The sequence below is a fragment of the Camelus bactrianus genome, chromosome 9 (assembly GCF_048773025.1).
Source record: "Camelus bactrianus isolate YW-2024 breed Bactrian camel chromosome 9, ASM4877302v1, whole genome shotgun sequence".
Lineage (NCBI taxonomy): Eukaryota > Metazoa > Chordata > Mammalia > Artiodactyla > Camelidae > Camelus > Camelus bactrianus.
The window spans coordinates 41,319,477-42,472,909 of record NC_133547.1 but is presented as its reverse complement, the minus strand read 5'-3'; the positions used below and the strand labels follow the sequence as shown (position 1 = coordinate 42,472,909).

Genomic DNA, 1,153,433 nt, shown 5'->3' with positions numbered 1-1,153,433 from the left:
ACACGTAATACCGAGGCACTCACTATAGATAAGTTCTGAATAAACTGGATTTCATAAAATATTAAATCTCTAAGCTTATCACAGTGACTATTTAAAAAGTAGAAAGCTAGTTAATGGACCAGGAGACATTACTTGTAATACGTATATCTGACAAATTGCTACCAAACTCAGGTCCGGCTGCTCATCCCTTGAAAGCCAATAGTCAAGAGACAAGTGTTGGTAGAAAAGGAAAGTTCATTTTCTTGTGGAGGCTGGCACCTGGGGCAGAAGACAGCTCATGTCCAAAACCAACTCCTCCCCACTGATCAGAGGGCAAGAGCTTTTAAAGGGGAATTTCAGGCGTGTATATGCGGAGAGAGAGAGCTATGTGCAGAACAGCACAGTCAGCTCCGGCAGTCATCCTGAAGTTCGTCAAGTGGTGGTTTGGTCAGTGTCCTCTTGATCGTTCTAAGTACAGTTACTACGTAGTTCCAGGGTTGGTTTGCTCCCCTTTTCTTGAGGCCATTTCTCAGGACTGTGGCACTTATGTCATATATACAGTTTGACCATCATGTAGTTTACTTCTTCTACCTCATAGGGGTTACATTATCTACAAAACAGCTCAAGGTCTGGTTCAGAATATTCTCTATATCCCTTGGGGAGGAACTAAAGATCCTTGACTTTGTTTCATGATTCAACTGTCATTATTTATGTTTAACTGCTTCCCTTTGCTTCTGCATTTTCTACCTTCTCTGGGAATGTAGACAACTGAAAAGGTCCTACATTTTCGGGGGAAATGTAAAAAGAAATAGATCACCCTTCCCAATTTGTTGAAAAGAATATATTTTCTCCACTGGGTTTCCTTTGTGCATTGGCCAGAAATCGGTCACTTTATACATTTGGATTTACTTTTGGACTCTTTATTCTGTTCTGTATCTACTGACCTGTCATTACAGTTATATCACACTGATTTGATAGTACACCTTTATAATAGTTCTTGAAATCAGGTAGAGCTAGCCATCCAACTTTGCTCCTCATTTTACAGAAAATGTTTCGACTACGCTAGGTCTTTTTATTTCCGTATTCGCTGATTTTAGAATCAGCCAATCAGTTTCTATCAAAGCTACCGACTGCAAGTTTTAGTTGGGTTGCATTGAATCAAGCTGGGGAAAATTGACATCTCAAAAACAGTGAGCCTTCTGAGCCAAGAACAAAGAATTTGCTTCCATTCCTTTTATACTTCAAATATTTGTTTCCTAATGCTCTGCCCTTTTGATTAGACCCAAAAGTCAGTAGAAGCATAGATTTATTCTTATTAACTGGGATCAACGAACTTGATAGTTAAGTACGTTACATATCACTGTATACAGCGGGCTGACGGTCCCTTTCCTTCTTTTACCTGTTTCCTGTTAGGTATCTGACACGTGGTCGAATTTCACTCACTACTTCCATTGACATTCTGGAATGGCATTGTTGCTATCACTATGAAGAGTTGCTTTACGTTGTTGTTTATCAAAGTCATCTTAGGCTGTGTTTAAATCTGCATATTGGCGAGCATCATTAATAGTTAATATCTTGGTATTCGATTCTTCAGTAAGGTGAAAGACTAACATTTGAAAATGAGAAATAACTTCTTTATTATTTTCACCTTTAAAAAAAAATACTGTTTCCATTTCAGGTGTGTGTGCTCATGTGCAGATTCCTGACCTCCTCCAAAAAGTTGTTGTCGGTCCAAGACGATACGGATTAATTGAGTACAGAATGACCGCAGATCATGGGCTAAATGTCTCGTGTCCATGAGGTCCAAAATTTGGCTAAACATGTTTTTCCTAGATGTGATGTTTTTCGGGGCCAACTCATTTGCAGCTACAAAAGCTTCAAGCCATTTTCCTCCACCGCCTTGTGGCCATTGTCATAAAATCTTCCCTGCCTTCCCTTAGGTCACCTACCGTGGGATCTGTTTTATTCCATGGCCTTAGAGGAAGAGCCATTTTCCAGCTTCTTTAATGGAAGTGCATTAAGAGCCTCCTGTTTCCGTAAGACCAAATGGAAGTGGGGAGGGTATTTTAGTTACTAGGTCGGTAGGGCCATTATTGGGGTCCCTCTAGGTACATACTGCCTTCACAAATCATTACATGCTGTTAAATGCAATAATTTTTCTCCCACTATACGACACTAAACCTCACCCATGCTCTAATTTCCCTAAAAGTGAACTCTGTGAGTGGGATCTTAAAAATGTTGAGATTCATTGCCCAACCACACGGTTCAGTCTTTTCAAGTACATCCCTCTGCCTTTTCTCTTGAATTTGCTGCAGTTTAAACAGGAGCAGAAATGGAACACCAGGAGGGAGCCCATGACAAGTATCTGTGATGTGAACGGTGACAGTTGGCACCCTGCACACCTTCTGGAGCAGATCCCCTGGCTGCTTTCTGCCCTGACTGTTCAGCTCGTAAGTACCAGGGGCTGTCATTAATCTTCGTGTCTTGCTTTCACTAGGATGAGCCTATTCGTGTCTGCTGTTGTTCTCACCTACCAACGCCGAACCAGGGCTGAGAACTGTCATTTTAAAACTCTTTTCAGTGAACATTTATACACCCTCCTTCTGTATCTCTCAGTGCAATTAGCGCAGTGATTTACCTACAAGGGCTCAGTCAGTGCTTTCATGGAGCTCAACTCTTTTAGAATCCAGGTTTTCCACATGAGGAGAAATCTTACATTTTATGGAACATGACAAGATAAGCAGAGGATGGGATTACGGAGTGTTGTTCTGTTTTTAAGGAAACAATAGTCATTGGGTTTATCAACCACTGTAATATCAAAAGTCGGGAGTTTAGTCCCAGACCACCCGACAGTCTCACTGTAAACTTGGAATCTCCTTTACTCCTTTTTTTACTTTAGTTATTTGATCTAAATTTTTTTTAGTTTTTTTTTTTTAACATTTTTTAAATTGAATTATAGTCATTTTACAGTGTTGTGTCAAACTGATCTAAAACTGAGGATAAAATACCAAGTTTTTCGAACCTAGGAATATGACTGCTATTTAAGTTATTTTTGATATGGAGAGAGAATCTTGAAGTCTGGGAAATAATTAACTTATCAGAGAGAAAACCGCTAACCGCTAATCGTTACAGCAAGGACGAATCTATAAGCCGCATTAAACTTACCTCCTGACTTCTCCAGCTGGCCAGGGCACAGCAGTAGCTACCGGTGCTAGCAGTGTTCTCTGGAGACCTTGGTGGTGTTGACTACGTTGAGCCAAGATGGAGCCCATGTGTTATTGTATCGTGAGTTGCTGAAATCTGAAATCTGGCTGATAAGCAGGGTTGTTGAGCCAGGACAGGTCATATAGCTGTTGGCAAAAAACAGAAGAGGGGCCAGCACCACCCCTGAGGTCATGCCTAGCCAGCGCTGGCCACTTCCTCCATTGAACCAACTACCACTACACTCTCGTGATTTCATTGTTACTAGACGGAGAGCTCTGTGAGATTTGGGGTAATATTTTACTCACCTCTGTGTTCGTGACTCCTGGCACCAAGTCAACCACTGAGGATGTTCTCAGCTACATTCGTTCACTGATTGAATAAAAATGGTTGCAAGTCTCCCATCATCTCAACTACATTCCTGTGCAACTGTCCTTTCAGGGATGCTCTGCCTTCTCCCAGGATGTAGCAAATCCCCTTTCTTAGAGAGGAACATGTCCTGTACTTCTCTTGCCCTATGACACTCACCTGTGGTGACTCTGATGAAGTCTTGCCTATCCTCAGGGATTCCTCCCAATGCTTCACTCTGTCATTAGGAGGAGATGTCCTTGGTGTACCCCCCGATCCTCTGGGCTGCCGCAACACCCCAACGGAGAGAACAACCACGTTTTGTTGAAATTATCCACTTGGATTTTCCTCTCAGTGCTTTGATTTCATCTCGAAAATCTTCCTGATATTTGAAATCCACATTCTTGGCACTGCATAAGGGAAAGTAAGCACTCAATGTATATTTGCGAGGTTGTTTTGTATAAAGCCTTCCAAGCTGTAAATGCAGAATACCATGACTATCTCTGCTTCAGATGAAGGTCTCCCTACCCTGGCCCCTTCTGGCCATAGGGCAGAACTGTTTAAGGTAAAGATGGACCCCTCTAATGTTTTTCCAAACAGCATTTATGCCTCTAAGCTCACACTTACTTGGATGGCATCCACTGTGAGGCCAGCTTCAAGGCCAAGGCTGGGGTCTGGAGCAGAGCATCATGTACATTCCTTCCTCTTGGAACTGGTGCTTCCCAGCAGTATAAACCAGCCCTGATTCAGCCTGTGGATCTCCTTGGCAGGTGCCCAAGTTCACTGTGGAGTAAGTTACCCTCCTGGTCTTCCGTGATTAGCTCAGGCTGCTACTTGAAGAACTAGATGGTGCTGTGTGCATTCTTCAGTTTCCCTTCACTTGCCTGAACTCAACTTGTCCATATTCTCAGGTCCTCTGGCAACCACCTTCCTCCACCTTTACCTTTTCCTTCTTTGTGTTATTCACATCCTCCAAGCCTAGTGATTTTCTTTCTTCCAGCTCCTCCCCTCAGTTCTATGTCTTCAGCATGTGGGCTCGGCTCAGGCTCCTAGGAGACAGGCGGACTCACAGGAGACACACAGACAAGGGACCAAGGGCAGGTCTTGGCTGCAGTTCCCAGGGGGCATTTAACATTTGTCTCAGTCCATCATGCATTCAGACAAAAAAAAACCAAAAAAAAAAAAAAAAAAAACAAAGCCTCAGCAGGAAGGGAATTTGGAGAATTTGAATAACCTTCTCTTACTGATAAGGAAACTGAGGCCTGGAGAGATAAGGAGACTTTCCTAAGTTTCCACACCATGTGGTGGCAGCAGAGCCAACACAAAACCCTTGGCCACAAGCGTTTCTGCCCAAACAGTCTGGGAACCCATAGCTGCATTTCAGGGCACATTGGATCAAACAAATGGATTTCCAGTGTCAAAACAAAAATACCTGAAGGACCTCTCCTGAGGAAAACTTTTACCACTGTTCAATAGTCCAGTATTTATACTCAGTCAGTTCTCAAATCTGGCTGACACAATGGGACCAAGGAACACATAAGTATTAAATATGTCACAGACACTACTGAAATACATATCCATGCGATTCTCTGTAAAACATCTGGCTCCTGTGCCACACGATCACCTTCCTGAGAGCAGGTACTCTGTCTGCCTTGTTCGCCCCTTCTCCCCAGTGTCTCCTCAAGAGCCTGCCAGATAGAACAGTCAGTAAATACTCGTCAAGCAAGAAAAATAGCAGTTAGCAGGAGTCACTACATTTGACCAGTGTCTTCCAGTCTCTGTCACATTTCCAATCAGATCCTATCCCAGGTCTGTGCCAAAGCAATGAAAGCACAGCCCTAGGAAAAGCAGCCCAAGATGCAGATACCAACCCCACCGTGTACCGTGTTTGCTCTTCACACTGATTTCATTACCCTTTTCAATCATATTGATCTTGTTTATAATACAAAAGAATATATAATGTAAAACAGAGAAGGCAGCGATAACCGCTAGACTGTTGGATAAGTGAACGTGATATCACGCAGCAGACAGTCTCCAATCCCTGGGGGCTGGCTGCACAGCTAAAGAACACACACGTCACAGTCACTGTGGGGCTGGTTGAAAACCCCTGGGATAAGGCCCAAGGAAGTGTGTTTCAGATGAAAATTCCAAGGAGATTTTCATGCAAGGAAGAGGCCCACCCATTAAGCAAACGTCCTAGAAAGGACATTCCAAATACCTGTTGACAACTGAAAGGACTCACCGGGATCAAATCAAGTCCCTTGTTCAACTACCCCCTCTGGACAAATATCTGCTTTTCCACACAGGGTGCTCAGCTCTGCCCAGGCCCATTCTCCTCTGAGGGGCACGACAGAACTAAGCAGTCTTAAGAGGGAAGTTCATTGAGATACAGGCCATCCTCCAAAAACAAGAACAATCTCAAGTAAAGAAGCTAACCTATCACCTCAAAGTATTAGGGAAAGAAGATCACAACCTAAAGTCAGCAGAGAGAAGGAAACAATAAAGACCAGGGAGGAAACAAATAAAAGAGAGAGAAAAAACAGGAAAAGAATCAAGCAAACCAAGAGCTGACGTTTTGAAAGGGTAAACAAAATTGAGAAACTTCTGGCCAGGTTCACCAAGAAGAAAAGAGAACACAAGTAAACAAAATAAGAGAAAGGAAAGTGGAGAAATTACAACCAATACTACAGAGATACAAACAAACAAAAAAAAAATTAAAAAAAAGAGAGAGAGAGAATACTATCAACAACTATATGGATGCAAACTGGATAGCCACGAGGAAATGGACAAATTTTCTGGAAACATACGGTTCACCAAGAGTGAATCAAGAAGAAACAGACCACTTGAACAGACTGTTCACTGGAAAGGAGACAGAATTAGCAATAAAAACAACCTCCCTACAAACAAAAACAAAAGTCCAGAAGCAGATGGCTTCACTGGGGAATTTAACCTAACATACAAAGAATTACTCATACCGATCATCTCAAACTCTACTAAAAGACTGAACAGGAGGGAACACTCCCAAACCCATTCTATGAAGGCACCATCACGCTGATACCAAAATCAGATAAAGACACTACCAAAAACTAAAATCAGAGGCCAATATCACTGATGAGCATAGATGTATAAATCTTCAACAAAATATTAGCAAACAGAATCCAACAACACATAAAAACACCATACACCATGATCAAGTTGGATTCATCCCAAGGACATAAGAATGGTTCAACATATGCATATCAATCAATGTGATACACGGCATCAACAAAAGAAAGGACAAAAATCACATGATAATCTCAATAGATGCAGAAAAAAGCATTTGATAAAATTCAACACCCATTTATGAGAAAAAAAATACCCTCTCAGCAAAGTAGCTACAGAGGGAACATATTTCAACATAATAAAAGCTATTTATGGCAAAGCCACAGCCAGCGTAAAACCTAATGATGAAACTCAGAAAGCCTTTCCACTAAAATCTGGAACAAGACAAGGATACCCACTCTCACCACTTCTATTCAACACAGTTACGGGAGTCCTAGCCACAGAAATCAGGCAAGAAAAAGCAACTTAAAAATTCAAATTGGTAAAGAAGAGGTAAAACAAATAATCCTAAAATGTATATGGAATCACAAAAGACCCAGAATTGCAATACTAAGGAAGAAGAACGAAGTGGAAGGAACAACCCTCCCAAACTTCAGATACTACTACAGAGCTACAGCAATCCAAACAGCATGGTAGTGGCATAAAAACAGACATACGGATCAAAGGAACAGAATAGAGAGGCCAGAAATAAACCCACAGACCTACAGCCACTTCATCTTCAACGAAGGACGCAAAATATACAACGGAGAAAAGACAGTCTCTTCAGCAAGCGGTGTTGGGAAAAGTGCACAGCTCATGTAAATCAATGAAGTTAGAGCACTCCCTCACACCATACACAAAAATAAACTCCAAAAGGCTTAAAGACATAAATAGAAGACAAGACACTATGAACCTCCTGGAAGAAAACATAGGCAAAAACATTCTCTGACATAAATCTTACCAATGTTCTCCTATGGCAGTCTACCCAGGCAACACAAATAAAAGCAACAATTAACAAATGGGACCTAATTAAACTTACAAGCTTTTGCACAGCAAAGGAAGCCATCAGCAAAGTAAAACGACAACCTATGGAATGGGAGAAAATACTTGCAAATGATGTGATTGACAAAGGTTTAATTTCCATAATATTTAAATAGCTCATACAACTTAACAAGCAAAGACACAAACAACCCAATCCAAGCACGGGCAGAAGACCAAAACAAGACGTTCTCCAATGAAGACATGCAAGTGGCCAACAGGCACATGAAAAAATGCTCAGTATCACTAATTATCACAGAAATGCAAGTCAAGACTACCATGAGGTATCACCTCATAGCAGTCAGAATGGTCATCATTAAAAGTTCCACAGGTGATAAATTGCTGGAGAGGGTGTGGAGAAAAGGGAACCCGCCTACACTATTGGTGGGCATGTAGTTTGGTGCAGCCATTATGGAAAACAGTACAGGGATTCCTCAAAAAACTAAAAACAGACTTACCATATGATCCAGCAGTCCCACTCCTGGCATATAAACAGAGGGAACTCTAATTTGAAAAGCTATATGGACCCCAACGTTCAAAGCAGCACTATATACAACAGCAAAGACATGGAAGCAACCTACATGTCCATCGACAAATGACTGGATAAAGAAGTCCTGGTACATTTATACAATGGACTACTACTCAACCATAGAAAAGAATAAAATAGTGCCATTTGCAGAACATGGACGGACCTGGAGATTATCATTCTAAGTGAAGTAAACCAGAAAGAGAAAGAAAAATGCCATATGATGTCACTCATATGTGGAACCTGAAAAAAAGAAAAACAGGAGGACACTAATGAGCTCATCTACAAAACAGAAATAGAGCCACAGACATAGTCAACAGGCTTATGGTTACTGGGGGAAAGGAGGTAGGAAAGGATCAATGTGGGAGTTTGAGATTTGCAAATGTTAGCCACTACATATAAAAATAGATTAAAAGAACAAATTTCTTCTATATAGCACCGGGAAATATGTTCAGTATCTTATAATAACCTTTGATGAAAAAGAATATGAAAACAAATACATGGATGGATATACATATATGGCTGGGACCCTGTGCTGTACACCAGAAACTGATACATTGTAGCTGAGTATACTTCAGTTCTAAAAAAAAGAACGAAACTGTAGCAAAGTAAACAAAACAAAACAAAACACCATAGTTCTTACTGATACTCCATCATCTCTTTCAGCGAGAGTGACTTTAAGCTGACTCCTTCGTCCCTTTGATAAGATCACAGCAGTCTCTGAGACCTTTCCTGGTATCACTAGGACAAGGTGTTTCTTTTTCAGCTTGAGTATTCACTACCCCGACCTGGATTCAGTAATTTCTTTAAGAATCTCTGGTTTGTTTCTGTGCAAAACAGTATTCACAGAACAACTTGAATATCCTAGGCATACTTATTGGAACTGGTTTATTTCTAGGCCTTTCCAGTGGACAAATCTAGGAAACACATATTCAGAGTTTTGTGTATTTATGTACTCACATACACCCACAAAAACCACAATTCAAATTCAGAACTACAGGCTTTATATTGACTGTCTCTCTTTTATCTCAAGCTTTCTCTGCAAATAAGCATTTTTGTTTTCAAGGACTCTTGGAGTAGTAGAAACAGTGTCTCAGAAAGTCTCCTTGGTTTTTCCCCTATTATATGGACAAAAGAACAAAGATAACAGCAAAAATACCACTAACCACACAATTGAGCAAAGCCGTTTTTGGTTTTGTTACTGTCGTGGAGTACACATAAATTATTGTTTTTGTTTCTTGGGATAGTTCTTATCCATATGGTGCTTCAACAAAAGGATACACTGGTTCCCTTTTTACTTACATTGTGTTTTCAATACCTAGAGGTGACGTTTAAAAAATTTAATTTAATAATGGTAAAAAAAAAAAAAAAAAAAAGAAGCGTGGTTTCCAACTTAACTCTAACCAAACAAGGTATGTTCTAGTGTGGTCTAGGCTTGAGTGTAAGACCTGCGAGTGTCTCAAATGCCTGGGGAGAGAAGGATCAGAGAAACGCTGGACCCCATAGTCTGTTCCCTTTCTGGCTGGGCTTTGGATGAAACGACAAGGTTTCAGGAGCGGATTTTCAAATTTTAGCCTAACAGCAGCTTTGTATCCAATGAGGACGTAGGACTAAGAAATTCTGAATAAAATCGGAAGAAGCTGGGATAGAATCAATTAAAATTCGGAATAAAATAGGGCATCTGAATAAAACCCAGGACTTCCAATTCAGGCCTGCAACCATCAAGCCGAAAACTGAGACACAGCCTTCCTCCTGGCTGGTCAGCGACATCACAAACCCCTCACACGGACTATTTACTCACAGGGACAGACGATCGCGCGGTTGCAAGACGTGCGATGTGAAGCCCCTTGCGGTGGACGGTTCAGGGGGGCGCTGCGTCTGCCCTTTACTCTCTCCCCCCACCCCCGCCCGGAGACCCAGGGTGACCCGACTAGGGGGTGGCACTGGCGCTGCCTCTGCGCCCTCGGCGGCCGGGCCGGGGCCGCCGATGTCCGGCGACGGGCACAGTCGCCCTGGTCCAGCGTGGACGCCCCGGGCTGGGTGCCCCCACCTGCTCGCTGCCTGAACCCCGCAGCCCAGAGAAGCCCGATTCCGGGACTCCGACTCCTGAGGAGGAGCCGGCAAAACGCGGGGGATGCGGCTTTGAGGCGGCGGCGGGAGCCAGAGGGACTGTGGCTCGGGGAGCTCGTAGGCCGCGCAGCTTCCTTCCTGGGACCCAGACCGTAGGTCCGAGAGCAGCAGAAAGCCGGAGACGGGAGCCGGAGAGCACGTCCACTCAGCGCGTATCTGAGGCGCGAGTTCGCTTTCAGGCAGCCGCGGAGTTGGGGCTGCGGGATAAGAGTCGGTTGAGCGCGGCCTAAAGGGAAGGTCCCACCGAGACTCGACCTCGGATGTCTGGATTCAGAGTCCAGAGTGCTCACCAAGACGCCCTGGAACCGCAGGACGGCCCGACGCCCCCCGCGGAGCCAGGCGGCGCGCAGCCCCGCGGGCCCAGGACCCGCCTCCTGCCGGGCGCTCGCTCACGCCGCCCCGAGCCCGCTTCCTCCGCGACGCCAGGGGGCGCCTCGCTCGCCTTCCCTCGGCGCGTCTCTGCGGGTTTGTACGTCGTGAGGGACACGAAGTCCTCTCGGGGATGAGCCACAGGCACGGCGTTTAGACCTGCCCCAAATCCAGCTGCTCTGCCGGGATTGCTAGAGTTTTCTGCCCTGAGGTAAAAATTCTCGCCAGGAGAAACACAATAAACAAAAAGTGTTCCTTTCCTCTTGTATCCTCCTCCCGCCGCCCTGGGAGCTCAGACGACCATCAGAACAGCCCTCGGGGCTTCCTGGGATTGCCCTGCCCTGGCACCCGACGTGCAAAGGGTGCAAGCCCTTCCGGCTTCCCCTGGGGACAGATTCCTCTCTCTGTTGGGAGTCGTGTTCGAACCCCAGAGGCCCCTACGCGGCGCCCCACCAGCAGCCTGGCCGCGCCCGCCCCGCGGGGGGGACGTCGGGGAAAAGCAGGTGACCGCGTTTCTTCTGGGCTCTTTCCTCCCTGGCTTCTTTCTCCTCTTCAGGTTTCTGGGTCCCCCCTTCACGGCCTCCCGCATCCCCAAGACTCAAGGCCTCGCTCGGTCCCGGGTGGGGAGTTCCGTGCGGTGCCCGACGGGCCTCTGGACGTTTCCACCCTCGGGACGTTTAAGGGACTCAGCTGCCGGTTGGAAAGCTTCCAAGAGCGGCCCGTTTGGAAAGCCTTTCACAGCCTCCCTTTCTGCGGAGGGTGCAGCGCGCCGGCGGAGCGCAGGGGAGGTGGCACATGGGGGACTTCAGCCCGAGAGGCGGGGTCGGCACCTGCGGGGGCTCCGGGGCGGCGGGGAGCAGGCGGCCAGGGCCGTGGGCCCCGGGCCCCGCCATGGGGCGTCCAGTGCCGCTCGCTCGTGTCAGGGCCCCAGTGTGCCCCTGAATGAACTTCCAGCCGAGGAGGCAGGGACGCTGGAGCAGGTTCCCTCCGCAGGCTCTGAGCACAACAGGAGCCTATGAGCCTAGGACTCCTAATTGGAAGACCTGTGCTTGAAGCCCAGCAGGGAACGTTCTGGTCTTACTTCCACTCATTCTCCTGCTTCTGAGTCTCCCAATTCACCAAGCCTCCCTCCTGAGCTGCTTTTATGCTTCAGGCAGCGACCTCCCCCTGTGGCTCTTAGTTCTTGTCCTCACTTGCTCTTCTCTGTGGGCGCAGGTGGGGCGACTGTGGCAGCTCCGTTGTCCTGGATCTTGACGGAGTTGGGCCTGGCGCGATGGATTCTGGGGTCTCACCAGATGCCACGGGTCCCTCTGGACCTTCTGGAGCACCGAGGCCACCTTGACCTTCATGGTGGGATATGTGGATTCTACAGGACCTGCCATGCTGATGGAGGCTGAAGGAAGGGCGTGGAAATCCCCAGCTGCTCAGACTCCAGGTTGGTGCACCTCCACAGTCAGTAATAACTCGCCGTTACAGGGTGCCACCAACACTTTGATTTGAGGGGGTTGCATCCTTACCTTTCTAAAAAAAAATTAACAACCTTGCTCTTTAAGTGTTTTGACTTTTAAGTTGATGTCTAGTCAGTTTACAATGCTGTGTCAATTTCTGGTATACAGCATAATTTTTCAGTTATACCTATACATACATATATTCTTTTTCCTTATAGGTTACCACAAGATATCGAATATAGTTCCCTGTGCTATGCAGACTAAACTTGTTGCTTATCTATTTTATATATAGTAATGAGCATCTGCACATCCCCAAATCCCAATTAATCCTTTCCCATCCCCTTTCCCCCTCTGCTGACCAATAGCTGGTTTTCTATGTCTGTGAGACTATTTCTGATTTATAAATAAGTCCTTTTGTGTCTTTCTTTTTTTTAGATTCCACATGTAAGTGATAGCATATGCTACTTTTCTTTCTCTCTCTGGCTTACTCCAATTCGAATGACAGTCTCCTGCTCCATCCACGTTGCTCCAAACGACATTATTTTATTCTTTCTTATGGCTGAATTGTATGCCATTATATACGTACACCACGATTTCTTTATCCAGGCATCTGTCAATGGACATTTAGGTTTCTCCCATGACATCACGTTCTGCACAGGTTTAGGTTTACACATCAATTGAGCAGATATTACACAGTCCTCGTTATGCTCTGTTCTCCCTCACACAACTTCTTCAATTTTAGTATCTTGCATTAGCGTGGTGCGAGGGCGGGTGGACACCATGATCACGAAGAAAGGTAGTTTTCCCAAAGTGAGGCTTATCCACTGCACCCCGAATGTGCTGAAACCTATCATTTCCCTGAATCTGGGATCTCGAGCACACAAATTCTACTATTGGGGAACTGTGTTTGAACTCTTTACTGCCATTTATGGTTAATAAGAGACCATTTTAATATATTTAGTAGTAGGGGTAAACTCTTGGAAGGCATTTCTGGGACACATTTTCCCCAGAGGGCAAAACTTCCTGCTCCCCTTCTAAGTTGCTCTGGGGAAAAACATGCTGCATTTCTTTCAAGTGCCAGACTGTGTGCATCGACAACCCTCCAGGTGAATGAGGATTAAGGCCCTAATCCATGAAACAGGAACACTTTATTTGAGACTAGTTCCACTTCCCATTTTCTGTTGGAAAGAGAGTTGGCCAGCTTACCCCTTTACTGCAGAAACACCAGCAGAGATCTTGAACTCAGGGAGCCCCGTGTGGCCAGGTGACGGCCTCTCCCAGCCCAGGGAAGACAGATGTTTCTGATAGCTTAACTGGCTTTCCTCAGTTTTATTTTTGTCTTTTATAACGGACAGGCAATACCCCCAACTCACAAGCAGTAGTATCTAGCACCGTGTCCGGTGCGTAGCAAGTCAGGCACAGGAACGTTTTGTACCCACAAGAGGAGAAGATCTTGTGGGTGGAGTGCTTTCCGGGGTCTCTATTGGAACAACACAGTGAGGTTCCCGAGAGAGAGTCTGGGAACCTTTGCCCCTCCTTGAGTGACTGGTTGCAGCCCAGGGACTTTAAACATCTGGTGTCTCTTCCTGGCTCCCTCGGGAACGTAAGTCAGCCTTGGACCAGTGTTTCCTTAGAGACACCTCGTGAAAGTCAACACGTTCCCTTTGGCCAATTTGTAGTCATGTTCATCCTTCGCTGAGGGACCTTTTGGGGAATTAAAGTAACCAAGGCTGACATGCTTCTCAAGGGGCATGTCCACTCACGGAGAACTGGTTTTTAGCACAGACCTCAAAGGAACATCCCCTCAGTCCTTGGGCAGGGGCCTATGGGACTTCTGCATCCTCTAATACCGACGCAGACACTTCTGTCCTTGGATCTGGTAGGGTGCTTTTAAAATGCAAGCTTTAAGAGGTTTCCTAGGTTCACAGTTTCACCCTGGTCATGGCTGTGCTCTTTATTGTGTAAAAGTCACTTCAGAATCTTGAGAGACATTTTCCAGCTTGGATTTGTTAAAAGGGTGCCACGTGAATACAGAGTAACGGAAGCTGGATTTACTCTCCTGAGAGAAACAAACAAAGAAAATGATAACAACAAACTGGATGGGATACAGGAAACAAATATTTTCAAGAGACTGAGCTTCAGGCAATAAAGGTTAGTGAGTGATCCCTGAGAAACGAAAGACAAACAAGTGGGCCCCACAATCGCTCCGGTTTCCCACCTGGAGAGAGTTTCCAGCAAAGTAGAGAGAGGAAACCGAAAAGAAGCCCCATGGATTTTACTGTGCCGAGGACAATGAGCTGAGAGTCATTGTTCCTTCTCATCATCTCCCTCTCACCACGTGGAGCCATTCGGAGTTTGATGTTCTCACCTACTGATAACCCACTGTCCTGGGAAGAGTCACGTTTAAGCTCCGTTCAGAAAGGAATGTGTCCCCTCAGTCTGAATCTCCCAGTAGAATTAACACCATGCTTTACCCACAGGGACCCCATAAATGCTCATAAATAATTAGGTACATGAATTGATGCCTGAATTGAGCTGACGCTACCAGCCAAACTGATTTGTTCTCATGTTAGAAATAAACAATCTCAGGTAAAGAATATTAAACTCAGACAAGATTACTCTGAGACCTTAATAATCAAGCAAAATAAGGCTACCTCCTAATTTTGTCCAGGCACAGACAAACCAATGTCACTGTGCAACCTACAAAACCCCAAACCTCCTCTTTTTTTTTAAGGGAATATTTTTTACTTTTTTACTTCAGTCACAGACCTGCCCATGCTGACTCACAGTATTGAGTATGGAACAAACCCTGCTTCCTCCCATCCTCCTTCATATCATCCAAGCAAAGCCCAAATCTGATAGGAGACTCTTTCTGACACCCTTTTACTCAGACCATAATGTGTCTTTCCAGCTGCAAAGTACTAAAACCCAAGTTGTTTAATCAGAAGGGTGTTCCTGGTGTTTGGCTTAAGTGAATCGACACCAGCTTTCCAAGAACGAGCAGCTGCAAAAACTCCGCTTCAGAAAGAAACGTGGTATTATCCGTGAGATAGCAAGACTACAAAATCCAGAACTTGTTTTTATCCTTAAAAGAAAAGAGGGAGAAAAATTTTCTTTCTAAGAAGTCTTTTCATAACTAATGTGAACCTCAGGAGTTCAGACAGGATTTTCCCATGTCTTATTGAATAGAGAGATTGAGGATAAGGGTCAGAGAGAAGGTTACTAAGGAAGAATATGCAGTACAAACTGAGCTTTAATAGACCTGGGATCTGTCCAAACAAACAAACAAACAACCCTGTTGCACTTGAACCAGCAACCATTGCAGTAACAGGTGAATGAGCTCAAAGATCACTCAGGGAAGGAGAGAGTCACCTTGTAACTCGCATCCTTCCCATGGTTTTGTAGCCTGAAAAGGGGGATGTTCCCATGAGATGGGTCACTGGGACATAGCTGGGATTGGCTGGGCTGGTGGTTTCACAAGGGTGACAATGGCCACAACCTCCACGTGTTCCACTGAGCATTCATGACTCAGTGATGGAAGGAGAGAGCAGATTACTTTTCAACTCTCGAGACCCACCTCCATCACAACCCAGTTCACACTGAGGGCTGATAGTACTGTGTGAGGAAACTCACAAGTACATTCTGTCCAGTCAAAAATAGTTGTCCAAATTCTTCCTACACAGAGGTGATTGAAGACGAATTCATTACTTCACTGACATGCATAGCGTCCTAGTGCAATATTTGAAGTGCTATGAAAAAATCATTATCTGTATCATTTGTTAAGTAAGTACCAGCTCATTGAAAACCTTCAAAGTCCCAGGAGAGTTTGCTCAGGAAGGAAAGCCCGGATTCAGACTGATGATTTATTTTATAGTTCTTACTGCAATGGGAAGCATTTTCTCACTAAGACTCAATCCAGAAAGCATATGTTCTTTAGAGAAATGTTACCATGGATAGAAAAATCAGGATTCTCTTAGAACAATCTGAGATGACTTATGTAGGAGAAAGAGTGCTGCTCAACTCCATTGGTCCACAGAGACACAGGAGTCTCTTCATGCACTTAAACAAGCTGTAGGCCCATCTGTGCCTCTAACGTACTGTAATAATACAGAGACCTTCAGTTTACAGGTTAAAGTGAATGAAGGTGATGACAATGACCACAGCTTATCAGGAAAATATGACTTTGGGCTTTTGCAGTTGCAAATGGGTATGTATAAAAGGACAGTATGCGATTTTGGAAGATACTTTGGCAATATATTTGATTAAAATGGCTGTTGAATATTTAGTCCATGTGCTGCCAATCGCTTTATAGAGTGACCAGCCTAGTTTGACTCTAGCCAACAGTGACTATTTGGAGAAAAGTCAGGGCCTGAGAGAAGAGCACATCGTACCAGGAGTGGAGCTACTTGTGGCTTCAAGGAAGCCGGGTACCTTTTGTGAGCCTTTGGGTTCATCAGGGTAAAGTGAAGGAATTTGACACATTTTTTTTCCCACAGAGAATTTCCGGCCCCACAGACACCACAAAATAGATTTCTGTAAAGCCTCTGCTGGATCTCACACACCAACGGCATTAAGCAGTGTGGTGGGAGGATGGCATGGGGCGGGGAGAAGACAAGCTTTCCTAAGTGGCTGAGGTAGTCCTCCATCTTTAACCTTGACACAAATGCTCAGGGGTACTTGGGAACACCCATTGCACTCTCAATTCAGGTTAGTCCAGCAGCTAAAGTGAAGAGAGTGATGCTGCAGAGTGTCTCCTAAGTCTCAGTGTCACCAGACCCAGAAAGGGACAGATGCTGAGCAAGTGAGGACTTCCTTTAGAACCTCACTTTCCCCCGCCTGCCTGCCCCTCTCCTCTCAAGCTAATCTTCTATGTCCCTGAGCACAAGGACACACGAACACTAAGGATCATCAACCCTCCCTGATCCATGACCTTGAACTTACCATGTTTTATTTGTGGAGTGGAGCCCAGGGCAATGGCGTGAGGAAAACTCAAAGAGAGCTATCAAGCAGAGTTCCATGAACACTGCTCTGCATCCCTGTCTGTTCAGTATGTGGGTGAACTGGATGAATATAGAACAACAGCATCATGCTGACAAGTCTTTCCCAAAGACATGGTCTCTATACAACGACATGTGCAGAATTTGTTTTCATCAATCTGACAGCTTGGAAAACGATTACGTGGGACTAGAATGCAATTCATACGTGACAATTATAAAATACACTGTTTAGAGACATTAAGAAAAACAAAAATAGAGTAATCCACACCTGGAGGAGGAGTTTATAACACTGGCATGTCAAACGTGACAGAAATTTATGGAGCCAGCAAGCTGCCCCAGTGAGATAAGGATCTGAAATAACACAGGGATGCAGTGAACAGAATATTGAGTCAGGACTGAGAAGACTTTAATAAATTAATTATTCGTTCACTTAACATTATATTCTGCTCTTTGTCCTACAGTTTTTATGAGTTACACAAAACTGGCAAAGACCCAGAGAACGACGCCATGACATTCTACAAGTCTGACATCTTTCACTTGCGAAAAAGCCATAAGGCCTGTTACCACTTAAAGAGAAGGTGGTGTGACTTCATGACAGCCCTTAAGAAAATAAGACTTTTGAGAAAACAATTTGTCTCTTCGTATTTTTATAGACACAGGAGAAGGAAAATGACAGCAATGCTTGGATAACTTTTGGGAAGAGATAGGTTGGTGCTATCAGCACAAGTATAGAAAACCATTAAGAGTGGCTGGAGAGGGGGTGTCCCCATTGTGGCAACCTTCACGAGACCCCAAGCAGTGTGGCCTAGGCAACTAGAACACAGGGGCCCCCAGGATTCCATGGCCACCCCCCACCGTCCAGTTCTGTTATTGCAACTGCAGACGGTTACCTGGCACTCCGGGCCCCGCTCCATCACTCCTGTTAGAGTCTGCGCAGCAGGCAGTGCCTGTGGCCCTGAGCTCTGTGCTCTCGAACGTTGTTTTTGTGGTTCCAGATCCTCAAGTGTTGTGAGCTGGTGATCAAGTTGTTCCCAACAGTAAGTTGAGTACTCCTGCTTTTCCTCATGCCTCAATCCTGATTAAACTTATGTGATATCATTTGTTTTTAATCCATCATATGCTGGGTTTCTTCTCCCCAGTCCCCGGCTCTACCTCTTCTGCCGCACGTCACCATGGCAGGATCTCTTGGCGCTTCGTGTGGTCCGAGGGCAGAACTTACAGTGCTGGAGATCAACCAGGAGCTGCACTTAGAGCTGACCAAACAGAAGCAGGACTTCCGAGATCTCACCCAGAAATTCCTTGTATGCCAAGCTACTACCTACTGCCTGGCCAACCAGCTGCAGAAATACAGTAAGTCCTAAGGGTCGTGGTCACCACCTGGTGAATGATCACTTTCTTTCCTCTCAGAAACTGAAACTCTCCACACTTTATCTTGCACCCCTTTGTCAGTATAAGTGTCATGCTGACCACAAACAAGGCAGGAAAGGCAGAAGTAGCTATTTGACACTCAAGTCACTGAGGATGGGCAAACTGAGGCATAAAGCATTGAGCAAATTGTCCAGGCGTGTGGTGAGCTGTAGTGTGAGACTAGAGCTAACATTCCACTTATTGATGCCTATTGATATCTCTCTAGAACAAGCTAAACCCTGTCAATTGGAATCTTTTCTGAATTGTATTTGGTCCTGCATCACTGTTGGCTAAACGTCTGGGACTAATGACTTCCTTCAGTACAAGCTTCCCTGAGGTCGCAGTGGCAAAGTACTGTGCCAGTTACACTGGGGTCACGTGGTGACAGCACACTCTGGGGGAAGCAGGTGATAGTACCTGCTTTGAAAGAATTAAAGATGAGTCAGCTCCTCATGGAAACCATGCTCTCCATGAATGATGCCATCAAGACAGGGGCTCCCTGGTGAGCGGGAAGCTGTGTTTCCTGGGTGCAGGGTCTCCTTCCTGAGTCCCAGGAAGTCATGCGACACCCTGTGGGGAGACTCCGGATGTTCTCTGGGGAAATTAGATAATCTGCATCACCCAATCTGTCTCTTCCTGTGCTGGTGAAACTTCAGTGATGTGTGTCAGCAGGAAATCCAGGTGACCCTGAGAGTTGGATCATGAGACATGTGGCGAATGAGAATGAGGGTAAGTGGGAGAGAACACCATTGCTAGGAAAACCCACGCCGGTATGTGGGGCAGGCCCTTCGCTCCCACAGTCATCCTGGTATTTGGAAGCACAGTTGCCTGTTCAGTAGGAGGGGTGTGTAGTGACAAATGGAATCCTGAGGACTCGGGGGAAATACACAACAAGATGATTGGAGGAATCTGGACAACTCTGGGTTTGTGTCATTTGCTTACAATTGATTTTCAGTAAACCGATGGTTAGGGTGTACTTAATGAAAAATGACTGAAACAGAGAAACTAAATGTGAAGCCTGCTATTTGAGAAAGTGAAGAGGTGCACTTTGGGGAAAGGATAAACTATCTTTTATTTACATCTTTCCTTATCAACCTAACATAATTTAAGAACCATGTTGTGAAGGTGAAGAAGGAAAAGGGTATCCCCCAGGACCTTGGTGTCAAGGTCACACAGTGCAGAGGTGAAGAACACAGACTCTGGGCCAGGCTCCCTCGGCGCACATCCACGCTGCATGTCTTTCTGTGCCTCGGTTTTCCTCTCTGTCCACCCAGTGCTGCTGCATGTTTGAGATGGAATAAATAGTCAGTAAATTGTTCTAGAACTCTTACAACACTGCCTGGTACATTGTAAACGCAGGTCCTAGTACTACTGCTTCTACTAACACACATCATCCTAGTATTTCGGCTCATGTCTTTCAGGTCCTCACAGTTTAACGCAACATATTTCACACAAGTGTATCCAGATGAATTTTTTTTTTAACCTCTGAGGTACTTCCTCAGTACTGAAATCCCTGCACAAGGGAACCATCAGTCCCTTAGTCCTAGGGTCCACCCCAACCACACAAGAAGCCACCGCCTCATGCCCCTGCTCAGTGTTTCACCTCCGAGGTTGCAAGTCTTGTTAGACTGGCCCATGATTCACGGTCAGTCTCAGGGACTGTGACTTCTGACCTTTCCTAATGGCAGTTAGTCTGTCTAGTTCCCTTCTGTGCCTTGCAGCTTCTCTTTCCCCAGCTCTAAAATGGGGAGGAACTGAATGCCCCGCAGTGGGGAGGCTGAGGAATCAGATGTGGAAATCCCTGCCTACAGCCTGCTACCGCAGTTACCTCTGCCCTTGGGATGGACCCTAGCTCCTCCCTTGAAGGCAGTGACCACAGCAGGGGGTGCAGCTTTCCCCTGAGGCAGCATCTCTGTTTCCTCAGAGTGTGAAGAGTACAAGGACATCATTGAATCCGTGCTGGGGGAGAAGCTGCAGTTCCGGGTGGTGAAGTTGGCAGAGCAGCTGGCAGAGAAGCTGGCAGAGAAGCCAGTGCTAGCTGAGGAGAGGTTCAGGTAAGGAGGGCTCTGTGCAGGGAGGCTGGTGGAAGGTGTAGGCCTCTCTGAAGTGGGGCCACGAGCAACTTTGGGCCAGGAGAGTGCAGAAATGTTCATCACATTACGTGAAACTCAGCAGATTCAAATCCAGTGAACAACTCAGTGGCCTTTGGAACCTTCACCATGTTGTGCAACCAGTACCTCATTTACCTCTGAATCACAGTCCCTTCCTGGATGACTACACCTTGTCATCCTCCCTTGACTCTCTTATTCTCCTGTTCTTTCCACTTCTCACCAGCTGGGCCTGTCCACCCCATGTATGACTTTGTGACATTCACTGCCCAGTATGCCCCATGTGGATCTTTATATGGGAATGGGCATGGCTCAGTGAGACACTCAACGGACATCTTGATGAAGCAGGCTTAGGAAAACATGAGATTTAGTTTCCAGAAGAAGATGAATGGGATGTGACGGAATCCTAGAGGAGCATCTCTGATACGGAGGATGCCTCAGTTATACCATTTTTCTCCTCTTTGCCACAGGAAGGTCCCCCATATGTGCCAGAATTCTGCTCTGAGGGCTCGCGCCTCGGGGATGTTCTCACAGAATTGCCTTCGAAACCTCTAATCGTCTATCGTCGAACTATGCATTTTAACATCATTTCTTCTCTCTCATGTTAGGGAATACGATACCCTAATTTGCTCTCAGGCACGAGAGCTGACCCAGTTACGGCAGAAATTATGGGACGGGAGAGAAGACTCTATCCTGCTCATTCAACAACTCAGGGACGTCCTCACCCACAATGACCTTGACAACAACCCGGGCCAGGGCTTCCGAGAGCAGCTGACCGAGGGATGCAGGCTGGCAGAGCGCCTTGCCCGCAAGCTCAGCCCAGGTAAAGTGGCCCCAGGCTCTGATAGCCCTGAGCCTCTCATGCAAAGTTTCCTGGCTCATAAGAGACTCCTCACCTCCACTAGGAATGATTTTAACAAGTGTCTTGTGTCCGTGTTTCATTTTGGGGACTCTGACAGGACCAGGACTGGCTGAGTGGGAGGACAGAGGAGAAATGCGCAGGCTGGAGGTCACAGTGTTTCAACTGTCTGCTTCCCCTCTGATGGATGGTAGCCTTCGGGGCGAGACAGCATCCCCCAGGGTTAAAGCACAGAAAGGAAGATGTGTCTGGGCATAGCTTGTGGGAGCAGAAAGAGCCCTGGGCTTTGCATCAAAGTGGCCTGACCCCAGCCTGAGTGTTGTCTTTCCTGACTGTGAGCGAGTGATTGGATTTTCCTATTTCACTGTCTGTTTCCTCTTCTGTAAAATGGGTCAAATAATCTGTTGATGGTACTGCAGTGACTAATCTGGGAATGTTCATGAATCAGCTCAGAAAAAGGGAAGCCCTGCACTTTGTAGGGTTGGATTGGGCACTTAATGTTGTCGAACTCGTGTTGGGAACTTTGTTTCACTGTACCTTTTCCATGGAGAGAACTTCCCTTGGTAACACTCAGAGGCCTTAGGAATGTCCCATGATGTGGTCAGATGGAGGCATGTGGGACACGGTTGTTTCTCTCTTCTTAGACAAAGCAGGGGATGTATGGGAGAGCCGTAAGGGGTGCAGAGCCTGTGTCTAGGGAGAAATTAGTGGCCGGATGGATGAAAGAGTTGTAGACGTTGAGATGGCAGGTGGACACTTGTACAGTGATATAGGGAACAGAAGACCATTTGAATGTTTGCCCCTTGTCAGGCAGAGGGGTCATGATGGCCATCCAGCAGTTTGGGGTCACACTGAATGATGGATCAGACATGTGGACCAGGCCAATCATTTAAAGACAGTGCACTAGAACTTTAGCACCGCACTGACACATACATAGTGATTTATGTCCCCGTGGCCATACAACCATTAGGATTGTAGTTGGTGAAGTGGGGAAAAGCTGACTGGATATTTCTGAATTTGTTTGCAGAAATTCATGAAGATGAGGAAGATGAACTAGAAGAAGAAACACTCACCCCCAGGTAATCATGAAGTCTTAGGAGCCGGTAATGGGTAGGTAAAGTATGGAGAGGGTAGAAGAAAGATGAACCCATGAGGGCGAGAGAGTCTCATGTACCAGATGTGAGAAAAGAAAACCTGCAGATTGCATTGATTGACTTCAATCCAACCAACAGGGAAGTGGCCCTTTAACTTGGCTGTCTGTTGTCTCTGTGGCACTTGTAGGTATGGCCCAAGGTAATGTACCACCTTTAGGGTTCCCTGCACACACAGAGAATATGCATACTCTCCTAAATGAACACCAAGATGAGATAAAGAACTGTTTGTACACAGTTCTTAGGTGCTTGTTAGGAAGGAAGATAGCAACGGAATCAGTAAAGAAGTAACTCAAAGAATTAAACACCAGTAGAAGTGTCTAGAAAAACCTGTAGTTGCCACGTGACACTAGTATGAGAAAGGCTTTAGAGGAATTTTATTCGTAAATTGAAGGCAGAATATCTCTGAGGCTCTACAATACCTTAACACTCATACTCACTTGGCTACATTAACTTAAAGTGCATATGACAGAGGCACATGGCAGTAGCACATGCTGTGGCAGTTCACTTGTGCTTCATGATCACGAAAGGACCACACTGGGATGTTTGGGTGTCATTTCTCATCACATGTCATGTGGGCAGCGCACCGAACAACTAGTGCTCTCTCCCTCTCCCACCCCGTGACAGCCAGACTCTGCTTCACATACAGAAGGATAGTTACTTCCCTCTTTATGAGGAATGATAAGTTTGCATTTCATGAATAGTTCCTATGCCCTGCAGCAAAATCAGTAATGACAACAAGGGGACGGATGCTCATAGTTGAATTTTCTGTCATTCCTTTCCCACCTGGAACAGCATTGAGCAAGAGGAGTTGGAGGAGGAGTTGCTCCAAGAGTCCCAGGATGAATGTGTTTTGAATCCCTCAGTTCTCCAAGAAGGATCTGACTGCAACCGGCTAGACAGTGAAGGCAACTTGCCATTTGATGAAGAGAAAGTCAGCCGTGCTCCGGATGTAGCTGGTGCTTGCTCCCATGTTGCAGAAGATCCAATTCCAGCTGACCTCCCAGGTATCCTTTCTAGTTTTGTTCCCCACACACTGTCTAGACTGAAGAAGGTCTTCACCGAAGGTCGACCTTAGTGACACATATTGGTTTAACCCAGAGAAAAGGATGGATTGTGAAACACAGATATCGTATGTACCAGGGAGCCTTGATCCCTTTCTAGGCCCACTTCATGTATCTGTCACCCTGGACGCAAAGTCAGGCCACGTGACCGAAATCAGGGTTGAGAACCTGTCACCCACCTTGGGTGGACATCCACAGGAAGTGTCTGTCAGAGATAGTTTGTGTCAAATTTGTCTTCCAAGCTACAGTGGTCTGATTCTTCTTTTTGAACAATGTCCCTGGCCTTTCTTTGTCTGTCCAAACAGACTGGTAGCCTTGCCTCTGTGTTAGGTGAGGTGGTGTCTCTGGTTTCACTGAACTCAGCCCGAGACTTCATCTTTGTGATGTTGGCTTATCTTACCTAAGTAGCCATCTGAAAACCAGGAAAGAACCAAGTGTCCCTTTGCCTTGCTTGGATGTTTCCATGAAGTATGGGTGAGCTCTGGCAGTCCCTCCAGCCTTGAATGCCCATTGTTTCTGTGTAGCCCCAAATCGTCTCCTTGATATGAATGTCAGTAGCATTCATCTAGTCCCAAGCAGAAATTCTTCCGTAGCATCAGCAACCACATTATCTGATGGGACGAACCAATGTTGTAGAGAGAATTCTAGAAGCACCTCAGCTGATTTTTAGGACCTTTTGGGAAAATATACTATTAATTCGACAGACTCAGCAGATGGGATATTAGGAGAGAGCTCAACCAGATCAGCTAGAGAATTCCCCCAAGCATTCAGAAGCAGTCCTGCCTAATTCTCCTAAGACTTCAGCTTCCTGAAATACCTTTCATAGCATATTCTATTGTTGCCCTGAGAAGATTAACATTTCTATGTTACCTGTGTTCACTGAGTTGGCCTGTGGGAGGGTGAATTGTTTATTGTGACCTGCTGTCTCAAATTTCTTACCAGAAAATCAGAATGAGTGTGACGAAGCAGCTGGACAAGAGCCAGTGTCCGCCAGGTAATTCTGAAGATTTCTGGGCTGTTAATGTCAGTGGTGACCCCAGAAGAACTCAGATCCAGGGAAAAGACAACGTGCTGAATATGACTCTTGCATCCATTCACTCAACAGCCAACTAGGCACTTGAAAAATGTTGTTTCTTTCCATTGTGTCAGTTGTGTGTGTCTGAATTTCTGAATGTCTCAAGTTGAGTCATGGACAGTGATTTGACCAAGGTGTACTAGCCAGACTTGGGGGTCCCTGTAGTCAGCTGCTGTCCCCTCTGTGGATAAAACAGGGTGAGATGCACATATGTTTTGTGCCAGTTTGGCCTCAGTATGGTGATGAGTATTTGGCTGCGAGTGAAGAAAACATAAAAAAAAAATCAAAATTGTATCAAAATATTGAGATAATACTCCTTGAAGTTAGAAGTTACATGCCTGTAAATCCTCCAAGAGCTCTACTTGCTTGGGCACCGCCTGTATAGTTCAATGCAATGTATGCAAAACTGGGAGCCAAGATTTTAGTCCTGTTTGTTTGCTGGGCATCATGCCTGGAGCACACAGGGAGAATCAAAGTGCTTCTTGAACAGCTCCTTGCATGGGCAGTGCTCGGAGCACCTGCTGCTCTCTCCCACTCCTACCCCACGGTGGCCACACTCTGCTTGACACATAGGAGGATAGTTATTTCCCGCTTTAAGGGGACTGCCCCCTGGCTTTCTGTGTCCATTCCCTTTGCCTCCCCTCTCAGAACCACCTAGGACAGCTTGGTCTCTGATCCACTTAGTTTAATTTTCTGTCATCCCTTTCCAACTTGGCACAGCATGGAGCTCGAGGCGTTTGAGAAGGAGGAAGTGCTCCAGGAATCCCAGGATGAATGTGTTTTGACTCCTTCAGTTCTCCAAGAGGGATCTGACTGCAACCGGCTAGACAGTGAAGGCCACTTGCTGTTTGATGAAGAGAAAGTCGGCCATGCTCCGGTTATAGCTGGTGCTTGCTCCCATGTTGCAGAAGATGTAATTCCAGCTGACCTACCAGGTAGCCTTTCTATTTTTCTTCCCCACACACTGTCTACAATGAAGAAAGTCTCCCCTGAAGGTCGACCCTAGTGACACATAATGGTTTAACCCAGAAAAAAGGATGGATATGAAAGACAGTCATCATTTTGGCCAGGGAGCCTTGGTCCTTTTCGAGGCTCAGTCCTTGTATCTGACTCGCTAGACCCAAAGTTAGGCCATGGGACCCAAATCAGCTGTGACTAACTGTCACCCACCTTCGCTGATCATCCACAGGAAGTGTCTGTCAGACGTTTGGGTCAAATGTTTCTTGCAAGCTACAACGATCGAATTGTTCTTTTTGGACAATGTCCCTGGCCTTCCTTGGCCTGTCCAAACAGACTGGTAGCCTTGCCTATATGTTAGGTGAAGTGGTGTCTCTGGTGTCAGTGATCTCAGCCCGAGTTTCATCTTCCTCATGTTGGCTTCTCTTAGCTAAGTTGGAATCTGAAAACCAGGAAAGAACCAAGTGTCCCTTTACCTTGCTTGGATGTCCCCATGAAGTAAGGGTGAGCTCTGGCAGTCCCTCCAGCCTTGAATGCCCATTGTTTTTGTGTAGCCCCAAATCGTCTCCTCGATATGAATGTCGGTAGCGTTCATCTAGTCTCAAGCAGAAATTCCTCCATAGCATCAGCAACCACATTATCTGATGGGACGAATCAATATTGTAGAAAGACTTCTAGAAGCACCTCAGCTGATTTTTAGGACCTTTTGGGAAAATATACTATTAACTCGAAAGACTCAGCAGATGGGATATTAGGTGAAATCTCATCCAAATCAGCCAGAGAAGTTCCCCCAAGCATTCAGAAGCAGTCCTGCCTAATTCTCCTAAGACTTCAGCTTCCTGAAATACCTTTCATAGCATATTCTATTGTTGCCCTGAGAAGATTAACATTTCTATGTTACCTGTGTTCACTGAGTTGGCCTGTGGGAGGGTGAATTGTTTATTGTGACCTGCTGTCTCAAATTTCTTACCAGAAAATCAGAATGAGTGTGACGAAGCAGCTGGACAAGAGCCAGTGTCCGCCAGGTAATTCTGAAGATTTCTGGGCTGTTAATGTCAGTGGTGACCCCAGAAGAACTCAGATCCAGGGAAAAGACAACGTGCTGAATATGACTCTTGCATCCATTCACTCAACAGCCAACTAGGCACTTGAAAAATGTTGTTTCTTTCCATTGTGTCAGTTGTGTGTGTCTGAATTTCTGAATGTCTCAAGTTGAGTCATGGACAGTGATTTGACCGAGGTGAACTAGCCAAACTTGGGGGTCCCTCTAGTCAGCTGCTGTCCCCTCTGTGCATAAAAGCAGGGTGAGATGCACATCTGCTTTGTGCCTGTTTGGTGTCAGTATGGTTTTGAATATTTGACTGCAAGTGAAGAAAGCAGGAAAAAAATCAAAATTATATCAAAATATTGAGATAATTCTCCTTGAAGTTAGAAGTTATGTGTCTGTAGTTTCTCCAAAAGCTCTTTTTGCTTAGACACTGCCTGTATAGTTCAATGCAATGTATGCAAATAGTGGGAGCCAAGATTTTAGTCCAGTGTGATTGCTGGGCATCATACCTGGAGCACACAGAGAGAGTCCAATTGCTTCTTGAACAGCTGCTTGCATGGCCAGTGCTCGGAGCACCTGCCGCTCTCTCCCTGTTCGACCCCGTGGTGGCCACACTCTGCTTGACACATAGGAGGATAGTTATTTCCCTCTTTAAGGGGACTGCCCCTGGCTTTCTGTGTCCATTCCCTATGGCCCCCCTATCAGAACCAGCTAGGACAGCTTGGTGTCTGATCCTCTTAGTTTACTTTCCTGTCATCAATTTCCCACCTGGCACAGCATGGAGCTCGAGGCATTTGAGAAGGAGGAAGTGCTCCAGGAGTCCCAGGACGAATGTGTTTTGAATGCTTCAGTTCTCCAAGAAGGACCTGACTACAACCGGCTAGACAGTGAAGGCCACTTGGCATTTGATGAAGAGAAAGTCGGCCATGCTCCAGATGTAGCTGGTGCTTGCTCCCATGTTGTAGAAGATGAAATTCCAGCTGACCTCCCAGGTAGCCTTTCTATTTTTCTTCCCCACACACTGTCTACAATGAAGAAAGTCTCCCCTGAATGTCGACCCTAGTGACATATATTGGTTTAACCCAGAGAAAAGGATGGATATGAAAGACAGTCATCATTCTGGCCAGGGAGCCTTGGTCCTTTTCGAGGCTCAGTCCTTGTATCTGACTCACTGGACCCCAAGTTAGGCCATGGGACCCAAATCAGCTGTGAGTAACTGTCACCCACCTTCGCTCATCATCCACAGGAAGTGTCTGTCAGACGTTTGGGTCAAATGTTTCTTGCAAGCTACAACGATCGAATTGTTCTTTTTGGACAATGTCCCTGGCCTTCCTTGGCCTGTCCAAACAGACTGGTAGCCTTGCCTATATGTTAGGTGTAGTGATGTCTCTGGTGTCAGAGATCTCAGCCCGAGTCTTCATCTTCCTCATGTTGGCTTCTCTTAGCGAAGTTGGAATCTGAAAACCAGGAAAGAACGAAGTGTCCCTTTACCTTGCTTGGATGTTCCCATGAAGTACGGCTGGGCTCTGGCAGTTCCTCCAGCCTTGAATGCCCATTGTTTCTGTGTAGCCCCAAATTTTCTCTTTAATTTGAAGGTCGGTAGAATTCATCCTCCCTCAGATAGAAATGTCTCCGTAATATCAGCAAGCACATTATCTGATGGGATGAACCATTATTGTAGAAAGAATTGTAGACAGAAACTCAGCTGATTCCTAGGACTTTGAGGGAAAATAAAGTATGAAATCTACAGACTCAGCCGATGGGGTATTGGGAGAAAGCTTAACCAGATCAGCCAGAGAATTTCCCCCAAGCACTTGGAAGCAGTCCTGTCTAATTCTCAGAAGACTTCAGTGTCCTGAAATACCATTCGTAAAATATTCTGTTGTTGCCCTGAGAAGATTAATGTCCTTGTGGTACCTGTGTTCAGCGAGTTGGTGTGTGTGAGGTATGACTTGTTTATTCTGACCTGCTGTCTCTGAATTTCTTACCAGAAAATCAGAATGAGTGTGACGAAGCAGCTGGACAAGAGGCAGTGTCCCCCAGGTAATTCTGAAGATTTCCGGGCTGTTAATGTCCATGGTGACACCAGAAGACCTCAGATGTGGGAAAAGAGAACGTGCTGAACATGAGTCTTGCATCCATTCACTCAACAGCCAACTAGGCACCTGAAAAATGTTGTTTCTTTCCATTGTGTCAGTTGTGTGTGTCTGAATTTCACAATCTCTCAAGTTGAGTGATGGACAGTGAGTTGACCAAGGAGCACTAGCCAGACTTGGGGGTCCCTGTAGTCAGCTGTTCTGCCCTCCGTGCATAAAAGCAGGGTGAGATGCACATCTGCTTTTGCCTGTTTGCTGTCAGTATGGTGATGAGTATTTGACGGCAAGTGAAGAAAACAAACAAACAAAAAACATCAAAATCCAAATTATATCAAAATATTGAGATAATACTCCTTGAAGTTAGAAGTTGCATGTCTGTAATTCCTCCAAAAGCTGTATTTGCTTGGGCACTGCCTGTATTGTTTAACGCAAAGTATGCATAAAGTGGGAGCCAAGATTTTAGTCGTCTGTGTTTGCTGGGTGTCATGCCTGGAGCACACAGGGAGAGTGCAAGTGCCCCTTGAACTGCTGGTTGCATGGTCAGTGCTCGGAGCACCTGCTGCTCTCTGCCTCTCCCACCCCATGGTGGCCACACTCTGCATGACCCATAGGAGAATAGTTATTTCCCTCTTTAAGGGGACTGCCCCCTGGCTTTTTGTGAACCGTATCTCCGCTTTACATCAATATACTGACTCTGTGTCTAATCGTCTGAGTTTAATTTTCTGTCATCCCTTTCCCACCTGGCACAGCATGGATCTACTGGAGGTTCAGAATGACGACGTGCTCCAGGAGTCCCGGGATGAATGTGTTTTGGCGCCTTCCATTCACCAGGAAGGTTCTGACTGCTATGAGAAGTGCAGTGATGGAAAATTTGCATTTCCTGAACAGAAAGTGCTATGTGCTCTGGAGGTAGCCTGTGGTTCCTCGCATGTTAAAGCAGATGCAATTGGAACTGACTTCCCAGGTAGTCTGCATGATCTTTGCTCCGCACAATCTGTCTTGTCTCGGAGAATTCGTTGTCATGTGTAGACTATATGCGTACATATCGTTTTGAATCAGGCCCAAAAATTGCCTTTATTTAATTACTTATTTACTTATTTATTTGCAGCATAGTCAGTTTACAATGTGTCAATTTTTGGGTTACAGCATAATATTTCAGTCATACATCTATATACGTTTATTCCTTTTTATATTCTTTTCCATTGTCGGTTACTACAAGATACTGAATGTAGTTCCCAGTCCTATATAGAAGAAATTTGTTGTTTTTCTTTTATATACATAATAGTTAATATTTGCACATCTCAAATTCCCAATTTATCCCTTCCCAACCCCTTTCTCTCCAATAACCATAATTTCTTTCCTATGTCTGTGAGTTTCTCTCTGTTTTGTAGATAACTTCATTAGTGTCTTCTTTCTTTTTTAGATTCCACTCGTGCGTGATATCATGTGTTCCTTTTCTCTCTCTTTCTGGCTTACTTCACTTAGAATGACCATGTCCAGATTCATCCTTGTTGCTGCAAATGGCACTATTTTATTCTTTTCTATGGCTGAGTAGTATTCCATTGTATAAATACACCAGTTTCTTTATCCAGTCATCTGTTGATGGACATTAAGGTTGTTTCCATGTCTTGGCTATTGTATACAGTGCTGCTATTAACATCGGGGTGCGTGTGTCTTTTCAAATTAGACTTCCCTCTGGATGTATGCCCAGGAGTGAGATTCCTGGATCATATGGTAAGTCTCTTTTTCGTTTTTTGAGGAATATCCATACTGTTGTCTGTAATGTCTGCACCAAACTACATGCCCAGCAAGAGTGTAGGAGGGTTCCCTTTTCTCCACACCCTTTCCAGCATTTAGGGTTTATGAACTTTTAATAAAGCCCGTTCTGACTGATGTGAGGTGATACCTCACTGTACTTTTGATTTGCATTTCTCTGGTAATTAGCAGTATTCAGCATTTTTTCATGTACCTATTGGCCATTTGTATGCCTTCCGTGAAGAGTTTCTTTTTAGTTCGTGTGCCCATGTTTGGTTTTTTGTTGTTTCTGTTATCAAGCTATATGTGCTGTTTCTATAGTGTGGAAATGAAACCTTTGTCAGCTGCATCATTTGCAAATACTTTCTCCCATTCTGTAGGTTGTTGTTTTTTTTCCGCTTATGGTTCCCTTTGCTGTGTAAAAGCTTATAAGTTTAATTACATCCCATTTGTTAATTTTTGCTTTTATTTCTATTGCCTGAGTAGACTGCCCCAGGAGAACATTGCTAAGATTTATGTCAAAAATGTTTCACCTATGTTTTCTTCTCGAAGGTTTATCGTGTCTTGTCATATATCTAAGTGATTAAGCCATTGTGAGTTTATTTTTGTTTATAGTGTGATGGAGTGTCCTCACTTCATTGATGTCTGTGTGGCTGTCCAGGTTCCCCAACACCACTTGCTGAAGAGACTGTCTTTTCTCCATTGTGTGTTCTTGCCTTCTTTGTTGAAGATGAAGTGACTGTAATTCTACGGGTTTACTTCTGGGCTCTCTATTCTGTTCCATACAATTTCCTTTAAAGTAACACATTCCCTGAGTTCGTGAAGTTGGCTCAACTCCTAGTCATGTTTGTCGCACTGGCAAATCACTGGATCCATCACGGTCCTGCCAGACTCCCATATAGCTCTCTAATTGTGTCATAGGAAGTAACTTTCCTGTCTCCTAATTTTGAATGAATCTCTTATCTTGCTTTTAATGCTCTAATTTTCATTCCTAAGCAATATCCCTGAGATTCTATACTTGTCTGAGGCTGTTGGCAGTTTACTTTATGTCTTTGGAGATATTACTCCTTTGGTTGTTTCTGTCAACCCAAGTCTGTCCCTTCCATTTGTCTTATCTTATGCAGAGGCTTCTGAAACCAGAACAGAAGCACCACTGCCATCTTTGGTGTGTTCTCTGAAGCAAGGTAGGGTCCTGGAACACCCAGCCTTATAAATGCCCACTCTTTCTTGCTGGCACGGAAGAGTGTTTAGACTATGTTTAGATTCTGCTCATCAGTCTAATGTCAATGGAGAATGCATCTACCCCAATAAGAGACAGCATTTCAGATTGAAAAATCCTGAATATTACTGCAGCCTTCTAGGAGGTAGCTCGGCAGTCCCTCAGGATCTGTGGGTAAAAGGATGAGGTTACTGTTTGCCTAGACTCAGGACATAGTGTGGGGACATCCTGTCATATTAAGGAGACATATCTAGGGGCTCAAGAAGCAAATCCAGTGCCTTCTTATGAGGTTCTATCTAGGGCCTCCTGGAAGATTTCTCCCACAGTACCCTGTTACCACATTGCACACATTGCCAAAGTGCTAATTTTGGCATGGTTTTGATCATACGTAAATGAGTTTTGCCCAGTGTAACTGTCCTGTTAATTCATTTACAGAAAACCAAAATGATCAAGATGGGGTGAAAGGAGTAGAGCCAACTATCTGCAGGTAATTTTGAATATTTGTGCGCTGTTGATGAAATGTGACTTCTGCAGTCCCCTAATCCAGGAAACAGCAGGAATACAAGCGTATGATCCACTTTGCCAACCAGGAATTATCTTTTTTGTAATGTTTTCTGCTTTCATTTGGATACATATATTGTTTCCTATTTCTCATTAACTTCTCAAGTGTATACCCAATTCAGTTGAACAAGTGATCTACGATACAGTGATTTTTGTGCACTCATTTGCTCTCTCTGGTGTCATTTACAGAGTGAGATGCAAATCTGGTTTCAGCCTGTTTTGTGTTAGCTTGTTGGCATGTGTTTCATAGCAAGAAGTGGACACAAACAGTGATATAATTATATCATGCCACAATAAAGAGAGAAAGAGGCCTTAGCGGCATGAGATCTCTGGGGCACTAGGGTGCCCCTAATAGTATACACTTAATCTCCATGTAGCAGTCAGTGGAACTTAAATGAAAGGGTGAAAACCACTCTTACATGAGTCTATGTTAGGGGTCATGACTCTGCAGTTTAGAGATAATCAGTCTCTTTCTTCATCAGCTGTTATTTGGCCAGAGCACTAAGCACCCCCTCTCCTTTCTGTCTCCTGCTCCTCAAAGACACACACTCTGTCTCACCAAAACAGTCAGTTTTTTCTGCTTAAAAGATCACCCTTTGGCTTCCTTCACCACTCCCTTAAACGGTTCATCTAAAGCAGATAGGACTCTAGATTTCTGATTGCTATTAGGTTAATCTTCGGTCTCCCTACCCGCCAGGCTCAGCACGGAGCTGCCGCAGATGGTAGAGGATGACATCCCACGGCACTCAGTGGAGGAGTACTATTTGACTTACTCAGCTCTTCCTGACCTGTCAGACTCCTTCTGGCCTTATAGGAGCACCGCCATCTACTCATTTGAGGGATTGGAACTCTCTTATGCTCGGGATGTCACCAGTGAGTACTCTTATCGATGTGATAAACCTCCAACTGCACTGCCAGGTAGAGCTGGTGTCTTTTGCGCTTCACACCTCTGGCGGTGCTGAGATATGACAGCCATGTGGGCAGACTCTGTATATTTATATCGAGAAGGTTTAGGTCCTAGAATTGAGTTTTAAGCACAGACATCATGCGGGTTAGGGAACGGTGCTCTCTTCCTCATCCCAGGTGAAGCCTGTGTGTTGGGTCCCAAGATAGGTCACTGAACCGAAGACAAGTGTGACAATGTCACTCACCTCTGTGCAGTTGTACAGAGGTGTCTTTTTTTATGATTCCCATCAAATGTCGTTTTTACTTATAAGGTTCTCATGTTCATACCCCTAAAATATCCCTGGAATTTCTTTCCTTCAAAAGATGTTGACAGTGTTAACTACACCTCTGGATTTGTTGTTTCCCTGGGGTCACTGCTGTCATCCCCAGTGTCCGTCTCCTCTAAGTGGAGGAGCCACCTGAACACCAGGACACAAACATCCCTACTATCACCTTGCATGTATCTTTCCATGAAGTGCGGCTGACCCCAGCATTTCCCCACTCCATGAAGGGCTGATGTTTCTGTTTAGCACAAAGCTCATTTTCATGCTAGGGTTTGTAGATTCCAACCATTATGTTGTTTTCAGTGTACAAATTCTGCTAAAGCAGCCAGCATACGGTGAGGGAAGGCTGAATATTACAGTATTCTTTTTAGAATGCAGATGGGCTATTCCACAGACTATGTGGGGAAAAGATACATTTCACTTCTGACTCAGACCTGGAAAAGGTGATTGTGGTGAGGAGATACTGCCCAGGGGTCAAGAAAGCGAACCCAGGCAGGTCCAGAAGGCGCAGCCTGAGGCCTCCTGGAATATTCTTACGTTATCCTCCTGTGCCACTGGTGATACTTTTTTCCCCGTGATAGTATTGGATACCTAACTATTGACATATGTAGGGAGATCTGCTTAATGTTTCTTGCCCTGTCTGAATTAATCCATAGAAAATCATACTGTTCTTGAGGAAGAAGAGGAACAAGACCAAATATGTCCCAGGTAATTCTGAAGCCTCAGGGGTCTTTTGTTTTCTTTCTGCTATCTGTCTGTCTGTCTATCTATCTATCTGTCTGTCTATCTATCATCTCTTTATTTATTTATTTCAAAGTATAGTCAGTTTACAATGTTCTGTCAATTTCTGCTCTACAGCATAATGAAGAATCATGGCTCTTAATTTAATGTTGATGTATGGTGAGGTCAGATCCAGGGAAATGAGAAACTGCTAAATATGCCTAACTCTTCCATTCAGACAACCACAATGTGTCCCTTTAACAATGCTGTCTATGTTAACTGTACGTTTATAAGCCCCTTTGATAATCTCTCTCAAATGGAGTAAGTGCATTCAGTTGATGCAGGGGTGCTAATCAGTCCAGGATTTCTCGGACTCTCCTTCTCTGTTTTTATTAAAAGCAGCATAAGATGCATTTCTGCCTTTCACTCTTTGTTCTTACCACTGACAAGTATTTCATAACAAGAAAAGTACTTAGAAAACCAAAATTCATCTCACATCTCAGTGGTGACACAGGATTATGCTGCCAGAGTCTTGTTCCCTCAGCTGTTGCATGTAAATTTCAACAAAACTCATGCAAGAGTTGAAGCCTCCCTTGTAGTTTCTGAGTGTGTGTCTTCTGACTACTGTGTACTGAGGTAGTTCAGTCTCCTTCATCCTGAGCTCTTTTTCTGGTCAGTGCTGGGACCACCTCCTGCTCTGTCTGTCTCCTATTCCCATTGTAAGCACACTCTGGCCCCAGATGGAGGAGGATTGTTATATCTCGCTTTGTGGAGAATTTCCATTTGTTTTCTGCGACCAGTCCCTTAACACTCCCATCAAACCCAGCTAGGACCCTGTGTTCTCTCATCCGTTTTGTTTAATCCTCAGTGCACCTGACCCCAGAAGGCTCAGTAGTGAGCAGCCGGTGGTAGAAGAGAATGAAGGCCCACAGGACTCACTGGATGAATGTTATTTGACCAGTTCTGTTGGCCATGACCTGTCAGACTCCTGTAGGCCCGACAGAGGTGCCTCATTCCCTTGGGACCAACAGGGAGTCTTCTCAGCGCTTGCTGTACATGGTGAGTACTCCCTCGAATAGAGCACACGGCTCCTAGTGGGTCCCCAGTTATCCTCACAGACTTTGTAGCCAATGACCTGTATACACTACGAGAGTGATTTCTGTAAACAGGCCCTGAGACTTGTGTTCTTTTGAATCAGGCTGTGGGATTTACTTTGCGAAAGGCATCATGTGGGTAAGACAACTTTCCTTTCTCCTCGTCCCAGGACGCCCTGCGTCACCTGGACCGCCCGCACCAGTGGAGGCTGTTGGTATTAAGTCAGGCTAGAGAGGGGAAGTGAGATGTGTGGGATGTGGCCCGGCCCTGCCAGGCCATCATTCAGCATGGGCAGGAGAGGCCAACCTCCCCCACACGGATGGGCTGAGGTGAATGAATGGGACACATCAATGATGCTCGGGTCCATCCTATTTGTGGGCTCTGATCATGGCCTGTGAACAGTGTGGACGGCTGTGACTCCGGCAGTGGGGCCGCAGGAGACCTGCTCTTTCGCCCCATCCGCCCTGACCGGGGAGAAGTGCTGTAGGCACAGCACAAGCACTTGATCTTTAAGGACAACTTCAGATTTCATTGGAGGCTTTTCCCTACTTTCCTAAGTAATGCTATTGGGCATTCCTTGTGATGTTTGATAAACTGTTTTGCCTTTTCCCATGCAAATGCAGAGAATATTGAGCATAGTTTAATAAAAGCCATTAGTTGGGAAAAGAGAGATGAAACTAAATGATGAAATTAAGATGTGATATTTTAAAATAATTTAAGTCTGTGATTCAAAATAGCATTTGAGGGTGGGTTTACTGGTTTTGAGCATTGTTTCACACATTAAAGTTTTTAATTTAAGAGGTGTTACCCTTCAGACCATGTGAATTATCAATAAATCTCATTAGGAATCCTAATGCAGTGATTAATGATGAAGAAACTCTGCCTGGAGGAAATGGGAAGGGCACACGAGGCAGAGAGCAGTGCTTAGGGAAAAAGCCCGGGAAGCTCTACAAGGCGCAGGTGCAGGCCTGGGGTCAGGAGGGGCAGCCTGCGTCCAGGGAGGATTTGTTCAAGGGGGTTGTGGGAAGTGATGGTGCTGAAGAAAGAGGGGCCGGAGGGAGCAGGAGTGTCAAGGCAAGGTGAGGATTTGAGTTCATGTAGGGAAGTTGAGGAGGACAAGTTTCCCCAAGCTGAGTAAGACTGATGAGACCGCTGATAGTGTGGAGAGACAGGATCAGAGGAAGCCGTTAGAAGGAGGTCGGATGAATCACTGATGAGACTCAGACAGAGTGCTCTCTGTGGAAGACAACGTGGTAACAGACACAGGAGAGACACGTTTAAGAAACAGTTCAACAAAGTTTGTTGAGCAGGAGGGTCTCCACGGGGTAGTGAGGGGGGAGCCCCACAGCAATGTGCAGCAGGCCCCGTGGGCCGTGACCCCACCTGAGCCTGACCTGGACTGGATGAGCTACTTGAGCTCTTTGGTTAGCCCACTCTCTGAGAATATGAACTCACTTCACAGTAGAATTGTAAACATGTGTGATTAGGAGCAGTGCCTGGTGCCCCTGGAGGGGGGTGTAATACAAGGAATGTGCACTGTGTCATCTCCCTGAAGAACCAGACGTCCTGATTCTGTAGCACTTCTGGACACTGAGCTTCCAGTAAGGCCCTCGGACCTCAGCTACACTACTTACAGGTGCCAGTACCCACCAGCCCACCCAGGACACACGTAGTCATGGGACGTATCCCTGTGTGGTGGGTGGACGAGTCGTCAAAACACACGGGGAATGGAGTTGAAAAGGCTCCAGAAGTGGGAAGAGTTCTCATTACTTGGTCCATGTGCTATAGTCCCCAAGTCCCATTTCTAGTGGAATTTGCAGCCTTTGGGCCCCACTTCTCTTGTTATTTCTTTATTCTAATTAGACATCAACAATTCCTCGTCCTCCCTTCCCTGAGGCCTGGCCAGAATCTTGTCTCTAGGCTACAAGGAAAGGTCGCTAATAACTGAGTCATGGTCGTGACCTCAGCTGCCATCCAGTACCCTCTGGACCCAAGTGGGTGATTTTTGATCTCAGCGACGTTCCTGCCAGGCACCTGCCATCTCAGCGTCCCCAGGCACAGCCTTCAAAATGACATCTCCGTCATGTCCATGATGTCTGCCTCTGTTGTCTGGCTGATTGGGTGGTTTCCCTGATAGGCAGGAACAGCAGAAATGGATGTTGTGGGAGGGGTTGACAAACGGAAAGTTGGATTGGTCCTACTGAACTGTCCTCTGCTTTCAGGTGACTCCTGGGAGGACCGTCCCCAAGGGCCTTTGAGTTTCCAAGGGTCAGAGATGGAAGCTTCACAAGCACAACTGCAGACAAGCACCCAGGTGACCCATCACCTGCAGCTGCAGCGGGACCAGCAGTTTGACTGTGGTGACGGCAACGCCAGGCTCGGCCTTCCCTCCACCGTGTGGGGCTTCACAGCCAACACTGAGTTTGGAGACCAAGGGCTGCCCCTGCAAGGTAAGTAAGAAAAGGGGTGTAGGAAGCTCTAGTCCATGAGCTGGTCGTGCCAGAGCTGGGGTGGAGGAGACAGTGAGGCCTCTGCCATGCTCCTTTCAGGTCCACGGAAAATCCCCAACGCTCTAACAGAGGGAAGTGAGCAGGAGCCGCAGATTTAGGGCCAGCTCTGCCCCAGGTCCTGGGTTTGCAAATTCCTGGTTCTTTAACGGGACCAAGTTATTTATCTTGTGAGGTATTCCCTTGTCATTTCCCTTATCTGACCACCGGGAAGTTAAATCTACCTTCCGTGGTCGTTGGGAGTGTTAAGAAACATAGCTCCCAGGGTCCGTGATTCGGTAAAACCTGCGTCAGCACACCTGTGACTGTGTGATGTCTACCCGTGTATCCTGCTGGTGATGTAACACTTACACAATGATTGCACGTGCATTGTCTCAGCTGAAGTGCAGGACTTTTGATGGTCTCCACTTTCTCTAGACTCCGTCTCCCCTTGCTTTCTCAGAATGGCACGTTTGCCAGAGTTCTCTTCTCATCGCCCATCCTCAAGCCAGTTTTCCCCTGTCACGTGCTCTCAGTAACAGTGCATTAGTAATGTTTAGTAGCAATGTGAAAACTGCCCACACACTTCAATCGTCTGTTGACTTTTCACACGGAGGTAATTTTTCTGTTTTTAGCCCTTTATTTAAAATAAAGAACCACCTTCATAGATAAGGTGAGCCACTCAGTTTCTTCTATGATGCTCCATTTAATTTCTCCTCTCCACTCATCTCCATGGCCATGTCCTCGGTTTTCTTATCATGATCCGACTCTTCTCTGATTTTCTTCAATGAGCTTTCATACCCTCACATGCATTTCATCTGGGACGTATTCATCCTTACCCTCTACTCCTCTTAGTATCTCCACCCGGAGACTGGGGCCGCCTGGTGCTCATCTGTCAGGCGGTGGCCTCATCTGAGAAATGAGGAGAGTGGAGGTGAGAGAAGAAGGGGCACCACTGGCCACCATGCAGAGAGCTCATGGGAAGTGCTCAGTGGGTGTTAGGGATGCGTGGCCCTGACAAGTGCCATTAGCCCTTGTGGGATTTCATTGTCTTGCCTTCCCTCTAGTCTCTTTTTCTTGACCTTGGCTTCCCACATTCTGGGCCAGGACTCAGCCCCACTGGCTCAGTCACTCTCTCTCCTGCACACTTACCCCAGAGGCCTGAGTCTGAATCCAGGCATCACGACAGATTTTGCTGCAAACGCTAGTTTTAATGCCCTTTATTCTCATAATCCCCCGGATCTAATCGTTCATGTTACCACCAGAGCTTCCCTCGCTTATCCTTCTGATGTTTATTTTTCCTTTTTCAATTTCAACTCATCGGAGGCTGTTAGAATGATCCATTCAATATCTCAACGCCATCATCCATTGCTTCCCTTGTACACACACACACGTGAGTGTTGTATTTTTATCACAGCTTCCAGGTCTTATTTAGCTTGAGTATGATAAACATTATATATAGTGTATGTACAAATATATGGGAAGCATATACTGATACACATCTGTAAACATTTCCAGTTTCAGACTTCCCCAGTTCTTTCTTTCCTGAAGTTTACTTTCAACATTGACTTTGCTTACTTTCTGCAGTCACTTCTGTCCCAATAGTACAACCTCTGACTGCCCTGATTGCGTTGCCTTGTCTTTTCTACCTAGGAACTTTCCGTTTTCGTCAATTCTATTTTTCTTAAAAAACAGTTTTTTGGCAGTGAGAACATGTTTGCCTCCTGGCAGTCTTACCAGCACTGCACAGTTTGGGGACGGTCAACAAAAGAGAAAAATACCAAGGTGTCTCCACTGGCTTCACCTGGCAGGGACGTTCAGATGGCCTCTCTTGTTCCTGGACACGTTCCTTACTTGATGTTCCTCTTGGCTGGAGGAGGAAGTCATTGTAATATCCTGAATAACAATGCATCCTGTTTTCTGTGGTTTTATCTTCAGAGCTGGGTTTGGATGCTTCCATCGGAATGAAGATCCCTCCCAAGGTGGAGGGCGAGGGCTCAGCTGCCAGCCAGCATGAACGTCAAGTCTCTAGCAACAGTAATGCCTCCAGTGTCCTGAAGCAGAAGATTCTGCGAAGAAAACTGCTGCGCAGCAAGTGGAGAATAGCATGCAGGTTCCCTGGCCTTCAAGCGTAGGGGACAGAGGTAATCACATCTAGGCCTTCCATGCACGTCTTCCCTGTTGCTCCTCATCTAAGATTATACCTCAAACTCCACTAGTTTGTCCTTTTTGTTGTTCGTTCACTTAACAGTTGATCCTCCCTCTGTCTGCTCTTTTCTCTGTTTTCCATGGGAGTTGCCACCCTGCCAGGCCCTTCCATCCCAATTTGCTGTTTCTACTGTGAACTCTGCTGTGTTCCTGCCACTGCTGCCCTGGTGTTCCTTCTCACCTCTACTCCTAGCTACAGGGAAGCCCGGCCCCGAGGTCCTCCTCATCAGAAGAGCATCATTTAGGCCCCTGAACACGGGGTTCTTTGCCTGAAATCACACACTGTCTTGGTTTCATTGCCTTTCTTTCCCGGCCCTCCCTCCCTCCACTCCACTGCCTCTTCCAGAATCATTGTCTTAATGATTCACCTGCACATGGGTTGGCTTCTGCAGAACACACCTAGGACAACATTGACTCCTCGACGTCTCCACGTGAATAAAAAGTGATGTAACTGAGGAATGAGAACCCTGATTACAAAAACTAAATAAGAACCTCAGGCCTAGGTGGGAATGCTGCACTGGCCTGGGGTCAGGTTTCTCACCTCTGGTGGTCAGCTCTGGGTTAATGTCCATGGGGCTTCCAGGGCCTCAGTGGAGCCGGCATTAGGTGGAGGACAATAGATGGCAACCTAAAGGGACGTTGACCTAAAGCAGAGACAGAGGCCAAGTGATTGCAGAATGCAAAGACAATGACGTGCCTAGGGTTTCAGACCTCTCTTCCTTTTACTCACATGACTCCGTCTACATGTTCAGTAAAGTGCAGAAAAAAATGAACTGAGTTGGAGTCTTAGGCCAAGGAGTCTAGGAAAGCATCATAGTGAATTAACTTGGGGCAGATTTATGAAGACGGAGATATACAGGATACAAGAAGATCAGTGGCTCAGGCAAGGGAATTTCAGAAGGCAAGTGATTAACTCTAGACTATCCGAAGGAAGGTGAGAAAATGTTTATGGCCAGTGGGAAAGGGGTTCATGGTGGAAGTAATGAAGCGACGGAAAGAGAATGGTGTGAGGCAGTGCAGGGCTAGTGGGTGGCTGTAAATTCTGCCGTCACGAATAACCTGGGTGAGCTTGGATCTATGTAACACGAATGGCTTGACCCAACCCCTCGACACTGTGATTCTGAAGTTCTGGGGTGAGGTTTCGGCATCAGTATTTTTCAAAGCTCTGCTGACATGCATGTAGGGGTTAAATGGACTATGGATTTGGTGGGATATCAGGAACCAGGATAGGGGTGTCCCAAGGATCCTTGCTCCAGACAGCAGTCTGTTTCTGAATGTATATGAGGGATGCTCAGCACATCCCTCCTGGGACATGTAAGAAAGGTATCACTTCGGTCCAGATGAAGGGGAATCAAAAGTCAGTTGGCTGCTGAGGAACCAGTGGGGGGATCTGGCTAAGACTCTGCAGCAGCTTTGAGCTGGCGTATCCCCAAGCACAGGTGGGGTGAGGACAGGGGTCCCTAGATTCTGCACCACAGTCTGCACGTTTGCTTCAGGAGGTATTTCTTCTAACTCGTGGATCTCCCTTTTCCCTTCAGCACCAGCCTCGGGCTCCCCCTTCAGCCCCTCCTCTCAAGAGGATCCCAGCCTGCTCCTGACTCTTGTCACCATGTGGTCATCCCTCCAGGCTCAGCCGTCAGCAGAACCCAACGAAGACCCACATTTGATCCCTCTGTCTCTCTCTCTGTCCCTCTCTCTATCTCTCCTATGTCTCTCCATCTCTCCCCTGTCTCTCTTTCACAGTTAACGCATTATTTTCGGTACTCTGAAAAGATTTTGCCAATTTGAAGAAACCACATCATCAAATTTACCTTTCCCACTAGATGTAAACTATCTGCAACAGAAAATCCGGTTAAAGTCCAAACTGAACACTGCAGGGATGCTTTGCTGAGAATCAACATCACAATCACCAGCCACAATCCATGATTTTTACTCCAAAGGACTGATCTGATGGGAGAAATCCCAGGCATCAGTCCCCAAATGTGACCCAGTGCTAAGGAGACCAGTGCTTAGATGGATGCACAGCTGTGAGAGACTTTAACGCTTGCTTCTGTGAATTGCCATCCTGCACACACTGGCATCTGGAGCAGCTGGAAGAAGGCAACATGTCAGCCTGGACAATCTTTGCCACCAGATGGGCTGTGCTCGGTGCAGGTGGCATTAACCATGCAGTGTCCGTGCTGAAAAGGTTTCGCTTGAGTTTCGTCATGAGGTAGTTATCAGACAACTGCAGAATCTAGACCACTGAACAGGACAAGTGGCCTGTGTTTTTCAAACAGGCGATGCCTCCACAAATTAGATGACAGAAAGGAGAAGAGATGTTTTGGGTTCCAAAGAACTAAAGAGATTGTGCTGCTATATTTCTTTAGTCCTTTTGAACCCAAACCCTCTCCTCACCTTTCTGTGGTTGTCTTTAATGGTGGTGACATTGACTTGTGTGCAGAACATAGGTCAGTTGTCTGGCTCAAAGGTCTACATTCTGCAGTTGTCTGACCCCTTCCTCATCATTAAACTCAGGCCAACCCGTCTGCCAATGATGCCACTTACTGAACGCTGTGTGCTTCCTGGCAGAGCCCCTCAGGGGACTAAGCATGTCCACTTTGCCTGTCACCACTCTTGTCCTCTTAGCATTGAACACTTTTTCATGGAGGCAGGAGCCAGTGAGATCCATTCATTGGAACACACGTTTCTCTGTGTAGAATCAGTGATTTGATGAGTAGCTCTCTGAGAGTGTATAAATATCTTATTCTATGATTGTCATTCTCTAAAAATTTTACCATCCCTGATTGATCACTGATGTGTGTCAATTACCATATTTGTGTTTGTACAGCAGAAATTTTCCAACTCATTCTGTTCATTTGTACTGCTGGCGTTGTGCTGTGGAAAAGACAATCCCTACCCCTTCCATTGTATTAAAAGTTCTTTTGAGTTTTACTGTGACATTGTGTATTTTTTAAATTCAGTGTCATAATCTATTATTATCCTTACTGATGTAGTAGTTATCGATATAAATTAATAGAAACTTTCGTGTTTCTCCTCTTCATTTTTATATATTAAACTCTCCTTCATCTTTTAAGCTATATTTACCATTTGTAGTAGATTGCATTTAATGTGTTTTTCTCTCTGTTATTTTGTGTGTGTGTGTGTATGTGTGTGTGTGTTTTGTTTCATATGTAGGAAGGACTGAATCATTGGGGTTTAGCACTACACTAAAATATTTGTCATCTTAGTCTCTTAGTATGTTGTCACATATTTTTAATTTGAAGTATAAATTTTGAATGATATCTCTCAACTTCAACTTTTTACCACTGTCACCATCAAGGACATTATTCTAGTTTTCTCTTTCCTTCTGTCTTTACCTGCCACTTCTGATAGTGTTCTAGTATTATTTCAACCTAGTCAAATGTATACCCTTTATGTACTATTTTTTCCCACCTTGTCCCGAAGCCCCTCCCCATTTTGTTTTAACTTCAGAAAAAAGTAGGGTAGGGGCAAGAGCTGGAGGAGGTGCCCATGGGGCCCTTTAGGGACCCCTAGCTGCACATGAGGGCTGCCCCACCCCAGGAATGTCAGCGGCCTCCTTACAGAGGTCTCAGGGCCCATCCAGCATGCCCCAAAAGCAGGTCCCATGACACACTGGCTTAAATCTATAATTACATATATTCAGTGGTGACCAGGTCTTCAAAACTCAGATTTTCCTTGGTGACTTCTTGACATGTAGAGTTCATCCTTCAAGATTACTAACGGTGGAAATGAGGACTCCTCAACTTTGGCATATTTAGTTTTCATTTTCTCTTGCTTTGATACATGTACAGCTTGGCTGAATGTGAAGGACATGCCCACCATGACTTTTATTGACTTCTTAAAAAGCATTGTCCTCCTCGGTATGTTGTGTTGAGATGTGGAATATAAATTGGTTTTCTCTTCCACTCGGAGCAAAGGGAGGTCTGGAGCTTCACAGGAATTTTTTTCTTTAAAAAAAAAAATCTTTCAGCTCTAATAGGATGGGTCTTAGAGTTGAGCATCCTAGTTCTATTCCTCCCAGATATCTATGACTTTCTCTCTGACCCTTTCTTGTTATCTTTTATCCATTTCCTTTCTGTTCAATGCTTTCATTTTTCAATTCAGTGTGCCCTATGATTGTAGACAAATAAGTTCCTGTATACATTTTCATTTAGCCTATTTTTAGGGATAATAGTAATATCCACTCCATACACTTGTCAACTTTAAAAGGTTTCCTTCTTTTGAAGTGCTTAGAATAGTGCTTGGCATATAGTGTGTACTCAATAAATGTTGCCTTATTTTTATGTTGTTTTACATTATTGTTGGTAAATTGCTCTCTGAGCTGAAGAGTTGAGGGTTGGAAATGGAGACCACAGAACCTAAATGCAGTCAGCAGAAGGATCTCTCACGTTATCACTGGATGATCCTGACTGAGTCTACCTGCACTTCTTCACTGCTGAGTATCTGTTCCCCCACAGGAGGTTTGATGTAACACTCCTAGGTTCTCCCTACTTCACAGGACATTTGAAAGACCACAGAGTGGTCAGTAAAGTAAGATGCACTCTTTTGAGTAGGTGCTTTACAAATAGGATTCATCATCATTAATTAACTGCCTTAAAACCATCGTACATGAATAAGCCTTGAGGGAAAGTCATGAAGTGTTATTTTGATTCCTCAGTAATGAGTCAAAACTGGGCTGTGACAATGCCATTATCTCCAAATTCTACTCTATAGTCATTATAATTTCCTTTTTAAGCCATTTATATACAACCGGCAGAAAAGGAATAAGATTTTCCCATAAAGTTACTCAGAACATAGGAGTCATATTTGACTAATTTCTGAAAGGGGATTCAAAACGCTCAAGTTTGCAGCACGAACAAGTTTGCAGTGCCAAGCGCCCAGCCATGTTCCCCTCAGCGCCAGGCTCTTGTGTGGTGTCCTCTGGGCCCGTCTCACTCTCACTCCTAGGCACTCTGCCACGCGCTCGTCACCAGACTCTCACGTGTTCAGTCATGAACCAACTACTGCTGATAAAATATGATGATGCTACCTGACAGAATCAAAAGAAAAATGTCTCCCATCAAACTGCAATTCTACCTGCATCTATTCTCCCCTGGACCATAAGAAAATTTTAAGATTTCATAGTCTTCCATAAGCTTCTGCCGAGAAATAAAATTCTTTAGCTAGACAGATTCTGATCTTGGAACAGAAGTAGCTAGAAAACTGCTGTCTGCGGTCAAGCCCTTTATGGTGGTATCTCTGTGTCTTTAAATTGCAACATCTCTTAGGTACCCTTCCAGCCTGTTCTTAATTCAGAAAGCAACTATTTTCAGTGACTTAAAATTCTGTAACGTCAATGAATTCTCCCTGCTTATGATCTCTTTTTTCCTCAAAGAACACAAGAAGAGGACTTTCCGGGAACATTTACAGGGACCGCAACACCGATCATCACAACAGGCTCCTCACATTTCCATCCCACTTTCTATTACTTCCTTCAGCAAGGAGAGCAAGAAACGGTTTTTAAGGTAAAATAGTCCATTTCACATTTCTGGGGGAAATATAATGCTGTTTCTTTAGTCTTGCTTCCTTGAGAGCAGAATTCAGGTTTCTTCCTATTCCTTCCTTCAAATAAATACAAAGGCACTTGCTCATTCCAGAGCCTTACTTTGACTTTGAATTTTAGTACAATAATCAATAGACTGATTTTCCTATAAGTAAAAAAAAAGGTATGAGCTTTCTCTACTTTTCTCATAGATCATTTAAGAATGAAACCAAGTAGTTACTGTTTGGCCTTTGATAATTTTATTGGATCAGTAACAATTTTTTTGTGTGTCTCAACTAAAGTAGCTGAAATTCTAACACATATATAAAAAAGCACACGCTCCATTTCAGCACAGATGTTAACACAGTTTAACACAGCACAGTGCCATGAAGAGATGAACTTCCAGAAGAAAATGTACAGTTTGTTTTGGTGGGGAAATAGTCCTGGAAATAATCTAGCACCAAGTTACTGGGCCATTTAACATGTCATTTCCTTCTTCATTTAAATTGTTATGAGTCACCTTCATTTTTCTCAACAGCCCTAGGATCAAAGTTTTACATGTGATAAAAGTAAACCTGCTTTTATAATCCAACTGATATTACTTAATGGAAACAGACAGAAATTCACGGTTTATAAAACATATTTGTATATATACACATGCCTCTAAAGTTTACAGACTGAGACAGAGGTTGGTATTTCAGAGCAATGATTTTGATAATTGCAAAAGGAAGCATTACATATTCGAGTTATATACTAAAAGCAAACCTACATGCATTTGCTAGACAGTTATGAGTTCTCAAAGGGAACAAGGAAGTTGATTTGGTTCATGTACTTAATTAACACTCCTATTCTTCATTAGATCAAGCATTTTCTGATATTGCTGAACTTTCCATTTTATCCAGAAAAAAACAGTATGATAAAGACTTTTACTTCTGGAATCCGACTTCTTAAAAAATTTAATGAGTTATAGTCGGTTTACAATGTTGTGTCAATTTCCAGTGTAGAGCACAATTTTTCAGTTACAGATGAACATACATATATTCATTGTCACTTTTTCACCATGAGCTACCACAAGATCTTGTATACATTTCCCTGTGCTATACAATATAATCTTGTTTATCTATTCTATATATACCTGTCAGTATCTACAAATTTCAAACTCCCAGTCTGTCCCTTCCCACCCCTCTCCCCCCGACAACCACAAGTTTGTATTCTATGTCTGAGTCTGTTTCTGTTTTGTATTTATGTTCATTTGTCTTTTTATTTTCTTTCTCTTCTCTTTCTTTTTCTTTTTTTTTTTAGATTCCACATATGAGCGATCTCATATGGTATTTTTCTTTCTCTTTCTGGCTTACTTCACTTAGAATGACATTCTCCAGGGACATCCATGTTGCTCCAAATGGTGTTATGTTGTCATTTTTAATGACTGAATAGTATTCCATTGTATAACTATATGACTTCTTCTTTATCCAGTCATCTGTAAATGGACATTTAGGCTGTCTCCATGTCTTGGCTATTGTAAATAGTGCTGCTATGAACACTGGGGTGCAGGTGTCTTTTTGAAGTAGGATTCCTTCTGGATATATGCCCAGGAGTGGGATTACTGGGTCACAGGGTAAGTCTATTCCTAGTCTTTTGAGGAATCCCCATACTGTTTTCCACAGTGGCTGCACCAAACTGCATTCCCACCAGCAGTGTAGGAGGGTTCCCTTTTCTCCACAGCCTCTCCAGCATTTGTCATTTGTGGACTTTTGAATGATGGCCATTCTGACTGGTGTGAGGTGATACCTCATTGTAGTTTTGATTTGCATTTCTCTGATAATTAGTGATATTGAGCATTTTGTCATGTGCCTATTGATCATTTATATTTCTTCCTTGGAGAATTGCTTGTTTAGGTCTTCTGCCCATTTTTGGATTGGGTTGTTTGTTTTTTTCTTATTAAGTCGTGTGAGCTGCTTATATATTCTGGAGATCAAGCCTTTGTCAGTTTCAACTTTTTCAAAAATTTTCTCCCATTCCGTAGGTTGTCATTTTGTTTTGTTTATGGTTTCCTTTGCTGTGCAAAAGCTTGTAAGTTTAATTAGGTCCCATTTGTTTATTCTTGCTTTTATTTCTATTGCTTGGGTAGACTGCCCTAGGAGAGCATTTTTGAGATGTATGTCAGGTAATGTTTTGCCTATATTTTCTTCTAGGAGGTTTACTGTATCTTGTCTTATATTTAAGTCTTTGATCCATTTTGAGTTGATTTTTGTGTATGGTGTAAGGGAGTGTTCTAGCTTCATTGATTTACATGCTGCTGTCCAATTTTCCCAACACCATTTGCTGAAGAGACTGTCTTTATTCCATTGTATGTTCTTGCCTCCTTTGTCGAAGATTAGTTGACCGAAAGTTTGTGGGTTCATTTCTGAGCTCTCTATTCTGTTCCATTGGTCCATATGTCTGTTTTTGTACCAATACCATGCTGTTTTGATTACTGTAGCTCTGTAGTATTGTCTGAAGTCTGGGAGGGTTATTCCTCCAGCCTCTTTCTTTTTCTTCAGTAATGCTTTGGCAATTGTAGGCTTTTGTGATTCCCATAAATTTTATTGTGATTTGTTCTAGTTCTGTGAAATATGTCCTGGGTAATTTGATAGGGATTGCATTAAATCTGTAGACTGCCTTGGACAGTATGACCATTTAAAAAATACTGATTCTTCCAATCCAGGAGCATAGGATAGCTTTCCATTTTTTTAAGTCTTCTTAAAGACTCCCTTATGCATTTTTAATAGGGTAGGTTTAGGTGATAATGAACTTCCTTAACTTTTGTTTATCTGGGAATGTCTTAGTTTTCCCCCTCATTTTTGAAGGACATTTTTGCCTGATATAGGATTCTTGGTTGACAGCTTTTCTTTTAAATTTTAGCACTTTGTACATTCTGGCCCACTGCCTTCTCACCTCCAAAGTTTCTGATTAGAAATCTGCTCATAATCCTATTGAGGACCACTCTTATGTGATAATTTGCTTCTGTCTTGCTGCTTTCCAAGATTTTTTCTTTGTCTTTGAAAGTTTGATTATAATGTGTCCCAGTGTGGGTTTCTTTGAGATTATCTTTCCTGGAGTTCATTGAGCTTCTTTTATGTTTATATTCATGTCTTTGATCAAAATTAGGAGGGTTTCAGCCACTATTTCTTCAAATATTCTCTCTACTTCTTTCTCTCTCTTCTTCTGTGACTCCCACAGTGTGTATGTTGGTCGGCTTGATGTGTCCCACAGGTCTCTTTGGTTTTGTCTGCTTTTCTTCAAACTTTTGTTGTTGTTGTTGTTGTTGTTGTTATTCTTCAGACTCCATAATGTCCATTGTTCTTTTTTTTTTAATTCACTGATTCTTTCTTCTGCCCAATTAAATTTGCCTCTGAATCCACCTAGTAAAATTTTCATTTCAGTTGTCATACTTTTTTTTAAACATATTTATTGTGGTATGATTCCTATACAGTAAACTACACATATTTCAGATGTACAATTTGATGAATTTTGATAGATGTATATACCAATGAAACCACAACCACAATCAAGGTAGCTAACATTTCCATCACTCCCCAAGAAGTGCAAATTTTGAACTCTCAATTTATCCCTTCCTTCCTCCTTTACCCTCTGGTAACCATAATTTGTTCTCTATGTCTGTGACTCTGTTTCTGTTTTGTAGATAAGTTCATTTGTGTTATTTTTTTACATTCCACATATAAACTATATTATATGGTAATTTTCTTTCTCTTTCTGGCTTACTTCACTTGGAATGACAATCTCCAGGTCCATCCATGTTGCTGCAAATGGCATTATTTTATTATTTTTTTACAGCTGAGTAGTATTCCATTGTATATATGTACCACATCTTCTTTATCCACTCTTCTGTCAATGGACATTTGGGTTCTTTCCATGTCTTGGCTATTGTAAATAGTGCTGCTGTGAATACTGGAGTGCATGTGTCTTCTCAAATTATATGTTTCTCCAGATATATGCCCAGGAGTGAGATTGCTGGGCCATATGATAAGTCTACTTTTAGTTTTTTGAGGAATCTCCATACTGTCCTCCATATTTACATTCCCAATGTACATTCCCACTGTTGGTGGGCCAACAGTATAGAAGGGTTCCTTGTTCTCCACACCTTCTCCAGCATTTATGGTTTGTCAGCTTTTAAATGATGGCCATGACTGCTGTGAGGTGATACCTCATTGTAGTTTTGATTTACATTTAGTGATGTTGAACATCTTTTCATGTTCTTGTTGGCCACCTTGATGTCTTCTTTGAAGAAATATCTATTTAGGTCTTCTGCCCATTTTTTTTTATTGGGTTGCTTATTTTTTTTTTATATTAAGTTGTATGAGCTGTTTGTATGTTTTGGAAATAAGTCCCTTGTTGGTTGCATCATTTGCAAATACTTTCTCCCATTCTGTAGGTTGTCTTTTCATTTTGTTAATGGTATTCTTAACTGTGCAAAAGCTTTTAAGTTTAATTAGGTCCCATTTGCTTATTTTTGCTTTTATTTCCAATATTCTAGGAGCTGTTTCAAAAAAATATTGCTGTGATTTATGTCAAAGAGTGTTCTGCCTATGCTTTCCTCCAGGAGTTTTATAATATCTGGTCTTTTTTTAGGTCTTTAATCAATTTTGAGTTTAACTTTAATTCTATCCTGTTGCATTGATTTATGTATCTGTTTTTATGCCAGTACCATACTGTTTTGATTACTCCAGCTTTGTAGTATAGTCTGAAGAGAGGAAGCATGATTCCCCAAGCTCCATTCTCCTTTTTCAAGAATGTTTTGGCTATTCAAGGTCTTTTGTCTTTCCAAACAAATTTTAACATTTTTTGTCCCAGCTCTGTGAAAAATGTCATTGGTAATTTGATAGGGATTGCACTTAATCTGTATATTGCCTTGGGTAGTATGGCCATTTTAACAGTATTGACTCTTCCAGTCCAAGAACACGGTATATCTTTCCATCAGTTTATGTCATCTTCAGTTTCTTTCATCAGTGTCTGATAGTTTTCAGAGTACAGGTCCTTTGCCTCCTTGGGTAGGTTTATTCCTAGGTATTTTATTCTTTTTGGTGCAATGGTAAATGGTATTATTTCCTTAATTTATTTTTCTGCAATTTTGTTGTTAGTGTATAGAAATACAACTGATTGCTGTATATTAATTTTGTATCTTGCAACTTGACCAAATTCATTGATGAGATCTAGAAGGTTTCTAGTAGCTTCTTTAGGGTTTTCTATATACAGTATCATGTCATCCATGAACAGTGACAGTTTTACTTCTTCTTTTCTAGTCTGAACTCCTTTCATTTCTTTTTCTTCTCTGATAGCTATAGCTAGGACTTCCAAAACTATGTTGAATAGAAATGGCAAAAGTGGGCATCCTTCTCTTGCTCCTGATCTTAGAGGAAATGCTTTCAGCTTTTCACCATCAAGTATGATGTTAGCTGTGGGTTTGTCATATATGGCCTTTATTGTGTTGAGGTATGTTCCCTCTATGCTCACTATCTGGAGAGTTTTTTTTTTTTATCACAAATGGATGTTGAATTTTATCAAAGCTTTTTATGCATCTATCGAGATGATATGTTTTTTATCCTTCAACTTGTTAATATGGTGTATCACATTGATTGATCTGTGGAAATTGAAAAATCCTTGCATCCCTAGGATAAATCCCACTTGATCATGGTGTATAATCATTTTAATGCATTGTTACAGCCAGTTTGCTAGTATTTTGTTGAAGATTTTTGAATCTATATTCCTAAGTGATACTGGCCTGTAATTTTCTTTTTTTGTGATATCTTTGTCTTGTTTTGGTATAAGAGTGATGGTGGCCTCACAGAATGAGTCTGGGAGTGTTCCTTCCTCTGCAATTGTCTGGAATAGTTTCAGAAGGAGAGGCGTTAACTCTTCTCTAAATATTTGGTAGAATTTGCCCGTGAAGCTGTCTGTCCTAGACTTTCATTTGTTGGGAGTTTTTAAATTACTGACTCATTTTCAGTACTGGTAATTGCTTTATTTATATTTTCTATTTCTTCCTGATTCAGTCTTGGCAAATTGTACCTTTCTAAGAAATTGTTCATTTCTTCTAGGTTGTCCTTTTTGTTGGCATATAGTTGCTCAGAGTAGCCTCTTATGATCTCTTGTATTTCTGTGGTGTTGGTTGTAACTTCTTTTTCATTTTTAATTTTATTAATTTGGGCCCTGTCCCTTTTTTTCTTGATGAGTCTGACTAAAGGTTTATCAATTTTGTTTATCTTTTCAAAGAACCAGCTTTTAGTTTCATTGATCTTTTCTATTTTTTGGTCGGTATTTCATTTATTTCTATTCTAATCTTTGTGATTTCTTTCCTTCTACTAACTGTGGGTTTTGTTTGTTCTTCTTTCTCTAGTTGCTTTAGATGTAAGATTATTTGAGATTTTTTGTGTTTCCTGAGGTAGTCTTGTATCACTATAAACTTTCCTCTGAGAACTGCTTTTGTTGTGTCCCAAAGGTTTTGGATCATTGTGTTTTCATTTTCATTTGTCTCAGAGTACTTTTTGATTTCCTCTTTGACTTCTTCAGTGATCCATTGGTTGTTTAGTAGCATATTGTTTAGCCTCTATGTGTTTGCAGTTTTCTTCTTGTAGTTGAATTCTAACTTCATAGCATTGTGGTTGGAAAAGATGTTTGGTACAATTTCAGTTTTCCTAAATTTACTGAGGCTTGTTTTGTGGGCCAGCATGTGATTGATTCTGGAGAATGTTCTGTGTGCACTTGAGAAGAATGTGTATTCTACTGCTTTCAGATGGAATGCTCTATACATATCAATTAAGTCCATCTGGTCTAATGTGTCATTTAGGGCCTGTATTTTCTTAATTATTTTCTGTCTGTATGATCTGTCCACTGATGTAAGAGGGGTGTTAAGGTCCCCCACTATTATTGTGTTATTGTTGATTTCTCTTTTTATGTCTGTTAACAGTTGTCTTATATATTGAGGTGCTCCTGTGTTAGGTGCATATACATTTACAACTGTTGTATGTTCTTGGATTGATCCCTTGAGCATTATGTAGTGTCCTTCTTTGTCTCTTGTAACAGTCTTTATTTTAAGATCTATTTTGTCTGATATAAGTATTGCTACTCCAGCTTTCTTTTGGTTTCTGTTTGCAAGGGATATCTTTTTCCATCCTGTCACTTTCAGCTTGTATGTGTCCTTAGCTCTGAAGTAGTCTTTTGTAGACAGTATATATATGGGTCTTATTTTTGTATCCACTCAGCCAGTCTGTATCTTTTGGTTGGAGTGTTTGCTTAATCCATTTACTTTCAAGATAATTATCGATACATATGTTCTCATTGCCACTTTGTTAATTGTTTGGGTTTGTTTTTGTAGGTCTTTTTTTCCTCTTTCTTCTTTTTGTTCTCTTTTCTTGTAGTTTAATGATTGCAGAGCTACATTTTTTTGTGATTACCATGAGGCTTTCATGTAGAAGTCTCTCTATATATACACGATTGTTTTAAATTGCTGATCTCTTAATTTTAAATGCATTTTAGATATCCTTCATTTATACCCTCCTCCCCTCATGATTACTTTTCTTGTTTCTAGTATGGCCTTTTCTTTTTTTACCTAGAGAAGTTCCTTTAACATTTATTGTAAAACTAGTTTGGTGGTGCTGAATTCTTTTAGTTTTTGTTTATCTGTGAAGCTTTTGATTTCTGCTGAAAAATTAGCTGATAACCTTATGGGAGTTTCCTAGTATGTTATCTGTTGCTTTTCTCTTGTTGATTTTAATATTTTCCTCCTTATCCTTAATTTTTGAATACTGTGTTCCTCACTGTGTGGAATCTGTGTGCTTCCTGGACTTGGGTGACTGTTTCCTTTCCCAAGTTAGGGATGTTTTCAGTTATTATCTCTTTGAATATTTTCTCAGGCCTTTATTCTCTCTGTTCTCTTTCTGGGATCCCCTATACTGCGAATATTAGTGCATTCCATGTTGTATCAGAGGTTTCTTAAACTATTCTTTCTTTTCATTCTTTTTTCTGTTCTACAGTAGTGATTTCCACTAATCTGCCTTCTCAGTTCACTGATCCATTCTGCCTCATTTAGTCTGTTCTTGGTTCCTTCTAGTGTATTATTCATTTCAGTAATTGTATTCTTCAGCTCTGTCTTTATTCTTTATATTTTCTAACTCTTTGCTAAAAACCTCCCCCTGTGCATTTGTACTCCTTCTGAGTCCTCTGAACATTTTCACCATCATTACTCTAAACTCTTTCTTGGATATATTGCCTATTTCCTCATCATTTATTTCTCCTTCTGGGATTTTATCTTGTGCCTTGGTTTGAAAGATATTCCTTTCCTGCCTCATATTATCTAAAGTTCTATTTGTATTTTTTGGGTAGTTTAGTTACATTTCTTGACCTTGGAGAAGTGGCCCTCTATAGGAGACATCCTATGTGTCCCAGTAGTGCACTCCTCTCTTGTCGTCCAAGGGCCAGGGTCAAGCCAGTCCCAGGGTTGATTCTGCATTTGTGTATTCCTTCCACAGGCTTTGGGATTGTTGTTTTCTTACTTCTGGCATCTGCCCCCTTGGTGAGTGAGGCTGGACTAGAGGCTTGTGTAGGTTTCCTGGGAGGAGGAGTTGGTACCTACCCACTGCTGGGTAGAGCATGGTCCTGGCCCTCTGGTGGGTGGGGTCATGTCTAGGGGCACATCTAGAGGCAATTTTGAGCTCAGGAAGTCTGCTTATGGGTGCAACTTCATTCCCCCTCGTATGTTGTTTGGCCTGAGGCTTCCCAGCACTTAAGTCTACCAGCTGTTGGGTGGGGCTAGGTCTTGGTGCTAATGACCCAAGCAAGATGTCAGCCTCCAGGAAAACTCATTAAATGAACACCCCAAGAGAGTGAAGTGTCTGTTTCCAACAGTCTCGTAGGGCTCCTAGAGTTAAGTCCCACTTGTCTTCAAAACCAGATGTTCTGGGGTCTCCTCCTCCTGATGTGGGAAGCCCGGGCTGGGGAGCCTGATGTGGGACTCAGAACTCTCACTTCTGTGGGAGGGCCTCAGTAACTTAATTATTTTTCAGCTGTGGGTCACCCACCCTGGGGGTATGTGGCCCCATTATATTGTGAGTACACCCCTCCTACTGTGGTTCTGTGGTTCCCTCTTTATGTTTCAAATTGAAGAGGATCTTTTTGCTAGGTTTCAGTCTTTTTTTTTTTTTTTTTTTTTTTTGATGGTTGCTTAGCAGTCATTTGTGGTTTTGTTGTAGTCATAAGGGGAGGTGAGCTCATGGTCTTGGAAATCCAGTTATTATACTTTTAAGCCCTAGAATTTCTTTTTGGTTGTTTGTTTTTTTTTTTAAAGGTCTCTATTTATTGATATTGTCACTTTGCTTGTACATCATTTTCTTGACTTTCTTGACATCTTTCATTAATTTTGTAAGCATCTTTAAGATAGTTGTTTTAAAGTCTTTGTCTAGTATACCTGTCATCAGGTCTTTTTTAGGGACAGTTTCTGTTATTTTTTTCCTTTGAATGGGTCACACTTTCCTGCTTCTTTGTATGCATTGTGATTTTTTTTCTTTTTTTTTAAACCATTTTTTAAAATTCTAGTTTATTTACAATGTTGTGTTAGTGTCAGGTGTACACAAAGTCATTTAGTTATACAAATATATTCTTTTTGCGTAATGTTCTTCTTGAAAATTGGACATTTTAAGCTAACAATGTGGTAACTCTGGAAATCAGATTCTCCTCCATCCCTAGGTTTGCTATTTATTGTTTGTTTGTTTGTTTGTTTGTTTGTTTGTTTGTTTGTTTGTTTAAAACTGACTTGTGTCAGGGATTAGCCTGAGTTATAAACTTAAACTCTTTTCAGGGCATGCATGGTCACTTTCTAATATTCCCCATATATGCAGTTGTTTTTAAATGTCCTAGTCTTTAATGTCTGGATCCCAAAATGGGAAAAAGAGAAAAATGAAGGGAGAGGAAAGGGTGCTGGTGCTATAAATCTGGAAATCACTTTACCCTGAGGGGGAGGGGCTTGCAACAACAGGAGAGGCAGCAACAATGGGTGCCCACCTTTTTGTCTGTAACTCTGTGATTAGAAGCAGCAATCAGATCATAGGCCCATGATATTTTGAGGAGAGGGTTCTTACTGTCCACCCTGGTGCCTGCAATCTGTGTGTAAGCTGCTCCAGGAAAACGTCCACAGCTGCCCGCCACAAGGCTGGAGGTCGGGGATGGGTAGCTGGTGCTAAGAGCTGAAGTTGACCAAAGTTAACCACAATCGAAGGTTCAAGTTTTCTCCTGGAAGTTTCAAGCATTCAATAGAGTACAGTTCCAAAATAGCTACATCAGACAGAGTCTGCCAGTGCAGTTGTGGTCTAGGGAGGGTTTCTGGTGCTTTCTGCTCAGCCTCTTCCCAGAACCTCTCTTTCCTTGCCTTCTTTTTTTAAACAAAGCTATTTCATCAAATAACTAAATATGCCTAATTATATATATATGTATAGATTTGCTTATTTTTGAGCTTTTAAAAGTGATATGCTTTATACAGTCTTCTGACCTTCTTTTGGGGATCTTCTTTTTGCACCCAACATTGTTTTTAAAGTTTTGATCTGTTTTACATACAGTTGTTACTCATTATGGACTATTACATAGCAGTGAAAGTAATATGCATGCCAGTTATTTACCTATTGTTCCTGGAGTCCCAACATATACCATTTTAAACTCTGGTTTCTGATGCTGGGACTCTGCAAACCACATTTCTCCATATTCAGTTGGCATCCTGTTAGGTTCTGCCTATAGGGGACACTGAAGAAAGATTGGACGGTAGAGGAACACAGAAGGGATCACCTTTCTTTTTATCTATGTTTATCTCTGTTCCTTTCGGTGAGTCTCCAGTGGTGACACTTAGCTCCAGCCTGCAGTCCTTTTTTCATTCCCAGAGTCAACCTCCTGCTTCCTCTCAGAGGCACCATCAGCAGTGGATGGTGTCCCATCCTCAGAGGGTAGAGCCCTTCTTAGAGCCCCTCCTCCAAGCTTCTGGGATGTCTATAAAACCCTCCCCTTTTGTTTCCCCACCCTGGAGTGTCATAGCTAATTCCTGACTTTCTATCCAGGGATGAGCTCAGCACTCCCTTTGTCTTCTTTCAGCCCTCCAGTGCCTCTGCTACTAACACCCTGTATTAAATCCCCTCTGACTGAAATACTTAGTGTGGCTTCTGCTTTCCAGACTGGATCCTGACTGATACAGTGTGAATATGCCATAATTTATTTACCCATTCTCCTTTTGATACATGCTGGGACGGTTTCCACTCCTTTGCTATTTGAACGATACCAAGTACAATTTGTACATGTGTCCTGGTACACAGTTCTAAAGTTTCTCTATGTATATGACTGAGAAGTAAGATGCTAGGGTATACAAACGATCCATTTAATAAGGTACAATCATATTGTTTCCAGTTTACATTCCTACCTGCAATGTATACAATAACCTGTTTATTCACATCTCCAAATTCCACATATGCCTCCATGAGACATGAGTGTGGAGGGGCCCAGGGCCTGGATGGTGAAAGAGGCTTAGGGCACAGAGGCTGGCACTGAGAGAACCCATATGCCCATGGGTCCCAGCCCAGCCAGGTAAATTTCTATGTCCATGAGGAAGGTTCACTGGTGCTCTGACCTTTGCACCCAGTTTTTGTGTTGGTCAAGGGCAAATCACATATGTTCTCCCTATATGTAAGATAGGGCAACAGGCACTGTTCACTTGTTAAAAATTATGTCATGAGAGCCCTTGAGAAACAATGCTGCTACACTGAACAGATGTTCACTGAACATTACTTTCCTTTTTTCTTGTCCCTTTCCGGCACTTAAAGCCACTTCTTAGAGAAAGTGGAAGAAAATGAAAAAAGCAAACTTCCAAGCAAATCACAATTCTGATCTCTATCATTAACAGAGCATTCATTAATTGCTTACCAACAAAAAAAGGAAATAGGAGTCTGAGTTTTACTTTGGGCCCCTTTATGGTGAGAACTAGAGTGAACTGATCTTTCTCAGAACTTTGGGATAATGAGAGGAGAGTGTCTGACTCAGGATTCCCCTCCCTTGCTCACCCCTTCTACAGGCTTCTCAGAGGAGACAGAGAAAAAGGGGTAGAAAAAACAGACAACCTCAACCAGGACTCCTCAGGGACAGGTCAGCTGGTGTGACCCAGCTCAGGTAGAGGAACAGGGTACTAATTGTTCATGAGTAGTAATTTCAGAAACATTGGCCTGGATCCACTGTCCAAAAACTACCTTCCTCACCTATCACCCAAGAGTTCACTATGGGGATTTTATTCACTCAGGTGTTAAAATGTGGTAGGAAGGAATTCATACTAAGCAACTGACAACTTACAAGAGGTGTCCAGCCCAGTCTCTCTCCTAATACAGCAATATGTTTAGCATCTGACCCAGCAAATGGGGCCTTGGCTGGAAGAATGACCATGACAGGGATTTGTTATCTCAAAGAGCAGCCCTTTTGGTGCCTGGACAGCCTGGACAGCTAGAAGGCTCTTCTCATACTGGTCACTTCCTGCCAGGCAGAGCCACAGAGCAAAGGTCTGCCAGGCAGGTGGCAGGATGGTGCCAGTCCATGAGGAATACAGGATGGGGCAGACCCTGTCCCAGCCCCTCGGCAGTCCTGAGAACACACACCTGTCCTGCACCCAAAGTGCTGACTGCTCCCTGGGTGATGGAGACAAGCACACAGTAGGACAGTCACCTGATAGCCTGGACACTCTGCTGTGTAAGCAGCCTAGTCACCAGCTGGCTCATGTTGGGGATTTCCAGGTGCCTTCTAAGGTATTCCTGGCCTGATCCTGGCCTTGTGTCCTCCCTTCCAGCAGCCCAAGCCCCCAAGCTGGGGTGTACTAAGCTGGAGCTGTGTTGCCTCCTGGGTTTCAGGAGCGGCTGCTGATTGGCTTGGGAATTAGCCAAGGGGGTCTCAAACTTAAGGGTGCAACAGCCAGGAATTGTTGAAGCATTGTTTGAGCACCACAAACACTTTCCTGTCCTGCCTGGAGGTGACAGACAGGGGAGACAGGGATAAATGTAAATTCACACACCCAGGAGTCCCCAAAGCACCAGGACAGGATGGGGAGAGGGATGGACAGGCCCCCCTGCCCTGCTTTGAGAGGCAGAGAAAGTGACCTTGGCACTGAGCTTGGAAGGAAGGGTCAGAGTCCACCAGACAGAGAAGATGGTGGGACGGGCCCCTGGGAAGGTTGCGAAGCAGGAAGGAGCCGTCCTTGAGCTCCTGGGGCCCACTTCCCTCCACACCTGGCACAGGGTCTGGGTGGTAGGTGAGGGTCAGGCTGGCTGTCTTTGGGACGGAGCCCTGAGCAGGAACTCCAGTCCTGGGGACTGGGCCCAGCTGGACCAGAACCTGCATGACTCGGCTTCCCTGTAGGTCAAATGGAGTTTCCGACTCAAGCTTTTGCAGCCCTGGCAGATGGACGCCCCCCTCTCAACTTGCATGTGAGCACACGGAGGCCCAGGGGAGCTGCTTCAGGAGAGCAGAGGGCAGAGCTGAGGACAGAGCTCAGGACTCCTCTCCTGGCCTCTCAGCTGCATAGGGTGCAGGGGACCCCAGAAGTTTCACTGGCTTCCTGGGGCGGGGGGGAACCGAGAGTTAGAGAATGATGTGGCATCTGGGAGAGCAGGACTCGCCTCACGTGGTGTGGGCTCTGCTCTCTTCTGGGAGGGGAGCAACAGGCTGTGCTGGGAGAGAGAGGAGCTGGGGCAAACAGGAGGCTGCGCTGGCTGGGAAGAAACCCCCTTTCTGGAGAAATCAAGAAGGGTGCAGATTTACGCTGCATCAGGAGAGATTCAGGCCAGGCCCCAGGAAGAACATCCAGGCTGCGGGCAGTGAAGACAGAAGGGTACAGAGCTCTCCGCCAACTTGGCAGTGTCGTCTCCTGTTCCCAGGACAGGAAGCGGTGAAGCCAGTTCCCTAATTAGGACCCAGTCAGAGTCAATCACATGGAGGCACAGCCAAGGGGAAAACCAATCAGGGCAGAGGTGAGCTTTCTCCAAGATCTTTCTGGCTTTGGGCAGAGGAGAAGATGGCAGGGATGGGAGAGAAATGTAGTTTCCCAAGCCAAGGCCCAGACCTATTTAAAGGCTTAATATTTTAAAAGGTCTGAGGTTGGGATGAAGACAAAGGAGGACTAAATAATTTAGGCAAGCAAGTGATGGTGATGCTGCCCAGGTTTGTACCTTGTCAGTCTCAAAGCAGCACCATTGGCCTCCTGGGAGAAGGAGCACAGGTGGTGATGCTGGAGGAGACAGAGGAGGGAGTGAGCACAAAGCCAGCCTCTACTGCAGCTTCATGGGCTTGTTTCTCAAGGCATTTGTACTTGTTACCTTCTGCTGCAGAGCAAAGACCCCTAAGCTCAGTAGCTTAAAACAAGCATTCATATATCATACAGTGTCTAAGGGTCAGAAATTGGGGGAGCTAAGTCACTAAGTTGTTGTGGCTCAGAGTCTCTCACAAAGTTTCAGTCAAGTTCTCTTGGGGCTACGGTCACCTGAAGGCTTGACTGGGACTATAGAATCTGCGTCTAAGACTGACATGGTTATGTAATGAGCCTAAGATGGCCCCTCACAGCTGACTGGCACCATTGGCTCAAAAGGCTACTGGTGCCAAATTCAAATTTTTACACACACAATTTTTTGAGATATATCTTTAGCCATTTTGACCTGCCTGCTTTGTACCCCTCAAGACACTACACCCCACATTTGCCAGCCATTAGGACAATAAACTCTGGTGCTATTGAAGATTCCAAGCCATGGCTGCCCCCTGGAGCTCTCCCAGCTCGAGACTCCCAACATGTTGCTAAATAACACCATCGAGACGTGAGAGACCCCCTCCAACTCCCTCTCCCCCAGGAGTTTCCTTGCCCTCCTCCTCTTCTGGGTGGTGGCCCCAAGCCATTGATTATGGAAGGTCTCATGCTGTAAAAGGCTTCCTCTGCATGTGAACCTGTCAAAGCCAAAATAAAGCTCACTGTCTGCTACTGGAAACCTCCTGGTCATCTTTTTCCTTGAACAGCCCCCAAATCCCTCCAACTCACCACACATAGCTGTTGGCTAGAGGCCTTAATTCCTCACAAGGGTCTCTCCACAAGGCTGTCTGAGTATTGTCAAGGGCAGCTGGCTTTCCCTCACAGAGAGAAATCTGAGTGAGTACAGCCATGTGGAATCCACCATGCTGTTTGATGACCTAGTCACACACACACAAAACACACCCTCACTTCTGTTGCATTCTGTTTGTTGGAAGTGAGTCACTTCTAACAAAATCCAGCCCACACTCAAGTGAAGGGAATGAGGCTCCACCTCTTGAAAAGAGGAGTATCAGAGAATACGTGGGCACATTTTAAAAATCACCACAGCTCTTTCACAAGCATTCTGTCCCAACTCATCTCACCTCCTCTTCCCCAGGGCCCTGTGAGGTAAGCAGGGCAGGTAATAAGGCTGAGGAAGGCCAAATTGAGACAGGAGGGAAGGGGGCAGGGCACAACCATTACAAGAATGACAGCCATTGAAGATATGACAAAAACTGGTTAAAACCAACTAGGCCCAAGATGGCAGAAGATTCACCTTCCAGTAGACCTTGAGCCTCATTATACATTAATTGTAATTCATTAGCATGCTAACAACACACCCACAGGTTCCATGACAGTTCTGAGGCTGACCATAAAAGGCCAAAAAGTGGATGGTGGCCCAATTCCTGGAAATCCCTGCCCTTTCCCCCAAATAATTGGAATGATCCTCCCCCTTGTTAGCATGTGAAATTAAAAACTGCCATAAAATCTAATCACCACTACCTCCCCTGACCCCACTGCCCCACACACACCCTGGGACCTCTCTTGCCTTCTGGGACAGCCTACACCTTGTCTATGGAGTGTGCACCTCCCTGAATATATATACTTTCACTCTACTTCAGCTTGCTCTTGAATTCTTTCCTGTGTGAAGCCAAGGATCCTCACTTAGCACAGTGCATCCCTGAGACTCGCCAGAGACCTGGGATGTGACCATCCTTTTGCACCCCATTTTCCTGCAACTGAATGACCTGGCTGTGCTCACATGCCTGGTATGTGAGACTGGAACCCAGGACCCGAAGAGCCTCCTCTTCCCGTCCACATTCCTCACACAAGATCCCCTTATCTCTGCATGGTGTGTCTCACTTTTCACAATTTTTTCTTCTATCATCTTCTGGTCCTCATGACAATCCTGTGAGATACACAATGAATTACCAAACAGAACAGTCAAAAGAACCTAGGTTCTGGTCGTGCCTTTGGCACAAATAAGCTGTGTGATCTTAGGAAAGCCCTGTTCCTTGTCTGGACGTCCTTAGCCTTCTCTGTAGGATGTTAAAAGATTAATGTTCAAATAGGATACAATGATAATGCTTGCTCAGATACAAATACACCCGTGCCAAAAATGAACTCATTAATTAATGAGGAAGCCCTGAGATATTACAACAAATTCTACAGAAAACTCAAAGAACTATAAGTTTGTAGCCAGATAAGGAATGCTGAAGTGAATTTATAGTTACAAACAAGAACTGGCAGAACTGGTCAATATCCATAGGAATCAACTGCACCCATGGTGGAATGGCCACAGTTTGCATTTCTTTAGAAAGGAATTAATTGCTCTCTCAGTTTTTAAACTTTTACCTCTACAGGCTGTAAAATAGCCTAGTCAGAGACAAACTAGGCAGAAGTTACCAGGATCAATGAGCCATCCAGGGCAGGACTCCCACTTAATTTCTAAGTCTCACAATTTTTCCTTACACATATAAAAGTTTGGGCATTAATCCCTGACACATTCCCTGGTTGTAAGCCTCCACTAGCTGATAAGAAAATCAAGGCTCAGCCTGTGGGTGGCAGACTGGGAGCTGTCCCTTCCAGTTGTCCCCACAAGGGTCTGCCTCTTGCTTTCCCCTTCCCTCAGCTCAACCCAGGAGCACAACAGTGACGCTCCCTGTCTTCTCAGGACACCAGAGACTCCTGAGGAAACGTGAGTTTTCTGTCTCCTTCTCTTGTCTTGGCCCAGCAGCAGGGCCTTTATCCATATTGACTTGAACTAGTTGATAAATAGCATATGAGTCAAAACCAACCTAATTAGCAAAGGCACTTATGTTAATAAATGCCTTTCAATCCATACAGGGAGCTAACACACTCAAAATTAAGAGGGAAGAAAAGCCATTATCTGGAAATGCCTGGGCTCCTACCTGAGCTGAGCCCTGTGAAGTCATTAGGGGTAATTATGGGCTATTACTTGCTATCATCCCAGCAAGACAACTAGCCCCAAATTACAGTTAACACCTAGGGCAGCATGTGGCCCCTCTGAGGCAGGGAAGTTAAGGCTAACTTTCTAATTCTCTTCCATTCCACTTGTGAGTCCCCCCACCGAGCCCCTCCACTCCATCACTCACATCTCACCCCAACAGATTTGTTATGCCAAGTTTTCTTTTGTGACCGGGAATTTCAAGAAGCCTCAAAGAGCTTTCCTGATTCTCCACTCAAGTCACTCTGAATTGGCTTCTCCGGCCCTGAGGGAAAGTTGAGGAGGCCATTGGGCATGAGGTGGGGAGAACGGGTATCTGGGTTGGGAGGGCCAGAGAGGAAAAGCCACAGGCCCAAGGCTACGGAGGCTGGCTGCGGCTGAGCTACAGAGCAGAGAGAGGTGGCGAGAAGATGGAGAGGGCAGAGATGCTGAGAGTCTGGGGTGAACATTTGAGGCTTCTACAGATCTCCTTCTAAAGAGGGCAGAGCAGTGTGTGGGGAGTGGAGTATATGGACAAAGGGTGATTTGCCTTCCCCTACCCAATATTCCAATCAAACTCTTTGTGGAAGATTAAATATGGCCAGAGTCCTTGCTCTTCCTCCCTCAGATATAGATTCTATTTCTGCAGTCTTGGAGTCTGGACTGTTCTTGTGACTTGCTTTGACCAGAAGAGAGTAGCAGAAGGGATACTGCATGAGTTACAGAGCCTAGGTCTCAAGATGCTTGCAGCTTCTGCTTTCCTTCAGAACACAGCCTGCAGACTGCCAAATAAGGAAGCCATTCTAGTCTCCTGGAGGGTGAGAGGTGTGGGGACACACTGGGATCCCCAGAGTGGTAAAGAGAAAATTTTGAGCTACTGAAGATACAGAAAGAAATCTTATCTCAACTTCCCCTATCTGACCAAAGCAGAGCCCCATGAAAGCACCATTAACCCCTCCTCCCAGGGACTTCCCTGTGAATTCAGCTGCCATGGAGACAGACTGCTTATTTCCATTAGCATCAAAAAGCCCAGTCCAGGTGAACCTTTCATATTTTCCCACTGAGGCCCTAATAACCCCCTTTTGTTAAGTTGGGATATATGACTTCATTATTGGGAGCTCCTGTATATAAGTAAACAAACCTTATCTTTTCTCCTATTAGTCTGTATATTGTCAGTTAATTTGCAGGCCCTCAATTATTGGACCTAAGTTAGAGGAAGAAGAGTGTTGCTCCCTACAGAGGCTCTGAGGAAGAAAACAGAGAAGCCCAACATATAGCCAGCCCCAAGGCTCCAGACCTGTGGGTGAGGCCGTCTTGGCTCTGCTCATCCAGCTGAGCCCGGCCAGCAGCTGAAGGTATCCACATGAGAGCCCAGGCAAGACCAGCAGAACTGCCCAGTCAATCCACAGAATTGTGAGAAATAATAAATATTTTTGTTTTAAAATACTAAGTTTTGGGGTCGTCTGTTACATAGCATTAGCCAACTGATAAACACATAGTTTGCATTTGCTATACATGCCCTGTGCTTTTCTCACTCTATTTCCTATTCAGAATTCCTCTGTCATGGCCCTAACTTCTGACTAAGACTCTTTGCTTGACCAAACTTTACTCAGGCTCCTGAACTTTCTCCTAGGCCCATCTGTGCACATTCTTGTAAAATCCAGTTTTAGCAAGAATTCTGCTAAGTCAATTCAGGAAGAAGCCCCTACCCTCAATGTCTGCTTGCATTCCTCTTCCTCCACTATCCCTCTGATCACCCTGGCCTGTCTTCAGTAAAAACCCTGTTAGGTCTGTTGAGCCAGAAGCCCCCTTACCCCTGATGTTTCCTCAGTTGTTTTCCATCCACTGCCCCCCACCCTGCTCCTTGGCTATAAATTCACTCTGGCCTATGCTGTGTTCAGAGTTGAATCCAATCTCTCCCCCACTGTAAATTCCCATTGCAGTGTCCCTACACCTATCATGATGGTCCTTAGTGAAGTCTACCTCACCAGGCTTTAACAAACGTCACTGAATAATTTTTTCTTTAACACTTCACATGATCAATCACACATGTACCTCAAGACCAAGACCAAAGAACCCCACCTCTAAGCAGCAATCCCCAACTCCTCAAGTACCTTCTCTCTGCATTCCTCAGCCCTTCATCTCTACCTCCCTTTTCATGTCAATGCCCTTCTTCTGTCTTGTATTGCAGGTATTTATGGGTTGTCTGATTTCCTTGCTGGATGGTCGACTCCTTGAGGACAGAGTCTCTGTTCATTCATGAGCACCTACCATATGCCAGGTGCTGTTCTAGTCACTGCCTATACAGCAATGAACAACACAGACAAGTCCCTGCCCCCATGGAGTCACATTTTCCTTTGGGAAGATGTGAAACCCAGCAAAGGGCTCATGAGCCTGAGGTACAGAAAGCCAAACTATGATAGCAAAAGTTTGCAGCAAAGTAAAGATGTATTGCAGGGTGCCAAGCAAAGGAGTGGGGAGACAAGCCTCAGATCCACTTCAACTTGCTCTTTGTGTTAGGAGCTTTTTTAAAGAGGAATAACAGAGGCTGGGATTAATCACTGTCTTGTGACATTTCTTAATTGTAGTTTCAGGATTCAGGATGTCTCTGGTTTACAGTTCCCTGGCCAAATGGTCCATGGCTCAGGGGTCTGTTAGATCATCTTGTATTGCTTGTTTTCTGAGGGGGAGGTAATTAGGTTTCTTCATTGATTTCCGCTTGGAGGAGGTACTGGGGATTGAACCTGGGACCTCTTGGGTGCTGAGCATGCACTCTAACACCTGAGTTACACCCTTGCCCCTCTGTTAGCTCATCTTGCCCTGGAGAAACAACCTGAGTCTGTACATTAAGGATGATATCTATAACAGCAATTTTAGTACATTAACAATGTTATCGACAACAACAATTTTAGTCATCTGACTCTGGTTTATGAGTGTTCAGTTAGCATAGGGTTGAGGTCAAGAGGACAAGAAATGGAAAAAAAGTTTTGGATAGAGAGTGTAATCAAACTCGGAAATGGAACTTGATTTTAGGGTGACTCAGTTTCAGATAGACAGTAGATACATAAATGAACAAGAAAGAATTAAGTAGAGCCAAGTGCTATGCCAAGCATTAAAACAGAGTGAAGTTATTTTGAGTAACTAGGTAGATTCTTAAATGGCATGTTCTGAGGAGGTATCTTTGAGGAGGTGACATTCAACCTGAAATATGAAAGTCAAAGAAATATCAAGACATAAATTCAGAATAAGAGTATTCTAGGTAAAGTGAACAGCCAGAGCAAAGGGATGGAAGAAGTGAGGGGAATCCAACACCTTACACGTACACAATGTTATATGGGAAATGCATTTCAGTTAAAAAAAAAAAAAAAAACAGGCAAGGGAAATCTGGTTGAGAAGGGGGTTGACCCTGAAGCCAATAAAGCGTAAGCTTCCAGGGACCCTCGTGGATGCCTCCAAAGCCCAGTACTGCCCCTGAGCTGGAGAATAGGGGAGGACAGAGTTGGGGGATGCATCCAGAGAAGAATGCAGGAACCAAGCCTCACAGTACTTTGTGAACAAGAAAAAGCCCAAAGAGTTTGAATTTTATGCTAAGTTTAATTAGAATCCATCAGAGAACTTATAGCTGAAGTGAGATATAACTAAGTTAAATTTTTCAAATTTGACTCTGGCTGTTTTGTAGAGAATGGATTTGGGAGGCAAGAGTATAAGCAGGGAGCACTGTTAGGAGAATACTAGGAGAGATGATGGTGGCTTGGACTAGTGGGGAGGCACTGAAAATAACTAAAAGTGTTCAGAAGTGAAATGAAAACATATGTCCACACAAAACCTTTTATATGAATATTTATAAGGACTTTACTTGTAACTGCCAAAACTAGAAGGAACCCAAATGTCCTGCAACTGGGAAATGGATAACCAAATTATGGTACATCCATTCAATGGACAACTACTCAGCAATAAAAAGGAACAAATTTCTGATATTTGCAATAACATGGATGAATCTCAAATGGATAATGCTAAGTGAAAGTAGCCAGGTTAAAAAGGCTTTATACTTTATGGTTTCATTTATATGATATCCTTGCAAAGGTAAAACTGTAGGGACAGTAAACAGATCAGTAGTTGCCAAGGGCTGGGAATGAGGGGAGGGCTGACTAAAAGGGGCATGGAGGAAGTTTTTGGATTAACAGAACTTTATTGTGGTATTGGTAGCATGATTATATACGTTTGTCAAAACTTGCAGTACTATATCCCCCCAAAGGATAAATTTTTCTGTGTATAAATTATACCTTAATAAAGAAAATGGAAAACTATGGTCAGGTTTGAGATACAGTTTGAATGTAGAGCAAAAGGACCTGCTGATGGATTGAACAAGGATGGGCGACGACAGTGACTCATCCCACAGCTTGAGGAAAATATGTCCACGAGTTTTTTGATACTCTCTCCTTCAAAGGTGGAGCCCAATTTGCCTCTCTTTAGGTTGTGGGCCAAATTTAACAACTTATTTCTGTTGAATAGAATGCGGCAGCAATGATGCTGTGTGACTTTAGAGACCAGGACATAAAAAGCATAGGTTGCTTCCTTCTTGCTCTCCCTCTGGAATCCCTTACTCTGGAGAAGCCAGCTGTGACATCATGAAGACATTCAAACAGCCCAGCTCTCTGGAGAGGTCTCATAGCAAGGGGCTGAGGTCTCCTGTCAACAACCAGCACCGACTTGCCACGAGAGAAGGTGAGAAGAAGGTAAGGGGAGTAGGTGGAAAGTGGAGGAATGAGTGGGGAACTTTGAGGAAGGCTCTGTGCAAAATTATAACTGTCACATTTGGAACCTCCAGGTTATTCTTAAGAAGCCTCTTTAACTCAGGGTACCCAAGGCCTCAAACTCTCTACCAAAATCTTGTCTCATCTCCTTTATTCACATAAGGCTTGTCTGATGACAGATAAAAGTATTCACCTTCCCAGGGCTGTCTGCATTCTTATCAAGAGATATACATCTGAGAAGTAAAATAGGAAATATTTGATAAGAGGTGGGAAGATTTCTTGAAATCCCACACCCACTTGTTTGCCAACTGCCTAAGGTCACTCTGAGTGGTAGGGCTTTTCCCCTCACCCTGGGAGCTGACCCCTGGGGACTGTCCTAGAGCCAAGCAGTTGACAGAGCTGCCTTGTTGGAGAAACTGGATACATTTCTTAGCTCTGAGACCAGACTGGTGCGGCCTGTAGTTGACAGTGAAGGGAACCCACAGTGAGAGCACTTGAGTGGGTTAAACTGATGCAAGGATGGGAAGAGAGGTAAGAGAGAGAGGAAGACAGATTTAGAATGAGAAACCATTTAGATATTCAGCTGGGCTTGGATTCAGGGGGTGGAGATAAGGGAGATACTACTTTCCCCATATCCATCTCTGGTCCACGTAGGGGAGAATACAGGGAGGCCTTAATGCAACTAACTGGCACTGCCCTTCCTTTCAAACTTAATTTAAGATTAGACTGTACCTGGGGTGAGCAATGAGGGAAAATGCAGTGACCTGGGAAATAAGAGAAGAGGATATGAGGACACGAGTGATGGGAGAGCCTAGGCAATCCAGTTGTCTGGAAAGTGCCTGGGCCAGGATAACCTCGAGGCAAGGAGGCACGAAATTTAAGGAGACATTCACTCTCAAGATCATATAGATGTAAAGATGGTCCCAGAGAGTGGTAATGCCTTAAGTTTTGTACCCTGGGTGCCTCATTTGCATCACTCTAGCCCCAACACTGATCCCTATACCAACTCTTCTTTGGCTCTAACCACGTCCTAAAAATGAACAGAAGAGGACAGAGAAAACCTGCAAGGTCTGGTCTCTCTTGCTGGACTGCTGTGTTCATCATGCTGAGTCTCTGAAAGTGCCCTCCTTGTCGGTGCTCTCAAGTGCATTCACTCATAATTGGGATCTGTGCAGGAGACAAACCACTCTCCACGTTCCAGGCAGAAAGTCTCAGATTCGCTTGTTCCTGTCAACGCACCCTTCAGACTCTTTTCACACTCACCCCCTGCCAGTAAGGAACACATCTCCTCAGACTGATTTATAGACATGTTCATCTCTGTATGGACAGGATATCTGAACTGAGCCTTCCCAAACTTCCAGTTATCCAGAGTTTCCTGTGCAGGACTGAATGCTTGGTAATTCGAGCCCCACTCTCAGGTATGTTTGTATGGATTTCTCCACTCTCTCATGTCTCCTTATATGATCTCAAAAGACTGGAAACATTCTAAATGCTTGCAATCAACGACTGAGGAAGACATCTTAAAATGCCCCAATCTGGCTGGTTTCCCATGACCACATGAATCTCTCAGCAGAGCCAGTGTCAGGCTGGACAGGACCTAGCTGAGCGGGGGGCTCTGGCTGTTCCTCCCGCCACCTATTCCTGCACTACACAGGTCCCCCACCTGTGCGGTGGGCCATTTGGTGCTTCTCCTGGAACTCTTCAGTCTGTGTTCCTCATCTAGCCTGTGCAAAAATATGATAAAACCTGGGGTCCACTGCTGAACTGGCCTAAAGCCTGGTGATCATTGAAAATGAAAGTCATTTTTAGCTCTGAATATTTTATGACAGGTAATCAGAGCAGAACAACAACATGATTTATTAATGGCTGATCACCCAGTGTGGATATTAATATATTTTGCAGCAGTGTCAACCAGACGGATATTACTTCAAGGGACAAGTCTAATGCGGCCAAGTGTATTATCCAACCGCAAAAAACTTCTCCAGGGACTCATCACGAGGGCCTTCCAAACACCATTTGGTGGGGCAGGAAGGGCCACGGTCACGTCCGAGGCACAACCAGTCTGGGCTAAGATGCACTTTCTTTAGCAGAGATGTTAACGTCTGATGTCTGAACTAGAGCTCAGCATTGTAGCTATTCAACGAAGGATTGAAAAGAAGTAAACAGACTTTTTAGTCTTAGGAGAGATTTAGGTTGCTATGAGGGAAGCTCACAGTAATAAGCAGTTCTAGTCTCTTGTGCTGGAATGCTGTGTTCATCCTGTCCAGTCTCTTACACTGCTCCTTTGGGCTATGTTGTCACACCCACGCAGTGCTTAGGGTTCTGCACAAGGAACTGAAACCCCTCTGGGTCTCCTACGTACTCTAAGTAGGAAGGAATTTGATACAGGACATTCAGAATGGCTGGAAAAGCTGGAGCAGTGGGATGACTCCCTGGACTCCACAGAAATGACCACCTCAAAAGGCAGTGAGCCCAACCTGGATCTTTCTGTAGTTTGTTGTCATGTACATATTAATTAACTGTTAAGGAAATTAAACTACTAAACATACATTCTGAGGGTAATATAATACAAAACCTATTCTATTCTGCATAATTTTTTCATGAAATTCTGGCTTATTTTGTATCAACTTGAGCTGCTGCAGTTCATATGAGTGCCTATTTCACCCCAGCATCATCAGAACTGGGCACTTTCATTAAACATTTTTTTAAGTTTGTTTTTTTTTTATAATTAAGAGGCATTTTTATTAAAAAATTATTCTTAGATCATCTTAGATGACACCCAGCCCAAGAAAATCCCAACAGAATGCTGGATCCCAAGACCACAGACTGAGGCCGGGAATTTAATTTTTTTCATTAATTAAATGCTGTTACACTTGAAAAAAATTTCTTAAACATTAGCATTTTCCCTTACACTTGTGTGTAGTAGTCTACTCTTCCTTTTCTGTTTGTCAGTTATCACTTCTTGTTCATTGCCAATTTATTGAGGGCCTATTTTAATCATAACTTCAAATAAGGTATTTATGCAGTACAGATTTTAACCCTTTAGGACCTCTCAATAATACAAGTATTAGTTCATATTTTTCCCAAACAGGTCCCTTCTTTTTATGTCTTCCACTAGTACAGGACTTTAAGCATATGGATGGATAGATAGATAGATAGATAGATAGATAGATAGATAGATAGACAGATAGATGATAGATAGATAGATAGACAGACAGACAGATAATCTCCTAAGTAAATAACATGTTACTAATTACAGTTACCATGTACTGAGCCCCTATTCTGTGCCAGACAGCAGGCTATTGATATACAGTATCTCTTTTAATCTTCTAAACAATTCATCTTACAAAAGAAGGAACAGTCTCTGGAGAGTTAAGCAACTTGCAAGAGGTTTTATGACATGATCATGATTTAAATGTAAGTCTTTCTGACTCTAAATTCTATGTTCAATTCGCCCATGATCTACTACTCTTTCTAATTACTGCTTTAATTACTTTTTCGGTCAGTATTTTCTTCTGCACTTATTGAGTTGGTCATAATAAATATAAACATATAAATAGAATATAGGATTTCTCTCTTATATTCTGTTTATCATGAATATGAATATAATAGGAAAAATGAACATTACAAAATTAAATTAAAATAATTCATTATAATTTAATTAATCAGCATAAATAGGTTGTGCTGCAGAAGAAATTATACAACAAAATTTTAATGACTTACAAAAAAATTTTGAATTCTCTGATGTGGGTTAGTGGGGACTCTCTCCAACCAGTGATTCAAAGCATTCTTTATCTCAGTGTGTTGCTATTACACTCTTAATATTTCTGTTGTTCTTTCTTCCTTCCTGATGTTCCAAGATTCTTTCTTTTATAATTTTCTTTCTGTTTAGAGAATTTCTTTTAGCCATTCTTTTAGGGTAGGTCTGCTAGACAAATTCTCAAAATTTTCCTTCCTCTGGGAACATCCTGATTTCTCCTTCCTTCCTGAAGGATATGTTTGCTGGATATAGAATTCTGGATTGACAGTTCTTTTCTTTTAGAAGTTGAAAAATGTGCCACCTTCTTCTGGCCTCCGTGGATTTTTGATGAGAAAACCTGCTGTCATTCAAATTGTTTATCCCCTATAAGTAATACATCTTTTCTCTTTTGCTGCTTTCAAGATTTTTTCTTTATTTTCAGTTTTCAGACATTAGACTTTGATATATCCTGGCACAGATTCTGCGGGTTTGGAATTTGGAATTCCATTTTGGAATTCTATTTGGAATTCCTCACTTTCTTGAATCTGTAAGCTTAGGTCTTTTGGAAAATTTTTCAGGATATTTAGAAAAATTTTCAGCATGATTTTGAATACTTTTTAATCTCTGCCTTCTTTCTTGCTCCTTCTAAGACTTTGGTGACACAACCAATTAAATCTTTCGTAAAGCTCCACAAGTTCTTGATTTTATGGGGTTTTTTTGTTTGTTTGTTTGTTTTTTGCTTTATTTTATCTCTGTTGTTCAGACTAGGTAATTTCTTTTGTTCTATTTTCAAGTTCATGGATTCTTTCCTCTGTCCTCTCAATTCTGCTACTGAGCCCATCTACTGAATTTTTTATTTGACTATTATATTTTTAAGTTCTAAAATTTCCATTTGCCTCTCCCTTATCTTCCATTTAATTACTGCAACTCTCTCTGTTTTCACTGGCTTCAAATATGTTTACAATGATCCACTGAAACATTATTATGGTGGATGCTTTAAAAACCTTTGTCAGATCATTCTAACATTTATGTCATCTAGATGTGGGTATCTGATTATTGCCTTTTCTCATTCATATTCAAAGATTTTCCAGGTTCTTGGTATGAGTGATTTTTGATCAAAATATGAAAAATTGGGGTACTATGTTATAAGGCTTTGGGTTTTATTTAAATTTTATGTTTTACCAGACCTCCTCCAACACTGTTACGGTAGGTGCCACCTTGTTATTCTCCACAGAGAAGGCTTTTGCATGGGGTCTGAGATTTCCAGTATAGTTTGCAAAGCCCTTGGTGACTTTTCAAAATATTACTAAATGCAACAGTAAAACTACTTTATTCACCACAATAAGGGGAGTGGGGAAGCCCAGGTAAATCAGCCCAGTTATGCCTACCTGGCTGACTCATCTTTCTTTAAAATAGAGTTCAGTGTTTTTTTCAATTCACTAATAAACTAAAATTCCATTTCTAGATATTTCCTTTTCTTGTGTCTCATTTATTTTATGAGTAAGCAAATCCCTATAAGGGGCAGCTTTACCTAGTCCTCAGACTCAGATCCATCTTCACCTTGACTAATCGGGAAGTAAGAAGTTCACAAGTCTCCTTGTCAGATGCAACCACATAAAGCAAGGCACAAAGATTGTTCTTCTTAAGGTATTTCTTGGTAGAATGTTTCAAATACATTTTAGAAAACTGTTTCACAAAAATAACGGTAACTTTATTCTTAAAATATTCAATGTGAAGAACATTCCCAAAATTTCAAGTTTTTCCATTTACTTTAAACTTCTCTCATAGAAGTTGTTCAAAATTTCCAGAATCAAAAATTCCTAAACTTCTACTGGATGAGCAAGATCCAAATTAAACTCCAGGTTGATTTCTTAGGTTTCTTGCCTTTCTGTGGCACCATCTTGAAGGCTGGCTGGGCAAATAGAGAGAGCCTAGCTGACTCATTTAAAAGAGAATTAGTTGATAGTCAATGAGAACAGGCTGTGCTATGGTCTGAATGTTTGCGAACTCCACAAATTCATATGTTGAAATCCTAACTCCAAAGGTAATGGTCTTAGTAGGGGGCACCTTTGGGAGGTACTTAAGTTATAGAAGGAGGCCGCATAATGGGGATTAGTGCCTTATAAAAGAGGCTCCCAAGAGATGCCTAGCCATGTGAGGACACAACGAGACATTTACAGTCTGGAAAAGAGCCCTCACCTGACCATGTTGGCAACCTCATCTTGGACTTCCAACCTCTAGAATTGTAAGAAATAAGATTCTGTTGTTTATAAGCTATCCAGCCTATGGTATTATGTTCTAGCAGCTTGAAAGGACTAAGACAGCCCCCCAGTGAGAGAGAGCCCAGGCCAGGGTGAAGGAGAGGACAAGAAGGAGCATTCTGCAATATACTAGTATTTGAATAGCACCCAATTTTAAAAATCAACGTCAAAAAAGTTATTATAAACCTATTATTAGAGGAGGCTGTAGTAAGCAATTGGTCTCTATGCTTTTGAGTCAGAATTGAGTCAGATTCCTATGTATACTTCTCTGTATTCCTAATTTCTCTCACTAAAATATTCATTCTTACTGTATATTAGGCATTGTTGTAGACACTGCAGTACAACAGTGGACAAAAGAGAAAAAAATTCCCCTATCCTCAGGGAGCTAAAATTCTAGTGAAGCAAAGGCACATAATAAGATAAATATATAGTATCTTGGACAGTGATAAGTTCACTGGAGAAAAATAAATCAGCAAAGGAGATTTAAATGGTCAGAGGTTGCAATTTTAAGTGGGATTGCCAAGGAATCCCTCACTAGAGAAGGTCACACTTGAGTGAGAACCTAAGGAGGTGTATCAGTCAGACTTCAACCAGAGAAACTTCTAGTTAATGCTTGATTGAACAGCTCAGGACTGTATCCTAGCCAAGTTGACACAAAACTGACCATCACAGGAGGTGAATGAGCTAGGTATGTAAATATCAGGGAGAAGAGTACTCTAGGTAGAGGGAATCCTGGTGTAAAGCCCTGAGTAGAAGCACTCAAGGAGTATTCCAAAGACAGTAAAAAAAAAAAAAAAAGTGCCTAGAGTACAGAGAGTGGCAGGACATGAATTCAGAGAGATAATGGGGAGCCAGAATATGCATAGCTCTGTAAGCCATTATGATCAATCTTCTAATCCATATAGGCCTTTATAAACACTGGCCAGTGGTGGTTTTAATTTTTGAACAACTTTATTGAGATATGAGGGACAATAAGCTGCACATACTTAAACTACACAATGTTTTGATATACATACACTCCAGTGGCACCATCACCACATTCAAGATCGTGAACTTGTCCATCACACCCAAACATTCGCTTCTGCCCTTCTGCAATCTTGTCTGCTGCTTGCCATCAACCTTCTTCTCTTCCCTTAGGCAACTACTGATCTACCTTCTGTCACTGTAGATTAGTCATATTCTCCAGAATTCATGTAAGTGAAATCATACAGAACATATGTGTTTCTGCCTATCTTCTTTCATTCAGCATAATTGAGACTCATGTATGTTGTTGTTTATATCTGTAGTTCATTCCTTTTTATTGCTGAGTAGCATTCTATTGTGTCACTACATTACAATTTGTTTATACATTCAAGTGTTGATGGAAATTTGTGTTTGTAATGGTTAATTTTCTATGTCAGCTTGACTGGGCTAAGGGATGCCCAGGTAGCTGGTAAAACATTATTTCTAAGTGTGTTTGTGAGGGTGTCTCTTGAAGAGATTAGCATTTGAATCAGTAGAGTAAGTAAAGATCACCCTTCACTCACGTGAGTGGGCACAATCCAATCCATTGAGGGCCTTAAGAGAACGAAAAGGTAAAGGGGTGAATTCACTTGCTCTGGCTTGAGCTGAGACACCCAGCTTTCCCTGCCCTTGGACATCAGAGCTCCTGATTCTTGGGCTTTTGGACTCAAACTGGACTCTTACCCCCATCCCTCCCCATTCTCAGGCCTTTGGGCTCAGACTGAACTACACTACCAGCTTCTGGCTTCACTGGTTCTCCAGCTGTCCTCACTTAAGACCATAACAGGGTCATAATTCTACCTAACATGATACAAAATCTTGCCAATAGCAGATCGTGGGACTTCTTGGGGTCCATAACCATGTGAACCAATTCCTATAATAAACTTAAACTGACATCTACCTATATACTATTAGTTCTGTTTCTCTGAAGAACTCAGTGCTATTTCCAGTTAGTGGATATTACAAATAAAGTTGCTATGAACATCTGTGTGTATGCCTGCACATGGACGTACGCTTTGATTTCTCTTGGGTCAATACCTAGGGGTGGAATAAGAAGCTTTAGGTTTCAGGTTTTCACATTTAACTCTATGGTCCATTTTGAGTTGATTTCTGTGTATGATAATGAGGTACTAGAAGAATTTTATTTATTTACATACGGATATCCAATTATTTCAGAACCATTTATTGAATGACTGTCCTTTCACAGAAATGCCTTTGCACCCTTGTTAAAAATTTATTGTATACATATATTTCTAGACTCTCTTTTCTGTTCCATCAATTGGTTTAGCTATCTTTACATCAATACCACACTATCCCAATTATTGTAGCTTTATAAATTTTGAATCGGGTAGTTAAGTCCTACAACTTTGTTCATATTCTTCAAGTTATTGTCTATTCTAATGTTAGGCTTTTTTTTTTTAACTTAGTAGGAATTTTAGAATCAGCCTATCAATTTCTGTGAAAAAAAAAAAGTTTGAAGAGGATTTTGACTAGGATTGCATTGACTCCATTGATAAATTTGGGGAGAACTGCATTATTAACCATTCTGAATTTTCTAATCAATGGACACCGTATATCTCTCTATTTTATTTAGAACTTCTTTGATTTCTCTCAGTAATGTTTTATAGTTTTCAGTGCACAGGTCTTACAAATCTTTTGTCAGATTTATTCCAAAGTTTTAAATGTGTTTTGGTGCTACTGAAAATAGTACTGCTTTTCAAAATTTCTACTTCCAATGCCCAATGCTAATTCTATATGAAATAGAATTGATTTTTGTATATTGGTCTTGTGTCCCACAAACTTGCTAACCTTAATTTTTAGTTTTAATAGACTTTATTTTTAAGGTTCCAAAGGATTTTCGGTGGAGTTGACCATGTTGTCTGTGAATAAGATAATCTGCTTTACTCCTTTCTTTCCAATCTTGATGGTCTTACACTATTTTCTTGCCTTATTGCATTGATGAGAACCTCCATTAATATTCTAAACCAAAGTGCTGAGAGTGGACATCCTTGCCTTGCTCCTGATCTTAGGCATAACCATTCAATCCAAAGTATGATGTTAGCTGGGAGTTTTCTTTCCATAGATGCCTTTTACCAGGAAGTTCCTTTCCATTCTTATCTTGCCGACCATTTTTATCAGTAACAGATTCTGGATTCATATCTTCTGTTCCTACTGTAATGGTACTTTTTAATCTCTAATCTGTTAATACAATTAATTACATTAATTGATTTTCAAACATTAAACCAACATTGTACTCCAGGATAAACCCCACTTGCTCATGATGTACGATCCTTCTATATTATTGGATTTGCTAAACTTTTGTTAAGAATTATTATATTGATATAATGAGGAATATTAGTCTGTAATTATTTCTTCTTATAATGCCTTTGTCTGGTTTTGGTATCAGGATATTTCCTGTTTCATAGAATGAACTGTGAAGTATATCCTAGGGTTCAATCTTCTAAAAGTTTGTGTGTAACTGGTATTATTTTTCACTAAATGTGCAATAGAATTCACCACTGAAACCATCTGGGCTTGAAGTTTCCTTTGTGGGAAGGATTTTAATTATAAGTTGAATTTATAGGGCTACTAAGGTTACCTTTTTATTTCTTTTCTGAGTGAGCTTTGATACTTTTGTCATTCAAGAGATTTATCTGTTGTATCTAAGTTGTCAAATGCGTTGACAAAAAATTGTTAGTAATACTCTCATTACCCTTTTCATAGCTATAGGATCTGTGGTGATGTCTTCTCTCATTGCTGATATTGATAAATTATGTCTTATCTATTTCTTTCTGATCAATTTGGAGAGCGATTTACCAGCTTTATTCATCTTCTTATATTGGAGGGTGCTGAGCAGAGGAGTGACATGGTATGATTTACATGTAGCACTATTACTCTGGCTTCTTGATCTAAAATACAATGTAAGAAAACAGTATGCTACTGGCACAAAAAAAGACACATAGATCAATGGAACAGAACAGAAAGTCCAGAAATAAACCCACATACCTATGGTGAATTAACTACAACAAAGGAGGCAGGAATATACAATGGAGAAAAGACATTCTCTTCAACAAGTGGTGCCAGGAAAACCAGACAGCCAAATGTAAAACAGTGAAAGTAGAACATTCCCTCACACCATACACAAAAATAAACTCAAAATGTTTTAAAGACCTAAATATAAGACATGAAACCATAAAACTCCTAGAAGAGACCATAGGCATAACACTCTTTGACATAAATCACAGCAATACTTTCTTGGATTAGTCTCCCAAGGCAAAAGAAATAAAAGCAAAAATAAACAAATCAGACCTACCTAAACTTAAAAGCTTTTGCACAGCAAAGGAAACCATCAACGAAATGAAAAGACAACCTTTAGAATCGGAGAAAATATTTTCAAATGATGCAACTAGCAAGGGGCTAATATCCAGAATAAATGAACAGCTCACACAATTCATTATCAAAAAACCCCAAAGGATCCAATTTAAAAATGGGCAGAAGACTTGAATAGACATTTTTTTCCAAAGAAGACATACAGAAGACTAAGAGGCATGTGAAAAGATGCTCAGCATTGCCAATTATTAGAGAAATGCAAATCAAAATTACAATGAGGTATCTATCACCTCACACCTGTCAGAATGGTTATCATCAAAAAGTCTACAAATAACAAATGTTGGAGAGGATGTGGTGGAAAGGGAGCCCTTTGCACACTATCAGTGGGAATGTAAATTGGTACAGCCACTGTACCAGCATAGATGTAAACAGTATGGAGGTTCCTCCAAAAACTAAAAATAGGACTACTAAATGATCCAGCAATTCCACTTCCTAATATAAATATATACCCAGAAAAATATGAAAACACTAATTCAAAAAGTTACATGTACCCCAATGTTCATAGCAGCACTATTTACAGTAGCCAAGACATGGAAGCAACGCAAGTGCTCGACAATAGGTGACTGGATTAAGAATATGTGCTACACACACACACACACAATGGAATATCACTTGTCCATAAAAAAGAATGAAATACTGCCATTTGCAGCAATGTGGATGGACTCAGAATATTATGCTTAGTGAAATAATTCAGACAGAGAAAGCCAAATACTATATGATATCACTTATATATGGAATCTAAAAAATAATACAAATGAAAGTATATGCAAAACAGAAACAGATTCACAGACATGAAAAACAAACTTGTGGTTACCAAAGGGGAGAGGGAAGTGGGGAGGGACAAATTAGGGGTATAGGATTAACAAACACACTATATATAAAATAGATAAGCAACAAGGATTTACTGTATAGCACAGGGAATTATACCCATTATCTTGAAATAATCTATAATGGAATATAATCTGCAAAAATTCTAAATTATGCTGTATACCTAAAACTAACACAATATTGTAAGTCAACTATACTTCAATAAAAAGTAATCTGTAGTTTGACATACACAAAAATATAAAATAAAATAGAATGTAGAAGAGGACAAGAAAAACAGGGAGACCAATTCAAAGGGTAATAAAATAACCCAAGGGAGAGATAATGGTGATAGAGGCTAGGCTATTAGCAGTGAAAATGATAAGTGGTCAGATTTTCAATATATTTTGATGGTAGGATAGATAGGATTTGCTGATCACAGAAATCAGATTATGAAATAAAGAGAAGAATCAAGTATTGCTCCAGGTTTTTGGCCTGAACAACTGAAAAAAACTGTCATTTACTGAGAAAAGAAGGAAAGGTTTTGGAAATGGGAGAGTAAGAGCCCGGTTTTAGATATGTCAAATTTGAAGTATCTGTTAAATTTCCAAGGAGGCAGCAGACTGTCTCATTTGGAGTTCAGAGGAGAGGCTTGGACTGTTGATACAAAATTTGAGTCATCAACATAAAAATAGCATCAAAATTTGAGGTCTTTGGGAAGCAGACTTCAGTTATCAAGATATTTGACAGAGAACATCCCTGGTTCAACACCTCTGGAGGGCAGGAGGAAGCAGGACTGGGCAGAGGGAGCTGAGCCACAACACAGGCCTGAGAGCCTCGGCTGATTCCATGGGGAGCTCTGGAGCTGAAATGGCCTGTCAGAGTGTCCTGTGTGAGGTTAAACAGCAAGCCCTTTATACTCTTGCCCCAACCAGTTACTGAACATTGACCATCCCCAGACAGACATGGCCTTGGGCAAGGTGGCTCTGTGTAGCTGAAGCAACACCTGAAAGGGCTGACAGCTGAAGGTTGTCCACTGATGGTACCCTTAGTAGCTGGGGCAAAAGTCCTTCCTTGAAGGGGTATCTGGGTGGTGCAGCACAGCATTCACCACTGATGGTATTTAAAATCCTAAGACTGTGAGCTCACCAAGAAAGCGATGCAGTTAAAGAAGAGGTACAACGGCAGGGATCTGGGGCAGTTTTAGGGATCAGAGGAATGAGAAGGAAAACAGCAGAAGGTATTAGGAGAAGCAGCTAGTGAAGTAAGAAAAAAGACGAGTGAGTGTGAGATCCTGGAAGCCAAGTCAAGAAAGTACCACCACCACCACCGCCACCACCACCACCAAGTACTACCACTATTTCTACCACTACTGCTGCTGCTAAGACTACTGTCCTTAATACATTTTAATCTTCACAGCACTACGAATTAGATGACATTATCATTATCCCCAGGTTACAATGACAAACTCGAGGCACAGAGTTTGAAGGTCTTTCTCAAGGTTACACAGTTTTAGTGGTGGTGGAGCTGGGATTTTGAACTTGCGTTTGCTCAAGAGCCCACACTCCTGACTGCCTTACCACCTGGACTCCAGAGAACTTTGTGACACGCTGCCAACAGGTGAAGTAAAAAGGCCAAGAAGCGACCATCGAATTTGGCAATGTGAACTTAGCAAAGGCAGTTTGGGCGGAATATGGGCGTGAAAGAGTGAAGAGAGTAAATTCAAACATAGTACTATTCACAGGGTATTGAAATTACCCATTTAGTTGTTTATCTCCCTGAATAAACATACTAGGGAATGGGACTGTGCTTTGTTTGCTTATATATAGAATCCAGCTCATAGTAGGTGCTTAACAGATAGACATTGAATGAACACAGGTTTATTTGTTCACTTACTTTTTTATTCAACAACAAAATTAATTCCTTTGTCTCCACTCCATTGTGTGTCCTCTTGACAGAATCCAATCCTACAAAAGCTAGTTGAATCACTAATATGTTGAGAGGAGGATATGCAAATCTCTGTGTTTCTGGAGTCTGTGTGTGTGTGCGCGTGCGCACGCATGAGCAGGCACACGGGTCTGTAGGTGATGAGTGCATTTGGAGGTGCAGAGATCTTCTCAGCCAGGCCTCTTTGGTAGATGCCATTCCATTTCTTCCAACTTGGGACTTGAGAAAGCAGCATGGAAGGCCAGGAGTTAACATACTGGGTGTATTTCCCCTTTTTCTCAGTCCTCCAATAATAAACTTTAACTTCATTAGAAAAGAAGCCAAATAATCGTGCCTGCTCCTTCACCTCTGGAACGACTTTCCCCGGGCCTGGAGCTGTGTGAAACCACCTTTACTTAGACAGACGTAACTGCTGCTGGCTGGTGGAAGCTGCACCTCCTTTGAGGCCCCTGCTCTGTGCCTGCTGTAGGAGCTGCTTCCTACAAGGGCTGGACAAGGGGCTGAAGGAAATGGCCCAGCTCTGCATTTCTCCTTGGATGTTCTCCTTGCCATTTGGCTGCAGTGGTTTCCAGTGACTAATGAAGTGACTGGTTAAAGCTTACTTTTCAATCAAAAAATCACTTAATTCCAGCAAATAGTAAAGAGATACGGAAGAGGGAGGAACAGTGATCAAACTCATTTAAGTACTAAGTTTCCTCTGCAGAAAATCAAATTGCTTGACAGAGGGAAGTGGCTTTTTCTTTTACGATCAAACCAGTTTGGAGTTTTTCCCTTACAGTAGCTGGCCAGGAAATAAAAAAATGGGCCCACTGGGCACCAGCTTCAGACAGCCATACACCAGATGGCAGATGGCACAAGGGGAGAGACAGCGGCTTGACAGACTTGGGTTACAACCTGGCTGTGACACTTACTAACTGTTTGACTTTAAGCCAGTTACTTAACATCCTGAACCTGGGTCCTGACCCATACAATAGAAAGGAGAGACAGGTTAATAACTTTGTAAAATTTGAGTAACGGTTAGAGAAAAAGGCATATGAACTCTTCGTATGCAACAGGCACGTAATAAATACTTATTGTTGTCATGTGTCTCTGGTTTGTGGGCTGAGTGTGAGCAGACCTATCTGTGAGTATGCGGAGCAGAATCTATGACACGTGTGAGGGACAGGGTAAGTGCACGGTGCTGGAGGGTGAGCGGGCGGAGTGCGGCTCCATCAGTGGAGCTCTGAGCATCTGTGTGGCCATGATCTTTCTGTAGGTGAAGAAGCCCACATTCTCCATCCTTCTTGTAGCATCTCCAGACAGGCTTGGGAGGAAACCTCAGAGGGGATTCTTCAAGGGTTGTCTGGGAATTGTGGGGCATGCTGCCCCTTCCCTCATAGCAGCAACAGGCCTCAGGCCCCATTGTCATGCCTCCATCAGTTCCTGGTGGCTCCTTGAAAAGACTTCAAAGGAGAAACTTCAGACCAGGAAACTTACTTGCCATTCAGATTTTTAAATCTTGATGACATAACCCTAAAGAACATGTCTGTGAATGATAATTAGTCTCTAGAGAGGAAGAGAGAGAAGAGAAGAGAGACACAGAGCTGTAGACAGCAGAACCAGCAGGGGAAACAGGTGAAGCTGGAAAAGACAAAGGAGTAACAGTAAAACGTCAGTAAGCAGAAGGAGAGATGGAACTGGTGGAGGTGGGGATGTGACAGGCACTTTGATAATGAGGCGTGACTGGAAGGTAACTGGCCAGGCTCTCCCCCCAACCTTTCCTGCTGGCACCCCTCACCCTCAGTCACTCATGTCTGAACTCCCTATTCCAACATTCTAGCAGGAAGCACAAGAAACAAGTATTTGTTTAGTACTGGAAATATTAATACTATCTCATTTAATTCTCATAATGAGGTAGGTGTGTAGGTAGTAAGGTACTTAGGTACTATTATCTCTGTAGGTGAGGAAATGGAGAATCCAAGGGATCACACAGCTGTAGGTGCTGGAGTGAGGACTGACATCCTGTCTCCTGGCAACGGGCCAGACTCTTGCTATCCCTTGGCCTTGAAAGCTTGGTTTGTTGTCATCAAATTGATTCAATCATCATTTTATTCTGATTATCAAAGACAATGCTTGCCAGAAGATATAAAGAAATAAAGAAGACTAGGAAAAGAAAAGAAAAATTGCTTGAGAAACATAGTGATCTCTATTTTTCTTTTTTATGTTTACTGTACAACTTTGGTAAGGTGGGGGAAAAGTTGGAAAAAATTTAATTTTAATAAACCAAATTATCCTTCCTCCCAGCAACTTCCTCTAGTCTCCCCTTCCCTACCTCTCTGGACAGCCTCGTCATGAATTTCAATCAGAGAGGAATCATGTACTTCCTTGTGCTGGGAAGTCTCCCCTCAAATGTCTGGGATCTTTCCTCTCTTCTCACCCAGAGCAGTGGCATGTCCTTGTAGATGGCAAGGAGGGATGAACCACAAAAATATCAACGGAGACGCCGGGGAGGAGGGGACTCCCTAGAAAGGGATGGATATTAAGCGCTGCTGTTAGGTACTTAAATGTCACTTGAGGCAGTGGAGGCAGGAGAAAATATGCTGCCAAGTATTGGTCAGGTTGTGACACCCGACAGGACGCTCATATCTCAGACAAGCTCGAGCCAAAGAGGAATTTATTAGCTCACGTACTAAAAAAGCCCAGCGGCACCCTCATTTCAGGCAAATCTGGATCAAGGACTCAAAGGATGTCATCATAACTCACTTTCTCTCCCTATCTCATCCGTGCTTTCCTCTGTACTGGCTTCATTCTCATACTGGCTGATCCCATGCTGGGGCAAGTTGGCTGCCACCCATCCTAGGCTTCCATCTTTTTTACTTTCAGATCTAGAGGCAGCGAAAGCCCTAAAATTGAGTCTCATTGGCTCTAATTGGTCTAACTCAAGTCACATGGTCATCCTTAAATCAGCCAATGCAGTCAAGGAGATATTTTATCAGTCAGAGATGCCTTTGAGTGCAAACAACAGAGAACTCGATAAAGCAAAGTGTAGTTCGTGCCCCTTGCGTAGAAAGGTATGCGGGATAGCGTCACTGCTGATGATTCAGTGGATTGACATTTTTGATAGTTCTTTGGCCTTTTCTTCATGATTGCAAGATGGCTGCTGCAGTTCCAAAAAATCATATTCTGGTACTAGGCAGGAAAAAAGACACTATGGGCAGCAAATGTCACTCTTTGGGGAAGGCAATCTTTCCCAAAAGTGCCCAGCAGACTTCTGCTCTTGGCTCACTGATCATAACTGGGTCACAAGGCTACCCCTACCCTCAAGGGAGGCTGGGGAGCCAAGTATTTGCTCGTCTAGACTCCCCAGTTGAGTTAGACTGGGAAGAAGGGGTTTGAGAATGAGCATTAGGTTGGCCAATTAATGGATCTGCCATAAATGTAATGCTCTGATTGGCCAGGCCTGGTTTGCAAGTCCACTTCTGGAACTGGGGTGGACTCGTCTCTCCCAGGACCAACGGACTGAGCATGACAGAGGAAGACTGGGTGCTATAAGCATAAAAGGAGGAATGGATAACCAGTCAGGCAAGAATTGGGGGGTATAGCTCAAGTGGTAGAGCGCATGCTTAGCAAGCACTACTAGGTCCTGGGTTCAATCCCCACTACCTCCATCCAAAAAACAAAAGACAAACTAATAATAAGTAAAGACCTAATGATCTCCACCCCAAAAAAAATTTTTTTTAATTAAAAATGAAAAACTAGTCAGGCAAGAATAAAAGCTATCCATTATATATGTTTAAGGCCGACTTGTGATCTGGCCTCCTCAGAAGTACACAGGATCTATCACCAGCCCTAAGGAAGCAGAAGTTACCAGTGTTTACCTCAGCATTATCTTAGGTAACGTTTCAGGTTCCTTTCAATTCTAAAAGGTGAGGTAGCTACAATTGCATGAACACCTCCAATTTATTTGGTAATAGTTCACTTAAAAACTTCCTTTTTCTCTCTTCCTTTCCTCACTCAGAGCATGTTGGTATGTCAAGCACTACCCATTTTGTTTAGGAGGCTGTATTCAGATTAAGTAACTTATGCTGAGAATTAGTGTTAGATGCTTCTGCACAGATTATTTTATGAAGTGCTTACCACAGCAACCCATTTCCTGATGAGGAAATTGAGGTTAGACGACTTGTTCAAGGCCATGTGACCCATATGTTCCAAGTTAAGTGTCTCCTCACTCCAAGAATACCCCACCACAACTGCAGCCCGACCTCCTCAGGGCTGCCTGGGCCCATTCCAGTGGAATCAGGTCACTGGGGCAGTTTTTGAGTATTCCAGAAACTTTCTTTCCCTCCTTGTAAAAGTGACTGAAGTACCGATTACTGCTGGACTGAAGGCCCTGAGCCTCTCCCAGGGGCAATCCTCACCTTAATTTAAGTGTGGTTATTTAGGATGCCTTGCATGGGTTTTGTGACTTTTTCCAGCTGGATTCTCCAAGGAGTTCCAACTAGCCTAGTGCCCTGAAGCAAAACAAGCACTGGCCCCCCCAGCTTCTGACAATCCTCAGGGTGGTGGTGCCCTCCATAATGTGCAAAGAAACAGAACTGCTTCCTGCCACCACAGCAGATAGCACAGAGCAGGGTGTTCCCAGGGAGAGATCAGAAAGACTAATGTGTCAAGCCTGCTGGGCCTGGCTGCCAGGGGCCTCCTCTGATTCCTGAGTGTGGCATTCCAGGGTGGGGGTAGGAGTGCATTTTCCTAATTCCTTCCTTGGCAGAAACTCAGCTCTCTGAATAGAGCTGCTTCTGCCACTGCTGTGCACATAATATAAACTTCTTTTTAATGTATGTGTGGTTGACTAGGTAGATGGTAGCTCCTTTCTAAAAATCCAGATCGTAAAATTGTACAGATGAGTAGATAATACAGTACACTCAATCAATGTATAATGCTCATCTCTTTGGGAGAAATTTTCTTCACATTGCAATGATCGGTTGTACAATAACCAGCAAACACTTACAGACACTTTTAGTATTTATTGTTAGTTGGGGAAGTTATGCTCAACTATTACAAATATGAAAAAAAAAATCTGAACTCTTATTAGATACTATTTTGATTCCAATTTAAAATGAAAAATGTCTAACATACTTTCTTCCAGCTTTAGAATTAAAGTCTTTGAAGAGTGACCTAAATAACAACCTGAGTTATTTTTTAAACCTGCTACTGTTTGTGACTACTTCTTTTGATCAATCATCAATCATTTTAATACTGTGCAAGCAAAATAAAACGGAGAAATAAATTACTATGCAATATTCCAATTTCAAAATTATCTATTTATAATGATCAAAAGTTTACCCTGGTAAAGTCACTGACCTTAATAAGTTAATATTACAAATCATATGTATAAAATATATTCATTTAAGTTTTCCTGAAAAGAAAAATACTATCAACAAATATTGAGCTCTAGTTAGTGACATGTATGCTGAACTACTGAGAGAGAGGTTTATTGACATTTGCAATTTCCTTTGAAAGATATATGCACACTGATGTTCACTGCAGCAGTACTTACAATAGCCAAGAAATGGAAACAACGCAAGTGTCCATCAACAGATGAATGAACAAGAAGATGTGGTATGTATACACAATGGAATATTACTCAGCCATAAAGAAATGAAATCTTGCCATTTGCAACAACATGGATGATATAGGGGGTAACTTATTAAGTGAAATAAGCCAGAAAGACAAAGACAAATACTGTATGTTATCAGTTATATGTGAAATCTGAAAAATAAAACAAATGAATAAATATAAGAAAAGAGAAACAGAATCACATATACAGAGGTCAAACTAGTGGTTACCACTCGGGAGAGGGAAGTGGGTAGGGGAGGAAGAGGGGTAGGGAATCAAGAAGTACAAACTACTATGTACAAAATAAATAAGCTACAAGGATATATTGTATAGCACAAGGAATATAGCCAATATTTTATAATAACCTTAAATGGAGTATAATCTACAAAAATATTGGATCACTATGTGGTACACCTGAAACTAATATAATATTGTACATCAACTATATTTCAATTAAAAAAGAATGTATATGATGTCAAATAGGCACATGAAAAGGTACTAAACATCATCAGTCATCAAGAAAATGTAAATTAAAACCACAATTAGGGACCATTTCCTATGCATCAGAATGGCCACAGTAAAAAAACTCTAACAATGTCAAATGATAGCGAGAATATGGAACAACTTGACCTGTCATACATTGCTGGTAAAACAGTACAACACTTTGGAGAACTTAGTAGTTTCTAATAAATTTAAATATACCTTTACCCTATGACCTAATAATTCTACTTTGAGGTATCTACCAAAGAGAACTAAAAGCATATATCTACACAAATACTCACAGCAGTGCTTATTATAAAGGTCCCAAACTGGAAATAAATTAAAAGTACAAGAACAGAAGAATATGTTTAAAAAATTGTGGTGTGAAAGAAATAACTGATAAGCTTTACTTCAATAAAATTAAAAACTTGGCCCTGCAAAAAGCAATCATATCAAGAGAATTAGAAGACAACCACAGACTGGGAGAAAATATTTGCAAAAGACACATCTGACAAAGGACACAAAGAACTCTGAAAATTGAACAATAAGAAAATAACCTGATTTAAAAATGAGCCAAAGACCTTAACACAAAGAAGATATACAAATAGCAAATAAGCATATAAAAAGATGCTCCATATCATATATTATCAGGGAAACGCAAATTAAAACAATAATAAGATACTACAGCACACCTATTAGATCAGCCAAAACCCAGAACTGTGGAGCAACAGGAACTCTTATTCATTGCTGGTGGGAATGCAAAATAGTACAGCCATTTTGGAAGACAGCTTGGTGCTTCCTTACAAAAGTAAACATACTTATACCACACAATCAGGCAATTGTGCTCCTTGATATTTACCCAAAAGAGTTAAAAACTTATATCCATCTAAGAATAAGGTTTAGAGCAGCTTTATTCTTAACTGCTAAAACTTGAAAGCAACCAAAATGTCCTACAGTTGTTGTGTGGATATGTAAACTGTGGTACACCCAGACAGTGGAATATTACTCAGCACTAAAAAGAAATGAGCTGTCAAGCCATGAAAAGACATGGAAGAATTTTAAATGCATATTACTAAGTGAAAGAAGCCAATCTGAAAAGGCTACATATTATATGATTCCAACTATATGACATCATGGAAAAGGCAAAACTACGGAGACACTGGAAAGATCAACGGTTGCCAGGGATTGGAGGGTGGGAGTTGGAGAAGATGAAGAGAACACAGAGGATTTTTTAGAGCAGTGAAAATATTGTGTATGATACTAAAAAGATGGAGACATGTTGTCCAAAACCATAGACTGTACAACACCAGGAATAAATCCTTAGGTCAACTATGAACTTTGGGTGGTTATGATGTGTCAGTGTAAGCTCATCCTTGGTAAAAAAAAAAAAGGTACCACTCTGGTGAGTGATGTTGATAATGGGGAAGGCTATGCATGTGTAGGGGCAGTGGAGATACCGAAAACCTCTTTACCTTCCTCTCAGTTTTCCTGTAAACCTAAAACTGCACTAAAAATTGAAGTCTTGAAAAAATATGTGGTGCATTCATATAATGAAATACTACTCAGCAATTAAAAGGAACATGCTACTGAAGCTATCAACAACATGGGTAAATCTTAGAAATATGCTGAGTAAAAGGAATCAGGCATAGAACAGTTTATTACAATATTATTTCATATATATGAAGTCCAGGACCAGGCTAAACAAATCTATGGGGACAGAAATCAGAAACGTGTTTCCTTGGAAAGAGAGGGAACAGACTGGAATGGACAGGAAGAAACCTCCTGGGGTGACAGCATGGTCTAGATCTTTTTTTTTTTCAGATGGTGGTTGCAGAGGAATATTGTCAAAACTCATTGTATTGATTGCTTTAAGAGCTATATATGGAATTATACCTTTAATGCCTGTTTAAGATGGGGAGGGGAGCAAGAGGCTGGAGGAGAAAACGTGTGATTGCTGTGCTCCAGCAGCTCCTGCCCTCAGCTCCATCTCCACCTTTTCTCTGGTAGCTGCCTAGATTCTGGGGTGTTTTGCTTATTTGTTTTAAATTGGGGGTAGATGAGAAAGAAGACAAATGCATGTGTTTTTACTGGATGTGGAGACTAGCCATGGGAGTACACGTTTGGGTGACTGATGATCCCCGTGGAAGTATTGTTTGAAATGGTGTGTGTTACTGACATCTGCCAATGAGTGTTTGGAGGAATCTGGTGATAAGGGTAGTGCAATCTTCTGCTAATGCAATCTTCTCCTAGAAAAACAAATTTTAATTGCTCTAAAAGTTTTTCCAAGCAATTTTTAGAGTTGGAATAGCATATGTATGTTCAGACCCATCCTCATACCTTTAATATGAAAAATGTAGTTACTCAATAAATGTGATTTTCTGATTTCTTACTTAAACAATGTGACAGCCTCTTCAAATCAACAATGATTCGCTTTTGATGAAATAATCACTACTTTTTAGAGCACCCAGATAATGAAAAGATTAAGCCTCATTTCATTTCGTTTCACACATTTCATTTCATTAGCTACTCTACATGACTTCTATTCCTCTGCTCTCAATCATATTTCTCTTTTAAAACAAGATGGGAGTGTAAATTAGATTCATCATCCTGTTTCTTTCAGCTGTATTTTACCATTAAAAAAATTTTTAAATTTTGCCAAAATAAGCATTGGTTTGAAGATATTTTCTCATATAACATCCAAATTACCTTATTTTTTTTTCCTGCAGAAGCTTCATAACAAGCTGATTTCTCATCTCTTTTTTTCATTCTATCCTCTTCAGATAGTAAAACCTGCAACAACAATAACAACAAAAAACAACCATATAAACCTTAAAATTTTAGTCTAACTTGCATGGGCCCAAAGTCAAAAGAATATAAAATACTTCAAGGTTATCTTTTTGGCCCTGTGTCATTCCTGTTTTTCCACAATATATCACAACTTGTTAGGCATAGCCATAAGCAGTTCATTTTCAGATTATTTACCCAAAACAGCAAAATGACACAGTGCTCTAACAGGTCTTAAAAAGGAAAGAAAGCTCTGCAATTAAGTAAGTTTCAGTTAATACACTTACGTATTTTGGACTACAGTGATAAAATTTATAATCATGACCAATGTGTAATATTTCAGTGCCTGACAAAATGCTAGTAATATCCTAATGGATTAAATTACATACAGAAAACTTTGCTAATTTGAAGTATATGAAAAGGGATGCAAGGAAAGAATTTTATGTGAGCTCATTTATCTTTATTAAATAATAATAAGGAATTCGTCAACTTTACCAGAAGAGGAAGAAGATGAGGAGGAAAAGAAGAGAAAGACAGGAAGGGGAAGAGGAGAGAGGAAGGGAAGAGGCAGAGGGAGAGAAGGACAGGTAGCAGGAAGAAGGGAAGGCGGAAGAGGGAGAAAATGGGGAGTGAAAAGAATTAGAGATAAAGTGACAAACAGAGAAGATCTAAAATAAAAACTCAAACTCTGAAAGGAAATTTTAAGTGTGGGGATTAGGTGAAGGTACAGATGGTATAAGAAGTTAGGTGATGGATAACCTGGGAGTTTATCATACTATTCTATTTACTTTGTATGTGTTTGAAATATTCCATAATAAAAGATTTTTCAAAAAAGAAATCAAATAATGTAATTTACCATATTAACAGAATTAAGGAGACAAAGCATGTAATTATCTCAGTAAATACACAGATTGCATTTCATAAAATTTAACACTTGTTCATGATAAAAAAAACTCTCTCAGCAAACTGAAATTTGAAAGGAAATTCATTGATCTGATAAGGCTGTATATAAAATCTTATAGCAGACATCAAATATAATGGTGAAATATTTAACACTTTCCTCTAAAGTTGAAACAAAGCAAAGATGCCCATTCTAATCTCTACTATTTACCACTGTACTGGTGGTCTTACCCAGTACAGTAAGGCAAGTAAAAGGAAAGGGGAAAAAAATTGTAAGAAAAAAGTAAAACTTTCTTTTTTGCAGGTAACATGATTGTGTACACAGAAAATCCAAGAAAATCTACAAATAAATTACCAGAAATAACAAGTGAATCTGGTAAGGTTACAATATGCGAATTCAACATGCAAAATGAAATTTATTTCTACTAGCAATGAACAATTCAAAAATTAAAATAAAACTATACTGTTTTAAAATAACTATTTTAAAATAATAATTTTAATAAAACTGTGCAAAACTTCTATATTAAAACAAGACATTGCTGAAAGAGACTAAAGGAGACCTAAACAGAGGAAGAAATATACCACATTCATGAATTAAGACTTAATATTGTTAAGATGACAATTCTCACCAATTGTTCTATAGAGTCAATGCAATCCCAATTAAAATCCCCAGAGGGCTTTTTTGTTATTGAAATTGAAAACTTACTTTAAAATCTATATGGAAATGGATGGGACTCAGAATAGCTAAAACAATCCTAAAGAAGGTAGCAAAGCTCTAGGGCAAACTTGACCTAATTTCAAGACTTACTAAAATAAAAAGCTACAGTAATGATAGACAAGGTAGTAGTGGCATTAGAATGGACAAACAGATCAGTGTGACAGACCAGAGTCCAAAAATAGACCTCCACATGCATACCATACATTAATTTTAACCAAATAACCAAAGGAATTCAGTGAAGGAAGAAAAAGGTTTCCAATAAAAAGTGCTGGAACAACTGGGTATCTGTGGGAGAAAAAAATTGAACACCAACTACCCCTCAACTTCACTGCGTATTATACAAAAATTAATTTGAGACATATCATAGGCCTAAATGTGAAAGCTGAAATTCTAAATCTTTCAGAAGAAAACAGGTAAATATCTTGGTAGCCTGGGGGCAGAGGAATGGGAGGTCAGGAAAAATTTTTCACATAGGACACAAAAAGCACCAACTGTAAAAACAGAAACAAAACAGTGGATATGGGACGTCACCAAAATTTAAAACTCAGCAATAAAAAAGTATCAACTGAATACATACAACAGTAACACAGAGGAGACTCACAGATAAAATGTTGAGTGAAAGAAGCCAGACACAAGTAGTGCATATTATACAATGTGTTTATAAATTTCAAGAACATAGAAAACTAATGTATACTGACAGAAATAAAAATAGTCATTGCATTGGGCAAAGAGGACTGGGGGACTAACTGCAAAGCGTACCAAGGGAATTATCTTGGGCAACAAAAATGTTCTTTAACTTTCCCTGGATGAAAGTTACAAGGATGTATAAATTTGTAAACTTCATTCAGCTCTACATTAAAGATCCTATGTGAAGTATACTTCAATAGAGCACAGTTTAAAAATAAATCGTTTTGCAAGTAATATATCTGGTAAAAAGGATTTGTACCCAGAATATATAGAGAACTCATCCAACTCAAAAATAAAAAGACAATCCAATTCAAAAATGGGCAAAGGATTTGTAGTACATTTCTCAAAGCCAACAAATACATAAAAAGATGCCAAGAAACACATAAAAAGATGCTCAATATCATTAGTCATTAGAGAAATGGAAATCAAAACCACAATGAGATATCACCTCACACTAATTAAATGGCTATTATCAAAAAAACCCCAGAAAATGACAAGTGTTGGTGAAGATGTAGAAGAATTGGAACCCTTCAGCACTGTTGATGCAGCCACTATGGAAAACAGTATGACACTTTCTCAAAAAATTAAAAGTAGATTTATATATGATACAGCAACCCCATTTCTGGGCACATACCAGAATAACTGAAAAGAGAGTCTTGAAGAAATATTTGTATGTCCATGTTCACAGCAGTGTTATTCACAAAGCCAAATGGCAGAGGCAACCCAAGGGTCCATCGACAAGTGCATGGACAAATAAAATGCGGTGTATATACAATGGAATATTATTCAACCTTAAAAAGAAAGGAAATTCTGACACATGCCACATGGATGAACTTTAAGGACATTATGCTAAGTGAAATAAGCCAGTCACAAAAAGACAAATACTGCAGGATTCCATTAATACAAGTAACTAGAGTCATCAAATTCATAGACAGAAAACAGAATGGTGGTTGAAGGGAGGGGAGAATGGGCATAGTTTCAGTTTTGCAAGGTGGAGTTTTGGAAATTGGTTGCACCACAATGTGAATATACTTAACACTAATGAACTATATTACTTAAAAATCATTACAAAGATAAATTTTATGTTTTATTTTACCACAACTAAAAACAAAAATTAAAAAAGAGGGGAAAAACCTATTTCAACATTTTAAAACAAACCACATGAGACACTACTTTATACTCATTACAATGGCAAAAATAATAAAAATAACAAGTGTTGGATAGCACCCAAAGTAATAAAATACCTAGGAATAAATCTAACCAAGGAGGTGAAAGACTTATACATGGAAAATTATAAAACACTGATTAAGGAAATTAAAGAAGACTTTAAAAAATGGAAAGATATCCCATGCTCCTGGATTGGATGAATCAATATTTTTTAAATGGTCATACTGCCCAAGGCAATCTACAGATTTAATGCAATCCCTATCAAATTACCCAGAACATATTTCACAGAACTAGAACAAATCATAATAAAATTTATATGGAACCACAAAAGACCTAGAATTGCCAAAGCATTACTGAAGAAAAAGAAAGAGGCTGGAGGAATAACCCTCCCAGACTTCAGACAATACTACAGAGCTACAGTGATCAAGACAGCATGGTATTGGTACAAAGACAGACATATGGACCAATGGAACAGAATAGAGAGCTCAGAAATGAACCCACAAACTTTCGGTCAACTAATCTTCGACAAAGGAGGCAAGAACATACAATGGAATAAAGACAGTCTCTTCAGCAAATGGTGTTGGGAAAATTGGACAGCAGCATGTAAATCAATGAAGCTAGAACACTCCCTTACACCATACACAAAAATCAACTCAAAATGGATCAAAGACTTAAATATAAGACAAGATACAGTAAACCTCCTAGAAGAAAATATAGGCAAAACATTACCTGACATACATCTCAAAAATGCTCTCCTAGGGCAGTCTACTCAAGCAATAGAAATAAAAGCAAGAATAAACAAATGGGACCTAATGAAACTTGTAAGCTTCTGCACAGCAAAGGAAACCATAAGTAAAACAAAACGACAACCTATGGAATGGGAGAAAATTTTTGCAAACTATGAAACCAACAAGGCTTGATCTCCAGAATATATAAGCAGCTCACATGACTTAATAAGAAAAAAACAAACAACCCAATCCAAAAATGGGCAGAAGACCTAAACAAGCAATTCTCCAAGGAAGAAATATAAATGATCAATAGGCACATGACAAAATGCTCAATATCACTAATTATCAGAGAAATGCAAATCAAAACTACAATGAGGTATCACCTCACACCAGTTAGAATGGCCATCATTCAAAACTCCACAAATGACAAATGCTGGAGAGGCTGTGGAGAAAAGGGAACCCTCCTACACTGCTGGTAGGAATGCAGTTTGGTGCAGCCACTGTGGAAAACAGTATGGAGATTCCTCAAAAGACTAGGAATAGACTTACCCTGTGACCCAGGAATCCCGCTCCTGGGCATATATCCAGAAGAAACCCTACTCCAAAAAGACACCTGCACCCCAATGTTCATAGCAGCACTATTTACAATAGCCAAGACATGGAAATAGCCTACATGTCCATCAACAGATGATTGGATAAAGAAGAAGTGGTATATTTATACAGTGGAATACTATTCAGCCATGAAAACTGACAACATAACGCCATTTGGAGCAACATGGATGTCCCTGGAGAATGTCATTCTAAGTGAAGTAAGCCAGGAAGAGAAAGAAAAATACCACATGAGATTGCTCATATGCAGAATCTGAAAAAAAAAAAAAACATACATACAAAACAGAAACAGACTCAGACATAGAATACAAACTTGTGGTTGCCAGGGGGACAGGGGGTGGGAAGGGAGTAGGATTTCAAAATGTAGAATAGATAAACAAGATTGTACTGTGTAGCACAGGGAAATAAAAACAGGATCTTGTGGTGGCTCACAGCAAAACAGAATGTGACAATGAATGTATGTATGTTCATGTATAACTGAAAAATTGTGCTCTACACTGGAATCTGACACAACATTGTAAAATGACTATAACTCAATAAAAAAAAGTTTAAAAAAAATAACAAGTGTTGGAAAATCTGAGGAAAAAGTTGGAACATACACTGCTTGGTAGTTTCTCAAAAAGTTAAAACATAGTTACCATATGACCCAGCAACTGCACTTCTTAAGTATATACTTAAGACAAATGAAAGCATATGTTCACACAAAAACTTGTACACAAATGTTCATAGCAATTTTACTCATAATAGCCAAAAAGTATAAAAAACCCAAATGCCCATCAACTGATGAACAAATAAACACAATGTGATATACCCATACAATGGAATATTATTCAGCCATAAAAAGGAATTAAGTGCTATAATATGGGTGATCATGCTAAGTAAAAGAAACCAGACACAGAAGTTCACATATTGTATGATTCCACTTATATAAAATACCCGGAAGACAAATACATAGAGACTGGAAGTACATTAGTGGTTGCCAGGGGATAGGAAAATGGGGGAATTGGAATTAACTGCTAATCATTTGGGGGTTTGGGGAGTGGGAGGGATATGGAAATGATAGTGGTAATGGTTGCACAGCATGATGAAAATACTAAAAACCACTTAAGTGTACACTTTAAAACGGTGGATTTTATGTTATGAGGATTATATCTCAAAAAAACAAAAAAAAAACTGAACCTCTTTGGTTTCACTGAATTTGTCAGTGAAAACACAACAGAAACTTATTTTTCTTATTTTCTAGATAAAATATTTGAGCAATATTTAACCAGCATCAGTAATAAATTTCCAATTTTGTATTTACAAAATCCCCCCTGCTTTTTTTATAGTAGTATTTCTTATCCTAATCTCTAATTTCTCAAGTTGAAATTTTTCCGAGTTTGCAAATAACTGTAAGGTATTTCTCTAAGGCAGCCTACCTTGCACTGTCTCTAATAGTTCTCAACCTTTAAAACAGAAATGTGAAGTAATGGGGATTTGTACAATAAAATAAAAAACCACTAGAGGGCACTGTATGCCCGCTGGTTTGCAGTAAAGATTTCTGTCCAGAAAAACTTTTTGCCTTAAAGATTATGTTTCAACAGTAGTCCAGAAAGCTGTCTATTCATCTGGTCAAACCATTTATTAGCTGAGTGGCTTGAGGAAACTCTTTCAGCCTCTGGGTTTCAGCTTCCACATCTGTAAAATGTGGGGAGCTGGCTACATGATTTCAAAGTTTCTGCCAACTCTAAAATTCTTATCTTGTGCTGCTTTAAAACCAGGATGACATCTGCAAAAACAGTAAGAATTGTACCAGCTTTATTTTTTATCATTTTTCTAGCTCACTCAAATAGCTTCCTCTTGCCACCTTCCCTATTTCTGTATTTCCATTTAACCAGCTTAGATGCTCTTGGGATCTTTCTCTCTTACACACTCTATACTGACAACTTGCAAAAGCACGATACATAAACACTCTCATAGCATATTCCCAGTTTTACCAATCACTTTCTCTTTAGATTCTCCTGACAAGTTCAGCTGTAGGTACTATCTCCAATGTGCCTGGTGAGGAAACAGAGGCCTGGAAAAGTTCGGTGAATTGTCCACATAAACACAGCTAGTAAGTTATAGGACCTGGCCTTCCAACTCCAAAGCCCGTGCTCTTCCTGTACAATATCTGCTGTCAGTGGGAAGACAGAGGTCGTGTGGGGCCTGAAGTATACACACTTTTGCTGTCTGTATTAGTTTTCTATCACTGCTGTAACAAATTAACACAAATTCAGTGGTTTAAGACAATAAATTCATTATTTTACAGTTTTATAGGTCAGAAGTACAACACAGGCCTCTTTGGGCTGAAATCAAGGTGTCATGAGAGCCATGTTCCCTCTGGAGGCTCTAGAGAAGTCTGTTTCCTTGCCTGTCCCAACTTCTAGAGGCCACCTGCATTCCTCGGCTGCTGTCCCCTTTCCTCCGACTTCAAAGCTAGCAAAAGCAGGTCAAGTCCTCACACTGCATCACTCTGACCTGTTTGCCTACCCTCTTCCACTTTTAAGGACTGTTTTTTGGGGAAAACTAAACTGAAGTCATTTTTCTTTTTGTCTTTTTTTCTTTTTTTTGAAGTTACAATGTGTCAATTTCTGGTGTACAGCATAATGTCCCAGTCATGTATATATATATATATATTCATTTTTATATTCTTTTTCACTAAAGGTTATTATAAGATATTGAATATAGTTTTTAAGGACTGTTAATTACACCAGGCCCAGACAATCTCCCTATTTTAGGGTCAGCTGACTAGCAAATTAACAAATTCCATCTGCAACTTTAATTCCCCTTTGTCATGTAATGTAACATATTCACAGATTCCAAGGATTAGGACATGGACATCTTGGGGGGGTGGATGGCTTCTGACTATCACAATGGCCCTCTTTATGATATGCAAACTTACAATTACAAAATTAGACATGATCCTCTTAACACAAAGAGGAAACTGTTTCTCCATGTTTATTTATTTGGTTTATTTACTGAGGTAAATTCATACAACATGACGTTAACCATCTTAGAGTACACATGAAATTAGTACATTCGCAATGTTGCACAGCCACCATCTATATCAAGTTTCAAATCCATTTTCCTTACCCTAAAAGAAAACTCCATATCTATTAAGCAGTCACTCCCCCAGCCCCTGGCAACCACTAATCTCCTTTCAGCCTCTATGGATTTACCAATTGTGGAAATTTAACAAAATAGAATCATGCAGTTTCTGACCTTTTTGTGTCTGGCTACTTACAATTTGAGACCTTTTGTATCTGGCTACTCTCACTTAAATCAATCTTTTCAAGGCTCATCCATGTGTAGCATGTACCAGTATTCCATTTTTATTTGTGGCCAAATAACATTCCATTGTATGGCGATACTGCATTTGTTAGATCATGCATCTAATGATGCACATCGGGCTGTTTCCAACCTTTGGTTACTGTAAATGGTGCTGCTATGTACATTCCTATACAAGTATGTGTTTGAATACCTGTTTTCAATTCTTTGGGTATATATTTAGAAGTAGAATTGCTGGGTCATATGGTAATTCTAAGTTTAACTTTTTGAGGAACCAACAAACTGTTCCATAGTGGCTGTACCATTTTATACTCCCACGAGTAATGTGCAAGTTTTCAAATTTCTCCACACTCTTGCCAAGACTTAGTTTCCTTTAAAAAAATTGTTATTATAGCCACGGGAGTAGAGTAGCATCTTGTAGTTGTGATTTGCATTTCTCTAATGACTAATGATGTTGAGTATCTTGAAGCATGCTTGTTGGTCACTTACACACCTATTCAAAACTTTGTTCATTTTTTAATTGGTTGTCTTTTTGTTTTTGAGTTCTAAGAGTTCTTCACATGTTCTGGATATCACACCGTGATTTGCATATATTTTCTCCCATTCTGTAGGTTGTCTTTTCCCTTTTTTTGTAATGTCCTTTGATGCACAAAAGCTTTTAATTTTGAGGAAATCCAATTAATCTTTTTTGTTGTTGTTGCTCCTCTTTTGGTATTGTATCTAAGAATCCATTGTCAAATCCAAGGTCATTAAGATTTACCCATTTTTACCCATGCTTTCTTCTGAAATTTTCATAGTTTAGCTCTTACTTTGGTTGTTGGTTAATCCATTTTGAATTAATTTCTGTATATGGCATAAGGTAGCAGTGCAACTTCATTCTTTGGCATATGGATATTCAGTTGTCCCAACATCATTTGTTGAAGAAACTTCTCTTTTCCCATTGAATGGTCTTGGCATTCTTTTGGAAAATCAATTGGCCCTAGATTTACAAGTTCATTTCTGAACTTTCAATTCTGTTCTCTTGGTCTATATACCTATCCTTATGCCAGTACACCATTGTTTTGATCATTGCAACTTTGTAATAAGTTTTGTAACAAGGAAGTGTGAGTCCTCCAACATTGTTCTCTTTTAATACTCTTTCGAGTATTCAGAGTCCTGTGCAATTCCATACGAATTTCCACTTTTGCACAAAGTGCTGTTCGAATTTTAATAGTGATTGCTTTCAATCTGTAGATCAAGCTGGGTAGCACTGCCATTTTAACAGGTATTCCAATCCATGAACATGAACGTCTTTACATTCATTTAGGTCTTCTTCAGTTTCTTTCAGCAAACATTTTCTAGTTTTCAGTGTGCAAGTCTTTCACTTTTGTGTAGTAAGGAATTTGGCCTCATCTAAAGAGAGGTCAGGCCTTTGCCCTAGCTCCTGGGAGGTGATCTCTACACCCTTGCAATTTCCCAAGTGATAGGAAGGGTCATGATGGGTCCCTAAGACCAACTCTGAGAGTTTATCCTAATAAGGTGTCTCAGGGTGAGCCGCTTCATAGTTTATGTTAATGAAATGACTCAGGATAGGGCTGGCAATGTCCAAAAAGGCCAACAATGTGATTGAAGAGGTAGGGCTTTATGTCACGTGATAACAGCCCAACTTGGGGAGGGGGTGGAGCTGGAGAGTTTAATTCAATCACATGGGCTATGACTCATGCTAAGTAAGGAAGCTTCATAAAACATTGGATAACCAGGGCTTGAGTGAGCATTCCCAGTTGGCAATACTCTTTAAGCACTGTCACACATCCCAGCTGAGAGGAGGGAACAGCACTCAGGACCCCACCTGGAAGGGACAAGCAGAACTCCACGTCTGGGCCACTCTCAGATTCCGCCCTCTGCTACTCGTCCAGGGCCTGACTCCAGTGTATCCTTTTTTCTGTAATAAATATGACTGGATATAATAGTTTTCAGTGCATTCTATGAGTCTTTCTAGCAAATTATTGAGCCTGAGGGTGGTTGTGAGAACACCTAAATTTGTGGCCAGATTGTCTGAAGTCAGGGTGTCCCTGGAGACCCTCAATCCTGCAGCTGGTATCTGAAGTAAAGACAGTTTTGTGGGAAGTGTTTCTTCAGACAGTACAGCTGCCTAAACTCTTTGCAACCTCTTAGCTAAATCTATCCCTAGGTATTTTATTCTTTTGGACGTTGTTGTAAACAGAATTGTTTCCTTAATTTCTTTTTCTATTTACTTGTTTTTAACAAATACTTATTCAGCACTTGCTATACGCTAGGCTCTGTTCCATGTGCTTCACAAACACTAATTTATTCCCCCAGCAAACCTCACTAGGTACTTTGTTGGAAACTGAGCAGTCTGGCTCCTGAGTCCATATTCTGAACCCACTATACTGCTGCTTTGGGAGCCTTCTTTGAGAAATTTCCCAGGAATCATTTATCTGCCTTTTCACATTGCCATTCCCTAGTACAGGCCCTTTTAAATTCACACCTGAGCGAGTCTCCCACAGTCTCCCTAACTCAACTATCTACCACCTACCCTGAATTCTGCTGTCACTCTAATAATCCCAAAGCACTGCTGTTCTAAGTCCTGGCCACCCTAGTAACCTGAAATGTCTTCATTTTCTGCATTTACAAAGGTAAAAAACAATTACTGCCCATAAGCAGTACTTGGCCATGGATTCTGCAATGTCTTCTACTAACACTTTGCTGTGAGACAGAGGCAGAGTGGGCAAGAGGAAAGCACAAGGGCGCTCTCAAGACCTGATTCCAAAACCCCACTCCTCCTCAATCTCAGGTTATTCATTTTGCAAAACAGAAACTGTAAGGCCTACTCTTAGAGCTGTTGTGAGAATTAAGTAAGTGAACGTGTGTGTGTGTCGGCTCTGTCATGCAATGGCTAGCACACTGGGCCTCTGAGTGAGTGTGCAGGTGGAGTGGTAGGACAGGTCCTGGCCTGAGGAAATGCTCAAGAAATGTGGGTTGATTTGGATCTCAGTCGCCCCAAAGAACTTCTAAGTTCTTTGAAGGCAAAGGCCTTGACATACTTTTTTGGTATTTCTAAAGTCGAGATTATTTTAATCACTTTAACAGATACACTATGGTGTCTGGACTTGCTCAAGAACCATGGCTTTTATAACAAAATCAGGCTCTGAAGTCTAACTTCAAATGTTGGCCACTAAAAGGTCAGCGACCTCTGTGAAGTTAATCTCTCTGAGCCTCAGGCCCTTTATTTATTATTAAAAAAAAAAACTATTAAGTACCTACTACACAGGATCTTGAAGATTCAGGAGAAGTGCTTAATCAACACCCACTCCCCCAAATTGCCAGTTATAATTACATCCTGTCCCAGACATTCAGCGTCCACAAAAATTTGGCCTCTCTGCATCTTCATTTCTTCATGTTTCTGACACACACATACCCTCCCCCTTTGGCCCAATCTTGTCACCCTCTGACCTGCTCTTTTCTCCCGACTTCTGTGTACCATTCCTAAAAGACTATCAAAATCCTCCTAAATGAGGTCGGTCCTATTACTGCTGCTATTTTAGAGAACAAGAAACAGGCGCTGAGGGTTTGCGTGACTTCCCCCAAGTCACTGAACTTAAGCGGCGAGGCCACAGCCCTCTCTCTACACCGCTGACCTTCCTGGGTTCGAGGTGCACCTGCGACCATTCAAGGCCCGCCCAGCCCCCCACGTCCAGTCACATTCCGGGTCTCCGCGCGCCCATCGCCCCCCACACCTGACTCAGGCCCCTGGCGAGCACGCCCCGTCCGTCCTTGGTGGCTTCTCCCTTTTCTCCGCCAGAGACTGACGATGAGGACGAGGCTCGGCGTCCCGCAAGTGTGTAGGGCACCGGGAGGTTTTGCGGGAACACCTGGCCTGGCCGGGACCGGAGCCGAAGCCGGCGGCCGCGCGGCGACCACCCCGGTGTTAGCGCGGACGTTGTCGGGGTAGACGGGGGCGACGGCGGGGAGGTCCGACTCCGCCCCCTGCGCGCACGCTCCGCCCCCGCCGGGTATAAGGCAGCAGCGCCCACCTGTCGGAACAGTGTCCAGCGACTCCCACGGCGAGCGGGGCGCGTGGTGCCGAGGGGAGCTCCGCCCCGCGCCGCCCCGTCACGTCACGCTCACGCGGCGCCGCGAGCCGCGCGCAACGGTTAGTTGGTAACAGCTGGCTCCGCGCTCGGCGCGGACCCCGCGGTGCCCTGGCCGGTCGGGCGGGGTCAGAGGGAGACGGGAGCCGAGCTTGGTCTCCGGGGGATGGGGGTCGGCCCGGCGCAGGCATTGTGGCCACAGTAGCGGCCTTACCAGGAGTGGCTGGTGAAACAGGTGTGGGCAGGTGTCCCAATCACCCGCTCGGGGAGAGGCGCGAGGTCATGGCGACCTGGGGGAAATCGCTTCATCCCCGCGGGGGATGCTTGCCCGCTGTAGGAGTAATGACTTGGGCTGTAAAATCAAGTAGGCTTGATTCACCTCAGCCTCAGGATCTCTTGGCCAGGTTGTGCCTCAGCAGGGGAAGGGGAGTGATTTGGGGCAGGAGGTTTTGTTTCAGGCTTTGTAACCTGCCACCTGTAACCTTCTAATCTTTAAACTCTGTGTTTTAATTTTACCTGTGATTCATCCTAACTGAATTTTCCCTCATTCTTGAGTCTCCGTAACTTTGCTCTGCCCATAGAAATTCCCCTTTAACCTCAAATCCTACCATCCCTGTGCACCGTTGTATTTTATGTATTATGTGAATCTTTAGGTTTATTATTTTTGCTTATTTTCTCTCTATTGTAAGTTTCTAAGGTAATAGCTGTCTTTGTAGTTCCCATAACGCGTAGTTAAATGGAATAGTGTGTCTTGAACAACTTTTTGGGTAATGATCCGTGGAATACTCTTTTCTTGTGGATCCAGTAACATCAGTTACATTGCTTAAATTAGCCCCAGACCTTGTCTTCAGTAACTCTAAGATGCAGGCCTTTGTCATCCCAATTGCCAGTAACCCCCGTAGGGGTTGATGACTCAGGTTTGGAATTCCGGATCTGCAAATTAGAAATGCACATGTTTACCTGCCTCTGTTGTGATTGCACCTTGCTGATGTTTCTGGTTTGTCATTTAGAAAACAGCCCGGAAGAGGAGCAGATTAGCAATTTACTGCCTTTTTTTTTTTTTAAGAAAGTGAAATAGATTGTTGAAATTACTGTAAGTGTATTATTATAAAGTGATTTTTATTTTCACTGACAGTATATCAACTTGTATTGTCAGCATTTAAAGACTCTTAAGTTTTACGTATAATCGTATTTTAAGGTAACAGTATTTCAGTTTTGATACTTATTTAGTGTCCAGAAATATCCTTTAAAACAACTTTGCAAATAACCATTTATCTGTGCTTACTGTAAGCAATGCTTATGTTAGACAAACAATGCTCAATTTATTAGTCTTTTGTGGATTATCAGGTACTGTACAAAAACAAGACTTTGTTACTTCTTTGCAGAAATGGGCTCAGATGTAGCAGTAATAATCATGTCCAGACTCAATCAGTCATGGATGTTAAGCAATTACGTATACAGGGAATTTAACTGTCTTGAGTTTGGGATGAAAAGTTTAAGAATGATGAGTAAAACTGAGGTAAAATTTTAGTCTTTAGTCATCAAAACCTATGAGATACTTTTACATAAAACCAACTACAAACTATGAAACTATTAAATATTATGAAGCTGATTATAGTGTTAAATATTTCAATGAGTAGTTCAGTTCATACTTCTTATTTCAAAAAAAGGAAAAACAACTTTCTCTGCTGTCTTTCTCTTTGTGACTGTTTTCCCAACTTGGCCTTAAAAAACTAGGTGTGAAGTGGATAAGAAGCAGTGGTATACTAGCATTTCTGTTCAAAAGGAGTAATGTGGACAACCATAACCCTAACTCCATACTTGTTTGTTATTTTAAAGTAGCCAGTACGTTTCTTCTTCAAACCCTGGGACAAAATCAGTGATATATTAATAAATAAACATAATATATTTAGGTTTTGACTTGAAGGGTCTCTGTTTTTTTTAATTGAAGTATAGTTGATTTACCATGTTGTGTTAGTTTCTGGTGTTCAGCAAAATGATTCAGTTATAACATATCCATTTATTTTTTCTCATTTTCTTTTCCATTATGGTTTATTACAGGATATTGAATATAGTTCTCTTACTATACTGTAGGATCTTGTTATTTATCTATTCTATATATAGTAGTTTGCATCTGCTAATCCCAAAGTCCTAATTTATCCCTCCCCCACTCCCTTTCCCCTTTAACAAAGTTTGTTTTTTATGTATGTAAGTCTCTTTCTGTTTTGTAAATAAGTTCCTTTATATCATATTTTAGATTGCACCTATAAATGATATCACATGGTATTTGTCTTTCTCTTTCTGCTTTACTTCACTTAATATGATAATCTCTAGGTTCATCCATATTGCTGCAAATGGCATTATTTCATCCTTTTTATGGCTGAATAGTATTCCATTGTGTATATATACTCCATCTTCTTTATCCAGTGATCTGTCAATGGACATTTAGGTTGCTTCCATGTCTTGGCTATTGTAAATAGTGCTGCTGTGAACATTGGAGTGCATGTATTTTTCAAATTAGAGTTTTGTACAGATGTATGTCCAGGAGTGAGATTGCTGGATCATATAGTAACTCTATTTTTAGTTTCTAAAGGAAACTCCATACTGTTTTTCCAAAATTTACATTCTTGGAAGGCCTACTTTGGATTGCTGCAATAAATATTCATAGATTATAATTTAGAATATAATCTGGAATTCTACTAAGCAAAACTCTCCTGTAGAGTGTAAAGGACTTCAAAGGACACGGTCTCTACCTTCCCTTTCTTCACTTTTACTTCAGATTTTTATGTCCTTTTTAAAATGAGAAGAAAATGAGTCTGTATTTAGATATCATGCCAAAATAAGAAATTTCAAATAACAAAGACAGAAATTTGTTTATTTGGCAGAATTGTGTTGAGACCCTGTTTGGGTTTTGAGATTTTTTAATCCATAATTTTTCTTTTTAATGAATGTATTTTATTCACTTTATTTTTCTTTCTGAATCTTTTTCTTCCTGTAGATACTTGCAGTTTTAAACTTAATTTTGACACTGTGGAATAAGGTTTTTAATACAAGACTGTTATTAAGACTGATGAGACAGTTCTTGGCAACCAAAAGTTGGGACCTTTAAAAAACAAATTGTGAGCGGGGGAGAGTATAGCTCAAGTGGTAAGTGCATGCTTAGCGTGCACGAGGTCCTAGGTTCAATCCCCAGTACCTCCCCTAAAAATAAATAAACGTAATTACCTGCCCCCCGCCAAAAAATAAAAACAAGAACAAACAGAAAAGCAAATTGTAAGAAATCATAGCTGGCAACTAACGTCAAAATTTAATCACATTCAACAAGGATTGTATTACCTGTTCCAGTTAAACTTTACTGTATCAAACAGCTCTACTGTGATCGAGTATGTATGTAAATTTAAACATAAATATTCTGAGATTAATTAACCTTTAATGTTTTTGGCTCTTAATTCAGAGAAGAACTTGTAAAATTCATGCCCTGGAGCATTTCTATTTAATCTCAGAACCCAGATTGCTTCCTTTGAACCAAGATGTTACAGCTTCTATAATCAAGTGGAAATTTTAGAAATCTTCAACTTGTAGATATTTTTATTATCCTACCTTCAGCATAGGTAGGTGAAATGCTCTGAGACAGGTTATCTTCATTTTCAAATGGTGGTATAGTTTTATGGAATTACTTTGCAAAACCTCAGTTTCATAAGTACCCTGAATTTACAATGATCTCTCCTGAGATGAGAATGGATGCCTCAGGTCTTCTTTAACCAACTCATTGTACACAATTCCCTTCTTTACAAAAGAAAGGCTACCTCATGTATCCCCATTCTTACTCTGGTGTAACAATGTTCCAGGCTATAAAAATCTTTTGGGAACAGTCTAAACAAAGGGAAAAATCAAGAATGCATAGCCCCAGAGAGAGAAATTTTGAAGGAGGCATGACCATTTTTCATTCAGAGGACAAATTTCTGCCTTCTCTGATTTGTCTTCTATTCATCCTAGAATGTGAAAGAGAATAGATTGTAACAGGCTGTTTTTCAACTCACTGCTTTGAATTTGTAGGGAAGTAAAACTTTTCCCTTCTAGGCTCTGTGGCTGGTCTAATAATTAAATCGACACAAGACAGATTTACAGCAGAAAAACTAATTTCATACATAAGCAAGCCCATAAAGATATGAGGAGTGACCAAAGCAGGCAGCTTCTATACTTTTTAGACAAGGGAACAATAAATTTGTGAAGAATTGACAGCATTTGGGCTTAGGGGGGCAGATTAGTGAAGAACTAACAGGGTTTGTTTATACAGACTTCTCAGCCCTAAATTCCTTATCTCTGACAATAAGGATGCCTTCTGCCCTCCTGGTACAGGGAGAGTACCTTTCAAATGGGCTATCAGAGGGACAAGGGAAATCATTGCACTGGCTTTTTCTTAAGTAACTTTAATTCAAAATAAATGCCAAATGGTATATTTGGGGGTGGCATATTTGAAGGGTGGCTCCCCTTCAAAGTCAAATGAGGTCACACCTTTTCTGATACGACAAGCCAGTTATGTTATATAGTGGCCATTTTCCATAAACTGAATGAGCTGAAGTGCCAAGGTTTTGACAATGATATATTTAAAGCACATATAACACAATGTACAATATGCCAGAAATTACATATTTGCAACTATTAAACTTACCCATTTAGTAGTCAGTGTTTAAGGGGGTCCACAGTTTCCAAAGATCTTCTGGGGCAAAACAGTTAAAGACCACAGATTCCAGAGTGACTTGTACATACACCTAGTTCCCTTCAAAGTAAATCTAAGAGTTTAACAAAAGATAGAATGGTATAATTTAGGACTTTATATCAGCCAAGAATTTTGCTTGATTTTTTTTTTCTACCCCATACCAAATGTGACTATGATAAATGCCTATAGTTGTGAAAGAATTAGTTTGGTAGTTCTATCTAAAAAGACCCCAGGCAAAGGACATTATGGGACATGACACTACTCCCTAGAGCAAAAACAGGAACCAAACTAGGGACCAAGTTCCTGCATCAGAACCAACCAGCGCCAACAGAGACCTTTACCAGGATGAATCATGCTTTGGGAGGTGAGGCCCCAGTGGCGATGGGGAAACTTTGAAACGGCTCCTACACCAATCATATCTCTTCTACAGCGGAAATGTACAGTATGTTCTATATTCACTCAAGGATTTTCACTTATCCTGGTTTGTTTCCATCAATGAATGGAAATTATTTCAAATAGCAGTTATCCGAGTGATGGGAGAGCCAGAACTGGGCTCAAGGAACAGAAATGTACAAAAGGACAGCACTTTGAACTTCAAGTACCCCATTAAGTCTGCAGCATAGTGTACAATGGAAATCAGGAAGAGGTGAAGCTGAAGAGGCAAACAAGGGTGAGATTAGAATAGGTTTTGAATGTTAAGAAATTATTTTGAGGGTGGATATCTGGAGCTATAGAGTTTTAAGAAAAAGAGCAAAATGACCAGGTGTTATTTTCAAAAGATCATTTGTGCTGCAGTGTGAGAAATGAAAAGGGAAGACCCAAAGGTGGAAGGTAGGGAAACCAATTAGGAGGCTACTGCATTAACCTAAATGGGAGATGGTGACCTGATCTAAGAATAGTGGCTGTGAGGGTGGAGAGGAAGACAAATTCAGAGCTATTCATATTGGTTAGATACGGAGTATGAGGGCAAAGGAGAGAAGAATGACCCACAGATTCTGGACTGGCTAGTGATTTGACCTGGAAATATGCAACTGAGTCATCACATCGATGATAAGGAAGCCACCAGAGCAGATGAGCTCTGAGTCCACAGCGTGTTAATTTAGGGCAGACTGTATGTAGTACATGTTTAAGGAACCATTTCCCCTTCTGGCTAGATCGCCCTCCTCTTTTAGTTGTTCATCAAATATTTGTTGAATATCTATTATTAGACTCCAAAGGGCTAGAAATATATCATTGTAAAGAGTTCCCATTTTTATGCAGCTTATTTTTTGGTGTGGAGAGACTGACAACAATAAGAGGTAATGTGGTCTAGTAGTTAAAAGGACAAACTTTGGAGCCATTCTGATTAGGTTTGAATCCCAGCTCTGCCATGTCCTGAGTAAGTTACTTCACCTTTCTGTTCCTCAGTTTGCTCAGCTCTAAATTGGGAATAGTAATAATACTTCATAGGGTTGTTGAGAGCATTATACTAATCAAGCAAAGTGCTTAACCTAATGCCTGCTGCATAGAAAGCACTATATGAGTACTAGCGGTTATTTAGTTATTCTTTTAGATAGGTGCTCTGGAAAAAAATAAAGCAAGGAGTGGGAGGTGTGAGGTTGATCTAGGATTGATCAAGGATGGCCCAGAAAAGCCTCCCTGATATGGGAACATTTGAAAAAAGATTTAATCGAAATGATATCTGGGTTAACAAAATTCCAGGCAGTGATAACTGTAAATTTAGAAAACCTAAAGGGCAAGTGTACTTGATATCCTTAAAGATAGTGATATAAGCTGGAGTGATATAAGCCAGGAGGGACAAAGTTAGGAGATGAAGTTAGGATAAATTATGTAGGGCCTTTGTAGCATTTAAAAACCATGGCTTTCCATTCTATGCATCCTGTGGCTGGACCCCAGGCTTCAGAATTAGGTATATGAATTACATTTCAGACAGTTGAGGCTCACATAGTGATTAGACATGACCAAACTAAGTATTTACTTCAAGCTAATTATGTTGCCAAAGTGAACATTCTGGGAATTCAGTTGCCTGGAAAGAAGCTGGGATTTTATGGGAAATATGTAGGTGTGGAGTTACTGGCAGTCTTCTTGTCTTAATGAGTTGAGGGCCTTCTTGAAAGTGAAATCAACATAGAAGAAAGTAGAACCAAAAATATGGAAATATCCCCAACCAGATCATTTGGTCCTTGGATCAGGCTGTGCCTAAAACCAGAACCTTGCCTTAGATTTCTTGGTTACATGAGCCATTTTATTTTCGTTCAAGTCAGATTGAGTTAAGTTTTTGATCACTTGCCAACCTGATTCATATAAAGTAGGCAGAAGGAATGGAGTCATTGAATCAAGCTGAAAAGGAATAAATGGCCTGCAAGAAAGGAAGAAAATCCAGAGAGAAGTCAAAGAAAGAAAGCATTTTAGAGGGTATTTTCAACAATTTGAACAATGAATGAGGAAATTAACATCAGGCAAGGACAAAAGAAGCTTGTCATACAAGGCTGGTGAACATATTCAGCACAAAATAGCTAATTAAACAATAATATCTATAGTGGTAGTAATATCTGTCATCTGCCATTGAATTATAAATTCTCTAGGAGAATGAACTATATTTTAATTTATATTGCTTTTAGTAACTTAAAGTTACTTTGTCACTAAGATATTTGAATTGAATTTACTCAGTTTTATGCCTTGCCTACTTGGGTTAGTAATTGGGAGGGAAGCCTGGGACCAGCAGCAAAAGAAAACTAACCTTAGCTTCCACATAAAGCCAGGAGTCCTGGCTAAAGTCACCTAGGTCCATAGTGTTCCCTAGCTTTTGAGAGATGCAGCAAATCTTTTTTTCTGGAAGAAAGTGCCCTCACTTGAGGCCCTCAGGTTTCTAATATATTAAGATTAACCACCTAAGCTCATAAACATTACCAAAAGAACAACATGGAAACATTGAGAAACACATTAGGACATTTCAACATACTTCTACTTCAATTATTGATAGATGAAGCAGAAAACAGAAAACTAGTGAAGACTAAGACAATTTGAAAAAAAAAGTTTGAATCAACAAATAAACAATTCAAACCCAACATCTAGAAAATGTATATTCTTTTCAAGCATACATGGAATATTTTCAAAAATTAATGTACCAGCCCATAAATGCCAGTCTTATATCAAAAAAACTGAATTGTACCAACCATGTCATCTTGCCACAGTGTTGTTAATTATACGTCAATAAAGCTAAACAAAAGATTTCCTTTGGAGAGTTAAAAGACCCCTGTATAACTCTGGGTCAAAGAAGAAATCACAATGGAAATTTTTAAAACACTTGAATAAACAATAGTAAAAATACTGTGCATAAAACTATATAGTATGCAGTAAAAGTGATAGAGGGAAAATTGTAGTCTCAAATGCTCATATTAGAAAATAATTAGGGCTAAAATTAATCAACTAATAAGTATCTACCTTATGTTTGAAAAGGAGAATAAATTCCAAACATGTAAAAATAAAAATGATGTTAAAATAGCAGAAACAAATGACATAAGGGGAAAGGTACGATAAAAGATCAGTAAAACAGAATATTCTTTGAAGAAAACTTACAAAATAAATTCCTGATATTAAAGGAGGAAAAGAAGGCATAAATATCAATGATGAAGAGGATATAATTATGCCTATGAAGAGATTAAAATATAAAAATTCTATGACAGTGCTTTGAAAACTTTGATGAAATGGAAGAACTATAGAAAAATATCCTAAAAAGACAGACTCAAAATGCAATAGAAGGAATGAATAGACTTATAATTGTTAAGGAAACTGACAGAGATGATTTGAAACCTCCCAAAGAGAAAATACAATGTCCAAATGGTTTTCCTAGTAAATTCTACCAAACTTTCAAGGAACAGCTCATTCCAGTCTTACGTAATCTCTTCCTGAGATGAGGGGGAAAGAGAACACCTCCTAACTTACTTTTTGGCTCTAGTATAAAATTGATATTGAAATCAGAAAAGGTCAATATGAGAAGAGAAAATTATATTTCCAAATGCCTTATGGACACATTTCAAAAAAAGTCCAAAAAATACTAATTAATTTAGAAATGTTTTTAAAGGCGTATGTTGTGACCAAGTTGGGCATATTCTAGGAATGCAAGGGTGGTTTAACAGGTTAAAAAAGAACTATAAATGTTATTCACTACTTGCTCAGATGAAAGGAAAAATGCTATCCTAAATCTGATAGTGTATCTGCCAAATTCTGGAGTACTTTTCTTGATGATGAAACACTATATGCATTATTTTACCTATTAAGTAAAATAAGGGTTACTTGAATACAAGTACTGTGATTCCATGATGATCTGATAACTGAGATGGCACCCAAGTAACTAATGAGCTGTAGCATATATAACATAGATATGCCAGCACAAGAATGATTCACGTCCCAGGCAGGAAGGAGCCGGATGGCATGAGATTCGTCATGCTACTCAGAATACCATGCAATTTAAAACTTATGAATTATTTATTTCTAGAAGTTTCCATTTAATATTTTCAGACTGCAGCTGACCATGGGTAACTGAAACTGCAGAAAGCAAAACTGCAAATAAAGGGGGACTACTGTATACAAAAATCAATTGTAGTGGTACTTCTAGAATGGAGTAAGATCCTGTGAAATTGTGTTTCATAAAAGCAATAAGAACATTGGCAAGAATTATTAAAATCAACTTTTAAAAAAACTCAAAAATTAACCAAAGGCTTGAAGTAATCCAAAAAGAATGTATTCAAGAAACAGCTGAATCTCAGAATAGCAAGGTTTGTGGTGTTTTAACATGACCTATTCCTATATTCATCTGCCTACCTCTGGTAGAATGGAAAACAACAGCAAAAAAAACCTCACAATCACAGGAGCTGTGAAAATCAGCCGTGTAGTAACCACTTGGGGCAGAATGGGTTTGAAACCCTAAAAAAAAGCCTCATACTTAGAGAATTATTATTCAACATATCTGACAGTTCCTGGAAACCCCCACTTACAGGGATTGTCTTTATTTGACCTGATTCGGAGCTTCCTCAGTGCAAACAGCCTTTTTCCCAGAGCATTTATTGAAAACAATCAGGGGTAATTATTTAACATCTCAGCTGCCTGAGTTGGAAAAACAATTGGAGCAAACAAAAAGCTGACCATACACTTTAAAGGAAAAGCTGGGGAATGAGATGCCCACTGGGAACTTTTAAAGCTCTGGCATATTCCCAGAATGCTAGAAGGTCATGCACATGTGCAGACAGCCCATGCTCAGCGAAGACCTGAGAAGGCCTGAATCTCCTCTCTTGACTGACCTTGAAGCTCCATACCAGCAGGAAGTGAAGGCTAAAGCAGAAGCGTAAGCTGCCTGCTGGAGAATTGAAAGCATGCCCCAACATACACAAATACCCTGTGGCGAAGCCTGGTACATATACTGATTCAAGGCATTTTAAGGAAATTTTTGTCCAGTCATTGGCTGATCACTAACCAAGCAGAGGTTTCAATGGCCACATATGAGAAAAAATACAGACTTCACAGAATTTATTTAGGAAAGTCATTAAGCAAACAAAAGGCAATAGCAGTATCATCAACATGAACAACAAACAGCAATAACAACTAACCCTGAGGAGGGAGGGAATCTGATTTCCACGGTTACCACATTGTGTTATTTTAAATGTCCAGTTTTCAACAACAAAATATGAGACACACAAAGAAACAGGAAAGTATGGTCTACACACAGGGAGAAAAGTCATTCGGTAGAAACTATCCCCAACAAAGCCTCAACATTGAACGTACTAGACAAAGGGTTTAAATTAGCTATTATAAATTTTTTCAAAAAATTAAAACCATGTCTAAAGGACTAAAAGAAGTTGTGAGAACAATGTCTTACCAAAAAGAGAATATTTATAAAGAGATAGTTATTATATTTAAAAAAAAAAAAAAGGGGGCCAAATAGAAATTCTGGAGCTGAAAAGTACAGTAACTGAAAAATTTGTAAGAGGGTCTGAAAAGCAGACTTGAGCTGGCAGAAGAGTCAGTGAACTTGAATATAGATCAGTTGAGATTACCAAATCTAAGGGGAAAAAAAGAAAAATGAATGAAAAATGAACAGATCCTTGAGACGAAGCCAAAGAATATTGAAAACAACAAAAGAAAAGTAACTCATCAGAAACCAAGTATCCTCAATAAGATTAACAGCTAATTTTTCTTTAGAAACCATGGAAGCCAGAAGGCAATGGGACAAAATATTCAAAGTGCTGAAAGAAAAAGATTATCAACCAAGAAATCTGTATCCAGCAAAACTATCCTTCAAAATGAAGCAGAGATTAAGACATTCCCAGATAAACAAAAACTGAGAGAATTTGTTGCCAGCAAGCCTGACCTATAAGAAATACCAAAGTGTGTCCTTCAGGCTGAATCTGAACAAACACTATCCATAACTTGAATCCACACAGAGAAATAAAGAACACCAGTAGAGGTAATTAAATAGGTAAATGTAAAAGACAGTATAAATGTTTTTTTTCCTTTGTAACTCTTTTTCCCCCTTCTACCTGATTTAAAAAACAACTACATAAAGCAATAATTATAAAATTATATATGGACTTACAGTGTATAAAAATGTAATTTGTAAAACAATAGTATTGTGAAAAAGGAACAAAGTTTCTATACACTATTGCAATTAATTTGTACTAATCCATACTAGATTGCTTTAAATTAAGATGTTAACTGTAATCCACAGGACACCTACTAAGAAAATAACAACAACAAAAAAGTAAAAGAAACAACTTGGTAATTAAAGGGGCACACTAAAAATATCTATTTAACACAAAAGAAGGCAGTGATGGAGGTATAGAAAAAAAAACAAAGAGAACAAATAGCAAAATGGGCAGACTTAAGTCCTCCCTTATCAATAATTAAATTGAATAATTAAAAAGTAAATAGATTAAACACTCCAATCAAAAAGCAGTGATTGGCAGACTGGATTTTTAAAAATGACCCAACTCTATGCTGGCTACAAGAGGCACATTATGGATTCAAAGACACAAACTAGTTTAGAGTGTACAGATGACTAAAGATATGCCATGCAAACTAACTAAAAGTCACCTAGGTAAAACAGACTTTAAGACAAAATTGTTATTAGACACAAAGAAGGACATTGTATAATGATTAAAGTTCGATCCATTATGAAGACATAACAATTATAAATATATATACACCTAACAACAGAGCCCCAAAATACATGAAGCAAAAACTGATGAAATTAAAAGGAGTAAACAGATAATTCAATAATAGTAGTTGAAGATTTCAACAGAACTTCAGTAGAACAAGTAGGCAGAAAATCAACTAGGAAATTGAAGACTTGAACAACCAAGTATATACCAAGTACAAACCAAGTAAACGTAATCCACAGAACACTTTACCCAACAATAGCAGAATACACATCTTCTCAAGTATACATGGAACATTTTCCAGGACTAGGCCATAAAACAAGTCTCAATAAATTTAAAAGGACTGGGTATGTTCTCTGATCACAATGCAATAAAATCAGAAATCAACAACAAGAAATTTCAGAAGTGAGCAAATATGTGGAAATGAACAACACATTCCTATATAACCAATGGTTCAAAGAATAAATCATAAAGGAAATTAGAAAACACATTGATATGAATGAAAACAAAATGACAAAGTACCAAAATTTGTGGAATATAGCTAAAACAGTGCTTAGAGGGAAATCTATGGCTATATACATCTATATTTAAAAAGAACAAAGATCTCAAATCCATAACTGAAACTTTTACCATTAGGAATTAGGGGGGGAAAAGGCAAATTAAATGCAAAGCAAATAGAAGGAAGGAAATAATAAAGATTAGAACAGAAATAAATGAACTAGAAAATATAAAAACAATAGAGAAAAACCAATAAAATCAAAAGTTTCTTTGAAAAGGTCAATAAAACTGACAAAATTTTAGCAAGACCAACCAAGAAGAGAGAGAGAGAAGACTCAAATTACCAAAAGCAGAAATGAAAGAGAATACATTATGTATAGTGAAGAATTCACCTCACCAATAGAGAGGTCTGGCCTTTGCCCTTGGCTACTGGAATATGATCTCTAGGTCTCTGAAAAGTTCCGCCTGAGAGGAGTGTCTTTGTTTGCCTGGGCCCATTAGCCATATCTTCTTATTTCCAATCTCTAAAAGAGCTGGAGACTAAAGATTTTAGGCCACCCTCTGGTAGGGGCTGGAGACTAAAAGTCAGCCATGAGGGCAGTATGTGATCAAGCCCCACTAAAAACTCTAGACACTGAAGGCTGAGGTGAGCTTCCCTGGTTGGTGATACTCTCTATTGTCACACATTGTGACTGGGAGAAGGTAATGCTTCCCACGACTTTGTGGGGAGAGGATGATCAGAAGCTCTGCATTTGGACTGCTTCCAAACTGCCCTGTGCATCTCTTCCTGTAGCTAATTTTAACCTGTGTCCTTTCCATGTAATAAGTCATGAGTATAATAGCATCAGTGAATTCTGTGAGTCCTTCTGTTGAATTACCCAACCTGTTTTGGAAACCCACCCCACTACCTCTAACTACCCCCCCAAAACTTGCAGTTGTTGTTAGAAGTGAGGCTAGTCTTTGGGGGCTGTTCCCTCTAATATTATTGTTGGTTAAACTCTTCGTATATCACTACTGACCCTACAGAAATTTTTTAAAAGATTATAAAGAAATACTATAAATAATTGCATGCCAACAAATTAGATAGCCTAAATGAAATGAACGAATTTCTAGAAAAACAGAAACTATCAAATGACTCAAGTAGATACAGACAATCCAAATATACTTACAGCAAGTGAAGAGATTGCCGTATCATCAAAGACAAAGAAAACCCAAAGCCCAGATAGCGTCATCGGTGAATTCTTTGAAACATTTAAGGAACTAACACCACTCTTTTACAAGCTCTTCCAAAAAACGGAAGAGGAGGGAACATTTCCCAACTTGTTCTCTGAAGCCAGAACTATCCTGATGCCAAAACCAGACGAAGACATCACAAGAGACGAAAACTGCAAACCATTATCCCTTATAAATGTGGATGCAAAAATCCTCAACAAGGTATGAGCAAACAGAATTCAACAACATATAAAATGTGTTATATATCATAACAGACTGGTACTTATCTCAGGACTGCAGGAATTCATAAGTGGTTCAACATACAAAAATCAGTCAAACTATATCGTATGAATAGAATAAAGGCCCAAAACCACAAGATCATCTTAATGGACAATTAACAAAGCATTTGCTAAAATCCAACAGCTTTTGTAATTAAAAAAAAAAATACTCAACAACTAGGAACGGGAAGGGAAACTTCCCAAACCTAATAAATGGCACCTACACAGAACCACTGCTAACATCATAATTAACGGTAAAATACTGAAACCTTCCCCTCTAGGATCAGATAAAAGACAAAGATGTCCACCTTCACCACATTCATTTAACAATGTACTGGAGGTTTTATCCAGCAAAATTAGGCAATGAAAAGAAATAAAAGCAGCCAGATGATAAAGGAAGATGTAAAACCATCCCCGATGACATGGTCTTACAAATAGAAAATCCTAAAGAATCCACACACATAACATGCGTGAGTCTATTAGAACTAAAAAATGAGTTCAGAAACTTTGCAGGTTGCAAAACTAACATACAAATATCAATTGTATTTCTATACACTAGCAATGAAAGATCCAAAAGTAAAATTAAGAAAACAGTTCAATTTACAATACCATCAAAAATAATGTCAGGACTAAATTTAACTGCTAATGGGTACAGGATTTCTTTCAGGGGTGATGAAAATGTTCTAAAATTAGTGATGATAGTAGTACAGTTTTGTGAATATACTAAAAACCACTGAAATGTAAACTTTAAAAGTGAATTTTATGATATGTGAATTATATCTCAATAAAGCTATTATTTAAACAAATTAATTGTCTTTATACACCAGCAACTAACAGAAAATGATTTTTTAAAATTACCATCTGTAAGAGTAATAAAAACTAACTTGGCATAAATCTAACAAAAGTTGTGCAAACCCTGGGAATGTTTAATTTTATAAAGCTTTTAGAAACTTTACTTCTATAGTTTTATATAAAAAAAAAGTTTTTGAGCTTCTTAAGCAGAACTTTTCTTGAAAGTTGTTTTTTAAAATCACTACAAGATCACTTTTCTAAACTATATTTGAAGTATTTAGTTAGAAGGTGAGCTATTTAAAAGTTGACTTCTATGGGTAGGAAGATAGGGTTTGTATTAAAGATTAAGCAATATAATAATAAAATGATATTGTCATGGTTGACCTGTACAGTATTAACACTGTGCTATACCACTCCAGGTAGTGTTAGGGTGGCCAGAAATGAGTATGATGACATATTTTTGAAGGGTTAATTTTGACATAAAATAGAAGCTGGTTTAAGTAAATCAAAGGAGAACTGAATTTCTCTAAAGCAGACTGGTAGACCTGTTCTCAACCTCTCCCACCTGCTAGTAATTCATAATCACGTCCTTTGTCTAACTATGTTTTCACTAATGCTGGGGCTTAAGAAGATAAGGAGGAATCTTTGGTTTGAACTACTAGCTTCTTATATTAGGATTCATTTTGCAGATTTAAACTGTATTGGTCAGCCATTATTTGGGAATCTTTCTGGTCACATAATAGGAAAAAGAATAAATCTAAGCAGCTGGATGAAAAGCAGACTTTAATGAGCTAACTTTCCAGCCCATTAAATCAGAAAATAATGTTTGAAATGGTCTTTTATTTTGAAAATTGCTATATGCATTTCCTTATTCATTCATTACGTAAGTGTAAGGGATTTCCTGAAAGTGCTTTGTTACTGACCTACTTGTTCTGCACTATTTTAATTTCATCCCCTTTAGATATCTGGATTCGAACTGCATTTTAGAATTCACCTTTACTTACAATGCCACCATCAGGCGGCGGTCCAGTTGGATACACCCCCCCAGATGGAGGCTGGGGGTGGGCAGTGGTTGTTGGAGCTTTCATTTCCATCGGCTTCTCTTGTGCATTTGGCAAATCTATTTCTGTATTTTACAAAGAAATTGAAGAAATATTTAAAGCCAGCACCAGCGAAGTGTCATGGTTGTCTTCCATCGTGTTTGCTGTCATGTATGCTGGAGGTAAGTACCCGTGAAGAGCTGCTCTTTTAACTGTCAGTAGGTAGATAATCTGTATTAGGTACTTTTTGTTCTATGTCTTTATCAGTGAGATATTTAAAATGTGAGTTCTTAGAGTTATGTGATTAGAGTCATATTTTTCATTCCCTTTAACAATAAAAGCTACATAGCAACTGTGTGCTCTGTTAGGTCAGTTATAATATAGAACAGGTGTCATTATAAAGGATACCTTTCTTTAAAAATGTATTTTGTGTTGGCTGCTGGTGTATAAAAAGGTAGTTGATATTTGTATTTTAATCATATCTCCTGTAAGCTTGCTAAACTCTTGTTAATCCCAATAGTTTTTGGTAGATTTATTTCAAAATTTTTAGTAGACAAACAAATCTTCTGCAAATACTGATAGTTTGGTTTCTTCCTTTCCTTACACCTTTCCCCCCTGTCTTACTGCGCTGGCTCGGACCTCCAGTATAATGTTGAAGAAAAGTGGTGATGGTAGGCATTCTTGTTTTGTAGTTCTGTTTTGATTTTGTTGTGGTTTTCTGTGAGAAACAATACATTTTAGCTAGTTTTTAAGTATGCGCTGAAGTCAGAAGTTTGATCAGACCTGCTCATACTTACATTTTGTCATTCGTGTGTGTTTGCGCTAGATGACTGTTTAAAAAATTTTAAACAGAGCAAACATCCTCCATATCTGTGGATAATATCCTAGATACATGAAGAATCGTATAAACACTTATAATTAGGGTATTTTCAGCCTCTTTTGCTTCCAAAGAGTTGGATTATGGTCTTTCATACTTCAGTTAAAATCCATCTTGTATGTTCTAGGTATGTAGAAGATACAAGCATTACTATATTTTTTCCATTACACAAACCTGTGACTCTGAAGTGAAGACAGAAAGCAGTAATCCTTACCACTGCCTTCTGTTTTATCTGTTTATTTTGCGGGGTGGCATCCTGTCATGTCAGTAATGCCATGTGCAGGTGTGGATGTGAGGGCCGGGCTTCTCCTTTATATTCTAAGCTGTTTGTTCTCTCCTAGGTCCTATCAGCAGTATCCTGGTGAATAAATACGGCAGTCGTCCAGTCATAATTATTGGCGGCTGCTTGTCAGGCTGTGGCTTGATTGCGGCTTCTTTCTGTAACACCGTGAAGGAACTTTACTGGTGTGTCGGAGTCATTGTAGGTAAGTCGCTACTGATGTTATTTTCAATCATTAATTTTTTTGTGGACTATTTGTAGCTTTCATTTGCCAATTCTTTTGAAAAATGAAAGTTCTTTGTTAGAAAAATTACAGGATCACTATTTTTTAGAGCTGGTGATATGTTAATTTAATAGAACCAGAAAAGCGAGCCTTTAAAGAACGTTCTGGCCCTTAATGGCATTTTTATTGTAAGCACATTAAAGAGAGCTTCTTTTCTTTTTTTTTTTTCCTTTCCTCTCCTTTCCTTCTTACTTCTCTTTTCTGTCTTTCTTTTTTCATCTTAAGAAAGAAGACAGTGGTGATAGGTTAAAAAGTTGTTGAGAGGGAGGTCATTAGCTATTCCCTCTCATTTCTCCTTCTGCCCAAGAAGAAATTGGCTCAAATTAGAGAAAGAGAGAATGTCAAAGCAGGAATTTTCTGATAGAAAAGCCAGATACATTTTCAAGGGATAAGGGGCACACTTGAGGAAACTCCCCTTTCTAATAGCTAAATTAAGAAAATAAAACTGCTGAATATAAGTATTATTGACACCCATAGCTCTACAGATTCAAGAAAACTACCGTTAATATTTTGATGCCCTATCCACTCATTTTCCTGTGCGCACACATAGAATTTTTAGAACAAAAAAGGATGAGACTATGTATGTTTGTATCCAGTTTTTTGTTATACTTACTAATACATCATGTACATTGTTTCCCCATCTCAGTAAATATACTTTAGCTGCAATTATTTTTTCATGGGGTAGATGGATATACCATAATTTATTTCACCATTATCTAATCAAAGGACATTTTAAATTGTTTATATTTTTTCATTATTAATAAACAGTATTTGTATGATAGTACTTCTGTATACATCTTTGTGAAAATGATCATTTCCTTTGGATAAATTTATAGAAGTGGAATTACTAGAGGAAAATGTTTTCAATACAATTGGCCAAATATCTCTTTTAGAAAAGTTATAATAATTTACAGTCCCACCTGCAGGACCTGAGATAAGGCCAATAATGGGTATTATCTTTTTGAATCTGTCCTTTTACCATATTAATTACATTTTTTAACATTTAAATATTTTAATTCATCTGGAATATTTGAATAAAGTAAGGAAGGACTAAAACTTTGTTCCCACATGGTTATTCAGCCTGTTCATTATTCCATTTGTTAATTCAGTCCACAAACATTTATTGAGTCCCTAGCTATATGCCAGGCATTGTCCAAGCTCTGTAGGGAGACCAACATGATAGGCAAGATTCCTGCTCTTCAGTGGAGAGAAGTAAACAATAAACAGACCAACAAATAAATGAATAAATAAGAAAACTATCAGGTAGTAATGAGTGCTTTGCAAAGACTTAAAACAGAGAATTTTGATAGAGAGGAATTGAATGGTCCCTAAAGGGAAGGCTTCTCAGAGGTGGTGATTGAGATCTGGATGATAACCAAGCAGGAGGCTTTGTGACAATCTAGAGGAACAGTTTAACACTTAGCACAAGTAGGAATAGACTGAGATGAGGGCAAGGAGGCAAATTAGCGCCAAATCATGGGGCCTCCTAACCCAGAGTGAAAAGTTATGGATGGGCAGTCATTAGAGAGATTGAAATGGGTGAGCATCCAAATCTGGTTTACCTAGTAGGGAACCAAGGTTGGGAGACCACTTAAGAGGCTATTAGGATAGTTAATTGTCCCAGCCTCATTGACTGAAAAATCCATCCTTTCCCTATTAATTTAAATGTATCTTTTGGTTCTATTTCTGGACTTTCCACCCACCTTTATTGATCAATTTTTCTAATTTTGAACAAGTGCCACACTGTCCTAATATATTTATATATCTGTTAGGGTAGGTGCCACCAATTATTTATCCTTTTCCAATATTTCTAATGCATTTGTTCTCTGGGTGTATTTTAGAGTCATTTTACCCCATTTGAAAAATAAATTACATTGAAATTTTCATAGACATTGCGTTAAAAAAATGGATTTCCTAAGATACTGTTAGCATCTTGACAATGTTGTGTTTTACTGTCCAAAAATATTTTCTCTCCCCCTCCCCCTCCCCCTCTTGCCCTTCCTCTCCCTCTGCTCCTCCTCCTGGTTTGCTTTCTGAATTTAGAAGATTTATCGTCTCTCCTTTTTGTTTTTAATTCTCTATGCCTCAGGAAAGCAAAAGTTATGAAATTAGACAAAGGATCTTACATTTATTGTGGTTTTGTTGCTAAAGTAAAAAGAGTTCTTTTTCATAATATAAATTTTTATATTATAAACCTAGTATTTACTGCAAAAAGAGACTTTATGTCTATATTTATTTGATAACTGTCCACGTAATGATCTACTGGTTATAATAGCCTCTGATGATTTTGACCTCTTTCCATTCAGTTTCTCTGCCTGATTAATTAATACCAAATACATTTTTGACATTTATTACAGTATGTGATTGTGGTTCCCCTCCTCCCCAGGTCTTGGGCTTGCCTTCAACTTGAATCCAGCTCTGACCATGATTGGCAAGTACTTCTATAAGAGGCGACCACTGGCAAACGGACTGGCCATGGCAGGCAGTCCTGTGTTCCTCTCTGCCCTGGCCCCCCTCAACCAGACCCTTTTTGCTCACTTTGGCTGGAGAGGAAGCTTCCTAATTCTTGGGGGCATCCTACTAAACTGCTGTGTGGCTGGAGCCCTGATGAGACCAGTAGAGCCCAAGACAAACACTGCAGGGAAAGAAAGATCTAAGAAATCCCAGCAGGAAGCTGGAAGAGCTGATGCAAAAAAGGGGGCAAGTGATACAAATACAGAAGTTAATGGCAGAAATCCCCCAAAAGAGAAACAATCAGTTTTTCAAACAGTAAACAAACTTCTGGACTTATCCCTGTTCAAGCACAGAGGCTTTTTACTGTACCTCTCTGGGAACACGATAATGGCTTTTGCACTGGCTACACCTTTAGTCTTTCTTAGTAATTACGCCAAGAGTCAGCATTACTCTAATGAGAAGGCTGCCTTCCTTCTTTCTATTCTGGCTTTTGTTGACATGGTAGCCAGACCTCTTATGGGATTTGTAGCCAACACAAACTGTGTAAGACCTCGAATTCAGTATTTTTTTGCTGCTTCTGTTATTGTATACGGAATGTGTCATATGCTAGTACCTTTCTCCTCCAGCTATCTTGGGTTTTGTGCCTATGCGGGATTCCTTGGATTTGCTTTTGGGTGGCTTGGCTCCGTATTGTTTGAAACGCTGATGGACCTCATTGGACCCCAGAGGTTCTCCAGTGCTGTGGGATTGATGACCATTGTGGAATGCTGTCCTGTCCTCCTGGGGCCACCGCTTTTAGGTATAGTATGTCTACCTATTTCTGTGGTTCAGTTAACATAAAACAGGTATAGAAGATTGGAAGATGATAGAAAGCAGAAATCAGTGAGCTGCTGATGCCGGAGGGCTAGTCTTTCTCATTTCTGTACCCTCCATGCTGACACACAGAGCATAATTGCTCAAATACTTTTGGAAATAAATTAAAGTGAATCATCAAGCTGAAAGGGGAATAAAAAACTATTACAAACTTAAGCATTTATTGAAATATTTTTCTCATAGAAAAACCAAATGTATTTATTGTAGAAAAATGTATTATACTCCACCTTTAAAATACTGTTGGTGATTTCTCTTAATTATGGAATTTATATCAGCAGTAATATTTAAAATAATAACAATACCCAGGTAAGGGCTTACAGTATACCAGGGACTGTCCTAATCATTTTCTATATTCTGTCCTATATTACAAGTCTGTGATGTAGGACTGTCCCCACTTTATAAATAAAGGAACTGAGGCTTCTAAAAGCAAAATAACTTGCCCAAGATCACACAGCTAGTAAGAGACCATAAAACTTGATGTATTATTCTTTTAAGAATGCTAAATGATGTATATTTTTAAATTATCATTAATACAAAATACAGCAATGATTTGGGCTTCCTCTGGATGTGACTCATGCTTCTGAGAGTATGCACTATAAAGTAAGAAGGCAACATAAAAGAAGATCCACTACTGACTTTTCAAAACTTATCCACCCTCTCTTCTCCCTATACTCAAGGAGATTCCAAGTCCTGTCAAGTTTTACCTCCTAAATCTCTTTCTAATCTGCCCATTTTTCTCCATCACAACTACCACTCTTACCCAAACCTCCTGCCTTCTCTCTGGGCTGCTCCTAGCAGTAGCCTTCTGACTTCACCCATGTCCAGTCTACCTGCTCTTTAGTCTCCTGAAACACTCGAGTTGCTTCCCACATCTCAGGGTGAAGATCAGATTCCCTACCGTGGCCCACAGGGCTCTGCGTGGCCTTGCCCACCCACCTCTCCAGCCTCATTCCCACCACTCAGTCTGCTCTCTCTGCTTCCCCTCTCACACCCTCTGCTTCCTCCTACCACCCGCCTCTGCACGAGCTCTTCTCTGCCTGGATACTTTTCCCATCTCCTTTCTCCCAGATAACTCCTATCCTCCTGTAAGTCTTGGCAAAGTTTATTTACACTTTAAGAAAAGCCCTCCTGACCCTACTTGCTGGCCTCAACCTCCTATTCTCTGCTCTCAGGCCCTCCCTGTAGCACTTGTCACAGTGTATGCACTTACTGGGTTAACATTTTTCCTCTCCACTGAACTGTATGGATGTTCCCTCTTTTGCTCACCCTTAACTCAGGGCCTAGTGGACCCAGTGCCTGGTGTGTGTATAGAGACCCAATAAGCATTGCTGAGTGAGTGATGCCCTGAGCTGGAAAACTGTATGGAGTCCTATTTGAACTGGTTATTATATTCTTTATGGGTGTAGAGTTTTCCAAAGTTTATTCCTTGAAATACTAGTTTGTAGAGATGCTAATACATTTTACTATAACAAGGATTTCATGGCCAAAAAAGTTTAGAAACACCAAAGTAAATGAGTTTCTTTACTATCAGACCTCATAAAAGGCTTTAATAGAAAAGACTATGATATGTCATTTCCAAATTTGCTTGACTTTGGAAACATTAGGGAGGTGTCCTGTAGCACAGAGTTGTGGGTGGAGGCCTAAGTCAGACCTGGTGGGTTTCAAGCCAACCTATTTCACACACTAGGTCACTTTGTGACCTTGGACGAGTTACTTAAGGTTTCTGAACTTTGGTTTTTACGTTATACAACGGGAATGATGATAGAATCTTCCTGTAGTGAATATTAAGCACTTAGAATGGTGGAAAGGTATTGCTGTTAGCTAATATTTTAGCATAGGATGAGTGCTCACAGGATTGCTCTTTGGGAAACACTGATGTCAGAGAAAGAGCATTGTCCTGGGAGAGTGGAAATCGCTCTGTGGCCTTGGGCAAGACTCCCAAACCTCTTTTGAGCAACAAATTTTTCCACTGTATATTGAAAGAATTGATTCTAGGTGATCTCTAGGTATTTCCCAGTTCAAATTTGCCGAGATTTAATTATTTTCAAGTTGCTAAACGACAGAATATGCTAGGCCATCCAAAATCAGTGTGATGTCATAAAAGATCAGATCATTTTTAGCAGTTCCTTTTTGTACTAAATTGTCATTTGTGGGATCTTTGAGTGGATCCTTAAACTTTATTTGGGCAAGGGTAAAATTGTTTACTTTACCCATGTAACTTTTTTTTTTTTGACATCTTTAGGTCGTCTCCATGACATATACAGAGACTACAAATACACATACTGGGCAAGTGGCACAATCCTTATTGTCTCAGGCATCTATCTCTTCATCGGCATGGGCATCAATTATCGACTTGAGGCAAAAGAACAGAAGGCAGAGGAGAATCAGAAAAAGGAGAGTAAAGAGATGGAACCAAAAGAAGTCACTAAAGCTGCAGAATCTCCAGAATCAAAAGGCATAGAAGGGCCCAAAGAGGAGAAACTTTAAGGCTCAAATCAGGGATAAACAGAAGCTTTGCACCAAAGATACCTGAAAAAGTCTACTGAATCATGTCCTATTGTTGGTGCTTATCATGGACAGTTGACATTTGTGTACAGCTTATACCAGGTGTTCACTGATGGAACTTTCATTTCCTTCCTTTACATCAGTCATAATAAATATGTCACATCCTTTAGGGGCAGGGGATTTGCAAAAGGTGACAGAAGGAAATAGCTTTTATTTGAAGTCCCATTTATTAAGGTATACTGTACAAATCTCTTTTATGAGAGTAAAGTTTAATGAATTTTGACAAAGGTATTTAGTCAAAAAACTACCACTCTAATATAGAACATTGTGAACAGCCAAAATAATTCCCTTCTGCTCCTTTGCAGTCAGTCCCCTTCCCCTAATTATAGCCCCTGGCAGCCACTGATCTAATTTCTGTTCCCTATAGTTTTGCATTTTCCAGAATGGAATAAATGGAATCATATAGTATGTAGTATGTGGCATAATAATATGTATTTGGTCTTTATCTCTAGTTCCTGGTATATGGTTCCTAGAACCCTTGGAATCTCTGGAGTGATAAGAGTGTCTTTTGCATGCTAATTAGGTGACTAGTGGCTGGAGACCCCTTTCTTAGCTGCAGGATAGGAGCTAGTCTCCAAAAAAGACCAAGGAGTGATTAGAGGGTTGGAACGTTCGGTGGCATCCCGTGACCTCCAGAGAGAGGAGAGAGACTGGAAGTTGAGTTCAATCACCGATGTCCAATGATCTAATCAATCATGTCCATGTAACAAAACCCCCTAAACTACAGAGAGCTTCCTGGTTGGTGAACACTGAGGTACTGGGAGGGTAGTGCGCCCAGACAGGGCACGGACGCTCCACACCACTCCTCCCTGCCATATTTCGCCCATGCATCCTAGACATCTCTTCCATCCGGAGGTGCTAAATTATATCCTTGATAATAAATCAGTGAATGCAAGCAAAGTGTTTCCCTGAGTTCTGTGATTCACTCTAGCAAATCATCAAACTTGAAGATGGAGTCATGGGAACTCCTAGTTTATAGCTGGTTGGTCAGAAGTACAGGTGGCAACCTGGGACTTGAGACTGGATACTGAAGTGAGGGCAGTCTTGTGAGACTAAGCCTTTAAACCTTTGGGATCTGACACTAACTCTGGGTACTTTGTGTTAGAATTGAATTAAATTGTAGGACACCCAGTGGCTGGAGAGTTGGAGAAGTGGTTGTTGGTGTGCAAAAACTCCCACACATTTGGTGGCAGGAGTGTTATGAGTAAAAACAGTGGGGACTGGCCTTCTGTGTCTGGTTTCCTTCACAGAGCAGAATGTTTTATGATCCATCCATGCTGTTGCATTTTTAGCAGTTTATTGCTTTTTATTGCTGAGGAGTATTTCTTGTGTAGATGTACCATAATTTGTATATCCATCTACCAGTTGGACACTTGAGTTGTTTCAACTTTTTGGCTGTTATGAGTAAAGATGCTGTGAACATTCACACAGAGATGTGTGCAGACATATGCTTCATTTCTCCTGGGCAAATGCCTAGAATTGGAATTCTGGGTCATATGGCAAGTGTGTAAGAAACCATCAAACTGTTTTCTCAGTGGCTGTACCATGTGCTCATCCCACTAGCGAGATGAGAATTCTAACTGTTCCACATCCTTGTCAGCAACAGGCATTGCCAGTCTTCTTAACTTGCCCATTCCAGGAGGTGTGTAGTCTGTGACATTTCCCTGAACACTAATGATGTTGACCACTTTTTTTTCCTGTGCTTCTCATCTGTATATTTTTAGAGAAGGTTTATTTTTTAACCCTGACATTTAACAGTCTTAAAAATATTTAAGTGCCTGGAGTTTTTGTCTTTCAAACTCTTTGGGTGACTTTTCCTGGCATAGCTGACGGTGAAATAAACAATATACTTGAAACTTCCTAAACGTCTGGCAGCGTATTTAAATAGATGGTTATGAAGTCTAATAGCGTGGAAAGATCTTGTAATAAGCATGATACAATGTTAAGTGACAAAAGCAGAACACAAACTAGGTAAATGTATATAATGCACTCTCGGTGGATAAAAGAGGAAAAAGACATGCACAAAATTCCAACCATATTTGCGTTGGAATGGTGACTTTTTCCCTATACGCATTTTCCTTAATTTGAATGTGGCTGCTTTTCACTAATAACAGAGGAAAAATGAATAGATTTGAAATAGAAGAGTTCTGACAAGAGGAACTTAATCACCTAAGAAAATAAAGCTAATGATTATTGTAAGCCATTGTTTGTTTGTTTATCTTTAAGAGTTGCATTCTAGTGAAAGGGAGGTGAGTGTGACATGGAACTCAGAAGCACAGAGCTCGAATAGCCTCAAGTCATGACTCTGCTGGTGCTGGACAAAGCTGTGGAGTGCAGCGTCCACGGCCACCTGCGCCAACCACCAGTGCCTCCTTCCTGAGACAGTCAGCGCTCCTGGGGACAGCACTCCTGTGGTTCCCCTTCTGATCATCCTTCAGCTGCAGGTGAGTGTAGCTCAGGAAGCCAGAGCATTCAGCACTTACCCACATCGCAGCAGCACAGCTGCTCTTGAACACAATCTTACTGAGATCAGCATCAGAAAAAAATACGATGATGCCACAAAAAGACAGGGTGATGTTGCCCAAAGGAAGTCTACCTTTCCACACATTCATTCAACAGATATCATTGACATTTACCCTAAGTGTCAGTTCTAAGCACAATTCTAAGCCCTGTTCTAGGCATAGAAAATTCATCAGGGACCAAGACACAGCTGTCTGTGTTCCATGGATCTTACTTTCTGGTAGGACGAGGTAGACGGCGAACAGTAAGTTGTAAGGGAAATTGGTTTTCAGGATAGAGTGACGGATAAAAGATCAGCCTTCATTTATTCATTCATCTAAACAGTGTTTTCTGAGCACTGTCCATGTGACCTGACTATTTGCTGGCTAGAGGGGATAACAGAACAAAATCCGTTCCTGGCACCCAAAGCTTCTAGTCCAGTGGGGAAGACTGCGAGTAAGTGCTGTCGGAGCAGCACGTGAAAAGCGGGCTGCCTCCACTGGGAGGGCCTACAGAGCAAGATTCTGAGCTGAATTAATCAATTCTGAGTCCCGCAGGCATAATACAGTTGTTGTGAGGGTTAAAGGTGAAAGTGCCCAGCATATGGTTTTAGTCATTTTAATAATGAAATTGGAATCTACTCACACCCTGCAGCACAGTGAGGGAAGCGTCAATGTGTTTCATCATTAACCAGAACAACAATGAATAAGAACTGCTGGCAACACACAAAGTTCACGGTTTATGAAGCCCTCCTACGTGCAGTTTATGTCCAATCCACGTAAAACCCCAGGGAGGTAGCTATAATTAAAAACAAAGCATTGTGGTATCCTGGATTGGGTCCTGGAACCAGAAAAGGACATTAATAGAAAAACTGGTCTGCAGTTTAGTTAATAGGATTGTCCAATGTTAACTTCTTACTTATGACGAATGTACCATGATTACGAAATAAATTAACATCAGAGGAAGCTAGGGGAAGAGTATATAGAAACTCTCTGGACTAACTTTTTCTATAAATTTAAAATTCCAAAATGAAAGATAAAAAAAAAACAAAAAACAAAAAACAAAAAACCCACAACATGACCCCTCCATCCTAGCAAGTCATCTACTGTCAGAAGAGTAACAAGCAAGAAGAGCTGAAGGTGGGACTGGATGGAAACTCTGGTAACAAATTTGAGAATGGAAAAGGCGGAGTCCTGGTTAATCCCGAAGGGTGAATAATGGCCAGAGCAATCACTCAGCTCCTGCACGAGAAAGAGCAAGCTGATTCCCCATCTCCAAAGAATTCACACTCTGATTCACAGTCCTTTTCCCTGGCATTGGAATTCACAATTCGACTTCTTCACTGTCACATTTCCTTTCCTACTATTACTGTTCCAGGAATTAAAAGAGTTTGCATTGCTGAGCTCATGTGTTCTGGGTCACAGGAAGAGGTGGCCAGTAGCCATTAAAAAACCAGGAGGGAAAGAGGGCTGGGAGTAAGTCCCTCGGTATGCTGACAATCTGTGTGTAATTAAGAGCTGTTCACCCTGGGATGTTTTTCTCTTGTTGCTAAAGAAAGAAGGAAGGAAGGAAAGAGAGAGAGGGAGAAAGAAAAAGAAATAAATAAAGGAAGGAAGGAAGGGAGAGGGGGAGAGAGAAAGGAAGGAAGGAAGGAGGAAATGGAGACAGAGAGAGAAAGGAAGGAAGAAGGAAAGAAAGAAGGAAAGGAAGGAAGGAAGAAGAGGGCCTGAGTGCTTTTCAGACTATAATTCTGAATGCTTTTCATACTTGAGGCTGTGGAGACTTAATTTTAAAAGTATTTCTTTATTCATCTTATTATATCTAAGGACCAACCATATGCCCAACACTGTTCAGAGCCTTGGGAATATAGAATAGTGACTAACACGGGATGTTCCCTGCACTCAGAGAGCATACAGACTAGCGGGTGAGACAAACATTAAACAGTACACAATCTGTAGTTAAATTTAAGGAAAGAACCAGGGGTCAACACTCTGCTGCTTCTTACCACCTGATGACTGTCTTTGATCTGTTATTGTGTCAATTTATGAAACACCTGGATAAAGTTAATAAATTCCTTTTCAGTCTATCAGTTTTACCTAAAGCAGCTTTTAAAAATCCTGATTGCCCATAAACAAAACAAAAAGACAACCTACGGATTGGGAGAAATATTTGCAAACAATGTGACCGAAAAGGGTTTATTTTCCAAAACATACAAACAGTTCATACAACTTAATAACAAAAACAAACAACTCAATCCAGAAATGGGCTGAAGACCTGAATAGACATTTCTCCAAAGAAGATATACAGATAGCCAACAGGCATATGAAAAGATGCTCAACATCACTAATTATTAGAGAAATGCAAATCAAAACTACAATGAGGTATCACCTCACATCTGTCAGAATGGCCATCATCAAACAGTCCACAAATATTAAATGCTGGAGAGGGTGTGGAGAAAAGGAACCCTCCCACATAGTTGGTGGGAATGTAAATTGGTGCAGCCACTATGAAAAACATTATGGAAATTCCTCTCAAAACTGAAATTAGAACTACCAAATGATTCAGCAATCCCACTCCTGGGTATATATCCAAAAAAGATGAAAACTCCAATTCAAAAAGATACATGCACCCCAATGTTCATAGCAGCACTATTTACAATAGCCAAGACATGAAAGCAACCTAAGTGTCCATCAACAGATGACTGCATAAAGAAGATGTGAGATAGATAGATAGATAATGGAATATTACACAGCCATAAAAAGAATGAAATAATGCAATTTGCAGCAACATGGAGAGACTTACAGCTTATCATTTTAGTGAATAAAGTCAGACAGAGAAAGACAAACATCATATGGTATCATTTATATGAATCTAAAATAATGATACAAATGAATTTATTTACAAAACAGAAATAGGCTCACAAACATAGAAAAAAAATTCATGGTTACAAAAAGGGAAGAGGGGGAGGAATAAATTAGCAGTATGGGCTTAACAGATACACACTATCATATATAAAATAAACAAAAAGAATTTATTGTATAGCACAGGGAACTATACTCATTGTCTTATAATAACCTATAATGGAAAAGAATAAAAAAAAAAATCCATATCCAAATTACTTTGCTGTTCACCTGAAATTCACACAGTATTGTAAATCAAGTATACTTCAATTTAAAAAAAAGAAAAAGAAATTTTAAAAATTACAATTTTCAGAGTATAGGTAACCTCCTTGGTTAAGTTTATTTCTAGGTATTTTGTTGTTTTTGATGCACTGGAAATGTTTATACCAGTTATAAAATTCTGGTTTTTGAAGTGAAAAGAAAAAAATATGAATTAAGGGCCACAAATGGCAAAACATCCTTCTTTTTTATGGGTAAGTTGTATTCCATTACATATATATATGCTGCATCTTCTTTATCCATTCATTTATCGATGTGCACTTAGGATGCTTCCATGTCTTGGCAATTATAAGGAATATTGCTGTTAATAGCAGGTGTATGTATCTTTTTGAATCAATTATTATTTTGTGGTTGGCTTTATTCCTTTGATAACTATGTAAGTTTAAAAAGCTAAAGCTCTAAGCATTCTTAGAAACAATGACAATCCATATATGCAGATTTTAAAAATGTGTGCAGTATATTGTGTGTATGTATTTACATGCAATACATTATATACGTGCAGTCAAATTTTAACAATTCTACCTAATAAAACTGAAAAATGAAAAAAAAGAAAAAAATGTCAGTGACTAGTGTCACATAATGTAAACATGGCCATTCTAAACAAACTATGAGCAAACCAAAGTCCTCATTACATTTAATATATATGTAACTTTGTCTTATAAAATTCTGGGGAATTTTGCCTGCTTTGTATCCCTCACCATGACTTCTGTTAACAATACTCTGCTTTTGTTTTATACAAAAATCTTCTTGTCATGTGGACTTGTTTGAAGCTATAGACCAGCACTCCCTACTGTTTTGTCACAAGAGTGGGAAAATGAAGAAATCTGGCTTATCAAAAAAAAAAAAAAAATCCTGATCACTTGGACACACCCAAGACCAGGTAAGTCAGACTGGGGTGGGACCAAAGTGTCAAAATTCTTTTTTTTTTTCAATTGAGGCGTAGTTAACTTACAATATATTAGTTTCAGGTGTAAAACACAGTGATTCAAAAATGTTTATGGATTATACTCCATGTATAGTTATTTTAAAACATTGCCTCTATTCCCTGTGCTGTAAATACATCCTTGTAGCTTATTTATTTTATACACAGTAGTTTGTACCTTTTAATCCCCTGAGGCTAGAGTCATTTAGTAACAACCTTTGCCCCGGTCCTAGAACCAGGTAAATTCTAAGCATTTTCCACTTTTTCAGATGCTAAGGATAAGCGCCAGCCAAGGGGGACTGGGGCCTGCAAGGCTAGTTTTCTTTCTGGAAGCTCTGGAGGGCTCCTGACCCCCTCCCACGGGGAAGGAGTCCCTCCTGCTTATCTCTCATCACTTGTCAACACCCATGCCTCGAAGCCTCACCTGTGTCCCTGCTATAGCCTTGGGTCAGGCCCTCACACGCATCAGGATTCCTGAAACAGCCTCCTCAGGACACCACCACCCCCAGCCTGGGGCCTCACCCCTCCCTTCCAATCCATCTTCAGCACTGCTGCTGCCAGGGTATAACCACGACAAGATTAAAACACACACATATATAATGTGCATGTGACAAAGATTAAGTCCTTAACCAAAACACTAGCAAAATGGTAAATCTAGTTCAAAGAAAAGATTCAAGGAACTAAATATGTGCAATGAAAAAAGCAAGGCCAGAAAGACTGCAAACTTTAAGATTCAATAAAGCCAACTTCTGCTTTTCCGCACATGGACGTTCCTCAGCCAGGATCTCATTCCCAGGTCTCTTCATCTGAGGCTCTGGCCAGGTCCCCCTCAGGTGCTCCTGCCCAGGCCTCCTTACAGGCAGGAGGGGAAAACCACTCTCCACGCCCAGGTCTTTCCACAACCCACCCCCAGAGTCCACCAAACTGCTGGAGCCCTTGGTTCCGCACTCCCTCAACAGGGAGATGACCCCTCATCTGTGGACCCACCTGAGCCTCAGGAAAGTGGAAGCGGAGGGTGGGTCAATGCTCCGTGGGTTCTAGCTTCTTGCTTTTACCGTTGCAGCAAGTGGTTACAGGCTTACCTCTTTGATTTAGGGCTGGTTGTTTAATTGGCTGCACTGACACCTCTCTCTCTCCTGGCTCAGCTGAGCCCCTGACAGGGGTGTATTTTTCCACCAGACAAGGGCTTTTCTGCATCTCCACCAGGCAAAAATGTACAAGTGAACACAGAATATCCCAGAGCCCGGGTCCTAGACAAGAGTAAATAGACGGACAGCAAAGGTTTATTCTCCTGGATTCTAGAACCTAGAGAATTAGCACAACCATGGTGGGTCCATTAGACAAGACTCTGTCCAAGTAGGACTTTGAAAGGAGACATAACCATCCTTTGCCCTATTTCTAAATTCTAGATAATTTTGTGTAACACCACCCAAAGGAGGTGCTATTGCAACCTTGTTGCTTAACTGCTGGTTTACCCCCAGGACTGCACAGGGCAGTAGCCAAACTCACTGTTGCTATAGCTTCCGCCCTCTCTCCTCCAGTCCTGGGCCACCTCCTTGTGCAGCTCTATGCCAAAGGAACCAGCTTCCCCTGCAGGTCACCTGGCCCACCAAGACTTGAGGTGATAAGGGGGCAACACGGGTTCTAGTTTGCCCTTATGGGGTTGGTTGACCCTGTCCTCTTGGACTCCAGTTTTTCTCCCCAGTTTTACGGCCCCGGCACGTCTCCAGCAATTCCAGGTCCACACCACATACAGGGGCCACGGTGTTCCACAGAATTCTTCACCAGTTCCCACAATTACGTAAGGTCAAATTCCTTATAGTAAATGGCTTATTTCATATCATTCGGAGTGATTCTGTTCTCTGCACAACCCTGACTGAAACACTCCCCCACTTTTTTTTCCAATGGCCCCTTTTTGGGTTCTTATGTCTCTTCATGGCTAAAGGGCAGTGGTTATTGAGAGAATAAACCTTGATGTTAAATTCCAGCTCAGACCCTTCCCAGCTCCACCTCCCCAGGCAAGTTATTTAACTTCTCTAAGCCTCAGTTTCTACATCTGTAAAATGGAAATGATGGCAAGACTCCCTTAGAAGGTTGTTATGAGGATTAAAGTCATGGTAGTAAAATCCTTAGCATAGTCCCTGACCTAGTGTAAACAATAAATATTCTCTCTGATCATTGCCTCTATCATGAACAGCACTTGTCACTTTGACTTGATTTTCTGAACCACCATCATCACACACACCAGATTGTGAGCTTCCTCAGACAATGATCAAAGAGACAGCCCTTTTGACTGGAAGGCTGGGGAAGCTTCCTTGAAGAGGTGGTATGTCAGCTGGGCCCTGAATTGTTGGGTTGGAATGGGTAGATAGAGGAAGGATGGCGTCTCTCCTGGAAAGGAAAATCCAGAAATAGACAGGTAAGACCAGCATTAGAACCAACTAGCCTTTGAAACTGTACAAATTATCTTAATTGAGCAACAGTGTGTTAACTGATTATGCATCCGGCCCTGGGCTGGGCTAGGAAGACAGAATGCCGAATAAGAAACTTTCTGTCTGTTGGGGGCAATGAAAGGAAATCAGTGCTTACAACACAGTGTGTTAAGAACCCAAAGGTCCAGGACTCAAAAGTGAATTAAGGGCACAGTGTTTCCCAAGCCCAGTCTGATGAGGGCAGACAGCAGAGGATATCCCTGTGGGCCTGCGGGCTGCCTTGCAGAGATGAATGAAAAGGCATCTTTGTTCTGCCTCCACTGTCAGACCCTCCACCCCTCAACCCTCTCACTCCTTCTCTCCCTTTTGGGTGAACATGGGTTAGTACTGAGTAGGAAGAGAATGTCCCTATTCCCTGAGCCCAAGTCTCCAGGAATTAAGGTCCTGATTAGAGAAGAGGCAGAGGCTGGGGGAACATACCTAAAATTATTGAAAATAAAATGGTATTCGCTTCTTAAAGAAATGTATCAAGAGGAAACACAGGAAAATGTGTTCCACCTGGAATCCATGAGGCAGGGACTTCGGGTACCTGAAAATTCCATCTCTGGCATGCAGCCAAAGACACGGAATGCAGTAGCACTCAAATATGTGCTGGGTGTGTGAAATAATGAGGGAATGAAGACTCAAGAGCTGGATCTCCCCGGGGTGGGGACTGGCACACGAGCTGCCCTGCTCGGTGCTCTCAGATGCAGTCAGCTGAAGACTGGTGTCCTTTAAACACTTGAAGCATCAAACAACTCCTCTGGGTCTACTTTTCTCCACACCTACACCGTGAGCCTCACCTCCCGCACCCACAGTTCTATTGGCCAAAAGGGAGTGAGAATGCTCAGCCTGAAGGAAGGACATTCCAGTCCAGATGACTGATATCCGCCTGCAAGAACTCACCGCTAGGTGACCTGGTGTGCAGCCTCAGGTGACTGAATGATCAGATGTCCTGGCTCTCAGGCTCCATTCAACCCTGGGGCACTGATAAGAACAAAGCACCACAAATTCACCAAGGTGGTGCCACCAAGTCAGCCTCCTGACCCTGGTGACACCTCCACCTCCCCATCCCCCTCTCGTGATTTTGCACTCATCACTGAAATGTTTCTCCAAACACTGCTGATCGGCTTCAACCCTGGCAGGTGGCACCAAGACAGCCTGGGCTCTCTCAGCAGCCTCCCTGCCCCACACCTCCCCTCTAGGTCAGCCCTGGCCTCGGGGTCAGTCCCCAGGAAGCTGAGCTACTCTGCTTCTCAGGAAGGAACAGACACCTTGGGAGTCTGCTCAGGACCTGCCATGGGAGTCAGCCCCACCCACTGCCTGAAAGCCTCCGCCCACACCCGGCAACACCAACACATACTCACCCAGGCAAGATGGGCAGTAGGCTCTGGGCTCAGGAAGACCTGGCCCCACCACTCACTGGCTGTGTGGCTCTGGGAAGATCACTTTGCCTCTCTGTGCCTCAGTTTCCTCATCTGTAAAGTAAGATAAGAATGGTCATATCAGCCAGAGTTCAGTGCAGGAAACAGGAACCAGTCAAGGTATTTTGAGCAGAAAGTGATTTGATACAGGGGGTTAGGTGATTATGGGATGGATGGCTGGATCAGGGAGGGGAGGAGGAAGGGCTGAGTCTCCAGAGGATCTGCTCCCTCGGCCTGGGCAGGAGAGGAAGGTGGGCAACTGGAGGTTGCCACTGGCACTCCTGGGTTCAGGACACACTGACATGGCTGTGATCCAGGGAGCAGGCAGGACCTCTGCTGCTGCTGCGGTGGGTGGGGACCACACACTGGACACCACTGCAGGAAAAGATGCACATCTGTATGACCCTGCTGGCCAGAAGGGAGCAGCCAAAGCAGCAGGAAGGTGGCCTCTGGCTCCCTTCCACCTTCCAAACCCCATATGAGGGTCTTCGTGTTGGATCACAATATGAACCCTCTACTCCCAAAGGAGTTGGTCTGGGAGGTGAGACTTTAGCTTCCTGCCTCCAAAGGACAGCAGACAGGTGGGAACAGATCCTGGGTGCTACTCAGCCACCGGAGGATTAACTGCATGTATGACTAGAGGGACCCTCCCCGGTCTGGCACACAGCACATGCTGAATAAAGATGGGCTCCGGCCAACATTGGTTATGGCTGCATGCCTGCCACGTGCCAGCACTGGGCCAGGTCCCAGGAGACCTGAAGAAGTGAGCAGGCTCCAGGGGGAGCAAAAACTGGGATCGCAAAGGCAAGCGGTCAATGTGTCATGAAAGCCTGGGGAGCACAAGGAGCTGGGAGAGCAGAGAGGGGGCACCCAGGCCAGTATTGGGGGAATTGGGGGGGGGGGCACATCTGGAAGGCTGGAGACAACTTGTAACTCTGGGCACTCAGCCTGGGGTGGTGCCCACCCACAGACTCCCTGCCCCTGGACAGAGTTCACAGAAAGCCCCTTCCCTCCCATCAACTGTATGGCCTGTCTGTGATTCAGTTCTCCAGTATTTATAAGCATTTACGACGTACCAGAAACCAGGGGGGCTTCTCCAGTCATACCTACGGGAGACAGGTTTTGCTGTATGGCTGCAGACAGTCTAGAGCTGGGACAGAAGGTGAGGAGGGAGGGGGAGAAGGGAAAAGTGGCTGACAATTTCTCTGCACCCTGACCCTCTCTCCTCCCACGAGCAGGAAAGGTCAGCCAGCCATGGCCCCCATCATGCACCGCTGAGAGAGACTCCCCAGGTGCCTGGCCTGCACTCCCACCCTGGCTGCCACCCCCAACCCATGCACACAAACCACACTGCACAATCACAACACAACGCCCCCTCCCCCACGCCCAGGCAGCCCTGACACACACAAGTAGGAATTCCTCCGGGCCTGAAAGCCGGCTGTTTCCAGTTGCCTTCTTCAAGGCTGACCACACAAGAAACCTGGACAAGGGGGCCAGTCCGTGGGCGGACAGGATACTCTCCCCGCCCTCCCCTCCCCTTCCTCCCCAAGAAGGCCTCCTCCCTGGCTTCCCTCCTTTCCAGCCACCCCCAGGCTGTCTGTGGCGGATGTGGCAGTGTGGGGCGCCCTCATGTGGCCGAGAGCGGCCCTGCAGCCCCGCCGCCAGGCTCCGAGGCCGCCCTCCCCCCAGAGCCGTGGGCCCCGCGGTCCCAGGATGTCCTGGCTGTGCCACTGCCCACGCCCACTACTCCAACTGGCCTGCCTCCAAGCTACATTCCCTTCTTCTTTCACCTCTGAATATTTTCTCGCTTGTATTTTAAAATTCAATATTCTATATATATCAAAGATTATGCATTAATTATCGAACCCTTTGAAAACTTTTGTAATGTAGCAGCTTAAAGTGGCAAACATTTATTCACTCACACAGTTTCCACGGTCAGAGATCCAGGAGCAGCTTAGCTGGGTGCCTCAGGCTCAGGGTCTCTCCTGCACTTGCCGTCAAGACGCTGGCTAAGACTGCAGTCATCTGAAAGCTGAGGGGCTCCCCTTCCAAGCTCTCTCACACTGTCACCCGCAAGAGTCCTAAGTTCCTTGCCTTCGGGCCTACTAATAAGGCTGCTAGGACCTGTCAACTGGTTTCCCCCAGAGCAACTGCTCCCAGGGAAAGAGAGCAAGAGAAACCAAACTATTAAAACCTAACCTCAGAAGTGACACACCTTCTGTATTCTATCAATCACACAGGCCAACCCTGAGGACAAAGGAGGAGGGGATTTTAATTCCAGGAGGTAGGGATCATCAGGGTCCTTCTCAGAGGCTAGCAATCAGAAAACATAATTTTGGGGGGGCAGGTAGTTAGGTTTATTTACTTATTTATTTTTAATGGAGGTACTGGGGATTGAACCCAGGACCTCATGCATGCTAAGCACATGCTCTACCGCTGAGCTATATCCTCCCCGCTAAAACATAATTTTTTAAATGTTAGTTATAAAACAAAATATGATCAACACCCATGAACCCACCACTCACAGGAAAGCTGGAACATGGTATGTCCCCTTTCATCTTCCCTCTGCTCCCTGTGTAAGAGAGAATCCCCATCTTGAATATTTTGTGTTTATCATTCCTTTGCTTTTCAAAAAGTTTGGCTACATGGGTGTGTATGTTTAAATAATATGTTTGTGTCATTTGCTTTTTGGATCTTTGTAGAAATGATTGGCTTTAGGCAATCATGTAGCGCTCCCTCCCCCGAGCTCCAGGCTGCTGCAAAGATCTTCCCTTCTTGTTTGTTCACCAACTCTGGAGGGGTAGGTGCTTCCTGGCATTCTTACTTCTGGGTTCCCTCAGCGTTCTTTATGCATTCTCCTGCCGATGGACTTTCGGTTTGTTTCCACTCCTATTCAAATAATGAGGCTAAATTTTTTGGGTACATGTCCATGAGTTCACATATGCAAGTTTCTCCAGGATGCTAGATCCTGGGATATGCAAACCTATTTTACAAGATAACATCAAATTATTTCCCAAAGTGGTTGCACCAATTTACACTCTCACCTGCAATGTATACAGAATCATGTTGATGCTCATCCTCTCCCTGAGGTCTGTGGGGGGAGAGGGGAGGTGGAGCAGGGGCCTGGGAGAGGAGGGAGAGGGAGGGCCACAGAGCCTCGCAGTGGGAGGACCCACAAGCCCAGTTCAGCCAGAGGAGCTTTCAGGCCATGTGACATTGTCCCTGTTTCTGGCACAGAGCTCCTAAAACCCTTGGAATTTCCACAGTGAGGAGATCAAGCAAAGGTGTCTTTTGTGGGAAGAGGGATAAATTAGGAGTTTGGGATTAACAGATACACAGTACTATATACAAAATAGATAAACAACAAGGACCTACTGTATAGCACAGGGAACTATTGTCAATACCTTGTAATAATCTATAATGGAAAAGAATCCGAAAAAGAATATATATATATATATAACTGAACCACTTTGCTGTACACCTGAAACATTGTAAATCAACTATACTTCAATTTTTTTAAAAAGATGTCTTTTATGTTAATGAAATGACCTTTGAAAACCACCTAAGTATAGGGGCTGGTTACCAGAGGAGCCAACCATGTGAACAGAGGATTGAAAGTTTCAGTCCCACCCACCGACCTTCGGGGAGGAGAGAGGAGCTGGAGGTTGACTCAGTTACCAACTGCCAATGATTTGATCAATCATGAATATGTAATGAAGCCTCCATAAAATTCAAAAGGACAGGGTTTATGAGCTTCCCAGCTGGCGAACACATGGCGATCTGGGGAGAGTGGTGCTTGGAGAGGGCCTGGAAGCTGCACGCCCTTTCCCCACACCTCACCCTGGGCATCTCTCCCATCTGGCTGTTCCTTTCCTTAGTTATATCCTTTCATAATAAACCGGTAATCTAGTGAGCAAAATGTTTCTTTCTCTGAGTTCTGTGAGCCGCTTTAGCAAATTAATCAAACCTGAGGAGGAGGTCTTTGGAACCTCCAATCTATAGGCAGTTGTCAGACATCTAGGTGACAACCTGGACTTGCAGTTGGCATCTAAGTAGAGCGGAGTGGAGTGGGGCTGGGGTGGGGGTGGGCAGGGGCCGTCTTGTAGGACTGAACGTTTAACCTGTCGAATCTGATACTATCTCCAGGTAGTTAGTGTCAGAATGAAGTTGTAAGACACCCACACAGTCTCAGAGAATTGCCTGTTAGCGTGGGGAAACCTTTCCCCCACCCCACCCCACCCCCACATACACACAATACCTCCACACATTGGAACTGGGTCCAGGGACCAATTTAGGTCCCCAGGAAGCACCCGGCTGGCCCCTCTTTAAAAAGGCTCACTTAGAGGGGTTTCCCTTTGCACTCAGCTGCTCTCTTGGTCTAGGGAAAGCCATTTATGCCCTCCTTGTAAGGATTTGGTGGTGTGAGGACTTCATGAGAGTCTTAGCACAGCTTCCACTGCACAGCAGATGCTCACGATAGCACTTTTCTTTCTTCCCCCTGCCCCTCCCCTGCTGCAGCCACTTGTTTTAGAAAATAGAAGTCAATGAAGAAACACACTCCCAAGCAAATCACAGTACTCTGAACTCCAGCACCACTAACAGAGCATTGATTAATTGCTTACCCACAGAAAGGGAAAGTTAATTACCTACCACGGAAATTTTAAAAAGAAAAAAGGAAAAATGAGTTTAAATTTTAATTAGGGGCCCTGCATGGTGGGACTGGGAATGAGCTGGTTTCTCTTGGATCTAATTGTTGGCAATTAAAGCGAAGGCCTCTGATCCCTGGGGCAGCCTCCTGCTTCCGCTACCTCCCCCTAGACCTCCAGCTGCACCTCCTCTCAGAGGAGGCAGAGAAGAGGATGGTGGAGGGGCGGGCCTCTCCCTCCAGGACTCTGGCCATGGCCCTCAGGGAGCTGCTCAAGAACAGGGACTAGAAACACCGGCCAGGGTCCACTGCCCCAAATCCAATCTTGCCTGGCTCACTGCTGCCTCAAATGTCTACACAGGAATGGTGGTAGATGCTGTGATGTGCAGTGGCCCAGATCCCCCTCCAGGAACACAGGACACCCCCCAGCCGCTGAGATTGCTGCCGGCAGACAGCCTCAGCTGTGGCCCTTCTGGATTGCCTAGGTCACCCTGCCCTCCCAGGCCAGCCCGCACCAGCGACAGTCTGTGCCCAGCACTCACACCTCGATTTGGGTCACGTCTGAAGGTCGTGTCAGCACCCGTGCTCCCAGGAGGGCTGGCTGGGCAGCTGTTCAGACTGAGTGCAGCTCACCTCCCACTGGCCAGCCTTGCTGTCAAACGCTCTTCCACAGGTGGTAATCCCAGGAGAACTCCCCAATGAACGCCCACATGCTTGTCTCCCTCTCAGAGCTTGCTTCTAAGGCATCCCAGCTCGTGACTGAGATTTAAGTTAAGCAGCGTTAAAAATTTACATCATGAGCTAGAATCATGAGCTAAAGAAACCTCAGGAGGCATCCAGCCCAGTATCCCTCCTAATACAGTGATATGTGTAGCATCTGACCCAGCGAAAGGGGCCTGGGCTGGAGCCCTGACCGTGATGGGGACTTGTCGCCTCACAGAGCAGCCCTTTTGGTGCCTGGACAGCCTGGACGGCTAGAAGACTCTTCTCATACTGGTCACTTCCTGCCAGGCAGAGCCACAGAGCAAAGGTCTGCCAGGCAGGTGGCAGGATGGTGCCAGGCCATGAGGAATACAGGATGGGGCAGACCCTGTCCCAGCCCCTCACAGTCCTGAGAACACACACCTGTCCTGCATACAAAGTGCTGCACTGCTCCCTGGGTGATGGAGACAGGCACGCAGTAGGACAGTCACCTGATGGCCTGGACACCAGCTGGCTCATGCCGGGCATTTCCAGGTGCTTTTGATAAGTCTAGGCCCCACCTGGGGTTCCTTCAAAGGAACCTGATGTGGGCCCCCCTTTCAGCAGCACAAGTCCCCAGGCTGAGGACCAATCACGCTGAGATTGTTTCACCCCCTGTGTGGCCAGAAAGGCCACCGGTCTGCTAAAGAATTGGCCAGTTCCTGGATTTCCCGGAGGACGCCCCTGGACCTGGCTCTAGGACTGTAGGACCTGTTGTTGTTCTGGCCCCAGGAGCAGCCAGATGCAACTGCCCCTTCGTGCCAGCACCTGCCTTGGCCTGCCGGGCCAGCGCGCCCAGCACACACCCACGTGACTGCACAGGTGCAGAGTGGTCCAGACACCGCTCCCGGACCCCAGCCCGAGGCCATTACTGAGGCCACAGTCACAGTCTAGTGGAGACACTGCCCACTCCTTCCTCCAGGGCTCCAAGCAACACTTGCTCATTCAGCAAGTATTTGCTGACTTCCTACTACGGGCAGGCTCTGTGCAGGAGACACAGCCGTGAGGACCACAACAGACACTTTCCTGTCCCGCCTGGAGGTGACAGACTAACAATGGAGACAGGAATAAATGTAAATTCACACACCCGGGAGTGTCCCCAAAGCACCAGGACAGGATGGGGAGGGGGTTGAACAGGCCCCCCTGCCCTGCTCTGAGAGGTAGAGAAAGTGACCTTGGCACTGAGCTTGGAAGGAAGGGTCAGAGTCCACCAGGCAGAGAAGGCGGTGGGATGGGCCCCTGGGAAGGTTGGGAAGCAGGAAGGAGCTGTCCTTGAGCTTCCGGGGCCCACTTCCCTCCACACCTGGCACAGGGTCTGGGTGGTGGGTGAGGGCTGGCCTGGCTGTCTCTAGGACAGAGCCCTGAGCAGGAACTCAAGTCCTGGGGACCGGGCCCAGCTGGACCAGAACCTGTGTTACTCGGCTTCCCTGAGGGTCAAATGGAGTTTCCAACTCAAGCTTCTGCAGCCCTGGCAGATGGATGCCCCTCCTCTCGACTTGCAGGTGAGCACACGGAGGCCCTGGGGAGCTGCTCCAGGAGAGCAGAAGGCAGAGCTAAGGACAGAGCTCAGGACTCCTCTCCTGGCCTCTCAGCTGCGTGGGGTGCAGGGTCCCCGGAAGTTTCACCAGCTTCCCGGGGCAGTAGGGAACTGAGAGTGAGAGAATGACGTGGCATCTGGGAGAGCAGGACTCGCCTCACATAGTGTGGGCTCTGCTCTCTTCTGGGAGGGGAGCAACGGGCTGTGGTGGGAGAGAGAGGATCTGGGGCAAACAGGAGGCTGCGTTGGCTGAGAAGAAACCCCTTCGTGGAGAAATCGAGAAGGGTGCAGATTTACACTGCATCAGGAGAGAGTCAGGCCAGGCCCCAGAAAGAACATCCAGGCAGAGGGTGGTGAGGACGGAAGGGCACGGAGTCCTCCGCCAATATGGCAGTGTTGTCTCCTGTTCCCAAGACAGGAAACAGGGCTCGGGGTGGGCACCAGCGGCATCAGACTTGCTCCATGATGCTGACTGGGGTTGGCCACGCCATTTAGGGAGAGCACATGGGTTGGACCAAAGGCAGGAAACAGACCTGGGTTGGGCCAGAAGGGGTGGGAGATGCCCAGAAGAGGTTGTGGGGAGGGTTGAGGTGGAGGACGTGGGGTGGGCAGACCAAAGATCGCTGCAGGCTTGGCCCAGGGCAAGGTGAGTGGAGAGAAGGGCTGGACTGTTGACTTGTCTGGGCAGGACCACAAACAAACGCATGTGAATGAGAAGCAAAGAAACAGGCAGGATTCCATTCATCTCAGCTGGTCTCTCCTGAGCCCCACACAGCGCTGCACTTCATCCTCTGGGCCCCAGCACCTGAGAGCTTTCCCTCTCCTGACACCCCCACCCCCACCCCACTGCAGAGTGGTTCTCACACTCTCTGCCGGGGCTGTCCCTCTGGGGCATCTACAGCAACCACGCCTTCCAGATGGTCCACACTGAAGCTCCTCCAGGGCTGGTGCGGACACCTAAGTGTCAACTCTCAGGGCCTTAATTCCCTGGGCAGGAGATGGGAGTGGGGAGGTGTGGGGGCGAGACAGAACTGCAATTAACAAGCTGCCATCTGTCTACACTGTCTACACATCTGTCTGCATCAGCCTGAGAGCAGAAGGAATAAAATGGTCTCCTGGGGGCCCTTCCAGCCCCGGGACTGCCAAGGGCTTGCTGGATGAAGGGTATTAAATATTCAGCAAGTGCTCAACAGTGAGATGGGAGAGCCCACGGCAACGGGCGAGCCCAGAGCTGGGCTGAAGGCCTGGCCTGTTCCCAAATTAGGACCCAGGTGGAGTCGATTACCACAGTCCACAGCCAGGGGAAAATCTGCACGGAGATGAGTCTTCTGCATGGTGTTCTGGATTCTGAACAGGGGAGAGGGAGGCAGGGACAGTAAGGAAGTGGTGTCTCCCAAGCCAAGGCCCAGGCCTATTTAAAGGTTTAATGTTGTCGAAGGTCTAGGGGTGGGCTGGGCAGAAGAGGGCTCAAGAATTCAGAAAGCAAGTGGAGAAGTGACTTGCTGATGCCAACTGGCTGGCTAGACTCCGAGCAACATGCCTGGCCCCCTGGGTGGTGATGTTGGGCAGATAGAGGAGGGAGCACAAATCCAGTCTTTACAGCAGCTTGAGGGGCTCTTCTTCTTAAGGCACTTGCACAAGGATGCCTTCTCACCTCACCCAGCTTCCCAGGGCCCTGTGAGGTAAGCAGGGCAGGTAATGAGACTCAGGGAGGCCGAATGACCTGGACGTGCTCGCGTGCCTGGTAGGTGAGGCTGGAACCCAGACTCACAAACCTTCTCTCCCCATCCTCACCCCTCAGACAGGAACCCCTCACCTCTGCATGCCTCACTTTTCACACTACTTTATCTTCTTTCTTCCACCTTCTGGTCCTCATGATAGCCCTTCGAGGTATACCGGGGAACACCAAAAAAGACCTGGGTTCTGAGCATAGCTTTGGCCCAGCTGTGTGTCCTTGGGCAAGTTCCATCTCCTCTCTGGGCCTCTGTAGCTGTATCTTTTCCTCTGTAGGATAAAGATGGAGTCATTGATACACCTGCAGTCCCTTCTAGCTCTGACATTCTCTGGTTCTAAGTGCCATTTAACAGATAAGAAAATCGAGGCTTAGCTTGTAAGGGGTGTGAATGGGAGAAAGGCTGCCTTCAGCTGCCCCATAGGACCTGCCTCCTGCCTCCCCTCTTCCCTCAGCTCAACCCAGGAGCATAAGAGAGAAGCACCTGTGCCCTCTCTGCATCCCAGGGGCTCACTTAAAGGTGACTCCAGTTTTTTGGCTCCTTTCTTTTCTGGGCCCAGAAGCAGGAAGCTTATCAGTGTTTAATGAAACCAGGAACAACCTAATTATCAAAGGCACTTTCAATAAGCACCTTTCAGTCCACATAGGGAGCGAGCACATTCAGAACAAAAAGGGAAGAAAATCCATTATCCTGAAATATCTGGACTCCTACCTGGGCTGAGCCCTAAGAAGTCATTATGAGTAATCATGGGCCACCACCCCAGCACAGCACGCAGCCCCAGTTCTGGACCAGTCATGAGCCAGGAGCATGTGTCCCTGAGAGGCAGGGGCTGAGGTCATCGAAAGGGGCGACTTTCCGGTTTTAGTTCCCTTTCATCCCACTTCTTGAATGCCCCTCCCCCACTCCTTCATTTCATACTTCTTGTCTCAGCCCCAGTGGATTTGTTATCCCAAGTTTCCTTTTGTTCAGGGAAAAAGTCGTGCTCTGAGATTCTATCACTGGGTACTGGAAAGTTTACTTAAAGAGCTTTCCTAATTTTCTACCCAACTCACTCTGAGCTGGGACTAGGGTGCTGTAGTGAAGACGGTGAAATGTTGTCAGTTGAGATGAAGTAGACAAAAGGAGAAAATTGTTTGGAAGAGGAGAAGTGAAAAAATTATGTTTGGCCATGTTAAATTGAAGATGTTGATTATAGACTCAAATGTCTAACATTTCAAATATGGAGTAAAGGGAAGCCTTGGGGCTAGGGATAGAGATTTGAGAGTCATTGGACTGTATTGCATATAAATCCATAAACCAGCTGAAACCATCTGGGGAGAATGTGTTCACAGAGAATTCCCGGGCATACAGGACTGGACCCTGGCTCTGAGCATCCAACATTTAGGAGTTGAACAGAGGAGTGATTGCAAATTGGAACCACCTGCTGCTACTGAACAACCTGCCTCTGCTGGTGTGAAGAAACAAGGCTGGATGATGCTGACAGAACAGAAAGCAGAGGAAACGTGTATCCCTTCTGCCTTCTAGTCTACCTCTGGCGACCCCACCCCCACCCCCACCCCTGCTGGCAGAACCTAACAGGTACTAAATAGCTGAGCAGAGAAGTGGTTTTCAAAGTTCTTGACCCAGCATCACAAAGTAGAGGGGAGAAGGACAGGGTTGAAGCTGAGAGACCATAGCTGAAAAACTGGCACACATTAAGATTCTTGTCTACTGTCTAAGGCCGGTCTGACTACTGCTTTCTCCCTTATTTCCCTCATGGCCTCGGAGAGCTAAGAGGTGGTTGAGTAAAACAAAGATCAGAGGAAGCTGGCATCAGCTGAGAGAGCTGCCATATTGAGGAACGTAGATCAGCCAGTTAGCACTGAGATCAGAATGGAGCTGCTGGGATGGCCAATAAGCACCTGAAAAGATGCTCAATATCACTAGTTATCAGAGAAATGCAAATTAGAACTACAACGAGGTATCACCTCACACCAGTCAGAATGGCCATCATTCAAAAGTTGACAAAAGATAAATACTGGAGAGGGTGTTGAGAAAAGGGACCCCTCCTACACTGCTGGTGGGAATGTAGTTTGGTGAAGCCATTATGGAAAACAGTATGGAGATTCCTTAAGAAACTAAAAATATACTTACTATATGATCCAGCAATCCCAATCCTGGGCATATATCCAGAGAAAACTCTAATTCTAAAAGATATATGCACCTTAATGTTCATAGCAGCACTATTTACAGTAGTCAAGATATGGAAACAACCTAAATGTCTGTTGACAGATGAATGGATAAAGAAGATGTGGTACATATATACAATGGAATACTACTCAGCCATATAAAAAGAATAAAATAATGCCATTTGCAACAACATGGATGGACCTAGAGATCGTCATTCTAAGTGAAGTAATCAGACAAACATCATATGAAATCACATATATGTAGAATCTAAAAAAAAAAATACACGAACTTACTTACAAAACAGAAAGAGACTCACAGACATAGGAAACAAACTTATGGTTACCAAAGGGGAAGCAGGGGAGGGACAAATTAGGAGTTTGGGATTAGCAGATACAAACTGTTATATACAAAATAGATAAACAAGTTCCTACTGTATGGCACAGGGAACTATATTCAATATCTTGTAATAACCTACAATGGAAAAGAAAATATATATGTATAACTGAATCACTATGCTGTACATAAGAAACTAACACAACATTGTGTATCACTTATACTTCAAATAAAAATAAAAATTAAAAAAATGGAGCTGCTGGGAACCTGGCAGTATAAGAAACCCATAGAGGAAGAGCTTGAGTGACCTAAGCTAATGGAAGGATGGGGGAGAGGCAAGAGTGAGGGGAGGTCAGCATTCCCTAGGAATAATTGCATGAGAAAAATGGGCTTTCAGCTGGGATTCAGAGACTGGCGCTCAGAGAGTTAATTCCATCTCTGCGGCTTCCTCTCCCCACATCCATTTTTGGTCAAGGAGGAGCAGGGAACCCTTAGTGGAACTAAATAACCCTGTCCTTCCTTTCAAATCCCTGTGGATTCAGTTCTTAAGGGCTTCACCTGGGGTGGGGCAGGGTGGGAAACTTCAGAGTTCTGAGAAGGGTGTGGGGACCTTGGTGTTGGGGGAGCCTGGACAATTCGGTTGTCCAGAGAGCTCTCCCACACCAACAATTCTTAACGTCTAATTTAATGTCCTGAAAATTAACAAAAGAGGCATAAAGCACTGCTGCCTCCCTGGGTCCTGATTGACTCACTTCTGCCAGTTCATCCTTCAGATTCTTTCCAGGCTCACCACCTGCCAAATCAGGACCACAGCTCCCGAGCAAGCAAGATTTATAAACCTGTCGACTATCTCCTTATCGACAGGCTGTCTGAGCTTAACCTTCTCAAATCTCTAGCTATCCAACATTTCCTGGGGAGGTTCTAACGCTTCGTAGTTTGAGTCTCACTCCCAATCTGTGTGGTTATATAGATGCCCTCACCTCCCACGTTCCCTCTGCAGCCTCAAGAGACGGAAAGCATTTTAATTACTTAAAATCAAGGGCTGGGGAAGACATCCTATAGTGCTCCGATCTGGCTTCCCATGACCACATGAGCCTCAAGTCTGATGGCAGATTGAAATCATGATGGAGTAATCAGAGGGCAAGCATGCAAAATGAGGCAGGTGGCCATTGAGCATCTGGTCTCAGACACGTCCCTGCACCACTGAGAACCTGAACTTTCTGTGAACTGTACCAAATCCAAGGATACCAGCCATTTTTGAAACAGTATTTACAAACTGCAACCTTGTGTCTCGAGGTTGTTCCCCCTTGTAACTCTGCCACCACTTCAGACCCCAGCCAATCCTTGCTAAATAAGCACCCTTACTTATTGCCAGCTCCAATTATATTCTAATTCTTATAAACAATTCATGTAACTAACTGTGGCCTTGAGGTCTTTGCCTTTATAAACTTTCTCCATTGTGTAGTCCAGCAGGACACAATCCAAGGGCTTCTTGAAGCCCTTGTGTCTCCTGGGCTGCAGTCCTAACAAACCCCAAATAAATGCCTCTTTATTTCAATCAGGTCTTTGCTTCTGAAATTTGGGTTAACAAGCCCTTCAGCGCAGCCAGTGCCAGGCTGACAGGAGCCCTGGATCCCAAGCAAGGACTCTGGCCACTCCCCCGTCACATCCTCCTGCACCAAATAACCCTCTACCTTCTGCAGAGGGGCGGCCCCTTGTTGCCTTTTCCTGGAACTCTCAGCCTGCACTCTACATCTGATCTGCATAGAAAAAGATGATAGAACCTAAGCTCACCACCGATTTGGACCAAAGCCCTGGTGACGATTTAAACTGAAATGCATTAATAGCTCTGAATATTTCATGTCAGGTACATTAGAACAACCAGCATTACTTATTGAAGGCTGATCACCCATCATGGGTATCAATACATTTTGCTTCACAGTGTCAGCCAAAGGGAAATTAGCTTCAAGGAACAAGGCAGGAGGCTTTTGGTAGGAGGTATTCAGGAAATAAATCTTGCATGGATGGAAGGTGTGGCCTAGTGGGGTTATCCAACCTCACTCTGGCTTCTAACAAAACTTCTGGAAGGCTCATCAGGAGGACCTTTAAACCACCACGTGAGCAGGCATCCCAGACAAAACCAGGCTGGGCTGCGCCTCCGTTTTCTCCGGCAGGTATTAATTCCCCAGTGTCCGACGTGTAGCCCGGTGCCTAGACCTTCTGGTTTTCTACAGAGGCTAGTAAAGGAGTAAATGGCCTAACTGACCAGAGGGGATGTGGGCTGATCTGAGCAAAGCTCACGGCCAAGAGTGGCTCTGTCCTTTCTTGCAGGACTGAAGTTTTCATCGTCTTGAGTCTCTGACCCTGCTCTCTTTGGCCTGTGCTCTCAAACCCATGTATCAGTCAGGGCCGGCCCAAGAAACAAACCACTCTAGCTCTTTTAAGCAGCGAGATATTTAATACAGAGAATGAGGCATCTCTAAAATTGTTGGAAGGGTTAGAGGAGTGGGCTCAAGGCTAAGGCTGCAGGAATGACTTCTGGAACTTCACCCAACTGATCCCCCAGAATTCTCAGTCTAACCTTAGCATTTCCTTATTTTATGGTCATGCGGATGTTAATTTACTGTTAAAGAAATTAAGAAACTATAAAGAAAATATATTTTGATACTAAAGCAATGTAAAACATTTTAGTTTATTTAAAATTTTTTTGTCATAAGTATATGCCTATTCAAGCCTATTGAGGGGTGGGGAGCCAATTAGAAAAATCTTCCTAAGAGCATTATTTTATGGGATCTTTTACTCACAGGACAATTTCACTTGTACGTTGCCTGTTTACCTGACCTTGCTCTGGTCACTTCCCTGTGCTTCTCCCCTCAGCATTCAGCCCCTCCATCAGGTCCAGCCTGTTAACATCAACAAAGATGGGGTCCCTTATTCAAAAAGCAGGAGGAAAAGTGCCATTAAAGTTGCTAAAATACAAAGCCTTTTGCTTTTGTCCCTTCTTTTCTCTTTTGACTTGTTATGGTTTTGGTTTTTTGTTTGTTTGTTTGTTTGTTTGCTATTTAGTGTCATTCTAAGTAAAAAACAAAATTAATTTTGAATTACTAACATAAATTTTACTGTGCATCTTTATTTTGCACAATACCAGTTTTAAACGCAAATGTAAGTTCATTTAGTTCATATGCAGAATCACCGAAGTTACATGATTCATACTTCATAGTTGGTACACCTACACATATTTTATTCTTATCGAAATAGTGGACTGCACAAAACTCACTCAGCGGTTTTCACTTTGCTTCTTGAAATGTGCACATCCTACCAACACTTTCTGCTTACAGGTTGCCAATGACTACAGAAGGACTGAAAGGAAAGGGAACCATGAGTGTCCTGTCTTTCTCTTTCCTTGTGTGTCATCATTTTCAGTGTAAGTGGTTGCCTAATACAAGGAAGTAACAGGAGTGAGAAAGGAAGTGATAAAGCCCCTTGGTTGTCCATGGTTCTTAGAACTCTGTTGTCTTCAAACTCTGGTTTGAAGCAAGTTCTGTTTTGACTAGAAAAGTATGATCTCCCTGGCCTGTCAGCATCCTGCCACCCCTTACTGAGACTTAGATGTAACACATTTACCTTGTATTCCTCCTACACATCCAAGCCAGTGCTTACTGGGCATCACAAAGACAACATGTGAATGGGCAGCAAGGAACAACAAACACACATATTACATGTCTTCTCTGCTCACAGACAACATCCTCCGTTGTCCCACTGGATTTCACATACACAAGTTCAACGACAAAATGACTAAGAATTTCCAGTAGATAGCATTAAAACAAACATGTGGGCAGGATGCAGGGAAACCAGAAGGGATAACACATTATTCCGGACTAGTTACAGCAGAACAGTTAGCTAGCCTCTTGGCCTGAAGGGACCAGCACCCCAGAAGGAGAGAGTTACGGTGAAAGGGCTGCCTTGAAAGAAGCTGAGACCTTTGGTTGAGAGGTACCGCCAACCCCCGGCAACCCCACAGGAAAGGGACTGGTGACATAAGTACCCCAACCTCACCATCCTCCCTCTCTCCAGTCTCCTGCCGGAGGTGCCCATTGCCAAACCCACTGGGCAAGTGAGCCCACCCATTGGGACCAGCCTCCCAGGACAGAGAACAGGGTGAAGAAGAGGGGATAATGGATCTAGGAGGAAACAGAATATATCCCTGGGCCCAGGGGTAGGAGCAAGAACCCAGCTGGGCCGTTCAGACTCTCTCCTCTTGGGATCTGAATTCTAAGTGGAGCAACACGAGGACAGGAGGTGACTGGAGCTGATACACCTTGACGGTTGAGTTGTGACAAGACTATTAGTTTTTGCTACCTGGGTCCCTGAGCTGCCTTAGTTCCAGGCCTTTCCAGGACTTGGTTGTTCAACTGTTCCTGCTATGCTTGGGATACCCTTATTCTTACAGTAATTTTTCTTTGTGCATTAGCAAGTTAGCAAGAGTTCGTTTTTTGCTTGAAGCCAATATACCTCAAATGATACAAACTCGTAAACATGGGAGGAAGAGAGGAAGCCCTCAAGCTGGCTGCTGTGTGGAGTTTGTGGATTTAATGTGAGAGAGCCAGGAAGAAGCGAGACCAATGAGGAGGCTACTTTGATAGTACCTGCGAAGGGTGGTTAAGGACCCGAACCAGAGAAAACAGGAAATGAACTGGTGAGCCTCTAGTCAGTCTCTGCCACAAGGTCCTACTTCAACTATGTAACATCTTGTCAGTCCATGTGGTGAACAGTGAAAGTTCTAATTTTGGATTTGGACAATGTGGTCACTGTATGTGTTCACTTCCAGGTATGGGCCAGGAAATTTGGGAAGAGATAAAGATTAATAAAATCTGAAAAAGAAAACAAAAAACCTAGGGGTCACCTACATGAAGAACTCTAACTTGAGGTTGACAGCAAGATGGGCCCTAATGGAGGCAGCACCAAAATCCTGGGGAAAACAGAGGGGAGGAGAGAGACTCCTTCTGACAGTGGGCATCTGACAGCAGCATGAAGGACTGGACTTGAAGTGGGGACACTTTGTTTTATTCTTAGTTCCATTGAAGAAAAAAATTACTCTGACCCTTGTTAGATCAGTAAGGAAGACTTTATTCAGGGCTGTTGCAATAGGGACATTGCACTCGGGGAGAGAGGTTGGGCTCCACTCTCTATACAGCAAAGACAACTGGGGATTTAGGGCCAATGAGCAGAATGAGGGGATCAATGGATGGAAAAGTATTAAGAGGAGACATCAAGGGTAGAAGGAGTCTTGCTAAACTGACTGAACAGGATCCTTGTGAAAAGCAAGGTTGAAAACTTATAAACCAGAGGTGGGGATGAGGAAGATCCGATGTGAAGGATTGGGGACTCTCACCAAACTGACTTGGTTGGTCTTTGTTCCTCTTGCTATATACACTGTCTCACAGATCCTTCTTTGAAATGGCTTTACCATTCTGCTCATTCCCTCATTAGTGAATTAAATAAATGCTCACCATCTACTTACACAAGAGGCATGTTTTACTTTCTGAAGTGTATTTTGACAAGGGGAGCTTCTCCTAACCCGCAGTTTCTGTTCCCTTTAAGACTCCCCCATCGACAACCACATCATCTAAATACAACCAGGGATAGAGACCACAGGATGTCTGAGTGATGACGGTGGTGGAGGGGGTTATCAGGGAGGGCTCCTTTCATTTCCCAGGGAATAGGACGCCTTCCTACACGCATCTCACAGCAGCCGTTTGACTCTGGAGTCTCTGAACCCCCCAGGCCTGAGCCTGGACACACAGAGATGAGTGAGATGCCCAGCCCCCCACCCCCCCCACCCGAGCCCCCCCCAACACACACACACACACAGAGCAGGCTCTACAGGTCCCCACTCCATCTTTCTCTCTTACCTACCTCCCCTCAAAGCTCCTCCTCTTTTTTTCCTAAATGTATTAAGGGACTTGGAGTTGGAATGAAGAAGATATAAATGGCAAGGACCCAAAGCCAATTTGTTTTAATATGCTAATGGAGCATGTGCTGAAATGTATTATTTTTTGCATATATTACTTTGAAATGCAAATTACAAGAACTCTCAGTAACTATCTCACTAATCTCCTGGGGTTAAAGGACAAAGGGGAGAAAGTTACTTGAAAACTCATTTGCCAACTCTTTTGTAGCAGAGAAACCTCTGCCATGTGCCCCCTCCACCCCCCAGCTGTCTTCTACTCCTGCTAAACCTAGTGAAATCGTAGCGCCCTCTTTCACACTAAAGTGAACCTATTGCTTTGTCCCAGCCAGTGGCCTTGCAGACAACTACCAGCCTGGGGGACAGGTCTGATAGTCACAAAGAAAACACAGTCATCTTGCTTCAGTATTTTCCTCTCTAAAACACCAAAAGGAAAGGGACCAAGCAGAGTCACTCAAGGGTATTGATGGACTGATTACTAAACTGCCCTGGCAAAGCTGGTTAGATCTCCAAGTTCAGAGCCTAGGCTGACTCACTCACAGCTCAGGGCTCCTGTTCCCAACCTTACATTCACTGGCCTGGCCTTTCACAGGTCACAGAAACGTTGCTGGTCTGACATTCCTTTGGCACGTACCTTCTGAGGGCTCTGATTCCTGGGTAAAAACCTACGTGTGATTTTCAGGCCTGACCTTAGGCAGTTACAAAGGCTTTACCTGGCAGGTCTAGCCTGGGAAGCTGCTCCCTCGACAGCAGACTTGGTGCACAGTCAAGGCATTACAGTCTCACAGGGGAGCTGCAGCCACGTGGCTATTCCTCAGTCAGGGCCTCATTGCCTGGTCTCTTCATCTGAGGCCTCGGGCAAGGTCTCCTTCAGCCTCTTCTGCCCAGGCCTCCTTACAGGGGAGGAGAGGAAACCCTGAAGACCCCTTTCCCCACCCGGACTCAGTGCTCAGGACTTTACACCCTTCACCCTCCCTCCTCGCTCCCTGCCTCCCAACCTCAGTGTCCACAAAACCTCAGAGCCTGTCGTCCAGGCTGCCTGAACTCTGCAATGACCTCACACCTGTGCTGAGCCACCTGCCCCCCACCCACCCACTGGTGTGGTGCCCCATGCGGGGAAATGAACAGAGGGAGTCAGCACTTCCTTAGTTTTAGCCTCTTAAACCATTGCAGTAAGTGGTTAGAGGTTTAAGGCTTTCATTTTTGGCTGGTTCTATAGAGGAGCAAAACTTGCCACCCCAAAATGTCTCTTTGGCATGCAGATTATTTTGAGCTGGGGTTGGGGGGAGAGAGAGGGGGAACAATCAAAGCCCAAAAGCCTCGGGAAGAAACTTCGACCTTGCCCCTAACTGCCTAAAGAATATAGACAGAGCACCTGCCCCAGGAAGGCAGCCGTCACCGCAGGTAACTGTCGTAACTGTCGTATGAACTGGGTGTGGAGACTGGGAGGAAACTCGCCAAGTCTTAGAACTCCTCTCTGTGGGCCATTGCCTCTGCAGGGCCCAGCAAACATCTGTTTACTAAACATGTGCTTTTCATCTCCATGTCAACTGCCTTCCTTCCTCAAAGTCCCAAACCCTTACCTGATACATTCTCTTTTATCTTCAGTTGAAGATGGTATTTTAGGTGAGAGTCTGGGCCCTTTTACCCGGTTTTTCTGGGCCTCTCCCATGAATACATGTTATTAATCTTTGTGTGGTTTTCTCCTGTTAATCTGTTAATCTTCTTAGACCAGCCAGAAGAACCTAGAAGAGTAAAGGAAATTTTCTTCCTCCAGGACAGTTGCTTTTATCAGCTACACAGATATCTGACAGCTCAGCTAGGGCTCTCTGTCTCTGTCTGTCTGTCTCCACTCCAGCTCAGCTGAGCTCCTAATGCCCTTACTTACTGTTCCCATAACCTTTAGACTAGGAGATCCTTAAGGATTTTTTCCTGATAATAACAGATACCTTGGTTTTTAGCATTTGTGTTAAACACAATGCTATGCACTTTATTTGAATTATCTTGACTAATCTTCAAGACAACTGCCTTTATTATTCTTTTCTTTTTTTTATTAAAGTATAGTTGGTTTATAATGTTGTTAGTTTCTGGTGTACAGCAAAGTGATTCAGTTATACATATATATAAAATCTTCTTCAGATTCTTTTCTATTTCAGGTTATTACAAGATATTGAATATAGTTCCCTGTGCCATACATACATTAGGACCTTGTCATTTATGTATTTTATATATAGTGGTGTGTATCTGCTAATCCGAAGCTCCTAATTTATCCCTCCCCCACCTGTCTGTCTCCTTAGGCAACCATAAATGTGTTTTCTATGTCTATGTCATTTGTATCACTTTTTGGATTCCACAAATAAGTGATATTATGTGATATGTCTTTCTCTGAGTTACTTCACCCCGTACTATATATACTCTTGTGTGCCAGACACACTCTTCCACTCTTTTTTCACAGTATGAACCTATTTATTTTTTAACACCTTTGTTGTATGGTTCCTGCACAGTAAACTACACATATTCCAGATGTACAATTTGATGAATTTTTATAGATGTATACACCCATGAAACTACCACTACAATTAAGATAGCTAACATTCTTCTTCCAGTTTTTAAGAGAAGAAAATTGTGGCTTAAACACATTGAATGACTTGGCGAAGGCCACACAGCTAGTAAGTGGCAAAGAGGGAACTGGAACGTGGATCTGTGCGATCTAAAGTCTGAGCACTTAATCACCCCACTTTCTGACTGTGTTCCGGGCACCCCTCCACCAGGCACATACCTGAACTCCCGGCATGCATCAGGCGCTCACTAACGGTTCCTTATGTGAATAATTTTCAATTCTGCACCTTCTGCCATAATCACTCAGTCCTGTGGCTACCATTAAGGATGCAGGATGTTTCAGTTAGTTGCCCCAAAGCCACTTCTCAACATGCCCTACCCTGATTTAATCATTTTCTTTTCTTAAATGTTCCTCTTCCCCAGTGGGTCCATTTCTCATGATATCACCATTTTCCCATTCCCAAGCTAACAACCCTACAGTCATTTTGGACACATCCCCAGCCCCACACCTGATCTGACATCAAATGTGACTGCTTTTCTCTTTGAAGTGAGTCTTGACCTCTCTGAACCCACTCTGACCTCAGCTCTCCTCGCCCGGGGTTAATGACCAATACAGTCCCCAGTCTCAGAGCCCAGCCCCCTGAGGACCCCTCTCCCCTCCTCTGGCTTATTGGATCCCAACGGCACACATTCCCAAAGTCACAGAGCCTGATGGTGGGCCACAGACTTGCATTTAGGCTTGGTTTAGATTGGAGTTGGAGTCTGTGTTTTGTTTGCAGAAAGGAGATTGATAGTTTCATGTCATCATAAATAAATTATGAATTCATGCCCTCCAGACCTTGTCACGCTACAGGGAGCACAAGCTGCCCTGGCTGTCCTCCCAGATCATGGTTTTCCCCCTTCACCTCTGACCTCCCACCATTTGCTCCAAGAATCTATTTCCCATTGTTATAAACCAACAAACAAAAAATGCCTACTCTTTCTGAGGAAGACAGAATATGTTTAGTGTGCATACTGTACTTTTTACAGTTGTTATTCATAAAAAATTGTATCGAATAAGTATTTTTATGCTTTCAAATATAAACAGAAATAATTCTATTAGTAATTAGAAAACTATAAAAATACTGGTAAGAATCAAGCTTGCTGACACAGGGACTGCAAAACAAAGATTTTAAAAGGCAATACTGTTGACTGATTGGATCAGGAGTTGGTGGATAATTAGGCCTGGGGAAGTGGGGAGTGATGACCCTCTCGTCTTTAAGCTACCCCTACCCCAGGCCGCTATCAATCCTGTCCACCAATGGGATCCCATCAGCTTTGGAGTCAGGCAATGAGGAAAGGGTGAAGTGAAGGCCTGAGAGTGGGGGTCCAAAGAAAAATGCAGGTCCGTTCATCTCTCTGGTCCCTAAAACCAAGGTCCCCATCAGTCTGCAGTCTCTCCTCTTCTGTCCTAAATCAGAGCACAGGCGTTTTAAAGACCGTATCTGTCAAGAGAGACGAAGACTTTGCAGACTATTATGAAAGTTTACACAAATCTGATTATCCCCCCAGTGAACCACATTACAGTGAATTCTTCCAACAAGATTAGCATCAAATAGATTTGCTGAATTTACTGCCAGCAGCCTTGACCAGCAATGGAGAAAGAGCAGAATAAACAGAGACCTCTGTCCCTTTATTTAATTCTTTCCTTCATTCTCCTTTCCTTGCCCCACTCTCTGAAACTTCTAGATCTTCAGGGTGAGAGCATGTAAATCATACATGCGATTCATCCAAGGATCTGCATGCACTGGGGGCAGTATTACCTGTTCCTGACCACATCCTGCTCTGTCCTCCCCTCCTGCCAAACAGTAAACAGCCCTTCCTTATCTCAGCAGCTTCCTCTCTCCTCTCTGACAGTTCCTGCCCACTGGGAAGTAATCACTGGGCCAAGAGTTGGCGCTGAGATGAAAGCGGCTTTTCCTCCCAGGGGTCTGGGTGTGGGTTGGGTGTGAATTGACTGGTAATTGGGCACAGCCTGGGGTGGTCCTGCCTCCAGCATTACACAACTCAGAAATTTAATCAAGATCTAAAGCTGAAGCCATTTCCCCTTGGAGTCACCTGCCCTGCTTTCTCTTTGGCATTTGATTTCTAAATCTTTCTTTAATGCACTAGGAGGGGGGACTTGTCATTAGTCATAACTGTCAATCGATTCAATGATTGGTGTAAGATCAAATATGACAATGAATGTGACAATGAAAGTTTGTTAGAAATCTGAAAAATTGAAGAATGAGCCTGACAGAACTTATCCTGCCCTCGTTCTTGGGAAAGGAGATGGTGGTGGGAGAAAGGAGATGGTGGTGGGAGAAAGGAGATGGTGGTGGGAGAAAGGAGACAAAGGTCACTTTTTTTTTCTCCCGCTTGTCTGAAGTAGCCAGTGTGGTTGGAGGGCCCATAAATCAGACTGAGCAGCAGTAAACATAATCCTGTATAATGGTATTTGATTGCTGATGAGTGCTTTTTTTTTAAAATTGAAGTATAGTCGGTTTACAATGTTGTGTTAATTTCAGGTCTACAGCATAATGATTCAGTTATATATATTATATTCTTTTTCATATTCTTTTTCATTATAGGCTATTACAAGATATTGAATATAGTTCCCTGTGCTGATGAGACACTTTTACAGTGATTTATTCAGCACGTTTTTATTGAGGTCCTGTGCCAGGGACTCTTCCAGGTGCTGGGAACACAATAATGAACAGGAAAGACATACTTCTGTCCCATGGAGCATGGAGGGGGAGGGCCAGACAAGTAAACAGGAAATTTCCATAATCACATCTCACCATCACAACAGCCTTGTGAAGTAGACAAGACTGAGATTCCGTTCCTAATGTATAATTTAGGAAACTGAGTCCCAGAGAAGACTGATGACTCGTCCAAAGTCACAGCTAGATCGTGGTAGCACTGGGACCCACACAGAGGTCCCACCCTGACTCCAGGCCATCATCCTTCCACAGAGATGAATGTTACACCATCTCTGGGCTGATCAGAGGTAGAATAAAGGAAGCCAGTAGGGCCTCAGGGAGCGTGAGGTAGATGGGGGGGGGGGGGGCTCTGAATGCCCCAGCAACACCCTCCAGGCAGGAAAGGTGGAATAAAGAGACAACAGAGCTTGGAAATCTGTAGCCCAAATTCAGGAGGGTCCTCATCTTTCACATTAAATCCTTCCACCGCCTCCAGCCCCTCCAGTAAAGCTTGACTCAAGCTTTCGCAGACAGTGATGAACTTGTTCTGAGAGGAAACAGTGCAGCCTTGGGCTCCTTTGTGATCCGGCTTCCCTCTATGGCTCCCATCTGCCTCCTGCGTGCCTGGAAATAAGAAGACTGAAGGGGATAAAAACAGGTCTGCAGACAGGCTGCTGCTGATCTGAACGTCCCATATTGAAATCTCCCCTCCAGACATGGCCTTGGGGGCACTGGAGAAAGGTTGCCAAAGCCTCTGATGAAGTACAAACAGCTGTGGGAGGTGGCCGTAACCAGAAATGCTGAGTGGGAGTCATGACTAATCTGGCTTTTTTCATCAGGCTGAGCCAGATGTTGGGGCTGGTGGAGGGGGGCGTGCGGGGAAGAGAAATGACAAGAGATTAGCAACCTCTTTCCTAGGGGTGGGAGGCACAGGTTTCCAGGTGCAGTGGGATGCTCTCAGGCCAGGGTCAGAGGAATGACCTTGGGTAGCTCCTGTCCAGACAGCCGAAGTCCTTGGCTGGAGAAACTCAGTAACCTGCTAAAGGCAGGGCTCCCAATCTACTGTGTGTGTTGGGCGGCAAGGTGGGGAGCAGAGGTTGGGAGGCGGAAATCTCCCTACACCAGCAAACGGTGTTCCAACACCAGATGGGTGTCCTACAATTCGACTCAATTCTGCCACTATCTACCTGGAGAGAGCGTCAGATCCCATGGGTTAAGCAGTCAGTCCTACAAGATGCCCCTACCTCCCCCTCCCCCTACTTCAGATGCCAATTACAAATTCAGGTTGTCACCTGGATTTCTGACCAACCAGCTATAGATCGGAAGTTCCAAAAAGCCCCTCCTCAGGCTTGATTACTTTGCTAGAGTGGCTCAGAGAAACATTGCACTCACTAGATTACCGGTTGATTATGAAAGGATAGAACTCAGGAACAGCCAGATGGAAGAGATGCGGGGGCAAGGCATGAGGACAGGGTGTGGAGTCTCCGTGCCCTCTCTGAGTGCACCATTCTCCCTGCATCTCCACCTGTTCACTAACCCAGATGCTCTCCAGCCCTGGCCTTTTGGGTTTTTATGGAGGCTTCATGACATGACTGATCAGATCATTGTCCATTGGTGTCTGAACTCAATCTCCAGCCCCTTTCCCCTCCCAGGGAGGCAGGATGAACTGAGAGTTCCAACCCTCTAACCGGAAGATTGGCTCCACTGGCAACCAGCTCCCATCCTTAGGTGAGGTCCAAAAGTTGCTTCATTAACATAACAGAAGATACCTTTAAGGCTCTCTTAAAAAATTCCAAGGGTTTCAAGAGCTCTATGCCAGAAACAGAGGCAAAGACCAAATGGATATTTCTTATTATAAATCATAGTAATGCACCTACACATTCATCCACTGGCCAAACATTTACTGAGCACCGACCAGGAACCAGGCACTATAACCAGTGTGAGGAAATTAAGTTGATGAGGTTACAGTGTCTGTAATCAAGGGACTTCGTTCAGGATGGGAGACAGACAGGTTCACTCATGAGTGACTAGAATGTTGTAAATCTCTGCACAGTGGGAACATACAGAGGCAATGGCCAACTCTACTTAGGGATGTCTGGAAAGATTTTATGGTGGGAGGGTGAGTCTTGAAAGATGAGTAGGGTTTGCTAGGCAAAGTGGGAAAAAATATTAATAGCATTAATAATATCTATGACATTTGTTAGATGTGTAAACATGCCAGACACAATTCTAAGAGTTTTACCTGGACCTCCTTTCATTTCATGCTCACAATGCCCTCATGTGGTAGTTTTTATTGTTATTCCGATTTTACAGATGAGGAAGTTGAGGCCCAGAGTGATTAAGAAACTTGTTCAAGGTCAGTTTGGGGGTCTGAGGTGATTTAGTGGGACTGGACTCACTAAATTTGGAGGTGGTGTCATAGGGAAGAGCCAACTTGATTTCATATTAGACCTGCCCTTTGGCTCTAACCCTGTGCTCTGTTTCCTGTGCTTAGTCATAATGGTTCTGCACCTTTTGCAAAAGCATGTTGCCTATAGCCTCATATATACAGGATAGCCCATTTTTAAGGCTCTGACCTTTAAGGGTATAACACTTTCTCATTCATATAAAGATAAAAAGTTGCAGAATAGAAAATAACATTTGCCTTGTGGGAGGTTTACAAGGACATCATGACCTGACCTACGTGGACAGCTGCAAGAAAAAAGGATTCTGACACCAGGAAGCTTGCAACAACCAACCACACCCCTTCCCCTTTTTAGTATAAAAGGAGCCAGAATTCTGACTCAGGGAAGATGGTTCTGCAGGACATTAGTCTGCCATCTTCTCAGTCTGCTGGTTTTCTGAATAAAGTCATTATTCTTTGCCCCAACACTTCATCTCCCAATTTATTGGCCTGTCATGCGGTGAGCAGAGCAAATTTGGACTCGGTAGCAGTAGGGGTGTGCTTTAAGTGATGAGGCCAGAGAGGTGGGCAGGAGTCTGGCCATGAAAGGCCTCAGCAGCTTTGTTGAGCAGTGTTCTGCTAGGCAGGGGATGGCATAACCTGATTTCTGCTTTGCATAATCACTTTGGAAGCAGAATTGAAGGCAGCAAGGGAAGAAGGACAATGAGGAGGAAACTTCAATGGTCCGGGTGAGAGATTGTGAGCTTATGACTAAGTCAGTAACATTAGCAATGGAAACCTCAACACCAGAAGACAAAATGGGCAGGAATTTCTGGCCACTCCAAGGAGGGAAATAACATGCTTTGTAGAGACACACAGAGCTGAATTTGAGTCCTAGTCATCTCACTTAACCAGGCAAACTGTACTTTCAGTCTCCATCTATGAAATGGAGATAATAATATAAGAGATGATCCCACTGTGTTGTAATTTTCCATGTGATTGTGAGCTCCCTAAGGGCAGGGAGTGAGACTCAGCATCCTTTGGATTGCCAGCACCTGGCACTATGCCTGGAACACAGCGAGTGCTCAATGCTTCTTTGAATAAACAGAAATGGTTAGGGGTGAGGAAAGGGGAGAATCAAGGCTGGCTTGGCTGACTGATGGATGGTCATGCCATTCACCACCATAGAGGATATGGAAGGAATATGGCACATCCAAGAGGGGAAGATAGTGAGCTTTATTTCAGACAGAAGGGCAGTGTTCACTGTGATGAGAGCCCAGGGAATGGTCATGGGAGGGAGAAGGGAGCGGAGGACGAGAGAGAGGCTTTAAAGTGCCAGAGAAGTTGTGCGCATGGACGTGGAACTCTCATTACCCCTCACTTTGAACCATTGCAATTTACTTTTAATGGCTTCCCTGCCTTGCTGCCTCTAATTCAGTCTCTATACTGCTGCCAAAGTGATCTTGGGAAGTAGTGTTGTCCATGAGAAGGTTCTTGTCACAGAAAGAATTCAGAAACAAGATACAGAGGTCAAGAAAGCAAAGCAAGGATTTATTAAAGGATAAATAGTATGCTCTCAAGGAAAGAGCAGACAGACCCAGATGGGTAGCTTCCCTGGGTTTCCTTGGCAAGCTCATTATATGGGCAGGGATGAATGAATGGGCAGAATATTCATTGGCAGGGAGGGGTTTAGGGTCATCTTCCCTGATCTTCATCCCAGCTCCACCTTCCCAGGTGGGGAGGAGGGATTTTTTGCCCTTATTTAGTCTTGATCAGGAATTTGGATGAGGTCATAATGAACAAAAGTTTACATTCAGATGGGGGTATCATAAGCAAAAGGTTACACTTTGGACGGAGGTCAGAATGAGCGAAAGGTTATATTCGGACGGTGGGGATTCCTGCCTTGTCCCACCCTTCTGCCTCCAGGACATTTGTCAACACAGAAGGAATGCTTTCTTATCAGTCTGGAGGATCCTGTTTTTCTTGGTCTGTCCAAGGACCCCCGTTGTTCACAAGATATATGGTTTTTGGCCATTTGGCCCCCATCCTTGTTTCTTTGCTCATATCTAGCCACCTGTCTGCTCTAACAGTACGAATTGGGTCATGCCAAATTTATGTGGGCTCTGCAAGGCACTGTGTCTGCAAGGTTGTATACTATTATTTTGTATTTAAAAAAGAGTGGAGGATGTATTGTGGGTTGAGTTGCATCCCATTCCCCAAAATATGATCAAGTCCTACTCCCTGGTACCTGTGAATGTGACCTCATTTGGAAAGAGGATCTTTGCCAATATAATCAATTAAAATGAAGTCATGCTTGATTAGGGTGGGCCCTAACCCAATGACCAGTGTCCTTCTAAGAAGAAGGAGAAAATGTAGACACAGAGACACAGAAGAAGGCCAGCCCATGTGATGACAGAAGCAGAGACTGGAGTAATGCAGCTCTGAGCCAAGGAGTGCCAAGGATTGCCAGCAACCACCAGAAGCCAGGAGGAGTCAAGGAAGGAGTCTTCCTTAGAGCAGGAAGAGGAAGCAGAGCCCAGTCAACACTTAGATTTCAGACTTTCAGCCTCCAGAATTGTGAAAGAATAAGCAAATTTCTAAGCCACTCAATTTGTGATACATTTTGTTACAGCAAACCTAGGAAGATAATGCAGAGGGGGATATGAATACATATATATAAATGCTTATGTTTTCAAAACCAAATAATGAAGGACAAGCTAACTATTGGCTGATCTAGGAAAGACTTGTTGGAATGACTAGGGCGACTGGGCTCTGCTCCACATATCTCTGGCAGTCTTGTCCAGGCATGTTCTCAGGACTTCAGCAGAAGTACAGATGAGAAAGCAGAAACATCCAAGAAGCCTTAATGCCTGGGCTTGGAACTGGCACACCATCACTTCTGCTTCATTCTACTGGACAAAGATGGGCCCGAGGCCAGCCCAGAGGCAAAGGGTGATAAAACCGCCTCAACTTCTGAAAGAGACACGTGGCAAGGGGTATGTATGCAGAAACACACAGAGTGAAAAATTCAAGCCATTAATGCAGTTTACCACACACACATACACATATATATAGTAGGATAAAGCAGATGAGTCATTATATTCATGTATTTAAGATCAAAAATTTTCAGAATAAGAGACAAGATACAAACCCAATGAGATGCAAAAACAAAAACCCAAAAAGTTAAGTGCAAATTCTGTCATCTATGTTTTGAGTTGGAAATAACAATTATAAACTCTGATGCAAAAAAAATAAATTTTATTTTTTAATTTAATTTTTAAGAAATATTGTATTTTTTATTTTCTATAAAATATGTATATCTATGCTCTGTTCAAAAAGACCTAGAAGCAATGACAAGCCAGTTGCAATGAGCACTGCTACTATTCATGCTGTGTTCTCAAATGCCATTTCCTACCAAAGGGAACCAGGACTAACTGGAGAAATGGCTAATTCCAGTCTGGAGCTGGAATTGTACAAGATAAGCCAGAGTCTTCCTGTCTTGCCTGAAATCAGTGTAGCTCTTGAAGACTTCTGGGGTTATCTCAAAAGGACACAGCAGTCAACTTGATCAGGCCCCACTAGCTAAAGTTAGGAAATACGAGCATCAAAAAAATTAGTGATGGGCGGGTGGGACAGGGAGGTATAGCTCAGTGGTAGGGCACATGCTTAGCATGCACGAAGTCCTGGGTTCAATCCTCATTAAAAAAAAAATGACAGCAGTGGCTTATAACATGTCAAAAGTATAAAATCAAAGAGTTCATAATTTTACTTTAAAATTAAAAAATCAACATTTGTCACCTTCGGAGGTTTCTGAGACACTAAATCATTTTTCTAAAAATTAATAAATAAAAAGAAAAAAAGTCAATGAAGCATTTATCCTGCTCTTCTTGTAAAAATTGTATTCAGGTTAACCAAATGATCAGTTATTTTTAATAGAAGAATCATAGCTAATAATTTCAGGAGGAATTATTGAAATAGAAAACCACCATCCTTATAATTCAGGATAAAATAATGAATCCACACAACCATTAGTCTTGTTGGGAAGATTATAATAAATGGATCAGACTGACATTCATTACTTGAACCCACTGATCTATCTTAACTTCAGTAAAAGTGGGACAACCGAACAAGTTTCCTCTGATGTAATGCAATTGGAAGTGGACAACACAATCTTTGACGCATTAAAAAATGTGAACCAGAATTGAATTGTCTTGATTTGTGTAACCCTGGAAGCAGACCCTGAGACTAGGATTCAGTCTGAGTAGTTTTGTTGGGAGGTGAACCCAGAAAACTCCAAGAGGGCAGTGGAAAACTAGGGAGTGGTTATCTCAAGAGAAAGAAAGTGTGGTACTGGAGAGACAAAACGTTTGGCGAGGAGGTGTCGTGACCTCCTAGGTGCATTCTACCACCAGGGAAGAGGCAGTGTTAAACTCACGAAAGGCATTACGGGAGGGAGACTGAGGCAAAGCCCCGAGCTTCCTGGACTGTGGGTGTGAGAACACCAGGGAGAGCAGTGGGGGAGCAGTGGCTGATATTTCTTTCACTCCAGCTGCTGCAGGGGTCCCAGGGGCCTGGAACAGGGAGTACTGGGTGCAGCAAATAACCATTAATGAGGCCCGGAGGTGACTGATGGAGTGAATGCCCGTGAGTCCCCTCCGGCGTCTTCTAATGACTTCATCCTGAAAGATGAGTGGTGTGCAAATTTCAGAAAGCGTATAAGGCCAACTTAATGTCTTCCTGCCTCAATTCAAGCCTCTGAAATCAAAGGAAGCATTAATGCCCCACCCTGGAAAAGAGGTTTCTGTTTTAGCTCCACCCCAGCAGGTTAAATACACTTAGCCAAGTGAGAACAAACGTTTGCAGAATTAGAGTGATCTGGGCTCCTCTCCCTGCCTCGGAGCCCCTGGCAGGTGGAAATCCCTACCCGCTCCTGGAAGGAGTGCTGGGTTTGCTAGGTTCTGGGGAGAAAGTATCTGCTAATACTGCCCAGACAGCCCTCTGGGCCCTTGAGAATTGGGCCCAAGGAGGCAACTGCTGCTGCTTCTGCACACCCTCCACCCTAAACTGACCGTTTTCAGCCTGTCCTGGACTTGAGTGCCCTCTGGGTGAGGACCAGCCTTGATACACACACTCCCAGGAACTTGGGGATGAATAGAGAAGATAGCGTGGTACATTGGCACATTGAATTTGCTGTTGGCAGAACTGATTTAAGTCCTAGCTCTGCCTCCTAATTGCTTATTTATTCATTTGTTTGTTTCCCTTGGAAAAGTCAATTAACCTCTCTGAGCCTCTGTTTCCTTATTTGTAAAATGAGAATAATAATGAAAACTTGACTACCTGCAGCTCTTGTGAGATCAAAAGAAATAATGGGAGAGCAGAAGAAATCACAAAATTCAGTTTTATGCAGAGCCCCAATATATAAAACAGATTAATGTTTATATGAATAACAGTGATTATTCATATAATTTGTAGGAATTTATACTTTCATATTTTATAAGAATATATGTGCTTTATAAGCTTTATAATACTACCTTATTAAAGGCAATAACTAATAGTCAAGAGGTTGCTTTGATGAATAGAAGAATTTGAAGTTGAGATATTGGATGATAGTTGCAATCTCATGTATCCTGTTTATTTCTCACATTTTTTTGGTTACACAGAACAGAATCCTGATTCATATCAATCAGTAGCTGTAAATAGTAGCAGTGTTTTAAACCTTGCAGTCTTTGGGGCCTCTTTAATTCTCTTAATTCCAGAAGTCTTAAAAAAGAATAGAAGGGATCTCCCCTCAAACAGAATCAATGTAACAATTTCCAACAGCAGCTTAAATTGATGGACAGGCCCAGTCTGTTCTGAGGAAACCAGTCGATAGCTGTGATGTGGCAAAAAGGGCACTAAACTCAGACTAAGGAGACCCTGAGCTCAGAATTACTAGCTAAGGGAGATTGAGCAAGACACTTGGCCTCTTAGAGCCTCAATTTCCTCATCTGTAAATGGACACAGTACCTTGTAGGGGTGTGGTGAGGATTTTACAAAACTGTGTATGTGGAGCACCAAATGCTGAATCTCAAAATTTATTACTTACATCTGAATATAATATACCTCAACAGAATACAAAGCCTTTAAAAGATGCTAACAGATACCAGAAATAGGGGAAGGAGGAACATGTGAAGAAGTGTATAAGGAAACTAAGGTCACTATCTAAGAAATCATAGGTACCCAGTCAACAGTATCTAGGGTTATTTCACTCTTGAGAGTTGAAAGGGACCTGATGTCATCTAAGCAGGCCCAGAACAGAACTGCTCAACTGATCCAAGAATTATGAGGATTCGTGTGCTTGTTTTTAGCCACTAAGTTTGGGGGTAATTTGCTATATATTAAAAGTTCACTGATACAAAATATAATGGACATCTTTCATTCTGGCCTCCCTAGCATGCATTTTCCCTTTGTGTTTACAGCACCCATTTTTCTTATTCCTGTTTCAGTCCATGTGATTGTGGGAAGGCAGGGTCTATCATAGCTCCAGAGGTGGACATGTGAACCGGGCCAGGCCAATCAGAGCATTGCATCTGTGGCAGACACCATTGACTGGCGAACCCAACTCCCATCCCCAACACCCTTCTCCCTAACCCACTTCAGTTAGTGAGTCTGGAAGAGGAAAATGTTTTCTCAGCCTCCCCTAAAGGTAGGAGTAGCTTTTTGACCCAGTTATGGCCCAGAGGTTGTAAACAGAAGAAATCTGCCAGGAATCTTTGGGAAAGCTTTTGCTTTTCTCATAAGGGAACAGTTGATGCTAGTGTCTTGCCTTCTCTTCTTACTGCTTTGAACCTAGCTGTGATTTTTGGAGTTGCAGCAGCCATTTCACAACCATGAGGCAAAGCCCAAAACCATTTTCAAGATGTTAATCCATTGCTGAACCATTAAATCAACAGTGGCAATTGTTCAGACTTCCTAATATAAAAAACAAAAACAAAAAAACAAAAAAAAAAACCCTCTATTTTTTAAACATCTCTTATCTTTGTGCTGGTAGTCAAATTGTCTTTTTCTTACAGTTGAAAGCATTTCTAACAGAGCATCTTACTAGTGACAATAATTATCAAAGCCATAAAGAAAACAGATCACTATGGGTAACTAATAGTTTTCTATTCTTCTTTGTAAGTTTCAGTATTTTTTTTAATTGAAGTATAGTCAATTTACAATGTTAGGTCAATTTCTGATGTAAAGCATGATAGTTTAGTCATACATATACACACATATATTCATTTTCATATTCTTTTTCATTATAGGTTACTACAAGATATTGAATATAGTTTCCTGTGCTATACAGTGTAAACTTGTTGTTTATCTATTTTATATATAGCGGTTAGTATCTGCAAATCTCGAACTCTCAATTTATCCCTTCCCACTCTCTTCCCCGCAGTAACCATAAGTTTGTTTTTCACGTCTGTGAGTCTGTTTTATAAATAAGTTCATTTGCCTTTTTTTTAGATTCCACATATGAGTGACATCATATGGTAGTTTTCTTTCTCTGTCTGACTTACTTCACTTAGAATGACAATGTCCAGGTTCATTCATGTTGCTGCAAAGGGCATTATTTTTTATGGCTGAGTAGTATTCCATTGTACAAATATACTACAACTTCTTTATCCAGTCATCTGTTCATGGACATTTAGGTTGTTTCCATGTCTAGTTTCAGTATTTTTTTAAATGCTTTTAGAAAGCATGTATTTGCTTGGTAATCAGAAGCGAAAATGACAATGGAAACAATTAGCAACAAACCAAACTTTCAAGACCCAGAGGATAGAAGCAGCCTGATCCAATGTCAGGAGTCAGACCCAGGTGTGACCTTTTGGTGTTTAATTTCTTTATCTATAAAATGGAGATAATATTTCCTAAGTATCTACTTCATATGGATATTGTTAGAATTACATAAGATATTATTTATAAAAGTAACTGGTGGTAAATAAAGATTCATTTTTTTATGCTTTCTATTAAAGCAGGAGTTCAGATATAAGTGACTGGGGTTAGTGAGATTAGGAATGAAAGACTCGGGGTGAGAGCCTGAACCAGGCTCCTGGGGCCCATTGCACCCTATCTTGGGTGCTCTCTGCTGTCTTTGTGCAGCAGGCAACCCAGCCCACTTAATTAGCCTCTTTGAAAAGAGAAATTCCACTCCAGCTCCATCTCTGGTCTTACTTACTCATCTCTGGGATCAGATTATTTTGCTGATATTTGGTCTTTTTCACCTTCATGAGGCATATGTGTCCTTAAAGTTATTTTACATAATTCAAGGAGTTACTCCCTTTCCCCCTGCTGTCCCTGCAGCATTTTTCTGGCCCTCTACAGCTCTGTGTCTGTCTGTATCTCTCCTCCATCCTCTTCTTTCCCTCTCTCTGGAGGCCAATTAGCATTCACAGATATGTCCTTTACAGTTATATCTTCAATGTTTTAAAAATATGAATGGTAAGTGAGGTTTCTAGTCTGAAGTTTCTCCTTTGAAGTCTTCTAACAAGTCACCAGAGACTGATAAAGCCATAGAAGTGATGTCTGGAATACTGAGACAGGATCTGAGCTCTGTTGCTGCTACGAGGAAAGGGGCAGCATGCCCTACAGTTCCCAGACAACCCTTGAAGAATCCCCTCTGAGGTTTCCTCCCAAGCCTGTCTGGAGATGCTACAAGAAGGATGGAGAATGTGGGTTTCTTCACCTACAGAGAGATCACGGCCATGCAGCTTCTCAGAGCTCCACTGACAGAGCTGCACTCTTCCTGCTCACCCTCCAGCACCGTGCACTTACCCTGCCCCTCACACATGTCATAGATTCTGCTCCACACAATCAGATAAGTCTGTGCTCACACTCAGCCCACAAACTAGAGACACACCATAGCTATTTACTGTGTGCCTACTGCAAAGATATTACACACATCGTTCTCAAGTCATTATACTTCCTGTGCACAAATAGGAGTTATTAACTGCCTTCTCCTGGATGAAAACACTGTCTCAAAAATGTGAAGTCACTTGCCTGAAGTCACAGAGCTGGTAAGCTGCAGAACCAGATTCTAACCTCCAATCTGTCTGGTCCTTCTGCTGTGTGCACTGCCTTCCGGCCAGAAGTTAGACCCTAACCCAAGCTAGTTAGTGTAAAGAACACTCAATCTGATGGACCTTGATGGGAAGAAGCTGTTTTCCTCTGTCAGGCAAGTTGATTTTCTGCAGAAAGGGAGCTTGATTCTTAAATAAGCTTCAGCGTTGTTAGTGCCTTCTCCCTCCTCCCCTTACTATTTGTTGGAATTGCATTTTGATCGAAAAAATAAGCTCTAACCATTCACTTAAATTATTTCAGTCAAATGGCAGAGAAAGCATCCAAAGGGAACTGCGGAGTTGAGCCACTTCCTTCAGCCCCTTGTCCAGCCCAGGAGCAGCTCCTACAGCATCGAAGGAGCTGGGACCTTCAAGACCTCTGAGGAGCTGCAGCCTCCGCCAGCTGGCAGCAGTTACATTAAATCTACATGAATGTTGTTTTCTCCAGCTCCAGACTTGGGGAAGGTCATGTGTCAGAGGTGAAGGAATAGGCATTATTATTTGATTCATTTCTAATAAAGTGAAATTTAAAACTAGTGGAGAAAGGGAAAGCACATCTAACATGTTATTAACACCTGGTCTTCCACAGCTGCCACTCCGTAAATCCTAGAATAGAAGAAATGGAAAGGCATCTATCCACATGGGCTGTTAGAGGAAGGTCTCATGTGGCTCTAAATACACTCATCTCCTGCAGGCCAGCGTGCGTGTGCACGCGCAGCGCGCGCGCGCGCACACGCACACACACACACACACACACACACACTTCAAAAAGACACGCAGAGCCTTGAGAATGTTCCTCAAGACACGGTAGTCCGGCAGGTGGGTATAGCTCAGTGGTAGAGCACATGCTTAGCATGCAAGTAGCCCTGGGTTCAGTCCCCAGTACCTCCATTAAAAAACAAAACAGAAAATAATAATAATAACAATAATAATAATAACATGGTAGTGATTCAACAAGCATTTATAGGATTAGACTCTGTAAGGAAGACAGAAAGTAGAATGAAAGCAAACAAAATCCTTTTTTTCGTTGTCAAAAAAACAAATTAATGATCAAATAAGTGTTCCTGTAACAGATATGTATTGAGTAAGTATTACATGCCAGGCCCAGTGTCTGGAGCAGGGGCTATAACAGCCAACAATAAATGGTGAATAAGCCACAGCCCCTGGCCTCAGTGTGTTTACAGCCTGTTGGGAGAGAAAACCAAGTAAATGGGCAACTTCAATACCTTGAGATAAATGCTGTAATATCAGCTCTGCCCAGGCTTACATTCTACCTACTTGTCCCCAAACTGATTTACAAATCACACACAGTCCCATGTGGGGAAGGAGGAGGGTATAGCTCAGTGGTATAGCACGTGTTCAGCATGCACAAGGTCCTGGGTTCAATCCCCAGTACCTACATTAAACACACACACACACAAACACACACACACAAAATACAAATCACACATAGTCCCAATCAAAATCTCAGCAGGGCTTTTTGTAGAAATTGACAAGCTGAATTACAAAATTCATATGGAAATGCAAAGGGCCTGGAATAGCCAAACATTAAAAAGAACTAAAAAAAAAAAAAAAGGAACTAAATTGGGAAAGCAACTTTATCTGATTTCAATACTTATTATAAAGCTAAGGCAATCAAGACACTGTGGTCTTGGCATAAAGTGTGCCTGCAGGTGGGATGTGAGTGGTCATGGAGAGACAGGAGATGGGGTAGGCAAGTCATGCTGCATCCTGGGATTCGGTCCTGTTTCTCTCTCCAACTAGCCGTGGTCCCTGGGCTTCAGAGCACCGGTAAATCAGATGACAGCTAGGTTTCCTCACAGCTCTGAGAGGCCGTGCCTCTGAATTGGGCCAAGTGTCTGGGGGCACAGCTACAGCCTACACTTGAATTGAGAAGTTGTGGATTTCACAAATAACTGGGGAGCAACTCTGGGCAGTCACAGGCAGGGGAAGGAGTCTACATACTTGGCCTAGCAGACAGAGGTGAGAGAAGGGAAAAGGAAGTGTCTGGTTTCACAGTGTTCACATCATCACACACTCATACCTATACTCAGAGTCCCGAAAACTAGGGTGGGAGTAGACCACCCCTTGCTCAGACCAACAAGGATTGGCCAGTTCCCTCTCCCTCACCTGCTGCCTCTGGCCACAACATCCAGCTGCCACTGAAGTGGTCCCCAGGGACCTTTCCATGTGAACATTCCCTCCCCCATCCCTTCCCTGTCAAGCCACAGACTTCCCTCCCAGAAGCTTTGAGGGCTGCTTTGGTGAGAGGTGTAGTTAGCCTGCTCCCAAACCTCTGTTTCTCACTGTGTGAATTGGGCAAGTCCCTCAACCTCTCTGCTCCACAGGGTCCTCTCCTGGGCAGGGCGGGTAAGTGTCGTACCTCCTAGTGTTAGGATCATGATGGGGCTTAAACAGTCACTGTCATAAATGCTTAGAACAGTGCCTAACAGATGGTAAGATGGTAGGCACTCTGTGAGTGTTGCTATTAACAAGTTTATTTTATTCTCCCAGACTGGGCATGGCAGAGACCACTGTTTCTCTCTGAGAACCAAGGAGTCTACTGGGAGGGGCCAAAATAAGAGACAGGCGGGAGGTCACTGTGGCCACGGTGGTCACCAAACTTCTCACTCCCATCCCATCTGCTCCAGAGCCATCTCTCCTCTCTTCCACTCTGCCCAGGGTTCCAGTCCCTTCCATCTTGACTTGTCTTCCTCCTCCCTCTGATTTAGGAATCTGGCTAGGGAGATGGGGAAGGGGAGGGAGAGAAGGCAGGAGTGAGGACAGGGAAGAAAAGAGGAGGAAGGAGATTTCCTTTCCTTTCCTGTTTCTTTTCTTGGGGGCAGGGGAGGGGCAGACTTCCAAACAGGGGCCTAGATCCATTCCAGCCGTGCACTTTCGTAGAAAGAAACATTACCGTGTTGTAATTCTTCTGTGTTAGGCAGACTTTTTGTCCCCAAGTTCACACCACTAGATGCCATTGCAGGTCAGCCTCACTCTGAAGTCCAAGCTCTTTCTACTTCCTCACCCTGGGAACCAACTGGGAGTGTCCACCCCAAACTAACTCCCTCCAAAGGGAACGGCATGTCCTGCCCCCATCCCCAGGCAAGGCGCCCTCCCCAGTTCCCCCTACCCTCTGCTCCCCCAACCCTGCATCTGCCCTCAGCACCCAGCCAAACCTCTCCCCTTAACTAAAGCAGCCTGGCTTGCTGCTCTCCTCAACCTCCCATTTCTGTCAACTTCTCTGCATCCAAATTTCAACATTCTTTGATGTTTTCTTATTTTTAATCAGCAAATTATTATGTTCATTGAGTTCATGACTTTGGTAAATGTCACCAGTGGAGTCTACCCCCGTCCTCTCCAGTCTCTACCCCAGATTAATGAAGCCTGTGACAGTGGGGAAGCAAGACTGGGGTGGGGCTTCCTACCACCTTAAGAGGTCATGCCTCAGGTGTCTTCCCCTGAGCCCAGGACTGGGTGTGCCCCGAGTGAGCAGGGGCACCAGGAGCCCTGTGATGCCTTATAGCTACCTATAATTACAGGCACAGTGACATTTCAGAGGCTGAGCCTGCTTGTCTACCTGTTTGTTTTAATGGTTCCTACATCTTCCTCCCAGAGCTCACTCCCCTCTCCTCTCTTCTGCCTCGATCAGAATACTTTGCTGGCTCTCTCTGGCTCTCTCTGTCTCTGTCTCTGTCTCTGTCTCTCTCTCTCTCTCTCTCTCTCTCTCTCTCTCTCTCTCTCTCTCGCTCACTCGCTCTCGCTCTCGCTCTCTCTCGCTCTCTCGCTCTCTCTCTCACACACACACACACACAAATACGTCCCAACCCCAGGTAGGACTAGCACACAGAGGCCCAGAACAGGAAGCGGAGCAGGAGAGCTGAGCAATAAGGGAGATGATTCCTGTGCTGCCCTCCCCATGTCATGTGAAAGACCTTGTTGTTCCCAGGGTCCTTACTGTCTGACAGGAGACAAATCCTCACCTGTAAGCGCACATCTAATGCCCCAGAAGCCACACAGGCGCACACACAATAGACACTGGGCCAGCGCAGTTGGAGGGCAGCATCAACCCAGGATGCTGGCCTGAAGGTGGGAGGCAGGAGAAGGAGGGAACGTGGCTTCAGAGGAGGCACCCGGGGACACCGAGTGGGCAGGGGAAGGAGGAGGCGGCTTAGGCAGGATCAGCTGGGCAGCTCTGCTGTGTCTGCATCTCCCGTAATGAAATATTTGCCAGAGACTAATTTCTCCTCAAAGAAAACTCATTCTTAGACTCCATCTGTGTATTAATTTCAGAGCAACTTAGTTTTCCCTGATCCAGGGAAATCCTACAGAACAGTGACCCACATGGAGTGCTTATTCTTTGGCAGGACCGCACACTCCCATCAGCTCACCCCCCTAATTCCACCCTCTCCCATCCCAGATCAGAACAGCAAATGCTTATTTCATGCCACTTGCTGTACACAGACTCATGTGTTTCATGTAACACCACTGTGAACACACTGTTATTCCCTGTACTTCATCAATGAGAAAACACATGATGGTAGTGTGATGAGAAGGACATAAAGAGGGTAAATAATTTTCCTAAAGACACTCAGCTAATAGGTGGTGGGACCTGATTTAAAGCCTAGATGCTTGTTTCCAAGGCAACGGCTTGAACCACTGTGCATCACTGCCTCATAGATAATCCACAGTCTACTTTCCCCACATAGAGAAGACACAGCAAAGCCCTTTCTGGAAGCTTGGGGCTTTGGCAGTTCCATGAGCCCTTATCAGAGGCTGAGGGAGACCAGGATTCAGTCTGAGGCACATTGAGGGACAGGTTCAAGAGTTGGGGGAGAGCACAGCTCAGCAGCAGGGCGCATGCTTAGCATGAAGTCCTGGGTTCGATCTCTAGTACCTCCATTTAAAAAAAAAAAAAAAAAGAGTGGAGGGGGACCAGAAGCAAGTAGACTTAGAACAACCAACAGCCATGAGGCACCAACTATGGGGCATCAGCCTAGAGGTGCCGTAGGAACCATTCCCTCTGGCTCTCACTTCTCAGACAAGGACTCTTGCTCCAGAGCAGATCTGACCTGCCCACAGCTGCCCAACATAGGGACAAGGTATGAGTCCAGGCAATGTGGCTCCCAAGAGAGGCTGCTGGAGTCCTCTCAGACTCTTGGTCTCATTCCCACTGCTCTCTCTGCCCATCATGGTACTCCTCTCCCTAGGGAGTAGCTGTACCAACATGGGACAGCTGTCCTTTCTACCCTCCAGTCTCCACCCTGGACCACTTTGACTGCTCAGGGTGAGGAGGCTGGCTAAGATCTGAGATGCCAGCCAGGCAAGGAGGTGGCGGGAGAGACAAGCTGCAGCCAGACCAGCCTACTGAGAGACTTGGCAGGACCTCAGCCCAGGAGGCCCTGGAACTTGGGGGTCAGAGGGAGAATCACACGTTAAATGAGACACGTTTGGTTCTTGACCTACACTGACTTAAAGTTCAGGTCTGTGGTTTTCACAAGGCTCAGGTCTGCAGCTGGGCCCAAGGCCCTGATGGCCAAGCACCAGGTTATGGGTCCAGACACTTAATAGCTTTGTGGTTTGTGAGCAAGTTCTGGTCCTTTATCTGAAGAATAGGATCATAATAATCCTTTCCTTAAAGAAAAATAAGTGCTGACATTCACATTTTGGCAAATCACAAGTCCCCTCTGTTCTCTCCTTCTCCATGTCAGTCCCCTTCTCCCTTTCCCTATTCCCACTGGCCCATCAAACAAGAGTCAGTCAGGTTGTGATCCCTTATACCCAAGTATAAAGCACTCCTCAGCCCACTGCCCCCCCTCAGCCCACTGCCCCCTCACCTCGCCCCACACTATTGTAGAGACCAAGGAGACAAAGTGTATAGAAATGCTTTGGCAATGGCCAAATGTTTTGCAAGTATTAAACACGTGTCCCAGTTTGTGCAAAGCCTTTTCTACAGAGTGTCAGGAAATCAGTGAGTTTCAAGTCTTTGTATTCTCTGCCAGTGGATAGGGAAGGAGATTGTAGACTGCCTGCTATGGACTGCTGCATCCAGCACAGCTCAGGACTGTTTCTGAGGACGGGTGACACAAGACTTAAGAAACAAAGAGACAAAGTAAAGAGCAAAGATAGGACCAGGGGGCTCAAGATCTCGTGGATCTAGAGTGCTGAAAGCCTGGTCAACATCATATTTATTAGGAGTATACAGCTCAGAAAAAAATGCGATCAAAGAGGTGGGGCTTTAGATATTCCTTGTGATAAGCACTAAGTTCTGCTTGTTGGTTAACTGATTCATTTCAGGCCTATCCCTTCCAGGAACAATCACTCTCTTCCGGTTATGCAAATTTTCCAAGTCTATCCTGTTATTGCCTCCAGGACATCTCGATATAGCAAATACTTCCCTCAGGTTAAACAGCATGCTTTCATACCAGAACAAAGTTCTGTTAATGGATGATCTGGCTTTCCAGGACTGTCCATTGTTTCACCCTAAGGAAATATCTGCCCTCCTTCCTGCCCTTATGGTCAATCTCAGGATTTCTCCTTACAAATTTCCTTTAGCATAATACATGTTATAGGTCATCTACTGTGTAAAACATTAAAACAAAGCAAGCATGTGCATATTAAGCAAGTAAGTGTGAATACAATATTTTAAGCTCATAGAAATATAGGTGCGGCTTGTTTTCTAGTTGCTTGTTTTCTGGCAGCTTGTTTCCCAGCAGCTTGTTTCCCAGCATTGGACTGCATTATATCCCCCTAAAATTCATATGTTAAAACTCTCCACATAGTGGATTAAACATCAGCCGGCTCCCCCTAGATGAGTGAGCTAAGAAAGTAAGGTAGAAGCCAATGCTTTTATGACCCAGCGTTGTGAGTTATACTCTGTGGTTTCTGCAACATGGCTATGGACTGAATGTATCCCCCCCAAATTGATATATTGAAACCATAATCCTCAATGTGGTGGTATTTGGAGGTGGGGCCTTTGGGAGGTAATTCAGTTCTGGGGGTGGAGCCCTCATGAAAGGGATTAGTGCCCTGATAAGAAGAGACCTAAGAGAGATGAGCCATTTCTCCCTCACAGGAAGATACAGCAAGAAGGCATCCATCTTCAAATCAGAAAAGGGTCCTTACCAGGAACCGAATCAGCTGGCACCTTTATCTTGGAATACCCAGCCTCCAAAACTGTGAGAAACGAATTTCTGCTGTTTAAGCCACTCAGTCTATGGTGTTTTTGTTATAGCAGCCCAAACAGGCTAAGCCAAATATGATATGGGTTGCCCAGATCAGCCATATTCTGTGTGAAAGAGGACTAGACAGGGGCCTGAATATAAAGGTTTTCACTAGGTGCCATCTCAAAGGCTGGCTACCACAAGTGCCAAGGGAAAGGATAGTCTGTTCAACAAATGGTGCTGGAATAATGGGATATCCATATAGAAAAAAAAAAAAAAAAAGAACCTCAGTTCCTCACACTGTATGTAACTTGAAATGGCTCATAGAGCTAAAACTCTTATGTTTATGACAGGAAAACAAAGGAGAAAATCTGTGCAGCCTTGCATAAGGCAAAAGATTTCTTAGATAAGACCCCAAGATCACAAGCCATAAAAGAAAATATTGATCATTGAACTTCATCAAAAGTAAAACACTTTTTGAAAGCCAGAGTTAAGAAAATGTAAAAATAAGACACACATTGGGAGAAAATGTATGCAAAACATATATCAGATAGAGGATTTATATTTGAAACATATAAAGAACTTTTACAGCTCAATAATATAAAGCCAAGGACCTGATAAAAATTATCAAAAGAATTGAACAGACTTTACACTAAAGAAGGTATATGGATTTAAAACATGAACATGTGAAAAGATGCTCAACATCATTAGTTATCAGAGAAATGAAATTTAAAAGAACAATGAGATAAGACAGGACACCTACTAGAATGACCAAAATTAAAAAGACAAATAATACCAAATGTTGGTGAATATGTAGAGAGGACTGGAACTTTTCCTACTGGTGAAAGTGTAAAATGGCTCAACGACTTTGGAAAAACAGTTTGGAAATTTCTTGTAAAATTAAAAAGTCATTTTCCGCATGACCCAACAATTTCATTTCTGGGTATTTCCCTGAGAAAAGTGAAATCATGTGTCCACACAGACTTGTTCAAATGTTCATAACAGCTTAATTCAAAATAGTCAAACCCTTCAATAAAAATTTTTAAAAATCTTGAAAATATGTCACAATCCATAGACAGTCTTTTTAGAGACTTAGGTTTCTTTTTTGTCACTTGTATTTATTTAACTTACTCTCATTTATCAGTCCTTTGTATTACAGTCTGTGCTATTTGAGTTTTGTTAAATAAAACTCTTCTATTCTAAAGTTAAAAAAAAAAAAAAAAGAGTCATATCCTGGGAGAAAATCCAACTGTCCACAGACAGGAGAAAGAATAAATGAATTGCACTATAACCAGATAATACAATATTACTCAACATTTTAAACTACTGATACTTCCAACAATATAGATGATTCTCAATAATATTATAAGTGAAAGAAGCCAGACACAAAAGACTTCATACTGTGTGAGTGCACTTATATGAAATTCTAGAAAATACAAAAACATGGTTATGTGGTGACAGAAAGCCGTCCAGTGGTTTCCTGGAGCCCAGGTGAGGAGGTGGGGGGTGGGGGTGGGCAGAGGACAGCGTTGAGGAGGGTTGTGTGGCAGGAAGGGTAGCCTGGGACAGGGCACAAGTGAACTATTGAAGAGCTGGAAATTATCTGTATCTTGATCATGGTGGTGGTGTACAAATGTGTCAAACCACAACAAACTGTCCCCTAAAAGGGGTGCATTTTACTATATGTAAACCCTACCTCAGTAAAGTTGACTTTAAAAATAAAAGGAGTCACAGCATTAAATTGGGCTGCAATGTGAACAGACAATATCTGCACCATTTGTACCTCTCTCTATTTGCATCCGCAAGGCCGTGGGCCTTTCTGCCTGGGAAATTTCCCCGAGTGACTCGGGGGCCCGCCAACGGGACCAACCCGAGAGTTGTGAACACCATTGGCAGTTGTGGTGTACTCCTGGGCATGGAGGGTGATCGAGGGCCTTCACTGTCGCATCTTTGTCAGATGTGGGGCTGAGGGTGCCGAAGTCAACACTGCCTCAGCGGGGAGAAGGTGTAGCGCATCCAAACCCCAGATCCAAACCATTGAAACGAAATGCAGGCGTCTCACGGCACCTGCTCCCGCGACAACGCGGGACATGGGACGGACCTCATCCACTCGGCAGGCGGGGACCCTTGAGTCACTGAGGCTTAAGGATTGCACCATCGCGTCCCAAGACCTCGTCTGACGTGACTCGGAGGGATGCGCTCAGGACGCCGGTACACTGCTGGCCACCCGGCGCCGGTAGCAGGCAGGGGCCCGGAGAGCGAGGCAGCCTAACCCAGGGCGCTCGGCAGGGATGTAGAAAGGAGAAGACTCCACCGTCTTGGGGGAGCTTCGAATCCTGCTTATCCGCCTTGGGACTCAGCTCTCCGCCTTCCGCGGTGAAGTCACCTCTCCGCGGACGCCCTCCACCGAGGAGAGTCCTCACTCAGCTCCGACCCGCTGCTGGGAATCGCCACGAGCCTTCCAGCCCACCGCGCCCCACTGATGGCCCACTGAGACCCATCTCGGGGATACCGCCTGCCTCAGGGGGCTCGCTCTCTCAGAGTCCCTGCCTGCGCCCTCCTCCTGCAGGGTCCTGGGCTCCGCGAGGGGCACCGCCAGACCCTCCCCATCCCGCCACTGCTGCCCGCAGAGACGCACCTCCTTCCCCAAATCTTGCACACGTCCTTCAGTTTCCCCCCCGACTCAACACACACACACACACACACACACACACACACACACACACACACACACACACACACACACACACACGACCTGCACCCCAGGCTCCCGCTCTCCCTCCTGCCCCTCTCCCTCTCTCACATCTTCTAATCGACTAATGTCTACAGTTGCAACCAATTGTTTCTCTGTAAACTTAATTAAAAGATATTTCCTGGAAAGATTGTTGATGTTCAATCGCCTTACTAGCAAGCAGCTTAATCTTTAAAAATCAGCAACTAAAAACAAACAACGTTTGCACCTCTCATTGACTGGCAGCTGGCTATCCAGCAGATGCTTGTGCGCCGTCGGGTAAAATCGACCTCCCAGTGCGGAGCGACAGAGATAACCCCGCCCGACCCTTCAGCCTTGAGGACTGTCCCGGGTATCATTACCAAGGAGAAAAAAATCCAGCGCTCCGATCCTCTCGGCCAGAGATGCCTCTTGGCTCAGGCCTTGGCTAGGGTTTAGGGACAGTGCAAGGCGGGACTGGAGGACTGCTCTCTCTGCTCCTGCAATTTGGCCTGTCGGTTCCAGGAGTTCTGAGGGGCCCAGAGCTGCCTCGATGGCCCTCGCTAGTCTTAGCCCGGCAATAAATAGCTTTCCAGTGCCCCCTGCCCCGCCCCCAAAAACACATTAGAGGAGCTGCTCCATCACGTGCCTTCTCAGCTGCACCTAGGCTCTGATTGATACAGAACAAGCTGGGTCTGGGAATCCACCTGCATAAAGAAAAGTTAAAGAGAAACTTGACCTTGTACCAGAAAAGGGAAGGTCAATGCCCTAAACTTCCTGGGAGCTAAAGGACAGGAATTACTTATGGCAGGAGCTACTTGCCCCAATCCAGCAGCCCATCCCTCCTGCACAGTGTGGCCTCCTCTCTTTCCTGGGATTCCTGGATATCTGCTCCCCTGGAATTGCCACAGCCCATCTCCAAACTCCTCTTCCAGCCTTTCCTTGAAATTAGCTAAGTTTTAAATGGTGGCCCCTTAAAATGTCATGAACCAAAAGCAACAATAAATGCTCAGTAAATGTTTGCTTTTGTCTGAATACAGCCCAAAAAAGGGACTCCAGTGGAGGGGTTATAGGCCCTGGAGAAGCAGCATGTTGGGATGCTGGGCTTTTAGTGTCTTTCAAGCAGCACGTAGGTAATCTTGTGTGGGAGGTCAGTGCTGGCCCTCAGACCTCCATGATTGCAGGAGAGAAAAAAGCAAGCGTCCATTAAGGAGTGGAGAGAGACTTCAGAGTTGAAAATATACTCATCTTCCTCCTTCCCCTCTCTGCACCCCCAGGCAACCACTGCTTCCAGTTTGAGGCCTTATTATTTCTTACCTGGATTATTGCCAAAACTCTTAACTGGTTTCCCCTTCTGCGTATTCACCCTGTTTTCTGGCCTTACAGCTCTATCTCTAAAGTGGCAGCTTGCCTCTTCCCTTGCCCTGGGCCCTGGCAAGGTCCTCCATCATCTTGAAACAGAACTCAGACTGCACAGCATCCAGCTTCTTTCTGAGCTCACCCTTGGCCAACTTTCAGCCAAGTGTCTCTGCATCTCTCGTTACCTCTTATATTCCAGCCACAGCTAGCTATTCACTTGAACTTGTCACAAGCCTTCCTCCTTTGCAAGTGCTTTTCCTCAACTTTTCCTTTCCTTCCAACACACACACACACACACACACACACACACACACACACACACATTTTACCTCATTGATTTCCACTCAGATTTAAAGACTTGGTTCTCAGGCTGCCTTCCCCCTGCTGGATTTAGTTTCTTTTCTAGATAGTTTCTCCTGTAGCACAGAGGACACACTTCTATCATGGCATTTATTACCCAGTCCATCCCTTGACCCCTTTCACCTGCCCTAAAGATTAACTGTAAAGTATTTGGATTCTGGGCAGCTCAATCCCGGAGGAGATGACCAGAACACAATTCATGTGTGGTGAAAAGATATGTGCTTTATAACTAAATAGATCTGGATTCAAACCCTTGTTCTTCTGCCTTTTTGCTGTGTGATTGTTAGCAAATTACTTAACCTCTCTGAATCTTAGATTCCTTGTCTGTAAAATCAGAATAGCAATACCTACCCTATGGAATTGTGAGGATTAAATAAGACAATTCACATTAAAAAATAGTCTCCCCCTCTATTCTCATTTTCCATGTGCTTTTTCCTGGTCCTGACCTCCCATCTAGTGAGACAGCTATTGAATGCCCTCAGACATTTTTTGCTCTCTGAGCATCTGCATCTATAAACTGCTGTTAATAATATTTACCTTACCTTATGCAGATTGGATGAGTCAAGGTATGTGAAACCAGTTTATTGAATTAAAATGACATGATAGGGCTCAAACAGTCAACACTTTTATTCTTTATCATATTTTCCTATCACACCTGATGGGCAGCTCAGGTCACATGGTAACTTGGTGATTCACAGTCAGACATTCAGTCTCAGGTTGAGCACAATAAAAGCTGGGAGCCATCTCCCAAGAGGAAAATAGTTATCTGGAGAGCATAGTTGGATCCAAAATCCTAAGGGTTTGCTCTGTGATTCATCTTCAGAGGCTGCCAAGGGCTCCATACTGTGTCTGTGGCTCCACAGAGGGCCAGACACGTCAAACACCATTGGATGTGACAGTTTGTGTAGCCCGAGGGGCAGATAAGTTTGCATAGCAGTGTACACAGACTGCAGGGACTTCTCTCGTCCTGGGTCCTACTCAAAACAGGAGGCATTTGACTTTTCTGATAAATGAGTCACAGCAGCATAACCAAATGAAGCTCATGTTATTTTCAAAATCCAAAGAGGCTCACTAATTATTGAACCTCTTTCTTACTTATAGGAAAAGCCACTTGTCTCTCACCACAGCAAGGGTACTTTGACATGCCTCAGATCACTGGAGCCCTAGAACATTTACCAGGGTGGCAAGCTCCTAAATTTTTGTGGGATTTATTCCTCACCATCTGTCATGCATGTGTTTTGCTGAAGTGTCTAGAGGACTAGCTACTTCCCACTCTTCAGATCCATCCAGCGTGATATCATCCATGGAGCTGACAAAGCCTTGAGGAGAGATAGTGAAGGTGTATTGCTGTTCCCGCCAGTTGAAAGTCAATTGTGGAAAAAAAAAAAAAAAAAAAAAGAAAGAAAGAAAGAAAAGAAAGTCAATTGTGTCTGGCGATCTTTACTAACAGGTATTGGGATGAAGAAATTTTCCTCTACCCTTCTAGGTTCTTCCTGCTGGTCTAAGAATTAAGCTGACATGAGACAGATTAACAGGAGAAAGTCACGCAGAAGTTTAATAACATGCATATGTGGGAGAGACTTGGGAAAACTGAGAAACTCACCAAAATGGCTGAGACCCTCACTTTAAATACCATTTCAGCTGAAGACAAATGAGGATGTTGGGGGTAATGGTTTGGAACGCCAAAGGAGAGGAAGAAGATGGAAAAGCAAATGTTTGATAAACGAATGTTTGCTGGCCTATGCAGAGAAAGTGTGACACAGAGTGGACTCTGATCTCTAAGAGTTTCCCCCACCAACCTAGCCCACGTTCTGGGCAGATATCTCAGTGATAGCTCTGGTCCTATAACGGGTCCTCTATGTAAATTCTTCAGGCATTAGGGGGAAGATCAAAGTTTCTTCCTGAGTCTTTGCGGCCTTGATTTTTTTAGCTTGAAATAATCGGCATGCTGAAAAGATATTTTAGTGTGCAAATTTTGTTCCCTTACACAGATATAAAGAAAAAAACATTGTCAGATCAATAGCTGCATACCAGGTGCCAAAGGATGTCTGCTCCAGTAAAGAAACCATGTCTGGAACAGAGGTGGAAATTGGAGTCAGCCTGGTTATGTTTATGATAATTAACTATCATTCTCCAAGAGTGATCTATATTCTGCACAAAACAGATAGGCAAGTTGAATGAGGAAATGGTAAGAATCACCACGACTACATCCTTCAAGTTCTGATGGTGACCCTAATCTCGGCAATACCTCCAGGAATGAAACGGCTGTGGGCTTACCATTTTGGTGGGCACAGGCCACTCCAGAGGATTCCCCCTGACATTTCCCACCACAATAGCCCTCTCTGCTACTGACAGTGGCTCTTGTCAGTCTTCTCTCTAATGAGTCACTAGCAAAATGCTACTTCCTGTTTCTAAAAGTTTGAGCACTGCCGGTTTAGAGGTATTTCTAAGGGAAGAAAGTCTCCATCAGGGAACATAACAATGATTCTACTAAAATGGAAGTAGAGACTGCCACCTGACTACTTTGAGTTTGGATTTCAAAAGTCTCAGCTTTGCAGCTGTAAGAAATAGAGTTTCTTTTCAGGCCATAATAGAACTACCCTGCTCCTTTACACAAGCCATGGGCTGGGAATTTAAGGACTTGAGCTCATAATTTTCTTTCAAAGTTCTTGAGTGCACTTAGAAGCAACCAACTAACCCCCTTATGCTCTTTATTTGCATTAGATTGTTCAGTGGTGGCAACTACTTGGTTACCCAAAGCCTTGCCTTCTACGTATCTTAATTACAGCTGTCTACAGATGATAACTGATGTATCTGTCTTGCCACTGCATGCCATTGTCTACCAGTGTCACCTTTACCATTAACAATAAGGTCATTAATACCATTAATCAGATCAATTCAAGATTCCTATCCTTAAAGTTCTATTCCTCTGGAATCATTTCCAGTACCTATAATAGTGCCTGATACTGATTTGATATTGATACTAACAGTATTAGAAAGTGTTCAATAAGGGAAGGAGAGCCACTAAGAGAATTATGTAATAAGGGATTTATTTTAGGAACAAGACTTTATACATTTTTGGAAAAACTAGGGAAATCAGCCCCTGAATGGAAAAATTGGAGGATCAAAGAATAGTCACTGATCAACCCTTCTGAAGTCAGGCATGTCCAGTTGTTAGAGCAGGACCCTAGAGAGCTGGTGGAGAAGTTTACAGGAAAGGCCGTTGCCTCTGCATCTGGGGGTTGGCCTGGGGTTGCTGTTGGTCAGAAGGCCTGAGGGTTGCTAAGAAAAGCTTGATGTGGAACAAGCCTGGAACCTGCTGGCACTTCTAACCACTTCCAACTACACGTGGGTGCACATGCAGTTACTTCCCTGAAGATTAAAAGCAGAAATTACATGAGCTTGGAAAATGTGAATTGAGTTGCTCTGGGGGGGGGGGGGGGGGTGACAACACATCAGGGAAGCATCCATCTGCTCCAAGTCTTTTTCTCAGCCTCTTAGCCTTCATTTCTTCATTTCTTGGTTGTTAGCTCTCACAAGTAGCACTGGAAGGGATTAAAGGGGACACAGGCACAGCCTCAAAAAAATATATCTATACAGTCATCATTTTCCAGATTGTACGGGTGTACTGAGAAGGGTTTTATAAAAATACTGGGGCAGGGATTAGCAAAAGTTCTGTAAAAGTTCTAATATTAAATATTTTAGGCTTTGTAGGCCATATGGTTTCTCTGCAGTGACTCAGCTCTGCTATCATAGCAGGAACATAATTACAGACAATAATAAACAAATGAGCATGGTTACATTCCAATAAATCTTTATTTACAAAGACAGGCAGTGGGCCAGATTTGGCCCACAGGCCTTGGTTTACAGACCCGCATTAGGCTTTAAAGAACCCTGAAGCCGTCAAAACTGGCTTCACAGTTCTTCCAAAGATTGATTGGACTTCCATTCTGTCTCCACCTGTCTCTTTATCTCCTAGAAAGATAAAAATCAAGTTTTATTCTGATTATTTTGTGCTGTGCTTTGGTGTTCTGATGTTCTTCTGAATGAGTGATCTTAATTCCCCTTTTGTCCCTTCTCTCCCCTTTCTGTGCATATATCTCTAAATGCTTCCAATTCTTCTTCATTCTGTCCTTTTGTCCTCACAGGGTCAGGTGATTTTAGAATGAGACTCTTTCACATTCATCCTTGCTAAAACCCTGGCTTCTCTGCAGGGCCCTCATCTGCACCAGGGTAAAGAGGCAATGTGTAGTAGTGTAAAAAGCACTTCTCTGGATCACTGGGCAGGACATGCCATCCAGCTTGCTGTGTGACTTTGAGCAAATCACCTAACCTCTCTGAGCCTCCCTTTCCTCATCTGTCAAATAAGGGAATTTGCTAATGATCTCTAAAATCCCTTCTGGCTCTAAGCGTGTGATTTTAGGAAGCTGTGGCTTCAACTCCAGGCTACTGTCTGGGGCCATTAATTAGGATGTCACTCACAGACCTTAATGAAACTGCCAGGAGACCACAGAAATTAGCCACATGATCTCCTGTAAGTTGGCAACCTTTCTAAGCTGAGGAGGTAGGTGTACTGGCTAACTTCAGGGAATCGGAGAGCCCATTTCACTAAGGGGAATAAAGGAACACCAATGACTCCAGGAATTCTATGTTCCAGGAAAGTTAATTTGCATCCCTATGCTGTCATAAAAGTAGCTACAAGATATGCACAGATAGTGACTTAGTGGGAGACAGGACCCCGGGGAGGTCCCAGTGGGAGGTGAGATGCTTTCCCTTCTCCACCAGATCCTCAAGTGTGGGGCTCTCCTGACAACATACAGAATATCCCTCAAAGCCCACCAAATAAACCTATGAATAGGCCAGGAGGAAATGGAGGCTTTGAGGGGTTAAAAAAAAACCATTAGCAAACTCCAGCACGTGCCAAAGGAAAGGGGTCTTCTCTGCAGCAGGGATGAGGGAGGTCAGGGGGGATCAAGGGGGCTGGACTTCGGCTGAGGCAGGGGCTGGGGTTGTTGGTGGCTTGAGGGGAGTTTGGACAGCATCACCCTCACTCTCTCAGGTTCATCACCCGGCTCACAGCTCAGCTTCTGTGGATGCAGCAGATGGACAAGGGTCAGAGCCCTCTCCCTCCCTCCTGGACACAGTCTCGAAGGATGGGGAGGGAGTGGAGAAGCCTGCATCCTGGCTTTGAGGAGATCAGGCCCTTATTGTCTGACTCTGCTAAAGCTGTCTCATTTGTAGCCTAAATAATTCACTCACCAATCTCTCAAGGAACATTAGAAGAAAAACAAAACCTGACCCAGGCCTCACGCTCAGGTTCCCACTGCTCTGCAGGCAGGCCGGGGGGAGGCAGACTCAAGCTGCAGAGATGACCTGCCTTCAAAGTTCACTGGGGTTGGTTGGCAACCTTCCAAAATTTGCCTAGGGCCTGGTTTTGTACAGCCCTTGAGCTAAGAATGGTTTTTACATTCTTTTAAAAGTTTTTTTAAAGATAGTATGAAACAAATGACAACAAAAACAAAGAAGAATATGCCACAGAAACTGTTTGGTGCCTGCAGAGCCCAAAATATTTACTATCCTTTCCAGAAAGTGTGCCAATCCCTTAATTAATTCTCCAACCTTGCAGGACATGATGACAACTTTTGACCTACTCCTTGACTACCCCCACTGTAACCCCACTCTGCAGAGATTCAGAGTTGTCAAGTGCTGACATCTATAGTCTAGTGGGAAGCCACACATTGTTCACCCCATTACCAAAAACAAACAAAAAATGCAAAAACAAGAGCCCTGGAGTAGGGGAATGATCTTGACTCTACTGCACGGGGAGGGAGGGAGAGAAGCAGGGAGCGGCAGAGACTCGGCCCCAACTCATCATCTGATTTGTCTTCTCCAAGGGTCAGAATTCAGCACTGTCCCCATTTGTCTCTACTGACGCCCCTCCCCTCAAGGCCCCATCACACTCTGTGATCCTGGTGATCCCAGTGGATCCCAGCCGATGCGGGGTTGACGCCAGCAGTAATTCTCTTACTGATGAGACATCCAAGTAACCGGTGTCTCTGAGTTCCTGAGGCCTGTGTGTCATCTGCAAACCATCTGACCCTCAGTCCTGGACAGAGGCTCCATCAGGCCCAGCAAGTGCTCCCCTCCTGCCCAGTAAGGGCTCCCCTCCTGCCCAGTAAGGGCTCCCCTCCTGCCCAGCAAGGCCTTTGAAGGGAGAGGACTGTGACCAGCCCTGGACGCCACCCAGACCCTCTCTTGGAGCCAGAGCCTCTGAGAGGTATGGCCTAAGGACTCCGGAAGAGATGGGTGAGAGTGGGAAGTGGGGCTGCCAGCTCAGAGTGCCCGGCTCTAACTAGGCTGAGGGATCTCTGGGTTGTCCCAGGGTCTGTTTGGAAGTTTTGGGGCTGAGGGCAGAGTGGAGATCCAGTGGCCCTGCATCCTGGTGTGTAGATATTCTGGATTACTTCAGATAAGAGTGACCTTTGTAAAACTTCCTGCTCAGAAACATTGTGCTGACTGGCCAGTTCTTTGCAAGTTTCTGTTTTTGAGCTAAAAACAATATGGAAGGCCTAGGGTGGAATTCCAAAATCCAGACCAAGTGAAAGGTCAGCAGTCTTAAAGATTTGAGAGCCCAAGATGTGACAACTTGGGCAAGTCACCTCACCTCTCTTGGACTCAGTGTCCTCATCTGTTAAAACAAGCAAACAAAAACCAGAGGTGCTTGGATGGGGGTGATTTTACGGTCCCGTCCAGCCCATACCCAGTAAGTAGCCCAGAGCAGGCCAGGCCTCTGCAGAAGCTTTGCTGGCAAGTTATTTGCTTTCATCTCTGTTTCCCTCTCCCGAGTCAAAGCAGTCCCATCCAAACGAGGTACAGCAGGTCTGGCATCAGGGGAGAGTGTTCTCCTTCAGCAGCTTGCCGGGGATTCCGACTGATGTGAGGGAGGGAAGCAGTGGGTGGTGAATGTGACCTCCTGCCTATGCCCTGTGGCCGGGGGTGGCCAAAGAGCTGTGGGAGTCTCATCCCCACACCCCCAACATGTTCACAGCATATGGTCCAGAAGCCACTGTCTGATACCACATACTTTAATCTAAACTATCTAGACTGTCTTTCATCAGCTCTCCAACTTGACTGAACATTCCCTATGGGCAGGAATGGTATCTTGACTTTCCTCTGTGTCCCCCAGAACCAGCACCACAGGCCTGGAGACACATGCTCTGTATCTGCTGAGCAGCTCGACTGAAATGCCCCTGGAAAGAATGCTGCAGTACTTGGCACAGGGCGTGGGTCCGGGTAAGTGAATCTCCACGTTTGGTGACTGATAACTGGACACCGTTCTCCAGTCTGTGGTTCAATCAAGCTGTCCTGTTCAGGACGTGACCCCAAGAGCTATCGTGTGACCTGGAAAGCAAGTGATGGGGAAGGTTAGAGAAGGGCATGCCTGTCCCATCCCAGCGTGCCCAAGACCCCACAGGATGTGCAGGTCACGTAGAGGTCATTGTTGCAGGTCCCTTCCCCCTAAAGTAGTCCAGACTGGGAAAAGCGTGGCCGAGTGGCCCATGCAAACATAATCAGGCACAAATCACCACTGTTTGCTTCGGAGTAGCTACCAAATTGCAAACACAGCGACCTGCAGGCTACACACTGAAGCCTATAAAATAGTGACAAATGTCACAGGCTCTGTGGTGGGTCTCTTCCCGCCTTAAATACATTCAGACTGGCTGTCTCCCTTGCCTGCCTGCAGGTAGGAAGCTCTGCATTAGATCCAGCCACACCTTTCTTGCTGTAGCTCATTTTGGGCCCTAGGAAAATGTGGCTCTGTTCAGAACACCCACAGGCCATCTTTCCTTCTCTATTTTATTTGTTTGCTGTGTGTGGTTGCAGAAAGAGAAGGCAGAGGCAGGTCTGACTTGCCCCCCAGTGTCACCCCTCTGTACAAATGGCCATGACAGAGTGATACAACTGATTAACCATGACACACACGGAACTGCTAAGGAGTTCAATCAAATTTTAATTACCCCTTGTTCTGCAGGGCAGACAACAAACCATGAAAATAAAAATCCTCTCAAGTGCTGTCACAGAACAGCAATCCAACCAGAGGCAGGCAGATGTGAGCTGTAGGGAGTTAATTAATCATGGGAGTGTGGGGCAGGGCTTATGGCAGGGGTGGGTGGACAGAGGGACTATTGTAGAGAGTCCTATCTGAATTACCTAGATAATTTCCTCAATTCTCTACTTTGTCCTACAGACCTGACATTTTCTGGGAGGCAAACTTCCTTTAGGCAGAGGAGGAAACTAAAGCTTACAGAGCATCAGGGAATTTCCCTGAAGGACACACTGGATTTCAAATCCAAAGGCCCCAACTCCAGTCCCCAGAGTCAAGACAAACCCAGGGGGACTGTCCAGGGAGATGCCCACCTGGTTTGTAGCTCTCACCTTGGGAGACTGACATCCTAGACTCCAGGGCTCCTGTACCCCATTTTCCACCCCAGGGGAAGGGGGAGGAGTAGGGGTGGGATGAAGTGTCCATCCCTGGATACCTTGGTGGTCTTGACTTGGTGTCCACTGCTGCAGCTCCAACCCGACAGATCCGGGAGCACTTTACACTCCTCCCCGGGCAGGCAGGGCTCCATCCGACACCACCACCTCTGCAGGACGATGGAGGCTGTGGGAGCAGGAGGCTGTGAGGGCGGCCCTAAGCTCTGGGCAGGTACAGCACGCAGCTGTGGGGGTGGTGGGGGGAGGATGGAGAATGAAGGGCACACTTCCACACCCCCTGGCTCTGAGCTCTGCATTTCCCTTGTCCTTTCCTTACTCCAGGCTTCCCGGAAGGATAGTACTCAGGCTGGGACCTGGGGACACGACTGTACCAACCTCACTCCCACCAACTGCTACATCTCATCAAAGACAGCGTGGGGTGAAGGCAGGGGACATTGTCTCTAAGGCAGCCCTTGAGTCGAGCTGCCACGTCATTAGCAGGGAGGCACAGTCTTCAGTGCACCCCTTGGTGTATGTGAGCAAGTGTGCAGGCCATTTGGAGGGGTCCACGTGAGACAGGAGAGAAGAGGGCAGGGCACAACCATTGAAGGAATGACACAGCAATTGAGGACAAGATAAAATGGTTACCACAATGGTGGAAGGCTTGACTTCGGTAGATCTTGAGCCTCATTACAGGCTCATTGCAATACATAAGCCACTCAATGACACACCCACAGGCGCCCGTTACAGTTCCTATGCTGACCAGAAAAAGCCAAACAGTGGGCAGGGCCCCAATTCCTGGAAATCCCTGCTCCTTCCCCAAAACAATTGGAATAATCCTCCCACTTGTTTGCATATAAAACTACCCGATCCATAAAAACCAAACACCCCCACACCTTGGGCCCTCTCCCTTCTCAGTGAGATGGGCCTTACTCTGTCTGTGGAATGTGTCTCCTAGGGCCGCCTGTCTCGCCTTCTGAGACGGCCTCCACTCTGTCTATGGAGTGTGTATGTCCCTAAATCAACTTGCTTTCACTTTACTATGCCTCGCACTTGAATTCTTTCCTGCGGGAGGCAAGAACCCATTCTCCGGCAACACAAGGCCAGGAGTGCACGAGCAGGGGTGTGTGTGTGAGCACAAGTGGGAACGTTTTTTGGCACTGCCGCAGGAGTGGGAGGAAAAGAGCAGAGGTGGGGCCAGGGGAAGGGGTAGATGCGCAGGAATTCACCTCCGAGAGATACACACATGTCCATGTGAGGGGAGGGCAAAGGCCGGCTTGAGAATAAGAGGGGGTTCGTGTAAGAGGCCTGGGAAGGAGCCGCAGGTGATGCAGTCAATGTCTGGAGGAGTGGGTGTGAAGCGATGAGCCTGTCAGGAGACGTGAGAGGATGTGTGTGAGGAAATCAGCCCGTGGATGTGCCAGGCAGTAGGTGTGGCCAGGAGGGAGGGCATGTGTGTCAGGGGCGGGGTCAGGGGGAGGGTCTGCGTGTAACAGAGCTCTCCTTACCGTGGGATGGGGATGGTCACATTGCACCCCTCCCCCAGAGGTGGCCCCATCATTTGAGACTTGGATCGACTGTGAAAGCCCTGAGATTGTGTCTGAAATCGTATCCCCAACAGATGGCAAGGCCTGGACAGACCTTCTTATCTCTCTGACTGCGACCTCCCCACCTGGTCCCAGCCTCTCACTCACCATCCACGCAGGACGGCTTGGCCCGAGTGGTGCCGGCCACCTGGCCAGAAAAGCAAGCGCACTTGACGGTCTGGGAGCGCTCCTCGATGCGGTTCCGGTTACAGCAGCGGTGAGCGGCAATCACCTCACAGGTGCCCTGCTTCACGGGGACTGAAGGGGCCAGCCCAGGATTGGATGCCCAGCCCAGGCCAGCAACCCTGCTCCCCTCCCATCTGCTCCCCACTTGTTCTCCAACCCCGCCTTCAAGCTCGGGGCAGGGGTAGATCAGAGATTTCCAACTGCACAGGAGAAGGAAATCCTCCCGCAGCCTCACAGTGTTCCTGTCCTGCCTTCCTTCCCAGTGAGGCCACACTCATCACCTTAGCAGAGGCTGGCCCTTGGGCAGGAGAAAGATGAAGTCCACCCAGCCCCCACCTCCCAGCTTCCTCTGGGTGAGGCCAAGGGCCCCTGGGCTTACAATGCGTGGGGAGGATCATCCGCTTACACAGGCTTTAGCCATCCAAAGGAAAACCACAGAATGAGGCCAGGAGGCTAGACTTAAGCCCTGACCCAGGGGCTCCTCTCCCTGCAGAACACCTTCTGGCCTGGAAGGGAAAGTATGTAATGGGTGTGCTCATGCCTCCTCTGGGCCAGCATAGCAGGGGGGCCAGAGTTTCTGCGTGAGGAACAGAGGAGGAACCAGAACCCCTACTCTGGACCTCTGAGATTTGTCTGCCATGAAACGGGATGGGATGGGGGCCAGCTTTCCAAGCATTCCGAGAACTGCCGTCCAGGACCCCCCACCCCAGCTCCCCCAAACCTGTTGGAGTTGGAGGCTGCAAGGAGGCCGAAGCCAGGTGGGTCCACAGCCATGCCAGGCAAAGTGCCAGCAGCCAGCCGCCCGTGCTCCCGTTCTGCGCGGCCCTCTCACGCATCCTGCAAAGAGAAGCACACACCCTGATTGGCTCCAAGCAGGAGCCCCGCCACCTCCCCAGTCCCAGCACCACTGTTTCCATGCACTCTGGGAGGCTCAGAGGCGGGCAAGCTGCACACTTTGTCCCCAGGCAGCTTTCAGCCTGGCACAAACACTGTAGAAAGTGGTGAGCGCACCAACAGGGAAGCAGAGCGGGAAGGAGACTGTTCTGCTGGGAAACGCGTGGAAAGCTCTGCGGAGGAGATGGCATTTAGGAGGGGTCTTAAGGAATGAACCGGACCTGGTCCCATGGAGGGCAGCGACATGGGAGGAACAGCAATGCTGACGCGCATGTTTTGAGCACTTGACGCTCACACTCTGCAAGCACGCTTTTGAGCCCTTCACAACTGTCTTACAAAATAGGATTATTTGTATCTATTTTACAGATGAGCAAACTGATACTCAAAGAGCCTGGACACAACTTAAACAACCTTCAATAAAAGGCTGGCTAAATACATTGTGGGTCATTTGTGCAAATGTAGTCCCATCCAGACAGCTATAAAAGAACGAGAAAATGCTTTATGTACTGAGGCATGCAATCTCCATCAAAAATCCATCATTTAGGGGAAAAAAGTAAAGTGCAGGATGTGTGTATTCAGTGTGTAAAATGGAGGCATTATATATGTTGCTCAAATATGGGTAAGCTAGCTCTAGAAAATGTACCCAAAAAATCTAGTAACATTGTTTGCCACCAAGAAGGGAAACTGGTTGGCTGGGAAAGAGGTAGAAGGGAGACATTTTTCTCCCTATTGCTCTTTTACCTTTTGGGTTTTGAACCATGGGAAATGTCCTAGCAATTCAACTTAAAATTTAAGTTTAAAAAGGAAGAAATGAAACGAAGGCTAATAGAAGTCAAATGACTTGCCTAAGACCAGGCAGCATGGGGGTGGCAGAGCTCAGAGCCAGGAAGCCCGCCCTCTTCCCATGGCACCTCCTTGTTTCTGCTTTCTTCCCCTTTCCTCCTCTTCCTCCATTCTTGATGGTTTGGGTCTCCGAAATCTATCCCAGAGAGGGGGCTAGACATGGAGGGACTCCCAGGAAAGCAGAGGCACAGAGCAGCTGGGAGCAACCCAAGCACAGAAGGGCCCCTCTGCTGTTTTGCTGCCCCCCTGTGGCATCGCTGGGCTCCCTCAGGTGCCAGCACCGTGCTGGGAACACCAGAGGCAAAACCAAATGCCAGGATCCAGCTGTTCCCTTGGATAGCATGTCAGCCCTCCTTCTTCCCCTCTTTAACTGTCTCCTCACTCACCTTTTTGGAGATCTTTCAGCTTCTGTCTGTTCATCCACTGACCTCAGACTCACTCTACCTAGACAAGGTGGAAAGATTCTTGGGGTTTGCAAAGGACAGAGGGAGCCCGTGGCCCTGCAGGGGGCGGAGGGGGGCCTGGGTGAGGGCAACGGAGTAGACTGGGCACTGAGCTTAATTCTGAGGCTGTTTCCCCAGGTGCCAGGGCAGGGGGCAGAGTCCCTCATCTGCCCTGGGAATTCGCAGGGGTCCTGGCAGGCTCTGGGGACACATAGCGGGGCAGGCCTGAGAAGCGTAGCTGGAGAGAGTTTCTCTGTCCCAGGAGTGAAGCAGAGCTGATGGTAGGAGGTGTCTAAGAATCAACGCTGTCATCTCTCTGGCTTTGGGAAGGAGCTGAAGGCCAGGGAAGGTTTCCTGAGCAGACTCTGATTGACTGCTGCTGGGAAAAGTCACCCTGAGGTCCTGAATCCTCTTTGCACCTGCTTCCTGGATTTGCCAGGAGCTGGCTCAACTTTGCCACCTTCACCCCTATTTCCACTCCAGAGGGGCAGAAAGGGGGTCCTCCAGGTCTCTGAGCCTCAGAGCTTCTCCATTCCTCCCTAAGACCTCCCCTCCCTCAGCCTCCAAATGTAGGTGGAACTGAGGCAGGTAGGCTGCTGGGACCCCAGAAGGATCGAGAACCCTGTGTCCGAGCTCCTCAGAGTAAGAGCCCAGAAAGGACTACTGAGGCAGATGGAGGTACCAATACCACTGGAATGATTGTGCTCTGTGGGCAGAGAGCGTCTAGAAGGACCTCTTTTCTGTGTAGATGTCTCCTCTCCCTGTCCCCATTAGGAAACTTCATTTTGATCATAAAAAATGCAGCCTTGTCTTTTCTCAGGTGGTCCCTGTCCCATTTCTCTCTGAGCTGCCACACCCTGCAATCCAACTCCTCCATCTCTTCTATGGGTCCCAAGACCCAAAGGACCTGGGGTGGGGGGCGGGGAATGGGGTGGGTTCTCTGGCATTCTGTGCCTTCCCTCAGGGAGAGTTAAAGAAAGAAGCTTCTGGGATTTGTTCTCAGGCTTCCACATTCCTGCCTCAGTTTCCCAGGCTGTTTTCCCTACCCCCCGCACACCAGCGTGGGGTTGAGAATGTGAACCACATGATCCTCTAACCTTTCCCTACCTGCTCCTGCCCCGCGCCCACTCGGTCCTCCCAATTCTGAGCCCACACGCCTGGGACCTACCTCTCCCACGGCGGTGCCCACTGGTTCCACCCGCCGGCCTGAGGTTCTCCTTGCCTCTGAGCCCGGGACCACGACTCCTAAAGGCAGACTGCAGGCGGGAGCGGCCAACTCGGGTGGGTGCTGTCTAGTCCGGAGCCCTGTCCCCCTCACCAAGTTGCTGCGTCCCCAAGGCGGAGGGGCTCTGGCCAAACTGGCATCACGTTCAGGCCGGGCCCGCTCCGGGCACCGGGGAGCTCCGGGCCTGCCCGGCCAGCTCTACAGAGCTCAGCCGGGATCCCCCGAGCTCCCGCCCGCAGTCCGGGGAGCGCGCGGCCGCCGCCGCCACCGCCTCCTCTTTGCCGGGGGCCGCCCCCGCTCCGTCAGCCTCGCGCGGGCGTCGCCGCCTCCTCCCGGACAGCGCAGGGCACCGCGCACAGCGCTCCGCCGGCCCTGCGGGTACAGCTGGGGCGCAGCGGCCCCTGGCGGCCGAGGCAAGACGAGGGAAGCCGGGAAGAGAGGACCGCTGGGTTCCCGCCACCGTGCAGTTCCGATGATGATGATGATGATGACGACGATGACGACGACGATGACGACGACGACGACGACGACCATCTCCCTGGGTAACTCAGGTCCCTCAAAAGGCTCGGGGTCTGGGGTTTCAGAGTGGGAGGTGATTGTGAGGAGTGATAGCCCAGACCCTCAGGGTTTTTGAGCCTTGAAGATTCCCGAACTGTACTGCCCAATATGGTATCCACTACCGGGATGTGGATACTTAAATCTAAATCTAAATCTAAATTGAATAACATTTTAAATTAAGTTTCTCATTTGTATTCACAACATTTCAAGTGCTCAATAGTCACATGTAGCTAGGAACTACTGTGCTGGGTAGAAAAGATATAGGACATTCCCACATTGCACAAAGCCCTATTCAACAATGCTCTTCTAGATTGATAAGCTAGCCCTCCACTGTTAAAATGTTAAAATCCAAGAGGAAACAGCACGATCTCTACCACACGAGTGGTGTCCTCAGGGACACGAAGGATTAGGGGAGGTTTGAGGGTGGGGACCTGGCAGGAAAGAGGGTTGTAGTAGGCAGGTGAATGGTCCCTGAGAATGACGGGTATGAATCCCAACTTGGGAACAAAATTCTGAGACCCACTTTTTTTCACCATAAAAACTGTCATATAATTGCAGTTGTATGTTGTATAATTCTTTACAGGGTAAGGTTCTGATTGTTAAAGTATTAGATAAATGGAAGAGGGAGGTGGTGGTCTGGGAATTTGTCTCTTAATTGAAGGACACTCTTCTTGGTTTAAGAGGGCTTTAGGGTTGGAGTAATAGTGAGGGGAGAAGAAATGGGAAGAAGCCCAGTTCTGGGCTCTGAGCCACTGCACGTGGCTCAGGATAAAGGGACCCATCTTGAGGCTGCCCCATTCCCACCCTAGCTGAGGCAGGACCAACCTCTGAGTACTCTCAGTTCTCAGCAGAGAAGACAATCTCCACTATCCCACCCCTCTTTTCCTTCTCACTCTGTGCTGCCTCCGGGATGAGTAGAGATGCTGACCTTCTCCCCAGATTCTGGGGCAGTCTGAGGGTGGAGGAGGTGTGATGGCGCCAGGAATAGGAGGTGAGAGGTTCTGGGAGAGGAGAGCCTTAGGATTTGGGTATGGTTGGGGAATTGTTCTGGAACCCAGGGGAATCTGTTGACATCCCTACTGACCATCTGGTGCTGGAACTAGGGGTCTCTGGATCCCGGTTCTGTGGCCCACTTGCAGTCACATCATGATGTGTTGTGTGAAGAGCAGGGTTGAGGGCCCTGGGTGACATGAAGAAGTGGTAAGCCAAGTGTCCCAGAAACACTGAATAATAAAAATAGCCAGGATGTTATATTTGTTCTTCAGACTTTGGCTGGCTGCTGCTGTTTATGTCATTTATCTGTGAGCTGGTTGTAGTCTTTCTCAGAGAGGAAATACTCATCGCACCACCATGTTCTTTCTCTCCGTCTGTCTTCACTACCCTATGTGTCTTTGGGTCTGACTTCTTTTTTTTCACTTGTGATTTATCTTTCTTTCTGCCCAGAGTGCAGGCATACTTTTAGAAGGCTACAAACCTGAATGACCATTGTGAGATTTTTATTTGGAAGCTACCAGGAAAGACACCCCTTCTGGGGGCACAGTCTAACCCAGGAAAAGGGGGTCATGGTCAGAGGTGGAATCCCCAACCATGAACTGGGTACTAGTAGTCTGAGGGTTACCCCCGACTTGCATTAGGGCCATAAGGGCCGTGTCCCCATTTGAACCAAACGTAGGGCAGGAGGTGTCTCCGGAGGCCTAATGATCAGTTAGTTCTCAGACTTAGGAACATAGCTCTTCTGGCATCAGGTCAGTATCACCTTCTCCTCCGGGCAGGCGCTTAGCCGGCCTCTGTCTCCCCCTGGCGGCAGCCACAGGACTTGTTCAGTATACCTGGACTGCTGTCGGCTTCTGCCTTAAGAAGAGGAGGGTGGGAGAGGAGGAACCCCCACTTTTCTCCCTACCTTTCACCTATCTCTTAACCCTTCCACCCTGATCCAGACAAACTAGCTTGATTCTTAAGACAGAATCAGCTTTGGATGGCTGGGAAACTGACATGGGAATGAATTTCACACTGGCTGGGACAAGTCATGAAAAATGACAGGAGTCCTGCCTCATCTGTAAAAAGAACGCAGTAAAACCCATCTTGTAAGTTGGTAAGCTGTATAAATGACCTAAAGTATGGGGAGTGCTTTGTAGGCCTATTATGTAGTGATTCTTCAATAAACGGTAGCTATTGCTGTTGTTATCCTTACTAACTAGTTCTGCCGTGGTCAGGGCAGGTCTAAATATGGGGGGAAATTGGGTCTTGAAAAAGAAAGTGGAGTCGGAGTGGCAACCGCTCTCGCGGATCTAGTGGTGGTCTTCCCAGGGAACTGCCCCCTCAGGAACCCAGGACTTAACCCCAGCTCCCTAATTCAGGATGATCGACTCCAACCTGCCTCGTTATCACCCTCAACATCACCCCCAGCTCCAGCTCGCTCACCCTTATTCGCACTCCAGCAAACCCAGCCAGAGGTGTTATCACACCAGGAGCTTCACACCCAGCGGTCGCCGAAGCGAGTGGTTTCGCTTTGAGATCATCAGCTCCATCACCCTCTGTGCAGTCTCGCCACCACGAACCGAGGGCGAGGAGACACCACCCTCCCGTCCTAATGGATGTCTAACCTAAAGCTAGGTTGAAATAAGGTTTCCTTCTCTCCATCCCCTTCCCACAGCTGCAGACCCTCCTTCCCAAGGAAATTTGAGGCGGACGACGCCAGAACCGGGCGGGGAAGAGGCAGCGAGCTGGTGGGGCGGTTCCCGGGGTGGCCCAGAGCCTGAGGAAGTTTTGCAGGCGACCGGCCCTGCGGGCCGGGAGCCAATCACGAGGCAGAGCCGGCCGGAGCGAGCACCGCCCCCAGAGAGCCCTTGGGGGCGAGGCCTGCCCTGGGGAGGGGCCACGGCCGAGGGCGGGGCAGGGAGACAGCATGCTAAACCGGGTGCGCTCGGCGGTGGCGCACCTGGTGAGCTCTGGGGGTGCCCCGCCTCCGAGCCCCAAGTCCCCGGACCTGCCCAAAGCGACCTCGGCGCTGCCCGCCGCCCCTCCAGAAGCTCCCAGGAGCCCTCCGGCGAGGGCTGAGAGAGATAGCGCGGCGCCTGCGAAGACGGCAGAGGCTCGAGCGAGCTTCTCCCGACCGACATTTCTGCAGCTGAGCCCTGGGGGGCTGCGACGCGCCGACGACCACGCTGGCCGGGCTGTGCAAAGCCCCCCGGACACCGGCCGTCGCCTGCCTTGGAGCACGGGCTACGCCGAGTGAGCGTCCCTGGGGGCACCCTAACCAAGATGGGATTCCCACCGCAAACCCCTTCCCACCTCCGCATCCCGGACTTTGGGATGTGACCCCCTCGCTGAGCTCTGTTCCAGGAGCTCCCTTTTCCCAGGACCTTTGCTATCTCCTGGGATTCTGGCCGCGCTCACACCCAGCCTTTTCTCAAGTCTGGTCCAGCCTTCCTCAGGACCTTCCAGCTCGTTGACTACCCTCACCCACGCCGCTTCAGGACCTTGTGCTCTCCCAGAGCCCGGAGGGTGGAGGGCCCGCTAACGATGAGTTGGCCAGTTCTCAGTTCCGGCCCGGTAGCTCAGTGGCTAAGGGAGGAGAGGTTTCAAGGAGCGGGGGTCCCTTTTAATAGAGGAGATAGCAGCCGGAAAAGCTCCTTGGGCTTCCCGACCCCAGCGCCCCAGTTCCCTGTCCCGCTTACCGTTCCCCTCCCCCTCCACACCCAGAAATAGCCGGCGACACCGGGCGGCCGCCGGCTTCCCCAGGGGCGGGGGAGGGGCCGCCCGGGGAACCGGGAGGGTCTCCTTCGAACACCCCTGGGCCGGTGGACTTGCCCTGGCCAGGCAAGGAAGTGGACCCTGGGGCGACAGCGGTCGCAGTGGTGGGAGCAGCCGGCTTGCTCGGAGGCCGCGTGTATTTTTAATGCTTCTGCTGGGAAAGCAGAGCACTGAGGGAGAAGGGGGCGCTCAGGTGGCAGAGGGCGGTGGCTGGTGGCCCCGTGGCCCCACTACCAGCTCCTTTAACTTCCTATTTGGGAAGAGTTGGCGGTTAGGTGGTTCCTGCGCAGTCCAGGGGGGCTCCCACTCCTACCTTGTTTCAATTCCTCTTTCCTGATCTGGGCTGGAGCACCTACTCATTTCCAAAGCAGCAGAAACTTTCACTGGGTGATTTTAGAATAAAGGTGGGTGCGCTTATGAGGGTGGGTTGCTGTGGACAAGGCACTGGAGGGGTTTATTGGGAGTCAGGGTGGGATGTAGGGTCTTGGCAAGCCAGGAATAAAAGTCTCCTTTTCTCGGTCCAGGCCCTCTCCCAGCAGCACCATTAGCCAGGGACTGGGGAACTGAGGCAGGAAGGTGCTGCTGTGGCCTTTCTGTGATGTGATGGGCCCAGCACCCAGACAGTACTCCTTGTGCCTTGCCCTGCCTCCTGCTTCCCTTTTCCTCCTCCCTCTGGCCTGGTTCCCAGGTGGCTGTGACCTTTCTCAGCTTGGCCTGCAGGCCAGAGAGGTTATGTGTGTCTAAGGTGGGAGTTATTCCAGGACCTGGTCTGGTGTCCAACCTGATGTGGTCACTCTGGCCTGGCAGGGTCATCAACGCTGGTAAGAGCCGGCACAATGAGGACCAGGCTTGCTGTGAAGTGGTGTATGTGGAAGGTCGGAAGAGTGTTTCAGGGGCACCTAGGGAGCCCAGCCGAGGCCAGGTAAGCCCCCACCTCATTTTCTAGCCTCTAGAGACATGGCTGACGCCTCTGCCCAGGGATTCTAGGCATCCAGTTGTAAATCTGAGCCATGTGAGAGACCTTCCTCCTAACTCACTAGCTTTCTACCTTCTGGCAAAGAACCTTTATCTGGCATTGGTCAGTTAGAGTCTACCATGTCAGTGTAAATATCTAGTTTTCACTTAAAATACAGATGCTTGTGTATTTATTGATTATTTGCCATGTATTTACTTGATAATTACCAAGGCTTATTTTTGCATCTTTTATCTTCTCAGTTTGACTTTTTTTGATCCTTTGCTTTCAGACACATAGTAGGCCCCTGGTGAATGAGTGAATAAATCTAATTTGCCTTTAACACCAAGCTCTGACCTCTCTGATGTTTGCATGGCTGCCCAGAGTCTTGCTCTTCTCTCTGCATAACGCACACACATATACACACACTCACCACCAACTTTTCTCCTCCAGGGACTCTGCTTCTACTACTGGGGCCTGTTTGATGGGCATGCAGGGGGTGGAGCTGCCGAAATGGCCTCTAGGCTTCTGCATCGCCACATTCGGGAGCAGCTAAAGGACCTGGTAGAGATACTCCAGGACCCCTCGCCACCTCCCCTCTGCCTCCCGTCCACTCCGGGGGCTCCAGGTTCCTCTGATCCCTCTCATTTGGTTGGTCCTCAGTCCTGCTGGTCTTCACAGAAGGAAGTGGCTCATGAGAGCCTGGTAGTGGGTGCCATTGAGAATGCCTTCCAGCTCATGGTAAGTGTGTGGCCCAAACCAAGGGGCTGTCTGTCTGCTAGGCAGACATGCTGGTCAGCTCTGTATGGGAGTCAGGTGGCCTAAGGAGATGATCCTGAGAACCCACAACAGCTTTGAGAGCCTGAGCAGAGCTTGGTTCAGAGGGAGGGAGAAGTGGTTGTTATACCTGTGTCTTCCTTACTCTCCGCAAGCTTGGCTTGCCTGGGCCAATTTACTTCTGCAGATAGGGGCGGGGGTGGCTGTGTCTCTGGAACCTCTTCTTCATCCACCCGCTTTGACCCTTCCTTATATGGCAGGATGAGCAGATGGCCCGGGAGCGGCATGGCCACCAAGTGGAGGGGGGCTGCTGTGCACTGGTTGTGGTCTACTTGCTAGGCAAGGTGTACGTGGCCAATGCAGGTGACAGCAGGTATGGGGTGGGGGCTTTGAAATTGGCTACAGGGATGGTCACACTCTCTGGGATGGAAGATAGTGGTGGGTGTGAAAAATCACAGACTGGAGGGGGTGAGGAGGGATCAGAGACATAAGGAAGGGCCTGAAATAGCTATGACAGAGGAAAACTGGGGGTCTGGGTGAGGGGTCCTATGGGAGGGCCTTATCTTTTTGGAATTCTTTATGAGGGGGTTGAGGAGAGCCATGCCCAAACCTTTTCTTTCTCTGGGCAGAGCCATCATTGTCCGGAATGGTGAAATCATTCCAATGTCCCGGGAGTTCACCCCGGAGACTGAGCGCCAGCGTCTTCAGCTGCTTGTAAGTAGGAACGAAACTCCCTCCTCTCTTTCTCTGTTGAATCTTGTGCCCCTCTGTACCCTATGTCCCAAGGACTCTCCCACCCCTACCACACAGACAGGTAGCTCCTTTCCTGGAGCTCACTGGGAAGTCCATTCCACAGACGATGGAGTGCAGGGCTGAGCTGGTGTAGAGGATGCAGCAGGAAGGAGTGGGGGCTGCTCCAGTGCTCACACTGTGGTACCAACTGAGGAAGGAAGTGGAATCAGAGGTGGGGGAAGGAAACAGCAAAGGTCCCTAAGGGGCAGTATGGCTTAGTGGTTTAAAGCAGTGACTGGAGCTGGGCTGCCTAGGACTGAATCCTGGTTTGAGTACTTTGCTAATTGTGTGATCTTTGACAATTCCTTTAACTTCTCCATGCGTCAATAGTTCCTGCCTTAAAGGTGCCTTAAAGGATTACATGAGTTAATATATTTTCATAGTAGAACAGTGCATGGCACACAGTAAACTCCTTTTAAGGGTCTGCTACAGTTAACATCATCTGTGCACCAGGGTGTGCTGTAAACCTAATGCCCTCCGGCCCTCTGCTCTGTTTGGCCACTCCCAACCCCAGGGCTTCCTGAAACCAGAGCTGCTTGGTGGTGAATTTACCCATCTTGAGTTCCCCCGCAGAATTCAGCCTAAGGAGCTGGGGCAGAGGATGCTGTACCGGGACCAGAACATGACTGGCTGGTAACACTTCCCTCGGGGCTGGGGCCTGTTTCCATGGCAACAACCTTGCCAGCAGCAAGGTAGAAGCTGGAGGCTGGGCCAGGCTGGGAGTTGAGGGGATGTGGCCCTTCTAGGGGGTTGGTGTGAGGGGTGCAGCTCCTAGGGGAGAGGGGCTTTGATGCCTGGGTGATGCCTCCTCTACTCCCCCCTCCCCAGGGCCTACAAAAAGATCGAGCTGGAGGATCTCAGGTTTCCTCTGGTCTGTGGGGAGGGCAAAAAGGTAAACTCCATGGTAGAGGTGGGAGAGGGCAGGAGGACCCACCACAACTTGTCTAGGGAGGCGGAGGTTCTGCCCGAGGGTAGGGGTGGCAGGGGTCCACAGTCCCAGAGAGTCTGGGAGAGGGCTGTAGCAGCACCCACTCCTCTTCTCCTTTAGGCTCGAGTGATGGCCACCATTGGGGTGACCAGGGGCTTGGGAGACCACAACCTCAGGGTCTGCAGTTCCACCCTGCCCATCAAGCCCTTCCTCTCCTGCTTCCCTGAGGTGAGCTGCGTGGGGGGCTCCCTAATCACACCTTCCCTCCTCTGGGCATCTCCAGTTGGCTGGTTTTTCACCCAAGGTCTCTCCATCCCCGAGCTCCCTCTGTACCCTCTTTCCCTACCAGGTGCGAGTGTATGACCTGACGCAGTACGAGCACTGCCCAGACGATGTGCTAGTCCTGGGAACAGATGGGCTGTGGGATGTCACGAGTGATTGTGAGGTAGCCGCCACTGTGGACAGGGTGCTGTCAGCCTATGAGCCCAATGACCCCAGCAGGTAGGGGCTGTATGGCTGCAAGGGGATGATGATGGGGAAGGAAGGGACAAAGGGAAGCAATGCTTGGGGACCCACGTGAGGGCCTGTGTCTCTGTCTTCCCATATACATGTTGGTACATGAATGTGCACATGTGCTCCTGGCAGGTACACAGCTCTGGCCCAAGCTCTGGTCCTGGGGGCCCGGGGCACCCCTCGGGACCGTGGCTGGCGTCTCCCCAACAACAAGCTGGGTTCCGGGGATGATATCTCGGTCTTCGTCATCCCCCTGGGAGGGCCAGGCAGTTACTCCTGAGTGGCTCAGCCCCGAACCTCCCACCACCATCCCAGCCTCTCCGTGCTTACCCCTCTCCCAACCCAAATTCTGAAGTTGTCTCTCAGACCTTCTTTAGTGGCAATTTAACTGAAGAAGGGGTGCCAGTTAGATCCAAAATTATAGCTCATGGCAAATAAACCAGATGGATAAAGGTGTGTCTTTTTATTTACTTTGCCTGGAAACTCAAAGGTAAGGAAACACTATCTGGGGTGGTGGGAGGAAGTCCAGAACTGCCCTAAAAAATGTAGTGTTCCCCAGCTTCTTCTTCTGCCCTCTGCTCTTCCCGCTGCAAGCACTCTCATCCACTTCTGTGACTTCGTCCATATGCTGGCATCTTCCGAGTCACAACTTCCAGCCCAGACCTTTCCTGAGCTTTAGACCTACATGTCCCAGTTGTTTCCTGAACATCTAGACATCCCACAGGCATGGCAACTCAAAATCCTCCAACTGAATTAATCATTTCCCCCCAAAACATGTTCCTTCTCCCAGCTCATCATCTCAGGGGGCGCCAGCTCAGCTACTCAAATCAGAAATCTTGGAGGTGGTTACCTCTGGCTTCCATTTCTTCCTCATCAGACCTGTCCACAGTGTGAATTTGAGTTGGTTATTCCTTTGAGAGAATACTTCAGTGGCTCCTTACTGCATCTATGCCAAAATTGACACTCAGCTCTTGAGCGTAGCATATAAGGACCTTTCTGATCTGGCCACTGCTTCCTTCTCCAGCCCTAGTCTTTCCCCACCATCACCACCCTCTCGGGGCTTCCGTTGCTCTGTAGGCCTGGCGTAGCTCCAGTTCATTTAAAATCTACACCTCATCCTCAACACTTCACTTGTCCTTCCACAGCCCACACACACCCCGACTACAGTGTTCACCTCCTGGACTGTAACTGTCCAAATGAGGAGTTGGGATGGAGCAGCAATTAAGAGCGGGGGCTTGAGGGTCCTGCGGTTTGGGTCCTGATGCCAAACCCAACACTAGGTCTGCAATCTCTCTGAGCCTCAATTTGCTTTTCAGAAAAATGGAGATAACAGTACTATTTCATGAGGCAGTTGTAAGGACTAAAATAGTTCATGTATGTTGAGCCAGGTCTAGGTAATAAGGGTTCAATAACTATTAGTGATCCATAAATTCTTTGAAGGCAGAAATCTATTTGAACTGAGCACATTGCTCAGTTTTATCGAGCCATTTAAGAGGCCTGCGGACCAAACTGCTCTGGACCCGTTTCTTCATTTAGCAAATATATGAGTTGCTCTTTAGACCTTTAAAGTCTATATGACTTCTAACATATGTTTCATTCAGCAAGTATTTGTTGAAAACCTGTTATGTGCCACACACAGTGCCAGACAGTGGAAAGGGACAAGTTGGAGGATTATAGTGGGCAGTGGGCAACAGGGAGAGAGACCAGTTTTGGAGACAGACAGGCCTGACTATCTGTGTTCTTGCTTTGCCACATACAAACAGCAAAATTTGGGCAAGCCACTTAACTTTCCTGAGCCTCAGTTTCCTTACAGGCAAAAGGGGATGGGTATACTTAACCCAAAGACTTACAATGAGTATAAAAGCTATGTACTCTACTGAGCACAAGCTAAAAAAATGTTGGTAGACTTCCTCATCTTCCATCCACCTCCTCAGGCACCTTTCAGGGGAGGAGATACACGTGTGTGTAATACCCAGTGCACAAGTCAGACCCAGCTGGGTGTCCCTAGCAGCACAGAAATAATACAGTGGGGATGGGAGCTGAATTCCCAGCTGCGGATCCAGAAGGATTTCCAGGAGTGCCCTTTGAGGGATGGGTAGGAGTTGGAAATTCCAGGAAGGAGGAAGGAAATTGTGAAGTGGAACCAGGTGCCATGAGTCTCAAAGGTTCTGAAAGGTCTCCAGGGCTGGGACATGATGTTGGGCTGTACTTACTCCGCAATGATTGTAGGAGCAGAAAGTGGGCATCTTTCGCGGCCCCCTCTTGGGCGTCCTTTCGCAGTCCCGCCTCCCGCGAAGCCCCAGGTGGTGTAGGCGCGGGTGGTGGGTTGGCCACGGGAGGGCAGCAGCGGCCCTTTCCTGACCCCACCCCGAGCGCCTCTCAACTTTCTCGTCGCCGGTCCGCCTCTAGGAGCTGGAAGGTGGGGCAGAGGCAGAGTCCTCGGGGGTCCCGCTCGCCGGGCCTCGCCCCGCCGCCCACTCCTCCACAGTCCAGGCATCTCCCCGGACCCCAGGGGCCGGAGCCCCAGACCCCGGGCCAGCGGCTCTGCGACCCGCAGGGGCCGTGGGCGGGGGCCGGGGGCGGGCAGAGCCGAGGGCAGCCTGGCCCGCCCCTCCCCCTGCCGGGCCCGCCCCTCCCCGCGAGTCGCCCCTCCCCGCCGCGGCGCTGGAGGAGGGCGGGGCGGTGCCCCTTGGGTCAGTCTCTGCCTCCGGCACCGGCCGCGCAGCTGGGAGCGGCGGAGCGGAAGGTATCCCGGGTTGGGGCTGGGGGCGGCGGGGCGTCATGGGAGCTCGTCCCCGGCGGAGCACTTTCCCCCTTCTCTTGGCCGGAGCTCGGGGTGCCCGCCGGGGAGGGGCTTTGGCCGGAGCGCGGGCCGCCTGCCCTACCCTCCCCTCGGACGCGGCGTCTGGGCTGCGCGGGGTTCGGGCAGGCTCGGCCCCTCCCTGGGCTGCAGCGACGGGCCCCCGGGAATTGCCCCGCAGGGCCTCTCGCCTCTCAGTGTCCGAGCCAGAGTCCCAGCCCTTCCCCTCCCGGCTTCCCGGAACCTGCCCGGCTTTGCGAGGAGACAGGGGGCAACTTAGGTCCCCGCGAGGCAGCCCCGGCCCAGACGCTGTAGCTCCCAGGCCGGGCGGCTCGCTGTGGACCGGGGCTGGGGCGTGGATCCGGGCCGGAGTCCGGGTGGAGGAGGGAATTCCCCCTGCCAGGCCGGTGGAGTGGCGGGAATAGGAGCCCGATGTGACCTCCTGGGCTGCCACTGCTCCGGGGGTCTGGACGCCGCCCTAGATGGTTTCTGGAGCCGGCCTAGAGTGGGAGGTAGGGGAGATTGGGACGGATCCAGCTCCTTTGTGTGTGTGTGTGTGTGTAAGAATCCCCTCCCAACCCCTTCCCGCACACCTCAGCCTGGCTAAAGATTATCCTGGGGGTTTTGGGCTGGGGGACTCGAGGCTGAGTCCATCTCTCACTTCTGGTTTTAAAGATGGAGGATTTGATTTCTTGCCTAGACCTCAGGGGTGGTCGGCAAGGTACAGCGGCCCCTGGGTCATCTGGAAATCTAGAGAATGATTGAGGAGAGGGCAGCTGTTTTGTCCCAGGGAAGGCCCCAGGAGTTCCATGCTCCACTCCAGGCCTCGTGTGGGGTTTGGTTGCCATTCTTAGGGTCAGTGGGGCAGTTCCTCAGGGGCTGCCTCTCACAGGGAGGTGTTGTCCTTGTCATCTTGGCTTGGGCCTTCTGGCTTGGCCTGGCCTCAGTTAACTGTTCTTCTGGCCCAATCAGAGCCTGAAGGGAAGGTCTTCTAATTGAGCCGGGGGCTCCAGATCATTTAATGCATGCCCTTGCTCCTCTGCCCCCCACCATCTGGCGCCACCTAAACTGCCCTGCTGGGGGAAGGCAGTGGCATACTCATGCCCGAGCAACTGGTATTCACCCCAGTGGTGAATGCCCTCTATCCCTCCATCAACACTGCCCATCCCAGCTTGGGGCTACCCCAGCCTGTCTTCCCACAGTTGGACCAATGGAACTAGTGGGAATGGGTGAGGGGGTTGGTCACCTGGGTAGAATTTCTAGGGACTCCCCTTTTTGAAGGATGGTTTCCATAAGGGTGAATACCTTCTTGCCCCTCTTTTGGGGTATCTGGGAGAGCCCCTTTTGTGGGAGGAAGAATGTGTCTGTGCACTCTCAATGCCTATAAATTCTCTCTGACTCATATCCACTTCCCCTCATCCCAGTTTTGTGTGTGTGTGTGTGTGTGTGTGTGTGTGTGTGTCAGGGATGGGGGGCAGGGAGACACCCCCAGGATCTCACTGTTGAAAAGAACCAGCCTTGGGCTGGAGTATTCACTTCCTAAAAGGCAGACCAAGGCAGGGGTGTGAGGCAGTGGTGGTATGTGGGGAGTAAAGGAGTTCAGCCTAGTTTGACAGGATGTGGGACTGAGAGAAAAAGCCAGGTTTTGGGCAGAGATCGGGTTACCATCCTCTTCTTTCTTAACTACTCCCTCCCTGGTTGGTGCTGGGACTGGCCCTCATTTGTCTCTTTTTTGGGGCTCCTCCCAGCAGCGGCTCTAGTTCCTCCTCCTCCCAACAGCCTCCACTTCATCTCAGCTCCAGAGCCCGCCCTCTCTTCCTCCCAGACTGTGGGCCTGGGAACTCCAGCCGGCTGGAGGTCAGCTCCTCTCCCCAGGGAAGGAGGAAGTGAGGCTCAGCTCAGGGGCAGGGAATCAAATCGGGGAAGGTGTGATGAACTTTGCAGATGCTCTTCGGTGTGTGTTGGGAGCGAGGGACACATGGAAACCCCGGGAAGCTGACTCTTTGCCCTGAGTCACAGGGAGGGGTGGGCAGGGCCTCTGGGTGAGCTGGACAGAGAGGGAAGGGGCTGTTCCAGGAAGTGGATGGAGGTGATTCCCTAGTGGATTATTCTCAGTCACTCTGCTGTGGTAGATGTGTGGCTCCCTACAGTGTGGTCATTGTCCCCTGCCTGGGGCTGAGTGACCCAGTGTTGCTGCCAGGCCCAGGAGGAAGGGGGGAGGAAGGCAGGCTGCCCGAATGTGGGCTGTGGGCACTGCCCAGACTGAGCTTTCTTTGTGTGAGTTGAGGCTCTGGGGATGGGGATGGGGTGGGCCAGGGAAGCTGGCTGGCTGTTGCCGCTGCGCTCTGTCTGGGACTCCCTCCCTCTGCTCTCCTTTGCACCTCTGGGGTGGTATGTAGAAAAGGCAGCAGATTCTGGAGTCGCACAGCCCTGCTTTGAGTGCCATCCCTGCTATGACCCTGAATATGTGTCTTACCCTCACTGAGCCTCACTTTCCTAGTTTGTCAAGGTGCCCATCATAGTGCCTGGCACCTAGGGGTGCGATATTCTTTCCCTTGCCCACCCGCCAGCCTGTGGTCTTGGAGAGGGACTCTTTGTTTCTCACTGGGCAGGCATGACTTGTGCTGAGTGAGGGACAGTGTGTTCCAGATTAGACCTTCTCGATGATTAAACTTTGAAAGTATCGAAATCCTGGTAACAAATAAGTCTGACTTGAAACCCTGATATGATAAAAGCTGGCTCTTCTGGACACGTCCCTAAGCACCCCACTAGGTGTCCAGGGGCCCACAGTTGTAGTGGATTAGATTAGAACTCATGCCTTCTGGCTCCCAAGTGGGTGGTTCTCCCACCTCCCACATTTGTATTCTCACCCACTCGGGGAGACCTGTCCCTGACCCTGAGGTCAGGAATTTCAAGCTCAGTTGCCTGAATAATTGGTCCTTGGCAAGAACATGCCTGAGCAAGCCCCACTCCTTCTCTCCGGATGCCTCAGTTTCCAGGGGGGTTTGGGGGGCCCCAGAGTGTTTTTGGACTCACTGGCTTTCCCCAACATCCCCACTGCCTTTTCCCCGCCAGCCCCAGCCATGGCTGCAATCCGAAAGAAGCTGGTGATTGTGGGCGATGGGGCCTGTGGGAAGACCTGCCTCCTCATTGTCTTCAGCAAGGATCAGTTCCCAGAGGTCTACGTCCCTACTGTCTTTGAGAACTACATCGCAGACATAGAGGTGGATGGCAAGCAGGTAAAGCAAGAGCCTCTTCCTGTCTCACCTTGAAACCCTGCCTCTGTCACTTACAGATGACCTAGGTCCTCATCACTGCTGACCTTGCTCCACTGTCCCTGCTGGAATCAGCAGGAGTTAGGAAGAGAAACTGCGGTCTTAGGAAATCTGGATAACCACCTGGTTCTTCACACACTGGCTCTGTAATCTGGGCCCAGTCCCTTCGCCTCTGGGCTTAAGCTCCCTCAGCTGTAAATTGGGAATAACGGGAAGGTCTCCTTCAAAGGGTTTTTGTGACCATTAAATAAAACAGTGGTGCTCACAATGGCAACTCAGACGGCACAAAGATCAAGCCCTGTTGTCTCAGGATTTTTAAAAACTCACCTAATTTTTGTGGTGTAACAGCGAGCATGGCCCCTGGCACGTAGCCCATACTCAGTAGCTAGATATGCAGTGAACCTTAAAGGACCATGATTTTAGAGAGGACTTCTGGGTGGCAGGTTGGGGGGGGGTTGACGGGGGCGCCCGGGCCAACTGAGCACTGGCCCTGTGTGTCAGGTGGAGCTGGCTCTGTGGGACACGGCAGGACAGGAAGACTATGATCGCCTGCGGCCTCTCTCCTACCCGGACACTGACGTCATCCTCATGTGCTTCTCCATCGATAGCCCCGACAGTCTGGGTGAGGGTGTTGGCTGAAGGGAGGGGACTGAGAATTTCTGGGACTCAAATCAACCAGAGGGAGCTCTTGCCTTAGCTCATCTCAGCCACTTCAGAGGCTGGGGGAGGGGTGCTGGGAGTCCCGTTAGCCTCCTTCACTGTGGTAACTGGCCCTCGGGAGGACTTAGGGGAGGGGTTTTGAGCTGTGAAAGGGATGGTCATGCTGAAGAGCCTTGAAGGCTCTGCCTGCCATGGGGATGCAGAGGGGGCCTGGGACGTGGGGGAGCTCCCTAGCCTAAGTGGAGGCACTGACATGACACCCATTGGGACATGCCTGCAGAAAACATTCCTGAGAAGTGGACCCCAGAGGTGAAGCACTTTTGCCCCAACGTGCCCATCATCCTAGTGGGGAATAAGAAGGACCTGAGGCAAGATGAACATACCCGGAGGGAGCTGGCCAAGATGAAGCAGGTGGGTGTGACTGCCAGGCTGGGAGCCCTTGGGGAGGAAGGTGCCCTCCACGGGCTTGCAGGCTGGTATAGAAGGGAGCCTCTCCCCTGGTGACTCCCTGTGTTAGGGGTGACGCTGGGGTCTACCCTACCCCCTTGTGTCCACACCTGGAGAGGGAGAACAGGAAGGGCCCTTAGTGTCTGATCCAATATTTGATGAAACTGGCACAAGATGAAGTGACTTGTCCAAGGTCACCTGGCATTTTAATTTGTCTTTTGTCCATTCTTGTGTGGTGTTGGGACTATTCAGGTAATTAAGAAAACCTGAACCCTCAGGGAGCCAGCTTATGATAGATGTTTTGCTTGGGGTGTGCAGGTCATGCCACCACAATATAGCCGGGGAGGCGTGGGCTGGCGAGGATGTGGCAGGGAGGGTATTCTAAGAGGCTGGAAGAAAGGTCCTGAGTGAGGGTGAGGGAGCTGGCTTATTTGGGAACTTGGTAAGTGGCTCTCTAATCAGAGGATGACTTTACTAGGAACAGCTGCCAGGATGAGGAATATGGACTATCCTGCAAGGACAATTTAGACAAGGTTTTAAACTGGGGACACGTATGGTCAGGTCAGCATGTTAGAAAACTGATTCTGGCACCCTTGAGGATGGACTGGAAGAAAGTGACAACGGAGGCAGGGACGTCAGATAGATGGCAGACACTCCTTTAGGCAAGAGAAAGGGTGTCCTGTGGGGTGTAGGGCCAAGAAAACTTTAGAAGTAAACATGAGCCTTGGGTCTTGAGCTCAGAAGCTGCCCACGGTGGCTGGGGCTTGGGTGCTCTGTGGGGTCAGGGCTGGAAGAGATACTTGTTCTAGTTACAAATAGGGGTTGGTTACAGATGGGAGTGAGGTGCACCTAGCCAGCAGCTTCCTTTTGACCTGTCACCTTCCACCTTTCCAGGAGCCTGTTCGATCTGAGGAAGGCCGGGACATGGCGAACCGGATCAGTGCCTTTGGCTACCTTGAGTGCTCAGCTAAGACCAAGGAGGGGGTGCGGGAGGTGTTTGAGATGGCTACTCGAGCTGGCCTCCAGGTCCGCAAGAATAAACGCCGGAGGGGCTGTCCCATTCTCTGAGGCCCCCCAAGGCCTCCCCTACTACCCCGCCTCCCTTCACAGGGGTGCAGAAACCTCCCCCCCCACCTCCGAACTCCCTCTAATTAGGGATCCCTGCTGAAGGCGCCCTTTCCCAATTCCCTCCTGCCCAGGACTGCATCGTATCCTCAGCCCTGGTGGTGGTGGCCTGGTGGCCGTAGGCCCTCCCGCTCAGCACTCTGGGACCCTAGGGCTATGTCCTGCCCTTCCAGAGCACAGTCCCTCCTCAAGTTGCCTTGGTCCAGGGGTGGGGCTCCTGATCCCTTGGCCTTCCCCAGAGGATCATCACACACCAGCACTTTATACACTTCTGGCTCACAGGAGAGTATGTGGGGCAGGGGGCTTGGAAGGTGTAGCCCAGAGTCCCACGCCCCTGGTGTTTCTGCTTTGGGCAGGGGCCTTGTCTCTGGCTATACTTGGTGGGGGCATGAATAAAGGCCACAGGCTCCAACACATGTGTAGCTTCCTGTCTTTCTCTCCTGGTCCCTGTCTTGGCTCTAAGCCTGCAGTCCCATCTCTCCAAGTTGCTTGCCAGGTTGGCCCTCTTGTCTGCAAAGGCAGGCAGGGTGGAGTCTTGGAGAAAAGAATGAGGTCATGCCTGGCTCTGGGCCTTGGAGGCGGGTGAGGGGAGTGGTCTGGGAGCAGGGGCTAAACTTAGAAGCCTGTGGGTGGCTTCCCTGCCACCTCCCACTGGGTTTCCTCCCCTGGATGTGGGGAGGGGAGGGGGTGTTGGGTTCCTTTCTAGCCAGGAGAGGGGTATGTCCCTGGGCAGGGTGGGACAGTCCCACCCTCCCCTGTGGGGTCATCTTGGGAGTTCAGGAAGCTGGGGCCAGGCTAAGGAGACAGGAGGCTCTTGCATAGAACAAGATATTTTCAGTTTTTCTTTATCCACCTTCCCCCAATTGTTAGCAGCTTGATGTGTCATTCTTCCCCAGCAGGGGAGAGGGTGGAATGGCTGGGGATATAAACTCCCTCACCAGCCTTCCTGTCCCTTGGGAGGGGAGGCTCAGCTGGGGTCCGGTTCAAGCTGGGGTCTGGTTCAGGGTTGGGGTCAGGTGTGTGGTTAAGGCTTGGGTGGTGTGAGAAGGCCATCTGCTGTGTCCTCAGAGCTCATTCCTCCACTCTGGCTCCACTTGCAGGGACAGGCCCCCTTCACCCTCCCGCTCCTGGGGAAGGTGGTCGTGACAGTGGGGCCCTAGAAAGAAAGGAGGTGAGCTTTGTCTCAGTAACTTAGCTCCTCCCCAGTACTGTCCCCCATCCTGGCCCCCCCTGGCCCAGCCATACCTGAGGTAGAGGGGCTGAGTTTGCTTAGACCTTGGAGTAAGTTCTGTCCCTGCTGCAGGTCCAGTTTGGCAGGGAAGGGGCACCCAGTGTACCCCCCGTTTTCTTTACAGAACTCCAGGAATCTGTGGGGCACAGGGACATTTATCACAAGCTCAGCTGCATGGGGCTGGCTGAGCACGAGCAGGGACTGGAGGCCCAGCCTCAGTCCTGCACGTCAGCCTGTGTGCCTTGGGCAAGTTGCTTAACCTTGGCAAATTGGGGATATTGTTTGTTAAGATAAACAGATTGGAAGATTAGCTAAACCCCAGGGAGGTGCTTCATAAAGATACAGCTGTCCGAGGCCCCCAGGAGGGACTGAGAGTGGGATGCTCACGCTTTCCAGTCGGGGTCGTGGCCCAGGAGGAGTGGGTTGCCCACCACGATGAGCAGAGCCTTGGCCCGGGTCACAGCCACATTGAACCTCTGGGAGGAAGAGGTGGTGGGGTCATAGGAGGGAAGAGCCCTCAGGAAGGAGGAGTTCCTGCTCCCCACCAGCCCTCAAACCTTGGGGTTCTTAAGGAAACCCAGGTTAAAGTCCAGATCCAGCTGCACAAAGCTCTGGCTGCTCCGCACGGTGGAGATGAGGATGACGCTGCGCTCCTGGCCTTGGAACTCTTCCACGGAGCCCACCTAGAGGGGAGGGAGGCAGGGCCGGAGGCCAGGGCGCTCAGCAGGGGACCGGGGGACCGCCCTGGCCTCAGTGAGCCTGAGGGCAACTGTCACAGTGGAGTGAGCCAGTGTCCTGCCGGGCAGGAAAGAGGACAGGAGGGTGCCGTGGAAGCTGAAACCTGAAGGGTGAATCCAGTTAAAGTGGTAGGGGCTAGAAAGGGTTCTAAGCAAAGAAAACAAGATTGCGAAGAGCACTGTAACTCAGTAGTGTTTTTCCAGGTCTCCTGAAGATAGTCACTCAATACTTGTTAAAAATATGCAACCTTAGGCCCAGACCTCCTGAATCAATTTCCACGGGAGAGCCCTCTAACTCTTAAAGCACCGGTTTTCAGCCCTGGCTGCAAGCTAGATCACCTGAGGAGCCATAATAAACACCCATGCCCTGGCTCTGCCCCCAGACAGCCGTGTTAATTGGCTGGGTGGAGCCCTGGCAGTACTAAAAGCTCTCCAGGTGATTCTTATCTGAGAATCTGCTGCTGAATGACTCAGAGGGTGGGAGAGGTGAGTGGGGACATGTCACATGACAGGTCAGCCAGGCAGGGGAGTTTGGACTTTCTCCTTAGGACACAGACCTTAACCAGCCTGATCATAAGGATCCCGTGGTGCTTGCTGAGCACGCACGCTTTCTGGCCCCATCCCAGACCTACAAGTTGAGATCTCCAGGAGTAATAGGCTTGGGGAAAGCCCAAAGTCATGTGAGGCAGGGAGGGTGGAGACCTGGGTTGGCCTGGAGCAGCAGGGCAGGGTATCTGGAAGTGGGGAGGTGAGGGGTACAGAAGTCAGAGAGGGAGTGTGAAAGAGTGGTGAGGATCACCTTCAAGTCCTTGATGTCATCCAGTCCCCGAAGCTCCTTGTCAAGTTTGGTGATGCAGTAACGGATTTTTTCCACCTGGAAGATGGGGACAGGTGCCTTTCTCTCATGCCATTACCCCAGTGCAAGAGGGAGCCAGGCAGGGGCCAGGGAGCTGGGGGTCAAAGAGGGAGGTGCAGCTGACCTCTGAGCTCTTCTGAGATATGGGGCCAGCAGAGGCCTGCACTGGACCCTCTGCCTAGCAGTCTGGCTACGGAGGTACCATCTGGGGGGGGGTCCTGCCCACGATGGGAACTGAGGGCCTGACCTGCTTCCGGTATGGGGAGATGACGCCCACGCTTCGGGGGCTCAGACGGGCTTTGCCCTTCTTGGAGGAGGGGGCCAGGAGCTGCTTCAGGTAGGAAGTCACAGTGGCAGCCTCTTCGGGGTTGAAGAAGGATGGGCTGTTGCCCTCACGCTCATCCTTGCCCATCACGCCGTGAAAGATGATGGGAAAGCCCTGGACATGGGGTCAGGGGAAACCCTCAGCTGGACCTCCCTGCCTCCCTTCCCTCCCACTCCCAAATCACTCCAGTTAGTGTGGGATCCCAGGCCGAGGTGACAAAGGAAGAGGCTCAAGTTTTCACTCAGAACCTCCTGCTACCCAGTAGCTTCAGGAAGAAGGAAGTTGGGGTACAGGGGTGAGTACCTGAACGCCTGCCCTGTTCAGCCTCACCTGTCGAGGGAGACCCTCCCAACGGCAGAAGCGCTCTCGGTCCACAACATCCGCACAGGCCTGCAGCTCCCCTTCATAATAGAGCCGGTTAGGAATGTCCAGGATGGTGGGGTGAGACCTGGGAGGCAGGAAGAAGAAGAGCAACACCAGGGGCCAGACTGCTTCTGCCCCGTCCTCAGGGACCCCCACTCCACCCGCCTGGGCTCACACACACTGACCTCCTGCCCACTGGACAGCAGACTCATTCAACTACAATTTTTGCCACTAGGCACTCTTAACCACAGAAAGCAGAACCAAATATGTCGCCCGAGAGTACCCAATCCACAGATTTCATAGACCAGTCAAACTTAAAACACCAAGAAATTAGGGGCCCTTTCTCAAGTTTCAAAGTTGCCAAGGAAGAACAATACAAAAGCAAGTATCACCTACTACTGCCAGTATTTGACAAGATAATGTGTGAAATCTGAGCATATACAGAGTACTAACACAGCAGCTAACATTTACTGAACTCTTAGTGGATTCATCTAAGGAACTAAAGACACAGGAACTCATCTGAGCATGACGAATGTTGCTCACCTGAGTGTGAAATACACTGTCCCTATTTTTCTTATTTCTCTTTGGATTGCCTGGAAACTTCACCAGGGATTCACATCAGACACATCCTAGTGTCTGGGAGCTACCGACCATCCCCTGATGTACAGTTAGACAAACCGCTCTAGAGTGAGGCCACTCGCTAAGTCACACAGTCAACAAGCAGCAGTGATGGGACGAGAGGAGACCTCCTCCACCTTCCAGTCTATGATCTTTTTGCATCACAAAGCCTCTGAGCTACGGGATGCTGGGATGGAGCCTCCAGGGGGGCTCGCAGAGGGTGTGATCGAATGGGATGGCGCAGAAGGTGCGGGTACCTGTAGTTGCGAAGCAGCTTGGTTATGAACTGGGGGTTAAAGCCCTCGGGACCCTTCTTGTACAGGGCATTGTAGGTGAGCAGCCGCTCCAGCAGTGAGTACCCCAGCCCATACTTCTGGGTCAGTGGGCAACGCAGCACAGGCCCCAGTTGCCGAGGGTCTCCTGCCAGCACCAGCTGCCCTCCTGGATTATCTGCTTCCTTGACTTCCATCAGCCCTGGGAGGCGGGTAGCGTGGGGAGAGAGGTATGTGGTGGGGCTTCCCCGACCCTATGTGGGATGGCACGCCCGCAGCTCCCGCTGAACGCCTCCTCACCTGCTATGGCCACCAGGCTCTCTGGCTCCATGGAGTGGCCAGCCTCATCGATGAAGATGTGTGTGAAGTGATCAATGGGAAACTGGGCCGAGACCAACCTGGGAGGTGTCAGGCCAGGCAGGGGTCAGACCCAGGCACCCAACTACCAAACCTGAATGCTCTCCCAAGCCGGCCCCTCCCACCACGCCCCAGGCACCATTCTGCCCCGTCGCCCCAGGCTGCTACTTTTTTGTTTAACACACAATTAAGAGACGTGCACATACACACTCCCCACCTGCTGGCAGTGATGAGAGTGGTAATTAAGACACGATATTCCTGCAGCTTCTTCTTGGAGGGAAACACGTAATCCCCCTTCTTTGCATCCCAGTTACAGCAGGGCTGAGGGTTGTGCAGGGAGAGGAGGAGTCAGCTTGGCTCCACCCCGACTGTCACCCTCACTCTGGCTCTGGGCCCCCCACAGGCAACTGTATTTATCACTCTCAATCTACACACAGGGAAACTGGAGCCCAGAGAGGAGTCCTGACCCACCGAAGGCCACACAGTGAGTATAGAATCCAGGTCTCCTAGTTTTCTGGCCCCAGTGCCCACCCAGGGCAGCACCTGCCATCCCTTGGCCCTCCGCCTTTCCCAGGTACCTTGATGTCCTCAGGCACCATGCGGATGTCCCTGCTGGGGGCCAGGAGGCGGTAGATGGAGCTGGGCAGGTGGACCCGGAGCCGCTGGCAGAGGAGGTCCGCCCCTGAGTTGGACGGTGCGCAGGCCAGGATGTGGGCTTTGGGCAAGTGCTTCACCACCTGGGGTGAGGATAAGCAGATGTGGGAAGCAGCTTCTGGTCTCCAGGAGGAGAGGAGGGAGAAACGTGGTTGTGACTCAGGCTGGTGCAGCGTAGCACTTGCCTCCCGTAGCTGAGAGAGGGAGTGACTCAAAAGGCTGATGCTGAGCCCCCTACTAGTCCACACAGCACTTTAATGCTGGAAAACCGCTGCAGTAAATATATAAACCACTGCAGTAAATATATAAACTGAGACATAAATGGTGACTCCAAGAGTCATGCAGAACCCAACCTGTACAACTGTACTCAACAGCCACACTGGCCCTTGATGCCAGCTCAGAAGCGAGCACTCAGGGAGCTAGAGGGAACCAAAACCTGGGGACGATTGCTTGGTCCCGGAGCGGGGGTGGGAGGTGGGAGTGCAGACCCCAGGTCTACGCTCAGGCCCCACCTGCTTGATGGCTTCCACTAAGGTGACAGTCTTGCCAGTGCCCGGAGGCCCAAAGATGATGTAGGGGGCAGGACGGGTGGTGCCCATAACAATGTGCTTCATGGCCTGCAGCTGCTCGGGGTTTGACTCCAGACTCCGGTCATACAGCCTGACAGAGGGGTGGGGAACACGATGTCATCCAGCATCCCAGAGGCCTCCGTGACCCCGTCCCTAAGCCCACACTCCAAGGGGCCCCAGAGCCCCCTGCCCACAGTCTCACTTGAGCTTCACATCTGAGGGCAGCAGCGGGACCCCTCGGGCGGCCACAGGGAAGAGCATGGGCCACAGCAGCCAGCGCCCTGTCAGCTCCAGGGCGCGGTGCTGCACTCGCAGGGGCTGGCGGTTGAAGGTGAAGTTCACCTTGAAGGTCAGCCCATCCACAAAGCGGCTCAGGAGGCTTTAGGGGAGAGAGAGGAGAAAGAATTCAGCTAGGGGAGTGGGTAATAAAAGGCGGGAGTCTCTCCATCTGCCCCATCTCCACTACTTCCTTTCCCAGACCTCTGTGCAATCCTCCAGGAAAGGAAGCTGCTGAGGCATCTCAGGGTCCCCCTGCCCTGTCCCTGGGGTTCCACTCACTTTGGGGAGAAACACCCTCCTCCTTCCTAGCCTCTGGGACATCTTTCTGCAGCTCAGGGCTCCCCCACACCCACCTCGTGGAAAAGCTCAGCTTCACACGGTCCAGTTCCACCTTGTGCACAAAGCCCTTGTAGGTGACGGGATCCTCATGATGTGTCTCGGAGGACAACAGGGCAAACAGGTGGTCACCCCGCAGCACGGAGGGGCGGCTCTCAGCCACCCCGGGAACCTATGGAGCACAAAAACCAGCAAGCTCCTATCCTGGAGATGGCCAGTGGAGGGCCTGCCCTAGGCTCTCCAGACCCCCTTGAGGGACAAGGTCTGAGGCTCTACCCTAGACCCCAGGTTCAGGGAGCTTTGCCTCTTTCTTCTTCCACCAGACAGGGCAAGAGTCAAGAAATGGGGATGGGACAAGTCTGCCCAAACTGCTCAGACATACTGAGACCAGGAGTCCTGGGGACTCTCCAAGGCACAATTTCAGGACCAGCTTTCCAGCCCATTTGGTTGCACTCTTGGCCAGCTCAGTTCCCACTCTTTAAAATCTTGTTCAAAACTCAGTTCCTGCAGGAATCTTTCCTTGATCATCCTCACCTGCCGTCCCTTCTCACTGGGTGCCTTCCTCAGTACACATGTGCAGGAATCAACTCGCATGTATAATTAATTCTGGGCTTATGTGAACATATTGAACATCTGAGAGCCGGAAAGGGCTGTTAGAATTATCTGGTACAGCTCAGTGCTTTTCAGGTGAGGGAACTAAGGTCAAGAGTAAGGGACTTGCCCAAGGTCTCATGACCAATGGTAACAAAAATCTGGGCCAAAACCCAGGTCCTCCCCACTGCCCTGCTCTGATACCTCCTTTGGGCCCAGATGCCCACTCTGCTCCTTGTCAAGCCCTCTGAGCTTGACATCCTTTTGCTTCACCATCCTTTTGCTCTGCTCTGTTGTAGGAGCAGTATTCTGCCCACAGCCTGTGGGTGGGCTGACTCGAGCCCTTCCTCCCCGTTTCATCTGAGCCCCGACCTCCAGCGTGAGCAGCCCGGGGTTCTGGTCTACAGGGTCCCAGGTCATGGGCACCGACTCCAGATCATAGTGCCGGATATCATGCTCCATCTGCAGCTCCTCCAGGTGCAGCAGCAGCCGCAGCTTAACCTCATAATTCCTCCACTTCAGGGTTGTCTCCAGCTGGGCCCTGGCAGTGATGGAGGAGGGTGGGAGGGGACAGGAACAGGACCGGTCAGGCAACCCCATGCCCAGGAGCATCCACCCTCTCCCACCTGCAGCTCTGGGACTATGAAGACATCAGGAATCAGGAAAGACTAGAAGGACAGAGAAGCAGATGGGGGTCAGAGGCCTCCAAGAAGGGAGCCCCTGACCTCTACCTCAGACCTGACTCACATTTGTACTGTGGATCCTGGGGCCTGGGAAAGTCCTCTCCCCAAGATCCTCCTATGACTCACACCCTCACCTCTTTCAAATGTCACTCTTTGCTCACATATCACCTTCTCAAAGAGTTCAGGACTAGCTGCCCTCTGCAAAACAGCACAACCCACCCCTCACCCAGCTTGAGCTTTAGTTAATTCTTCATGGCACTCATGACTCCAAGAAATGATAAAATGATACATGCTCACTGTCCCCACTAGGATGACCCGGCCCTCATGTGATTAATTCACCCTGAATGGTGCCTGGCACAGGTCGAATGCTCAGTAAAGGGATGAATGAATGGAGCACGAGAGGCTAGGACAGAGGCATGGGGATGGGAAGAAGCCAGTGAAGAAGAAATATCAAGCAGCATGAACAGTGCAGGGGGGTGGTACTTACTTGATCTCAGCAATCTCCTTTGGGGCAGTGAAGATACTTGTTCCCCGAAGAAGGATGGGGAGCAGCTGCCGGAGGCGGGGGGGTGGGTAGTACGTCCCCAGTGCCATACTTAACTCCAGGTCATAGCTCTTAGCACTGCAGGAGTGGGGGAAGAAAAGCTATCACAAACATGGAGATCCCTCACCTTCAGAGACGGCCCCTCCCAGGAGACTGTGCAAAGCCCTGTTTCAATACAATTGCTGAAGGAGGTCAGCGGCCTTTGCCCAAGGAGGCAGGACTCTGTCTCGTGAGGCTGCTTATGCCAAGGTTTCACCATTCTCATTTTTTGGAAAACATGACACTTGGAAGCATTTAAAAAAAAAAGCATATATATATATACACATACATATATATATAAATATAATGCATATATACATATAGAATATGTATATAAGTAATGCATGTCCACTAGAGGAAAAAATCAGAAAATAGCTAATAAATAAATGAGTAAATAAATAACAGTCTCACTCTCCAGGGATAACCAATGTAAACTTTTTGGTATGTAACCTTCTAGGCTTTTTTTCTTTGTCAATTTGTATGATACACACATATTTTTAACAAAAAGAGCACAATGGTCTTATAGTTTGCTTTTATAGCTCAGTATTTGTGAACATCTAGCCATGTCAAAAAGAGATGTCTACACATATATGATTCTATGCATGTGAAATGTCCGGAATAGGGAAATCTGCAGAAAGCAGGTGAGTGGTTGCCTACGGCTGGGAGGGAATGGAGAGCAAAAGGGGTGATAACTAAAGGGTATGGGTTCCTTTTTGGGGTGATGAAATGTTTTAAAACAGATTGCGGTGATGCTGCACATAACTGTGAATAAACTAAAAATCAGTGATCTGTACTCTGTGAACAAGTGAACTGTATGGTATACGAATTGTCTCAATAAAGCTGTTAAAAAAAAAAACAGAAAAAGACATGTCCGTCCTGGGTTGCCTGATGATCCATCATACAGTTGAAAATACTTGAGATTTTTTCACACTGTCCTCCTATCTGCAACTTTTTTCCTAGGCAGAAAAGGTCTCAGGCGCAGAGGAGTTAAGAATTCATAATTAGGAAAGGGGGCTCTGGCTGCCAGCTCTACGTCCTTCCCAGAACGGTGTCAGAACACTCGCAGCCTGGACTGGGTTGGAGGGAGAGGAAGTTACCGGTCGGGTCTCTCTCCTTCCTCTATCCGGCTGGTCACTACAGGGTTTCTAGTGATCTGGGTCCGCTTGAAGGGAGTCGTGGGTTTCAGCTGTGCTGCCAGGGGACTGTGGGCGACGGCAGCCAAGAAGCGAGCAACGTAGAAAGTGCCAGCTCCTTCTGAACCTGGCTCCCCGGGTCCCAGCAGCTCCCAGAGCACCGTGGCTGGGAAGTAGCCCACAAAGCTGGTCTTACAGTGGACATGGAGCTCATAGCATTCACCTGGGGAGAACAGCTGAGTGAGTTGGGGTTAGGGAGGGATCCTACCACCAGCATCGTAACCCTGGACATCCCCTCAGATAGCCCCATCCCAGGGCAGGAGCCCACGGGCCAGCAACAGTAGTTCCCGAAGCACCAGCCCTTCCTAGGGCAGGCCCCTGTCCGCCTGAGGCTCTTCTTTCCTTTGGAAACCCACTCACCGGGGCCCAGGGGGCAGGGCAGCTCCTGGTCTCCATTGTAGAAGGCAAACTGGGGGGTCCGGCAGAGTGGGAAGAGGTGGGTGAGGGTGACAGGCTGGGTTCCTCCATTCCGAAGCTTCAGGGTCAGCACCTCCTTACGGTTCAAATCCAGGCGGATAAGGAGCTGCCCATCGCGGGCTTCATGGGGCCCCTGGACTTCCACGTCCACCCCATGCTTCCCGTGAAGATACTCAGCCCTGGGGAGAGTGGGAGTCAAGGGCGGGGCTGGGGCGGGAGGGGCCTGGACCGGGGGTCGCCCTGCCCTCGGGAAAGTTATGGCTGGGGAGGCTGGCCAGGTGCCAGCTGTGCTGCGCAGGAAACCCACCCCCTCCCCCAGACCAATTAGCTCCTTCCCGGCCCTTCCCCCACTCCTTGAAGGAGGGGGCCTTACCCCAAGCTGAGGCAACCCACTCTATCCTCAGCCAGACAGCTTTTCCTACGCCCTGGCCCCTCTCTGCCCACCCCCCTCACACACATCCACACCTGTCATAAAAGATCTCAGCCAGCAGTGACTTGTGGTGTTTGCTGATATCTGACCCCAGCTTCACTTTCCTCTTTTCTGGGAACCACACGTCGGCCCAGCGGTCGAGTCTGAAGAATCTGACCCGAGTTTTGGTGACGTAGGCCAGACTTGCGATCTTCATTCCATACAGCATGGAGGAGAAGCCAGGGGCGGGGGTCCCAAAGCTGCCGGAAGCAGAGGAGACTGGGAAGTGAGGGGCAGCGGGGCGGCACAACTGGGGAGGGCGTCGGAGGGCCACTCTGTGCGGGACACGCCGGCCAGCAGCCGAACAGGCCAGGGCTCGGGGACAGAGACTCAGGCTGGAGACCGGAGGAATTTCTAATGTTTTAAGGGAAGGCAGTGGAACTTCCCAAAACAAAATATAATGGTTTTAAACAGCAGGTGGTGGACGGTGCACTTCTGAGGAGACAAGCCCAATCGTGGGCTGTTGATTTGGAGGACTAAGAGAGAAAAAAAAAAATGAAGATCGGGGCAGGGTGAACTATTTGGGACAGAAAAGATACAAAAACGCAGCGGAAAGAGCTAAGCGGAATAAGCTGATTCAGGGGGTGGATCCCGGTTCCAGCCCGCTGGTGAGGAGTGAGAGAGGGGCAGAGAGAGTACAGGTGTCCAGGTGTGTGGGCAAGGTGGCTGATCAGACAGCAGTTTCCCCCCGAAGTCATAGGGTGCAGGTGGAACCCAAGCAGGAAGGGAAATGATCCTTCTCCAGAGATCAAATAGCTTGGCTTTGTGCCTAGAGAAGGTGAAGACAGGGAAAACTGGTCAGAAGGACAATAACCTCAAGGTTCAGCACCTGGAATTCAGTTTAGTCAACTCAACAAACGCTTACAGAGACCTGTTATGTGCCAGACCCTGCGCTAGGAGCCGGGGGTTCAGAGGCAAGAGACCCAGACCCGCCTTGAGGAGCACAGCCGGACACAAGAATTCCAGCATGCTCATTGCTGGGGGCTCAGCAGAGGAGGGGCACTGAGCCCAGCCCCGGAGGCTTCCCCAGGAAACAGCGGCAGGATTCAGTCCTAAAGGATGAATGGGTGTCATCCAGGCGTAGGAGGGAGTGCAGAGTGTGAGCCGAGGTGCAGGGGGTCTGCCAAGAACAAGTGCAGAGGGGCTGAGGGGACCGCCCACTCTGCCACTACCTGGGTCACCTCGGGTTACTCCATCTTGCAGAGTCTCACTTTGCTCCTCTAAAAAATGGGGGTAATGGGCAGACTTACCTCCCGGGGTTGTCATGAGGGTAACATGAGGGACAGACACTGCAGTGTCCACTTAGCCCAGTGCTTGGCACATAAGATCTCAGTAAGGCATGCTATGATTAGTGTCACATACGGTCTGGTTGTACTAGAGGGAAGAGTGCAAGGAACGGAGTGGCAGGAGGCAGCAGAGGCACCAGGTCTGTGTAGTTTTTGCATGCCACGCCATGAAGCCTACACTTGACCATGAAGGCCAGCAGCTCTCCTCCTTTACTGGCATCCAGGAGCCAGAGGACATCCCCGCGTGTGACACACTTCATGGACACATTCAAGATCTGGACAGCTGACCACCCTCCCTCCATGCTTTGTAGGGAATGAAAGCAAAGCCTAGTTCTTAAGAACCATAGTAATCCCTATTTACCTATTAAGGTTCTACCAACATGGTCACTCACTAGCATATAGCAAGATCATTTATAGTTACAGACTGGACATTTCCCTGGTGCCCCCACCTGTAACTCTGCCCCTCTCCCTCACCCCAAACAAATGAGTGATACTATTCAGAAAACTTTGAATTGACTCTGATTTGCCTTAAAAAGATATTAAATCATTTGAAAACATAACAGAAAATGCTCAGAAAATGTTAGCTACTATTATTAGTATCCTATTAGTAGCAATAGTAGTACTAATAGTAGTAGTGGTGGTAGTAGTAGTAACAACTTACTTTCAGCCCGCACCAGAGGCTACACTGGTTACAGAACCACCCCGGTTGGTGGGTTTTAAGCAGGGGAGTGGCAAGATCAGATTTGCATTTCAGATCACTCAGGCATCAGGACTGGAGGATGGATTTGCTGGAAGCAAGACTGTAGGCAGGGAGACCAGTTAGAAGAAGGCCATTGCAGGAGTCCAATTAAAAGATGACACGGGCTTGAACAAGGCAATGGTAAGGAGAGAAGAGGGGCCAGATCTGATATTTAGAATGTAAAATTAGCAGAATCAGGATTTTGACAGGAAGGGGAATGAGGCTGGGAAGGGGGAGGAGTCCAGAATAATACCCAAACAGTGGCTTGGCTTGGGGATTATTCCTGAGATAAGAAGTAAAGACAGCAGGAGGAGGAGGTCGGAGGGACTGGCCACGACGTTTGGACTTGGACATATTCGGTTTGAGATTCCCCTGGTCCAGAGGCAGATAGTTCCATGAATCAGAAGCTGAGAACTCAGACCAAGGTCAAAGCAGAGCCTAATCTTAGGAAGGTGTCAGGTCGTGGTTATAACCATGGAAGTGTCTGGGATCTCCCCAGGGAGTGTGAGTAGTCTGAGAACAGCTGAGGCCACGACAACCCAAGGAGGAAGAGAAAACAGCAAGAACCCCCAAGAGAGGGAGGAGAATCAGGAGGTAGTCTCAAAATCAGGTATCAGGCTCAAACGCTGCTGAGGGGTTCAGGCAAAGGGACCGAAGTCAGGGAGTCATCAGTCACTTTCACCAGGACCCCCGGTCAGCGAGTCACTAAGTTCCGTGGGTCCTGCACACACTCAAATGCCGACAGACGCCGAGTATCTTTGATACCTGTAGCCCCTCTGGCACCTGTACAGTCCCATTCTTCACTCACGTGTGTACTCCTTCTTATGCTAATATACGATAATCTATTATAAGAAAACAAAAGTGCAGGTCCTCTGAAATGCCCCAGAGCACTCAGCTCAGTGCTGGGGAGGAAACAGGGTCCTGAGGGGACTGAACACACCCAGAAGTGCAAGCCCCACCTGAAAGGGAGGGACTGCTACTCATCTCCAGGCAGATGCTGCCAGTAGGGAATGCAGGCCCAAGATGACCAGACCTTCTGGCTTTTAAGAGAAGCCCCAAATCACAATTTTAAGGTGAAAACTTCTATTTCTGGAAGCTTCTGCATGGACACATGGGCAGAAGGAACTCAACTTTGCAAGTTTTGCAAATTCTACTACACGTTCTACCACCTGAGTATCTCTCAAATGATTACCCATGTCTATTATCACTACCCAAATCCACCTACCCCTGGTCTAAGCTGACAGCCATATATATAGATACACACACATACATATATACACACATATATATACACTATATATATAGCATACACACACACACACACGTATTTTTTAAATCACAAACTTAGTACATACTTGTTCAAAAAAGCACCGATTCTTGTACTGTACATCTAGTCATCCAGATTTCTAGGGAAAAGAGATGAACAACAGAAAAACTGAATATTCAACTTAAAGAACAAACTCTGATGACCAAAGAAGTATGAAAAGATGCTCCAAGAGTAAAGAAATGAAAATTAAAGGAAAAATGAGATATTTTATTTCTATTAGACTGACAAAAAGGGAAAATAGTCATAGCAATTATGTATATATGGAAAAGGAAAGGTTCATATGTTGCTGGTAGAAAGGTGAAATATTACTCAGCCTTTGGGAAAACAATCTGGCAACATCTCCTCACATTTGAAATACAGGTACCCTTTAACTCAGGAATCCCATTCCTGGGAATGTATCCCATGGAAAAGAAAAGTGCCAAGGTATAAGAACATACGTGCAAGGATGTCGACTGTAGTCATTCACAGCGGCCAAGAATTAGAAACAAAACTAGGCTCATCAATAGGGAGGTGGCTGAATAAGTTGTGAACACCCAGACTTGAATATTATACCACCACCAAGAAGGATGCATCACACCCACTCAAATGGCTAAAATTTAAAAGGTTGACAACACCAAATGTTAACAAGGAAATAAAACCACCAGAAGGCTTGTGCGTTGTTGGTTGGAACAGAAAATGGTACAATCACTTTGGGAAAAGGTCTGACAGTTTCTTGTAAAACTAAATATATAACGCAATGTTCTGACTTTTAATTTAAAGAATATATTACTATATTATGCATGAAACAAAAAATTGTTAAAAAGTAATGCAACCATAACACCTACTGTAGACCTAGCATGGGTAATTATTCATTAAGTACTTGCTGGGAGAACGGGTGAGAGAATGATCAAATCATTCCAGACTGTAATTTTATAGAGCAAACGGACAACAATGCCAACATTGAACCCCTGGCTAACACACAGCACTGCTGTGCAATGGCCTGGAATGTTAAGTGTCGGGTTATATATATTGTCCAAACTTGGATGCCCCAGGCAAGGTCACACCAGAAGACCAGTCTGGAAGACTTTGCTGCCACCACCAAAAAAGAGGTTAAACAACTTGCCCAAGACTTACGAAAAAAAAAGTAACCATTATCTACCCTGTGATTCTGCAATTCCACCCTTAAGGGTATATTCCCAAGATAAATGAAAATATACTTCCACAAAATGACTTGTGCACAAATGTGCATAGCAGGTTTATTCAAAATAGCCCCCAACTGAAAACAATGTCTGTGAACCAAAGAATGGATTTAAAAAACTGTGATTTGTATTTATACAAGAAACACTACTCAAAATGATAAAAAGAAACTACTGACATTGATAAAAAAAAGTATACTGATGCTGAATTAAGAAAAAGATGATTCACAACATGGGTGAAAATATGCCTTACACAAAAGAGTACCTATAACCTGTCTCCACCAAATAAAGTTTTAGAACAGGTACTATCTCAAAAGAAAAAAAAATCAGAGCAGTGGTTGCCTCTGGATGGTAAGGACTAAATAGGGCAGGAGAAGGACTTTCTGGGGTCATGTCGTGTTCTATATCTTGATGGCAGGTTGCACACAGGTATACAGATTTGTTAAAACACATAGAATGGTACGCATGAAATTTGTTCATTTCATTTTAATAAATTTTACTTTAAAAAAATTATACAGGGGCAGAGTATAGCTCAGTGGTAAGGTGTTCACTTAGCATGCACAAGGTCCTGGGTTCAACTTCCCAGTACCTCCATTAAAAATAAATAAATAAAATTTTAAAAAATGTAAACACATTTTGAACTCATAGTTAATAATAATCATGCTGAAGTGTCTAAGGGTGAATTGTACTGATGTCTGTAACTTATTTTGAAATGCATCAAAAATTAAGATGGCTAGATGGATCAATGGGCAGGCTTGTGTAAAATACTAATTAAGAAACCCAGGTGAGGGGTATATGGGTGTTCACTGTAAAATTTTTTCAACTTTTCTTTATGTTTGAAATTTGTCATCATAAAATGTTAGACAAGACCCCGCAATGTGTTAGAAGTATCTACCAGACAATTAGGAGTCATTTCCAGGACATATTAATAAGTAAGAATATCAGGATATGGAAAATGTGTATAACACAATCTTTTAAAAATAAAATAACCCCCAAAATACCCCGACCGATGGGGTAACACGAGCTACCTGAGTGTGGGGCAGAACGTGGAAATGGAGGTGGGATGCTGACACGGGAGGGGCCCACAATAACAGGGATGTATCATCGTGATCCCGTGGGGGTAAACTTACACAGGTGTGATGTAACTAGAGTTGTCCTGCCGTCTCTGTGGATTCAACCAACCAGAGACCCACAACATCTAGGGAAAAAAAAAAAAAACTTACAGGAAGTTGCAAAAAGCAAAACTTGAATTTGCTGCACACCAGCAACTATTTACATAGCATTTACATTGTATTTGGTATGACAAGCAACCTAGAGGTGATTTAAAGTGAAGTGTGTAGGTTATATGCAAATGGAATGCTATTTTACTTAGGAGACTAGCACATCCTGTTTCTGGTATCTGTGGGGGTGGGGTAGGAGGAGGTTCTAGAACCAATGCCCCTTGGATATCAAGGGATGACAGTATGTGTGCATAAAGAGATAAAAGAAAGAGTGATCACCGAAAGTTTTAAAAAACACTTACAACAGGACATTTAAAACTAACAAAACATTAAAGGCTCCCACTCCCTCACTCTCAACTACCTGCTTAACTGATGTATATTCTTCTAGACCCTTTTCTACGCATTTAAAAAATTATTTTTTTAAGCATACATATTTTTGTATGTGCTACACATACTATTCTGCAACAGACTCCTTTCATCACCGTGGACATCCTTCCATGATAACATTTCACCAAATCACTTCACTCTTCTCAGTGGCTGCAAAGGACAGCATGGTACGAACGCACTGTGGCGTGTTTAACTATTTGTTCAGTGATAGACTGTTAAGCTGCCTACAATTTTGGGCTGTTTCAAATACTACAACAACGATCCCTCTGGGTTAAAGAGAATGAACCTTTACTTTAATAAGTTCTGCCAAACTGTCCTCTAAACAAGATGTAAAAACTTACATTCTCACTGATAAGAATTTGAGAAAACTCATTCCTCAGACCCCAATATCAGAAATCTTCAATCCTTTAAATATTTGACAATCTGATAAGCAAAAAATGGTATCTTGTTTAAATTTGCATTTCCATGATCACTTACATAGTCAAGTATCTTTCCTTCTGTTTCTTAGCCATTTATATTTCTTCTGTAAACTGCTTGAGGATCTTATTTTTCCAAGCCCTATGAACTGTTCCTCCCTTTTCTGACTTCACACCCCTCTCCTGGTCCATCCCCTAAAGTCGACAGGAGTTATCAACAAACACAACTCATATCACATCTCCAATTTATTTATGACTCCACAGCCTACAGAATTAAGTCTCACCCTATAATATGGCACACTTGGATACTCTGCAATTAACAAGGATAATGTTAATCATCAACAGAAAACATTTATTGAGCACTTACTATGTGCTGTTCTAAGTAGCTACATGCATTTTTCATTTAATCCTCACAACAATCCTTTTGAGGTAGCTACTATTATCATCCTACTTTATCTTATTTTTTTATATTTTAAAATTTATTATTTTATTTTGGGGAGGAGGCAATTGGGTTTTTATTTATTTACTTATTTTTAATGGAGGTACTAGGGATTGAACCCAGGATCTTGTGCTTGCTAGACACACGCTCTACCACTGAGCTATACTCTCCCCTCCATCATCCCATTTTAGAGAAGAAGAAACTGAGGCACAGGTCCTCACCCCACATTCATTCTAAATGGCATTTCCATCTTAGCCATTTCCAGCTATTAGACCACTGCACTCCCCTCCAGACTTTTCTATAGCCATTGGACATCCTGGTCTGTAATGCCCTAACCTTGGCCCCTGTTTTTTGTTGCATGAAAGATGACTAATTTTTTTAGACCCAGTTCAGGAAAGCCTACTAGCAAGAGGAATGTTATTTCAGAACACAGAACCAGATTTGGAAGAGATCTTAAAGGGACATCTAGTTTCATGTTTTACATACTGTGGGTTACATTTCTCAAGACCAGAATTTTTATAAAACTGAAGTAAAATAGAATAAAAAATATCAGAGGGCAGGGAGTGAGGCTACATATTGTTTCAAGGACTCATACTGTTCTACAAAAGCTGTGCATACCAGGCCCTGAAGTAAAATGTATTTTTTTTTACTGTGGGTAGAGGTCCAGAGTGATCTTTCTAAAAACCCTGATTCTTTCAGTATCCTACTTTGAAACATTTTGTGCTTTCCTGTTTCTGTTAAGATTAAAAAACAAAACAAAACAAACAAAACCCCACAACACCTCCTCACAGCCCACAAGTCCTACCCTATCCAGCCCCTGCCTCCCTCTGGCCTCATGTGCCCTGTTATCACGAGTTCACCCCAAGTCTTTGAAGGTGCTACTCCCTCTGTTTAGAATGTCCTCCCTTTGCCTTAATTCTGCTAACTCCATTTATCACTCGAGATTCTGCTCAAACATCACTTTCTCCCAGAAGCCTCTGGTTCCTGGACTAGGTGAGGTCTCCAAGTTATATGCTCTCAAGCATCCTGGGCTTTTTCTTACGAGCACTTATCACACAACAGTGATTAAGTAAGTATTTGTTTAATTGCCTCTTTCTTCCTTAGACAGTTAGGTTCCTTCTGCGTTATCTACAGCAACTCACAGTTTTGCTTTGCTCATACTAGGCATTCAGCCAATATTTGTTGAATGAAAGAATGAGTCTCCTGCCCAAGGAAGAATCATCTTCTCTCAGAAACTTTTCATGGCACCAGTACTTACGCCATACAACAGACTCCTAACCAGCACTGTCAACGATAGTGACCACTTCCAATGATAGTGACCACTTCCAAAGGCTGTGTACTCTGCTACTCAGTGGAAACACTTTATCTCCAATAGCTTCTTTTGGCCTCACACAACCCTGGGAGAAATGCAGTAATTCATACACTCAGCAGTTAAGGAAATTTAGATACCGGTTCAAAATCAAACACAACTAGGAAGTGGTAGCGTCAGAATTTGCATCCCAGCTACCCACGCACTACACTGGCACCTGCAGTGTTGTGTGACATGTTTGTCTACACATCTGCCACTCCCTACAAGGCCACATCCTTAAGAAACAGGAAGTGAGGCACAGGCACTTAGTAGAGAAAATACACTTGCTGATGAATAACGAGAGATGGGAAAAGGTAAGAGCTGGGAGCGGGGCACTTCATAACATCATAAAATAACCTAGTTGGAAGGGACCTACCCCTCCCAGTGGAGGAAGCGCCTCAGAATTCCTGACTCAGGGTGACTTGCTATACCTCCTCCAGTTTATTCTCTTGCAGATCAACTCTACTTACTAATTCAACTAGATTCTGGAAGCATTTGTTGAACACCTACTACATAGGCTCTATGCTGAGGATGGAGGGAAGGTGCCAACATGATAAAAACCTTGTCCCTGCCTTCAGAGGCTCTAAATTCTGGTGGGGAGACAGTCACATCCTAGCTCTAAAACAAGGCAGGGTGTCATCTGGCTATAACCAAGGTGTGAAGAATGAGCAATGAGAGCCCAGAAGAAGGAGCAATAATTTCCATTGGTTGGATGAGGGTTGAGGTCACAGCATTCCAGTGCGAGTTTAAAGGATGCATAAGAAAGTTCCCTCTAATCGGAATAGAAATCTCCTACACCTGGTGGAAGGAGATGGGCTTATGTTGAGTGAACCCAGTTCTGCCTTCTGGAGTGACACCGAAGTACAACCCTCTTCACCAGAACAGTTTTTAAAATACTCAGGGATAACTATGTTGTCCTCTCCAATTTTTCTCTTTTCAAAGCAAACATTTCTCCATTTCTTTGACTGGGCCTCACAAAAGAATCAATCAACACAGAAGCCTTTCCTCCTCTTCCAAGTACTAAAACTATATCTAGCCTTCAAGGCCAAGGCCAAGGTCAATGCCACCTTCTCCACCAAAGTCCATAATAATTACAGAGAAGTTAGTATCTTACTTGCCTAAAAAAAAAGTACATAAAAAAATTACTTTTGAAGTTCCTTAAGTTCATCCATAATGTACAGTAAATGTGGTTTTCTGTATGAAATCTGACATAACCTGTTTTTCCCCAGTATTGGGACATACTGTGGAACTTTGATTTAGAGCTGACAAAAACTCTCCTTGACTAAACTTTAGTCAGGCTCTCGGAACCCTCTTCTCCATTAGGCTTCAACCTTGCCCCCAACCCCGTCCCTAGTCTCCTCTTAGTATTCCGTCCACTGACCCTCCTTACTCTCCTGTTGGCTATAAGTTCCAAGCTGTCTTTTGCTGTTTTTAGAGGTGAGCTAGACCTCTCTCATAGCAATATCCCTACTGAAATAGTCTCGAATAAAGTCTTCCTCACCATTTTAACAAGTATCAGAATAGCAATCTCTTTAACAGAGCCAAAAGAAATAGTCAACTGGTGTTCAGAGCCACGTTGTGCTTTTTTTTGGACACAGGTGAATGTGAAGTGTTGATCATGTGACTCCATGGTAATTGTTCTTTCTTTACTCTCCTCCAGCATTTTTCTTATTATCTCTATTATAATCCTTATTTTATTTTACCATTTATTACAGTATACTGTATGCGTATCATAGCCTCTCTTGCTCCTTTGGGATTGTGTATTTTGTCTTTATATTCCCACATAGTGCCTGCCCAGCACAATGTGGGGGCATAAAACAGGTCATCATCTTCGCCCCTACTTCAGATGCTGCTCAAGCCTATTAATGTCCCTCTTAAAACGTGACACTTGCTATTTAAAACAATAATCCAGATACGATCTGATCAATATGGAGAATCACTTATCTTCCCCGCTCCCTGCCCCCGCCCCAACTTCTATTAACACAAACACTTCTTTAGCTCTTTTAGCAGCCATACCTGCCTTTTGGTCTGCTAAAACCCAAGGTCTTTTTCAAAGGTCTGTTATTAAGCCTAAATTCCCACCATCCCGTATTTTTTGCATAAATCTTTACAAATATAAAAAAATCACTGTTGAATTGTTTCTTGGTTTTCGGCCCAAGACTGCAGCCTGTTGATAGAGGCGTTTTTGAACCACAATTCTGTGGTTTGACACAGAGAAGTCTCTTTGATTTTCACTTGGATGGTAACAGGCAAGGGGGACCAAACAGCCTTTAGCCACAGCATGAGAAGGGGCCTCCAGGAGACTGGCCCCGGCCCGGGTCTCCATGGAGAAGCCACAGGTGCTAATGGGGGGTTGGTGCGTACGCAGTTTGTGCCCTTTTCTTATTCCCCGAGCATCCTGAAACTCCCCCTCCTACAGTGGGTCTCTTCAGCTCTCTGGGATGGTGAACCCCCGAAGATGCAGCCCCTAGAGGAGGGGACGGAGGTCCCCGTAAAGCTCGCGCCAGGGCTGGCCGCCACCGGCAGGCAGCTCCCTCCCCGCGTTCCCGCGAAGCCCGGGCCCCCTCCGGAGGCTCCCCTCCCCCACACCGAATGTCCCCCACCCGCAGCCCCGCAGGTGGAGCATGGGCGCAGCACCCCGCTCCCCCGCCGGGTCCCAGGGGGTCGGGGGGGCTGGCTGCCCGGGAGGCTCTTCGCTGGGACTCAGCGCAGGGGCCCGGCCCTGGCACAGCGGGCGGGCTCCGGGCGGCGCTGGTGGCGCGGGCGGGGCGTGGGCACGGAGCGGGAGGGGGTGCTGCGCCGCGCCGGGACCGGCCGGAGTCACTGGGGGAGCTGCGTTCCTCCGCGCCCCGGGGCGGGAAGGGTGGCCCCGACGCGGGGGTCGTGGCGGCAAGCTGGGCCCGCGATTCGGGGCCGGGGAGTGGGCCGGCCCGTACCTGGTTTTGAAGTCCTGGTTATAAATGGTCCTCAGCCTCTCGCGATCTGTCTCCATGTCCAGTCCTCGAACGGCCAGGAAATTCTCGAAGCACTGGCCCGTCTCCCGGAGCTGCCGGCAGCTGAACTTACTGGGCATCGCGGCGGCGGCTGCGGCCCAGGCAGGAGGGTCCGTGGAAATGAAACTGAAAGTCGCCGCCGCGGCAGGAAGTTGGCGGCCCTAGGGTGAGGGTGCAGCAAAGGGGAAGCCCCCTAACTCTGACCCCTGATCCTGTAGGACCCCTCCTTCGCACCAGGCTTCTCTCCTCTGTTCTTTTCCTACCTGAGCCTTCCCTTCGGTCTCTTCGCCCTATCCCCTCCCCCTCTTCCCATTAACTCTTTCCTAAGGAGTCTGACCCCTCCCTCAGGGCCCTCCCCTTACCCCAAGCTCCCTCCCTTGGCTTCCTGCCAGAATCCGAACGTGGCTATATCCTGGGGCCCCCTGAACTGCCTAGGACTTCCTAGCCTCAGCTTGGGCTACTCCCATTCCCACCCCCCAAGGCCTCGGCACTTTTTGAAAAGCAGGCGAGCAAATGGCAGGGGCTGGGACCTGGGTCGGCTGCAGCTGGACTGTGGCAGCTCATCCAGCACCTCCCCCAGAGCTCCTGGGACACAGACCAGTACGCAAGCGAGCGGCACACCCCCCTCCCCCATTTTCCCTTCTCGGACTTTCAAAAGCTGGGAGGGAGGCAAAGGAGCCAAGAAGTTTGGGGGGAAGAACCAAGTTTCTCTGATAAAGGTGTGTACGTGTGGGAGGGAGGGACAACGGGTTCCGCCAGGACGAACAGTCGTTATTTTTCTCTGCCACACGGGCTTCTTTATATGGAAAGGCTGGTGATCCCTACCCTTGAGCCACATATTTGGGCACTTAATTGCGCTCCAGTCTGTATTGCTCTTTAATTGTTACTAGCATCTAGCTAAGGGTTGCTCTAGTCATCAAAATAATAGTTTCTTGAGAGCAAGAGACAGTTATGTTAGGCAATAAATGGTTAATAGCTACAGCATCATCAGTACCAGGAAGAGAAGTAAGAGACCGGCGTGCTTCAGAAGACAGACTATTGAGACAAACTAAAGGGGGTGGGGCTACAACAACAACAAACGTAAAACAAGCCTCTGCATCTGTTTGTCTTCCAGAATTACAAAACACACATACTGAGATGGGGCAAAGCTGATAAAAGTTACAAAACAAAACAAAAAACACAGTTTTTTAAACAAATATACCGGAGTTCCACATATATTCAGCGTGGTGGTGTTCTTCAAAGTAATTCCCTGTGGGAGGCCACACACTCAGTCTAACCTAGTGTGAAGAATGTCCAGAACCCAGGTCATGCTCCAGCAGGGCTACTCCTGTACCTTTTCCCAGGCCGACAACCAACTAAAGCCAAGAAAAACAGGCTTTAGCAACAGGAAATTCAGTCAGTGGGAACCAAAGCTACAGGGAGGAGGAAAATGGGAAAATGTTTTGTCTTAGAAATTGCTTATGCAAAGTAGAGGAAAAAATTAGGAATGTAAATGCAAATTTTACCTTTTTTCCTCCTCCCCCAATTACCTGGTGATGCCCCAGAGTAGTAGGGTACACTCCTGACAACTGCTTTGCTACTATCATTCCAAAAACCTACCATCCACTGTACTCAAACTGAATGTCTGGTTCCATTCTGATCAGCAAATCTAAGTCCCCATATTCCTGGATACATAACCTCTCCCTTCTCCCTGGATAGGCCTCATCTTCTGCATGTTCTCAAAATATACACAAACAGTTGCAGTAAAAACTTGGTGGAAATGTGATGCTATGTGGCTTTTGTTAAGGGAACCTCTCTAAACCAGTTTAATCTGGAAAATCCACTTCAATTGGAGTTGTTATTTTCACCTGTGGCTGTCTAGATGTCTAGAATGATCTTCCTATTTTTCACCAGTTCAGGTCTTTCTTGAAGCCTTCCCCCAAACTATCTGCATTTTTTAGAATCTGACTTTAAAGCAGTAAGGTTGATTTTAGTATGGGTTCAAATAGCACTGAAGGCCATCTGAAAGTTAACTCTGGCCAACAACATTACTGGAACAAACCTAGTCTCCCAAGGTAACTACTTTGGAGAAGAATGTTATAAGCCCTATATTTTTATAGTTCTCATTACTCCATAGTTTCTTGGATTCTAAAATTAAGCATTTGAATTTTCTCTAACTTTATATATTCCAACTAGACTGTACTCCCTAAGGCAACTAGAAATATGCCTTAAATTGAAACGCTGAAATTGGTCAGTCTAACCATAGAACAAAGGAATGGCTGTGGCAGGTACAATTGATTCTCATTATTTGTGGATTCTATATTTTCAAGTTCACCTACTCACTAAAATTAGTTAACTTCAAAATCAGTACCAGTAGCACTTTTGTAGTTGTTCATGGATGTGCAGAGTGGCAAAAAAAAAAAAAAAAAAAAAAAAAAAAAGTCGCCCAAAGTTCATGTTCCCAGTTGAAGTGGAATCAGATGATGTTCTGCCTTCATGTTTCAGCTCTTATTATAAACACCCTTTTCATGATTTATTTTGTGGTCACATTTTTTGTGCTTTTTGTTGGTGATTTCAACTGCTTAAAATGGCCCCCAAGCCTACGTAGTGCTGAAGTGCTCTCTAGTGTTCCTAAGTAGAAGGCTGTGATGTCCCTCCCTTAATGAGAGAAAATTCCTGTTAGGTAAGCTTTGTTCAGGTATGAGTTACGGCTCTGTCAGTGGTGAGTTCAATGTTAATGAATAAAAAATATTAAATAAAGCGACTTAAATAGAAACATAAACAAGATTATGTACTGATTGGCTGGCAGAAATGTTGTGACCAGAAGCTTGCAGGAACCTAACTCTGTATTTCCCCTAGGAGCAATGTTTCAGTATGTGCTAATTCAATGTTTGCTGGCAAGTTTACAGAACATAACCACAGTGAATGAGGATCAACTGTAAATTCTTATACATAGAAATGCTTTTTGATGCATTTGGTTTTTGCCTGTACAGGGCTTAGATCTACCCTATTTTTAAAAATATACTCTGTTCAAGGGAGAATTTTAGTCAGCTCAACTTATCTTATGGGACTGTCCAGGTTTGTTCTTTATTTACGAATCTTCCTTTCTTTCTTTGATTTCCCAAGTAGTAAGTAGTTGGTAGTTCTATTTAAGTTACAAACTCATGAACTGGCATTCAGATTGTATCAGTCTTTTGTGAATTTGGAGCGAATGTGCCAAAGTTTGCAAGTATCTTGTGAACCTAGGTAAGTCTAGCATCAAAGTTCTAGGTTATAAAACAGAACAGGCACTAGAACTAGGCAACTAACAGAAGCACAACCATCGAGGCACAAATGAAACACATAGTCTTCAGCAGTGTAACTTCAAACCCAAATATAGGAGTGAGTCCTCCCAGAAAACTCCTTTCCCTCTGGCTGGGAAACCACTGCCCTAGGACACCATAGGCTGACTTCAGCAGTGTGGTAAATGGATACAATCAAGCAAATATTCTGCTGAAGAAGGTTAAGGAAGTCAAGAGGTCTCTGTAGGACTTGGCAAAGAGGGCTGATTTCCTCCCAATTATACAAGTAACCAAGGGCTTTAGATGGACAAGAGACTAAGAGTCTTTACAAAAGTCTATATGGACTAGGGAGATCGACCAGGTAGGCTGATGGGGTTAGTAAGTGAAAGGCAAAGGCCAGAATGTTTGAATCTGTTTGCACAACAAGTACAGAGTGTAGTATAGCTAACTGTCCCTCAAAAGGGTGAGAATTTGAATTGGCCTTGAATGCAGGGTGAAACACTGAAATTCCTCTGGTTCCCTATTGGGAACCAGGATAAAAGCCTTTCCCACGTGTACGGAAGGAAAAGCATTCAGAGTTAAGTCTATGTGAAATATTATCCAAGTTCAAGGTACAGGGGGTTCTTTCATTTCTCCTTCCTGGCTAGTAACTGTAACTACTTGGGCCTTGCTTTTTGAGTGATAAGTAGAGAAGATAGATGTTTTTCTTTTTGACAGAAATAGAAAACCCAAAACAAAACCTTTGAACCACCCAGTAGCCACTGAGTAGAGCAGTATGATCCACAGAGAAATTGCTCAAACTTAAATAAAAAAAGAGCTGTTCTTTGCAAGTTCTTCTGATAGTCACTGAATCTATAACAGTTAAAAGTAGAAACCAATTTCAGAAACCCTGAACATTCTCATCAAATAAGATCAAATACAGTTCCACATCTTACCTTGAGAACAAAAGCTGAAGAGAGGGCTCAAAAAGGAGAGACTCAGACAATTTAAGAACAAAACAGGTATATTTCTATTGGACTACCTGATACAGAGGATAGTGTGGTATGGATGGATATAGTATGAATGACAAATAATACAAATATATTTTATTTGAAATAAACAAAAATGTTTACACAGCTCAACAGGTCACTTGGAAACAAACTCTTGCTGACTGTATTATTAAGCAAAAACAAAGCTGAAGCACAAACACCCTTCTTTTTTGACATGTATTTGGAGGAAGACACTACTTGGTTTTTAAAAACTGACCTTCCCTTAAGGCCTGGTCATAGAAGTGTAAACAATGTAAATGAATCCACCATTACCAGTTGTCATATCATATCTATGTCACCTGTGTATTCTGAGATCACACCTATACCTGCCAATAAACCTGGGAAGGGATGCTATATCACAGTTACATTTGAGTTCTTGGCAGGCAGGACTGAGGAAGAGTAATCTGAAATAAGTTTTACATGCTATTTAGAACAAATCACTAGTATTCCCTTAAATAACAGGTTACAATAGAAAGATACTGCCTGAAAGTTATCCTTTTCACTTTGGTTCATTTTTAGTTTTTGTGTGTGATTTACACAGTTGTTTGATTCATTTGCTTATAGTACAATCCTGCCACAAAGTATTAAAGCACAAGATACCTATTATTCCTTCAACACCTGCATTTTTCAAGTTTTATACTCTACTATATCCCTAGCATGTCAGCAGTTTTTGAATATTAAAAAAATAATAAATGGGTAAAACTCTTTAAAAAATGCAAATGTCTATAACTATAATGGTACTAGATGGGAAGGAGACAATGAAGGAAGGGCAAAAAGCAAACACGTTCCTGTGCAGGGAATGTGGTTCAAGTCTTTGGATTTAAAAACAACTTCCCCAGAGAAGCTGGCTATAATGGAATTTCCAGAAAACTTCCTTTGCCTCCAAAAAGGACCTGAAAAGCCCCAATCCAAAAGTTTGAAAGCTCTAGTTATGTTACAAGTGATGATCAAAGCAAGTGGAGGGAGAAGGATAAATGTGTCTTCCATTCAGCTACCGTTTATCGCATAGCCTCTTTAGCTGTTGGTTGATCAGAAAAACCAATGAAGTACCAGAAGTGCTTTGAAGGTTGGGGTAGAGAAGTACTGAACATGTTACCTGTCTATATCAGTAACAAGGCTTCATGGCTAGGAAAATTTTCTAAACAGTAAAATGACTCCAGGATAGATCTCTCTCCCCAGCATTAAATGTGGTAGAATTAAAAAGGAAAAGAAAAGAAAAGATTTACAAGTAGATATAGTGAAGACAGAAAATTACAAGGCAGAAAACACAAAAAGAATCAAGACAATGCTATAGGTTCAACAGTATTATTCCATGAGGCTAGAAAACCTGTTAACTTTGAAAGCCCTAGCAAAATATCACTCTTGTTTATAAATCACTTATTTATCACATGACCACACGTTGAATCCTTTCTTTCCACATACTGAAGAATCTTGCATTCAGCCTTTAAGCATTCTGCATTTCTTTGCCAATCTTGTAGCTGAGTATCTTGTTCCAGTCGATTTTGGTGCGGGTAACTGGAAGCTGCCGGCGCAAGGCCTTGAATGTGGTGTCTGACATTGTCTGATAGTTTTCACTAATTGCTGTCTGCAATAGATAATTGAAGATAAGTTGCTTGAATAGAAACCTGATGGTTCTGAATAGGAAAGTAACTCCGTAGTCAAAGGACATGCTTGAGTCCCCTAAGAAGGACATGCAGGCCATAATATTTCTAGTGAGCACCTCTCCAACCTCTGAAGCAAGTTAAGAAGCCCGCCCATATTATTTCTAAAACTAGGGCTAAACAAGCATCCCCTGCTTTTCTAAAGTTTGCTTTATGTCACTTTATTTTTACTAAAGTAAAAAGCAGAAAATAGCGTTCAGCATTTGTTTTGCAGTGAGGCTGTTAAAGGGGCAGAGTCCACCCTGAGCAGCAGCAGCGGCTCCATCAAGGTCCTTCCCCGGTAACTACACTCAGCAACTCAGCATCAAGCATCCAGAGCTTTGAACTGTATCTGTGAGCATCTGTGCTGTATCTCAATGTATTTTGTGCCTATGTTAGCAAGGTGTGTCCTACAAGTAACTACTTCTCTGCTTTGCGCCATTTGGCCTTAGGAAAGGTTTCATGGGAACGCTCTACTTTGGGATAGCAGGGAAAATCTGCAGTGCATTCAGTGGCGAAACCCTGATTGTAGGCAGAGTGCCAAGTTGCAAGGTCTGTAAAGTCTCCATATTTAGTAACACTGAGCAACATGAATATTTATGTTAAAAGAACAGAAAATTCTGTTAAATATGTTAAAAGCAAAATAGTAAGGCATTAGATTGAGAAAAATTAGTTTCAAATCATCTTACCTGATACTCATTTTCTGCATGCTCTATGATTTTAATAAACTCCTTGGCAGTTTGGACTTCATTCTAATAGAGAGAGGAGGGGGGAGAAATCAGGATTTTTAAAAAGGTGTATGCAGTGAATAAAAAGATACTAAGTCCATCTTAACTAACATCTGTATAACAATTTATAATTTTTCAAGTTCCCATGAATATTACCTTGATTCTCACAGCAACCCCGTGAAGTAGATCTGCGGTTATTATTATCACCTCCATTTTGCAGATGAGAAAACAGAATTCTCTTAATTGTCTCAATTGAAATTATATAGCTTTTAAATCTTAAAGATAGGATCTGAATCCAGGTCTTCAACAAAAAAAAACCCATGCTTCTTTCCACTCTACCACAGTATGCCCAAGGCATCATGACACATTGAAATTTTAATGCCTTGAAAATATCTCTGGTTTAAAATGATATAAACAATGCCCTCAGACATATCAGTCATATGTCTTAAGCTCAGATACTCCTCTGTTTACTACTTATTATGCTAAAGCAACCAACTGCATTTTGTTTTACATGATTCAGGTACAAAATGAACTGAATCTCTTTCTTCCTTACAGTATTTAGTAAAACAGAATTAAAGGTAAGAGAGTAAGATTTAATGCCTAGGGCAGCAGTTTCAAGATTCTTTCAAATAGTCAAAACTGCTTTCTATTCATAATAATACTAAGACAAGCCTACTTGCCTTTTTCACTCTTACTCTCGTGTGTACAGTGTAGTTTCATAGAAGCTACATGAGGTGTGATGAATTCCATCACTTTGAGGGCTAATGTGTGAGGCACATATGAAAATCCAGTTGTCTTTTATTATGTCAGACATTATACCCTTTGAGGAAATGTAAATCAATGACTTTTTTTTTAAATATAGCTGTTTTCTGAAAGTGTTACTTAGGTTAACAAGTAATGGGTTTGTTTTGTTATTTTTAAATTAATAAATATTTTTAACATTTCTCAGTTTTAATCTTCACTAAGGTAAATACTAATTAGATATAACACACAAACAAAAGCAATAACTTCTAGGGATATAAAGAAGTACTGAGAATGCATAAAAAATTATGTCCCTTCTTTCCAGGTATAGAACACAATACTTTTTGATTGGATATTCCTAAAAATACTCAGTTTCTCTAATAATATGGCTGTAGCCCTACAGGGTTTAGTTTGGCAAACTTTCCTTCCTCCTGGTATTTATCTATTGAAATATTGCTGTCCTTGAGCAAATCTCACAACTGAGAAAGAGGGAAAGAAGTTTGAATTCTCCAGAGCCATTATCACTACTCTGAGTCAAAGACTGTAAATTAACAACAAATCTGGCTAGTTATATACTGATTATATTATATGCCAAAATCAAAGCATTGAAAACAACCTGAATTTCTAGTGGCAGAATCAGTACTCAGGATCAAAACTATTTTTTTAAAAGAAAAACAAGACAAAAGTGAGACAGATATTAAATATTCCACACTCACCGAAACAGTTACTGAATCCTGTACATCTTTATGACTAACCAACTGAACATTGCCATCTTCATAATAGTGAACCTGTGTGAGACAATGTTTGAGCAAGTTATGTGTAGGTCACATAGAAACTTATTGCTTAGAGCCCAAATGCATGCCTTAAGCCATCCTCAATCTTACCAACTCTACATGAATAATTAATATCACCAATAGTAATTTACAGTGGTGGTTTAAATTCACAGAACACTTAAATTTAAGAATTCTCTTTCCTTAGCAGGAAAAACTGATTTTTAATTAAAAAACATTTATTATGTGCTTACTGCATTCTAGGCACTGTGTGCTAAGTCACTGTGAACAAATACAAAGACCTTAAAATAAGATTCCACTTTTTAAAAGTATTAAAATAGTCAAAATAAAATCAATGAATGTTAGTTTTTCTCTGTGAAAACCAAGGAATTTTAATGGGTCCTAATCCTTTACACACTTCTCCATCTATACTGTCATTAATATTGGTTAAGTAGAGATCTGACTAGGTGCAGGAAAGCTTTATTAAGAGTTAAAGACAACATTGAAAACAACTATTCTACTGGTAAACCAAGCTACAAAAATAAGACAAAAGCAGTTCTGAGAATGTAGGGTAAAGTGGGGTGCAATAATTATGATGACAATTAGCAAGAGGGAGGATTACACAAGAGACAGACTAACCATTCAACGACATGTAAGGCTCAGGAAGTTTTGGCAACTTACACGATAGGTTCAGTCACCTTAATATGGCTAGAAACTGGCCAGACAGAATAGGATCAGAGTATCCTTTTGTTAAGTGCATTTGAACAGGGTCTTGAAAATAGGAGTTGTTATCTACGTGAACAAGGTAGAGAAGGGTATCTAGCAAGGGGATAAAAAGTACAAGAGAATGAAACACAATTGATTTAGTTTAGGGAAGAACAAAGAACTCACTGCAAATGGGTACGTGTGGAAGACAGTGCAGCAAAAGACACTGCTATGAAGTAAGTTGGAGATAGACTGTGAAGAGCAAACCACCTTAAAAACCATGTTAAGAATTCAGACTTTACCCTATTATAGGTGAGGAGACTCAGGGAAAGGGAATGTTGCAGGAAAATTACACTTGTGTTATGAAAAAAATAAAGTGGAGGAGCTGAAATTCAGAGTATAATGCTAGAACAGTAATCCAGGTAATGTGTGCTTCCTTCATCTAGTCCATACTACCAGGAGACATTTGAAAAAGGAATGTTTTATCTCTATAAAGCAGAAGAGAAGAAAGAAGCAATAACCTGCACTACTCTAGCTGTTATGTATTGACTCCTAACTGTGTGTTAGACCCTATATAAAACATTTTACTTATTACTTACATTATCTCATTCAATCTTTGTAAGAATTCTGATAGGGACTACTGTTAATCCTGTTTTACAGATGAGAAAACTGAGGCTTGAGGCAATTTAATAACTTCTCCGTGTTCATATATCTAGTAGTAGAAGCTAGGATCTAAATTAAATTAAAATTCCAAAACTAAAACCTCATCCAATATGCATAATGCCTCCCAATGTGATGCTCTATCAAAAAGTTAGAAATTCCCTGTTCCAGGAAGAAGCAAAGTGTCTCATTAGGGACTTACTCTCCTAAGATACCATTAGAAGAGTATAAAAACAGCCAAGCTCCATCTAGGTAGAAACTATGATCCTATTAGCAATAGAAGGAATTCCCTGGGCAACATGAACCCACTACACAGCTTGTTTAAGGGACAAAAATATACCATTTTAAAACGCAAGTCTTGCTAATCGTTATTAAAGCAAGACTTAATAATAGAGGTACAATTATGTACTGATATTCTCAGTTATCAGTAACTCTTTAACCCAACCTTAGAGTTAGTTGGGCTTAAGAATTAAATCACCCTGAATTTTGAAAATCAAATCTGCTAGGATATCAGAAGACTTCAATCCAGATAGGTATCAAATAAGTTAACAAGCTCTTTATTCACCTGCCTGTCAGTCCCAACACCAGCATTAGAAATCTACTTTGCTTCGTTAATAACATTTGGCCATTGTGTTTTATTTACTTGATTTAAAAACTCTTGCATTACTGTAAACAAAAAGATAAATAAAACAAGCCCATTCATGTAGCTTTTTTCACAACTAAGAGTTAACTTAAATACATATGTACAGATTTAAATGAGACAGTATACACAAAAGGCCCTAAGTTACAGTAGCTGCTATATAGTCATGTCTTAACATTTATTTTCTTCTTCCCTAGAACTGCTGTTTGATAATTCCTGGAAAGATCTTGGGTTATCTCTGAAAGAGAAAAATAACAAGCAAGCAGGACACTTCATATGACTATCCTTTATCACCCCAGAATAGTTCTCTGTTTGACTACAGTACTTCTCCAGAAAGGAGGCTTTTATTTCTACTCACTTCTATTTCTATTCACCATCAATTTCCCTTTGCATCTACATACAGTTGTTCCTTATTTCTAATATCAGAACAAATACCAATTTGCAGGTTGGGTCTAAAATGTGTCGTTTTTAACATGGTCTATTAACATGTTAGGATCTCACCTGAATCTTAAGTACTCCAACCACCTGGGCTGTAGGTGGTGTGATGGTGAACTTCCATTCTGATCTCCAGCGACCATTCCTATTAAAACACACACACAACACTGGAGAATTAATAATAAGCATATGAAACAGGTAATTTGCCACTGAGGCAGAGAATTTGGGAAAGAGGGGAAAAAGAAACAAGTCATTTCCAGTTTGACAAATACAAAGCACTATCCACTCAAGTTTAAGTTTAGTTCCAAATGGAATCATCATAAGTCTTTCCTAAGTTATTCTGACTTTCATTTTTCATTTTTTCATCTTGGAGTAGAAAACTATGCCTATTCTGTTCATGGGAGCCTCTTCCACAAATGGACGGGCAGTCGAGTTATGCAACTAACTCAAGTGTTACTAACCAAACCCAAGTTAAACTCAGATTTTCCACTGGGTACTTCATTAATCACTTATTCTCACTCAATGTAAGAGTAATTTTTTAAAAGATAGATTATAAAATCTTAGATTTGGAAGAAATCTAAATGATCACGTCCAAATCCCTCATTGTGCAAGTAGGGAACTAAAAAGCCTCTAAGTCAAATAACTTATCCCAAGCTAGTTAGATTAAAAACTAAGTCTCAACTGCTGGTTTGGTTTCTTTCCAATATAGATAAAAGAGAACATCTACTTTCTTACCAGAAGTTTTTAGGCTGAAACTGGTGGCTTTCAATACAAGCAATAATGGTCTGTTGCCCATCTATAGTTTTAGCATAAACCTATTGTTAAAAAAAAAAAAGTTAGACTCTTGAAGACATAGTTAAACAACAAATACTGTACAAAAGCAGTGTGCTAAATCCTTGGGGGAGATGAAGTCAGACAGGATGAACTTACAACTCCTAAGAGGTCATGGGATACGAACACAAAGCACAACCTAAGTTCTAGAGGAGATAGTGGTACAATGAATACAGAAGGAAATACTGCTCCTGGTTTAGGGTACAAGAGAGAGGTGTCTTTTAGGCTGGACCTTATAAGACAAATGAGATTCTGATAAGCAGAGACTGAGAATAAAGATGAGTGAGCAGTTTAGGTAAGAAACTAGGAGCTGGTTTCTTTGCCACTGACTGAATGGCAATTAATTCTGTCAGGCCAGAGGGTGTGTGTGAAGTGGACCTGTGGGAGACAACATTGGATTGTAGACGTAGGTCATGTAGTAGAAGATGTAAGGTAAGAAGACTGAATTTTGTTCTACAGGCAATGGACTGACACCAAAACGGCATGACCAGAACTATTATTTTGGGAAAATTATCAATACTAGTGTACAAGGTAAAATGGAAGAAAAGTTGAAAGTTAGTTAGGAGGCCACAGAATTAATCTAGGCAATAAATTAGGGTAGTACCAACGGCTATCAGGATGCAGAAGCACCATCAAAAGCCTGGCAATATATTCCAAGTGAAGGGCAAGAGCAAGGAAGGAGCTAAAGTACTTGCAAGCCTGGATGACTAGAAAGACGGTGGTGTCATTAACAAATTGGGAAGTTCAGATGGAGATGTCCTGCTAGAAGTGAGAAACACCAACTGTTCCTTAGTGTAGAAGAGGTGAACAGAAATATAATCACTAAAGAGAAGCGCCCCCCAAAAGCTTTATAGTCCACAAAATGCTTTTCAGTGTATTTTCCTTTGGCTCTAATAAATATGGTGAAACATGTTGTTATTATCTACAGATGACATTAAACTATGAGTTTTAGAAAAAGAAATACAGCAATGGAGAATGCCTACATTTATGAAAAAAGTAGGGAAGAAAATAAGTAGAGACACAGTAAGAATAACTAGAGGGTGCTGACAGCAGTCTAAGAAAAGATAATTTCTAGAAGTAGCTTGTTCTGTGAAGTGCCATACAAAAGTCAAAGGCCAAGAAAAGGACACTGGGTCAGGCACTTCAAGAACCATTAGTAACCTCAGAGAGCAGTTTCTGAGAATAGGGACTGAAGCCAAAATTCATAAGGTTAAGATGTGGACAGGTTGGGGGAGGATATAGCTCAGGGGTGGAGTGTATGCCTAGCATGAACAAGGTCCTAGGTTCAAGTCCCAGTACCTCTCTTTAAATAAATACATAAACAAACAAACAAAAAACCCAGTAAATAAAAGCCTAATTACCTCCCCACAAAAACAAAATTACTTAATTAAAAATCTTCAAAAAAAAAAAAAAAAAAGAGGTAGATAGGTAACAAGGAAGGCACTAGTAGGAGTCAAATGCTCCCTGGTTTGGTTGTGTAAAAGAGAGAGAGACGAGGAAAGGGAGAAAGTGAGGAGAGGGAGGAAGGACAAGGTGGAAAGAGAAGTAACTTACAGGAATTACTATTATGATCGAAGAACTCCCCACCACTCCTGCAAGGACAGGAGAAATAAAAATATTTCTAGAAAAGAGAACTATATCAGAAGGGAAAACAAAGTCACAATTAAGTATCTTGAAGTAGATAGGATTATATGAAATCAAGAATATGGACCCTTCTTTCTCAGACTGAAGTACAAAGGAAGAAGGGGAAGATTTGAGTCTCAATCCTATTAAAATGTGGAGAAGTAGATGCCTGTCTAGGGACAAAGGGAAAGAAAGTTTTGGAACATAGTACAGTTGACCCTTGAAAAACATAGGTTTGAACTACATGGGTCCACTTACATGCAGATTTTTCTCAACAGTAAATACTACAGCACTACATGATCTGTCATTGGTTGAATTCATAGATGCAAACCATGGAGACAAAGAAACTATGGATATGGAGGGCCTACTATAAATTCTACTCAAATTTTCAACTACACGAAGGGTTGGAGCCCCTTACCCCTGCATGGTTCAAGGGTCAACCGCATATAGAAAATATCACAGGGATTACTGAAGTGAAATTAAGAATTACTAAGCAGGACAACTGAGGATAAGACACTTTGGTACAGCAGACACTGTTAGAACAATTCCATGACTTTCTGTAGCTCATTTATCAGCTAAGAGAAGAGAGAAAAGGACACAGCAGGGTTATTCAGTGTGGAAGCTCTCCAAATTAATAAGTAGTGACAAATTTTGAATAGGTAACAAATTATAAGCTGAAAGTATATTTAGGAACGAATAGTCAATTTCTAAAAGAGTGTGTGTATCATGTCTCCCTTTGCAGTACTGAGTTCAAGATGAAATTCTGTACTTACCCACCATCATGGGTTTTCACCATTATTTAAAAATGAAAAAACAAGAACAAAAATCAAAAATATAATAATAATTTACACAGAGCTTACCTTGTGTCAGGTACTTTCTAAGCACTTCATACACATCAATATTATAAGCAACATTTTTCTTAGTAACATATTACATAATTTTACAAAGGAGAAATCATGACAGAATCAAACTAATCATATTTTTCCCACCAAGAGGTATTAAAAGAAAGTCAAATTACCCTTGATTTTTAAAAAACTGTTTAAATATTTCTGATTATCCAATGAAATAATCTAAACTATGCAGAGGTAGCTTTGTAAAAAGATTTTTTTGATGGATGTAAGGCAATTTCTCATAAATAAATAAGACAAATGTGAAATAGGATACACTGAGATTTAAAAATTTTATGCACTGGGATTTTCAGAAAGAATTTTCCATATAAAATTTTCCATTTATACTCCTTTCAAAAATAATTTAGGGAATAAAATACAGACAAGACAGTAACTAAAAAGTGATGTTTGTGATTGGCCTAAGTCTCCAAAGGGTAAGGTAAATTTAAGAAATAACATTCTAATAATAAAGCAGGCAGATACTTAACAGTACAGAAGCCGTTGGAATAATGATCTTTCACATAGGCCCTTAAAGCACTGTCACAGGATTCTCTCCAAGACTTCAGACTTCCATCTATTTCTTCTGGCTGGGGGTCACTTGCTTCTTTCCGTAAGTGATCAAATTTAAAGGAAATTTTGTTTCTTGGATCTAAAAATCTGCTATTACCCAGGTCACCGTGTTCTGTAATTAAGACCTTCCAAAGAATAATTACAAATATAAGTAACTGTAAAAAAAGACAGTTCTTGTCACATTTTACAAAACAAAAACTAAAGATAATTAACTTTACATTTAATCAGATTTTTCTTTCATAATTGACTTTTCAATCAATTCAATTTCTTATAAAAATATTATGTTTATGGGTTCATAAATTCATTTCAACTCTAAACTGCAGTATTTCCCTCATCCTAACGATACCCTTCATTTCTTGGTTTCTGTTTACTATACTACCTATGTGTGTACTATATACACAGCTGTAATAACATATGTACAGTTCTGTATTCTCTTTTCACATATTTTATGAACCTTTTCCAAAGTCATAATATTTAGCATTTAAAATAGGTAATACAGTCATATTCAAAAATGAAAAAAATACATATAAAGTGAAATCTTTTTCTCTTTTATCTCCCATCCACCAGATTCTAGCAAATTTCCCCTTCCTCACAAAAGTAACTGATTTTATTAATTTAGAGCAAGACTTGGCAAGCCGTGCATGCAATGCCACCTGTTTCTGTAACTGAAGTTTTGTTGAATTCAGCCCCACTTGTTTGTTTGTAACGTCTAGCGCTGTCTATGGCTGTTTTCCTGCTACAGCAGCACAGTTGAGTAGTTGGGACTGACTCTACGTCCCACAAAGCTGAAAATAATTTACTATTTGACCCTTTACAGAAAAAATTTGCTGATTTCTAATTTACAGAATTCTTTCAGTGTTTTGTTTTTTTTAAACCAAATACAAGCAAACATTCTAAATTCTCCACCCCTTCTTTTATACAAAAACTACCACATGATACTGTACTTTTTCTTTAAAAAAATTTTAATATACCTAGATCTTTCCATACTGGTACTTGAAGAACTTCCTTGTTTTTTATTACAACTATATGATTCCACTGTATAGATGTACATAAATTTATTCAACCAGTCTCCTATTAATGGATAGTTGGGTTGCTTCCAAACTTTTCCTATTATGAACAATACTGCAACAAATGTCCTTGAATGTTCATTGTGTGCAAATTATGCACATGTGCTAAGCATACTTGTGGGATAAATTCCCTGAAGCGGGACAATTGGGTCAAAGGGTAAATGTATTCATAATTTTGATAGAGATTGACAAACTGCCCTCTATCATAGGATGTTGTACCAAGTTACAAGCCCATCATCAAAGCAGAAATTCTAACTGGCATTTCTTTTCACCTTAAAAAAAAAAAGTCATTTATATTTCCTCTTCTGTGAACTGGATGTTCCTATCTTTTGCCCACTTTTCTACTGAGTCTCTGGTCTTTTTCTAGTTGAACTCTAGAGATCTTTTACATGTGTTTTGAGTATAGTTGATTTTCTGTTATATGCAGTGACGGCATCTACTTTAATAACTCAAATATCTTTCCTTATTTTCCTTATGTGTCTAAGTAATATTCTGTTGTTGTTATGGCTAAGAATGTGCTCTCCTTTTGACTACATTTTTAAGCTGGCTACCACTGGTATACAGGAATGTTCTTATATAACGTATCTGGACACAGCCCTTGTTATTTCAATAATTCTTCTGTATTAGTAAAGAATACAATATCAGCTGTAAGCAGTATTTTTCATTTGTTTTTCTAGTATGTTTTATCTTTTATACTTGTAATTAATCTATTGTCATTGAGAAAATTAAGATCAGCACAAATATAAACCAAAACAAACAAAAACAACAAGCAAAAACAAATTCCTGTAATCCCAACATAGAGAATTAACATTTTGGTGAATATTTACCCACATTTCCATGTCTATGCTTATCTGTATACTACTTTATTTCTGAGTCTTAAGATGCATACGTTCCTCCCAACCCCTCAATTTAACATCTCATAAAATGAGATACATCTTACACTTGACATCATCTTAGGACTGTGTCATAGTTTGTCAGTGTTATTTCTTAGTGGCTCATAAAATAATGATGCATCTTTCACAGGATTTAAGATGTATTGATTCTAACACAGTATAACTTTTCTTTAAATATCTATTTAAAAAAATAAACTAGCATAATTCTACATGTTTATGTTTTAGCTTAATATAGCATGAAAATCTTCCCACTTCAATATTTCTATCAGTTTTCAATAGCCACACAGGATTCTGGCCTACAGATATTTAATTTAATGTTAGACATATAGATTGTTCCCAGTTTTTCACTATTATAAACCTTGTTTCAGGTAATCTTTTTACACATTTATATGCTTATTTCCTTAGGATAAATTCTGCGTGGACTTGTAGGTTCAAACAAGATTCAAGACTTTTAAAAGGCGTTTGGTATTTGGTGTGATACTGCCTTTGAAGTACATATTAATGGATTTGCAAATCCCTGTCATATAATAACTGCAGTAATAATGGGAATATGTAATTTGCTTTGTTCCTGTATCTGTACAGGAATTCCTGTTTTCCCATCTTAAATATGTCTCCTGTTATTCTTACCAAGGGGAATTAGAGACAGCTAGAAAAGTTGTATATAACTCAACTTCCTTTATTTCACTACAAAAGCTAAGAAAACTGAGACATGAATTTATTCAGCACCATCTGTTCTACAGAGTTTCTACTACCTTCCAGGCAAAGTCTATCTAATAGGAACAACCATTACCTGATCTTCATACCCTTCTATCTTCACAGGTGTGAACTGATCCATGTTATACTGGGCAAATGCACTGTTTTTCAAAAAGTAAAAAGGGAGAAGAAGGAGAGAAAAGAATTATATATAAATAAATACAATAGGTAGTTCATGTAACAGTGAAAGAGAATGTGAAAACACTCCCTGGAGCTTTTTCCCTTTCTCTCCAGATAACTGATGTTATCGTAATGTCTTCAGCTTTCTGAAGGAAGTCCTCCATAGAGATCTCAGAAGTGCCCCAAGCTCTGAAATTACCTTTCCCTCTCCACTCCTAAGCTCCAATAGTTGTCACTTGGACAATTCCTAAGTTTTAAGCAATCTTATTGTGAATTACCAAAAGTTTTACTCATTTAGACAGGCATTTTCAGTAATTTAAAAGAATCTTCAGTTGATGCACTGTTTTAGAAATAGCCTCTTCTTTATTCTGGGCTCTCTGAGGCAAAGCAGAAGAGAGACCATAATAAAATATACTGAAAGGCATTTGACATGAGAAGAGGGTGAGGTGAGAGTTGAGCATGAGTCAAATCTCAGAGGAGAGCCTAAGGTAGTGTAGAGGCTATTAACAAAAGGGATATGAATAAATAACCAAAGTACATGTCTAATATTATTGCTTGTTTATTTGTCCAGTGTTAGATTTATTAAACTGTATTTTCTATGGCTCTCTAGTATATTTTACACAGTAAGCTAAAATGCAAAATAAGGCAAAAGAAAGACTGAAATAAGCTGCAGTAAAAGAAAGCACAATTCTAGTATCAGTCTTTTCCCAGAACCTATTTGCCAAGGGAAAGAGTTAAACATGTCTCCAGCCCATTTTAATTGATTAAAATATATGTTAGGCCACTGGTTTTAAGTAGAGCATTAAGCTCTTTCTAGACTCTTCAAGAGAAACCAGAGTAACAAATATTTAAACTTCTTCAAATATTTAAGGCTAATCTTCAATTTTCTCATTTTAAGTTATTGCTGTGCTTAAAATTTTAAATAAGTCATTTCCTTAATCACCACATCCCCATGTAGGAAAATGAGTCCTAAGCACACTGTCTCTTCAGAAAGGAATATAAATTAAACATTCACAGAAAGTGGATTAAACAATACAAAAAAAAAAAAAAAGAAAAAGAAAAAAACTTAAGGAATATAGAGTAAGTATTCCACTATAGGATATGTCCTAAGACTATAGATTACAAACACTAACACCAAAATGTGTTACCACCTTATCCCATCTCAAGCAAATGGTATTTCCAGTCTACCAGTTGCATAGGCCAAAAATTTGTAATTATCCTTGATTCTTCTTTCACACCTCACATCCAATCAATCAGTAAATCTTGTAGATTGTACCTTGAGCACATATTCAGAATCTGACTCCTTCTCACTATCCCACAATGACCGCTCTAGTCCAAACCACCACCATTTATCTCTGAACTACTCTAGTAGTCTTCTAAATAATCCTCTTACATCAATCTTTGTTCCCCTGCACAGAAGCCAGTGATAATTCTAAAACATAAGTTTCTCTGCTCAAAACTCTCTAATAACTTTCTATCTCTCTCAGAATAAAATCTACTCTTTAACATGGTCCACCACACCCTAAGTAGTCCAGAAGTGTTAGGAATTATCAGACAATGGTTCTAGTGATCAGAAGCACAGGTGAAAATCTAGGTAAAGAGGGTAAATCTTCTTTCAGGAGTCATTCAGGATTCCTTCATTTCATATAGAAGGTAATAATGATGACGGTGATTACTAAAACATTTACTGAACACTTACTATGAAGACTATGGCCAAGGAATTGAAGTACCTCATTACAGAAATAAAACTGAACTCTTCATCACTACAGAAAACCAAATATTTGGACATAAGACAATTCTTCTTTAGCAAGAAGGTGCTCCAAGAATCTAGAGAGTCTGTAAGAACCAGAATATTTATAAATACAAAGCTTTGTTGTCAGTGCAATGGAAGCATCTGAATACATACTAAATTCTAATGTCACTCCTAATTGGAAATGGGACAATAAGCTTAGCATGCAGTCACCCTTAGGTCCTATCATTCCACTCCTACCCTCGATTTCAGTAATGTGGAGTGCAGAGTAAATTTATTTTGGGTGGCTCTCAAGAATGAAACTAAGACCAACATGGCAGGCAAATCAAAGAACTTGCCTTGTGAAATAGTAAATTCCTTATTATTAGAAGCATTCTGACTGGATAACCATCTGTTAATAGAATGTAGATGAGATTCTTTCAATGAAAGGGCAGAGGGTAGACAGGGGTGCAAATAGCAAATCATGAGCATCTTTTTCTATATCAGATTCTATCCATCTAAGAGAAACCAGTACTAGAAAATATCTTTAGGATGTGCCTAAATCAATGTAATATAAAAGGTCAATGTATATAATTGGGGCATCACTCATGATGACAATTATAGTGACACTGTGCCAATTTTACATTTGCAGGATTTGGTTCTAAACTAGCACTATAGCTAGGGCAGAAGAAGACTGTTTCCCAGGCAGCAATTCTTAAAACATGTTCTACAGTTAAAATCTAAACCAATTAAACATCAAACCAAATGCCTTTATGATAATTATTTGTTGCTCTGCATCAAAGTCTTTGTTCCACCTCCCCACCCCACTCTTGCATGTCATTATCCAATTCTGGTTTCCTCTACAAGGGAACTCTGGGCCAGCTGGATAGATAGTAACTGAAAAAAGCACTCTGTACTGAAGTAAAGCAGAGTAGCAATAAAGCCAGAGAATGGGGGTGGAGTGGTCACAGGAGCTGGAAAGCTACACAGCATTTAGATTTGAGGAAGACAAAAAACCCAACCTACCAACTAACCAACAAAACACCCATTTAATGCTTTTGAGGACAAGGACAAAATGAAAATGATACTCTAGAAAGACTAATTAGCCTGACAGTGATAAGGAATCAGTGAGTAGAATAACCATGCTATTAGTGTATGGTTAACTCTATTAAGGTACTTTATGAACATCAGCCATTCTTTGGCAATGTGAGAAATGTGATCATTCCTCAATAGCAGCCTACTCTTTCCGTAACTAGCAGTTATAGAAAAAAATTCAGCCTGAACTAAAAGAACTATAGAGGAAAAACTAACAGTTAACATTAAACTCTGATTTAATAGGGAAAATCTGGGCAAAAATAATAAGTAAGACCATATATTATAAGTTTTAAGGAAGTAAACATTTGGCGGTAAAATGGTTTCTCCAAGGGGGGGAAAAAGTTGTTAAAACCGACTGCTTTATTTTGAAGTATTTTAAACTTAGTTTTCAGGGTACTAGTTTACCATCAACATGGTTTACTCAATATTAGAATATGATGTAAGTGGATTTAGAAAGCTACTTACTGTGCTGCCCCTTCCCTGAGAAGATTGTCATTATTAAGTAGTAGCCGAACATCTGTGGAGGAAAACAATGATAAAGATGTTAAAATTAAAATGTTCAGTAGAAGGCAAACTTGAAATTTTAGCAGATTTCTAGGTTAGATTTTTAGAAAATCAGGCTTTGCAAGATTAGTCTTTGGATATAATATATACACAGAGATACTAAAAGTGTACACAAAGACATGCTCATGTTCATAGATTTGCATAGGTTTGTGGTACAATAATCCAACAAATTCTCAAGGAATTCCAAAACAAATGAAAAATATGTTTTATAGAACATTACAGTTAGGATTATTAATTTTGTATCTAAAAAATCCTTTAAAATTAGATTAAGAATTGTACCATTTTCTATACCATCAGACCGAGAAAGCTGGGCACAACTCAGTCAGGGGCAGTCAAATTGCTGACTGTATTTTCCTTTGGAGAATCTAATGTGAGGGCCTATACAATCTTTTTAAAAGGCTGTGAGTCAAGAGTCTAGTCACTTTTCTTTAGGAAGAGGAGGGTCCTTATTACTAAGAAATGACCAAGCATTAACTCTAAGAGAGAAGGCTAATTATAAGCTAAAGGCAATGGATTCTTAGTTTCTGAAAGGCCTGGCAGAGGCCAATGTGTAGCGTGCCAATAAAAACCAGCCCTCATGCCACAAGTAGCTTGCCAACTCTTAATCTAATGCTTTGGTATCAATTATTCTCATAATATTCCTGTACAGTACATTCAATTGTCAGATATAAAACAAGGTACTTCTAACTACAAAGGGTATTAATTTTTAAGTCAAGAATTTATCCGAGCTAATCAGCTGGACAAAGTTCAAGTCGAAGGAGAATTTCTAAAAGCTCAGTTGTTGAAAATTTATATTTGGTCAATATGAAAGAAAGATGAGGGAAAGAATAGCTGCATGTTTGTCTTGCTGTTAGTGCTCAAAAACTGACGCATAATTGTGTCTATAAAGAATGTCCAGATTTACTTCTGTTGTATTATTTTACCCCTTGTAAATAATATTTATATATCTTCCCAGTAACTTTCCCTTTGCATCATTAATTTTAACCAATGGGGATTACTGATGTGGGACTCTGGGCCAGATGCACACAGTTCCTCTAAGCAGGTAATCTTCTAACATAAAACCAGAATTTCAAAATAAATATTCACTAAACTGAACCAAGATGCACAAAGACTATGATTTTACTTAAGGGGAACTTTAAAATGAATTCACTTATAACTTAAATAGGGATTATGATAAGTGATATTATCATGAAGTTCAAGATGCCTCATCTACATTTTTTATTCTGTAAGTTTTGTTAAGACAGTGAATAGTATGGAAGGTTGTAAGTATATTGGAATAGTGGTTCCCAAACTGGCTGTGATTCAGAATCACCTGGGAGAACTTTATAAAACAGATTACCCATCTCATGCCAGATAAAACAAATGAGAATCTTAAAGAGGATGGTAACATTGGAATCTGTATATTTAACAGGCTTCCCAGATACAGTTAGTTCAGTCCCAGTCGCTCTACAAAGTGCCTATGCTATGGCACTTACTGACTAAAAGCACTGAGGGGATTTAAGCTATGATTTATAATGACAGATATAAACTATGAAAACAATTTAATATCATTTCTACATTTATCGATATTAAACTACTTTAAGTCTTTTCTCACATAAGCTAGGCATCCTAATTTATGGGTTAAGAGAATGCTTTTCACTCAGACCTGGGTTTAAAACCTAGCTCTGACACTTTCTGGGTGATATCAGATAAGTTATTTAACTTCTCTGAATCTTGATTTCCTTAACTACAATGTAAGGATTAAAAGAGACAGGAAGCACTCAATAAGTGCTTGTATGTAATTAAAGAGGGTTTAAAATAACTAAATACTAATCTTTACTCACCATTGAACACTTCATTAAATTCCCCTGGGGGTGCATGAGTGATGAATTTAGCAGCTATGCGTACCTAAAGAGAAATAAAATTTACAGTAAGAAATTATGAAGAGTAACATACATGAGGGGAAGAAATTAAGATTACAAAAATTCTTATCACATCTCTTAATTTCCTGTTTAAATCTTTACTGTTTAGGAGCCTTCAGATTTTCTTTTCGTAAAACATTGCAAAGTGTTTATTATTGATATAGGTTTGTTCTGATGTGGGGATATGTGCTGCTTTGATTAATTTTGAATTTTTCTTTTTAAAAAGCTGAACAATCAGTTTTTGGTCAAAATATATCACAGTCAAAAAAAAAAAGAGAAAGCTATGATCCTATTTCATTTATGAACACTTAAGCAAAACTAAAGAAAGTATTAGGAACTTGGTAGTATACCAATTTATGCTTATGGTGTTTATCCCAATGCAAGGATGACTCAATACTAATAAGTCAATGTAACTTATAAATTAAAGGAACAAAACCTTGTGATCATCTTACTTCATGCTGGAAAAAAGACAAAATTCAGCACTCATTCAAATATCATAGAACAGCAACAAAATTACTAGCTTCTGAAGGAACAAACTTCCTTAACTTTATAAAGGGTTATTCACCAAAATTTTACAGCATACCTAATAATGATGAAACCTAAGCAGTGTCACTAATTTTAAAAGCAAGACAAAGATGATTATCGTCACCTAAACTATTCAACACTATACTAAGGGTCCTAAAGAATGCTGTGGAAAATATTTCTTCTGTTATTCATTGTAATTCCCTCTCCTGCCCACTACTGCCATTTTGTTTTTTGGTCTCCTGTTAGAGATGGGCACATAAATGTTAGAGTCTAACTTGCGTATCTATTTTTTCTCCTATATTTTATCTTTTTTGGTCATTTTATACTTTGTATGGGGAGAATTCTTCAGCTCCATTTTTTCAACTCACTAACATGGCCTTTGGCTGTGCCCATTTTGCTATTCATAGAATTATTTTAACTCTTCTGTTTTTAACTTTCAAGACTTTCGTTTTGTGTATGTGCGTGTGTGTGCATCTCTTGAGTCTCCTTGAGGGTATTAACTATATTTATTTTAAAGTCTTCTTTTATCAACTGCTTCCTAAGAATTTAGATCTGTTTGCTCAGTTTGGTGCTTCTCTTTCATGGTAACTAGTTTTCTACAAATGTATGTTGCTCCTCTTTGAATCTAATTTAGTTTGCCTGTTCTGTTTATCTGTAGTTTGTTTCTAGTCATTGTAGGGGAGGGAAAGAGTAGACTTGCTGCTGAGAACATGTGAGCAGATAACCTTCTGAGTGAGCCTCCTAGAGGCCACAGGCTACCTGGGGCACTGCCTTGCCTCTCTGCTCCTAATGCTCATTCTCAATGCTATATTCTGAAGACAAATGCTATTTGTCTGCAGCTTAGCCCAAATGGGAATGAAAAGAGGAGACAAGTGGTCCACTAAGCTTAGAGAACAACTCCCCAACTAATCTACTCCAGGACTGTTCTGAGTTCTTTCCTTCTTGCTCCTTAAATAGATCTCCTCAGAATGGCTCCTATGTCCATTAGAGTTTTTCTTCCGTGTTTCCTCTGATCTTATTTTTTCCCCCATGTTTTTCAACCATTCTCCTTTCTACCAGGAAATGCTTAAAAAAAAAAAAAAAAAAATTGGTCCACCAATGACACTCATACTATTTAAACTGTTACTAATTTATTTCTCTTCCCACTCCATTTTTTCCTATTTTTTTGTTTTAAAAGTTTTGACATAAAAGGTAAGGTAAACCATGTGCTCAGTCTGCCATACAAATTAATCTTTTCAAGTAAAATATGAAATACAAAGAATATACAAACCTAGATGAAAGAAAAAACAATTCAGTGTATCATTTGGTGATATATGTATACACATACACACACATATATAAAATTATGTTAGCAATGATAATAGGACTGACCTCAAATGGATTCTCAAGTATAATTCTTACATATTATGAGAGGAAGAATGTTGGAAATTCTCTAATACTTGATTGTGTATAAAGAAGATTCAACTCACTGATGACGAGCAACTCAGAGGAACATGGTGTATCTAACAATAAACTGAGCTCTACTTTTCAGATAGGCATCCTCTGTTGACTTCTTAATTTCTTTCAAACAATTTAAAGTTCTTGTTGACCCAATCAAATTAAAGTTACCATCAGAGTCTTACCACTGTTAAGGAAAAAAAAGCAACCAAAAAAGACTTTTAAGAGTCTTTGGAAAATAAAGCTGGGACTTAAAAGAGAATTAGAAAAAGAAATACTTTACGACTTTAGCATCCCCAGGTTTATATGGAAGATCTTAGGTGACTTTGCTCTTATCCTACAAAGAGTAAAAGAAAAGCTGCTCCAGAGCCAAACATCTTTTCAGTCAAAAAAGGCCTACTGATTTACGGAGCAAGGTAGAATGGAAACCCTGGATTCTAATTACTGGCTCTATAGATCCAGTAACTAAGTTTATGATCTTGGAAACATTACTAAACTTTTTTGGTCCTAAGCTTCCTCATAATAATCCAACTCCTAAAAAAAGGTTAGGAGATCTGCAAAATTTCTTGAGCTACAAAACTCTATATAACTTATTAAGACTCAAAAGACAAAACTTATATGTAGACTATGTGGAAGCAAGGATGTGGAATCCATACCACAAACACTCTAGGATATTCTCATGCACATAAAATTTGAGAACCCTGCCGTGACAGGGTAATTATAGATAATACATTATTTTTCTGGGATAAAAACTGGTAGAGATTAAGTGGAAATACTCAATAAAGCTCTTATATTACTAAGCAACAACAACAGAAAGAGGGGTTTCAATTAGGAAGTAAGAAATGCTGCTCAAGTCGTGAGAGTTATACTATGTAGGACTAATAGTTCCAATACAGATTTCCAACTGTGTGTATCTGCTTTAGCATGTACACAATCATGTTTCTGTGCTCGTCAATTGTTGCTATCAGTCACTTATTTCAGAAAATAGCAAACCTATTTTGTATAGCAAACCTCTGTTTTTAGTGTATTTGTGGTAAGTCTGCTGAGCAGCTATGATCTATTTCACTTTGTCAAGGCACATTTCCTATAATCCTTATGTAATTGTGAAATTCCCCTCAGTCAGGAAAATTGAAATGTATGCAGTTCAAAAATATATTTATATACTACTCAAAAGCATCTTCCCTAAAATGAATAAAGCCATTGTCTTATTTTACATACTTATTAATGTTTGAATGCATAATAATAGTTACCAAACAGAAAATTCAAGTTACTAATACTTCTGAAGTTATCCCCAAATTATCAAAAGTTACAAAATGACAGAATTGCTGTAACTGAAATAACAGACATTTGGATAATGGACAAACTGACACTGCATGTAAAAAAGAAACAGTACATCCATTCAGCAAACGTTTACTGAGCAGCTAAGAAAAGAAATGTCAGTAAGTAAAGATTAAATACCGAATAAGACACTTGTCACTGTACTCAAGGCTCTGTCACCTAAATAGTAATATAGCAAGCATTAAAAGGCACAACGAAGCACAAAGGAAGGTGCAACTCTAAATATGCATCTAAGGAGGGGATGGGGTGGTCATCAAAGGAAGTGATGTTTGAGCTGGATTGGAGGATGAGTAAATATCAAGGAGAGCATTCCATGCAAAGGGAATAATACCTACAAAGACAACAAAGAACAACAAATGGAATGGAGATACTAAAAAGATTTGCATAATGTAAAATAATGCTACTTTTCCCACTGATTCTTTTTGTGTTTTCAAAAATAAAGTGTTAAAAACCCCAAAATACTAATCATGTTAACATGCAATAAATTTATCACTGTTGTTTTTAAATGAATTAATGTTTTAAAAATCTCTAAGTTTTAATATCTAATACATATAAACCACAAAAATAAAAACTCAATTTCTATGAAAGCACTAATGAGAAAAGATCATCCATAAATTCACTGCAGCATTATTTACAATAGCCAAGATATGGAAGCATTCTAAATGAATGGATAAAGAAGATGTAAGATACACACACACACACACACACAATATACGTACAATGCAGTATTACTCAGCTGTAAAAAAAAGAATGAAAACTTGCCATTTGCAACAACATGGATGGACCTAGAGGGTATTATGCTAAGTGAAATAAATCAGTCAGAGAAAAACAAATATTGTATAATTTCACTTATCCAAAAGTGAAATGGAAGTGGAATCCAAAAAAACAATCAGAAACAGTCACAGATACAGGGAACAAACAGGTGGTTGCCAGAAGGGAGGGAATGGGGGGAGGAAAGAATAGGTGAGGGAGATTAAGAGGCACAAATTTTCAGTTGTGTAATAAATCAGTGAAAGGAATGAAAATGTAGTGTGGGAAATATCATTAATAACTATGTAGCATTTTACATGGTGACATACCGTAACTAGATTTATTGTGATGATCATTTTGAAATGTATAGAAAGAAATACTGAATTACCATGCTATATAACAGAAACTAACATTGTGTTATAGGTCAATTATACTTCAAAAACAAACTCATAATAGACAAAGAGATCAGATTTGTGGTTCCCAGAGACAGGGGGTGGGAAGAGGGAGAATTGGATGAAGGCGGTCAAAAGGTACAAACTCCAGTTATAAGATAAATTTGTACTACGTATGTAATGTACAAGATGATAAATATAATTGACACTGTTGTATGTTATATATGAAAGTTAAGAGTAAATCCTCAGAGTTTTCATCACAAGAAAAAAATTGAAAAAAAATTGTATTACTATTCCTTTAACTTTGTATCTATATGAGAGGATGGGTGTTCAATAAACTTCTGTGATAATCATTTCATGATGTATGTAGGTCAAATCGTATGCTGTACACCTTAAACTTAAAGTGCTGTATATCTCAATACAACTGGGGAAAAAAGAAACTCGATTTCTAAGAGTGTATAGGGGTCCTGAAAGTAAAAATGTTTGAGAAATGTCCTATCTTTTGACATAGGTCAATATTTATTATGCTACCGAGTGAAAAGGTTGCAAAATGATGAATTCTTGTTTCTTAAAAGTATATATTTACATATATGTACAGCTACTAAATTTTAACTGGGACTACCTCTGATAGTATTACAAAAGATAGTCTTCCCTTTTTTGGCTTATCTTTATGGTCAAAGTTGTACAATGAATATAAATTATTTGTATAAAAAATAATTTTAAAACTTTTTAAAAATCACAAAAGGGGCATGCCAACGTTCCCTTTACAATAAATAATTTAAAAATTATTTGAGAATATCAAGAACAGGAGAAATGTCCATTAAAGAAACCAAAGCATCTCCCAGTTTTTAAATGAAAGTATAGAGATTTGAAGATAAATATGCTATGGCAAGAGTGAAGCTCTAAATGAGCAGTTAAAAGAAATGTGGTCATAATTAGATGCCAACATGGGATCCTAAAACACAGTCATGGTAAACAATCCCCATGTTACTTACTGAGAGCTACTAAAAAAGATGGATTACAGGTGACCCTCTGTGTTTGTGGGTTGTGCATCCAAGGATTGAAAATATTTGAGAAAAAAAATCCAAAAGGTTCCAAAAAGCAAAACTTGAATTTGCCACACACTGGCAATTATTTACATAGCACTTACATTGTATTAGGTACTATAAGTAATCTAGAGATGATTTAAAATATATAGTAGGATGTGCTTAAGTTACACACAAACACTATGCCATTTTACATAAGGGACTTGAGCATCCTCGGACTTTGGCATCTTGGAGGAGGGGGGCTTGAACAAATCTCCCTCAATGGGATGACCATACTTAGCATTAGAAAAACATTTGACAGTCTTTGAAGATAGACTTTGAAGTGTTAAGTTGATTTGTCACTATAACAGTACCATAAAAATACCTTGAAGTAATAGAAATTGTAATGATACATTTATGTAATCATGACAAAATCTAAGGTCTGCTCCTTGGTCTCCAAGGCTATTTATAATTTGGTCTGCCCTTCCCCATTTTCCTACTGTTTAGCTCCTAGCCCTACAGCTACACTCCTGCCTCAGGGCTATTATAATTTTTGTTCCTTTTACCAGAAATGCTCTTCTATTAGAGGGTTCACTTCCTTCTTCATTCAAATCTCAGTTCAAATGTCATCTACTCAAGTACCCTTTTCTGACTTCCTGACTTCTATATACTCCCACCAACAGTATATAGGGTTCCCTGTTCTCAGACCTTTTCCAGCATTTATCGTTTGTGGACTTTTTAATGATGGCCATTCTGACTGGTGTGAGGTGATACTTGATTGTAGTTCTGATTTGCATTTCTCTGATAATTATATATACTGAGCATTTTTTCATGTGCCTATTGGTCGATGTGATATCCTGATATACTTGTATACTGTGAAAGGATTACCCCCACTGAGTTAAACACATTATTTTAGACACTGCAATTTGTATTTCATGTAAGTTTCACATCATGAAACATTCTTCTTCTTTTGTTTTTTTCCTAACCATTCGAAACACATTACCTTGTAGGCCATACAAAAACAGCAGTGACCAGATTTGCCAATTTCTGGCATAGAGTATAAGAATTCGTTACGTCTGTTCACTGAGACCTGGCACATGCTAGGAATATAAATGAATGAATACTATTTTATTGTTTACAAAACTCTTTTATAATCTCTCTTTTGATCTTAAAACAGCTCATTAAAATAGGCAGGGAAGAAGACTATTTAATTATCCCTATTTTAAATGAAGGAACAGGTTAAGAGAGTGTAAGTGTCTTGTCCAAGGTCACACACTTATAAAGGGGTGGCACTGAACTAGACAATCAACTATACTATGTAGTAGTAACAGGTATTAAAATTTGGGAGGATTATCTTTAGTGTGGTCTCATGAATTTGGCCTAGTCCTTTTCAAATTTTTTTTTTTAACAAGGAATTGAGACAAAGCATTTCTTGTAAAAGCTGCAGTTGACACAAAGTCGGAAGGGATAAATAAAATGATAAATAATAACATTAAAAGTCAAAATTTTATCATCCAGCCTCAAAACTGGGTCAAAACTAACAAGATGAAATTGAATAGAAGTAAACAAAATCACTGGTACAAGCAAAAAAGGAAAGAGAAATGGCTAAGCAGTTAGTGATTACAAAAATATTTTTGCTGCAATACAAGTAAGGGATGAAAATTTCAGTAACAGTAATTCAGTCATTCGCAAGATTGACATGGGGAAAGAAAGTTCCCCACTTTCTTTAGGTATATATCCCATGGAGGGAGGCATGTAATCCGCTACGTAATTGAGAATCGCTGACATGGAGGTTTTAGTTGAATGAAAACTTCACTCCGCTTAAAAAAAATTATTCCTATTCCATAAAGTAATAGTTTCAATGTACATAGCATTCATCTAATAGTATCTGCAGTAAAGGGTATAATTTCAGGTATATTTTAAAGAGGGAGTAACTCAAGTCTCATACACAATTCCACTCCTTCATATATTTAAATATTCCAATAATGCTAATTGTATGGATTCCATTATACTATGTTTCTAATGTAAAAGGGGGGAATTTAAAGTCTATTTAAAGTATCACTGAAAGATAAGTTCTCCCAAATTTCAGTTTCTTCCAATTCTCCTTATCGTTAGACCTCTCCAAAAAGGAAAATAAAAATACCCAATCCTTCCAAGATTCAAAACTTCATTTATATATTACTGATTTCTGTATTGTAATGTTAAAAATCAAACTGAGAAAGTAATACATCCCATTTTTCAGAAATTGCTTTATTTTGTTAAATTTAAGAAACTTTAAAAATATACTAGAAAAAGAAATTTACAAAATTTATAAAACTCAGATTTTTAGCTTAATAATCTTTTAATAACAGACCCCACACATTTCAACATTACATCTATTCATAACTAGGTTTTTTACTGATTTCCTTGACAAGAGGACTTCAAGTTGAAATTCAACAACTTCAGCTCTTTGTGAATGCTGGGTGGATAATTCTAGACAGGCAAAGAAGAAATCTTTCACTAGAAAATATCCACAGTCCAATTATCAGCAACGTCCAAGTCAGCTAATACTGCCCAAATTTTGTACACTTCAGGAGCCAAACCTCTGCCAGTAAGACATCTACAAAAATCTTTATTGCCCTCATTAGTCTACTAGTGTATTAGCGTATTAAAAGACTTTATTTCTGGACCTTTACTCACACTGTCCTTGAGTGTTGTGCCTGTCTCCTCATCTTTGTCTGTCTACATTATTCCTATCTTTTAGGGTTGGGTTCTTCTGTTTCTTTCCAAGATGTATTCCGCATTTTTTATAGTCTCAAGAATTCTTAGTACTTCTACCATACTTGGAACATTTATCATAGCACCTAAAATGTAACTGCTGTTGATAATTAGTTCTATAGGTATCATTCTGTTCCCAAAGACTTAAGTTTTCTTTAGGCAAACTGCCTTGCTTTCCTTTTCTATATTATATAGGTCCTAGCAAACTAAATGGCAGATAGGTAATTAGTAAATGTTTACAAAATCCCTTCTGAACAAAATGACACTAAGGAAGTGAGCTTACTTTTTAATATTTTTATGAGGTACAATGGCAAAATGGAAAGATACAGGCTCTGGAGTTGGACAGATATGGATTTGAATTTCAGTCTCTTAGTCTCTGAATCACACCCTCTCCCTAAAGTGGGACAGTATATACTTCTTGGGATTGTTGTGAAAATTAAGTAAGATAATATATGACAAGTCTTCAGTAAAACACTTAAAATAAAACATGGAGGCTCAGTAAATGTTAGCTATAGTTACCTGGTCACAGCAAGATTAACTGCTGCTTTAAATTACTAAACTGAACAAACTCTTCAAATTGTTGAGAAAATAATTCCTCTTTTCCAGAAATTCTTTGGGTCTTAGTCACCTAGTATTCTCCATCATTACAATCTTCATCAAGAACTATAAACAGCAACAACTTTTTTACTAATCAAAAAAAGTTTTCCCAAATGATTGTTTCACTTTGCTTTAAAGTGATAACTCATCTTCCTTTTTTTAAATATATTTTTATTGAAGTATAGTTATTTTAAAATGTTAATTTTTTTAATTTTTAAATTTTAGTTTATCTTTTTTTTTTTGAGGGGGAGGTAATTAGGTTTACTTATTTACTTATTTTTAGAGGAGGTACTAGGGATTGAGCCCAGGATCCTGTGCATGCTAAGCATGCACTCTACCACTGAGCTATACCTTCCCGCTGATAACACATCCTTCAAAGTTTACTTGTGTTTTCAACCAGACTGTACCTCAAAAAATAGTAAATCGTGCTTTTGTAAATACTTATTTTTATACCTTATTCTTATCCTACTATGAAGTAAGCTCTATTTGCACAGAATTCACTGTTTATTTCTTAAGGGAGTTTTTCCTATTTGAAGACATTTAGGATGTTATAGTTGTCATTATTATCATTATTTTGTATTTTAAGAATATTTTTTCTAAGAGCAATTTTAGGTTTACAGCAAAGTTGAGAGAAACAACAGAGATTTCCCATATATCCTGTCTCCTCAAAGGCCCAGTCTCCTCCATTATTTTGATTTACATTATCAGCAAAAGCTAAGGTTAAAAAACATATAGCTATGTCTTAAATTAGGATCAACACTATAAAAAGATGGTGACACTGCCAAATAATTTGTTTTACGTTAACTCTTTTAAAAGCCATTTTAAGTACTTCTTAGGAACTGTCTTCTCTATTAGTAATCAATTATAAGTTTTGTCAGATATAGACAAATAGGTAGGGAAAGCTGGCAAGTTTAAGTAGGGCAATTTCATTTTTAAAAGTTCTACCAACTCTAAGGAATAACTGCTTAAAGATCTATTAAAATAATTAATAACACACACAGAGGGCCAAAGACTCTCTCTTTGAGCAAACTTTAGTCAGGCTCCGCTGAGCACTCTTCTCAACTAGGCCTTGATCTCAGCCTTGTGTATGGCCTGACTAGCCCAATTTTAGCAAGAATCCCATAGTTGAATGAGAATTCCCCCATTCTTGATATCAAATTCCTCATGCTCCACCGTTGATATGTAAATCCTCAGTCTGCCCTTAGCAGTAATTTTCCCTCTCCTGACCACTTCACTTTGCTTGCTGGCTGTAAATCCCCAGCAGTCTTTGCTTTATTTGGAGCTGAACTCAATCTCTCTCCCCCAATGCAAAAGTACTGAATAAAGTCTTCTTATCATTTCAACAAATATCAGAGTAATTTTTCTTTAACATAGGTCATTACTGTATTTTATGCCACCTAGTATAATAGCACATAAAACAACATACTTAACCATAAAATTTACAACATATAAGAACCAAAGTATAGGTTGTATTTTATTTTCTAGTTATCTTTCCCAACCATTCCTTTTTAATTTACAAGTTCTCTATGCAACAAATTAGAAGGAAATCACTCCTTAGTCCTCATTCTGGACTCTTCTAATATAAGACATCCAGAAGGTCAGTAAAAAGATTTCCAAGTATGTATTTTAAGTGTTCATTTAGAAGTTCAAAGTAAGTAATAAGCCTTAAGTTATCAACTACTAAACAGAAAAAAAAATTAAGTATTGGCTGCTCAATCTCAGTAAAGATTAAAAAAGCTGTCTTATCTTAAATGTAAAACAGTGTTGATATACATAAGGAGGGAAAGGACTGTCTAGCTTAATCAGAGGAAGAACCGAGGAAGTATAAAAGTCTGAGATATATTGTTCTAAGTTAGAAAAAAGAAAAAAAAAGAATGAAAGGATCACGTAAGCAACTTGCTGCTTAGGAGTTTAAATGTGTTAGAATACACACATTCTCATGCCCTACTCTTGGTGATTGGGCAGATGGTAAAAAGTTCCAAGGGGCCAGATACAATGAGTATTGTTTTGGAAACAGTCAGACCAAATCAAGAAATTAGGGGAAAATCCACCCTAAACACCTTGAAATTCAGCTGCAAGAGAGCAATGATGCAAACGCCAAGTCCAAAAGGGTAGAGTTCAACCATGAGAGCCCATGCTGGATGGAAATAAAAGCAGTGGGAAGCAAGAAGCATGTTGCCTTTAAGATCTGGTGCATTATCTGGCATGTCATGGTATTTCTAACTTAAAGGTGTATCTTTTTACCAATTTTACTTTTTTTTCAAAATCATTAGGAGTCAGACCTAGTTTCACATGCCAGCTTTAGCACTTAATTGCTTGGGTCTTACTTTCTTCATCTGTGAATATAATACCTGCTCATATATCTAGTACTATTTTAAGACTCCAAAGGAGGTAACATGAAACAGACTTAGACATACCATATACTTAACTTTCTTTCCCTAAGCAAATGCCTAAATGTCATTGAATTTTGAGTAAAATATCTTCTTTAAAAGTTCAGGTCTTTGTATTTACCAATTCACACAAAACAAAACAAACAACACTTTACTGGGTCCCAGGCACCGAGGTGAGTACTAAAGATAAAGACAAAAAGGAGAATGGTGAAAGAAGCCAACAAATTCCATTTTGCCTTAAGCCTGTAGTTCTGAACAAAGGCTATACATTTAGAACCACCTGGGAGCTTTAAAATTACTGATGCCTGGATTCCACCCACAGAGATTCTGATATAATAGATCTGGGGTAGAATCTGGGTATCAGAATTTTAAAAAAGCTTCTTCAGGTGATTCTCATGTGCTGCCAAGGTTGAGAGCCACTACCTTAAGCTAATATTAAGTGCAAATCATCATGGTGGATACAAATAACATAAGACAAGCATACACTCAGCATCTTGGCTTTTCAAAACTTTATAATTCACCACTGTTACCAGAACAATTTATACACATAGCCCTCAGTAAAGATGCGTCAATCATTCAAAACAACTATAATTCAAAGCAGCAAAACTGCCAAATCAGCATTATAGACAATATACAGCACAGAACTTAACGGGAAGGAGATGAATATGGGCTGGGATGGTTAAAGACAACTACAAGGAAGGGGAAGGAGGGAACTAAGCTGGGTTCCACAAAGTGCTTTAGATAGAGTTAGAGGAAGGGGAAGGGAGGGCATTCCAAATAAGGAATGGTAAGAGTGAAAAAAGGTGGGGGGAAAAACAGCCTTTTGTAAGCATACTAGTCTGGTAGAAACAGATTTATCTGGGAGATAATAAAAGAGAAAGGCAGAGTAAGATAAGATGAGTCAGATGGCAGTAGTTATGCTAATATTAAATCTGGTTTTATTCTGCAGGTAATGGAAAACTGCCAAAGACTTCTGAGTGGGAAGCTCCATTAATGAAAATTAATCTGGAAGTAATGGAGTCCTCAATATGGCTTCACAAAAACCTGGAAATCAGCCTGCCTAAGAGTTAACTATGAAATCAAGACAGATGCTACCAAAGCAAGGTTCATTCACTCATTCATTCAACAAGTATCTGAAGGCCTACTACGAAGGCACTGTTTTAGGCAATAGTGATTCAAAAATATATAGTCCTCATAGGGCTTAAGTTCAAGTGGGAAGCGAGACAGTAGATAAGATTAAATAACTAAACTACATGATATGCCAGCTAGTGATAAATGCTAAGGAGTGAAAAATAAAGGGAAAGGGGATATGAAATGTTACATTGGATTTGGACAAGGTGACCACACAGGCCTTCACTGAAGTGGCTTCTGATTAATCTGAAGGAAGTGAAGGCTATGGAAGGAAGGAAACTCCAGAGAACAGAGCAAATGCAAAGACCCATTAAGTGAGAATGTGTGGCCGGAACAGAGAGGACTGGGGAGGAATAGGTAGGAGTTAAGGTCAAAGCAGGAAGTATAGAGGTAAAATCCCAGACCATGTAGGGGCTTGTAGTTAGAGTAAGAATTTATATTCTGAAGATGGGAAACCACTGGAGGAGTAGAGTGACATATTCTGAGTTACATTTTTTAACCAGATCACTCTGGGTCCTACACTGAGGACAGACTGCTTATGGAGAGACAAGAGCAGAAGGAGGGAGACCAGAGAGAAGGCCAGTGCAATAATCTATGTGGGAAATCATGGTAGCTTCTTCCAGAGTGGTTGAAATAAACAGTGTGGTGAAATAATCAAGTTCTGGGTATATTCTGAAGGCCGAGCCTACAGGATTTGCTAATGGACTATATGTAGATTGCAAGAGAAACAGGAATCAAAGATGACACTAAACTTTTTGGCCTGAGCAACTAAAGAATGAAGGTGTCATTAAGAATGGAAAGACTGCAGAAGCTGCAATATGCAAATTTTTGATACATACAGGCTTCCTTCCCTGGTTCTGACTCCATGCTTACACTGAAAAAAATTATAATTTGATTTCCCTTGTGTCTGATCTACTTGAAAAAAGTAATCTAGTCCCTCTTATATTTATCAAATTAGTAGTTACCCTCGTTTTATACACTTGTTTCATCAGTCTGGCTAGTGTGAGTTTGTCCCTGAGAGATGTGGTCTTACTATCCTGATGAATCAAGCTGCTGAGCTTAACAGGCAGAGGATTAAGAGTTGGATAGAGGTTCTCGAGTTGCAAATAATTATTGGGAAGCTTATTAAAAATAAATGAGCATTGGTCCCACCAAATTCTGATTCAGGTGGTCTAGGAAAGAACCCAGAAATCTTGCTTTTGAAAGAAACACGTATGCGATTCTATTGTAAGCAATAATGTTCTAAGGTACCGTCATAATACAAGGTTCTTAAGACAGACAGTGCCCTTGGCCTTGTCATGAGGACTTTGTCATTTTTCTCAACACGTTCAGTTTATAACACATTTTAAATACTAGAATTCTTAGCGGCATACTTGAAGAGGCTCAAAAGAGCACTAAGCTAATTTGGCAATAATTATAATACAGTCATGACCAGAGAATATCAATGTTTCATAATCTATAAAAGCATTCCTGTCACCACACCATTAAACCTGATTGCTGTTTAGGATTATGTCATCATTTCACTACAACTGTTTGCTATCTCAACCCACTACCTATCTACTCAAAGAAATCAAAGTGGGTAAGAGCAAAGGTCTTGAAGTAGATTACCAGAGACTGTATCTGTTCTACTATTATTAGTTCTGGATACTTGGTCATAATTTTTAACCTCAAATGTGCTTCAGTTTACTCAGCTGAAAAATGGGAATAATACAAGTACTGGGATGTTTTGAGATGAATACATTTTAATACATAAAGTATCTAGCACATAATAAACACTTCAGTGTTACCTAGAAGGCAAAGTTCTCTCATGTTCCAATAAACTGACCATCTTTCTTTGGTGCAGCCTGCATTATGCTGCCTTCTCGCTTACAAGTTATATGTACGACCTACACTGCATCATATGACCCATTCAATTGAACACTCCATTTTACAGACATTGCCCTAACAATATCTATGTGCAGTTATAAATTTTACTACTGCTAAAAATTTAGTAGTGTGAAGAACTGTGAAAAATCAGCAAAAATGCAGAAAGGGGGAGGCTGGAGGCAAAGAGAACAATTAAGAATGCTGTTAAAAATAATCCAAGCATAAGAAAAGGTCCTGAATGAAGGCAATAGTAGAAGGAATGTGAACAGGATAGACACACTGTTAAGTGAAAAATATACTTATCAGTTTGAACATGTGTAGAACAGAAGAGACTGGTAATACTGGCTGTCGCTCAGGGGAACTGGGTGGCTCTAAAATGGGTGGGAGGGGACTTTTTACTCATTCTTTCCTACCATTTAAATTTTAAGCATGTGATTATAGTTCTTATATACTTAAAATAGTTTTTTAAAAAATTAATGGAAATGAAGGAACAGAATCTAATATAGGAAGAAGAATTTACAGGGCTGGAATACTAATTGAATGCGAGATGAAAGGCTACAGGCAAAAAAGATGATGTCAACGTCCCAATCTATGTGACTAAAAGAGAATACGGTGGCATGAACAGAAACGCAGAGGTTGGCAGGAGGTTCTGATAAAGGGAGAAGGAAAAATCACAGTAGGTATATATTAAAATTAGCACTTAGTTCAGAAATCCCCAAATAGTCAAACTGTCTTTCAAAAGTTACCATGACTAATTTCAGGAGCTGATGCGTACAAGGACTTTAACTTCTTTTTTTTAAACACAAAAAGATGAGGAGTTTGTGCACCGGAGAGAGAAAAGAGCAAATGACACCTGATGCTATAGTACGTGTTCTTCTGAGCTCTAAAGAAAAGGACTCACAGCAAATGAAGGAAATACTTCTATTAGGGTTTTTGCAAGGCTCCAGGTATACACAGTCAGCTCCTGTGTGCTGTACTACAAAATTTTATATAGGAGATTTGAGCATCAGCGGATTTTGTTATCCATGGTATCCGAAACTAATCCCTCATGGATATCTAAGGACAACTGTGCACACAGTAATTTTGATATGCATAAGGCTTTGCAACTTTATGGGATTTTGCAACTTTATGGGAAAATGCTCCCAGGAGGGGTCAAATGTTCTTAGCAGTGCCAGGACAGAGAACCAGTAATGGCAACAGATGCTCAGGCACAATCAATGCCCAAAAAGGCACCCAGAGTATGGACACATTCCTGAATACAGGAAATACCTACAGATAACCAGAAATAATTGGGGGAGGGGGAAGGATGGAGCGCGAGCTGGGGAAATGTGACAATGTGTGAAGCTGTGATTGGTCGGTCTCTTTCATACCAATAGCTTATGCCCACACTATGTACCTGGTGCTATGCTAGGCACTAGATAAAAAGATACCATTGCAGTTACCAAGGATTTCATAGTTTTGTTATCAGGGCAAACATGCCAAAGCAGTGACAGAAACTCCTGGAACACTGTAATGCTTCAATTTTTTAAATAGAGGTTTTTTGTTTGTTTGTTTATTTTAAAATTAAGAGTTTGAAAAGTTCACCAAACTTTGTTGAGTCAGTTTGATGCAATTTCCCTTATCTATTTTTAGAAGACAATTTTTGAGGCCCACAAAGGTAAGTAATTTTTCCAAAATCACAGTGGTGGCTAAAAGCACAAGGAGATGGTAAATCTCCTGACACTCTTCCCCACTATATCACAATACCTCATTTATAATTCATTAAATGGATGACTCTATTCTGATTTCTTTTTCATTCATGGTAACATGGAAAAAATAGTTTAGTGAAAAAAGCATAGCTTTCGAATCAGACAAATCTAGGATCTGAATTTTTTTTGACAAATCACACTGCTCTGCTTAGCATTAAGGCTGACTCTAATAAAACAGGCAGCTATTGAAGAAGAAATTATAATAAATCTACATTCTTCAGCAAAGATTGGGCATCTGAATTTGTATCTGCTAAGGCTTTATGCTCCTGTCCAAGGATTATGTAACAGATTAAATGACTACTACTCAGCAAAGCTAACTGAAAAGGGAAGATTTAAAAAATGGCAGTATTAATTCCAATAAATGACTTGTTAAAAAGCCACCATGGCAATTAAGCTTTAGGATTTACTTGACCCAATAAAGGTAATAACTCACCTAGTAAATTAAGAAGGTAATACATAATCAAGGAAATCCAGTTTAAAAGCATAAATATTTTTCATAAGCTCTAACAGAGCCTTCAAATTTCTGCATTTATGTACAAAATTTTCTGCATCTCTCCTAGATAATTTTGATAAAGCCGTTTCTCAAAAAGTGCCTTAAAGACAATATTGTCTAAACTGAAAGCATACAGATCCATTTTTCAGTTACGGTATTTTTGAAGTTGTACACAAACATTCTACTAGTTAGGCTGAAAGGGAAAAATATGCTAATAGTCCCCTTTTTAGCCCTAAAGTTCTGTCTGCATTTACTCATTTTAAAAATGCTGAACCATGAAATAAAGGAAAGAATCGGCGCAAAGAACCAAAACCAGTACTTCAGCTGATACCTCAAGTTTCCTAATTATGGCATCTTGTCATTTTTGGTCTCTTTAAGGATTTGGAACTAAGTAACTGAAGAATCTAAGTAACTAGGGGACTAGAGCTCATTCTCAGAAACTGAACTCGAGGATAAGACTAAAAGCATTTATTTCAGCACATTATTATACTTTCAACTTCCTGTTTTATTTAGGCAGCTCATCGTGACCATTTCAGGTAACAATGCAGAAGTTAAAAAACCCAACTTCCTCTCTGTATAACGTGATAAAAACTTTTTCAGCAGTTAGTTATAAGAATGGTTGATCTTACTAGCTTCTATGGAAATACTTGCAAGGAAATCTTAGACCATCACCACAAAATGCACCTCTAGGTTCACTGCTTTCAGAAAATATAACATGAAAAGCAGTATTAAAATATATTTGGCATTATGACACACGTGCGTTAAAACAAATCAAATGCAACTGAGGTCTTAGTTAAAAGAAAAAAATGAAAACTTCAAAATTCCTTCAAGGAAGAATCAATACAAACTAAGGCTGAAAATAGCCTGTTTATAATAGTGCCTTGGTTGTTAAAGTTTTGTACAAGAATCTCACTTAAGGGTTACTTACTATTTACGAATGCTAAGATATTCATATCAATAACTTTTTGGAAAAATATTTTTAATTCTTGAATTTAGTTAAAAGGCATCAGGAGCTTGGAGGAAAAGGGGGCAAGGTAAGCATAAAGTTGAAGGAGAACTGAAGTAATCTTCCAAGTTAAAATCGTTTCTTTTTACTTACAGATCCGCAACAGAGAAATACAGATCAACTGATCTCTGAGAATAAAAATCTAACAAAATTTCTGTAATCTCAAATCATATGACTTTATCATAAGATTTTTTTCTTTATTTTCTTTATTGTCTTTTTCTTTTATTTTTGGTAGGGGGAGGTAATCAAGTTTACTTATTTATTTATTTTTAGAGGAGGTACTAGGGATTGAACCCAGGACCTTGTGTATACTAAGCATGCACTCTACCACTTAAGCTATACCTTCTCATCATGAGATTTTTATTATATCAGCTATTCTTAATTATCTATACTAATGAAGACAACATAGTTAATCTAAAAGCTGTTTACTGAATATGAAATTCATTAACATCTTTAGTCAGTAATTTACCTTGCTAATTATGATTTGCTTGCTATGTCATAACTAAAATTAAGTGACAAAAGTATGTTGGGAGATAAAACTGGTCACAGATCTGCTGTTATAAAATCAAGGCTATTAGTATTACTAACACTGTCAATCTGAGGACACCTTAATTTGCACTTTGAAATACATATTTTCCCCAAGTTTAATTAAAAAGGCATTCTAACACTGTGTCAAAGACAAAAACTCAACACTGGTAAATGTAGTATCACTTAGGCACAATAAACTTCGAAGTTTATTGTTACCTTAATTCTTAGTGAAATTTTGTGTAACAGTATTTTTGCTTAAAGTAAGTGGACTATCAGTTGGGCTAACAGATGTTATGTTATCCCATGATTTTCACTGTAATTTAATTTCATCCGAATCATAACTGTTTGCCTTAGAATAAACATTTAATTATAGTTTTCTCTCCAGCATAAGTTCACATGCAATATAAAATGCCTGTTATACATTTATACATTTATACGAATCAATTTCCAAGCAAGAGAAAACCTAATTCTGAAGTGTTGTTCAATGACTTGTGACTGTTTTGCACATTCTTCAGCATTTCAAAATGGCACAGCATATGTAAGTATGATACATCAAATTATTCTGTACAGAGAATTCTTGGACCATAAACTCCCTTCCACCATCCCAATCTCTTTTATTAAAAAAGGAAAGAACCCAGACACATTTACATAGCATTCAAGGGTGCGCATCACACTGTGGGAAACAAAAAACATAATTCTTGACCTAGTATGAGTTATGTAGTGAAATCACTGTAATTTCCACAGGCTATAAAATCTTTAACACATTTACTGAAAATCCTGACAGACTGTTAAGAAAGCTGTGCAGTCATCAGGAAAAAAAAATTATTCCCCTTAAGGTAGAATATTCTATTGTACTTAAAACACTTTTTAAGAAACAAATATACAAATTACACACTGATGAATTCAACTATAATCAAAGACACCACAGTGGAGCATCAAAGAAGCCAGGATGCTTTGTCCAGACTCCAAAGTGTTAACATGAGGCTTATGTGCTATATAAAACCTTTCTGGAGTTAAAAAGAAAAATATTCCTTGGCTATTCCTGTCTGTCAACAGCAATCTAAAACTATTTCTCAAAAATTATCGTTAAGAGGATGTAAGACGCAAGGGAGGGCGTCACGGGGGGGGGGCGTATACATACAGTCAAGGGATTGTCTACAGGGAATAGAGTGGTGTTCAAATTCTGAAGCAAAAGTGCTGAGGCTTACACATTTATTATTGCTAATTACTTCAGCCCCCAGTATGTGGGCAAAGAGGTGTGTGTGGAAAAGCGGCCAACACATTAGGGACCTCGCCCTGTCGAGGAGTCGTGACAGCAAAAGCACTTCCTGAGGAAGGAGGAGCAAAAGGGAAGTTAAGAGGCCACCCTGACCAGGAAGTGACTCGCCCTAGACTAGCCTCAATCATTTCTAAAAATGGGGGGATGGGGTGAGCCCCAACAGCTACTGGCGGTAAAATAACTGCTTCTTGATACGTCGCGACATCATCATTGCCCCCTCTCTTAATTACAAGAATCCAGTCACAATTCAAAAAAGTAAAGTCTCCTCTCTCGCAGGAAGGCCACGGGGCTGTGCCTCAGGCCCTGGAGGAAAAGAGAGTTGAGGAATGGGGAACTGGGGCCACCGTGAGGCAGAGGACAGCCCTTAAAGAGGGAAGCGTCCCGACTGCGGAGAGCGTATGCCAGCACGAGCCAAGAAGCTTCATTCTGCTGGGGGTACTGCCAGGGTCCCCACCGCAGCCGGGGCGGGCCTCTGTTCCTAGTAGCGGGAAGAGGTAAGAGAGAGAGGCGGACCCCTTACCTTCTCCTCATCCGACACCCGATCCTCGAAGTCGGCCATCTTGGGCTGCTCTGGCCCAGCCCGGCCCCGGCGCGAGGCAGGCCGGGAAGGAAGCCGAGTGATGGAATCACCGCGAGGACCATCGGAAGGACGCGCCCGGAAACGCCGACCGCGGGGGCGCCATATCAGTTTCGGGCGGGGTCGATGGCTCCGGGTACCCGTGCCGCAGGAAGTCGGCTTGCCGTAAATAATTTTAAATCTAGTATCTTCCTCATTGAGTTATATCCATTTCCCCTTCCATCTTTGGGATGCTGGGAGCGTGTTTCGACTGGTATTGAAGCCCGAGCTCCAACCGACCAAATTGCAGTTGCTACTTCTATAGACTTTCCCAGCCCCACTGCTCTCCATGGCAGTCGAGTCCAAAGGGCTAACTGCTGCTTGGATTATGGAACGGTTGGCCGCTTTTTCCAGCCCAGGAATGGGGTGAAAGGTGACCCTTACTCGTATGGAGGCCAGAACACTCGGGTCACATCTCAGTCCAGTTCTTCCAAAATAGGTGCCGCTATTCGGCCCTTCCCGCCCTCGAAAGGAACAGGTAGCCCCGAGTCCTGGGATGCTCCTCCACCTTCCAAATCTTCTCGGTCCCTATTCCTTGGGGCGCTCAGCCTTCCCCGAAGCCAACTTCAGGTCCGCCACTATCCCAGGATTCCCGACTCCCGGTTTCCTGCTCTTCTCCCCTCCCAACTCCCGGCGCCTGGGGGAGAGGCAAGATGGCGGATGGTGACGGCTTAGGTGAAGCAGCGACTGCTGCGGCGTCTCCTACTGCACCAGCTCCCGGCATGAGCCCGCCGCTGGGCTGGAGGGAGCGCCTGCGGGCCGGGCTGGCCGGCACTGGGGCCTCGCTGTGGTTCGTGGCGGGGTTGGGGCTGCTTTACGCTCTGAGGGTCCCGCTGAGGCTGTGTGAGAATTTAGCAGCGGGTGAGAGGCCCAGAGCTCCCTGGGGACGGGAGTGGGAGGGGGACGTGCGAGGAGCGGTGCCGGGGGCAAGGGCCAAGTGGCAGAGATTCTCGGTAGTCACTGGAGGGCTTCGGAGAAGCTGTCGGTGTGCGCGACCGACTGGGTTCTTTTTGTCTTGGGTCACTACTCCGCAGCTGATTGTCAAACCTGAGCTGCAGTTACCGGCTCCTCTCTAGATCTCTTAAGATCCGCCCTCTCTCTTCTGTCCTCGTTTACCGGAGGAAAAGCCACCTGACAAGCTTCAGGTGGTAGGACAGATGAGAACATTTTCTGACGTGGATGCAATATTTATATACACCCTCACCATTGGTAGGATCCCTTGAAAATAATTACTCTCATTCTCCCCTGCTCAGCTGAGAGAATCCACACCCAGACAACAAAGATCTGAATGAAGGAAAACACCACGATCTTAACCAACCATTCTCATGTTTTAAAATAGTTCTGGCAAGAAATAGTTTTAGTTATATTTTTGTTCGTTCTGTGTTTTAAGCCTTATCTTGAGTAGATTATTTGTTGCTCATTAAAATATAACAGTTCAGGAAGTAAAGAGAACGGGCTACAAACAGCAATGAGTTCTTTCCCTAGTTCGTTTTCAGCATTTGTAGAGAGCTTGCTGTGTAGTGTGGCCTGAAGATACAAAGATGTTTAAGAGGTGATGATCCCCTTGGGTTCTGCAAATAATATCCTTTAGCTGTAGCCAGGATAAAGTGAATGGGAGCTAGGGCCTCTTACTACGTCTTTACAAATTGACAACCTCAGATTATGATGGAAGCATTTCTGTTATGTGATGATTGTGGCTGTCAGTACTGTGGTTTATTTTTCTGTAGCAAGAGAAAACAAATGCCCTTGTTTCTATTCCATGAGATGACATGGAAGGCTGTGAGATAATGTTCTGAAATGTTTTGAACTTTTTTAGAACATAGTTTGTAAATTCAGATACAGCTAACACACTAAAACAAGCTAAATAAATTGGCCTTTTACTGTTTGAAAAAGCTAATTTGGTGTTTCTGTTACAGGTTAATGAAGTGCTTACTAGTGGTTTGTACGCTCAGTAAAATGTTATTCATTGAGTTTATCATTTATCTTTCTCCATGTTAACTAGATACACCATTTAGATGAGAGAGGCTGTTTACAGATTTTTATTTCTTTCTGAAACCTAAAGAATTTATGAGACAGTTATTTGAAGTGAGGAATCTGGTCCAGGTTTTCAGTGAGTCAGATACAAGGAGCTCTTAGTTGTTCCTATTCTCTTTGGGCTATTTTGCCTCTCTAGCTGACATACCAAATACGCTGTTTTCCTTCCCTCTAATTTGAAACACTAGTTTGAATCTCAGCAAAATAATTAGGGAGCAGTTTTAAACTTCCTTTGTAACAGGGTATTTGTCTAGCTCATCCTTATGGAATTGCAAATGTTCTTGTGAAATTATGATTTATATTTTATTGGTTTTATTTTCAAAAGCAAGACAAATTTTCTCATTTTGATTTGTTTATTTAACAAATCAGCAGTGTAAAATTCTACCCTTAATATGTGTGAAGGCATTTTTAAGATATGATACAATGGGAATTTAAAGTAGCTTTTAAAATATTACAACTTTCTCAAATGAATCTCATTCTAGGTATTAATTTATGTAACCCCACTCTTAAAGACACTTGCGTATTTATAACTTGACTACTTCTTTTTTTAAACTTTGATTTTCTTTTTCTTCTTTTTGGCAGTGACAGTATTTTTAAATTCATTGACACCCAAATTTTATGTGGCACTTACAGGAACATCTTCTTTGATATCGGGACTAATATTTGTAAGTAGTTTCCATTTCCTTCATGCTTTGGTATTTAAAAATCAAATCTATTTATATGGTTAATAAAATAATTATAAATACTTAGAGATAAGCATTCTTGAAATGTGTTTAGCATTTGAAAAAACACTGAAACTCCCCCTCCACTGTTAGAGATTGGCAGTATTCATTTGGATATAAAAGACTACAGTATGTTGTGGGGAACGCAGGGAGTGGGAGATGGGTTGTGAACTAAATGCTTGCTTGGTAACAAAATTAGTGAAATGGGCAGAGTGTAAGAATTAAATGTATTTACTTTGAAGACTGGGTAATCTGAACAGTGCATGCTCCTTCTGGAAGAGGCTAAAGCTAATTGTTATCATGTTGACTTGCAGACTGGTGTTACCAGATCTTACAATTTTTCAAATGATTTCAAGACAGCCTGGATATACAAGTTTCTATATATAAAATCTTCTAGTACTTTAATGTTAGCAACGTTGAGCAGACTAAGAATTAATCTGTGTCTTGAGCAGGGTTTTGGAGCTGGACTAACCATCACTTTAATTGTGTGACTTCGAGCAAGTTAACTGACTTTTCTAAGCTCCAATTTCCTCATCTGTACATTGGGAATAATAATAGTATCAACTTCATAGAGTTTTGAAGACTAAATGAGATATTGTGTGTGAAAGCTTGCAACAACATGGTAGCACTTAATGAATTTTGGACACATTATTCTAAGAAGTCCCACAATAAAGAAACCCGTTTAACTTTAATTCAGCTTTTCCTTGCATTATTTAACCAAGCTCTCATTTTTAATATAAAAAGATTTTTTTTTTAATTTATAATCTCTATTAACATCTCTAGGAACTAGTGTTGCCTGCTATAAACTTTGGAAAAACACTGCTACAGATAAAAATCTTAGGCAGTATTATGGCATGCATGGCCAATAAAATTTTTCTGTATTTTTTTCTCATCTCTAGGTGGTGCTCTATAACTATAGTCAAAATGTACAAATAATGGCATTTGTATTGGAGTGTTGTTTTTTTTTTAAATAGGGATGACTACTTGATCGTTTTGTTAAAGTGAAGTGCCAGATAAGAAAGAGATTTTTCTCTTGACTTAAAAAAAAAATGATGGAGGAATTCTGGGTGAAAACTTTTATTAAAAGCCTCAAAATTTATTGACTTATAAAGCTTACTCATATTTTAGCACATTTTGCCAATAGCATATAAAAATCCAAATAAAGAAGATAGCTATCTTTAAATAGCTGATGTAACAGAAAAAGCGTTGGTCTTGAAATCAGAAGATGTAGTTTTGAGTATTGACTCTGCCACCTACTACCTGATAACTTTGGCCAAGTCACATAAATTCTGAGTCTTACTTTCCTCATTTATAAGGGAGGGGGAATTTATATATATTATATAAATAGTATGTAACTTATATATATAATATGTAAGACAGTTTTTAAAATTTGTCATTACATTTTTTAAACCAGTTTTAAATGTACAAAAATTAGGAAATTCAAGTAGCAGTCTAAAGGTTAAACTCCGTCATTACCTTTGAAATATAGATGAATTTTTATTAGCGAATTTTATTACATTTGTAATTTCTTTTACCACCTGAAAAGAGGAAGCGAACTGTGCTGCTGTCTTACTTCTATCTGAACAGGTAGTGTGCTTGGGAGCTTGAAGAATAGCAACAAAGCCAGTTGTTTAACTAAGTATTATAAGTGAAAAGATTACTTTGAAAGGAAAACACAGGATCCAGTGGGTATGCATAACACAACTTTCTATTCTGTGGAATCAGGAAAAGTTCCCTACGGATATGTCATTTACACTGAAATCTGAAGGAGCTAGTCAAAGGGAGTTGAGAAGGCTGGAGTATCCAAATATGAAACATTCTGCTAATTCAACACAGAGAGCTGCTTTTGATTCCTCTTTTTATAACAATGATAAATCATGGAAACAGGAAGAAGTGAATATCCTGATTTTTAAGTGGTTCAATGTGGGAATCAACCTGACTTTTAACCTACATTAATAATACTGCCAAATACTAAAGTAGTACTTTATTTTCAAAAGTATTTGCAATTCTTGTTAATCATATTTAATAGATAGGACATCGAAGTTCTGAGAGGTTAGAAGTTAAGTGACTTGCCCAAGCATCTAGCTAATATTTGGCTGAACTGGGAGTCAAATGTGGGCATTCTAACCCTAGTCTTCTACTTAATCCACCACTTACTCCACAGTATTAGTTGTTTCAAATTTGTTTTTCTTTTAATTATGCTGCAGATAGGAAAAAAATTATAATGTAACATGGTAGTTACATTATTTATAGATTAAACACTTCTTATTGTTTTTTAATTGCTTTATTTATAAACATATTTCTTCTAGTGTTGCCTCAGCTTGTCTGAATTTCATTACGAAAGTACAAAAAGGTATTTTTACCTTGGCTCAGCATGTGTTGTCAGGGCATCCTGTGTTTAGCTTATTGTTTCAGAAGGAGAGCACATTTAAAGTGCTGAATTAAATAGGAACATCTTGAGAGAATGTTTTGATTTGAGCTCATATCTGCTGATCAGTTCTGTTTTAAATGAAAGATGTTTTCTGTTTGTCACAGATATTTGAATGGTGGTACTTCCATAAGCATGGCACATCTTTTATTGAGCAAGTATCTGTAAACCATTTGCGACCATTGATGGGAGGAACAGAAAGCAGCATTTCAGACCCAGGTTCTCCTTCCAGCAGCAAAGAAAGTGAAACCAACAGACAGAATTTGTCAGGTGACTACTACTTATTCAATGTGTTTTCAGAGCTGTATAGTTACGATTGTGTTTACTGTGGCAGATAGAAAACTCACAACAGTAGACAGAAGTTTGCCATTCTTACAAATACAGGTAATTCATGGCTGAGATGGAGAGCAATGATCATCAGAGACCTAGACTCCTTCTGTTTCGTTAGCCTGCCATCTCCAGTGCAGTTTTCCTTGTGATCCAAGATAGTTGCTCTGGCTTCAGCCATCCTATCCACATTCCAGTCAGTAAGAAAAAAAATAGGCCAGGAGAAAGGCATCCTTTCCCTATACCCCACCCCAGAGCCACCAAGGACACTTACCAAAAGTGTTATATACTATTTCAACTTACTACCTACTGGTCACATCTTTGTCAAGTGGCCAGAACTAGCTGTACGCAGGCTAGGAAGTGTAATCATCTTCTCAGTGCACATATGCCCAGGTGATAAGGGGATCTTGTTACTAATAAAGGAGAGAACGGAGACAATTCTCCATCTCTGCCAAGAGAGCAAAGTTAGGAAAAATACTTTTTCTTTTCAATATATTTACAACAACATCAAAATTTCAGTTATTCATATATGAAAATTCTATTGTCATACTAAAATTGTAACTATTCCTCTATATGTATCTACTACTACAAAGTAAATTTTACTAATGATACGCAGTTAGGAAAGTTAAAATTTCAAAGCCAAATAGAGATGACATTTTTGGATTATTGTTCCTTTCATTCACTATAGGTAATAATCATACAGTGTTAATTCCATAGAATGTATAATGTCTCATTTGTTCAATAAAACTAATCACTAGAGTTATATTAGTTTAGTAGAAAAATACTACCTGGGTGCAATTGCTGGCACTTTTTAGGAGCAGGCAGGGAAAGCCTCTGAGAAAGAACTGTTTAAACTGAGCCCTGAAGCACGCGTGGGTGTTGACCAGGAATAGTAGGGATGGGGTTGGCAGCCATTCAAGAGTACAGGAAGCAGTAATGGTAACTTTCTTTCCCCTTCTCCTTTCTCCTTTTTCATAAAATAATTACAGAACTCATAAGAATAAGGCATATTAAGATGAATATTACATAAATCTGTCCTCAAGAAGCTCTCACCAGAACCTAATGGTGTTGGCACCCTGATTTGGTGGGGAGGTAATTAGGTTTATTTATTTACTTTTTTAATGGAGGTACTGGGGATTGAACCTAGGACCTTGTGCATGCTAAGCACACACTCTAACACTCAGCTATACCCTCCCCGCCAAAGGAAAAAAAAATCACATTTGTTAGTATCACTGCCAGTCTCTCAGAAAAGCCTTTAAATATTGGGAAATTATCAGGCTCACAGTAACACTTACAGGTTTTTCAAAATTCTGATATATACTTAAAAGCACAAATTTTATCCTTAGCAACAAATACTGTTTTTTCTTCCTTAAATTTGACAGACCCACTTTGTTCAACTGTGAGAAAATGTCTGCCAGTTATCCTGAATAATCATAAGTTTGTCTCTTGATGGATCTTTCCAGTAAAAGTGATGCTTCATGAAAAAAAAAAGATCATTTCAGCTCAAAAAACAATTGCTTATTCTGGAGACAACCATCATACTTGGTTGCCTTGTTTACTAGGGAGAGGGTAAGGAAACCAGTGGTTACTAGTACAGTTTGATGTCACTGCTTTGACTCATGCTAAAGTGTCAGCAGTTTTGCCAACGATTGATTTTGTACCATCAGCCCAACTTTGCAGGACTGGGACTCCTGTGAGGCATGTCAGGTCCTTGGGGTACAAAATTTAAGGGAGCCCTTACTCTTGGGGTTGAGTTTATGTCAGCAAGTTAAAAAGGCAAATGTCTTAACATTTATTATGAAATTAGTTGTTACTTTCCAGTCCCATGAATCATACTTTGAGAACCACTGATCTAAAACAAAGACCTGATTCTTCTATTTATAAACCTTTGATGGCTTCTGATTGACTAAGAATAATGTCTAAAATCTTTATGTAGTATATAAGCTCCTTCATCAGTTTCCCCCGGTCTATTTTCTAGCCTCACTTGTAGCTCTAGCTCTCATACCATACTGTGTACTCTAGCCTAACTACGCTGTGTGGTTTTCTGATCCTTCCTCTGCTTAGAATGTTCTTCATCTGGCAACCTTCTTGTCACCTTTTACAGTGTGTTCACGTTTAAATGTCACCTCCTTTCTAAAGCCTTCCCTACTTTCCCCAGAGCAAAATTAATACTTCCTTTTTATCTCTGGGAACAAAGGATACCTCTACCACAGCACTTATCACACAGTTTAGTTGATAGTTTATATAACTAATTCTCATGCTACATTTAATACTGTTAAACAAGTTAGTTCCAAATGTTGTGGTTGGCTCCAGAAATACAAAATGACCAAAGTATTAAAAGCTCATATTTTAAAGGCAGAAACTGAAAACCAAACTGATAGTCATCTTGTAATATGGCAAATGCTATACTTGAGTTATGAGCCAAATGCTATGGGGACAGAAATAAGGGAATGACTAGATTTGATTGTGTGCTGCATGACAGCAGGGGTGATCCATGCCTTATTCATCTCTGTGCTGTATGTGGCTAGCACTATGCTTAGTATACAGTGACTATACAATAAGTGTTAGTTAAATTAAGATATAACTGTACTTTATTAAACTGTCTCATTTTCTCCTTTTTTCCCTTTGTTTTTTAGAATGCAAGGTATGGAGAAATCCCCTAAATCTTTTCAGAGGAGCAGAATATAGGAGGTATTAATTTTACGTTCAGTATAATTATGGCATTGGCTTTAGAGTAAAAGTATTACGAAAACATTTGTTTTTATAAATATATCACAGCTTTTCTAGTTGGACATACTGGTATATAATAAGGAAAAATTATTAGACCAAGGTCTAGTTGGCAGCCTCTCGACTGTATTTACTTTTATAATCATGAGAAACATTGCTTCAAACCATATGTTTGTAATATATAATAAGTATACATTTGGCCCTTTGTTTATGGCAGAAAGCTTTTTCAAAGAATTCATGAGATTAAGAAAAAATTACTAATGTCATTTCTGTGCATATGTGCTCAATTTCAACTTTGTTTGAGGATTCACTAGAAAATATCAATCTGTATGTGAATAAGAATTTCATCTGTGCAACTGTAGAAAGCATAGTATTCTTATATTGCCATTCCCTGTCTATACTACTCTGTCCGTTTCTCTTCCAGTTTTTACTCTAAATGAGAAAATATTTTTTGAAGCTTATGACCTAAGATACTTTATTTTTATTTTGAGAAGGGCTGTGTTTTACCTGGAGATAGATTCATTTAATTCATTGAACAGGAAACTCTATACGTTTACTATGTATAGGCACTATACAAAATGATGAGAATACTAAATGATTAACCTCTGTGCTTAAGGACTTGATAGTGTAGGACAGTCACATCCTGGGAAGCAAAAGCTAAGCTTTTATGAGAGATAAAAAGGAAGTATTAATTTTGCTCTGGGGAAAGTAGGGAAGGCTTTAGAAAGGAGGTGACATTTAAACGTGAACACACTGTAAAAGGTGACAAGAAGGTTGCCAGATGAAGAACATTCTAAGCAGAGGAAGGATCAGAAAACCACACAGCGTAGTTAGGCTAGAGTACACAGTATGGTATGAGAGCTAGAGCTACAAGTGAGGCTAGAAAATAGACTGGGGGAAACTGATGAAGGAACTTATATACTACATAAAGATTTTAGACATTATTCTTAGTCAATCAGAAGCCATCAAAGGTTTATAAATAGAAGAATCAGGTCTTTGTTTTAGATCAGTGGTTCTCAAAGTATGATTCATGGAACTGGAAAGTAACAACTAATTTCATAATTAATGTTAAGACATTTGCCTTTTTAACTTGCTGACATAAACTCAACCCCAAGAGTAAGGGCTCCCTTAAATTTTGTACCCCGAGGACCTGACATGCCTCACAGGAGTCCCAGTCCTGCAAAGTTGGGCTGATGGTGCTTGTATTAATGGATTCTGCAAAAAACAGGTCCTTGAACTTCTCACTGTATTTATTAAAAAGTTTTAAGGACCTTTTTGTTGTCTTACAGTGTCTACTTAGTAAAGTTAAAAATAAGGATCAGGCCATAAAATGGACCCTGGAACAAAGCTAACATATGAAGCTAACACATAAAACACATTCCAAAGAGTTCCATATACTTGCTAAGGTTTGGCTACAATATGCTTTTAAGCTTTCCAGAACCACACAATGATCATCAATGTAATTTATTTATTTAAAAATTTTTCATTTTGTTTTTTATTTTGGGGGGGAGGTAATTAGGTTCATTTATTTATTTATATTAATGGAGGGCCTGGGGATTGAAATCAGGACCTCATGCATGCTAAGCACACACTCTATCACTGAGCTATACCCTCCCCCAACCAATGTAATTTAGAATTTTGCATTAAGATAAATGAATCATTTGAAACAAAATATAAGTGTTTCTGATACTAAGATAAGAAATTTCACCTTTTTCTACCACTAAGTGATAACTGCTATTAGTATTTCCATTCAGTTTTTCATCTAATGCATATATAGAAACAGAACTTTAATGTCATTTATATATGTATAGCTTTACATCTTTTTTTCTAATACTGTGTGTGAATTTCCCACAGAATTTCTTCAAAACATAAATTTCTCCAAGAACATAACTTTTAATGGTTGTACTACAGTCTGTTATATGGAGGTGACATACATAATTTACCTACTGCTCCCCTATCTAGCTCACAGATTATATTTTACTGTTAACATTTACACTACAGGGGTATCTTTGTATGTAAATATTTAGCCATATGTATGATTATTTCCTTAGGGTTGATTTGTAGCTCTGGGATTACTAAATCAAAAGGTGTGAACAGGTTTTTTTTTTTTTCCTTTAAATTTTTTCTTTTCTTAATGTTGGAAAATTTCAAAAATAAACAAAAGTAGAGAGAGTGGTATAATGGAATTCCGCATACCCATCCTAGCTAGGTGTGAATATTTTTAAGACTCTTGATAGATGTTATCTAATTGATAGATATCTAATTTCTGGAAAGAGAAATACAAATGCCAGTTTATATTTATAACAGCAATATGTGTGAATCTCTATACCACCCTACCCTTGACAACATGTATTTGTCAATTTTATAGGTGAAAAGTAAAAATTAGTTATTTTAATTTGCTGTTTGCCAACTACTGAGATTAGATATTTTTAAATGTATTTATTCACCAATTTGTTAACTTGCTATTAATTATTGAGGGTTTCAAGGGGATACAAAAGTTTAAATTTCTAATTTAGTAAAATCTGAAAAAAGTTTCTCTTTGCTTTTATGCTTTGCAAGCTCTTTGTCATCTTTTTTTTTAAGATTAAACTTGAAAAAATTTTTATACATATGTATATTTCTAACACCTTTATTGTGGTATGATTCCTGTACAGTAAACTACACATATTTCAGATGTACAATTTGATAAATTTTAACAGATGTATATACCAACAAAACCACCACCACGATCAAAATAGCTAACATTTCTATCACTCCCCAAGAGGTGCAAATTTCAAATTCCCAATTTATCCCTTCCCACCTCCTTTACCACTGGTAACCACTGTGTCTGTGTGTCTGGTTTTGTTTTGTAGATAAGTTCATTTGTGTCCTTTTTTTTCCCTTTTTAAATTTTTTTTAATTTTTTAATTTTTGGAGGGGAGGGAAGGAGGTAATTAGGTATGTATGTATGTATTTATTTATATATTTCTAGAGGAGCTACTGGGGATTGAACCCAGGACCTCGAGCATGCTAAGCATGCACTCTTCCACTTGAGCTATATCCTCCCCACTGTGTCCTTTTTTTTAGATTCCACATATAAGTTATATCATATGGTATTTTTCCTTCTCTTCCTGACTTACTTCACTTAGAATGACAATCTCCAGGCCCATCCATGTTGCTGCAAATGGCACTTTTTATTCTTTTCTGTGGCTGACTAGTATTCCCTTTTGTATCTATACCACACCTTCTTTATCCAATCATCTGTTGATGGATATTTGGGTTGTTTCTATGTCTTGGCTATTGTAAATAGTGCTGCTTGTGAACATTGGGGTGCATGTATCTTTTCAAATTATATTTTCCTCTGGATATATGCCCAGGAGTGGGATTACTGGATTATATGGTAAATCTATTTTTGTTTTTTTGAGGAATCAACATACTGTCCTCCTTAGTGGCTGCACCAACTTACATTCCCACCAACAGTGTAGGAGAGTTCCTTTTTCTCCACACCCTCTCAAGGATTTTTGTGGACTTTTTAATGATGGCCATCCTGACTGATGTGAGGTGATATCTCATTGTAGTTTTGATTTGCATTTCTCTAACAATTACTGATGTTGAGCATCTTTTCATGTGCCTGTTGGCCATCTGGATGTCTTCTTTGGAGAGATGTCTATTTAGGTCTTCTGCCCATTTTTTGATTGGGTTGCTTGTTTTTTTTTTTTTTTTTTGATATTAAGGTGTATGAGCCGTGTTTTGAATTTTAGATAGTGTCTGTTGTAGCAGACAGATGCCCTCTCATGTTCAATTTACATATTTTCTTGTGTTTTGGTAAAGATACACTTGGGTGACTGGTAAAGAGCCACTTACTTACTATGACATGAATTTGTCAGCTCAGGATCATCAGACCTTTTTTACCTGTGACACGGATTTTTTACGTCCTTCAGACACAGGTATGTATCATATCTGTTCATGGGGTAAACAATAGTTATAAAATTATTTTTAAAGTTTTTTAGAGTTATTTATTATAATATACAATGTTATTTGGCTTGGAGTTGTTTGCATCACTGATAAGAAACCCAGATTAAATTAAAACCAATTATGATGGTAAACTAGGTTATTGTTCTACCTTTCTGTCTTATAAAGTATTTTATGCTTCTTTTATTACTTAAGAAACCTTTCAGATCAAATACAGCAATTACCAATGTAGAGAGAATGGTGTACCCAATTTTGTTCTGGGAAATTAACACCTGCAATTATACATTTAAAAAAAGAGTAGGACAAAGCTAACCATTGAGGCTTGGGGGGTAGAGAAAAATGGGGTATGTTATATTCTAGTCATAAGTCAGAGATGCTTATAAAGTGGTGAAAGACTGTAAAAATGTCTGTGTTTAGTTCTCTGTAACCTCTTCTCTATAGAAGACAGTATTGAGACTCTTAAATGTTTGGCTTAAAGACAGGGATCTTTATCACAGCTATTTTGAATGCCTCTCCCTCCTTATCTATGCTTCTGCTTTTATCCCTCCTGGTTTTATCCTTCAAAATTAAAAGTTACTTTCTCTTGGAAGCCGTCTCTGATCTTCTCTGCAGTTCTGTAATACTTAGCCCAAACCTCACTGAAATAACTACTTAATTTATTGAACTGTAAGCATTTATTTGTTAATGTCATTATGTTGCTTTAATGTTTGTCCTCCTAATAGTGTGTGAAACTTTGGGAAACAGGGACTATATTCTCATCATCTTTGAATTCCTATCATTTAGGGTTGTAAATATTAATATGTATTCTTTGATGAAAGTATGAATGAATAAATAGCCTTGGTGTCACAGATGTCTTAAGCAATTTTGCTAATAGTAACTAACACTTGTATGGCACTTATTATGTGCCAAGCACTATTCTAAGCAATTTATATAAATTTACTAATTTAATCTTCCCACTTTATGAGATAGGTACTATTATCAGTCTCATTTTAAATATAAAGGAACTGAGGCATGCCCTAAATCATCTAGCTAATAAATGATAAAGGTGGGTTTCAAACACAAGTCTGGGCTCTTAACCACTGCACTATTACTGATTCAACTCACCGCGTTAATAGGCAGAAGAAAATCACCAACAATTAGGGTCTGGAAAATAGCCAGTTTTCCAGAATTGGTATATCTCTTCTGCATTAAGTATATTAAGGGTGTATGGTAGCAGGAAACCCGAGGATCTTTGGTATGGTTACATAAAATGATTAAGTTGCAAATAAGAGAAGAAGGAATTACTTTATGTTTATGTGCTTAATGTTTATATTAATGGCAAAAGTGTAGGTGTTGGGGAAATAACAGCAGTGGAAAATTAGTATTGTATGTTATCTGTAAGGACTGAGGTGACTCTAGAAATTAAGGCTTTTCACCTCCTTCTCAGGGGCTGAAATGCAGACCTAGGCAGGCTTTTCAGATAGCAGCCATGGCTATCCACTAAAGTTGTGGTCTTAGAACATTTTTGTTCATGTACCTCCTAAAAGAATTTTGAAAAACTCAGTATCCCTTCACACATTCTTAAGTTGATGTCATATGGTTAAATAACTGCAAAGAATGTAATTTTTGACATAAATACAGAATTTGAAAAATTAGAATACCCTATATTTAAATGTATCTCAAGGAATCTGATTACTTGATAGCCACCATTATTCATCGAAAAATACATGAACAAATACTCTAACAGTAATAAATTTTATAAGTCCTTTTTCTTGTTGAACTCATATTCATTCCATATCTATATATGATTTTATTACAATTATTTTATGCTTGAAAATGTTTTATCTGACTTAAATGCTTTCCCACAATAAACATCTTTTGTATAAAGTTTTAAAACTTAAATTTCTTGACTGTAACGTTCTAAATGGTGTCATGCACTTCATATTTTTGTCAAATCCTTGGCTCTTTGAACTTTGGAAAATGTTTTCCATATAACCTAATTGGCTGAATGAGTTCTCATTGTTAATCTTGTTTATCAAATCAGACATATACTTTATGGTTTCTACTGATCAGATACTCCTAAACTCCTCTCAATTTTATATATCCAAAATCTTTTAAAACATGCGTACATTTTAACCACCTTCCACCTCTAAAAATGAAATATTTGGTCAGGTATGCAAAGATGTTGAAAGATGATTATCACAATATTTCTACATTAATAGAAAATGAAGAAGTCTGACTTCATTTTTTAATTCAAGTAAACATCTTAACGTGCATCCCATGACAACCATCTCTCTTCTGAATTTAGAGTCTAAGATAGAAAGATAGATAAATCTTGGAGCTTTGCCTTGAGCTTATCACTTGGCCAAAATAAGATTCCACTGCCTTTATCATCCCTTACTAGCGCTTTCTTTGCCTTACTATGAGGGGATCTTCCTTTAGGAGCAGTGCATGCTTTGATAGTAAGGGGAAAAGGGGTGCTGGTAAATGGAACTGATGAAAATTTTTATCACTCCCTCCCCACTCTATATGGTACTTGAATTTAGAGCATCCAGGGGCCAGAATACTCTATTGCTAATGCCAAACTTCACTGTTAAAAGAAATAAATAAAAGGCACAAATCCCTATTTTAGGTGCCTTGATTAAAAATTGCCCCCCAAATCCAAACTTTGAATTGTCTCTATGGCACCTGAATATTTTTACACTCTAGGGCAGTGCACCTTGAAAAAATTCAGGGTAGGTGAGAAGCAGGCCTTTCTTTTGTAAAGTAGAAGAAGATAATATATCTTTTGGGGAGCTGGAGCAGGGGAGTGAACATTGGGTAGGAAAGGAAAACTAACATGATACATAGGCCAAGACAAATCAGAGGAACATTCTTCAGGTAGATCAGTTATAGGAAAGAGTCATATAAAGTTGAAGCTTTAGAAATAGATTCTCTTAAAACTATGTGTCCCATTTTGGTCTTTCAGTGTTTCATGTAGTATTTCTAGAGATACTCGTAATGCCAGCTAAAGACTGAACTAAACTTAATCCACAAATGATGATTCAGAAGTGGACTGTTGGTTCCATATCGGTCTTTTCAGACACTCGCATAAGGGTAATGATTTATGTCTGTAGTTTTATATTTAAAAAAAGACAGATGTGTCTATATGTGTGATATGACAAATTTCTCTTGACTATTGGCATTAGTAATTACTAAATTAGTACATTTTTGTTCTTATCCTGTTGATTACTTTAACTAAGAGAGCAAATACATCCTGAGGGCCAGCCAGCAGTGTTTTCTGAATAATTTGTTTTCATGGGGTTTTTTAACATTTAAAAGTCAGGAGATTTAACATTAAACTCCATATTTACACTTTTAAGTTGGAAAATATGACAAAACTGGGGCTCCATTTCCAATTGGCAATAATTAGTTAGACATAAGCAGTGACACTTTTTAGACAGTGCATATGCATTTAGTTTATTCATTTATGTTTTTTGCCTAATCTCTGTAGGTATTTATATTTGTCACCCCTGGTCTTGGGATGAATGCTAGTACTTCTGCTTGTTAGCATATTAGTATATTATTTAACTTGAAAAATGGATGTTTGATTGAATTGCTAACTGCTTGTGTTATTTTTAAAACATATCAACAATTCTTAAAGAAGACAGCTGAATACCAAATCAGCATTTTGCTTTAAATTATTCCTAAACGTTGATTTAGAATGAAGTACATTTTTTCTTCCTTTATGTTATTTCTCCTCCCCTCTTTTTGGCTTAGAATTGCGTTAGTTGTGAGGAATAATCTTGAAAAGCTGATAGAGCATTTGAAAACATAAGAATAAGAAAAAATGCTTCATGGTAAATTAGATGACCTTGCTAGAAATAGAAGAAATGCAAATGCAAGTAAGATAGTTTTCATGTATTCAATTGGCAAAAATTGAGACTACTCAGTGTTGGTAAGGAAGTAAGGGGAAGTAGTCACTCTCCTACAATACCTGAAAAAATGTAAATTAATACAATCTTATTGAGAGAAGCTTAGGAGTGTATATCCAAAATCTTTTTAAAAATGCATACATTTTAACCAACTTCCACTTCTAAAAATGAAATATTTGGTCAGGTATGCAGAGATAGATATTGAAAGATGGGTATCACAATATTTCTGTATTGGCAAAAAATTGGGTGATTTAATTACCCATCAAAAAGGAATTGGTTAAATAAATTACTGTATATACTTAATATGCTAGAATACCAAATAACTATTTGAACTGTTGATAAAGATTCAGTGTCAAAATTTGACCTCTGTCTATCATGTAATTTATAGAAGACAGTCTCATCATCAAGAATGGCAAGTCAAGTATTATATTTTATTTTTATGTAATATTTTAATGTTTAAGCAAAATGCTACTCTTTACCTGGTTATTATCAGATGGGTACTGACTTGCATCAGTTTTGTCAACTTCAGGGCATTAGCTGTCAGCTAGCTGGTGACATGTTTGATATGAGAAACGTATTTTTGTTACACAAGTAGAATATATTGTCTCCTTTTCTAAGCCAAGACTAATATTTTGTTTCCAAAGGAAAACTCAAACATTTTCCACATTATTCTTTCTGAACAGTTGTAGGTTTTGTTCCAAAAGCAACATTCATAGATTTTCTATTTTTCTTATCAAACTTGAAATAGGCCGGATAATTTCATGGATGTATTTTGTTTACTTTTTGTTTAATTTTTAAGAATCTTGCTTAGTGTGAATTTTTCATTTTGGTACAGTAAATGATAACAAAACTAATATTTGTTATTTCTGAGAGATCCCAATTTAGGCTTTTCTTAAATTTTAGTAGAGACTGACATTTCCTATAAATGTACTATATACTAAATTAATTCCCCCTCTCTTTAATACAAAATGCAAATTCAAGCACTCTTCGTGGATTGAATCATTGATTAGACAAACACTTTGTTTTTAAGTGTTTTGTACATTTTTTAAGAGTTTCATAGAACCTTTTCAAGAGGATAAAAGAACTAGAATATTTTCTAGATTGTAATCTGATGTCAAACTCAGTTTTAATATGTATTTAGGTATATAAATGTTCATGTTTAATAATGATGTAATGAACTTGATTAAGTACCATCTGTGTTGTTATTCATAATCAGAGAAAGAATATTTTCATTATATGTGAAGCTTCCACATTTAATGTAAATTTCTCAGAACGTTAAGGTATTAGCTAGCACCCCAATTTCTTCTTTCTTATGTTTAGGACATGTTACTAAGATCTTTGTTTATTCTTTTAACTCATTCATATGTTTTGCATAAGATTACTTATGTTTACCATCTCATCTCCTTTTTGAAATATTTTTCCTACAGTTATGCAGAAGGCATGGAGGGAAAGAAATCCTCCAGCTCGAATCAAAGCAGCCTATCAAGCTTTAGAATTAAACAATGAGTAAGTTTCAGATATATGGAAAATAAGTTTGTCTTAAAGGAAACCCAGGCAAATGATTTTGTTTTCTTTTGTCTGTTCCTAAGACACTTGGAGTCATAAACAGTCCCCTTTCTCTTTTTGCATACTAGAGACAAAATTTGCAGTGTTCACTGACATCTGTATTTTGCTTCTGAAATTGTAAACTTACATATGCTTTTGAATTGGAATCATGCTAGAAATACTTTTTTAAATGGAGAATGCTGATCTAACTGATGATAATACTTGATAGTTAAAGAGTATTAAAATACTTACACCACCTGTTTTAATTTTGTTTTTCATTTAAGTCATTTCTCAGTCCTGAGAACTGTAGTTAGTGGCATTGGAGGCATGAGAAGGGGATTCAGAATAAGTAAAACATAGCTCTAGCTTAATTTTTTTAATGTTAGCAGTATTTATTTTTTATAACTCCTTGTATCAACTTTATATTTTAAAAAGACAATGTAAAATCATAAGTCAACTTCATATTTAAATGGGACAGATCAATAAGTATTAATCTAATATTAAATAAATGCCAAGAGTAAAAATATGGCCCCAGTTGGAATTAATCAAGGAAGCCTCCTGAATAATATGAACTTAGCATAGTCCCCCTGTACCCCTCCCTTCTACCCTGTCACAGATATATTAATCCTTATTAGGAAGACCTTCCCAAGGTGGAACAAAAGTGGCAGTGTAGAGAACGCCAAAAGCAGTGAATCAATTTTATTGAAATTCTGGAAGCTAATCAAAAGTTTATTGCAACCTGGAGAATGTTTAATCAATTAAAAAACAGTTAAATTTCTATAAGAGTGCTTTATGGTGTTTTAACTTACACTGCTCCCATCCTCCATTCCCTAGCTCAGTGGCAGCCTTGAAGATAACAGTCTGCATTCTGGTATAAGTTCCTGCTATCAGAGGAAGCAGAATGGACCTTATTCTCAAAGAATTGTGGTGGTTTATTTTGACCTGTCTGGTGGCTCCCTGAAGGATCAGCTCATGGGGCTTGTCTTTATTTTGGTTAATTTGAAACTCTCCCAGCACTGACACAACTATACTGGGGAGAATTTGTTGAAAACATTTAAGGGCAATGTATTAGCCCCTGCTGCCAGGGGCAAGGGGTAACAGCTAGGGCAAATAATAGACAAACTAGAAAGCTTGGGAAGAGAGGTTAGGGTATGAGATACTTTGGGAAATAATGGCTTTTAAAAGTTCCCACATATTCCTGGAAATTTCAAAGGCCCCACACATGCCCAAGATTGGGCATATGCTCAGAAAAGACTTAAGAAGATCCTAAGCTTTCATGTCTGTCTGACTTTCAGGTTCTGCACAAACAGAAAGTGAAGGCTAGGGCAGACTTGTAAACTGCCTAACTGAATGTTGAAGGTATGCCCCAATACACACACAGAACCCGTCTGCAAAGACTTTTCTTTTTTTGTTGTTCTGGGTTTCAGGTGTTTAAGGCAATCTGTCAAACCACTGAATTACCATTAAGCTAAAGGAGCAGAGACTTCACTGGTCACTTGTGACAGAGAATACAAACTTTATAAAATCAGTTCAGAAAAATCAAACAGCTACAGCAAGCAGCAACAACGAATCCTTGGGAGGAGGGGAAATCTGACTTCTAGAGTTGCTAAATTATATTTTAAATTTCCAGTTTTCAACAAAAAATTAGAAGATATACAAAGAAACAAAATATGCCCCATACACAGAAAAGAAAAGAAATGAATAGAAACTATCTTTGAGGAAGTCCAGAGTTTGGACTTTCTAGATAAAAACTTTAAATCACCTGTTTTAAATGTGCTCAAGGAAGTAAAGGAAGTTATATACTAAGAACTAAAGGAAACCATGAGAATGACATTTCATCATTGGAGAATATCAATAAAGAAGTAGAAATAATAAAAACTAAATAGAAATTCTAGAATTGAAAAGTATAACTGTAATGTAAAATTTCCTTTAGGGGATTTAGCAGCAGATCTGAGCAGGCAGAAAAAAGAATTGACAAACTTGATTTAGGTCAAAAATGAAAGAATGGAGGAAAGTGAACAGAACCTAAAAAACCTGTAGGACACTGTTAAGCATACCAACCTATGTATAATGGAGTCCCAGAAAGAGGAGAGTAAGAGAGGGGCAAAAAGATTATTTAAAGAAATAATGGCTGAAAAGGTTCCAAATTTGGTGAAAGATATGAATCTATACTTTTAAGAAGTTAAATGACCCCCAAGTATGATATATGCAAAAGACATCCATAATGACACACATTATAATCAAGCTTTCAAAAACCAAAGATAAGGAGACATGTCTGAAAGCAGCAAGGGAGAAGTGACTCTTCACAAATAAGTGATCCTTAAAAAGATTACTAGCTGATTTCTCACCAGAAGCCATAGAAGCCAGAAGGCAGTGGGATGATATAATCAAAGTTCAGAAAGAAAGAAAACTGGCAACTAAGGATTCTATGCCAAGCAAACTTATCCTTCAAAAAAATGAAGGAGAAATTAAGGCATTCCTAAATAAACAAAAACAGAGAGTTTATTGTTGGTAGACCCATCCGACAAGAAATCCTGTAAGGAGTCCTTCAGGCTGAAATAAAAGGATAGTAGACAGTTTTGACTCCACACAAAGCAATAGAGAACACCAATAAAGGTAACTACATCAGCAAATTAAAAAGTCAATATTAATGTATTTCTGTTTGCAATTCTTGATTTTATCTTTATGATTTAAAAGACAACTATGTAGAACAATAATTATAAATCTATGTTGATAAATATACAGTTTTTAAAGATGTAATTTGTGACCATAACAACATAAGGGGTGGGGAGAAGAGCTATGTAGGAGCAAAGATTTGTACTATTGAAACTAAATTAGTATTAATTCGTACTAGATTGTTATAAATTCAGATGTTAAATATAATTGTTAACTGTTAATCATTAAGAAATAACAAAAAAATGGTAAAAAAAATAAGGGAATCAAAATGGTGTATTAGAAAATGTCTAACACAAAAGAATGCAATAGTGCAGGAAATGAAAACAAAAAGATAGAACATAGTAGAAAACAAATAGGAAAATGGCAGAAACAAGTTCTTCCTTATCACTAATTAAAGGTAAGTAGATCGAACCCTCCAATTAAAAGGCATTGATTGGCAGAATGGATTAAACAAAACATAGTAAAATATATGCTGTCTATAAGGGACTCTTTAGAGACAAAGTCACAAAGAAGTAGAAAGTAAAAGTATGGAAAAAATATTCCATGCAAATTGTAACCAAGGAGAGAAGGAGTGGCTTAACCAATATCAGACAAAATAGACTGCAAGACAAAATTTTTATAAAACCAGAGAATAACACTATATAATGATAAAATAGATTCAATTCATCAAAGAGATAAAACAGTTACAAACATATATGCATCTAATAACAGCCCCAAAGTGTATGAAACAAAAATTGACAGAATTGAAGGGAAAAATAAACAGTTCAACAATAGTCATTGGAGAGATCAACACCCTATTTTCAATAATGGATAGAATAACTAGACAAAAGATACACAAGGAAATAGAGGACTTGAACAACACTGTAAACCAACTGGACCTAACAGACATCTATATAATACTCTACCTAAAATAGAAGAATATACTTTCTTCTCAAGTATACATGGAACATTCTCCAGGATATACCATAGTTAAGACATAAACAATTCTCAATAAACTTTAAAATGCTGAAATAACATAAACTATCAACTCCAACCACAGTGGAATGAAATTAGAAGTCAATAACAGAAGGAAATCTAGAAATTTCACTATATTAGAACATGTGGAAATGAAACAACAAACTCTTAAACAACAAATGAGTCAAAGAAGAAATCACAAGATAAATTAGAAGATACTTTGGAATGAATGAAGATGAAAACAAACCAAAAGCAGTGCTCAGAGGAAAATTTATAGCTTAAATACCTACATTAATAAAGAAAGATCTCAAATCAAGAACTTAACTTTATACCTTAAGAAACTAGAAAATGAAGAGCCAAATAAACTCTAAGCAGAAGGAGGGAAGTAATAAAGATTAGAGTGATATAAACAAGATAGAGAATAGAAAACAATAGAATAGTTGAAACTAAAGATTGTTTTTTTAAAAAGATCAACAGACTTGAGAAACTTTAAGCTAGATTGACCAATTAAAAAAGAGAGAAAACTCAGCTTACTAAAATCAAGAATGAAACTGGGGACATTACTACTGACCTTAAAGAAAGTAAAAAGATTATAAGAGAATACTATGAACAATTGTATGCCAGCAAACTGGATAAGTTAGATGAAATGGACAAATTCCTAGAAACACACAAACCACCAAAACTGACCCTAGAAAAAATAGAAAACCTGAATAGACCTATAACAAGTGAAGGGATTGCATCAGTAATTTTTAAGCTTCCAAAGAAAGCCTAGGACTAGATTGCTTCACTGGTGATTTCTACCAAACACTTAAAGAAGAATTAACACCAGTCCTTCTCAAACTCTTCAAAGAAATAGAAGAGGAAGTAATTCTTCCTAACTTATTCTATGAGGTCAGTATTACCATCATACCAAAACCAAACAAAAACACAAGGAACAAAAACTTCAGACTAATATTCACAATAAATATAGATGCAGAAATTCTAAAAAGTATGCTAGCACACCAAATGCAGCAGCAGATTAAAAGGATTATACACCATGACCAAGTGGGACTATCCCAGGAAGGCAAGGGTGGTTTAACATGTGAAAATCAGTCAGTGTAAGACACCAGATTGATAGAACAAAGGGCAAGAACTACATGATCATCTCTACTGATGCAGAAAAGTATTTGACAAAATCCAACACCATTTTATTATAAAAATAAGGAATATAAGGAAAATTCCTCAAACTGATAAAAGTTATCTGTGAAAAACCTACAGCTAAGATGAAGGATAAGGAAAGGATGTCTATTCTTGCCACTTCTGTTTAACATAGTACTAGAGGTGCTAGCCGATGCAGTTAGATAAGAAGAGAGGGGAAATGGCTTTCAGATTGGAAAGGGAGAAGTAAAACTATATTCATAGATGACATGACCTTGTATGTAGAAAACTTTAAAGAATTCACAATCAAAAAAACTTAGAACTAATGAAAGGGCTCGACAAAGTTGCAAGAAACAAGATCAACATAAAATCTGTTGTATTTTTATACAGTAGCAATGAACAATTTGAAAAGGAAATTAAGAAAGTAATTCTATTTACAATAGCATCAGAGTATTAAAACACTTAAGAATAAATTAACCAAGGAGGTGAAAGTCTTGTAAACTGAAAATTACAAAATATTGAAAGAAGTTAAAGAAGACCCAAATAAATGGAAAGACATCACATGTTAATGGATTGGAAGACTTTTTATTGTTAAAATGTCAGTACCTCTCAAGTTGATCTACAAATTCAGTACAATCTCTATCAAAATTTCAATTGCCAGTTTTGCAGAAATGGACAAACTGATTCTAAAATTCGTATGGAATTACAAGAGACTTCAAGTAGCCAAAATAATCTTGAAAAAGGCAAAATTGGAGGACTCACTTCCTGACTGCAAAACTTACTGTGAAGCTATAGTAATTCATTCATAAAGATAGCTATCTAGATTAATGAAATCAAATTGAGAGTTTAGAAATAAACCCATACATCTGTGGTCAACTGGTTTTTGACAAGGGTGCCAAGACCACTCAGTCGGGGAAAGAATAGTCTTTTCAACAGTTGGTAACAACTGGATAACCACATACAAAAGCATGAAGTTAGATCCTTACCTCACACCATACATAACAATTAAAGAGTAAACAAAGAACTAAATGTAAGAGTTAAAACTATAAAACCCTTAGAAGAAAACATAGGAGCAAATTTTCATGACTGGATTTGGCAGTGGTTTCTTAGATATGACACCAAAAGCACAAGAAGCAAAAGAAAAATTAGATAAATTAGACTTCATCAAAATTAAAAGCTTTCTTGCATCATAAGATACTGTCAGGAAAGTGAAAATGCAGCCTATGGGATGAGGAAAAATATTTGCCAGTTGTATGTTTGATAAGGGTCTAGTATCCAGAATATATGAAGAACTCTTACAACTCAGTAACAAAAAGACAATCCAATTAAAAATGGGCAGAGGACTTGAATGGACATTTCTTCAAGGAAGATATACAAATGACCACTAAGTACATCAGGATGCTCAACATCATTCATCATTAGGGAAATGATAAGGAAAATCACAATGAAATACTCCTTCACAAGATAGGTGTAACAACAACAACAACACAACAAATAGAACAAAAAACAGAAAATAAGATGTGTTCATGAAAATGTGGAGAAATTGAAACCCTCATACATTGTAGGTGGGACTGTGAAATGATACAAGTACTGTAGAAAACAGTATGACAGTTCCTAAAAAGTTAAAATTAAACTTACCATATGACCCAGCAGTTCTACTCCTAGGCATATACTGAAAGCAAGTGTTCAAACAAAAACTTATACAAATGTTTATAGCAGTATTGTAATAGCCCCAAATTGGACCCCTCCCAAATGTCCATCAGCTGATGAATGGATAAATAATTGGGGGGGGTGTTAATAGAATGGAATATTATATAGTCATGAAAATGAATGAAGTATTGCTACATGCTATATGAATGAACCTTGTAAATATATTAAAAGTCCCTGAATTATACACTTTAAAATGGTTAATTTTGTTATGTGAATTTTACCTCATTAAAAAAAAACATTCCCAATGGTAATATTCATTGGGTATTTGTAAAATTAATCTATATAACATCTTTATTTAAAATACTTTTTTACAAATACAAGAAATCTCTAAGGGAAAAGAATCTCTTTATCATATAGCTATATTGTATTTAAATTATGTTTATATTTTGATTGTACTGCATAAATTTATGCCAATCTAGATCTTTTAGAAGTGTTGTTATTTAAAAGTAGTTAAATTGAATTTTACATATCTCAATTCTGATTAGACTCATTTCAGTTGTTCAATAACTGCATGTGGCCAGTGACTACAGTACTAGATAATACAGGCTTAGGTAATCAGATAATGCTAGGAAAGACTAGAATTCAGACCTAGAGAAGTTTTCCTGCAGTACTATTGTGGATAAGTCCAAGATAGGAAGGGGCAGCATGCAGAGGGAATACTCAGGGTTGGGAAAAAGGTCTTGTCCTGCGATAGTGTGATTCTGAGTCAGATGTTAAAGGTGCCTAGTTGGCTATGGGACTTTCTTCTCAATTGTCATCCTCTTCCATACCTGCCGCCGTTAGATGCATATTACCAGGTGTATAGTGACTAAGAGCAGGCGTGACCATTATAATGTATAGTCCCTTGAACTTTTCAGATAATTCCTTATATATCTTCTTTTCCCCATCCCTTCCATTATGGAAAATTACGGGACAAAGGGTAAAAGAATGGATCTAAAAGTAAAAAAGATACAAAAGAAAGATGGGAAAGGAGAAAAATTGCAGAAACAGACATAAAGAACTTATAAGTATGCCCTTAATAAATTAAAAGGTTGAATGAAGTTTTCTTTAAGAGACAAAATGTATGTAAAGATAGAGAAATGTGATATAGAGCAAAGGGACATACCCAAGAGAAAATGCCATTTATTTCAAATTGCCTTCGTTGCTTTCTTTATAGCTGTGCCACTGCCTACGTTCTACTGGCTGAGGAAGAAGCAACAACTATCGTAGATGCTGAAAGGTTATTTAAACAGGCACTCAAGGCAGGAGAAACAATTTATAGGCGGTCACAGCAGTGCCAGCACCAGAGTCCTCAGCATGAAGCTCAACTGAGTAAGTGAGTTTGAACTAATTTTCACCAATCTTTTAGTTTCTGCATCTGCCTCTTCTATGTTGAAAACACAAAACAACAAAAACTTAAAAATCTTAATATTTAGAGGTTTGCTACTTTTCATAAAAGGTAACTAATCTATTTAAGCCAGCAAGACAGAAATGTGGTTTAGCTATAGAATGCTTATAGAGAGGAATGGATCTGCTCTGGTTATTGAAAGAGGTGCTGCTGTGAAACTTAACAGTAATTTATTTCATGTAAGACTTGGGCTGATCATTGGAGAAACACAATTCAAAAATATTTAAGACTGAAAGATTGAAGAGAGTCTTCTAGTAGTAGTAAGCCGCTGTTACCTTTATCCTCACCCTCACTCCGATCAGTAGTAGAGGTGTATCATTTGGTTTTCTCTACAGACTGTGTATATCTCCATGTAGTGCCAGGGCAAGGCCCCTTTAGCACAAAAACCAGCCTTATACTTGGTATTGATTCTTTCTTTAGTTGATTTTTCTCTGTGATGTGTTGGAGATCCTATGGGCCATAGCAACTGAGGTCTTATCTTTCCACTCTTAGGGATACTCTCAGTTATGACTGAAACACTTTTACCAAAGATACTAGAATCTGTAATACTGCTTCTTGCTATTTTGTGTGGTCAGAGGGTTTTAGTTTTGTGATTTTGCCACATAGTGGGCAATAAATTGAAATTTGTTTATATAATGCGTTATCTGCTAGCAGTTAAGTTCTAAATCTTTTGTTTGTGGAAATTAAAATTTGGATAATTTTTTCTCTTTAAACCAAATATTAATTTATATGCTATGTTTCATTAATGCATGTTATTATAACACACAACTGTGGGAATATATAATTTTGCAGTTTAGACTAATGAAACCATGTTTTTGAAAAAGTCATGCCATTTGTCCTTGTATACTCTCAAATATAGTAATGAGCTACTTACAGAAATATTTGTTAGTCCTTTCTAGAAGTAGTTTTATAGTTTGTTAGTTACTAGCTGTTGAGCAAAAATTCACACTAGCCATAGAACTTGTGTTTTGAACATCTTTGTCAGTTAAAATAACAGAGAATATTAAAATAATAGATTTTTTACACAGAAACTTAATAGATTAATGCTATTTCTTCCTATTAATGTCTCTTTTTTAGTATTAAAATGTACTCGTCGGTGCCCGGCTAGCTCAGTCGGTAGAGCATGAGACTCTTAAAATGTACTCGTCAAGTATACACAAATTACTTTATATATACTGTACTCAGATTGCTTAATGTTAGAAGCAAAAGTAATTCTATATATATATTTTTTTAAGCTTTTAATATAAAAAACTTCATTCTTAAACATAGAGTAACATAATGAACACTCATTCAATGTTCATCACCCAAATTCAATAGTTTTTAATATTCTTCCATTCTGACACAATTTAATTTTAATTGAACATTCCAGGGCAAGCAAATATATGTTAATGAAATAGCGGATCATAATACGAAAGTGATAGTTTTGTGCTATTTTTTGCTTTTTCAAATAGGGAGAGATACCAATGTACTGGTATATATTAAAAGAAGACTGGCAATGTGTGCAAGAAAATTAGGAAGAATAAGAGAAGCAGTAAAAATAATGAGAGATGTAAGTAAATTTGATGACTGTACTTTTGTCTTTATTCCTTCAAAAACTGAAAATGTGTTTTAAGTTGCTAGTTATGTTAATGCAGAATCACTGCTTTTTAACTGATAGTTTTTATAACAAGATGCTTATTAATATGTATATAGATTTCTTAGAAGTTGAGTCTCCACAATTTTGTTAAGAAACAAAAGAATTTCTACTTAAATGAGTCTGATTCATCTCTATTGAGTTCCTTTGCTATAATTTTAATCTTTTTTCCTTTTAATATACAGTTAATGAAGGAATTTCCTCCTCTTACCATGTTAAACATCCATGAAAATCTCCTAGAATCACTTTTAGAATTACAGGCCTATGCAGATGTTCAAGCAGTCCTAGCAAAATATGATGGTGAGTGATACTTCTCTTAGTTGATAGTATGGTTAAAGTTTTTTTTTACAATTAAATAATCATAAATGTGATCCTGTTCTAGTATTTCTGTGATTTTTCTCTCCATTCTTACCAGTTGGTATTTAGAATCTGGGGGTACTAGTTACTATTAAGTATCTTCTTTACCAGTACTTCTGGTAGCAACAGCCTGCAAGGGGGAACTTTTCTTCTGTCAAGATTTATTCATTTGTTTATTGAGCACCTAATATGAGTGAGGCCCTTGGAATATGATGGTGAACAAGAAGACGTGGACTTAACCCTTTTAGGATTTGCAGTTTAGTGAAACATACAGACAAATGAATAGTAGTTATACTGAACCATAGCATGTTAGGTGAGATAATTGGAAAAGTATGGGGTGCTATGCAGCTTATTTGTTTTGGAGTGTCAGGGAAGGCTAACAGATTGCTTAGCAGTACATAGAAGAGTAATTCAGAATAACATTTTACAATGCCAAAGTGTAATTTAGTATTTCATCTGATCCTTATAACGATCCTGTGAGATGATAGGACAAGTATTTTTATTATCTCCAGTTAGTAAATAAGGAAACTGGAGTTGAAGGAGGTTAAGTAATTGGCTAAGGTCTCCTAGCCAGTAGGTGGCAAGCCTGAACTTAAATTTAGGTGTTCCATTTGTTTGTTTACGCCTGACAGTAAGAAGTCATTATATATTGGCTATTTTTATTATTCTACCATAACAGTGCCGGTTTACCACAGATGAAGTTGGGAGAATTCTTAAGAAGCATAACCTTTCTCCTCATTCTGAGTGAGGCATCCAGCTTTTAACTCCAAGCTGCAAACATCCTAACTAGCATAATATTATTTCTCGTCATATCTTTCACTATAACAAAACATATATAAGTCACTTATTCATACTGTCCTGTTATAAGCTCCTACCCATTAGCTTGGGAATCCACATAACTTGGAAAGTTTGAAATGTGTTACACTTGGAAAGAGAAGTTTATTTCTTTTAAACATCTGGAATTCTTAGAAAGTGCTTTAGGATAGTCTAGGCTCATGGAGAAATTTGTGAGAAATTCTTTCCATATGTTACTTATCAGATGCATGGCCCGCTTGTGATACTTATGATGAACAAGCTTAGGGACTGAATATGAAAAATCAGATAGGACCTATTCATTAAAAATAAAGTAAAACTAGCAACTTAGATATATGCTTCTGTGTTTTCAGTTCTTTTTATGAGTCCTCGGTTTTTAACCCTTCTAGAATCCTGAAGAAGTGAAAAGGAAATTTACTTCTTTAGTTCTGCATTTGCTGGTAAATTCTGGAATCTAAAAAGAGAGTTCTCTAGTCTTACTCTCCTGATAACATTATTTTGGGCATTCTTTAAGAAAGAATTTATGTAATTAATTTAATTATAGTTCCCAATTGATTTCTTTTTATTTTATAAAAGAATCATAATTTAAGAAAATGTAGAAAATTCAAAAACGGAAGAATTAAAAATGAAGATCACCTGTGGTTATATCGCCTAGATTTAACTACTGTTAATTTTTTTTTTTACATCTTAGTTTTTTTCTGTGAATGGGTTGAGTTTTTACATAGTTCTAACAATACTATGCCTTTTTCCTTGAATAGTATTATTGTAAGCAAATTATTATAAACATTTGTTGAGTACTTTTCACCATTCATTGTGTGAGGGCTTTCACAAACATGATTTTATTTAATCTCTGCTAGAAAAGTGCCACTGTTTTATTTTGAGAAGAGAAAACTGAGGCTATAGAAGTTGCTACTAGTTCAAGGATACATAGGTGGTAAATAGTAGAATCAAGATTCAAACTCAGATCTTCCAATTACATGTCCATATGCTTTTACTATTATGTTATATGTATCTGTTGAATTTTTACTGTGAATTATTCTTATTAAAAATTGTCTTAAGATATTTTTTGTGATTCTTACCTAAGGTGAAAATTATTATTACAGATATAAGCCTTCCAAAGTCAGCAGCAATCTGTTATACAGCAGCACTACTGAAAACAAGGACTGTTTCAGATAAGTAAGTAGTTATGGAAACTACAATTGTCTTCCACTGACTTTAAACAATGCTTTTGGGGTGGAGGGGGAGCATATTTCCTGCTGAATAACCCTTGATCTTACGGGGCTTTGAAGGTTCTGATTATGTGGAGTGCGAGGAGTAAGGTTTTTAGAGCTAAGTAAACTTGGGTTCAAATTCAAAGTCTAAAGCATACCAGCTGTGGAACACTTTGGGTAAGTTAATCAGTTTGAGTTTCTTCCTCATCTGTAAAATGAGAATAATATAGTAGGGTGGCTGTGTGAGGATTTTGTGTGTTGAATGCCCAAAGCAATGCTAGATAGAAAGTACAAATAGTACAGAGTAGCTGAGAGAGTAGTGATAAGGTGTATGGTAGGGAAATAGGTTTCATGTTATCTGTTCTGAGATTATAATTCTCAGTTATTCTGATTTCCTTGTATTTTTGGCTGCCCTTGGTGAATTTCTCTTTATTTCACTGGTAAAATATTCAGAAACTAACCAAATGGCCACCATTTCTTTCACTTTAGATACTATGCCTTGATATGAATATTAGAATGGAATATTCACAGGCTGTTTCTTGTCAGTGAAAGTTTGATAAGAATATGCTTCTATTTCATGCAATTCTCTAGATATCGCTGTGCAGCATTTCTTATTTTGTTGACTTTCCCAAAGTGTACCTTCAATGGATTTCTCCTGAAGGCTTTCTTTACCTAAGCTTGAAGATTTTCATTTCTTGCACTGCCTTTCTTTATATGTTGAACCAAAGGCTTTACTTTCATATTTAGTAGCTATTTGACTTTGGTTTTAGCCATCACCAGAAACCTCTGATTCAGGAGGCTAGATTATGTTATGTTATGTTATGTTATGTTATGTTATGTTATGTTATGTTATGTTATGTTATTTATTTATTTATTTATTTATTTATTTATTTATTTATTTATTTATTTAAATATTCATTTCTTCATTTTGTGATTTTCTTACAGATTCTCTCCAGAAACAGCCTCCAGAAGAGGGTTAAGCACAGCAGAAATTAATGCTGTGGAAGCAATTCACAGAGCTGTGGAATTTAATCCCCATGTTCCAAAAGTAAGAAATTGTCTAATGGAAATGCTACTTTTATTTAGTTAATCAAACTGATAACAGTGCATAGACCAAAGTTTGGGTCTCCATAATTTGAGGCAGAATTGTTTTAGTCTGCTATATTTTGATGCTTAGTGTGTTTGCCTTAAAGGGGATGTTAAAAGGCATGTAGAAAGGTGGATAGGAGCAGTATTTCACTATAGGTTTTATCATTGCTGTCAAAATAAAATTTGAAGTGTGTTTACTTAGCTGTTCCTTTTACTATATTTATAGAGAAGAAATAAAATGACTTGGTCCTACTAAAAGATCATTCTTATTTCAGATCACCAAATTAAATTTCCTATTACTGTTAAAGCTTTTTATATCTAGAGAGATGCCTGGGTTTTGAATGAGGGCTGGGTAGACAAAGACTGAAGACAAATAGACTAAAGCAATCAATAATAGGAAACAGATGCGCAAGTTCCCAGAAAAACTGTTGAGTTGATGTTTATTTAGTCCCAGATGAAACTGTATTCATCTCATTTGTCTTTATATTGTACACCTTGCAGACACACAGATTATCACCCAAGATTAAATTTGGGGTTTTAAAAACAATGCCCCAAGTTAGGAAGTATAGAATATTCCAGAATATGCCTTTATCACAAAATGTAATTGTAACTATTGATTCCCATATAGTGTCTGTTAGTAGAATTTGGAAACTAGTGAACATTAAAGGTTTAATCCCTAAAAGATAATCTCCAAGAAACAGAAATTGAAAGTCCGTTAGAGTAGGTAAAGACAGAGTGAAGAATATTACTGAAATCTAAGTATGAGAGTCAACAAATGTTTATACCATTCTCTTACTAAGTGACATTGTTTCCACACATTCAAATAAAATTTTTATTATGAATTGTATTACATATACAGCAAAGTGTAAAAGACAGTAATGTGTATCTTAATGATTTATTATAAAGCAAATGCATGGAAACTCCCACTGAGGTCAAGAAACAACATTCTCAGCCCCCAGAAACCCATCTGCCCTTTCCCTGTTACAACTTCTTCCCTCCTGCCTTAAGATTACCATTAATGCCATCCTGACATTAATTATGTTCACTTCCTTCTTTTCTCATATTTTTAGTCTATACTTCTCCTTTACTACTGATTTTATAAAACAAGTTAAGGAGTAGTCCCTCCTTTATCATTCTCTGGAATGATTAGTGTAAAAATTAAAATTATTTCTCCCTTCAATAATTGGTAGAATTTGCTGATAAGGCCATCTGATTCTGAAGTTTTCTTTGTGAGAAGGATTTTCTCTATAAATTTCATTTCTTTAGTTTAATAGTTTAATTACAGATTCAGTTTCTTTAACCATTCCATACTATTCGCTTTTTTTTTGTTTCTTGTGTTAGTTTTTAGTAAGTTGTATTTTTCTAGGAATTTATTTCATCAAAATTTTCAAATTTATTGCATAAAGATTTTATAAAATTTTTTATTACCTTGTTAACATGTGCAGGATCAGTTGTAATATCCACTTTTTAATTCATGATGCTGGCTACCTCCCCACCCCCCCCTATTGCATTCCCCAGGGATTTATCAATTTTATTAGTCTTTGCAAAGAACCCAGCTCTGGCTTTGTTGATCCTTTCTACTAATTGTTTTCTAGGTCATTCATTTCTGCTCTTTGTGGGCTTCTTTCAACTTTCAGCTTCTTTCAACTTTCTTTGGCCCTATTTTTTTTTTTAATTTCTTGTATCTTCTTATAAAGGTACTTATTAATTTTCAGTCTTTCTTCTTTCTAATATATCCATTTAAGTCTATAAACCACACTCTAAGTACAATTTTAACTGCATAGTATAGCATTATTTTTTATGTAATTTAGTTCAAAATATTTTCTAATTTCCATGATGACTTCCTCTTTGATTTGGAAATTTATTTATTCCACTTAATTGTGTATTTCTTAACTTCCAATCATATGAAGATTATCTTTCTATCAATGATTTCTGGCATAATTGCATCGTGGCCAGAGAATATTCTCTGTGTGATTTCACCCCTTTGAAACATTTTTCAGTTCCTGAATTTCTGTTTATTTGTCATATCTCCTGTATTATTTATAGTTTCTAATTCTCTGCCCAAAATTTAAATATAGTTTTTTTTATCTTTGAAAATGGTCTGAAGTAGTTATCTTAAAGTCTTTCTCAGATAATTCCAGTGTCTAGAACTTCTGGATATCTGTTTTTATTATCTGTTTTTTTATGCTATATCATGTTCATATTGTCTTGTTTTGTCTTATGCCCGATTTTCTTTGACTACATGCCAGATATTTTACCTGAAAAATGTTAGAAATAGCTTGAAACCTCAAATAATATTACCTTCCCTCAGAGAGGATTTTCTTTGTCCATAGATGCCTGGAAGAAGCACTAGCAGGACAGGATCCCCTCAATTCAGTTTCAGGAATTAATGTTTTCTGGTCTACCCAGATGACTTGAAACTGGACTGGGTCCATGAAACTGTTTTTTTTTTTTTTTTTCTGGTTCACCCTTATTCCTAAGGTGCAGCCCTTCAGGGTCTCAATCCAGTCCTAAAGGTTTGCCAGGGCTCTCACCCTTGATAGGCCTTGAACTTTGATTTTTGTTCCTGTAGTCTTATGAAAGTGGCAAAATGGCTGAACAGCCTTCTAGCCATGTTTTCCAGAATTGGCAAATGTCTCTATAATAAAAGAAGCTCCAAGTGTAGCTTACTTTTCTTATTTCTGCCTTCTTTGGACTATGGCCTAGTAATTCTTTACCTTTTTTTTATTTTAATTTTTTTTAAATTGAAGTATAGTCTGTTTATAATGTAGTGTTAATTTCTGGTGTACAGCATAGTGACTCAAATATATATATATATACTTTTCATATTCATTTTCCATTATAGGCTATTACTGGTTATTGAATATAATTCCCTGTACTCTTTACCCTTTGTAAATTCTCTGATATATTTGATTTGATTTTTTAAAATATTTTGACCAGCTTTCCTAGCTGTCTAGGAGGGCTGGTCTGAATTACCCAGCCTTCCATTATGGAAAGGAGAGTTATGAAAATACTTTTATATGAAATGCTCTGCTCTCTCGTGCTGCAGAGTTTTTAAGAGAATGTATTCTGCAAGTAAACCGCCTGGGTTTGAATTCTGACTCCGCTACTTCCTAGTTGTATGACCTTGAACAAGTTACCTAACTTCTCTGGTCTTGAGTTTCCTCATGTGTAAAATGGGGATAATATTTCCTACCTCTTAGAGTTGTTATTAAGATTAAATGAGTTCACATCTTTAAAGTGCTTAGAAGAGTGCTAGACATGTAATAAGCTTTACAGAAGTGATTGTTACTGTTATTATCCAAGATGAGATGGAAATCTGTTCCTTGTGTGAGGAGATAAGCAGCAGTTATTAATCAGAGCTATTCAAGTCAAATATACGATTAAGATGTCTAAAAAAATTTTCTTTAATTGCCACTCAAAATAACAAAATATGGACTATCTGCTCCCTATGGTTCTTTTCTGCTTCAGGAGTAACAATTCTGATACTGTATGTTGTACTTTGGTTTTCAGAACTACTGCTGGAGGCACTTGGGTGACAGGAGGGTAGTGGAAATCCTAGGCATTGTCCAAATTATAAAATTAAATTGTTGGATAGGTAATATATATTAATCTCCATATTTAATCTGTCCAAATAATCTATGATGCTTTTAGCGATATTTTTTTCAAGTTTAAAAACACACATATATACTGAAATTCTACAAAACAGTTATGAGAAAAATTGAAGAAGACTTAAATAAATGGAGTTATGTGTACCATGTTTAAGGATTAGAAGATTCAATATTGTTAAGATCACAGTTATCCCCAAATTGATCTATAGATTCAGTGCAATTCCTATTGAAATCCTAGTAGGCTTGTTTGTAAAAATTGGCCAGCTTATCCTAAAATTTAGATGGAAATGCAAAGGACCTAGAATAGCCAAAATAATTTTAAGAAGAACAAAGTTGGAGGATTTATACTACCCAATTTCAAGATATTTTAAAGCTACAGTAATTAATATAGTATAATATTGGCTATAAAGATTGAAAATAGAGATTGAAATAGAGATCAATGAAGACATAGAGAATTCTGAAATAAACTCACATAATTGTGGTCAGTTGATTTTCAGCAAGAGTTCCAAGGCAATTCAATAGGGAAAGGATAGTCTTTTCAACAAATAGTGCTGGAACAATTAGGTGTGTATTTAAAAAAATAGAAAGAAAGAAAAAAGAACCTAGACCCTTTCCTCATACCATATAAAAAATTACATTGGATCATGGATCTAAAGGTAAGAGGTAAAATTATAAAATTTCTAGAAGGGAAGATTATCTTTGTGATTTGAGGTTAGACAAAGATTTCTTCAAAAGCATGATCCATAAAAGAAAAAAATTGATAGTTGGACTGCTTAAAATGTTGAATTTATCATAAAGAAAATGGAAAGTCAAGCCAAAGACTTGGGAGGAAATGCAAGTCTTTTATCTGTTCTATATCCAAAATTTTTAAAGAACTCATTATAACTCAATAATAAAAGGACAAACGACTCAGTTAAAACTTGGGCAAAGGATATGAATAGTCACTTCATCAAAGAAAGTGTATGAATTAGCCATCAAAGAAGGCTCATGAAAAGATACTCAGCACTTTAATCACTGGGAAAATACAAATTAAAATTACAGTGTGATATTACTTTATATTTACTAGATGGCTATGCTCACAAAGACTGACAATATCAAGTGCTGGCAAGAATGTAGAGAAAATGCATACATTGCTGCTGGGCATGTGAAATAGTAATAGCTATTATTAAAAAAATAGCTACTTTGGAAAACAGCTTTGCAGTTAAACATATACTTACCATAAGACCCATCAAATTCCGTTTCTAAGCATCTACCCACGAGCAGTGAAAAACCTATGTTTATACAAAGACATATGAAAGTGTTCATAGCAGTATTATTCAGAGTAGCAAAAAACTTGAAACAATCCAATGACAGGTTAATGAATAAATAGTGATATATCCATACAATGGAACACTTTCTAGCACTAAAAACGAATAAACTGTAAGTACATGCAACAACATAGATGAACCTCAAATACTTTATACCAAATGAAAGAAACCAGACACAAAAAACAACATAAATGATTCCATTCATATGACATTTCTGGAGTGGGTAAAACTGCAGACACAAAAAGCAGATCAGTGGTTCCCTGGGGCTTGGGGTGGGAATGGGGATTGACTGCAAAGAGGCATAAGGGAACTTTTTGTGGTGATGGTTGCACAATTATATAAATTTACTAAAAATCATCGAACTATACCAACAGTGTTGAATTTTGTGCTATGTAAAGTATACTTCAATAAAACTATAAAATATATAATTTAATTAAATATAAGTATACATTTAATAAGTATGTAATATGTATATACTGCAACATTTAAAAATCACTTTTATTTGCAGGTAGAAATTTGCATATTTTCCTCTCAACTAAATGTCAAAGCCAGTTGACAGTTCAACTCTATCAAAATATCCAACTAAGTAGAATGGTGCTGTAACCTTACATTATTGTTTGTGGATAGGCAGTTTAAGCTAGGTCTTATCAAACAGGATAATTATTAAGGTTTTCTGGGGGAAATTTTAATCTCCAACCATTTGCATAATATCCCACTTACATAGCATTAGTATTATATGAAGTGGGAGAGCTCTGGAATTTGTGACTGTTTTTGCTACAGTTTTACAAGTGATGAAGTATGTACAAATATTCTCTCTCTCTTTCTGTCTATCTATATATATAAATATTCTGTTGTGGTCTCTATTCCTGATTCTCTCAGCTGGAGCCAGCAAACATAAAGGGCTTAAGGAATTTTCCTCCTCAAACTTCTATAGTGGGTCGTGATAACTTATTTAACCAAATGAACAGTGACATTTAAATATACATATTTATATTTTAAAATCTTTTTTATTCTTACAAATTTATTAGGCAAATTTTGTTGTATGTTGTATGACTCTTACCGGTAAAATGGCAAGGAATAAAGCTGTTTTAGCAGGAACTGTTTTGGCAGCTTTCCACGTAACTACAACAGAAGTGGCTTGCATTTGTTAAAGCTGGAAGCTATTAGAAGTGCAGTAGAAAAAGATCACATAAATCTCTTCAGACTATGAATTTGCTTTAGATATTTCATCAATATTGATTGCTTATACAGATTTTTTAAATCTACTGAGTGAATTTCAGTGTACAGTAACTATGATAGTGACAGTAAAAAATTAGAACAGCATGTTTTCATGTTTTCTGACTTGTTCTTCATTACCTAAGTATGACTTTGGTTCAACAAACATTTTGTTTTAGTTGCCAAACAAGAAAAATACTGTGTATCTTTCAGCTACTATACAGAAATTATCAGTTTTGAAAATTTTATAATAGAAAATATTTCATGTATTTTAAATATTCCATAGCATCCTGTTTCAGTCATTCTCATGTCTCATATTTTTTATTATCCAACTATCAAGGTGTTTTATAAAAGATATTCTTTTTTTTAACTTGATATAATTCACATACCATATAATTCATCCTTTTAAAGTATATAGTTCAGTGGGTTTTAGTATATTCTCACAGTTATACAATCATCACCACTGTCTAATTCTGGAACATATTTATGACCCCCAAAAGAAAATTGTACTATTAGTAGTCACTCCTCATTCTCACTGATGACAGTGTTAAGAAAATGAAAAGGCAAGCCACAAACAGGGAAAAAACTTTTTGCAATTTGTCAGAGGACTCATATCCAGAATGTATAAATACAAAATGACAACTTAATATGAAAAATGGTCAAAAGCCTTGAACAGTTACTTCAGAAAAGAAGATATTAGAATGTCCTAAATTGCAGCAGTGTATTTTTTGAACCAGCTCCTGGAGTAATGGAAATAAAAGCAAAAATAAACAAATGGGATCTAATTAAACTTAAAAGCTTTTGCACAGCTAAGGAACAAAAAGACCTACAGAATGGAAGAAGATATTTGCAAATAATGAGACTAACAAGGGACTAATTTCCAAATATACAAACAGCTCATACACCTTAATATCAAAAAAATAAGCAACCCAATCAAAAAATGGGCAGAAGACCTAAATAGACATCTCTCCAAAGAAAACATCCAGATGACCAACAGCACATGAAAATATGCTCAACATCACTAATTGTTAGAGAAATGAAAATCAAACCTACAATGAGATATCACTTCACACCAGTCAGAATGGCCATCATCAAAAAGTCTACAAACAATGAAAGCTGGAGAGAGTGTGGAGAAAAAGGAACCCTCCTACACTGTGGTGGGAATGTAAATTGGTGCAGCCACTATCTAGGACAGTATGGAGATTCCTTAAAACTAAAAATAGACTTACCATATGATCCAGCAATCCCATTCCTGGGCATGTACCCAGAGGAAAATATAATTAGAAAAGACACATGCACCCCAGTGCTCATAGCAGCACTATTTACAATAGCCAAGACATGGAAACAACCCAAGTGTCCATTAACAGGTGACTGGATAAAGAAGTTGTGGGATATATATATATATGTGTGTGTATATATATATATATATATATATATATATATTTATTTTTATATATATATATATATATAAATGGAATACTACTCATAAAAAAGAATTAAACAATGCCATTTGCAGCAACGTGTATGGACCTGGAGGTCGTCATTCTAAGTGAAGTAAGCCAAAAAGAGAAAGAAAAATGCCATATGATGTTGCTAAATCTAAAAAAAAAAACAAAAGGACACAAATGAACTACTTATTATTTATAACTTAGATGATTGATTTCTTGAATATGTGTAAGTACATTTGACTGTCCTTTATGATCGGATTATTGCATTCTGTTGATTCTTATTGTGTGGTTGGCTTTATTCCTTTGATAACTATGTAAGTTTAAAAAGCTAAAGCTCTAAATTTTTTTTTAAAAAAGATATTAGAATGTCCAATAAACACATATAGAGATGCTCACCATCCTTGGTTATCAGGGAAATGCAATATAAAATTATAACACAGTATCATGTCTATCAGAATGGCTGTAATTGAAAAGACTGATAAAATGCTGGTAAGAATGTGGAACATTTAGGACTCTAATACATTGCTGCTAAGAATATAAAGTGATACAACCACTTTGGAAAACTGTTTGGCAATTTCTTATAAAGTTAAACATATACTTCACCCTGTGACCCAGAAGTTCTACTCCAAGGTATACACCCAAGAAAATAAAAATTCATTTAGCAATAAAAGGAAAAGAAGTACTGATACAGCAAAAAGTAGATGAATCTCAAGAGTATGTAATAAATGATTTCATTTATGTGATGTTCAAGAAAAGGCAAAAGTGTATATGGAATCTAAAAGAAAGGACACAAATGAACTTACTACAAAACAGAAACAGACTCACAGACATGGAGAACAAACTTACGGTTACTGAGGGTAAAGGGGCAGGAAGGGATAAATTGGAAATTTGAAATTTGCTCCTCTTGGGGAGTGATGAAATGTTAGCTATCTTGATTGTGGTGGTGGTTTCATTAGTGTATACATGTATTAAAATTCATCAAATTGTACATCTGACATATGTGTAGTTTACTATACAGAAATCATACCATAATAAAGTTGTTAAAAAATAAATAAAAGAGAATAGCAGAATGCAAAAATAAAACACAGCAAAACAAAAGCGATCTATTGTGCTAGAAATTAGGATATAGTTGCCTCAGGTGGTCAGGGTAGGGGGATTAACTGGAAAGGACAACTTTTTGACGTGATGGTGTTGCTTATGTACATTTTTCAAAACTCATTTAACTGCATACTTAAGATATGTGCATTTTACTATTTTTAAGTTATACCTCAATAAAAAAAAAAAAGAATCTGACTCAGCATGGAAAGCACTGTCCAAAAGTATCATGCCTTGTAATTAAATGAGATGATACATGTGAAGTGCTTAACACAATGTCTGAGTGTCAGGCAACAGTGTTGATTGTTATGGTTACCATTGCTTTATTGCTCTATTACCATTTTTTTTCCTGTTTAAGCTGTTCCATTATGTACTCTTCCCTTGTGAATATTATTTTAGTACTTTAGAATATTTAAGATATAGGGATTCCTTTGTTGAGATGAGGTGAAGATATTGAGACAGTTAGGAAGTAACTAATTTGAAATGCTTAATACCTGAAGACAATTTATTTGTGTCATACAGAAGAAGCCCTTGGGGGAAGAGTAAAGCAGAACATTTAAAAGCAAAACAATAATAAAAACTCGTTTAGTAAATCTCTACAACTTGAGTACACGTTTAGGAATATGTTATCTGTAGCTTTTAAAAATTATTATTTCTCATTTTACAATAAAATTGTTTTTGGTATTGTACTCCTGAGAAAGTAGGCCATGCCAGGAGATTTTTATAAGTACAAGGGGAATTTTAAAAATAAATAACAAATAAAGATAAAATAAATAAAGGTTAAATCCATTCTGGTTGATCAGAAATTGAAGCCTGAGGATGTTATGAGCCCCATCCATCAGAGAAGATACTACTGGCTCTTTGGCAGCCAGCTTACATCTCTTTGGCCAAGCTATCTATATTAAAGAAGTATATATAAAAGACGAGGGAAATGGGCCCTCGATTAAGCTTCTGGTGGCATAATAGGAGTATAGGGAGAAAAGGAAAGTGGTGTTAAAGTCTGTGACCCAAACTTAAGAGCATAGTGAGGCATTTGTCTTTCCATTATATTGTACTGTGGCCCAGGTGGAAGGGTTGAGATATGAAATGCTTATCTCTTGAGGTGCTGCCGTGTAGGGTGATGTGAAAGAAATTTTCCTAAGGCACATGCCCTGTTTAGCCTCCTTTTTTTTCTCCTTTCAATGTAAGATCACTTTCCCTTTGCTCCTGAGACTCTTAGGTAGTATTATGTTTTTTCAGTGTATCCATACAGTAGTTCTGTTTACTTTCTGTCTGGGAACTGTTTCTAGTCTCCCCCCAAATACACCTCCATGTGGACTCTCTGCATTCGGCCTGCCTGTCCAATCTCATAGAATGTGCACTGAGAAAACTAATTGCAGAGATAAATTGGCTCTTGATGTGCATGACTGATCAAGAGCAAAGTACCTTAATTTCAGATGCCTTCAGAGAGATTTTTCTTTAACCTCTGCTTTTAAGAGGAAGATTATAAAGCATTATCATTACTTGAGGTCAGAATTATATTGCTTTTGGTCAAAAGCTGTTGTAAGATTTACAAAGTAATAGAAACAAAGTAATCTAAAGATAAATGATAAAGATCAAAGCAATTCAAAATTAAAGTGAATTTGAGTGTAAGCATAGGTATGGGTTTAGAGTTATAAAAGAAACCATCAGACCATACATCATTATGTCTTTTTAACTATATCTTCCAAGGTAGCCTTAATTTTTAATATTTTTACTGAAAAGCAAGAGACTTGAGTAATTATTTGCATATATTGTCCATAGTTGAATACTAGTTAAAATTGGCCCAAGCAATTTCTGATTTATTCCACATATAACAGTAAGGTGATTTGAAAGTAATATGGAAGATCCTGCAACGCATAATAGGTACCAGCCTTGGTTTATGTCTTTGACTATATTTTATTTGCTGATAATTTCCAAATCTGTGTCTTTTAACTCTAGCTTCCTTCCTCATCTGCAGACTTGCATTTGTATCTAGTAGTGGAAATTTTTAACTGGATGTATGTTGGGTACCCCTGACACTTTAATGTGTCTCAAACTGAATTTAAAAAAAATTTATTTTTAAGACTGTTCTCCAACTTGCCTCTCCTTCCTTATTTCTATATTTTTGATTTATGGCTTTATTATACTCTTCTCTAATGAATCCTTACTTCTGCCTTTTCCAAATTACCAATTCATATTATAACCTTTGAAATGTCTTTCAGATCTAGCCATCTATTCCATCTCTGCTGTCACTGTCCATTGTGCACCTTCACTACTTGTTCTTTTGAAAGATTATTATTATTATAAAATGAGTGCTTTTTAGAAAATTCAGAGCCTTTAGAAGTTTATAAAGTAAAATTTTCCTGTTTTTTCTCTTCCAATTCTACTTCTTTCAAGTAACCACTGTTTATGTTTGATGTATTTATTTCCAAACACTTTCTGTGCATTTTTAAATATACAGATATACGTATAAAAATACAGCAATCACAAATACTTTATCATCTTTTGCTTGGACTATTAAAATAGATCTTCAGTGGTCTCCCTGCCATCAACCCCTCTCTACTCTGGCCATTGCCTTAAAGAGCTCTGCTTGTATCCTGTTGCCTATGGGATAAGGACCAACCTTAGTATTGCATTATAGAAACCTTCACAGTCTGGGTCCAGTATCTGCCTCCAACCTCACTCCTTGCCACTTCTGCCTCGCACCTTATCCCCAGTGCTACTATTCCCTAGATTGGCCATGTATCATTATGACTCCTTACCTATGTACACATGGTCAGTCTCTTCTCCACTTGGCAAGTTTCTGCTTGTTTTTCAAGATCTTGCTCATCTGTTGCCTCCTTCATAGAAGTGTCTTTCCCATTTTTCCCAACCAGGAGGTAATGGCTCTCTCTTCTGTTTCTTCATTATCTCTCTCTCTCTCTTTTTTTTTTTTTTTTTTTTGTCTGTTTGTGTGTGTCTCCCTTAGTTCCTTGTGAGATTTTTAAAAAGCAGGACTCTTGTCTTACTCATCATTTTATGTCTGATACTCTGCTTAGCAAATAACAGGCATTTAATAAGTGTTTGGTAAATAGACATGTCTGTAGTTTAGATCTGCATTACAATAAAGACCTAAGTTAAAGAAAATAAAATTTTAGATCCCACCTCATTTTGTAATTTTTAATCCACTTAACATTTTGTGAGTTTGGTAAATTATATCACCTTGGGCCTTTTGAGGACAGTAGTACAATTTCAGCATGACCTTATTTCTTAAAAAATAACTCAGCTTTTAATGGACTACTATACAGTATTTTTAAATGATGAGTTAGATCTCTATAGAGACAGAAAGAGATACACAAGATATATTGTGAAGTAAAAAGTGAGTTGCTTAACAGTTTGATTCTCTTTTTAAGAAAAGTAGAGTCAGTATATTGTGCTTAAAAAAAAATCCAGACAAACATAAAACAAATTATTATCTTTATTCATTTATTCTCCAATCTTGTAATAAATTATTTTCCATGTAACTCTGCAATGTTTGCATATTCGTACTGTGAGCATGTACTCTCATAAGCAAAAAAAGGACCAAAAATAAAACAAACCACTCCTCAGTTTTTAACTTTTCATATTCTTCATAAAAAAGTAAAGTCTTGCTAGCGGAATTTTTTTGTTTTTGTTTTGTTTTTAGGTTGTGCAGAGAACTAGAAAATATATTTAAGTAAAAATTTGAAATATAGTTAGGAGTTTGAGGACATTTTAGCTGTAATTATTTTATAATTATTTTAGTGCCTACTTTGGGTAGTGTAATATGCTAGATGCTGAAGTAGAATGAAGGATACAGTTTCTGTTGTGCAGTAACCTACAGCTTATTCTGGGTAGCAGAAATTCCTCAGTAGCACTTTGTTGAGGAAATAAAATAAGTAATGATCCCATAATTACCTACTTTAAGTACATTTTCCTTAAACTGAAAAATACCCTTTTTATTTTGAGGGTGAAATTTTATTTTCGTGTTATATTAGAAACTGAAAAATAAGAATTGCTTTAAAGTCAAATTGGAAAGGACATTTGCTGGTAGGTAAAACATGATAAAAAATAAAGTAGCATAAGGAAGATTTTTAAATTATTAAATAGCAAAGTTTTTTTAATATAAAATCCTGAAGTATCATTTGCTAATAAATGTGTCATACCTGTTTGATTACTGTTAATTATCTGAATTGTCACTTAGATTATTACACAGCAGAAAAATATATACAGTTGCTATTCAAAAGTATATTTTTTAGAAATATTAAGTTGATACTTTTTTATCATATAAGTTTTACTGAATAATTGTTAACTTAATATCTTTGCTTACCATTTGCTAAGTGGCTACCAAGATGGGATTTATTTAGTTTAATGCTTCAGAATTCTCAAACTCATTGAAAATAATTTAAGATATTTTAATCTTTAAAATAAAGCAGAATTTTAATAGAAAGGACTTGGTTTAAGTATTAAACCTCTCTGAAAATAAAATATTCTTTTTATGATGGAGATTCCACTGTGATTGCTGCATTTTCTTTACTTCCTACTGAAGAAGCCCTTAGTGCACTTGCAAAGAGCATAAGGAGTCATGTCAGAGGTCAGCTATTTGAGTCCATTTTCCCACAGCCGCCTGGTGCGAGTGATCTTTTACTGTGTTTTAAAAAAATGGGCAAGGATTAAAGAGGATTAGAAAGAATATTACCCTCCTGAATATAGGCCCAAGGCACTAAGGGGAGAGAACCCAGCCAGGCAGCAAATGGGCTTTGCTTGACCAGGACACAACCTCTGCTGCATTCCTTTAAGAAACTGAATGGGAAATGTTAAGTCCCCAAACTGGATTAGTAAATAATCTCATAGCTTGTGACATCTGCTAAAATAAATTGATGAGCAGACTGCATTCTTACACTTTGAGGAGAGGGCCAGACATCAAGATTAAGAGTAATAATTCTTTTATCTCTTTGCTTTTTAATTTCAACTTTATTGGACTATAGGAGAAAGAGTAATTAAAGATGGGTATTAAGCTTAGTAAGTGTTAAAAAGGCATATTCCATAAACAAAAAAGAAAAATTACTTTAGGTGTATTAATACCAAGAGTACATATGTATTGATTAATAACCTAAGGCTTAACATTTGAAGCCACTGCAATTTTTTGTTTTTAGAATATTTCCTGTTTGTAGCAGTTCTGCAAAGTGTTTCACAAATTCAGCTATTCATGTGGTTTTATCTCATTAGTTTGTGTAACAACCTGAAGAACTTAGAATTTAAGATATAAGAATATATCTTTTAAGACACCTTTGAAATAGTTCTCTTTTTATATTTTATAATAGAAGTTAATGTGGTTTGGACCTTATGATGCATAATTTGGTATCAAATTATTGAGAACCCAAGAGGTCGTTTCAAACCTAGTCTAGTAGGGGAGGTGTACTCTGGCTTAAGTCTTTGGAAGAAGTAGTTAGCTAACTATTTTTAAAAGATTTTGTTTGAGGTTGACCACTTTCATAAAAAAGTTGATGTAAAAGTGGTAAATTTTGCATCTTTCTTCATGTGATTAGTACATTTGATTGGTGCAATAACTGATTATGCTGCTTTTGTTATGGACTGTAATATTAAGGCAAGTATTTTCTTCAAGAGTTTAAGGTAAAATTTAATTTCATATGTGAATAAGAATTGATAGGCTGAAACTTCTTTAACAGGCATGCTCACTAATCGCTTAAATGCATCTTGCACTGTGCTCTCCTGGCTCAGTGTCTTTGTTTAAGTTGTCCCTGTACATTGAATATGTCCCCCTGTTCTTGTCCCCACCACACTCCCCAATCTGCTCATCCATATTCCACCTATCTTTATTTATCAGCTCAAATCCCAAATTCCATCAGGTGGTTTAAATCATTATTAATACCTCTTAAACATGGAGTTACCATATGACCTAGCAGTTCTGCTCCTAGGTATATACCCAAGAGAGATGAAAACCTATATTCACATAAAAATTCATACATGAATGTTTCTTACAGCATTATTCATAATAGCCAAAAGGTGAAAATAACCAAATGTACATCAAGTGATGAATGGATAAACAAATGTGGTCTATCCATACAATGGAGTATTTATTCAGCCACAAAAAGAATTGGGGTACTGATAGATTCTACAACATGGATGTATGCTTAGTGAAAGAAACCAGTCAAAAAAGACCATAGATTATGTAATTCTGCTTGCATGAAATATCTGGAATAGGCAAATCTATAGAGACAGAAAGTATATTAGTGGTTGCTTAGAGTTTAGGGGAATGGGGGTAGAGGCTGATAACTGAGGAGTACAGAGTTTCCTTTTGAAGTGATGAAAATGTTCAAAAATTGTGATGGTTGCACCTGTGAATATCCTAAAAACCATTGGATTGTGTACTTTAATTTTGTTTTGTTTTGTTTTGTTTTTGTGTGTGAGGGGGTAATTAGGTTTATCTATTTATTTACATTTATTACTTTTGGTGGAGGTGCCAGGGACTGAACATGAGACCTTGTACATGCCAAGCACCCATTCTACCACTGAGCTATACCCTCTCACATAAATTGTATACTTTAAATGGGTGAATTGTAAAGTATGTGAGTTATATCTCAATAAAGTGGTTATTTAAAAACTAAAAAATGAATACCACCTATGCATATTCCTATATGTATTTATACCTCTCATGAAGTTCTTACCATAGTCTGGTTATAATTATTAACTTGAGGAATCTATCTTTCTGATTACATTAGGAAGCTCCAGAGAGTAGTGTTTTGGTATTCCCTAGCAAGCATAGTGCTTTGTGCTCAGTAAATATTAATTTACTTGAACTTCTTAACGATTAAGTTCCTTCACTGTAAAATGGGAATAAAGAAAAAAAATTTAATGTTACCATAACATGTTGTTCCAAAATTGTGTTTTATAATTTTTTACACTTATTCTTTTTTGGAAAAATACATAATTTACTCTCACATTATTTCTTCAGCTTGAGTTTCCATTTTGTGTTTAGCCAAGTTGCACATAAAGCACTTATCACCTTATTTTTACTTATAGGAATATTCTGATCTTTGGAATTTGCATATTTATATATGAGTATTTTATATATGTTTTCAGTAGGCTCCCCCATGTCATTTCAACTAGCTTAATGTTTGTTTTTTAAATCAACTTTATAAAATTTGATTTTTTAAATCAAACTTTATAAAATTTGAATCTACATTTTTGTGGATATTTGAATCTAACATAATTTAATTTTTCTTTTTTACTGTGTTGTGTCTATGTGTGTGTGTTATTTTTCTAGTATTTGCTAGAAATGAAAAGTCTCATTTTACCTCCAGAACACATTCTGAAACGGGGTGATAGTGAAGCAATTGCCTATGCGTTCTTTCATCTTCAGCACTGGAAGCGAATAGAAGGTGCTCTTAATCTGTTACAGTGTACATGGGAAGGCAGTAAGTATTCTTTTCCAAATGCAACACTAATCTCTCACTGTTCTTTGCATTCACAGGCAGTCTTTTTTAATGAGATTGAGTTTCCTTAAGGATTTATTGTTCAGATTGGTTTCAAAGTGGATTTGGTGGTATTTATTGGTCTATTGGTAGAAGAAATATGTAATGTGCTTATATTGATGCCGCATTTAGGAAAAGCAGAATTAGAAACTGTTAGGGTATTCTGCTACATGTTCATTTAAATTATGTATTTATAAGGAAAGAAAATGAAAACTGATATCCCTTGGTTTATAAGTTTTTTAATGTGGTTAAGCTATTGTAATATTTTTAAAATTGGACTTGTTTTTTGGTTTTGTTTTGATATGTATACAACATGAAACTGTTTGCCTGATTACTGGTATCAACTCAATTCTTTAGCAGAGTTTTTAATTGTGGTAAAATATAAGTAAAAGATAAAAATTACTATCTTAAACATTTTTAAAGGTACAGTTCAATGACATTATGTACATTGACATTGTTGTGCAGCCATCATCATCCATCCCCAGAATTTTTTCATCACCCCAAACTGAAGTTCTATACCCATTAAAAAATAACTCCCCATTCTTCTCTCCTTGCCAGCCCCCTGGTAACCATCCTGTTTTCCATTTCTATGAGTTTGACTACTCTAGGTATTTCATATAAGTGGACTCATATTTGTCCTTTTGTATGTGGCTTATTTTACTTAGCATATATGTTGTAGCATGTGTCAGAATTTTATTCCTTTTTAAGGCTGAATAATGTTCCATTGTAAGTATATACAATATTTTGTTTATCCATTCATCCATCAATGGATATTTGGGTTGTTTTCCCTTCTGAGTGTTGTGAATAGTGCTGCTATGAACGCAGGTACATAAATATCTGTTCAAGTTCCTGCTCTCAGTTCTTTTGGGTATCTACTTAGAAGTGAAATTACTAGATCATATAATTCTATGTTTAATTTTTTTGAGGAACCACCGTACTATTTTCTATAGCAGCTGCACCATTTTACATTCTACTGGCAGTGCACAAGAATTTCACTTTCTCTGTGTCCTTGTCAACACTTGTTATTTTCTGTTTTTTGAGAATAGCCATCCTAAGGGGTGTGAAGTAGTATCTCATTTTGATTTTTATTTGCATTTCCCTAATAATTAGTAATGTTGAACATCTTTTTATGTGTGAATTGGCCATTTGTACATTTCTTTGGAGAACTGGACTATTTTCAGCTAACTACCAGATCTCTTATATATAACTTTTTAAAATCACCTATCAAGGAAAATTCAAAAAAAAAAATGCAGTGCTCATTTACTAAAATTGGCTAACCCCTCAGTTCTCAGACTTTGCACTGAGGCATGTTGAGGTATTAATAGCAAATTCACAAAAGTGCCATGGGATATTTTCAATTTTCAGGGGAAACATAGCAGTACTCAACATCTGTCAGATACCATTCAAGCTGTTAGCTCTAGATAGTTCACAGTTTCAACATTAGATGGCTCTCCATTGTCTGTTTCTTTCGGTGTTCTCATAGCTTTGCAAAGTTGGGTTTTTGTTAGTTGCTATAATTAAAACAAGTACCAAACAAAAACAGTGTGGAGCAGGAAATGAGGATGTGGTGTTCATTGTGATTACAAGGGTTGAGAAGTTATGTAATCCCAACAGGCTCATACATCCCATTAGGAAGAAATTATGGTTATTTAAAAATGAAATTATTATTTTTTTCCTTCAATTTATATGGAGGTTTTTTTCAGGTCGCTGGTCAGTGGTTGGACCATAAACTTTTAAAGTTGTTCAGACCCACTACTTAAGTGGAATTGTTAGATATTTCTTTCAGCATAGGGGCATCATAGCAAATTACTAAGACGTGAAGGGCACTATGTGTCCTTGAAGCAAGAACATTTGGGAATCTCTGCATTAACATTTTGCTGATGGCCAGGCACTGTGCTTGACATTGACAATATACAGATTAATGAAACTGGGATTACTAAGACTGAAATGCTGACTGTTTTGGGACTTCCTTTTGCTTTTTTCTCAGTAGTGTATAGGCTCCTCAAAACCAGGTACTGTATCTCTTCACCTTGTAGGTGTCTTCATTGCCTAGAGTTCTGCTTGGCACGTGCAGGCTTTCAATAAGTATATTATTTAATCTGTATTTCACAGATAATTATCTTGTGAATGGTTTCCTAGTGTTATCACTGATTTGCTCTGTGACTTAGGACAAATCACTATGTTTTATTTTAGCAATATAAAATCCATATTTGACAGAAGTTTATAGAGCCAAGTACTAAGGGAAAAATGATAACCTTATCACAGTTTTCAATGAGTAATCAGCTAGCCGAGTAGATCAATAAGGATTTCTTCTTTAAGAAGTCTGCAAGAGTTGGTAATATAATCTAGGTGAGGGATTGGTAAACTTTTTCTGTAAAGGGCCAGATGGTAAATATTTAGTCCTTGTGGGCCATAGTCTCTGTCACAACTGCCCAACTCTTATAGCATGAAAGCAGCCTTACATAATACATAAATAAACAGGCATGGCTGTATTCTAATACAATTTTATTTATAAAAGCAGATAGTGGGCCAGGTCTAGCCAAGGGTTACCCCTTTAGATAGTTAATTTAGATACTTCGGTGACCCCTGATCTAGATTAAGCTCAGTTCGTAGAAAACTTTGGTGACAGCTCCCATATGAAATTAGGAGCCATTGAGAACTCTTCTAGGTTGCCAACAGTTATGACCTCAACAGTTATATGTGATTCACCTAAAAAGTGGAATTCATACCTGGAGAGTTAAGTCTGTTGTGTTGTAATGAGGAGACTGAGGCAACAAGGGCACAGCCAGTCTTATCCTCCACTACTCCTGTTAGTTTTATTCCAGCAGACTGTGACTATTCTCTAAATAAATCTTATTCTTCCCCTTATTCACTCTTTTGCATACTTTGTTTCTTTCATCTAAAATGTCTATCTAAAACAGAAAATAAAATGCTATATGAAAATTTAATAAAAATATGTCTCCAAAATAGCTTTGATTGTAGTAAAGGATGAAAATGAGATTGAATTGAATGTCAACATATTTTTTTTCCCTCAGCTTTTAGAATGATTCCATACCCATTAGAGAAAGGCCATCTATTTTACCCTTATCCCAGCTGCACAGAGACTGCTGATAGAGAGCTATTACCTAGTAAGTAAATGTGTGCATTTTCCTAAACTTAAAATTAATTGTAAGATTGTTTTTCATAGTATTCTCCCATTTTAAAAGTGCCTTTGATTGAAATTCAGGATACTGTTAAATACTATTTTAGCCATTTCTTGGATGTAGTTGTATAATTCAGTTCATTCTTGAATTTTTTTTTGGTGAAACCCTATGCAATGAATTAACAAAGATTGAAGATATTAAAAAGAGCATCCATCTTACAAGCATTTAAACAAAAACTAATTTCAGTCCTTCACAAACTCTTTTCAGGAAATAAAGGAGGAAATAGCATCCCCCAATACATTCTGTGAGAGTAGCATTTCCCTGACACCAAAATCAAATAAAGGCATTACAAGAAAACTATAGAACAAGGGGGAGGGTATAGCTCAAGTAGTAGAGCACATGCTTAATATGCAGAAGGTCCTGGGTTCAATCCCCAGTACCTCCTCTAAAAATAAATAAAACTAATTACCCCCCCCAAAAAAGAAAACTATAGAACAATATCTCTCATGAATATAGACAAAAATTTCTTTAACAAGGTATTAGCAAACTGAATCCAGCAACATGTAGAAAAGATCATACTCCATGATCAAGTGGAATTTATCTCACAAATGCAAGATTGGTTTAACATCTGAAAATGTAATAGAATAAAGGACAATAGATGCAGAAAAGCATTTGTCAAAAATCCAACACCCATTCATGATAAAAATTATAAACAAACTAGGAATAAAAAAGAACTTCCTGAACCTGATAAAGAGCAGCTACCAAAAACCCACAGTTAACATCATACTAAATGGTGAAAGACTGAATGCTTTCCTCCTAAGATCAGGAATAAGGCAAGGGTGTCTGCTGTCTTCTGTTCAGCACTGTACTGGAGATTCTGCTTAGTGCCATCAAGCAAGCAAAAAAAAAAAAAAAGACATTAATATTCGAAAGAAAGAAGTTAAAACTGTCTTTATTCATAGGTGACATGATTTTCTGTATAAGAAATCCGTAAAAATACTATTAGAACTAATAAGTTCAACAAGGTTGCAGGATATAATATTAATATACAAAACTCATATTTATATAGCAATGCTAGCAAATAACAATCCAATATGGAAATTAGAAAACAATTCCAATCACAGTAGCATTAATATAACAAATGATTTAGAAGTAAGTTTAACGAAGCCAGTACAAGACTTGTACACTAAAATCTATAAAATATTGCTGAGAGAAATTAAAGAAAATCTAAATAAATGGAGAGACATTCCATGTTTATGGATTGGAAGACCCAATATTATTTATATGACAACTCTCTTCACATTGATCTATAAATTCAATACAATTCCTACAAATTAACAAGCTGATCTCAAAATTAATATGGAAAGGTAAAGAACCCAGAAGTGCCAAAACAATCTTTATAAAGAGGAATGAAGATAGAGGGACTTCACTTGCAAATTTAAAAAAAAAGCAGTCAGAGTTGGGAGAAGAACCAGAAATATGTAGGATTATGATTGCTGAGAGTGTTTCCATCTAGTTCCTGCTTTCAGGAGGCGAAACTTCTTAAAAAATAATATAATTAATATAATATAATATAATATAATACTTTTTATCTTAGCTGCCTTATTATCCACTCACTCTCTTTCTCTATGAACTGGTAAATTTCTTTTTAACTCCTTTTTATGATTTAACCAATAAGCAAGCATGCTGAAGTTTATAAACACTTGTTTCTTCTTATGACATAAATCTGTGCTACAGGTTTTTCAATTCTGGGACCATTAGAACTGAAGTATAAGAAGGAAAGTTGCAATTTTACAACATGAGACTTAATGAGCTGGAAAGTTCAAACAGATAGCAGAAAATTTAGGAGAGATCGTAGAAGTTGAGTATGCTGTTATTTTTCTCCCAGGGTTTTTTTATTTTCCTCTGTCATCTTAGATAAGTTATCTCTTCTTTCTTTGAACTCACAAAATGCTTTGTATGCTAAATCTTTCCCTTCTAGATTGTAAACTTATTAAAGGCCAGGATTCTCTTTATTGACCCTCTATATATCTCTATAATGTTCACCATAAAAACTTACAATAAATAAATATAACTTGAATTAGTCAGAGTGATTAATTTATCCTTATAAACATGCCAGGTACTTTGTAAGTACTCAAAAAAAAGTTAAATGTTAGTAACTTTTCCTCCTTACCCTGCTCTGAACTCTTAAACTGCTCATAGGTTAACAGAAAGATATATAAACAATGTGTTAAGAGCTACATGTACGCAATAGATTATAAGGAAGCTGGAGTTGAGAGTGCCTATCTCTCCAAGGTGAGGGATGATTCCCAAATCTGACTTAGGTGATTTGAAGAATGGTAAATCCATCATACAGCAGGAGGAGCAGGTTTGGGAATAGGAGTGGGAGAAGTAAATAATTTCAAGCTTTGCATATGTTGCATGTGTAACCTCTCACCCAATTACACATACATGTGTGTGTACATTTATATATGTGTGTGTGTGTATATATATGAATATATATATGCTTAAATATTTTGTTGTGTAATCTTTTTAACACATATACATACATAGTCTTTATATTTTATACCTCTAAATAATATATGGGGCTAAGATATCTTTGTAAGTTATAGGTATATAATACGTATATTATTTTAAAATGTATATTACATAAATAGTAAATGCTATAGGCGTTCTTTGGGTATAAGTAATAGAGAACCACTTCAAAGTAGCCTAAACATAAAGAGAATTTGTTGGAAGACTGGATTGTCTCAGAGAATCCAAAGGTAACAGCTACAGTTGCATCTCAGAAGAGACTAGAACCAGGAACTAGAAGGCTGTTAAGATTTCCCAGAGTCATTTGGCTGTATATTTCTGTCTCTGGCTGCCTTTTTCAGTCTCTCCTACTCTCACTTTCTTTGTTTCCTTTGCCAACTCTAACTTTTCTTTGTATGATCTCTCATTTCTGCTTCTCTCAGTGTATCTGCTTCATTTTTATATCTTTCTCTTTGCAGTTTGGCTTTCCCTTGTTATTCATGTAGCCAAACTTGAGGCCCCATAAAGCTCTGACTTCACATGTCGTCAGTTCAGGCCAATAATAGAGAATAAAGAATCCCACTATCAATCTCAACCCCACTTTTAAAACTTCTGGGAGAGGAAATCAGATTTACTCAGGTGTTCATCCCTGGTCTGGTCAGCTGCGGCCTAGGGACAGGATCAGGTTGTGAAAGCAAAATTGCCAGTGGTGCTGATAGCTGTTTCTCTCTACATCTCTCTACATCACAGAACTGGCTTGGGAATCATCATTTTCTAGGCATGAATGAGATCACTAAGGGAAACTGTATAAAGTGTGAGAAATAAACTAAGGATGAACCATGGGGGCACAAAAATGTCTAAGGAATGAGTGGCTGATAAGGAGTCCAAAAGATTCAGTGAAGGAGTGGTCAGAGAGACAGGACAAGAACCAGAACTAGATATCCTAGAAACTAAAAGGAGGAAAAAATTTCCAAGTGAGGAGGAGTATCTGAAGTATTAAGTAAGGTAATTACTGAGGAGAATTCATTGACTTTGGCATTTAGAAGGTCAGTAGTGTTAGAAATTTTATTTTCTTTCCTAGGATGGTAGTGATAATAGTTATTTTATTGTGTTTTCATTTTAATGGGAAAAAGGGTATTTAAGGCAAAGGAATGAATCTTTGTGGAACATCAGTGTGCAGAAGTATATTATATTAAAGTAATACATTTAGCTTAAAGTAATGCCCTCCAAATCATTACAAAAGTTGCCTGACATAAGGCCAACTTTCATAGTAATATGAATAAAATCAGGGTTATTATCATGTATTATCAGGGCCATAGGCTGTAAGAACAGACAGTTTGCTTTTTGTCAGGCCTTTATTATTTCTAGGATGCTACTCATTTGCAAATTCTAGGAGGTAGGAGAGGAGGGTTATTCTGGCGTTTGGCAGGGGTTGTTTGATTATATTGTATGTTCTTAGAGTATATTTTCTGTCTCTGTGTAGAATGAACAAAATTTTAGTAATGTGGAGTTCTAATTCCCAGGAGTACTTAATGTTTTTTGTTTTTAATTCTCCTTCAACCTTGATATGACTTACAACATTCTGGAATTTGCTTATGAATCTCATAAGTTCAGGCTTGAACTATTCCGTTAGTTCACATAGCTATTTAGTTGTCTTTTATGCCTCCTGATAATTTGTTCTCTACAAGCCAGTGATGAAATTTGAACTTCACTTCCAAGGGAGTGTTTCTGTACTAGTCATCCATTATTTTGATGTATTAGCCAAATGTTGACTGACAAATGAATCTACAGAAAGCAATCCAAAAAGAAATAATTGGATTTCTCCTGCAGTATAAAAATTCCGTGTTTTAGGAAATTATCTTACTAAAGCTATATAGTTTTCTACCTTACAAAGTAGGAATAATACTATCTGTCTCTCTGGAAATTTTCTGGATTTTTATTGAATTTGCTTTTTGGTATATGCTTTCAGAAGATAGTATAAGACATAAAAATATTATGGCCACTGAAGGGAAACTTAGCTGTAATATTCTCTGTGAATCATTGTTTAAAAAAGGTTAAATTTATAGCTGACCTTGATTCAGCACTGAATTAGTCATTCCTTACCTAAGCAGGATATTACATCAGTAATTCCTGGGTTTTTCTCCAGCCCTGAGTGGTCAGCTTCCTGAACACATGAAGTACCAGAATAACTCTCAGTTTAGCAGTTCAATTCTCATTTATTGTGCACCTACTTTGTGCCAAGCATTGTAGTAGGCTGCTCTCAGTATTGTTATTCAAGTATTTTCAAATTTCAAATAAGATATAAACAGTTAAATACTGTTGGTAATAAAATAGCCAATTGCTAGAAAAATGATACCTGAGAAAATGTGTAACTTACTGTGGTAAAGTATGACAAGGGACTTTATGTTCAGAATCCTAGGGCTTTGCTGTTCTGGTTAGATTTTTACAGTGTTTGATGAAATGCCACATATAGGACATTTATTAATAACTGGATAAAATTATTAGCTGATTGTTCTGAGAAATCTTCAACCATATGTCTTTCTCTTGATCTCTATACTCATCTCTGAGCCCCAAAGAGCAAGAATTATAACAACACATTTATAAAGGGCTTACCGTGTCCATCTTAACAACTCCGTAGCAACTTCTAGAGGGTTTAGCAACTTACTCAAAATCACACAGCTAATAAATGACAAAGCTCTTTTTCAAAACTACCTCAGCATGACTACAATTAATGTTCTTTCCCACGATTCTATCCTGTTCCCGGTTCCCAGCAGTCTTTTGGCTATGTTGATAGGCTGTTGATGCTAGAGTAAATAATGGATAACTTCCTTCTACCTTGCTTGACCAGAGACTTCGCGTTCTTTTAAAAAAACATTTTCCTTTTTAGTTTTTAAAAATAGATTTCATTTGAAAATATTAAAACTGGCTTATACTGTCTTCTGAAATAAAATCCCATTTCTATGTTTTCTCCCTTGTAGCGTTTCATCATGTTTCTGTTTACCCAAAGAAAGAGCTTCCTTTTTTCATCCATTTCACAGCAGGACTGTGTTCTTCTACAGCAATGATAGCTCTTCTCACACACCAGTTTCCAGAAATCATGGGTGTTTTTGCTAAAGCTGTAAGTATGATCTCAAGGACTTGTGTAGAGTATTTGTAAAACACACAAGAAACCATCTCTGATCTGTTTGTGCTAAACCAGTTGAGTAGTGGAAGATATTTGTTATGGTAAATTACAGGAATTGATTTGTCAACTTGCTGCCGTAAATATGTCAGACATAAGTTTCTGGTGATTTAAGATATATTTTTGTTGCTTAAAATTGAAAGAAATACAATGGCGTAATATTATAAAGTTGGTCTCTGTAGATCACTTTTAGTGGTAAACATACAACTTGTTACTAGCTAAAGAATAATCCACTTCCTTTAAATGTATTTTCTTTGGCATTTTTAAAAAAACCCCTATTTTGTAAACAAGCCTTTTGATTTTTCCATTTAAATGAAATCATTAATTCTAAGGATTTGCTGAAGGTTAAATTCAAGAATGCAACTAGGATGGAGAGTAAGTAGCTAAGATGGGACTTCTGGGACATTTGCCCTGGGTACAGTATGTACTGCTTTACTCACAAGTTCTCCTTGTTATTATATCTGCATGTTCTTATTGACCTTTCCAACCTTGGGTGTAGAACCATGTACAGAACTTTATTTTCATTTTTACCCTTTAGTTTTGAACTGCTTCCCCATTTCCTAATGCAGGTCCAGTAAGTGCTTGAGGACTGACGTTAGAGAGAGTATCCCATGATTATTTACTCCTCCCTACAAACCTATTAATTAACGTCACTGGCTCAAAGCAAAATTGCCAAAGATAAGTCCCTTTAAGTCTCTTAGCCTTTAAAAAGGTGTGTCTTGTACATCTTTGCATTTTTACCAAGGAATAAGTTCTCAAACCTAGAAAGAAAATGTTGATTTGTTATATTCCCAAGTAGAAAAGCTCTGAGAACCATAGAAACACTAGCCCTTACTTGGTAATGTAATTTCTATCTTTCTATGTGCCTCCGTTCTAACTCCCTGTTTCCTTACACTTTCTTTTCCTGCCTTAAGAATAGTTTATTTTGTGCCTTAAAGATCAGTTGGTTTTCTTCTGGCACCAGTAGCAAGAGCACTGGTTTCTCTTTTTCCCTGAAGGTCAACTGTATAATGTGTTAAGTTGCCACTGGCTGTAGGCCTAGGATTCTGAGACTGCACTTGATTCTGGGTCAAGCTTCAAGAAGAATGACTTTCCACTGTTGTTCAGGGAGTATAGATGTTTGGTTTGGAGACTGACTCTTCTATTTCCTTTTAGTATAAAAAGGAAGCTTAGTGATCATACTGTAACTCTTGCTTGCAGTGGTGCTGATTGGGGAGTGAGTGTGTCTCAAACTGGAATGAATTTACTATGTAATCTGGCATGGAAAAAAATGGACTAGAAGGGAAATCCCGTCCATTCAACAGCTGGGAAAAAATATGCAGCTGTGTATTTGAGATCACAGGCAAGCAGTGGGAGAGATGGTTTTTAGGTTTCTCTCAGAGCAGTGGGAAGGAGGTGAAATAAAGGAGGGAGATGGAGAATTGGGAATGGAGGTGTAACAGGTGTTAGTAGTGTAATTTCGTGAGGTACTGGCTAATGTTAATGTGGAGGATACTCCTGTATTGACTGATGTCAGTATGTAGTGTCTCCATTGACCTAAGAGATCTCTGATACAGAGCCTTAAAGATGTCAGCACAAGCTCCTTAGCACTTCTCCAGCCGAGTCCAAGAATGAATAATTACATGTTTTAAAGTGGAAGCTTCTTTTTAAGACCAAAAGTTATTAGTTTATTGTGATTCTACTTGATAAACAGTAAGCAGGCATTTGTTCACTGTCTTTTGGTGTTTGTATAGTTGGTGATCCATAGTGTTAAAAATGTGGCTGACAGCAAACCTGTATTTACAGCCGCATTTTACCCCTGTGACCTTTACATGTATATTTTAAGTTCCTAAAAGCTAGGTATTTACTGAAAGTACCTGCAAAGCAGTTCCAAGGGCAGTTTCCATTTAAGAATTAATGGGAAATGATTATAGTATGGGCAGGCTCCGGCTTCTAAACTCAACATATAAATACCTCAACAGACAGACAACAAGGGAACTAGAGGCTCAAATTCTGCTTCTACACCACTTAATGTAGTGTGGTCTGTGCCCCAGGAGCATTACCATCACCCAGGAACTTGTTAGAAATGCAGAACCTCAGGCACTACTCCAGCACTCCTGAATCTGCATATTAACAAGATCTTCAGGTGATCCTATATACACAGTGAACACTGGAGAAGCCCTTCTCTACTCTACCCCCAATAAGAGGAATTTAGAATGCATGGAGAGTGCCATCTTATCAAGGTGGAGAGGGGGCAGCATTGTAGAGTGGTTATGAGCATCAGCTCTGGAGCCAGACTGCTTTGCTTTGAATTCCAGCCCTGACACTTATTGGCTGTGCAACCTGGGGTAAGTTACTTAACCTTTTCTCTCCCTCATTGTAAAATGAGAATAGTACTACCTACTGGGTTTTTGTGAGCATTAAGTGAGTTTAAAATATGTCAAGTGTTTAGAACTGTGTCTGCCAGTAGTAAAAACTAGGTGTTAGCTGTTGTCACCATCATCATTGTCAACATCACCCAAGTGCAGCTATAGTGGGAAACCCTATCCCCTTCATGTTTGGAGGCACTGTGTTCTACTAGTAAACTCAAAAAGCATTTTTTCATGGAAATTGTAGTAGAAATAGTGGCCAGGCATCATTTAAACAATACTACGAGTAGTATACTTCTGGTACATTATGTGTATGTGAACCACAGAAAGTGGAGAAATGTTTAATTCTAGGCCCTGGCAAATTGCCTTGTAGAGCAGAACCTATTGGTAAGTTGCCTGCCTATGTTAAATTTTTCAGTTAAGTCAGATACTTGATAGCCAAGTACAGTAGAAGTCAGTGAAGAATCTTTGAAACATACTTTTTCTTCTATTTAGTAAGGTGAAGCAGTTTAAGAAAATTTCCTAAATTTCTTCCTTTACCATTGTCTGTTCCTCATTTTTGTATTAGCTCACACGCTAGAGTAAATTCAGTTTGAATTTGTTAAAACGCATTTCTTACAAAAATTGCTTTTTTGTGAAGCAAGGCACTAGGGATTATGGTTTTTAATATTCCTCACTGAACATCAGGTTTAGATAAGTGGAAGGGAACAAACTAGAATGTTCAGTGGTTTTAGTGCCCCTTCTCCTTTTGCATGATGTAAAGCCTTGTGGAATAAGCCTTCATTTGCAGCAAGTTAGGACTTTTTTTCCCTCTGATTTTTCTCCTGGCTGAGATGAAAACCTAGTCTGACATTAGACATAGAGCAATGAAAAAAAAATCGCATAAATCCCTGGAGATGTGGAATGTGCTGATATCAGAGCTGATATTCTCTAAGGCCAGAATTCCTGAAAAAGGAAAAATTGCTTTTAAGTGGTAGGTCATTTTCTCACCTGCTTTGAAGCCTGCTGGGTTAAATATGAGAGTTCAAAGTAAGGGTAGCCAGCAAACCAAATGAACTGGAATCTGATTCTGCTTATCTGAAAGGAGCTTCTTTATTTAAGAGCAGCAATGCCCTCTCCTTAGAGAACCAGTCTTCATCTACTCTGGCCCCTTTCATTTCTCTTTGCAAGAAAAGCTTTCTTCTTAGTAAGCCTTGGGAGGGCGTTATTACAACAGTGAAAAGACTGAAGATGGTCTTTGGGGATTTCATTAACTTACTCATAAATTCAGGCTTGTGGCATGTGACTTTAATGCTTTAAATTCACAAATGTGTTTGAATATAAAAATCCCTAGTTGGGTTTTAACTAAATAGGGAAGCCTTTGAAATGTTGGCAGAAAAAGTGTTACAGGTAAAGACAGAAATCAAAAAGATTCCCAAATAGATTGTTTGTTTCACTAAGGCAAAACTTGGTTAAAATTTGTTTCACTGAACACATATAGTTGGGGTGGGGTGGGAATGGGCCCTGTTTCCACATATTTCTACTAATCTTTATGTGGGAAAATGTGGTTGGACATGCCAGTGATGAATTTCTGAGCAACTCATAATTGGCTGGCTCCACTGTAACTAGGGCCTAACAATCTGCTTGATTAATTCTTTAAGGACTACATTAGCCAAGTTGCATGATTTCCAAAGATATAGAAGGTCAGATGTTACACTAACAAAAGACCTCTCTACAGAACGTCTCACTGGGATTTCTTCAGCCCCTTCCCAAAAATAATGAACATTTTTCTTCCTAAATTACATTTAAAAAAATAATAAGCAGATATAAATGCCAACTGTCTTTTACTGAATAGTGACTAGAACTTTTAAGAAGGTTTGTCCACTATTACCATTTTTTCTAGGGCAAGATTGTCTTCATAACTAGGGGAGTTGATAAACAATTATAACCATATACTGATATATACCAGTAGAAAAAATATTTTTAAAGGTTCTTAATTTTCCATTATCATAGCTAGTGATGTGAAATCTGCTCAAAGGTGAAAGATTTTTTTGGTATATTCTCTATCTAACTTTAATAATACTAAAAACCTGTAAGAGTTGCATTCTTTTTTATTAAATACATAGGGCTCCATTCAGAAATTAAACTGTCAACTAAAATGTTTCTTCATTTTGTTTGAAAATGGATTATTTTTCAAAGCTGTGAGACTTCTTTAGTTCCTAAGAACTGATACAGTTTTAAAAACATTTTGAATTATAACTAAGCTTATATTCCTGTGAAATATTATTCTGTAACTATGCTATTTCCACAGTAATATATCTGAGATCTATCCCAGAGACTATCCTGATAATAAAATGAGCCTGTTGTGTGACTAGTCAAAAATTTTAAATGCTCACACTTTTGTTCCACTGTTAGTGCTGCTGAAGTCTATTGGGCAGTCTGGCATATTCCATTTTTTATTTTCTTAATTAACTGGGATATTTGTAGCAAGAGAAAAGTTGTTCTGTACTTTTTAAAGGGTAATTTCTCCTGCTTTATCCTCATTGTTCTCCTTCCAAAAGAACCAGAGTGAGAAATTTATGAAATTACTAATATTCTTCTTTATCCAAATTTTCTAAGTATTGAATTCTTCTTTTCAAAGGCAAAAAAAAAAAAAGAATAAAAGTTAGGAAAATGTACTTTTTAATCCATGTCTGTACCCCTTCTGCAGTATTTAATTCAGTTTTGAAGTTTGTGGAAAGCATTCTCTTTCCCTATAACATCTGCCTGATAATACGAAGTTCACAAAAGCTCTCCCTGAATTTCTTTAGCAGTGTATTTAATCATCTTTTCCCCCTCAAAGTGAAAGTCTCAGTGCCAAAGTCTAGGATACCCTGTCACTAACTGCTACTAATATATTTATTATTAATCGTCAGTACTTGGGGCAGATGGACTGCATAGCAGTTGTTAGAGAGCTGTGCCTAGATATTGATGTCAATCACTCATTCCAGACTCATTACACCAGTGGTATAAGAGTTCACTTTAGGAAACTTACTGATTTTTGTTCTAGAAAACTTCTTTGTGTTTTGCAGACCCAGAATAGTCCTCTAAATGGGGAGAATAATGGGATACAGAGGGAGATTAAAATCTTGAATAGTTTTTAGCTTTTTTCTTGAGTGGAATTTTTCTCCTTCCCCTACCAATCAAATTTCTAATGCTCAAAAGAACTAAATTAGTGTGACTACTTAATATATTATAATTCTAAACCAAGAGTAACATGGACTTTATTAGTTATTTTCTTTTTTTAAGAGTTTATGCTTATATTCTCATTTATTCTTACCAGAGGCATTGGTGGACAGATTGTGATCTTCCAATATTACAGATGAGGAATTTTGAGCCATTAAAAGTTAAAAGAGTTCTTTGAAATCAAACAATAGATAGTCCTTTAGTCATGTTATATATGTTTAGTTTCAAAAATATGTCACTTTACAACCTACTCCAAAACAAGTACAAAAGAATAAACTTCAAACCAAATATAGTAATGCTGAGTGAGTATAGAATGATGGCTTGGTTGATAATAAAGTGGTTTTGCTAATGTCTTCTTATAGGAGATGAATCTGGAGAAGAGTTTTAAATAAAAAGGCTAGTGTGGATTGTCAGAAAATAGAAAGGGCATTTAGATTGCAGAAATGCTTATTGCAAAGACATAAGTAGACAAATAAGCTTCCTGGAAAATCCTTCATAGTATAAGCCTATTTGATGAACTCTGATGTTTTAAAATAAAAAAAAACGCTTTTCTGTCTTCAAACTGATTCACTCTGATTTCACTCCTGTTCTTACTAGTAGGCCACTTAAGAAGCAACGCTGTTTGGTCATTTACATCACATACTCACACAACTGTATAAAAAAACTGCAGCCTTTCTCACTGCCTGAAACGTACAGTAATACTGAAGAAGGAGTAGCACTCATTTGTAATGATTTAGAGGGGATTTAACTCTCTGAAAAGGTAAAAAAAAAAAATTAATATAAAGTACAAATGTGTATCTTATGTTTCAACATCATTCTTCTTTCAAAGTCAAAGGGTAAGTTTGTGAAGGATTGTGAGGGCAAGTTTAACTGAACAGAATAAACTTTTGGTCTAAAATAACATAACTTGTTGGCAGAGGTTGTGGGTTTTTATTTTGTTTGTTTGCTTTGCTAAAGTGGGAATTTTAGATAACAGATGTACTTATAGTAGTTGTAACAATACATAGGAAACTTGAGTGTGTTCCTTAATGCTGATGAGGTCTCAATATAAGATTGGATGTTAATGGTATTCTGTCTAAATTTGAGGAAAAACTAAATTTCTCTCTTTTAGTTCTGTAATAATATTAATTATTACTGCCTTAGGTCAATTTTGACAGCCAGCTTCAAGAAAAGAAATTATTTGGGCTTCAAGTAATGCTCAGCAAAATTAAGAGTACTGATATTCAGAGAATTGAGACCACATAATCGCCCTTTAACCTCATCCTGTAATTTCAGGCATTCTGGAGATGAAATGTGTATATCTGTACTATTCAAAAGTGCAGAAAAGGGCTATAGTCCCACTGAGCACTCTTGCATGTTACCAATAGGATATACAGAGAAAGAAGCAGTTTGGGAAGAATTTAAGAAGGGAACATATTCTCATACTCTTTGTTAGGAACACGCCAGCTCTTGTTTTCATCTATTCAATCTGCTGGAGTCCCAATTTCTTTCTGAAGCCAGAGATCAAGCCTTTACTCCCAGGTAGCAGCAGCTTTACAATTAAGTTTTAATCCCTCATTGTTGTTAACTCCTATCTAGAGTATAGCCACAACTATTCTTGGCAGGCAAACACATTGCTGTTTTTCCTTCAGTCACAGTGAGATAGAAGAATGTTCTCTGACTGGGGTGTGGATGAAGGCACTTTACTAATCTTATACATAATTCATCCTTGGTTGCTGGGGTATTCAGAGTTGAAACTTTGCCCTCTGATAAAATTCAGATGGATTTTTTATTTACTTGACTCTGATCCCTTTGGGATTTAGCCCTTATTGGGAACCTAGGGATTCTAACTCAACAAAGTCCTAGCTGGGTAGACTTTTCTTATTAATTTGCTTGTGGTGTATTTTAGCTGTTGTAATACTGCCTTTAGAAAAACAAAAACAAAAACAAAAAACTGCGCTGGAACATGTAGTTCAGAGCCCTGGATACCCCGAAAAGATTTTTTTTTTTAGTATTGGCTTACTGAATGAAAAGACTCCAACAGGGCTTATCTTAATTTGTTTTCAAAGTTTAGTTTTTAAAGAGCCTCAGCATTTAAAAATATGTTAACTATTGTTCTATAACATGCTATAGTATGGTAATGATTGTCCTGTAACATACTGTAAGTTTTTGATGTTTGAATTCATTGTATTAAGATGTTACTGCTAATGAATTTGTTCATTCATTCACTCAGTGAACAGATATTTATTTGGCACCTTGGTGAAGTATTTTATACTCAATGCCTATTCACAAGTTTATAGTCTAATGGTAGAGGGTTTAAGGTGGGCAAGGGATGTATTTGTGTAAGACAGAGGCTACTGCTGCAACAGTAGATTAGTTCATCCTTGCATATTTATTCGTTTGAGTAGAAGTGACTGATGAGTTATTTTCACATGCCTCACATAAGATGTAGTGACCCAAAAAGTCAATCTAGACTCATGGAGTCTTTTTCCTTTTTGAAGAATTTATTTGGTCAGGATTCCTTTCCTTCAAACAAGAGGAAATAGAAGGAGGTCTCTTTATTTTATTCTTCTCCAAATATGAGACATGGAAGACTTTCATCTTTATACCTAACTGATGAAGTTCATGTTTTTGTTAAACAGTGATATTCATTATATTCATCTGAATAGTTTAGAATTTATCAAAAACTGAAGTGCTCCACAATTCAAGATTGAAATAAGAAATGTCACCCCTCAGATTCACATAGTAGTTGCCATAAAACTAAAGCCTACTGCACTCATTGATTTTTATCTTTCTCTTTTTATATCCTCTCATTCCTAATAACACCAGATTAATAAGGGCTAAGGACCACCCTAATTTAGAAAATGAAACAGTATGATGTCATTGTGAAGCAGAATGGGATAGCCAAGAATTTGGACTAAAATTACTTGGCTTTGTGGACGTGTGAGAAAGAAAGGGAAAGAACCACTCAGAATTTCCCAGAGCCTACTGTTAATGTCAAAGCTGCATCCTCCAGTCACTGATTCTGAAGATATATCATGTTAATTAAGAAAAATAATAAAAGGAAATTGGATTAGGTACTAAGGTACTAAAGTAAGTTGCTTTTTCCCTCTCTTTCAAGCTGAATTTTGCTGATCAATTCTTAATTCTAGACAGTTCTACCTTTTTACAGGGTGAATTGCCGGGATTTTCTCTCTAAGCAACTGAAAATATTTCCTATCTTTACTGGGCTCAGTCAAGTGTATGCACTAACTGGATCACTGGGAATATGATCTTGGGATACATATTTCAAAATAGGCACAGAACCTGTCCTTGGGGAATTTATACTGTTAGGCATGTAATCAATAAAATGGTAACATGATGAAAGTATATTGAGTAGAAAAGAGGCCCAAGTTGTACTAGAGGATCACAGGGTGTACTGATTTAACTCAGTGTGGCATCAGAAGAGAAGTGGGATGATTTGAACAAAGACTTAGAGGCAGAAGACCACAGGTCAGACTTTGGCATTTACTGGTGACTGTTACTTCTCTTGCAATTTATCTGAGCTTGCTGTATCTGCTGGAATAAGCAGAAATTATTATTCTTTGGGTAGATGAACAGAATATACATCTCCAAATAGTGAGTTAGATGCATGATGGCATCTTCCAATTCAGAAGTCTGATTGTAACATGCTGGTAAGGAGGCACATTGATATTCTGGGTTGTAAGGAGCCCACTCATCCATTCACCTGTGTTCCCATTTGTGCTAGACTGTGTCTGCTAACATTAAGTCTCTAAAGGAAGACTTAAGTATAAACTCCAGGCTCCCTCAGTTTCTGTGAACTCCCTTTTTCTCCCATAGGACTTTAATGAAGATAATGAATAAAGTTACTTTTTTTTTAACTTTCATCTTTCAGATGGCATTGAGACTAATGATATCTCTTGTTTGGCCTCAAGCCCCATGTTGAGTTATTTTTTTAAAAATTGCTTTTGAGCAATAACTTTTCCCTTGTTGCTTAACCAGTCATACAAGTTGAGCCTTCTGTCTCTGTGCCTGTTTTATAATAGATCCTCTGGGAGAACAGATGAAAAATAATAAGTCAGTTAGATATTTTATGAGTATTGAAATCCCTTCCATTCAGAAATGTAAATAAAATAACCAGCATGAGCATTCAGCTTATGTCAGATTCCATGGGTTTATGTTACATAGGGAAATTATAGTGCAACCTGAAACATGCTTCTTAATGAATTCATAGTGGTGTCACAGTTGAATGTAAAACCCTTGAGCTTTTCTATTGTGAAGGGTTTCAGAAATCACCTTTTATAAATTGCCCTAGGGGAGGAGGAAAAAACTAAGATGATACCAATACATGCTATCACTGTTAAGTGGCTGCCTCCCTTCCAGCACCAAACTGTGCCAGTTAAGTAAAGCAGAAACTTAGGATGCTGCTCACCTTTTGACTTATTCAGTGTTCATAAATATAATTTATACATATACATGTATGTATATAAATACATATATAAACACACACATACACTTCAGTGTTCTGTTTTTGAAAGCAGGGCCAGGGAACTGCCGTAGAAGAACAGGGTTGCCTTTGTGGTTTTTGTCCTCAGAGGTTAGGGAAGTTCAGTTAGGAAGCATGACAGAAGCTCGATAAATAGCTCTGTTTTTACCTTCAACAAATGCAAGAAGCCAGAGACCTAATTCAAAGTTACGAAATCAGAATTTGTATCTTGTCTTTGGCTGTTCCTCTAGCAGCCTGTAGTGCACAAGAACTGTCCTCTTGCTTATCAGTGAACTAATTTCCCAGTCCCCAAAGCTATTTTGTAGTTCTCTTCCCATTCACTGTGGCCTCAGCTATAATGAATGTGCTAGCCTTGAAAGTCCAATGTGCCAGATGGTATATAAGGGACCAGTCAAGTTGTAAGCTTGCGAGTCAGGGAAAAAAACATGTATTTTCTATTTTAAAGAATTACTCTTTTACATTCTAATTTCTTAAGAGTTGGCTTGATTTATGCCAGGTTCTGGGCCAAGAGGCCTACATTAATGCATCACAGTTCTGGATGGGATATTTGATGTCTCTTATTTAGCCCAGAATCTCAAATGATAGGGACCTATAGTTGATACTTAGCACTCTGTGGGCTTTACAGTGTAGCTGTCTTCCGATTCCTGTATCTGTAACAAATGGAATCATCCTTGTGTTTTCCCATAGGTGCCCTGGTGTTTACTGACATAGATCAAGATGCTGTGTGGCTCTGTAGGGGACTCTGAGCCATCTGACAGTCTGGGCACATGCAGTCACCTCACATTATTTAAGCCCTGATCTCAGCATTCTAATTTCTCTGTATTCCCCAGTGTATATAATATGTACTTTCTTGAAATTCCTAATATATTGCTTGCACATTCTTGCTTCTAAGTTTCAGCATAAACCAGTCCCTTCTATTTAGAATGCCTTCTTCTGACTGCCCTCAACCAGGACATACCTTATCTTTTCAAAATCCAGCTCAAAAGCCACCTCCTATAGAAAGCCTAATTAATCTCATTCACCAGATTCCTTTTATTCTGAGACGTCTGTTTCTCAGTCTGTTACCTAAACTGTTTTCTTTGTAATTGTCGCTTCTCTATAGTCACCCAACAAGCATAATGATTCTAGGAAGGATGATCCTCCTCCATCCCCCATCTTTGTGTATTATACACAAACATTTTGAAGGCTATTGACAACCTTTTCAATTTCCCCAGAGTTCTAGTCCACCTTCCATACTCTCTGTATTCACAGTTACATTCCTGGAGAAACAGGGCATGTGTTCAGGGTTTAGCCTCCAGCTCAGCATGTGGATGGCAGCCTGCTGAGTAGGTACCTACAATTGGGAAGGATTTAACCCTTTGGTTTGACAATCTGCATTCTACTTAGACACCTTCAAGAAGTAGATGTGAGCCCAGAAGTAGGGAAATTTCCCCTGAAAGCCAAGTTAGCTTTTTCCTTCCTTTTTATACAAGACCTCTGAAGCTGCTGTCGTCAGCAGCTCACTCGACACTCTCCTGCTCTGCCTCTTTTCCAGGAGTCAGGGTTAGTTTAAGAAAAAGCCTCTTGCTAGAAGCCATGACCTTGTACTTTTATCCCCTCCATCTGGTGTGCGGCCTCATGGGGCTGTGCTGCTATGCAGGAGGTGAGCAATGGAATTCTTTAGATGATGACTTCTGAGCCCACATGCGGAGGCAGTGGGGGTGGGAAGCAGGGAGAACAGTGAGCGCCAAGATCGATGGACCAAAAAGTAAGGTTTGCTCTGGGAGAAAGCCTGAATTTAGGTAGACTGTTTTCATGAGGTGTTCGTCTCCTAGCCCAAGTGGGGCCCCAGGTACGGGAGCTGTAGCATCCTAGATCTATGATTGATGAACATTGTGTTTCTACAGTTTTCCCTTCAGCCTTCACAGTTGGGGTGCAGGAGAGTGATAGGTAGGGTATGTGAGGGCTTATGCTGTCTCTAATGGAATGCATTCCAAGGTTGAACAGGGAAGGGTTCCCCTTGCACACAGCATCTGTTGGAGCTGCTTTGTCTCACTGTCTCGGACCTAAACAGAAGTCCGAATTTTGAATGAGGGTGGGGAGGGGTTGACAGCAGCAAAAGTTTTTGATCAAGTGAAAATCTGTTGTCTGCCTCATCTTGCAGGGGTTTCTCTGCAGGGTAGATACTCCTTGCCTTGGTGTAGATAAATTGCTTGTCTCGGCTAAAGGTCCCAGGACCCTTGCTAGGCTGTGAGTAGGCATCTCGCCTGGGATAGGACGGTTTTTTAGCACTCTCTTTCCCTGTTCTTATTTTCCTAGCCCAGGGGTTGACAGCATTTTTTAAAAGATTGAAGTCTCAAAGGAAATTCTAATACATACTTTAAAGGCCCAAAGCCTTAATAACTTCCTCTCGTGACTTCTCATGATTACTTCTACTCTGTCTACATGTTTAGCATCACTTTAAAGGGACTAGATAAAACTGAAACAAAATTTTAAGTGTTAATCTGAAAAAAGAAAAAAGGAACAGAAAGAATTAGGAGCCAGAGCTGATTAAACATGGACTATTTAGTATAGTGATCATTTCCTGGAGGTGGTGGTGGTGGCAGAAATGGCATAAAGGGCATTCACTGGTAAGGTTAAAAGGCAGGCCTAAGCTGTTTCTTATGTAAATTCTGCTCATACATACTCTTCTAGGATACTTTGTATCAATATCTGTTCTAAAGGTGCTGGGGTTCTGGGTGCCTCCAGGCCTAAGCATCCGTAGTCTTTGAGGAGAAAACACAGGATTTGAAGTCCAAAGCCCTCAGTTTAAGTTCTAGCTGAGCCACTCAATATTTACAGGACTTTGGACAAGTCACAGAACCTCTCTGAACCTGTACAGTGAGTGTAACTCCGACCTCACAGGGTTGGCGAGACAGTTACGTGTAAGCTAAAGTGTTTATACATAAAAACCTTTTTATAAACATCACAGTTATTCTTGGGGAAGCCCCCCCTTGAAAGTTGTCAGATAGAATAGCTGTGGATTAAACTGTCTTCCTTTTTTATTCATTCAGCTTAGCTTTTCTATTTGTTCAAGTGTGCTTACAGGGGCTGGTGGTGCTGAAGTCAAGTCACCAGATTTCGGCTTCTTTTGGCCAAAGAGAACTCCCATGCCGAGCTGCTTCAGCCAGAGACTCATAGACAGAATGGAAGTGAGCAAAGGCAGATTTTAAGCCAGAATTGTTCAGAGTTAGGGGGCCAAGGGGAGAATGCTTACCTTGCTTTCTGAAATCCAGGGTGACTAAAACACCTTAAGTAAATGAGGAATAACCACAGAGATGCTCAGAAATCATTTAAGCCATGAGTGGGAAGTGGAAAAATACGCCTATAGAACCCCCTCTTCTATCCCTTTGACCTTTTCGGTCAGGGACAGGCGTATCACTGACACCCCGCTGGCTATTGCCTGAAACCTGCCAGCCCCCCAAAGAGAATGACAGCTTCTGGGAAAGCTCAGCCTAATGCAGCAACTGTGACATATTTACCCTAGTAAACCACTGCTTGCTCCTCTCCAGTGCCTTTCTCTTGTGGAAATCATCTCTGGAACCCAAAGCTATCCTGTTTTCTAACCTAGTAAGAGTTAAAAACAGCAACAGGTTATGAGCAGCAGGCTTGGCAATCATACCTCGTGCAGTCATAAGAGACCGCCCCATCATCCACAGCATATGCAGTACTAATTGCACTCTCTCCGACGTGAACCAGCCAGGAGAAGTTCTGCAGTGTCAGCCACTTTGCTTGGGTGGGAACTGTGCACTAGTGATCTCTTCTCCCCATGCTCTTTCCGCATCCTTCTCCTGCCACCTCCCAGAGGAGTACCTGTCCCCAAACCAAACAGCTGCCTGCATGTTGATAATTTTAAAATATTCCTTGGTTATAACTGAACCTCTGTCATTGGTTTGATTTTTGAAGGGTTTGATTGAAATCAGGTTGGTTTGTTTTTTTATTGTTGGGTAGAGGGGAGATGACTAGAACTCTTATGCAGCTTGAGAGAAGCTATGTGTATGTCCATGTATCTGCAGATGTGTGTGTGTATCCTCGCAGTTGTGTGCAAGCTGACAGGGAGGGCAAAGAGTGAAACGGAAGCATCTATTTCTTGTTTTCCAACAATCCTTCAAAGATGCCCAACCCCCGTAGTAGCAGGCAGTTCCCAAGTGGAGGGTGGGGGCAGAGGCCTCCACCAAGGCCATCAATAACCAGGTGTGAGCTATAGGTCTCTGTGTAATGTGAAGCTCTCCCGTATTTCATTTCTGCACCCAGGGGGCGGCTCTGCAGGATTGCTTACGGAGAGCTCTGTGTCTGGCACCTCTCTCCACAAGGCCCAGGCGCCCAGGGTCCCACCGACCTGCCCAGGAATGCATTACATTGTTCTCTGGTGCTGTAATTTGGCTGCAGGAGCTAGGCTGACGGCCTCCCAGGGAAGAGAAACATACGCTCCCTGGCGTCCTCCCTTGGGCTTCTGCCCTATGACCACAGAGGACATTTAAATAAAACCTCAGAAAGACTGAGGGAAAAAAAATCCTTATTATCTGTCTTATATTAACCCATGTAGAAACCAATGTCCTGAGTGGGTCTGAGAATTTGGCAAAGGACTTAGTGGTTGGTGGTCTTGCTAAGGGAGGTGAGAGAAAGGAGAAGAAACTACTCTCTGTAACAGGGAGGAAGAGAAATGAGGCAGTGAGTGGTCATGAGTCAGACCTACAAGACTTTTAACAGACCCTTAGGGCCAGGCAATGTTTGATCCTTTTAAATAATCTGAAGTCCCTGATTTCACTTTTCCAGCATCATTGTAAGGAAGAGTATGGATTCATGTTATTATTCAAGGCTAGCAATGATACAAGCTGGCCCTTATCTGCAGGGCTCTGTTAAGGCTGGCATTCTTGCTTTTACATAAGAGAAATTGGCTATAGGCTATGCAGCTGAGGTACTTAAGTCATGTGCCTTCTCTGAAAGATTCTAAGATCCTTAAAGGATAATGTCTTTCAGGTTAACCTGGTATCCAAACAGCACTTTCTGCAATGCATTATACCTAAATATTCAAAGCTAAAAGAAATGAAGACCGACAGCAAGGAGAGGAGGCAGGCGAAGAGACTGCTGATCCCAGGGACTGAGCTCTATTGAACTGAGGAGATGGGAGCGGGAGAGACCAGGGACAGTGAGTGAGTAGCAGCAGAAGTAAGTGGGGCCTTGACTGCACCAAATAAAGTTCTTATATTGTTGCTTCTTCCAAAGGAATTAGTTTCTGTTTGTATAATGTAGAATGGACGTCAGTTGTTTAAACCCAATCAGAATGCAGAGGCAAGCTAAGGAAGAAGAGGAAAAATTAATTGCTTGGCCGCCCCTCCTTTTTGGAGCCACATAGCCTCTATAGCGGGGCTTACATAGACCTCTTTTCTCTCACTATCCACCTCACTTTTCAGATCTCTCACTCTGGATAGCTTGCTCTTCTCTTAACCATTTATAGGAAATTGCAAAACTTGGGCCTTTATGAACTAGAATTTGGAGCCCAGGGAAAAGCACAGAGCAGTATGAGATGCCAGCAGAGGCCCACTTCCTTCCACAGGGTAAGAACCAACAGAGAATAAGATACTAGAACACAGGTGGACTTAGCTCAGGTTGATTTGCCATGGCAGGCCTAGGCTGTCATTTATGTTCTAACCTGGATGTTCTTGTGAGAGCTGGAGCTAACTGGCACCTGAGGCTCCTCCCAGTGGCCCAGCGTACAAGACAGCACCCTCTTGTAATTCTTTCAACCCGATTCTTGAGTTTAGACTGACTATGACCCCCTTACTTTCCCACTACCCTAGAGCTTTCCTCCTCTTAATCCCAGCTCAAGATGTCAGAAACTCTTCTTTTCCCCTCCCATTTCCCCCTCCCTAACCCCACCATTGGCTCATCAGTTATCCAGTTGACTCCACTCTGCAAGGAAGACATTCCCCTGGCCTGACTCACTCAGTCCCGTTTCTCCACAGGAATCCCCTCACCGCAGACCACAAGGGCCCTGACTAGCTCATGTTTTGTGTTAATGGATGTGAAACCGGAGCAAACCCCCTCACCAAGAGAAAAACCACCCTAAACTCTCCCACACAGGTCTCAGCAGGTTACACAAATATTAGTCCTATCATCCAAATAAATCTGCCCCCATGGCCCAGAGCTATGGCTCCCCCATCCTCTTGCTGCCTGTGCAGAGTAAAGCTGCTCCACAAACATGGGAGGACCCCAAGGGGTGCTGGAGAGGAATTCGGGAAAGGAGGGGGCCTGCATTCAGAATTTCTTGTGTAGGCGCCTTAATCTACAGCCTGCTGTCAATACTCTGTAGTCCCAAATTGAAGATTCTGAGAAAAGTAATGATGAGCTAGACCAGTGAGGGGCTTCAGTAAGAGGGTCTGTTAGCTGGAGTTTGGGGCATAATTAAAACTCAATGTCTGAGATAAGTTCATACTCTCATTTTAGAGATGAGAAGATAGAGGCTCAGAGAAGTTGGGTTATCTTGCTCAAAATATCAAACACAGTTAACTGGCACAGCTGAGATTTCAGAACCCTGCTCTGTCGTAACTGCAGATTTCTGCACCATTCTGCTTCTTTAAAATATCAACAGGTAAGAGATGACCACTGTCCCAGTCACATAAAAATAGGACATCATGGTTTCTGGGACTCTCTGTCCTACCCTCTGGCTTACTAAGCCTGCTGTCTCTGGAAACTCCACCACTGCAGGCTTCATTAGGCAGTGGGTAGGAGCACAGAAGGAGCGCCCCTGTTTAAGCAAAACATGGGGCGAAGGATAATAATCACCAGGGCTTGAAGAGTCACTAAATAAAGACTTGTTGAATAAATGGGGAAACGCTGCTTTCTAAGCTTTTTACCACTTTGGCCCCAAGCCCCAGCTCTCCTTCCCTCTGTAACCACTGGCTCCCGCTCCCAGCTTCAAAGGCTAGGATCCTCTCCTAAAAGTTGCCAAAGCCAGAGATCTCTACCTGCCTAGTATACATTGATGATTTATGTGGGGCCTTGAGATCAGGCTTGTTACCTTCTCCCACCTTCCATGAGTCACATACCTTTTATTTAGTGTTTTTCAAACCTGGCTGACCACCAGAATAATGAATGAAAAGTTTTAAAAAGTAAAAAGCCCAAGGCCTAGGTAGACCTACTAAATCACCCTTTCTTAGGAGTGTTCCAGGGTATTCTAACGATGTACTAGGCATGGCCTGACACTGCATGCTGCTCAGTTTGAACAGGCAGAAAGTGAGCAAAAGGGGCAGTGCTGGCTGATACAGGTCGAAAAGGACAGATTGGTAGAGAATGTATGTTTGTATAGTTATGTAATTTTTTTTCTCCTACAAAACACAGCAGTTTATAAACATATGAGCATGTGAATGGAACCTTGTCAACTATGGCTAACTCTTATCTAGCAACCCAGGCTCTTGATAATGAAAGAATGTTGTAGCCGAAGAGTTCCTTTTAGGGTACCAGGCAGTCTGCTCAAACTGACCCAGGGAAGAGATACGTAGTTTCATCTCTGTCCCATTTACCCTCAGCCAGGTAGGAAAAAAGAAGTTCTCCCCAGGTACCCTTTCTCTTGCACACACAAGAAGTGTCAGGAAGCCAGTGCAAGGGAAAGGAAAAACGAGCCTTGACCATGTGCTTCAGTGCCAACTCCTATCACTCTGAAGTCCCCCTGCCTCTTCCACTCTCCCTTCTAACCTCCAGAGTGGGGAGTCAGGGAGCAGCTCGTTTTTTTACATCCCCTATCAACTCATTCCCAGGGCTAAGGAACCAGCCAGGACCCGAGAGGCCCTCTGCATTACTCTCCCAAGTCCTTAAATAGAAGCTGTAGCAGCCCAGGGTTGAGGGTGGAGGAAGGTGTGCATGCAAAGATCTTGTGCTTTTGAGTCAGGAGGTTTGAAGTGGAGGGATGAGTGAGGTATTTATGTATTCAGGTCTGATCCAGCCACTCTGCCTTCTTGGGGGCCTTGCAAGTATGGACGTCCACAGTGTTTCTGCATTCCTTGCAGCGCACAGCACAGCACCAGTGGAATTTGCACTCACACTGGGTGACGCGGGTAACTCGAGTTGTGTCATACCCTCGGCCGCAGCACATGATTTCACAACCGTCTGTCCCTTTAGATGTCTTGCTGCAGACACGGCCTGCAGTGCCTAGGGAACCTGGGTCAGGGAAGAGAGAGAGTGAGAACCAAGTTACCTCTTAGTCCAGCCGCTCTGGTTCCCTTACCCACATCCTCATGAGGAAACCATAAAGAATCCCTTTTCCTGAAAATATACCCACTAGCCAAAATGATCATCTCCTCACTGCCCTGTGCACCAGGCTTGTTTCTTACCATCAGCAAGGCTCCCCAAAGACCACTGACTCTTCCTGCAGTGCCTTCCCTGCCAATATACATCTTCATATCCCCATTCAAAGCCTAGCCTTAAATACCGTAATTGTTCAGACTGGGTGAGGGCTCCCTATTTTATGTGTGAAATTTTCCATAATAAAAAAAAATTTTTAAAACAGCCTATAATTTCCTTTTTCTAAGAGGTTTTGCTACAACTCTAATCCAGCTACCATTTGTGAGTATTTTGGTCCTTAGTTTATATTTCATTAAGTTGTACTAAACAGGGAAGTAGTATCGCATGACCATTAAAAGCATGAGCCTGATGTCAGATTGTTTAGGTTTAAAATCCAGGTCTTCGCTTCTTAGCTGTGTGATCTAGCAAGTTAATCTCTCTGGGCTTTCGTTTTCTCCTAAGAAAAGAGGCATAATAGTAGCACCTACCCAGCAGATTGTTATGTCTATAATCTCTGTTCAACTGAGGAGGGGAACTGATTAGCATTACTGGCAGGAGGCATATCTCTAAGGAATTGCTAAAGAATATCCCTTGCCTTACCTCATGGTAGGAACTCTTGAAGGGTAGAGATGGTGTCATCCCTCTGAACAGATATTACTCACAACCTCATTCTGACTGATTTATGCAAAAGAGATACTGCCAACAGATGACAAAATCATAGAATTTTGGATGGGATGGATCCTAGAGAATATCTACTTCAACCCTGTCCCAGAGGGAAAGTGACTAGCCTGGGGGCTGAAGAGGGGAAATAAATTAACTGATTTCTATAGCAGTAGTCTCCACGTGCCACTGGACGTGGACGGAACATGCTAGTACTTCTGTATTTGTTTTTTATCCCATCAATTTAAAATATCTATTTTGTATGTATGCTTTATAATGCACACATCAGTATAGTGGGACATAGATACAATTCATCAGTAAATATACATTTTTTGGAGTATGTGTGCAAATTTTTTTTTTAATGATAGGAGTATACAAGCCAAAATGTTAGGAGACCACTGCTCTAGAGAGTGGGCTGACGAGGTCTACTACATATGTTACTCTCTTACCTTCAAGGGCTGGGTCTTAAGTCATGTCTCTTGTGCACCAAAAGCCTCTTCTACATTCTGGAGCTGAGCTGTCCAATGTAGCAGCCACTAGCCAAATGCAGTCATTTAGATTTAAGTCAATTAAAATTAAATAAATGTTAATACTTAGCTCCTCAGTTATACTATCTATATTTCAAGTGCTCAGTAATCACACGTGACTAGGTGGCTACTGTACTGGAGAGCACAAAGGGAGAACACTTCTATCATCGTAGAAAGTTCAGTGGGACAGCACTGCTTTGGCGTACTGGCTCCACACTCCCTTCTGGGATGACTCGTACCCTTTGAATTCCAGGCCCCACTTTGGGTTTTATGAGATCTAATTTTATGCCTCTTGAGAAAAACCAACACACATATGACTCATGCTCCATCCTAACTCCGAAGATCCTTCCCCAAAGGTGCATTTTAGGATGATAGCATAGGCTTGAATAGCACAGCCTCGGATGTTGTGGAATTATTTCTAGGCATTTAGAGAGTAGCCCTCTGAATTACACCACATGGGAAGAAAACAAACTGAGTGGCAGGAAATCACTAAGAGAATCAGAAGTGCTTTCTCAACCTTTTTTCTCCTAGCACCCTTCAAAGTACACAAACTACTTTCTCTGTTACTTGGGTGGAGTCCCACCCTGTGTCTGTGCCCAGTTTTGCTCCAAGCCAGTTGCCTCTCCAGGAAAGACAGTGATGCATGAAAGCAAATAGTATGAAGGACAGCCGAGATTTCTGACTTCCCCTCACCCAAGTCCGGACTGCTAAGTCTGCAGAGAAGAGCCTGAGAGCCCATGACAGTAACCAGGGGAAGAGCAGTTCTGTTGCGTCGCAGGGTGTTCCTAGTTTAACCTTTCTGAGCCTGAAACATGAGCCAGGATAGTAACTTCCACTCTTTTGGTGGGATACCATATCACCTTCCAGCATTCCCAAGAATTCAACCACAGATATCTGAACAGATTAAAAACTGATTTGCTGCTTTCTGCCAGGGGTTAGCCTTTGGTAGAGATCTCTTCCTTGCTTCCCCAACCCCATTTTAGAATCTTCAGTAGCAGCACACTGGCTAAACCCTTCCAAGGTCATCCATGGTCTATTTCCAACCTGTCTGTCTACGTTTAATCTCCCTTCCCCAAAACCTTCATTCAATCAGCATATTCAGCTCTCCATTCCTGGAACAGATCACGTGCTCTCCCACCTACCGCTCAACTCACGTGCAGAGGATACCCGCCTGTTCTCTCTGGCTACCCAGATAATCCCCACACTTTGAGAAACAAATGTCACACTTTCCAATAAACTTTTCTTGATTTTTGTCTTTTGCAGTTGCATTTGTCTGCCTGTTATATCTCATTTCTTTAGCTAGACTGTGAAAAGCCAAAACATAGACTCCATCTTATGCTTCTGCCTAGCCCATACATTGCTTGGTACTGAAAATGGGTGATTCATTTAAACATTCACTGAGTAGCACGTACTGTACCCTAGATGCTGGGGATATAAAGGAGTGGTGTCATCTCAGGCCGCATGGTGCTGAGTCTAGCCTCCTCTCTGGGCAGATTCGGGCCTGGCAGACTGGGCATAAATCAGCAATCTGACAAGGTTTAAATGTCTGACTGATTCCTCCAGTGGCTCCTCTTTCCCTAACTCCTGAGGCGGAACAGACCACAACTAACTGGAGGTGCTGCGCTAAGAACTGGGGCTTCACGTTCCTACCTGCTTTCCTTACTCACCTGCAGCCTTGTCCAAAACACAGTAGTCTGGGGAGTTGTCAAAGTAGACAAGGTCAGTCCGGGTGGCACGGCGATAGCCTTGGCGGGCTGCTGTGAAGTTGGCACCATCCTGGGTGGCCGTCACCTGCACGGCCCCGTCATAGCGCCGCCGCAGGTAATCACCTGTGCGGCGGAAGTCTGAGAGAGCACGCCAGCAGGTGCGCAGAGTACAGGAGCCACTCACGCCGTGGCACTTACATTCCAGCTTCAGAAACCGCCGCACAGCCTGGGAGGTGGGGTGGCAGGTAAGGGAGAGGCAGCCAGTCAAGGTACTTTATGTCATCCCCAGGACTAAAAGCATGAGTGCGCTGAGGTCTGCTGGTCCTGGCCCTGGATGGCCAGTGGAGCCACTGGTTGGTCTCTCCCTAGTCGGATCCCACCCTTTATTCCGGCTCAAACTCAAGAACCTCTTCTCCCAAGAAACCTTCCTGGACCAACAGTGCTTTCCGTTTCACCAAAGCCCACTTTAACTTTAAAGCCCCAGGATTCTGTTTCACTGTTACGGTACGCTGGCACATGCTTTAGTTTTCACGTGTTTTAGAGTCAAGGCACCTTGCCTTCTGCTTTTGTTGCATGTTATTGTCCAGCACAGTACTAAGCATTAGGAGGTACTCAAAGACCAGTGAACTGACTAAATAAGCTCTTATCCACCCCACTCTTTATGGAGGCAGTTCTTTTCCTTCTTAAGTTATTTCCCTTCTTTTCTCCACCTTTCCCTACTTTCCACCTATGTGAAGACTCTCTATGCACCAGGTTGAACCTAGGCATTCCTAAGGTACCTTGTATTCTCTGTTCCTGTTCCAGGGGTTGGGGCTTTTGGAGGCGATCGAGAAGCCTTCAGTGCTTCCACCTTCACATTCAGTCCATGATCACACAAACTGGTCACCCCCAGTAAATATGAATGTACACGCGCAGACATGAGTACTGACCGTGCGACCACAGCGGTTGTTATGTAAGTTCATGAGAGCCCGGGCATCCTTAAGCCTCTTCTCCTTGGCATCCACGAAGGCCTTGGCAAAGCGAACACCATAGTGAATGTTGTCACTGCAACCACCCCAGTCAAAGTCCCCACGTTGGTCATGGTGTCGGCCACGGGTATAGGGGTCACAGCTGCACACACTCAGTTCACCCTGGCTACAGGCCCGAGTGATAGCATGGACCACTCCTGCTGAAGAGATGGCATATACAAATGCTGCCTCCCGGCTACCTGGAGAGAAAGGTAGAAGCGTGTTTTAGGAAAGAGGCCCCTGTATGTCATCAGCCCACACAACCTCCCTCTCTGAAACCTGTTCCCCTTTTCTTCCCAGGGCAACCTCTGCACCTCCTTTATTCAAGGTACCCTTCTCTTGCAAGAGCATTCCCCAGAGTATCTGACCTCTTCCCCCAGCCCTCACAGCTCTCTATCCACTTCTTTGTATATCTGACCTCTTTGGCTGACCTGTACTTCTTCCTTCCAAACTCCCTGGTTCCATCCATTGAAGAGTTTCACAGTGAATCATTCCCTCCCACTGAGTGCCAACCCTGGCTTAGTGAAGCCTGCCTTGGTCCACATCCAGGCCTTTTCAGGCCCACTCTGCTGGACAGTTCCCCTGCAGTGGAGACCCCATCCCAGAGGTCATCCTATTTGGAGAGACATGAGAGACATGCTACTTTCCCCAGCCTGCTTTCTTTCCTCTCTGCTCTTGGGGATTGATGAATCATCGCTCTTGTCCTTCTGACACCTCCAGATTCTCATCTCATCCCCTTTCTCCTAGTTTACTGTTTAGCTCTCCTTAGCTTTTTCGCTGAGCCTGGTCCAAGCCGCTGACTCTCCAAATATTTACATATCACCTTTCTGTTTATCCCTTGCTCCCATTACTATAGTGTTGGGACTGTTGGGGTGAGGGCAGCGATGGTGTTGGTAAGAACAGAGCAGCCATTCCCAGTCATCAGCCTTACAGTGCATGGAAACCTGCAGGCTAGGGGTTCGGCGGGGGAAGGTAAAGGTAGGAAGAAAGATGGAGGTACTAGGGAATGCTGTTACTTTGTTCCATCATCCAAGACCACCGAGATTAGAGGGGCCACTGCCCACATATCTAAGGTACTGAGGGTCTGTACCCAGCTGTATCGTGGGCTCTACCCACAATTCTTTCTCTGATTATGAAGTAGTGTGTGGGAGGGGAGAGAAGGGATCATGGCTCCCCACTCACCACCCCAGGCATTGAAAAGGAAGGAGCTAGGGCAGGGTGGAAGAGGCCCCTACTTCTGAGCATGACTCGGCCGAAGACAGTGTGGTCCCGGTCCAGGGTGGTGCAGTTCCAGCGGTGGTGGCGGAACTGGTGCTGACACTCTCGGATCCATTCTCGGGCACCCTCACCCACTGAGCGCATGATGTCTGGGTAACGCTGGCACAGCTGCCGCTGCCGGCTCACCAGACCAGGGATATTGTCACAGATCACTCGGGCCCCCAGTGCCCCAATGTACCTGCAAGGTGGAGATGGCCTTGTCAGAGCATCCCGGCTTTTTTTCTGCATTAGGAGGGGAATAAGGAGGGGAAAGTTTGGCATTCAGACCTTGGAGAGGATCCTTCCTCTTCCCCCAGCCCGTATTCCCCAAGGCCAATGAGTAGAAGCAATCCCCACAAGCTCTGAAGAAATAGTTAAGCAGTTGCAGAGAGAGTAATTGAGTGGTCTCCCACCATTACCAGTTCCCCAACGAAAGGCCAAAGTGACACACCCTCCCAGAACACAGGCCAGGCATGTGTCACATACACAGAAGCTGTGGGCATATCACACAAACCCATTGCCTGTTTGTTTAATAAACATTAAGAGCCTCACGGAAAAATAAACTAACAACACAGGAGTCTGAGACAACACTGTTACACCCACACGTAAGAGGCATGTCCTGCATGGCTGGTCCAGAAAGATATGGCTGGGGGAAGAAGGATGGAGACAGGGAGGGGCGAGTGGGAAGAGATATACTGGGCAATTTTGAGTAATGTTTACAGCTGTAGTCAGAACCATGTAGCTAAAAGTCTACATTTCCAGTCGGGAGGTCTGGAGAACACTCCACCCCAACTCTCCTCTCCATACCCTTTGCTTCCAGGCCCCACTGCCTTTCTTAACTAATGAGTCTTTCAAAATCATCCTTCCCAGCTTACAGGGCATGATGTCCCGAATGGATGGGCAGAGGGCTGTTTGCAGTGGGAAGCCAAAGGCCAAGATCTAGAGTAACAGAGTAACGCTCCTCCCTATGTTCCAGTCCCCAGTCTGCCCAACGTGAACAGTTATACGGAGATCAATTGAGCGGGGTACTAAAAGCTAACTGGGTTGCTCGAGTCATTCTCAGTTTTCTCAAGGCAATATTTTTCCTTCATTTAAATACTTTAAGCCCTGGACTCCGCCACAAGCCTCAGAAAGAACACTTCAGAGAGCAGACAGGAGTGCATCATCCCCTTTTCTCCCCAGAAGGCCACCAAGTGAGATCTGACCCATACACCCACTCCACAATCCCCTTCTCTCTCTCCAACACCCCCAGCGCCTTCCTTGATTTGCTGAGAATTCTCTGTTCTCCTAACACATCAAAGGGACTCCTCCTCTCCCCTCTTCTGAACAGGTGGGGGCCATGAGGGCAGTTGCTGCTCCAGACAGAAAAGATTTGGTTTGGGCTGTGAATGAGCCTGTGGTTTGGGAAAGGCCTCAAAATGGGCCTAGAAGTGGGTGAGGAGAAGGGAGGGTGGCCAGTGGGGAGAAGGGAAAAGCCGGACTGTCCTGGCTGTATGTCCTCTGTAACCCGTCCCCACCCCCCCACATTCGCACACTCGGCCCTCACCCACAGACTGGATCACCGCTGGTGACACCAACTCAAACAAACACAAGGAGGGCTGATGCTTGCCTCTTCTGGAACTCAGCAGGGCTGATGGGGCCCATCTGTCCCGGGGGAAGGGGTGAGAGGGCTGGTCCACCACTAACAAATCCCATGGAATCAGTGTCCCCAGCACTGTCCATCAGGGCAACAGCTTCCAGGAACAAACAAAATAAACACCCCAGACTGGGCCAGGCCGGAAAGGGCTGCCTGACGCACAGCCGGGAGTTACACCCACTGCCGCGGTGCTTTGTTTGGAGAATCAAGACAGTTGGAGTTGGAGCCTGTCCCTGTCTCACCACCATTCTGCTTCCCCAGTTCAGCCCAAGTACTGCTCTAGGCAATGGGTGTTTGTTTTTTTTACTGGGGCTTGGGAAGAGGGGGGTTGGATGGGAATGGGAGACCAGTAATCCAGCCCTCATGAGACAGTCTGGAGTGGGGCAGGCCAAACTCTGGTAAAAAGTCCTTCCTGTGGTCTGACTTAACTCCATGCTGCTGCAGCCCACATTGGTCCTTCTTGTTACATCCTCACTGAGCGTGGGAACATTGTTCAGTGTCTAAGACAGGAAGATAATTAAGTTTCTCTACTATCACCGTTACCCCACTAAGTAGCTGCTTCAAGATTCTGCAAAGCAGGGCACTTGCCTCCTGACCAGCAGTCAGCCCCTTGTAGTCAGTGTGGGGGCCTCCAGTGAAACAGCCTGAGACCCAGCCCATCCTCCTCTCAATTCAGCAGATGCCTGCAAAATGCCTACCATGTGCCAAGCACTGAGCTCAGCCGTTAGGGGCACAAAGATGTTTAAGGCATCTCCCAGCTGATGGGCTGGTAGATGGGTGAGATGCCTCTGACTTTGTAGCTGTGTTTCCCTTCCAGAAGTTTTTACTTCCTTCCCAATTTCCTGCCACACAATGCTCTCTTCACCTGCCTCCTTTGACAGAACAGCTCATACCCTACTCTAGCTCCTTACTACTCAAGGTGTGGTCCCGAGAACCACAGTATCAGCATCTCCTGGGAATCTGTTAGAAATGCAGAGCCCAAGGCCTCATTCCAGACCCACTGAGCTTGCATTTTATCAGTATCCCCAGCTGATGTAGGACCTGCGGCTCTACAAAGGCACAGGGTTTTCTGTGTTTTGTTCACTTCAGTATCCCCAGTACCTAGAACAATGTCTGGCACAAAGCAGGGACTCAATAACTACTTGTTGAATAAATACCTAACCTGTCTGATTTCCCTCCCTTCTCCCCCTAGCTAGCTATAAACCTCATTTCAATTATAGCTTTATTCTTTATCAACATTGCTGGCCTATCTGCAGATGTTTTAGGTTTGCCTCTCTAATGAGGCCAGGGATCCTATTTTTATTTACCTCTTTTCTTTTACAGTCCTTAGTGTATGTACATGGTTTAGCCCAGGCCATATAGGGCTTTGAACACAGGGATAAAACTATGACCTTCCCTGAATATCTTAATAACAATATCATTTACATGGCACTTTATAGTTCACGAAACATTTTTCTACACAAAAATCCTACGTGAGAGAGAGAGAGAGATCTCCATTTCACAGGTGAAGAAACTGATGTTCAGGGAGATTAATAATACCCAGGTCTGTCCATCAAGGCTAGTCCGAGGAGAAGTGGGGTGAACCAAGGACATCTGATTCCAAAGTCCAAGCTCATTTTCAATTCCAGGCATGAGAGAGACACACAGTACTTAACCAGGAGTAGACCACTCTGGTTCCAAAATTGGTGTGAACTTGAGTTTCTCGCCACTCCCCTCCTATCCCTCACTTTCCTCATGTGTGAAATGGGGATAATAATAGTATCTGCTTCACTGGATTATTTGGGGGACTGAAGAAGATAATGCTTATAGGTGCTTAGCCATAGTGTCTAGAACTTAGTAAGGGTTCATTAAGTGGCAGCTGTTACTGATAACAATAATGTTAATGTTCCCCTCTCTGTGCATCCATGAACACAGTCCTGCTCTTGTGATTCCCTACATCCAACCCCCTGCAGAAAGCAAAATGGAACAGGGGGGCACATGCCAGGAGATCCCTGTTTCTTGTTCTATTTTTCATAGATTAAGTACAGAGCATCCATTTCCTTCTGCAGTTAAAGGTCTGAAGAGGGAAGGAGTGGTTGGAGAGTAGGGGGAAGAGTTGTGAGGAAGATCAGACTGTTAGCTGGTGATAGTGATGAGTGGAACACGGATACACAGAGTCAACAGGCATCTCTTCAGGGAGTTGTACAGAATATCAACTTTGCTGGGGTTTTTTTCCTAAGGGAAAGAGAGGTAATCACCTTGGGGGCCTGACCTGCCTTTAGGAAGCAGCTTTCTTCTTTATCCCAGAAGTGATGACCACTGAGGCCTGCAGTTATGACCTGTGTGAGGCAAGGAGACTGAAATGACCTCTGTACTCACTGCCCATCCTAGCCCCTCCATTTCACAGGGATGGCTGAATCCCTCTGTATCACCCGCCTGCCGCCCTCCATACTAGCTCTTCCACCTAGGAGTTTTTCCAAAATCTTTAATATGAACCACATGGGGGGAGAGTAATAGAGGGAGAAGAGAAAATGGAGGGGGAGTAGCCAAGGGGACAAAATGGACAAAAAGACCCTAGTTGGGTCTTAGGAACCACCACCAGGGTGCTGAATTTACAGTGACACTTCCTCATTTAAACACCAAGTGGAACAAGACTGCCTCCAAAATTGGTAAGAAGCAATCAAGAGTCCCTAAAAGCAAACTGCCATCTGGGATGGGCAGTGGCATTTTATCTTCTCTATACAAAGTCACTGAAGACAAAAGTCCCCAGCCAAACTGAGCCCGAAAAAGTAAAGGGTGGCTTTGATCTCACTCTGAACTTTGAAAGGTTTCTCTCCTCATCATTTTCTTCCTTTTCCCTTTCTGAAGGAATGTTTTAAGCCAGATGTAAGATATGGGCCTCCCTGTTCCCCCATCCAGAACCCCCCTCCTTGCCTTCCCCAACACTGCAGAAATAAAAAAGATCCAAAGGAGAGATTTTTCTGAAACAGGAAAACGGGGTGGGGTGGGAGTGGGGGTGGGGGGGTGGTAAATGGGGTTGGAGAAAGACGCATCTTGAAATGATAGGAATCTGCAGCTCAAGCTTGCTGGCCCCTCAGCCCTTCCAGCCAAGATTCCAAGTCCTGAGGAGAGAAGCCACAGGGTGCAAGGGGAGAAGAGACCACACTTTGTGGGGTAGAGGGAGGCTTGGGGGGAGGGGCAGAATAAGGAAAGGAAGCGTGGGGCACTGCATGGGTAGAGAGGGGCAATAGCCCAGTCCAAGAGGCCAGTTTGACTGGGGGGTGAAAAGGAAAGATGAGAAGACGGAGTCATTTCTCAGTTCAACTCTCTCCCTGCCCAGCCCCTAGAAGGTGGGGGCAGAGAGAGAGCAGCTCGTTCTCCTGGGAGAAAAAGATGAGTGCCATCCAGAGCTTGAGGGTGGGAGATCAGAAGAGAACAGATATCCAGTGGATTTTTAATGCTTTTTGCCTCATCTGCCGTCTTAGAAGTGTCTGGAGTCTAAAGACTGCAAGAAATCTTAGGAGAGGATCTCTTAATGCTTTGGGACTCCAGAAGCCTCTAGTTCTTGGAGGGGAGAGATGGGAGATGGGACCATCTAGAGCAGAACAGGAAGAAAGGAGGAAGATATCAAGGTTCGAAGTGAACCTCAAAACAGATTGAAGACAAAATGCCTAAAGTATGCAAACCCAAGTATTTTGTTTGTTTTAATTGTGGGAGTTAATGGAGTAGTTTTTTGCCTCGATTCCATTTCTAAACCTTGCGCTGGGTACTGCTGCCTCACCAAAACCTTCCTGCGTTATCGGGTGGGGGTAGACTAGCGAGAGGCTCGCCCGCCCTTGGCAGCTGTCCCATTCTCCACCTCTGGGTGGGGGCAACTTTAGGCGATCAGGGTGTCCTTTTGGACGGCCACGGAAGGCCCCAGATGGACGATTGGTTCCTTGAATCCATCCTGAGAGAAACTCGGATAGTAGTTTTGCCCTAAGAGGATTGAGCTGAAATAGAGTGGGTCTGGGAAGCCTCAACGACCGGCCGTCCTTACTCCAAATACCCAGCGCTCACATCACCCAACAGGGAAGGAGGGGCGCCCCCTTATCAACTACCCCCATCCCCGCCCCCCTCCGCCATCCGGATCGTCTCTTACTTGGTCAAAGCGACAAACTAGTCTCCTGAGCCGCGCGGATGCCGGGAGCTATATTCCTTTCTGGCGCGTTCGGCCTTTCTAACCCAGCGCCTCACCCTCTCATCCCTAAGAGCCGCACTCACCACCAGGACGTGTCTACGCGGGCCGGCAGCATCAGCAGCAGCAGCAGCAGAAGGCAGGCAAGACTCAAGCGGGCCGAAGCCCGAGAGCCGTCGAGGGCCGTGGGTCTAGGCGCGGGCGCGGGGACAGGGGCGCGGGCGCGCCGAGAGGGGAGCTGCGCGGCTTCCTCCGCACCACTCGGCCTCAGCATAGCTCCCCGAAGACTCCCGCCACGCGGCCCGGAGGGGCGTGGAGGGCACCGGCTGAGGGTACTCAGGCTGCTCCTACTTCACCCCCTGGGGGGCCATAGGGCTTGCTGGCGGCTGGGGACCTAGGGGCACCTAGAGTCCAGGAGCCGGGGCGCCAGGTCCCGGAGAGGGGCGCAGGGAGCGGTGTCCGGAAGCCGACGACGGCGCGCCGAGCTCGGGGTCTGGGGTGCGCTGCCCAGGCTGGGATGCGGTGTCAGGGGGTCGGCGGCGCCGAGTGGGGCTGCGGACAGAGTGTGCGGACAGCCCCTCCGGCCGCGGGCTCTCATTGGACGGCGCGGGGCGGGGCCGAGGCCGGGGACACGCGCGGCCCTCAGGGCGGCTCCGCCCGCGCCAGCCCCGAGCGCTCTGCGGCGCCCTAGGTGTGGCTGCAGCCTCCGCCCCTCGGCGCCCCAAGCACCGCGCCGCGCCCCCACCTGCTCGCTAGGGACGCGACAGGGTGCAGCAGCGCCCTTCAGAGCTCGAAGAGCCCGGTCCCTGCCGACGCCGCGCCACCGGGTCCTAGAGCCCTTCATTCGGTAACCCCAGCCGTCGTGGGTGATGGTCAGGAGTGCCGAGTGAGGGGGTAAACACTTTACCCTGTCATCTAACCTACAGTGACACTGGAGCAAGCCACAAAGGATGCAGCCACTTCTTCGGGTCCTCTCTTCGTTCTGGCACTTCTGTGAAATGGGTAGAATCTGCCACGGGGAGTTGCAGGAGACTCTTTTAATTCCTTTTTCAACGCTGCCAACAGGGGCCCCACGGGCAGCAGACTTCAGGTAGGGGCTTCTCACATCTGATATCGCTGCCCCGGGTTCCTCCGACCCGCTGCTCACCGCACCCCCCCCCCCCGCCCCCTACACATAACTTTTAGACGTGGCTCCCACCCGCCTGCCTGGACCCGACGCTTCCCTCCCGTGTTCGGAACGGGAATCGATGGCGAAGCGGAGGGGCACACCTGCGGACCCAACGCGGACTCCCCTCCCTTCCCCGCGCGGGCTCGGCTGAGCTTACTCTCTCCCGGCTTCCCCGTTGCCTCGGTCCCCCACCCCTTCGGGCGGGGCTGCGAGTACGAAAGAATCAGAAACAGCTGGGCAGCCTTCCCGAACCAGAGGCCAGGGTGGGGGTCCTGCTGAGAGAGTGGAAGCCCCGGAGCCATTTCTCTCCTTCGCCTTTCCACCCATCCTCCTCTCCACTGCCCACCCCCACCGCCGGGGGAAGGGGGGGAGGCGTGGTAAAATGGGAAGAGGTGGAGAGGTGCTTGCTGTGGAAACTGACTCTCCTCTTCCGTCCGCACTTCCCAGGCTGGCAGGTAGAACTTCTGGAGGCGGGGTGGCCCTTAACTGAGATGTAAAAATTCTTTTTAAAACCCCGAGTCTTCCAACTTTAAAAGTCCTCCAGGGGTCTGGCTCCAACCCCTTCTCTAGCCTCAGTTTCTCCTGCCTAGCCCCTCATTCCCAGGTGTCTTTCGTGCCTCTCCCCATGATTTATCTAAACTATAAAGCCCTGGTGTAAACAACGCTCTGGAAACTGCCCACCCTCTTCAACCCCAAACTCACTGTCAGTTCTTGGTTGGGGGGTGGGGGGTCTGTGTTAGACTCCGGAGTGTGAGCGGACAGGGCGCAGCTGGCTGCAGAGAGGCTGCAGACATCCCAGAGGCAGATATGAAGGAGAAGGGCTCAGAGAGACCTTTATCCCCTCTCCATCTCTTACTACTTTACCTCACTTTCTGTGGCAGGGAGCAGAGTGAATTCATTAATTCAACAAATATTTAGTTCCTATCATGTGCCAGACTGTGCTAGGCACTGAGGACACATCAATGAACAAAGCAAAATGAATGATTTGTGCCATCACAAAGTTTACCTTCTATTGGGAGAAGATAGACAATAAACAGTAAACGTCATAAGTAAAACCTAGTATGTTAGAAAGTGGTAAGTACAGTGGGAAGCAACAGAGTTGTAAGTAGGCTGATCGGGGTAGATCTCATTAAGGTGACATTCAAGCAAAGACTTGAAGAAGGCGAGGGGATAAGCCAGGCAGATTATTGGTGAAGAGCATCCCGAGCAGAGGGAACAGCCAGCAGAGACTCTAAGTTGGGAGTGGGCTGATGTGCAGAAGCTAGCTAGCGGGGCCGGCCAGCTGGAGCAGAGTGAGCTAGGGAGCAGAAGAGTTCAGATACCTAACAGGAGTGGTCCAAGTCATGCAGGGGAGAAGGTGACCTGGAGTCCAATGGGAGTGAGTGAGGGTTGAATACAGAGACCAAGCAGGGTCCACATGCTGGCCATATCCCTCCCTGCCAACCTGACCCTTCCCATCCCCTTCTCCTGTCTCAGACTGGGAGGCTCCAGTCAACCCTACTATTTGCTCCAAAAGAGGCAGATCTAGGCTGAGCTTCCCTGAGAGGAGCAGGTGAGAAAGGAGTGGGCCCAGGCTCATTCCCGGACAGGCCCCTTTCCTTGGACCACTCTTTCTCCTCCACCCAGCCCAGTCCCACCCTGATGCCGGGCAGCAGTCCGCAAGTTCTGCAAGCTCTGGCAGCCTCTCCCAGACTCCCCACGTGCGTAGGCCTGGGTGTGACTCTGGCCCTGTGTTCATTTCTACATATGGGCCTGAGGTCGCGGGGTGGGGAGCTAGAGATGATCACATCAGCCCCAACCTTGGGTGGACTCGCCCACATGGGCCCCAGACTCACTAACGAGGCCCCTTCTTTGGCTTCAGCTGTCTTCAAAGTCAAGTGGGACCGTGTCTTGGCACAACATAGATGCTCAACTATTAAAGCATGTTGCTGAGCTGAGGGGCCCTCCAGAACCATCAGCAACTCCAAGAGGGAGGGCAGTGGGTGAGGGGACAAGACCGCTCCCCAGTGCTGTCAGGCTACCTCTGCCCAAAAGTGGACAACCCAGGATGGGGTTTTGGTCCTTCTTCCCCTCCCCTCTGAGCCCCCCCCCCCCCGCTCCCCAGGAGGAATCCCGGGCTGCAGGAGCCAGCTGACTGCAAGAGCTGCACTCAGCCACTTAACTAGAGAACAAATACGGAGCCAGAGAAGAGGTTTTCTGGGATCTGCCACTTTGGACTTCAAATCTCAAAATAAACTTCCAGTCTCAAGGTCCTAGACTCTACTGGAGAGCTCAGCTCCTCACGCAAGGGCCTGTTGTGGGGCTTCCAGGCAGAGGGTCAAGGCCAGAGCTCAGGCTAGCGCCTGACCTGCTCCTCCCTCCCATCCCTCACTCCTGTCCACCGTACGTGGAGGCGGGCAGGGAGAAGTCACTGACTAGGGAGTCAAGTTCTGGTCTGGAGGGCCCTGCCTAGAGTCAGGTTGGCACTTACGGAGGGTCTGTTATCTGCCTGGCACTGGCCAGGGCATCCTAAATAACACAGAAGGAGAGAAAGGGACTTACCCCCAAGGCATTTTCATGCAAATACAGTAAAACCACCTGAGGGCTGACAGACAGAAGAGGCCCGAGGAAGAATCCCAGAGCCCCCCGCCCCCCCACCAAGGCCTCTAGATTCTCTGGGGCGCCAGCAGAGCTAGGCCTCCCTTCTTCCTCAAGGTGGCACCACAGCCTCCTGCCCTCTCAAAAGTCGGTGCCCCAAGGAAAAGGGTCTCCCTCACCCCTGGGTCTCACTTCATGTTCTGCTCCCACATGGGGCCACTCAGAGCTAAAATCTATCTTTTTTTCACTCCATTCTCAGCTGTGTGTGGCTGAATGATTTTGAATTTTTCCTGGCCCTTGGAAGTGAGTGGAGATGAGCTAAGGGGAGCTGGGGGGTGAGTAAACAGCTCTTACTCCACCCGGGTCTACCCCCTTTGGAGGCCCCCCCTTCCCTGGGCCCCTTTGGCGATGACCTTCTCTCTTTCCCGGTGGGTGGGAGGTGGTGTGGATGGTAACGAGCGGAGAGAAGGGAGAAAGGCCGAGAAGGGGCTGGGGGGAGGTTTGGATAGGAGTCAAGGAATTCCTGAGCCTGCTGCTTGCACAAGGGGCCCTGAGACGCCTTTCCTGAGAGTTCTTTGCAAACCAAGGCAAGTCTCATTTGAAATGGGGCCAGGTTCACCCAGGCCTCTAGTGCCCCCTGCCCCGTCTCTTCCTCCCCAGCCACACCAGGCAGGTATCTATGGAAGAGTAGGGAGCATGGGAAGAACCCAGGGACTTTTAAAGGGGGTGGGGTGGAGATCTATGCTTTGTACACAGCCTGACCGGCCTCTCCTTGGTATTTATGAGCTCCCAGGCGAGGCATGGAACATGTCTCAAAGAGGCCAGGCCAAGAGGGCTTTAGAGGGAAGGAGCATCCAGCCCCTAACCAGGGAAGGGGACTCAGTGGGGCAGGGCTAGTGGCAGAAACCCTCTTCCTCTCAGCCAGTGGCTCAATTGGGTGGAGGGTAGACTGCTCCCCAAGGGGTCCTGGAGAAAGGAAAAGAGGGAGCTAAGGGAGAAGGGGAAAGAGGAGGGCTGGGGAGGCGGGACCACGGGGGCGGGGCATGGGGGTCTGGAGCCTTTTAGCACTTTGGCTGTAATCAGACTGGAGCCAGGCGGTGGGCGGGCTGACAGCCATCCTGGGCGGGTGGCCCAGGTTCTGTGTGAGGCCAGTGGGTGTGCTGCTGGGATCCTGGGTGGTCACTGACCAGCCTAACCCCAAGGGAGGGTGGTCCCACTTTGCCCCCAGCCCCCCTCTCACAATCTGCCTATATCAGATAGGCTAAGCACTGAGCTCTCTCTCCCCACCACCTGTTCAGGGCCCCAGAACAATCTGGAAGTGAGATTTGCTTCCACTGGACAACAATCTGCAGAGCCCACTGTCTGCCTCCCTCCTACTCTGCCTTCCTCAGTTCACTCTGCCTCTCACTCTTCCCGAGTCTCTTTCCTGTGTCTCCGTCTCTCTGAGTCTGTCTCTGGCTCATATTTCTGTCATTCTGTGTCTGCTCCTCTCTCTTGTTTCTGTCTCTCTGTCTTCATTTATCTCTCTGTGTGTCTATATCTGCCAGCCTTTCCTCCTCTGGCGGAACCTCTGTCTCCCTATCATTCTGTCACGCCTCGTCTCTTGATGTGTATCTCTCTTTCTCTCCAGCTTTTTCTTTTGTGAATCTGTATGACTTTCTTTCTCATTCTTCTTTCACTCTCCTCATCTCTCTCTCTCTCCATGTCTTTTCTGATTCTCTTTGTCCCTGTGTGTCTGTGTTCCTCTCTAATCACCTCCGTGTGTATCTTTGTTACTCTGTGTCTGTCTCTCTCTTGCCCTGTCTTACACCTTCTCCTGCACTCTCTCCAACACAGTGCACAGTGCACTGGACTGAAAGAAATCAGTTTTTTACCCCCAGCTCAACCATGCACAATTTTCATGACTCTGTAAATCACTTTCCCACTCCTGGCCTCAGTTTCCTCACTGGTGAGACAAGTAGAGTGGGTGTCTATTTCCCTCTGTTTGGCCTCTTTTTGTCTTTATCCCACCCTGTTGTCCAAGTCTTCTGCTTCTCTGCTTCCTAAATTTGACCCTGAAGTTAGGACTCTAACCTCCTTCAGACCCCAGTGGGAAGGGATCTCTGTTACTATCAGCCAGCAGGCCCCCAAAGGAGAACTCACTCCTTTACCCTCTTAAACATCAGGGTAGATGAGGTCCCTTTCTGGGGCCATGTCTGGGATACAAACCAGATTAGCTCATCTCTCTAATCCTCTTTGTGCTGGGGCCTCTGCCAGGCAGGGACACCCACAGCGCAGAGAGAGGGTGTGTGTGTGTGAGTGTGTGTACAGATTCTTGGAGAAGGCAGGACCAAGGTTCTCCTCCCTCTGCTACCCCTCCTGCCCGAAAAGCCCAAATCAAGCCCTCACTGTGTAAGAAATCTCATCAGGCTTGAGCAAATCAGGCTTTTTTCATAATCCCAGTCTGTTTCTCCCCTCCCCGCCCCATCTCCCTTTCTACAGCCTCTCTAGGGCTGGAGGAATCATTCCAGCTATCCCCCTGTTCCTGAACAGCCCAGAAACCACCCCTCCTCCACACATAACCTATGGCATATGAGCATGTATTCTTCTCCAGCCATTTCAGGAGAATGGTCTTTCTATCCCTTCCAGAAAAGCCTGGGTGTGTCAGGCAGGGAACAGGGGACAGTGGGGGAGAAGAGGAGCTAGGCAGTCCCCGCACTTCACACTTGAAGTTGGAGGCCTCCAGCCCCTCTCTGCAGTTTCATTTGGAGAGGTCTTTCTTGTCTGATAAGATCAAAGCATTCCCTCTGCCAAATCATTACCTTATTTTCGAGGCAATTATAGAACTTATTGTATCAATTAGCCTGGTCTCCAGCTGCAGCCGTTTATCTCTGTCTGTCGTCGTGCGCCTGCAGAAAAAAGGGTCTGCCCGGCCCCGCCAGCCCGGCCAGCGAGGGGAGGGCGGGGAGCAAGGCCGAGGCCCGGGGAGCTGTCCGGCGGCTTTCAGCAGGGATCGGGCAGATCGAGGGCATCCGGGGTGCCCTTGAGGGGTTTGGAGAGCCGGCCAGCTCCGCCTCGCGCGACCCGCCACTGCTGCGGGAGCGCTCTTTTACGTGGGCGGCACACCTGCACGCCTGATGTGGCCCAGGAGGGCGAGCCAGCAGAGCCTGAAGTGGGGACAAGGCCAAGCAGGCCAGGCCAGGGTCCCGGCTCCGCGGAGGAAAACGCTGAGCCGGAGTCAAGATGCCGGCCCCTTCCCGACTCCCGGGTGGGAGACTCACTCTGTGGGCCGTGGGCCGTGCGCCCCGCAGTGGCGTTTCCTGGAAAAGCATGGCAGGGCGAGCTTCGACTTCGTGGGGACTCGTGCGTTTCAGACTGGAAGAAAACCTTAGGAGGGGGTGTATGGCACCAAAAAGTGGGTGTCCTCTTGGGTGCGGGCAGCGCGGCCCGCTTTGCCTCTGCCCTGTCTGCAGCCTCTTCCTGCGGAAGAACCACGCCCACACCTGGTGTAGGGGGGTCAGGTGGGGTCTGTTAGAGCAGTGGTTCTCAGACGTTTTGGTCTCAGTATCCCTTTACACTCTTAAAAATTATCGAGAAGCCCAAAGAGTTTTATTTATGTGGTTATATATATCCATACTAAAAACAAACGCAGGAGCCAAACTCAAAGTGCTCCCAGTGGCCAAAACTGGACAATTTGAGCAACAAAATAGTTTTGGATGATAACGCAAAGTATGAAATAAATATGCATGAGTTATGCATGAGTCCATGCTAATATAAATAAATGACTGAGTAAATAAATATATGAGGAGAAGAGACAAATCTCTCATACAGAAGAATTCCAAATAATGCCCTTAAGGAGGTAGAGTCTTAACTCCCCATTTCTTAAGTGTGGGCTACAGGTTGTGACTTCTGAGGAGTGTGTGTGTGTGTGTGTGTGGCGAGGGAATAACTTTACGTGGAGAAACCTGACAGACCTCAGTCAGGTGATCAAGGTCAACATCAACAGTGGTAAGTCAGGTTGATAGTGTGTATATCCTTGATATGTGATGAAAATGACACTTCACCTCTGTGGTTTTCCTCCCCATAACCCAAGTCTAATTATAAGAAAAACATCACACAAATTCCATCAGAGGGACATTCTGCAAAATACCTGACCAGTAAGAACTCCTCAAAACTGTCAAGGTCATTCAAAAACAAGGAAAGTCTGAGAAACTGTCACAGCCAAGAGGCACCTAAGGAGTCATGACAACTAAATGTAATGTTGTATCCTGGGTGGGACCCTGGAAAAGAAAAAGGACATTAGGGAAAAACTGAGGAAATCTGAGTAAAGTATGGACTTTCGTAAATAATAATAATGCAGCAATATTGGTTCATTAATTCTGACAAATGCACCACACATTTGTAATGTAAGTAAGATGTTAATAATAGGGGAAACTGGATGTGGGGTATGTGGGCACTGTGTACTGTCTTTGTAATTTTTCCGTAAATCTAAAACTGTTTTAAAGAAGAAAGTTTATTTTAAAAGATTAAAATATTTCAAAACATTTATATATTTTAATTACTTTAAAATTAACAATAATAAATCCAATACTTGCCAATATTGTAATGTTTTATGAGAAATAACTATAATTTCCCAGACAAAAACAGTGAGAAGAGTGGCATTATGTAACATTTTTGCAATTATCTTTAAGGTCTGGCTTAATAGCAGGATTCTTATATTTGCTTCTACATTCAATCTGTTGTGATAGTGCAGGTCTTATAGCCTCTGGAAAACACTCTATACTTAAAAGAGAATGAGTGTGAGAAGGTCAAATAACATCTTAGTATTACTATAAACCTCTTTGAGAGCTGCTACTTTAGTGATCTCATCCATTATTGTGATTCTGGATTCCCAATTTGAAATCCCTAGCTCTGAAACATCTCTACTGAGTTCTTCAGTCATGTTTGTCATCACTCGCCTTCCCCCCACCCTCAATCATCTACCCTTTCAACACTTCCCACTCCATGTCAACATGATCATCACTCCTCCAGTCTGTGAAATTAATGTACAAAAAACACTGTGCTTCCTTCCCATTGTGCAAAATTATTTCGTAATGGGACAGTCGCCCCTCTCATTTTTCCTAAACAGCTGAGAAATGTCACAACCCTTAAAATGTCAAATGCTTAATAAATGATTGTTGGATGACTATAGACAATTCTGGAAACAGAGCACTTTCTTTGTCTCTCTTGCCCCTGCAATAGCCTGAGTTTCCACCATGAATGATAACAGTCTGTAATTTAGTAAGTTTGATCTTTGCTTTGCTTTATTTAGCAAAGATTAGTTTCTCTCATTCCATAGCCAGGTAAACCCAATTTGGCCAAGGGATACATTTTTAGGGTAGCTTCCTGACTTCAGAATGTTGGTTTGGGGCATTCAATTTCAGCAGAGATGCTTCCACCACAGAATGCTATTCACAAGCCACAAGGGCTGCCATCCTGTCAACCAAATAATGAGCACTGTTGGGCCACTCTGAGCAAGTAGTTCTTGGAGCTTCGGTCTCCCAGATGATCCAGATATCACTGTCATTTTCTGAGTCATCTTGTAAATTTTTGTGCCTTGTCTTTTATCATGACTGCACACTGCCATTTTTTTAATGTCTCTCCCATCTACTATTCTGTTCCCAGAACCGCTGCCCTCAAGCAGTCCTTAGACCCTCATACCTGAGCTATTAAAGAAACCCCCACTGGTTCTACTCAACCTGCAGGCTCTTCTCCCCAAATGTCTGCCTTCATCACATTGCTCCCTCATTAGAAAGCTTCACTGGCTCCCCACTGCCTGAATGGTGACATAGAAACTCCCCCAGCCTGTTATCTAAGCCTTCAGACAATCAGCCTTCACTTCACTTCACTTCACTTCACTTCACTTCACTTCACTTCACTTCACTGTTTTGTCTGTCACTGCTGTCCCCCTTTGTAAAGGCTCTGCTTTAGCCACAAAGGCATTCATTCTGTGCTCTTTTTTTTTTAAATTGAGTTATACTTGACAAATAAAATTGTATATATTTAAAATGTACAACATAAATGATTGGATGTACAAACACATTATGCAATGATCCTCACAATAAACATATCCATCACTTCATATAGTCCCCTTTTTTTGTGTGTGAGAACATTTACAATCTACTCTCTTAGCAAATTTCAAGTATACAATACAGTATTATTAACTATAGTCACCATGCTGAACATTGGAGCCTCAAAACTTATTCCTCTTATAACTGTCCGTTTGTACCCTTTGATCAAACTCTTCCCATTTCCCCCAACCCTCAGCTCCTGGTAACCACCATTCTACTCTTTTTCTATGAGTTTGACTTTTTTCTTCGATTCCACGTATAAGTGATACCATACAGTATTTGTCTGTCTGGTTTATTTCACTTAGCATAATGCCCTCAAGTTTCATCCATGTTGTCACAAGTGGGAGGATTTCTTGTTTTTTATGGTTAAATAATACTCCATTGTACACCGCATTTTCTTTAACCATTCACCTGTTGATGGATACTTAGGTGGCTTTCATATCTTGGCTGTCGTGAATAATGCTGTAATGAATGTGGTAGTGCAGGTATCTCTTTGAGATACTGATTTTGCTTCCTTTAGATATATTTCCAGAAATGGAATTGCTGGAACATATGGCAGTTCTCTTTTTACTTTTTTGAGGAACCTCCATACTGTTTTCCATAGTGGCTGTACCGGTTTACTTTCCCACCAGCAGTGTACAGGGTAACCCTTGGTCCACATCCTCGCCAACATTTCTTATCTATTATCCTTTTGATGGTAGCCATCCTAACAGGTGTGAAGTGGTACCTCATTGCACTTCACTGATGATTAATGATGTTGAACACCTTTTCATGAACCTCTTGGCCATCTGTTTGTCTTCTTTGGACAAAGTTCTATTCAGCTCCCTTGCCCAATTTTTAATTGGATTATTTGCTTTTGTTTCTTTTTTGCTATTGAGTTATGAGTTCCTTATATATTTTAGACATTAACCCTTGATCAAATATATGGTTTCCAAATATTTTCTCCCATTCTGTGGGCTGCCTTTTCATTTTGTTGACTGTTTCCTCTGCTGTGTAGAAGCTTTTTATTTTGATGGGGTCCTACTTGTTTAATTTTATTTCTGTTGCCTATGCTTTTGGCATCTTAACAAAAAAATCATTGTCAAGACCAGTATCAAAGAGCTTTTCCCTTATGTTTTCTTCTAGGAGTTTTACAGTTTCAGATATTACATTTAAGTCTTTAATGCATTTTAATTTTTGTGAATGGGTAAGATAGGGATCCAGTTTCATTCCTTTGTATGTGGATATTTAGTTTTCCCATTACCATTTGTTGAGGGGCCTACCCTTTCCCCAGTGTGGTCTTGGTGCCCTTGTCAAAGAATAGTTGGCTGCATATGTATAGGGTTTATTTCTGGACTCTCTAGTGTGTTCCATTGGTTTACATGTCTATCTTTATGCTAGTACACTGTTTGGACTACTATAGCTTTGTAATATAGTTTGAAGTCAGGTAGTGTAATGGCTCCATCTTTGTTTTTTCTCAAGATTCCTTTGGCTATTCAGGGTCTTTTATGGTTTCATACATTTTAGAATTGTTTTTTCTATTTCTATGAAAAATGCTGTTGGAATTTTGATAGAAATTGCATTGAATCTGTAGATCATTTTGGGTGGTAAGGACATTTAAACAATTTTAATTCGTCCAATCCAAGAACATAAAATAGCTATTTATTTGTGTCATCTTCAATTTCTTTCATCAATGTCTGATAGTTTTCAGCATATAGGTCTTCCACCTTCTTGGTTAAATTTATTCATAATTTTGTTTTTGATGCTGCTGTAAATGAGATTGCCTTCTTACTTTCTCATTGTTTTCTGGGTATTTTGTAGTTCCTCTATTCCTCTCTTGATATCTTTCTTTGTCATTTGATGATTTTCTGTAGTGGTATGCCTTGATTCCTTTCTCTTTATGTTTTGTGTATTTATTATAGGTTTTTGCTTTGTGCTTACCATAAAACATCTTATAGTTATGTCTATTTTATACTGATAAAAACTTAGATCACGTGCAAAAATTCTACCCTTTTACTCCTCTCTCACTTTATGTTTTTGATGCCACAATTTACATATTTTTATATTTTGTACCATTAACAAATTATTGTAGTGTTAGTTATTTTGTAAATAATTTTGTCTTTTAATCTTTATAGTGGAGTTAAGTGATTTGAACACTATCATTTCAGTGGAGTATTCCAAATTTGCCAATATACTTACTAGTGAGTTTTATAAAAACTTTCATATTTTTTCATTTTACTAATCAGTATTTCTTGTTGAACTTCTTATTTTGTTCATATATTGTTTTCCTGATTTTGCTGAACTGTTTATCTGTATTCTCTTGTAGCTTGCTGAACTTCCTTAAAACAAGTATTTTGAATTCTTTGTTGAGGTCTTTGTCTTGCACAGTGTTGAAGTGGTGTGTGTGTGTGTGTGTGTGTGTGTGTGGTGGGGGTTGGACGACAGGGGAGGGGCTGGCAGCCCTGGCCCTTGGGCAGTGTAACAGCAGCTCCTTCTGGTGGAGAGATGTGGCAGCATCTTCCTCCCTGGGGGTCTGTGATGGGCAATGGCTGTTGGTTATCTCAGTAGTGAAAGTTGCCAGTGTCCTCTGTGGAGCAGGCCACTGGGATCTGCATTGTCAACCACGACAGAGTCTAGCACTGTGAAAGCTGCAGGGAGTCCATGACTGTCGAGGGGGCTGTTTGCACGCTCAGCTGCAAAGCAGAGCAGGCTGCTGCTCTGGGGACTGCTCTGTGCTTGCATCTGCTGTCTAGCTAGACTGATAACCCTCAACTTTCTTCTTTGTTCTCAGCTGTTTCCAGATATCTCTGCTAAGCCAGCCTCCCTAGCAATCTTTTTTTGTGTGGTTACTCTCCATTTTTCGCTCTGCTATGTTGCTGGAGATTCTTAACTGGAAGCTTGAGTTTTCCCAGGTCTATTTGATTTCGTGGATAGCTGTTTAATTTTTGTATTGAGATGAAGGCTGGTATCTTCCACTCTGACATCTTGCTGACAGCATTTCAAGGCACTTCTCATTTTTTGCTCTGAACATGCTCTATGCTTCTTCAACTCTTAGAAGGTTTTATTTTAGCTGATTTATTTTTCCTTTTGTTGTTTTTAAATCATAAAAGTAATGCATTTATGTAGAAAAAATACAGCCACATACATGTAGTAAAAAGTGAAAATCCCTTTTACCACCTTATCCTCCATCCATACCCCTTCTTAGAGTTAAGCATAATTATTTCCTTTCAGATACCGTTATGCACTTACTGTCTTAAAGTCTATACAATTATTTTCATAGAATTGGCATAAACTACTCATATTATTCCCTTCACAACATACTTCGGTTTTCCTTATTTGCTATTCTTTGTAGTTGCCATGTAATGTTCCAAGCTGTGCATATATCATAATTTACTTAACTATTCTATTGATGAACATCTAGGTTATGTCCAGACTTATGGTACAATCCGTATTACACGTATAACTTGGAGCCATATGTGAATATTCCTCAAGAAGTGAAACTGCTAGGTCAAAGGGCATGCCTGTTTTAAGTTTTGATACATATCGCCGTAACGTCCTTTGAAAAGATTGCACCACTTTACAGTTTTGACAGTATATTATTGCCAGTTTCCCTATAACTTCACCAAATTTGGACATAAACATTTTATTTTTTTCCAATTTTGTGGGCAATTAAGTAGTACCTTATTATTCCATATTTCCCTGATTACCAACGTTTAATAGACGTTTATAGTTCTGAGAATTGTCTCCACATAGCCTTTGCCCATTTTGAGTGCCATTTTAAAAAATACTTTATTTTTTAGAGCAGTTTCAGGTTCACAGAAAAATTGAGAGGAAAGTGCAGAGATTTCCCATGTATCCCTTGCCCCTACATATGTACAGCTTTCCCTACTATCAAAATCCTATATCACAGTGGTGCATATGTTACAATCTATGTACCTACTTTGACACATCATTATTACTCAAAGTCCATAGTTTACATTAGTGTTTATTCTTGGTGTTGTACATTTTATGAGTTTTGACAAATATACAATGACATGTATCCACTATTATAGTATCATATAGAACAGTTTCCCTGTCTTAAAAACCCTCTGCTCACTCTCTCCCCTCAGACACCTGGTAATCACTGATGCTTTTACTGTTTCCATATTTTACTTTTTCCAGAATGTCATATAATTGGAATCATATAGTATGTAGCCTTTTCAGATTAGCTTATTTCATTTAGTAATTTGTACTTAAGATTCTTCCAGGTCTTGATAGCTCATTTCTTTTTAGTGCTGAGTAATATTTCATTGTCTAGATGTACCACATTTTGTTTATCACTTCACTTGCTGAATCGATTGGTTCCATTCCAATGGTTGCTTCCAAGTTTTGGAAGATCATGTGGGAAGAACTGGCCTTTTGACAATATTGAGTCTTTCTATCCATGAACATGGACTATATCTCCATTTATTTATTGATCTCATTCATCAGTGTTTTGTAGTTTTCCTCATTTGGCTCTTGTACATATTTTGTTAGATTTATCCCTAAGTATGTCATTTTCAGGGGGTGCTAATGTAAATGGCATTGTGTTTGTAATGTCAAATACCACTTGTTCATTGATGATACATAAAAAAGCTATTGACTTGTGTATATTAACCTTGTATCTTGTAACCTTGCTGTAATTCCCTATTAGTTCAAGAAGGTTTTTTTGTTGCTGATTCTTTCAGGTTTTCTGTATAGATGATCATGTTTTCTGTGAGCAAAGACAGTTTTATGTTTTTCTTCCCAGTCAGTATACCTTTTATTTCCTTTTCTTGTTTTATTGCATTAGCTAGGACAACCAGTATGATGTTGAAAAGAAATGATGAGAAGGAACATCTTTGCCTTGTTCCTGATCTTAGCAGAAAAGATTCTAGTTTATCATCATTAAGTATGATATTAGCTGTAGATGTTTGGTCAGCACCATTTCTGATAGAGGGATGTCGAATTCTTCAGCTGTAATAGTGGATTCATCTATTTCTCTTTGCAGTTCTATCCATTTTTTCCCTCAGGTATTTTGATGCTCCGTTGTTAGGTACGCACATTAGGGATTGATAAGTCTTCTGAGAGAATTGACTCCTTTTTAATTGTGTAATGCCCCTCTTTATTGCTGATAACTTTCCTTACTTTGAAGTCTGCTGTCTGAAATTAATATACATCTTTTGTATTTTAAAAACTTTATTGAAGGATAGTTGACTTGCAATATTATGTTAATTTCCAGCATGCAACATAGTTGCTCCTGCTTTCTTAATGATTAATGTTAGCATCATATATCTTTCTTCATTCATTTACTTTTAATATATATGTGTCTTTATATTTAAAATGTATTTCATGTAGACAACATACAACATACATGGGTCTTGTTTTTTGATCCACCCTGACAATCTCTATCTTTTAATTGGTATATTTAGATCATTGTCTTTAAAGTGATTATTGATAAAATTGGATTGATATCTACCATATTTGTTTCTGTTTTCTATTCATTGCCCCTGTTCTTTGTTCCTATTTTTGTCTTTCATTCTTTTTTTTTTTTTTTGCCTTTTATGGTTTTAATTGAGCATATTATATGATTCTATTTTCTCACCTTAGTATATCAATTATAATGCTTTTAAAACTTTTGTTAGTGGTTGCCCTAGAGTTTGCAATGTACATTTATAACTAATCCAAGTTCATTTTCAAATAACACTATCCTGCTTCACAGGCAGTGTGAGTACCTTCCAATAACAAAAATAATCATAATTCCTCCCTCCTGTTCCTTGTATCAGTGTGTCATTCATTTCTTTTATACATAGATACATGTATACACTTAAGCACACATTACTGAATACATCATTGCTATTATTATTTTGAACAAACTGTTTTCTGTTAGATCAATTAATAGAAGAAATAAAACTTTTTACTTTGCCTTCATCTGTTATTTTTCTGATACAGTCAGATCTCAGTGATATTTCAGGTTTGGTTCTGGACCGCTGAGATAAAGCAAATGTCACAATGAAGTGAGACACATGAATTTTTTGGTTTCTCAGTGCATATAAAAGTTACGTTTACACTATACTGTAGTCTATTAAATGTACAATAGCATTATGTCTAAAAAGTGCATATCTTAATGAAAAAACATTTTATTGCTAAAAAATCCTAACCATTGTCTGACACTACAGGGTTTCCAGAACCTTCAATTTTGTTAAAAATGCAATATCCGGGAAGTATAATAAAGCAAAATGCAATAAAATAGAGTATGCCTGTACTCTTCTTTATATAGATCTAAGTTTCTGACCTATATCATATTCCTTCTCTGAAGATCTTCTTCTAGTATTTCTTGCAAGGCTGTGCTGTTCTACTGGCAACAGATTCTCTCAATTTTTGTTTTTTCTAAGGAAGTCTTTATTTCTCCTTCACTTAAAAAAATTTTTTTTTCTTGTTTTCTGTTTGGAGGAGGAGGTAATTAGGGGTATTTATTTATTTTTAATGGAGGTGCTGGGGATTAGACCCTGGACTCCATGTGTGCTAAGCACGTGTTCTACCACTGAGCTATACCTCCACCCCCTCCTTCACTTTCGAAGATGATATCACAGGTACATTTAGGTTGGTAGGGTTTTTCTCTCAACACGTAGTAAATATTCTGCTCTACTCTCTTCTTGCTTACATAGTTTCTGAGGAAAAGTCAGATGTAATTTTTATCTTTGCTCTTCTACAGGTAAGGTGTTTTTCCCTCTGGTTTCTTTCAAAATTTTTATTTTTGATTTTCTTCAGTTTGAATAAGATACACGTAGGTGTAATACACAGGCATAACTCCTTATTGTGCTTCACCGCATTGTGCTTTGCAGATGTTGCATTTTTTGCAAATTGAAGGTTTATGGTAACCCTGCATTGTCAGATGATGGTTAGCATTTTTAGGAATAAAATATTTTTATTAAGGTATGTACATTTTCTTAAACATAACATTTTTGCACACTTTATAGGCTACAATATAATATAAACATAGCTTTTATATGTACTGGGAAAGCAAAACATTCATGTGACTCTCTGTTGAGATATTTGCTTTATTGTGGTGGTCTGGAACAAACCCCTCAATATCTCCAAGGTATGCCTGCATAGATATTTTACTGTTTATCCTGTTTAGTGTTCTCTGAGCTTCCTGGATCTGTGGCTTGGTATCTGACATTAATTTGGGGAAATTCTCAGTCATTATTGCTTCAAATATTCTGTTCCTTTCTCTCTTTTCTTTCTGGTATTCCTGTTAAGTATATGTTACACTTTTTGTAGTTTTCCACATTTCTTGGATATTCTTTTCTGGTTTTTTTCTCCATCTTTTTTTTTTTTTTTTTTTTAGTTTTGGAAATTTCTATTGAGATATCCTTAAGTTCAGAGATTCTTTCCTCAGTTGTGTCGTGTCTACTAATAAGCCCATCAAAGGCATTCTTCATTTCTGTCACAGTGCCTTGATCTCTAATATTTCCTTTTGATTCTTTATTAGAATTTCCAGCTCTCTGCTTACATTACGTTATCTGTTCTTGCATGCCATTTTGTCCATTAGAGTACTTAGTACTTAGTCATAGTTGTTTTAAACTCCTGGTCTGGTACTTCCAGCGTCTCTGCCATATCTGAGTCTCTTTTTGATGCTTTCTGTCTCTTCAAACTGTGTTTTTGTTTACCTTTTAGTATGTCTTGTAATTTTTTCTTGATAGTTGGGCATGATGTACTGGGTAAAAAAGAACTTTGGTAAAGAGGCTTTTAGCAATGTGGTGGTAAGATGTGGAGGGAGAGGAAACATTCGATAGACCAAGATTAGGTCTCAGATTTTTAATAAGCTGTACCTGTTAACTGTGAAATTCCCAAGTGCTTCTCAGAACCACTCTCCACCCCATTGCATGGGAAAGAATGAGTAGAGTGAGCCAGAGTTGGGTACCTCTCTTTTTCCATATGGAAGACTGGAGTGGACAGAGTTGCACATGTCCTTTTCCCCTGTTCAGTTAGGCTCTGAAAAACACCAATAGTTTAGGCTCAAGTGAAACAGTTTCTCCTGAGGGCAGGAGAAACTTGTTAAAAACAGAATGCTCTGAAGGGTGTGGCCAAGATGTTGAAGTCAGAAGACCTGTGCCCCCCTCCTCCATAGGCACGCAATAACTACTTACAGAGCAGCTATCAATGAGAATGACCTGAAGACTAGCAGAAACGATCTTCTACAACCAAAGATATCAAGAAAGTGGGGGAGGGTATAGCTTATTGCTACAGTGCATGCTTAGCATCCACGGGGTCCTGGGTTCAATCCCTAGTACCTCCATATAAATAAATCAACAAATAAATTAAAAAATCTAATTACCTCCACCCCAAAAACAAAACAAACAAACAAACAAAAATAAAGAAAGAACCACCAGAGGATGGGTAGGAGGGGCAGAGACACAGTAGAGTCAAGACCTACGTGCTCCAATAGGCAACCCCCAAATGGGAAGATAATGACAATTGCTGAGATTCTCTCCAAGGAACAAGGGGTCCAAGCACCATATCCGGTCTCCCGCCCAGGGGTCCTGCACTGGGAACACAAGCCCCAAGAAAGGTTGGCTTTAAAGGCAGTGGGGCTTGCTTTTCGGAGAGCCAGAGGGCAGTAGGAAACAGAATTCACTCTTAAAGGGCATACAGAACATCTCACATGCTCCAAGACACAGGGCAGAAGCAATAATTTGAAAGGAGCCTGGGTCAGACACACTTGCTAATCTTGAAGAGCCTCCTGGAGAGGCAGGAGGCAACTGGGGCTCACTCTGGGGACAAAGATACTGGTGGCAGCCATTTTGGGGAGCTCATTCCATTACAAGGACACTGGTGCTAGGAAACACCATTCTCGAATCCTCCCTCTAGCTAATGAATACAGGAACCTGATGCCCAGCAGTCTGTTGGCTCCAGCCCTGGGGAGTCCCAGGACAATCAACTAGCTGGGTGGTGCAGCCCGACCCACAAGCAGGCTGGCTGTCCTAGGCCCCCCCTGAACCTGCAGCCACCCCAGGATGCAGCTACACCCACCAGAGGAGTCAGGACACTGTCCCACCCACCAGTGAGCTGGCACTAGCCATGGGACCCCTGAGACCTTGCAGCCAGCTCTTGGCACCTGGCCCTGCCCATCAGCAGGCTGACACCAATTCTGAGACCCAGCTTTACCCACCAGTGGGCTGACCCTAGCCCTAGGACCCCCTGGGCCTCCACAGCCAGCCACCTTGTGAACTGGCCCTGCCACCAGTGGGCCTGTACCAGGACTGGGACTCCCCAGGCCATGCAGCTAGCTGGGCTAGGACCCAGCCCTGACCACCAGCAGCCAGAATCCTCTGCACTAGGCAGAGCCTGACAATCAGCCGGGCCAGGATCCAGCCATGCCTACCAGCACACTCATAGTAGTCAGCGCACCACAACAGAAGGAGCCAAGAAGCTCACACAGAGGGCACCCCTAGGGCATATAGCTCTGCAGGCCAGAAGGGAGTGGCACGCTATGTTTAAAGTGCCTGATGAAAGGGAGAAAACTATAACCAAGAATACTCTACCAAGCAAGGCTATTCAGCTTTGAAGGAGTGAGCATCTAAATGTAAGACTGGAAACCATGAAACTCCCCCAAAAAACATAGGGAGAACACTCTTTGACACAAATTACTCTTTGACACAAATTGTAGCACTATTTCTTTGTATCTTTCTCCTAAGACACAGGAAAGAAAAGCAAAAAAACCCAAACAGGTCCTAATTAAATTTAAAAGCTTTTGCACAGCAAAAGAAACCATCAACAAAACAAAAAGACAACCTACTGAATGGGAGAAGATATTCACAAATATGACCGTTAAGGGGTTAATACGTAATATATTTAAACAGCTGATACAGCTCAAAATGAAAAAAACAAACAACCTGATTTAAAAAATGGGCAGAAGACCTAAATAGACATTTTTCCAAAGAAGACATATCGATGGCCAACAGGCGCAGGAAAAGATGCTCAACATTGTTAATCCTCAGAGAAATGCAAAACAAAACCACAATAGGCCATCACCTCAAACATGTCAGAATGGCTACCGCCAAAAAACCCATAAATAGCAAATGTTGGTGAGGATGTGGAGAGAAGGGAACCCTTGTACACTGTTGTTGGGAATGTAAATTGGTGCAGCCGCTATGGAAAACAGTGTGGAGGTTTCTCAAAAAAACTTAAAAATAGAACTACCTTACAATCTAACCAGTTCCACTCCTGGGTATTTATCCAAAACAAACAAAACAAAACCAAAAACACTAACTCGAAAAGATATACGCATCTTTATATTCATTGCAGCACTGCTTACAATAGCCAAATATGGTATGATAGCACTTATATGTGGAATCTAAAACCAAAACAAATGAACAACCGTAACAAAACAGAAACAGAGTCATAGATACAGAGAACAAATGAGTGGTTGCCAGGGAGGGATAGGAGTGGGGTGATGAGAGAAATAGGTGAGGAAGATTAAGAGGCACCAACTTCCAGTTACAAAATAAACAAGTGTGGGATGAAATGCACAGTGCTGGGAATATAGTCAGTGATTATGTGATGTCTTTTTATGGTGACAGATGGTAACCAGTCTTATTGTGGTGATCATTTTGAAATGCATAGAAATATCAAATCACTATGTTGTGCACCAGGAACTAAGTGTTGTCAGTCGATTATACTTCAAAAACAAACAAACTCATAGAAAAAGAGACCAAATTTGTGGTTATCAGAGGTGGCGGTGGTGGAGGGGGATTAAAGGAAGGTGGACAAGGTACAAACTTCCAGTTATAAGATAACTAAATACTAGGGATGCAGTGTACAACATGATAAGTTAACACTGCTGTATGTTGTATATGAAAGTTAAGAGTAAATATTAAGAGTTCTCATCACAAGAAAAAAACTTTTTTTCTATTTAATTTTGTGTCTATATGAGCTGATGGAAGTTCATTAAATTTACTGTGGTAATCATTTAATGATGTATATAAGTCAAATCATTATGCTGTACAACTTAAACTTACATAGTGCTGTATGTCAATTATATCTCAATAAAACTGGAAGGAAAAACCACAGGCAAGACCCCAAGATACTCTGGTGTATTTCAGAATGGTTACTTTCCCCCTCACTGCGATGGAACCATGGGAAGATTTTTCTTCAGTGTTCACTGTGAGGACCTGGTGGAGCTCCTAAAAATAAAACTCACACCAGGACCACTAGCAGAAACTCCACTATACATGAAAGTGACTGCAAACCACTTAAATGTATTTTACTCAAAAACAGTCCCTTACTCAACTCACCATTATCTGAATTCCCAAAATGCTGTGGCCAACATGGGGGAGAGTGGGATAGAGATGCCAGAGTGAAAAGAGACAGCAGTCTAAACTGATTACAGTCAAAATATCTTACTTTTGCAAGTTTTAAAAAATGTATGACCATATGAACACATTGCTTGGGCCCGTCAGGTTTGAAAGGGCTGTGCCAGTGACGGTCCTTGAAGGTAAAACTTCGTGGTAAATCTGCCTCTGCTCATGATGCCTCTTCAATTCAGGCTCCCAGTGGCCCACCCGGGTAGACCTTGCCCTTTCCTGAGCCTGTTAACTTCTCCAGATCCATACTCCCACCCAGACCGCTCACCATGCCGAGCTTGCGCACTGCGTGTGTTATTCCAATTACCTGGAATACCCTTCATCACCTTCTGCTCCTGGGAGCATCTACCCTTCCTTCAAGACCAGGACAAGTATCATTTCCTCTATGAGACCATTCCTGACTCCACTGGGGATTAACTGTGCCTCCACAGCACATATATATTTACTATAGTCCACATAATACCGTGTTTCATAGTGTCTCTTCCACCGGCATTTAAAGCCCTGAAGCCCCTTTATTTCCGATCCCAGTGCCTCAGTCAGTAAGTGGCAGCTAGTAGGAGCTACTGTATGGATGTTCGAATGAATGAACTCCCTTTGTTCTCCCACGGAGTGCTGGCTCTTGCTCACTTACTTGGCTTATTAAGGATTTTGTTTTTGTTTTTTTCCAGCATCAGCAGTATAGGAGGAGCAAGATGCTTTGGAAGCATAGTTAAATGGACGAATGAATATAAAATAAACGTTGGTAGAGTCATCCCGATCCCTGTGTAACAAACAGTTATGGATCACCTGTGTTGGCCGGTCACTGTTCCAGGAGCTAAATAACACTAATAGCCCTCACTTGCTGAGTGCTTATTTACGCCCTAACTAGTTTGGAGTCTTAGATTTGCTCATTGCAGGCTCCCAATAACCCTGGGAGGCGGTTTCTGTTCTTCTCTTCCCTTTGCCAGCAGAGGCTGCCATCCGTGCCTGAGGCAGGGACTGTGGCTGTGCCTCGGACTTCGCCGCCAGGGAGGCGGCCGAGAGCGGACCTGGAGAGGGGACGCATCCCTGCGCACGCCCGCGAATCAGCAGTAGGTCCCTCCCCGACTGCAGACCGTCCTTTCCCAGGGAGGTGGGTGTGAGGCCAGACCTTGGTGCACGAAGAATCACAGCGACGGGAACACCAGGGGGCGCAAGCAACTCAGCTTTATGACCACGGGCGCTGCCCTGCGGGGGAAGCTCACAGCTTCCCCCACTGGACGCGCAGCCCTGGGGCCGCGCTTTCTCCCGCTGCGTCTTTCCACAAAGGGTGCAGTAATCTGCCGACTGCTCACCATGTGCCAGGCCTTTGCCTGCTTTATCTCATTTAACTCTCACAAAGCCCTAAGAAGGAGGGTCTTGTGTTTTCATTACCCTGATGCTGAAATGAAGGCTAGCGAGGTTGACTGTCCAAGGTTACACAGAGAGAAGCAAAGTCCCTGTTTCGAACAACTTTTCTTGCTCCTCCTTTTGCATCTCGGTGTCCCCCATACATAGAGAACACACATACCCCTATCAACGCAAGCCAATATCCTTCTCCCTTCTGTTGATTTAAATCCGGTGTCTCTAGAACCACAGATTTCCCTGCTCTGCTAAACTCTCAGGCCATCGAGGCCCCGTCACGCACTGTGGCACCTGCTGCATCAAGCCCAGCACTGCCCTGAGACGCCACATCTGCAAGGCTTGTGCCCCGTCAGAGTGTGAATTCCAGCCTTCAGCATTAGGCCTCACACAGAGTCAGTGCTTAATAAACGTACACTGAATAAGTGACAGGAAGGCACAGCAAATGGCGCGCGCACGTGGGTGTGTGTGTGGGGTGTGTCCTCCTCCTTATAGCCCAGGGCCTGCACAGAGCCAGCAACAACCAACACCCGCCGGAAGTATGTGAAAGAGGATCTAACAGTTTAACATTTCTGTTTTGTTCTACCTCCTTTCTGTTTGTATCCAGCTGGGGCTGCAACCTCCCAGAAGGTAAGGATGAGGAATGTGGGCGTGTGTGGGGGAGGGGTATTGGGGAATGGAGGAGGCACAGGGCAGGGAGCAGAGCTTTCCCATGGCGAGAATAAGGCTCACATAGAGAATGAGGGAGAGAGAAAGATGCCAAGATCTGAGTTAGAGCAGAAGGAAAACGAGCCCTGAATAGGAGCCTTGTGTGTGGCCCTGTGGTGCTGACTCACCCAGACTCAGGAGAGGAAAACACACTAGGGATGAAGAAGGGGCCTGTATGCTGTGGCCACCACCCTCCCACCCTGAGGACACCCTGTCTGCTCTGAGGCCCGAATGGCCCTGAAAGGCTTTGATTTGGGTTGGGTGGGCTAGGGGAGCTGGGGGAAGTAGGGGTGGGCACCACAGAGAAGGGAGATGGGTAAGCCTTTTGAGAAAGCAGAAGACCCTTCCTGGGAGAGCTGTGGGTTTGAGTTCAGGTGGGGAAGGAGGAGCAGGGCGAGGAGGTGGCTCTCCCCACCTTCCCGCATTCAGCTGCCCCTTCCCCACGGGCAGGTGTGGCAGGTCAGACACACAAGCAGGGAGGGGATAGATGCTCAGGGTTTCAGTGGCTTCTTGTCCACACCTGAGGAGCAAGACATGCCTATGAGTAAGTGCCTCCCAGAGCTGATGCTACAGATCAAGGCACCATCCTCCCCACTCCCAGCCTCACCATAGCCATTACACTGATTCAGGGACACGACGACAGGATTTTTGTGGCCACCAGTATGGCAGGCAGGCAGGCAGCCCTAGGCCAGCAGGCAGAGGGCAAGGCCTGGGATATGGAGCAGCCCAGGTGAGAAAGATCAAAAGTCAGACTTTGTAGAGAAGCAGGTGAGGGGAGGACAGGGTGCCTGAGGGAGCAGCCAGGGCTGGGCTAGGAATTCTGGTCTCAGTTCAGCTCAAGGAGAAGCAGGGGGCTGAAGCAGAAAGAGGGAGCCAGACTGACTTTCAGCCGGGGCCTCTTCTCCGCCCAGCACAAGGCAGCTAGAATCAAGGGCCTTAAAGCTTCCCCCTCACTCTAACCTTTGGTGACTCCACATGTGTAGGCAATTGTGTCCCTCCTTTCTCCTGGCTGATGCCCCCACTCCCTCAGTGTCCTGTTCCTGCCTGAGAGTCTCAAAAGAAAGCCAACGAACCGGTGGATTCACACTTAGGTGTATGACTGACGATAAGCTAATATTTTGAACTCCCCAAATGTATCATTCGTTTTGACTCTAGTATGGCCACTGGAAGGAGAGTGGACTTAAGGCCAAATGACAGTCTGAATCACAGCAGTGCCACTGAGTCTCAGCCCTGCTCCGCTGTAGGACCTTGAGTCATGGGCTGTGTCTCGCTGGGCCTTCATTAGTTGTGTTGATTAAGTGAAGTCACAGATGTGATATACTTGGTGAGAGCTTGACACCAAATAAAATACTTAGAAAATGTGTCTGCCCACCTTTAGAGGATGTAATCATGAGCCGAAGGAACAGGGTCGAGTCTGAGAGACCAAGGTGCAGGAGGCATACCAGAGAGCACCCTGCGCTCTGCAGGAAGGACGGGACGAGGGGAGGGCCAGGGAGGGGCAGGAAAGATAAACTGCAGCTGTCTCAGCAGAGGGCTCAGCTAGCCCTCAGGGGGTTGGTTGTGAAGCTGGGGTGACCCTCTAGATCTGCGACAAGGGGGCCAGGCCTTTATACTCCATGTCGATCCGTCTTCAGATATGAACTGCCCATGGGCGGAGACGTGACCGTGGTCAAACTGCTTTCTTTCAGTTAAGGCAATTCCCAGAAAGGGCTTATAGCCAACGGCTGTTCCCTGTCAGCAATTCCTGTAGCAAGGGAGAGAAATCCTTCATTCCTGAAGGGGGACCTGAGTGTCTGCCATGCTGAGTGCGTAGGACTCTTGTCATATTAAGGAGGTGACTCCCCAGGGAGAAGGCCAATCTTGTTGCGACACTTCCCAGTAATTCCTCAGAGTGACCACTTCACAGCGGTGTGGGGAGAGCCACGGGACCTTCCCTACAACCCTCCAGCCTGACAGCAGCACAAACACTCCCACTGCTGGGCAAAAAGCAGAAGCTGCTTTTCCATCCCTCCCAGGGAATAAGGAGTCACTTGGATGTGTCCCAAGAGGACCCATTTCAATCTTTTCAAAGCTTGATTGTCATTTTTCTTGCTTATAGAGATTTGGACGGTAGGAGTGGACATTTGAGGGTAATGCAGTATTTTGGCAACAAGGTCCTTGCTCAGCCTGCCTTTTGCAGTTCCTAGGGCTTCCCTACTGGTTATTTGAGAACGTTTTACAGAGTGGTGTGGCCTGGGCGCTCCTTCTTACACCAGCCCCAAGCCCCACACTGTCGTCAGTCTTCCTGAAGCAGGACTCAGCTCTTGGGGCCTTCTTGTGCCTGTTTCTGACCTCATCCCAAGACTAGACAAGCCAACTGAAATGCAAGGCAAACACAGGGAGCCAGTGCAGAGCTCCAGGTAAATAATGTTTTGGAGAGAGAAGACACTTGCTTTTTTTTTCTAGTTAACTTTTTCCTGCCCACAAAGAGCTGTTTTGGCCAGTATCACCTTTAATGAACCTCTATTCAGTTCCCTCTTTTAAATTTTGTGTTAAAATTGTGCTCCCCCCAACCAGATGAGATGAGTGAGAACCCCGAGGTTTTCTGTAATAGCTACTTTGGTTTCTGTCTCATCTTAAATATCTAAGAAACATGAGTTGCTTGAGGAGAATAAGAAAGATGTTTTTGTTTTTGTTCCATTTACCTGACTTGATAAAGGTCTCTTGGTTTCGTTTAGGCCCGATAATCCACTCCTGGGGGCAGGGATGGTCGAGGTGGTGGAGGAACCGCAGGGTGTCCTGCCGGGTTTAAACCTGCCCCAAGCCACGGGCTGGGCTACGAACACGCACTTATCCTGAGCCCCACCTTGGCCTAGTGACTCAGAATCTCCAGGGGGAGGGACCTGGATTAGCGTATGAAGTGACTCAGGAGATTCTTATTTGGGAAACAGGTAGTGGAAAGAGCAAAGTACTGGTTTTTAAATCCAGGCCCTGTCACTTAGTAAGGTCGCTAGTTCGAATCTCTGGTCCTCAACGACCTCAGGCGCACACCGGGGACGATGGACCTCACAGCACCCTCCCGAAGATCAGAAAGGCAACGTGTGTGTGAGATCATCGACATGGTGTTTGGAATTTAGATGGGCATTCTTGACTCCGAATATCAGTGACATTCTGGCAAAACAGATTCCAGAGCTTATGACCTCCCCTTAGGTTAGAGACAAATAAGTCCTCGTGAAGGAACAGGTGAGGGCCATAGGGCGGTATTTCTCAAAATGTGACCCTCAGATCAAGTGCGTCAGCTGGCCCACAGGCCCAATTCCCAGGACCCCTCATTTTCAGCAGGAGTCCGAGGCTAGACTTAAGCACAGTACAGTCTGAGAACCACTTCCCCAGTCTCCTTTCTCCTCCTTTGTTTTGAACTGGCCATCGACAGGTGAGCAGGTGAGTGAATAGGCTAAGTTTTCTCAACTAGTTTTATAGCAATTAAATTACAATTACTCCTATGGAACAAACAATGCTCACTGCCTACCTCTGACTCACCATTATGAAAACACATCCTATCTTGAAGAGGAATTTCAAAAGACACTTGAAGCTGTTTCAAGGGCTAGGCACCAGAAGTGCTCTTTATAAACTACATATACAGACACACAAATTGACAAGGCAGCACTGCTGACAGTGAGGCTGTTTTGAGAAAAGGGGTAAAACCTGAGTGTTTTGAAATGATCATTAATTGGCTTAAACGCTCGGAACTTCAGATATGTAAACATCCACACGGTCGGTCTGAGCATCTTTGGCAACATCAAAGGATTTCCAAGTGTACTTCTGTCTGGCTACAGCTTGCATTTGCTGACAGTGTAGCAGCAGCAGCACTGGACTAGGAGACAAGAGATGCTTCAGTCATTTGTAAAAGGAGAGGGCTGGCCAAGATGAGGCACTCAGAGTACATGATACATGGGTGGCTTCAGGGTCTATGGACACCGCGAAGTCACCAACCAAATTTTACATTTAAGTACATATTTTTGGGGATAGAGTCTAGCTGTTCTTAGATTCTCAAAAGGTCCAGAACTCCCAAATGGTTCAAAAATTACAGACTGGAAGAAATTACAGAATTACAGACTATTGTGAAGGCTTCTTTCAGCTCTAAGATTCTAAAGAAAACCACCTCCTTTTGGGGGTCTAACCTGGAAGGGTCACTGACTTCGTTCGGTCTTTTAAAACCAGTGCTCTTGCACACCAATCTGCCCCTCCCCCACAAAACAGGCCCTATTGTGCAACGTTCTTCACTGCGTACAAACAAGACTATTTTTTCCCCAGACAGTATGATTTAACTTGTTTTAATGTAGTCTGTGATAAAAATGGATGAAGACTTCTGCACGGTACATCTGACTTTACAAGTGTTAATGACTAGTTAATGCTTGTGTTATGTGTTACACGTCATCATAATCTGCTGACCAAATAACGTAGCTTTCGCAACATGGGTTAAGACCAAAACTGTGAATCATGGAACTTTTACTTAGCACACACACAATCTACAGCAAACTTAAATACTAATCTATAATACCTAACTGGGTTATTGGATCCATTACAGTATTGTGCTTATTCATCTCAGAAGATAGGCAACTAGCAAAAATACACATTTCTTTTGCATTTCCCCACCCCCATATTACACTGTAAAAGAAATACATTATTCAGTGCACTTCCTAAGAAATAAACTTCCTTTTAGTATCTCTCTCTCTATATATCTATGCCAAAACAACAAAAAAAGAGCACAATGCAACTTGTTAAGATTACCATTTAAAGCAAGAGAGGTAATAACACTCTGGGATTATCGCCCCCTTTCCTGTTTAGAAAGTTCAGCTATTTTATCATCAGCACAGTTCATCTGACTACGGACAGGAATAAATGCATGATTGCTTTGGACAGTTTAAGATAACCCCTCCATCATTTAGTAGGCATGCTGGGGCATTAATAGCATTTTAATTTTTTTGATGTGTTGGCTTTAGCCAAACCATAAGCTGTGGAGATACCAATGTACTCCATAGTGACTCACTCCTTGATTTCCATCACCTGCCCTTCCCCCAGCAACTCATATTGGATTAACAGGTAACAGGTTTAAACTATAGCAGGAGGTCGGGGGCTGCTGGATAGATGTTGGCTAGAATGTATGTGAGGACCAAGGCCTCTCCATCCTTGTGGACACAAAGTCATATAACCACCACGTCTGAGCTGGGCTGCAGGCAGTCCTGCTTGGAGGAGGAGGATAGCCATTATTCTATGTGGTTTGTCGGCTGTGCTAGCCAACAATTTGGGAAGTCTGGGGGCATTTGTCCTCACAAACTTGCTGTGATGGAAATGACGGAAGGTTCTAGAATGAAAGAGGTTGCAAGTTGGCAGCCTGTGAGCTAAATCCAGCTGCAGAAGTGTTTGTTCAACCAGAGGTATTGAAGAGTTTTAAAAATCAGTTCTTGGTATCTAAAAATGAGAATGTTTCTTGTGAAAATTTAGATTTTGAGGAAATGTGAGGAGCTGGAAACCCCGGTTGAGCATTCTGGCATGGCGACAAGCAGCTGAGGCCCAGCAGGGGTGGCCTTTTCAACAGGGCTTGGGCGCCTAGGTCTGGGACAACCCCTACTCCTCCCAGCTGTCACACGTCACTGCAGTGAGTGAACTGTGTCACTCATTTCTATGACCAGCTTTGTGACACTGCATTAGTTTGGCCATGTCTTTTTATGATGCTGAAGACCTGATTTCATTTTGAATTTCCCCCTCCCCATGGACAAGACTCCTCCTTTTGACTGACTGGGTCTCAACTACAGCTGGTTGCTTTGGTAGGTAATCTTAACACGCATTTCTGCTCTTCTTTTATGCTGTATTGCAAACTCCAAAGATATAATCACACTAATATTCATGTGTTTAAGTGTGTGTATGTTAAACACGTAATGGGGTGTGTATCTATACAGATATATGTATACTTCCATTTAGGCAAAAGTTAATTTGGTTCCACAGATACAGACACCAAGTGCTGGTAACTTGGAGAAGAGTAACGATTAGCTTAAAACCTGTATAATTCTGACTCATAATATTACAAAGACAGTGAATTTTAAGTTATTGCTTTTTGATTACAGACTAAAGATCTCATTCTGTTGCAAACCTTTTACACAGAATGAATAACCATTTCCTATTCAAGTAACAGCAGTCGGAATCAGAAGTTCCTTACACAACAGTAGATGCCTGAAGAAGATGTGATTTCAGTCTATGCAGGAAACTGGGAGCGATGTAAGTTTTCAAAAGTGCAAGAAAATCAGCACCCCAACTGCTTCACGTCCGGGAGGGTTTCTCAAGGGCTCCGTAGAGCTCAGCTCTGTGGCGAGTTCACACCCACCTTCAGGATTCCCATTCTGCTTATGCAGCCTTGTTTCTGAACACAAAGCTTGTATTAAAAACAGTCAGAGAGGATTAAAAGCAGTGTTGGTTTGTAACATTCAGAATTCACAGAGGATCTCATTTTTTTGCAATTAAATGATCCATTTTGTGTTTCTGCTGCAGAATCACATTCATATGGCAGTCTAATTTCAGGCACTTTTAAAACATGTTCATCTGGAATAAAAATCTCCATGAACCACTTCCGCATAATTTAAAATGAATGTTGGGTGATTCTCGTCCCCAAATAGACAGCAAATCACCACCTGGTACTCAATTAGCTTTCTCCATCATAACATGATGGTGTCTGGAGCTTAGACATCTTTGAGGTGCCCTTCTAGCTTTAGTACAAAGATGTGAGTCATAAAAACCCAAACTACTCAGTTTCTACTTAAAAAAATAGAAAAAGGTGAAATACACTAAATGTATTACTCAGATGGTTTCAGTCACTATCAAAATAAATAACACGATTTGACTCAACGGTTTGATTCGGAGCTCCTGGATGAAATCTGATGGAATGTCATATGTGGAGACTCCCTCCTCAAGACTAGCTGCTGGTAGGCAGAAGTAGCTCAACGTCCTTGCCGTTGGCTACAACAGCATTAGAAGAGCAGTTGCTGGCAAGGTCTTCTGTGGTGGTCAAAGAGGAGGGCTGGGAATGAGTTTTGGTCAGTGGAGCGGTAGCAGATGGAGAAGGAGTGAGGCCGGGTTTTTTGGGTGGGATGGGTGGAGGGTTTCCTCTCTCAGCTCTGGGGATAGTAGGGGACTTGATCCCCGGAGACAGGGGGCTCAGAGGACTGGACACTTTCCCTGGAGTAGGTGAATGGCTGGTGTCACCTCTTGGGTTGGCAGTGTTGGCCAGATTTCGATAGTCTGTGCCAAAGGGGGAGCTGTTAGGAGAGACAGGCTTGATTGGCCCTTGTTGGTTAGTGAATCTGGAGAGCACCTGAGTGACTGTGTTTCGGGCTAGCTGCTTGGCGGCCGAGTTGTCCATGAGGGTGGGGGACAGATCCCTGGAAGGAGGGCTCTGGAGACCACTAGCTTGCTGGTCCTGATCTGCTTGGGACTGAAATTTGTGCCGAGCGGCATGGAAACGCTGGTTGATCCCTACTTGGTAGGATGACTGGTAGCCAGGGCTGCTAGCTGAGGACCCCAATAAGCGCTTAGTTAGTACTGGAGAGGAGCAAGGAGAGGACGTGAGTGAGGAAGAGGCTGTGCTGCTGGGAGATGGTGAGCTCCCACTGGAAGGCAGGTGACCGGGCGTGGGGCCTGGAACCTCTGTTCCCACAGGACACCCGCCGTTCTCTACTGCCTTCTCTTGGGCCAATCCCGCTGACTTCTCTCGTGGAGGCACTTGGTTTTCCCCACTGCTGCCTGTCATCAACTCCTTGGTGGTCTGCAGCTCTGGGTCAAAATGGCCATTGGTTTTTGCATAAGAGTAAGTAGGAGTGGTGGGACCAGGCAGCCCAGTGGTGGCCACCTTGGCGATGCTGCTCCCGTGGGTTCTTTCTGCCTGAAAACTCTCTGTTTGGCAAAATACAGACACCAGCACGGGAGGTTCAGTTGCTGTGCCTTTAGACACGGTCACCGGTTTCTTCAGTTGCTCACGGGGGCTACTCTGCTGGTGAGAAGCCTCCAGGTCCTTCACTATCCTCTTCAAACTCTCCGTCTCTTCCTTCAGGCTCCTGGTCCGCTTCTCCTCTCGGGTCAGTTTTGCTCTCAGCTGTTCTCTTTCAATGTCGAACTCGGACAACTGCTTTTCCACCTGGGCCTCGGTCTGCAAGCCTCGCTTCCTCTCGGCGGCCAGCTCTTCCTCCAGCCTGCTCGCCCGGCTCCTCTCCTTCTCCAGCCGCAGGCTCAGCTCGCCCGCCTTCTGGCCCTCCTCGGCTGCCTTGCTGGTGGCCTTCTTGCACTCGCGCACCAGCATGGACGACAGCTGCTTGTGGCGGGAGCGCTCCTCCTCCAGCTGGCTGGAGAGCTTCTTCTGCTCTTTCTCAAACTTCTTCACCTGGGACTTTTCAAATTCCAACTAGAAAACAATGCCAGCACATATCTTGATCAGAGTAAGAAAACAAAGAGATGTACTGAAAAGCTGTTTCCAAGTAGTGTCCCGGCACACAGGATCACCACATATGCCCTGTGCTCACATCAAATAGCTCTTAAGTATTACAACACCTGACATAAAAAGGTGCACGCTATGATCAAACCTTTCTTTGATCATTCAGGAGGCAGTTCTGGTCCTTATATCGTCTCAGGGTTATTTGTGAGAATCTGAATTATCATTGTGTTACAGGTCTGTGGCAAGTTCAGAGGATTAGGACCGATCAAAACAGAAAGCCATATAAACCAGATTTTGTGAGACTGCTGCTGAAAATGAAATCTTTGAAGCTTCATTAATAATTCTTTCCGGTCTTAAAAACAAACAAACATAAGTAGTTGCATTTGAATCATTCTTCTTATACAAATGCCATCTATTTTAATTATTATCCCAACCCTATTTAAGGCAGACAGTGAAAGAGAAAGGAAGGGTTGAAGGAACCCTTTTACTCAGTGTTTTTCAAACTCTAAGGCCCATTAATGGATGGTGAAACCAATTTAGTGAGCCATGATCAGAACTTAAAAAAATGAAATAGAAGAGGAAACATCAGGGTGCATTGTAAGTACTAAGGGTTATGTATGATTTCCTGAGATTTTTGTCTCAGGCATGTGTATATGTGTGTGTATGTACCAGGTTGTGATGTAAAATGTATTTCTTACTGGGAGTCCTAAGTCAAAAAAGTTTGGGAGCTTGAAGTTAGTGTTCCCTAAAGTATGTTCTATGAAATAGTCCCATAGTGAATGATCTATGTCAAAAAAAGATTTAATGAAAACACTGATTTGCTAAACTCAGAATATCCTATCTTGTTCTTAAAGACTCATGGCATGCTTCTGCACACTAAAGGGTCTAACAAATTGAAGTTAGAAACCTGTTTAACTTTGTCTAATCTAGTAATTATTTAACCACAAAGCCCCTTTTTTGAGCAACACCAATATACACTCTGCAGAATAATCTTTGAGAAACGCTGTTCTAGGTAAATGCTGCTTGAACCCCCCCACCTTAATTACCTGTTGAGTCAGCCGCTCCCTCTCCTTCTCTAGCATGTAAGTGACATCATCTCCTTCGGCTGTGTCCTGTGCATGCCTCTGTCTTTCCTCCTCCAGGTCTAGGATCACCTTTAAGGAATTAAAAAAAAAATCATTTCCAAATATCAAGGAGTCACACTAGAATACAATTAAGCACGAAGTGCATGTCTAAGCACCCGAGATCATTCCATAGATAAATAAGCAAATCCTAGTCAGGGCCGTCAAGGAGCACACTGTTTAGCAGGGTGAAACACATGCAAGCTTTACGCTAGGAAACAATTCGATGCATACTTTACTTGAGGTATACACAGAGTGGCTTGTAAACCGAAGACAGTGACTAACGAACTGCAGGGGCTGAGGTTTCAGAGAATTAACAGAAGTTTGGTGGGACGGATGTAGGTGATGAAGCAAGGCAGGACACGGGGACACTGAAAACTGAGGTTCTCCCCTGATGCTCAAATCACTGGAGGTACCAGGGAGTGAAGCCGAAATAAAACATTTCAAATAGGTGACATCCTAACTGTGCCTTGCTTGATTAACATATGCGTTTGGTATACACTTAGATGGGAAGTGAAAAGACTCTCTGAACGTCTTCCTGCAAGTGAAAAGTCTCAGTTATGGAGATCCTAATGCAGAGTTTTTTACAAGGCCTCTTAGTCAACCTGCCCACCCCACTCTACTTATCCTGGTGTCAAGAAACTAAGGCCAATTTTAAGAATATAAATTTAAAGAGACATTTTCCCACATAATCCTGCCTGCAACTGCATAATATTCCAAAGGGCTATGGAGTTTTCCATAGCTTCTGCGCATGCTCCAGAGGTGCCCTGGCCCAGACCCCCAGGCCACAGCAGTGGTCCCAATGGTCATTTCTCATCTTTTCTCCTCAGTAATGATTGTTATGAATGGACAGAGGAAACTTTCTGGAACATGAAACTCCTCTTTCAATACAAAAAAGAAAAACATTTTGGTGTACTTTCTTCTGGTTAATAAAAAGATTAATTTTTTCTATTTAATAGAAAGAAAAGCTTTTGGCTAAAGGTGGCAGAATCTCCTCTTCGAGAGCCCTTCAAAATTATTTAAGTGGAATGAAAAAAAAAACCCCAAAAACCCACAAAGTCAAAAAGAGAGACTTCGGCAGACAAATTTTAGTAATATTTTGGAAGACAGAAAGAGGCTGGAGGAATGATAACTACTTCAGTAACGAGGGGGAGGAAGCTCCTCTGCCCTGCAGGGCCCCAAAGAGCTAGGGAACCTGCAGGTGGCAGGCACTGCAGAGGCGAGGTGACATGTAGGACAGAAAACAAGGGGACTGGATCCAAGTCTGTATTTTCAGAAGAGGTCTTTGCCCCCTCAACTTGATTCCTATGCACAGAATGCCCAGCCAGGCATCTACTGCCCAGGAATATGCCAGATGTTTGTCCCCGGAAGAAACAGAATGGGACAGCCGCCAGATCTGGGAATAACAGATATGACAGAGAATGACAATGAGGAAAAGGGATTGTGTTTGTTTTGGAAAGATGGGAGGTGTGGAGAGGAAAGGGAGTTGGGGAGGAAGATAACGAAACCCACATCTATAATAAAAGGAAGTAATATAAGTGTTTAAAATTGATAAAGCGAGAGAGCAGTATGTTAGTTAGAAATATGGAAGTTAGCTACCAAAATAAACAGTTAAAAGAAGAAAGTGGTTGTCTCCTAATATTGAGGAGGAGAGGGAATGGGAGGAGGTGGATTAGGGAACCCTACTTTCATAATAAGCAGAGCGTTCAAACCACTAACACTTCTGAGAGCCAAAGGGGGTTGTCAGGAAGTATGCCAAGGCAGTCGGCATACGCTGGAATCCTCTCAGGCAAACTGGGACTGCACACACCCTAATTATAAATCCCTAGGTACTATCTGATTTCTCACAAAGTCAGTGATCTACTTTGATATAACACCTAAGAATAGATAGGCAGTTGGCTTAATATATTTAACACTCACAATCTTATATGGAAATATAGTATTAAGGAATTCTGAGTTTCTTAACTCTTCCTGTCCCCAATCACCTAGGGCCACTAATCATCCCAACACTAAACCTTCAATGGGCATGACAGCCAGCCCCGCCCTTCAGCACAGCTCAATTACGTCATGTAGGACGGAGAATACAGGCCTGCCTGTCAAACAAGGATGCTGTGAAGATCTTCCCAGAATATTTTGTAAAAGCCCCCCAGTTTAGGTAACTAACTTAAACCCACTGACACCTTTTAAATTGGGGCATAAACGTGTTCAGATTACTTCAGTCTAGTCTGGAGGAGTCTTGGAGAACTGTGAGAATTCAAGTAAAGATATGGGAAAAAAATTCATTTTCTACAAAATACATAAACTTTTGGCATTCTGTACATTTTCTGGGGGATCATAGAACATCTGAGACCCATCCATGGTTAAGAACTTCCCCTCTGGCCTTTCGTTTGGACTCTGTGAAGGGAACGAAAAATCAGGGGCATGACCCAAGCTTAAGCACTTCATCAGATGCATTTTAAGCAGTTGCTTTTCTAAAGCAGGTAACCATAGAAGTAAACTAAGGTCCATCAAACTGCAGCTGCTAACCCAATTTTTCAGAATAAAATGGTTCCTACTAAATGCACTGATGTCCCTCCTTGTTGACATAAATCTGAACCAATAGTTTCAAAAAATGCAGATTCTAGCCAAGCATCACCTTCAGGCCAAATCTGAGCCATGCATGACAAGTCGGGGAATGAAATCACAAGCACCAGAAGAATTCCATTGAGATGAGGCAGAGGAAAGCACAGGTTTGCCTAATCTTAAGACCTGGAACCAGACATGTGTACATGTACGTGAACACACACACACACACACACACACACCTTCCTAATGGTTTCATGAGAAGTAAAACACAATGAATCTCAAAACCGAAATAAATGAAAACAATCTACTGGCCTGTATGTTTATAGCCAGGTAAATTCCCTTCCTCCCTCTCTCTCTGATACAGCATTCCCCAAATACCTGTTAATCTTTTATTTATCACTTAAGTAAGCAAATAGAGAACGCTCTGTTCAGCTACAAGGCTGAGTCAAACCCAAGTCTGTTGCCAAAGTTTGGATGATCAAGAGTTGAAAAAACACACCAAGTGTTTTGGAGGGTCATATCAGAAGGAATGCCATCTTAAATAATGTGACTGGCACATGCCCTACACTGAACATCTGGAATAACCTGTGTTTCCCATCTCCAGGCTCCTAGGTAAGCTAAGGGGCTTTCTCACACCTGTGAGACCTCCCAGTTGAATGACTGTGAGAACTGGACGCAGACAAGAAAGTACCAGGCATTACTTATACAATCTTCGCAGGAGGTGATGCAGGCGAGTCAACAGGTGAACCCACCTTCCGGTGCCGGCTCTCAGCGGCGGCCAGCTGGGACAGCATGCGCTCCTGCATGTTCTTGCACTGCTTCATCACCACCTTCAGAATCGAGAGTGGGTTTGTGCAGACCGGCTGCTTTTCACCATCGTTCTTCTCCTTCAGTGTTTCAAAGTCTCTCTGGAGCGCCATTAAAGGGTCACTGATGTTGTATTTTCCATAGCGTTCTTCAATGAAAGTGTCTCTGTGTTGCGCCTGGGAAAGAAGGAAAAATAAACATTTTCCTTTAAATATTGCTGAGGAGGAGATTTGCTCACAGTTAGACATTAAAAGTGGTGGTGGCAGGATGAAGTAGCCCGCTTACTACAAATCAGATCAGGCCATCTAAATACAGAAACATCAGAAAGGGGGTCTAGCATATTAAGGAGAACACATACTTATATAGGGTTAATCATGTGTTAGGCATTGTTCCAAGTGTTCAGATTCATATTGCCTTATTTAAAATTTACAACTCTGTAAGGCAGTACTATCATCTCCATTTTGCAGATGAGAAAACTATTACAGAGAGGTCAAATAACTTGTTTCCAGTTACTAATCTAGCAAGCTGTCAGGACTGGAATTTAAACCCAGGCAGCCTGGCTCTAACGTCTGTGTCCTTAACCACCACGCTTACTGCCTTAGCTTATGAATGCTTGTACCACTAACAGGTATATCGCACCTTCTCTTTCTGTGTCATGGTATTTGCATTTCTAAAATAGGGTAAGCTTAATACTTTTGTGAGTTTATATACTTAGAGACCTAACAGGGTGGCTGTAGATTAAGTAAATGACACTAATAATATTTTTTACATTATAATTGAGGACTATTTGCCATTTGTCCCTACAGAACTTCACTCAGTTGTTGGTGGGTCTAAGAAGGCGCAGGCACTCGCCACTAGAGGTGCAGATGAAATCCCCTCTACCTGCTGCCAAATTCCACCCCCTCTTCTAGTTTCTGCTCAGCTGCTATCCTCTATCCTCCTTTCTGTCCCTTGGTGAGCTTTGGGGATGAGAGAGCACCTGAGCAAGGAATGTGGGCTGGTGCTTGGAGGCTGGCCTCAGGCTTTGGGCTTGGGAGCCAAGTCAGGTCGAGGGGTCAGGAGGGGAGTGGAAGGAGGTTCTTAGGCTTCCTTCTTACCTCTGCTAGGAGGGGTCTGAAGCACTACTTCATGTGAGCATCATATATTCCATGCAGGTGAACAGAATGACATTAACAATTACTTTACTACACAGACATTAAAAAGTTTCCTGAGACATTTCACAATTTAAAAAAATGAAGTGTTAATACAGAGTTGACGAAAATTTCTCAAAAACCATAGCAAAGTACTATATAACTTAAGCTTTTAAATGAAACCTAGTTATGAAAACTACTTATTTCTCAATTTAAAAAAAAATTATTTCATCAGGACCCATGTGCTTTTTTTTTTACCACCACCCATAAATAGTAACCCATTTGAAGAGAAAAATACACAATTCAACAAGCATGCTTAAAAAACAACAGAAACCCTCAAGAGAATAAAGCAAACATAGCGTTTCTTTAATACAGAAGTACGTTTCAGTGCTGAAAATCTGATGCCTCCTTCTTCAGAGACTGTCCAACTCAAAGACCCAGGAATCACTTAGCTTTGTGCTACACATTTGTGTTGGTACCAGTTGGCAAATGTTCAAAGCACAGTTAGAAACCCTGGGTTTTACTTCTGGCTTCACTGCGACCGTCTTAAGTGATAACATTATTGGGAGTATTCGTCATGGATAGTATCTGAATACTGGAAATCTGAAGAGTGAAATCCATTTGTTCCTTTAAGTTACTGATAACCATCCTCCTAACCTCATTACAAGTGCACACGTGTGTGCACATGTGAGCATGTGAATTAAAGGGGGGAGGAATGTGAAAGACAGAATCCTCTTTTTTTCAGCTCCAAATGAAAAAGGAAATTTTCAGTAAAAATTCAAAATAATTTCATTCATTTAGGATGGAGAAAGATAAGACCAATTCCAAAACTGGCTATTTTTATAATTATTTTTAAAAATCATAGCAAGAGTAAACAAAAGAGCTAGTTTTTAGTTACATCTTTAAAGCAATGTCAAGCAACACAGGACTCATCAATGTTTTCACCCAAGAACATCTATTTCTCTAAATTCAGGTATAAAAACATGAGATCCAATCAAAGTATCTATTTGTAGCTATTCATGTCCTTAGGCAAATCCATGTGTAGAAAAACACTTAGACAAAGGAAGCAAGAGGAAAATAAAACTCTTTAAGTTGAAATTTCACTTTTCTGCCACATCTTTTATTCATGATTACGTTTTCTATATTATTAGCTAGGAAAAGGAGTGATTACTGGTACTGAAATTGGTTTAGCAGGGCAAAAAGGAAAAAGTAAACCTGAGTATTTTTATGAACTTTTCCTTTTCAGAACACCATGGAGAAAGTGGGGTAGGAGAGCAGAGCTGGGAATATACCTCATGATCTTGACATCAGATCTGCTGAGAAGCTGTCTCTTAAGTTTGAATATGTAGTTAACTAATCCTTAAAAATATGACTTTATAAAGCTCACACTGTTATTATCCTGTATAATTAATAAGCATCACAGAGTTACAAGTAATAGATGAGGAGCTTCTTTGGTGAGGTCGCAGACTACGCCAAGAATAGTTGTTAAGCTGTCTGTTTTCTCTTGAAGTAATTCCATAATCACTTGCACAGTAATTACAAGTTATACAAAACTGGTGGCTTCACACATAAATGAAAAGAATCTGTGGAATAATCTAAAAAAGGCTCCTTGTCACAAAACAATTCTTTTAAGTACATTCTAATATAGGACCCAAACATGGGAAAAGTGAATTCTGTATTTATTCTATCAAACACCGGATTGGAAGATGGGAGACAGAATATAGCATTTTCCAACCAACTTAAGGCTTCAGTCAGGTGAATTGTATTACAGGTTTAACAGCACAAATAATGACAACAATAACCAAAAATAGAGGTTAAGATTTGACAAATGAAAGAGCTTTAGTGGAGGTGTGTGTTGGTTATCTATTCCTGCATAACAAATTACCCCCAAATTTAAATGTTTAGTAAACATTTTTTATCTCAGTTTCTGAGGGTCAGGAATCTGGGAGGGGCTGAGGTGAGGGCTGCAGTCATCTGAAGGCACAATTAGAGCTGGAGGATCCATTTCCAAGATTGGCTGTTGGGTTAGGCCTGGTTCCTGGCATATGCTGGCTTCCCACAGAGCAAGTGACTTGAGAGAGAGACAGACTCAGACACGCCAAGATGGAAGTCCCAGTGTCTTTTATAACCTAACCTTAGAAGTGACTTTCCATCATTTCTGATGTATTCTATCAATCACAGAGACCAACCCCAGTAAATGTGGGAGGGGACTACATAAAGGTGTGAATATCAGGAGGGGATCATTGGGGACCATCTTGGAGTCTGGACACCAAGGTGAATGACCAGACATGCTACCACTACCACTTACATCTCAGGTCACAATTTAGAGGCTAATCATCTATACTAAAAACTGTCAAGGTTGAGTTTTAATATTTTAATGCTATTTCAGCTACTTTATAAGAACTTTAAAATGACTTGGATTTGACTTTTTAGAGAAGGAGTTCAGTGATACAGCTAAAATCAGTCAATTTCTTGCAATTTCATTATTTTCACTTCAATGACAACATATATTTTAACTGAACAGAAATTCCTACATTGTCAGAAAACATAATGATCTTTATTTCAGACAACAGTAAAATAATTGGCTGGTTAGCCAGATTCAATGACAGACTATTACTACAGCAGACAAAACATACTAGTCATCTATTACTCACTTATTTTTACTGTTACAGGCTGAATGAAACACACTACTACTGAAAGCTTAAAATAAAACCACATAATATCCTGGAGTCTGCCACACTTGCACTCCAAAAACTTCAGCTTTGCTACGAGAAACTACAAAAAGAAGTATGAAGCAGTTATCTTCTCTCTATAATAATAATTTATTTATTGTAAATAATAATACATATATAAAATACATATTATATCATATACATAAATAATAGTTCAATAACAATGTGTAAATAATAGCATAAATTATATTTATATATATTCCAATCTTAAAATAGGAAATCAATCTCTTTATTCTTTGGATGATAATCAGCAACATGAAAAGTGGTTTCAAATATAAAGGTGAAGAATAATGGCCTATTTAATTCAGGGTTTATATATTTTTTTTACTTTTTTATTTTTTTGTGGGGGGAATTAGGTTTATTTATTTATTTATTTTTGGAGGAGGTACTGGGGATTGAACCCAGGACCTTAAGCATGCTAAGTATGCACTCTACCACTTGAGCTATACCCTCCCCGAAGGGCTTACATTTAAGTACCAGGTTTTATTTTTAAGACTCAAGCAGATACCATAACTAGATTATGATATGTACCTTTGTCATTTATTCTCAGTTCTGAAGTGATACTTAATAAAAGTAATATGCAATATAAACATCATACCTTTAAAAATATCTGAATATCTTTAGGCCAGGGATCAGAAAAACAAAAGAACATGATTCCAAAATGGTTTTTATTAATGCTACCAAAAGCATGTTAAAAAGGAATGCTTTTCACACACAAGTTGAATCTATTAATCTTCAAATCATTTACACTCTGGAGTCCCTCATGAACTATAAATAGCTGCCTGAGCAACTGGAAATAAAGCAACCATTCTGGATAAAGATGGTAACAACATCACAAGTATGCCCTTTGTTCTGGAAGTTCCTTTTCACTTGCTAAAAAGATGACTGGATTTTACTGTTTGACAATATTGATAAAAGAGGATTTAGCCTCATTTGAATTAAACTTTAATTTTTGGAAAATGGCACAAAATTTATCATGGGAGCAAAGAGGGAAATTTTTCATGACTTAAAAAACATTTCTAATATATTATTGGAAACCCAGCGCTTCTTTCACTTAACCATAAATGCTGAATTCTCAAGTCTGGCCTTTTCCCTATGTTTATTTTCTTTTATACTTTTGGGCTCTAGAGTCTAACAGAACTGGGATCGTGTCCTGTCACTACTATTTTCTCTGTGTTACCTTCAGCAACAAGCTTATTAACTTCTCTGTGCCTCAGATTCCTCATCTGTAGGATGAGGGTAACAATCTACCTATAGGTTTGTTACACAAAATAAATGAAAAACATATTCTCAGTAATAACACTTACAATCCCTGTTAGACACATTGTGAGCACTAAAATTATTTTAGTCAGGAAGTTCTCTGCAATGAAAATTTTGTGAGAATTTTTTTCCACCTTTATTGAGATATAATTGACAAATAAAAATTGTGTATGTTTGAAAAAATTAAATGAGTAATATAAAATGCTTCCTAAAGTACCTGGCACAAAGGAACTACTATAAATATGAATTAATTTTTTTAATAATCAAGTTTAGAATATAGATTTTCCTTTGTTTTAGACCCAATAACTTAAACCCAACCCCACAGATTTAAGATTCTCTAAGTTGGATCAGGCTAGGAAGCAAAATCAAATTCACCAATCCCAGATAACTCCAAAGTAACACATCACTAAAAATATATCAGGAACCTGGATAAACAATAACATTCTATTCATTTAGCAATCAATCCTGAATTGCTATGTGACATTTTATGTAATGTGGTCAATTAGTATTTATCTCTTGCATTATTATTAAACACTTCCCACTTTTTTGTCTTTTCTTTCATCCTGCCTAGATGGCAAGTGACTTGAAGGAAAAAGCATTTATCACACATCTCTCTTCTTCCTATATCCTGTATTTTGTCTTAAGCCCAAGACACATAACAGATGTTTACTTTCCAGTCTCTTTCCTGATGTCTTAGAGTATTTTACTCTCATCATTTTAGTGAGGTCAATATTTTATTTTGCTGTTAGTAAAATCTATGATTTACTTAGTATAATCACTTAAGGTAATACCAATTTATATACTTAGCAAACTGACTTTGAAGTAGAATGAGCTTCAAAGGTTCCCTGTGGAGTCAGTTCACAACCACAGATATTTATAAAAGTAATTATTTACATAAGTTCAGAGGATCATATTTATTATTTGACTACAGTGCACTAAATTCTTTTGAAGACTAAAAATGGTAAGTTTAGTACAAACAGCTGCAAGTGTGGTACTTCTTGCTAGTAGGTTGCTCGTTGACAGAATAAGAATATGGGTAAATGGCATAATGTAGCTGCTTCAACATTCAAATTCCAGAGAGTCCTGTGAAAACTCCTAGTGAAACTGAATTGTGTTGAGGTTTTTTTGTCTTTGTTCTGTTTTATTATTTAAGTCTATGCATGTGGTTGAAACCAGTTACATATACATTCTGGACTGGCTCTACATAAATAACTTTTTCAGGTGGGGAAGAAAATGTGTAAAGGATTTTACACGACCTAAACAAACTAATGCTCTGAATGTAAGGATTTGAAAGTATAATTTTTAATGATGCGTTAGATCTGAATCTCTTTTACTCAGGGGACCATACATCTCTTAAAATTGAATGAGAGTCAACACCTACCTCCTACCATGCAGGAAAAAACAGGGATGGATCACAGACCTAAATATAAAATACAAATGGTCAAGGAGCACATGAAAAAGTGCTCATCTTGTTAGTGATCAAGGAGATGTAAATTAAAACAGTAATAAGAAAGGCTAAAATTAAAGACTGACAATATCAAATGTTAGAAAGGATATGGAGCAACTAGAACACCTGCATACTGCTGGTGGGAGTATAAATGATAGAATTACTTTGGAAATTTTTCTGGAAATTTCTCATAAAGTTAGAAAATGCCTACCTGCAAATCCACTTCTAAGTATTTCTCTAAAAGAAATGAAAATGTACATCTACAAAGACTTCTACACAATTGTCCACGGCAGCTTTATTCATAATAGCCCCAAACTGGAAACAATCAAATATCAATCACTAAGAGAACAGATAAAGAAAATGTGATGCATTTACATAATGGACTACTACTCAGCAATAAAAAGGAATAAATTACTGACACATGCAGTGACACTGATGAACCTGAAAATCATTATCCTGAACAACAAAAACACCTAGACACAAAGAATACACTCTGTGTGACTTTGTTCTAAAGGGCAAAACCTAATCTATGGTGAAAAAAAATCAGAACAGCAATTGCCTCTGGATACAGAGGGGACAAGTGACCAGGAAGGGGCATAAGATAAGTTTTTGGTGTGATGAGAATATTGATGTCTTGATAGGAGGGTAGGTCAAATGGAGTGCACATTTGTCAAAACTTATTGAGCTGAAGACTTGAGGTCTGTGCATTTCACTATCTAAATTATATCTCTAGTTTAAAAATATAACTATATATAATGATAGTTAAAGGGAAAATTAAGTTATATGTAATATGTCCTTTATATACTCTAGTGTTTCAGAAACATGGGAAGTTCAAACTAAAGTAATTCTAATAGTAATGACAAGAGCAGAAAAAACGAGGGAGGCACTCACAATGGAGGGCTTATTACCTGCGGAGCAGTGTGCTCAGTGTTTCATATATCTTATCTAATCCTAACAGCATTCCTCTGGAGGTAGATACCACTGTGTCTCCATTTTATAGGAGAAACTGAACATTAACATGTGACTATCCTAAGGTCACAGAGCCATTTAAGGAGTGGAAAAGAATGGTAAATAGTATACAGTAAGTGCTGAATACATTAGCTGAATGAGTAATAAACATAGCAGATATTCCCCTGGACTTCCCCAGGAATAAATTTCAATTTAGTAGGTCTTGATCAGTAGCTTAAAAGTGAAATAGAACAGAATGGAAAACATCACAGAGCACTGAATGTTGTACTACTACTTCGAGAAACTTCTTTTGGCAAAGAATATAGGTGTGTCCAGTCAGAATGGCCATCATTAAAAAGTCTACAAATGATAAATGCTAGAGAGGGTACGGAGAAAAGGAACCCTCCTACACTGTTGGTGGGAATGTAGTTTTGTGCAGCCATTATGGAAAACAATACGGACATTTCTTAAAAAACTAAAAATGGACTTACCCTATGATCCAGCAACCCCACTCCTGGGTATATATCCAGAGGAAACTCTAATTTGAAAAGATACATGTACCCCAATGTTCATAGCAGCACTATTTACAATAGCCAAAACACAGAAACAACGCAAATGTCCATCAACAGAAGACTGGATAAAGAAGTTATGGTATATTTATACAATGGAACAATACTCAGCCATAAAAAAGAATAAAATAATGCCATTTGCAGTAACATGTATGGACCTGGAGATCGTCATTCTAAGTGGAGTAAGCCAGAAAGAAAAAGAAAAATACAGTATGGTATGACTCATATGTGTAATCTAAAAAAAATGACATGAACTTATTTACAAAAAAGAAACAGATTCATGGACCTAGAACACAAATTTATGGTTACCAGGGTGGAAAGGGGGTTGCAAAAGGATAAATTGGGAGCTGGAGATTTGCAGATACCAACAACTATATATAAAATAGGTAAACAACATTTCTTCTGTATAGCACTGGGAGCTATATTCAGTATCTTGTAGTGACCTATAATGAAAAAGAATAGGAAAAGGAATATATGTATGTATATGTATGACTGAAACATTATGCTGTAAATCAGAAATTGACAAAACATTGTAAACCAACTACACATCAATTAAAAAAAAAAGAATATAAGTGTGTGTATGTGCAAGTGTGTTGGTGTTTCCCGAGTCACAATGTAAAATCTATTTTTCACTATGTGTCCATCTCAAAAAAGTCTGAAAAACACTAGAATAGAATGAAAAATCTAAGAAGTCTGACTCCTGAATCTATGCTTTTAAATAGTTTAGGCTATAATAAATATGTAAATTCTAAAAGTGATAAGGAATCAGTATTTTGTTTTATGTTAGACTAATGGATGTTATAAAAATCTACAAATGAGAAGTTTGGCCTGACATCAAATATACAAAATGCAAAAGCAAAAAAAAAAGAGGTCTGTGCTATCAAGGTTAGACAATCAGAAACAGCACTGGAGTGCCTGCTTCGGCAGCACATATACTAAAAAACAGCATTGGAGAAATCTGAGAAAATTTTCTGGATATGTGGATGATTCACAGAGGCACACGCTTAGAATGTTTACATTGAATACTTAGTGTCTGCTGGGTAGTATATATACTAAGTGATGTGGCTGAGGATACGGGGACACGGATTTGACTAAGTAAGATGTAGTCCCCTGCTCTCAAGGAGCTTACAATTGGCCAGACAAGTTTAAGTCCTCAGAGCAGAAATAAATAAGCTGCTTCTGCTTATTTAAATGTTTTCTAAACAATACCATTGATGTTTAAAGGAACACCAAGTACAATTTGTTTGATCAGAACTTTCTAAGACTCAGACCTTATACTCATAAGGAATAGGAAGGAAAAGGCCAACCCTGGAAGTGGGTGGGTTCTGGCAGATAAATAGGACTATCAGCAATTTAATGAATCACAGGAAACACCATGAGGCTGAGGGGGGCACACATTCTAAAAGCTGTCTCTGAAGTTTTACATAAGGAGACCCAGACTGCAGACTATTATAACTGTGTGTTACTTTAAGTAACTAGAAACTTGGAAGACCTCTTTATTAGAGATGGGCTCAGGCTCTTTTACTCACTATGTATTAACAGACAGTGTAGAAGCTAACTTCAGTGTTATCGTATTAAAATGTTTTGTAGTGATACAGTAAGATGTGAAAGGGTATCTTCTTCCTTTAGTTAGGGGATTCTGTGGAGAGAAGATCTGAAGCTGTGTAATTGTGGAATGGCTCTTAACTATAAAAATTTGTTTGAAAGAAGATTCTTAAATTATAAACACAGACTGATACTACAAGGAAATATGGCAAGAAACAAGCTGCTGAAATGAAAGGTCCTGGGAAAACGGTCCTTACTTGGCTGAGAAGTAAAAGTGTTTACAACGGAAAGTTTATCAAGTAGACAGGAATAAGAAGCTTGTGGGGGCAGAGGAGGGTTGGGGGAATGTAGAGACAGGGTAGAATGAAAAAAAGGGGCCAGTATGGTTTGAGAACCATACCGCAGTGAGAACAAGACGTCAGGGCAGGCAAACAGAAGCAAGGACAGTGCCAATCACACATCGTGACAAGCTCCACGTCACAAGTCAGAGGGTGGAAAGACGGCAGTTCTGTTGTCCCTGCAGCCTTGTGTGGAGGGAGGTAACTAGCTCTTCAGTTTCAACCAGCAGTCATATAGGTGCCTTGGGACTCAAATTAGGGAACGATTGTTTTTATTTAGAGAAAAGAAATGGGAGGAGGGGTAAAGAAGCTAAGACTGAAGAGTAAAAAGGTGGGCTGCAAGTGCATTGTGGGGTGTTCAATGATAATTTAAAACGTCAACCTAGTAACGCAGTAAGGCATGGAACATGGGGAAATCGAGCATGCTGAAGCTGACCATGGCTACTATTAATTCCAAGTAATCCCAACCCAAGACTGCCTTTATCTTTTTGGTAACAGTCTACTGAAGGGGATTAGAATATGCCTGGATCAGAAGAACAGGCAATCTTTGTTTGGAGATACATGAACCCTTCCTTTTTATCTTAAAGAGTGCTGATACCATTAGGAAATTTTAAATGTCACCAGGGACAAGAATGGGATAACCTAGACCCTTTTCCCATTTTAGTCCCATAAGGACCAGGAAAACTGGCTCTATTCTAAGCCTCTAAGATTTTGTTTTAGCACTCTCTTCCTTTGATAATGTCTAGGTCTGATGTGGAGAGGACAGTCATTTGTCCTACTGATAAAACATTCTGTCAAGAAAGGAAGGACAAGAGACTGAAAGGAAGATTTTAAAGAGAAAAGAACTCAGAGCTATCGATTCAGAAAGCAAAGAAAGGGAGGATAATGAAGATTTTGTGAAAGCCAAAAACAAGAACAAAACAACACTGGAGAAATAGGGGATAAACAAATACATTCTGAAAGATAGAGACAGACATGTGAAATTTAGACAGATGCCCACAGGGTCCTTAGCTAAAAAGTCTGGGAAATGGTATTTTTGTATATATCTAAGATGAAGAAAGACAAGCAATTCTGTACTCTTAAAAAATACTGTACTATTTTCTCTGATACTCACAGAAGTACCATTACTATCCACTCAGGGAATGCACAGACCACATCCCAATTTGATAGGAAAGGACACCAAGGTAAAATGTCAGTTGATTTTTCTTTCTTTTTTTTTGGTTAAATACAGATACACAGTGAACAAAGGTACACATCCCAATTACTTATCATTTACTACAAACATGGAAACAAACACAAAGCAGTAATTTCCTGTCTGAGGAACAAATTGCTCTGTCTTAGTACAGGGTGAGATGTAAATAATGTCACTGAGTGGGGATTATCAGCAATAGTAAAATTATGAAACTAGTTTTATTGGGGGCAAAATGAAGACTACAGCCTGGGTGACAGCCTCTCAGATAGCTCTGAGGAATTGCTCCAAAGAGGTAATGGCAGGGGGTATCAGGGTGAAGCTGGGTTCATACAATCAAGCATACATTTGGGCAGTCACAAGAAGTAGATGTTTTTATGAATAATTTTAGCACTTTTCTAGATATGAGAAGATGCAAGAAGTTGGGCTTATAAAATCTGCAAATACCTATCTGAAGGCCTGTTCTGCCAGTTTTCCCCAGAGCACAGATCTCCGCCCCATTCCTGATCTCCGCCCTGAACTTCCAGGGGGTGGTGAAGGCCAGCAACTACAATGGCTAATGACTTCATTCTTGTAGAACCAGATGATGAGTGACAATTTTTAGTTGGCAAACTATATTACTATAGTAAGCCTCTCTTCTCAAAAATATGAGTTAGTAAATGGCAACCTATTTTTTGAGACTTGAATACATTCAAGTTAAACTTATTTAGGGTCTTAACTTATCCTCTCAGATGACAAATATTTCTGAAGAACTTACTAGGTTCTAGATACCTGGGATGCAGTGCGGCAAGATAAAGTACCTGCCCCTCATGAAGCTTACATTTAAAGAATAAGAGAAATACTAGCTATAAAGAAAAGAGAGATGAAAATGTATAACCTAGGATGCTTAGCACAGACAAATTTTCATATTATCACTAATGCAGTGCAAAGAGAAATCAGATTAAATATGTCTCAATTCTATAAAAATTCATTGGGTATGCTTATGTGAGGGGTTCTATGTATAAAGTTTCCAATCAACAAGAGATTTCTGAATTTAGTAACAATATAATCTCATACTCACTTCTACCAATGAATTCAGTCTTCTGTTGAACAGACAGCATGTTAGGAATAGAATTAACAAATTCTTTGAACTTATGCTTATCATTGAACTCGCTGGGTCGAGTTGGCTTTCTGAGGCCGAAAAACTTTTTGTTGTTAAACAATGAAAGATTATGAATTACATCTATGAAACTGAAGGCAGGAAGAACACACTTTGAAGGGTTGTAGGTCTCTTGCTATGATAATAAAATTGAAATTTTAATCATGTGGCCTCTCACACATCTGTTGTCAGCTTTATTTAATCTGAGTCCATGACCTGTGAAAGAGTCTGCTCTGGAAGAGTAACTTTTAGGTATCCTGCACAAAGGCAGAACGTGAAAACTGGTCAGAAATTTACTCTGCTTTTTTGGGAGGAAGTCAGAGATACAGAGGTAACAGGCTCATGCTTTCCCGAGGCAGGCCTGCTTGTCTCTATTCCTTTAACTTTACTTCCGAATTAATACAGATTTCCGTGAGATCTATAAACCACCTAGAAGTAAAGGCGGTTAAAAAGTAAATGTTGCTCATAATTCCTTGCCATCCCAGTGCTCATCCTATATTCCCTACAAATATGGTTTTTATTTTAATTTTACCATTAGAAAATGAGTATTTTCTTGTAAAGATTTTAACTGCATAGATAAAGCTGAAGTCCTTCCTAAATGCAACCCAATCTCTTTTGCCTTTCTGAAAGTTTTTAGTACGATGGACGTCCTCTCAGGCCTTTTCCAAGCATATGCATGTGTATGTAGGGGCGTGGGTGTGTGTGTATGTAATTACCCAGATAAAATTTTCTGTAAAACTGTTCTGCAACTTGTTTTCACTTATTGTGCCTTAGCTTTCTAAGTTAGTTGAGTACACAGCTTTTTTCCCTCATTAAAAAAAAGCAGTTACATGACATTCCATAATAAGGGTGCACCAGTTACACATTTATACTTTACTGATGGACATTTTAGGCCGTCTATAGTTTCCAAATACTGTATTAAACAATACTGCAACGAGCATCCTTGGGCATATATAAGAATAGTTTGGTGGGAAAGGTACATCGTTGTGCTTTTCTAAGGGAATAATTTCCTATATAATAAAATTCTCATCTTCATTCTATAAGTGCTCCTCTTCCATAAAGATTTTCAGTAAACACACAACATGGTTTACTCCTATCTTTCAAATTATTCCTACAACTGGCTGAACTGAAATACCAAATGAGGGACCCAGGCTTCAATTTTAGAAGCAGCCTCTTTGTCTTCCTTTCTCTTCTCTTTATGGGGGGAACTAGAAATAACCTCTGATTAATCCCAAATCACAAGGGGAACACATGCAAGGAAGACAATAAGAGGAAGTCAAAATAACAGGAATAAGCTGTTTCCCTTTTCTATTTGTTTTAGTTTCAGGCTGAAAAACGCAATGAAGTTCCCTACTGCTGTAATCTTTTCTGATGCTGTCCCCAACTGTTAGAGAACTGTGTGTTCTCTAAGTAAGCAGCATCCTACAAGCTGAATTCGCTCTTTCTTTCCTCAAAGACATAAGGAAAACAGCCCAGGGGAAGACGTCAGTTAAATGAGAACTGTGCTTTTTCTTCTGGCCCCTTTACTCCTGAACCCCTAAATTCCACAAGCTGTAATGTAAATGGTGACAAGTGATAAAAAGCTGGAGAAACCATTATCTTAGAGAAAGCAAATAGCTGATATCAGAGTTAGCTGTCATATATGAGGCTCAGTGTTTTTCTGAATGCAACAAAGATACTTAACCACTTATGAATGTAGTCTTCTTTTTCATAGATACCCAGTTTGTAAACATCCTACACACATGACCAGTCTTTCCTGCTTCCTTGGCTCTTTTCTGCCCGAGTACCCCACCACCAAACCCGGTATTTTCCTTTCACTAATTTCATTCCTTTCCCAGGGTAGACCATTTTGGGAACACCTATCATTCTCAAGGGAACCAAGCCACGGGGAAGGAAGAGGGTTTGTGAAATACATTTCTGGCTTCACCAGTTGAAACTTAATACTTTTTCTTTTTTCTTTTACTATGCCCACTGTTCTGTGCCTTATTTTTTCACTTACTATATTTAAAGGTTGCATAGTATTCTACTGTACAATATGCCATAATTTACTTGACCAGAACCCTACTGATAAATACATAAGTTGTTTCCAGAATTTTGCTACTATGAACAATGCTGCAAAAAATATCCTTACTCATATACTTTATTACAGAGGTCTAAGCACATCTGTAGCATAAATTTCTAGATGTGGATCATGAAATTAGATTAGTGGGGATCACAATCAACATTTAAAGAAATATAAAGTACAGAAGAAAACAGTGTAGTATAATATGGTATAGTGTAAATATTATAGTGCAGTAGAAGTTAAAGTTAGTGCACATTTTAGTGAAATTTTTGTTTGGCTTAATATATGTATGTAGGTGTGTATGTGTGTCCTGGATTGTGGCAAAATGGTAAAATGTATTTCAAAAATGTTTGAAAAACACTTCTTTAGACTCTGGTATGATAAACAGGTATCTTTATCACAGTCTTCTTTTTCTCCTTCTAACTCAGTGATCCTTTTACTGGATAGCTTGGTAACTTAGGTTTTTCAGGCAGAGATACTAGAGTTCTTTAGGGTAAGTTGGAAAAGAATACTACTAATAATATCAGGAACAAAAAAAAAGGAAGAATTCATATAGTTCTAATTAGCTGTAATATCTTTTCCTACAAAGTGAATAATTAATGGCTAAATTATCTTTTTAGAGCAAGACTGTTACTAAACAGAAATTTGAGCAAGAAGTTGTACAAGATTATTGCTATTTAAAAACAAGTGTTTCTGATTTTAAATTAATTTATATATAATACAGACATTTTAATAAAAAAATTAAAATGCACATATGATTCCATACCCAGGGACAACTGCTATTAACACTCAAACTACAAATTTCAATCTATTTGCTTGCTTGAGTTTTTCATATACATATAATGTTATATAATTATATGTAATAATCATACATATATATTATTCTTTATAATTGAGATTTAAGGATATATTTAACGTTATGGCCTGCTTCATAAACTTAGTATTATACTGTAGGAACACTACATGTCATTAAAAGTTCCTCATATGTATCATATTTTAAAATAGCTGCATAATAGTCCACCATGTGGATGTACCACCCAATTCATGTAGCCAGTAACAAAGAGTTTACTTTTTATACAGAATTAATTGGAACTAGATCAATATAACTATGTTATCATGGGATGTTTGGGGGTAATCTGAAGTAATTTATAGAAAACATTTTTGTCCATATATTTTCACATAAAACCATGTAGACTACAGCAACTCTCCTCAATAAACAGGTGTCCTGAGGTTAAATTCGCCAAATTGATCTACAGAATCAATGCAATCCCAATCAAAATTCCAATAGAATTTTTGGAGAAACTGATAAAGCTGTTTCCAAAATTCATAAGGAAATGCAAGAACCATAAATAACCAAAACAACTGTCAAAAGGAACCCAAGTTAAGGGATTAACGCTACCTGATTTTAAGACTTACATCAAAGACCACAGTAATCAAGACAGTGTGGTAGGGGTATCAAGGTAGACAGATGAAACAGAACAGAGATTCCAGAAATAAACCTACAAATATATGGAAAATGGATTGTGACAAAGGTGGCGAGGCCATTCTACAGAGGAAAGAAAGTGTTTTTAATAAATAGGACTAGAATAATTGAATATCCATAAGTAAAAAATTTTTTTCATCCATATGCCATACAATATAACACAATTTAACTGAAGTTGTATAACAGACCCAAATATAAAACTTAAAACTATGAAATTATAGAAATATAGGTGATAAACTTTCTGACCTTGATTTAGGCAAAGATTTCTTATATGATACTAAATCTTTCTTTTATTGATACTAAAAGTAAAATCTATGAAAGAAATATTGATAAACTGGACTTCATCAAAATGAAAACTTCTGCTCTTCAAAAGATACAGTTAAGAATATGAAAAATGACAAGCCACAGACTGGGAAAAAATATTTGCAAGGCATATGTCTAATAAAGGACTTGTATCCAGATATATAAGGAATGCTTAAAACTCAGTAATGAGAAAAATGAATTTTAAAAATGGGTGAAAGATTTGAACAAATATTTTAAGAAAACAACACAGATGCAAATAAGCACATGAAAAGATGCTCAACATCACTAGTTAACAGGGAAATGAAAATTAAAACTGCAATGATGTACACCAGAAATTGACAGAACATTGTAAACTGACTGTACTTCAATAAAAAAAATGCTAATCACTTCTCCCCTACAAAAAATTAAAAAATAAAAATAAATAAAACTGCAATGAGATATTACACACCTACTAGAAAGTCTAAAATTACAGACTGGCCATATCAAGTGTTGGTGAGGATATAGAGCAACTGGGACTCTTATACATGTTGGTGGGAATGTAAATGGTAAAACCACTTTGGAAAATAGTTTGGCAGTTTCTTAAAAAGTTAAACATACTTGTACCATGTAATATAGCCTTTCTGTTCCCAGCCAATTATCCAACAGAAAGAAAAGCACATGTCCATAGAAAGCCTTGTATATGAATGTTCACAGCAGCTTTACTTGCAACAGTCCAAAACTGGAAACAGTGAAAATGTTCACCAACAGATGAACAGACAAAAACTTTGGTACATACACACAATGGACACTACTCAGTAATGAAAGGAATGAACTATCAATACAACGACAACATGGATGAATCTCCAGATAATTACGGTGAATGAAAGAACCATGCCAAAAAAAAAAAAAAAAAAAAAAAAAGGTACATTCTGTATGACTTTATTTACATAAAATTCCAGAAAATGTAAACTAATCTCTAGTGGATTAGTGCTTTGGGTGGGTGGGGGGAGAGGACTGGGGGAGATTAGGTAAAGGGACACAAGGAAAATCTGAAGGGTGATAGGTATGTGCACTACCTTGATTGCAGTAATGGTTTCATTGGGAATACATATATCAAAACATCAATTTGTACACATTAAATACATGCAGCTTACTGTATGTCAATTTTACCTCAATAAAGCTAAATTTAAAAAATCAAACTATAACAAATATGTGAAATCAAGCAATACAGAAATAAGCAAAGAAATCAATGGAAAAAAATCAATTTGAAAAAAGCTTCCACACTGTCCTTGTATTTCCTGTTTTCATTATAAAGAGAGAGGGAAGGGAATGCAGTGTAACATCTGCTCCATGCCCCACAGTACACCCTTAACCTTTGCCAGCTGTCTCAAAATAAATGCTTTTGGTTGTGAGGGTGGTGATGGATCAACTCAAAACCATCAGTTTCCATAAGAAAAACAAGCTGATGTGCAAGCCCTGCTGAAAACAAAGATTTAATTTAAACATTCATCTTTCTTATGAAGGATAGCATATTATCAGTATACCTTGCTTTGTGGAATATACTTTTGTTCCTAAATGGATGGACTTTAAAACTTATGTTCTAATAATAACAACTAACAGTAAATGAGCACGATTAGCATTTGCTATCTCATTTAATTCTTGAAATAACCCTACCTTTCTACCAACAAAAGCTTACAGGGTAAGTAACTGATCTAAGATCACACAACAATTAAATGGCAGAGCTCAAACCTAGGTCTGTCTGATATGAAAGCGCATGCTCTAAACAGATACACTTACTTGAATGTTTCAGGTGATAGTTCTGCAGAGTGCCTAATAATTATCTTTACATCTTTTTTGAAAAGCTAGGATTTCATGTATGCACATTACTCAGAGAGTAGAAATAAAAAATACCAACAATTCCAACCAAAAAAACCCCACATAAAAACACGACCCCAAATGACCACTGATTAATTCCCTTTTAAAACATGTTTCACGGTAAAGGTTATAAATGTGAATCTAAAAACCTCATAATTCAATTCCCTAAACAAAGTTCTATTTACTTCCTAATATCCTAGTTCTTATCTAGGCAGAAATTAGACTTCTTTCTCTCAGGTACAGCTTATGTTCACATAATCTTCATCAAAGATTTAAACTACCTACCCCAATCCTAACAGCTCTTCCTAAAAATAACCTATCAAAAAGGGATCATTTTTGGTCAAAGGATTGTTAGGTCCAGGCCTATGGGTGACAAAGCATGCTTCAACTTTGAGCACATTTAAGTTTACTCACAGATCTGTTATTAAGTGAGTATATATCTGATTTTGTTTTTAATGCAAACACACTTGACAAGCTTACTAGTACAGCACATAGTATGGTGATTCCTAAATTCAATTGTACTTTCCTTATGTCAGACCAGCCTTTATAATAATCTGCTTCCACAATAGGCACAAGGCCATGACCAAAAGCAGATGTCAGACTCAACTTACAGTGAACTTGTATTACTTGTATTTGTGATTTTCTTGAGACCTAGCCTTCTATAACTTTTGTTTTGTTCTATATTTTTGGCACTGTCATAATTATCATTATTTTAAGAATATTTTTGGCAAAAGTAAATCATTTATTGTTTCAACACAAACACGTGTGCAATATTTAGATTTAAAAATTTTTAACCCTGGCTGCTTAAAAAACTCACAATAGTTAAACATTACAGTCTTATACTCTAAATATATTTCTAACTTTGTTCTGTCTACAACATTTTCATCTATAAATTTTCCTGCTTGGGGAATTCTGCAGTGGCCTTTGGCCAAAAACAACAAAGTTCTATCCCAGACTTTAAAGGAGTTATACCTGTTTTATGATTGAGGCATCAATGGAAAGGAATTCAAGACTTGTTAAGCTAATTCTACGTGAAAACTGTAATACTTTCCATTTATTATTGCAGAAGCAATTTAAAGAATGCTTTAAAATAGAATGATACTAATACAGGGTAGATTCCACTTAGTCATAGCTAAGTGTGACTTTGCATCAGATCTGAGACATACAGATATAATACATCCAATGTGAAAGACTCAAACTATTTAATCTAACTTTTACTGGCAGTCAAATCTATTTTCCAAATCTTAAAGACTAAAGTTCCCTCATCTTTCTCTAGAGTAGTCAGACCATCCTGGGGAGCCTTTCCTAGATTTTCTTAGAATTAATGAGCTAAGCCCCTCTTGCTGGACTGTGTGGTTCCACCTCAACCTCCCCTGGACAGTTTATGAGCAATGGAATCTGCTTTCAGTGTGGAAGGGATTCCCAAAGGATTCTCATTCATGAAAATAAACTGGTCAAAGGGAGAGACTTTTATTAAGAGTGCTTTTCTCTGATGTAATCCCTTCTAAAACAGAAAATCACTTTAAAGTTCAATTAGGACCAAATACTGTATAAAGGGCCTCTGTAACAATTAGACTTCAGATATAGAAAAGGCTGAATATTACATTATTTTCTACTGGCTTCCCTGGTTGTATGCCAAACATGTCTTGGCTACAAAAGAAGAGTGAGGAGGCTTTTATATTTTGGGGAGAAAAAAAACTATGGGGATTCTGCAAGGGTGTAGCTGCAATCTGGCATTTTGAAGAAATTTTGGAAAATGAATGAAGCTCTTTTACAGATATAACTCAACAGGGAGGAGGTACTTATAAACTATGGGAACTTTATTAATACGTCCCTATATAAATCTAACCCTTACCAGTGTGACTTACTATTTATTTAACAGCAGCAGTGAACCATATGGTTTTGTTCAGAGATGCAGGGTTAAAGAATAGATTTTATGTTAGGAAAAAAAAATCTATTTTGAAGGTAAAGGGAAGGGAAAAAATAAACGTTTTTAGTTAAATAGGAAGGAAAAACCAGTCATAGCTATTTGGGACAAAGACCAAAACCTTTTCAATCCATGAAGCATGAATTAAGAAAGAATATTAAAAGGAAGAAAATCAGTGAGTTGCTGTATTCATCCAAGAAGAGCAACTGTGTTTGTTGCTAAGCAAGAGCTATACAGAAAGAAGGTAGTAAAATACTACATTCTACATACTACAGAACCAAAACAAATAAAAACAACAACAAACCAAACAAACAAACAAAAATACTCCACAAATAAAACAAGACTTCATTTTAACTTTAAGAATCTGCTATGGCAGTTGCTTTTCTCAAAGGACTGAAACAATTTTGACCCCCAGCTGCTACTTATTTTATCTAACAATAGACTGTATAAAGATGTATGCTTCTGGTGAAGCTATTCATTTCATCTAAACTGCATACAGTTTAAGCCTGAGAAGAGAACTTTACCACCTACAGGCCATATGCACACTAAATACAACACTTGTGCCTGGTTCGGAATGGTATCTTATATCAAAATGCTCTCTTAATTATAGCTCTTGCTTCTCAAGCTACTCTTTCAACTTGTCAGAAGCTGCCTAAAGTAACTAAAATTGGACTCATGCAGAAAAAAATGTATTTTAGGAAAACATGTGCCACAAGCACCTAAACATCTGTTAACATTAAAACCAGAAGGCGGTGTGTTACAGCACACATTAAGACAGGCTGTAAAATTTAATAATTCACAACATTCATTTTGAAATATTATGGCAATCTTTTAAAACGATACTCCACAGTGGCGTAATCATTTCATCTGTTCAACAAATATTTACTGAGCATCTATATGCTAGGCGCTATGCTGGGTACTGAGGACACGATTCACAGAATAAACACATAAAGCTCTACAGGTCTGTATCGTTTTTAAGGCTGAAAAGCAAAGAAAAAATAAGATCATTCTCTAATTTTTCTTCTGTTAGAGTCAGCCATTCTCCATCCCCTACTACAATTACGGGAGGGTTGAGGCCCACAAGTTTTTGCGTAAGTCCACTGTGATGTCTACTGCAAACTTCTTCCTGGAGTCCTAGTGCCAATAGGGGTAGGTCCTTAGGTGAGTCTGTTTAACACATGTTGCCAAACTATTGCAGTTTTCTAAAATCTGATTGCTATTTATAATAATGCTGCTCCTGGAAGATGCTTTCTGAGGTCTAAAAGGAGTCAGTACGAACAAAGAACTTCCTGGTTCAGCCGAGGCAGCGGAACTCCTCCAGTCCTAAGCTGATAACTTCTATGGAGAGGAAAACCAGGGTCTCAGGTGAGAACAGGGGAAGGAAGTAGAAAAAACAACAGGCCTTAGGAGTGAGGATCAGGAAGGAACTCAAACTTTCCCCGCTTCCTTTTTCTTTTCTCTTCATCAATCAGATAAACATGCGATAAATGGGAAGGTTTCCTGGGTTTAATCAGGTTAGGACTAGTGGTAATAGTGGGACGGGGTTATGAGAAACAGAATAGTATTCAGGGACATACAGGGAAAGGAAAAGAAATCCCCAGTAGTGACAAAAGGGGAAGGCCTGTGGATGTGGCAGAAATGAGTCACCAACCAGAGAGAACATGAAATGTAATATACGTTGGCAGGGGAGGCATTAAAAAATTAGGCACTGTTTAAGGTACGCTAGAGACATACATTCAAATGATTAGCAACCACCAACTGTTCTTTGGATATGGGGTGCATGATATATATTGAAAGAATATAAATAAAGGGAAAAGGAAAAGTGAATCCTACACTGTTGGAGTATTTGTAATGCCATGCAAATTGCAGTGTTAACACACAAATACTAGTTATCAATCATTTATCCTTATTATAGACAAGGAAACTTTGCTTAGACAGATTGAATGACAGGACCAAGGTCACACAGTTACGTGTAGTGGCACAACAAGCAAAGACTTGGGCAATGAACTTCAATATGTGACTTGGCATGTGTCAAAGCCATAAACACGTGGTCCCTAGGGATGCCATGCAAAACAAGACTGAAGCAAGCAGAGAAAGGAAGAAAATAAGACAGACTCCACCCCATATCAGAAGGGAGATGCCTTACACACTCTGGAGAAATGAAACCACTGGAAATTACTTATCACACATTTCAAAGCTACTAGGGGAAAAAAAAACCCAATAGTTTTCAGTGACAAATTACCCTAAGGCATATTTAATTAGATAGAAATGTCAGTCTTTGTCAGCCTTAAAAAACATAAATTAGTACATTACTCTAAATTTCACAGCATGTAGAAATAATAGGTTTAGGTTTATTTTTATCACAATTATAATTTCAGAGTACTAATCCAAGAAAAGATTACCCAAATACGACTAAATGAACACATTTACTCTGCATCAGTGCAGGAGGGGAAAAAGGAAAAGAAGCTAAAGAAAAGACACAGCTTTTTGTATGAATTCTAAGTGGCTTTTGCTTGGCTACTTAGGGAATCACCGATTCTCTAAGCCTCCGAGAATGGCAATGAGAAAATAAATCTTTGTGGCTATAGAAAAATCTTCAGCAAAGAAGCTTCATACAAACACACACGAAATATTAATACAGTATTTAATAAAGAGCTAGGAAAATTTTGAGAAAATGTAGTAAGGCATTTCATAAACCATTTAATAATGAGCTTTAAGATACACATCAATATGAGTTCTAACTAAAATGTGAAACTATAAAAATCTTCTTAGATACCTAGACTCAGGTGCATTTTTCTTCAGTATGCCCAAGCCTCATCTTCTTTGGCCATTTCTCCTCTCCTTTTAGGGTATCATCTTCCCACTACTCACACAGATATGCTTAAAGGTCTTCCCCTCTCCAAATCTGATCTCAAGACCGATAGGGAAGCATCCTTATCAAGGTATAAAAGATTCATGACACTTGAAAGGAGTTATTTCCCTTTGTATTTTTTTAAATAAGACTTTATTTTTAGCATAGTTTTAGGTTCATAGCAAAACTGAGTGGGAAGTAGAGGTCCCCTATATCATCTCCCTTCTCACCCCATGTATTTTAACAGATATCAAATACTGAAGCAAAAGTAAGAACTATTAATTTGGGGTCCATGGAATCCATGCATGGTCTTCATGGGGTCCTTGATCTACCAGATAATATACCCTCAATTTTGCTATATGGGTGTATATACATTTTTAAGGAAGCAGGTCTCATCAAGTTCTCAGGGGCTGGCATTCAGAAGCAGCTAAGGCCACTAAGCGAAAGAATGAAATTCGAAGTCCAGACGTCAGGTAGAGAGACTAAAGGAACTGTCTGGGGGCAGAAAGGCTTCATCAGTGTCCCTAAAATCATGCCACATGGGTGGCTGCTATAGCAAGTCTCAATACAAGCTTAACGTACAGCAAGCCTCTTAACTTCAGGCTATAGAAATACCCCAGTTAACCAATGAAATGGCTTTCAAACATATGATGACCTTTCTTTTTTTTTCTTTTAACATACCTTTAAAGCTTCTATAACAAGGTCTCTTGCTTCAAGTTCTCCTTCAAGAATACTGAATAGCGTTAGGAGTTCTGGCTTGCTGAGTTTTTCCAGATTCATCCTGAAAGCCTAAAACAAAGACAACAATCAGACAATATCCAGAAGAAAGAATTAATTTGATATTATTAAAGAAAAAATAGATGAGAAAAGAGCAACAATTACAGTATAAAATGATTTAAGAAAGGAAAGTTAATTAGATAGAAAAATAAGAGCTTTCTGATGTTAATCTTAAACTAAGCAGCAAGAGAAAATAAAATTCACTTTAGTTATTGATTTCATCACCATTCACAAAGATCAAATTTTCATCATTTTTCCTCCAGGCATATATACATTCTAGAAGGACCCAGAGAGAATTACTCACTAATTTTGTTCATTAAAAGTTCAGGTAGAATTGTGTTACAATGAATACGATTTCACTGAAAAATTGTTAGATCATGAGAAGTTTTAGATAGCTAAAGTTTAGAAAAGATATTAGACTACCTCAGATTTAGATAACTAAATTCCAAAACTGTATATAAAACATTCTGGGATCCCTCTGAAATTGGCTGAAATGAATTTGAGCAAAGATAATGTTTGGTGGGAGTGTGGGAGAAATTTTTCTTTTACTGTCTACTTTCACAGAGAACATCTATCACAATATTTATATTTCATACAGTAAAGTAAGACCTAAATGCAACCATGAACAAATATACTTTTAAATGACTTCTTAAAATGTATTGTTTAAACATGTTAATTGGCCAGGCTACTATAAACTGAATTTATTTGACTTAGCAAGTTCACATTTTTATGAAGTCTTGCATCTTCTGAATTTGTTAAATGGCAAATCGCATGGCACGAACTCAGTCTTTTCCCTGAGATTAATTTCCCACAAACCACACACAGTTAGAAGTTAGACTGCTATACAATCTTTGAAGGGTCTTCTGAGCAGTTTGTATGGTTAAGATACATTTTATAACTTCTAAAGTAGAACAAACACTATTTTCCTCTCCCACTCTTTACTTACAAGTTGCCACTCTCATATAGTTTTCTTTAAAGTGAATCATAACATGACTAGCTCACACACCCTCCAGTAATTTCCAACTCCTATGAGCACATTAAATTTTAGGAGGCACACAAAAGAGTCATTGATTCTTTCAGAGCTACTGCCTTTAAGTGAATGAGAACTCGTAGAAAATGCATACTTTACTGTGTTGTTAGATTTTGTCCCAGGACAAGCTGTACAAGTCTTTTGCCACATGGTAAAATATGTTCAGCTCTAAAAAATAATTTCAGCTCTAACTGCTAACTTTCTAACTGGTGAGGGTTAGCGACTAGTAAATGATTCTCACTTCAGTATCAGAGAGCTATCTCACAACAGTTATTTTAAAAATAAGAACTAACAAAAACAAAACAACCCACCCCCCCAAAACAACAAAGATGGTATGTGGGAAAAAAAACATAGCTTTGCAGTCAGATAGATGTCATTTTGGCATCTTCCTGGTTGTGTGACTTTGGGCAAGTTTTCTGATTCTCAGTTTTCTCATCTGAAAAGTGGGATGATGAGATCTAACTCAGGATTGTTGTGAAAACTGAGTTAGTAAATATAAAACATCTTGTCAAGTTCCTGATATAAGCTGATCAATGGTTTAATTATTAATAACTACTATCCTGTCTCATTTTCTAAAAGAATTCTAAGAAAGGCATTACCAAAATTGCGGACAGTCAAGATCAAGGACTTCAGAATGCAATGACTTCGACTGCCCTTTTGTAGTTGGGAACCACAAATGACGAAAGATGTCCTGGAGTGAGGAATGGTGAGGAACTTCAAATACCAGTTGAGTCACACTGGTTTCTTAGATGAAACCCTTCCCCTAGGTCCTGATGGTTTCATGTTTTAATCTCTCTCAAGGAGATTGTAAGCCAGAGGAAAAATCCTATCATTTTATACCCTTCCTCATCCCTCCCATGATGTTAAGCAGAATAATAGGCACTTGGTAAAGGCACTCCATAAATTATCAACTGCACTAAGTCAACTAGGAATAGAGCTAAAAATGATACTGTTCACGCTGTTACTCTTCTTTCCTTCAATATCTTTATAGGCTCTATTATTTTTAATGTATTACGTATTTATTTATTTATTTATCTATCTATTAGGGGGGAGGTAATTAGGCTTACTTCTTTATTTTTTAGAGGAGGTACTGGGGGTTGAACCCAGGACCTTGTGTATGCCAAGCATGCGCTCTACTACTCAGCTATACCCTCCCCCCTTTATAGTCTTTAAATATTCTTATTTAGAGATCCAAAATTGTGGCTTAAGGAAGTGATGTGACATAATAAGATATAATAGACTGGGAGTGAAGAATGTAGAATTTTAGTTTCAGCTCTGCCACTAAACAGCTACATCGCTTTGGGAAAAAACATGACCCAGTTGCCCTGGCATTGAGTTTCCACACAGGTGAAACAGACTCGATAATCTCTACAGTTCTTCATGGTTTCCTTCTAAGCCTTCATGAGTAAAAATCAAGAATTATTTGTTAGAGAATGCAGTTAAATAAGAACTACAGGTAAACATACAAAGAACGAAAAGAGACTGTACCTAAATCAGTTTTTGATTTGCTGTGATAAATATACATTCTCGTAGAACAGAAGAGTAAAACTGAAACAATCTTTAGTCACGTTAATTATAAAGGAGTCCAGCCCAGGCAAGAAGAAATTCTATTCTTTGTCAATGGCACAATGAACAATATTCTTGGTACCTCTATATTTGTAAATCACTTCTGTACACAAATTTTAATATCTGGAACATTTTGCTGATACATACCAACTTATTTAGCTTAGTATCTATGTGAAGTGAATATAATACAAACATGACACAGGAGGGGAAAAGAGCCATAGCTGTGTAATTCAAAACCCAATGGGTCTGTTTTTCCATATTTCTATAACCCTTCTTTAATAAATATTAAAATTTAGCAGTTCTTTACATTTAAATCTAGTCTCAACACACAAGACATTGTAATAAGTTTTTGTCTGAAATATAAATGAGTGATAGTAAAATTGCATTATGTTTTAGGATGGCAGTGATGTTCCTGGGGGCGGGGATGGGCATGGGGGTGATACTGACCTGATGACTGGCAGTCACACTTTAGTCCTCAAATATAAATTCTTAAGGTTTTCTTCAGTTAATATTCGGGAAGATTGACACATATATTTAAAATGTCATCAGCATGGTGGAAAAGTGTCCAATGCTGCAAAATAATAAGAAATTTATTGTCTCTGTGACCACACTATAGACAATTGGTAAATCCCAAGAATGTCACCTGTCATTATAGCTGATAAGGCCTGACAGCTGTAGGTTGATACAGACAAGAAAGAAGAAAACAGCCACTTCAAGTTGAAGCTTAGTAATATAGGACAAATACCAGAAATCTGACTTCCCATTTGCAATTAAAATTAGGGAAAGTAAGGGCTTTCAAAATGTTTTTACTTTAAGATGTCCACTATCATTTCAAGAACTATCTTATGAATGTTACTAGAAGAAACTGACTTTTTCTCCCTAAATCGACAAAAGCCTATTTGCTTGAATCACCGTGACTTATGCACAGAGTACTCAGAAAAATAACACAATTACAACTGGACTTTTCAAATTGCCAAATTTCTGCAAGGAAATTCTCATCCCCTCACCTCCTGCCAATCAATAAACAAATCAACCTGTCACCATCTCAGCTTTGTCTGTAAATTACTCATCCCAGTTTCTACTTTTTCCTATTTATTTTCAAATATTAATTGTTGAATTACATGCAGTTTTTGGCTTATGTCTTCATAATAGTGTATCAGACCCCAGAAAACTTTTTTAAAAATGATAGGCCCTAAATTTTATTTGATAAAACATAATTTTTGTCCTGTATTTTAAGGCACCAAGTCTATTTGACTCAGTCTCTGCCCAATGTATAAATTATGTGGCCCAAGATTTTCAGAAAAAGGTTGTTTTTGACTCCACATTCATTATCAGAAATATGATTGCCAGATTTTTGGCATGCCATACTGTCATCTACAGACTCATTCTCTACTTATTTTCTAAATGAGCTGTTACTTGTCACTGTCATCATCCATTAAGTAACTGTGAAAGACAAGATCATTTCAACCAGATGCTCAGCTAATTCCTTCCAGTAGAATCTCTCCAAGACCCAACTTTCCTTAGTTTAGAATATTTCTGTCTAAGGAATGCTACAGTCTATAAATCTGAAACAAAAACCACTTGTGGACAAGTTGTCTGAATACATTATCATACACCATGGTACAGCTAGCTGTGGCTATATTAAGCTTTATAGTTTTCTCAATTAAAAATACATATAAATATATCTAACAAAAAGATCAAGTTATATACATTTTAAAATCCTGGGAAAATAAGCCTATTTATAGACTAAGTATGAAACTTACTTTTAAATTATTAGTAAGTGATTTCAAACATAAGTTTGCCCAGCACTCCATTTGCTCTATTCATGTGCTACTTCCTACCAAATCAGGGCCAACAGCCAGGAGAGCATGAGTCTCTTCTGTACGAACTTTCATGTGCCAATACGGGTGTCACAAAGAACACTGTCCCCACACCTCCACTGTACCTCCTAAACAACAGTGCTGATTTTGCCATGAAGTATGCTGCTGTGGCTTGGGCTCTGGTCATTTCATTTTCACCTTTTCCCTTTACCCAACTTCCACTCAATCTGGTTCTGACTGTGCCTTTTCCTTCTTGAGGAAGTCTCAAGTTTTTGCTCTGGAACTGTGAATTAATTCTATAGGACAGCAGGCATTGTTGCCTTTTTACCAATAGAGACTGGGTGGCAGAAAAAGAAACACCCCAAACAGTTTCTACAGCAAAGTAAGCAGTAGGGCAGGGCAGGGTGGAGTACAAGTAAGATGTTTGTCTACCTAGTATCTGGGTGTGTGTATGTCTTTACCTGGAACTGAAGGCTTTATTTCTCAGTGCTGGGGGATATGGGACATGAGAGATGAGTCTTAGATATTCCTGACATACAAATCACCTCAAAAAAAAAAACCAAAAACAAACAAACAAAAAAACCTACACAAATCTTTTTAAAAATTCACTTGGCTAGTATAAAAAACAAATCAGTTATTTTACCCAGAAGGTCACACTTGCAGGACTGGATAAAAAAAAAATTACTTCTTTATTAGATAATCAGATATCAAATTTAAGAAATTTATACTTGGGCTACAATTGACTGAGATGCAGGCCATTCAGTAAGTTTTTAGTATCAGTGATAAGATATGAGCTAAGATATAAAGAAAATTTGCTCCAATTATATAAAGACTCTTACCAATACATGTAAGTAAAACCAAAATTTGAGAAGCCAGTTAATTCTTAGAATCAAAGAGTCAACATCAACATATAAAATGGGTGTTTTGACAGCCTTCCTCTAGATAATTTACTTCCTTAAAAACGTATATATGAAATTTTTTAAAAATAAAATGAACATGTCACAATTATAAGTACCGAATCTAAACACAGACAAAAGTGCACTGCTATTTAAAATAAAAAAGTATCCAAAGCAACCTCCTATCTGGGGCAGAAGGTGTTGACACATTACCTTGACTATCTAAAGATTTAAGTTTCCCCACCCTCTGGCATTTCAGGTTTTCAGAAGGGTTATTTATGCATTTGGGGATAAAAGAGTGACAACATTCCAAATCGTACCTCTCATTCCACTTTTGCCATTTTAGGATTAGGCTAAATTAGAAAAACATCTCAAAATATTATCAGAAAGTAATTTTCTGATCACAAAAGCAAATTTTTGTACATTTATTAAAGAGTTGTTATGCTATTATTATTTACAAAGATTCTAAAACCAAGGTAGAAAAACAAATCTCATTTTACTGAATTCTACAATACTACTCAAAATAAGCTTCATTACAAACGTCAAATCAATCTTTCAGTTGAAGGTAAAAGACATTACTGGGCTCTCTGGATTCTTATCTGTCTATGTGTTATAACATGTGCTATGGGCTGAATTGTGTCCCCCACCCCCAAATTCATAAATTAAAGTTCTAATCCCCAATACCTTAGAATGTGACTGTATTTGGAGATAAGGTCTTTAAAGAGGTACTTAAATTAAAATGAAAAATGAGGTCATTAGGGTGGGCCCTAATCTAATGTGACTGGTGTGATTGTAAGAAGAGAAAACTGGACACAAACATGGGACAGGGAGAGACCACGTGAAGACACAGGGAGAAAATGGGCACCTACGAGCCAAAGAGAGAGGCCTAAGAAGAAACCGATCCTATTCACACACTGATTTCCAGCTTCTAGCCTCCAGGATTGGGAGAAAGTAAATTTCTGTAGTTTAAGTCACCCAGTCTGTAGTACTGTTTTATGGCAGTTCTAGCAAACTAATATATGCCAAACATTTACTACTTTTAAAGACTATTACAGCAATGAGATCCAAGCCCTCCCCTTCTCATGAGAGTGCCATAGCACAGAATGGCCTGCTTGGCCTTAATCAGTCTGCTTTTTCCAGCCACACTATGGATAGGATTATATAAAACAGACAGGTTCTAAAACAGTTTTAGAGACTCTAAATTTCAGGATCCCGAAATACAATATGAATAGTGTGCACTTACAAAGGAATTACAACAGTGCTAAAGGAGTGAGATGCTTGTTTATCCAATGCTGCCAATCTGGACTTTGACATAGGCTTCAAGAAACCAGTTCTGTAATAAAGCTAATAGTCTTTAAGGTAATTATTTTAAATGCTTTCAGTGCTCTACTCAAAGCAGATTCTATGATACCAGATTTTCTGGATTTATTCTTAGTATAGAAATTAATAATGATATAATTGAGCTTACCAATGTTAATTACCACTACTTCAGAGTTTTATAGCATAGTCTTCTAGCAAGAATTCAAGCCATAATAGTAATAATACAAAAGATAGTCATTTATTGAGCTAAACATTACTGTGTTCTAGGCAGTGTTCTAAGTAATTGAACTGTATTAATTCAGTGCTCACAACCTTAGGTGATAGATGCTATAACCATCACAAATTCATCATTATCATCATCATCCCCACTTTACAGATAGGAACACTGAGGTACAAAGGCAAGTAAGTTGCTCAAAGCCTCACATCATGCAGAAATGGGATTTGAATCTAAGTAATTTGATTCCAGAGGCTTTCTTAGTAATCACTGCTACTTGGTAACGACTGTCCATATCTGATTTCTCATTTTATCAGCTAAAATGTGATTCACAGAGCTGGAAGGGACTTCAGAAATAATCTAATTTAGCACTCTCAACTTTTTTTTTTTTTTTTTTTTTTTACTGAATATCGTTCCCTGTGCTATACAGTAGGTCTAGCACTCTCATTCTACAGAGGAAAATTGAGGTGAGTTGTTAAGTAAATTACTGAAGATTACAGTTAAATGGTAAAGCTATTACGATCCAGTCTAATCACTTTCTGGGACATCATGATGGACAGCAGGTTTCTGTTTTGTTTAGCTCTGGTTTAAGATTCTTGCATCTCTGGTGCATCTCTCTGTGTGTGTGAACATCTGTCACCCTCTCTATGTGTGTACATCTGTTTTTCTGTCTCTCCTACATGTTGCCAGCAAGATTTGTATGTATATTAACGATAAGGAGGAAGTGGTCTCATGTGCATAAACAAGTATTCAAACATCCCTCCCCCAAAATGAGGACATTTGGCACAACACTATTAAAAACAGGTCTGTCTACCTGGATATCTGTTTACACTTTTTCAAGTATTCTCATTTGAGACAAGACCAAACCAGAAGATCTGCATTAGTTAAGCTACTGGTATGTACGTTAATGAAAGTGAATAATAGCTTTTACATTTATAAATTTTTTTCATTAAAATAAAAAAAGATGTCTCTTAACATCAGAAAAGTACCAGAAATTTTTACCATTTCAAGTATATCTGTCAGTAGGCTTTATTTATTTAAATGAAATTATAACATAATTTCACTGAAATATGCATATGTCTATATATCTATTTGTCCATCATTCTCCTAAATTTTTGCTTTTCTGAAAAAAATGCCACCATGATTTGTAAAACACTACAATGAGGGAACAATAATATGTAGATTGATTTTATTTCCAGTAAAATGATTCATGGGCCTCAATTCTACAGGCAGCCTGGAATATAAGAGTCCTTCAGCTATTAATGTAGGATGAAGTCACTGACTGCACCAGGATTTCAAACCAGGAAGAAACAGAGTGTATGGCATGGAGGATGAACCGTAAAACAGTCAAGGCATCTGTTTTAGCTGTGCCCGTAACCTGACTCTCCCTGAACTGTAAAAAATTTCACAAAAGCCTGTAACAGTGTATTACAACTGATGATATTGTTTTGTCTTCTACAACAGACCACTGAGTTTTTAAAAAGTTTAACAACTTGCTATCAGTTGAAAATGATCAACAACAGACCTAGCAAGTGTTTTTGCTGCAAGGTTCTTCGAGGACAATAACTCTTCTGGGAGGCAGTGTGCTACAGTGGAAAGCGCGTGGACTTTGGAGCCAGACAGGCCCAGGATTGCGTCCTGGCTCTACCACTTCATACTTCCTTGATCTACTTAATCTTTGAGCTTTAAGTTCTTCATCTATAAAATGGGGATGACCATACATGCTCTAACAGGATACTGAACAATTTAAACAAGTTAGTAAACGGCCAGTTCTCTTACTTCTTATCCCTGGAGAGCATATATTTGGTTTCATCTTCAATAATGATGAAGTTTTCCTTTTTCCAATGAGTTGTCATTTTCTGTGTCTAAACATCAAAACAAGTTAATTCCTTCTAACCTGGCAGGTTTATCTGCTCAAAGAAGGAGATGGCCTGGCCAGTTCCTGGGAAAGTCTGCTTAGGAACATGCACAACACTAATTCAGGCTGGTGGTATCTGCACATCATTTGGAAAAAAAAAAGGATAATGCTCTGCCTAGACCAGCTTTCTGTGACTTTTGGATATAAATGAAAAGCACGCCTTTGCTCCCACTGAATTTTTATAGCTTTTAATCAAGTCACAATTTTAACATGTAATGACTGAGAAATGGGTTTTCTAAAAAAATCACAGCTATTTTTTACATTCTACTAAATGCATAATGGATATGTATCTATATTCCTAATATAGGAGCAGTTATCACATTTCTATTATATCAATTCATCTATTTACATAGCTGTCTTTTGTCTCACAAGACTCTGCTCTTGTAGACAAATACTCTATCTTCAACTTGATGAAACTTAGCACCCAGCAGTCAAAGGTGTTCAAAGGGATATTAAAAAAAATGCTGGCTGGGAAGAAAGGTACAGAACAGTACCTTGAATTACAACCAACAAAACTGAACTTTTAGGAAATAAGAAGCTACTAAACATTTTTAACTAGGTGAATATCGTACCAAAAGTATAGTTTTAGGAAGGCTAAAGTTTCCTTTAGGAAGGTACAGAGCTGCTGTGACTGAAGAGAAACTGGAAGCAGAAAAAGCAGTTGGGAGAAAACTTTAACAGCATAAGCATAAGGCTAAAATGTGTGAACTAGGATGGTGGCTGTAAGAGTGGATAAGAAATGACTGATGCAAGAGACTTTATAAAGAATTCACAGTAACTTGGTTCTGGTTCCTTTTAAGGAGGTAAGGGGGGGAAATGATCCCAGATCAGCTGAGGATTTAAGACTGGGTGACCAGAATGATGATGCCATGAACAGAAACAGGGATGTTAGAAAAGGAACTGGTTTTAGGGGGGAAATGATGACTGTGATGTGAGACATGCTGAATGAGAAGTAATTAGACCCCCAAGAGGAACGTGTTAAGAGTCAGTGAATGTGGTGAAGGCTAAAGATTTAGGAGTGGTTAAGTCTTTAGGGGTGGAGCTTTTTCAGGAAATGACTTTTGTATCTTCAATTTAAAAAGAAGAAGCAACGAGAAGAAGCTAATACAGAGGACTGGGCCAGATCATGCTTGTAGCATCAAATATGAAACCAGTTAAGAACCAAACTGGTTCTTTTCAAAAAAAATTTTTTATTATAATTTTTAACACCGTTATTGTGGTATGATTCCTGTACCATAAATAAGAACCAGATTGTTTCTGTTCTCACTCCTGCACCACCTGCTCAACAGAAACGACTACTTAGCAGAAACCATGTAATGGGGCACCTCTCTCTCCAAAAAAACCCCCCAAATCTAGGGCTTCTCTCTTTTTCCTACAACTTACCTGTAAGCTCATGCTTCTCTCCACTACAACTTATAGTTCGTACCTCTTATTAAAACAATTCATCCCCGCTTGCTTCTCCCTTGTCTACTCCTTCCTCCCTGGCTCTCACCTTTCTAGGAGAGCAGACCCAGAGCACACTTCAGCCCCGCCTTCCCCAGCAGCTTTGCACAAAGGATCCATGCAGATGCTCCCAAGGCTCAGGGTCAGGAGTCTTTTTTGTCTGTAAACCCCATCATCCTGTGCCCTACTTTCCTTCCTAGTTTCTATTTAAACTCAGCAACAAATAAGGATTATATTCTTTAAACGCAGTAACAATTAAGGATTACATTCTTCTATGGCTCTAGAAGCAGAAAGGACTCACTTAGCAGCAAAGGACCCATTTAGATTGGAAGCACTGGCTTTGGACTTGACATACAGAGTTTGGAAAAAGCAGGCTAGGAGGAACCATATTACTACATTCTTTACCTCAACGCCTGCTTGCAGTCCTATTTTCCTCAACCCCCAAACTCCTGTCCTCGACTCCCCTGACCTCCACTCTTAATTACCCTACCCATGGTTTCTTCTCACCCATTTTGGTTGTTTCTATGATTGCTCCTTATATGGGGGGCAGTGAGGGAGTTGTCTTCAAAAGGTGGAAAGTCACTGTCAATCAAAATTACCACTGAAAATCCCTTAAGTCTCACAGAAAGTACAACCCTGCACCATCATCACAGTATCCACAAAACCATCCATATGACACTGAAGCTGAAGGTACTTAAGACAGTTTGGAGTGGTACAACTGACAATTCAGAGAGAAGCTATCAGATAGTTGTATCACTTGTTCTTTTTCCAGGAGTCAAGGAAGATAATCTGCATGACAAAATTATGAAACACATACAATCTGTAAGACACACACACAAACACACATTGTCCTAAAAATCCTATCAGAAGAAGTCTTAGATCATAACATATATAAGCTTTGTTTCCCTCTAGTTAGAAATCTTAGCTATACATTGAAATATTTAAAACAAAACCAATCAACCTGCCTTCTTAGCGCAGTAGGCAGTGCGTCAGTCTCATAAAACAAAACCAATCAGTAACTAAAATCAGACACTAATTCTTTACCTTGCTTAAATGTGAGAGGAGTAAAAGAATATTTGGAGGGGAGGGTATAGTTCAAGTGGTAGAGTGCATGCTCAGCATGCACAAGGTCCTGGGTTCAATCCCAAGTACCTCCTCTAAAAATAAATAAACCTAATCATCTCCTCCCCTCAAAAAAAAAAAACCCACAAATATTTAGTATTAAATTCTTTAACTCACATGCAAAGTGCTAATAATGGCAATAATACCTACTAATTATTGAGTGGTTCCCACATGCCAGATACCTTGCTCTGTAATTTATATATATATACACAGATTAGTTTATGTAATCCTTAAAAAAAAAAACAAAAACCCTCTCAAAGCCATTTCTATGTCATAGCTGAGGAAACTGGGATATGATAAAGACAGAAAACTCTGCCCTGGCTCTTGGTCACACAGCAAAAGAACAGCAGACTTGGGATTTAACCTCAGGTTTGCCTGTAAAGTCTGTGCTGTAAATTACCACATTTTATAGCCTCACCATAAATAAGCCATTTTCTCACTGAAATGCTTTGAACTAAAACTAGGAAGACTTGATTTTTAGTTATTAGCAGCACACGTTCAGGAAATAAGAAAAAATGGCCTTTTGTAATAGGCTAACAAGCCATTCCTGGGGTCAGCCACCACAGGCTAGACAAATTTCCTCCAGAACGAAATCTCTGCTTCTTGTATCATGCCACCAAACACCAGTTCAATGGCCTAAAAATCCCTCTATCAGATGTCTGAGATCATGACATATACAAGCTTTGTTTCCCCCTACTTAGGCATCGTAGCTATATATTGAAATATTTAAAATAAAACCAACCAATAACTAAAATCGGACACTAATTCTTCACTATTGCTTAAATGCTAAAGGAGTAGAAAAATATTTAATATTAAATTTTTTAACTCACAAGCAAAGTGAAACCCATTTCACTACAAACACCAAAGAAACACCATTCTTCTCTGCTCAGAAAAGCCAAGAATTCCAATCCTGTTCTGCAAATTAACTGGTAGCACTGCAAACCTGATTCTGCCAAGACACAAATGCACTGTAGACAGCACATGCTCACCAGAATCCGTCTTTATCTAGTCTATTCAATAGTTTGTGTCCCTGCTCATGGATTTAGTGCTAGCCTAGAAAAGCATAAAAAAAAAACTAAAAATCCCAAAGCAGACCAGTAACTTGTCAAAACCAAGTACTCAGAAACCATTCTTAAACAAAAATCAGTTCCTAGTATGCTCTGTTTCACTTTTTCCCTCTCAGGTCAGATTCTTAGAAAAATTAAGTCCTAAAATGAGTGGTGCTGATTACATTAAGCCTGGTTCACAGCAAAATTATATATTTAACTAACAGATATTTCTTATTCCAAATTCAATATTTTAGAGTCATTTAAGATATTGGAGTTTCGAAAGACATCAGATAGGGAAAATAAAGTTAAATCAAGAGAAAAAGAAATGGATTGTTTATACTGACAAGAAGCACTGTATTTTATCAGTAAATTATCTTTCTGGTCTACCTTAAGGTGTCAGCTTCAAACCAAGTTCACCAAAAGCTCCTTAAGTCAAATTATGTATACCAGGCACTGGGAAAGATACAAAGATGAAACAAAACATACTAATAACTTCTCTCATAGAATTTACAGTTTAATAAGATAGATATATACATAAAAATCTCTGCATACAATGCTCTTCATCCAGTATTACCAAACAGGTATTGAAAACGTTCAAGGAAAGATTTCCAAGAGCCAAATGGGTATCAGACAGATATTGCGTGTTGTGCCAAGTAATCAAAGAGCATTGCTTTTTCCTCTCTGCTCATTAAGGCCATGGCAATCACAACTTTGGTTTCCTTAGTCTCTTACCTTAGTTTATTTTCTGTTCTCTGCTCATGTAATAAGATATATCTTTCTGGGATTTGCTGTTCTGCTTTGAGTTTTTCCTGCTGCTATTGCTGGGGGCGCATGACTTACCCTCCTATCTCAGTACACTGTGTTTGCTGGACAGACCCTCCAGTTTCTTCCTCATGCTTTTTTGTTGGAGATCTGGAAACAATCACTGAACAGATCTGTGAGCACTGAGACTGGCTCTGAAAACTTCGAACCTAACTATTCAAAATTGATTACCTTCAGGAAGTCCACCTTCAGAGAGTCTAATCAGGAAGGTAAAAGACAGCTGTTATAATTGCCCCCCCCATTCCAACTCCTTGCATCCCATTATTAGCTCTGACTATAGATAACATAAGATAGACTTCAGATTGGGAAAGCAAAAGAAACAATGCTACAAAATATGGCAAATTTTAATACATGAAAGTGCTAGCAATAGATGATAACTGGGGATTCAATGGCATTAACATGAGGCCAAAGTCATCAATATTTTGCACCTGCTGACATGGAGGCCTTTAGGAGCACACTACAGAGACACGTTGTGGTAGTCACGTACGTGTGAATCGCTGGAGTTTGCTTTTATTTAGCCTCATCTCTGAGATTTAAAATTTGCTTTTACTTTTCATCCCCTGAATTTTGGTAGATGATACCGGTCTTGTAAAACCAATCAACAACTCTCTCTCTATATATATCTCTCAGTTTCGCCTGGAGGGAAAAACCCATCATAAAATAGGGGCTAGAGAGTAACCAAAGGCCACGTACCAGATTAATCATAAACCTAGACCACTGAACCTGAATTTTCTTCAAACATTTCCTGCCTTTTGTTTCAACAGAACTATATCTTCAAGGTTAACTGCAGTCTCCCTGAGCAACAGACCAGCCCACCCTAGACTGCCAGATACTCATTCCTAATCTAAAACTCTTTATTTACCTATCTGTACTGTTCATTTGAAAGCATGCTGTTATTCACTGACAATCCAACAATACACACTGCATTCCTACCCACACAAGGCCAACTCTGTAGATACCCAACACGCCCACCTCACTGTGAAATACTAAAAGATGGTTTTTCATCATGTTCTCAGGGAAGAAATAGGGTGGAAAGCAAAAATGAAATGCAACTCAAACCTAAAAAACCCCTCAGTGGTTGGGTACTCCCAGAAGGAATAGAGAGTAAAGGTACAAAGTGGGGTGGGGTGGGGTGGGGAGGTTACTGTTTCTCCTTCCTCCAGAGTCTAAAAAAGTCCCGAAGCAGGTGAGCTCTCGACCCCTCCCACCACCGTAGGATCCGAGGGGCTTCAGGGGGAAGCTGAGGATCGGAGAATGGGGGATGGGAAGAACCCAAGTGGGGGAAGGCCGATTTGTCCGCGGAGCTGGCTGTCTAGGTCGGGTCTTTGATTTCTGCTTCGCCCCATCTCTCTCTTTTTTTCAAAAACACTGATTTTATCTTACCGATGAAACAAGCTCTGGTCCCACCCTAGCAAGCAGGGACAAGTGTGGGAAGGGATGTCTGGCCTCTCAAGGATACAAAATGGGGGCGGGGGCGGCAGGCTACAGAATGGGAACCTGTACGCCCTCTCCCAAGGCTGAGAGGCTGGGCGAGGGGGGCCTTTAAATGAGTGGTGTCAGGAGGGCAGCCCCTTCTGTGGAACTGGAATTGAGAGGGGGCAATAAGTAGCTGTGAGCACCCTCGAAAGATGAGGAGCCGCCTCCTCAGGGAATACCGGGAGATAGAGGAGACGACCCCGCCCCCTCAGGGGATGGGCGCGAGTGGCAGTTGGGACTGTGGCAGGAGGACGCCGGTGGTCCTACCCTTGCTTTTCTCTCGAGAAGTCGGCTCCCAGCCACCGCCAAACCCCAGCGCCAAGGACTCCTACCTTTTCCCGGCGCTCCGGGCTCCACTCCCCGCCGCCTCCGCCACCCTCTCCATCCACAGCCCCTCGAGGCCCCGCCCCTCAGCCGCCAGGAGGGGCACTGACATTTGGCAGAGCCAATCACCTCCTCGCCTCTCCAGCCCCGGCACCAATCCACGCCGGCTGGGGGAGGGGCTTCTCCAATGTCATTTAGGCTCCTCCCGGGGCCCCAAGATCCCTTTTGTTTGGGGAGAGCCAAGCTGGGATTGAGCTCACGTCACTTCCGGGAGGAAGCGCCGGCCTCCGGCTCGGGCTCCGGGGTGGGCTCGCGCCCCTCCTGGCCCGGCTTTTGGAACTTCCCACCTTCTGTGCGATTTCTGGACGGGACGGTGGCTAGTGCTTCATGTTTACCCTCATGGTACGGGAAGCTTAGGAATGGCGGGCTCCAGGTGCCCCGATTGATAGGGCACATTAACGTTTCTTTTCATCCGAGATGGTAATAAATGAAATGCTCTTTCGTGTCTGCTTTAAAAATAGTTCTTGAAAACCTGGTAACGCTTGCCTGCTGTCTCTTTTCTTCGAAACAGCTTGCGCTAGAAGCAAGGACGCAATGATGAAAAACCTGGAGAATTTGCACCCCCACCCCACCCCGCCTGGAGCCCCTGGGGCTAGGACACTGGGTAGCACCGGGGAGAGCACAAACCCAGCCCGACCTGCCTTCCAGGTAGAAGTCAAATGAATAAAATTTGTATGTCAAGGTTTTCTACATTGTATTTTCCAAATGAAGGGACTTTTTTTGTGTCTTTGGCCCCATTATTCTGTGGGCTATGGCATTTTCAGTGAAGCTGGAACAAAGGACGGTAGAAGATGCAAGGAATGTCTATCCCTTATGAACACAGGAATGTAGATCTTGATAGCGGTCCTTTCAGGACCAAATAACCCACAAAGAGGTGAAGATGCATCCCTTTCTGAGGTCAATATTTCTGGATTCCTTTTCCAGTTCACAGATTAACTCAGTTGGTTAAAAGAATAATAACCACATTATTTTTAAATACAATATAATACATACTTACAAATAAATATAATTTACATTATTAAGCTTAATACATTATTTCTAATCTTGACAATTTTTATTAAGCAAGACAGTATTAGGGTCCTAGTACTCACCTAGGCAGACTGTCTCAAGACAGGTGCAGCTCTGTCCTCATGCAGTTTACAGTCTGGTGAGGGGATGTGATCGGTCTGTGCAATCATAGGGAAGTTTGAAGGAAATAAACCAGTATTAATGTCATCACTGTGCCAGGTACTTTCATATAATGATATCTTAATCTTCACCACTATATGAAAAATCTTCCCTAACATGTAAGATAGACATCCTTGTGCTCATTTTACAGATGAGAAGAGAGAGACTCAGAGAAATCAGGTAAAGCCATAGAGCTGGTAAATGGTAAATATAGAACTTCCAACAAAGATGTGCTATATTCTGCCCAAACCTGTGCTACATTCTACTCATCACATGCTGTCTCTCATAAGGAGGATTGGTCCAGAGGGTGGACCTGGATGACTGTAAAACCAGCATCAGAGCCAGAAAAAAGCTCCATGCCTCCTCCTATTGACTGGAGAGGGTCATCTCTTTCTATGAAAGATAGCAATACCATTCTGAGGTGCTCAACAGCAGCCCAAGTGCTTTTAAAGTTAACAAAGTAGGAAAAACAGAACTACAGAAAGACATTATTCCCTGTATTCAGGAGCCTGACGATCTGAAAAGCAAGATGAAGGGCCAGGCACACAGTAGGCACCCAACAAATACTGACTTGACCTGAAACAAAATGTCTGAAATGGTTAAAAACAGAGTTTAGGTGCTGGACTGGGCCCATGAATTTGAAAAATCCCATTTCCTCCTCCTCCCTTTTGCCCTGCCTATGGGTGTGCAATGAGGAAGTGCCTCATTGTCGGGCAATGAGGCAGATGTGGGAGAACAGGCTATTTTCTGCTGCCTTCTGAGTCACTCTCAGAGTTGTCCCAGTGAATCAGCTCCTCCCTCCTTCCCTTGGTTAACCCACCAACACCCGTTCTACTGCCAGGCTGACTGGGTGCCTACTTGTTTTATGGGGACCAGCAGCTCCCGTGACTCCCTGACCTCTCACTTGTTCATTCCTGAGTGAGTGTGGGAGGACCTGGCAAGAAAGATCATCCCAGCCTAGTCGGCGTCAGAGTCCTGAGGGTATTCAGATTGCTTTCCTTTTAATTCGTCACCCCTGCAGGGCTTGTGAACCAGAAGTTCTGTCATTCTTCAAATATATAAGATGTGTACATAAATTTAGAGCCTGGGCCAAAGGTGTACACAGAGGTAGAAAGTGGGTTTGTAATAATATCTTAAATTGGTATAACACAACATACCATCGTTACATCTATTATTTTATCAACTCACCAGTAAGTATTTATTAAATGCCTACTGTGTGTCAGGTAACAACTTAGTAAGAAGTGCTAAAGATTATAGAGTGTGTTAATTTTTCTCAAAATAGGTAAACTTCCTAGGTGGGTGTACCAGAAATGTTCATCGCTGGAGAGGTGATGATGGAGTAAAAGAAGGCTAGACTGGGAGTAACAAAATCCAGGAGTTCTGTCGGAAGTCCTGGTTGTGAGGGAGTCCTCCGTCTGTCACAAGCTGTAATAGCTTCCTAGGGCAGCTGTAACCAATTAACCACAAACTCGGTGGCTTAAGACAACAGAAATGCATTCTCTTTGTCAGGAGGCCAGAAGTCTGAAAGGTGTTGACAAGGTCAGTGCCTTGGTGAGAGGATCCAGTCCATACCGCTCTCCTAGCTGATGGGGGTTCCCAGCGATCCTTGCATTCCTTGGGTTGTAGCGCATCACCCCAGCCTCTGCCTCTGTCTTCACATGGCCTTCTTCCCTCTGTGACCATACCTATCCCTCTAAGGCCTCTCCTCTTCTTATAAGCATACGTCTTACTAGGTCTAGAACTCACCCTAATCTGGTATGACCTCATTTTTTTTTAACAAATCTATTCATCTTTTTTTTAATGAGTTATAGTCAGTTTACAATGTTGTGTCAATTTCTGGTGTACAGCACAATTCTTCAGTCATATATGAATATACATATACTCATTTTCATATTCTTTTCTACCGTGAGCTACTACAAGTTATTGAATATATTTCCCTGTGCTATACAGTATAAACTTGTTTATCTATTTTATACATACCAGTCAGTATCTGCAAATCTCGAACTCCCAGTGTATCCCTTTCCACCCTCTCCCACCAGCAACCACAAGTCTGTATTCTATGCATGGTATGACCTCATTTTAATTCATTACATCTGCAAAGATCCTATTTCCAAACAGGTTTGCATTCTGAGGTCGAGGTGGACACGAATTTTGGAGGGTAGATGTGGGAACCATTCAAACCAGTGTGGAAAACTACTTAGCAAAGTAACATCCTCACTCAACTCCCAACTTCCTAGGTAATGGCATGAAAGTAGTGAACTAATTCCTAAAGATCATTTCAGTTATCTAATTGTATGATAATTACGTATGTTAGAAACATTTTTCAAGCCTTCCCTATATGCCAGGCAGTATGAAATTGCTTTACAGTGCATCTCATTCAACCCTTAAAAGAATTCCATGAGATAGATGTGAATATTCCAGTTTTACAGATGAGGAAAGTGAGGCTATAAAGAAGTCCATAGTCATGGAATTCCTAAGTGAGGAACATGGACTATTTATTTACTCAGATCTGATTCCAAAGTGCCCAATCATAATTACTGCGCTCTATCTTTCCATCATACTAGATGGGTTAGGAAGATGGGGAGTGCAACAAATATTTTAAACTTTGATTTATGGAATATTTGGAGCTGAGTAGCAATCTTCCTAGGGAAAGGAAGAGAGGAGGGAATAGCAAGGTGGCGTTGAAAACTTAGTAGGGGAGAGGAGAGCTATGTACACGTACCTGAACCTCAGTTTCCTCATTTGTAAAATGGAATAACAGTTCCTGCGTACAACACCAGATGGTGTGAATATGCAAATGAGATTCTGGACATGAAAGTATTTGGTAAACTCTGTAAGAGATGATGGTAACTACCTGGGAGATCTTGCTCAAACTCTTTCTCCTCTCCGAGTCCCAGCCCTCTAGCTAACCATCTGGGGGTTGAAGATCTGGGGCTCTCTAACACTCCTTCTAGCTGTGACCCCCTGGGACTTAGCAAGATGCTTGGGGACCTGGATGTCAAAGTTGGAGTGACCAAGAAAAGTGACCTGGCTTGTCTCCCCTACCTCTTGTTCCTCAAGCCTCCTCCTGGCTCTTCCCGGAGGGGATGCGGAAGTTGCCATCTGGAAGCCAGAGACAGCTCCCTGGGCTGGGACTGGGCTGAAGTAGGAGGGATGGCGTTCTCTCCAGGGCTCCCGGCATTTTCTCTCATTAACTGTTCCCACAAAACCCTTTCTGAGTAGTCCCTAAGGTTCTCTTCCAGCTTGGATCGTCTCAACCTGGGCGACTGGAGAGCAGGGGGTGTTGAGATTTCTGGGCGTGGCTCTCGCTGTGTTCTCGATCTTATTGCTCCCCCTAGTGCTGAGCCATGAGTCCTGCAGCTGCCAGCTTCCCCCTTGGCCCCAGCGCGCTCGGCGGAGGCCTCTCTACCGACAGTTTTTCCTTTTAAGGGTGTGGGCTGAAAGCGCGGCAGGTAGGAGGCTCCAAGGACCAGCAGTTCCGAAAAACCACCTTCAGGGGCAGATGCTGCTGTTTTATTAGCTAAGTGTTGGGGCCAGCTTGACCATGGCAACTCTCATCCTGGATTTTGTAGAGGGAGGTTGGGAAGGGAAGGGAAAGAAATCTAACATTGAGTGTCTACTGTGTCTCAGGCACCGTGCCAGGTGCTTTACGTATATTACATGCATAATCCTTGTAATCCTCACACGTATAATCCATATAATCCTTTACACATATAATTCTTGTGATCAGCCTAAGAGATCATTATTATTACTTCTGTTTTTTGACATAAGAAAGCAAATTCAGAGAGGTTAAGTGTCTCGCCAAACGTCACATAATAACAACGCTGATAATAACATCAACCCGTTATTTCGTGGCTACTTCACACCAGGCACAGTATTTCTTTTAATCCTCTCAGGGACTCTTGAAAATAGTTACGATAATCTCCATTTGACAGATGAGAGCACTGAGATTTAGGTAGTTTAAACAAGGGATAACGGAGAACTTGCCTGAGATCAAAGCGCTAGGTCCTCCTGACTCCAGTCCCATGCTGTTTCCACTCCACCGTTGCCTCATGGAGCTGTGGGTGGTAGAGATGGGACTGGGCCCAGGACTGGGTGATTCACTGTTTTTTCCATGACAGCCACTGCCTGGCAGCCCTTCCCGAGGACTAGGGCCATGTGGTTTTTTGGATCTCCCGATCCAAAGATAGGATCTCCTGAGGTAGGGTGGCAATGAAAAAGCCCAGGCTGACATCCATTAGATCCTGGGAGAGTTTGCTTGGGGAAATGCATGACGGGGCAGCACTCTGGGAACTGCCAACAGTATTGCTGATAGGGGCCTTGGGGACAGCATCCAGAGGACCGTGCTTCCTGCCTCCCTCCTCCTGTGTGGAGCTCACATGCTCCCCTGAAGGTGGTGGGCCAGGATGAGGTACACAAAGCTCCCTAAGTAGCAAAAAGGAAAGGTAAATGGGGCACAGTCTAGCCCAGATTGAAAATTCCTGGAAGTAGATGAGAAAATCATGGAGTTCCCCAAGTCACCCAGCAAAGTTCCCAAGGATTTGAGTCATTTTAAACTCCTCCCCTCACCCCCACAATGCAGATTAGTCACAGGTCTCTGGAAGAATACACTGTGTGCTTTTGGATGAGCCTCAAGTTTTCATTTTCATTCTAATCTTTGAAATTATTCAATTATAATTGAAAAACATGTACCAGATGATGAATTGGGGAGCTGGTTGATGTTCTGTTTGTTACTTCCAAGTGTTGATATAGATGGACGTGGTGGGGGAGTGAGGGGGTTGGGGGGAGTGTGGGATGGGGACGGGAGATACCAGTTGGCTACTGTTTTCTATTTGTAAGTTGATTTATTTCATTAAAGGTTAACTCTTTTTTTGGGAAAGGAGGTAATTAGGTTTATTTATTTATTTAATTTTATTTTAATAGAGGGACTGGGGATTGAACCCAGGACCTGGTGCACACTAAGCAGGCATTTTACCCCTGAGCTATACCCTCCACTCTAAATGTTGACTCTTTCCCTCTCTTCAAACCCTCCCCTTTTATCTCTCTTCCTGTTTCTCCTCTGCCCCAGGTGCCTTCTTCCCCAAATGTTTGGAGCCAAATCCTCTTCTGTCTCTGCTAGGTCTTCAGACAAAGCTCTGGGCCAAGTAGCCTTGCCAAAAGGGCTGAAGCTGACTGGAAGGCTGGTCTTCTGCTTTTATTCCCTCTTCTTCCCCACACATGGCCTGATATTAAGTGGTAAATAATTTCTGTGCTATGGCCAGAGACAGAGCTTCAGTACAGTTTCAATCTGATGAAAAGCAATGACACATTTCCCCTGGTCTGTTATTTCAGCTGAGACACTGTACAGTTGGCTGAATGGGTCCTTGTTACTCACAAAAGGGGGAAATATTTGTAGGGCAAGAAATGACCCGATTATGGCTACACCATCACTTCTAGGCAATTTCTTGGTAAGTGGCCCTTTGGAGAAGCCTGGTGCTAAAAGCCTCTATGCCCTCATGTCCTGCTTCACGGTTCCTGCTGGGCCCCAGCAGGGTCTAGTCTGTCCTGAACAAAGTGACCAGGAGACTCAGGGCTCCTGCTCCATTGGGAGGAATCTGTACATTTCTCTTCCCCTTTTCTTTCTGCCACCCTGACTTCATCTTGACCCCTCTGTCCTTATTCCTAAAATAATCACTGAATGTCTATTATCACTACCACAAGAAATAACACACAGTTCCAGACCTCAGAGTGCTCACAGTCTGGAGGGGAAGTAGATTTGTATAACTGGTTGACCCAAGTTCTCCTGCTTTCTGTAGCCACACTTTCCAAATAAAATAGCTCCATCCATTGTATTACATCATAATCAGGACTCCTCCAGCTGTGAGGGACAGAAAACTCCACCCAAACTAGCCAAAGCTAGTTTTTATTGGCTTATGCGATAAAAAAGGCCAGGAGTAGACTGACTTCAGGTGAGGCTTGATCTGGCTTCTCCAAAAATGTTACGTGGACCAGATTTCTCAATTCTACTTTTGTCGAGTAAGTTCTGTTTTCAGACATGCTTTCTTCCTCATCTGTCAATAAACATAGGAGCTCTGGCTTCATATCCAGTCATATTCAATAGGAAAGAGCACCTCCCTCTTTCCCAGAAGCCTGCAAAAAATCCCACCCTGACTTCTTGGCTTTGCTTGGACCACATGTTCAAACCTGAACCCAATCATTGTGGCCAAGAGGATGTGCTGCTTTGATTGGCTAGGTCTAGGTCATGAGCTCTGTCTAGAGCTATGGATTAAGTGTGGGGAAAACTATAACTTCAAATAAAAATTCATTCATTCATTCATTTATTACAAAAAAAATATGGGGATGGATGTTTGGGAAGCAAACACTAAGTGTTTACTACACTTTTGAGGGTTGGTCTCACATTTGCTCTTGGCTCAGCTTGAGCTGCAGCTGCTTCTCTGCTGCGTCCAGCACAGCTCGGGACCGTGTCTGAGGACAGGCAACGCATGACTTAAGAGACAAAGAGACAAAGTAAAGAGCAAAGATGGGACCTGGGGACTCAAGATCTTGTGGATCTAGAGGGCCAAAAGCCTGGTCGACATCATATTTATTAGGAGTATACAACTCAGAAAAAAATGCGATCAAAGCGGTGGGGCTTTAGATATTTCATGAGATAAGCACTAAGTTCTGCTTGCTGGTTAACTGATTAATTTCAGGCCTATCCCATCCAGGAACAATTGCCCTCCTCAGGGTATGCAGAATTTCTAAGTCCATCCTGTTACTGCCTCTGGGACATCTCGAGATAGCAAGTATTTCCCCTGGGTTAAACCTCATGCTTTCATGCCAGAACAAAGTTCTGTTAATGGATGATCTGGCTTTCCAGGACTGTCCATTGTTTCACCCTAAGGAAATATCTGCCCTCCTTCGTGCCCTTATGGTCAATCTCAGGATTTCTCCTTTCAAATTTTCTTTAGCATAATACGTGTTATAGGTCATCTACTGTGTAAAACGTTAAAACAAAGCAAGCATGTGCATATTAAGCAAGTAAGTGTGAATACAATATTTTAAGTGCATGGAAATATAGGTGCGGCTTGTTTTCTAGTTGCTTGTTGTCCAGTGGCTTGTTTTCCAGCAGCTTGTTTCCCAGCCCTTCTCTAAACCTTGCCCCAACTCTGCCTTGGCTTAGACTTTCCTTGCTGCTGGTCACCACTCTGGGACGGCTGGTCTTCGTCCTTTGTTGCCCAAAGCGCTACTAACAAAAAGACTATTGTGTGTAGCAGCTGTTCACTGAGGATTTGGGGGCCTGGCATGGTATGGGCGGTGTTAAAATAAGGTTTGTAAAGATTAGAAGTTCTCGGATTTGAGGGTGTATTGGAATCACCTGAAGGTCTTGTTCAATCACAGATTGCTGGGGCCCGCCTCCAGAGTTTCAGCAAAAATATATGGGTCCCTGTGTGCTAGGTTTGTAACTGAAGTTATAATGATGGCCATGGTTCCTGCTCCAAAATCCCCCTTTGTCATGTAAAGTGATTTAATTCCTTATGACCAAACCTTTCTCATCTCAGTTCTACTCAGGGGGCCCTCACTTTTCAGTGCCAGATAAGCCCATGAAGATAATTTCTCCAACAGAGGAATCTGTTTGTACTGCCCATGGAGGTCACCAACATAAAATGCAACAGCTTCTATGATAATATTTTCCATTTTCCTGTCGTGTAGGCAAAGGCGAACAGGGAATGGTGTGGGTGAGCTGCAGGGCTCCAGGTATTGACTAGGCGTAGCTTTCAGAGGCACAAAAGGGCATGGAATCTTCTATGAGGAACAACTGCTTGACTCCTGTGTTGCATCCTGAAAAGAGAGCCACACCTACCAGCTGTGTGACCTGGGCATGTCCCTTACCTATCTTGAATTTCAAATCCCTTATCCATAAAATTGAGAAAATACTCGTGTGTTTCACCAGGTTGTAGTTAAGGGAGACTTATTGATCCCTTTTTCTCCCGACCACCAATCTATCACCGAGTCCTGTTCATTTTACCTGCTGAATACCTCGACTCCATTTACTTTTTTTTTTTTTTGCTTTTCCCCCACTGATTATAGTTTCCTATGCTATACAGGAACACCTCGTTTATCTATTCTGTACATAGTAGTTTGTATCTGCCCATCCCATACTCCTAATTTATCCCCCCACAATGTAACCATAAATTTGTTTTATGTCTGTGATGGCTCCATTTACTTCTATTCCTACCTCCATCACCACCTTGGTCTGTCCACTACCTTATCTCTCCAGGGCAGCAGCAGCCTTCTAAGTGGTCTTCTAGCCTTCATTCTAGCCCCATCCTGTCCGATCTCCACCCAGCAGGCTGCGTGGATCTTAAGAAGACACAACCTGATCATGTCGCAACCCCTTCCTCCCAATTAGAACTTTTCAATGCTCTTAGGATAACCCGATTCACAAAGCCCTCGTGACTTGGCTCCTGCTTCTTTCTCCAGAATCATTTAGTGCCTCTCTGCCTGTTGCTGTCTCTGCCTCGGACACGTGAGGACAAAGACTCTCTCCTTGACCAAACTTTAGTCAGGCTTTAGTTTAGGTCTTGGCATTGGCCCCTCCACCCCCCACCCTCCTCTCTGGACCCTCATAGCCCAGTTTTAGTAAGAATCCTGCTAAATCTGTCCCCACCCATCATATCTGATGAAGTTCTTCATTCCTCCTTGATATCTAAGTCCTTGGCCTGCCTTCAGCAAGAATCCTGTTATGTTGGTTTAGCAAGAATCCTCCATCCTTTGTTTTTTTATTTGGGGGTGGGGGAGGTAATTCAGTTTGTTTATTTGTTTATTTATTTATTTGTTTTTTAATGGAGGTACTGGGCATGAACCCTGGACCTCATGCATGCTAAGTACGTGTTCTACCACTGAGCTCTTACCCACCCTCCCAAGAATCCCCCATCCTTGATGTCTCCTCTTAGTAATTTTCCATCCACTGAGTCCCTCACTCTGCTTGTTGGCTATAAAATCCCCATTCATCTATTTGGATTTGGAGTTGAATCTGATCTCTCTCTCCTGTTGCCATAGTCTTAACATTATTGCAATAGTCCTGAGGAACGTCTTCCTTACCATTTTAACAAGTGTCAGAATAAGTTTTTCCCCCCAACATTGGTTGCTTTCCTGTTCCTCAGGGTCTTTGCTAATGTTATTCTATTTTCTTGGAATTTCTTCCTCCCCTCTACCTAAAGCCTATGCAACCTTCAGACCTCATCTCAATGTCACTTTCTCAGGAAAGCTACCTTAGCCCAGCAGAGTGAGTAGGTTCCAGTATTTTGCCTTTGTAGCATCTGTCAGGATTTGTAATTATACATTTGTGCAGTTGTTTTGATTAATGTGACTTTTCATATGTCTTTTGTATCCTCCATGAGGACAGAGAGATCATTTCTATTTTGCTTATGATTCTTATCTTCCGTATCATAACACAGTACCCGGCACACAGTAGGTGCTCTATAAGTGTTTATTGAATGAATGAATGGTTGAAAGCACATTATATATAAAAGTGCTCTAGAAATCATTTCTCTTAGTGTCCAACTGTGATAATAATCCTGGACTCTGTTGGGGGACATTACCCTCTTTGGACTATTTTAACTGTCTGTTAACTCTCCTAGGGGAAACCTTGGAGGTGCCTGGAAAGCCCCGAGACTTTACACGCCCTTCCTGAAAAATCCCCTTAGGATGATCCCTCAGGACCATGATTTACTCACCTTTCAATCCTCAATGCCTAGAACAGTGCCTGGGACCTGGTGGTTACTCAAATGAATGATCTTGGAATTGAGGAAATGTCCAGAGGGGTCCACTGACCCATTTGGGTGGTTCTCAGGAATACACATAATCCCTCTGAGACAGATGGTCCCTGGTTGGATGCTAAGGAGATGGATGCTAGTTCTGCCCTGATGGCTGCCCGCCTAGCAAAAGATGCCATTGGGAATAAAGCCCACGAGGGGCTTTTCTAGGTGACTCATGCTATAAACGAGGGAAATGGCAATATGAACTTAGTGATATTTCTTCACTGTTTCTATTACTGCCATCTGTTCTCCAGTAGTATTTTTCAGTAGAACTGGTGGGCGGGATTAGGTGGGGAGAGGACACAGCAAGAAAGCAGAGAGCTGGGTGTCCGTTCAAGGACCTGGCCCCACTTCCACCTCCCTTCACTCCCTCCCCTCCCTCCATGCCAAGCTTTCTGAGACCCGTCCTCACCTTCCATCCTCTCCTCCTCCCTTTGTAGTCTCACTCCTGCCTGCACTGTGCACCTGCTCTCCTAAGATTTCCAATGACCATCTTGTTGCTAATCCATGTGGACATGTCTGGGTCATAACTGGTGCCCCCACAGCCTTAGACACTGTTCTCCTTTGCCTTCTCTGTCTCTTGATGGCTATGATGACACCATCCTCTCTTTGCTGGTCTCCTGCCTCTCCTTCCCATTCTTCTTGTGGCCATTTCTTTCTCTTCCCACTTTACACGTTCCCCTGGGTGAGCCACCTAATCTGATGACTCAGTGACCACCTCTACTCAGATGACTCTCAAATAAATCCATGACCTGAGCTCCAGACTCCGATGGGAAAGGACATCTCCATGGCATCCATGACCCTCCTTCCCCTCCCTCTGCCACTCACTACATCCTGCCAATCACCAAGTCCGTTTCTACTTCCCCAATCCACCCAGTCTGTGCACATTTCCTATCACTACCTTTGTTCAAGCCACCATCCCCTTTCCTATGGATTCTGGGTTTCCTGTATGTGTCCCAGCTCTTCCGTCTTCAATTTGTTTCTGCATGGCAACCACAGTGATTTTTCTAAAATTAAAATTTGGTCAGGTCACTTGTCTGCTTAAGTTCCTATGAAGTCATGGGTTTCCCATTAACTTCAGGATAAAGTGTAAACATAAGCATATCCGTAATATCTCTTCTTGGTCCGGCCTCGGCTTATGTTTCCAGTTCCAACTATTGTTACTACCTTGGCCCCAGGCAACACTAGAGCTTACTGATCTACTTGAATTCCCTTAATTCATTATGATCCCCTGACCAGAGGACCCTTTGATGTGCTGTTCTGCCTGCACTGCTTTCTCTTGGTTCTTCCAGTCCAGCTACTACTCTTTCTTTAGGACTCTCCTCAGATGTCACTTCCTCCAGGAAGCTTTCTGTGATCTTTTAGGGCCATATTAGATGCTCCTTACCTCCCCACCTCCATTCTATTTATTCGCAATGCACCCTGTACACCCTGTCCTTTTCCTTGTATCTGTGTCTCCCCTGGACTAAAAGCTCCTTGAGGGCAGGGACTCTGCCTGGTTCTTGGTTGCATGTGTAGTTTGTAGCATAGTGTCTGCACATAGTAGGCATGAACAATTTATTAAGTGAAAGAGCAAGTGATTTCCTAAGCTTTGTAAGAACAAGGACATTGAAGCCAGACTGCCTCAGTTCAAATCCTCGCTCAGACACTGACCATCTGTGTGACCTTGGGCAAGCTACTTAACCTCTCTGTGCCTTGACGTCATTATTTTAAAAAGGTCTCTTACCTCATAGAATTGCTTTCAGGGTTAAATAAATTAATATTTATATGTGCCATATAAATAGAATAATTTATTATACTTTATGGCCAAACATGGATAATTTTGAGAGTAAAAGGGATGCTATTAATAATTACATCAGGACAATAGGTAGAAGCCAGGACTGTCCTGTGCAAGCAGGGACATTTGGTCCCCTTACATATAGGGGCTCCTTAGGTAAATAAATCATGCCTGCATCTTTGTTGGTTGTGTTTCTCCCTGTCTTGTTTTTTCCTAGTGATTAGCAGCAAACTCTTCCAACCGTAAAAACCTGTGTGCTTATCTTCAGGGACAGCAGAGAAAGGAGGGAATGGGGAGACAGTGTCCTAAGAGACAGAGTTGGTAGGGCAGCATTAAAGAAACAGAAATGAGGTTAAATTCTTCAGGTGTGGATACAGAAAAAAGGGGAGACTTCCCCCATCCCACTTAGCCCTAGGGACCTGTCAGAAGGTCCACGTGCTTTCCTAATGGGGGGGTCTGATTTCAAGGGGTCCAGCCTCTCTTGGAGCCTTGCCTGTGGGGAGTGCTTGTGAGCATGGCAGCCTGGGACGACCCTGCTTGATATGCGTTTGCTGTCCGCTCATTGACTTTGCTGTTTTCTCTCAAACTGTTTCAGAAACATGTGGTTCCATTTCCTTCCCCAACGGGGAGTTTTGTTTTTTTTTTTTTCCATTACCTTAAAAGTAGTTGTTTTTATGAACTAGGATAAACACCTGGTGGGCAGGAGTTTTATCTCATGGTCATTCCAATTTGAATTGCATTATTTCTCCTGCTTACCTGGGGAGGGGAAATACATACTTTCTAAACACAGTTTTCCTTTTCTAGTTTCCCAGACAGATGCATTATCGGATAACAGCACCTCTGCAGCTGGCTGGAATACCAACTGCAGGCAGTTCTGGTGGTGACCGTGGCATGTGAGGGGCGGGGAGGGGGAGAGCATCTTGCCTTTTCTTGAAATAAAGCCTGTCAGTCTGAGGACGTGCCATTCAGACATGGGTACCAACTCCATTCTCCCTCCCTCTCCTTCTGGGGTGGGAGAAGAGGCAGTGGGGAGAAGAAAGGGGTAAGAGGATGAACTAACACTTAATGACACGTCCTACCTGCCAGGCAGTGGTAACTTTCCATTTCATTTAATACTCAGAACAACCTTAAAATGTAGACATTCATCTTTCTACTTCATAGATAAGGAAAGTGAAATTCAAAGAATAGAAAGAACGTGCTAAAGATGTAACAATGCAACAGTATGTAGAAATTTGAATCTGCTTCTAGCTGATTCCAAACCCATGTCTTTTTTTCTTTTCTTCAAAATTTTATTAATTTTTTTGATATGTTTTGTTGTCTTTTAAAAATTTTTTGGGTGGAGGGGGAATTAGATTGATTGATTGTTTAATGGAGGTACTGGAGATTGAACCCAGCATCTTGCTTATGCCAGACATGCACTCTACCACTGAGCTATACCTTCCCCCCTAATATTTGTCTCCAATGCCCTGAGAGGGGTGAGAATTTGTTTAGTGTCACAAAGCTGGCCTAGAAGAAGATTATATCTTTCTAGCTTCACAAAAGGAGGGGGAGGCAGGGCTAGACACAACATGTTGGTCATGTGTTTAATTAATACAGGAGAGGAAGAATTGAAGAAGTTTTTGACTGTTAGTGATTCCATCTTTCATTCATTTTATTTATATAAAAATATATATACACACACACATACATACATACAGTGTTTACTGTGTGTCAGACACAGTGTATCAACTTATATAAAGAATATAGTAGAAAAGGCAGCATTCGGCCCCAGGCTTGAGGGAGACCCTCTACCGATCTCTGGGGGCTCTCTCTCAGGGCAGCTCCCTCATCTCTGATGTTCATCCTTGTAAATAGCTGCCCTTGACCTCCTCAGATTCCCAGTTTGACCTCCTAAGCTGAGGGAGAATTTTGGGCTATGTCTGGCATCCCCTTTCTAGTCTGAAGCCTGGAAACCCACTCCTGTCACTGACTGAGGAAGTCACAGGGCTCATCTTGTTTGTGTATTCTCTCTTACGGATCACTGCCTGATGCCTAGTGTCTGAGGACTCTTGTTTCATATATTTTGTCTAGTGTTTTAGTTGTTTCAGGTGAGAGAGTAAATGTTGTCCTTGTTAGTCCGTCTATATCAAAATTAGAATGCCTGATAATATTTTATTTGCATTCTTTTTAATTGAAGTATAGTCAGTTTGCAATGTTGTGTCAATTTCCAATGTACAGTACAATGTTTCAGTCGTATATATACATACATATTTTTTTTCATATTCTTTTTCATTATAGGTTACCACAAGCTATTGAATATAGTTCCCTGTGCTATACAGTTTTTTTTTTTTCTGGTGCTACTTTAAATGGTATAAAAGTCAAACTTAAAAAAATTTTTTTTATACTCTAGAGAAAAACAATTGATTTTTGATATTTGCCCTTGTGTCCTGTCCACAGGGAGTAGCTACCTTGGGCATTTGCTTTGTACGGCTGAGGATTGGAGTGCAAGAGGGCAATGAGTTCAATTCACTTATTTTCACATTTGGGGGGGTAGAGTCCTTCGGAATTTCTATATACACAATCATGTCATATGTAAATACAGAAAATTTTATTTCCTCCTTTGCAAACGGTATGTGTTCTCTCTCTATCTCTGTCCCTTCCTTCTCTCTCCCCACCTCCCTTATTGTTGTGCTAGGAACTCTATTACAATGTTGAATAGAAGTGGTAAGAGCAGATCTTCTTGCCTTGTTGTTGATCTTGGGAGAGAAAGCTTTCAGCCTTTGGTAACCATATTTTGTTTTCTATGTCCATGAGTCTGTTTTTGGTTTGCAAATAGAATGTGTATCTTTTTTTGTTTACATTCCACATATAAAGTGATATTGTATGATATTTGTCTTTCTCTGTCTGACTGACTTCACTTAGTATGATAATCTCTAGGTCCATCCATATTGCTGCAAATGGCATTATTTTATCCTTTTTTATGGCTGAGTAGTATTTCATTGTGTGTGTGTGTGTGTGTGTGTGTGTGTGTGTGTGTGTGTGTGTGTATACCAGAGCTTCTTTACCCAATCATCTGTCTATGGACATTGAGGTTGCTTCCGTGTCTTGGCTATTGTAAACAGTGCTGCTATGAACATTGGGGAGCAGAGGGTGGCTTTCTAATTCGTCATCCTTACAGGTATTTTCCTAGCAAGCTGTGCAGGGCAACACCTCCTCAAGGATGTCCTTTGGCACCCCAGATGGCTTCCTGGGCAGTGTGTGGTGGTCTTGCAAACTCTACAGCACAGACCCTCCATGTAGATGGCTTTCTCAGGTACCCAAGAGGGTAGCTTCTTGGTGACTTCTGTTGGCACAACATCTCTGCCATCCAGTGGGTCAAGTCTTCCCCTTTACCACCACAGGTTAGATATCAGCTGAGGGGGCAGGGCTTCTTCCAGATCAGCTTCCATCTCAGACCTAGAGGTATAGGCTGCTCCCTATAAAAGGTTTGTGAATCTCATTGAGTTCTTTCTTTCTCTTTAGAAGGTAATCTCCTGTTATGGTTAATCATTCTTTACATTAAAATCCCTCTGTTCAAACTAGAGTGTGTTTTCTGTCTCCTGAGTGAACTCTGGCTGATACACTGAAAAAAGAAGGGAATAAAAATTTCAGAGATGGGGAGGACATGAAAGATAAGGAAAGGCTGACTCTAAACAAGGAGAGGAGCATCCTTTGAGCCTGGAAACCACAGAAAGGATATGTGGTGGGCAGTCAGAATGCACTTATGAGAGAAGGAGGCTAGATGCTGAGAGAGTCCTTGGCTTTGATGTTCTCAGTGAAGTAGGAGGCTAGGCTACCTGTTGAGAGCTTGGGGAGAGTGAGACCGATTTATAAAAGCCCTTGAAGACACTTTCAGAAGACCAACCTGTACCATATTATATAGTTTTCTCCACAAGGACCCAGAAGTCCAGGCTTTTGGGCAGAGCAGACAGTTGTAGGACTCAGGGTCAGGACTTTCTAGGGCTTGGGAGTGGAAAGAAAAGGCAGCAAAGGGTGTTGACGAGGCTGACGAGAAGTCATTCGGGTTGTTGACCAGAGATCTAGCTTGGGTTTCCAAAGGCTGAGCCCGGGGGCTGAAGGAGGAGGGAAGATAAACTGTGAGGAAAGCAAAAGGTTAAAGTGCTGGAACTCAGTGAGGTCAAGGAGTGGGGAAGTGGGAGGAACAGAAGAGAGCGGGAGGGATTGTGGTCCAAGTGGGATGCTGAAGTTTAGTTTCTGAGAGGTGGAGCCATGCTATATAATGGCCCAACTGTGGCCTTCAAAAGCATGGCTGAAAGCAGCATAAAAGGTTATTTGAAGTCATCAGGATAAAGCTGGGGGAGGTAAGAGTGCTGGATGCATTGGCCTCAGCGATTTGTCTCAGGACCATGGTGGGAGTTCACGTGTAGGGGTTAAGTGGACAGAGTCCTTGGCTCGTATGGGCCAGGGTCAGTGACAGCAACAGAAGAAGTAGAGGGCAACGAGCCATTCAGTTTGCGGAGGGCTTTAAACAAGGGTGGAAAAGTCAGAGTGTGAAACTGGCAGGGGAAGCTGGGAGACTGCTGACCCCGAGTGCACTCTGCTTGGCTGGAAAATGGAACTCGTGTGGGAGGGAGAGCCGCCTCCATGCAAGAGGGCTGCAAGGGGAGCAGTGTCCTTGGGGTAAGGCCAGGGTTTAGATACGGTGAGGGGGAGGATAGAGTGAAAGTTCTGGGAGGGTGCAGTGGATGTAGGATTTGTTTTCAGTGGAACAAGGGTTACCAAGAGCACAGGGGAAAATATTCAGGCGGAAAACAGCGACAGGAAGGTGGAGAGGAAAAAGTGGCACAACAAAGGGTCTTAAAGTACAGTGACCGAGTTTTCATCCCTGTCTTACAATACCAGGCACATAGTAGGGGCTCAATTAATGTCTGAGTGAGTAACTGAATAAATGAGTGAATAAATAAAGTCTGTTCCCTGCAGCTGCTCACTTGGGTTCTCTGGGACTTAGTTTCTTCATTTGTTTACTGGGAACGCTGCTGCTTTTATCCCCTTCGTTCTGAAATTTATAGCAGTTTCCTCTCCAAAGCCCCAATTCTTTCCATCTGGCAGAGTGGGTGTCTTATTATTCTATTCCATTTCACCCTAGGAGGGCAAGGAGGGTCAGGGCTGAAGCTTCCTCTGTTTTACAACTTGGGAGAAACTGAAGTTTTGAGAGAGCCAAGAGTTCACCCAGTGTCATAGATTAAGATTTACAGTAAGACTGAGAAAGAAATAGGAGTGCTTTCCTCCGCTCCAGCCTGTTCTGTGGCCCTTAAAGCAGCCCTGGGGCCAGGGTGAGTGGTGTAGGGGACTCACAGGGAACAGTAGTCCTACTTGGGTGGTGGATGGTCAGGATCTATGCAAGGCAGCGTCCAGCAGGTGGGGGTGTGGAGTTGCCGAAGGCTGGCAGCCTCGAGTAGAATAGAAGGACTGAGACACTATGTGGCAGCCAACCTCTCATTTGGATGGGAGAGGCTCTTCAAGACTGTCCTTGCAGTCTGTGCAGAATTCTCCAACCATTACTCCAGAGGGGAGGGGCAGGAAGCAACCGGAGATAGATACTCCCTGCCTCTTTTCCCTCTTTGCCCTTGAAGGCCAGTCCCGAGGTCCTGATGACGGTGAAGCCTGCCTAATTGAGAGTGCACAGCGTTGGCAAGTTCTGAGTCCCAGCACACCCACATTCTGGCCAGGTACTCAGGCCACTCACCTGACGTCTGTGAGTGAGTGATCCTGGGGTCTGTTCCACGTGTCTCAAGCTTTTGTACTGAAATATACGTGAAGGCCTTGGTAAGACTAAAAATATAAGGCTTTATTATTAATGATTAATGGGTCATTACCAGCAAAAATATGCACCCTGATCTAGTCTAGAGAAGGGAAGAGGAATTCTAGGGATGGTGAAGGTTGAGATTTTACTATATGCACTAAGAACTGGCCCTTCTGAATATATGTTTTCACCTCTGTGAGACCACAGAGAGGATGGGTAAGAATTTCAGTTTGCCACAGGACATTGTAGGTAGGTTGTAGGGAGCACTCAGAAAACAGAGGCCATAAAAAGAAGGGCAATAAAATACCAGCTATTAAGTATCTGCTATGTTCCAGGCACATTACATGTGTTGTGATTTAATCACCATGACAGCCCAATAGGTTAGATATAATTATCAACTCTAACTTGAAATGGAACCTCAGGATCTGAGAGGTTAAATAATAGCAGAGAGTGACACAGATAACAAGCAGTGATGGCAGGATTTGAACCCACGTCTGTTCGGCTGTGATAGCCCATCCCTTTCCCACTGTAATGTGTGCCTTATACTTTCTAAATCTTCAAATGCCTTTCTGTGGACCTGTCTTAAACTGGTCCTTACTTATGAATCACTCAGGGGGCTTTTAAAAATGCGTATTCTTGAGTCCTGCCCCAGGGAGAGCATCACCAGTGATGCAGGGTTTTCCCTTCTCTTTTTCTTCTCAGTCTGTGTCCCTCTTCATTACTTTAGTTGTTCAATGGGTCACAGTAATCGGCATTTCTGTCTCTTTAACACCTTACACTTTATACCTTTTGTTGAAAACACGAGCAAATGCACATTATCTTGTCAAACCAGGGGCCCCCGAGTCTCCCCAACAATCAGCAGCTCCATCTTGTTCCAGGAATACATCCTTTTTATCCAGCTTATTCTGCCGGGGTTACAGGAACCATCTTTGGACACAGACAACTCACTAGTGGGGAGAGGTCTCCACTTGGGGAGGACCGGGCCCTGGGAGAAAAACAAATGCAGACAGCAGGTAGGTTCCTGGGGTTTTATTCACCTTGTAGTAAGTAAGTATTTATAGAGTACTATGTGCTAGGTCCTGGACATTTTGGGAATGGAACAAGGCATCAAACAGATGAAGTCCTTGCTCTCATGGAGTGTTAAGTGGGTGGACAGGATGAGGTGACATTTGAGCCGAAGTCTAAATGAAGTGATGGAGTGAACCATGAATTGCCTGTAAAAGCATACCAGGAGAGGGAACAGAGAGTGCAAAGACTGCAAGCAGAGGTCTTTTGGGTGTGTTTGAGGAGGTGTCAGAGGCCAGTATCCACAGAAAGGCTGGAGTGGAGCATGCAGAGAGGAGCAAGGTAGGAGATGCGGTGGGCAAGAGACAGACAGCACAGGTTGGAGTGTGTGGGGCCTTGTAGGTCTCTGTGAGAGTTTGGGGCTTTGTTCCCAATAAGATGAGGAGGTGTTGGAGGGTTTTGTACAGGGGAGTGACATGATTCAATTTGGGTTTCAATAGGATCACTCTGGGTGCTGGGTTGAGAATAAACTCTAGAGGGGTACAAAGGTGTTAGCTGACTCTCAAGGCAACTCTGCTCTCTGTTGACTTTTGTCTGGATTCTAGCCTCATCCTTCTACCATGATGGCCAAATGGGGAAGACTGGCTAGCTATGATCCTCCACCATCCTGTCTGCTCCCCTGCTCCTTCACGGTCGTGGTACCATGAGTGTCCATAGTTACAAACTGAGAACACCGGTGAACATGACGGTGGTGGGGATGCTGACCAGAGTAATGCTGTCTGCATACCAGGTAAGCCAAGCTGAAATGCCCCCATTATACCAGAAAGAATTTTGGCTTAGGGAACAAAGCGGCAGAGCCAAAATTCATCCACTTACTGAGTCATTCATGCATTCTCTTAACTCCTGCTGAGCACACTCCATGTGCCAAGAACTGTATGAGCCACTGGAGAACTAGAAAATTTTGAAAAAGTCCCTAATACATAAACTCTGCCCCAGAGGAAACTCTCAAGCTAATTACTAGCGTTGATCGAGCACTTTTTGATGGGTCAGACACTGATTTAACCTCTTTCATGTATTGCCGTGTTGAATCATTGAAAGCAACTCTTTCAGGCAGACGATTTTACTTGCCATTTTAAAGACGAAAAAATCGAGGCGCACAGAGGTTGAGCAACCTGTTCAAGGTCACCCAGCTATGAAAGGAACTGAGATTGGAGCCCAGACAATCCAGCTCTAGAGTCTAAACTACTGCACTTCTTAGACTAGAAGGGAGGTAGCGAAACACATAATTATAATGCAATGTGATGAGTACTCACTAGAGCTGCTGGGAGCTTTTGACATTATTGAGGGGCAAGGCCCAAAGCCATCTCAGATTTCCAATCCTGTTAATGCCACTGTAGTGTATAACTTCTCCCCGTAAAATGCTGTAAAGTACAACTAGGTTTTTAAGTGATGCTTCCAGATTCTTAATAAAAGATTAAAGTAATTTATAAAGCTATTTTCTGGCTAAGAACCATCCCTTTCTTGGACTGCTTCACTCACTCATCATTTCCATCATAAGCTGATAGCTTTTTTTCAGGCAGTCCATTCTTCATAAAGAAAAAAAAAAAGCTTTTATAACAAGTAGAGGCCAACCAAGTGGGGTTGGACTATGAAGGTATGAAGGTGGGTGAGGGCTTGGCTCACTCATCATCTCAGCTCCTCCTTCGCTGTAGGGACCTTGCAGCTGGCTGGGATCAAATTTGTGTCTCAGTAATATGACAAATCAGTGCAAATGGTGGACCTTTAGGATTTGGGGAGAACAGCTGAAACCACAAATCTTACATCCTAGAATGCCACGGGGATAGATTAAGGGCTTCTCAGGTACTAAGAGCACAGACTGAGTCACAAACTCTGCCAGGAGAAGACAAGGAAAGCTTCAAGGGGTAGATTAGATTTGGGCTGGGCTTGAAAGCTGTGTTGACATTCAACAGGTAGTAAGGTGAGGGAAGGGTGTTCTAATAAAGGAAAAAATTGTCTGATGGATCTAGGGAAGGGCCAGTCTTCTGGGCCTTCTGGATCATTCTATCCTGAAACATTTTAAGTCTTGGGGGCAGAATCTAAGTGGGACTTTTTCCACTACGTAGGATATTGTATAATAAGTTATATCTTCACTCATGAATGTTCCCTTTCTCTCTTTCTCTAGCTTTACTGAGTCAGAATCAACATATAATAATTGCACATATTTAAAGTTCACAATTTTGTAAGTTTTCAACATACCTATGAAACCATTGTCACAATCAAGATGGAATGTATCTGTCACTGGACGTTTCTTTGTGTCCCTTTGTGCCTCTCTTTTCCATGTTTTCTCGCCTCCTCCCCTCCTTGCTTCTGGCAACCACTGATCTGCTTTCTGTCACTAGAGGTTGGTTTGCATTTTCTAAAATTTTATATAAATGAAATCATACAACATATGTTCCTTTTTGTCTAGCTCTTTTCACTTAGCATAAGTATTTTGAGATTCATCCATATTGCTGTGTGTATCAATGGTTCATTCCTTTTCATTGCCAAGTAATACTTCATTGTATGACTAGACCACCATGTGCTTCTCCAGTCTGCTGCTGGTGGGCATGTGAGTTGTTTCCAGTTTGGGCTTATTAAAAACAAAGTTGCTATGAACATTTTTATACCAGTGTTTTATGGGCTTGTTCCATCTTTCCTTTTTAGTAAGTATCTTGGAGGGTGGTAGTAATATGTTTAAATTGAAAAAACAAAAAAACAAAAAAACAACGGCCAGACAGTTTTCCAAAATGGTTGAACCTTGAAAGTTTCAGTTCTGCATCCTTGCTAACACTTATATGACCATCTTTTTAATTTTAGCCATTCCAATAGATACATCATGGTATCTCATTAAGGTTTTAAATTTGCATTTCCCTAATGACTAATTATGTTGAGCATATTTTAGTATGCTTATTTTCCATCTGCCTATTTTTTGTTGTTGTTGAAGTGTCCAAATCTTCAGCCCATTTTAAAAAGTAGTTGTTCAGAAATAGTCACTGACATAGAAAACAAACTATGGTTACTGGTGGGGAGGGAAGGGAAGGAATAGATTTAGAAGTTTGGGATTAACAGATATACACTACTATATATAAAATAGATAACAACCAGGATTTACTGTATAGCATGGGGAACTATATTCAATTTCTTGTAATGGAATGTAATGGTAAAGAAACTGAAAAAAAAAAGTATATATGTATGTATACTGAATCGCTTTGTTTTATATCTGAAACTAACATTGTAAATCGACTATACTTCAATAAAAAATAATAAGAAGCAAATTGGTTGTTTGCATTCTTGTTGTTGAGTTTCTAGAGTTTGTTACATATTCTGGACATGAGTCCTGTATCAGATACATGTTCTACAAAGAGTTTCTCCAAGTATGTGGCTTGTTACTTTATTCTCTTAGCAGTTTCTTACATAAATGAAAAATTTAAATTTTGATGAAGCCCAATTTATCAATTTTTTTCCTTTAATGGATTATGCTTTTGGTGCTTTATCTAAAAAATATTTGCCTAACCCAAGATCACAAAAGCTTTTTTCTATGTTTTCTTTTAGAAGTTTTCTAGTTTTATGGTTTTTTTTTTTGAGATACAATTCACATTCCATAAACCTTACTCTTTAAAAGTACACATTTCAGTGGTTTTTAGTATATTTACAAAGTTATGCAATTATCACCACTATCTAGTTCCAGAATATTTTCCTCACCCCAAAAGAAACCCTGTATCCATTAAACAGTCACTCCCTATTTCTCCCTCCTCCCAGCCTCTGGCAAACACCAATCTACTTTCTGTCTCTGTGAATTTGCCTATTATGAACATTTAATATAAATTGAATCATCCAATATGTGGCCTCTAGACTGCTGCTCTAATCTACAGGTTTTTGTGTGGACGTAAGTTCTTAACTCTTCTGAGTAAATACCAAGGGTCATGATTGCTGAATTGTATGGTAAGAATATTTTTAGTTTCATAAGAAACTGCTGAATCATCTTCCAAAGTGGCTGTACCATTTTGCATTGTCACCAGCAATGAATGAGAGTTCTTGTTGTCCCACATCCTTGTTAGCATTTGGTGTTGTCAGTGTTTTGGATTTTGGCCATTCTAAGTGTGTCAGTGGTACCTCATTGTTGTTTTAATTTGCATTATCCTGATGACATATGATGTGGAGCATCTTTACATATGCCATCTGTATATCTTCTTTGTAGAATATTTGTTCAGGTCTTTGGCCCATTTTGTAACTGAATTGTTTTCTTATTGAGTTTTAAGAGTTCTTTGTACTTTTGGAACAGTTCTTTATTTTTTTTTTTTGCAAATATTTTCTTCTAGGCTGTGACTTGCCTTCTCATTCTCTTAACGTTGTCTTTCATGGAGCAGACATTTTTAATTTGATTGAAGTTCAGCTTAGAACTTATTTCTTTCATGGATCATGCCTTTCATGTTGTATCTAAAAAGTCATTACCATATCCAAGGTCATCTAGGTTTTCTCCTATGTTACCTTCTAGGAGTTTATTTTTTATTTTATTTTATTTTATTTTTTAACATTTTTTATTGATTTATAATCACTTTACAATGTTGTGTCAAATACCAGCGTAGAGCATGATTTTTCAGTTATACAGGAACATATATATATTCATTGTCACATTTTTTTCTCTGTGAGCTACCATAAGATCTTGTGTATATTTCCCTGTGCTATACAGTATAATCTTGTTTATCTATTCAACAATTTTGAAATCCCAGTCTATCTCTTCCCACCCTCCGCCCAACTTCTAGGGGTTTAACAGTTTTCTGTTTTACAGAAACAGACTCATAGACATAGAATACAAACTTGTGGTTGCCAAGGGGGAGGCGGGTGGGAAGGGATAGACTGGGAGTTCAAAATCTGTAGATACTGACAGGCATATGGAGTACTGACCACCTAACAGTCAAGGAAAGCTAAGTGTTCGGGAACTCCGCTAATCCTTAAACCTTAGTAGCTTCCCTCTGGGAGGGGTGAAGCCACAGCTACCAAAAGGAAGTCATTCTCTAGGCTGCAGCAATGTTACAGTGAGGATGAAGTGTCAGAATGAGCAGGAGCTTTGGAGTTAGACTCTTGAGAGCCTCAGCTGGGTTCTCTGGGAACCAGATACTAAAATGGAGGTAAGGGTACAAAACGGGAGTAAGACCTGTGAAAGGAACAGGCAGGAAGCCGGACTGGCCAGGAGGAGGTCTCAGCCTGAGAAGCAGACCTGACAAAGCCTCGGCCAGTCCAGGGGGGCACCTGGGGCAAAATTGCTTGTTAGAGGAGTTCCCTGTTGGTAGAGGAGTGCTGGGCCCATGTATCACCATCTTGCTCATTCATTGGCTGGGGCCACCCTTGGGAAGAGCATGACTGTAGCTCAAATGCTGATGGGTCCCTGATGGAACTAACTGCTGGAGGAAAGTAGAACCAACACTCTTGGCAGCAGGGCAGCAAGCCCTTTATTGAAGGGGCAATGAAAGCAGCAAACCTTCACGTGTGCTATACAGACAGACCTGAAGTTTGAATCCTGGCAATATGTGACCTTAGGCCACCACTCTGACTCAGTTTCCTCAGCTGTAAAATGGGGAGAAGGCCTTCCTTACAGGGTTGTGGGAGGATTAGACAAGATGAGGATGAACATGGTGCCTGATACAGTACAGGCATTCAACCAGGTTCCTCCATCTCCCCTAGATGGAAGTTAGCCAAGGGAACATCCTGTTCCACGAATCAAGTCCCACCCCCGCTCTTTATAAACTTCATCTCCTCTCACTTTCCACTAGGGGATGGAGCCTCCTGACCCTCTGGATATGCTGCCTTTGTGTCCCAAGGCTTGTAGTGTCCCCTGACTTGGTCCTCTCCTGCCTTGCTCAGCCTGGAAACTAAGAGACCTCCATGGTTGTTGGCCATCCCAGGCGGGGATCACTGGATGTTAGCAGGGGGAGTGCTTCCTGGAATGCACCAGAAGTAAGCAATTGCACCATCTCTTCCAGCTGCCTGCATGTGCATTGCCTTGAAGATTCCTGTAAGAAGAAACCATCGTGTTCCTCTTTCCAAGTGCCTCATTAAAAGCTTGAGGACAGAGTTCCCCTCCATCACTTAAGGTCTCTACCCTGGGAGCCGAGGCAGCCCCTGAAAGGGAGAGAGAAGGATCTGTTCTGTGCCCGTCATTATCCTTCCTCAGGGTGCTCGGACCACAGGGACACGGGTCTCCAAGTTCCAGTTCCTTCCTATGTGCATGTAATTGGGCATGATTTACTGGAGAGTCTCAACTTATGGAGAATAAACACAAAACAGTTTTATTTCTTCCAGTAACTGCCTCTGGCTCTACCGCGCCAGATCTCTCTTTCCTGCTGGGGAGCAGCTCCCTTAATGATGTCTTGGTCTGCTTCCATGACTTTCCAGCCACTTTCGGTTACTACAACGCTCTTGTTCCGGTAATTAAGACTCAATCTTTTACATTTTTAAAACTTTCATTGCAGACTTGAATCAAAGCTCTTCTCTTCTCTCCCCTCCAGCACAAGCTAAAGCCGGGCAGTGGAGGGGAAGTGGGGACGGGCTTGAAGGCAGCACTCCCCCTCCTTTTTGAGGCCGTAGCATCTGTTTGTGGCTGGGAGGAGGGATGGGAAGTAAGAGGCCTCTCAATATGACTTACGCTGACAGAGGACGTGTTTCGTGTTCTCTGTCCCTTCCTGGTTCTCCCTGGTTCTGGTAGATGCTGGAGATTTCACCCTAGCCCTTCTCCATCACTGAGGACCATCCTTTCCTCCTACACCCAACCTCCCCAGCAGCATCTCCCTGTGGCCTCACTAGTGGTAGAGGCTCCCAAAGACTCCAGTCTCTGGCTTAGGTAGCCAACTCTTAACTCAGCAGTGACCTGGGCAAAGCTTTGGCTCCTGCCCTCGAGCTGACTTCTGTGCATCCCCACGTGGAGCTACAGGGCCTGCTGGGGTGACTGCAGCCCTCAGGGATGGTACAGCTGCCCCCATCTTCTTCCCAGTCATGCTGTATCAAGTCTTTTCAAGCTCTGCGGGGTAGGCGACTGCTGTGGGCCTCCCACTTTTAGAATCTCCAGGCCCTAGTGGGTACCAGTCTTTACCTTTAAGTATAATCCTAGACCTCAGGATATGAATGTCAAGAACTCTGCTCTCCTTTCTTATAGTGGAGGAACGGAACAAACAGGGCATTGGGCTGCCGTCCTTGGCTTCTGGAATTGAAGGACTCTTTGGCAGTGCTCTGTATCTGTGAGGCATTGTGGGGTCTGTGTATCCTCTTTCCCTTTCCATCGGGGCAGGAAAGCCCCCTCTTCTCTCCTCCACAGGGGAGAAGGAGGCCTAATCTCTCATTTGAGGGGTTCTGGGACCTCCATCTGCCCTGTGTGGAGGTGGCTGGCTCCATCTGCTGGCGGCTTGCTGGTAGCTCTCCAGGGGTTACTTGGCTCCTATGCTCTGATCTTTTAGGCTTTGGCTGCAGTTCTAGCATTAATGGGAAAAAGCGTGAGGATTTGCCCAGCAGTGTACAAGAATATCCTGTCTTTTCTCCTTTTAACTGTGTTGCAATTGCTCTTCTTCCTGGAAGGATTCCTTGATTAAACCCCATCAGACTGAAATCCTTTCCCGTGCACTCAGGCTCTCAACTGGTAGTCAGTTTCTACACATGTGAATCAATGGATTTTTAGCCACGTATTGACTAGTTTTCATGCGTCATAAGGATAGATAGTGTTTACTGAATTCTTGCCACGTACCATCTACTGTCGTAAGCATTCAGGTACTTCATCTCATTCGGTGATCCCACCACCATCCAAGGGGCTAGGTGCTATTATGCCCATTTTACAGATGAGAAAACTAAAAGGAAATAAAAATATTAAGTAGCTTCTTTATGGTTTATGGCCAGAAAGTGATATAAACAGGTGATTTAAACTCCAAGCTCATACCTTCTACTGATGTTCTGTTCTGCCTACTTGGTTTTACACTGTGGTCTTTCTGCGCCCTTCCCCCTCCTCATCCATCATCCCTGAAGCCCTAAGTAAGTACTTGTAGATCATTGTGAAGTACTTCCTATAATTTGTGTTTGGACTAACAGAATCTGCCCAGATGGGGCTTGTGCAAGAGTTGAACTAGCCATGGTGAGCCTGTGGTCAACTTGTAAATGGGCCAAACCATGCAATCCTGTTGAAGTCATCAGCACAGACCCTTTGGACAGAAGGCTGACGTTCACTCATCAAATCCCTTCTCTTACATTTTTAGATCAGTCTTTTTCCCGGGAAGCCTAGAGTCCTGAACACACCGTCCAGGAGTCTCCCTGAGCAGTTCTTCTCATCTGAGAAACCAAATCTCTTTTGTCAGTGTAGTACATTGACTTCCATTGTCTTCTAGGTATTTGTAACCACTCTGAGTAGAACGTGACTATTATCCTTCCCATTTTAAGGGTGAGGAGACTGGAGCATGGAGGTTAGACACTTGCCTGAGGTCACTCAGATGAAAAGTGCTGGAACTGGGGCCTGGAACCAAATCTTCTGCCTTTGCTCTTTTCTCAGGTCCATCCATCTTCAACGCCCTTCATCCGAGACCCTCAGGCTCCTGCCCCCTTGCTCTGGGCTCTGCTCACCACTGGGTATTTCCTTTCCACTTGTAGTCACGTCCATACCCCTTGGTCCTACCTCTTTCTCTAGCCTCCTCTCGCTGGCCTCACCCCCATCCTCCTTGCCTCTCCCAGGGCCTGGAAATCCCTCTGGGGATAGGGGAACTGGGCCTCGAAGCCTTCTGACTATGACCCCCAAGTCCCTGGCAGGGCTGCTCGCTGTCTTGATCGGCCCTAGTCCCGGCAGGTGTTATTTATTGTCAGATAAACGTATTTCCAAATAAAACAGAAAGCAAACAAATAACCGCAGTGACAGAGCTGTAAAAAACCCTGCCGGCTCGCTCACTTGAAGAAAAGCCTGCACAACTAATTAACCCGGGCAGGCCCCCGTGGTGTTTGGAAACAAGCTTGGAATTAATACCGCCCTTCTCAGCTGTTGGAGCCAGACTCTAAATCTTTATTGGGCGGTAGCAGTAGAGAGATGCAGAGTTCTAGAGACAGTGAGAGGCCAAGATGGGAGTAGACAGAGAGACAGGGCAGGATAAACACCGTTATCCGTCTGCCTCCTTACCCGTATATAGCATCTTCCCTAGACTCTGGATTCTAGAAAAGCAGACAGACAGACAGACAGACAGATTGAGTCTCTTCTCAAAGCGAGAGGTCAGGGGAGAAAATAGAGCCTTTGTCTAGCTCAGAGGACATCTTGGTTCTATACCACTAAAGTCAGAAAATCAGAAGCTTCTGGACTGGAAGGGGCTTATGAGAGGTCATCTAATTCGGTGGTTTAAAATTATTTTTAGCAGCAAAACCCTTTCCTGAGATGAAATCACCCACAGAAGCACCGTGTGTAAAGCAGATAAAAGCGGGGCGCTCCATTTGGAGCTTGTGGCTCCTCCCAGCCCCTCCCCTCTGCTCTCCACTGCCCGGCCACGTGTCCTCAGGATGCTCAGGGCTCTGGAGAGCACAGCTGGGAAACAAAAGCTGCCTGGCTTCCGTGTGACAGGGCTTTGGGAGCGTCTCTGGTTCTTCACTGGATTCAGGCCTACCCTAGTTTTGGGGGTCACCAGATGGGGAGTGAGGATGAGAGGATCCAGCAGCTGAAAGGTGTGGGCTACTCGAGGGGACACCTACTCTCCTCACCCTGGACTGTTGGGTTCTTGATCTCTGGTTACTTCCCCAGGGACCTTTGTTGGCAGGAGCTGGGGGACTGGCTTGTTAACCTTCAGTGATGAATTCTCAGTGGGTGAGCATTGCAAGTTATCACGTGACCCTGACTTTGCCTCCAGGAGGCTGTGTATAATCACATCAAGTTCAGGAGGGGAGGACCAAGAGTACAGGAAGGACACCTCCTTCTGGGAGAATGTGGATGGTGGCAGGAAGGGGACTTTAGAGACCATCTAGGTATTGCCCTGGTGATCTACAGGGAAATTGTACTTCCTGTATTTTTTTACTTTTTTTCTCTCATAGAGGAAAGAGAGACAGTGGCCTAAGCCTGGAAATGATCCAGCCAAGTGGCCCTGTGGGGATTTGTCCAGTTTTCTCTGAGGTAGTTGTCCCTTGCTCCTGGAGGCCCTGTTCCAAGGCCGGGTGGAAGGGCCTCTCTTAGAGGCAGTGGTGGGTGGGGAGAAGGATGAAGACAGTGAGACCAACCAGCCTTTCCATGTCTGATGAACCCCGAGTGCCCTTGGCGCAAGCCTAGACAACAAGGGGGCCCAGTACGGAGGAAAAAACACAAATCAAGAAGTAATGCTTTTTTTGAGGGAGAAATTATAAATTGCAATTTAATCACATAATCACTTTGACACTCTCAAGCAAGCTAATTTCTTCCCTTGCCTCATTTCATCCACTCGGTGAGATGAATCTTAATGAATAATGTCCTATGAATATTTAATTTTTGATCAAGTTGAATTTTCTCTGGCATACCTGCTGGAGACATAAATCAGCTTCTCTTCTGCCCAGTAGAGTGAATTTGGACAGCAGCCTGGGTAGATCTCTGCCCACGGCCGCAGAAGTGGCCTGCCTGAAGGTTCTGTGGTTCTGGTTTGCCACCACCTCAATATTGTGACTTGGACCTCCGTGGATGTCTTCCCTAAGGGGTTCTCTGATATCGCCCCACCAGCAGATGCCTGAAGCCAGTGGTTATCCAGGCAGATGAGATGCATCTGAAAATGACTTTCCACAGGTGCCCCATCTTGCTCCATCCTTTTTCTTCAATGACTTAACGAAGCCTCCCTCCTGATAATGACTTGATCCGTCCTGGCCCCTGGGGACAAGTGTCATCATTCAAAAGACAAGTATCAAGAGGCAACATTAGGAGAAGTACTCTTCTCAGCTATTTCAGAAAGCTTCTTTCATGAAATAATAGATATTTTTATGGTGCATTACAGTTTGCAAAGCAATTTAACATACAGCTTTTCTTTTCATGTTTTAAAACATCCTTGTGTTTGATCTCTTTCCTGACTGCGAGGTGAGACAACGGGGGCTGAAGAGGGCTCTTTCTTACTCTGGGTCAAAGGGATAAATATAGGAAATCATTCCCTGGAAGGACTGCTAAGTTAAAATCCAAGAAAATGGGTCCTGGGCCAGAACCACCCATCTAAGCGACTCTCAGGTTCTTGACTTACAGAATATGTTAGATAATAAGTGTTGCTTTAAGCTTCAAGTTTTGGAGTAATTTGTTACAAAGCACTAGGTAAAAATATACTCTTCATCCGAGTCTGGAAGTGATGAGAGGAAATAGAACCTTCATAGGTCTTGTTGAGTCAGACCTGGGCACCAGAACTGCCATGGCTTCTGCCATGGCAGGCATGGTGGATATCTGTGGCAGCCCTCACTTTGGAGAAGGCTGAGACAGCAGGCAGGGTTAAGAGGTGACGCAGTGGTGGCGGTGGCTCAGGCTATTCATTGAGCATGTGGTAGAGGGTAGAGGCAAGTTGGGTCAAGCAAATCTGGGGATACCCATATACTGGGTCTGGAGACTCCTATTTCCTAGTCCTACCCTTCCCACTTGGATGGAGTCTCCAGAAGCAAAATTAAGCATGTTATAGAGAGATAAAGAAGCCACAAATGTTTTGCATATCTGCATAATAGTGTGAGTAAAATTGAGTTTTATATATATATATATATATATATATATATATATATATATATATATATATATATGTATATGTATATATATATTCCCTCTTCCTCTAAAAAATGCGTGAGCGCATGGCTGAGTTGATACAAAATAAAGAGAATTTCTTTGCAACAAACAACACAAGAAAACATGAATCTGTGGTGGGGAGGTAGCTCAAGTGGTAGAGCACATGCTTAGCATGCACGAGGTCCTGGGTTCGATCCCTATTATCTCCTCTAAAACTAAATAAACTCAATTACCTCCCCCTGCCAAATAAATAAATAAAAATTAAATTAAAAAATAAGAAAACATGAATCTGAGAGAATAAGTGAGCTATAGAGCTGGTCTTTGTCTGGGAGCCTATTTGCAGTTTAATAGGTAATATGGGCCACATACATGACAGATGGAGGATACAGCCCAGGGTCCAATCAGGCTGGATTCTGGACAAAACACTCCACAGAAAGAGAAAGTGTGTGAAGACACTTGCTTATCATCCTTGACTTTTGATGGAACAGAAGAAAAAACATAAAGAAAAGTGTTCTCTTAGAGAATTCCTAATCTTAAACAGGAATTTACCCAAAACTCCACTCTGAAAATTTGAAGTATCTTTGATTGGTGAGATCCTCAGAGCCTGAAAAAAAATCCTCCCTGAAAGAATACACTTTAAACCTTGGCCTCAGAGAATTCCCACAGATAAAGTTCCAAGGCACATGGACCTCATAATCAAAATTCAACAAACACATGGGGAAATAAATTACCCTGAATGAGACTTGGTATAAACAACAAATTCCTCAAAGACTGAAATGACCTGTACTTATCCAATATAGACTATAAAATAAACACAATTTGTTTATGAAATAAAAGAGAGTATTAGAATTATACAAAAAGGGGACAAAAGACTATCAGAATAACCTAGTCAGATGTAAAAGAGAAACAAATACAACTTTTAGAAAATTAAAAAGTATAATCATTCAAATGAACAACTCAATGTATATGATAATAAGTTATACATAGCTGAGTTAAGAAGAAAGAATTAGTGGTCTGGAAGTTTCTCTGAAGAATGACCTTGAATACAGTGGGAAGACAAAGAGATGATAGAGTGAAGAGATATAAAAAAACTGAGTGACGAGATACAACATTCATATAATTGGAATGTCAAAGGCGCACAGAGAGAATGGGGGAGAAATATCAAAGAGGCTAACAACTGAAAAGTTTCTAGTCTTGATGAAAGACATTACTCCGCAGCTTGAGCAAGCCCCATGAATCCAAAACAGGCTGAAGAAAAAGAAACCCACGTTATGTAGGAAAACAGAACACTAACGAAACAGAGAGGATCCTAAAAGCAGTCAGAGAGAAAAGATAGATTACCTATAAAGCAATGAGAATTCCACCCACAGCTTATTTACCAACAGCAAAAAGAGAAACCATAAGACTATGGAATGATAGCTCTGAAGTGCTAAGCGAAAATATGCTAGAATTCTACCCCCATTAGAATTTAAATATAAATAAAATAAAATAAAATAAATTTAAACAAAAATAAAAACAATTTAAACATGTTTTAAAAAGAAAAGCGATACAGTTGATTACCAAAAGACACTAGCTAACAGAACTTATATAGATATATACCAGGAAGATGAAAAATGATTCCAGAAGGAGGTTTTTGAAGTACAAGAACAAATTGTGTCTAAATAAATATTGATAGTACAAAATAATAATAATGATAAACTAATTTGTGGGGTTAAAAATCAAGTTAGAACTAAAATCATGGACAAATGTACACAAATTGACCATATTTGGACAGAGATCAAAAATAGGAAAAATGGAACTTCTTTTTTAAAGAGATACATAGATGTGTGATTAAACTATAAAGAAAAGGAAAGGAAAGGAATGATAAGCCCAAAATTTGGGGACTGGGTTACTGGAGTGGCAGGAGGGAGATGCAGGGGAAGGGACAGGGCATGTAGGGGGCTTTCAAGGTATTGTGAATATTCTATTTCTTAAGATAGGTGTTGGAGATGTGGCTGTCTGTTCTTTCATACGTAAATATCTGTTATACTTTTTGTAGGTGTGACGTAATAAAAATGGAGTAATTCTAACTGATGTTGTAATGACCATTGTTATAATATGTATCTTCTAACACTCTTTAAGGTAAATTCCTGGAAAGAAGATTTTGAGGAAAAAGATGAGCACAATAATTTTTCTTTCAAATTTATTGCCACCCCCTCAAAAGGTATACCAGCTTATGCTCTATCAGCAGTGCATAAAAGGGTGCATTTCCCCACACCTTAGGGTTACTTTTTTGTGTGCCCTTTTTCTAAAGTGTACTCTTATCATATATACCAGCATGGTGAGTTAGACTTTTTTTTTTTTTAAAAGAAACTGTAATGGGATGAATAATTTATGAAGCAAGTGGCATAAGTAATCCCATTTTCAGATAACACAACTAAGCATCAGTAAGGTTGAGTGACTGGTCCAGGTTTCTAAGGTGACCCAGTCTCCTAACTGCATGTTCAGTTCCGTGATCTTTTCACTATATCCCACTGCTGGTCAAACTCCACTGAACCTTTATGTTGGAGCAGCCTGTCCTGCACATGAAAATCTCTCCCAGAAAAAGAAAGCCAGAAAAGGAGGCAGAAGGTATATGCGCTTTGTGAGGTGCTGGTGGAGGCAGTAGAGTAAGGGTGAGGGAGAAAGGTTTTCATTATTTATACCCTCCAATCTGAGGACTATCCCCTTCCCTGGTCTTTAAGCCCCTGATGATAAACTTCTGGGACACAGAGTTGGAGCTCTATTTAATCAGCCCAGTGTCTGGCACATGGACAATGCTTACTAAATGTTTGCTGGCTCTGGAATAAACTCTGGTTGATATTTTTGTCACCAAATAAGGAGGGAGAAATGTCCCTTTGGCTGGGCCAGGTTTCTTTCACTGTGTGAAGTGAGTCTGGGCCTGGGCAGGAGAAGGGACGAATTGACCTTCCAAGGTCCCTTCCTGCTGGAAAGACGAGGACTATCTGCAGGCAGTGCTGCAGTGAGCTCCCCCACCCCGGCTCCCTCCCAGGTGCATTGGCTCTCTTTTCTCCAAGTGATTAGCAGGCAGATTGGCAGGCAGTAGTGGCAATGGAAGTTTAATGTTCTGGAAACCCAGTCTTTTTTCCTTTTCCTCCCAGGTTTTCCCTGGTGAGTCAGGGAAAGGTCTTGCCGCTTAATAGGCAGACAGAGTTGGGGCCTGGGAGTTTTGCCATCAGAGACTAGAATTTATCACTGTAACGCCAGGCCCAGGCAGGACTGCATTTGTCGGGGAGAAATGGCAGGCTGTAGGGAGGGACGTGCTGTCCTGCCTTGGGGACATTGTCCCTGGGAGGGCAATGAGACCCTGCCGTGCCCCTGAGACTTGACCCACTCAGCCCAAGGCAGGCCAGGATACCTTTGGCTCGGAGCCTGGCTATAGCAAATAGAATCAATTGATCCTGCTGCTCTAAGCTGGTACCAAACAGCCGCTGGTGGGTCCTAAGTCCTTGTGCCTGTTAAACAGAGAGCTGGGTGTAATTGCAAGAGCAGACGGACCTGTGTTAATATCCTACCTCAGTTCTCTATCAGCTGTCTGATATTGGGGAGGCTTCTCTGTCCCTCTGAGCTTCCGTTTTCCTCCTCTGAAAATAAAGGCAATGAGGCGGGAAGCCCCATAAAAAGATCCGCAGGACCCCTAGGCAGGGCCACTGCTCTCCTCTTAACACCGTCTGGTTCCCTGGACCAGAGGCTCTATCTCACTTTTTGCCTCTAAAGCGGCTAACTTACACCTAGAATTCTATTGGTTCCATGAGCTAACTTCTGATTGGTTATTTCCTTCACTCCTGATTGGTTATTACTCTCACTTCTGATTGGTCCACTTCCCTAACTTCTGATTGGTCCATTTGTAGTACTTCATTTACATGGAGCTCACTCCTGATTGGTCTATTTCTACAAAGTTTGTTCCTGGTTGGTCAACTTCTATTGTACTTTATTTGCATATGCTGTTGCAAAGTGTAAAACTGGCAGCCTATAAAAGGCCTGTGTAAACCTATGGAGGGGGTTTAGAGCTTGAAGTGGTAGTTGTTGTGAGCCTGCTAGCGTAATAAACCTGAGTTCTCCAACTCTCAGCGTGCTGCTTGGTATGTCGCATGGATCCAGGTTGCTGGCACAACTGAGCTGTAACACATTTTTCTGCAACAGCAGTAACAACTGCCTTAAAAAATTAAATTAAGTGGTGTATGCACTAGGGTGGGCCAAAGAGTGGAGTTGTAAAGATCACACCACTGGAACCAGATTTCCTGGGTTCAAACCTGACCCTGACAGCCTCCAGCTGGCGGAAACTAGGCAAGTAACAGCTTTCTATATCTTGGTTTCTTCATCTGTAAGATGGGGATAATAACATACCTTATAGGAGCGTTGTGATGATCAAATGAGTTAACATTCATAAAATGTGTAATACCATGCCTTGGCACACAGTGATACACAAATTGGGTTTTTGTTTATTTTTAACAAGTTCCCCCTCCCTGCTTTTCTCTCTCTACTTTCTCTCTTGGCCCTGTGCTGATTAATAGGTTATAAGGTCTGATTTGGGTCTTGGCTTCCTGATCTGTAATCAGGGCTTCTTGGGGTCACCCTTGTTGTCTGGGGCCCCAGCTCCTAACTCATTCTCACCATGTCCTTCCCCTTGGGGTTGCAGACTTCCCATGAGCCCAGCCTAGATGGAGCCACTCTAGACAGATGCTGCCAGAATCCCGCTGACAACTTTATGGTTCTATGACCGCTTTTGCCCAAAGACCTCTGTTGCCTCCACCCAGGCCTCCCTCGGGGGTCCAGTGCTGCTCTCTCAGCCCCATGCCTTCTGGTTTCCTCTTGTTCTCTCCTGGCCAGTGCTGCCAGGGTCCCAGCAGGCCCCTAGGCCAAGTCCATCCAAGGGACAGTGGCGTCTGGCTGGGTTGGCCTTCATCTCTGCTGAGCCCAAGGTGGGAAAGGGCCTAGAGCTTCTGGGCTTCTGATCAACATTCCATCCAGATACTTCCCACTGCCAAATATAAAAATCCTTTCTGAAATTAACACAACATTGTGAACAGACTATACTTCAATACAAAAAATAAATTAAATAAAAAAAAATTCCTTTCTGGGACTCATGTTTTTGCAAGGCAGCCCATCTCATTGTTGAATGGCTCTAATGAATAACAATGTAACAATAATAAAGCAGCTATACATACATCACCTTCAGTTTCTACCACAACCCTGTAAGATATTATATTATCTCCACTTTATAGATGTGGAAAATGAGGCCTAGAGGGGATAAGTGATTCACCTATGAGGTGCAGCCAGGAGGTAGACCTGATTTGCTTACCAAACCAGTAGGGTTCCAGAAGCCAGTGCTCCGCCCTCTTCATTGAACTGGCGCAATGGACTGGATTCTGCCTCCCTGTCTCCTCCATCACTGGAGGATGCAAGACACAATCTGTCTTCCCTCTTCCACGTGTTTGTCTTTAGTATATTTGAGAAAGCTCTCATGTCACTTGTCTTCTGCCGGCTAAATAGCCTCAATTATTTGTTAAACCGTATGTTACTGTTTCCAGACATCTCAACATCTTAGCCTCCCTGTCCCTTGAGGCATTCTGAATCTCTCTTGGCAGTGTACTGTCATGGTTTAAGAGCACACACTTTGCATTTAGGCTGATCTGGGTTCACATACTGGCTCTACCCAATTTGCCGGCTGTGTGGTCGTGGCAGACCAGAGTTTCCAATGATGGCTACCACGATACATCCCTTCCCACATGTTCTTCGTGCAATGTGGTGACACGCTTCCTGTCAAGTGGTGGGGTCTGTGTTCCTTCCCCTTGAATCTGGGCAGACCTTTATGATTGCCACGACCAATGAAAGATGCAGAAGTGACGCTGTGTGAGCTGAGGTCATAAAAATGCCATACGCTTCCATCTAGTTCTCTTTGGAACTCAGTCATTTTGTGTGAAAAAGCCATATGGAGTGGCCAAGTGTAGGTGTTTTGGCTGATAGCCCAGCTGAAGTCCTAGGGCATAGGTAGCACCAGCCTCTGAGCAAGTATGTTTAGTGAGGGTCTTTAAGATAACTCCATCCTGAGCTACCACTAGACTGCAGCCTCGTGAGTGACCTCCAGCAAAATCACCCAGCTGAGCCCAGTCAACTCCCAGAATAAAATTGTTGTTTTAAGACACTAAGCTTAGTGGTGATTCATTATTGGCAATAATCAGAACGGTGACCTTCAGCTCTCCTCAAGCTCCCTGCGTCTCAGTTTCTTTACCTGTGAAATGAGGACTCTGACATCCACATTAGGTGTTTAGTATGAGATTTAAAAGATAATGGATATAAATGGATATCCATTATGTGCTTGCCACATAGTAATTGTGCAACAAATAATTAATCATGATTAATGACATCAGGAATGAGATAGGAAGGAGACCTGGATTGAGACCTTGGTACGAAGCAGAGACAGAAGACGGGGAAACTGCACTTGCCGTGGGGCAGCCTCTGGGGAAGAAGCTGAGAGTTGAGCCACAGATTCCAAATGTGCAGTAAGTCACGACAAGATGCAGGCAGCGGCCAGTGTGAGGTCTTTACTCCTTGACCTGCATGATTTGGGTGAGCCAGCAGCATTAGGCTGGAGGTGGGATGGCAAGACCTTGGTCACACCCAGAACTGGTTGTTGGGACAGTGGGGGCAGGACAGAAATGTTTTGCCATAGGTTATGCAGAGTGGGGATTGGTCAGTGGGGTGTCCCCCACAGCAAACCTCGAAGGTGAGAGGGATTTGGGTGAGTAACCTGGATATTCAAGGTCACTGCTGGCAAAGCTAACGAAACAAGGAGGTGGGGTGCCGGCAAAGATAACTGGTTAAATTTGTGTGTATGGTGTCTTCTTGTACTTGGCTTCTCTGCTTCAGAGGGTGAACATCTCAGGTTCTGAAAGGGGCATCCTACTGAAGCAAGTGTCTGAAAATTCAGGCGGCCATGAACTCTTAAATCTTAAAAAGCCAAACTAACTGCTCCCCACCCCCTCAAAAAAAAGAAGAAAAAAAACCTCACCACCACAAAACCCCATACTCCATCCCCACAAATAATACATATGCTTATTGTAGAAAAATTATATAAGAAGTGAAAACAGCAAAATAAAAGTTGCTCACATTCCTACAGCCCAGAGATCACCCATGTTAACATTTTAGTGTACATGTAGCCTTCCAGAGGGGATACAAAAATAGAATCCTACTGTGAGTACTGTTCGGTCACCTCTTAAAACCCAATAATGTGCCCTGGACACCTTTCCGTGTTATGAAATAATGCCTCTACAGTTCTGAGCTTTTTCAAACGGAGGATATGTAGCAGTGTGCCAGGGGTCCTATGAAAACCACGGTTCATCACTCTAGAGCATCAATTTCACTCTGTGGTAAGTCACCTAAAATACTATTTTTATATTAAGACAAACCCAGGTACAGCATGAAGGAGAGTACAATTGCACGAATTTTTAGAAGATATGAGACTTCAAAGAAATATCCAGCTCGCCTCATTTTTCAGTACCATCTTTTAAAAAAATTTACTTTAAAAATGTTTCATTTATTTTTGTTTGTTTTGAGGGGAGGTAATTAGGTTTATTTATTTATTTATTTTAATGGAGGTACTGGGGATTGGACCTGGGATGTCATGCGTGCTAAGCATGCAGTCTGCCACTGAGCAATACCCTCCCCACCCTCGTACCACTGTTTTTAATGGCAGGTAGTCATCAGCTTATGGGGATCAGTTGAATGGGCTGAAAGAGAAGAAAAGGGGAGGAGATGTGACAGTTCGGGGCAGTAGAGCACCCAGGGCCCTTCCACAAGGCACAGATGATCTGAAGAGCAAGGTGAATGTCTTAATGTCATGGCTTGGCCTTTAGCGCCTGAGTGGGTGATTTAATTCTAAGCTATGCCCCGCTTAACCTCCCCATCCTAACCTGTTGGCCTAGAACTGTTGAAGGTGGGGGTGGCAACTGGGGAGGGACAACATGGCTGTATCTGTCATGGCACTCAGAACTAACCCAGGAACTCCAGATGTGGTCTGAAGTGTGTACAGCTTGGCTATTTCTGTCCCAGCTCTGCTGTTAATAAGCTCTGTGGCCATGGGCAATCTACTTAACTTCTCTCTCCTTCAGTTTTGTCATCTATAAACTGGTGATAATAGTAGCAGCTCATAGGGTTACTGGGGACAGTAATGAGTAAAGCACAATACTTAGAGTACCACTTGAGACATAATAAGTGTTCAGTATTTGTCAATTATTATTATTGTATGGTCTACAATTGCATAAGCGTATGGTAAATGTGTCCCACTCTTGTTTCAATTCAAACTGAGCTTGTGGCTGATTAAAACTCTTGGGCCTTTTTCACTGGAATTGTTATCAAGCTTGTATTCTCTGTGCTGTTATTAGTTGTTAATTGTGTGGCTTATTAATGTTTGTTTTCTTGATTCTGGTCTGTTATTCTAGCCTGTGGTAGTTCTCCAACAGCTAAGTTTTCCTTTCCAGAGCCAGCTGGGTTTCAGGTTCTAATGACATTTATACTTTTATTGTCCCCATTTTACAAATGACAAACTGAGCGAAGGAAATTACTACTATGTAATGAGTGGGTCCTTTGTGCCAGACATTGGGATAGGTGCTTTGCTCAGGGCGATCCAGTTAATCTTCAGAACAATCTAAAGAAGGAGGATTTATGATGTCATTTTGCAGATGTGAAAACTGCAGCTCAGAGTGGTTAAGCAAATTGCCCAAGGTTACCAGGCTGGCTTACACTACCCGTTAGTTTTTGGTCATCTCTCAACTTTAATGGAATGTTTCTATTCAAGCTGTTGAAGTAGATGTTTTATAGGACAAAGCCAAGGACAGAGAGAAATTACTGGAGAACCCCTTCTAGGTAGATCTATGACCCTTACACCAATTCCTAGATCAATACCCTTTGTAGAGGATCATTCAACCACTGAAATTGGAATCAGATGTTGCTATTGGCAGCTGAGGTCTAGAGCCTCTTAAGAAGTCCTAAAGAAACCTCCTTCCATCACATCTTCAAGGGAAGGACCCCCTTGTCCCAGCTCTTTCCTTGTCTCCTCTCAGCTGCAATCTGGATGCTTATGGAGTCACATGTCCCGAATCAATCCCAGCAAATGTTCCTTTTCAAGCTGAGTGTGAGAAGCTTTCAGGACACCCTGGAACAGTCAGCATCTGCCTGTATTTACTCTTGCTGTTGATTAAAGCCGACAGCTGGAGCACCAGGATCCTAGACTGTGGAAACAGGACTGCTGACGAGAGGAGAAAGAATCAATAGCACTAGCTGGATCCAATGAAACCCAGCTCCTCCCTTTCCACTATCATCACCCTTGACTTGATGGAAGAGCAGTTCGGTCAAGAAAAGAGGAAGGGGATTTGTCTAATGCAAATTTCTCCCAGGATGGTCTCTGCCCCATTTTGAACAGAAAGAAGCAGGGCAGTAGATGGTACCTAGTCCTCAGGTCCTCTGGGAGGACCACCAAGTTCTCTTGGTCACCAATGTTCCCTCCTACTGGCTTTCCTCTGGCAGGAGGAGGAAGGAGCCCTAGTTAATTCCAGAAGGGACACCTTCCTGCTGGCCACCCTTCAGAGAGATCAGAGAACGACACTGAAAACAGCATCTTCCGTCTTTGCTCTTGATCCAATTCTGAAAGGAAGAACAGAGCAGAAGTGGGAGAAAGAGGAATGAAGGGCCCTGGCACTGGGGTGGATGACAGTGGGGTGACTATGCAGAGAAGGTGGCTGCTGCCCTGGTGCTTCTGTGCAGGTCCCAAGTGGGTGTGCATGGTTCATGGAGCATTTGAAGATGGCATCCTCTTCTGTGTTGGCTTCTGCTTCTGTTCTTATCTGTCCTTGATTCTTCCACTTCTGTCCTCTGGTGGCTTCCTGCAGGGAACTATAGATGACCTGGTGGTGGGGAAGGTAGGGGCTCTCCAGAATCGGGGGAGAGCCCTTTATTCCTTGGGTTGGTGTGCTGAACTAGGGTCCCCATGGAGCAGATTCTTAGAATTACTCTCAACTCCATGTGTGGAGAGGAAAGGAAAAGAACAGGCAATGAGTTATCCTCAGGACCCTGATAGGGGCACTGAAAAGGCCCCTGCAGTGCCCCCCACCCCCCAACTGCTGACAAAAGCCCTAGTGGAAACACCAGGGTTTTAGAGGACAGGTCTGGGCTTGAGTTCTAGTCCTGCTGCCTACCAGCTGAGTGGCTTAACCTCTCTGAGATTTGTTTTCTTCATCTGCAGAATGAGGAGTGAAGGGAGATAATGTGTGAAAAAGGCCTCTAAATAGCTAAGTGTTGTGTAAGTGACAGCTAATTCTACTATAGGTAAGTAACAGTCTTGGATCCTACATGAGAACCTGCCCCTTGGTCTTGTGACATAAAAACCTTGGGACACTCTCCAGATTGTGACCTTCTTCAGGGTCTCCCTTCTCCCCAGGACCCCAGAAGAAGGAAAGGGGGTCTTCTGCAGCTGCATGGAATTGGGTTTTCCCAGTTTCCTGTGGAGGACTCACCTGGGACAACTCCTTTCTCCTGTTCGTGTCTGTTCACATGCTCCTCTCTGGCCTCGGTGCCTCTCCTGCCTTGTCTGCTAGGTACTCCTGACTCATGACCCAGGACAAACATCACTCTCTGTGACATTCTCTGACTGCCTGAGAACGTTTCTTGCTCATCTGTGTTCCTGCAGCACTTTGTAGAGACCTCTTTTGTTGACTAATCATGTCTAATTAGAGCTGCTGCTTACATTTCTCTCTCCATAAGACTGAATTCTTCCAAGTCAAGGACCATGTTTTCTTACTCAGGGCCAAAGACGTAGGTGTGCCTAAGTGTCTTTATTTTCATGGCTGAGCCACTAGAGGAGGGCTGGATTCCACTCCCGTGGTGTGGAAGGAGGAAGAGTTGATTGGGGAGGAGGTATGTAGTAATGTTTCTCTCTGGCTTTTCAAATACCTGAAGGTAAGGAGAAAAGGATGTGTCATGGGCAGGACCTGGGTCTTTCTTAAGACTTAGTAACTTGCTCAGCAACGTGTATCCACAGGAGGGAGAAATTTTCCATGAAATAAAGGATTGACTGAAGCTGGAAGACTTAGATTCAAATCTTGCTTCTGTCTATTTACCAACAATGGTGTCTTGGGCACGTCAACCATTCTGGGTCTCAGTTTCCTGCTCTAAGGAAAAGATACTTGTCTTGTGGTTTTGTAGCACAGAAAGTGCAGTGCTTTTCACCAAATCCTGTCTTCTTTCCTCCTGAGCATCCAGCCTCCCTTGGAATTAGGTGGGCAGCATGACTGAGTTCTGGCCGATGGATGTAGGTGAAACTGATGCCTTCCTCCCCCTTCTCCTTGCAGGCCTTGGCCATAGAAACCTGCAGGATCTTCCATACTTGGCTTTTCCCTGCCTGTGCACTAGAGGTGAAGGATTTAGAGATTCTAGGGATGGCAATGCCCCAGGATGAAAAGAGCCTGGGACTCCATTGTCTACGCGGGATAAAGCTTTCCCTCCTTTCTACCCACTTGGGTTGATCTGTGATGAGAACAAGAAATTCTTTTATTATGTTAAGCCATTGAAATTTTGGCATCATTCGTCATAGCGGTTAGCCTGCTTTGACAGGGTTTCAGTGGACCAAATTTCTGCAGGCACTTCAAAGTGTTACACTAATGTTGCTGGTTATTATCATGGCTTTTATTCTAGAAAATCTTTTGAGTGCACAGAGGCAGATTTTTTCCAGGCTCTGTATGGTTCCTAGATCTTCTTAAGGATGGAGAGGGGACCAGGGGAGACCCTTGGAAAATATCCAGTTGTCTGATTGAATGGAGGTGTGCGTGTCTAGGTGCCAAGGCTAAGACTCCTTTCAGGAAGGGGAGCCCTGATTTAATATCATGCTGGGTGGAGCAGACCCATCTCAGAATAGACTCTGGGCAGCAGGACCCAGAGCAGGGGGCCTTCCTGTGGCCCTAGGACCAGCTATCTTAGCATCAGCTGCTTGAGGGTGAGCACTCAAGGGTTAAAAAAGGGAAGTGAAATGGAATCAATTGTCAGCAGGCTCCAGGAGACCTCTCTTCCCTTCATACATGGCTGTTCCCAGCGTCTGGTCCCCTTTGACTCTGAACCGTGGTCTCCTGACCTGGCCCAGCAGGGGCCCAATAGAAGACACAGAACACCCTGCTGATGTTGACTTGTCCTGGATCTGGGCAGGGCGTAGGGTGGAACGTGGATGAGTCCACAGTCTCCTGGGCTGTTTCTCCGAGGAAACCACGGATAATCAGAGCTGTACTCCTGATGGACAGAAAGGGGAAGGGAGGAAGAGGGATGGGACTCACTTTATCCATCACCAGGCACTGGCCAGATACTTTATCTACATTAACTCTTTGAATGCTCACAACAACTCTGAGATAGGTATTATTATTCCCAATTTGACAGACAAAGAAAGAGGTCGAGGGAAGTAGAATGACTTGCCTAGGACCACACAGCTGGTAAATATTGGCGCCAGGCTTCAAACCCCAGTCTCTCTGACTGAAAGCTGGGTCCCTGACGCTGTACCTCCGAGCCTTCCCAACAGGATGGAGATACAGTCCTGCCCCCCAGGACGGGCTGAGAAAAGTGAGCTCCTGGCTCTGTCCTGGGACTCCTCAAGGGTTTGGCCCCTCTCACCAGCAGGTCTGCCTCCTGAGTTTGGGAAAAGCTCCTTCCTGTGAGCCTTGGGTCAACAGGCAGAGACCTCCAGGAAAAGGAAATGGGGGAGGGGCAGGGTAGGTGCTGGGGGAGAAGGAAGGGGAGGGAGTTAAGGGGGAGGAAGAAAAGGAGGGGAACAGGAAGCTGGGAAGGTCAAACGTGGAAAGGACGTTTTCCTTGGAGGTTTTCATCTGGAGGTCGGTGCTCTCACTGTGGGAGGGAGGGTGGTGGCCTGCCCCTGGGCATCTGGGTGCTCTTCAGCGCCTGAGAACCTGTGAGGATTTGATGCCTCCCTGGTCCCTAGCTGGTTCTCAGTTTAGCCTCACCCAGAAATTGACAACCTTAACTGTTTTCAATTGAGTAATTAATCATTCAAAACCCAGCCCAGCTCTGAGTCTCCTTCTGGAGCTGCAAACCTTCAGCCGAACCTGTTTCTGGAGACAAGACGTGTACGGGGTGTGTTGGGGTGGAGTCATCTCTTCTGGTCCAGATGCGCCTGGCCTGGGAGGCCAGGATGGGTATCACCACACGGTTTTCTGGCAGCTCTGCTGGGCCATCTAGCCGGCTCCTCTGAGAGACGCCTGGCCTAACAATGCTGTATTTCCAATTGTCATTCCATTAATATTGATGTCTAGCCCAAAAAGCTTTCAACAACAGCCAACACCACTTCTCTGATCCTGACTGGGAGAAGAAAATGCATGAAAAAGCAAATTGCTTCTCTGGTCACAGGCCTCTGGCTCAGGGAGGCTGTTGGGCTGGGTCTGCTGTGGAGCGCCCCCAACACCGCAGCCTCCCTGCTAGCCTTTCCATGGGTGCTGAGCTCCAGGGAAGGTAATGAGGATTCTGGCGAGTGGCTTGTGAAGCGGTGTTGTGTTCTGTATTTTGCTCAGACTTGGAGTGAAGCAGGAGGATGGAGCAGGGGCTGAGCCTTTAGAAATAACACCCAGGCGCCCTGAAGATGTGCTCACGTGTTAGCATCAGAGAGGGAAAAAAATCTGCGCAGAATCTCATTAAACCTCCTTACGTGAGAATTCCCGTGTTGTGGAAAATCAAGATTCTACATGCTGTTTTGAAGCTAATCTGTTAAAACCACATGTTTAGTTTACTTTCAAAATCACCTCTCTTTTTTTGAGGGAAGGAGTGCCTTTAGTCATGTTCCTAATTTTAAGAGGCTCTGCCAGTCTTTTTCACCAGTTGAATTATAATGAGACCAGTGAGGTCATTGTCGGTGGGTTAATTATAGCAAGGCTGGTGAGAAAATTCAACCTCCTTTGATAAACACAGCTTAGCTACTGTAAGTGAACAATTTTCTACAGCAAACATCTCAACATGTGTTGTTTCCTTTAGCAAACTTTAATGGGCTCGTGATTCCAAGTCCTTAGAACTCTTAAGCTAGTCAGTGTTATAGGAAAGTTCTTTGCCTTTTTTCATGACAAGACTTAGATGGGAACTCAACGTGATGCTGACAAGATACAGAAAAAGCGTGGGTTTAACCTAAATTTTGCATCTGATATGTAAATATTGTCTAACCCTTTTCATCTGTCTCAGCAAGGGCCCATACTAACCCTAGGTTTGGCATCCTCAAAGCACTTGTGTCAACAGTTCTTTTTATTTAGTGTTTTTTCTTAATGTTTTTTTCATTAGATGCCATTTAATCAAAGCTGAATAAAATAATTTGAAGATTATTATATGCATATATCTCCATATCTAGTTGTGCTACTTGCAGAACAAGTTACTCTGCAATACAATGGGGTAGAACTGGAAAAAGCTAGAAAGTTGCCTTCGAGGGAAGAAAATTTGGGGTGGGCAGCTTTCTGCAGATTTGATCCTCTCTTGGGTACCACCTGAGACCTGAATATATATGGTGGTATTCCTTGCAAGGGAGCGAACCCTAGAGAACACTGAAGCACAGTATTTTAGAATCAGAAGGTCCAGTATGGTGTTTTTTGGCTAATCCTTGTCCAATGTATGATTTTATCTGAACTGTATCTATAGTAGGTCTCTATGAGTACAGCACCCACCCTGGGGCCTGGGGCACAGTGGGTGCTTAATAAATGTTGAATGATTAGATGGATCAATGAGCAGCCTCTTAAGCTGGAGGCAGAGCTCACTGCCTCCCAAGCTGCCTGCGGTGTCTGGGCCCCAGAGGACAGATCAATTTCCTCTAACTGTAACTAGCTATGACTCTCTCCAGTGGGTGCCCTGTCTCCTCTGGGCTTAGGATATTGAGTGACAGCGGGACAATCAGGAGAAAAGTGATCCCAAATCATCCTGAAGATAGAATAGTAGTTGGATGGCAGCCTGGATATGCTCTGATTGGGGTGTGCTGGTCACTCTTTAGACCAAAGAGCTCAAAGCATTGTCCCTCCCATCACTTCGTCCTGCTGGTTTTGCATGGGAGGGCAAGATGGTTCCATTTCACTAGATCAAGGGTTGGCACACTTTTTCTGCAAAAAACCGTATAGCAAATATTTTGAGATTTGTGGGCCATACAGTTTCTGTCACAACCACTCAATCGTGAGTGTGAAAGCGGACACAAACAGTAGGTAAACAAATGAGCATGGCTGTGTTCTGATAAAACTTTATTATTTATTTATTTATTTAGATAAAACTTTATTTATTATTTGGCCCAAGGGCCATACTTTTCATTAGACTGTGAGGTCATGGAGCAGAGAGTGTGTTTTTTTTTTTGTCTTGAGAGGGAGCGTTCAGCAGTGGTTAAGAGGATGGTCTGAGATCAGATGGTCTGTGTTCAAACCCTGTTCCACCACTTCCTAGCTGGGAGACATAAATGTGTTGCTTAATTTCTCTGTGCCTCAGTGTCTCACATGTAAAGTGAGGATAATGGTAGTGTCTCACAGGGATATTGTGAGAATTAAGTGAGATAATTTAAGCAAAGTGCTTAGAACAGTGTCCATACCTAAAATTCAGGTGGTGAACATTAAGCTATTCTTAGTTGATCTCCAACACTTAGCACAATGCTTGGCACAATGAAGATGCTCAAGAAATATCTATGTCATGAATCTGAGGCCCAGGAAGGGGAAACATCTAGTGTGATGTCTCAGAACGAGGTGGGAGCAACACCATGTCACGAACCACAGAGCTGACTTCCAGACTTCAGTCCTGTCTTCCTGAAGACTTCAGTGCTGTGACAAGTTCTGTTAGGAAGACTTCAAGTCATTTATAGTCTCATCACTCTCTATAGATCAAGTCTGTAAAAAAAATTCTTATTTTTTATTGAAGTGTAGTCTATTTAGTTTTAGGTGTACAGCAAACTGATTCAGTTATACATACACATACAAACACAGACACACACACATACACATATATATATATATTTTCAGATTCTTTTCCATTACAGTGCATTACAAGAAATTGAATATACTTCCCTGTGCTATGCGGTAGGTCTTTGTTATCTATTTTATATATAGTAATGTGTCTCTATTAATCCCAAATTTCTAATCTATTCCTCCCCCCTGCTTTCTTCCTTGGTAACCACAGTTTGTTTTCTATGTCTGTGAATCTATTTCTGGTTTGTAAATAAAATTTGTAGTTTTTTAGAATCTACGTATAAATGAAATCATATGATATTTGTCTTTCTCTGTCTGACTTCTTACTTCACTTAGTATGATAATCTCTAGGTCCATCCATGTTGTTGCAAATGGCATTATTTCATTCTTTTTTATGGCTGAGTAATATTCCATTATATATGTGTATAACATATATATAACATATATATCATATATGTCACATATATAATATATATAATATACATATATACACACACACACCACATCTTATTTATCCAGTCATCTGTGTTTGTTTCCATGTCTTGGCTATAAGTAGTGTTGCTATGACTATTGGGGTACATATGTCTTTTTGAATTAGAGTTTCCTTCAGATATATGCCCAGGAGTGGGATTGCTGGATCATATGGTAGTTCTATTGTTAGTTTTCTAAGAAACCTACATACTGTCCTCCATAGTGGCTGCACCAATTTACATTCCCACCAACTAGATCAACTTTTTATAGGTTCATTGCCTTCGCTCTCCGAACCCTGGAAACCATATTCCCTAAGGGATGAGGGTTACAGAAAAAAACTTTCAACTTCTAGATTGTTCTGTGTGTTCTCTGTGTGCGTATCTCCTACCTTTTCAGTTCACACTACCTTTTCCCAGGTCCAGCACAGTAGTAGCAGTGACGGGGGGTTGGTAGGGTGGGATGAGGTCTGGGTAATGGGGTGACCACGAGTGGAGCAAAGAGCAGAGGTGGATGGTCTGGGAAGAGGGAGACTCGCCCTCAGTTGGGGGCTTGCTGCCGCACCTGCTCCACATTTCCCAGAGTGCCTGGACCAGGAAATCCAGCAGGCAAGGACTTCCATTTCTGAAAAGAGATGAAGGTTGAATTTCACACCCTATTTAGCTTTCATGGGCTTGCCATCTTCGCACCTGAGTAGCTGTTGATGACCCCTTTTCCCTGCCTTTCTCACTGTCTGTCTGTTCAGCACCCCTCCCCCTCTCCTCAGCTACCGCAGCCAGAGGGTTGGGGCCGGAGCCGAGGTGGGTGGGCTGTGCCCCTCCTCTGGTGTGCTGGCACCTCCCCAGCCTGGGCAGAAGGGGGAAGCCTTAGGCAGCTCACAGATTGGGAAAGGATGAAGTGAGGGAGGACGTCGGGACTGGGATTCGCAGGGCGGAGAGACTTGGGTGGGCTCATCTGAATGGCACTGGGAAAACTCTCCTGGAGAGGACTTATTCTGTGTGAGGTGCACCCCAAGCGCCCACGTCCAGCTCTCACAGAGGCGAGGCCCCCCATCTCTCCACCACAGACATGACTGCACACTCACCCCAGGCCGGGCCGCCGAGAAAGACTCTTTCTTTTCCAAGTTCCCAGCTCCTCCAGTGCCCTGTGTAAAGTGTTAACAAGGTCCTTGCAGTATTTTCCACTTGGGAGCCGACCCTCCCTCCCTCTCAAAGGTCACCAAAGCTGGGCTTGAAGCTGGTGAAGTGCCAAGGAGCTCTGCTCCGAGGGGCTGTGGTTGCTATACACCAACTCATCTCATTTGAACCAAAGTGTTTCCAGCCTCTTGCTGTATCCGAGGAAGCCTACTGGCCACGTGCCTCCTGGTGGGCTTCTCTGCAGGGCCCTGAGAGTGAGCAGTCCTTCATATTTTGCACTGTCAGTGCCTCATTTGCCTCTCCAAATTCCAGCCCTCCTCCTTTCGGAACCAAAGGCCCCATGCAGCCAGACCACCAGCTGGGCCCCTAGAAGCCTCGTGGGGCAGAGGGGAGACCCCACCATGGGGTGGCTCTGCTCCAGCTGGGGGATGGCTGCCACATGGGAAGGTGATGGGTGGACAGCTCATTTGCTTTGGTTCGGGGTTGCATGAGGTCATTGTGACCAGGGCTGGATGATGTCTCCAAGCTCTGGCCACTGGTTCATTTCCTCCCCAAATCTCAAAAGAGCAAGGCACTGGCCAGGGAAGAGCCTAGAGGACTTGGGAGACAGGGGCTGTGAGTTTGGGTTTTGCCTTGAAAAGGAAATGGCTTGTGCTTTGTGCCTTGGGGCCCTGACCAGCTGACTACGGGCAGCTCAAGTCTTTCTCTTCACCCTCTCCAGCAAGGCCTCCTAACCTGGGGTCACTGAATGTTGCATGGGCTTTGGGAAGCCTGTGAACACCTGAATTGGCATGTAATGTGTGTGCTTGTGTGTGTGTCTGTGTGTGTGCTGGTGTGCGTGTGCATTTTCCTGGGAGGAGGCCTGCAGCTTTCATCAGATTCTCAAAGAGGTCAGTGGTCCCAAAAGGGTTAAAGAAACACTGATTGTCCGTTGAAGCAGGAAGTTGTTCTAGGGAAGTTCGGCTGGGGAGGTCCTTATCTAAGGACCGAGCTTTGTGTTGGAGATGAGCGGAAATAAGGGACAGGAGCTGGGGGACTTGTTAGAGCCACCTGGCCTGTATCCCTGGGCCTCAGAACTCTCACTGTGGGGTGTATGAAAGTTCCTGTAACACCCACCTTCCCCTAAATGTTAATTATTTTTACCCTTTATCTCTTTGTTATTAAAAGAAAACAAAGTAAGAAACATCAACTTACCTCAAGAGAATGAGAAGACAAGCCACAGACTAAAGGACAAATATTTGCAAAAGACACATTTGATAAAGGACTATTTAAAATATACTAAGAACTCTTAAAACTTGACAATCAGAAAAGGACAGCCTGATTAAAAAATGAGTAAAAGACCTGAACACCAAAGTAAAAGGCGCCTCACCAAAGAAGATGTGAAAAGTTAATACACATACAAGGAGATGCTCCGCCTCGTACGTCACTGAGGAAATACAAATGAAAACAACAATGAGATACCACTGCATACGTATGAGCATGGCCTAAATCCAAAACACTAGCAACACCAAATGCTGGCGAGGATTTGGTGCAGTAGGAACTCTCATTCATCGCTAGTGGGAATGCAAAATGGTACAGCCACTTTGGAAGACAATTTGGCAGTTTCTTACAAAACTAAATACACTCTCACCATACGATCCAGCAATCACGCTCCTTGGTATTTACCCAGAATTGTTGAAAACTTACATCCATGCAAAAACCTGCACATGGATATTTATAGCAGTCTTATTCATAATGGCCAAAATTTGGAAGTAAACAAGATGCCCTTCAGTAGGTAAGTGGATTAGCTATCCAGACAATGGAATATTAGTCAGCACTAAAAAAGAAATGAGTTGCTGAGTCATGAAGAGACATGGAGGAAACATAAATGCATATGACTAAGTGAAAGAAGCCAACCTGAAAAGGCTAAATATTATATGATTCCAACTGTATGACATCACGGAAAAGGCAAAACTATGGAGACAGTGAAAAGACCAGCGGTTGCCAGGGGTTGGGGGTGAGGAGGCATGAATAGGCAGAGCACAGAGGATTTTTAGGGCAGCAGTGAAAATACTCGGTGTTTTAGCCTGCCTTGGAATTACCTGGGAGGCTTGTTAAAACATCAGTTCAGAGGCCCCATCTCTGAAGTTTCTGATTCAGTAAGCCTGGGAGGATGCCAAGAACATGCATTTCTTACACGTTCCCAGGTGATGGCGATGCAGGTGGTCTAGAAACCACCCTTTGAGAACTGCTGTTCTTTACCAGATATTTCTATCTTTCAGTAACTTTCACACTCCTAGTTGAATCTCAGTCCTGCGAGGAAGAGTTACTTTCACCTCCATTTTATAGATAAGTAAGTAGAGGCTTAGAGAGGTGAGGTAACTTGCTGGAGATCATACACCCAGTGAATGATGCCAGGGCCCCTGAATTCAGTCTTCCTGACTCTGAAGACCAGCTCTCTCCTTGAGTCCCAGTCTCACAGAGTCCTGGGGACCAGTAGAGGCCAGGGCCCCCAGGCCTGTGGCAGGCTGGAGGTGGAGCCAGAGACAGGCTGGAGCCCAGCTTGCTCTGGTTGGGGCTTACTCTCTCTCGGCTGGCCTGGGGAAGGCGCCTGATTCCTGAGCGGCTTGGCACTTGCTTCCTCAGACCCCCTCCCTCCCAAGGAGCAGCTGTGAAGTTGACGAATTACACTAAACTGTGATGTCTCCTCCGGAGCCTGTTCCAGGGTGTGCGGCGGTGATGGCTGCCTGCGAAGGCGACAGGCACGTGGTCTGCAAACGAGCAAGGCTCTCGTTCCCTCGCTCAGCACAGCAGCTGCTCGGAGGCAGCGTGGGCCCTGAGCGGCCCGCCGGGGGAGCCTGTTAGAGCCACAACACTGTGAAAAGCACAACAGAAATGCTCCATTAGATCCGGTGGGGGGCCTGCTTAACAATGGGACGGGCCCCAGGGGTCCCAGCTCGGCTCAGTCCTGCCTCAGTCTCCGGCCTGGCTCCCTTTCCCCAACCCTCAGTCCTTCCCAGAGGAGTACTGGGTCCTAATGACTTGAGTGAATCTGAGTTTCGGGCTGGGGTCGGTGAGAGTGTGGCTAGGATGGTGTGGTGGGAGCCCAGGAGGGGAGCAAATATGAGGCATGTTCTCCACCCTGCCTAGGCGGGGGATGGGCGTGCTATTAGTTGCGGGTCATAATGTTACTGAGGATGCAGGATGCTCTGGGCAAGAGGGGCCCCTGCTCTGGACCTTGCACTTTAGAGGGTACCACTCTGCCCTCTTCCAGCCGTAACCCTGAAGGGCAAGGAATCCTTGGCGCTTTGAGGATAGGCTTATGCAAGTCACGTGACTCCCCCCTCCCCCGCCCCGCCATGCTTCAGGTACCTGGGAACCTGCAATTCTCTGCTCAGAAGCTCCAAACCAGCTCAGCGGGTCTGTCCAAGCTTCTACCCCGACATATCTTTTTTTTTTTTTTTTTAAAGTTTTGGTGGGGGGCAGGTAATTAGGTTTATTTATTTATTTACTTTTATTTAAATTTTTTTTTAAATGAAAGTACCGGGGATTGAGCCCAGGACCTCCTGCACGCTAAGCACGTGCTCTACTACTGAGCTCTACCCTCCCCCTAAACCCCGCTGCCAGCATGTCTGTTAAAGAGTGGACTCTGTCCTTGTGGGTTGTGGGCTGGATGTGCACGTGTGTATGTGTGTGTGTGAGGTCTTTCAAGGGTAAGAGAGAACCCCATGTGGGAAGAGGTGGGGAGGCAGCCTAGGGAGTAGAAGTCATCTTTCCCCATAACTCCACCTGCCAGAGCAGAACTCCAAGGAGCCTGAGAATTCTAGATTTAAACTTCCCAGGCTTATGAAGATGTATTTGTCAAGGAGAGTATATTTTATCTCGCAGTTTGTTAGTTTGATTTATGACTTTTGACTATCCTGTTCTTGGCCCTGTAAGTGTTAGGGGTGTGCCCAAGTGAAGGTGGTGGTGAGAACAGGCCTCAAAGGCCCCCGTGAAGCAGCCAGGCCAAGCGCCATGCTTTCAGACCACCAAGCAGAGTGTCAGCGAAGGGGGCCACACTGGGCAATGCTCCGAGCCCCAGGGAAACACTCATTTGTCTTCTGGGATAAGACTGACGACCAGGGTGCTGATGAGCTGGCGGGAGCCCTGTGACCCACGGTCTTGTGAGGAAAGGGCTCTAATTTAGGCTCACCCTCTGTCACTTTTGACCACGACCTTGGCCACACCATTGACCCCAGGCTGTCTTCCTTTATAATCTGGTGCTTGTGTCTCTTCCCCTTCCTAGTTGTCCTCCCCTCGGTGCCCTCCACTCCCAGCCAGCCACAGACAAACCATGAATTGTACAGTCACTCTCAGGAGGGAACAGGTCACCAAGGGAGGAAGCCCCTTCCTCGGGGGTCCCCTACGTGGTAAAGACCCCTGCTAGACTTGGCAGGGTTAGGAGTGGCTCTGCTGGAGGCTTTACTGGGGAGGGGGTGTAGAAAGGAGAGACCACCTCTGTGATTTTCAGGTGGCCTCGCTGTTGGGAGAGAGTAGAGGACAAGGAGGGAGGTTGAGAAGTCCCTTCTTACATTTATTGGAAACCAAACATTGGTGGGGAGAAATGACAGACACAGAGACAGATCAGTAGAGAGAGAGGTAGGGATGATAGGGACTGAGGTCAAGATCAAGATCCAAGAAAGCCCTTGACCTGTCTCTGTGTCTATCATCTCTCTCTCATTTTTTATTTTTTAAGCCAAATGTGAGGTTTTACCATCTTTCCTGAATACCTACTATATTCTAGGCTGTGTGCCCTGCTCTGACCTTATTCAGTCCTTATGAGAACCCTTCCAGGTATTCTCCCCATTTTATAAATGAGGAAACAGACTTTCAGAGGGGAAGCAACAGACCTGAGGCCACGTAGCTCAGACATGGTAGCGCTGGGGCCCAAGGCCACGTCATCTGACTTTGAGTTTTGTGTGTTTTTCTGCTGTTTCCACCAAGGGAAGATTACCCCAGGTGCTTTTTTTTTTTTTTTTAATCAGGAAAGAGAAATGCTGCCTGGAGTGTTTGCTTATCTCTCTCCAGCAGCATTCCCAGGGGTCCTGGGTCCCGGCTCCAGGGAGCGTGAGGGGCCCAGGCACCGTCTCCCCCAGACGCGGCCCATCTGCTCCCGCAGCGCCTCGCCGCCCGCGCGGCTGTCGGGAGTGCCCCGCAGTCAGGCTGCACAGGCCGGCTTTGACAACGCTGCAGAAGCTGTAAAAACAGCTGTTTGACGTTCCCTGCTGCTTTTCAAAACAAACAACCAGCAGAGAGGTTGACAGAAATGCAGAAAGTACCCTTGTTTTCATGTGGCTGGAGATTGTTTCACTTGGAGAACATTTTGTTTCCCCTTCTTTGCTCTCATCCCTAATTAATGTCCCTACCCAGTCTTTCCCTCTACTCTTTCTTCCCTCGCTCCACTCTTACCTTCCTTCTTCCTTCCATTGAAAAAAATCTTCCTGCTTCTGTTTCTATGTCTTTTTTCCACCTACATTTTCTTCTCTCCAAGGGCACTCCTTAACTCTTTCTCTTTCTTCCTCATTTTTTATATCTTCCATGCTTTTGTGCATTAATTTGTCTCTCTACCTTTGGGCACATACCATCCCAAATGTATGGTTTTATGAATTCCAGTGTTAGCTTTATAATATCCAAGGGGTCTTCAGTTAATCCAAAGTGGGGGCAGGAAGTTCTAAAACAAAATGAACCAACCCCCCAAACCATCATTTAATTTAGATAAATGACAGTATGCCTGAGAGTGGGCATCCTTGTCTTGTTCCAGCTTTTAGTTAGAAGGCTTTCAACTTTTCACTGTTGAGTACTATGCTGGCTGTGGGTTTGTCATAAATAGCTTTTATTATGTTGAGATATGTCCCCTCTATGACCCCTTTGGTAAAGAGTTTTTATCATGAATGGATGTTGAATTTTATCAAATGCTTTAACTGCATCTATTGAGATGATCATGCGGTTTTTGTCCTTCCTTTTGTTGATGTGGTGTATCACATGGATTGATTTGTGCATGGTGAACCACCCCATGGACCATATGCCTGAAAGTGGGCGTGAAAGCACGGGGTGTCTGGCTGAAAGTGGCCGTCTCCTCTGGCCGCTTCCATCTCTTCCACCCGCAGGAGCTGGGAGAGTTGTTCTTGTTTTCAGACTTCCACTTTGGGATTGTGGCTCAGGTCTGTGCTGTGGTTCCTTCATAGTTCAAAAGCATATTCCTGTCCAACCAGCTGTTTCTCACACAAATTTTCCTTCCTTACACTGAGAGGAGCTCTAGGTTTCGGAGTACCTGCAGACAGGAATAGGTAAATTACAGGCTCTTAGCTGAACGATCAAATGCAGTTTGACCATGCTTAGCATACAAGATGGACTTTTACATCTATGGTCAACCTCGGTCCCTGGAATCACTGGGTGGTTCTTCTGGATTCCAGATCTTCTCTCCTATGCAGGGTATCTGCTCCCCTGGAGTCCTTTTAGGTTCCCTTGAATATTTTTTCTTTATATCTGTGGCCTTCATTAAATGCCACTAGTCCAATCCCCTAACCTCCATCTCCCCTGTCACCCCTTCTCTCCTACACTCTCTCTAGAGAGAGCTAGTCCCTTCAACTGTTGTCTTCTGGTTGCCCAGTGCATTTATTCTCTATGGTTCCTGATCTCTTGGTCTAGTTGTCTTCTCTCCTAAATGGGTGAGAAGTTTCCTTTCTCTTTCTTCTTCTTTTTTTGTTGTCTGTTGTCTATTATCCTTCAAGCCCCTCATGGTTCACCTCAGACTTGGCGTGGCTGGAGTTTCCCGTGTGTTACCACGTGCGTGTGATGACCCTGAGTCTGCAGCAGGGGAGGAATATGATTGCTACTGGAGTGGAGAACTAGTCAGATCTAGGGCCGAATGCAGGCTTTCTGCGTCTTCCTCCCTGAACTAGTACAGACATACCAATCACAGGATGGAGAAGCTTTGAGCCTCTCCACTGATCCTTGAATGGAGGAGAAAAAGCGATGGCTGCAGACGGAGAGAGTCTCCAAAAGAGCCCTGGGAGGGCAGAGCTATGCATTTATAGACATTTCTTTAGCCTCACCAGTCTGACCAGTCTTTCCTCCTCCTTTGGGGAGAATGGAAGGAAGTAGAAAGAGGATGAAGAGGGTTTCGGTGTTCCCTTCCAGGGCATAGAGTGAAATGCTTCTATGGAAATGTAAGATGTGGGCAATAAATAGCACCTAACATTTGGTTGTTGGACCGGGAATAGAAAGGGGCTGTGTGGAGGCAGTCGTGATGGCACATCCCAATTCCCCAGAGGCTGGGAATCTTTAATGTCTTCTCCTAACATTTTCATGTTCAGACAAGAGTAGAACTTGCGTCCTCCTAACCCATCTTTGCTCTTTCCCTTCATCTCTCACCATAAGGGTCCTCATGCATTTTGTCCACTTGTTCAAGCCCTGCCCATACCCTCTCCCAACAGTATCCATTTGGCCACCCCTTAGGCCTAGGTGTGTCCTTGTTGGTGGCACTGTACATCCTTGGGAATATGGACCTGAGGAGGAGGCCTGTGAAGGGCAGAGAATTCCAGTGTCTAGATACCCAGAGTGTTGTCTAAAAGGGAGATCATAGACTCCTGGTGGGCATGTCTCTTAGCCCTGTGGATTCCTCATCTCACGGGAAGAAGCATAACCAGGAGGAGGAGTGAGCATCAGGGGTCTCCACACCACAGAGCCAAGGGCAGAGGCCCTGACTGCCCAGGTTCAAGGAGTGGGACTGTTTATACCCAATACAGACCAGATAAATTTGATTTTCCTTATACCCATCACTCTGGTTTTGCTAACTGCCTATTCCTGGAGACGTTCCTCAGGAGATGGCAAGGGCAGAACCGTAACCACAAGTGGGATTGGAGACCCAAGACCTTTCCTTTAGTTTTATCACCTTTCTGATTCTAGCCAAGAATGTGTTGTGATTCCAGAACACACTCAGCAACAATGTGTCAGGTCTATTCTGGTTTCTGCATTGATTCACAATGAATAAAAATAAAGTTGGTACTAAATTTTATGGACTCTTACAAAAAATTCCTCCTCTTAAAACTTTAACTAGATAGTGCCTGTGAGAGCCAAAGGCAGTTTTTAATTAGCATCTGACTACTGCAAAGAGAGGAACTTCCATAATTGCCCAGCAACCTCAAATTGCAACCTTCGCTCACCCTGCAGCACGCCTCCAAGTTCACCTCTGTGCATATTCTATTCATCTTTTAGGGCTCCCTTCAAGAGTTGCTTGAAGAAAGACTGCTCTGATCACTGCAGTGCAACTCTCCTTGTCTGATCTCTCAGTTATGTGTCAAAATAGGACATCCCTCACCCTCATCCCATGTTGCCTCGTGTTGGTGATGAAATCTCTGTGTATCTGCTGTGTCTTCTTACTAGGTTCTCCAGATAAACAACTTGAGGGTAGGAAAACTATCTCAAGGGGTTCTTATTAATTATGTAACTTTCCTTATACTTTAATGGGTCCCCAAGTATAAATGAAGAAGTAGGAGACTGAAAGCACAAGTAGCAGTTACTCACGTAGAGTGTGGAGGGAGCCATTCCCTGGGGTGATGGTTCTCAAGCTTCCATGGTCCTCAGGCTCACTGAGCAGCTTGTAAAAGGCACAGATGCCTGGCCGTATTGACTCAGAGTCTCCCAGGGATTCTGACGCAGACCAAGATTTGAGAATAACTTTCCAGGGGCATGACTTGCAAAACCAACTCTGCAGACAGGAAATATCAGACAAATTTTTAAGAAACCTGTTTTTTTTTTTTTTTTTAACGAAAAAGAAGTTTCCTAATGTTGAGAAAATACATGTGAAATACGTTCTGAGAACGTAGACATGCACAAGTGCACACAAATAAAAATTGTAACTAACAAAAATACTCATAAATATCAAATGTAAAATTGGCTGTTTCATTTGAGCTGGTAGGTTTAATTCATTTATAATTAACCTCAGGTTTATTTTCAGCTCTGGTCTGTTTGCATTTGACCTTCCTACCTGTCTTCCAGCTCTCTGCTGTTTCTGTAATTTTGCTCATTCGCTGTTGGATTACAGCCCTGGGGGACACACTTAGATTCCCCGGGTTAGGCTTCCTCAGTCTGTCTGTTCAGGACTTAACCTGCCTTCCGCCCTCCACCAGAGCACTTAACTTGACGTACAGGGCTATCCTCACAATCTACTCCTTTCATCAGGGCTTAAGAGGCCGAATTAGGCATTTAAAATAGTCTCGTAATTCCTTAAACTTATTTAAAAATCCAAAGTGTAACGTAAACAAATAAATGTATGGCTTATTCTATCTCCCAACAGACTCAAAATATCCTTTGGACGTTGAAGGCAAAATTTGAAAGCCATCCTCTGAGGTTGAAAAAAATAGGATGAGTTTAGAATACACATAACTAATCCACTATGAGTTTGTCAATGTATTTCCAGTGAGCCTAGACCAATTTGCAAATCTCTTCAAGAAATAAGGATGTCTCCCACGTCTTCCCAAATTAAAATATGATGCAAAGAAAAGTTGTCTAACTGATTGTAACACGTTTAAAGCAATGTTGTCAAACAGAAGATTGGATACTGTCTTGAGTCCAGATACAAAGGAACCCCAAATAAGACTTTTTCAGCACATGCACCTACTATTCTGTCTCTTTGTAGATCTATTCTTAGAGTAGAGAAGGGATATACTCAAATAGAACATACATTCCAGAGCAGGACACACTTTCTAATAGAAAATGTCAAATATGGGATCTGGTGCAGTGGGTTTTAATTCATTTATAGTTTGTCTCAGATTTCTTGTTCCTTACTAGTTTTTCCACACTTTTGTAATTATTCTGATTAACCATTGCTTTAACTTCTATTTTGAGATTGGCCTTTGAATTTCAATTTAAAAAGTCAGCCTCATAGAAACAGACAGTAGAATGGTGGTTGTCAGGGCCTGAAAGGCTGGGGAAATAGGTGGAGGTTGGTCAAAGGGTGCAGATTTCCAGTTATAAGCTGAATAAGTTGAGGAGCTAATGTACATCATGATGACTACAGTTAATCATGCTGTACTGTATACTTGAAATTTGCTGAGCGTATACTTGAAATTTGGTGAGATCTTAAGCATTTTTACCAAAACAAGGAAAACGAAAAGTAAAAAGGTAACTATATGAGGTGATGGATGTGTTAATTAACTCGATTGTGGGAATCAGCTCACAAATGTGGACATATATTGAATCATCATGTTTTACACATTAAATATATTACAACTTAAAACAATTATTTTTATTCTTTTAAAAATTTTATTGAAGTGTAGTTGATTTACAATGTTGCATTAGTTTCTAGTGTATAGTATAGTGATTCAGGTTTACATGTATACACATTTTCTTTTTCTTTTTTTTACTTTTTCTTTTTTTTACTTAGTCAGTTTACAATGTTGTGTCAGTTTCTAGTGTGCAGCATCAGGTTTCAGTCATGCATATACGTACATTTATTTGTTTTCAGATTCTTTTTCATTATAGGTTAATACAAGATATTGAATATAGCTCCCTGTGCTATACAGAAGAAACGTTGTTTACCTAGTTTATATTTAGTCATTAGTATCTGCAAATCTCGAAAACCCAATTTACCCCTTCCCACCCCCTTTCTACCCTGGTAACCATAAGTTTGTTTTCTATGTCCATGAGTCTGTTTATGTTTTGTAAATAAGTTCATTTGTGTCTTAATTTTTTTTAGATTCCACATATGAGTCATATCATATGGTATTTTTCTTCCTCTTTTTGGCTTACTTTACTTAGAATGACAATCTCTAGGCCCATCTATGTTGCTGCAAATGGCATTATTTTATTCTTTTTAATGGCAGAGTAGTATTCCATTGTATAAATATACCACAGCTTCTTTATCTACTCATCTGTCAATGGACATTTAGGTTGTTTCCATGTCTTGGCTACTGTAAATAGTGCTGCTGTGAACACTGGGGTGCATGTATCTTTTTGAATTAAGAGTTTCCTCTGGATACACATATTCTTTTTCATGTTCTTTTGCAATACAAGTTACCACATGCCACTGAATGTAGTTCCCTATGCTATACAGTAGGACCTTGTTGTTTATCTTTTCTGTACAGAGTAGTTTATATCTGCCAATCTCAAACTCCCAATTTATCCCTCTCAATTTATCCCAATAGCACAACTTTATTGGTTAATTATATCTCACCCTCAGAAATACAGTTTCAGTATCTCTGAAGACCTTCAACTCCCTTTGCTCTGGTTCCTTGTCCACCACGCAGGAGCTGTTGGCCGAGCCCATGTGAAATGGGATTCCTTGGAGCCTCTTGGGAAGGCAGGGTGGCCAGCTTTTACTTTCAGTTCCAGAAATGCTAACCTTTTGAGAGCTGACTATGCATCCTCAGAGCAGGGTATACAAGGAGAAGGGCCCCATTTGGAAGCAGCTGTTGGCCATACCTCAGCATAAACAGCTGTCTACTGATCCCCTCCCCAGTCACCAGACAGTAAATGGTTTACGGAGGCCGAGGAACTTGGAGATCTAATTAGAACAAAAGCAAAGAGGACACTGTCAGCAAGATAATTAAATGATAGCAAATATTTAAAAAATAATAAAACAAATATTTATTATTATAAATGACTACTTAAAAATAATAACCATACATTGTTCTATGAATTTTACATATATTGTTTTAATTCTCAGGACAATTCTAGAAGACAGGCACTAAAATGATCGTTATTAAACAGATAAGGAAATGGAAGCACAGAGTGGTTAAGCAACCTGTCAAAGGTCACACAGCTAGTAAGTAGCAGAACTGGGACTTCAGCTTGTTCTGATTCCAGGGTCTAAATTTTTGACCAGTATATTATACTATCTTCTGTATAGTGCGGAGGAGAGAAAAAGCCAACATATTCAGAGTTGTGACAGGCCTAGGGATAAACTACCCTGGATACTGAGCTTAGAAAACAATGACCAATTCAGGCCCCAATAGACGCTGGGTTGATGCTGTTGGAACGCTCCCTGCCCTGGTCAGGATGGGCCCTGGAACCAAGGAGGCCTGAGGCCACAGGTGGAGGACACAGGCGGGGGGGCGGGGAGATCTAGGAAGGACACAAGCTGATGCCTCTTCATTCCCTCACTTCATTTTAACCTTGTACTGAGGCGGGAAGCCCCATAAAAAGGCCCACAGGACCCCCAGGCACAGCCACTACTCTCCTGCCAGCACCATCTGGTTCCCTGGTCCAGAGACTCTATCTCACTTTTTGTCTCTGAAAGGGCTTACTTACCCCTAAAATTCTATTGGTTCCTTGAGTTCACCCCTGATTGGTTATTTCCTTCACTCCTGATTGGTTCATTTCCCTAACTTCTGATTGGTCCATTTGTAGGACTTCATTTGCATGGAGCTCACTCCTGATTGGTTATTTCTCTCCCTCCTGATTGGTCCATTTCTACAAAGCTTGTTCCTAATTAGTCAACTTTCGTTATACCTCATTTGTATATGATGTTGCAAAGTGTAAACTGGCAGCCTATAAAAGCCAGTGTAAGCCTACAGAGGGGGCTAGAGCTTGGAGTATTAACTCCTCTGGGCCCGCTGGCGGAAAAACCTGAGTTCTCCAACTCTCTGAGTGCTGCTTGGTGTCTCGCCTGGATCCAGGTTGCTGTCACAACTGAGCTGTAACACATTTTTCCACAACAGTACGAAACAGCTGCTCTTTACAGATGTATGATTTGATTGACTGACTGAAACCAGTGTTCAAAAATCTCCAGGGCAGTACCAACAATTCTATGAGAAAGGGGCTTACGAGTGACAATTGGCTGAAGAGGAGGCAGACTAGTGGACTTGTCTTGAAGCTATTTTGTACAGTAAGTCTTGGTTTAACTTCAAATAGGACATTTGTTTGGGGTAGCTTTGGGGACAGATGGAGATTTGTGGGGACTAAAGTTCCTTTCTCAAGCCATTCCCTGGTCTGCCTTGGTGTGAGCTAAGTGTGGCTGTCATTCATGTGTTCTGAAGTCCAGCTCCACCCCGGTGTGTGCAGCATGATGACAATTCCGCCCTCAGAAATGTAGTCATCGGCAGTCCCAGAGCCCCAGAGTACTGAAGCTTCTCTCCTGAGAAGCAAGGGCAAGGCTGGCGTGTCTGAAACCTACCCCGCTGGAGAACCTGACAGGAGGCGCTTAGAAATCTGTACTCTGGGATGGGGGTGTGCTTAGTGATCAGGAGCGGATAAAATTCCATTAGAGGTAAATGTTGTCAGACAGCAGGCTGGGAAGATATATTTTAAGCTGAGAAATTACTTAATAAATTCAGACCAACACTCTGTGACATTTCCCACAAGACTTTAATGCTGTTTACAAATTCCAGAGAACACCCTGAGTCGTTTCTGGCATGGGCTTATGATTTATTTCAAAGGAAAATGGGACAGAGTGTGTGGGTTTGTGTTTAATGTGAAAAGGGATTTGGAGATGAAAAGTCAACTGGCATGAAAGATTGCAGGGCAAATGCAAAGTAGTGGAGCCTGTGGGTGGCCTTGGAGCATGGAATAAGGTATTGAGAAAGGAAGGGCCTCTGACCATTCCAGTGCTAATCAAATTGTTCCATTTGCACAGGCCATTAACGCCTTAAAGAGCATGGGTTTGGAGGGAATGCTAGATCCTGGGTTTCTGAAACACTTCAATCCCGAAGACTTTCATATCAAGCATAGGCAGAGCTTCTGCCCCAAGGAAGGAGGCCAGATATAGTTTACCCTCCACCAAAGTCAACATTTAGAGGACATGACCTTCATCTGAAGTGAGATGAACTTCATTTAGACCAAAGGAAGGCATTTCTAAAGAAAAGAATACCTTGGACTAAGAACGTGAAGGAAGACCTGGGAGCAAATTTTCCATGGCTGAGGCTCTGTGTTTCTTGGAAACACAGGGATGGAGGACGTGACCTGTGACTTAGTCTCCACGTGGTGTAGAGACCACAAAGGGATCAGGGAATTAGATGCATCCTCAGTCAGCTGCTGGAGCCATCCAGGGGACAGTGGGTTCAAATACTGGCTGCTGAAGGAGCCAGTGGGGCCAGGCTGGTGGGGAGAGGACAACATGAAAAAGGATCTTCTTTCTCCATTTCTGTCTCTCCTCTTCTCCTCGGGAAACTCCCAGGCCCATTCATCCTGCTTGCCATGGAGGATGGGGTTTGAATGGGAAACGAGGACAGTGATGTCCCCCATCTCTCTTGGGAAAAAAAAATGACATTCCATTTGGTTTTGGAAAATACACAATATTCCACTTATAAAATATTCAATCACTGCCATTAATCCTCCGCCTGAGCTGGCCCTGCCCCACTTAGGCATGAGCGGCAGACTGGCTGTGGCCACAGGCCCAGGAACCACTCAGACTTCTCTTGTGTGGACCATGTCATTAGGGGCGTGAGGGTCCTCTGTTCTGAGATTTGAGCTCTCTAGCATAGGGGTCGTCTGGGTCTGCAAGGGCCTTCAGAGCCGCCTCTAGGCTTAAAGGCAAAGGCCTCCAATTGATCTGGGCCTCCTGTGACTGGGCTGAGGATTTACAGAACATTCTGGGCCTTGACAAATTAATTCCTCTTGATATAACATAGGGCAACAGCTCCAAAAGTCCTACTCCACTCTCCAAAGCTCAGCGGCCGTAAGAATTGGGCCGTATCCCATCCTGTGCTGGCCAGCGGCTCTTTCCCTCCTTCAAGTTTCTCTCTCGAACTTTCTCCTTCCACTCTCAGGTTTCTTCTTATTGTTTCAATATTTATTTATTTATTTACTATTAAAAAAATTAATCATAGAATCCCAATATGTCAGACGTGGAAGGGGCTTAGGAACCACCAAATCCAATCCTCTTATTTGACAGAGGAGGAAACTCAGGCCCAGAAAGGGGAACTGAGTAGGTGTTTTCTCCAGAGCTTCAAAGCAACAACTGCCTCTTCTAGTCCTCAAGCCCTCTTTCTGGAAGAGGTAGTCCATTTGCCAGGACCCTAGGCTCGTTGGCTGGGCAGTCCTCCTCCCCGGCCTCCTGAGGCTTCCCGACCTACTGCACACACTCAAGTGACCAACCAAGGCCCAAGGTGTGGCGAGTGGGCAGGTGGCCATCCCTTTCCAGCTCCTGGGACAGTTCCATGGATTACTCTACTTTCTGCTAAAAGACTCTTCTTGTTGAAGGCTCATTTCCCTGCCCAGACCCTCAGCTCTCTGCACATCAGAGAGCCCTCTTGGCTTCATATCTTGGGCTGTACTAGGTTCCGTCTTCTGGGGACTTCCCGCAGGACTGATGCTGTCTGCGCTGGGCTGAGGGCTCTGTGCTCCTGCCCCTCCAGCCCCTGAGACACTCCTGCCTCTCCCCTCACCCACTTTGCTTCCTTCCAGAAACCACTCAAACTTTGCCAGAGCTCCAGGTTGACTTGGATTGGCATTCGATGAACGTTCCTCAGGATGAGGAGGAAGCTTCAAGCTTCAAAAAGTAGGAGAAGGGGAAGGTATTCTCCTCTGGGGGAAAACCAGCTATCAGGTGAGAGTGGCACGTTGGTCCGCCCAACTGTTTCCTGAGCCTGACCCTGAGCCCAAGGGAAAGCCATTGACATTCCTGCTGCTGCAAAGTTCCAGTCACTGTCGGAAAGACTGCCTGCGACTGGACTGGGGGCAGTCCAGGTGACTATCCTTAGCTCCCAGCAGCCGGCCCCAGGGTCCTGCTAAGGGTGAGGATGTCTCCTTCGGGGCAGGCTGGACAGATACCCCAGGTGCTCCCTCTCTCCCCACCTCTTTAGTTGCCTCCAAAGCCCAGGACTCTTAGGGCCCAGGGTTAGGTCCAGCCCAGAATCACAGGGTTGGGGAGATCTTAGGAGCCATCAACTTTTTCATGTTGAGGTTGAGGAAACTGAAGGACAGGAAGAAGGAGTTACCCCAAGTCCTGCCGTTTCTGGGAGACAGAGTGAGAGCATGAGTGAGCACCTTTACTTTCCAGGATGGAAGGGAGCCATCATCAACACTGCCTCTGTGAGCTTCCCAGAAGCTCGGTGAGGTCAGCAGAACAGGGGGATCCCCATTTTCTCGGATGTGAGAAGAGTCCTGTCTGGTGCTCTGAGACTAGACTTCCTGGTCCTGCTTGGGTTGCAATATTAGGACTGGAAAGACATTGGTCCAGGTTCCAAACCAGCACTGCCAAGACGTCTCTGGGGTGGCTCTGTCCCTTTCTGTACTTCAGGGTCTTGGCCACCTCAAGGACATGCCTAAGAAGTGGGTAGTCAGCCTGTGGTGGCTGGAAATTATAAAATCCTTTAAGTCCTGTAAAGGACTGAGAGTTGCATTGTATTTTGCAGCCTATAAAGGGGCTCGGGGGCCAAGAAGGGAAGCAGGTGGTCTGGGCAGAGGAGAATCTGCTTCCAGAGGCTCACGATACTCAGTTTTGCTTTGTTTTTTTCCTATTTCTTTCAGGGTTGTAATTCCATGATTCTAAAATGAAACATTCTGTTTTCTGATTATAACCTTTCTAATGAAGGGGTTGAGTAGTGGCCCCAAGGGAAAAAAAAATAAATCACAGGAGCTATTCGACTTTGCATCTGCACATTCCCCAAGGGACACTGAGACTGGGGGGAAAAAGTGGCTGGAGTCCACAATCCACTTGGGTTGTTCACTTGAAACAGCCCACCAGGCTTCTCCCAAGGCCTGGCCAGCCAGCCCTTGTAGCTTTAAAAACATTCCCATGAGAACAAAGCTAAAGGTAAATAAGCCAGAGCGGCCAGGACAGAGCTCCTCTCTTATCACAGAGAGATAATTGCTGACTCCAGCTTTGTCCTCATACAGCGAGCAGCCTCCCCTCCCCACGGCCCCCACCCTCCGGATTATCCTTTAATTACCAAGGGAATGATCCACGTGGTCCTGCTAACAAGGGATTTTGGATTGCTGGGGTGAGGGCAGAGCTGGACCTTCCACAACAAACATTTTCCTTCTGGAAACAGCCCTTGTCCTAACATTGGCTCTGGGCTTCCTGCGATGCCCGTTCATAAATGATTCAGGCCCTTCTTTTCGTAGAGCGTTGAAGCTCTCTCCCTCCTTGCCTCACTTGGGAGCACAAACAGCAGCCCAGTGTGGAATCTAATACCCAGTAAAGCTTTCAGGTTCAAGAATAATCAGATAGCACTGGAAACAGCACATAAATCCCACATCCAAACAGCAACAGTTGCCAGCTTGGCTGGGGCTCGGGGGATGTGGGGGGAAGGAGAGGAAGTGGACCTATTTGGGGGGGTCCTTGGGAGAAGGCATCACGCCCCTTTAAGAGGGGCAGCAGCGGGTGGCCCCGCCAGGCTGCTGGGAAGCAGCTTTCTTAGTTCTCTAGTTGCTGATCTGACCTTGTCTCAGGAAGGTCAGACACCTCCCGGGGCTGGTGGTCCCAAAGCCAGGCCCCCGAGAAGGAGAAGGACTTCTGTTACTATTCTACCTCCCACAGTTTGAGGGGGAAGCTGTGAGCCGTTTCCAAGGCCTGCGCATTGGCTCCTGCTGCCAGTAGGAGGCTGGAATCCTGTTTCTCTGGCTCCTGTGAGTCTGAGAGCTGTCTTTCTCCGTGTCTTTATAAATCTCAGCCTTTGATCATAGCCCAGACCGGACCCTTTCATAAAGCTTTCTTCAACACTGCAGCCCAATTCTCTGAAGTCCAGTGGTAGCCAGTTTCTATAAACTGTAATCATAACGGTGATGCTATAGTGATAATCATTGTGATCATAGCCAACATTTACTATGCGTGTACTTTGTGCCAAGTTCTCTGCTAAGGGCTCTTTTGTAGGAACTCAGTCTATCCTCACCACAGCCTAATGAGGTAGATCGTAGCAGTATGGAAGTGGAGGCCCTGTTCGTTTTTGGTTTCATGCGTGTTTCTTCTTCCCTCTGCTGACTTTCCAAGGGAAGCGGGTGTGAGTGTTCCGGGCTCTGCTGGGCAGGACCTTATTAACCCTCTCTCAGTGGCAGTGTTCCAGCCATTTTTCAAATGAGGTTCAGAGAGGTGAAGCAACTTGCTGACTGATCTCAGGTCACACAACTTATTTTTATCTATTTATTTACTTTTTATTGAAGTAGAGTCGGTTTACAATGTTGTGTTAATTTCTGGTATATAGCATAGTGATTCAATTATACATATATATGTATTCCTTTTCATATTCTTTTTCATTATAGGCTATTACGAGATACTGAATATAGTTCCCTGTTCTGTACAGTAGGACCTTGTTGTGTATCTATTTTATTTTATTTTATTTTATTTTACTTTTTAAATTTTTTTATTGAAGTATAGTTGGTTTACAATGTTGTATTAATTTCTGGTGTACAGCATAGTGATTCAGTTATACAATACATGTTTCTTTTTATATTCTTTCCATTACAGGCTATTACAAGATATTGAATATAGTTCCCTGTTCTATACAGTAGGACCTTGTTTTTTATCTATTTTATATATAGTAGTTAGTATCTACAAATCTCAAACTCCCAATTTATCCCTCCACCCTCCCTCCTTTCCCTACGGGTAACTATAAGTTTGTTTTCTGTGTCTGTGAGTCTGTTTCTATTTTGTAAGTAAGTTCATTTGTGTCATTTTTAAAGATTCCACATATAAGTGATATCATATAGTATTTTTCCTTTTCTTTCTGGCTTACTTCACTTAGTATGACAATCTCCAGGTCCATTTATGTTGCTGCAAATGGCATTATTTCATTCTTTTTTATGACTGAGTAGCATATATATATATATAATCTCACAACTTCTTTATCCAGTCATCTGTGGATGGACTGGTTGTTTAGGTTGTTTCCATTTCTTGGCTATTGTAAACAGTCCTGCTATGAACATTGGGGTGCATGTATCTTTTTGAATTAGAATTTCCTCCAGATAGATGCCCAGGAGTGAGATTGCTGGATCATAGGGTAGGTCTATTTTTAGTTTTCTAAGGAATCTCCATACTGTTTTCCATAGTGGCTGCACCATTCCCACCAGCAGTGCAGGAGGGCCCCCTTTTCTCCACACCCTCTTCAGCATTTATTGTTTGTGGACTAGTCCCACAGCTCATAATTGCCACAGTTGGACATAGAATATGGGTGCCCTATGTCTTCTGTAATCTGGTGGCTGAATGCACAATTCTACTACCACTTACCAGATATATGACCTTGGGCTTAATTAGCCTCTGCATTTCAGTTTAATTATCAAATAATGGTAGGAGGAATAACCTACTCTAAGGTTGTAGTGAGGAAAGAATGAGAAAAATGCATGTATGAAGCTTAGACCAGGGTCCTTGGCACACAGTATGCACAATAAATATTAGTTATTATTATCACCACTCAGTGTAATGCAACAAATCTTTAATGAGCAGCTATGATTTGACTCTGGACAGGGCACTGTATTCGGTGCTTTCCTGTCTTACTCCTCTTCTACACTCTCCACAGTGCCTTGAAAAACATTAAACACATAGTAGCTGATCAATAAATGCTTTCTGATTTATTTCTGCAATATAGCTGGAGATGGCTTCCCAAAAGAGCATTTCTGCCTGTCATTGTGAATGTCTCCATCTGTCAGTACTTATTCTTCTTTTGCCCCCTCCTACACCTGATTTTGGAAGAACCAATGGCTGTATGATGGTAGAGAGACCTGGCTCTGAGAGCCAGTTGATCTGGGGTCAGCTTTAGGTTCTACACTAACTTCGACCTCATTAAGTTTTTTCCACCTTTGTACCTCAGTGGTTTGACTTAGAAGATGTCTCAGGTCCCTTGCATGCTTTAATTCCCTGGGAAAGGGAATGTTAAGGGAGAGGATATCAAGCAGTGCCCCCAAACTCCTGGCCCTTGGATCTCAACCCTTGAAAGTGGCTGCTATTTTAAAGTGTTTTTGGTCGAGGAAGAGAATAAATGAGTATAAGAAACCCCTCAGTCATATGGGCCAGCCAATCTCTCTACTCCTAACCATGGCCATGCCCATGCTGGCCATACTCAGCATCCTCCTTTCCTTTTGTTACCCCAGCTCAGATCAAGGAAGGATTCTATGAATATGTGTATGTGTTCCCATGTGAAGTAGCTACTTTGGGAAAAAGTCATGTTGCTAAGTTGGCCATTGGCAACTTTGGCTTTTGGAAGCCAACTATTGGGAAGAAAGAGACTACCAGTGTTTAAACTTTCCTGAAGTTGGCTAACTCTGATCAACTTGTTGGGCTGCCTTCCAGGGACCCTGGTATGTGTATATGTGATGTGTGGGTGATGTGTGTGTGTGGTGGAGGGAGGAGTCAAACCATAGGATTCATGAGCAAATGGAGAATGCAGCCTGGCTCAGTCCAAGAAGTGGGGTGGGAAAAACCAGGGCAGAAAGTTGACATGGCTGAGGTGAGAGGGAAGAAGGGGGACTCTCTCCATCCTAGACATCTGAGGCTTTCCCTTCAGGGGTGTTGCCATGGAGAGAGGAGGCAGAACCAAGGCAGAGCTCTCCAGGAACGCCGGTCACACCCTACAGGGGCAATGCTTACCTGGGAAGCAGGAGTTAGAATCCCATGAGAGGGAAATGGAAGACATGCAGTCTTTCTTGGAAATTCAGGATAAATTATGTGACCTTCTAACTTCTCCTACAGCCCCCTTGGGAATGACTGATTTTCAGTTCTCTTTGAAATACTTCTTACAAAAGAAAAGACCTGCTCTTCCCCTGAATCAGTTTCGACTAAATCCCTGGTTGAAAAGGCAGTGGAGGTACCTGGCCAAGTATGTGAGAAGGATGTGGGAAGAGAGAGGATGGAGAGGAGCCCGCCTCCTACTTTGCTGAGGGCAGGAGCAGCCCCGGGGCAGCTGGACCCTCTTGTCTCCCCAGCTTTGATTTGTGCTTTATTCTAAGACTCTTTATCCTAAAGAGCACATTGAAAGGGAATGCTTTTAAGAGCTGCCTTGTACCTGCCAAGAGCATGGTAATGAGTTGGCAGGGCAGAGTCCCATTGTGGAAATCTGTGAGTGGGATGGCTCCAAGTAGGAGACTAACATTCTTCTGTCAAGTGCCTGGGGTACACCTTGTTCTAGCAGGTAGGGCCTGGAGTAGGAGGTTTCCGTGTCCTCTGCAGGGATCATGGGGCTGCAAAAGGGAGGAGGAGGGAGAATGGTAAAATCTGGGAAATTTGTGAACTGGCAAAGCGCATGTGGGCTAGAGCATCTGCAGCAGCTGACCTAGGGGCACCTCTGAACCCATTCAGACTCATGCAGTCAGCCCCAGGACCAGGCTCCACTGCCAACTTGCTTCTCTGGGAAACCTTCCAGAAACCCTCAGCACTGCCCTCTGTCCGCCCTGGTACATCCCCTGACTTAGCTCTTACCATATGATACGGAAATGACTTGACACTGTGTCTCCCCATCTAGACTGAGAGATCCTTGAGGGACCGTGTCTTCCTTATCCTGCACTTGCAGTAAGTCAGTGAAACTGAAAGCGTAGCACATGGTGGGCACAACACAAAGGCTCTCTCCCTTCCCTCCTGAATATGGTCACAGTTGACTTTTGACTTAAAATTAAGACCACTCAGGTTTTTGTTTTTTTTTTTGGAGGGTGTAGGTAATTAGGTTTACTTATTTTTATTTATTTTTTAACATAGGTACTGGGGATTGAACCCAGGACCTTGTGCATGCTAAGCATGCACTCTACCTCCCCACTTGATCACTCACTTTGAAGATGTACAACTTTCCCACCCTTGTCATCTTCTACCTGCCCCCTCCCACCTTCCTGCCCCGTCCCCCTACAGCCCCCTAATCTCACAGCCTGGGCTCAGGGAGTAACGGCTAACCATTGCTGAATGTGCCTCCACTCCATGTATAAATTTCGAAGCCTAGAGAGAGACCACCAGGAGGGTCGTCCACCCTGGGACATGACCCATGCTGCTGGGCCCCTCCATTGGCATGCATTGCTGAGAGTTGTCTGTGGAGCCCACTCCTCGACCCTCCCTCCCCCTTTATGAACCCCAGCTCAGATGGAGCCAGGTAGAGCCACTCTGCTAAGAAATGATCTCTGCTTCTTGCCAAGGAAGGAAAGTAGGACCAGAAGCCTCTTCCTTGGGGGCGAGTTAGTTAATCACTTGTCTTTCCCCTTGAATCAACACAACTAAAGAATATCTTTTGCCTCTTCCTCCTTTCCCCTCTGCCCTCTGCATCGCCCATCAGCCTCTTATTATTCTAACATGTCCTCTTCTTGCTCTTGTGCTCTTGTCAGTGTCATCAGTAACTTTACCTGGGAAGGCTAGTCCACATTGCAGCCCAGCTCTCGTCTTCCTCTTCCCATCATCTTTCCCACCCTAGCCTCTCTTTTCCTCCAGTCACAGTCAGCCTGTTCTGGAGTGATACCAGCTGTGGGAAACTAGAGATGTCTGTGCCTGTCCATGTCACATAAAGGGAAGGCCCTCGAGCTACCTCTGAGAGGGAGACTTCAGAACAAGGAAGTGGGGACCGGCGGAGGGAGAGGGGAGCAGCAGAGTCATTTATCATGGCTAAATGGAAATTTATTGCCATAACCCCGGGGGCTATAGAAAAGCTTCAGCTCAGCTGGCAAAGGGAACAGGAACTCCAGTGATCGCTAGAAAAACAAGCTATATCCCCAAATCAATCTATTGGCTGGTGGTTGTTATTTTTAAAGTGCGGTGGCACTGGGCTCCCTGGCAGCTCTGGGGCCTGGGTAGCCTGAGGTCGGATGGCATGAAGAACTGGGTTGCCCATCTCTCTGATGGCCCCATTGGGTATTAGCTCTGGGCAGTCGTGGCCAGGGCTCAAGTGTGAGTTCTTCTGTCTGCCTCCTTCCCTTTCCATGAGGCTGGGGCAAACCCTCCCCGGCCATTCTGCTCACATTTCAGGAGAGCTCGATCAACAAACCTGGACAGCAAACCAGTGTTTACTAACAGCCAGCACTTCCCCAGACACCGTGGGGGATGTGAAAGTGTATGGTGTGTCTCCACCCCTCATATACTGCTTGTAATCTTGTTGAGGAGAGAAGACTTACATGGTGATTGAAGTTGAGAGGACAGAAGGGCTTGACTGGAGTGTGCAAAGCAGGAGTGTGGAGAAGAGAGGGCTCCACCTGAGCTGGGGGTCAATCAATGAATTCCTTAAATCTGTACAGTAATTTACAAAGTGCTTTTATACAAAACTTACTTTATTTTGGTATGATTCTCATGTCAACATTTCTGTTGTGGGCAATCATGATTTCATCGTTTTAAAGAGGGGGCAACTGAGGTTGAGAAAGTTGAAGCCATGAGTGGACTCGAACAGCCGTGTTCCAACTTTGAGTTCCCTACTCCTTTTGTTATATTGTGTCAAGGATTTAAAGGAGACAAGACTCAAGGTAAGGAGGATTTAGATTAATGAAAAGCAAAGAGAATGAAAATTCAAGTAGGAGAAATGGCATGAGCAGGATGTATGCTTGGCATACAGCAGAGGTTTAAGAGTGTTGGGTGAAGGTATAAGTATACAAATGAATTCAATGTAAAATAGACAAATGTTCCCCATGTCCTGGAACAGGGAGAGGATGGAGAGGGGAGCAGCAGAGTCACTGTCGTGGTTAAATGGACATTTATTGCTCTAATCCCAGGACTAGAGAAAGGCTTTACTAGTGTCCAGGGCATGTACCTCAGAAAAATGGGGGAAGATGGGTGAATGAGTTGGGTGTGGCTGGAGGATGGAGGCCTGAGGGTCTAGGCAGAGGAGTCTGGGTTGATGTCAGAGGCCCAGAGAAAGTCACTGAGATTCTGGAACAAGTGCATTTGCCCCGAAGTCAAGGGAGTCATGCCTCCCTGTGTATATCCATGCCTAGAGAGGTAGCGAACCCAACAGCCAGAGGCCAGACCTGCACTGAGTCAGAAGATGACAATCCTGAGCCCAGGTTTCTTCCACCCTGGGTGAGTCTCAAAACCTCTCCAAACTTCAGCTTCCCACTTCTTCAGAGCTCAGATGAAATGTTACTGCCCTGATACTCTGATTAAGCCAGACCCTCTGTCATACGGCTTTATGGCAACTCCTACTTCTCCCCTGTGGCACTTGTCACAGTTGTAATTAGTTGTCTAATATCTGCAGGCCCAGGAGGACAGGGGCCAGACCCGTCATGGTCAGGGCTGCATCCCTAGCTCTGAGCATGGAACCGGGAATTGTTCTCAAGAAATACTGGTTTAATGAGTGAATAGGTTTGTTTAATGCGTATAATAATGTTAACTCAGAGAGCAGTTGGGAGGATCAGAGGTCATCTGGTGAGTCCTTTACAGGTAAATGGAAGAAATTATCATTATGGGGACCTGGATAAAGACTATGTTGAGAGTCTGGAGGCGGGAAGGACCTCCAGAGGCGGTCATCCAGGCTGATATGAGGGTGGGGAGGGGTTAGACAGTTGGAAGAAAGGATGACAAAGCCCAGCGCCAGGCTTTCCATATACAGAATGAAGGAGGGAAGAAACTCTCCAAGTTCCCAGCCAGAAAATGAAGAGCGTGGAAATGTCCTCCAGGGCGGCGGTGGGCGGGCGAGGAGAGCCCTCCTGCTCAAGGGCTGCCTCCCACGCTCCTCTCAAAAGCTTCGGCTGCTCCTCTTCGTTTTCCCTTTCTGTACTGTCTCTGACTCGCCCTCATTCTCTGTTGTGGTGTTTCTTGGCCTCGCTTTATATTTGATAGTCTTTGCCCCTCCCTGCCTCTGACCCCACCTGGCACCTTCTATTTTGTCTAATTCATCTTCCCACGCCTCTTCCCCCTCCACATCTTCACTTCCCGTCTCTACTCAGTGCTTTTCCCCTTTTGAAGGTTTCTCTTTTCCAGCCCCTCTCTCCTACCAGCTGTCTGCTCTTTCTGGCATCCCGGAGGCGTAGTGAAATCTGCCAGGTGAATCAGTATCAACATGGAAGATTTCTTTTGGTCCCTCTTCTCTCAACTCTTCTCCACCCCGCCTTCTGCCTCCAGTCTCCCCTCAGTTCTCCCTTCTCGCTGAATTAGAGACCACGCCGATGCCTGCCAACTAGGGCAGCATGCCCTGGCACTGACGATCCTTCAGCCTTTTTTCTATCCTTTTCTATGAATCTCCTTGTTTGAACTGAGCTTTCCCTCCCCTGGGATTCATCCTCCATCCCCTGACCTGGAATGCCCTCAGCTGTCCCCTTATCTACCCTTGCTCTTGCCTCTCTCCTTCTTCCTAACCTGATAATGAGGCAAATATCTCACTGCCTCCCGTGTCTTAATTTAATGCCCGGTGCATTTGTCATCACATCAGACTGCCTGTCCAGAATGAACTGTCAGGGGACGTGGACCTGGCTAATGTCACTCTCTTTCAGTCTCACTGAGTGTTATACCAAAGTAGGCTCTTTGTAAACCCTTCTGATACTAATGTTCCTGATGTGGCTGATGAAGACGTCAATAAGTGAGATGAATCATGGCAATGTTCTGGAACCATGCCTGGCACATAATAGGTATTCAATAACCATTAGTAGACTCTTAATCTGAATGATAATGTTAATTGCTTTTCAAGGCTCCTTTTTTTGATTGCAAATAGTGAAGATCAACTCAGAGGAGCTTGAGGAAGAAGGAGACCCTCTGGGGTGTTGATGAGTCTAGACCCAAGGTCAGGGCATGCATTTGGGCTTCATCAGAGTCAGGAACCAGGGGCTAGGAAGCTGTCAGGGCCTGGGACAGCCACTGTCTGGCCGTGTGGTCTCATCCCTTTCCCTGTGCATCTGCTTCATTCTCTTTCTTTGCAGACAAGCTTCCTTGGCTCTTCTGTGTACATGGCAGAATGTGGCCACCCTCACCTCAGCATCAGACTTCTCTCCAAGCTCCACCAACCCATATTCTGGTTCTTCAAGTCCCTGTTTGTGGAAGAGAAATGTGATGGCCCTGTTGAGGTTAAGCGCCCCCTCTGGCCCCTCAGCTGTCACTTTTCACAAACAGGCACAGGAGTGTTCCCCTCCAGGTTGAGCAGTTCTTAAGAGGGTATGTGTTGATCGAGGGGTAGTGGTGGGGAGACAGGGCAGATATGACAGAAAGTGCCTCTTACATAAAATAACAGTGGGAAGAAAGATGTCTGTCAGATTTGACCTACCCATGTCAGTCCACCTGCACTCTCTCACACAGTGTCTTTGGACTTGTGCGTCCTGGTTGGGGATCACGCCATGAAGTCTGGTCCCCAGATCGGTGCTGAACTCAGCTCATCTGATGTGAGGAAGGCAGTCCCAGAACACACCTAGATTCTCCACCCTGGCAAGATCCTTTAGGTCCGACCCCAACTCATTTCCTGTCTCTCCCAAGGAAGGGAGGTTCATAAAGCCTAGCCATACCTGAGTGGCAGCTCCTTCACAGAAGCTGATTACAAAGCCAAAAGCACTTCAGCTCCTGGCAAAGATAAAGAGAAGCATCTTCCCACACTGGCTGCAGCGATAGATGGGTTTGCTTTTCTGCAAGTGATTACTTTGGCTCAGATAAGGAGCCCAAGTGGCTGGCCAACCAGCAGATTTCCTATAATCTCTTTCCTAAGATTTGAGCTCAAACAACCTCAGTCACCCTCCCCATCAGGCCCCCACCTTTTGCAATATCTGCTTTGTGATCTCCTCTGAGAAAAAACAAATGTTTGGGCCTCTTAGAAGGTCTGGAGGCTCTGGTAGCACCAGATGCTGGGAAAAAGCAAAGTCCACCCAGCAAGGGAGTATTGTGTTTAAGAACTCAGGCCTGGAGAGTGCAGAATGGGGCTTGCATCCTGGTGGGTTACTCAGCAATTTAGCAAGTGTACTTGTTATGATTATTTTTATTTATATTTTAAATCATAGGAAAACAAAGAACTTTGTGAATTTCTTTACATTTATTTTATGGTCTAGGTTTGTTTCTCTTTTGCATTATATTTCAAGGGAATGTCATAATCTTTTCAGTGTCTTGGGCCTTTAAATTCTGGGTCCTTTATTTATTAAATATGTGACCTGGGTCAACTAAGTAAGATGGGGTGAATTATAGCCCAATCCCATTGGGTTATTCTGGGGATAAAATGGGATTATCCACATGAGTCTGTGCCCAGCACCTGCCACGTTGCAAGCACTCTCTGAACTGTAGCTTTTACTTTGGTTTTATAAAGTGAGAAGGGCATTTAAAAATATGGGCCTGGAGTTGGCAAACAGGCATGTCCTGATAGCTGTCCCATGGGCATGACCGGTGTGGACTGTGCCCCAGGCTAGGTCCTGAAGAACCATCACTTGAGGAGAAGAACCTGAGGTTTGGGATGTGGGGTCAGGGTCAGGGAGCAGAAGCAGAGGCTATCCTGATTTTTCCAAGACTTCAACATCTGGAAATATGCTAAAAATCGAGTGCTAACATCATATATTCCACTTAGATGGACTCTCTCATTCAGTTTCTCTCCTTGCTTTGAGATCCACGTGGTAGATGTCATTCTGTCTCTAGAAAAGGCTGTCCTCTGGCCCCAAACTGACCTTTAGGAATCCCTTTCTTGAAGTTGACCTGCCCTCCCTCACTCTTTGGTCACCTGTTTTTTATTCTACACTGTCAGGAAGTTCTCTTTCAAGTTTCCCCTAATGACTGGGGTTTTCTTTGAGTCTCCTGTGATTAGAGGGTACTGGGAAACACTCTAGATTCTTTGCCTGCCTCTTGGTAAGAGAACGGTTTTGTTGATTCGTTCGTTCATTCATTCATTATCCTTGAGCATTGACCAAGGACCAGGCTCTGTGCTGGGCAATGGGTGTCCAGGTCTTTGTGAAACACTTAATCACCTGACCCATTGAGTTGCCAGGGAAGGGGGTCTACCACTAAATCCTGCTTCTTCAGGTGGCAAGAGAGGGGTTCCCACATGTCATATTCAATTTTGCTCCTAAGCCTACTGGCTGATTCTCTAATTGAAGTCTGCACACAGAGTAAGTTTTGTTAATATCTGACTTCTCTGACAGGGGATAATGTTCCTTCGTGTACTAATTGGCTTTCCAGGATCATCCACATTTTCCCACTTCTCAAATGAAACTCATCCTGGACCCTCTTCAACAAATAGAATCCTAGCATTTGCATAAATGATGAAATCTGGCCTTACCAATTGGGCTAGGGAGCTTCTCAGCTCGCTTACTCAAGACTCACTCCTCACGGCCGTGGGACAGTGGCACGAGAAAGAGTGGGGTCTTTGCCCCCAGCCGGTAGGCAGCAGGCACCTGATGGTCAGAGGCGAGTTAGCAGAAGAGCTTTAGCTTTGGAGCTCAGTCTCGGCTCTGCCATCATTAACCGTAAAGCCGTGGGCAAATTCCTGAGTTCTTTGTGTCTCAGTTATCTCATCTGCAAAATGGGGCTAATAGCTCTGCACTATTGTAACAATTAAATGAGATCATGCAGGTATAGCACTGAATACTGTGTTTGAGCCAGAGTGAGCACTTGGTGAATAAAAACAATAATGATAATTAGTATTTTCATGGTGGAGGAGGCAACTGGGGCCTGGAAAGGAACTTGGGTTCTGGGATTTGTTGGCCGGCTCCATGAAGGTGGCCACCTCATGCTGTAGTATAAAGAAGGAAAAAAGGGGAAACTGCCTTTATTAAGACAGACACAGTGTTAGGTGCGTTATATGTTTTGTCACTTGACTTTCAAACACCCCCATGAGGTGGGTATTAGCGCCCCCCCTTTCCAGAGAAGGACGCTGCCAGGGACTTTTAATACTTTGTGCCAAGATTACAAGGCCAGAAGGGCGGGCAGGATTTGAAACCACGTCTGTCTGAGCCCACCTCATTCCTTGTCTACCTCAAGGAAGGGAGATTCTTCTTTTTTATTAATTAGCTATAGTTGATGTATAATATTATATAAGTTTCAGGTGTACAACATAGCGATTCACAATTTTTAAAGTTTCTAGTCTATTTATAGTTATTATGAAATATTGGCTTTATTCGCTGTGCTGTATTATATATCCTGGTAGCTTATTTATTTTATACATAGTAGTTCGTACCTCTTAATCTCCTACCCCTGTAAGGAAGGGAGATTCATCGCTTCTTGGCCTTTTGGCTAAGATCAAGTGAAGGAAGGGAGATTCTTTTTTGTTTTTTAATTTAACAGGTGCTTTACTATGAAAGTAACTTAATCAATGTCCATAATATAGATGACTTTCACAATCCAGTAAACAACTAAAAAAGTTTTATAGTCCAATAATAAATGTAAGTTTCCAATTTGAATGAAGTCTAAAAAATAACAAATCAGGGCCCTGAGCATACAAAAGGCAAATATTCAAAGGAAGCTCATAGTTCAGAATCACCCTACTGTTGTTGTGCAAAACCCACAGCAATTTTTTTTTTTGTAGTAATTGGGTTTAACAGTATTATAATTCTAATGAACAAGTTAAGTCAGGGATCTCTAAATTTTGGAATCCCAGTATTAATTGATTACAAATAAGTATTAGCTCACATCTGTCACCAATGACTCAAGAGTTTATTTCTAATGAATTGACCATTATATTTCCAAAGTTCTGAAATGGCCAACAGACCGCAGAAAGACACTTCTTTAGGTTCCTACTTGAAACCAACAGCTTCAGCAAACTACTGGCCGTGATTCAGGGCCAAAGGAAGGGAGATTCTTAAATGTTAGCAGGAGAAAAGAGAAGAGTAGATATGCTGATTCATCTACTCGGGCCTGGGCCCTCTGCACATACCATCTGCCTTAACTGCCCTATTTTGCAGATAAAAACAGTGAAGCTCAGAGGAAAACAGCCTAGCCTGGGACAGAGCAGGCATGGGGCTTGTTTCTGTCCGCCTGCCAGGCTGGTGCTCCTTCCTGAGTGCCTGGAATGGCCCTTCTCAGCCCTAAGCCACCTGTGTGACCTTGGGCAGGTCATCTAACTCATCTACACTGCAGCTTCTTTGGCGATAAAACAGAAAAGATGAGAGCCGCCCTGCCTGCTTCTTAGCACTTCAAGGAGGCTCAGATGAGATAATGGATGTGAGAGGGCTTTATAAACTGGAAAGCTCTGCAGAGATGGAGGGGTAGGGGTTATTACCGTCACTCCATAAAACCTCCCACACGCACCAATCTTCCATCTCCCTCCTGAAGCTGCCGCCCGACTTGAGTGCTTTTAGAGTCTGCCAGGTTGTCTTCCTGTCTCCTGGCACCAGACAGGAAGGCCCTCTGCCTCTGCAGTCCCCGTGCCTTTTCACAGACTCTCAGAGTGGAGTGGAGGGTGGAGGCTTGAACTGGACCTGGGCCTTCAGGGAAGGAGCCCACCAAGGCTGACAGAGCCTGTGTCTGGGGGGCCTCTGCCCCATCTCGGGCCTGCAAAACCCATGCCCAGGGCAGGGCTCTGCTGGGACCCCATGAAGTGCCACTGTGCTCCCCAAAGCCCCCAACCCCCCGCTGGATGGCTCCTATCACACAGCTTTCCCTGCCCAAGTCACTAAGACTTTTCATTTTAAGTTGCTTGCAATTGAAAGCCCAGAAGAAATAACCTCCTGCACATTAACAGCTCCTTTTCAAGTAGTTTCCGGAGCCTTCTCTGGCTTCTTTCTCTCCTTCCTTGTCCTCCTCAGCCTAGGACACAGCTGCACTGGTCCATCCCCCTCCACCACCCCCCCAGCGTGGCCACATCCAGTAGCAGAACCCTAACAAAGCCTTCTAAGGGGACTGTTTCCCTTTGAAAATCGATCTGACATCAGAGCTGTAAGAGATTGTAAACATTCTCCGGTCCAACCTCGGCATTTTACAGATGAGGGCACTGAGGCCAGAGAAGAGAGTGTTTATTCAAGTGCACTCAGTTTTTCAGCCCTCTTTATCCTTAAGGAGGATCTTGGTGGGATGTGGTGGGAAGGGGTAGCAGGGCGGTGGTGGCAGACAGGTGTTCAGATTCTTGTCATTTGACAAGGTCAGATCTGTTGGCCTTTGCTACCTAGCACCACTCCCCACTCCCCTCAAATATCAAGGTGAAATGGTCTGCAAGTGACAGAGATGTGTGTGCATGTGTGTGTCTGTGTGTAGTGGGTGGGGGTGAGGAAGTGGGGAGTGGGACTGATGCTAAAGAGAGAAGCCCTGTTCCAAAATGAACAGTGGGACAAGTGGCAGACTTGGCCATATTCCTCCAGAATATTCTGGAATATTCTACATACACTCTTATGCAGAGGCTTGAATCCTGGATAAAATGATCTCGGGAGTTTGCCTTTCCCTGAAACTGGTGTGTGCTCATTTGCTGAGAACAGTTTCTAAGCTGGAGGAAAGGTTCCCAGGTGCCTAGCAGCTTTTTGGTACTCAGGAAATGTTAAATAGCCATGATCATCAGTTGCAGCAGAAAGGAATAAGCTGCATGAAATCCCATTTCCGACCTGCTCCCCTGATCAAAAAAGACAAAGCAAATGAGATTATCTCCTCCCTGCCCGGGGACAATCTCATTGCCTCTGCTCCATCGACCACATAACCGTGAGCGGCGTGATTGCCGTCTCTTCATAACAGATGTGAAACAAACCTTACGAGAGGCATGAAGAGTTGCTGTTCAAACTCAATTGCAAACTCTGCAATGAAATGAATTGGAGAACTGAAGCCTTCTTCCCCTCTGCCTCCAGGTTTGAGGCGCTCTCCCCGGCCCAGTCTGAGCAGGTCAGGGGAGCAAGCACAGAAGGAGGGACCCACCTGCACGGGAGCTGCGTAGACACAGCCTGTGATAAGTGGGGCCAGACCCAGAGAGGGCTCCTTGGCAAGACTGTGATTAGACTCCCTTTCAGTTGGTGCAATTATTTGTAGGCAAGGTTGAGAGCTTTGGGGGAAGGGTGGAGTGAGGACTGCTGGTGGCAGGTCTTGCTCTTCCCTGATGTCCCCAACAATTCAGTACTGGCTCCAAACTTGCCTGTCCCACCTAGTGAAATAAAAGCCTGACAGTTAAGGAGGACGATCTAGAAAGTACCCATAACCAGGACGTGCCCTAACCTCTGCCTGCTTTGTCTCTGTGTATCTTCTTATCAACCCAACCACCACCTCCCCCTGACCCCAGTCCCAACGAGGCTCAGCTAAGTATACAGTCCCTCCTGGGGTGGGGGGAGGTGATCTGGCTAACACATTCTCTCTAGCATCTTACATCTCCATGAATATTCTAAACTAACTCTCTTTATAGATGGCATCTGGGGTAGTGGCCTGGCTGGTCCGCCCTTGATTCTATTCAGTCTGCAGGCCCTGCACCTTGCTGATCTGTTCAAGAATTCTGATCCTTGCTTTGTCGACCCTGATTCTGTTTTCTCTCTTGAGACTGATGCCAACCTCGTTTGTTCCGGCCTTCCTCTTCCTAGACTTCTTGGTACTGGCCTTCTAAGGTCCCAGAGGGGTTCAGATCTCTGTTCTCCTAATCAGATCCTTCTTCTTCCTGCCACTAAGTACCCCGTGTATCCACAGCACATCTCTGGCCAAAATGGAGTAGTTGTACAGCGGGCTTCCCAAGGGTTGGTGCTCTGCTGCCCCCTGGGGGCGCACATTCTAGAGGCCAATTTGGGAGACTAGTTTCTTTCCACTTCTAGTATAAATCAAAGGAAAGCTTTGAAGCCACCATTCTTCCATCACACCCTTCCCCTTCTTCCCTCCTGCTTCTAAGCCCACAGATGTTTTCTCCAGCTGCACAAGCCCCCTGCAGAGGCCAGGTGAGGATGCCATGGTCTTCCTTCCAGCTTGGGGATGGAGACCTGTGGAGAGGAGGCTGGTTCCTTCCAGGCTGCCAGATCCTTTCATCGCTGGAGAAAGCAATCATTGCAGATTTGCTCCAGCCTGGGCTCTGCTAGAATAAACACACATGTGCACATAACACCCACATGCCAAAAATTCAATTTCGGCAAACAACCAGACCCTGCTAATTAAAATGTCTAATCCATTTAAATGAATGCAACAATTAATTTAGCCAGACAGTAACTGTGCGATCTGAATACTCTTCCTTTTCATTCCCATCGAGTTGGCTGGAAGACTCATTCCCTGAGTGGGGTCCAAACCTTGTGATCTTTGAAGTAAATTTCACTGCTCAGCTTCCCTCCACAGAGCACCTCCCACCTCCCCTGTCAGTGATGAGACTGACCCTGACTTTCAGGAAACGTCAGCCTGTTGGATGACTTCTGGTTGAAACCAGGCTGATGGAGAGATACACAGCCTGGGTCAGACAATCCATCCTCTCCTTGGAAGGCTGCCTCTCTGCAGGTGCCTCTGCAGGTGAATTTCTGCCTGGAATGGGAAGATTTGGGGCTGGGAAGATTTGGGGCTGTGATGGCCTCCCATGTTCCCGTTTCTGCTCCTTCAAAAGGGAATCAGAGAGATGAAAAGAGAGTTAGGGTTTGGGACCCAGGGAAAGAGAGAAGAAAGTCTTTTGCCTGTACAATTTGCATATACAAAAGATAAACATCAGAGACATTCTCTGCCCATCACTAGGGTGCAGACCCAGGGTCTAAGGGCTGTTGCCTGCCTTTTCACCTGGTCTACTCTTTGCCTCCTGACTCTCATCTTGAAACATTTATTGAGTTTCTCCTCCATTTAAGGCCCTGAGTTGGTTGCTGGAAAGAGAAAAAAAGGGACATAAAGAAGTATCAGTAAACAGTGCTGTGTGCCCTGAAAGAGGCATGTGAAACTGCACCCCTCGCCCCAGAATGCCCGTGGAAGGCACTGGGGGCCCTAGCTGGACCGAGGGAGATGGCAGGACTCTTGATGAGGTGTTTGCAATGGCAAGAGTGCCATCTTCACTGAGATTCAGGAGTAGGTCCAGGGTTTAGGGGTGCTAAAGCTTATTAATTGAGAGGGAGGTTATTTAAGAAAAAAAAAACAAAAATGTGAGTACAGAAATAAGTATAAAATCAAATATTAATTTCAAGTAAGAAAATGGATCAGAGTAAACTATATGCTTAAAAAACTGACAATGCCACCAACACCACAAAATCCAGAAAAATAATGGAAAATAAAATGAATCAGCTGACTTTCTCCCTGCAGTTTTTGGTTGCACACTCTTTGATGTTTCTTTATAACATAACAGTTTTGAAATGTATTTTCCAAAGAGAGAGTAGAAAGCTAATTCTGTCTTTCCTCTGGCACAGTTGATCAAAAGTTGTTTTTATATTGTTGATGGTTGGGATTCATAAAACACACAGGCGTTCTTGCTTTTGTGGTAATGCTCTAGTTTTGGGCTCTGCAACTCTGGAATTGTGAGAAATTCAGCCCAAGAGCCATAGACATGTTCACCCAACACTACGACCTCGGGTCCTGCACCCAGGGTCGTGGTGCCGGGCAATTTGGCACAGTGGGAGGAAAGTGTCCTCAAGTCATTTCTAAGCAATAACTTAACTGTATGCAAAACTGTGAAATAGTAAAATATAATGAATGGAACTAAAAGTTTTTCCAATCCAACTTCCCCTGGGCTGGATCCCTAAATGCCCATGGCTCCTCTGGCATCCTTGATGTGAGGAGAAGTGTGATGGAAGGAGGCTAGGATGGAAGGAGATACTAGCTTATAATCAATTTGGGTTAAAATATTTTACTTTAGAAAGTGTTACCAACACATAAGATCACACGAACACCTTGCCAGGGCACTTCCCAGAACCTCTAAGGGGTCTGATGGGTAAGACTTCAATGGCATCAGAATCATTTGGCACTACTTAGGTGATAGACTTATTTGGGATGGTGATGACAATTGCAAGAGAGATGAATCTCTCCTTGCTCACCCCTTGGAGCTGAAGAGGGAGTGTTTCATAGTAATTAAGGGCATAGATTTCGGACTCCGCAGTTCTGGGTTTATGTTCTGGCTCTTCAGTTTAGGTTTTCTGTGACTTTGGGCAAACCACCTAAACCCCTGCTTTCTCATTTAATAATGGAACTGATAATGACAGATAAATGTGAGAGAGCACGTAAAGTGCAAAGCACAGAACCAGCAAGCAACGCTGGCTGTTTTTGATTTTTCAGAGAAAGGAGAGATATCTTCCAACTTCTGGGGCAGCGGGGTGAGGGTGCAGGGGAGAGTTCACACTGCTGACGTGGTTACCCTGTATCTCTGAATTCTTTATCTTGCTCTCTGCTGGGATTTGACAAATAGGAGACCAGCCTGGCAGAGCTGTCGCTGGTACCAGGCTGAAGCAGTGCTCTTTCAGGCGTGCGCTGGGCCCTTGCACGACAGAATCACGCTTCCTGGGCCTGAAGGGTCACTCCCAGCGCTGGCTGCGGCGGCTGACTTGTCTTCACATTTGAGTAGGCTCTTCCTGGGAGCGAGTAGAAGCTGCCCGCAAGTGCTGGCCTCCAGCAGGCTGATGGGCAGTGCAATTTATTTTACGCTGAAATGACATCGGGACAATGATGCCTTCCTGCAGATGACAATTTGGGTTCTGTAACTGCTAGCCTTGAGGCAGGGGGAGCTGTCCCCCTTTCTCCTCTCAACACCTGCCATTGCAGCAGGGATGGCAGCCGCCGGCCCTTCTGGGAAAAGGGGCTGAGAATCTCCTATCCACCTGTTGGAGCCTCAGCCCACAATATCATGCAGCAGTCTTTTTGAGCCACGCGGGAGCCAGAGAGGACGGGATCCGGAGTCCAAAGCATTAGCCAGCTTGGATGTGCCATTGTGCCCAAAGGTTTCTGCCTTGTTTGGATTCAGCACTGTTCTACAAGTTCCTGCCCATTGATTCAGGAGATTGTTGCAAACCCAACAGTTCATTCATGGTAATTCTTACACGTCTATTTTCAAGATACAGAAAATAGAGGCATAGAAGCCATCAGACTGGGCAAAATGGAAATTAGAGCCCAAGACTGTATGTTATGTTTCTCATGAGAAACCCCACCTCCCTCTCATTTGCCTATATTTGTACCTTTATTGTAGTTGCATCATGCCTAGTACAGTTTTTGTCACATCAGTTAGTACTAATTTGTTGACTAGCTGATTGCATTCTGAGATGAATAATAATTTGGACCAGGTAATTAATTTCTATTTTTCTACTGTGAGCAGGGGGAAAGAAGATGAGCATATGCTTTCTTTCATTCACTTATTCATTCTAGAAACATCTCCTGCATGCTTACCATGTCCTAGGCACTGTGCTGTGCATTGAAGATAGAACAGTATGCAGCTCCAGGAGCTATGTCTCATGAGCAACAGAGAAGCACCTAACACATTACCTCAGGGGAAGTACCTGGTGCTGTGGGAACACAGTCCAGGGGCGCTTAACCCAGACAAGGGGTGCAGGGGGTGATGGTCAGGGAAGGCTTGTCAGAGGTGTTGAAATCTGACATGGGACCTGAGGGAAGTGGGGGACTTCACCTGGTGAAGAGTGAGTGGAGAGGGGAAGGTGAGACTAATCTCTGGATCTCTGGTCCAGGACACCATGGAGTTTCTGGTCTAGGAAAAGAGTTGGGCAAAGAGAAAAATGTGATTGCAACAGTGTGCCCATACTGGCATGGGGAAAGGATGGTATTTAAGGGAGCTTTTACCAATTAAATGTCTTTGGAGGCAAACAACTGAATTGATTCCAGGCAGCCCAAGATGAAGGCCACTATGGTTGTTCACAGAATAAAGGAAAACCTGGACAACCAGGGCAATTCCAGGATCCTCACTAGAAGACCCTCCTGGATCTCATCTCCAGGACAATGAGTGCCATGAGCTCCACCTGCCTGGTCTCTGGGTGCTCAAGTCATCATCTTCCTGAGGGAAGAATCTGATTGGTCCAGAATATGTCAGATGTCTCTACCCTTGGACCAGTCAGACATGGGATGGGAACAGGATTGTGAGTCGACACAGCCAATGAGGGACTCCCTTGAATCCTACATTCAGCTTGGTGTTTTGTTTCCTACAGTGTGAATGGGAAGGAAGGCTACATCGCTAAATGCAAGTACAGCAGGGAGGTAGGAAGTTAGGGAAGATTTCCTAATACTTTCACTGAGTCTTTATGGGGCAGGGAGCAGTCTGGCATTTATTTACAAGGCCCATGAATTTCTTTTTTTCTGTGCCAACCACCCCTCCCTATGAATGGATCTCACACAACTGCTAGACTTCGGTATGTCCTCTAATGTCTCTGACAAGCTCTGGAAATGGCTGCGTCCTGGGAATTTTCCAAGGCTGGAACTTGAAGAGGCTGGGGGAGGGAGGAAGGTGTGTGTGGAAGTGTGGGGCAGTGGAGAAACGCTCTAGACAGCCGAGGAGTCAAGAGAAATGTGCTACTTTCCTAAGTCTAATTTGGGTTTATCCAAGTGAGTAATTTCTCAGGCAGCCAGGAGGAGCTATAAACCCCATGAGACTAGGGCTGCTAGGCATTCAGGCTGTAGCTGTGACAGCTTCAAATTGGACTCAAGCTCAGCTTTGGGACCTGGGAGGTCCTTGACTGCTTCACTCTATCCACCAGGCCCAGGGCACCATTCCCAGAGGCTGAGACCATTACTCTGCCACGTCTTTGCAGATGCATGAAAGGGGCAGAGGAGTCTTTAGCTACTTACTTCTCTTTACTTGCTTATCAGGCAAATGGCTTGATACCCCCTCGCCTGGAGAGTGGGAAGGAGCCTGGCTCTGAATAACCAAGTCTCCTCAGGCTGGACACCCTCTGGCCCCTTCCTCTAGCCCACGGTTGCTCTGGGCCAGTTGGATGGGCAGTTGCTTTTAGTCTCTTAGAATTCTAGACCATCAAATCTAGAAGATTCTTCAGATGTCTTTTATTTAGTGCATCCTTTAACTTTATAGAAAAGAAAGTCATGCCCGGAGAGTGGATGAGACTTGCCTAAGATGCACCAGCTAATTCATGATAGAACCGGCACCAGAACCAAGACCTCCCAAAGCCCGGTCGAGCCACCACTTACATTGCCTCTCACATCCTTACTTTCCATGAGGGCACTGAACATGCTGGGACCTAAGAGACAGCTTTCTCCCTTGCTGTGTCCCATTCCCTAAAGGCCAGAGTTGTTTTCCAGCCAGCTCTAGGGTATGGAACAACTCTAGAACTTCCTTCCCTGCCATGAAGCTTTTTCCCTTGGGTAGGGAGCTCCTGGGACCAAGAGTCAGACCCAGGCTTCACTGAGAAGAAGGAGCCACCTGATTTTCAGAACATGCTCCTTAGAATTTTATCACCAGTTTAAGAAGCTCCTATTCCCAGTCCCTGAGGACAAGTGTCCCATTAGTAGGAGGCCCCTCATCATGTCTAAATGACAGAAAAGAGGAAACAAATTGGCGGGGTTAGGCCCTTTGTCAACCTGGGGACTTGTACTTTGGGCAATTTTGTATGGACAGGGGTAGTAACAGCAGTGGTTCCAGCACGTGGAGATCTCCCTGTCATCCAGGGATGATGGGACCAGTTCAAGGCCAGCTGCTTTGCCTGACTCTCAGAACCGATAGGCCCATCAGATGAGAGAGGATCTGAGCCTTTCAGGGAGTACTTCTTCGGAACTTGAGGTGCCAAGCTCACAACTCCAGGGACAATGATCTTCTCTCTTCCTTAGGGAGTGATATATCCGCCCCCACCCCCAACACTTTTTTTTTGATAGGAAACAGAAGGACTGATCAAAAGGAGAGAGAGAAGAGTTTCAAGACCTTTTCATATGGTAGATTTTGTGCGTGGACACAAATGTGTACACATGCGTGCTCGTTCCAGGCCAGTTCACAATGAATGAACAGCCACCATCAATATCCAGAGATATGCCTTGTTCCTTTTTCTCTGATAGTTTCTGGGTACTCAATAAATACAGTACTCATTAGATATGGTGATGGGTCCCACTTGAGGGCCAATCTGGATGCCTCTACCTTAGGGACAAATAACAATGATCTACTGCAGGGAGAAATGACAAAAAAATTTTCTTTCCTCGTCAGTCCTTCCTGAAATGATAAGAACTCACACAGCTGGGCAAGGGCTCTCTGCTAGGCACTCTTCTAAGTGCTTTCACACACTGAACTCATTGATCCTCACAAAGACTCTGCACGTAATTTTATTTTCCTTACTGTACAGATGAAGTCACTAAGGCACTGAGAGGTTAAGTAACTTGTCACACTGGCAGTAAGAGGTGGAGCCAAGAATTAAACTCCAGTAGCTTGGCTCCAGGTCCTTGTTCTTAGCTGCCCTGTGATGATTCTTCTTCTTCTTCCTCCCCTTCCTCCCCCTCCTACTCCTCTCCTCCCTCCTCCTCCTTTTCTTCTAGTTCTTCTTTTTGATACTATTCTTAAGGTCCATGGCTGAATAACTGCTCTGATACCTACTGCTATAGAATCTGACAGTTGCAGGGTTGAAAGAAAGTCTAAAGTACGTCTAACCCAATATCTACTTGGGATGGATGTGTCAGGGAGAAGACTGCCCGAGGTACATCCTCCAACCTCCACCCAGCTAAGTAGTTTCTAGGATATTTGACCACTGTTGCTGGCACTCATTTGCCTCCCCCAGAGTCCACAAAGTACGGGTCGTTCTTGCTGGCAGATAGATCAGTCCCTAGATCAGTGCCAGTTTCCCTGCACGACCCCCACTGCGTAGTTGTGCAGGCAACATTGAACAGGCTCCAGGAAATGGGCCCTTTGCTGTCCTACAGAGCAGCTCCTGGAATCTCTTCGATAATTGTGATTATTGAGAGTTGTGGCTTGCAGTCAATTTAAATTTGCCTTCCCATAGCCTCTTGTCCACTAATGGAACAGATCTGAGCCCCCAACCACAGGGCAACCTTTTCAATATTTGGAGAAAGTCTTCATCTACACCCAGAATCTTCTATTTCCCAGGTGACACCTCAGTTCTTTCTATGACAGAGTTTCAGGGCCAACCTAGCCTCTCAATTGTTTGTCCACGTTCCTGTTAAGGTACCACTGAGATTTGGCCCCATAAGAACAAAGCATAGCAGAGCAGTCCCTCCTACTTTGCAGAGATTCTATTAATGAAGCTTAAGATGAAAGTCACTCTAGACAGACTTCATCCCAGGCTACTTAAAGGGCTTATGACTGATCATCCGAGGCATCAGAGGAAATATTTGTATCTCCATGTAGGAATCATTTGGAGATTTTAAAAAAATACTAGAAATTCTTATTTAATTGATCTGGTATGCGGTGTGGGGGGGGTGGTGGTAGGATTTTAAAAATTCTCCAGGTATTTCTAATGTACAGCCAAGGCTGAAAAACCACTGGTCTTACTAAAACCACACTAGACTAATTTTTATGAGATCAGGGATTTGGTTTTTGATTCACTGCTGTATTCCCAGCAACAACAAAGGTACCTGACATATAGGAAATCTTGCTCAAAAGCATTTATTAATGAATGAATGAATTTATTAATGAATGAATGATCCTTTGCACATGGCTGGATGTATATTCATCATTTCGTTAACTCACCTTGGTAAAATGATGATTCAAAAGCATCAAGAGACCATCTCTGCCTTGGACGGGGAAGGTTGGAGGTGCTTATGTCTGGGCCCTGGCCAACACACAGTTAAAATCATCTAAGTAGGACAGAACAAAGCTTGTTGGCACATGGGAAGGGTTCTTGGGTCACAGAGCCTATGAAGGAGGCTGAGTGGAGAACATGGCGACAATTTTGTGTTTAATTAACATGACTTCAGAGGGATCAGGAGCGGAATTTAATGGAGGCCAAGATTACCCACAGACGGGAGAGAGGGTCAGCTCAGATCAAAGGGAGCCACTGGAGGCATGGAATAAGGCCTTGTTGAGAAGCTGCAGGCAAAATATCTCCTTTCACAGGCTGGAGGTTTTGTGAGGCATCTGAGACAACAGAGCCTGTTGTGCAGGCAGTAGCAGTATCTGACTGTCTGGGTGTTCTCCCTGCGTCCAGGATACCACCTTGATGGAGACCTGAGAAGCTCACCTTCTCCCTCCCCTTCTACCTTCCATTCTGTGTTGTGGGGGGAGCCATGCAGTGGGATCCCAGGGGGAAGAATCAACACAGAACCCACATAGAGGGAATGAAGGAAGGACACTGAGTTAGAGAGGAAAGAGTACAAACTGAGAGCATGAGTGTGATGGGGTGCCAGGCTCAGGAATCATGGAAGGAATCTGTTAAGGAGCAGCTTTCTAAAGGGCAAGCACTGTGAAAATGTTATAAACGAAGGAAGGGATGTGCATGGACAGAGAGGATTTAAATGTGCTTTAGGGGTGGCAAGATGGAAGGTTCAGAGTCTTTCCCTTGGTAGCAGGGAGGAGGAGCTGCTAATGTGTGCATTATCTCACTTAATCCTCATAACTCCCCTATAAGGTAGAGTGTGTCAACCCATTTTATAGATGAGTATGCTGAGGCTCACAGAGATTGAGTGACTTGCTTAAAGTCACCAAACCAAGTTGAGAAAAGAGTTGGATTACACATACATTTGCCTGTCTCAGAAGCATGGGTTCAAGAGAGGGAAGCACAGATGGACGGAGAAGGCTCAAAAGTCAAATCTCAATGTTTAAAGAAGCTAAGTCTATACTGATGCAAATAATGTAGGTGATAATGTCTTCTTTCCAATTGCCCAGTCTACGCAGAAAATACAGACCATCAGGAGGCTGTTAATTACCTGTAGGAGAAAACACATCACCGTTCCAACTCAACTTGCCAAAATCTTGCCTTCCGTGTTCCCTTAAGATGGGACACTCTCCTAAATAGGTGGGGCAAATCCTCCATCCTTGATTTCACTATAGTTGGAATACAGATATGGTTTCTTTGTGGTTGGTGTTTAAGAGTTCCTCCTCCATTAGCTTGTGCTTGTTTCTTTTCTTTTCATTCAGCACTCAGTCCATCCAGATTTTTTAATTGGTATGTAATGCAAACATTCACTTTTGAGAGATTTGATTTCTTAGTAGTTTTATCTGCTCAGGGTTGCCATGGTTTCCCATCAGTCTATTACCACTGGAAATAGATGTACTGTAAGTTGCCTTAGGGTGTCCCATGTGCTCCATTCATACTCTTTTTTGGACTCAATGTGTTGCAACAATCTTATTTCCTCTACATGATCTACAGCAAGTACTCTAAGCCATACAGTAATCTCATTTTTTTTTTTTTTGGCTTGTTCATTCAGTGGGAATAGGAGATACCAATGGCTAGGTTAGAGCCTCCACTTTCAATTCAATGAACCAATGGTTTCCTGGTAGAAGCAGTCTTCTTTGAGTGCTAAAAATTTACTAACATTTTTGGTGTAAGAGTGAGAAGTGCCATCCCAACTTCCACCTCCTTGGTTTCTAGACTCCTGATTTCCGGCTATGTAAGAAACAGCAATATATGGTTCAGAGAATATACATCAGCCATGGAAGTTGAGGGAGGAGTAGCAACACCTTAGGAGTAGGCATACTGGGAGTATAACCTCATGAAATTCACTTGTACCATTAGGACTTTCTTGAGCTTGGTCCTCCTTGTATTACTTCCATAGACAATAGTGTGTTGATGGGCCTGCCTGATTTATAGTTAGGTGGATCAGCTAACATCTAGCTCAGGGTGAGTAGCTGAAGATTCATGATTATCTGGTGTCTAATGATTATGCATCCAACCAGGGCCTAGTAGAAAACTAATAGCCTATCTTAAAAAGAGAACACATAGTAATTTGCTAAAGAGAACCTGACTTTCTCAAAACCTCAGGGACCTATTTTACAATTTTCCTGTCCAACTTTGCTTCAGACTCCATACAGCACCCTGATCTGCCAGGACACCTGAAGTACCTTTGGATCCTGTGGATCAGAAGAGCCAAGGGAAGGGATGATCACACTGCAGGCTGAACTAGTTAGCGAGCTTTCTCTTCCTCTGAATTCTACTCAAAGTTGGCAGCCTTGTTGGTCACCTGGAAAGTGGATTGGAGCAGTAAGCACAATGTGGCATATGCTGTTGCTTAAATCCAAAGAGACCCTCAAAATGTTATGCCCTTTTTTTTTCATTGTAAGAGGTACAAGTTATGGGAAATTGTCTTTTATTTTGTGGGGAATGACTGAACATTTTCCACCACTGAGCCATCCCCATCATGGAAGTAGAAGTCCCCTGTGCTTTTGAGGTATTTTTCTCACATCTCCGGTGTACATGAACCTTACCAAGGCATCCGTTGAGCCACTACTTCTTGCTTTTCACATCATATCATGTTAACATTCTCGTGAACCACGTGTTCTCGGTGGATGGGTGACATGATCAAGATCTCAGAAAACTTATTGGTGGCACAGTTCTGGGGGTAGACACTCTCGCTACAGCTTGATGGTATTAGGGTACTCTTGTCCTTACCAGGTGAAAGTTTCAGGTGTCCTCTGCTTAAGGAGAGAGGAAACATATCTGCAGTAGAGCTGCATTATAGGTGCCAGGGATTATGTTGATTTGTTCCAGTAAAAAGACCACCTCTGGAGCTGTGCTTTTAACTGAAATTACCACTTGATTATGTTTACATTTATCCATGGCCATTTGTGAAGGCCCCATGGTCTTCCCAATTCACCACACTAGACAGTTAAATCAGAATGGAAGAGAAGTTTCTACCTCTGTATCTTTCAAATATTTAAGGGTGGTGCTAAATTTCTGTGATTCTCCCATGGAGGAAGTCGTGCATTTTATTTACCATTTTGGTAGCATGAGGGAACTCCGGGTGTTTCTACTTGACTCTTCCTGCCTAGGAACCTATATTCCTTTGCTCTCTAGTCAGAGAGTCTGCATGAGGATGCTGCCAGTTACTAAACATGTCTATTCTAGCTGTATGCCCAGTAACTAGGAAAATGACCAAAAGACTGGACATGAGGTCCTACTGGGCCTACATGAGGTAGACATCAGTAAAAGTCTGTTTTATGCCTGTCTTCCATGCATACCCACTCCGACACCATCATAGTGTTCTGCATCTTCAGATTTTGCTGCTGTCTTTAAGCCAAGCCAGTCTCTAATAATTTTGACAAGGACTTTGGGTATTTCCTTTTCCCTAGTTCACAGATACTCAGGTATATTTTTGCAGGCATTTGGGGACTTCTAGGGAAAAGATTCAGGGTATAATTGCCATGTAATTGTAGATTTCTTACTCAAGGGTACAAAACTTTCCCATCATACACAGAAAACTGAATCTGTGAACTGACTCAGGTATGGGGATTAAGTGGGGACGATGCATCATTAGGCTAGTTTAGGCTTCATTAACAGAAAGGGCTAACCTTAAGAAAAAGTATCTCATGGAATGAAAAGTCTGAAGGCAGGAAATACTGGGGTTGTTAATTCAACAACTCAAAAGTACCATTAAAGACCTGGGCTCTTTGCATGCCTTTGCTCTGTCCTCCTTGGTGTATTGGTTTACTGCCCTCCGTGGTTGCAAGTTGCCTGCCAGAACCATGTGCAGTCAGGTAATGTCCAAGAAAGAAGAAGGACTTTTCCTTCCTTAGAGTTTGGTTTTTGGAGTAAGGAATTATCCCCTAGAATTCTCACTGGACTTTGGTTAGGAAGGAGGGAGGGAAGTTAATGAATGGTTGTTGGCTGTGAAATGAACAGTCTATTATAGACTGTAACTCAGTCATGAAGGCAGAACTCAGGCCTCTATTCGTTATGCCTGTCAGATCAAAGTAAGAACTTTATTGCATCCATCTCTTTTTCTTTGGGGACACCATGAGCTGCCATATAAAGATTCCTATGGGTCAGACCAGTCTGATTATCAGGCTGGCCAGTTGCCTATTATGATAGCCAAGCTCTCTATGCAATCTGGCAATAAATGCTGTTCCCCAGGCCTGTTTTATCTCATTACAGTCCCAATCCAATTGAAATTGTGCATCTCTATTCCAGCTACATCTTTTCTCCACCAACAATCTTGGCTGACAGATAATAGCCAATCTAGCTTTTTATAAAGATGTTGGTGTTCCCTTACTAATGTATTTACCATTGCCTTGACAAAAGATGTGTGTTTTGGATCCTTTTGGGAGACATAGTTATGAGATGGGTAAGCAATCATGATAAATCCACCCCAACATTTCTGTCTTGGTCTTTGAATTTACTTCCTTTAAATTTTACCTTATAATTTCTGGCATCTCCAATACATTTAGTATGGAACACCAATGGGTCCAGATTCCTGTCAATCTACTCAGCAAACAATGAAAATGATCCCTAGATGCTCAAGCTAGTACATCAGATGTAGAATCACTGGCAGATGCCACCATATCAATAAACTCAGCTTGACCTAAAATTATGTTTTTCCCTTGTTAGACTAGCATATTCAGAATCTACTTCTTCATGTATTCCCTCCAGGTCTCTGTTAATGTGAATTATCAAGGTCATGCATTTTTGTCTATAGCTTTTCCCTTCAGATATTGGATGTGCACTTCAGGTATGGACTTCAAGCTCCCATCTCCAGCCCACCCTGTTCCAGGGACACGCTGAGATCTAACTCTAGTTGTAGGTGTGGAGATAATGAGGGATAGAGGGATTTAGCATGAAGAGAATAGGCTTCCCGTTGCCAAGTAACACCCTCATGTTAGATCACTGGGATTTTTAAGCAAGGTGGGAATAGACACGTGAGAAGAGGAGGGGCTAATCTGGCTGACAAGAGAAATAAAAATCAATGAAGTTACCCGGGGAAAGGGGGTGGGAAGGGATAAATTAGGGAGTTTGAGATTTGCAAATGTTAGTCACTATATATAAAAAGAGATTTAAAAAACCAAATTTCTTCTGTATAGCACAGGGAACTATATTCAATATCCAGTAATAATCTTTAATGAAAAAAGAATATGAAAATGAATATATGTATGTATATGCATGACTGGGACATTGTGCTGTACACCAGAAATTGACACATTGTAACTGACTATACTTCAATTAAAAAATGTAAAAGAAAATCAATTAAGCTGAGAAATTCAATGCTTTCTGAGTTATCTGAATCCTCCTATAACTCTCTGTTCCAGTTCCCAGGTCTACCCCTTTCCTGATCAATGCTCTAATTTTCATCTAAGCAATAGTGTTAGCTTGTAAATTCAACTAATCTTGTAATTGAGCAACCTGCAGGATCAAAATTCGTGTTTGGTTTTTGTCTAGCTCAGCACTGTGTCTAAAAGGAAAAAGATTCTCCTAGTACAGTCATAGAAAATTCATGGTTTCCATTTTATGCCTTGAGTTGAGAAATTAAGAATTTGTGTTTTTCGTTTTTTTCCTTTTAAAAATCCACCTAGCACTATTAGAAGCAAGCATTTTATCCTATAGACCTTGAATTTCGCATGCCCTGTATATCATTCTATGGTGGCAACCATTAAACCTTGGCTTCATTCATAGGTACTTCATCCTGGGTGACCACAGGTAAAAATGTAATGATTTTGCTACTGTTTACCATGTTCTGGTGGAGTCACATCTCTTACTACTGGCTGAATTTTCACTGTGTTCAGCCCTGACCATGTCAAATAAACTATCCCAGATTCCTGCAAATTTCTGGAGGGTCTGTTTCTCCTCAACCATTGGTACCATTTTTGACATCAGCCAGTCTTTATCTGCAAGCTACAAGAAAGGGGCTATGGCTACGTCAGAAAGAGAGAGAGAGAGAGAAAGAGAGAGAAAGATTGATTGCAAGGCTATTGAGTAATTCATGGAATCAGGAGTTTTACAGCCAGGAACAACATCCAGAAGCATGACCTCAGAGGAAGTCTTCCTCTGTATCCTTTCCACTGAGTCACTCTCTCCCAATCACAGGATCATCATATGGGGCAGGAGCATCTGCTTGGCAAGAGCTTAGGTCAAGTGCCTATGCCCTGGCTAAGCATAAGAAGAAATTACCTGGCATTTTCAGCTACTACAGTAGGAGATGGGCTCTGATTCCTACCAAGACTCCTAAGGTTGGGAAGTCCCTGAACAAAACAAGGAATAGAATTGCTGAACAGCCGAAGCAAATGGTAGATGTCCATTAGCCTTTGGGTGTGTCGCTCTTTTCTCTGTTTCTCAGTTTCCTCTACTATAGAAAGAAGGTTTTGGAACAGATAGTAAGATTGCTTCTAAATCTGTCATCCTGTTCAGACACTCCTCTGTGGTCTTTGTGGTGTAGGCAATTGCAGCTCACACCATCCATCTAAAGGCAATGAGCCCTTGTCCTGCTCCCAGTCACAGGGAGGAAGTGGGCGGGGGACAGAGGGGAGCTGTCCTGAGGCTGGAGGCGCTGAAGGCCATCTCCCTGGCTCCTGGCAGCTGTTATGCTGAGCCCTGGTGCAGTTGTTTTGCAGCGCGTTTCACACTGAAGCAGAAAATAGAAGCAGTGTCAGGCCAGCGCTGTGAGTGATTCAGACAACAAAGTCATTTTTCAAGACACTGCCCTGTTTGAGCACCAGGTGTTGAGGTGACAGATTGTGTAGACACGTTATGGGGAAAGAAAATCTACCTCGAGTGATTTAGAAGCCTTTAGAAATATTTGGCAGGTGTGAACAATTGGTTCCCCATATTTTCTCTTTAATCAATTGCTTCTTTAAGAAGTGGCTGTGCGGAACGGGGAGAGTTGCGTGTTTCCTCCCCTCCCTCTGGTTCGCTTTCCAGTGCACTGGTTTTTCAACACGAAGAGGCAAAACTTTCTCCACAATCCCCGAAATGGTGCCTGCATATTAAAAACACACCCGCTTTCTCTGCTGTTTGCCTGCGGATTTGTTTCATTTCATACCCCACTGAAGCCTCCTCTGTGTTCAGAACGCGCTGTACTCCGTTGTGAGGAGAGAGGAGGGGAGGGGAGGGACCTGAGAGAGCACTGCTTGTTTCCTTAGCAAACTCGAAGAACTGTTGAAATTGAAGTTTGCGCTTTGAATGAACAGAAACCTGAGGGTTTTAGGAGGAATTGGAATTCACTGGCTTGCCTGGAGCTTTGATCCTGGCTCTCTCTTCACCGCTCAGGGTGGTATCCACAAGTCACTTCTCAAAAGGCAGGCATTGGTGTGTGGGGTCTGAAATGCCACTACCTTTGTTTTGGGTCCACGTCCTGCTGGGATCTGGAAACAGAGCCATGCTGCCTAAGTGGGTGGAGCAAAGATTTGCATAATTGACTATGAGACACCATATCAGACCAAACTAATTTCTCTTACATCTGCTTAGCGCCTGAAGTAGGTTAAACTGTTTCCCCAAAATTCGTATCCACCCAGAACCTCAAAATGTGACCTTATTTGGGAATAGAATGTTTGAAGACATAATTAGTTAATGATAGAATCATCATTTCAGATAAGATCATCCTGGAGTTAGGGTGGGCCCTACACCCAGTGACTGGTGTCCTTATAAAAAGAGAGACACACAGAGAAAGGCAGTGTGAAGATGGAGGCAGAGATTGGAGTGATGCCTCTATAAGCCAAGGGACCTCAAGGATGCCTGGCGACCGCCAGAAGCTTGGAGACGGGCCCAGACAAGTTCCCCTTACAGCCTCCAGAAGGACTAACCCTGCTGACTCCTCGATTTTGGACATCAGGCCTCCAGAACTGTGAGCGAATACATTTCTGTTGTTTTAAGGCATCGAATTGATGGTAATTAGTTTCTACAGTCATAGGAAACAAATATATCACCTACTGAATATCCCTTTGCCAACTTGCTCTCAGCCCATAATGTCTTGGAAAATTTTCTCCTCCCTCAGGTTTCAGCTCAAACATCCTCTCCTCTGTCAAGTTCCCTACAATTTCATTAGAAATGAGATCATTTCTTTCTTCCGTGCTCCCACAGCCTTCTGTGCAGACTTTGTTCCCTCTTGGGTTTAGTGAGTTGTAGTGGTGTGTCCCTCCTTCCTTGATGGTGGGCTTCCTGAAGGCAGGGGCGGATCTCCTCAGCTCTGTCTTTCCAATGTCCGGTTAAGTGCCTGGCACGTGGTAGACACGAGTAGATGCAGGTAGAGGAGGGACGGAAGGGAACGGTGGCATCCTCCGGAAGTGGCGCTCCAGGTGCTGCTGAACTTCCGGAGACGGGCAGCGTGGCCCTGCGACTTTTCACACCCCTTACCTGCCTGCTTTTCTTCCCTTCTGGTGTGGTCTCTGTCCTCTGGGCTCAGCTGCTGACTGTTAACACATCTCTGCTCAGAGGTTAATGGATAATCTTGCCATCGGCTGGTCCCAGTTGAAGTCTGTTCCAGGACCATCCATACTCACTAGGTAGAAGAGCCCACAGTTCGGGACATCTGGGGGCGGTGGGGCGGGGGTGAAGGCAGGTGGGAGGGTGCTGTCCTGGCTCTGCTGAGGACAGAGAGGTGGAGGATGTGAAGGAGCACAGGCTGGTGGTGCCATTTCTGGAACCCGGCCCTCTCCTGGGAGGGTTCAGGGTGGCTCTCTGTCCCTCTGCATCGTGCCCACTGCTGCTACCCCCATCCCCCGCTTTCTACTCCCACCCCCATTCCCTGCCAACCACCAAATGATATAAGGAAAGCTCTTTGTCCTCCCTACGCTAGCTTTTATCTTGTTGGTAGCGCAAGACACAACCCCAGGAACTTGACAGAATTAAACTATTTTATCTTTAAATTTTTAAACAAAAGAAGAAAGGAAAGGAGAGGTGTCTGTAGACAACAGCCTGGGGACACAGTGCAGGGAGGTGGGGAGAGAGGCGGGGCCCTGTGTGGGAAGCACAGACCCCTGGGCCCCAGGGGTATCGTGAGCCTTCCCTGCAGTGTGGACCCGAAGCCTCAGGTGGGTCCTCAGGGAGTCCTGCCAGTGTGGCTGGGCATGAGAGGGGCCCTGGGGGAAGGCAGAGAGGGAGGGCTAGTGCTCTTCCCCAGGGGTAGGGACCGCTGCCTCTGTGTCTTTGCAGAATAGTGGGGTGCCGCCTACCAGCTCACCAGAGGATACCTGGCCACACTCAGCTGCTTGGGGAAGCTGCCAAGGCTGGTGGTGATGTGGGGACCATGGCGGACGCTAGTTCAGAGGCCATGTTCCCAGAGGCTGAGGATGATTTATGAGGAAGGCTCAGATTCTCTTACTTCAGCTCTCCCTGGACTCTCTGGCAGGTTCTGGTCATTCTATTTCATTTCTAAATCACCAGATTGTCCTTCACCCTGAGCAAATGGTCCTGGGACTTAAAGGGAGTCACTGTGGTGGAGCCATTAATCACAGAGGCCTGGCGGGCTTGGGGTGGGGGCCGGGGGGGGGGGCTCTTGTCTCACCTTCCTGGCTCCACCTGGGCTGCAGGTGCTCTGTCATTTAAGTGTCCTCTTCCCATGACTTGGATTTCACTCTCACAGTGGGCCGGCCTCGTGCGGGGAAGGCTTTTGGGAGGAGAGAATGAGAGAAAGACTGGCTCGATCACTCCCTCATTCACTCATTCATTCATTCTGTACTGAGTACCTACTTTGTGCCAGGCTCTAGCTCAGGCACTGGGGATGTAGCCATGAGCAGGACACACAAAAATCTGCACTCAAGGAGCTTACATTCTAGTTCTAGCCATACTTAAACAGGAGTTGTTCCTTTTTTCCAGAATGTAGAAGCAAGGCAGGCAACAGGAAGCTATTACAGCTAAAGTGAGGTGGAAAGTGAGTCAGAGGACACAAGCCAGGTATTTACATGCAAGAGCCCTAATCATCAGACACCCCTGTTTCTCAGAGGGGCCACCTGGGCCTTGAGAGATGTTGCTGAATGCCCATCACTTTACCAAAGAGGTTGCATTTTCCCCTACTCAGTCAGCTGACTGACAGCAAGACTGGATGGCAGCATTGCCAATGACTCCAGCCTCTGCAGGCTGATCACAGGGAAGCCACATGCCATCCTGGAAGGGGACTCAGGGCTGGAGGGAAGTGTGTGTGTGTGTGTGTGTGTGTGTGTGTGTGTGTTATATTTATGTAATGGGGACAGTCATTCTGAGCAACATGAAGCCTTTTATTTTAGCCTTGTTTTCCGTGTCTGAGTGCCCCCAGATGTGGAAGATTCTGGTTGGATTAGTGAGGTGGTAGCCACTGCTGAATGAGTTCTGAGATGAAGTTGTCTAGGTAAGAGTGTGTTGGCCGTATCCCTCAGAGAGCCAAGGACCAGTAGCCCACTGGCCTCTAGGGGGCTGGCCAAGAAAGCTTCCAGAAAAACTGGGGGAGGAAAAAGGAGATCACAAGGGTGGAACTGGGTGGGGAGAGATCCACGTTTCCTGGTCCATGAGAAGTCCAATGGAGCTGCAGACAGAGTCAGGGATTCCCAACCAATTAGAGAGGAGACCCTTCAGAGTGACCTAACAGAGCATGGCTCTCTTCAAACTACCTTTTCAATATGTCCATTCTGCTACATTCAAGCACCAGCCAGGCTGAGCTCTCATCAGGGGTGTGGAGGACTTTCTGGTAGAGGGGGCAAAGCAGCAGAGCTGTCAGGCTGGGGGCTGGAGGGACTGCCCTAGAGTGACAAGAGGGAGAAGGCGGCAGAAACCCAGCCCCCAGTCTAGAAGGTCGTTGGTCTCCAGAGAGAGAGAGAGTGCTTGGGGCCTGGGCCCCAGGGACCTCTGCTTGGCAGTTAGACAGCCGAGACATCTGCTACAGCCACTGCAAAGCCATTGTCAGCTCTGGGCAGAAGCCTGACTCGTCAAAAACTTCTAGGTCTCTTCATCTCCAAACACAGGGCCTGGATTTGATCTGTGATTTGCAGCTTTTTTTTTTTTTAAAGTATGGGAACTACTTTTTAAACACAGATTTACAGGGAACTTCAGTTTTAAAAACAGCTTTAAAAAAGCAGAGCTGTTTTGGTTGAAGCTGGGCAGGGGCTAGACTCCCACCAACTCAGCTTCCCCTCCCCTCCACCACAGCCTTTACAGGATTCGTGGAAACTTGGGTCCCTCAGAGCTGAGTTTGAGGACCACTGGACACAGGCTGTGTTAAGGCCCCTCTTGCCTATGACATTCATGACTGTGCAGCTGGTCTTCCTAGGCACAGACAGACAAATGAAGGGCCAGTAGAGCTGAGAGTAGATGTTTCTGGTACCTTCCAATGGGCTCGAGTCATGAAGCCTTCTCCCTGCATGGTTTGAGTTTCTTTTTGGTTGATTTTTCCAGTTTCTTTTGATGTCTTGTCAGATGTTTGGTAATGTCAGGGAAGCATTGAGAATGCCCGCACTGGGCCTCTTGGTTTTGGTGATGGAAGGTACACTCATTGGCACCTGGGACCCCTGGAGTTCGCCCTCTGCAGAGGATATGCCTCCAGTCTTCTGCCAGCCCAGGGGACGCGCACTGCCCAGGTGCCTGATGAAATGGGGAGAGGACCCACAAGCTACTGCTTCTGAGACAGCTTTCTCCCTCTTCTCTTCATTTTAGCCACCCCTAATGCTCCACCACCTCAACTTCCAGAAATCCCTGGTGCTGCCAAATCCAGGGCAGTCTGAGGAGTCTATGATATAAATCAGGTTGACTTTCAGCTTTCCTCACTACCAGCAGTGACTTAGATGTCTTGAGTCTGTCAAGTTCATTATCCTTTGCCCATCCACTTTGCAGCTTCCAAAATTTGATTGCGATTTTCTCCTCTCCCATTTTGCCTTGTCCTTGTGGGTTTATACCTTTGTAAACAATCCCTTTGCTGTAGTTTTATTGAGGTTTGGGGAGGGAATAAAATTAGATACGTATGTTCAGTTCACCACTTTACCAGGAAATCTGGCCATTTGCTTTTGTAATTTAAAGAAAGAACTTTGTAGCTTCTCACTCTGACAAGGCCCCAGATTCCTGGCGCAGGCTGTGTGCATGGGCAGGGAAAGTAGTTATTGTCCCTGTCTGGATGGTCACTAATCTAGGCTCAGCTTCTTCTCCCCGTCCTGATGGTACCCCTGTCAATCATACTCCTTCCACTTGTCATACTTTATCATCTTCCCTAGTCCTGTACATCACTCTTTGCTCTTAAATGCCCTTGGGTCCTTGTCAAGATACTTTCCATCCGTCAAGAAAAAAAAAAAAAAGTCAATGGTTTGTTTTTTTTTTAACCTGAGTACCTAGGTAGACTCTGTGGGTATGGGAATCAGATTTTCTAAGTTCCAAACGGAAATTTTTGTTATGGTCCTATATTAAAAAGATTGTTTGGCTGATATAAATGCTATTTAAATGCTAAAATCTTCAAAATTCAGGGAGCACCAGGATGAAATCCTTGAGATCTGATCTGTCCCAGAAAATCTGAGATGTCATCATTGTATCTGGAGGAAAAGTGAGAAAAGACTTTTTTTTTTTTTTTCTCCAGGAGAATATAGTCCAGCTGGTTTGGGAAAATGGAAACATTCTTAAAGACAATACCAGGTGTTTTGACCAGTGCCAAATAAGTAATAGGAAGTGCCCTATTGGGCACTTGGAGGAGGAGAGATCCTGGAGGTGCTGGGCTGGTCAAAAGAGGGAAGACTTCCTGGAGACAGGATTTAAGGATGGGCTTTGAAATCTGCCCATAGGTGTCGGAGGCTGTTGTGCGGTAAAGAAGTTGGGAGATGGCGTGAGGAAAGCGCTGCTCTTGCTGTCAGCTATGCCTCTACTACCTTTCCCCTGCCGTCTGTTGTCCCACTTCCACCAGTCACCTTCTGCCATCTGACTTTCTGAGCCTCATGGTAATTCCTTCTCAAGCTGGGAACTTGCTTTTGTATCACTCAGCATTAGGTTCCGCTGTAAGTAATGGAGACCTCAAATAACTGTGACTTAAACATGGGAGTTATTTTTCTTTCAGTAGAAGTCCAGAGGGATATAGTTTGGGACCAGCAGGGAGGTTCTAGTCTATGAAGTCCTCAGGGATGCAGGTTCTTTCCAGCTCACTGTGGTTCTCATCCTAATGGACCAATATGGAGCTCAGTGCTCCAGCCACCACATCCACATTTCAGGCAGCAGTATGGAGGAGAGAAAAAAGAAGAAAGGGGAACAAAGGGTGATCACTAGCTGTCTTGTAGGGAGGTACCCAGAAGCTGCCCCACATCTCTTTGTTTCTGTCACACAAGGGAGAACTTAGTCAAGTACAGAGGACATTGGAATCCATAGCTTTTATTCTGGTGGCCAGTTGTCACTATGGAAGAGAGGATGCTAGGATGACCAGAAATTGTGGCCACAGTGTCACCATCGATCACTCTCAGTCCACATCTGGCCATTCCATCTGTTTGTCCTTCTTTCAACGGTGCTTTCCTCCCTCAGTTCATCTTTTTCTGCATGGCCATCATCACTTAGAGTTGATGTCAAAACTGCAGGGAAGCTTAAAGTCATTCGGTCTTTTCCTTGTAGAGTTGAAGAAATGAAGGTGCAACTTGTCTAAGGGCAGTCACACTGCAGAATAGTTGCAGAATCATTATTAAATCACCAGAATAAAGATTTGTCCAAATTGAGCACCTAAGTGCTGAGGGAATGAGAGAAATAAAAAGCAGGTAAGTTGACCAGGGATGTCTCCTGGATAAGGTGAGGACTGGAATGAGTTTGGGGAAGGAGAAAGTCATTTAGAAGGGAAGAGAATGTTTATAGAGGGGAAATTACCTAGATAAAGGCACAGAGCCAAGTTAGAACATTCTGTTAGGGCCTCTGGGTTTGAACAAATGGAGGATACATTGTCAGCTCTGCTGAAAAGTGAAACGGTGAATAGAGGTAGGGGATGGGGAACATTGGTTGAATGGGCTTTGAACTGTACCCAAGAGCTTGGAATCAATAATGAAATAGGACCATTTCAGGCTTTTTACGTTTAACTGTACATCTCTTTCCATCTCTCTCTGTCCCTCCCCTTCATCTCTGACTCTGACTCCATCTCAGTTTCCGTCTCCCTGTTTCCGTCTTGTTTGTTTCTTCTCTCTGGCCTCTGGCAGCAGCTTTTATGCTTACAGAATGTTTCCTCTAATGCCCTTAAAAATTGTTGATTGGTTTCCAACTCTGAACCTGAACGGATCTCCAATATCCACACCTCTGTACTCCCTTTGGCCTCATCCTATACTTTATGGGAACAGAGTCCAGGCTGGTTTCACCCTGGCCGGGGCACCCAGGCAGCAGCAGACACTGCAAAGGCTGGCTAGTTGCCCCCTCCCCCGTGAAGGGGCTTAGGAGACATGCTCCCACCACAGTCCCTGTGGACTAAGAGCCTCTCCTACTCCCTTGAAATCTACCAGGTCTGAAATTTATGATGAATTCCCTGCCCCTACTCCCAGAGGTATCTGCCAAGGAGACAGGTTAAAAGCCTATATTTATGGCAAGTGACACTTACTGAACAAGATGTTGATTAAGGAGCATGTTGGTTTCTTACTGTTCCACAAGCTCCAGAGGCTGAGCTGTGAGTGTGAAGACCATGCGTGTCAGGGCGCCCACCGCCCTCCTAAGCCTGGAGGCCCTCAGGGGTGGCGGTGGGCAGGGGGACCTAACAGTGTGGTGCTGAAATTAACCTGCACTGGTGGGTTGTTAAGTGTTCAGGAATGTTGTGAGCTGGCTGTTAAACTGTTGGTAGCTTGAAGTTGGCGGTGGTGAGAATATTTACATCATGGAAATGGGCAAGCAGGATAAATCAGGATGAGTCCCTTCTCCCCTGGAGAACTGGTTTACCACCGTTGCACTGGGCCACTCTCATTTTGGGGCACTTTGTGGGGAGAGTGGCTGCTATCTGAGATCCTGGAGGCTTTGTCCAAGGATCTGACGAGACTGAAGAGATTCCTGGCCCCACTGGGGAGAATTGCTCCCCCTGGGGCGGGGGTTGGAGGAGGCTGGTTTCAGGACAGAAGCAGAGAAGTCAATGAAAATAAACTTTGTTCTGCCAAATGAGGCAGAGCTGTGGACAAGTTTCTTGTCTGGTGGAGGACCCAGGACAGGGGGCAAATGTAGCACAATGAATGTTTCTTTAAAGTTAAAAAATTAGCTTGTTTATACTTTGTAGTCAACATGTTCCTCTCTTGGTTATCTTATCTACTATAGACTTCCTTCCTTAATGCTCATTTCTTTTGCAAACAGAAAGGGTAGCTTTGCAATCACTAACACCAATATACAGGTATCTAAACATGTTTTGACTAACATTTAGCAGCAGGCTGACAGCTGTATAGCTACTGCCAATGTGTGCAGTTCTGCAAAGGGCCGACTAAAGTCCAGTTATCAATATAAACCATAGAACAAGAAAATATCTCATTTGTGAAGCAAATACTCACGTGCATCTGGTCAAACAGGGCCTTTTGCATGCTGAGGCCCCTGCTTGTGAGCATCAAGTGAAAATCTCTTCTGCTTCCTTCGGTGGATGTTTTGGCTTTAAATGAACAGTAAGTCATTGGGGGCCTCTGGGGTTAACCCTGGGCATTAGCCTATTGGTGCACATCAAGTACTCCAGACTATTTCCTAGGTATAGCTATTCCAGTGTACACTCAACACACAGACAGAACCCAGATCCTCACAGACACATAAGGGGAAGCCTTGGAGAGTCAGTATAGGAGAGAGCTACCCAGAGCTATGAATCTAACTGCTGAAAACAGACCCAAGGAAAGTAATGTAATTGCCATTAACCAGAGTGAATGGCCCAGCTGATAGATGCCAGCAACGTGTGAAGGCTTGATAATCGTCTGTTCATCCCAGGATGAATGTGATGCTCTCATTCCTCAGCAAAGTATTTATTTGTATGAGATTAGATTTGACTGGGGAATGCTTCTCCCTTTTCTAAATTATTAACATCTAATAAAAGGTTATAGGCAAATTCCCTGACAACCCCACGTGTGGAAGTAAAACCATCATTTTTATGCAGCTGCCATACATTTTCCCTTCACAGTTGAGGAATACAAGAAAAAAAGAAAAATAATTGAGGTTATATTCAGTTCACTGGGGGGGGGGGTTCTCTCTCCTTTGGTGTCCTTCCTTGGAGGTTTGTTTATTTGAGGGGAGGTTCTAGTTTTCAGGCTTTCTCCATTTACAATTGCAAAGTTGTGGCTATTTCCAATCATTTTTGTCTCAGAGCTCTGCCAGGCAGAGCTTTCCAGGCAGAGCTGCCATTGTGGTTAATTCTGAAGGAGGGGACTTCTGATGGAGATAGGTTTGTGGTTTGGAGGCAGGATGTCAATCAGTCAGTCTGTCAGTCAGTCAACAAGTCTTAATTTATCTCAGTGGGTGCAAAACTGCCTATTAGATGGTTGGGACACGTGGTCTCCTGCCTGCAGTCTCTCCTTCTCACACCGTCCTACACACAACTGTCACATCAACTCTTTCTCAGACACAATTCCCATCCTGTTGAACTCCTGCTCAAACACTGTGAGTGGCTCCCCATTTCCTCAAGGAAAAAAAAAAAAATCCATGCCACTTCGCCTAACATTCTAGGGGACTCTGACTTTAACCCATCTTCAAAATTTTAACTCATGTCTCCCATAAGCCTCTTTATGACCTGAAATGGAACTACGGCTGTTTCCATCCCTCTGCCTTTGTTCAGTCTGGCCCTTTTTCATCTCATCTCTTTGAGCCCAAGTTCTTCTCATCCTTCCAGGTCCAGTTCAAAGGTTACCTCTGCCAAGGAGCCTTCTCTGGTTATCCCAGCCAGGACTCTCCTCACCTCTGCACTCTGATAGCTCTTTATTTGTACCCCATTTCTGGCACATCAAGTTCTACCTTGTCACCCAACATTTGTGAGGTAGAAGGGTAGGCTGATCACAGATTCTGGAACCAGAATAGGAACTTTTTTTTAATATTTTATTTTTATTTTTATTTATTTATCTATTTATTTTATTTTTATTTTTTAATTGAAATATAGTTAATTCATGGTGCTGTGTTCATTTCTGGTGTACAGCATAGTGATTGTTATACATATATATTTTATTTATTTTTTTAATTTTATTTTTATTGAAGTGTAGTTGATTTAAAATGTTAGCTTCAGGTGTATAGCAAAGTGATTCAGTTATACATATACATGCATATATATTTTTCAGATTCTTTTCCATTATATGTTGTTATAAGAAATTGAATAGTATGTGCTTTGTTGTTGATCTAATTTTTTATATAGTAGTTTGTGTCTGCTAATCCCAAACTCCTAACCTATCCCCTCCTCCTTCCCCCTTTGGTAACCATAAGTTTGTTTTCTATGTCTGTGAGCCAGACTGGGAATCTGAATCCCAACTCTGCTACTTACTACCTATGTGACCCCTCTTAGTCTCAATTTCTTTCTCTCTAAAACGAGGAGAATTATAGTACCTATTTTGTGGAGTTATTGCAAAGATTAAATGGCTTAATTTAGATAAAGTGCTTAGAACATGGTCTGCTGGAGATTAAGTATCATAGAAAATTTAGCCGTCATAATTTGCAAAAAGTATTATTTTACAATGGCTTGGAATTCAGTATAGCATCTATAAACTAGGCAAGACTGGTTCCAACCCTAAAAGTCTATAATAATAACGTATAGAATTTAACATTTACATAGCACTTCCTTATCCATGATTCAATTCCACCAATATGCATTAAGAGCATCTGTGTGCCAGGCACAGTGTCCCACTTTAACTCCTTTTTAAAAAAAGTTAATTAATTAAAAAAATTTTAAGTTGAAGCATAGTCAGTTTACACTGTATCAATTTCTGGTGTACAGTATGTTTCAGCCATACATGTACATACATAGATTCCTTTTCATATTCTTTACTCTTAATTTGAATATTATGTTTTCCATCTTCAAGCACAAAATACTGAAGTTCAGCAAGTTTCAGGGACTTCCAGGGAAATTTACCTGGGATGGCCTGGAACCGGTCCTCTGACTCCTAACCACATCTGATCTTCACTGCTGCCCTCTGTCTATGATTCATTAAGAAGGCCCAAGTTGCTATTTGGGGCATTTGAATTCTCAGGGGAAGGATTAAAGAACCACTGTGCACCAGCAAGCGCCTGCTGTGTCCTGAGAACCAGCACTGTATTCCTTAAGTACCGACCCAAGATCTCAGATCTTACACCGTGTAAGTGTCAGACCCAGGCAAAAGTGGTCCGTGAACCGTGGTGGGTTCCATACAGGCAGTCTGCTCCTTAGCCCACTGCCAGAAACATTAGAGGCCAGATTTCTCTGTTACTACCTCCTGGGCAGCACTGGTGTGTGTGAACTCCAGGAATACTAGCTCCCTCCACTATCAGTCTAATGCAAATTAATTAGGAAGGCATATCTCCTGCAGAAATTCCCAAACAAAACAACAGTCTATTGTCTAATCATGCAGGTCGAAGCCAGATAGAAATGTTTTGGCAACACTTGCAATTTTAGATGATCTGAAATGGAGAGATCCATTGCTCTCCTCCATCTACTTTGGAAATGGAACATGTGCTTTTCTAGATGTACAACCCTCTACTCCTAAACACATTTACTTTCACCTCATAGGATTTACCCCTCCTTGCAACATTGTCCATCCAGGTGTTGATTTGGGATGGCTCTGCCTAGTGCATGTATTTTACATAGTGGCTTACGTCAGTGTGCTTGACACAGCATGAAAGTTCCTGGAAGGGAGAGCTTGTATTCTTGTAATTCTTTCTGTAAGTGACCCAGCACAGTGCTGTGTGAAGTATGAGACTTAAAGCTTTGATGGTGATGACAGTTAGCATGTCTGTGTCTGGAGCAAATTAAATTTTCTAAATTATTCAGTCTTGGACTCCTAGGTTTTCATAATCTGGGTTCTAGTTCAGATCCCGGCAATCATTAGTTGTGTGCCTTGGTCACCTGGCAGGAAAGGGTGGGTACATTCAAGAGTCAATAAACAGAGTTTGAAGAAGGGGTATGTGTGTGTGGAGGGGGGTTCAGGGAAACCATTTAGGAATAATGAAGCACTCCGAGGCTAGCAGCAGCAGGGAAAGTGCTGCCACGCAGATCTGCAAGGGCAAAAGGTGGGACCGATCATCAGATCCTGGAGAGGCCTGTAGCTGTCACCGAGGAGGGAGCCATCTGGCAGGATGTGTGGCTGTAGACAGAGGTACAGCCACTGCCAAACCATGACTGGACAGGGAGGGAGCCAGGGGACTAAAAATCTCTATTTCTCTCTTCTCCCAACCTCTATTTTCTTGCCATTGGCCTAACATAATCAAAAGCCAGAGGGTAAGAGAGCTGATTGATGGAGTCCACAGACACCAGCCTCCTGGGGCACAGAGCACAGTGGAGAAGGATGGAGAGTGGTTCTGGGGGTTGGTGGGTATGAACACATGGACACTCTCCAGCCCACCATGCAACCTTATACAGTTCCTTAGAAATTCTTTGAGTCTCAGTTTTTAATTTGTAAAATGAGGATAATTATCTTATCTAGCCACAGGGTTGTTGAATGTGAAAACTACAAGACATATAAATGTACAGGATTGTGATGATTTTTTTCTGTCCTTGCTTGGCTGGCTTTCATTTCATTTGTTTGCATCCATTTGACCAAATACAGATGATGAGAGATGCAGGCCTGGAACAAAGAGAAGACTCAAGCAGGCACACCCAGCAGGCTGGAGGTCACAGAAGGTCCCAGGCCTTTCACCGCTACTATCTCCACAGACTAGGATAGAAATTTTGAATTTGTTCTTGATTCATATTGAAGTAATCTTTTTTTCTTTGCTGCAATTTATTCAGGTTTATGGAGCACATAAAGACCTACAAAGGCGGCCTTTTGATGTAGTTATGCAGCTATAAACTTATACAGCTGTAATAATTGCATTTTAATGATTTCTTTATATTGCCATAATTGGTAGAGTTAATGATCATGTCAACTGGATGGTGAAAAGAATGCTCTTTGCAGCCAATCCCCTTCTTATCCTCTCAGGCTCTCTAGAGAGTATGGAAAGATAGATGTTTCCTGATTCTCCTTTATCCACAGCTAATGGACCCCCAACTGGTAATCACTGAACCTCCCCAAGTTCTCCTTGGAAAGGCTTCCATTTGATACAGACATTTAATTTGCCCTTGTTTCATGAGCAAACTTCTTCACCTCTCTCTCTGGAAGGAGCCAGGCTAGCACACGTTGTCCATTCCTTTCCCTCTTGTTGCTACAGTTTCTCTGCACAGTAGTTTTCCATCTCAGGCTTCATTACTGAAGAAAGATCTGGGAAATAAAAGGGTTTGGGGCTGGTGTGTGCACGTGTGCCTGTTATTTAATCATGTCCCAAGTGCTGAGAAAAAAGTCCGTCTGAGATCAGAGCTGGATGAAAGATCTTGATTTTAGCTGGAGGGGAAAGGGGAAGCTAAAAATCAGCTTGACTGAAAATTCTCATAAAATTTGCAAAATCCTGAAGCTTAAAGTTCTGCAGTGCAGAGGCACGCCCATGCAATGTAAACAGGGTCAGTGAGGGCCTCCTGGAGCTGGGCTGAGGTGGGGGCCATTGTCAGTCAAGCTAATGTTGGGCTTCGGATGGGGGTGGAGGAGCTGACCCTCAAAATAGAGATTGCTTTGGGCAAGACTGGAAAATAAATAATCCCCTTCCTCCCACCTTTCCCATCTGCTTCTGGCAAAGAGAGGAAAAGGAAGCCAGTTAACTGCCTCCCTGATTTGATGTGCATTGCTCAAATTCTGGACAGCTCCCGGGGTGGGGGCTGTCAACTTGATTACTGGTGATAGCAATGATGGTGGTGGTGGTGTTAATGGGGTCACAAAAGAGGCTGTGAAAAGGAAGTGAGGGGTGGGTATTCTGAGCAGAGCATAACCAGAGCTGGTTGATGTTCAATAAGTAACTATTGATCGACTTGATCATTTAAATTGGTTTTGCAATGAGTTAGTGCCAGCAGCCTACTTCATTTCCTGTTTTGTTGAGGCTAATCTGAAAAGTGGATTTTATGCTCTTAACACTCACCAACAAGTGGTGCAGAGAGGAATCAGGGGAACCACCAGTGTGGCAGGCAACGCCAGCCTAGTACAAATCATTTGGTTACTTTTCATGAAAATGCCATGCAATTGGCTGCAGACTGGTCTTGGATAGGGAGTGAATCTCTTCCATTCCAAGAGCTATCAACACAAAGAACCTACTTCTCTATCCCCCTAGAGATATGAGGGGATAAAAATCCTCTGAGTGGATTTACCTCTGGCATCCAACTTACAGTTGGGGTGGGAGGAAGAAGAATAGAATGAAGGAAAGATTCACAGCGTGACCATTCTGGCCTTACTTACTGAATAATTTGTTCCTAGGAGTGAAACTTGAGGGCCTTTGGGAAGACCCTCTCTTCTCCTTTCCACTCTCCAAATATCTCCTCATTTATTCTTCCTGAAATATCATCTGAAGACGTTAGGGCCAATGTGCAACCTTTAGAAAACTAGCACTCCATGATTAAGGGAACTGTCAGGCTGCACTGTACCTTGGTGTGAATTGGCCAGATCAGCACTGGAAAATTCTGACAGTGAGGCAATGTCAGCAGCATTGGAAGAGGAAGAAGCCGATGTAGGGAAATGGGAAGAGTAGACACAATTTGGTAGCTTTAGAGCACTGGTCTTTGGAGGAAGCCTTAGATGAGGGACATTTTTCTCAAAGACAAGGAGAAAGTTGCCAGGAGGTGAGGGAACCAAAGACATGCTTCATCTACTTTGGTGATTTTCATTAACTGAGTTGTGATCAGCGGCAGCCTCTTGTCCTTAAGTGAATTCTGGTCACTTTGTTAATCTTCATATGATCTACTGCATTCTGATTTTTCGGTAGGCAGATCCAACCTATATAATATGACAACATGACCTGGGATTACAGTGCAAGTAGAAGGTTTTAGGTAACATCTATGTGGACAACTGATCAACTGTAAAACAAATGACATTGTGATCTTGAGCTTTATGGTTCTCACTTTTCTTTCACCATTATCTTATCTGGTCTTCACAAAAATCTGTGAAGGGGACAGGTGAGAACCAGGCATCTTAGACTCGTGAAGGGGGCTGACTTTCCTGTGGATGTTCAGCGGCTAAGTGGCAGAGCCGGGAACTTGAATGCTCAGTGCTTTTCTACACCACAGTGTCAATAGCTGAGCTGGAAACATCTCTTTTATTGAGCATCTTTCAGTATAACTCTGCCTATCAGGAGGATGAGCAAAGTGTCTCTGGAAAGGCTTGGTCTCTGAACTGTTAATTATTCAAGGCAATATCCTCAGAAGAAGGATGCCGGATTCTGAGAATGCAGTTGTTGAAAATCCCCAAGAACCCCACAGCTACAGTTGTCCGGCCAATCAGGTTCTTTCCAGCCCAGAACTGTAGCCATTTGGCAACTTCTTCAAGAGTATATGACTGAGAATCAATGGTGTTGAGGTTCCTTCCATTATATCTCCTTCACTTTGCAGAGACTCAGGCATAATAAATGTGATGGAAATGCCTGCCAGATGAAAATTAGAACTGTTGGCCACTAACACACCTTTCCCCTTGGCCTCTGCCAATGTGAGAAGAGAGCTAGAAAGGGAGCAAAGAGTAAGTGACTCAGTTCAGATACAGCAAGGAACAAACTTGACGAAGTCTCTGCTTTTGTGCTTTCCCAGCTACCGGATCCTCTTTTGGCTTGGCTTGTATAAGACAGCTGTTTTAAACCCCTGGCCATTTTTAAGAGCCACTTAGAATCACCTTTTTATTAGTTCTCTTGGAATTTATTTCTTTGTTTTCACAAAATTAAAACATCCTCATTAAATCTTGAAGCTCTTTTCATCCTTTCATCTACCTAATCATACCTAGTCAACTGTCTATTCGTCTGTCCATCCAGCAAATCCAGGAAACTCACTCAGAAAGTCACTGTATCAGGTGCTGGCGGAGACCCAAAGATGAATGAAATACAGTCTTTCTATTAGTCAGGGTCCTAACTGAAAAATAGGGAGACCACTTCGACAATTTACAACAGAGGGAATTTAGTTTAAGAAATTGGTGGTAGAAGAGTTGGGAAGCCGAACAGGAGACGATGTGGCAATACAGAACTTAACAGCACTTGGATGACACTATTGCCCTTAGGCCGAGGACACAAAGAAGGATAAGATGTTATCAGAGCCCAAGGGTTGGAGTCATCAGGTGGAAGTGGAATTATGGTGGATGTGTTAGTGGGAATTGGAACCAGGGTAGATGTGTATAGTAAGGGCTGGAGCCATGGAGGAGTCACAGCTGCTGCAGAGATACAGCCTGAGGCAAAGAAGGATGGCGAGAAATTCCCTGGATTCTCCTTTCCTCATGCTTTCTACTCTCCTGACTGTACCTTCTATTGGCTGAACCCAGCCAGAAGCCTGGGTGATGCAACCTGCAGGGGCCAATTTCCCTGTCCTCACTATGATACAGAATAGAGCAAAAGAAGGGCGAGGGATGGGTCTGAAGGTAAATGGGTTTTGTGCCAGGACAACTCAGTACTGTGGGTAGGGAAGGAGAATACAGGATCTAGTTCACTCAGATCCTAGTAAAATCTGATTTTAGAACATTTTCAGGAAGGAAATTGGAACTTTGGTAAAATAACCTAATGATCCTTTAAGGAATCCAGTAAAAGATTGGGTGCTCCTTCCAACTTGACTGCCCAACGGAAGGGCCAAGTACGATTAGGGAACTTTGGGTTGAGTGTAAATAGAGCACCGTGGTGCCTCTGGCCAGTAAATGGTTGTTGTGATGTTTGATCATCAGTAATCATTCCAGTCCTTAAGCACACCACACGCCAATCCAGTCAAGTCAGTCACGCTCTTTCACATCAGCTCGTCTCGGCTGGAGCTGTTCCCTCTTGCCTGAAGAGTCCTTGTCTCCCCTCTCTACTTAGAGAATTCACTCAATACCAGCTCGAATGTCACATCTCCTGGGAAGAGTCCCTCTGTCCTGCCTCTATGCTCCCCTACACTTTCTGCATATCTCCATTACAGACCTGGCACAATGTGAGCTGGTGGTTAGTTGTTTGTATGTAGGTCTCTTCCATGACTCAAGAATTCCTGGAGAATAGGGGCCACATCTTAATCACCACCCATCCACACACAGGCATAGCACAACGTCTGGCACAAAGTAATCCACAAATATTAGTTGAGAGATTGAATGTGCTATCATTATACATACAAAAAAGCACATAGAGGGCTAAATAAAACATCTGAGGGCCTCCTACCCACCCCCCTCAGAGGTGATGGTTATCAGTTATTGTGGTGGCAGGGGTGAACTGACCAAGTGAATCTCCAACTCCAATTTCCCCATGCCTGAGACCCTTGAAATATACCTTTGGAAAGAAACTTCTAAAGGAGCTGTGTCTGACGGCTGTAAGCAGCTACTGGAACTTTCCTTTTGATGTTTTATAAATGTGTCTTCTCAGCCCAGCCCAGCGCGACATGACTAGGCAGAGCTCTTGGCTGTTTTGAACAACTCAGACAGCTTTTACAGCTCGATCACTTGGGTGAATTTTTAGATGTAGAAAACATCTTCCTCCTCCATATTTTATCCTTCTTTCTTTTCTTCTGCCAAGTGAGAGATCGCCTCTGCCCTGTACCTGGCCACATCTAGACCTTTGGGTTCTTGACCTGGTCCAGGAAAAAGCACCATCATTCTGTCTCTTTCAGGGCACCGAATCCTCTTTCTGACTCCGAGAACTTCTGAGCTTACTGACCAACTCTCAGGCTACTCCATGGCTCCAAGACCAAGGGGGCAGTGGGTCTGGATGGGAACCTCCTGTTGTTCACGTAAAATGTTAGTATTAACAAAGGTGAACACCCTTTCTTTTCAGAGTGCCAATCTTTTAATTTTCTTTTTCACATTTAACACTTCCCTGGACAGTTTTATAGACTAGAAGGAGATGCTGGTAGCCATCATCCCCTTTTTGATGAGTAAAATGAGACCAGGATAGAAAAAAAAAATCACAGTCAGAGGCAGTGAGCAGAACCAGAAGTCAAGGTGGGAGTCCTGAGCCCCAGTGCTGGATGTCACCCAAGTCTGTGGAGGAGATGGAAACAGCTGGTGTGACCTCAGGTGCCATCAGATGAGGAGCTTGGACCCACACAGGGGACTGGTGAGGCCCCCTTACCTTGGCCGATGACAGAACAGGGACCTGGGGTCCTTCTGGGGCTCTGCACAGCCCCTCCTCTCACACCCACTTTCTCCTGCCTGCTGGGGAAAGATGGGAGATGAGCAGGGCAGCTAAGATTTTCATGGGGACCAATGGCCAAGATTTCTCTGAATCTTGTTTGTTTTTGTGGCTGTGGGCAAATTACATACTCTCTCTGAAAGTTGAATTTATTACCTGTACATGGAGAAAATGCCTGCCTTCAGCTGCTTTGAAGATTACATGAGATAGGGGTTTTAGCCCTGTGCCTGGCGCACAGCAGAGCATCTATGCCTATGACGGTTTTTATCATGCAGGCTCACATCCTCTTACTTGTCCCTGGCCTTGCCTTCAGTTTGAGGGCTAGCCTGTCCTCTTGGTCACTCACTACTGGCTTCTCAGAGGACGGGCCACTCCAGCCATAGAAGTCTCCTGCCCTGAGCCCACACCCACAGCCTTCCTCCACTACCTTTCCCAGCTCCTCTCCCCCTAGTTTCCGGGTCTGAGTTGCAGGGGGATCCCCTGGAAAGAGGTTAAGAGGTGAAAGTCTCAGGGGTGAAGAGCAGATGGATGGGCTCTGTGAATGACGGCAGATGAGGGGAAAAAAGGCTGATCTAATCCAAAGGAAGGAGAGGCCCAGGGTTACTCTTTTGAAATGAATGAGTGTGTGGAGCATGGAGTGCGGGGGAGCTGTGAAGATGGTACACACTTCTGCCCAGCTCACTTGCAGATGAACAACAAGAAGCCCCAGCTGAGAATTAAGCCAGAGGAGGATCACAGAGGACTGAGCGGAGGGAGGACAGCCAGAGCCAATCTTCCTGCACAGCGTGAAGCACTGAGCCTGCCTCCAGGGCCTCTTTCCCCCTCCCACCCCAGCCCCATCATCTGCCAGTCAATTTTGCTCCTACTTGTGTTTTACAAGGGAATGTCTGGCTCGTGGTAGAATCCCAGGCACCAGCCCTCGATTTTTATCTCACATTGGGGGCTTCAAGGTGACCCAGTCACTCTCCCTTCATGCAACTTCCGGTGGGCCTCCTGGACTTAGCTGGGAGCCTTACTTTTCCCCCATTCCATCCTTGTGCCCTGTGCTATTTCTCCTCTTTGCTTTTGTTCCTGGTCTGGCTGAAGTTGAACTTTACTGCTGAGCAGGGCTGGCCTTCACTGCTGTCTGGAAAGATTGGATCTGGCTGATTGTGGACATTTCCAGACCATTTGATGAATGGGCCCCTGTAAAAGGGGGTGGCAAGTGGCTGGTGGGGAGGCCGGGGAGGAGACACTCTCCTTACGCTCACTGAAAATTTGGACCTTTCTGCAGATGTGGATTCTTCTCCTTTTTCTACCCCAATCCTCAGCTTTCCTTCCTCACTGTCACTGCCTCTTTGCCTCTACTTCCTCCAATGACTTGGTGGCTCTCAAATAACAAGTATCTTAGGGACACCTGCAGCTAGAGGAGATCTGGTTCTTAGTGGCTCTAGGGTATGCCCTGGCAGGTGACCCCCAAAGTTGGGGAGCTAGGATACCCCTGACCTGCTGCTTTGACCTGGGATGCCAGCCAGCGGCAGGAGAAATGGCAGGGTTGCCCCAGGAAGGGGTGGGGTGGGGCCACATACTGGCAAGGTGAGATATCATGCTCCAGGGAGCTGGCTCACTGTTTTGGGGGGACTGTCTGAGGATGGAGGTTTCAGAGGCTGCATCTCTTGTGGCAATGGAAATGGGTGGGGAAATCACAGGCTGGCCCATTCACGTGGCAGTGTCCACAGTTCCCCCACACTGCGCTGCTCAGATATACTAACATCCTCTGTCTTCTTAGGGTGCAACATATTTCACTGACATGGACTTTTGGCAAGCAGATTAGAACCTACCTATTGGCTACACCACACTAGAAAGAGCCAAGTTTGTAAATTTATTAAAGATATTGGACCCCTTTCCCCACCACCCCTTTCCCCGCTATGCCCTCAAAATTTGTGCTGATCTAACCAGACACATGGCTCATGGGAAGCTTCCAGAGTTGAAATTCCACTGAAGTCCATCCAAGATTGAAAATCTGAGTCTGTGAGCAAGATCCTCCAATGAACTTGCATCTCATCTGATAATCTAGGACCTCTGGGCCCATGAAGGAAGGCAGAGTGCAGTGGGGCAAGGGAGCAGATGCCTGTGGGCTCTCTTTGGCCTGGGCTGCTCTCACCACGTCAGGGCTTAAGCCACATCTTGGGACACAGTGTGACCCTGCTGGCTTGCGAAGACCATGAACTAGACCCGTCTGTGGGGTGGGGCAGGTCTGAAGGAAAGAGCTGTGAGTAAGCACCTGAATGGTAGGGAGCGTGGCCCTGGGGAGCAGTCAGCATGCTTGACGGTGTGGGGCAGGGAGGGAACAGGTCTGATGCGAGGCATCCTGGCAGGTGGATTCAGCAGACAGACACAGAATCCAGCTCATGTGATTCTTAGAAGCCAGACAACCATGCGGCTGTCATCAAGTACACCTTGTTTCTTACAGCATTTATTTATTTATAACATTCTGTTATCTCAAAAGCAATCTCATGTGGCTTCACTGTGTAGATGTTACTGAAATCATTCTTGAGCTTTCAATCATCCATGTAAGATACATAAAATGAACAGTACACACTAGAACTGCAAAACTACTATAAATAGATACATTGCACCAGAAATCTACTCTTTGACACTTTTCCTTTTGATATAATTTCACACTTAACAGAAAAGTTGTTGTCTTTTTGCATTTGCTTTATTACGCTCTCAGGTGCTTTTGAAAGCAGGGGGCAGCATTGGAGCCATCAGGCCTGGGGAAGGGGTATCTGTCCTAGGGCGACATGCAACCACAGGCAAGGGGTCCCTGAGAGACAGGGAACCGAGTTGGTCAGCAGAGCAGCAGAAATGTGCAAAATGGGCCACCGAGGGAACTTTCCAGAGGGACAGGGTACTCAAAGCCCATTTTGGCCACCACTTGTTTTTTCATCTTCAGGAAACTGCTGAACCTCTCTGAGCCGTCATTTCCTCCTCGGTAAATGGAGCGATTAATGTCGACTTCAGCAGGTTTCTTGTGAGGATGTAATGAGCTGATGGGGGTAAAGTATCTTACAGGGCCTGGCACGTAGTTAGTGCTCAGTAAACAGTAGTTATGAATAAGCTTGATGATGATGATTAGCATAATAAAGAGGTTGAGATTGGAACCTGGCCCAGCTTCATGCAGCAGGTGGGGCCGGCCGGCTGGGCCTGCAGCAGCTGGGAGGGAGCACACGGACCTGCAACCCTGGCAGGACTCATGCTTCTCTGGGCATCATGGCGTGACTGCTGGTGTGGGGAGGACCGCGTGAGAAATTCTTCTGCTTGAGAAACTAAGTTCCTCTGGTCTAACTCCAGGGGTTGAGGATCTTGGGTAAGGAAAGATGAAAACTGACAGCCACAGAATGCCCCTCCCCTGGCCCGAGGAAGGATGAATGGAATATTTGAGATGCTGGAAGCCCTCCTACATGGTAAGTTCAAAGAACAGAAAATATCTTGCTTCTCTGAGGTTTCCAAACAGACTTTGCAAAAAAATGTAATTAAGTTCCAAGTCCCTGGAAATCAATCATGCTCCCAGGAACTAATACCTTGGCTTGTTGATTAGAAGTGAGGGGAGCCAGGGGCAATTACTCTCTGATGAGGGAAATTCTTTGCATGGTGATCCAAGGGCAGGGAGCTAGGGGCTAGGGAGGGGTGGGGGCGGTGAGGCGGCCTCTGGGAGCCGTGTCTAATTACACGTGACCTGTTTCTGTGGGCTGAAGTTCTCCATTGGCTACAAAGTCCATCTTCCGATCTGCACTTGAGTCTCAGGAGCTTCTCTTCATTTGTGGGGAAACTGAGTAGAAATCCCAGGGATCCCAGGGCTCACCGAGGCCATCAGTCACTGCTTAGTCCATTTCCCTACTGCCAGCTAGAGTAAGAGCAAGTGGGGACACAGGACAGCCTGCCACTTAGCCACACCTGCAGCGAGGCTCCTGGTACCCAGCCCTGCCCTGGGCACTGGGACTGGTACTTGCTCCCAGAACTTGACAAGATTTCCTTTGGAAGGAGGTAACACTGAACAGGAAGTCAAGAGTCTTGGGACCCAGCTAGAGTTCTGACTCCAACCAACCTGTGGAATGAAAGATTTGGTCAACGCAATCTGCAAGGTCCCCTCCCAGCCCAGACATCCTTCTCTCCGATTCTTTGCTGTGTGGGAGGGAATGGAGGGCAGTCTGGTGGCTGAGAGGCAGGGTGAATACGGAGAGAAAGCGAGGAGGTAGAGTACCAAGAGACAGGTTAGCTGCAGTAGGGATGATAGATGAAGGCTTGAGGACTGTGCACAGACTCAGAGAACAGTCTGCTGACAAAGCGATGCTGTCTCTGCAGCCGAGGATCCTGGAGGGCTGAGAGGGTGGTGAAGGGAACGGGAGTGAGTCAGCCCAGCACAGATTTCTCTCAAGCCAGATAACCAGTCCCAACCTGTTTCCCCCCCAGCCCCAGGTCTCTCCCAGCACCTCCCTGGCAGATCCCCCAGAATGCAGCGCGCGCTGAGGGGCGTGAAGGTGGAGAAAGGAGAGGAGCCGTAGGAAACCCTTATGAAGCATCTCTCTCTGTGTCCCTCCCTGGAGGTCTAGGGCAGCTCCCAGGGGTTACAGATCCAAAGTCCCCTAAGTGCCAGTGAGGGACCGGCAGCAGTGCCGCCTGAGGCCCAGAGGGGCTGAGGGTCAGAGGCCAGGCTGGGTGCAGCCTATAGGATATGGCTGAGCACCCAATGTAGGTGATGCATTTGCCCCATATCACTGCTGCCCCAAGGCCTTCTGCTCCCTAGGGCTTGGGAAGGAGGAGGGACCGACAGGGGTCCCAGAGGGTGTGTGTGAAAGCATCTGGAGATACTTCAAAACCCTTACCATAAAAATATAAAAAGAAAATTATTACCAACCTCTTCCAGCCTGGCCTCTGAGCCCTTGACTCTCCGCTGGGCTGGTTGGCCCCACCCCGCAGGCAGGAGCAGGCGGCAGCAGCTCCCACCTCTGGTAGTTCTCTTTCTGAGTTTCCCACAAAACTTTAGGCTAGACATTCTTCCTTTTACAGATCAAGCAACTGAGCTTGTCCTGCTGAAGCTACTGGCCCAGGAGAGTAGTTAAAAGCAGGCACTTTGGGATCATGAGGACTTTGGTTCAAGTCCCAGGTCACCTACTCATTAGCTGGGTGACTAAAAGCCACTTCTGTATAGGTGGAGATTCATTCCTTCATCTCTAAAATGGGCAAAAATAATATCTTCCTCATATAGCTTGTGAGGATTAAATAGAATCATCCATGTAAAGGGCTCAACATAGTACCTAGTTCATAAGAAGCTGTTTCTACTACCACTATTATTATTACTACTACTGTTATTAAGTTCCTGGCAGAGCCAGACCTAGAATCTAGGTCACCTCACTCTAGCGTGTTATCCTGAAACTTCACCTTGACTTGATTAAGTTGTCTTGGGGTCGTTGGCCTGTTTGGGGTCAGAGGCAGGGGGATGGCTGAGATGAACTCTGGGATTTTGGGCCCCAGAGCAGCTCTCCTGGAGTCCGCACTCTCACTGTCCACCGTGGTGGATCTGCATCCCCTCTTCCACTCTGCCTCTTCTCAGACCCATATCTGAGTGAGCTGAAGGTCTTCTGACCTCCCCTTAACCAAGTGGCAGCTTCAGGAGTGGAGCCCCTGGCCCCAACACTTCCCTCCTGGCACACCTGGGCCACTCTCCTGACCCGGTGTTTGTGCTGTGCCATTGAAGTCTGTTTGCTTTCCCAGCTGCTAATGGCTAATTTTCTCTGAATCATAATTGCTTTACCCCATTAGGCAGGATAATTAAGATGGGATGGTGGGCCCATTTGCTCAGTACACAGAGGAGCTGACAGCTGTCCTGGGCTCTCCCCCAGTGCACGTCCACTCCTTCCGTTGGCCCCTCCCCTAAAACCTCTGTGATCCCCACCCTGAGGGCTTGGAAGAGCTGCAAACTGTCCACAACTCCTGAGGTCCTTCAGTCACAAGATGTTATTGAGCACTACGTGCAGGAGATCAGCCACCCAGTTTGCCGAGAGCAGGTTGTAACTAACATTTACTGGTATTAATTTACATCCATTGAATGCTTCCAGTGTGCCAGACCCTGTGCTGAACACATTATATAAATGATCTCATTTAATCCTAACAACAGTGCTACTGTTATTAACCCCAACTTATAGACGAGAAAACTGAAGCTATGAGCTGTTACATAAGTGCTCAAAATCACACCCAGTAGGAGACAGAGCTGGGATAAGAATTTGGGTAGTCTGCAGAACCAATGCTCTTAATCACCCCTCCCTGATCGGTGTGTGGAAAGGACAAAACTCCCAGTTTCCTTCTTTCTCACTCCCTTCTTCATTTTCCTGCATTGTAGTTTTATTTTTATAAACACCATCCAGGCAGCTTCTGCATTGCAGGGCATGGCGCTGAAATCTTGGTTGTTTTGCAATTAACAGAAGATTACAGATCCCCTAGGTCTCTGGTTATACCCTGAAGACAATTAAATGCAGAAAACTAAAAATGTTAAGGGAAAATAATCCTGCATTCTGAAACTAAATAGAAAGCATCAGAGGTATCTGTTGTTTTTGGATTATCCATGAGTGTGGATAATCAAGAGTTGGCTGTATTTTTATGCACAACTTAATCTGCAGTTTCTAAACAACTTCTGCGGTACAATTTTGGACAACAGATTAGTTTCAGATGAGGGACTCTTGCTCCTCCTTGAAAAGCATTCTTCATTTCAAATTGTCCTCGCTGGCAGCCATCAGGGTAAATAAGAAAGCAGAGAATTAAGCAGGGTAAATAAGAAACAAATCCTGGCTTTCAGTCGGCCCTCATTTTCCATCATAGATCTTGGTGCATCTTCCCCTTCAGGGGACTTCCGGAGCAGGGAGGAGGAGCTGGTCCAGCAGTATGGCCAGGCTTCAAGGCTTTGTGTGCAAGCTCTCCTTTCACCTTCCCAGTGGCTTCTGCTCCTTTGAGGAGCCCTCAGCCAATTCTGGAAGTGGGGTAGGCTCAGAGGGGCCCCTGAGCTTCTGGGATCAAACTGGAAGCTTCTTGTCTAGGCAGAGCACCCTGGTATGAGACCGCACAGCTACCTGCAGCAGTTTCCCTGTGCCCAGGCAGTCAGTGTGGAATAAGGATCTTTCCCCAGGGAACAAGAAAGTGGAAGGTGTGATGGGATCCACAACAAAGCAGACTGTTAGTGCTCCACAGACCTCATCTTAATCAATCTCCATCACAATGCCTGGAAGAGGGTGCATGTATTTCTACCCTATAGATGAGGACACTGAGGCTTGGGGAGGTTGCCCCTTAACTTCTTAAGGGAAGGAAAATTGTATCAGAAATATTATAGAACCATCTTCAAAAGGAAATGAAATGGGTTGCATCTCTTTGAAGAATTAAGTTACAGTTCTCTTTGTTTTGCGATAGTACAGAAGAGTCACAAGATTTTCGTTAAATAAGAAAACACAAAGAGGAGAGGTTGCTTTGGTGTAACTTGGCTGATAACCTCAATACCAGCACATCTACCCAGCTGGCATTCTGCCTTTGTGCCCATGTGAATTTGTTCTTTCATAATGAAAGCAAATGTGGATAGCACTTACTATGAGCCAGGAACCATTCTAAGGGATTTTGCTTCATCACTCACTTGCTTCATGACTTATTTAATCTCTACAACAAGCCTATAAAGTGGGTGCTTTTATCGTTTCCAATTTACAGATGAGGAATGCGAAGCACAGAATGGTTAAGTAATTTGTTCAAGGTCACACAGCAAGTGAAAGGCAGAAGTCAGATTTGAACTTGGGCAGCCCGATTAAGAGTCTGTGCTTTAACTACACCCACAGAGAATCTTCCACAGCTTTTTATGGCTCAGGGCACACATTTCTTGCTCTTCTTCGGTGGTGTGACCTTTCAGCTGTGATCTCTTGCTTGGCTCTCTGTGCCTCTGGGAATCATTCTATGTCTGTGTCCAGCATTTCTGTCTGGGGACAGCTCTTGCCTTGATAATGGAGCTCTGTAGCACAAGGGGCCCAGGGTTTTCCTACTCCCTGCATGGAGTCCAGTGCAGCACCTTGCTAGAAACCTGTATGTTTCTTCACTTGGAAAGAGCATTGCTTCTTTCTTCATTGCTTATTTGATAAATGTGTGCTGGCTGTGCATTCCGTGCTGGCACTGGGCTAGTGCTGGGAGGTGTGGACGCAACACAAAGTCTACCCAGGAACTCTCCTCTGCTCCACCCTCTACTCAGCTCCACCCTCACTGGGGTGGGGGTGGGGCAGAGACAACTGAAGATCCAGTGCAGCCTTGACGGGAAAAGCCTTGGCACCAGGTAGCCCAGGAAAGTGTGGGAAGGGGAGCAGCTGCAGACTTTGGCTGCAGTGAGGGGTTGTGTGTTGAGCCGTCCCCGGGCAGCAGGGGACTCCAGATAACTGTCCTCAGGTCTCTACAGCCTCAGCTCTGGACGGTGGGCTTCACACCTGAATTGTTTCTGGGTTCCCCACTGTGCCTAGCACAAGGTAAACCATTAGTAACTGCATTTTCGCCTGTGTGAAGCTGCCCCCTGGCCATCATTTGGTGCTGATTACAAGGTCGAGAGCTCAGTATTTCTCAGGGAGGCTGGGGCTTATCTCAGCCAGGGTCCCCCAAAGAAAATGAGTTCATTCTGGGTGGTTCCAATGACAAGACCTCAACGAAGGGAGGGTTTACAGAGGTAAGGGTAGGGTTAAGGGAATAAACAGGGGTTAGTGAGGTACCCAGGCTAGCCCTCAGGCTGGGAGGGAAGGGTGCTCCCAGAGGAACTATGTAAAGAGGGGCGCTCTGCAGGAACTACAGTCCTGCATGGTTAGAACCAGAAAGGAGCCAGAGACGTGGCCCTGAAGCCAGCAGGTTGCAGGGAGGAAATGCTCCAGCCTTCCCTTCTCCCACCCTCTGAACTCCTCCAGGGCCTCCCATTGGCAATCCCTACCTGGAGCAGCAAGGGAGCCTGGGTGACACAGTCCCCCTTCAGGGGCACAGAAGGGTGGAGATCAGATGGAGAATAGACGCAGCTGTAAACTAAGCAGAGCAGGACCCTTCCTGACCCGCCCTGCTGCCCACCCTACTGGCATGAGGCCTGTAGCCTCTCCTCTGCAGGACGAGATTCTAAAGCAGCCAGGGCCTGGGGCTCAGGCTGATGCGGGGGAATCAGTCTCTCTCCCTCTCCCCTCTTTCCCCACTTATGCTCCAAATTTTAGAGGCCCCAGGTTCTAGACATCTGGCCCTTCTTCTCTCTTCTCCTTCCCAGCCTCTCTGTGCCTTCTACTAACCGACTTTGGCAGCCGGGCCGGCCCAGAGCCAGGGGCTGAGCCCAGGTGGGAGGCACAGCCAGGGCGTGTGTGGTGGCGGGTGCGTGACCTGGGTGGTCAGACTCTGCTGCTCAGCCTCTTACTTCCCCAAACCAAGGCCACCAACCTTCTCTGGGAAGCACACAGCCACCTGCCCTCACTGCTCAGCACCAGGGCTCCTGGCCCCTTCCCTCCCCTGTGAGGAAGAGGAAAACAGGTGTTCCTATATCTCTGCAGAGTTTCTCAGAGAGATTTTTTTGAGGGCAGGGTGGGGTCAGAATAGGACCGTAGCCTGTATCTCTCTGGAGCCTGGGAAGAAGTTGAGCAAAAGACCCCTATTTTCCAGTGGCCAGCTTGGTGGGGTTTCAGTTGCTCCCTTAATTCAGTTAGTAAATATTTGGGGGCACCCACTGTGACCAGCAGTGCCCCCACCCCATCTAGTGCGCCTGGGTGAATTTTGCCACCTGACTTCATTCCAATGTGTGCGAGGCAGGCTCTTCTGGTACCGGATGATGGGACTTGGTTTGCAATCAGCCAGATTTTGTGCACGTGGGCAAATAGGGACAGGGGCCTATTTCCTGAAAATTGGAAGAGCCACTTAATTTCTCCCTCTAGTTTCTCTACCTGGGTGAACGAGATACGCAGCCACACTCCCTTCGAGGAATTTTGGCTTTCCTATCCCATGGGCTCCTAATGGAGCTGTCAATCACGATGCCCTGCCGCCCACCGTCAGCACGTGACACAGCTGGCCAATCAGAGAGCCCCATCTGCCTTGGGCAGGGATTCATCTGGATGTGGGAATGGTACGCTACAATTATCAGTGGGTTTTCCCCGATTGTCCCCTCCCCTCCCCCAAGCCTGCCTTTCTTAGCTCAGCTCAGGACAACTCCGTCATTCCTGTTGCTCAGGTAGGAAATCTTGGAGTCATTCTTGCCACTTTTCTTTCTGTCAATTCACATATTCATCGGGAAGTCTGCTCCATTTAAAAATATGTCCTGAATCTAATCACTAATTTCATTCTAGTCAAAGCCACTAGCACCTCTCCCCTGTACGATCACAATAGTCTCCTAATTGGTCTCCTCATTTCAACCCATGCCCCTTGTAGTCAGTTCTCAGCACAGCAGCCAGAACGAGCCTTTTAAAATTTAAGTCAGAGTCTGTCATTTCTCTGTCCCAAACCTTTCAGTGACAACCTATTTCTTTCTCTATAACGTCATACATAATGTCCCCACAACCTTTCCATGATTGTCCATTTCTCTCTACAAAGCCGTACATAAAATGTCCCTTCCCCCTGTTATTTCTCTGACCCTATTTTCTCTATTGCCCCCTTGCTCACCCTGCTCTAGTCATACTGACCCTTCACTGTCATGCATCATGCCAGGCATACTCCCACCTCAGGGTCTTTGCACAGGCTGTTCCCTTTGCCTGGCATGCTCTTCCTTCAGATGTCCGCCTTGTTCACTCTCTTGCCTCCTTCAGCTCTCTGCTCAAGTGCCACTTTCTCAGTGAGGCCTTCTCTGCCCCTACCTCCAATTTAATAATGTACTGCTTGGCAATTCTACCCACCTTCTGTTTTATTTTTTCTGCAATGATCACCATGGAACACACTATTTACTTCATATACTTGTCTCTTTTTTGTTATTGTTGTTCCCCACCCTGCCTCCAATAGACTGTCTATTCCATAGGGCATGAGATTTACATTTGTTTTGTTAATGGTCATATCCCTGAGCCTGACCATACAGGTGCTTCCTAAATTCTTGTTGAATGAATATATGAACTTAGTGTATTGGCCCCAGGAAAACTGCCCCCTTCTGTGTGGTTGGCTCTCAGAGTACAGGTGTGGGTTCTCTCCCTTACCACGTGGAGACAACTTGCCTGAGAGTGTGGCCCACAAATGTAAGGGGCAGAGGTAGGGACACCAAGTCCTGAGGACACTGAGTCCCTGGATATACTTGTCTCCCCTGGCACAACCCATTCCTCCCTGGGCTTCCCAGTCCCCCCAGAAATTCCTCTGTGGCTTAGCTGGCTTGTGATAGGGTTGATCATTGCAACAGAATGAACCCTGGATAAGAAAGTCTGGCCCTTGGGGACTGTGTTGATTCAGCCAAATAACAGAGTCTAGGCACCTGGAAGAGGAAGCTAGCCACAGAGGTGTGGGCTGACATATGTTCTGCTGAGCTCACCCCAGACAGACAGGGCAGAATATTCTGGCTGTGAGAGAAATACTTCTAAGAGCAGGAGCTGAATTTCCCCTGCTCTGCCCTTTGCAAATCTACTGAAGGCAGATCTTCACCTGAGACTCAAAGTCACACAGGAAGGACAATGAAGACCGATAGTCCCCAGCTGATTCCAGCCCCTTTGGCCTTCTCAGATCACCATGAGTGGCAACAGGAAGGGGAGCCCTGGGTTCTTGAAAGACCTTTGATCGATCATGTCTGAAATACTAGGCCAGAATCTTGGCTTTGCCATTTATCTTGGCAAGTCACTATGTCTCCCTGGCTTCAGTTTCCTCATCTGTAAAGTGAGAAGGTTGAAATAAATTTCACCCAAACTTCCTTTCAGTGTGATGGTCAGTGGAGGAGGCAGAGCATTGTGGTTAAGTATGCAGGCTTGGGTGTCAGACTGCCTAAGGTCAGTTGTACTGCAGACTGCATGCCTGACTTTTGAGCCTCAGTTTCCTCACATTAAAATGGGATTTCTAGTTGTACCTACCTCATGGGGTGGTTGTAAGAATTAAATTAGTAGAACACATAGATGGCTCAGAATTGTGCTAGGCACATACTAAGTCCTCAAAAATATTAGTTGTTGTTGTTGTTATTTGCTATTAATACGATTATTGAGAGGATTTTTTCCTGGCTCCTGGAGTGGTTTCTGCTCCCATCTCTGAGAGTGACACCTTCCAAAGGCAGGGCTCCTCGCCCAGGGCTTGCAGCCACCTCACTTGTACCTGAGTCATGACCATTCTCTCCCTCTCCCTGTGGTGACTAGAGGCGGCACTAAGCTTGCCCGAAGGCCAGGAGTCAGCTTCCCCTTCTGCTGCTGCAAGCTGGGGCTTAATTGGAGAATTTCCACAGTACTTTTAGCATATTTTGCTTGGGCTAGCTTATTTACATCAACCATACATCTTATTACTGTCATAAATTTTTATTCCTATGGACATGTCTAAACTTATGGGTTGAAATAACATAATTTACATGCTGTTTAGTATGCAGATTGGGTTAATCTGCTTCTATAAATTCACCACCAGGCCTGTGTAGCTGCCCTCTCCCTCCAGGACCTCAGCCTGATTTGAATATCGCACTCTGTTGTGTGGAGGGCGGTGTGAGATGCTTGCATCTTGAGTCACCCCTAGACAGCTTGTTACTGAAGTGGTCGATGGGACCTGCGCCAGGGTCCTAGCCAGGGCTGAGACCCCTTGTCTCAGCCAGGGAGACTCTTTTTCTGATCAGCTTCGCGCAGCCAATAATGATACCAATGCTGAGACTGGAACAGCACAAGCTGTATTCAATGGCCAAAGAACGGAGAAGCGGGAACCTGATTTGCAAATCAGCTTTTCCACCCAATTCGGGTGGAGACACCAAATACATAGGAGGGTCGAGGTAAAAGGGAGGGAATTGGAAAGAGTGGGAGGAATATTCATGAGTTATTGGAGAATAGGGGTGTGGTTTAGACCTGGAACTGATGCACCCCTCCTTTTGGGTTCCTGGACGGGCCTTCCCGGTTGTCGTCATGGCGACCGTCAACTGTCATGGCGTCTGTGGGTGTGTCATTTAGCATGCTAATGGATTACAATGAGTGTATAATGAGGCTCGAGGTCCACTGGAAGGCAAATCTTCCGCCATCTTGGGCCTAAATGGTCCTAACCGGTGCTTGTTTTTTTTTTCTTTTAGCAGCTTCCTCGTGAACTTAGATAAGAGTAATTGGTTTCTGTTCGAGGCAGGCAGGGATATGATTCTGGGGTGCCGGCCTTGGTAAGGCGCTGTGCACCTGACTGCGGCTGCCTGGCGCTGGCGGGCGCGGCGGCACCTCCTCGCAGCAGAGGCCTTCCTCCCTGCGCGTCGCTCCCACAGAGCCCCTCACCGTCTGAAGGTTGAGAAGCCACCCAGAACCAGGTGAGCTCTTTTCTGTCTGAGGCTGTGCACTGAGATAAGGATTTCAGTGCAGTGAGTCCAGGGAGTGGTGAACCCGAGACGCACCAGCAGGTACAGAGGGGAAGGAAGCCGTTGCAAGGTGTTATTGAGCCGGTGACCGCTGTGGGCAAGCGGGCTCAGTCCTCTGGGGCCTCGGGGAGATGGTTCTGGACAGGCCTCACATTTGTCCCACTGAAGAGGGCGGAGCTGGGGTACTGATTCCATAACCCCCTGTTGGTATTGGCTGAGACCAGCACCCAGAGACAGCAACTCCCTGGGAACAGGTCAGAGAAGACTAGGGGTGAGGGCAGCAGCACACAGAAGGACACCATTGGCTTTTACCTGAATAAAGAATGATGAGAGGATATGGGCGGGGCACTGTGTTCACAGCCTCTCTTTTCCTGTTTTCAGTCCTGGTTCTGTCGCTGAGGTCTCACTCCCCTTCAGCCCCTCAGGGAGCCTTTCCTAATGGCCTATTGGAAACAACACCCTCTCATACTCTATCCCCCTCCCCTATTGATTTCTCTTTATAGCACTTATCACTCCCTAATATATTGTGTATCTGGGTTTTTTCTTGTCTGAATCATCTCAGTGCGGGAAAAGACAGTAAACAAATATTTAATGTATCAGGCAGTCATAAATACAAAAGAGAAAATTAAAGCAGGAAGGAAGAGTTAGGAATGTCACATGGGGATGGGTTGCTATTTTATATGGCAGGTTGTGTGTATCAAGGTGGTTCTCTTTGATAAGATGTCACTGAGTGGACAGAAACCTTTAGGAAGTAAGGGAGTGAGAAAGCTTTCCAGGCAGAGGAAACAGCAGGTACAAAGGTCCTGAGGTGGAAGCATGTTTGGCTTATCTAGGGCCAACATTGTGGGAGCACAGTCCTTGAAGGGGAGAGGAAGCAGATGAGGTCAGACAGGTAATGGGGAAATCTGACAGACTGTTAGGTCTCAGTGAGGACTTGGGATTTTACTCTGTATTAGTCAGGGTTCTCCAGAACCAACTGGATATTTGTTTGTATATTTGTTTGTTTATTATAAGGATTTATCTTATGCAATTATGGAGGCTGAGAAGTCCCAATATCTGCCGTTGACAACTCAGAGACCCAGGTGTAGGTTCTAGTCTGTGAGCTCATAGGCTTGAGACCCAGAAGGAACCAGTGTTTCAGTTTGAGTCTGAAGGCAGGAAAAGACCGAAGTCCCAGTGCAAGCAATTAGGCAGGAACGCCCTCTTACTCTGCCTGTTTGTTCTATTCAAGCCTCTAAGGGATTGGATGAGGCCCACCCACATCAGGGAACGTAATCTGCTTTACTTAGTCTGCTGAATAAAATGTTAACTTCATCTAGAAACACCCCTAACAGACACAACCAAAATAATGTTTGACCAAGTGTCTTGTCTCTCTGTGGCTCTGTCAAGTTGACATAAAATTAACCATCACATTCCAAGTAAGATGGGGAGACCTTGAAAGTTTCAGAGATGAATGATATAATCAGACTTATGTTTTTAAAAGACAACTCTGGCTGCTGTGTGGAGAAAAGCCTGCAAAGGGCATGAGTGGATTAGAGAGAATATTTCAGAGGCTATTGCAATAATCTATGCAAGAGGTGGTGATGACTTGGACCAGGATGATTCTAGGTGGATGTGGTAAGTGGTTGGATGCTGGATATATTTTGAAGGGAAAGCCCATAGGACTCATGATAGCTTGGAATGTGGGATGTGAGAGGAGAGACGCCAGGATGATCTCAAGGTCTTGGGCCTGAGCAGTAAGAAGTAGGAGTTTCCACTAATTGAGATGAGGAAGACTGCCTGGAACTGGTGGTTTGATGAGCTATATTAGGTGTTAGGTTTTGGACATGCCAAGTTCAAGATGTCTATTTACACCTAGGCAGAAATGTGGATAGGCCATTGGATATATTTAACTGGAATTTAAGGGTGTGGCTTTGTTCACCTTGGTACTCAGTAAATACTTGTTGAATGAATGACTGTATGACTGACAAGGTTTCTCCCAGGAGCCTCTAAAAGCCTTCTGTACGTCACTAATTTCCATGATCTAGAGAGAGACCACCCCTAGCAGGTGACAACAAAGTGCTCTAGAACAAAACCCCATCAAGCTGTTGGTCATGATGATTTAGCTAATTCTCTAACCTGATAGAATCAGTGATTCTCACTGGCATTGCAATCACCTGAAGACCTTTTTAAAAATTTATTTATTTATTTATTTATTTATTTATAATTGAAGTGTATTTGATTTACAATGTTGTGTTTCTGGTGTACAGCATAGTGATTCAGTTATACATATATATTCTTTTTCATATTCTTTTCCATTATAGGTTATTACAAGCTATTGAGTATAATAGATAAGCAACAAGCTTCTACTATATAGCACAGGGAACTCTGTTCAATATCTTATAGTAACCTATAATGAAAAAAGAGTATGAAAAAGAATAGATATATATGTATGACTGAAATATTATGCTGTACACCAGAAACTGACACAACATTGTAAACTGACTATACTTCAATTTAAAAAAGATGTTGAATATAGTTTCCTGTCCTATACAGGAGGACTTTGTTGTTATTCTGTTTTATATATAGTAGTTTGTATTTGCTAATCCCAAACTCTTAATTTATCCTTCCCCCTCACCCTTTCCCCTTTGGTAACTGTAACTTTGTTTTCTATGCCTGTGAGTCTTTCTGTTTTGTAAATAAGTTTATCTGAACCTTTTTTTTTTTTTAAGATCCCTCATATGAGTGATATCATATGATATTTGTCTTTCTCTTTCTGACTTATTTCACTTAGTATAATAATCTCTAGGTCTATTTATGTTGCTGTAAATGGCTTTATTTCATTCTTTTTTATGGCTGAGTGTATATATATACACATACATATAAATGTATATCTTATCTTCTTTATCTGTTCATCAGTTGCTGGACGTTTAGGTTGCTTTCATGTCTTGGCTATCGTTAAGTAATGCTGCTATGAATATTGGGGTGCATGTATCTTTTTGAATTAGAGTTTTCTCCAGATGTATGCCCAGGAGTGGGATTGTTGGATCATATGGTTATACTCTATTTTTTTGTTTTTGAAGGAATTTCCATGCTGTTTTCTATATTAGCTGCACCAAATTACATTCCCACCACAGTGTAGGAGGGTTCCCTTTTCTCCACACCCTCTCCAGTGTTTATTGTTTGTGGAATTTTTAATGATGGGCATTCTGACCGATGTGAGGTGATACCTCATTGCAGTTTTGATTTGCATTTCTCTGATAATTAGCAATATTGAGCATCTTTTCATGTGCCTATTGGCCATCTGTATATAGCTGAAGACTTTTAAAACATTCTATTACTCTTCTCCCTGATTCTGATTCAGTTGGCCTGGAGTGGGCCTGTACATTGGCAGTTTTAAAAGGTCCTCACATGATTATAAAGCATATCCAGAGGTTGAGGACTGCCTTAACTGTTCGCTGAGACTTAAAACAGTCAGCTCTTTTGTCAAGCCCCTAGGACAATTCTGAAGCCTTAGGCGGAAATGTTTGAAAAATACCATCAATTACCAGAAGAGTGGGGGAGGGTATAGCTCAGTGGCAGAGTGCCTGCTTAGCATGCACAAAGTCCTGGGTTCAATCCCCAGTACCTCCATTAATAAACAAGTAAACAAACAAACAAACAAACCTAATTATCTACCCCCCAAAAAAATTAAAAAAAGAAAAGATTTATGTAAAGAGATTTGTCACAATATTATATTTAATAGCTATAATTTAGAAGCAACCAAATGGAATATTATGCAGCCAGAATAGATGATTTTGTTGACAGTGTAATAACTTGGAAACATGCTTATGAGAGATGGTCAAGTCAAAAAAGCAGAATGGCAGATTGTGTCTACATAATGTATGCAACTATGTAAAATTATGCATGCATAAAAATAAAGCACTGTAAGGGAACAAGGAAAAATGAAAGCAGTTGATTTGTTAGTTTAATAGGATAGTGGATGATGCTTCTTTCTCTTTTAAATTATTTCTTTATTGTTGCAGTAAGTAACAGAAATAAAGAAATGGCAATATTGCTCTAAGCACAAAGCCAGATTCCCTGCCTCCCTGGAGAGAGGCTTCTTTAGAGCCTAAAAGTCCTTAGGCTTTTTTCTCTTACCATCTCTGTGACACTGAGATCAACTTCTGGACTCAAAAAGTTTCTTCTTTGCCTCTTATATGCCTCATACCTGCCAGCACAATGCTAGCTACTGCGGCCAGGGGATACATAAATCAATCACTGCTCTGCAGGAGCTCACTGTAAAGAGGCAGAGGTTAACACATAAGTAAATGTTACAATAACTGTAAGACAATTCCATCCATGAGCATGTTAATAGGGATGTGAGCAAAATTCCTGTGTAAGTGCAGATAAATTTGTTCCAAGGGAATCTGGGAAGGCAGAAAAGAGGAGGTGACATTTGATCTGGGTGTTGAAGGATAAGTAGGAGTTTGCCAGGTAGAAAATGGATGGATATAGGTTGGGGTGGGGAAGAAATGGCATTCCAAACAGAATGTGTAAGGGCAAAGAGTTATAAAAGGCATAGGAAAGGTTTAGGAAATGGCAGATAGTTACATCTGGGTGGAATATATTTATTTATTAATTTACTCAACAAGTGATTATTGAGTATTTTTTGTGTCTCAGACATTGGGCTAGATATTGGGAAGACCATGAGTTATCAACCTTGTCTATGCCTTGAATACTGATTGGAAAAATAGCAGATATTTTTTAGTGCTTAATATGTATTGACTGATGTATTCCTTTTAATAGTCATATAGAAGGCACTCTTATTTCCATTTACAAATGATGAAATTGAAACTTAGAAAATTTCAAGGACTTGTCTACAGCTACACAGTCACCATGCAATGGAGCTCCTGGAGCTTATAATCTAGTGGAGGAAACAGACAAAGAGACAAACGATCACAAAGTGATGAGTCTAAAATAGAGGTCAGGGAGCTCAGAGGAGAGGTCTAGAAGCAGTCAAGGTGGACTTCTTGAAGGTGAGTTAAGCTGAGTCCTGGAGGATGAGGAGGCATTAGCTATGGAAAGTGGAGACGTGGGGAAGAAAGAGAGGTGCTTTATGGTGCTGATGGTGACAGAGCTGGTAAGACAGGTTGGGGCCAGTTCATGAGACGTCCTTGAATGTCCTGGTAGAGAGTTGAGACTTTATTCTATAAGCAATGGTGAATTAACAAGTTCTTGTTCTCTTCTTAATCTGGAGACTGAATCACTTTGGCAATGATTCAGCCACACCAACCGTGAACTCTCAGTGACTTGGGCTAATGAGGAGAAGAATGGCATAGATAATCTAAAAATAATGGACAGCGGAAAGGACTTCAGTCTGCTCCTGGAGTGCACCAGGTGATGATTTGCTGCAATGAGGGGGCAGCTGATTGGCTTCATTCATTAAAGATTCTACTCTGGTTGATGTCAGATCTGATATGATGTCGGTCTCAGTACCACAAGGGGCTGGGGAAAGAAACTCCCTTCTGGTCCAGTGTGGCAGAATAAAAACGTTAACTGAGTCCCAGTTATGCTAGAGTTTTCCACCGCTGTATCTCTAAGACATAAAGAGGACTTAGAAAGGTGGAAGTGAGCTCACTGTCCCCCAGGGGCTGTGGTTGCTGGGATGGCTGATTTTATGAAAGCTCTGGCTTCAGGATGAAGGGTGCCTTGTGATTAATACCACGAGCTGCACGGAGCAGCCAATTGAAAAATCTATAAAAGTTGGAGCTGCACAGGAAGCATTGACCCTGAAGACCATAAGCCTGGAGAGGGGATTTTTTTTCACATTTTTATTGTGATAATGCGGAAACATTCTGTGAGTAGAATCCAGGGGGCCATCAAGTCTATGCTCAGGCGGCTGTAAGGGAAGGGGTTTTGACCCTGCTCTGAGAAAGCTGCCTTGGGGCTCAGGCAAAGACTGTATTACTGTGTTAGAACCCTCAGTAGTTAAGAGAAAGTTCTGGTTTGAATTGGGAAAGGGACCTATAAATAACTATAAGATACTGAACTAACTGTGCCCCTTTCTGTGCTGGGTACAGTCCTGGATGCAGAGACTTGAGGTCAAGTCTCAGCTCTGCCGCTAAGTTGGGCAGGTCACGTCATCTTTCTACTCCTGTTTCCTTCACAGTGAAACCAGAGGGTCAGACTAGATGGTACCTAGACCTCCCCCAGGCTCAACTGTCTCCCACGTGTGGATGAGAGAAACCAAAGACCTGATAAAGACTGCAAAAGAGCAAATTTTCTCCTAACACCCAGAGTTTCTGAGAGCTGGATGTTGGGGTGGTCTGCCCTGGGTGCAAGGGATAAGAAGTGCATTGTCTATGGAGGATTTTAAAAGAATAATAAAACCAAGGAGAAGTCAGTCTGCTTTTTATTATGATGCATTGACAAGTCCAAGGGATGTCAGTGATAAAATACTCCTCACCTGGGGCGAGCCACTCCCCTTGTCCCCCCTCCTGGGTGTGCCGCTGTTTATCTGTACAATTCTTTTTCTATTCAGTGCTCTTTCAATTCCTCTGACTGCGTAGGGAGAGAATCCCTCTAAGGTGTTAACTCTTTCGCTACCACCTCTTAACGTTGATTTGTGTCTAGTAAGGAAGAGTGATGAGTTACTTTGAGTCCCTTTTTTTAGCAAGGAGAGTGTGCTACAGCAGTGGTTGGGAGTGGCTCCAAGGAAGCAGGACAATAAAAATGGAGACCAGAACATGGAGTGAGATGTGGAATGGGTTGGGTAGGTGGCTTAGGAAGTCAAGTTCCAGCACATGGCCTGTAGAGAGCGTGGGGACAGCCCCACAAAGACCCAGGTTGGACATATGGTGCTTGAGGACAGAGCCTGCCCCATCTCAGTTCTGATTTCTCAGGTCCTGGCTCTTTGGCTTTTTCTTGGAGCTGCCCTTTGCCACAGCTCAGATGGATTTGTTGGATACGTTCTGCTCTGCACTCCTCAAGTCACACCACCCACCATTGTTCTTTGGATTGGTTTCCTCCCTGACCTGTCTTGGGTGTCTAGAATATGAAGGGACTTTGCCACCCTTCTGGGGACTTGTGTATCCTGCATGACGCCTCCCTTCTGTGTGCTTGGTCCCTTGGTGCCCAACCTTCTGGGTGACGATGCTGCTTCAGGGTGTGTCCACACTCTCCCGGGAGCCATTCTCCATCACAGTAAAATCATTTGCACACATTCTGTGGAGCTGGATGGGCTGCTCTGCAGAGGACAGAGGGGTCTCCCAGAGAATAGGAGTGTGATGGGGGAGGAGACTGGAGAAAGGATGTAGAAGCTCAATAGAGAGATCCCTGCCAAACTAAATAAAAAGTTTTGTCTTTGTATCTATTTTGTTTTGTTTTGTTGCAAAGTGAGGGCCAAGATTGGAACCATTAAATTGACAAACAACCCATGCCAACCCAACCCAGTTCTAACCAAACTGTGAGGACTGAATTCTGGTTGCTCACAGATAAACAATTTGCTAAATTTTGTCCTTTACATCCACACAACAGACACATAGTCCCTCTTGCCCATTTATTTCTTGATTGTGATCCTAAAATGATTGATTTATTCTGGCAGGAAGAGGAAAGGGATGGACAGCTTCCACTGGAGTTTGATTTCTTTAACCCTTTCTTTTTTGACTCTAAAAGCCACACATGCTTAATGTAGACAGCTGAGGAAATGAATATTCCAGATCAAAATAACTCCTTAATGGGAATCCCATCACCAGAGATGACTACTGTCACCTTGCAGCTGGGGGATGGCTGGGGACATTCTCTGTGTGAGGGCTTGCTTGAACTGGAGGCCCTTGTGACACCAGCCATCTCTAGACCTGGTGGAAGAGAGGTTGCCTGTCCCAGCCCAACAGAAACTGCTGGCTCTCCCTTGGTTGGTCCCCTGAAGGTCTGGGATGTTGTGCTTCTTCTGACTCTCTGGCCTCTGCTCCAGTCTCTGGAGCTGTGTCGACTGTCTTTTGAAATCTTTCTTTTTCATTGTTGGCAAATTTGACATTTCACACATACACACACACACACATGCAAAATTTCTTTATTTATTAAAATGAAGTCAGTTTAAACTTATTTTATTCACAGATATTGATTTATAACACCATACAACATTCTGATGTCGTGATGAACATTTATCATTTCTTTGGGCAGCAAGCAGTATCTCCACCCTAGTTTTGAGAACCCCCCTTGTGTGTGAACCACTCTTCTCTCGCAACGGGAAGCAAAGGGGAGAGCCTCTCTCCAGCCCAAGGGCTGTTAGGGAGCCAGCCTGTGACCTTGGCTCAGTCGCTCAAGCACCCCTGTCTCATACATTGAATCTTGAGGGAGCCATGCTAAGGTCAGGAACGGTTCAGACAAGATTTATGGTGGTGGCAGAGATGTGGCACTGGGCTGTATTGGTTTTGTGTATCTCTAGGTGGCAGTGACCTGTGACAGCAGAGACGCTGTCCTGCCCAGATGGGTCTGAGGAGTGACCTGGACCGTTCCTGCTGGCTGTCCTGGGCTCTGGGTGTGTCTTGGAGCTTGCTTCTCCAGCCTTCTGTTGCTTCTGTGAGCTGTATGATGTTCTTCAAAAATACTCATCTTCTCTTAACGTTAGCCAGACTGCTTATAGCAAACAACCCTAATATGTACCATTTGATTTTAGTCTTAAAGATTCAAATGCTACCTAGTAACTCACACCATAGTAATTTGAATTTATATTGTACTTTGTAACCTCTGCTTCCCTAGGCCATGTAAATGGGGCAGAGGGAGAGGAATGGAGGGGACAAAAATAAATTTCACCGTCGTGTCCTCTGGGCTCCACGCTTAGCCTTGATAGTAGGGAACTCTGAGCCTTCCTTCCGAGAACTCCCACGTTTCTGGACTTCTGGCTGCCTCACACATCTCCTCCATTGCCTGTACCTGGAGATTTCTGGGGGCTCTTGCAAGTTTTTCACCTTTCATCCCCATCTGTGTGTGAGCTGCCTGATTTGCTTAAATCGTATTCATGAATCACTTATTCAGGCTGGTTCGTTTTTTTGAAGAGACCTGGCTATGTCAGCTGTTGCCCTGGGCAATCATCTGGGCCTCAGCAATGGCCATGAACTCAGTAGTGACCTCACGGGCAAATGCCCACAGTCCCTCTCCGGCCTATCTGCCCAAGTCTTTTCTTCTCTGTCTTTCCACTTCCACCCATACCCAGGGAAATTATTTTCAAGTCTCATGATCTTATCTCAGGTTACCCCCAGTGTGATCTGGCAAAGTGCAGGGGAGAGAGGGACAGAGAGGGGAGGTGATCTGGAAGAAATCTGTCTAAGAGCTGGAGTGGGAGCTAAGCAGAGACCTATGCACATGCTGGGGGCAAAGCCAGGACAGCAGACAGGACACAGCGCTGAAAGGTGCTAAGGATAATGGGCCCAGGAAGATCCCACCTCAGGCCAGAGTGGGAGGTAAGAATGTAGTTTTTCCAAGCTCCTAGGTCTTACAAGATCTCTAGGAATCCAGGAGGCAGCAAAGAGCAGGAGTCCGGGTAGGCAGATGGAGATGCAGTGTCCTGGACGCTCAGGGAAGTTTTGCGGCCAAGAACGTGGAAACAAACAGTTCTGGGTTGGAGTAGGGAGTGGTGGTGTGGAACTAGGAAAAATAGAATTTTTCTCAGACCATATCTGTATTCTAGGTATTTCAAATCTAAATAGTCCATGGTTAAGAAAGTTTGGGAATTATAGAATTCCAAATTCCTCTTTTGGAAATTTATGATTCCCATTACTCTATTAAAGGTTTTCAGTCCTAAAATTGCAAACAAAACAAAATCTGTTTAGCAGGCGAATAAACAAGATTATTTGCACAGAAGACATTTAAAAAAAAATCAGTCCTTTCAACTTCATGAAAATTTAAAGTGGCAGCCAGCTAATTTTTTTAAAAAAAATTATGACTATCTTGCAATTCTAAAACAGTATATGTAATACATACAAATAGCTTTAAAATAGTAATAAAGTATGTTACAAAATAGAATATTACCCATCTGTCTAAAGTCCCATTGTGTGTCCCTTCTGGTTCACATTCCTCTCCTTTCTCCAGAGGTGACACCAATCTAAATTTTACCACTTCTGTTTGTATTCCCAAACAATGTATTGTTTAGTTTGACTTGTTTTAAATATTGTACCAGTTTGAAATCATCCTCTTTGTAATTTCCTATGAATTGCTTTTTTTGTCTTTTTCTTTTTCTCTTCCTTCTCCTTTCTTTCCTCCCTCCTTTCTTCCTTTCTTTTTCATTCTAAAAATGCTTTTTCTCATTAAACATTATATTGGTGAGATTCAGCTTCTTGTTTTGTGTTCTATAATTACTTCATTTTCATAGTCACTTAATATTCCATTGTATGAATATATAGCAAGCTATTTATCCATTGTCCTATTGAACACTTGGGGGTATTTCCATTTTTTTCATTTTTGCTATTACGAACAATGCCATTGTGAACACTCTTGTACTTTCTCCTGTGTACTGGCAAATTTCTCTATGATAAATCCCACAGTGTGGTTATTACTGGATCAGACAGGGAGTGTATCATTGACCTCACTAGAAACTGTTTTCCAGAGTGGTTGTACCAACTTACACCGCTATTCATATACTAACCAACACTTACAATTTCAGAATTTTAACTTTTTTGCACCCTCTTGGGCATGAAATGTCTCATTATGGTTTTTACTTGCATTTCCTGGATTTGCCACCCTCACCTCGATTCTTCCAATCTTCTCCACGTGCATGGCCTGGGAAACAGAGGTTACCATTGAGTTTAAAGTTAATATGATATGAGTTAATAAATTTAGCCTTTGTAACTTAAAGATGAAAATACAGCTTATATAATTCATAGTTTTTTGTTATAGGCAAATTCTGGCTGACTTCAATGGAAAAGGAATTTTGGGGTGGAAAATCAAAGTAAACACAGTATTTATAGGAAGGCTGGAGGACCAGGCTCAGGGAAAGGACTAGAAGCCAGGAAGACCAACAGGAAGCACAGAAGGATTCATCTCCACAGGACCTGTCTAGTTATGAATCACCACTGTTTACACAGGCCACTGGTACCAAATGACATGCAAAGACAATGCATTGAATGCTGCAGCCCCTAGAGTTCCAACAACTCAATTTCTTTTCCATTTTATGCCAGGAAATTTGAGCATATCAGTTTCATTTATTGTAGCCCATTGTTAAGTCCAGATTTCAGTCAATCCAGCAAATTGTTAGAGATATTCCTAACTATTAAAGCTAATGTATTAAATACAGAATCTCAGCTTAGTGTTCCTGTATTGATAAATTCTGCCTTTTCCAAAGCTATGTACCATCCTCCTTGGAATTCACTCTTATACATATTTCCTGGGTTTCTAACAATATAAATGAGCAGAAACATGCAAGTCTTTTGCTGTGTATAAGCTATAGCCTCTTGCATGAGGCTTTTACTGAGGTATGATTATAGTTATGAATCTGGACACAGTAGATATGTATGCAATGAGTTTTAAGAAGAATAAGAATCCCTTGAAAGGCAGTTTCCTCAGGTGAGGTTGTTACAAGGATTGGCTGGTCTCCCTGGGCAAGAGAGGACTGCTCTGTTAGCAAGGGTAGCTCAGGGGGTGTAAATGGTTTAGTTTCTTAGATTCTCCCAAGTCCTCCAAAATGTTTCCATTTAACGTCTCAGGTCCTACTCTTTCATAACCAAGGCCTAATTTTCACATATTTGAGAATTAAACTTATATTGTAATTCTGCAACATACACAGTGACATTTGGAATTTTATTTTCAGCCGTATCTGCTCTGTGGCTGTAAGAATTGAGATAATTTTAGTAATGCCATAGACATTCTCTAGCTATCTTTTGGCCTTATGGTGAAAGTTTAAATTTTTATATTTATCATTTTTACATTTTCTCTGTGTGAACTCTTCAGTGTGGTCAGAAATAACTAGCCTACCTCAGGCTCTGTAAGTCGTCATCACTGTCATAACAGTCAAGTGCAGCCTCCTGGCCTTTCAAAGCTTGCCCATTAATAAGCACTGCAATCCAAGCAACCATGAGTGATGATCTGAGAGACTGTAATGGAACTACGAGTCGTGGATCTACAGTATGCCATTTTCCGCTTGTAAGAGATTGTTACTGCACTTAAACTCAAACAGGCCAGCAACTCAATTCCAGAACCCTGTTACTGAAATTCTCTTTCTAGGAGCAATCCTGGTACTGTACTGTATCAGTCAGTGTCTGGTCAGAAATAAAGAAACCGCTGTAGGTATTTTGAATAAAGGGAATTTAATATAGAGAATTGGCTATACATTTGCCCAAGATGCAAAAGGAGAAGCAGAGGTCCTGGAGGAGTAAAAAGGAAGAAGGGCATGATACCTAAGGATTAGAAGGTGCTAATGTCCCTGAGTTGAAACCCATTACAGCACCTGCTGCAGTGCTATTGGAGAAGCTATCTCTGTTGGTTCTGAATCCATCAGAAGGTGCTGTCTTGACCAGGACTGGCACCAGAGAAAAGATGTACCTTGACCCAGGCTTCAGGAGTTCGATATCTTCCTACCTTTGGGATTCCTGCAACAACCAGCAACTGCCACACTGTTGGAGCCCAAAGCAAGAAACTTCTAGATTTGTCCTTTCTGATCTTCCAACTGGTAACTGTAGATTCCCAGTAGCAGAATCTAAAAGAAAGCCAGACGGCAACAAAAGTTGGGAAATATGGTTTGCAGACTTCAAGCCCCAGCAGTACAGATCCCAGTATAAAAGGGCAGATGTGGAATTGAGAAAGATGAGCAAACCAAGGGCACAAATGGTCCCAAGGGAAAATGGCCTGTGATTTTCATTCTTACGCTGAATTTGTTAGTTTCTTTTACGTATTTTATTACTGAAAATTTAAAACATATACAAAAATAGATTAAATTAATGAACTCCCATGCTTCTATTAGCTAATCAGCTAATGATCAACTCATAGACAATCTCATTTCACTTATATATACCACTAACCTTCCCTCCTTTATTTTGAGTATTAATAATACTTTAATAGCTTCAAAATCCAGTAAGCATTTAGATATCTAACTTTTTCTCAGTGCCCTCCCCTTCAACAGTTTGTATGGGTCAGTACCCATATTAAATCCACACATTACTGCTAATTGAAATGTCTTTAAGTTTCTTTTAAATTTATTATTTTCTCTTTCATTCTGCATCCTCTTCCCCCCACCAAAATTTACATGTCTTAAGACGCTAGGTTGTTTGTTGCACAGAGTTGATCATAGTCTGAGTTTTAATGATTGCCTCCTCATGGTATAATTTAACATGTCCTTCTGTCCTTATATTTCTAGGAAATTGGTAAATAGATACAGAGATTTGAGCAGATTTAGACTTTCTATCTTTGGGAAGACCATCATGGGTTTTAAGATTTATTATCAGATTTTAAAATTTATCTTTTTAATTTTACTTATAACTGAATTGCATTGTGTCCAGAGAGTACTGTGTGTATGTGTAAATTCTCTGAAGATTTTGAGGCTTGCTTTATAGTCATAAACATGGTAAATTTTCATCAGTGTTTCATGAATATCTTAACAGAATGCATGTAATCTAAAAGTTGAGTGCAATATTCTATAGTTATTTGTTAGATGAAGCTTGTAAATTATGTTGCTTCCTGATTTTTTTGGGTGTTCTATCAATTATTGAGAAAAGCACGTTAAAATCTCTCATTATAATAGTGATTTAGTAAACTCCTCCTTAGAGCTCTTATGATATTTGCTTTATATATTTTGAGCTATAATTTCAGTGCCTACAAGATTAGATTTGTAATGGTTTCCTGGTGAATAAGACTTTTTTTTTTATTACATAGTAACTCTATTTATCTCATTCTTCTGTGTCTTTATGTTATGTTCCAGTTATGTTTCTATTCAAAAGAATATAACTGGATTCTTAAAAAATTAGGTATGATGGTTTTTGTTTATTCTATTTACATCTGGTGTGATGAATAATATATTTAAATATATTTCTACCTTCTATTTTGTGCTTTCTCTTTGTTTAGATTTAAAAAGATTTCTTTGTCAGACTATGGAAATTCCTTTCTATTTTTAGTTTGCTGTAAGTTTATATGTTGAATTGGAGTTGAATTTTTTTCAGAGTTTTTCTTAAATCTACTGAGATGAGCCTATTAGTTTCTTTGTTAATCTGTTAATGTGGTAAATTGATGGATTGGTTTTCTTATGTTAAGCTAGCCTTACATTCCTGAAACAAACCAAATTTGGTCATGACTTTTCACTTCTATCTTTTATTTGTGCCTTCTTTTCCTCTTTTTTTTCTTGTTCAGAGGTTTACTAACTCTTTTTTTCAAAAAAGAGTTTGGCTTAGTTTATTCTATGTTATGTTTGTATTCTATTTTATTAATTTTGTCTCATACCTTTACTGTTTCATTTCTTTTCTATCCTTCGGGGTAATGTTAAAAAACGATTAAAAAAAACTTGTGGTGGATGTTTATTAATTTTCAGCCTTTCTTATTTCCTAAACTCCTTTGTTAGGTATAGCTTATCTATAGCTCAAATTTTGACATACGTTATTTTCACTATTATGAAAATTAGAATATTTTCTAATTTCTATTATAATTTTCTCCTTTGATGTACAGACTATTTAGAAGTGTATTGCTTTATTTCTAAACATAGTGATTTACCATGCTCGCTGCTGATATCTACCTCAATTGCTTTGTGATCACAAGACACACTCTATATTATTCTAATCCTTTGAAATTTTTGAAACTTAATTTACAGCCATTATATATTCTTTGTGCTTTTGCCACTGTTCTACGTGTGTTTGAAAAGATTCTGTATTATGCAGTTGTTGAATATAGTGTTCCATATATGTCAGCTAAGTCAAGTTTGTCAATCTTACTATTAAAATATTTTATACCTTTACTGAATTTATTTGTTTAATTATGGAGAGAGGAACACTAAAATATACCATTATGATCTGTCTAAGTTGTGTCAATATTTGCATTCTATATTTTGAGACCATATTATTAGGTATACACAAATTCAGCATTATATATTTTTGGTAAATTGAACTTATCATTATTAAGTGTGCTTCTTAATCTTTTATATTGCTTTATATCTTAAAGTTGATTGATATTAATTTAGCTACAGTAATTTTTTTTTGTTTTTTCAGCTTAATTGAGATATAATTAACATATAAATTGTGCAGGTTTAAGGTGTACAGTGTGATAATTTGATACACATATATATTGTGGAATGATTACTATAATAAAGTTAGTTAACACATCTATAACCTCATATTAAAATTAGTGTGTGTGTGGTGAAAACATTTAAAATCTACTCTATTAGCAACTTTCAAGTACATTAATACAGTATTGTTAACTGTAGTCAATTTGTTGAATATTAGATGTGCCAATTAAAAAAAACAGATTTCTTGAATTATAATTTACAATAAATTACACATTTTAAATGTATAATTTGGAAAGTTGTAATATTATATAAATAACCCATGAAATCATCACCACCTTTAAGGTAATTGATTTTTAAGGGATCCTTGATTCTTTTTCTCTTTTTTCTTTATTTTTGGGTAATTTCTATTGCTATATCTTCAAGTTCATTGATCTTTTCTTCTTCAATGTCTAATCTGCTCTTAATCCCATCCCAGTTCTAACATCTGTGTCAGTTTGGATCAGTTTTGATTGATTAACTTTTCTCCTCACTATGGATTATATTTTCCTGCTTCTTTGCATGTCTGATAATTTTTATTGGATGCCATACACTATGTACTTTACCTTGTTTGATGTTGGTTATTTTAGTATTTCTATAAATATTTTTGAGCTTCTCTCTAGGATGCTTTTAAATTACTTAGAAACTAGTCTTTTCAGAGCTTGATTTTATGATTTGTTAGGTGAGAACAGGGTGGTGCTCAGTCTAGGACTAATTATTTCCCACTATTGAGGAAAGACCCTTCTGTGTACTAAACTCAGTACCCCATGGATCGTGAGGTTTTCCAGTATGGCTGGGGAGAACAGGCAGTATTCTCAGCTGTAAGTGATTGCTGGGTACTGTTTCCTCTGATCCCTCCAGCTGCTTCTTTCCCCAGCTTTGGGTAGTTTCCTCACTGTGTACAGTGATCAGTACTCTTTTGAATGCTGGAGGGAGACCTTCTGCAGACCTTTGGCGTTCTCTCTCTGTGTAGCTCTCTCTTCTCTGGTGTTTGTCCTGCTAACTCTCTCTGCACTGACCTGCTTGCACTCCAGCTTTATCTTCTCTCCTCAGGGAGTTCTCTGGGCCTGCCTGGGTGCCCTTTCCCTGCGCTGTGTTTGGGAATCTCTCAAGTCAGTATGCTTGGGCAATTGCAGCCTTATCTCCTTGATTTTCATCTGTCAGGGATCACTGTTTCTTGTTATAGGATGTGCAGTGTCTTGACAACATTTCCTTCCATATAGTTTGTCCGTTTTGGTTGTGTTATAGGAGGGTAAACTAGTCTCTGTTACTCCATCTTTGTTGGGAGTGGAAATCTACCAGCTTTATTTTGGTTGGTATTTCCATCGTTTTCAATCTCTCTGTATTTTTATGTTAGTTAGATTTTATTTCTTCTAGAGCACAGTCTTTATTTTTCTCTTTTAACTGGACAATATAGTTTATTTACACTTAATGTTATTACTGATATATTTTAGTTCAAATTTACCACTTATTTTCTGCTGCCTATTTTCCTGTGCTATTATTTTTCTTTCTCTCTTTTTTTACTTTCTTTTGGATTGGGTTTTTAACATCTTTGCCTTTTATACCTCCACTAATTTGGATGTTATACATTCTATTTCTATTATTTGAGTGATTATCCTTAAAATTATAACGTGTATTTAATTTGTCAAGGAATAATCTTAATAAGTAACTTTATCCCTTCTTATTTTTCATTTTTGACAAACATACTCATTTTATATTCTGTCCAATGCCTGAAGTCTTTGTGGATCTAATTTATGAATTTAAATTGTGAGATCATGCTCACTGGAGCTTAATTGTGAAAATTCTCTGAGCCTAGGCTTAAAATGTATTACTCTAGAGAGAATTTGCATTTGCTGTACTCTGTCTGGGATTATGATCAACTTGAGACCTCTTTAACTTATTATTGGGCTTTTAAAAACTTTACAAAAAGTGTGAATTCCATACATATTCTTCCTGAGTTGGTGTGTCAGGGGAGACCTTTATAGTTCTTCCTTTCTTTGGTTTCAAGACTCAGGCAGGCAAACTTCCTTTTGTCTCCCTTAATGGTGGTGGTATTATTATTATTATTATTATTATTATTATTATTATTATTATTATTATTATTATTATTATTATTATTAATTTCATTGAGAGGATCAGCTTCTAAGGTTCAGACTCATACAAGGGTCTCAGATTCACCTTCCCACCCTCTCCAGGAAAAGTCTTTTAAAAGGAAGCTCCAGGTTGCCAGTGATGAAGAGTTAGTTGCAGGGCTGTTGGCTGCTCAGCACTCAGCTCTCTGGGCTGGTGTTTTGTCTGCTTTTTTTGGCTTATGAGGATTCTTCCTATTTTTTTTTTTTTGACTGTCATGCCACCCCTTCTATGCACTATGCATTTAAAAAGATATTTTGAAATATTTCATACAGCCTTCTTGGTTTCTTTGTACTGGATGAATTTTTAAGATCTCTGGTCTGAAAAAATGCCAAAAATGGAAATCAGAGTCCTCATTTTATTTTCTACTCAGTTGCTGACATCCTCCAGAAAACGTTTCTATTAACAGCTGTTTGGGAGCTGCTGTGTCACGGTGAGCTAGGGTTCAGTTCAGCTGAAGGAAGACCTTTTTGTTAGTGTGTCCAGGTGGAGTGTGCTGAGGAGGTGGCGAGCTCCTTGAAGGTTTTAAAGTGCAGAAATGATCTTTTAATTGGTAATTTTGGAGAGCAGTTTATGTATCAAGGACAGAAGAATGGGGAAATAAACAACACAGACATCTGTTAAAACTCACAGTTTGTTGATATCGGTGGTACTACTGATAGTGAGTATAGTGACAAAAATGCACCAACATCCGCAAGTCCCTATTGTATATGTGGCACACATTGCACTGGAAACTTACGCAAATTTTCCATTTGTTTCCTTACAACAATCTTACTGTGGTAGGTAATTTTATTGCTAATGTTCAGATGGGAAAAATGAGGTTACAAGAAAATTAATTTTCTAAGGTCACATGTTGAGCCACTGAGTCAGAATTAAAATTTGAGTCAACTGACTTGAAAGCCAAGGTGCTTCCCTCTACACCATACTGCTGATAGTCCCTGCGACAGGACAGCAGAGAGTGGAAGGCTGTCATAGCCGTCTCCCAGGTAGTTGAGCAGATTCTCTGTTGCTCTTGCTTTAAGCTCCTGCATGTTCCTCTGCTTAATTCCTCACCATTCAGAGTCTCAATTGCTGTTTGAAAGGAAGAATTATACACAACCCCAAATCAATTTTGGCTAAAAAAGGAGAGCTTCCAAGTACATGCCACTGGGGGATCACATAATGGCTTCACTTTGATTTTTATTGCAAATGCTTAGAGATAAACATGGTAGTAAATATGCTACCCTGTTTAGCAATTTAAATATTCTCTGCAAGCTCATTAGGTTCTGTCACCTCTACACATACGGCTGCTCCTTGCGTGGGAGTGATACTCCACCCCTAACAACCTGCTTTCCCCAAAGACAGATGTTGCTGGGCTGGGGACCTGGTGGGTGGGTGTTCCTCACACTGAGGGCAGGGAGTTGGGGAGGCAGCTCTTTGAAGGAATTACTGATAGTGTTGCTGCCGTAAAGAGCCTGACTCTCTTTTTGATGTTCAAATGCCGACAGCATTTTCAAAACCACTCCGCTTTCTCCTGGGCTAGTTTATAAGAAAGCCCAGGTGCCTCCTGCTTTGGCATCCGTGGGAAGCTCAAAGCGCTCAAGCCCGAGTCCTCAGTCCAGCCCCATTCCACAGTCACCACGAAACCCCAATCCAGTTGTCCTTTTCCTGATTGCTCTCTTTCAAGTCATTTTTGGCCTCTTGGGAGCCTACCTTGCTCTTCCCAGAGAGTCTCATTACGTGAGCTATAAAACTTTTCATTTATATGTCTGGCATCAGCAATTTTGACTTCAGAGCCAAATTTTGGGTAGGGATGGCCCATTCTTCCTCTGTGGAGTGATCACAACAGTTGGTAAAGGGAAGATTGAGCAAGAGATGACAGGGACCTATGTTTCTGGGGTCCTTGGCTGTCTGTACCAGGCACTGATGACTCCGCAGGGTTCCTGAACACAGGGCATGCAGAAGGCAAGGTCAGGCAAATGCCCCAGTTTTATTACTATGAGGTTTTGGTCCCAACCCACTACGTGTTCCTCTGGCCACATGTTTGTGCCAGCATGGGCGACTCCTTTTGCTTGGGCTGGAGGCAGCTTAGAACCAAGAGTCAAGGCAGGTTGAGCTGCTGAGCCTCTCCCTCCTTGAGTCTGTGCTCAAATATCACCTGTCCCCATCAGGACATTGAGAGCATGTTAGCCAGCAAACAGTAGCTTGATGTGATGTTTATCTAATGCCTAGAACTTTCCTCTCTACTACCCTTTCAGGATGAGGAAACATTCAGGCATAAGCATATTCTGAGATAGTTTTACCTATTTGGATTCTTGGAAATGAGAGAGGGTGTCAAAAAGGGAGAGAAATGGATGAACATCCTCTAGCTGGAGCTTAGTACTGAGCTCTTTAACTGTTTAGTCTTCTGGGATGTTAGTCTTCTGGTGGAGGGGAGAAATAGAGAGAGAGAGAGAGGGAGAGGGGAAGGGGAGGAGGAGAAAAGCTAGACCAGACCCTAGCACTGGTATCAGAATGGAAGTCCCTGACTCTATCCAGTTCCAAGCAGTCCTCCAGATGTTAAAGAGAGGAATGGGCAAAGGGGCAGAGTGCATTAGCCAGTGCCCAGCAGATAATTGGGACTTTTCCAAATCCTACTCTGCCAGGGTGATGAGCTTGTGAAATTAGAGAAAGTAAATTTCAGGATACAGAGTTTTACTTCTCTTCTAGTCTGGATGCCTTTTATTTCTTTTCTTGTTTTTCCTAATTGCACCTGAAGGTACTATACCTTCAGAACAATGTTGAATAGGAGAGGGGAGAGCAGATATCCTTGCCTTGTTTCTGATCCTAGGAGAGAAAGCATCCAGTTTTTCACAATTTAATGTTACGTTAGCTGCAGGTTTCCCACAGATGCCCTTTATCAAGTCGAGAAAGTTCCCTTCTAAGTTTGCTGAGAGTTTTTATAATGAATGGGTATTTTGAATTTTGACTGAAATATTTTCTGTAACTATTGAGATAATTATATGACTTTTCCCTTTTAGAGTGTTAATGTGGTGATTATAAGGATTGATTTTTGAATGCTAAACTGATCTTACATTTTGGAGACAAACTCTGGTCATGATGTATTATCCTTTTTTATACATTGCTGGATTCAATTTGCTTAAATTTTGTTAAGAATTTTTGTTTCTGTGTTAATGTTGGAAATCAGTTTGTAGTCTAGCTTTCCTAAAATAATCATTTGGTTTTGGCATCAGGGTAATCCAGGAGTCAGAATGAGTTGGGAGTGCCCCCTCAACTTTTATTTTGTGGAGGAGTTTATGTGAATTAAATCTTTCTTAAGTTTTTGGAAGAATTCACCAGTTAAGCTGTTTAGGCCCAGAGTTTTCTTTATGGAAGGTTTTCACCAACAAATTTCTTTCATAAATACAATACTGTTCAAGCTACTCCTTCTTGAGTGAGTTTTGATGGTTTGTGTCTTTAAAAGAATTTGTTCATTTATCTAAGTTCTATTTATTGGCATAAAGTTTTCATATTCGCTTATTCTCTTTTTAATGCCTGTAAAATCTACAGTTAGGCCCCTTTTCTCATTCCTGATATTGGTAATCTGTTCTCTCTCCCCTCTCCCCACATCAGTCTGCCTAGAAGGTTATCACTTTTATTTTAAAAGAATATTTGGTTTACTCCAGTATTTTTATGTTTTCCATTCATTGATTTCTGTTCTTATCTTTATTATTTACTTCCTTCTGCTTATTTTGGGTTTGCCCTTTTCTCATTTCTTAAGGAGGAAGCTTAGGTCATTGGTTTTTAAAACTTTCTAATTTTCTAATATGAGGTTTTCAATGCTGTAAATTATCCTGTAAGCTCTGCTTTAGCTTCTAAAAAAAAAAAAGGAATTTTCATATGTTGTGTTTTCATTTTTTTTTAGTCAAAATGTTTTCTAATTTCCTTTTTGATTTATTCTTTGGCTTATGGAGATTATTTAGAATACAATTATTTAGTTTCCAAATATTTAGTCATTTTCCATGTATCTTCTGTTATTAATGTCTACTTTAACTCCATTGTGGTCAGAGAAAATACTCTGGATAATTTTAATCCTTTTAAATTTATTGAGACTTGTTTCATGGCCCAGAATATGGTCTACCTTGGTCAATGTTTAGTGTGTGCCCTGGAAAAGAATGCATCTTCTGCTGTTGTTGGGCAGAATATTCTGTAAATGTCAGTTAGATCAAGTTGGTTGATAGCATTGTTTGTGTCCCCTATATCCCTATTCCTTTTCTGCTTACTGCTTGTATGAATCATTAGAGGGTAGTTGAAATCTCTGACTAGATTGTGGATTTGTCTGTTTCTTCCTGCACTTCTGTTTCTGCTTCATGCATTTTAGAGCTTCATGCATAATGGCTCATGATGTCCTCTTGATTAATTGACTTCTTTATCTCTGATAATTTTCTTTATTCTGAAATCTGCTTTGTCTTTAATGGAGCTACTTCTGCTTTCTTTTGACTAGTATTAGCATGGTATATTTTCTTCATTCCTTTACTTTTAATATATACTTAAAGGGTTTCTTGTAGACAATATAAAGCTGGGTCTCCTCCTCCTTCTCTTCCTCCTCCTCCATTTCCCCCTCATCCTTCCTCTTCTTTCACTCTGGCATCTCTGTCTGTTAATATGTTTAGGCCATTCACATTTAAAGGGATTATTAATATAGTTGGATTACTATCTACAAAATGTGTAACTATTTTCTATTTGTTGCAGTGTTTCTTTTCATTTCCTTAAAAAAAAACTTTCATTCTTTCTGCTTTCTCTGGTTTTAATTGAGCATTTCATATGACTGTTTTATCTCAACACATTAGTTACACTTCTTTAAAATAATTTTTTTTAGTGGTTGTGCTAGAGTTTGCAACATATATTTACAATTACTCTAATTCCACTGTACTGCTTCATGGGTGGTTAGATATCTTATGACAAGGTTTTCCCATTTTCTTTCTTCTACTTCTTATATTATTGCTGTTATTCATAAGTTATAATCACACAACGTATTCTTGCTATCATTATTTTAAACTAACAGTCAGATAGAAATAAGAAATATAAAGTTTTTATTTTACCTACATTTACCCCTTCTCTAATATTCTTCTTTTCTTTAGGTAGATCTAACTTCCTGAACTGTATAATTTCCCTTCTTTCTGAGGAAGAAGTTCTTTTTAAATATTTAATTTTTTTTCAATTTTTAGTTTTAGTAGGTAGAATTGTTACAATTTGGCTGCACATGTACAATATAAATACATATACACAATATACTGCACATATTTTTAAAATTTACATATATGTATTGTTTATTGTTTCTAAGAGCTCTAGCTTTTTCAACTTACATAAGGAAGAACTTCTTTTAACAGTTCTTTCAAGGCAGATTTACTGGTGACAAATTCCCTCAGTTTTTGTTTGCAGGACAGAGTTTTAGGTTAGTTGCTTGTTTTTATTCTCTCTTAATACTTAAAATATTTTAATCTAATCTGAAAGCCCTATGTTTTATACTGGTGTGTTTACAGTACTTACATTTATGTGATTATTGGTATGGTTGGGATTAAGTTTGCCACCAAGTGATTTGTTTTCTATTTGGTCCTTGTGTTCTTGCACCCCACTCCCATTATTTTTATCTTAACTTCTTTTTTTTATTAATTGCATATTTTTTATTATTTCATTTAATCTTCTTTATTGACTTATTAGAATGTATATTTTGCTTATGCTTTTGTTTTTTAGTGATTGCGCTAGGGTTTAACTTAACAGAATCTACCTTTAACTAATATTAAACCATTACGTAGATTGTATAAGAACTGTACAATAACATGGTTTCATTTTTATTCTCCCCTCCTTGCTTTTATGTTTCTGTTGTTACACATTTTATTTTTACATATGTTATGAATTCCCAAAATGTGTGAAAACATTTAAACAGTCAATTATATTTTAAAGAGTTTAAAACATTAACCCTATTTTATATTCATTCTCATATTTACCATTTCTAGTGTCTCCATGCCATTGTGTAGGTCCTAATTTCCATCTGGCCTTGTTTTTCTTCCATGTGCAGGTTTTTAACATTTCTTGTAGTATTGGTCTACTCATGAAAAGTTATCTCAGTTTTTGTATATCTTAAAAGCCTTTATTTTGTCTTCTTTTGTTGAAAGACATTTTTACTCTATAGAATTCTAGGCTGACAGGGTTTTTTCCCTTTCAGTTCTTTAAAGATATAATCTCACCATCTTCTGACATGCATGTTTTTCCAGTGGGAAGTCTGTTGTCATTCTTGTTTTTGTTCCTCTGTAAAATATAGCTCCTCCAACCTCCCTTTGGTTTATTTTAAGATTTTATCTCTGTTATTACTTTTCAGAAATTTGATGATTATGAGGTTCTTTTTTTTAATTAAAGTACCATCAGTTATAATGTATCAATTTTTGGTGTACAGCACACTGTCCCAGTCATGCATATACATACATATATTCATTTTCATATTCTTTTTCATTAAAGGTTATTACAAGATATTGAGCATAGTTCCCTGTGCTATTCAGCAGAATTTTTAAAATCTGTTTTTATATATAGTGGCTAACATTTGTAAATCTCAAACTGAGCTGCTTCTATTTGTGGGCTTGTGGGTTTAAAAAAACTAGGATAAATAAGAGAACGTTTCATAGGTCAGGTTCTATGGAAACATATCCTTAAGTGGAGATTTTCATGAAGGAGGTTTATTGGGGCATGCACTCAGGAAGCAGGACTGTGCAGAGGGAAAATTTGAACAAATCCAGTTAGAAGAGAGATCCTGGTCAACTGCACGGGAGTCTCTGGCCCTGAAATGACCATTCAGAGTTTTCTCAAACTGAGACAAGAGGTCTGAGCCCCACATTTGCTGGTCATTAGGTGTGGGCTGCCCTCAGCAAGGTGACATAATTTCAGGTCAGGAGGCTCCGTTTGGCCAAGAGAAATTTCTGGAGAGGGATGCAGCTGTAAGTTACCTATGGCCAGTTCTCCTGGCAGTTGAGAGAGTGTATGTCTCACTCCTAAAGGGGAAATAGGAATACAGTGCAGCTTCCATGACAGCAGTGCTTCCTTCTGTAATGAACTTGAAGTCATCAGTGCTGGAGGTGGTGCTATAGATTCTCAGTTCCTGCAGGATACAGTATTTTCCATTATTTTTGGCACTTCTATCAGTGATGGCCTTGGATTGTTACTCAGCTGCTTTGTGTTTACAAGTCTTATCTTCTCCAATATTTATAAGCTTCTAGAAAACAGGTGCCATCTTTACTACCCTGTGGCTGCCAAAGTGACCATCACAGTATTTTTTTGCTCATTTATTAGTGGAGTACTAACCCTCCAAAGAATCTTTTGGATCACCTCTTCCAAATTCCTCACTTTACAACTGGGTAAACTGAAGCTGAGAGTGGTTGTACAGTCAATCAGCATCTGACCTGAGACTAGAACCAAGATCTCTCAGCTTATAATTCAGCACTCTTTTCACTGTGCCTGGGTGTGTCATAGCGAGTCATCAGTAATTAATACATAAATATAATTGAGCATCTACTGTTCTACCTCTAGTGAATAAACAGTCCAAGTAGACTTTATGTGAACATGAATGGCATTGCACAGAGGTTTAAGGTAACACAAGATCTGAAGAAGACTTAAAGATCCACTCATACAGTAAATTATGAGTAATATGTTTCATATTTGTAAGCAAATATAAATTTTAAGTATTCATATGCATTGAAAAAGACTGTAAGGGTATATTTCAGCATGTTAACATTTATTATCCCTAGACTGTAGAGTTAAGAGTAATTTTTTAACTTACAGTTAAAAATTTTTGACAATAAATATATATTAATTTGTGCAATTTTTGATAAAGCTAAATTAAATATCTAGTCCTTAAAATCTCTCTGACAAGTTGCTTACCATCTCTGTAGCTGACCAAATCCATCTTTGGACATCACTGCCTCTTAGAATATTCTTCTATTAAACTGGAATCTGTTTCCCTGGAGTTTTTGCTTTTGATCCTATTTTTAGCTTGTGGTCATTCATTGGAAGTTTTTTTCTTATTCTATGTGAAAGGCCTTCAGACATATGAAGACAGTTAGCCTATTCTCCTTCCAGCCAAACATATCTTATCCTTTCCTCTTTTCAACTTTAGGATATCTGGTGATGGCTAAAGAGCCACTGGGAGCCACCTCAAATTAGACCTAAACAGCTCTCTGGGAGCCCCAGCCGGAGAAAAACTGTTAGGTGGATCCAGGGTATCCATTGCTGGTTTATGTACTGAATGAACGTTAATCAGGTGCTCAACGTGCACCACGTTGTGAGCCGGGGATACAGGAGTACATGTTAAGATGCTTCCCCTGGGATTCACAGTCTGGGCGAGGCAGATTTATAACAGATGATGATCATGTAGCTTAATTAAGATATAAAAAGAGATCAGTGGGAGCAAAGGGTTGTGACCAGTTCTCCTGGGGGGAGTGCAGAAATGTTGCAAAGGAAATGGCATCAGAGCCATGTGTTGAAGGAAGAGACTAAGTTTGCCGTGGTCCAGTACATAGACAGACAGGCTGAGGCAAACATCCTTTCCCTGGGGAGTTTTGCTCCTCCAAATACAGCAATGGGTTTCTTCGTGGCTCCTGCCCAGGCACAGAGTTTGTTGGCTAGTCTATTTCTTAGGCAGGGTGAAGAATGGGAACATGGCAAGGGCATGAAGCTACAGGGAGATAATATAACCTAATAACCAGGTCTCTAGGTATTTTCCTCTCCCTGCTCCCGATTTGATCAAAGAGTTTTCCTAAAAGGAAGGTGAGAGACTAAGTCAACTTTTCCCATAGCACTTGGGAAATCAGGTTCAGCCCAGAGTGTACTTTTAGTCAGACTTTCTGAACTAAATAAATCTAAATCATTTTCTCCCATGCCATCCCATTCATAGAAAACCTGCCCACCCACAGCCTACAAAAGGCGATTCTAATTATCATGTGCCTCTACCTGTATAATATCTGATTGTTTTAATGTAGACACCTGACCTTCACTGAGCTAATAAATGGGTCTTTGCAGGGAATATAGAAGAGGGTGTAGACTGAGACATTAACCTCCAGGAGCTAAGCTACAAAATTCCAGCAGTAGAGTTGGGGGGGAGGGGGTGGCCACCATTTCAGGGCATTTGTGTTGGACCATGTAGAAATGGGTGAATGAGCACAGAAGCTGGTCTGAGGAGAGAGAAAAATGAAGATAACATAGAATAGTTGAAAGACGATTTAGGGTAGAAAGAGGATAGAGGGAGAAAAACAGAACACGTCAACTTCCCATTTCCTGTAAAGCCCATTGCATCTTCCTTTCTTCCTTTTTTTCTTCCTTTTTTTCTTCCTTCCTTTTTTTCTTCCTTCCTTTCTTCCTTCCTTTCTTCCTTCCTTCCTTCCTTCCTTCCTTCCTTCCTTCCTTCCTTCCTTCCTTTCTTTCTTTCTTTCTTTCTTTCTTTCTTTCTTTCTTTCTTTCTTTCTTTCTTTCTTTCTTTCTTTCTTTCTTTCTTTCTTTCTTTCTTTCTTTCTTTCTTTCTTCCCTCCCTCCCTCCCTCCCTCCCTCCCTTCCTTTTTCTCAGTTCTGTTCTAAGATATTCCCCAGGGTGCTTAAGATAAATTCCATTTTATCCAAGTTGGCTTGTGTGGACATCTCTTCCTTGTAACCAAAATGTCCCTGAAGGATTTCATATACTTAGTTTACCTCTTTAATTCTGTATGGTGACTGAAATAATTAGCTTGAACTGGCCCCATTTCCAGACCCCCTGTTGTCCTGGCTGTGAAGCAAGAATCCCCTTTGGGAGAAAGACCAACTTCTATGGGGACTGATATTTGGCTAATAATGATTCATGGCATCAGTTTGGAAATGTGATCTCGGTTACTACTGCTTGCTTTCTGCCCTCTTTACAAATGTCTGGTCTCACAATAGGCAGGAACTAGCGGCAGCTGGCACTGGGACTGCCTGTGGCTTTGAGGACTGTGACACTGTTTATTTCCCTGGTTGTAGCCCTGAGAGGGTGGCTGATTTCCTCAGAGGGTAACACCCGAATCTCACACTGCAGTGCTGGAGAAGTCAGAGAGTAGTCACCTAACATGAGGACAGAAATGCAGAAAATATGCTCAGTGTCCCCTGAGCCACATGTTAACTTTAATGCTCTCCAGCTCAAGTAGTTTCAATTAATTTGCACATTTTTATTAAGCATCTACTGTGCATCAATGATCTCATCTTTCTTTTCCTCATTTGCTCCTCTTCTGACTCCTTTTCCTTAATTTACATCCCAAGAACCTTTTCTTCTCCAATACTCCCTTGGGTTACTGACTCATTTCTCTGCTTTATTGCTGAACTTTCTCAAAGAGGCACCCACAGTTGCTATCTCTATTTCCTTAACCTTTCACTAACTCCTTATCTCTGTGCCGTCTATCTTCTGCTTTCCCCTTGATACAATTTGGTTCTCCGAATTTCCTGTATCTTCACCATACTTACTTCTTAAGTTATTTGAAGTGACTTTCGGTTCCTTGTAACTTAACAATTTCTAAGCCATTCTCGTTTCCTCAGTTCACCTCTCTGGGCTCTATACAAGGACTGGTATACTCTGTTTTTCCCTCAAGCACCTAAGGGAATGGGGATTTCTCTGGTACAGACCAAGGGGACCTAGGAAAACCCAAATCTGGTCCTGCCTTAGCTACATATTTTCCTTTTGTGTCCTTGTGGTGGCTGCACACACACAGCAAATGGGAAACCCTGAGCCACTCTGTTACTGGATGGGTACCTCACCACAAGTAAAATTTTTTGGTAAAATTGGTTAGAACATGCAGCTTGGGCTCAAGTCCAGGGAGAATCTCTCTGCAGCTGGTTTTCAAGCTTAAGTAGGCGATGGCTCAGGGACTGCTCCTGAGACAAGAAGCAGAAGAGAGGGCCAGTCAATGGCCTGAAATCTGACCAGTGAGATCAACATTTGACTCATTCCCCACTGGGGCCTTGGAGAAGGAGCTCAGGGAAAAGGGTAGGGATGGCAATGGAGACCTCACTTCCCATAGAGTGACCAGAATGAATTACTTATAAAAATTATTTTCCTCTAAGGTTTGGGTACATATAAAATTAATAAAATTTGGCATTTACCACCTATTGATCATAGCCCATTTTAATATGCATGCTAAGATATTTAACTCTCTATTTGCACTTCAGTAACTCTTGCCCCAAAGAATGATTCTCAAAGTAATTTGTTATATAATTGTTAGGTCATTTATTCACAAATTTGTTATATTATTCATCCATTCAGCAAATGTTTATTAAGCCAGGCAGTAGAGATAAAAAGTGAACCTGTAAGGCAATGCCCCTAGTCTAAGGATTTCATAGTCCATGGGAAGGAGAAAGGGGTGGGAAACAATTCAGAAACCAGTAAATGTCATGAGGTGTTGTGAGAAACAGTCTGAACAGCATCCAAGGAGAAAACAAAGGAGGGGGGCTCTGAGCAGCTGAGTCCATTTCCTGGTTCCCCTTTTCGTGTTTAGCTCTAGCCCAGGTAAGGCTCTTTTGACTTTGTCAATCAGAGAAAGCAAAGCCCTTTGGGCTGGGCACCCCAGACTTGGTTTTAAACAAACATCCTCAGATACAGATCATTAGTGCTGGAAAAGTCCAAGAGGACATTTGGCCAGTCTCTTGAATTTTAGGAGTTGGAGGCCCAGAGGGGGAAGGCATTTGTCCAGTGTGACCAGTCAGCTGATAACACAGCAGGCCCAGAACAGAGCCGTGACCAAATCCTGCATTGTCTGTATTGGAGGGACCCTTAGAGATTTTCTAGTTCAACTCCCTCAGCTATAGGATGAGGAAACAGACCCACCAGGGAAGGAAGTAGATTGGACCAGAGTTGCAGAGGGTCAAGGGCAGGGCCTGAATCCCGGGGCTCTCAGCCCAGTGATCCCCCATTGATGCCCTGCCTCAGACATCCTTACACCCAGCTGGGGGTCCCCAGTCCCTTTCTGGAAGATGTGTCCCAGGGTCCCCAGCTCAAGAGAGGCTGTTCATAGGTCTCTGTTTAATAGTGTTTCCTGGCCTTGGTTTCCAGACTTCTCCTCTCTCTAGCCTTCCCTGGGTATGAACCCTGGATCAGTTCCTGGACCACTTCATTCTTCTCTCTTCTCCAGTTATAAGCTTTCCATAGCTTCCTGCTTCTCTTGACCTTGACTGGCTCATCCTTGGTCTGATCTACTCTCTCTGGTCAGCTTCCCTGACCCCCTTGGCCATTCCTCTTCCAACCTCCACTCCTGGGACAGTTCCTGTGTGCCCAGTAGCTCTGTCTTCCTCAGACACATTCTCTAAGCTCCTGCCATGAACTCTTAACACAGAGCCTCTGTCTGTCTGGTCAAGCCTATGTACCCTTTCTCACAATAATGCTTTCAAATACAGTCAGTAAAATAGAAAAATAAAAGAAAGACATTATTCTGAAAAACACTTACCCAAACATTAAAAAACAAATTTGTAATATAGCAATATATGTGCAAATTTTTAGTCTGTGTGCTCAATAAAAATATCCAATGGTGAGTCCAGTGACTTCTGTGATGTTGAAGTAGTGATAACTACAAATGATATTGCAAGATATCTGTAATCTTTGTAACATGTTATGAAAATATCTGTAATTTTTATTACTGACAGAAGTCACAGTTACTGCATATACTGCTGTAATTTGTTATCTACATTCACAGTTGAAGAAAATGCTAAATTTCACTTAGAATTTAGTAAAAATGAAGACATAATATTTTTCCCATCCAAATTCATGGACCTTGATGAGCCCCTTGGCCATTGCAGACTTCAGGTCAAGAAGTCCTATCTTAGATGGTCACAGGGCTTGAAATGCTGTATCTGGGAAGATATTACCTATATTTATATCCCCAGACCAGAATTTCTGTAGGGAAATCTCATAGGCATCGATGAAATTCAACATGTCAAAAAATAGATTTTTGGTTTTATTCCCCAAAATAGCTCCTCTTCATTTTTTCTCATCTCAGTAAATGTCACCTCAGTCCTCCTTAGTGCTAGAGCCCAAACCTTGACATTCATTCTTTAAAAAAATTTTTTTATTGAAGTGTAGTTGACTTACAATGTTAGTTTCAGGTGTATAGCAAAGCACTTCAGTTATGTGCAAACATACATATATAAAAATATTTTCAGATTCTTTTCCATTATATGTTATTATAAGAAATTGAATATAGTTCCCTATGCGATATAGTAGGTCCTTGTTTTTTTTTAAAATCTGTTTTATATATAGTAGTTTGTACCTGTTAATCCCTAATTCCTAATTTATCCCTCTCCTGCCCTTTCCCCTTTGGTAACCGTAGTTTGTTTCCTATGTTCATGAGTCTTTGTAAATTGGTTTGTAAGTAAGATTTGTATCATTTTTTTTTAAGATTCCACATATAAGTGATATCATATGATACTTGTCTTTGTTTAACTTACTTCACTTAATATGATAATCTCTAGGTCCACCCATGTTGCTGCAAATAGCATGATTTCATTCTTTTTTATGGCTGAATAATATTCCATTGTATATATATGTATATACATGTGTGTGTGTATATGTATATGTATATGTATATATCAATCAGTATATATCACAGCTTCTTTATCCATTCATCTGTTGGTGGGCTTTTAGGTTGTTTCCATATCTTGGCAATTGTAATAGTGCTGCTGTGAACATACAGGTGCATGTGCCTTTTTGAATTAGAATTTCCTCTGGATATAAACCCAGGAGTGGGATCATATTGTAAGTCTATTTTTAGTTTTTATGGAACCTCCATACTGTCCTCCATAGTAGCTGCACCAAATTACATTCCCACCAACAGTGTAGGAGGTCTGACAGTCATTCTTTACTCTTCCTTCTTTTTCACTTTTACTTCTGATTGATAAATCATTCCATCATAAATTTATTCACCAAAATTTTCTCATCACTTATGATATGCCAAGCACTGTTACAAGCCTTGGGGATTCAGCAAAGTATAAGACAAGTCCTTGCTGTTATGGACTTATGAGACATTGTTGTAAGACATTGACAGTAAGAAAATATAATATATATATGCCTCTAAATTACCTGCAAAATATTTCTCCAGTCTTACTGCTACTTTCCATATCCACAACCACCCCTTCAGTCTAAACCACTTAGACTCTTCGCTTGTAGTTGTCTCCTAACTGCAGTCTCTGTAGCCAATCCCTACATCCAAAGATTGTTCTGCTCCAGTCTTTCTTCTAGGCAGCAGCCAGAGTGAGGGGAGGATCATGTGCCTCCAAGGCTGAAACCTTTCAATGACCTCCCACCACACTTGGAATAAACCCAGACTCCTTACCTGGAGGGCGCTGTGCGAGCACTGGGTACACTGTCCTCTCCTACGAATCCCCTGCCTACACTTGGGCCTCACTGGCTGTGCAGCTCCTTCCAGGCATCAGTTTCCTACCTTAGGACCTCTGCCTGCCTCTAGGCCTGGCTGACTTCTAATCACCCTTCAGATCTTAACCTAGTTAACTTTTGTCTAAAATGCCACCTCCTCAGAGAGCCCTTTCTTCATCCTTTCAATCTAAATTATGTCTCTCTCTTACTTTCCCTTAGAGGAACTTCTTTTCCTTTATATAAAGAGCTACTAGTTATAATTATTATTTTATACAATATTCAAGTGTCTATTTAATGTCTGTTTCTCCCACTAGACTGCAAGTTCCAAGAAGTCAAGAATCTGGTCTCTTTTGCTCACCAGTGGTGTAACAGTTCCTGGCATGTTGTTAGTGCCCAACAAACGTGTAGCTGTTGAATGAATTATGAGTTACTACACCTTTCATCTCTGACATCTGCCCCCAAACTCATCACGTATTCCAGGTTCATGCTTCTTCTTTTATGTGCAGGCATATTAAAATCTCTATCTATACTTAAATTATTCCTGACTTAATCAGATACAGTTATTCTCAAACTCATCCATCCATTCATTCCTTTAACTATTATTTATTGAGCACTTTCTAATTACAAGGCACAGTGCCAGACAGTATGTAAGATGAAAGGATGAATAAGACATGGTCCTTGTCCTTAAGACATTTACAACCTAGAAGAGGATTTAAGAAGTTATCCAGTAGTTACAGTGGGAAAATGGGGGCTATGTGCCACGATTAGCATGGTCAGCCGCGATGGAGGTGCAGAAGAGGTAGGTAATATTTCCAACTAGAGATTTCAGGAAAGCTTTCCTAGAGAAGGTGGTGTCTGAGTTGGGTCTTGAAGAGTGGGGAGGATGTAGACATCCAGGGGTGGCAGGGGAGGCTTTCTAGATGAAAAAATAGAACAAACAGTGTGCAAAAGCAGAAAACACAGAAATATAGTGGTATTGATGAGTGACCCACAACTTAGGTGACCTGCAGGGAAGTTACAGAAGGCAACATGGGGCAGGTGACATTTTGTTCTTTATTTGATACCTACTGGGGTATCAGCAAAGATTCCTGGACCAAGGAATAAAATTAGAGTTAGGAGGGAACACTGGAAAGAACTAACTGCCTGTACGATTTTAAAGTAGGTTGATTTTTCTTATCCGACTAAGAGATCAACAAAACAGAAGGGCAGGAAGAGCTCATGGAAGAAAGATATCCATGTCATTTGAGTGGAAGGGGAAACTCTTGTGGAGAGAGTGGTACCTTCCTTTGGTTTCAAACTGAGACCCTGACTTTATGGACATTAAAGGAGTGAAATGCAAAGTTATGACAGCTACTCTTATCCTTGGACTGAGAGGCCACCAATTCCACAACTGGGCTGTATTAGTTTGCTAGGGCTGCCATTAGAAATACCACAGATTGTGTGGTTTAAACAACAGAAATTTATTTCTCACAGTTCTGGAGGCTGGGAAGTCCAAGATGAAGGTGCCACCTGATTTGGTTCTTGGTGATCTTCCTGGCTTGCAGACAGTGCCTTCTTGCTGTGTCTTGACATGACCATTCCTTGGTGTGTTCACATGAAAAGAGGGATCTCTCTCTCTCTCTCTCTCTCTCTCTCTCTCTCTCTCTCTCTCTCTCTCTCTCTTCTTATAAGCCCACCAATCCTATTAGATTAGGACCCCACTCTTTGACCTCATCTAACTTTAATTACCTTCTAAAAGACCCATCTTTAAATCATGTCACACTGGGGACTAGGGCTTTAACATACAGATTTGGGGTTAGGACCTAACATAGTTAGGTCCATAACATGGGGCAAATCAGTCTCCACTCCTTTAGAATCAAAGACTGCGCAGGCCTCTAATTCAGGGGTTTCTAAGTTGTTTCAAGGAGCATCAGACATGCTAAGGAACACATTCTTGGAGCCTTCCTCAAGGGACAAAGTGCAAGTTGACTCTTCATGTTTTCTGTATTAGGGCTTCACATAAGATTTCCTCCAAAGAAAAGATTATACTGTTAAAAAAAAATACTACAAACCCCCTGAGCTAATTTAATGAGTTAATTTTACCAGAGGAACAGAGGATTCTGAGATTCAGAAAGATGATGAGACTTGCTCACAGTCGCACAACATGGTGGGGACTCATTAGTAGCCAGTGAGCAGAACTGGAATCCTGTGCATGGACTCCTAGCCCAGATTTTGCCCATTATTTCTCTTAGATTCCTCCAGGCCCAGGAGAGGAGCCATGGATGCCCCCACTGTGGGCATGACTAATGGGGGCTCCTCCTGGCATAGAGTGGTCACTTACTGAAGAGCTTGTCCAGCAGGGGAACTAGTGCCTGGGGACTTCAGCAGGACACTGGTCTTCTATCTGTTCTTCCTTCCCCTCTTGGTCTGCCTGCCCAGACATGCATAATGAGATGATGGGAGTTGTGGACTATTAAATAATTTTGGTGTTTTTCTTAAACAAGTGTGCCCAGAAAATTATGCCATAGATGTTACTCTACGTGCTGTCAGCCACTCAGAGGAATCAGAGGAATCTGGAGAGGGGAGAGAGAGATCCTCACTACACAGGGAGAGGTTGATGTGCTGAGGGTTTTCCGATCAGCTCTAATCCTTTAAGGAGCTAAAGACACATAATGAAGACCAAGAACAGAGCTGTTGGGACAAAGGAAGAGCCTGTCTGGGGCTCCTTCTGATTCAGAATGTCAAGACTCGGGGTGCCAAAGTTATTTTTGAGGAAAAAATTAATTTTTTAAAATTTGATTTCCCTTCTGTCTAAAGGAGAGTGTGAGAGAGTGGCAGAGAGCTCCACATCTGATCACCCCTGGTCCCTGAAGTAAGGGCTCCTTGACTTCCCCTCGTCCATGGGGACGTATCAACCCAAGCTTCTCAGTGCTCTTCTGAGATATTGTCCTTCCAGATGGTGAAACGCTTTGCCTTTGGGCCATCTCCCTTTCATTACTCACTCATCATCCTTCAGGTCTCAGCTTGAATGATTTCTCTTCTCTACAGAGAGGCATTTCCTGACCACTCTGCCTCCCTCATTGTTACTCTCAACCTGACACTTTTCCTCTCCTTCCAAGCACTTAACCCAGGGTATAATTATATATTTATATATTTGACCTTTGCCTTTCCCAGACTCTGTAAGTTCCACTCAAGGGCTGTGATAAACACCAGTGTATTATTGGTGCCTGAGAAGTGTCTGGCACATCATCGGTACTCAGTGAATATTTACTGAATGAATCAGTGTGTTTTATTTCCACTAATATAGAAGTTGTGTTTTTTTTTTTCTCACTTTGTTGAGGATCAGTTGCCTGTGTCATTTATGTTACATTCAATCATCTTGGTGGATGTGGATTTTCAGCTTAGAGCCAAGACATGAAGGGGTGTGAGAAATGATTTTAGTCTATAATTGGCCAATGAAAGATCAAATCTTGGAATGGATTTCCTGTGACAAATTCACTCACTTAATCTCTCAGCAAATGTTTATTGATCAAATACTATATTACATGCACTGTAAGAGTGCAAGGGATACAGCATGAATAATGTAGAAATGGTCTCTGTCTTCATAGAGCAGATAGAAAAAAGTCAACAAAAATCAGCGAGCTCTTGAGAGCATAAACAGTATGATGAGCTAGGGTGGAGCAGACTTCATTGAGAGGGGGCCAAAGAACACTGCTCTGTACCAAGACAAGCGGGATAAGAATGTACCAGCTGTGTAAAACACAGGCAGAGGAAGCAACAAATGCCAGAGCCTGAAGGTGGCAATGGCTTAGCTTGGTGGAGGGACATAAAAGAGACAAGAATGGCCAGAGTAGAGTCAGCAATGAGGAGAATGGATGAAGATGAGAATGGTCACAGAGAGCTCTGAAACCATGATAACAAGTTTGGATTTTATTAAAAGAGCAACAGGAGCCATGGGAAGATTTTAAACAGAGGAGTGACATGATTTGGTTTATATTTTTGAAAGGGTGCTGGGTGGAGACTGATTAAAGAAGGACAAGATGGAGCCAAAGAGACAAGTGTGTCCACTGCAATAGTCAGAGAGAGAAGAGATAGGGGCTTGACCTTGGGTGATGGCAGTGGGAATGAAGAGAAGGGGACACTTGAGATTTATTGGAGGTAGAATTGACAAGTTTCAGTGATGGATTGAATGTAGAGTGTGAGGGAGAGGGAGAAATTGAGGATGACTTTAGTATGACAAATGGCCCTTTCCTTGAAGTCATGCATCTTTTCAATTTGCTACTGACTTGACCTACCCTGCTTTCCATCATTATAAACCATTAAGACTTTCACTTTCCCTCCTCAGCATCACTTAGATTCCACATTTAGCATCTTAATTCAGTAATGTACAATCTGTATAGCTCATATCTTGAACTTCACAGCTCATTGGGCCTCTTTAAATGGTCTGCAACACATGTGAATTAAACATGGCGGGCAAACTGAGAGAGACTCTTAAGTGGCGGACACCCCTACTCTTTTAGCCAAGTGTTCTGAGCAGAATCCAGGTCAGGCTTATGACTGCAAGGTACTGCTGATGGCCTGTGTCTCAGCAAGTATTTTCAGGAAAAATGGAGAAAGTGAAGTGTCTCAAGGAGAGAAGAATATGGGGAAATGAAGGCAGGAGAGAGAGACAAAGTCTGAAATATCAGGGACTGGTAATCAAGCATCTTGACCAATTTGTGATAATGGGTTGGATGAAGTGATTGGTGTTTTATAAGTCAGACTACGTATGTGTGTAGACACAGAGCCAAAGGGAAGGGAAAGAGGCAGCTGGGTGGGGAGAAATGAGATGAGGAATGGGAATAACTGCAGCCACTATTTACTGAATTCTTATGTTTGTCTTGCATTGTGCTAAACCCTTTAGGCAATATACACTATTTAACCCTCACAACGCCCCTGTGAAGATTATCTCCATTTTATAGATGAGAAAACTGAGACTTAAGGAAGTTTAGGTAACTTGCTTAGAGGCAATCTGCTACTAACTGACAGAGCAAGGAATGAAACCCAGATTAGTGTGACTGCAAAGCCTGTGTGTTTAACTACACTACACTGCCTTCTTCAAACTGAGAAGGACTAGATGGAAGGCAGAAGTGGGGGCAGGTGGAGAGAGGAAGAAAGAGCCTAAGAGTACAAATGTACTTGATCTTGCAAAAAAGTAGTTGAGTAAAATGAAGGAGAGTCTAACCTGAAGGAAAAAAAAAACAGATTAGTATACGACATGAGAGTGGATCAAATCTTATGAAATTTCAGATGGATACGGTGGGTTAGCAGCCTTTCAGTCTATTTCCCTGCTGGCAGTAGGCTCATAACTTCTGTCTTTTTTGCCATTTCTGCTCCCAGCCGTGAAACTCTCTATCCTGAGATGAGCCAGTAGCCCCTGACACCTCTGACCCACCCTGGGAATGGAGGGGTTGTGGAGAAGAGAAGTGTGGGCATTGATTGCTGAGTGAGGGAAATTCATGCTAGATGAAAGATCCCAAAGGACCAGAGCTGTGCTGTAATTAGCTGATATTTATAACCGGGCACAAAGCTACTCATGTTAGATATTCAGTTTACCTGCTCTTGCTCCACATTTTCAAAGAAATTCCCCTAGCATCACTGTGGCTCCTAGAACCCAGAGCACATTCCAGGAAAAGGCTATTTCACTACTCAAAGAAGGAAGACTAGAAAAAGTGAAGACTCAAAACTTCATCTGTGTTCTGGGTTCACTGCTCTCAGTCTATCAGAAAATATTTACTGAGACCCAACTAGATGGCAATGTGTTGATTAGTCTCTATTAGTCTCTTGTGTGAGCCTTGGTACACTTGCTATTGATGCAATGTCCTGTGCTGGATAGCACAGCCACACACAGTGAACCCGACAGATACAGATCCTGTCGTCATGAGGCTTACGGAGTACTGGGTGGATAAACACTGAATGAAAATTACAGCTGTCAAGGTGTACCACAGTACATAAGAAATATAAGCATTCTGACATTCTGGCATCAGAAGACCTCAGTTTGTGCCGTTAAGTGGCTCTTTGATCATGGATAAGTAATTTTTAATCACAGTGAGCCTCAGTTTCCTCATCTGCAAAATAGAGACCATTCATTCATGCAATAAATGTTCACTGAATAGCTCTGGGAGCACTTTGGCTTGAGTGACAAGAGAAGGCATTGCTGCAGACAGTGTTTGAGCTGAGACTTGACTGATGGGAAGGCATCAGTCACATGGAGGTTGGCGGTGGGGGCAGGTATTCCAGATGGAGGGAATGTGCTTGCAAGGGCTGTGTGATGGGAATGAACGCAACCCTGTCCTCTGCAGCATAAAGGCAGAATGCTGTGAACTGCGGATCCAAGAGTGGTTTATTATTGTTCTGTCCTCAACATGTTAAGATACAGTTATTCTGAATCTCCAGCCCTTTCCTCAAGGAGCTTCCTTTATAATTAGGGAGGGACTCTCTAGGATCTTTAGAGAAGATTTCAAGTTGATGGATAGCAAAGTGCTAAATGGTGGGACTGAGAGAGAATGTGCTGTGAAAGGTGAAGCTGGCAAGGGAGGGAGGTCATCGTGGGAAGAAATAGGTACCCCCTTTGTTACAGAGGTATAATACTCCAAACCGTGACTGCAGTCTGTGCCAGAGATGCCCCAAGCAGTGGGAACCATAAATACAGCCCTGCAACACACAGCTCCAGCCTTCCTGCCCCTGGAGTGGAAAAGCCATGTCGTTGCAATAGTTTGGGCTCCCTGTGGAGCCAGTGGCCTTGGGAAGAGCCCTTGTGGGTGTAGGGAAGCAGAGGCTGAATCCAGAAAGAAGTAGGAGGGAGAAAGAGAAGATTCGAGGGGGCGAGAGAAGCAGCCTGCCATAAATAGGAGGCTCGATTGGTTAGACTCTTGGTTGTCAGAACCCAAATTCTCTCCTGCCTCCTGCCCTCTGCAAAGCCCTCAGGACTATGGATGACGTGGTTCATGGAACTGGCTGTTTAATTCTGGCTTTATTTCAACTCCAAGATTGGATTTTTTTGCTGTAACCTGTGTTAGGGACCATATGGGCATTTCAAACATCTGAGGCCCACATACCAATAAATACAAGTGAAAACAAATCAACTCAAAATATGTTCTCTCTGTCTCTTGCAGGCTGAGCCCCAGGGGTGACAGCTGCAGAGGAGGTGAGGGGTCCCCACACTGCTGCCCAGTTGGCTGGCCCCCAAGCTCCTCCTGCAGTGGCAAGTCTTTGACCACACTGGCACTTCCTTTGAAGGGACCTACTCCACCTGAGGTGGCCTTCTCACCTCTGGAAGGAGGCCAGAAAGCTGCTGTCTATGCCTTGGTATTGAGCACTCTAGTTTTTCTCTGAGATGTGATGAAGAATTTCCCCTCCGGCAGTATGTGGCCCAACTGCCTGGGGAGGAAGAAGCAGGCCCTTCCCATCCTCGGTGAAACGGAACCCTGTGTTGTAGATGCAGTGGCTTCATGAGGAGAGTGGCCTTGTCTCTCAGTGAGTACAGATGTCCCCAGGGCAGGGGAGGGGGCAGACTTGGGTCTGATAGACTGTTAATTCCCAGTAGAGAAAAATCTCAATTCACAGACGAACCAAGGTGGGAGGGAAACTTCCTGACATTAACTGGACACAAAACCAGACAACAAAGGAGAACAGAATCAGCTTTTCCGTGAAACTGGAATTGGAGACCTGTTTATTTATTGGTGCTATTGCCTGAATTCAAGGAGATGGACAAAATGGCCTCTAGGTCAACTCACGGGTGCTTATTGAGCACCTACTGTTTGCCAAGTCTTCTCCATCCTGTCTTTTTTTCCCCTAGAACTGGGCTGTTCCTCTAGAGCAGGATCAGAAACCTACAGCCCTTGGGCAAAATCCAGCCACCTGTTTTTGTCAGTAGAGTTTCACTGGAACAAACCTGTGCCCATATTTCTCATATCCACTTTTACACGACACGTGGTTGAGTAGTGTGACAGAGCTGAAAATACTTGTAATTTTGTCCTTTACAAGAAAAGTTTGCCATCTCTGCATTCAAGACTTGTGTCCTGACAAAGAATTCACAGTGTGGGGGTGGCTGGGGGAGGTGGGTGGGAAGGGAGAAGGGAAGTGATATGTGTTGAATGGGACATTGATGTAGTGATTCAGCTGTAAGCCCTGGAATCACACAGACCTGGGTTCAAGTCCTGGCTCCGTCATTTACTAGCTGTGGGTTTGGGGCAAGTTACTTAGCTTCTGTGTACCTGAGATTCCATGTCTGTGAAATGGCTCTGACAGGAGTGCTTATCTCAGAGGGTGGTGATGAGGGTTGGGGTGACTCATGTAAGCACTGCCTAGTGCATAATATGTGTTCCGTAGAGAGAAACTTATTTTTTATGACTAATCTGATGTTCCAGGCAGTAGGCTAAGCACATCATGTATATTAGCTTGGTTAATCCTGGTGCCGCCCCTATGAGGTAGGTATTATTATTTCCACCTGTCAGGGAGGGATCCGTAGCACAGAACATTGCTTTAAGTCACAGGACTTGTGGGTGGCAAAGTGGCCAATGTGAACCTACATCCTGCAGATCCCTCAGGAGTTAAAATGGTAGAGAAGCTCCAGGAATTGCAGTGGGGGCAGGGGAGGGGCCCAGGAGAGCCAAACCACCCTTCAGAGCTCATGTCAGCCCCTGCCCCAGCTCAGAGAGGAAACCAGATGATGTTTCTGAGCAGGCACAGAGGAGTAGGGCTTCTCAGAGGGCCAAGGCAGGCTGCACCCACCAGGCTGTGGAAGAAATGGGCCTCTGAGTATTTCATTTTGAGAAAGGGAGCAGCAGTGACCCGTGTGTCAGGGAGCTGACAAGGTCTGCTTTGGGACATGGGATGGAATTACATGGTTTCCTCCACCTCCTGTCACCTCACCTTTAATTTCCACCCACGGTCTCTTCATGTCATCCCAGGACTGGACAGAAAGTGCCTGGATTGGGAAGGGGAGGCTAGACCTGAGATGAGGATGGTGTTTAATGGGTACAGTGGATGGAGAGCGAGGGAGGGGTGGGTGGTGAAGCTACCAATTGGTGTCCTGTGGTTAAATCATACATATTTTAAGGCAAACTCCAGAAGCTTTATTCAGTTACCTGGGTCTATTGATGTCACTTGGGCTGGATCAATATATCTTCCTGGAGAATTCAAAGGAGAAAAATCTATGTGGGGCCTGCTCTGTAGGGAGAGCACGTTGGTGGCAGAGTGACAGCTCCGTGAGGAGAGTGCTAAGCACTCACGCGTTGATGTCTATGCCATCCCCCTGGCCCGAGCCTGTGCCTACCAGCAGGTGATGGGAAGGAAGAGTGGGGAGGCTCATAGGTTCACACACCAAATGATCCAGCACTTATTGAGCTCCTATGGCATGTCAGGCTGTGTGCTGGACACTGGAGTTTTAAGACTAACGGGACACCATGACTGTCCTTGAGGGAAGAGCTCTGGGTGTGCTTTGCCGATGGAGTGGCCTCTGAGGGAGACATCAGCTTCCAAGGCTACTGGCAGAGCCAGGGTGTGGAGCTGACGTCTTTGCCAGCTGCCTCCGTGATGCTTTATGGGATGACAAAGGCATAGGTTGTGTCTCCAAAACGAGCTCCCACCCGACCCCTAATTCCCAGGGTACAACACAACACCCAGGCCTAAGGCGGAGTCATCAGGGTTGCTTCGTCTCACATTATTTTTTTCCATCTCCTGTTCCTCAGTTCTCTCTCTCTCTCTCTTTCTCTTTTTTTGCACCCACAAGTAGTAGGGCTTCATTAAGCTAATAAAAAAGGCACTAGGGAAAAAGGATGACAGAAAACCACTTGGGCTTTCCTGAGTGCCACAGGGGGAGCATCGGCTTTGCTTTCCTTCCCCGCGGTCCCAGCTGCCTCTGGTCCTGTGGCGGTGGAAGGGGGAGGGGTGGGGTGGGAGAAGTGGCAGCAACAAGGACGTGGAGGGTGGGTCGAAAATACCCTTACCAAGTAGCTGAGCTGAAGCCCATGCTGCCGGCCCTGAGGCCATCTCCTCACCCCTACATGCCCTCCTTGCTCTTCCACTCACGCCGACTTTTTTTTTCATTAAAAAAATTTTTTTATTGTAGTATAGTTAGTTGACAATGCTGGTTTCAGGTGTAATGCCAACTTCTAATACACTGCAGAAATTACAGTCTGAAAATTGCTGGTTTGCTATGGAAGAAGCGTGCCCACATAGAGCGGTGGGACCTTTATAAAAGGGAATGCCGTAGATTCCTTGACCTGTATGAGGTGCACCCAAACATCATGACAGATCTTTCCTATATCTGGTTTAAGTCCTTTGTGTGGTGTCCAATGCCACAGATCTCTTGGAGAGGAAGAATGGAAGAGATATTTGGGATCATGATCATTTATCTTGCATGGCAACAACTCAGGAGGGCTTCTCCAGCCTGAAAATTTGTTCTGTTCTTAATATGACATAGACTTTGTCCTGCGGTGCCTCACACTTTGTAATGCAACCCATGTCTTGGGTCAATGGGGTATGAAGCAGAGAGAGGTGTGGTCCTAGTCCTGGGACAGCTGGAGGTAGGGAGAGTGTGGATTCAGGGCTGCTATGGAGGCTGTTCCTGCACTTTGATGGCTGAGTACTAAATATATACTTTTCTCTCCAACCTAAGCCTTCTCCTGGGAGAGAGTAACTACTCCCTGGTTTTCAATCTTTGCCTTCCATGTGCTCTTAGAGCACCAGCTATCTGGCATTTGAGCTCTGAGGGAGGCAGTTGCTGGAGTGCTTCTCTGCCCATGGAGGAGCCCACATCCACTGCAGGTCTCTGCTAGCTAGGTTATCAGAACAGGGCTGCACCCAGCATGACACATTAATTAGTTAATGTGTGGAATGTCCAAGACTCAGCCTCCCTTGGTGGGAGAAAGAAGGGAGAGAGACAGGGAATGAGAACACAGGTCAAAGCTATAAATTACTGTGTGCTGTTTAAAGCAGGGTACTTAGGTCCTAGGCATTACACTTAATTTCTCCCCAACATTTTGTTATAGAAAAACCTGAACATACATTAAAATTGAAAGACTTTTACAATGAACAGCTGTATACCCAGTACCCAAGTTCTGTCATTATCATTGCACTATACTTGTCCTAACACATAATCATTGATTTCTTCCTTCTTCTAGCCATCCTTCCAACCATCTCAATTCCCACCCTAGACCACAGACCAAATGAATCAGAAACTCTCGTGGTGGCCTCAACACTCAAACTTTTTGACGCATTTCAAGATAAATTGGAGACAAAGTGGAGGGTACCCTTCCCCTAAATAGTTCATTCGATAAATATTTATTGAGCACTTTCCAGTGCAAAGCACTGTTTTTAATTCTAGGGACACAATCTTTTTCACAGCTGATAGACTCAAGATAGCTATCACTGAGTTGAGAGAGACAGAGAAGGGAGAATGCAAGGAGGGAGAAAGGGAGAGAGAGAGGCATAAGAGCAAGAAAAGCAGGGTTGAAAACTGACCAGAAGCAAGCGAACAGAAGTCCATTAAGTTTTTGAGATGCTTGTACTTTTAAGAGATTCCACAGTGTCTGTCCAGTGGGATTTAGGCATTTGTTACTAGATCAGGGACTGCTGTGTGTCTTTCATTCTTCCTCCTTTTCACTGGGAATGATTACTGCCATTGCATTGTCCTTGTTCTATCACTGTGTATAGCACTGTGTATAGGCTGCTCTCCAGGGTGCTGAGGCCAGAGCCCATCAGTCTCTGCCAAGGACGGACCCATAACAAAGCAACCCTAGCTGTTGTGTAGACACTTGGGACCCCAGGGAAAATTTCAGAAATGACCTTCTTGGGCTTTTCAAAAAAAAAAAAAAACTGCTTTCCAGATTCCATCAATGCAAAGAGGGAAAAAAGAAAGTGTAAGGGAATGAGAGAGTGAGAGCCTGAAAGTGATTTTCATTGTGCTACTCTGCTGCTTCTCACCAAGTCCGGCAAATAGTTAGACCTAAATAAGCAGCATTAGTCACTGAGTGGTGTTCCCTGTAAGTTTAAAGGGTTTAGCTGAATTAATTTTGATATGTAAGTGAAATGCTTTGTGACATTTAGAATGGTGATTTTTAAAGTGTGGCCCCTGGATTAGCAGTATTAACATTCCTGAAAACCAATTATAAATGCAGATTCTCAGCTTCCACCCCAGACCAACTGAATCAGAAACTCTGGAACTGAGCCCGCAAGTCTGTTTGAACAAACCCGCCAGGTGATTTTGGTGCTTGCTAAAGTTAAAAAATTTCTGCATTTAAAACAATGGTTCTCAATGCTGGCTGTACATTAGAATCTCCTGGAGCTTTGTAAAATATTGAGGCTAGGTCCCACTGCCCCTCCCCTCCCACAGGAAAATTGAATCAGAGTTTGTGGGAATGATGTTTAGTCTTTCCTGTGTTTTGAAACTTCCACAAGTGGTTCTAATGTACATCCAGTGTTGAATCACTAGCTTAAAAATTTAGAGAACAGGAATACTATTCAGCCATAAAAACTGACAACATAACACCATTTGCAGCAATGTGGATGTCCCTGGAGAATGTCATTCTAAGTGAAGTAAGCCAGAAAGAGAAAGAAAAATACCACATGAGATCACTTATATGTGGAATCTAAAAAAAAAAAACCAAAAACATAAATACAAAACAGAAACAGGCTCATAGACATAGAATACAAACTTGTGATTGCCAAGGGGGCAAGGGGTGGGAAGGGACAGACTGGGATTTCCAAATGTAGAATAAATAAACAAGATTATATGGTATAGCACAGGGAAATAGATACAAGATCTTGTGGTAGCTCACAGCAAAAACAAAATGTGACAATGAATATATGTATGTTCATATATAACTGAAAAGTTGTGCTCTACACTGAAATTTGACACAACATTGTAAAATGACTATTACTCAATAAAAAAAAGTTAAAAAAATTTAGAGAACACATAGAAATATCCACTGAGTAACAGGAAGATACAGCTGCCAACAATGTGACCTCTGTCTATCAGCTTTGACCTTCTGGGCCCTGAAACCTTCCTGGGGTTCCTTGAAGACTAACTAGACCCACCATAGCTGCATAAGGACATCTCACTGATACGAAGTAGGAGGATACTGAGGATATTTGTACAAAATTGACAAAAGTAAGTGGAGTTTTGTCATATAGATTATAAGGCCTAATTTGTAACATTGTTTAGGCCAACACCATCAGATTACAATTCTGTTGAGGGCATCACATGTTGATTCCTCTCTGATTCTGCCCCCAACCCTGTACCCCTCAATTCCCTGATTCTGGATGGACAGGGAGGCACAGCCATGTGGAGTAGAAGTCATGAAAACAAAAGGTGTTAAAACTTTTCTAAACTATCTGGAGGAGTGAGAATTGGGAGCTCCCAACACATCACTTCTCCACAATTGTAGTGTATAGTTGGATTTCCAGTGGGACAGGATAAAAGGGGGAAAATATATGCTTTGTAAACTGTAAGGCAGTCTAGAAATTTAAGGCAGTATTAAAATGTTTTTCTTCTTGCATTAATAATGATACAAGTGGGCATCCTACAGCAGTGTGTTCTGCTTCTAAAGGCATCTGAATGCTGCATGTTGAGTGAATCATCTTAGCAGCATTTCCACTGAGTTAGAGTAATGGGAGCTGTAGACTCAGTTGAAAGTTTAATATTTAAGACCAGTGTTTCATCTGCTGGTCACTTCTCTGGGTTTTATAAAAGGATCCAGATCTGAGGTCCTATAAAATCCTATTTGATTACATCTATTTAAGGGCACTATAAAATGGTATTTTAGAAGGAATTAGGATAGGTTTGGGCCATTTGGGGGGCAATGCAGCTAAAATGCCTTTCATCTGTCTCACTTGTTTTTCCCTTAAGTCTCAGAGACACTTTTAATCAGTGTTTTAGAAACTGGATGTCATTTAAAGAAGTTGAGATTTCAATCATAGCAGGGGTGGTGCTGGAAAAATTTTTAATACATTTATTTCATTTCACTTTGAACAGATGCCAAAAGGTATTTCTTTTTGCATCTGTTTGAGAGGCACTGAAAACTGCTCCCTTCCAAAGTTGCTTCTAGATCCTCCATGCTATTCCCCTGCATTATTTACCATGATGAGCACTCAAAATAGCATTAGCCTGGCAAATATAGGGCATGGGGCGGGAGCTGGGGTTGGGGAGGTAATTACCCAGCCCATCATGGAAGCTGTGCCTGAGTTAAATAGGAAAGTTGAGCTCCTTCTTCAGGCATCATTCAAATTGGAAGAGATTTCAGATCATTTAATCTTGTAAGCTTTGGATCACTGTAAGCGAGGTTAGAGGTTAGCTTGGCAATATAACCATTTTCTCTGCACTGCTGCAAAATGCAATGGAGGGAAAAGTTGATGGGGTAGCATAGCTCATATCCAAGGCTGGCTCTTGGCAGTATTGTGAAAAAGAGTTCTAACCCTGCCATCGTTGTCTTTGTTCCATGCTTTTTTGTCCCTTTCTGTATTCTTTATCTCAGGGCCAAGACTAGAGTGAGGCAAGCATGGTCCCTAGGGTAAAAAGTTTAAGGAAGCAATCACTCTCAGGTTTGTTTAAGTGCCAACTCTGTACTTACATGAACCTGAGAGTGATTGCCTCTTTAAATTTTGAACCCTGGGCACCATGCTTGCCTCACCCTAGTCCAGGCCCTGCTCCACCCTCTCTGAACACCTAGTGTTTACATACTAGTGTCCATATGTCTTCCCTACTTTATCACCAAGAAAATCATCTGATAAACAAACTCATTCCAGAGTGTTGGTAGCATATTGAGCTACTCATTTTCAGGAATACATGTGTGTCCAAAGAGGATTTCTGGAAAGGCAATGTTTAACTCAAAGAAAGATCTATTTTAACCTTAGTGATCTATCCCTTAAGCATTGGAACATTCCTTGTCTGTATCATCTACTAGGCACTTGGAATATCCTCAGTGAAGTTGTAGGCTCCCTCAGGGTCTTATATTCTTAACATCCTCCACAGCTCCTACTTTGTTTTGCATCAAATAGGAACCACTGATCTACTGATATAACTGAGACCTTACGGATGCAAATTTAGATATCAGTAGGGGATATATTTCAGGGATGGGGTTCCTCCTTGAGCTAAGATATGGATAGGAATAACCACCACACAGAATAGAAAATGAAAGCTATGAAATAAGTGCCATGGGAGGAGGAGGAGACTATCCCTGTACTAAGGAATCAGTGAATGTTTTATGCAGGAAATGGACTTTGCACTTAGTCTTAAAGAATGGGTAAAATTTGACGCTGCAGAGAAGAGAATATAGGCACCTATTGCAGGCAGGTGGAACGGCATAAATACAGGCTTGGAGATGAGAAAACACAGGGTATTCCATAGTGGCTGCACCAGTTTACATTCCCACAGACAGTGTACAAGGGTTACCTTTTCTTCACATTCTTGCCAACACTTTTCTTTTCTTTTTTTAAATAATAACTACCCTGACAATTGTGAGGTGATATATCTCATTGTGGTTTTGATTTGCAATTCCCTGATAATTAGTGATGCACACCTTTTCATATACTTATTGGCCATTTGCATGTCTTCTTTGGAGAAATGTCTATTCGGTTCCTTTGCTCATTAAAAAATTCTGGTTATTTATGGTTTTTGGTTTTGTTTGTGTTTTGCTGTTGAGTTGTAGGAATTCCTTATATATTTTGGAAACTAGCACCTTATCAGATGTATAGTTTGCAAATATTTCCCCCCAGTTTGTAGGTTGCCTTTTCATTTTGTTGATGGTTTCCTTTGTTGTGCGGAAGCTTTTTAGTTTGATATAGTACCGTTTATGTATTTTTGCTTTTGTTACCTGTGCTTTTGGTGTCATATCAAAGAAATCATTGTCAAGACAAGAGGTTCCTCAAAATATTAATAAATAAACTGACCATAAGATCCAGCAATTCCATTGCAAATATATCCAAAGAATTGAAATTGGGATCTTGAAGAGATACCTGCACCTCCATGTTCACTGCAGCACTATTCATAATAGCCAAGACGTTTTAGAAACAATCTAAATGTCCACTGAGAGATGAATGGATAAAAGAAATGTGGTGTATATACATACAGTGGAATATCACTCAGCCTTAAAAAAGAAGGAAACCCTGCCATGTGCAACAACGTTGAATGAACCCTGAGGACATTATGCAAAGTGAAATAAGTCAGACACAGAAGGACAAGTGCTAATGATACCATTTATATGAGGAATCTAAAATAGTCAGACTCATAGAATCAGAGACCGGAATGGTGGTTGCCAGAGGCTGGAGGGAAGGGGAAATGAAGAAGTGTTAGTCTATTAGTCAAAGGGTACCAAGTTTTACTTATGCAAGATGAATAAGCCCTAGAAATATACTGTTCAGCATAGTCCTTACAGTTAGCAATACCGTATTGTATATTTTAAAATTTGCTAGGAGGATAGATCATATAATGTGTTCTTATCACAAAATGCATACAGAAATAAACAGGGTGGGAGAAAGCTTTTGGAGGTGATGGATATTTCTGTAGCATAGATTGTGGTGATGGTTTCGCAGGTGTATACTGATCTCCAAACTCATAACGTTGTGTACATTAAATATGTGCAGTTTATTGTCTGTCAATCATACCTTAAAAAAGTGGGGGTTTTTTTTAATGAAAGCATAGGATATTTATTATGGAACAAGAGATTCAATTGACTAAGGGGAAGGACTCATGGAAGTAGTGGAAGATAAAGTTGAAAAGAAATATTGGGGTCAAATTATGAAGGGCTCTGAATAAAGGCTTTGGATGCCATCTTAAGAACTATGAATTCCAGGTCACAAAGAATGATATAACTGGGTTGAATGTGTTTAATTTGAGGAACATGGAAATGGTCCCATCCACGTATACTATCCCTCCCTTTAGCCCAGTAGAGTTTAATTTGACTTTCCAACAGCTACTAAATCAATTGGAGTAACATGTCCTGGGGATTGGACAGCTCCTGAATATAAACATTTATTCACCCTTTAGTGTAAACTAGTAAAATGGCCACATTCCTTGTAATAACTCATGAAAATCAGACAATTTGGGCTGTATTTATAAAAGGAGGCACTGTCTTTGGAGGGCAGAATTTGAGAGTATTCTCTAATATGGTACTTGGGGCAACAGACTAGGACCATGAAAAGATAACAACACACTACAGGAGGCAGCTGCAGAATAATACATATCAATGATGATAACTAATTTACAATTCACAAATCAACTTCACCTCCTTTATTTCGTTTTATACTCACAGCTGTTCCAAGAGAGGGATGAGACAGTGTTATTTTTATCAGCAAGGACACTGGACATCGCAGAGCTTCATGCCCAAAGGTCACGAGGTCTCTGAAATCCAAGTGTTCTGTTCACCACTCTACAAAGCTCACCTATTTCACATTCTTGCCAAAGCCCAGCCCTTCAGGGATTTAAACCTTTGGTTTTTCTATTAAATGCTATCTAAATGCTATCATGTATTTGAGATTGCCACCCTTGAAGCCATCAACACTGACAGATCTGTGCATGACGAAACAAGGCAGCTCAGCTGGTCCTGGTGTTGACCTTTCCATCTTTGAACTTCTGTTTATGTTTTATTTGTAGGTAGATTTTCAGGCTAAGTGGAGTAGAGAGAAGGGATATGAGTGGTTACAGAGGCTGAAAGAGTTTTATTATTTTTATCAAAATGCAGAATATTTAATATTACATTTGTTGCTTTGGCATGTTGCTGGCACTTGGAGGGAGAGAACGTGGAGTCAAACCATTGCTAGAGTCCTGATTGTGCAGTTACTAATACTGCATGACTGATAGGCTCATTACCCCCAAACTCAGAGCAGCTCATTTTCTGTTGAGTCTCCGCATGGCTCTTCTCGCCATGGAGACCTCAGCTTCCTGACACTGGAGGCTGGAGCTAGAAACAGATGCTTGTGGATCTCACTGCAGCCCCAAGGGGGCTGTCTGAAAGCTTGGGGCTGGTGTGGCAGGAAAGGAAGCCCTTTGATAAACTCATTCTTGCACGCAGGGAGGCAGAAAGAAAGGGATCTGCCAAAAGAGAAAGAGCCCATGAGTCACTTCTGCAGTAACATAGTTGACAGAACATTTGCACCCGGGTTATCTCATCAAGTCTTCAGGACAACCCAAGGAGGCAGGCAGAGCAGACAGCACCTTGAGGAGACTTGAGGCTGAGAGAAGTGAAGTGCTTCTCCCAAAGCCATCTGGCTGGAGAATGCCCAGGCTAGCGCACGAACGCAGAGCACCTGAGACCAGGTCCAAAGTGCTTTCTGCCACACCGTGGGCTTTCTAGCGAATGGAAAGCTCTCCAGACTCAGAGAGCACTCTTGTTCTGTTTCACCCCACTCTGACCATTTCTTTTTGAAACATTGGCAAGGTGCACTTTTAGTTGTAAGTTTAAATGTCCAACTCTGGTGTCACCATTTCCAAGAAGCTCTCCTTCTTGACCTTCAGTCTCAGCTTGGGATTACATGTCCCTCCACCGGACTCTCACCTAACCTTTACCTTGATGACATCACTTATTGCTTATTTGCTTACTTATCACTAGTTGGTTTACTTGGTCTCAGCTACGAAGCTGTGAGCTGGTCTGGATCTGGGTCTTATTCATCGTCTCTCCCTGGTGCTTAGAACTATTCCTAAAACATGGTTGGTGGACAATGGAATTTGAGCTAAATGCCCTTGTCCGAGTCCTTTGTCCCTGCATGCAGGTAGGATCTCTCTTTCCCTCTTCACATTTTCATGTCTCCTACTCCCCACTCTCAAGAAAGGATCATATGCTCCCGCTCACTCTGAGCTTTGAGTGACTGAGAACTTGAACTCAGGAGCATTCCTTGAAGTGTCTGCCTTTTAAAAATCAGTTGACACTACTCTTGTAGAATTTCCAGGGCTGGGAATCCAGTAGGCATTTTTTTTTTAGTGGTAGCAGTGGTAGGGGTGTTGTCGAGAGAAAGCTTATGTTCCTCTGATGTATCACTGCAATGCAAAGTGACCAGATAAAGGGGAAGGTGTGTCTCTGAGAGCACTGGTCTCTTATCTGTGAGAGACTGTGGGGTACATCTATCAGAACAGGAAGTGTATGTGTGTGTGAGTGTAAATACGCACCTGTGCTCCCTTGAGCACTAGAACAAGAAGGAAAAGGAGAGAAGATGAACCATGCACAGTCTATCTCTCCCCTAGAGACAAAGCCATCAAAGAAAGGGCCCCAGAGGGAAGAAGCCTAATATAGTTGGAGCCAGCCACCTTCTCCCTTCTCTGCCTTTTTTCTCTTCTGAAACATCTGAGCAGACCCTGGCCAGCCCTCATGCCCATCTGGAATTTAGGAATGCCTAAATCAGATCACCATCGGCCTCCTGGATGGATCCAATAAACTTCCCCAGTACGGAGGGCAATGTGGGCATAGAGCAGGCTGGAGGAAAGGACTACACCAGTCTGCCGGGGAGAACACAGAACGGCATTCATTCACTCTCCAAAACACCGTGGAAGTGTAATGCCCACAAGCACATGCTCTGGGCACTCAGTCTCCGGTCCTTCTGGGTGCACACACTCTCTCAGTCACAGGCACACTTGTTCGTTACTGGTTTAACCACCCTGTGGGGTGTGCCTACCCCCTCCGGGTGCTGGGAGGGTTACTGCATGGGGGAGATTGCACTGGACAGGCCCCAGGACCTCACCTGCACCTCCCTTCCTAACGCTGTCCTCAGCCCTGCTTAGGCTGTAAGCTGCTAAGGGCAGTGTCTAGGTCTTAATCATCTCTCTCACTCTAAATATCTTGAGCAATACTTTGCCCATCAGTCTTACATACACATTTCTTGAAGGAATAAATAAATAAATTTTAATAGATGAAGTGCAAGATATGGCCTCTACCTTTAAGAAGTTTAAAGTCTATTAAGGGAGAATATACTTAAAAAGACTCCCAAGATCTCTTCCAATTGTTTTAATTTGTCTTTTGTGAAATATCTACAATACAATGCAGAATGGAACCCATTTCATAAGAAGTCTGTATATTGTCACAAGAGAGAAGAAACTCAGCTTTAGATTCAACCAATTATTGAGTATCTGCTATTTGTCTGATAGTATTCCAGGCACTTCTGAATTATTACCTCATTTCAGTTTGACAATAATTCTTATCCAGGGTGCACTGTAGCTTAGTGATAATAGTAGGTATTGTTTACCGAGAGTTGCTCTGTGCCAGGCAATATGCTGAACCCTGTGTATGAATGCTCTCATTTAATCCCCTGCAACAAGCCTGTCACTAGGATATTATTTTTCCCTTTTAGCAATCAGGAAACTGAGGCTGAAGGACAGTAAACAGTGTCCAAGAGGCACGGTGGTAGTTACTGGCTGCCTTGGGGCTTGAACTCTCTACCTGTCTGACATCAGTATCTGGGCTTTACATCACTTTGGCTGGGATGGGTATGGATTTTGGGAACACGTCCTACGTTTGGTTCCTGACCCATTGCTTTCTGGCTACATGATCTTGGGAACTTCATGTTCTCTGAGCTCCAATTCCTTGATTTGCAAAATGGGAATAGTAAACACTACTGCAAAAGGTCGTCGTAGGATTAAATGAAATGATGTACGTCCTTGCCGGCCACATAGTAGGTGTCAATGCCTGTTAGTTCTCATCTTTTTGAAAAGAAAGTAACTTTAAAAAATGGACCAGCAAATAAGCACTTGTCCTTCAAACCTGCCCTGCTGGATCACCTTTCCCTGCCCGGGGCCAGATTCTCTAGCTTTTCCAGTCCCTTTCAGATATTAGAAGTTTTATTTTCAGGTATTAAAAAGGCCAGGTGGATCTAAATCAGTACTTTCATTTCACATCTAATTTAAGCTTTTCTCTTTCTTCCCTGCCCGTGCTCAGTAACCAGCGGTGGAGTAGGGGTGGGTTTGTTTATTCCTTTTAGCTTCCTGCTGCATCACATCCCACCTACTCATCACTGCTTGGGGCTCCTCTAGGGCTGGGGCTGGAGAAGATATAAGAGGAAGGAGACATCGGACTGCACTGGCGCTGCTGTAATTTGGTAGCAGGGTCCTCCACATGCTCTTTGGGTGCTCAATGCTGGCTCTGGGGTGCTTTTGCAGGTTCTTTAAAGGCCTCCCTCATGGTACCCCAACACTGGGGCCTCTGGATGACCTCCAGTGACTTCCCCTAGGCTCCTTCTCCAGTGTCACCTGCTAGCCTCTGTGCTGGGGTCACTTCACCCCAGCAGGTAGTCCTCCAGGCCAGATTCCCCTCTGAACAACTCATGTCCGGCTCCTGCTGTGACATCCATTTATCCCAGGGAAGGCTCCACCAGGCAGGACACTCAGGCTTTCATACAGGCGGCTCCAGCCTACCCTTCTCCTTCTGACTCTGCCAGGTGAGGATCCAATGCCAGTCTCCCGTCCCTATGCCCCTCTGGCTCCCCAGGTTCTCCAGAAACTGTTGCCCTGCTTGGCTCCTGTCCCAAGGAGCAAAAATTTCCTTCTCCCCTTTGCAGTGCCTTCTAGAAGTGATTCTCTTTAAGGCTGAGGTGAGGGGGCAGCAATCAGGACCACTTTCTAGGCCAATAGCTCCCAGTGGAACCCCTGCCTGACCATCCTTGATTAACCTCCTGCCTTCTCTTATATATGAGATTGAGGTGGGTGATGGGATAAAGGTCACAGATTAAATTTCCCTCTTTCTCAGTAAGCCCTGCAGATGATACATGTCCAGGCACCCTCTTTAGAAAGTGTGGGCACTTAATCATCATTTTCTTCAGTTTTGGGACTTCAGTCTAAACACCAAAAGAATAAAAAAAGTTGACATGCAATTACAGTTCTCTCTCTCTCCCTATGTACAGTGCATGTATTTTTCTAACTCAAATGGTACTACAAGAGTAGCAACAGGAAAGAGCAGTTGCCTCTCTTATCCATCCTGTCTCAGCATCCCTTTTCACCAAAGCAAACACTTCCAACTTTTCTGCTATTTATTTTGATAATTATATCCTTATTTCCAAATAATATACATTTATGATTATTTCTTGATTTCTAAATTTTAGATATTATTGTCTTCCTAATGCAGAAGAGGAGAATTCAGATCTTTTCACTATACTCCCTCCTTGCACCCACCCCTACCACAAACGTTTCCTTTCCCCCACCTTCCCCATGTAGTTATGTAACATTTGGGGATTAAAACGTGTATCTGTTACTGTTGCTATGTAAATGTTAACATTTAAACCACATAGTGTACTGATTATGTTTCTGTTCTTGAATAACATTTTTCCCCCTAGAATCAATCTTTGCTCATTTAGTTGTTTGCTTAGTATGTGATACATAAATAATTCATCTTCACACTCCTTGATGAAACTATCAAACTCCTCTCAATAAAGTTGAACACATGAGACGATCTGTTCTAACTTTTTCTAGGAAAAATACCTCAAAAGCCTTCAGCTATCCTGTCCTCTCTGGACTGGCTACACTCCAGGGCTTTCTGCACGGCTCTTCTCCTGGGAATTTCCTTCACTGAGAAATCAAGCCTTTCAACTATGTTAGAGCTTCTCTTTCCTGATTTGATCTCTTTCTCTTTCTTGGTTTTTTTTTTTTTTTTTTTTTTTCCATTTTGATGGAATGCATCCTTCAGGAGAAAAGCTCATAATGGGTAAAGTTTTTCAGACCTTGCTGAGAATGTCAGACAGAAGGAGAGAAAGTTTGGTTGGATAGTGAATTCTAGGTTAGAAGCAATTCTTTCCTCTTAGAATTTTAGAGGTATTGGCTTACTGTCTTCTAACTTCCAATGTTTCTGTTGATTGATCTAACACCATTTTGGTATCTGATTTTTTTAGATCTATTTTTTCCTCTTTGTCTTCTTTTTATCTTTACCTTCTCTTTACCTTTTTTATTCTGAAATTATGTGTCTTGATATGGTTCTTTAAAAATTCATTGAGCTAAATGTGTTATGTGTCCCCTCATTTTTTCTCTAGAATTTTTATTAGGTGGATATTAGACCTCAAATTGATTCCTCACATTTTTTTCTTTCAGTCAGTTTATTAAAGCTTTTATTTTTGCTCTTACACTTTTAATTTATAAACATTATCTTATGGCTTAAAAATTTTTTTTATAATACTTTTCTTGTTCTTTGTAATATCGTCTGTTTTAGGAAATTGCAGTTAATTTTTTTTTCTGTTTTCTACATTGTCTATTTCCTTAAAATTTATCATTTCCATTTGTTTCTCTGGATTCTGTCTTCTAGTATTTAGATTCTTAGTTAATCTCCAAGTTTTCATTAAGGTGACTCAGTCCTGCCTTCGACTATGCCTGGTGTCCCCAAGTCCAAAGTCTTCTGTAAACTTCTCCAATGAATAAACTTAACTCAAGACTTACGCAGCATGGTGGTGGTTTAGATTCTTGGCATCTTGACTGCAGGTGGATCTGGGGTTCTGAGCTTTTTACATAAACTTTGAAATATCCTGTCTTTATCCCCATCCCTCACACTTGCCTGCAGAGGGACCTGGAAGCTGTCCATTCTTGGATCTTTTTGTGGTTTTGTGTTGATGTCTCGGCTTGGTTTCCTCAGGAACATAGCCTTTATGTACTGTATACAGTCCCGGGGATGCAGAAGTCAGGAAACTGGGAGGGAGGCAGGGAAGGAGGGGGAGTCAACGCGAACATGTGTTACTGTGCTGGCCCCCACTTGAGTCAAGGGCAACTGATTCTTCAGTCTTGCAAGACTGACTTTCAAAAATTGCACTTTGGTACAATCTATCTGAGGGAAGGAAGCAAGAAGAATGTATCCACTGGTCCCTTGCTCCTGCTAGTCAAACTTACACCCTCTAGGGAGTTAATTTCCCTGCAGCTCTGAGTTGCTTCTGAGGGGCACTGAAGCAGTCCCATAGCCCCAGCAGGAAAGCTCCTGGGGGCAGCCGAGCAGTATAGTGCAATCGTGAGAGGGGTGCTCTTGGATTCTGCCTGAGTAAATTTGCTTAGATCCCATGCACAGCTGGCCATGGTGCACTGGATGGTGAGGATCAGTGGTGAAAGGCGAGACCAAGATGCTTAAGAGGCATTTGATATAGGTGGGGACCAGCTTGCCTCTCATTAACTTCCTCACTATAGAAATTTAGGTTCCTCCACTCTGCTAAATCAGCTATCTCTTTTCCATCTGCTTTCTAGTTTCTGAAATTATGTTGCTATTTCTCACTTGCTGTGCTCTCTATTTCCATGTTCTTTGTCCCTGTGGATTTTTAAAATAATTTTCAATCATTTTAGAAATTTCGAGTTTTGAGAGGAAATAGATGCAAAACTTGGGTGTTTATTTTCTCATGAATCAAGGTCTGTAGCCACCCACGTAGAATGATTTTTATGAGCACCTTGGTCTCCTCTGCCCACTCTCCATTCATTCTGATCCTTAAAGTTCCATTTTTTTCTTTTTGTCCCTGGTGTGAAAGTAGTCCTTTATGTCTATGTGTGGTGGGGGTCCATCATCGAGCTTTCTTGGTCACTTGCTCCATTAAAGAAGGTGGAATCTCTTTGGATGTGCGGTAGTGGATTCTAGAAGTGTTCTAAGACAGTGGAACTTTAGCTATGACTCAAGGGTTCCATATGATTTCCCCGGAGAAAAATGGTATGTGGAGACAGGTGGGACTTTCCAACATAAAGAAGAGCAAGGAGTAAAGATGGAGAAGTAGAAAGAGCACATTATGCTCAAAGATTGGCAAGTAGCTTTGATTGGTGTTCAGGGTATTGCTGGGTATGAGGTTGGAGAGGTTGCTTTTGGAGGGCCTTGCATGCCAGCTTGAGGAGTTGGGACTATTCTGTATGCAATGTGAGTGCTGGAGTGCTGAGTGACCCAATCCTGTCAGTGCTTTGGGAGGATTAACCCAGTAGTCGTGGCCTGGGACCTAGAGGAGGTAGAACTGGAGGCTGTGAATGACTTGAGGAATGTGGTAAAAATTTTGAAGAGAAATTGGGGGACAGACTTAGAAGACACCAAAAGAACATTTAAAGTTTTGCTGAGCAGTTCTAAGCCTTGAGGGTCAGCTTGCATGTGCTCCATGTGGCCAACTTCCTGTCATCCTTCAAGAGTCATTTCAAAGGTCACCTCCTCCAGGAAGCCTTCACTGCCACCCTCCCTAGGGAGACTCAGGGGCCCTTCCTCTGCACTGCCATTGTCACTGGGCTTGGATCCACCATAACACTTAGATTAAACTGTAGATATTGAGCTTGTCTGAAAGCTCCTTGTGTGTAGGGCCTGTGTTTTATTCAACCATGTGAACCCAAAGATTAGATCAAGTGTTGCCCATGGTAGATGCTCAATAGATGTTTGTTGAATTAGTGAATGGTAAGTCTACGGGTGCCCTGTTAAAATGTATTTCCTGACATTCTCTGGCAATGTTCAGCAGCTTGGAGCAGGAGCAGGGGAAGCAGTCAGAGGAGCTAGGTCAAGATCAGGGGCTGGCATGGTGGTTCTTAAGCCATTGGGACTCTAAGATGTCAGAGGGGGCAGCATCAAAACAGACTCCACAGACTCTGTCTAGATCAAGAGGTACCCCTCGTGGACATAGGCGATAGCTGTAATTGTCAGTAGCATTTATTGATTACAAGGGAGCATTTCCGTTCCTTGTGTCATGAGGTCGTGACAACCTCTGAGATAGGGATGGCCTGTGTTATCACACCCACCTTACAGGTGAGTCAGCTGGGTCTCAGGTCACACAGGAATATGAAATATCAAAATCAGAACTTGATCACGTATCCAACTTTCCATTCAAGGCTCCTTCGGCTTTGTCACACGCACCTCTGACACACGTACACTTGGCAGGTGCTCAGGCGAGCACGGACAAGCCTGCACTCACTGCAGTGCCCACAGAATCACAGAGCCTAAGAGTCGGGGCGGTAACAGTTCACTTCATCCTGAGTCTTCCCCAGACCCAGGTCTCAGGCTGTCAGGCTGCATACGCTGCCAGAGAAAGAGGAAGGGAAATCAAAGACTCTCCTTGACAGCTCCCATTAAGTGAAATATGAGGTGAAATGGAACGAAATAAAACTGGGGAATGAGATGACAGGGTTTTTCTATCTGATGGAAAACGTTTGAAAGCCATTGGGCTGATTGCCACCCATTCATCCCCCGTCTCAGCTGGCGCAGACCCTCTGTGCCGGTCCCTTCCTCACCAGAGAGAAGAGATTTTTGGAAAGGGGGTGCTCCTGCCAAGTCAGTTCGGAAGAGCGCCTGTGTCATGGGCAGGCTTCAGGCCTCCTCTCCACTAGTTTTCTGACTTCAGCTGCTAAGTTCCCATTCCAGTGTGGCCCTGCTCCCAACACCTTCTCTTTCTAGTTCCTGTTTCCTATGTGGTCTCCACCTTCCCAGAGCAGCCCTGCATTCCCAGACCTTGTTCTCCCATTCCCAGCAAGTCCCCTCATTCTACAGTATTCACTGAGGGGAGAGTACAGCTCAGTGGTAGAGTGTGTGCTTATTTAGCATGCGTGAGGTTCTGGGTTCAATCCCCAGTACCTCCATTCAAGAAAAAGAATTAAAAAAAAATAAATAAACCTAACTACTTCCCCCACCAACAAACAAAGAAATTAAAAAAAAAAATCAACAGCAGCCCATTCTTTGGATCACCCTTCATTTCCAGATCATCCCATATTCCAAGCCCATTTCTCTCATTCTTAACTCAGGCTCCCATTTTCAGGGCAGTCCGGCATCCCCGAGGTCTAGTACCCAGTTCAAAGAACAACCCACGGGTTTCCCAGGTCACTCTCTGCATCCCTGGCCCCACCTGAGCTCAGCCCCGGTTTGTGGGGATTTTGGTGGGTTTCCTGGTCCCCTTAGCCCCCCTCCCCCAAGCCAATCTCTTCATTTTGCCATCACCTCCTACCCCCTGGGTGAGTGAGAACCACAGAGCAGTTTGCAAGGCCTAGGGTATGAGGAGCTATAAGACCACTGAGAATTAAAACAAGTTCAGACAAATCAGCTCCGGCCTCATGGAAGGGTCTTCCTAATTTTCTAAAGCTTTATTTCAATCTGAGCCCATGAAGAGGCTTGATAACTTTTTTCTCTGTCTTCTCCACCCCTGACCACCATGGCAGGGACAGGAGTCATTGCCACTTTCTGTTAGGACTAGATATGAGAATTACCTTCCCTGCTTCCCTCTTTAATCCATGCTTCTCACATCAATACTAATCATCCTTCCTGAGTGCCATTTTTATTTCATTAATTACCAGCTAAAAGAAAGTCCATCCTGGTCCCTAATGCTCTCCTTACAGATCTTTCTCCATGTATCACAAAATAGCCACTCTCGCCTCTCTCCTGTCTAACTACTCTCCTGCACTTGACATCAGAAAGACTATTTTCCTCATCTCTTGTGCACTAGCTCTGTGACCTTGGGAAAGACATGAAGTTGCTGTGCTTCCATTGAAACTGGGGAGTCTTATCTCGTGTCTTTGAGAGTTGAGAGAATGTGTCTGAAAGTGCTGAGCACACAGTGCCCAGTAAGAGGTCTGCCTTCCTCTCATCCGCTGGCTCTGTTAGTCGGTGCCAGGCCAGCCCAGGCCGGTCAGCCCCTGCCTCCAACACATGGCTCGCTCTCCACTGAGAAAGACTAACCCACTGAAATTGACCCAAGAAAAAGAGGGCTTTCAGGAAGGACACGCAGGTATCTCTGAGGGCCCGGGGGCACGAGGAACAACGGGGAGCTGGAGGTCAGCCCCGACAAGCCCTCTCTCCATCGGTCTGCTCTGTGTGGTGCCGCCTCCTCTCTCCTGTTCCACTCCACCAGCCCCATCGCTCCCTGCAGACTGGCTTTCCTGGCATAGTGTGCACATGGCAGAAATGGCCCCCCAGCCCCGCTTGCCACGCTCCCTCAATCCGAGTACCGAAGACCAACTAACCCCTGAGTTCCCAACTCCAAACCTGTGATGCCACATGCCCAGTTTGCCTCCTGTCCCTCTAGCCACTCCTCCAAGCCTTCTCAGGGTTACTCCCCTTTCAGCCTCTTCTGCTCCCGTCCTATGCTAGCTCCCTAGGTGATGTGGGGAGGGGAGCAGGCATGACCACTCCCAGATCTTCACTGAGCACGCTGATGATTCCCAACCTTTAAACCTTCCCAAACCCCTTTTCTGAGCTCAAGACCCACGAATCTAGTATCCTGCTTTGATGTCTTCATTTTTTTTGCCTCAAAGGCACTTCTAATTTCATATGTGCCAAGCAAAGCCCATGCTCTTTCCACCCATCCCACCGCCACCACCATCCAGTTAGGTACTCTACCCATGTCCCACATGTCATTATCCACCCAGGGGTGAGCTCTCTGTCATCCTTGTCGCCTCCCCTTCCTTCATTCCCTATATCTAAGCCATCATCAAATTTATAGATTTTACTTCCCAAATATCTCTTGATTCAGTCCTCCTTTCTCCATCTTCCTTGACGCTCTCCTTATTCAAGCTACCATTATCTCTTTTATTTATTTATTTATTTTTATTCATTGTAAATTACTACTATGGCTTCTTAACTAATCTCCCCTGAGCCACTTTTGCCCCTTCTCTCATATGCTGGGCATTCTTTATATTGGGCCAGAAGGAATTAAAGAAAAAAACGAACAAATCTGATCCTTGCTTAAAACCCCTTAATGAATTCCCCTTGAGCTTAGACTGGTTGTAATTATCCTAAATAGAATTGTGATTTATCAACCATCCTTAAATCAAAAATCCTAAATCCTTGACATCCTGCCTTTTCTGGCCTGCCTGTCCCTCCAACTTCATCTTTTGGGTGCTCTCTTGACCCTTTACTCCCTCCATTCCTGCCACACTGGCTGTCTTTTAGTCTGGACCAATGAGAGCAAACTCGGTGGAAAAAAAATCTCTGGGCAACCACCCATGATGGTATATTGTTAAAGCACCAGTGCCTTGTGCTGGCTTCCTCTCTGCCTTTGCCTTTCCTTGGTCTTGTTTTCAGTTTCTTAGAAGTGGTAATCTCCCTCAAATGTTGGGCCTTTACCCAGGAAATTATACCCTCCTACCCCATTGTGTTTAAATCCTGCTCAGGCCTCTGCTCTCAGCTAAAATAGCACTTCTTCAAAGGAAGACTTTCTTGATCTTCAACGTTGTCGGGTCAATTTTGTCAAGCAGTCTCAGCATCCTGCCCTGTAACTGTCATCCAGAGCACTCAGTTATCACAGTCAAATTTTATAATTTCCTCACCATTTGATTAATACCATTCTCTACTAGAATGTGGTTTAGATGCAAAGAGGTCATGTCTAGTTATTTCTCACTGTTGTATCCTCACTGTCTAACTGTATCTTCTATTACTAGGAATTCAATAAAAATGCATGAATGTCCCACCTTGGGTTGAGTCCATGCCTGGTCCCTTCCCCTAGGGCCGTAGAGATTGGAATCTAAGGGAAGGTGGGCCAAGTCTATCAACTTCCCATGAGCAACAGGTACTGACAAAGGCTGGGAAGTTGTTGGACACCATGAGTGTTGGAGATTTTCAAGTTATTAAGAGTCTGAGTATCTCTCTAGATTTTCAAGGTGCATAAAATATCCTGTATGAGAATAAAGGGAGTATGATAGTAATTGGACTGTGAGAAAAGGACCCATCATTCTTTATGTCCGTTGGTACAATGAAGGTTCATTCACTCATTCAACAAATATTTACTGAGCCTCTACTGTAGCCTGGCATATAGTAGGAATCTACAGCAAACAGGATGCCTCTAGATGTTATTTGTTATAATCTTGTTTCCACAGTTCTTGATCTGTCAAGAATTCCCAATTTGTCAGCCTGACAGTCGAGAATATATTCTTCCTGTGGTCATAAACTCACATTCTTCTCGATTCTGAGAATCACCCATCTTTCTCCAACAACACCTCCAGTCCCATAAATGGCTCCCTGATGCACCTTCAGGCTCCAGATTCTGAGCAGCAGAGACAAAAGGGAAACTGCCACCAACTCAAACGTCAGACTGAAAACCCATTCCCTGTAAGCCCTCGCTCCGGGATTTTCTAGTAGTCTGGGTGGAGGGCACTTTCCACCAGAGCCACCAAATTTGCGTGCTTGTGGAAGAGAGGAAGAAAGGGAGGGAGGGAGGAGGGGAAGGAAAGAGGGAGGGAGGGGGAGGAAGGCAAGAAAGCAGGAAGGCAGGAATTACTGACCCAGGCTGAGCTGTCCCCAGACCTCTGCTCACTCTTGAAATTGTGATTCCTATCATAAACCTTCCCCTTGGAACAAAGATGTTCAGAGCATGTGGCTTTTCTTTTCTACAGTGTTGTCTCATTTGTCTTCCCTGTCTGAGGTGAACATCTGTTGAACAAAATTGATAACAATAGGGGAGCTGATATTGACATGGAGCAGAATGCATCATCCATCCAGATGCTCAGGAGCTTGGTCCTGGGGATATTTCCCGGCTAATGGGGAAGAGCCAGGTGGGCAGGCTGGGTGATGGGCTGGGTGGAATTCTTAGTTACTCAGCCCATTAGCTCTTGCTGCTCCCCTTTTTGCTTGTCACTTTCCATTTGTTTTCCTTTTGTCCTTAGTCGATTCATATTACGCTGCCTTCCTATCCAGGCGTGAAGTTGCCTGGTATTGTTCCAATTCCAAACCTGCCTGCTTATTAATCTTGACAATGCACCTGTGGTTTCACTCATTCTTACTTCAGCTGCTAATCCAAACGATCCCATCTGTGCAATGTATTGGCTTGTTAATATCAAAAGGAGAGTTGGGAGCAAGGCATACTCAGTCACACTTCCGCTGACCACTGGTCAAGGTAAGCAGTTTGTTAGGTAACCGACATGCAGGTGAGGGAAGCCACAAAACTGGTGCTATGGGTCATCAGAGTTTTAACTTTAGTGGCTACATGGCCCCTTGGTTCCTCTAAGGAGTGTGTGTGTGTGTGTGTGTGTGTGTGTGTGTGTGTGTGTGTTATTTGGGAATGTTTTCCAAGTGCTTACCTGCCCTTTGCAACTTTTCTCTTGGAAAGTGTTTCTTGGTGTGGTACCCAGAATACCTAAATTGGAATCTCCTGGAAGGCAGGGATTTGGGTGGTGGCAGGCTTGCTAAAATGCATATTCACAGGCCTCCATGCCACAGACTCAGGGAATGTGAGTGTCTAGGGTGGGGCTCAAGTCTCGGACTTTGACAGGCTCCCCAGGTAGTTGTGATGCAACCCAGGTTTGACAAATACTTGGATGGAGAATCTGCTGCAGCATGATGCAGCATGGGGGGTGCCCACCTTGCGCATTTTCTGCGGGATAACTCTTTGTTGTGGGACCCGTCCTGTACATTGTAGAATAGCATCCCTGGCCTCTACCCACTAGATGCCAGTAGTACCCTCTCCCATGGTTACAACCAGCAGAATTGTTTTCGGACATTGCCAAGTGTCCCCAGCAGGGCAAATTCACCCCCAGTTGAGAACCTCTGATGTAGAGGAGAGAGCAGAGGAGCTGCAGTTGGACCCAAACAGTTTACATCTGGGCTCTGCCACTGACCAGCTGAGAAGCTTTGGGCAACTTACTTTGCTTCTCTGAGCCTGGGGTTCTTCATCTGTAAGATGAGGAAAATGATGATACTGACCTCACAGCATTGCTGCGATTACTACAGAGTGAGTGCTCAGCAAAGATAACTTTCTATCTTCCCTCCTGGAGAGGATAGCAGCTCTCAATGGCCAGATGTTGGGGGCTGGCTTGGGGGACAGGGAATCTTTCTCTTTTGGGGACAAAGAGGCATCACTTGGTGAAATAGAAGAGTTACTAAGCAGACTGAAGGCAGCTTTGGCATTAGTGGGGAATAGCAAATATCAGAGTGGGAGACAAAAGCTAAAGATGCCCTTAGGTGTGCCCAGGTACCAGTGTTGACCACCTGCCCCATTGGCCCTGGGGGCGGTGGCCATGAACCATCTCACTGCCCTTGTGCTCTGCAGCCTCATGGCTTCTGTGACCCACTCTGTGGCCTGCTGTGTGCTCCCAAGTGGCTGATGGGTCTGCAGGCCCCTGGCATCTGCCTGTGCTTCTTCCTCCCCTCCTCCCTCTTGCCCAGCTGGGGCCACGCAGCTGCAGACCCCAGGGTTCCCAAAGCCCCTGCCCCGCTGGCCTGCATTCTGTGGGGCACAGGAAGGCTGCATTGTAAGATGTGTATTTTTAGCTGCCCTCGCCCCCCGATGCTTATTTTTAGCACCCAGCAGAGGGCTGGGCAGCTTGGCAGGTTGGGTAGCGATTGGCTCCTGACTGCCATGCTGCTCTGCCAGCCCAGCCAAGTTGGCTCAGCTTCCGATGGGATAATTACAGTAGTAAATTCTGGATTTCTCAGCTCCAGCTTCACCAAGGCGGTGGTGATCACCATTCAGGAGAGTTCATTTTCCCTGCACAGGATTTGAAAGCCTCTGATACCATAATGCTCCAAGTCTACGGGATGGAAAAGGAACCTAGGCTTGCAGGAAACACTGAAGAGCCAAGAAGAGAGCCAGAGAAAGAAATGGAGACACAGGTAGAGACCTAGGGACCTCAGAGGAGAGAGGGAGGGAGCTAAAAGCAAAGACCAATTTACCAAACCAAAGTAGGGGAAGGTTTGGTGATAGACATATGGGGAGAGAAGGGCGCAGACCCAAAGGAAAGAGAATAACAGAAAAAGACAGAGAAGAGAGCAAATATACAGCCCCAGCGGCCAGGCTTATTGAAGGTTTCCAGGTGCTGGGTACTGTTCTGAATTCCTCACCGTATTGTCTCTTTAAATGTTTATACCTCCATACCTGGGTTGTCAAGACCATTTTTTCAGAGGGGAGAGTGGATGGTTAAGCAGTTTGCCCAAGATTATGCAGAATGAGTGGTGGAGCCAGGACTCCAGCCTGTGGCAGACTGCAGGGCCCCCACTTGGCTGACGTGTTCGCTGGTGGAACAGCACATACAGACGCAGGAGAGAAGAGCGGGGCCAAGGTGCACATCCGGCTGTGACAGTCTGCTCAGCCCTTGGAGGCTAACACTTCGTCTGTTTCCCTGGGAAGACAGCTCTCTGAAATGGGCACCATTGATCCAGGTGTCAGGACTGAATTACAGCACTTCCCTGAAAGTGTGTCACGCTGTTCGGGTCCCTGTGCCACCGCTGAGGCCGCCTGACCCGCTTCACATCAGCAACCAGATGATCACAGCTCAGCTCCGTTTCTCTGTTTGGAAATACCATCTCCCACCATGTCATTAAGCTAATTGAATGGGTCAGCTTTTCCTAGGACAGAGGTGGGGCCTGAGGAGAGTGGGAGATAATAGCTTTGGATTTGCTCATTGTCATTCACGTCCTGATCCAACGCTGCCCACTGCTCTGCTCTGGAACCACCAGATCCTCTCGCCCCTGCCAAGGGCACAGATGATAAATGCTGTGCATGGAGAGGAGTTATTCTCGCTAATGATCTTCGCCACAGAAAACTTCAGCCCCTGATAGGAGACCCCCAGTTCATCTTTCTCTATTTGCTGAGGCTTCAACCAACAGAGGCAGCAAGAAAGCTGTTTCCAACAACAAGGGCCTGCCGTATAGACAGCCATCATAAGTCATTCCTTCTACTCCTGGCACCTGCCCCTCCCATCCCCTCATAGCCATCAGTCTCCATAAGTCTCCTGAGCAGGTGGAGATTTATACAGAAACTGTGGCTACCCCTGTCTGTGTGGCCCCCATTGCCTCTGGCATCTTCGGGAAGAGAACCGTGGGGTTATATGAAGCTCTATTGTATTTCATTACATTATATTTCTAAATCAGAACATATGAAGGGGCAGGTTGGTGCTTACAGGGCAGTGTCAGTACAGGAGGCAGAGAATGGAGTCTGGACCCTCCCCTGATCTGGAGGGGTGTTAGGAGAGGGAATATGTGGGGGTCATTTTTGAGGCCCGATGTGTGTCATTTGTTGCTATTGTGGGGCCCTTTGCAGACTTGCTGTCACTATTGAAAGGGCAGATGCATTCTAGAACTCCTGCCTTTAGGGACGTGACAGGGTACCTGGGGAGGGGAGGCAGAATATGTGAATGCGTTGGCACAGTGAACTGGTTATTAAAACACTAAACCACTTCCGTACTAGTTGGTAAATAGTATAAGTGGTTGACACCACAGACTTCCATTTGTTGTTGCCCAGAGGTGGCTGGGATGGTGGGTAATGAGGTCTGGGAACAGTGGGGAGCAAATATGGCGGACTCCCAGCACATACTGAGCAGAGACCATGGATCTTCCTCCAGCGTGGCGCAGCATTGATGGGACATTGGAACAGGGGCAAGGTTGGCAGGGTTGGTGGCAGCATAATAGGGAGACCGAGGACTGGTATCCAGATCTGGGCCATTTTGGAGGCATTGGCATCAGGTTCACACCCAGACGTGGTGTGACTTCTGCAGGAGGCTCCCAACCCTGGGGACCGCCTGCCTAGCAACTGAGTAGGAAAATCACTGGAAGAGTTTGCTGCAGTCCCTACATCTGATCACAGTCAGGGCCATCATTCAGCTAGTGACAGTGGCATCAAACAAAAGGTCACACCAACAACTATTTTAAATCAAAAAATGAGTAGGGTATTATTGACTTGATTTGATGAGTGGCCTGTAGGACAACTCACACCACTTGTTAGGTGGTTTTAGTTAGAGAACAACAAGGAATAGAGCTTAAATTTTTTAATTTATATATTGACTTACATTTTGATTTCTATTACTATACTGGTAATTGAATATTTTGAATATTACCCTTGCCCAGTTACATGCACTCCAAGTCCAGGAAGAGGTTCAAGGTCAAAACAGCTGACACAAACCCAGTCCCACAAACCCAAGCAGGAAGCAGGACCACAGAGAAAGGGGTCGGGGCAGAGGTCACAGTCAGAGAAGGCTTCTTGGGAGAGGAATTTTAAGTCAGATTTGGAAGATGAGCAAGAACATTCTGGAACATTCTGGAGCAGAACGTTCTGTACGTGGGGCATGAGGGAGCAGGCACTTGGCACAGGACCCCTCCCCCTCTCTTAGAGGACAGAGCTCAGAACATGGAGACCTTGGGGCCTGCCAGTGGCTGCACCAGATACTTGACCTGCAATGGCCTTTTGAAATCTGAGAAAGAATAGCCACCTTCGAATCTTTGAAAGGCTGGGAACCATTAGAGTGGTTACCGCCTCCATAAAGAAGGAAATGGGAGATAGTGAGTCTTAATTAATAGTTTCTTGTGGCTTATTCCTGCTTTGATCACAAGGCTGATATTTCCGCAGTCTATTACAAACTTCATTAAGTTTATTTGCCTGCCAGGTGCCTGCCCTTTCTCCTGTCCTGTCCTGTCAGAGATAAATGACCCCGGTGGCTCAGCTGGTCCCTTCTAAGCATTGCCTCAGACCAGGGATGGGCGCAGGAGACCTGGAGGGACGCCACAGTGCAGCCCGTCCAGAGGGGACCAGCACGTGCAGATGGTTCTCCCCAGTCTGCCTTCTACCACCAGGATGGCGAGCTGGCATTCAAAGCCAGGCTACCGATCAGAATTGAATTCAAAGTACTTACGCACACCCATGAGGTATTTCCTGGAGTTGAAAGTGAATCAGATAATGTGGACTCAAGACTGTATCCAGGCTGGCTAGATGGTAGAGCAAACAATTTATCATGACACTCATGGAATCTCAGCCTTGGAAAGGATCAGAAAGCTCACCTCCTCTAGCCACCCATCCGAAGAAGCTCGAGTCCTTCTGCTCAAAAGATTGCTGAGACCATGCTTGAACTCCTCCAGTGGCAGGGAGCTCATTATTCCAGAGGCAGCTCATTCCATCTTCAGACAGCAATTACTGAGTCCAAAATCTGCTCCTTCTAACTTCAGGCTTATGGTCCTAGTACTCTCAATTGAGGCAATAGGTTAAAAAAGATAAAAACTAATTTATCTTCCACAAACCTCATCATATTTGAAGAGAGATTCTGTTCCAGGAGTATTCTCTTAAATCTGGATAAGAATGTCAATTTCTTCACCAATTCTTCACAGTATGTAAGTCATCTCTCCTTAAATATGTCACTCCAAGAGTTGACAAAATAACTCCAAGTATGGCTGGACCAGCACAAAGCAGAGCAGGTCTATCACCTCCCTTGTTTTAGACATTATGCTTCTAATGGTCACATCGGCTTTTGTGTCAGTCACATTACTCTGCAAATGAGCCTTCTGAGACTTATACATGGGCCAGTAATAATATTCTACAAAGTGTGCCAATTTATCAGAGCCAGGAAATAGCTTAATGGCATTGGTAAGGGTAGTATTGTATGTTACTGATGATGACTGCAGATAAACAAACCCCAGGAAGCTTTGCCAATTTACCTGGGGGATTGTGGCATAGTAAACTGATGATTATTTTTCGGTTTTAAATTATATTAATTAATCCATTAATTGACTGTGTTTAAGAGAATGATTTTTAGGAGTGTGTCAAATCTGTTCAAACTAGAATTAACAGGTAACTTATTTGCCATCAGGACAATTACCCAAATAATAAGCTATTAAATGCACATTAACATATAATAATTGTGTAAAGAATAACTAAGCAATTAATTAACATTTAATGGAATTCATAGTAAATTAGATAGCAAGACTTATTAAATGTCAATTAACCATATTAGCTACTGACATCTAACTGATTCAACATGCAAATGCTGATTGATTTCTTATTTCTTACAAGCTTAATGACTTAACAAAAATGTATTTACATATTTAGAGATTCTTGAAGTCACCAGACAGCCAGCCATAAGAGTGGCTGTCTGCATGATGGTTTGGAAAAAGAAATTGATGAATGTTTAATTTGGGGCCTCTTCTCAGCATCCCTTTTTACTGTATTCCTTTTGGAGAAGTTTTTAGAGGGGAAGAGTGTGCAGAGAGTTTATGTGGAGGTGATCCCGGGGAGCACTGAGAGGGAACGGGGGAGTGAGTTAGAGAAGGGACAGAGCCTATAAAGAATGCCTTAACGGGCAAGGTTCTGCTAGGGCAACCCCAACTCACTCTCCATGGGACCCTCGGAGAGAGTGTGTGAAATGAGAGGCAGCAGAATCTCCCTGAGAGACCGGGAAGCTCTTCTTAGACTGACTCCCACCTTAGATTCTGTCTGGTTCTGTCTGTCTGGCTCACTGCTATTGTGCCATGTAAGTTTCATGTGAATGTCCTTTGATGGCATCCATTTTTTCAGTCCCCAAAATGTTTAGAGCCCAAGCTGCAGGGAGGCCAGAGAGTCTCAGCTGCAGGAACATCCTGAACTAGGATTCTCAGGCTGCCAGGACTCTTCATCCTGTGCTCACTCTCATTCATCCCAGACTGACTTTCCCCACATCAGAAACATGGCCTCAAGCTCCAAGTTTTGCATCGTTGAGCTCCAAGCTACCAGGACGAAACGGCTCAGAAGTACTCTTTCTTCTAAGTCTGAAAACCCAGGGAACTGAACTAGGATCAACTTGGGTCAAATGCTCACATGTAGACCAACCCGGGGCACCAGCACTGCTGAGGTCACGCTCCCAGGAGAAGAGCAGCGGGGTGCTGGTTGGTTAATATATTTTTGTAATTCTTGGCATTGAGAAAAAATGCCTTCCAGAATAAGAAAACTGTTTAGTGAGTTAATTACTTTGGACTCTAAAAATATTATACTCCATTGGTCTCTTCGTTCTTAACTCTGCATAAGTTGTTTGAAGTAGTTTCTTCACTTATGTGTTGAATTCACATAACAAGCCTTATGATGTAGGTATTATTATTGCCAATTAACAGATAAGGATACTGCAACTCTGAGACTGAGGACATTGCCTAAGGTCTTACCCTAATCTGTGAATGGTAGAGCCTGTCTTCAAACCCAGACTCAACTGACCTCAGAGTCCATATTCATTATTCATTCATTCATTTGACAGTACTGTGCAATGGGCACTGTGCTGTGACCTAGAGATACAAAAGACCATGACACTGACCCCACCTTCAAGGGGTTATAGAATAGCTCCAGCAGTGAGGAAAGTGCTAGGGTACAGATAGACAGGGGGCGCTATGTGGACATAGGAAGGACACTGAAGCCAGCCCAGGGTGGAGGTCACCCAGAGGTGGTGGCATGCAAGTTCAGATCTAAGCAATGAGTAGGCACCCAGCAGGCAAAGGGGGGTGGTAAATGTATTTTAGGCACAGGGAACAGCTTGTACCAAAGCCTGGATGGGAAGGTGAGCAAGTGGTCTGACTGAGAGTGTGGAGGGAGGAGGTGGGGGTGCTCAGATGCTGAGAGGAGAGAATGTGGAGGTAAGCAGGGGATAGGCTAGAAAGGGCCTTGAAGGTCTTGTTAAGGAGTTGGACCCATGTTGGACCTCTTGTTAAGGAGCTGGACCCACCTTCATCAAAGGGCCTGACTTTGACTCAGTTCTGGATTCTGGACTGAAGGATATAGTTGGTGGGCAGGAATTCTCTCTGAATTTGTAAGCCCCCTTCTTCATGTCGGGAAATGGCCTGTGTGATGCCCACCCATGGCAGATGCCCTGTACGACCACACGTACTCACAGGGAGACGATGGGAGACAAGAGCTTGCCGCATGAGAGTCACAACACACAAGCTTTGGTGCAAGTCTAGGCTCTGCTATTTACCATATGTGACATTGGACAAGTTTCTTAAGCTCTTCCTTACCTATAAAATAGAAGACTGGACAGGGCTACTATGAGAATTAGATTAGATGCATACAAGTGCCTGTCCCATGGTGATAAACTCAACTGGTGTTAGTTTGCTGCTCCACAACCCTTCCAACATTCAGAAATCACAGTGCACATGCACCAATAATTGTCTACATAAATAACAGGAAGGCTGTGCAATTGCATCTTCAAATATCCAAAGACAACAATTATTTGCCTATTAAGCTGGCTCTTCTCCAGGTTAAATATTACCTTCCCCCAAGTCATTCTTCATATGACACACTTTCTAGACCCTTAGCACGCTGAACGTCTTCTCAATAATTTCTAGTTGGTAGTTGTTCCCCCAACAGGTGTCTTGGCTGGAACTGGACCAGAGTCTGGATATAGTCTAGGGAGAACAGAGCACAGCCAGGCCATCACAGCCCTTGTTCTGGGTTCCATAATCCTGTTGTAGCAGCCTCTGCTACTGTTACCTTCCGAGCAGTTATACATGAATGGAGGTGCAAATGGGGTTTGTGCCCAACTCTAACCTTCTCATTTACCTTACCTCCCCCACCCCAGGTCTTGCTCATTTAACCTACAAAACTGCCAGGCCTCGAGGAGAGGATCAGTCTTATTCAGTCTGGCTGCAGCTCAGCACCAGTGCATGGTCCTGGGCTTTTATGTAACATGGATGCAGCATGGTGTCGTGGAAAGTGAATTAACCATTGAATCAGTTGGATCTCTGTTCAATGTCAGCTTTGAAATATAGGCAACAAGACCATCGGCAATTTAGTTAGCATCTTTAGGCCTTAACTTTGCCATCTATAAAATAAATATAGTGGGATTGTTGTAAGAACAAAACAGGTTATGGATGGAAAAGTTCAGGCATGTGTAGGCATTCAAGAAGACTTTGCCTTTCTCTGTACTTTGCCTTGGGCTCTGGGGTACAAAGATGAGGCTTAGTTTCTCACCTAGAAGGGAAGAAGACCTAATTTTAATAAAATGTAGCATGTATAGTGATAGGAGTCAGCACAGGGAGCTGTGGGCTTGACATATAGCAGGTCCTCAGTAGGCATTGGATGAACAAATAAATAGTCCTGCCATCAATACAGGTGTCCCAAATCTTGTAGTTATACAATTAGTTTTAAAGAAATAGAAGAGCAAGGCTTAACGTTTATCTGATTAAACTGATCTAATTGGCTTTAACCATTATTCCAGCCAATGAGAATATTTTTAGAGTGTTCATTCTATCATGTTGTACATGATCTATTGTATTCAGCTGTGTCACCTAAAGGTCTGGCTCTCTTCCAGTTTATTACAAACATGTTGACCAGGACGGCACAGGAGAGAGACCTGTGGCAACCTACCAGAGACTTCCCTCCAGGTTATTTCTTTGTGCCTAGGATAGCTGGGCATTGAAAAACCTATTAGAAAAACATTCTGCATATGCTGCTGGAAGTCCTTTCAGGGGCCCCAGACTGGTGTGTGGCCAAGCAGCCGTAACTTTTAGGCAATGACAGCTCTCAATCAGCATCCTGGTTAAACTGTTAGGTCAAAAGAACTGGACATGCCTCCTCCCATTGCCATTAACTTGCAGAGAACTTTGCACTCTCCATCTTTTTCTGATCCACTTGCCACACTGCTGCAGGAAGGATCCATGATTAAACTATGTCACTTAACTCGCTTAAGACCCTTCTGGAGTAAACTGCCTGAAACACGAACTCCAAACTTTTTAAACAGTACAAAAGGCCCTCCATGGTTTAGCTCCTGCGTATTTCTCTGTCATATTTCCTGACACTTCATTCTTCATAATTTAAACTCTAGGAATCCTTAATTGGTCACACTGACCCACATAGATTTCAGTATTCTACTACCACACTTTTGTTCATGCATCCTTCTGCATGGGATGCCTTCTTCTCTGCCTGCCCCCTTCTCCTTGTCTGTTCCACTCAGTCTTCCAGATCAGGGGACAACTAACTCCTCTGCCTACCGCCTGCATCTGGGACTGGGTTCGATGGCCCTTTAGGATCTCCTATACTCCTGAGCATAACCTATTATTGATGTGCTTAGTACACTGATGCTAACCATTTGTCCTACTAGACTCAAAGCACTTTGCATGGAAGGACCAAGTTTCAGTTATTCAAGAATTTCCGGTTACTCTCTTCAGGCCCAGCATGTGGTGAAGGTGCAATAAAGAGTTGTTGAAGTGTGTGTGTTCTCAGAGCATTTCTACTAAGTTCTGATGATTTCCTTGAGAGTTAGAATAGAGAGAATTTGTAGGTGGAAACGAGAGAGGTTGAGTGACTTGTCCAAGCTCTCCCAGCTGGGATTAGAGTCTAACTTTACCTCTTGGCTCATAATATCCACCAATAGCAGTACTGCCTTCCTGCGTCTGTAATATCCAGAACTGTGAGTGTTTATGGCCCTGGTTTACCTAGGAATGCTCAAGCACTATTTTGGAGAGAGGAGGTGAATTTGCAGTGGGATGTAAAGGACAAGCCACTGAGTTTATCTCTGGCAAGGGTGTTTTCACCCTAATGGAGCATTCTTGGAGACACCCTGCCTTATCCTATTGGAATGTGTCTTATTGGTAAGATTTTAGACACTCTGGCAACTGGCACAGGAAGTACCACCAAGAAATGGATCTCTCAGTGACTGTGAAATCACACAGAATAGGAAACTGTCTTCTCCAGGTACCTGTAGAGAAGTTCTGTGTAGTCCTGAGGAGCTGGCTGCATGCTAGGTTTAAAGGTTGGAGAACATATTGGAGGACTGACAAGGGGGAAGAGAAGGATGAGCTGGGAGAAGAGATCCCTGGTGTAGGGCCTTTGAGAGTAAAAGTCAAAGGGTACACACTTCCCCCGCAAAGGTTTACAGAAAAGATGGGCTACAGGTGAAAACTCTCACTCATTTAATCTAGGGTGAGATCCAGGCTGCACCACAGGTCTCTTAAGGATACTGAGCACAGTAAGCTGCCCTCTATGGAGCGATGGGCCAGCAATCTCTCGCACAGACAGAATATTTATGAGGTGGCCCCTTGCATCTTCAAGGCAGGCTTTGAACCCAGGTTTTTCCCCACAGCAGAGCTTTTGATTACAGCCTTGGGCCGCTTCCAGCTTTGTCACTGGAGGCAGCTTTAGTCCTGATTGTCCCCTGGTCCCGATGTCAACAAGGAACAGGAGGCTGCCCTGAGGGCAGCTGGCCACCACCTTCATGTACAAAGCAGAGTTCAGAGCCGGTGGACTCCTGGCCAAGAGAGTTCAGATGCTCATCCCTGTATGGAGGGTGCCAGGCAGAAATGAGGTCTGCAGAGAGAGTGAGGGGAAGGGAGCGTGGGGCAGAGCCTGTGTCGATCATTCAAAACCAAGGGAATTATATGGGACATTACCCTTGTATCTTCGGGCTGGCAAAGGCACCTCAGGGACTGGCTATAAGATGAAGACAGATTGTTGGAGAGTAGCTTCCCTCTCCATGTTTCCACCGCCCACACCCACAAACCTCAGTGGTTGCCCAGTCCCCTGGTCTCCTGAGAGGTGAGTCACCTTCATGCCATAATTGAAGTGCTAATCGCCACATCCTGTCTGCTGAATTTCTCCCAGCAGGACACATTGCTGGGACTTATAAATCTGGCTGGCAGTGCACAGAAAGGCAGCTGGAGTGGGTGGGCTCACCCTTACTCAGCCTTCAGCCTTATTCCCCACTCTCCCGGCTGGCTGTCAGAGACTATACCCTCCTTACCCTTGTTGCCTCCTATTTCAGCTCAGCCTCTCGTGACTACCTGACTTTTGTCCCCTCCTCTGCCCCTCTCTCCCCGCCCCCCCCCCCCCCCCGCCAAATTGGAAATGGATGGGGGCTTCCTGGTCAGGACCTGGGAGAGCTCCAAATCCATCCAGCCTCCTTCAAAATGCAACCACTTGTCGGGGGAAGGGGGCATTCCTACTCGATGGGGCTCCTAGACTGTGTTTTAGGCACCCTCTCACCACTGTGTCCCCTGCTTACCACAGAGCCAGAGTTTTCCTTGCCCTCCACTCCCTAGTCCTGTCTTTGGACATGGCACAGGGGCCCAGGGGCCCAGGAAGCAGTGAGATCTTCTGATTAAGGAAAGAATCTTCCATCTTGTTTGGTTTACTCATTCCCTCTTCCCTACTATTTGCTCTTTATTGCTTCACTCTGCCTCAGTCTCCCTGATAGGTGTGGCTGACAGCCTTTGATGGGTCTAGAGTCTTCAGATCACAGGTCGGGTGTGAAATGTACTCATTATCATTTTGGAAGGGGTGGGAAGAGGTGGAGGGTGCAGTCATGACTTGACATGATTAAATGCTCCCCAGGGACAGGACAAATGGGTGATTAACCCTGATTTCTTTTTAAAGGCCCCTCCCGCCCTGCCTATGGGCAGAACAGTGTTCACACATCCAAAGACAAAACGTGTGGCACCTCGTCAGTTGGGAACACATGTGGTGGAGATGGAAGGCTGTTAAGGAGAGGGAAGGAGAAGGCAGAGTGAGGAACAGGTTTCCAGGATCAGAACTGGCCCATCTGCAAATGCCTTCAGGTCACAAGAAGAATGAAAAAGGGAAAGCGGGAGGGCAGGAGCGGTGCGGATCTGAGCCCCTGGAATCTCAGTGGTCTTGCCTGATATCTGTTGGTCGAGCACTGTCCACACGCTCTGTACACGGCATCTCCCGTAGTCCTCACAAGCACCACTGAGAAAGGCATCGTCATGCCCACCTGCTGATGGCTCCGTAAGGAGGACTGAGAGGTGCTTTTAAGGAACATCAGTATGGCCATAACAAGCTCTTTACCTTTGTATAGACTTTTCAGTTTACAAAGCACTGAATACCTTTTTTTTTTTCATATTCATGACAACCCTGTGAAATAGTCAGGGAAGAAATGTCCATTTTATAGATTTAACCGTGCATTTCTTGAATCCTACTGTACTGAATGCAGACAGATACTTCCTCTTCCAGGAGCCTGAGGTTAGGTGGTGTTTTCCACAGAGCAGGCAGGGTAAATCCTTTAATGAAGATTCATTGAGCACAAGATCTGAAACCTCAGACCACGACTGGGGCCTCATATCCCCAAGAAAGGCTGGAAAGTTGAAGTTAATTAAAATCAAGGCAGGGAAATAGGCCCTCACCTTTCTCTAAGCAATCTCCACTGCTGCTTTATGCAGTACTTCCCACACCGTCCGATGGAGCACACGGACTCAGAAGGATCAAGGCCATCACCAAAAGACTCATGTCTACTAAAGGCTGGGGGAGGACATGAATGCGGGCCTTTTGGATCTTGGTGCAGTCATTTTTCCACTCTGGCACTCTGTTTACTGAATGATCAGGGGTCCTGATACTGGCCAAGGCCCAATGTCTTTAGGATAGTGACTTTTGTGCCGGTCGGGCCAGCTTTATTACTACGCTTGTCCCTCTATTCCTTCTTCCCCTTATCCACTGCTCCTGCCTCCACGGACGTCCAGGGTCCTCATGATGCCCCAGTTTGCTTTGAGCCCTTTCTAAGCTGCCTCAGCAAGCACTCCTCTCAGGCAGGCTACCAGGCCCTGGGCTTGGCTCTCTGAGAAAGTATAGATGCTGGTGCTGTGATCCAGGGCCTGACCCACTGGCAGCCACTGAAGTCTGAGTTTGGGTCTTAAAGAGCCAGGTACTTCTGCCAACCCCGTCTCCCATCAGCGTAATTAAGCCTGGGGACTGGAGCTTTCAGGGCCTTACAGATGCACATCATCTAAGGTCAGAGATTCTTAAGGAGTTCATTGCTTTGCGTTTGTTTCTGTTTATCATTACTGGGTTTTAAGACTCCAGATGTCTTTGGAGCTCAACCCTTGATTGCAAATGGGAGCCAAGTAAAGATGAGACAGACTTCTTGGGTAGGTTAGGGGGCGATTAAAGATCAAGATGACTAAACGGGGAAGACAGGCATCTTGTCTTCTTGCCAGGACTGAGTTAAACATCTGCCTTGCCTGACGACTCCCGTAGCATCCCAGAGGAGAGCGAGAGGGTGGGAGAGAGGACTTGTTACTAGCAGTGCTCTTTTAATGGTTTCCAGCTAATTCTCAGGCTTTTTAGGAAGGCAGTCATGGCACCTGCAAATTGTGATGATCATGTTCTTGCTTTTCAATATTTACTACCTTTACCCACCTTGGTAAATTATTTAACCTTTCAGTGACTTTTTTCCATATCTGTAGAATGGGTATAATAATAGTGTCATCCCAAGTGGTACCAGCAACTGAAGGGTTATTGTGTGAATTAAGCAAAACCTGAAAAGTACTTGAAGCGGTGCCTGGAACATAGTATTATACAATCACATTTTAGTTATCTTTATTATTATTTGCACATCGTGTCATTTAATTAGCTAGGGCTTTCAAAACACTGATACATAATAGTGAGTGATAATAGGGATCTTTATGTTGTTTCTGAGACTTAATGGGGCTGTATCTAAGATGTTACAATCAAGTCTGACGTTGACTGTTAGTGTGAGACAAAAAAGAAAGAGAAGCTTCCTGATCTTCCTAGGGTGTGTCTTCCATCCTCTGGAGCATGTATGACTAGTGCCTCCTGTGCACTGGTCGCCTCTTGCTCACGTGATCTAATTAGCCTGATGCCATCAACACCATGGACCAGCGTGATGCTCTGTGGCGTGACTGGATGTTCCAGATCTCCTTAGGCTGGAATTATGACAGAAGGTAGCAGAGTAAAATAAGCCAGGGGCAAAACTGTAAACTAATATGATCTGTTCCATGGAAGCGTGAACTGTTTCTGATTCTCTTTCTTGGTTGGGGCAGAAAAGAATGCATTTGCCATATACCTTTGTTTGTATTATTTTTTAGATTCCATATATAAGTAATATCACACAGTGTTTGTCAGACTCACAGATACAGAAAACAAACTACCAGTGGGAAGAGGGAAGGGGAGGGGCAAGGCTGGGGTAGAGGATGAAGAGATACAAAGTCCTATGTATAAAACAGATAAGCAACAAGGATATATTGTACAGCACAGGGAATTATAGCCATAATCTTGTAACTTTAAATGGAGTGTAATCTATAAAAACATTGAATTGCTATGCTGTACACCTGAAGCTAAGGTAATATTGTAAATCAACTCTGTTTTGATTTAAAAAAGTGACTGCATTTGCCACATCAGTGGGCGCATATTCTATGCCTTATTACTGTTCTGGCAGACACGTTGACACAGCCATTGGGCCCGGGGCCACCAGTTGGTTGAGCCTGTGGGAGTCTACAGTCGTCCTCTAGGATGCATCCAGGTTCTTCTGGGGTCGGACTGGAGAATTAAATAGAGGTATGAAAGGACCTACCATTGTGCATCCATTAACCTTCACCTTCCCTCCAGGGATGCTCTCTTATTTTTTATTAACTATGTTGGCCAAAGGGGGTCAGTTCAGGGACTGCCCCTTGGTCTTCCCCTGATATAAGTTCTCACCTCACAGGCCAAGGACCCACTGTGGTGTTTACTCCAACTGCCAGTTACGTCAATCCCAATGATATACTCAGCGATCAGGGAAATGACCGCCAGGTGGGCTCACAGACCCAGTGGACCACTAGAGGCAGACTGGTAAGATTGCACTGATTACCTCACCCCTCTGTGCCCCCAGTCTTACAGGGGCATGATGAAGGTACAGATCTTCCTCAGCTCAGGATGGGGTTACATCCTGATAAACCCACCATAAGTTGAAAATATAAGTCGAAAATGCATTTAATACACCTAACCAACCGAGCATCATGGCTTAGCCTAGCCTACCTTAAACACACTGAGAATACTTACATTCGCCTACAGCGGGGCAACATCATCCAACACAAAGCCTGTTTTATACTAGAGTGTTGAGTGTCTCAGGTACAGGCATAGCTTGTTTTACTGAGCTTTGCTTTATCTCACTTGACAGATACCGCATTTTTTACAAGTTGAAGGTACGTGGCCATCCTGCATTGGGCAATTGTTGATGTCATTTTTCCAACAGCATTTGCTCACTTCATGTCTCTGTGTCACATTTTGGGAATTCTTGTACTATTTCAAACTTTTATTATTATATTTGTTATGGTGATCTGTGATCAATCATCTTTGATGTTACTTTTGCAAAAAGATTATGACTTGCTGAAGACTCAAGTGATGGTTAGTATGTTTTAGCAATGAAGTATTTTTAAATTAAGATATTTACGTTTTTTAGACATAATGCTATTGCGCACTTAATAGACGACAGTATAGTGTAGACATAACCTTTATATGCACTGGGGAACCAAAATTTGTGTCACTTGCTTTATTGCGATACTGGCTTCATTGTGGTGGAACCACACCCACAGCATCTCGGAGACATGCCTATGATCTACTAATACTGGACTGAAAAGGACAACCAGAATGGTTGTATGGGTATGGAATGATTGCAGCTGTATTAATTGCTTAGCCTTGTGATTGTGTAGCTGACTAGGGGCTGCGGCTTGCTGTAGAGCATCACAAGAGAATATCGTACCACATATCGCTAGCTTGGGAAAAGATCCAAATTCAAATTTTGAACTAAGATTTCTACTGAATGTGCATTGCTTTTGCACTGTTGTAAAGTCAAAAAATTGTCAGTGGAATCATCGTAATTCATCGTAATTCAGGGCCCATCTGTACAGGTCAGGGTGTCATTGTTAACTTGTGTCCAACGTCCTTGAAATGTTTGGGTATTTACCTTTTTCCAGGGTGCAGATACTCAAGTAAATGTCTCTAGGCCCCTCTGGGGGAAGGACTGAAGGAGTCTTTATCGCATATATTTCCCGTGTTGTTGCAGGTCCCTTCATCCTGGGGCCCCAGCCACATCATCAGAGAATTTCCAGATCTGACCTCCTCCTCCTGATAATACATTCTTACTTTCTTTTGATTGCATATATTGAGCAGAGCCCTTGTTGGCTGCCCATCTGCGTTGCCCCTAGAAGCACCGAGTTCTTTTACCATCCCTATAACTCTCTGTGGGTCAGATCCCTTGGCTGTCACCCTGACTGTGCCAGTCATTATAGTAATTGCAACTTTCTGGCTTCTGGTGGTTAAACGCTGTCACCTGACTTCTATTGCTTGCCATGAGGGTACTTGGAGGGCATCTCCCTTACTGCTAATCAGCCAAGTGCTCTGACTGCCTCTCCTACCGTTAGCCCTGGCCGGCAGAGAGGAGCCACAACTGAACTTAACAGTGATACAGGCAGCACTCTCCCCAGAACACTCCTGATGGCCTGAGCCCTCCCAGGTCATGTAATCCTTAAGTGAGTCTTCTGGCCTCATTTCCCTTAGCCTTTATCTCTGCCTCCATCCACCCTAGCAGTTTATACATTTCAACTTTGCTCAGTGTGGGACTTCATTTTTTCCTAAGCTTCTAAGAGTCACCATAGAAGATAGTTTTTCCTGTCCCGTGCAGTCCTTACCAGAGGGTGTTAACTTTTATTTCCTGAGAAAGTGCCCCAAAGTCAATGAACCCTTGTCTGTCCAGTCCCTTTGAGCATGCGTCTTAAACATTCCATCCTGTGGGTACTTCCTTGGCTCTTGCCTGAACAGATTAGCTAATTCTTACAGCTCCTTTGGAGTACAATCTCTTTCCTCCCTTCTCAGGCCCAGCTTTCCCCAGCTGGATGCTGAGATTTACACCTAGTTATCACAATGGCAACCAGGAGGAAGTAGGGACAGCTCTTGAAGGGTGGCCTTGTGGCTTTGTATGAGAGAGGCCTCTGCAGTACCTTCCCATGAAGGGGAAGTCCCGTCTCTGAATAGGGAAGGCAGGCCACTCTGCAGGCTCAACAGGGTTTGCAGAGACAGTCCTCTGAGGGGTCCATGTAAAGGCACCACCCCCTTTCTCAGGGTCCCAGGTTTTCCCAGCAAGGGCCCTAACCTTAGCACAACAGAACTGCCTTGGCTGAGCCATCAAATGGTCTTTGAAACTGCATGACCCTAACTATGAGATCCTGAGTTATATCCATTCTCCCACAGCAAGAGATAATGGCCTCTACCAAAGAAACCCCTGGCTCTCAACTGAGTTTTTAACTATTAACCCTTAGGGGCTCAGTGTGCCTCTGTAGAACATTAGTGCAACCTGGTAATAAGCTGCCAGTCCCAGTGACCTTGGATGCCTTGGTCCCCTGCACCCTTTAAGTGCCAGGATGTTCTCCTCCCCTTTAACAATGGAGCCCCTACCTGGTGCCAGGGACTAGCCATGGCCCCACATATCACCCAATAGGGTCTTCCTTTCCCTCTGAGCAGTAAGAGATCCAGTCTCAAAGCCCCATCTCCAGCCCCTGTTTTCTTGGACCACTTTTGGAACCAACTGTGTCATTTGGATGCCAAAATGGGTTAAAAGTGCAGGAGATTAATCAGAAGTATGCTCGTGAAAGACAGTGAAGGGAGATCTGGAGTAGGCAGGAAAAGCCTTCACACCGTGATGCAGATGTGACCCTGTGAAAGAGGAGGAGGAAGGAAGGGAGATGGTCTAGGAAGAGCCTGAGGCTGTGGTGCAGCTCTGAGGAAGTTTCCAGCACAACGGAAATATTTGGTGCAGACAGTTCTCCTAGAGGAGTCCCACATGGCAGAAATAGCCAGGCCCCAGGGTTCCCTCTGTGCTCAGGGATGGACTGGCTGCTGCCCAGGAAGAGCATGACCTTGGCTGAAACAAGGCAGGAGCCTGAAGGTGCTGTGGCTGGAGACTGTCACCAGATCTCAGAGATGCACCTCAACTGCCAAACTATGGCGTAACAAAACCCCCAGTCATGTCTTGTGATTATGTGAATCTAGACATGGATAAAGAGCTAGTAATGTACACACCTCGTAATTAACAGAACTTACCTTTCAAGAAGGGAGTAAGAGAACTGAAGGAAGAATGTTCACATTTTATTCCATATATTTTTGTATTGCTTTAATTTTTGTATTAATTTATTCTCATAAAATAATTTGTGTGGCTAAAAGTAAAAATATAAACTTAACCTGTGAATCCTTTTTTAAATCCTTTAAAAAACATTTTAAATTGAAGTGTAGTTGATTTACAATATTAGTTTCTGGTGTACAGCAAAGTGATTCGGTTATACATACACATATAAATATATATTTTCTTTTCAGATTCTTTTCTGTTATATGTTATTACAAGAAATCAAATATAGTTCCCTGTGCTATGCAGTAGGTCCTTGGAGTTTATCTATTTTATGTATAGTAATATGTGTCTGTTAATCCCCAACCTCTAATCTATCCCTCCCTGTCCTTTCCCCTTTGGTAACCATAGTTTGTTTTCTATGCCTATGAGTCTGTTTTTGGTTTTTAAATAAAATTTGTATCATTTTTTAAAGATTCTATGTATAAGTGATACCATATGATATTTGTCTTTGTCTGGCTTACTTCACTCAGTATGATAATCTCTGGCTCATCCATGTTGCTGCAAATGGCATTATTTCATTCTTTTTTATGGCTGAATAATATTCCATTGTGTCTGTATACCACATCTTCTTTATCCATTTATCTGTTGATGGATATTTAGGTTGTTTCTGTGTCTTGGCTATTGTAAATAGTGCTGCTATGCATTCAACTTTGACTTGTATTAACATCCCACCTTTGCTTTTTTAATTTGCATTTATTTGATGTATCTCTACCAACCTTTTTACTTTTTATCTTCCTGATCTGTTTTATTCTAAGTGTTTCCCTTGAGTTTAAAAATTTTAAACTTGAGTTTTTTGTCTTTTGAAAGGGATTTTTAAACCTATTTATTTTTGTGGTGATAACATCTTTTTGAATTTACTGCTATCTTTTTGTTGTATGCTATAGCAGCTGGGTTCCTATCTGTACACAACAGAAACCTAATCTATCTAACGCAGCAGGAAAAGTACATATTGTGGGCTGACTGGGGAGATAGAGAACCAGACTTAGAGAATAAGTAAGAACTATGGAAGGCAAGACAGAGCTGAGATCATGAGATCATGCTCCGGGGTCATGCCAGAACCCTGCAGCTGGATCTCTGTTCCTGCCACCTTCGTATGGAACTATTTCCACCCCCAAACAATCTCTGACTGCACCTGCACTTTGTGCCGCTCCTCACTTTCAGAGCCAGAGTTTGGAGCATCTGATAGGCCAAGCCCAAGATTCATACCTGGCCAGATGCCAAGGAAAGGATGCTCTGATCCCTCCAGCTTCCATCCCTGGAGCCAGAGTCCAGCCAGATGCAGAACAGCCAGGAAAAACAAACATCCACTGTGTATGCTTTGGTTATTTATAACTTTTTTCCCTATCCTTTGGCACTTAGGCTTTATTTCCCTTTGCTTTTGAAAAATCATCTCCAGTGTTTAAAATCATAGGTACCACATTGAATACTCTTACATTTCCAAAGTGTACTTTTAATTTTTATGCTTTTTGTACTTTTACTTTTGTGTCTCACTGAATATTTAAAGTCAACAGTGAAATATCATCTTTGGGTGTCCCATATTTAAGACTAAAATTCAAACATTTCTTTTTTGTTCCCCTTCCCAATTCATTTCAGCAAACCTGCTTACAGTCTTCTTTAAGTCCTCTCTCAGTTTTACCTTTTTGCCTTCTGACTCTAAATTCTAGGAGTGTTTCTCAAATGTGTCCTTCAAATTATTGATTCTCCTTTCTACAATTAAAAAAAAAAGGTCCAGCTTGTTACTTACCTCCAAAGTAGACTAATTATTTTAATACACACTTTTACCTTCCTTCAAATTCTTCCATATATCATTGATCTCTCTTTTAAGTACATTCTTTTATTTTTATTTCATTGTGTACTGAGTTTTCGTTCATGTTTTTTGGAGGTACTGTATTTTTGCATTCTATTAAAACCATCAGATTATTTCTGGAAATTTTCTTCTGTGTCCTGTAGTATATCATTTTTGGAGGTGTAGAGGTAGAGTGACTAAAGTTTGGCTGTGGCACAGATTATTTGGATATGGTAGTGGTTTTAGTTTTCTGTCTTGATGAAAAGATCATAAGTCTTATATGATTGCAGATGAAATAGGATCATCAATCACTAGTTTTCTTTTACAAATGTTTTGATGTACATTTGATAATTTTACCACATTTCTAATAGAAAAAAATTTGATCTACTCTCCCTTTGCCCTCTGCAACCCCCAGCTGGGCCTCAGAGCTCCGCAGGTGCTCACCAGTACACCTCTCTCTGTGTCTTCTGGGTGACACTCCTCTTTTCCCTTAGGCCCCCTATCAGCCATATTCTTGAGCCTTTTGCTCGCCTTGAGCAAAGCAGGGACTCCCAGGCTTGGTGTTTTCCCACAGGCAAGGTGTGTGGACCGTCTCGGCCTCCTCTCTGTGCACTGGGGCAAGTCAGTGGACAGACCCCTGCACCTGACTTCCAGTCTGATTCTCAGTGACGCAGCTTCTCCTGCTCCTGTTTCTGGTCCTGATGTGCTGTATTAATGGACATACTAGAACTCACTTTCTTACAGTCTAAGTGAGACACACCCCCACTTCCTGCCCCGCAAGGTGCTTTATAATGTCTCTTTCCATGAACTCATTCATACTAGTAATGACTTGTTTCGTGTTTGGCATGTTCCACTAGACTGGCAGCTCTACAAGGATAGAGTCTTTGTCTGTTTTGTTAACTGCTGTATTCAGAGTACTTAGCACACAGCCTGGCACTAGTATATACATAATAAATATTTAGTGAATGAATGACTGGATGGAAAATTATAATTAGCAGTATGTATAGCAGCCAAGATTTTTCTTATTGTTGCTTCCAGCTACCACAACTCTTTTTTTTTTTAAGTGGGTCCTAATAGTATCAGTTAGGAACCAGAGAATGACAAATACATCATGTTTTCCAAACTTTTTAGGTCCTCTCCACTTTGTGAGTGTATCTGGGTAGACGATATTCTATAGCAAACAATTTCAAAATCTCAGTTTATTGATAAGATGATCGTTTATCAGTCACATCCCAGTTCAGTGTGTGTTGGTGTCGGGAAGTGGGTCAGAGGCTAGTTCTACTCATAGAGGGACCTGGAACCCTCCCATCTTGTGTCTCCACCCACTTCTACATGTTTGGAACCCTCTCCATTCAATCAGAGGATGGAGAAAGAAAGCATGGAGGATTGTGCTTGAGAGGTTTTTACGGGCCAGTCCTGGAGGTGGCCCATATTATTCTGCTCATATTCCATTGACCAGAACTCAGGCATGTGGCTACATCCAGCTGCAAGGAAGGCTGTAAAATGTAGCTAATATGTGGACCCAGGAAAAAGAGGTGAACACCAGCAGGCTCTGCCACAATGAGGCAAAACCTCCATGTGATGAGGTTAAACCTGGGAAGGGGTTTACATTCCAATTCTGCTTGCCTCTTAGAAAGCAGAGATTCCCTCCAGATTCTGTCGCTGAGTCATCCATCAATCTTTGTTTCCAACATTGTGAATTTTTATCCTTATCCATGTTTCCATGGGTATTTTAGTGGGGAAGTTGATAAAGGCTTCACTGGTCAATGTTAGGTTCAATTTTAAACTGGAAGTTCTCTTTGAATCCTCCCTGGTAGATGTTTTATTGTATGTTGTTTTGTTTTGAACCTAAATGAGAAATTGTACATTTATTTCCATTACGATTTACTGCATTAGAGTCAGACCGTCATTCAGCCTGCCAAGACTTCTTTGTATCTTCATACCATCCCCAAGGTTACTGTTGTATGTTCTCCAGGAGACTGCAACACATATAACCTAGATCATTCTTTTTTGGGCAGATGGAGATGACTGAGTTGGGTAGAGAGAGCTGGTCTCTCTTTTATAACTTAGGGGCTGGTTGACCAAAGTATTTGTAGCAGCTCCCCTTAAATATTCAGCTGCCCATGGCCTTCTCCTGCATGGTTAATTTGTTTGCTTGGTGACATTGTTAAAAAGCTACGGAGAGAGAAGGAATCTCATGCAGGGAAAGAAGCATGAAAATACCAATCACTGTACCATTAAGGGCCAGCCCGTGCCCCATCTCCTTCCTTCTTTCTACCCTTGGCCGCACTGAGGCCAAGTTTCCGGGATTATTTATTTACCTCTGCTTAGATGGGAGAGACTGTGGTCTTTGCTGGAGGCTCTGGTTGGACAACAAATATATCTAAATTGGGAAATGAATGCTAGGTGCAATGGTCAATTTTATGTGTCAACTTAGTTAGGCTATGGAACCCAGATATTTGGTCAAACACTACTTTAGATGTTTTTGTGAAGGCACTTTTCAGATGAGATTAACATTTAAATGTTAGAGTAAAGCAGATTATCCTCCATAACGTGGGTGAGTGGCATTCAATCAGTTGAAGGTCTTAAGAGGAAAAAGCCTGACCTTCCACAAGGAAGAGGGCAGATTGCCTTTGGACTCTAGCTGCAACATCAAGCTCTTCCCTGGGTCTCCAGCCTGCTGGTCCACCCTGCAGATTTTGGACTTGCCAGCCTTCATAACCACATGACCCAATTCCTCAAAATGCCTCTTTTATTCCCTCTCTCTCCTTCTCTCTCTCTCTCCCCACCCCACATTCTCTGTTGGTTCTGTTTCTTGGAGAATCCTAACTAACATACTAAGCAATCACCATCACCTCTCCTCTAGAGATGGAGACAAAAGCACCATCTCCAGACATCCCTCTTTCCTTTTCCCTCATATGTTTTTCCTTAGCTCTTCCATGGTTCATCCCCTGCCTCCTCATCATCGTTGTTATCACCATGGCCATTTATGAAATACTTTTGCTGTGTGGGATATTGCATGGTGTTTATATGTATTATACAATGTATTCCTCACAATAATCCTATGAGGTAGAAATTATTATTATCTTCATTCTACAGATGAGGAGAGTATTGTCCAGGGAAGAAAACTGATTTGTCCAAGGTCATGCTACCAAGTGAAAAAATAATTTTCAAACCTGAGATATCTAACTCCAAAGCCCCCGCTTTGAATAATCATAGTACTATGATATCTATTACAAACCCTATTGTACAGGTATTACAGAAATTAAAATTTAGTATGCAGTGATCCTGAGAAGTTGAGTGTCCACCAGGGCCAGGGCTTAGAGAGTACCCTCGACACAGAGAAGTTAATACGGCCATGGAAGAGCACTCTATGGAGATGCTCAAGTTCTGGCTCTATTACACTTTCTATCTGTATAAACTTGGACAAGTTTCTTAACCTCCATATTCTCAGTTTCCTATTTGGTAAAATGGAAATAACACTATTTATGTGGTTTGTTGAGGATTAATTGAGATAAAGTTTGTAAAATACATGTTTTTAGACATCTGCTAATTATAGCCTCTCAATAAACAAAATAATCATTTATTAAAACAAAACAAAACAAAACAAAACAGAAAAAGAGGACAATTGAAGAACAATAGGCAAAGCCATAGATGGAAAAAGCTCATTGGCCAGAAGCACAATGTTCATGAGAGCTCTGCTCTCGCTTCTGAGGTTCAGGGTCAGTGACTCACTCAATTACTTGCTGCCAGGAAATCTTCAGCAGTGCCCCGCTGAGCACCAAGGCAGGACAGAGGAGGCAGCAGCTAGTCGGGGAGTTTTGACCCTTCAAGTGGTGGCATTCTTGATACTATTTTGTTGTCACTTTGTCCTGGGCTCTGACTCTAAAGTCACATTCTAGAAAACCTTCTCCTTGCCCTATGCTTTGTAGCTTTGACCCTCAATAGAAGGAGGGGAGGAAAACAGCTCTGAAAACAGCATTTCCTCTGCTGTTACAAATCTTTAAGAAGATCTGCAAGAAGGGCAGTCGGGTGATAGATGAATGACCCCCAAAGGACCTGGGTGCCCTCCCTTTGGTGTACAGAAGGGAGATAATGTATTCCAGCACTATCAGAGGCCTCAGTGAAGGATTCTAAACACTTCATTAAAATCTCACCACCAATTCTATTCTATCCTGGGGCTGCTAATGAAAGGGAAGAGTCATTTACAAACCTGAGCTGATGAGAACTACCCTGGCTCCCAGGGAGAAGACTGCAAGTGGCCTGTGTCAGCCAGGTGGCTTTACAGAAAACCCAATCACATAATCGAAGTCTCTGTAATTCAGTCTCAATTACTCCACGGTGTCCCACCGCCCCAGCCAGCTGCAAAGATTGTCCTGCATTTGGTGAATTACCATCTCCCTCCAAAGAGCCATGCTAAAGGAATTTGACTCCATTTACCGTATGCTGCCTCTTTTCTTCCTTTTCCTGAGAAATCATTTTTAAATAGGACCCACTCATTTCTCCTGCAACCTTGAGATACAGCCAGATCCCAAAGAGGGAAGCATTGGCAGAAAGTCTCGTGCATGTAGATGAAGATCTTTGTACCTGAGCAAGCGTCCCGGTGACCAGAATGGAGTTGGGTGTAGTCACCTCACTCCCTGACCAACGAACAGTCTGTGAGATGTTTGGAGGCTTTGAACTTTGGCTGATTTTCTTGGGTTGGTGGTTCTTCCAAAAGGACAGGACCATAATTTTAGCTTCAATGGGCAATGAGACAGACATGAAATGTGTGGGTCTTTGTTGTTATTTTCTCAAAGGTGTTGAGCAGCACCCAAGTTCTGCACTAGGATCTTAGGAAGACCTTGAATATTCCTTTTCCCTCTCATGCTGACTGGTTTCTCCAAAGGGTCAGGAGTATATCAGATCTGAAACTGGATACAGGATGCCAAAAAAAAACCCCAAAAAAACCTCACAAAAAATGCCACAGAGTGGATCAAGTTTAGCTTAGTATGTCTTAAGGGGAAAAGCATGTTCTCAGGACTCAGGGGTGCTGAATGAGTTCCATACCCACCAGTCTCATACTGTGAGACCTCAGACCAGCTGTCTAAACTCTCTTAACCTCAATTTCTTTATCTGTAAAGTGGGGAAAGCTATACTTGCTTCCCAGACCGGTGAGGAAATAATGAGATGCACTTTGTAAATGTACTTTGTAAATGCTAACATGTTTTACAAATATAAGTTATTTTTGGTTAAAATGAAATATTAGACCAAAGCTCTGTTTGCTACATTCCTCTTACTTCTCCTGATCCCAGCTGTTTAGAGAAAATCTCTTGGTCGTAAAGTCAAATGTCAGAAAAGGTCCTCGTTGTGCTCTGTGACTTGCAAAACAAATTCTTCAAGTAAAAGAGGCCCATTCTCTTTTTTTTTTTTTGTCTCCAGGGTCTACATGAAGAACAATGATAACTCCAGTTAACAGGTGCATGAAACTTTTTCAGTTTTAGTTTAAAAATCAGTTTTCAGTATGCCTCCTATGTGTGCACAATAACAATTCTTGGGCGATGCTTTTGAATAGATGCATGCCCATTTTATAAACAAACTGTCTGGGCACAGAATCATCTAGCATTTAAGTGGCAGATCCAGGACCCGATTGGAAATCTTTTTAACCACAAGTCCCGGTCTTTCCAGTACTGTTCCCCACGCTGCACTGACTCCCTGTGATCATACTTAGGTTGTAGGTCAGAGAGGGACTCAGGTCCCTTGTACAAGAGTTTGCACAAATCAGCCCCACTATGTTAGAAAAATCTGCCATCCTAGGGGAGAATCTGTTGCAGAGTCCAGATTAATTAATTAGTTAATGTTTAACCCACCCAAGAGTCACAGATTCTACTCTCAGGGAACTCACATGTAATACACAAGACTAAGTCATAGTCAACAAGGGTCTCCATAAAACTGTAGTGTCAGATTGTGTTTGTTTGTGGTGGTGATGATCACCATTTGGTTGGAAAAGGAGCTGGATCAATCCGGGAACCTTCCTGGAGAAGGTGACCCTTGAAATTTAAAGACAGTAGGTAGAGTGACAAATATTCTATAAATTAGGATGACTAGGACTCAAAGAAATGGACTGGAAGTGGAGACAAGGGAGTATATGTTTTCCTGCTCTACAGCCTATGGATTTTCCACTCCACCTTAACTATAATATAAACTTGAAATAGACCCAGTAACTATAAGCTAATATTTACATAATGTGCTGGTACATAATGTGCTTGCAAAGCACTTTGATTGTTGTTATTTTTCAGAATTTAATCTTCAGAGAAGTTTTGTCAAATAGTGTCTTCATCTGGGTTTCCCTGAAAGCAGAGCCTGAGATGAAAGCTCTTGCAGCACCCACTTATTAGGGCATCAAGCCCAGGGAGCAGGAATGAGAGAAGATGGGAGATAACCAGGGAAAGAGAGAGCACCAATATATGGATGCAGGATGGGGCTGGCAGCTGTTGCATGTGACTGACGGTTTGATTTCATGGCATAGCTCTCTGAGAAGCTATGTAAATTACGTCTAAGGATAGTCAATCTGGGAGGAAACAGGGGAAAAAATGTATCCACTGACTCCTTTTTCTAACTAGTCAAAGATTTGCCCTTTAGAGCATTAATTCCACCCCCCTTTTGGTGTCAAATATGTGGGTGCCCAGCAGACCTTGCAGCATGCTAAGCCTTGGGGACAACAAGAAAGCTCAGTATAGGAAGGTGAGATATCGTACGACTATATCCACTTAGAGTTGGTAAAATCCCATGCAGAGCTAGTTAACATAGTGATGACTGAAACAAGGGACAGAAGTGGTACAAAAGAGGGGTCTGATACAGTCCACCCCATTCACTGCTCAGATCTTCTTGTGCTCCTGATTATATCTGGATCCTATTTTATAATATGGAGCCTCCATTTTTATGAGAACAAAATTACCTTAATTCTCTCCTGAGAATTGAGGTACAAGTCCAAATAACCTGAGAGTCTTTTTTAAGGTGGTGGCCAGGAGCAAAAGAGTGAAAGCAGGAGGGTTAATGAAACAAGCTAGAGTCCCTTTTGCTAGTTCTGATTCCAAACCAGAGTATGATTGATACTCATGATTTCCTCCATCATCTATTCTAGCTAGATTTCCCTTAAACTTGGTCAACACTTCAGTTAGTCTGGATTGCTTGTCTGGTGGAGTGACCCAGACTTTCATCCACAAGAAGTCTGAGCTCTTGTAGAGGTATAGTTGCTTCAGCTGCCCATTTACCATCATAACTTGTCACAGAAGCACTAGAGATTTCCTAGTAAAGTTTCTTAGCTCCCCAACATATTCCCCCTGCCCCCTCCCTCCTCCTATTCTCATTATTTAGAAGCAACTCTGGAGTCTCACAGTAAGAAATTTTGATTACCCTTACAAGTTCAGGAATTTGGTGGCTGGTCTATGGCATGAGGACCCCAAAGAGCAGGCGACAGTCACAGTTTCAAGTTCAGTGTAGTCCTTACTGTGTCCTTGAGTGGAAGCTTACCCCACTGTTTCTTGATAAATAAGTTCTCCTACCTAGTAGAAGCTAAAGTTGCAGGGTGGAGTCAGTGAGAGTGAGGGTGAGAGGGCCAATCCCACTTCCATCTCTTGGCTCCTGAGTCCATGTATTGTAGCTGTTGGATCCCAGCAACATATAATGGTCTTTGGCTCAACATATACTACATTCTAAAGGAGAATGTTCTGAATTTATAAGTATTATTCCTAAACTGGGACTTAAGATGAGTCTTTAACCGATTATTCTTTAACCGATTATTCCCTCAATCTACTAGGTCAGCAGATTTGATTGACAGGGTACCTGATAAAAACAATAAAACTAATGGTCACATGTTCATTGCCACACCTCTTTTGTTGTAAAATAAGTCCTTTGGTCTTAGCAATGTCATATGGGATACCATGTTGGTAAGTTAGACATGTATAAGCTCTCAGTGCTGCTATTCAGAAGGAATTGATCAATAATAATGGTTCCTGTCTCCTCCAGGGTGGAAAGGGTCCAGTGTAATTGACCCACTACCATGTGCTTGACCAATCTGTTTGAGTAATAGTATTATATCAAAGGATTAGTGCATTGGCAGTGTGTAGACCAGCCTTGGTGAGTGACAGCTCATACTGTTGGTCCTGTGTATAACCTCTATCCCTGTTACCATGTTCACTTTGTTAGTGGGATCATTGTGCCAACACTGGAATGGCTGTAGAAAAGCTTGATAACAATCACAAGATGTGACACCCATTTACCTGATTGTTCAGAGCCTTCTCTGTGGTGAATACTCTGGTGGGCATTAACTCAAACAGGAAGATCTGCATGCTTTGTTCCCATTCCTTAAGACTTCATCCTCTAATTTTCCAAACTTTCTCCTTTTCAATGCTTGACTAACCAGCCAAGTAAATTACCAATACCAAAAAGTCTGTGTGTGTGTATATATATACACACACACTTCAGGCCACTTCTCCCTCCATCCAAATGGATGAACAAGTGTACTGCTCCCAGGTGTGTCCTCTAGGACAATTTCTCTTCTCCATCACACTTAGGGCCATCCCTGAATGGGGCTGTATTGTGACAGCAGTTCATTTCCTATTAGCATCAATATACTGTGTTGAGTCATCTGTGAACCTGGATGACATTTTTTGCTCCTCCATCAGTTGTCATAGGGAAACCCCCATGAGGCCATAGGTTTGAGAGGAGAAAGAGACATCTGTGCACTAGAGGTAAATGGTATGGAACTCTGGGCCACGTATCCAGGTGATTTATTTGGTCTTTTTGAGCTTGCTTGATTCTAAAAATATGATTTCTATTAGACAGTTGATTGTTACTGTGTTCTCTTGACCTTATGGCTTGGTGGATATGATAATTTTCAGCTCATGATGGGTAGCTCAGGTCACATAATCACTTTATAATCCAAGGTCAGGCATTTAGTTTCTGCTAGGATCCAGTAGCATACCAGGAGCTGTTTTTCAAATGAAAAGTAGTTCTCTGCTGCAGAAGGTGTGGCCTTTTTTTCAGTTCTGGACTTTAATTTTCCTGTTGAAGCTTGCCAATTGCAACCTTGTCCACCATGGATATCCTGAACACCACTGGATCTGCTGAGTCATACATCCCCAATGGCAGTAGGTTATTCTGCCTCTGGGGCTGGTACAGAGCTCTCTTGTTCTTGGCCCTATTTGAAACTGACAGCTTTCTGAGTCATCCAAAATTTTGGTCAGAGCATTATTCTCTAGTGTGGTATATTCTATCCTCAAATCCAAAGAAGTCTATCAGCACTGGCTTTCTTCAATGGTAAGAAGTACAAAGTGTAGCAACTTGACCTTTACCTTAGAGAGAATGTTCTGGTATGCCCCAAACCACTGGACTTGTGAAACTTTACCAATATATCAGGCCCTTGAGTCTTCCTGTGGCTTCTCTCTCATCTTTTAGCATGCACGTGTCTTGGGGGCATCTAGAATAGTTGCCTCTTCCTGCTCACTGAGTCCAGTTGTAAGATGTTATTAAGAGTGTACCATAATAATGTTTTGTGAAATTTTAGGGTGATCAAAATCTCCGTGGACTATATTGTGATGGAGAGTTAACATAGCCCTGAAGAAAGACAATTGCTGTCTCTATCATAAACAGATAACTGCTTTTATCCTCTTTTTGATGGGGATTGAGAACTATGTATTAGCCAGCTCAATAGCTCATACCAAAGGCTGCGTGAGTCTGCCTCAACAGAGAGATCACACCCAGGACAGCAACTCTGATTGGAGTTACTATTTACTTAAGGTTGTCGACCATCAAATGCCTACATTCATCTGTGTTTTATAGGGACAAAACTCCACTCAGGTAAACTAAATGAAGGTCTGATGAGACCATCACTCTTGCATCTTTTAAACCATTGATGGTGGCACTATGCTCTGCAGTTTCTTCTGGTCTATGTGTCTGATTACTGTTTTGGTCAGTGCAGAAGGTAGGGAGTCAGTCTATTTCAAAGGCTTTTACTTGGCCATGACTTCCATTAATGACCCTTATTTCATAGGTCAGAGAGCAATTGTGAGGACTCAGCCAGCTGCTAAGTACCTCTACCCCAATTATACTCTTGGAGACCAGGGATACAACCATAGAATGGGTCTGCAGACTAGGACTAAGGCCAGGATTCTGTGTATCACCTGGCTTCCATGAACTCTCTACCTTTAGGACTGTGATGGCCTTTCATGTCCCATGGGTCAATGTCAGAATCCATTTACAGCAGTTCTTGAAAGGTCAGGGTATTTGCTTTTCCCTAGTGTGGATATGCTCTAGCAAAGGGCCATGTGTCCCTGTTGGGAATCAGAGGAATATTTACCACGTGTACTTACAGTGGCATTGCATGGTTCTCACTCAAGGACACCCAGTCCTATCTTCAATCAGTGGGCTCTGTGTCTGTGTGCTGCCTTAGATCAAGAAAGTAAATAGAGACCATGACTCTCCACTTTGATGGCTGAATGACAGCCTTCTGCTCACCAGCTCTTGAACATTTTTTTTATACGCAAGTTGAGAAACACTCTCAAAGACTCTAGGAGCATCATGATATATTAGCCACTTCCCAGTGGTGTGCTGAAGCCAGTTCATATCAGTTCACAAGAACGGAATGTACATGTCTCTTCTCAACTTGATGGTCAGTGAAGTCAGATGGGTAGCTTGAAAATGGCCACGGTGGGACTATTTCCACCATGGAACCTGGCAAATGCTACAAATAAGGTCTTTGTTTTCCTTCAGAGAGCTGGTTGTTAAACACCTGCCAGCATATCACCACCACTGTCATAGATTCCTAACATCCAAAGCAATCTGATTTCTACTCTGGCCTTGCTGCCCAATACAGTAATTATGTCCACCAACCCTCTAATGGTTAAATGCAGCCACTTAACTTTTACCACCCCTCTATCCTATCAAATTCATTGCTGCTAGGAATCTCAGTTCCATGGCAGCCTCTCCCAACAGCAATTTTAGTTTACAGGGAAAAACCACCGCTAAGCTTCTCAGAGATGCTACTGCCCCCCTCACCCAAGTGTTCCTTAATGCTTTCGTGAAGAGGTTGTTGTCTAGGCCGTCCTGGAGGACATGCTTAGGTGGGTTCTTAAGTCTTATAAAGGGCATCCTTTATTAAACATTCCTGCTTTCTTGATCCCTTGTGATCCTTTCTTCAAAATCACACCAAGGAAGTTCCAAAATCTCCACCTGATTTACTGTAGGCCATGTGACTGTGCTTCACTGCTCAAGCTGTGCTGAGATCTGATCCTGGTTCTTTTCCTGGGGGCTCTGAGGGATAGCAGAGGATTTGGAAGAGAACAGTCATCATTTTGCAAAGCATCTGCCTCAAGTAAAGTTGTTACGAGCTCCCCAGGCAAGAAGAGGCTCTTCTCCCCTGGCAAGGGAGAAGGAACTACTTTTGCCAGCTTGCAGGGTTCTGAGGAATCTGAGGGTTCGAGATTCTCAGACCTACCCACTCAGACGCCCCCAGTGCAGGTTTTACAGTCTCTCTTTTTTCCTACCTGAGCCCTGAGTCTAATGTAGGAGAGTGGAAGCTGAGCATGTATGCTTATTGGCAGGTATAGCACCTTTACAATTACACCCTGGGCTTGGTTCAGCATTGTGTATCCTGAAGCTTTAGGCAATGAAAGTCTCCTTACAGCTGCCATGAAAGGCCTCTGGCTTTCACGTGGTGCTTTGAGCTGGCAGCTTCCCCGCCCTATCATTTTCTTTAGTCCAGGTTTCCATTGCAGTTAACAAAAGCCAGCTCACTCCGTATAATTATCAGTGCTTCTCTACTTTTCCAGTACCACAGCCCTCACAAATGTCAATACCTCATCCTGCACTTCATCTCCAAACATGAAGTGAAGGTTTAGTATTTTTATTTCACTGTGTGGTCCAGGTTATCTCCACCCTGATCGCTCTTAGCAGTGGGATCCTTACTGCCATCAGACTCTGAGTAATCCACCTCTAAAATCCCATCCTGAGAGTCTACTTTCTAGGGGCAGCTTTTTACTCCTGTTACCAACTGTCTTAGCTTGAGTTAAGAAAACAGAAACTGAAAATGAAAAGTAGAGACAAGGGTTTATATGCTGTTACTTTGTTAGCAAGTGTAATCCCAGGGAGTAATGAGATCAAGATGGGTGGCGCAGGGAAGGGGAGAGTTACTTCGAGGGTATGTTACCAACTGGCTGCTATAAAGTGTGACTGATTACTTGACTTCACAGCATAGTGTGAGAGAAGCCACGTAAGTAACATCTTAGCAACATTCATCCAGAGAGAACTGGGGAAGAATTTACTCATGGGCTCCCTCTCCTAGTGGTCAAGATTTTGCCCCCTACGCACTAACTCCCCTGGATTTCTGGGTGGCATGTGTGTGTGTACCAAGCTGGGTCCTGAGATATTCCATGCCATGATGTCAACAGGAAAGCCCTAATTTAGGAGGCAAGAGTTGTGCAGCTGGGGCACAAGGCAAGGCACTGTTAGGCTGTGGCTACGGAAAGTCAGGTGGAGCTCAGAGAAACCTGGAAGCTTCAGTGGTACATGAGATGAAGGTACATTGGGTGAGGCCAGGGTGATCTGAAGTGGCACGTAAGAGAGTCTGATACAGGTAGGTAGATTGGACTGTGAGTTCCTCGATGGTAGAGACCATGTCTTATTCATCTCAAAATTAACGATTTAATTAACATGATTCCTGGCACACAGTTTTATTGATCAGTAAATATCTGTTAATGTCAGTTAAGTGAGTGGCATTATTTTCTCCATTTTTTCCCCCAGTCTTATTGAAATATAATTGACATACATCACTGTGTAAGCCTAATGGTTTGATTTACACGTTATGCAAAATGATTACTGCAATAAGTTTAGCTAGCATTCATCATCTCACACAGATACCATAAAAAGAAAAAGCAAAAGAAGAAAAAGCATCGTGTGATGAGAATTTTCTCCATTTTACAGATGCAGAAAACAAGGCTCAGATGGGGCCACCGACATTCCCAAATCGAACATATTTGGTTGGATAAAGGAGCGGAGGCAGGAACTCTGGATTTTCTCTTAGCTGTGCTGAAGGTAATCAACTCCCAGTCAGCCCCTCAATGGCCATTCCTTGGGAGAGTTAAAATTTCATTTGGCTTTCCCAAGCCAGCTCCTTCCAGAACTCAAATAAGCATTGGAAGGTAAACTGGCCACCAGCCATGGTTTCATGGGATGTTTTCCAAAACACAAGACCATCGCAATCAAAGGGCCTGAGAGCAAACATTAATGAACTTTAGTTCAGTCCCTACGAACCAAGGAAGCCCTGAGCTGACCATGTTTATGTGACCTCCAGACAGAGGGTTGTTCCTGCAGGGCTGACTTCATGCCCCTCGCTGCTCTTCTCATGCCCAGTTGACTGCGTTGTCCCCTCTCCATAGTGGCCAAGCCACAGGCCCCTCCCTCTTCCTGGCCTCAGGAGCCTTGATCGACCTCAACCTTCCCCAAGACCTGGCAGGGGAGAGGCAGCATCTACTCCTTAATGAGCTGTCATTGGAGATGAAAGATGAGTCTGCAAAAGCTCAGAGCATTCCAGCTCCCCAGCCTGCCAAGTGCAGGGAGGGTAGGCATCAGGAGAGAAGTACCTTCCAGGGCAGGTTTCTGTGGACCCAGCAGTAAAGGCAGCTGCCTCCTCCTTCCTCCCTCCTCCTCCTCTTGCCCCTAAGTGCTCCCTCCATGACATCACCGTCTGCAGCAGACTGTTCAGCTGCCTTTTTTCCAGCAAGACAATTTGTTGTGTGGTCTGGGGGTGCAACTTACTCCTCTTTGCAGCAAATGGTGGGTCAACAGTATTTTCCAAGTTGGGTGTGACAGGACCGTAAGTAGAAACAGATTTCCCAAAGCCCCCAAACACTTTGTCCTCCTGAGCTGGGAGGATCAGCATCCTTCCGGGTAGATGTCCGGCAGTTTCCATTCTGCCCGAGCACTGGCCCTCATCTTTCATACCAGAAGCTCAATAAGATGATGGGCTTTCCCTTTTAAAACCACCATGCTGGTTAGAGGTTAAATGTTTGCATGCAGGAACAACATCCAAGATCAGGCTAAAATCTTTGGAATACATACATGTTCCTGTTTAAACGCTCAGGATGCTAACCTCTCTCTGCGCCTTTCCAACCTCAACCCCAAAAGCCCTTGCACCAAGCAGCCGGGGGCTAATAACTGCTGCTTCCAGAGTTTGGAAAGGGTTGGGCACTGTGCTAAGCATTTTACAGATAGCATTTCATTTCACCTTCACAATAATCCTATTTGGTAAATTGTTTTTGTCAGTCACAAGAAGGAGGTGTTTGAAGGCCAGAGAGCTGAGTGATTTAACACCACGTCATTCAGTCTGAAAATGGCAAAATCCAACTTGGATTCAGGTCTGCAGATTCTATACCCCATTCTCTTCGCACAACCACAACTCTACCTTTTAGGCAAATTAATAAATGAACAAACACTGACTGAACACCAATTATGTACCAGGCTTTGAGCTAGGAAGTTTCACGTGGTATTCTCGTTCACCTGACGACAATCTTGTTTTACATGAGGGGGAAATGAATTCCTGGTACTGGGATTTGAATGCTGCTTGGCTCTAAGACTTTTCTTTTACTTTCTTTTTTCCTTCCCTCCCTCCCTCTTTCTTTCTTCCTTCCTTCCTTCCCTCCCTCATTCCCCAATTAATTATGTATCAATTTGGCTAGGGTTAGAATCTTATTTTGGCATTGTTAAGAGAGAATTTATACATTGTGTCTAGCTCAGTGTTTGGCAGGGGGAGGCACTTAAATAATGTTGATTCCCACCCCACCTCACCCTCAAATCATCTAGAGAAGTTTTATCCCTACTTCCTCTTCGCTCCCTGGTGAGTAGAAAAGGATAGCTCTTTCCGAGCTCTGTATGGGGGAGAGAGCTGTCTCCTCCACTTGGCTGGTGTTTCCTCTGCCTGGAGATCTGTGCCTTGCAGACGGTCTAGCTGGGCCCTTTCAGGGCCGCTTGGAAGAGCTGGGGCATCCTGTCAGCACTGGGGCTCCTTTCTGCTAGTTTCTGAAGAGTTAATGAAAAGGTAAAGTTTGCAGGATCTCCATACACAGGCTTTGTTTTTTCCTTCTTTCTTGTTTTGCAAAGAAAGGCTCCTGCTGGCCTTTTAAGCCCAAGGAAAACTTAACAAACACTTACTGCAAACCACCTTGCTTTTTACCCGCATTAAATAGCCTCCCCCACTCTGGAGATTCGCGTCCCAATCCCTGCAAAGGAGCAGCAGAGGCGGCAGGATATTGCGGCTCATTATGTTTCTTTGCTGTGTCAGTCGTCTTTCCCAGAGGGGGATGTAATACTGTCTTCATAATACTCAGCCCCTCTCACAAGTTGGCAGCTTCTTTCTCTCAACTTATATTCTTGGCTAAGCATGTGTTCACAGGGATTTCAAAAAAGCCTCCCCAAATTCCTGTTTACCCACTTTCTCAGAGCATTTCTGAGACAGCACAAGGATGTGTTGGCTCTGAGGTTTGGCTTCCTCTTGCTAATGAGGCTCAGGCTGAGCACCGTCCCCAGCCCTCGTGGCGGTGGGGGCGGTGGGGGAGTGCAGCTCTGCCCTACTTCCTTTGCCCTGGCCTGACCCTGTCCCCACTGGATCTGGTCATGTCCTCCCAGTCCTTGGCCCAGGTACCGCCTCTGAGTATCCTGCCCAGATCTGGACCCAGTGTGGGTCTCCACACTTGACTTTGGAATCTCACAAGCTGTTTATTTAATTCTCAGGGCATCTCTGGCCTTGCCATTTCTCCCAGGTCCAGTGGTGTTCTGTGCATCTTTGTTAAGAATGTTAAGAGTTCTTTTCTGATGGAAGTCCCCTGAGTTCTGAGACTGATCTGTTTTGATGAATTTTATTTTTTAAATTGAAGTATAATCAGTTTACAATGTTGTGTTAGTTTCTGGTGTACAGCATAGTGATTCAGTGTTTTTTTTGTGTATATATATATATATTCCTTTCATATTCTTCTTCATTATAGGCCATTACAAGATATTGAATATAGTTCCCTGTACTGTACAGTAGGACCTTGTTGTTTATCTGTTTTATGTATTTTATACATAGTAGTTAGTATCTACAAATCCCAAGCTCCTAATTTATCCTTCCCTATCCCCTTTTCCCCCTGGGAACCATAAGTTTGTTTTCTATGTCTGTGAGTCTGTCTCTGTTTTGTGAAGAAGTTCATTTGTGTCTTTTTTTTTTTTTTTTAGATTCCACATGTAAGTGATATCATATGCTATCTTTCTTTCTCTTTCTCTCTTTCTGGCTTATTTCACTTAGTATGATGATCTCCAGGTCCATCCGTGTTACTGCAAATGGCATTATTTCATTCTTTTTTATGGCTGAGTAGTATTCCATTGTATATATATACACCACACTTCTTTATCCAGTAATCTTTTGATGGACATTTAGGGTGCTTCTGTGTCTTACCTACTGTAAATATTGCTGCTATGAACATTGGGGTACAAGTATATTTTGATAAATTTTATGATGCTTAAGTATTGAACCCTGGTTTTGGGATCTCCCCAGGAATAATAAAATAATTCACTTATATAGCTCAGGCACTGTTCTAAGTGCTTTATTCATTTAATCCTATTAATAACCCTATAAAGGAGGTAATATTCTTCTCCCTATTTTAAAGATGAGGAAACTGAGACACAGAAAGATTAAATTACTCCTGCAGTGCCACATAAACTAGGAAGTGGTAGAGCTACGATCATAATCCGGTCATTCTCATGCTCTTAACCATGACATCAAAATTCTCTGAACCAGTGGGTACCTGAGGCTAAGCTGAGGAATGGGCCCTGGAGAAGGAAGTCTCTGATTTGCTTTCCTGGACTTTAGGGTCCATGCGTGAATCCCCTCCACTCTCATCTCAACATCCTCATTTCTCCTCACTCTCATAGCAATTCTGCTCCAGCCAAGAGAAACCGCTCTCTGTCCACCATCACAACCACACCACTCCCTCTGCCATCTGTATTTGTTCATCCGCTACCTCTTTCCTTGAATACCTTCTTCCTCGACCCCAACTGAAATCTCACCTTGCTTTCCTCCCCAAATTATTCCCAAATCTTATCTACTCCAGGAAGATATCCTTGTTTTACTCAATCCTTCCCATTTCTTGATTCAAATTCATTTGTTGCTCTTTGGGGGAAGTATGGGGGAGAAAACCAACTGAGAGTATTTTCTGGGTGGGTGACACTGGAGACCTCACTGGAGAGAATCTCGATCCAAGGTGGGACAGCCTCCTTCAAGCCCCAGGAGTCTATTCTTCTGTCACCTCATCCAGTGCTTCATTCTTCCATGAGCAAGGCCCTGTATTAAAATTGGGGGGGTGGGGTGGAGCTAATATAATAAGGTTCAGTCTTTCCCCTAGATATACTTGCAGACTAGCACTGGGTTGATAGTATAGGTACATAAATAATTACAATTCAAGAAGCAAGACGTCAGTGTCTCAGCAGAGACATCCTGTGCTGGACGGTCCTGAGATGGGAGAGATCCCCGAGGTGGGGGCAGGGAAGGAAGCCCAAATGGCAGAGGTGGCATCTGAGGGATGCGTTCATTTTGCAGACAAGGTTTTCAGGGCTAAGGGACAATATAAAATTGGCAATGCAGAAGGAATATTTGGGGTTGAATAAAGAAATCTGTGTGAATTAAACATGAGCAATAAGACTGGAAATGTAAATTGTGGTCAAAATAGAAGGAACCTTACGTATGAGAGCATACTTAAAAATCATAGCTATTAGAGAATAAAGAGTCAGGATTTTATAGTGCATGCAATCAGCAGCCTTTGTAGGCTTTTAAGGTGGGGAGGGAAATAATCAGAATTCTGAGAGCCACGTGGAAGAGCTCAGGTGTTAACAGCTATTGTAGAGGCCAACAGGCCTTTGTAGAAATCCAGCAAAGGGATCATGGCCTAAGCAAAGGCAATGGCAGTGGGAGTGGACAGAAAAGGATGAATGTGAGATGCATTTTATTGGTAGATTAAATTAGATTTGCTATCTGACTAGATATGAAAAGGGAAGGGGTAAAGATGAGTCCAGGACAGTAACAGGTTTAGGAAATTAGGAGGAAATGGAGATTTTGGTAGGTAGGGGTGGGATGGGAAGAACTGATAATGAGATCAGTTGAGACCTTTTGGGCTTGAAGTGCCAAAAGAACCTCTAGTAAAACCATTAGCACACAATTTGGAATTGTGACAAAAGCTGGGGCAGGGTAGTCCTGGTGGTCCCTATCAGAGAGGGCTACTTGGGGCCATTAAGGATTTGGATCTCTGCTGCTACCTCCTGCCCAAGCCAAGGACAGGTATTTCCTGATCTACTTCTCATTCAGGTGAAAGCGCATGTGGTCCACAAGCACCACTGTCGTGGGTTTTTGCCTCAATTTAATGACTTATCTTTTCTTCCCAAGGTCACCCTGACCTCTCTGCCAGGATCCTGGGCCACAGGGGAGGAAGCTCCTGGATGGAGATACTGATACCTGGTCTTTCCTCCAGCTCCCATTCACACTTTTTCTTAATGTTACTCACAGAGTGACTTTTCTAACGTGTTAGGGAGAAAAATGCCTTGTTAATTGCTCTCTACTTTTCATTAACTAAATCTAGAATCCCTGCCCCTTCATCAGAAAACTGCAGAATTAGGAACATCTGTTTGTCTCTCCATTGACATTACTGACCTTGACACTGATTGAAATTAGTGAGAAACTTCCTTTTTGAGCTATTGTCCCATAATAAGTAAACATGATATTAATTTTCTAAACATGCTCTGTTGGGAATAAATCTTTGACAAATGTGCATCCTTGCTGAACATTACTCACTCTTCTGCTTTTCTAGAGGAGGAATCTTTCCTTGTTTTTGGCAACTTTGAGGAGTGTCATTGAATTGTCCAGGAGTTGAGAAGAATCAGGATGAGAGAGAAAGAGGAAGAATAGGAGAAAAAAAAAACCTACTTATTTTCCTTTCAACAATAATTGTAAACATTTTAGAGTTAGTCATCATTCCTGAAGAACACTCATAGATATTAGTTCTTTGGATTCTCAACCCATGAGGAAAAAAGATAAGTTCAGTCCAAAAGCATTTACTGACCATCTGCTATTATAAGCCAGGAAATTAAAAGTTCAGGAAACATGAAAACAAATAAGACACAGAGTAAGACCCATAATAGAGCCCATAGTCCCAGTGGGAAAGACAGATAAGTAATACAAAAAAAAAAAAAAGTAGGGTCCTATGAGATACGTAAAATAGTCCAAGGATGTACAAGGTTTAGAACCAGAACAAAGACTCATTTCTCTGGTATAAGGTAGAGAGTCCACAGGGGATGGGCTTCTTAGTAAGATTTTGAAAACAAACGGAGAAATTATAGGAAACTCCAGGCAGAGAATTCACGGGTGCAAATGAGTGTAACAGCATGGTGTATTCATAGGGTTGTGAAGGGTCTTGCCTTGCTGGAGAAAAACGGGGGGAGGTGCTTCAGGATGTGTTGGAGGGTCAGGTGGCTTTCAGGAGAGGTAGACGGGAGTTAACCATAATTCCACGAAGTACCTTGTAGGATGTACTAAAGAGCTTGGCCTTTATCTTAAAGATTGAAGGAAAGGCAATAAGAGATGATTAAACAGAACCTAACTTTTGCAGGTTCTGGGATAAAAAAATATGAGTTCAGTTTGGGACATATTATATTTGAAGTTTCTGTCTAAATTAAGTAAATATATATATATATATATATATATATATATATATATATATATATATAAAAATTAAAATATTCAAAAGGACATATGGGATTTGTTCTCAGGGGACAGTTTGGAGAGGAAGAAGGGGGAATCATCACATAGATGGCAGCTGAAGCCAGTGTAGAGGATGGGCTTCACCAAGGAGAGTGCACAGAGTCAAAGGCAGAGGTCTGGACAGCACTGGGGACATCAGCATTCAAAAGGTAGGCAGAGAAAGAGAAGCTTGTGAGAGAGATGAAGAGGAAATGTCCCAAGCATTAGAGGATGACAAAGATAAAGTGAGGTCAGGAAAATCAAGGCAAATTCAAGAAGAGGTGCAGTTATCAGAGTTGACTGTAGAGAGGTCAAGCAAATTATGGACTAGAAAGAGTCCCCTGGATTTAGCAAATACAAGAATCTCTCAATGGGAACAGTAAGAATCTTGGTGGAGGACTGGTAGGTGGAAACCCAAATGAGAGATGAGAAAATGGAGGTAGAGATTGGAGTCTACTCTTTTTTAAAAAGCTGAATTGTAAAGAGAAGTGAGGGTGAGGGAAACACTGAATCAAGGGAGTTTTTATTTATTTATTTTAAGATATGAGAGACTTGAGCAAGTTTGTGTGATTGTAGGAAGGAGGAAGTCTTAGAAGATGAAGATAAAAGAAAGAGAGGAGCTAACTGAAGGAACAAGGTCCTGTTTCCTGAGGAGGTGGGGGAGTGTGAGTTGGGATAAGACGCAGAGCACAGGAGGAAGTGTGGCCTTGGGCAGGAGGAAGGGCAGCTCTTCCTCCAAAGGAAGAGGGAAAGCGAGAAGGCCATTGTTAAGGCAATAGGTAAGGAAGTGGAGGAAGAAACAGGAAAGGAAAGGAAATCAATTGTTTTGAAGCTAACATGAGCTGATCTGGTGAAATCACATTACAACTTTTTGACCCAGCATCACTATGATGGGAAATCTCTGTACTACAAAAGCTTTCCAAGTTCTGGCTAGTAGCCTGCATATAAGACAAAGCCAGATGCTGTGGTCAAAGAATATGGAGGATTCTTGGAGGTGGTATCAAGGAGATCTTGCCAATAATGGGAATGTTTCAAAAGGAAAGTACAAATGATTTTCTAATAATAAAAGCTGGTTAGGTAATTTTTGTGTAGGTGGTTGCCCCTAATTTTGCATCTCCTGACTTTTCCCCAATCTCTTGTATAGCTCAGTTGAAAATTAACTCTAGTTAAACATGCTACCCCAAAAGCAAATTGGGCAAAGTCTAACACTTCATGGATTGATCATTGAAAGAGTCCCTCTTGCCTCACACACACATATTGCAGCCAGCCCCTGGCCTTAACAGATCTGCTATTCCCAGTGGAGGCTCTTTCTAGAGATCAAGTCTCTTCGAGCACTGAGAAGTTAATTTGGCATAATTAGAAGATATGTCAACTTATATTGGTTTCCTTCCCAAAGAATCGGGAAGTATCTGTACCCTGGAAACAGCACCAATTCCCAGCCAGAGGGTGAAGGTAGTTTGACTTTGTTACACTCTCCCGTTCTTTTTCTTTCTATGGCAGCTAGATTCTCTTCTCTCCTGACACCTCCTGATCCTGCCATGAAAACTCACTTTCAGTACAGTAGTCATTTGCACCTTAATGTGAATCTAGGGAACTGGTTTATGCTCTAGGGGACATGGTTACACGACTTCCTTTTTAATTGTAGGATTTGATCTGTTAGAAGGGTTGGACATTCAGAAGCAGGAGGGGACCACAACTTCTCTTAGCACATGAGCATCTCCTCTAACTATGTTTATGGCTGATTTTGCCTGGAAATATGGCTCCTACCAATGATGGGGCAAATGGAGGTCACTGGGGTTACTCACATCCCAAATGTAAACCATGAGGACTCAGCCTCTGTGACCACTGGTCTTTCCTTCATCCTGCCCTTGTTCTAACCTCCCAAATCTTCCAGACTAGGCGGAGCTCCCAGGCACTTTTCTGGGGTGAGAGCCCAGCAATGGCCAGAGCCTTTGAAAATTCCTCTCTGGCATCCTCCTAGTTTTCCTTCTTCAGGGTTCTTTGTTGATGGAAAATGAATGAAATATAGCATAAATACATGGAAACAAATAGAATTCTTTGTTAGCAGAAACACAATCTTATTTTATTTCTTTCTCCAAAACCCTTATGAGCACCCTTTTCTTCTGTCTCCTTGTTGAAACCAATGTCTGTTGGATGGCCCTGGCCCTTTTAACTGTACCTGAGCACATCTGGATGCCTGCAGTTCAGATGTTGGGACTGTGCTTTGTATAGACTATTTCACTCAAGCTTCATCTTCAAGCAAACAACTGTGTCTTGGAAAAGTCCTGTATCTCTAACCTTATTTCATGCATACTTCATACCAAAGGATGAAAAATTGGAGTTGACACCATGTGGATTATTTATATGGGTAAAATCCCACCAGGCTGCTCAAGATGTAATACATGCATTTGCTATTCTGCTACTCTGGCCCTAGGAAAACCAATTCCACTTGACACAGGAATCAGTTGCCCCTGAGAACACAATTCCTTTAAAATTTTCAAGAGACTCCAGTGGAAAGACTGTGGAGCTTTGAGATCTGGGTCTGTCCAGCTCCTGGGATGCTGTGATTCAGCATTCCTACATAGAAGTTTTACCAAACACTAAAGTCAACATCTGGAATAGAATCTTGGTAAGATTGAAAATTGAATTCACCCTCAAATATTACTAGTCTCCCTTTTCCTGAAGAATGCTCTAACACCAGGGAAGCTAAGGGGAACCTGCACCAAAAGTGGGGAACTCAGAGAAGAACACTCACACAGTGAAGTACAGATTTTGTATGTTTTTTCCTGATTATACAAGCAACAGTGATATGTGCCCACTGAGGAAATTTTGGAAAGAAAGGCATAAAGAAGAAAATTAAAATTACTCATCATTCCTCATTCCATCTACCCGTAACAATCTGATGTATTTCCTTTAATCCATGTGTATATTTTACAAAATAGAGGCATATCACATGTATAGTTTTATATTCTGATTTTTGCACTTTGTATCATGAATGTAACCAGTTTGATTATAAAGTCTCAAACTCATCAGGGTATAAACATGGAATATTTAACTTTTCTAGTAATTGTTACTACCATGCTATATTAAATCTCCTCCCATTGGGGAGAAGACAGCCTTGACAACAGTTCAATCTGTCTCCATAACTTTTAGTCATATTCAGTTATTAAAACTGTTTCATTTTTATTACTAAACCTAGTATTTCACATTAAAAATTTCAATCCTGTATTTGGTTGATTCAAAACTCTCCTCAAAATTCCTCCTATCCCCAAGGGACTGTCTAGATCTGTAATGTATACTGGAAGAGACCGTACGGAGGAGGCAGAGGGCGTAGTCTGGTCTTCTCATATATCCTCTCTCTTTTCTCTGCCCTTACCCCTCCTGTATAGGGATATACGCAGGGGAGCAAAAGGGAAAACAACACCTCCTATGTGACTATGTGATTATATAGGCAACAGTGATATGTGCCCACTGAGTAACTTTGGCAAGTCGCTGCCCCTTCCTGTTGGTTGTCACCACCACTGCAGCTCTTCGCCATCTAGTCGCTAAGATGGGCAGAGGACCTGACAGTCCTGCTGGTGAGGGGCCTGTCCCCATGGTACTCCTTTTTGTCTCCAAGTTCAGCATACCTACTGTGCTGATACACCTTCCATGGCCCTACTGTGTGGCCTGTGGGCACAGGAAATATCTGGAGGATACTCAAGGAGGTAGTTCTTGTCCCCTCATCACTTGGCAATACCTCAGTACTCCCTCCCTTGCCCTCAGTGTTCTCCTCCCAGCTCTAGAAGAACCTAAGAATGAGATGTCAGGCTCTCCTTCTTGGATATGCCCCCAGTACTTGTAAACCATTCCCTTGGGACCCACTCTTTTAGCTTGAAGGTGGTGATAAGTTTCATTTTCATCATCTTTTCTTCCTTGGGAAGATAAAGAGTGGATAAACGCTCTTGACAAACACTATACTCCCTTAAAAAGGTGACTTTATTTTATAGCTTCATGATAAAAAGTCACCAAATCAGTTCAACTTTTGTCAATTTTGTTAGTTTGGGAGTCTAAAGATTAAGAAAGAGATCTCCTTTAAACTCAGCCCTTATACTATATAATTATTTTGTTTTCATCTATTCTCTGTCTCTGCTGTAAACTGCTCTATTCCCAAGGGTAAAGTTCTCAGTCAGTACCATCCTAGTACAACAGCACTTTGTGAACATCTTTTTATGTTTCAGTCATACAGATTACCACATTGTTAAAACATTCATATTGTGTATGTATAAATACAACAGACACAGCAAGGGCAGGGGTGCTGGTGAGGGACCTTGACTTACAGTACCAAATGACAAAGAGAAAGGGGATACTAATATTAAAATACATGGGAAGAACTACTAAGCAGGCTGTATATTTATTTTATAAACAATGCTGCAGTGAACATCTTTGTTCACATTTTATATAATTTTCTTAGGGTTATAGCTAACAGTTATTAACTACATCTTCTATGTTGGTATTTTGCTAAGCATTTTAAAAGCATTATCTTATTTAGTCTTCATAGGATATAAGTACTATTACTGGATTGATATACAGAGTTTGTTTATTTAGTCAACAATAATGTTGAGCCCCTACATATGTCAGGCACTGTTCTCAGTGTTCTCACTCATCCCTACCTGCTCTGACACGGGTGCACTGCACCAGTACTGAAACTTGCCATGTGACAGTAGTGGGTGGCTAGAAGCGGGACAGGGAAATCTCTCCCTCTCCTTTGCAGATTGAGCATATCCCTAGGGTTCCAGTGCACTAGACTCAGGTTCCAGGTGCTCTCTCTTCTTTCCAGGAATAGAGTCAAAAGTGCAGGCTATGTCAAAAGTCATCAGGAGAAGGTTCAGGAGCTCCTTGCATTGTTTGAAGGCCTTTGAAGAGCCAGAAAAGTGTAAGTACTCTCCAAGGTGCTGAAAACACCAGCCGTCCCTGTGCGTGCACAAAAGATTAGGGTCCCTGTATTTATCACTTGATTTTCTAAAGAGTCAGCAGGATAGACGCTTTATCTTCCAATCACTGTTTAAGTAAGGAGAGAACTGAGTTCTTGAATTTCCCTCCTTTCTCTTGTCCCTAGGACTAGATGGTATTAAGCTGTAGAAGTAACATTCATGTCATCTGGGGAGTGACCCATACTTCCTGGAGAAGGGGGAGTGGGAAAAGGCACTTAAGATATCTGAGTCCTTGGTATCCCTGGTTACCATTGTGTGAGTCACAGGTGTGTTAGAGGGAAAGAGAGTAGGAGGAATGAAATAGGTACTAGATGCTCTGGGTAATCTTTTCTTTCTATTTACTCAACACCAATGCTTTTGTCTTTGTCTTCTTCTACTGGGAAAACATTAGGATTTGGACAAGAGGCAGATATAGCAGTAAAAAACTTGGCATATAGTCTCGCAGTCTCAAGTTTGATTTTCATAACCCCTATATGTATGACTTAGGACTGGATGTGGCTCCAAGCCAGAGAAAACAAAACAATCATGGGCTAACAGGAGTTCATTTTCCTCATATCAGTCTAAAGGTAGGCAGTACAGGGCTGATGAAGCTATTCAAGAGTGTCATCTAGGGCCCAGGTTCCTTTTCTCTTCCTGATATGGCTTCTTAGCATATGATTTTCATCCTCAGGATTGCAAAATGGGTGCTGCAGCTCCAAGCTTCATGCTCATGTTACACTCAGGAAGAATATGTGAGGGGCATAGTAAATAAGTCTGTTTCTTTTTCTTTTTCTTTTTCTTTTTGGAGGGGGAGGAAATTAGGGTTTTTAAAATTTATTTTTTAAGGGAGGTGCCGGGGATTGAACCCAGGGCCTCCTGCATGCTAAGAATACACTCTGCCCCTGAGCTATAGCCTCCCCCTTAAATAAGTCTGTTTCTTAAAAAATGTTTCCATTTATTCACCCAGGATCTTTGTCTTACGTCTTGTTGACTAGACTCTCTTATTGCAAGAAAAAGTATAAAAGACAATATTTTAGCTTTCTAATCTTTATAGTAGAGGAAGGCAAGGGAGAAGCTAGTTGTAAGTGTGATTGTCTGTCTCATTGTCTGTGTGACCCACAGAATCACTTTGATTCATGTCTCTATAAAATGGGGACGATGATGCCTACCTTTGTGGAGCTGTCTTGATGTTTCCTACCTTGTAAAATTGAGATAATGTATGATGAATCCTTATCACAGTGCCTGGCATGTCATAAGCTCTCTACATACCTTTTAAAAAGAAACAGTAGGCTAGATCTATGTTCACAGACTATGGAGAGAAAGAAATATACAATTCAGAATAGGGTCCCAGCCTCTCACCCTAGAATTTCTCACTTAGCTGGGAACTTGGCTGAATTCTGGGAACTTATATTCATAATCTCTATTGATGGCAGCGGGCAGGGATCAAGAGACTACCAGCAATCTTGGTTCCCTCTGCAGTGTTGGTTATTACACATGGGATATTTAAGAACGCACCCAATTGGGCATGATGTTTGTGCTGATCTGCCTCACTGTCATAATTGTTTCCCTGAAGAGCTGTGAGTAAATAAAAATTTGGTTAATATCTTTAGATGTGGAATTGATAGATCTGGATGTGTGGTCTGGCTCTGCCACTTACTACCATTGTGACCTTGGGGTTAATCTCTGTGGACTTCAGTTTACTCATCTGTAAATTGAGGACACAACCACTCTTACCCACCTCAGAAGATTTTGGAGACCAAATGAGACAATGTATACTAAAGCCTTTTGCAAAATAGAGGTACACAAATAAAATGCAGCTTTCAAATATTTGGGAGGAGCTGGAGGTACATGGAAGAAGGTGGAGGCTTGGTGACTCTCATCTGTGAGAAGGCTCTTTCTTCTGTTAATACATTCATCAGAAGAGGCCCAACCACTCCCATCTCCTCTAGATTCTGGGCCCATGGGCCCAACTAGGCAAAAATGCCAAATGGGTAGTTTGTCTTCATCCTCCTCCTCCCATTCTGTGACCACCCCACTGCTGCTCCAGGACATCTGTGCTCTCCAACTCTCTCTAGCATATCAGACTCAGCTCCTGTGTGCTGGACAGGAGGACAAGAATGCTTACAGGATCAGGCAACGGAAAATTAATTTTGTTGAACCCTAACATGTGCTGGCTGCTCTGCTGGGTGTTCTAGATATCTGATCTATTTTAAGTTGCAATACCCTCTTTTCAGATACATATTTTATGCACACACATATGTATATAATTTTTAAAATGAGAAAAATGAGGCTCTCTTTAAGAAAAGATTAAGCAACTTGCCCATGGTTGCAAAGCTAGTAAGTGGCTGAGTGAGACTGCAGTCTAGCTCTTCAGCTAAAGAGATCAGAGGGCATAAACTGGGAGACAATTTGCCCAGTGTTGTCACTTTACAGGTGCCTATTCTAAGGGTTGGAGCATTGAGGTGGCTTGCCCAATGTCATGACAATTAGCAGGGCTAGAACTGGATTCCAGATTTCTGAATGGCCAACCGAATGAATGTCTACTGTGTGATCATGCAGTCCTGACATCAGCTGAGGGATGGGAGTGGAGCCTCAGGGCACCAGGGCCACTTCCCACCAGAAATCACAGGTGGTGAAGTGGTTCCTATCAGATTAAGTATTGACAGACTCTTCCGCTCCCTTTGAAAATATATCTCCTCAGAGAAAGCCCTACCTAGCCATGCTCCAGCTTTCAGTCAGAATCTGGCGGGGAGGGAGCAGAGAGAAAGGAGAACAGAAAAGAAATGAAAAGCAAGAGAGAGCAAAACAGGCAAGGAAAAAAAATCAATGCCTCCTTGCAAGCAGGTGGGAGCTGTGGTTGTGATGAATATTTACCGTGTAGCGGTCTAATGATTTTAGAAATGTTTTTCCGACTGTACTGAGTGCTTGTGGGATTGTTTTTCAAGAAATAAAATACATTAAAGCTCAGTCATTAAAAGCTTAAAGGAGGAGGCAACACAGTCTCCAAGCCCATTAGCACACCCTGTAGTTAAGTAAGGGCCTCATTCCTAATGCATTTTTAATTTATTCTGTTTTGTAAAATAAAACTTTAAACTGCTCCTTGTACTATCAAATTTGTAAGCATCTCCCAAGCCTGTCCCCAGCCATGGAGCTCTGGTGAGCTGTGCGGTGGTCACAGCTGAGCTGAAGTCCAAATGCCCTCCTGCCCTGGGCTTCCAGGTGGCTCTGCCCAGCTCAGCTCTCTGCAGGAGCTCAGCCCAGCTTCTCCTGGCTAGGGAAGCCATCCAGCCCTGCTGGGGTTGCTGCTGGAGAGGGAAAGGAAAGAATTTCAGACTGAAGGTAGAACATGATGGCTTAGTCCATTAGAAAATCTGTGGGTCTAGGAAGAAAATGTGACTCTGGAGCGAAGGACCTCTAACACAGGAATTCACCTTCTCTTAGGACTTTGGAGACCCAGGAGAGCAGCCTGCCTGAAAAGAAAAAAAAGAGGGGCATGAACTCCAGAAACCTGAAATACATTAGCTCATTTAGGTGTCTCAATGGCCCTAGGAAGTAGGCATTCACTTCTTTCTTAGCCAGATGGGAGAACATGGCTTAGAAAAGCTGAGCCACTTGTTCAAGGTCAGAATATCTGAGAGTAAGTGATGGGGTTCACCTGATTCAGGTTAGGCTGACTCCAGGGCTCTGGGGAAGTCAGAAGAGGGGATAATAAGATGGTCACATAAGGATCCTTTTTAAGCACTGCTCCTGTAGAGAATTTTGAACTAGGTTGAAAACTTGCTTTTTCTCCTGAAGAAGATAGAAATCTGCCTGCCTGAGGTACAGCTGACCAAGGCAGTTTGGGCTTCTCTTTTCCTCTTTCTTCCTTAGCTAGTTTCTTCCTGTAAATCTGCTCCCTCTTTTTTCCACATCTCTGCTCAGATGTCTCCCTATCAGAGAGGTCTTCCTTGACCACACCCTCTAAAAAGCCCTCCCTCCACCACCCGGAATCCCTATCTCCTTATCCTGCTTCAGTTTCTCCACAGACCTGTCATATCTACTTATTTATTTGCTTATTTTCGGGCTCCCTCATCAGACTGTAAGCTCTGTGTGGGCAAGGGTTTCATCTTTTTTTTTTTTTTTAATGTTTAAGAGTTTCTGGCATCTAGTAGTTGCTCATAAATAATTGCTGAATAAATAAATAAAATTCCTAACTCTTGGACCCATCTCTCACTGCAGTTAACGGGTGGCAATTTGTGGGTGACAGTAACTCATCCATGCCAGCTTGGGACGATTGTACAGGAAGTTGATGCTTCCAAGACAAACAAACACCCTCAAATCATAGGTTCTCTGAATCCACAAAGGTGCCTCAGGGATGAGCCAAACCAATTCTCTCATTTTAGAAATAAGGAGACAGCCCAGAGAGGTAAAATGATATGTTCCAAGTCACACAGCTTGTCAACGTAGATCTCCTTATGCCCAGTAGGATTCTCTCCACACACCAGGCAAGCTGCTACTGGGGTTAGGACCCTAATCTCTAGTGGCATCTAGGCATTTTCAGAGATCTGCACATCCTCCAGTCTTTGTGGGAAGCCTGGGTCAGTTCTCCAGTTGAGATAGGTTGTCGGGTTAGGAGGGGTAAGGGGCTGAGACCCTTGCTGAATCAGGCAGAGATATCCAGGCGCTGGGGCTGCATGCCCGTTCCTTGTCTCTGCTTGCTGACACTACCTAACAGCCATACACCTGGCTGGCTGTGACCACAGCCAGTACAGTAGGAAGCTGCCTTTTTGGTATGATTTCTGAGCTCTGGCAAAGAACCCTTACTCCATCTCTGCTTTTCCACAAAGGCTAAAAATCCTTCAACAGAATACAAATCTTGCTACAACCACGATGAAAGGAAGGCATCTTTGTTCTTCTGGGAGAAAGAGGAACACACTTGAAATCACTCAAAGGGGTAGGTGACTATGAGAAGATCAATAGTGATTCCCTAGGAAGGGACAGGGAAGCATGTTCAAGGTGTTAGGGCAGGAAGACACTTCTCGCCCACCACAAACCTGCTGCTCACCCAGGTCCCCAGTGCTCCCTCTTCTGCCTCTCCAGTCTGCTGCTCTGTCTCCCCTCCCTACCTTGGGCACCCAACGCAAGGTAGTGACCCAGGTGACATCTGGCTGCCTCAGAAGAGCCTCTTCCTTGGGAAGAGATTTCTGGATTTGCAATTAACTATGAGGAAGAAACACATTTATTAAACATTTATGTGTGTCCAACGTTATGTCAGCTGCTTTCACATAGTCTTTCAACCACGGAAGACAAATGAGATTGTTTGAGTTAAAAGATGAGAAATCCTGGGCTCAGAATGGTACATAAACTTGAGCAGATAGACTCAGACCTGGCCAATCCAGGCAACTCTGATCCTTAAGCAAAGGGACTGCCTCCTTACCAAACTGACCACAGTGACTGGGTGGGGTGGTGGCCCGGCAGAGCCACTCTATCCTGGACATTCTCCCAGGGAGTCACCCCAGTGAGTGTCCTCCAGGAGCCAATCTGTGGGCCACGGGGAGGAGAACTGCCGAGAAAATTCTTTGAAGCAAAAGCAGTTACCACCCCAGCTTGTTACTGTCATGGTGATCCATGAGGCCAGCTCAAGGCTCTACAAAACCATCCTCTGATCTCGGGAAGATGCATACTAATGGGTCAGATTACCAGCCCTAACTTAATTGCTGTTTTTAATCTTCATTATTGAGGAGTAAGCAGTGGGTAGAACTTCAGAGTTTCTTTTCCCCACACCAGGAGATGAGCATCAGCCTCGGTGGGGCCAAGTCTAGTACCTAGTGGCCTTGTCCTCTCTCTCTAGTGCTACCTGGACTTTCCTCCTAGGATGACACAGGAATCTTCTCCCTAACCTTTCTTGAAAAAACATCTTTTCTATTTCTCTTGATAGCCCTCCTCTTCCCCTACCTCTGGTATTTTTCAGCTTGGCTCACACTTTATTTTCAGGATACCAGTACCAACAAATCACTTTTTGATTTCCATGGCAACTTGCTGTACACAAATTTGTTGATAAAATAACCCACAAGCACAAGATGTTGGTGGTAATTGGGTGGGAGAAGTGGCCTCCGCTAACAGTCAGCTCTGGGACCTGTGCTGGCCTGCTGGGAAATGAGGACTGTTAGAAAATCGGGCCTTTCAGCTCAGGAGTCTAGCCTTGTGAGTTCAATTGTTTTACCAAAGGAAGAAAATCATAAATTTGGAAAAACACAGCTTATAGTAGAGACAACCAGGAAAGGATGACTAGAGGACAGTGTATGGCAACGAGTGAAGAGGGAGGTCTGGGGTGTAGCACAAAGTAGGTTATAAGGGGATGAGGGACTTAATAAGATCACAATGAAAGTCTTTGATGAACTCAACTCAGATTGAAAAGCAATAACAGAATACTCAGGTCATGTGAATCCATCTATAAATCAGCTTGTCTATTTTTCTGCCTCTGTGTAATTGTTCTTGTAATTCAGCATAGTCAACCAATATTCTCCTCTATCCTGAGAGAGTATTGAGGAGGGTGATGTCTGGGAATCACAAGAAAATATCTGGTCTAATGACCTTCTGGTCTAGTCCTTCTTGTGAGAAAATGAAGGCCCATAGAGATGAAGTGATTTGTATGTCATAGAACTATTCTATGGCAAAGATAGAGCTGGAGTCTGGGTTTCTGAACTCTTAAGTTCAGAGAATTTAACAAATGCATCCACCCACTTATTCTTCCATTCATTCATCCATCAATCCATCCATCCATCCAGCAATCCAACAACTCAACAATCCTTTCCTAAACTTAAAGAGCTGGAGTTCTAATGTACCCTAAACCAAAATTTATGATTGGATGGTTAATAATTTGTAGTTGTCACTTAATTATGTTCATAATCTTCTTGCCATTTATTTAATATGAGCCCAAAGCACCTCCCCAAAGGACCTTCTATCCATCAAAAGATGAATGGATAAACTAAATGTGATATATCCAGTCAATGAAATATTACTCAGGCATAAAAAGTAATGAAATTCTGAGCCATGCTACAATGTGGGTGAACCTTGAAAACATGTTAAGTGAAAGAAGCCAGACGTGAAAGATGATATATTGTATGATTCCATTTATAAGAAATAGACTGAATCGGTAAATCCATAGAAATAAAATGCAGATTGGTAGTTGCCAGGGGTTGGGAAGAGAAGAGAATGAGTAGGGACTGTAAAATGGGTGCAAGATTTTCCTTTGGGGTGATAAAACACATTCTGGAACTTGATACAGCAGGTGCTTATACAACATTGTGAATGTACTGAATGCCACTGAAATGTACACTTTTAAATGGTTAATTTTATGTTATGTGACTTTCACCTCTAATTTAAAAAAAAAGGACTTTTTATTTCCTTCAGGTTCTGGGCTGGGGTAGCAGGGGCAGGAGAAGGGAGTCCAACCCTCCCCCCCCAAGATACAACCGAGAAGCTCTGTGCGACTGCTTCTGTGCCTCACAAACAGGGTGATTGATTTTCCTGCAGAAAGGGCACCCTAAAACCAAAGGGGCCTGTCCCTCTAGGATCTTGACACCTGGGAGCCTTATGGCCTCAGGCCCCAGGAGGGGAATTTGGTGGGTTCTCAGCATGGGCCCAGAGCTCTTTCCATAACCCCACCAGAGGCAAGGCCACAGTAACAAAGCGAGGAGGGGCCACAGACCTTGAATTTAAAACAGAAACCTGAATTTTAAAACTCTTAATGACTTTAGTTGCTGTCACTATTTTAAACAGATTTTTCTCTCTTATGCATTCAATTATTATCATCGGCACTAGCACACGGGGGAGATTTCAACATGCCTATTAAAAATGTCGAGTTTATTAGGCACTCGCTCAAAGCTCAGTTAATTTGGTTGTTTTGTTCTCTATTCCCCTCTGCTTTTAATTTATTTATTTCTTGATATGTGTGTGCATGGCTAATCTAAACATATGGATTAAACTTTTCTCCACTGGTTTTAAAATACTGTAATGAATTCTGCAGAGGTTTGTAACTGGAACGAGTGCTGATGGAGGGGAGGGGATACCTGTTGGTTCTGCCCAGGATGCCACCTGCTGGACCTGCCCGTGCTGAGAACAGTTCTCTCCTCTCCAGTCAGTATAAACAGCAAGGCTCTTGGCCTTGGGATTTTGGTTTCCATTTTCTTTTTGTTCTTGCTGACAAATGGTCTCTTCAGCGAGTTCAAATGAGTCATTATTGACCTTGTGCCTCCAAAGAGGCTCTGTTTACTGTCCGCAGTCATCCACTTTGGATGGTGACTTCTTCATTCTAATTGCCTTTTCTGGTGCAGAGTTAAAATAAATAAATAAAAGCAAAAAGAACCACTGAGAGTGAAGAGACTCAAGAAATGCTGTTTTCTTGCTTTGGCTCAACTGCCAAAGGGTGCATTAAATATTTTGGGGCACCAGAGGATCAGCCAGCTTGTGCAGGCATGGAAAAATATTCAGTGGTCACTGTCACACCTGTCACTGCTTCACCAACCAGGGTTAGAGAGAGCTGGGGGTACACCAGGCACCTTCCTCAAAAAGCTTTCTAAGCACTTAAGTTCACCCGCTGCAGGATCAATAGTGCAGATGTCTGCTCTGCAGCCTACAAGGGCCACACAATCCTTAGTGCATTGGTGTGGGATAGTGAGGTCCCAAGACAATCTCTAGGAGAGGAAATCGGTGATTTTATATGATCCATCAATTGCCAATTCTCTCTTATAGGGTCTCCCTGGAAATCATGGTTTTCTTGGTTTTCTTTCTACCTTACTGTGTAGGCTAATGTTCTTTTCTCATTCTTAAGTTGGAGTCATAGCTAGCTCATTTTTAACCTTTTTTATTTTCTACTATAAGTTTCAAAGCTAGAAACTTCACTCTAATTACTGTTTTAGCTGCATCTCACAAGTTTTGATATGTAGTATTTTTTATCAGTCATTTCTAATTTTTTTTCATTATGATTTTTATTTGATCCATGAATTGTTTAGAAATGTGTTTTCGTTTCCTAAATGTGTGGTCTTTTACTATTTCCACTTTCGTTTCTAATTTCTAACTTAATTGCATAATTGTCAACTAATGTGATTGCATGAAATTAATATTTCTTGAGACTTGTGTTATGGCCTAGAAACTAATCAATTTTTGTAAATAGTCCATTGGAGCTTGAAAAGAGTGCATTCCCCATTTAGTAGATGCAATATTCTGTGTGTGTCCATTAGATCAATCTTTTAATTGTGTTGTTCAAGCCTTACCAATCATTTTGTCTGCTGGATACATCAACTGCCTAGAGAAGTATGTCAAAATCTCACACTGGATGCTGGATTCGTCAACATCTTCTGGCAATTCCATCAGGCTTTATCTTTACTGCAATTGCTGATGTATTTAGATTTATTTCTACCATTTTATGCTTTTAGTTTTTGTTTTTTATGTTGATTATTTAGGTACATATGCTACTTTGGGGGGGTCTTTTGTCCCTTCTTTATTTACTTAGATTAAAACTTCACTTTTTAAGAGCAGCTTCAAGTTCACGGCAAAATTGAGAGGAGGGTACAGAGAGTTCCTGCGTACCCCTTGCCCCGACACACGCAGAGCCTCCCCCATTATCAAGATCCTCTACCAGGGTGGTACATTTGTTACGATTGCTGAACCTACACTGACACATCATTGCCACCCAAAGTCTATAATTTACATTAGAGTTCACTCTTGGTGTTGTGCATTCTTTCGGTTTGGACAAGTGTATAAAGACATGTATTCATCATTAGATTGAAGTACTTTTTATGTATTTATTCTTTCATTTTTCTCTCTACCAGTTTGAAAATTGTCCCCCCCCCCTTTTTTTTAATGAAGGTACTGGGGATTGAACCCAGGACCTCATGCATGCTAAGAATGTGCGCTACCACTGAGATACACCCTCCCCCCTGAAAATTATGCCTTATATGCTTATTCTTTTAGTGATTGCCCTAGATATTTTAACGTGCAAGCAATTTAATAATGTCTAAAATTATTCAGTAGCTCTATCTTCCTCCTCCCAAATTTAAGAGCCTTAGAATGCTTTAACTTGCCTCACCTCTTTTCCAGCTAATACACTATTTTGCCTAGTATTTTGAGTTATAGCTACCTGTAACCTCACAATTCAGACATGGTTATTTTTGTTGCTGTATTCAATCCATGTTTATTTAGATTTATCCACACATTTCCAGTGTAGTGTTTCAGCATTCCTTCCTCACCTTAAGACATTCCATCTGGGATCATTTTCCTCCTGCCTAATGGACATTCTTTTAGAATTTCTGTTCCTGAGAGTCATTTGTCTGAAAATGTGGTTGTCTCACCCTCATTATCAAAAGATGATGTCACTAGGTATGGAATGCAAGTGATTCTCTCGGGACACTGAAAATACTATTCAGCCAGTTTCTGACTCTCACCATTACTGCTGAAAAGCTAGCTACCAGTCTAATAATCATTCCTTTAAATGTAATCTCTCTTTTCTCGATGACTTAAAAAAATTAAAGTATAATATATTTTTTTACTTTAAAGTGGTAAGTCACAAATGTACAGCCTGCTGCATTTTTACAAAGTGAACACGTTCATGTAGTCACTACTCTGAATCAAAAGTGAAAATAAAACCTTACCAGCACCCTGCGGGCCTCCCTTGATCCTTACCCACCTCCTCAAGGATAAGTATTATTGTCACATCTGTCTTTATAGACCAGTTTTGCCTATTTCTGACCTGGCCTATCTTTTCTCTTTGTCTTTGGTGTTTTGCAGATTCACTCTACTTTGTCTAGATGAGGATTTCATCTTATATATTCAACTCAGCATTTGTTAGAGCTCCTGAAACTGAGGTCTGGTGTCCTGTAACAATTCTGGAAAACTCGCAGCCATTAACCCTTCCATTATTGCCTCTTCCTCGTTTTTTAGTTCAGTCAATTCAGTGACTATGACAGCTTTTTACCCTATGTTTCAGGTCTCAATCTTTATTTCATACTGTTATCTCTTCGTCTCTCTGGACTATATTCTAAATCTATCTTTCAATTCACTGATTCCTCCTCCAGCTGTGTTGAATCTACTGTTTAACTGTCCATTGAGGTTTTAAATTATATTTTTCACTGGTCCATTGAGGTTTTAAATTATATTTTTCACTGAAAAGAACTGTTTGCTCTTTTTTCAAAGATGCTTGATCATTTGTTAAAAGTCTCTTTTTCTGTGCTAGTTATTTTCAAGATTCTTTTTTTAATATCTTGAAACATATTAAGCATACTTATTTTATATTCCACATGAGATGGTGCTAGTGTCTAAAAGACTGATTCTGCTGTCTATTACTTCTGCTGGATTTCACTCAAAGTGCTCTGTTTTCTTGTATGTTTTATAATGTTTGATGATAACTTCATGGTCATTAAAACTTCATCTGGGGAAATTCTGAAGCCTCAGGTGAAATTACATTCTTCCAGAGAAAGTTTGTGTTGGTATATGCCAGGCACTTGGGAACTAAACCTAGCCAATGCCATTTGAAATTAAATTTTCTGCCTAAAGATTTGGACCACAGACTCAAATGAATGGTTATCAATCTTGGGAGAGGGTTTTTTTCCCTCTTCCCCACATCAAGTCAAGACTTAACAAGTCTCCTTACTTTTCTCTTATGCATAATGGGTTTATTTTATTTTTAAATAACTTTACTTGAAAATAGTTTTATACTTACAGAAAAGTTTCAAAGATAATGCAGAGAATTCTCATATACCTTGTACCTATTTTTGCCTATTGTTAACATTTTACATCTGTATGCTAGGGGACATTTGTCAGAATTAGTAAACCAATATTGATAGATTAACCAAAATCCATGTTTCATTCCTATTATCTTAGTTTTTATCTAATGTCCTTTTTCCATCCCAGAATCCCAGCCAGGTTATCACATTACATTTAGTCATCATGTCTCCCTCGGCTCCTTTGGCTGTGATGGTTTCTCTGACTTTCCTTGTTTGTGATGACCTTAACCATTTTGAAGAATACTGGTGAGGTATTTTGTAGAGGGTTCCTCTACTGGGATTTGTCTGATTTTTCTTCATGATTAGACTGGAGTTGTAGGTTTGGAAGAGGAAGACCACAGAATGGTCTTATTTTTCATTCATTCTTTCACCAAGGATACAGCTCTCTGTGCTCTCACCTTTATGTAGTCTTTCTTGGTAGACTGCCCATCGTGGGTGGCCCTAGGCTGTATCTTCTGATTTCTGAGTCCTCAGCAGCCACCAAGACAGAAGTTTGGAGTCTCCAAGGATGGCAGACATTCCAGCTGAGGCTCTTGTTTCCCTCCCAGGATGGTGACTTTCACTTTGGTTTTGGCCACAGTGACCTGTAGAATCCTCATTTATTTTACTAGCTCAGCAATTTGCATAGTCAAGTTTTCTTATATAGTTTATCCAGGTTTAATGCTGTTTCACTGGGAGTTATTCCGGAGCTCATACTGCTGGAAGTAAAAGTGGAGACAAGTCTGATCCCACGTAAAGCTTCAGCCTCATCTCTCACCACATCTCTTTCCATTTAGTGAATAAACTTGTATGGAGCATCCCTTAGGGGCCAGCATTCTCTTAGGTACCAGAGAACAACTGATGTACAGCCTCTGTCTTTCTGCAGCTGACAGTCTAGTAGGGAAACAGCAAGTGCTGGAATGGCACAGGGGAGAAGCCAACGGGACAGTGTGGGTGGAGCACAGAGAACAAGGCAGAGCCCTCCGAGGGAGGGCGAGAGAATGCTGGAGCAGTGGGAGGGGTCAGGCCAGGAATGCCTTGTAAGCCATGCTGGAAATGTTAGATTTGGTCCTAAGAGCCCTGGGAAGCCAGTGAGAGTGTTTTGATCCTGAAGTATGACAATGATCCAAGGGGCTTTTTAAAAAGATCTCTCCAGGTTCTGGAGAGGGTATATCAGACTTTGGGCTGAAAATCTAGTGACAGGGCTGTTACAGATATTGGAGAAATATTGAGGAAGTAGAATGCATAAGACTTGGTGATGGTTTGAACAAGCAATAAGAGGAACTAGAGAGGATCAAGGACGTTGCCCAGATCTCTGAATAGAGCCACTAGAAGGACAGTGACACCATTACTTGGGAAGAGAACACTGACGACAGGGATGGAGGTTTGTTGGAAACCAGGGTGTTCAGCTTGTAACGTAGTTACTCTAAGGTGCCTGTGAGGCAGCCAGGAGGTGTCATATAGGTGGAGGTTGAGGTCCAGAACACTGAGGTCTGAGTCAGAGAGAAAAATGTGTGAATCTTGCTGGAGGTCCTGAGGCCAAGGGAGAGGGAGGAGGAGAGACTGGTGAGGGTCAAGAGTGAAGGGCAGGGGAGGAAACAGGTGTCACTCTCTCAGGGAAGGGGCATGAGGGACAGGGGTTCATGAGACACTTCCTCTTACAAATGCTGAGAGAGGTTGCATTTTGGTCTCAAATGTACATAACACAATGACTTATAAAGCCCTTTCTGGGATGTGATCTTATTGGAAGCTGGTCTTTTTCTTCCTGTTGGTACCACTCTCAGCCTGGCTCCCTCTGCTATAGTCATGTTATTTCTTCCTTTTGTCCAATGCACCATAAACTTTCTTGCCTCAGGACCTGTGCCTTCAGACACTAAGGCCACAAGACATTAAGAGAGTTCCTCAGGCAGAGCTGTGCAGCCTAGATCTGATGCTATACCTTCTGGCTTTTCTATTATACCTGGGTGCACCCTGGCGCCCTCTTCCCTTTAGCAAGATAAGCTGGGAGGGTTTGAGAACTGGTGTGAGTGGGGAGTGTCTGCTGGGGGTGAAGGGGTGGGGTGTGGGGGGTTGGCATTGCCAAAGTATGTGCAAGGTGGGAAGGGAGGTAGGAGGCTGTGGGTTGGGCATGGGGAGGAAGAGAATGCACCTTCATGTGTGTGGGGAGGTATGGGGGTAAGGGTGTAGGAGGAGGGGGTGACATAGGTCAGGTGGTTAGGGGTCTCCAAAGACAAGATATTTGTCTCATTGATCCTTTCACATAGACAGAGTGCCCCAGGTCAGAAGGCGCAGGTGACATGAGACAGGTCCAAGGACCTGGGAAGTAGCCTTGACTTGGTGGGATGACTCTCATAGCAGGGAACCCCAGCCAAATGCACCTCTGGAAGTATTTCCCACTTTGAATTCCAGGCTGATGGAATCCCATGACCCACTCAAGCATTTGGGTGTACAGAAACTGACCAAAGGCCCTCTGAGCATTTGTGGAAAGGGGGCCAGTGTTCTCTGGCTGGTCTCCCTGCAGCTCACAGGAGGGTTGGGGCAACAAGTGAGCTCTGCAGACACAGGGCAAATGCCTGCCTCCATCCTCTCCTCCCACCCTCCCATGCCTGCCGTTGTGACTCCCCTCCAAGTCTAGACCAGTCCATTCATGCAACAGATACGTATTGAGCAGCTGTTATATGTCAGGCACTGGGATACAGAAATGATCCAAACGTGAGTCTTTCCTTCTAGGAAATTAGGAGAAGAGATAAGACAAGAACTCAAGTGGAGGTCATGGAATAGAATGGGAGAGGCACAAAAAGAGAGACACAGAGGAGTTCCAAGGATGTTTGAGAACACTGCAGATCCTCTCTCCCTCCCTTCCTTCTTTTGTTCACCAGATATTTCTTGGGCTTTATTGGGCACAAATGTTTGATGAACAACAGCGTGGGCTCTGATCTCTTCCTAACTCCTTCTCCCCCCCACTTCTAGCCAAGTCTCAACAGGCAAGTTACTTAAAGTTCCTGTGGCTCAGTCCTCTCATTTGGAAACTGAAGATAATAATAGTATCGATTCCAGGAGATCAATGTGAGAATTAAATGAATTAATATACATCAAGTGCTTAGAATGTTTCCTGGCACATAGTCACGCTCAGGGCCAGATGTGAGCTATGATGGTGACAGCTGTGACAACACTGATGCTGGTGGTGTGACAGGAACACAGTGGATAGATGGTGAGGTCCGAGCTCCTGTTGCTTCTGACTGGGGCAAGGGAAGGAGAGAGAAGGAGGAATCAGGAAAGGCTTCCTGGAGAATCCGGCTGTGAACTGAGCAGCTCGGGAGCCGTACGATGGGATCCCAGCTTATTTCAAGCCAGAGCAAATGTTTGGAGGTGGGAAGGAGGGAGTACGTGTGCAGAGAGCGGTTCCTGGGATCCTGTCGAAGAATCATGCAGAGACAGGCCAAGGTGTTAGGAACTTACTCCATCGCCCAAGCCTGGCCCTCACTGAGGCCCTTTTCACGCAGCAGGGACTGAAGATTAATGATGCAGTCAGAGAGCCAATTCTTCATCTGGGACAACTGGTTTAGGACTCACTCACCCTCTTCCTAGCCAGCAAGTATCAACTTAGCTTGTGGGTGACATACTCTGAAAGCGGCTGACTCCTGCACCCCACCCTGCTGAGCCCGACCTAGAAGGAGACTCAGAGCCCCCGCAGCAACCGCCCAACCCCCAGGCACTCCTTTCCCGCCGGCTGCTGGAGGCAGGAAGCCCCTCTTCTCCACAGGAACTGTCCAGCTTACCCCGGGCCACCCTGCCCGGCGGGACAAGGCCTGGATTTCTCAGCTTCCAATGGGCTGCCTCCCTAACGTGGCCCAGGTTTGGGATGGCAGCAGGCTGTGGGCTCAGACTGGCCTGCTGGGTTTACCGCGTAAGCCTCTTTGAGCTTCAGTTGCCTCATTAGAAAACAGAGATAATAATAGCACTGCACAGGCTAGCTCTGAATGTCAAGTGAATAAACACATATGGAGAACGTGGCGCAGAATAGATGCTCAGTCCCTGCCAGCTTGCTTTCCTTTCCTCGGGGCTCTCAGCCTCCTGGGCTCAGCTATTCACCTGCCATCTAAATCGCCCTTCGCTTTCAGATCTGGACATCAGTGGGGGACAAGGGGCTGTGGGCTCTCAGAAAAGAAAGAACATAGCCAGTCATTACATCATCACTCTTTCTTCCTCCAGGAGGCCTGCCGAGGTCGGGGTACCCAGAGCAGAAGTGGCTGCATGAGGTGTGTCAGGGTAAGATCTACCTGGGGTGAAATGGCCAAGTGGGGAACACCATGCCCCATCTTTCCCCTCTGGTGTCCATGCCCAAGGTTTTTTTTGCTTGTTTGTTTTGCTCTTCTTTGGGATCAGGAAGTGATCTAGGTGGTTATTTAACCTTGAGCATTAACTGATTGGAGGGTTTAATCTGCCACCCCTCCCAAAGGCACTTTCATGCGATAGCGCCAACCATCCTAAGGCAAAGTTAACTCCAGGGTGGGTTCTGAAGGCCTTCATGGGGAAGGGCATTTGGGAGTGGGAGGGCACAGAGGGCCGTCTGTGTCTCCTGAGAGCCCCTGGGTTGAGGACTTCCTACACCTGTAAAGGGGGCTGCGAAGGGTCCTGCCTTCTGACGCTCAGCCCGCTCTCCTCTAGGCGTACCTCCTGCCTCGAGGAGGCTGTAAGACGTTGCCTCACAGACCTCCCACCACAGGGAGGCAGCTGCCGGGGTCCCAGCAGCTGCAATCTGAGATCTACAGCCACCTTTGTAGCCAGGCACGTTCCCCACGGGCCATTCCCGCCCTTTGGCTGGGCCCAGCAAATTCTGCAGCAGATTCATTCCTGGGAGACAGATGACTCCTTTATCAGTGCCTGTGGCTTAAGGACTAAGTGTCCTTAGACTGCTTGGCAGTCTACCTGATCAGGTGGACTCGCTCCCTGTCTCCTTCACATGCGATCAGATTACATCACCATCTGACAGCTCTTCCTGCCTCCCCGACTTCCTCCAGTATCACCATGTGGCTTTCTTTCACATAAGCATTCTCCCTAACAAAATCCTTGCACCTTTAATCTTCAGGGACCCACTCTAACCCCCTGCTGCATCCCTTTGCCAGCAATGCCCTATTAATGCTGTGTATCTAAACCCACCCATCTTCAAACAGACCTGGACCACTCTCCAGTAGCTGAGCCCGATGAAAGGTTTTCACCAGGTTTAACTAGGAGATACCATCTTCTAGAAAATTTACAAGGGTCTCAGCCGAAAACCAGATAGAGCAGAGGAATATTTATCCAGCATGTCCAGACCTCATCTACCTTTGACAGATGACAATTCAGCAGTTTAGAAATGTTAATGTCTACAGCACACAATGCTCTACAAACCCAAATAAAAATAAAACCAAACATATGTTGGCTTATGTTATCTTATTTTTAATATGTGATATAAAGTATGACAGGAAACAAAATAATTCGTTAGGTGTATGTGCTTTGTCAAACCAAATAACATAAATATATGGTGTAAGTTGATTAAACAGCATTTGCGAATAATTCCATGCTCCCAGTTGTGAGCCCCCAAGAGACCTCCTGCTACGGTTTCTTCCAAGGGAGCCAGAGGCTAAGGCTAGAAGCAGTGGAAAGTCAGCATGGGGTGAGGGGGAAGCTTCTAGGAAGGAAACCAGAGATGATCTTGGGGTGGGCAGAGCACTGGGGGTTTGACTTAGCCCAGAGCAGTCCCTGGTCACAGAGCGGCAGCCCTGCCCCTATTTCTCAGGCTCTGGTCCTATGCGGAGCGGCCTGCAGATGTGCAGATGCATCACAGGCCAGACAGTAAAAACCTGGCCCCGAGGCCATCTCTTTCTTAGAGTCCCCCTGATCTTCCAGCTAGAAGTGCTCCAAGCTGCCCCCAGCTCACTACCTGGGCCTCGCACGCCATGGACCACTCTCCGTGCTATGACTCTTCATACCTGACTTTCCTCTGATGCTCAGCTCTTAGCTCCTCAAGACCCAGGACTATGACTGGCCCGTCACTCAAGGCTCAGCACCATGACTCCTTTGGTGCAGCTCACAGCCCATGGACAAGCCCAAACCCACCACACAATGCACAGTCTCCCTGCAAGCTTGCTCTGGATTTGCAACTGCTGCCATTGACCCTTGTTCTGCATTTCGGAAATATGGAGAAAACCTGAATATCATAAATGAGAATGTTATTCGGTCTTCTGAGCTGTATTTTTTTTCCTTCCAGCTTTGTGCTATAATGAATTGTCTGGTAAATCCTTGTATGTGGATGACATTCAGACCCATTTAGACTAATAAACTGTTGTTTGCAAATGATACAGTTCCATCTCATTTAGTGAGTGGATCCTATCCTAATACAACTCTTAAGATGGACATTTGATTCTTCAGCAAGGAGAGTGGTACTGCCAGCCTTCCCTTTCTGTTTTTGCTTTTGCTCCTGGAGGCTTCTTGGCCCAGTCCCAAAGCTCAGGAAACTCAGTGATGAAGTCTGGCATTGGGTAATTGCTGGAAAATTCTGCCCTCTGGTTAACACCCCTGCACTTGGGGCTGGAGTGAATCCTAGGAAAACGTACTCCCTCTCGCTCTCCTGCTACAACCTGGAGACGCAGACGGGTGATGAGCTGCCTATGCTTCTAAATGTTGAGATTCCATCAAGAACTTAAGTAGAAGAACCTATTACTTTATGAAATAGGACTGCTCTAAAAAGTTACCATGTAAATCTGACTGTGTTCAAGGGGAAAGATGGGCAGATTCAGTTAAATTGGATTTTAAATGTATTAGTGGCTCTGAGTGTTTGAGGGAACCCTAACTTGATGCTTAGAAGAGACAGGAAGCTTATGGAGAGAAAAATCACCAACCTTGAAAATTCTGCTTGGTTCATTTGTTCATTCACTTAATCACCAAATGAACCTTTGTAGGGAACCAGCTATATGCTCGGCATTATTCCAGTGACAAGCAATACAAAGCTAAATAAGCCACTTGCTGTATTTTTGAAGGCAGGGAATGTGCTCAAGACACAATGTAGCCTGAGTCCCAGAATGCCTAGGTTTATGCTGGGCGTGAGCATCCACCGAAACAGACCAAGGCCCTGTCCTCCAGCTCGACCAGCTGGTCCCCCTGCCTGGTAAGAGCACAGTGATAAGTCCCTGAACTGGCAACGCCTGCTCCTGAGGTCTTTCTGAGCCGTGCCCCTCTCCTGCTGATTTCACCTTGCCTTTATGATAACTATGACGTAAAAACACACAGAGTATTAGGGAGGCTTTGATGGAAGAGAGAAGGCCACAGCGGCGTCATTGGAAAGTTACTCCAAGCGCAAGGGGTGGGAAGAGCTTGCCTTCTTTCAAAGGCACAATCTCTTCTTTCATCCTCAGAAGAGGTTTCTCTCCATTTTCTGCACCTGCCCCTTCTCTCCATCACTTCTCCACTTCTTCTTCCTGCTGCCTCCAACCTGTGGCTCCAGGAAAATCAAGCGTCTCTGAGGTCAACGGTCCATGGCCGTGGAGAAAGCATATGAAAGTGATCCTTCTGGGAATTACAGCCGGCGCAGGGGCAGGAGGCTACTTTACATGTGTTGGCCTCCCAGCGCACGAGACGGCTGCGTTAAGCTGTAACAGCAGCGCTCCACGCCACCAGGCAGCAAATGGATTTCAGTTCCGCTTTAATTTCTAACGAACAGCCATGCCTCTGCCACATCCATCAGCAGGAGAGGATCCTGCCGCATTAACAGCCTTGCTTAACGGCTGCCTCCCTGCTTATCACACCTCATCCTGATTAAATTGTTATATAAAGAGAAATGTTTTTGCAATAAGTATCTGTCAGGAATTTCAATCAGGTTCCAAGGCCAGCGTTGCTGAGTCATGGTTCTTTTCTTCTCAGTTAATGAAGCTTTCATCGGCCCTGGCAGGGGTGAACTTTGGGGAGAAGAGCAGATCGGTTTCGGGAGCACAGAGAGGAGGGGAGAGTAGAACTGTAAACACCAGTGACTGGGTGGGAGCTTTCCGGATTTAGCTGGGAGTCTGGGAACAAGGCAGAGGTCCCTGGAACTCTCTGGGCCTTAGTCCTGGGTCTGTGAAGGGGGAAAGAAAGGTGTGAGCCATGGTGGGGCCCTGCTCTGCTCACTCTGTGTCCTCTCCAGCCTCGTCTCTTCGCTGGCCAAGCCAGATGTGAGATGTCCAGAAGGAAGGGAGCCAGAGGCCCAGGGTCGGGGCGCAGGGTGCTGCCTTGAAAGTAGACTTTCAAGACCTCTGCAAGCACTTACCAGGCCCTCTTGAAGGTACTTTATGAATCATAACCTGTGTGATCCTCACAAGGACCCAACGAGATGGGTCATCTCCACTTTTCAGACATGCAGAGGGAGGCAATGAGGGGACAAAGTGAGTTGACCAGTTTCCACAGCTGAGCCGGGGCAGAGCCAGCATTCACCCCAGCAGCCTGCTGCAGAGCTGTGCCCCGGCCCTTCACAAGATACTGCCCACCTTTGTGGGGTGAGCACCTGTCCGCTCACCTGTGCTGAGTATGTTACAGGATATTAGAAGCTGAAGATGATTAGATGTGGTTCTGGCCTCAGAGGAATTGGTGATACGGTAGGGGCAGGACATACCTGCGAGTGGCTCAAAAACAATGAAAAAGGATACCCTTAAGAGTCAAGCAAACAGACCAAAGAAAGAAACTATACATCTACTTAAGCATCACTGATCTCAGAAAGCAAAATGGCCAGCCCAGCCTTACTCTGTGAGTATAAAAAGACCCCATGGCAGGGGAAGGGGTTTGCACCGGCCTTGTGATCAGATGAGTGAGCTCATTGTCACCTCCCTCCAACGTCTCCCAGGAGCCCAGGGAAGCAGCTATAGACCAGGCCCGTGGAGGGGTGATTGCCCATGGCTGGTGGAGGCTCCAATGAAAGGTGACAAGATTGCAGAAGGAGGGGAAGGGACCCCACCTGACTGCTCATGGACTGTGCTGGGATATCAAATCGATGATGTGTTCTGACCACATAGAATAGAAGCTGAGCATTTTGATTCAGTATGAAATGTTCTATGCCTTCAAAAAGGGAGAAGGAGAAATGAATAAACTTTCCAAGAAACTAATTAACCTGCAGGCAGTTCATCCGGTCTTTCTAATCCAGATATTGGACACACACAATATTGGACACATGGTTCCCAGACAGCCCATCAGGACACAAAGTAGACCAGTTTAATCATTTTCTTCTGACAGATAATTAAGCTGTTTCATTTTATTTTGGTTTATATCATGTTGGGCTCTCCAGGCTCAGTGAGGAAAAGGTTGGCATCTTGCCAGAGAGAGAGAGACAGACAGAATAAAATAAATTATCTCTGGAAGAAAGGAGGCTTCTCCTCACCACACCTTGGTCATCATAGTATAAAAAGTCCATAGTAAAAAGTGTGTTGTAGGAGAGGGGATGGGAATGGGTTTACACAATCTTCAAAAGGCAAAGAGAACCTCAGGCTGAAGAGCAGCCCATGGCCTGGGTACCAGTCAACAAGAAAGGAGATGACTTCCTGTGTTGTTGGATCACAGCCTCACTGGGCACAGTGTCTCCTAGGTTAGCCTGAATCAATAGTCGGAGACCTTGTGGACTCTGGGAGGTTGCAGGCTCCTGCTCAGGTGGGCAGGTGGCCCTGTCTGTCCTCCAGGAGGGCCCTGAGGCCCAGAACTCGGGGCTGGCCCCACTGTTCTCTCACTCTCCTGGCCCTTGAGCTGGACCACCTCAGCATCTACTCTCTGCTTTGTCTCCTACATACCTTGCAGCCCTGCCAGGTATCCCCGGCCCTCCTGACTTGCTGTCACTTCATAGCATCTCTGCAACCCCAGAGCTTGAAGTCTCAGTTTTCTTATCCAAAAAATGGGGATAGTAAAACCTATCTTACAGGTGCCTGGGACGATCCTGTGAGATAAGGTACCCAACCTGCTTTGTAAGGAACCCACCACGAGTGCTCAGGATTGGCTGGGATTTTAAGTCATATCCAGGGTCACGCCCAGTTACATCTGCCTCCCAACTAGATCCCCTTCCTGCAAACTCCCTGATGCTAATGTCTGACTGACCTTCCCAAAGCCGTTCTTTTGTCATTTGCTCTTAAGTAGCCACAGCCCTTACTGAAAGCCTGTGGATCAAGTCCAAACTCCCCAGCTGGGCCTCCAAAGCCCCCTCCATGGTCCCCACCTTACCTTGCTAGCCTCCTCTCTGCCAACCACACAACCTGTAGCTGCTGCACTTATCAGCCTGACCTATTTACTGTTCTCCTCTCACACCAACCTGTCCTTCCAATTCAGGAGGAAAGCAATTAACACAAAGGCTCTCATTTTTTATTGAATGCATTGATAATGATAATGGAAAAAAGTAGATAACATTTGTATTTGACCTTACATTTAATAGAATATCTACATACACATGTATCTGTGGGTAGATATGTATACATATACACATATCTATATAAAATGTCACACCTCCTTGAAAGGATGGGTTCAAGTTAACATTTTCTGAACATCTACCAGGGACCGGCTACTGTGCCAGGCAGAACATGAATCTGAAATAGGAAGACATCAGGCTCCGTGGCAGGTCCAGATGTTTCGGGGTCATCACTTCCTCCTGGTACCTGACATCGTTTCCCGTACATGAAACCATCTACCGGTCCCATGGGCTTGGCCAGCCCTGCTCGCTCATGCAAAGCACAGATGCCAAGACACACACGGTTGCACATGGAGGCCCAAGTGCACGGAGTTAACGTGGCATGAATTACTCCAGCGAGGTGTGTGGGTTCCATGTGGCCTGGCCTATCTAGCTGGATTATAACTCTTTGAAGCTTTGCATCTATTACCCTTCACAGGCGGCCGGGCAGCTTGCAATGAAACACACAGTTGCTTTTTGTTTGCCCTGATTCCCTGGCCGTCATCCCCACTGTGGCCATTGGGCTGTGCTCTCAACTCAGACCTCCTCCCTTTGTCCTCCTTTTTAACCACCCCCAGGTCTCTGGCTCTTATGTCCTGGCATTGCCAACCATCAGGGTTAGAAGGGAGCTTGGCTTGGTGTTCACAGCATCTGTTTCCACCTGGCAGCACTAGTTCTGAATGGGTCGCTGTCAGGGAGTGTGAAATCTACAGCTCCAACAGTTGTGCCTGTGGTTCACTGGGAGCGCTGTGGTGGGAACACCCCCGCACAGTGTGCAGAGGGTCATGACCCCTGTGTCAGAGCAGGCTGGGGAACAGAGATGCCCGGTGTGGAGCCGGACAGACTTGAAGGTGAACTTGGACCTGTCACCTAACCTCTCTGAGCTTCTGTTGCATCATCTGTAAAGTTAAAATAATGACTTCACAAGGCTGCTGTGAGGAAATGCCTGTGAAAGAGCAGAGCTCAGCGCCAAGCATCCAGCTATTGCTCAAAAATGATTATTTGTACCTTTGGCAGTTCTTGCCCTGCCCACACCACAGGATTGCCGGGAGGATTTAAAAAGTGCTTTGTAAATTGCAAAGTGTATACCAATGGGAGATACTGCTATGTCAGAACAGGGGTCTGCAAACTTGGTCGGTGAAGAATCAGACAGTAAATATTTCAGGGCTTTGTGGGCCCAACAGTCTCTGTAGCAACAGCTCAACTCTGCCAGCGTAGCAGGAAAGCAGCCACAGACAACAGATAAATGTACCTCAAACTTTATTTACAAAACAAATAGCAAGTCTTCGTTAGCCTGTAGGCCACAGTTAACCAACTCTGTGTTAGAAGATGGGGTGGGGACCAGGGCCCTCAAGCTCTGTGACTGAGGCCCACTCTTTTATTTTTTAATTGAAGTATAGTCAGTTTGCACTGTGTTTTAATTTCTGGTGTACAGCAGAATAATCCAGTTTATATATATTTCATTTTTTTTTTTGGAAGTTCAATTGATTTACAATGTTGTGTTACTTTCTGGTGTACAGCATAGTGATTCAGTTATACATTTATATATTCTTTTTCATTATAAGTTATTATAAGATATTGAATATAGTTCCCTGTGGTATACAATAAGACCTTGTTGTTTATCTATTTTATATACAGTAGTTAGTATCTGCTAATCTCAAACTACGAATTTATCCCTCCCCTCCTTCCCCTTTAGTAACCATAAGTTTGTTTTCTATGTCTGTGAGTCTCTGTTTTGTAAGTTCATTTGTATCATTTTTTTTAGATTCCACATATAAGTGATACCATATAATACTTGTCTTTTTCTGACTTACCTCACTTAGTATGATAATCTCTAGGTCCATCCATGTTGCTGCAAATGGCATTATTTCATTCTTTTTGATGGCTGAGTAGTGTTCCATTGTATATGTATACCACATCTTTATCCAGTCATCTGGCGATGGACATTTAAGTTGCTTCCATGTCTTGGCTATTGTAAATAGTGCTACTGTGAACATTGGGGTGCATGTATCTTTTCAAATTAGACTTTCCTCCAGATATATGCCCAGGAATGGGATTGCTAGATCATATGGTAAGTCTATTTTTAGTTTTTTAAGGAATTTCCATGCTGTTTTCTATAGTGGCTGCACCAAACTGCATTCCCACCAGCAGTGTAGGAGGGTTCCCTTTTCTCCACAGCCTCTCCAGCATTTATCATTTGTGGACTTTTAAATGATGGCCATTCTGACTGGTGTGAGGTGATAACTCATTGTAGGTTTGATGTGCATTTCTCTAATAATTAACGATACTGAGCATCTTTTCATGTGCCTGTTGGCTTTCTGAGGCCTGCTCTTTACCTCTCTCTTTTGCAGGTCCATGTAGAGCATTTGATGTGGATCCAATCCCAGCAGAAAACTTGGAACTGGGAAAAGAGCACAAGAGTGACCTTCCACCCACCTCCCCTTGTCTCGTGAGTCTGCGGGAGGGACTCTTGGGTCAACTGGTCCAGTCACTTGCCCTGGCGTGAGTCCATCTGAACCAGGGGTTGCACAGTCAAATACCCACCAGCAAAAGTGGGTAATAAAAATGCGTGCGGGCTCTAGGTGCCATTCAGTCTATCTCCTACTTTACAATTTTTGGCTGAGGTGTGGGACAGCAGTGTTCCTCTGCTAGGAGAAAGCAGCAGAGCAAGCATGATGATAAATGGCCACGACACTCAAGGTCAGAGACCATAGGGAGTGGTGGAGACTGAGGTGGACTCGACAAGCAATGGCCCATGTGAAAGGCTATGGGGAGCAACTGCTCAGCTCCCAATGAGTGCTGCCTTTGAGGAACTGGGGACCAGTGTTAACGCATCTTCCAGTTTTTAGGACAAGCTATAAATACAAATTTTCTTGCAAAAGCTTCCAGTTCTGAATATTGGATGCATTTAAAACAAACAAACTAAAAGGCCAAAGAAAACAGATCTGGAACATCTAAGGAGATCATTTTGCACTTCTAAGTTTCTGGATCTGGAGAAACAAAAGGTTCAAAGCCTGCTCTGGAGATGCACGGCTGTGCAAGGAAAGGTTTCTAGGGGAGAAGCCTGGGGGTGTTCTGTACCCAGGGTTTCTTAGCCTCAGGATTATTGCTGTTTTGGGCCAGATAATTCTTTGCTGTGGGGGTCTGTCCTGTGCATTGTAGGATGTTTAGCAGCTTCCCTAGCCTCACTCCACTAATGCCCAAGTAGTAACAACCAAAAGTGTGTCCAGACTTGTCCCCTGAGAGGCAAAATCACCTGGGCTGAGAACTCCTGGGTTAACCCCTCCAGAGACCAAGAGACAGGCCTGCCAAGTGATAGTGCTTCAGCAGCGATGAGTGGGCAAATGTTTCTAAATTAGCAAATTTTAATTTAGACCTAAATCTCCATTATTGCCCAAGGCGCGAGGAAAATTGGTGACCGTTTAAAATTAATTGGAACCCGCTGTGAATCAGTGGAGGGTGAAAAGCAGAAAAAGGCTGAATAATGAACTGGACTAGAGTGAGGGGACAGAGGGGCAGGGAAGGTGGGGCAACAGCTGGTGACAGATTGACAAGGAGTCCCGGCTGGCTGGGAACAGGGTGTCCTGCCAGGGAATCCCGCCACCACGCTGTGGCAGCAGCAGCCACTGGAGCCTCAACATGGGACCCTGAAGGGAGATGTGCGTTCAAAGGCCTGGGGCCGGAGCCCAACCGAGTTCCATGGGGAGCAGGACCTGGCAGGGATGGACGCAGGTAGAACAAAGTCCTGAAAATAGGGAGGGATGGTTCCTGAGGCTGATGGGAGTTTCCTGAGACATTCAGACACCTTGGTGTTGTGTGTTACAAAAACTACTTGAGTAGGAGCATCAATTCTCCCTCCGTAGACTCAGAAAACCATTATAAATGCGGGTGATTCCTCAGACCAATGGCTAAAGGTCTAAATGTCCTCAGGGCCAAGCTCTGACTACAGGCACTGGAGGCCTGAACAATTTGAGGGAGAGATGCTCTGATGGAGGTGGGGAGGGGCTGAGGGCAGGCCTGGGGGCACAGCGGCAGGCGTGCCTGAGAAAGAGGAAGGGCCTGAGGAGGGTCCTCTGGAGGAAAAGGCAAGGGCTGAGGGATGTCTTTCATCAGAAGAGTGGGTCTGGGGGCCCTGGAGGGAGAGGCAGGGGTTGGAGGAGGGCAGTTCTACTACGATGAGCTGTTGTCTCAAGACTCCTCTAAGTTTGGATCTCAAGTGAGACCTTAGTAAACCAGAGTTTCTTTTTTTTTTTTTTTTCCTCTTTTTTAAAACAATTCTTTGTTTGTTGGGGTTTGTTTGTTTGTTTGTTTGTTTGTTTTGGTGGGGAGAGGTAATTAGATTTATTTATTTATTTGTTTTCAGTGGAGGTACTGGGAGTTGAACCCAGGACCTCGTGCATGCTAGGCACACACTCTGCCACTGGGCTATATCCTTCCCTCACCTAGGCTTTCCTTTTCTGAGTTTCTTTCATGGACACTTGAGGTCAAAAGAATACAGCTTAGTTTGCCAAGCTGGAAATGTCCCTGAGGTCCTGGCTGCTGGTCACCAAGGGCCTCCCAGGGAGAGGGGGTGGTCAGAGCTCCGGCCGTGGTTCTGGGAACTCAGCAGCCAAAGCTGCCCTCCGAAGCGGGAGATGAATGCCCACATTCCAGCCCTCTAACCAAGTAGGGCAACGAGTAGCAGTCCCATTTGATGGATTAAAAAACTGAGGTACAGAGAAGTAGTGAGTCACTCAAAGCCACCCAACCAGGAAGTTGCAGGCTGGAGAGGAGCCCAGGGGTCCTGACTCCTGCTCTAGGGTCCTTTGCACATTCCACGTTGCTTGTTCCAAGTGAATAGTGCCTGCGGATGCAGAGTTAGGTGAGGGGAGAGGAGCCGAGCTCAGGATTATCTGTGGGGAGTAGCTTGGACCTTACTGGGGTCTGTGGTCTGCCTGGGACACTTCAGCTCTCCTCTGAATCTGAAGACAAGTCCTGCACCCACTGCCCACCGCTCCAGCCTGTACCACGCGGTTGTGACCTTATTTGCCTTTGAATAGACAGGCGTGGTTTTCAAAGATGCAGGCCCCCACCTACCCCAGAAGAAGCCTGTCACCCAAAAATAATTTGAAAAGCAGACAGAGAGAAGCAGATAAACATTCAAAATCATTTATTTATAGCACAGAGCACAAAGCTGTCAAAGAGACTACAGGCAAGCGACAGCCACAGCACCCCCTGGGGGGCATTAGGGGCCTCTCCCACCCCACGGGGCTGCCTCAGAATGTGCCTCCAGATCTGGCCTAGCCTGATCTGCAGAGAAGTAGAAGACAGGGTGAGGTGCCAGGGTGAGGAGGGAAGAGGAGGAGCAAAGAGCATGACCTCAGTTGAGTGTTAGATTAGAGGGCATCAGACAGAGCTTTCTGGGAGATGCCAAGATCCTGTCACTGGAGGGGTTTATGCAGAGGCTGGGACCCCATTCTGGTTTTGCTGGTAGAATCCCTGCTTGGGGCTGGGAGGAGGAATCCCTGCTTGAGGGGGTCGGTGCTTTCTACCTCTGGCTATAGCTGAGAAAGATAAAGTTTTGCTGGCTCACATCCCAGTCTTTCTGGGGGGCTGGACACCTGTGGCTCAAGTCCTCTTTCTACCCACTTTTTAGCTGCATCCCTTGGGGTCCATGGTGTAGAAGTCAGTCTGCATCAGACGCTGTGCACTAGACGACCCCTAAGTCCCCTTCCAGCTCTGAATCTGAAATTCTGGAATGTTCCAGCCTAGCACTACAGCCTTTAGAAAAGAAACATCCAAAAATTGTGTTGCATAAACAACTATCTCAAAGGGACAAAAGGGATGAGAAGCCAGAGAATTTCAGACTTGTATAACAGACAGAATTATTTTTGAAGGAATTTCAATAAGAAAGGTGCTTTTATAGATCTCCATGTGTATTTTGTTAACTGAAAACCAAAAATAATACACTGCCTGATCAAAACTGACAACACCAAACTCAAACGCCACCGAATCGTGAACAACATATACAACCCGACCCAAATCAGCGAAATTCTATCTAGACTATCAAAGTGAACGGCAGCCTGGTTCTCAACCACAGAAGGTCAGCAAACGCTTGCAAGACCCGTGGACTGGCCGGCCTCTGAGACAGACTGGCTCTGCGATTCTGCCCTGCTCACCACCGATTCCTTTCCTCACTCAGGATGATTGCTCCCCATAGCAATCAAGGTAAAACCGATAGCAGTTTGTGAAGGCAATTACAATTCCTAATTGCTCAGTCATGTTACATCCGATTCACTCCATGAAAACTTGCAAAGTGGGGAAGCCCAAACCTTGCAAGGACTGTGCATGTAAGCCCTGGCCCGCCTGCCCGCTGATCTGTGTCACCGACGCCCCGTGTGCCTGGAGCCGTGCCAAGGGAAACAACCGCAGTGGAAGGCAGACATTTCTCAAGGAGCTGAGATTGCTTTGGGGAGAAAGGATGCTTACGTTACTCTTTTGTCCCTGCATTAAAAATGATTTGTTTTGAAATAATTGCAAACTTACTACAAAGCAGTAAGTACAGTGTAAGGAATTTCTGTGTCCTGCACCTTCACCCAGATGCCCTCATTGTTAATGTTTCACTGCATTTGTTCACCCCCACCCCGTGGTGTGTGTATGATGATTTATGTTTACCTATACCCATTATCATTAGTCTTTTCCTAAACCACTTGAAACTGAGTTGCCGATATGATGCCCTATCGCTCCTAAATACTCCAGTGTTTATTTCTCAAAACCCAGGTTGTTCTCCACATAACTACTGTACAACCCTGCAAATCAGAAAATCGACACTGATACAACATCATCATCCAATTCCCAAAATGTGTCCAGATTTCACCGATAGTCCCAACAATGACCCTTTCCTTCCAGGTCCAGGTCGCCAGCAAGGAGCGTGTGCTGCGTTCGTTTGTCTTATCTCTCTAGTCTCCTCTGTCTGGAACAATTCCTCAGTCTTCCTGACTTTCATGTCCTCGATGATTTTAAAGTACCGGCTTTACATTCTCCAGGATGTCCCTCAACCTAAGTCATCTGAAGCTTCTTCCTGGCAGAGTCAGGTCAGGATTTCCTGGCAGGAATACTGCAGAAATGGCACCATGCTCTTCTCAGTGCCTCACGTTGGGAGGGCACACGATGTCCATCTGTCTCCACACACTGGTTGACTCCTTGGTCATGTTGCCAAATTCTCCACCTTAAAGTCACCATTATTACCTTTGCAATTTAGTAGTATTATGTATGATGCCAATATCCTATTTCTCATTTAACTTCTACCTCCCAGCGTCCATCAATGACTTCCGTCTGAATCAGATAACACTATGGTTGTTGCCAAATGGTGATTTTCTGTTTCCATGATCCCATTTTCACTTATTTGGCTTATACGTCAAAGAAGAACTTTTCCTTCTGTCTTATTTTTTGTTTGTTTGTTTATATCGGTGTGGACTTACAGACCCCTGTTTTCTTCAATGGCTTGTATCTCTTACAATTATTAATTGTCTTGAAGCTGAAATTGTCCCAGATTTAGCCAGTGAGGTGATTCTTGGGTCCTTTTTATGTGTCCCAGTCACTCTTTGAGCATCTCGTCTAGGTTTATATCAAAAGCATAGGCAACAAAAGAAAAAACAGACAAATAGGATGACATCAAACTGAAAAGCCTCTGTTCAGCAAAGGGAACAATAAAATGAAAAAGCAACCTACAGAATAGGAGAAAATATTTGCAAACCATATATCTGATAAGGGGTTAACCTCCAAAATATACAAGGAACTCCTACAACTCAACAACAAAACAGAAATAACTGATTAGAAAGTGAGCAAAGAACTTGAACAGACATTTCTCCAAAGAAGACATACAAATGCCAGCAAGTATGTGAAAAGATACTCAACGCCATGAATTATCAAGGAAATGCAAATCAAAGCTACAATGTAATATCATCGCACACCTGTTAGGATGTCTGTTACTTAAAAGACAGAAGGCAACAAGTGTTGGTGAGGTTGTAGGGAAATCGGAACCCTCGTATACCATTGATGGCAGTCTAAACTGATGGAGCAGCTATGGAAGACAGTATGGAGATGCCTCAAAAAGTTAAAAATAGAACTATCATAAAGTCCAGCATTCCCATGTCAGGATATAGCCAAAAGAACTGAAATCGGGATCTTGAAGAAATAGCTGCACTCCCACGTTCACTGCAGCACTATTCACTACAGCCAAGATAAGGAAACAACCCAAGTAGCCGCTGATGGATGGATTGACAAAAAATGTGGTGTATACATATGATGAAGCATCATTTAACCTTTAAAAAAAGAAGGAGATCCTGCCTTTTGTAACAACATGGATGAACCTGGAGGGCATTATGCTAAGTGAATAAGCTGGTCACAGAGGAACAAATACTGCATAATTTCATTTATATAGAAGTATCTATAATAGTCAAACTCACAGAGGAAGAGAATATGACAGTGGTTGCCAGGGCTGGCGGTGGGGATGGAAATGGAGAGTTGTTCAATGAGTGTGAAGTTCCAGTTCTGCTAGAGGAGCAAGTTATGGAGACCTGCTGTGCCACGTCCTAGAGTTAACAGCGTGGTAATGTGCACCTCAGAGTTCATTAAGAGGGTAGATCTCATGCTAAGTGTTCTTTCCACAAACAAACAAAGGAGCACAGGGGAACTTTGGGGAGGTGCTGGATATGTCTGTTACCTTAATTGTGGTGATGGTGTTTGCATACGTCCAGGTTCATAAAACTGTACACATTAAATATGTGCAGTTCTTTGCAAGTCAATTGTATCTCAACAAAGCTGTTTAAAAAATAGATTTAAGTAAATGTTTAAAAAATAGATTTAAGTAACTGTTACTCCCCAATACATCTTTATCCTTCACAGCCTTTGCTTGGCAGGGCACTTTGGATATGTCAGCTTGAACTATATGAAATTGGCTGATACTCGATCATTTTGAAATGTAAAGATGGTGTTTTATATGGATCATCCTAATGGCTCAATAAATGAATGATAAAGGGTATTTATTTAAAATTTTTACTTAATCAGTTGAATCAACCAATTCCAGCCTAGATCTCTTTTTGAAAGCCAGACTGATATATCCAATTCCCTTTGCGACATTTCCTCTTGGGTGTCTAATAGACATCTCAGAGTTGATGGGCCCGCAATGAAATTCTTACCCTAGTGCCCATCCTGCGCTCCTTGCTACTCTGCCTTTATCTCAGTAAATGACAACACTATTCTTCTTTCAAAGGAGTCCTCACATCCACCATTGCCAGTTCCACCCTGGTGTAAGGCTCCATCATTTCTTACCTCGTCTCCCTGTTGATTCCTCTGATTTCGTTCTTGGTCCTCCACTTCTTGTCATCTCTTCTACACTCAGAAGCTCAGGTGATTTTAAAAATGAAAACCAGGCCATGACACTCCTCTCCCATGACCTGGTCTTGACCATGTCCCCAGCTCCCTCTTCTCCGGGCTCCCTCTCATCCACCTGCATCTTGTCACACTGACTTCTTGACCTTTTTTAACATGCCAGCTCCTTCCTTCCACAGGGCTCTCCTGACACTGCTAACCACTCACTTCATTCATGACTCTGCTCACTTCTCAGCTCAAGAGACCCTCCCACCTCAATAGCCTCCCCGACTACAGTGGGAAGAGATTTGCCTCTAACTTGCTGAGCAACATCACTCCCCCGCTGGTGTCCAGTACAGTCCCTGGCACATGGTAGACCCTCAATAAATAATTAATGAATTAATTCATTGCAACTGGGCCAGAGACAAGGGAAGCTGGAGGTGGAGGAAGCATTTCAAAAGGCGTTAATACATGATTTCCAAAAGTGATACATATTTAACAAGGAAAAGATAGAACCAGTAAGTCCTGTGGTGGTACAGAAAAGGGTGCTTTTGGAAAACTTCCTGGCAAAGATGGCATTTGAGACGGTCCCTAGAGGGCCAGGATTTTGACAAGCCAGGAAAGTACAGGAAAGAAATTGGCAGGTGTGGGGGAAATCCCAGAGCTTTTCTGTATGGCCTGAATGCAGTGTGCACTGTGGAAACCAGGCCAGCAAGATGTCCTGGGGCACCAGCTAAGAAGTGGGGTGCTTTGTTCTTTGATCAGTGGAGACCCTCTGAAGAACTATAAATAAAAAAAAGGAAACCAGCATTCATTGTGTGCTTCCTAAGCAGCGGGCACCAAGCTAGGCAATTTCACATTTGATAGTCATGACCTTGTATTATATTGAGGAAGAAAATGACCCAGAATCACTTCAGATAGTGTCTGAGAGTGGTAACTCTAGCGTCAGTGTGCAGGATTGATTTGTCAGGAGGGGCTTGTAGAAAGGAGACCAGTCAGAAGGCAGGAAGTGATGCTGGCCCTACCAGGGACATGGCCATGGAGGTAGTTAACATACGCAGCTGATTATATAAACACATTATATGTGTGTGTGTGCGTATTTATTCAGATTATCTATTTGATGTCTGTTGACAGCCAAGATGAGCAATTTAGCAACAGTGTAGAAAATGCAGACAGTATAGAAACTTCTAAAATAAAAGTATTTTCCTCTCTTGCCCATCCTTCCAGTCCCTCTCCCCAAGCTAACCACGGTTCACACTGTCTCATGACTCTGGAGTGAGAAGGAAGTGATGATGTCACTCAGACGTGGTGACGGTGAAAGGGGGGCCCAGAGTGAAGGGGGGTGAAAGATGTCTCTGAGGTTTCCATCTTGAGTGACTTGGGGATGGCAGTGCCATTATCTGACCTAGAGAATCAAGGGGCAGAGCTGCTCCCCGAATGTGGGAGTCTGTGAAGGAATGCATTCTGAGTTGTTCATTCTTCTCTCCCTCCTCCTGTGGCCTCTCACCTGTAAAACTGTCGTGATCAGAAAAGGGGCCATTATTCAATATCTTGTAGTAACTTACGGTGAAAAAGAATATGAAAACGAATATATGTATGTTCCTATATGACTGAAGTACTGTGCTGTACACCAGAAATTTATGCAACATTGTAAACTGACTATACTTCAATAAAAATATTTTTACAAAGGGGAGGTCATTCCACTTGCCTCACCATGCCCCACCCCTACACTCTGTGTCTCTTGACTCAAGATGGCTTTGAATCTAGAGAAAAAGACCTCCCAGGAGCCCAGGCTGCCCTGGAGGCCACGCCCAATTCTCCTGCTGCCTGCATTTCTGTCCTATGGCAGCAGGAAAGCTGCTGGTGGCCAGGAGGACACCAAGTAAGTGAGTAACTCTCTTCTTTTACTTCTATGTAAAGAAGGCCTCTTACATTAAGAGAGTCATAACCTCTGCCTACCCACAAACATCGCCCGGGCTACTGGCCATTGCCCCACAAGTATGCACAGTCGATCCTTGAACAACACGGGTTTGAACTGGGTGGGTCCACTTACACGCTAATTTTTTTCCAACAAATATAGGATCTATACTTGTAGAACATCACGTGCCGGAATTGTATTGAAGTGGACAGCCGATGCTGACATAGACATGAGGTGAGTGATGTTTAATATAAGTATTAATGTGTTAGTTTTTTCACTGTTTTATAGCTTTGCTTTCAAAAAATTATATTAACATGCAGTATGCTTCTCTCCCTCATAATTGGAGACTGTGTATCAGCCTATCATCACAAGTAAGTAGTTTTTTTTTAAGTAACAATGATTCTAATACTGTATTATGAATATGACTGTAACACTGTATTCCATATAAATTTTTATAATGATTGATTCATTTAGCATATAGGCTAGTCTACCATGAAGCAACCTTATTGATTACACTAAGGCAATTATAGTGCAGCTTCTTTGTTATCAGTGCATGAATCATCATACTTGTAAATAAATACCAGTTTCTTTTTGACACTCTTTTCATTCTTGATATCCAGTGTTAGTAATTTGAATAACATCTACAGCATCTTGTACCATATGAGACAATATTGATGTAAGGACAGACAATTCATCTCTTAAACAGATGACATAAACTTACTGTATTGATAAATACAGTACAATACTATAAATGTATTTTACTTTCTTAACATTTTCTTTCTACTAGATTATTTTTATTGTAAGAATACAGTCATAATACATAAAATATGTGTTAATCAACTGGTTATGTTGTCGGTAAGGCTTCCAGTCAACAGCAGGTATGAGTAAAGGTTTTGGAGAGTCAAAAGTTACATGTGGATTTTTGACTGCACGTTGTTCAAGGGTCAGTGTGGTATTTATAAAGTCCACACACACACATTATATTAGTCAGAGAAATAGAACACATAGGATGTGTGTGTATTATTTATTTATTTAATATGAGGAATTGGCTCACTCAGGGATGGAGGCTGAGAAGTTCCAAAATGTGCAGTCAGCAAGCTGGAGACCCAGGACAGCCAATGGTGTAGCTCCAGTTTGAAGGCTGGCCAACTCAAGACCCAAGGAGAGCCGATGTTTCAGTTTGAGTCTGAAGGCAGGAAGAGGCTGATGTCCCAGCTTAAACATTCAGGCAAGAAGTTTCCTCTTACTTGAGGGAGGGTCAGGCTTTCTGTTCCATCCAGGCCTTCAACTCAATGGACGAACCCCGCCCACATTAGGAGGGCACTTTGCTTTATCTTGTCTACCAGTTCAAATGTAAATCTCATCCAAAAATACCCTCACCACTGACACACCCCGAATAATGTTTAACTAAATATCTTGGCACCCCATGGCCCAATCAAGTTGATGCATAAAATGAACCAGCACACCTATATATATATATACACACACACACACACAGGCCAATATACATGTGTACGTATGTATATATATATTCATATTTATACTTTCTTTGGCCCATAGCAAATGAAGATACAAACATTTGGTTTTTTAAATCAATTCAGCCTGAAATTCAAGTTTGCCTTATGAAAACACTCTTATAAACACTGGTAGACTAGCTTGTGTTCAGCTTCGCTTCAGACTTACACCTTAAAGTTTTCTTGTATCAAGGGATTCATTCTCATGGGGGCCCTTAGCACTTTGATTGCTATCTGCTCAATTAAGTGTTCTTTTTAAATTCCTGGTAGCAGTGAGATGCTCCAGGAAACTGGAGCAGTGAGGAGGCCCAAGGGGGACCGTCTCTGTCCAGCGGTGGAGGCTGCTCCACCTTGCTGCTGTGATCCCCCTGCCCAGGGATTGGGGATATAAGCAGCATCACTCACTCAGTGTGTATTTATTGAGCACCTACTATGTACCCGACATATTCAAGGCACTAAGGGTGCATAGGGAACAAAACAACGTCTCAGCCCTGGTGAAGCTTGCATTCTAGTTGGGGGGGTGGTGGGGAGGTAAACAATAGCCACAGAGAGAAATAAATATGAAATGTTTCTGGTGGTGATAGACATAGAAAAAAATGGAGTATAAGGGAGATAGAGAGTAATGGCAGAGTGAGAGAAAGCTGATGTTCACAGGGTAATCATGCTGATCTTTCTCTCATAAAGAGAGAACTGAAGGAAATGAGCAAGAAAGCCATGAGCTCATGGAGGGTAAGAGCTTATTAGGCAGCAGGAACAGCAAGTGCAAAGGCCCTGAGGCAGAGGAATGCTGGGCATGTTTAAGGAGCATCAGGGAGGTCTCTGTGGCTGGAATGAAGTGAGAGAGAGTGGTAGAAGTGAGGTCAGAGAGGTGGTGGAGGATCAGATCCATAGAGCCTTGTGAGTCTTGGTTAGAACTTAGGCTTCTACGTTGAGTGAGATGGGGAGCCACTGGAGTTTCCAGCATAGCCTGGACATGACACAACCTGTGTTTTTAAAGGGTTACTATTTGAGGGTACACTAAAGGGTGGCAAGAGTAAAAGCAGGAAGACCAGAGAGGAGGCTGTTGCAATGATCCAGATGAGAGATGATGGAGGCTGGGGACATGGGGTTGTAGTGAAGGGGATGAGAAGTCAGTGAAGTTTTGGGAACCAGCTTGCTGGAAAAAATAAAAATAAAAACTCTGATTTTTAACATTTGCCCATTTCTATGGTGTAAATATTCCCACCATGGCTGACTTCACCTTACTTATGACTTAACAACCAGCTCAAAAATTTCATGAATATTTAGCAATCAGTTCCCAACCCACCCCTGTAGGAAGTGTTTGGGTATTTTGAGGATAGACATAACAGGATGGCTGATGGATTCATTGAGGGTTGTGAAAAAGAAGGGAGGCACCCAGAATGGCTCCAGGATTTTTGACCTGAACAACCAGAAGGGTAGAGTTGTTCTTTATTGAGATGGAGAGGAATATAGGATGATCCGGTTAAAGTAGGAGTATCAGGAGCTCTGTCCTGGTTATGGTGTGGTTATCTGCCATTTGGCTTCCGAATAGAGATGTGTAGCAGGCAGAGATTAGAGGAGAAGTCTGGGCGGCGTGTGAAGGGAAATATACTCTCTTTTTTTGAAAGGGCTCCCCGTGCCTCGTTTCTGCACAGTGGATTCCTGTCCACAGCCTATGCCTGCACCAGGGAACCATTGGGAGCTTCAGCTTAGAGCTTCCAGCTGTGGCTGGGGGTTCTGTCAGTGGACCACCTGGGAGAAGACAGCAAAAGCAGCAGATGCCTTGGTTCAGGGAGTGCCCAGCACGGGGCGAGATACTATGTAAATGAGACCCAGGCCCTGCCCTCAAGAAGCGTAGTGTATATTCGGGGGAGATAAATAAGTGTGGGATACAAGACATTGTAGAAAAGGTATAGGTTTGCTGAACCAACTCAATTTTTCACTCTATTTGAGGGTGAGGAGAGAAGGAGACTATGTAGTCGTCACCTGGACTCAAACTGAGTCCCCAGCCCGGGAAGCATCTTCCTGGGGAGGTGAGGAAAGATACCCGAGGCTGTGGGTCTATAGGAGCAAACAATATGCGTGCTCAGGGATAATGGTCATAATCATAACAACAACATTTACTGAGCATTAAAAATGTCCCAGGCATGGGTATGTCTAAGTATGTTACATGTATTAAACCATTTAATCCTCAGAATCACTTTAAGAGGTAGATACCATTATCATCCCATTTTACAGACGAGAAAATCAAAGTATATGGTTCGACAGCAAGTAAGTAAAAGAGAGAGAACTCTAATCCAGGTAGGCTGACCCCCCAGCCCTCGCTCTTGGCAAGTAGGTAAAACAGAAAATGGAGGTGTCCTGGATGGAGCACCAAGTTTGGCTGTGCTCAGGCAGGTGGGGCTGGGGAGCAGAGGATGCTGCCAACCCCCCTCCCCAGGGATTCCCCTCAAGGAGTTTCATCTTCTTAGATCCATTCTGTGACTTTGAGCTCTGAATCATCATTTTTTAAAGACCGCCCATTTTTTAAAAGAAGGCATGAATTTGTTCAGTTTTACTCTTCGTTTTTGGATAACATACAGAAGCCACTTAGAACTTAATATTAACAGTGTACATCGATGTTGGCCCTGCTCTAAGTGGCACACGTCACAGCTCAGCTGTCTGCAAACTCTAAATGTTAGATGAGCTTGATTCTTCCCAGCAGTGGAAGCCGGACAAATCAATGAGAAGCCCTTCCTTCTTCAGCTTAGAGGGTGAGTCTCAGGATCATCTAGTGGTAAGTATATCAGAGAACTTCTCCCCACTCCTGTCCCCCTGCGTAGCCACAAACATTAGCCCTGAAGCCTGGCAAAACCTGCCACGTGTCTCAGCTTATCCACCTCCCAAGGCACCGACGCTCCCTAGAACTGTCCATCCTTAAAAGGATGTAGGGATGGTTTTGAGGACCTTACGGTCACCTGACGTCTCTGGCCAAGTTGCCGCTTCCTCCCGGCCACGCCACCAATGCTGGTGGTTGTACTCCTCTTCTGTGTCGCCCTCCTTTCCTGCTCTTTCTCCGTCGCTCTTTCTCTCTCATTTTCCAGTGCCTGCTGCCTCTGGTCCACCCCCCTTATCTTTTCAGCTCTTCCTCATGGTTACACACGTCCCACTCTGGTCCCACTTTGCTCTGTTTCCGGCTCTGCTCTCCCTGGCCTGGAACCATTTCTGATCTCTTCTGCTACTGATCTTTTTCTTTTTTTAATTGAGGTATAATTTACATACGGTAAAGCACACACATGTTCAAGGACAGCTCGGTGCATTATGGTATATGTATACACCTCTATCACCACCACCAGATCAAGATGCAGAGTATCTCCAACACCACAGTGGACTCCCCAGGGTCTCTTCCCTCACTGAATGGGTGACCACTGTTAAGATTTCTATGACCTTTCTTGAATTTCCTCTAAATGGAATCAGACAGGATGTCATTTCTAGCTCCTTAGCCGTGGCGCTGCTGAAAGGAGGAATTGGATAGGAGGGAGGCCTGGTGGGGATCTGACTCTTCTTGGAGGCCTTCAAGAAGGACTTGTGTCTAGAATTGCCCTGGCCCCCTGTGGCCTGGCTCATGGGGAGCCAGTAAGAGTGAGCTGGGTTCCTGAGCCTCTAGACGCCCATCCCTGGTCCTCTGTGGGCTGAGTCAGCTCTAGGGGAGGTTCTGTTACATCCTTGACAAAGCTGCAGAGATCCCTGCCCATCCCAGATAGCCTCAGCTTCCCCTCTGCACCTCCATAGAATGTTAGGTAGGTAAAAGATCTCCCTGTCTAATTTTTAAAATGAGAAATTCAGACCCACAGAGGGGCTCAGCTGGGACCAGAACTCAAGTCTGCTGAGCCCATCCTGTGCTCCTTCCATTGCCTTTAATCTCCATGGCTTCATCACCTAGATTTTAAGGCAGCTCTGCCTAAGCCCTTCCTCCCCTGGCACTTTCTGCTGATCTCAGAGTGTATTTCCCACTATGGCCAGCTTCGCTGCTATAGGTATTTAGGTACGTAGCTCGACCTGTTCTGAGGTAGGGCACAGGAATGATAGACACCCCTAACCAAAATTTTACTTTGCCTTTGTAGGAGGGCAAAATTTACCATCCTCAAATGTGTCTCTTGGGCACGCAAATTATTTTGAGCTGAGGACAAACAAGGAAGAACCTTTGATCTTCTCCCTAACTGCCTCAAAGTATTTAGAGGACCATTCCAGGAAGGGAGCTAACACCGTAGATAACTACACAGTTGACCCTTGAATAACAAAGGATTGAACTGTGTGGGCTCATTTACATGCAGAATTTTTTCAGTAGTAAATACTACAGTATAGCATCACCCGCAGCTGATTGAATTTGAGGATGCAGAACGGTGGACACGGAGGAGACACAGAAAGGGAGGGCCGACTGTAAGCCATATAAGGACTCTGCACTGTGCAGAGCATCGGCACCCCGACCCCCTGCATTGTTCAAGGGTCTGCAGTAGTACAAACTAAGTGTGTGGACTGGGAGGAGCCCAGCAATGTCTGTTAGAATTCCTCTCTGGGTCCCATTGTCTCTGCAGGGCCCCAGCACACATTTATTTACCAGACATCTACTTTTCCATCTCCATGTGAATTGCCTCCCCCTTTGAGGTCCCAAGCCCCTATCCCCCACCTCCCCTTTTGGCTTTAGCTGAAGATGGTATTTAAGGTGCTGATATCTGCAATTTGGGGTGTTCCTCAGTTTTCCTGGGTCTCTCTCATGTATACGTGTTACTAAACTTTAGTTTGGTTTTCGCCTGTTAATCTGTCTCATGTCAACTTAATTCTTAAACCAGCCAGAAGAACCTATAAGGGTAGAGAAAAATTTCTTCCTCCCAACACCATCCGATCACTGAAACCTGAAATTCTTTTCATGAGCACCATGCCCTTCGTCCCACCCGGAGAGAGCAGGCTCAGATGCAAACATCCTTGGCAGGGGAAACACCTTCACGTCACATCATTTGTTAATGATGGCCTTTCATTCATTTCTTTCCCCAACAGAAACCTGTAAGACTTACCAGTCATTGACACCAGATCTTGGAGTGAGTTGAAGACCACGGGAGGGACAAGCCAGATGGCCCTGGGAACTGAGGAAGGAGAGGTAAGATCACGAGAGGGGAGAGGAAGAGGGCACAGCGAGCATCCATGGAGAGCTCCTCCCAGCTCCCAGAGTGGGCCCTTTCCCGCAGCCTCCCTCAGACCCAGGTGGGCAGTGTTACTGACCTAGAGACCTGTAGACCCGCGATGCACGACGAGGGCTGGGGTCAGGGTCTGGGTCTGGGAACAGGCACCCAGCCCAGAGCTGCCCTCCACTCAGTACTCCCTCCTCCCCTCTGTTGTCTGAGATCCTCTGGTCTGATGGGGAAGATGGTCTCACCACCAAGGAGGATCCATCTGGCAGTGAGAACTCACACCCAAGAGTGAGCAGCCCTGGGCTGCTTAGAAATTAGGTGCGTTACGTATGCGCAGGCGCACGTGGCAGGAACCAGCAGAGCCCCCAAGTGCTGAGGCTAATTAGCTCACATGTGCCCAGGCGTGTGCTGGCGCCACGGGGCAGGAAAGCCTGAAAGAGAGGTTTTATGCTGCCCTCCTTGGTATTTGAGTGAGGGGCTGGGCTGACAAGCCCGAGGCTAATCAGCTATCTGCCCCCGGCAAACAGAGCCGCCCAGGAAAAGCCCCGTCGTGGTCCCTGCACGGCGGCTGAGATGAGATCAGGTGTGGCTCACTCCCCCATCTCCCCAGTGGCCTCCCTGTGCCTGTCCCACTCTACTTTCACCATCTGGCCCTTCCTGCTCAGCAGAATCATTGGCAGAAGCGTGTCTCTCTGTCACGCCCACTCTGGCAGCCCCTGACTCATGCAGGCCCCTGCTGGGTCACTGCTTGGCCCTCGCTGGCTCCTGGGACATACTCAGTGGGCCTAGAAGGTGAAACAGCCCCCAGTACGTTTCATTACCCCAGATCCCATGGTGGAGAAGTGGTGGGTCTGGGACTCAAATCTCCATTTCTGATTCTAAGTCCCGGGATATTTCCGGGGATAAAGAAACTGGGCCCTGGTGGGCAGTCAGGAGTGGGGGAGGCACTCTAATCTAGGGCTTAGGGGGCCCCGCGAACACCAGGACCTGTCTCCTGCGAGCCTCGAGATCACATACAAGGTTCTGGGTACTGTTTTATCTTTGGCTCCTTTTGGCCTCGCTGCATGGGGCATCCGAGCTGATTTTGAGAGGCTTGTGTGGGAAGGGGGCTGGGGGTCTGGGTGGCTGAAGGGAGCTGTGAGAGAGGGGTATGAAGATGGATGAACGTGAGCAAGCGAGTGATGAGGTAGCTGCTGGAGGGAGAGGAAATCTGGGGAGCAAGCAGAGGGGTGGTAAAAGGGGATGTTTGGGAAGTTTTTGCCTATGATGTGCAATGTAATCCCCTCTGTCCACAGAGGAGCAGGGTGGCCAGAGGAGGTCGGTCCAGGGCCATAGAAGTTTCTCATGTGAGGCTGGTAGCCTAGCTTGTCCCCTGTCATTGCCCTGCCCCGTGCTCAGCCTCTCCTCTTCTCTTTTCCAGGACTCAAGAAATCACCTGCCTGTGATCTCTCCCCTTGGGACAGCATCTGACACATTCCTCTGGTGGTTTCAAGGTGAGATGAGGCCTGGGAAGAAACCAGAAAGATGTTCCAATGCCCTTACAAGTACAGATTTAAAAGGAGAGGCAGGGCATGCCACAGATATGAGAAGGAAGGAAGATGGCTGAGTGCTCCTGGACTTGGCTTTGCTGATTTCTCATCAGCTTTGGAGATGGGGAGGAAGAAAAGAGGATTTTCTCCATCCTCCTTTTTCCAATAAGCCCTGGAACCACTCAGAGTTTGAGTATAATCCTTATTGACTCCATCAGCCAGCAGTGGGGGGAGAGAGAAGTCCGTGGAGCCAGGACCTTGGCTCTCCATCCTCTCAGAGCCCCTGGCCTGCATCCCCTCTCCCTGCTGCTCTCCTCCGAAACCATGGACTCCAACTGCCTGAGTTAGAGAAAGGAGTGGGACTCAGGCTCCGGGGCCAGGCAGTGGGTTGGAGGGACGCCCAGGTCCTGTTTGTCTTTTCTCCACCTTGGCCGGAAGCCAGAGAGGAGGCTGGTGGGGATGCGGGCACTTGAAAGAAGGCCCTGGAGCCAAGAGCGTCAAACAATTGCTGAAAAAGGAAACCACAGTTTTATTTATCCCTCAAATTAGGGGGTTTCTTTGTACATTTACATCTATTCTTGGCTCCAGAAAAATTTTAAAAAGTATTAGACGAAATGCAGAAGTGAGTTAAGGCTCGGTAGAAACCGAGGGGACCTCTAACAGTGCATGCAGAGAGCTGCCTTGCCTGGGGTCGTGCTCTTCTGAGAGTGGTCCCAGCCAAGGGCTGATGGAGTTGGGGCAGAAGAGCCCCGCCTTTCCAGCCCAGCTGCAGGAAGTCTTACCTCTACCGCTGCCTGTGGGGTCAGCCGAGGCCATCATCCGTGTGGAGGGAGGGTCGACTGCTCCCTCTGCCTCCTCCTTTTTGCTGCCCCTCCCTTCCACTGCTGTTGATACCAAGGGCCCTCTTCTTGACACATCCTATAAGATGAACTCCATCTCAGAGTTTCCTTTAAAGGCAGCCTAACTAGCCACGTAAGATCATTGGGATTTGTAATAAGTACAAGAAAGGAAATAAATAAGGCTGGTGACAGGAGCGACTGCAGGGGGAGCGGAGTGGGGCTGGGGGTCTCCTGGAGGTAGGGTGGCTGAGGCATGTGGGTTGACACCAGAGAAGGAATCGCTCTTGTGAAGAGCTGGAGCCAAAGCTTTCCAGGCAGAGGAGACAAAGGCTCCGGGTTATCACCGGGCCTGGTACGCATGCTATGTGAGAATGGAGTTGGAAGAAGCTCTCCAGCAGAGGGACTCTGTGGGTAGAGGCATGAAGGTGAACTGGTTATTTCTGGGCATAAGATAGAGGGAACAGCCTAGTCCAGGAGACAACATAGACAAAGATGTGGAGGTGAAAAAAGAATCCACTGTGGCTGGAAGGTTAGATTCACCAGCAGGACTGCAGGAAAGGGGGTTGGAAAGACAGGCTGGAGCCAGGGTTCATGACCACTCCCTCTTTTGTGTGGGGTGTGTGTATGGGGTGTGTGTGTGTGTGTGTGTGTGTGTGTGTGTGAAAAGGGAATGTGTTCTGAGACAAAAACAGAGAGCTGCGTTGAGGTGAGCTTGAGCGAGGGGAGACGAGTCCGGGAGACCAGTTGGAGGGCCCAGCAGGAGTTTATATAAAATCCAGTGACAGCTAGAATATGACAACGGCATGGGGCGTGGAAAAGGAAACCAATCTGAAAAATAATATGCAGATCTCAGATAGAAGGCGGCTTATTGGGGCTGCTGGGAGAAGGAGAAAAGAGGCATTGGGTTTCCTGGTTTGGATGCCGGGTGGTCCGAGGGTACCCAGGCCAGAGGCACAGGAAAGGAAGCAACTTTGCTGGGTAGAGGGGAGGAGGGGTGGGGAGAGTAGAGGAGGGATGGGTAGAGGGGGACCCTGAGCAGAAGGGAGGGCTAGAGATAAGACCCAGTGCTTCTTCATCTTGGTGATAAAGTGAGGCCGTGAAGGGAGGCGAGGTCCCCCGGGCCAGGCACCCACGAGTTGAGCAGAGAGAAGACCCTGCAGACCTAGGGCAGGAAGCCCAGGAGCCAGCCAAGAAAGTCTGATCCACTGTGGCCAGCAGTTTCTGGGGGGAAGCCAAGAGAAAGGGGCAGGGAGAGTCAGACGCAGCTGCTGCAGAGGGACAGGTAGCATCGAAGAGGGAAAAATATCAGCAAATAAGAGGTCAGGAGTGACCTCAGTGACTGCAGCGACAAAACAGTAGGCTGGGGTGGGGGAGGTAGAGCCAGACTGCCAGTGATGGAGGGTGGAATGGAAGATGAAAAGTAGACATAATAAAATAAATTACTCTTCTGATTGATGATTGATTGAGCAGCTACAAAATGCCAGAGAATATGTTAGGCCCCTTTTATCCACAAAAATTAACCCATCCTCACAAGAAGCCTGCAAAGTGAGTAAGATTTTCATCATCACTGTTTGTCCAGCTTGAGGAGACCAGCTCAGAGAGGTTAAGAAACTTGTTCAGTGCCACTCAGCACTAATACATGGCTAGAGCTCATTTCCTGTCTCCCAGTCTTGTGCTCTCGCCACTGTCCCTGGCTGTTTTTCCTTTTAAAGCAAAAGGAAAGGAAGGAGATGGATGAGTTGGTGGCTTGGGGGGAAAGCAGGGTCAAAGCACAGTGTTTTGATTTTTAGGACTGAAGGGATTTAACATTTGAATGGGCTTTTGGGAAAGAGCCTGAGGTGTGATGATAAAGAAGCAGGGAACTATTATTACTATTATTGTTGTCATTATTACTGAAGCAGGAGGGAGTGGAATCAGGTGGGTAGACATGAGCCTGGAAAAGAGTCAGGCCCAGTCTTCCCTGAGCTGGAGGGCAAGGGGAATGTGTGTGACAGACAGACCAAGGGTTGAAATCAGGGGAAGTTTTCCTTTGATGATCTCAGTTTCCTCAGTGAGGTAGGAGGTGAGATCTCTTGCCGAGTCCTGGTCAGTAAATGCACTTATTCAGTACGGATACCCATTCAGAGTAGCTTAAGTACAAGTGGGAATTTTTTAGGAGGCAAGGAAGTCTCTCACAGGTAAAGAGGCCAGGAAAGACAGCTGGGCCTCATGGGGATGCTCTCACCATCTCTCCGGGACCACATGGCATCCCATCTCTACTCCTCTCTGTGCACCTGCCTCTCTCTGTCTCTCTCTGCTGGTCTGCAGTCCTTTAGCCTTGGAATCCAAAGTGGACTAATCAGAGCCTCTGTATTCTAGCTCCTAATATTCAGGAGGTGGAATCTAATTGGTTCTCAACTTGGGCAGGTAACCATCCCTGGTCCAATCAGAGGTAGACAGGGTTTGGGGTCTCCTGAATCTAGGAAGGATGCTGGACACAAAGCAGTGGAGGACGAATATAGCAATAAAGGGCCCCAAGCAAGAAGGAAGGATTGTCCAAGGAGAAAAGAGAGTTGAAGATCGAAAGCTGCCAACATGCTCCTCGCCAAAGATCTGCCAAATAGCCCACTGAGCCTCTCAGGGTGGAAAACCATAACTCACAGTGGAGCTTTCAGCATGGATGCAAGGTTTTTCTCTAGCAACTTTCAAAAGGTTGGGAGTAGAAGTGGAAAAATCATGATGTTGCATTGTCTCACAGTTGGAGGGGACCAGGGAGGTGATGGGCAGGAAGTTAAGAGGGCAAGGGAATTGGGGTTGGTGATGGGGTACCAGAATGGCTTTATCAGGGCTGGCCTGGGAGACGCTATGAGGGGAGACAGGTGGGCTGGGGAGACAGGGAGTGGTTGATACGGCATCAGGGAGGATGAAGATCAGGTCTGGGGAGCACAGGAGGTGGGAGAGCCGTCAGTGGGGTTCTGTGTTTCATCAGGACCACTGGGACTTCTCTCCCAGGCTTCGCTCTCCATACTTACTCTCCACTCTAGACAAGAGGCCATTTGCTGGGCTCTCCTCCTTTCCTTTGAGAAGCATTCTTGATACACAACTTGGACCCAACAAAGGATGCCTCCGGGCTCTGATGGCTGTGTAGCGCAAGGAGAGAGGAACAAGATCATTATCACTGTGTAATACCCTCAGAGGCGTGGAGACAATCCATCACCGGGAGAGACAGCATCTTCCCTGCCCTCCTCCCATCGAGGGGAGTTGACATGGTTTCATGTTTGGTGTCCTTACCCACCTGCAGAAGACCATCTCCAGGGGCCCTCACTCTCTGCATCCTGCTGACACTGATTTCCCAGTTGTGTCCCCTGGAGCATGGGAGGCTGATTAATAGAAAGTTCCCCTGTTGAAGGGAAAGTCAAAAGCATGGGGGCTGCAGTGTGCAGAGCTGCGGCGACTGAGAGCAGCTTATGATGGGAGAAGCGTGCCCTGCATGGGCTCCTGTGAGAAGCAGCCTGATCTGCAGCAGGAGGAGCGCTTTAAGACAGGCGGGAAGAGCAAGCACAGCTAGTTCTGGAAGCCCACTCTCGCGAGACTTTGGAGACAAGGAAAGGCCTATACTCTCCTCCTGTAGAGTCTAAGTCCCTGAGGGCAGGTGTATGCCTGACACGCGCACCTCTATGCCCCTGGGACGGGCCAGCATCTGCCCAGAGCGATGCTTAATGAATGAAACATGGCCTCTCTCTGTGATGTGCTCAGTGGCAGATCTGCTTGGAAGCAGGTGAATAGACTGAAGGCCTCTCTGAGACCTCTCCTCATCCCCTGCTTTCAGGCTAAGGACTCTCAACTTGTGCTGGAGCTTTGGAGAAGAGCCTCTGCTCTGTAGGCCAAGGCTGCGGGGTGAGGGCTCCCAAGGGAGCCCCTGTCACTGGTCCAGAGTGCTCGATCCAGAGGACGCCCTCTTGGAAGGAGCATCTGCAGGGAAATTGCCCTTTCTTAGGGTTAAATAAGGAGCAAGAGCCTCAGTCCAAGTGGGACAAACTGGGTCCACTCTGGGAAGATTGTCCCTGACTGGATCAAAGTTCTAGTGTTTTCCATTCATTCATTCATCACTCATTCATTCATTCATTCACAAATTTTACTGAGTACCTTCTATGTGCCAAGCATGGTTCAGGGGATCAGGAAAACAGTGATGAACAAGATACAAAAAGCATCTCTCCTCAAGGAGCCTTCAGTAAGGTCTTGAGAGTTTTTTGGATGCAAAACTAGAGACTCACTCAAGACTAGATAAAACGACAAAGAGGGATTTATTGAAACGATGCAGGTGTAACTTCTGCCAATGGAGACAAGAGGCACGACTGAGACCCAGGAGAGGCTGATGTGGGGACCTGCAGAATCAGCCCCCGGGTTGCTGTTGAGGCTCTTGAGGATGGACGAGATCTCTCTAGTCCTTGTAGCCCTGCACACTGCTTCAGGCCTGCAGTGGCAGAAGAAGGTTGCCCCAGCCCTGCCCTTGCAGGATCCTTCAGTTCTGGAACCCCCAAACCAACCCTCTCACTCTCTGTCCTGATACTTGGTCCCTTGGGTTCAGATGTCCACCTATGGTGCAATCAACTATGGCTGGGGAAGCAAAGGACTGGTGGTTCCAAAGGGCAGATGGAGTGAGTGTGGATACAGGGGGGTGTGGAGGAAATCCATCACCTGACTCGATCTCTAATTCAATCTATATGAGTGGTGGCAGCGCCTTTGCTGAGAACGACCCACTTCCCCTGACCCACCAGAATAGAAGCCTGAGACCACCTAAGCCAGGCAAAAACACTGAGAAGGAAGCCCCACCAAGGTAGACTGAGGCCTCTTTCTTCTGCCTTTCAGCCTGGGGAATTGTTCCATAATTAAGGGGCCGAAATGATGAATGCAGACATAAAGGAATCCCCATACTTCATCCTTATTGTCGGTGAATTAGCAGCATAACACATCATGTTTTATTATAATTTTATAATAATTACAGTTATTACTGAATTCATGTATATGGAAAAGGCAGAAATATCACTGTATTAATTTGTGAGGCCCTTAAATAGAATTTATTGAGCAATAAGTGAATTCCAACCAGTTGGCATGAAGCAGAAACTTTTCCCCAACACAGGACTCTATGAGCTGTCATGAAACTTAAATAGCTCACTTCACATGGGATCAGGCCATCTGCCCCAGTTATTGCCTCCTCCTCCAGGCAGCCTGCCCTGATTCCGAGGTTGTATTTAGAACTTCTTTCTTCTGAGCTGAGCCAACACCCACACCTCCCTAGAATGTCTCAAAGGTCACAAATGTCAGGCTGAATGTTGAGATGAACATTTTCCATTTGCATTGGGCTTCTGAGATTTCCAAATATGATCATAGACATGACCTTTCTGCTTGAACAAATAGAAAACTCTTTTGAAAATAGAGATATATAAGCATCAGGGCCATCAATAATTGATTTTACCTTTGGTAGCTTTTGTTGCAGGGAGGGGGGGCTGTGACAAAATGATGTAATGCCAAAGCCCAGGCTATTTTTAAGAAATGAGTAAGCTCTTGGCAGTGACCGCATGCAGTCAAAGAGAAGCCCATGGGCACCTGCCGGTTAGGGCTCTAGAAATGAATGGCAAAGGAGGGACAGAGGCAGAGTTGGGGCGGAGGGGTGGTGGGGAGCCAAAAATTTGCTCAGAGGAAAGAAGATTTGGGAAAATTGAGAGAATCACCTACCATCAGAAGGGCTTCTTCTATGTAGGCAGAAATGGACTAGTTCACAGGGCTCAGAAGAGGGTAGAGAAGGAGGGGCCAGAACCAGGATCTAAAAGGAAGAGACTCAGGGCAGATTTCATGTGCCCCAAGGCTCAACTTTCTGGTGGGGAGACCAGTCCAGCAGCCAAGAGGGCAGCCTCTGTAGTGTTGGATTTCCGGAAGTTTGGGAGGCTGTTTGGTTAGTTTACTCAACTAGTGCTTATCTAGTACTCATTATTTACAGGCAGTGTGGGTGACCCAGCCCTGGCGGAGCTCACAGTCAGGTGGGGAAGTCAGATGATACACGGGTAAGCAACAACCCAAAATGCAGTGATTCATGGTTCTGCCTGGGAGATGCTTCTGATCACAGCCATTCATCACTAGGCTCTGGGTAACCAGCAGGTGACTGATGGAAGAGGTCCCCTTTTCGTTGTGTGTGGTGCTGAAAAGTGATAAATATCCCCTCGGACTCCAACCCCAGCTTCGGTGCTAAATGTGCCCCTGCTGTAAATCCCTCTGTCCAGCCAGGGAAATGGGCCACACACAAGCTTAGAGCATCAAGCTACAGGGCTGCGACCTCCTGTGACCCCCTCCAAAGCCTTACCATTGGAAGAAGAGGGAAGAGCATGAGTATAGGGTCCAGAGATCCAGCGTCTGGGTTTTTCTCTATCACTACATGCTGTGTGATCTGGGGCAAATCTCTGCCTTCTCTGAGTCTTGGGTCTTTCATCTTTAAATTGAGAGTCTGGGTCACTAAATTATCCCTGAGATGCTTTCCAAGCTCTAATGTTTTATGATTCTAGACGTATCCCAGGAAGGTGCATAGATCAGGCTGAAGCTGGAGGCCCGTGTTGCAAAGACAGGGTGTCATTCACACATTAGGAGGAGCTCAGATGTGACGACCTACAGGCTTCTTCCAGTTCCAGAAGTCTGTGAATCCCTCCCCTGGGCACTGAGAAACCACCAGAATGCCTCTCCCAGGGCAGAGACCTGGGTTTCACTCCCCCTGTCCTCAGCACTCAATCCAATGGCACCAACTTTGATGGAAGGCAGGTCAATCTAACAGCAATTGATGTTACCACTGGGGTGCCGGGGGGGTTGTTTGATGGGGGTTCTGGTAGGGGTGGTAGAACCAGGGTTCTTGGACACAAGGGAGAGGAAATCATAGCAATAATCACTAAGTATACAAGACATGTGTGATGAGTACTTTCCAAATCCCTTCCCAGAAGTTGCTTTACTCACAGGGAGCCCAGGCAAGGTCTTCCCGATGCCAGCATTGTTTGCTTTTCACTCTGGGTGCTGATTGGAGAAGTGCGTTCAGTGTGTGAAAATTCGTTCAACTGAATACTTAGGCCGTAAGACTTTTCTCTCTGTATATATTCAACGAATTTATTGGACAAAGTTACCTTATTTAATCCACACAGTTGCATGCAATACAGGTACTGCTACCCTCACTTTGCAAAGGCCGGCAGCGAGGCAAGCGCAGGACAATTAAGGAACTGGTCCAAAGCCACAGGGTAGGACCTGGTGATGACAGGCCTACAGCTGAGATCCAGCTGGCTTCAAAGTGGGTGCTTCTCTCTACCACCCCACCCTGCTCCCCTGAACCGTGTGCAGGAGGGTGACTCCTCAGTCACCCTCAACTCCCCCCAGCCACCCTTGCACACACGCGTGTGCACAAAACCAATCCTAAGTCTGAGCTGGAGGAGGGGGTGGAGGGGAGAGCTGGATAAGCACAACCTGTTCCTCAGTGAAGCTTCCAGTTGCTTGTGGAGGCAGGTAGGGCACTGTAACAGGAGGCTGTGCGTGCAGGGGATGGGGAAGGCGCCGAGCACCAGTCTAGCCTGGAACCCACCAGCCTCCGCGTCCTGGGTGCTCTAAGGAGGACCTCCTTTCACAGCCCCCTGGCGGAGGGAGGCCAGAGCTGGGCCCAGGTCTCCCTTAACCCCTCTCTGCTCTCACTGCTGCCAAAGGGCTCCACATCCCTGCTGGCATCACAGGGTGGCGTGACTGGATTAATTAGGCTTTATTAATAGGCGAGCACCTCATGAATTGTAATTAAGCAGACGTGCATCTGGTGGCAGTGGTGGCTGAGGCTGGGAAGTGATTCCAGGAGGCTCTGAGGCCCCATTAAATATGAATTCCCCAGCACGAACAGTCAGGACCCAGTCTGTGTGACAACGGCACATGGACTGTCCTGTTAAACAGAGGCTCTGGGGTCTGAAATGTCAATTTACGCAGTAAGCATGTCTCAAGCCTACTGCGTGCTCTCCTGTCTGAGACACCGCTGTGGGTGTGGGTGCAGAGGGCAGGACAAGCCCGGTGTCCAGCTCTCCCAGGAAGCCAGGAGGCGATACCAGTAGGGACAGACATTTGGGGAACAATCACAAAGAAAGGCTGCTTCTTGAAACAGTGAAAGTCACCCTGCAAACACACACACACACACACACACACACACACACACACACACACACTCACTCACTCACTCACTCACTCACTCACTCACTCACTCACACACACATGACCTCTCTCTCTCTCCCTGCAGCTGAGTAAGGCAAGAGGTCTTTTTGTACCAAGGGGCTACAAGGGCCATGCTGGCAGACAGCCGAGGAGGCAGGACCAGACACAGTCAGACTGGGCCAAAACCACACACAGGGTGCTGCCCAGGGGATGCAGAAGACAAGCCGCTCAGCATAGAGAGGGGCCTGGAACCAAGTGTTTAGACAGGGGCAGGCGTATTTAGCTTATGGACAAACAGAGTACAGAATGATAAAGTGTACGATGGAAAAAGAGACCTGAACAATGAAATCCTCTCCTGTTGCTCTGCAGCCCTGACAGCATGACAGATGTGGGGGATAAACTTTCATCTGGCCTTTTCTAAAGCCATCCTGATTTTTCACTGGGCCTCAAAGAAATATCCCAGAATCACTGCTTTTGCCTTTTGAAATTGTTGGGTGTTTTCAATTTACCTCCATGCTGCCTCACAAAGGCATTTCTCTGTGTCCCCTGCAGCATGGCCTGCCAGATGAGGCCAATTGTGGACTAGTCTGTGCACCTCCCATCCGGGCCTTTTTAATACCATCCCTTCATCCTGAATAGCCCTTTCAATCTGACACCAATTCAACCCACTCCTCTGCTAAAACTCAATTCAACTATAACCCTCTTGGAGAAGCCATTTCTGAAACTTCCAGTCAGAATTAGCTCCAGACAGCTTCTTCTGCTTTCCGGGGGTGTAAAGGGGAGAGTCTGGAGTCAAAAGCATGAATTCAAGTTCCAGCTCTGCTCTTCTTGACATCAAGCCATATAATGGCTCTCCACCTCGGTTTTCTTATCTGCAAAATGGGCATGATGGTAGCACCTCCCTCCTAGGTTTGAAGAGTAAAAGAGATGAGGTTTGTGAAAATGCTTTATAAATTGTAAAGTACGTGTCAACATGAGTCTCCTTAGTAGTTTGTGTTAATTGCGTCCTTGTCTGTCTCTTTGATTTAAGGTCTTGTTTCTGTAGCCCCAGCACCTAGTGAAGAGGTCCTCACTGCTTATTCATTGAATGAATGAATGAATGAATAAATGAGGTGGAAGGTGAATGCTTCTCGTGAGCTGGTTGGGCCTGTGGTTTCTTCCCGCAGGATCCCAGGGACTTATGCAGCCAAGCAGTCACCGGGGGCAGAGAAAGGGTAAAGTGAAAGGTTGGGGGTGGCATGAAAGTGTGTGCCAACCTCAAAGACCAGGGTGTTTTAATTAGTATAATTAATGATGCTACCAACTGGCTTATTACCTGATGGAATTAATGAGGATCATTTGTCTCCCTAAAGCAGACCTTCGGTGTGGTGGAGGCTGTCGGGGAGGTGGGGAGATGGCACGCGTTGTCCGCCCTGGGGAAGGATTCCTGAGCGTCCGCTGGAACCTGTCTGCTGTCTGGGAGTCTTCTCCCTGTCTCTGCCCGCTGCCCGGGGCCTCTGCCACCATCCGGAGCCTAGCTTCACTTTGCTTCAGACTAAACAATTGATAGCTAAGCACAAGTATGTGCAGGGATTTAAAATGTAGCAGCTGCGGGACCTCTCTCTCTTCCTCTAAATTTTCTCCCTCACTAACAGACCACTAAGGCCACACTGACCCTAACTTCACCCTGGGCTGGTCGCATCTAGGTGGCCTTCCAATAGCTCTTGGGGGGCCCATCTTAAGAGTCTGTTGCTGCTAAGGGTGACTTAGGGCTAAGCTGAGACAAAGCAGTTAGGCTGAGTGATGTCAGACCCTATTTGGAGACACACGGGCTGTCTATCCCCCTCCAACATGGATGCCTCGGTTCCAAGCGCACCCCCTCTTTCTGCTATAAAGAATCACTTTCTGCAGCCAGAACCTGAATTTTGCCTTCCTTTTCTGGGAGCAGAACCAGAGAGCCTGGGCCTAGCTCCTCTCTGAGACGCCCAGGACACACATTCTGGGCAAATAAAATCTTGCCTGGAATCCCTCGCCTCTGGAACTCACAGCTGTGTGCAGCCGTTCACAGAGAGATATTGCGACTCTTGACCTCTTCCAGGGAATGTGATGGGCGGATAGGGCCCTGTGGGGAGTCAAGCAAAGTCCCCTAAATCACCTACCAAAGAATTCAACTGGCCCTGCACTTTCCCAGCTGTAAAGGTGTCGGCCACCCAGGAAGGAACACCTACCACAGAGCTCGACCCCAAAGCTGTGGTCCTAACATTACGGAATAGACTTAATTCCGGCACATTCCAGGTCACATTTGTACAAAACATTGTACACATGGATGGGTCTCTGAAGCTACCTTTTGGACTTTGGGAGCATGTGTGTTGATTTACATAGGAACGTGTTTTGTGTGACATGAGCACATGCTTTCCGGTACTGCACGAGTCTGTGCATGGGTGTGTCTGTGCACGGGGGCTGACTGTCCCTGGGAACGTGTGTGCACCTCTGGGTGCTGCCTAGCTTCCTGTGTTGGTGGCTGTTTTTGTCTTGTGAGTGTACGTGTGTGGTTTTCTATCTGAGCCGCTGTGTGTGAGTGGCTAGCGCAAACAGCAAGGCCAAGACATCTGAGGAGTCAAGAATAAATCCCCCTTTTTCTTTTACTGCATTTAGAGTTGAGGAGATTGAACACTGCTGCAATTCATCCATTAATGGAGTATCGCTCCCTGTGGAGAATAGTAACGTACTCTAGTGACATAGTAACTCCCACTGTGGCGCATCCACGAATGCTTGCTAGTGCCATTATTCTGGAATCCTGGTATATCCCAGCAGTGGTGTCATGATGCAGAGGTTAACCAGGTTGTCCACTGTGTGTGTGCTGCCGACAGGGCTGGGGAGGGTATGCTGTGGTGCTCGTTAGAGCAGAAGCTGTCCCTATGGACCATTCCATGCATGAACTGCAGGGAGCCTGGGGCCCGTAAGGTCCAGAGCGTCTCCAGGAGAACACAGAGGCACAGGGTCTCTGTGCTTGTGTGTCTGCATGCACATAAGTGTGTGTATGTGTGTGTTATGATAATCAGGGCCACCACGTTGCCCAACTCTTGGGGCACCATTTGCTGTGCCTTCCATGGAGTTCCAGGAGCACCATTTACACCAAATGCAGTGTGAATAGTGCCCCCTGGATTTGTGAAACACAGAGGCCCTGGGCAGGATAGTAGATGCGGAGTTCCTTCCTCTTACGCCTCTCTTCCCAGTCCTAGCATCTCACCCAGCTCAGCTCCCTCCCTGAGCCACTGTTGCCACCCCAGCCCCTTCCTTGCTGCAGCTCTGTGAGCTGAGGCTGGGGCGGGAGAGGCCCAGACACATCCCCAGTGGCTGGGCTCCCCAGGGTGTGGGCGCACAGCCAGAAACCAAGTCTTATTCCCTGAGAAGGTTGCAGTGACTTGTATGAAAAAGTCTCTTGCTGTTCAATGGAGAAAGAAATCAGATGGAAAGGAGAGGGAAGAAGGCACCAAAAAAACTTTTTTCTAACTGATTTTTGCTTTGGAAAGGTCAGCAGTGAAAACCTGCTTCCTTGCCAACACAGAGCGGGTGCTAGTGCTCAGCAGCCTTCTCTCGATCAATACGACACTGATCACCTCGTAAAACGGTGTGGAGGCAGCAGGGGCTGGGGTGGAGGCGGCTGGAGGGAACGGCCTGCCACCAGCTCCAAGCTCCCTCGCGGCAGCCTGTGGGCTGAGTCCCTGTTGCCCTAACCTGCCCACATCCAAGCTCCCCCCTGCCCCTTTGGAGCCAAAAGCCAGCCACTCCTCATTTTCAGGGGCACGATTCTGTGGATAGCTGCCCTTGCTTACTGCTGGGAGTTTGGGAGCATCCTTCCTTGAGCAGCCTGGGCCCCTGTAGTCAGGCCAAGCCCAGGCGCAGCCTTCCTGCTGGGTAGCACGTAAGGGGCACAGACGGCCCCCAGGAAACGCTGGAACTCCAAGGAGGGAGAAATGGGCTGTTTCACTATTGGAACCACTTGCATATTGTCTTCTTTCCACAAGACATAGAGGTGGAGCTGAGGGAGAGAGAAGTTGGGGGTGTGGGGTAGCCTTCATCCCAGAAGGGTGACCTTCATCCCAGAATCCTCTATGCATATGCTTGGCATGCACATGGACCATCTGGTAAACCCCATGCACCCTCAGAGGGTGTACAGCTTAGACATCTTCAGCCAGCCTTAGCCATAGGGCACGGTGCAGACTGTCTACAGGCCAGAGGGTGTGAGGGGCAGGAAAGGGGCACAGTGACACTTTCAAAGAATGGAGGATGCTGTTAACACGTCAGTCCAATTATGGTAATGTGCTGGGGTAATTGGTCCTCCAAGGGCGCAGGGGATGCACACAAGTACAGTAATTGCAGGTTCACTTTGCTCTGCATTCTTTATCCTGCTATCAGTGACTAATTATTAGTATTTAGCAAGTGAATATTGTCATCTTCAAAGCAGGTGCAGCTGTGGCTCGGGCGTGGAGCTGGGGCCAGCTAAAGGTCTGCTTCGGCTTGGGGATAATTAATTTGTCTTTTCTGGATCTGAATTGTGCTCCAAGCTTGTCTCTTCTTTTTTCGCTTCCAAACAAACAAACAAACCAAAGGGAAGAGGAATATACTTTGTGGTTATTTCAAGTACCCTTTCCATTAAAAGGCCAGGATTGACAAATAGGGGTGAACGGCTGAAAGTGGTCATGTGCCTGCATCCTCTCTAGAGAAAGAGCCAGAAATTGACCCTCCAGGCAAAATGCACATGAATAGGGAAGTCAAATGGTCTGGGGTGACTATCAACAGGTATGCACAGTCTACAAACTCTGATATCCTGTGTGTTTGTCTATTTATTATCGCTTATGTATTGAACACTAGGACACTCTGTTCCTAAAAGGATTAATGTTTTAAAATCCCAAAAGGAAAAGGAATAACGATAGTGAATAGCCATTGAGCACCGACTGTGTGTCAGATACTCATTTTACTCCTCACGTAAAATACTTTATTTAATCCTTGCAAGAGCCCCAGGAAATAGGTGCTATTGTTATTACCATTTTACAGTTGAGAAAGTGATGCCCCAAGAACTTAAATACGTTACTCCAAGCTAAGTATCATCTGACGCCGAATCCCTGGGCTCTTGGATGCCCAGCAAAGCCCCTTTACCCAGTGTGGTGCTAGGCTTTGTTCCCTGGCCTCCGTAAGAGTAGCCCTCACTAACTGCTTTATGGAGAGCCAAGAGCCCAGGCATTTTTGTCTGCATAGGCAGAGCCTTCTGCTATACCTTGGGAAGCCCAAAGTTTGGTTTAGAGTTATTCCGTGGGCGTGACGCTTGGTAGAATTTTGTCAGAGACAACAGAGAAGTCAGTGTAGCTGGGGATGGAAAGGAAATGATCCCACCCTAAGTCCTACCTTTCCATGGACCCTCCTCAACACCTCTGGCCCACAAAGCACTTTCCCTAGCCCAGCTCCTCCATGCGCCACTGGGACGTTAGATTCCCACTCGTTTTCATGAGCGACCCCATATTACTCTCAAATCGCGTCATATCTGTTCATCTCTCCAACAAGGATCCAAATGCATTTAGGTCAGTAATTGGCCGCACATGCTTTTGTGCCTCCTGGGTCACTTGGCTCTGCCCTGGGCACATGGCAGATACTCAGTAACTCCTGATCAAATAAAGTTGGGAGGTTGGGGTGGACAAGGCTCCTCTGATAGTTTGGTTGGCAAAGGAAGATCCCACATTTTTCACATTGGCTGTACATACAGAGGATAATTTAAGAGAGTTAAGTGTGACCCTCTCATATGCATACATTCTGAATTCAGAAGAGTGTATTAGATACTTCGGGAAGCTTCTGATGACTCACTTGCCTTGCAAATGGAATTCTGATCATATCATTCTAGGAGGAGGCTGGCAAGGTGAAAGAAGCATCTAGAAGGGACTTGCAGGAGACAAGAGTAGGTACCTTAGAAGTTCAGCCTTATGTCCAGGGTTTGCTGCTATGGCAGGGCAACACAATTTTTTTCTGTGGTTTTGCTGCAGCCTACATATTGATGCGGCCAAATGAATTCCCCTCTTTGCAATCTGACCTCCTTCTTACTGTGAAATGATCTCATTTCAAGGCTAACCACAAGAGGTTTGGCTGGGCACCCGGCATGCCGTGTGCCTGGCATTTGCAAATCTTCATGCAAAGTGCAAAGTGTTTTTTTTTTTTTTAAGAGAGTAAATAAATCCTGTCCAGAGAAATCTTGGAGAGGTCTGTTCTCAGCCAGGAAGTGAAAAGAAAAGCAATTTCTCTCCCCACCCTCACAACCATTATCTGCTGCTCTTCTCGAACGTTAAGGCTTAAGTCGCTTTTAATTTTAGATCAGGAACAATCTGATTTGGGGCCAAGGTCTTTTTTCACTGTCCTTTAAAATGTATTCAGCTGTGGTGTTTTTCCACCTCCAGCCTGCTCTGTTTCAGTCTCTTGAGTGTCAAAAGCTGAAGCCCTGCCAAGAATTCGACCTACAGCCAGGATGCAGTGAGACTATACTCTCTAAAGAGCATCCCCCTCCTGCCTGCAGCAGGAAGCTCGGCAGTTATGAGAGAGAGAGAGAGAGACAGATGGCTGATCATCTGCCCAGGTTTGGGGGATGCTCACCGCCTCCTTGGCAAAATGCGGCTGTGTCCACACGGCTGCCCAGGAAAATGACCAGCCAGTAGGCAGAGTTCCCAGAAGCTCAGATGACTGCTTCCCACTTCTCAGCTTAATCTTTCTGTGCCTCCTTCCTCAATCCCCACTATCACCGTAGAAAACAATGGGCTCCCTCACAGACTGGGCTGTTCCCTGGTCAGTGCCATCTTGCTCCCAGTCACTGTTGCCATCAGTAGACTACAAGGCATGCAGAACATTCCTTCCAAGCACTGCAGAGGGACCAGGCATGGGACAAGGGTAGATGCCAATACCTGGACTTCAGATTCCATTGGCAGAAACCCAGTTGCCCACTCAACCTGGTTTGTGAAACCTTAGCTCCTCCTCCTGGGGTGTTACGCTTCCAGCCTGAAACTCCACCCAGAATGAGATGTGCAGACGGGGTAGGAGCTGAGACACATAAGACCCTATTCCCTAAGCTGACCTACCTTTCTGTAGTAGACATCAACATTCAACCTACTTGACAGACATTGAACCTCTGATTTTGTTTCTTCAAGATCTTCCCCACCTCAGTGGGTGGATCTGATTCTAGACTTTGACCCATTCCATATTCCCCCATCTGCTGTTATGAGGCCAGATCCCAAAATTTGACCATGGAAGGCTCCTATTCAACAGTATGACCTGGGCACCATCTTGGCTTCTCACACTGGATGGGGTCTTCTTGACAACAGAACTTTCTTTTGAAAAAGATGCCTAAAAGTTGGGTAAAAACCTGCTGAACTTTTTGTGGGAACCCTGATACTCACCATCACCTGGTTCCCTCTCCAGGCCTCTGGCAAGAGGAATGTGTTGGGTGGGAGAGGAGGGGGAGTTAACGGGGAGAGGATGGAAGTGGGGAGAGCTTAATTCTAAGACACTGGTGGCCCCCTCGGGATCCCAGGCTCTGCAAAGCCCAGGCCAGTGACAAACTATTGCTGGTTTTCACTTCCCTTAGCCACAGCCTTTCTTGGGACCATCTGACAAGGTTGCTAGTGCATAAGAGTATCCAGGACATGGCCAGACAGGCTGGCAAGGTGCTAAGGAGCGCAGCAGCTGATGGGAGAGCCTTCTCTTACAGGGAAAGCCTGCCCCTCCCCGCATCCCTGCCTGGTGCTGTGCCACCTGCAGAGGAGAGAGTCAGCCTCTGGAAAGAAAGAAATGTCTCTGGGCTGCACTAGTGAAATGCCCTGAACCTTGCCTGAATGCTATTTCGGAGGGTTGGGAAGAATGGGATTGTAGGGGCAAGAGACTTGCTTCCCTAAAAATCTGACCATATGTGGGTTTGAGTCAATGCAACTGAGTCTTTGGAGGGACCTCAGTAACTTGCCTTGTTTCAAAGAGATGATATAGGATTCAAGCCACAGGGGACCTTTGCTCCAATCCTTAGTGCAAGCCCACAGCCCTCTCCTCTGGAGACATTGTTGGGAGTGAAACAAGGTGATATTCCTCAGTCTTGATCTTCATGTGAACTGACATGTCATCCCACACATGCCCCTTTCTCCTCCCTCATCAAACTTCAATAGATTCAACATGAAGTAGTGGAAAGGGCACCAGGACAGAAAAAAAAAAACAAAACAGATGTGGAAAGTTGTGTCCATTCTATCCCCAAACAGCTGATTGTAGGCAAGTTGCTCTTGTCTGCTGCATTAGATCTCCACTTCTCTTTCATGGTTCTGTGCTTTCCAAGATTCAATGCCTAAATCTTGATTTCTGGCTCACCTGTAGTCAATATTCTACCTTCCAAAAACATCTTCTCTGTCTAGAACTTTGGCTAGGACACCTTAGTTGCTAGTGTGGCCTCAGAGTACTTCTGTGGACCACAAAGCTTTATCCTGAGATTTGTCCCCAACAAATCTTTGGGCTCTTCTTTCCTCCCATGACTTAATCCATCCCTTTCTTTCTTCCTGGCATCTTGGGGACTTTGATACTCTTTACATTCTCTACCTTTTGACTTTTATAAAGGAAAATGTTTCTTCCATTCATTCAATAAATATTTGCTGTGTGCCTTTTATACAGTAGATCATGTGATAGTCAGCTATTTTTGCAATAATGCTGGGTAAGAAAGTACCCCAAAATATCAGTGGCTATCAACAAGAAGTATTTGTTTCTCCTGCTTGAAGACCTACAGGTAGACTGGGAAACTTTAGGGTTCAGGGTTGGGTTCAGGTCTGCACCTCGGTTGGAATTGGCTGCATTTCAACTATACAACAGCCACCTATGGATGGCTCAGGTCAATGGGAACAGCAGAGCCTGGTCCTCATTTCAGATCTCAGGAATAAAAATGACAGCTATGTAGGAAGGCTCTTCTCGTGGCAGGGGAAAGTAGCCCCAAGAGATCAAGCCAAACCATGCACACACACTTAAAGACCCTGGTCAGACATAGTGTACTTTATTTCCACTAACATACCATTAGCCAAAGCGAGTCACGGACCAAATCGAAAATTAGTGAGGTAGGGATGAATATCTACTCACAGTTAAACCAAGGCAAGTGCAGAAAAAGAAAGAATAATTGTAAATAAATAGCACAATATAATACAGAACAGTTTCTACTTCCATAAAGCTCATAGTCTGATGTGGGAGACAGATATTAAACATGCAAACAAATAAATTAATATATTATAAACTGGGATAGACATTACAAAGAAATGAATAACAGTAGGGATCTACTTTTAGAGTGGGTGGTCTCAGGAATCCTCTGTGAGGTGATGCCCTTTAAACTGAGGTGTGAAGGGTGGAAAAGAGTCTGGTGTGCAGAGAGAGGGCAAAGAGCTTTCCAGCCAGTGGGAGTGGCCTGTGCAAAGGCCCTGGGGAAGCAACCATCTTGGTGAGGTTGAAGAAGTAGAATATGATCTGGTGTGGCTACAGTGTAGTAAGGGAGGAGAAAATAGTGTGAGCTAAGACTGAAGATGACCGCAGGGGCCACATCATGCAGGGCCCTGACTTGCTTTCCCCCAAATCCACCAACTATAGCCTCACCATTTAGTCAATGCTGCTAAAGAAAACAGCAACACCTCCTCCTGGAAGCCTCCTTAGGTTGATCAATGTGGTGACGTCACTTTATATTTCACTAAACAAAAACAGAAACAAGACAAGATAAAAACCCTGCAGTCTGCATTTCAGGGACTTGTACTGGGCCCGGATTCGAGTCTGGGGAACTGGTGAAAATTCCTAACCTGAACAAATGAGGATGGAAGGAGTCTCCTGGGAGAATCCTCCCCAAGGGAGGAAGAGCCAGGCCTGACAGCTGGTGCCTGATAACCTTATAAAAAGATACATTTCTGAATCCAGCGATTTAGCTAGCCCTCAAATCTGCCCCTGGCACAAAGGAAATTTTTGGAGTGATGGAGAAATTCTGTATCATAATTAGGGTGGTGTCACACAGATTTGGCATTTGACAAGACCCAACTGAATGATCTACTAAAAATTAGTAACATTTTATTGTATGTAAATTGTACCTCAGTAAGTTGGTTTTCAAGGTAAAAAATAAAACAAAACAAAAAGGAAATCATATATAGAAAACAAAACAAAGTAAAAGATCTGATCCTGGCCCACCTCCATGTTTTCCTGCAGAGATGGCAGGAAACAAAAACAGAAAAAGCTTTCAATGCACTCTATGATACTAGAGCACAGACAGCTTTCTCTGCTTTGGGGCCTTTTAACAGAGACACCAGAAGGGGAAGGGAGACACGGTCCTACCTTGTCCCAGGGCCCTGGACCACTTTAAGACCTTGAGGACTCAGTTGGTGGTCATAACTGGGTAGAGGTTGAGGGCACTGAGGAGGGTCGGTGGTCTCATCTGGTAGGTGTTACAGGAACCTACCAGAGGAGTAGAGATCCTGCCCAGCAGAAGTGACAGTGACATTCAGCAGTGCGGAGATGTCCTAGTAGCAAAATGTGCGCCCTGACCCAGCGGAGCCCAGGAGAAACGGCAGCAATCTGTGCAGTGCTGTCCAACAGAAATCCAGCGCCAGCCACAAGGGTGACCCACAGAGATCGTTTTATATTTTCTAGTAGCCACATTTAAAAAACTAAAACAAAAGCAAAATAACCCAAATGAAATTAATTAATCTATCATTTAGTTGTAGTTAATTTAGCTCAGAATCTCCAAAATATGATCATTCCAACATGTAATCAATATGAAAAAGATTATTACCAAGATGCCTCACATTTTGTGTACTAAGTCTTTGAAATCCAGTGTGGATTTTGGACTCAGGGCACCTCGGTCGGAATTGGCTGCATTTCAACTATCCAAGAGCCACCTCTGGACGGCGCAGGTCAATGGGAACAGCAGAGCCTGGGAGACCAAATTCATGGGGAGTGTGTGAGGGTTCTCCCCACCCCAGTCCACTCAGGAAACAAAGCCAACCACTCTGAGGGTCTCCAGCAGTACCAGAGAGTAGGACTCCACAGGGGCTGGAGAGGGTGCCTGCTCTGTGCCAGGCACTGTTCTAGGGAGTTGGGACAAAATAGATCCCCACGCTCAGAGAACTAACATCCTAGCTGGGAAGATGGACAGTGAACGATAAACATTACAAATATGTAGCTTGTACAGAACGTTAAGAGAGTGGTGAGTGCTGTGAATAAAAAGACCAAGGAGGGCAGGTTAAGGGGATGGGGAGTACAGGGCAGGGGCAGGGGATATGTTACATGGGGTCCACGCTAGTCAGTCCATTGAGAAGGCATGATCTGAGCCAAGGCTTAGCTGGTGAAACAGCCAAGCAGAAAGGCCATAAAACTTGAGTATCTGGTGTGTTTGAAGGAGAGCAGATAGGCTAGTGTGGGTGGAGCACAGAGGGTGAGGATGGAAGTAATGAGTAATAGAAAAGGAAATCAAAATTAACAAAGGAAGAAAGGGGTCCACTGGGCTGCTGTAAGACTTGCGCTCTTAAGCTGAGGAATGGGAGCCATTACAGGGCTTGGGTGAGGAGTGAAGGGATTCCATCTACATAGACCACGTTGGCTGCCTTGTTGAGAACAGACTGGGGGGGTTGGAGGCAAGGGTAGGAGTGGGGAGACCAGTGAGGAAGGTACCAAAGTAATCCAGGCAAGAGATGGTGGTGGTTTGGACCAGAGGAGTGACTGGAACTGGTATCACCATACAGACCTCATCATTGACTCGCCAGGTCTGTGTGACCCAACTCTGACTGTCACTGGCCAAGGGGCACACAGGATGTATCCCACCTTTTCATACCCTCCTGCGCAATCACTATAAGTCATTTAGGTGGCATCTAAACCAAGTTTGAGGTGCAGCTTCAAGGGAGTCATCAAGAAAATGTTATTATATTCAAATGTCACACAAATATATCTGTAATGAAAGTGTTAATGGAGCAAGTGGAGACTTTAGAGAAAAGGGAATCAGATTTTCAGCAGAACAATAGTGTTAGGAGAGGGAGGAGAAGGGGAGGGGAGGAGGAGAGGGGGCCAGGGGGAAGGGAGGGGGAGAGTGAAAGGGAGAAGGGGGAGGGGATGGGAAGGGAGATAGAGAAGGAAGGAGGAAGAGACAGACAGGAGAACAAGATTCATGCAAGTGCTAATCAGCCCGATAGAGGAATAACCTGCTTATGCCTGAGAAATGCCTCAGGTCGGAAACTTGGCTGGACACAGCAGTTTTGGACTTGGTCTGGAATTGTGAAATAAGAACAGATACTGACAGTCATATGTAGAATAGATAAACAAGATTATACTGTATAGCACAGGGAAATACAACAAGATCTTGTGGTGGCTCACAGAGAAAGAATGCGACAATGAATATATATACGTTCATGTATAACTGAAAAATTGTGCTCTACACTGGAAATTGACACAACATTGTAAACTGACTATAAGAAAGGAAGGAAGGGAGGAAGGAAGGAAGAAAGCAAGAGAAGAAAGAAAGAAGAGAAAAGAAAGGAGAGAAAAGAAAGAAAAGAAAGAAAGAAATGAGTCAGGGTGAACCGAAAGAAAGATTTTACTCAAGCCTAAGGGAAGGAAATCAAGTTAGATTAAAATCTATAGGTAAATATATAGCTTTTGAGATTTGCAGGTACTAACTAATATACATAAAATAGATAAAGAGCAAGTTCATACTGTATAGCACAGGAAACTATATTCAGTATCTTGTAGTAACTTATGGTGGAAAAGAATATGAAAACAAATATATGTATGTTCCTATATGACTGAAGTATTGTGCTGTACACCAGAAACTGACACATTATAAACTGACTATACTTCAATAAAAATACATTAAAAAATAAAAAAATAAAATATATGACTAAGCATTAGTAAAGGTAATACATTGTACTTAGTGCACTAGTACGTTTCTGAAGAACTAGTTTAAAGTTTAAAAGTTGACTTTTTAAGGCACTCTCATTTCTTAATGTTACTGTTAAAAGCTAATTTTTAAAAAGAGTTTTATTTCAGGGGAGAAGAAAAAAAAGCGTAATTGTGGCATAGTTAAAGACACTAGACATCAGATTTCTGAGTTTTTAGCTCCCTTCTGTCTCTAATTATTTGTGTGATCTCAGACAAGTCATTTCAACTCTCTAAGCCTCAGTTTTCTCCTCTGTGAAATGAGAGCACACGCAAGATTAAGCTGTTTCCTCTGGCTGTAAAATTGTGTGTATTTTTAATTGAGTGGAAAGTGCATTCATTTCCCCCTCCATTAAAACCCCTAATGGGCTGCCTGACAGTGTGAAAGCCGAGGTCAAGGTCTTAAGCAAGGCACTCCTTATGTACTGACTGTGGGCAAAGGGTCCCTTGAAAGCTGGATTTGCCAACTTAACCCATAAGGCAGCAAACACACACCCGGGCTACCTCTCACAGCTCAGGTGAGCCTGGCCTTGGCCCCGCCTCTCTCATTTAAATATTCAATATCCCCTGTTGACGGTCACTAACAGAGCACACACATGTGCCAAGCCTGGCACCTGGGTGCCAGGACCCAGCTGTGAACAAAGACTAGTGCAGTCCCTGCCTGGTGATGCTCACAGTCTAGTGGGGAAAACAGACATTAAACAAGAGCTATGAATAATTTATTACGAGATTCTAAGCATGCAAAGTACTGCAAAAAGAAATACCGGAACTACAGAAGCATTTAGCAGAGAGCCTAATTTAGTCCCCTAAGCTGGAGGAGTGATATTTAAGTTGACCCCTCCAAGGGTGAGTGGGAGTTAGGTGATGAGAGAGGAGTATTCTGGACCAAGGGAAGGGAACACATCCCCTCTCTTGAGCTTTCCTCCCCTCCTTCCGCCATGTTTACCTGAGGATCCAGCTGGGATTTAGAGAGATAATGGCACTCATTCATTTGTTCATTCATTTATTCATAGCTATTATGATTCTGTTACATGCTGGGAAATCACAATGAACAAGCAGACCCCTCCCCCAGAAATCTGCTCTAATGGAACTTACATCGTCTAGTGGAGAAGTCAGACACATGCAGAAGTGAAATACAATGTTGATGAGCATGGAAAAGAAAATACAGGGAGTGTCAGCTCTGGGGGTAGAGGGTACAATGTCATATAGGAGGTGGTCAGAGAAGGCCTTAGTGAAAAGGCCTAAAGAAAGGGTGAACCTTATCATGCTCAGGGGAAAAGCATTCCTTACAGAGGGAACAGCAATTGCAAAGACCTTGAGTTAGGAGTGTGCCTAGCAGACCTGAGGAAAAGCAAGGAGGTCACAGCAGCCAGAACAAAGGGCACAAGCAAGCCGAAGAGGCCAGAGGGGCTGTGGGGACAGGCTTGGTACGGCCTTGGGGGCCACTGTGAGGACTTGCGCTTTTCCCTGAGTGAGGATTTTAGCAGGGGAGTGACACAACCTGACACACATTCTAGGAGGACCACTCTGACTGCTGTTGAGAATAGACTTTAGGGGCTGGTATCACAGGGACACAGGGAGACCACTAAGGGAAGGTGGCCTGTCCTAGGATAGAGGGACTGAGGTTCTGAGAAGTGCTGGATTCTGGATATAATTAGAGCCAATAAAGTACAGCTGATAAGACTGGATGATGGATTGGATGTGGTGTATGAGAGGAAAAGGGAGTGAAGAGGACACTGAGGTTTTTAAAGGCTTGAGTATCCGGTAAAATGGACTTGCCAGTGAGCGAGATGGGAGAGACGGTGGGAGGAGAGGCTTTGAGGGAGAAATCAGGCGTTTGTTTGGGGGCAGGTGAAGTTTGCGATCTCCATTAGACATCAGTGGAGATGAGCGGTGAGAGTTCAGGGAAGAGGTCTGGAAGGAGAGAAAAACTGTGTATGAGCTGTCAGATATTTACAGCCAGAAGACTCGATGAGATCACTTACGAGTGAGGGTAGATTGGAGAAGAGGGGTCCCTGGAGTCCTCCAACACCGAGGAGGACACTGCAAAGAAAAACTGTGAAAGAAGCCATGACAAAGTTACCTGGAGTGGGTCAACCTTCATTCTTCACCCAGCGCTTTCTCCAATCCCTCACTCCCAGCATCTTCTACATCCAATGCCTGACATGTGAACACATGCACACACATGCACATACACTAAACACGATCTCCTGTCTCATTGCATTCCATGCCTCTGAGAAGAGCTCAAAGAGTGTGGACCGCCTTCTGCAGCCATGCACCGTGAGGGACAGGTTTGGACAGAGGCAGGAAAGTTATCTCCCAGGAGGTCAGCACCCTGCACTGTTATTTTTAAATTCCTTTCCTATTGTTGATTCTACTGATCACTGATAACACTGCTATGCCCATGGGAAAATTACACAGAGAAGACATTTCCTAGGTAAACTCATAGCAATATGAACTTGAAAAATAGTGTTTGATTTTAAAAGCCAGAAAAAGTATGGCATGATATAGATAAACAACAAGTTTCCACTGTACAGCACAGGCAACTATATTCAATATCTTGTAGTAACTCATAATGAAAAAGAATATGAAAAGGAATACATATAAGGGGGAGGTTATACCTCAAGTGGTAGGTGCATGCTTAGCATGCATAAGGTCCTGGGTTCAATCCCCAGTACCTCTCCTAAAAATAAATAAGTCTAATTACCTTCCCCGTCCCCAAATTAAATATTACAATAATAAATAATTTTTTAAAAAAGAAAAAAGGAATATATACGTATATGTATGACTGAAACATTATGCTGTACATCAGAAATTGACACTACATTGTAAACTGACTATACTTCAATTTAAAAAGAGAAAGAAAAAAACCCAGAAAAACTAAGGAACCCTCATATCAAAAGAATGAATCATCTTGTCCACGCCCTTGACTCTGGGGACACCTGAGCCTACCCTAAGTGACCAGGTTGCTGTCTACTCTGTTCCTGGGATCTCAAGGAGGGGTCGGGAAGGAGAGCCCTGGTGGCCCTGACTGTGTGCCACATAGCAGCCACAGGCGTAGCTGTGGCCATCTTCACTTTCATGCAGTTCTTTCTGATCTCTCAGCTAGGGTTTTTTGGCTTTGGGTTGAGGACAATTTCTCTTGCCTTATCCTCTAATAAAAAGAGCCTGTTGAATGGTGACTGGTCATTCAGTCATCCTCCCACCTGGCAGGTTGGCCATCCATGGTGGGACATTATACAGGACATCACCTGCTTTCCTGTGTCCCGAGATCTGCAGATCCCAGCAGCACACGTGGTGGGCAGGTTAAAGGGCCACTGGCAGTTTTGTCCCCAGTGGTCTGATTTGCTGATATGATGAGGATTGCCCAGCACAATAGCCAGTGGGGCCATTCCTTGAGAAAACAGGGAAGTCTGGGAAGAGGAAGGGACCCATCCCCTTTGTGGAGAAGTCACAAACGCACGTGTCCCAAATGAACCCCAGAGGGTGGAGATCAAATTAATACAATCTATTATTAGAAGAAAGTCAGACATAGCAAAAAAGAGCAGCCAAGGAACCCAGATGAAAACAAAGACTCCTCGTTCTGAGGTTCCATTAGAGCCCCCATTTTGTATAGCCACCATATGTCCATAAAGCAGCGGATTTTGGAAGCAGAGAACAGCTGACAGAGGTGTCAGTAACCCAATTTGTGGCTTGTTAGAATGTTACACTTGTTTATCAGCATTTAACCAGACAAGACATTGATGTTAACACAGTGGGAGGGAAGTTGCCTAGACCAATAGTATCCCTTGCTGCAAATTAATTTAAATCCTCTTTCCTTTGTGCCAGAAATGGTAGAGGTAATTCATTTCCAAAGTGTTGAAATGCCACTGAAAATGAGCTAGGGTAATAGGAAAGAGTCAGCAGCAGCTGAACAAAATCCCAGTTTAGCTTTCTTTTGGTAACCTCTCGTAAATGAGACAACGTGAGGTAATACGCTTTATGGCAAGGAAGAAAACAACAGGGTCTATTTAATTTGGGGAATGGGGGAGGGTTTCAGGGCTGGGACAGGAACGTTTCAGGCACAGATTTTTGGAAAACCATGAGCGCTTCTGTGGCCATGGCCAAGTTCATAGCCACTCTGCGCTGGTGGAAACTTGACAGTTTGTGTTTTGGACCTTTTGGCTTGAAGAGTCCAGGGTCTTGGCAAGGACAAGCCCTTTTATCAAGACTCAGTGAAATCAGTGTTCAGATCATTTACAAGATCTCTTCTCCCTGCGCTCGTGTCTGGTTGAGGCTAGGCACAGCATTATTCACCTCTCTGGTTCACACATCCCATTTAGTAGTCACATGGGGCACATGACCTGAAGTTGTAGTGCTTTCTGTTTTCTGCTCCTTGTTGTGTGTTCCTTTGGCTGTTTTATTTCCCCAGGAGAAATATCAGACATGAGAACTACGACTCAGGAGGACATAACCGCTAACGAGATTGATGTGATCATTTAGTTCAGTGCAAACTTTGTCTTTCCAATCATTATGTGCCCACGTTCTACCCAGGGGAAGATGCAGAGGGAGTCAGGGGGCTAAGTTACTCTGGGTTGACTAGGTCTTCCCTCAGAGGGTCCTGTATCATCTCATCCATCCCTTGACTCCCAGGCAGAGTGGGGAGAGGGAGACATCTGCAAGAGTTCCAAGGGGCAGAGCATGATTCCAACATCTGGCTGGGTTTATGCAGGCTGGGTCATTAGCCCCTCTCTATTCACGCCCTTTGCTGTGTGACTTTGCAGTTCTTCCCATAAAGGAATGGAGTATGTTTCCCCACTCCTTAACTTTGTGTTTGGCCATGTGGCAGCATGACAGTTCTGAGTGTAGGTTTTCAGAGGCATTGCATGTTTCCACTTACCTTCAGGTGCCTCTGCCATCTCCACTGGTCCAAGAAGGACGACAAGAGATACATGTTGCAGAGCTGAATCCCAACTTCCCAGCCAAGTCTGGCCAAGATTGGCTGACTGCAGGCACCCCACACAGCTATGAGCTAAGTAAGTGCTTACTACTGTATACTGCTGAGTTCTGGAGAGTCTGTTATATAGAAATAGCAAATGATAATGCCCCATTCAAACCAGAAGAGAGATTCTTATACACAAGTAGACTGATCCTTTGGAGGGAAAGACTGACCTCTACTTGAGGCATTATAAAATTAAGAGAGTCAGGGTATGTTTCCCAGGCCAATGGACTTCTTAGAGTGGAGGGCCACTGCACCATCACCAAGGCCTCCCTCAGCCTCTGCCAACTGGATCATCAGTCAAAAGCCTCAGCTTCACATGGAGAAGCCCTGGTGGGGTGTTCCCCATCCCCTTCTAGAGTCCTAGTACCATTTGTCTAATCCTCCCACCATCTCAGAAGAAAGAAACAACCTTCCATCTATTAGGAACCAGATCCAAACAATGGCTTCGGAACCTCCCTTAGGCTCCTTATAACAGTCATGATGGGGCAGGCTTCCAGATTAATACTTCCAGGACCCAAGGGCGAGAGGCATGGGAGATTCTTCGTTTAGGGGCAGTCAGCTGCCCAGAGATCCTCTTTCTGTGCCATCCAACCCACTGACAAAGCTGAGAGCTCAGGCCAGCCTCCCTAGTGGTCCTAGAGAGATGACATATCTCTGCCAAAGACTTCAAAATGTGAGCACAGGTCCCGGCAGCTTGGATGTGAGCTGTTTTGGGGATAAATACCTGGATTATTTATTTTTCCACTTATGAAAGCCCAGCGATTCTTACATTTCCACTAAGCACAGTTGGCATATAGCACAGAGCCTCATTTTTCCTGCTGTATATATAAATGGTCTTACCCTACCGAGGATCCCTGCTGCAAATGTATGATTAAAGGATTATAAAGGTGATGGAAATAGTAATCATGTCTGTTTTCAGACAGAGCCTTTCCCCAAGGGGCCCCAAATGGCTGTGTTCTTATTCATACCTACAAGGAAAGGGCATTTTGGTGGATGGGCCAATAGACCCCCAGAAAAGGTCAGATAGCAGGTTGCCTCTGGTTACTCAGCTCATCAGCTTCCAGCTTTGATGAGGGGTGTGTGTGGAGGGGAATGGGGGGGCATTGTCTGTCAAAACAGAGTTCAGAGCCTGTGGACACAGCATCATCAGGTCACTCGGACTGGGCCCGGAATCGGGACATAGCCACTGTGGGTGAGCAGATTAGGGACAGACCTAGCAGTCGGCTATGGGGCGGAGCAGCCCAGCAAGCAGATCATTATTTGGAAAAGATGTCATAGGAGCTAGACAGTCATCCTACCTGGCAGTCGGCATCAGCGAGGTCCAGCGGATGGTTTCCAGTTGGTGAACAGAGCACAGCAGAGAGGACCTAGAAAGAGGAGAGGTGTGATGGTTCAGGCTGGATGGCCTGGGATCTCAGCCTTGGCAGGGCTCTAGGACAGGGCTGGACTCCGGAAAGGATGGACCCAGAAGAGCAAGCCAGGGTCCAGGCCCAGAAGACCTAGAGGTAGGGCAGGTTATCATGAGAGTGGAGCCCGGAGCTCAAACTAGGCAGAAGTCCCACCAAAGCTGAGTCAAAGGCCGAGCAGCCAGCTTGATTGGCACTGAATCACCAAAACCACTCGTTAGACTCATTCTGTAGAAATAAAGGTCTGGTTCCAGCACCAGGGATGGAGTGTGCTGCTGGGAGGGTGGTAAGGGAGGTGGGGCAGCTCCTCAAAAGCCCATTGAAGTTCAGGCTTCTGGGGGTCGCAGGGACTTTAGATCAGTTCCAGCCAGAATTTTCCTTCCGTATAGAATCACAGAGTAGAACCAGTTAGGTATCAGGACAGAAGGTTGATTGAGTCCTAGCCCAGCTGCACCACGGCCCCCCTGTGGGACTCGAGCTGAGGAGCCTACCTGGCCCAGCCTCAGCTCCCTCACCTCCAGCAGAGACAAGTACCTCCCTGACTCCCTCCCACACACATCACTGTTATGAAGAGCACATGAAATAGCCTATCAAATCACCTTGGGAAAAAGTGTAATAGTAAGGTGTTGTCAGTATTATTATTAATCCGACACGTGTAGCATCTTCTCTCAAAATCGAATTTCCCAAGACTGATTTGCCAGTTTGAGAGCTCTCCAGTCCTTTGCCCTAGTCCCCTACTCCTGGATACTTTCTCATCCATCATTCCCCCGCAGAGATTTCATTGATCTTAAAAAGAGATAGAGCCATAGCACTTGAGAACTGGGGGGTGGGGGTGGGGGAGCGGTTAGCTAGTCATCACCTGATTAACCGTTTTATTTTAGAGATGTGGCACTAATGCACGCATGGCAGATGTCACCTGCTCGAGGGCACGTGGCTAGTGCCCTGAGCTGGAAAACACAGTGCCTGGCACACAGTGGGAACTCAGTATATGGAGCTTTTGTTATTATTCCAACGATATCATGCTTTCACTAAACAATCCATTTTGCTACTTATCAATCACTTTGATGAAAAGGTTTGGGATGGGGAATAGTGAAGACTGAAGAAGGGGGATGTCATAATTAATATTACAGAGGACAGTTTTAGGTTATCTAAGGCCACCTTAAATGCCTCCTCTTCCAGGAAGCCAAAGCTGGTGAGGGGCTCTTCCCATCTTCTCACTGTATCTTCTTATCTCTTGTCCTTCCTTATTCCATATGCTTAAACCAAAAGTGCTCCTTTACTTGCCTCTCTCTCTTTCTAGACTGCTGGTTCCTTGAAAGTAGGAACTGTGGCTTTCTCAAAGTGGAATCTACAGTGTTTAATGAATAATATGTGAAGCTGTGGATTTTAGTGTAGTTCAGGAATCTGTCTGATGCTTCTTAGATGTTCTTGATTTGTTTGAGCTCAAGGACCCAGAGAGTCTTGGACCAAGAACCAAAAAAAAACATTGTCCTCATCCCAGTTGATTTACATACAACCTGTATGACTTTAGTCAAGGCACATATATTCTTTAAGTTTCAGTTTTGTCATGTTTAAAAAAATAAAAGGGCTATCTATGAAAAGCAATTTGTCAATAACTAGTAAGTTTACAAAGGGACAAATTCTTTGACCAAACAATTCCTCTTCTAGAAATTTATCTTCAAGTACACTCACAGACATCCTACAGACAAACTTCCCAACAGGTTATTCATTGCAACATTATTTGTAAAAGTTAAAGATTAGAGAGACTTAAATAGGCTTGTTAAATATACTAATTTATATAATAGAATACTATGCAGCCACAAAAAGAATGATATAAATCTATATATACTGATATCAAATAATAACCAAAAAATATTATTAAGTGAAAAAAATACAAGGTGCATAACAGTGTGTAAAGCAAGCTTTCCATTTGTATAATGGAGGGAGGTTATATGTGTGAATTTTCTTGTGTCTGGAAGGCTTCTCAGAGAACTGGTGACCATTGGTTGCACCAAGGGGGGGCTGTGAACAGAGGAGAAGGGCTTTCCACTGTATAGACTTTAGGACCTTTTGAATTTTGAACCATGTGAAAATCAATAACACATTTTAAAAGAATATCAAAAGAACACAAAAAAAGAATGAAAGTCCCAACCCATTCACGCAACTGTTGTGAGAAGTGTCCAGTGAGACTGTTGCTGCTCCCAGGCACGGTTGTCCCCTTGCTGCTGAATTTGAAATGGGAAGCTGTTTTCCAATCAAGATCCTGTCCTGATCATCCACAGGGATCCACAGCACAGCCTTCTAGTAACATTTAGGTAAAATACTGCCACTCTCCATTACCAGAACTCCAGTGAGGAATAGAAGGGGCAAGGCTCTCCCAGGACGGTCCAGGACTGGAGTCTAGGAGCCCCGGGACACCCAGGTCTGGGGTCAGCTGGCCTGCAGCACACTCTTCCTGTCTTATAGAGACTAAGCCCACATGGGCTTTAGAGGTTCAACACATACACAGGGTAAGGCGGCCTGAAGCACAGGGAGGACCAAGGAAATTTTGTCTCTGTGGCTAGAAGGATTTACTTTGTCTCCTTTATCCTCTGGCTGGTTCTCTTTCTAAAGATTTTTTTTTTTTTTTCAGTTGAAGTATTGTTGATTTGCAATATTGCCTTAGTTTCTGGTGTACAACATAGGGATTCAGTTATACATGTATATTCTTTTTCATTATAGGTTATTACAAGTTATTGAATATAGTTCCATGTGCTGTACAGTAGGGCCTTTTGTTTATCTATTTTATATATGGTAGTTTGTATCTTAAAATCTCAAATTCCTAATTTATCCCTCCCCCTTTGGTAACCACAAGTTTGTTTTCTATGTCTGCGAGTCTGTTTCTGTCTGTTATTAAGTTCATTTGTGTCATTTTTTTTAGATTCCACATATAAGTGGTATCATATGGTATCTGTCTTTCTCTGACTTACTTCACTTAATATGAATATCTCTAGATCCATTCGTGTGGCTGCGAATGGCATTATTTCATTCTTTTTTGTGGCCAAGTAGTATTCCCTTTATGTATGTACCACATCTTCTTTATCCAGTCATCTGTCAATGGACATTTAGGTTGCTTCCATGTCTTAATATTGTAAATAGTTCTGCTATGAACATTAGGGTGTATGTATCTTTTCGAATTAGAATTTTCTCTGGATATGTGCCCAGAAGTGGGATTGCTGGACCATATGGTAAGTCTATTTTTAGTTTTTTAAGGAATCTCCATACAGTTTTCCATAATGGCTGCACCAAAGTACATCCCCACCATCAGTGTAGGAGGGGTCCATTTTCTCCACACCTTCTCCAGCTTTTACCATTTGTGGACTTTTTAATCATGGCCATTCTGACTGGTGTGAGGTGATATTTCATTGTAGTTTTGATTTGCATTTCTCTGATAATTAGTTATTTTGAGCATTTTTTCATGTGCCTATTGGCAATTTGTATGTCTTCATTAGAGAAATGTCTGCTTAGATCTTCTGCCCATTTTTTGATTGGGTTGTTTGGTTTTTGTTGTTGTTATTGAGTTGTATGAGCTGTTTGTATATTTTGGAAATTAAGCCCTTGTCAGTTGCATCATTTGCAAATGTTTTCTCCGATTCCATAGGTTGTCTTTTCGTTTTGTTTATGGCTTCCTTTGCAAAAGCTTATAAGCTTAATTAGGTCCCATTTATTTATTTTGGCTTTTATTTCTATTGCCTTGGTAGACTGACCTAGGAAAACATTGCTACGATTTATGTCAGAGAGTGTTTTGCCTGTGTTCTTTCTAAGGTTTTATTGCTCTTAGAGTTAGGAGGGAGATTCTACCTTAGGGAAGGTAACTGTGAGCTACAGACCAGAACCAGCTATATTTCTAATAACTGACTGTCTGACTATGATCAGACATATGAAGGACAGTGAAGAGAACCACTGACTCTAAATGTCTTCCCCAAGGACGCCTGGAATCACACCATTAGCCGTTTACATGTTAATCGTTGTCATCAATGTGCAGATCCTCTCTTTAAATTTTTTTTTTCCCCCTAGGAAGGATAATATCTTTGAAAGAATTAACCCAAAAGAACATTCTTCCATTGATTCAATGATTATTGAATGTTAATTCATGCCAGGCCCTCTATCAAGTACCTGGACCTATAGGCAAATAAGACAATCATTGATCTTAATAATAAATATCACAGCAATGATGCTGATGCTGATAAAATTATCATGGCAGGCACTTTTCTAAGCTCTTTGCATGTATTTGCATTGAATTCTTGTACCAAATTTGAGTAGGTAATGTTATCATCTCCATTCATTAGATGGGGAAATGGAGACACAGATTTAAGTGACCTGTCCAAGATCCCAGAGCAGGTGAGTGAACTGGTGTATAAACTTTTTTATCTAACAGATATTTTTCTAGGAAGAGACAATAGCCAGGAGCTGAGGCCCTAGGTGCTGTCTCCCCAGAGATGATACAGATGAGACACCTGACAATCCTCAGGCTAACTCCTCCCTGGTGATGGTGGAAAGGGCTCGTGGCTGTACAAGATTTAAGGCGGTACAAGAGAAACTGATCAAAAGAGCAATCAATGGACACCAGCCAGGGTGCCTGGGGAGCTCAGTAAACAGAAGAAGCCAGCAGAGGGAAAGGGCCCAGGCTGAATCAGTATCATCTAGGCTGCACTTCTGCGCAAGTTTTGCCTAAAACCAGCACAAGGCCTGAGGCTCAGGCATCCAAAGACCAAGGGAAACGAGAGATAGAAATCTATCGCTGGCAGCAGTATGGAAGTTGAGCGAGGTAACGAGAAAGGACACATGATCCAAGGGATGCAGCCACATGAGGAGTCAGCCAGCGTGGGAGGGAGACGGGAAAGGCCTGCAAAACCCTGGATGAGTCTTTTTTTTCTCCCCACTGGAGGTACTGAAGATTGAACCCAGAAGCTTGTGCATGCTAAGCATGTGCTCTGTCACTGAGCTATACCCCCTTGCAAAATCCTGAACCACACTCCGAAGTTGAGCTCAGCCAACTCAGTGGAACTGGAAACAGGATGCCTTGGGTCTTGCTGAGTGTCCCCAGTCTCTTCCTAAGTGGCTCAGAGCTGGACTGATTTCCAGGCCGGAAACTCAGTTCAGGACATTGAACTCAGGCTGATCTTGGGCACTTCTCCAGCCTTGCTCCCTCCTCTTGCAGACTCTGGATGTGCTACTGAAACGGGAGATAGTCCCTTCCTAAAGCGCTCCCTGGGACACAGAATTGAGCCCTGAATGGTAACTTCATTCACTTTCTGAGTTCCCTGCCAGCTCTTCCCCCTGCCGAAGTGAAAGCTGTGTGCTTACAGGGAAAGCCAGTCTCCCTCCCTCTGGACCTGATCTTCTAGGACCTGGGAGGCCGGAACCATGGAAGCAGGAAGAGGGCCGGGGATTGGGGCGAAAACAGACTCAACTGTCACCAAGTCTCAGCATCAGGACCGGGCCCAGAGGACTCATCTGGGATCTGGGAGCGGAGGGGGAAGACGAGCTGTAGTCTATTCTTGAAGAAAATGAAGCCTGTTTTTTTCCCTCCCTGATTAGCATTTTTATTGCGTCCCTCCTATTCGCTCTGCCCGCTCATAATTAAATACTGCCCATGGTGTCTCGTCTGTCTTGGTAATGTTCTCCTGGACACCAATGAATTGGATTTTCTTTATGGACTTGCTCCACTGATAGAAGATAAGACTTAAGTTCTATGCGTCCCCTGGCAGGGTGGGTCGGCCCTGGGGCTGCCTCGCATTGAGGTCAGGAGCTTCCTCCTAGTGACTCTCTTGGAGTCTCAATCGGAGATCTTGGAGGGAAAATTTTAAAAGCACCAGGCCTTCTTGTCCTCAGAGCAGCTGCCTTGGGGGATGCCTCTGGGTATAAGGCAGCTTCCTCTGTTCTGCTTAGGGAGGCCTGAGGCCCAGAGGCAGGCAATGACTCTGGAAGGTTAGAAAGAAGAGATGGGGAGAGAGATGAGGCTTTCGAGGAGGGAGACGAGACTTTGGCCAGGATTCCAAACAGATCCCTGAAGGCTGGTTCTAGTCCCCGTACTCCTCTCTGCCTAACTCGTTCTGTTCATGTGACGCACAGTTTGGCCATGACTGTGGCCCCTCGGGCCACCCCCCTCTGTGTCATCATACCCCAAGCCTTCCTTGGCCTGCTGTTCTTTTGCCAGCCCCCTCGCTTCCCTCCACCTCGTCCCCATCCCCGTGTCCTCAGAAGTCTCCATCCTACTTCCAAGGAGCTGCCCGGCATTCCCCACTTTCCCCTCCATTCTGCCCTTTAACCAAAGCTCTGTTTCTCCTCGTGTCCGACTTGTGCCGGGATAGAGAGTGGATGAATCTGCCTTTGAACCTTCTCAAATGCAGGTTTATCCATCTAGACCAGCGATTCAGTGGTTCTCAAAGTGTGATCCCCAGACCAGCAGCATCAATTTGCATTTCGGATCCTGTTAGAAATGCAAGTTCTGGAGCTCCGCCCCGAACCCTAGTGAATTAGGAACACTGAGGGTGGGACCCCGCAACTGGGTTTTTACAAGCCCTCGCCCTCCTGCTGCACACTCAAGTTTGAGAGCCACTGCTCTAGACCAGTTTTCCACAACTTCCTCTCAGCAGCATCTTCTCTGAAGCCCACACTCTCTGCGTATTGCCTTCTACCAGCCTGGACCAGCCTTCCGGAAGGAGACTGCTGCCCTGCCTCTGACCGCTTTCCCCAGAGCTGTGTTTGCCTCCTCTCACATCCCTGCGCCTCGCCTTCTCCCTTGGCAATGTCCTCTTCCCTCGACACATTAGCTGTCATCTCTGGGCTGATGATTTCCACATGCACATTTCTAATGAGCACCACTCTCCCAAGTGCTAGAAATACCTTCCTTCTGCCTATCAGGCATTGACCTTGACTATAGCAAACTCCTTACCTACTCATCCCAAACAGAGCTCCCCAAACTGAGGTCTTGGGTTCCTTATTTCAGTCTATTCCCCATCCCCGATTCTACTCAAGGAGATTTTTCCAACTCTTCCATTTCCTTCAGCACTCGCCCCTCCCTCCTGCACACACACTCCCACAACCAACCAGTCACTGGGGCCCACAGATTCTGCTGCTCCCCCTTCTTGGCTGGGACTGTCTTCACTGCTAGTTCAACAGCCCAGTTCAGGCTCCCCTCTCCCAGCTCCCACTTCTACCCTCCCTTCTCACTGCTCTTGTTTTTGCTAAAACACGGTTCTCACCATCACAGTCCCTCGCGTCCACAGGATGCAACGCAACTGGGCTTTCCATCATCCGGCCCTTCCTGCCCGGCTCCCTGCTGATCTCCCCGCTCTGCCTGCTCTCCCACCGCTAGACGCTGCTCATTTTCACACCTCTGTGCATCTGCTCATGCTCTTGTCTTTGCCCAGAATGACTTTCTGTCTCAAGAGCTGCTTCTCACCCTTAAACATGCAACTTGATGCACCCCATCTCGTGTGCACTCTTCCCAGACACCCCTTCCCTCTCCCCCCGGCTCTGAGCTCAGGAGGGCATTGCTCTTGTCCTTCTGATAAGTCACACCCTCTGCATCGCTGATTTGTCATCCTTCCCATACTGATCATTTCCTCGAAAGTCTCCATTGTGCCTCAGTCATCATCATCTTTCCAGGCCAGAGTGCGATTTGCAGCACATAGTGGGAGCTATATTGATACTTGTTTAACTTGCTTGATCCAGCTATTACTGAGAAGACTGAGACCTGCAAACACACCATCACACATAATCCTCTATCCGCTTTTTTTGCTCCTCCCTTATCATCTCAGGAAAGTGGCAGTGGTTGGGAGCAGGATCTGTCATTCCCCCATGCTCCCCAGCCAGCTCTGAGACACTGGCTCCTGCCCTCCTCACTTCTCTTCTGTGTCAAAATTTCTCCTGTATGAGAATGGTGGAGAAAATGAGCAGGATTTACCCCTCAGGTCCCACCCAGTGAGGGTCCCATTCTGCCTTCAGCTCAGTTTGATGAACTCCCTCCAGCAGAGGAAGGAGGAAAGGAGTATTTCCCACAATCCTGACCCTGGCTGGACATGCTTCTGCAATCGCGGAGTAGAAATGTGCTATCAGGGGGCCTTTCTTGTGGCCCTGGATTCTGAGCTACGGAAGGACGTCCACACCCAGAGACAAGCAGTAGTGCCTAGAATGCAATCAGCGCCCAGCCAGTGTTTGTTTAATGACTAACAAAATGCTGAGGAACAGAAGAGGATCTCAGAGACCTTCCCCCTCATCCCCAGGGCTGCCCGCTCCTGCCTTGCAGCCTATCTAATCCCAGAGTCTCTATGAAGAAAAGAGTGAGGCAGCAAAAAGGAAGATGGAGAGAGACTTGAAAGGAATATTTTTCCATGATTCTCTCCTCTGTTTGCCTCTGAGGAGAACCTCTGGATCAGGAAAAACATACAGGCTTCCTGGGCCACCAAACCCTCTTCATTCTTGGCCTCAGCTCTGGGCTTATGCCCTTCCAGACTATGGACAGAAAGAGGTAGACAGACTAGCTTGGAGACAACTTTAAGTGAATTCAATTACCATAGCAACCAAAACCACCAGAATGGAGATTAGGCTCCAGACAGCAGTGATCCAGGCATCCAAGGCAGGCAGCAATCCAAAGGCCATTGCTTGCGGGACCAGAGGAAGGGGGGGAAGGGGGACCCCAGCTCAATCTACCCAGCATTCCCATTCACCTGCACTTTCTGGGACGCCTCAGAGCTCTAACCTGCAAAGGAGCCGGCATTCATCTCTGCTGGCAGCTGCAGAGACCTGGCAGGGGTGGGGGGTTAGAGGAATGAGCAGGTGCTGGCCTTCTGCTGGCCTCTCGTTTCCTACTGTGACCTTCCATGGATGGGCAGGGAAGCAGGTGGCCTTCTGCACATCTCTACAGAGTAAGATGCAAGAGTAGGAGCTCTGGAGTCAGACTCTTTGGTTTTAAATTCCAGCCCAGCTAATGTTCTTGAGAAAATTGCTGAACTTTTCTGTGCCATGGTTTTCTCATCTGATAAATGGGGATGACAGTATCTGCTCATAGAAGTGCTGTAAGAACTAAAAAATAAGAATGCTTATAAAGCCTTACGTAGCACAGTGTGTGGCACATATTAAACGCCGGGCAAGAGTTTGCTGTCACTGTGTCACTGCTGTTGTTAACAGTTTCATGATGATGATGAGGGCTCCAGGCACCAGCCCTTTCTGGCTCTTGTCTATTTCCCTGCTATGAACACTTTGCTAGGGCAACGCACCAGCCTGAGGCAGGCAGAGAAAGTTCCCAGGAAGCTGACAAGCTGGGACATAGTGGTCAGTCCCCTTTTGCTCCAGAAGCTGGTCAGAAACCCAGAGGGACTGTATGGGCCACCTGGCAAATGACTGTAGGCCTTGCTCTCTGGGGACTTTCTCTGGGCCCACCAGTGTGGTCAGCCAGCTGTGGTCAGCCTGGGGGAATCTTGGTAAGAACAAAACCCCAGATGGTCTCATTCACCTACTCTTTTTGTCCCAACAATGTTAAACGTGTCTATGATCTTCAGCCCAAAAGAACTGTTGCTTTCTCTGAAGGTGGGTCCCCATTAAAATAGGGATAAAAATAAAGGCTGATTTCAGACAAATAATAGATTCGTTCACATGGAACTGAGGGCAGAGGTAGGCACTGCCTTTACGCCCCTCACCTTGTGTGTTCATGGGCTTTATTTCCCATGTGTCTGAGGGTAGAGATGACTCTCTTTGACGATGCCAAGAACTTGGGACCATGCTGGGGAAGGTGCATCTGGTCCACCTCCAGGGAGGTGCCCGTTCATTCCACAAGCATTTTTGAGCACTAGTGATAGTTAGCCCTTGTCCAGCTGCCGGAGAAGCCAAGACGAATAGGACTCAGCAGTTCATCTTGGTGGTGATGAAAGACCTCAGAGAAACACACCATGAGGTGCTACTGGACAGGGGAAGCGTGGGGAGGATGCCCGGGGCAGTGTGGCTGAGCATCGGAGAGGACTGGTATCTGGACTGTGCTAGAAGGAGAATACATTTTGCCCAGTGGAGAAGGAGGAAGGACTTTGCAGGCAGAGAGAACAGCAGGTGCAAAGAGGGAGTGTGAAAGGGCCTGGTGTGTCTGGGGGAGGTGAGAAGTTTAGGAAAGATAGAGCGTGCGCGCGTGTGTGCGTGTGCGTGTGCGTGTGCGTGTGTGTGTGTTTGCGTGCATGCATGTTGGGGAACGATAAGGAGGTGGAAAGAAGTATGGCAGGAGATGAGACACAAGAGTTAATCTCTCCTCTTATCTCTTAAGAGATGGGCAGTTCTATCAGCCTCTAGATACTGTGGTCTGCTATGCTGGACTTGGTCTGGGCTTATTTTGGAAATTCATTCCCCTACAACCAAAGGAGTTGTTGAGCTGGTTTTAGAATCCCAGCCTGTTTCTTAGAGTCTGCATAGCTTGAAGGTCTTGAATGTCCCCAGCTGACAGATTCCTCCAGCACAGACAGCTCTGTCTGGAAAGGACCCTGAGAGAGAACTCTGACCCATCCCCACTCCAGGAAGGGCTGCACCTACACCCCCAGCCGGTTCTGCTTTGCAGCCCCCTGCCCCAGACTGGCATGGTCACCTGCTGAGGCATCACAGCCTGTTCTGGGACCCTGTTTTCCTGCTCTACATCCAACCAATCAGAGTCTTGATAATATTTACCTCCAACATATTTCTCTCACGCGCCCTCCTCTCTGTCCATCCACCGCTGCCCTAGCTGACACCCTCAGCATCGCTCCCCTGGAATCCTGCAATAGCCTGCTAATTGGTCCCCCTGCTTCCCATCTGGTCCTACTCAAATCTGTCCTCCACACTGCTGGGCCAGGGTGGGTTTTTCTAACAGAGATCTGACTGCACCGTGCCTCTGCCTGGAGCCCTTCGCTGGCTCCCGGTGGCCTGCAGGATAGAATCCATCTCCTTGGCTTAGATTTCCAGCCTCAGGCCCTGCTTTGTCCTGCCCCTAGCCTCACATTCCAGGCACATCTGTGCTCTTTGTAGCCTGGCGTCTTTGCCGCTTGCTGTTTGCTTCTTCTTCTTCGCTGTTGGGCTGATTCCTTGTCCTCTTTCCAGACTCAGCTCAGGTGTCATCTCCTCCAAAGCATCTTTCCTGACCTCTTGGGCTGGACCAAGCACCACCCCCATGCTTCCCTAGCTCTTTGTGTACACTGCTGTCACATGTCCTAGCTCTGTCACTAGGCAGCTCTGTGATGCTCACCTCCAATTCTTCATCTGAGAAATGAGAATAATCATAGATCTTTCTCATGAGACTGAGAATTTGTAAAGCTAGCTCCTCTTCACACCTCACTGACCCCCCAGTGAGGTTAGTAAGCCTACACGTGAGTGCAGTGCTCACACCCACTACCTGTCTTTCTCTTTAAACCGGGAGCTCTGGGAAGGCAGGGTCTGTGTCTTATCTTGCTCACCTCCATGTGCCCGGATGATAATGAGTGGATCTTCAATAAGTACGTGTTAAAGGAATGAATGGTTTAATAAGTGTTTGTTGAACTAACATTAGTCGATGAAGACCTATCAGTTGAATTAAAATGTCTATTGAATGCCAGGTGCTGGGCTAGGGCTCCCCTGTTAATACCTAGGTGGGATGAGAGTACAGATAAGACAGTGCACACTCACCTGTCCTGGTCAAAACTGCACCTGGAGTTGGGACTTCAATTCAACTGATTAGCATTTGAGTTGGATGAGATGAGAAGTAAAAGGAATTTCCCAGGGAAAACCTGTAACTCGCACTCCCTCACATCCCTCTTCACCACCCCACAGCTGTAAGCAGCACTGTAACCCACTGAGAAGGCTGTCCTGTGTTTCCTTTTTTATCCACTTCAGGAATCTGTAGCAAAGAGAGCCGGCTAACACTGAGCCTGTATTTGCAAAACTGACTTAGGTGTTGCTTAGGATGTTGAAAGCTTACCACTATGGGAATTCCGGTTGGTCTGGATGGGAGGAGGGTCTGAGGAAGAAAGGGTATTCACCCTCTTGTCAAGAAAGGACAATCTTCTAACTTTTTAAAGCATGTGTGATTTTTTTTTTCACACTGAGCCGGGCTGTCTCCATTCTTTATGACTCTGGGCATGATTTAACACATACACTTAAAAAATGGAAGAACGACTTCTTAAATTTGCAGTAAATGTATTGTTCAATAGATTTGATTTACTAGTTATGAGCTGTAGAAGAGCCGCCATGGCGATTTATCGTGATGTCTCAGGAGTTGGAGTCCACTGCTTCTATCTGCTCTAATGCCCATAAAAATAACCCAGTGAAGGGAAGACCCACCATGCATCTTGGCACCAGCTTGGATTGTAACCGCCACACCCTACTCAGTATATCAGGGTCCCCTTCCAGAGCATGGCAGATGGGGGAGAGGCAGGGCACGTTCCATGGATTTAGAGGCATTTGTTCTGAGCTGTTGGTTGGGGTCAAGGAGCAGACCCTTTGGGCATTGCAGCTTGTGGGAGATTTATAAGGCTCCACTTGCCTCCCTGGTGACTCTGTAGAGGAATTAAATGGATGGAAAACCTGTGTGTGTGTTTGTGTGTGTGTGTGTTGAAGGGAGGAGGGACTGAGACATAATTTAGAGGGATGTAGAAGGGTCAGTCTCTTGGGAAAAACCTCTGCAAGACAGTCTTTTGATTCCTAAAGCGACTGAAAGCATCTCCTTCCTGTTCTCCAGGGAAGACTTGAAAGTGTGGGAGGTTCTATAGCTGGTTGGAGGGCCAAGAGAGAGAGACAGCAGAAGACTGTCCCAGGCTGCGGAGCAGGTAAGACCTCCAAGGAGAAGCATTTCCAGGCCTAGCCCTACATGTAGGCATAGCTAAGCAGAGGTGTGGAAGCAGGAGAGAGTTCCCGCAGGAGGAACAGCCTGAACAAACACTCAGGTAAAAGGAGAGCTGGGGGTTTAGAGAGCTGCAGCGCTTCTAATACGGCAGGAATACAGGTGCAAGGGGCCTAGGACCACAGTGGAAAAGCAGAAGATGAGGATTCGATGAGAACATAAGAGATGTTACGGTGTGCCTACTTAATTCAAAGGGCAATGGGGATTCTGAGAAGGATTTCAACCAAAGGGCAACATGTTTGGACTCGTGTTGTGAAAAGATCACTCTGGCTGCTGTGGAAGACGGATTGAAGTACTTACTGGACTCCTTGATTAGGCTTCCATTTTTGGAAAACTCCCTGCCTATCCTCAGCTTAGGCCAAGAAGCATATCCCTGGTCCCCACCCAGTCTCTTGGCATCCGCTGCTTAGCACCTTCATGGATACTGGGGTGAGAATGAGATGCTGCCCCTGCTCTCAGAAGACACAGTCCAGTGAGACAGACAGGGCTCATTCTGTTTGAGGAAGTCATAGGAAAGCATGTTACCAGTGAATACAGGAGGGTCACAGATTATAGCAGGAAGGTTAACTCAGGGAGGCAGGAGCAAAAAACCCTAGGTCTGGGTGAAGGGAGAGGCCTGTCATGTCTGAGGAACCCTGATTGCTGGCTAGACCATCCTCTGTCCTCTCATGAGCAGCACCTCTAGCTTTTCCGTGGGGATCTGGGGAGAGGTACATTGAGAAAGCTGTATCTGTCTAAGACCTGTCCAATAGAACTTTCTATGATGATGGAAATCTTCTCCATCTGTACCTCCAGTGTGGTAGCCATGAGTCACATGTGGCTATTGTGCACTTGAAATGTGACTAGTACAATTAAAAAACAGATTTTTAAATTTAAATTAATTTTAGTTTTAATTTAAATAGCCCCAAATGGTTAGTGGCTACCATACTGGCACAGATCTAAGATGTGAGATCCTCAGAGACAGTCCTACTAAGTGCTGAGCGTGTAGGAGATTCTTGTAGGTGATTCTTATTTCTTGTGCCTGGAGGCAGTATGGTAGAGGCCAAGACCTTGAACATTGGTATAGTCAGACTTAGGGTTTAAATCTTATCTGTGCCACTATATTGGTCAGGGTAGGCTTACTAGTTTAACATACATAGTCAAATTCCAGAGGCTTAACATAATAAAAGTTTATTTTTTTTCAATCATTTCATAGACCACTTCAAGTTAGGGAGGGTCTCTGCTCCACATAGCCACCCAGGGACCCAAGATCCTTCCGTCTTGGGGCTTCACTCTCCTCTAGGTCTTTGAAATTCTCTCCTTTCAGCCAGTGTATGGAGAAAGAAAGAGAGCATGTAGGATTGCTCTATGTCTTTTATGGAACTAGCTTAAAACTACCTTGGCCAGAATTTAGTCACATGGCCAAGCCTAACTGCAAGGGATCCTGGGAAATGTAAATGCCCATGAAAAAGAGGAACTGAGCTGGATTAGCACCTAGTCAGTTTCTGCCACAGGTACCCACTAGCTGTGTGACCTTAGGCCTTAGTTTTCTTGTCTGTAAGATGGGAGTAAAATAAAAATTGGTGAGAGTGAAATGCAATAACGCATGTGAAAAATGCTAAGTCCAGCAGGGATTCACGACTACGATTTTTGCCTCTCAGTTTGGGTCTCATTTCAGTTATTGGGCAGCAGCCCTGCTGACACCAAAAAGCTGGCACACAGAGGTACCCCTGCATGGCATTTTATGCATGCTCCTTCCTCCCCAAGGAGCAGGACAGAGTATGGAGAGAATTCAGTAAGCCCTTGAGCTTGCCTAACCCAAGGACTACCCCTCGGGCAGAGATGTAAGTACTGGCCAAACGTCCTTAGCATCATGCGGGTTGGTAGAAAGAGATTTCCTCCTCTGGGGAGATGGATTTTGATAGCTGTAAGAGGGTACAATGACTGATACATTTACAGGTCAAATTATATGATATCTAGAACTTGTTTCAAGATTATTGGGGAGTTGTGATGAGTAGGGGTCCAAGTAAGACATGATTGGCCTTGAGCTGGTAATTATCAAAGCTCAGTGGTGAGTTCATGGTGGGTGTATTATACAATTCTCTCTTCTTTTGTATGTGTGTGAAAGTTTCCGTAAGAATTTGTTTAAGGGTGATGAGGGTTCTACTTTAACAGGCTTTGCAGGGAAGTCCAGAAACCTCTTACGACCTTGCCGTATGGGGACAGTAGCTTGACTGTTTGTTTACCTGTTGACTCACCAAAGCAATTAACAATTTTGCAGCTGGGTCTGCCACAAAGGCAGAAACACTGAACCCCAGCCTTGATCTCTGAAGAAAAAATGAACTTGAGTATGGTGTCATAGATGGGCAGAATGAGCTGTGTCTCTTTACCAAGAGGAGGTTGGTAAAAAAAAACTGGTATACAGATCATCTCATCAGAACACTTTTGCAACGGCTGGAGATTTTTATTTTCTAGCTGCAAAATTTAGAAACAGCCCACCCTGTTGCTTATAGTTGTGTCAATGGGGCCGGTTTTGTAAGTGGACAGTGACTCTGTGGAGTTGGGAAAAGTCTCCTGTCCCCCAAAACTTCCCCCATTACTCTGATAAATGCCTGAAATCCCACCCACCCTATTTCATTGCCTTGGCTTTTATTATCCTATTAAAATGTGAATACTGTATCTCTGGACAGGATCGTCACTTACATATTGGTTTAAACGATTTATCAGTTCTTGCTGATGAGGGAATGGAGAAAAATAGGCACTTGAAGCTCAAGGCTGCAGAAATGGGGTGTCACAGAATGAGAGAGAGGATCCCATAGAAAAAGGTGCCTACAAGCAATCTCCTCTGACCTCACACATTTCCCAAAGTCTTGGTATAACCACATGGGATAGGGAGGGGATAGCTCAGTGGTAGAGTGCCTGTCTAGCATGCACAAGGTCCTGGGTTCAATCCCCAGTAACTCCACTTAAAAAATAAGTAAATAAACAAATCTAATTACCTCCTCCCCTAAAAAAATAAAAATAAAATAAAAAGAATAACCACATGCAAAGACCTTGAGTGATCTGTATGAATTTCTTCACAGACAAGCACTGTAGAGAGCTGTGTCTTATCTTAGACTTAAAAGAACTAGTTTCAAGCATTTGTAAAGTCAGTTACAAAGTAATAATAACAGCCAATATTTTTATTTATAATTGCATATGAAACATGCTATATGCATTATCTAATTCATTCCTCATGAACCCTATGAGTCAAGACCATCACTATGATCCATTTTACAGGTGAGATAACTGAGAATCAGAGAAGTAGAGAAGCTTGCCCAAGGTCACACAGCTTGTAAATTAAAGTCAAGATTTTAAGCCAGGTCTATCCCAAGCCTATGTTCTCACCACTCAGTCTCTACTGTCCCAGGTTTCCTGATGTGGTTTACACACAATTTTATAGTTCAAGTCCAGCGAGCTTTGGTCTTGTCATTTCTTTGTGTCAAGGCAAGGTTTTGGCTAATGGGTTTTTTGACAGGCCCTTCACTGGGTTTTATGTCAAGCATAGTCAGAGCTGCAGGCAACCCAGGTATATTTCCAAGTGACCACATCCTGGCTATTTCCATGGAGGGGATATTCTGGGGATGTGATTGACATTGTGCCAGAAAGGAAAGAAAAGAGTTCCCTAAAAACCAATCTGGTTCAAGAGCAGAACACTGGCCAGGTCTCTGTAGGCAGCATTGACTGAGGTTCTCTTTGTAGATCCAAAGAGGCTGGAGGAGGGGGGCTTTGGGGCTCTCTTCATTTAGGATCAGCCAAAAACTGAACACCTCATCCTTTCTCTCTGTCCTCATGACAGTGCTTACGCTCAATCAGGTAGGACCTGAAGTCTAACCAGTTGACAAATGTATTGCATATTCTCAGTTACGCACAATCAAGGGAGCAATGAGAACGAAAGAATAAATTCCTAGTGCAAAGTTGTTGAGCATCTACAATGTGTCAAGCACTGAGCTGGCAGAGTCAGAGGTGGCTATGATGTGGTCCTTCCTTAAACAGCTTAAAGCCAGAGAGGGAGGCCACCATACAGACAACTAAGGTAATAAGGTAATAAGAACTATATTTACAGGAAGGACCATGGGGCCCAAGTAGGGAGTGGCTAGTTCCCCCTGAGGTGTGGCGCTGAAACTTATCAATACGTCTTACGTGACTTTTGGGCTGGGTATTGAAGGTCTGGTGTTGAGTGGAAGTTTGCTAGGAAGACGGAAGGAAATGGGAAGTGGTGGAGGCCATTTCTGGAAGTATGTATGTACAAAGGCACGAAGGTGTGAAAAAAACGTAATTTGGTCAAGTAGCAGAGAAAAGGTCTGCGAGCTGAAAAGAATCATGTGTGTCAGTGGAAGAAGGTAAGACCAGAAAGGAAGTGCAGGAGATGACATGATCAGAACAGGGTTTTTTATAGGGAATGATCTTTTGCAGAAGGTTGAAGGGGAGTGGTGAGATGAAGCAGAGGGGTGCCCGTGTGCAAGGATGGAGACACGCAGTAGGTGGTTGGCTATGGCCTGCACCTTCAGCCTCTACCAAACCTCCTCCAAACTGTCACTAACAGAAACTGAACAGATGAGTAGTATTTTTTTTCCTTCCAGTGCCTGGTTCTTCTTCTCATATTTGCTTTCCTTTTCTCCTCCCCTCCTCTTCCTCCGCCTAGTGTCTCACTCTGAGGGAGGTCCTGTTGAGCAGAAGCCTCCTCCGCCCCAACCCTGGCAGGGCTACATACATATCACACCCCCACCCCCACCCCAGGATCTGCCTGGGTTGGAACAGATCTCCTGGAAGGACTGACTTGCGGGAGCCAACTTTGATGACTTCTCATTTGCCAATACTGGTCTCAGCACTGATGTGATGACCACTCAGGCAACTGCTGGCCCCAGAATGGGGTTAGTGCTGCAGGAAGTGAGTGTCCCTCTGCTCCCTCAGGAAGAACCAATGGTTGTGGGAGCTCAGCCATCAGGGCCCCCAGTGTTGGATGGTACCTCCTGACTTGACCATACTGGACAATCTGGGCTGATCCCCATAAGTGAACCCCTGGCCTTCTGAGGCAGAGCCAAGCCGAGGGCATCCTCTTAGGGCAGACCCGCTATCTGACTGAGGGGGCCACTCTACTCTCAGAAGAGCAAAAACCCAGCAGCCCCTGGGGAGTGGCAAGAGGGAGGGTTCAGAGCTTCACTCTAGGTGTGCAGCCTGGGAGGCATCAAACATCTTCAGTTTTCCCATCTATAACATGGTGGTGATATCTACGGTACAAGATTACTGGAGACCTAGCAAGGAGTCCAAGATATGGCAGCTCCTCAACTTAAGACTCATATGTTAAGCCTCATACAACCCAAGGACTTGCAATGTTGCTTTGGATCCCATGGACAGCCTTCCTATGCTGGGTCCTTTAGAGCTCCCCGTCCTGTTAGTGGCTTCCTGAATCCCTAGGTGTGGGACTTGGGGAAGCCACTTAACCTCTTGGTACCCTGATGAGCTGCTTAGAGACTGAGACAAAATGAACTCTGATGGCCGCTGAGTAAGGGCTCATATGCCCAGCTGTGGGAATAAGGGTAGGAGGCAGTGGCAGGGTCAAAGCGAGAGGACCTTGAGCCCAAGGGGAGACTCGGTGAGAATGAGGGGCCACCCCTACTGAGCCCCTCACTGCAGCTCTACTTTCATAAAGCTTTGATTTACGTAGTTAGGGAAAAAAAGAGAGGCTGAGGCCACATGGGTATCTAGGGTCCTTACTTACTCCTCCAGCATAAAACTGATGCCCCTGGAAATGCCCCATGGGCTTCTGACATGGTCCAGCCCCTTCCTTATCCCCATTCTTGTGGCTCTTCCTCTATTCCTTTATCATCAGTCTCTCTCTCGGGATTTAGGGAATCAACCACCTCTACAAGGTGAACTTGACCCATTGTGGGCTGTGGCCTGGCATTTTTATTGTTAGATGCACGGAGGTGTGTGTCTGCCTGTGTCTGTGCGTTCAACCCAGCAGATCCACCTTCCTCTCCAGGTAGATTTCCTCACACTTCATGCTCACATCACTCCTGCCTTGAACAACAACGACCAACGATTCTATTGTACCTCCTACGTTCCAGGCGCTGTTCTAAGTGCTTCACCTGTGATAATTATTTATCTTCACAAGACCCTATAAGGTAGGTAGTACTATTCATTGCTATTTCAGAGATGAAGGAATCATGGCACAGAGAGGTTAAGTAGCTTCCCCAAGATCACACAGCTAGTAAATAGTGGTGGCAGGTTCAAATCCAGGCAGTCTAACTTCAAATCTGTTTTTCACCTCCAAGATACACAACACCCTGAGTGCAGAAAGCTGGCAACCCTCAGAGGTGTGGTCCCACTTCCAAATTCCTGCCTCTTCATGAGGCAAACTGTTGAAGTAGGCCAGCCACAAGCAGTGAGGCGGGGAGCAACCCTGATGGACATTGAGGCACAGCTTCTAAGTGGGAGCCCCAGCAGAGCAGCCCTAGGAGATGCTTGCTCAGACACACCAGCCCGTCATGTCAGCAGACTTGGAAGCTGCAGGATTTGGAGCTGGGCTGCCTCCTACCTCCACAGTCCACACGGTGACAAGTTTGGCCAATAGCGGCCAGAGCCAGGGGACTAAAGAAGAATCCTCATGTGTGCACAGCTTGGAAAGGACACACACACACACAGAGCACAGTCATCCATAGAACACAGTCTTTAAATAAAAAAGATAGCCTGAAATACACCCTGAGCTCACGTGCACACTCTCTCTCTCTCTCAGACACACACACACGCACGCACACATGCACGCACGCGTGCGCACAAGCGCAGCCAGGGCCACTGGACTGACTGAACTAATGCCTTAGCTGTGCTGGTGGCAAGGGAAGGAATTCTAGTGCCCTGGCACCTCCTGACTTTCAGTTCCTATTTAAAATATCTGAATTGGGAGCATCGACAAGCTCCCAAATTAGCTTTTTAAATAGAAGCTGAGAGTTAAAGGAAAAGCGGCCGTGTCATGGGGGAAAAGCAAGTGAGAATCCCGGCCAGGCCAGGCCAGAGGCAGAGAGGGGAAAGGCGAGGCCAGGAAGTGTTGGAAAGATGCAGTGGAGAGCCAGTGGGAGAGCATCTCTAGGGAAGTGGCTCCTTCCGCTGCTGGGGTCAAGGGGGCCTCCCTTCTACCCATCACTTGCTCTCTCTCTTATTTTCCAGGTCACCTGGTTATGAGAAGGGCTGGTAAATAAAAACCACACTGGCCTGGACTAGAAATTCAAGTCTTTCATATTTCCCTCTAGATCTTCTCAACAGAAGGGAGAGTACAGTCTACAGCTACTTCATTTAAATGATGAGATGTGAGCCTGGGAGGAATGCGGCCACGTGTGTGTTTGGTGGTGGGAGATGGGGGGTGGGGAGTGAGTTGGTCTGAATTAATGTCCGGTCTTCAAACAGGTCTGACCAGGCACAGGAGAGCACAGTTGTCCCATCAGTATACTTTGGAGAGGGAAGGATGGTTCCAGCTAACTGTTCCCAGAAACCTCCAAGCTTTGGCGGCAGACCCAGCCCCTGAGCTACCTGAAAGAAGCAAAACACAGATGGGAATGCACAGAAGTTCAGTTCTGGGCAGAAATGAAGTCTTGGGTTTTAACTCTCCTAATTTGGACTTGGGGTGGGAGAGCTGAAGAAAATTGTCCCTCCCTGGACCTGCCCACCCACAGTCTGAGGAATTCCCGGGGACAGAGCAGTTGAGGTCGGCAATTGTGAGAAAACTAGCTCTTCCCCAGAGGCAAGGGAGGAGGGAGGTGGGAGCAGTTCCAGGGCCTTCCCTGAATTCTTCCCCTGTCTGCCAGGGAGTGGCACTGTTGTTAATCATTATTACTGTATGCAAATCAGTATGCAAATTCCACACCGCTCTGGGACTCCAGGCAAATGCTAATAGAGCCCACGCCCACCTCTTGAAGGGCCAATTGTGCACCTTTCAGACAGACACACCGAAGTGGGCTTTGAGGAGAGTAGGACGAGGGGTGAATAAGGGGATCTGAGCCGCCAGGGAGCCACAGGGGCTCAGGCCACAGTGACTGACCTCTATCTCTGAATCTAGAACAAGGCTAGGGGTTCTCACAAGCCAGAAACCCCGTTTGGACTCAGGTTCTTCCCTAGCCCTCTTCAAGCACACCCTCCCCTTTACCGCATACTTTGCTTTTCCCTCGGTCTCTGCCTCACACTGAGAATGGTGATCGCTCAAGCCCTGCGTTCTGGTCCCTGCTGAGGCACGGAGCCGCCTCGCCTCCGAAGCTCCAGGCCGAGATCCTGGGATTCCGCGCACCCAGGCCGAGATCTCGGGATTCTGGACACGGGGAAAGCTGGAGCCGCGCGGGTCGGCACTGTTGGCGGGGACTGAACCCTCGGCGCGCCGCTGCCAGTAGTGTGGGAGTCTGGGCTGTATACCACTCTCTCGGGATGCTCAGGGGGCTCCATCCGCCCGACCCTTTGGGCACGTGCCGACCGCCAGCCCCCCATCCTGGGTCAAGGCAACGGACCGTGGGGATCCATGGGCTTCCGAGAGGGCCCGAGGGACTGGGAGGACTCAGGTAGAGAGTTCACGCTCCCAAGTCCAGACTCTCGGGTCTGTGTACTGGGTACACGTGGAGGGATGGGAGGGCGAATCCCTACCGCTGGGAGGAGAGCGGCTCTTACATGGAGTAAGGCCACTATGTGTACCCTTGGACCTCTCTAGCTGGGGCACACCGAGTTGAGAGCCGCGGCGAGCCGGGAAGCTAGCGCGGTGGCGGGCTTCACCTCCCCAGGTGGCAGGGCTCGGCCGCAAGCTAGTGCTGGTGCCGCCTGGACAGTCGGTGAGAAACAGACACCCAGCTGGGTCCACACACACCCCACGCGCGCACACACTGGCGCTCCCTGCCACCTCTCCCCGGGTCCCCAGCACACACGCCCACGAGCTCACACTCACGCCTACTCTCCGCTCCGCCCCCACCCCCAGGCCGAGCTCACCTTGCCACACTCACCCCCGTGCCCACGCTCTCACACCCGCGTCGGCACACTCCGCCACCTCCAGGCACACCCTAGGATTCCTCCACTGGCCCAGGGAGACGCACCAGGCTCTGCCTCGTCTCCCTGCCCCCCACCTCCGCTCACGCGCGCGCCCCTCTACACACACACACACGCACACACACACACACATACACACCCTCGCGCGGGGAGTCACTCCCCCTAGCACGCCCTCGCCCTGGGCACCCTCCCGCGGCGAGCCTCCGGGTCCTCCTCATCTCTCCCTCCGCTGCCTGGCGGCCCGGCGCTCTCGGGCCAGGCCTGGAGCCTCTCGGCCGCGGGGGATAGGCAGGGAGCCGAGGGCGCAGCCTCGCCGCCTCCCCCGGACTCTCCTCTCCGCCCCGCCCGCGCCGCGCCCCCACCGCCTCCCCCTTCGGCAGAGGGACCTCGCCTGGCAGCCCGTGGCCCGCCGGGCTCCGCTCCGCGCGGCGCCGGCAGCGGCGGGGGCAGGGCGCGAGCGAGGGAGCCCGCGAGCCCGCGAGCCCGCGAGCCGAGCGGTGAGGCGGGGAGGGGACGCGCTGCCGAGCCGGGGCTGGAGGGGCGGCGGCGGCGGCGGCGGCGACGGGGAAGAGAGGGCCCCACGGACAGACGGACGCACAAACGGACCGAGCGAGGGAAGGAGCGAGCTAGACTTCGCCGGCGAGAAGGAGCCGCGCGAGCGGCGGCGGCTGGGCGCTTCCCCGCGCTGCTGGGTGCTCGGCGCCTCCGCGGCCCCCGGCTCCCGGCCGCAGCTTCCTCGCGCGCGCGGGGCGCGGGGTGCGGGGCCCCGGGGCTTGCTTCGCTGAAGGTAAGACGGACGCGACCGAGCCTTCTGGAGCCAGGAAGTGCGAGGAGCGCTGCTCCCACGCCTGTTGCTCCGGCTGCCCACGCGGCACCCTCCCACTCCCGCGCCCGGGTGGGTGGGCGCTGGGGCGCCGGAAGGATTGGGGGTGGGGCCGGCGCTGCGGGAGAGCAGGCAGCCGGCCCGGGGGCGTCGGTTCCCGCGGGCTGCGGAGCCACCTCCGGGCAGCGAGGTGCTGTGAGGTTTGGGGGTGGGGGTGTGAACCTCTGCCCTGCTTCCATTGGCCTGACTTCCTTCGGGGGTGCCGGAGGCAGCGCCCCGGGATCCGGCGGCAGGTGGCGACGGCTTGCTCGGTTCCCCGCTCTTTGTAAGGGGAGAGAGAGAGAAATGGCTGAGGGTGAAAGCAGGGAGCAGTTTGGGGCGCTTCACAAAGTTCTCCAGCCGGGCGAGCCGGCGGTGTGCCTACCAGAGGCTGGGGGCCCGCACCTCTGGTCCTGCCCGACGCCGCTTCCACCCTGCGAGCTCTGGGAAGGGTCTTCGAGTGACACTGGGAGCCAACGCGGCCCTGGAAAGGGCGTTCGAAAGACTCACTTTTCGAGATGTTTACACTGGGGATGAAGCGCGGAAGGGACTGGGCAGAGAAGTTACCTGGAATCAACTGAATTCCTGCACTTGCTTAGTGTTGACATTTGAATCGAGTCCAAGATGTTCTGCTTTTATCCTGGGCAGCCGTGATATGTCAGCAACAGGCTGAGGTTCCGGACCTGGAATCTTATAGCAAAGATAAGGCTCCGTTGTATTTCTTAGGAGAGGGTATCTGAACTTTCTCGCGATCTTAGGTACAATACGATCTTTTTTAGACCTGGTTGCTATGTGATGCATGATGGCATTTTGCATGAACGTACAGTGATGGTTAAATTTACGCCTTATTTACCATTACTTCAAGGGAACCTGGATATTTAATGTCTGTAGAAAGGGGGCCTGGGCGTGCATGAATTCAATGCAAAGCATGTGTACCTTTCCCCATGTGGAAATGTTGGCAGAAATGGATGTATTTATTTTTCCTTGTCTCTATTTGAACGCAACAAAACGCAAGTACACAAGGGACCCCCAGAGGAAGAAGGATTAGTAGCTTGTTCCCTTTTGCTGTTGAAGAGGCTGAAGGGGAAAAAAAAAAAGAGTTCAGAAAAGTGCTGTGGCCAGCCTAGCAGTGGCACTGTGGGAGAAGAGGATCTCTGTGTGTGTCCCAGGCCTGTGCCTCAAGTATCTCCAGCTTGGCACCCTGTCAGTTTCATGCCTGTCTACCCAAACCTTGCAGGCACAGGAGAAAGCCCCCTGGGTTGTCAGGACTCTACCCTCCTCCAGACTGGACCCATTCTGGGCTGAGCCATGTAATGTAAAATTGTGGAAAGTGAGTTTCCAGAGATTCTCCACACCCAGCTCTCTGCCGAGGTCACTGAAGGGCAGACCTTGGTGACATGATGTTTTCGTTGCCTTATGCCTGTGCTGAGGTTAGGTGTCAGTCCCTAGAACAGGCTGTCTGGTCACTTTGCCCACTTTTGGCGCTCGTCCTCCCCCATAGAAGCTGCTTAACAGGGATGCCTTTTTTACAGCAGGGGAACTGTGTTTCCCTTTTCCAGGATTTTTTTTTTTTTTTTTTGCCTGTGTCATTTCAGCACTCACCTGTTTTAAATGTCTCTTCCCCATCCTCCCCCCACCTCCATCTTTCCCACTGTCAAACTCTTCTGCCAAAAACAAAAATAGCTTCAGACTTTTCATTTGTAAGGCGTCCACGTCCTAGTAAAACCTTGGCATTTGAGGCCTGTGCAGTGCCATTGGCTGGAAATGGGGCCGCACTGTTTTGCCTGTTGCAGGAATTCAGACCCAGGTCGGCTCCAGGAGGTGTTGGTGCCCGTCAGGGGGTGAGTGCTGCGGTGAGAGCCTTGGAGAAGCCCTGCTTGAGCTGCGTCATGCCTGCAGGCTTGTGTGGACCCAATGGCTGGTGTGGCCTTAGGCATAGTATCTCGTGGGACACTTTTCTTCCTCTTCCATACTCAGACACACATAAACACACACACACACACAAGACAGAGAAAGTAGCAGTGGGGTAATTGCTCTTTTTCTGTTACCTTTTACCAGGGGAACAGGGCTTGAAGCTCTGGAGACAGCCTGGCCCTTGCCTGGCCTTCTCAGGGAAGATTGTCCTGGATTAATGCATAGGGTGAAGGTTTGGCCTTGGAACCAGAGCCTTTTGTGATAGATGGGAAAGAGGTTACTCTTCCTTCCCCAGCTCTCAAATATTCATCTGAAAGCAGTTTGTAAAATACCATTGCCCTCGGAGAAGAGGAGACTGGCGTGGGGTGGAGACTGTAAGGTGATGGGGCTCAGCTTGGTAGGGGAAGTTACCGGGCACTGAAGCTCTGGAGTCAGGGTGGAACAGCACTGGGAGAATGCAATTGGAAGGGCACCATCCTCTCGGGGTGCACAGCTGTATATGTGGCCCAAGCAGGGTACTACAGGGTACCTCCTGGCTCTGTGGTCTCTTACTCTTTGCAACTGGAACCCCCTCAAGGTCCTGCCTCTCTGAGCTCCATTCTGGGATAAAGCAGGAATGTTAAGAGTCAGAGGTCCAGGGCCCAGAATCTGGAGCCTGGCCCCCTTTACCCTCCAGGGGGGTGGCCAGGGGTTCAGTGGATGAATCTGGCCTTGGGCTGCCTTGAATTCGGAGTGATGCATGTTGTGTGCCCTTTTGTGGGCACCAACCTCATCAGGAATTCCCAGAACTGCCTTTGCTAAAACGAGGCTCAGACAAACTCCATCCCCACAGCAACAAACCCAGATGCTCTACTTCCTGCTTTGCATGGGCGACTGTCATGAAGAGGTTTCAGTGAGACCTGAGCTACAGACTTGATGTCCTGGATCCAGCAGAATCAAAGCTTATTTGAGCTAAAAGCCTCCTTGTCACTTTCTTGTCCAGGGCTCTCTTATGAGGCCCAGGGGGGAATAGGAGCTTGCTTTCACAAGTTCAGGAAAGAAATGGAATTAGAAGGGCAGGGCCTCCGGACCCTATGCTTTCTGCTGCCTGGGGACGGGGCGAGCGGAGGCTCTGCATCTTGCTCTCTTCTATGGAAATACCAGTATCTTGCTACACCTAGGTCAGGAGAGGCATTTGGCAGTGAGCTGATCAGTGGCCTATTGGAAAATCATCAACTCCTTTATACATGGAACATAGTCGCTTTGAAGGAGTCTCAGCTCCCTTCTTGAACCTTGTCGGCATAAATGTCCATGTCATAGGACTTTGATGGAATTAATTGTTGCTATAAAAGTCCTTAAAACAGTGCCCACTGCATGGCCAGTGCTCAATAAACGTTAACTAAATCTGAATTGGAATTATCTTGTGACCAATGTTTAAATTGTGGGCTTGTGCCCCCCAAACTTCCCTTGCTCTTTAGAAAACCTAGCTATGTGTGTGCTAAGGGACTACAAATTCTCCTAGTAACCTAAAGGAAATATAGGGAATTATAAGGGGAAATTTCTTGAAGAGAAGTATAAAATGCACGGGATGTGTTCCCAAATCTGTCAGCAGCATGCTGCCATGGATGAAAGACTCCCCAGTTCTTTCCTTGGTTCCCGTAATCAAGAGCTCATCAGCCCGCACTGTTTTTCTGTTCTTTGAGTGCTGACATTTACAAGGAATGTCATCGTCATTCCTGATGTCCCCTGCGGCACCTGAATCAACCTCCCTTTACGGCAGAGGAGCCTCAGAATATACTCCTTAGCATATGGATGGGAAACTGAGGCAGAGATTGGCTCCTTGGGAAAACTCACCAGAGAACCGCAGTGAGTCAGAAGCACTTAAACTGGGTTCTTTTGATTCAGATCTGTCTTCTGTGTTTACTGAGTGTGTGGAGAGAAAAAGCCTACCCTTGAAAACCCCTGGAAGGCAAGGCGTGGTGTAAAATCAAGGGACTGCAAAGGACATCTGTAAAATCCGGGTTCCCGCCTACCATCAGGAGGTTGTGCACCTACTGATGCAGTGCCCTGTGCTGCCTCCTGAGTTATTATATAAAAATTAAGGCATCATGGCCTTTATTCTTAAGGAGCTTAGGGTGGGATGGGGAAAGCAGGGAAGAGACCTGGCTGTACTCTTGAACTCCACATTGAGACTGCCTGGATTTAAATCTCTCTGCCTACTTATGACATCCTTTAGCCAGTTATACTGCCTCAGGCTTCATCTTCCTCATCTGCAAGGTGGGGGTGGGGCAGTCTGTGCCCTAGGTTTGCAGGTGGGGTCGATTGAGGTGGTCCACGTAAGAATGTGGTACTGAGCCTGCTTGTCTCTCATCAGCAACATCAGCTACTACTCTTCTTGCAGGAAGCCCGTGAGAAGCAGTGGAGCACGGTGCCTCAGGGCAGGTGGTGTGAGGGTCAGACCACCTAGGGTTGGGGGGATTCCTGTTCTGGCCCTTGCCGGCTGGCAGGTTGTTGAATTTCAGACTTCTTCCTAGGGTTGCCGTGAGGATGACATGAGATGATCCCCAGGAGACAATCAGTGCAGTGCCTGGCATAGAGTAAGTGCTCAATTACTGTGGGCCGAGATTATTAATAAGACACATGGAAAGTGTCCTGTCACTAGAGAAGAGGGGCCAACAAAGCGCTGAGAGCTCAAAAGAGGAGAGAATTTCAGCGTGGGGAGGGGGGTGCATCGCAGAGAGGACGAGGAGTAGAGGGGATTCTGAGAGGAGGGCTGGGTGAAGGGGAGGAGTATCCCCAACAGAATGCAGAGTGCCCGCAGACAGACCCCCACCCCAAGCGTGTGAGCCGGTCTGTGGTCTAGGCTGGGCGCATGGGACACCGGTCCGGAATAAGCCAGGATCCGTTTGTAGAAATGCCAGAATACTGGGCCACAGAGTTTGCACTTGATTTTGTAGACTGTGGGAAAATCTTGTTTTAGGGAGATTACTCTGAGCAGAATGGATTTATTGGGAAGAGGAGAAACAGGGGTTGGGGTGGGGGAGATGAGAGACAAACAGGCCAGTAGAGAGGCCGCCTGGGGGAAGTGGGGCCTTAATGAGGGCAGTAGAGCTACTGTCTCACTATTCAGCAACTCTCTGGGTTGCACTGAGAATGACGGCCAAGGCAACAGGCCCGGGGTTAGGGATGCCATGAGCAAACAGTAGAGAGCAGCTCTTTGCAAGGAGGTAGACTCGGCTTAAACCTGTCCAGTTTCAGAGGCATCCAGATGGGAAAGCCCACTGTGGCCCAGGAGTGAGAGGAGGCCAAGATCTGGAAGACTTCAAAAGAGTTGGGGGATCAGGTGAAGGAAGCAAGTTTACAAGGGAAGGTGACGATCCAATCCCACAGCAAGATTCACCTCTGGCTCATTTATTTAAACCAATGGAATTCCAGAGAGTCCAAATAACTCTGAGTCAGGATTGGTTCTGCATGATCAGTTTAGGCTTTGTGAAAATGAGTGTGTCAACCCCAAACAATTTCCCGTTGCTGTTACGTGTGTTTCTGTGTCACCACCTGTCTCCCCACAGATGGTGTACATTTGGGGACTGCAGAGTCATTTCACTATCGTCTTTAAAAAGCCAGATTTGGGAAGGTAAATCTGTTTCCCAAAACCAAATATAATTCTCCAGGCCATTGTTCCTTCCATCGATGCAGGTGATGGAAAGTGCGCGCACAGCGTGGTTGAGAGAGCTGTGGGTGAAGGGTGCCAAGGTAGCCCAACTCTGGAGGAATCTCTGAGGGTGGAGTGAGGCCAGGTGAAAGAGGCTGGCGTGGGAAAGAGTATTGTTACATAACCCGAGGGAGTTATGGATGGTGGGCAGATGGAGATGGGAGGCGAGGAATCTGGAGATGGTGAGAAGTGTGGATCAGCCTCCTCTGGGAGGGAGAGGGACAATGCATGGAAGACAGGTGAACCAAGAATCAAGAGTCCTTTACAAGGTAGGGGAGGAACCTTAGCCTCACAGCCTCTCCTGTATCTTTCTGTCATGGCTCTGCGGGTGTGAGCGGATGTGAGGTTGCCAGGTGTCCCAGAGAGTAGCATTCCACCAGGGTCCGCCTTCTCCATGGGACATGGGGACAGAGCTTCACCAAGCCCTGGGTTTACTGTGGTCACGCGCCATCTCAGAGAATTTTACAGACCTGGTCAACTCTAGCCTTCCCACCAGTGAGGAGTAGAAAGGATGTGTTTACCTGATTTCCCTCATCCACACCCCATTCCTGATTACCCTAGCGGGTGAAGAGAGAAATAAAAATTAGCTGTTTATCCCACTTTTAAATTCGTTTAATGAGAACTCATTTACCCTCTCCCAATTTATATTCGTAAATAACGCCGTAACCTTTCAGAGCTGATTATTACCCACGTCTTCCCAGATCTTTCTGCTAAAGAGGCTTTCCCTCCAAATGCTCCTGAGCCCTCTTGGAACCTGACAATTTGTCAGGCAGTCAGCAACATCTGGTGATCCCACCGGCTGCATTGCCCTGGTGCTTGGGGCTCTCCCCGCCAGGGAAGGGAAAACAATCAAGTCCCCTCTCTTTGGTGACTTCAGTTCCACTAATTTGCCTTGGAGACTTTTCACTTACCAATGACCCATCCCTGTGTCCCATTTCCCACCTGGGCATCCACCTTGGACTCACCGGTTCTCCACTCTCTCCTCCTGTCTCCAGGGGTCGCTGAACTAACTCCAAGCTGGTGTGCAGAGTGGCTGCGCAGTGGCCGCCCGAGAGCTGGAGTCACCATGGCGGCCGGAGTTGCAGCCTGGCTGCCTTTCGCACGGGCTGCGGCCATCGGATGGATGCCGGTGGCCAACTGCCCCATGCCCCTGGCCCCGGCCGACAAGAACAAGCGGCAGGATGAACTGATCGTCCTCAATGTGAGCGGGCGGAGGTTCCAGACCTGGCGGACCACGCTGGAGCGCTACCCGGACACGCTGCTGGGCAGCACGGAGAAGGAGTTCTTCTTCAACGAGGACACTAAGGAGTACTTTTTCGACCGGGACCCAGAAGTGTTCCGCTGCGTCCTCAACTTCTACCGCACGGGCAAGCTGCACTACCCGCGCTATGAGTGCATCTCCGCCTACGACGATGAGCTGGCTTTCTACGGCATCCTGCCCGAGATCATTGGAGACTGCTGTTACGAGGAGTACAAGGACCGCAAGAGGGAGAACGCTGAGCGGCTCATGGACGACAACGACTCGGAGAACAACCAGGAGTCCATGCCCTCGCTCAGCTTCCGGCAGACCATGTGGCGGGCCTTCGAGAACCCGCACACCAGCACGCTGGCCTTGGTCTTCTACTACGTGACTGGCTTCTTCATCGCCGTCTCGGTCATCACCAACGTGGTGGAGACGGTGCCCTGCGGCACGGTGCCCGGGAGCAAGGAGCTGCCTTGCGGCGAGCGCTACTCCGTGGCCTTCTTTTGCTTGGACACCGCCTGCGTCATGATCTTCACGGTGGAGTACCTCCTCCGGCTCTTCGCGGCGCCCAGCCGCTACCGCTTCATCCGCAGCGTGATGAGCATCATCGACGTTGTGGCCATCATGCCCTATTACATCGGCCTGGTCATGACCAACAATGAGGACGTGTCCGGCGCCTTTGTCACGCTCCGGGTCTTCCGCGTCTTCAGGATCTTCAAGTTCTCCCGCCACTCGCAGGGCTTGCGGATCCTGGGCTACACCCTGAAGAGCTGTGCCTCCGAGCTCGGCTTTCTCCTCTTCTCCCTCACCATGGCCATCATCATCTTTGCCACTGTGATGTTTTATGCTGAGAAGGGCTCCTCTGCCAGCAAGTTCACGAGCATCCCCGCCTCTTTTTGGTACACCATTGTCACCATGACCACACTGGGGTAAGTTTGTGCTGGTGGTATGGAGAAGGGCAGAGTTTGCATTGATGGTGATGCCTTGGATGCTATCAGGATTGGGCAGAGGAGGATAGAGTCGCTTCCCCCCAGTTGTAGGAGCAAGGGAAGTTGCTCATCAGAAGAGGAAAGCACATGAGTGATTTGTTTGGGGACGACAGATTGCTCCGAGTTTTCTTTTAGGGGTGGGGTGTGTGTTTTGTAAAACAGGGAAAATTGTCACCATTTCTTTTTTCAGCCATGCATTCTGTGTGTGTGTGTGGTGGGGGAGGGGGGAGTGGTGATTGCTGTCTTCTTATCTGCATCTGTGCTTGTAAGGGCTGCCGTGGGGAAGAAAACAAGGCAGTAGGAAGGAAGAAGGCTGTGAGAAGTTCAGTGAGTGTTGTAAGGGGATGCTTATTTCCATTAACTGAAGATACCTAGAACATGCTTTTTTGGATCCTTCCTGTATTTCTTCTCTGTAGTATATGTGCAGGCTGTTTCAGCTTTTGCCTTACTTTTCTTTTCTGCTGCCACAAATGCTCAAGGGTTCAGCAGCTTGGAGCAGACTTCCTCTGAGTGACTCTGAACTTGGGTTTTCTGCAAAGTGGGGCACCTGATTTGTTTTTTCTCGCTGAAGGAGCAGCAGGCTTGCTTTCTCAGCCTGGCTCTGTTGATTGAATGATTTGACCTACCTGAGCGATTGTGAGACGGTCTGAATAGATCATGTGGTCAGACACAGTAGCAGCAATATCAGGAGAGAGAGGGACAGGCGCTTGGCGAGGTCATGGGTGACTCTGTCTCTTCCATCTCCCAGAGGTCCCCTCTCTAGCTGAGGTCACCAAAATGTATTTATGGTGCTGGGATGCAAAGCTTTCCATCAGAGGAAGGGGGCTCAGGAAGGAGATTACAACCTCTACCCTAACGGAATTAGAGCCAACGAAGGCAGCTTTATGGAGATGTGGATTTCTTAGGGGTTGCTGCTTCTGCTGTTGGAAGTCACTGAGGCTAGTGCAAAAATCCCTTCTCAATTCATAAGCTGGGTCTATATTTACTTAGGCCAGGAAGCGTTACATTGCTGATGGTAAATTCATGAAGCTTTTTATTTGGTGTTTGACAATTCGGTTGGTGGCGTCCTAGCGATTTGATTTTTTTTTTCCTGGCTGAAACGCTGTGGCGCTGGTATCGGTTTTTCCATAGTGCTGCGTGTGCTTATTGGGAATGACTGAGCAGGTGACGGGACCTTTTAAAATGATTACATTTGTCATTCTGCCACATGGGAGAGAGTAGCAAGAGGGAGAGCAAGGGGTGTCATTGCCCATTTGGGAAGGCCACATGTGATGGGGGCGTTCCCTTGACCTCTTGTCTGCCTGACAGAGGCCACCCTGCCCCTTTCTCCCTCTCCAGTAACACGCAGCCTTCACATAGCTGCTTCCACCCAGAGTGGGCAAGAATGGTCATTTGACCTTGTCTATCTTGGCCCAGGGGGCAGATGTGGCTTCCTGGCACAGGGATAAAATGGGCCAGAGAGCTGGCCACGCGTCAGGAGGAGGCGTGTTTGCTGCGTTTGTGCTAACCTGGCCATCCCTTTGCTTCCCCGAAGGGGACCTCTCCTGTGGCCAGGACCGCCACGGGCATGCTTTGACGTGGCTCTGACTGTCCAGTGCCCTCAAGTGCCCCTCAGTGGGACTCATGACACCAGAGTGAGGCCTCACGAGTGCCATGGGGAGAAACTAGGGCAGACAGATGGGTGTCAGGGTTAAAATGGGACTGTTTCAGAGGAGATCAATGGACCGACCTGCCCATTACTTTTTATTAGTCGATTAACAGTGTATGTGTGTCTATCATGTGTCAGCCGTGTGCTGAGCACTTTGTATATGTTATCTCTTTAAAGCTTCACAACAGCCTTGCAAGGTAGGAGAAATTCTATCCAACTTTGAAGATGCAGCAGGCAAGTCTCAGAGAGGTTAAGTACATGTCTGTAGTCACACCGCTGCTAAGGGGCAGTGCTGCATTTCAAATACCAGTCTGGCTGTCTTCGGTGCCTTTTCTCTTTTCACTCCCCACTCCACTTGTTCCCAGACCATCAGGGCCCATAGGTAGAAATCAGACCTTCGGAGTTATTTTTTTTCCTATTATGGCCTCAGTGTGTCGTAGTCCATTCTAGTCAGATCTCTATTCAAGAAAGAAAGCATTAGTGCAGTGAACATTATAGGCACCATACCAGGCACACAGGGAATTTATTAATAAAACACTACATTCTGGCCAGTTTAAGTTCTGCCTTGGAAATTAATGGCTGCTTTCATAGACAGGTACAGAGTTTTACTGTCACTGGGGAGACCACTGACTTCCTTTCGCATTAACTCTGTAGAGCAAGGTCAGGTCCAGTGTTAGCAGGTGGACAGTCGTGGCCTCGCATTAACTTTTTGGAGATGGGGGAGGTGCGAAGCAAGAGGACTCTGCCAGAGAGTAAGGCAAAGGGGAAGGGCAGGATGCCCACGTGGGGAGAAGCAGGTTCCCTGCACTGCGGGCACTATGGGTCCTTCCCTTCCCCATGCATCAGGATGTCTGGCCTCAGGGAGGAGAAACTCATGGGCAAGAAAAGAAGCCTTTAATCGCGTCTTCCTTCACCTCAGTTAAGTAATGGGAAAGCAGACTTTTTCTTCCTCTCCACCCTGGCCAGTATCACCCAGTGGTGGATTGGGCCACTTTGACTTTGACCTTAGTTGCAGTTTGAACCATTACCAGGCTCACTGGCTACACAGAGCAGGTGGTTGGCAAAACACTTTTAAATGGGTGGGTCAATGTGATTGGGGCTCCTTTACCATTTACTGGTCTGAAACTGTTCTCAGTCTCCTTCCAGACCCTCCTGTCCGCTCTCCAGGGTGGTCGCAAGATTTGTGTTTGCCCCAGCCCTGGCTCCAGTAAGAGAGGAGGGCAGCCTTCAACTGGTGTCTGGTTCACCCCAGGGGATGCTCTGCAGCCTTGCTGGAGTCTTCCAGTCCGTATTAGAGGTCTTACCCACCCGACCCTGGAAACCTTTCCTTTCCTCTGGCTGGTTTCTGTCCTAAGCATATTCACTGGCTAGTTGTAGGCTTGTTCAACCATCCAAAAAGCCTGTCTTTTGCTTGCTCTTTGCCAGCATTTGAGCCCCAAGTGTCTGTTGCGATACCAAGGGCCAATGTTCTACCACTTTCCACGTTCTGTCTGGTTGCTTCCAATAACACCCAGCAGACTCTTAGTTCTTCCTGTCTCCAGATCCTCCCCACCCAAACCTTTCCTGACTTCCTGTTTCCAGTCTGGGGAGACTGTCTTGAGCTCTTTTGCAGGGCAGAGCTGTCTGCCTGGCCGAGGGCTGACGTGCCCAGTGAAGGAGTTTGCTCTTCCTTCCTGCTCTGGTTGCCACCTCTGCCTGCCTTCCCTGGACCCACTGATGAGTTACTCAGGTGTCCTCCACGGAGGGAGCTCCTGGTGCCAATTATTCCCATTTGTTTAATTCCTAAAAATATTTTAAGCATATAGAACAATAACAGCCCAGCTGCCACCAGAACTTGAGGGTGGCTTTTCTTTGCAGATTCCTGTGCTGATGGGAAGGACCCCTGTGCCTGACCTAGGGTTCCCTTGGGCCACCTTGACAGTTGAGCTCCCAAATTCACCATTAAAGGATTAATTTCCGTGCTCATAATTGATGCTATAAATAAAATAAATCCTCAATTATCTTAACAGAGGGAAGGGATAATGCAGAACTCCCAATATTCAATAAGACCAACACATCTACTTTTGGAATGTGCTAGATGCCATAGACTTTTTCAAAGCAGATTTGCCTTAGTTTTGTTTTGACTTTGCTTGGCGTCACCATTGGGCGGACTGCCTGAGTTGGGGGGTGATGCTCGTGTGGGGAAGAGGGCAGCAGGCGAGAGGGAAGCTTTGGGAGCAAGAATCCACGGCGTGTGCGATTGAGGGCCAGCTCCAGGCCTGGTGGGGATGAGGTGGCCTGGGATATCTTAGGGAGGGGGAACTGGGCTTGGGAAGGGCTCGGAGCAGTGTTGCTCCTGATGAGACTACCAGCTGCTACCCGGTTGGCCTGGTTATGTAATTGAGACCGGCAGCCTATCTGTCACCCCGTGCCCTGAGATGAGAGAGCTTTTGACAGTGTCCAAAAATCACTTTAATGAAAACAGAATCGATTTTTACTTCTTCCAAGCAAGAAGCAGCCTCCAGGTGATTTGCATTTCCCTTTAAAACAGAATCCTGGAAGGGGCCTGCCTGAGATTTCTGGAGACTGGAAGCCAGACTTGAGAGATCAATGCCGGCACTCCACAGAATGGGCTGCTTGATCAGGCTCCCCCAGGGGGGCCCATGGGAGGTGTGGTTTTGTTAACCCTTTAGTTTCCGAAATTCTGGCTGCATCGTCATCCACTGTCTCTGGGACCCACCAACCATCCTCCCGACTTCCATGTACCTTGGTATGGGACACTGGCCAACAGGGCCCACCTGGATGGTGGGGGGTCCCTGCCCTGTGGAATCTGATCATAATGCACTTACTGGAAACAAATGACCTCAGGGTCTTTCTTGGGTTTGACATCTCTTAACCAACAGTTCTCTGGTGCTGAAACTCCTAAGAGAGGGTAGAGACCTGTATCTCTACAGGGAATTGTTCCTTCACTCAGCATTTATTGAGTTCTTTCTATGGGCCAGGCAGCATGGTAGGCTCTGAGAATACATAGGTGCTCTGATTGCCTGTCAGCCCTGCGGAAGGTACAGACAAAATGAATTGAATGAGACTCAATTCTCTTCCTTTGAATCAAGAGTGGGTGAGAAGAGCAGTAGACCAAGGGTTATAAAAGAGGCCTTAACTCACACTCTTTCTATCAGTCCAGAGACTACCCCTCACTCTGCTCTGTGTCTGGCTAACTCCCATCATCCTTCCAAATAGCTCTGTAGCGTCTCCTCCAGGAAGCCTTCCCAGCCCTCCAGGAGCTATGTGCCCCTCCTCCTGCCTCCCGTGGCAGCTCCTGCATACCTGTCTTATCAATTGCCACATTTTATTGGCCTTGTTTATGTGTCTTTTCCCCAGGATATCAGCTCTTCAAGGGCAGCTGTCTATCCCAAAGATCATTGTATGATCTATGCCTAGCACAGGGACTGATGTATTAGGCCTCCATACATATCTGTTTGTACCCCAGCTTACCTGTCTTCAGTTTTCTCACTTGCTAACCATCTCCTGCCCATTGTGAAAACCAATGAAAATGCTGTCTAAATGTTTGCTATATTGTCAAATTAGACAGGATATTTGTGGGGAGGGTGGAGATGGAGAAGCCAAGCAGGGCATTCTCTAGTTCTGACATCAGCCTAAGCAGAGTTGGGGCTTTCTTGGAAGGGAAGTTTAAACCCTTGACCTTCACTATTTTTGGCTACTTGGCAAAACTACCCACTGCAGACTCTGGGGCCAGGAAGGAACAGAAAGGCAGCCATAGATAAGCCCCCCACCCGTGAGGTTTCCCTCCATTCAATGATGTACTCAGCAGATATCTGAGTAGCAATTAGACCCTGGGAATACTGCAGAGAAAACAGTCCCTGATCTTCAGGGGCTTACATTCTAGTGGAGGAAACCAGACAGTACATAGATAAATGAATAAATTAAAAATAAATAAATACATCCTATCAGACAGCAGTTCATGCTGCAGTGAAGAATGAAGTGTGATGTGATAAATTGGGGGTGCTGAGTGTGAGCACGTGGTGAGCAAGGGAAATGGGCCTTGAATCCAGATGGGCCTCTCAGATAAGATTATATCTGAGCAGAGACCTGAAGGAATGCGGGTTTCTTGGGGAAGAGCGTTCCCAGCAGAGGGAACAATGAATGGAAAGGCTGTCGGGCAGGAGGGGCCTTGGTGCACTCTTCTTGGACTAGCGAGAAGGTGCTAATGGTCAAGCCACGAGAGCAGGGGGCAGGTAACAGGGACGCAGCTTAGGCAAAGCCCTCGTGATCACCCGGATCACCACAAGGACTTGGCCCTTTGTCTTTTACTGAGCTGCTGGGAATAGGAAGCCATGGTGAAATTTGAGTAGACCTGACTCATGTTTTACAAGGCCCACTCCAGGTACTGGGTAGTGAATACACTGTAGAGGAGAAGCTCCCACAATGACCTGGGCAAGTGATGTTGACTGGGACTGAGGGTGGTGGCCAAGGAGATGAGAGAAGGGAGAGATTCTGCATATATTTGAAGGTAGAGGCATCATGAAACACGGGCTGGTCCCGCCCCCAGCCTGCCAGCTGAAAGCCTCACCAGCTTCCACAGCAGAGAACTGGCCTGAGAGACACAGTCTAATGACTTTCACTGTTGAAGAGGGCTCAAGGCCCTGACGGATGGCTCCCAGACTCCTGCCTGAAATGGACAAGCCCTAGAGCATCAGCTGAAGCACGGTCGTCTGAGAGCAGGGCTGGGCTGGGCTGGCCATCAGCGGGAGCGTCTGCACCTGACTGAGGTTGCCTTCCACCCAGGCGGCACTGACCCAGCACCTGCCAAGGGCTGGGCACAGTGCTCACCACCATGTGGGGACAGTCTCAGAACCGGAAACGGAGAGGCCAGTCTCCAAGTCAGCGGCTGCTGACACAGAAGGGCGGGCGGAGGGCTGCCGGGTTGCACAGGAGGGAGAGATGAAGTCCCACGGGTGGGACGGGAGCCTTTGGGGTTCTTCACACCAGGGGCACCACATGAGGTTGGTCATCCGATCTAGTAATTGAGGTTGCTGCAGTTTTCTGAAAGGGATGTCAGCACTGATGCCCAGTTCACAGCTCTCTTCTGGAATCTCTCAAAATCAATCTCTCTCTGTTTGGTTTTGTTTGAGTTTCTCTCTGTAAACACACCCGTAAACACAAACATGATTCTTCCTGAGGAGCAGCAATTATTCTGCCTGAAAGTAGTGTAAGTAAGAGGCAGCCCCGCCCTCCCTCTCCTCAAGGGAGGGGCAGAGCCCCTCCGGTAATTACACGGGGAATTTTTATTTCTCTCACCCAGGAGGGAGCTCCTGCCCCAGGCCACCTGGGGCTCTTGGCCACACATTGTCATGGCTCGGAACTTCTCTCTGGAGCTTCTTTGTGGAGTCCTCCCATCCGCATGTGGCCCTGAACACAACCAGTCCTCTCCAGGAAACTGACAGTCTATTCACATCTTAAGTGTTCATCCTCTGTGATAAGTCAGTTTTTCTTTCCTGGGAATTAGGACCCAGGCTTTTAGCAATCTCTTTTGGGAGGAGTATATAGTAGTGAATTCAAACCAGCTTTGAATGGGCACTTGTTTGTGACCAGGAGGAAGGAGTTACCAAGTGCTCCAAGTTCTTAGCCTGGAGGCTCAGTTATCATGGTCTCCAGGCCAGCGCTCCTGCCTCTGTCCAGAGTGCTTTTCTCAGGCCAGAAAGAAGGGCTGTTCTCCCTGCCCCACTGCTCGCCACCCAGCTCAATGCAAATGAGAGGTGGAATCGGGAGGGGGAGCGGGGAGGGAAGAGAACTCAGCCTTTGCTGACCACGGCTGCATAGAGGGAGATTGCATCTAGCCTGTGTAATCATATTCCGGGTGTCAGGACTCGAATGAGAGTCATTAAACTGAATCAGAAAAATCGTTTTAATATAAGTGCCACCTCACACACAAGCTAGTTGATGGAGAGATGGATGAGGCAGGGGACGCCTCCTTTGTAATGCGATGCTGTAAAATCCCATCACCTTCATTATTTCCCACCGAGCCAACGCATCATAATACCCATGAGCGGCAGTAACAGCTTGAATTTAATATACAGAAAGTCCAATCAAACAATAAATGGATGGAACTATATAAAGAAACCATTTTCTGGGAGGCTGGCTCCATTCTCTGGGATTCAGCTCCCTGACACATGAAATGTGCATCAATTTTCCCCAACTAATGCAGCTGCTGAATCACCACATGTGATATTTGTTTGCTTCAGAAGTGGAAGAGGGGAACTTTCCCCCCTGCATTATCTGGCTATCAGTGCAAAATTGCAGATCTCATTTTCTTTGATTTGCATCCAGTGGTTCCCGGTGGCACAGCAAGGCATCATCATGTTGCCAACAAGACTAGAAAGCACAGCCCTCTCTCCATCCCAGAACCTTATTCAGGGGGAGTAAGTCCCAGGAGGCACTTTGTCGTCAACTTTAAACAACATCTATCTCTGGACCCAGAGTGGGCTGTTAGGGGGCTGGGACATCTCTACTGTCACAGTCATCTGAGAGAAACTGGCCAAACCATGGGCCATGCTGACACACCCTGAGCGTCTGTGATGTTCTGATCATCCAGACTTGCCTTCGCGGTTGTATAGAGTGGATGTTTCCTTCTGGACTGTATTCCCCCCACCAGCCCAGTCCTCTATCTCCCCTTCCATCCCTCTTGCCCAGCCAGTTATTGAGAGACTAAAAGCAAATAGCAACCAGATCAACCAAACAAAATTAAAAAGGCAAATCGGCTCCTTAAAAAGTCTACAATACATGTCAAAGACTGATGGAAATCATATTTTTATGCTTCTGATGTGGGATTCTCTCCAAGGCTATTTTTCCGGTGGCCTGGATAATTGAGAGTTAACCATAATTATGGGCTTATAGCTGCTGAGAAGTATCATTAGGTTATTTTTACTTCTTCCTGGTCACGCATACTTAAACAGGAAAATAAAAAAAAAAAACTAGGAGAATTGAACTAAACTAAATGATATCAAAACCCGGGATGGCATAAATCTTGATTCAGTTCAATAAATATTATTGAGCACCTGGTATCTGTGAAGCACCCTATTGGGCATTGTTGGGGATACAGAAATAAATGGGACCTCGGCACCGTACCTAAGAAGTTTTATAGCAGGAGATTGGAGTACATATCTGAGCGACCAGGAGAGAAGGGGGCATGCACTGAAATGATCAAGAAGTGTTTGGCACAGAGGAAGAGCTTAATAAAAATTTGCTGATGAATGAATGATTAGTTTCACGGAAAGGAGAGATTCCAGTTGGATGGACCACAGTGGGCAGGATTTTGATATGTGGAAATGAGAATTCCAAGTAAACTGCAAAAAAATGGTGTCTGGGGAGCTTAACTAACATGCTGGTTTGTTAGCGTTTAGGGTGTATGAGGAGCATGGCTGGAGATAAACAGGAGCAGAAGGTTTGCGAGAGACACTGAGGGTCCAAACTATTAGGCTAAGGGATTTATTCGGTAGGCATTAGGGAGCTACTGAAGGTGTCCCCGGGACACACTGATTAGGAAGATTGATTCTGCAGCGGACTTCTGGATGAACATTGGAGGGGAGGCCTCGGACACAGTGCCGTCAGCCAGGAGACAGATCCAGGGATGAGGTAAAGAAGGTCTGACCTAGGACAATCACAGTGAAAAAGGAGAGAAAGATCTAGAACGCAAAGACATCCAGGAGAAGGCGAAGTCAAAACTAACTCTGTAACTCTAGGACAGGGTGATTAAAGATAACAGAGCTGGCAAACATTCAGGAGGAACAGGTGGACAGGAGGTCAAGGGGGAGGTAGAGACAAGGAACTTGGCTGTGGGTCTGCGGCATTTGCAGGTAACCCAGAATGCCCTTGAAGTGGCTGGCAGGCAGGCAGGCAGAAAGGTGGGTCTGGAGCTGAGCAGAGAGAAGGGGGCTAAAGCAGCAGCTTTTCGAAGTCATCAGCTGAAGCAGGGAAATAGATGCGATCACCCAGGAAAATATGAAGGGGGAGAAGAGGAGAGGGCCTGGGGACCGTGTCCTGCCCCAGGCCCTGCTTCCCCGGCACCTGCCCCCTCTAAGAACGGCCGTGCCCCTCGTGAACAGCTTTGCTGGTGCTTCCCTTCAGCCTCTCTTGGCCTGTGGAAGTTCCCTTTCATACCCGGTTTCTGCTGGAGCTAAAAGGTCATAATGGTTTTCTGAGTAAAACAAGGTTTTCTTTTTAGTCTCCTACCACGATAATTAAATAAACAGCACCGACCCAGGAAATCGAAATTGGTTTATGCGCTTTGCTAAAAAAGAAGAAGAACAGGGTTCTTCCATTGGCATGTGGATGGGGGATGAGGTCTAAATGGTCACAGACCAGCATCGTCTGTGCCCGGCCAAGGGGGATGCTGAGCAGAGTGGCGCCACCTCTGTGGGTGACACTGGCTGGCCTGGCAGGGCCAGACCCCTGCGCAGAGTTTCTGGGCACTGCAGACACTGCCTGTCTCACTCGTTCCCTCCTTCTCCATAGAGAGAAATGTCAGACGCACCCCCGGCATCACTGGCCGTGTCCTCTGGCCTGATCCCTCTCCATGACATCTCTCTTGGGCCCTTGGTAGGCAGCTGGGGAAAGCAATGGTTCAGTAATTCAGCAAATTCACATTGGCCGGTCCTTGTGAGCAAGGCACAGTCCTAGTTAACATGAGGGGCTACAAAGAAGGAAGGAGGACAAGGACTAAATCCTGTGGGGCGGGTGTTGGGTTCCCATCCCGTGTGTGAGAAGACTGAGACACTGAGAGTGTAGGTAACTTCCCAGAGCTCCCACGCTGTAGTACATTACTGGATTCAGACCAGGGTCTTCTGATTCCTTTAGAGTCCTCTGCTTCATAAGGAACCTCAGTCTAGTAACAGGGATGCCCTGTGCACACAGAGCTTTATTTCTGGGCTCAACGAGGTAAGAAGTATGAGTAAAGGGCAGGAAAGTGTGAGGGGAAGGTGGAGGAGGCAGGAATCAGGGAAGGCTTCTTGGAGGAGGTGGCATTTCAGCTGGTCCTTGAAAGATTGTGGTGGAAAAGTTAAATGCATTCCTACCTTCGATCATTTATCCAGCAAATACTGTGGGTCTCCACGTGCTAGGCAGTGTGGTGGGGTTGAGGATGTGTTTATGAACAGAACAGACAAACTCTCTGGGGCTGGCATCCTAGTAAGAGCAGCAGACAACCGACAAATGAATGCCTGAAATGAGCATGAAAGGTTGAAGCAAAAGCTAGGGGAAAAAAAGAGAGAACACTGGTAAGGGGAGAGAGAATGGAGCCATCAGCCTGGTCCCAGGGGAGAGATGAGAAGTCCCAGCGAGGGGCAGTGACTCTAGCCTCTCCCGAAGGGAAAACTCTGTCCACGGTTGGTTGGGAGTCGGAGAGAGGCTGGCCCCAGCGCAGAAACGATGACTCAAGAGCTGCGTTTGAGTCTCTTTAGGGTTGTTATCCAGAAGGCGAGAAGCAGCTGTTTGCCATCTCTGCTGGAGACTGAATGAGTAGAAACAGGTTCACCCTGACACGTGGGGACCACCGTCCCTCATCAACAGCAGTCACAGTGACTAACAGCTCACGTTACAGAGCGTCTGTGGCATTCCAGGTGCTGTGCCGACTGTAAACTGTTTAGACGGACTCCCTCATTTAACCCTCCCGGTGACCTCCCCTTAACCACAGGAGAGGGAAATGACTATTATCTGTGTTCTATTGCTGAGAAAACCAAGGCCGGCTCAGATCCTGCCACTGGTGAATGGAGAAGCTGGGGTTCAGACCTGCACTGATCTGACCAGTGAATGCTCTTAACCTATCACTTAGCACCCAGATTCCCATCGGAGAGGCGTTGGAAGAAGTCTCCCTCCTCAGGCTCTGCCTTGGGCAGAGCAAGGAGGACACAGCATCCCCAGTCTCCTAGTGTGCCAGGCCTGTTGGCAGAGGTCCTGAGAGTGGAGAGTGGATGCAGAATGGTGATAATCAGAGTCATGGAGTTGAGGCCGGCAGGATCCAAGGGATGTGGGCTCGTCTGAGCCAACAGAGACAGGAACCATGCATCCACAGGCCAGGGGCGAGTTCCCAACAGGCAGGGAGCAGACTGGTGAAAAGGAGGAAAGACCAAAAAAGAAGGAGATGGGAAATTTTAGTGTTAGTAGAATTTATGCAAAAAAAAAAAAGAAAAAGAAAAGAAAAGAAAAAGAAAGGAAGAAAGAAAGAAAAATTGAAGGGAGAGGGGAAGTTGTAAATATGTATACTATGTAAATAGCCTATGTCAATATCTTTTAGAATAACTGAATCTCCTGCCATCTCCCTCTCTGTGGAGAATCTTTCCCCGGTGCCTTTGTTGCCGGTGTCCTACGTCTGGGGGTTTGGGGCCTCCCCACTCACCCCCATGGCAGCCCTTGGAGCATAACTCAGCCTTTCAAGTGCCCCCTGCCCCCAGCCCCTTAGAGAGATCACAGCTCAGCTCAGCAGAGAGCTGGAAGGCCAGTCTGCACGTTTTTGGAATGGAGAGAAGCAATGTTGATAAGGCAGCCTGTCAGAACCCGGTAACATCATAGGCTGCCTGTCCTCGGCGGCGACACCCCTCAGCTGTAGGCCCCTGGCAGTGATCTACAGCCTTTCCTGAGTTCCAGGAGATGCAGCAGGTGGGGGATGGGATGAGGAGGCTCCTGGGGGGAATGGCACCCCTGGGGGGTCATGGGCACTACCTTGAGCCCACCCTCCATGAGGAATCACAGCACCAGGTGTGGCTCTTCCTTCCTGGGTTCTGACCCTCCCTCCCTCTGCTGGCTCTTCTGACATTGTATCCTTGGATCGTTCAGCCTCTTTCATGCCGTTTCTGCATCAGAGATGAAGGAGACCAATTGGCCAGATGTGACCCTACGTTTGTGTTTTCTTTTTTCCCTTCTTCCCTGGCCTGTTTTCACTTCTGCCTCCAGAAACGGGTTGAAGTTCTTGTGAGATTTCTGGACCTGAGGGCTGTGTCCCTGTCTTCTGAGCCGAAGACCCCTCCCCTCCCCACCCTCCCATCTCCAGCAGAAGCTTCTCTCTGGACCAACAAAAGGCTGTTGTGTTGATTAATAGAACATTTTCCTGCTACCTGACGGGCGTGCTCCGAGTTTGGGCAGGGCTTAGAGAGAGATGGTGGCATGCCGTGCCCACCCCCACCTCCACACACTGTGTTTGACTTTCTCAATATTTCCATGTAAGGTCAGCTTCTCATCCAAGGAGCAGAGGCTGCTGTGTCCATGCTCTGATTTAGGTGTTTTATGCCTGTACTGGCTCACGTGGGTTCACCAAAGCCTTCCGGGGTTGGGCTCTATAGGACAGTGGAAAGACCACTAAATGGGGAGTCGGGAGATGTGGGCTGTGGGGCCAGCTTCAGCAGGCTGTGTGATCTTAGGCAAGTCAATTCCTCTCTCTGGTCCTCAACATCCTCTTCTCAATGGTGAAGGATGGAATTTCCTGAGTTCTCACCCCCTAGCAAGTTTCGCAAGCTGGAAGCCTCTCCCTCTTCATAGGAAAACTGTTCCTTAGCCCCAGTAGCCTGGATAAGCCACAGCCCAGAGGACCAGCCCCTATATGGCGGGGATTGGGGGGAGACTGGGGACCTGCCCATTCCTTTTTTTTTAATCTCCAAAGAGGCCAGAGTGAAAGGAGTCCTTGGCCAAAGTGGCCATCAGAAATGCAAGTCTGCAAAGGGGATAGGAGGTTCTGCTTGGAGACTCCCCAAGAGAGCTTCGGGGTTCCTGATGGTCACCCTGTATGACACAGATCCAGGTCAGCAGACCTCAGCCACCTGGTAGTGTGTTTGGAGAGAGCAGGAGATTGTGAATTCAGCTCCCTGGTTGGGCCGGATGAGGGGAAGGTATAAGATGTTAACCCTGGACCATCAGACAGCTATGTAAGCCCCACGAATCCTAGGTTTAGAAGGAGTCTAGTTTGGAGTTGGAGTTGGACTCCCTTCAGCAACCTCCCCAGCAGACAGCAGCGGTCTGCCTGAACATCCAGGGATGGGCGTTTTACCCTTTTGGCTGCAGTGCATTCCATTTCGCGGAGAGTCAGTGATCACAACCTCCTCTGTGAACTGAATCCAGACCTCCTTCCTCTACACCCCAGGATGAAGGCTTTTGAGAACCCAGAAGGTTCTGTTACATTGAGAACGCAAGAACTTCAGGGAAGTCACTAGGGAACTTGGTGGCAAGAAAACCCTGGGATGTCTGTCCTGGCAAGGACCTGGGGTGACTCAGGCACAGCCCTGGCAGATGGGGTAGGGTGGAGGCTTCGCGAGTGATATGGCTCCTCACCAGGCGCTTTGAGATGAACAGGGACCTGCCCAGCATGGACGGGTGGGTTCTGGGGCAGGTGGAGTCCCCATCCTTTTGCAGGTCTCCCACAACCCCATCCCTACTGACGTTCCACCGGGGCTGGTGTCCTACTCGCTCCACCCCCATCCCCAATGTATTTCTCCTCCCCTGTTATCCTGTTGGTTTGCAAGTGGCCCTACTCTTCTCCACTCCCATTATTTTAGTACATGAGTTCCCCAGAGGAATGCAGGGGAATCTCCATATTGCTATTAGCATCAGTGTGGGCAGCATGGCTTACATTACTGTGAGTTATTTGAATGAAACCAACCATTAAATGATCACAGAGGACTGGGGAGAGGGTGAGTGTGGGCTCTCTCCAGCAGTGGACATCTCCCAGGCTTTCTTTCTAATGTGCAGAGAGGACGAGGGCCAAGGGCCAGCAACAAGGTGATGGCACCCAAGGGGGCGTTGAGTGGAAATGGGCCAGGTTACTGAATCTTCTCCTGGGGAGGCTCCCTCCCTCCCATCACCACCATTTGAAAGCACAGGCAACCCTTTTTCCTCAAAGTCAGGTGCCATGGGCTAGGCCCCCAGCTCCCAGCAGAGCCTGGCATGCAGTGGGGCTCAGGCGTCAGGTTCTGGCCCCTTGTGCTCCATCACGTCCTGCCAGTTCACTCAGAGTGAGAAGCACCCACACATGTGTGGCTCAAACAACCTGAAGGCAATGACTTTAAACCGAGCAGGACTGGACAGTGAGTCAGGTGCAAGGTTTGTGCATTTCACGGCATGAAATGAGGGGGATCATGTCCAAACAGGGGGTGGGGTATGTAGCTCTGGGACATTTCCTATCCAGACAGGGCAGAGCCAAGGGGATCATCAGATCTCTTCGACCTGGAGATATCACAGAAGAGACAAAACTTCCAGGAGTGTGTAAATTATCTGAGAAAGTTGACTTGGAGGGTTGGAAAGGGAAAGCATTTCAGAAACAAAGTGAAAGTCGGAGGAGAGACTCAGAAACAGGCACTGTGTTCATGGTGTGTGTGTGTGTGTGTGTGTGTATGTGTGTGTGTGTGTATGCACATGTAGATGTGAAGGACTGCTGGCAGCAAGGGGGAGGGAGGAGGGAGTCCTCAGTGGAACCCTGGGCCTTGCTGACACGGGGAACCTCCAGGCCCTTGCTTTCCTTTTGCCATCCCGAGTCCCTCCATTCTGGGAAAGTTGGCCTGTGGAGAAGCGACCCTTCTTGCCACAACAGAAGCATCATCGTGGACCAGGGCTGGGGTTTCTGGTCCTTAGATGAAGCCCTCACCCACCCACAGCTTTTCCCCCAAAAGTAGCTCTATTCTTGGAGAATCCAGAGAGAATTGATGGGGCTCTTGTCTCTATGAATTTGACTACTCTAGGGACCTCATATAAGTGAAGATTTTAGATCATTACTTTAAAAAATTGTGAAATATATCGAACATACCAAAATAATCTCATCATCTTTCAAGCAGCATCTGTAAGACTCCCTTATGCCCTTGGATGTGACTGCCTCTCATGTATGGCAGCGTTATTTAATGAAATTCATGTTATAAGGATAACTTTAATGGGGGGGTGGCTTGTGTATACACAAAGGTATGTATATTTTATTGTAAAAAATCAAGTTAAAAATCTTTTTTTCTTCATCTTAATTGTTTAAAATGAAACCTGAACCAAAGAGAGACAGCAGTCCTTGGATTTGTAGTCCTGTTTACACAAAAATGTTTTTCAGGGTGAAGAGGTTTTGCAGGGTTGGGGGTGGATTACAAGCCTCCAACTGCAGATACTGATTTGAATCTCTATCGTCCATTTCCTTTATTCATTCAACAAACATTCCTGTTGTACTGACTGTGTGTGCCTGCTCTTGGGGTGATAAAAAGCTCACCAGGTGTGGTCCCCAGGCACAGAAAATGAATCAGACAGACTACAATGACATCTGTAATTATGCTCCTTGTCAGAGTGAGGGCCCATGCACTCTGGGTGATGGCGAGAAAGGTGAAGGAAACAACCCTTTCTAGTGACCTTGATCTAGAGATTCCTCTCTCGGCAGTGGTAGTCCCACTCCGTCCTGGAGAATCAGAGCCCCTCCGTTTCCCGACTCTGCAAGAGCAGGAGTCCATTCTGTCCTATCCTGGTGTCTACCTCCTAGTAACAGCTAGAATTTCAACCATATAAACTTGGATTTTGTCTCTGAGAAGCCCCTTTGAATTTGTGCTTCTTTCCTTGACCTGAGTTTTAGGGTCTTTTCCTTTAGATCTGTGTCTCCCAATGTGGTCACCTGGCCATGCCTCTGTCAGAGACCCTGACAGCATCAGAGGTAAAGGTGAAACTAAGGATGCTCAAGTAGTTTCCTAGCCTGTGGGCCGTGGTACACAGGCGGCCAAGAAGGGGTTGCCTCATGCAGATGGGCACGGAGCTCCTCAGCCCCCAGGGCAGCCAGGTAAGGTGGGGGCAGCAGAGCCCTGGTGAGTAACCTCCTGCCTCTAGCAGCCTGGCCAGCCTGAGGGGAGCAAGGTCAAAGGCACGGCCAGATGACCACTCTGGGAGACACAGATCTAAAGGAAAAGACCCTAAAATTCGGATCAAGGAAGAAGGCACAAATCAGGCTCAGTTGGCACAGAGTTTCCTGGTCTTTGTTGAATGTATCTCCAGCTCAGCCACTTTCTTAGGGTGGGACCAAAAAGAATTCCACCTGTGAACCTCAGTTTCCTCTTTTGGCAAATGAGGATGGCTGTGTGGTTGAAAACTAATGCCGTCTATGCAGTGCCTAGACCAGTGCCTGGCACGTGTGAGTGCCCAGTGTTAGCCACTACTGGGGCTTGGAGGGGGGGCTCTTCTGCCCTTGCTCCTGGGCAGGGCTGGCCAGATGAACAGAGCCGTCGCTGGTAAATAACGCTTGGCTCGCCCAGGAATACCAGATGGTGTGCCAGCAACTCGGGCCAGGAAAACTCGGGCAGAAGCTGCAGGGAGAAGAGAAGTGGGACTGTGGCTGCCCAAGGACTCAGCTCTGTGGGCACCACTCACACAGGCAGGGAGGGCTCTGTGGAGCCCCGTATCTTAGACACGAGAAAGCTGAGATGACAGCCACAGTGTCGGCCCCTTAGGAGCCACCAGCAGCTTGGAACCCCAATCACTTTATTTCCCGGCTGATGCCCTTCCCTTTCCCTGCTGTGAGATCTTCTAATGTCTCCCTCTGGCCTCCTTTAAAATACCCACTTCCCTAGACCATCATCCTGTTGGATCCTCATCCTGTCTGGGTGCCTCGATGCAGAGTTTTGGGAGGAAGGGAGGTGGAGATAAGATGCACAGGAGGTGCCCGGGGCGGCAGCAAGGAGGGAGCTTGGTGACGGCTGGCAGCTGCCGGGGATGAGACTGGCCTTTGCAGAGCAGCCTGTGCCCCCTGCTCTAAGCAGAGGTCAGCCCTGGCCCTCAGACACCAACAAAACAAAGAGTGTCCCTATCAAGCCAGCCTCCACCCATCCCTCGCTTGGAGCTGCCCAGAGTGAACGAGGAAATGATTATTTATCAGGGAGTTGGTCAGGAAATTGGACACATTCAACAAAGACCAGGAAATCTCGTGCCAACTGAGTCTGATGGGGGTGGCAGGGGCCGTTGGGAGCACAATGGCCTTGCTGGCATCAGTATTCGCTTTCGGAGGGACAGCTGAGGATGCCCACTGCATATGTGATGAGGGCAGATGGACCGGCCCTCTGTGGCCAGCAGAATCCTGGCTGCCGGCCCCAGGTGGGCAGCAAAGCAGGCTGGGCTGTAGCCCAGGCCCCTGGGCAGAGTGAGTGTCACCGTCCCTGGCACCTGCCTCCTCCCCAGGACTGCTCTATCCATGCCTGTCCCTGGGCTCCTGGGCTGACACCTCACTGCTCTGGTGGGAAAGTAGGGAAGCAAGGCGTGACCCGGGGTCCTTCCCTAGAGTGGGAAGCAGGCATTTGGATGGGGTTCCCTCAACCACTCACTAGCCTGCTTCACCACTGAGGCCCCGGGCTCCCCTCAGGCTCCTCATTAAGATAGAGGGATGAGTGCTGATGGGAAGCAGTCTGCTCTGTTCTCTCCTGTCCCCAGGGAGGGAAGCTCTTTCCCATCTTCACATGAGCAGGGGTTGGAGAACCTGTGTCTCCCCTGGAGTTGAGTCAAGTGTGCCTACGGAACCATCGATGCTTCAGCGAAGCCTCACCCCCATCTCAGCCTGGAGGGGTCCATGTGGGATTTATCCCCACACCCCACCTCTGATCCCAGGTTTCCCCGAGGATCTTCCAGCATTTTTATCTGATAACCTTCTAGACTGCGGGAGCAGGCTACAGGGAACCCTCCTGGGCCTGACCAGTCCTATGGAGAGGGGAGGGGGGGTGCCTAGCTCTGGCTGGTCTTCAGCTCCTGTAGTGTCTCCACCCCATGCAGGAGCCCATTTCTCTGGAAGGTGGCTGAGGGCCGGGAGCTACCCTCTTCAGGGTTGCTAAGTGGGGCTTTATCAAGCGCTCTGAGGATCAGCACCCTTAGCCAGAAAGGATCTTTGGCTTTGGGAAACTTTCTGTGTTTTCTCTGAGCCCAGATTTCAAGCCCTAAATAGCTCCAGACTGTAGGGTGCTGGGTGATTTGTTTGGGGTCTGCTGATGAAGCCAGCTTGGGGGAGGATGCAGGTCCCAGCAGTGGGTCCCAATGGAGGGGTTTGGTCCAAGATGGGCAAGGGAGAAGTTGCTAGGACTGTGGGACCCTTTGGCCATGGGGCTGTCACACCCAAGCACCTCTGCCCCTCAGGGCTCTGAGGAAGGGGTGCTCTTGGCGTTCGACTTCGTACCTGCCCCAGAGCACCTGGCAGAGACAGTGCTGGCTCAGAAGATGCTTTGGTTCATTTGTCACAGCTGGCTGGCTGGATTTACCGACTTTCCCAGAAGTGGGCAGGGAGGAACTGTAGATGTTCCCGTCCCCACTGAGCCCAGAGAGCAGGAGTCAGGGAGTGAACTTAGTGTCTGCAGCTCAGTTCATGGAAGCCTGTGAGAGCTTCCAACCCTTGTGACCTTTAGAAATGAAGGAGGCCCCACCTGTTGAGAGTGGGAAGTGGTGGATGGGGTGAGCCTCCTGGAGCAAGGGAGTCACAGGAAGACCCAGGATGGCAGGAAGGGAGGGCTGTTTCCCTTAGGGTGCTTGATCTGGAATGTTTAAATACAGAGGAATAACTCCATCTCTCCCTTTCCTGGCCCCTTGCTCCTGGAAAGATATCTTCGTCCGTTGAGTAATTACAGCAAAGAAGGCTGATGGTTTTATGGCGAGCTTTAGAGGGAGCAGGTGAGCATGTGGAAGTGCTTCCAGAAGCCTGGGCCAGGCAGTCCGCCATGGGTTGCGTTCCCTCCCTTTGATACGCGGAAGCAATCACAGTGAAGCAACACATTCTCGATTTAGGCAAGTGGACAGAGTCCAGCTCTTGGAATTTCAGAACAATCACTCTGCCTAACCGTTATGCAGTCTGGCTTCCTCTGTAAGTGTGTGTGTGTGAGTGCATTTCCCTTCCCCTCCATGGATCTGTCTTGGGTGATAAAATAGAACATGATGAGTGTCATTCTAAAGCAATTACAAGCAAGATGCATAATAGCAGAGCTGGAGAACACGGCATATGGCCTTGGGCGGCCGCCGTGTGAAAACTAATCGGGAGATTTTGTCCCCCCACCCCCACCCCATCGCTCTGCAAAACCAGATCGGCTTCATGTTGAGGAAGAGAAGACCATCAAAGCCCCCCGTGGCCTGCCAAATGGATGCTGGAGGCTCTGGGGTGGAGATCAAGGGCCGCCACGAAATGCTGGCCTCTAAGACAGGGCCATACAGAGGGGGCCCGCCAGCGCCTAAGGGTGTAGAAGAATGGGGAGCAGCAGGAACACCCTCAAAGCCCAAAGCTAGCAGCCCGAGCCTGGACAGCTTTGAGGAGATTTGGGGAGCCCAGAGAGCGCAGGCTAATTGGCAGCGGGTTTTTATTTCATCACTGCTGATGCTACCGAGTGTCTCTGTGCCCTCACTCCAGCTCCAGCCACTGCCTGCTCCCCAGGTCCCTGGCAGCTCGCTGCTCCGTTCATACATCACATTGCTAAGTGAAGCTCGCAGGGCTTCCAGTCTGCTCTGTTTGCTGGTGACCACCTTTCCCCACTCTTCCCGGGGAATGGCTCTGCTTCTAGGCACTGCCAATCGGACCCCTGGCTCTCCCCTACCCTGGCCTTAGCTCAGGGCTCCGCGAGGGATTGGAGAGGTTTCTGGAGCAGATTAACCATGGGACCCCAGCAGGGATAAGCACAGGTGGGATGCCTTTACACAAGTTGCATTAGGACCCTCTCTGTCACATACTCAGAATGAAAATATCTCCCTGCCCCAACCTACCTACCCCAGCCGTGTGTGTGTGTGTGTGTGTGTGTGTGTGTGTGTGTGTGTGTGTGTGTGTGTCCCCGCACATAGGGGTGTCTCTGTGTGTATGTATGTCCTGTGGTTTGAGGAGAGCTTATTTCCAGGCTGCCAGGTCACTGGGCAGATCCCCCAGAGACTCCAGGGTTCTTATCCATGTCCCCAGGAACAGTGCAGGTGACCCCTGCTATAACCTGATTTGCAGGACAGTGAGGAGTGGGCAGTTTGCTCTGCCCAGGAGCTCCCCAGGCACGTATTCCTGACCTCTACTGGGAGAGTCCTTTTTCTCCTCCTCTCTCCAACTCCCAATCCACTGACATGCCCTAGCAGAAATCGGCAAACTTATTTCGTAAAGAGGCAGATAATAAATATTTTAGACTTTGTGGACCATACGTGCTCTGTTCCAGCCACTCAGCTCTGCTGTGGTAGCACAACAGCAGCCATAGACAGTAGGTAAATGAACAAGCATGGCAGTGTTGCAGCTTTGCTTATAAAAACAGGAGATGGAACAGATTGGGTCCCAGAGCTGTGGTTTGCCATAAAGAGTGGAGGGCAGGAGTCTGGCACCAGCACTTACCCTCTGCAGATGTCCTCTTTCTCTGGCGGCTGAAGTAATATCTTGCTTTAAGATGAAAACTCAGCATCAGCTCATCCAGGCTCCTTTCCTGGCACATGTATGTACAGACCCTTTTTTGTACTTGGAATTATGCTATTATAGAGCTGGGAGCTGGAAAGTTGACTTTATTCCACCCACTTATTTTTATAGACAAGAAAAACTAAGGCACAGAGAAGTTAAGCTACTTGCCGGGGACCATAGCACTAGTTGGTGGCAGAGGTGGGACCGTGCAAAGCCTGGCAACTTCAGCCAGACCTTTCCCCCCTACCGTACTGCCTTGTCCCCAGCCTTCTGTGGGGCGGAACAGAACAGAACCAAGCACCAGTGAGTCACAGGCTGGGCTAAGCAGTAGCACTGTGTGTGTGTTTAGTGGTTGGGGGGCGAGGGGCTCCAGGGAACTGGGAGAAGTCCTGGAGAAGGAGCCTTGTTGCTTTCAGGCAGTGACTGGTGGGCAGGTAACTGGGGAGAAGGAGGGGGTTCTACTGGGCTTTTTTCCACCAGTGTGTGTTGGTCAGCATAATAATCAATTTGCTTTTTTCTGGATTCCACCCCCTCCTCCCTCTCTGTTGTGACTTGAAGGGCCCAAGCCCCTCCTCGCATCCTCTCTTAGACATAGCACTGAGAACAGAAAATAAGATTGCTTTTACTTTAAGAAGATGAGGAGGAAGAGACAACCCTAGTTGTGAGTTCAACCATTTTTTCTCTAGAGACTTTTAGGGGGATCTTCACTTGCCTGGGCCTCAGTTTCCCTGTTGGTATAATGGGCGGTTGTGTCCAGGCAGGGCAGAGAGGGGCCAGGGACACTGTCTTCATTATAGAGAGAGGGGAAAGCTCAGTTCTGAAGGGCCAGGAGGAGACGCGTCCTGCTCACTGAGGTCTCTGCCTGGGAAGCCAAGGAACCCAGTGAGTCACCCCTGACTTCAGCTGGAATGGCAGGGGGGGCGGGGGTGGCAGGGTTGGGAAAATGAGCCGAACCCAAGCCTGTGTTTGGCTGCACCTGCCCTTGAAATTAGGAATGCTGCGTGTCAGGAAGAGAAAAGTGGGACTCAAGAGCCCAAGCCAGGCCTGGAAAGGCTCCCGGAGGATGCTGAGCTCACAGCCCAGACCCTCCAATCAATAGGGCATGGCTATTTATAGCATCAGCCCGAGAGAAACTTAATTATGATCAAAAGGAGCTATTTAATACCGTGCTTGCCGAAGACGCAACCTCTTGTCAGTGGAAATTAATCAGCGGCTGCTGTGGGTTCCTGCCCCCTCGGGCTTCAGAACTGGGGAGGCGCCTGGCGGGAGCTGGGGCACCAGCTGCCCCAGGAGTGTTGATGACATCAGTGCCCTCATAAAGTCGTCTAACATGCAGTGGTTTCCCCCAGGGCTCCAGGTGCATGGGGATGAGGGTCCTGGACCCCAGCAGGACAGGAGAAAAGGTTTGGGGGAAGGGGATTCATGACTCAGCTCAGGTCTGCCTCCAAGCTTTCTCTAACTACTCCAGCCCACAAGCATCTATCTCCCTCTTCTCTCTACTCCTACAACCTTTGCAGTCTGTCCTACACAGTTTATGTTCTGGTTAGGACTCAGTGTGCCCCCTCCTAGCTGGGAGGCTGTAAGCTATAGTTTCCTCATCTACTACTTAGAGATAATAGTAACTTCTTCACAGGGTGGTTATGAGGGTTAAGATGAGTTCCCACCTGGTAACTCACTTACAAGAGCCCGGCATAGGGCAAGCCCTCCCAAAGTGGTAGTCGCTGTTACTACATGTGTGTTAATTAACCTTGTCTCCCAAGCCAGGTTGTTTTTCAAGGGCAGAAATGGTAACTTTATCCTTGAGGTGACCTCCGCCAGTGACATTGCTGGCCACATCAGAGGTATTTAATAAATATTGGCTATTCAGTCCATTGGGTTCAAAAGCTAAAGGAATTCAGTCTCTCAATGATTCATTCATTAATTTATTCTCAAAACCTTTGATTGACCTTCACCTGTCTGGCCTCATACTGGACTTTGAAGATGTGAAAATCTTTACGTTCAGATGGACTTTCTGTTGAGCTGCTTACTGTCCAGTGAGGGACACACGTGTGTAGAGGGACCACTGTGACACAGTGTGAGAACAGGGATGGAATGTGGCTGAGATCCTGCAGAGGAGATCACAGAGAGGGGTGAGTTTCCCTTTCCGGGATGACCTGGAAGGTTCTTGGAGTAGATGGCATTTAGAAAGGACCTCGAAGGGTCACAACAGGGCATGAAAGGAGTTACAGAGAGTCTAGGTAGAGGGAAGAAAGGCCTGGAGTTGTGACAGTTAGCATTCAAGTCACTCAGGAGCATCTTGACCAGATCCTGAGGACAACCACAGGCCACCGCCAGGCGCTGCCATCCAGGTTGACATTAAAGGCAGAACTGGAAGTCTTAAGCAGTGGGAGAGGAGGAGGGCCCATCCCACAAACACTCTACACGAGTTCTTTGGCTCAAAGGTCAGTTTCCTCACTAGAGAAACCAAAGGAAATGCCCCAGGTGATGGGTTTAGATTAGAAATCCAAAAGAGAGGGCTAGAATTCTGAAGGAAGGCTCTAGAGAAGTCTAGGGTCTCCTGCTTGGGACAACCATTGAAAATTAAAGAGATGCTCACTTCTATGAGGACCAGCCCTGCAGCAAACTGTGTAGGAGAGTGGTCAGAACTCAGGCACTGGGGTCAGACCACCTGGGCTGGAATCCCAGCTCCTGCTCTTGTGAGAATAGCTGAGTGTTGACCAAGAGCAACCCCCTGTGTGGTGAGAAATCAGCTTTGCTTTCATCTTCACTGTCTCTGTGAATTTATTCAGTGGAGCCAGTTCTTCTGCTGCCCCGGATGGAATCTGGGCCAGGTCCCACGACTTTCCAGGTCATTTTTAGGTAACGCAGACAGCCTCAGTTCTGTAATTACTGTGTGCAGGCCAGTCCATCATTACACCTTTAAAGCCCACCCGGCGAAGGCCTCTCTGGCCCTGGCTCTGCCCGTTGCTGGTGGGACCAGGGTGGTGGACACATTTGGCTTGTTTTCTCTTTCCCTTCTCTGTCAGTCCAGCTCTGACAGGAAGCACGTGGCTCTCCAAAGCTGGGAAGATGAGGGGAGTTTCGTGAAAGGACTATCTCCAAAGGTGGTGGCAAGGCTTGTAGGTACCAGGGGAAGAAGTTACTAGAATTAAGAGAAGGAGCTGTATGGATAGGGCCACCTGAAAGGAGGAGGTACTGGTGAGCGGGTAGGGGAAGCAGAGGGAAGGGCGTCCCCCACGCTTGTTAGCGCACAGCGCCTCCTGCTGGAAGGCACGGAGCCTGCTAACTTCGTCCACAGAGGCCAGGAAAGGGTAGACAGTGGATCTAGAGGGTGGAGGAAACCCACTCCTGGGGCCTCTCCTCTCCTCCCAGGTTGAAGGAGTGGGAAGAGAGGGCAGGAGGGCAGGGTGTAGGAATTCTCTCTTGAATTATCTGGGCCCAGCAGGTGTGTAAATCTGACTTGTCTCCGCCGGGAAGCACTTTCAGGGTTCTTTGAAGATCTTCCCCCGCCTGGACACTAGGAAGCACCTGTGTTTCCCCTCTTACATGTGGCGCCCTCTCCCTGAGGGACGCTCAACTCCTTTCTCAGCTCTGAGTTTTGAGGGGGCCTCCACTTCCCCACGGGGCCCACCGCCCCTAGTCAGGCTCTCTCCCCACTGTGGTCCACTCCTGTCTGTCGGCAGGAAACACTCCTTTGCCTGGAAATGAGGATGCCTGTGAGGCCACTTTCTTCTGCTCCACTATCCAAGCTGCTGGGGAACACATCCATCACTTTCCCTGTAGGTTATTCGGGCGTGAGTTAGACAGCAGCTTTTTGTGTCTCCCAAGTGCGGGGGACCCATGTAAAACTCCCAAAGAGGCCCCCTTAGAGCCCCTCACTCTTGACTTGACCTGAATGGGAAGCAGGCAGCATACATCAGCTACTCTCTTCAGGGACCCTCTTCCCGTCTCCAGCAGCCCCAGTCTTGTTCTCTCTGCCTCACTGATGGCCGGGGTGGGTGGACAGCTCAGATCCTGCGGGTGGTCTTGCGTTCCGCTGGAGATGTAGAGCCCAGACTGAAACCGAGATGAAGGAAGTCCGCCGTTCTGGTCCACCCGCTGTGAGGAAGTTCACAAGCCTCTCTGTGCCTCTATTTCCTTGGCTATACAGTGGGGGATGTTGGTACCTTACCTGGTTGCAAAAGGATTTAATGAGTTGGTTCCTTTAAAGTATTTAGAATAATGCCTGGAATGTAGTAAGTGCTCAATAAAATGTTGTTGCTGTTGTTATATTATTTTCTTTTTCACTGGGAAATGGCTTGTGGGGAGGAGCTCCTGAGAGAAGAAGCTGAGGGCAGGGAGCCAGACAACCTCTCTCTGTCTCTGTCTCTGTCTCTCGCTCGCTGGCCTTTCAACCCTCCTGGGTGTTGGGAGGCACGGGGCCCTTTGCCAAGAGAGGGAGGCAAGCATGGAAGGTTCTGGGTTCTCCTGTTCTTAGCATTAGGCATGGCCTTGGTCAGCCTTCTATCCAGTGTTCAGCATCTCCCCTGGGGAAGGAGGGAAGTGTGAATGAGAGAAGCCAAGAGGGATGTTCCCTCCTTTTCCAGCCCCGTGGCTGTGAGGGGAGATGGAGGGCAAGGAAATGGCAGCCAAGCCCCAGAAACATGCTGTCCTTACCAGGGTGGCAGAAGTTGCGAGCTCCGGTCTGAGATGGAGAGACATGGACTGGGGAAGGATGAGTCACCCCGTCAGGCTGCCCCAGGCCAGCCCCAGGCTCTCCCTCTCTACTCCTTAGACCCTCCATGGGAGAGGGAGAAGTGGGGGATGGGGAGAGCACACCCATGTTTGTGAGAGAGGCTCCCAGGTCAGTCCTGCCCTTGCAAGGGTGGGGTGAGGAGTGGGGTGAGGACCCTTTTGAAAGCAGAGACTCCCAGACACACTGAGAGCAGCTCCTAAGAGGCTTCAGGAGGGTGGAGCTTCCCCAGTCCAGGCTGAGAGCTGCTCTCTCCTCGCCCAGACCCCTGACCCCTGTGGCCAACTCCCAGAGGCTGGAGATGGTTCCCTGTGGATGGACCAAGGTGTGCTCCCAGAACATCCCATGATTCCCAAGGTGGGGGCTGTGGGCCTGCATGCGGGTGTGCCCTGGCCGATTGCAGCACTGGCTCGGCCATGTTTTGTCAATAATCTTGGTGTTTCACAAAGGCCACTCATGTCTCCTGGCTTTCATGCTGGTCCTGGGTCCTAAAATGTTCTCTCCTCCCTACCAGAACCCCTGCTGTCTTTCTGGGGGCTCTCCTGCTCTTACATGGGTTTCTTTGACTCTCCTTTCTGTTGCCTCTTCATCCTCCCTCCCTGCAACCCTGGGTGTTCCTGGGAGCTTTCCCCTGGGTCTCTGTCCAAATGTCACCTCCTCGAGAGACTGCCCCAGACTGCCCTGTCGACAGGAGCCTAACTCTAACCCTGCATCATCTGTCTTCTTAGCACCCATTGTCTCCCGGCATGATCTTATATATCTCTTTCATAATTGTCTGACTCCCCCCTTCCTCTACAATGTGAACTCCACAAGGGCAGGGAACTTTGTCTTCCATTGCACCTTCAGCACCTTGGCCAGTGCCTGGCACAGAGTAGGCACTCAATAAATGTTTGTTGAATAAGTGAATGAATGAATGAATGAATGCCCTGCTCCTCATCCCTCAAACGTTCCCACACTTAAGGTGGTCAACTCAGAGACTGTCTCCACCACACCCCACCCCATCTATGCAACCTTTCGCCATACACATATCTACGCCCCTCCTGATTTCAAGTGATTCCCAATTCTAAAGAAATCAGGGGCTCAGAGACAGATGTATGCAAAGCATCTGGTACAGTGGCTACGCATAGTAGGTGGTCAAGAAACTTGAGCTGTGACTGGGTCTTTACTAAGCTGTAGTGATCGGGCAGGGTCCAGGCCAGAGACGTGGGGTCCTCTTTGCCGCTTCTTCTCTGCCACCCCTGGAGCTCTCTACCTTAAAGCCTTGTCATGTCTTCCCTCAAACAGCCTCCAGGTAGAGCCCTTCCTCGTGGCCCCTGTGGCTAGAACCCTGGACCAGGCCCTCCTCCTCTCCAGCCTAGGATTTCTGCCCAGTAACCCTCCTATGCTCCCTTCAAATTTACCTCCAGGTGCCTGCTCTTCAAGGCCCTCATTCTATCCCACTCTTTGTTTTATGCTCCTCTGCTCCAGCCAGAGAGCCCTCCATTCAGTAACTAATCCATTCAGTGTTTTTAAATCCCCTTCTGGGCTCCAGGCACAGTGCTGGGGGGCTGGGCCCAGGGGAGAGCACGAGTTGTCCCCGGGGAGTTTGCAGTCAGGCCAGGGATGCAGATGTGTGCGGTGACCCAGGATCGGGATGAACGCGGTGACAGGGGAACAGAAGGTAGGGTTGTCAAATGGCGAGTGACCAGCCCATGAGTGGGTCGTGAAATTAACTTAGTGGGTCATGACCAGCATTTTTAAAAAAATTAAATAGAGCAGAAAAGAAATATCACAGAATGATATTAGGGGATCATGCCTATAATAAGGGGAAAATGTTATTTCTTTAAAATTTTTGTTTCCATTTTATATATTGTTGTGTGTGTGTGTCTGGTGATGTAAAATATATTTCTTATTTTGAGTCATAGTAAACATGTTTAGAAAACACTAACCTAATATATATTGGAGCCCCTGTCTTGGGGACTAGGAAGACCTTTCTGGAGGAATGACATTTAAGACCTGAAATATTAGTAAAAGTTCATCAAACAGAAGGGTAAGAAGAGAGGAGCCTTTTCTAGGCAGAAGGAATCACCTGAAAATGCCAGGGGTGGGAGGAGGAGGGTGGAGAGAGCAAGCAGAGAAACCAAAACAGAGCACTATTTGTTAATAACCCCACAAATACACAAGTATGTTCCCACCTCGCGCCTTTCTCCTGGCATCCTCTCCCCTGCCCTCATGAGCCTCCTTTTCTTTATTTCTTCTAAGACTGGTGGTTTCTCTTTCCCAGCCCAGCCCTGTGCTCTGGCCCCCAGGACTCTGGCCACCCTCTGAGTGGCTTCAGTACCTCCGTATCCAGCCTTTGATTGCTCTGTGTTTCCTGCCTTTCTGTCCAGCTTTAGAATTCACAATTTATTTTCATCCACAGAGTCTCCTTTGAGGGGCCCCATGGCCATGTAAGGGTGTCAAGACTTGTAGCATCATCTCATTTTACAGAAGGGAAACTGAGGCACAGGGAGGTCCCATGCAGGACCAGACTCACCCAGCTGTGAGCTATGGAGTCAGAGCTGTCACCAGATTTTCCACCCCTCGATGAAAGTGTTTATTTGTATCAAGTTGGACCTTGAACATGTGATGCTCAGACCAACCCTTCTGCCCAGTCATAAGCAAAGGCCGAGTTTCACACTTGTGCATCTCCTGCAGCGCTGGATGCCCACAATGAGGCCCAGGAATGCTTGTTGTGATTTTCTGCCCACATTGGAATCTAGTTCTCAGGCCCCGAGGAACAGATCCCCGGAACAGCGCAAACCCTTCTCCCTTTGTGTTTTCTTCTCCCTCTGTACTTGCCTCTCTTCTCTGTTTGCTCCCCTGCTCCTCCTCTCGCCTTCCAGAAGCCCTTTCCCTACTCACTGGTTTCTCCCTCATCTCTTCTGCCTTCACCTTCCTCCTTTCCCACCCTCCCCTCTCCTGCACTGCACTGTCAGCTTGGACCAGCAGCAGGGAGGCCTGTTCCCAGAGGGAAGAGGTCTGCTTGCTGAGAAGGGAGAGTAAAAAAGACCATGGTCACAGACTTCCAGCTAATTGATTTGAGGGTTTTTAAGCGTCTCTGGGAAAATGCCCTGCCCAGCTGGGATGGAAACTCTCTCCAGCCCTAGAAAGAAAAGAAAGTAAGTAGAAAAACTAGCAGAATAGCCTGACAGGCTACGGGGAGGAGAAGAAATAAATTCCATCCTTAAGTGTGGGCCAGAGGCCCATGGCCCTCCCTGGCACCTCCCAGGGCTGCTGCCTCCCTGTGCCTGGGAGGCTGGCTCTCTTCCCTGGTGAATCACGGGCTCGGTGGGGAGTGATCTGTTTGCTGCTAAGTGGTCATCTGCGGCTGCTTCTCCAGAAGCTGGAGCCATTTACAGATGAGAATAGCACTCATCTCTGGCAGGGGAGCCCCATGCCCTGCACCAGCCCTGTGCCTGGAAATAGATCTTCCTGTAGAGGCTGAGCTGGTGTGGAAACCGGCCGGACATGTAGCAGGGACACAGGCAAACCTGTGAGTCCAGTGGGCCTGGCAGGCTGCCTCCGCGGAGCAGGCGGACGGAGCTTGCCTTGGTCATCCTTGACCCCAGGGCTCACCGGGAACTCACCTGATGTTTATGGAAGGAGTGAGTGGTGGCCAAACAATGTTCTTTGGAGGTCAGGCCATTACCTCCTGTATTTCCTCCCTTCTCTCCTTGTTCTTACCTGGCCCCTTTCACATACATACACACACAGTCCCCATTGGAGAAAAGTCATCATACCCAAGACAAGAATTACAAAGCAAAACAAAATAATACAAGCAAATAAACTAACAACAATACAATACTAATAATACAAGCAAAAAATGTAATCAGATGACAAGTATCACTCCAGCCCAGGGTTGTACTGGTCACTGTGAATTCTTAGACAGCTGGTCTACCAGAGGTCATTAGTCGGCCATTATGAGAATATGCGGAGTTCCTCCGAACTTCAGCATCCCCCTTGGAAGTCCCAGACAGAAGAAGGAAAGTCCCCACGACAAATCCCCTTCTCTCTTTAGCTCTTCTCATAAAAACATTGTCCTGACAGTTTTGCATCAAGAACAGTTCATCTCATGTGTCTGAAGGGCAAGTCACTTAACCTCTCTGAGTCTTAATTTCATCTATTAAATGAGAACAACAAAAAATACAGTTATCGTAAGACTTAAGCGAGAATTGAGCTGATGTTGGAGACAGCATATCATAAACATTAAAGTGCAGGACAAATGTCTGATGTGTGCACTGTAGTCTCCCCTGCTGGAATGTAAACTCCGTGAGGGCAGGAACCTTGCTTTGTTCACTGCTGTATCCCCAGCACCTAGAACAGATCGTGACACATGGTAATCACTCATATGTTGAATTAATTAACAAATGACTGACTGGTTGTCCAGAACACAGGGCTTGGGCAAGTCATGTCACTTATCCACAACCCAGCCTCGATGCCTCTGGGAAAAAGGGACTCGTCCTCCTCAATCTGCCTTTGTATCTGCAGCATGTGACAGAGTTCCTGACTCCTACAGCCTTACCCAACATATTTGTTATCAGTTGGTTAACTGAATTATGAATCTGCCCGTAAACAGTGGCCTCCTAGACCTTGCCTATCCACTGGGGCCCCTGCGACCCGCTTTCTGTGCAGGGTGGGTTGTGAGGACAAAGAGCAGCTCTGACAGGATGTGGTTAAGCCCTTTGCAAACACAAAGAGCAACATAACCTTCTGAGTCCTCACTTCTCGGTGTTTAATCATAATCTCCTAGTCTCTGGGGGAGTATTACAAGAAGGATGTATTGTTCTCAGTCCAGCGAGGTTAGACAAGGAAGAAACAGGCATGTGCTAAGCCAGAAGGTCCTGGAGATTGGAGGGTGAGCCCCGGCAGGCCCTGGGCTGGCGCCCTCCACCGGTCATCAGGAAGAGCCTGGCTGCATTCTTCCATTGGAGGCAAGGACAACGTCTCCCCCATCTTGTTTACTCAGCAGGTACCATCGGGGGAACAGATTCTCCTCCCAGCCCTGAGCTCAGCATCACAGAGGTGTGGGGCGGTGGCCACCTGAACACCAGCTCCGACAGGGCACTATCAATCCCTTTGTCCTTGGTGTCCCCACTGCCCTGGGCGTGGGTTCACCATGGCCCCTATAACACTTTGCTGCACTTACGTGACTCCATGGGGCAGCTGAGCTGATAATTTTTTCAGAATAACAGCTACCATATGTTAAGTACCTACTGTGTGCCAAGCACTGGGCCCGGTGCTATACACACATTAGCACATTTAGTCCTCACAACACCCAGTGAGGTGGGTTGTACTCTCCCCTTTACTCAGATGTGGAAACTGAGGCTTGTCTAAGATCGCAGGGCCAGTCAGTGAAGTGGTGGAGCCAGGACTCAAGCTCAGTTCTTCTGACACCAAATCCGTGCTCCCTGTGCCGCTGGTACACACGGAGGGAGACAGTGGAGCCAGTGTGCCAGCCCGCCCGCCTGCCTGCCTGCTTGCCTTCCTCCTTTCCTCCTTCCCTCTTCCTTCCTTCCTTCCTTCCTCCTTCCTCCTGTCGGGGACCTGCTCTAGTCAGGCACAGAGATGGCACTGGGGATGTGTACTGGCCCCCTTGCCATGGTGCTTAGGTTGCGTGGCGGGGACTGCAGTCTGCTGAGAGCAGGGCAGGCTGTGGGCCAGGCCGAGGTGGGGTGCAGGGCACTGCTCCCTGTGTTATGGGGTTCACCTCGGGCCTCCTGCAATGGTAACAACTGAAATGCCCATACTTGCTTTCACTTCCCTCTTCTTGGAGCATAATCACCTCCAGGAAATGTATTCACATATTTGAGAAGGAACATTTACTAAGTTCCTTGTGTGTGCCAGGCATAGCAGGGGATACACAAAGACCAATGAACTGACTTTGGGGCAGTAGAGAGCCAACGAGGACAACACGTGAGCAGACCCATCACAGCGCCACTGCGCACGTGCCCTCCTGGAGGCTGCTGGGTGGTCCTAGGGGTGGGGCAGGGGGTGCTGCGCTCCTGAGAGGGTCTTTTGCAGGAACAGACAGAGGGAACCTCAGGCCCCCGAGAAAGGGCCTCTCTGGGGCCCAGCTAAGCTGCCCTCCAACTGCTGCAATCAAGGGCGATGTTTGGCTTTTTAATTGTATCCTCACTTTTCATTAATTGAGAGTGGAATGACAATGGCAGCTGTCAAGTGGGGCAGCAGTTGCAGACTCTGAGCGGGCATCGGGTGGCCTATGTCCCACCCTCTTGTTCCCCAGGCTCCAAACTTGGCCGGGCCTCCCTGTGGGCCTCCACAGGAGACTGAGGGACTCAGTCCTTCCTCTGCCCCCCTTGCCATCTACCCCCTGCCTGCAGAGGCAGCCAGATTGGATTTTTAATGTAGTTTCCCCCTTCTGTTTTGTATTTACATAATAATAAGTCTAATAAATAGTTGTCGAGAAGATGGATGAGGGCCCTGTCTTTATGTTTTCCTGACAGATTTAGTCCTTTATGAAACTCACCAAAGTAGAGGCTTTGCTGAAGCTAATGAAAGGTAATCACCGTGAGGCCCCAGTTGGGTTTAGCTTGGAGTAATTGGAAGGAACATGAAACTTGGAATCAGAGTTCCTGGATTTGGATCCTGGCCATGCCACTCCCGGGCTGGGTAAACTTCCCGAGCCTCCATCTCTTCCCCTGTGGAGTGGGGTGAATGACGCCTGCCCTGCCAGCTTCACTGGGCAGAGTGATAGTGCTTTGTAATTTCTAATCCATCTCTGAGTGCCGTGAAGGCATCAGGATGGCCCTTGTTCTCCCCAGCCTTCTTTCTCCAGGCTCTAGCCTACAAGAGGCACGACACCATGTAAATATAACCCCTCTCCTGGGAGAAAAGGAAAGGGCATCGCGGCCTTGGAGTAAACATCCGGACACCTGGGTTTTTGCTCTGTTCCTGTCTTACTGTGTGACTTCAGACAAATCGCTTTCCCTCTCTGGACCTCAGCGTCTTTTCCTGAAAAAATGAGAGTACTCCATGAGCCAGTGTCTAGGTGTCCTCCAGCTTTATAGCCTCCATTCCAATCGGCAAAGAAGAGGAAAACAATGCTGTGTGCCCGGGGAGGTGTTGAGGCCATACCTGTGGGGTAGGTGAGGCTGGAATGGTGCTCGCTCACCATGGAGACAGGGCTGAGAGGGAACAGTTGGTGTCCGGGCCCCACTGACCTGTTTGCAGTCACTCTTTAGGGCCAGGATTCGGCCAGCATCCTCTGCTGCATCTCAGCCCACTTTGAGGTGCAGCTTTCTCAGCCCCTTCTCCAGGAGAACAGCCTCCCCTCCAGCCGGCCTGAAATACGACTCCCACTTCCCCACGTTCAACTCTCATTTCCTGTCCCAGGATGCCCTTCCCAGGTCCCCCTTCCTTCTAAAAGCCGGCGCTCCCTTCCCTGCTCAAAGCTCCCCTGCCCCAGTCTCCCAGCAGTGCCTCCCACTCTCTTTTCCGGCTGCGGGACCTGGCCTGCTCTGTGCCCTCATGGTTCCAGCACTGGTTCCAATGCCGGACAAAGGGCCAGGAGTCGCGTGCTTAAAGGCAGCCATCTCCACACCAGAAAGAAGGCGGGAAGGCCCAGTCCTGCCACTTTCTCAAGTTGAGATGGAGAGTGTTGGGGTCAGAGCCTCAATTCCTTATCTAGAAAAATGAAAATGCTATCGTTCTTCCTTGACTAAAAATGGAATCTCCCTCCCCTTTCCCACTTAATTTCCTCCCTAATATGTATCCTCTTGTCTTAATTTAGGCTCCCTTAAAATCGAAGCCCAAGACGTGGGTGCCACTGCATGTGGGCAGCGAGACCAAGGGGCAGGCGGTGAGTGAGACAGGAAGGAGGAAGGGCCAGCAATGGGGGTCGGTCGGTGAGCTGGGTTTCCTGGGGGCAGTCCAGGCTCAGCCCCACGGGGACCTCAGGGGGACCGTGTAGGCAAGCCCAGAACTGTCACCCCAAGGACACGCACGGAGCCTGGGGTACTTGAGCCTGTCTCCCGTTGGCTGTGCCCCTGTGAGTACAGAGGGCTTCCCCGGGCTTCAGAGAAAGCCCCTTATTTATCTTACCATCTGTCTTCCTCCCCCAGCCCCACACAGACCAAAGCTCCCCAAGTGCGGGGATCTGTGTCTGTCTGTTCACAGCTGTGCCTAGATCTGTGCATGGCACACAGTAGACACTCAATAAATATGTGTCTGAATGAGAATGAGTTTGAATGTTGAAAGGATAAAATAGAATCCGGCTCGTGGTAAGCGTCCAATCACATTCAGTCTTTACGTGATCCAGTGAAGTGAACATGGCTGTGTCCTCGGCGGTACCAGGTGGGCAGAGGGTCAAGGCATGTTTCTCTCACACCTCCGAGCCCCCGGGACAGATGAGCTGACAAATGCAGGGCCTTGTGGAGAGCAGCAGACCGATGCAAGGCAAGGAGGAGCTGATGAGTCGTGGCAGCAGGTCAGGGCTCTGGTCCGGACGGCTCCCCATCCACACACGACCCCTGAAGGGCTGGCGGGTGGGGCTCTTGGGTCTCACCCCAGGGAATACTTGTCCTTGCTAATTGTGTGTCAGAGGAAACCTGTTTCCTAGGTGAAAGGCAGTTTCTGTTCTGCTGTCAGAAGCTGAAAGACCGAATTTCAGTGGCAAGCAGGGAGACTGTTTGCCTAGAGGTCCCTGTTCCCAGAGTGGGGGTTCGGGTCCCCCAGGCTGGCTCCCTGCAGCTCAGGGCTATTGGAGCCGGCCTGCCTCTGGCTGCCTGTCATCTGCTGGGGATTACGATGCCATTTGTTCTAATTCTTGTTGACATTTCATTTCACACGCTATTAAATGAACCTCTCCAGAAGGGGTGGGAGAAAAGTTTGCTTTAGCGGGAGAGGAAAAGTAATGTGTACTCCGGGGTCAAACAAGAACCTAATTTGTTTCCATGATAGAAACCTGAGTGGATCTGGAGCCAGGAGCCCAGCCCCTGGCGGTTGGGCCGAGGGTTTGGGCTTGGGTGCTCCCGAGTCATCCTACCCAGAGGACCTGTGTGGCCCCACTGTGTGCAAGGGCGGCTAGGACAGAAGTGGCCTACAAGGGGTCCCCACAGACGGCAGGTACTGGGCCTCCTTGCCCCATCTCCACACTGAGACTCTTGATTGTTTACTGCTCCCTCTGGTGAGAGGCAGAGCTGGCACCCAGCCGGGCCATTTGCTTTCCTGGGTGCCCGTAGCGAGTGACCAGAGGTGGCACACATGTCGGGTTTGACGAGCAAAGCTGGTCGGCAGCTCGCCAGCGACCCTGCTCTTCTTCTTATCCAGGAAGTAACAGCAGCTGCTGCTCTTCTGAGATAAGTTTGTCAGAGCGGGATACCCTTCCCTCCTCCTTCCCCTCCTCCTTCCTGCTTGCCTGAGAGAAGTTTTCATTGAGCACCTACTTTGTGCCCCGCGCTGTTCTTGAAGCTGCGAATAGCAGTAAACAAGGCAGACAGAATCCCAGCTCTCCTGGGACTTTCCTCTAAGAAGAGAGACATGGAGCATTTAGTTACAGTAAGGGGTCAATGATTGGATCCTACGAGGGAAACACCAGGGTGTTGGGGGTGAGGGAAACTTAATACTTAGGTTCTGATCTACTCGTCCAGGAGCAAGGCTGACCCTCCGGGTATTTCGCTCTCCCCGGGTGATTACGATGTGCAGCAGCTTTGAGAAGAGTTGAATGACAATATGGTCAGTGCTTGAAGGGGGATTTGAAGCTGCTTTGAGAGAATAAAATTGTGGGTTGAGATCTCATAGGATAGGGGGCCGTCAGAGAAGGATTCCTTGAAGTCTTGTTTGGCCTAAGACCGAGAGCAAGGCTTCGCCCTCAAAAAAGAGCAAGGTTTCCCAAATTTTAATGGGTCTGCAGCAGATCTCCCGGGGATCTTACTGAAATGCAGATTCTGATTCAGGAAGTCTGGGTGAGAGCCTGAGCTTCTGCATTTCTAATAAGTTCCCCAGTGATGCCAATTCTGCTGGTCTGGGGACCGCACTTTGAGTAGCCGAGATCTACAGGCAGTTGGGATGTAGGTGCAGCTGGGAGCCCCTTCAGGATCTAGGCCCCCCAGGGCTGAGACATGACCTCTTCCTCCCACACACGGCACATCTGCCCCTGCCCTGGCCTGGGTTTCCTTAACTTCCGTTCAGAGGAAGAGGAAATGCCAGAACTCTCCTGGTTCCAGAGGCCCGAATGGGCCCCCTCTCGCCTGCGCCTCTCATTTCCACCTGGAATGCTTTCCACTCTGTGACATCGTGTGGTGGTTAGAAACACAGGCTCTGGGGCCAGACTGCCTGGGTTTATGTGCCACTCGATCATGGCCAGTAGCGTGGTCTCGAGCAGGTCAGTGTCTCTGTGCCTCAGTATCATCATCTGTAAAATGGGGGGATGAAGTATTCGATGAGTTAATACTTAGCCCAGTTCCTGGTATATACTGAGTCCTTAATAAATCTTGGCTATTATTTTAGCTATTATCCTCTTCTCCTTTCCTTCTCCACTAACACACACACACACACACACACACACACACACACACACACACACACACACACACTCCTCTTGCCTAAACACCTGCCCATCCTGCATTGGAAAGTGAGTTGGGGAAAACTTTCTTGACCCTGTCTCACTGCCGCTGTAGCTTGCTGTGCTTTTGTCACACTGCATCGTGTCTGGCTGACTCTCCCCTCCTTCACCCAAGTCAGCTCACGCCCCTCCGTGCTCAGAGCCTCATCTCACTTACAGTAAGAGCCAGAGTCCCTACATTGGCTGGAATGTTCCCCGCCGTCTTCTCTGAGGTTGTCAGTGATACACCCCCTTCCCCGGTTAGCTCCCACTTCACCAGGGTCCTCCTGCTTCAGGGCCTTTGTGATGGCTGCTTCCTCTCCCTGGACCAGCCTTCCCCAGGGAATCCTCGCTTCTCTCCAGCCCACTTCTGTTAGCGTCCTCAACAAAACATGCCTCTGCACCATCACTCTCTGTCCCCTTCCCTTGATTTTCTTCTTCACAGCACTCATCACTGCCTGACATGTATCTTTATGGGTTGTGGAGCTCCCCAGCTCTCCAGGAGTGCAGGACTTCTCTGTTTCATTGACCGCTGCATCCTGCACCCAGTCTGGCACCTAGAAGGAGCCCAATAAACATTTGCTGAATAAATGGCAAAGGGTGGGCTCCACATTTCCACATGAGCTAGGGCAGTGTCTGGTAGGGAATGGGCATTTAGTACGTGGTGGATGAAGGAACCAGCATCCTTAGACTCAGCTCACTTACTGGCAAATCACTTACCTTCTCTGGTCCTCATCTATCAAGTGAAGGGCTCCTTCCATCCCTAACCATCTATGATTCTGTCTTTTTATGAGAGCTCAAGTCAGTGAGAAGACCCATCTGGGCTGCAGTGAAGTGGCCTCATGCAAGGAGGCAGGGAGTGAGTTGAAATGTTGGGACAGTGGGTTGAGATCAGACTACAGGAGGCTTTGAATGCTGAGCTTTGGACCTCAGCTTCATCCCAGAGGCCATGAGGAGCCACAGAGGGTTGTTGAGTCAGAGAGTGACTTGATCAATGTGGCACTTCAGAAAGACTGATTCAGCGGGGTGAGCAGGCTGGGTAGGGTCGGTCAATTATGCTAGACCTCTGCCCAGCCCTCCATCTTGGCTCCTCTGCTCTGTGTGTGTGTGTGTGTGTGTGTGTGTGTGTGTGTGTTTGTGTGTGTGTGTTCATGTTCAGGCCGGCCCAGGGCATGGAGGGTGAGGCTGGCTGGCCCATTTCCAGTCTGGGAGTTGTACCCCAGGTTTTAGAAGCCTGTCCCCTTCTCCTTGCATGTTCCTGGGAATCGAGCTGGAGAGGTCGGGAAGCCCCACCCTGCTGTTGCCTCCAGTTGGGTCCTTCAGGTGGTTGCACCGTCAGTCCCATCTGTGACCTCCAGGCACAGACTGGTTATAATGAAGGAGAAAGTTTCCCGAAAGGGATGAGCACCGGTGTGGAACAGCCAAGCCAGCCTGTCTGCCTGTCCAGGGAGTCTGCTTGAATTCCATTTACACAGCAGACATCCTTTTCATCCTCCTGGTAAGACCAGCGGTCTTTGTCAGCCAGGCCTGCACCCGCCTTCCCCCGGGGAGTCTGGTGACCCTGGGCAGGGCTGCTGGAATGGAAAAGCGCAGGGGCTGGTCTGGCTTCAGCTAGGTCAGTGTGGATGCTAATGCTGCCTGAGGAGATGCCAGGGGTGCCAGAGGGGTCACAGGGTCTGCTTCCAGGAAGTGGGTGGCCTGAGCTTCTGGGAACACTGGCTCACTATGGCCATGATGTACTCATCCCACCCCTTCCCTTCCCAAGACCTGCTCCTTCTCCCCTGTTCCTCATCTCGGCAGATGGCCCAGCACCTGTCCTATCCAAGAAGAAGCCCAGCCTGGGTCTTATCCAGACAACTTCTCCCTCCCCCACACCTACATCCATCCACCAGCGCCTGCCTGCTGTCCGTGCCTTCTCACCAGTTGGACATGTTCACTCCCTGCGCTCTGCTTCAGACCCTTAGCGTCTTTCAGGCAGTTAGTTATCCCACCAGCCTTCCTGCTGGTCTCCTGGTCTTCCGGTCTGCAGTCTCACCCCCACCCGGCCATCCCACAATGAGTTGCCAGAGAACCATTCATTAGCCATTCAGTCATTTAATAAACACTTATTGAGTGACTCATATGTACCAGGAACTGTGCAAGGCACTGGGCGAAGAGAAAGCCCACGGTGTCTAGTGGGGGAGACAGTGACCCCAAATTACAGGATAATTCAATAATTCCAGTTGGAGCTGGAAGCACTGTGATGGAAAGGGATGGAGGGCTGAGAGTGCTGGCCAGGGCTCTAATCTGGTCGAGGCGGGGAATAGGGAAGTGCTCCTTGAGTAGGTGCCACTTGAGAAGGCCCTGGAGGGTGAACGGCCTTAAGCAGTGACAGGAGAGGGGGGAGTCACTTGGCAAGGTGGACGGGGCCTTCCCTTCCTCTCTGGCTGCCCCTTAGAGCTCCAGCCCCAGCTCTTGTCTCCCCACCCCCGTGTGCCTTGGTGATGCCAAGCTGGCTGTCCACCCTCCCTTTCCTGGTGCCCAGGGCCTTTGCTCTTGCTGTTCCCTAGAATAGCACCTAGAACGCCACCCCCATTCTCCTCCCCTGGCCACCATCCTCATGCTCCAAGCCTCATACCCTCTCCTCCAAGAAGCCCATCCTGATCTTGCAGTTCAGCCTCATAATCATGCCTACCTTGACATGTTTGTATCTGTTCAGGGGTCCTTTTCCTCCATGAGACTCTTACTCCTCCTGGGGACCCCTTTGCTGACCCGATCGGGGCATGTAACAGGGACTTGCCAAGGATTATTCAGCTGAGCAGCCTGAACTGAAAAACATGCTCAGGCTGCCAGACAGTGGTCACCAGTCCAGCCACTCAGGTGCCTAGCCCTGAGCTGACACCTCCCCCAGGGCACAGCCATTCTCCAGACTTGGGCTCTCCCCATCTCCTTATCAAAATACAAGCCGTATTGAGGCAGTCTGTGCGTGTGTGTGGGCATGCGCACCCGTGTGTGCGCGCGTGTGTATAATCAGCAAATTCACAGAAAGCACAATTTATCAGGATAAGATGTTTCCATGTTTCCCGCATGAATTATACAGAGCAGGCCTGTGCTGTGCATTTTGCTATTTTTGTAAGGCAGTCTTGCAGAGTTTATTTTCCTTGAGCACATTTGTTGGGATAATTACATAGGGGGCATGTGTGTATGGATAATTGAAAAGTTGATGGGGCTGTTCTGTGCCGAGGGCAGGCTCACCGTTCACCGTTCTCCCTGCGGGCTGGAATGAGGTTGGGATTCCAGGGGGATGTGCTCACACTCTCCGGGTCTGCAGCCAGGGCTTCTGGACACAGCTCTTCCACACACCTGAACAGGCAAAGTCTGCCCGTCGGTTTGCAGCCAAGAGGCAGTTCTGCTCCTGGACCCAAATTAGATGAGCTAATGCCGGTGAAGGACGGAGCCCAGGGCCTGGCACGTGGAAGCAGGCAGCAGAAGACAGAGGCTGTCACCAGCTTCGTCATTATTATCATTAGTATTGTTGCCAGTTTCATTATTGTTTAGTATTTCATTGTCATTATCACCAATTGTATCACCAAAATCCTCTGATCGTTGTACCCATCAGACTAAAGATTTGCATCTCCCAGGGGAAAATGATGTATTTTTCTCTCCCTGAGCAATTACAACCAAATAAAGAGAGGGTATTAAAACAATTTCATTTATGTAGATATCTCTCTACATCAATGAGTGAAAACAGGCAATTCAATTATCTGGGAGTAAGGGAAACAGGTGGTTGCACAAATAATCCAAAAGCTTAAGCTGCGGGCTTTGCAGTTAACTCAGCCAACTCTCTACATGCAGGCTGGACATGATGAGGTGGATCGGTTGGACCAATGTTAAGGGTTTTGGCTGATGAAGTATCCAAAGGATCTTCTTATAAGATAGTTGAATGTATAAAAGAGTCCCGTAGAGATGGACTCTAGGGATGGCATTTCAATGAAGGTCCTCCTTGTACACTTGAGAATCGACTTAAAAGAATAGGTCTTGTGTTTATGTACATGCTCTGTATTACAGACATGCCGAAGGTATGGATGGACTTGGCTAAAGTCTGGTGACCTCTGGGGATTCCTTTATGCCTCAGTTTGACGTCAAGAGGAAGTGACACTTATCAGCCAACTGACCTGGATCAATAAACAAAAAGAAGAAGAGTAGCTAAGAGTTATGGAGCGAGACTCATGGACCAAGCATTAGTTGTTCTAAATGTATTGATTCATTTAATAATCACAGCAGTCCCATGAATTAGGTACTGTTAGTATCTACATTTTATGGATGAGGAAGCTAAGGAATAGCTGGGTGAAACACTTACCCAGGTTCATCAGCTCTGATGAGCCAAGTTCATCCAAGGTGACCAAACAAGGACACAGACCCTGAGTCCAGAGCCTGTGCATCCAGTTGCATCTCTGCCCGTGATGCCGACACACAGGCATAGGGGCACATACACATACACACGCACCCCCACACACATACATACACACACACATTCAGTGCACACTTTTTGGCAGACATGGCTTTTAAGGAACATAAAACATGTGCCTGGGCTAAGCCTTTGACTCAGATGCCCCTTACCAGGTCAGAGGTGGATGGAATGGGCATGGGGGCTGGGAAGTCGTGGGGGAATGGGTGGGAGTCAGCCTTACAATGCCAGGAAAGTAGCCTTCCCCCTTGTGCTCCTCGAGTCACTTCCAAACCATCCTCTCTCCCCAGCAGTGGCCCAGTTACAGGGCTGGAAAGCACTGGTTACTCGGGAAGATAGCTGTGATTATGGCATGCTCTCACGAGGAACATGAGATGATGTCCACCTGGGGGAAGTGGCCCAGGGCACTGCCATGCTCTTCTCCCAGCTCCCCAGCCTTGCCCGCCTCTCTGGGTGGCAGGGAGGGATGTGAGCAGAAACCGAGGAACTCTCTGCCTACCCTTGTCGTACGCAGCCCCACTGGCTGGTCCACACCAGCCAGCTTCCAGGACCGGCCAACACAGCTTTGACCTCGGAACCTGCTCTCCCTCCTCACTCAGCCCTTTGACACTGGTGTTGCCAACTCTTCACTGCCATGGGGGCATATTCTGTAGCCTGTTTGGTCCCAGCTAGTTCCACACGTGCCCAGAGGAATGTAGCCCAGGATAAAAATTCATCTTAGTAGCTGCTTTTAGAAGTGTGTAGTCAAAAGGGTAAATTTGTCTGTAAAAATCATACGTGCAACACAAACATCAGAGCCAAACAGAAAGGGATGGGGGTGAGCTGCACCTCTTCAGTGACTTCATAACTGAGGACTGAGGCTCCTTAGCCTTGAGTGATCAGGGCAGCTGCCTTTTGCTATACGAAAGGGAAGTCTAGTAAAAGTCACTAGAGTTCTGTGAGTTTAATCTTGGAAGGCTTCCTGGAGGAGGAGATTTAAAAAATCAGGCTCAAGAAAGCTCATCAGCTTTGAAAGGTGAATCTTGGAGTCCCTGCCTCCTTTCCCACATGCATGTCACTCTTGACTTGGTCCTGCTTCCTGGCCTACCTTTAGAGGCATGTCCTCAGAGCAGCCTCTCCTGATTTCTTAGGAAACGCTGCTACAATTCTGTGTCTGCTCTTCTGCCAAGGTTCAGAGCTCCCTACCACAGCTCCCTGGGGCTCCTGACAGGAAGCTCATGTGGAACCTTAGGGGTTCTCCACTCGACTCTGCCCTTACCTTGACCCCTTTTTTGAACTAGCGTTTACTGAGTACTTACTACGTGGTGGTACTGTGCTGAGTAGCTTTTTTGTCTCTTGTGCCTCACACGATGACTGGCACATGGTAGGTGCTCCATGAGTGTTGGCTGATGAATGAGTCACGCAGCCAATGAATGGCTGGGCATGGACTGGAATCCAGTGCCCGGCGACCCCAGATCGGCACTCCGAACTGCAGTCTATACCATCACACCACACTGCACGGTGTTCTTTTTAAATCTCTAGACCGTGTATTTGCAAACTTTTAGCCTGAAATGCCACTCATGGTGGGGACCTCCTGCAGAGCCAGCTTTTGGGGGATGAGTGGAACCAGTAGCATGGAGTTGTTGCAAAACCAGGAGACCAACATGCGATAACGTAGATGAACTTTGAGGACATTGTGCTAAGTGAAATAAGCCAGTCATGAAAGGACAACTACTGTATGATTCCATTCCAGTGAAGTTATTGTTAATGGGTACAGTGTTTCAGTTCTGTAAGAAGAAAAAAGTTCTGGAGAATGGATGGTGGTGATGGTTGTACAACAATGCGAATGTGCTTAATGCCACAGAATTGTACACTGAAAAATGGTTAAAATGGTGAAAAAACAACCAAACTCAAGAGATTAGGCCCTGAGTACAAGTGAAGAGGGTAGAGCAGATCAGGAGTTGGTCCTCACGGTAGACAAAATAATGGCCCAATGATGCCCACGTCCTAATCCCCAGAACCTGTGAATATGTTGCAAAGGGAATTAAGGCAGCAGATGAGAGTTACGGTTGTCAATCAGCTGACCTTAAGAAAGGGAGAGGATCCAGGGTTATCTGGGTGGCTCCACTGGAATCACAAGGGTCCTTAAAGGTGGGAGAGGGAGGCAGAAGAAGAGGTTGGAGCGATGCCATAGGAGAAGAATTTGACCTGCCGTTGCTGCCTTTGAAGTGGAGGAAGGGACTGTAAGCCAAGGATTTTAGTCCAGTAAGACCCATTTCAGATCTCTTACCTCCTCAGAACTGTAAGTGGTACAGTTGTGTTGTTTCTGCCACTGAGTCTGAGCTAATCAGTTAACCACAGCAATAGGAAAGGACTGTAGTCCCTGGGCAGTGGCATTCAGAGCTCAGAGGTCCTGCCACCACGGTGAGCCCGCCGCTGGAAGATCCGTGTCAGGCCGGCCCATTCACAACATCTGAGGGATGTCCTAGGGGCAGAAGGGAGCCCTCATCCCATCAGGCAGAAGATGGGCCGCCCCAGCTGCCCCTAACCACGGAGCCCTGAAATTATGCTAATCATAATAGCGAGCACTCACGCAGCCTGGTGCCAAGGGCCTCAGCCCTTGTACTCATACACTCCTCATGATAGTAATGAGAGGTAATTACCGTTTTACCCCATTTTATCAATGAAGGAAACTGAAGTCCAGAGTGGTTAAGTGACTTCTTCAAAGTCACACAGCCCATAAGTCCTATAGCTGGAATTTGAACTGAGCCTCTAAGATCTTTGCTTCAGCTGCTGTGCTATGAAAATAATGGGTTCTCCTCTCTGTGAGACCCACTTTTTGGGGAAGAGAATCTGCTTTTAGGAGGAACTCTGGGTTTTTAGGAAGGAGTCCCTCCACCTCCTGCTGGTTTACTTGTTTACATTGGAGTGTGTGACGGCTCTGTGAAACACTCCTGAGGCTCCAGGAGTCAGAGCCAAACAGAAAGTGATTTTCAGAGACATGTCCCTCCTGCCTCAACCCTGCTCCCCGTTCCCATCCTGCCTGCTTTCTCATCACCTCTTGTAGGTAACCAGCCTCTTAAATATCTGTATTCCTTTCACACAAATGTACCAGATACCCATGTTCCTTTCTTTCTAACGCGAGGAGCAGGACCCCAGGGGTACTCTGTGCTCTGACTTTTAACTTAACAGTATGCTTAGGAGGAAGTTGGAAAGCTCAGCGACACTGCCGGGCTTAGCCTCCATCATCACAAAGACCGGGGCCAGAGTAGGCCCTGGATAAAGAGCCCACTCCCCTCAGCGCTCACACTTTGGTTAAAACAAAACGAACCCACAGCATCATGACCTTTCTTGCCCGGGTGGGTGCCCTGCCGTGGCTGCCTTTCCAGACACGTCCAGCATGCCACACCCGGTCTCTCTGTACCTTTGCCATCGTAAAAAGTGAAGAGAGAGACCCGAATCCCCATGGAGACTGACGAAGAGAAATGGAGGCTCAGAGGAGTTTTTGCATCATTTACTTGATCGCATGATGATTCAGCACAGAGTCAAGCCAGGGCTCCTGTTTCTTTGTTACACTTGGGTGCAGTCACTGATGCTTTGTGGAGATCGGTTTACTGGGCGAGGGTGGAGGCCAGCCCACAGCTGAGGACCAGAGGAGGTAGGCAAGGGCCCCAGGATGAGGTGGGCAGGAGCCCGAAGCCCCTCGCCCAGGTCTGGGGCTGGCAGGTTTTGAGGCTCACCTCCTCGGTCACTGAGTCAGTTATCTGTCAACTCACCAAGCAGCAGCGTGTGCCTTTCTGCAGAGAGACCAGAGGGAACGCATTCCATCCAAGGATGGAGAAGGCCGTCCCATTAAACAGCAGAGGCCCCCTGTGCCTGATGTGTTTGGGTTCAGCAGTCAGTGGAGGCAAAAAGTGGCTGAGCCCCTCTTTCAGGGTCCCCCCCAGCCCCAGCATTTGTTGACCTCTAACATGGAGAGCTTTCCTGTTCGTTGTGACCTCAGTTTTCAAGCCTATTTGCTGTGAGTCCAAAACCCAGGCTCAACACAACTTACTGTTAAAAAAACAAAAAACAGTGAATTGCAACAAATCACCTCTCTTTGTCCTGCATTCCGGCAGCCTTTCTAAATCTGCCTACCTAATTAGCTTCTTCTCCTAACCCAAAATATGATTAAATCTGTATTAAAAATATCTGTGCAGAGTAGGATCAGACACACCTGAGCATTTTCTAAATTTAGCAAAGGACAATAGGCTCTGGGTTACTTTAATTGGGTGCGGGATTGCTGCAGGAATACATTTTAATTTGGATTTCCAGAGCGTTTCTCTCTGTCTCCTGCCTTGAAATTGCGTAGCAGAGGAAGGGGGAGCAAAACAGGGCCCGTTCATAACTGCCCTCCCTCCCGACTTATCTCGGAGCTGAATGAACAATGCGTGGCTGGTGGAGGAGGGGACAAGCGGGAAGGGGGTGTTCCTGTCTGGCTCGGAGCACGGCTTTGACAGGTAGCAAGGCAGAAGCAAGATGGGCCAGGCTCTGTGGGGAGCGGCAGCATCTTCCTCATAACCCAGCTTTCCCTGGGAGCCCCCACTAGTCCCCCTCACCCCAGCTTTCTGGTGATGGTGGGAGGAGATGCTTGCTTGGAGCTAAGTAGCCATGCAGTTGGGACAAGTATGGAAAACGTGAATGATTTCAACCAGCGGTGCATCTCCAAAGCACTCTGTCAGTTCCTTTGCTGAAAGATGAAATAGTGTGAATATAGTAATATAGTAATTATAAACATCATTAAATTATAATTATAATGATGACCCCTCCTCCCAGGAGATGCCAAGGCAGGCTTCTTACAGTGGACTTGAATGACTTCCCTGATGGTACCTATCACCCACCGTTATTGGGGGAAGAAAGAGACCTGGGAATCCCAGCATCTGGAAACCACTTGGGTGCCATCAGTCTTGCTCCATGAGAGCTGTTCTTTGAGGAGGTGGGGGGTGGAACCCAGAGAGAACTGCAGAAGAAGGCCTGCCTCCCCAGGGACCAGAGGTGGGCAAGGTCATGGACTGGCTGGCTGGCATGGTGAGGACGCCTGGTTTCCCCTCAGGGCTCTCCACTCCCTGCTGGAACTCTTACACCAGGTGCTTGCAACTGATTTTCAATTTGCAAAGCAAAACAAATTTGCATTAATCTGAAAAATCCACAGGAAAGACTGTTTAGATTTTAATGCAGCTGCTGGGAGCCTGTTGGATTCCAAGTTTGCAGGAGGCTCTGTTAACCCTGATGCCATCATGGGCTTGTTATCTGTCCTCTGAAACAGTTCTGTCTGCAAGCAGAGCTCTCCTTCCCTGGTCCCAGACTGTGTGGCCTTTTCCTGCACACTGGAAGCCAGGGAGGGGAAAGCTGCCACACCCCACATCCCATAGCCCACCGTGACATTGCTCCCACAGCTATATAGGAAGTGTTATGAGGTCAGTAAGGGGCTGCCCTGAGACCTGGGGCCAGGACACCCAGGGGGCCTGTGAGCTAGACTCAGCTCCTCTTCTGAGAACTCTACCCCTATGGCAAGGTCATTCCCGGCAGGCCCCTGTCTGCTGCCCGCTCTGCCTTGGGGCTTCCTACTCTGTGTCTGCACATGGTACTCAGACAGTGAGAACTCCTCTTCACCTCAACTTATGCAGATGCAATCAAGGTGGTGACTCTGTCCCCATACCAATTATGCAATGCCTTCTCTAGCCATGCAGGAGTGGACCCACAGCCTGGTCCTTGCTTTGGTCCTTGCAACTTCACTCCTGCTGCTCTCCGCTGAGGCTGAGCATTAGGCACTGACTGTTCTGTGTGTCTGCACAAAGGAGAGAAGGCACTTGGAGAGGGGCTGTCCTGGAGATCTTCAAGGGCAGGGGGACCGCAGCCAGCTGAGCCTCGCGGGGAGGAGGTGAGCCTCGTTCCGGGGTCCCTTCTCCATCCTGGGCATGATGACCCTCTCCCTCTGGAACATCCATTCAGTTAATAGATATTTGTTGAGCTCCTATGGTGACAGGCACCATTCTAGTCATGAAAACTAGAATTTTATTCTAGTCTAGAATAAAATTCCTACCCTCATGAAGCTTATATTCTATTGGGGGTTGATAACCTAGAGATGCATAAGCAAAAAAAAAAAAAAAAAAAAGAATCCATTAGGTGGTGATGGTAAGAGCTGGATGAAGGAAACTAAAGTAGGGTTAGAGGGCAGAGGGTGGTGGCATCTCCCATGAGGCAGGCGGGGAAAGCTCCTTTTAGAGATGAGCAGTAATCAGTAGGAAGTGAGAGACTGAGCCGTGCAGGTGTCTGCGAGGAGGAACATTCCAGGCAGAGGGAGCAGAAATGCAAGCAGGACCAGGCCTGGGATGTCGGAGGACCATCAGGGAGGCCAGTGTGGCTGGAGAGGCGGAGGGGAGGAGGTCAGGAGGGTCAGAGGGACTGGGTCACGTGGGACCTTGGAAGCCACGATCTGCCAGGCCCCCATGGTCTGGCCTCACTCTTCCTGCCATAGTGCTTATAACACTGTTAACATTTCTGGCTCACTGTGTCTCTTTCCTGATGAATTTTTGCTCCCCTAGGGCAGGGCTATCATTTATAGCTGCATCTCTGGTGCCCAGGGTAGTGCCTGGTAAATAGTAAGGGTTCAGTGTATGTTTGTTGGATGGATGGATGGATGGATGGGTGGGTGGGTGGAGGGGAGTGAAGGGAGGAAAAGGAAAGAGAGACAAATGAATATGGGCATTGCCATTCACATTTCATTCTGGAGAGTCCTCCCTAGTGTTCTCTCCCTCTGCGCACAGGGAAGGAGAGACCCTACCCTTTCACCTGTAACTGAGTTGGCTACACTGGACAGCATGGGCTGTCAATCACACTCCCAGCCCTGCTTTCAGTCCTTTAGTGACTTACAGCCAAAAGAGGGGGGCTTGCCCATTCAGGGATGGGTTTCTGAGAGTGGAAGATAAAATGATGTGCCCTACCCTGCCTGGAGGTGGGAAAGCCAAGGTCTGGAGGCAAGACTCAGAGTGAGAGGAGAGTCAGCAGCTTTCCGAGGTGGATGGGAGGGAGGACGTCCTCTCCCCGCCTTCCCCGCCTCCTCAGCCTGTGGGCTCCCTTGCAGCCCCCGCAGAGGGCTGCCCCATCTTATTGGTCCTCCATGATTCCCGAGGAGGGGAGAGTCCTGGGAAGTGTTGGTAACTGACTGCAGGAAGTGGGAAGGGTCCTGGGGGCAGGCCCGAGGTCAGAGGTCAGAAAGCTGGAGAGGTGAGGGGTGTGGTTTAGAACTGGAAATGCTCCCAGCTCTAATTGGAATGCTGTTAGATAATTCTTCCCTGCCTGTTGATAATTCTAACAATAGATAAGAATAAGAAGACACTTCCTAGTCTGTGGAGCTCCAGCTACTAGTTCCCAGAAAGAGAGACCTGCAGATATCATCTCAGAATCTAGCCTGGTCCCTGAAGTGTCCATCCTCTTGGCAGAGCCCAAAACTCTGGAAGAGGAAGCTTTGGAGCCCCTGTGAATCGTTAGTCTCAATATACTTGGCCATTTGCTTTGGCGACCTAGCAAAGAAAAACAAGGTCAGCCTGGCAGCCAGCAGGTTGATATTAAGAAAGATTATACTGTGAGTTGACCTAAGAGAGCAGGCTTTGGAATCGGATACACCTAGCCCAGGATCTGTGCGCTGACATCACCAGCTGTGTGACTTGAGCACATCACTTAACCTCTCTGGGCCTCAGAGTCCTTGGCTGGAAAATAGGGAGATAATGATGGTTTCTAGCCCAGAGAGGTTTTGTGGCAATTAAATAAGCAAACAGATGTCTAGCACTTAGTGTAATAACCGGCCCATCCTAAGTACTTAGTAAATGCTGTTTGTTGCCTTTGAGGGAAGACAAATGGAGTGAAAGGAGATGCATTTTAGAAAAGAAAGGACTGAGAGGAAGGAGACCAGGCATCTTCCAAAGGGATCACTTCCTAAAACAGGTCAGCTTTCAAGAATTAGAGCAAATGCTGTTCTGGACCAGGGTGACGATCCAGCAGTGAAGAGCACATCACTGTCTGTGTCAGCCCCAAGTGATGAGCAGAATCTGGAGATGCTGCCTCTGTTCCCAGGGCAGCTTCCTCCTAGAGCGGCAGAGGGAAAGCCAAGCATCCAGAGAACTGGGGCTTGGTACAGGTCTGTCCTGGCCAAGCCACCTCCCTGCTCTGGCCTCCATTTTCTCTTTGGGAGAATGAGGGAGTAGACTGGATGGCTTCCCAGGTTCCCCCCAGGGCTCTCCTTGTGCCTTTCCAGGGGACAGGCACCTGTGAGGCAGTGAAAAGGCTCTGGACCCCGTACATCTGGTTGTGAACCCAGACCTGCCAGTTCCCAGCTGTATGACCTTAAATATATCACTTGCCGCATCTTTAATAATGGGAAGGTCTTGAAGTTTGAGTGATATAATGTGTATCAAGTGCTTAACAGTATCTGGTGTCTGGTATATAATTGCTCAATAAATCATAACTATAACAACTCCTCCTGCTACTATAACTTCTGGTATTGCTCCTAGGTGCCATCGTGGAGCAGTGTGACCCACCCTAATGTCCCACCCTCAACTCAGTTTAGGGCACTTTATGCTATGGAGACCACAAACTGGAGATTAATCACACATGAGCCATTCGGTATTGAAGTTAAATAACAGTCACTGCAAAGTTACCCTGATACATTCTTAATAGTATGTGTAATTGTTTCCGAGCTGCACAATAATTAGGCATAAATGGTAAGCGAGGCATGTAAATGAAAATAATTAGTATATGTAATAGTTAGGCAAAGAAGGCATTTTTGTGATCAGCTGGGAGGAAGGAGGAAACTAGGGCTGGGGTAGAATATAGCATAGGGGAAAGGATGCTCGGGCCCCATCCTTTTATCCCAAATGGGAGGGCCAGTTCCTTTCAGGTCACATGAGGGCCAAACCTCATTAACCACCCTGCCTCAGGTGCCAGTACTAGGCTCTGACAAATCGCTTAGCCAGGTGCTCTTCAAACCCTGGACTTGTGACAAGAAAAGAAGGAACATAACTCACTGCTCCCGGGAGTCTCTGGGTGCCCAGGTGGGAAGGGACTCCGTTCTCTATTAGGTCAGTGCCTAAAACAGTGCCTGGCAGAGGAGGTGGGGAATAGCTCAGTGGTAGAGCGTGTGCTTAGCATGTACGAGGTCCTGGGTTCCATCCCTAGTACCTCCATTTAAAACATAATAAATAATAAAACAATAGATAAACATGAATAAAATAAATAAAAACAATAAATTAATAATAATAGTACAAAATAAAAATAAAGACCTCAGTGCATCTGTTGAATGAATGAATGTGTGCTTAGAAATGCCTTTGGGTAAGATATTCCTAACTGGGAGGTGATGGGAGGAAGGGGAATTGGGAGTGGGCGGAGGGGGGAGGAAGCTGGCGGACAGTGCAGAGAAACGCTGGGAGGCCCTCAAGCCAAGCTGTTGGGAGAACAGGCGCTGAAACTAGAACTTGGGCTTGCGTTTGATTCCCTGTGCAGTGTTCTGTCCCATGCCTCGATTTTCTGCCCTATAAACTGGAGACGGTTAGGTTGTGATGTGGATTAAACGAGTGAATGTAGTTAATACATGTAAAGGGCCCTTTCCAGTGCAGGGTATACCATCAGAGCTAAATAAAGCCATTTATGAGCCCTTTTTACAGCCTTTTCTGTAAACACAGGCGTCTCTCGTGAAGCCTGGTCACTTGCTTCTCTGCAGCTTAGCGGTGGAGAGGTGGGCAGTTCTGACAGGTGAGGCCCTTGAAGACGAGAGAGGACCAGAAGTTGGATGTCTCCCACGCATCCTTTCCTTCACTGAGCATGCGTTTATATTACGAGCACCTCGAGTGCCAGTTGTATTCCAGGAGCTAGTGGTCCAGCAGGGAACAGGACAGGCAAGGTTTTTGCTCTCTTGGAGCTTACAGTATAGGGGGAGAGGGTTAATATACATAAATAGAATACACAGTGTGTCACTTAGTGCTAAGTGCTATGGAGGAAAATTAAGTGGGGAGGAGGAATAAAAAGGGTGGGGGTGGGCATTGATGGGGAACCAAATTGGCTGAAAAGAGTGGAATGGTCACAGCCGATATGCGTGTGTGTGTGTATGTGTGTGTGTGTGTATGTGTGTCTGTGTGTGTGTGCTTACTCTGTGGCTTTTCTATGAGGACGTTTTAAATCCCAGGCCAGCTGGAACCTGCTTTCTCCCCACTGCCCAGCCTGGGTTTGCTGGGGAATGTGTTATACTGTTCCAGGGTCTTACAGATGGAAAACCAGTGCCAAGTGACCTGCCCAGGGTCCTGCAGCTGGTAATCAATGATGTACGGGGCAGGTCACCTCTGTAAAGCCAAGGAAACACGTTTGTAAAATGAGAGCTGGTAACCTTTAGGGACTGTTTCCCAGTGAAAGGCCCTGTACTAAGTACATGAGTACATTCTGGATAAGGCACCTGTTCTTATCCCTTCTGCAGATGACCTTCCAAAGGTCACAGAGCTAGAACCCTGGTCTGCTTGTATCTGATTCCAGAGCCTGCCCTGTTCACCACTAAAACTGCTAGTCAAAAAGCCACTGTGATGTTTCCAACATTAAATGAGGAATTTGAGTGAGTCATGCAGAGGGTAAAACCAAGCCCAGGCCCTGAATTCATATTCCCAGGGTTTAAATCCTGGCCCATCCACGTACTGGCTGAGTGACCTTAAGCAAGCCTCCGGGCCTCTCAGTGCCTCATCTGTGCAGGAGGGGCAGTAGCAGTAACCTGTCCTGCTGCTGTGTGAGCATCGAGTGAGTGAAGCCCTGGAAAGCGCTCAGCCCGGCACAGAGTAATCACAGTATGTGTCAGCTGTTAGTATCAAGAAATGTAGTCATGACTTCCCGGTGCCCAGCCCCTCCTGCTGGTGGCATAGCCAGCTGACCTGTTGGAGGGGAGACAAGATCAGTGAAGGTCTTGGTTTCAGGAAACCTGACCTGGCTCCATGCATCTCTGCGTCAGAAGTGTTCAAGTACCAGGTGTATCTACGTGCTGGGGCTGGCTCCTCTCCCAGTAGGAGACAGCGGTCGGGAAGGAGGACGCTCTTGTCCCTCCCAGGGTCATAGCCAGAAGCAATATGTTTTCCCCTCCAGGGAAATTAAAGAGTCAGGTGCCAGGGAGCCTGTGTCTGGAGGGAAGACAGGTCACGCTGTTATTTCTCAAGTGCATCATGTCCTGAAATAGCCCAGGGCTGTTGCTGTCCCAACTTTTCCTCCTAAACCAAGATGGTCCGAGGGCATCCTTGCCCTGGCCCTCCAGGCTGGCAGAGTCCTCTCAGGGAGACAGTTTCTTAGCACAGCAGCCCTTGGCTGCCCTGCTGGGGTGGCTGTGCCACTAGGCAGCCCCAGAGCTGAGCCTCCAGCTCATGGCTCGGTCCCCTACGCACATGTTAACATCAGCTGGGAAAGAAGAACTCCAGGGCTGAAGTGTGAACTGGAAATGCTTTTGGATGATCTGATTGAACCCTGGTCTCCGCCTCTCTTAACTGAGTGTTCGATGGGGCCTAACGTTCCCTGGAATCTTCCATGCTCCCTGAGCATCGCGTTTATTGCTTTATTATAGCACTTAGCACACGCTATTGTGATTGTTTGTGTGTCCACAATGTTCTCTTCTTGGCTGTCAGCTCTGCAGAGGGAGGTGCTCACGTAATTCACCTCTGTGTCCACAGCCCTGCGCTCACTGGCTGGCACTCGGGGCTGGGTGACTGTTTATGGTACGGGTTTGGGAGCAGGGAGGGAGTGAGGAAGGGAAGGGCGATCCACAGCCCTCCAGAGTCGGGGAGCCGCCTCCTGCAACTGCTCACCTGCGAAGGGAAGCCTGGTTAGGGCTGTGCTGGTGGTCCTTGCCTATGGGCATGCCCCTTGCCTGAGGGACAGCTCATGAATCCCTCCATGGTTTGAAATCTCAGGCCCTGGGCGTCTGCCTGGCAGCCCCACACCCTCTGTCCAGCTGCCTCTGGCCAGTGGTGCTCACAGCAGTGCTTCTCCCCACCACTGCCTTCAGGAGGAGGAGCAGAGGAAGGAGGGGGCATGTACCCACCTGTGCAGTGAGCCCTGGATGTCCACCGAGGAGCTTGGAGCTTCTGAGGAGGTAATAAGGCCCCCACCGTTTTTTTCATTGACACAGAAACGTGTGCCTCCTCCTTCACTGGAGGTACAGAAATACATTTCCAAGATGTTGATCCAGGTGTTATAACACCAGAGATTAGAACCCTGGAGATGAAAGTGGAAAGGTCTCTTTCTCACACAGACACACAGACACACACACAGACACACAGACACACACACAGACACACAGACACACACACACACAAACACATACACACACACACACACACACACACACACACACACTCTGCAGCTGGCGCTCCCGCCACTCCCTCCTGCCAGCCTCACTGCCCGGGTTGGATCCCAGCTGAGGAACAACTACATATCAAGGTCCTGACCTGGAAGCCTCAGTGGGACAGCCGCCTGGAGCTCATCAGAGAAACAGAGGAAGTCAGTTTGGGTAGGCGGGGCACAGAAAGGAGGAGGAATCCAGACGACCTGGGGGCACATCCTACCTTTAAAGGGCTCAGCCCTGTATTGTGGAATCAGATGGTGATGACTGTGTTGGGCCCGGGAGGCAGACAGGAACCCACCCTGGCGCACACTCTGGGTGTCTGACACCGGGCTAGGCCTTCATGCACCCACATCTACCCCCATGAGCTCACTCTCTCCACTCTGCCACGTTGGTTCTCCAGACTGGGTCTGGGCCAGAGGTCTGGAGAGTCCTGGAGAACGTGCCTTGACTATTGGGATGGTTGGACTGTAAGGACTCCTCGAGGCCATACACCCCAACTCCTTCATTTTGCTGGTGGGGAGACTGAGGTTGAGAGGTCAGGCAGTTGTGTGTGGTCACCCAGCTAACATGGGCAGAGCCAGGATAGAGCCAGACCCGCTGACTCGTGATCCAGCATCTGTGCGGAGCCTGCAGGGATGATCAGACCTGAATGTGTGATCCTGGCTCATCTCCTGACACAAGCCTTAAAGACAAGGCTATTATTTCTGTTTCTATTTCTTACAGAGGAGACATTCAATAAACATTGGATACTTTCCATCTCTTATCTCATTGAATCCTTAGAACTTCCATATAAAATAGGGATTGCACTTCTCTATAGATGAGAAAACTGTGGCTCAGAGAGGTCGAGTAACTTGCCTGAAGTCATACAGCTACAGAAACCTAAGAACAGAACTTACATCCAGATCTGACATCAGAGCCCAGATATATCTAACAAGGGTCCAGCATGCTTCCTATCTGGGGTTCTGAGCCCTTGTATGTACCAACTTATAATGCTCCTAACAACCTCTGAGATAACGCTGTTGTTATCCCCACTTAAAGGTACAGAGAGGGTAACTATCTTTGCCAAAGTCACTCAGCCAGTAGGGAGCAGAGCCAGGATTTGAACCTAGACTTTCTGACTCAGAAGAACACACTATTAATAGTGTCCCACATACACTCACTAAACATTTGCTTGATGAATGAATAGAAGTACAGGAGTAACTGCTGGTGGAGTTTCAACTGTGCTCCTGGCACATGGTGGGCTGGTGTGTCAAAAGAATCTGTCCTCTCCCAACCATGACCACGAGGTCACCTCTCCTCAAAACACAAATTGAAAACCACTTAGCTGTGCAGGAACTGGCTGGAATCTCAATTTTACATGAACTCAAGGCAGAGGCTCCAGGCAGTTCCTCCTTTCCTCCCGCCAATGCCAACCTGCTCATGAATTAAAGATGCTGCCTGTGGCCATGGGTTCGTAATGGCATCACCTCCTCTGTGCTCATCTCGGACAAATTAGGGCTGCCTGGAAGCACTCTTAGGCTTCAAGGTAACAAATAGTTGGAGACAGAAGTGTCTACAGAGTGAGTTTCTCAGCTGCCTTGAAAACAGAACACCCGTGGCTGCTGCAGTAACTTAAATTTTTTTTTAATCATTGCTTACCCACAAGCGCTTTCCTGCTATCATCACCACCGAAAGGCCTTATATTTAGGCATCTACGTTATCTTCCCAGGAGCTCAGAGCCCTGGTTATCCTGTTGATCTTCCTAACAGCTCCGGGAGAGGCCAGGACAGGATGCCCTTTCAGCTCTAACGTGAGAAGAAAGTCAGCTCTGTAAATAAGCAGTAACTCCTGCTATCCAAGGCCTCGGAGACATCAGGGAGTTGAAGGTGCTGTAGAGGGAAAACATCACTGGGAACAGTTAGGAGACTTGTACTCTGAACCTTTACTCTGCCATTAACTAGCTGTGTTACCTTGGGCAAGTTACTCACCCTCTCTGGACCTCAGTCAAGTGAGAAGTTAGGACTGAGATGATTTCTAAATTAAGATGCCGCAGATGAGAGTGGTTGGGGCACTTTATTCAGATGGGAGCTTGAATTCTAACTGTGCCATCTCCTACCTGTGTGGCCTTGGACAGCATTCTACAGCAGGCTTATCAAAGTCCAAGTTCGAACCAGGGGAACAAAGGAGGAATTTAACACAGGGAATTGGTGACCAGGTGATGGACTAAGGAGCCAGACTGGGGATGGAGAGGTAACCAGAGATTTGCAGGAAGCCACCACTCTTAGAGGAGAAGCTGTATTATGGCAAGCCTCGCCTTGGCATCACTCAGCAGAAGGCAGAACTATGATGGTCTGTCTAGAGGGAGATAGCACACACAGCAGAGAAGGAGGAGAGACATACCCTGACTTCTGGCTTCCTCTCACCCTCCAGTCTTCTGCTAGGACCACCCATCGGCTGAATCCAGCTGGAAGCTAGTTGGTAGAGGAACCCAGGAAATGTAGCATGTGAAGGAAATGCTAGGCAAGGATCTGAAGGCCGGGAGGTGCAGGACCGGCAGGCTGTCCTTGCCTGAGTTTGTTTCCCTGTGAAGTGGCCTGTCCCACTGTGTTGTTGGGGGATTATCTGAGATAACGCATGTAAGGTCCTGGATGATTTATGTTAACAATCCAATTGATTGATGAGAACTCTTAATTATTAAGAGTTCTTTCCTTTATAATTGACTAGGTTTGTGTGTGTGTGTGTTGAGTGCTGCATTGCCCCTGGAAAGAAGTTGTATTTTCAGAACCAAATGAGAAGGGGAGACATGGGAAAAGATCTTTCATTCATTCAACAAACTAAGTAACAGACTATGCCAGGCCCCAGGGATACAGAGATGCATAAATAAATAGATAAAGTGAATGAATGAATGAATGAATGAATGAGATCCAGGCCTAAGCTGTGGGTTAAGTGGTAGTTTTGCAGTCAAATTATTTTTAAAATAACTTTTAAATGATTTGCAAGATGAAGGGCTTTGTCCACAGACTCAGACCAGAGCTCGTGTTACCCAGCTCTCCTGCTCCTCCTCCTCTTTATTCCTCTCCTTTCAGTCCGCACAGCCCCTAACTCTCTGCACTCTGGCTTCATGAGCTCTGAGTGTCAGGGCTGAGTTTGGCCTGAGCTGTTTTTTCATGCACAGGTCATTCTGTTTTTTCCCCAACAAATCCGTTCCACCCTTCTTGGCCTGCTCTGTGCCCTGGGCTGCATCCCCAGTGCTCCCTTGACATCCAGCATCCAGTTGAGTTACTAGCAGGAGGCCTGCGGGTGGGAAGACGGAGAGGCTGGGGTATTTCCTCCACTTCCTCGAGTTCTGGGCACCACTCCATGTTTAGCGCACCTGCCAAGCAGCCCTTCCTCCCTGGCTCCAGCTCTCCCTGCGTCCTCCCCTGTCCCTTGGGCCTAGGGGTAGTGACAGCCTCTGGCCATTGCTAGTCCCCGGGTGCCTTAGCATCCCTTATTGGTCCCCCTAATCCTGCTCTCACCTCTTCAAATGGTTTTTTTCATTGGAGCTTCTGGAACCATCTGAGATGGGGTCTGTTAACTGCCTGGCCCTCCCCCAAGCTCCTTTGAACAAGAAGCTGCTTGGGGGGGGGGGCTGTAGTTTTGTGGCTGATGTGAAGGCCTTTATGCCATTGGGCTGCACTACCAAATAAATCTTAAAAATAAATAAGTAAATAAGTAAGTAAAAGCAAATTCCAAGGAAACTTTTTTTTTTGCCGGAGCCTGGGGCAAGTTACTCAACTCCTCTGAGCGTCTTTACCCAATTGGTTTACAGAGTTAAAGAGTAAGAATAGGGATGAGAAGATGATGAGAGGTAAGCATCTTTACCTTGTGGGGTCACTATGGAGGCTGAAGGAGAAATAAGTGAGATGGCTTGGAAAGAGCATTTCGCAGAGCGGCATATCGCGGGACCTCGGTCGTGTGAGTTTCCCTTGCTCTCGGGGGCACAGATCCTGTCTGTTCCCTCCTGGAATCCCCACTGCTGGGTGTGCCCACACAGGGCCTGGCACGGAGTCGGCATCACCAGCCTGCAGGGTCTGGTTAACGAAGGCGCTTAGATAAGGAAGATGCTTTGCAAAGTCTCCCTCCTGGGGCCAGATGAGAGACTGGGTCAGAGTGAGAGGTGTCAGAACCGTGACCTTTCGCCAGGGAAGGAATGCCGGGGCAGCCCTACGTGGTCACAAAAAGGGAAGGGGTCTGTTGCCTGGGAGGGGATCCGGGCACGCACATAGCTGCGGGTGGCGACGGGGTGGACCTTCCTTGTGAGTGCACAGTGGCAGAGGGCGTGGGGGCACATGAGTGAAGGAGGAGGAGCCCAGCAGAGCCCACCAGCCCTGAGCAGGGCCCTCTCTGGGGGCTCTAGCTGCCCCTCCAGCTCACACTTGGACTGGGGTGTTCAGCAACAAGAGACTGTTTCAGAAACAGGAGAGGGAAGAGGAGGAAGCGCCCAGCACGGGGAGGCTCGAGCACTGCCAAGCAAGCTGGTACTGGAATTATTTGCAGTCCATATGCCAATTTGCTTTGTCATTGCCTGGCTATTTTTAGAAGCCCCTGGCGTATCTAGGAAACCAGAATCTGTTGACTGTGTTTCTTCAGTGTGGGGAGCGTGATTATTTCCCAGAGATGCTGAAGGAATGTGTGAGGTCGGCCTGTGGGAAGACGACCTCTCCCCGCAACCCAGGTCAGGACTCATGTGCCCATGCGGCTGCACACTCTGCCCTTTCAAATGGTTTGTTTCTGCCCAGTTGGTTGTGAGTCCAGGGTCCAGGTGACCTTTCCCAGATGGAACATCGGCAGGGAGTGGAGGCCTCCGTTTTAGCTCCCAGCAGGCAGGAGCTGTGAGGTCCTCTGATCCCTCATTCTTCCCAGGGCACCAGGTAGGCAGTTGTCCAGTGACTTGGGGGCAAAGCTGTCTTTGGCTCCCTGTTGCCGAGGAGGAGTAAGGAAGCAGAAAGGAGAGGGGACGGTGGTGCATCAGTGACCTGAGATCTTAATTGGAACCTTGGAATATTCTGTCTCCCTCCATTCAGGCTGTCTGCTTCAAGGACAGTGTCATTCATTCAGACACTGCCTAGAAGCCTGGGAAAAGAGGGGCACTTATTTCAAATCAATTCAAGTCCTAACGGCCCAAAGATGCCATCTCAGGAAGGAGAGGGCACCTGCTTTGGCTGGGTTAATCCTTTCAAAATAAGACTATGGTTGAGGGGAATACAGCATAGGTTTGACTAGAAGAGTTTTAAACTGTGAGACTTTGTATTTGATGATGTGTAAATTTGCCCAGCCTGCTCCAGGGACATTACCTAATCAGAATTAGGGCCACTTTGGTAAGTGACAAAATGAGGCACTTAGAATAAAATGCAAACCTTTATCCTAGCCTTCCAGACCTCATCTGATGAGACCCCTCCTCTCCTAACCCATCCTCCACCATGCCCCTTTGTCCTCTCTGGGCTCTTTCCAGTCCTTGTACATGCCAATCTTATGCTTGCCTCAGGACCTTTGCACTTGCTGTGGTTGCTGTTTTCCCCAAATCTTCTCATCATTCAGGTCTTCAGCAAGTATCATGTCCTTTGAGAGGCCTTCCCTGAACATCACCCAACTGTGAGCCCACCACCAACCTCTACTTGGTCCCATTACCCTCTTTTACTTCATTCAGAGCACCTATCATGACCTATATTTATCTTATTCATTATTTGTGTACTCATCTTCTGTCTGTCTCCCCCATCTGGAATGTAAGCATATTGAGGGCAAGCAATCTGTTTTGTTAGTGCTACCTCCCCTGACCTGGAACAGTGCCTGGCACATAGTGGTTACTCAAGAAATTTTTGCAGAATGAATTAATGAAGAAATGGGTCCTTAGGGTCCAGTGATTCCCTGAGCTCAGGCTCTGGGGCTAGTGCAGATCTGATTTATCATCTCTCCTACCTTGGACTGCTTCCCTTTTCACCCCTCAGCTGCCTCTCCCCCGCAGTGCCTTCTATACACACAGCCACTTAAAATGCAAAAACCATTTTAACGTTGGGTGGCAAAATCTTGAGGGTGTAACCCGTGCAGAGAAAAATAATCTCAGGACAACGATAAACCTGTTCCCTTGTCTCTAGTTGTGTTTCCTGGCTTGTCATTTGCTGCCTCCAGCCTGCAAAAGTACCTCCCATTAGTTCCTTTTGGCAGCAAGGGAAATTCAGTTTTTGTTTTTTGTTTCGTTTTAGCCGGGGCCCTATTCAGCCCCACAGTTTCATATTGAAGCTACTTTCTACCACCACTCTCCCCTGATCTCAGGAGCAGCTCCCCTCTGCCCCTCCCAGAGTTCCTGTACAACAACAGCCCCCTCCCTGGTACTGTGGACACACCAGCACTTACTGTAATGTATGCAAAGTGTTGCACACCTGTCCCCCACCCCATAAGGCCACATGTTTCTTGGTGGTGGGGGCTGTCTTTTATCTCAGTCTGCCTGACACTGAGCACAGTGTCTCCAAGTCCACCGACTCCCCAAGAGATGCGACGGAAACTTTTTCTCTCCCCAAGGCCCACTCCCATCATTCCTTTTACGACATGCTCTTTGAACCCAACTTTTGCTCAGTTTCCAAGTCTTTTCCCAACTCTCTTCCCACACACACCCAAATGACAGTTTACTCAGGTCTTCTCTTTTGGTCTCATCATCTTCTCAGACAGTCGCTAGCATTGACATCAGCATTTGCACAGCACTTTCCAGTTTACAAAGTGGTTTCCCGATGCACGATTATTTTGTCCTGGAGAGAGCAAGCCACTTGTACCTCCCCTGGGCTCCTGTCAGGTCCAAGTCTCTAAGTAAATATTTACTGAGCACTGCTGGTATGTCATGATTGGATTTGGGTATTTTATGTTTTAGTCTTCTAGGAGCCTCGTTGTGGGAAGCCTGCCAGCTATTCTGAGTAGGACAACCTCACAAAAGAAAGGAGAGATATCCTTGGGGTGCTGGATTCCCTGGGGTCCACCATTCCATGTTAGGGCCCGCTTGTGTCTTGGGCCAGCCTTCTCATAAATGTGCCCACCCAGGTTTGTCAACATTCAGACACCCTCTGCAGCAGCAGAAAGCACTGTGACTCGCCAGGCAGAAAGGAGGGGTGGTGCTGTGGGAAGCACAGTGGTCTGCGTCTGTGCTCTTCCTCCATCTCAGTTCCCCCATCCTTAGGATGAAGAGCATTCACCTGCCCTGTCCCTTCCCAAGGTCATCAAAGGATTATGTAAGACTTTGCATCCCAGAGGCCTTCGTGAAGAGAAGTACAAATACTAGGGGTCTTTTCTCCCTAACCTACAGGGACCTCCCCAGCCCCCAACACGTGTGAGTGTCTGCTGCCTCAGAGGCAACCAGCCATTTTCTCACATCCCCTCCTCCAGCCAGGCTAGACCGCATCCTATGGCCTCTGTTCTGCTCTGTAATCATTTGAATTGACAATAACAGTGAACATTTACTGAGCATTTCTTAGGTGCCAGGAACTATTCTAAGCACTCTGTCTGGATTAACTCCATCATGATAACTTCCCTAGGAAGTGGGTACCTTTATGTACATGAGCGTGCAGTCTGTGAATAAAGACACTGCTCCTTCTTCATTTCCAGTCTAGACAGTGTCGTATTTCTTATCCTTGCCTTATTGTACCAGCTCGGGCTTTCAGTACAATGCTGAATGAAATGCTGCAAAGACGTGGTGAAAGCAGACATCTTTGCCTTGTTACCAGTCTAAGGACATCCAGTCTTCCACATTAAGACCAGCATCTAGTCTTTGACTGCTAAGTATGATGTCACTGTAGTTTTTTTTTTTTTTTAAATGAAAGGCTTCTTTCCAGTTGCGGAGGTTTGCTGAGGGTTTTTTTTTTTTTTAATCATAAATGGATATTATGTTTTGTTAAAAGTCTTTTTACACATCTACTCAGATGATCATATGGACTTCCATTTTAAGTCTATTGCTACAGTGAGTTACACTGAAGAGTTTATATAGAATTGATATTCTTGCCTAAATGTTTGGTAGAATTTATCAGTAAAGCCATCTGTACCTGAAATTTTATTTGTGGAAATAATTTAAACTAAGAATTCGAGTTATTTAATAGATATAAGGCTATTCAGGTTATCTGCTTCTTCCTGAGTGAGTTTTAATAGTTTCGGAGTTGATGTCTTTCAAGGAATTTCTCCATTTCATCTAAATGTTTGAATTTATTGGTATGAAGTCCTTTATAATACTCTTTTATCTTTTTGAAGCGTGTAGAAGCTGTCATAAAGTTTATTCTTTTGTGCCTGATATTGGTGATTTCTTTTTTTCTTGATCAGTCTGGTGGTTTTTTCAATTATAGTCATCTTTGTAGAGAAAGAGCTTTTGGTTTCATTGAATCTATTTTTGCTTATCTGTTTTCTGTCATTTATCTGCTTTTCTTTATTGCTTCTTTCCTTCTGCTTACTTTGGTTTTCTCTCTCTCTCTCTTTTTTTTCCTAGTTTCTTACGTAGAAGCTTAGGTCATTGATCAAGACTTTTCTCTTTTTTAGCATTAAACATTTAATGCTACAAATTTTCCTCTAAGCACTGCTCTAGCTACCACATACCACTAAGTTTGGTATGTTATATTCATTTTTATTCAGTTCACAATTTTCCAATTTCCTTTGGGATTTTTTTTCTTGGACCCATGGGTTATTTAGAAGTGTATTGTTTAATCTCCTAAAATTTGAAGATTTTTCAGATTTAAAAAAAAATTTCTAGTTTAATTGTATTATAGCCATAGAAAAGACTTTGTGTGACTTCAGTCTATTACTATTCAATCTATAGACTTGTTTTGTGGCCCAGAATATGGTCTGTCTTGGCAAGTGATTTATATGTTCTAATTATGTCAGTTAGGTCAAAAAGGTTGATGGGATTGAGACTTTTACAACCCTACTGATTTTGTCTATTTTTCCTATCAATTGCTGAGAGAAGAGCATTTAAATTACAGTTGTGGATTTATCTATTTCTCCTTTCACGTATACCAATTTTTGCTTATGTCATATATTTTGAAGCTCTGTTAATAGGTGTATATAAATTTAGGTTTGTTATATCCTTTTGATGGATTTACTCCTTTATCATTATAAAATACCCTTCTTTATCCCTGATAATAGTCCTTGTTCTAAAGTCTGCTTTGTGTAGCATAGTCACCCCAGTTTTGTTTTGATCAATGTTTGTTTGGTATATTTTTCTATCCTTTTACCTTTAACCTGCCTGTGTCTTCATGTTTAAAGTGTGTTTCTTATAGATAGCATACAGTTAAGTCTTACTTTTTTAAACCCACTATGACAATCTCTGCTTTTTAATCAAAGTTTGTAGGTTATTTTTATTTAGTAATTATTGATTTGGTTGAATTTAGGTCTACTATCTTGTTATTTATTTTCTAATTGTCCCATCTGTAGTTAGTTTCTGTTTTCTTCTTTCTCTGCCTTATTATATATTAATTGAGTATTTTTATGATTCCATTTCATCTCCATTGCTAGATTGCTAGCCATATCTCTGTTTTATTTTTAGTGATTGCTCTATGGTTTATAATATATTTTATTGTAAATATAAATATATTTTATTGATTTTAACATATCAAAGTCTATCTTAAAATAATATACCACTTCACATATAGTGTAAAGAATCTTATTAGCTATGTGTTCTGTGTTCTGACCCTTGTCCTTTGTGATAGAGTTGTCATATATTTCACTTCTACCTTTTATAAACTCCATCATAATACAGTGAAAACTGCTCTAAACAATCAAAAATTTTAAAGAGATTTCAAAATGAGTAAAAACATACTTCAATTTACCCACGTATGTACTGTTCTCAGAGCTTTTTATTCCCTTGTGCAGAGCCGAATTTCCATGTAGTATCATTTTCTTTTATCCTGGGGAACTTCCTTTAACATTTCTTATAGGCAGACTGCTGGCAATGAATTATCTCAGCTTAATATGAAAAAGTATTTATTCTGCTTTCATTTTTGAAAGATATTTTTGCTGAATATAGAATTCTAGGTTGACAGTTTTTCCCTTCAGTGCTTACAGCTGTCACTGTCTTTTGCTTTGCATCTTTATGACAAGGGGTCTGCCACTTTGCTTTTGTTCTTCTGGATATAATGTCCTTTTTCCACTGGCTGCTTTTAGGGTTTCTTCTTTATCACTGGTTTTCAGCAATTTGGTTATGCTGTGTCTTGGTGTCTTTTTTGTTTGTTTGTTTGTTTTGCTTGTTTGTTGTTTTTTTACGTTTACTCTGCTAGGAGCTCAATGAGCTTCTTGAATCGGTGGGTTTATAGGTTTCATATAATTTTGAAAAATTTTGACCATTTCTTCAAATATTTTTTTCTGTGCTCCCTTTTAGGGGGGAACTTCCTTTACGCATATGTTAGATCACTTGATGGTGTCCCATAGGTCACTGATGCTTTGTTCTTTTTTTTTTTTTTCAGTCTTTTTTCTGTCTTTGCTTTATTTTGGATATTGTCTATTGCTGTTTCTTCAAATTCACTGACTTTCTGATGTGTCTTGTTGGCTGTTAATCTCCTTCATTATATTTTTTCATTTCAGTTTTTGTATTTTCACTTATTGTATTTTTTCATTTCTTAAAGTTTCATTTGGGTCATTTTTATGTCTTCCAATTCTATCCTCAACATGTTCATATTTTCTCATACATTTCTGAGTGTATGTAGTATATTCGTTATAGTAATTTTAATATTCTTGTATACTGTTTCATTATCTCTGTCATTTCTGAGTCATTTTCTGTTGATCAGTTTTTCTCCTGGTTATTGGTCATTTTTTCTGCTTTCTTGGTTGCCTTGTTTTTTGTTTGTTTGTTTGTTTTAGGGTGTGTGTGTGTGTGTGTGTTTTAAACAGATGCCAGACATTGTGAATTTTACTTTGTTGGGTGAAGTTTTTTTTTCCTTTTTGTATTTCTTTAAACAGTGCTGGGCATTGTTCTGGCATACAATTTAGTTACCTGGTATCAGTTTGATCTTTCCAGGGCTTGTTTTTCAGCCTCTCTCAGGATGACTCTGGTACTCACTACTGAAGACCCTACCTGACACCATGTGCATTTATTACAAGGTCTGTTCACTCTGGCTCATGGGAACCAAACACTACCCAGCTTTGTTCAAGGTCTGGAAATCGCCTGATTCCTTGTGATGGTTCTCTCTACAGCCTCATGGAGTTTCATTCCTTGCATATGCAAATCAGTATTTAGCCAAAGATTTTTTAAGAGGATCCTTTTCAGATATCCAGAGCTCCTGCTGATATTCTGCTCTGAACATTCTAGCTGCCTCAGTCTCCACGGAGTCTAGGAGACCAGCCTCTGTCTGTGGCACCGTTCCCTGTGCTGTAGCCCAGGAACTGAGTTCAGTCAGTAAGGTGGGGAAATTGCAGCCCTCCCTCTCCCACCCACCACCCCACCCCACCCCGTGTACTGCCTGTTGTCCCGTGTCTGGAATTATTTGCTTCATATATTTTATATGATTTCTAGTTGTTTAAGACAGGAAGGTGAATCCAGTCACTGTCACCCTGTCATGGCTGGAAGCACGAGTGGTAGTATGTCCTTTCATTGTGCTTATTTTGAAGATAAGGAAACTAAGCCACAACAGAGAGATTTAACAAGTTGCCCAAAGAGAGCATTACTCTCAGGTGGCTGAGTCCAGATTTGAGTCCTGGTCAGCAGTCTCCACTAGCCTATCCACTCCTTGGGGTCCAGGACCTTGCCTGTCTTGTTCACAGCTGAATACTAGGCACCGAGCACAGCACCTGGTACACAGAGTTGGTACTCAGTAGATGTTATTAAATAAAATGAATAAGTGATTGACCCATCTGGGACTGAATGAAGCACTTCCCAGAAAGGAGAGAGAAGGTGCTTTCTCTTATCATATACCCAGGTTGTGTTTATATAATGCCACCTGAATGGGACCTGCTGTTCTCACATCCCAGGGTCTCCAAGCCCCAGTAAACACTTCTTTACCTCCCCTGGCACGCACCTTGCAAATACTCCTGTGTGTAAGCAGCAGCTGCTGCTCAAATCTGCTGTCTGGCTCCTGCATTGAAACATATCATTTTAATCATGCACTTTCAAGCCAGGAAGGCAATCTGCATTTTAAAAAGTCAAATTCCTTTCCCCAGTGGTGGCCATGCAAAAAGACTTGGCCTCTTTTTCACTTTTGTCCAGTGTGAGGTCTTGGACAAGTAGGAGCCCATCTTGGTCCGAGTTAGGCCACATGAAGAGAAAGAAAGGTCTTCAGACCTAGTGCACCACCCTCCACATACCCTGTTCCTTACCCTACATTTTTGGGGAGAATGGAGGAAAGAGAGCCCCCTTATCCAGAACTTTAGATCTGTTTCGGATGATAGCAGAGCAATTGATTGAAAATTATATGCCCATTTCTGCATCTGCATAATTTTGCATATTTATTTTATGGCCAAATAAACTCACTGGGATTCTCTCTCTCCCTCACTTTCCCTCCTGCTTTTGCTTTTGTTGTGTCATATAGGTCTGGCTCAGCCTGGACAGATGACCAGTTCTTCCCATCTTTGTTTCTATGGGGAAATGTGTTCTTCTCAGAAGATCTAGAATGCGCTCCTTTACCCAACAACCCAGCCCTGTGGCCTGGGTGACATCCTAGTTGGCTGAGGTCTGTGCCCAGCCGGGGCGTGTGGAGGAAGTGGAGGAGGTGGGAGACTGCTTGTCAGGAAGTTTTTGAGCAGACAGGTTGTCGAGCCGCCCTGCAGACAAGTGTTTCCCCAGGGACTCAGCTGCTGTCACTGTGGGTAATTGGATTCCTGCTCCCCGGCAGGATAGGCTGCAGTAACCTTTAGGATTAATTGCTCCAGTTGACCTCAGCTGCCTTCTCTAGCTGGCTGCCTTCCCCAGTCTTGATCAGAAAGCCCCAGGGGCTCGATGTTGGGCACCAGACATTGGGACAGGAGTTTTGAGCCGGAGGCTTCTTGATCTGAGCCTTGAGAGCTTTCCCATAAGCCCAGCAGAGGCACCTGCACAGAAGGCTGTGCTTCACCCTTAAGGCAAGGCCCATTCCTCTCCCGAGACCTTCCCCTGGTGGGGTTAAAGGAGCCCTTCATTTGCTGGTGTGAAGTCAACAACGATCCTAAGGAGGAACACCAAGCTGTCAACCTCCTCTCTTCCCAGGAGAAAATGGTGATGGTGCTCTCCCATCTAGGGGGATAGAGAGGGTTTGGGAGTGTAGTGAACGGCCATGGTTGTGGCTCGTGGGCCACTGACAATTCATTCCTGCCATGCTTGTTCACCAGAACATAGAACCTAAGGTAGAGAGACGGGGGACACTGCAGTGGCTCCATCCCTGACGGCACTGAGCATCTGTGAGTACTCGTAATAACAATGGCGAACACCTACCGGTACTTAGCCCTGCATGACCACATATAATCCTCACAACAGCCCGAGGAGGGCTGTGGGATTGTGATGCCCACAGAGTAAAGGAGAAACCTGGGGCTGAGAGCTGCTCATCACAGAGAGGCCACCCAGCTGCGCATGGGCAGATCCTGTGAAGCAGTGTGTCTGTTACAGAGCCTGCTCTCGCCTTTGCAGCTCTTGACAGTGGGACTTTTCCATTTCTTTCTGGAGTTGGGGGTGGTGGGTAGTGACACTAAGGTTCTGTAATCTTCCAGACTGGCACAGACAAGAATTCGGCCCCTTGTATCTTTCCTGTACATCGTGTGACAGTTACACTGACGGGCCTTTTGCTTCTCTTGGTACTGCTAGCTAGTTGTATCTCCCTTCTCATGCTGATCAGTAATCCATCACTGAGCAAGTACACATCAACATGGACTCACTGTGCCACGGTCCATGGGGAGGGGCCCCAGCACCATGCCCCATGAATAGGGTCCTCGGACTCTAACCTCTCCCCCACGCTTCTCCCGTACTTGGCAATGAGCAGTGTGTCATTAAGAGACTTTCCTGGAAAGCCCGATTGGCCAGTCATTTGTTTCCGCTGCCACCTCCTCACCCCCAGATGGCAATGGATGTTGCCATGACAACATAATGGGAAGCAATCACACCTATTGTGGGGCAAGAGTGTCGACTTGCATGAAAGAGCATGTGTGGGGCTGGGGAGATAAGAGAGACTAGACCTGCTTGTGCCCAGGAAGAAAGGAAGAAAGGAAGTTAATTCAGAATTGAGGAGCCTGGCTTCTGAATGTTCGGTCGACGCCTGCGGAAACTTTATTACTTGCCAGGTCACGTGATTCACCGACTGACACAGTCTTACCCAAAAAAGGCACAGGACCAGGGCTTTAGATTCATTTTGAACCAAAACTTTGCCGCAGGGTTGAGAAATTCCCTGTTACCCTAGTTATTTTTTATTCCTTTCTTGTCTTCCCTTCTTCCCCTCCTTTTCTGCACACACAACAGTACAACCTCCAAAAAGTTTGCAAGGCAATAGGTAGTATTTCCATAACATAGGAGAAGAACTCTGAGTTCTTTATTTTTGAGGCAAAAAAAAAGAAAAGTGTTGAACTTAGTCAAAGACTCAAGGGAATCCATCATCAGATTGGAGAGTCACTGGAACTGGAAGTGAGCTGAAGTTAGGTAGGTGATGGGGAGCCTGGGAAGGAGGCAGGAAAGAGCAAATTATGGGAGGGAGCGGGGCGGGGAACAAGGGGAGCTGGACTTGGAGCCAGGAGCCCTAACTCTGAGTTTCAGTTCTGCTGTGACCGTTAGTGTGGTTAAGAGTTAGTTGTTCTAGAGTCCGACTCCCAAGTTCCGTTGTTGGCTCTGACACTTAACAGGTTTCCTGGTGTAGACCTGGGCAAGTTTTGCATCAGCCTGGGCCGAAAGAGGATTCGATGAGCTAACTAGGGACACGCCACAAGTGTTAGCTGCTATTTTTACTGTGCAAGTTGAACAAGTTATTTCACCTCTCTGGGCCTTGATTTACTCATTAGCAAAATGGGAGTTATATTTGCCACACAAGTAAATTTTTGTGAGGATTAAATAAGCTAATATGTCAGAGAGTACCTAGCAGCTGCTTTCCATACATACAACAGGTGCTCAATAAATGTCAGCCAAATCTTGATCTATTATTCGAAAGGAAGAAGGGAGTAGAGAAGATATTAAAACTCTCAACCCCCCATTCTTCTGTCCCATCTCACACAAACACAGACCTTTAAAATACCTCTGATAGGCAATTCATCATTTTCTCCTCTTCAATCACCAGGTATTTGCAGGATGCTGAACTGGGCTGGGTGCTATGGAAAGTACAAAAGTGCAGAGAGAGTGTCCTAACTGAAGGTGCTTTCAGGGTAGTTGAGGGAAAAGGAACACTGCAGGTAAGAAAGTGATGCATGCACTGTGAGCCGCAGAATCCCCTGTACTGTGAACAGTGCTAGGTGCATGGGAGGTATTCTGCAAATATGTGTTGAAACAAAAATGAATGAGTAAATTTCAAGTAGAACAGCCATGAAATACTAAGCCAGGCAGTGCACACTGATGACATTACAGAGGGGCGGAATCCAGCGAGTGCTGGAATGCTTGGAAAGGTGGGCAGAGGAGCTGGGATGCGAGAGGCTTATGGGGGGTGGGCAGAACACCTGCACCCGCTTGTCATCATCAGGGCTCTGTGTCTGAGCGCCAGGTTCCCCGACGGCAGGGATCTGAAGCACTCCCTTCCGGTCCACTGGCCTGCCCAGGGCCCCATTAGATGTCACTCACCCCTGCCATGCCCACAACTGACGTGCACATTGGACAAACACAAAGGACATGCTTTGGTTCTCTCTTGCTGCATATCAGAGTACCCCAAAACTTAGCTCCTTAAAAAAACAACCATTTATTATTTCTATGGGTCGAGGTTCCAGGTCTGGCTTAGTTGGGTGCCTCTGTGGTAACAATCAGGATGTCAACCAGGGCTGCAGGCATCTGAAGTCTGACTCATGCCATTCTTGGCCCATGTCAGTCTCTCACCATGTGGCCTGCCTCTCAACATGGGAGCTGGTTTCCCCCAGCACAAATGACCTAAGTGAGAGAGAGCCCAAGATGGACACCATTGTCTTTATAATCTTGGAAGTGAGATTCCATCACTTCTGCCATATTCTGTTAGTTAGAAGCAGGCCATTAAGTCTAGTCCATGCACAAAGAAGGTACACAAGGTGTGAATTCCAGGAGGCAGGGATCACTGGGGACCAACTGAGAGGCTGCCAAGCACAGGACATAGGATGCTTTTTCTTCTAAGTCCAACAACTTGAAAGGAGAACCACAGCACGCTGGACTGAAGGGCCTTTTCACATGCATTTTGTTTGTTATTTTGCACATGCATAAAGCAAATATTGTCTTCTAGGTCTGCTGGGTCTGAGAACAACATCTGGGACTTCCCGAGCACACCCTAGTGACACATCTGTACCCTTGTAGAGATAAGTTCAGTTCAGTCTTTATGAGCACTTGTGCCCTACGAAGTGTGGTGGGTACCATGCCTGAAGGCTGATCCCAAAGGAACAGGAGCCCCGTGGAGGGGGAGGGGGAAAGCAGAGGAGGAATGAGGTCAGAGGTGTCAACCCAGGGATGAGCCTGAACTGACCCAGAAGGGCAAGGAGATGTTAGCTGGGTGTGAGGAGTGGATATTTCACTCAGTGGGTCAGCAGAAGCAGCAGTTCAGAGGGAAGAAAAGTGTCATGGGTGGGGGACGACAAAGGCTTCGGGATGTGGGGGCCCGGGAGAGTCGAGGGCAGGTGGGAAGCTTTGGAAGCACAGCTGCCCAGCGGTTAAGTGGGCAGCTGATTCTCTAGCTCCCTTTGGATCCGTCTCGATCGCCTTGGTCAGACTGGATTAAGGAGTGGATGTCCTGTGCACAGGCAGATCTGGAGTAAGGAAGGAATGAACAGTCAGCTGACCTGATGTCCCAACGCCAACCTTGAGGATTGAAGGGTGGTCTCTGAGCCCAGAGTAGGGCAGGGAAGCAAGGTACAGGTTCACAGACAACCAGGTCAAGCCTGGGGCAACATTCAAAACCCAAGTCATTAGTTTGGATCGATAAGACAGGAAAAGAGTGATGTTTGTTAAGGTTTTTAAAAATAATCCAGTGATATGCCAAGTGTCACAAGGCACAAGTGAATGACTGACTGCCAAATATGGGTTACTGACACTAAGTCACATCCTGTCAGAGAGGCGGAAACTCTCCCTTCCAGAGTGGTCTGGCGGGGTGGTACTGCCTGTGGGCTTTAGCACATGGCGGGGTGTGAGCTGGGCAAGGTGTCGTGCTGTGTCCCAGGCAGGGCAAGCAGCACACGCGTTCAGGTGTGCTCACCGTCACGGACGCTGGGCCAGAGCGGCTGAGGCGGGGGGCTCCCGAACCCCACCTGCCCTGCAGGGCGGGGACTTCCGTGTGTCTGTCTCCGCTTGCTTGTCTAGCCCGACAGCTCTTTCTTCAAACTAAGGAGTCTAGGACAGGAGAAGCAGCATCTTTCCCAGACACCACCGCTTGGGGGTGGGTCTCCCCTGGCCACTTCTGCGCTCACAGCCGCAAGAACAGAGCTTGGAGTGGGGGAGAATGTGGCTTTCCCCTGGTTCTTTACCCATCTAGCAATGACTACTGACAACTCACAGCAGAGCTGTGGGGTCCTCGTCTGTAAATCCAAGGGGCTTCAAAAAGTGGCTCTCCGCTCTGGCTGTTCATTGGCATTGCCCAGGGAGCTTTCTGAAGTGGGCGAGGTCCCAGCCTCACCATGAGGAATTTGACTTTAAGGGCCTGGGCTAAGGTCCTGGCATCACTGTTCCTTCCCCAGACCTGGAATCTGACTCAGGAATGGGGCCCCTGGAGCACTGCCAGCTTCCTCTGTGACTCCCAGCAGGCTGCACACCACGGTCACCTGGGGACTGATGAATCCCCTACCTCGTGCCTCCTGACGCAGGATCTCGAGGTCAAGGTGAGGCTCACGAGTCTGCATTTAAGAATCTCTCTGGGTGTCTCGGATGCTGCAGGTTCTCAGTCCAATGATGGGAAACATGGGATGTCCTTACCCAGAATCGGAGCAAGAAAACTTGTGTGTGTCTGTTCTGTCACTTACTGGGAGTTCTTGTGAAAAGCACCAAACCCCTCCGTTCTCACATCAAATACAATTCTAGCAATCCTTCACAGGGATGTGGTGATCCACGAAGAGGCTGGTACAAACGATATTACCATTTTAATGATTTCCCTGCTGCCTGGGTGTTCTGGGCACGGGTTTCCACACTGGCATATCCTGCTCTGTGCCTTCAGGCAGAGCCCCCCACACCCAGTGCCATGTGGTCATAGATGCTCAGTCAAAGGGTGTAGATGGGGAGAGAATGAAGACCCGGGCCTGCTCTGGTGTGTGCCTCAGAAATCCACTGAAAGAACGAGACCACGCAGTTTCTAAATCAGTCATTTGGGCTGGTTTAGCATGAAAGGCTCTGATGAGCCGGGACTGATTCATCCATTCTCGGTGTTCTGGAGAGGCGCACGGCCGAGGTCCCTGAGAATGCCGTGGACTTCCGGCATGAATACCGCTTCCTGCCTACCTTCCATCGCCAGCAGGGCTGCCCTCTCTGCAGGTGGCCCAGACACAAAGCTGACACCTGAGTGGCCAGGGCAGAGGGATGAGGCCCCAAGGGTGGGCTGAGCGTGTGTCCTGAGTCTGCTCCCCACAGCCAAGCCCCCGTCCCCTCCCCTCTGGGCTGTGTGAGGTCGCCATGGTGACTTTCCATCCTAGTATGTCAGGGCTCTATCAGAGCCAATCGGTGGCAGGTGCAGATAAGGGTCTCTAAGCAGGGGCGGCTGTCACGCAGCCTGCGGCCGCCATGCACAGCATCGATTCTCGCCTGTGCCCGTGCCCACAGAGGACGAGGGAGGCTGGGGGAGGAGGGAGCCCTTTCTATATTTAGCTCCCGCACGGGTACATCCCGGTGGACAGCTTCGAAAGAGGCTGCCTTCCAGCCCAGCATGGGAAGGTTTAAGATTCCTCAATTAGGCACACTCTACGTGGGGCTGTGTTTGGCCCATTGAGAGGGCTTAAAAAAAAAAAAACAGGTAAAAAGGAAAGCAAGAGGGAAGAGAACAACAAAGCTAATCTGATGTATAGCAGTGAGGGAAACTGCCCCTAAACATCTCCTCTGCCCAACCACCCACAGCCCCATCCCCGGACCTACGGGACAGTGTGGGGTGGGCGGGGGTGCTGCCGGCCAGGGCAGGCATTGGAACAGGAGCATCAGAGAACGGGATTCTCCGGATTGTTGAGCATTTTGGCCCTTGGATGCTGCCTGAAGCTGAGACAGAGCAATTAAGTATTTGTCCAGGGCCCTAGATCGTGACCCTTTGGAGGGACTCTTGTTTGGGAGAGGGGACGGGAGGGACTTGGGTCACTGGAAATTCCAGTTAATGGCCTGATGGCCCGGGGATTTGCTCTAAGCCTCCCCATCTCTCCTCTGAAGCCCTCCAAGACACGTGGAAGGGATGCAGCACACTGGGGGAGCCAGAGTGCTGACAAATTGTTTATTTGCCTGAATTCACTGGGTAATTGCATGTCCCTCACTTTGCTTCTGCTGCCCAGGCTGTGACCCACTCAGTGGCCTGGACCGAGCTCCCTCAGCCCAGGGTGTCGTAGAGAGAGAAGCACAGGAGAGATTGAGGCTCTCGCCTCCCAAGGTTCACGAGCCTCTGGGAACACAGGCATGAAAAGGAGACCAGAAGACAGACCCAGAGGACAGACAGATCCTGGTGCAAATGAGCATGTGAATGGGTGCGGAGCCTGTGGGAGGAGCATTCTGGGGGGTCTAGGGGGCTGGGACTCAAGGCAGAAGACCCACCTGGCTCCAGCCTTGCACCTTCCCCAACCAGTCTTGTGTGGGGAGTACTTAGCCCACCTGGCATCTTCAGGGATATCGGTGATGCCAGGCAAGGCATTCTGCGCCAAGTCCATTAGCATTGTTCAAATTTTGCCTGAATATGACAGTAGATGCAAATGACCCTGCTGCTTAATGAGCAAGTTAAGAGCCAGATCAGAAATCGATGGCTTCTCCCCTGGAGCCTTCACTCTGTCACTCTGAGCCTGGGAGAGACGAGCTTTCAGAGCCTTGAACTGCAGTTGACTGGGGATGCCGTCCCCAGGCAGCTGGGCTATTTGTAAGCTGGGACTTTTGGCACCTCTTGCCTCCTCAGCCACATTCGTGTTGACTGTCAGGACCCTCCCCTCCCACCTGCCACCTACTCAGCTCTTCCTGCACTAACGCTTACCCACTGGTAGTAAGTAGGTGCCAAGGAAGGCCTTAGAAGGGTGCTGGAACTAGCACATCCCCACTGCTCGGCCTGATCTGAGGGTCACCAGACCCTCAGGGACAGTGACCCAGTGTATGTCACAGGCTGAAGCCAAAGAGAAAGGGTCCCACCTCCCTCTCTGCACAGCCCAGCCCAGCCCTAGAGCACACTGGATGGAAGAATTCCTTCTGACCCTCAGGGTCTGTTTCTGAGCTTCTGCAGCCTGTGCTTGTGCATGTGTGCCAGCATTTATACATGTATGCGAGGCTCTTTATTACAAATCTATATGTCCGTGTACAAGTAAATATGTATCTTTAAAAAATTTATTTAACACTACGTGAAGGACTATGCTGCTCTCTAAAGTGCGTTGAAAATGGGCAGAGGAGCATGTGAAGATTATATAAAGAGAATTATATTATTTGCTGAGCACTAGTAGAGTCCAGGCACCGTATCAGATGCTTGACATCAGAGCCTTTCGTTTATGCCTCATGACACCCTTGAAGTGTTAACCCCGGTTTGCAGATGAGAAAACTAAGGATCAGAGAGGTTAAACTCACCCAGGGGCACAACACACGAAAGCAGCTGGCAAACCTCAGACTTGAATCCAGAGGATCTCCTGCTCCCGAGCTCTGGACCACTAGCCATGAATTACACATGGCCCTGCCTTTAGGAGCCTTCACACTGGGGTGCAGTGAGCCCAGGCAGGTACATTACACAGTGTAACTGCTGTAATTACAAAGCGGGGAGGAGGCAGGGTAGGAGTGCAGTCGGCTTGTATTTGACCAGGAGGGCAGTGCTAGGTCCAGGGCCCTGCCAAGGAGCTGTAAATTTCAGCCACACTATGTTGTCTCCCATCGGCACTCATCTTTGTCCCACGGTACCTTTTCTCCCGTCAAATTGTTATCAGTTGCTCCAGGGCCCCGTCGAAGCTCAGGGCAGTTGCTGTTGGAAACAGTTTTTATTAAGTCACTTGCCCCTCATCTCTTTCCTCCACCCCTTTATTCCCTGCACCCTAGATTCTCTGGCTTGCAGTACAAGGTGCCCCACATATTAGATACCCAGAGGCAGGGCCCACTCTGGACTGGCCTCCCCCTCACTGCTAATGTGTGCCCCATGCCTGTTTTGGGTCCACTGGCAAGGAGCTGGGAGCAGGGACCCACCATTCTTCAGTTACCTGCTGCATCTGAGAGGTGTCATTAGACATCTTAGAGGCTCTGGGAGATTCTCAATCTTCAAGCATCTTAGTGTTTTAGAGACTTGAGCACCGAGTAGGGCATTAGGACACATGGACTCTTACTTGGCTTTGTCACTGCCTAATGGAGTGGTTTGTGGTCCTCAGCTTCTGTGGGGCTCTACCTTCATCTGGATGGTCTCTAAGTTCCAGCGCTGATAAGAGTTCTTGTAGGGCACAGGACCCCTGGGAACCTGAGGGGTAAAGGCTGCAGTGGGAGATGCTGCTCTCGGGGTCTACATGGCTACCTGGATGAAGAGCCTGGTTCAAGGTGAGCTCAGGCTGGGGCTTTGGGGCCCCAGTTAAGAGGTTTGGCCTGGATCTCTAAGCACATCTGCCAAGGAAGAGAAAGCATTCTTCCTAACCCCTTCCCGGTGGTACCGGGAATGGGCATCCCCCCACCCCTACCCCACAGAGGTTCTGTGCTGCTGTCTAGCATTTATTGTCCTGACCTATTTCTATGCGATCTCATTCCCTAGTCGGAGAGCTGCTCCTCTTAATTCATCGTGTTTATCTCAGTGTCCCCAGTGCCTAGCTAGGGGCCTGCCGCTGCACAGCAAGTGAGCTATGAGTGTTTGTTGTACAAATAAATGAAAGTGTGGCACTGGCCTTTAGAATGCAGTCTGTCTTTGGCTCAAGCCGGAAGGCATTTACGCTAATGAGTGTTGATCTTGCCTCTCCAACTAGAAAGTAACTCCTGTAGGAGGGGAGCTTGACTTAATTCTGTGTCTTGCAAAGACTCTCACCCAATCTGGGCACAAAGATATGCTCAGTGTAAGTTAAAATAAACAGGATGGAATACGACATATCACCCTTTGCACTCCAGGGGCAACTGCTTTGATTCTTTGGGGCACGTCACTATTTAGCCTTAATTACTTGATTTTATGTTAGCTCTGGGAACCGGTCTGACTGAATGATGAGATTTGGTTGCTGGATAATAGCTAACAATAATAACCACCTTATATTGAATGCTTAATATGTGACATTGCTGTGATAAATACTTTACTTCCCTCATCTCATTTAATCCCAATAACAATCCTTCTGAATTCATTTATTCATCTATTCAGCCAATATTTTCTGAGCATTCACTGTTTGCGAGGCAATGGGCAGCCAGTGCTGTACGAGATAAACATGGTTTTATTTTCCCTGGTTTACAGTTGAGGAAATGGACTCAGGGACTCTCGGTGACTTGCCTGCAGTCACCAGGCTCCTAAGTGGCAAAACTGCGTCTAAATCATCTTTTCTCTTCACTGCGTCAGGGAAATGGTGCCCCTGCTGCAAACTCAAGTTTGTAGCCGTTTGCAGAGTGGAGGTTGCTGTTTGTTTCCTCTGGAAACTGACAGCGCCTTATGCAAATGGATGTTTGGCTGAGAAATGCACTTGCCAGCAGTCCCTGAAATGCTCTCTGGTAGGGGGATGGGGGGGTACGTGGGTTAAGGTCTTGGGGAAACGTCCCAGCACCCTCCTCTGGACACAGCATCATTGGGCTCTCAGGGAGACATAAAGACGTTCTCTTTCCTGCCAGAGGTGACACGGACAAGTGGAAGAATGTGTGGGGGAGAGAAGACAAGGCTTGGGTAGGGTGGGGTCTCTGGAGAGAGACTCAGGGGAGGCGTGGGAGAGGTGACCAGCGGCACTGCTGCTGGCCCTCATCGTCCCCTGCCTGGGCCACACTGGACAGTGTTCCTGGGAAGCATTGTCTGGATGTCCCCACAAGGGACTCATGGAGGCTGTGAAGGAGTCTCAAACTCTCCTCCGGAAGCACTCCTGCCCCTCCTCGTCCCCAGGGCACGCCCACGTCTAAGTGCTCACTCACACATACACCCACATGGGCAGGTGGCTCGCATGGGGGTGTCCAGCTCTTCCGGTTCCTCTGTTCCCTTTGGCCACCACCCTGCACTCCTACGTACACATGTGTGTGCACACACATTCAAGGGGATGTTTGACTCACCCTTCCCAGGTCTGTGCAGCTAACAGAACCATCAACCACCACTGTGGTTGGCCGAGGCAGCGGGAAGCTGCAGGCATGAGGGTCAGGTGTGTAGTTGGTGTGGTAGGTCTTTCTGCAGACTTATAACTCCTGTCACCCAGAACCAGAGGCAGAGGGCCAGGGCCACCCTGGTCTCCCCACCCCAGTTCCAGCCTCAGGCCAAGAAACAGAACATAAAGACTCTTTTGGATGATTGTTCATCAGAAAAAAACTTGGGAGGCAAACGATGGAAACGGAGAGGGGCTGACATTTGCAGAGGCTTCCTGTGGACAACACCTTGGCCTTTACCCTCACGCTTCGTCTCATCCTCACAAGAATGAGCACGCCTGTTTTATAGACGGGCGGGCAGGGCCCAGTGGAGTGGTCCTAGGAACAGTGATAAGTTAGGGATTCAGACAAAAGCCCGCGAGAGACTGAATAAAGGCTTGATGGTGGCCTCTGGGGGTCAAGTCAGCAGCTAGAGGCCCTTTGGGACAAGCAAGGAGCCCTGAGCACCTAGTGCTGAGAAGCTTGGAGAGGGGAGAAGAGAGCGCTCCTGCTGCAGCTACCAGGAGGGAGAGATGGGAGGACGCCACCCCTTCTGGAACTAGTGTGACCACAGGGAAGGGAGTGCTGGAGATGGTGCTGAGCCCCTGGTGCTCATCAGAGGGGCCAGGGCATCGCCATGTCCGGCCAGCGGTGTCCCCACAGCCCTGAGGGCTGGAGGCTGCTGTGGTCACGGGGAACTATGTCTCCTGGGAGGCCTGGAGCATGTCCCCTACCCCCACCTGCACTCCCTACTCTCTGCTCCGGTGGCATCTGCTTCGACCTGCTTCCTCTGGGAAGCGGTCCCCGACCCCACACTATGGCCTCTGCTCTTTCCCTGTCCCTTCCTGCTCTATCCATGTCACCTTTCTGTCCCTGGGACTCTGAGATCCCGGAGAGCAAGGCCTGCACTTTGGTTACAGTTAAAGCCCCCCACTCAGTAAATAACTATAAGACACAGGTACTGATCACAGTGCTGCTCAGTTCACTTACTGAAAAGTCCCCTTGTGCTGGTCCCCAGAGAGCCAGTCCTGGCCCTCGGGGAGCTCGCAGTCTCCCAGGGTAGCTGGTCACACACACCGCCGACTGCAACCCTGTGCAGTCAGTGTCAGATCACGATCATAATAGCCACGCTTTCTACACTCTTCCCATGTGCCGCACGTGGAGGGGCTGGCTTTGAGCTGCGGGAGAGCCCATGAAGGAGCAGTTAACCCTGCTGGTAGAGTCAAGGAGGGCTTCTCGGAGCAGGAGGCTGGGCTTTTTTAAAATTCATTTTTATTTCCTGCCCCAGGAGTATAATCAAGGTAAAGACTAAGATAATAAGAGTGAAAATGACTAGAGTCCTTCACACTCCAAGCACTCCGCACGGATTAATTTCTTCATCTTCACAGCTCCCTGAGGGGTGCTGTTGTGGACCCTATTTAACAGATGAGGAAACAGAGCCGGGAAAGTAAATGACGCATCTAGGGCCACAGGTAAAGCCAGGAGCTGGGATACAAACCCAGGCAGTTGGTTTCAAGGCTGATCTCTTAAGGATGCCCAAGGACTGATAAGGCTGGGTAAGGAGAGACATTATGTTTTATGGAAGGGCATTTGGAGATGGGAGACCTCTTATGTCTCAAAGTATTTGGTGGTCTAAGGCATATTAGGAAATGAAAAGTATTTTCTCCTTTATAGCTGACCAACTTTTATCCATCCTTCAGATTCTTTATGGAAATAAAGTACTAGGTGCATTTCTCTGTTTTGAGACCTGGTTCTGGGGACCAGAACCCAGTACCTTTTTCACTCCTACCCCCTCCTCTCCATATATACACCTAAACCCACAAGCCTGCACCTACTCCCGACTTCCCTTGCCCACATATAGATGATCTACCATGACACCTACACGTGGGCCCATTTGCCTTCGTCTCATCCCAGCACACACCTCCCAGACCTGCATGCCCAGCCCCATGTGATCCCACGTATGCAGGCCCACCTGTACTCCGGCCCTCACTCTTCCGCCCCTCTGCTCCCAGATATGCCTCCGTATTCACATAGGAAGGAACACAGCCCTCACTGCACGCCCACCCGCTTGTACACACACAGGTGAGGCCTGTGTGCCCAACTACCCCACACGTAGGTACGAGCATCCAGAGACACCCCCCCCCCCAGTCCCCATGGAGACAGTGAGGAGGAAGCCACAAAACCCGGGGCAAAGTCTTGAAGGACATTTGGGGCTGAGGTCCAGCCGCCCTTCCAGGGACTCAGGGTCAGCAGCTTTCTGGGGTGAGAAGAATAAGGAGAGAGCAAACCATGGAGGCTGGGAGGACACCCTTCACCTGTCTAGGCTGTGAGGACCACCAGGGGGCAGGCAGCCAGATCCCCGACCTGGGGACTTTGGTGCAGTGGGGCTGTTTGATTGTTGCAGCTGAGGAGGTGGCAACCCCATGAAATGCCACAAATACCAGATGCTGGCAACGACTTAATAAAGCCTCCCAGAGCTGGAGGGCAGGGCACATACCGAAGAAGGGCCGATGCTGTGTGCAGACCTTTCTGCCTTCACTGGTATGCACAGAGCGCCTGCCCTGGGCCTGCCAGCGTGCTCGGCTCTGGGGATGCCACAGTGGACGGGACACACCCAACCTGACTCATGGAGTTTAGCCTGATCATAGTAGCAACGTGGTGATGAGGATAGTAACAGGAGTTCCCAGCCCTCCCTGTGGGCCAGAATCCTCTGATACTTACACATGTGGCAATGCCTTGAAATTTACAACCCGTAAGGAAGGGGCTGATAGCATGCCCACCTTACAGATAGCAAAACAGAGGCACAGAGAGGTTAAGTAACTTGTCCAAAGTTTCACAGCTAACAAAGGAGCTAGTATTTGAACCCAGGCAGTCTGAGTGCCTGGGCTGTGAACTGGGCTTTGATGATAATCCCCAGGAAGGAGAAGGATGCTGCCTCCCATCTTGGTGTGACACTTAGAGTTCGCAAAGCATTTTCAACATACTCGATTTAGCCCATTTGAACCTACCAACAGGCCTCTGGGGTAGGTCCCATGACTCCCACTTTACAGACGAGGGAAATGGGCATCACACATTTCAGTAACGCTTTATTCCCCAGACAGCTAGTAGAGGACAGGTAGGGCTCAAGCCCAGCTGCGTTGGGTCCAGATGGCATTGTACAGTCACTGTTGGAACCGGGCCCACTCACCGTCTCATTCTGGGCCTCAGTTTCCCCATGTGTAAAACAATGAAGAACCAATTCCTGCTGCCTCCTGATTTCCAGAGACTGTGTTGGTGTGTTATTAAGTGGATCGTATTAAAAATAAAATTGTAGCTAAAGAGAGTGGAGATCTTCTGGGTGAAGAATCAGGAGGAGGTCCCCTCCCAGTGCCCCTGTCTTGGATTTTCACCACATCCGACTCACAGGAGGAGCGAGCTCTTGACCACACATCGTGTAGGAAAGCAGCTGAACCTGGAATCCCACAGACCTGGGTTCAAGTTCTGCCCTGACACGCAGCGGCTACACTCTTGGGGCAGTCACCCCACCTCCCGTTTGCCCTGTGTCTCGGGGGCGGGAATGCCTGCTTCCAGGGCTGCAGTGAGGAGAGATGAGACCAGCGAGGAGTGTTTGCCCCAGGAAGCACTCACATCCCAACAGTCGCTTGAAATCATCCCTCAGTATTTTTATCTTGGGTCCTGGAAGTGCTTGTGCCTGAGGGGATGACAGAATTCCTTCCTGAGCTCCTTCCTCCTGGCATTTAACCAAGCTTTCTTTGAAGAACTCCTTCTCCATGCTTGCTGTGACCCCAGATGGGGACCGAGGCCCATCCTCACCCCTGGGAACTCTCTGGAGGGAGGTGCGGGCACACTGGGCCCGTGGAGCCCGCCCTGCAGGTGGGAGCTGGCAGCCTCTCCTCCCAGGCTTCCTGCCCCCCCCCCCCCCGCTGGGCCCGGGGCCGCCTCCCCATTCCACACCCCTCCCAGGGAGGGCCACCTAGAGCATCCTGAGCATATGGAGAAGGGGTTACTCGGAAGCCCCCTGACTCATCGAGCTGCTGAATAATCCGGGAAGGTGACTGATTTAGGGAACATGCCAATTTGATATCAGGGCCTGATCACTGGAACGCAGCTCCCCGGGGAAGAGAAAATGAAAAATATGACTAAACTGTCCTCCCACACTGGCTGTCATTAAAGCAGGGCTCGGTGTGTCACCGATATTTTTTGCTCCGTCTCCAAATAATTTGTTCTTCCAACTTTAAGAAATTTTTTAAAATTTAATTTTTATTACCCCTTCCTCCACCTCCCTATTTGGCATGCCCTGTGCTTTGGGAGGCCAAGGGAAAGTCAAAGGTGTGTCTTCCTGGTCGTGACTTGCAAAGGAGACGCCAAGAAGCCCCCGGGCAACCTGGACTACAGCTGAAGCAGAATTATCCCTCCTGCTCCTCCCCCTCTCCCTCCTCCCCTCCCCCCTCTTTTTCTTCCTTCTCCTCCCTCCTCATCCTCCCTTTCTTCCTCTTCCTCCTCATTTTTCTCCTCCCCCTCCTCTCCCTCCTTGCTCCTCCCCTCTCCCCCTCCTTGCTCCTCCCCTCTCCCCCTCCTTCTCCCATCTTCCCTCCCCTTCTCTCCCCCTCCTCCTGCTGCTGTGCCTCTTTGTCAAGGAACTGAGGCCATGCAGGCCCCACCACTCTGCTTTGATGCTGAGGAGGCATTTCTAGGAATTCTTTAGGAAAAAGAAATCCTCAGAAAGGTCAGGCAGGTCTAGGTCCCGAGCCCTGCCCTGCAGGCCCTGCCTCAGCCAGAGAGCACCTCCTCCCCCACACAGTCAGGGCCCAGGTGGCTCCTGGCCTGGCGACCCTGGGCCAGCGCTTTGCTAGGGTGGCCTCCACCAATTCCAACCGGGAGCTTCTTGCGCTGCCACCGTGCCACCCAGTCTGGTAGCATTCACTCCTGCCATCTTTAGCTCCCGGGGAGAGAGCCAATCAGTGTTTACTACATGCCAGGTACTGCGCTGGGATCTGGGTGCAGAGCCATAAATATGACCCATTTCCTGGCCCTGCATTCTGGTGATGGGTGGGTGGATAGGGGGACCTACACAAACACGTAAACAGATAAACACACAAATGACTAAGATAACCCCAAGCACGGTGCAGTGAAAGAGATGGAACAGGGTAAGGTGGGAGAGAGGGAGCGACAGCTTTAGCCAGGGGCTGAGGAAGGGCCAGAGGGACTGAGGGGGGGACCTTGGGGCGAAGGACTTCACTCTGCAAAGATCCAGAGAGGAATCTTCCAGGCGAAAAGGAAAAAGCACAGCCCAGCAAACGCCAATATTGGAGACGATCTCAGCCTGTCTGAGAGGCAGGAGGCAGGCCGTGAGGGGGCTGGTGAACACGCTTGGCCAGGGGGAGGCAGCCAGCCACGGACCCCTGGGCCCTCACTCACCTGCAGCCCAGGGGAAGATTTGGAATGCATTTTAGGTGTTAAGGAAAGCCTTTGGAGGGTCTGAAGCTGTAGGCAATGTGATCTGATTTATTCTTTAAAAGCTAAGTCTGACTGATGTGTGAAGGATGGGTTGTAGGGAGTGAGAGGGGCTAGGGTGCCCAATGAACAGCAGGCCAGGGACCGGGGCTGAGACCCCACTTGTCTGCCCTGCTCCCTCCACTGAGCCGCAGGCGCCTCACACCTTGAATGTTCAGATCCTCCCTGTACTTGCCCGGTTGTCACAGCCCTCATCACCCTATGGTGTAGTTATGTATACTGCCTGCCTGTCTCAGTACAGGACTGTGAGCCCCCAGAGGGCAGGGATTGTCTTCTTTTGCCATCCTGTCCTGTCTCAGCCAGCTCGGCCCAGAGCAGCCACTCAACAAGCATCTGTGGACACAGAACCCTCCTTTATGACCATCATTTCAGCAAAAGTCAGGCTGTCTTATCCCTTTTGCAAATCTAAGGCTCACCATTCATACTAAGTCTTGAGTAAAATTCACCTCCTCCAGGACGTCTTCTTTGATTGTAGAGGATACTTTGCTGCCTCCTCTCAGCCCATGGGCTCCCTGTTTCAAATCCATATCTCCCTAGAACGTGGTTTTCAGAAGGTCTTCCTGCCCGTTCTGCTTCTCTTCATTAGTTTGTTCAGTAGATAGTTGTCATGTAGTCTCAACTTAAATGTCAGAGAGACCTTCCCTGATGACACTGTGATTCTCTTTATGGTACTCTATTGTCTTTCACCTACGTGCTTGTGTATTTATTTATTGTATGAGCTCCCCAAATACAGCATCAGTTCCGGAAAGCGGGTCCTGGTTTCTCTCGCTCACAGCTGCCTCCCAAGTGCCCAGAGCAGTCCCTGGCACGCAGTAGGCCCTCAGGAATTATTTTGTGAGCAGATGAGCCCTGAGCTCTTCCTAGCTATGAACTGTTGCTGTAGGCACCATGGCCCTTCCCTCTGAAGGCAAACCATCTGCCTGAGGTCCCGAGACGCACACCTTGGATGATTGGCTCGCAGGTCAGAGCAGTGCCCAAGAAATGATCCAACAGGCTGTCAGGGAGGGAGCCGAGGGGAGTCAGGGGGCCAGAGTGGCCAGGCAGGCTTCATGCAGGGCCTGGGGGCTGAGGCGAGCTTTGGATGCTCACTGTCACTGCCAGGGCTTTGCTGGCCTCGCTCCTCCACCTGAAACACCGGACCCCACTCACTTTGGACCACTTTGCTGACTCTGGTTTGGAGCCGCTTCTCCAGGAAGCTTTTCCCTGTCTCACGTGCCCAAGGCGGTGGGGCCCTGGGCATCCCTCTCTTGTAAGGCTCCTCATACAGCTTTGGAATAGCCTTTCCTGTCTTAGGCTCCCCCGACAGACACACCCACACCCACACCCACACGCACCATGCACGCACACAAGAAAGTTGACTCCATGAGGGCAAGGAGGATGTCTGGTTCATTTCCAATTCCCAAGAACCTGCGTTCCCGGAACGTAGTCAGTATATGTAGAACAGATGAAGAAGGGAGTTTATTCTCTTCCCTGGTGGGTAAGGAGCTCCCCGAGTACAGGTAGCAATTCATCTGTTCCTTCAGCAAATATTTGTAGAGTGCTTACTCTGTACCAGGCACCGTTCTAGGCTCTGGAGATACAACTGCCAACAAGGCAGATGAAACTGCCTGCGTTCCAGGAGCTTACACACTAGCTGAGGGGCAGGCAAAACGAGAACGGTTACTGAAGTGGTAAGCTAGATGCTGATCAGTGCGATGGGGAACAATGAAGCAGAGAAGGGGCAGGGAGTGTTGAGGGGACAATATTGAGCAGGTTAGTCAGGAACGGCCCCCAAGAAGGTGTCGCTGGGGATGCCACGGGGGAAATGAGGGCTACCAAGTGAAATTTATGCCCTTGGACACTCGGTCCTGTCCCTCCTGCAGAACATTCCTCCAGCAAGTCTCCCCTCTTCTGAATCACTGAATTCTCTTCTCTAATGGATCATTCTTATTGGCTTCCAGACATCCTGTCAGACATCCTGTTATTTCTTCCTTCTTAAAATACCTCCCTCCCCCCGACCCCAACCTCCCTGCTAACGAACCCTCTCCATTTCTTTGCTTCTCTTTGCAGCAAAACTCCCTGAAGGAATGTTCTGATTCATTTCCTCTCGTTCTCTTTCTTCTTTTCTTTTTAACTTGATAAACATTCATTGTGCTGCCCAGGTGCCCAGCACTTTGCAAACACACTGATTTCATCCTCCTCACAGCCCTTTGAAGTAGGTGGCCTCAGATCAGGAAACAAGGCAAAGAGAGGTTAAAGGACTTGCCTAAAGTCACACAACTAGAAAGAGGCAGTGCTGGGACTCGAACCCTGGTAGGCTGGGGCGCAGGTCTGTGCTCTGAATCACTGCACTACACACCCCTTAAGTCACATCTCCTGAAACCCACCTCCCTTAGGCTTCTCAAGCCCCATTCTCCCGAAACTCTTTTGTTGTGGTCACCTGTGACTCCATGTTGCTAGATCCCAGGGCCACTTCTCACCCTTCATCTTTCCTGACATCTCAGCAGCGTGTAGCATGGTTGGTCACTCTGTTCCTTGTCACACTTTCTTCTCACTTTCACTCCCTATCAGCTCCTCTGCTGGCTTCTCTTCTCCTCCCCAACCCACGGGAGAGCCCACAACGGGGTCCTTCATCCTTTTCTCCACCAACCCTCACTCTCTGGTCATCTCATCTAGTCTCCTGGCTTTAAATCCTCTACATGCTAAGACTCCCATGTTTGTAAATCCAGGGGAGACTTCTTTCCCTAACTCCAGGCTTCTATGTTCACCTGAGTTCTTCACATTTCTACTTGGGTGTATAATCGGTATCTCCGGTTCCACCTGTCTAACTAAACTGATTTTCTCCCCCACCCCTCCCCAAACCTGCCCCGGCCCCTCTATCTTTGTTGATGGAAAGCTCTGTCCTTGCAGATGCTCAAGCCAAAAGCCTTAGCATCCTCCTTGATTTCTCTGTTTATCTCACCCCCTACATTCCATCTGTCAAGAAATCTTGCTGACTGTTCCTTCAGAGCACACACAGGACCTGACCACGTCTCACCATCGCCCCTCCTGCGGTGCTGGCTCAAGCCCCCATCTTCTCTGGATTACGTGATGCCCTCCTAGCTGGTCTCCCACGTGCATCCCTGACCCCTTATCTACTCTCATCACAGTGGCAAATGCAACCCTATTAAGACTTAAGTCAGAACATACTGTCCTCTGCTCCCCTATCCTCTGATGGCTCCCCATTTCATTCAGAGGCAAAGTGTTTTCAGTGTCTTCCATGACCTTCCACAATCTGGTCCCCATGATTTCTCTGAACTCATATGGCTCCCCTGTGGGAACCCTCCAGGCCCGCCAGTCTGGCTGCCGTCCCTCCACATCTCAGGAATGCTCCCAGCTTGGCACTTGGTTGTTTCCATTCCCTGAAATGCTCACCCACCAGGATGCCTGTACAGCCAGCTCCCTCAGAGTCACCTTTTGGGTGGAACCTGCCTGGACCTCCCAGGCTTCCCACTCCCCCTTCCTCTGCTCTATTTTTCCCTCCATAGCACTTTTCACCTTCTACCATATGGTAAGGTTTATGTTTTCAAGTAAACCTCCCCTCACTGGACGTCAGCTCCACAGGAGCTGGAATCTTTATCTTGTTCAGGGATATTCTCAGCAACCAGGACCAAGCCTGACAGAACCATGCTCCGTAGACACCTATTCAGTGATTATCTGGCAAAGGCCTTCCAGGCAGGGGACCAGAGGTTGCCAGAGTCCTGCCACGTTCTAGCAGGGTCAGGGTCCATCAGTCTGTCCATGGGGCAGACCTACTGGCCAGGCTGCAGCGCCTGCCCCCCTTTCGAGCAGACCTCATTTCATGTGCAGGGTGACATCTGTGGCCTGGCCCAGGTGGAGAAGCAGGACGCTGATCACAGCCCAGCAAACCCCAGCCCAGCCGCCTGCCACGTCTCCTCCGTTTATCCAGACAGGCCCGCTACACAGAGATAAACACACAGCCCTGATCCAAAGAGAGATAAACTGACCTCTGCACACCTCCCGCTGCCCTTGCAGACACAATCAGAGAAAAAGGCTTGGGCCGCAAAGCTGCTGCCAGCCAGTGATGGAAACGGGTGGCGATCCGACCTGAGACCGTGGCCAGGCTTCCGTCCTCTCGCCTGCAGCCCCCAGGGTTCTGCGGTCTGTCTGCCGGTTTCTTCTCTTCTTTCCCTAAATGTGTATTCGCCTCTTTCTGTTCTGCTTCTCCATTGTCCCTACTCTCCATAGCCCCCGCGCAGGTCTCTGTCTGTGTCTTCACAGAGTCTCTCTGGAGCTGGGTCTCTGCCTCATTGTGTTTTCCTCCAGGATTCTGTGGGGCCCCTTCCTCTGGCCCTCTCTAATCTTTACCCTCCTCCTCCATTCCACCTCTTCCTTTTTCATAGCCTCTCTTTCTGTTTTCCTCTCCCTCCGAGTCCTCCACTGGCTCATGACCCCCATCCTGGCTTCTTCTCTTGGCTTCTGGCCTTTGGGGGCGACATGCTGCCTCCTTTCACCAGGTCCACCGGGAAGTCCTGCACCTCTTCCCTCTCACCCTACAATTAGGGCTTCTGTCCATGACCTTGGTATGCAGTCCGAGCAGAGCCCGCTGCCAGTCCCTGCCCTCCTCTGCCAAAGCTCTGGTCCACCCACCGGGGGTGACCTGTCTCAGCCCCACTGCCTTGGCTTCCCCGGTGGCCCACGGCCTTTGCCAGGACCTGGGATTTTTCCCCTTTCTCTGGCGCTATCCCTGCAGCTGGGTCTAAGGCCCAAGGCTGGTTCCTGGAGAAAGCTCCCTCCAAATCACAAATCCTTCTCTGCTACTCCCTCCCACTGACCATGAGTTTTCCATTCCTGGGCACTCCAAACTGATTCCTTGTCAGATGTAAGTCCTGCCCATCTTTCTCTTTATAGCCAGCGTGTCGGATGACTTCATAAAACTTAGCACCAGCCTCTGGTTTATTGGCCACAGTAGGGCCAGTTTTAAATCTGGCTCCCTTACTGGCCCTCCATTTTCTCAGCCAGTGAATGTTCACCCCACTACCCCATGAGAGAGAAACCACGGGGCCCTGGAGGGGTCCTTTGCCTCTGGGGGTTTTGTTTCAGTTGGAAATATCAAGTACTCGAAGGCAGCAAGCAGTTCTGTCTGGATCCCAGATGAGGTTGGGGAGATGTGTATTTTTCTCTCCTCTCTCCTCTTCGTCTCTTCTTCCTTCTCTAGTATGACCACTCCTAAATTGTTCTCTTTTTTTGTCATTCTCCCCTTCTGGCCCTGGAGACAATCTTCCCCTCCCTCCTCACCCCCGCGTACCAAAAGGGTATTTTCATCGAAGGTTGTTGACTACACAAATGAGCTCATGTCCACGAAGGGGCTTTGTGAGATGGAAAACATAATAACTCGTGGTTTAACAGTGCTTCCTGGCCTCCTTGGAAAGAATAAACCGCTCTCTAGTGCCTGGGCAGTGTTTCTCCTTGGCTCTTACCTCTGACTCCTAGCTGACACCACCCCCACCGAAAGCTCCAGTCTTGCCCCCAGACAGATGTGAGCAGGAGCCTGTTGGCCTCTCTCCCCACATGCCTCCCCATCCCTGGCATCCTCACATGCCCAGAGCTTTCTTCTTAGCTTACTACAGCGTGGCAGGAATTCCTCATAGCACCGTGCCAGGCAGTGTTTACATCTCTGTTGAATGCTGGTGGTGACAGACAGCTCACTACCTTTAGGTGGGAGGCTTAATGGTCAAGAATATGTGTGTTGGGGTCACAGGGATCCACCATCTGCTGGTTGTGTCACTTCAGGTGCCTTTACTTACTTAGCCTCTCTAAGTCTCAGTTTTCCTCTTTGTTAAAATAACAAAAACAAAAAAAATACCTTTGTCGGGCTGTTGTGTAAAGATACGGAGGTAATGCAGCAAAAGTGCTTATCACAGGGCCTGATGCTTTGTAGCTGCTCAGGAAGTGTTAGCTATTTTATTATTAACTCACAAGGCGGCCTTTGCATGGTTCTGAACTGAAATTGGCCTCCCCATAAATTGAAGAGGGCCTGGTTCTGCACTCTGGAGCTACACAAAAGCCCCTAATCCCTCTTGCATAGAATAACCCTTCAAATGTTTGAAGATGGCTTTCATGGTCCTTCTAAATCTTTTCTCAATTTAGATCTCCCTAGTTTCATCACCTAGTCCTCATATTTTTCATGGTTTCCAGGCCCCTTGCCATCTAGGTCACTGTCCTTTGTACATGCTTATCAATGCACTTTCCAAAAATACACCATATGGAAGTGAAGGTGTGACTACGAATCTGGTCTGACCTGCCCAGGGTGCAAATGGGACTACATTGCCCTTGACCTGGATGCTGTAAATGGTCAAAGCCTCATTAGTGTATGTTGGTGTGTCTGTTTGTGGACTGGTTGGCAGGGTGACCTGTGATCAACTGAAAACTCCAGATTTTCACATGAACCTCTCAAGCCCACCCTCATTAGACCTACTGAATTAATTTCTTTATTTGTTTGTTTTTGATGGGGGGGTAACTAGGTTTCTTTCTTTCTTTCTTCCTTTCTCTCTTTCTTTCTCCCTTCCTTCCTTCCTCCCTTCCTTTCTTTCTTTCTATGGCCCTTACTAGGGATTGAACCCAGGACCTCATGCATGCTAAGCACACACTCTACCACTGGGCTATACCCTCACCCCTTGCTGAATTAATTTTTGAACTAATGCAGGATGGATGTTGTGTCTGTTCAGTTGCACTGTATTTATTTTGACCCCTACTGTAGGTCGAAGATCTATTTTTAACTTCATTATTTGAATAGATAATACACTTCCATATTTAGAAATGAAAAATTTTGACAGGATAAACTGTGAAAAGTTCTAGGCCATTCCATCTGCCCAGTCTTCTCTCTCCCCACACAGACAGTGACCACGTTCTTTGTTTCTTATGTGTCCCTCTGGAGTTTCTCTAGGCAGGTACTAGCCAATACCAATAATGGTTCTTATATTTCACCTGCTTTTTACACAAACGGTAGCATATGGGAAGCACTGCTCTAAAACTTGCTTTTTCACCCAGTAATGTCTGGGATCTTTTTGAATCTTCAGTCTTCCATCTGACATAGTTTCACATCTACCGGACTTGTGAGATTTGTACATAAAGTAAGCACGTATCGATGTCTTTATCCAAGCTGTTGATAGAATCTGTGTATGGAGCCTGGAGACCTGTCACCATGGACTTGCCGCAGGCTGATGCCCATCCATAAATCAATGCTGCTGTCCACAGTCTTCTGCTGGTACAGCTAACGAGGCTGATTCTCAGCCCATTTTCTCCTCCTTCTTCTTGAGGATAATGCACAAATATGTCAAATACCTCACTAAAGAACTGGGTATATGGAAGCTTCCTGAGTTATCACTCTAGAACAGTGGTTCTCAACTAGGAAAGATTTTTCCCTAGGGGACATTTGGCAATGTCTGGAGACTCTTGGCTGTCATAACCGAGTGTGTAGGGAGAGGGGGGGAGCCAGGGCTTCCCCCAGCATCCCGTGGGTAGAGGCCAAGATGCAGCTAAACATTGTACAATGCACAGGGCGGCCCCCAGGCTCCCACCCTCACACAGCAAAGAATTATCAGGTCCAAATGTCAGTAGCGCCAAGGTTGAGAAACCCTGATCTAGAACCTTACCAAAATAAAATAAAAAAAAAACTTTTTAAAGATTGGTTTGGTGTTACCTGGTTTTGAGAAATCCTTGCTGGTTCTTAATAATCACCCCTTTTCAAAGTTACATTAACATAAATTTATTTTGGCAAGAGAAGATCCTCTGATCGAGTGATAAACATCATCTAGACTCTCCTGTCTCATGGAGAGAGTCCGCAGATTTGGGGAACTGCTCCTCTCATGGGGGATGAGTTCTTCCAGGTGTGCCCTCCTCCGTGGAGATATCTCAGTGTGGGAGCTTCCTCTCTAGTGATTTCTGTCCTGCTTCCCAGGACTGCTCACGTTCCTGGTGATGACTTCAGTTCTGGCTTCTCTCCCTCCCCTGCCCCCGCCCCCAGCCCCAGCCAGGAATCACACAGAATCTGTGGAACATTAGGAAGTCATAGGGCTTAGGGGCAGTTCGATGACTTGACCAAGGTCTTTCCCTCTTTAAATATGCCCATGTCCCACTTAGGGAGGTGTCAAGGTCCCCAAATGAACATCTCAAAAACCTTGACAATTAGAAAAATAAATAAATAAAACATTTCCCACACCTCTTTAGAGGAGTAAGTCTAAAAAAGATTGAACTGAAGGTTCAAAGGAGTTGTTGCTGTCCAGCAGAGCTGCCAGCCAGGCACGGTCCATCTTCGTACTCACTAAGCTCCTGCTGTATCCAAAATTCATTCAGGGATAAAGAAAGCATGGACGCAGCCCCTGAAGAACTTACAAGAAGCAGCCTGTATAGTGCCAAAGCATCACCTTGGGACAGCTCTGCATCCAGATCCCACAGAGATGGTGAGAACTGTGTTGATTAGACCTGGCACTCAAGGCCTTGAAGTGTCAGCTTCTCCTCCATAAGAATGGAGAGGGCCATAGCCATCTCATGGTCGTGAAAACAGAATGAGAATAAACATCTGAAATGCCTCATGCACGTCATAAGAAGCCAACGTTGTAGTTATTACTGAATACTCTAATATCCTAGTACAGACACGAGACATGCAGAATCTGATAAACACTAAAAAAAAACAAAAAACAAAACCACACCCAAAGGACTGTAGACTCCTAAAGGAAGAGCCACTGAAGAAGACCTGGCTTTGAACCCCTCCTCTGTCACTCAGGAGCCGTGTAAACGTGGACGCTTCACTTCATTTCTCTAAGCCTCTGCTTTTTCATCTAGCAAGTGGAGGTAATAGGACCTCCTTAAACAGCAATAAGTATTAAATAAATGCTTGTTGAGTCCGCGGTTGAGTTTCAACCAGGGAGACTTCTTAAGATAGGTGGCGTTTGAGCCGAGCCCTGAGGAATGAGGAGGTTGTTCATAAGGGCAAAAAGGACCAAGAAGACCTCTCGGGGTGAGGAAAGAGCTGGGTGAAGCTCATGAACGATCACGGATGTGTGTGGGACTCTCCAGGGAGTTACGAGCAGAAGCCTAGGGTGTCACACAGACCTCGGTAAGTCCTCGAACTGCTCTAAGCCTCAGTTTCTCCATCTGTAAAAACTAACCTGCAAGGTGGATATGGGTGTTCAGTGAGTAGCGTATGAAAGCCTTTAGCTCAGGGCCAGGCACGTGGTAAGCGCTTAATGGACATTCTCTGGTAGATCTGTGGCTCTGGGCTTGATCTTGGCTGGAAGGCCCAGATGGGCCAGTCCTCCAGGGCCCTGTGTGCCAGGTCAACGAGGAGGCCAGTTGTTTGGGCAACAGGAAGCCACTCCCAGCTTTGGAGGAGAGTGATGTGACAGAGTTTTAGGCTAACTCCAGGCAGCGATGTGGAGGGTAGGTGGGCAAGGGGAGCACCTAGAGGCTGGGAGACCAGTCGGCTCAGAAAGCTGGGCTGCAGTTTAGTTTTTATCATGTTTTCACTTTGGACTCTGGAGCAAGACCCCAAGATCCAGTCAGGCCCCAGACTCACCGCTGGGCCGGGCTGAGGTCTCGGGGGGAAATGAAGAGTTCCGGCCCCTCCCTGCCGGACTCCCTTCCACCACCCTCACCAGCCTCCCGGTGACAGCTGCGACTCCCACCCCCAGTCCCTGTTTGGAGCAGTGATTAATACAGGTTTAAAATAATCTTTGTCTTCTCCCTTTGTCCGCCCCCAGCACAGCCGCTGCTCTCTTCCCATCCCCCCACCCTCCACCGGACACGCCTCAGAAACCAGCTTCAGGGCAGCTTGGGCCTGGGGCACTGCCTCCCCACGCACACTCGGGACCGGAGCAGACAAAACACACTTTCCCTTCCAGGCTTCTCCGTGGCCCCGGACCCCGCAGTGCTCTCTTCCCTGGGGTTCTGGGCCCGGGCAGGGAGAGGCTAGCAGTAGACAGTCTCCCTCCTCACTAACACTGACCTCCAGCAGCACAGGGACCCTGCCTGATGCACAAACTGGATGCAGGAGGCCCTGCCTCATTCTAGTCAACACTTTCCCCAAACACATGTGGAGCTCTTCATGCCTCAGTTCCTCTGGCTGCTTTTCCTTCCCAAAGAACTTTTTTTTTTCATTTCATCATGGATGCTCCTAAATTGGGGCATGGATAATATTATCCCATTAAACTGATGGAGAAAACCAAGCCTTGGAGAGGCTAAGCGGCTTCCCCAAAAGTCAGAGCCAGAAACGGAGTGTAAGAACCAGCTTCAAAGCAGCACCTAGTCTGTCCTGAAGAGGCCACCCCCTCACCTCCCCACCGAAGCTGCTGGGTCTCCATTCCTAGTCCATCAGCCCCCAGGGCACCAGTGACCGTCCTCACACCCCTCCACCCTGGAGTAAACCTGATAATTAATAGACACTTGCCCCCTTGGAGCCAGGTGACTCCAGGCTAGCACAGTGCTTTTGTCTGGCCCCAGCCACGATGGTTAGGCTCGGGGGAGGACATGTGGGCATGGATAAGGCAAAACGGCAGATCGTGGATCAAAATGCATGTTAATGCAATGTCCAGTCGTGGGGTATTACAGTTCGAAGGGGTGCAAAGCTATCTAGTGTGCCTCTCTTATTTTCCAGAGAGGGAAGCTGAGTGGGAGGGACCTCTCAGAGCCACACAGCTGCAGGATGGTGGGGTGACCGCCAGGGCCCTGCCCTCTGTCCTTTCACGGGGGCCACCCTGGATGGCTACTGTGTCGCAGGAAGTGAAGAGGCTGCCACCACCGTTTCTCCTTCTGGTGACAGTGGAGGTGACGGCATAAAGAGAATTCGTTTTCCTGGCACAAGCAGCCAGAGTCAGAGAGGGTTAGGAAAGAAGGAAACACATCAGGTGACGGGGGAAGCCAGCCTGGAGTTAAACCTGAGAACCAGAGGAGAAAAGCTGCGTGCTGGCAGCTGGTGGGGACTTGAGCTGGCACAGCCTCGGGCAGGTGCTCACTTGGCTGCCGGGCTGAACCGTGCATCTCAGAGCATAAAAGGCACTTTCTCTGCTCTGTCTGGTGGGAGAGCCGATGAGCTCACGCCTGTGCTCAGACAGAGCTGACAAATACCGAGTTAATCCCAGATCGCTTGCTCGGGATTAAAAAAAAAAAAAAAAAAAGATGGAGGTGGGGAAATGTGTCACTTTGGGGAGGAAAGGGAGACAGAAGTATGTTTGATGGCCTGGATGGAGTCAGGCTAAATATTTAATGTTCTTGACAGAGACCTGGAGGGGGCTGTTTCGTTCTCTAAACAGTGACACACAAGGCTCCCGGTCTGGGAGACAGAGGAGCCGGCAGCTGGAGAGCTGCTTCCAGCTGCCTCTTAGGGGAAAGGCAGGAGAGAGAAGAGGCTGCATGAAGGATGCAGCAGAGGATGTGGGAGCAAAGGGCCAGTACAGCCGGAGGCTGGGGGGTGTTGGGGGCCAGGACCAACCCAGAGCTCCCTTTATTAAAGAAATAACGGTTCATTCTTTACATTTGGAATAAAAACCTATTGTAATTACCTAGCAGTGGGAAAGCAATTTCCAAGCAGCTTTATTGTTCTGCTCTCCAACCAAATGTGCAACGAAACATCCACCCGGGAATAGCAGGAGCGAAGACACACGGCAGTAACTATGATATTTAAATGTTTCCACGGTAGAAATTTCAATAAGGTTTAAATGAACCATAAATTGATTTCTCTCTGGATTATTTTTTTCTCCTCCTCCTTTATTACTTAAGACATTGTGCGCCTACACTGCATTTCTATGGCACTAGCAAAGAAGTCCCAGCAGGAAACTGCAAAACTTTGTTACCGTTCTGAGCACCTCTCTCCCAATCCATGCCCCAGAGGAGGTGGGCACCTTGCATCCACCTGAGACATTACCTGGGTTAGCCTGAGGCCACGGGGTCTCACTTCAGATCCCAAAGGTGCGCTGGGTTGATTTCACCCAGGCTGCCAAGCTCTCCTCGAGCCCTCATGTCCTCTGTTACACCTCCTGCAGTAGTGGTTGATAGTTTACAACCCAGTAAGAGTAGATAAGCCTCCTTAACTCAATTTGTTAGTCCTTGACGATTAAGACCATATCTCCAGTATCCCCTTGCTGAGTCTAGGTTGAGCTGAGGTCCTGGCAGTGGGTAATGTCTGAAATCAGAATGTTTGGCATCTTCCTATATCACTGTTCTAAGTATAATTCTTTGAATACTGGGCAAATTCTAGGCTTAGAGGGGGACACAAAGAGGGGTAAATTATTCCGCCAACCTATAAACACCTAATGATAGCTGAAATGTATATAGTGCTACTATATGCCAGCCAATTTACTAAGCTATATGTATGTATATATTCATCTGTGTATGTATATGTATATATCCACATATATCCAAATATATGTGTATATATATTCATTTAATCCTCACAACAACTTTAAGAGTGGTTACTACTACAATCATCCCAGTTTTCAGATGAGGAAACTGAGGTGCAAGGAGCTTAAGTAACTCCCCTAAGATCTCATAGGGACGAATGTCAGCTGGGATTGACCCAGACAGATTAGCTCCAGGACAAGAGCACAACCTTTTTTACTACTGTGCCTTGCCAGCCTGCCTCTCGATTCACCTCCTCAGGTCTGCATTGCAGAAGTGTTGGCCTCCCTTAGAATAAAAGTATTTGGAATCTTCTTGATAGGTCAACACTGGAATAAATGAGTGGGGATGCTGGTGGTGGTGCCTTCCTCGGAGACCTTGAGGAACTGCAGAGATCATGCGTCCAGTTGAGAACTCTTCCACTTGGAGGCAGGAAACTGTTGAAGACAGCCCCTTTGAATTCAACTGTTGTCTTCCCCAGACTATGCTCTGCATCTGGACACCCAAGCAAGCATCTCTCTGCAAGGCTGAGATAAAGCATGTTCAAACTTTCATACCATATGGTTCTTTTCAGCCCTGTAGCACATACAGAACTGGGGAAGAATGAAGAACTCTGCACGTGATCTCTAATTTCAAGCTTTGAAAAGCAAGCCATATCTAGGAATATTTGGCCAAGGAAGTGCCTTCCTGCGGAGTTTCCTGCTCAAGGCGGTATTTCAGGGGCCATTAGAGTAAGCTCTGGAAGCTGAGAAGCCAGCATGCAAATGCATTGACTCAGAACCTTCCGTCACAGGCAGAAACCCAACCCACCAAACTCCAAGCCAGGTCCCCACCAATGAATATGTATGGTGCCTGTATTAGTCAGAGTTCTCTGGAGAAACGGAACCAATAGGAGATAGATATTTCATGTAAGGAATTGGCTCACACCATTCCAGAGGCTGAGAAGTCCAAAGATCTACAGTTAGCGAACTGGAGACCCGGGAGAGCCAATGTGTAGTTCCAGTCTTGAGTCCAGAGGCCTGAGAACCAGGAGAGCTGATGGTAAAAGTTCAAGTAGAGTCGATGTTTCAATTGGAGTCCAAAGGCTGGAAAAGACCCATGTCTCAGCTCAAGCCAGCCAGCAGGAATTTCCCTGTAATTCGTGGGAGGATCAGCCTTTCTGTTCTATTCAGGTCTTCAACTGGTTGGATAAGAGCCACCCATGTTAGGGAGGGCAGTCCGCTTTACTCAGTCTACCAATCTCTCGTTCATCTCTTCCAAAAACACCCCCTGCAGACTCACCCAGCATAACGTTTGACCAAATATCTGGGCACTCCATGGTCCAGTCAAATTGACACACAAAATTAACCATCACAGTGCCCCTGCCTTCTCTACCCTTTGCCCTCCAACTGCTGCTCTCGGAGGTTGGAATGTGGGCAAAATGCTTAGCATCCCGTTAGCTCCACTAATGAGGCTGCCTTTTCTGCTGGCCTCCTAAATCTGTCGCCTTCAGCAGGTGGCTGTGCAGGTTAAAGCACCAGTACCTGACAAGGGCAGTGCCTGTCTCCACTCCTTACCCCCTCCTTTTCCTCCCCAGACCCCAGGCTACCAGAGAATGGAGCAGAGAAGCCAGAGATAGGGAGAAGGGCGCACACATGAGTCCTGTCTTGTCTGTGGCCTTGGACTGCAGCCCTGGGTGCCCCGGATGGGCAGATGCTGGGGTGGAAGCAGAGACCCCATGTCTCCCCTTTGCTCAGCATCTGAGCTCATGCTGACTAGAAGCCTCGTATCTTATTAGGCATAATAAGGCCATATTGTGGCTGGCAGGAGGGAAGCTCATTTCACACTCTAGGGAACGGGATTCAGCGAAGAGACAGGAAGAGGTTTCACGTACACGCTTCTCTGCCTGCTAGTCTGAAAGTTGGCAGTGGCAACAAGCCACAGGAGATAAGCACAAACTTCCCTTCCCAGTAACCCAGAGGTGAGGTAGCGCTGAGGCTCATCTGGGGACTTTTGTCCCAAGTGCCTAACACCTCATCCTCCATCTACCAGTGTGACCTTGGGCAAGTCACTTAACCTTTCCTTGATGCAGCTTCCTCATTAAAAAAAAAATGAGAATAAAATAACACCCACTCCATAAGATTGTTTTGTGAGGATTAAATGAATTTAAATGTATGTATACATATGTATATGGCTTAAAAAAAATGCCTGGTTCTTGGTGGAGCCCCAGTACTTGTTAGGTATTAGCTATTATTAATACCCATCAGATTTTTGCTTCTTGAGATTTGGAGGCTCAGTTTTCTGCTGTGGGAATACCCACAACAAACTGAAAGTTCTAGGCTGGCCCCTGCACACCCAAATGTGTGCCCTGGGGAAATGAACTTACTCTAAGAAGAAGGTTAAGAGCTCTTTCCCACGGCCCCCACTATATGTCATGAGGCTGAGAGTCAACAGCCATGGGCTTGGTGAGTTTGGGAATAATATATAAGATCCTCCATTATCACGGCTGTCTTCTGGTGTGGATACTTGAAGAATGGTTGTGGATCTTTGATAAGTAAGCTAGCACTCTATCTGTTGCTTCCTCCTAATTCCCAACTCTCTCCATGCCCCTCCCAGCCCCGAAGCCCTGCGTAATCTGCCTCCGCCCTTCCTCTCTTGTTAGGATTGTGTCAGAAGTGAATGATCTACTCCACTCCTAAAAGCAACTCAAAGTGCCTTCTCCCTGCCTCCCCATCCCCAGGCCCCACCCCTACTTCTCAAGTGTGTGCACATAAGTATACAAGAGCTGAAAATGTTGAGGACTCTGTTCTGATGGAGTTTCAAGCATTTGCGGGGATATAGGCACATATTCGTATATTCATTTATATAGAGAAACCCCTTCCCAACTCCACTAGAGATCCGGAATGCTCTGAACAAAGATAGTTTGTAGGTTGAGCACACTGCCTGGCACATAGTAGATACTTTTCTAAATGCATTTGAATGAATGAGTGAACGAATGAATGATGGAGCTCTGAGACAGGATCCCACTCAGTCCATGTAGATGTGGCACCATCCCACCTGGAGATGGAAAGATGGCGGGGATCCCTGGGAGCCAGGCTGGATGGGGAAGTCAGGACCAAGGAAGGGCTCTCCTCATCTTTATCTGCCCCCCCCCTTCCAGGCAGGAAACACAGCTCCCACTCTTTCTCCTTCTTCTCCCAAGAAATCCACCTTTGCTCTTCCTCTCCTCTTTTCCCCTCTTCTCTCTTCTTCTGCCTTGGGAAGAGCATTGTCAGAAGAGGAAGAACAAAATCTGTCTCTTTCTCCACCCTTGGGTTGCCTGAAAATAGTAACTATTCCAAAACTCACCTTTCTCTGACCTCAGAAGAAGTCTGGTGACTATTTTGGAGCAGATTGAACCTGCCTGATTTAATTCCAACTCCACTCACAGTTCCTGGGGTTCCTACAGCTGAAGTCAGGGCAGGTAGCCTGGAGGCAGAGGTGCCAGATAGAGTGTGGCTGCATCGTGGGATTAAAATTTGTCTAAAGAGGTGGATTAACCACACTCTGGGCCAGGGCCAGAGAAGTCACCTAGCAGCTTGGAGTACCTCCTAGGCACTCAGAAAATACACCATTTGATTCCTCCTGGCCTCTGCCCACTCATGTGGCCTGACTTGAATCAATTCCATGCAGTGGCTCCTGGAATTATGGAATGTCCTAGCTGAAAAGGACCATTTTACAGGTATGGAAACTGAGGCCCATGCAGGTGAGGGGACTTGCCCAAGGGCTCCGCACAAGTCAGGGCAAGGAGTCCAGGCAACTGATGCACTAGAAACGTCAGCTTAGTGGATATAGCCTGTGGGCTATCAACTTGACCTCAGGAAGAACTGAACACTTGGGGACCAGCTTCCGTGCCAGTTGAACAGTGAGCTTCCTCAGTCTGTGTGTTCCTGAGCTTTCCCGCCATCTCTGGAAACTACATCCTGAGCAGAGAAGGCAAACAGCAGACAAGTTCGCTGGCCTGTTTCTCTACTCCCTCCATGAACATCCATCAGCCACAATTTTATGTTGAATGGGACTGTGAGGAACTTCAAGGCCGAGATTATTACATTTTGTACATTACACTTCTGCCAGAGAGCTAAAAATAGCCTCCTGGTGGTTGCTAAGTGCAGGTCTAATGGTTTTCCTTAGAGGAAAGGATGGCATTCTAGTTTCTCTGAATCTGGAGGCTCTGAGTCCAGGGAATGGAAACATGGAAATTGTCAGAGCTGGTTGTAGAGCATCCCTGGGGGAGGAGAAGCGAGGGACGATCTCAGAATTCACTTCTCCCCAGCGTCAGGGAACATCTCCGGGAACTGGTGCCAGCAAAGGTCATGGACCCTGGAAGGCGTACAGAAGAGGCTTCCACGGAGAATTCTCCCTGATCTGCAGCACCGCCCCCTCCCCTTGGGATCTGGTTTTCTGAATTTTCATTCTTGGAAATCTCACTCTTTCATTGGCACAGAATGGCCAGTCCCTAAAGTAGCACCTACAACCTAGATATTTGAAAGGTAAAGAGATTGACTTAGGGATACAGAGCAGGGTCTTGAGAACAGCTCACCTGCCTTGCTAGAGGCCTGATGATGAATCCAGGGGGTCTCTCACTTGCTAAACTGAAAACAGACTTACTAACTATATAGCTATCCTGACACTGCCCACCTCCTCTCACCTGGCCTAGCACTCCCTCTGACTACAAACATAAACGTTTGAATTTATTTTTTTAACCAATACATCAGAAGTCCTAAATCCAAGTAGGAGTCTTGATCTGCCCTGAGAGGTCTGCTTAGGGACCCACACCTTGTAGTCACATCTCCTGGAAAAGCTTCAATGCCTTCGTTTGGAAAGGTGTCCAGCCCTAGGTGACTACAAGCCCACGTTGCCCCTCTGGAACCAAAATGTCTCCTCAGGACTCTTGGTTCATTCTCTGGAGGCTGTTGCCATGGTTTCCTCCTCCTGATTACCTTGGACATTGACATTCACATGAATGTGCCTTTCCTGGCACAGGCTGATGAGTGGCCCTGGGAGGTGGGAGAGGAGTTGGTTGTATGGCAAGGAAATCTGATCTGGAGTAAGATGTTTGAAGTGCTGTTTCTGCAGCTCATGAAAGAGAGGCCCTGGGAGCTAGTTGTGGTGCCATGTGGCTGTCAGTGGTTGCCTGGCTGAGAGCTGTGTGCTCAGGAGAAGAAAAGGTCCATGTGTCATTGTTGGCAGGGGGGTGGGGGTGGTTTCTGATGCTCATTTTGTTCAGGGGAGAATTGTGGAGCGCATCCCTTGCTTAGGTGATGGTTCCAAATGCAAACTGCTTAAACTGTTTTCCTGGAAAAAAAAAAAAAAGGAAGTGGGAAAACAATCTTTATGAGTAAGAACTATAAGATTGTACTTGACTCACTACACTTCCCTCCAAAATGCTTTCTGCTGTCACTAACCTAACCTCCCAAGACAGAGATCTGCCCCTCAGTGGGAGACAGGCACTTTAAAGAATGGGCAAAAAGCAGCAAAGGTAATTCCCTTCCCCAAAAAGAACTTCCAGAAATGTCTTCAGCAAAGCAGCAGCCCTGTCCCAAGGTGACTATTTTGAAAGAACAACACACTTGAATGTGTATGTTTTCAGATGTTTGTTAAAGCAGCCTGGTGGCCTGCAGCTCCTCCTCATTGGTTCCTGCCGAAGGAGGGGAGAGCAGTGGGGTGATTAACTCAAAACGGCGGATCACCAAAACCTCGCCGCTGTCTGACTTCAAATGTGTGGAATGATATATCGATATTGCACATACCTTACCGCGTGTTTGCCTTCCTAATTATGTTCTCCTTCAACCAGGATGGAAATGAGCTGGCCGGCTGTGAGTGCACACCAATTAATGGCTGGGTCAGGCTGCTTGGAAGCTTTTGGGGTCTGTGGAGCAGTGGCGAAAAGCTCAAGGGATTTAACACTTTCTACAGACCGCTTGCCCAGTGTGTAATCCACCTGGGTGTAATTGAGGGTTGGTTGCAATCAGATTCATTAGCAGCTGAAGAATTAAACCTACCCCGCCATCCCCACCCCCGTCCAGTCATTCTCCGTTTTCCCCTGTTCATGCCAAATATTTCATTAATCTTGAGTACTGCCAAGCTGGCAAGCGGGCAGCTTTGCATCAGTGGCAGGGGGGCTAATCTATATTCTCATATTAACCGTACTTCCCAGTGAATTTCAATAACTTGGAAATGGGCATTTAGCAGCTGGGAAAGAGAAGGCATGGTAAGTGCTCAGACCAACTCTATAATAAGCATCTGCTTAAAAGAGACCTCTCCAACCAGATGCCCTGAGCCTGATGGGGGCCCTGGGCTGGGGCTGCAGCTGTACATTAAAATACACTTAGTCTGTCTTCCCGGGTGAAGGGAACAGCATTTTTTTCCCTGTGAAATGGATCTGGCCCCAACAGGCAGTCTCTTATTCATAAAGCAGAATTGCCAAGCCAGACTTCCTTCTGCCCACAATCCCCGGCCCCTGAGTGGGGCCACTGTTTTCAGACTCTCCTTCAGAAGTCTTCACCCAGTAATTCCTGCCACCTGTCATATCATGGATGCCTGCTTTATATGCTACTAGCCAGGCTGTCCTTAGGAGAGCATTGCCACCTCTGTCCTGGCTAGGCTTGTGTCTCCTTGAGGTTGGGGCTGTTCTCATCTGAGTGCCCTCATCCTTTGCACCCCACCCAACTCTAAGACACACAGCTCCTGGCAGAGGGCAGGGACAGTTCAACAAAGGACAGGCTGGGTCCCTGCACAAGGTGGACGGCCCAGGGCTGGGTCAGCGTTCTTACCTGAAGCTTCATGGGACATTGGGAGCCAAAGAGGCATAAGCCAGAGAGGCATAAGCCAGCTAGTGGGGAAACTGGTCTTCAGACTCTGGGAAGACCAAGCACAGCTTCAAGGCCAAAGGAGCAGAGGCAGAAACACAACCCAGGGTGCAGAGCCAAGAGCTGAGAGTTGGGAAGAAATAGTATCAGAGTAAGAGCAATGCCTAACACTGCTTCTCACCCAGAGGAAGCCCAGTCTGTATTTTCTGAATGAATTAATGAAAGAATGAATGAGGAAGAGGATCCAGAATACTCTGATTGCTCCCTAAAACTGTGGGAGCATCTCCCCTTAAGAAGCTGGTGAGCAGCATGCTCAGTGGGTGTGTGGAAGTGGACAGGCCACTTATAAGAGCCTGGAGTGCAATTGGTAAGAATTTGCTCTCTCGTGGTCTCTTTTCCAAGAATCCCAGCTCAAAGCTCTCTATAAACGGGTTGTTGATTTTTTTGTCTAGCCCTAAGACTTCTTCCCCATTACCCCTCACCCTCACTTCCTTTAGCTCACCTAAAATTTTGCTCCCCTATCATAAAAAACAAACACCCTTGCCTCTCAAAAAAGAAGAGCAGGATGCCCCAGCCTCCTCAGGTTTCTGTCCTTGACTTTATGGAAGAGTCCTCACACCAGCTTTTCCCAACATGTGCCTTGTAGAACGTTGTTCCATACAATGGTGATGGTAAAAGGTTTGTCGGGCAGACACATTTAGAAAACACTGGGTTTCACAAAGCTACTTTCTTCAGTGTGGGGGCTCCTCAATCTTTAATACAGCAGTCTGCATTCCTAAAAAGGGAAATGCCAAATGTACTTAACCCTCTTATGTGCTGCTGCTTGCGGGACGAGGGTTCTGCACTTTGGAAGTCTCCAGCCTTGTCCTTTCTTATTTTCTCCAATGCCCTGACTTCCTTATCTGTAAAGTAGGAGGTGATAATAGTACCCACCCTATAGAGTAGTTGTGAAGATGAATCTGCTCATGTAAAGTGTTTTGAAAGTGCTTGGCCCTTAGTAAACATCGAAAGCAAGGCTTTATTATCTTTATTAGTGTCTTTATGATGATTATTTCTGGCTCCTTTTACTCTAGCTCTGGCCTTCACCACTCTGCCAGACTTGCTCCCCTGACCATCTCTGAGCCCCTCTCAGCCCCCCAAGGCCAGTGGCCTCTTCCTGTTCCTCCTCTCCTGGCCTTTGGGAGCATTTGGTGTTCCGTTCTCCTTTCCCTAAAGCTTCACCCTCTCTCCTTGAGCTTCTCACCAGCTGCTGTCGCCTGTTGTCTTTCTGCTCTTCTGGCCATTACTCCTTTGGTTGCTCCTTTACAAACTTGGGTTTTACTCAAGAATCATGCCTTGGCTCCTTTTTGCTCTTTCTCCACACTCTTTTCTTAGGAGATCATATCCAATTTCAGAACTTCATCTACTAACCTCAGTGAAGGCAGATGGTACTCAAATTCATTTCCCATCCCTCCCTAACTTCTCTCCTGAACTCCATGTGGTCCATCTTTTCCAACTATGTGCTGGACATCTCAGCCTTAATTCCCACAACCCCTCAAAGTCAGTGTGTCCAGAGCTGAATTCATACATTGACCCCTTTAACTTGGTTCTTTCTTTCATGCTCCCTGTTCCTCTTAGTGCCTCAGTTGTCCTCTTTACCACCCAAGCTTCAGTCCTCTCTGCCTCTTCCAGATCCTACCAAGTGGGTTACCATCTTGCTCTGAACTTCCATTTCCTTGTCCGCATTTTTTCTGCTTCTTCCATGATTCACTCCTTCATTATGCCTTCATTGCCTTGACCAGCATGACAACTTCTTGACTGGTGTTTTGATTATAGTCCATTTTACACTGTGCTTCTAGAATACTGTTCTAAAGAACTAATTTTCAACCTTTTCTCTTGCCTTTTGAGATGGCCTGCACTCTGTCTATGGAGTGTGTATCTACTTTAACTTTAAACTAAACACCCAACCCCATGCCTTGTGGCCTCCCTGGCCTTCTGAGATGGCCTACACTCTGTCTGTGGAGTATGTTTCTCTCTAAATAAATCTACCTTCACTCTAAAATAAAAATAATAGTAATTTTCATCATCTCATATCCTGCTTGAAAACATTCAGTTACTCCCTACTACTAACCGAACAAAGTTGAGAGCCGAGGCCTTTTATAAAATAGTTTCAGCTTTCTTTCTGATCTTGCTGCCATGACTTCTGCTCACAAAGCCGTCTCTGTGACCCGCCGAACGTCTCGATGTGCTCACATATGCCCGCACTTTCCTCCCTGTCTCAATTGCTACTTTCTTCATGAAGTCAGTTACTCCTAGTAGATGGTACCTTTTCCTCTTCTGATCTCCCCTACTGGAGGTTATATCCCTTCAGGACACAATCTATGTCTGATTCATCTGTCTCCCATCCCACATACACTTTGCATAGGATAGTAGCCCAATAAATGCTTGTTAAATGAATAAATAAATTGGTCTGTTGATGATTGGGTGGATGGTTAAGTGATTGGATGGAAGCCACCTCTTTCCTCTTTTTGTGTCTTTGTTTCCTTCACTAAGTGCAATCCCGTATACTGTCTTACATGAGACCCTGAACAACATACACATTGGCTTACCTGGCTGCCGTTCCAAATCTTGGATGTGGTGCCCCCTCAACCTCAATCAAAGCCATCTTGACAAGGTATCCTAGCTGAAAACTCCCCAACCAGTACCCCCTTTGAAAGCCTGATACCCATATCTCCAAAATGGTACTGACACCAGCTGGCCGTCTAATTAAAGCCATAATCTTTTATTATCCCCAGTAATTTCTTTCGGTGTCAAAGTGACCATCTCGCCTCTTAATTGAGACTTAGTCTGACTCTGTGGCAGAGTGACATTAGTGCCCAGCACCAGAATGAGGGGAGTCAAACTCAGCCTGGCAGCTCTTATTGTCCACCATGCCCAGGGCCCCTCAACCAGGAGTCACACAGCTGAAGAGCTTCACAGTGAAGCCTGTGACTATGGTCTGCTAGGAAACTGTAAATGTTTATTTCTGAGAAGTGAATTTAGTGTCTGGTAAAAAAAAAAAAAATGAAATAACGAAAGTGAATTCTGTGACCCTGCCAGCAGGAGTTTGAAATTCCCACAGCCACCGAGAGGCAGATAGGACACTAGTGGTTCAGAGAACATGCTCTGTAAACAAGCTACCTGACCCAAGTGCTATAGTAGTCACAGTCTAGTCAGGAAAAAAGGAACCACCCTAGGTATTTCAAACAGAGGAGATTTAATACAGGGAAGTGGTTACACCACCGTGGGAGAGCTGGAAGAGCAAAAATGGCACACTGAAGTGACCCAGAGATAATAAAGGCAGGAAACAGCTACCATCTCTAGGACTGGGAGGCATGAAGAGTGACCAGAACTTGGAGCTCAGAGGAGCTGATGCTCAGATCTCTGAGTTGAGGGTGCCGCCTGGCTGCTGCTGGTCCCTATGATGGCATAGAGGCTGTTTCTGAAATGCCCATAGGAGTTAGTGGCTGGAGCCACAGAAAAGAATGAAATAAAACCATTTGCAGCAACATGGATGGACCTAGAGATTATCATATTGAGTAAAGTAAGTCAGACAAAGACAATGATATCATGATATCAGTTATATGTGATACAAATTCTATTTACAAACCAAAAACAGACTCATGGACATTGAAAACAAACTATGGTTACCAAAGGAGAAAGAGCGGGGAGGGGTTGGGGATTAACAGACATGCATTATTATATATAAAATAGATAAACAACAAGGACCTACTATATAGCACAGGGAACTACATTCAATTTCTCGTAATAACATATGATAGAAAAGAATCTGAAAACACAAATATATATAAGTATGTATGTATATAACTGAATGGCTTTGCTGTACACCTGAAACAAACACTGTCAATCAACTACACTTCAATAAAAATTCTTTTTTAAAAACCTGACACGTTAGCAAGTTGGGCTTTCCGATATGACAAGAAGAATCCCAGCACAGACCCCATCCCTCCTCCACCCTCATTGCGTGGAAATGGCAGTGAGGGGCATTCTGTTCCTGTATGGGAGAGGAGTGCTTTGAGGACCCTAAGGCTCACTTTCCTTCCAACTGCACAGTCTCATCCAGTTATGACCCAGGACTGGGATGCTCTTCATATTCTGAAAATATCCAAAACATGTTGATCTTAGAAATCTATCCAAGAGAGTTTTCTGCTTTCAGTGAAGTCTAATGCTAGCCCTTCGGCTCCTGAAGGGCTGTGTTTAGTTCTAGTCAGATCAACAGACATGCATTGAGCACCCTCCTGATGCCAGACTCTGGGCCAAACTGCCTAACATGCCTTAACTCACTTGGTTTTCTACCAGGGGATGTGCCTAGAAGGTGAAGGGCAATAGGGTGTATGGTAGGACTGTTGAAAGTGAGCATGTACTGCATATTTTAATGGGCCAGGCATTATTCTAAGCACATCTTACTTGTATCAACTCATTAGCAACTATCACTATCCCCTTTCTACAGATGAAGGAACAGGGGCACAGAGAAATTGGGTGACTTATCCAAGATCACACAGGTGAATAAGTAACCGAGCCAGGACTTCAAAGCAATACATTTTTTAAAAATAAGCACACGTAGGAATCTTTCCATGATGTGCATTGAAAAGATTGCAGTGCCCTTCAAAGGGCTTAAGGGCTTCCCTGGGAGGCTGCATGCTTAATTCAGTGGTGCTGGCATTGCTAGCTGGTTGTAGGATACCTGTTTGGAAATAACCCATTAGAACCAGTTTAGGAATTAAATAGGAAAGTCAGCCTTAATACGTTAGAATCACACCTTGTTTTTGACCTGAAATAGTATTGCTCAGCATCTAAGCCATAGTGTGTGTGTGTGTGTGTGTGTTTAAACAAACAAATAAAATCAGAGAAACAATGTAGAAAAATAAAATGGTACCCTCTCAATTCTGTTGTGAACCTAAAACTGCTCTAAAAATAAAATCCATTTAAAAATTTTTAAATACAAATAAAATGGTGAAAAGTATTTTACTCAAAACATAATTTGTGTGGGGTGGGTATAACTCAGTGGTAGAGCACATGCTTAGTATGTGCAAGGTCCTGGGTTCAATCCCCAGTCCTTCCATGAAAAAAAAAAAAACATAACTTGTACCTACAAAATGAAGAATTTTTATAATTGAAAATGTATAAATAATGTCTTTAGGGAAACTCCAAAAATAGGAGACCAAAACTCTTTTGAATAATAGAAACATAATTAGAATGGGTTAGAGCTGCTAGAATCTGTACTATGAAAGATTATCTTTTGGACACATCATTTCTGTGTTATTTTAAGGGTACTCATTTACAGCAACCCCTAGAATTCCCCAGGACCCCACCTTTGTTAGCACAGACATGCAGTGTTCTGGTGGGACACATCCCTGACAGATTCCATGCTGGCCCTCTCTCTGTCAAGCTCTGACCTCTTTTATAAGGACCTTGCCCTTTTTTAAGGTCCTTATAACAAAGTAAGATACTTTCAGTCAGTACCCAGTCTCAACTATGATTTGGTTTGAGCAACTTAAGGCAAGACATTAGAAGCTCTTCGAATTATTGTGTTAGGAAGTTATTGTGTGATGAAATGAGGTAATATGTGTGAAAGCAAATGGCAGAGTATCTGGCATGCAGTGGGAATTAAATAACTATAATAAGGAATTTGTGAATATAAAAGCTTAAAGTCATAGCATGGTTCACCCGTGTCTACCTGTTAGGACCTTAAAATTCAGCACCATGGCCAGGGACATTTTAAGATCAAGATGAGGGCACTTTAAAACCATGAGGATTTGTTGAATTTCTGGCTGTCCCTGACACCTCACCACCACCACCCCAGATCTCCTATTTCTCTTATTTCCTGTCTTCTATTTTCACCACTTCCTATATATCTACAATTTCACACTGTTCCTCTCTTGAATGAGAGCATTCTCTCTGTCCATATTTGTCCCCTAAGTCTTTCTCTGCCTTCCCTTCCCTTTCTCCCCTCCCCTCCCCTCCTATACACACAAATACACAAACATGCACACTATTCTATTACTCCTTGGAAAATCTTTGCCCTTCCTCCTGATGAGCCCTTCTGTGAGGTCAGGGCTGAGGACTGCAGTGAGTCATTCTGAAGGTCATGGCTTGGGAAACTGCCTAAACTTGCTGAATTAGTAGTTCCTCCTGAGATGTCTTCCATGGTCCCAGAAAATGTCCTAGTGGAAGCAAATGCAGCAGCAGCCAAGGATGACTTGGGCCTGGGGGAATGGGGAGAGTTAGGCAAATATTTTCAAACAATATGAAAGGAACTCTGGGTACAAGGAAGGCCTCCATCTATTCATCTTTGTTTAGCTCTTAGAAAGCCAGATAACTGGTTCCTATGATGATGTCAGAATTTACATTTTACTGAAATACAAAGAAGTGAAAAACAACAACTACAAAAAAGAAATGGAAATATCCACACCAAACCAGTTTCTTTAAGAAAGGGGGATTCCCACGTGTGGTTTCTCTCACCAGAAGACCCTTCTCAAGAGTAGAAGGTAGAAGCTACCCAGAAACCTTGAGGTACCCTCCACACCTCACCCAGGGTTGGTTATCTGGGCCTGATGATGGTACTGTTTCTCAGCTCTTATCAGTGAGTCCCACATGGGATTGAGAGAAGAATGTGTGTCTTCTCCCCAATCCTGCCATCTGATACCCACACCCTCCGCCACCACTAATCCCCACACTAGCCATCCTCAGCATGTCCAAAGTGGAACTCCTTCTGTAAAATCCTTTTTCTCTTCTCTTCCCCATATCGGTCAAGGTTGCACCCATTCCTCTCATCCCCCAAGGCTCCAAGTCACCCTAGGCTCCATTTTCCCTCCCCACCCCACTCTTAATTTCAAGCATCATCAAGTCCAACCAACTTTACCTCAGTATCTCTCAAATCAATCTTTTCCTCCCTAGGCTCACTGCCACTTTTTAATTAATCCTCTCATCTTTTCTTCCCTGGAATATTTCATCTGTCTTTCAAGTGGTCTTTCTATTTCCTGTCCATTCACCTTCCAGACCAACTTTCATTTTTTATTTCTAAAACACAGTTTGGTTCTGTTGCTGCCCTGCCTCCAATCTTTTAGATATCTCCCCATTGCATGCAGAACCAAGCTCAGACTCTTAATCATGACCCATGAGGGCCTCCCTGAGTCCCTTGTGACCTGCCTCTCCAACCTCATTGCCCACTGCTTGCCTTTGCAGCCCTCCAGAACACTGTATGACTGTTCTCAAAAGCACAGTATTATTTAATGCCTCTGTGTATTTGCGTATGATGTTACTTCTCTTTGCAGTGCCCTTCCTCCATGTGCTCCAGTAGACTCCCACTCTTCCTTCAAGAATCAGCTTGAGTGTCTCCTCCTTGGTGAAGACTCCCTGCTTCTCCACACTTTTCTTTGTTATCACCCCACCTTGATGACTGATTTAAATTCTCATCTCCCCCATCTTGACCATGAGCTGGTTTTATCTATCTCTGTTTCCCAAATTATGTCTGTCTGACTTCTGATTGGTGAAAAATAATTTTTGATGGAAGAATCAACTTGTAATTAGGCAGCCTGGTAACCGTGGACATGTCATATAACCTTTCTGAGACTTAATTTTCTTTGTCTATAAAATGAGGACACCCTTGCAGAGTTGTTTTGTGGATTTCATGAAATAAAATGTGTAAAGCACTTAACCTGCCCCGCTTACTGTAGCAACTCAGTAAATGTAGTTTCCATGTCCTTTCTCTTCTTTATTCTTCTTGCTATAATTATATTCTAACCAAAATTGGCACAGGCAAAAGAGAAATCCCAAACACCCAATGCCAAGGTACCTGGATGGGGATGGCCACCTATTGCCCATCTAGCAGGAACAATGTCCTCACACCTCAACCTCCCACGTCACTCAGGATCAGCCAGCCCCTGGGCAGTGTTTGCAAAGAATCTGGACTGGTTCCCAGATCTGGCAACATGTAAGGACTGACCACGAGCCAGGCCCTCTTCCAAGTGCTTTACCTATAATAACTCATTCAGCTTCACAGAGACCCTATGAGGGTGAACTGTCATTGTCCCCATTTTACAGATGAGGAAACTGAGACAAGTGAGGTTAAGGCCATATAGCTAGTAAATAGTAGAGTAAGGACTGACAACACCAGAGCCTATTCTCTGAACTCCTACACACTCCTGTCCAACACTGAGGGTGTTGTGAGCGATAATAGCCCCAAATCCACAAAAGAGCAGATCCCTTGGTTTCTGAGACTTGGTGAGACAACAGATAGGCTCCCGGTATCTGAATCAAGGGCCAACTCCAATGGCCTCATTGATTGATTTACAGCTTTTCACTGTAAACTTTATCATGATAATTATTAGTTGATAAATCTTGTTAAGAAGGTGAAAGGATCTCCAAATTTCCAAAGGTTTGGGACATTAACATGTGACCCATGGGCCAGTCACCTGTGTTTTGTAAATAAAGTTTTATTGGAATGTAACTACTCTATTCATTTATATATTATCTACGGCTGCCTCTGCACTACAGTGGCAGAGCTGAGTGGTTGTGACAGATGCCTTAAAATAGTCACTGTCTGGCCCTTTGCAGGAAAACTTTACCAGCCCCTTCAGATAACAGTACTTTCAGCCAACACGCTCTTGTCAAAGTGGGCTGGGAAAATCCCAATGATCCCAGACACCTGGGCAGAACCCCAGGGGCAGCTCCCTTCCCAGCCAGTGTGGCGCACTGGGAGAAGTCCCTCGGTCCCTGCAGGCCAAGAGGAAATGCATCATGTCCTTTGGGGAGTCTTTGCAGCCCAGGGTGGGAACAGACAGGTGCAGTTTGTAAGGTACTGGCTCTGTGGACAATCTTTGGGTTTGATTCCTTATGCTGGTTTCAGGGTCTCTGGCATAGCTTGAGCCACGGGAACCCAAATAAAGTGGCAGAGCAGTGCCGTCAAGACAAATTTCCTGACCCCACGGAGGCTGCCAGAGGCAGCCAGCTGATGGATGGAAGAGGGAGAATTTCTCAGTTGCCGTCTAATCTGTGCCTGGGAAATAAATTGCTCTTGTCACTGGTGTCTGCCCCAGCCCTGCAGGCCCCACTTCCCTGCAGAGCCTTCCCTGCACCCCACCCTGCTCTGCCAGCCTGGAAATGCTGCCTCGGGAAGTGGGGGAAGGAGAGGACAGGGGAGGAACAAAAGGAACGTCGCATTCTGTCCTGTCCCCAGCGGCCCCTTCCTGCCGCCTGCCTCTCTCCGTGAACTCGGGGAGGTGTGAGCAGCCTGCAGGGAGGGTCCCACTGTGGGCCTGCAGCAAGACTCAGGACCTCAGTTTTCTCAACTGTAAAATGAGAAGGTTTTTTAAGTGATCTCAAAAACCTGATTATTCCAAGTTACTGAGACTGTGCTAAGGGAAGGAAAGGAAAGGGATTTGCACAGTCAGAGTTTGGAAGAATCCCAAAATCTTAACGGAACGTGCCTCCAGGTGTCGAAATCTCTGAGCCTGGGGTTAGGGCATGTCTTCATTGGAACATAGGGTGCAGACTCTGTTTTGGGTTACCCAGGGACCCTTGGCAGAGCCTCCCTTAAGAAATGTTCCCTGTCTCTTTTTAAAGGAAGCTTTTCCTCCCAAAATTATTTGCTCCTCTGTGTCATCCATCTCTTTCTCCCTCCCTCTCCCCGCCCGCTTCTGCCACTTCACTTTTTCACAAAGCACCCAACACTAGTGGGCTTAGCCCACGAGTCTCTTTGGAAATGGGAGCCGGTGAGACAGTTTTTGCCAGACAGCTCCTGCTGGAAAGAGGACTTCCCTCAGGAACAGTAAGGAGAGTTCCTTGCTGGGACCTAAACCTTCACAGAGATGTCCCATCAATAATCCAAGAAGACAGGGACGGATGCTGGCTGAGATCTGGGCCCAACACTTTCTCTGGATGGATGGAAGGACTTCATCAGCTGACAGCCAACATCTAGTCAATCCAGGAAGGCTTGATGGAGGAGGGGGTGTTTTAGGGCTACCTGAATGAGAAAGGAGAGCTCATTTGTTACAGGACGGAGAAGGGGTCACCTCCCTGCTGAGGCAGACATAATCACAGGCTCATCCTGGAACTAAACTGGATCTGTCACTGCGATTTCACAGCTGCAGCTCAAGGATGGGCAGGGCTGGGAGGGAACTTGGGAGCGTGGGTCACCCATTAGCAGCGTGGATACGGCTAAACCCCGGGCCCAGGGGCTGGGGGTGGGAAAGTCTGAGAAGCCAAGCCTTAGCCATGCTTCAGATCCTCTCCCATGGCCGGAACTCCTCCTAGGGGGCTGGATGCACAACACTGGTATTTTTATCCAGGCGGAGCTGTCAGGGGCCAGTTTTCAGTTGCCACCTAACAAGTATTAATCAAGCACCTAAGCTGTTAGAGGCAAGTCAAACGGTCCTGGGGACAAATCCCAGCTTCAGCATTTATTAGTTGTGTGGCCTCAGTTAAGCTCCTTATTCTCTCTGAGCTGCTATTTCCTCAGCTGTTAAATAGAATTCACAATAGCTGCTTAGGGTTTTTGTGTGGCTTAAAGGAGACAATGTGTGCAAAGTATCTTTGACAGGACTGGCATTAAGTAGATGCTCAATAAATTGATTAACTCGTTGCATTTAAAAAAATTTTTTATTGAAGTGTAGTCAGTTACAATGTTGTGTTAATTTCTAGTGTACAGCATAGTGATTCAGTTATACATATGTATATTCCTTTCCACATTCTTTTTCATTATAGGCTATTACAAGGTATTGAATAGAGTTCCGTGCACTATACAAGGGCCTTGTAGTTTACCTGTTTCATACATAGTAGTGTGTATCTGCAAATCTCAAATACTTCTAAATGCCCACCGTAGTCCAGACACCATTCTGATAGCTACTGCTGGTCGTACCTAAGACTGTGGGATGTGTGTCTACTCCAGCCGTGTCGATAGCAGAATAGCACCAATGAGGTGGTCTCCACAGGACTGTCCCTGCTGGTCCTTAGGGTGCTTCCCCGGAGAATGCAGAGGCCTCCTCTCCAAAAGGGGTGGGCGTAAGGGAAGGCTTTCCCACACCTCCCGCCAGCCTGGCATCTTAGGGTCAGGGAGATGGGAGCTCCAAACCCTCATCTCATCAAATAGTAGCCCCTCCAAGGGCAATTGTGAGGGAGAAATGACTTTAGGCATGTAAAGCACTAAGGACGGTTGGCACAGGATAAAAGCCTGATAAATACTTATTTTTATCGTTTTAGTAGGGCTCAGCTCTCCCGGGAACAAAGGGCTTTGTGATGGGAGGCTGTCCTGGCTCTCCATGTCCACCAAATAGGGAAATTGTAGCATGCAGCATGTAGGAAGGCACGAGGAATGCTTCCTAACTATAGCCTGTAAATTCTCTATTCTGTGGCTTCTGGAAAGCACTGTCCAGCTTCAAACAATGTCCGGAGGTAAAAGAAGATGAACATTTCCAAGCAGAATCCAGGCACTGCCTCCTTCACCAAGTGGGGCCCAGGGTCCTCCAGGGTCTCCCCAGAGATTCCAACTGGGCTTGGGAGAGAGTGTTATTACCCCAGGATTGCCAGGGCTCATGGAGTCATCCCTGCATCCATTTCCTTCCCATCTGCACCAATCCCAAGCCTTCCCGAGGCACATTGAGGTCTTGTCTCACATGAGGTAATGCTGAGGCTCAGGTGCCCCCAGAGAGCTTCTCATAATGCGATCAGCACAGGCCATGCGCTGGGAGGGCCTTGGGAGAAGAGGAACTTTAAAAGGGTCAGCACGACAGCTCCTGATCAGAATGTCTCTCCACAGAAGCCTGGAGTGTAGCATCAGCTCTTCAGGGCCTTGTAGGTTATGCTAGGGAGTCTGGCTCTTCTAAACGCAATGAGAACCAAGAAACTTTTTTTTTAGATCAGGAGACAGACATGATCAATTTTTTTAATTGAAAGGTCACTCTGCTTTGTGGAGAAAAGACTGGACAAGAGTAGAAGGGAGGAAGGGAGACAGGGAGAGCGCTGTTGCACTGGTGACCACAGAAGGCTACAGTGACAAGGAGACACTTGAGCAAAGATCTTAATGACCTTCGTCAAATGTTTATGTCAGGCAGAAGGAGGGGTAAGTGCAAAGGTCCTGCGGCAGGAGTGTGCCCAGTTTGATCAAGGGCCAGCAGAGGAGCCAGTGTGTCTGGAGTAGAACTAGCTGAGGAAAGGAAGTAGACACTGAGGTCAGAGAAGCAATGAGGAACCAGATTATGGGAAGTCTTGTATTAGAGTGATCAACCATTCCAGCTTGCCCAGGACTAAGGGTTTTCCTGGGATGTGGGACTTTCGGTGCTAAAACTGACAGAACCAATCTATCCATCAGGTACAACAGACACACTGCCTGGGGCACATCATACTTTTAGGGGCCCATGAAAAAGTTTTAATTTTAATTTCCTAAATCAGGAGAAAGAAAGAATATGATGATAATGAATATATAATAATAAATTCGGCCCGAATTATTTTTGTCATTATGCTAATGTAAAGGAAATTTTTTATTTTTTTTTCAAAGAAGGAAGAAGACCACGAAGACAAAGGGCTCACAAATATCATAACTTAACAGGACATAAATCAGGACAGTTAGTCACCCTGCTTGGGAGGCCTTTGGAGGGACTTTGGCTCAGGATTGTTTAACTTACCCCCATTTTACAGAGAAGAAAACTGAGACCTTGAAATTTCAAAATAAGGCAGCCTTGAGATGATGGTGGGTTGGCCTAGGAAAATAGCAAGAGAGAAGGGATTAGATGGAGTCAAGAAATATTCCAGTGGTGGAACTGACAAGACCTGATTGTTTGAATGTGTGTTGTGGAGTGGGGTGGGATGAGAAGGTGAAGGAGGCATGACTCGGTTCACTAACATGGGCCTTTCACCGTGATGAGGATCGGGGCAGCCAGTGTGTGACCCTGGGCAAGTCATGGAACCCTTCTGAGCATCAGTTTCCTTATCTCCAAAATGGGGGTACCAAAAGCTATCTCCTGGCATCACTGTAAGAATCAAAAGATTTTTTTTAAAATAACCCAAATAAAAGTGCCTGGTGCCTAGTATGAATTTTGATATGAATTTTGATACGAATTTTGAACCTTCCCAAAGGTTCAGTATAATTCATTTATTAATTTTTACATTCAGTCACCCAATATTTAGTACTCTTCCCTCTAGAAACTTATATTCTAGTGGGAGCAATGAGAGTAAATAAATGAAAATCATAGATTGGCGGGGTACATACATGCTATTAAGAAAAATTGGGTAAGAAGATAGAGAGTCAGGGAGGGGGCTCTTTAAGTAGGGTGGTCAGAAGCAGCCTGCTGGGGAGAGGGGGCATGGCGGGAGTGCTCTGGGTATCCTGAACAGAGCAGAGCAGAGGAGGCAGCTGGAGTGCCTGGAGCCTGGTGCAAGCAGCTATCAGAGGTGTAGGTTTGCTGAGGTGGCAACAATTATCACCCTGTTCATCCAGCGGAGAGTTGCTGCCCTCCCTCCCGTAAGGGATGGGTATTTACTTTTCCCTGCTGCATTGTTGACAAAGGAGTCCCTGGAGCTCAGCCCAGGAGAGGAGGAAGATGAGGGTGCCAGCATCAGCCCACAGGAACACTTCGTCTTGCGACTACCTGGGTCAGCAAAACCTGCCAGGCACCCAGTGAGCAGGTGAAGAATAGTGCAGATGGCTCCATTCTCCTCCTGGATGCCTGCAGAGACCCCATAGAGGCCAGGGCTGTGCCAGAAGGCTGCCTCCCCTCTCTGCTGGGGACCTGGAGCCCCATGCAGAACAGAGCATCTATAAAATGGGGATGATGGTGATAATAGAAACTGTGCAGAGCTGCTGTGAGACTTAACGTGGAGTAATGGATGTGGAAAGTGCTTTGTAAACTGTAAGACATTATACAGATGTTCATTTACAATTTGTAAATCATTTGATGAGAGAAGGCACAGGATGCTTGCCCAGGAACTGGGTGGAGGCAGAGAAAGTTAAAGAAGGGGGAGTGGCCGCAAAGCGCCCCTGGGACTGTGACCGACACAGAAAGACAGTGTGTGAAGGTACATGAATAAACATGAGACATCTTCTGACTCCTAACTGCCTTAATTGTGCTCCAGTTAACGAGGTAGACAGGCAGCTGCTGGTTTCTGTCAGGCAGGGAGGGCTGTCCCCTCTCTTCCTGCCTTGCTCAGCCACCCACCCACCCAGGGTCCTGTTGACAGGACCCTGCTGGTAGGGTTTCCCCTCCCTCCTCCACCCCAGCCTGGCCCCCTGCCCCTTCCTGCCCCTTCCGTGCGCAGCAGTGCAGTGCAGTCACTATGGGCATGGAACCAATACTCATGAGCAACAGAGATGGATGCTGGGATGGGCTCAGTGCTGGTGAGTGTAGCCGTGGAAACTGGCAGGTGGTCTGGCAGCCAGCTTCCTGGAGCTGACCCCAGGCTGGGCAGAACCTTGGGATCCACACGTGCGATGGGGGTCCGGATGGAAGGAGGCTGGGAGAGACGGCAGGCAGGGCCCAGGGTTGGAGGGGAAGCGCAGGTCACCAGGCAACGGTCTGCAGACTTTCAGATTCAGTTCATGCTTATCGCACACCTACTATCTGTCGGCCTGCATTGCGCTGAGAATTGTCGCTAACGTCATCCTGTGTAACCTCACAATGGGCCTGTGCGGTCAGCGTTACCCTCTACAGATAAGGACACAGACTTGCAGAGGGTAAGTGACTTCACCAAGGTCACACACACTGTTCAAGGTCCTGAGGCTTCTGAGACCAAACTGCATGTTCCTTTTCCTGACACTTCTCAGAACATCTACACACCACATCAGTGCCTTCACAGAACCTGACGTGGGGAACAGACACCCTCTGCCACTCTCCCTCCTGTTGCTCGTGCTGGGTGGGGTGGAGGGTGAGGAGACATCTCCTGGGTTGTTCATCCTGAGCGGAGGGCCAGTGGTCTCCCTCCAGCTCTGCTCCCCTCCTCTCCTCCCTGCTCTCTGCTTCTGGCTGGGTTTGCCAGGAGGAGTCCTGGCAACAGCTTGAAGGGAAGGGGGAGAGTACAGTGGGGATGCCCCTGTGGGTCACCTTGGGCTGCGGGTCACAACTGAAGGCCAGAGCCCCTCCCGAGGGGACCCTTTCTACACAACTGTCTTTCCCTGGATTTTGGTGTCACTCCCTTCCTGGATCCTTTTGGTTGGTGACAGCCCTGCTTTACTTGCTCTAGCGTGCCATCTACCAGTCGTGCGGGTGTGGAAGGAGGTTGGAAAAGGGTGAAGGTAAGAGGGATGGTCCTCCCAGTCCCAGCTGGAGAGAAGGACGCTGACTCTGGCCCATTCCACAGGGCTACGTACCTCAGAGCTTCCCCAGATTCCAGCAGTCTGGAAGAAGCTTCCGATAGCCCCCTTGCTCTTGTCTGATCCGTCCGCCACCCTCCCACGCATGCCTGGTATGGGATCATGAGCATAAGACACAGGCTCTCTGCTTAAAGAGGATAGTCAAGATGCAGCTGGGGTGTGAAAAGTAATTATAGGCTGGTGATTAGAGCCACCCTTGGTCTCACTTGCTGGAACATGCCTCTCTGACCCTGAGAGGGTGGGTGAGATTAGTTAGCTTTGGGATAACTGGCACCAGGAACTCTAACACTCAGGAGGGAGACGGTGGACTTGCCCCAGTGAGGAGGATGGACTGGATTGGAGAGGTCTGGAGGCTGCCCAGCTGGACATCCAGGGTCACTGAAGGATGAGGAGCCTGAGAATGTGGTGGTGGGTGAGGGGGAGGCAGTGGTGGGCTGCATCTCTGGCTCTGAGAGTTCAGTCTAGGTTTGACCTCAGCCCGACTTCCCCCAGGTCTCTAAGGACCTCAGCTTCACACAGGGGCCTCCAGGGGTGCTGAGAGCAGCCCACCAGGCCAGCATGGAGACCGAGCACAGCAGGGTGGGGACCAAGGCAGCAGGACTGACTGGGCCACAGAGTTGCAAGCACCCAACTCGGCCTCCAGCACGGTGCCGGGTACATAGCAGGCTCCCAGGAAATGTTAGTGGGATTCTTCAAGTGCTTCCGAGCTCAGTCATGGCACAGATGAGGCTGTGTGGTGTGGTTTCGCCCCTTCCCAAACAGGAGGCCAGCATTAGGATGTCAGGGTTTGAGCCCAGCTAGGCAGCTAAGCAGTTGGGTAACACGGGCAGTGCTTCTGGTGGCTCGAGGCCTTAATTCCCTCTTCTCTGAAGTGGAGGAGACACCTACTCTGAGATGAATGCATGGAGGCATTCGCAGATGGAGGAGGCATTTTAGTAACCAACAGCAACTAGGAGCAGGGGTGTCTGTGTCGCGAGGGAGATACCCGTACTCTCACCCTTTCACACCTCCCCCCCTCAGAGAACCAGCCTCTACCCAGTGGCAGAGATCAGTGTCTCACCCTTTTCATGCCTCTCTGACCCCTTCTCCTGCCTCTCTCTCTGCCTCTGAGCTCTTAAAGCCTCCACCCCAGCACCCCTGGCCACAGCCGAGAAGGAGAGATGGTTGTGGCTAAGGGGATCTTCCTGATGCTTCCATCTTCTCAGGAGCCCTTGAACACACACCCCTCAGCTAAGAATGCCAGATTTAGCAAATTAAGATATAGGACAGTGAATAATTTTTTTCAGTATATGTGTATCCAAAATACTGCATGGGATATATCTATACTAAAAAAGTACTCTTGTTTATCTGATATTTAACTTTAACTGGGCGTCTTGATCTGGCCAACTCTATCCCCGGCCAACAAGCCTCCCAGATTGAATCAGCTGCCTGGTGCCTGTTCTGGCAAGTGGCCGTGCTCCGAGCAATCCCCATCCTCAGCTCTGAGCCTCTGGGAGCCATAAGCTCTCTTTTAGTGTCAGGAACGTCAGGAGACCTCATGCTCTAACAGACCCCCTATACCTTTTCAGATTCAAAGAAGCTTCAAACAGTAAGAATCCATTTGACATATGTTTAGTGAACATCTACCTGGTACCAGCTGTTCTCCTGAGCACTGAAGTTACAATGGTGAACAGAAAAGCAACACTTACCTCTCATAACCATCGTGTTTGGAGCGGGTACCAAATGTCAGGCTCAGTGTTAAGCAGCCTAGAAGCTATGTCAGGTACTCCTCACAAAAACTTAAGAGGGTGGTAGTGTACAGCTGAGCAAACTGAGGATTACTGAGGTTAATCATTTGTTCATTCATTCACCAAATACATATCGAGCTCCTACTAAGTGCTAGGCGCTGTTCTTGGTGCTGGAAATACAACAGTGAACAAAACAGATAAACACCCCTGCCCTCATGGAGCATGCACTCTAGTAGGGAGCAGGGGTGGGAGAGACGGGAATAAACACAGTATAAAGTGCAGCATGTGAGAAGGTGATAAGTGTTATGAGGAAAATACAGCAGAGAGCGAGGCTATTGAGTGTCCATGGTAGGAGTTATAATTCAGATTAGGGTGATGAGAGAAGGCTCTGGACAAGGAGCCATTTGAGCAAAGTCGGGAAGGAAGTGATGGTAGTTTAGGAAGAAGAGGAGAAGAAATTCATCCCCCCACACCGCCCCACCCAATCCCACTGCTCTGATTCTCGCAGCCGGGTTCCTAATTACCATGCATCCCTGCCTGCCAGACCTTGATTGAGGCTTCCTGCCTGTCCCTTTCACACACATGATTTCATTTAATCCCCACATCAGAACAACCCTGAAGGTAAGTTTTATTATCACACTTTTCCAGAGAGAAAAGATGAAATGACTCAAAAAGATGAAATAACTTGCCTGAAGTGCCAATGCTGGGATTCAAGCCCGGCTCTTCCATTTCCAAATCCACCAAGCAGGATGGGAAGCACCCAGGTCTGCCTAGGTCCGATGACCTTGCACATTTCACGTCCTAAGCCTCAATTTCCCCATCTGAAAAGTGGGGTTAATATGGTCTACCTCATAGCCTTGCTGAGAGGATTAGTAGGTAATACCGGTAAAGTGCCAGACTTAGCTCATTCATGCTTTTACTAATATCCTAAGAATAATACCCTACTCATCGAATCCCCCTGGAGGAGCCGGGTTGGACAGTGTGGTTCCTAGGACTTGGGGAAAGAAAGGATGCCTTGGGAGAGCAGAGGATGTGGAAATGGAAGAAGCACGAAGCAGGATAAAAGTGGAGAGAATCACCGCAGGCAAGCCCACCTGCGTGCGAGCGGATGCGTAAACGTTACTTAACCCTGCGTGGCGCGACTCCGTGATTGTAATCACACTGGTTTGAGGTTATGACTTCAGCAATTTTGTTTGTCTTTTGGAGGCGCTGGCTCATTTTTCATGCACGCGCAGGAGCTAACTGCGTCCCGGAGAGCGCTCTCCGCCTGCTGGTCTGGAGGTGCGCCGCCATATGCTCGGCGCGCGTAATTAACCCGCGGCAGCTGCACTCCCCTCCGCCTGGAGGACGGATTCCATTCGCGTTTCACTCGCAGGCAAATGATTACCCTAAAGCGAGGTGCTGAGGACAGAGCCCAGCACCAGACTGGAAGCCGTCCTGGCCGGCTCGGGCCGACGCCGGACGCCCGGTGCTGAGTGAGCGCGGCTTGGTCCTGCCCGCTCCCAGGAAGGGCTCCCAGCCCTGCAGGTGCACAAGCTGTTTTTCTGGCATCTGAAATGCATTGTTCCTGGACTTTCCTTGCTGGTCTAGCCCTCATCCCATCTTCTCCCTGCCAACCTTCTTCAGCCACTGACCCCTCAGGCTCTTTCCAGAGAAGTGCTTTTGGCACCTGGAACCGGTACTCAGAGTAGGCACCTGATTAATATTGAGCAAGAGATAATTCCGATGGGGAGAGGACAAAGGGATGCTCCATTAATCCTCCTGTATAGAAACCCGAGCCTGTGGCCCACGTGTTCCATGACCTCCACAAATAGTCACTTAACCAGATGGTGACAGCTATAAAGACTGATGAATCACAGGAGGAGGGCATAACTCAGTGGTAGAGCGCATGCTTAGCATGCTCAAAGTCCTGGGTTCAATTCCCAGTACTTCCATTAAAAAAAAAAAAAAGATTGATGGATAAGGTGCTTTTGGGGACTTAGGGGCAGAGACAAGAGGAGGCTATAGGGAGCCAAACCACGGGGCTGGCCATCTTTCTAAACTTTCCTCACACTTTACTGCCCTTGGCTTGGGACAGTGGTTCTTGACAGGGTTGTTCTGTGAGGATACAGAGCCACATCAGCTCATCCCACGGTCTCCATCGAGTTGTGAGCTGCTCTTGGTCCCACAGCCACAGCCCCCCTTGTGGTGGTGATTCACACCGTCTGCAGGCATGCAGCATCCACAGTGCCAGAGGCCCTGCTAGGCACTGGGATGGGGAATATAAAGAAAAATGATAAACATACCCGGTCCCCAAGGAGCTCATGTCTAGTGGGGAAGACAGATACGTAAACAGTTGTTTGCAGTGCACTGGAGTGTTTACAGAGGTTTGAACACAGAGAAGAGAGTGACTAAATTTGCCAGGATTTGGTGATGAGATTCTTGAGATTTTCACTGAGTACAGATAAGTTTGAGGGCAGAACCAGACCAATAACATTTCCTTTGTTCCTCAGAGGTATGTGCACTTCCGTGCTAAGCACCGTGCTGGCTGGTAGATGTATGGGTCCTAGACTCAAGGAGCTTGCACCCCAAGTGGAAAGACTCACATTGCACTCATTTACTCAATGAGCATTTAGTGAGCACCTACTGTATACCAGAGTATGTTCTAGACTAGAAGATACCAAGATGATTAGACACCATTGCTGCCCTGGTCTAGAGGGAAGACAGACAGACAGACAGACAGACAGAATACAGTATAAGTCAGTGGAATATGTCCATCACAAGAAGAGCCTTTTCAAGGTCTGGAGAGGAAAGAACAATTATTTATGTGGAATGAAGAAAACAGCAGCTCAGGGAGGACTTTCTTGGGATGGTTATGTCCAAGCTGGGTTTTCAAGGGTGATTAGGAGTTTCCAGGTTGAAAGTGGCAGGTGGGAATGATTATAAGGACATAAACAGTTGGGCAATAGAGGAGCTCAACAGTAACACAGATGAGAGATTCACAAGGCACCCCAGCATTGAAGACTAGCCTTCTAAGTGCCAGATGATTACCATGGTCAGCCCTATGCAGGCTTTTCTGCATGTGAGAAATACACCCAGTTCTGTCTTAGCGATTGTGGCTTGAACACAATGTGGATGTGTCATGGGGGCATTTGAACATGGATCCAGCCTTCTTCTGCCCCAGTCATGTCGCTGGTCATTTTCCCAACCCCTGGGCTTCCTATTATTTGGAAACAAACATGGGAAAGTCACCTGGTGCGGTGGCTCCCAGTGGCCGGTGACTGACCCAGCCACATCAGAGCCTCCAGCTACATATGGTTCCTTGCTGTGCTCCATTCAGTGTGCCAGGCTGTGACCCAGGGTCTGTGCATTTTAAGTTCCCCAGAGTGACTGCGATGAGACCTGTTGGTCATGTCTTCCTCCTTTGGTTATCCTTCCTTTCACAAGGAGGGGCGTGTTCCAAGGGAAAGTGATGCCTGTGAGTTGGCTGTGAGGGGCCCCCAGATAGTGCTGCAGCCTCCAAGGATTCCCGAGGGAGCAGAAGCCCGGGAGATGTGTCCCCGGGAACACTGGGCAGGGAAGAGTGGGGGGGTGCTGTTTGTCAGGTTATGTAGTCACTGATGAAGATGCTATTCTTAGCACTCGGGCAATTTGGGCTTCTCTAATCAGGGAGCAGTGAGCAGGCCAACTGAGGGTGGCCGGGGATTTGAAATTCCATGCACAGCCTGTTAGGACCAGACCAGGGAAGATGACATTCTTGGCCAGGGATCGGTTGGAGGAGAATCAGATATTTTCCAGTCACACAGAGGAAAGGACAAGAGGGAAAGATGCTAAGACTGAGCAGGAAGGAACATGGTGAAATGGCTGACAAGTTACAGGGCTCTCTGGTGGGTTCCTCAGAAGAGAAGGTGGACTCTCATTTGCCTTCAAAAAGGCAGGAGCAATCAGCCAGGAAGTTCTAATGGCACCTACCAGGCAGGTCCGATGGAAGATAGGGAGGAGCCAGGATGAGGAGATGGCGGGATCAGGAACCCTGTAACGAGGCTGGATAGGAAATCTGGTCCCTAAAAGAATGGACAGAGGGACCAAAGGAGGAGCCTAGTCACAGAGGAAATGAGTCCAGGCAGGAACCAAACTCTGAAGAGAATCGACAGAGAGCCTCTGGGTTGAGCGGAGTGCAGCAAGCTAAATGCCACCTTCTTGTGAATTAGAAAAAGCACCTCCTCCCACCCCCCACAGAAGCAGCGCGAAGATGGCTGCCCCTCAGTCAGGACCTGCACAGCAGAGCACATGGCCTTGAGGCTGAGTTCCTAAATGGTTGGCCTTGGACTCCTCCACTTTCCCGCCTACAAATAGGATCATTCCCAGAGCTTGGCCTGGACTGCCCCTACAGATGGCACCACCTGCAGGAGGAGAGGGAGGTACCTGGCCAGGCCTAAAGCCAGGTGTTTCTTGCCAAGTGGGGTTTTGTGAGTCCTCAGGGAGCAGGACCCCCTCCCGACCTGTCAGGGGTGAGGGGAGGAAGACGAGCTGGAACAGGGACCCTGAGCCAGGTGCTCTCTGCTCGCCCCCCATACCTCTTAGCCTGGAGGGTGGGCGCTGTTCCGCGGTGCAGCAGCACCGCAGGCTGATCCCCGATCACAGCCTCAGTCTTCTGCTCAGCCCGCCCAGGGGAGGGGAAGTACGTGCTGAGAGTCACTGAGGAGTCCTGATGATATTGGAGCGAGTGTCCACTTTGGGAGGTCTACGCCGTCTAGACGATGTTCTGGCCCGATCAATAGGACGTCAGTCTCCAAAGGCCGCCTGCGCCTGGCCAGGAATAGACATAGGCAGGAGCGCAAGTGTGCCTCTGTCCTTCCTGCGGCCTCTGTCTGGAGGATAAGGGAGCCATGGAGAGGCTGGGGGAGAGGAGAGGAAGTGGAGAAGAGGGAATGAGACGGAGGGTGGGGTGGGGACCTGAGCTGGAGACTGGAAATCAGGGAAAAGGGAAGAGCACGGAGGAGATCCACTGGCAGCCTCTCTGGATGGGGTAGCCAGTGCCTCCTGTGGGAAGCGGTGCTTCCTGTGTCCCAGGCATCATTCTGCACTTCTTTCATCCTCACACTCGCCCCGCCAGGTGTCTTGTTATCCATGTCCCACAGACAGGAGCTGAGGCGTGGAAGGGTGCAGTGATTCCCCTAAGTTCTCAGAACTAAGAAGAGGGTACCAGGGGTCACACCTGGTGACCAATCCCGCGTGGCAGTTTGGCTGCAGCCCTCTTGGGCAGTCTCTGAGGTCTCTGGGGTGGGTCTGAGTGTGTGGAAGCCTATTTTCTGCAGCTATACCAACAGGCACGTGGGCATCACCTCAGGGCAGAGATGCACATCCGGGGTGTGGGGGCGGGAAGGGATTCAGGCACAGGAAGAGGCGGGCAGCCCACCAAGTGCTCCCTCTGTAAAGTTTCCATTGGACTTTCACAGACCCCACCGCCATCACTCCCACCCATGACTGCTCCCCTCTGAGGGCATCTGGTGGCCCTGGGTCAGGAACCCTGGAAATCTATGGAGCAAACTGCACTGGCATGAGCTGTGACCTCAGTGCTGAACTCAGACTGCCCGTGTCTGCCGAGGATCCACGGGACGCAGCTCCCTACCCGCTGACGGATTCCCCTCTGCCAGGAGGTCCTGTCACTGAGGACAGGGCTGTGCGTGATCTGCTTGAGGCCAGGCGTGCCTTGGTCTGTAATCTGTGCCCTCAAGCCTAGAACGCAGAGGGTGCTCACCAGACACTAGCAGCGTGTGAAGGGTGCCAGACAGCAGCAGGGAAGCTGCTGGCCCCTCTGTTCACCTCGCAGGGCCGGAGGACGTGTTCACAGGAGGGAGGAGGGCCGAGCAAGGGCTCTCAAAGCACAGTGGGGCTGTGGGGATGGCACGCCAGGCCAGGATGACAGCTCAGCCAATCGGAGGCAAACTGTGTGAGCTTCTCCTGGTGTCTCTCTACCTCCAGCGTTCCCTCCAGGCATGCTGGGGGTCCTGCCCACAGCTCTGGGACATCCTGCCCTGCTGGAGGGAAGCTGGAGGACTCTGCTCCCCAAGGCCCCCACCCCAGCTGCTGGCAACAATTAAGCCCAGGACAGCCATTAGCTAGCACTGAAGGGCCTGTATTGATTAAGGATAATTATATTTACTCTTTAGCAGTGTGAGGCCTGCTAGGAATATTTTTTGTTAATTTGCTGCTGCTTAGCCTCAGGAATGGGAATGATATGCCAACCTCCACCTAGATCACCCCCTACACACACACACACACACACACACACACAGACACACACACACTCCTCTTCATGGTTGCTGAATGACTGTAAATGCTCGTCTAAGACCCGCGGCATTCCAGGCTGTTCTTCCTGAAGCTTTTATTTCTGAAAAGAACATGAAAGTGGTTGAAGGAGTTTTATTTTCTTTTGGCTGCTTTTACCTTGGATGAGAAGCATAGAGGAACCCAAGCTGATTGCAGCAAACCACAAATACACACACACACACTCTTATACTCTCTTCCCCCCTCCTCCCAATAAATATGTTTTCTTTATTAAGTGTAACTCAGTCTACCATGTAAACATCATCTTAGTAGTAAGATGAGTTGTTGGGAGGGTAGGTAATTAGGATTTTTTTTAAATGGAGGTGCTGGGGATTGAACCCAGGACCTCGTGCCTGCTAGGCTTTCGCTCTACCACTGAGCTACGCCCTCCCCCTGCAATAAATATACTTTTAAAACCTAAATTCTAGGAGGAAAGGAGAGACAGAGGAGTCTCTTCTCTATCTCTGGGGTATAGACACCCAGATCCCGGAGAAGATGGCCCTGTGTCACTCCGCCACCCAGTAGACGGCATCATTCCCACCTCAGTTCTTCTGCCCCTCGGCCCCGCCTCCCTGATGACACGCCTCACCCTCGGTGTTTCATTTTGGCAGGAGCAGGAACATGCCTTCTCCTGGTTACCAGGTTGTAAGTTCCTCCCTCCCTTCCTTCAGGAAACACTTATGGGACAGGGCCAGGCCCCTTGCCTAGGCTGAGGATATGGGGGCCATGGGTCCCATCTCTGCCCTCAGGTGGCTCACAGTCTAGTGAGGGAGACCAAATAGGAAGCCACAGTTACCCGCCGTGCCGTGGGTCCGAGGGCCTGGGCACACAGCTGGAGTCCAGCGCTGGCTGGAGCTGCTTTACTAACTCGGGCAAGGAACATCTTTAAGTCTCAGTTTCCCCAGTTGTAAGATTAAGATAATAACAGAGACTACTTCAGAGAACCATCGTGACATATGGCTCACGAGGTGTTGCACGTGAAGTGCTCACCCCCGCCTGGCACGTAGCAAATGCTCAGTAAACCACAGTGGCCGTGCTTAATGGCTCTGTGCATTACTATGTCCCGGGCAGATTTCACGTGCACTGTCTCGTCCAAGCCTCATGGGAGCCTTATGAGGATACAGAGCCGTGGAGGGGTGAGATAACTTAATTGGGGTCACAGAGTAAGCTGAGACTCGACCCCCTGCCACCCATATGCTTAACCACTCTGCTGTTGCCCCCGCATCCCTCACCCCAGGTGACACTGGCTCCCACTCCTTGATTGGCAGCACAGCAGGGTGTGATGGGCACACAGAGGAAAGGCCCTTACATCACCTGGGATGTGACATCAGGAAAGAGCTCCCGAAAGAGGATAAATGGCCTTTTTCCGGTAGAGGGAACAGTGTGTTCAGAGGCCCAGAGGTGAAAGAACACGGTGTGTTTGGAGAACAGCAAATATTTCAATCTAAGTGGATGACGGCTCGGGTGACCATATATCCTAGTTTGCCTGGGACTGTCCTGGTTTACACCTATTGGCCCAGCTTAATTATAAATAGTTCCTGTTCCCTCTCAGAGAATCCCAGTCAGGATGATAAATTACCTGGTCACCATAATTCTAGTATGCAAGTCCTGGAGAGGTGAAAACAGAGCTTTGCCAGCCCACCCACGGACTCAGATTTTATGCGGAAGGACGTGGAAACCACTGAAGCGTGAGTTATAGGGAGCAAGACTGAGGCCATCCAGACCTTTAGGATGCAGTGGTCCAGGCGGACAGTGATGTTGGATTATTAAGGAAGTAGAATCCATAGACTTTGGTTACAGAGAGGCTGTTGGGCTAGTGGGTAAGGGCAGGGACTCTGACACCAGGCTCTGAGTTCAAATCCTAGGTCAGCCCTTTATTAGCTCTTTATTTAATTATTCAATCCCTCTGTATCGCACTTTCTTTGCCTCTGAATAAGGTATCATAATAGCACCACCTCACGGGTGGTTGTGAAGGTTACATAGAGTTAACAGGTGGGGCAGTTGTAAGCAGTAACAAGTCAGGGATGACTCAGTCTCTGGCTTCAGTCACTGGAACAGAAGCATTCCTTGAGCTTGAGAATGAGAGGAGATGCAGGGCAGGACACAGGGATGGTAAGGCCTGTGTGGGGATATGTTGCATTCAAGGTGTCAGAGGGGAGAGGAGATACCTGACAGATAGCTGGACGTGCCATGTCTAGCATGCAAGGAATGTCAACCTTGGCATCATCCGCGTGTGAGCAGGAGTGGATGGAGTGGGAAAGAAGCATCCAGAAAATCCTGGGGGCACCAGCCTTTAAGTTGATGGTGGAGGAGAGGCACCCAGGATCCGAGGCATGATCAGAAAGGCAGGAGAGGGAATGGGGCTATAGCTCAGTAGTAGAGTGCATGCTTAGCATGCACGAGGTCTTGGGTTCAACCCCTAGTACCTCCATTAAAAAAAAAAAAAAAAAAGAGGAAGGAAGGAAGCAGAAAAAACAGAAGAGAGTTATTTCCCAGAAGCCAGGGGAGAATTGAATTTCTACCAAGAGAGTTTTCACCAGCAGGCAATTCAGAGATGAAGATCACCTGCTGGATTTAGCTGTGGAGGCCGTGCGTGGCCTTGGTGGGCACGTCTCACTGTAGATGGCAGGGATTACACTGTGAATGGAGGATGAGGAAGTGGAGGGAATGCTGATGGACTGCTTTTAAGAAGTTGGGCTGCAACGGACAGGGACAGTGGCCACAGCGTGGTGCAGGGTCCGGAGAGGCTGGTTCATCTTTAAAGAGCAGAGCTTTGAGTTCGGGAGAGAACCATAGAGATAGAGAGGTTGAAAAAGATGTCAGATAAAGACATAATTGATGGAGCAAAGTCCTTGAGGAGGAAGGAGGGAGTGAAGTGATGGGCACATCGGCAGGATTAGCTCTGACTGGAGGGGGGCTGCCTTCTATAGTGAGATGGAGGGGGAGACAAGGATGTGTGTGGTCACAGATAACTTGTGAGGGAGGGACGTGTCAAGCAGGCATCTGGCACCATTCTCTCTGGACCATTGGAGGCAGGACCTCCGGTGAGGGGAAGGGATGGAGTAAGAAGAATTGGAGAAAGGATGACCATGTGAAAAAGCTATATGGGGAATAAAAAAGTGTTTCCTGTGGGCGGATGGAGGACACTTAGGGACTGGGAGGAATGCTCTTGTTAGGGTGGTCCACGTAGATCCTGTGGTCACCTGGGTTGATGGCAGGGCTTGGACTTCAGTGAGAGTAAATGCTGTGGTTTTCAGTGAGCAGAAAGTTGATCAATGATGAGACTAACGAAGGGAAAGACGTGTAGAGCTAGCATCAAAGAAGCAGGATGCTTTTTGAAAATTTGACAGCAGAGAATGGGGGAATAATTTTGAGGCTGCATTGGTTACAGGGGTGGGGGCCTCCCCACCTCCTGGAAAAACGAGCATCTCCTCCTCGAGAGGTCATCAGGGATGTGGTGAACATGATGGCAGGATCTGTGCCCAATTTGCCTTTGTTGCCTTTTCCTACCCACTGGAAGGAGGCTGGTTGAGAGTGAATGAATGAATGCCTGAATGCCTTGCTCCCATCCTGAGAGTCACTTCCACTTGTCCCTGTGTTTCTTGTTCTTGACATTGCCTCTTCCTGTCCCTGAGGAGTGCCTGCCAAGCCTGTGTGTGCATCCCTCTCAGGGGCCATGTGGGGGACTGGAGGTGGAGAAAGGAAAAGAGGTGCTTACTGTCACTCTCATTGTCCCTGAGAGCATGAGACCTGCCCACTCACCCAGCTCCATTCCCACATCCCATTTTATGACAACATAGAATGATTGCTACCTGGTCTGCCAGGTAGCTCTTGGGTTTTCAGTAACTCTAATACCTCAGTGTGTAGCCAAAGGAACAGTGGTGACACAGTGAGGGTGGGGAACACAGCATCAAGTCTGAGGGGCCTCAGCTTTTCCAACCGTAGTTCTAGTTTCTCGATTGGACTCAATTTGTCCCCATCGCTACCTTCTTCCTTACTCCCCGCCTGGCACCAATGGCCTGATCAGAGAACCCTGAAATGCAGAGCAGAAGGTGCTTCACTGGCTCCCAAGGGCAAAATGAAGCAAGATGTCACCCGGCCAAGGAGGACCACAGCTCATCCATCCCCTGTGGCCACCCAGACTCCCACCAAGGGAGCAGCAACGGAGTGCCTTTATTTTTAGCTCCCTTGTGGGCCCCTGAGCCCTGCCCCACTTTCTGAAAACAGTGGCCTTGGGGCCCAGACCATCTGGTCATAGAGGGGAGACTGGGCAGGCCATGCCTTCTCCTGCCACTCATGAGGAAGAGCCAGGGGAACGCAGCCTTCTCCATGCCCACATTTTCCAGGCCAGGAAATTCACGCGGTGGGGCCTCCAGTGGGACTGGAGTCTACCGGAACCAGCATGGTCGGTCCTGTGCCCAGGGCTCTGGCTCTGGAAGGGCCTCCAAGGGCCCTGCTATGGGAACCCCAAACTCCAGGCACTATTCTGACTCTGAAGCCCCCTCCCCAGGCCCCAGCTAACATTTTTCTGAGCTCAGCTTGAGCTTCTTATTGGACTGGGAGCAGATCTGTAATTCGGAGGGTAAAGGACAATGAAAGCAATAAAGAGGCTCCCAGTTGAGATCAACCCAGACAATGTAATAAAGAGCATCCTTTATTCATTTGCTCAGCCAAGAGTGGACCGCATGCCTGTCAAGATGCTAAGGATGCCAGAAATGAATAGAACATCATCTTTGCCCTCAAGATGCGATACTGTTGTTCGCCATCACACAACTGATCACAGGGACTGCCAGGATCCAAGGACCAAAAGCAAAGGAGGCGGCAAGTGGGGCTGGGAGACCTAGCATTTCTTCTTCCCGAGCTGAATCCCCAGGTTTGTGGCTTCTCCCCACTTTTTCTCTTCTCTGGCAGTGCCCCTGGGTTCATCCTGCCTGCAATGCCCCTGGGTTCATCCTGTCTGCCACATGTTCTCAGCTCCTACACATAACTGAATTGGGAGGGCACCTGCCAGACAGACCCAGTCCTCCAGATGGAGGTGGCCGTCATTCATCTTGGCCGAGACTCTCAGCTTTAATTGGCCACTCCATGGAGCCCCTGATGGTCACTGTCCAGAGTGAAGACCCTCCTTGGACTCATTTTCTACCCCAGCTCTCTAGTTCTCTAGGCCTAGGCTGAAGTCTTTTTTCTAGTCCTTCCAGACTCAGCTAAGTCTTTTGCAGCCTGGATACCTCTTAATGGTGTTTGCTCCCTGATCAGAGCCTTGCTGGATCTCCCTATGGTTCCTGGTTTCCCGTTCTTGGCCCTCAGCATCTAGAGTGGGTCCCTCCTGTTCCCAAGCCTACTCCTCAGAGGGGCACTAAAATGGAGCAAGTGAAGCAGAGGACAGGCAGTCACCTGGCCAGGGAAGGCCACTTGGGGCAGGTGGCGAGTCTGCACAGCGGAGGCCTAGTTGGAGCTCACCCTCACCCTGGCACCTCTGCTGGGAGTCCTGCCAAGCCCCGAGTTCCCTGTGAGTGCCCAGCTTAGCAGGAGCAATCCTGAACCCGGAATACCCGGGCCCCTTCCTGGCTGGCATTTGGGACCCAGACTGTTGCCTCTCTGGCCTCTCAGGTACTTTGCTTCCCAGCTGCCCTCCCTCCCCCTAGGATGTGTTTCCAAGCTGCGAAGCCCCAAGGTGAGCCTGGGAATCAGGTATTGTTGGCAATGGCATATCTGAGCTAAGCGTTATCCCCTGGCCCCCAGGGCACATGGGGCATAGCCCCCTGCCCCCCTACCATTTTAGGGCATACTTCTCAGTTCTTTCTCTCTCCTAAAGAGCCTCAAACAAGCAGACACAGAAATAAGACTTTAAAGTGAAAGCAGAGGGACTGAAATGCCCAGAGAAGACCAAATACCCTGAAGGAAGTCTGGCATGACAGAGGAGGAATGGCGGGGAAGCTGACATGGGTTGTGCCTGTACCTGGGGGCCTCATTTTGCAACTGGCACTATAGCTCCATCCTGGTGTCTCATTTACTCATCACATCAGCCCCACGAGATGTGTTATTATCCTGGCTACAGAAACGAAGAAACTGCAGAGAATTTAACCTGCCCAAAGTTACAGGGAGAGGAAATTGACCACACGGAATCTAGAGAAAGAAGAACTTTTCTGGAGGAGGGGCCCAGGAAGCTACAGTTGAAAAGCTGAGAGCAGTTAGGTTCTCTGATATCTACCTAGTAACAGACAGACTGGGGGAACACGTTACCTTGTAGTCTAGTGTGTCCTCCAGCCTGTTGGATGGAGCTCAGGCGTGGGGTGTAGAGCGAGGTAAGTTCTGACTACATGGGAGAGGGAAACACTACGTGCCGTGCCAGGAAGGTGCCTGCATGTCTGGAACCAGGGAGCCAGAGGGGGCGGCTCAGGGGAGAGGAGTTGAGTGGGAATAGGCCACAGACTGCCTGCCAGAGGGGCTCCAGGAATGATTCTGCAACAGCACAGGACAGAAAGGAATAGTGATGAGGCTTCTGACTAATTAGACGACTGTGAATATCATTCTGCTAAAAGCAGAAAGGCTGATAAATTTTTTACTTGACCTGCTAATAATTTTATCCCTTAAAAGGTGGAACAGGCAAATAGGGGAACTGAGTCTAGACTGAGCTGTGATCCACAGGAAAGAATTACTTGTTGCTGTGAAGAGTGCTGATCCCCCAGGGACAAGGACTTGGTTCTGCTCCCTGCAGCATCTCCGCTGCCTAGAACAGCACCTGGCAGATTGCAGTTGCAGAATCATTTGTTTGGTGAACAAAAAGAACAGGGATGAGAATCTGGAGGACACAGCCACGTCATCTTAGCATGGCTGATAGTCGGGAAAGGGAACTGGGTGGCATTCTCAGACGTAAGCCTTAGACCTGAAAGACGTTAACTTTTATAAAGAGAGCGTCTGGGGAACACAGCGAAGCTGTCAGTTCAGTTCTGTGGCCAGAGGTGCCAAGGGGAATGCAGCTTAGGATGGTTGGGGAGATTATAAAGACGGAATGTCTATGTCACAGTCACAAACTATATCTAAGAAAAAAGAGAGGCATCAGAAGCAATGACATACATTTTTGAATGAGGGGATGGATAGTAAATCACTTTGAGATTCTAAAGAGAACTATATAGATCCTTTCTCCCAGAAAAAAAAAAAGCACATCATATAACTTTAGAAGAGGTTGGAGACCTCATGTTAAGAAGATCTAATGTAAAGCAACCAATGAAGGTGCAGAAAATACTTCCTCGCTTGGAAAGAGTGCAGGGCAGGTGGGAAGGTGGGAGGCTGTGTAAAAGGCTGGGTGCCAGAGGGCCCCACATCCTGCAGGAACTGTGTCTGGAGGTCTAGGCTCAGAATAGACCATTTTTTCAAAATCCAGACAACAAAAAGGCATTTTGGGTAGTTCTGTAGCTATTGTGCTAAGAGCAAAGACTCAGGAATCAGATCCACCTGGTTTGGAATCTCAGCTTTGTGACCTTGGACAAGCTCTTTCACCTTGCCAAGCCTCAATTTCCTTATCTGTGAAATGGGAGTGATATCTATTCCCAAAGGGTTATTGTAACTAATACATTCGATAATATCTATTAAGTGCCTGGCCTGGTGCCCGGCAGATTTGGTTCAATACATGTTCACCATCATTATTATAATCATTATTCTCTGCTTGTAATTCCCGTGCTCTCCTTTGCTGATTATCAAACCCTTCAATAAAGATTTGCTTTTAGTGGGTTTTGTTATTTTTAAGTAATGCCTGAAGCAGGAAAATGAACAAGATAAAGGACTGCTCCTTGGGGAAGATGATGTCATTTTAACTTTGTTTGAAAGAAACAGCTAACAAAAAGGAATCGAGCTAGCATGGAAGGGCGGGAGAGGAATACAGCACTTCTGCCCGCGTGGCCCCTGGAGAAGAGAGAAAAATAGACCCGCCTACCTCTTGTTTTGCTTCCAAAGATGTCACCAAAGATTTTTGATCTGATGTGTCAGGAAGAGCATCTACCATCCTTAAATGAGGCCAAGACTCCAGACCCAGATGCTTGATGTCCCAAGACTGAAGGAAGTTGCAGCTACAATGGTGGAAACGTAGCTGGTAGTTGTTGAGAGACCACATAGTACAGAGGAGATGCTCAAAGACTGGAAAAATCTTACTTTTCTAAAAGCAAAATTCTAGAAGTCCTGGATTGATCAGCCTGATGTCAAACTGATGACATTCTACAAAGATAGAGTGGTAAGTAGATTGTATGCACTTAGAAAAGAAATAGAGACCCAGGAACCAGCAGGGGATCACTTATAAATAATCATGCAAAATTAGAATGACTTTTTAGAAGGTATTTTTTCTAGACCGTCAAGGGAAGACGATTGTCATATAGTTGATTTCAGGGAAACATTTGATGAAGTTGCTCCTTATCACACTGTGGATAAAGTGGAGATATGATCTGAACAATAATGCAATCAAGTGATTTCAAAAAGTTCTCCCCAAAATGCCAGTTGTTCTCCTCAAATGTCAAGAGAATCTCTGTAAAGGCAGTCTGTTCAGTGTTTGTACAAGTGACCAGAAGTCGTGCTAATAGATACACATAGATACCGCTTACAGGGGGAAGTTAAATTACCAGATGGATATGGTATCCGGATCCAAAGAGGTCTCCACCACCTGAAATGATGGGCTTACGCTGAATGAAGTGTAATGGAGGCATGCAGAAGAATAGCAACTAATTTCTGTAGATACTCTGCCCTCAAGGAGGTGGGACATAACTCCCCACTCCTTAGGTGTAGCTGTGGGTAGTGACTGCCTTCCGAATGTACAGTAGGAAAGGGGCAGGGAGACTAACTTTAACTTTGCAGAAGAGAAACCTGGCAAACCCTTCCTCAGCCCTGTGATCAAGGTTGACAGCAACACTGATAAGTCAGGTTGATGGCAAGACATGATACCTTGACAGGATGTGACCAGAACGACACTTTACCCTTGTGGGCTTCCTCCCCAAAGCCTATAACCCCATTTTCATTATGAGAAAAATATTAGGCAAATCCCAGTTGAGGGACATTCCACCAAACACCTGGCCAGTACTCTTCAAAACTGTCAAAATTATCAAAAACAAAGAAATTCTAGGAAACTTTCATGGTCTGGAGGAGCCCAAGGAGACATGACAACTAAACGTAATGTGATATCCTGGATAGGCTCCTAAACAAAACTAAGGAAATCTGAATACAGTGTGGACTTTAGATAGTGATGTATCAGTAATGATTCATTAATTGTGGAAAAATATACCATATTAGCATGTAAGATGTTAATAATAGGGGAAACCGGGTGTGGAATATATGGGAACTCTGTACCATCTTCACCACTTTTCTATATATCTAAAACTATTTTAAATTTTAAAAGCTTATTTAAAAAACATAATAGATATAAGTAGAAACTGTTGCATTTAGCATAAAAATGACTTATTTGTGAATGTGTCATGGGGGAACATCCAAATAAATACAGCTTATGGGAAAGACATCTTGGGCTTTTAATCGACTAAATCTCAATACAAGACACTGGGCAACACAGTTGTGGAAGGAAGCGTAGTCCTGTGATGTTCCAACAACCTCTCCGAGTCCAGATCAGGCAGCCTGGCAGGACTCTGCTGCTCAGACCATATGAGGAGTCTCACCTCGGAGCCCAAACTTCCTGGGTTCAAGCACAGGCTCTGCCACATATTAGCTGTAGAAACGTAGTTGAGTCATTTAACCTCTCCAATTCTTAGTTTTCTCGTCTGCAAAATGGGCAAATAGAGTTATTGGTTGGCACCAAGTCCCTCGCCGGTGATAACTACTCAGGAGGTGGATCTCTGCAGGCCACAGGGTCTGATGGGGGCAGCACAGACCCTGCACCTTATTTTTTTTAGAGTAAGCCTTATTTCAATGGGGTGTCCACTATCTAGGAGAATAGCATTAGATGAAGGAGTGATGGGGAACTCATGATGTTTACCTTGGAGAAAAGACAGTCTTTGTCATTCATTTACTGAAGCCCTAAGTATGTCCCTAAGGCTGTCTGGAGTTTTGCTTCCTTAGCCTCAAGATACAGATAAGGACACCTTTTGGTCAATTTTTCAGGGAGACTGAGAGGATAAAATGAGTTAATCAATATGGAAGAGCACTGAAAGAAAGGCAGCTGTTGTTAATAAGCATATACTGCTATTAGAACTACCTTACTACCTAGACATTTGTGTATTTCCTACTGTGCTGCTTCAGAGGGGGTGGGGAAAGACAAGAAAATGCTGTTTGAAATGCTTACATTTTTCAACTGCAAAGCCATCAGGGGCAAGTCAAGGACACAGACTTTCTCTTTAGGGATGGAGTCTGATGTCATGAGCTCACGGAGAAGTAGGGGCGGGACTGGAGAGCATGCACAGGCTTTGGAAATTTACCCAACTTCTGTGAACCTTGATGTCCTCTTCTGTAAAATGGAGATCATTGTTTCAACCTCACAGGATGACTGTGGGATCACATGCATGGATGGGCCAGTAGATAGTAAACATTGAGTCGATGGTGGCTGCTATGTAATCTGCCCCTCCAGCAGCTCTGGGTTAAGTGGTGGTGTTCTGAGCACCCCAGCCATGGGGCCAGTCAAGTGAAATTGTCGCTGCCCTTGGAGGCTCTGGGTAGCGGGGGTGGTCAGTGGGGAAGAGCCACTCTCACGGGAGACAAACGAGAACAATGGTGGAGTCTGAGTCAGTGGAGAGCAGACTGAGAATAATTATCCATCCCAGACACTTTAAAACCACTTTTTCTGGAGCTCTTAACAGTCAAAGAGCTTCTGGGTAAAATCAGAGGCCAGAGGGAGTCAGATTACAGGGAAAGAGGGGAATTGGATTGGTGCAAGAGATAGGAAATCACTGCAGAACTGCCCAGCAGTAACTATGGTTTAGAAGGAAAAAATGGGAGAAGGCAAGTGGCCAACTGGCCCTGCCCAGTCCCAGAGGCAGCACAGTGACAGGGACATGGCAGAGGGAGTACGAGTGACGTGGTCCTTCAGGACTTGTGTTGACTTGTCACGTATCTCGGATGGCCAAAAGTCTCATCCAGCATCCACCCATGTGAATTTTGACATCATTCAGGGCATGAAGCCGTGTATTATGCCAAAATCTTCTTACATCAGAGATTTCTAAAGATGTTACCGCATGCCTTTGGAGAAAAACAACAATGTATTCAAAAATTTTTACAGAGCCTGGAGATACAATAGACAGTGACAGGTGGATCTGGATTTACATAAAATGACACAGACACTGATTTTCTGAATATTTTCTGATAAAATCAACAACTTAAATGGATCTCACACACACAGCCCCCACCACACCCCCCAACCACTGCCAAGCAGCCCAGCTCCCAGCAGGGATTCACAAACCAAAGATGTGACAGCAGAGTACCCAAAGGGCAGGAGTTAACCCCCCATTAAGGCTTGACAGATTCCCTCCCAGGCCTCCTGCCAGCACTGCCTCCACCTCCGCAGGTTGCTTTGGAGGAGGATCAGCCTAGAGCTTCTCCAAAAAATCACCTCTAAATTGACTGTTAGATGGACTGAGGCTCCTCCAGGCCACCAGGATCCCAGTTGCTGTCTGTCCCTCCAGAGTGATTCAGACTCACTGGATGCAGATGAGTAGGATTATCTGTACTCAGACCAGAGCTCCACATTTGAAGAAAGATATCGACAGACAGAAGCATGCCCACAGCTGGGCAATCTGGTTGGTGGGGGCCTGGACCATGCCTTGCTGAGAAAGTTGAAGGAAGATTCAGAGGGACCTGCCAGTTGTCTTCAAATATGTGCAGAGTTGTTATATAAAAGATATAATAAATTTCCTCCATGTATCCTCAGAAGGCAAAGTTAGGACCCACGTATGTAAGTTAAAGGGAGGCAGATTTTGGCTCCATCTTGAGAAATACTCTCACCTTTGGTGTCTCTGATAATCTGATTGCATGGAAAAGTCATCAGTTCTTCATTGTGGCAAGGGTTCAAAGACCGGATGACCTCCTGTCAAGATTGCTGTTGAGAGGTTCCACTTCGAATGAAAGATTGAACGAGAAAAATCTCTAAATTTCTTTCCAAGCTTCAGACTGTGTTCTCAGTCAGTAGAGAGAGCAGAAACTGAGGTTCATAACTTAGCCAGAAAGAATTGAGATGCGTATGTAAAGCTGGGAGAAAATCTTTAAGTTTTGTAAGCCTCGAGTTCTGGTTTTAAGCTCTTACATTTTGTCTTTCAAGCTCTTTTTAGCAGAAGGAGCAGTATATCTGAGTCTGAGCTCTAGGATGATAACTGGCTTCTGCAGGGGTATTTAAAGACACCTGCTCCTCGTAAGAAAGTTCTCCCCAAGTTCCAGTGGGCACCAGTGGCTACTGTTGCTTCCCAAGTCTTTTCCTTTTTTCTGACTTTCAGGTGGTCACAGAAACAGGGATAAACCTGGAAGAAGATACCTAACCCCCTCTATGACTTAAATCCTTGATCTGGTCCCATGTGAAATGGCAGAGTAGATAAATGGAATTAGGCCCACCCAAGTGGCCATCTCAGATGACTCAGAGCTGTATTTCCTATGTTGTCAAGGAAGCATCCATACCTGTGGGCAACCAGTCTTTCTCCTACTCCTAGCCTGTGTATTTGAGCCCTCCACTCTTTCCCTGGACAGTCCATTTTCCTCCTGAAATAAGCCCTGGTCAGTGCCACTTCCTGCTGGGTTTTCTTCTTTCTTTCTCAGCTTCTTTAGTCAAATTAGTTTGTTCTTCTTAAAGGCTCTCATCACCACCTTCCTTGGACACCTACGTCCATACCATTTATAAGCTATATATTTGGGGAGATGCCCCACCAGATTAAGAAACTGACAAAGAAAGTGACATTGAGAGACTCTGTTTTAGACTCCTAGCCTTCATGTATGGGCAGCAGAAAGCTGGTAATTATGCCAGAAATCAGCACCACCAACATTTGGACAGTGCTCCCCTTAATTTGTTCTCTTCTTCATCCAACAAATTCTGGCTGGCTTGCTGCTCTTGCCACGACCTGTCTGAATTTCTTATTTTTAGCATGATTCCTAAGGAACTGAGGACTTGTTACAGGCTTGAAGTATAATTTCAGGCAAGTCACCTTTCCTTTCTGGGCCTCAGGCTTCTTGTCATTGAGCCTTTGACTGCCCCTGTGGGCCACATTGGGAAAGGCCACTCATTAAGAATGCATTGGATGCCAGCAAAACAGGTGCAAGCGTTCCAGGCTGCTTGCAAGCAAGGGAAAGGTCTGCACTAATCATCCCAGAGTCTAAAAGGTTTCCAGCATCTGTCAAGATCCAAGTGTAAACTGGGTGCCATAATTGGGCTTTAGAATCTCCAGCAAGTTTGCTTGACACCTCTGCAAAGCGGTGGATGGATCAGACATGGTGTCAAATGGCAAACCTGTTAATGTGCAAAGCAGAGAGGTGTCAAAACTGGCAAAAAGCAAAGCCTCCATTTCTTCTCAATCTCCAGAAAAATGAGTGAATGTGGAAGCTGGGCTGTCACCAGGAACCAGGGACCAAGGCCAGTTTGACAACACTGCCAATGTGTGGTCCCACTGCTTTCCTAGCTCTCTCCCCTCTTGCCTCCCATCTGCCCCTGAAACTTTTATTACTTCTTGGACCCAGTATAATGTCCGCTTACTGGTGGTGAGCTGGAGGAGGGAGGACAGATGACTCCCATAGAAATATAAAAGCCCATCAGCCTTCACAGCAACCAGGGGGAACAGAGTGGCTGCTTTTCGCTGTGAAGACATCTTGGTGGGAATATTGACCAAAGATATATTTATTCCATTAGAACTATACTTCCCTTCAGCCTGGTTATGGCCAGCACCACGCGTCACTTTGCCACAGCACTGGTAGGGTGGGACAATGGGGGAGATGCATAGAGAGAAACTATCTGAACTGAAGCTTAAGTTTTTAAATGGAGGAGTTGTGGGTCTAAGTAAAGCAGGACCTGGGACCCCCTCCACAGTCACCTTTCCCTACACTGGTCTTGGAAATAGTTCTAGCTGCCCTAACCTTTAGGGAAGGGGGGTAAGTTTGGAGACATTTTCAGAAAAAAAAGAAGGGGGTCCAGAGAATGAGGAAATATAAAATTATAGAAGAGATGATTGAAGAATTGCAGTAATGTTTATTAAAGATAACTTTGATTGATAAAACCCTCCTTAGAAGCTTTTCTGGAACTTAGAAAGCCTCCAGAAAAAGAACAACAACAACAAAAAAAGAATTACCAGGTCTGATCTGCATTGTCTCCCAGCATCCCGGGCTAGTGTCAGTGTTAAAAGCCTCTTTAGGTCTAAGATGGGCTTTGCACAGGCACATGCTTGGGACTACGTTTGACTACCATTAGCTGGGGAGGTATAGAGCCAGTGTGAATGAAGGCAGAGCTTGCTGAATCTGTGCCTTTGGTTCCCTGACACTTCCTGAAGAAAGGGGGAACCGCCATGTGGGCTTCAGGGAGAGGAGGTGAATTTAGAGGGATGTAGTCACTGTGTTGACAATCCCCGGTCAGTGGGATTCTGCCACCACTCCCTGAGTCCTGTGCACAGCTCTATAGTTACTGTTCTGGGGATACAAAGGAGGAGACACTCTAAGCCCTGTGCTCCAGGAGATTACAGCCTTGTTGAAGGGGGAACTTCAAGGTGGCTCCCACCTCTGGCTGCAGGGGTCTCCGAGAGGAAGTTTTAAAAATCTATGTCCTTGAAGCCTGTGAATCAGAATCTTTGCTGAGAGGAGGCTGGACTCTCGGAGAGCTTGTATTTTGGGTTGGGGGGCAGCCCAGCACAGATCTGCCAACCCGCAGGTGGAAACACTGGGACTATGGCATCCAGTGACTTCCTGGAGTCAGTGAGACCTAAGTTGTACCTTGAGGGGAAAAATAAGACGGCAGCAGGCAAAGTACAGAATGAACAAAAATAAGGAAGTACAGGTGAATTGGGGCATTCAGGGTAAGAGATTTGAGCCTGGCAGAAGGGAGAACCTTACCTCCATCACTTTCCTTCTTCTCTGAGGATGAAAGGGGGAATTAGCACAGCCAATGTTTAAAAAAAAAAAAAAATGTGTATCACAAACCTTTGAGGCCCGCAGGGCTGCTGTCTGAATTGATCTACTGAAATTTCTCTGAAGTTCTATTTAATTATAAAATTCATGCAACCCAGGCTTATTTTAATATAAAAACAATGTTTTCTCACATCTTCTGGTTTAACAGAGCAGTTCTTTACCGTTCTGATCTCAGAAAAAATTGTTGAGGACCCGAAAGAATTTTTGTTTGTGTGGGACATATACAGTCCTAGAAAGTAAAACTGTGGAAATTTTTTAGTATTTAAAAATATGTACTTATTAATTTATTTTAAAATCATAATTCATTACATATTAACATAAACTTTATGGAAAATAACTATATTTTCCAAAATGAAAAGAGTGAAATTGTGGCATTCTTTTATATAATTTTTGCGAATCTCTTTAAGGTCTGGCTTAATAAAAAACAGCTAGAATCTCACATCTACAGCTGCATTCAAACTGTGGTTACATGTGGGTTTAGTTGAGGAATCTGAAGGAAACCCAGACCCATACGGCAAGGCCAGGACTACAGTGTGACAAGCAAGGCACCTAGGACCCAAAATTTAAGGAGGCAACCTCTCTCAGGGTCGTGCCAACACAGAGCTGGCCCTGAGAGTGAGGGCCTCCTTAAATTTGGTGTTCTAGGGGCTTAACTCGCCTGGCTTTCGTCATCGCAGCCCTGACACACAGATAAGGAGTTGGAAAGGCAAGAAGTGCTTTAATAGCCTTGCCAGGTGATGGTGGATATTCTGTTTTGATACCACACCAAAACACAAGTGGTGGGTTAGTTGCATTGTGGAACCTGAACCATACAATGTACTTGTCATCCTGTGTCTGCATTAAAAATCTATTGGTCATTCTTGCACTTCAAATGGATCTTTTATCCATGTTCACTGACCCTTTGAAAGAGTCTCAAGACCCCCAGGGCTCCACAGACTATGCTTTGAAAAATGCTGGCTTGAGAGATGCTCCAGAAACTGCATGGAGGTTGTCACGGCTGGAATGTAGGCAGATACAAAGAGTAACGAGTGAGTACAGAAGCTTAAGAACCGAGCTGGGGCCAGACTTAAGCAAGCCGTATATGCTACACCAAGAAGCTGGCTTGTGTCTTGCTGGCTTCAAGGAGCCACACGAGAGTCTTAAGCAGAGGAGTGATGGAATCAGATTTGCATTTTTCGACTCATTTATTTATTTGTTCAGCTGATAAGTACTGAGCTTGTATTGTGTGCCACGTACTGGGGATAACAGTGAACAGAGACGATTTCTGCCTTCATAGAGCTTATACTTGTGAGGAAGCAGAAAAAAATAAATAATAAAGACCTAGGTCCCTGCTGCTGGCAATAGAGGATGGACTGGTAGAGAATTCTGCTGAGGGGAGAAGAGTGCAAACAGTTGTAACGATAGTCCAGGAAGGAGATGACAGGGACTGGGTGAGCAGCAGTAGAGATGAGTTGTCTGGGGGTGGGGGGGTGTTAGTGACATTAAGGACGTTCCCATGGGGGGAGTCTAGGATGTTGCCCAGCCTGCTAATTCAGGCAGTTGGGTGCACCGCCCCTGAGATGGTGCACCCACGAGGAGAAGCATTTGGCCCTGAAGGATAATCAGCTCAGTTCACTGCATGTTGAGTCTGAGGTGCCTGGGAGAGGGGAGTCATTCAGGTGGAGATGTCCAGCGAGTTGTGGGATTGCATGGGTCTGATTGCAGAGCGGAGGACTGGACTGAGTTATCACTTATTCCAATGGTGAGTGGATAATGTCACCCAGGGACAGTGCTCAAAGACAGCCAAGGAATATTAGCATATCCACCTGTTCCTGCCGTCTGCCTTGAATTTCTCACATCTCAAGACAGATATGTTGTCTCCCCACCCCTGAAGACTGTTCTCCATCTTCATTAAGATGTTGGTACATTGTTGTTATCACCCCAGAGGTTCTCTCTTGCTCTGCCCTCATCTACTAGGTCTTTGTGATCTGGCTGGCTCCCCCTCCCATACCCTCTGCACCCCTAAGTTGCTTCCTTACTCTTTTACTCTGTTCTCTCTGTCTGGAAAACCCAATTGCATTGCCCTCTTCCATTCTCATCAGAAATTTGTCCACCTAGAGACATTCTTTGAGACATCCTCTTTCATTTGGGGTCTTGCCCCCTAGTCCACCTCTGACCACACACAACCACCCACCATCAGTTGGTCACCTTCTCCGTTAGTTTCCAACCTGCCTCATCATGACTGCGTTCTAGTCCTCATAACACTGTTGTGCAACTATTTGTTCTCATGACTTACTTCCAACTAAAGTGGAAGCCATGTGACAGCAGGAAATATGTTGATTTGTCTTTGTCGCCTTGGTTTCTGGGGTGGTTCCTGAATGAATGCTGAGTCCTCAACCTAATGGGTCTAATGGGGAAAAAAGACAGCCAGGCACCAGCACTAGGGAAGTGGCTCTACCAGCCAGTGGACCCAGCATCAAAGCCAAAGGGAAGCCGGTGTGGGGTGAGCAAGGCTACAAAGGGTGGTAAGCATCACGAAGCTGGAAAGCAACTAAGAGGTAGTGCCTTGGTTCCAGGTGCCTTATTTGTTCAGAGAAAGACCCCAGCAGTGGCTGGTATGGCAAAGGGGTTGATGACAGTGAAGAGCAAAGCCGAGTGTCCAGACAAGAAGACAGAAAGCTGAGCAGAGTTTGTGGGTGAGCTCCCTCCGTATCCCAGCCCATCAGTCTTGGGTTCCTAACAGATTCCAGGGCTTACCCAAAGGTATCGGTGAAGATAGATCCTCTCAGGACAGACCTAGGAGCTGGGGATTACTGAGCCTTCTCAGGGACCTAAATGAATACTTTGGAGCCTTCCAACTTGTCAAGGCAGCAGCTGACAGCACCTAAGGCATACAGATGGCATGTGTTGCTTGAGGAGATGGTGAAGGAGCTGGCCCCACCATGACGGAGGGTTCGCATTGTGACTAATGGGAGATGGAGCTAAAGAGTATAAATGCACTCTTCTTTGTCTGTTCAAACAGGAGCAGTAACAAGGTAAAAGCCGAGACAGAAACCCATAGAGACAATTATTATTAGACAGCTGCAGGTAGACGGAAGTAAAAGCTGGGTGCCATCTTTGTTCACAAAGCCACAGAATATTGTATGAATGCCAAGCTCTGTCAGGGAAGAAAGAGCCTTTGTCAGATCTTGCTGCTGACACCGGACACAGCCCTGAGCCCAGTAAATGTGGCTGGAACCTCGATCACTGGGCTTCCCACACCCAGATGTGTCCCATCAGGACCCGCTTGGGGTGGAGGGGCAGAAGGGGGAGCCTGGGGCTCCACACTGCTTCTTTGGAGAAGTAGCCCAGTAGCCCCTGAGCAGAAGGCGGGTGCCTTAGCAGGTACCAATTTTCAGTGGTGGGAAGAAGTTGGAGTAGAACCACCTGAAAAGTGTAATCTTATTTCTTGCTCTCTATCCCAGGGCTCTAGAGAAAGAATGACAGGTCCCCTGCTGGATGCTGTGGAGCTCCGTTTCTTCTTCCTCTGCTCAGCCCTGGCTGACCATCAGGGTTTCCGGAGCAGGAAGGAGAGTGGAGCTAGAGAGTACCAAAGCCATCCACCTGGGGTAGAGGATGAGAGGGGAATGGAGACAATGTATAGACTTTGAAGTCACGCAGGCTCTGCCAGTTAGATCTTTGTAACCTCTCCCAGCCGCTATTTCCTCATATGTAAAATGGGTATAATAATAGTGCCAGACTTGCAGGATTGGTGTCAGGCATGCATGAGCTAATGCGTGCAAAGTTCGTAGCCCAGTGTTTGGCGTGTACTAAGTGCTCACTGCAAGTTGGCTATTGCCACTGTGATTATCTGTCCCCTGCCCTCACCGGGCTTAGGAATTCCAGCACTTAACTTGCAATGTTGGTGGGTATCAAAATTCTGCCTGCTCGGTATCCTTGCGCCGCTGGGGAGCGCTGAGATTCCTGTGCAGGACGGGTTCCTACAGTGTGAGCCCAGCAGGGTCCCAGGATGCAGTGGTCTCTTCCCCGGCCAGCGGCCAGCATGTTGGGCACCGGCTGCCTTCAGTCTCCTCTCGGCACTTCCCACTTCCTGCCTCGGTTCTCACCCCTTCGGGAAACTCCGCAGTCGTCTGCACGCACATCTGTTCTCTTAGCAGCGCATCCTCTGTGCGCACGTCTCCCCGTTCTGCTACGCATTTGGGCAAACTACTCAACCACTCTGTGCCTTGGTTTTCTCATCTGAAAACTGGCAGTAATAATAATGCCAGCCTCGTGGGTTTGTTGGAGGTTAAACCAGGTAATTCACGTGAAGCACTTATAACAATGACTGGACTATTTAAGTGATCTTTCAGTGTTAGCTGTTATTATTATTAGAGAAATTCTTATTATTATTATAGGTCATGTCTCCTATGAGTAGGGATTTTGCTCTGAGGTGCCACTGTCCTGCAAAAACCCTGAAGGAATTCCCCAGCCTTAGGAACCTTTCAGAACCTATGAATTCATGAACATAATAACCCACCTGTGAGCAACCTTCTGACTCAAACAAGCACTAATAATAGAAAGAGTAAAAACCTCGAATCATACCTGAGGGCCTGAGGCCTGAATGTCTCTCTGTGTTTCTTTTAAGGGATGGTGGAGGCTGTGCACGCAAAGACGAGCATGTTGGTTGGCAACAGACATGTATCTAGATTTTGAAGTTAGAAATAAAGTTACTGTGGTCCCATAGCTGCAAACACTAGAAGAAAACATAGCTCACAAAGAATGAGAGACTCTAAAAGTGAAATTATAACAATAAAAATCATGTATAATTCTAACAAGAAAGAAAATGGGACATCTGAAAAAAATCAGTGTAGCTACATGAGAAACCTCTAACCCTGATTTTAAAAATCGAACTGGGAAAAAATATATTTGCAGCAAATATTGGATAAATGGTTAATATCTTTAACGTATAGAGTGCTCACACAAAGCAATAGTAAAACCCCTAGGATACAGTGGGAAAGTGATAAACAATTTACTAAAGAAATAAAGCCAGCTTTCCAAACATTACTGGTAATCACAATGAAAATTCAAACAATAAAAGATAGCTACTTTTACCCTGTAAATTTGCAAAGATTTCAATTTTGATTTTTAATGACTACCCATATCTGATAAGGGTGCAGCAAATAGTCCCATTCAAACAGCACAGGTGGAATGCGGTACCCAAGAGAGTCACTTCTTAGGTTTATCCTAAGGAAATAGTGCTAGTTCAGAAGTACTGTTATTCATAGTGTTATTTGTACGAGCGAAAATTAGAAATAATTGAAATGCAACCATGTAGAAAGATGTTTATGATGAAGTTCACGGTGATATGGGAAAATGAGGGAGAAAATTGCTTAGGTATTATGGTCACATCTATGATTTTTAAAAACAACAACAAAGACTAGCAGAAAAGAAAATACTAATGGTAGTGTCTTTGGGTGATGGAACAATGGACCATTAGTTCTTTCTGCATTTGTGCTTGGTGATTAGACTTTCTGCAGTAAGCATGCATTAGTTTTATTATGAAAAAAAAAACTTTATTTAAAAGTTCAGGAGATATGAAGAGACTAGGAAGAAGGTTCATGTAATTGAAGATGAATTCAACAGACGAGTGGGATCATGGGGCCCAATGTCAGGGGACCTTAAAGCTTCAGGTGGGTCCGGCTGGTGGGAAGCGCTGGGATCCACCAAGGGAACTTGTGTTCTCCCAAGGACATGTGCATGGCGAGGAAGCATATGCAGAGTTGACAGGAAGAACTCAGCACAATGGGCTGTTGTGTTAGAGAGTAAGGAGAATCCTATGGACCATAGACCTGTGGTTCAAGAAGTCATAGGAGTGTTGGGACCTCAGTGATCCCCAGTGTAGTCTGCTGCTTCCCAGCGTGTGCACCCTGGACCACCGCTGGTCCTCAAAATGACTCTAAATGAAACTTGAGGCAATTTAGGTGGTATATGAATATGGAATTATTTTTTTTAAGCTTTTTCTTTTCCATTTCCTTTCAATCTTTCCAATTATACCAAGAAGAAAGTTTTCGTTTGATGAGTTAGATTAGCTTTGTTAGATTAGCCTTGCTACTCTCTTCCTAGCAAAGCATGAGTAAGCTTCAGGCTCAGTACCTTAAGTGGGCAACAGCATCTGGCTGGCATTTAGTAATGCGGGTGGTGTGTGGACATAGCAGAACGGCCAGGGCAAGAGAAGGATGCGTGAAGAGTGGTAAACATTCAGGCATCTGGAACATGAGGGGGCAGGAAGCAGGGTGGCTTGCTGTGAGTCACCCAGCTGGCCAACGGCAGCTTAAGCCTGGCCACCCCCCCAAAAGCCCCATCAGCTCTCAAGCCCCAAGAACTCTCCCCCTGAACCCCACGTGCTCTCCTGCCTTCCACGGAGCTGCCTCTTCTAGGCCAGTATTTCTCCACTTTCCTCTGAGCGACAGACTTACCCTGTCTTTTCTTTGCTGTGATTGTTATTTCTTGTTTGGTTTTGTGTTTGCTGTTGGATCTTATTTTTTCTTTGAGTTGGGGATGGCACAGGATCATGATATCAGGGCAACTAAAAGCATATTTCATTTGCCTGTGCACTTTTCCTAAAAAAAGCCATCATCTTCCGCATCTTTCTCTGGAGTCCACGCTGCTCCCCGGTACTGGGCTTCACCTATTAACAACAAAAGCAGCCTTTGCCTTTTGTTTTCTGTTTCGGTTTTCAGATGTGAATTTGTCCGAGAGTCTCCAGCATGGCCACATTGGTGTCTTTAGATGCCTTCTGATTGGGGTCATTTGTGCTTGTGTAGTCCATTTCCCCTGAGATCTCCGGCCATGGCTTGGTACCTCTGGTCTTGCCTGTGCTGCTAACTAGCTGAGGGACCTTGTGCAAGTCACTCAGCCTCGCTGAGCCGGTAATAACACCGCCCTGCTTCGCTGTCAGGGTCGCATGGAGGACCAAATGAGCTGCTAGTCACAAAGTGCTTTGCAGGGCAAAATGCACCCCACAATAACATGCGTTATTCAGCTCTTATTTTTCTTTTGCTTTTCTCATCAAGGAAAACGTTCTTCAGATTGGAAAGCGTAAAACTAGCACCATTAAAAAGAGACCCAAAGCTCAAAATAGGTGGAAAGAGGGAGAGTAGTTCAGTCTTTAAATGAGCTCCATCCCTGGATGCCTTAGAACCATCAGGCCTGATCTGCAGGCTGGGGTGTGCTGTGCAGGCCGTGTTGTCTGGGGACCAGAGTAGGTTTGATGGAGGGAGAACAGGAGGGACAGCGGGGGCTTTGGCCACTGTCCCATGTGAGACACTACTGAAAGAAACTGGGAGATTTAGATAAGAAAAAGCCTGGAGGATGATACACGCACCACTGCCCGCCCAGAAGAGAGATTCCTCCAAGAGCCTCGCAAATTACCTTGTCCAGCCTCCCGGGACTCTCCACGGGATCTTTGAGGGAAGTCCACCATCTCCCCAGCAGCCCCCTTGGCAGTACTGGGGAGGAAGCAGAGAGACCATGGAGCAGTGAGACCCCCGGCTTCTGTGATTCCTTCCCTAGCTCAGCCGCCTTGCTGGGACCACCTGTCTGGGTGCAGATCGGGATGCCACACTTATAAACCATATGACCTGGCTGTGTCCGGGCTTTTCCATCTGTAAAATGGAAATGATATCTCCCTCATAGGCTTGCTGTGAAGTTTAGGAAAGATGCCATGAAATTCTTAGCACAAAATACACGCTCAAGAGATGTTCATTCTTTTCCTTTCTCTACTTCTCATATCCCTGTTTCTGATTATAAAAAGAGAACTGCAGAGGGAGGGTAGAGCTCAGTGGTAGAGTGTGCTTAGCATGCACAAGGTCCAGAATTCAATCCCCAGTACCTTCATTTAAAAAAAGAGAGAGAGAGAGAATTGCTTCCACAAAAAATTCAACATGGATTTCCATATAATCTGGCAATTCCATTTCTGGGTATATAGTCAAGAGTTGGAAGCAGGGGCTCAAACAGACTTTTGTACACCCATACTCACAGCAGCCTTATTCACAGCAGCCAGAAGGTGGAAGCGACCCAAATATCCTTCCACAGGTAAGTGGACAGACAAAATGTGGTGTACGCTTACAGTGGAATATTATTTAGCCTTAAAAAGGAAGGACATTCTGACATGCACTACACCATGGGTGAACTGTGATGACATTATGCTGAGTGAAATAAGCCAGACGCAAAAGGACAGATACTGTATGATTCCACTAACATGCGGTACTTAGAGTAGTCAAATTTATAGAGTCAGAAAGTTGAATGGTGGTTGCCAGAGGCTGGGAGAAGGTGGGGAATGGCCAAATAGTGTTTAATAGGCATGGAGTTTCAGTTTGGGAAGATAAGAAAGTTCTGTAAATGGATGGTGGTGATAGTTGCACAGTATAAATGCATTTAATGCCACTGAACAGTACACACCTAAAAATGGTCACGATGGTAAATTGTATGTTATTATTATTTTACCACAATAAGAAAAATTGCTTACGTAACCGTAAAAATGTATACCTTAATTTTAGGCCATTGTGGCCAGCACTGCAGGAGGAGAGGACCCTGGCTGGACCTGCAGCCGGTAGGGTGGTGGGAACAGGTGGTTCGTGGCTAACCAGTGCGTGCTTCCAGGTGTCCAAGCCCCACAGCCCCCTGGAAAACCCAAATCCCAGAGGGACTCTGAGGCCCAGGACTGGAGCTGGCCACCCTGGGCTTCCTGAATAGACAGGTAACCAGGCCTCCCCCCATCCTCTCTGCAGTGCCACCATGGACCCAGGACGTTTTAAATGGCCTACTGTTGAGGGTGCCAAAGAAACCCACATGCACTTTCAGACCCTGGGCTGGGCTGAGCTCACACTTGGAGACGGGTCACACCAGGTGCCACGCTACCTAGCTGCCGAGACCCAGAACTCCTGCCCCAAGACCAGCTCCACTGCCAGCTAGCTATAAGGTCACTGACCTCTCGGGACCTCTAACACCCATCACTAAAGTGCTTAATCTGTCCCCAGCCCAGGGACCTCTGCAGACAGGGAGGGGAAATCTCCATTCCGCTCCACACAGCTTCCTGGGCACGTGACAACGGGGTGCCAGTCAGAAAGGACAATGAGGAGGGTCAACAGATCCTGCCCTTGGGGAAGGTATTAGTTTCCCAGGGCTGCTGTACAGAGTACTGCCGACTGGGTGCTTAGGACAACAGGAATGTATTCTCTTGCAGCTCTGCGGGCTGGAAGTCAGAAATCAGCAGGCTGGTTCCTTTCCAGAGGCTCTGAGGGACAACCCACTCCCCGCCTCTCTGCTGGCTTCTCTGGTTGCTGGTGGTCCTTGACTTGTAAGTGCATCACTGCAGCCTCCACCTCCATCTTCACATGGCCATCCTCCTTCTGTGCGTGTCCACATTGCCCTCTTCTTATAAGGACACCAGTCATTGGATTAGGGGCCAAACTAAAGCCGTATGTCCGCATCTTAACTTGATTACATCCATAAAGACCCTATTCCAAATAAGGTCCCATTCACAAGTTCCAGGGGTTAGGACTTCTATATATTATTTCAGGAAGACACAGTTCAACCCAGGGAGCTTCCAACAGTGAGAGTGCAAAAGAGCAAAAAAGAAAGCAAAAACTTAAGAACCAGTTTGAGTTGGTCTTCTCACCCTCTCAGAGCCTCAGCTTGCTCAACTGTACAATGGAATAACAGTATCTACCTTGCAGGGTAGAAAATATGTAAGGCAACTGGCACCTTGTAGCCACTTAGTAAGTAGTGACTAATATTGTTCTAACTATTATTATCATTGTTATTATTAACTGAACAGTGTAGATGTATGCGACTGTAGCATAGGAGAGGTTCAAGCAGAATTCCCTGGAGAGAGATTAGCTCAAATTGGGGGAAACAGGATTAGCTTAATAGAAGAGATGATATGAAACAGGCCTGGGAAAGACTGCGAGGATTTTGACAGGCCGTACCTACTACAGTGGAGGGGAATCCAGGAAGTAGGAGCTACACAAACAAGCTTTGGAAGCAGGGAAGTATAAAGCATGATTGAAGAAGAGCTCCAAGTTCCATTTGGCTGGAACACTGGGAAATGAATGAAGAGTGATGGTAATTAAAGTTGTAAAGGAGCATTTGGACCACAGAACATGGGAAGTTTGCACTTAATTCATAGTCAATGGGGAGCCAATGAATGTTTTTTGGAAGGAGTGAGGCAATTAAACCTGCATTTAAGAAAATTAATCTGGCGGCAGTGTGCAGGATCAGAGAGCCCTGGCTCAGGGAGAGATCCGGGGTGGAACCAGGAGGAGATCCCCATGGGAGGTGAGAGCTTTCCTGGTCCTGGCTAAAGGCTGAAGGTGGCTTGTAGGAAGTGTCCAGGGACTCAGTCGTGGCTTGGCGTGGCCACCCTGGACAAGTCATACCCCTGCCCTGGTTACCATTACCTCATTATGAGCTGGGTGGCCAAGTGAAATAAGCCAGACAGAGAAAGACAAGTATTGTGTGGTATCATTTAGATGTGGAATCTTTTAAAAAAAAAATCATACTTATAGAAATAGAATGGTGGTTGCCAGGTTGAGGGGTTGGGGGGATCAGGAGAGGCTGGTAAAAGGGTACAAACTTTCAGTTATAAGATAAATGAGGTCTGAGGAGCTAATGTAAAACATGGTGACTGGGGTTGATAACGCTGCATTGTATAATTGAAATTTGCTAGGGTTGTAGAACTCAAATGCTCTCACTAAAAAAAAAAGATAAATCTATGAGGTGACGGATAGGTTAATTAACTAGATGGGGACTCCTTTCACAACGTATGCATGTATCAATTCATCACAATATACACTTTAAAGATCTTATGATTTTATTTGTCAGAAAACCTTAATAAAGCTGAAATTTAAAAAAACAAAACAAAACAAAAAAACCAGGGTGGCCAGTGATGGACGCTGGGAGATCTTTAAGACCCTCCCGCAAGAAGGGTACTCTTGTCCTAAGAAGACACCAGCAGGGCTTTCACCTGAGCTGCTTTCGCTTGGGCCTGTGGGGGTGGAGGAGAGGTGGGGAGAATCAGCCTTGCCCCAGCCCAGCCCCCTCCCCTGCCGCTGCCGGAGACCAGGAGCTCCAGATCCCTGGCAGCTTCAGAGAGGCCATAGCCCGGTCAGGCTGCTGGCGAGCTGTGAGCAGTCTTAATTGTTGCACATTAACTTAACTTTCACCTCGGTCTTACTTTAGAATTCTGTGAATATTTATGAGCGAGCTCTTGCTTAATGAGAAGGGGAACAGAGACATTAATGAGCTTTTATCCCCCAGTTGGGCTTGGAGATTTTTTTTGTTTCATAGCTCTAATTTGAATTCCAGCCCTGCTGTATGTTTTTTTCTTCCTGGTTTCTCAGAGGTGAGACCTGCGGGGCATTTTTCATGGTTCCCTTGCAGGCAGAATCTAAGCCGACAAAAGTGGAAGGGGCATGTGTGCACCTGTGTGTGCACACTTGTGAATGCGTACAAGAGAGAGACTGTGTGTGCACACGTGTGGCCATACATGGGGATCCATGAGCTCTCCTGAATGCAAAGAAGGCTTGTCCATGGTCAAATGAGAACCAGAAGTTGCTTCTCACCTTGAGTTCGGCCTCGCAGAGATGAAAGGAAACATAAAGCAAGGACCTATATCTTTCCCTGGGTCTTCTTTGCAGGAGGCAGGAGCTGAGGTGTGGGGCTGGGCCTCCCCAGGATCTCCTCAAAATGGGACAGAACCTGAGGCCTGCCCACCTGCCCCTGTGAGCCTGGAAGGCTCTGCAGAGAGCAAGGCTCAGACCCACCCTGCAAACCCAGAGGAGGGAGTGAGGGGGCTGCTTGGAGCAGCCAGCCCAGGGCTTGGAGCCAGAAGGCAGATTTAGGGGGACAATACATGGTCTCACCTGCACCCAGGAAGTTGGAGAACGTCACAGTCCCCTCCCTTGCATCTGCTCCCGTGGGGTCTTAGCCCAGTCTCCACAGGGTATGAAAGAGCCTGGCCGCTGTGTATTTAACAGAAGAGCAGAGAAGGCCTTTGGGAAGGTGAAAACCCCTCCCTGCTGAAATGTCAGGCTGTTTCTCCCTGGCCTTCCCTCTAGGGGACCCTCCAGCTCTCTCTGCCTGACACCCATCTGCTTTTAGCCTCTGATCTGACATTAGGCACGCCGCCCTTCAGTGTGCATTTGGCCAAAGCCGGAGGGAATGTGTTCTTCCCCCTGCTGGGAGGAGAGGCCGGGCCCCAGATCCAGGCACAGGCAGGTCTCTGCAGTCTGCCCAGCCCTGGTCCTCCCCCATCCCCCGCCCCCACCCCCACCCCCACCCTGCAGCCCAGAGGCCGCCTCCCACCAATTCTCATCGCCATCCCAGATGCATGTTTTACAGCGGCTTCAGCTGCCTGGAACCCACCAGCCCAGGAGAGAAGGTCACGAAGCCCAGCCCTGAACACTCATAATAGTGTGTGTGTGTGTGTGTGTGTGTGTGTGTGTGTGTGTGTGTACGCACATGCACATGCCTGTAGGAACAGCTCACACCCAGTATTAAGCTAAACTGTCAACCCTCGAGTGGTCAACAGATGCTGAAGAACTGACTACAAGGAGAAGAACTGAAAGCTGGTTCAGTGGTGTAAAAGCTGAATGAATTACAGCCGCTGAGAGCGCCGGTCACTGTTCACGAGCCGTCACGCGTGCCCAGGGGCGCTTCTGCTCATCAATGATGGGACAGGTCATTTCTGTCATAGGCGTCGCTTGATTCGACCTTAAATTCTGTGTCCATTCACTTGGCTTTTCATCACTCATGTAGTGTCGTGATCTGCTCCCTCCTTTTTTCATAAAGTTAAGTTTTATTGGAGATGTGAGCCAGGCTCTTTTTTCATTAAAATACAGAAAATCCCTCCCCGGTTAAATGTCAGGCTGTTTCTCCCTGGCCTTCCCTCAGCCTTTCAGCCTCTGGGGACTCTCCAGCTCTCTCTGCCTGAGAAGAAAGACAATGGATAGGGTAGGAGGAGGAAAGGAGCAGTGATTTCTGATCACCCAAACCCACAGGTGAAATTACTGCCTCCGTGGTCTTGGACACTTTTTAGTCTCTGGATGGATACTGCCAAGTCACTTTCCAAAAGAGCTGTACCAGTGAGCGGTGTACGAGAGTGCCCATTTCAATGCGGCCTCACTGGGACTAGCTTCTCATGTTTTTTCCTAATTTTTGCTAATTTGATGGGCTAAAATGACAGTCCTTCCTTGCGGCCTGAATTCATATGTTTAGTATAAAGTGAGGTTGGATATTTTCCCGTGTGCTTATTGGCTAGTTGTAGTGTTCACAGCATTCAGATTAGAAGAAAACGTTGATTTGTGCACGAGCTGTGCTCATGGACGTGGGGAGCGCACTGTGTGTGTGTGTGTGTGAGTGACTTCATGGGTTGTACAGGCTCTCAGAGACCAGGTGCGTATGCTTGTCTGTTTGTAGGTGTGCGTGCATGGGGTTGTGATGTGTGGTTATTTTCACTTCCTGTGAGGCAGGGAGGGGAGGGGGGTGGTAAGCTTTAGAATCTTTCAGGCTCAGGTTCAGCGCTACCAAGTGGGAAGTTGTATGAGTTGGGGCCAGTTCCTTGGCCCTTCTCTTTAAATCTTTGTTTCTCATCTGCAAAATGAGCTAACGATGTCTATGACGTAGAATTGTGGAGACTAGTTCACGAACCAAGGAAGATGCAACAGAAGCCCTCCTGCCCAGGGTTCCCCTTGTCTTTCCCTAGTTTGGGGTGTGAAGGTGGGCATGCCTGGATGTTGGTGAGGACCTGTGAGGTGATGACCTCCTGGGGAGCCGTGCCAGCCTCCTCTGTCCTGCAGTCACTAGCAAAGAGCCCTACGCACCCTTCAGGTCCTGCAGATGTTTGTGGAATGAATGCAAGAGCCTCTACATGAGCACATGTGGGGCTTTATTGGAAGAAACAAAAGAGTCTGGGTTAATTCCCCTCCAAGCATCCTTATCTTCCCCAGGTTCTTGAGGGCCCACCAGGTGTGGGGGTGGCCCTTTTCAACTGACACATCCAGCTCCTTTCATGAATAAGACACGTATGCCCGAGAGAGAGAGGAGGCTGAGCGCTAGCACGGGGGGGTGTGTGAGAAACCCTCCTCAAAGTCAGTGTGGCCCACAGACAGCTGGAGATGGCACACCGAGGCATCCTCAAGGGAGAGCCAGGAGTGCGTGGACTCACGCCTTTCCCAGGGAGGCAGCGGGGGCTGAGTGCAGGTCCAAGGCCAGGCTGCGGGGGTTCCCATCCTGACCCCACCCTGCTGAGCTAGGTGGCTGGGGCACCTCAGTTTCTTCATCTATAAAATGGGAGTAGATAATACCCGCCTCATAGATTATTGTGAGGATAGGGAGCTCATGCATGGAAAGCTCTTGCATCCTGCGCTCAGGAAGGTTGGCTGTTATTACTCCCACTGTAGCCCCAGCCTCCCTTGTTGTCCCCCACTTTCTCCCCGGGTCCTGGGAGTGGCTGCCGGCAGTAGAGGTGGGGGCTGGGCACTATTCCAGGGAGGAAGATTTTGTGCGTGTGTGAATATCTAGAAGAGCCCAGAAATTTCTTCTCATCTTCTGTCTGACCTCTCCAAAGAGGGGGGCTTATGAGCTGATCAAAATGACCAAAAAAGAGAAGAGGAAGAGACAGGCGGGATGGAGAGGGGAAAGGAGGAAAGAGAGGGCACGGCATCGTGCTGTTCGATGACTGAAATTTACTGAGGGGCGAAGGGGCTGGTCTCAAAGTCAGCTGGGCCCAGAGAGAGCTGGACATGGTGCGCGTACGGCAGGACTGTTTCCCTGAATGCAGTCCCGACACCCCGCCCCTAGACTCTAGTCCGGGTTCTGCCACCAAGACCCTGAGGGTTCAGATACAGCCCTGGGCCTCGGCTGCCTCTTCTGCCGAAGAGAAGAAATTGATTGCTCATCTCGGAGGCAGGAGGAAGCTAACCTGCCCAAAATTCTGTCCAATACTTTGTGTTCTTTAGAATAAAGGCACCACATGAGTCAGGGTACAAATATAGCCAGGTATTCCACTATTTGATAAAAATACTAGGGCACTGGGCCTCCCTAGCATGGCTGAGCGGACACATCCTAGGGGCTCGGCCACGTGGCTTAGACAGCAAAGCCGCGGGCTGCAGAGACAGACAACCACGAGGGGAGTCGGCCACCCTCTTAGCACCTGGGCCTGGGTCCCCTCCACCAGCAGGACATCCCAAGAAGCGGGGGCCTGTGTGTTAACATCTGTTCTCTGGCAAGAACGTCCCAGGTCCCAAAGCAGATCTTTATCCCGGCAATAGAGGCTTCTCGAGTAATAAGTTCTCTGCTCTGAGCATTTGGTAAAGCCAGATTAATCTGAGAGATAAGAAAATAAGAAGATGACAGAGGCGCCTCAATTACTCATCACTCGGCTAATCCCTCCCGCAGCACCGTCTGTATGCAGAACTCAGCTCCATCAAGTCAGACACAGTTCTGGTCCTGGGGACACGCCCATGTCTTGTTCCCATGGATGCTCATAGTGAGGGCCCAAGAATTGTTGTTTTCTCTTGTCACTGTGGAATCTGCAATGTTCTCCCCGGCGTCCCGGGAAAACGTGGGGGTCGCCTCCTCCAGGCCCCACATCAGTTTGTGGGGCCTCTATTTTAAAGCTTACCACACTGCAGCATCATCGATCAGGCGATACGTTGGGCTCCTCCACTAGTCAGCACCCTCCTAGGCTGAGCACCATAACTCGCTGCTCCATCTTTCTGCGCCCAGCCTCTAGACAACGGCTGGCACGTGGCACGTGTGAATAAATGCCTATTCGTGTCAGATGGCCACAGATCTGTCTCAGATGGTGGGCTCTCCAAGGACAGGCCTATTTCCTTTGTTTACCTCTGTGCTAGAGACCTGCCCCAGGGCCCAGCACATCATCAGTGCTCCTCCTTTGATGAGTGACTGATGCATTCAGCACATTCTGTAAAAGCTCAGACAGCTCACTAGCATGTCGGCTGAGTAGAGCCCCTCAACAGAGGGAGATGATGTAGACAAAGCACTCAGCACAGAGCCTAAGTACTCACTGAATACTGTTGTTGTTACCCTGAGCAAGTCACCAAATGCCTCAGAGCCTCAGTTTCCTCATCTGTAAAGTGGGAGTGGGATCCCAATGGCCACAGGATTCTTGTGGGTGAAGCCTGCCTGGCTCCTAACAGGTCCTTGTCAGTGTCAGCTGAACCCACCTGCACCCTTTGACCCAGCCACAGAGCCAGCACCTGGCTGGGGGAGATGCCCGGAACAGAGCCCCCTCACCTGGCACAGGTGTGGGAGATGTGGGCCTCTCTGTCCTTGCTAGAGCCTCAGGCTACTCGCCCCAGCTACAGACAGCCACCCCTGCTGACTCCAATGACTTGGGCGAATACTACCACTTTGCACGTGTGCAGTGATGTGAAGATGGGCAAGAGGTTTGGCCCTGGAAGATCAGACGTCCCAGCTGAGGGCGAAGAGGCCTGGCCTTGTCACCGATGCTCAGGCTCCTGGTTGCCATGGTTCCTTTCCGACTCTTCATGTATTTTTTAAAAATACGTAATTTCCTAAAGGGAAGCTAAATTGGATTGTGCATTAATTTGAGGGACTGTAGTTTGATAACAGCTGGCACCAGCACTGCCGACTTCCAATCCTCGCTAGGGTGCAGCAGGTGATCTGGGGGCCCCCTGGGGCTCCTCTTCCCCACGCCTACCCCACACAGACAGCGCTCGCTCCTCAGCCTTCAGCTGAGCCCCCTGCTCTTCTCCAGCTGGTTTCCCAGGAGCCTGAGGTTACTTTACCCACACGGGGGGCACCCACCCTCCCCTGTTCTCCGCCTGGGAACCTGAACCAGCTGCCCCTGCCTCCACATTCTAGGCAGCAGGCCCTGTCCTGGTGGGGGCCGAGGGGCGGAGGATGCTGACACAACACCTTTCTGAATGCGCCAGGAGCGGATCAGGAGAAATCCAAGGGACAGGAGTGCGGGCAGGTGTTCTGCTGGGACTGGTGTCGGCCTCGCCTCCCGCTGGTGGGTGCCCAGCAGCTGGTGAGTTGGGGCTTTGGTTCAGACATTGTTGTGAAGCAGGATGAGTCCTAGTTTCACCATCTGTGAAATGGGGATAAGAGAACCTACTTTACTGAGCCCTTGTGCAGATTAAAAGGTCCAAGGGAAGAAAGTGCTGGCACAGTGCATACAGTAAGCACTCAATAAATGTGCACTGCCCTTATTTTTGTAGCTTGCCTACTTGATGCAGGGATCCTGCCCCAGCTTGCCCTGGAGGAAAGCCACATTGCCGCCTGATGGCTCCTGGACACTGACCCTCAGCACTTACGCCCTCTGCCTGCTCCTCGGGCCTCGTGTGGGGCAGCAGTGGATGCCCAGAACCCCACCGAAATTTCTGCATTTTCCCAAATGCCTGGTGCAAGGTGTGGTGTGGGGACAAAACCAACTGAGTAACTGACCCTAAGGATGTGAAAACCAGCTCCTCCTGTGCTCCCAGCAGAGCCAGGAAGCCGGTCCTGACATCCTCCTCCCTCCTCTGCCCTCCCCGGCCAGCACAGCCACTGCTCAGGGCGCACTTACCAGGCCAGCACCATGGGAGCATCACCCTGCCCAGCAATTAACATCATCCCCAGTTGTTAGATGAGGAGATGGAAACTCAGAGAGACTGGCCCCCATGTGACACTGCAGGTTCCAGAGCCAGAGCCTGTTCTTGATCCCCACCTCTCGGTCCCTCGGAATTACTCTGTGCTGGGCCCAGGAGGCAGGCAGGTGGACAAAAGGAAAAGAGATGTCCAAGTCTAAATTCTCTAGACCTCAAACTCTCAAGAAGAAGTGCCAGTGTTACTCACCTATTCCCCGTGAGTTATATTTCTCCAGGGGAATTATACAATAGGACTTTAGTCATAACTTAATGGAGCCGAATGATTTCTGAAAGCAATCAAGACTTAGTCCTCTGCAGCCAAAACTAAGTGCTGGTTGCTAATGGGGAGGACAGAGGCACAGAATGTCGATCCCCTAAGGGGATGGTCCCAAGGGTCCTTTTGGCTCAGGAGTTCCATGATGACGTTCACCCAGGGACCCAGAAACACTTACCCAAACCTCATGGATCAGCCCACCCTTGCACCCTTCCACCTCCCCAGCCCAGTACCCAGGGAAGTCGAGGTTGGACAATGGACACCTCCCAGATAACCCAGGGTTCATTCACTCAGCATATGTCTTGAGCACCTACTGTGTGCCGGGTACAGTCAGGGTTGGCTGCGTCAGGGCAACAAACAAAAATATATCAGCTCCCATATTTGTATAGCATTTTCTGATTTTGTCCAAATTCCTTGACATCTCTTATCCCCTTTGAGCCTCACCGTAACACTGCCAATGGAACACTGTATACAAAACACCTGGCCCCAAATCTGGCACATTGTGGCCCCACTCTGTAAGCATGCCTTCTCTTTTATTCCTACGTACAAGTAACACAGGGGTCACCAACCTTATTGAGCAAATGAGGAAAGTAAAGCACAGAGGGGAAGAAGACATGCTGGAATTCATATCGCAGGAGAGCGAGAGAACCAGGACCCCAGCCCCACCCCATGAATCACACTGTCCAGATGCCCTCTCCCCTTACTCAAAAGTTTTATATAGATAAAAATCTACTTAAATTGAATATTGATTGTGGTGTCAGGAATGTGTGTGTCAGCCTGCCTGAGGCCCGTGCTGCTGGAGGGAGTGGCAGGTGTAGGCTGGAGGCAGAGCACATACAGAGACCAATTATTTTAGCCCCAGCATTAGCTTGCCTCCTTTTACAGCTGCCACAGCCCTTCACAGTAAAGACCCCAATTTGTTAGAGCCCAGGGAGAGTCCCTGCTCTTTGAAAAAAAAAAGAAAGAAAGAAAACCCAGACACAGTCTGGAAAAGATATGGCCAAGTTTTACTCTTATTTTAAGCTACTCAGCTGAGTGTTCCTTCACATTTTCTGTTATTAAAGCCTTGGGCTAACAGCTGCAAACCAGCTCCCGAGGTCCTGGGGGGTTACCCCAACCTCACTCTTCACAGAGATGTCTACAAGAAACGTTGGATTTGCTGTTAGCTCTGGGGCTGGAAAGAGGCATTTTCCACCTTCCTGGGCACAGCTAATTGTCTGTAGATCATCACTGAGAAGAGAAGGGACAGTTCTCAGACACCTGCCTTCTCTCCAGCCGGGATGGATGCTTGGAGAGAAATTCAGGGCATGCCAGTGTGAACCACTGGGTGCAGCCTTTGGGCACAAGGGAGTGATGGAGCCCAAGAGCACGGCTCCTTCCTCTGCCCGCCATGGGTCTCAGGACAACCAAGAGCCGTTCCTCTCAAGGTGTTTGGTCTTAGCCTGAGGGACCTGCCCTCCCCCAGCAAGGTCAAGCCCATTCTGGACAGAGAACAGGAAGAGACTGAATGGTCATTAGGTCCAGGCCAGGCACCTAACCCAGCCCCAAAACAGAAGAAGGAAATGAAAGCTAGCAGGAGGAGACAGAGACACACCACTCACCCAGTTTATTCAAATCCGAGCCACAGATCAATTCAGGAGGCCCCTCCCACGCTGACCTCCGGGTTATCTCCCGCTCCATGATCCGGGCAGAAAGGCAGGCAAGAGCCGAAGCAGCCCATCCATCGGCGATCTCAGTAATATCCTGTCCACACTGGGCAATGCTGGACCAGGAAACGGCTTTCTTGCTTGAAATTTCCGGTGCTGCCCTGGGAGCCCAGGAGGGGCTATGAAGAAGCATTTTGGCTGGACCAGATACAAATCAGTGAATAAAGAGAGCCCTAGAGCAGGCTGGCCACAGCAAGGCACGATCAAGAGTGCATGCATCTCCCTGGGGCCCTTGAATATCCCAAGTTCAGGGTGAGGACACACCCTGTCTTGATCATTTTTGAGTCCCCAGCACTCAGCCCAGTGCCAGACACACAAAGGCCATCAATCAATATTGTTTTAACTGGGACATGGGCCCTTGTTCTTGGAGAACCCTTGATTAAATGAGGTGAGTGCATGTGCGTGCAGACACACACACACACACACGCACACATACCACACAGAGGAAGTGTGACGCAATTTTTTCTAAGTCTAGAAAAATAATTTTCTGCTGTTGAAACAGAACAAGTGAGGCCAGAGCTTTGGATTCTGTAGTCCCCTCAGGCTCTTACTAATCAAAACGCAACGTTTCTCCTTGGCACCTGCACAAAGCACCCCCTGGCCTCCCACCCGCACCTGCGACAGCAGCCTAGCACCACCTCAATCCCCCACATAGCTGCTCCACCAACCTCCCTCCAACCCAACACAGCCCAGCGGCCAAGCCCCCAAAGCCTGTCCCTTCTCTTTCACTCCCAGGGCCATTCCAGGCCTCCTATCTTTTGCAGCGGCCCCTTGAGGGAGAGACCAGTCATTGGCCCTGGTTCTGCCTTAGTTATGTATGCTTGTGTCCTTGAGGCCAGGCGCCTGAGATGGCCCCAGACGGGGGTAGATTCAGGGCATCACTGTCCCTCTTGCCCCACTGCTGGGAAATGAAGGGCAGACGTGCAGGAGGCATCTCTGGTAAGGCCCACTTGTGATTTTCAAATTCCCCAGACAGCTGGGGGCCGCAGAACAGAAATACCCATTGCAGAGCTGACAGGGTTCTCATTGGGGCTGGTGATTTTTGTTGGTCTCATTAATGGCAACCTAGAGCCACTCCCACTCACCAACTTTGCTCATCAGAATTTCCAGAATGAACTTAGACCAGAAGCTCTGCTGGAAGAGGAAAGCAGGACCCAAGAGAGCCTGTGTGTGTTCCCTGTTGACCCTGCACCTGGGAGCATTTATAGCTGCTCTCCGTCAGCAGTTGCCTTGACCCAGCATTGACAGAGGAGTGGGGTCAGGAAGGAGACCATACTCTGGAATTCAACTGACTCCTTTTCCTTGGAGCAAAACCTCTAATAGGGAAGCCCTTGCATTCGTACAGCATTATGGCAAAGAGGAGGAAGGGGACTGTGAACCAGGAAACATTTGACCAAGGGACATAGACTTGGGGTGTGACTTAGTTCTTACATTCATTGATCTCGAGAAATAAATAAGTGCCTGTCAATATGAATAAACAAGTACAAAGATGCTGAGAAAATTTAAAATCAGGGAGTGATGGATGTCCAGCCAAATGAATCAGAATAAGTTTCGTGAAACAAAAACATTTTTTAGTATCTGAAAGAAAAAAGGAATGAAAGTTACACTTACGGAGTTCTTGCTTTTATACATCAGGTGTTCAACAAGGCACGTGTACTTTCTCATTTGCTTCTATGGGCTACATTCTGGAGAATTCCTTCCAGCTTACCATGTACTAATTTTCTCTTCAGCTGTGTTTCATCTGCACTCAAACCCATCCATCAAGTACTTAGTTTTGGTTTTTTTTTTTTTTTTTTTAGTTCTAGAATTTCAATTTGGTTTTTCTTCAGAATAGCTAGAACACATTTTAGTTTCTATTCCGTTATAAAATGTTCAAGCTTGCCTCTTATTTCTTTGAATTGTAGACATAGCAGTCTGAGGGCGATAATTCTAATATTTCAAGCGTTTGGGGGTCCCTTTGTTATATATTACTTCTCCTGGTTCTCACTCATGGTGCCTTCTTCCCTTGTGTACTTGGTTGTCTTTCATTCTGTGCTAGTCAGTGCATTTGAACAGTATTTGAGGGTGGTTTCAGGTCAGAGTATTCTTCGTCCAGGGAGGATTTTAGATTGCCTAGTTTGGCTCTGCCAGACAAATGGTTCATCTGAATTCCTTAACCCAAATTCAAGGCTGCACATCCATGAGAGGGAATATTTACCTTCAATTCATCTCTACCCTGAGGGTGGAGCCCTTCAGGACCCCGACTCTGAGAAAGGTGGAGAGCATTTAGTTGTGCCTCCCACCTCAGGAGCTCCTTTTGTCACTGTTACTTCTGGATTAATTAATTTTTTTCAAAGGCAAAGGTATAGTGGGCTTTCCCTCTCTGAGCTCTTACTTCCTCAGAGATTATGGCCCAGTGATTCCTCACGACGTTGTTATCTCTTGGATGATCCTAAGAAAATGTTTGTTGTATTTCATCCAACTTTTTGTTTGTCCTCAGCAGAAGGGTTTATTCAAACTGATTAGCTTTCCATTACTGGAAGTAGCTGTCCCTCCTCTCATTTTCCCTTACAGTGATTCAGTGTGTTGAGTAGATATGAACAGTCCCATTTTACAGATGAGAAAGTGAGGGTTAGAAACTTTGCCCAAGTCAGTTGTCCACAAGTAGAGGACTCAAGGGTTGAATCAAGACTATTCCAAGCCCAAAGCCCATAATTTCCCCACTAGACCACGCTTAGGAATCAAAAGGGGAGCAGGAAAGCTATTTAAAATGTCTGAGAAAGGTATGTGCAAGAGGTCAGAGGAAATGGTAGAGCTGGGCAGTGAGCGTTACGAGCAGATGCATCCGCAGAGCAGAGCTTCCGTGTCAAAAGAACAATCCTCCAATGGAAACGGCAGGCCAGGCGGAGCAGGTGCCCTCACTGGGGCAGGAGTCCCTGTTGAAACAGACATGCCCCCTCCAGTGGCCCTATTCTTGGGGACACAGATGCTTCCCACTGGAGCTGCAGTGCGCAGAGGGCAGGTGAATGTCCCAGCAGCTGGGAGGCCAGCTTGGAGCAGATGTGCTCCACAGAGCAGAGCGCCCAGTGGGAGACATGAGATTGTCCGTTGGTGAAAGGACGGCGGGGAAAGCTATTTAGGATTCACTTGCTAACTCACATCACTCTGTCTTCTCTTCCTGCCTCCTTGTCCTCTTCCTGCCACTGGGAAGTCACCCAGCAGCCTCTCCGGAACACCTTGGTCCTGGACCTCCTGAGCTGATGAAAACACATTGTGTAATTACTTTCCCCTCTACAAGCCAGTCGCTGCCTTTTGACTGCAGCAGCAGGGGAATTCTCTGCAGGCACTTCCCCAAGGCAAGCAAACTGCAGGCTCAAGCCCCCGCATCCCTACCCTCCCAGCTCTGCTCTCGCTCTCAAGTAAAGTTTGCTTCCGCCCTGAATTTTAAGGCCTCTGCTGAACTAAACTCTTTGAAGGAGGTGGCAGGAGAGGGGGAGAGATTTCTGCCCCTCCAGGACTTTCCTTGTGCACTTGGCAATATTTCTAAGATTACTTTTCACACCATCTGCACAGGAGGCTCATTAGCATACAGAGGTATGTGTCCTCTGGCTGTGACAGGGCTCAGCAGGGATCCCACCAGCTGGGAGACAGCAGGGGTGGATTGGGAAGCCAGTCAGGGCAGGGGGAACGGGTGAAAGGACCAAGCCTGGCGCTGGGTGCACGTCCAGGTCGTGGCCTGGAATCTTTGTCAGGCCCTGGAAGATTTCCTCCCGCAGTGTCCCCATGTGTCCCCTCTCCAGCAGACTGATGCTGAGACCCATGCATTCTCCTCTTGCAGATTTTCTAACTCTTTTTTTTCCTCCCTGTTGGGGTTGATGTTTCACCAAGATTAATCGTCTATTGAGTCATTTTTAAAGGGGCCTTTTGATGAAGAGAAAGCACATAAATAAGCCCTGCCTGTCAGCTTCGGCCGTCCTTTTCTCATGCGTGGGTTCTGCTTTGTAGCCAAGAAGCCCTCTGCCCTTGATACACAGCCCCCTCCAGCAGGCTCACCCCCTGCAGCCCTGCGCACCAAGGGGGAGGTGCAGTGTGGGGCGGCAGGGAGGGGGAGAGGCGGAGGGGCCTCCTCAGAGCCCAGGCACTGGGCTTGTTGGTTCTGCGCCCTGCCTTCTTCTCTGGCTGCAAGGTAGTGGTCAGGGGCATAGGCCCTGAAGGCAGAATGCCAGGGCTCCAACTCTAGCCCTGCTGTTTATTTCTTGTGTGATTTGGGGATTATTACTGAGTCTTTCTGAGCCTTAGTTTCCTAATCTGCAAAATGGGCATAATCATAGACCGTGTCTCCTGGAGTTATTGGGAGAATTAAATAGACTCATAAATACCTGGACTGGTACCGAGCACATACTAGGCATTCATACATTAGAATTACTCACGCTACTTCACCCTCCTTTGGCGCAGGAATTGTGTTTCCTGCAGAGGCTGCAGGTGCCGTGGCAGCCACTGGGAGCCGTGGGACCGACCCAGCAGGTTCCCTTCCCTGCACACTGCAGCCGCCTTGGACCCACAGCTCTGAAGCTTGACTAAAGGGTCAGGGGCAGAAATGTTATAAAGGAGAGTACAGACACTCCATTACACTGTAATGTGTACGGTCACATGAGGATCTGGGGGAGCCTGGCTCTGCCAGCCCTGTAGAAACCTCCAAACCCACCTGCTTGCCTCTCCATTCACCCTGGACCAAAGCATCCTTTTGTTACTTTGGCAAAAGCCAGAGAGGAGCTGGGCTGGGGTGAAGCTGGAGAAGGAATGAAATGCCACAGACGTGGGGATATGAAGGAAGGCCCTGGTCCAAGGGGCAAGGGCTGGGTGGCTCCCAAGAACCGTTTATTGAGGGCTTTCCTGTAGGCCCAGCTCAGTTTCAAGCTCTACAGAGGGTTATAAAATTCCAAAGGACACATCCCTGCAAGAATCTAGTTGGCAACATAAGCCCCACACAAATGAAACATTAAATAAACAACAAGGGGTTTTGCAGGGCTGGTTTTGATACGTGAAAAATGAGCCGTAGCTTCAGACAGCTCTGAAAATGACGGGGGTGGAGTAGATGGTTCTTATTTTAACTTAGTTGGGTTCCCCCCACCCAGCTTTTTATTATGGAAAATTTCAAACCTATACAAAAAGGGAGAGAGTGGTAAACGAAATCTCAGGGACCTACCTACCTGGCTTTATCTTTGTTCCTCCTCACTAGCCCTTTTTTCCTGGAGTATTTTAAAGCACATTCCAGATATGTGTCATTTCACCCATAAATATTTCAGTATGCACGGAACAGATGGTTTTTAAGGTTTCCTCTGTCTCTGACCTGGTGTGAGTATATGGGTGATGGTGAATGTCAGAGCGGCTTTCTGATGGGGTGAGGAAGAAGTGATATGTCCACTTGGGGGTTGGTATATGTGGAGGGTGCTATTTTACACATGTGCACGCACACACACACACACACACACACACACACACACACACACACACACACACAACTAGCCGCCCTAAACTATCTTAACTGATCCTAGTAGATCTCAGCCCAGAAAAGGCTGGCTGGAACAGCTTGGACATGAGGGTCCAAAAGAGGCAGAGACAAAGAGAATCAGTTAAACATCCATTTCTTCATAAAATATGTGATGATCCCTACTAACCTGGCAGGCAGTGGGCTAGCTCTACACTGAAGGAGCAGAGGTGACCCAGGCAGGCAGAGCCCCTGCTGTCACCAGCTTACATGGGGCAGGGGGATGTTGGGGGGCAGAGACCAAATGGGCTGGTGTGTACCGTGGGAGTGCTATTCTAGGGTGTCACACCCCAGAGGTCCCTTACCCAGAAGCAAGAGTAAGACACAGAGAGAGAAGGGCAAAGGCTCAGAGACCCAGATATGAAAGATGGAGGCCTGAAGGACTAAGGGCCAGCCCCCTGCTGGCAGGCATCAGAGGCCAGGCGCCTGCTGAGGGCCATGGTAGCAGCCTCCTCGCCTTTTCCTTCCCCAGCCCTCCTGGAGTCAGACGAGGCAGGTCAGGTGAGGCAGAGTCAAGTGACAGCTCATTTCCACCTTCCAAAGCAAGAGAAAGACACTTGGGGGATGATCAAGGCTCAGCAAACGCACCCAGTTGAACCAAACCAAACCCAGAAACTCTGAGCCCAGGGCTGGCAGCGTATAAGATTCAGGAAGATGCTTCTGGGTTTTCCATAGCTCAGAGTGAACTTAAACTGGCCTCAGGCCCTGGAGCAGGATTTCAAATATCTGAGATGAGGTTGGAGGTAACAGTTACATGTAATGGGGACCCAGGAATTTAGTCCTGGTACAGGCTCAAGGGGAAACCTACCTTAGAAATGATGAGTGAATTTAGTCCACCACCCTGAAAGTAACTTTTAATAGCCCACTGTGTGTCCACATGGGATAAGAGCTGGAATAACACAGAAATAAAAAAAATGGGGGGTGGGAGGTGCGGTGCAGCTCAGTGGTAGGGCACAAGCTTAGCATGTACGAGGTCCGGGGTTCAATCCCCAGTGCCTCCATTAAAAAAAAGAAAAATCTTGACTTCAAGATGATGATGTTAGATTTGTGAAGTCCCTACTGTGTGCCTGGTCTGGTCTCTGCCAGGCTCATTCTCATGGAGGTTCCCATCTAGTAAGTAGATAGATGTTAATCAAACAATCTGGAAAACGCCACGCTCTGGGGTCTGTGCGTGCACAGTGACCGCTTCCTGCAGGGACATTATTCCTGGTTTTACAGCCCAGGGATCTGCGGCTTAGACAGCTAAGTCAGTGGCCCGAAGATGCACAGCTAGAGAGAGAGAGACGCAGGTTTGCGATCCAAGATTTGTGTGACACGTCATCCTCCCAGGCTTAGGGTCTGCCAGGGACGAGAGCACAGGTGAGCGTGAAAGAATGGCCCCCAGTCCGGGCCACGCAAGGTGGGGAGCGTGGTGTGCTGAGGAGCTCTGAGAAGGGCTGTCCTGCTGGCAGGGGGACACATGAGCTCTGGGGCTCCAGGGGTAGACCCGGGGCTCACAGGTGCAAGTTACAGGTAAACTGACAACGTGGGTAGCCCAGCTATGACCAGGTGGTTTCATGCAGAAGAATAACTAAGCTCTCAGCTCTAACTGAGCTCTAGCTAGTTATATAGTAATATAATTATAGCTAGCTATGTGTGTACTACTGTAGCTTACATATATAGTAACTACAAACTATTTATAAACTACAGTATAGTTTACTTTATACGTAGTTTCTGCACAGAGTTGGCCCTCCAGTATCCGCGAGTGCCAGAGGGCCAACTGAACTCCACTATTTTACATCAGGGACTTGAGCATCTGCGTACCTTGGTATCCATGCGGGGGTGGGGGGAGGGGTGGGGAACCGTCCCCGTGAATACCGAGGTCCGACTGTCTATAAATAAATTCGTTTTAACTAAGCTCCTGCCACAGTTTATAAAGAGCTTTTGCAGACATGATTTTCATAACAACCCTGCAAGGAAGGTCATTGTTATGCCATTTGCCAGATGAGTACCCTGAGGCTGAGGAAGCCCGTGGTTGCCTGTCTCTTAGCTGAGTAGGAAGAGCAAGGACTTGTCAGTCCATCTGACTCAAAGCCCACCCAGGGGAGCTCCCCCAGAGGGTGGAGAGGATTCCCATGCCACGTTGGGGCTGGGCCCACCAACCTGTAAGACCCTTTGAGACTCCATCAGAGTCTCAGACTGAGACAGCAGGGATGCCAGTGCAGCTCAGATAAGGCTTAATGGGAGAGAGAATGTCTCCCAGTCCTTAGAGGGTGGGGATGGGAGAGGAGGGGAAGGGAAGGGAGAACACCCAAGAGAAGGGAGGGTTACTGGACAGTCCAGGGTTGAGCGGGCAGAGCCAGATAAGACTTGGGAAGGGCAATTGGAACAGCCTGGATTTACCCAAAGGGCCACGGATGGCAAAGCACTGTGATGAGTGGGGATACCTGGTGACCATATACGGGGTCAAGTGGCCAAATCACTTAGCATTTCCATCTGTCCCGGCCTGGGGCTGATTCCTCTCAGCCCTGCAGTCCTTGCTCCTTGCCCACTTCTCCACCTGGCACTACCCCAGCCACCCTGCCAGCTGGAGCTGCAGGAGGATGAATGAGGTGTGCTGGCAGGGACAAGACTGGACCTTCAGAAAAGGTCTGCACAACTGTGAACACTGGTTTGCCACGTACCCACCCCAGCCCCTGCATCCTAGCTCCCCATCACCTCCATGGACTTTGACCTCAGTGCTCCATCTCCTCCTTTGGGAGTGCCATCTGATAGTGTCTGACCTGGCCATCCCCCCCAACACCCCCCAAACACACACACACACACACACACACACTCCTCTGCTGTGCACGCTGTGGCCGTCTCTGCTTCCTCCCAAGGTCAGCCTGTCCTTCTGCACCACGCACTCGCCCCAGCACTAACCAAGGGCTTGCCATGCTAGTGTGCCCCTTTGTGACTGAAGCAGCTCGTCTCTTCCTGAGAAATGCTTGCCAGCCAAGGGTGGCAGAAGGCCGAGAAGCGGCCCCAGGGAGAAGGGCTGTTTGATGGACATGTGGAGAAAAAGAAGCAGATGGCGCGGGCCTGCGGGACAGGGTCTCTGAGGGAGCACTGTTGTTTGAGCAGACGTGCGTGCTGCTCTTTCTTGTCAACCTCTACTCCCAAGGGTGTAGAGGGGGTAAATGGGGACAGGTCTCCAGGGGGCTGAGTATGGGGAGAACAGACTGAGCAAGGCCCGATTTCCAGCAGAGAGTGCCTGTCAGGATTGGGGCTAGAACTCTGGCCCTGCCCATGTGACTCCCAGCCCACGGGCCCCCGAGCTGGGGCACTGCCCCGTCCAGGTCTGACGAGGCTGGTCCCCAGGGCTGGGCCCAGTCAGGCGGGGTGCTTTCACAGTCTCTGAGACCTCCAGCCCTCGACTTCTTCCTTCCAAAAGATAAATGTCCTTGCAGAACTGGCTCGGAGCAGGCCTGCTCACAGAAACGGACTGGGTATTTAGGAAGTGCCACCAGAAATCACCAAATCCTGGCTTTCATCTGAATATTGTCCCACTGACAGGAGAGCAGTAGTGAAGGCGGTGACAGCTCCTCCCCTGGTTTTCACGGGAAGGTGGCTGGCATCACTCCTGTCTAGTTAACAACACGGGTCTGCTGGCCTTATTTGGTGGTCTGCTTCTCCTCTATACCCTCTCCATGTTAGTGTGTCTTTTCTGGGAGCTGTGTGAGCAAAAGGGTTGTGTCGCTGCAGGAGCCAAGCGTCCCTCAGCACTGTGACATGATGACGGCGATCGCCTCTTTTGGTGACCAGGCTGCTGCAGGCCACTCCTTGGTCTTTACTGCCCTCCTACTAGTCGCGATAGGAATAGACTCGGGTACGAGGACTTCCAGGACCAGGTGACAACATGAAGGTCCTTAAGGACTGGGTTGGGGAGAGGAGGTCTGCTCCAGAAGCTGAACCCGTTAGGGTCAGTCAACCAGTTGGTTTAAGGCAGGATGTTCAGTTACAATTAACTTTAGCATTTTTCACTTCTAGAAACTCTGTTTTGTTCTTTTCCACATCTGCCTGGTGGTTTCTGATAGCATTCTATTGCTAGTTCATCTTTGTGATTCCATCCTTTACTTTGAAAAAGACGTTTCCTGTGTAACTCTTCTGCGTCCATCCTTTCCAGTTTCTGAAGTTCTTGGGGGAAGCTAAATCTATGGTTCGTTTTTTTCTGTCGACTCTCACTCATGGTTGCTTGCTTCTGTATGATTTTTTTTAAGGCAGATTCATATTTACATAATCTTAATCTGTAGGAATCCTGAAGGCCTGGGTTAAAGATGGTTTCCTCTGGATGGGATTCAAGTCTGGTTTGCCCATGAGCCAGGTTCCACCCTCTTGGGAGCTTTTCAGCCCACGTGCAGGGCCTGGCTTCACTTAAAGGCTGTGAGAGTGTTCCTTTTTTGCCCCTGGCCCAAGGTCAGTTTCCCAGTGATGGGTGGCAGGTCACCGGGCTGGGCTGGCACCTGTCCTCGGAGCGACAGGGTTCCTCCCTCTGCTCACTGCTCCCTCCTCCCAGCTGTGATTTCCCCTTGTGGTTTGTTCCTTTTTATTGGGAGTAAAATATGTTTCCCCTCCTTCAAGTGAACTCAGCAATACATCAAAAAATGTATTTTCTCCAGCATTTGGGTGTTTTGCAGTCAAAAGGCTCCCTGATGGTCTGGTCTGCTGGAGTCAGCAGTTCCATTGCTAATCTGTTCATAGTTCATTCACTCATTCAACAAATATCCTGAGAGCCCATCGTGTGCCAGGCATGGTTCCAGGGGCTGAGGGTACGGCCTCTGCCTTCCTGAAGCTTGCAGTCTGATTCCAGAAGGAGTCGGTCCAGGGGTGGCAGGGGCTACAGTCCACAGAACACATACCAGCATGGTTGTTTTATCTGTCACTCCCTCTGAAGTACTGAGTGCCTCCTGTGCAGCATGCAGCTTGCTAGGCACCACGGATGCAGAGACAGAGGGCCCTGTGCTCGGACTGCGCTGATCCCAGTGGCAAAAACAGCCATTTCAAGAGATATATCAAGTCATAAAGGAGTAAGAGGCCTGAAGGAGGTGGAAAGACACAGGAATGACGCAAACTCGAAAGCCTGAGGGAGATGACATTTAAACAACATCTGGAAAGATGAGTAGTTGTCGCCTGGCAGAGGAGTTCCCAGGAGAGAGAAGGGCCTGTCCAAAGGCTTGACATCAAGGAGGAGCCTGGTGCCTCTGGGAGCAGAGAGACTTCAGTGTGCAGAGTGTGGACAGCAGGAGGAAGGGAAGGGCGGGAGCGTGGCCGGAGGTGGACACAGGGCCTGCCCCATCTCCCAAGCCTGAGTGCCACCCTAGGTCCTCCCTGCCCTCCACCCTCACACAGTCAGTTACCATGTCCAGCGGGTGCTGCCCCTCAGTAGGCCGTGTTGTGTCTCCTCCCTCCCATCTCCATGGCCACTGCCTTGGTGCACATCAGTATTTCCTACCTGGACTGGTACAGTGACCTCTTAACTGGTTTCCCTTGATCCCCGTCCAGTCCATCCTCCACTCTACTTCCGAGTGCTCTTTCAAAGATGAATTTTTGATTATCTCACTCAGGAGAAAGTTCAGATTCCTTGGATTAACCCAGAAGAAATTTCATGTGACCACCTCTCCAGCCTCATCTCCCACCTACCCCTTCCTCCAGCCTCTAATTTCTTATAGTTCCTCAGGCTAGCCCTACTGCTTCACAGCTCAGGAAACTGGCCTGTGCCACTGCCTCCAGGAGGTCCTCTGACCACCCTCCAGCTTGATTTAGAGGCCCTTCCTTCGTGCTCACACAGGACCCTGATTACATCCTTCCTGTAGGATAATGCCATTGAACCGCCATCGTGATTTGCTTGTCTGTCTTCCCCATGAGATCGTAAGCTCCTTAAGGGCAGGGGACATGCTTGTCTATTTGGCTTTCTATCCCCAGCACCCGACAAAGTGAAAGACGCAAAGCAGACACCCAGCAGGGGTTTGATGAATCAATCAATCCGGAGAGATGAGGTGGAAGCCGAGGGCCCAGGCAGATTGGTGTGTGTGCAGTACACAGGATGGGCAGGGCATTCCTCCAGTGACTGGACCAGCTCTCAACTGATTTATGACCTGGGGAGGGGGGGTGTCTCAGTTTCCTCACAGGTGCAGTGACTGGTCCGCCTCTTTCTGGCTCTGACATTCTGTAAGTCTGCAGATCTGTGACCTCCAGAGACAGGATGGTTTAGAGCAGTGGTTCTCAGAGTGTGGTCCCAGATCACCAGTATCAGTGTCCCTGAGGAACTTGGTTGCAAGGCAGATTCTCAGGTCTCTCTCCAGACCTACAGAATCGGAAGTCTGAGGCTGGCGCCCAGCAGTCGGTGTTTTAACAAGCCTTCCAGGCAATTCCGACACACACTGAAGTTCGAAAACACTGGTTTAGAAGCAAGCACAGCTTTGTTACCCAGCACTATTGCTGTTGAGGTGGCGAGACAAGGAGATTATCGCCCCAGACTCCCAGGGGCCAGGAGCCTGCAGCTGTGACTCTGTAGAGGAGGCCAACCACAGCAATGGCCTGAAAGGGCCACACATCCCTTTTTCCCAGGATTCTTTGCTGGCAGAACCCAGAAGCACCTCCCTTGGCACCTGAGATCTTCCCAGCAGGGTGTCTGGGCTCACAGCACTTTGAAAGTTGCTCCATTTTCTTGAAGCTGTTTTCTCATGTATTTAGCCAAGTCCTTTGGCTCATTTCTCTCCTCCTGCAGGAGGGCATAGCTTGCTCTGAAGTCAGACAAGCCTGGTTTGGAATATTGGCTTGGTTTGGCTGATGATCCTGAGCTTGTTAACTTAACTTCTCTGGGCTTCAGTTTCCTCACCTTAAAATGGGGCTAATAGTATCTCAGAAGGTTATTATGAAGATTGAATGGCATGTATTGTTGCCAAGGAGAAATAAACTAGTACTGAATGGTCACTGTCATTGTTAGTAGATTCCCCTGCTCTGAACCTCAGCTCTCCCCTCCGGTGCACACCCAGGTGGGGTCTTCAGTGGAACCTCAAGGTTCCAAAATGCTGCCAACCCCTCCCTTTGGCTCCTGGCTCGATGCTGGGGCTCACATTACAGTGCCTAGCTGTAGGGTCGATGTGGTTTTATGTGGGGAGGTAGGGGACGTGTGGTAGAAATGAGGAGGAATAGGGGGCTTTCATTCCACTTCCCAAGTCCCCTTGCTCGAGAATCGGCAGCGCAGGGCTAGAGCCACTTGCGGGGGCATGGTTAGGCTGCCACCCTAGACTTGGTCACCTCTGAAGCCCCTCCTCGCTCCCCAACCAGACCGCTGCCCTCCATGCTGGCCCCGCAGGTACCATGGCTTTGGGCTGTAGTAACTAGCAGTGTGTTGGGACTCTGATGTCTAAGAGGCTTGATCCATGTCCCAGTCCTGCAGCTGGCTAGCTGAGTGACCACAGGCATATTACTTAACCAATCTGTGCCTTGGTTTCCTCGTCTGTAAAATGAGGGTAATAATTGCTTCTATTTCTTAGGGTTGCTGGGGGGAACAAATGAGATCATGTATTTGCAGTACCTGACATGATTTAAGAGCTCAAAAAAAAAAAAAAAAAAAAAGAAAAGTTACGGCAGTGCTGCTCCATAGGAGAGGATTTGAACATGAAAAGAGGTTGACCAGATGTTTGCCAAGGGGTGCACTTAGCAGCCAGGCAGGTGGTTTCAGTGTCCTCCAGGGTGGTCTACCAATTGACTTTGCCACTGGACAAGGAGGCAGCCACAGGGATCTGAGTACCTGGAGCTTACATGGTGCCCAGCCTGCTCTAACTCCCCTCCCCACTCTGACCCCTGCCACCAGGACAGCTTCCACCCCCCATCTGCAGCTCCAACACCGGGGGTTTCAGGAGCAGAGACAGAACCAGGTTCAGGGGCATCCCCGTGGAGAAGGTGGGTGCAGAAGTGGGTGTGGCAGTGAGGCTGGGACCTCTCCCTTGCAGAAACTCATCAAGGACATGCCTCCGTGACTGAGCTCCTAGCAGCTGGGTCCTGACTGGCATTGCCCTGGACCCCAGCAGAGAACGGACTCCCCACCAGATGGGCAGCTTGGCCCCTACCTGAGAGGAGGGCCGGATCTGACAGGGGAGCTTGGGTTGCACTTATCTCTCCGCACCTGGAGGAGGAAATGAACGCAGCAATTAATTGTACAAGGCGGGTGGTTTGTGCAGCTTAAGTTCAGATAAAAAGTTTAATTATCCCTAAGCCCTAATACAAATTAATTAGCCTTCCATATTAGGAGGGTAAGCTCCCCTGCTCTTGCCACAGCCCAGACATCACTGCAGATTACCGAGGATGTGCTGGGAGAGGAGCAGGGAGTCCCTGGGCCCCACCCGGGCGAGAGCAGACAGCGGCTCCACGGTGGCCCCAGCTAAGGTCTGCGTGTGAGTCCTGAGTCCTGGGTGAGCACCACAGCTCACCTCTGCCTGGCGTGTCATCTCCAGGAGAGGCTTTCTTGTCCCTGACTTTTCTCCGCCCTCAGAGCCAGGATAGGGGGTGGGGAAGGGGAGTCCTTATTTGCCTGCAAGAAGGAAGGTGGAAAGGAAATAAGGCTATGCCTTAAAATTTTTTTTTCTAGGCCAAGACATTTTCTGGTTTTTTTTCTTTTCTTATCCCTCTCTTTCCTCAAAATTCCACAGAGAAAATAGGCCATAGATGCCATTAGGACTTGGAGAACCACTATCAGCTCCTGCACCAGGAGTGGCCTTGGGACAAAGGGCACCGCCCATCACGGTCATTACAATCCCAACAGTTGCTGCTTAGTAAGTGTTTACCGTGTAGCAGGCATGTAGACTTAGCAAGAACATTGCAAGTTATGTTTTCTTCCTTAATTCACACATTCGACCAACATTTATTGAAGTGGTTTGAGCAGGTGAGTGACATGCTGGATTTGCATTTTAAGACTGTGGTTCCTTGTGAATAAAGGGGAGCAACAGTGCAAGTGAGGTGTCTGGTTAAGGGGCTTTTGCAGAAGTCCAGTCTAGAAAAAGCAGGGGTCTGGGCCCAGGATTTATTTAATAAATATTTATAAAGTTCTGACTATATGCTAGAATAGAGCATTTTACAAATGGTAACTCATCTAATCCCTCGCTACAATCCTGTGAAGAAGCTAATATTATTTTACCAGGCCCAGGAAACTGAGGACAAAGAAATTAAGTAACTTGCACGAAAGTCATCCAGGTAACAGTGGTAGACCCAGGACTTGCCCCAGGGAGTCTGACACTCAGAGTCCACACCTTTAAGCCCTATGCTGTACTGCTACGTGGGGGAGCAGAGAAGCTGAGAAGGGGGTGAGCTCCAGCTGACTCCTCAGAGCCCTCTCCCACGACCACCTGCTCCCCACCCCACCCACTCCCCCGGAGAAGCAGGATGTGACGGGCAGAGCAGGACAATGGAAACAGACTGACCTGGGCTTCAACCCAGACAGTTCTGTCTCTTACTGCTTGAGGACCTTGAACAAGTCACTGTCCTCTCTGGACCTGCTCGTCCTCCCTAAGGAACCTTAACCCTACCCGATAGGGCAATTGTGGGACCCAATGTAGTACATTCTTCCCTTCCATCCTTCCATTCCCTGTCCCCTCTTCTTCAAACCAAACATTCCTGTTCCCTATGAGAGATTTCCAGACAATTCACCACCTCAACCTCCCTTCTCTGGGCACGATCCAGTTAATGAACGTCATGGTGTATGTAGTGCCCAGAACACTCCACACATCAGCCTAGAAGTGGTCTGCACCAAGGAGCAGTGTATGAACACCCACTCCCTTTTTCTGGACACCATCCTCCCATCAATCCAGCCTAAGGCAGCATTAGGTTCTTAGCAGCCGCATTAAACTGGTGGCTGTGTTGAAGTTAATTCGCTCCAGTGATTTTTAACTTGGATAGCTTTTAAGTTTGTCTCTCCATCAGCTATACAAGTCATTGATTATTTGAATCAAAATGTCATTTATCTTTGTTAAAATTAATCTGATTGATTTCACCCATGATTACAACCTGTTAAAATCCTTTTGACTCTTAAAGACCTCAATTCATAGTCACTCTGACGCTTAGAAATTTGAAGAGCTTGCTTAAAAACCAACAGCAGTAGCCTCACCATCCGCATCATCGTCACCATCATCACCATGATTACTACGACAGGAGCCAAAGGGAAGACGATTAGGAAAAACAAGAATTGGTTGGTGTGCAGCGGTCGAAGGAAGGCTTGAACAGCTCAGCCACAGGAGAGGCAAAAGGGAAGCTGGTCCTCAGGAAGAATTAGGACAGGAACTCCAACTCCATCCGATAGCTCTTCATGTCTCATCTCTTTCTACTGCCTCCTGCTTCCTCTCTCACTGCAGTCTGGCTTTTCCCCAGGGCAGAAAGCATGGCTGCCAACAGCTCCAGCACTTTAGTTGTTATAGTTTCAGTTCCTTTGAAAGAGATTGATCTGGTCTCAAGGGTAAAAGTCCAGGGAAGGGAAGGGAAGGGAATGGAAAAAATTGATTGACATCATTAACCAACAGTGGAAATGCAATTCAAAACCAAAACGAGATACCACACCACACCCATTAGGACAGCTAGAATCAAAAGACCTGTAGTAACAAGTGTGAGTGAAGATGTGGAGAAATTGGAACCCTAATTTATGGCTAGTCGGATTGTAAAAGGGTACAGCCACTGTAGAAAACAGTTTAGCAGTTCCTCAAACTGTTAAACATAGAGTTACCATATGAGTCCTAGAGAAATGAAAACATATGTCCACATGGAAACTTGCCCATAAATTTTCATAGCAGAATTGATTCATAATAGCCAAAAAGTGGAAACAACCCAAATATCCACTGATGAATGAATAAATAAAATGTGATGTATCTGTACAATGAGATATTATTCAGCCATAAAAAAAGACTGAAGTACTGATATGTGCCACAACATCGGGAAACCTTGAGACCTTAGCACATTATTCTAAGTGAAACAAGTCAGACACAAGAGGCCACATATTGTGTGATTCTGTTTATATTAAATGCCCCAAATAAGGAAATCCATAGAGGCAGAAAGTAGAGGAGTGGTGGCCTAGGGCTGAAGGGCGGGGTGTGGAGTGGCTAATGGATGCTAGGTTTCTTCTGGAAGTGATGAAAATGTTCTAAAATTAGACTATGGTAATGGTAGCACAATTCTGTAAATACTCTAAAAACCATTGAATTGTATGATTTAAGTGGATGAATTTTATGGTATGTAAATTATATATCAATAAAGCTGTTAAAAAATGAATCCAGGAAAGAATTCATTGACCCAGCTGGAGTCAGATGCCCTATTCTGAACCTACTAACTGGGACCAGTGGGAGCAGGGACATCAGGGAAGGCTTGTAAGAATGTGGCAGCTCCTCTGAGACCCAGCTCCTCTGGACAGAGTTTATGTCATAATGGGGAGGGGAGGGGTACAGTTGCTAAGATGGGGCAGGGTATTAACAGACAAAACAATAGGTATCCACCACTCTGGCTATTTAGAGAGAATTTATATTTATTCAGACACAGCATCAAGTGCTTCTTCTGAATTATCTCATTAATTATCACAACAACCCTATAAGTTAGGTATATAAAATCCATTTATATTGGTGGAGGCGTAGGAGAAATAACTTTCCCAAGGGCACTGAACGATTTCATAAGTCACGTGGGGCCAGGGTTCAACCCCCGCATCTGACGCCAGTCTCCTCTTCAATCATTAGGCCACGCTGCCTCCTTCTGGCCTGATAAATGTCATTGAAAAATTCTGGAACACACCACTGGAGACCTAACTTTAGATCCATTCTTTATTTCACGTACTTATTTACTCTTTCAATGAAGGAGACCCTTCTAACATGAAAGCCAGGCACTTCCTTTGCTGGCCATCACTGGTCATCTTTGAGAAGGGCCAGAGGACCAGGGATGGTTGTCCAACCCCTGCTCACCACACTGTGACCCATAACTCACTGCTCCAGCTTGTCAAGGGTACAGGGAACTGGGACAAGAACACATCTTGCTAAAATCACGAGGCAGTCGGTCTGTAGCAGTCTCTGATCCACCAGCCGGTTAACCCTCTCAAAACAGGAAATAAGGTTAATTTGGCGAGACGCGTGCTTAGTGAACCAGTGCAGCTTATTTTCCAAGTGTTCGCAAGCTGTCCACTTAATAATCTGCTCTCAAATTCTGCCAGCAATTGAATGGCAGAATTGATGGATGCCAAGCCTGCTGGTCTGTGGTTTCTCAGACCTTCTTTCCCCTTCTTTAAAGCTACTGATTCAGTAGTTTTCCATCTCCAGTCTCTTGGTATTTCTCTTCTGCATCATGATTTGTCAGTGATCATGGGCAGTGGTTCTACAAAGCCATCTGTACCTTCCTCTTGTCTCATGGGGCAGGATCCAGGTGGGTCTGTGATGTGAATCCACTGAAGACAGCAGGGGCCCAGCCTGCTCTCCCCTCCCCTATCTCAAGCTCTGGATCCTTTTTATTCCCACTATCCCAGCCTTCCCAAGATAAAGCATGTTATTCTCAGTGGAGAAGGCAGACAGCGCATGGGAGTCGAGTTGTTCTGCCATCTCGCTGTCATCTGTTACCAGCAGACCATCTGCCCAGCAGTGGGCATAGCTCTCCTTCCAGCAGATAAAACAACCTTCCTGTTGTCCTTAGCATGTTTCACCAGCCTTAATCACTGACATGCAGCCTTCCTGACACTGTTCTTACCTACCCCTGCCACACTTCATTTTCCCGATGGTCATGTGCCCAGTGTCCACCTTTCAATCATATCATCTGAAAATCCCAGCTACCGTGATTCACCCCTAGGGTCACCCCCTTTTCTTCATCACTGGGATTATTTGAACTTGGAACAATCAGCTTCTCAGCAACAGAGACCATGGTTTTCAGAATGCCCAGGTAAAAGCTATAGTATTATTGTTCGTAGAGCTGTATATATCGCCATAGGATTATGACCTACATTACTCTTATCTTCATTTTTGAGGCAAGGAATCTGAGACCCAAAATAACATTCCCCAAGGTCACGCAGTTATTCTGGAGCTGGTCGGATCTGGTACCCGTGTTGTCTAACTTCAGGAGCCAAGTTCTCAACGACTTCACTGGCGGCCACTCCTGAGCATCACGGCAGAGAAGGCAACCCTAGCACCAGAGTTCCCAGAAGGAGCTCTCACAGGCCTTCATGTCAGTGGCCTGACTGAGACAGCCTGAGCCAGGACAAAGGGCCTGGACACTGACGGAGAGGGAAGGCAGCCCCCAGAACAGGAGCCTACTTCATAGGATGTTGAGAGGCTTAAATGAGATCAAATATATGTCAACCATGGGCACGTCCTCAACAAAGCCCTTAGGTGTTTGGGAGGTGAGGACTTCCCAGTTCAGAAACGGTTCCACATCCTCTCTGGACCCCAGGACACCTTGGAGCCTCCCAATTTCAGTGGCAACAATCCCTGCTCATCCTAAGCCTGCTTCTGCTCCAGACATCAGAGGGCACAGAGGTAGGGGAGACGGTGTTTCTGGCTTTGGCCAAAGGAGTCATCACAGCTCTTTGCTTAAGATGACCTTTAAATTACCTCAATAAAGAAGAGGCTAAGCACTTAACCGCATGGAGCGTATCATATTGATTGGAGGAGAGAGGCTCTGGCCTGTCTGCCCGGGGCTGAGTGGGAGCCAGGCCAAGCCGGTCCCAGGGGGCAGCCGCCAGGGTGTGAAGTACTTAGAGTTCCTCTGAGTTCTGAGAGGAGCCGGCACTCTCCCAAAGTGCCTTCACAGCTTAAGGGGCTGAATTTTGGAGCTCATGGTCCCCCTCTAGGACGGTGTGGGTAGTCCAAAAGAGGTGAGAACAAGAGGAGTGGGTTTTACTCCCGGTGCACCCAAACACGGGCAGTCCACTTCATCTCTGAGCCTCGGCCCCTGCGTCTGTACAGTGGGGACCAAGGGACCAAGTTCACGGGGTTCATGGAGCTTATGTGAGGCCAGTGTGTAAAAGTGCTTTGTAAATTACACATCTCCACGTGAACAGAATGCGGCTTATCATTCGTTATTTTTATTATCATAAACGAAGTCGTGTTGTTCTTTTGCTTGAGACTCAGCCATGGCTCTTCTTTGCACTCCGGATGAAACCCATCCTCCTCATCATGGCCCACTAGACGCCGCATGGTCTGGCCCCTGCCTGGCTCCCGCCTCCTGCCCGGCTCCCGCCTCCTGCCCGCATCTCCTTTTGTAGAACTGCCCCTCCTGCCCTGTGCAGCAGCCCCACTGGCCCTTACGCTGTTCCTAGAACACACCAAGCCTCTTCCTACCTCAGGGCCTCCGTACTTTCTGTTCCCACTGCCTGGCACACTCTTCCCCAAGTGTGTTGCATGGCTGGGTTCTTCAACTTCAGATCTTAGCTTATGTTACCTCCTCAGAGAGAACTTACCTGACCACACTCCTCTGACCAAGCACAGCACCCATCTCTCTTCTCTGCATAGAAACAGCCACGGGTCACAGTGTTTTTATGTAACCGCTTCAGTGTTTATGGCCTTCCCTTCATAGAATGTTGGTTCCGTGAACATAAGGATCTTGTCTGTTTCGTTCACTGCTGGGTGGTATCAGAGTACCTGGCACACAGTAAACACACTAAACAGTTGTTGAATGAATGAGTGGGCGAACGACTGGCAGGGAAGCCTTTGTTTCCCAAATGGCCCCTCTTACACCTGCTTCCCTTTGTCTCTGTCTCTCAGATATGGAGACATGGTGCCCAAGACGATTGCAGGGAAGATCTTCGGCTCCATCTGCTCCCTAAGTGGTGTCCTCGTCATTGCCCTGCCAGTCCCTGTGATCGTTTCCAACTTCAGCCGGATCTACCACCAGAATCAGAGAGCTGATAAACGCAGGGCACAGAAGGTAATCCTGGGACCTGGGAGGGGGGTGGGCAGCACTGGAGAGGGGCCCGCCCTTGGCCTTGCGCAGCTGTCATGAGGAGTTCCTGGGAGAACCACTGCACTGAAGGCCTCTGGGTTTGGAAGGTAAGGCAGCTCTGGGTCCCTTGCTCCCTACCCGTGTCCTGTATTCCAGCCCCAGTCAGCCTCACAGGGCAACAACCGCTCGGTTACCCACAAGCTGGTGAGCTCCCTTCTGGATGGTCTGTGCAATTTCCTTGGGCCCTGGCTCTGCAAGGCCTCAGCCACCAGCACAGGCAGTGCCCGGACTCCTCCATCTCCCAGCCAAGAGCTTACCCGGGGAGTGTAATTGCTTTTCAGTGCCCTGTAATGGCCTATACAAAACACCGTGACAAAAATTAATTTGCTTAAAAAGAAAAATGAATACTCTGAAAGGAGATGATTCTGCAGCACTGAGTTAAGGGACAAATGGCACAGCGGGCTTTAGTCACCTCGGGGTATCGTAGGATGAGGCACGGAACTGCACTTGATGGTCAGGACTGACCATTGTCGGTCCTGAGGAAAGTTTTCAGTGACGCCCAGGGTGCACTGCTCAGGAAGGCAGGGCAGCGTGCGCGCCCCCTCGCCACAGGATGAGGAAAGATGTCTGAAGGTTTTGGTGCCTGGACAGAACCTCCTTTCCTGACCAGCCTCACCTTCTGTCCAGAGCAGCCCCCTCTCCACTCAGCCATCTGCCCTTCACCTGCATTTTTAGGGCCTCTGGCTGGCAAAGGTTCTTGGCCCAAGGGGGCTGCTTTTCATTCCTCTTCTGATCTGGGCTGAAATACTCCCCCTTCAGTAGCATCTCAACCTCCAGGGGGTACGGTCAGAGCCTTTCCAGGTATGACGGATGGAGGGACCTCGTTGAACAAGTCACTTAACGGTGGCCTGAGATGTTGTGTCCTTCTTTTATTCTTTCATTTATTCATTCTACACACATTTACTGAGCCCCTACTATGTGCCAGGCCTTACTATGCATTGAGCTGGGTTATTCCCTCACCACCTCCTGGCCTTCCACCTGCAGGGACAACCCCCAGATAGCAGGGCTTCCTCGACATATCAGAAGAATCCAAAATTTCAGCACAGACCTGTGTCTGCTGACCGAAACAAAGTCTCAAAGTGCATGAAAATTAACTCTGAAATGTATAATACTTTGCATATAATGATGCAATATACATTATAAAGTTATGTAATAAATCTAGCGGGTTCCCACTTCCAGTGTATCCCCTTTTTGTGCCCTGGGGGCCCCCTCCTGCTTGCCCTTCTGTTTCCCTCCGCCTGCGTGGAAATAGATTTTGCCTTATCTTGACCTGGGCCTGCAATGTTGTCAGCCTGCCTCTGCCCGATCTGCTGGCTCTCTGCTGTCCTCTCCATCCCCTCCCAGAACCGTTTCCTCCCTCTTTCACCCAAGGTCAGGGCTTCCCCACCCCCAGCCCCTGCTAGCCAGCCCAGAAATAGAAGTCTTATCTCTGTCCCTGTTCAAGTCCACTGGCAAATGTGAGCCGTATCTAAGTTCACTGTACAGTCCTAAAGAAAGGGGCTGGAAGAAACTGGGATCTCCTTTCCAAATCAAGGAGCCTGAGGCCCTGAAGGGCCAGGGTCCTCCAGCATCCCCACCCGCTATGGGCCCCCCGGCTCACACAGGTTTTTCAAAAAGCAGTGAGGTTCAGAGGAAGCCTCAGCTCACACACCCGCCCCCGGCTGTGCCCATCACAGCCCCACTCAAGCTGTGCCTTTCCTGCCCCTGCAGCTACCTTCCCGCCCTGGGCTCGCACCCATGCCTACTTCTTAGAGCATTGCATCTGCTGTGGTTTTACCCCTGCAAAGAATATAACAGGGGCCATTTCTCTGCAGAACTTTGCAAAGCTCTTCCTGTGTGATTAAAATCCGGAAGGAATCAGCTTTGGCGACTTCCTCCCTCCAGCCCCTAAGAATGAGACTCCCTCCCTTCTTCTCCCTGCCCACCCTCCTCCTTCTCCCTCTTTGCTCTCCCTTTGAAATTAGAGTAAATATTTAGTGTTTTCCCCTCGCCTGGATACTGTCTCCTCTCATGCTTGCTCAGCTCTGTCTCTTTCACCTTGGGCTTCCTGTGAGAGAGGGAGAAAGAGAAACCAGGATACTGCCTGCTTCCAGCACTGAGTCTGTGGCAGCCAGGCGAGGAAGGCAGGTCTGGGGACTCAGTGGGGAGTGGGGAGGCGGCACAGGAGGGAGGTCAGGGGAGCTGATGCTGGTTCCCAGCCCAGATCACATGCTCAGGAGCCACGACGGTAATTTGCAGCCCACAGGCCTCAGCTGCAAAGGAAAGGCTCAAAAAGTTGTCACCCTTTCCCGTTGTGACTGGTTTGCTTGGGATTATTACTAAAATGACTCCGCGACTATTTCCTTCAGAGCCTAGGTGCTCTGAGCCAAGTGCAGTGGAGATCAAGTCAGAGGTCTAGCAGTGGACAGAGAGAGGGCAACATCTGAGTGGGGAGTTTTTAATGGAAATGTTTATTGAAATAATTGTAGATACACATGTAGTTATAAAATTATAACATCCAGGGTAATGATGCTGATACAACCCACCAATCCTATTCAGACGTCCCCAGTTTTACTTGTACTCGTGTGTGTGTGTGTGTGTGTGTGTGTGTGTGTGTGTGTGTGTGTGTGTGTGTTTGTGTGTGTTTGTGTGTGTGTGTGTAAAGGTTTATCGCCTATGCAGGGTCATGCATCCCTCACCGTGGTCAAGGTACTGCACACCACAAGGATCCCACTCACTGTACCTTAAATAACCATACACCCCACATTCTCCCTCCACCCTGTCTCCAACCCCTGGCAACCATTTATCTATCCTCCCTTTATAAAGTGTTTTCATTTGCAAAATGTTATTACCAATGGGCTTACACAGTAGGTAATCTTTGGAGACTGGCTTTTTTCATTTTGTGTAATTCCCGGAGCCTCATCCAAGTCACGTGTATCAACAGTCTGATCCTTTTTCTTGCCGAGCAGTACTCCATGGTGTGGATGCCTCACAGTTATGTTTAACTATTTGCCTGGTTATTATAAATAAAGCTGGGGTTAACATTCACATATAGGTGTTTGTGTGAACGTAAGTTTTCATTTCTCTGGCATAAATGCCCAAGAGCACAGTTGCCCACTTTCTCTTTTGGCTTTTCCATTTCTCCTTCTTTCTCCTTTTCCTGCCCCTCCCAGGGCAGAGATGCTGATATTCATGGCCCAAGAGCGCCTGCTAGCCAGACAGCTAGGAAGTGCTTCATCACAAAGGGCCTCTAGGGCCGGCAGAATCCTTGAGCTTATCAGCCTGTGCCTGGACCTCTACCCGGGGTGACAGCATCCTCCATCCAGACCTCTCCTCCAACCCTGGAATCGCCACACTTGTTGAAAATGAAACTTCCTGGTTTTTGCTCATCAAGTTTAAAACCTGCCTGAGCAGAGTTGAAATTCAGGGAAGGAGGAGAGGGATGTTTTGGAAGCAGCATTTGGCCTGAAGGTTGGAAGACCTGATCCGAAGTCTTGCCCTGGATAAGTCACTTCCCCTCATGTCCTCCATTTCCTTGTCTGTAAGATAGCCTAGGTGACCGCCACATCCTCTTTTAACTCTCCTCCTTCGTAGCCATGGGAGAGAGTGGGGCTGAACAGTCCCCACCAGGGGCGAGTGAGCCCATCACAGTGGCTTTATCGGCGTGGATTTCTGACTGACCTTGGAGGGATCATCTTCCTTCCTGGACCATCACAAGCCTCGCTAGAGTGCATGCTCAGCCCGAAGCTCTGTGCTAGATGCCGAAGATAAAAATATGCATAAGTCACAGATTCTGGCCCTCAGGAGCTCAAAGCCAAGCCAGAAGTCCTCACCAAATTGCATGTGCTAGGTACTGTTCTGTAAATCCGTTGCAAAACCTTTTTTTCCTGTGTGGGAAATGATTAAACGATATCGTGCATTTGATATGACAATCTGTTGCTTTAATAGAGCCCAGGGTAAGATAAGATTAAAAGAAGTGCCACAAAGGAGAGCAGGAGAATCTTTCATCTCTAAAAAGTAATGAAGACAGACCCCAGATACAAGAAAGGTCTGGCTCTAAGTGGTGCAATCAAATTATATAAGGCTCTAATGAGCTTGACACAATTGGATTTCCATATGCAGCTCTCCACACCCAGTATTCACCCAAAGCAAGAATAGCTACCTCCTCGAATGATGAAAAACTTGCTTGAATATACGCATCTAGCTGAGGGGAGGGCGGGAGCAAGATTCCCAGGGAGGAGAATCATTCTGGACCTTGAATGAATGATCTCTGTTCAGAGAGAGGAGGAATGGTAAGGCTTACTAACCATCCTTTCTCTCCCAGCTTCCTCTTTTCGTGCTCCATCCAGGAGAGAGTTCTTCCTCAGGTTTACAGGCAGACCTTCCAGGCTGAGTACTGACTTCTTCTCCAAATTTAGAAACCAGGGAGGGCCACTGAAGTGTCCCTGCAAGGACATGCTGGCCACAGGGGGACTTCCCAGGAGACAACAGATAAAGTGTGTTCTTTGTGCTTCTGTTGACAGCCTGACTCCAAGTCCCTGGCCTCCTTTTAGCAGATAAGCCAGTCCAGCAGGACACTTGGAGGGGACACTTCCCCATGCTGGGGAGAAGGTGACAAGAAATAGAAATTGCCACAATTTCCCAAGGACTCCTCTGTTCAGAGTACATGCTGAAGTTAAACTGGGCCTTTTAGAGGCAGGAGGAGGGACCCCCTGCCCCAAGTTCGGTCTGTGAGTCCGTCTGGGCTCTTCTGCTTCCAGTAGCAAGGGCCTGGATTTGGGTCCAGATCGACGAGAGCCCAAACGATCAGCTGCATTTTTTTTTTAAACCAGCAGAAACCCCTCTATCAGTCCTTTCTCCTTCCCTCCCAAAGCCTCTTTCCTCTTAGGCTTCACTCTGTGGTTGTGCTGCTGTCATGGTGACACTGATTATGGTCATTAGGAAGGAGAAGAGAAGCCAGCATGTGCAGTGTGTCCAGCCTCTCCCACTGCCTCTGCAAGCAAGAGGGAGCTTGTGTTGAGATACCAAGCAGGCTTCCTGCAGGACACTGCTGAAGCCTTCCCAGGTTGGAGCTGGGGAGATTTTCAGTGGTCATGGCAGAAGCCAAGGTGGTGTACCGAGATGTGTTCCATCCTCCCCTCTCTCACACATACACTGGGCCCCCGGTCACACGCACATGCACTCATTCCCGTGGATGCGCATAAAATATACACACACTGACACATCCATGCATGAATCCACTCCCAAAGACAGACGTGCAATTGTAAATTCATTTAAAAATTTACAAATTACTAGGCACTGGGGGTATATCAGTGAACAAAACAAAAACCACTGCCCTCGAGGAGTTTATAGTCTGGCTGGGGAGAGAGACATTAGTGAGATAAATATATAAAGTATATACTACCTTAGTAGTGAATGCTGAGGACAAAACAGAAAGAGGGGAAGGAGTTGAGGGGTACAGAGACACATGGCTTGGTTTTCTCGTAATTAGCTGGTATTTCGGCGCCTACATATGTGCACAGGAAACCGTGCTGGACCCTAGGGGAGAATCAGGAGACCTATCACATGTGCTCCTTTAAAGAGCCTGCAATCTAGTGAGAGATGAGAAATACCCTGATGCACCACTGAGTAAAGGTCATGAAATCTGGGGAAGGAGGGAGGTCACCGATGAGTGATATTCCTCTGGCCAGGATTACACGCGGGCTGGAGAGACAAGTGGAGCCCCTGGGCAATCTGACCATGACCGTGCCCCCTACAGGGGGACACAGCCTCTCAGACCAAGTCCCACGGGTGTAAACAGAGATCCCTGCAGCTGGGAAGCAGCTTCGTCCCCTTCATCAGGCATCACCTGGGAACCCGGTCTCCCTGGGACAGCCCGTTGTCACTGGCTTTGCCAGGCTCACAGTCTTTTTGTCTCAGTTTCCCCTCACTCTTTTATTATCTCTGCCAATCACAGAAGGCCCGCCTTGCCAGGATCCGTGTGGCCAAAACAGGCAGCTCCAATGCCTACCTGCACAGCAAGCGCAACGGACTTCTCAACGAGGCGCTGGAGTTGATGGTAGGTGCCCGGAGGACCGGGGGTGAGGAGACGGAGGGAAGACGGGCTTGTTCTCTCGCCCCAGGGGCACCGGTTCCCTCACCCCGGAGCCCCAGTCTGAGCCCTGACTTCTCAGGCATGTTTCCAGACTTTCCGCAGGTAGCAGCCCCCTCTCCGAGTACCTCTCCCGAAGGATGATCATCACTACCCCTAAACCAGCTTTAGCTCAAAGGCCCCCAGCCCAAAGGCTACAATGTTCTGGGGTTTCCCTAGAATTTGATTCATCCAGATTTTTCTGGTCCCTCCTACCCTCTGTGGAGAAGTGAAGGAGGTGGAGGGGAGAAGAGCCACCAGCTGCACACTCAGGCTCTCTTCTCGCTCACCAGGGCACCCCGGAAGAGGAGCACATGGGCAAGACCGCCTCACTCATCGAGAGCCAGCACCATCACCTGCTGCACTGCCTGGAGAAAACCACTGTGAGTCCCAGCCCAGTGCCACCCCCTTTTCTCGTCCCTGACCCCTGACCCTTCTCCAAGGTCAGAACGTACAGAGTGAGAACTCTGTACTCACGTCCTCATGCTGGGCCCAAGCTTTAGAGGTCAAAGTCTGTCTCCCTCAGTTCCAGAGTAGTGATGAGGTCTCCATCTGCCCTCAGGAGGAGGACCCCAAGGAGTGGTGCCAAGTCACCAGGGGAGGGACGCCAGCTCTGTCCTGCAGCAGCACGGAGCAGGCCATTTCCTCCAGCCTTTCCACACACCCCTACATCGGTCCCCATGGCCGGTTTCTTGGTTACCAAAGCCTAAGGGCTCTGTCTGTCAAGTTTCCCGGTTCTAATGGGCAATGCCTCCTCAATCCTGGGGCTGACTTTGTGCTAGATTGCCACAGGATAGCAGAGAAGAACGTCAATTTTTGCCCTATCCCTGGGGCTAGGTTGATGCAATTTGTGGGTCCTTTTGCTCCTTACACTCCTCTTGGAATGAGAGACAGTGAAAGAAGGAGGCAGTGCAGATATTTCTCCAGCCAAGGATGTTGTCAGTACCACCCCATCCTAGTCACCCAGCTGTTCGCAGGGAATTCCGAATCTGAAAGGCTTTTTGTTAAAATAGAGTCACGGCTAAGGGGGCCACAGCTGGAATGTGGAATGACGCTTGTGCCTCACCAACAGACTGGAAGGAAGGGCAGTGGGGCCAACCCTGGACCCTTGGCAAAAAGTGTTAGGAGTAGCAGGGAGGGAGGAGAAGTCAGGCTGGACAACCAAAGGGAGACAAAGTGAAACTTTCCTGTTCCTTTCCAGGCCCTCCCTCTCCAGAAAGCCTATGGTCAGGGCTCAGCCCCTGAGGAAGGAATTCTCTAATTCTCAGTGTTCCATATCCTGGCCTCTCAGATATGGGAGGAACAGATGTTAGATGACTCTTAATATGAGCTAAATGTGAACACTATGGATGGCAGCTGAACCCCATGAGAGCTTCCAAAATGGGAAAGCACTCTAAAAATCTTAGTTTCCAGGATTTATCAAATATCTCTTAGTGTCAAGAACTGTATAGTATATGCGTATCTAGAATTTCTCTCCAAGACTCAGAGCTTGCCAAAGAAATAGGCCTGGACCCAACTGCCCTTTCCAAGTTGCATGTGCTGGGTGGAATGTATACAACTGAAAGGAGATGGGTAAAAATATTTGGGTTTGAAGGGCTGGAATGTTGGCATTGAAGAAATGAGATTTTGGAATCCAGGGGTGGAATGCTGGCATTGAAGGGGTGGAATGCTGAGTCTGACGGAAAGAATGTCAGATTGTGGGGATACTGGGATGGAAGAGATGGAATGCCGGACTTCAGGGGAGGAACGTGGGACTCAAGGGGTGGAGTGTTGGGACGAAGGAGGGAGAATGCTGGGAGCAAGGGATGGAATGTTGGACTGAAAGGGTGGAATGCTGGGACTGAGAGACTGAATGTCAGGACTGAGCTTGGGAATGCTGGAATGTACAATCAATGGTGTTTTTATCTTCTGTTGGCATGTTGTCCTGTAGGGGTTGTCCTATCTTGTGGATGATCCCCTGTTATCTGTACGAACCTCCACCATCAAGGTATAACTTTTTAAAAATTCAATTGATGTTTTCCTCTCTGATTCTTTTAAGTCTGTGGAGTCTCCTCTTTTACCCCTGGTCTGGTTCTCTGCATGTGCTGTTGATTCTTCTGGGGCTTACCCTACCTCTGCTGTCACACCCAGTACCAGCTCAGGTTTCTTTTCTTTTTTTTTTCTTTTTTTTTTTTGTCCTGAACTACCCAACTGCCTTTCTGATTCCTTTTTTTGACCTCCTCAGGGGCTTAGCGGGGCGGTAGAACATGGCACCAATGCTGGTGTCCTGTGAGTGTCCGTGGGCCACGTCTCTGTGCCACCTCCCCAGCTCCATGGGGACTCTTGGTATGGGCCGTCAGGGCTGGTCGCTCTCTCTCTGAACTCTGTTCTTATGCTACGTCTCTTCAGACTATCCTCACTCTGGCAGCCTTGGCCAGACCATTCCTGCCATGGATTTTTTAGTCACCTTGGCTGAACAGCCATTTTTTTAGTCATCCTGGGTTCCACTCCACCCCACCCTGAGCATCCCCAGCCAGGAGTCTGTTAGCATTCCCTTCCCATGCTTACACTTGACTTAGGGAATCCTATGCCCTTAGCTATATTAAGGATCCATACCCCATAACCAGGTGGAAAAAACCAATAATTTAAAGAAATCATAACCCTGACAGTTTGACCCCATTGGCTTTCAAGAGCAAAGCTCTCCCAATTCTGTTAATAATCGAGTGCCTTTAAAAGCTTACGTCTCATACTTACCCAGGATTCATAAGGATCTCACCCATCAAATCCAGAAAAGACAACCTAGCGTACCCACTAGCCATAGGAGTAGTGACTCCTAGGGAGTCAGTGAGTCCTTACCTGCCACCCCCTGGAGATCCTGTCGAAGCTACAAAGTCAGTCAGGTCTTTGCTTCTGGCTCTAATGATGCCACTAAGCACCCCCCCCCCATGTCCTCAGTGTGCCTTCAGCCCAAAGTTGTCGGTGAAGTGTATGTCACATTGTGATTTCACAACCGCAGTCTCTGCCCTGCAGTCTGATGACCAGGGCTGCCAATAGGAATCTCCTTCTTCCTTCCTTGGATGCCTGTAGGACTACCCCCGTCCTGAATGCCTATCTGTGCTCCAGGCAGCTGGGAGCCCTCTTCCCCCGGCCCAGAACAGAGACAGGCAGCCATCCAGAGGACGGGGCCCATCCTCTCCTTCCTGCCTCCCTCTACTTCTCCTCCTTCTCCTTCCCACAGAACCACGAGTTTATAGACGAGCAGATGTTTGAGCAGAACTGCATGGAGAGCTCGATGCAGAACTACCCATCCACCAGGAGTCCCTCACTGTCCAGCCACCCGGGCCTCACGACTACCTGCTGCTCCCGTCGTAGCAAGAAAACCACTCACCTGCCCAATTCCAACCTGCCGGCCACCCGCCTGCGCAGCATGCAAGAGCTCAGCACGATCCACATCCAGGGCAGTGAGCAGCCCTCCCTCACTACCAGGTGGGTGGCTCCACCCCCGTCACTCCCTAAAGCTTGAGGGGCTCCAATCACAGAGTAAAGCAAGCTCAGCGAGAGGAGAGAACCCTGAGGGTCCTCGGCCCCGGCCCCTTGTCCAATGCATAAGATCCTCCCCCCACCTTCCTTCTCATCCATGCAAGTTAACCCAAAGGCCCTTTCTATGCTTTGAAGGATACTGTAGCAGGTTTAGGCCCAATGTGGGCTTAGATACCAGAAAAAATAACACAACAACAACAACAAAAATCCAAAAATAACCTACTCTGGTGCAAAGAATGCTTTCTCAAGGAAATAATTTTCACAATTGTATTAGACCTGGCTTATCCAGGCTGATTTTGAATCACAGACTAACTTTCCCCTCCTTTCTCTGCTAATATTTAAGCCACTTCCTGCTACTTCCAGTGAGTGGCAAGGAATTCAGGGAAAAAATCAAATGCCACAAATGACGGGAAAATAATCTACTGGAGGAAGACACATGTACTTTGAATTCCAAAGCCCAATATACATGACTTGTGCAGTCTGAAGTAGTTTAGGAATAATAATCAGAACGGGTAATTACAGACTGATTACCAAAGGCAGAGATCTCTGTCTATATCGGTCTAGATCTCTCTGTCTGACCTCCTCCTAGTCACTGTGAGCTGGAAATGTAGAGGGTCAAGGAAGCTTTGGGATACTAGCAAGAAGAACCATCATCAACTCACTCTTTTTTTATCCCAGTCGTTCCAGCCTTAATTTGAAAGCAGACGACGGACTGAGACCAAACTGCAAAACATCCCAGATTACCACAGCCATCATCAGCATCCCCACCCCGCCAGCGCTGACCCCAGAAGGGGAAAGTCGGCCACCCCCTGCCAGCCCAGGCCCCAACACGAACATTCCTTCCATAGCCAGCAATGTTGTCAAGGTCTCTGCCTTGTAAAACCACTGGACAGAGGGCCAGTGCGGGTAGTGGGAGTGAAGGGGGCTGGCATGTTGGTGGGTGGCCGCCGGGACCACTCCCTCCCCCTTCCCCACTATTTCTGCCCGCCCCATTGCACCCCTAGCACTGAAACTTGTGCCTGGAAGGAAAAAGAGGCAGCAAAGGGGCACCTGAGGTTCACTGCTGCTAGCGTGGACATAGCCCTGTGATACTGCAACTCACTGGGGCCAGAGGAAGGGAGGGTGGGTGGGGTAGGGATGGGATGGTGGGGGTAGAAGCTGCGTGCCAGGACAGGGCCCAGAGGGGGAAGCCTCAGACCAAATGACAGTTGTTTCTGGAGACCCCAGTGAGGAAAATACAAGACCAAGAGATGCACAGAGGCCGAGATGTCACATGCAAAACAGGAAGAAAATATAACACTGTGGATTTAAGCACCTTTTTCAAGGCTCTTAATGGATAATATTTATTCATGGGAAAAGGTGGAAAACAGAAACACCAACGGAGTTTTGTGAAATGTTTTTCTCCATGGACCCAATACCTTTGAACCAAAACAATGCGTTCTGTGAGGTTTTTGTTTTTGTTTTTGTTTTTTTTCCTTTTATAGCAAAAGCTTTTAGGCCAAGAAGTCAGTTACTGCTGAGTTCTCTCTCCATTCCCCCAGGTAGGTGAGGTCAACTGAGCCTGGGCCCCACTGCCCAGCTGACCTGCACAGAGCTGCCAGGTGACCACACAGCAACCCTCACCCTGTCTGTCCCTGTCTCTTTTGTCTCTGTACCTCTCTGCTTTACCCCTGGCTGTTTTCCTCCATGTCCAGCCGTCTGTCTCTACATGGACCCCAGTGATCCTGAGACATGCTAGTAAAGCCTTCTCTACTGCCAAGCACCTGCAGACCCATGCTTGGAAGTTATATCTGTGTGACTGCAGTTGTGGGAGAGAAAAGAATGAAGCAAAAACAGGAGTTTAGGGATGAGAAAAGTCTACCTTATAGAACAAAATGCTTCCCTTATGGTTGGAACCACTGCTGTTGGAAGTTTCCATTTCTGGGCAAGAAAGGGAATGACCAGAGTTATCACATTGGGATCTTGAAAAAGGAAATAGCCAGCCCCAGAGATACACAGTAAATGCTGGTGTGTGCTGGCAAAGAGAGAACAGAAGAACCGCGGCTCACAGCTGCAGTCGGCCCCTGGGCCACCTTGCTATGTACCCTTCCTGCAGGACCCACCATAAAGCCCATCCAGAGCTCTGCCAAGAGGCCCCAGGAGCAGTTTCCTGCAGAGAAGGCAGTGGTACGGGGACCACGCTTCTGACTTATCTCACACCTGAGGCAACCCCCACAGAGGCTGCAGATTAAGCCTGTGTGCCTCAAGAAGGATTCTCCGAAGTGTGAAAGCAAGTAAGAGATTATAAACGATTCTTACCTGGCCTGAAAGATGCCTTGAGGTCTGAAGAGACTTCAGGCCGGATGTGCCTGAAGATAACTGAAATGGGAGAAGCCTGGTCACCTCCCTGCAAGTGAGGAAGTGAATATTATTTCTGGAGAAACTGGACACATTTCTGTGCAAGTGACTTGCAGCCTGATGGGGCCGGGAACAGCGTTTCTGGAATCCAGTCAATTTTCACCGCTTACACACAGCAGGTGGGCCTTGGGGTTAGTGACAAGGCCCTTTCCACCCTCCCCAATCTCCAACTACCCTGTTGCAATCTCTCTTGCCTGGGTTCTGAGATACAGGAGTTCCTTGAGAACTCTTTATCCATTCAACAGCCTAGTGGTTAGCTGTTTAATTGTAGGCCAAGATTTTTTCTGCCCACCACAGCCATATGGATGAGTTTCACTAGCCAGGACCCTAAAAACATCTTCAATGGGCTTCCTTATGACCACAGCTCTATTGACCCTGTAGAAGGAGAAAGTCAAAGGGTTATGAGGTGGTACCTAACCAGAAGGTGAGCAGAAGGAAAAAGGAGAGGGAGCCTTCCTTCCACCTTAACGCTATCCTCATTGACCACGGACTGAGTCCCTTTTCTCTGGGTCTGGCCCCTAGTATTTCCCCCTTACCTGAGAATGGGGTGGTTCTGGCCCTCTGAGTGTAAGTGTAGGTAAGTAGAAAAGCTTTACAACTACAGAGGAGTAAGTGTGTACACACAAACACACACAACAACCTAAACACATTTGAGAGTAAGTACTCAGACCCATTTACATCGTATACATATTTCATTAGGGAAGGCAGAGGACTGGGCCTGGGCTGGACTCCATTTAGAGGGCAGGCAAAGGACTAGAAAAGGAATTTTTCTTTTGAAAGAATATGTAATGGAACAAAGTTAGAATGTCTCAGTATCTAAGTTTACATCATAAGAACTGAGTGGGGTAAAGGATAAGTATGTAAATAGGATCGTGGTTACATACACATGCAAACTGCCTGTGTTGAGGAACAGGTCATCACAGGGTTAGAACAATGACTGCTCCAACCCAGGATCTGTTTGGCAATACACCAAGGGAGTATATTAGTGGTTCCCACAAAAATTAATGAAGCAATTTTAAAAATTACGTCCCAAATAATTTCCCAGGTTTTGACCCTAATGAACTAAATGTTTTGTATTCCTTCAATTTCACTTCCAAATCCCATATCATGTCAGTTCCTAAAATATCATTTAGACTATCCCCTTCATCTCCATCCCTTAATGTAGTCTTAGCCAAAGGTAAGAGACCCAGCTCACCTCTGGTACAAAAGATGTCAACCCAAGAAAATGGCACACAGAACACAGCCAGACTACGCTGTTACAGGGCATTTGTAAGTAAACAAAAGGGCCGAAGTGTGCTGAACCAGCTTCATGTCTAGCTCACTGGCCAGTGACTGAAGCACCTGGATGTTATCAGGTTTTCAGGGGGCAGTGGCTTTCTGGTGAAATAACTCCTGAGCTTTCATAGTTCATGAACCACTTCAGCATAATAGAAGATCTACAAAACCACCTATTCCACTCAATCCTACTCAACTAGGGAGGGTAAAAACAAACAAACAGACCAATAAGCTACATTCAAATGAATGGAAACTTAGAAAACACAGAATTAAGAGAGAACTAGTTAAGAACTAGAAGCGACTGAAAAATATCTAATTCATTTTACAGTATAGAAAGTTGAGGCCCAGAAAAATTAAGGGACCTGTTCTACGTCATGCAGTCATTTAACGACAGGGCTGGAACCAGAACCCAAGTCCCTTGGCTGTTGGTATAATGCTTCTTCACTACACCCACTGTCTCTCAGAGTGACGGTGCTTCAGAGAAGGCCCGTCAGAGAACACGTGCCGTAACTAGAGACATAGCCTTGTGTAAATGTCAGTAAATGGACACAGCCTTGGGAACTACCCGACTGTACTAACACAAAACCGCCGCTCACTAGATAGAACCGGCTATGGACTGTCAATTTTGTCAAAAATAGGTTAACAAATGAACAGTCAGGGTTTTCCGTCGAATGCTCTCTCATCTCAGTGAAGAGAGGCCTAGGACGACATTCTCAAGCATACCTTCTATGTCCTTTTAATCCTTTCTACAGCCTCTGGTGGTGGTAGGTCAAGTAACTAAATCCTTGATTCACAGAGAGGAAAGCAGGCAGGAAGAAGCTGAGTGACATCCGAGTTCACGTGGCAAGTTAGTGGCACAACTAAGATTGCATCCCAGGGCTTAGACATGCTGTCCTGGGAGCTTTCCACCACATCATGTTGCATTACTCTGAGGCTTGCTTATATTTCTAATCCCCAGATTTCAAAAGTGATGATTAGGGCGGGGAAGCATTACAGTCAGAGCCACCCTGAATGAGCACCTCCAGAAGCAAACGCTGCACTATTTCTCCTTCATCCCCTATCGTGACGAGTGTCAAGCTCTATTCTAGCTTTGAATAGAATCCTGTTCAAAAGACCAGACATCCTCAGTGATAGTGGAGCACGTGAGTCTGCAGTCATACAGGAGTACTCAGTCAGCAAGTAGAAAAGCGAAATTAAGAAAAACAAAGAATTTGAACCGAAATTAAAGTGGATCGTTAACGCTGATCCATAATTAACAGAAAGTGTCAACCCGTGGATATGCTAAGGACCTTACCCAGTTTTCAAACGACAATTCCTGCAGTTCATGTCACTTACTTGTTAGAATATAGGCAGGAAAAGTGTACATTGAAAGATGTACCTAGATTTTTTTTCCTCATTTTTTCTTAACTTTGCAAAGGTAGTGGTTGAAATCGATCTAAACGTAGATGTTTAGATTATTAATGAATTCTAGTGGTCCAGGCTTCGTCACTTCCATTACCAGGTAACTACAAGGCAGGAAGATCCTAATGCTGTTACTCTAAGGCAATATTAGTTTCCTTTCTAACCTAGTTGGCATGGTAACCATGACAAACAGGAACCCCAAAAACTTCTTTTTTCCCTTTATGATCTCCTTATGAAATCTCAGCATTTGCAAAGCTTTAAAGTGACTGAAGGGAAACCATTGTTATGACCTGTGACCCTTGGAGCCCAAACAGCCTCATGAAGAGCATCATTAGAACTAAGAGAAAGTGGATCAGAAAAAGAAACAGCTTTAAAGGGGTTCCTTTTGAGTCTTGTTTTCTATTCAGAATGTTCTATGTTTTTCTCCTCAAGTGTGGGAATGACATTTATCTTAGCAGGTTACTTAACTACACTGGGTGATGTCACACTGACCAGTGTAGGGCACTGACCCAAGTCCTGGGGGGGGGCTCCTTGGACCAATAGACTATTTTACAAACCTGGGTGGTGGGAGGGATGGTATATTTTTGATAATCAGACATTCCAATGTAATGTTTTCCTTAGAGGTCACCCTCCCCCATTAATGTTATCGTGAAAAACATCGTGTGTTCTTTTCTATTTTCATATAATAAATGGGCTTTGCTTACCAACATCATAATGGCAAAGAAGAAATACTGTACAAAACTGCAGGACGATAAATATGTGAAAACTTTCTATGGAAAAAAAAAAACTCTTTGAGTTTCCTGTCGTCTTCTTTTGAAACTGTAGTGCATATGTTACAATGTATATCATTTACAGTATTGAGTCATGTGCCACTGCTGTACCTGATGTATCCAATCTGGATTAAACGAACTATGTGCCACAAATCCTAAAATGATTACGAATGTTTATTTTAATACCAGTTCTCCTGCTATCCACTAGAAAATAAGGGTAATTTGAACAGAGGCTCTCTACCTTGCCAGAGAAAAGTCACAGAATCTCAGAAGGGTGCTTAAGGTCTAGTCTAATCTTCCCTTCCCCCACCTCCTCCAATGCGAGCGGCTCCTCTGGGACACGCAAGCCGGTTCCTGCCGGCTTGTACACATTAGTCACGGATGTTCACTGACAGGGACAACATCTGGTCGCATTTGTCAACAGCTCTATTTTGAGGCTCAGCCCTGTATTATTGAAAGAAAATATGCTTTTATGTATCAGTAGTGGTTCTGCTGAGAATACAATGACTATCCTTCATCTGAACCAAGGTCTTGAACTGAAAACTCAAAATTAAGTGCTATATGTGGTAGAGCAGGAAGCTTGGAAATTAGACGACAGAGGCTCACATTTAGGTTCTACTGCTTAGTTGTATGACTTCACATCAGTCTCTTCCTTTGGCTTCAGCTTTTTTCCTCATCTCAGAAATGAGGGGATTGGATTAGATGTATCTTGAAGATCTGTTCTAACTTTAATAATTCTGGTTTAGGTAGTGAGAGCAACAGGTATTTTCACATTCCACCATGTGGCAAGAACAATGGGAATTCTTTTGATTTCCCCACAACCACCAGATCCCAATCAATGAAATCTGAAATAGAAATGGGATGTTCAGGCAAATGATGCCCAAAGGCCCTAGAAGGTTGTCTGTGAAATTCATTTCCATCACTAATGCTCATATCCTTATCACCCACTAGGTGTCACTAAGATCCGTAGCTCAAATAATCTTCCAGAGCAAAATAACTGGAAAATCACATGTGTGGCGGTCAATACATGCTTTTTCACTAAAAAAAAACTAAATGTTAACTGGGACATCTGTGCTTGTTCGCAGACACACAAAACAATAAAAAATATTCTGCCATAACAGTAGAATAAGCTTGATGGATTTCCAACATCAGCCGTGACTATCAAAAATATAATCGTATTTTTTAAGATTAACATAGGTTTGTTTATATTTAGGAGAAAAAAACCCTAAAACTTCAAACTACTCCCTTGTCTCATGAGTTGACCCCTAAGTACTATAATTTCTGTTCAATTATTTTTAGTCTTCAGGGGCTGAAGTTTACCTTTAAACCATGTGTTTTTAAAAGGTTAGCAATTATTGCAATACTTGAGCTTCTTTAGAAAATATTAATTATCCAAAAAAATTTGTATTCTCTAAGTCAGAATTATCCAAAGCAGTTTTCCCAAATATTTCTCTACATGTTAATATTGCTAGCCTAATTTAAGTTCATTTAAGCCTAACCTGAACAGCTGTTAATAGTGTATTGACTTAGTATTCTAGAATTCAGACATTAAACCAATTCACACTAGCACTCAACCAAATTATGTGACTGTATAAAGGCTCTCTATACACATATAAAGATTACTGTCTTCTCTAACTAGAAATTAATTTCTCTTATTAGTCATATATTAATTATATCTTACAACTGGAAGGGACCCTAAAAATCTTCTAGTCCAACTCCCTTCTTTTATTGATGAGAAAACTGGACCCTGAGAGGTTAAATGACCACTACAAAGTAAAAAAGCAGATGGTAGCAGAGTCAACCAGGACAAACTCCGCTACACCAAAAACATTCTCAACTGAATTGACTAAAACCTGTCTATGGTTCCTAACACATTATGGGGACATGCACCTAGACTGACAATTCCAAACAAAAAGTCATTTCCACACAAACACAGTAACACAAAAATTGCAGCAGATTCCTCCCAGAGACCGTAACTGCATCCCTTATTTAGGAAGGTAAACGCTGACATTTTCCTAGCAAATGCTTAATAGAAAAATGTAATAATTAGTATTTTCATGTTTTACACATGCTTACCTCCAGCTTATTTTTTTAATAAAAAAAAAGCAACTATAAAATAAGACAAACCTAAGAGAGAATCCAATTAATTTCTAATGACTTATGGGCAATCTCATTTCTAATTAAGGTGCAGGAGTATCCTAATTAAAATCCCCTAGTAATGACAGATAAACTGTGAATGTGGCAGTATTGTGGGGAAAAGGGTAGAAAGAAAAAAAATAGGTAAGTTCAATTATATAGCAGCGACAGGATCTTATTTAAATGTATAATTACATCTTCTTAATGACAGGCTGGACCTAATTATGGATTTGCTATTTACAGTGTTAATTAATTCACTCTAACTTGGCAATATGTGTACAGTACTGATACATATAAGTAAAGCCAATCATTGCCCAACCCAGATGACAGGAATCCAAGTTAAACAGTTTAGGACTGTGTTATGTGAGTGCTGGACAGTAAATGACAATGGCTGTGGATGTTTGCTGACAGCCTTGGGGGAAAATGTTTACACTGCCTAGACAAGAATGTACACAGGAAAGGAGAGCTTTCCTGTTAAAAAGCAAATACTTATCTCTCTATATAAGGGGTTCTCTCACCACAGATCCTGTTCACAGACAGGCTTGGGAACCAAATGCATAATCGTAAGATGACTGCTAGAGAAGACATGACAATATGTAACTTCCAATTACATTTTTCTAAATCATAATTTATAGGCACATTATCTCAGAAAAATGACTGCTACACTTGGATGCTAGCATTAGAGGTAAAACTAGGAAAAAAATTTATTAGACACAAGATTAGAACACTTGAGTTTGAACAGAATGAGTCCCAGCTTCCACAAAATACTTAAAATGCAGAGCTAGAACCTCCCTTGGTTAAGAGCAGAGCAGGGCAGCTCTTAACCTGGGCTCTACAAATGGACTTCAGAGGGTCTATGAAGCCTTTGAAATTACATGTACGTTTGTTTATAAAATGAGAAGTTTTCTGGGACAAATCTATTTGGATAAAAGAATTCAAAAACCAGCAAAGATTAAGATCTGCTCCTTTTCCTGAGAAAGGAAAATGAGACAGCCACTGGTGGTCCTCAGTTGTATAATGCACGTCAAAACTGCAGACAGCTTCCACCACCTTAAAAACAAGACATTCAAAAGATGAATAATAAACATATCAACACATTTGACTAAGTTTGTATTTTTACTGGTAATGAATAATTTTTACTGGGAAGAAAATAGCATCAAATCAAGTACTTATGGGAAAATCTGAAGCAATGTTTATTCCTTCCTGCTGGAACCTAAAAGGGGATTTTCTGACCTACCATGCTACAAATTTCTTCAAAACACAACTCTATGGAAATGCAGCCCAAGACTTTTGGAAAGAACTCCACAGCATAAACTAGCATTATTTCAAATCACAACTGTTTTTATTCTTTTCAAAGCAAGCAGTGGTATAAGTCTTTTTAAATGTTTCTTTATGGAATGGCTTATAGAAAATGGCACCTGGGACCTTTAGCTCTATGTCCCCAAAATTTTCTTTCAAGAATCTGCTTCATGAAGTTTCTTTTAAAAAAAAAGATGACACCTGACCTAAATTGGTTTAGGTCAAAACAATCTGAAAAACAGATGTGTCGCAGCAGAAAGCTTCAAGACTTTCCCAGTTCCTCAAAAATGCCTCTAAATGCCACTCTACCATAGCTCAAAGAGGATAGCTACCCTAAGACACCACCTGTCGATGTTTCCAGATGGTCTGTGCACGGCCTGTTGTCACTGGTTGCCGCGCATCATCTCCTGTAGATAAATGGTGTTCATGTGGTAGGCTGCCACCCAACCTGGATGCCTCTGAGCATTCCAATAATACGACTGAGAAGCAGCAGCATAGTATTCCTGCCAGGCCCTATAGTAAGCTCTCCAGTACTCCTCATAGTCCTGATAGGTATTTGAGAAACTCGGATGTGCTTCCCCACGGCAGTCATACCAGCCATCTTCCTGCGGTTCTGTCTGCGGTCGATAGGAGGACCGCCTGGGAAGGTTTCTCCGGCTCTGCTTAACTCTCTGGTTGTGGTTAGCCCCCTCTTTATGCCTGGCCTTTATTTGGATTTCAGGCGATTCCTGATACTCTACTAGATTAGGGGTGTCACCTTCATTCAGAGGTTGTTCCAAAGAGATCTGGCCATCCACGGGAAGAGGTTCCGAGTCCTTCAGCTGAGTATCAGAAGAGCCTTCCACGTGTGACTTATTTCCTTTGCTCTGGGAAGAAGTCCTTGAGCTGTAAGAACCACTGTCGCTCTCAGAATCTCCAGATTGGCTACTACTTGCCAGTATCTGTGCTCTCTCTTCAGTGATTCTGTTTCTCACGAAACCATTCTGAGGATTCACAGTCTGATCCCCAGGACCTGTGTAGTGTCTGATGATTTCCACAGGTTTCTCTAACCCTTCTTTAACAAAGTACTCATAATCCTCCACCAATTCTGCAAAAGTCAAAGGGCATGGCAGACGGATTTTAAAGGAAGACAGACAAGGAATTGTGGGGAGTGACACAGAAGCTTCTTTGACTTGGTGCTGATTATCAGCCGAGTTTTCAACAGATATCTGAACAGAATTCTTCATCTGCTCTTCCAGTTGTATGGCACAGCCCAGCTCTTTTGGCGACATTGCTTTCTCTACAATTCCACACTCTGAGTGGCTTTTCACAGGAAGCTTTTGTTTGGTATTATTTTTTGATTTGACTGATAGTGCAGACACAGAAGTATTTCTAGATGAAGCCACGTGGTTACTATAAGCTTTCTGAGTTTCAAAGGTTCTCTCTATTTTTTGAATTTGTTTGTTTAGGGGCTGGGGAGGTATACTTGCTAAGCCATATGTATGCATGGCAGCTTCGACCTCCACATCCCAATCCAAACATTCTTCCATCAGACCAGGAGGAATAGGATCTACATAAAAGGAATAAAAAAGTATCAAATTCTCAAGCGGCTCTCGACTAGCATTTTTTCAATGGCTTCATAAAGCCTTCCATGGTCAAATACAGTTAAGAAACAAACTGTACTAATTAACATACTAAGAAGCTTAATATATCAGTATTTTAAAAAACCTAAGTAATTCTTGCAGAAAAGAAACCTGCCCCAAAATATGCAAGGCCCAACCCAGACTCACAAGCAACATCTCCTTCCACCTCCCACCTGAAAAGGGCTTATTTCTAGGAGTGAGGGATGGCTCTGCAGCAGTCCTCCCACCTCTCCTCTTCTCCCTCTCCCTAACTTCTCCTCTGTACTTCTCTGACAACAGCAAAACAAGACATTAGAAAATGGACTGTTTTCCGAAAGCTTACCAACTGGGAAATAATACAACTGTAACTCTGTACCCAAGTAAATCTGCCACCAAATATTCTAACAGGGAGAAATCACTGCCCTCAACAGTGGAGAAAAAACCTCTATAGGGGAAAAAAGCTAGATGGCTGTGAAAAGATCTGAGGTACCAATGGCACTTGTAAATTAAAAAAAAAAAATTCAGGGCTCCTACTCTCTAAATGTCCTGTTCCATCCAGGTGTGACAATTTGCTTCCACCTGCACACTCAGACCTTTCCAAAGTATGCCCAGTTTTCACCTTAAGCAGACCAAGGACACAGAGCCCCTGCTTTACAAAGATCTTGTCCATGTGTTGCTGCCGTTGGTATTCCATGTCTGTGTCCCCACTACTAAAATCCCTCTTCAGATGGGGCTCCTGATCCTTTGTTGAACAGACCCTCTGACTAAACTCGGATTCCTATGGAGGTGCTATCTTTTGGCTGCCGAGACCTATCATTCAGGCCTTTCCCTCCTAATCCTGCTCTAGGCAACTTATCCGCACAATCTGTTGTCACACAAGTGTCTCATGCAACAGAGACCTAACACTATGAATATCACATTCTCATGTTTTCAGGCCTCTGTTAATACTTCATAAAGATCCAAATATGTCATTTTCTGGTATCCAAAAGCCAATTTTATTTTTATCACTAGATGCTATGATACTGAATCCTACCACAAGTCCTAACCCTCTTGTACCAATTTTCAATTTAGTTCTTCCATATTTATAATTACAAAGATCACCAACAGACACATACATAGAGAGAAATAACATAATACAATCTTAGAACTGACAGAGAACCTAAAGGCCATCTACTCCAAAAACCAATGCTTTGTATATCAGGACATAAGCTTAGAGCAATTAAAGAAATCTGTAAAAAGATCATAAAATGAGCTGTCACAAAGCCGTAACTACTATAGAATCCACAGTATTCCAAAATCTGTGCTTAATCTAACTTTGTAGAAACCACTAAAGGAGTTAAATATAAATGGATAAAATATTCATTGCTGTATTTATTCAATAACCACATATCCCATCTTCTAGAAGGTTATGTATATACTACGTAAGTATACATCTATGTATCTATACAACATACATGTACATACTAACGTGCATACATTAACATGTACAATTGACCCTTGAACAACTCAGGTTTGAACTGCGCAGGTCCACCTATATGCAGATTTTTCCCAGTTTGTACTACAGAACTGCATACCCTGCGGCTGGTTGCATCAGCAGACGTGGGAACGCAGACGGAGGACTGACTGTAAGTTATATAGGGATTTTCAGCTGTGCAGAGGCTGGGCACCCCGACCCCCAACACTGTTCAAGGGTCAGCTGTATAGCAAATAAGCCGTATTTTCACACGAGTTTTTTAGGGTTTTTAAAAAAAATGTTCAAGAGATCATTAACAGTTTTAAACATGCATTGTTTCCAAGATGACAGTTTAAAAAAGCAGCTTGATAAATGATACATTAAAATCAAAAGTGTAGGGCTGGTAATAAAGTAATCTGCAGTGAAAAAAAATCAAAAGAAAATACTTCAAAATTTTCATAATAGTGTCCAAATGAATGGTACTGTTCCTTCCCTGAGGTGACAAAGGAGAATATGGCAAAATTATCTTCACAGTAACATAAGAGATAAAATACATTCCTTGATATAAAATGAAATCAAATTGTAAGGCTACAAAGTAAAATACAGAGTTAATACAACAGGAAAATACTTTTCATTTTTAATGTGTCATAAGTTAGCTTGCAGACCTCTCCCTGCTACTTATTAGCTGTAAGACCTTAGGCAAATTACTTAACTTTCCTGTGTCTCAATATCCTCATCTACAAAATGCAGATACTAACAGCACATACTTCATAGCATTGTGGTGAGAATTAGAGTTAATATACATAGAGTACTTAGAACACCACCCAACACATTGTAAATTCTTATGTTAGCCATTATTTTTATTAGGCCTCTAATCATTACCATTATTATTTCGACAGCAAAATTAAACAGACAAAATATACCTGGTAAAGGCAGAAGGTTGATATTACATTTCTGGGCAATTTTCATCATGGTATTTTCTTCTTCTCCCCTGCAGCAGTAGGTCACTGTCAATCCCAAAGTACCTAAAGCACAGAAGGAATGTTAAGTAGTAAATCATTTTCAGAAAAATGATACTTCACATCCAACTGTCATATTACAGATTCTTCCCCGTAGAGAAAGTACCCAAGCTTTTTCTTTTTCTTTTTTTACCAAAACGGCCAGCTCTGCCAATCCGATGCATGTATGTCTCCCAATCCAATGGTACATCCAGGTTTACAACCAGATTCACCTTCTCAGCATCAATCCCACGGGAAGTCTTGAATTGAAGAAGAGAGCAACTTTTTGTTTGCATTAACTATTGCATGGGTAACAATGCACATTGCATTATTCTGGTATAACCAAGAACCAAATCCAACAGGAGGATATTTAGGAACAAAGGAAAAGAAAATCCTTTTCTCATCACTAACTAATTTCAAGAATAAAGATAAAAATATATAAGACATTTTTAGGAAAGCATGTTTCCTAGCACTGGAAAGACGATTATCTTCTGGTATTCTTGTCAGATACACCCACCTAAAATAATAGATGAAATCTGTACATTTGATAACAGAACATATGTCCAGATAGATTAGTCACCCAAACTGAACAAGAAATTTACCAAATCTGTGGAAATGAGGACTCTGCAATGAAACTGCCTCAGTTTAGCCACAGCATCAAGACGCTGATTCTGACTCATGTTGCCTAAAAAGACCCAAAAATAAAGTCACATAAAAACAAGCTATGATACATTTATCAACTCCACAAAAAGCAGAAATCATAATTTCCAGTCCTAACACTTTAAAAATATAACAACCAAAGTTAATTCTGTCCTTATATGCAAATCTAGGTTAAGACCTAAAGTCAGAATCTTCTAGAACATGGTTAGGCAATCAACTTGAAATTATTTAGGCTGCTTAGTTTTAAATGGTGACTAGGCTATGCCTGCAGATATAACAATTACATATCAGGTATAACAATTCTTAGGAAAATAAAATTGCTTTAATCAGCTATTTACCAATTTAGTGGTAAAGTGTGATCTACAGGTAAAATATTGGTCCATATCTCATTATCTCATGTCTCATGATACACCGTGACTAAACAAACTTATGTTAACAGGTTAAAAACTAAGCTATCAACCAAGCTCTAATAAGGATCTCACTGATCAAAAATTGTTTTAAATCGTTCATTCTTATTAGGCCAGCAGTAATAATTTAGCTTTGTGTTAAAAATGAGCCAGTTTTGCCTTCCATAAGACAATAAAAGTCAATTCAGTCAGCAAGTCTTAGTGTTTTTAAATGACTATATAAAGAAACAAAATACTTTCCAGACAACAAAGATAGACTTTGTTTTATAAAATTAAGTTCTTTGTGGATATAACTCCAGTTTTCTATTTTTTTTTATTATATATCATGTTACTTCTTAAAAAACAAAGATACTGATACATCAAATTCCAGCGAAAAATAAATCTGAAATTCCCTTTACTCTGGAGACTCAGTGTAACCTCACATTCACGAGACAACTCATGAAGTGGTATCTCTTCCTCCTGACTTTGGGAAAGCTTCAAGTCAGGACACTTAACAAAGATTAAAGTAAGAGATGAACTTACCTGAAATGCACTCGGCAGGAAAGCCTTTAGAAGAAAGGATATCAGCCAAATGTTGTGCTCTATGAAAAATAACACAAAAGGTTATAATTTTTACAAATATTGGCCCACACCTATCCTTCCATTTCACAAGATGACCAGATGACCTTTCAAGGCACATTACCTGCTGTGTAGATTAGAAAAGACTAAGGCTTGATTAAATGGAATTTTGCTGAACAGTTCCTGTAAATGCTGAGTCTTTTCCTCAAAAGTCTTATGGGCCAAAGGATATGAGTTGACAAGTTTGTAAAACTGCTTCAAACCTATAAAGAAGAGTCTTCTGTTAAAACAAATACATTTGCTATATCACAGTAGCAAATAGGAGAAAGCAACAGCCAACTAAGCAAAGGAAAGCTCCAGAATGTCACGAACAAACCCAGTAAGCATCGAAAATCTATACTCACCTATGAGACTCAGATCACTGGAATTCAGTCTTACAAAAGTGGGCTCTCTCATGTACTTGGTCAAAGCATTAGCCAAAAATTCAGGGTAAGTAGCTGATACTGCCAACATCTGTTTATTGGCAGGTAAGGAAGAATAAATCCAACTGCAAAACAGAAGAAAAACACAATCATGGAAACTATCAGACAGTAATCATCACCTAGAAAAGCCAAAGACAGATACTGTGGGACACCATTTTAATAGTCAAGTTAGTTATTTTTCTTACTTTATTTGCTCCTGGAAGCTGCCTTCTTCTAAAAGCTTATCCGCTTCATCAAGAATAAAGAGACGTACACTGCCTGGGTTCAAGTAGTCAAGCTCTATCAGTTGTTTAATTCTGCCTAAATTCCAGAAGAGAACATATAGAAGTATTCATGATGTACCAAATTTGTGCTAATTTCAGCCAACGTTGTTACTCTACTTACAGGCTTAACTGCTGACTTTCCTGACCCAACGCTCATTATTCGACATTTACACATAAATCACAAATTAGAAATCCTGACTTCCGATCTTGCCTTAGTCTTTATTTTTCTCTCACATTTCATCACCAACAAGTATGGAAAATAAACACTATTCCTGTAAAAAGACTTGACTGCTAAGGCACTGAATGCTAGACTGATTCTGAGTGATTCCTGACCGAAAGACTAATATGGAAACCAAGAATCATCCTACTCCACAGCTTAAAAGGGCTTCCTAAAAGTCATCTCATTCCTCTTCTTCTCAGAAGCCTATTCCATACTTGACCTTAAACATCCTTAGGAATGGAGATTTGTGTTGGTAATCCAATCCTGTGTTTATATCTCATTAATCTAATGTTCTTCATTTTTAATCCTCAAAATAATTACCATAGTTATCAAAGATTCTCATACTGTTATTGTTATACTAACTGTGTTCAGCTCCTTTAAAGCCCCAGTTATGAACAGACACTGGTATCTTACCAGGAGAACCAACGGCGATATGACACTTTTTAAGTCTGGTTTTGTCTTGTGATAATGGAGTCCCTCCAATAAACACATGACACTCTAAGCCTTCCATTTTTATTCCAATGGCTGTGATAACAGAATGTATCTGCACAGCAATTTCTCTTGTAGGAGCCAAGATCAAAATCTAAAAAAAACAAAAAACAAAAAACAAAAAAACATAAAATGTACCTTTAACAAGTCAGAAGAATAAACACATGTGATTGGAACATTCATTATACAATGAACTATTTTTCATTTAAATGATCATTTTAAATTCATTCATTTATGTATTCATTTGACAAACATTAAGAACCCACTATGTGCCAGGCCACATACAAGTTGCTATAGAGACAATAGTTAATACAAAGACCTTGTTCTCATGGCACTTTCATTCTTGGATGATAAGAAGATATACAATAAACAAATGTACAAATAAAGGCAGGTAATGGAAAGTGCTATGAAGAAAAAAATCAAACAGGGAAAAGAGAAAGAAGGGACAAAGGAAGGGAAGACATTATTCTAAATGGTACAATCAAGAAGACCCCTCTAAAGAGAGAACATCTGAGCACCACGGAGCTGAGCTAGCTATGTGAAACCCAGGGAATTGTCTTCAGGAAAAGGAAACAGCAAATGCAAAGGCCTTAACATTGTAGTGTTCTTGGTGTTTTTCAGGAACGGCAAGGAGGCCCATGGTTGGTCCAAGTTAGGGTCAGAGATCTAGCTCCAGAGGCTAGGTCATGAAAGGCCTTGAGAGGCACAGTGAGAAGTCTGCAATATAACTACTGGAGGAGAAGGTAAAACAGCATGTTCTCAACTACAAGGGGGAAAAAAACTGCTTAAGAAGTCTAAGACAAAATATGCCGAACTGTTAATGGCATTTTCTCTCTGAGATTATATTTTGTCTTCTGGTACTTCTTTATTTTTCGGAATTTTCCCAATTTTCAAAAATGAATATGCATGATTTTGATAACACAAAGATCTTAAATTAAAAATGAATTTCATTTATGGAACTTATTCAGAGTTTTGGCATCTGACCTGCTGCCAAACTGTCAGAAGCCAAAATCTTAAATACATTTATCTCAGTTCACAAGAATAGCCCAGGTTCTTGGGAAACAGAAGGATTTTCTAGGTGCAACATCACTCAGGATTTGGTAAATCTAAGGTAGGACTCAAAGAGCTTTACAGATCACGAATATGGGTATCTGCGTAAAAAAACATTTGACATACCCCCAGATACACATGACCGAGAACTTGAAATACAGTCTGCTGTAACTATTAAACCACACAGCAGTACTATGAGCATCATATCTGATTCATCTTTGTATTCCCAATGCCTAGCATACTGTTCATATATAGCATGAGCTCAACAAGTCTTTGTTGAAGAAATGATCCCCAAACCCAAATCAACTGTTAATCTGGGATAAGGACATCTTAGACCTACTCTAAGAGAACCTAGAAGATGGAGATCAATATGATACATTCACTGTAAGAACCACCTGCAGTTACCAGCAATAGCCAAAGCACCTCATTACCATGAATGACCTCACCACAATCTAGTGAGCAAATAAAAGAATAAAGAATTCCTATCCGTATTCTCCAGTAATGATAAAATTGACACACACGGCAGGCTTATTTAACATGCAGTAATAATAGAAATTTCCAAACTTCTAACACTAATAATGTATATTTGGTCACCATCCACACCACCACCACTCAACAGCCTTAAGGTCTACTTTACTTTTATACTTTTCACATGTCTTAACTCAATCATTCACCAAATTCACTTCTACCTCTACTGGTATTTCTTCTACCTGTAGTAAAATCCACATAGCAAACCCTCCTTTGGGTCCTCTGAGCTCAACTTACCTGGGTACTTAAGTTTTCAAGAACAAGAGAGTCCAAAGCAATGGTGGAGAATACACAGGTTTTCCCAGTGCCAGACTTAGCTTGAACAATTAAATCTGAGGAGAAAAAACAAAAATTATCAGTAGCCAGGACTGACTCAAGAAGCTTAGGTACTAACATGAAATCCCAGAACTAGAACGGTCTCCAGAGATCACCTCCTTGGCATCTTTGTGTTTAGTTAACTCAAAAAAAAAACCAAAAAACCCACATGAGGCCTTATCCAGAAACACACCTCCTCCCTGAACCTCCACCGTTTCTTTCTTGGGGGGCAGGCTTAGAAAGCAGAAATTTATATTCTTAAAGTTTTGGAGGCCAGGAAGTATGAAGTCAAGGTATCAGCTGGCCCACATTCCCTCTAAGGCTCTGTGGTACAATCCTTCCTGGTCCCTTCCAGCTTCTGATGGCTCCAGACACTTCTTGGCTTGGGGCTGCATAATTCCAATCTCTCCCTCCATTGTCACATGGCTTTTTTCCCTCTGTCTTTCTCCCTTCTCTTTTAAGGACTCTTGTCACTGGATTTCGGGCCTACTATAATCCAGGATGATCTCATCTGAGATCCTTACTACCGTTTATTTTCTCAAACGTAGAACAACTTGTCAGTGTGGGATGGGCCTTAATCACCTTCAATTTCAAGACTGCGCCTCCGTTTGACAGAGGACCAAACAGGCTCACAGCGTGCAGCGTCTGGCCCCGGGCCGAGCCCTGCCGGGCGGCCGACCTAAGCCCTTCCCGGCCCTCGCCGCGGGCTCGACCGCCGCCGCCCCGCTTCCTCCCGCCCTACCGGCCTTCCCAGGGCCCCCGCCCTCACCGAGCCCGCAGCGCCCCAGCGGGATGGCCTTGAGCTGCACGGGCGACGGCCGTTCGAAGCCGGCCGCCCGCAGCCCCTCCAGCACCGGCCGCGACAGCAGCAGCGACTCGAAGTCCGCCGGCTCCGCCAGCAGCACGTCCCCGGTGCGGGTCCGCGGGCCGCCGACGTCGTGAGCCGTCCGCAGGCTCCGCACCGGCCGGGGGACTGGCTCGGGGGCCGAGAAGTCCGCAGCCACACGCTCCGCCGGGACAGCGGTCTCCACGGTCGCTAAGGCCGCCGGGGCTTCAAACGCCGCCGCCATGGTAGCCGCGCCGCCGGATCTCGCGGTACTTGGGACGAGGCGGGGAGCCTGAGGGCGAGAAGAGGAAAAACTTTATTGGTAGTCTTTGTGCGAAGACACTGACAAGTCTGGCCTCGAAGAGGAGGGCTAAGGGACGGAAGGTGGAGGCCTAGAGAGAGTCAGAAACAGCTACAACAACCGAAAAGTGTGGCCTGAGGTAGGCAGGAAAAGGGAGGAGAGGAAAGCTGAAGCTACCGGTGTGTCGCCGCCTGCGGCCTGCAGAGGGCGCCGCGCGCTCACGGTAGGAGCGCCGCCCCGCCTCCAGGCCCTCTGTGGGCGGGTCCTCCCAGCCCCGCGCCCGGCGTGGCTGGCCTCACGACGCGGTCTTTGTGATGCGCCCAGTGCGTCACGCTCCCCGCCTCGCGGCCGCGACTCCGCGGTTTCGTCGGCCTGATCCCCTTCCTCTCCCGCTCCAACTCGCTGCTTCTCGTGCTCACAGAGAGCGCCCGGAGTACAGCGAGACTTAGGATGTACCACTTTGCCTGGTACATGTTTGTGCAGTACCGCTTTATTCATCTCTGTGTCCCCAGCCCGTAGCGTAATACGTGGCACATGGTGAGCTCTGATAAAAGTCAATCGAAATGCAACAAGCAACTGGACTGACAGCTCCCAAATTCGTATCCGCACCTCAGACCTCTCCCTGTACTCCAGACTTGTACATTCAGATTCTCCCTTCTCAACATCTCCACTTCGATGTCTAAATAGACATCTCAAATTTAACATTTTCTGTGTGTTGCTCCTACTCCCCCCCCCCCCATCTCATGGATGACAACAGTCTTTAACACTTTACTTTAGGTGTCTGCTCAGATATCACCTTGTCAAAGAGGGCTTTCCTGAACACCCACCTGAGACAGCGCCCCCATCCTGTCGGCTCCCCGGCCTTTCCCACAACTCTCTAGTCCCTTGTTCTGCTTTATTTTTCTTCATGGTACTTATTCCTAGCTGAAATGTGTTTACTGTCTGTCCCCACCACTCTATGATAACAGGGACCTGTTCCCTCTTGTTCTCTGAGGTATCCCTAATGGGAAAAAAACAATCTGACACAGATTAAGTGCTCAATATTTATTGAATAAATAAGTCCCTATAACAAAGTCTAAGTCGTAACTCCAAATGTTAGTATTTCTGGAACCTAATCTTATTCACAATTCCAAATCTAAAGATATTCTGCATCCAATCGCAACTTTTCCCTTTGTCCTTATATTGTAATTCCAGTCATTATCTCTCACGGGCCTCAGGCTTCCCTTGTCACAGAAACACACACACACACACACACACACACACACACACACACACACACACACACACACACACACACACACACACACAGAGCGATGATCCTTATTCCAAAGGATGTAGGAGGGGTTTTGGCATGGTAATCCCATTGGAAAGGGGTTCCAAAGATGAGTTTGCTTAGAAATGTACAAAACATTGAGAAAATGTCAACTGTTCATATGAAAGAAGTAGGCCTGTTAGGAGTGGGCACTAAAGGTTCCAGACTTCATCTTGGTACCCCACCCCTTTCTTCCACCTGATCCCCAAATCCCCAACTTGGGAATTACTCTTGACTCCATCTTCCCTTGCAGGGAAGCCAATTACTCTTGACTATCCCTCTGCCCTTTCTAACAATTACTTGAGGGCAGGTAATTTTGCCTCCAAATATTTCATCCATTTCTCTCCTCCAGTCTCCATAGCATCAGCCCTATTTTAGGCCCCTTTATCATCATAACTCTTACAACAATCTCCTGAATGGTACCCCTGGCCAGTTTCTTCTCTCTCCCGGTCACCCACCCAACAGGTGCTAGAGTGATCCTTCTTCAGTGGATGTCTTAGGTTGTTTGGGTCCAGCTTCAAATCCTGCCCTTTTGACAGCCTTGTTTATTTCCCATCCCAGGCTCCCACTTCTCAATATAAATGATTCCTGTCTAGCTCTTACCTTGTTCTATTTACTTGTTCATGTATCTGTCCTTCACACTAAATAAACTGTGAGCTTCTCAAGTATGGAATTTTGTTACCCTAGTCTCTCCAGCCCAGCACCAGGCCTTGGTGGACCTAATAAACGTTGAATGGACGACCTTTTCTTGCTCAGAAATCTGTGCTGGGCTCTCATGCTCACAGCAGTAGCTGTGTAGAACTCATACCAATCATCAATGAAGAAGCCAGCTCTCATCCTAAAAGAAATAAAAAAATTCCTTTTCCAGAAAAGAACATTTATAGTTTTATAGGCATTCTGTTATTGCATTTGTTGTTTACAATGTTTTATGGACACAAATATTGCAGTAATGTTATTAGGAATAATTTTTCTATAGCTAAAAATACAAATCAATGAATTTTTTCATCTGTACTTAAAAATTGTAATCATATCGTTGGTCGTAATTTTTAGTGCTGTAACAATAAAACACAAAGGTAAGAGACCATTTAATAACCAGGTAAGGTATGAGAGTAACATCCACAGAAACCAGTTGGACTGTCATCTGCCTCCTGGCCTCCCCCAGGATAAAATCACAGAGGGACCCCAGCCTCTTTTTATGCTATTCTATGTACCTGGAAAGCCTTTCCTCACCTTATGTACCTGGAAGCTAAAGGGAGGAAAAGATTCCTGGGAACTGAAGTGGGAAGAAGACATAGGCTCAGAGTGGATATTGAGGTTCAAATGGTCCCAGGCAATCATTTCACAATGGAGGTTTCTGCACCCAGAGGAAAGGAAAATGATGTAATAAAAACATGGACATAAGATGGCCCACCCTAGGTGTGAGGATCCATAGAAGTATGTAGAAAGAAGGGAAGGAACTAAGTTTCTTTTTTTCCTCTCATTTGACCCTCAGAGCAACAAAGGGCAGGCAACATGATTATTTACATTCAATCTGCAAACATCTCTTTATTCACTCTTTCCACAGAAATCTTCTAAACACCTAATAAGAATCAGCCAAATGGTGGAGATACAAAGATGGGATGAAATAAACAGAGCATTTGCCCTCAAGGAGAAAGATACATGGCCAAGTAACATTGATCAAGGAAGAAATATGAAAGCAGCACAAGGAGGTGTAAAATCATATGCAGTCCTGACATTTTTCAGGGCCTTAGTTGCTCCAAGTGTGGGAGGGAGGGAGAACTTGGGAGAAATGGAGCAAAACAGCTTTTGGTGTTCAGAGAGCAAGAGCTTTCTTCTCTGTGCCCTGCTCATCCTCACCCAGAAGAAAGTGGTTTAAAGCATGCACGGAACTGTGAGAAAAACTCCATGCCCAGATCACTCTTTTCCTAATCCCTGGAGTCTAGCACTCCTGCCAAGACAGCGGCACCAGGAGACAAAATTCAAGTCCCTTGAAGCACTGGGGGCTGGTTTTCTGAACTGATCCTGAAGCATGGATGAGGAGTTCATGAGGCAGCAGGGGTGGGAGGAGAGCTCACCAGGCAGACAAGTCAGGCAGATATTCTGGGCAAAGGGAACAGTTTGTGCAAAGGCGTGGAAGCGTGAGAAACCATAGGCTAAGTTTAGGGAAGGTACGAACTTTAGTGTGAACGGAGGCAAGTATGGCAGCCCTTACCAGGAAACAAAGCTGCGGGGATATATTGGTCCCATATTAGGGAGGGCCTTGTCTGACACCCTAAGGAATATAAAATAAACGTGTTGTGCTCGCCCAAGGTGAGGCAGGGGTCGGGGGAGTGTTGTGTAGCAATAGAGAGAAATACAGTTGGAAATACAGCTTGGGGCTTGATTGATGACAAAGTGGAGGAGTTTGGATTTTAACTTGCTGGCCATCAGGCATCATATAAGCCTGGGATCTAATCTGAGGGAGTGACTGCAGGGCCCACTTTGCACACTGCTTCTTACCCCTGACAACTCCTGGGTCTTTTAGGTGTTGGACGCTGCTTTCCGGGTGTCAGTGCTTTCCCATGTGACACTCATCCAGCAAACAGTGACTGCACACGTGTTTCCTAATTCTATCTCCCAGGCGAGGGGCACCTTCCCTCCCATATTCTTCAGTTCATCTGCTCAGTGAACTAGCACTATTGATAAACTTAAGCTGTAGCAAGTTTATCAGGTAACACTGTCTGGCCTCCTGGCCAGAAGTTGTTGTGTTTCATGACCCTGCTCAGTCCTATGCCACTACCTTTCGACATGGAGAATAACTGTTCTCACATGTGCCCCTTGGCCTATGGGGTGACCATATCCTCCCGCCGTGGGGACTTGCCTCGCTGACCTTCAGAAAAGGACCCAGACCATCCTCCCTCTCTCCAGACCAGACTCCCTTCTGCCCAAGGCCCTTGTTGATTAATTGCCCCGTTGACTACCATGGCCTCAGTCTTTAGGGAGGAAGGCGTCACGTTCGCTCTTCTCCTTGTGTGAACGGGGCCCAATTCATTCTTGTCCAGGCAGCGTAATAAATAACCTGCTCCTGTTGGCAGGGAGTTTATTAGAGACTGATGGGACATTTAACAATAACTGGGGGCCTGTGATTTATTAGGGAGGGAGGTTCATGGCGTCTCTGAAGACTGGGAATGTGGAATTTAATTGATAAAGTGGCTGTCACCAGCCATGAGATGCACTCAATAGACTATGCATTTCAGGGATCCTCTTTGGAGCTGTCAGGAAAGGTTTCTGCTAATCATATTCCGCTCCTGCGGATGGCGGTGTCTGCTGGATATCTTGAGTGAGAGACAAATGGCAGGGAGGCGACTCTGAAAGGGGCCTAGGGAAGGGTGCACCTGTCAGTTGCCTGGTCCGATAGAAGAATGTGACACAAATGAGCAAAAGGAAAAAGGATTTCCTTCAGCCTTAGAGAGGGCTCCCCTTCAAGAGGCCTTTGTTTCTCTTCTGTGAGCTGCTCAGGGGAGCAAGAGGTGTTGAGCACCCACTTCCTGGAGAAGGAGGGAAATGAAAGAGTGAAATGGCCAGAGGGATTTGTCCTGGAATTCGAGACCCAAATCTATATGGACCAGAGACCCCTGCCTTGCTCTCCAGCCACTGACGCTCATATAGACAACACACACACTCACACATCACACGCCACAATTACCCTACGCCCACACAGCCTCCCTGGAACCCCTGGTTCAGGTGGCAGTGCCTCCTGTCACTGCTGCTTTCATACCAAGAACAGAGCCACAGAAACGCACATGGATGGAGCTTCCCCTTTTTTATGTTCTCTCAGCTCCAGAGACACCAGAATCCAGACTGAGAAACTGGAAATGAATTCTTGCTGTCTGGATTGGGCAGAGCTTACAGCTACCTTCCCCCGGGCCCAACCTCCACCCTCCACCCTTCACCCAGTTCCCTGACAATAAGGGAGACTGGCTTTTTCTCCGCTGCCCTCCATGATGGCACTGATGTTGGCACAGCTCTGTCCTCTGGCAGCCTCGAGCCTTCCCAAGCAGCTCGGCTCACATTGTCTGTTCCCTCCACCCCTCGGGCTGCTGTGCAGCCTTAAACAAGGCCATGTAAGGCACGAGAGGGGCTTTCTGAGGCCAGTCTGCTGCCTTCTTCTGATCCTCCTGCATCTATTCTTAGGTCCCAGGAGACTGGTCTGCCTCCTTGTTCCCTCCAGGGAGAGGAAGGGAGGGGGGAGGCAACAGCCAGGGAAGAAGTAATTGTCACTGTCTAATCTGAGCCTCAGTGGTGACACTGAGGGACCTCCAAGCAGAATGGATACAGCAACTGGTTTGATTAAATCAAACATCTCCCACAACCTTGTTAAATTAAACTGACAGGCCGGGAGCAGAAGAGGGAGGGCAGAGGGATCATCGCCTCCGGTGGGGGCAGGGGAGGCGGGGAGCGGAGGCTGGTAAGAAGATCAGACGGCAGCAGAGCAGCCTCCTGCCCTTTCCCTTATTTGCTAACTGAAGATAGGAGATGAGATTTATGGATGTGCGATGCTTAAGTACCTGTCTGAGCACAGGCTGTGAAAGTGACGCAGAGGCAGACGGCTGCCTCCCCGTAGGCTCTGCAAATTCCCTTGGCAGTCAGGCCTCCATGTTTGGAACCATGCTCTTGACATTTTAAAGGGCCTTTACACACTTTCCCTTCACAACAGGCAGGTAGCGGTGAGGTTATTTTCTCCCCTTTACAGTCAGAGAAACTGAGGCACAGGGGGATTGCAGGGCCAACCAGCAGGCAGAGGCGGGCGGCAGAGCCAGTCGAAGATCTCAGGTCTCCCGCCTGCCCGTTGTAGCCTGCGTCACCTCCCACACTACACCATATGGCAGAATCTCCCAGGACTTTGCCCCTGGGCTGCCATCACTTCTCCCACCCGCCGGAGAAATGTAAACCACACAGCTTGCTTCGTGGGCCGTCAGGAAAATGCCAGTTCCCACCTGGCTTGGGGCAGCCCACCTACAAAGCACACAGCTGGCTTTCAAAGGTCACGAGGCCATCCTGACCTACCCACATCCCTCTCCCACGTGTCCCAGGCCTTCCGAGTCATTTCCACTCCACCTAATTACCATTCAGGGGAGGGGGAGGGGCGGGCAAGATGTTGTTAGCAACACCAGAAAACAGCAATAGCAGACGGATGACACGGATCCCCTGCTGGCCTCCTCACCTGTCACCCAGTTCCTCACCTGCCAACGCTAATTTTCCACTCACCAGTGGGTGAGAGCTCATTTCAGAGCGTGTGAGCCACACACACACTCACACGCGTGCCTGGTGCACAGTGCCGCCGTGAATGGAGACATGCTTCACCAGGGATGCGCTAGTTCTCACTCCCAGTGCACCCCAGTGATTCGTTTATTGACACCTCCACCCCTTGCCAATCTTTTTTCCAGTAGGAAAGACACAGATGGGGATGCTGGTAAAAGTGGTGCGTACAGACACAGTGCTGGCCCCCACCTCCTCCCAGGCATGCTCATCACACACCAATTAATGCTCAGAGCCTGGGATGGGGGTGGGGGACAAAGGACATGGGGGAGTGGGGAGAGGAGCAGACTTCCAACCACTGCCACCCTGAAGGAAGCTGGGTGAGAGCCAGCACCAAGTGGTAACATTTGCTTGACGAGGACACACAACTGTGAACACCACCCACCAGGGGAGCGCGTGTAGGGGCCACACGGGACCTGGCATCGTCATGCTTTTCCCCATGGTTATCTCATGATTTTGATCGTGACCCTTGACCTGAAAAAGACAGGTTGACAATACTTTGATAAATATCACCAGCCTCCTAAAATTCACCTCTGATGTGACGGGACACACCCAAACCCAACATCTCCAAGCTACCTACCTGAAATAATAGAACAGATTTCTAAGGCAAGGAATTGGATTCCTCTAGAAACACATACCAAAGTGACGGGGAGGGGAAAGAGGTCTTACCTGGGGTTGGGGTGGAGGTGAGGGGAGCAAAGGATGGAAGATCACTGGGTCTGGGTTCCTTTGCTGGTTCTGCCATTAGCAACCTGGGTGACCTCGGGCAAATTACTTAACATTTCTGCGCTGCACTTTCCTAAACTGTAAAATCATGTGCTTGGGTGGGAAATGCAGACTGTCAGGCTGTAGAGATCACAGAGAAGAGAAGTGAGACCCAAAGAGGTTAAATGACTTGTCCAAGGCTGCACTGTGAGGCAGCAGTGTGACAGAGGGTGTGGGTTCTGGAGCCAGTGCCAGAGCCTCAGTGTGCCAGAGGCGGTTCTGGTCCCCACCTCTTCCTCGTCTGCAGAATGGAGGCACTAGGACTCCTGCCTCCGAAGGTCTGGGAAGAACAGACGAGTGCCTGACACAAGGAAAGCCTTCAATAAATGTTAGCTAGCTCTATTTTTAGCGACAGACCGGAGGTTCAGACCCGCATAGCTTGACTTGCAGTCTTCCCATGAGGTCACAATTCCCTGATCATCTGTAAGGTCCTTTTCAGCTCCGAAATTCTATGATTCTAAGTCAGAGAGATTAAAATGCAAGTTATTTCCAAAACCCTCCAGGCGGAGACACAAAAGACCATTTGGGGGATTCATTATTCACTCTCCATTGCCTCAGTCACTTTCTATGGATGATGATTCATTAGGAATAATCACAGCAAAGAAAACCTGTCCAAATGCAGGGAGGAGAGAGGGCGGTAAAACACCCAAACTCCTTTGCATGTTCAGCTCCTATTCTTCAATATGCATCTTCATTTGTTCAGTGATGGCAGTGTTTCCTGGCCTCATTGCCTTTCCCCTCTGGGAACTGAAGGCTCTCTGTTGGTACAGACTGCTGCCTACCCCATCTGCACCCCACAAAACCCCAGGGAGAAGGTCCTGTCTCTGGTTAAGCAGAAGCCCTCACAGAGGCAGCTGTCACCCAGGGCACTGATTCCCCTCGGGGTCTCCAAGCTGAAATCTTGACCCTGTTCCAAGGCTGATGTCTGATTAGGGTGAGGACAGGGCTCTGGCACCTGCAAAAGACCAGGAAGAAGCTTAGGAGCCAGCCTGGAGGCAGCAAGTATGCAGTAAACCAAACCTGAAACTTGACCTCTTTTTCCTCTCACCCCTGGCCTCAGGGGGAGAAGTAGGTAGTCTTTTTTCTCTCTTGCTAACAAATCTTCCCTGGCAAGCAGCCAGAGGCTGGCCCTTGCTTACAGCTACCAGAAGCTGGTGGAGATGGCCAAGCAGTGTGTAATAAGATGCGCTTTCTGTCTGGGTTGCAGGCCATGGTGAGGTTACAGGGAAGCCAGCGCTGGGCCTCCAGGGAGTCAGATGTGGCAGCATATCCTCCAGGAGAGTGCTAGGAGCAAGTCACCCCCTCTCTCAGTCTAGTTTGCCTCTACCAGCGTTAGTTTGCACCAATTCCCTAAGTATTTCCCTTAGCTGCACCCTGACATACTTCAGGTGTTCTTTGCAGTCGCAAAATATTTGCTTTTCCAGTGAATGTTTGCAAAATGGAAATATTTGCTTCCCAACTAACAGTGAAACCATGCTTAGGCACTATAAGCACCAGGCCCATAGCTGCAAATAATTCCAAATAGGGCTCGATATTAGCCCACAGCCTAATTGCTCTTTATTTGGACTACTCTAATTTTGCATGTACAATTTCCTCTGAATTGTTCAGGTGAGAGAGTCCATTTATACATGGAGTTATCTCAAACTACTATCCTGCTACTGCTGCCCCAACACCTTCCTTCTGTCCCCCTCCATAAAGTTCTAGCACCTGCGTAACTGAGAGCCTGGTCTTGCAGCCCAGGGACTTTGTGATGCTGTGAGAGCGGTGATGGTGTGAGCGATGGTGATTCTGCAGAAGGGGAACTACCAGGACTCAATCCCTCACGAGCTCATCATCTCTGTAATCCACGTGCCTCCTGCTTTCTACAGGGTAAGGCAATGGGAAGACGTTACCTTGGAAACAGGGAGACGACTCCATCACCATTCAGACCAATCTCTTGGACCTCAGTTGCTCTGTCTGTAAGTGGGGAGAATGATACTTCATGCTTGAAGACATCAAACGCTAAGGGGCTTTTCATGACTTGAGCCTTTGATTCCACCTCCCAGCCAAAGGAGTATGCAATTAAATCCCAAAGTGAATCTTTCTTTGGGAACCGAGAGGCCCTCCAACACACAGGCTACTTGGTCTTTCTGCAGCCCTCCCTGGTATTGGGATTGTAAGAAGTGGAGGAGCCCAGACCTTTGTCTGAGGTGGACAGAGGAAGATGTCATGAAAACTGAGAGTTAGATTATTTTAAGAAGAGGGAGTCCTCCGTCCAGTCCCTCCCCCACCATCCCAGTGTGTTCACACCAGACGTGCAGTCTCTGCTCGGCACCTCTGGGCCTGCCTGCCAGGAGAGGTCTTCTCCCTGGAGAGAAACAGTTCCGCAGCGATAGCTGAACACATTCCAACAACACATGTTTATCTCTAGGGTCAGCCTTTCCTGTTGATGCTCAGGAGGTGTGGGGGGAGAGGGGGTTGGGATAATGGCTGTTGGCAGCCACAAGGGGCAGGAGTATGTGGGCGATGGGGACACGGACCCCGCCCTTGGGAGGGTGATGTTATGATGAGGTTTCCAGACTGTGTGTGGCCACATATCTCTTTCCTCACATCAGGATGAGCTCCGGAGGTCTTTGTTGCCAGTGAAATGAGAGGGACACTGCCTCATTCAGAGCAAGATACGACGTGGTGGGTGGGGACCTCCAGGTGGGGGCCGTAGGATCTGAAGCCAGGAGCATGGCAGTGTTTCCATTGTTTAAGATCTGAGCTCTGTTGGGACACAACGGGTTCTGCCTCTCCCTTTGAGCTCAGTCATTGGTGCCAGGACCTTCGGGCTCTGGCAGTGGGGCAGAGGGGACCACCCTCCCTGACGAGGCTGGGCAAACCGCAAGAGTTTGATACCCTTAGGCACCGTTTCCAGGAGCTGCACCCCCTCCCTCTGGAAAAGTATCCACCTTGCACTTATCCCCACCAGCAGGGGGCAAAGCTGAGATGCCTTCTGAGGGTTTCACTCCTGCTCTGGATGGCTTTGAGAAAGTATGTTCGCATCCAGTCTCAAGACCTTTGATTTATTCTTTATTTTCAAATGAGGTAATATCATCTTTCTCCCAGGCTGAGTTTTGGGGGGCAGGAGGGAGGAGACCGAACCATTTGGTTCCTTTTCAGCAAAAATGAATCATGTCCCCTATTTCCCATCCCCCATCCTCAGCCCAGGAGTATTTACCCCTGTTTATATAACCATGGTAACAGGCTTTATTCTCTACCACTTAAAAAAAAAGATAGAAAGAAAAGTGGGAGGCAGGGCTTTTTCCTACTCTGTCTCCTGCTCTGCCCAGGTGATAGAGCTATCTCCAGAACCATGTAAGAGAGAGAGCCCCCACACAGCCTGATGTTGTGTGGGCTTCTCGGGAGCAAGGGAGCAAGAAAGTTGCAATGGCCCAGCATCATAAAAACACCTCAGAGTTTCAGAGTAATTGTCCTTCAAACTCCTGTGGAACCACACAGAAATAGTACCTCTGACTTGTCTGGGACCTCTCTTTTGACCACTGTACTGAGATTACAATCATCAGGTTTTTTTTTTTTTCTTGCCATACCGTTGACCCTAAAAGAGGACAGAATGCAATTTGGCTTTGCTAACAATATATTCTTCATCTCTAAGGTGGATTCCTCTTGTATTGACTACTTCACAGTCAAAATAGTTTTGTAAGGAATATGTGTTAGGTTCACATAGGTTTAAACCGTAAGTGAGGGAAACTGAGGGCACTAAAAGGAAACCACTTGTGCAAGGTCATACTGTGTTGTCAATGGTCCAGAAGGCCTAATCACTGAGTCTTGAATTCTTTCCAAGAGATCAGCCCGCATCTCTTGGAGTTTTAGCCATAGCCACCCTCCTACTAACTTCCAAGAGTATTCCAGTCCATGAGCTCACAGGATGGAGAAAACCAGGCCTGAAACTGAACTCTAAAGACTATTTTAACCACATATCCACAAACTCAGTGCCTCCTATAGCCGCCACTACTGTTGGGTGCTGGAGAGAAAAGCACCACGCTCTGGGCTGCGGAACTCTTTTGTGGTGTTTCTCCCAGCTTAAAGCTTCCTCCGTGGACTGTATGTTAATGGCCAGTCCCAGAGGATTCAACAACTCCAGAACTGGTTCAGTTGGGCTGGAGACCTCAGCTGGGAGCTGCAGGTGGCTTCTGCTCTGAACACCACTTGGATTGCACCCAAGGAGCCCCTTGGGCATCTCAGCTCACAACTGCAAGGAAGTTGGGTCCAGGGCTGCAAAGCTGTGAGGACCAGCTGGGCAGGACTCGGCCGGCCCCCTCCAGGAGGGCAGAAGAAAATGAGATTTCAGGCTCTCCCGGCCTGCGCTGGAAACGCAGGAGCAGATTCTCAGCTCCATCCCTCGACCATTGGCTTTTCAGGCCAAGCAGGATCCTAAGCAGCTACCGCGAAGGAAGTGCGGACACCCGAGCTTGGCTTGGCGAGCGGCTACAGAGACACAGGCTTCGGACTGGGTTCTGACCCACCTGTGCCTCTTCCTTTTCTCTGTCCAGCGGGTACCGCTGCCCAACTTCATCCAAAGGGGGCACTCAGGGCTAGGCCGAGAGCCGTGAGCAAGGTCCACTCTAACTGAGAACCCGGGGTTAAGTGGAGGCCATCTGACAGGACTCTGCAAAGTCTTCACTTTTAAAGATGTTCATTTTTATCTTCCCTCCCTCCTTCGCTCTCACCTCTCAGCAGCGAGCAGAAGTGGTGGCGCTACTTGCTGACACGGATCGGAACGACCACAGCGCCTGCCTTGTTTTCTGGCGCCTTCTCTTGAGTCTTCAGGGTTCTGACTTGGAGACCCCTAAATTCTGCCTGGGGCAACTTTCCTCCGTTAGTTCCTTTGAAACCGCACTCTACTAATTACGCTAATTACTCTCGAGCCCTGAAACACCGCCCCCCGCCCCCCGCAGGCCAGGCCGTGCGGCGCGGCGCCCAGGGCACTGGATGGGAACCGCAGCAGCGATGCGCGCGGAGGCTGGCGTCGGGGGGTCCCGGGGAGTAGCGTCCACGCCGGCCTGCAGCCCCTCTCGGGTCCATCGGCCGCAACTCCACCGCCCAGGGCCTGGCTGGAGCTCGAACACCTCCAGTGCCTGGGCCACGCCTGTTGAATAGAATCAGGATCTTTGAATGAATCCCGTCCTTTCCCCGACCTTACAGAGTTTCGCAAGTGGCCAGAGCAAGAGTTGGAATAACTGACTCCGGAGTACTGGGGAAGAGAAAGGCTTCCTCCCCCACTCCCTGCCCACCCTAGGGAAAGCAGCTTCCATCCCATTGTTTTATATTTTCATAAAGAATCGTTACCTGAAATTACCACGTCTATATTTTTTTTTACCTGTTTATCTCATTCCATTCCTTTCCCCCGCCGCATGTATGTCCTTGAGACCAGAGACCTGGCCTGTCTTATTCAGTATCCTCAGACCTACTGCATGGGCTGGAGAGCTGTAGATCCTCCATTGCTTCGTGTCAAATACGTGAATAGACGGAGAGGCGGCTCCTCGGCTCCAGGGGTGAGGAGTGGACTGGGAGGATGCTACACTAGGAGGCGAGGTGGACCCACACTTTCAGAGTGCACTTTTTTGAACACTTTAGGATTTAAAAGAGCTGCCGAGTGGCATTTAGAGTGGGATGTTCCTTTTCTGATCGAAGTTTGGCTAACGAGGTTGACACTAAGGCGATCAGCTTCTGAGACCGCTACCCAGTGCCCATCCATAAGACGGGGTTCTCTCTCTTTAGGACCAAACAGAGGGTCACGTGCTTTGCTGGAGGATGTCAGTAGTCTGGCGTCACGATACCTCCTGACGTGCCAGGGCCAGACCAGGTGTCCCCACGCAAGCCCCCTAGAAGCCGCGGCCCTGGTCCTGTGGACACACCCGCCCCAGGGTCCACCCACAGAAACCCAGCCCGCGCCCCCTGTGCGCTCTTTTCATTGGCTAAAGGCATCCCCCCTGAATTCTCATAGGCTGTCCCACTTTTCCCTCCGCCCCCATCACGGAACGCGCGCCGCGAGCAGCCAGGGAAGCGGCTCCAAGTCCTGGCTTGCGAGCAGAGGCTCCGCTCCGCGCTGTGAGAGACGCGGAGCGCCAGGGCCGGGAGCCGGCCGAGCTCAGTGTCAGTGGGACCGGTGTCCCCACCCCAGGACTCTCTCGTGGAGCCGAGCCCGGCCAATGGCCGCATGAGGAAGAAGAGCAGGGAAATGGACTGCTATTTGCGCCGCCTCAAACAGGAGCTGGTAAGAGTGGAGCGGGCGCCGGGGGCTGGGAGGGCTGCCCCGCCCCGACGGGTACATGGCCTCTGCCTGGGCCCCGAGACCAGGACGCGCGCGGGGCGGAGGGGACGCGGCACGCGGGCGGAGGGCAGGGCTGTCCCGAGGGAAAGGGGCCGCGAGGAAACTTGGGGTAGAGGCTTGTGTGAGAGGGAGGCAGTCACGAACAAGTGAGAGAGACAGGGAGAGCCAAGCCAGCCCAGACCGAAATGAGTCCAGAGACCCTAAGGGAGCTAAGAGGGCGCACCCGAGACCAGGAAGAGTGGGACCCGGGGGTCCCGCACGGAAAGAGCGGGACGCGGGTGCCGGACTGCTGGGGCTGCGCGGGGCCGGGAGGCGCCCGGAGAAGGGGGCGCGGCCCGGACCCCGCCGGGGGCAGGAGGTCGGCCGGGGACTGCTCGCTCGAGGGGAGCTGGCACCGCCGGGGGCCTCAGCCCAGGCGGCCGGGCTTGGCAGGGCTGGCGCGGGTGCGGGGGCAGGCCCGGCCGGCTGTCTGCCCGGGCTTGTCTGCCAGCGGGGAGGGGGCTGGCAGCTGGACCGGCGGGGGAGGGCCGGGTGCGGGAGGAGGGCGCCGCCTGGCAGCTCTCGAGCGGGGAGCTGCGGAGGCCCAGCCAGATGTCAGGTTTGGGCTTGGGGAGTGAGGAGGGGAGCGTGCGGAGGCTGGGGTACATGGGCTGGGCGAAGTGGCTCAGTCTGGAGCGAGGCGTGGGGTGGGAGGAAATCGCCCACGTGGGGAGAGGGGGCCTGCTGAAGCTCTGTTGTGGAGGGGAGGAGCATGTTGCTTTTCACTGAATTGATATCCCACCCCCGCCCACCTGCCACCTCTCTTGTTCCTTCAACCATCAGAATCCAGACAGATACTCTCCACGTCCCCTACCCGCGCCCCGCCTCCATCTCTGTCAAGCAGGCTCTCTTGGGACTTCACTTCCGCCTTTTTTTGTCCCTTTTAGTTTGTTTCTCTTGGAGTCGCCCTCTTCTCAGTCTCACTCTTCTCCCTTCCTCTTTCTTCTTACTTTTCAGAGCCAGGGGCACCCTGGATCCAGAAAGTGCCAGCCATGGCTCTCCAGATTCCATGACAGCCTCTCCCAGTCCTGCCTGCAAACTCTCCACTCTTCCTGTGGGGGAGGGAACTCGGCAGCTGGATCAGGGGCCAGCTTTGGGGGAGGGGGAGCTCACAGCAGCAGGTGTTCTCACTGATGCTTCCTAGTCTAGTGGCCCAGGCACCTTTCCTGTCTGTCCTACTCCAGGGCCTGTCTTCTCAGGTCAAGGTCACTTTTCTGGTACTTCCTCCTGAACCCTTTTCATGGTGACAGTCAGATGGGAACGTTACCCGGAGGAATGTTTCTTAGATGAGGGACAGAAGAGTCTCTCTCCATCATGTTCCTTCCTGTATGCATTTTCTCATGCTTCCCATATCAGTTTGGGATGGCTGGCCCCAACCCACACGTACACAATTCTGACTTTTCCCCTTCATTTGTCCAATACCAGAAAGAAAGGTGAGGATCATCACTGATAATATCTGGAGTCCAAGGCCCATGCTGAGAAAAGTATCTAACAGAATCCTCTTTTATGCTTGGAATCTGGGACCACACCACCCACCTCAGGATCTGCCTTAATAGAGGGTTTGTGGGTGTTCCTGGCATGGGCTTGAATTTTAAAATCCGACTGATTTGCATTTTTTACAGCACCCTAGGTGGGAGGTGGTGAGGGGAGGAAGAGAGAGTCTGTGGATGCCAGGGGAATAAAAAAGGCAATAGGAATCTGCACTGAGCTGAACTCCAGGTCTCGATTTGCACCCTCTCCTGCCAAGGACTTGAGCCCCCAGTCCCAGTCCCCCCGGAGGAGGAAGGGGAGAGGCTGAAGTCACCCGGCTCCCCATTAGCTTTCATTTGGCCCTTTGTCTGAGCAGCTTCAGCCTTTGACTCTCTTGGAGAGGAAGCCAGATGCCTGGCCTGGGGCCCAGAATGACACTCAGATGGGAGAGCTCTGCACCCTCCCTCCACCCATGGTGTTCCGCCCCCTTCCCTGGTGCCAGTCTGCCCAGAGATGAGATGGAGCAGAGTGACAGGCAGAGCTATTAGAGTCTTTTTCCCTCCCTGACACCTCAGCCCAGTGCTTAGGTAGCAAAGCCAAATCTCAGTGCCTCAGTTTTCCCAGTGAGAGTGAAGGAGAAAGTGGGCTGAGTTAACGCAGGCTCAGCTTTTGGCTTCTCCAAGGACTGTGGGGGTTGAATTCAGTGCAGCTTGGTTGCGGCTGGGATAGGACAGTGTTGGCTTGTTTGCCCCCTAGGCCTGCAGTGGGGTGGGCACAGCATACAATCAGTGTGTGTCATGAGCTTGAAGTGTGTGATGTGGTCATCCCAGGCAGAGCCTTCCCTGCCGCCCATAGGAGGACTGTGTGTTGCCTGGTTTTGCCCAAAGTCAGCATGTACCCAGAAATGGCACCCATGTAATACTAGTCAAGTTCTACATTCATTTATTCCATTAAATTCCCTTCAAGAAACATGTGTCCTACAGACACCAGGTTAAACCTGCTGGAAAAGGAAACAGTAACTAGCTGTGAAGTTATCTTTGTCCAGAGGGTGTTCTGCGCTCCTCTCCTGCATCCTGGCCCTGCCCTGCCCTTGGCCCAGAAAATCTAGACAAGAAGAATCAGTTTCTGAAAACCAAAGCAGCAGAATTTCCCAATTTCCTGAAGCAGAAAATTTGCTTTGTAACAAGTGAGCACTGAGGGGAGGCTGAGGGTTTGGGGATCCTGGCTCAATTAAATTGATGTCTAGAGAACTGGCTCTTTCCTCCTGTTTGTAAGAAGATGGGGATCTGGTTTCAGGGCTGCAATGTGGCAGGAGAGTAGCAGCAGCTGACACACTTCTTCATTAGGATGAAGGGGTCGGAGCTCCAGCTACTCAGCAGGGAACATATCTCTCCCGAAAGAGCCGCCAAAGAGGGCCCCTGCCTGAACAGAGGCCTTGGGACCAGCTGTTCCTTATATGCTGTTCCCTGGAGGGCTTCCAACAAATGGGGTAGACACAGGCACACAGAGGGAGTAGATGTAAGATCCTCACAGGGCATTGCTCATGAGTTCAGATCAGTGTAGAGCAAACAGAGTGCGTAAAGTCTGAGTAAAGTACAGCCAGGCTGGGAAGGCTTCCTGGAGGAGGAGGAGGTTTTTGGGAGCCAGTTCCTGGAATGTTGATCCTAGCTGAAGTATGGTGAAGCAGCCCTTTCTCTGGCTGGGGAAGGTCCTTCTAGAACAGCTTGGTGTTCCTAGAAGGCAATTATCTATCCACTAGTGGCCACAAGTTCAGAAGCTTCTGGCACATGGAGGAGGACCAGGGCCTAAAGGCAAAGTAAGGAGGAGAAAAGGTGATAGAAGAGATACATTAGGAACAGCCTTCTGCTCTTGGAGCAAAAGGCAAATTTCCCGAGGCAGAAAAAAGCTTTTGCAAGGGATCTCCTAACGTGGTCTCCCTTGATGTTTAGAGCTCGGGGAAGAGGACTTTGGACTAGACAGTATGGCATGGTGTGGTTATGGGGAAGAGTGTGGAGCATAGGATTTGGGGTCAGGCCAACTTGAACTCAAATCTCCGCTGTGTGACCCTGGCAGATTACTTGACCTCTCTGTGTCTTGTTTTTTTCATCTGTAAAATGGGGTTTTAAAAATACCGACTTTATACAGCTACTGTGAAGATTAAATGACAGCATATATCACATGCTTCCCTAGCTGTATGTCCCTAACACATAACACGGTGCCTGATGTGTTTTAGGCACTTGGTAAACGCTTGATGACGAACTGATCAGCCTGGTGTCATGTGCCACTCATTCACAGAACACACTTACTGAATTCATGCTATGTTTAAAGCACTTTGTCCAGCACTAGTGCTGTGGTTACAAATATAACAGACACAGATCCCGCCTTCTAGGAACTCACAGCTTAGTAGGAGTGAGAATAACAACATATATTGACGTTGAGGATTATTGCTGTGCCAGATAGCTAATGTGTTATGTTACTTAATTGCCAAAGCAACGCTAAGAAGTTGTGCTTCCGTTATTGCAGTTTTATAAATGAGACATGGGGAGGTTAAGTGACCTGGCTAAGGTATAGAGCTGCTAAGTGGCGGAGCTAGGATTCAAGCCCAGCCAGTCTGATTGCAGAACTCACACTTTTAGCCAGTACGTGCATGCAAACCTTGTACAGAAATAGAGGGTACGTGTTAGGTGAGAGGCTCCTGTTCAGGGCTCTGAAAGGGAGGAAATGCCTCCAGCAAGGAGATCGGGGGAGGCTTCGTGGAAGAGGTGACATTCAAGCCAGGCCTTGAGGGATAACTAAGGATGGAAATAGGAGGAAAACAGCATTCCAGGCAGATACTAAGATGACATGACCAAAAGGCACAGAGATAGCAGTAACAGGGACATTCGAAGACTGTCTAGACAGGATGTTTGAAGACTCCCTTGAATTTGGCTGGAACATAGGGTGTATGCAGAGAAATTGTGGGCACCAGGGCTGAAAGAGCAGTTGAGAGCAGACTAGGTGGCGATGATGGAGGCCTTGAATGCCATGCTAAAGAGCCCGACCTTTTCTCTATGCATTGCGGAGCAGAGTGATGAGAGATGTGCCCTAGGATCTAGGAGGTGGTAGGGGGTGTAGGTGGGGGGAGGGAGGAAATTGAGGCAGGAAGATGAGTCTGAAGGGTTATTATTACAAGAGTCCACACAGGAGCTTATGAAGGCCTGAAGCAGAAAGGAGAAAAAGAAGGTGACTCTTTGAGGGCCCTTGGATGCCCAAGGAATTTGGATGACTGATTGCACGAGAGGGGGAAGGGTGAGGCTGAGAGGCAAGCTCCCTTCAGGGGCAAGACGAGGCCCCTCTCTCCATCTGTCTGCCTCTTGCCCGAGCGCACGGCCCCCAGTAGACTGTTGAGTTGGGAAAGTGGGCGCATCCATCTTACACTTCCTCCTTTCTTTACCCTCTTCCCTCCTCCAGCTCTTGGCACGGTTTCTGCTTTACCTTCCTGTTGAGCGCTCCAGCCAAGAGCAGTGGGGGGCAGGGGATGCTGTGAAGGTCCCTATTCACTGAGCTGGAGAATGGGCCACTTGGCAAAAGCGGGTCTTTTCCCATTTCCGGCCCTGAACCTCCTTCTAGCTTCCAGAGGGGCTGAAAGGAACTGTGTGGGGATCTTGTGAGTAATGGGCGTGGGGGGAGCAGGGCAGGGCACACCGCCAGGTCCATGGTAAAGCTGGAGCCTGTGTCAAAGGATTCTGGCTGAGCCGGGAGAGGGCGTGAGATGGATGGATAGAGGGCACAGCTGTGGGATCAGTCAGGGGCCCAGGAGAGGGCTTGGGAAGGTTGCCGAGGATGTTGGTGTCACATTTTCCCATCCTCACTCCTCCCACACCACAAAGGGCCAGCGAGTGCCAGTGGGGGGAGCCGTCCATGCACAGCAGACCCCTCACTACCCCACCGAGGGCTCAGGACTGGAGGGCCAGGATGGAGGGTTGGGCTTCCCAGCAGCATCTTCCCCTTCAGCCCCAGGCAGCAGCTTCTCTCCCCCTCGGATGATTCAGTGAAGAGACGCCTCCAGTGGGAATGAACTGAATTGGGTCTTGGAGTCCCTCCAAGATTCATGCTCTTCATCCCCATATGATGATAATTGCACTTGCCCAGCCCACTGACTATGCTGGTTTCCTCTCACAACAATCCCATGAGGCTGAAAAGTCAGGGGTCATGATGACATGGAGAGCCCACTGGCCTGGAGTAAGAGGCCAGGCGTGGGGTCCCAGTCCTCCCACTAACACACCTCAGAACCTCAGGCAACAGATCAGTGTTTCCACTGGGCGTGCTCAAGAAGACATCAGGCGATACTCAGAGGAAAAACTTTTAGTTTAAGGTAGATAGATGACATATAGATAGATATAATGTGTGTGTTATCTGTTTATGGTAAGTGATATACATTTCATATAAGTCCCTGGATAAATACACTTATTTATATAAACAATAGACTGAAGTAGAGTATTAAATAGGAGACGAGGTCATATGTAGATGTGGTGAAATCACGAAGGAAGTCTGAGGAAGTGTTTTTGGGGAACCCTGAGGGAGAAAAGGAAGCTCTCAGATTCCTAGTTTCCCGACCTACTAAGTGGTGACAACCCCACCTGCCTAGTCGGCCTCCCAGGGTAATGGCAGAGATCAGATACGGCCACGTGGAAGACAGGGCGGGGCTACACACATGTGAGGGGTTATCTTTTTATAGTCAGAATCCGAGGCACAGAAGGTTGATGAAGCTGCCCTTGTCAAGTGGCCGAGCTCAGCTGGAGCAGGCCAGGGGTCCACAGGTGGGGACAGCGTGGGGCTCCTTACACACACCGGGAGGGGGCCCGGCAGCCGCCCAGCTCTCATCTAGGGAAAAGCCAGGGGCTGGTGTAAACTGCCGCAGGAGAGAATAAAGTGTGACAGGGAGAAGATTGTTAGAATGAGACATTTGGAGGCCCAGCAGATGCTGGGGGTGGGAGATGGACTGTGGGTGGCGTGGATGTGAGGGTGGTGTGACCTTTCCCAGGAAGGGTTCCCACAGCTGCCTCTGGGATGTGCTTATCACGGGGGTACTGTGTTGGATGATGGAGCGGGCCAGCCCTGTGCCTGTGTGAGTGTGTGTGCACAAGCGTGTGAGTGTGTGTGAGCAGGAGTGGAGAAAGAGGGAGGTGGCTGTTCAGTCCACTGCTGCTCAAATGAATCAGAACAAATCAGACCCTCTTATTTTCCTACTGACCCCCGAGGGCGAGGTGGGTATGACTGGGCCCCAGCCCGAGGCTCTGAGGCTCTGGGAGGCAGGAGAGGCGCTCAGCACCTACAGCCTGGAGATGGGGATTTAGTGTTACTTTTCAGCTCGGGATTTTCTCTGATTTGGCCTCTCTCCTCTGCTCCCACCCTGCAGTGCTCTCGCTTCGGCAAGAGAAACCCTGGGATCTGAGCAGGTCCCACGCTCTGGGGAACACAGCAGCCTGCCCTCTGGCTCTTTCTCCGTGGGTGACATCACTCCTCTGGGGCCGGGCAAGGCAGCTTGCCTCTCTGTCAGCACCCAGCAGATGCTCCTGCCTCCCACGCCCCCTGCCCTTCCCAGTTCCCACACTCGGGCTTCCTTCTTCCTCCTCATCCCTCACAGCTGCCGTCTTGCCCTTCAGTGTCGTCTGGCTGACCGAGCCCGGGAGTCCAGCCAGCCAGTGTGCAGGAGGATGCAGAGGCTTCCCTTTCTTTGGCTCTCTTTCCTCCATGTGGACTCGGGGTGGGGGTCGGGGTGGGCAGAAGAGACAGGATGGAGACGCCGCTCCTTCCTCAGACCAGATAGATGGACAGAATCCTATCACTACTGTGTGTGAAGGGTCACTGAAGAAGAAATGTTCTGGAAGTTCTTAGTAACCTCCCTCTAGGCCGTATATAAGCATACATGACTTACCTAATCTGTCCAAAGCTGGGCCAGGCTGGAACTCTTATTCCCATTTTAAAGAATGGAGAAATTTAAAAACAGAATTTGAATAACCTGCCCAGATCACACAGCTATAAGGTGGCAGAGCGGGGATTTGAACCCTGTTCCATTTGTCTCCAGAACCCAGATCTTAACCAATACAGACTATCATTTTCCATAGGAGTGTAATTTCAGCTCCTATTTACTTAAATGGGGCCTCTGTTTTATGGGCGGCCCTGAATTCATACATACCCACGCATTCATTCTCACTGGGAAAAGGTACAAAATGTCAGCATTATTTCTTAAGGATTTTTCCAGACTGGAAGAGATTGAATGGGGTCATTTCATTCCTCCCACTGCCTCTGACCTGGACTGTGTTCAGCCTTCTGGAAGGAAGCCTGCAGGCTCCGACTCTGTGCCTCTTGGTGAAAAGAAACCTGGAGAAATGCCCCTGACTCTTTCTCCCTGGGTAGCGACTTACTGTCTGAGGGCAGCCAGCAGCCTGGGGGGTGATCTGGGGTACTCAGTGGTACTCAGTGTATGTTTCATGGATATGAGTGCAAAGGTGCCGTCTGGGCTCTGGGGCAACAAAGATACGTAGCTCTCAGTCCCTGCCCTCAAGTGGTAGACGCGTAATGAATGTTTCATGAACGACCCAGCACTTAACCCAGCACTTTCACGCACAGAGGAGCTGGGGCGGGTCTGTGAGTAGCAGGACGCAGGGAAGAGCGCTTTAAGTTTCACAGAAGAGGTTCTGACGGGAGTGTGGGGCGTGTGTACAGGAGTAGAATATGCTTCTGAGGGGTGAGTAACAGGGTCGGAGGTGTGTGTTGGGAGGACTGATCTGGTGGTTGGAAGCCCTGTGAGGGGGCTTCTGCAGCATTCCAGGGGATGGAAAGGCAGATGTGTGGCCTCTGGGGACAGGAGCGGGGGCTGTGGGGTGGAAAAGCCAAAAATGACTCTGAGGTTCCAGGTTAGGGTGAACAGGCAAGCGGTAGGAGGGAGGGGGTGGTCAGAGAAGCAGTTTGCTGGGAAGGGACTTTGAGGAGTTTGGTTGGGGGCTTGGAGTCTCCTGACTCTGCTCTGGGTTTTCCAGCTGTGGCTGAGCTGTCTCCGGAAGAAGGGGTCAGGAAGGTGGAAGCCAAAGAGATCAGAGCACGGGGCCAGCAGCACGTATGGCCACCCCACAGCAAGCCGTGCCTCCTGCCCGGCAGCCTGGCAAATCCCAGGCCATCAGGCCCTGAGCCGCTGCTCCTCCTTGCCCTGTCTCAGGGAAGGTACAGAGTGTGGGCCATTCTACACTCAACAGAGGCCTCCTTGCCTTCACAACAGTCAGCCTCCACTGTCTGTTAGCACTGCGGGCTCAGGAGAGCCTGCCCCTCCTGCCCCCACCCATGCCAGAGTTGGCAGGGAGGGTCTGACCCTGAAGTCTGAGAGGGTCAGCTGCCAGTGCCGCCCTGCAGGGCCTCTGTGCCTGCCCTCCCAGTCCTCCACCCCATGGGCTTAGCTCTGTGCATGAGGACATGACTGGGAGGTAAGATGATCCCTGTGGGTCTCTGGGGGGCTTAAGAAACAGATGGTCCCCTCGCACGAAGTTTGCTGCTGGTAACATGAGTAGGTCTGGGTAGGCAGCTGGTGGGACCAGGGCAGCTTGGGCCCGGGGAAAGGAACCCATGACTCATGAATGTTATCAGATGAAGCATCCCCTGCCCAGTCTCCAAATTCAGCCCTCACCCAAGTCACTCTCTCAGCCCCTTCCAGCTGGCACGTGGGACTTGGGCCTGAGACACCCACAAAGGGCCTGGGGAACTGGCCCCCAGTGTCCCTGCTCTGGGCCAGGGCAACAGAGCCAATTGGACCGAGAAGGCAGGAAGAGCACTGGAGCCAAGTCTGAGAGCAGCTGAGAGAGGACAGGTGTTTGGAAGGAAGAGAAGGGCAGGGCAGAGCTGGGCAGGGACCCCTGCAAACAGGGGCTTCCTGGCCTCCCTATCTCTCTTCTAACCAGCCAGATGTGAGCAGCAGTGACAGGAGACCCCAGGCCTATCCTTTCTCTCGGGCAATCTGAGTTCCTCCTCTTCCCGTAAGTCCCTCTCAACCCTCCTCCACGGCCCAGCCACCCTGAGGCATGGCTTGTTGTTAGGGCTCCAGCGCGCGGAGTGAGATGTCCTGTGTTTGAATCCCAGCGACATGAGCAGTGTGACCTGAGGCCTGTCACTTCCCCCCACCACGGTTACTCATCTATTGAAATGAGAAGAGTAACAGCAACCTCCTAAGGTTTATATAAAGATGAAATGAGACGAGGTGCCTAGGACACATAGCTCAGTTCCTGCTACACAGCAGCTGCTCACCAATTGTTATTGTTACCATCATCATCACCTCAGGAAGGCTCAGGAGAAGAAGAGGGCACAGGCACAAAAAGGGATACAGCTGGCCCCTGCAACTTTGTGTGCCCTCAAACTGATCTCAGCCCCACCTCTTAATATCTGTGTAAGCTTGAGCAAGATACTTATGTGCCTCAGTTCCCTCATCTGTAAAATAGGAACAGTAATAGTCACTACCTCATGGAGTAGTTGGGGAGGTTAAATAGAGATTAATTTATACACATGCACACACACACACGTAGCTTAGGACAGCGCCTGCCTTAGCAAGTTAGCTGCCGTTAATATTATTTCCTTTTTCAGCCATATCACTGTTAAAATTCCCCGTCTCCCAGCTCTGATGTGCACTGGACCCGGCTGGACAGAGGTGGGGTCGGTGGCAGGCTGCAGTGACTCTGGGGGTGTGTGTTTGGGAGCAGCCCTTCCCCCACCAGCTCACGGGCCCTGTGCTCTCTCCCCTGCAGATGTCCATGAAGGAAGTGGGTGATGGCTTGCAGGATCAGATGAACTGCATGATGGGGGCGCTGCAAGAGCTGAAGCTCCTGCAGGTGCAGACGGCACTGGAGCAGCTGGACATCTCCGGAGGGGGTCCTGCCCCAGGCTGCCCGGAAAGCCCCCGGACACAGCCCGAGCCCCCTCAGTGGGAGGGTGGCAGCCGTCCTGCCAGGCCCGAGGCCTGCTCCCCCTCCACCCAACCTTCTCTTGGCAGCAGCACCAAGTTTCCATCGCATAGGAGTGTGTGGGGGAGGGACGTGGCTCCCCTGCCCGGGACACAGCTGTCACATCACCAGAGCTGTGCCCAGCAGGGGCCGGAGCTGGTGGAACCGGATGACTGGCCCTCCACGTTGATGTCCCAGGGCCGGAACCGACAGCCTCTGGTGTTAGGTGACAACGTTTTTGCGGACCTGGTGGGCAACTGGCTAGACTTGCCAGAACTAGAGAAGGGTGGGGAGAAGGGTGAGACCGGGCAGGTGGGGGAGTCCAGAGGAGGGAGGAGCCCGCCGAGGGAGCTAGGCCGCAGGTTTGCCCTGACAGCCAACATCTTTAGGAAGTTCTTGCGGAGTGTGCGGCCTGACCGCGACCGGCTGCTAAAGGAGAAACCAGGCTGGGTGACACCCACAGCCTCTGAGCCCCGAGCTGGACGGTCGCAAAAGGTCAAGAAGCGGAGCCATTCCAAGGGCTCTGGACACTGCCCCTTCCCAGGCGCCGCGGAGCCCAGACGAGGGGAGAGTCCTTCCACCGGCTGCCCCAAGGCCCTGGAGTCCTCACCCCCTGGCTTTGATATTAACACAGCTGTTTGGGTCTGAATCCTAGAGACAGAAATTTGACTGAACCCCAAAGGGCCAGGTCCCAATGCTGGGCCCCTGGGAAAGAGGTCGGGCAGGTGGTGTGGCTTTTAAAAGCCTAACTCCAAGTCCCTTCCCCCCAGAAAGGAGGGAGAAGCAAGAGGGTCTGGAGCAGGCCTGGCAGGTGTGTAGCTAGGAGAGGCTGTGGCTGGGGCTGGCTGGTGGGGGAGGTGAGAGTTCCTGGACAGAGAGGAGAGAGAGAATGTGCTCGCGTGCCTGCGTGCGTGCGTGCGTGTGTGCACGCGTGCGTGCTGCTCACTTTGGGGCTGGAGGTGACAGCAGGGGAGGGGCAGGGGAGGAGACCAGGACATCCTTCTGACATTCCTTCACTGTCCCCAAAGACTTCAGTTGCATATTCTGTGTGGATTAGGGCACTGGGGCCTCAGGTTTGCCAGATATGCCCCCAATAAAGACCTTGTCTCTTGTGTCCCCAACATTATAACTGTTCGCTTCCTTGGCAAAGCACTGCCCCAGGCGCAGGTATTAAAGTCCAGCCTTCCTGGGAGTGGGAGCAGCAGAGGCAAATTCTACCCTCACCTCATCCTGTTGCCTTTGAGATTTCAGCCCATCTCTGGACCCTGAGAAATGGCTGAATAAGGAGTGAGTGCAAGGAGAGCTTGGGGAAGCCCCAGGCCTTTCTAAAAGCACAGGAAAGGAAAGCTACCATACGTATAGCACTTTAAACGTTTGAAAGCCTTGCCATATCTATTATCTCCTTTGTAAGTGTAAATTAGTCCCATTTTCCAGATGAGGCAGCAAGCCTGGATATGCTCCTGTCCACCAACATGCCATGGGCAGGGATGACTGAAGAGCAAGGCCGAGCCCTGGAACCACACACACTCCTTCCCCGACACCAGGTCCCCAGCAGAGAACCCCACCCAGGGCACAGCAATGCGTCAATTAACCAGTAAGGTGAAGGGTCGCCGAAAAGAAATACACATTCATTTTTAAATTCCTAGCTCCGTTCTGCAACAAGCAGAGCCCTCGGCCTCGTCTTCCCACCTCAACCAGTACAATCCGGGGTGGAAGGGGCAGCAGCTCAGCTCCAGCACCCGCGGCTGCACCTAAAGCTTCCCTAAAGCCGCGCTGGGCACGAGGCCCAGAGAGCGACGCCCGCGCCCCCGCCCCCGCCCCCGGGAAGCTGCGGCCCCGCCCACTCCGGCTGGGAACGCCCACTGGCTGGGTAAAGACAATGTGGGTGCCTGTTTGCGCCCAGCCAGCCCGGGAGGGCAGTCCCTCTCTCCTCCCTCGCCTCCTCCTGGCTGAGCTCCCCTCTGCCTAATAGGGGGTGACAGCTGTAATTAAAGGCAAGACGCCTTCCTGCCCTCAGAGTATTTAATAGCAAATTGGAGAGGAAAAGTAACCAGAAAGTCTCTTCCTGCATCCTGGACCCCCAGGGGCAGAAATGGGGGTGGGGGCTTAGGCTGAGCAGCCCCACAACTCCAGTTAGGAGGTGCTTAGGGTCACTCTGAAATTCCCACACAATCAAATTGTAGGTGTTAAGTTTTTGGTGGTGGAAGCTACAAAAGAAAAGCTGCTTAATTTTTTTTTTTTTTTGAACGCTAGCTGTTTGCCAGACAGTATGCACAACATATCTTTCAAACTTCAGAAGGACCCTAGAAGGTATTGTAAATACCTGGTAATTCAATGGAGGCTGCCCATATCAGGCTACTAGCAAATGAAAGAACCAAGATTTAAAACAGAGGGATGTCTGGCTCCAAAGCCCCTGTCCTTTCCTCTCTTCTCCCTGGAGTTTGCCAACTGAGCAAGCGGTTTCTGGAGGAGCAAGCTCTTGCCTGTCCTCTGGGTCTCCCCACAGAACTCTGAAACTTCAGTCCTGAGTGGAGATCCATTGGCTGTGGCTGCCTTGGGTGGGGGCGGTGATGTGTGCGTGCTGGCATGTGTAGAACGTGTGCGTGTGAGGGGTCCACCTACAGATTCACTGAGTCCTGAGAAAAGGGAGCCATGGGCTGCTGGGTGGTGGAAAAGCTATCCAGCAATTATTCAAGAAGGTGCTAGCTCCGAATTGGAAATGATTCTACTGGACACCAAGTCACCTCTCGGCCATTCATCTGTGACACATCTGTTTTGTGGATTCAAACCAAGTCAACAAAACTTTATGAACACCTCCCAGTGCCAGACAGTGCGATGGGAACTAAGGACAGAGCAATGACAAGGACCCAGTTCCTGACTCAAGGGGTCCAGGAAGAAGAAAGAAACAACTCTTAACCCACTGGGTCACCAGAGGGATCTGAGGGAATGAAAACTCAATTTACCTTGGGCCAGAATGAAACCATCAGTGACATTTGCTGCCACGAAATTCACAGGTGTTGGGCACTGTCTGTCACCTTCGTGTTCTTATTTCCTTCTCCCACATCCTGTAAGTGGCTGCTGTTACCCTTATTTTACATGGAGAGGCTCAGAGAAGTTAAGCAGCTTGCCCAGGGTCCCAGTGCCAGAGCTGGGATTGAATCAGTTCCAACTGACTCGCAGGCTTGCGCTTTTCACACTGCCCTGCAGACCGTCCACATCTACTCCGAAGCCAAGTCAAGAGGAACAACAACAAAACCCATCCTCCCCGCATTAGCCACGCACGGAGAACACACGGAATGCCGGCTGCCGTGGTGGAATTCTGTCCGGGTCTTGAAGGGCTGATGTAGCGCCCTGCCCCTTGTCACGCTATACTAGTGAAAGGTTAGGGCCAATCTGTTTGCCCCCTGCCCGCCCCATTATCTTTCTTTTCCTTCCCTTCTGGGCTTCTGCCAGGACAATGATGGAGACTATATTTTACAGAAGCCGAAGGAAGAGGTGAAGGGGAAGTCCTGGGGCATAAGTGACTCGGGAGTGGAGGGGTGGGGAGCCCTGTGTGAGGGGAGGTAACGGAAGGAAGCAGAGAGAAACTGACAGCTTAATGCTGCCCCTGGGGCTCATCTGATGGTTAATTAGGACATGCAAATAAGCTGGAAGCTCATTTAATACGCTCACTGGCACGGGGCCCCTGCTCACACCTGGCCCACTTCGGTGGCAGGTACAGGGGTCCACTGATTGGCTCGGACACCTGCTTAGGGCCTCGCCTGCTTCTTTGTGGTCCTGGGGCCAGAATGTGTCTAGAGATGATCCCTGACCACAAGCAGGAGCTGGAGGAGTCCCTGCTGGGCGTGGTGGGGCCTGGGGGTGCCACCTGGTGTCCTTCCTTTCTCTTCCCATCCCTTCAGCCCTGGGACCCCTCTTTCCCAGAAGGCCCTCTCCCTCAAGCATTTCCCCCTGCACCCACCCCTCTGGTTGGGTTGAGATCTGAACTCAAGCTTGTCCTGAGGACTAGAGACCTGGTTCAGCTCTGTCCCTACCCCAAGCCCCCGTTCCCCAGGGCCTGTCTCTGGCTTTCGGTTCCCCGCAGGTGACTTCCCCAGCCAGGCCAGTTCTGGCACTTCTGCCAGAAACCTTGCAAGAGCACTGGATTTGGAGTCAAACAGGATACGAGACCCATTTCCGTCATCACTGAGTCAGCCCGAGTGGGTTGCTGGACCTCCCTGAGCCTCATTGTTCTGAGCTGTGAAACGGCGAGAACGCTGTGAAACTGGGAGACGTGAAGGACAGGAGGACCTTGGGGTCAGCACGCGGTTCCCAGCCGGCACAAGCCCTGTCTATCTCGATCACCCGACCTTCACCTCAGCCACTAACCACATGTCCCAGGGCCAAACACTGAAAGATAAAAAACCGCTTTCTCTGAGCCTTGGTCTCCTCCTCTGGTCCTATTACCTCAGGACTGTAGCAAGGATCAGAGAAGACAATAAAAGTGGACATGTGTTTGTGCACTGTTAAGACATCACCCCAACGGGCTATTTGCCAAGCAGCGAACAGTACGCTTTTCCGTGAAAGGATGATGTGCGTGTGTTTGTGTGATGGGGGCTGGGAAGGGCAGCAGCATAGGCTGAGCTCAGAAACGGTGCCTGAAGACCCCCCACTGCCTGAGGATGTGCCCCAGGAAACACTCCCATCCCCTCCCGCACCCCACCCTCCCTCACAGTCAACCCTCAGGGTCCTCGAGTTCCTGGCAGGGACTAGAAAGCTGAATGAGCCAAGTTCTGATGGTTTTGAGAAGAGTCAGGCCCTGTCTGCTCTCTCTCTGCTCTGTAAGGCCTTAGTTGCTAGAGTCCCTGCCAGGCCCCTTCTCTCCTTCCCTCCCTCCCCCAGCCTCCCTGGAGGGCAATGGCCTAAAGGTGCTTGTGGCTGTTCTCCGAGAATCCACTCCCTCTGGATGGGGTGGGAGGGAGGTCTCCCTGAATCCTGCCCCTGAGGTCTCGGGGCTCAGGCTGTTGCCACCAGGGGAAGGGCGATGGCCTAGAAGGGCCTAGCAGACCCTGGGGGTACAGAGCAGGGGCATAAGGACCTTAGACTGCAGTCACCTCCTTTGCACTACTGTTAGGATGCCCCCTGCCTCCCCTTTGCCTCCTCCACTTGACCCTTACGTAGAATGATGAAACCTCTTTCCGAGATTCCCTCTGAATCTGACAGAGGACTTACTTCCTGCTCCTCTCTCTGTGCCCTTTGATCGGTCCCGACATACTCCTCTACCCACCACCTCCAACCCCCAGATATACGCCCCCAAATCCTAGCACACACACCAACACACACATGCATGCAAGGGCATCACAGTGAAGTCAGCCTCGCCAGCGTTCCTAAAACGAAGTCCACATCCTTGTCCCTAACTGGGTCCCTCTTTCTTCCTGCTCCTCCAAGTGTCCCCACCCCGACTCCCGCCCCCACTGCCCCATGAAGGCATCTCTATGTCCCAGTCAGGGAGAGGCCTCTATGGAACAAGGAGGGAGGGAGCCTTTCTCGGGCGCCTATGCCTCAGCACAGTGCTTGGGGCAAGAATCATGGGACAAGGGGCCAAGACTTCACCTTGCACTTTGCCTTTTCCCTGCACCTTGGCCAGGCCGGGCCCTGAGTGGAGGAGGGAGCAGGATCTCTGACTGTACACCAGGCCTCAGGCCACAGCTGCCACCCTCTCAGGCTTCCACTTCACAGAATCCATTCTCCACACGCCCCTCCAGGCCTGTCCCTCAAGGTGACCACCCTGTTCCAGGGACGTAGGGATCGCTGCCAAAAATGACCTCCTGCATGCTCTGCACCCCCACCCTCTCTGACCACGACCCAGCTCTGGGCTCTCCGCCCAGCCCTCCAGTCCTCTCCAGAGAGATGCCCGCTAGTTTCCTCTAACTGGCTGAGGAGGGTTGGCTCAGGCACAGCAGATGCCCGGACACGCGGTCTGAGGCTGCCTCACGTCTCTGGGGTGTCGGTTTGCAGGGGAACATGTCCCCATCCAAGGGAAGAATCAGGTTTTGTTTTCTTGTTTCCCCCGCTCTGCACCTGTTACTCCCCCTGGCTGCCTTCCCCTCCTCCTGTGCCTCTCCCTCTCCCCCTTCGTCATCTCCTGCTGACGGGAGCCCCCAGCAGCAGCTGCGAGGAAATGCTGCCCAGGCTCTGGGAGGACAGAGGAGGTGAAGGGAGTGTCTTGGAGACCCCACGACTTCCTCCTCATCTGGCCAGTCTTCCGTGGGTGTCCAGAGGCCCAGCTCTGCCCAGCAGACCCCAACAGGCCCGCTCAGCCTTGTTTCTGGACACTTCTCACCCGCAACTTGACCCTCCAGGGAGATGAGCACTTTGAGTGCTCCAAGCTCAGGTTTTTTATGCGTCTGGGTATTTGCATTGCTGTTTCCCCACTGCCTCAGACCGGGTGACTTTTTACTCATCTTCCACTCTACACTTCAAAGGGCATCTCCTCTGCCACATCTTCCCCAGAGGCTTTATCTGTGCCTGTACCCAGCTACAGGACTCATTTCGTAAGTCACTCTAGGTTGTGAGCACCTTCAGGGAAGCAACCCCTCCTCCCTTTCCTGTATCCCCAGCGCTGAGCACAGGGCCCTCCATGCGAGCTCCACTCCTCAGAGCCGGCCCTCAGCTGAGCCTGCCTCCTGCAGCTCCTGTTTTAGGTACCACCTGCAGCCAAGGCCCCCTCAGCCGCCTCCCAAGGCCCACTTTTCTCTCCCCTCTTCAGTCTGCCCCCCAGAGAGGGCAGCTGTGGCCAGTGTCACTCCGTCCCGAGCCCCCTCTCCAAGCTGCCGTGCAGTGCCGTCTGCTTCGGTTTCTCCTCCCTGGTCTCCCGGACCAGGACCAATTCTATTCTGATGCAGGCTGTCCGGGAGTCTTGGTCCTCACCCCTCCCTGGCAGGTTGTCACCTGGATGCCTTGGAGCTCAGGCCCCGCCCACGACCACAGCCACTTCTCTCCCATGCCTGCTCAAACCCCGCGGATCCCAGTTTCCACCCTGGAGGACATCACTTCTACCCTAGCCTCCAAGTTTTCTCCTTTTCTTCTTGCTCCCTCTCCACAGGTCATCCTGACCTGGCTCATCTCCTTGTCCTTTGTGGCTACAACATCTGGCCCCAGACTTACCCTGCCCCAGGAGATTTTCTTACCCAGCTCTGCCAGGGATCCCCACCCGCACTGGGGACATGGAGTCTGCTCGATTCTCCTTCCCCCATTGTGATTATGGAGGTCAGGGTGGGGCAGGGGGGAAGGAAGTTGAGAGGTGGGTGTTCAGCGCCTTCCCTACCTCCAGCCCCACTCCTGGCCGCACTCCAGGCATTGTCTCCCGGGGGCTGAGCCGCCAGCGAGGCAGCGAGCGTATCAGCCATTTGTGTAGAAGTGGTGGGAAACGGGAGGGTGTCAGGCATACTTTTTTTTTTCTTTCAATAAAAAAAATTTTTAAAGAAAAAAGAAGCAACAGAGGTTTCTCCAAATGGTGTAAGGACAGCAGCTGAAATCATGGCATAGACTGTGCTCCCTGAGCAGAGGTGCTAAGGCTGGTAACTTGTCCCGATGGCCTCCAAGTAGTCACTCAAAGCCTCCCACATGCACTGCCCAGGGACTGGCCTGGGGAGCTTGGTCCTTATCATAGGACAGACTGACTTAAGCAGGTGTTAGAATCTCTCATCTGAGGCTCCAAGCACCTGTCCAAACAAGTCAATTTACATCCCAGAAAATAAAGAGTTAGGTAATGCATCCGCGATTTCAAGGGCCCAAAGATTTCCAAAGCTTCTGGTCTTGGCTTCAGGACTCTCCTGGGAGTTAGGGATCAAATGTCTTCTCCATTAAATGTATCCCCACCCAGGGAAGGCAAGCAGGGCCCAGTGCCTAGTCCCAGAGTTACAAGTCCCCTTTCCTTAAGGGGACTGCATCTTTAGCATCCCCTTAATCCTGGTGGCTCCTTCCAACTCCCCAATCTGTCCAACTGGTGAGACACTAGGGGATGCGAAGGGCAAGGCAGATGGTGGGCTACAGAAGTAAGGCATGTGCCTTTGCTTTCACCCATAAGGGAAGGCCTGAATGATGAGGTCTTGGCAGGAAAGGTGGCACCTACTGAAAAGTGGTGGATTGAGGAAAAGAGCCTTCTCAATCGAAATGGGAGATCCCCAGGGAACGGAAGGGCTAGAAGGATCAGAAGGGCTGCTGTGTCCTGCTGTCAAGTAACAGAAAACTTGGGAGGGCGTGAGGGTACCTACCGCATGCCCCGTAGGTACCCAAAGGTCTGAGGGGGGCAGAACCACATCAAGGGAAGCAGAGAAGTACAGAGCAAACAAGGGAGACTTCTCTCTTCAGTCCTAACGTCTCTGAGTGCCCAAGTGTTACCGCTGCTTCCCTTCTAAACCGAGCTTTTGTTTGAGAATGATCACAACCATCATTGTCACTAAAGAGGGACAAAGAAGTGAGAAATAAAGACTGAGAAGAGCACTAGAATCCATGGGGAGTAACCTTACAACACCGTAATTTTCATCCTTATCAATTCTGAAATCTCCCCTTCCCTGCCCTCTCCAGGCCTCACTCAGGTGATGCTACGTGCTTGTTCCTTGCCTAAACCTACTGGACCACTGACTCCTTGTTTCGAGGGCTGTCATGATAATAGCTCCGGCCTCTTCCTTCCACGTTGACTGGAACTAGATCACTTCTTGTTCCAGTTTCTGCACGTGCCTTTTCCTGAAATCTGCCTATAACATTCTAACCCGCTCTCACCTGTTGAAAATCCCACCTTTTAAAGCCTGGTTCAAATTCCCGTCTCTGAGGCATTTCAGATCGCCCAGAACAGAAGGCATGTGTCTCTGCCTCATACTACTGGGCTCAGAATTTCTTTATGGTACTTTCTGACCTACCGGTTCCTACTCCACATACTGCTTCCCTTCTGCCCCCACACCCGCCCATGCTGCTGTCTGGGTCAGCTTCTCCACCTGTACGCCTCCTCAGCGGACAAGGCCCACTAGCTCACGAACACGCAGTTTCACCCATCTCAAGAGTAAGCCACGCTGGACGTCTCCACTGTTTTTCTTTGTTTTGTCCTGCACCAACTCCAGACACTGTCCCCCACCACTCCTCTGACAACCATCAAGGTCACCAGTGACCTCCCTGTTTTCCTTTTTCTCCTTCATCTCCCAGCCTCATGATGGAGTCCTACTCAGCTCCCTGTTCCTAAGCAGGAAATGTAAATCCCCTGTCCTGACCTCTTCCTATTAATTCCAGACTCATATCCAACCACCTGTGGTATGACCTGAGAATCTGACATGCTTCTCGCACTTAGTATGTTCAAAATTGAACCCCTGACCCCTCCGTATGCCCCTTCCAAACCGGCTCCTGTCATATCTGCACTATCTTCATTATTGGCCCAAGATCTTGGAGTCATCTTTCCTCCTCTCTTTTTCTGACTCTACGTTGTCAGCAAATCCTGTTGGCTCCACTATCACACTTGATTATTTGGCCTCCTGACTGCACTCTCTGCTTCCATCCTTGCCCCTCTACAGGCTACTCTCAAATCAGCTGCCAGAGTATTCCTGATGGTACGCTGAGTCAGAGCGTGTTACACCCCTTGCTGAAGTCCCTTCCTTGGATCCCCCTCAGTAAATGCTTTAGGAACTCTGCCCCCCCACCCAATGCCGCTACCTCTGTCATCTCCTACTGCTCTCTCCACCTCCCCCGCCCCGGCCACACTGGCCTCCTTGCTAACCCTCCACTGTGCCAGGCACATGTCCACCTTATGGCACCTGCAGACCCTTCTCACTGCATGGAAGGCCATTCATTCCCCCAGGCAGGTATACGGGCTGCACATTTCAAATATTTATGCAAAGAGTGACTTCAGTGAGACCTAAACCTTGACCCACTACCATCACATTCCCTCTACTCAGCATTCCCTTTCCACTGTGTAACTCTTCTCCATAGTACTCATCACACACACACACTCTCTCACACACACAAACACACCTCTTACCACCTGCCAGAAACTCCAGGAGGGAAGGGATTTTGGTTTGTATTGTTCCCTGATGTATCCCCAACATGCAGACCAGCACCTGGCACACAGCAGAGGCACAATACACATCTGACAGCCTATACAGATCACGCCTTGTTCTGCTCTGTATGCGCCACAAGAACTTTTACATGGTTAGAAGGAGGCACGAGAACTTGCTTTTGGTTAAGCTTAAAAAAAATATATTGAAAACAACAGCTCAAAATAAGAGTCACATCACTGCTTAAAATGGGAAGGTTTATTAAGGTTTTTCCTCAAAAGGAACAGCCAAGCCCATGCTTCTCAAGAGAAGCAATTAGCAGGAAAGGTATGTCACACCTTGGGCCCAGAACCACAGAAAGCTTCTTAACAAGCCAAAGAACTTGCACCCCCCAATTCACTGTTAAAGCTCTTGCTGATGTCTGCAAAACAGAATCCATGCTGCCTTCCCAGAAAACAGAACTAGGCACCCGGTTCAAAGTCTCCAGCTGTTCTTAACAAGAATATTTAAGCAAGACACGGCATTGAATAAGTGGACTGCACATTTAACACACCCAAGATGAAGCTATAGTAAGTAAAATTCATGTTCAATGCAATGTCTGTACTACATTTTCAAGAATAACCTGCATTTTTTACATTTTTGGGGAACAGAAATGCTAAAAGCTGGGTGGTTAGACTGTCTCAAAGCTCACATTCATTTCCTTCCCCGCAAGATGGGCTCTTTCCAGATCCTGGACAAGGACCCAAATCACTCTGCCCTTTTAGGTTTGGAGCTGAGTCAAGAGGGCCTATTTTAACACACATTTAAGTAGCACCTTAAATACGTATAAGACCCAAATAAAACAAAAGGTTATTTTACAAGTTGTTTTCCTCCCCCAAATAGCTGACAACTTCCCCACACTTTGGTTTCACCACACACACATTTATGAGTTCATTTACTGTCTCCTAACATTCTACTGTGATTGCTCAGTAAGGAAAATACTGAGGCAATCTTTATTTCTTTCTGTCTCTCTGTCCTGAAAACAAAAATCAGATACATGAACGGACAAATATATGCGTACTTATGAGGATAATGAGACAAAATATTTGAAGTTGGGAAGGTCCAGAAAATGCAGAATGTTCATATGTGGAGAAAAACAGCTCCAGACCAAGTAACCTGTTTTAATAAAGTCAGTAATAAAATAAAGATCAGGCCTTCCCAAGGATCAGCTTTTCCCAAGTACGTGCTAACTTCACAGCAGCACATTGTTCCACTGAGGAGTAAAAGACGGCCAGTCATGATGGCAGATCAAGGTACCAAACAGAGATCAGTTCAAAGTTGCAGGCGAAGAGAATAACACACCAATATCCATCTTCTCTAAACATTCCTAAGAGAACTTACCCTGTGGCCACAGTTCAATAAATGACAATATTATTCATCGTTTTTTACGAATTTCTTGTATCTTCCCTGCCCAATTAAATTGCAAACTCTTGAGGGAAGGCCTTTACGCCTCTTTGTGAGGCATGCAGTGTTTATAGAATAGAGTTTGAATATATAAACTCCAAGCTTGCACAAGTGTTAACTGATGCTGAAGCTCCCCCTGGTGGAGGGTAAAATGACAGATTACGCATTTACCGTTTCTAAAACGAAGACTGTCTGGGGGCACTACTAAGCCATTAAAGTTCTTTGCATTCTAGCGAGAAAAAGCAAACTATCAACTGTGACATCCTTTAACTTATATATTACTCATGTAGCCAAAGTCATTACACTTTAAATATCCACAAGTACTCAAACGGTGTCAGTTCTTGAATATTTATCATATGAGGTTCAGATAATACCCTTAAGGACTTTTTTTTCTGCTACAAGTAAACATCTTGTTTTCAGGTACCTTCTGCTCTGGAACCAAGACTAAGGACTTCATGCAGGGACAGTGTGAAAGTGCACCTACCTCACTTTCTAACAGGACACCTTTCCACCTTGCTCAGCAATGAGACAGCGATGCCTATCTCTGATTTCAGCTGACCCTGCTCTGCATACCATGGTGTACCACAAGGGCAGCTTTCTTCACATTTCTGTTTATCCCAAGTGGACTGTGTAACAAAGATGTAACAAAGAAGTCCAGGACCTTTCCTGACCACGTTCAGAAATAGAGGACACTGAGCTTATTTACGCCTCTGGTCAAGCAGATTGTAACTTTGGAGTTATTTAAAATAATTCCTAATTAATCTGGCAAATAATTAGACAATCTATGTAACAGGTAATATTTAGAACTGTTTACTCCTTTATGAGATGTTTATCTATGATTTTTAAGTCCAGAGGAAATCTGAGAGGTGGGTTCTAAAGCAGAATGACTTAAGAGGACCTTAAAATTTGCCACCCTGACCTGCACTGGCCCTAATGCTTCTCTTACTTGTTTTTTTTTAATTTATTGCATTTATTAGATTTTTAGCCCCTCAATCCCAGACATATGTATAACTGGATCAGTAGAAGATAAGTATTAGGTAACTAAGTTTATTAGAAACTTACAAGAATACAATTTTCAAAAAAAATTTTTTTTACAATATTACAACATTTTCTCAGGTTGGTCAGAGCTTACACTTGAAATCTGATCTTTAAATTTCAATTTGGTAACCGACGGGGCTGACCACACTCCTGGAAAGCCTCAGCAAAGGCATGAACACTGCTTCACACCTAGCTGCAATGAGACAGCATCAAGATCCCTGAGTGATGATTTGGACTTTCTAGGACTGGTCTCCTCCTCAATATTCGGGGACAAGGCACAGGGTTTTCTTGCTTGTTTCTTCCCTTTTCCACACTTAACCGGCTAACAAGCTGTTCTGCTCAACCCCTCTGGTGTACAGAAGTCAGATCACCCTAGGTCCATGTCCTATTTATGCTCTACCTTTTGTAAAAAATGGAAAAAAAAATTGGGAAGGAAAAGCACCACTACCTAGCCAGCTGAAGATTTAACTTAGCAATCTTTCCCACACTACAACCACTATACTACATACAGAGTTGAAGAAAAAGCAACTGACACATCCTTCATATGCTTTTTCATTTTCACCCACTTCTCTCAGTCTTCAGTCTATTATAAAGCAAATTTGAAAACTTTTTACATAACATTTCATTGGTGGACTTATACTCAACAAATTAACAATGGCAAAAGGATTCTCTTGATGAAATTACAAGCTGTAGAACATTTGAAATAGTAAAAGTTAAACCCTGATACAGTATTAAACTTATCTTTTTACATATAAAAATAATACACAGTGGGATATTTTATTCAATAAGATACAATCTTCAAGATCAAGAGAGAATATACAAAACTATTGTATGTAGGCTGATGTATTTTACTGTATAATAGGAATAAATATATCTAGAAGAGAAAGTGCGAGGTCTGTTCGTAGAGAAATCACCATTTACTTAGGGGTTTAAAGCCAAGTGTTCTGCAGGTACCAGCCAGAAAGGAGCTATTGCTGCATTTAAACGATGTGATCATTATAAAATGAAGGCCTTAAATCTATAAACAATAACAAAAACACACAAACCAAATGAAAATGTACTAAAATTTAATCATCCATAAAAGCTGTAATTTAATCTGACAGTAAAACACAAGAAGCAATATTAGAGTTGGTTTAGTATATTATATATTTTAGCTTTGAAAGCCATAGAAATTGGTTATCCCAGTTTTTTTCCCTATAAAAGACCCATTTTTCAAAGCATTATGCACAAACAATTTTAATTAGATATAATGACAGAATGATACTTCATAATTTTTTAAATATAAAATGAAGTCAATGACTCAAAAAAGTTATCCGCTGCAACGAGTTGAGGGGAAATTTCATCATCTATATCATTACAGATATAAAGTGTAATGGTTCAACTTTTTAGTGCTTGACAGGGAGGAATCATGATAAAAAGGTCAATGTGAAATCATTTGATTATAGTAGCAATATCTAACATTTGAAATGCATCCATGCTCTTTTGTATAATCATATTAGAGTCAAGTATATTTATTTTCACATCTGTTATAACTGCTATTGCAAAGGAGAAATACTATTGTCTTATTTTTCCAAGAGATATACACAGAGCAATTTTTTTTCTCCAGGGAAGTTGTGCAAACCAATATAAGATCTAAATTCTTCATATAATATATAAAACAGGAGAAGCCTCTTCAGATTTATTTTTTGAAGTCTGGAATGCTGGCACTTTCCAATTAGGCAACAGTTCTTCATTCCTGTAATCTAGAACATTGAATAAATACAGATACATATTTACATACAGTTAATCTCCTGATGTCAGAAGATGACAGTAAGTAAGCAGATATCCAAAAATACAGAAAGAAACAATGGTTTTGGCTGATCATAACTAGAGAGCTAAATTAAACTGATATAGTAACAAGGCTATTTTAAACTCCCTTAAAAAATGTTTCAAAAATAGTTTTATTGTACTCAAGTGTTTCACAATATATCTGGCAGTCCTGTCTGTAAAGAGGAAAACAGTAATTATATTATTTCTACCCCATTATCATCTTATTTTTAAAAGTTCCTTTTCCATTAAGGAAACACAACTCCTTCCTGCATAAACTTTCCATGAGAAATTCTTTATTCAGCCATTTTATGACTGTATATATGTATCAGGATACCACTTCCAATTCAGGCTAGGACAAGAAGAGACGACACAAAAAGAGCTGATCCCCATTTTGAAGGGCAGAAAACTCTAAGTTTTAATGTTCAACAGAAAAGAATTAGGTTAAAGGAAGAACTTCCTGAAGATGAATTTGTTTCCTCAGTTTTAAAAAAGGGGGTCATATTAGAAAGAGATTAACGTGTTTCAATACAATTTTGCCTAAAGGCTAAGACTAGATAAGCTTTCCCTTAAAGTCCACATACTCTTACTAACAATGTTCATAGTTGCTATTTAATTTTACCCCAAATCTCGGTACCTTTTAAATGGGATCAACATGGTACTTCAAGTCTATAATCACAAATAAATACGCTGCAAAGTATTCTGATTACTAAGTGACCTACTATTTGGTATAACCAAATATCCACAGAGATCTCTGGTAACATACATACTCTGTACATATACTCTGGTAACTTACATACTGTAAACTGAATTACATATCAGAGCCTAAGAATTTATGCGTCCAAGATGGAAGTCTTATTTGTAGATCTGGGTCAAGATCTTGCTCCCTAAGGTAAAACTCACAGTAGTACAGTGTAGGGTTGAATATGAATGAATTTTCACAACAGGCCAGGAGATGGCACCTTTTCCTTTAAACGTAAGCTAAAAGGATATTTTCTGAGAACTGGAAATTCAACTAGGGTCAGTTAAGATAAGGATAAGAATGAGCCAGTCAACTAACTATAAAAGAGTTAAATAATGTATTTCAGAACAGGAATTGAAGTTCTCATCTTTTTAAACCTCCGTACGCTTACCTAAAGAAACAAAAATACCAGCAATTTTAACAATAATCACTTTCAGGGAGCTGGTGATTTAAAGTTATTGACTCAAGATTTCACTAAAAGCCTAAAGGAACCATTTGGCCAGAAAGCTGTTTTTCCTAAGTCTGAGTACCAGAGGCAATCTGTGCCCTTTTTCTCCTTTCTGTCTGTTTTCCCTCTACCTTCATTTCAAAAGAGGGTACAATTACTCAGTTGTTTCCCTGAGGAGAGAGATTCATTCATATCTCTAAGGAAGCACATATTAGTTTATTTGGTGCTCTGGAAGAGGTAATCTACTAAATGGACCCCAGAGACTTACAAGAGTTAGCACAACTAGCTCTCAAGTGGGGAGCAATTGACTTTCCTTTAAACGGACCAAGTTTAGTAATAGTCCCATAATTAGTATCAAATTACATCATAAACCTACTCTATGAAAATATTCTTTTATGGTAATGTTTATAGAGTTGATGAACATAAGTAGAAACCATTCAGGGGACTTAAACATATAATTAAAGAAAAACAAACAAATGGTCCCACATGGCCTGGTTTCTCACTTGATAGGCAGCTTCAATGCGGCCACTAATTTCTCTCCAATGGGTTCACTTAATGAAAACTTGAGTGGTACTTAATGTCAACTACTACTCGGAGACCTACAGAAGAAACATTTGAAAGAAGTCAATCCATTCCTGAGAAGAAATGATTAGCAGAACTGCATTGACAAAACACCACACATCCAGCGGCGTGGTTCAAGTTAAAAAGACTGATAATACCAAGTTTGGGGAGGACGTGGAATTCATAAGCTGCTGATAGGTGTGTAAACTGGCACAACTACTTTGACAAAGAAAAACTTCTCAGCAGTATCTACTAAAGCTAACCACATACACAGTGTATTACTGGCCACTCCATTCCTGCATATACACACCAAACAAAAGCGTACACACGCACCTAAAGGCTTGTTCAGGAACGTGCAAAGGAATCATGTTAGTTCCTGAAAAGACCTCACATGTCCATCAATAGCAGAATGCAGAAATTATATTGTGACTATAGTCATACAATAAAGATGAACTATTACTATATGCAACAAGGATAATTCTCAAAAACATTTCTGAGTGAAAGAAGGCAGACAGAAAATAACACATTACATGTTTTTGTTTCTGTTAAATTCAAAGAGAGGCAAAACTAATCCATCATGTCAGGAATCAGGGCTGGGATTACATTTGAGGAGGAATGCCTATTACTGATATATATGGATGTGCTCACTTTGAAATAATTCATCAAACGCTTTCTCTCTCTTTTTTTTTTTTTTCAGGTGAACCACTGTTCCACTTCAATTCAGCATAAATTTGGGTGTGACCTTGGAAGGCTTTCTATTCACTCGACCACTATTTTTTTCCCATTCTATACCAGGCACTGGGAACATACTGGTGAGCAAAACAGATGTGGTCCTTGCCCTCTCTCATACAGCTTAGACTCCAATGGGGAAAGAGACAAATTATCCAACAGATGAACATATCTACAAATTACAGAAGCCTGGAAATACCCTAATAGCTGAAATGGGAAGTGGTTAATGGGGAAAGCCCAAAGTAAGAGGATGAGAAAGGCATCTGTTCCGCTTTTAGCATCTCACCTGGCTCAGAGCTGCTGCTTACGGCGGGTCTAAAGCAGCAGACATGATTTCTTTTTAGGCTTCTTCTTTTCCACTGGTGTTTTCCTATTTATCTGTCTGACCAGGTCATAAAATATCTAAATAAAAACAAGAAAAAAATTTACTTATTTGACTAACATTTGAGACCCTGTTCCACGAACAATCTTGGTTTTGTTAAATATTATTCTGCTCCTGGAACTATATTTTGCTGCTTTAACAGATTTCTTAGAAGACCCAGATAACTTTCAGTCAGGGTAAAGCAGCACCTGCGTATTTACAATGCGGGAAATGCGCTTGCTCTTAGATACTCAGTAACAAATTAATGAACAGAATTAGTAGTGAAAAATAAGGTAGTGAAGTTATATTCTTCATGGAATCTTCTGTGCTTCAAAACTTAATTATTAACTTAAATCTTCATAGTGGCTTTATTTTTTCAAAAACTACAAACATACAGAAAAGGCACGAGAATAGTACCAAGAATTCATGCATATTCTTCACCATATTCACCAGTCAGTAACATCTTGCCAAGTGTACCTTATCTTTTCTCTCTCTCTTCTTTTTCTCTCTTTCTTTTCTAAACCATTTGCAAGTAGTCCGCATGCCAGAGGTCCTTTAATAGTTGAGTGTGTATTTCTTAAGAACAAGGATATTCTCTTATATAACCACATCAGTTATCACATTCAAAACATTTAAGCACTGTTTCATTACTTTGTATTATCTACAATGCAAATTCCAATTTTCCAACTCCCCCAAAAGGACCTATCCAAGATCACACAGTGCATTTAATTTGTTGTCACTTTAATCTTTTAAAATCTGGAACAGTTCCTCCACCTTTTTCTTTCACGACATTGTTGTTTCTGAAAAAATACTGGCTAGTAACTTTCAACCTGGGTTTGTCTGATGTTTCCTAATGATCAGATTCATGTTATGCATTTTTAGCTGGAAAAGGACAAAAGAGATATTGTGTTCCTTTCAAGGTATCACATGAAAAAGCATATGATTTTTGTGATGTTAATTTTGGTTAAAGTGACAAATAGAAAAAGTTTGTGACTACTAATTTAAAGTGACAATATCTGTTAATAAATCTTTTAGATTCATTTTGGATGAAAAATGCAAGGTGTCAAGGACAAAAATACAATACGACTTATTTCACAGAAGTAGGTTATTTCAATTCTCTTATGTTTATATCATATATACACATGAGTTACAGAATTAATAAGTATGCCAAAGTGTTGCAACATGAAACAGATCAGCTAAATTTAATTCTTTGTTATGAAATGCAAACACTCATTTACTAATGACCTGGGATAGAAACAAGTATCACAGAAGCTCTATTACCCACCTGTAATAAACAGTGCTCTGTGGAAGTGTTTCAAAATGTCCTAGCTTTTAGGGGCATTATATGCAAAATGTCAATATGCACTGAATATATACTATGTCAATATCTATTTTCTTGATTTTAATGATTGTGCTGCGGTTGTGTAAAAGAATGTCTTTGATCTAAAAGTACACACACTAATATATTTAGGAGTAAAGTAGAGTGATATGCAAACATATGTGACAAATTTTAATAGCTGGTGAATCTGGAGAAAGGGTAAACAGAAATTCTTTTTATCGTTCTTATATCTTTCCAGAAAGTTTTGAAAGTAAAATATTTTAAAAATTATTGGTTATATGTCGATAAAAAAATTATTAGTCTATATTTGTGAAGATGGTACTCAGATAAAACAACTTCTATTTACCTTTTTTTCAAAAATGGTCCTAAGCTGATAAGGGATTACTAGCCAACAAATATAAACAGCTCACACAATTCAGCATCAAAAAAACCAAATAATCTGATTTAATAATGGGCAGAAGAACTGAACATTTTTCCAAAGAGGAAATGTACATGAAAAGATGCTCAACATCACTAATCATCAGGAAATGCAAATAAAAATCACAATGAGATATCACCTCACATCTGTCAGAATAGCTATCACCAAAAAGAATATAAATAACAAATGTTGGCAAGGATATGGAGAAAAGGGAACCCTTGCACACTGTTGGTGGGAATGTGAATTGGTCTCACCACTATGGAAAACAATGTGGAGATTTCTTAAAAAACTAAAAACAGAACTACCATATGACCTAGCAATTCCACTCCTGGGTATATATCTGAAAACAAAACAAAACAAAACAAACTCCTACTAATTAAAAAAAGGAAAGGTACCCCAATGTTCATAGCAGCATTATTTACAATTGCCAAGATATGGAAGCAACCTAAGTGTCCATCAACAAATGAATGTATAAAGAAGTTGTAATATAGGGGCAGAGGACTAAGAGATACAAACTATTAGGTATAAAATAATCTACAAGAATACATTCTACAACACAGGGAATATAGCCAATATTTTATAATAAATATAGATGGAGAATAACCTTTAAAAATTGTAGATTTTTACTGTACACCTATAACTTGCATAATATTATACAGTAACTATTACTTCAATTAAAAAATAATAATCCTAAACTTACAAGGCTAAATTAATTGTTGGGGGGATAACCCACCCAAAGCTAAAAAAGTGATTCATTTATATTTTCTTTTTCATCCATCCTCCCTACTCACTGCCTTCAAACCATTCAACTCTATTATTTTATTTCTAAGAAGGTTGAAAACACAGAATTTATGAACAAATGGTAATTTCTGTTTCACAACTCAAAGCCCTTCAATAACTTAATATGCATAAGGCACAAACAAAATCTCATTAGTTTCCTAGCCTCAGTGCATAAGCTATAAAATGAAAAGTAACAAAAGGACAAACTAACACAATAAATTAATCAAAACGACATGTTTCTTCATGCTAGCAAGTTTGGGTTTCTGGTATTACACAAAATGGTAACTGGTTTTGTGGTATGTCCTCAAGGATTTCTTTGGCAAACAGTGCCTACCTCACAGCAGCAGCTGGTTCAGTGATGAAGGCAAGTTCGAACTATAGTTATTTGGTTAAATATAAAGTCCTCAGCCTAGGTTCTTCCTCATCTCTCTGAACTACAGAAAAATCTAAAGGGAACACAGAATAATTTCTCAATCTGTCATTCCTTAATTGGGATGTCTTGATTTCAATTATTATTCCAGCATCAGCAAAGAATAATTAATTCTTGATTACGAGTGATGTTATTTTGATACAGTTACATACTACTTTCAGAACACAGCACAAATGGTGTGAACAGGAATTTTTTTTTAAGTTTTAAATATATATATATTTTCTGATATAAATACATATATATTCTCTGATATAAATAGTAGAGAATTAGAGGGCAGTTTAGTTAAGCAGTATGTCCCTGCATGATTTCAAATTTGAGTCCAAGAGTCGAATCGTATGAAAGTATGCTTTCTCTATCTTCACACACTCAGATATCACACACATATTTTTAAAGCATTAGCTGTCTGAGGAACTATTAACTACCCCAAAAACTCTGCAGCTGGATTATCAGGCTATAAAGAGAGAAATGTGATAAGAAACAAATTATTACACTCTCAAGAATTTCTAGCATAAAGTTAGTATGTTTTCCAAAAGAGTCAAGATCTTTAAGTAGCTAGAGTATTTCATTTTATTGTATTGTTTTTCTATTTTTGTTTTTATAAACTTTTATGTCAAGAGTTGACTTTAACAAGGCTATTGTGAATAAGCAGCTCTGCTGCACTGGAAACTGAAATCCAGTGGGAGTTTTAGTAGCATGTAAATTCCCACAAATACGTAATGCTTAACCATATGTAAATTCATTAAATACATAAAGGTAAGGAACACCTTCTGTCCATTGTATTCACTGGACCCTGGCCCAACCCAGCGCCAGCTGAGCCCTATGAAGTTGATAGGTGGGCACTAGTGAGGGTGACAACAAGGACAGGAAGGAACTAGATCTCTAACAACCATTCTGAAGATGGTGACCTTGCACTACTGTTCCCCTGGCCAACTCATTCATTAATCCTAATGTGTTTCACCTCAAAGTTAACTCTCTCTTTTTTTTGGGGGAGGGGGGTGGGTGGGTGGTAAGACTGTACCAAAAATTAAAATTTTACGATTACTTATGTTTTTCAAAACAGCATCTATGAAACTGTCCACCAAAAAGAAAGTTGAAACTAGAAGCATGTCATATTTCCTTTTATTTACTTGGCAGTGAATAAGAAATAAGTACTCTTGAAGATCTCAGCAGGACTTGTTCCCCATTAGGATGCACAATTTTTTAGGGCAGCAATAGTATCTGTCCAGGTAACTGTTACCCTGGTGCCTAACCAAGAGCGAGGCATATGAGGATACAACAAATACTTGCTGAATAAGTAAGTTATGGATTTCTTATATTTATGTATTTACTAAAATTAGTTTTACCTAAAAAGCAAACTGATATTTCTGATTATTTGTAAAACAGAGGATTTGAAGCAAGCTTAAATTTTTTTCCTGTCGCATGTTTAAAGTAATTTGGTCATTTAAAAAGTCAGATAATAGTCTACAACCATATTAGTCAAGGAAAAGTGATCCACAGAACCAAAGACCAGAGAGGAACAGCAAGCAAAAACACACAGGATTCGAATAACCTAACCCACTCTTAACTCTCACTTACGCTGCAAGTGTGCTGAACTCTGATTGATTACCTGTGATGCTACAAATGGCAAATGAAGACTTCTGCACTATCGGGAAAGGAAAGAAACCTACTGTTATGTTAAAATTAACAAAAGCAAAGGGAACTTCTTAAGTTTGGCTTGGATGTGGTGGTAGCAGCTGGGATTACACTGGTCTTTTAGGGATCCAGTAAACTACTGGCCCTTTACACCCAGGCAGGCATGCTTACTGGTTAAGCATTCCTATCCCCAGCTATGTTCTCAAGATAGTGGAGTGCTTAAGTCATGGACAAAAAAAAGCCTTGTGCAGCTGCTGTATCAGACCTAAAAGACCGAGTGAATTTCAGTTCCATATCCATCCACACTCACACAGATTTCTCCCTCTGAGTCATGCACCAAAGGGAAGCAGGACTAAAAACACCAAATTCTGTGATATCTTTCATTACAATAACTACTTTGATTTTGGTATTTTTCTACTTGACTTTACAACCCATTCACACACATCTGCATAGGTAACTGTTATAATACAAGGGTGATGTGGTAATTTTCACACACCACTTTCTGGCATATCATTTAGAGGCTTAGCAGGACTTTAAACATATTCTTTAATTAAAACTTCTTCTTTGCCAGTAAGGTAAATATAAGTGTCCTCATCAGAGCCAGCAAAGAATTTTACGCAGAAGAAATACGGTTTCTAGGAATTACTTAAGTGTTTTCCATAAACTGATAAAGACTACTTTAAAAAAAAACACCATTTTTTTTCTTTTTTTTAAAAAAATTGTTTTTGGCTGTTAAAAGAAAGGAAACTAAAAAGATACTTATTTGTGCTGCCTAGCAGCTGTAGGTTACCTCATTAACATTGATCTTTGACTTTGCAGAAGATTCTAAAAAGGCACAGTTACACCACTGTCTTGCTAAATTCTGACCCTGTTCTTTGCCAACTACTCGCTCATCTTCCAGGTCACATTTATTGCCAACCAAAATCATTGGAACCTGTGGGAAGGAAAAAGAAACATACAATAAGCACTAACATACTTGTCACTCAGCCTCCAATAAATAAGCAACTACCCACCACCAACTGAAATGTGCTAGTTAGGACTATAAGCTTCACCAAGTGCTTAAAAAATGGCTTATATATGTGTGTTGGGGGGAAGATGGAGGGAGAACAGACAGAAAAAAATATGGAAGGGATCCTACAATGCAGATCTGCTAAATTATTTTAAGAATACAATCCCAAAATTCTTATGTGGACCAATACTAATAGCTGAATATCAAGTAGAAAAATCTGAAGAAAAAGGAACCTCCTGCAATACAAAGAATGTACTCAATGGTCCCAACTATGGTTTAACTGCCTCACTCTCACAGGACCAACAAATGCCAAAAGTAGTGGCAAGACCAACACAGCAATAAGTTCTACCCGTACAATTGCCATCTAGATATGAAGACCAGCTTAGGTGAGATGTTCAGGAAGAGTAACAATAAAAATAAAGCCACTAAGCAGCGATGTCTTCATCTGTAACTCAATCTTCTTTAGTTTATTGCATGGGATAAAGAGATTAACATTACCAGAATTCAGTGATTTGCATGTAATTTCCTATGAAAAGAGAACTCTTTCAGATGAATTAGTCATGGGAAGAAAGAGAACTATTCATCAGGTTACGGTTGGTCATGAGTCATATGGTGCAAATCCCTCCCGCCTACAATGATCACCCAAAATGAAGGTCCTGAGCAGGTGCACATGTTCCCATTAATAATGAGAGAGAACACACAAAAACAGAAAGGAAGGTACAAATGAAATTTTATATCCTAATTTATGCAACTTTTGAAAAGAACGCTTTGCAGCTCAAAACTGAGGCGCACATGTAAAATATACATTTCATCTTTGCCAAAACGCACAATGATGATGCTATTCATCAAATAAAACAAGAATTCTAAAACAAAAATAAAAAAAAACTCAGTTAAAATCTTTAACATTTTAATTCAAAATCTTTAACATTTAATTCAAACTCTAAGTAAAAACTATACCAACAGAATGTTAGAAACGGGCACATACCATTATGGTTCTTAATAATGTTCTGTGAACACTGTCTGACATAACTACTACCTTTCAAAGCCCGACCTGGATCCCACTTCTACCAAGTACTCGGGCTCTTCTTCCTCTACTGCACTCATGACTCACGTAGGACAGTGTACACTTCACATACATGTCCTCCTCCTTTTCTAATCATCTCTGAATATAATCTGTAGGTAAATTTAAAAAGCGTAAACATTTTTTGGTCACAGGAGCTCTTTTAGGCATGTGGTAGATACCTTCCAAATCCCCTACTGATAGAGAAAACGGACACTTTCTATATGGCCACAGAGAGAGGGCAGTATTCTTTATAGGAGAAAAATACTTACATCTTCTGTGTCCTTAACCCGTAAAATCTGTTCCCTCAGGTCCTGTAAGTCATTAAATGTGGACTGAGCTGTAATAGAATATACTAATGCAAACCCTTGGCCATTCTTCATATACAAGTCCCTCATTGCTGTAAATTGCTCCTATAATTAAAAAATATGCAATTATAAATATGACTTCTTGAATGTATATTGAAACAGTTTCAATCAGAATAATTACAAGTGAGCTACTGAAGTTTTTACTACATGTTATCATGACATGAAACATAAGACATGGTACATGGTTACTAGAAACTCTGGAGTGAATGTTTCTGTCCCCCACTCACATGACTAGAAACGACAATAAACTAGGATTAGAAGGGAAATTTTACCGCTTTAATTTACTTTTGTGTGATTTATAAAAACACATATATGTATAATTCCTTTTTGTATACAGATTTTTAACTAAATTATTTTGGTGCTATAGAAAATAATCTCCAAAGTAGTGCTGTTAGAAAAGAGAAGTCCAAGTACTGAACCCTGAGGCCCTCTAACACTAAAAGGTCAGGGAGATGAAGACAGATCAGGAAAGGAAACTTAGGAGTAATGAATGACACAGGGAGAAAACCAAGCACGTGTTGTTTCCTGGAAGCCAAATGAATAAAATATTTACAGAGAAGGATAGTGATCAACTGAGTCAAAGGTTGCTGAAAAGTCAAGGGAGTTAAGGTTATACGCAGAGGACTGATTATGAATGACAGACCACGGATTCGAAGCTATGCAAACGGGGTTGAGGATATGAGTAAGAATCAAAGGTGTTAGGATAAATGGGCTGCAAGTTCCAGTGAAGCTGAAGGGTATGAAAGGAGGTGAGATGGAAAATCAAGAGGTGGTGAGTGAAGCATGGGACACTTGAAAATGAGATTAGGATGGTATTAGGTTATTGGTAATCACACAGTCTAGGGTAAGACCATGGGCATGAACGGCTAAAGCAGGATGGAGGTCAGGAACTGATACAGGCCAAGCTACTGGATCATCTATGACACCTGAAAAATTCTATTTGGATACTAAAATCACCAAAAATTCTTACTAAAGCAGAGTTGGAGAGAGTAAGCAAAAATCTTCAAGGAGTAAGGAGTGACCTAGAACAAGATTAATGAGCATCACGTGCTTTCAAAACTTCACGCAAGGCACTGGGGACAGGCAAGTAAACAGTAAATAATAACAGCGTGCTGAGTGCTAGGATGGGAGAAATACAAGATATTTGAGAGGACAAAGGAAAGATCTCTGCGGTGCGGGAAAACACCCTTCATTTGTACAAGAGCAAGAAGAAAGAATGCCCTTACACTTGTGGAGGCAGTGAAAGCAAGAAGTAGAAAGTTTTTTTTTTTTAACTGCTGGAGTCTCTGGGAACAAAGGAGAATTATTACTATTTCAGAAGCTAGGAAAATTGGGGGTAGGGGGAGTGGCAAGAGTGGGTGGCCTTTGATTCAACTGATAAAAGAAAGATGTAGTTCCAGTGATCCAAAGCTTACCGTTGGAATCAAGATCCATTTTGCCACAAAAGAATGGAAATGTATGGTATAATTAGTACTCTAAATTGCTCCAGTCTGCTTTTTTCTTTTTGACCTAAAACTTTCTCACCGTTTATAAAATTATAGTGGGGATATTTTTGCTGAATTTTAAAAAACTTAAAAACACTGAAGAATACCATCCATTTTAAAGCTGAGAATTACCTAAAAGGTAAAGCCTATGTGTATGAAGGGGGGAAAAATCACTTAATGTGTGCACTTTTTGTGGCAGAATAAAATCATTAATTTATAACAAAATTTAAAAGGTGATGACAAATGAAGACAATGAAAGTAAAAGCAAATACACAGAGTTCATACTATATAAAAGGCATTTTGTGCCAAGTGATTTATAATCACTTTCTCATTTGATCTTTATAAGCACCCTGAAGTATGAATGTCATACTCATTTAAGAATGTGAAAAATGAGGCTCAAAATAATCCTAAAGAAAACACTGTCACCAGCCTCTTGAGATGTTAAAATATTAATAAAAAGCAAAACCAATTTCTACAAAAATGAATGACCATGGTGTCAAGACACAGTCGTATTTAAACACAGAGAAATACCTCTCTAACTAAAATACTGGATGTAAAATACCTTCTTAAACTGTAATAGCATAATCCTTACCTCAATACAAGGAAAAGAAACTGAACACACAGATTCTGCAGGTGAACACAACATACAATTTAACAGTGATATGTGGGCATTAAATACATTACAGATCATTTTATGAACATAAGAAAATTTAAGAAGCCCTACATTTAGAGACTTAGTTCTTAATCAGAACAAATGCTTCTATCAGAGGAAACATTCGGGTGAAAAAAGCCTGTTCACAAATTAAAATCTATCAAAAAAAAAAAAAAAAAAAGAAAGAAAAGAAAAGAAAACATCCTTACTGTTCCCGCTGTATCCAGGATTTCGAGCATACACTGTTGGCAGTCTACTTCAACTTGCTGTTGGGGTGGGGGTGGGGGGTGGAGGGGGATGAAAAAGTTAACGTCAAAATGTCAGTCTGTTTTCCTCCCACCTCTTCACTCAAAGTGTCTATTAACAGCTACAAAACCATGTTCTCTAGCAGTGTGCTGTACTGGTGGAGACTTGACTTGGTATTACAATAAAGAACAGGAGGTCTCAAACGTATTCTATTAATACACAGAAGCCAGGGCTGTTAATGCTGCATTTAGATATTTTCTGACCACTATGAATTCTGAGGAATGATTTTTGTTATTATTAGAAGGCAATGGTCATGTTCTGTGATTCAAGAAAAACTGCAACAAGCAGGTATAGTTCTAACAGGATAAAAATATATAAAGTATGTATATTTATAGTATCTACAAAACAAAAGCACAACAGTATTAAGTAGCTCAAAACAGTCAAGATTTGGGGATAAAGAAAATTCTGCCAACTTACCACGTCCAAGTTGTTAAAGTTTTACTATAATATGCCCCAAATTTAATACAGAGGAAAATTTAATTTAAGTGATAAAGGGAACACAGAATAACACTGAACTCATACAGTTTAAGACTAAGAAAAAGGTACTTCTTTGGAAAAGCTGTGTGCATAAGGTGAAATTTTATATATTGCATTCTATTTTCCCAGTGTTTTATAGAATAAGAGAAAGTTGGCCTAAAGAAAGTATCAACTATTAAGTGTGTGGAAAAATTTTAATAAAGGAGGGATTAAGAAAAGTGTTAAATCTTTAGCATTCTCGGTACAGATCTCCATTTGTAGTTAAAGCTTTAACCAGCAACTTATTTGGGGGAAATTTCAGTAATGCAACGCTGTCTTCTAAAAATAAACATATTAACCAACGTAAGGAGTATTTTAAACTCCACTTCTGTGTCAGATAAGGGGCTGATGAGGAGCACAAATTCCGAGTGCCACGACTTACGGGACTAACGTGACAATGAACTGCACAATCTGTAAATGGGCATGTTCGATGAATGATGAATTAGGTCTGCGGTTTCTCAATGTATCACGATTTTATTTCCAATTTAGAGACAGTGAAACTGCTCTGTCGGTAGGCTTACTGAACTTAATTCAGCCAAAGTTATAGCACTGTTTAAGGTAAATTCTAAAACATCCAACAAAGCAATCCTTTCCCATTTGTTGAAAGGTAGGTTTAAGCTTTTTCTTGTTGTTGGTATACTGTTGGCTACGAGTCTTTCTTACAACACTAGCTCCTCCCCCAACCCCCCTACCTCATAACACACTTGAGAAATGAAATCATGCAAATTCTCCCCAATTCCAGCAAGTCTTATAATTAAAAAAAACCAGTATTTTTTGTCAAAAACGACTATTTAAATCTTTTGTCCTTTTTAATAAGCTTTACTTTTTAAAAAGCAGTTTTAGGTTCACAGCAAAACTGAGCAGAAAGCAGAGGTCCCATATACTCTTTTCCTGCTCCCTGCCAGCCTCCCCACTATCAGTATCCCACAAGAGTGGTACATTTGTTAGAATCAATGAACCTACGTCAACACATCATTATCATGCAAAGTCCATAGTCTGCAGTTTTATTCTTGGTGTTGTACATTCTATGGGTTGGGTGGGACAAATGTACGTATCCACCATTATAGTAGCATACGGGCTCCAATTACCTAATTTTTTATAGTCTAAAGGTGAAATATCTTTAAAGTTACTACATAACTAAACAAAAATAACTTTCAGTCACTGGATAACTTCAAGCATAAAATGATCTTAATTTTAGTTCACAAAAAGAGTCATCAAAAATATACCTACTACTTATATGCAATTTTTTCACATTAAAAAAATTCTCTACCAGGAAAATGCATACATTAGAGAACAAATTACTAAACAGTAACAGAACATGGAGCTCTCTAGAGCAAAGCAATATTCTGTGAAAAAATTTTGCCTTGATGAAACTTTTAAAAACAGATACAGAATCGCTGTACCATTTCTCAAAACTATTTTCAAAAAAGCAATTCCATAGACCAAATTTAAAGTCATAAGAAACTACTTGTAAGCATGTGTATACAAGTTTCACATTTTACCTTTCTGTAGGAATCTTCTATCGTTGGGTCATATTTTTCAACAAAAATTCCCTGAACAAATTGAACTGTCTAGAGAAAAAAAAAAAAGCAGACAAAAGTTAAGGACTTAAAAGAAAAATCAGCCTCTTTTAAAGTTACTTAACCTCACAAAGTGCTAAAGATATAATGAAATTATGTGAAAACTATGGGTAAACATACAACTGTAAAGTAACATTTTTTAATATAAGGATACATTCAAAAGAGTACACTTATGAAAGAAGATAGTCACATTAAAAACTGTCAGCAATGCTGCTGCTGACATTATACTGTTAAAAACATTACTATATCGTTTCAAAATACAAATAAGGACATGGATTCTATTTATTAAAATGTGAAAATTTATCAAACTCCTATTATTCCTTCATTTATCAACAGCAATTTTTATCTCATGCTCTCAAAGGAAACATAGGTTCTAAATTTTAAAAAGTCTTGAAAGTCTTTTTAATCATAGTGGGAAAGAGAAGAGACAATTAAAATTTCTGGAATTTATTAAATTTATAATCACATTAAATTTCATATTCACTCCAGAAGTAGTTATTTTTCCAATTTGCCAGGTGAGATTCAAGCACATGCCTTCCTGATTCTAAAGCCTTATTACTCTTTTCATTGGAAAACACTGCCTATTCACCCTTTTCAGATTTTCTACTTTTATCTCTAAGATTTTTGTAAGCAAAGACTAGAAACTAGGTATTTTATCATTCAGTAAATAAAAAAGAAGTACAGAAGATGGCTGTGAACTATTTCCTGCACAGTTTTAAAACAAGGTCTGGTATATCACTGCCTAAAAGCAAGGGTTAAGAATGTGGACTGAGGAAATCCACACTTCAGTTAGCCAGAGGAATATTTTATGCATTATTTTAGTTTGAGCTAAATAGATTAACTTGAATATAGTCAACTTCTTCAACTGTCTATAATGGTGGTTCCATTTCCTCAGCTCTCATTTACTCTTCAGCCCACCCCAGGGTGGTTATGGCCTCATCACCTTACTGAAGCTACTTCTGTCACATGCAGCTACCTCTGTGTTGCCAGAGTATCTCTTTCCTCTTGACTTCCAAGCAGTCAAGCAAAGGTACATTCTTGAAGTACCTGGTATGTTCTTCTATTCTGGATCCTCCAATCCTATCTACTCTTTAAAAGTTGAGAGGTACTGAGAGCCCAGTCCTGAGTTCTTCTCTTCTCTCTCTAGTCTCTCCCTAGACAACCTTGTTAATTCCTATGGAGTTTTAACTATTTTATTTATTTTAAAAAGGTAATTAATGGACACAGGACAAAATGCAAAAGACACAAAAGAGTATGTAGTCATAACTAACCCTACCTACCACCTTTTCCAATTCCACTCTGAAGGAAGTAACTGATATGCTATCTGTAGCTTATTGAACCTTGTAGAAATAGTCTTTGCTTTTTTAAAATTTTATCTCCCTCCACCCCTGCCACCACCCTTCCTTTCTTATAACACATACCTGGTAGTTTACACTACTTGGTTGCATTTTTCCCCTAAGTAATATCCAGGATATCATTACATTATCAGTGTACGTAGAGCTGCTGCATTCTTTTGAATGATCTATAGTATTCTACTCAAAATATGTATTAAAAACTTACTTAGCCCCTACTGGTAGGTATTTAGGTTGTTTCCAAATTCTTGCCACTATAAAGACTGTTGTAATGGATATCCTTGATCACGTCATTTTGTATATGTGAACTTATATGTGGGACACATTTCCAGAAAGGGACTTGCTGAATTGGACTTGCTGTATTTAAAATAACAGATGCTCAGGGCGGGGAGAGGGTAGAGCTCAGTGGTGGAGTGCGGGCTTAACATGCATGAGGCTCAATCCCCAGTACCTCCATTAAAAAAAATAAATAAAAAAGTAAAAATTAATTCCCCTCCTCCAAATAAATAAATGTATATTTAACAACAAAACATTAAAATAACAGATGTTCACATTCACCACAGAGGTATTAATTTATATTCCTAACAGTAACGTGATTCTCATGAAATATATACTGTAGAAAAGTCTTGGCAACCCAAACCATATTTCAAGTCTCTTTTTTAAGCTATTATCTTGAGGATCTGATTGTTTATTTAATATATTTATTTGAACACCTCACAAGCACGTCAAATTTGACATGACTCTTGATTTGCACTCTCAAATCTGCTCATTCTCCAGTGTCTCTCTTCTATTTAAATGGTCCATTAGGAGCTCAACTAGAAACCTGGGCATGATCCTCAACAGCTCTTCTACTCCCCAACTCAATCCAGCACTAAATTATTGTCAGGTCTACTTCCTATTTAACTCTCAAGACATCCGCCTTTCTCTTCTTCACTAATACAAGCTTCCACAAACAATAATCTGGTATACTGCATTCACTCCCAACTTGTCTCCCACATCTTCTCTGCCTGTCTTCTAAATTACTCTACATAGAACAAAGTGCTCTCTTTAAAATATGTATCAATTCTGTCACCACCATCCTCCCCACCCCCCAAAACCCTACCTTCAAGAGCTTCTCACTTCTATAAGGAGTAAGTTACAAGTTCTCACATGGTCTTCAAGTCATGATCTGGTCCCGGCTTACCTCTCATCTACCTCACTTCCCTCTTCTTTCCTCCCTGTTCAGTCCTATCCCAGCAACTGTGACCTTTCTCAGTTGTTCAAATGCTGATTTAGGTTCTCTTGTCATAGAAGTGTCTTAACAATCTATACTCTTCTTTCAAAGTAGCTCTTTGTTTAATTGTGTATTTATTTATTTATTATATTTCCTCCATTATAATGTAACCTCTGTGAGGGAGACCATGACTGCTTTTGTTCACTGTTGTAACTCTAGAGTCTGACATTGTAGAAGCTCAGTAAATATTTACTAAATATATATAGCATGTGTACAAAAAATAACCTTCATTCCACTGGGGTGGGAGTAGGGTAGGATTTACTGCACTGGTACCTGTAATAATCAGTCTCCCCTACCAGAATGTTTTAAGTTCCTTAAAAATGAGAACAATTTTATTCCTCTTTGAATCGCAAACACTAGCGGTTGACATACAGTAGGTAGCCAATAAACATTTGGTAAACAAAAGAGCAAATGAGCCAACATTATAAAACTACACATTCGTGGTTACTGAATGAGTCCCTGTCCCCTGTGGGCCAGATACTAGGTATATGAAAAATACTACCACCTTTCCTCTTTAGTGACTAGAAGTAAAGCAAGCAAATATCAACAGTCTCCTTGTATTATATTGATAGTTACAGTTAGGTGGCTAACTTACCAGAGCAGACTTCCCCACGCCTCCTGAACCAAGGACCACTAGCTTGTACTCACGCATGATGTGGTCTGTTTAAATACTGACAATCTGGAAAACAAAAACAAAAAACAGAAAATTCAAAGATTAATAAACATGCTAAGAATAGCCTAAAAATGTACAACTATAATACGAAATAATATGAGATTTTGGTTTGTTTGTTTCTCTTAAAACTATCAAGAGGAAGACAGAGGCTATACAACAAAACCATGTGTATTTTAATATAAGTTTATAGGACTACTGCCAGGCATCTAATTCACTAAATAGTATCTTTGAGTAGGCATCCATCATTACCCCGTTCATGTTACTTCTAAGAGTATCTGATCAGAAAATAAGATGGTTAAAATTAGTAATTGTTGTACAACTACAATCATGAATCCAACTGTTACAAAACTATCATTTAAACAACTTACATACTTTTTTGAGAAGTTCACTCATAAGCTTTATTTTAATATTATGAAAATGCTATTTTATTTGCTTAAAATATCACATGTAATTCTATACTATTTTGTTCCCTATTGTATTATTGGTAAAAAGTTACCTCAAACATTATTAAGATACAAATGGGAGAATGTAGATCAAATTATTAGAACTCTATAGGTCGGTACTGGTGGTATATTCCATAAGGTCTAAACTGCTAGAGAGGGGAGAAAAGGAATATAAACTTTATTTTTAATCTTTTTTATCTCCATGGTTATCTTAAAAGGTAAAAGGGCAGGAAAGAATTTCCAATGGCCATGATGGGGTAAGTAGACCATCTTACAACAAACAGCTAAAACACCAGACAAAAGATATGAAACAACTGTTTTCAGACATTGGACGATAAGCAGTACAGCTCTGTGATCTCTGAGAGATGGGAAGGAAATGAAGTGGGACCTACAACTGCACTGGCTTTCTGCCTGGAGGGGCTTTTCAGACTGTGATGCAGGGAGAAAGAACTCAAGCAGAGAAGTTATCAGAGAAATGGGAGTTATGCAAAGAAAATTTGAGAAATCTACAGGGGGTCCATCTGAGTCTGTGGCCAAACACTAAGCCAGGCATGTGGGATGAAACTCTATAAGGTAAGACAAAAAATAAATAGGAAATCTATAAACTGAACAATTCCCTGAATGCTGGGAAATACTGAAGTTCTAAACTTTTCTTTATTGAAAAATAGGCACCATATTAAGCCATCAAGCAGGCTAACATATGGGTAACCAGAATGGCAGGGGGGAGGGGGCTGAATAATAAAATAAATAAAATACTTTCAAAATGTGATAAAAATTATAAATCCACAGATCCAAGAAACTCAATGAGCATTTTCCTCAATATAAACACAAAGGAAAGCATAAGGCACAATAATCAAATCTCTGAAAAGTTGTCAAAAAGAGAACATTTTACAAGAAGCCAAAGGAAAAAGTTTAGATACAGAGGAACAAAGTTAAGAAAATATATAGACTTCTTGAGAAGCTATGCGAGACAGAAGAAAATACATCTTTCAAATACTTAAAGAAAAAATGGTCAACTCAGAATGCTAAGTACATTGAATATATCCTTCGAAAATGAAAGTGAAATAAAATTTTTTCAGATCCAAAAAAAGAAAGAATAGCTGGGAGGGTGAAGGGGGAATGTTCAACAGCAGACACTTAAAAAGAGCAAAGAAAATTCTTCAGGGGGAAGAAAATGATAACAGATGAAAATGCAGATCTATATAAAGGAATGACAATTACTAAAGAAATAACAATACCAGAAATTTTGAGTGCAAGTAAACCTACAAGACTTTCTTGGCCTCTTAGAGTAAAAATAACAATATACCACAGGGTTTACAACACATGCAGAAGTAAAACATATTATAATAACAGCACAAGCAAAGTAAGGGAACTGGAAGTATAGTGTTCAAGGTTCTCACGTTGTATCTGAAGAAATACAATATTATTTGAAGGTAAACTGTTATCTGTTACAGATGCATATTATAAATCCTACAGCAACCACAGAGGGTGGGTGAGGAGTGGGGGGAAGAGGCATAGCTAGTAATTCAAAAGCTGATATAATATGGAATACTCAAAAATTTCAATTCATCCCAAGAAGGAAAAATACAAACAAGCAAAAAAAGAACAAAAATGGGAAAAATACAAAACAAATAGGACAGAATTAAAAAGCAACCACATCATTACATTAAATATAAATCATCTATTCTAATATTCCAACATTCCAACTCAATGGCAAGATAAAAAAGCAAGACCTAACTATATGTTATTCTCAAGATACAAACTTTAAAGATACAAGAAAAGTTAAAAGTAACATTTATTGGTGACAAAGGCACAGTTGGTACTAATATTTTTACTGTGGTTTGTTGCCTACATTCAAATAGAAACAAATACTAAATTTCATTTGGAGGTAAGTAAAAAATAAAGATGTTATCTTTTTTTTCCTATACAAGTGTTGGGGACCCTAGATTATGAATCCTTACCTGTTAGAAGCAGTTAGTGCATTAGTTTACTCTAGTCAGACTGTTCTCAAAACTTTTGGTTTCAGGTTTTCCTTATACCCTTTTACATTCTTAAGAACTTTTGTTTATATGGGTTGTCAGGAATGAATGTTGGATTTTTTTCAAATACTTTTCTTGCATCTATTGGCATTATATGGTTTTTCTTTTTCTTTTACCAATACGTCCACTCTGACTGCTTCTATTCAGCACTGTACTATGCTATGTATAGTAGATTCTAGCCTATGCAAAAGAAAGAAGTAAAACTGTCTTTTTTTCACAGATGACATGATCTTGTATGGAGAAAATCCTCAGGAATATCCAAAAAAACTACCAGACTAATAAGTGGATTTAGCATGTTTCAGAAAAAAAAGTTGACACAAAAAAAGCAACTGTATTTCCATATACTTGCAAAGAACAACTGGAAATATTTAATATACCACGTACAACAGCATCCAGTAAGAAATAAAATACTTACAGATGGATGTAACAAAATATGTGCAAGACTTGTGTACTGAAACTACAAAACACGGCTAGTTAAGGACTTAATAATTAGCGAGACTCACCATACTATACTATATTAAGATATGTCCATATCATTGTTAAGATGTCAGTTCTCCCCAAGTTGGTCTATAGATTCATTACAATCACAATCAGAAGGTTTCTTTTTTATAGAAACTAACAAGATGATTTCAACATTTATATGAAAATGCAAATAACTTAGAATAGCTACCACAGGTTTGAAAAAGTCTTACACTATCTGATTTCAAGAAATACTATAAAACTACAACAATAAAGACAGTGCTGTATTAGCCTAATACAAATAGTACAAACAAACATAGATCAGTGGAATCAAATCAAGTCCAGACTTAAAACCATGCATATATGTTCCATTCATTTTTAACAAAGGGATTGTGGTCCCATCCTCCCCCATGGCCCCCAATGCTCCAGGCCTCCTGGTATTCATAACTTGAGTTGTTCCCTCTCATATTCATATCCTTGTGTGCTTTCTTCCCATGCAGACTCAAGACTGGTCATGTGACCAACAGAATATGGTTGTGACTTGAAAGTGACTTTCAAGATTATACCATGGTCCCTGAGATCATTCCCTTTAAGAGAAGCTACCACCATGTAATGAGGACACTTTACCAGCCCTTCAGAGAGGCTTTTTACCAATAGCTAGCACCAATTTGCCAACCATGAACCAGCCACTTCTGAAGCCTGTCTTGCAGTTTTAGTCAAGCTTTAATTCAGGTAACTGTAGCCTCATGAGACCATGAGACTCTTCCAATCAAGCCACTTCCAAGTCTGTGATCCTCAGAAACTGCGAGACAATAAGTGATTACTGTTGTTTTAGGACAGTAAGATTTGGGTTAGACACACAATGTGTTATACAAGAATACAGGGGCAAAAGAAATTCAGTGTGTAAAAGTCTTCAACAAGTCAAACTGGGGAGGAAAAAAAACACCCTTTAACTCTTATCTTTGTTCATACTAGCCAAAATCTAGAAACAACCAAAGTATCCATCAAGAAGTGAACAGATAAACTGTGGTATATCTAATCAATGGAATACTATTCAGTAGTAAAAAGGAATGAACTACTAGTAGATGCAACAACGTGGATGAATCTAAAAAACATGCTGAGCGAAATAAGCCAGACACAAAAGAGTGAATACTGTTATGATTCCACTTACATAAAACTCTAGAAAAGACAAAACTAAGTTAAAGTGCCAGAAAGCTACTTGGGACCAGTGGTGATAGGGCAAGAGTGATGACTACAGAGGAGCAGAAGGGAATTTTTCAGGGTGAAAGAAATGATCTGTACCTTGATTGTGGTGGTGGTTACATGGGTATATACACTTATCAAAAATTATTGAACTGTACATTTAAAATAGGTGCATTTTATTACATGTAAATTATAATTCAACAGAATTAACTGAGGAAATTAAATGGGGGAAAAAAGGGGAAATATCTCAGAATAATAGTTATATATATACTGTTATAAACTGAATACATCCCCCACAAATTCTTATGTTGAAACCCTTCCCCCAATGTGGGACCCTTGGGAGGTAATTAGGATTATATGAGGTGATAAGGGCAGAGTCCTCATGAGTGGGATTAGTGCCCTTGTAAGAGTCCCAAGAACTTGCTTCTCTGTCTTATATCCATGTGAGGATGTAAGACAACCAACTACAAGCCAGAAAGTGGGTCCTTCCAGATACCTAATCTGCCCGTGTCCTGATCTTGGACTTCCAGCCTCCAGAAAAGAGAGAAATAAATTCAATTGTTTAAGCTACTCAGACTATGGTAATTTATTACAGCAGCCCGAACTGAGAAACACAGTAAGGATAAATTAGTATACTAGGCAACAGACCTGACAGCAAGGATGATTGTTGTTCTGAATCAAATATTTACAAAATATCTCCCAGGTACCAGTCCTATACTAGGTGCCAGGGACTGTATGTATGTATGTATGTATGTATGTATGTATGTATGTAACACACACACACATACATATACACACACTTCCTTTCCTCAAGGAACTCATAGAGAAAAAAGTGCATAACTATAATACGATGTAAACAAAGTTATTTCAGAGACAAGATTAAAGGGTTGGGGAAGGATGCAGGAACAGAGAAGAGTCCAGGATAGTTTTTTAATGGACATTACATAAAAGCTAAGTGAAAAACTGAATAGGAATGTTACAGGTATATAAAGAAGGGCATTCTAAGCAGTGGAAACAGCTTGAGCAAATACTAAATTAAATACAGAAGATTCAGGCAATATCACATAGTTCAGCATGGCTACAGTACAACACAGAGTTTAAAAATAAGATGGAAAGTGAAGCCAGGTGTGCAGACTGGGTTATACTGGCAAAGGCATTTGCCATGTTCAAGAGTTTACTTTTTATTTGGTAAGCAATGGGGAGAAAAAAAAATTACTTTTTTAAAAAAGTAGTATTGTTAGATATACATTCTAGAAAGATAACTGATAACAGTATATAAAACAGACTGAAGAAAAGAGAGACCAGAGGCAGGGAGAACAGCGAGGAAGCAGATGTAATAACTCAGGTGGGGAATGAGACAGGCCTGTACAGAAGCACTAGGGCTGAAGAGGGGGCAGTGGTTTTCTGAAGCCAAAACCGACAAGGCTCTGTAGAGCCTTGATTAGAGGTTATTATTACGGAGAATGAAGAAGAGTCAAGGATAACTCTTAGATGGCTACCTTGGGCAAATTAGGTGGCTTGGTGGCATACCTCCATTAAGACAGGAAATAACAAAAGGAGGTTTGAAAAGAAAGTTAATACTTTCTACCAAAAATTAAGTTTGAGATTCCTATGGGGAAAGCAGGTAGAGGCATTGGATAGATATTTTAAAATCCAAGTCTAGAAGCTCAGTAGAAACCAATGGGCTGGAGGTACAGACTTAGGAGTAGGTGTTTTAAAAGATGGTAGTAGCTGAAATCATAGCAGATGAGATCAACCAAGGAGAATTTATTCAGTGAAAACAGAAAATAGCTGAGAACTGAGCTCTGAGAAACAACCACAGTTTACTTTATAGATGGACAGGAAACCTGAGGAAAAAGTGAGGTGGGAGAGGTTTATGTTGGACCCTAGTCATCCTATACCTCTATCTGTATCAAGTAATTCTTTCATTTCTATTGGGGGTGGGGGAGCTGTCTGTTAAACACAAGAGCATGTATTTCATCCAGACAGATCCCCATATCCATAACCCTCTTTCCAGGCCCCCAGTGCTGTCATTTTAACAAGATGTGAATTCATCATCTCTCTAATCCAAAAATGTGTATCTTTTGAGAGGGAATCCTAATATAGGAAGGTTCATTTATCCTCCCCAAACTGCCTCCTAGGGCAACAGAATTTGGGGACTTAGACATGGCCAAATTATTTTGGGTATTCTGTAACAACAAAATATTTGGCCTCTGTTCCTCAGCTCGATGGGTAAGAGAGTCGACTTCCAAAGTCATTTTTCACACATATTGTATGCACAGAAAATTATTTTCTTTACACCTAACAAAAACCATGGATTATAAATGTATGCACATATACACACATGCAAATACAAGAATAATATAGCTCAGATAAGAAAACACATACAAATTCCAACAGGGAACAGTGTAGATTAATATTTTTTAAAAGAGGGTTAGTTCTAACCCATTATTGCCAAGTTAGAAAACCACTATGCTCTTCCAAGCAAATCCCATGCCTTTTTATGGAAATCTCTTGTGCCCTGCACTGAACACAGCACCAGAAAATTTCTTACTCTGGTTAAGATTCCCTGACAAATAAGGAGGACAAGAATAAACATTACACTATATTTACATTTTAAGTCAATTTTGAGTCTCTAACACTATGGTCCAAGTTATAATACAACAATTTTTTCACTCTTCGAACTTCAGCAAAACTACTTTTGAATTTCATGAAACAACGTAAGTTGATTACCCTGTGATGTAAATAGATCCCAACTTTGTTGTTTCTTTTTAGAATTATTTAACCTATTTACAAGATGAAATAGTTTCTCTTACATAACTGAACCTATGAAACAAAATTCACTAAAGGAAATTTAGTTACAGCAAGAAATTTTGGAGAAAAAAAATTTTACATTAAGGAACACTGAAGGTAGCTTCTTAACAAGCAGTTATGTTGTTGGTTATATTTAAATATTTACAAAAGTTGTGAATATTTTAAATCTGACAACTGACCACAAAATGTTGGGGATGGATGGGGATGGTGGTAAGTAAATATGGAAATTATGGAAAGACAACTTTCTAAAATAAAGAACAATGCTCCTCATAGTACACTATAAGGGAAATTCAACTGTTTTTGTACTGTGAAATCACATTATTATCTCACTGAAAGAATTTCTTCTTTGATACTTTCTCCTCTTGTTCTTCTCAAGACTAGTACTTTGTGGGGAGGATATATATAGGGACAAAGTGATCAGACAGAGTGTACTTATAAATGAAGTTAGTCTTCACACTCTAAAACCAGGCATACTCAGCCCAACAGCACTTCCTACCCCTTCCCAAGTGAAAGAAGGTAAGTTCCTGTAAACAGAAGAGGCCAAGACGATTCTCAAAAACAGCAGATAATTAATCACAGATTTGAGGAAAACAAGTTGACAGAGGCAATAAATTCTACAAACAGAATAAAAACCAAAGAAACAGAGTTAAAAGGGCCTAGAAAAGACTGTAAAATAAATGTAATATCCTTAAAGAAGCCTGTGAAGTTATTAAATCTACATAAAAGACATATTGGCGACCTAGACATTTTGTTTAAATAAAAATATGACCATCAAAAAAGTTCAGTAGATGAGCTGAAGAGAAAAACAGATATAGCTGAAAAGCAGGCTAGTGAACCAATATACTGAGCCACCCAGAGAGTACAGAACAAAAGGATGGAGATGGAAACTATGAAGGAAGAAGGCTAAATCTCAAAGCTCTACCAGCTAGCTATCTGGCAGGAGGTCTAGAAATAGAAGAGAAAGAACCACCCAAGAAATCACAGAACACTTCCAAAGGTAATTTAAGAAAGTCAGGAATCTTCAGATTTAAAGTGCCCAACAAATGCCAAACAGCAGCAGCAGTATCAAAGATCACCGCCATAAAAGGGATTCACAACTGAATGTACTGTAGTTGAATTTCAAACCACTGAGAGTAAACACAAAATCCTAAAAAGCTTCTAGAGAAGAAAAATACATTCCTCTCTTCTTGAATATGGGCAGACTTAATAAAATAAGCAAAAGTGATGTTGCCTGACTTCTGAAGCTAGAAAGGATGCCAGAGTTTCCTCCTGGATCTCTCTTTGGAGCCATGTCTCTGGGCCCAGAGCTGCAAGGTTGCCCTGAGGCTGCCACTTTGGAGAGACTACAGAGAAGGACAGAGTTGCCTTAGGAGCCCCAGCTGTGAGTTCTCTCAGACCGGTGAATAAAGATGATCCCAGACAGCCACCATCTGACAGCAACACCAGGAAGAGAGACCTTAGGCCAAATCCACCCAGTTGAGCCACTCTCCAATTCTATACTCAAGAAACTATGAGTGATAATACATGGTTATTATTTTAAGCCACTACATTTTGAATGGTTTGATAACTAAAAGCAGAAGGAAGAAAGGGGAAAAAAAAAAGGAACAAAGAACAGATGGACAACCTGAAAATAAATGGAAAGATGTCAGATAATCCTTATATTTCACTAATCATATTAGTAAATGTTCAATAGGCAAAATGAAAATTAAAATACAAGACAAAATATATATAGCAAAAGTTGACAGAACTAAAGAAAAAATTAGGCAAATATACAGTCATGATTCGATTTTAACATAACTCAGTTACTGATAGAAAACGAAGATAAAATCGGTAAGGATATATACATTTGACCAAATAATGAATCAACTTAACTCAATATACATATATAGAACACAACCAATGACTGCAAATTAAACATTTTTCTCAATTGCATGTGGATCATCTCCTGGGGCATAAATCAGGTCAACAAATTTCAAAGGACTGAGATCATACAGAGTATACATTCTAACCATAATGCAATTAAGCCAGGAATCAATACAAAAATATAACTATATAATCTTGAAACATGTATTAAACCTCACAATTCTAAATAATACATGCATGGGTCAAAGAAGAAATCAAGATGTAAAGTAAACAATTAGAACTAAATGATAATAAAAATACATATTAAAGATTATTGGAGCTGGTACCACAACAGAAAAAGAAAAGGAAAATGATTCTAGAAATAGAAAGGTGTAAGAATAAGAAATACACCAAGCAAATAAATCAGTAAAAATTATAGTTAGGTATCTAATTATCATTGTAAAATATACACAAAAATCTGGAAACAAAACTCCATGATTACTGCAACCTTTTGGTTGGGAGGAGTTAGGAAGGAAAATAAAGGCATGTTAAAAGTTTTCTCTCCCTTGGGAAAAGGACAAAGCTATCAAATCTCTCTTTTTCTACACATTGAAGAAAATATAAATCCAAACATGAAAAAAATGTAATGTCAACAACTAGATTATACATAACTGAAATATCACTAGAGGAAAAACAAGCAAAGAAAACTTAACTGATTCAACAAGAGTCAGAAAATGAAAGCTAAACAGCAGGAAAGAAAGGTAAAGAGAAGATAATAAGAACAAAACAGATCAGCAGTCCCCATAAAAAGAAATCTTCCTAAATCCTACTTTTGCAAACCACAAATGATAAAAGCTTATTCTATGAAGACTATAACGACAAACGTTTTAAAACTTAGAAAATAATACACTTAAATTACATGTAGCAAATCTTATGTTATATGAATAGCTGGTTTTGTCTCTTCTTATTTTAAATATTGAAGTCAGTATTTAACAATAGAATGCCTAAACTACAGTAAGTGTTTCTTTCATGGCAATTCCCTCTAGAAACATCTCTAGATATCGTCATCTAGTCCTATGCTCACAAAACAGTCTATTCCATTTCTGGGTAAGCTAATTGTTAGAGCGCTTTTTACATTGTTATTTCTTTGCAGCCACTTACTGAGTTTCTGCCTCAGATGCTAAATACTCTTCCCATTTATGCTCTTTCAAATATTTGAAGACAGTTATTTCCCTCGCTATAACCTCTTTTTCAATAAGCAGTCCTATTTCCTTTTTCAAATGATAGCCTAAAATTCTGTAATCATTCTGTCTCCTCTGCAAAAGCTTTAGTTCTTATACTCTCTTAAAATAAAAGTAATATACGCTAATTAGTACCATTAGGAGGTATTACAGCAAAGTTTATAACGAAAAAGAGCAGTCACTATAGCCCCTTAACCTATTTCAAACTTCTAGTTGTTTCTTTGAGTGTTTTTCTTCATACTTCTAAGTAAGATATTTATACTACTATCTCTTGGCTTTTAGTTTACATATTACTATTATGGTAGATGAGAGTTTCAGTTTTCTTAAACGACACATAGCAAAGTAATATATTAATATCACATTTCCTTTTTTGTGTAACTTGTATTTATTCTGGAATTATCTACCAACATATTCCCCACTCAAACTTACCAGATAATCTACCAATTTCATTCTCTTCTTTCCTCAGCCCCCCAGATCCTTCCTGGAGCTTGCTGTAATCTGTACCAGTGTTCTCTAGGCCTGCAGACGTCTGCCCACCTAGGACTTTTCTATGTATGCTTCAAAGTGCCTACCCACAAGTGCAACCACTACTATTTCTACTGCTCCTCCAGGAAATAAGGAACTTGTCCCAGGAAGTCAAAATCTTCTCTAAGCACTGTTTAATTCAATTAAACAGGGCGAATATGTACTATAGGGCTGGTGACAATACTTTTTTAAAAAAGAAAACACTAAATTATAGATCATTCTCAGCATTGTGCCATAATTTTTTGGTACAAGTATCAAAAACTTAAAAAAAAAAAAAACACTTTTAAAAGCACAAGGTTTCCACAATTTCTTAAGTTCTTACATTTCCTTACTAAATGATGATGCTTCTCTCCTTCTTCTTTATATATTAAAAAGGAACACAAATTCTACTGTTTTAAAAGAAATTCATCCATCAATTATCCCTAAATAAATTTTTACCAAAACCTTTAGTAAATTATGACTAAAGACATATTATTCCAGTTATTCCATTCATCACACTCTTGAAATTCTCCAAAAATTCAGGCAAAGGATTATGATATGAATCCAACCATCTTACTTATTCAGGAGTAACATTTTTGGCAAGTTTGATAAGTAGTCTTGAAAGGTTAATTATGTTATTATGACAACACATTCAATAATCTACCATCTGAAACTATTCCTTAAACAAAAATGTGTTAGCGAGTACATTTTTCTTTTATAATAATCTCTGTAGCACCTATAGTTACATTTCCTTTTTCATTCTTATTGTTTATTATGGTTTCTCTTTCTTTTGCTCAATCTGACCAGGTCTGTTAATTTTACTAGTCTTTTTCTAAGAATCAGCTTTGGCTTTGTTGATTCTTCACTGTTGGCTTGTTTTATATCTGCTTTTGTGTCTATTATTTCCTTCCTTTATTCTGTCCTTTTTCTAATTTAGATTGAGTGTCTGGCTGTTTAATTTTCAGCCTTTTTTCTTTTCCAGTGAATACCCTAAACCCTCCATCAGGGATTACTTACCTTCTACCTAAAGTGTATCTTTTTGAATTTGTCTAAGTGATACTCTATTGATGATAAAATCAGTTTTCATTTTTCAGAAAAATTTATGTACCTACATTCTTGAAAGATATTTTAACTTTAATATTTATTTATTCTTAGCACACTGTAATTTCTTTTTGGTTTCAAGTTTCAATTCTTCCTTTCAATAAACCAGTCTAATTGTAGATCTTTTTTTTCTCCCTTCAGCTAAGATTGCAGAGGATATGATTAATTGTACACTCAGCCACAACTGAGAACAGAACTAGTCCAGAATATCACAGGTCCAGCGCAAAGAATCAAAAGGAACAGTTTTGATCTGAGCAAGGTGGTCGCGGCAATCAGAATGGTGATAGGTGTTCCAGATCATTGAGACAAGTTCTGGACAGTAGGCACGCAGTCTAGTTTCCATCAGTGTCCCTGGCCTCTGGCTTTCCTTGCTTCTGCTCCTGTGGCTTCCATGAGTGTACAAGTTCACTTGGACCTCTGCCTCATCTTTCTTCTTTTGCGCTTCAGCCATTTGCTTCTTCCTCCACCTCGCTCTCACGGCACAGAGGCTCAGAAGACGGTGCTAAGGCCGAGCTAATTGCAGATCTTTTGAAGGTAATCTGTCATCTCCCTCTGGCTAATTTTAAGGTCACTGGTTATGTGCAAATTTAACTACAAAGTGTGTAGGCTTAGTTTTTTATCTCTCCTGTTTAGAATTTATTTGACTTCTTGAATTTGTGCCTTTTTGCAACTTTAGAAATTCTCAATTACAAACTCCTCAAATGTTATTCCTACTTGACTTTTCTTAACATCTGTATTCTGCTTTGAACTTAGATCTTCTCATGTTCTTGTTATTAGTTAGGACTGACACAAGACTAGGTTGATGCAGTGAGACTCTATAGTGGCTTACACAAAGTTAAAGGTTTTTTTCTCTCTCACGTGACACTCGATAGGGACAGTCCAGGGCTGGTTTGGCAGCTTAGCAGTCTGAGAGTGCTAAGCTCTTACATCTTGTTGCTGTCATCCTTAAGAGTATTGCCCTCTTCAACACAGCTAAAAATAGTTCACCATGTCCACATTCCAGTCTATGAAAAGGAAGAATGAGGAAGGAAGTGGTGTATCCCTTTCCTCTTATACGTATAACCCATAAGACTAAAACCTGTGCACCCATAACTTCCACTTGTATCCAAATTGCTGAAACCTCATCACACAGTTGAACCTCACTATCAGAAAGGCAGTGAAATGGAAGCTACTGCTGAACAGCAAAGCATTCAACTTTTATTACTTAGAATGAGAAAGAAATTTGCCACTATTTTCTAATCTCTTTTCTTCTCTTACATATTATCCATCCATGTCTCTTTATTTTGGTCATTTTTCAAGTCATCTTAGAGCTCACTAATTCTCTCACTAAATCTATTGTTAAAGCCATCTATTGAGTTTTTTAATTTTTATTTATATTTTCTATTTCTAGAAGTTTTTAAATTTTTTGTCAAAGCTATTGGTAATCTTTCATAGTTTCATTCTCTTTCTCATTAGCAAGTATAGTGAAATGTTTAAAAGCTTGAACTTAGGATCCATATTGCCCGACTAGAATCCTGTTCTATCACTTACTCACCTCTGACTACAACTTTTCCTCCTAACTACTGAATACCGGGAATGCCTATATTAAAGAAGGGAGAAGATCATGTTGTCCAAAAATACTCCCTACTCTGTGTCTTCAAGCAGGACATGTGCTCTATGGCTTGTAAAAAAATGAGCAAATGCCTATCCTGTTTTAGCAACACAGTAAATCATCAAAAATTCCATCAAAGGGGACCACTTTTTATATGTAGTATCATCTACTTACGGAGATGAACATTCTTCAACAACTGTTAGCATCACAAGCAAATAAAACATTTGTAAACCGTGAAGAAAATTTTATAGGCAGTGACTAATACTTTCTATGTTGACAAAATTTTTTCTTTAAAAGATAAGGCTTACTATCTTTTAAAGAGAGAAATTAAGTTTACTAATTTATGCTAAGTATAGCAATTCCAGAATCCTGATGTATATTTCCATAAATAGAGGTATTTACTCTAACATTATTCCCTTAAGGGCATTGCAACATAAATTATATAATCATAATTTTAAAATGTAAGACTAACACTAAAGCAAACCACAGCTAATGAAAAAATATGAATTTAAAGTAATTCCTGAAGCAAAATGGCATAATTGCCACTAAGTTTCTGAAATCTTTATTCTTTAAAGACTATTTCACCTTTAACAACCAACTGAAATGCTGTGATCTTTCCTAGAAGGGAAAGTAAAATGATCTGACTAATAGCAACTAAACTCTATACAGCATTTTATCATTTACAAAGCTCTTTCCTTTACAATTTTTAGTTCACCAATATCAAAACTGTATTATCATTATCCTGACATTTAAATGCCATTCTCTTTTCAATGTATTACGCTTTGTTAAATAACAACACAAAAATAATAATAGCAGACATTTACTGAGAGCTTACCACATGCCAGGCCGTGCTGTGAGAAATTCTCACAAAAAGCTTATGAGGTATGTACTAGTAATTTGCCCAAATCACACCTCTAGGAAGAGAAACCACAATTCAAACTCAGGCAGCCTGGTTCCAGAGTCTACTCTCTAACCAACACGTTAACTTGCCTCTACCCATACGTGTACACAGAAACTTATATATTCATAGAATACCTTTGGAAGGACACTGAGGAATGCGAGGACAGGGAAAGAAGAGAGATTTTTTTCACTGTATGCCTGGCATGTATTTCTTGATGGTCAGGCAGAGAAAGGGAGTGGGGGGAGGAATTCCATGAAAAAAGGCACAGATTAAAGAGAATGAAAGTCTGATTAAAAAAAAAAGATTAAAAAAAAAGTCTAGGTGGCTTGAGCATTTACAGTGAAAGGTAGGGGGAATGAGTAAAGATGTAGTTTAAACAGAAAGCTAGCAAGCTACCAAAGTCCCTGTATGATATCCAAAGAACCTGAAACTTTCCTATCAGAGAAGAAAAGTCATGTAAGATTTCTGGGTAAAGAATTTGAGAAGAAAAAAAAAAAAAAGAAAAAAAAACCCAAACTTTTATGAGAACTGCATATGTTAACAAAAGAATGAGAAACTGGGGCAGGGAGTCCAGCTAGGAGGGCAAGGATTGGGGCTGGGACTTGAGACGTAGAGAGAGAGGGTGCTATGAACACCAAGTAAGATAATGCATATATAGTACTTAGCGTAATGCCTGGCAAATATTATCCTCTAAAAAATACCTACCACTACTATCACTGCTTTACTCCTGTAACTAGAGTATCAATGTACTGTATTTTGAGAAAAACCATGGAAAGGTAATGTAAGACAAGACTGAATGAACACCACTGTCAGATTAGGAACTCCAAATCAGGAGGCAGCATAATAAAAATTTACTGATCCTGAGCCTTACTGAATTGAATGGTCATCAGTTCTCTGAAAACCACAAACATACAGGGAGAAGCGGAGATCAAGGAACCCAAACAAACAACCCCTGCTGGAAAGGAACACCTGGCATATCTGGATCCAAACCCAAGCCCTGTATGAGTCTGAGCAGGTTATTTGTTAACGTGCCATTTCCTTATTAACAAAACAAAGCTGGATTAAGAAAGTTCACTGGCTTCTGATAGTTAACAATAAAACATATTTTAGGTATGTATAAAATGTCTAAAACATGGGAGAAGTTAAATGTTTTCCCCTCCTAAAGTGAAAACAGAGGATCAACATTTTGGTTTGATGAAAACACTGCCACATTAGAAAACTACTGCTAAGATCCTAGCTTATTAGTCTATTTGTTTTAAGAACTTCAAATCTAATCTTAGCATGGCCAGAGTGTCATGAGTTTCTGATTCTCAGAAATTCTAAAGTTCCTGTTGTCAGAGGTTACTGGCTTTGTGACAAGAAATAACACGGGCATAGACATCTTTGTCTTTTAAAAATGCTGTTAATGACAATCTTAGTCCAAATCAACTTCTTAATACCTGACATGAGAGGAGGTCAGAAAAAACATAGTAAGAAAATTACTTAAATACTTCCTTTCATGAGACAAATCAATTTGATCAGGTCTAGAAACTAGCCATTGAATAAGAATTAACTTAATCAAGGACACTGGATTTTGTGCCTAATGCTAAGAAATAAATCCAAAAAAAAAAAGTGACTACTGATTTATAGACTTCCTAGGATTTATTTTCAAGAGGGGTAATACTTGGTGAGAGATTTTATTTTCTCATTATGAAATCAAATGGAGATTTTGTAAATGGGAGATCTTAATCTAGCTATCAAGAGTTATAAATTGCTGACCACATATGTTTACAAATGGACTTCTTCAGAAGAATCAGTTCCAAATATTCTTTTTTGTATGGCCACCAAGCCTAGTAGACTAAACTACCACAAGTTTATGCCTGGATCACTGCAATAGCCTCTCATCAGGTCTACCCACATCCAATTTTCCCCCCTCCAATGTTTTTTCCACAGTGAAACTAGAATGATCTTTATAAAAAGATATATTTACTCATGTTAGTGACCCTCCTCCCAAATCCCTCCAGTTAAGATACTTCAGTGATTTTCCACTCCCCTTAAGGATAAAGACAAAAAATGTTAACATGGCCTACAAGGGTCTGCACAGTTTGGTCCCCAACTCCCACTCTACTGTCGTCTCACAGTGTGCTCCCTCTCATTCTCAGTGCTCCAACCAACCTGGCTTTATTTCTTTTTCCCCACCATGCCATGCACTCTCCTGCCAAAGACACAGGTCAGTTGGTTAAGTGTTTTGGAGAAAAATAAAGCAGGAAAGGAGGGATAGGAAATTCATAGGGCATAAAGATTTGTAATTTGGAAAAAAGTAATATTCGAGTAAAAACCTCAAGGCAATAGTAAATGTGAGAACAGAGTTACACAGATGTCTGAAGGAAACGGAAAAGCCTTGAGACACATGGTGACTTCAGTAAAAGATAAAGGAGAACAACACTCTAATTGTAGGGCAGTGATGAGATTAGTAGACGGTAAAGTAAGTGATGAAACAAGACAGCTACTTTGGGCTTTGGGGCCACAGTAAGGATTGGCTTTTACTTGGTATGAGATGGGAGCTCACTGGGTGGTTCTGATCAAACGGTAACAAGTTCCCACTGAAATTTTAGACAGATCTCTAGCTGTTCTGTGGTGAAAGGAGGAGGAGGTCAAGGGCAGGGGCAGGAGAACTATCTTAAGGCAAATGAAACAACCCAAAAGATGGCAACATGGGTCAAGGAAGTAGCAATAGAAGTGGTAAAAATTAGTTATCTTCTAGATATATTTTAAAGATAGTGCCAAAAGGAGTGAGGAGTTGGGAGAAAAAAAGACTACTGCTAATACTGCTAAACAATAAACAGAGGATAGGCACCAAACCAGAGAACAACAAGCAGGATAAATACAAAAAAAATCTACGTAGGCGTATGTTCAAACTGCAGAAAATCAAAGACAAAGAGCCAGAAGAGGGGGAAAAAACCCACCTGATTCATAGAGGAGCAAGGATGAGAATTACATGAGACTTCTCAGAAATTACACAAAAACAGAGAATGAAGTGAAATACTGAAAGTGTTCAAAGAAAAAACCCACCAGGCTACAATTCTGTATTCAACAAAACTATGCTTCAAATGACAGAGGAATACAAACTTTCTCAAACACAAATTCAGGGGAATTTGTTGCCATAGACCCGCCCTACAAGAAATGTTAGAAGAAGCTCTTTAGAAAGAAGAAAAATGATTTAGGTCAGAAACTTGGACCTAAATATGAATATATGAAGGTCAAATAAAACCCTTTCTCTTTCTTTTTTTTGAGGGGGTAAGGGAGGGAGGTAATTAGGTTTGTTTATTTATTTATCTGTTTAATGGAAGTACTAGGGCCTGAACCTTGTGGATGCAAGGGACACACTCTACTACTGAGCTACACCCTCCTCTGAAATCTTTTATTTTTCTTATTCTTAATTGAGCTAACAGATAAGATGCTTGAAATAAAAGCAACAATGTATTAGATGATTATAGCTTATGGATAAGTAAAATAAGTGTCAGCAATGTTATAAGTGATTACAGGAACTGGGAATACTGTTATAAAGTACTTGCACTGAAGTATATGTACTATCTGTGAAGTGGTATAGTGTTACATGAACATGAAAGTAGGCTTGGATTAGCGGTAAAAATATTTCAACTTCAAGTACAACCACTAAAAAAATAAAATATAATTGATATGGTAAGAGAAGAGAAAAAACTAAATCATACAAAATATTCAATTAAAACCAGAAGGCAGCAGAAAAAGAGTGAAAGACAAAAAAGGAACAAACAAAGGCAATGAACAGAAAACAGTAACGACCATGGTAGCTATTAACTCAACTGCATCAAAAATCACTAGTCAAAAAATCAATACCATAAATACACCAATTAAAAGAAAGAGACTGTCAGACTGAATCAAGTAACAAGATTTATCTACAGTCAATCCTTGAATAATGTAGGAGTTAGGGGCACCAGCCCTTAACCAAGTTGAAAATCCAAGTATAACTTAACAGTCTGGCCCTCCAGCTACGTGGTTCCTCAAAATCCACAGTTTCATGTCCATGGATTGATTCGACAAACCTTGGCTTATGCAGTACTGTAGTAGATATTTAGTGAAAAAAAATCTGTGTATAAGTGGACCCACACAGTTCAAATCCATGTTGTTCAAGAGTCAACTGCATATGTTGTCTACAAGAAAGTCACTTTGAATGTAAAGATAGATTAAAAGTAAAGGGATGGAGCAAGATATACCATGCTAATGCTAATCAAAAGAAAGCTGGAACAGCTATATTAATTTCAGACAAAGCAGACTACAGAGCAAGGAAAATTACATGTACCCCAATGTTCACAGCAGCACTATTTACAAAAGCCAAGACATGGAGGCAACCTAAAAGTCCATCAACAGATGAATGGATAAAGAGGATATGGTGTGTGTATATATATATATATATATACACACACATACATATATATACACAGACACACACACACACACACACACACACACACACGATGGAATATTTACTCAGCCATATGAAAAGAATGAAATAATGCCATATGCAGCAACATGGAGATTATCATACTAAGTGAAATAAGTCAGACAGAGAAAGATAAATATTGTATGATATCATGTATATATGGCATCTAAAATATGATACAAATGAACTTATTTGCAAAACAGAAAGAGACTCATATACATAGAGAACAAACATATGGTTACCAAAAGGGAAAAGGGGGAGGGACAAATTAGGAGTTTGGGATTAACGGATACACACTACTATATGTAAAATAGATAAATAACAAACACAGGCAATCATATTCAGTATCTTTCAATAATCCATAATGGAAAAGAATCTGAAAAAGAATGGATATACATGTATAACTGAATCACTTTGCTATACACCTGAAACTAATACACTGTAAATCAACTATATTTCAATTAAAAAATTAAAGAAAGCTGGAGTAGCTATATTAACTTCACATAAAGCAGACTTCAGAGCAAAGAAAATTATCAGAGATAAAGAATGGAATATATAATGTATGTATAATGATAACAAAGGGGTAAATTCTCCAAGAAGACATAACTATTCTTAATGGTTATGTGCCTAACAACAGTCTCAAAATACATCAGGGAAAACTTGACATTCACATGGAAGATAATTAAGTTAAACCCTTATACAAAAAAATAATTTAAAATGGATCAAAGACCTAAATGTAAGAGCAAAACTATAAAACTCTTACAAGAAAGCAAAGGGGAAAGCTTCATGACGTTGGATTTGGTAATGATTTCTTGGATTGGACAGAAGTACAGGTAACAAATGCAAAAACAGATAAACTGGACTGCATCAAAATTTTAAACTTCTATGCATCAATGGACACAACCAATAATGTAAAATGGTAATAGACAGAATGGGAGAAAATATTTGCAAATCATATATCTGATGAGGGGTTAATATTCAGAATATATAAAGAATTGCTACAACTCAACAACAAAAAAACCCCCAAACAAACCAGTTAAAAAAAAAAATGGCCAAAGAACTTGAATAGACATTTCTCCAAAGAAGATACACAAATGGCCAATAAGCACATGAAAAGATACTTTACATCACTAGTCATTAAGGAAATGTGAATCAAAACCACAAAGAAATACCACTTCACATCTATTAGGATGGCTATTACCAAAACAAAACAAACAAATGAAGAAATCAGAAAATAACAAATGTTGGTAAGGATGTGGAGAAATTAGAACCTTTGTGCATTGTTGGTGGGAATGTGGAAAACAGTATGGTAATTTCTCAAAAAAAAAAAAAAAAACCCAAAACAGAATTACCATATAATCCAGCAATTCCACTCCTGTGTATATAGCCAAGAGAATTGAAAGCAGGGACTCAGACACATATTTGTAGTGCACCCATGTGCACAGCAGCATTATTCACAATAGGCGAAAAGTGGAAGCAATCCAAGTGTCCATCAACAGATGAATGGATAAACGAAATACAGTATGTATATACAACGGAATATTATTTAGCTTTAAAAGGAAATTGTGATACCTGCTGTAACGTGAATCAACTCGAGGACACAATAAGTGAAAGTCACAAAAGGACAAATACTGTATGATCCCACATATATGAAGTACCTACAGTAGTCAATAGTCAAATTCATAGACAGAAGGTAGAATGGTGGTTCCCAGGGCTGGGGGAGTGAGGGAGATAGGGAGATAGTGTTTAACATGTATGAAGTTTCAGTTTGGGAAGAAAAAAAAAAATTCTGGAGATGGATGCTGTTAACAGTTTCATAAAAATGTGAATGTACTTAATACCACTAAACCATACATTTCAAAGGTAAAATTTTATGTGTATTTTATCACAATGTTAAAAAATGAATTCACCATATTAACTTAAAATAAATCACAGGCAGAGGTGCCAACAAAGGAAGACCAGAAGCAGCAGCCAGTGAGGTGGGAGAAAAACAAGTGTGTGGTTTCTTGGAACAAAGAAAAGAAAATATTTCAAAGAGGAAGTGATCAACTGTTTAATGTTGCTGACAAGTCAAGTAAGATGAGGACTGAGAACTGACCACTGGAGGTCACTGGAGACTTGATCAACTCATTTCGGTGGAATAACCTAGGGACGAAAGTCTGACTGGGTTCAGGGAAGACTGGGAGGTGACAAACTGGAAACAGCATTATATAATTTCTTTGAAGAGTTTACTTAAAGAACAGAGAAATGGCGGTGGAAGGGGTCACCACTGCAAGGGAAAGAGTATTTGGGTTCAAGAGGGCTTTTGTTTTATTTATTTTACTTTTACATCAAACATTGAAGTTCAGTACATCAAACATTTAAGAGCTACTTAGTAAATGTTTGTCCAGAATCAGCTATTTTCAAGACTAGGTTTAATGCTTGACACTAGAGGTTACAGGGTTGCAATTTAGAATCTTGCTTTCCTTCCCTCCTCCAAACATTCTCTCATCATCTTTCTCCAAAGTTACTAAAATTTTTAGTAAAACTCTTTATCAAATAATATTGCAATGAATATACAATAATTTAACTACCTTTTTGGTTAGATATGTCCAAACATTCTATTATTATACATAAAGCTGCAATAAATCTGCATAAATTTTTATCCAGCGTTACTTTTTCTTTGGGTTACATTCTCAGATGGATCATTACTGGATTTAAGGTTAGGAACTTTTTAAAGGTTCTTCATGGAGATTAATAGTTTTATCAATTTACATTCTTACCAAGAATACATGGGTTTACCATAATCCTAACAGCACAGAGTTTCAACTTACATTTGCTGATTACAGTTTAAATGGTCTATTTGGTTAATTGTATCATCAAAAATGTATTATCCTACTTTAAATTTCTTTTATTAACTGGTGAGGTTAAACTGTTTTCCAAGTATTTATCGTTACATCTTTTTTCTTTTGCGAACTGCCTATTCTCTTCTCATTTGTTTTGAAAAGTTATTTTTCCTATCAATTGGTCTGCTATGTTTATTAATTAAGAAAAGCCACTCTTTTGATTATTTTATGTTTTCCCTGCAGGTGTTATCTACTTTTAATTGTTTATTTGATCATATTCAAGTTAATTTTTGTTAATCATGTTAAATCTGTATTTTCCTTTGTCATTTTCCATTTATAGTTCATAGTTTGGTTTATAACTACTAAGGATTGGGTATCAACAGATTAAAGCAGAAGATGTGTTTAGGAATGAAAGTTCTGTTGAAAGGAACTTAGAAAGTTTCTTCTGCTATAAATATCTGGTTTATTATCTGGTCTCCATTTAAATGAAGGTTTATAAATGTATGTCTAATAAATAAATATATAATAAAATCTGGTAAAAGCAACTAGAAAAACAGGACTTGGATTCAGAAGACCTGTAATTCACAAGACCTGCTGGCTCTACCACTTAGCAGCTAGAAGTGGCTAGTTTCTCAATTTCATTCAATTCTCATGGTCTGTAAATAACAGCATAATACCTTTTGAGGGCTTACTATTTGCCAATCATGACTCTAAGGATTTTAGTTTTATCAACTTATTAAAATACTACTCTATGATATTATAATCATCACTGTATACAAGAGAAAACATATATCCTAGAGAGATTAAATAACTCATCAAAACTCACACATAATTAGTAAATGGCAGAACCAGGATTTGAATCTAGACTTTCTGACTCCAGGGCCCCTATTCTGGCTCCTAATCACTCTATTATATGGCCTCTTTCCTCTTTAAAATTGGAGTGATATCATTTATCTCATATTAAATTAATTGAGGCAATATCTATGAGAGAATTTTAAGTGTAAAGTCAGTATTATTAAAGATTTTTGTTCTGAATATCAACAAAAAATCTGATAGATACTTAGTATACTTACAATACTTAGTATAAATTAAAATTGATTAAAAATGAAACAAAAAAGATGGTAGCAAATTCTTCAACTCATCTACTGAGAACTAAAATCCTTACAGTAACCTGTTAAACGTACCATGGAGACAGCCCTTAGGCTCTTGCTTTCTGGCTAAGGAAAAAAAAAAAGTCTGCCTTAGCTAGAAGAATATAAAATTTATTCCATAAAAATGACAGCAAAAAGCATGATCCCAAATCAGTTAAATACGCAAGTTTGAAAGCCCATGAAAACAAGAGACTAGGTTTGTCTTTCTCTCCCTTAGGTCTTGCCAGTTTCTCTTCTGACACCAGTATCTCGGTTTTTCTATCCAAATCCTCCACGCCGTTTGGGGTGCATTTCAAGCCCCCAACTTCAAAGTTGTGTCAATTAACTCATGCCTGTAGTTGTCTTTACCTGACCTCTCATTACTTCTTTTATTAAAACTCCTTAGTCTCTGGTTACATTTTCTTTTGTTGACATATAATTCACATACCATAAAATGTACCATTTTAAAGTATGTAATTCAGTGGTTTAAATTACATTAACAAGGTTGTACAACTATCGCTACTACCTAATTTCAGAACATTTTCATCACTCTAAAAAAAAAAACACCCATATCCTTTAGCAGTCACTCCCCATCTCCCCATCCCTCCAGCCTCTGGCAACCAGTAATCTACTTTCTGTCTCTATAGATTTGACTATTCCAGTCATATCTATAAATGAAATAATAGAACATGTGGCCTTTTATGCTTGGCTTCTTTCACTTACGTTTTAAAAATACTTGAACTGAGATTCCTGCACAAAGCATGTCCCCAGTTAAACAAAACAAAACAAAAAAACATGTATCTTCCCACTGGTATTTACACAATATAAATAAAGCATGCTAGTTTTTTAAATGATTACTAGAAGTAAAACATCATTTTTCTTTTGAAATTGGGCAGCTTAACTAAGAATATCATAAAAGAGAAAAAAAATCTTTCAAATGCTCTGAATGAAAGTTATATTTAGAGGCATTTAACTTATTAAAATAATTTTCTAGCACCAAATGTTTTAAAAACATATTTCTGAATCAAATATCTCTAAATCCTAAAGCTACAAATAAGATTAAAATTATAGTAATACACCATAGCAGAACTTGAACAAAAGGTACATACTTCAAGCAAATGTGAAAATCTAGTAATTTCAACAATTTGCGTTTTACATTCTGGAAATTATAGGTTGCACAAATAGAAGGAACTGATTCTAAGAAACTCTTTGATATAAAGTGAAAACCAATGTATCAGACAACAGACAGACAACTAGCTATTTACCTCTTGAAGTCACTAAACTTCTTTGAAGCCAAAATTTCTCATTTTTAAAAGAAGAATTAATTTCATCTGTTTTACCTTTTTCATAGAATTGTGAAGATCAAATGAGACAAAGTTTATACATGTTTATAAAAAGCACTCTACAAATAATATGACTCATATATTGCTAGAAGGATTCTTAACCAAAATCAAGTTTTCAGTACTAAATAAGTATAAATAAGAGTTCTCTGGGTCTTCGTAGGTAGAATAATAACAAGTATTTTTCCTAATGGTTCTAATGACATCAATGAACACTATGGTGATTCTTGCTTTTAATGTTTTCTAAAGGAGGAATGGAAATCAGCACAAACTGGCCTTACATTCTTAATGGCACAAAGGTTAACCAAGTACATAAAAGCATTCAGACCAGTTCCCCAGGTCTTAGGAATCTAACACAACATTCATTCTTTTGCATCTTAAACTTATTCTAGCTAAAAGGAGTAATACACTAAATATTCCTTTAAACACTAAACTGCCTGCTAAAAATTCAGTGGGACCCAAACAGTACCCTCAAAGACCAAGCCAGAATCAGCAGTAAAGTTTTGATCAACAGAAAAGGAGTAATAAAGAAATGGTAATCTAATATTCCATGTTAAATACTTTATACAAACCATACCATTTGATTTTCATGACCATAAGGTAGAGATACTATTATTACCATTCATATTACAGCTAAAGAAAGTGAGGCTAAGAAAAGCATCTTACCAAAGCTCATAGTAATTTGCATAACTGGGATCAGAATTCAGACAACATGACTCTACTGTCCACATTCTTAACCCAAAGTAAGCCAAGCTGGTTTTTTTCTTATCAAATTTCACTTTCTATAGCAAGAGCAAACCAAAAACAAAATCCAAGAAAAAGGCAAAATTTCCAAATGTGTGCTTCAATTTATTTTCTTTCCATATCCAAGTAGAACAAAACTCATAAAAAGTAGTTAATGACCAGGAGACCACATAACAAAATAGGGTGATGGGTGAAGAGTTAAGATAACATATCCTGCACATACTCATTCTAATACTGGCTTCTATCTAACTTTTTAAGTTCAAAATTAAGCCTTGTTTCAGTAAGTTTCTTTGCTCACAGTGGCTGAACTCTTAAGAAAGCCCATTCTAATGACTTTAAATCTATAGTTCCTGTAGTTGAAAATGCGCTAGAGTACTTGCTGCACAGTATGAGTACATTAAATACTTGAAGTACTGTTGACAGAAATGATCACCAGGAAATATCTGTAACCATCCAGATCCACCCACTTTCCATCAGTGTAGTCAACTGATCCTACCTTCACTTTCCCTACTCCCATTTCTACTTCTATGTACATCAATGTACGGTCTGGTACATACTAAGGATGCATGTTTCAGAAACCATTACAAGAGTCTCCTCGAAAATGGTGTTCTGATCAAATTTTTCTAAAGTTATCAATTCTGAACAATTTTTTAAGAAGTTATATTTGCGTGAATTTTATTTTTCTTTAGTCTAAAGAACATAGTACACAGGAACTATACCATAAAATACATGTGTTAAAAAAAAATAAAGAACATAGTACAGAGGGAAAAAACCCTCAAATCTTGCATTTGACAACAATATGCTGAAGGGCAATAACAGAGGGTCACAAACATGGAAACATGTAAGGATATTAAAAGAGTTGCCAAAGAAATAACATTTAATAAAATAAATAATTTATATTACCAAAATAAAATGTAGGTCTATGGGAACAATCTTGAAATTGTCAAAAAAGAAATATTCCCATGACATATGATAAAATTTCTAAGCAACCACAACACAAAACACCACCAGTAAACAGAAATTATATCACAACTGAACAGTGATTTTGTTAAAATACTTGCAAATACAATGATTATAGAGTGATTTCTATGTAGGATTAGTTCTAGACACCAAATACACTAGCTATTTTCACTGAAGAGTAGAATTTTCAATACAGTACTGACTAAAAGACTGATAATGTTATCTACAACATCCCCACACATTAACATTAACAAGGAGAAGTAGCTACACCAATCATAATCCTTTGGCATGCATGAAAGTGTCAGAACAACAGCATATACAAGCTGTGAAATTTGAAAAATGCTACATACAAACAATCGACAAAATTATCAACTCCTAAATCTGTGTTTGAGTCTAATACTTTTGGACTCATATGACTCTCAAGGTTCTACAAAAATGAATTACTACAATTTTTTGTTACAGTATAACAACAAACAATTTAAATAACTTCACATTAGTTAAATGATATCAATCAGTATGAAATAAGTATTACAATTGTCTCTCCAAGTATAGAAAGAGCTTACTTTGAAACCTAGATCTGGACTAAGTTTGCTAACTGAGAAGAAGTATTTATAGCCAAATCAAAAATTATCCGAATACAGAGACACCTTCAATATCACTAAAGCCTTGAAGGACAGGGTTCAAAGGGAGACACTATAATTAAACATCTATGATTAAATTTTCTAGAAGCTACAATCTTAGCATGTGTTAGATACAGGGCTCTGTTTCTAACAATGCCTTCCATTGGCTAGAAGCAAATAATTGAAATATAGCCCAAATCAATCTGTGAGGCATACCAAGCACAGCAAACATCAAACGTACCTTGGTATCTGGATTAATACAGAGTGAAAAACAGTATTACAATGGTCCCTAATGTAACAAATACCTATGATGTTTATTTAATAGGGATGTGAGAGTGTGAGTGATAAAGGGTTTTCCCAAATTAAACAAGAAAAAAAACCTTATAATCCCATTTCTCAAAGTGTTGGTTTCATTAATTTATCAATTGTATAGCCTTTAGGTAACCAAAAAAAACTGTTGGAAAAAGCCAAACATTTGTCAAAAAAGCAAACTGGTTCTGTGCTGAGGTGCTACAACCTGAGGGATACATTCATTTTTGATTCCCTTATTCTGCACTTGCTGAAATTTATTTACAAACTGGGTACCAAGTTTAAAAAAAAGAAAAAGGAAAGAAAAGGAAATCTGATGGAGAACTTAAAGACAGAGAGAAACACGCTGTCTTTCCAAATTAGAAAAGAAAAACATCTCTAGCACTAACTGGCAGATCTCCCCTACTGAGTAAGCAGAAATATACTGTGCATATATAAACATGCAAAAATTAAAAAGCCTGCTAAATTAATGTTATGTCATTAGAGAAAAGAGAAGAAAAAATCTGGTCATTTACTAGGGTTCTGTCAAATCTAGGGTAGTGAAGCACACAAAAGGAAACAGAAAAGTGTACTTTTACAAGAATACCTTACTATCAGCACACAAAAATGGAGGAAAAAGAACTGTGTAGTGCAAATATGACTCATGAAAATGGCTATTGATCATTAAGAATTATTGGCAACCACCTAAATTAATATCTTTTTTTTCCAATACCTGGCCTGGTATAAACATAGGTGTGTGTACATATATGTGTAACCTGAAAAAAACCCGACAGCAAAGGCTTTCCACTGCACTGAAACTTCGGACACTCTGATTCCTTCATCAACTCCCAGACTATCATCTCCCTTTCCTTCCCTCCTAAACCTGGCCTCCAAGAATGATCATCAGTGTAGCTTAACAGTAGCTAAGCATAGACTTTGAACCTAACTTCCTGGGTTTCAAGTCCAGCTCTGACACTTACTTGCTCTGTAATTTTAGGCCATGCCTTAACCTCTCTGTGCCTCAGTTTCATCACGGGGAAAACAGCACCGACTTCGCATGGTTATTTTGAGTAAATTAGTATCTTTAAAGCAAACTTATAACTGTGCCTAACACAGAATAAGAGCTCTAGAAGTATTGGTTCATCATTATCACCATCTGTGTCTTGAGTTATTCTTTGCCGAGCCCCCTCTATTCTATGTATTCCTGTTTCCCCCTAAATTAGCCAGTAACATAAACTATGAACGAATCTTAAAATCTCTCTTTATTGCTGAAGAAAATACCATTACATAACTGATGTCACTACTACAAATTTCTGATATGAAATCTCACCTGGGCCCTGAGTACCACGCATCAATCCTTTTACCAATCTTTGCTCCACTTCCTCTCTCAATCCCTCCCCTCACTGATAAACTTACCAAATTCAGTCACCATCATCTTTTTCCCTCAAGTCCCATTCAGAGGATAATAAGGTTATTTTTGCGTGTATAGTATCCCTTCCTTTCTTTTGATAACAGTATCCTGACTCTCCACTGGGAAGTAACTTGTTTCTTGTACAGCAGTTTCAGTGGGAATGTCAATCAAGGTGTCCCACCCTCCACTGGACAAGGGAGACATCTCACTCAAACTCAAGCTGGGCCAATTAGGCTGAATTTCCTTTGAAGCTGAATCTTCAGCAGAATGATGTGAAGTGGAAAATGGTTAGAGCTGATTCATTCTGACTGTGGTGCACTACTAAAGACACTGTTCGTTCCTGCTAGGAACGGCCCTGATTCATCTTGGGGTTTCCTGAGGCATGCACACTTATTTCTTACTTAAATCCTTTTATTCAACATCCTTCAAATAAATACCTTTTTCTTTTCTGCTTAAATTAACCATTTCAGCCATCTGTTCAACCTTTGATTGGAAAAATATTTATTGAACTATGTGATGATTACTTGTATGAGTCATCCTGGTTAGGCTATAAGTACCCAGATATTAAGACACACACTAATCTCGATGTTGCTGTGAAGGTATGTAAACGTTGTCAACATCAAGGAAAGGAGATTACTGATGATGCGAGGAGGCCTCATCTAATCAACTGAAAGCCCTTAACGGCAAAAGTGAGGTTTCACTGAAGAAGAAATTCTGTCACAAGAATTCCTGCCAGAGAGTTTCTAGCTGGCCTGCCCTACAGATTTTGGACTTGACCAGCCCCCACAATCACATAAGCCAATTCCTTGAAATAAATCTATTTTGTACACATACATACACGCATATAATGTATATGTATAGTGTGCATGTGTTTGTGCATGCACACACATGTATATGTGTTACTGGTCCGTTTCTCTGGAGAACCCTGATTAATACAAACATCTACTATATACTGGTGCCGAGAACAAGACAAAGTCTGTTTCTGTTGCTTGCAACCAAAGAACTCCAAGTACAGTAATCTATGTCACTGTTTGAAGAAGAGAGAATCCACAAAGATTTCACTGTTTCACAAATGTACTAATAATTTAAGATCAAAGCTGTGAGCAGAATTTAAATATTCTAAATCTAATGGCAATAAAACTAATTTTCTAGATTCCTCCAAAGTACAGGGAAATTAATGAAGGCATGCTTAAGAAAGAAAGGGTGTCTAAAATAGCTGCCAGAACGTGCAGGTTCCTTTATTCTAGTTCAGGTATCAGCAAACTATGACTGACAGGCAGAATCCAGTCTGCTGTCTGTTTTTGCGTGGCCTATAACTAAAAATAACTTTTACATTTTAAAATAAATTTTTTAAAATCAAAAGAAAAACAGTACCTCACGACACGTGAAAATTACATGACATTCAAATTTCAGTGTTTATAAAGTGGATACATCCATGTGCATTTATTTACATATGGTCCATGGCTACTTTTACCCTACAACAGTATAACTGAATATTGCAACAGACAATATGACCCTAAAAACTGAAATATTTGGCAAGAAAAGGATAGGCAATGTTAGAAATGATGGGTACAAGAAGGGGATAAATTAATTGTAACTATTATTTTTGGAATACTTACCATATACAAAATACTGTTTTGAGCACTTTCCATATAATAATATTTTTAATCCTTACAACATTCGTATTGAGGTGAAGACCATTATCCTGATTTTATAGATGAGGCAGAAAGGCTAAAACAAACCTGCCCAAGCTCAACAGACATAAATTACAGAACCAGGATGACAACCCAGGCTGTTTGGCTCTAGCATCTATGTGGTTAACCACAACATCATACTGCTTTATCACTTATCTTCTTGTCTACTTAGTCTGCACCAATTAATGATGTTGATTTTCCTTAGAACTGAAGTATTACAAACTCTGTAGCTAAACCAACACTGGAATAAATGAAGAAGTTTGTGGCAATGTATTCCTGAGAGAACTTGAGAGATGACAAAGACCTATGCCTATGTTCCTTCTTGAAGATGGGAAATGCAGGAAGATGCTCCCTTGGATTCAATCATTGCCTTCCCCCAAACAATACTTAAACTCAGAAGCTCAGGCAAGTTTCTATATGCAGGCTAAGATAAAACATGCTCTTCTCCCACATGTCTTACCTCATCACGATCAATTAAATAAGAATTTCTGGATGGTGGAGCCAGGATGTGGATACTTCTCAAAGCTCTTCAATTAATTCTAATAAACACCCATCCAAGGTTGAGACCTACCACATTATACTTCCCCTCCTTTCAAGGAAGAGAGTGGTGATTAAAAGTAAAGAATACACAACCCAATTCAAAAATGGGCAGAAGACCTAAATAAGCAGTTCTCCAATGAAGACATACAAATGGCCAATAGGCACATGAAAAAATGCTCAATATCGCTAATTATCAGAGAAGTACAAATCAAAACTACAATGAGAAATCTATCATCTCACACCAGTCAGAATGGCCACCATTCCAAAGTCCACAAACAATAAATGTTGGAGGTGTGGAGAAAAAAGAACCCTCCTTCACTGTTGGTGGGAATGTAGTTTGGTACAGTTACTATGAGGAAGATTCCTCAAAAAACTAAAAATAGACTTACCATATGATCCAGCAATCCCATCCCTGGGCATATATCCAGAGGGAACCTTAATTCAAAAAGATACCAGCACCCCAGTGTTCATAGCAGCACTATTTACAATAGCCAAGACATGGAAACAACCTAAATGTCCATCAACAGATGACTGGATAAAGAAGTTGTGGTATATTTATACAATGGAATATTACTCAGCCTTAAAAAAGAATTAATGCCATTTGCAGCAACATGGATAGATCTCCAGACTGTCATTCTAAGTGAAGTAAGCCAGAAAGAAAAAGAAAAATAACGTATGATATCACTCAAATATGGACTCTAACAAAAGAAAAAAGAAGACACTAATGAACTCATTTACAAAACAAACAGACTTGCAGACATAATAAACAAACTTGTGGTTATGGGGGGAGGGGTGGGAAGGGATAAATTTGGGAGTTGAGATTTGCAAATACTATTATATATAAAAATAGATAAAAAACAAATTTCTGTATAGCACAGGGAACTATGTTCAATCTTATAATAACCTTTAATGAAAAAGAATATGAAAATGAATATAATTATATGTATGTAAGACTGGGACATTATGCTTTACACCAGAAATTGACACACTGCAACTGATTATAATTCAATTTAATTAATTAATTTTTAAAAAGTAAAGAATACAGGTTAGGGGAGGAGCAAAGGCAGAGATGGGGAACCTTGACAAAACTTCTTTGAATAAGAAGCACTCTAGTAAAGCGCATTTCTAGTCTTCACATCTCAACTCTACCCCTAAAATCAAAAAAAAAAAAAAAAAGGAGGTATTAAAAACAAAACTAAATATTTTTACATAAATATATATGTATGTTTACACAGTAAATTTCTATAAGATACATAACAGATATTTTGTCTTGTAGGTATTTTTCACTTGATCTGTATTTTTGTCACTTGTATTTCTTTTTATAATGTACTACTTGTTTAATTAAAAATAATTAAGCTTTTGAAAAATGTGTGACTAAAAGGATGTTCAAAGATTACTTTACTTGTACTTTGAATAAGAAAATAATTACATAAAGAGCTAGTAAAAATTACTTGACGCCTTCCTGAAAAGCAGTTTACTTTCTGTCAGAGCACAAGACATAAAATCTCCCCAACTTTTATGTTCAGTGGAGATATATATTCTAGAAATCTATTAAAGAATCTTTTCCACCAAATGATTATTACTATCTTACTGGTACTAGTTTACCACAATACTTAAGTGTGAGGGGAAAACATTTTAAATAATAAAAATTAATAAAGTGGAAATATTTCAAAGTTTTATTAACACAAACGTCGATTATACATTCTAATTTTTATAATCATTTATAATAACCTCACATAACATTTAGTTAAAATCAAATATTCTTGTATGGACTATTCATTTAAATGAATTTGAAGTTTCTGATATGGCTTCAAGCTTCAGAAAACAAAGAAGTAGGCAATGGGGGTGGTAAGGCAGTATCTAAGCAATCACACAGGCTTGGCCAAAGGTCCAAAGTCATATGAGCCCAAGCATGTCATCTGCTTGCTACTATGATTCTGAGTAAAGGACTCAGCTTAGTGTTTAAATTAAATTTTGCACCAAAGAATAAAATCTCAAACCTGGTTAAATGGTAAGCCTCAGAAGACAAAATCCCATTTGAGATGTCAATTTTTTTAGACATACTGTGCAAGAAAGACCACTACCACAAGGGAAAACGGTTTTCCACTTAGCAAGATGGACGATGGTCCAAAGCAAGGTGAACCTCCGTAATAAGTGTAAGCTAGCTGTGGTGACAGCTCAACTCCAGGAGAGGCTAGTCTTAGAAAACAGTCCTGACTGAGTTGTCTAGGTCCTGAGTATCATTTATTCTATTTATTACGGTTAGTTTTTATCCTAGTGGTGACCACAGTGCTCTCAGGAGAGATTTTCATTGTAAAGGCAAACTAAGTCTTCAGGACACTAAGAGAATTTGAAAGTCTCACTCTCAAGTGTGTAAAAAAAAAAAAGTTAGCTCATAGATAGAATCATAATAAGTAGGGTCAGAATCAACATTTAAAGATGTTAATAACAGCGTGAGCAGTTATATTTAAATTGAAAGGAGAAACTGCCTCAGAAAAGATTAGTGCTTTAAAAAAAACAAAACATTTCTACTTCTTTTGCAATGTTTAATGGATATAGTCTCATATATTTTGGACTTTATGAAATTCTAAACCTCAGAAGAATGTATGAATAACTCTGGAGACAATATATAAAGGAACTTTATAAAAATAACCAGAAACAGCATTATTATGAGATACATAAAACAAGATTACCAGAAATGTAAAAAGAGAGAATATATCTCCTTTTAAAAGGAATAAAAATTAGATAGCAGACAGGGTATACACCCAAGATACTTCAATCAATAAACCAAAGATTAGAAGTCAGATTTGACAGAAGTGTTGTGTTTCCAAGTATTCCCAGAAAGCTCACAATTCAACAACTTGTTTGTCCACTTTGCAACTTAGAGGTGCTTTACCGCCAAGTACTAAAAGTGCTCAAACCTAAAAATGTCAATCCTCAAAAATTTGTATTATTCTAATCTAGTTAAAATACATATGCTTGTCTTTTAAAAAACAGAGAAACAAAACCTAGCCAAACTTAAACTGTAACCTGTGATCTGAAAAATACACAAGCACATCTACCTATTTAATGGAACATTTTATATTCCCAGATATAAAAGTACAACACTCTAAAGTTACAGTAATTAAAATCTAGTACCAATATCTGAGTAGGCAAATAAAGAAATGAAAAATCAGAAAAAGCCTAAAAAAGACTCAAACATATAAGGTACTTCCAATTCTTAAATGACCCAGAAATTCCACCACAAATGGGAATTTATGATATAGAAAAACACAAGCAAATAAAGATGTATGCCAAAAATAAAAACTTGAAAACCAGGAAACAGACAGTCCTTCAATAGAAGAATGGATAAATGACTGTACATCAATAAAGTAGAATGTTGCAAAAAAGAAATGAGATATATTACATTTAGTGATATGAAAAGATGATCAAAATGCTTTGGGAAAAAAGCAATTTGCCACAGTTAAAGTTCAATCTATTCTTTTTTAAAATATAAAGACAGATACACCTTTATTTATAAAACTATTTATTTTAGAATATACACAGGAAAAGGCCTGGACAAATATTCACATTAGTAGTGGTTGTCCTTGGAAAAAGGGACTTTCACTAAGTTATACACATCAAAAATATTAAAATATACAGAATAAAATAATTCTACTTCTTGGAATTTATCCTATGGAAATAATTAAGAATGCATGGAAAAATTCAACTACAATGATATTCATAACAGAGCTTTTATAATAAAAAAGTGAGAACTACAGGGAAGCATTTAAAAAAATGATGGCAAATTCATATAACAGAATACTACAAACTGATATCGATTTATCCATTAGATACACTATTAAAATATATTCATTTTCACAAAAAAAACATTTTTTTAAAAGGAAGCATGAATTATTAAATACGTGCCCTCATTTTTTAAAGGAAAATAGATATACACTGAAAACCACTGGGAAAGATGTATACCAAAATGTTAACAGGCCAAGAAGTAAAAGTAAGGGTGATTTTTCTTTTCAGTATCGCTTCCAAGGGGGTGAAAACTGGCTCTGAGGGGCAAAAAAAAAAAAAAAAAAAAAACTTAACTCCTTTCGTGCATAAAGCACAGATTAATATATAATATATAGACAAGTATACAGTACACCTATGATATTAAAATTTCATGAGGGTGAAAATTAGAAAAGGTTGAGAAACATTACCTCACTGGTACTCTCATTTTTTCTACAATGTACTTGGTATTACACAGGCTTGAATAAGTAATATATGTACATTTGAAATACTTAAAAAGGAATATACAATGAAAAGTTAAGGTGTAACATTAATTTTCATTATTAAATAAAATTTATTACTATAGTCCAAAGGCTTTAAATACAATACAGGTTTTTAAAAATATAATACTAAAATGAAAATGTATAGAGAAAGAAAATGTAAAAGTATTGCATCAGAATCATATGGAGGAGTAAACTACAGATTCCTCGGCCCTACTGCAGATGTAATAAAACCAATACCTCTATGGATAGGGCCGGTGACTGTATTAAATGAGGAACACTTATAACATCATACCACTCCATGGAAATATAAAATCCAGACATATATTTTAATTTGGCCTAAGAAATTTTTAAAATATGTATTTAGGTGATAAAAATAAAAACAACCTAAAACCCTGGAAATCTAGGAATCCCTGTGAACTTCTCCTCCTCTTCCTTTAACGAATCTGAAGACTCTAATTTCTTCAAAAACGATCAAACACACCCTAATATCCATTATCTCTACTGGGTACAGAGCATGGTAAAGAACATATAAGAAATAAGCAAAATTTATAAATTTTGCCACTAAAATAAACTCATTTCAGTTAAATCTGCAAAATCCAGCATTAACCACTAGCATCCTCAGGGCACCATTATTCACAAAGAAACACAAGTTTTTAATCCTATGATGAAAATTAAACACGTAGGGAACAAAAGTCACTGTTGGGTAGTAATAAGTGAGATGCTGTCAGCTATACTCAATTCTCTAGTTAATAAACCTGTTTAGCATATAAGACTTGAAATATGCAGGATTAAAAATTTTGCCTACCCCAAATCACAAATCTCCCATGTTAAATATTCTGGGTTTAAAACATTAAGCCATCATTTATTGTATTCATAAATAATCAATCTCAAGTAATAGTCCCATTTAACTAAAGGAGAATACAAAGAGTTAGTAAAAATAGAGGATATATAGGATTAAAACATTGTTCCAGTCCCTAGCAATCTTCTCCAGTTTCTTACAGACATCAATGCCAACTTTTGCTGGTAGTGGTAATGGCAGCAATAATATTTAAGTGCTTTTTGTATTCCAGGCATACTTATTCAAACGTCAAACATGTCTAAGAAACAGGTACTGTTGTTTTTCCATTTTATCAGATGAAAAAAACAGAAATAAAGAGGTGAAGTAACAGCCGGTAGATACTACATGCAAACTTCCACAGAGCGTTTTTTGCCTGCTGACCAAAATGATCAAATATTCAAAGTGAGATTTGGCATATCATTTATATAAATAAGCTTACAATCTGTAATTAAACAATTATCCATAAAACAGTATACAAACGAATGTAACTGAGGCAAACCTGAGTTAGAAGAATCAAACAGAAGTTTCCCAAGTCATCGTATCAATAGTACAATATTTTTCCCATTTCTCTCTCACACTACACCAAGAAAATGGCAACTTAATTTTGCTTGTTTTTGTTTTAAAGTACAGATTTTATCATCATATGTAATTCCATCTCAGAAATGTATTTGTTTAATTCATTTGTAAAGTCTTTAACTTATTTTATCCTCAAAGACTCTTCATCTTTAAAAGCTTTAAGGAAAATAAAAATCACCTGTAATCCCAACTTCAAGCTAACAATTTTGGTTCTTTGCCTGTTTCCTTTTAGCCTACCTATATTCTACATATGAACATAAACATGTAAAAATAAAAAATGAAATCATACTATGTAAACATTGTTAATCAGCCTTTTCTCTCTTAACAATACAGCATTTTTAAAAAATGGTGCAAACAAATGCAATTACATGATTTTCTACAAAACACTTTGTCTTCAGACTAAAAAAATAGTTTCTTGTACTGGGAAAATTAACCACAAGGTGGAGAGGGGATGGTTGGTCCTTCATATAAAGAGTTCTCCCTCTTTAGCAAGTATTTGAATGCTTTTTAAAAAATCACTTAGAAATTTTACTGATTAAATAGGCATTCTCTTTCCTCTACTAAAAAACTTCACATGTCCATCTTCAGCACATCAACACACAGAAGACATTAAACACATGGTTATAGAAGTGTTATGGTTGCAAAAGATAAAGAATGTGACAATTCACTGTAGACACAAGCTGAGCTCAGTACCCTTGAACCTAAGCAGAACACCACAAAGTGATGATTCTTTATACCCAGTGCTGCTTACATACACATGCAGGCAGATGGCACACAGTGATGACACAATGTGAAGCTTGTTCTGTTGATGACAGTAGTACAAATCTAAAGCAAAACGGGAATAACAGAGTGACTACATCACCTAAAACCCTCCTATCCATGGTTTCAGCTGCAGATTTTGGTTGTTATTTGAGTTATAATGAGTATAACATAATAGATAATATTTCAATGTAAAAATTGACATGTGAATACTAGTGAGTATTTACTAAACATTCATTTAAATTCAAAACAATGTTTTACAATGGAGTTTGTCCCAAGTGTGAAACTCAATATTCAAAAGGAATAGGAACTTTTTTTTAAAGTATATATTATCTGACCAATTTTGAGTTACTGAAGTTCTAGACATCATTTAGATGTAAAAGACACATCATCAGAATAACTTAATATCTGAAGATGTAAACAAATAAAGGTGGGTCTGAGATACATAATTCACCTTCCAACTCACTTGCCTATGGTTTTTATTGATCTAATATTCTTAAATAATTAAATTTATAAAAGTTTCACCCACATCAAATTTTAGATATACACACCTATAGGGCAAATTGACACTTATACTTTATATGCAAAACAATTTCTGAAGCATGACAATTTCCTGCCGGGGGTTATGTTATTACTAAACCGATTATATGATTAGAATAAACAGCAGAGCAGTTGAAAAGCTGTCATACAGAAATCTAGCCCAAAAAACAAAAAGAGCACTTTGAGGATACTAAGAACTAAAATATATAAAGTTACCTTTTATAGGCTTGTCATATTATAACCTTATTTCTCAGACAACTACAGACAAATTTTAAACTATGTCCATTCTTCACAAAAACAACCCTCTTCATTCTGTCTAGGATTACTGTACTTCAAACTTAAGCCAGCAAGACAGATCCCATACTTCATCAAGTAGTGATACTGCCACAAATGGTGAGATGCATCGTCCTCTCGGAAGGTCCCTGCAGGCCATCATATCTAAAGGGTTCTTTCTATTCTTCAATATTAACTTATCTCCATGTGGCCCTCATTTCATCAATTTCATTTCTCTTTTGGTGAAAATAAATTTCTTTTCCACAGTCTAGCACAGCAATTTTCATGTGCTATCCACTCCCTTATGATATAGCCTGTATTATAATCCTTCCCCTTTCGCAACCTTCCACTAAAAGTTTCTTTCAGTCTCTCAATTGTCTGCATCTATTTTCATCTTTTAGGTATTCATTCTTATTAAGTATTCATTTAAAGGTACTCTAAACTTAAATTTGTTAAGATAGTAATTCATTTGAAGGATTAGAAACTTTATAAATACGCAGTTTAGATCTCATACTACTATTCTGCAGGAGTATTAGCATTAGCTGGAAAAAAAACCCCATTATGTATTTTTTTTAACCAAACTAACCATTAAATGCCCCAGAATTATCAGTTCATATTTCTGAACAACTAATCACACACTCCGATATACTGATAGATGACAGTAACAAACACATCCCTTCCCACTCCCTGCCCACTGAAACAGAGATTAGGTGGACAACTAATGTTAGCTGCATCAACATTTTGATTACCATTTTTCCACCACTTCATTTCAAAAAACTACAGTAAATTTTTAAATAGTTAAAAAAAATTAAGAGCTACAAACAGAACCAAAAGAAGGTGATAACTTGAAATGTGAATGCAAAGGTCTAAAGCAGATTTTTTTTTTTTAAACTGAAAACACAGATTACTCAAGGTAGTTAAAAATCTTAGTGAAAATCACACTTTCTGAGTTTCTGATCTTCATTTCCCTCCTTAGGATTTTTATTGTGTGATTTATTTTAAGAATTTAAGCCTCATGGGTGAGGGGAGAGTTTTGCAGAGAAAAATGATATATGAAGTCGATTATTTCTGAAAAACTTTCTAGGCTCATCTAGAAGGAAAACAGTGTGCTGCACTGAAGAAAGGTAGTGGATAGAGGCAGTTTCTGTCATTCACCTACTGATTCATTCATTCATTCATGTTTGCACACAAGCAAAACAACAATATTTACTGATCACTTATTTTGTGCTTTGCACTGCAGTAGTCCTTTCTTCTGAAAGTCTGCTGCCAGCATTATCCTCTATAATTAAGAGTTTGTGAATTTTTGTAAATTATATAATTACTTTGGGTTTCATTATCTGCAAAAAGTGAACAATACCTATCTCACAGATCTATTGTGCAAATGAAATGGGATGTAAGCACTTTACCTTCCAAAAAAAAAAAAAAAATTAGTTCCCTTCTCCGTCTAAGCCTCTCTAGAGATTGGGACATTTATCAGTGCTTCTCAAACTTACTATGAAAAATCTTTCATTCTCTACAGATTCCATGTCTTTAATGACTTCTGTCTATCAATTACAATGACATTTTATTAATCAGGTAAGTAATGGCTAATCAGAAGTCTCAAATTATCAAAGACAAAAAAACTAACAAAACTCAATGCTAGCTTCCTGAGGTGTAAGCACAATGTTTTATTTCAATAACAGCTTACAAATCACCAGTGTACGATGATAATATGGTAACTAGCCCCAAAGGTTTGAGTCAATAGGATTATTGGTCAAAGCAAAGATAAATAATATTTCACTGTATAAACCTATTGTGAGCAAATATATAACTTTCATTAGGCTTTTTGCAATATTAAAAATAATTCATTCCTATCTCTGCAGACCCCTGGGAAAAACATAATTTATGTACCATAAGTTAGTGATTTTCTATGTCTGGCAACACTACTAGTTACCCTCCAGATCTGTTTTAAGCCACTATCATTAGTATAACACCATCTTCAAATTCAAAAGTTGCACATTTCCTATCCATAAAGGTAGGCAGTGATATGCTATGTCTTCCTTTTGTTATTTGTTAAGAATAAAATCCAAATCCTGCACCACAGACTTCTGTGATCTGTCCCATGCAAACTTCATCTACTAGTCTCTTCTCAGCTTACCACAACGGCCTTCTCAAGCATGACAGCTGCTTCCCACTTTAGGGCTTCTGCACCAACTGACCCTCTTGTCTGGTTCACTCTTCTTGCAGATTGTCACACATCTGGCTTCTTGTCATTCAGGTTTCAGATTAAATATCATCATCTCAGGGAACTCAGTCTAAACCCTTCCATTCCTCTCTATCATTTTTTCCTGTTAAAGCTTCTTCACAGCATTTGTGACCTCTGAAATTATCTGTTCACTTATTTGTTTACTGTTTCTCTCCATAACCACCAAACTCCACTGGTACAAAGAACTCGAGGAGAGCAATCTATTCACTGCCCTATCTCCAGTTCCTAGAATAGTACCAGTGCTCAATAATCACTCAATAAATATTCATCGGCCAAACTGTTTAAGATTATTTTGGGGAAGGACTGCTTTATTAGCCAAGAACTTAAATTTAGCATTCAAAATTGCTGATTCAAAAGGAGTAAGAATTAATACAAGGACTTTGTACATGTGGAAGAATATATGGGGAGATATAATGATTGTATTAAAAGACAAAATAATGAACTGAGAAATCATTTTGCTTTGGATAGTTCATGATGTGTTTATTTCTAACAAGTTCTTAATAAAGATGAGAACAATACTGTTCAGTTTAAAAAAAGAAATAAGAAAAAATGTTCTTTTAATAAAAAGAATAAGAAAAATATACACAATATTCTATTCAAACAGTGGACTTTTTTTATTCCAATCCTTTGGGATAGAAGGATATGAAAGTCTATTCATGTTTTACATATCTCATCTGTCACCTCATGTAACAACTGAATAAAATTGTTATTTATTTTAGCTTTATTGAGATCTGATATTTAAAATTGTAAATTTTCTTATAATAGTATACTATGAGCTGCTAGACACTCAATCTAATAACTTATTTTCCCTGCCAAGAAGCAAGGAGGCTTCTAAGAATGTAAGAAGTACAGACTGGAAAGGCCACAGCTACCACCTTGATGATAGTGGCAGCATGGCCCAAACCAGGGAAGATACTGTTCTCAGCTATGGCTGGGGAGAAGAAGGGAAGAGTATGAGTGATCAGTCTTAGGAGAATGACTGTAGTTCTGATTTCTGTTGACAAAAAGGAGTATCTTCAAGTCAATTCAAATTTTCAACTGGAATCTTATAGTTTGAAACATTAAATCCCTGTTTTGAATACTGAGGTCTCTTTAGTAAATGGAATATCACTCAGTTGACAAGATCTGGGCTTTTGTAATTTCATGTAAGAAAAACACAGTGTTTGTAAAAAAAACAAAAACAAAAACAAAAACACACATATGTAATCCCCAATACTATGTGCTCTATTTGCTTATTAATTTAAAAATATTTTCAAGGATACTTTTAAAGGGGAGAGATGTGAATAAAAATAACTAATAATAAGAACTTTATGTCTGAGTTTAGAAAATATCTGAAAACTAAATAAAAATTAAGAAAGGTATAACAACTGAATGGTTTAAAAAATGCAAACACCCTGAACGTATCACAAACCTGTATTTATTTTTTAAAAACTGGAGGTTGCTCCTTTTCCCAATTGGTAATATAAAAGGAAGACAGCAAGCAAATAATTCACACCTAATGTGAGTTTACTTATCAGTCAAAAAGAAATATTAATATCAATCTTTAGGCTAACTTGCTTACATATTATTTAGCCAAGTGGAAAGCGTAATTAGTGTAGAGCTAGAGCCAGGTACTAGAAGGACTAAGAATGGCATTTGCTAACTCATTTTTTTTTAATTAAGAAATTAAGAGAGAAGGATATGAAAATGAATATACATATGCATATGCATGACTGGGACATTGTGCTGTACACCAGAAATTGACACATTGTAACTGACTGTATCTCAGTTAAAAAATAATAATAAAAAAAATTAAAAAAGAGAGAGAAGGGAGAAAAGTACTGAAAGTGATGTTTTTTCTAAAGATCATATATTCAATTTTCTTTTTTTTATTGCTCCATATTCCACTGCCTTCAACATTCTGTGCTGCTTAAAAAGTCTGTATTTCACTTTTTATCACTTCACTCACACAACTGATGTTTCTAAAGTTCAGCTGCATTCATGAACGCTAGAAAGATCACACACAGAAGAATTTCACCTTACAGTGAAGTATTTTAAGGTAATGCCTCCAGAAACACAATGTCTAAAAGTGAGGGTTCCCTGTTAACTAAGAACTCAAAGTGCTAAATAAAATTTCTGTAGGAGACTATACATTTGTCAAAGAAGTAGCATAAACATCCCTTTTACTGATGAAATAACTGGAATCTTTTATCCTTCTTTTTTTTTAAAAGGCAACTACAACCAAAGTGTACATACCGAGTCCTATCTTCTCTCAGAGACGACCTGACTCCATGAAGCCTATTCATTAGATTCAGACTCTTTCTGCTGAATTGTATTTCCAAAGCTGAGTACACTTGATGATCCAGAGATCTTCACAACAGTGACTTCCAGCAATTCCCCCCAAAACCTTTCCTCTGGTCTTCCTTTAAAATCTCAGGTCTTGGCCTACCTGTGTTAAATCAGCCTCCCTGTCTTCAGTCTCTTTCTTCCTCAATCATTTTGTACTCTGTAGCCAGATTCATCTTCCAAAAGATAAATGCTCTGCTTGGATCATTTTCCTCATATCAAAACTTCTTGTGCTCCCAAATAAAGTCTATATTTCTCAGTCTAGCATTCAATGACTTCCAAAGCCCAGTCCCAATCAATCTTTACAGCCTTATGGCCAATATTTTCTAATTATACAAGCCTAGGCTTCTGTCAAATCAATCCCCTGTTCTCCAACTTGTCCTGAACTTTCTATCTTGGCTCATGCCATTCCTACCACAAAAAATGTCTACCACTCCTTTCAAGCTGCCATTGCTCAAGGCCCTTTTGCATCTCTGCATTTATTCATGTAAATAAGGACACACAAATGATATGTCCTGCCCCATCCCCCCAAAACTGGCCAAAGCCCCAAATCTAACAATAGCTAGCTTTTATTAAATGCTTACTGTGTGCCTAGCAGTCTTACATAGTATTTCTAATCCTCTCAACAATCCTATAAAGTAGGTATTATTATTCATTCTCCTTTTAAAGATGAGAACGCCAAAGTTCAGAAACATCAAATTACGTATTTAGTAGATTACCTCAAATTGTATACTCGGTGAGTTGCCTCAAATCACAAACTTAGTAAGTGGCAAAGCAAGGATTTGAATACATGCTGCCTAACTCTAGAGTTATTGCTCTAAACAGTAAGTTGCATTTTTTTTTAATCTGAATCATGTGACCATCTCTCTCATCATCTGAAATAATTCAGTTTTACATAATATTTCTATTTTACTAAATACTATAAAATAAGCTTTTTCATGTTTGTTATTTTAGTAAAGGGAGAACAATAAAATGCTCTTTCTTTCCAATAAAGAACAATACTCAAATTGTAATGTCAAAGAATACCTTTTTCATCACAAAGATTACTTTTCCCTAAAATATTTTTAAAGAAATTCATTCCAACCAACTTTTTCAAAGATGACTGCACAAATTACTAAACATACACTCTGATGGTTTTACAGATAATTAGTAATACGAGGATTTTGTGATTACCACCCAAGAACTGTAACAGGTATCTATCAAATTGGCAAAGATTGTAAAAACTGACCTACTCAATGCCATTGAAGGTGCAGTGAGACACACACTCTTAAACAGAGGGTAACCACCCTTTGATCCAGTTATCCCACTTCTGGGAATCTATCCTAAAGGAAGAAAAAAAAACAGAGATGCAATCAAAGATAAATGTACAAAAATGTTTGCCCCAGTGTTATTTAAAATAGTAGTAGTATAAAGAATTAATCGAAAAGTCCCACACTCGGAGACCAATATTCTGTTTGGAGAAAAAAGTAGGAGTGAAACTGTATTTATAAAGTATAATTCCAACTTATTTTTAAATTTAAAAAATCTGTACATGCAAGGAAAGAACTAGAATAATGTACATTAAAATGTTATAATTGTTATTATAGTAGTAATTATCTCTGGGTGATAGGTTTATGAGTAATTTCTAATTTCTTCTTTACATTTACGTTTTTTTTCGAAATTTGCCATAATGGAACATGAATTAGTTTAAACGAGACAAAAATGTTTAAGCAGTTATAACTACTGAAAATGATCCTGAACCTAACAAGGGCATATTACTTGGAATAGAAACTACACTTCCTAGTGCAAAGAAAACCTCAAACTTGTTTTGTTTCCAGCTTCTATTAGGCTCACGTGTACTTTTAGACTGTGTAAAGAATGTCATCCAAAACTCAGTAGTATTCACGAAACTGCGCAAGGCTCACTATCTAAAAGTCAGCCAGTGCTCCAACAGAAAGGACCACAGTGAAATGAACTGTTTCATTGTATGCCTATTGAGAATAATAAAAGTCTAATTAATTCTCACTTAAAACATGCAAAATGGAAAAACCAGAAAAACTATTCTTGTTTTGCAAATTAACTAAATATACTGTTGTTGCCTTATAAGCACATCACAGTTAGGTCTGGGAGGAACTTGAAAATAAAGCTGGCAAGCTACCAACATTCACTAAAAACGCACACTGATGCATTTTGTCTATATGCATATTTCTGTTCTAGTGGATAGTTAACTTTAGTGGCACAGGATGATTTTAATCAGTGTAGAAAAAATATTAAGCTGTTCTACCAAAAATCCCCCAAAACTTCTCACATTAAACACAGAATTAAAATTGTTGGCTGAACCAGAAAAAACTTCCCTACACTGTGGCATATATGCAGAAAAGCAATTTGTAAAAAAAAAAAAAAAAAAAAGAGAGAGAGAGAGAAAGAAAAGAAAAAGTCTTCGATGTAAGTAAAACAGGCAGTTGAGCAAGCAATTTTTATTTGACTATATTTTACACAACTGGGAACTGGCTTGCTCTAATACTAAAAAGCTGACCACAGAAGTAGTTGTTGAGCAACTAAGAGAGAATTAAAACATCACATAGACTTTACTTAGAAAATGAGTATCATTCTTTTTCACTCTACTATGAAAATACAACATTTATTTATAAAACATATGTCAGGTTCTGACAAACAGAATAAATTACTATATTATATATTCCTTAAAGTGGAAACTACAACCTCACATCTTAGTTTTCATCAAACAGCCTAATACTGCGTCACTCAAACATCTGTTCAATTACTAAATCTGACATCTATTAATGAAATTATGCAATATTTTCACAACTATACAATGAAATTTAAAAGTAGTTCAAAAGACATCAATGATTTGGGCTAAATACTGAAAACCACATAAAGTCCAAAGAACAGTGTTAATGTCAGCTGCTAAAATACTTAAGTTATGGTTGCTTGCTTAATGTTCTATAATACAGCCAACTTGTCTAGAATGATCCTATTTATAAATGAATTTTAAAGTATCATTGAAAATAGAGTGAATGAATTTACTCTCCGGATCACACATCTGACAGATCTGAAATGTTCAGTCTGCAATAAGAGAGAATTCCTACTACGACTAACTTAGAATCTTATAAGCTACACTTGGACTTTGTCCAAAGAAACAGTTGTACGCTGTTCTTTGTGTGTCTCTAACTTTACACTTTTGTCGTTGATAACTAAACACAGTTCTATCCTAAGTAAAGTTATATTTTACAACCAGAATAAGTGAGGCTAACATAGCACTGCAAACAACCGTGAATCTTATAGGTATACACATAATACTTGTGAATTCAAAGTAAGGAACCTCAAGTTTTAATTAATCCAACAGTGTCTTTTATCAGTTATAACATGTAGGTTAGTATATTCCTATCCTTATGAAATACGGCTTAATTTAAATATATTCTGAAACCAAACACAGAATTACATATTTAATTCCAAACATGGTTAATTTTACCATCCATGCTTTGAAGTACTCTCTATCAATGTGAACTAAATAAATAGGATGGAGGTAGGAAACTATCTCTATCTGGAAAAACTGGATATGCAAAGAAATTTTCCAGATTTATCTAACCTAAATTTATGTAGCCTAAATAAGTCATTAGAACCTTAAAAAAAAGCCATTAATTTGTCTAATGATTGAAGTTAATTTCATATAACATATTTAATCCACAATATGTATACCATGTACTTCTGAAAATTATAATAAAAGGATGATTTTTAGACCACTTATAAAAGCACACAATTTCTTTCAACTCCATCTTAATCATCATACACAATTTCCTTTTTTTATTGGTGCATGCCTGTACCTTCTACCTCTAAAAGGCCTATTTTCAAGTGGAAATGAGAGCATGGCATAGTTCTCTGTTGAAATGCTTAATTGATCAGAACATCATGATATGCTATCATTTATAGCAATTTTAATCTGGATCATTTAACTTTGAAACAAACTGCCTCTTAATAAGTCATCTTAAAACTAAGTACAAAGGGGACTGGCGAGTATGTGAATCATTCATTGCATACTCATAACCACTACTACAAAAACTCAAATGGGCCAATATTTTCTTTGCATATGAAAGACTGAAAAGCACGTTAAGAACTACCACTTGTAACCTCCAAATTTCACGCACAAAAAGGGGAAAAATGGATGCTTCATCTGTTTCAGTAACATAAGAAAGCTGAACTATCTTTATGTTTAACATTAATCATTTCCATAAGATTTGAATTTGGCATTAAGTCATGCAGCAATATATGATATCAAAATGAGCAGAAAATACTTGGCAATATGCCATAACTCTTTAAAATTGATGAGTTCAACCTGAAAGGAACATTAGGAGGAAGGTAGTTTATGTTCACAATTTTAAACTCACCACAACATTAAGATATAAATGCTTTATAAAAGATCTTTTTACTGAGCTTCTAAAATAAGAGAATTTTAGATCTGGAGCTTAGAGGTTATGTGATGTTCAATGAACATTATTTGCTGGGTCCCCAGCAAATGTCAGACACAGTGCTATGTGCTTCCAGGTAACTCCATTATTAGCTCAACCCACCCACTTCATAGATGTTGGAGTTTCCGCTCAAGCCAAATCAAGCTGTTTAGATTTCAGAGCCAGAAATGCTGAACAATGCCCTCACAGTGGTATAATTCTATCAAAACAGACTGGTATCATCCTCCCTTATAAACTAAATAAAATTTCAAAGATGCAATGCTGAACTTATTTAACAGAAACAATAGTTTCTGTGTTTTGAGTAACTTATAAAGAATTACAACAATTTAAAAATTCAACTGTGAGAGTCCTCAACTAAGTACTAGTTGCATAGTTTACTGCAAAGAACAAAGCATGGGGGCTGTCAGAGATGTAAGATTCTAAAGACATACAAACAGAAATTAAACAAATTGCTGATACCATTAAAAAAAATCCCTTTGTAAGAAAAAAGAATTATCAACATGAAAAATTAGATGCTTGATTGGAAAGCCTACTTTACATAAAAGATCATCTATCATATACTAACAAAGTTCTTGAGGAACAGTTAACACTGACAAGATTTGAAGCTATTTAACTTTTAGGTTACAAATTATGACAGAATGTAAAACTCCCGGAGGGCAGAGACCCCATCTAATTCAACTCTGTATCCCCAGCAATTAGCACCCTGTTGTTAAATGTTAGAGAGGTCAGCTAATATATGAACTCCTGTGAGCTACTGGAAAATTCAATCTAACAATTTGAAAGGTCTCTTTTTATAACTGAAATTATTTAAGTATTAAACAATAATATTCAATGCAAGTGACACTGTATGAAACTTAAGATCAACAACTGTGGCTGTCACTTTAACCAATACAACCTACTCTCTGAAGGAATTAATAGATACACCAAAAAGACAAGTATATCTATATACTTTGAATCAGTACTCCTTCTGAAAATCAATTCCAAGGAAATATTTGAAAAGAAAGAAAATGTTGCATACACAAATGTATTCATTTCATTGTTATTTTCAACAAGGGGGGAAAGAAACTATCTATACGACCAACAGCAAGTACATGGACTATTTTGCAACCACTGAAAAAGGTTTAAAATGAACATAAACCTCCTAATTGGTCTTCCTGCTTCCGCTCTTGCCCCTGCCCCCACCCAAGTTGATTTCCAGCCAGAATGACTTCCACAGTAACACAGTAAGTTACAGCAGGTCTCTCTTCTACTCAAAACCCTCCAGTGGTTTCCCATCTCATTCAAAGTAAAATCCAAAGTTTTGACCATGGCCTACAAGGCTTTACAGTGAGTGGCCTCAGCTACTTCTCTAACTTCAAGCTCTCTCACTTTGCCTCTTGCTTACTGGCAGCCTAACTGTTCTCAAAAAGGCCACGTAGAGTCGTCTTTGCATTTACAGTCCTCTCTGCCTGTAACCTTCTTTCCCAAGAAAGCATTTATCCCTCACTTCCTCCAGGTCTAGAGGCTCCAGCCTCATGTCTTCCCTGACTACCCTTCCTTGTTCCTGTTTCTCTCTATCCTCTCATCCTACTTTTACTCTTCTGCATATCTCTTATCATCTGACTTATTCTATAGTTATTTGGTTATGACCTGTCTCTCCTGATTAGAATATAAGCTCTATGACAGCAAGGACTTTGTTTTATTTACATAACAGGCATTCAAAAAGTACTTGTTAAATTAATATTAAATGTTGATACAATTGTTAACTAAAAGAAAAACCATGCACATAAACAAGCTTGGAAGAGAACAGGAAAAATGGTATGTGAACATTTTCAAATGCTGATCATATTGCTAAGGAGTCCGTACAATAAAAAACATGTCAGTTGCGATTATGATTTTAAGTTGCCAAAAGTGACTATAACAATCTTATTTCCTCATAAGTCATTTGTTTAAAATTATTAATTTAAAATCACTGGTAATAGTCATTAATGAGAACTTTTCCCCCATAAACTTTTAATAACAATCACTCTTAAATCTTGTTCAGGGGTGGGAGGGTGTAGCTCAGGGGTAAAGCGCATGTCTGGCATGAATGAGGTCCTAGGTTCAATCCCCAGTCCTGCCTTTAAATAAATACCTAATTACCTCCCCCCACTCTTCCCAAAAATACAATAAAATAATAAAAAAGAAAGAAAAAGGCAATGTAGATTCTGCCTCATTACTATTAAAAAAAAAACAACAAAAAAAAAACTTGTTCCCAAAGACCAAAAGTTTAGTCTGTAAGAGTAGACACTGTCATTTCTGAGGTCACACAGAAAGTGAACAAAGGCTTTTGTAGAGTTTTAATATGCAACTGAATAATACTCAGGGATTCCAGTTTACTTTTAAGACAAGTACCCATGGTTGGTCTCAGAGGGTCCCTGAAACTGAATGCAAAATTTTGTCATAAATATCTCTAAACTTCTTCCCTGAGAGTCTATACATTTCATTATACTCTCAAAAGTGTCGGTGGTCCAGAAAAGGTTAATAATTACTATTTTATATATTGGAAATGAAATGCAATATTCTAATATGCAAAAGGATAAAGATATATATAAAAGGATAGAAAATATATAATATCTAGACACATCTTTGTAGTAATTCAATTCATTCAAGAAATACCAAATGTCTACCATGTGCTGGGCACTGTATGAGCCTCAGTACCTTACACCTAATCATATTTTGCAGTACATAATTGAAAATACTGAGGAAACAAGCTTCACTGAAACACCAGACTAAAAAAGAATTTCAACCAACACAATTATAACTTCAAAACAGAAAGCAAGTGTTACAGGAAATCATAATAAAGACAGAAAGGAGCTCGGGGCCTGATTTAGTGCTTATTATGTCAAAATACTGCACATATCAATTACATCAAAAGAAAAGAAAAACTACACACACACATGCCCACCCCCATACACTCTGACAGGAAACCAAAATAAAGTTTCCAAATCCTGTTTCCAGCAGCATCCCTTTTGAGACTGCCCTTCGGCATGCTTTTGAAGGTAGGAGTCTCACGTTAAACCAAAAGCTGATACTTCACTCTAAGTGTGATAAAAACAGAAAGAATCATCATCTCACACTCAGGAAGCAAAAAAAAAAAAAAAAAACAAAAAAAAAAAACAAAACTGTGGCTACCTGTACGGCTGTGACCCATTAACCTCCTGCCCTGTTATTCCCTGTCATTTCTTATATCCTCTTCCTGCAGAGCAATGACAAAACGATCTTCCCTCCCAAAAAGGAATACATTGACTCCTCAACGCTAGTTCTTTTTCCAAGGGGTCAAAAGGTCCCCTAAACTCTGGTTCTAAGCCCTGTGAGTTGATTCCATTTTTCAGGCACAACCGTCTTCCCCCACCTTCTCCCCAGAGCAGTAAATTACACAATTCAGCCGAAGACGGTGTCCTTAACTTCCTAAGCGAGGGGGCAAGCGACACTCCCAGTCCCAGTTTGAAGGAAGACAAGAATCACACGGTGACCTCTTCCCTAACAAAATTCAGGGAAGAAGCAGAGACCCAAGAAAAGCAACGCTGAAAAGGCGAACACATGGGAAGCCACGGAAGACATGGGGTAAAGAGGGCGGGAAAGGGGCTGGGAGGTGGAGTGGGGTATAGATATGTCAGCTCTAGGCACCGAGGGGAATAAAGGAAGGAATGGGAGACCCTGAACCCCGACAGAAGTGAACACAGAAAAGACACCGCTGCCATCTACCCGCACCTTTCCAGCAGACAAGTGAGGACAGAAAATTCACCCAACCCTCCAACCCCGTCTTCGCTTGTCCCGCAAAGGGTGAGGTGGGTTTGAAAGATCTGACCCCATCTGGGGACACGCAAGAAGAAAAATGCAGCGATGTCCAATCTTCTACCGCCCTCCGGCAGTGAGGGGCGAGGGCACCATGTCCGGGGAGACGGCGAGGGAAATGGGCTTGTGCCATGACACCTCGGGGAGTTGGAGGGTGGGGGACACAATGTCCTCTTTCTCTCCCACACCCGGCCCGGGCCCCTCCCGTCCCTCTCCCGCAGGCCCAGCCACAGTCGACCGGCTCGGTCCGCGGGCGTGGTTGGCTCTGGCCCCGGCGGCGGAGGCCAGGCCTCCCCGAGCCCTGGCCCCTCCCGCCGGCCAGGCCCCCGGGCCGCCGCCCCGGACACCGAGGGAACGCGGAGGAAGAAGGGGGAGCCAGGGGACTGACCGGCGACAGGAGCCGCCTCAGCTCCGGCTCGGCAGACCCGCGCCCCCTGCTCCCTCTGGGGCCGGCTCCGGCTCCCCGCCCCTCACTCACCCCCCCGGTCCGGCGCCTCCTCCACCTCCTCCTCCTCCTCCTCCCTCTTCTCGGCCGTGGCTCCTACTCCGGCTCTGCGCGGCGACGGCGGCAGCGGCGGCCTCGAGAGCGGCGGCGGCGGCGCCTCCAGAACGCGCACGCACGCAGCACGCAGGCCCCGCCCCCCTAGTTCCGCCCCGCCCCTCCGAGTCGGCGTCGGCGAGGTTTCGGCCCCGCCTTACCCGCGGCGGTCAGGAGTCCACTTAAAGGGGCCGCGCAGAAAGGCGTGGGAGAGCTAAGAACCGAGTGGGAGGAGCGGAGAGTTGCGGCTTTGCCTTGGGCGTGGGGAGGCTGGAAATGAAATGAGGAAGGGTCCGAAGATTCAGGAGGAATAGAATTTTGGAGGAAACGCAACCTTTCCACAAGTGCTAACTGAACATCTGGTCGGTGCCAGGCACTGTTCTAGGCGCAGGGAATAATGCCGTTGGCAAGGCAAGGCCCTCCTGAAACTTGCATTCTAGTGGGAGAGAGGAGATAGAATACAAACAAGTAAACAAAAGTTTCAGAAAGTGATATAAAGTCAGGAATAAGGTGACTTTAGAGCTGGGGGGGGGGCAGGGGGAAGGGTGGACAGCCTTTCCAAGCTGAAAGAAAATCAGCCTTAAGCTCTGAGGTGGGAATAACCTGGCATGTTGCAGAAACAACGAAAGGCCATTGTGGCTGTGTGTAGTCAGCCGGCCAGGGAGCAGTGGTAGTTAGGCTGAGAGATGGGGAAGATGTCAGATCCTATGGAGGCTTATGGGCTGTTATAAGAGCAACAGAAGCCATGGGAGAGTGAGCGGAGAGGAATGACTGCATCTGATTCACTTTCTAAAAAGTTACTCTTGCTAACGTGTGAAATACACAACAGGGAAGAACAGATGTCCACAGGGAGACCATTAAGGAGACAGCTTGTGGTAGCTTGGGCTAGGGTGGTAGCAGAATAGAGAACTATTCAGATACACTTTGAATTCAAATGGATTTGGCAGAGTGTGCGAAGAAACAAAAAGATTATGTATGATTCTTAGGTTCAGGGCCTAAAGGTTGGGTTAATGGTGATACTATTTAATAACATGGAGAAGACTTAAAGAGGAGAAAATATGGGGCTGGGGAGAGTCAGGAATTCTGTTCTAATATGTTACATAAGGTTCTTGTTCTACATCCAAGTCAAGATGTTGAGTAAACTGTTGGATATATGAGTCTGAAGATACGAATTTCGGAGTCATCAGCACATAGGTGCTTTTTAAGCCTTAGGTCCACATAAATTCACTTAGGAGGGAAAGTAGCTGAAGAAGAGGACAAAGATGAACTCCAACATCTGGAGATTCCATATAAAAGGAGCTACCAGGTAGGAGGAACACCAGGAGAGGGTGGAGTGTTGGAAGATAAGAGAATTGTTTCAGGAAGGTGGGAGTGATCAGTCTTATCAAATGCTGTTGAAATAAGTAAGATGAGGACTGAGAGTTTGAACACTGCATTTGACCTGATGAAGGTTTCTGATGTCCTTGAGGAAAGCTGTTTCAATGGAGTCATTGGGGAGAAAGTCTGATGAGGTTGTGTTAACAAGAGATGGGAGGTGAGGAAGAGTGGTGTATAGTAAGTACGAACAGCTCTTGAGGAGCTTTGCTGTAGAGAACAACTGAGAAAGAGGAGTGCTTGGGGTTAAGGGAGGGTATTTTAAACATGGGGGATGTTTCCTCTTGTTGATACGCTGGAATGATCCTTTAGACAGGTAAAGGTGATGGTGCAGAAGATAAGAGGAGGCAGCTGGAGAAAGCTTGTCCTCCAGTAGGTGAGAAGCAATGGGACTAGCATCGGAGTGAGGGAGTTGGCCTTGGATAGGGGCCAGAACAGTATATTCACAGACTGTTTTTGAAGAGAGGGCAAAATCTGTGGGTTCAAGTGCAGGTAGGTCAGGTAGTTCATTTGGTGGTGGCATGTTCAGGCCACTGTGGAGCAGAAAGAGACAGACGGGGGCTGAAATCCAGCCCCTGTTCTGTCAACCAAGTTTTGAGGCCACATCAATCTGGAGGAAGGGGCACCGTTTCTAATTAATTGCTCAACCTGAAGAGGTGTTAGCAGTCCTCCACAACACACACACACACACACACACACACACATACTCACTTTGTGTACTTTTTCAAATTTGCACCAAATACTCTTTGTGCTGACTGCTTGATGATCAGGGCTGTGTGTTTTTCTTCCTTCTATGCAGTAGAAAGCTGTGATTGGGGAGGGGCTATTGGCTATTACAGGAGATAGGAGAAGGTGAGAAAAAATTCCCTTGAAGAGTGGAAGAGTTACTAGAGAAGTGTGGTATGGACAAGGCTGAGGGCCCTCTTGAGTTGGTGGTCCTATATTTAAAGTGAGACCGCTCAGCAGGGTCGTGTGGTTTTTCTCCAGCCACATTCCATTCCTTGGGTGCGGAGAAGGAGGGGTGGACTCAGCCAGGGCTGGGTTTTGCTGATGAAACACGATGAGAAGGGGAGGGGTATAAGCCAGGGAATGGTTATCGTGATAGACCTTAGAATCTAAGCTGGGAGGAAGGAGGGGGTAAGTAAAAAAGCAGTGGGATCAAGGGTTTGGTGGTCCTTGTGGGAAAGAATAGTTCAAGAGGAAGCAATCAAATAAATGAGGGCAAGGGGACTTTCCAAGGATGGCGTATGGGGAAGGGAGAGTGAGGCGACTGGGAGAGAGGAAGCCAAGGGATCTGGGAGAAAATAGGGCCAGAGCAGAAATGAAACAGCAAGCTCTCAGGCTCCAGCCTAGTCACAGTACTTATGAGCCACTGGTCTGGGAGAGGTTGAGGGAGCAGCCCTAATTGAGGAGAAACTGTACTCAGGAGGGGATAAGCCAACCTGGTACTGTAGGGATCAGTTGGAGGGTTGGAGGGTGGAGTTGGAGGGTGAGGTTGGAGGGTGAGGGGTTGTGTGGCTTTACCAGCCTTGGAAGAGCCCGCTCGTGCTTTGCTTTACCCACCCGAGCATTTGCATAGATACTTTGTCCTGACTGGTGTTCAACAGAAACTAAACGACTCTTTCCTCCTAAATCCAGCGCTTCCTCCTCCTCCGCACTTCCCTCTTCCTGCTCCTGACACTGTCTTTCTCAGTTATTCAGCCACCAAACTTCAGCCACCTTTAATCCATCTTCCCCATCCCTATAACCCAGTTGGTCCCCAAAATGTGGCCATCTGCACTGTCCAATAGAACATTCTACCATGGATAAACAGCAAGGTCCTACTGTATAGCACAGGGAACTTGTAGTAGCCTATAAGGAACATACATATGTATAACTGAATCACTATACTGTACACCAGAAGTTAACACAACATTGTAAACCAACTGTATTTCAATTAAGAAGAAATAAAATAAACTATATGAAAAAAAAGAATATTCTACCACAATGGGAATTTTTTTTATCTGCATGTCCAGTAGTCACCAGTGGCTATCAAGCATTGATTGGGAACTGGATTTCAAATTTTATTTAACTTTAGTGTACTTGAATTAGATTTAAATAGCCACATGTGGCTGGGGGCTACTGTACTGGACAGACAGGTATAGAACTTTCCTACCCAGTGTCTCTTCCATCTGCCCCCTCCTCTCTATCTCCATTGCCACTGCCCTAGCTCAGGTACTGATTACCTCTGGTCTAAACTTTTAATCTAGTTTCCTATTTGGTCTGCTGCTTAGTTGCCTTCCCTTCAGTCCATTTTGTGGTCTTGCCAGAACCATCTTTCTAAAGCCAGCTCACGACTCCACCCTATTTTCAAAATGACCAGTTGTTCCCTGTCAGATTAGGTAAAAGTCCTTCATCTGGCATTTGTGCAGTTTAGTGTCTCCACCCGCCCTTTCCCAACCTTACTCTGTGCTGCACCCTTGCATAGACAGAGCTGGTTCTCAAGCAAAATTGACTGCTCGCTGTTATTCCTACCAACTTTTTACAAAGGGACGAACTCCTTTGCCTCAATTGTCTCTGCCTGAAACAGTGCCCCACCCCGTCCCCTCTTCCAGACTCCATATCTCTTGAAATCCTTGAAGGCCTGTCTCATATAGCAGTTCATAAATGGAAGCTTTTCTGATTTTTCGCCTCCTTTGAAATACAGTTTCTGTTTTAACCTGAATTGTGGCACTTATATGCTGCCTTGCCGTATGTTTTATGGATTCATTTTATCCCTGTTACTAGATATTCCTCCTTGCAGCTCACTGTGTTTGAATTGTGTTAGTGCCCCTTGCAGTGTCCGTCTTGCACCTTATGTATATGAGGTGCTCCTCAGTTAGACACTGAACTGAGTTCTGCAATTTCATGGAATCTGAAAAGCATTCATGCCTCTCTCTACCTCTAAGAGTAATAATATCACTAACCCTCAAAGAGAATGTCTTTATACTCTGGGTGAAGCAAAAAGAAAAAGAAGCAGAAGAAGCCAAAAAGCAATTCGTTCACGGGACTCCTGTTACAAGTGAGAGTTTCTTAAGTTGGAAGGCCAAGTTGAATGCAGAACTCTAGGAAATTAAAAAGAAATGCAAGAAGAACGAGAAGGAAGAGATAAAAGTGGGAATCAATCATTTGAAACAGATCATAATCTCGACGTATCTGATATCCAGTTCTTGGAGGATGCTAGAAACAATGTGGAGGTAGACGAGTCTTTGTTCCAGGAGCTGGAGGAGGATGAGAATGATCAAAACTACAATCCTGCTGACCCAGAGAGTGACTTGACTGGCTGATGGACTGCCCCCATCTGCCAAGAGGTCTGACTGCTACAGCATCTGTGGCCATGATGAGAGGGTGTTGATTTTCCTTTCTTTTTTTTCTAAGAAAAAATAATTTCCAGGAAAATATTCTTCTGATAGCTTTCATCATTGAACTTAATTAACTGACCTTAAATTTAAAACCAAAACCAAAACCATGAGATGTACTAATATGAGATTCAAACTTTTGAAAAGAAACAGACAAACTCTATTTCTTTTCATGTTACTATTTGCTGAGAATTTCTTTCAAATGCTTCCCAACTTTTCCAGGGTACTTTTACAACTCAGTTCTAGCTCATAATCCTAGAGAGCGTGGGTATGCTTAGAACTGGCAGGACCAGCGTAGCTACTTTGAGGGTCAATTTATGGAGAAGTCCTTTAAGAAGCATTCAGGTTGTGATACAAATCAATAAAAAGAGATTTTCATCTAATAAATGTTTAGAAAACGTATTTTTAGACCTTGGAGTCTTAGAAACCTGTAACCAGAGAGTAGAATTACATACACTATACTCTGCAATACCAAACTTTTCCTGTTGATGCAGTGGTTTTAAGGATTTGAAGAGAGCTATAATGTTTTACACAAAAAAAAAAACAACCTTGCACACTTTGAACCTTACATGTATTTATCCAACAAACCTTAACTAAGTACTTGCTACTTACCAAGCATTTATGCTCATTGCTGAGAAAGATACGCTCCCTGCCTTCAAGAAGGACACATGGTAAAACTATGACCTGACATTGGTGTATCATTTTACAGTTTTCAAAATGATTTCACAGTACCTAATTTAATTCTACCAACAATATCTGTAAGGTAGGTATAAATCTCATTTCACAGTGGGAGAAACTTGCTCAGAGGGGTTACATGATCTGCACAAAAGCACAGAGCTATTAATTGGCAAGATTTCAAAATGGAACCTAAATCTTTAGCTGTCAAAGCATTGGTTGAATTCTGATGTAAGTTCCCTGAGGATCAGCACTTGATCTCTTTTGTTCATTGCTATATTCTCAGAGCCTAAAAAAGTTCCAGGCTTATAGTAGGTTCTCAATAAATATTTCAGGAATGTGTGTGTGTGTGTGTGTGTGTGTGTGTGTGTGTTGTGGAGAGAGTGAGAGATAGGGTGGAGGAGGGAGAGAGAATGTAAGCCAACCTTCTAATCAATTAGCATATTTATATATTTTAGTTAATTATTTGCTAAGCTGATCTTTTCTATATTAATACTGCTCAGAGTGTGGTCCATAGACGTGCTGGTCCGCAAAATTGTTTAATACCAGTTATAGTCCATTGGGGCTGCTATACCAAAAAGTCACCGACTGGGTAGCTTATAAACAACAGAAATGTGTTTCTTACTGTTCTGGAGGCTGAAACTGAGATCGTGTTGCCAGCATGGGCGTGATCTGGTCAAGGCTTCTTTCCAGTTGGTATGGGCATTTTCTTTCTGTATCCTCACCTGAGGGAAGGGGCTATAGGGATCTCTCTGGAGTCTCTTTTATAAGGGCACTAATTCTGGTCATGAGGACTCCGTTCTCATGACCGAAGATGTTGAGCATCTTTTCACGTGTCTGTTGGTCATCTGGTCATCTTCTTTGGAAAACTGTCTATTCAGATCATCTGCCAATTTTTTTTTCAGATTGTTGGTTTTTTGCTGTTGAGTTGTTTGAGTTCTTTATATGTTTTGGATATTAACTTCTTAGCAAATATGTAATTTGCCAATATTTTCTCCCATTCATTGGGTTGCCTTTTTATTTTGTTGGTTTTCTTTGCTGTGCAGAAGCTTTTCAATTTCACGTAGTCCCACTTGTTTATTTTTGCTTTTCTTGCTCTTTTGGTGTCCGATTTTAAAAAATCATTGCCAAGACCTATATCAAGGAGCTTACCACCTATGTTTTCTTCTGTCTGTTTTTATGCCAATACGATGTTGTTTTAATTGCCGTAGGTTTGTAACAGAGTTTGAAATCAGGGAGCTTGATGCCTCTAGCTTTGTTCTTCTTTCTTAATATTGCTTTACCTCTTCAGGGTCTTTTGTGGCTCCATACAAATTTTAGGATTGTTCTGCTTCTATGAAAAATGCTGTTGGAATTTTGACAGGAGTTTCATTGACTCTGCTGATTGCTTTGGATAGTATGGACATTTAAACAATATTAATTCTTCCAATCCATGGGCCCAGAATATTTTTCCATTTATTTGTGTCTTCTCCAATTTATTTCCTTAATGTCTTGTAGCTTTCGATAAACAGGCCTTTCACCTCCTTGATTCAGTTCATTCCTGGGTATTTTATTCTTTTTGATGCAATTGTAAATAGGATTGTTTTCTTAATTTCTCTTTCTGATAGTCGTTACTAGTGTATTGAAATGCAACAGATTTTTGTGTATTAATTTTGTATCCTGCAGTATTACTGAATACATTTATAGTTTACTGAAAACTGTTTATTAGTTCCAACAGTTTTTTTTAATGGATTTTCTATATGTAATATCATGCCATTTGCAATTAGTGACTGTTTTACTTCTTCCTTTCCAATTTAGAGGCCTTTTATTTCTTTTCTTTTATTTCTTTCTTTTTTCTTTTCTTTTTTTTCCGGGAGAAGGAAGGATTTATTACTACTGGCAGCGAGTAAGGAGAACACCGGGCTGCCTTTTATTTCTTTTTCTTGCTAATTTCTCTGCCTAGAACTTCTAATACTATGTGAATAAAAATGGTGAGAATGAGTATCCTTGTCTTGTTACTGATCTTTGAAGAAAAGCTTTTAGCTTTTCACCCTTGAGTATGATGTTAATTGTGGGTTTGTCATATATGACCTTTATTATGTTGAGGTATGCTTCCTCTATGCCCAGTTTGCTAGGACTTTTATCATAAATTGATGTTGAATCTTGCCAAATGCTTTTTCTGTATATATTGAGATGATCATATAATTTTTACACTTTGTTTTGTTAACGTGGTGTATCACATTGACTGATTTGTGGATGTTAAACCAGTCTTGCATCCCTGGAATAAATTCCACTTGATCATGGTGTATAATCCTTTAAATGTGTTGTTCAGTTTGGTTTGCTAATGTTTTATTGAGGGTTTTTGCATCAGAGATATTTGTCTGAATTTTTTTTTTCTTGTGTTATCCTTGTCTGGTATCAGAGTAATGCTGGCCTTGTAAAATGAATTTGGAAGAGTTCTCTCCTCTTCTGTTTTTTGGAAGAGTTTGAGAAGGACTGGTTCTTCTTTGACTGTTTGGTAGAATTCACCAGGCTCTGGTCCTGGACTTTTGTTTGTTGGAGGTTTTTGGTTACTGATTTGATTGCATTACTGATAATTGATCTGTTCAGATTTTCTCTTTCTTCGATTCAGTCTTGATAGATTGTGTTTCTAGGAATTTAATCATTCAGTTTGATACAAACCATTTTGGCTATTTGCCACCCACCTTTTCTTCCTGGATAGTCTTCACTATTTTGAAAAGAAAACACTTCATGCCTTGAAAGTGAAAGCGTCAGCAACAGATCTGAAAAAAAAATTTAAACTGCTTCCCACCACAGACGCTGTATCTACCAATCTTATGCTGTGAAGGCATTATTGCCCAGTAATTAAGCATATGGTCTTTGGAGTGAGACTATTCAGGTTTAAATGCAGGTTCAGCCACTTAACAGCCGGATCACCTTGGGCAAAATACTTAACCCCCTTCAGCCTCAGTGTTCTTTTCTGTGATATGACACTAATAAAAGCACAAAATTTCATACAGTTTTAGTAAAAATTTTAGCGATCAGGGATATAAAATGCTGTTCCTAAAGCCTGGCGCATAATGACAAAATGATGTTTTTATGTTATAATAAATATCTATCATTATTATTTTAAGTTCATAAAAATGCATGCTGTTCAAAAGATTTTTAAAAATCTTGACTTTAGAGGTAATTCTGTTACCATCCAAGCTTGTAAATAGATGGTCATTTTTCAGTTATGCACGTTATTGAAAGATAATAAAGATCAGCTAATTCCAAATTCCTTTGTGTATACATACACACACACATACACACACATACATATATATAATGCATTGTGTGAACTGAGGACAATATATTTGTCTTCTAAGTGGCCAATAAAAGCAATTTCCATTTCTTCAGCTCAGGTTATTTGCCAGTGAAAGAAGACAGTCAGGTAGATTCATGTTAGGCATTGCATAAAGTGCATTAGAGAGGAGAGTACACACACAGATAAACATGAATGTTTGGTGGTGTGTATTGCTTATTTATATGTTTTATACAGCAGACTTTACATGCAGGGTGACTTTCTGCTAAGGTTTCTGCTTTCTGCTAAGCCAGCTCATTCTTTTCCATTTCTTTCTGTGAACAGTCATCTGGAACTCAACCATGCCGCTCTGCAACTCCGAGAAAGAATCAAAGTTTTCTGCAGCAAGGAAGTCGGATAGGATGAGCACTAGACAGGACACTGCTGGCCACGGAAGAGAAAGCCCCATGTAGGCAGGAGGCCAGAATGTGCCAAGGGGAAGCAAACACTTCTCTTATCAAAAGAGAAGAGCTTGTACCTCACCGCCTTATCAAGGAGAAGACTGTCTCCAGACCAACTCAGCCTTCAAAAAAATGGAGGGAAAAGGAATCCAAGAGGGCTTGCCCTAGCTTTGTGGATATGAGTTAAAATCATTTCCTATTCTGTAACAGAACTCAAGCATATGTAAACCCCAAATTAAACAGCCCACGTAGATACAGACATATGAATTTTTAGAAGGCAGAACAGTGTAGTTAGGGTTGTTAGGTTTAGCAAATAAAAATACAAGATATCCAGTTAAATTTGAATTTCAGACAAACAACAAATATATTTTTAGTATAAATGTGTTCCCTGCAATATTTAGGGTTTGTTTATCTGAAATTCAGATTGAACTTGGCATCTTGTATTTTATCTGGCAATTCTAAGTGTGATTAAACATGTAGGTTCTGGAGTCATACTGTGGGAATTCAAATTCTGACACTGCCCCTTACCAGCTGTGTGACCTTGGACATGTTACTGAACCTCCTGGAGCCTCAGTTTCTGTATATGTAAAATAAGACTAGCATTTGCTTCACCGAGTTGTGAAGATTAAATAATACATAAAAATTAATAATGATAACTGACACATAGTAAATGCTGAATAAATGATAGCTGCTTTTATAGGAAAGATAAACTGTTATTGGCTAACCAAACTTTTTTTTAAATTGACATTATGATTCCAAGTACCTCAAAAAAAAATATAGGTGGAGATGATTTCTTCCCCTTACGTTCATGCTACTTTCAATTTTGTTTACAACAAACTAATACAGCTTTTAGGCCCACTGTCTATGGCATAAAGGAATACACAACCAGCATCTTACAGTGTCATTAGGCTTTCTATGCCTTCCCTTGATGCATAACACTTGGATCCAATCTTGGAGACGTCCTAAGCTCCAAATTTCCACTGAGACATTTGGGTTAACTTTTATAAAGTATTACTTAAGTATTTACTAGATAAAACTCAGGAGCCAATGTCAGCTCTAGGATAAAGTTTCATCAGAATGGTATTGGTTGTAATAGGAGGCCTTGCTCTGTGGGTTATTCAAGAACAGCCACCTTGTACAGAGAATTGCTGTTCTTGACTAGAGGATTTTATTAGCACGAAGTTAAAAATCAGACATGAGAAAACATGGTGAAATGTGAAGAACAGTAGACCTGGAATCCAAAAATCTGGTTCTACCACTGAGCATGAGTCACCTAATACTTTTACACATTTGTTTCCTCATTGATAAAATGAAAACATCAATGCTACCTTCAAGGGCAAGAATTAAGTGAGATAATATAATGAACAATACAGTGCTAGGAATGAAATAAGTGTTCAGGAAGTTATCTGTTAACTTGGTAATAGTTTGTTAGTATTTGAATCTGCTTGTTTATTGGAAAGAAGACCATATCCCAGAGCAGCCTTGCAGGATGTTTAAAGCCTGGGGTTTGTGCTACTTTCTTTATACGGCTGAGCTAAAACAGTAACTCCTTACTCTGTTCATGTCTTCTTCTGGATGAGAACCAATCACTTCCAAACAATGATACAACCTAAGGGGAATTCAAGCAAGGACTCCATCTTTCCCATCTCCAGTGATGTGTGTGTATGTGTGTGTGTGTGTGTGTGTGTGTGTGTGTGTGTGTGTATTGGGGGGGCAGCGGTGAGATAGAGGAAAGGCCAAAAAAGTAGTTGGAAATTTCCTTTCCATTTTAATAATTAGTTGAGCCAGATACTAAGCTGTGTGTGTCAAAAGCATTAGTTTGAGGCCAGAAAGTAGAAAACACATTTCTAGTACATTTACAATATTAATTTTGAGTTGAGGGAGCAAATCCCAAATTCAAACCAGATTCAGAAATTATGACCTCAGCTTTTCCAGAGTTTGTACTGATTAGGCTTGTTACAGATTAACCTGAGATAGAACATAATAGGGCGAAAACACAGGAGAAGAAAAAGTAGAATTCGTGAGATTACTCAAACTCAGAGAATGAAATTTCCTGTCTCAGTGCTTGCTGCTAATAAATGAGACTTAAGAGAAGGAGTGTAATATTTTCTAAGGAGGAACGAAGGGGTGAGTGTTAGGGTTTTGCCAAGGGAATTACCAAGGGTGTCGGTTGTCTTGGGCTGGAAGGTCATGGAGAGTGTATCGTTTTGCAGAGCAATACAGGGTGATGGTGAACTAGGGGAGAAGAGCTGGTGGTTGTAGAATGAGCTATACCACTCTTTTTAAATCAGTTAATTAACATTTATACATTAACTACCAGCTGTGTACTCAAGAGCTTAGTAAACATTCAGGGGCTACAATGACACATGAAGCACAGCACCGGCGCCCAGTGTTCCTAGTAGAGGCAAAAGTAACCTACAAGCCTAGTGAGATAGAAGAAAAAGGTAAATGGAAGGCTCTGGAGCCAGAGTGTTAAGAAATCTTGAATGACCAACATTTGGATTAAAAAAAAGGAAAGGCTAAACTCTAAAACAAAGACTAGAAATAGATTTGCTGCAGAAGAGGAGGACTCCTGATCAAAAAAAAAAAAGAAAAAAATCATTAAGTGTCAGGTATGCTGGGAACATGATTAAAGGCCTCGCTTGGACTTTGAACTTGGCAAAGGTTCGAGTTAAGAGGAAGCATTTCTCAAGCCCTTCCTTTGGCTCCTGCAGAACTGAGGCGCATGGTGTAAAGAAAGGCCAGGGCGTGTGCTCCCAGGACAGGCATCTGAAATGCATCATAATCTCCCTGCTGGGAGTTGTAGGGCTTCTCACTGCCCCTCTCATCACCCTTTGAGCCACAATTGCCAAAATGAACAGATTATCACAATTTCAGCCCATGCAACGATCTCACTAATGTTCATTTACTGACTTTAATGAGTTCCAGAACCACTTTGTGTGATCTTACAATCAGCTCAGGTTTATCACCAAAAGAATCCTGTTCAAGAGGTCCGCTTTGCATAACTCAGATACACTGATGTGAAAATGAATTCAAATGAATTCTTGTGGGCATTGGAGGGCCCTCGAAGTTCCCTAACACCATTAAGCACAGAAATGTTAGATGCTGGCTGTCCTGATGAGCTGGCTTTTGTACTATACCTGTCTTGCCAACTACATTCACGTAGCCTTTTGTTCTCTCTTCAAATTTCACAGCATCCTCTGCTCTGCCTAAAAAGGAAAACTCACGTCTTTGAGCTGTTACAATAAAACTATTGGCAGAGTGTAAAGTGAGAATAGAGCCTTGCTTTAATTTATTGCACCACGCAGATTTATTACACATCAGCATAATAATAACAACGTCTAACGACACTGTGATTTGCCATCTGATAATCTCCTCCTCTGCTCCAGTAGGAGTGCAGAGGAGGGAGCCTGAAGGGCCCTGTAGGCTCCCTGTATGGTGCTAAGCGCTGCTGGGCACACTCTTGGCTCGGTGCCACGAGATGATGTGGTACCACTGGGCCGTGCAGCGCCAAGATGTAATGCAGAGCTGGTGAGGAGATGCAGTGTTTGGATGGAAAGCACTGGGAGCAGTTTGCCAGGTCTGGAAAGGAGTGTTTCCACAGTTGCTCATTGCCAGGGAGTAAGCGTCCTCCTTCTTCTCGTAAGGGATTTTTCTACCTGAATTATGATGAGAACACACTTTGAGAACCGTAGAGGTGAGGGAGTCCTTCACAGGGCATCTTACCTGTCTTTAGGCAGCACCACACTTAAAAGAATCCGAGACCTTCAAAGTTAAATCTGTTCGGAGTTTCTGAGGAACAACAAACAAAATGCAGGGTTAAAGATAATCACCCCTCAGGCCAAAGATCTCCTTCAAGGTTCTCTTTTGGGCTGCTTCTCTGTCGCTTCAGCGAGGCTTCCGAGCCCTGGGGTGCCCCATCAGTCTTGGCTGCTTCCAGGGAAACTGCTCTGTGGCCCCCGGACACACAGATTGCCCACAGCAACAGTGAAATCCTTACAGAGGACGGCGTCCATTAGAGATGCCATCCTGCTGCTCTGCTCGCCCTGGAGCTTCTCATTAGATGTTTCTAATTTTTAAGATAATGGGAACTTAATGGGGATTATTTTGATTTCCTCTCACCAGCCGATGCTTTTGTATCCGAAGCCCTGCTGTCCTCAGCTGCACTGCTTGAACAAATTGCATCCTGAACAAGCAAAAGCTGTGGCCCAGGAGACTGCTGACATGACCTCAGAAACCCACAGTCCAATACCCTTGCTCAGTTTTCTTTTCTCTTAGGCCAAGAGTATTGCCTGTAATAGCATTTGGATTTCTGGCCACCTCGGTGACCACGCTGGACTCTCCTTCCCTCCACCAATGTTGAGAGAGGAAAATATCCCTAATAAATCATCCATGCCTAAGCAATTAATTCTAAGCTTTTGGGGGGCTCAGGGTCCTGCTGTTTCCCTGCTCCTTACCACATTTTATAAAAATCAAGAATTTAGTCTGGCCATATTTGGAGGAAACTTTAATTCAAAAAGATACGTGCACGCCAGTGTTCATAGCAGCACTATTTACAGTAGCCAAGACATGGAAGCAACCTAACTGTCCATCAACAGATGATTAGATAAAGAAGATGTGGGTATGTACTACTCAGCCATTAAAAAGAACAAAATAATGCCATTTGCCGCAACATGGGTAGACCTGGAGATTGTCATACTAAGTGAAGTAAGCCAGAAAGGGAAGGCAAAATACCATTGGATGTGGAATCTAAAAAAATGAGACAAATTAACTTATTTACAAAACAGAAAGAGACTCACAGACATAGAAAACAGACTTGTGGTTACCAAGGAGGAAAGGATGAGGGTGGTGGGGGAGGGATAAATTGGGAGTTTGGGATTTGCAGATACTAACTTCCATATATAAAATAAAGAGCAAGGTTTTACTGTAGAGCACAGGGAACTATGTTCAATACCTTGTAATAACCTATAATGGAAAAGAATATGAAAAGGAATATATATGTATGTATAACTGAATCACTATGCTGTACACGAGAAATTAACACAAAGTTGTAAACTGACTATATGTCAAAAAAAAAAAAAAAAAGAATTTAGTCTGGCCATCATCCATTACCTGACTGTACTCTAAGATGAAGATCTGCCTTCCAAAGACAGTTTCAAGACCAAAAAGATTGGAAAATTATGTATAATTAACCCTTAGAGGAATGAAATGACCTCAGTAAATATTTTTTGAGATTAGGCCCAGGGGATTCAAAGACATTGTCCCTATCTTCTGTCCAAAGCTTTGATTTTCTTCTCACTAAACGAATCTGGTTTTTTTTGTTGGTTTTTTAAAAATTATTTCAATTAAGTGGTGGTCAGTGGGGTAAATTGGCCCTTGGGGGTTTTTATCCTGCTGAAATGCTGGCAAGCCACAAAAATGAGCAAACCGCCATCATTAGTAGACCAACTCTGCCCAACACTTCACAGGATAGGCCAGTTTGGGGTGTCCTCTTCCCCTGTTGGCTGCTAGCTATTAGGACCACTCAGCAAATCTTGAATCTTGGAAATCACTTCAGTCCTGTGATGGCTGATTCCTGGTAGGTAAGAAACCACGTCAGTCTTCTGTCTGAGGTTCAGTGTAGCATTATCACTACCAACGTCGGCTTCTGGCAGTAGGCCTTCATCCTACAACTAGCCCCAAAGCAACTCAACAAAGCCGAAGAGGCTGATGAGTCAGAAAAGGAGAGAAGCCCAGTCCTGGGCCTGTCCAGAGAGGTGACAGGCCTGGACACTTGAAAACACATTGCTGATCACTTTTCATGGAGAGCCCTAGAATGTTTTAACTAAACAGTTGTTTTGAGGATGAATTTGTAAGACAGGCAATTAACCATCCAGCCATTTTGTGGGATGGCTGTCAATGGGTTGGCCCAAAGGGAGGAAAAAGGAAAAGGGCACCAAAGAAGGCAAATGACTGATGGTGTAAGACGGCAAGTAGATAGAAACTGTCACATTGTAAATGAGGCAAAAAAATCAAAATTATGTCAGGAGTGGGGACTCATTTTTAATTATTTTGGTGATGATTATTTTATTTTTATTTTTACTTTTTTTAAGGGTATTAGCAAAACTGTGCCATCCTGGCCACTGATAATTGATTTCAAGGAGAACCAGCATGTAATAGGGACCCGGACAAGAGTTTGGATGAAAGGGTGGCGGTGAGGGGGATCAGTGAGGAGATGAGAATGAGGCGGAGGCTTCAGCCCCACAAGAAATGGGCACTTGACTTCAAAGGGTGCCTTTGTCACCGACAGCGTTCAGGAGAGCAGACAGTGTGCAGAAACTTGGCTCGCTGGCCCCTGATGTTGACTGATAAGGCAGTCTCAGTGTTGAGCACCGGGCACGGGCTCCTTTGCTACCTTCATCAGTCTGGAGGTGCTGACTTTGCTGAGAGCGTCTCCACCGCAGCCCCAGGGCCTCTTCCCACTTCCTCCTCTTCTGGTTGCTCTTCTCATTAGAGAGGCCAAGGCCCACTCTAGCCCGCTTTGCATCTCTTACATCAGAGGCTTGGGATGGCCGATTGCAAACGAATCGTTGCAATCTTTTCCTTTCATGCTGTTGAAGTTTGAGCAGAGAGGCAAAAAGTCAGCTGCCCAGGAACAAACAAATGTCTACGTTTCCAAAATGAGTCGGAAACGAGGCTCCTCTGAAAATGCAGGGTGCGGCAAAGACAGCATTCAGGGCAGAAGCTGAACAGGATCTCACAGATTTTCAATCCTACAAATTTTCCTTGTTCTGTTGAAAAGAAAAAACAAAAGCCAGATACTAGCCTCTTATCTGGCATGGTATGAAGACTCTAAATGATGTTCACTATTTTTTTAATTGCACCCTGTGCTGTTCAACTGGGAAGAGTGGGTTTTGGATTCCAACACGACTGTTCGTGCCTCAGACGGGGAAGGAGAAGGGTGAACATAGTTTAAAAAGGAAAAAAAAATTACCTAAAAATTTCTACCATGACAAAAATTAAAGTTCAATTTCCAAGCCAAAGGAACATTCTGTCAAATCTACACTGCACCCCAGATGACACCCTACCGCTTGACTCAGCTCTGCTTAATTTTGGCACCTTTCATCTCAGAAAACACAGTAAATACTAATTACTTTTCACAGCATTCTGAAGTCAGTCGAGTCATTCAAGCTCATAGTGATGACAGGCTGGGCAGTAGGTAGCAATTTTCCTTTGTTGTCATCACCCTTCCCACACGCTGGGAAACTGAGGCACGGAATGCTTCAAGGTTCTGGACAAAATCAATGGTGTTCCAGGAACCAAGCCTTGAGCACTTCCTTCGTCTTTAGGAAGTGGCTTTTTGATTCAGCAGAGGTACTTTCCAGTGTTAGCAATTGTGTCAGCAGCTAAGATGACTCCCATCCAAGGGGCCCCAGGTTATCGGCCTCTGCTTCATCTCAGAAAAGCTCTCTGGCTGTTAAAGAAAATGTAGTGGGTGGGGAAGTAGGGTGAAGCATCTGTGAGTTTGGTGGATGGGTCCTTAACTGTATCTTAGCAGGGAAAAGAAGGGCTCTGTGATTGTGAATTAATGTAACTGGAAGGGACTGGATTTGTCCTTAAAACTCTGATAAGAAGCTGGCAGGACAAGCACTACCTCCTCCCTTGGCAATGAAGCGTCGCAGTGCCATGGGCAACCCTAATCCTTCACCCCCCTTGTCCTGCACGCATTGGGTATCACACACATCCTGTCAACTCCGGGAAGAGGCCATGTTGGGGTGGATTTTCTTGAGGCCTTATTTGTTTCCACCTTCAGTAGAGGTCAACAGGACACTCAATCCTAGGTGGATTGCGGTGGTCTTAGAGTAGCTAGATAGTTCAGTATTAGCTGGACTTTGACCATTGTTTTAAAGTGCTAGAAGAGAAAGATGAACAATTGCCACCAGGTAGAGAAGAGTAGACAGTGGATGCTTGTTTCCTCCCACCTTCACGATCTCTTGCCTCAGAAAAGTGGGAGAAAAGAAACTGACACATCATTTGATGAACTCTCCCTCCCCCCAGAGTAGTCCAGTTCTGTATCTCAGCAGGAAAGGGGGAAGGAGGGAGCGGGAACTAACATTTGAGCACCTACTCTATGCTGATCACTTTATAATTTAATCTTCGCTCACAAGATCCTACTGTGTAGGTATTATTATCCTCATTTTTAGAAACAACTTTCTGAGGTTCGCACAGTTAGGAAGCCATGAGGCCAAAATGTAAAACCCAGAGGTTCCGGACCCCACATTCTTTCCAGGAGTATTGTTATGCTGAAGTGCCCATTTTGCATGAAGGCTGACTTGATTCCCAATGCAGCCTACAGGAGGAAAAGGACAGCAGGCTGGTACTGTCTTCTTATATAACATGGTTATCAGAATGTCCTTGATGACAGGAAGGGTCAGGAGGTCAAATTTGTTTCAAAAGCCTATTGGGCTGAGGGATCAGATTCATTGAATGAACACTTTTCTTTCCAGGGTGTAGGGTGCAGTTCTTTGCAAAAGGCCAATGGAAGGAAATACTCTATAACTTGTTTGTTGAAAAATCCAACTTGAGTTTACCTTTAATCATTTTTCAATAAATTTAGGGATACCTTAAAGTAGAAAGACTAGTTTCAAAATCATACTACTCTTAACCCTTGTCATAAGAATAATTATAGGCAAATTTATTGAGGGCTTATTATGTGCCAGAAACTGTTCTTTAGGCTTTATATATGTTATTTAATCCTCCAACAATCCTTTGAAGAAGGTATTATTATTCTCTATTTTACAGATGAAAGGCACAGAGAGGTTAAGTAACTTGTCCAAGGTTACACAGGAAGGAAGTGGCAAAAGGATTTGAACTTCCAAACCTGGGCACCTATCAGCTAAACTTTTTGCTGCCTGTCATCAGGAAAGACTGTATGTCGATAAGAAGGGTCATTTCTGTAATTGGAGAAGAAGGGTCTTTTCTCATTTTCTGTTTCTAGAGGAACAGCAACATTCTGCCCCATGCAGCGCTAGGTCCCTTTACCTGCATTCATGTTAACGTGGCTGGGGAGGCCCACTGAGTTCAGCTCCTCATCCTTCATTACACAGCTTGGCCTGTCTCTTCTCTTCTCTTTTCTCTTTAGCATCTTCTTCTTGTGATGGAAGTGAGGGGCGATTGTAGACTAGGATCTTCTTTATCAAATGTGGGTTACCACCCTTTGGTGTGGTCATTGTCCTGGCAGTAAAAAGTGACTGACATCCCACTCCTTGGACACAACAAGTCTCACCACCAGCGTCGCCTCACCAGAGAGAGGCAGGCAGGGTTTACCCACACTGAACACTGTGGTTGAGGTTCATAAACGTGTTCTCGTGTTGTCTAAATATAAGCACGTGGACCTCACTGGGGAGAGACCAGGTCTTCAAAGAAAGGTCTTGGGGATCCCACCCCTAGCACTGTGGAGATGGAGGGAGGAAGACTGCAGCCGCTCAGCTTCTGATTCTGACAGCTGAAACTCACATCTGCCTCCTGTTTCCTGTGTAAACCAGGATTGCTAAATTACTCACTCCACTCAGATGTGTAAAGAAAACACAGTTTCTTTTTTCTGTAAATCATTCTGATATCCTTTATGAGCTCCCACCTGCTGGGTAGCAAGAGGGCAAAAAAACTAATTTTAGTTCAATAGGTTTTAAAACTATGTCAGTCAAAATTATTCACTGTCTGTTTAGGCTTCACTGTGTCTTTGAGTTAAGGCTCCGTCTTTCAGTTTCTTCCCTTCTTCTGCTTGCCTCTCTGTAAGTGGTACCTGCCACCCATGGGTCTGAGACCAGGACCCTGGCTCACTCACCCCATGCTATGCCCTCTTAAACACGCTGCTTTAACAGGGGATTTTATGGGAATGGGAAACAGCTCTCCTGCCCTTAACGTTCGCTTAATTTATTCCATTCTCTTCAGGCAGAGACCTGGAGAGGAGAGGCCAGGAGAAAACAAGGGGACCCCGGGCCTGGCATGCAGCTGCCCACCCGTCTCCTTCTACATCACACTGCAGGAGGAGGCCTGCTAACTATCACAGGCAGAAGAGTATTTTCTTTATACTAAGGAGGGAATTCTAAAATTAGAGTGCCGGTTCTTAGACTTCTAAAGGCTATGCATTATCTAGTTTGTTTTTTCCAAGCTTATTCTAAGTAGCTGTCCTGACCTGCCTGAGGCATTACACCTCCAGGCAAGGCCTCTGGGATGTGGGCTGCAAGAAGAGAAGAATTGAAACACAGTATTTCCTGGATATCTGTCGGGTATTGGTTCCAGGACCTGCTGTGGATACCAAACTCCTCGAATTCTCAAGTCCCTCATATAAAATGGTGCTGTATTTGCATATTACCTAGCACACCCTCCAGTATACTTTAAATCATCTCTACATTGCTTAATAGCTAATGCAAATGTTATGTAAATAGTTGTCAGGGCAGCAAATTCAAGTTTTGCTTTTTGGAACTTTCGGTTTGCCTGTTTGTTTCCTGAATATTTTCCACCTGCTGTTGGTTGAATGTCTGAATGTGGAACCTGCAGATATGGAGGACTTACTGTACTGTGTTTGCTGAATATTGTCCCCATTATATCCGTTTGGGATTGGGGTGGCTGAAGGGGAGGGAGGATTCTAGAATGTGTTTAAAAGTGCTCTTCAGAGGGGAGACAGTTCAGTGTGGTGCTTAAATGAGTGGACTCAGGATCCAAACCAGGCTCTGCTATTTCCTTATGATTTAGACAACTTTATTTATATGTAAACTTTATTTCTCCATCCTTAAAATGGGATCTTAGTAGTATCCATCTCATAGAGTGATTACAAAGTTTAAATCGGTTAACATATATAAAGAACTTAGACTTTGCCCCATCTCATAATAAACATTCAACCAATGTTAACCATTTAGATTCCAAACACATACAATATTAAATTTTAAGCCTTGGAAGCTTCTTATATATGACATGGGGGAAAGAGCATGGATTTTCAAAGTAGACAACTTAAGTGATATGATGTTGAACAAGTTCTATGGCCACTGTGAGGCTGAGTCTGAAGAACGGGGATGGTAGTGTCACAGGATAGCTGTCAATGAAATGAGATGCTATGTGTGAAACAGTTGGCAAAGGGTTGGGCAGATAATTGAAGTTCAACCAACGTTTCTTCCCTTTTCTCCTTAGATCAGGAGCATGTTCTTCTATAAAGGTTTACTGTTATATCCTCAACCAGGAACCTTAAACTTTTATAATCCCCTAACTGGCTGGTGCATAGGAGAAGCCTGACAGATTCATCGACAAATTCAAATAAGCCTCCAGCTGGGGAGGTTCAAGACCCAGAAGGTCTTCCTGTCACATGTGGCTGGTCAGAGGACACTTCCTGGCTTCTGCTCTTCACATCGTCTAAAGTGGGTACACCTTACCTTCTCCCTCCTCTTTGTTAGTTTCACTGCGATCCGCTGGAGGATTTGCATCTGCTTTCCTTGCATTACTCAACCCACACTTGGAGAGAAGTGTGTTTGCATAAATACTAGCAGATGAATTTTTAAAATATCACTTTTCTCTTCTGGCACTCTGTGAGAGAAATGAGCAAATATAAACAGAAGAGTATCGTACTAGAAACATAGCAGATGGGTTCCTGCTGGGATCTGGACTTTCCTGGAGTTTACACATTGGGGAGATGTAGGATCATGACAAAATTCACTGATAAGGCTCTTGCTTTTTGTTTCTTGGGCACAACAGTAACTGCTTAATGACTGAGCATAATGGGCACTTTCAGCCCCACTTTTCCCTTTTGGGGAACAGGAAGAATGCTGCAAGCACTCTCCGTAGGAGGGACTTTCTTCATAAGCTTAGCATAAATCCAGTTTGATTGCGGAATCAAGGAGAGGAGAAGAAGAGTTTATCTTCACTCCATGTTGCAAGGGCAGGAAAAAAAAAAGGAAACACTTCTCTTCCCACGTCAGATGGCTTCATGCTTATGACCAGGAGTTTATCATGGATATTAACAAATGGAAACAGATGACACACACTCCCTGACCACTCCTGATTTGGGCCACCTCAGTTCAGACTACACATTCTGAGAAACACATCGATATCTGGGGAGTTGATCATTAACTCCAGTTTACACCTTTGACCTCATCTTGGTTAGATATTATTTTCATTTATTCATTCAACAGATTTTATTGGGCATCTACTATTGACTAAGCACTGCCTTAGGAGTGCAAATATAACAATGAAGAAAACAAGTTTGGTCCCTGACTTCACAAAACTCAAGTCTAGCGGGAAAACAGACACATCTCATGAGCTAGTCATTTTATTACACAGCTATTAAAAGGTGCAGTAAATCAATAGTCTCTATATCCATCAACCATAATATGTCCCAAAAACTGGCCTTGGAGAAAATGGGGGGTAGAAGCTCCCTGTGGCCTCCTGTTGTCAGAGCCCCCACGGGGTCTTTAAAATCACCCCATGGGAGGGCTCCTTATCCACTGATGGACTTGGCTTCATGAGTTGTCCTTAGGGTCTCTCAACAGAATGCTGTAATGACTTCTGGATCTCAGCAAAAGCCTCACCTTAAATCAATAAGTATTAACTCATTTTTTTTGTTATTACAAGCATGTTTCTCAGGGTTAACAAGAGAGGCCACATGATCTATCGCAAAGACCACAGGCTTTGAAATCAGCCCTGAGTTCTAATCTTGGCTCCAATATTTATTAGCCATGTCCCCTTGGGCAAGTTACGTTACTTTTCTATGGTTTAATGGCCTCATATTGGGAAAATAGCCCTTAACTCTGGATGCTTGAGATTCTTAAATGAAATAAGCCCTAAAAAGTGATTAGCATGAAGCACATGCTCCTTCATCATGTTTAGGGACTGTATTCTATACGATGCAGGACTTGCCTTTGAAAGAAAATAGCATTTTCATGAAATAGTTAATGATCACCATACAACTATGAGCTATTTGGTAAATGGTAATTTATACCCAGAGCTGACTATGCTTATCCTGACTACAGCCAACTCTTCCTGCTTCTGCTGCCCTAACTCTGCAATTCGAAACATACCCACCCCACCCCCGCCAAGCAGGGAAGCCCACAAGACATCAGAATGCTCCAATAAGGAATCAGAGTAAGAGTAAGATAAATGTTTCAAAATGAGGTCCTCAGCCTTGTCACACTGATTTCACTATTGCCCTTTATTTCACTATTCTTTCCAATCATTAAAAGGATTATCTGTTATCTCCAAGATGTTTGAAAATACGGGGCTGGAGATGGAACTTCAGGGCCACATTCGGCAAGAAATACACAGCTAGATGCTGGAGACATTGCCTTAAGCAATTTCTATGTCCTTCAAGACTCCTGTACCAGAAATCCTTAGTCTTAGTGCAAGAGGAGTAGATTCCCCCAAGAAATCTGATTGGCAGCTCCATCTGATTGTCGGTCCTATAGATTCCTCTCAAAGTGCTCAGTTACCGACCCAAATACTATTAGGATTTACCACATAGCTAAGTGATGGGGCTAATGTGCAAATCTCCGAATTTTGTGCATTAATTAAATAAAGACATGGTTTTTAAAAACTGGAAACATATGTAATGTCCAAAACATAGGGGATGATGAAGGTAACTCTATGGGTTATATATCAACTATTAGTAATTATGGTTATATAATTTTCCATATGATAACAGAAAAAGATATTTAGCAAAAAGCAGTGTCCAAAATTTTATATACAGATTGAAAGCAACGGTGTTAAAAGAATAAATCTATGCCTACGAAAGGACTGGAAGGAAACACACTAAAACGTTAACATTCTGAGTGTTAGAACTGTGGCTAGCATTTTTGTTTCTACTTTTATTTTTATAACAAACGTATATAGTTTATATCATCCTAAAAAGATGATATTGTTCATTTTGAAATGAAGAATTCTGAGGCCAAGAGTATGGACTTCCCTGAGATGACTTCTACGAATCATTTCCAAAGAGGAGTTTTAGTAATTCACCGGTTGGCTCAGCTGATGGTAAGTTGAAGTGAGAAGAGGGAGCCTTTTTCAGGAACTTAATGGGGATCAGAAAGTTTGCTTTGATCGACTCTTGGGTTCTGGTCTTTCTTTATAGGGACTGTAATGTTTTCTTTCTCGCTGCCCAGCCTTGCTCTTTCCAGGTCATGGCGTGTGCCTGTGCTCTTCTGCAGGATGCGGGGTCGTGGGGCTGGCTGTGGAAGACGAAACCAAAGGCTGATTCCAGCGCCCACTGCAGACTCAAGTGGAGCGGGACACGGCTGCACACTTAAAAACCCGAAGCAACTTATTTTGTTTTCCTCTGTTTTTAAGGTAGTCTCCAAACTTCCTGGTTTTGACCTAAAACGAGAACCAAGCAGCTTGTGAACAAATCCAGTCATCCTCATGATCTGTGACAGCCTATCTCAGGGGACATTTTATACTTTTTTTTTCCCTTAAAAGATTCTCCTGACAGCCATGCCACAGTAACAGTCCTAGATATATCGGTAGCCCTTGTCCCGTGCACATGTGGTTTTTCTTTCTGGCTTCTTGTGACAGTTTAAAAGTCTCGGAGAAGGACTGTGGGCTGGCCAGGCAGATCCCCATGAAATCAGACCATTAGACATGTTCCAAGGGCTCAGCCTCTTCAACTCCATTTTTACGTAGAAAAGTAGAAAAAGTAGGAGTCACGTCCTAAGCTACCAGGACACATGCCCTGTGGCTTCCAAGCCACGCGGATCCTGGTGGGGCAGCGTCCCCGGATCTCTCAGCAGAGTTGCAGCCTTTGTTGCCCATGCTGTTCATTCCCAGTGCAGCCTGGAGCCTTAGCCTTGAGCTGGCCATCCAGCTCCACTATTATGCTTCAAGATAAGGTTTTGGGAAAATGATGCTGTCGAAAGAATCCCAACAAACAGAACAGTACAAAGAAGTCATTTAAACTATGTCCTGACTCTTGTCACCCAGTTACCTTATGACCAGAAAGGGAATGGCCCTGGAGCAATATCACTGGGTCCCTGATTAGCAGCCTTGCAGCAACCAGGACAAAGAATTCCAAGCCCTAGGACTCAGAATTTGTGAACCAAAGATGACAGCGGTCAGATGACTTGTCCAGCCGGGTTTTACTAGACAGTCCAGTGTTAGCAGTTCCCGAGAGGGCTGCACTTAGCCTGAGTCAGCCAGGGTGTGACAAGCCACAGTGCTGATCTCACCTTTGCAAGCCAACCAAGTTCCCTGCCCCCTCCGCCCACTCAGCTGCTGTCAGCCACCTCTGCCAACTCGTTCATTTTGTTTCTATTTTTCTTCCTCTCTCTCTCTCTCCCCTTCTCTGGGCAGCCACCTCCTCTGCTATTTACCCTCCCCAACACACCCGCTGATCTTCAGAGCTTTGCTGTTAAGTGTGATGACTCATTTGTTACTTAGGTATTTTGGGTTCATTATTCTTCAGCCACTTTACCGAGAAGAACCACACAGAGCCAAAACAGAGAAGAGAGGAAATGGGGGTGTGCAGATGGGAGGGGATGGGGCAGAAATCCAAGAGCTGCTATGGAAAAATTCAGGGGAGGTGCTGTTGTCAAAGCTCGGACTCAGAGAACAAGGCCATTCCAAAAGCAACAATGGGAAGGAAACAGTGCTTTGATTAAAACTTCATTGAGAGGCCTGGACACACACCCCAGAGATCTCCCACAGGGAGATGGCGTGTTCAGGAATCCAAAAGAATCGTCATTGCTCTTCGGGAGTATTTATGAGCAACCACACCCAAGCTGTGTTGACTTGGCCAAAGCAAGGTGGAAGGGTGCACTTACAGGGCAGCCAAGCACCACCTACAAAATGCAATCCAAAATATTTGCCCTCAGCTTCAGGCTCCCACTCCCCAGTAACCGTGTGCCTTTGGCTCAACTGTCTCGATCTGCTTAGTGGACGATATCTGATGTGGAGTTGCTGTTGTCCTGAGTAGACAGACACTGCTTATGTTGTGAACAATGGGATCATCGTAAGTGACAGGTCAGCCAGAAGATTCATGAGTCTATATTGTTCAGAGGCTTCCAGAAAGTTGTTGTTTTGAAATTAATTTTCCTTAAATTTTCCCCCCAAGAATATGCAGTCCATGACTCTTCTGCTTACACTGTAAGCCTGCCTTGTTCTAGTTCCAATCTCTTAATAAGAGTCTCGAATTACTGTTTGTGACATTCGCCATCCGTTTCTAGTTTGGGACTTGCAAGTTTAGCATGCTGGGAGATATTCATTCCTTTCTAATTATGCATTCTTTAATTCGATAAATATTTCCTAAGTTCCTAATGTGGGAGGCAGCTCTTCAGGTCCAGAGCTGGGGCATGAGATGGAGCAATTCCAGAAGAGGATTCTGAGCTCTTTCTGAGAGAAAGATGCTGATGAAAACAGAGGGAGGACAAATTCATGACAAATCTCATGATTATTGAATTTGGGCTGTTAATTCCTTCTTATGCAGCATGGTATGTTAAAAGAGTTGGTTGTACCCAATAGCTGCTACATGCAAACCATTTTCCTGGAAACAGTGTAAAATATAAAAAAGGTATATTATGGAAGTCATATATTGGGATGATGGAGCAGAAAGATAAAGGATTTAAATTCTCTGATGGCATCATGCCACCATCTTAGCCCAGGTAATGACAAATCAGTATCACATAGATCACATTCTCTGATCTTACACACACAAAAAAACACCTTACTTTAAAACTTACATTTTAAAAAACTCACTTTAACTTCCATAAATTAGGAAATCTAAAGACACTTCTAAATAACATTAGGAATAAATAATAATTAAGGGATCAAAGAAAAAATCTTAACTGAAATCAGACAGTACAGAAAGCTAAATAAGAAGATATATTTCTGAACTCATGTGATATAGCAAAAGCTGTAGAGAAATTTACAAAAGCTTTAAACACTTATTTAGAAAAGAAGAAAAACTAGAAATTAATAAGCCATGTGTCCAACTTAAGACACTTGAAAAAGAAATGACAGCATACAAAGAACAAAGAAGAAAAGAAATACTATAGAGGAGAAACTAATTAAATTAAAAACAAAGTTACATTAGAAATGACCAAGAAAACAAAAAGCTGGTGTTTTGAAAAGTGTGTGTAGTAAAATTGACACATTAAGAGAAAATCACTACATAAGAATTTTTTTTAAATAAAAAAGTTTTATAAACTTCATGCAACTAAATTTGAAAACTTACATGAAATGGCCAGTTTCCTAGAAAAAAGAAACTTACCAAAATTGACTCAAGAAGAAATAGAAAATCTAATTACACAGCTGTAGCTATTTTTAAAAAGCTGAACTGGTAGTTTACAAATGAAAACAAAAACACGAATGTATGGGACAGAGCAAAAGCAGTTCTAAGAGGGATGTTTATAGTGATACAAGCTTAGGAAACAAGAAAAATCTCAGATAAACAACTTAACCTTATACCTAAAGGAACTAAAAAAAGGAAGAACATACAAAACCTAATGTTAGTAGAAGGAAAGAAATCATAAAGATCAGAGCAGAAATAAATGAAATAGAGACTGAAAAAACAACAGAAAAGATTAATGAAACTAAAAGCTGTTTCTCTGGAAAGAAGCAAAATTGATTAACCTTTAGCCAGAATCATTAAAAAATAAAAGGGAGGGGACCTAAATCAATAAAATCAGAAACGAAAAAGAAGTTAAAACTGATAGCACAGAAATACAAAGGATCATAAAAGACTGTAACAAACAACTATGTGCCAATAAAATGAACAACCTAGAAGAAATGGACAAATTCTTAAAAAAGTACAATCTCCCAGGACTGAACCAGGAAGAAATAGAAAATAGTAATAGGCCAATTACCAATAATGATATTAAATCAGTAATTAAAAAACTCCCAATAAGCAAAAGTCCAGGACCAGATGGCTTCACAGGAGAATTCTACCAAACATTTAGAGAAGAGCTAACACCTATCCTTATGAAACTATTCCAAAAAATAGCAGGGGAAGGAATACTTCTGAACTCATTATGAGGCCAGCATCACCCTGACACCAAAACCAGACAAACACATCCCAAAAAAAGAAAATTACAAGCCAATATCACTAATGAAAATAGATGCAAAAATCCTCAACAAAATATTAGCAAAACAAATATGACAATACATTGAAAGGATCATACACTATGACCAAGTGGGATTTATCCCAGAGATGCAAGGATTTTTCAACACCAGCAAATCAATCAACATGATACACCACATTAACAAACTGAAGAATAAAAACCATATGATCGTCTTAATAGACGCAGAAAAATCTTTTGATAAAATTCAACATCCATGTATGAAAAAATCCTCCAGAAAGTGGGCATAAGGGAGCATACCTCAACATAATAAAGGCCATATACGACAAACCCATGGCTAACGTCATACTCAATGGTGAAAAGCTGAAAGCATTTCCTCCAAAATCAGGAACAAGGCAAAGACGCCCACTCATACCACTTTTATTCAATATAGTATTGGAAGTCCTAGACACAGCAATCAGAAAAGAAAAAGAAATAAGAAGAACCCAAACTGGGAAAGAAGAAGTATACACAGAAAATCTTAAAGGCACCACCAGAAAACTACTGGACCTTATCAAAGATTTGGTATAGTTGCAGAATACAAAATTAATATACAGAAATCTGTTGCATTTCTACACACTAACAAAGAACTATCAGAAAGAGAAGTTAAGCAAATAATCCCATTTACCATTGTGTCAAAAAGAATAAAATACCTAGGAATAAACCTACCTAAGGAGGTAAAAGACCTGTACTCAGAAAACTATAAGACACTCATGAAAGAAACTGAAGATGATGCAGACAGATGGGGAAAGATATACTGTGTTCTTGGATTGGAAGTATTAATATTGTTTTAATTACCATACTACCCAAGGCAATCTACAGATTCAGTGCAATCCTTATCAAAATGTCAATAGTATTTTTCACAGAACTAGAACAAATAATTTTAAAATTTGTATGCAAACACAAAAGACCCTGAATAGCCAAAACAACCTTGAGATAGAGGACAGTGCTGGAAGAATCAGGTTCCCTGACTTCAGACTATACTACAAAGCTACAGTAACCAAAATAGCTTGGTGCTGGCACAAAAACACGTAGGTCAATGGAACAGAACAGAGAGCCCAGAAATAAACCCACACACTTACGGTCATTTAATCCATGACAAAGGAGGCAAGAATATACAACAGAAAAAGTCTTTTCAATAAGTGGTGCTGGGAAAACTGGACAGCTACCTGTAAAAGAATGAAGAGTAGAAAAGACAAAGTATGAAAAAGGAGGAGAGAACGGTGTCACAAAAACCAAAGGGGAAGAAATGTCAAGGAGGGAGATTGCATAGTGTTAAGTGCTACAGAGGGGTGAGGTGAGATACGGCTAGGCCACATGGAGGGCACTGGTGACCTTAGAGAACAGTGTCATTGGTATGGTAAGGACAGTTGTCAGACTGCTGATTGCAGTAGGCGGTCAAGTGAATGCGACATGAAAGAGGAGACAACAATAAGTGGACTTTAAAGACTTGGCTTTGAGGGAAAGAGAAAGGGCTAGAGCTAGGAGGGATGAGCATGTGTGGAAGTGTAAGGCTTTTTTTTTTTAAATTCTTATTTTTTATTAAAATGTAGTCAATTTACAATGTTAGTTTCAGGTGTACAGCAAAATGATTCAGTGATACATGTTCATAAATACATACATATATATATTTTCAGGTTTTTTTCCATTACGGCTCATTACAAGAAACGGAATATAGTTCCCTGTACTATACAGTAGGTCCTTGTTGTTTATCTATTATTTAGATAGTATCGTGTACCTGTTAATCCCAAACTCTTAATCTATCCTTCCTCCTACCTTTCCCCACTGGTAACCACAGTTTATTTTCTATGTCCATGAGTCTATTTCTGGTTTGTAAATAAAATTTGTATCTTTTTTGTAAAAGTTGTTTTGAAAGAGAGAAGGGATGAAAATATTTATATGCTGTCAGGAAAGTTAAAGTGAAGGAGCAGCTCAGAATCAAGGAGATGGAAATGATTAGTAGAGTAAGAGTTTCCTGAGGAGGAGGCAGAGACCAGATGGAGGGATTAACCTGGAACTGGAGAAAACGTCACCCCGAAATAGGAGAGAAGGAGGAAAGGATAGAATTAGAGTTTTTAATTTTTTAGGTGCTGGGGAGGGAGCTCAGGGAGTTCCAACCTGATGGCTTTAATTTTCTCCAAAGATGGAAAGTGAGATGATTTACTGAAAATGAAGGCGTGGAGGGTTTGGGGAAACAAGGAAAAGATGGAAGAGCTGTTGAGAAGGATGACAGATTAAATAGAATAGGTGGAATGTTACAGAATGGTTGAAATATACGGAACATGAGGAAGAGGGTGGGAGGAGGCTGCTGGAGGAGATAAGGGGGCAAGCCGCTGGTGCTGAGGAGCCTGGGACATGAAAGATCGTGTGACATGAGTTTTCCATGTGGGCATCAGAGTTTCACAGCTTGATGGAGGCATAAGAGGTGCTGGGGAAAAAAAATTAGGAATGTGGACCAGCTGACAAGTCCTAAGTGAAGACTGGGAGACTCAATTCCAGCCAGCTCTGATGATTCAGAGCGAAAATTACTAATTAGTGTAAATGATCACATTTGGTTTGATACTGAAGTTTTTGTTTAGCTAACATTTTTTAACCCCTTGAAGACAGTTGATAACTCTTTCAATGACATATTTCAAGCATACACACACACACACACACACACACACACACACACACACATATATGTATATATAATTTTTCCCTTATCAGAGGCAATGGGGATTGAACCCAGGACCTTGTGCAAGCCAAGAACACACTCTACCACTGAACTATACACCTCCCCATCCTTCAAGTAAATATTTTAAGTACAGAGAATAATATATTTGGTGGTATTTTGCCACCAAGTAAAAAGCAATCTGAAAGAAGGCAGTGAGGTGCCTTCTGAGCATTCCCAATTATCTACTTGTGTGTCTATTCATTCCCCCTTTCATTCCCTTTCTTCAACAACCTAAAAATATTTTTTTTTAGTGGAGGTACTGGGGATTGAACCCAGGACTTTGTGCATGCTAAGCACACGCTCTACCACTGAGCTATACCCTGATCCCCTAACAACCTAAAAATATTTATTGAACACTGTGTGCCAGACCCTCATCACTGAGGTGAAGAACACGTATCTCGATTCATCAGTTCTGAAACACACATTTCTCACCTCCCCCCAGTATCTTACTATCTCTGAAATCAATCGGGATACTGCTGACACGGATGTCAGCCAGGCTGCAGTCATGATGTAGTTGCTATGCTCTGTCCAGGCTCGAACTTAGTCTCAGCTGTTCTGTTGTCATTACTTCAGTTAAGTACAGTGTTGGTAATAACATGTTGAGCTTGGTTGCTGTTTAAATTACAAAAAAATTATACTATCATTTGGCGTTTGTAATGAAAAGTGATTGTATTTGCAGAAGGCATGAAAATAGTGGCACATGAATCTGACCTCAGTGAAGCAGATATTTACCACCGGAGAAATTACCACAATTCCATATGTTATTGCAAAAAACAAGAACCAAGTGTTGTCTGGGACCCTTGAAAGAAAAAATACCCACAAACAAATAAAATTGTGTTACATTTTGTTCCTGATACATACACAAAAGATTGCTGCCAAGCAATGCAACTTAGGGCAGGGAGAACTGTGCTGTATTTCAAAGTCATGAGAGGCTGGTGTGACAGATTCCCGGGTCACACAGGGTTATGGTTAAGGCAGGAACTGTGTCATAGTTTAGTTGGCAGGACTTTTTTTTCCCTTAGTGATACGTAAAATAGAGATGTGTCTTAAATTAAATGTGTCTTAGAATGGCTGTCCTAGAAATATCTAAACATTGTCTTTTAGAGAAACAGAATATCAGACCTATAAGAATGAACTCCTTCCTTTCCAAATGAGGAAACTGAGTCCCCAGAGGTAAGGGGCTGGCTCAGGATTGCACCACACAGCTTGTTAGAGGCAGAGGAAATGTATTTACTACAGAGGGTATTACTGAGCCTCTGGCAGAAGGAGCAAGAAAAAATAAAAATTATGTAATGGCTTAATGGCCTAGACCTCCATTAAAAACCCTACAATTTTTTTTTTTTCCTATTGGAAGGATGATAAACAGGTTTCGTAACTACTAATCTTTGACAACACGCTTCTGATTTATGCCCATCATCTATATCTCTTTAATCCTCTTAATCACTGGCCTTGCTGGTTTTACGGTTTAAATATTTCATAGAGCATGCAATCTCAGTGTCCCTTTTAATTTGTCTCAAGAGAATTTCAAGACCTATAAGGCAGTTTTAAAATAGATTCAGATAGCAATCTATCATTTGATGTGACATAGTTTTTTCAATACATTAAAAAAAAAACAAGTTGCTTACTGTTAGTCCTCTCCGGGAGCTGGGATAGTTAAGGAAAGCAGGTGTCCAAACCTGAAAGGGGAGATTCAACCAAGAACAGTGGTGGTACCATCCTGTCCAAATGATGAAACTACCATATGGAAACAGAGTAACTAGAGAGTGAACGCTTCCTTCCTTATCCTTCTGATCCACACTATCATAGAAGCCAGCTCTTTTTACTTCCCATGGTTCCTAAAATTGGTAAGAAAATAGAGTACAGAGTGTGAAAATAAAGATGAAAGGTATTTAATTTTATAGTTTTGCAGTGGAAAGCTGCAGACTCTTGTGATGAGAATTTCATGGCCAGCAGTAGGAGTACCCTAACTGAATAAGATTCTTAAAAAATTTGTTCCTTTGTTTTGGTTATAAAGCTGCTACTGTTCTTATTCTTACCAAATAATTGCATTCTGGTCACTAGTCACACTAGTCTGTTATAAATTATTCCCTATTTATAAATGAATCGCTCTAAAGGCATTAGGAGGATGAGGAGACATTCAGAGAGACCCAATTCCTCTCTTTTCCCCCTCTTTGCATCTCTTTTTATCCTTAAATGTTTCCAGTGTAGGAGAGGTTTTGCTTTTTTTCATAGTAAAGTCAGTCTGTAGTGTATCTTGTTATCCTTCTGATCTTTCTTTTTTGTGAATAAAAACATTATACACTGTAAGCAGCCAATGGCTGGTTATATTTTCAGAAAACAGGATTAGATTAATTCATTACTGGTGGCTTCAAGTTTTCCCTTATAGCTCCAGAAAATTCACCCACCTTTGGTCCCTTTTCAAACAACTGGACGGTTGGCATGCATTTGACTTCACACTCAGAGGCAGCATCTGACAGTCATCCACACCTACATTAACTTCAAGGGACATGGCATTGGGGCACTTTTTACTGAGGGAATGAAAAGCAGGCTCGATCAGTTTGCAAGGCCCACACCACGTGGCTGAGAAGTCAACTACTTCTAGTTTGTCTCCTGTGTGTGGAAGGCTTCCTGAAAAGCATACTGTCTCTCCACCTGCTTCACCATTTTGGCTGTTGAGGTCTGACAGGTAGCTCTGAGAACTGATGGAAATGGATCCAAAGCACTGGCCCAAGCTTCCCGATCTTTTTTCTATGCGTTTTTCTCAGTCAACGTATCAGTTGTGCAAACAGCTCAAGCCAGAAATGGGCAGAAGACCTATACAAACATTTCTCCAATGAAGACACACCAATAGCCAATAGGCACATGAAAAAAATGCTCAGTATTGCTAATTATTACAGAAAAGCAAATCAAAGCTACAATGAAATATCACCTCACACTGGTCAGAAAGGCCATCATTAAAAAGTCCACAAATGATAAATGCTGGAGAATGTATGGAGAAAAAGGCACCCTCTTACACTGTTGCTGGGAATGTAGTTTGGTGCAGCCACTATGGAAAACAGTGTGGAGATTCCTTGAAAACTGGAAATAGACTTACCATATGATCCAGCATTCCTACTTCTGAACATACCTCAGAGGAAACTCTAATTTGAAAAGATACATGCACCCCAATGTTCATAGCAGTACTATTTACAATAGCCAAGACTTGGAAGCAACCTAAAAGTCCATAGACATATGACTGGATAAAGAAGTTGTGGTACATTAATACAATGGAATACTACTCAGCCATAAAAAAGAATAAAATAATTCCATTTGCAGCAACATGGATGGACTTGGAGATCATCATACTAAGTGAAGTAAGACAGAAAGAGAAAGAAAAATACTGCATGATATCACTTACATGTGGAATCTAAAAAAAAAATTTTAAAAGGACACAGATGAACTTATTTACAAAACAGAAACACACTCACAGACATAGGAAACAAACATCTACTGGGGGCGGAGTGGGGAAGGGGGTGGGGAGGGATAAATTGAGAGGTTGGGATTTGTAGATACTAACTACTATATATAAAACAGATAAACAGCAAGGTCCTACTGTATAGTACAGGGAATTATATTCAATACCTTGTAATGGCCTATAATGAAAAAGAATAGGAAAAGGAATATATATGTATAAATGAATCACTATGCTGTACACCAGCAATTAACAGAACATTGTAAATCAACTGTACCTCAAAAACAAAAAAAATCAGTTGTATATACAGTTGCTTATTCAACATTATTATGTAAACATTTTCTGTTATAATATTCTTAAGTATAATTATTAATAGTTGTATAATATATCACTGTGAATGTAGCATACTTTTTTGTTAACCTATTCTCCTGTGATTATAGATTTAGGATGTTTTTGGGTTTTTGCAATTGTAAATAATGCTGCAATGGACATCTTTACACATTAATCTTTTTCTGTGTGAAATGAGATTCACTTCTTTCAGGCTGACTGGGTATTTTTTAATATACTAAAATGGTAAGTAGTGCATTAGTGGCCTAAAAGTAATAAATGTGTTTAAATTGACTGCATTTAAGGAGGGATTTTTTTTTTTTTTGTAAGCATGTACATTTACCTATCACCATCAGTGGTGGACTCCTTGTCCCAGAGACTAACTGGGCATGTGTTCAGCAATCTGGGATGAAAACTGCCCTTTTGCCCTTTCCCCGAGCAGGGATGACATTGGGGGTGGGTGAGAGAGGGAAAGTTTAGAGGACCAGTGGTAATCTGTGCCTCAAAACCTCTGCTCTGTGACCAGGAAAATATAGAACTCTCTGAAAAATACTTTGTGAAAATCATTCTTTCCCGCCTTTCCAATTAAAGGATACGTTTCATGGAGACAGAGTAGATTCCAGACCTCCACACACCCTTCATTTCCTTGCAGCCGTTATAGGACCGTGTGACTGGAGGAGCCAGGAACTCAGCACCATCAAGATCAGGGCAGGGAGGCCAGGCTCTGGCCGGCGTGGGAGTAATCCCCTAGCTTGGCACCTAGTAGCTTCAAAGGATAATTTGATCCAAGAGCCCTTAGGTCACACTTTCTAACACAGCTGCTAGAACACACGCCCTATAAACAGGAAATGCCTTAGGAAGTACAACTGAGTACTTCTTATTTTTATTTTTTTAAGAAACTATTAAAAAGCCTGAGCAGAGGATGACATTTATCTGGCATTACAGTTAACAAGCTAGAGGTGCTCCCTGACAGCCCTGGTTTTATGTTCTGGGCAATTGTGTGCCCACTGCTGTTTAACAGGTGCTTAAATTCCCAAATTAATCTATAACTCATTTTGCCGCGTAAAATGCGTGTCTAGTCAAGGGATTTGTCAGTTGCATAGTTCGTTTTTGCTGCCGCAGAAGAGGAAAAGATTTACTAAACCCTAAACCAATTTTTAGGTACCCCTGTGCATGGAGTATGGAAAATGTAACACTGGGAAAAAGGAAAGCCGTGTACAACAGAGAACGAGGAGGCTCTAGTTGGTTGACTAGCATCAGGAGGAACTAGAATTAAGAACTGCTGACTTCTAGAAAAGGCTTAGCTGTGCGGTGGCCACACTACTCACCTACCCCTTGTGCCAGCTTCCACCCCTGCCCTGGCTCCATACCATTTGTTCAGCCTCACCTGTTTCACACCACAGGGCCTTTACACGTGCTCCACAACACCTGGAAAGCCCCTATTCCTCTCTTCTCCCATATTTGGTGAATTCCTCCTCGTCCTTCAGGGCTAAGATGTCATTTGATTTGGTTATAGCATGAAGACAGCATAGCAGAGTGGAGAGAACTTGGACTTAAAAGTGAGCTATAACAGGGTTTAAGTCTTGGCTCCATTTTTCACTAGACAGCTGACTTTGGACAAATTGACTTGACCTCCATGAGTCTGTTTCCTCTCTAGTTAATGGAGTTGATACCTTGCTCACTGGAGTGTTATAAATATTAAGCAATACAACAATATAAAGTGCTTGGCATATGGAAGACAATAAATGTCAATTTCCTTCTGCCGTCCCTGTCTTCCAAGCCTTCCTTAGTTCTCTAGGCAGCATCGCTTTATTCAAAACTTAAGAGTATGAGCCTATGTTATCTCTGAAACTGTAGAATCCACGCAGTATTCAAGTTCCTCATGCCATGTTTAAGTTTTAGGGCTTCCAGATGGAATTTTTAATTTGTTTATTTATTCAAGAAATATTTATTTAATGACATCAGACGGCAGCGAGTCCCATCACTTGGGTTCTTACTATGTTTTTTCTTCCTTTGGAATAGGGTTTCTCAACTTTGACACTATTGACGTTTGACCCGGATAATCCTTTGCTGCCGGGCAGAGGAGGGCGCTGTCCTGTACTTTGCAGGATGCTGAGCTGCGTGCCTGATCTCTGTCAGCTGGAACCTGGTGCCAATGCCCCCAGTCCAGTTGTGACAATCCCAAGTATCTCCAGACATTGATTATTCTTGGTTGAGAAAAACTACTCTAGGACTTTGCTCTCTTGGTTATTTCTCCTCTCGGGGATCTATATTCAGCCTCTCTTGTCACCTTTCTCTCATGAAAATATGCTATGTTCTCCAGTCTTTCAAAATAAACCAAATCAATCAAACAAAAAGCCCTCTCCCTTGACAGTTAAGCTCTCCAAAAGCATTGCCTATATCCCTTGTCCCTTTCCACCCATTCTTCTACCTGCTGCAGTCAGGCTCCCCCACCCCCTTCATGAGATGCTCTGGCAAAGTTCCTGCTGATAAATGGCTAAACCCTGCGTTCTCTCTCCACTGCTCACCTTGCTTGGCCTCTGTGCCGTTGGGCACTCCTTAAATTCTAGGCTGTCTTTCTTTCCTGTTCTTCTTTGAACCTCTTTCACAAACCCTAGTGGGATCTCTTTTGCTCTGCCTCTTACATTCTGTCATTCCCCAGGCCTCTGTCCCTGGTCTTCTCTCTTCTCTCTCCCTACACACATTCACCTTCTCAAGGCTTTAATTCTTATTTAAGCATCAACTCCAAAATGTTCAGTTCCAGCCCAGATTTCTCTCCCGTGGATCTCATAGACATCTCAAGGACAACTTGTTCTCCACATCTCCTCCTCCCAAAGTTACTTCTCCTCCCATCTTCCAATGCCTCATCTCATCAGCCCAATGGAGTACATTGTGCTTTGGGCCCTGGAGATGCAGATATTAGGTGGGGACTTCAGTAAAGATGTTCAGCTTAGGTAACCTAGTTATGCAAGGCTGAGCCAGTTCCTTGGTGGCCCTCCTCACAGCCCTCTGGCTGTAGCCAGCATGGTGCTGCAAACCTTAGTATTACATTAAATGAGATCACTTCCGGAAAGCACCTGGCACACAGTAGGTACTCAGTACGTGTTAGCTCTCTTTCCCTGTTATTTTCTTCTGGAAGACACACTCCAGGACATTAAGATTTGCGAATGGGTAGTGAGATTATAAGTGATTTTTTTCCTTCTGTTCTCTAATTTTTTTTCCCATGGAAAAGAAATTGTTTTTGCAGCTAAAGAAAAAAGTTTTGCTAAAACGCTCTTACACAGACAACTGATCATGCCACACCCCTTTATTGGCCGGTTGTTGCCCCTCGGTCAAGTTCAGACCTCTGAAACCATAGCTTACAAGATGATCTGTGATTTGGCCTTGATCTCGTTATGTAACCGTATCTCATGCTCTACCACCTCCCCCACACATTACGCACTCTGGCAACTCCAGACCTCTTCCAGATCCCTGAACAAGTCAGGCTGTTGCCTGTTTCTGCATAGAGTTCCCTCTCTGCTTGGTGACTGACCCATGCCCTCCATCCGTTCCTTTCCACTCTGTGTCCACACACAAGTCCACACTTAAAAGAATATTCTGGGACACCTGACCTATTCTCTTTTCTTAAAACTCAGCTCAAACACATCCTTGCTGAACACTTTTTTTTCTCTTTCTGTTTTCTTTTTTTAACATGCATCCTTCTCAGCTTTATTTTATCTGTGTACTGGAGTCATTTTGCCTGCTAGACTAAATTGCTTCCATTTCTTAATTTTCAATAGTGATTCAGTACCTTCCTCCACATAATAGTCATTCAAATTCATGTTTGTTCTTTTCCTTTCTTTCTTTCTTTTTTTTTTTTTTTAGTGAAGGATGTATTCTTTTTAGGGGAGGGGGTAATTAGGTTTATTTATTTTTACTGGAGGTACTGGGGATCAAACCCAGGACCTCAAGCATGCTAAGCATGCAGTCTACCACTGTGCTATACCCTCCCCACTAATGTTTGTTGAATTCCACTCAATCAACCTCTAGTTCTGTTGTGTCTGCTTAGACACTCCGATGCCTTCCTTTATTTTTGTTAGGAGAGAGGTGATTGGAGTTAAGCCCTCCTTTCCACAGGACTGCACCAGATACTGGTGCATAGCTTGTCCCTGAAAGTCCTGGCCAGTTTGTTGTCTTCCTTGATCAGTGCAGGTTGATAATAAAAAGTGTAATGTTGTGGTGGTGGTGGTGGTGGTGGTTTGTGCAGTGAGTTTTGTCCTTAGTCTGTCCCAGATCACTTGGCCTGTCTGCAGCTTTTGCAGGAGCCCAGGCATATGTATATCCAAGACTTAGAGGCCAATCAGGCCCTTGGAAAGGACAGAGAGCCAGGAGTCTACACCAGCTTATCCATAGCCAGATGGAAGAGATGCATATGGCAAAGTATGGGGAAAAGACGAGATGCTTCCATACCCTCTCCAAGGGCGCTGCTCTCCCCAAATCTCCACATGTCCACCAAGCTGGAAGCTTCTGAACACTTTTCTTATCTCTTAAATCTCCAGGCTGAAGGTAAACATGCTTTGCCACTCTGCTCATTTAGACATTTGTCAGGGCGCCTAGGACACCCCATTGTATTTGTTTGTTGCCTCCTCTGTCTCCTCTAAGAGACTGTTACTCCTTAAGGGCAAGGACTGTGTCTTTTGTTTGGCAAATAGAAGATGCTCATTTAGATTTTATCTAACTGAGAAGCCCTGTAGTAGGCTTTCGGATGAGAGGGGGAAGAGGAAGTAAGCCACAGCCCCTGCTGCCTTTATACGTCTTGTAATTGGATCATGGAAATGAATGTGATTAAGTGGGGTAAAGAAAGAAGAAATTAGAAGAAAAGCGGAACACTTTATACGCTTTATTTCTCACTTAATCCATGATTTACTTGGAAATGAGTTCTATTATTTTGTAAAGATGAAAAATGAAGACTTTAATGAAGTTCAATGACTTGACTAAGCAGCCAGTGAGTTTCCAAAATCCAAGCTCCTCATCTAAACACAAAAATGTTGATTCTACAGTTTGAATGAGGTCCTCAAACCCCTATTCAGGGGAAAATTACCATCAGGGGTCATCGTGATCCCTTACCTTACAAGACACCTGGATCCCTGCAAAAGAATATTAGATATCAGCTGATGAATCCAACTTTTCAGGGGCTGAGATCTCTGTGCTCCTTCTCAATCCATCCTCCTGCCTCCAACTCTAGAAAAATGTTAAAAACAGAAGCTTCCATGAGTTACTGGAGCCGCATTTGCTTACCCTAGGGAAACTCCTGGGGCTCAGGGGACAAGGCAGATCTGACCTGTGTGTGGTCGGGCTCCCCAAAGAGACTACTTCCTGGGGCACAGTTAGAGCAATGAGCCCTGCTGCGGCTTTAGAGGCTCTATTAAAGATGCTCGTCACAGGTTGCCTAGTAACCCAAGGCCGAGTCTGTGCTTCCTCCTCCCCAGGCCCTCTTCCTAAAGCTCCGCCTGCAGGCCCACCTGGAGACCTACCTCCTGATAACTTTGTTAATAACTTTAGAGTCTGACATAGATCAGGGAGCCTCCAAGCTGGCACCAACACCCATTATACTCTCCAAAGATAAGGAAACCAAACATTAGCTAGCTGGTGGCAAACAGTACTATAAACACACCCATGCCTTCCTCCCCTTACCCCTTCAAAGCAGAAGCAAAATGCCACTCCTGGCCTTATTTAGATAGGGAAATAAAGAACTGAATGCAACCTCAAGTGGACTATTTAAGGTTGCTTCAGTCCAGAGAGGTTCTCCTACAGAGAACATTTTCATTTCCCCTGGAATCAAGTGCCTACCTTTCTTCCTTCCTCCCAGGATTCTCCAAATAACTTCACATGCCTGAGCACCTCACTCTATGGCCCCGAATTATACATTCACTTAAATGGTACTGTAAACTCTGATCGTTATGCATCCATTTAAGATGCAGTTTAGAGAGTATTTTCTAGCCTCTTGATGTATTTTGTTTTGTGTCTTACGTATCCACATAGTTTTTAATCACCTTGGGACCAAACAACCTATTTCTTGAGTGTTGCCTGCTGTGGTCCTCTGAGCAGCAGCCTGAGAATCATTTCGGAGCGTGTTAGAAATGCAGGCTCACAGGCAGGCCCCACCTTAGACCCACTGAATCAGAATCTGCATTTTAACAAGATCCTTGGGTGATCCACGTGCACCTTAAAGTTCGGACAACAATTCAGATCCTTTTGCTATGGTTTTGTACATATTATCTATTTCTTTGGTGCCCTGTGCAGATATTTTTATTAATAGTAAATAGTAATCAGAACAAGAAATTTTACTGAGCATTTGCGTGCTGGGTGATTTATGTGTGTTATTTCTTTTAATTGTTACTGTATTAGTTTGCTAGGACCACCCTAACAAAGTACACAGACTAGGAGGCTTAAACTACAGAAGTGAATCTTCCCACAGTTCTGGAGGCTAGAAGTCCAAGATCAAGGTGTCAGCCAGTTTGGTTTCTACTGAGACCCCTCCCCTTGGCGTGCGGACAGCTGTCTTCCCACTGTGCCCTCACGTGGTCTCTCCTCTGTGTGTGCCTGTCTGGTGTCTCTCTCCGTGTGTCCAAGTTTCCTCTTCTTATAAATCAGATTGGATTAAGGCCCATCCTAATGGCTTCATTGTAACTTAATTACCTCTTTAAAGACTTTATCTCCAGACAGAGTTACTTTCTGCGGTACTGGAGTTAGGACTTTTTAACCTTTAAATTTTGGACAGATACGATTGAGCCCATAACAGCTATAAAGTGGCTAATTATTATCATCCCCATTTTACACATAAAGAAACAGAGGCTTAACAAAGTTCATTCACTTGATTAATACACACCTAGTAATGACAGAGCCAGAACTGGAGCTTTTTGTTTACTCATTTCTTTAGCAAATATTTATTGCACACTTACTATGTCCTATGCATTGTAGTAAGTGATAAGGATACAGAAATCATGGTTTTTGCTCTCATAAACCTTACATTTTTGTGGATTATTTTTCATCCTGGAGTCTCTGTGTTTAACCTCTTTACTGCTATAGAGATTCATCTTTATGTAAGTCCACATGTTACTTGTTGCCAAATTCAAGAAAACAGTATAACAACCTTGCTTACAAAACCAGGCTCTGAGTCTAGCTTTATAAACATCTATCTGGGACTATATTTCTTTCAGGTCAGTCCATTTCCTAGAGTGAACAACTCATTCTAGTTCGTCTGGAACTTGGACTTTCCTGGGTTTAGCGCTGAAAGTCTTGTGTCCCAGAACTTCAGTCCTAGGCAAACCATCATAGTTGGTCCCCTGATATTTCCTGCCCTGGGCCTTGGTAGGACAGAGGATGAGGAAGGAGTAGTCATCACATAAATAGAGTCCAATTTCAGAATCACACTGGACCGATGGGGCAATGAAACTTCAGGTTCACCCAGGCCTCTGTCTACTGCAGAAATAACAGGTCAACCTACTGGCCCCACAGATGGAAACTGAATCAGGGGTTAAACGGAACCTCTCCAGCATCAGCTTTTCTCGATACAAACATGAACACTGTGAATGCCCAGCATAATCTCTTGAGGTCCCTCAGCTGAGAATTCAGGAATTTCTGAGTTCCAAACATCAAACTGTCCTTCCTTAGATAATCTCAGCTTCAGTTAACAACAGGTGAGAAACTCTAGCTGCGGGGAGCTGGGGTGGCCCAGGCGGTCCTCTCTGAGTCCACCATCTCGGGAAGAACGGGCCACTGCGCTCGCTAAAGCTAGAGCCCTTGGGAGGTGGAAAAAGGCCCTGCTGAAAGGCAGCCAAATCCTCCTGCATAATTGATGCCTGCGGCCGGCCGGCCGAGCCCTGCTGACCTGCTGTGGTACTTCCCTGGTGCTGGTGCATCCCCACTGCCCACTGGCTCTTAGCTGCAGCTTCTGGCGAGCTCTTGCGTATTGGAAATGACAGACTTCTCAGCTGCAGGCGTGCCAGGGGCCCTGTACTTAGCTTCAGCTTTTTGTTATTCTGTTAGTCCTTGAGGCCTCAATGCAGGGGTCAGAGAATAAGGAATAGACAGGGAGCCTCATAATTACTTAAATCTACGGAAACTCCAGAATAAGAAATTTAGGTTTCTAACAACAACACCAAAAATGGCCAAAGTGTATTCTGTTTGATCTGTTCTCTCACCAAATTCAAGTCTGTGTGTGGAATTGGCAGCATACATTCTCCTGGCAGGGGGGCCTTTCACAGCAACAAGGGTCCTCCATAAGACTTTCTGATTTCAGGGAAAGGGGATTCCTTAACCATATTTAGTTCCTAAGTATGCTTCTTATATTCCAAGTTAGTTAAGGAATTTCCTGATACAGGTTTAACTGAGAACCTACTATGTGCAATTGTGGTATAATAAAAAATAGATGTTTAGTTTTTAGCTTAAATTCCTGGCACAGAGTTCCCAAACCCCTTGGAATTTCCTGAGTGATAGGAGCATCTCCTGTTACTTATAAACAGCCCCTTTTCACTATACCTGAATTTTTGCTAATGAAGTGACTCAGCGTGGGGCCCCTAGGTAGCTTCAAGATGGAGGTTGGTCACCAGAAAGACCAAACCTTCAGCCCCACTCTCTGACCTCCAGGGAGGGGAGGGGCTTGGAGTTGACTTACAAAAACAAGGGGACCCAGGGAGCTTCCAGGCTGGTGAACACACTGATGTTCTGGGAGGGCTATGAGCACAGAGAGGACACAAGAAACTCCACGCACCCTCCCAACCCCCAGCTCATACTTCGCCATATATATTTCTTCCATGTGGCTGTTCTTAAGTCGTCTCCCTTATAATGAACTGGTAAATAGTGTTTTCCTGAATTCTATGAGTCATTCTAGCCAATTATGGGACCTGAGGAGGGTGGTGGTTGTGGGAACTCTCAGATTTGCAGTTAGCCAGGTAGAGGTGTGGGTAGCCAGGGCACCTCATTTTGCCTGTTGTCTGAGGTGGAGGCAGACCTGCGGGACACTAACTCTGGAAGTTCGTGTCAGAACTGAGTGACGTTGCTGGTGTTGGAGAACTGGAACATGGTGTGAAAAACTCCCACAGCTTTGGTGTCCAAAGCAGCATCAGAAAACATACTCAGCAATGAACATACCAAGCACCAAGGAGGAGACACAAATGTAATAGATGGTCATTCAGAGGTTGCAATCAATCAGGGGTTGAGATGCACATGAAAAAATGCACAATTCCAAATCATTTTGGTAAGTGGCCAACAAGTGAATGGCTGTATCCCATTAGGCTTTGATTTGACCTTGAAGTACCTTTCAACTCCAATATAATTTCAATTTATATATATTCTAAGGTGCACAGACTGTAGATTTTATAAGAGAAGAACAAGGAGCAAGCAATGGCTCCTACCTCCACGTGGCCTCAGAGACTCTTGGTTTCAGACTCTGCTTCTGGAAAGGTCTGCCACCTTGACCAGCATGGCGGCTGGCACAGCAAGAGAGCTGGGTGTTAGCTATTGCTAGCTCATAGAGCACTGGAATCCCCGTGCCGAAATGAAGGTGAGGTTGGCAAACTTTCTAAGAGGCTTCCTTGAGCCACACACTCAGGACACAGCACTCAGCAGCTTCCTCCCTGACATTTTATGGTTTGTTTTTATTTTTTTCCAAGTAGGAGGTACACAACAGAGGCTCCTCCTGTAGCTGGGAAAAGACTTTTTAATATTTCTTGGATAGATGTAGTAATGATTACACTTAGTGAAGGAAGTCAGACAGAGAAAGACAAACATATGATTATCACTTATATGTGAACCCCTCCCCAATGACAAAAATGGACTTATTTACAAAACAGAAACAGACTCACAGACATAGAAAACAAACATGGTTACCAAAGGAGAAAGTGGAGTCAGGTGAGAGATAAAATAGGAGTTTGGGATTAGCAGATAAAAACTATTATATATAAACTAGATAAAAACAAGCTTGTATGTTTAGCACAGGAAACTATATTCAATAGCTTGTAATAACCTATAATGAAAAAAATATGAAAAAGAATATATATGTATAACTGAATCACTACGCTGTACATCAGAAACTAACACAACATTGACTATACTTCAATAAAAAAAAATTTCAGGGGAGGGTCTGGCTCAGTGGTAGAGCGCATGCTTAGAATACACGAGGTCCTGGGTTCAATCCCCAGCACCTTCACTAAAAATAAATAAATAAACCTGATTACACCCCCCAAAAAAACCATTACTTGCTTGATTCTGAATTCCCACCTCCCCCAAGTACATTTGTGGCTTTAAAAGTGCTAAAAAGCAGGAGGAGACACTGAGAATTCTGAGTAGGTGGCACAGTCACCTGTGCACCCAGGGGTGATGTGAAGACCTCTCGAAAGGCCTCCTGGCCAGAAGTACCTCCCTATCGCCTGTGGGACCTGGCGGCATTTCAGTCCTCAGAAGCCCCTGAGAGTGATAACAGCTTAGAATCCTAGAATCGCTGAGGTAGAAGGGAGCTGGGGGATGATTTAGCCCATCTCCTCACTTCACAGTTCAGCAGAGGAGTTGATTTGTCTGGGGTCTTGTACCCAGGACAGCGGCCACGCTGGGATATTTCTATGTATTGCCAAGACTTGTTCAGCAATATTAGGCTACCTGCTTAATCCACAAGCAGAGAATCATTCGCTAACTACAGACATGACCCTTGGGGGGATGTCTCTAAGGAAGCATAGCCTAAAGGGACCAATGTGTCAGGAAGAAGGAGGAGGGCCCAAGAAGCTCTAGGAACACCAGCCACAGTTCTTGTATCTCCCCGGGAAACATGGAAGGAGGCAGGGCAGCACCGCCCTGATCCCAGCTCTCCTGCCTGGGGCAGGTGTAGTGAGAAACTGACTGCGTTGCTCTGGAGGTTTGCCTCATCTGCTCAGCTGTCATAGCAAAGCAGCACAGACTGGGTGGCTTGAACCACAGATATTTACTTTCTCCCCATTCTGAAGGCTGCATGTCCAAGAATAACGTGTTGGAAAATTTGGCTTCTGGTGAGGTCTCTCTTCCTGGTTTGCCGGCGATGTAAGGAGGGAGAGAGGAAGGGAGAAAGAGAAAGATCTACCTACCTATCTCTGGTGTCTCTTCCTCTTCTTATAAGGACATCATCAGTCATACTGGATCAGGGTCCCACCCACTTGACCTCATTTAACCTTATTTACCTCCTTAAAGGCCCTGTCTCCAAATACAGTCAAAATGAGGGTTGGGGCTTCAACTTATGAATTTTGAGAGTACACAGTTTGGTCCCTAGCAAGGTTGTCATTTACCCTGGGGAGGAGCTCAAGGTATTAGTAAGCTGTTTATCTTGGCTGTGATGAGACTTTTTGCAAGAACTGAATTTGCCATTCTGAGCATTTCTACTTTCAGCTGACAGGTTCTGCAGCTTCATGGGACACAAAATATTATGCATACCCCCCAGGAAGACCCTCCACCCCCCTGCCCTCTGGTGAGCCAGGTGCTCCTCTTCTCTGCCCCCACACCCCTGTGGGTAGAGCTCATCCTTGCATTCCTGCTGTAGCTCTACAACAGCCCGTTTGTCCATCTCCTCCACTAAATGGTGAATTTCTAGAGGGCGGGGGCTATGTCTCATCTCATTCATGTATCCATCCCCAGGATCCTGCTCATGGCCCGTAACCCATCAGATATTTGATCAATGTTTGGGAGTGGAACAGAATGGCCTCCTAAAGCTGTTGATAGCGAAGCAGATATACCATGGAGCTAACGAAGCTTAAGTAACAGGACCCATTTGCATGAGGACGTGTCCAGCAATTTTGAAGTCACGATTTGGTATTTTTTTTCCCTTAAAGAGATTCTCTCCCTCTCCCCCCAAAAAAATCTATATAAATTCTGGCTCCATAAAACCTGGGTATGCCCCTGGGTTGCTGGGGTTTGGCTCTCAGCTATATTTAATATTTCCTCCCTACCCTGTTTGAGGGAAGCACCTCAAATATATAGCATTATTTTTTAATTAAAAATTTTTTATACAATTTTTAGAAGTTACACTCCATTTACAATTATTACAAAATATCAGTTCTATAAAAATATCAGTTCTATCCCCTGTGTTGTACAATACAGCCTTGTAGCCAGTAGTTTGCACCTCCCACTCCCCCATTGGGGGCAATATTTTGCCTCCCCGCTCTCTCCCCACTGGTAACCACTAGTTCGTTCTCTATAACTGTGAGTCTGCTGAGCCATCTTTTGACCAAAGGAAATGAGAATACTCAGGCTCTGTGCTGGGCATCATGGAATACACTGACTTCCAAAAATCATTAATTAAAGACAAAATCATATGCCCAAATGTGATTCCAGAATACCTTTCTTCCAATCAACGATTACTCATAGTCTTTACAAAAAGGGGAAGTGTGGCCAGATGGGGCAGCCCTCGCACCCTGTGCTCCCTTGCGAGCTTAGACGTTTGTTGGGACACTCAGCTTCAGAGGGCAATAGTCGTTTGTTCTTCATACCCGCTCAACTGAAAGTCCAACCAACCTGACCTCTCACTCCTGTCTCACATTAGCCCACTTCTCTCTGCCTCCACTGTGATTGACTTGGTCTCTTGGCAGGTTATTGCAAGCAGCACTAACTGGTCTTCCTCCTTCCGCCTCTGTCCTCTCCAATTCATCCTTCACACGGTGGCCAGAGAGATTTTTTTCAACAATTCCAAGCTGATCACATAGCTCTAATGCTCCAATCGCTCTGTAGCTCCTGGTTATACTCAAGATAAAGCTCAGATTCTGGGGCAGTATACACAAAGCTCTCAGGGCCTGGCTGCTGTTTCCCTTCCCTTACTGTCTACCCCACTCCTCGCTGGCATTTCAGGACTCATCACATTGAGTTACTTGTAATTCCTCGAAGGTGCCAAGCTCTCTCCGCCATCTGGGCTTTGGCCTGAGTGTTCCCCTCTGCCTAGAGGCGTCCCTTCTTCTTTGCCCTGACTCATCCCTTCCACTTTTGGTTTGGATTAGTCCTATCCAACAGAAATATTCCATGAGCCACATATTTATTTAATTATAAATTTTCTAGTAGCTGTGAGCACTACAGCACTATGCTAATATCTTACACACTGCAAAGGCAAAGGTGGAATATAGTTCTACCAAAGCAATAAAGTTGTGTTTAATGGAAAACTACTTCTCACTGCTTCAGCTTTTCGATTTAAATTCATTACAACTACAAGTTCAGGTCCTCAGTCATAGTAGTCACATTTCAAGTGCTTAATAACCCCATGTGGCTAGCGGCCACCGCATTGGACAGCACAGGTTTAGACATCACTTTCTCGGACATGTCCAGTTTGCATTGGGTGCCCTCCCATATGTTACAACAGCAGTCTTTGCTTAAGTCAATAGGAGTGCTTCTCATACTGTGATATAGATGTCTGCTTACTTGTCTCTGTTTTTCATTAGACTCTAACTTTCTCAACATTAGAACTTCATCTTAAAAATCTTTGTCTTTTCAGCACCCAACAATCCTGGCTAAGATAGCTGCTCAATATGTTTGAATCAGGTTGAACAGCAGCAATCTTCTCTGGGCCTTCAAGACGCTACAGAATCTGCTGCCTGATTCGCTCTTGTGCTGCATCTCCATCCACCCTCCCCTCTTTCACTCTGCGGCAGCCGCACTGGCTCCTTGCCATTTCTTGGATGCTTTATGGATGTGCGAACCTCAGGCCCTCAGCTCTCTGTTCTCTGTGCCTGGAAAGCCATTCCCTGGAGAGCTGTTGACTTTGCTTCCTCCATCACTGCATGTAGGTACCTCTTTAAAGCTGCCTCCTTCTGCCAGTCATTTTCTAACCCCTTAACTTTATTTTTTACTTTTTTTTTGGGGGGGGAGGTAATTAGGTTTTATTTATTTATCTATTTATTTTTAATGAAGGTACTGAGGATTGAACCCAGGACCTCGTGCATGCTAAGCATGTATTCCACCAGAGCCATGCCCTCCCCCCGCTTTATTTTTTATCATGGTGCCCATCACCACTTGACTCTCCCTACTAGAGTTTGTTGATTATTATTTACTTACAATTGATTATATTTATTTATATTACTTTCTTATGACTGTTAATTACTACTAGAATACAAGTTTTATGGGAGTAGGCACTTTTCTGTGATGTTCAGTGCTGTCTTTCCAGAAACTAGAACAATCCCTGGCACCTAATGGATGCTCATTAAATATTTATGGATGGCAAGGTTAAACTATCTTTCACAGAGGAGCTTAGGGAAAGGGAAAAGACAATAAGGCACTCAGAAGCAGAGTTCCAGAAATTTCTGTATTTCCTCTACTTCAAATTTTAAAATGTCCAAATGGCTTGGAAAGTTCTTCAATGGCTTTTCTCTGGCTTAAGGTGCAAAAATTTTGTTGCAGGAGAAAAAGGATATTCGGGAGTTTGACGAGGTAAGGGCTTCATGAGTAATTCCAGTTCTTTGCCCTCAGCCCCCACCCAGAACCAGAGGACTCCTGGTCCTCTAAAGGCAGAAGGGTTGGATGGGTGGAATGTGGCTGTTGGAAGCTTCCATGGCAGTTGGTCAGGGAAATCACCAGTTGGACTGATGGCGAGGACTCCAGCAGGTTACTTGGAACAGAAAGGGACCAGGTAAGAAAGGTCCTGGGAAAAACAGTTAGGCTGATGCTGGCCTGCCCGAGTCCTGAGTGGCAGTGAGGCAGAGCAGAAAATGTGAGAGCTAGAGGCAAAGCTCTTGGTCTCAGTCTGCACACTGACCACTTTTGGACATGACTTGGTGACGTAGGGGCAAGCTACTCTCAATCAATGCTTTGTCCTCACTTGTAACACAGAGATAATTTGTATTTCACAGGATTGTTGTGACGATGACATGACATGATAGATATGAAAGTGCTCTGTCAGCTGTGAAGTATTTGAGAAAGATGAGTTTTTAGCACTGAAGTCATTTTCCCATGAGTTTTCTTGTCTGTTCACTCTACACAATCATTGAATTTACCAGTTGTATACAACTCAGGGCTCTTGTAAACTTTTATTTTGTTATAAAACTCAGCCCTTTCCTCCTGAATGTCCCTCAGGGTTCAGAAAAAAAAAATCAGTCTGTCTTGGAGAAGCACTATAATTTTGTGACTTAAAGAGAAAAATTTGGGCATTTCACCAAATACTGTTTTCCATTGATCTCATATGTGAATTTCTATATCCCCAGATAGACTGTAAACTGCTTGGTGGAGAGCACAGACTTCAGAATCATTTACTCCTGGGTTTAAATCTTGACTTTGCTACATACTTGCTGTGTAGAACTTTGGGTAAGGTTACTTGATATCTTAAAGCATCTGTCTTCTCATCTACAATATTGACATAATAATATCATTGGAAAGTGTTGTTAGAATTGAAAGAGATAATACATCCAGTTCTCAACCCAGTGCCTAGTACATAGTTAGAGCCTAATTAATACCTTCTGAACAATAGTTGCCAGCAGAACACTCTGCACATCATACTAGAATTGGGTTTTCCCCAAATATTTGAGAATTGGAATTGAAGCAAAGAAAACAAACAATAAATCAAGGTCAGTTTTGGTTTCAATCTTCCAGCCTATCAACAGACACTGAAAAGGTTATGGCTTTCTGACCTAGGCAGAGACTTAAGCAGTAATATAAAAGCAATTTATTTTCTTGTGTTGACAACTGATAACTCTGACTTGAAATATGGCAGGGGGCTTGAGCAGAGGAAAAGGATATTGGCAATGTTAGTAGTGAGATGTTGATAGGATGGTGGTGGGATATAGACAGCATATTTTCAGGGATATTTTCCAGTTTCAAATCATCTGCCCCATTTCCAAACCATATGTCTTGATTTTTGTTCAGAAATTTTAATGGACACAACTGTAGATGTATTATTGTACATCAACAAAATGATTAGCATCATGTTTATTTGTTTAATTATTTGTTCAATTTATCCCTATAATCGACAGCTTTTAAACTACTGAGCTCTGTACTAGGTTTTAAGGTCAAAGACGTGGCACAGATCTTGACCTCATGTTCTGTAATTAAAAAAATAAAGTATTCATTTTTAGGTAGAATTATTTTTTCATCACAGCCTTTGAAGGACATTAGTCTTCTGTATTCTGGTTTCCACTCTGGTGTTGAGAAATCAGTTGTCAATCTAAATATCATTCCTCGATAGGTGATATCTTTTCGCTTTGACAGGTCTTAACATGTTCTCTTTGTTAATCTGTGATTTTACTCCAATGTATCTAGACATGTATTTATTTTATTAGGGATTCACTGTGATTTCTTAAGTTGAACATATGTGTTTTTACCAGTTCTGGAAAATTATCAACCATGATCATTTTTCAAGTTTTAAAAAAATTGTCATAAAATATACAAGAAAAATCTACCATATTAACCACCTTTAAGTGTACAATTCAGCAGCATTAATTACATTCACATTGTTGTACAACCATCACCACCATCTGTCACCAGAACATTTTTTATCTTCCAAAACTTTAATTCTGTACTCATTAAACACTAACTCTCCCTTACCCCAGCCCCTGGTAATCACCATTCTGCTTTCTGCCTCTGTGAATTTGACTACCCTAGGTACCTTATGTAGCTGGAATCAAACGGTATTTGTCCTTCCATGACTGTCTTATTTCACTCAGCATGATTTCCTCAAGGTTCATTTGTATTGTAGTATGTGCCTTTCCTTTTTAAGACTGAATAAGAGAGAAAAAAAATGTGACAATGAATATATATATGTTCATGTATAACTGAAAAATTTTGCTTTACACTGGAATTTGACACAACATTGTAAAATGATTATAACTCAACACAAAATGTTAAAAAAAAGACTGAATAACACAATATTTCATTGCGTTGTCTCTACCACATTTTGTTTATCCATTCATCCAGGTTAGGTTGTATTTCCGTCTTTGGGTTATTGTGAATAATGCTGCTATGAACATGGGTGTTCCAATATTTGTCTGAGTCCTTGCTTTCAGTCCTCCTGGCTATATAACCAGAAGTGGAATTGCTGTATCATGTGATAACTCCATTTTAAATCTTTTGAGGAACTGCCGTACTATTTTCCATAGTGGCTGTGCCATATTACATTCTTATCAGCAAGGTACAAAGGTTCCAGTTTCTCCACATCCTCATGAACATTGTTATTTCCTGTTTGGTTTGGCTTTCTGTTTTGATAGTAGCCTTCCTAATGGGTGTGAAGTGGTATCTTACTGTCGTTTTGATTTGGATTTCCCTAATAATTAATGATGTTGAGCATCTCCTTATGTGCTTATCAATTATTTGTATATCTTTGGAGAAATGTCGATTCTATTCAAGTCCTCTGTCTATTTTTTACTTTTGTTGTCATTGTTGTTGAGTTGTAGGAACTCCATCTATTCTAGATATTAATTTCTTATATTAGATATATGATTTGCAAATATTTTCTCCCATTCCATGAGTTGCCTTTTCACTCTGTTAATAGCATCCTTTGATGCACAACAGTTTTAAATTTTGGCATAGTCTAAATTATTTATTTACGTTTGTTACCAATTTATTTATTTACTTACTTTTGGTGTCATATCTAATCTAATGACACAAAAGTTCTTCCTTATGTTTTCTTCTATGAGTTTTATATGTTTAGCTCTTCCATTTAGTATTTTTATCCATTTAAAATTAGTTTTTGTATACAGTATAACGCTTCAGTTTTTTTGCATGTGAACATCTAGTTTTTCCCAATGCTATTTGTTGAAAAGACCATTGTCTCTTTAAACATTGCCTCTTTTTTCATTCGTGGTCTCTCTTTCGGAAACTCAGATATAGATTTCTCACATCATCCTCCATGTTTCTTAATCTTAATTAATAAAAAAAAATTAAATTTATTTATGAGGAGGTACTGAGGATTGAACCTAGGACCTTATGCATGCCAAGCATGCATTTTACCACTTGAGCTATACCCTCCCCCCAGTTTCCATTATCTTTGTAATATTAATTCTGTTTAATTTCCTCAGCTTTGTTTTTCAACTTACTAGTTGTTCTTCTGGGTCAGTCTACTATTTAACCTGCCCACTGAGTTTTAAATTCAATTATTATATTTTCTTAATCTCTAGAAGATCTGTTTGGTTCTTTTCCAAATATGTCTTAATGTTTTTGACAGACTCTTATTCTTTGCCCATACTTTCAATTATTCTCATACTTTTAAAGTATGTTATACATACTCATTTAATATTTTGCAACCATTAATACTTGTATTAAAATCTTGGCTGGTGATTTTTTTCCCCTGTATATTTCTCCTGTCTCTCACTTAGGGAATTTTGTGTACTCGTGTATCTTGTGATTTTTGATTGTGAGCTAACATTCCTTGGAACTTTGTGGGAATTCTTAGAGACCTGAGTGGTGAGAATTTGTGTTTGCTTTTACCAGAGGCTAGGGTACTACCAATCTGGGTCCACATTGAACTAAATTTTTGATTTGGATTTTTTTTCAGAACATGAAGAAAATCTGAATTCAGGCTCCAAACTTATCTGAGATCTCACATGTGCTTAAAAATTCACAAAGCTGACTTTTGACCCTGTACCAAATGCTATGACTGATCTATTAATTGTTTTATTTTACTACATTCCTTTGACGGGTATATATGTGTCTCTTTTAACTAGTTAGTATACTATAGTCCTTTGCAACTCTTGAATAAATGTTTGGGTCTCTCATGATACTCTTGAACTTACTTAGACTTGAGACTTAACTGTGCTGCCTCCAAGTGGCCATTAAAACAAATGCTCTAGAGAAACCGACTCACAGACAGGAATACAAACTTATGGTTAAGTGGGGGAGTGGGAAGGAGAGTTGAGGGATAAATTGGGAGTTCAGGATTTTCAGATACTAACTACTATATAAAATGAACTTAAAAACCAAGGTCCTTCTGTACTATAGCACAGGGAACTATATTCAATATCTTGTAATGGCCTATAATGAAAAAGAATATGAAAAGGAATATATATGTGTATACGTATAATTGAATCACTATGCTGTACACCAGAAATTAACACAACTTTGTAAACTGACTATTCTTAAATTAAAAAAACAAAATGAAAATTAAAAAAAATGAACATGAAAAATGCTCTAGATTACTGTGAATCAGCAAATGCTCTAGAACAGCTCCCTGCTTTAGCATTCACTCTCCACTTCAGATTTGTGCTGTGGTTTCATCTTTGACCTTTGAATATTTCTTTTATTTTCTTGCCAAACAGAAGATGTCTGTTATATTTTATCTGATGGTTTTGAGAGATTTATAGTAGAAAGGTTTTTCAGATATGAAATCCTCTGTAGTATCACATACCTCCACGGGTTCTCATAGTTCTAAATTCTGTCATGTTTTTAACTTGATCTTTGGTGTGTGTTTTGTTAATTTTATTATGTTTGTGTACGGTGTTTTATTTTAATTCTTATAATAGGTCTGTGAAATAGGTATTATTATCATCATTCCAGGTATTATTAACATCATTCTTACTTTAAAGAAGAAGAATCCGAGACATAGAAAAATTAAGTAATATGCCCAAGGTCACACAGCCAATAAGTAGTAGGTATTTGAATCTGGGAATTGTGGCTTCAGTGCACCTGCCCTTAATCACTGCAATCAATCATATTCAGTTTCTTTTTTTGTACCCAGCACTCTTTCTTCCTGCTTACAATCAGAATGAGGAGGCAATGAATCCCCATATGGAACTATTAAAAAAAATGTAAGAAAATGTATACTCAAATTCTGTGGTATGTGTACAGGTTCTTAAGTACTATCCATGTTTCCAGAAAGGGCAATCAATGAAGAAGTTTCCTGCCAGTTTTAGACTTGAACTAGGTTTTGAGAAATGGATTAGAAAAGACTTAAGTAGGAGAAAAGGGAATGAGGAAGAAATTCGAAAAGTTGGGGTAGAGATATGCACCCAATGTCAGAAGAAGCAATGAGCATGATAATATATGTTTGAAAACCCTGGCCCAAGAAGCAGAAGATCTTCTTAAAGAAGAAATGGGCAATTCGGCTGGACAGGTATGAGGAGCCTGAAAGTCAGATAAAGAAATTTATATGTAAGAGGTAGAACTTAAGTTTATGGGAGACACCTTTGTACTAGCGTGCTAGATGAAAATTATTAAAAACCATGATGGGTCTGATATTTTACTCTACCTGCAAGCAAAAAAGGTAGCTTGTTGCATGGATGCTGGCAGAAGACACAAAGCTCCTGAGTCAGAGACAAAGGACTTCATTATTTGTGGCACAGGAAGAAGCATGAGTTTCAGTTTCCCATCTGCTCTCCTTGCTCCTGGAGTCCCACAGAAGGGATGCAGAGTGAATGCTGTATATGCCAGGGGTTTGTATCACAGCTGAGGAACCCCAAGCCTGAGGAGCTCCAATCTTTTATAATGGGCTACAAGAACACTTTCCTGACTTTTGCCCAGAGGGAGACACTATGTTTATTATACTAAACAATAAACAAACCTGTTCCCTACCTTAGAGGAAGACAGTCCAAAAATAAAACCACTTGTGCCTCTGCTTGCAAGATGGGAAGCAACATGAGAAACCCATGACAAACTGTTGCCCAAAAGAAGGAATCTGAAAAACAGCAGTCTGAGTATGAAATATTTGTGACATTTTATGTAATCTCCATGAAAGCGGGGAGTTTTACCTGGTGCTATGGATTGAATGTTGGTGTCTCCTCCAAATTCATAAGCTGAAATTTTAATCCCCCGTGTGATGATATTTTGCAAGGTAATTAGGTCATGAGAGTAGAGTCCTCGTGAATGGATTAGTGTCCTTACAAGACGAGACACCCGAGAGATGATCTATCTGCCGTGTGAAAGTGTACCAAGAAGAAGGCCATCTGAAAACCAGGACAGAGGCCTTCAGCAGACACCAACTCTGCTGACACCTTGACCTTGGTCTTCCCAGCCTCCAGAACTGTGAGAACTCAATGTTTCTTATTTATGCCACCCCATCTACGATAATGGGTTAGAGCAACCCAGGCTGAGACACCTGCTGTCAGTCTTGTTCACTGTAATAGTCCTACAGATAAGTGTGTAACAGGCCATCGATAAACATCTGTGGAGTGCATTTAGTGTGTAACTGTTTTTTAATGTTTATCACATGCCAGGCCTGGCACTAACCACTTGGCAAGTGTTAACTCATTTAATCCTCATCACAATAGGCACTTTTATTACCCCATTTCACAGATGGTAAACTTGAGGCACAGAAAGTCTTAATTAACTTACTCCAGGTCATACATGTACAAAGTGATAGAGCTGGGATTCAAACACCAACATGTGATTCCAGAATCTGTGCTTTTAGTTAGTATAATGCCTGCCTGGTGGTGGTGGTGATTGGGAAAAACAGGTAAGAGGGAGTTTTAAAGTAAGACTAGGCTGGCTTTGGTGATTTCCTGGATATAGGGAATGAATAAAAAGGGATGGGTTTTAATCTTAGTGGCAATGGTGGAATAGAATACCTCAAAAGTCCACCACTCTATAAAAGCAACTAAAAATCTGGCAAAAACTGTCAGAATAAACTTTTTTCAGAATTCAGGAGACCAACCAGGTGCTTGAAGCAATTCAAGGAGCATGTATTCTAGGAAAACAGCTGGATCTTGGTAAGAACAACAAGCTTTGTGGCATTTTAACTTGCCATAGTCCCACCTCCAGCTCCCCAGCTCAGTTGTGGCTTTGAAAATTACAGTCTGCATTCTTGTGCCCGTACCAGAGGGAGTGGGATAAATGTCACTTGGAAATATTTGTCTTTGGTTTGTGTCTGGTGGCTCCTGAGAAGACCAGCTCAAAAGGTCTGTTTTATCTCAATGCAGAGCTAGTAAAAGAGCAACAAAATTGTAAACCTTTATCTAGATTTACAAAAAAAAAAAAATAGGGAGAAGGCTCAAATGATTAAAATCAGGAATGAAAGCAGGCACCTTACCACTGGCTTCAGAGAAATGAAAAGAATTATAAGAGAATACTATGAACAACTGTATGCCAACAGATCAGATAACCTAGATGAAGTGGACAAATTTCTCGAAACATGTTAACTGCCAAAACTGACTGAAGAGGAAATGGGAAAGCTGAACAGATCTACAAAAAGTAAAGAGATTGAGTCAATAATTTAAAAAAAACAAAACAACTTCCAACAAAGAAAAACCTGGTACTAGATGACTTCACTGGTGAATTCTACCAAGTTCTCAAAGAATTAACACCAGTCCTACAGAAACACTCCCCAAAAATAAAGAGCAGCAAATACTTCCTAACTTGTTCAAGAAGACAGTATAACTGATTTCAAAGTCAGACAAAGACATCAGAAGAAAAGGAAACTATAGGTCAATATCCCTTATAAACATAGATGTAAAAATTCTCGATAAAATACTAGCAAACTGAACTCAGCAGCATATAAAAAATATACATCATGACCAAGTAGGATTTATCCCAGAGATGATAGTTTTCATATACAAAAATCAATCAATGTAATAAAAAACATATGATCATTTTAATAGACACAGAAAAAGCATTTGACAAAATCCAACATTCTTTCAAGATAAAAACACTTAACAAAACCAGAAATAGAAAGAAAATTCCTTAATCTGATAAAAGGTACTTATCGAAAATCCACAGCTAACATCAGACTTAATGGTGAAAGGCTGAAATTTTTCCCCTTAAAATAAAAAATAGGACAAAAATGACCACTCTCACCATGTCCACTCAACACTCTATTGGGAGTTCTAACTAGGGCAATTAGGCAAGAAAAGACTAGAAGGAATTGAATTTGGAAAGAAAGAAGTAAAGCTATCTTTACTCACAGATGACATGATCTGGGTCCAATTTAAATATAAAAAGCCCGTTAGGTTTTCTTTAGAACACACACACATGCACACACACATACTATTAGAGCTAGGAAGGAGTTCAGTAAAGCTGAAGGATACCAGATTAATATATAAAAATTAGCTGTATTCTTATACACTAGCAATAAACAATCCAAAAATTAAATTAAGAAAACAATTTCAATTACCACATCATCAAAAAGAATAAAAACTTAAGAATCAATTATTGTTAAGATGGCGTTATTCCACTTCAAACTCAGTCTGACTATTAGCAAAAAGGAAACTAAGAAAACTACAGCAAAACAAAGCAAACAAAAAAACAGAAAATAAGTGTTGGTGAAGATGTAAAGAAATGGGATCCCTTGTGCACTGCTGATGGCAATGTAAAATTGTGCAGCAGCTACGGGAAACAGTGTGGTGGTTCCTTAAAAAATTAAAAATTGAATTATTATATGATCAGTATAATTCCACTTCTGAGTGTAGAGCCAAAAGAATTGAAAGTAGGGACTCAGATATTTGTATACCCACAGTCATAGCATTATTCACAATAGACCAAAAGTGGAAGCAACTCAAGTGCTCAGAGACAGATAAATGGATAAGTAACATATGGTATACACATATCATAGAATATTGAATGTATACATGTCTTAAAAAAGAAAGAAATTCTGATACATGCTGGAACATGAATGAATTTTGAGGACAGTATGCTCAGTGAGATAAAGGAGTCATGAAAGTACAAATACTGTATGATTTCACTTACATGAGGTACCTGGAACAGTCAAATTCATAGAGACTGAAAGTAGAATGGTGGTTGCCAGTGACTGAAGGGAGAGAGGAATGGGGAATTATTGTTTAGTGGATATGATGTTTCAGTTTTAGAAGATGAAAATAGTTCTAGAGATAGTGGTGATGGTTGCAGAACAATGTGAATAAACAAGATGTGGTATATTTATATAATGGAATATTACTCAGTCATAAAAAGGAATGAGGCACTGATACATGCTACAATATGGATGAACCTTGAAGACATTATGCTAAGTAAAAGAATTCTGATACTAAAAGTTACATGTTCTATCATTCTATTTATAGAAATGTTAAGAATAGTCAAATCCATAGATACAGAATGCAGACTAGTTGTTTATGGGGGTGGTGCAGAGAGGAGGGAATTGAGAAGTATGGGGTTTCTTTTTCGGGAGATGGAAGTGTTCTGGGATTAGTGGTGACAGTTGGACAACATCACGAAGATACTGAAAATTACTGAACTGTAAACTTTAAAATTGGTAAAATGATAACTTTTATGTTATGTGTATTTGATCTCAATTTTTTAAAAAGGAATGAATCAAAGATGCACGAATCCCCATCAGGTTTCAAGTCTGGGTAATTAAGAGAATAATCTCATTGACAGAGATGAGTAAGTTACAAAGGAAGCCTCAGTTTTGAAGACAAATGGCAAATATGACTTTAAACACGCTGGCTTCAAACTGAAAACTCAACTTTTGTTTGGAAATTGTGACCTCTGATAGATGTCTAATGAGAGTTCAAGGCCAGAAATTAGATTTGGGAATCTTCAGCATAGAGTACAGTAGATATTGGAAGGATGAGGCCTCTCCAAGAAAACGGTCCTTTCCTTGCATATCATAACCTACTCTCTCTTTTTGTGAGAAGGCCCAATGCTGTAAAACAAGCAAAACCCCATCAACTTAAAAAATGGCCCACTCTGATAAACAGCAAAGTCCTACAGTATATAGCACAGGGGACTATATTCAGTATCTTAAACCATAATGAAAAAGAATATGTATGTATATATTTTATGTGTGTGACTGAATCACTATGCTGTACACCAGAAACTAACACAACATTGTAAATCAACTATACTTCAATTGAAAAAAAAAAGGGCTCACTCTGGGTTGGCAAGATGAGTATAGGAATAGGGTAATTCTATTTTTATATCAAGTTTTCCAATTTGCACTAGGGCTATTTCCCTTCTCTTCAAAGTGGGGCCTGGTCTTTCAAAGAGGAAAATTCACTTTTCATCTCCTCAAAGCACTGACACATCAAGAAATGACTATGCTAACATTTTTGGGAACTCTCTCCATTGTGAGTTTTAAGCAGAAGAGTGATGTTACTCAATTATGTTTTCGAGATCACTTGGATTGCTGTCTAGTGACTAGATGGGAGGAAGTATTCACGAGGACCAGACATAAAGTATTTCCCTCCTGGCAGTAAATCTCCTTGGAAATGAAACGCTTCAGTTTTTCTTTCAAAATCAAGTTCTTCTCTGATTGTAGGGTTAAAAATATATGTACATCTGAGTTCACCCAGGGTACTTTAGTTTGATCTTTTTTGATTCATCAGTAAAAATACCCATAAAAACTACATTTCAGAGTTGGGTTACCAAAGAACTCTTAACCTGTGCTGTGTGTGTGTGTGTGTGTGTGTGTGTGTGTGTGTGTTTAGCAGAAAGGATTTCTTTAGAATTGTTCCAGATATTATAACCCAGTGGGGGAAATCTGCAAATAGACTTTTGATTTCGGTTTCTCATCACATTCCAAATTATGTTTTGTGTTTTCTCTTATCAGGAGGAAACCGAGTTTGTGAAGAAGTAGACATACATACACAGCTACGAAGTTACTCATCCGGCATTTCAGCAGATCTCCTAGAACAAGTGAAATAAACAGAAATCTGCAAGTAGTACTTTGGTAAGATATTGTGGGACTCAATACTGTTGAATCAATGCAGGTCTGGCTAGCTCTTCTGTGTGAGTGTTCAGAGAATTTCCTTAGAGAATTAGGAGTTTAAAAGGATGCTCTCAGAGCGGCAAGAGACCAGGAAAATTTTCATTTGTTACTTCATTACCCACGGTTACTGGGGAAAAAAAAAACCACTTATGATAAATTTTGAATCTAGGAACCAATCTGGATGTGGACAAACATGCCCAGTATTGTTAAGTTTGAGTATAAGAGAAATGCTCCCTTCACATTGTAAGTCACAGAGGAAAGGGCACTCAGATGGCTGTGCTGCATGAAGTCTGCATTTCTTTAAATGAAATTTTCCCACTCTTGGGTGACTGGTCCCAAACTTCACTTCTCTCTACACAGCCCTCGACTTCCTCTCTCAGTGACTGTGCCTGGTACTTGATCAAATAAATGGAGGCCACCAGGCAACTTTCTGATGCTCCTGCCTCTCATCCGACGCAGTCCTTTACACTCATGTGGAAGAAAGGAGCTGCTCAGTCACTTCTCCTTTATCTAACCTAAGCATCACGCCTGAGTTAAATGGCTATTTAAAGAAGGGAATGCTAATAGAGTGACTGTGCTCTGGTGACATCGATCTCATAAAAATCCATATCTTGCTTCCCTCTCAAATGTTTCTTTTGAAGGCACTGGCCATCTTCCTGTCTCTTTCAATTTTGACTTGCTAGATTTCTCAAGCTAAGCCAGACCCAGTTTGTCTTGAGACTCTTTCTCCTTGGTCTCTGTGAAGGTATTCTTTCCTTAGGAATTTAGACATCTCAGGCTCCTTTATGGCCCCCCCCCCCTTTCCCTGCCCATCCACCGAATGCTGGGCTCCTCCCAGCTATGCCCTAGCTCACTGCTCTTCTGTCTCCTGCTCCTTCCCCTGGTTAAGTCACTGATTCTCAAGACTATAACTATCGCGTGCCTGTGCATGACCGCACATTTCTCAACTTGAATATTTCATAGGCACCTCAGACTTGGCATGTCCCCAATTGCCTTCTTTACAAAATCATTCCCCCTTTCAGTCTGCCTGCAAATTGCTGATTTCAGTTCTCCCATCACTGTATTATTCAGAATTCTTTTAGGATTCTCATAGAAGACTTCAGATCCCCTATATGAACCTTGAGCTAAGAATGTGAAGTCCCAAGATCATCATTTTCTTTAAGTTCTCTAGCACACCTAGAAGTAACCAATTCATCCTATCAATTTGTTTTGTCACTAAAATATCCTATGATATCAAATACTTGTTCATCCAATGCTTTTTTTTTAAATTGAAGTATAGTCAGTTACAATGTGTCAATTTTTGGTGTACAGCACAATGTCCCAGTCACGCATATACGCACATACATTCGTTTTAATATATCCAAAGCTTTACCGTTTATGGCAGAAGTTGGTAATCTATGCTTCCTGGATCAAATCTATCTTGCTCTCTGTTTCTGTCAATAAAGTTTTATTGGAACACAGCCACGTCCATTCATATACTTATTGTTTGTGGCTGCTTTTAAGTTACAACCACAGACTTGAGTAGTTGTGGCTCAGAAAGCTTAAATATTTACTGTCTGTCCCTTTTCAGAAAACGTGTTCCACCTCTGTTCCATAGGCTTTGATTAAAAGTGTCAATGGGTGATAATCTGTGTAACTGTTTAAATACTGCATGCCGTATAATACCAGGGTGCCCACTTGAAACAGGGCCCTTAATACCTTTAAATCTAATAAAATCAGAGAATCAATTCCAGATAACTGAGAATCAATTCAAAGAACTCATCCTTCAGGTCCTAGACCTCTGGAATTATGTCCAGCACCAAATTCTCTATCAGTCTGAGTTTGATCAGAGAAATAAAACCACTGAAGATTTGTCCTTACACAATTGTGAGATGTAGGTAAATGATCTCAGTGAGACTGTGGTCTCTGTGCCTGACGCTAGAGCGTGAAGTTTACAGGGCAGGCAGTCAGGAAGGGAAGACGGATATAAAACGGAGATGAGGGGCAGGAAGGAGCTGGAACCCGGAACCACCAGCTGGGACCTACAAAGATGGACTGTAACCTGTGTTAGTTCCTCATCACCAACGCCTTCACCCTAGTGGGTGTCTGCAGGAGGAGCTGGCACACTTTGTCATGGTGCTAAATACTTACCTGGCCGAGGAGTCAAAAAAGCTGAAGGAGGATCCAGGACGAGGTAGAGCAACTGCAGAACTGGGTGCTGCTCCACGCCAAGGAGATGAGGCCCCAGATAAGAGACAATGTGCATGAACTGCACTGGTGCCTCCTGCACCAACTGTTTGTGCATCAGAACATACCTTATGGCTTCTGCTTCCCTTCCACCTCTCAAAGCTCATGCAAAATATCTCTTGTGCTCCACCCTAACCAGGAACGTGCAGGGGGGAAGAGAGTTATGGGAAATAGTTATTTTAACCAAATTAACGAATTTTAAAGCTCCACAATCACATTCCCAATTATTAAATTTTTACTTAAACCATTTAAAATTCCAATTAAATTATTATATTACATTTAATTAAATCATTTCAATTTTCTAATTAAATTATAGTTTCTGTTTTTCTGTGTATGTAGTTTTTTTTTTTTTAAATATTAATCACTTGATAACATTTAATAGATCTCCTACCATGTGGCTTCAAGCTACCAGGACACAGGCCCCACCCACACCCTTAATCTCAGCTCTTCTGCTGAAGAATTTGGATTTCACGATGACAGGCTGTTCTGGGAGCTTTCCCTTCCCCAGAACTTTGTAGGATGCCGATGGTACCACGTCAGAGACAGGAGCAGCTCCAGTCTTGTTCTTGGCAGCATTTACCCGTGTCTGCTCTCTGACCAATGTCCACAGTTTATCAAGGCTGACAGTTGGGCAGAAGCTCTGGTTCCTCTTTTAAGTGGTGATCCCTCATACTAACTTTCCCAAAGTGTCCCAGGTGACATTTGTCGAAGTTGATCCTAAGTGATGCATGCCACCAGCATTACCCTGGCCTCCTGGGTGCTTTCGGTGTTTATCGATGTGGTTGTGGTTGTGGCTCACATGGCCCCTAAGTTTCCGGATCTTCCTTAGTCTGGATGGCATGTTGGCATCCAAGACGAAAGAATGGAGTCTTAAATAATGGTACCCTATTCACTAAATTCCTAAAACTGGGTACCTGGATATTTTCCTCTCCATCCTCATCATTGGCTGCTCACCAAATCTTGCTCATTTCAGGTCCTAAATGTTTTTCTGATATATGTGTTCTTCCTTAGCAGTGAATTAGCACTTTCCGGTTCAGGCTTTCCTTATCTTTTGCCTTGTTGCTACCACTACCTAACCAAGCTCCCTACTTCTCATTTTGTCCTGCTGAAAGCCATCTCCTGTCTACAGCTGGCGTGAACGACTGCAAACACAAATTGACCCACATCACGTGTTCTCCCATTCCCTACTCCAGAGTGTATAATTGGTACTGGAGATTGGGAATGTTGCATAAGGCCATGAAGAAGTTTCTTGCTTGCCTGTGTTCCTAGGGTTTTTTGGTGGTAAAATTTAAATAACATAAAACTTACTATTTTAACTATTTAAAGAAGCAGTTCAGTAGCATTGCGTACATTTACACTGTGTGTGAGGAGGGGAGGGCATAGCCCAATGGTAGAGTGCATGCTTAGTATGACCCTGGGGTCCTGGGTTCAATCCCCAGTGCTTCCATTAAAAGATAAATTAATTAAATAAATAAAATAAAACCTAATTACCCCCCCAATAAAAAAGAAAAACATTTACACTGTTGTGAAACTGTTATCTCTATCCATCCCCGAATTTTTTTTTTCATCTTCCCAAACTTAGACTGTCCAACACTAAGTCCCCATTCCTCCCTCTGCCCACCTCCTGGCAACCACTATTCTACTTTCTGTTTCTATGAATCTGACTCTTGATTACTCTCGGTATTTCATATCAGTGGGCTCATACAGCGTTTGTCCTTTTGTGACTGCCTTATTTCACTTAGCATAATATCCTCAAGATTCATCCATTTTGTTGCTTGTATCAGAATTTCCTTTTTTAGAGCTAAATAATATTCCACTCTATGCATCAAATATAGCATTTTGTTTAGCTATTTATTTTTTGATGGACATTTGGGTTGCTTCTATCTTCTGGCTGTTGTAAGTAATGCTGCTATGAACGTGAATGTACAGATATCTGGTTGAGTCTCTGCTTTCAATTCCTTCAGGGATACACTCAGAAGTGAAATTGCTGGATGATATGGTAATTCTGTTTCTACTCTTTTGAGGAACTGCCATACTGTTTTTCATATTCCCATGAGCAGTGCACATAGGTTCTAATTTTTCCGTATCCTCACCAATACTTACTATCTTCTAATTTTTTCATTTGTGTGCTTATTTTGTTTTGGCCATAGCCATCCTACTGGGCGTGAAGTGGGATCTCACTGATTTTGATTTGTAGTTCTCTAATGATTAGTGATGTGAAGCACCTTTTTATGTGCTTATTGGCCATTTGTATATCTTCTTTGGAGAAACATCTATTTGACTCAGTTTACCCATTTTTAAATTCAGTTGTTTGTTTTTCTTTTGTTGATTTGTAAGGCTTTTTAATATATATTTATATATTAACCTCTTATCAGATATATGATTCACAAAAATTTTATTCAGTTCCGTGGCTACCTTTCTACTCTGACATAGTGTCCTTCGATGCACAAAAGTTTTAAATTTTGGTGTAGTCTAGTTTAGCAACTTTTTTTGTGTGTTTTACTTACACTTTTGTGTCATATTCAAGAAATCATTGCCAAATCGAATGCCATGAAGCTTACCCCCTCAATGTTTTAAGAAGTTTTACAGTTTTAGGTCTTATATTTAGATCTTTGATCCATTTTGAGTTAAATTTTATATTATAGCATAAGGGTCCAACTTACTTCTTTTGTATGTGAATAGCTACTTTGCTGAAAATACTGTCCTTTCCTCATTGAATGGTCTTCACAGCCTTGTCAAAAGTCATTTGACCATACATATGAGGGTTTATTGCTTGACTGTCTGTTTCATCCTCTTGATCAATAGGTCTATTTTTATGCCAGCACCACACTGTTTTGATTACTGTAGCTTTGTATTAAGTTTTAATTTCAAGCTGTGTGAAATCTCCAACTTTTTTTTAAGGTTGCTTAGGCTATTTGGGGTGGCTGTTTCTAGTTTCTTAAAAATAAAATGAATACGAATTTTTTGGATAATAAAACATTAAAAGGTAAATTTAATAAAATACTATCCACCCAAACAACTCCCTACATAAACAAAACAAAACTCACCAATGGGTACCCCTTATGTAATGAATAAAGTCCAAACTCTTTAGCAGTTCATCCAAGGTTCATCATATCCTATCTTCTATAAATTTACACCCCCTTGTCTCACCTCTATCAGACCTTCTACTTTGTATTTCTCTTATAACTTCTCATCCAATGCTTAACTACTTGTACTCCTTATCACAGCCCATTCTCTCTGTACTGCTGTACCTCTGCTTTTACTGTTCCCTTTGCCAAGAACACCCTTCCCTTTATATGACTGACCCCCACTCCTTCCCTTAAGAATGTCACCTTTTATGTCATCTTCTCCAAGAAGCATTTCCCAAACCCCCGTGTTGGGTTTTAACTCTCTCTTCTGAGTTCCAATGCCCCCTACTCCTGCCTCGTCTGTGCTGATTGGTTAAGATATTATATTATATAGCAATTGTCTATTAGATCAAGACCAGGGATCAGATCTTCTTCTTTTGTTTAACTTCTAGTAGCTAAACACAATTTTTGGCATATAGATAATATCTGTTAAGATTAACGGAACTGAAGGGAATTTTGGGCAAGGGCCCGCTGCTAAGGCTGGGATAGCACTGCCACTGGCAAAGAGAGGCTCAAGTGGCAGAAATCCTTGAGCACTGGTCCGGAGGAGGTCCTGGGTGTAGCATATATGGACTCTTGCAGAAGAACATGGGAATTACATGGCTTCTGTATCGTAGACTGGGAAAACGCTCCTGCTGCTGGGTCACTCGGCAGCACATCTATTTGAAAAGTATATAAATTTCAGGTCATTGCAGAAGCCACTAGGCAAAAGTCCAGTTCCTCTGTGGTGTGGTAGTCCTTTCCTGGAGGAAAGCCAGAGGTCCTGGGAACCTTTCTATTTTCCAGTTTAGATGGAAACATATTTTCTGCAACTTTAGTTCTTTAATTCTTGAGAAACTGCCTCTGAATGCATTTCAATGACTGTAGATGTTGCAATTATTTTCTAGACAGTAGGTTTCTGAACCCAAAGGAGACCCAGTGGCCCCGGTTCCTGGGACATCAAAAATGAACAAATGCATTTAGGATAAACTGCGAAGTAGTAGCAGGGGCCCACTATGCCGGGCCAGGGGCTGGGAGCAGGCTGATTCAGAAGCCATGGTGAAAGAGATGTCCTCACCAGGAACCTCCTTCTCACAGACTGCTCAGAGCCATGAGCCGCACGCAAAAGTGAGGCGTGTCTAAACAGTGAGCCTCGTAATGGAGAGAGCTTGCCATTTCTGTAGACACGTGAAGGGTGTGAGTGATGAACTTGCCTATTCGCATCCTCCTCTTGTATTTAGTCAACTTGAGAACAAGGAGTTGGTTTTCTGCACAGTATCTTGTCCATAATATGTACTCGATAATGTCTGACACAGGATCTAATTCCAGAAGAACAAATTGCATTTTCCAGTGAAATTGGTCTTGTTTTCTGCA

The 1,153,433-nt window shown here is 43.9% G+C and overlaps 14 protein-coding genes, 1 long non-coding RNA gene, 1 other non-coding gene and 3 pseudogenes across 48 annotated transcripts; 7 read left to right on the top strand and 12 right to left on the bottom strand.

Moving 5' to 3' along the window:
* Nucleotides 1-10,248: 10,248 nt before the first annotated feature.
* LOC141578626 (NBPF family member NBPF4-like) lies at nucleotides 10,249-43,073 on the top strand. Of its 6 annotated transcripts, none has more exons than XM_074370174.1 (22): nucleotides 10,250-10,883; nucleotides 11,888-12,107; nucleotides 16,242-16,327; nucleotides 17,579-18,154; nucleotides 18,257-18,467; nucleotides 20,449-20,578; nucleotides 21,241-21,455; nucleotides 22,519-22,570; nucleotides 23,438-23,649; nucleotides 24,649-24,700; nucleotides 25,502-25,716; nucleotides 26,712-26,763; nucleotides 27,564-27,778; nucleotides 28,778-28,829; nucleotides 29,632-29,846; nucleotides 32,292-32,343; nucleotides 33,115-33,335; nucleotides 34,303-34,354; nucleotides 35,235-35,425; nucleotides 37,684-37,911; nucleotides 39,886-40,091; nucleotides 41,694-43,073. In XM_074370174.1, the coding sequence occupies exons 5-21, from the start codon at nucleotides 18,290-18,292 to the stop codon at nucleotides 40,080-40,082; spliced, it is 2,529 nt and encodes an 842-aa protein (XP_074226275.1). In that variant the 5' UTR covers nucleotides 10,250-10,883; nucleotides 11,888-12,107; nucleotides 16,242-16,327; nucleotides 17,579-18,154; nucleotides 18,257-18,289; the 3' UTR covers nucleotides 40,083-40,091; nucleotides 41,694-43,073. The 6 variants fall into 6 exon arrangements, with proteins under 6 accessions (XP_074226277.1, XP_074226275.1, XP_074226276.1 ...); XM_074370177.1 differs by having other exon boundaries at nucleotides 10,257-10,883; nucleotides 33,115-33,290; nucleotides 41,694-43,072; XM_074370175.1 differs by lacking the exon at nucleotides 16,242-16,327.
* On the bottom strand, nucleotides 18,479-101,937 carry LOC141578627 (uncharacterized). The gene is made up of 3 exons (XR_012509176.1): nucleotides 101,894-101,937; nucleotides 89,664-89,747; nucleotides 18,479-19,803 (listed from the first exon to the last, which is right to left on the bottom strand). It is a non-coding gene; the product is annotated as an uncharacterized LOC141578627 (long non-coding RNA).
* LOC105063706 (ribosomal protein eL22-like 1 pseudogene) lies at nucleotides 73,010-73,399 on the bottom strand (annotated as a pseudogene).
* Nucleotides 101,938-117,593: 15,656 nt separating the features above from the next.
* LOC105063718 (monocarboxylate transporter 1-like) lies at nucleotides 117,594-127,149 on the top strand. The gene is made up of 4 exons (XM_010948337.3): nucleotides 117,594-117,826; nucleotides 118,863-119,006; nucleotides 121,471-122,337; nucleotides 124,654-127,149. Exons 1-4 carry the CDS (start codon nucleotides 117,610-117,612, stop codon nucleotides 124,896-124,898), a joined length of 1,473 nt encoding a protein of 490 aa, XP_010946639.1. The 5' UTR covers nucleotides 117,594-117,609; the 3' UTR covers nucleotides 124,899-127,149.
* Nucleotides 127,150-184,808: 57,659 nt separating this feature from the next.
* On the bottom strand, nucleotides 184,809-195,012 carry TAFA3 (TAFA chemokine like family member 3). Its single transcript, XM_010948327.3, has 6 exons — nucleotides 194,530-195,012; nucleotides 193,305-193,362; nucleotides 191,903-192,018; nucleotides 191,104-191,253; nucleotides 189,472-189,596; nucleotides 184,809-188,332 (listed from the first exon to the last, which is right to left on the bottom strand). The coding sequence occupies exons 3-6, from the start codon at nucleotides 192,015-192,017 to the stop codon at nucleotides 188,321-188,323; spliced, it is 402 nt and encodes a 133-aa protein (XP_010946629.2). The 5' UTR covers nucleotide 192,018; nucleotides 193,305-193,362; nucleotides 194,530-195,012; the 3' UTR covers nucleotides 184,809-188,320.
* Nucleotides 195,013-197,997: 2,985 nt separating this feature from the next.
* Nucleotides 197,998-203,311, top strand: PPM1J (protein phosphatase, Mg2+/Mn2+ dependent 1J). 2 transcript variants are annotated; one of them, XM_074370173.1, is made up of 10 exons: nucleotides 197,998-198,375; nucleotides 199,705-199,819; nucleotides 200,303-200,590; nucleotides 200,887-200,999; nucleotides 201,256-201,340; nucleotides 201,933-202,051; nucleotides 202,247-202,310; nucleotides 202,467-202,574; nucleotides 202,696-202,791; nucleotides 202,992-203,311. In XM_074370173.1, exons 1-10 carry the CDS (start codon nucleotides 198,050-198,052, stop codon nucleotides 203,088-203,090), a joined length of 1,413 nt encoding a protein of 470 aa, XP_074226274.1. In that variant the 5' UTR covers nucleotides 197,998-198,049; the 3' UTR covers nucleotides 203,091-203,311. The 2 variants fall into 2 exon arrangements, with proteins under 2 accessions (XP_074226274.1, XP_010946628.2); XM_010948326.3 differs by having other exon boundaries at nucleotides 197,999-198,375; nucleotides 202,696-202,847.
* Nucleotides 203,312-205,392: 2,081 nt separating this feature from the next.
* RHOC (ras homolog family member C) lies at nucleotides 205,393-211,582 on the top strand. 3 transcript variants are annotated; one of them, XM_010948325.3, is made up of 5 exons: nucleotides 205,393-205,605; nucleotides 208,735-208,898; nucleotides 209,436-209,556; nucleotides 209,875-210,005; nucleotides 210,936-211,582. In XM_010948325.3, exons 2-5 carry the CDS (start codon nucleotides 208,743-208,745, stop codon nucleotides 211,107-211,109), a joined length of 582 nt encoding a protein of 193 aa, XP_010946627.1. In that variant the 5' UTR covers nucleotides 205,393-205,605; nucleotides 208,735-208,742; the 3' UTR covers nucleotides 211,110-211,582. The 3 variants fall into 3 exon arrangements, with proteins under 3 accessions (XP_010946627.1, XP_045367648.1, XP_045367649.1); XM_045511692.2 differs by lacking the exon at nucleotides 205,393-205,605 and adding an exon at nucleotides 207,490-207,613; XM_045511693.2 differs by lacking the exon at nucleotides 205,393-205,605 and adding an exon at nucleotides 207,492-207,516.
* A 413-nt stretch (nucleotides 211,583-211,995) lies between these two features.
* On the bottom strand, nucleotides 211,996-233,341 carry MOV10 (Mov10 RNA helicase). Of its 6 annotated transcripts, none has more exons than XM_074370172.1 (22): nucleotides 232,973-233,085; nucleotides 227,357-227,424; nucleotides 225,080-225,130; nucleotides 221,696-221,899; nucleotides 221,174-221,409; nucleotides 220,718-220,976; nucleotides 219,525-219,659; nucleotides 218,727-218,895; nucleotides 217,781-217,935; nucleotides 217,351-217,527; nucleotides 217,092-217,239; nucleotides 216,504-216,662; nucleotides 216,143-216,246; nucleotides 215,869-215,966; nucleotides 215,554-215,770; nucleotides 214,646-214,763; nucleotides 214,238-214,429; nucleotides 213,934-214,008; nucleotides 212,955-213,080; nucleotides 212,785-212,873; nucleotides 212,412-212,533; nucleotides 211,996-212,322 (listed from the first exon to the last, which is right to left on the bottom strand). In XM_074370172.1, the coding sequence occupies exons 3-22, from the start codon at nucleotides 225,112-225,114 to the stop codon at nucleotides 212,231-212,233; spliced, it is 2,910 nt and encodes a 969-aa protein (XP_074226273.1). In that variant the 5' UTR covers nucleotides 225,115-225,130; nucleotides 227,357-227,424; nucleotides 232,973-233,085; the 3' UTR covers nucleotides 211,996-212,230. The 6 variants fall into 6 exon arrangements, 5 of the variants coding, with proteins under 5 accessions (XP_074226273.1, XP_045367637.1, XP_010946626.1 ...); XM_045511681.2 differs by lacking the exon at nucleotides 227,357-227,424 and adding an exon at nucleotides 223,647-223,785 and having other exon boundaries at nucleotides 232,973-233,047; XM_010948324.3 differs by lacking the exons at nucleotides 225,080-225,130; nucleotides 227,357-227,424 and adding an exon at nucleotides 223,647-223,785 and having other exon boundaries at nucleotides 232,973-233,111.
* A 3,933-nt stretch (nucleotides 233,342-237,274) lies between these two features.
* On the bottom strand, nucleotides 237,275-275,577 carry CAPZA1 (capping actin protein of muscle Z-line subunit alpha 1). Its single transcript, XM_010948313.3, has 10 exons — nucleotides 275,452-275,577; nucleotides 255,592-255,655; nucleotides 253,670-253,721; nucleotides 250,298-250,361; nucleotides 247,466-247,672; nucleotides 244,372-244,451; nucleotides 243,703-243,781; nucleotides 241,143-241,214; nucleotides 239,647-239,709; nucleotides 237,275-238,902 (listed from the first exon to the last, which is right to left on the bottom strand). Exons 1-10 carry the CDS (start codon nucleotides 275,488-275,490, stop codon nucleotides 238,762-238,764), a joined length of 861 nt encoding a protein of 286 aa, XP_010946615.1. The 5' UTR covers nucleotides 275,491-275,577; the 3' UTR covers nucleotides 237,275-238,761.
* Nucleotides 275,544-396,764, top strand: ST7L (suppression of tumorigenicity 7 like). Of its 11 annotated transcripts, none has more exons than XM_074370170.1 (15): nucleotides 275,544-275,673; nucleotides 278,164-278,246; nucleotides 280,839-281,001; nucleotides 283,695-283,749; nucleotides 287,596-287,711; nucleotides 293,057-293,135; nucleotides 300,808-300,962; nucleotides 302,490-302,587; nucleotides 302,857-302,971; nucleotides 304,945-305,017; nucleotides 305,998-306,100; nucleotides 322,103-322,253; nucleotides 325,346-325,438; nucleotides 330,946-331,085; nucleotides 346,185-349,709. In XM_074370170.1, the coding sequence occupies exons 3-15, from the start codon at nucleotides 280,917-280,919 to the stop codon at nucleotides 346,317-346,319; spliced, it is 1,398 nt and encodes a 465-aa protein (XP_074226271.1). In that variant the 5' UTR covers nucleotides 275,544-275,673; nucleotides 278,164-278,246; nucleotides 280,839-280,916; the 3' UTR covers nucleotides 346,320-349,709. The 11 variants fall into 11 exon arrangements, with proteins under 11 accessions (XP_074226271.1, XP_045367645.1, XP_045367640.1 ...); XM_045511689.2 differs by lacking the exon at nucleotides 275,544-275,673 and adding an exon at nucleotides 275,712-276,025; XM_045511684.2 differs by lacking the exon at nucleotides 275,544-275,673 and adding an exon at nucleotides 276,165-276,408.
* On the bottom strand, nucleotides 348,501-361,068 carry WNT2B (Wnt family member 2B). The gene is made up of 5 exons (XM_010948312.3): nucleotides 360,520-361,068; nucleotides 354,620-354,840; nucleotides 353,307-353,584; nucleotides 352,339-352,603; nucleotides 348,501-349,361 (listed from the first exon to the last, which is right to left on the bottom strand). Exons 1-5 carry the CDS (start codon nucleotides 360,705-360,707, stop codon nucleotides 349,132-349,134), a joined length of 1,182 nt encoding a protein of 393 aa, XP_010946614.2. The 5' UTR covers nucleotides 360,708-361,068; the 3' UTR covers nucleotides 348,501-349,131.
* CTTNBP2NL (CTTNBP2 N-terminal like) lies at nucleotides 387,977-435,273 on the bottom strand. Its single transcript, XM_010948311.3, has 6 exons — nucleotides 435,192-435,273; nucleotides 423,227-423,350; nucleotides 420,088-420,195; nucleotides 396,576-396,806; nucleotides 393,184-393,291; nucleotides 387,977-392,107 (listed from the first exon to the last, which is right to left on the bottom strand). Exons 3-6 carry the CDS (start codon nucleotides 420,184-420,186, stop codon nucleotides 390,626-390,628), a joined length of 1,920 nt encoding a protein of 639 aa, XP_010946613.1. The 5' UTR covers nucleotides 420,187-420,195; nucleotides 423,227-423,350; nucleotides 435,192-435,273; the 3' UTR covers nucleotides 387,977-390,625.
* Nucleotides 435,274-435,406: 133 nt separating this feature from the next.
* KCND3 (potassium voltage-gated channel subfamily D member 3) lies at nucleotides 435,407-962,190 on the top strand. Of its 8 annotated transcripts, XM_074370164.1 has the most exons (17): nucleotides 435,412-435,663; nucleotides 435,755-435,891; nucleotides 602,049-602,409; nucleotides 659,115-659,225; nucleotides 686,855-686,911; nucleotides 695,423-695,520; nucleotides 704,503-704,574; nucleotides 704,687-704,711; nucleotides 705,399-710,988; nucleotides 712,440-712,512; nucleotides 770,270-771,446; nucleotides 951,191-951,353; nucleotides 957,364-957,465; nucleotides 957,831-957,920; nucleotides 959,468-959,524; nucleotides 960,755-961,002; nucleotides 961,735-962,190. In XM_074370164.1, the coding sequence occupies exons 9-17, from the start codon at nucleotides 710,962-710,964 to the stop codon at nucleotides 961,934-961,936; spliced, it is 2,139 nt and encodes a 712-aa protein (XP_074226265.1). In that variant the 5' UTR covers nucleotides 435,412-435,663; nucleotides 435,755-435,891; nucleotides 602,049-602,409; nucleotides 659,115-659,225; nucleotides 686,855-686,911; nucleotides 695,423-695,520; nucleotides 704,503-704,574; nucleotides 704,687-704,711; nucleotides 705,399-710,961; the 3' UTR covers nucleotides 961,937-962,190. The 8 variants fall into 8 exon arrangements, 6 of the variants coding, with proteins under 6 accessions (XP_074226266.1, XP_074226265.1, XP_074226268.1 ...); XM_074370167.1 differs by adding an exon at nucleotides 753,610-753,697 and having other exon boundaries at nucleotides 704,503-710,988; XM_074370165.1 differs by having other exon boundaries at nucleotides 435,407-435,585; nucleotides 704,503-710,988.
* On the bottom strand, nucleotides 513,518-513,654 carry LOC123614907 (small nucleolar RNA SNORA2/SNORA34 family). Its single transcript, XR_006722408.1, has one exon. It is a non-coding gene; the product is annotated as a small nucleolar RNA SNORA2/SNORA34 family (small nucleolar RNA).
* Nucleotides 962,191-970,355: 8,165 nt separating the features above from the next.
* Nucleotides 970,356-980,650, bottom strand: DDX20 (DEAD-box helicase 20). Of its 2 annotated transcripts, none has more exons than XM_074370161.1 (11): nucleotides 980,128-980,650; nucleotides 979,281-979,375; nucleotides 977,391-977,559; nucleotides 976,679-976,793; nucleotides 976,416-976,558; nucleotides 976,136-976,274; nucleotides 975,976-976,034; nucleotides 974,989-975,071; nucleotides 974,514-974,646; nucleotides 974,312-974,413; nucleotides 970,356-971,883 (listed from the first exon to the last, which is right to left on the bottom strand). In XM_074370161.1, exons 1-11 carry the CDS (start codon nucleotides 980,426-980,428, stop codon nucleotides 970,718-970,720), a joined length of 2,505 nt encoding a protein of 834 aa, XP_074226262.1. In that variant the 5' UTR covers nucleotides 980,429-980,650; the 3' UTR covers nucleotides 970,356-970,717. The 2 variants fall into 2 exon arrangements, with proteins under 2 accessions (XP_074226262.1, XP_074226263.1); XM_074370162.1 differs by having other exon boundaries at nucleotides 974,541-974,646; nucleotides 980,128-980,649.
* A 13,259-nt stretch (nucleotides 980,651-993,909) lies between these two features.
* On the top strand, nucleotides 993,910-1,009,157 carry INKA2 (inka box actin regulator 2). Its single transcript, XM_010948307.3, has 2 exons — nucleotides 993,910-994,119; nucleotides 1,004,454-1,009,157. The coding sequence occupies exons 1-2, from the start codon at nucleotides 994,063-994,065 to the stop codon at nucleotides 1,005,294-1,005,296; spliced, it is 900 nt and encodes a 299-aa protein (XP_010946609.2). The 5' UTR covers nucleotides 993,910-994,062; the 3' UTR covers nucleotides 1,005,297-1,009,157.
* A 9,044-nt stretch (nucleotides 1,009,158-1,018,201) lies between these two features.
* On the bottom strand, nucleotides 1,018,202-1,087,548 carry RAP1A (RAP1A, member of RAS oncogene family). 2 transcript variants are annotated; one of them, XM_074370160.1, is made up of 8 exons: nucleotides 1,087,401-1,087,548; nucleotides 1,036,593-1,036,676; nucleotides 1,033,295-1,033,363; nucleotides 1,031,180-1,031,236; nucleotides 1,028,739-1,028,879; nucleotides 1,027,188-1,027,331; nucleotides 1,021,724-1,021,839; nucleotides 1,018,202-1,018,893 (listed from the first exon to the last, which is right to left on the bottom strand). In XM_074370160.1, exons 2-7 carry the CDS (start codon nucleotides 1,036,647-1,036,649, stop codon nucleotides 1,021,753-1,021,755), a joined length of 555 nt encoding a protein of 184 aa, XP_074226261.1. In that variant the 5' UTR covers nucleotides 1,036,650-1,036,676; nucleotides 1,087,401-1,087,548; the 3' UTR covers nucleotides 1,018,202-1,018,893; nucleotides 1,021,724-1,021,752. The 2 variants fall into 2 exon arrangements, with proteins under 2 accessions (XP_074226261.1, XP_010946608.1); XM_010948306.3 differs by lacking the exon at nucleotides 1,087,401-1,087,548 and adding an exon at nucleotides 1,079,872-1,079,942.
* Nucleotides 1,087,549-1,119,736: 32,188 nt separating this feature from the next.
* Nucleotides 1,119,737-1,120,057, bottom strand: LOC105063691 (thioredoxin pseudogene; annotated as a pseudogene).
* Nucleotides 1,120,058-1,149,352: 29,295 nt separating this feature from the next.
* On the bottom strand, nucleotides 1,149,353-1,149,793 carry LOC105063689 (large ribosomal subunit protein uL15-like; annotated as a pseudogene).
* Nucleotides 1,149,794-1,153,433: the final 3,640 nt, after the last annotated feature.

Coding starts and splice junctions, on each gene's coding strand:
- LOC141578626 (XM_074370176.1), top strand. CDS start 18,290: ATGGCAGGATCTCTTGGCGCTTCGTGTGGTCCGAGGGCAGAACTTACA. Junction 33,336..34,302: donor ACCTCCAACTGCACTGCCAG/GTAGAGCTGGTG, acceptor ATTAATCCATAG/AAAATCATACTGTTCTTGAG. Junction 37,912..39,885: donor CCAAGGGCTGCCCCTGCAAG/GTAAGTAAGAAA, acceptor TTTTATCTTCAG/AGCTGGGTTTGGATGCTTCC.
- LOC105063718 (XM_010948337.3), top strand. CDS start 117,610: ATGCCACCATCAGGCGGCGGTCCAGTTGGATACACCCCCCCAGATGGA. Junction 117,827..118,862: donor TGCTGTCATGTATGCTGGAG/GTAAGTACCCGT, acceptor GTTCTCTCCTAG/GTCCTATCAGCAGTATCCTG. Junction 122,338..124,653: donor CCTGGGGCCACCGCTTTTAG/GTATAGTATGTC, acceptor TGACATCTTTAG/GTCGTCTCCATGACATATAC.
- TAFA3 (XM_010948327.3), bottom strand. CDS start 192,017: ATGCGTGAGAGGGCCGCGCAGAACGGGAGCACGGGCGGCTGGCTGCTG. Junction 191,254..191,902: donor GCAGCCTCCAACTCCAACAG/GTTTGGGGGAGC, acceptor TGGCCCCTTCAG/TCCCCGTGAAGCAGGGCACC. Junction 189,597..191,103: donor CAAGCCGTCCTGCGTGGATG/GTGAGTGAGAGG, acceptor CTGCTCCCACAG/CCTCCATCGTCCTGCAGAGG.
- PPM1J (XM_010948326.3), top strand. CDS start 198,050: ATGCTAAACCGGGTGCGCTCGGCGGTGGCGCACCTGGTGAGCTCTGGG. Junction 198,376..199,704: donor TGGAGCACGGGCTACGCCGA/GTGAGCGTCCCT, acceptor CTGGCCTGGCAG/GGTCATCAACGCTGGTAAGA. Junction 199,820..200,302: donor GGGAGCCCAGCCGAGGCCAG/GTAAGCCCCCAC, acceptor TTTCTCCTCCAG/GGACTCTGCTTCTACTACTG.
- RHOC (XM_045511692.2), top strand. Junction 208,899..209,435: donor TAGAGGTGGATGGCAAGCAG/GTAAAGCAAGAG, acceptor CCTGTGTGTCAG/GTGGAGCTGGCTCTGTGGGA. Junction 210,006..210,935: donor AGCTGGCCAAGATGAAGCAG/GTGGGTGTGACT, acceptor CCACCTTTCCAG/GAGCCTGTTCGATCTGAGGA.
- MOV10 (XM_010948321.3), bottom strand. CDS start 233,109: ATGCCCAGTAAGTTCAGCTGCCGGCAGCTCCGGGAGACGGGCCAGTGC. Junction 215,771..215,868: donor GAGCCTGGTGGCCATAGCAG/GTGAGGAGGCGT, acceptor CCCGCCTCCCAG/GGCTGATGGAAGTCAAGGAA. Junction 212,534..212,784: donor CACGACCCCGACTGGAAAGC/GTGAGCATCCCA, acceptor TGTGCCCCACAG/ATTCCTGGAGTTCTGTAAAG.
- CAPZA1 (XM_010948313.3), bottom strand. CDS start 275,490: ATGGCCGACTTCGAGGATCGGGTGTCGGATGAGGAGAAG. Junction 241,215..243,702: donor TTGGAGTACTTAAGATTCAG/GTGAGATCCTAA, acceptor TGTCTCACACAG/GTTCACTATTATGAAGATGG. Junction 239,710..241,142: donor AGGATTCAGTAACTGTTTCG/GTGAGTGTGGAA, acceptor TCTCTCTATTAG/AATGAAGTCCAAACTGCCAA.
- ST7L (XM_045511684.2), top strand. CDS start 276,201: ATGGCGGATGGTGACGGCTTAGGTGAAGCAGCGACTGCTGCGGCGTCT. Junction 283,750..287,595: donor AGAGGAGCAGAATATAGGAG/GTATTAATTTTA, acceptor GTTTTGGTAAAG/ATACACTTGGGTGACTGGTA. Junction 287,712..293,056: donor TTTACGTCCTTCAGACACAG/GTATGTATCATA, acceptor TTTTTCCTACAG/TTATGCAGAAGGCATGGAGG.
- WNT2B (XM_010948312.3), bottom strand. CDS start 360,707: ATGCTGAGGCCGAGTGGTGCGGAGGAAGCCGCGCAGCTCCCCTCTCGG. Junction 354,841..360,519: donor CGCGTAGACACGTCCTGGTG/GTGAGTGCGGCT, acceptor TCCACCTTGCAG/GTACATTGGGGCACTGGGGG. Junction 352,604..353,306: donor ACAACCGCTGTGGTCGCACG/GTCAGTACTCAT, acceptor CCCACCTCCCAG/GCTGTGCGGCGGTTTCTGAA.
- CTTNBP2NL (XM_010948311.3), bottom strand. CDS start 420,186: ATGAATCTGGAAAAACTCAGCAAGCCAGAACTCCTAACGCTATTCAGT. Junction 396,807..420,087: donor TTGTTATAGAAGCTTTAAAG/GTATGTTAAAAG, acceptor CTTCTTTCCCAG/GCGCAACACAGAGACACTTT. Junction 393,292..396,575: donor CTGAGAGCCGGCACCGGAAG/GTGGGTTCACCT, acceptor AATTCCTTAAAG/GTGATCCTAGACCTGGAGGA.
- KCND3 (XM_074370165.1), top strand. CDS start 710,962: ATGGCCCTGGGAACTGAGGAAGGAGAG. Junction 712,513..770,269: donor ATTCCTCTGGTGGTTTCAAG/GTGAGATGAGGC, acceptor TCCTGTCTCCAG/GGGTCGCTGAACTAACTCCA. Junction 959,525..960,754: donor TACGAACCTCCACCATCAAG/GTATAACTTTTT, acceptor TCCTTCCCACAG/AACCACGAGTTTATAGACGA.
- DDX20 (XM_074370161.1), bottom strand. CDS start 980,428: ATGGCGGCGGCGTTTGAAGCCCCGGCGGCCTTAGCGACCGTGGAGACC. Junction 976,794..977,390: donor TATCGCCGTTGGTTCTCCTG/GTAAGATACCAG, acceptor TCTGGAATTTAG/GCAGAATTAAACAACTGATA. Junction 971,884..974,311: donor CAACCTTCTGCCTTTACCAG/GTATATTTTGTC, acceptor CCTTTTATGTAG/ATCCTATTCCTCCTGGTCTG.
- INKA2 (XM_010948307.3), top strand. CDS start 994,063: ATGAGGAAGAAGAGCAGGGAAATGGACTGCTATTTGCGCCGCCTCAAA. Junction 994,120..1,004,453: donor GCCGCCTCAAACAGGAGCTG/GTAAGAGTGGAG, acceptor TCTCCCCTGCAG/ATGTCCATGAAGGAAGTGGG.
- RAP1A (XM_074370160.1), bottom strand. CDS start 1,036,649: ATGCGTGAGTACAAGCTAGTGGTCCTTGGTTCAGGAGGCGTGGGGAAG. Junction 1,033,364..1,036,592: donor GCGTGGGGAAGTCTGCTCTG/GTAAGTTAGCCA, acceptor TTTTTTCTCTAG/ACAGTTCAATTTGTTCAGGG. Junction 1,027,332..1,028,738: donor GGGTTAAGGACACAGAAGAT/GTAAGTATTTTT, acceptor TCCTTCCCACAG/GTTCCAATGATTTTGGTTGG.